The sequence below is a fragment of the Aphis gossypii genome, chromosome 1 (assembly GCF_020184175.1).
Source record: "Aphis gossypii isolate Hap1 chromosome 1, ASM2018417v2, whole genome shotgun sequence".
NCBI classification, from domain to species: Eukaryota; Metazoa; Arthropoda; class Insecta; order Hemiptera; family Aphididae; genus Aphis; species Aphis gossypii.
This window is the reverse complement of record NC_065530.1, coordinates 75,771,805-76,807,335: the sequence shown is the minus strand read 5'-3', so window position 1 is coordinate 76,807,335 and position 1,035,531 is coordinate 75,771,805. Positions and strand designations below refer to the sequence as shown.

The 1,035,531-nt window shown below is 27.2% G+C and overlaps 17 protein-coding genes and 9 long non-coding RNA genes across 61 annotated transcripts; 13 read left to right on the top strand and 13 right to left on the bottom strand.

Moving 5' to 3' along the window:
• Positions 1–3,588: 3,588 nt before the first annotated feature.
• Positions 3,589–16,153, bottom strand: LOC114122589 (copper-transporting ATPase 1). 7 transcript variants are annotated; one of them, XM_027985276.2, is made up of 23 exons: positions 15,889–16,153; positions 15,381–15,464; positions 9,981–10,116; positions 9,502–9,723; positions 9,269–9,440; positions 8,908–9,201; positions 8,685–8,848; positions 8,295–8,524; positions 8,030–8,219; positions 7,724–7,963; positions 7,527–7,667; positions 6,715–6,823; positions 6,405–6,658; positions 6,144–6,341; positions 5,912–6,071; positions 5,677–5,845; positions 5,464–5,611; positions 5,263–5,383; positions 4,846–5,192; positions 4,626–4,775; positions 4,486–4,556; positions 4,265–4,414; positions 3,589–4,116 (listed from the first exon to the last, which is right to left on the bottom strand). In XM_027985276.2, the coding sequence occupies exons 2-23, from the start codon at positions 15,440–15,442 to the stop codon at positions 3,996–3,998; spliced, it is 3,849 nt and encodes a 1,282-aa protein (XP_027841077.2). In that variant the 5' UTR covers positions 15,443–15,464; positions 15,889–16,153; the 3' UTR covers positions 3,589–3,995. The 7 variants fall into 7 exon arrangements, with proteins under 7 accessions (XP_027841077.2, XP_050064681.1, XP_050064688.1 ...); XM_050208724.1 differs by lacking the exon at positions 4,626–4,775 and having other exon boundaries at positions 15,889–16,149; XM_050208731.1 differs by lacking the exon at positions 15,381–15,464 and having other exon boundaries at positions 15,889–16,146.
• Positions 11,890–96,622, top strand: LOC114122590 (peripheral plasma membrane protein CASK). Of its 13 annotated transcripts, none has more exons than XM_027985281.2 (25): positions 11,890–12,034; positions 17,368–18,324; positions 24,304–24,416; positions 24,478–24,583; positions 25,400–25,477; positions 25,561–25,736; positions 25,839–25,913; positions 29,222–29,397; positions 29,471–29,593; positions 29,670–29,871; positions 29,956–30,074; positions 30,258–30,440; positions 87,623–87,823; positions 88,540–88,704; positions 89,676–89,744; positions 90,139–90,168; positions 90,866–90,964; positions 91,042–91,180; positions 91,310–91,351; positions 91,611–91,727; positions 91,805–91,915; positions 92,031–92,138; positions 93,116–93,294; positions 94,082–94,270; positions 95,952–96,622. In XM_027985281.2, exons 2-24 carry the CDS (start codon positions 18,266–18,268, stop codon positions 94,259–94,261), a joined length of 2,850 nt encoding a protein of 949 aa, XP_027841082.2. In that variant the 5' UTR covers positions 11,890–12,034; positions 17,368–18,265; the 3' UTR covers positions 94,262–94,270; positions 95,952–96,622. The 13 variants fall into 13 exon arrangements, with proteins under 13 accessions (XP_027841082.2, XP_027841081.2, XP_050064708.1 ...); XM_027985280.2 differs by having other exon boundaries at positions 89,676–89,750; positions 93,119–93,294; XM_050208751.1 differs by having other exon boundaries at positions 89,676–89,750.
• Positions 96,623–104,629: 8,007 nt separating this feature from the next.
• Positions 104,630–105,432, bottom strand: LOC114122587 (39S ribosomal protein L27, mitochondrial). Its single transcript, XM_027985274.2, has 3 exons — positions 105,260–105,432; positions 105,008–105,177; positions 104,630–104,943 (listed from the first exon to the last, which is right to left on the bottom strand). The coding sequence occupies exons 1-3, from the start codon at positions 105,312–105,314 to the stop codon at positions 104,740–104,742; spliced, it is 429 nt and encodes a 142-aa protein (XP_027841075.1). The 5' UTR covers positions 105,315–105,432; the 3' UTR covers positions 104,630–104,739.
• A 96-nt stretch (positions 105,433–105,528) lies between these two features.
• Positions 105,529–109,387, top strand: LOC114122586 (NADH-ubiquinone oxidoreductase 49 kDa subunit). The gene is made up of 11 exons (XM_027985272.2): positions 105,529–105,720; positions 105,799–106,024; positions 106,088–106,289; positions 106,352–106,539; positions 106,604–106,767; positions 106,828–106,947; positions 107,965–108,094; positions 108,157–108,253; positions 108,317–108,457; positions 108,543–108,602; positions 109,296–109,387. The coding sequence occupies exons 1-10, from the start codon at positions 105,638–105,640 to the stop codon at positions 108,578–108,580; spliced, it is 1,389 nt and encodes a 462-aa protein (XP_027841073.1). The 5' UTR covers positions 105,529–105,637; the 3' UTR covers positions 108,581–108,602; positions 109,296–109,387.
• Positions 109,388–110,343: 956 nt separating this feature from the next.
• On the top strand, positions 110,344–113,850 carry LOC114122588 (glutamine-dependent NAD(+) synthetase). 2 transcript variants are annotated; one of them, XM_027985275.2, is made up of 3 exons: positions 110,344–110,557; positions 111,400–111,656; positions 111,750–113,850. In XM_027985275.2, exons 2-3 carry the CDS (start codon positions 111,408–111,410, stop codon positions 113,655–113,657), a joined length of 2,157 nt encoding a protein of 718 aa, XP_027841076.2. In that variant the 5' UTR covers positions 110,344–110,557; positions 111,400–111,407; the 3' UTR covers positions 113,658–113,850. The 2 variants fall into 2 exon arrangements, with proteins under 2 accessions (XP_027841076.2, XP_050064768.1); XM_050208811.1 differs by having other exon boundaries at positions 110,344–110,629.
• Positions 113,851–118,990: 5,140 nt separating this feature from the next.
• On the bottom strand, positions 118,991–124,466 carry LOC126553697 (uncharacterized). The gene is made up of 3 exons (XR_007606573.1): positions 121,695–124,466; positions 120,773–121,362; positions 118,991–119,773 (listed from the first exon to the last, which is right to left on the bottom strand). It is a non-coding gene; the product is annotated as an uncharacterized LOC126553697 (long non-coding RNA).
• A 5,822-nt stretch (positions 124,467–130,288) lies between these two features.
• Positions 130,289–137,468, top strand: LOC114131723 (asparagine-rich protein). Of its 4 annotated transcripts, none has more exons than XM_027997020.2 (10): positions 130,289–130,456; positions 130,669–130,952; positions 131,300–131,375; positions 132,570–132,750; positions 133,466–133,631; positions 133,728–133,989; positions 134,180–134,298; positions 134,374–134,505; positions 135,073–135,227; positions 136,414–136,581. In XM_027997020.2, exons 2-10 carry the CDS (start codon positions 130,734–130,736, stop codon positions 136,436–136,438), a joined length of 1,335 nt encoding a protein of 444 aa, XP_027852821.2. In that variant the 5' UTR covers positions 130,289–130,456; positions 130,669–130,733; the 3' UTR covers positions 136,439–136,581. The 4 variants fall into 4 exon arrangements, with proteins under 4 accessions (XP_027852821.2, XP_027852820.2, XP_027852819.2 ...); XM_027997019.2 differs by having other exon boundaries at positions 130,290–130,456; positions 132,615–132,750; positions 135,073–135,207; positions 136,414–137,468; XM_027997018.2 differs by having other exon boundaries at positions 130,290–130,456; positions 135,073–135,207; positions 136,414–137,468.
• Positions 137,469–138,282: 814 nt separating this feature from the next.
• LOC114131722 (uncharacterized) lies at positions 138,283–179,622 on the bottom strand. Its single transcript, XM_027997017.2, has 12 exons — positions 179,198–179,622; positions 177,774–177,898; positions 156,187–156,328; positions 153,060–153,162; positions 152,756–152,965; positions 148,769–149,228; positions 145,181–145,426; positions 142,807–142,927; positions 142,025–142,204; positions 141,572–141,677; positions 139,969–140,777; positions 138,283–139,215 (listed from the first exon to the last, which is right to left on the bottom strand). Exons 2-12 carry the CDS (start codon positions 177,850–177,852, stop codon positions 138,987–138,989), a joined length of 2,685 nt encoding a protein of 894 aa, XP_027852818.2. The 5' UTR covers positions 177,853–177,898; positions 179,198–179,622; the 3' UTR covers positions 138,283–138,986.
• Positions 179,623–189,328: 9,706 nt separating this feature from the next.
• On the top strand, positions 189,329–190,685 carry LOC126549381 (uncharacterized). The gene is made up of 3 exons (XR_007603505.1): positions 189,329–189,430; positions 190,025–190,158; positions 190,427–190,685. It is a non-coding gene; the product is annotated as an uncharacterized LOC126549381 (long non-coding RNA).
• Positions 190,686–200,649: 9,964 nt separating this feature from the next.
• On the top strand, positions 200,650–206,939 carry LOC114131726 (macrophage migration inhibitory factor-like). The gene is made up of 3 exons (XM_027997026.2): positions 200,650–200,923; positions 202,860–203,047; positions 206,560–206,939. Exons 1-3 carry the CDS (start codon positions 200,819–200,821, stop codon positions 206,660–206,662), a joined length of 396 nt encoding a protein of 131 aa, XP_027852827.1. The 5' UTR covers positions 200,650–200,818; the 3' UTR covers positions 206,663–206,939.
• Positions 206,753–864,633, bottom strand: LOC114131724 (cAMP-specific 3',5'-cyclic phosphodiesterase). Of its 9 annotated transcripts, XM_050200512.1 has the most exons (19): positions 864,106–864,633; positions 851,154–851,223; positions 763,688–763,919; positions 753,866–753,977; positions 292,799–292,990; positions 285,514–285,549; positions 239,819–239,920; positions 235,343–235,407; positions 215,491–215,603; positions 212,791–212,884; positions 212,361–212,629; positions 211,096–211,194; positions 210,759–210,923; positions 210,516–210,615; positions 210,258–210,412; positions 210,023–210,145; positions 209,678–209,860; positions 209,491–209,605; positions 206,753–209,312 (listed from the first exon to the last, which is right to left on the bottom strand). In XM_050200512.1, exons 2-19 carry the CDS (start codon positions 851,172–851,174, stop codon positions 209,158–209,160), a joined length of 2,331 nt encoding a protein of 776 aa, XP_050056469.1. In that variant the 5' UTR covers positions 851,175–851,223; positions 864,106–864,633; the 3' UTR covers positions 206,753–209,157. The 9 variants fall into 9 exon arrangements, with proteins under 9 accessions (XP_050056469.1, XP_050054906.1, XP_050056845.1 ...); XM_050198949.1 differs by lacking the exons at positions 753,866–753,977; positions 763,688–763,919; positions 851,154–851,223; positions 864,106–864,633 and adding exons at positions 382,312–383,479; positions 388,547–388,761; XM_050200888.1 differs by lacking the exons at positions 753,866–753,977; positions 763,688–763,919; positions 851,154–851,223; positions 864,106–864,633 and adding an exon at positions 658,285–658,426.
• LOC114119633 (uncharacterized) lies at positions 424,075–430,588 on the top strand. The gene is made up of 2 exons (XM_050197473.1): positions 424,075–426,162; positions 426,234–430,588. The coding sequence occupies exons 1-2, from the start codon at positions 425,313–425,315 to the stop codon at positions 430,586–430,588; spliced, it is 5,205 nt and encodes a 1,734-aa protein (XP_050053430.1). The 5' UTR covers positions 424,075–425,312.
• Positions 453,937–459,549, top strand: LOC126549004 (uncharacterized). Its single transcript, XM_050197434.1, has 7 exons — positions 453,937–455,027; positions 455,117–455,209; positions 456,063–458,306; positions 458,367–458,477; positions 458,536–458,846; positions 458,903–459,379; positions 459,441–459,549. Exons 1-6 carry the CDS (start codon positions 454,868–454,870, stop codon positions 459,230–459,232), a joined length of 3,249 nt encoding a protein of 1,082 aa, XP_050053391.1. The 5' UTR covers positions 453,937–454,867; the 3' UTR covers positions 459,233–459,379; positions 459,441–459,549.
• Positions 562,939–567,105, top strand: LOC126549212 (uncharacterized). Of its 2 annotated transcripts, none has more exons than XM_050197968.1 (2): positions 562,939–563,187; positions 563,454–567,105. In XM_050197968.1, exon 2 carries the CDS (start codon positions 563,551–563,553, stop codon positions 566,641–566,643), a length of 3,093 nt encoding a protein of 1,030 aa, XP_050053925.1. In that variant the 5' UTR covers positions 562,939–563,187; positions 563,454–563,550; the 3' UTR covers positions 566,644–567,105. The 2 variants fall into 2 exon arrangements, with proteins under 2 accessions (XP_050053925.1, XP_050054380.1); XM_050198423.1 differs by having other exon boundaries at positions 562,939–566,112; positions 566,191–567,105.
• On the bottom strand, positions 626,953–631,200 carry LOC126550845 (uncharacterized). Its single transcript, XR_007604933.1, has 3 exons — positions 630,946–631,200; positions 630,235–630,435; positions 626,953–627,135 (listed from the first exon to the last, which is right to left on the bottom strand). It is a non-coding gene; the product is annotated as an uncharacterized LOC126550845 (long non-coding RNA).
• LOC126550947 (uncharacterized) lies at positions 692,449–693,248 on the top strand. Its single transcript, XR_007605028.1, has 4 exons — positions 692,449–692,556; positions 692,699–692,844; positions 692,901–693,031; positions 693,105–693,248. It is a non-coding gene; the product is annotated as an uncharacterized LOC126550947 (long non-coding RNA).
• LOC126550687 (uncharacterized) lies at positions 839,721–843,921 on the bottom strand. Of its 2 annotated transcripts, none has more exons than XR_007604797.1 (3): positions 843,686–843,921; positions 839,935–842,633; positions 839,721–839,866 (listed from the first exon to the last, which is right to left on the bottom strand). It is a non-coding gene; the product is annotated as an uncharacterized LOC126550687 (long non-coding RNA). The 2 variants fall into 2 exon arrangements; XR_007604836.1 differs by having other exon boundaries at positions 839,943–842,633.
• Positions 864,634–869,298: 4,665 nt separating the features above from the next.
• On the bottom strand, positions 869,299–877,752 carry LOC114127458 (uncharacterized). Its single transcript, XR_007603416.1, has 6 exons — positions 877,474–877,752; positions 874,665–874,913; positions 872,652–872,792; positions 869,877–872,559; positions 869,647–869,782; positions 869,299–869,540 (listed from the first exon to the last, which is right to left on the bottom strand). It is a non-coding gene; the product is annotated as an uncharacterized LOC114127458 (long non-coding RNA).
• Positions 877,753–887,048: 9,296 nt separating this feature from the next.
• LOC114127459 (glutathione S-transferase 1-1-like) lies at positions 887,049–895,134 on the top strand. Its single transcript, XM_027991700.2, has 5 exons — positions 887,049–887,291; positions 887,397–887,455; positions 889,401–889,560; positions 894,195–894,356; positions 894,816–895,134. The coding sequence occupies exons 1-5, from the start codon at positions 887,151–887,153 to the stop codon at positions 894,957–894,959; spliced, it is 666 nt and encodes a 221-aa protein (XP_027847501.1). The 5' UTR covers positions 887,049–887,150; the 3' UTR covers positions 894,960–895,134.
• LOC126551496 (uncharacterized) lies at positions 892,075–894,208 on the bottom strand. Of its 2 annotated transcripts, XR_007605429.1 has the most exons (3): positions 894,063–894,208; positions 893,394–893,491; positions 892,075–892,210 (listed from the first exon to the last, which is right to left on the bottom strand). It is a non-coding gene; the product is annotated as an uncharacterized LOC126551496 (long non-coding RNA). The 2 variants fall into 2 exon arrangements; XR_007605415.1 differs by lacking the exon at positions 892,075–892,210 and having other exon boundaries at positions 892,969–893,491.
• Positions 895,135–897,346: 2,212 nt separating the features above from the next.
• On the top strand, positions 897,347–901,172 carry LOC126551482 (uncharacterized). Of its 2 annotated transcripts, none has more exons than XR_007605395.1 (3): positions 897,347–897,941; positions 899,643–899,841; positions 901,091–901,172. It is a non-coding gene; the product is annotated as an uncharacterized LOC126551482 (long non-coding RNA). The 2 variants fall into 2 exon arrangements; XR_007605401.1 differs by lacking the exon at positions 901,091–901,172 and adding an exon at positions 899,992–900,589.
• Positions 901,173–902,811: 1,639 nt separating this feature from the next.
• Positions 902,812–908,773, bottom strand: LOC114127456 (glutathione S-transferase 1-1). Its single transcript, XM_027991698.2, has 6 exons — positions 908,606–908,773; positions 905,553–905,694; positions 905,409–905,467; positions 903,874–904,015; positions 903,181–903,345; positions 902,812–903,098 (listed from the first exon to the last, which is right to left on the bottom strand). The coding sequence occupies exons 2-6, from the start codon at positions 905,691–905,693 to the stop codon at positions 902,955–902,957; spliced, it is 651 nt and encodes a 216-aa protein (XP_027847499.1). The 5' UTR covers position 905,694; positions 908,606–908,773; the 3' UTR covers positions 902,812–902,954.
• A 16,906-nt stretch (positions 908,774–925,679) lies between these two features.
• Positions 925,680–928,303, bottom strand: LOC126551492 (uncharacterized). Its single transcript, XR_007605408.1, has 2 exons — positions 926,131–928,303; positions 925,680–925,745 (listed from the first exon to the last, which is right to left on the bottom strand). It is a non-coding gene; the product is annotated as an uncharacterized LOC126551492 (long non-coding RNA).
• A 14,287-nt stretch (positions 928,304–942,590) lies between these two features.
• LOC126551473 (protein NDUFAF4 homolog) lies at positions 942,591–945,654 on the bottom strand. The gene is made up of 5 exons (XM_050204891.1): positions 945,472–945,654; positions 945,215–945,384; positions 945,073–945,161; positions 944,768–944,984; positions 942,591–942,953 (listed from the first exon to the last, which is right to left on the bottom strand). The coding sequence occupies exons 2-5, from the start codon at positions 945,357–945,359 to the stop codon at positions 942,787–942,789; spliced, it is 618 nt and encodes a 205-aa protein (XP_050060848.1). The 5' UTR covers positions 945,360–945,384; positions 945,472–945,654; the 3' UTR covers positions 942,591–942,786.
• Positions 945,655–976,540: 30,886 nt separating this feature from the next.
• Positions 976,541–978,772, top strand: LOC114124146 (protein lin-32-like). The gene has a single exon (XM_027987329.2). The coding sequence runs from the start codon at positions 976,935–976,937 to the stop codon at positions 977,556–977,558; it is 624 nt and encodes a 207-aa protein (XP_027843130.2). The 5' UTR covers positions 976,541–976,934; the 3' UTR covers positions 977,559–978,772.
• Positions 978,773–999,101: 20,329 nt separating this feature from the next.
• Positions 999,102–1,014,042, bottom strand: LOC114123764 (tolloid-like protein 1). 2 transcript variants are annotated; one of them, XM_050201844.1, is made up of 15 exons: positions 1,013,471–1,014,042; positions 1,012,679–1,012,752; positions 1,012,461–1,012,580; positions 1,011,744–1,011,918; positions 1,010,900–1,011,111; positions 1,010,255–1,010,462; positions 1,009,882–1,010,090; positions 1,009,547–1,009,781; positions 1,009,285–1,009,481; positions 1,008,994–1,009,222; positions 1,008,621–1,008,841; positions 1,008,338–1,008,520; positions 1,008,021–1,008,147; positions 1,007,230–1,007,414; positions 999,102–1,004,090 (listed from the first exon to the last, which is right to left on the bottom strand). In XM_050201844.1, the coding sequence occupies exons 3-15, from the start codon at positions 1,012,570–1,012,572 to the stop codon at positions 1,003,762–1,003,764; spliced, it is 2,622 nt and encodes an 873-aa protein (XP_050057801.1). In that variant the 5' UTR covers positions 1,012,573–1,012,580; positions 1,012,679–1,012,752; positions 1,013,471–1,014,042; the 3' UTR covers positions 999,102–1,003,761. The 2 variants fall into 2 exon arrangements, with proteins under 2 accessions (XP_050057801.1, XP_050057802.1); XM_050201845.1 differs by having other exon boundaries at positions 1,012,679–1,012,747.
• Positions 1,014,043–1,035,531: the final 21,489 nt, after the last annotated feature.

Here is a 1,035,531-nt window from a genome sequence, read left to right as displayed (position 1 = left end):
TCAGTGCTCACTTAAAAAAACCTAGTACAGACAGACAGTACCCCTTACCAATAGGTATTTAAAGCTAAATTAATTTTATTTGAGGTTTATGTCGTATGATTGTCTATAACAAAAAAAAAAACCAGCATAAATAAATGTATTTAAGAATGCTCTTCAAAATTTAAAATTTAATTTTTGATTTTTCTTCCGTAATAGTACAATATTCTAAATGAGAACAAACACGGAAGGAATATACAATTTTCAAGGGAATAAGATCCATAAATGAGTCAGTGAGCTTAATAAGGCCCAAATAATGCATAGCTTTATTTTAATTATCTCTGTGTGAGGAGAAAAATTTAATTTAGAATCGAAACTATAGTGCCTAAATTCTTAAACTAATTGTGAAACAAGCTTGATATAAGAGTTAAAAATAGAATATTATTGATAGTTAATTTTTATTGTGGTTTTTTTATGGTTTTTATAATATAAAAGCGCATAAATTCACATTTATTAACATTCAAAAATAAATAATTCCTTCTACACCACGGAAATAAGTTATTAATAATAATCTTTGATACATGTTTTTTTTTAATCTGGCCACAAAATCGAGTAACTACGAAACAATAAATAGAATTTATTGACACTGTATTGGGTATAAGTACTGCTCTGTTTGCCGAAAATGATCAGTCTCCTTCGACAACTCAAGCCTTCAACACCTAGAAGAAGCAAAAACAGCCAAGAAGGATCGCAGACCGCAGTGAAGAAACCGACCAGCAAAACGAACTCCGAACACCGAAGTCGAACTGATGGCATACACCCGGCGAGCACCTCTCAGGGTTAATAATCGACTATCGGTATCGATCCTGGCCAGACAGTCCGTGGTCCGACGAACACCCTCGACGTGCCATCAAACGGTGCAACAGTTGCTGTGAAACAAGGATTCACGATACTTCCGATATCTCTGCAGTGAAACCGTCTTTAGAATAGTTACTATGACGATCAGACCAGCGACAATTACCGGCGTCGCAGGCAAGGTAAGTATAAGTGAAATATGGCTCCTGGCGATATCACTAAAAAAAACGCGACTATGCTAATACCCCTAGGGTGGTATGGAAATTTAGCAGTCTTGAATCACCTAATTATTGAATGAGGGTTATAATGTGGATCGACAAAAGATAATTAAACAACACAATTATAGTTATAACAATAATAATTAATATTTCACATTTTCACAATAACTAAAACTTAGGTAATACTTAAAAATAACCGTCACAGGATACACGGATAAAAAAGAGGAGGAAAGAAAACCAATGGCATTCGTGAGAATTGAACTATTATGGTCACTTGATATCTATATTCACGTTTGCTACAGCCATTGAACTATATGATATAACTATACTATATCATATAGTTCAATGGCTACAGCCGGTTCCGTGATAGGTAGAGTCACAGATAATATTATAATAATATATGTTATTATATGTCTGTGGGTAGAGTGCAGTATTGTATAAAACATAGAATCGCGGGCGCGCGACCACCGTGATGGACACTGGACAGTAGCAGCTATCTCAAACAATTGTACTGGTGCTCACTTAAAAAAACCTAATACAGACAGTACCCCTGCTAATATTTAAAGTTTATTTTAACGTGGTTTTTGATTTATTTTAGAATTGGCTATTTAAAAACTTAAATTTTAAAATGCATTTACTAGATAAATACTATGTACCAAGTTTAAGTAGGTATGTGTGAATACATTTAATTATTCATGAAAGGGGTGCTTGACTATTGTTTTAGATATGTAATAGTCGCCACTGCTCGTAAGAACAGGTAACGATAGACGATTGTCAAGGCAGTATAAAACTGCAAATTTTGTGTATATGAAAAGATTCTGGGCAATTAGTCATTTTAGCTTCTGATGATGATTTATCTGCTTAAGAAGTTGATGGAAATTTAAGTAAATAATCAAAAAATCAAAAATTAATAATTATACTTGCACGAATTGTTAATTAAATTAAAAAAAACATTCTCTACTAAACTGTTTGGTAAAAATTCTAAAGCAAACAATCTTTTTATCCAGACTATTTTTTTTTCGTCTGGGTTTTTTTTAACTTAAATTACACTGCTGATAGTAACGATCAAGAAAGAATTTCTAAAGAAAATAAATTATTTACTGCTGTGGGTTAAGCGAGCTAAGCAAACTTGTGAATTCCCTATACTAAAACTCTCATTCAAGTCACCATCACCCTACTGCAGTGTAGGAAAGCTCCCGGATTACGCTCTTCTGAAAACTTGGAGGTGATTCGTCGACGATCGACGTCATCTAAATATCATATGGCCTTATAAGCGTAGTGTAAGATACCTTGATTTGGGTGGTCGTACAACTGTGATCGGTAGTGTTAACAACATTCTTTTTCTGAATCAATAGTTCAAAGGTACCTAAAAAAGTCATCATATTTTAATACTTGAATTTTTATTTAATATATAATTAAATAACAATAATAATAAATTGTACATTATTTAAATTATACAATATTTTATATATTATATTATAATATATTATATAATTATTTTACTAAATAGTAATAACCACCAAATCACATCACAACTTAAGAACCATATGAAGATTTTCTCATCAGTTGTGACATGAGTATAAAAAAATGTTCAACTCACTGAAATTAAAAATGCATATGATTGTTCATTCTGCAAAAAATAAGCTTTATAAATACCATATTAGTGATTAAGGATTTGACCAATTGACATAATATCTAAAAATGCATGAAATGAGACATAAAAAACCGTTTTGATACAAACTATAATATTATGAAATTCATACCAGAGAAAACCTATATGAATATGACATATGTAATCCAGCATATATATCAAGAAAATATCTAAATATGTATAAAAATAATCGTGTAATTATTCATCCACAGAAAAGGCCTTTAATATGTAATATCTGTGATAAAGCTTTTTTGCAACTAGTATATTTAAAAATGCATACTAGCACTCATATCAAATACCGTTGAAAAGCTTTATGAATGTCAACTATGTAATTATAGAAGTTATTTATCTCCTTAATTAATTGTTCATAACAAATCTCATAGTGGGTATAAGCCTTGTGAATGTAAATAATATGATTTAAAATGTTGTACTTTAACTTATTTAAAATATTATATCAGTTTGTAATTTTTGTTTACTGGCATTATAAATGTGACTTATGTAATCAAACTTTTGTTTCAAGTCTATCTATATTCTATACATAAAATGAAACATATAAAGGTATAGCCTCATGAATGAAATAATTGTTCTAAAACGTTAACCAAAAATATCAAAGACATGTTTTTGTTGATCAACATATGACGGCTATAAATAGAAACCATATCATTAAAAAATGTATAAACGACACGCTGTGATTTTTATTCTTCTTTTACATGCAAACAGGAAGATGAAGATGTATATGTTTATTTAAAACCATAACTCATAATCTTTCTTTATCATGTTATCATAAATATAATAACTATAAATAAGATATAATAAGAGATAGTTCAAAACGAGTTCATCTTTACTTATGTGTATTATTTTAAAGCTAGATATACAAAAGAAATACAGTTATACAAAACAATGGTAACCATTTATTTGAATAATAAATAACATGTTAAGAATAAATATAACAATGTTTAAGTCTTATAAGCATAAATGAAAATCGTATAACATAGTACATGATAAAAGATTATAAATTATTTGTTTTTAAAAATAAAAAATTATAATTATATAATTATGAAAAAAAAAATGTAACAAAAATATATATAATTAAATATGATACAATATAATATACTGATATTTTTTTAAAAAATGCATACAAAAACAAGATTATTAAAAAAATTTAATAAAAAAAATTTAAAAATTGTATAACTGTGTAAGAAAAAGGAAGACTTAACTTATTTACAAAACGTTTTTGGTCCTTTTTTAATGTATTTTCAACACAACACAAGAGTCAAATACAAATGGTTATAGTCTCAAGCATTAATGCTCTTCGTTCTTTCAACATAATTTCCTATATTATGGTCTTCTATATCTTCGTAGGAATTTAACAATTGATTTTCAGCTTCAGAAACAGTTGTCTTTCCCATAAGTAGCCTGAAACATAAATACTTTTATTTTTAAAATTGTATTTTATTAAAATAAATTTACAAGAAGTATAAAATACATAAAATTCAACTCAAAAAGAATGCATGAATTATTTATTGTGCATTTGACGTCATTCATTAAGTTATAAGATACGTACTTGGATATTGTTGAAGACGTTGATGCTCTTATCATAATTGATGGTTCTATATCATCCAATCCTCTATGCAAGGAAATTGTATCAAGTTCAGTTTGAGATCTTGACAAATATTCTGGGGTAGTTAAAGTGGCTGCAGTTGGTTTTTTATAGCTATAAAAATTTAAAATTATTAAAATACATAATCTGACAAAAATTATATTATAAAAATAATAAATACATACATCTTAAGTAAAAGTGAAGATCCAACAACTGACACAGAACTTAATGCCATTGCAGCTGCTGCCATCCATGGCTAAAACAGTTACACATATTTAGTTATACATGTGTGTTTTTGAAATTCATTATTATGTATTTAAATTACTTGTAATGTGACGCCAAAAGGGCTAAACACGCCTGCAGCAATCGGAATACCGATTAAATTATACATACTAGCAAATAAAAAGTTAAGTCGAATTCGTCGAACAGTTTTATTGGACAAGTCAAAACAACTAACGACGTCAAGAAGATCATTCTATGGAATGTTAATGATGTTAATGTAAAAAATAATCATTTAAATAACATAATACTAATGACACACTTACTCTCATTAGGACTACATCTGCCGCTTCAACAGCTACGTCTGTACCTGAAGAAATAGCAATTCCAATATTTGCTTGTGCTAAGGCTGGAGAGTCATTAACCCCATCACCAACCATTGCAACTCGTATACCCTTCTCCTGTAGAGCTCTGATTTTGGCTACTTTATGTGATGGCAATACTTCAGCAAACACCTTATGTATTCCTACTTGTTTTGCTACTGCACTTGCTGTTTTTCTATTGTCTCCAGTCAATAACATCACTTGATAGCCACGCTTCATCAACGTATAAACAGCTAAATGTGCTTCAGGTTTAACCACATCTGATACACTGATTGCTGCTACCAATAAACCTAATGAAATTACTTTAATTAGTATCAAGTTCACATTTAAATATTTAATTGACCTCATAATAAGTAGTACCATTAATGGCACACAAGATTGATGTATGGCCTAGGGTTTCTTCACTGATCATTTTAAAATTAACTTCTTTTGATAAATTAATACCATTTCTAAACATCCATTCACGATTTCCAATTAATACCTGCAATTTAAAATGCATTGATTTATTTGTATTTATTTTTCGAACAACTATTTATAATTTTATATTTTTATGAATTTTACTTCATATTTTGTTTCATTTGGTTTTTTCTCTTCATTAATATCTAACAATTTATGTAATTGTATTGATTGAACTTGAGTAGTTGATTTTCCTATAGCGAGTTCAACAATTACATTGTTAAATTCAAATGATGATTCATTTATTCCACTTCTATAAATTATGATACAAAAAAGATTAATAAATTAGTATTTGAGTTAAAACTGCATAATTACAACCTTATATGATTTTGGTAGTTCATAATGAAATCTGATTTAGTTCCATTTTTTAATAAGTCATCAATATGAGACACAACACATTTAATACCACATCCAGCAACAGATTGAAAACGTTCACATTTTCCGGATATCTCAGATTTAAAAATTTCTTTTATAAATTTTACCAGCGCTAAAGAGTTGAATAAAATTTTTAATACTAAACTAATAATAATTATTAAAATGATTTAAAAATTACCAGAAGCTAAAGGATGTTCACTACTAACTTCGGCGTTAGCAACTATGGATAATAGTAGACTGAGTGAACAAATCGTGTCATCTACAAATAGACAAATTCTTGATACTGTGGGTTTTCCATATGTTATAGTACCAGTCTTATCAAATATGACATATTTGACCTAAAGTATTTAACATTTACAGTATGAAAAAAAGAATTTTAAATTAATTATGTTAAAAGCTTTGAATGTTACCTTATGAGCATTTTCTAAAGCGTCAGCACCTTTTATCAATATACCATTAAGAGCACCAATACCAGTTCCAACCATAACAGCTGTTGGAGTAGCCAAACCAAGAGCACATGGACAAGCAATGGCCAAAACACTCAATGCACATCTAAATGAATATTGAATAGCATTTTCCCATCCGTCTGGACCATATTTTTCATCATCCTTCATAGAAATAATGATTAATATAAGTTAAAATAAAAATCACAACAAAGTATTTCACTTTACCGAAATAGGTAGGTATTTAGTATAATAACGGCCAATGAAAAGCCATGACACAAGTGTAATAGTAGATATTGCTACTACAGCGGGAACAAAATAACCAGCAATACGATCAGCAAACTGTTGTATTGGAGCTTTAGATGTTTGAGCTTGCTCAACTAGTTGTACAATTTGAGCTAACATGGTTGCTTCTCCTGTGTATGTGGCAACCATCAGTAGAGGTGCTGTCTGATTTAATGAACCTCCTATTATTAAGCTACCTATGAAATATAAATTTTCTTAGTATATTATAATATCGTTTTTCGTTTTTATTTACCTGGTTTTTTGTTCACTGGCATAGATTCTCCAGTAATCAAAGATTCATCACAAGCTGATCGCCCATGAATGACTTTTCCATCAACAGGAACTTTTGTACTGGGTAATACCTAATTGAATAATAATTAAAAATAAATTATAAATATAGTACAGAGAGATTAAGAAATTAACGTTTCAACCATTTTATCATATAATTAATATTCATAATATTATAATAGTAAAAATGATTTGTACAAAAGTTTTTTTTTAGAAACATTTAAAATGATTAGTAATTTTTTTATATTTTTAAAATATTTTATGGGGGGTTTTTAGGATTAATTTTAGAAATTCAAATGGGAACTTTCAACTTATACTTTTTTATAATCATAATGCAAAGAATTTTTTTTAAGTTTTTCATTACATTAAAGTTGAAATGAAGATGAGTAGTGTATGAGTTTTAAGTAGTTTTAACTTATAAGTATTTAAAAGTTAGAAGAGCAGAATGAAATTGTAGTGGAAATACCCCGCAAAATTTTGGTCTACTATTTTGCTAATCTAAAATTTAAATACTTAATAAATTTTTCATCTAAATTTCGATTTTTATGTGTAAAAAAAAGAATACATTTATTAAGTTGACTCTAAAAACCTTCTATAAAATATTTGAAAAACATATAAAAGTTAGTTATTAATCATTTTAGATATTACTAAGTAAAAAACTTGCATTCAACATTTTTCTCTATTACGAATATTGCTATGATAAAATGGCTATAACATATATTTTCAATCACCTTGTATAAATTATCAAGCTATTTTAATTCTTAAATAATATAATACCTTAAGAATATCTCCTCGTTTAACTAGATCAACATTAATTTCTTTTTCACTCAATATTTTAAAGTCATCAGTAACAGTCACTAACAGAGCATCAGTAGCTTTTAAGGATAATAATTTGGAAAGGGCCTCAGATGTTTTCCCCTAAAAATACATACAATTATAACTTCTATTTTTTATATTTAGTAATAAATTATTACCTTTGCAATATTTTCCATCCATCTACCAAGTGATATAAATACAAATAACATAGGAGGTGTATCAAAGAAAGTCATTGGACTAGTATGTTTAGCTGGTGTTTCAGTGATTGCAATAAGTACAACAATGACTGAGTATACATAAGAAATAGTGGTGGCTACTGATACAAGAACATCCATATTGGTGGTATAATGGCGAATAGCTTTCCAAGCTTGTACATGAAAATGCCAACCTCCAATAAACTGTAATTACATGTTACAATAACTTTAATATTTCATCATTAAGTGCATTTTTCTTTTCAAAAATACCTGGACTGGAGTAGATAACAGAAACATGATCAAATTTTCGAGTGAAAGCCCAGGAATTACACAGCACATAGAAGAATGATCAATAAAGTTAAATGTCATACCCATCATGAAATAAGTCATAGCAATCATGCATGGACCACCAAACAATAATGATACAAAAAATGAATTACGCCACTTTTTAATTTCTTCACTAAAATAAATATGAAAATATTACATTTCATACTACATAGAATATTAGTCTATATTAGTCATATAAAAATTATACCTATGATTCAAATAACTGCGATCTCCTCTATCTTTATTGTTTACCAGATCAGCAGTAAATCCTAGACTAACAATATGGTCAGCAATATCTCGGGGACTGATTAGATCACAATCGTAAGTAATTACTCCTTTTTGAGTTGTGAGTGCAACTATAGCTTTTTGTACTCCTTTCAGTTTCATTAAATTTGATTCAATTTTATTTACACAAGATGAACATGTCATACCACCAATCTAATAAAATAAAAAATAATTAATTCAAAGATGAATGATATAAATAAAAATTTAATCTTAAACTATCAATAAAATATGCATTCAAATAAGAAAATATTTTTATTATTTATAATATAGTAGGTATGTAATAATAAACAAGTAGAAACAAATATATAATTACCCTAAATTCAGTTTGACTTATACGTGAGTTAGTGTCAGCTAAAACATTACAAGGAAAACCTAAATCTGTAATAGAATTAGCCACATCTTCTGGTTGTACTAATGAAGAATCATACTGTACTTCAGCTTTTGCAGCCATTAGCGCAACTAAAACACTCTTAACACCTAAAAAAAGAAAGACAAATGTCAAAATAAAAATTATAAATTTCACTGTAAAACAATACCTTTAATTTTAAGACAGTGTTTTTCAATAGCAATCACACAAGATGCACATGTCATGCCTTTTATGTTCAGGTATGTTTTACTGTACTCATCTTCGGGAACAAACATACTAAACACAGTACTAGGTGCTTCAACTTTTTGATCGTTTAAGGAAACCTTAAATTTTGTAGACAAATTTGAAATAGCTGATGCTAATTGTGAAGCATTTATATCCCCAGGGCGATGAACAATAGTTGCTTCTTTTTGTTCTAAACTAACAGATACTGATACAACTCCGTTCAATACACCAATTTTACCTAATGAATATTATTTATTTAATCAAGTGGAAAATTCAAAAAATATTATAGTAAATTAGTGAATTACTCTCAATGTTTCGCACGCAATTATTGCAAGACATTCCATCAACTTTTATCACAGTTGTAGTTTGGTGAATTGGCACTGTGAAACCCAATTCGGCTATTAATGACTGAAGTTCAAAAACCGATATTGCATTTGAATCGTATACAATGTTAGCGCATTTTTGTTCAAGATTTACCTATACATGGAAATACGTCCATAATAATTAAGAATTTACAATGGCAATAAATAAATATTACTTGAATGCTAAATATGCCATTTTTTTCTCGAAGACTGCCTTCAATTTTTTTTACACATGAATTACATTTCATGCCTTCTACTTTTATGGTAACTTCAGTCTGTGTTTCTGGTTCAAAAGATACTAGAAACCCCATTTTTTTTAATACTTCAACAAATATTGAGGAATTTGTTAGATTTATGTCATAAATAACACGTAAATAGTTTTGGCCGATTGTTACAACCTAAAAGTAGTTTAATCAAATTATAATAAGATGTTAACATGACTTTAAATTTATATTTAATATAGTATTCTGGATTTTTTAGGTATATTCATGCTCAAGGTTTGAAATCTGATAATTTAAAATCAATTGAAAAATGTATAATAATGTTTTACTACACATACATAGATGTATCAGAATATTAAAAAAAAAAAAAACTTATACATAAGTTGATGTTGAGCATTTTAGCTTCAATTATTTAAGAAATTATTTGTATTCACCTGGATTATACCAGTTTGGTCAAGTACTATACTGGCTGCTTCAGCGGCTCGTGAAACCACAGTTAATATTATAGTTTTGTGTCTTTCAGCTGTCTCTGTGTCAATTAATTCATCTGATATGTTATTAGCCGGTAAACTATAATAAAATATATATTCACTTAAATGTAGTATAAAGTATACATTTATCAATATTTGTATTTAATTAATTCTTGACATAATTGTAGATACATATTCTAAAACTATCTTACCAGCCATCATCATCATTTATCAATAAAGAATATGACATTTTTTTAAATTTATGAACACTAAATTAAAGAAGTATAACTAAATCGAGAGTTGTGTTATGCATAAGTATTACTGTTCATATTGATAGAAAATGTATCAATGAGGTGAAACTTGGACTATGGAATAATAATAAGAGATAACCTAAGTGGCCCAAAAGAAGATAAAAATTTATTTTGAAACATTATAATAAAACATTTAACATAATTAATATATTAAATACATACACGATTCTCGCATATTAATGATTGTTTGATGTTTGATATACATGTCATACTATAACAATCAATTATAATTGGAGATATGTAGGTAATTAAAATAAAGAACCATGTCATAAACTAATCTTGGAGAAAGAATAAATAAAATTAGAACAACTGTATTCTATAATTACTAGTTTTATTAAAATTACATATAAAATATATTGTGTATAAAATGTGGTAATATGATAAATAGTTGAGAAAATATTTATAATATACAAAATAGTAAACACTAATTAATTAAGAATAAGTTCAAACTTTATATCAATATTATAAGAATCATGATGATTAAATATAATTTAGTATACCGATTGTAATCATAAAAAAGGTAAGATAATTTCATACAATACAAATGTTTTGATTTTTTTTTTGGTCTAAACAAAATGTGTAATATATAAAAACATGTTTATAATATAAGACAGTTTAATGAAATCAGAGGTCTATTAAATTGTTTATTTATACTTTCTGATTTATAAGAAATATATGAGTTTAATTTGATTGAGACACTTTTAATAAAAGTACCTACCTATCTACATTATATATGATACATGATAAATAAATATAATTTTTTAAATCTCTGTTAAGTATTTATAACAATATGGTACACAGGTATTTCAAGACATTTGTATAATAAATCATGTGAATAAAATATAATTATATTTAATTTATATACATGATACAATTATGATGAGTATTATAGTTTAAATGTAAAAATACTTACAATGTGAGTTAATTGTATACAAGTTATTACCCTAATCTGCATATCAATCAAAGTTAAGTAAGAAATAAAAATATTTTTTTTAATAGGAAAATTAAAATTATTACACAAGTAGTAGAAAAATAATGATTTTAGTTAAAATTAATATTATATCAATACAACTAATAATTGGTAATTATATTTAGTGAATTTGATATAAAAAATTTCAATGACAATACAAAAAAAATAAAATATATTTATTTGCTCAAAAAGTTAGAAATATGTGTAAATTAATAAAGATAAGAAGAAATGGTATACATACACATGAATTGTTACATTTTACTTCAGTCTTCAATGCATAACACAGACCTTGGAAAGTGGCAAGAGCAAAAACTAGAATAAATCACTTTCACCAGTAGATACTGAAATTCTTACACGTTCTAAATCCCCCCCCCCCTCTATTAAATTTACAATAGGTTAATCATGACTTAATTTTTGACAGTAAAAATATTATACTGGTAGACATAATTATCTATATTAAGTAATTAGTGGTAGTTATTAAGGTAGAATAGGTGATTTTCATAACTTAATAACCTGTCAATGTAATACTATGTCTAATGAATATTTAATAATTGACTAATAGTATGAAATACTTGAATGATACAAATTTGCACTGTTTAAGCTAAAGATTAAAATTAGGTATATCTTTTAAGAATAGGTACTCAAAATATTACGATTAATTGAATTGATTTGACAGTGCCTAGTTTAAGTTTTTCAAACGTCATTACATACAAGAATAAGTACCAAGTTTTTATCTAGTAAGTACTCAATTTATTATTTGTACATATAACATGTGTAATTTATAAAGCAGTTTTAAAATATAGGTATATATTATAATAAATACATGTAGTATAATACAATTTTATATTAATCACAAGCAAATTAAAATAAATAAGATACCTACATACGAATTTTACACACATAAAAATAAAAAATGATATGCAATATAAATATTATTTTTAATAATATTTTCTGGAGAATTTATCAATAATATGTATTTTAAAGGAATACTTAAAAATATTAATTTTAATTAGCTCTTGTGTACATTTTAAATTTAAACTATTGGTTTTGCTTAATTTATGTTTACAAACATATTTAAATATAAAAAAAATTGTAACACTTTAATTAATTACCAACTAATTAAGGAAAAATTGAAATATTTTTTGTTGTAGTTGTGTTTTTAAAATACTAGTATAGTAATAAATTTAATTACTTATTTTATTCTTTTAGTATAAAACAGTTAATATTTATTATTTAATAGGTAAGATTTTTTTTTTTAATATAATTTATTAAGTATATACTAGAACATGGAAATTGATAAAATTAAATAATACAAAATATTATTTTATAGAATAAAAAGACTGCCATGATTTAGTTGTAAAACTTTTCTATAAAAAAAATTGCTGAATATCATATGGATATAATAACCCAATAGACCATATTGGGCATAAATGCAATAATTTAATAAATATAGATATATTCAATGCAAAAAGCCTGTTATTTCTAAGATAATCTTACTATCCAATATTTACTTGTATAATTGTCCATGTATTCTGCATTTATCTTGTAACTATTTTTACTGCAAATGTTAATACCAAATGTACTATTTAATATTTATGTTGTATTTTATATATTGTGATTGAGTTTACACAGGTGTCAAAATAAATAAATACACAATACAACAATATAATAATATGATTTGGTAATAGGTATTGGTTTATCCGAGGAGAAATAATGCTAACACTGTTTCTTGTCATGTGTCAGTTCAAAAAGTAAAATAAAAAAGTTATACAGCTATATAATATAATTATTAAAAAAGTTATTTTATTTTTATAGACAAAATCAAATACATTTTCAATATTTATTATCAATAGGTAAAGACAATTTTTGCAATTATACTTTTTAATTAAGTTATTAATTATTATGTAATGTATGTTGATTTTATTAATTAAAGCTAGATTTTTTATATTTAAGTCAAGGGTCAGATAAAAATTAAGAGGCAATCAGGAGTTAATAATAATTAATAAGGGCTGTTGAACTCTGATTAATAATTGTTCCCCACGGGCCACATCCCTCAACAAGATGACAAGTGATATATCTAAGAAACGTTTTATTCTATTGATGTAATTTGGTACAAAATTATAATTAACTACAATTTATTACTATTACATAACAATTAATAATATTAATGATTATTATGTAATATATATAATAATACAGTAATACATAATAGAAGCATTCCTATATAGATAATGCACACTAGTCATCAACCAGGAACCCAATAACTGAGGAATAATCAGTTGAAGGGCTACATTTTAAATTACTTGTACAATTTTCAAATGTCTGTGTTTATATTATAATAAAGTTATACTTATTATGCTAGCATATAATACTTAATTAATCTTAATTATAAGTAAACCATGAAATTAATTAATTAGTTTTCTAATCAATAGTTAAAGATGAATAAAATTAAGGTAGGAATTCAGCAAATTAGTATTTGTTCAGGCACTATATTTTTACTGTGCATGTTATGATGGATAGAGGCTATACACTTAAATAATTTATGATTTCTAAAATTAATTACTTTTTCTTAAAAATTATTACACTTGAGAAACATTTAATTTGTTAATGAAATAAAAAACATGAGATTGAAAAGGTAAGGATAAAAGAACAAATATATATATTTATAATTTTTTTGCACCATTTTGATTAATACAATAAATTATCAAACAGAAAAAAAATGTTTTGTAAAAATTAAATTATGTGATTTTTCTAGAATATAGATATTATGTAATACAATTAATTAAGAATCTATTATTTGTTCCTTTTAAATTTAATACTCTATTGCAGCGGTTCCCAAACATTTTTTTCGCAGTGCCTTTTTAAGGATCAAATTCAGCCGTGGTGCCCTGCTACAAATACCATGAAAGACAGAACAAAAAAGAAATTCTTTACATTTTTAATTATTTATTATGAGCCGTAGACCGCAGTGCTCTTAGGAAGTGCTTGCGGTGCATAGTTTGGGAACCGCTGCTTTATTGGATAAAAAATAAAAATAAAAAACCTCATTGTCCTACTATTTTATTTATAATTAGGATGGTCATAATTTATTAAATCTCAGTCTGTGATTGTATCATATTGTTTTACTCAAAAGGTTAATCATAAACAAATCACTTAGGTATTTTATATACATTTAAATTAAAATATTGTAAGTATTATACTAGCTTTAAAGTATTATACTAAAATTAATAACTAAATTGATTTATATTTTTAGAAGGTACTCAACCCACAAAATACTTGATCCTATTTAAATTTAATCTTATTTCAAGTGTGTTTGATAGTTTATCAATAGTTTGTTATTTTATAAGTCTTATATTTTTTTTAAATAAATGCCTACATAGACAGAATAACAATTTTCTAAGATAAATTTATGATTAACAGTGGTAGTTTTTAACCGTAACAATATAAACCATTTAACATTTATTCAAGTTGGTAAAACAAAACATAATCTTATGCCAATCCCAAATTTATTAAAAAAAATGAATTTGGTCAATTCGTTAATCAGCTGATATTTTTACAATTATTAATTCTTACAAAATTATGAAGTTATAATATATCTATAGTAAATAGTTAAAATTATAAGTCTATAGCTATGTTATGATCTATGACTGACTTAAGAAAAGATTATAATAATTCAATTTATTACAGAAAAACATTTAATAATTGTGTTGATTTGTTTTGTTTTATTAAAATAATAGAACATTCTGAACATTTTCACACTCAAGCAAATTAATAATTACAATTTGAACGAATTAGTTGATATAATAAATATGTATAATGCATGTGAACTATTATGTTGGTTGTTTAATACAAATAAAAAAAATATTATCAGCAACACCTGTTTGATAAATTAGATTTTTTTTTATATATTTTATGAAAAATTCCATTTAATTATTCAAGTCTCAATATATAATTTATGATGTTAACTGTTAACTGTTAAATATACCTACCTATAATAGTTTAATTATTTTAAATTGTTAATAGTACAAACAGTATATTATGCTACAAAAGAAATGATTAGGTACATTTTATCATATCACTTACGGTTTTTTCTCATTGACTTGTTTTAGTGGACTGTAGAGTTCAAAAATGTCTTCGGACGGCATAGTTACAGACTGAGTATCAATACTAAAAGTAAAATTTGCAAAGCAAGAAATAAAAATAGGTTTTATCCAATATTGTTATTTGTTATTGTAGTATATCAGATGATTTAATGAAAAGCTAAATATGTCTGTAAATCATTAATTGTAGAAACATGATTTGCATCAGTGTTATCGTTAATATCCGATCATCGTCAAGTAGGCGTCAAACGGAGTAAAAAATTATGGAAAAACCTAATAAATCGGTAGGTACGTAACCGGTATCAAAAAAAAAAAAAAAAAAACCGTTTGTGTTAACGCGTCTGAATAGTGTTATTTGATTTAAATAAAATCACAAATCCTATACGGCTGTACATGGTTCAACGATCTGAACTCATCGGTCGTCTGGTCAAAATTTTTATATGAAATTGAAATACCATATTATTATACAATGTCGTTAACGATGCACTCACAGATGATAACGGAGTCAAGGACCGTGGTACGACGACTTGCTGAGATTCAATATTTATTCTGCGTTGACCGACTGCATAAATTTATAGGCGCAGAATAGATGATTTCAATATTTCATCCGTTCAGCAATAGTTATTGATTATCGATATTGTCCATTATTTATTAATTGCACGCGACGACGTAGGTACGATGCCTCAATAATACTATAAATTACCTGTTATAGTTATACAGATATAATACACATCTTACAGACGAGCAATATTATTATTATCACCTCCTGTTGTTATTGTTATATTTACGTAAAATTATAGATAATATGTTATCTACGATTGTGTGTTTATATAATTCATATCACGAAATACAAACAGGTCCCAGAATCCGCATATTATACTACTGAATAGATGAAATTTCATCTATTCTGTGATTCGATTATACTTTATGTTCTTATATTATACATTTATACCATATATTTACGAAATATTTTTGTTTTGTTTTTCACAAATTGAATTTTAGTATTTACTAATCTTTAATTATTATACTTGAAATAATATTTTTTATTGATTAAAATAATGCGGGAGTGAGGTCAGAAGATCCAATGGTAGATTACAGCGACTATGTGGGTGTGGTATTGGTACGGATGACTTTCCGTGGGCCACAGCTAGTAATGAAGTACTGAACAGCGGTTAGCGGACTGTGACTGTACATCCAAATAATTATACAGACATTCACTCTTAATACTAATAAAAATATATTAAATAATATCGGTATTGAAGATATTATTGACTTTGTTTTTATTTATTAGATAAAAAAAAATTATAAAAACTATGCTGGTACATTTTTTTCTTATATAATATTGTGTTTATTAGGTCTAAAGAATGAGTTATCCTGTTTGGTAAATACCATTATCAAATACCAGAACATTTAATATTCTATAAAATATAAAAATAAGTAGGTATGACGTATGTATTAAATAAATCCTAAGAGATCACTAAAATTACCTGGTCAAAAAAATAGTTTTACCTGGCCAATTGTATTTTAGTCTGCCACTAAAGGGAGGTTAAGTATAACCAGTATAGGTAAGCAGAACTATAATAGTTAACTGATTAAATATAATACCTATATGTGTAATAAATGGTAGAATGAATAATAGTTTCAAAATCAAATGTCTCTTATTACTTTAAGTTAAAGGTTATTGTAAAATTGAATCATAAGTTAATTTATTTTCTATACAATAATTCATTTAAATCCCTATCGAAATTGCTTAATGGTAATATAGGAATAACATAACTATTTATCGTTAGTATCATTTAATATATTGTAATTTATGGTATAACAACGTAATAATTTCAATATTATAAAAGTATAAACGGATCGGCGTAAAACCGTTCGACCGATGATATTACTATATTAGTAAAGTTGTCGTTGTCACCTGTCGGTTCAAATTTTCGAAATAACTTGACATTTTTGCATTTATTTTCTAGATATCCGTGTGCCGTGCGGTGTTTGCTTACAAGCAAAACGTTATCACTTTACACTTATCACGTCGGGTTATCAACTGTTACGGGTGGCGCCGTTAGAGAACCGGGGTGAAGTTGTCGGCGCGGTCGGTGCGCAACCTAGGCGCGAAAACCGCCGCGGCCCGTGCAATACCTTAACGGGGCAAAGTTCAGCCAAAGCGGGGCGGGGACGACGCGTTGCCAGCTGCATCAACACGAGAACGATTGAGCCGAAGCTGGGCGCAGGCCAATAGGACTACTGTGGGCACTGGGCAGCACGGGGCGCGTCGAGCAGTGGCGATCAACGACCAGCCCGAGCGGCTTAGCGTGACGGCGGCACACCACAGCCGCGAGACTCGTCTTGCCCCATCCGTCCCGACGGCCCTATAGCTGTTGCCCCGGCGGCGGTAGTGGTGCGACGGCGGCGTGCGCGCGTCTCGCTGGTCGACTCCCGAAAGCCGTTTCCGGACGCGTGTGGTGCCGTCTCGGCTGTCGGTGGACAGGACGGACTGCGGTGTGACTACAATATAGTGGTCACTGGTGAGCGGTCACGGACGTCTCGAGACGTGTGTCCGCGCGCGCATGTGGCGTGTCCCCCGATCGGGCAGTGGCGTCCAATTACCACTCGTCGTTGACAACACTATAACGTTAATGTTATTGTTGTCGCGGTGAATTATTATTATTATTATTGTTGTTTTATCGGCGGCTTCGCGCCACGTCCTACTCCCCTTCGACCACCTCACCGCACTCGGACTCGTTGGCATTCCGCGTACCCATCTCTCCGCGTGTTCGTCTCGTCGCGATGACCGGTGTCGAGTAGAGACGGAAGTTTTCTGTAGAGCGTACGTCGTTTTTGCGTAGTGCCCGTCGGGCGATCGCGACCATGGCTGACGAGGAAGTGCTTTTCGACGATGTCTACGAACTGCTCGAGACCATCGGAAAGTGAGTGTCCTTATACTGTTACTCGGTACACCTCTACCAGTGGCGTAATACGGGATTGCCGTTGCACTGGGACCCTATGATGTCCGGGGGGGCCTTTCTGAATACTGTATTTTTTTTTTGTAGTTAACAATAAACAGGTATTTGTGTTGAAATTGAAAAAAAAAACAAGGAAAGCATAATTCGTGGACGTTACCTAAGTAGATTTTTAAAAACTGCGAATTTAAAAGCTCGTAAAGTAAGATCTAAACTGTTATAATTGACTTTTAAAATACACCATTAAAGACTTACCTATAAACTTACGTTTCTCTCTGAATAGAAGAAGGGCCTTTTAAGTTTTTCTATCGGATTGGGACCAAATTTTTGTACTTAGCAACTAGATATGCACTACTTAAACTTACCTACATATGCACACACACACACACACACATACATATATAGTATTATTGTGATTTGTGATTGAATTGGGGCATGTCGCTTGTATCTACCTCAAATCAGTAAATCAGTTGCCCTCAAATTTAACTATTATTTTTTATATTAATCCACCCTAAACTTTCTTGTGCAAAACACATCAGTAGCATTTAACATATTATTACCTATATTTATTAAGTAGGTACCTACCTGATTACAATACCATACATGGCTTAAAATAGAAGAGGTTAATGAGTAAATTAATGAAAATATAATAAACTATTAAAAACAATATTTATAATAATAAACAGAATATAATGTATTAAAAAGATATTGTATTAACAATTTAGAGTATACTATTTTAAAGATACAATTTGTTTTCCATTCTAACTTTTATTTAAAATGATACATTTCACTTTTCATTTTATGTTATACAATGTTTGTTTTCCTTTGAGATGTTCTGGATATTTGTAAGGAATCAGCCTTTTCTAGATAGTTATCTAGTCATAATTCAGCGATTTAATTAATTAGCAAAAAAAAATTTAGGTATGGTGGATAATTTTTACTGATTTGTACAGTACAGTATTGAAATTCAACTGTTTAAAGAATATAAAATAATATTCAATAATAGCTCATCCTTCATGTATACTATTAAGTTTAAAAATTTAATATGTTTAAAGGATGAGCTATTATTGAATAGGTATTATAACAACGAACTTAAATTATAAAATTTCAATACAACATCCTTAGCAACTTCTGGCAATTCTTTTGCTTGAAATTTATGTACAGTGTTATACAAATTATCCATTATATCATTTTTAAATAAATCAACGATTGTAGGGATTTTTTGTTGAGTTTGATTGTTTACAAGTATGGATTTGACAATTTTTGGAATATTAATATTTCCTATCTGATTTTTGCTGTCTATGTATAATTTAAAATTTTTTAATAAAAACCATGTCATAATATCTTGGTCAAAAATGAATTCTTCGTAGGATAAATCTGGGGATACTTCAGATGGATAAATTATTTCATTATTAATAGTATTCACATATTCTATATCATTTTCTGATTCTTCATATTTATAAATTGATTGTTTTATATGCTGGGTTTTCAAATCAAATGGGTTCCAGCCAAAAATTAAGCTAAATGATTTCATTAAACCAATCCATGCTTTTTCATCTTTGCAAAATGCTAAGAGCATAGTGCTATAATTAAATCCATCTTGGACTTGATACATATCGTATAATAACCATTTAGCATCATTGTATTCGTTTGATTCGTTTTCAAACCATAATTTTGTGGCTTCATAACTTTCTATTGTAATTGTTTCATTGCCTATATCATAATCTTGGAATAATTTTCGATAAAACAATAGTTGTTCAATAGTAGGATAAGGAAGTTTCATACATTGTACTATAAAGTCTCTCCAATCTATAGTTGTTATATTACTACCAAATAATTCTTTGTAAAACTGATTATAAAATTTATCATCTTTTGGCCATTGTTTTGGATATAATATATGTTTTATTTTACAAAGTTTATTTAATATATCATTAAAATTGATAATTTCCATTTTGAATGTAGGAGCATAATCTAAAAGTTTATTTACAATAAATCTTAATTGTTCCATTTTAAATTTATGCTTTGAATCAAATACTTGTTTGCAAATTATTACAAAAACACTCAACTTATTTATAAAAAATTGCCCAGAAATGTATTCAATACAAACTTCAGTATTTTTTCCTGCACATTCTAATAATTCACATAATTTATTTATATCGTTTATTTTAAATTGGTATATAGTATGCAATTTTTCTAAATGATGATCTATGTTTGTTAAATCTTTAAGACATGTTGTATCTTTAAGTGAACTAGCTTTAATTCTATATACTTGATTTATAAGTCTATTTGTTTCCGTTTGTACACTTGCAGCCCAAGTCTCTTGATCTATTCTTTCTATTACTTCATAATTATCATACACATATTTTTTAAATTTGCTTATCATGTCTAAGCAGTGCATTTGAAAAGTATCAATGTCATCATTATTATCAACGATGACGGTTTGAAATTGAAATTCATTAGGCTTAGTTTCATTAATATCATCATAATATCTATTTAAAAAATTTAAGGTAGTTGTTGCACGCTTAATTTCAGTCTCCAATAATTTATTATAGGTACTAATTAATGTATTATTCTTAAGTATCCATTGCTCATAAATAGTATTTTTAATAAATTTTGTTATTTGTTCTAACTCAGTATCCACTTCATCCCATAAATTGGTTTGTAGTTCAAAAATGTAGTGTTTTAAGTTTTTATAGTTGTCTGTTAATAGATTTTTAGTTCTGTTTTCATATCTATTTATTAAGTTCATTATGCTAGAATTCTGATGTTGTATTGTCTGATACATTGTCTTTATACTTAAATCTTTGCTTGTTTTTACTTCTTTGAAAAAGTTATCTTTATTATTTAACAATTTCTTTATTTTGTGTGTATAATTATGTTCCATGGTTTTCCAAATATCACATAAATATAATGCTGTAAACGTATAATTGGTTAAATTACCTTCATGCCTCCCCAAATTTGTACTAAGTATTTGAAATTGATTTGCAATTTCATAAGTTGTTGATTCAGTTTTATCACCTATATCACCAGATGTTGTGGAATTTATTGTACTAATTTGTTTATCATCGTTTTCAGATTTTATGCTATCGTCATCCTCATTATTATCAATATTATCAATATTTATAGGCTTAAAAAATATACTTGGGGACTTAACTTTTTCTTCATTTAAAATAAGTCCGACTAAGTTCTCTGCAGCTTTTTTAGGCTCTTTTATTATATTATCTATACTACTTATTTGTATTTGAATACTATTTTGTTGTTTATAAAATTGTAAAAAATCATACAATCGTTCACTATAAATTTCTTCTGTATATTCTATAATTTTTATACAATTTGTCAAATAAGTATTTGTTACAGTGCACATATTTTCACTATCTTGATACTCAGGAACTATATTAGACTTTTTCTTAGACTTCTCACATATTTCTTTTCCAAAATATGGTATTTTACCAGTTAACATAAATTCAAGTAAAGCCATTTGTAGAGGTTGAACAGGAAATTGTAAAAGTATCCAACCATTTATATCCTGATTTAATTTTATGTATTCCCCTATACAATTTATTTCATCCCCAATTTGTAAATCATGATTTTTTTTTTGTTTTTCATCAATTATTTTTCCTAAATTGGCCATTGAACTTAAAATAGGATTATTGTAATCGGGTTCTGGAATATTTTCTGGCGTTTGAATAATTTTATTTATAAGTTTTTTATTTGTTGTCCCGTTTGTTGTATAAATCGATTCTTCACTAACGTTTGATCCACTTGTAATTATAACTGACATACTGTTTATTGAATCATTATTTGTTCTTTTTTTAACTTCTATAAACATTTTAAGATAAATATTTATATTATTTATTCATTACTTATGACCTCTGCAAACGTATCATTTTTAAGGCGTTATGTGTGCTGTAGGGGTTATTCTTACTGAATTGCATGTGGTATGACTTGTCTTTGTATGAGTAGGTATTAAAACTGATAGTATATTATCATTAATGTATGTATTGTGTATGTACTACTCAATGATAACCTAAATCGGATTGTATGGAAATTTAATTTAAGCGATAGATTCAAATTTTCAAAATAAATTTATGAATTTAAAATAGGTGTACATCTCACAAATGATTAGGTTGTTCTAGTACCTAACTACCCACTAATGAAAAAAGTATATATACAATAGCATATTGGAAATAACTACAGTATATAAAAACAATATTCAGTAGAAATATTTAAAATATTAATTCCGAGTTGTATGAACAATCACTAAACTTTAAAAAAATCAATAGTGAGCTAATGATTTCTTTAACATGATTTAGTTTCTCACTATTGGTTAATTAAATTGATTAATTTTTCATGCAACCCGCCATCATTTTTTATGATTTCTCTTGTCTATTTAAAATAGGTACCTACCTACATAAACAAAAATACTTTTATAATTATAAAATATTTACCATTTTTATTGTAATCAGAATCTGTTTGTAGTTTTTTATTTTCACTGTTTTCTGATGTAATATTTGAATATTCTGAGGAACTTTCATACTGTTCCATAACTTGATATAGTTTACTTTTATTTAATGAAATCTTCATTTCTTCATTATATGCATTAAGGCACGCAGATAATGCATCTTCAGCTGTAAAACCTAATATTCCTTTATTTCGTAGGTTATCTTTTATTAATTTTATCACTTTTGTATTTTGTATTACATCAACCACTCCAGCTACATTTGTATTTTTTATTTTAATGAATTTAATTTCACTTATACCATACTCAAAGTTTAAAACTTCTTTTATTATCATTGATAGAATGTCTTGTTTGAATTCAAATGAATCTACATTCAAATATTCAGAAGACCAAGGTCCAGTATGTTGTAAATATTCATTAAAAATATCTTGTTTCACAAAATTAGTGTTTTTAAATTCATCTAATTCTTGAGTGATTATAGATTCTTCTATTTTCAAACTATATAATGATGAGCTTTCGTTTTTAAAGTCTTTTTGAGATACTAAGTCAATATTTTGAATGATTTTCTCATCATCTAGGTTTGTGACTATAGAGTTTTTATTATCAGTTGTTATGTTATTTTCTTCTTTTATATTAAGAATATTAAGCAGCATACTTTTACATAATATTTCATTAGATTTGTCTATGAATTCATTTTGGAAGAATTTACTGTTATTTAAATTCATCAAAAACAATTTATAAAAACTGTTCATATTATGTTGTAATATCTTTAAAGCATTGCCTTTACATGTATTAAAACAATTCATTGATTTTAAACCATCAATAGCAGTGTATGAAATACCATCTGAATTAAAAAATAACTTTGAAATGTAACAATATTTTTCACGGTTTTCGTTTGGTATTTCTTTATCTTTTATTTCTTTCTGATGTGATAAAAAATACCATCATTTTTACAAAAATTGACTTTTATATTGTCATTTAATTTTTGATTTCCCTCAACATTGATATTATTCATTTTTTGGTATTCTTTTGACATTTCAAACTTAAAGTATAATTTGTATAAAAGTTTTGTAACTGCAAGTGATTGACCATGAGCAATCTCATGAATAGTACTATCTTCAATAATAATTTCCATAAATTGCAGCCACAAGTTTATGCTTTTCATATTGCTCAAACATGCATCATAATGATTAGTTTTTTTAAATATAAGCACATACTTTTCAGGCATCACTTGGTATTTTTGAAATAAAAGTGCAAATAGAAAACCATCTTTGAACTTTTCACCTACATTATTAAAGTTTAAATTCAAACAATAATGTGTTCCGAGTTTACATGTTAGCCAATCTTGTAATATGTTAAACATTTTGTTCAAACTTACATTAATATCATTTAACATTAACCAAGTTAATTAGTTATTATTTGTGTTTATTAAAAAAAAAAACTTGTGATCACTATAGTAATTATTATTTTATTTTATTTTATTTTAGAGGGCCATTTAGTTTAGTTAAACGATGTGTTCATCGTCAAACTGGTCAACAATTTGCTGTTAAGATTGTTGATGTAGCAAGTTTCACATCAAGTCCTGGTTTAAGCACTTCAGGTATTTAATCTTAAATCTACTATAAAATAAATTATATTAAAAAAATACATTTTTATCATAGATTTAAAACGAGAAGCAACAATATGCCATATGCTAAAACATCCTCATATTGTGGAACTGCTGGAAACTTATAGCTCTGAAGGAATGTTGTATATGGTTTTTGAATAGTAAGTTTTAATTTACATTATTTTTAGTTTAGACAGTGGAATTAGCATTATTTGTTTATTTATTTTATTTGAGAATTTTTATAATGTAGGAGATGTAAGGTATCTAAATAATGTAAATTCTAACATCAAGTAGGATTATTTAAATATTATATATATATTTAAATAATCCTGTATGGGTTTGTTAATGAAACTGGATGATTTTAGTATTTAATTATTCTTTAAAGAATACATTTATTTTTATTTTAATAAATATAAACATATAGTATAAGAGTTATCATTTGGTATTCAATAAAACTATTTTCTTTAAATTACATTTGCCAAATGGTTTTCATTGAAATGTATGTATTCTTGTTGCTGTTACTGGATGGTTTGTTTTCTTGCAGCATATTAATGGGTATTGCTTCTTTCTATCTTTTCCTGGTGCATTATTTGAAGGCTTGGATGAACTAGTAGATTGTCCTCAATCACTTTTGATATTCCTATTAAAATAAATCACAAGCTGTTCAATTGGGAGAGCAGGATGGTCATAAAATATCTTAACTTAACCATTCTGATAATATGTTATAACTGTGAAAGTTCGTTAGACATCTGGTCAATGGTCTATTTAAATATATATTTAAAATATATAAAATATAAATATATATAATGTATATATATATTTAAATAGGTAGTTAAAAAAATTTCTGGAACTAATATATTCAATTTTAAGCTTAAACATTTTTAGGTAATGTAAATTCATGAACTTAAATTGTAAAATAAATATTGTATGTGTTATTACATTAGTGAATTTTAAACCTCAATTTTATTTATTTTCAGTATGGATGGATCAGACATATGTTTTGAAATTGTCCGTAGAGCTACAGCTGGTTTTGTTTATAGCGAAGCAGTTGCAAGGTACCCAATATTATATTTTGATTGAGTTGATTAAATATTTATAATCTTTATTAACAAATACATTTGTATTTTTTATTTTACAGCCATTATATGAGACAAATACTTGAAGCAATCAGATATTGTCACGGTAATGACATTATTCATAGAGATATTAAGCCACATTGTGTCCTATTAGCCACTAAAGAGAATTCAGCTCCAGTTAAACTTGGAGGATTTGGTGTAGCAATACAGTTGCATGATGGAAGCTCTATTAATGGAGGTATTCATAACCTCATACACGTTAAACATTGATTATTGTTTTTGTTTTTATTTCTGTTTTTTTTTTATTTTGTTTTTTTTTGTTTTTATTTTTTTTTTTAAGCAAAAAGTTTTGATGATTTGTCCCGACCTAATTTGAGTGCTAACGGCCAAGTTTATTTACAATCGGACAGACAGGGTAAGAGCACTTAAATGGGTTTCAAGTTGTTGTGATATTGGTGTTGGTACCCTATATTTTTTTTATTTTATATTTAATATTAAAAAATAAAATGTAATTTAAAACTATAACTTTTTTCTGTTTTTATGGAATAAAAAATATTTTGTTATAATCATAATTAGTAATATTATGTTTAACTTCATTATTGATAGTTTATGAATAAATAATATTCAAATCGGAAAATATATAATATACATTAATACCTATTACATTAACATTACATTTTTATAATTATTTAAATTTTTAAATTTAAATGAATATTTAATTGCCAGTTTGTATTGAACAATTATAGTTTATTTTAACAAACTTTTAGAATGACATGATTAAAAATTAAAACTAGTTAATATAATACCTTTTACTTTTGAAGTTCAAATATATAGTTTGTGAAAAAAACAAGATAGTTTCATTAGTAACTAATTCATAATAGTTTTTCAATTATTTAGTATACATTTGATTTTTGTTTGCACGGTTTTGAATATAATATTTCATTTATTTTAAAATATTTGTAAGATTCTAAAATTTCTTTTTATTATATGCAATTTCGCACCTTCATGTTTTTAGCACACGTCCTTATGTTCTTTGATAATTTACCGGATTTGGAAAAATTGGAAATTGCTGAGTATCAAAATGGTATTAATATAAATTAATTTCAAAAATTAATTAGTTGGTTGTTGGACTAATAACTGAAATTTTTAGGCATTCAAAATATGTAACTTACAATTATTAGTTATTTTAATGTTTTGTTTGAACTTTGAAACTTTGAAAATTAGAATTATTTTTTTTTAAAACCGATTTTTTTCATTTATTATTTATAATTGTACAGTTTTATTTCTTTATTTAAATATATTAAGAATCAATTAACATCTTTATTAGGTAATTATCTCAGTAATTATAATATTATTCTTTAAAATAAGATAACGCTTGATAATTAAATAAACTGTTTTATTTATTTTCTAAGAATTTAAATGATAAATAATTATAATAACATTAACATAGAGCATGGTTTGACATTTTTGGTGCTATGTATATATATCATATATATATATATATTTAGAAATTATAAAGAATATATTATCTTAAGTATTAATGCTTTGATCATAATTGATTTATCCGAAGATGAAATCTCTCTCTTTTAATTATAAGCACAATATTATTGTTTTTGTTAGTATTCTAAATATTACTTGTTAACCACTAAGTATATTATGATTGTTGATATAATTTAATAAAAATATATTATCTAATTTCTCTATTCTTTTTAGAGTAATAAAAACAATAATTAATAACATTTTAATTAAATTGTATAGTTTAAGAATGTGGTTCATAAGATCAACACAGAACTTGTATTACACATAATAAAATATTATAATATGATGTAAGATTAAATAAAAGGTGTTAATACGAGTTAATCTACCATTTTAGTTGCTATAATGATTGTTAATTTTTATTTATTTTTATAATCATCTAACCTGGCTAAAGTAATATTTTACAATATATCTTGTGTTTATTTTATATGTATTCAGCTTTATATTAATATTTAAAACATATTTATATTAAATTGTTTTTATTTAAAAAAAATTTACTTGTTAACTTGTTACATTATCTGATATAAATTAATATAAAAAGGAAATATGCTGAGACTAAGTATCTCTAAAAATAATATTATTTCTTAAATTAATATATAAAAATTTATTTTTTTCTTTTATTATTTTCTTATTTATTCCATTTACCAAAGAATATTATTCCAACTTTTATAGTTTAGAATAGCTTATACTTCTTGCATTATGTTTATTAGATACTGCTGCATTACTTCAACATTAGATGCTAAATAAGTATATAATTAATGCTATATTTTCATACACGAATATATATACAATAAACATATTATATATATATATATATATATATATATATAATTATTGGTTATAGTTAGTTCACTAATTTAAATATATTCAGAAAATGAATCCATTAATTAGTTTTTAATTTTATAGTAGTTAATTAATTAATATTATTTATTGAATAAATTTAGTATAAGTTGTATAAGATTGAAATTATATTCCACTGCTGCATATTATTTAATATTTTGAATAATATATAAATTATAGGAAAAATTCAGAACTAACAATAATTAACTACCACACTAACAATTCTAAAATAATGCTTATAAAATATTTTTGGTTTTTGTCATATTAAATTAAAATCAGTGGTTGCAACTAGTTCTTACTGTTAAATTTTGATTAAATCATAGTTCGTTTTTTCAACCTTCTTCTAGGTATTTTTACTAAGGGGTGGATATCTATGATGATTTTATTATTTATCTGTGTCTGATATATAATGTTAAAATATAAAAAATTTATTTATTTAATGATTATTTACATAAAAATAATTATAAAAGCTAAATTCATGCGAAAATACAAGATTTCACTTAAGTTTAAACCTTCAAATGTACAACTAATAATTATTTAAATCAATTTTTAAAGTACAAAGTTAAACATTTAAAAGTTAATACATCATAATAAATTTGTTATAGAAATTACGGGTTGTAGAATCTGTATTATTATTTTATACAATTAAATGATACTTACTAAAGTAAAAGTAAATTGTCAGAAATTTAAAGTTATTTATTATAATATCTTCTAAGTTACCTATAAACAATTGATTATATTTAAATGGATGTGCCTCAATTGCATATAATTTTGCATTTATTGTTAATTTTAAAAACCCTTTTGTCTATATTAGCTCTAATTCACATTTGTAGGTAATCCCACTTTTTTTTTTGCCACTATGTTCAAAAATGTTTAGAATTTAAAATTTAGTTTTAAAAGTATGGTATAATACTTTTATATTTAATGTTAATTTAATAATTATTAAAACTCAATAATCAATTTTAAGAGTCATGATAGTAGATATACTTGTACCACGTTATTTGATTTTAACTACTAATTGAGTTTAAGATATTTATAATTATCTAGTGATTTTCTAATTATAGAATTTTATCTAAAACAACGTCACTTTTAAAATGGTAAATGGTTATAAAAACTCGTTATACATTTTACATTATAACCCAAACTCAAACAGTAAGTTGCTATTATAGTAGTATAAAAAGTTAGATTCATGGTGTATTACATAAGTGAAAGATAAAAAAAAAGATCTACTATCGAGGCTCCTTAATATTCAGTCTTAATTTAATAATTATTAATTTATTACTTAATTTTATATTTTATGAGTATAGAATTGTATTAAAAGTATTATTATTATTATTATGTTATAAGGACGCATAGGAACTCCTCATTTTATGGCTCCGGAAGTCGTGGAACGACAACAATATGGTAAACCTGGGGATGTTTGGTCAGCTGGAGTTATATTACATATATTATTATCTGGCCTAACTCCATTCTTAGGTACTGGTGACCGTCTTTACCATAATATATGTGATGCTAGGTTGAATGTATGTTATTTATTTATTATTGATAAGTGAAGACTAAAGAATGGTTGATTATAATTTTCATTTATTTTTGAAGTTTAATAGACCACAATGGGAGCATATAAGTGAAGGCGCTAAAGATCTTATATGTAAAATGCTATGTTTAGATCCTAAAAAACGTTTGACCATTCAGGAAGTTTTAAATCACAGATGGTTAAGGGTATGTATTACGTAAATATATTCAATCTCTAGTTAAAATTTTTAGATATTGTTATAACTTATTTGTTTTGTTTTAGGAAAGAGATAAGAATGCATCTAAAATTCATTTGGTAGATACAGTGGAACAACTGAAAGTATATAATAGTCGTAGACGTTTACGTGGAGCTGTTATGGCAGCAGTGTCGTCACCACGCTGGACTTACCAATCTTCTCTAGATTCAAACTCCAATGCCATTGAACAGTTCTCTGATTTTGGTGATGATGACATTAGTAACTCAGGTAAATATGTTTTAACATACAATGATGTGTTTTTATAGTTAGTCAAACAATATTGTTTACAATTTTTTTATACTTGATATTAAGCTGTTGGTGTCATTCTGAGTTCACTGGATGACATTCAATGTATACAGGAGGCACTCCCTGATAATCCACAAACTGTATTACCATTACTAGATGATGATCAATTGTGTAAACTATTGGAGGTGTGTATTTGTATATTTATAAATTATTCAATATATTATATTAGGTCTAAGTACAGATTATACAAAATTTTCTAAATTTCAATTTATTGAAAATATAAAATATTAAAGCTTTAGTGTGAATTGTAATGAATAATAATGATTAGAATAAACAAAAATAAAATTGCATTAATTTTTTTATTTTAGCTGTACCATTTCATAAATTCTAGCAGAACTGATTCAGAAAAGAAACCACCCTCACCTATTTCTGAAGACTTAATTAGTTTAGTTCATGATGTTTTGGATATTCTAACTACCTTACCGAATCACTCTCAGACAGCTTATGATGGTGCCCAGCTTAGAGATTTATTAACTAGGCCATTTTTAAAGGTAAGCTTTTTGTGATACTTATAAATAGGTTAGAGTACCTACTCAGTTGGTATTACTATTACAAAGTAGAAACTATAGCATATTAGATTATTACTAATATAAATTTATAAATTAAATGATTCGCCTTTTTATTATTAAAAAATATAGCTGATGATTAATGTTGTTCTCTATTTATATAGGTGTATTAAGTTGTGTTTTAAAAATAGTTTTACAATTTTATCACTTAATAATTTTTGGATGGAATGTATGTTATAATCATAAAACAATGTATTTTAAAATATTATGAAATACCTATACATTATAATTAAATTACTATATACCTACTTATATAGAATAATATGTTACATATTTAGTTTGCAAAAAATATTTATACATGCAAGGTGCAAATTTATCAATCAGATATTAATGATATTGTACACTACAGTCAGTGATACACATTTAGGGACCATAATATTGAACTAGAACTTGATAAGTAAATTTAGTTAGATTCTGTAGTGATAATTATTTTAAGTTCATTTATTGAACTATCTGACAGGAATTTTTTTTAAAGGCAATGACAATATTTTTCCTTTTTTTCTTTACTTCACTGTTATGACTAATAATTTACTATAATCATGTGGATTTTTAAAATAAATTCTATTGTCGAGTTATTTTTTATCCAACATTTAAAATAGAGATAGACAATATATGATATAGTTATAATTTTGAATTATATTTTACGTCTTAATATTTGAAAACAATGTAAAATTACATGGTCAGAAAAATTTAATTGTTCCATAGTAAAGTGTTTTTATTAAACTAAAAGTCTATGAGTGTCGAGCTTAATGAGTTATATAATGTGTAACATAAGCACCTAAATAAGAAACAAGGTATTAGATTACATTATTATTTTATAGTTAGTAAGGAACAAAGATCTGGTACGACTTATTTTATTTCTCTCTCTCGAATATTAAGATATTTGATAACCACATTTTAACAACAATTATGGAACTGACAACTTTTTAATCGCCTACATATATGATGGAGTAACTTTTAAAATACATAAATACAATGAGAAATATTTGAGTTTAAAAGTTTAGGAGCTCTACAAATTAGAACTAAAATGATTAACATTCTAAAGTTTCGACCTGGTATAAATATGTAGGTACCTAGAGCAACAACTAAAAATAAGGAGATTAAAAGGCCGAGTGTTTTAACATGAGAGGAAGAATAGGTTTAAAATATAAAATGTTTTTGTATCTTTAGACTTCCAAACTCTTTAAAGATACGCACTGTTAAAGGTCAAACACTTTCACGGTGTTTTACTCTTAAATTAAATGCACATTATAAGTACTACGATTATTGTTATATATTCAAAATATAGCTAGCTAACTAGTTAGGTTTAAAAAGTTTTAAAATCTTTATCGTGTACTATATCGTTTGTTTTTTTAATTTTGAAGTAAGTCATGAACATTTTAAAATTTACAATTTAAAAAAAAACGACGAAGACAAGGTATGCAAATACAATAAAAACGTTAAAATCTCGATTAATGCAGTATAAAACGTACTAAATAATCGTATTACCTACATAGTAAAATTATGGTTTTTGTTCAAATGGATTAAAAAAACTGAATTTGTACGGTGTTGTAATTATTAAATATCCAACTAAAAGTTTATTGTACTACTATTGATCGAATATCTATTATAAATATTATAAATTATATGTATTTGTTAAATTATTAGATCTAAACATCTAGTATTATATTATCAATACAGGCACTGCCATTATAGGTCACATATACCTACTGATATACTTGTCCTCCAACTCTTCCATAATATGTTCGGGTAGAACTGTTTGAACTGATAATAAAAAAAAAAGACAACGGTGAAATTTTATTTAAAGCTATGTTAACTTAAAATGTAAACCTTAATGGAATAAAAACCCAAAGGCACAAACATTAAAATATTTTGAATTATAATCAGTGGAGAACATCTTATATTTTAATATTTCAGAAACTATAATTGGACTTACGTACTTAGGTAGTTACCTACGATTCTGAACCGTATTTCGTGTTTTGTAATTAGCTCATAATAATTAATAATATGTTTTATGTGTATTTAATATTTATATAGAACATAATTTAAGTAGCTATATAGTAGTACACTAGTACAATAGGAAGTATGTATATCTATTTAATGATATGAATACTAGAATTATAGAATATATACGTATTATTCACAATACGTGATACAATATACACATATATATATAATACAATATACATTCACATATGTATTATATATATATTTTAGTAAGTACAAATATTCTATATATTTAACGCAGTGCGTTGTTATTGGGTTGTTCGGGGCACGCGCCTTTATGACGAGCACACTTGTACAATAATCATGATGCCCTAACATCCTTGGATGTTAGTCGAAATCCTAACCACAATCCGATTGGATATACGCCGTTAACCAAATGATACACCACGTATACATCGGTTTGGCGTATTACTACAGTTACATTATACCAAAATTCGATTATGTGTCGTTGGCTTATTGTCGAATCGATGATAATATACGATAATATTTTATATTAAAATGCTGTATAATGTTATGCAAAAAATCGTATACAACGCCTTACATGATTATTTCCCCAAGGTTTTCTCCAGATTTTCTTAACATATACCTACTCATATATATTATAATTTATATAAACACAATAAATTCCAAAATAATGATCGTGCAGATGCGTATGAAATTGTCTATTCTTACAAGACCCCTGTGAATAATATTCTTACACTTAGTGTATCTTATCATGGTGGAGCGCAATATTCGAGAAATGGGCGGTAGTGTCGTCGAGCCGGATGTAATTAAGACTCGTTTTGCCACTACACGACACTATTAAATAGGTATATAACGACACGCTCTTGCGAACGACGACGTGAAAACGTTTAGTAATTGATCGAAATTCGTGGTTGGAATTTCAACACACTGCATAACATAATACGCACATACGCGCTCTAGCGTAGGTGAAAAACGAAAAAAAAGAAATGACTAAAACGTTTTAATTGAGTAGTAAACAATGTAGATAGATTCGGGGAAAATTGTCGCAACAACCATTGCATAAGGCTTACAGATAAAAAATATCGCGGATCAATTATTGTATAATTTGTCAGTGTGATTATTTCCAACTTGTCCGAATGCATACGCTTTGTTCGCTTTTACATCTATGTTATATTCATTATCTAGTTCATTTGTATTGGTTCATTTGACGATAAGACAACTAAAGTTCTCGTTTAAAGATTTGGTCATCATCGGGAAATTATTAGTTCGATATAGCTTTTTGATCTTAAATGACTAAATTAGTAGGTAAGTACGTTTTTAGTTTCTTCTTTGAGACTAGGGTCTTTACTTATACTGAGATTTTAATATTATTCACTGATTTCACTGTTTATTTTGTTGAAATTTTGGATAGATTATGATAACATTAACCAGTGTTTTTAAATGTCCTAAATACTTTTATTATAGTCCCTATATTGGACACAATTTGCTTTCATTTTTACAATGCATTTTTCTATAATTATTCTTAACAAGTAGTTTGTCCAAATTATTCGCTCCAACACATATGAACCCTCGACTTCAGGGTGAAAGTGTGACTAAAATAATAAATAATAGCTATTAGCGATTAATAAATGTAACAATTATAATGAAGGGTATTAATTATTATTTAGTACACAACGAGAATAATATTTAATACTGACTACGGCGAGGAGAATTACTGGAGTGCTGTGTCCAATCCGTCATAGGTGGATTATACCCACCCACATCCAACCAAATATATAGTACACCGAAAGAGAATTGATAACTATATTATAGTATATATGCCCAGCTTACACTATTTTACATAATAAAAAAATATAAGATATGCAACTGATGATTTTAATTTCAAGACATATTTATCTACCCCTCAGAATAAGGTGTTATTACTTCTATTGGTGTTACCTCGGCCAAAGGAATAATCGAAAAAATGAGCTTGACTCAATTGACACACCTTTAGGTGAACACGAAAGCATATTATGTTAATAATATTTAAAATAATGCCGACAACTATATTATACATTTATACGCCCATTCGTTTGACGCTCATATATTATAGCTAAGATATAATATTATCTAGTATAAAATCTATTATTTGTTAATCTTACATTTATTTTCTATTAACCTGTATAATTTAATGCTAGTACGAGTAGTTTTACCAGTGTACACATAAATGGAAATAGAAACTTAAACAATTTAAAATTTTAACATAACCCGCGATTCACTCTGGTTAATGTTAATATTAGATGAATAATATTAAAACTAATAAGCTACATTATCGTATTAGCTAAAGTGCAGTAAAACAAAAAAATTTCCTCATTGAAAATTTTACTAAAAAAATTTAATATTTATTTTATTACTGTGATTTAATTTTGGTTTTAACTTTGAACGTTAAAGGTGTTTATCGGAAGTTTCTTCGTTGTCTTTCATTTAAAGTTTACCGTAGGTAATAGCGAATCCTTGTACTAATAGTCTGTCCTAATTAATATGATAAATTTACTAGCAATAAACAAATAAGAGGTCATCATTATGTCGAAATTTCATTCTAGGTCACCATATCGGTAGACCCTTTTGAAAACTAATTAATAAAGCAAACATGTAACATACGATGAAGCTAATCAGGCATTCATGAGGTTTGTCGGTCATATCTGCTGACTGCCCTTGCTCCTCTGCTTGTGCGTTTTAATGAAAACTGCGATTACGTGTGTACCAACACGGGTAGGGGGCTATATAGTTCTAACCGTCAGTGACACATTACAAGTTACCGCTGGGGACCTGACGTCAATTATCATGGGAAATCTACCAGGACTTTATCTCTTACATCTAAAATGCATGAATCATTTTTCTCTCATTTTGTTAGTTTTTATCAGAGGAAAACAAATGTTAGTATGATTATAATTTTTAGAATTTACTCTGTAGCAACAATGCGAAATATAACTTCAACATTATTTATAATTAATTTAAAAGTTTTCAATCGATTATTTGTATTTTATTGTCATATTAATTATAAAATATTCAATTTTTCCATTTTTACGCTAATTTCTAATAAATATTTTTTATTTTATTTATTTTTATCTTATAAGATTATATCTATTAAACAAATAATTTTAAGTAATAATAAAAAAAAAAATGTTTACACAATAATATAATAGTACATGGTACATAGTTTTGATTTTGAATAATCACATAATATCTAATATTTTTATTTTATACTCGTATAATATTTTTGGCTTTTAGCTTTATCTTGAGTCATTGAATTATATAATACTTTATAAATAGTATAATATCATGTTTCAATATTTCTCTTTACAAATATTTTTATTAAAATGTATCTATTCAAAGTATTCTATTTTTTTTTAAAATTATTCTATACCGATTCAAACAAATAAAATAATGTAAATTCTTCATACCTCGTTTATAAATGCATAATTTGAGTATCTATGGGGGGTTTCTATTATTAAATATACTTGTATATTATAAACGTAGATGCACGGATGTGCCAAAGAAAAAGTTTTTAGATAGCTGTTCCAGACACGAAAGAGTTATTGTGGCTATCCTTGCTTTTAAACGATAGACGAGGAGAAAAGCTTGCAGCTTTCAGAATTAGGTCAACCTTAGTTTTTTTTTTTTACATATTTTTATCTTTTTTGTTTTATAGTTAGCAAGTAGATATTGTTATTTTGTTTATATGTATATTGTATATATTTCGTCTTTATGCACTTAGAAATATTTATATTTTATCCATCATTTTTCATTATAAGTGTTAATTAAGTTATAGTTAGAATTATTAAATTCTTAATTTATTGATAATTGATAAACGAGATTAATAGTAGTTAAAATTTTTCCTAAAGATTATAAAAATATTGCTACTAAACGCTTACAGTCTAATACAATAGAATTGTTCATTAAATTCACAATTTATTATAATATTCTAACCTAACTTCAATAAAACTTAGATATGTGTATAACTGTAACTATGACATAGCTTTATAAATTATATGTTATTAATGTTTGTGTTATCTAAGACGTTTTGTCAAATTAAGTTCATCTCATACACTCAACTTTTCTCTGTTAGATATTTAATTACCTAACACATGACCTGTTAAAATCAATATATAGTCAAGGATATTAATTTATATAATTAGGTATCTTGTAAGTTATTATTATTCTTATTTTTATCAAGGTAAAATATTGTGTTAAATTAAATTAAATTAAAATAATCATTTAATAGTTTTCATACTTATAGTTAGTAAAATTTATTTCTGCTATTTAAATGGTTAAATCGTAATGGATATAATGAATATATTTAAATATTTATAATTTATTTTATAATAATTATCAAATAGCTAGTGTATTACTTATTAGAATTTATAAGCCATTTGTAAGCATTGTATAAATTAAGTTTTTCATCTATTACATTAATTTATATTCAAAAGCCTACTTAAAGCGTATAAAATCATATTTTACTTAATATTTTTGTGTGCTTAGCATACATTTTTATTTAAGATATTTTTTTCTGTAAAGATTTTATGCTGAAGTAGGTATTATGACTTTTGTCGTTACAAATTCTAAAATTGATTTATTAACTATTGGTAGCAATCGCGATACAATCTAATTATGTTTACTACTTGTATTTGTATAAGTGCATTTAACAAAAATAATAGATTAAGTATATCCAGTTTTTTTTAAACTTATAATAGGTATATAATAAAAGAAAATTAATAAATATTATATGAAATTATTTTTATAAAATTGTTGGCTTTCACTATTTTAAAAAGAATATTTATATTATTTTCAACAAATGGATTTTTATATTTAGAGGGGTTGACAATTTAACGCTTGACCAAAATCGGAACACTATATATTGATTTCTATAGAATGGTTGCATTGCCAAGTTTCCATATCACCTTGAGATATCACAATTTGTACAAGATGTCTATATGTAAAAGTTTTTAAGTTTATTACTAACTATCTAATAGTTTATTTGTCTATTGGACTAATAACAAATAATATAATTACTAGTATAATTACCTATAATTCACCTAACTATTGAGCATAAAATGTATTACCTGTTGTTAATTTTTATATATTTATTATTATTATGACGATGTTAATTAATATAAAAAAGTTCAACAAATATCATTAAAAATAAACCATCTTCTTCTATAGTGAATTTTCTGTTTTATAATATATTAATATTTTTTGTTTTTATTGTAAAAAAAAATTGTTTGATTTTCACATGATAGGTATTTATTATAATACTATATAATATGTATAAGTTAAATCCTGTTCATTACTAATATTAATATATTTTTAAATTAAGAACTTATTACTAAGTATACATATTTTTTTTTTGTAAACACTGAACTAATATAACAAAAAAACAATGATATTTGAAAGTAATGTATCATTTATACTTGGTTGTAATTTTGTTTACGAAGTTTAATAGGTTAATTTACTTGTTTAACAATCAAAAATATCTTGTTTTAAAAAATAAATATGATTAAACACTAAACTTAGTGAGAGCCTACTAAATGCAATACATCAACAAATATAAATAAAAAATAATCGTTTAATTCTATTCATGAGCATGAAGTAAGAATATTATTTTCTTTATATTATAATGTAAAACAATATGCGTGTACAATCGGTAATGTAACAGATGTTGGAAATAGTGTTTTACTACCTACGGCAAACTGGCCTAAAAACTTCTCTTTTATGCAGTAAATTCGGATCGATACCCATCTGATAAATATTTTCGAGGCGGACTCAACACAACCACTGCAGCGGCATATAGACCCTATTGAAAAGGTTTGGAAAAATTAAATGTGATTTATAGTTGTACAATTTGTAAAATGTTTATTGAGTTAGTACTTATTTTTTATCATTCTAGTCAATAATTATCACATAATTTCGGAATGATTAAATTATTTTCGTAAATAAATACAATTGTAGAATCAAAAGAAATAACTAATCATTATTTAAAAAGAAAAATATCGTGCGAATGTTGATTAAAATTTAATGGAGTTTTATTATTTCTGATTTTTATAGTAAATTATTAATTATAAAATAATAACAATCCTGTGTACATGATTTTTAAATTTAATTCTGAATTTATTATAATTTAGAAATACTAATATTTATTTAAATGTTTGCCTACGTTAGAAAAAAAAACGCGTACTTAAAATGAAACACAATAGGGCATGTAAAATTATTTAAAAGAGAATACAAAACGACCCACATATGTAACAGGGAAATTTATAGTGACATTGGTAGAAAAGAAATAAGGTTGACAAAAAGCCCAAATAATATGGATATATATGTTAAAGCTCTGATCCTTTTTGTGTGTGGTAAATCGATGTTTTAGTTTGTCTCTCTTGAAGGCGCCAAAATGAAATGTTTATACTTTTCCATTGTGCTCCAAACTTCTATAGCAAAGCAATCAATAAAAGACTGTAACTGTTTAAACTACTCATCAACAAATACATCAATTAGATCAAAAATAATTTGACATAAAACTTTTTTAACAGTTAAAACATTTAATATATAATATGTCATTTTAATTTATACACATTAAATAGTATAAAAGTAAATTATTTTCTTTTAGTTCAAATTAAATTAAACTAAAAAATTATGTAACAATATGACATTAATGATATGCTGAAAAAGTTTTATCTTTTTTTATAATTTATATTTTGTTTAGTAAAATATTTTTAACATTACATTTTATATTTCATATATATATATACATATTTTATTTATTACCTAAATAATGTAGGTTATAATGATATTTAAAACCTAGGGTATGATGTATTCATTACATAGGTATCTAAATATATATTTCATAGGATTATAATTCTCAATCATATTATAGAACTGATACTTGTCATTTTTCGTTGTATTTTCTGTTTGTGTAGTTGTCATTAATAACATATAAAATGATACCTAAATAAATATACGTGTAATAATTCGTAGTATATTGTGTATGATAAATATTATATTTGTATATTAATTATATGAATTTAAATATACATTACCTATGGATTAAAATGAGCTTCATTATACAATTTATATTTGAATAATTTAAAATGTCGTTTTTAAAACTCGTTTTCTTACTATTTTATATCCCTAATTCAAATAATTTTGGTACTTATTAAGATGTGTCGCCCTCGTGTGTTCTTTCCGATTTAGCAATTGTGCAACATTGCAAATCTAATCTTTGTTTAATTTCGTTAATCTTAATATTTAAGTATTTACCTGTTATAAAATTGTTTTTGGTTTGTTAGAAGTGTTTTACAATATTTTAATATTGAAATGAGTTTTTGGCATTTTTAAATTGTTATAAAATACACACTAACAACTCGTTCTAAAATTTTAAAATTGAAAAGTCCTTCAATAAGCCACTTTCTTGTTTCATAGAAAATAGTTATGAAATTAGTTGTTATGATTTGCGACCATGTTGATCATAATGTTAAACTTAAGAGTATGATCAAAGAGTTCGATATCATTGGTATCCTACAGGGAAAACATTTGTTAATCATTTATATTATTTATTACTTTTTTTTAATCTTTAATTAATTTGAATAAATATATATATTAAAATTAATCTTAGAATTATTTTGATCAAAAATATCTTGTACAACGATGTTTTCAGAATATCAGAAATGATTGGTTTTTTACATTGTATTAAGAAATGTCTGTTTGATGTTTCAAATATATTATGATGTTTTTCGATTAACTCTGAGATGTCAGGGTTGTCAATTTTAGGATAGACTATAATCTGATCCTGTCAAATAGTTTACAGTCTAGATATGTTTAAAGTGTTTAAACGTATGTTGATCGTGATAAATAATAATAATAATAATAAAAAAAAAAACTATGATAGTTTATATTAGCATAAAATAGAAAATTATCTTTATAGAGAAAGTGTAAATATACATCTAGTAAATGAATTTCCTCCTATAAAGTATGGGAAAAAGTAATATATAATTTTTATGTTAAGAATTAAATTAATTATTATTAACAATAAATTGTTAATTATTCCTTCATAAATATCATTATAAATATAGCATATATATACACGTTTATTACATTGATTCAAATATCTTTTGGGTTATCAATTTTATTGTATTGAAAATAGAATAGGTATAACAAAAATTAAATTATTAACTCTCAAATAAAATTATTTGACTTTTAAAAGAAGTTACGACGAGAATATAATATTTTTTTTTTTGAAAAAAAAAAAGAAACAGAGAAAGATACTAAATGTTTTTGTCGATTTAAAGAAGTGCAAAACCTTGGTACGTGTTTAGTAAAATTTATCAGACTGGGTGGTGTGACCTTTCGGCCAGGCTTTCGTTTCTGGCTTTTGCACATAATAATAATTATGGAAACACGTTCTACCTTGTCCTTAGGCGATAAGACAAATAAATTCTTGTTTGTTCACGAGCTTAGTTTTTCTTTTGTCCATATCACATACTTGATATTGCTTTCTTTGATTATTTATTGTAGAAACGTATCTAATATGTTTTAGTATTACACATTTACACAGAGTTTTCTTCATATGTCAATAGTCAAACAACGTTAATATTTTGATTGATTAGGTATAGGTACCTACGTATAAACTATAAAGTGTTTAGTCAACTGTAGAATATTTTATATTTCACATTAAATATATTATTTTAAAGTGAAATATTCGCAAGTACGCTGTTGAAGTTTTTACGATGATGTAAATATAATATGCGTATTATAGTATATAAATATAACTTATACTAAAAATTTAAAATACATTTTTAACTTTTGACAAAATACTTTTATAATGAGCCTAACCTAAAAAAAAATCAGTATACATTTAAAGTATTTCGGCGATCTGCCAAAATGTTGTTTCAGTAACTTTAGAATTCACTTTCGTTGGAGGGTTGATAATTAATACGTGCAACGTATCAATTGGTTTCGATAAAAGGGTAAAAAATATATAGGTTTATTTGCTCGTTTATATATATTAGTGCTTTTAACACAATAAAGGTTTAATGATGGTCTTTGTCGTTAAAAAAGAAAAAAAGCTTTATGATGACTCTAGAACTGAGTAGTTGCTGAGTTCAAGTAATATAATAAGCGTTATGAAAATCGCATTTACTTGTTGAAGTAACACTATATTTACAACTTATTTTTGTTTTTGTCTGTTAAATCACAGGAATGATTTTATTCACTAATTTAATAAATAATTATTTAGAAATTAGTTATTAGATTTCATACCTAAAAATTTATCATAATTTGTCTGTATATAAGTTCAAGTTTTTCTTTATGAAGTTAATTATTTGTATTTATTTTAGACCACTCTTGAAGTACCTATTTATTTTAAATTCTGAGCGGTGCGATAAATGTATTGATTTTATCATAATGTGTTTTTTTTGTGTGTATAATTACACGATAGACTGTTAATAAAATTCTGGTGATGTTAGATATCAAATTAGATCTAGTTTGTACTTAAGGGAGTTTCAACTTTAGAATCTCATGTACTTATTTTTATAATTGGGAAGCACAAATAATTTTTAAGGAAAAATGAGAATTTTTATGCAAATCCAATTTTCGACAAAATTGTTTTTTTTTTTTTTTTATGTAATCCTATAACGAATACTAACTATAGATATTTGAAATGTTCACCAAATGTTTATATTATTATTTTCTATACTTCCAATAACATTTTTAAAATATCTCGATTACTTTTGAGTTATTTATATACAATAGTTGGTGATATAGGCTGATTGGCTGTTTCCGCTTATAATTGTTTTTCGTATACAATTATATATTATTGAATTTAAGTTTAATACACCTATAATGATGACTCACTAAATACTTAATATACGGTAGAGTTGTACCAACTTTCTGACTTTTTAAAATTAATTTGCTAGTTATTATCATTTTTATTAAATCGAATGATGTAAAATTTTATTTTATGAGTTCTACAGTTGAAGTTATTTTAATTGCGTATAAAGTAAACTGTACATTTTTATAATTAATAAAAATATGAAAAATTGTTTTGATCCTTCATTTTTTCTTTATTTACTTTGTTCATAAAGGCGTAATTTTGATTTCGATACTACCTAATGGTTATTTCTGTTTTATATCAGTATTACATTTTTATTAACTTTTATAATATAATATAATAAAAATAATAATAATATAATAATATAATAATAATATACAATAATATTTTATAATATTTTGAAACTTATTTTCTTAACATGTTAAGTATCAATAATTATTAATTTTGTATATTATAATGTTGTCACTTTTCAAAATACTTGATATTTAAAAAATATTTTATTACATAATACTTTATTGTAAAATTATAAAATATAAATTTTTATTTATTATATTAAATAGAAAACGGTTTGTACTTGATCACAGTATTGATATATATATATATATATTTTTAATTTCATTCTTAATCAATAACTACACCTAAATTTTTTGTCTATTTTATAAGACGTGTGTAACATTGTCAATTTACTCTTAAAGTTCGCGTTTAGCTTCGTTAGCTTTAACATTAGAGTAAATTAGCCTAATATCAAATTTAAAAGATAACAACATTTTCTTCAGCATTTTATTTTAGTTTTTAAAAAAGTTATGAGTTATGTGTAACATATTGAAATTTTAAAATGCTTATAATATGTTTTAAAATTACAATTATAAAATTATAGAAAAAAAATTTTAATCTTTAAATTAAATAATAAATCGGTAAATACTAATATTGAAACTAACGAGGCTTAATGGAAATTTGCTTTGGTACACTCTTCAAACACATTTTTATGACGAGATATTATTATTTATAAATACATTTTCGTCAGTTTTTTTTTTAAGTGAAATGTTTTCATGTAAATATTATGTCTAATATTTATCAATATTTTTTTGTAACTCCTATTTATAAATATTTCTGAAGAATTTAACTATTAAAAACATCAAACTTGAAAAAAAAACCCTATTAATGAACTACTTTCATTTTGATTTTGACTTTGTGTAATATAGTAACAATAATATTTTAATAAGTTAAAATAGTATATTTGATTAATTAATATTAAATAAACTTATATCCGAAATTGTTTCCATCGACGTTTTCAAAACTTACCAGGGTACAATTGAAGTAATAAGGTATCAATTAAATGAGTTACTGCTGTGCTGAATAATTTGACCGTAGTGATAATATTATCCATTAACTGTGCTTTTAACATTTAACACTTGAGAAAATTAATTAATTGATTATCCACACGGCTGTACTAACCAAACTATACATTTGTTTTAATCGTGTTTAATTCTCTTATTAGACGTTTATGGGTCACTGGGTTAACGCGGTTTTTACTTAAAAGTTCTAGAAAATATATTTTTAAAGTCTCTTATTGTGGACATTTAGTTAAATAAATTATGGTTATACCCACTACTCCTTTTATTTTCAAATGAAGGAGGGTGTATAGAATTTCGTTATGATTAAATGTCACAGAAGTGGTAGGTGATTTTTTTCTTCTTTTCAATTACATGCATTTCGTTTTTTTTTTTTTTTTTATAAAATTACGAAGAAAGTTTTTTGTACATTTGTTAAAGAAACGTTGACGTTTTAATGGGATTTTTAAATTTTTCTGTTTTACAAACTTTTCGTTTCATACTCATCTTGTCAAATATATATATGCATGTATTCCAAAAATATGAGATATTGTTTTTGTTAAACAGTCCTAATAAATACATTTATAGTTTGATGTTTAAATTTATAGTTAATTATGTAGGTTTTTAAAGGTTGTTTATAATTTTTACTAGAATTATCTTGTACATTAAGTGGCTGATACTTATATTTAATAAGTATACAAGATTCATAATGATCAAAAATTAGTAACATATAGTATAGCCTGCTTATTCATTCTTTTAATTTTTAATTTATAATATTCTTGGATATTTTAATAAATGTTATTTATTAGAATATAATATATATTAATCAATTTCTTCATAAGTATAGTGTTTTGAAAACATTATATTTATTGTAGATTAATAATCAAAATTGCAGACTATAAACTTTTCGGCTATTGCTTATATTGCTTATATTGTTATTTTCTTTATAGAATGATATTTTCAAAATATTTATTCTATTTTTTTTTTTTTTTTTAACTACATTGTATTTAGTTATATACAATGGAATCTATTTACTTTGTCGTTCTACCGTTTATTAGTATTGACTTATATGTAATATTACAATAATATGTAATATTTTATAATATATTACTTAATGTAATTTCATAGTAACTATTATATAATATATGTGATGTTTTGAAAAGGATTAATTTTAACTGTCTCATTATTTATAGTAATACAAAAAATAATATATCATAAAATATCCTTAATAAATACATAAACTGATATCTGACACATAGTTTCCGCTCTGAATTCGTTTTTCGTATGAATGATTTATCATTGAATTCAAATTTAACACATCTATTACATTGACCTATCTGATCTCAATTTCGAGATACACTCGAATAACTTATTTTATAAAAAATAAACTTTATTATATAGCGAGGTGGTTTCTTATTTTCTTTTAAAGATATTTTACTTATTTAGTGTGTTGGTTATAGATATTAATTAAGAAATTTTTTTTATGAATTTATTCAGTTTAGCCATTTATTAAGTATTGATATAATTTATTATAATGATTATAATGATTAATTCATACGATTCTAAAAAAATATTATCCATTAACTTGAAAAATTATTTATATTTTTTATTTTATTTTTTTTTTAAATCTAGTTGTGATTTTCTTTTGGGATTACGGAAACGCACGTGCGACCCATTACTTTTGAAATTCCAACCACGGGCTGTCCTGTGTTAATGGTGCATTTTCAGCGTTAAGTGCCGCTATTTTCTCCTTCTTTGAAAATTACATGGGAACACTTGGCACGTGTGTGTAAGGGTCGAGGGTTGCTTCAGTTAAGAATAATTTAGCCGAAAAGATTTTCAAAGATATCTTCTATAGATTTTTCACTTCTTAAATTGATGGTATACTTTACTGTCTAAAAAACATTGATGAATTTTCACAGTAGTATTAGCACTAAATATTTTAGTAGCAGTTATACGAAAATGAACATTCTGTAAGTAGTTTGATGTATACATTTGTCATTAAATTTAGGTTTGTTCATTATTAGTTTTTTTTTAGAAATCAACTTTCCATGATATTAATCTGAACATTTTTTCAGATCAATATTAGAATTAAATATTGTCAAAATTGTATAGTAAATCATAATGATAATGATTCTATTTTTTCTATTACTAAATCCACGCCGATATCCAATTTATTGCTGGTTTGTTTATTATTTATACTTTTAGGTACTGGTTAAAAGTATATTAACGAAAAATTAAGTTTCAATTGAGATATTTTATTTTATGATGAATCTGTAGGTACTGTAGAATATGTACTACATATTATATTGGTAGAATTGATTGCTCCCAATATAATTCTTTGATTTGTTTAATTTCATCAATATAAACATATTAATTAACATTGTGGTCTAAATAACAATTTATTAAAAAAAAAAATTTTAAGTGATTATAGTAATTAAATCTAAGTTGAGTACAATTTATAAAAAAAATCAAATTTTATTCTTTAGTATTTTAAACAATTTAAAACGCTTAAAATCACACTATTAAATAATTATAAGTGTGACGGGAGACACAAAAAAAAGTTATAGTATAAACTATAAGTTATAAAATATTGTGATAGGTACGAATTTAAATTTTAAAATCATACTTTTATTTCTTGGACATAATGAAATCCTGATAAAGATTATTGGTACTTGTCCCAGTCTGTTGTACATCTTAGATCTTTGTTTATATGTTTATACACGGAGAACTATATGCTAGGTAACAATATTATATTATGAATATTTCGTTGATGTTACTAATATTACTATTATAACAAATAATCAACAAAACATTTATGTGGCATTTAGATTCTGATTTTGTTTGTGTGTGTGTGTGCACTAAAAGTAGTCGAAAAAGCTTTGATTTTTAACTTTGATGATTATTTTTTATAGTGAATTGGTTCTAGTTAGTACTTTTTTATAATTGGAACAAACAAACAAATAATTAAGGCGAAACGGGAATTTGTACGCAAATCCAATATTATTATTAAAATAATTATTTTGTAACCATGGTTACCTTTTTACGTATATTATTAATTATACCGAATGACATTTTTTTATTAATATAAAATAATCACCTTTTATTTGGTTTTAACCATATAATATTTAATATTAACAATAATTCGTTTCATTTTTTTTTATTACCTAAGAGAGATTTATTTCGCTTACCTTAAGTTGAAAAATACTGCTTTAAAATACCGAAATCATTTCCGAGAATTTCTGGGATTGTCTACTCTATTTATTATAACCTAACCTACTGAGTATTTTATAGAAGTGAAATAATTTTCCAAAAATATTGAATATATTATCTTTATCCTATTATATCTTGTTTTTGAATTTTTGTTCACTAAATAAAATATTGACAACTACTTTGAGAAATTTTCAATTTTATAATTTATTTTGGCAACAAATTATATATTAGTGATGTATATTTTATATTATATATGATATTGACTAACATTTATATCTACTAAATTGTATACAATATTGATTCAAAATACGTTAGCTTTAAGAATAATATATTATACTAATTAAATCTCAAAAAGTTCTGTATGACGATACAACAACTATTCTATCTATATTGTTTTGTTTCATATAATCGAATGTATATATAGGTACGTTATCACCTTTATTATTAATATTAAGGTAGGTACAATTATTAAACCATTTTACGACGATTAAATTTCCCATAAAATATTTTTACGCTCGTTATTAAAGATGATTTCGTAGGGAAACGCTGCAGTCGATATCCAAGTATCATAATAATAATATTTTAATCGGATGGTGGCGAAGGCGGTAATCGCGTAGTACTGCGGCAAAACCCACCCTCGCGACGTCGTGAACGTGACGACGTGGCGTGCGTGTCTCCGAGTCGCACAATGCACATCATCACACGTATACAGGGTTATTCACTAAGCATGTTAATCCTCGCATTGTTCCTTTAATAATGAATTTATTCTAATTCTGATTTTTGGAAATTTTTAAGTAACATATAGGTTCTGAATGAAAAATTATCAAATACGTATTTTTTTGTTATACCTTAAAAAGTAGTGTCTTGTTGCACACCGTATATCAAAAGGAAGATTACCATTTTTCCTTGAAAACTGTTAATCTGATTAATTTATTAGTAATCGTTGATGTTTTAAAATAAAAACTAGTAGCTTAAGAGTATTTGGGTTCGAAAGATTCTATCAAAATATTCAAAAAATCATCTGCTTAACAATAAAAGCTATGCTGGATGCGGTAAAGTACCAAAAATCAGAATTTGAATAAATTTATATTACCTATAATAAAAGAAAATCTGGGTGAGTATTATGCTCTGTGAATCATGCTGTATGTGTAGTAAACGCTCGACGGCGACGGGGTGGTGTGCTATTATTATTAAACGGTTTCGAGAGAGGTTTTTTTTTTCATCTATTGTCCTCGACTGTGCCGTCGTGCGGTCGTTTCGAAAACAAGTGATTATTCGGTCTTCGGTGTGTATTATTATCATTATACGCCACACACTTTTATATTTTATAAATATATTTGGTTCCCTGCCTACCGTTATATTATTTACACTGCAGATTGAGACTTATACGTCACGAGGGCGGCTGCTGAAATATCATTAAACTCGTCGCTGCCGCCGAGATATTTATTGCATAATAATATTATACACTTATTATAATATAATATATTATAATATAATATAATATAGTAAAGACCTTGACTCGCTCGTCTCTTCGAATAATATGTGATTCGGCGGCGGCGGCGGCGGCGGCGGCGAACGTAAGACGACGGCCCGTCGGAGAAAAAGAAGAAGCAGTGGCGGCGGACAGGTGGGCGGGCGGCGGGTGGGTCGGGAGAGAGGTGACGTGTGGCGGACGATTCGCAACGGAGCGGCGGACCGGGTCGGATCGGCGGACGGAAAAAAAAAAAAAAATACAACACTTTTCCGATGCGTTTGCGCCGCGCGCGCGTGTGCTTCGGCGGTAGCGGGCCGGTCGACGAGAGAGTGAGCGGGCGGCAGCAGGCAGCATCAGCATCAGCGGCCGGCGGCGGCGGCGGTAGTAGCAGTCGTCGTCGTCGTCGTCAGTCGAGCGCGCGCCGCCACCGTGGAGTTCGACGAGTACATCGACGACGAGCCGTGGCGCGCCGCCGCCGCGACCACGGCCGTCGCTGCCGCCGCCGCCGCCACCGCCACACGGCAACGCACGCCGCCCCAACACTGGCCGCGTCCACTCTGTCCCGTGCACAGCCCGTACAGTCGCGTCCCGCCGCCGCTGTCGGCGTCCGCGGTGGACGTCATGGCGACCGGCAGCGGGTCCGCGGCCGCTACGTCTTACTACAACAGCGACGACCACCACCATCACCATCACCAGCAGCAGCAGCAGCAGCAGCACAACAACAGCAGCAGCGGCAGCAGCCACCACCTGCAGCACCACCATAATAACCAATACAACGTGGTCCACGGACAGCAGCAACAGCAACCGCCGCACCACCTTCACCATCAGCAGCGTTACCAGCACAGCTACAGTCATAACTTCGAACCGCCGCCGCCGTCGGTCCGGCACCGCACGACCACGCCGCCGCCGAACGCGGTGCACCGACACCCTTATTGGGACACCGTCGTTCCGCCCCTGCCGCCCTCGCTGTACCAAAGAAACGCCGGAGGATTTAACTCCGCCCCCTACCATCACCGGTCCTACCACGTCAGTATTACATATTATTATAATGTTTATGAAGTATATTGCCCGTTTTTGATATAATGCGCGTGCTGGGCCCAATAAACCTTACCGTCAGTATATTATACACGGCAGACCTTAAGACCCTTAAGCCGACTGCCCGTGCGGTCTCCGGACATTGTGGCGCAATTAAAAATCGTGACAAATTTTCTATTGGTTATTTTTATATATTATTATATTGTCGAGTGGTCCGCGGTCACTTATATGTCGTGACTCCGTCGTGAAAATCTCACGAAAGTACAATAACCGCTTAATTTATAAATATTAAATAAAATTAACGATTGTGGCTGCTGCGTGTATAGAGGATTTCAAACAATCAAATGCTATAAGAATCGTTATTCGTTTGGCCAAACGTTATTTAAATATGTATATAAAAAAAATATGCTTCAAAATTCAAAAATAAACCTAAACGTGTTCCCGAAAGCAAAAAATACCTAAATATGCTAAAATATGCAATATAAAATCACAGTTTTGTTCTGTTGGAAAATGGAAAATGAAGCAAAATTGTTTTTATCTGCCTTTTTTTTTACATAAAACAAATCTGCAAACACTGTAAAAGTTGAACTCCATTGCCCAAAATTAATTATGATTGTACTAAAATATTATTATATATTTTATTATATTACGGTCGTACATCCTATATTATGGGGTACTTTTCTTTATCTTGTTTCTGTCGTCCGGCAAACGCCTACGTTTTATTTTCGTATTAACCGACCCCGGCCAGGTAAACACATCCAGACCACGTTGCTAGTTTACACGATCCCATCATCGACGCGATTACTCCTCCCAGTGTAATGTAAATAATATTATCGTTATCGTTATCGCTATTCCCGTTATATCTCCGTATTTATATTCCAATTTCGAGGCACGTAACACAGATAAATATTTCGGGATAAAGGGAGATAGAGTAAGAGTGTGAGTGAGGGTATAAGCGAGAGAGAGAAGAGGGGTCTTAAACAATATCACTATATAATATTGTGTCGCGTTTCTAGGCGTCTTGTACTCTGGCGTGTGTAATAAATACATTTGAGGAAAAAAATTCAACGGGTGCCAAGTCCTCCCCAGCATAATAATAATAATATATACGTGCTCGGTTTACGTCCTTCGATCTTGTGCCGAATATATTATTCCCGATTATATATACTACCGCCATCGATATACGATGACATTGCGCATTATTATAATACTGGTCGTCGTTTTTCGCGCTAATCAATATCAATTAAAATGGTATACCCACTACCGGTCCCGTTTTGCTGAAATTATAATATATCACTACCACCCGCGGTTGGTATATTATTTCAACGAGAACATGATGTATTATAATGTCTGTTTAAATAATTTTATAATTCTATAAATATTCGTTTGATAACGGGGGTGATGACGTTTTTATCTTAAGTTAAACATCTGATTGTGAGTAAAATTCGGTGTGAATCATTGTGCGCGAGTATATTTAAATTTTTGCAAAATTCATATTTTATTATTAAAAATAAAATAAATAATAATAATAGTGGTAAAACGTCGCCTATCTGTGTCGTGTATTATGCCCCACAATAAACTACGTGTTCGTTAAAAAAAATAAATCGTTGTAGTCTTTTAATCACTAACCATATAAAAATAATGATTTAGATTTTGATTAAAAGGAGCTAAAAATGATACGGATGTCACAAAAAACTTTCCTTTAACTGAGGAGGTAAACTACGGGGTGATGAAACTTTTTAAACTAAATTTGTATATTCTATATACAAAACTTCTTTGGGCTGCATTTCGTACAGAATAAAATCTCTCTCGTTGCTGGATAACGGTTGCTTGATCAACTTTTTTACACGTTACGGTGAAGAAAATTGATTTATTTATTTTTTTTATTGTATTCCAACGCATGTCATTCGTGTATTAGTTTTGCATATCTGGAGTGCCGTCTTACGATAAAAACTAAAACTTTCTTGTTTATAATATTGTATACTCGTATACTGCAGTCTACAGTTCTTATATTATTGTGAATAGCGCACTTCTATGATGAATTGGACCGTAACGGCCTAAGGGATATAAAAGAAAACGCAGTAAAAGTGAGGTATAATTGAAAACTGATGGTCGGCGTGGAAAATATATATCGATTTCAAACTAAACAAAAGTTATATCATAATATAATAAATAAAATTGAAAAAGAACTTCTAAATTAAGTCAAAATAAATTAATTGAAGTATATTATTTGTAGTATATATTGATAGTATCGTGTAATGGAATGTAGGAAACAGTATAGTAAATAAATGGGAAAAATGTATTAGTGAAATAATGTTTCGACATTGGATGAAAAATTTAAAAACTTTTTCCTATTATTTGTCGTATTTACTTCATTTTTCAACAACTCGTATTTGTTTTCAAATACGATATGTGTTTAGAATTTTAAATATTTTACCAAAAGTTGTGTTGACAACCAGACTTAGTTAATTAATCAACGTGTTTTATGGTAGTAGTATTAATTATTTAAATTCCTCTTGACTATAATGCAGTTGTTTTTTGTTTCGCACTTTTTATTTTTATGAATCGTACTCATGATGAATTCTTCCATGTCTGATGTTATGGTGTGTTTTTATTTATTATTTTTTATTATTATTACTATTATTATTATTTTTTTTTTTTATCAAATGGATAAAAGGTTTTTTAAACGTGCCAAGAAAATAAAATCTTTCTCGTTTGGACTATTTAAATGTAATTACACACCGTCGACGAAAAAATAAAAATAAAATTGCCCTATTTTAGATTTACGTGATCTGAATATCATTCAAGGTTTTCGCTTATATTCAATACATAACATTAATGCATCATTAAGTATTTTATTATTATATTTAGATTCGTAGTACTGCTCTCAAAGTTTAATATCGACCGTCTTATAATCCTCTAAACGGGCTTAAGACTAAGTAAATATGCTATATAACCTTATCAAAGTTAAATGGAAATAACTATTAGTTGTTGAAGTTTATAAAAAAATAATTTATATTTCGCTAAGAGCACCTACCTGCAATCATGAGCAACTTAAAAATTTATTTTATTTCAATTTGAAAGAAGACCAATTTATTTAGTTATTTATAATTATATTGGTATATTATACACTATATATAACAACATTATAGTTAATATATAAAATCAATCGTCGATGAATCGAACGAACTAGCCGCAACCGGGTCACCATATATTATGAATTATTCATATATTGAATCAGAACCACGAGATTAAACCCTTGCAGTGGGTTTGGTTTAAGAAAATCTACTTAAAATAAATACTAAATGAGTGCACGAGAAAATCGTTAATCTTACAGATTTAACCGATGACTTAAATTGTAGTGTAGGTATTTACAGTTTATTATTCTGGTGCTTAATTTTTATCCATTTATCATAATAGCTTGTTCATTAGAAATAAGATATTTAATGATCGTAATATCAGTTTCAGAGAATCTACGTCCTGTACACGACATTGTTGTGAATCTCCCTGAAAATTACAGTTCGACTGAGTTCATTGTTCTTAGTACATTCGGCATTGCTTTATCATTACTGCAGTACCTACTGTTTTGAACAGTGCACCGTTTATGTTTCAGGAATGAACGTAGTGCTGTTATATTAATGTCATGTTATACAATAGTTTAGAAAATCTACATTTATCTACCTAACTTAAAACACGACGCTTTCGAGTTTTGTTTAATTTAATATTGTATTTTTACTAAAACAATACACACAATAAGTTGAAAAATCCTGAAGCATATTCGTCAACTCCAACGTTTATGAATTTATCTCAAAAGTATGCTCGATTTATCTTTGTTATACAGTTGTTCGTAAAAGTTAAACATTTCCGTCAATTTTGCTATTACTAATTTTAGATCCATTATAACCCTGGTGCCCCTGGTGAACATAAAAATCAATTACTTATATTCGTTGTCAGCTATAGTGCTGTAAACATTTCCATATCGAGAGAGATTTTCGAAACAGTATGCTCATTTTAAAGTTAACACACGTTTATTACTCTTAAGTCTTAACCCTCAAATACTGTGTGCACGAATGAATATTTAATTTCATATAGCTTTTATCTTAGACAGAAAATTAAATATAAACACAAACTAGTACACTTTATTATACTCAATTAAAACTTGGAAAATTGACTTTGGAAACTAAAATATTAAATTTGTATACATTTTTTTTGAATTTAATTTTTACACGTATTATTTTACATGCAAATTTAAATTAGTAAAATCTTATAAGAATGGTTTTTAAGTTTTTCATTGACTTGAATTGTATTTATGATTTTTACAACTAACATATAATATACATAGTATACATATGTACGTAGATATTGGTTGATTGGTTATAAAACTTCATTTATTATAAACAATCTTTTATAAAATATATATATATTTATATTAATTTTAATTACCTTCATATTTACAAACACGTTTATGTTTATGTTTACTTTTTAAAAAGCATTTAATGCAATTTAAAATAGTTATTATTAATTAAATTTTTAACGATACACTCGTGTGTGTATACTCATGGTAATTTATTATAAGCGTGTATGGGTTTTTATGTTAGCATAATAGAAACCCCATTTCCCCTTTTCCCATAAAAAAAATAGTGAACATATTTAGTGAATCGCCTTATTTTTGTACATTCATGTATGCATAAGTTTTTAATGTATATTATGTTAAACTTTTTAATATTTTTAATTTGGTTAACTACTTAGTCCAAAAAATTAAATAAATGTTAAATGTGCTATTTTTATTTCTCGTTGTATTAGTCTGGTTTAAATTTTTTAAATTCGTTTTACTTCTATAAAACATGCGGTAAGAAGAATTATTTTTTTCCACGTGAATTATAGTTCATTACAGTTTATTTGTGTATACATAGGTTCTTTAAAAAAAAAAAAAAAAAAAATGAATCACAAATCCTAATTCAATTAGAATTTATTGCACTTTTGATTTATATCAGTACAGTTGTATTTGATAAACTTTTCTATATTGAAATGTGTTTTTGTTTGAACATTAAATGTTTATATAACGCGTATAATATGAACGTTAATATTTATGCGAGACGTGAGTAATAGGTTTTAACTATAATAATACGTTAGTATTGATTTTCGTTCAACGTTAGTGTTAGGTGTGTAGGTTTCATAAATCATGATATTAAATGAAATTGTATTATGCTTGATAAGATTTTCAACTCAATTCAAAAACAGTTACCATAGCATTATTATAAGAATTTATTAAAAAACAAAAACAATTATCATTGAAACTGTTTTGATTTAAATATACCTACTACTTTTTGAATCACTATTATCTCTAACTTAATTTTATTGGTGAATAAATGAATTGACACGTTTCACACTATCTGTATATAGCGTCTTACTACGCATAATATATAATACGTTTTAGTTTCACGTAGTGTTGACGACCGTATATCTAGCAACGGAATTCGACTCGACATTAAACGTAACATTATACCGTAATAGTTTGTGACGTAAATAACAAAATTACATTATGAGATACCACATTAAACACAAACATATACAACTGTTGTATTGATTTGTCTGTATAGATGGTTTGAATAAAAGAATAAGGAATACGTCTCGGGTAGAAAATGCGATAAATTATAACTTTCTGTTCTCGGTTTTTTTTTTCATAATGTAATATCATAAAAATAAATTTAAATACCGGTATTAAAATAGTAAAGTAATATAATATTAACGATATACCTAGTAACGATAGAAACAATTAAATTCGATTTCTGACAGTTGTCGGGATTCCCGATACTATTCTTTTTATTGAACGAAAGGTTTGTAAGTAAATGATTTTTGCCTTACACATAATATAATATTATTATTTGATTTCAAACAATATCTGGTATCCAATAATTTGTTTGTCCTTTAACCGGCATGATATTATAATCGTGTGCCATTATATTTTAATATCCAATATTATGGTCCGTGTGTGTGTGGTGTGGACATGCGCATACACGTGGCTGTTTGGGCGTCGAGTGCCCCCTACCCCCGTGGCGCATTATTTATGGGGGTTGCTCGAAAGAAATTTGTCATCGAAATAATTCGTAATCATCGCTCGCCGTATACGCACCACTATTCTCGTACAGTCGCTGGCCGCACATTCATATACATATACACATACATGGCTTTTCCCCCATATAGTCGTTTTGCATAACAAACACCACACGCACGCGGTCCTCGTCGTATATAACTCATTATATATATAATTTGTGAAATGTGAAAACAGGGATGGTAACCGCCCCTCGCGCGCCTAACCCACTGCTGCAGCGTTCCGCCTTGCCCTTACGCTGACGACCTATGGTTTTTGGTTGTGTATATATTTGGACAGATGAGAAATCGGTGAATTAATAACGTGCGCAGAGTGCGTTTAACACAATTACCGAGAATTTTGAGCGTTTTGTGCTACCGAACTGGGTCAATTGACGTCAATTCTTGTATGTATACGTAAATGCATGATAATACACACATACACTTATATACGTAGATGCGAATGCGCGCGTGTGTGTGTGTGTATTATTAAATATATTATACACACAAACACAAGTACATTTATATAATATTATCACATGGGTGTATAATGTATTATATGTATTATATATTATATGATATGTGTAAAAGAGTGTACTGCGTGTTAGTTGTATAACGTTTTGACCCTTTGATGTATGTTTTGTATTTTGTACACGTGTTTTTGTCCTCTTTGTTTTTCGATCGATTTTTCTGTTACTATACTGGTCGTATTACTACTGTAAAACTGACTTCTATCGAAATTGTTTCTGTCGTCTATGCCAAATGAAAAAAAAAAAAAGGTTTTTTCCTCAACCGCTATTATTTCGGATGGCAGTATGGCACCGAAATCCAGCTGGGAGTTGTGATTGTGTAATCTAAAAACGACATTGTTTTGTCCCGTGTTAAACATAACTATATGAACTTTACGTATATCTAAAATAAAATGCGGACATTACGCTTCTAAGTCTTAAGTGGTGTTAATAGTTTTTTTTATTGCTATATTTTATTATATATATATATTATATATCTACACAATTAATAAATAAGTACTTTATTCTAATCAGCAAATATTTAAACTGTCAAACCTGTATTTGCGTTGAATAACCAATGGCTTTGTTCAATTTTTTCCTTTTTATGGTAACGATTACATTTTTGTAGTTCAGCATTATATTTTTTAAAAGTCTCATTAAAAATGTTTTATAACGGTTAAATATTAATTTTAATAATTATATAACAAATAATTCAAATAATTGATTATTTTTTTGTACATTCGGTTATTTTATAGGCATAAACCCCGTTAAACCTTTTAATCAAATAAAATGTTGTATTTACTCTCATTTCTCGTTTATTAAAGTAAGTAGTTTAAAATTTGATTATAATATTACATTTTAACTTTTAAAGAGAGATCTACAATACTATTACTGTAAAATGACGGATTATTTAAGAACAAACACCTATATAATTCATTTTTATTAAAATTTTTATTATCTTGTAGTGGTTAGTATCTATAGTATTTAAATTTTGTTTGTATAATTTAAAACGATAAAATAAAGTTATTGGAATAATTTATTCAGTAAAAAAGTAGTAGTATGTATACTAAAAATAATTTAATTTTTTTTCATACATTTTGTTGATCTAATATTGTATCGTTATTTCTAAATTTAGTATGTTTCAATTAAGATAAAGCCACATCAGATGTTGAGATTATAAATTATATTTCAAATGAAATATTAGCAAAAACAATCTTCTAATTATGCATACGAACTTAAATGTTTGGTTTTATAGCATGTTTATTTATATTTATTCTCTTTGTTGCCGTAATTATGATATATACTAACATTTCAAAGCCACTTTACGCTCACATAAGTTCGGTTATTATAACGTAAAATATGATAAACTATATAGATATGTCCTAATAATATGTACTAAATATATACATTTTGTTTATCTGAATATTATAATTAATGTGATTTAATTCTATTTTTATTGGTAATTTTTTAATGGAAAAGTATTATTTATATGAATTTTATATAAATAATTAAATGCATTTTGTTAAAAGGATACATTTTGATGTTTCAAAATGTTTTATTTGTTCTGTATCACTATTAACATTGTTCACGTTTTATTAAAAAATATATAAGATCTTTAAATGGTTTACTGAAGTTTAGTAGCACTAAAATAATATTTTATATGAACACCTAATTTGTATTAAGATATTAAATCCATAAATATATTTATTTACTTCACTTGATTATGCAAATTATTATTTTGTTTTAGTATTGTAGTGTACGCTCAGGATTATAAAATGACTGCTGTGATAATTGCGATCGACTTATCCAAACTAAATTAATTATTAATTATGATGTGGTCTAAGTATAAGTTAAGGATAGTTTTGTTGTATTTTCTACCAATTAAATATGAGCACTGGTATCTGTAAGGTCCCTTGGGGTTATTTTTTTCTTTACCTTCCTTATTTAGGGTTGTTATATTGCCTTCGTCATTTCATTCGAATACCCTTAGGTTGAACATTTCACAAACCAAATATAAAGGAAAGGGTACGACAATATAATACAGTGAATCAACGATTCCTAAAACGCTTCTATGGCGTGCCTTATTATATGTATACGAAGTATGACTATCACCCCCTTAAAAAAAATGACATGGTATATTTGACCTAAAAGATTGCAATGTCAAAAAACAATTTTTCATGCTTTCGTTTTTTTTTTTTGGAATTATTACAAAGCCATGTTTATTTTTATATATAATGAAATATCTGTGTATTATACACCAATTTTAAACTAATTTTTACCTGAAAACTACATATTGTTAAACTTATTGATTTCCCGTCGATATCTCCACATTGACCATGTTACAAACTGTGACAGTACAATGGTAGGTAAACGTTAAATGTGCTGTGTAAAATATGATAATGCAATACGCGTCATCAGTAAAGTTTCTTTAATCAGATTCGAATTTAAATCTAATACAAAAAATATATTAAAAGCTTGTTTATACAATATCTTTTTGTATGTCTCTATAATGAATCGTACTTTGATTTTAACAAAATCCTTTTTTAATTCAATTATTTAATAGATTATTTAATTTCAAAGTATTAAGAGTATTTTTTTAAAAAATTTAAATATTCAAAGATTTTATTTTGTGTACGTCTGATTGTAAATTATTTATCGTTAATTCATTAGTAAAAGTTTAGAATCCATAGAATTATATATTCAATATCGTTATTCTTAAATATTGTGTTCCGTATTATCCTGTTGCAATTCATCTATAAAATAGGTACCTTTATTCCGATGTATTAGCTAATAACGATGTATTAGCTAATAATTTTCAGAAAAACGGACCGATTGGAACTAATTATTTGCCTTTTATTTTAATATCTATAAAGCCCTTCTGGTCGCATCTAGCAATGAGTGCGCTGCTGCTGTTACTATTACTGCATGAACGTTTTAGTTTTATTATAACATTTCAAACTTCTTTATTTATGTTATATATAGAATATTGTTAAATTATTTGATATCCGATTCACTACGTTAATGGTTTATAGAAATTATCGCAATAATCCGTAATATATAAATATATGTTTATTGTAAATAAAAAAATATATATATATATACACGGACCATTATACTGTTGGTATTTTATTTGAATTAATGATGCACGAATTTTATCTGTTAACATTTTTGTAAAACACCATATTAATTTATTATATTGTTGCTTAAGATATATTTATACAAAAAGTTTTGGTAATTATTTATTCAATCAAGCTTCAAATTCTGTTTTGGCAAAAGAACTATTTTTTTGTTTAATTTGGAGTGGAGAGATGTTTTTATAGAGGTATATATATTTTTTTTTTATTTGGAATAAGCCCTAGTAATATTTTTTCTTTCTCCAATCTCAAATAACTCTGATTTACAACCATTCATTCCGGCTCGTTAACTAATTGGTTTAGACTACCTACTATTATTATATAGGTGTAGTGTTCTAAATGATGAAATAAAACATATTTTATAACAAACATTGTTGACATTTTTCAATATCATTCTTTTGTTTATTTTTACTATTTTACATTTGATACACTATGCAGTATCTTAACTTATCCATACTCGGTTTTTGTCCATTTGAATATTATGTTTTTATGATTAAGTTATAACTTAATCCTCGTACAACAAACAAAATCTCCGTTCAAAGTTTCTATTGTTATGTGTTAGGACTAAGGGATCGCAAAAAGATTAACTTTTGCCCAAATGAGTTGGGTGAATTCTTTTTGTTTGTACCTACCTACCTATCTACCTTTACGTCTGTGGTCATATCTATGTTTTACGTCTGTGCTCGTAACTATGTATGCTATATTAATATATGTATATATATATAGGTATTATATTACTTTATGCTTTATGCATCTATTTTAAAATCATTATTTTCGTATGTGCTTACTGTTTTTGATTCTATACGTTTATTATATAATTATAAAAATAAATTAGTTAAAAAGAAGTTTTCATACGTCATATTTAATAAAGCATGCATAATGGTACCTAATTTATATATTTTTTTATTACTACCCGTATTATGTTATTTAATACGTGTGTAGAGAACAAAATTAATGTGAAAATATAGCTTTAAGTATAACACTGTAAGCAGGTAGAAAGTATCTATATATTATGTAACACTAGTAGACAAAAAGTGACAGGTGAAATATATAGGCTTTTGTTTTATTACAAAAGAAATTTGTTGAGAATAAAGAAAACACAAACTGAAGCAATCACTAGAGTTTGTTATAAGGATTTCTTTAAAAGTATGATTGAAGAATGCAATATGTTATAATATATGTTCTATATTTTATATAGTTTGGAGAGGTTTTCTTGTCAAATTAAAAAAAAAAAAAATGCAATGCAAGAAAAGTTTTGTTCAAAATGATTTACAAATAAAAATAAATATAATTTATTTGTGTACAAAAATTCCCCTACTGCTAGTTTTTATTTTTATTATATCGTTGCATATGTATAGTCTTTACCATTGTATTCACGTCCTTTGTATTAACTAAGTGCCAGTCGTTTATATATGTGTATACTGTATATTGTCGTTGGTGAGTGAATTACGGAAAAGAGCTGAAAAATGATGTCTTCCTATAAACATTCAAAGTACACTGTTAGATTAGGTACCTATATACAATATGCAGTATACACATATCAGGTATGCTGTCGGAACTAAAAGCATTTCGAGGGAAATGTCTTAGGGTTAAAAGAAACCACTCTAGATTGAAATATGATCAAGAGCCAGATTGGTAGAAAGCACCTACAGCTTTCATAGATTATCCCATATGAAGGTACTTAAATTTATAAGCTTTTATTAATTAACGTCACAGAGGAATCGAACTTTTAAATATAGTTAATATAAATATAGTTTATTATAAACTTATATAATTTTAATTCCAACTTTTAGTAAAATGTGAGGTGCTATTCTAACAAATAAGTATTTTGTTTTATGTACTTAAAGCAATACTATAAAAAAAAAAAAGTGTTAATCTTAAAATCACGTTTAAATGTTAATTTAAACAAATATTTTATAAATTAATATTTAAATATAAATAAATTATGATGAATAATGAACATGTTAAACATTAACTATATATCAATAAAATAATTCTTCATAAACGATTTAATCCTAATTAGTACATAAAAAATTATTAGTATTGTAATGTGCATAATTTCTTGATAAAAAATAATTGTTATATTGAATAATCAAAATTAAACCTAGGTATAGCTGCTGACTATGTTTTACGCAATTTAATAACATAGTTTTATCAACTTATTATTGTGTCCGTAGTACGCGTATACTATAATAAATGCACAGCAAGATTTTTAAATTTATTTATTTTTTATTAAGTCGTAAATTTATTTATATTTCTTATTACAAAAAAAAAAAAAAAGCCGAAATCATATTTCATATACGCGTAAAGTAGGTACTTACTAAAATCTATAAAACACATATTATTTAAAAAAGTTAATTAACTTAGTGTATTTTAGTAGTTACTCGATGAACTTAATTCATTTAATTTCTCGTATGGTGCATAACTGCTATGTTTATAGACTTATTATTGAAAATATCAAAAATAATTTATTTATCTTAGTCCATTGTATTATTGCGTATAGTTGTCAGTTGATATGCTTGCGAACTCATTATAGAATAAATCATATACATGTATAATGTATAATATGTTTGTATATATATATAGGCACTAGGCACGTATATAATTATTTTAATGTTATAGTGAAAATGTATGGATTATGGAAATGTTATATTGTTGCTTCCATACCCGTTTACTCATAATTCATTTGAAATGGGGAATGAGATATTAATTATTTCCATATAAAAGCAAATAAATTTTAAAATATTTTGTTATAATATACTGCAATTTTTAACATAAAAGTACTGTAATTTCGTACATAATATTAGCTTAACAGCAATCACGAAATTTTCTTCCGCATTACATTTGATGAATTTAAACTATTATTTCACAATGCATGAAATTTGTTGTTATTCAGACAACTGTATGTATTATTTTTGAAGTTTATATAGCACTTATTGATATAAATGTCATGGATGTAACCTAACTATATTGGCCAGTAATCATTATATTATTGAATATTCTTATAAATCTATTTATTAGACATGATAAAAAATATTAGTTACTACCTCTTACGTTTAGTAATTATTAGCATTTAGAATATTGGTTGAATCATGTCAAAGTGATAAATCACCTCGTATACGAATATAATATACCAACTCCTATAGAATCAAAGTTCATATTCTGATGGCTCGGATTTCCTATGCCTGAGTAGAAAACTTTGCTACTGTATATGCGTTAGGCATCAACAAATCTCAGAAATCTTATTATCGATGACGGTTTCCATTGGGGTTTTAATTTTTAACTTGAAACAAAGTTTCATAAAACGTTTGAGCTCATCATATTTTCATCGAAAGAACAGGCTCTTCATATTTACTATAAAGTTTTTAAACATTACAGACCGTGCACTAGAAAGTTGTTAATAATTACCAAACAATAAGAAAATTACTACTTTGCATTTAACTAATTGAAATGAATAATATATAGTAATCGTAAAATATATAAATAGTTCACAATTTGTGTATCTTATCTTAAAATTGTTTCTTGTTTGGGATATGAAATATTTTAGTATTTGGGAACCATGTTATTCCAAAGAATAAATGTTGTTAATCCTCGCTATGCCCATATTTTTCAACAATACTTATAATAATAATCAATATCTTACTAACGAATAGTGTTCTATATGGTAAACAAGTAATTAATCATTTTTCATGGTTGAAGTCTACATGAGGTTTTTTTGTGTTCCAATTTTTTCACCTCTATTCATTCTACTGTTTCTGAGGCAATCAATTTCCAATATCCTTAATTTAGATTTTCGCAATGCAGTATTTTAATTTTATCGTCACTTTACTATCGGGTGTATTTTTAATTAAAACTATCAACGGAGTTCTATTTAAATTATACATGTATACCTACTTTGTTGAAACACGTATAAAAACTCCTTGAAGCTAAAGTTAAGAAAAGTGAGATGAAATCCACTCTCGACTATATTTCTCTAGAAAAGGATGGTTTTGATTAAAACTATCCTAAACGACGAGGCTTCTTTCGTTGTACATTTTTTGTTTTCATTTTTTCGGTCTGATTAATGTTTATTATTTGTATTTCTTTATTTGTTTTCAATATTTAAAATTTCAGAATCAAAAATCATCTAAGCAAACGATTGTATTATAATATGCATTTTTATGTTTTATTTAAAATATACTTATTAGTATACTTCTTATTAGTAGTATATTCGGTAGTGTCGTTTGTACGTATCTATTGATTTATTTTTAATTTTTATTTTGTTAATCGTATATTATGATTAATAATTTATCATAAAAATGACTATAGTTTTCTTTGGTTGAGCTAAAAAAAAATACCGATAGGTCAATGTATAGAAATTGATTAAATATAAATAAAAATTAGATTTTTAAAATTTTTACACTTCCATTTACTGGATTCCATTAATAAAAAAAATATAAATTATTTTATACATATTATCATAACATAATATTTAATGCTAATGAGTTTTCAGAAGTAGGGCTACTCGGACATTCCTTAAAAGGATTGTCGCGTTTGCTTCTGTACACAGCCATATATATAAATATACATACCCTAACATTCCAATCTGCCAGCGAGGATTCTAAAATAACATTTAGCTTATTTTTTTTCTCAGGTTTTAAAATACTTCCTGAATCTGTATACGTATTATTTGAACATAATATTTTTATTTAAGTTTAAATGAGAGGAATCGATAATAAAATCATATTTAAATAGTTCAGGGCGTAATAATTTTATAATGATTTATATAATTAGCGTGGGAACACAATAATTTTATTTTTAAATAAAAAAATATACAGTTTAATGTTTAAAATAAATGTAAAAATTGTTGTTGTTTAAAAGAAAAATTATTGATTAAAATAAAATTTACATTCACAATATTACTTTGAATATTCATACTTATTTTTTTTTTATCAATGAAATACAAATATTTTTAATTCTTGAAGTTTTAGGTATAATTAAACATCTATTTAATGATAATTATTGTTTAGTTATTCTTTTTTTATTTACAAAAAAAGTTACTGAAATGTTATGATCGTAAAAAATTATTTATTTTTATTTTTTATTTTTATTTGCTGAATCATTATAAAATTATTTAAATATTAAAAAAATAGGTGTTTTTAAATGTATAGTAGAAAAATACTTTAAATATAACATTAAACCACTAGGTAGCTAATGTATAGCATTAAACTTATAAAATGTATATTGTAACGTGTCGAAAAAGTATAGATCTATCATAATCAGTTAAACTTCAACACTTCATTGGTTCTTAATGGTTCAAATTCAAGTTTATAAACCATAAACTAATTTTGTAACTCCTAAACTAACTATTTATATAATAAAAATGTTTATTGTAAACAAATATATAAATGTAGAAAATTTATGTTATATTGAATATTAAAGTAATTTATCAAAACATTTCGGTTGGATTCTAATTTATTTCCTAGAAGAACGATAAATCATCAAACACCGTAAAATAAATTTCATGTAATCGACATATTTGACTTATCAATTTCCATGTAACAAATACGAACAATGGTGAAAATTGTATTAGGTGCTTTAGAAAAATATTAAATAATAGTTATTGATAGGTATTTAAAAAGAAAAACTAATATTTAACATAAAAAATTAATTAATATTCACTCAAAAGCGTATATACAATATATATATATATATATAGTATATACATATTATATGTTTTTCTTTACACTGTGTGGTCAATAGTATTTTAAGGCATGTATTTTGGCGCAACATTTCAACAAAGCCGGAAGACCGCCTACGTGCGTTTAAATCGTACGGTTTTCGAAAAACTTTGAGCAAAAAAATGTTATAAGCATTCATAATGTAATATATCCAAATGCTTTATGACCGTAGCATATATGAAAAGGTTATTCAATGATTCTAGAAAGAACTTTTCTCGACGTTAGGTTATCTAAAATATTTTTCTTGGTTTTTTATTTGAGAATATTTTATGGGGCTGAATCAAAGTTCGAATGAGTAATTTCTGAGTTATTAAAATACAATATAATACTCTAAAGATAATAACTTGTCCTAAAAGAAGTTTTTAAAATATATGAAATTGATGTGAGTAATTATGTATCTAATATATTTTATGCTCTTATAAATTATAAAGTATCAATGGATTAATATTAGTTAATACATTTTTAAAATAATTGTAGCCCTCAGATATTTTTCTCGTATCATGGACCTGTTATTCTAAAAACTATTGTTAAATAATTCTAAAGCAATTCGTTCGATTTTCGATTTAGAAATATCAGTAGAAACATCAGTATTTGTCTAAAAAAGTTATTTAACAATTTACCGGAAATATTACATTCTAATTCTTAAAAAAAATGGTGATTAAAAAACGTGTTAATTTTTTACAGGACACTCCTTAAACGATATAATAAAACATAAGATACTTATTTGAAAATGTGATCCGTAGGTGTATTTAAAAGTTCTGAAAACTATAATTTGAATAATTAATTATTTAAAGAAAATATTGATCACCCAATTTTATATAGTTATATTTAAATATATAAAAACAAAATACAGGTACTCGAGTTTTAATTTCTAATTATTTTAAAAATCTTATAATTTCGATCTGAATTCTCTTCCGTTTTGCGTCTTGTAATATTATTATTAGAAGTTGTGGAACGTTGCACTGGGACATCAAAGTCCCGGTTATATCTACATACCTCTCATTACTGCTCACTATTACATAAATTCTTGAGATCATTTCACCCTTTACCGAAGTAGTGTAAGAATAGTTTGCGGGTATTTATACGATATATGTATTCGAAATTTTATAATTATTATAATTTGTCATAAACCGTAAGAATAACAGCTAGTCGGATCCATTATCGTAATAGCCGACTCGTTGTCGTCCCGTCATTGCAAACGACTTGTCACCCGTTTATGTCGTCGTCGTCGCCGCCCCGTTGACAAATTCACGACGCCACCGACAACGACGTCCGACGAATTATGTTTGTATATTAATATATTATATTGTTATTATAAAATACGAGTATTACGACCACGCTGTAGACCGTTATTTAAAAAATATTAATATGGAAGCTCAACACACCAAAACAGCTTTCCGGTCTTTCGTCGTCGTCATTATTATAAGTGTATCGCGTGATGGACGTTAGTAAATATTACAGCCATATTATCTAAATTTCCATTCATCGATATCATTTTAAGCACTTGTACATTTGCTGCTGAAAATTCTAAATGTGTATCGTTACAGCCGTTTTATGATGGTAGTATATTATCGATTCCAATCAATAATTTTTCGTACTTTTTTAGTTAGTTATTTGTGCCACCTCGTGGAATATTTGAAAATTATATCGCATCATTATATTAGTATTGTAAAAAACCCGCAGGTTAAAAGTACAGATGGTTTACAGTTTTAAATTATACATAATAGGCATATTATTTAATTGAAAAATTCAATAATCTCTTGGATACAATACGCTTACCAGAATGCATTTTAACGTGTTAAATATTATAGGATACGATTCATAATCTTAGTTAGTCGTGGGTGGAGGGAGGGAAATCACTGTAGATCCGCTCGTGGGATACCTGTGACTTATGAGTTTATGCGTAGTATAAGAACATATTGGCGAAATTGCACGCTTATTGGTTAATAAATGTACGAGGATTCTATTACCAAGTCCCCCAGGGTCATTTTTACGATATAGCTATTACTTATCGTTTGTGTAGATTTCACTTTTCTTGTGATTTAATTTAGACGTATGAAATAAAAACCAAACAAACCATCAGCACGGATGTAAACCGTTTTCGAAACATAGCGTATGGTTTTTTTGTGGTACCTTTTAAAATATATATATAAAAAAAAAATGACATTTAACTCGTTTTGTCTGTGGAATAACAACAATTATTATTGTTATAACCGTACGCGCATTTACAGAACGTTGTAAAAATTCCCACTGGTAACAGAAACACCATTTTAATTGTGTAAGAATTCGGAAATGTAACTAGATGTATAAAACAAAAATGTAAATCGGTTTAAAAAAAAAATCATATACATATATATATTCATGATAAAGTCCTGATGAAACAATATGCACGTAGGTACGTGTCTTCGTTAAATATTCAACACGTATTGTATTACATTCAAAAGGTATTTCCGAGTTACCTACTATAACCAACCTACCTGTCCGTGTAATGCTTATACAATCATTTTTATTTATATATTTTTTCATCTAAATTGAATTTACTTCACAACTGTCCTATACTTGCATTATATTAGTATACAGTTTCATAAATAACAATTAATTTAATTTAATTGTTCGTTAGAATAATACGCTTATCGGTAATTAAGTATTTTTGTTTTTTCATTAATATTTTTCGATTGTATAATATATTTTTTTAATTTTACGTGTTATTTTTAATTCAATTTAGTATTCGAAACACTATCCGGTCCAGGCGGAAATTCATTTTTAAAAATCAAATCTTTTTTTTTGTAAACCTATTGAGTATCAAATTAGTTTATCTATGCACTACTTTTGAATCGATTTATTCTATATCAGCTCATGCCTTTAGAACCACTCTAAGCTTCTTGTACTTTTTATAATATATATGCAAACTGACCTAACCATATATAGTGGTTTTAAATATGAAATTTTCATTTCATACCGTTCTATAATAGTACTGCATGTTGGTCAAAAACTTCAAATTAAATTTTACAATATCAAAATGTACATATTATACAGAATTGTATTATTATGTCCCAAAATAAATAATCATAAAATAGTTTTCTTTTAACGTTTTTCTGACCAAAGCTCACTGCAATATTTAATAGTGAACAATTTATGCCTATTTGTTAATTAGGATCAGTAATTTATAAGAATAAAGGTTGTGGCCATGTATTACTTGGAAACCATTTTAACGATTATTTTTTCTCTCTTATTTTATTTCTTGCTATAACTAACGTTTATCGTCTTTTTTTTCATAAATCGTATTTAAAAACAAATAATGAGTAAAAAAATGAATTATTAAAAAAAATGATAATGGATAATGGTAGTTTGTTTTTATATTAATAAATCATTTCAATTCAAATTTCATTACTTATTTTTTAATTTCAAAGATAATTTCTTTCAAGTACAGTTAATGAACAAACCATTAAAAATTCATCACTAGCCGATTATTTAATATACCGCAGCAACTAAAATATTAAATTATATTTTAATATTATACGAGTATATTAGAATGATTTTAAAATATCAATATATTAATAAATAATAATATTTTATAACAATGCTGTTACTTTGAAGTTTTTTATCAGAAGCCTTTTTGCATATATACTTAAAAATGTATCTTTTAATCTTTATAATATATTCTATGTAACTTACTTACAACGGATGGCATTGTAATTCTCTTTTAGGTTCATAAATGACTTTGGTTACCGATTAAGTTTCACCCATTTGGTTTCTCCCATAGACGCCTTGAACTTTAAAGTTTAAACATTGTACTTTTGCTCGTGATTTTCATAACAATACGTGTCGGTGACAAATATATGAAGACGGTGAAGTTGTTCCACTTGATATCGTTTAAGTCAGTATAAACAACCTAAGGGCACAGGGAGTGTGGAAAACAAATGACATCGTATTTATTTTGGCCTTTGTGACACCATCTCTTTTAGTATACCCGTTTATGTGAGGGATGTGAAACCTTTGTACTTAATCGTCGCCCATTAGACGGCCTTTTCTTATCAACCTCTTTCCATGTAGGTTAAGGACTTGGGTAAACATTAAGCTTACCGTGTATGAATTATGAAAGGTGCACCTTTTGACCCGCAAACAATTTCCACCTTTCTAATGACCCAAATTATTATTTTATACACCTATTTATATATATATAAATTATACTTGTTGATAAACCTTTCATCCGAGAAAAATAGCCGCTATTGCATGATAAACTATGATTTTGTAAACCGGCGTTTTATACAGGCAATTTCACTACATTTTTGCATGCGCATCCAATGCAGTATTTAGCCCCTTCATTTATTTTCGTTTAAACATTATTCTCCAAACCTCCCTTTCCCCTTTAAGCTAACCAAAAAAAAAAAAAAAAATAGCTTTATAAAAGGGTTTTGAGTGATGGCGCATGAACAAAATAATGTCCTCATTGTTGTATTCAAATCGAATTTTTTGCCCAGAGTTTTCACGAAAAAAAGCTTTTAGGCTGCATCGAAAGGTTTAAAAAAAATCATTCCTAACAAGAAATAATCGACGTGACAAACTTATTTTGATTGCATGGAAAAGATTAATCTTTCTGAACCAAATAACTCGCAACTTATGAATTGATTGATTTGCTTATTCGTTATAGATGCTAATGAGTGTCGTAATTTAGATTCTCGGTGAAAAAAGGTATTTTTATTTGTTTTATGGACCAATAAAAAGTTTTGATCACGTATTGTTCTAAGCCACTTAAATAAATTATTATTATTATTTTATTATTTTTTTTATGTTGTTGATATAATACTAGGAAAGAATATACTGGAAGATAATGTCTTTAAACATAAATATTGTACGACGTGGGAGGTCTTTAAAATGTTAACAACTTTAAAGCTTAAAGTTAATTCAGTTATTTGTTCTGCTATGGCTTAATAAAATGTTTTCACTGTAAAACAATGTTTTTTGCTTATATACCTAAATAATTTAAATGGGCACACAGGACACAGCATTTTCTTTCCCTTAAAATTATTTTTAATGTTAAATTATTAATGCTGCAGAGTTATTAATTATTAATTAGCAAAAATCTGATATAAAAATACAATATTATTTTAGAAGATATTTAAACATTTGAAATAATATCGTGACATCATGGTAATTCCTGAATTTACCTTAAAATAATTTTTGCTGTTATTATTTTTAATTTTTAAATCTTATGGTTTTAATAAATTCAAACTAAATGTCAAACTTTCTCATTACCCATTGCTTAATAAGAATATTGTTCATATGAAATACGCTATCATAATATTTGTTTAGAATTACTTTAACTAATATGTGTTTTACAATTAAAATAATTTAATTCTGTTTGACAATATTGCAACTGCTAAATTACATAAGTATAAAAGTATAGTGCCATTATTATTTTATATTGTTATTACTTATTATATTATATTTTATATTTTATAATGTATAAAAAAAAAACTAGAAGATTTATAACAAAATTAAGGATTTCGAAATACGTATTATAATTTTTAATATTTATATAATATATTTATTTTTGTTCTTATTTAATCTTTATAATAGTATTTTATTCCTTAAAGATATTTATTCTTCTTTATTTTTTTTTAAATAATATACAAATGTAATCTAATAGAATATTTATGATATGTTAAAATAGTTTTGACAATAAGTTTAAACTTAAAAAAATGAAGAGCATGCAAGCGCTATTCATACTACCAATGATTCATATTTAGTGGGAAATACTTTAAATCATATATTACACGTAACTTAAATAACCTATAACCTTTATTTAAATGATTGTTTTTCAGTATACTGCGTAAATACAAAAAATAGTATTTTAGAATAATATGTTGTACTCGTATTATCAAAAGTTTACTATTTATGTATAGTACATAGATATGATTATAGTAGTAAATAGCTTATATATAGAGAAATAATATGCTAATATATATTAAAAATAAATAATCAATAGTTATTAGTCTTCTTTCGTGGATTTTCGTTCACGTTTCCTACCTATTTACTTTTAATGTAGATTCATGTAAAAAAAAAAATATATTTAGCTTGTTATTTGTTTTTATTTAATAATGTATTTTATACACGATATAATAATTAGAACTTTAAACAGGCGTGACTTAAAATCTGAATAGAATAATTTAATTTCATCATAACAATATCGAAGAGAATATTTTTCAGATACTTTCGATTGCATTATATTATAAGATTTAAATGTTTTATTATTATACTTTTTGTAAACTATTGTTGTATAACAATACATACACAATACAATACTTATTTGATTCGAGTATAAAATGTATAAAAATGAATAATTATTATTATTCCAGATATTCATTTCAGTGATATTGATAATGTTATTGTTGATTCTTTGGAAAGCAATTGCTATATTATGATTTTGTTGTTGTATTCCTTATTGAAGAAACTTCAATAGTGAAAGTTTTTTAATAGTTTTCTAAAGCTTCTTGAAATTAGCGGCAGATGGCACCTATTGGTACTCAAAAAATTTATTTTGCAAATTATAATTAACTAGTTTCTAAAAAATTAAAATTTAAAAAAAAAATCGTAATACTTTTAATAGAATAAAATTTATATTGTTAAAGTTTTGCGTTTGAGAACAAGTTTCACAGTTGTTTAATAGTTAGAATTTAATTGGTCAAAGTCTAAATTCTATGAAAGCCCTACATTTTTATGAAAAATGTTAGTTAAAAATCGTATTTAAATTACGTCAAAATATTATCATTTTATTGTGTAAATCATTTTAATTTGTTTGCGTATCTACAGATAAATCTTATCTTATATATTTTTAAACATAAATAAATTAAAAATAATTCATAATATGATTATGCAGTAATTAGTTATATTTTACCGTTTTTAATTTCATCTAAATAAGAAGACGATTGTTGAATATTTTGTATTTATTAAATGTTAAGTATTTATTTATAAGGACATTTACCTACCATTTATAATATTATATTTTAATTCTCAATGCACAGACATATTTTTGTTTCTCGGTCGTATAATGAAAACTAATGTTTGGAGTTAAGATGTTTTATTCACTGACGTTTACGCCGAATGAATAACGCAAATCTCTGAATAACTCTATCAGCTGGGCGCGCATATTGAGCAGTGGCGAAATGACAACAAAATACTAATAGTGTGTATTTATGTATGTATATATATGGTGGCAACAAAGCGGCAGCAGATGGTATGTTTGTCGATTCACAATATGTACGCTTTCTGTCACCATGGAAATGGCACTTGAGCGATAGGGTATATCCTATACATCTACTTCGTGTATACACATAAATGCAACTGAAAAAAAAACGGAAATCGCCTCATTCTTGTCGTTGTGTCATAATCGGCTCGAGATCCTTCGCCACGCCACTGCTGCGTACTCGTTTCAATAAAAACGAGACGAATAAAACACAAAAGACAATATAAGTAATGACAACGATAAAAAAAAATAATACAAATTTGGGAAAATGGACGAAAAAAGAGAGAGAAAGTAAATATGAATATATATAGCGTTAGCAGAAGAGAGTATATATTATATAGGAGGATTCGCTCATTTTTACGGTCAAATGTCACTTGACGCTCGTAATGTGAACAAGTATTTATTGCTCCCGGGCAAACCCACAAATTGAACGAAAATTTTATCGGATCATAAATTTTTATATAATATACTCATACGTATATCAACCCATTTTTAACTCTACAAACTTGACGATGACATCATAGTTATATCCATGCACCACATCAACAAACCATCACATTTTTACACTATTATAGGTATACCTCCATTAATTTATACGTGTTTTGGTACAACCGTACGGGGTAGCATATGAATTTCTCACCCCTTTTTTCAGTAATTCATAATCTGATTTTTGGAATTTTTAAATAAGACTTTAATTTTGAGTACTCTAGATATTTGTACCATTTAAACAATTTTCCTATTACGATGAAAACTTCACTTTATTTTCTAAATGATAACTATCTTTTTGGGTAATGCCCTAAAGGTAGGTTTTTTTTAATGCTATTGTATCAAAATCAATGTTTGAACCAATTATTTATTTTAACGAAAAAAGTTTGATACAATAATATTCAATAAAATATGTATTGTTTGCTTATTAATTGATTCAAAAATCAAATATGTAAGTTATATTAAGATATTAGGGTTTTTTTTGATTTATTGATGATAACTTTTAAGAATATGATATTAAATTTACAATTATCTTAATTTTGTGTATGGCTATCATAGTACTTAAATGAAAGATGCTGTTGATTATCGATTTCCCCTTTTATGCTGATCAACCTAAAAATAATTAAAAATCAACTGTAATCACATTAATTATTTGTACTTTTTGTATTGATAGTAAATAAAAAACATCATATATGTTCGCACGAGCTACTATTCTATAGTACGTAAAGTTGAATAAGTTGGTTAGATTGAAAGTTTGTGCCACATATGACACTGTCTAAGCTATAAATAGTACTGAAAATCTGGAGTATTCGAATTTACAGTCTTTTATTATATTTAAATATTCCAAAAATTAGATTTTGAATAATTACGTTATTAAAGAAAAAACAGTGAGATGAGCATGCGCTTGGTGAATCGCTCTGTATATATAATACGTATACACTAAAATGAACACAGCTCGTCATAATTCTAAATTAAAACGCATTTTTATAGTTGGTGGTTTTTTTTATGTATATAAATAATACATATATATATATATCTATCTTTCTGTGTATGTATACGAGACGCTAGTGGTATAAACACCAAAGCTGCTTGTATTGCGCTTGCTATGGAGTAATTTCGAAATATGTTTTTCCTTCTGCGAGTCGTGCAAACAAAAGGAAATAATTATTATACTTTCATATTTCCGTTGTGTTTTCATTGGGTCTATCCCCGTTATTTGTCTCTTGTTGGTTATTTTTGGCAAATCTTGTGCTATATAATATCGTCGACATTTCCTTTTACATTATTGCGCTCGACTCACCGACCACCGTACGATATTATGTGAGTGTAAATAAAAAACCAAAAAAAAAAAAAAATGTAAAGTCTAATGTAATATAGTTCACATACAACAAGTGTATGGTAGTATGTTGTATATCGGTGTCGACAAGTAATTGCAAGAATGACGCGAGGAATAAATTGATCGCGTTCGCCTTCCCCGGAACACGTGCAGGATTCGTTCGCTGGATATAGGTACAACGTATAAGTATAAAGATCTCAAAAACTTACTACAGCATTATAAATAATAATATTATTCTGATGAAAAATATAACGATATGCTTTGAGACTGTAAAACACGCCATGTGTTATGTATACTTATTCGATTGATGTTTACAACGCATTTGTCAAGTTTCGCATACATATAGAGTGTAACGTGATGTGTATGTGTGTAGTAGCTTTGCAGGCAAATGCCCGAATGACAGAAACATAGGTGACTTTATTTTTTATCTTTTTTTTTTTTTTTTTTTTTATTACGATATTATAATTTGATATATCGTATACATGTGTACTGCACATTTTTTTCATTCTCCACTTTCGGTTTAGCGTTTATGTGTGTGTGTGTGTGTGATGGGATGCAGAAAAATGCGATATATTAATTTAACGGTTTCCGCGTCCGCCATACTGTATAATATATAATATATGACATTGCAGTGTATATGTAAAATATATACATTATACATACATGCATTATACGTATATTAATATATTATAATAATATTGTTGTAGATAGATACTGAAGTAGAATCTACGACGAGTTTTTCTTTCCTTTTGGACTTTTTTTTTTTAATATCCGGTAACAAAAGTTTTAGTTTTAGTTTAAACAATAAACAAATAAATTGCAGTATACAACACATGCGGTCACAAATTGGTGCACGCACACACATCTATATGTGATATAAGTATATTACGTAATACATTGTTTCGCAGACTACTTTAAATGAGCTAAAAGAACGCAAAAACCATTCAGAAACTAATTTCCATTTCAAATTTTACTTGTTTCATTTTATTAGAAAAATATGCATACACCTACAATTTATAATATATACATACGAACAATAGAAAACTATTTTATCTTTGCTATGTCAATTATTTTCTTTGTATAATTATTGTATAGTTAATTTTCAAAACATTAAATTCAGTAATTTACATACGGTCTATTTTCAAACATAATTTTGAGTCAAAATATTTTGTTAACGATGGAAATCTTCAAATTATAGTCTCGACATAATAAAAATAATGGCTTTATTCTTTAAATTAAAATATACTTTGAGTATAAAATCCTTTTTTATTTTAGCTCACTTATTTTTTTTTTCGTTTCTGACAGTTATAAATATATTGAATTAATGGTTAAAAGTTATAAAAGTTATTTTTGACATAATATATTGTACTTTTAATTTCATTAATTTACAATGTTAGTACATTTTTTATGGCTTTTATTTTATACATTACTGAGCTACAATGATATAATATATAATACAATAATTATTTTATAGTCAATTTAATTTTTATTATCAATTATTTGATAATTCAAATTCAATAAGTTTCGTATACAAGGTAGATTAATTGATTGCCTTTTGTCATAAATATATGCGATTTTATTAAGTTAATTTTCAAATTTTTATCTAGATTGTTTTTTTTTGTGTAGATTTGTTATTTTATTCATAAACATTTAAATAAATTATTTTATTGAGTTTTGAGTATAAATAAATGTAAATACATTTTAATTTTGTATATTCTACTATTGACTTACAGTATTACTATTGAATTAGTAAATATAATTTGTTAGAAAATCAATTAATTTCAATATAACGATTACTGTAATGCAACCGATTATTTGAATAGAATACTGGTGTTTGAAAAATTCGACTTTTCCATCAATTCAGCTTATTTGTCATGGGCTTTCTGAAGGAAGATATATTGTATGTTGGCTGTCAAAAATACTAGGGTAGACAGTATGGTTGAAAAAAAGTGTATATTAGCGAGGGACGTGTTGCGGCAATGGCGCGTTTGAAGATTATTGCTGTCCCGCGTCGAAATGTAGAATTTTCTCAAAAAAGACCTTGACATTATTACTTGAGAAGTTAATGGGCTGAAATATCCGCCGCCGCCACCGTTCTCATTTTTCTCTCTTCTTTGCCCCTCTCTTTTTCTCGCACACTTTCTTATCCGTATCTTTCCGGAATTTTGGCTTTTAACGATTTGCCACAGACCAGCTAAAACTTAGAGTTTAATGATAATACTTTTGAATCCCTTAATTGAATACGCTGATAGCGTTTTATTTTAAATAAGCAAAAACTGTTGTATTTTTGTTTAATTTTTTTTTTTTTTTTTAATGCATTACATTTAAACGATAATCTGTACTAAAGTGCCCTCAATGCTCTTGAGAATATTTTTCAATCTCATTCATATATCTGTGGACATAGGCCGTGTGTTCTCGAAGGAAATTGAATCCCAAGACATTTCCCGAAGCGTATTTTTTCCGTTGAGTTAATGTCTTAATTTTTACTGCTTCAGCTATACCGATGCAATGAACCGCAATGTCGGAAATTATTAAGCATCCTCTCTCGTTTTCTATCTTTCTGTCTCGGCTAAGTGTATAACGTTTATTTTGCAGCCCATCATTATATTCTTAGTATATATAAACAAACATTCATTGAGCTTAGTGCGGATCACTAGATTTGTTATACCATGAAATTGGATGGTAATGTTACTTACGAATGGCATGGTCTTCAATATGTAGTATGTGCGCAGTGCGTTATTTGTACTATCTTATTATATGTGTGTTACCTAACCAAAGCATAATAACTTCAACATTTTTTGTGAATTCGAAATAACTATGAATACTTAAAATCATCATCCAATATTATTTATAATAAGTTATATATACCCACTAGGTATATATATATTTTTAAATTGTATTCTTTTAAAATTTTAATGGATTTCTTGGGAATGATAACAGTATAACAAATACTTAATACCGTCTATTGATTATAATGCCCGTCATTTTCTCCTTTTCTGTTTATCTGTTTTTCGATTTAAACCATAATTTACAGATTGTTGGCAAAAAGTAGACAGTTATATCCTTTACCTTCTCCTACCACCACACCACACCTACTACCACTACCACCAACTAATGCTCCCTTTCGCCGAGTTGCATTAACCCTAAAGCACGATAAACTACAATACAAAAGTTTTACGTATCCGACGACGGTTATAAAATCGATTTTTCCCGGGGGGACAATAAAAACCTGAGTTCGATTGCTATTTTTTCCTTTTTAGATGTAAACAACGTTAAAAATTAATTCATATTGTTCAGATGGTTCTGTAAAATATTCAAATTCCTTTTAATATATCTTGTTATAGAAACCAGTATCTGTTAATATACATAATATTATTGTGTTATGAAAAAATAAATATAATGATTATTATTGACATTGTGTATTATATTTTATCATCAGATAAATAACCATCAGTTTTTGATAAAAAAAATAAATCCAAACCATCATTAAATATTCGCATTTTTACTTTTATATTTTTCTTAATATATTTTTTATTTATTTTAAAATATTTTACTGGAATAGTTCATGATTTTTTTTTTTTATTTGTCATATAAGATATTAATCGATTTATATATATAACAAAGTATAAACGAAGGATAATATAGTTTGTTTTTGCTTTCGTATACTTTCTCTGTAACAAATATCGATTGGGAGGAATGTATAACAAAAAAAAAAAAAAATCACATTTTGAAAGAATTTTTTAATATAATAGATGTAGAATGTAAACTGTTTTATCGATATTGTAAACTTTAAAAAAATGTTCTATTAAGTGTACCGCATCTAAAGGCATTATTAAATATATATATATATATTTATAAACAATCAATATATATGGCATAACAGTATATATACCTAACTCTTTTGTACTTGACATTAATAAATGTTAGTCGTAATTAAATTTGTAAACCCTTCTAAACCAATTTACTTCAACGACTCAGTCGTATAAGTGTGTTAAAATAATACTGGATGGCGTAGAAAACACTCTTAGTATTGTTTAAAATTAACAACATTATTATAATATAAAGCAAAATCGATTCACGTTAAAATCACGCCATTACACCGAAAAGTCACAATTATATCTACATATTTGTTCGAGTAGTTTTTCAGTCAATTTTGGGTTTTAAAATATAAAATCGGTGTCAGTGCTTATAAAATTGTTTTAACTAAAATTAAATTAAAAGTTTCGGTTTAGTAATTTTTTAGGATAACTCATTTATTTTAAATGATCATTACTTTTAGTTTAATATTCTTAAACAGAATGTTTTTTGAGAAAAGTGCCGTTCAAATAACATCAAATATTTTATTATTTATACATATTATAACTTAAGATATAAATTAAGTGAAGTGGCTGGGAATACTTGTCGTTCATCTTACTTTAAATACTTATAAATAATAAATTATTTTTTCAACGTTTGATATTTATTCACAATATTCCGCTTCGAAGTATGAAATTATGAAATAAAAAATATGGCACGGAATTAAAACAAATAAACGTTAAATATGATACATTTGGAGACTATTATTAAGGACTCGTCTTGCTTTGCTTCTCTCCGATGTTTGAAGGCTTTAATATTTACTGTGAATTTAAAAAAAATAATTACACGCGTAAAATTATTGAGACTAAATCTTTGTTAAATTAGGACATGCTTTTAGATTATTTTAAACATTTTAAGTTTATCATCAAAAGCAGTGTATAATGTCTAATGAGTTAATATTTTCGAGGGTTATTGTTTAATATTAATACAGTAATGAATATGATATGAATCTCTTCTCCGGCTTGTAATAAAAACGTCAAAATGTCTGGTAATCAAAATTAAAAATAAATAAAAGTAATACAAGACCAGCCTGTGATCGCATATACTTAGAAAATAATATGTAAATCATTTCACCCCTCTCCCTTCCAGTAACAAATCCGAAAATTCTATCAAAGAAAAAAAAACAAAGCGTCTTATTTATTATACAAAACAATCATCACTCCGTATCATTTGCAAAGCGGCTTATGGGATTTTGTTATCACGTCCGTTTAACGTCCACTCGCGTCGACACCTATCCGCCTATTGACACCGGAAATGTATATATGTACAGTCCTGGCAGTATTTGGGGGACGGTATAACTATATAATATATATATATATACGTAGCTAACTACAATTTATACACGACCGGTCTGTACATAATAGTCGTGCCCTTAATACGTTTCAGGGACTAATTTCCTCTCTCCGATGTATATATATATAATGGGATACTCCGCGCTCGCCACTATATATATCCATTACACCTTTAGGATTCCTCTCTTGATTCTGCATTGCCACTACACGTATCATCGTACACAGTTATACGGCCATTGGTCAGACTGACTGGCACGACCTATTCCACGTAATTTATATGTTACGGATTAAATGTCGGCGCGGGTTTTTTCTATATTTTTTTTCTAACACCCCCATTTCTTTTTCTCGTAGTTAAGTACAGCAATTCGTTGTAGTGTGTTAGACTACTATTACGCACGTCGGTCGAAATGCAACTATTGTATTATACTCGTACTTACATCCTTAAAACTACCTATAATATTGATTAATTATACGCTCACATAATACGTTGTATAACGATCTGGATCGTTTCAATGTTATAATACACATATATATATATATATATATATACAAATAGAATCTAACACGATATATTGTTGTTAGTATTATTATTACTAGTATTATGGTTTATTGCGAAGTAAATCAAAAACATTACTATCTTCAAAACTATAAACGTAAGACTTTACTATGCTATGTATTGTATAGCTTCTTTTTACTATTATATAATGTGTACCATTATGTATGTTGACCTCCATTTTTGTCATTCAATAATAAATTCTTTCAACTATTGATTTTTGTAATTTTTTAAGATATTTTTAGATTACATTTTAAAGTATTGAGATTTTAGTATGTACTACGTATCCTGTGACGATACATAGTTTTGTTTTTCATATGAGACCTCTATCTTTTTTTATATAAATTATTCCGTGGTTAAATTGTATAGACATATTGGTAAATAAATAAATTTCAGTTTACCTAATTCAAAATTTGAACTAGTTGTTTTCAGTTAATAAAATGTATTTATTAAGAATCTCTAAAAAAATGGTCTTAACAAAATATAAAATAAATATAATATCGCACAATATAGCATTTATTTACTTGCAGGGTTCTTTTTCAAATTATAAATGTTGACAGATAAATGTATATAAATGAATAAAATTAGGTAATTTATGACATAGAAGTCAGATAATTATCAAAGTTAAGATTTTTATTTTATTTAAATGCTTAAAAATATAGCGGTAGGTATTATGCACTGAAGTTTGGTTACTAAACTTATGCTGTCAACAATTACATAGACGTGTATAAATTAGTATGATTCCTCTTATATATAAATGAATTTTGATCAATATATATTTCTTTTCCCGATGATTCTACATGGGTTGATAATTTTTAAATGGAAAATGTATGTTAAATTTAAACTCGTTTTACGTATGACTATCATTAATTATTATATTGTATGCCTTGTATCAGTCATTATTTTACTTTATGCGAATACTGAATATGCCAGTCAATGTTATCAATGATAAAACATTTGATATAAAGTACTGTGTACTTGAATATTTTTTATATTTTATACCGTGATTTTAAAAGAATGAAACCAATATAAAATGATTTTATCGATTCAAAAACATGGCCACAGTAATAGACGATTAGATATACAATGTCGCTATATATATATATATATATATATTTAACATCTTATTTATTAATCTCTAAATATTGTTAGATAAAAGATGATGTAAAATATAAGATGAACTATCTAAATATTAAAAATTCATTTTAAATATCCCTTTATTTTATCGTAAGTAATTTATACAGTGTATTATGTTTTTACGCATTTGGTTCATCCATTATACATATTATTTTCTTCAATAAAAAAATGCATTACTGATATACATATTATTATTACTAGTACACAAATATATTAGCAATTTTGTGTATGTTAGTATATTTATAGTTGTAAAGAAAAAAGTATTTTCATAAGTTATGTTTAACCATTAAACAGACATAATATAATATTTACAGGCACGTAGATATAGCACAATTTATATTATAATGCTTATTTAGTGAGATCTGCGTGGCTCATCCTTCCATTGCCATTCACATAAAATATTTTATGTGGCATTTTATTATTTAATAACTTTTCCATTAATGTTTTCATTAATGAGATCTCTAACTTCTCCCCCTTAAACTTTTTATCAAAAATATTTACGTTGATCAAGTTATTTTCATACTGCCATACCTGCCTCATACAAAAATAATACGAATTACGATTTTTTTTATCCGATACTATTAAATATATCTGTACACTCATTCAAATATAGACATGTCGCTAAGTTTAATTAAAAACGTACTCATGTATTATAGGTATCTCCCTTTACGTAATATTAGTGTTTTGATTATTAAAATTATTATTTCAATGACATAATCAATTAAACAGAAATTCAAAATTAAAATTATCTTCGTTTTTTTTTTTATTTTTCTAATGACTATTGTTATTATTTAGTATGTACCCAACACATATTTCACCCACCACTTTTTTATTATTTATTTTTCTGTTAAAATGAATAAGTACACCTTAGATCCTCTGTCATAAAAAAAAATAATACTTATTTATAATAAGTATATATCGCTAATGTTGTTATTTTATAACATAAGTACATGACATTTGCTTTTATACGTTTTTTGCCGTTTACGTAGGTCATAATAGTATGATGAATTTATACTGTGTTATAATATTCTATTATTTTATAAAACAGCACACTTCATTTCTGAGATATGCCTTAATGTTCTGAATATTTTTATTGAATTTCGCTTAATAAAAATAAAATAATAATAAAAAATCATTAGACCCATTTATTTAATAGATATTTACTGCAGGAACAATAATCTATATGGTTTTTTCCATATATTCTATTTCACGTAATACATACCCTATTGTGCCGAAGTTAGAGTTTTATATTTGGTTAATTATATTACTCTATTACCTATTTTTTATAATAAATGCTTAAAGTAATATTTTTCTGTTGATAATATTATATTTTTGATATACTACAGTCAAATCATATTTGTAAATGAAAAATATTTTTATTATAATATATTTCTATACAATATTATGCGCTTAGTTAAAAAATAAACTTTATGAAATTATTAATGTATAAATGTAGGTATATTTTATGTATGACGATATAAAAAAAGTCATTTTTATTTACAGTTCAGATAACCACAATATTTTTCGCGTGTCATTTTTATACTTTTGTTAAATAAACAGTCACTATAGCTATATAATATTTATGAATATGATTTTTCTTTTTTTTTTTTTAATACATTTTCTTTCTAAATAACTTCTTCATAAAACCAAAAACAGCAAAATTATATGTAAAAATAAAAATGAAAAAGTCTTTGAAGTTTAAAGCAAAATGTAAGTAAATCATACTTTGCGAGCAGTCTATTCCCAACTTCTTGATAATTTTACGGTACGAATTTCATAAATATAAAATGAAATAAATAAACAATAATTAATGTTAAAATATGTAATTTAATTAATGTTAATGGTACTACTATAATAAGGAGTGTAGGCCAAAATAATAATTTATTAAATAATCAACGCCATTACTAAAGGACGAAATTCGGAACGAATTGACATGACTGGCATATAAAGTATATGCGTAGGTAGTACCTATTTAAAACTTGTGGAATTGTGGAACGTTTAAAAAAAAAAAAAATAACAAATTTACATCTTTCTCTGAAATGTATAGCGAAGTAGAAGGGAAAACGCATACAATTACCCTTGTTAAAATAATGGGTTTTTTTTTATATACCTTGGAAAAAATTAATTTCACAATTAACATGTTCAAAAGATGTGTGACTCGGTGTGATAGTCGAAAACGGCAAAATTGTGCACCGGTGACTGTAGACATGTAATAAAAGTACGTAATATGTACATATTTAGTGACTCGAGAGTACTGGTAATAAAATAATAACAAATAAAATAAGAGAGAAAATATGTTTGTTATTGTAATTCGTAATTTTTTTTTTTTTTAATATTAAGCGATGTCGTTGTTTTGTTAATTTTAAAGTTGGTGCATACAATGTGTTATTATATTATAATTGTACAATATATAATAAAGTTTGTTGTATAAATTTCATCTCAGGTATTATTATATAGTTGCATTAACTGAACAGGTGCTTATTTTCAACGTTATAATAATATCATAATATTTTATAACCATTAAACAATAATATACTGTTTTAATATAATTAATAACTAAGTACTAATTTGTCTTAATCGTCTTGATGTACAACAGTTATATGTATACAGTAAGTCAGTGGACAGAACGAATATGACGTGGGTACTTACTAACTTCAACCGAACGTTTGGAATGAAACCTATTTTTTTATCGACATACACCAGTGAAAGTTGATAAATATTTGCGTAAATAATACCTACCTTTTATATAATATGACCAAAGGCCAATCAATCATATTATTATACTTCTAAACTGTTTTATCGGTATCGTCGTTGTGAAAAAAATAAATATTCGATATTATTTTTGATACGATATTTTCAAACTTGTCCAGAAAAGTGTCCAATTTGATCCCCCCCCCCCACTCTCTCACAAACGAATACGAGACACGTTGACATGTGTTAAAAAAATCATCTATATAGATATAAGATACTATTGATAAGAATAAAAAATGTCAACGGTACATGATGAACAAGTATATGTACGATGGGGTTATATAATATCAAAGATTACATCCCCGGACTCATGTGTCGCGCGTCGTGTATAGTCAGTCGTTCGCGGTTCTTACGAGAAGAAAAAAATCGTTTCCGACCAGCTTTTTCCACCACGTCGAACCGAAAACGCTTTCGGGCGGTGCCACTCCGCACATAGTCGCACACACACACACGTATATATTATATTCACCGGCAACGAAGTGATGTGATTGATGATATTATGGTGTGTTTTGGGTCTATATATAATACGTATTATAACAGCGGCGGCGCAAAGGAAATCTAATTGAATCGCCGCCGTCGCTGAGGCGGTGTAGAAGCAGACTTTATGATATTTTCTTGGCGCTGCGGCCGTCGCCGACGTCGTTCTTTCGACATTTCCCTTCATCGTCGTTGTCCGGACCAAAAAAGTGAGGCGAAAACTTGAGAGATATCTCTCGCGCGGACCGCTACAGTCAAATAATAACAGCATACATTTTATTATTAGGTATAAATACAGGGTGATTCACTAAGCACGCTCTCGCCTATTTCACTTAATAATGCAGTTATTCAACATCTGATTTTTGGACGAGTGGTTTTTGAATTATTTAACTTTATATGTTCTAAATAATAAGGATAATATAGTTCCATAATAATGTGTTGAAAAGATGAGGGCCTGTTCACGGACCTATAATTTATGTAAAAAACTGGTGCAAATATTATAATAAATAATAGCTAAATCCAATATTTCATGTATTTTATATTTCACTGTAAAACTATTATTCACAAGTATCTTTAAAAAATATCTACTTAATATTCACAAACAAAAACAATCTCCGTCTTACGTATACCACATTAAAATATATGTTCAAAAGTTTCAATTTTGTGTGTTAAGCCTAAATATTAGAATTGAATGACTTATTATCAAACTTAAAAGCAAAAAGATTTATATGTGTTCTCTCGTCGGTTTTTAACGATAATTAAATTTTTAAGCGAGTTATGAATATTTAAAATATTAATATTTAAATGTTTATAAATTAAATGCACTTAAAAATTGAAATACCATGAAAAACGATAAGAGAACACGGATAATATTGTCTTTAATTTTGAAAATAAGCCATTTAACTCTAATATTTAAGCTAAGCATACCATAAATAGGAACTGGTGAACTTATATTTTGATATGATATGTATTAGTAAGACGGAGACAACATAATGTGTGGATACAACTTCCTCTTAAATAGTACAATAAATCTCAAAACTTACAATATGTTTTAAAGAGTATATTTAAAAATTCCAAGAATCAGAATTTTAATATAGATTCATTATTATGGAAAAAATGAGTGTGAACATACTTGATGAATCATTCTGTATAATTATAATAATACGCAATCAGAGCAATTCTCTATAAATAGATGACGACTAACCTATTTTTATGTTTTTGTATATTGGTTTTATTTTTAACGGTTTACAACATTACAATATTAAAATATCATATTATTTCGACTGAACTTTTTTCACATATATTATATTATATTGAGTTAATATCGTCTCGTGACCGGGAAAACTTTTTTGACGTTCAGCGATCGGCGAGAAATTTGTTTGAGTGTTTTCATTTATATATTCTTTGTAAAAGTCCATACTCGTCTATATAGAAATGGTCTGCAGATTTTCGCTTGCAAAGTTATTGACGGTAATGAAATGAGAATATTATTATACAGAAATATTTCTGATTATTAGTAAATGCAAACAATTATGGACATAATATTTTATAAAAACTTTATATCACAAATGGCCGAGACTTAATTCAAATTATTTTAATTAAATTTATTTATAATCCAGACGGAAGGATTAAAGTTATTATGCATTAAAAATAAAAAAAAACGAATTTATTATAACTGCATGACGTTATATATAGGATCTTTTTACTTTTTTTTTTAATACCACATTTTATGCGTATAGTGAAATATGGTTTTTATGAAAACTGAAACAGGTGAAAAGTACATTTTACTAAACACGGAAAAGTATACATGAAAAATACGGTAGTTAGAAACAGGAAGATAGGTTGCTGGAAATCATGTTTGAAATAAAAAGTTTTTGTAAACTTATACTCTAAAATTCTTTTGTATAAAAATTGTTTTTGCATTCTTAAAAATGCACAGACAGGTTACAGTCACGCTTCGTTCACCACGGCATTAGTCAGTATACCGTATTATATCAGCACTTGACGCAATAATAGTTCTAAAAAGTCAACTGTATATTCCTATTATCGTTTGAATATGCTCTAAAAAAATATCAGGATGTGCAAAAATAAATAAATAAAAACATAATACTCGTAAAGTCGTATTTACTACTCAAAACCGTTGAGAATAATGTTTTAACAAATATAATATAGCTTAACTCGTTATCTCAAAATAATAAAAAATATTCATTATTAATTCACTTTAAAAATTATATCCCATAATAATGATCCTTCATTTTTCAAGTTAAAGTGTAATCTAATTACTTTAATTGAATTAAATGTTATAAATGTCTAGTACAATAAAAACTATCATTCTATGTCATCCATATAGTCATTATCGCGCAATTAGTTGATGTATGTGCAAAGATTTTGTGTTTGTATTGAAATCTGATAAATGATAACAATAATATGTTTAACTTTTTTTAAATTTTACATTTAGCCATTTAGGTAATGAACATAATTTTAATTAAATTTTTATGTTATAATAAATATAACTAAAATGTAAACATTAGCAATGAATTATAATTGTAATTATACATGGATATCTAATTAAAGTAATAATATAAATGAATTTATGTAATTCAAAAATATTTGTTCATTATACTGATTAAGGTTTATTTCTCTTCTCATATTTCCAAGTGATAGAAATGCTATATGTAATAAGCTGTGAAATTTCTAATTAGACAAGAGTGTTATGTTTCTTCATTATATACTTATTACTTAGTTCATACATTATTAAACTAAAATAAAAATAGTATGCATATGGTAATATATAAATACAAAATTAATCTAAAAATGTATGTATATGTTTTTTTAATTCAGATATACTTTGTGTTTGCATTTATTTATCAATGAGTTAAAAACTACCAAAACGTTATATTTTAAGGAATGACGTACTTATTACAGCAATAACATATCAAAATTTTAATAACATTATAACTTAATTTTACCACATTTCCGTCGTATAGTTATAATTATTAATTACCAAATAATAGTTAGATGAGAGAAAAACTTTATTACACAATTTTCGTAATTTAATAGAAAACTTCTGTAGGTACCTATGTACCTATATCATTATTTATGATATTCTAACTAAATCCTTGACATATACAATATCAAATAATAATGCACTATACATTAATAATTCATACTTAGCCAAGATGTAATTTATAATGCGCGGTATAATTCAAAGAAAGTCTCAAGGGAGGGGGTTGACGGGGGTTGTTTTAAAACACTCCTCCGGGCATTGATTATATATGAGTTGTTATGTTCTATAAATGTCCAAGCAAGACAATAATTTTAGAAATTGTTCTCAAGAATTTGTATAGTTTTAAACTCGATTACATATAAAGTTGTTAACGTGGCATAGGTCCAATTAAATGAACCTTAATTCTCTAGTAATGTGTCCTGTGCATTGTGTTGTCTGTGTTGTCTTTGTGGAGTAATGTAAACCCATTGAGATTTATCGTTATTATAGTTATTATGTAGTTTTTATTTTGTTAAAACGTTTTATTTAGTAAATATATCAAATCCCACACTCTACATGGCTTTAAAATATTACCTAAAGTTTAACAAAAATCAAACGTAATAATATATGTTTTATAATTATTATGTTACAGTCGTTGATGCAAACACATGACGTAGCGGCTCATGAGATATTCGGTGAAGAAGCTGTTCGCGTGACGCCGCCGTTGGTGTTGCCGTATCTAAACGGCAACGGCATCGACGACGGTGAGAACGGTCTGGACGACGACATCGAACCCGAAAACGTTACGCGGGTCAGATTAGTGCAGTTTCAAAAAAACACTGACGAGCCAATGGTACGCTATTCGTTTGCAACTGTGTACATAATATTTTATACCTGTGGATTGATGTTAGAAGGGCCAATGTAAAAAAAAAAGAATGTTATTAAGGAATTGAATTGTAAAATATGGGTTCTACATTTGAGCTTTAGAATTTCAATGACTACATTGGTTTCCAGTTCTTAGTTTAAGAAGACATCTGTATTTTTCGAAACCAAAAAATGCATTAATTGTATTTTCGCATTTACTCAACACTAAAATATAAAATGAACACTTTTCTTATTAATCAAACAAAATATCATCTTTTTTTAAAAATCTTATAATAATATTCAATTGTACGTAATTCTAACGACTTATATATTTTATAAGCTTTATTGATTGATTTTGAAATAACTAATGTCGAGATAAGAGCTTGGTATATAAAGTAATATACAGTCAAAATTGTCTTTTTATGTATTAAGTTTATTATTCTACATCAGTGATATTAGCTATTTGAACACAAAAAAACATAATCAAATATTAATGATATTGGTCAAATAATTTCAAATTCTTCCAAATTTGACCCTTTTTACACCAATTCTTATATACTAAAATGTACTACAATATTCCGTAATTTTGTATAGATAATACATAAATATGTTTTTGCATTTGACCAATTAGTGGTTAATTATATTGTACTAATAAATATTATTAAATATTTTTAATAAAAAAATTAATTGAAATTTTTTGTTCAGGGTATAACGTTAAAGATGAACGAAGATGGTAAATGTGTGGTAGCGCGGATAATGCACGGTGGTATGATCCATCGCCAAGCCACTCTGCATGTTGGAGATGAAATCCGAGAAATTAACGGTATATCTGTGGCGAATCAGTCCGTCGGAGCGCTTCAAAAACTTTTGGTCAGTAAAATTATTCTCCACATTTCTTTAATATAGTATGGGAGCGTGAGATGTGCACCAGTTTTAAAGGGGTATAGAATAAAAACTATAGAACTCACAAAAATAATGTTTTTATTTTTCGATTCAGTAGTGTATCTAGTTTTATACATTACGTTTTAAAGATAACATATCTGAGATGGCGACCGTCAGCAGCTATGCACTATCTTGTAGGCGGTTGCGGTAATTTTCAACCGTCCGGTACTGTCTGCGCATTCGGATTTCTCCTACCACCAAAGGCTGAGTACTGACCGTTCGAAACCAATGCATATCTTACGCCCCACCCTGTATATTTAATATTCCTCGCAACCCTCGGGACTTTGCTTCCGAAGTATCTCGTCGTTAAAAAATTTCACGCAACGCGATAATGATGTATACTGAAATACATTACTTTTGAGTATTATTATTCACTGAAACCCAACCCGCATTGTTTCGCATGGATATATAGTATAACAGGATAAATTAAAGCGACTTTCGTGCACCCATGTCCCATTTATAGAAAAAAAATTAACCGAATGTCGGTTAACGTACGTACAACAGAGGTGGTGTCGTAATATTTAATTAATTATAAAAGTGTACCTATGGATCGTAAAAAACGACTCATTGTAAGTATTAAGGCCGTTGTTTGTATACTTTTGAGGGGGGGGGGGTGACCTTTCATCGTACTTAATCAACAACGCGTATATAAAACGCTAAATAACCTTCCCAGCGACGACTTATTATATCCGCTACGCAGGTATCAGCTAAAAGCCTAATTATTATTTTATTTTCTCGTAAAGTTTTCATTAGATTAAACCAACAAAAAAACCCACAATGTACCCACCAGACCTTACACGCGCTCCGAATCCTTCTATACTGATAGTACTAATATTATTCTCCCAATGTTGCAGTAGTATATTATATTCAAACGTTGTTATTTTGTTTCGTTAATTTAGAGAGAAGCCAGAGGATCTGTCACTTTTAAGATAGTGCCGTCCTACAGAAGTGCACCACCACCGTGCGAGGTACAAGTAAGCCCAAGTGTACTCTATCCGGTGTTGGCCAAATTAAAAAATCATCCATCCATCGATTAATGTCATCTATGTATGGAAGACATTCAATCGATTTATATAAAAATTAAAATAGATATATATTTTTTTTTACTACCATACCTTATTATAATTATTATTATTTATTTATTTATTTATTATATGTCTAATAAATTAAAGAACTTCTAATATTATTTATAATGTAACCTATTCATTAATAATTTTTTCTTTTTTAAAAATTTGGCCTACGTCAGAAATAGAAATACCAAACTTACTGTGTTTACAGTTTGTATAGCTTATTAAAATTAACCTTTTTTCCATGTATTTTGATATTATTATGTGTGTTTTTTTAACCATTGCTCATATGTAGTTGTTCAGGATAAAGCCATTACCTGTGATTGTAAGTACCTAAGAATTTGATCATCTTATTAACATCTATGAGAATGTGATGTAGTTGAGTATTGCTTATACTTTCTATTAGTTTCGTCGCATTAGTATTCAATATATTATGTAGTTTTATTTATTTAAAAACTAAACTTTATTTCATTACAGTTGATATCAAATTTTCTTATACTTGGTAAATTAATTTTTTTTATATTGATATTTTTTATTTTCTCCAGCTAAATAATTAATACTCTTAATATAGAAATTTACAAAAACTGAATAAGATACTTTCTGGCGATTTTTAATTTAAATCACGCATATAATATGATACGTATATTAAGATGCTAAGTGATTCCTTTCAATAATCGTAGAATATATATGTACGTAACTTAATATAGTCACTGATTCAGTATACAACGCATTATAAGTATATGTTATGTATACGAGTATACATATAGTTTTTAAAGGCCATAGCCCATCTGTCTATTATTTTATTAAAATATTATTATTTATTAAAAGCAAATTAAAGTTATCGCTGTATACTCTAAAATAATTATAAATGTATTAATTACTATTTAAAATAAGTCTTTTTCCATTATTTATTATTATAGTTATGTATTTAGAATAAAGCCTACTTTTTTATGTGATTGATTATACATTTTTATTTATTCATTTATCCAACTACCCTTTCCTTATCGATGTGTGTTCCGTAGATATTCGTCCGTGCTCAGTTCAGTTATGATCCGCTTCAAGACGACTTAATACCATGTGCACAGGCTGGCATAACGTTCAATATCGGTGACATATTGCAGGTATGTAGTCGTTAATGTTACGCTGATCGATGGACCAACAAGATGACATTATTTTTATTTGACTTTTTTTTTCCTAGATAATCAGCAAAGACGACCACCATTGGTGGCAAGCCCGAAAAGACAATTCAGCCGGTTCAGCTGGCTTAATACCGTCGCCAGAACTCCAAGAGTGGCGTATCACCTGTAAAGCTCTAGAAAATTCCAAACACGAACAAGGTAAATGATTACAATACAAGGTGTTATTTATGGATTTTATGGTTTTTCGTATGACTTGGTTTTTTTTGTGCGTTCCTAAAATATGTGTTGCTTGTGTGTTTCTATTTTATAACTTTGCCGTATCAAAAGAATCCAGTTGCTCGTCGCACGAAGGGTGTGACGGTTCCACCGGTAAGGTTTTTGCTTCTTGTAATTGCTTTTTAAATATTATGTCATAATATCCGACATATTTTAGAGTTGATTGTTATTTATTGTATTGGTTATTATTGTTAACTCATAATTATCCATATTATAAATTTATAATAGATATTATTATAAAGGTACCTATCTACTTATTTTCCGTGTACCTATTATTGGTTGTTTAACTTTGGAATAAGAAATTTAGATATTATCTGATGATCTTTTAAAAATTATTTGATTTTTGTTATAGTTAATTGCTCAATATTCGGTCGTAAGAAAAAATTAAAAGAAAAATATCTCGCCAAACATAACGCGGTGTTTGATCACATCGACTTGGCCACCTACGAAGAAGTAGTCAAATTACCATGTGAGTGTATTATTCAAGTTTCATACTTGGACGATGTACCTATTAACATTTTAACATCGCCTAATTTTATATTTTAGCATTCCAACGAAAAACGTTAGTTCTTCTGGGCGCGCATGGTGTCGGACGAAGACATATAAAAAACACAATTATTCAAAAACATCCAGACAAATATGCTTATCCAATGGCTCGTAAGTTGACAATATTAATCAAAAGAGGGGAGAACAGGGTGCAAATATCAAAAATATAAATTGCTCATGCTATAAAATTACGATATTTAATGTGTATTCATTACGATTCATTTAGATACGACAAGACCGTTGAAACCCGGCGAAGAAAACGGTGTCGCCTACTATTTCGTTACATATGACGAAATGATGACCGACATAAATGCGCACGAATACTTGGAATATGGTAAGCCAGACATATATATACTTACTGTTGGGGCCCGAATTTATAAGTGCATTTTTTTTGGATGCTATAAAAAAAAAATAATTCAATGTACATAATTTGTTTCATGTAAGAAATACTTAAAATATGAAACTTTTATTTTGAATTATTTTTGATATTTTCTAGCGATTTTATTAATTTTTAGTATACCTAACATATTAATACATTTTACAAGCTTTTAATGTAATATTGTTAAAATACAAAATTTTTTTCAATTAATATTGTTTACATAATATGCTTTGATAGTGTTTAGATATTTTCACTAGTATTAAATTTCAATAGTTCTATACATGATAATTGATAATATATCTCAATAGACATCTCAAATTACTAATTGCTCAGTTGGAGATACATCACGATCGTATTGATCTTCAGTTAACTGTTTATTTATTGTGGGTGTCATCACTTGGTATTATTATTTTTATTAGTTTAGTTAAGATAGAGAAGTGTTAAAAATGCCAAAAGTCAAACAATCATTTTCTCATCGCTTGCGTAGTTGCTTGCAGAAACAATTTCGATAATTTATTTTAATATTATTGCATTGAAAAGGCATTTTTCGTTATTTTTTAAAGTAATTTTTGACAAGTTTTTAATGCATTTCTATTCGGGTCCTACTTATTATATAATATTATATATTATGTATGCACGTATTAGCTCCTGGACAATGTGTTAAAGTTAATGATATGAATACGCGTGGTATAGTGATGTATTTGAAGGTTTTGAAAACTTAAACGAGTATTATAGTATTGTTCAATCCTTCAGATATAACCTGGTACGCGACGTATTTTACCTGAAAATATAGCCTATGTCGTTGTATATAGTGTAATCATACATTATATATGCGTTCTCGTAGACACTCACGCATACTATATTGTCCAGAGTTATTTTGTTCATCGATAATATTATTCTATTCCTACGAGTGGATGACATGAACTGTTAAGTAGGCACCCACGACGATGCCATGTACGGTACGAAACTGGACACAATAAGGAAGATTCACCACGAGGGAAAAATCGCCATACTAGACGTCGAGCCGCAGGCGCTGAAAATATTGCGGACAGCCGAGTTCGCGCCGCTGGTCGTGTTCATAGCAGCTCCCCCGCACCGATCGCTTACCGACGTAAGTGCAGAGAGAAATTTATATGAGCCTTTACTACTTGTGGGACAACGACGAGCCATTTAGTGCCGTCCTAGTAAAATTATTGTGCAAGCTCGTCCCATCCAACGATTGGATTATCGGTTGGATTGAGTTTACCTACCTGATGACAATAATAAAAAAAAGTCGTGAGATGGAATTGAATCGAAAAATTTTCTGATATAAATTATTGATAGAAGTGTGCTTCACTTATATAATATATGGGAACGCCCTTATAATTTTACCAAACTAGCCTTTCTCGGTCCTCTTACCTCCCCGACATGTGGCTCTGAGAATTTATTATGGTCAGATAGGTACATAATATAACTATCGACGTTCCATTGAATCGATATAGCTTGTTTATATTGTTTTGGGATGGGTTGAACTTCAATTGTCCACAAACTCAAACTTTTTTGAACGTTTTGAACTTATGAACTTAAAATTTAATTTAGCAATTAATTTTAAATTTAAGCCGATAAGACCCGTACGGGAAATTAAGGAATGAACAATAGTATTTTAGGGTACGGCTATTTTATATTTTGTAAAATATCAACTATATTTATTTTATTATAATTCATCGATATCGACCTTGATCTTATTAAACTTTTCTAAATGTTTAAGTTTGAATTATTCGAATATTAATCTCCCATAAACTTCAAACTGTTTTAATTCCTTGAAAATCGAACGTTCGAGAATCCACGGCCCACGCCTAATGCTGTGGCATGTCATATAATATTATAATATATAATAATTTCATAAATATATTTTTCAGTTCGACGGAAGTTTGGAAAAACTCGCAAATGAATCTGAATTGTTACAGCGGGCGTATGAACATTTGTTCGATATCACAATAGTTAACGAAGATATCGAAGAAACCATAGACGAGTTGGAAAGGGTAATGGAACGAGTACACACAACACCGCAATGGGTGCCTGTAGCGTGGGTATATTAGAATTTAAGTGTGAGTATGCACATCGATCGATCATTTAATCCTTTTTTTTTAAACCACTTGAAAATCAAAAAATAAGTACTTTATACGATTTTTCAAAGCGTTGAGTGATAAAAAAAAAATCTTTAGATTGTCTTAACAGTTTCTTTGTTACACCCCCTATCGATGAAATATTATATTTACGCTTTATATATAGTTATATATTATATTTATTAAATTTATGTAAGTTGTAACATTACCGAAAACTCCGCCTATTCGTTAAAACCGTATAAAGTACTACAACAGTGGTGTAATATAGACCGACATTAAAATACCAGTGGCAAAACAATTTAGTGTGCCCGGCGCAAGAAGTTGTCCCATTTGTATTGCGGTATGTTAAGTTATAGTAATATCCCTCCCCCTGATCAGAATATTATAGTGCGCAGCCACCAAAAACGATTTAATCTTCACTGCTACATCGCCCATCGCTCCAGGTTCGGTGGTTCTTTCAACTAAAAGATGAGAAATTATGCACCGTGCTGGTGATATCGATGAAAATTTTATAGGATTGTGATTTAAATGTTTACAAATATATCTGTGTAATAATTCAAAAATATAATTAATTAATCGATATAATATGCTGTTTTTCAATTTTTATTGTTTAAAAATGTAATTTTGTTAAATAATTTTTCTAAGCTAAACTTATAAAAAAACAATTAAAATAATAATTTACAACTTTGAAAATAATATACACTCAAATCGTGTTTGTATTCATATAATATTTTTATTTTATCTTACTTTTTTCAAATTGCTGTCATTTACGTAACAATACGATACTTAATTCGTCTTTTTTTTTTAATTATTCGAAAAACAATTGAATTTGAACACGTAAATACAAACAAATATATGTACAATATAATGTGTGCATTTTGTGTCTCTTAAGCAAACGCTTTGCTGTTTATTTTCATGGTAACATACCTATCTCAATTATTTGAACAACTTGAATCACTCAATATTTCGTTGTTTATATAAATATTAAATTTATTATTTTTATATTTTATAATCATTATAGCTACAACACTAATAACAAACTTTTAGGAGGTTTAGGGAACAGTGTGGACCGCATCATATTCATCCTAACTCCCCTCGCTACTTGCCAACTTGGTTCACGCCCCCTCTTATTCATAAAAAAAAATAATAATGTATGTCTTTATTATTAAAACTGGGCATGACGTAGTAACTAAATTATATTTATGTTATAATAGTTTAAATTATTCATAATTTGTATTAATTTTAACAAAAAACATAAAATAATTGATTGATTTTATAGATATTCTATATTTTGTACATTTACAAACGAATTAAAAAAAAAAATGGCATTGTGTTCCTTTGAACATAAATACTAAATACAATACATATATTTGAGGCTTATCAATAATATACAATCCTTTTTTTTTATATATACTCAAAACTGAAGTTTGCTATAAATATAAATGTATAACCTTTTAAAAATCATTAACGACAATAAAATGTGAACTTCAAAAAATTATATTTTAACGTTTTTGATATATTTTTTTGTCCTATGTGATCCATAGTTAATGTTCGGTCTCAAGTGGCATTAGGTATGCCATTGTTGCGTCACTGGTAAAATAATGTTTAATGTATTATAATACAAACAAACTATAAGTCTTATTCATTATACATTTTTTTTCAGGCTACCAATAATAAACTAACATATGATCTTGAGTGCCACCAACATGAAATCGGTTCAACATTTTATACATTGCAAAAAAATCTGACTCACACTTAACACATAGATCTGCAAATTTCTGTACCTTATTTGGTTTCTTAAATTAATTTGTTTTTCTTTTGTAATATTAGCATTAAGTGGTAACTAATCACAGATCTCATTAATTTATATTAATATTGTTTTTATTAGAAATGGAAGGCGAGTATTTATTACGTTAATTTATTTTCTCCAAATTGTTAGGTCTATGTTTTGGGTCCAATAATATTATTATGTTAACGCAACTAATATACACGCCTAACACCAACATTCCCTAATAATCATTTGTTATTACTATAGCAATATTTTGACAACTCATTAACATTTATTATTTTAAACCTTACTGTAAACTACATAAATTAATTTATTTTGGTATCTATTAAGTTGATCCCCAAAAAAATCAAAAATATTATTAATAATATTATACTTGTTGACTTATTTAGTCGCTATTTTGTTGTTATAATTGTATTGCTCGTAAGAGTATTTTCTTTATAATTAAATATGGATTATACATAGTTACTCATTTTGTTAGTGACTCGTTGTAGCTTCTATTGAAGCTTTTTTGACTTAAATAACAATGTACAGGATACCTTGGCTAATTTTATTTTTATCTTAATCATTCCTATTCCATTTCCAATTACTTTACAGTTGCTCAAACATTCGGATTCGAAAATACACGTTATACAAACATACTGTTTGCCAATACTATTTAAACACTGCGATGATGTACGCACTGTCATAACTGTCAACTGTTAGTAAATATACCTAACTGGTGTAATCATAATGTGCACATTACTACATATTTAATATTTTAATGTAATTGGTAAATTATTTAATATTAATGTTTCCGCAAAAATAGAGCCCTGTGAATCACGGGTCGTGATAATATACAAATACGTTCGAGTATAGAACAATTTATAAATACATAGTGGTTAGTCGTTTAGATAATATGACAAGTAAGTAAGATGTAATAAGTTAAGGTTAATTTAATAAATATTTCAAACATTCAGAGACCATTGGTTTTTGAAAATATAACATCTAATTTGTGTTGTGTTGTTCGATAACGAAAATTAAATAAATACAAGTAATTATAAACTCATACACATTAAATAGATGAAACGTATAAATAATAATGTATATATAATTTAATCTACTTAACGCAAGTTACATTTCATTTTAACTTATTTTGAAAAAAAATAATTTGTATTGAAGTTTTTAAAAACAAAACTCATATTAAAAACAACATAGTTTGACTTTTTATTCTTTTACGATAATATATTAAAAAATTATATGTACCTATACAGGGAACAAAATAATCATTTCTGCGTCGGTGAAAGTTATTCAACATGTCAAAATGTATGATGTTTGGAATGTTATTATTTTGTTTTATAAAAATATTATTAAACCTACTACATACGATTATTAATATATTTGTTTGTACAACATATTATATTGATATACCATACACTAATCAGTAATGACATTCGTTAGGCATAGTTATTTATAATACGAAAAAAAAACACGTTGTTTGCTGGCTAGGGTAGATCAGGTTAATGTATGTAAAATATTATACTAATTTTTAATATAATATTATTAAAGTATGTAATCGTAATAATTTGATAAATTCATACAATGATTCCCTCGTAAAACTAGTACGGCCAATGGTCATTCTAAAGGTAGATCGAAAATTTAATTCAATTTGGGAATCAGTACAATATTAACTAATGACTAGGGTTCGAATTTATATTCATTTGCATATTTCAACATTTTATTATAGCTTTAAGGTCACGTTTGGTATTTATATGCACTATAGATATCTTAAATAAAAACCTTGTTTTTTAATTATAATTTTACCGCATGGTAAATTACAGTTATTATTAAAGCAATTTGTAATTTTTGGTGCATATGCCTAAATCTGAGTCGCACCGTTATAACTCCTAATAATATGTGACTAACAAAAAATAATTATGAAAAATAAAAATATATACCTACAAACTTTTAAGTTTTTGTTTTAAAATAAGAGTCATATTTTTAAACAATGACTAATAAATGGGCGATATCTGTGAAATCACTCACTTATATCATACCTATTATTATTAGGTCTTAGTAGACTACTTCAATAAATTTAAACAAACCGTACGTCTTGTAAAATACCGGTACAGTGCCACTTACAGATATTATTATATCAATATACCAAATCGTATATTGCTGCAACTTCTTCATAATAAAATAACTAGTAGCCAATCACAACTACGAAAGACACTATAAATTACTTATATAAGTACCTAATTATAGGACTATAAATTAGATTTTGTATCCGTAAAAACACGATTTAAAAATTATTTAGGTATTTATTTTCCATTTATAAATAAAATATAATTTAAAGACGTTAAATTGTTTGTAACTTCTGTCAACATTGATAAAACTATAAGGAAATCTTGCGTTTTTACTTAGTTTTGTCTCTGAATTACTCTAAATTAACGTAGGCGCATTTTTTTTATAGTGGTATCGCCTGGAGCCATATTCCTCTATTAAACTAACGAAAGATTAGTCTTAATGTTCATTATTTTGTTATCGCCCCGCCATCCAATGTAATCCAAATTCCAATATAACAATAAATGCATCGGTATAAAGTAAATTATTTATTTAATGATATTTATCAATCTAAGAATCTAAAATCTAACTGAACCTTTGCCGGTACAGCTATAACCGCCTTTTCGTCGTCGTCCGTCGCTCCGCGTGACCAATGCAACCGGCCGCTCACCTAGCAGCCTGCAGATCTGGTCGACGTAGCAGATGAGATGACTCTGGTCACAAACGGTGGAGCGGATGAATAAGATTTATGATGCTGTGGAATCGGCTTCAACTGAAGGCTGCGTGGACTTAGCCAACGGAATCGCTGTAGGACTAAAAATTGTGCAGACCTCACCGCGGTCCAGATGTATAATTACTCTCCGCGCGTAGATTTCGCCACTGCGTCCCGTCGGCCGTTTCTGCTACACTCATAAAATAATATAAAAAAATCCATGTGTAATTAAAAATAATAAATACCTATATAGTATTTTTAAATTTAAAAAAATCATAATTTCATTAGTTTAATGTTTGAAGTAAAAAAGATGAGGGGGTGAGCATATTCTGTAATCTGTATATGTTATATATTATAAAATAGCAAGACTTTTTTATGTAGGTACCTCCTCTGCGTTTCTGGTGACATCAGAGAACTTTTTTTGGGAAAGTTTTTCTAAATGAGGGGAGGCGGGGGAACACGTATTATTTCGTTTCTCCACTTTTTCGGTGAAACTTTTAAATGATTTCGTGACATATTTTCTCAGTTATTATACTTGTTCCAAACAACGCCCACTCCCTACCAAATGTCACAACGTCACCTTTTTTTATTTTGGATATGTTGAGAACTTAATTATGTGTCCTAGGGCACCGGAGCATTCAATATGTACCAATTTTTATTTATTTTTTCTACGAACGAAACTAGGTTGTTAGCAGTTATAGTATTTATACTATAAAATATAATATGTGTATAAAACCATTACAATTTATAACCACCGAAAAACACTATACATACCTTTATTTTACAAATAAATAGAAATTCGAACTAATTCCGATTTATCAAATTATGAAATCGTCATAATAAGGATTGGTAAGTCGATATCCAGTAAACAGTACTAACTACCATGCCAGAAAGAGTTATGGGATAATTATTTTAAATGCATGATTATCAAACGCCAGTAAATAGTTAAAGAACGAGACATGAGTAAATTTCTATGGGTTTTAATAATATAATTGTTTGAAATTTATAATAAGTATAAAAAAATATTTTGTATGCATGTTTCATTTTGACCAATTGTTAGAAATCATCATAAAAAGCCAGGAGATAAATATTTCGTTGGCGTTCAAAAAACATCATCATTTTTATTTATTGATTTATAATCATTTTAAAATTTTAATGATTTATTGATAAGAACTTTTTTTAATACCTACACATTTAATAAGATTAACGATTAATTAATAATGCGCACCAATGTACCACCTATACCTAACCAAGCAGAATAACATAAATTACGCATTTGTGTGGAAAATATTGATCGTGACTATAAATTATAATACGTTGTTCCAACCCAAAATCGTATAGTGTTATGTATTTTAAAATAAATACAGACATACAGATGAATATATATCAGGAGTGTATATACAGACGTACGTCGTACAACTAATAAAGTGACTTCAATGAAGTGTAAATAGAATAGATAATTATAATGTTCCTATAATTGTAAATCCATATTGTTTCACTATAGTGTATATTCGACTATAGGTTAACCTAACCTACCTACTATGTTTCTACATTTTTTTTTTCTTTTTGGTAGAATTTTTGAAGGTTCAACTGAGTTATAACTTATAAGTTGTGTTTAACTTTCAATTAATTATATTGGACATTCAATCAGCATTAAAACCCGTTAATTTGAGTAGATATTTAAAATCATTATTATTAGAAAGGATTTCAAAAAAAAAAAAAAAAAAAAAAGTCGGCAAGTGGGTACCGCTCTGCTGTACATTAGGGGGTGGGGTAGACCTCGGACTAGGGTAGATTAAATTTGAATGCAATGATAAGTATCATTGTATACGAAAAACGATTCTGAACGGAGATGATTTGTCAGTCTATAATATATATAATTAAATATTGTCATATATTCTATTTTGAAACAAATATTCCGATTTCATAAAAATTTAAAACTCAAACGCTCAAAACATTTTTCCTATAATGACTCTTAAAATTTTCTCTATAGCTTTTTGAAGCAAAACTTATGGAAAATCTTGTATTAAATTTTCTACTCTTAGCTACCTATACAAACAATTTTATGAATTTTGAACTACAAAATAATTTGCAAATATTCATGATTTTGACGAATTTTCGTCAAAATTTGAACTTCAAATGCTAATAAAAAAAAATTGTGCCTATGTATTCTTATAATTTTTTAATCACTATAATAATAACTTATGAGGATTTTTGTATTAAATTTTCAAGTATTTTGATAGGGCCAAAAAGATTTTATCGACACATAAAAAAACAATTTTCAGAAAAATTGAAAATTTCAGTTGTCTATAAGTAGCTCAAAAAAAGTCAAAATATTTTGAAAATTAAATCACGTAAAGAAAACGCGAATCTTAATAACTGGTAAAATTTTCAAGTATCTACGACTTATACTTTTTGAATAATAACAAATATTTAAAATCGTTTGAGGATAAATCGTTATCGTTACGCTATTTCGTTAAAATTTAAAATTCAAACGCACTTAAAATTTTTCCTATAATGATGCTTCGAGTTTTCTCTATAGATACTTGAAGGTAAACTTATGGAAAACTTAGTGTTGTATTTTTAATCCTTAGTTATAAACACAAAAAATTTTATGATTTTTCAACTTCAAATAATTTGCAAATATTCATAATTTTGACGAATTTTCGTCAAAATTTGAACTTCAAATGCTAATAAAAAAAAATTGTGCCTATGTATTCTTATAATTTTTTAATCACTATAAGAATAATATATGAGGAACTTTGTATAAAATTTTCAAGTATTTTGATAGGGCCAAAAAAATTTTATCGACCCTTCAAAAAAAATTTTTCAGAAAAATTGAAAATTTCAGTTGTCTATAAATAGCTCAAAAAAACTCAAAATATTTTGAAAATTAAATCAAGTAAATAAAATGCCAATCTAAATAACTGGTAAAATTTTCAAGTATCTACGACTTATACTTTTTGAATTATAACAAATATCAAAAATCGTTTGAGGCTAAACCGTTATTTAACGCGGTTTTGTAAAAATTTAAATTTCAAACACTCATAAAAATTTTTTGTCTGAATCCGGTAGAGTTTTTTTTACAGATATTTGAAGAAAAATGTATGGAGAACCTTGTACCAATTTTCAAAACTTAGTTATAAAAGAAAAAAATTTTATGATTTTTCAACTTCAAAATTACTTGCAAATTTTCGCGTTTTCGACAGATTTCGTAAAAATTTGAACTATAAACTCTTATAAAAAAAAATTGTGACTAACGATTTTTAATTTTTTTTAGCTACAATAAAAACAACTCATAAGGAACCTTGTATTAAATTTTCAAAACTTTTTGGTCATCCAAAAATTTTTTATCGACACTTTAAAAAAAATTTCTCAAAAAATCGAAAATTTCAGTGGTCTATAAATAACTCAAAAAAAGTCAAAATTTTTTGAAAATTTAACTATATACAGATACCACTGACATTAACATTTGGTGAAAATTTCAAGTATTTTCAGTGATTAGTTTTTGAATTACAACCATAAAAAAAAATCGATTTGGTCGAAAACTGGTTTTGCGTAAAAATTGCCGTTTTTCCGTCATTTTTTTTTGTTTTTCTCGATTTTTTTGAAAACTGTTGGAAAATGTTAACTTTTTACCTCTATAATGCACCAAGGATATTCACTTTTACATCGGAAACCACCCCCATTGTTTGAAATTGGAGCATTATTTCGACTAGTTATGCTGTACACAGACACAAAAAAAAAAAAAAAACAAAAAAAAAAAAAAAAAAAACAAAAAAAAAACATACATCATTGTAAAATCAATACATTCTTCACTCCGTTCAGAATCTAAAATAGATAGGTATGTCATAATATGTAGTTAGTAGGTACAATATTAATATTATAACGATGACGCTAAGCCATTACACTAATTTTTACGAGTATTAACTGTCTCTGTTTAACATTTTATAATTTAATAGTATTATTTTATGTTAATAATACATTAATAACTAAGTAAGAACACAAAAACGAAAAAAATATTAATTCTTAATATTCAAATCCTAAATTATTATCATAATAAAACTTTTACAAATAACTAATAATATGTTTAATATTTTTTCATTTACTTACATATTTGAAAAATTCTAATAATTTATACTTTAATGGAAAAGAACAAAAAACCAAAACTGTAAATAACATTTTTAACCATACAATTGGACAATAGATCAGTCCTAAGTCTGTTAAAATGGGAAGGAAAATGTTAGTATAGTGAAGTACTTACAAAAAAATATTCAGGAACTAGTGCAATAGCTAAAATAATTCAGGACCTAACTAGACTAGGACTCTAGAGTAGTGTGACACTACTAGTGTTTATAAAAATTCGGGTCCCATTACATGCGATTAGTCTCTAGTACTCGTGGCCCAACTCGGATGAGCTGTTAAAAATCTATGGTGAAGATGGGATAAGTTAAAAATATCGATTAACAGTTAACACGTATTAACATAATTTATTTTACTTACGAGGTTAAATTAGGATATATTTAGGAAAGTATCAGGGAGTTTTTGCAGGCTAAGCACCCTAAATTTATGACTACAGTTTACCTTGATTAGGTTAGGTGTGTAGCATCCTCTTAACTGACATTTTATCCAAGTAGACGTCACAGCCGAGACCATTCTTCGGGTAGTACGGATTATAAAGCTTTTAGATTTGAACGGCTGGTGCTGGCGTTAAGCCACTATTGCTTTGATTAATTTGGAAACGTCTTTGCGTTCGCGATAAACAGATTGACGAATGGCCGGAACGTCTGGGATTATTAAATGTGATATCTCGTACATTGAATTTTTCAATACAATTAAATTAATTGAAATGACGCGATGGTGTTTACGGTATATAGGGTTAAAGTGATTGCACGATATATTAGTATATAGATTTAGGATCGTCTTGCTGATACTTTTCTCACCGTTTAATCGTTATAAATGTATAATAAATAATTAATACTCCTAACACTCGTTAATATAGTTTGGCCATCTTCTGAATCGTTAGTAAGGCGCACTCGCCGTGTGTTAATATTCTTGAACATCATTTTAAAACATTAAAAATTATTTTATTTCTTAAAAATGAAACAAACTTTTAATTGATATTTTGTTTAATATCTAAAAAATGCATAAATGTGAATGTACTTAAGATTTAAGTACTTATCTAACAAATCATCAAGTTATAGATACATTTAATAACTGGTAGTTATTTACTCACTTATATTTGTATTAAAATATTAAATACATAGTACAATGTTGCACAGAACATGGACAATACCTTCTTAGCAGTTATCTAATGATCATTCTCTCTTAGTTTGTGTCATTTTCTGGTCTAGTGTAAATCATTATTTTCCAATTTCCATATGCCTTCAAATTACCTCAAATATACATAAAAGAATATTTTGGTACAGTCATGTTACTTACAGAACTAATTTTTTACTTCACTGTTTACCTATGTGTAATATGTGACAGTCTTGTGTGTATTCTAACATTATAATTCACAGAATATTGGTGTGCATTTAACGAATAAATAAATGTATATTATTTATAAATTCAGACGATCAGTATACTCATCGTTACATATAATTATTATAAAACATTTCTGTAGGTGTTTACTAAACTATGAATTAAGTTAGGTTAGGCGAGAGTTTAATAATAAATCCTATGTTTTAATTCTCGAGAATATCTTAAATTGAAATACATTTTTTTGAGAATTTACTAATAATGTTGTTTGATTAAATTCAATTGAATGTGTTACAAAATTGAAATTAAAATAAATAAATATTAAATAATTATAATATCTTTATTTCATGTAAATATGATTTAAAAAATTTCTACAAAAAAATTACAGTAATAGGTTTCACAGGCTAAAATCTTAATGTTAACAACAGCTTAAATAGATTCAACAAGTTTAAACCGATTATGTTGTGGTTTTGGTATAATATTAAAGAATTTTTTGTAAATTGTCTGTCCTTTACGGTGGCCATAAAATCTTTGAACCCAAGTGTGATTCCAATTTGGATCCATTTTTTCGCATGAAACAACTACTTTACCTTGTTCCAAAGCAAACAATGTGCCGTTGCGCCCAAAACCAACCTTTATGTATAAAAAAATTATTAATACAGTATTTCAAAAATTTAATAAGCTAGTAGCAACTTACATGAAGACCTGGATGAAATCTCAGTTCCCTCTGCAACACTAACATGGTGCCAGCCTGGACTTCGCGGCCATCGTTATACCTGATACCTCTATGTTTAGGACGAACTCGGCCACCAACATTTGCTGTACTTGTACCAGATTTTTTTGACGCATGACGAACACTGTTACGAACTAAATAAATAATATAGATGAATTTAGTTAATTTTTAATTTTTAACTTATTAAAATGTTATGCAATAATTGCTATTACTTACGTAATAATGTCCCAACTGTTGAAATGAGTTTGGGAAATGATAGATTACTTAGCATTATGACAACCAATAGAAAAATATAAATAATTTGAAATCTAAACTTGATCCTAATAAATTCAATAAACCTTAATTTTAATTGTAAAAATCGTGCAATCACGTTTGCAGATAATATCAATCCGGCTCATAATATTATTATCAAATATTTTGAAAAATCTGGTAATATAGTTTATTCCTCCATGGAAGACCTACAGAAATAAGTGATAGAGAATGATTAAATCCCTTGCTAAAAAATTTCGATTGAGATAGGGTTTAGTTTAGGAAACTTTTCTCCAAAGTTTCCTATTTCGGTCTTTTTGTGTCATAGTAATTTTCATAGTCAAAATGGTTTCAGTTTTGAATTTAGTGAAAAGAAATAACGTGGGCCATCTATCGAAGTATTTGGCCGCTAATGACCGAATATATCAGTAAGTAAATGTTTGATCAACATTAAATTATTTATACTACCTACCTATATAATGCTCGCAACCATTAATTACTTACAGGCACGTTAGGAGTGCATCAAAATGGTACCCCGGTGTCGAAGAAATGAAAAGATTTGAACGACCTGTTATGTTTGTACCTGAAGAAGTAAGTGATTGGAAGGTGGAATCATGGAATTCTAATCCTCAGCCTATTGAACGAGAAGTGAAAAACATGACCATAAATTTTGGACCACAACATCCAGCTGCCCACGGTGTACTTAGATTAGTACTGGAACTGGCAGGAGAGGTAAAACTCATAAATAACAAATAAATCAATCATAATTTCAATATGTGATTGCTTTTATTGTAGGTCGTTATACGCGCTGATCCTCATATTGGACTTTTACATCGTGGTACAGAAAAATTAATTGAATACAAAACATATACTCAAGCATTGCCGTATTTTGATCGTCTTGATTATGTATCTATGATGTGTAATGAACAGTGTTATTCGTTAGCTGTAGAAAAATTGTTGAACATTGATATACCATTGAGGGCAAAGTATATCAGAAGTAAGAATATATATTATCACCTTTTTGAAATTCTTTTATATTAATAATGAGTTTTTTTTTAGCATTGTTTGCGGAAATTACTCGTTTATTAAATCATATTATGGCTATTGGTACACATGCGTTAGATATTGGTGCTATGACACCATTCTTTTGGTTGTTTGAAGAACGAGAGAAAATGATGGAATTCTATGAAAGAGTATCTGGAGCTAGGATGCATGCTGCATACATTCGTCCAGGAGGCGTGTCTCAGGTATGTAAACATATTATATAATACTATAAATATATTATATTGACATCAAAATTTATTTATTTAGGATATACCACTTGGATTAATGGATGATATATATCAATTTATATCGAAGTTTGGTGAACGTATTGATGAAACTGAAGATATGCTTACAAATAATGGTATTTGGATTGCTAGGACACGTGATATAGGTGTTGTGAGCGCTGAAGATGCTCTAAATTTAGGTTTTAGGTTAGTTTCATGCTTATTAATTTAAACTTAAAAGAATATACAATAATGTTATTTTTTTAGTGGTGTTATGTTACGTGGTTCTGGTATCAAATGGGATTTACGTCAAACACAGCCTTATGATGCATACCACCTTGTTGATTTTGATATACCTATTGGTGCTCGTGGTGATTGTTATGACAGGTTAGTTATGAATAGGGATAAGAACTTAAGATTCATATGCTCTAAATATTTATAATTTATATCCTTAAAAGTTAAAAACTCCATAATGTGCTCAAAAATGTACTCTCTAAAATGTTTCATTGTGTATTTAATCTATAAAAAAAACTTAAAATATACAATTCTTCATAGTATATTTCATTGTAAAAAATGCTTTTAAAGGATGGTGTTAAGAACTTAATGTTACCATTTTCTTTATTTGCTAAAGCAAAAATTTTACTAATTACTAATTGTTCTCATTCATCTCGGGCTATAATTGTATAAAATATAATTTCAATAGTTGATAATAGGCATATGTATGCATAACTGTTTGATTATTATGAACATTTAAAAAAAAACACCTCAAGTATAATCTAACCATGTAGGTAATGAACATTACTACATTAGTGAACTTTTTTCATTTTTATCATTTCTTATTTCATAATACTAATTTGTATAAATAATAAATATTATAAAATTATTTTATTTAAATTTGCCTATTAAAATATATATTCAACACAAGATAACAATTTAGTTTTTATAAATTTGCCATTTTGGAACCAAAATAAGTGCTATCAGATTAATAAAATATATCAAATTATTGAAAAACACAAAAATTGAGTGATTGGCACAATTAATTATATTATTTTACTCCACAAAAATGTTCTAAAATAAAACTTATTTCTTCCTCAATTGTTTTTTAATATAATAAACTGTGTTTTAGCTGAAGTATCAATAATTGATAGTTAGTTAGACATATTTTGTTGAAGTCATCTAATCTAATCATTCACTTGTTTTAAATTCTCTTAATTATCATGGATACAACTTTCTCTAAATTAACTAAAAAAATTACTTGCGTGATATAATGAATTATTTATTAAATAAAAGGTATAATAAAAAACTTCTTAGTAATATCAATTTATTTTTATTATTAGTTATACTTATTGTATTTTATGTGATGTTATATGTTATGTATTTTAATGTATTTGTTTGTATTTTCAGATACTTATGCAGAGTTGCAGAAATGAGGCAATCACTTCGAATTATTGAACAGTGTTTGAATCAAATGCCAGCTGGAGAAATTAAAACTGATGACATGAAAGTATCAACACCATCTAGATCAGAAATGAAAGTAATAAACCAATATTTAATGCATTTAGCTCTGAAACTACTTTAACTTTAAAATATTTTTAGAACTCTATGGAAGCCTTAATTCATCATTTCAAATTGTTTACCCAAGGTTATCAAGTACCTCCAGGTGCTACATATACTGCAATTGAAGCACCCAAGGGTAATATAAAACATATTTCTGTTTTTTTTTCTGTAGTTCTTAATTATTAATCATCTTTTATAGGTGAATTTGGCGTCTATTTAGTTTCTGATGGTACTTCTAGACCATATAGATGTAAAATTAAAGCACCTGGATTTGCACATCTTGCTGCATTAGAGAAGATAGGAAAAAAACATTTCCTTGCTGATATTGTTGCTATAATTGGTAATTACTAACTCAATTTAACAACATTTAACTTTTTAAGTATTGAACAGTAATTATCATTAACATTCAATATTTGTATTTTTAGGAACACTTGACGTCGTCTTTGGCGAAATTGATCGTTAAGTTTTTGTACTGGTGTTTATTGGTAAGTATTTGTTCTTGTTTCAAAGCTAAAGTAACTTAATGTATTGTCATTTGTTATTCAATGATTTAAAAATAAATTATTTTTTAGCGTACATGCATTTTATTGATTCTAAAGTTATTATATTTACCATATTATCTCGTATATTATACTTAATAATATATTATTTACAAATATAGAATATTTTCTGTGTACATTAGTTTCTATTTTAACATAAAATGTTAAAAAAATATTTTATGTGTTATAGTTGCTTTAGTTAAGCACAATAAAAAATTACTTTAAAACAAAATTGAATTATATAAATACTAAGTAGCATTCTTTACTCATTGTGTATATATTATATTTAATAGAATGTAATAAAATTATTTCTTGTAACTATTTCATGAGTTATAGTTATATGCTTATGTATAATATTCCAATCCATTATTTGTTATTAACAAATATTCTCAGTAGGTGACAATAACTATTATAATTAAATATTGTTTTTTAGGTATATTTAATATATTAAATAATAAATATACACTAATTACAAATTTTGTAATATAATAATATATATCTTTTGTAATAACATTTTTTAAAAAAAACACAATTTCATTTTGATAATTAAATCTAAAAAATATATAAACTATACAATTTTAATTGTAAATTCTTTAATATTACACATTATATTGATTTATCTAATATTTTTTTTTTCAGGCACAAGTTCAGTCTTGTTCCTGTGCATTATATAATATATTAAATCATGAAGTTAAGTGTTTTCTAGAAATAAAGCTGTATAAATATTGAAATTATATTACTTTTATTAAGTGTACTACAGTAATTCAAGTCTACTAGTTGATAAACTGTACATATTTATTTGTAATTTATAAGCCTTAGTGGTTTTAGGTTCAATATCATTAATGCCACTTTTTTCAAAAAATATTAATACAAACAACTATCATATGACACACTTTATAAAATCTTGTTGTGTGCTCTCTTACAAACATAAAACCTTTTTAATTCTATTACTTTGTATCTTTGAAACACTGTATGAAGCTATTATTCAAGATAAAAAAACAACAGCATCAAAAATAAATTCATTATGAGAGTAATTTATTTAATGGACATTTTTGATGTCAGTTTGTTATTTGTGTATAACATAAAATTATGCACGGTGAAAATAAACAACAAGAAAATAAAGGTAAATGTGATTAGCGTGTTAATTAGAAGTATTACTGTCTCGAATTATTCTTAAATAGGTACAATTTTTTTTTAATTGGTTGGCCCCGGTTAGATATAAAATAAAATTATAACCTGATGTTATTTGGCACCCGTATGTCGAGTCATTCTAAAAGACATAGCTGTCTATATGACCACTTATGTCTTTCCTGTATGAGACCTAGGCTTTGAATTTGTATATCAAGTCTATAATCATAAGGACTGTTGGTGATATTTGGTATATTATTAGGTATTTTAGTACAATCAATAATAGCAATATAGTGAATAGTTTTTTATTGCTCCGTTTTAAATTATTACATCATAAGCTGATAACCGACAGGTAAGTATTTAAGTATACAATTGCACAGTACTACGTAATATTCATAAATTTATTATTAGTAAACTACGTTTAAGTTTAAGAATTTATTATATATATCTATACTTAAATCGTTGAGAAAAAAGTATCTGTTATCAATGCTGTTATCATCGCATTCTTATTATATAGGTGTATCCCGTAACGATCAAACAGTATATATATGTAACATATAATGTTCATTCATCATTGGTGTATCACACTATCATTTTACTCAGTGACCTGTAGAGTGATGATAATACTGTGTAACTAAGGAAACAAAATTTCAGCAAGCTCCATGCATTTTATAACGTTTTACTGTGGAAACTGATTGATCGATGGACGATGACCATCATTCAGTATTTATTGATCAAACACTATAGCGGGCACTGAACAGTGTGCAATTTGAGTAATAATTATTAATCAATATTAATATTTTCAAATTGTTTTAAGTAGAATTTCAATACCTACATTACCTACTGTGAGTATCTATAATATAAAAATGTATTTTAATTTGGCATATTATTATTTACAATAACTATAAGAACAGAAAATGAACAAATTGTTGAATTTTTTGACAAAAATCAAATAATATTGACTAATCATGTATTGTGTGAATATTATTGTTATTAGGTACTAATACTATAATACTATTGCTGTTATACATAACAATATATTAATATGTGTACTAAAAATAATTATAATAAATAAAAACAAAAAAAAAAAAAAAATTCATGAACAATACAATAATATAATGCAAGCAGTCTTGTTAAAAGACATACTACCTATTTAATTAATATATTATGCTCTATGTACAGTAGATATAAATTATAAATTACTGCTGTCTTCCATTACTAATAGAAAAGGTGGGATTGAAAAAAAAAATCAGATGTTGGTACCTTAATTAATTGCTCTTAATTCATACATTTATGATATTGTTTTAACTTGAATATTAGCAGTGGTCAGTTGAATCGTATAGCTTCAGTGAAGATTATTTCTGACACTATTCGTACACATATTAATAAATAAATTTATATAAACACTGATTTTCATATGTATTATTTCGCCTACTTAACCAAGTAGCATAAATTATATTATTATGGATTTTGTTTCATTTGTTATACCTACATGGCATCTTTTACACTAGTATATCTAAATGTTGATTTACATTCATTTAGAATGTTTTTATTGAAAATATTTTCTTCTACTTTTTTCTATACTTACCTACTTAAGTTATTAAATATGTTTCAGGTATAAAAATGGGTCGCTTAGCTACTTTAGCTGTAAGCTGCTTGAATCAGTGGTCATTAGATTTTGATGGTAATAAACGTCGTATATTGGAAAGCATTGAAATTGCTAAACAACTCAATGCAACATATCGCAGTGGGCCTGAACTTGAAATATGTGGCTATAGTTGTGAAGATCACTTTCTCGAAAGTGATACACTTTTACACTCATGGCAAGTTCTGATTGAAATAATGGTTCATCAATCTTCATCAGATATTTTGGTTTGTAATAGAAATTAATAATTATTTAATTAAATTATATCACTACTTGTTTTTTTTATATACATTAATAATATTAAATTAATCTATATTTAGATTGATGTTGGCATGCCCGTGATGCATAAAAACTCCACCTACAATTGCCGAGTTGTATTTCTTAACAAGCGTATCTTATTGATTAGACCTAAATTACAGATGTGTGATTCTGGTAATTATAGAGAATCTCGATGGTTTGCTCCTTGGAGGAAATTACGCACAGTTGAAGATTTTTATCTACCAGGAATTGTGCAAAAACATACAGGCCAAACTATTGTACCTTTTGGAGATGCTGTTATTGCCACCTCTGATACATGCATTGGATATGAAATATGTGAAGAACTGTGGACCCCAAACAGTACACATATCCCATTGTGTATGGACGGTGCTGAAATAATTGTTAATAGTTCTGGCTCGTATATGGAATTGCGTAAATCTTTACTTGTTTTAGATCTGATTAAATCTGCTACTTTTAAAAATGGTGGATGTTATTTGTATAGTAATCTCAGAGGATGTGATGGACAACGTGTTTACTTCAATGGTTGTTCAAGTATTGCGATGAATGGTTCTTTAATTAAAGTTGGTACTCAATTTAATCTAAAAGAAGTAGAAGTCACATGTGCTACTATTGATTTAGAAGATATTCGTAGTTACAGAAATGCTATAAGGTCTAGATCTAACTATAGTTCAGAGTCATACCATAGGATTTATATACAAGACTTTAGTTTATCAAGACAAACACGTAAGATACCAGATCCTATTTTGATAGACTTTAAATGTTTATCTCCTGAAGAAGAGATTGCCTTAGGACCAGCATGTTGGCTTTGGGATTATTTGAGACGTTCTAAGCAAGGTGGATACTTTTTGCCATTGAGTGGTGGTATTGATTCATCAAGTACAGCATGCATAGTATTTTCTATGTGTAACTTAATATATCAGGCATGTAAAGATGGTGACACACAAGTTTTGAACGAAGTACGTACAATAGTTGGACAACAAAATTATTTCCCTTCAAATGCTAATGAATTATGCAATCAATTGTTTACAACTTGTTATATGGCCACCGAAAATTCGTCTTCTCAAACAAGAAAACGAGCAGAAGAATTATCTTCTCAGATATCTAGTTATCATTTGAGTGTTGTGATTGATAAAGTTGTGTCATCTGTGATTTCTGTTTTTGTTAGTCTAACTGGTAAAACACCACAGTTTGCTGTATATGGTGGATCTCCACGTGAATCTCTTGCTCTACAAAATGTTCAGGCTCGGTTAAGAATGGTTCTGACATATTTATTTGCTCAATTAATGCTTTGGGTCCGTGGTAGACAAGGAGGATTATTGGTCTTAGGTTCAGGCAATGTTGATGAAGCTCTAAGAGGATATATGACAAAATATGACTGTTCAAGTGCTGATATCAATCCAATTGGTGGCATTTCAAAATGTGATCTCAGATTGTTTCTTAAATATTTTAGATCTAAGTATTCATTATCATCACTTGATGATATAATGAATGCCACTCCTACAGCAGAACTAGAGCCTTTAATAGCTGGACGCATTTGTCAGTCAGATGAAGTGGATATGGGCATGACTTATGATGAGCTATGTGTTTATGGAAATTTGAGAAAGCAAAATTATTGTGGGCCATACAGTATGTTTTGTAAGTTGTTGTTATTGTGGGGCGATAAGTATACTGCTGAACAAATTGCAGAAAAAGTTAAGCATTTTTTTAGATGTTATGCTATAAATAGACACAAAATGACAGTCTTAACTCCTAGTTATCATGCTGAAGCATATAGTCCAGATGACAATCGCTTTGACCATCGTCCATTTCTATACAATGTCATGTGGCCATGGCAGTTTCGGTGCATTGATCAAAGAGTTGAAGAATTTAATGACAAAAAAAATGAAATTCCTAGGTACCATTTATCCTTAGAATCAAACAGAAGTGAAAAATATGCAGTAAATGTTTAATAAAATTATTGTTTGGTTATTATTTTTCTAGTTTTATTTTAAACAATATCAGAAGACTAATTATTATATTATATACTATTTTTTTAGATAAATCAAAAGTAGTTTATATTCATGTTATTTTAATCACTTGCTAATTATTGTTAAATTACTGTAAAACTCATAATTAATTAATAACATTCATTTTATTACTTTACGGAGTAGTTTTATTTGAATATAATATTTTTAATAGTTGTTAACAATATAATATTATTTTTAATTGAAAATATATACTAAAACTAAAATACTCGACGAGCAGTGAGTAATAACAAAATAAAAGTTTCTTTACATTTTTATTCAGCCTGTTATGTGGCTAAGAGTTGATGAATTTAAGAAAAACTACTGTGTCTTACAAGTTTACTATATAATACATTTATGTTCAATATATCCAATTTTTAGAGTAACATTTAATAATTATAGAGTAAATTGTCTATTTTCAAATTATTTAAAGATAAGATTATAATATGTGTTTTAATATAGGTTTTTTACAATTAACTTTAAATTTGATTTAAATTTAAAATCTCAGTGCCACGCTCATAAAATATTAGTAACTACTGCTATATATAACTATAAATATGTAATAGTAAAATATTATAATGATAAAAAAATTTTCACAATCTGACATAAAATGTAATTTTGATAAGATCAGCAGTGATAAATCTTCATTATAGCGGAACAAGACTACTTTACCGGGCAAACTTATTTTTTCAATTTTTTTTTTTTTTTGAAAAGGGTTGTTTTAATTAGTTAAGAACGATGGTGCTAAAAAATAAATTGGCGGAAATGATTAGTTTTTAAGTTATGACACACCCTTTCAAAAAAAAAAAAAAAAAAAATTGAAAAAATAAGTTCGCCCGGTAAAGTAATCTTATACCCATTATACTTTTTAGCAAAAAGTAAAATTAAAATTACTTAAATAATAAAAAAAATATTAGTTTAGAATAATAATATCTACTTTCCTTATTTTTGTATCACAATTTTAATATAACTATCTACCTATATACTAAAAATATTATAGATTATATAGATCAGCCAGTATTATACATAGGTATATATATATATGTAGTACATTTTAATATATGAATACAAACCTCAAATATGTTTCAACGAAGTACAATATTATATTTTAATTTTTTTTAAATATTATAATAAATTAATAAATAATTTCATAAAAATGTAATAATAGTAATAGTTGTAATATATAAATAAATTATTAATTAATAAGTAAACAGTGATGTTAATAATATAATAATGCTATGTTGGCTGAAAAGAAGTATATAAAAAATTGTGCTGGTCACAAAATATCAATAATTTATTTATTAGCTAATACGTTATGATAGTTATTAGTTTTCGAAATATTCGTCAGTCGTTATAATTTTAAAGTAATATTTCCTCAGTGCCGATTTTATTTTATTTTTTAAAGAAAATCAATTTAAAATATTTTCATTTGTTTTATTTATTATAAATATATTTGTATCAAGAACATTTTGGATTAGACTTACATTACTCTGGCGTTTTAACAACTGCGTTTCTAAGTACCTATACAGCGTATACTTTACACATCAAGCTATTGTATTCCAAAACGACGATAAATAATAATAAGTTTACGACGGGTAAGTGAAACAATGAAAACGGAACACCATTCACACAGGTCAGCTTAGATTAATAATTATTGTAAAACAATAAATTTTAATGACGGCAAAACTAATAGAGTGATAATGTAACGTATTTTTATTCTTAATCTGTAAGTAATATGAGTGATATGAGTGTCTTTAATCTACATAGTATTTACTTGTCTCCGCTGCAGAATAACATTTTCGTTGTTATTTAACAAAAGTATTATTATTATATTCTCATGTAAATAGAGGTATCGGTATTTTTTTCCACTTTCCATCACACTATAATGTAATGATACCGATCGATAGGTATATAGGTACCTCATTATCTGTTTTTTGGCTTATTTTAAATGTTATGATGTTGTGATTATTATGTGCAAAATGTATATTTTGTTAATGTTCTTGTATAGTACAACTAGTATTTGTCAATCGTGTTCAACTTTTTAGCGTCTATCACTTAAGTACTTAAGTGAGACAAATTTAAAATTATTGTAAGCGCTAATCGCCATGCACGTTTACTTAAAACAATTGTATGGTGTGTGTAAACTACTGGTGTTATTTAAAAGCCTCGATTGAATGAAAAGGGGACGGTCATATAATTTGTATTTTGTTTTATCTGATATTACAAAATTATAAAATAATATACAGCCGTAAAAACATGTACAAAACCAATATTTTTAAATTTGAATTTAAAGTGTTTAGAGAGCCGGAATTTAATTGATCTCGACTTGATTATCGGCTTAATAGCCTGATATATTACAATAGTTAAATTATTTATTAAGAATTTCATCAAAGTATACGCGAACGTCCCAAAGATTATTATTACTTGTTTTCAATTGTGCGTTTATCATAAAATTGTTTATTTAGTCTAACATAATAAATGCAATATGATATTTATTTATTTTGGGTGGACACAACTTTGTTTTTTGTTGCCATTTCTAAGTAAGACCATTCCTACATTATTATTTTAAACAGAAATTTGATTTAATGCAACCCATAACAACTGAAAATTAATATAATTGTTTTAACATATAGCAACCTCATAGATACCTTTTTTTATCGTCATATTTAAAAACATATGATATATAAATCAATCTGCAGCAGAGAAATTATAGTTATTTATACTTTAAGAAATATCTATAATAAGCATAATTATTTTTTTTACGTACATTTTCATTTAAAAACAATATTTTTTACCATTGTTTTATTTATCAATGTTAAGTACTTAAGTTATAACGTTATTATTATTACCGTTTGATTTATTGCTCTATGATATTGATTTATAGTTTATACTCACAAATATAGATATTATCTACCTGTGTTTTTACCTTATTATATTATCTATAAGATATTAATAGTGATAAATGATTATATAGACATCACGTTCATGTGGTTGTGTGTTGATAACACTTCTTCATATTTTTTATGACAGTTAAAACTTAAACGTTAATATTAATAGGTATCTAATTATTTCAATCAAGTTGATATATTTAAATCATCGTAGTTAGTGCGTTTAAAATGGTTAATTTTTGACAACTGGTTGTTATTATCTGGAAATGCTTGCATTAGTTTTAAATTGACATTTAGCAGATGTAATTTCGATAATTTGGTACATTTATCTATTTACACTTATAAAAGGTACACCTACTTAATATTATATTTAAATTAACACTGTTATAGGATATGATCTATTTTTTTCAATCAGTTTAAGATTAAAGTTTTTGTTTATAAATGGTTAGAATGTGTAATGTGTGTCAACATATAAGTCAGGTTGTTATACCAACTATATGAAAACCACTAGCTACCACATTTATCTAATTCACCGTAGGTTGGAATGGTTGGATCAAGTAAAAAAAAACAATTGATAAACCATTGAAACTTATGGGTTAGAAATTATAAATTTACGCACACACCTTGCTGGGTTCGTAATCTACCACAGGAGGTTTGCCTACCTGATAATATACAATTTATGGTGACCAGACCTATTATTATTCGTAGGACAATAGGTACTCTTTTTTGATGCACGTTTTAGTGTCCTTAACAATAGTATTATGTACATGAAATTATACTTTTTTTTTGAAAATATTATGGACTAATACAATTTTATGATATTTTATAATCTGGTACTAATTTATATTTTATGGTTCGAGCTAATGCAATCTAATTGGTTGGTAGCGTAGTTAATTTAATTTGTTATCTGTTAATATGTATGTATCCTACATATTAACAAATGTTTGTATTTATTTATTCAAATTTTACACTAAAAAATAACTTAAATTTCTATATTAAAGTTTAAATTTACTTAAATTTCAAAGAATTTTTATCAAAAGACACACATCTATTGAGTTTTTGATATTATAGTCTTTAATAATTAGTTTTTTAGAAAATAATAATAACAAAAAAATAAATCTAACATTTTTTAGATGACCTTTGTGCTATGATATGTGTAAAATAGGTAGAATAGTATACGTATTGAGCAATTATGACAGAGGAGAAGCTAAGTTTTAATTTTTTTTTTTTAAACTTATATCTGGCCACTCCTTTCAAATCATAAGCACGGTTAAAAACGGTCCCGACAGACTCATGTCGCTGGCTTGTAATAATTGATACTAAACTCGTCGTCTAGGAGATTTTCAATTGTTTCGGTGTTGTAGCAATAATTGTAGAATAAATTCATTATAGATTTTGAGTTCGACCAAATAAAATACATTATATTCTTATACATAACACACTTCTAAAAATGTTATTCCATACTAATATGATGGCGGACATTATTGACATTGCCGTAGTCTTAAAACAAGTAATCGAACAACTTATCGAAGAAGTTAGGTTGATAGAGAGGACACAGTACCGGACAAAAAAAAAGAAAGAGCATGAAAGAGCGTCTAACAGGTCAGAAGTCATTGTACATTGTGTACCTATTATTTATATCTTAATGAAAGGTAGTACAATTCAGTAAATTTCAGCACCCAAATATTTAAATTTTCTAATATATTTGACACTATTTTACTTAATGATACGTCTCGTCTCTTAAAAGTTAATAATGTATTTTTAAAATGATAAAGCTTTTTTTACTTTGTGAAATATACGTAAAACTAGTTGTTTTGGAAAAATCGGTCAATAAGTGGACGTTGTCCCAACACAAAAAATAATACTTAAATTTTTTACAATCTTATGCATGTAGATTCATAAATGAATTGTGTAAGATCATTTTTATAATTTTAATAGTCAAAACTTGTAGTTTGTCCAAATGATGCATAAAATGTGATTTTTCCAAAAAAAAACGGTTTTCCGTGCCCTTTCACATTCAATTTTGAGATATTTCATAATATTTTTTGCATAAATGATACGTCGGCGTTTCTTAAAAGTTAATAATGTATTTTTAAAATGATAAAGCTTTTTTTACTTTGTGAAATATACGTAAAACTAGTTGTTTTGGAAAATCGGTCAATAAGCGGGCGTTGTCCCAACAAAAAAATAATACTTAAATTTTTTACAATCTTATGCATGTAGATTCATGAAGGAATTGTGTAAGATCATTTTTATAATTTTAATAGTCAAAACTTGTAGTTTGTCCAAATGATGCATAAAATGTGATTTTTCCAAGAAAAACGGATTTCCGTGCCCTTTCACATTCAATTTTGAGATATTCATAATATATTTTGCATAAATGATACGTCGTTGTTTCTTAAAAGTTAATAATGTATTTTTAAAATGACAACGTTTTTTTTACTTTGTGAAATATTCGTAAAACTAGTTGTTTTTGAAAAATCGGTCAATAAGTGGACGTTGTCCCAACACAAAAAATAATACTTAAATTTTTTACAATCTTATGCATGTAGATTCATAAATCAATTGTGTAAGATCATTTTCTTTGAATTTTAATAGTCAAAACTTGTAGTTTGTCCAAACGATGTATAAAATGTGATTTTTCCAAAGATTAACGGTTTTTCGTGGCCTTTCACATTCAACTTTGAGATATTACATAATATTTTTTGCATAAATGATACGTCGGCGATTCTTTAAAATTAATAATGTATTTTTAAAATGATAACGTTTTTTTTACTTTGTGAAATATACGTAAAACTAGTTGTTTTGGAAAAATCGGTCAATAAGTGGACGTGGTCCCAACTCAAAAAATAATACTTAAATTTTTTACAATCTTATGCATGTAGATTCATAAATCAGTTGCATAAGATAACAATTGTTAAATTTTAATAGTCAAAACTTGTACTTTGTCCAAACGATGCATAAAATGTGATTTTTCCAAAGAAAAACGGTTTTTCGTGGCCTTTCACGTTCAATTTTGAGATATTCCATAATATTTTTTGCATAAATGATACGTCGGCGTTTCTTTAAAGTTAATAATGTATTTTTAAAATGATAAAGCTTTTTTTACTTTGTGAAATATACGTAAAACCAGTTGTTTTGGAAAAATCGGTCAATAAGTGGACGTGGTCCCAACTCAAAAAATAATACTTAAATTTTTTACAATCTTATGCATGTAGATTCATAAATCAGTTGCATAAGATAATAATTGTTAAATTTTAATAGTCAACATTTGTTCTTTGTCCAAACGATGTATAAAATGTGATTTTTCCAAAGAAAAACGGTTTTCCGTGGCCTTTCACATTCAATTTTGAGATATTTCATAATATTTTTTGCATAAATGATACGTCGGCGTTTCTTAAAAGTTAATAATGTATTTTTAAAATGATAAAGCTTTTTTTACTTTGTGAAATATACGTACAACTAGTTGTTTTGGAAAAATCGGTCAATAAGCGTTCGTGAGACCACCATAAAAAATAATACTTAAATTTTTTACAATCTTATGCATGGTGATTCATAAATCAGTTGCATAAGATAACAATTGTTAAATTTTAATAGTCAACACTTGTACTTTGTCCAAACGATGTATAAAATGTGATTTTTCCAAAGAAAAACGGTTTTTCGTGGCCTTTCACATTCAATTTTGAGATATTCTATAATATTTTTTGCATAAATGATACGTCGGCGTTTCTTAAAAGTTTATAATGTATTTTTAAAATGATAAAGCTTTTTTTACTTTGTGAAATATACGTAAAACTAGTTGTTTTGGAAAAATCGGTCAATAAGTGGACGTGGTCCCAACACAAAAAATAATACTTAAATTTTTTACAATCTTATGCATGTAGATTCATAAATCAATTGCATGAGATAACAATTGTTAAATTTTAATAGCCAAAACTAGTAGTTTGTCCAATCGATGAATAAAATGGGATTTTTCCAAAGAAAAACGGGTTTCCGTGGCATTTCGCATTCAATTTTGAGATATTTCATAATATTTTTTGCATAAATGATACGTCGGCGTTTCTTAAAAGTTAATAATGTATTTTTAAAATGATAAAGCTTTTTTTACTTTGTGAAATATACGTAAAACTAGTTGTTTTGGAAAAATCGGTCAATAAGCGTTCGTGAGACCACCATAAAAAATAATACTTAAATTTTTTACAATCTTATGCATGTAGATTCATAAATCAATTGTGTAAGATCATTTTTTTTAATTTTAATAGTCAAAACTTGTAGTTTGTCCAAATGATGTATAAAATTTGATTTTTCCAAAGATTAACGGTTTTTCGTGGCCTTTCACGTTCAACTTTGAGATACTCCATAATTTTTTTTGCATTAATGATACGTCGGCGTTTCTTAAAAGTTAATAATGTATTTTTAAAATGGTAAAGTTTTTTTTACTTTGTGAAATATACGTATAACTAGTTGTTTTGGAAAAATCGGTCAATAAGTGGACGTGGTCCCAACACAAAAAATAATATTTAAATTTTTTACAATCTTATGCATGTAGATTCATAAATCAGTTGCATAAGATAACAATTGTTAAATTTTAATAGTCAAAACTTGTACTTTGTCCAAACGATGCATAAAATGTGATTTTTCCAAAGATTAACGGTTTTCCGTGGCCTTTCACATTCAATTTTGAGATATTCCATAATATTTTTTGCATAAATGATACGTCGGCGTTTCTTAAAAGTTAATAATGTATTTTTAAAATGATAAAGCTTTTTTTACTTTGTGAAATATACGTAAAACTAGTTGTTTTGGAAAAATCGGTCAATAAGCGGGCGTGAGACCACCATAAAAAATAATACTTAAATTTTTTACAATCTTATGCATGTAGATTCATAAATCAGTTGCATAAGATAACAATTGTTAAATTTTAATAGTCAAAATTTGTACTTTGTCCAAACGATGTATAAAATGTGATTTTTCCAAAGAAAAACGGTTTTTCGTGGCCTTTCACATTCAATTTTGAGATATTCCATAATATTTTTTGCATAAATGATACGTCGGCGTTTCTTTAAAATTAATAATGTATTTTTAAAATGATAACGTTTTTTTTACTTTGTGAAATATACGTATAACTAGTTGTTTTGGAAAAATCGGTCAATAAGCGGGCGTGAGACCACCATAAAAAATAATACTTAAATTTTTTACAATCTTTTGCATGTAGATTCATACATCAATTGTGTAAGATCATTTTTTTTTAATTATAATAGTCAAAACTTGTAGTTTGTCCAAATGATGCATAAAATGTGATTTTTCCAAAAAAAACGGTTTTCCGTGCCCTTTCACATTCAATTTTGAGATATTTCATAATATTTTTTGCACAAATGATACGTCGGCGTTTCTTAAAATTTAATAATGTATTTTTAACGCTTTTTTTACTTTGTGAAATATACGTAAAACTAGTTGTTTTGGAAAAATCGGTCAATAAGCGGGCGTTGTCCCAACACAAAAAATAATACTTAAATTTTTTACAATCTTATGCATGTAGATTCATGAAGGAATTGTGTAAGATCATTTTTATAATTTTAATAGTCAAAACTTGTAGTTTGTCCAAATGATGCATAAAATGTGATTTTTCCAAAAGAAAACGGATTTCCGTGCCCTTTCACATTCAATTTTGAGATATTTCATAATATATTTTGCATAAATGATACGTCGTTGTTTCTTAAAAGTTAATAATGTATTTTTAAAATGACAACGTTTTTTTTACTTTGTGAAATATTCGTAAAACTAGTTGTTTTTGAAAAATCGGTCAATAAGTGGACGTTGTCCCAACACAAAAAATAATACTTAAATTTTTTACAATCTTATGCATGTAGATTCATAAATGAATTGTGTAAGATCATTTTTTTTAATTTTAATAGTCAAAACTTGTAGTTTGTCCAAATGATGTATAAAATTTGATTTTTCCAATGATTAACGGTTTTTCGTGGCCTTTCACATTCAACTTTGAGATATTCCATAATATTTTTTGCATTAATGATACGTCGGCGATTCTTAAAAGTTAATAATGTCTTTTTAAATGATAACGTTTTTTTTACTTTGTGAAATATACGTAAAACTAGTTGTTTTGGAAAAATCGGTCAATAAGTGGACGTTGTCCCAACACAAAAAATAATACTTAAATTTTTTACAATCTTATGCATGTAGATTCATAAATCAGTTGCATAAGATAATAATTGTTAAATTTTAATAGTCAAAATTTGTTCTTTGTCCAAACGATGTATAAAATGTGATTTTTCCAAAGATTAACGGTTTTTCGTGGCCTTTCACATTCAATTTTGAGATATTTCATATTATTATTTGCATAAATGATACGTCGGCGTTTCTTAAAAGTTAATAATGTATATTTAAAATGATAAAGCTTTTTTTACTTTGTGAAATATATATGTAAAACTAGTTGTTTTGGAAAAATCGGTCAATAAGCGGGCGTGAGACCACCATAAAAAATAATACTTAAGTTTTTTACAATCTTATGCATGTAGATTCATAAATCAGTTGCATAGGATAATAATTGTTAAATTTTAATAGTCAAAATTTGTTCTTTGTCCAAACGATGTATAAAATGTGATTTTTCCAAAGAAAAACGGTTTTTCGGGGCCTTTCACATTCAACTTTGAGATATTCCATAATATTTGTTGTATAAATGATACGTCGGCGTTTCTTAAAATTTAATAATGTATTTTTAACGCTTTTTTTACTTTGTGAAATATACGTAAAACTAGTTGTTTTGGAAAAATCGGTCAATAAGCGGGCGTGAGACCACCATAAAAAATAATACTTAAAATTTTTTACAATCTTATGCATGTAGATTCATAAATCAATTGTGTAAGATTATTTTTTTTAATTTTAATAGTAAAAACTTGTTGTCTGTCCAAATGATGCATAAAATGTGATTTTTCGAAAGAAAAACGGTTTTTCGTGGCCTTTCACATTCAACTTTGAGATATTCCATAATATTTGTTGCATAAATGATACGTCGGCGTTTCTTAAAATTTAATAATGTATTTTTAACGCTTTTCTTACTTTGTGAAATATACGTAAAACTAGTTGTTTTGGAAAAATCGGTCAATAAGCGGGCGTGAGACCACCATAAAAAATTATACTTAATTTTTTTACAATCTTATGCATGTAGATTCATAAATCAATTGTGTAAGATAATTTTTTTTAATTTTAATAGTCAAAACTTGTAGTTTGTCCAAATGATGCATAAAATGTGATTTTTCCAAAGAAAAACGGTTTTTCGTGGCCTTTCACATTCAATTTTGAGATATTCCATAATATTTTTTGCATAAATGATACGTCGGCGTTTCTTAAAAGTTAATAATGTATTTTTAAAATGATAAAGCTTTTTTTACTTTGTGAAATATACGTAAAACTAGTTGTTTTGGAAAAATCGGTCAATAAGCGGGCGTGAGACCACCATAAAAAATAATACTAAAATTTTTTACAATCTTATGCATGTAGATTCATGTATCAATTGTGTAAGATCATTTTTTTTAATTTTAATAGTCAAAACTTGTATTTTGTCCAAATGATGTATAAAATTTGATTTTTCCAATGATTAACGGTTTTTCGTGGCCTTTCACATTCAACTTTGAGATATTCCATAATATTTTTTGCATTAATGATACGTCGGCGTTTCTTAAAAGTTAATAATGTCTTTTTAAATGATAACGTTTTTTTTACTTTGTGAAATATACGTAAAACTAGTTGTTTTGGAAAAATCGGTCAATAAGTGGACGTTGTCCCAACACAAAAAATAATACTTAAATTTTTTACAATCTTATGCATGTAGATTCATAAATCAGTTGCATAAGATAATAATTGTTAAATTTTAATAGTCAAAATTGTTCTTTGTCCAAACGATGTATAAAATGTGATTTTTCCAAAGATTAACGGTTTTTCGTGGCCTTTCACATTCAATTTTGAGATATTCATAATATATTTTGCATAAATGATACGTCGGCGTTTCTTAAAAGTTAATAATGTATTTTTAAAATAATAAAGCTTTTTTTACTTTGTGAAATATACGTTAAACTAGTTGTTTTGGAAAAATCGGTCAATAAGCGGGCGTGAGACCACCATAAAAAATTATACTTAATTTTTTTACAATCTTATGCATGTAGATTCATAAATCAATTGTGTAAGATAATTTTTTTTAATTTTAATAGTCAAAACTTGTAGTTTGTCCAAATGATGCATAAAATGTGATTTTTCCAAAGAAAAACGGTTTTTCGTGGCCTTTCACATTCAATTTTGAGATAATTCATAATTTTTTTTGCATAAATGATACGTCGGCGTTTCTTAAAAGTTAATAATGTATTTTTAAAATGATAAAGCTTTTTTTACTTTGTGAAATATACGTAAAACTAGTTGTTTTGGAAAAGTCGGTCAATAAGTGGACGTGGTCCCAACACAAAAAATCATACTTATATTTTTCACAATCTTATGCATGTAGATTCATAAATCAGTTGCATAAGATAATAATTGTTAAATTTTAATAGTCAAAATTTGTTCTTTGTCCAAACGATGTATAAAATGTGATTTTTCCAAAGAAAAACGGTTTTTCGGGGCCTTTCACATTCAACTTTGAGATATTCCATAATATTTTTTGCATAAATGATACGTCGGCGTTTCTTAAAAGTTAATAATGTATTTTTAACACTTTTTTTACTTTGTGAAATATACGTAAAACTAGTTGTTTTGGAAAAACCGGTCAATAAGCGGGCGTGAGACCACCATAAAAAATTATACTTAATTTTTTTACAATCTTATGCATGTAGATTCATAAATCAATTGTGTAAGATCATTTTTTTTAATTTTAATAGTCAAAACTTGTAGTTTGTCCAAATGATGCATAAAATGTGATTTTTCCAAAGAAAAACGGTTTTTCGTGGCCTTTCACATTCAATTTTGAGATAATTCATAATTTTTTTTGCATAAATGATACGTCGGCGTTTCTTAAAAGTTAATAATGTATTTTTAAAATGATAAAGCTTTTTTTACTTTGTGAAATATACGTAAAACTAGTTGTTTTGGAAAAGTCGGTCAATAAGTGGACGTGGTCCCAACACAAAAAATCATACTTATATTTTTCACAATCTTATGCATGTAGATTCATAAATCAGTTGCATAAGATAACAATTGTTAAATTTTAATAGCCAAAACTAGTAGTTTGTCCAATCGATGTATAAAATGTGATTTTTCCAAAGAAAAACGGTTTTCCGTGGCCTTTCACATTCAATTTTGAGATATTTCATAATATTTTTTGCATAAATGATACGTCGGCGTTTCTTAAAAGTTAATAATGTATTTTTAAAATGATAAAGCTTTTTTTACTTTGTGAAATATACGTAAAACTAGTTGTTTTGGAAAAATCGGTCAATAAGCGGGCGTTGTCCCAACACAAAAAATAATACTTAAATTTTTTACAATCTTATGCATGTAGATTCATAAATCAATTGTGTAAGATCATTTTTTTTTAATTTTAATAGTCAAAACTTGTAGTTTGTCCAAATGATGTATAAAATTTGATTTTTCCAAAGATTAATGGTTTTTCGTGGCCTTTCACATTCAACTTTGAGATATTCCATAATATTTTTTGCATGAATGATACATCGGCGTTTCTTATAAGTTAATAATGTATTTGTAAATTGATAACGCTTATTTTACTTTTAAATTGAATATGATTAGCCGATCAGTCACTGCTTTGTTATACTATTAAACATTATTTTGTGAGTAATATTTATATATTTCAATTTTTTTTTTACTTTTATAGACTAAAAAAACTTAGCATATTGTAATTTTAATAGTACAACTAAATTGTTAGATATTATATTTATTTTGTTACATTATGCATTTATTTTATATTATTAAGGTATATTTTAAGAATTAAAAAAGCGTTGAATTTAAATAATAGTACCCGGAGAAAGGGTATCATTTTTATGTAACCTATAATATTTTTTTCAATTATTTTTTACAAACACAATAGTTTGTGATATATTATAATCGAACTTATATACTATATAGCTTCTCTTATTTCTTTATATAATTAAATATGTATTTAAATTCAATGCTAGTAAGCTGGAAATGGGTAAATGCCGTGCTACGACAAAGTTAAAATTATTATTACTTCCTTCTTATGAAATTAAAATTAGTAGTTTATTTGTTTATATTATCTATCTTTTATTTATTATTTATATACGCGTATGGGCGAAAATTTATAAGCAATAAATTACAGTTAATATTTATACTCTCAATTATTATAGTCGATCGGCGTTCGCTCATTCTAGTTTACTATGTGGATTAGGCCTAATGGGGACACCACAATAAAAAAAACGCGCCTAGTGTAATACCTCATAAACGACATGAACGATGTAACTGTATGTCGTTTAATATTTAAAGGTGGTGTGGAAAATTACACAATACTATAATAATAGAATTTTTCAATAAAATATTTATTAAGTACCAATTAAATAATTATTTATTTCTATTGACAATACATATTGACGTTGTTTATGTATAGCAATACAATAGTTTTGAAAAATATATATTTTTTACTTGTTTAGTATTGTTAAAAATACAGTTTTCATAAAATTATGCTAAAACTTTATTAATGAAACAAACCTCAACAATCCGAAACAATTCAAACGTATGCGTTATATCATGCTACTTACTTTACCAAGCAATGAAGCGGGATGAGTAATTTTTTTTATTAAATTAATCATTGTAAATTACATAATACATACAATACAAATTTTAATGACTAGATTTATCTATCTCTTTAAGCTTAAGTTTGTGTCGAGACAGAGAGTAATACACATCGAAAAATGATATGTGGGTAATACAATATAGAAAAGTTTAAAATTAACGTTATAAGAAATTTGAGTGAACAGTTACATGATATACAATTTTAGATTATGATTACAATATTATAAAAACATCAAAAAAATAAATTAGAAAGTAGAAAAAAAATAAGATCAAAGGTAATATAGAGATGTAATCAATGGAATAAAATAGTTAGATTATTTTAGTCAGAAAAACAACCAGTGGTATATAATTTTTATAAGGATTTTTGGTACAACAGTAGACTTTTTTTTTATATATGAATATGGCATAAAGTTGAAATAAACCTGCCTTAAATAATTTACAAAATATTGCCCAAATGATTTTCGCGTGTATTTTATTGGAATATTATATAGTCTGCATTCCTTTTACCGTATGGTACGACTGACGGCTTGTACCTTTCTAACTATATTTTACACCTACATTTTAATATTTTTAATTTTCAAGGATGTTCAAAATCGTGGGAACATAAAAAAATTGTTTGAATTCTATAGAAATAATAGACTGAAGAAGAAGAAATACATTTAATTACCAAACACATTATTAACAAGTTCTAGGAACTCTCCCGATTATACGGTGAAAACTATGTCAACAATTTAAATAATAAATTAAAGAGCCTAATAATAATTTTATGTGAAACTAAATCTATTAACTCCAATGATATTCTATAATTCTATACTAAAAAGCAAGTCCCGATTTTTTGTCACTCATCAAATCCACATCATTCAACGTACCGTCATCAAATTTTTACTGTTATAACTGATAGTCTGCTGAAGGTTTTAGTTAGTATTTAATAAAAAATAAGTATACAATTTTTGAAAAATTACAAAACAGCTAATTTTTGGGGTCTCTCTGCAAGGTTTTTTTTTATCTTTTTTTCCTACAAATTAATACATAGTAGATTTAAATGTAATAATATTTAAAAGTTGTAGTATTGTATGGAAAACACCGATCACTTATTCTTTATATAAATTGCATTATCGAAAAACAATAATACTCTTATACTCGTACCAATAACACTAACTTTAATCCTGTACTAGAATATCTACTTACTTTATTATATTTATATTTAATTAATTAAGTATTACTTTATTGTGTAGTTGTATAAGTATTTTACTATAAACGAATTATGATATCCATGAACTCCGTATACGAGATGGCAGATACAAACTTATTGCTCAATTGGTCAGTTATTAGCTATTATTAATGTAATTTATTGTAACTATGTAACTGTAATTGATTTGACTGAATTAATAAATACAGTATAAATCGTTTATAAAAATCTTCAAGGGACCAAGGAAAATAGGTCATAATAAGTTATAACCGTTTATCATTATAACCAAAATGATGAAAAAAAATATTGTAACTTCAATATACATATAAAAAAAAACATTTATTTATTTATATTAATTAATTATATTATTATTTTAGAATTATTAATTAGATTTTATTTCAATATAACCAAAAACAACCGTCATAACATCCGTTTAGTCATTATACAGACATCATAATTATCATTACAAATTAGTACATACAATAAAGGAGTTTTGCAAGAACCTTTAATATAAAGTCATTACACCAAATATGTCATTTCAACCGGTGTGATTATAAACGGTTTCTAATGTAAATAAAAAATTTCGAAACATTTTATTCAAGCAGGATTATTTGAAGATCGTGGGATGCTAGTTTCAAAGTTATTCATCTCACTTCGATACAGGATAGTGGCGGTGGTGCACTGAAATACTGTGTTTTTAAAGCTGCAATGATTTAAATCGCACGTTTATACGTCATGATAATGGTTCTGAGATGAGTTTAGTTGAAAAAATGCATTAGCTGGCATATCTTCAAAAATGTCCGTTTGATGGTAGGCATTAGGATATAATTGTTTTTTTGTACGTAATAATAACAGTGAAACCATAATAAGTCTTATAAAATGCGGTTCACGGATTAAAATTGAGAAGGACTATTTTCGACAACATTTAAATTTACATTTTACAATTTGTTGCTTTTTTTTTAACGGTCTACTAAACGTTCGCTAAAGATTTGTCATCGTGATTTTCTAAGCCCCGTGATCGTTTATGTGGTATAAGATTTTCTCAAACACATTCAGACAAGCAAACGCCGCGGCCTGTCTTATGGAAGTTTAAAGCGTCTTGCCGTCTTCTTTTCGCTAATTCGCTTTCGAATAAAATAATCATAATAATACGTATTTGACTCGTCGTCTTATTCTCTAAACGTTAGCGTCGATATGGCGATGGCGCGTGCGCCGAGTCGAGTAAAATAAAATTGTTTCAAACATAAAAAAAAAAAAAAATGCATACAGAATGAATCGTCGGACGCTTGCAGTTATTTATAGACATGTGCTCCGCACCGGAGTTAAGTGATGTTTTTACATTTTACTCTTATTACACACGGCGCGCGTACAGCGGTATTGCCACAACGTAACATACAGCGTGCTCACAATATCCATAACTTTGTATGGTAAATATGGTTGTAGCCAACGACATCCTTTATCATCCTTTGTTGTTTGTTTCTTTATATTTATTTCGATTACTCCTCGTCATCCGAAATTAATTTAAAAAAAAAAAAAAAAATACCATGACTAATCAAAATTTATGTATAAGGTAACTAGTTCTATTCGTTTCGTCTGGCTTTGCACTGCAAACACTCTGTACTTACTTCACTGAACGAGTGTATATAATATATATATATACATCAACATGTACAAATATATATATTTAAACGTGTATATACTACAAACATATATACTTATATATATTATATATATATATATAAGTACATAATACATAATATAATAGGTATACACTATACTGGCATGTATTAATATTGTTATATGACTACGACGATGTCGACGACTAGTTGTGCTGGCTTGCAGTCACTCGGCGCTCGGCTTCTCGCGGTCCGTCCTCGTCGTCCGGCGGCTACTTTTTACAAAAAGTACGTAATTAAAACATAATATACTATATTATTTTACAATAGTTTTATTCTCTATTCAGACGGTACAACCATAATATTTAACGGACGCGGATTTCCCCTCGTGATTATGTGATTTTAACGTTTTTCTTACAATATTAAAATTGTCGCGTGCAACGATAACCGTATTTTAATAAAATAATTTTTTTTTACTTTCTAAACCTTATGCTATTCAGGTTCGAGGGGTGATAAACTATCGCATAAAAGTAGTTGTCGGACGAAGGCGCAAAGGATAGGAATTATGAATACCAATGACAGTCAGGGTAACAACAACAGCAGCGGCAGTGGCGGCGGCGGTGGAAATAATAATTTCCGGAAGAACAAACGGATAACAGCAAATAACTCGTCGAATCCGAAAACCAAAAAACAATTGGAAAACGAGTTGAACCGCCAAAGGAGCTTTTTCGTCAACTGTGGCCCTCAAAATCCGTCTGCTACACGCCACAATAACACACATGAGGTACCTGAAGTACTTATAATATACCTACTTAATATTATCCGAGCGAACGATATCGAAAACGTTTGATAAAACTGTACTTAACTCGAGAAGATAAGAATATGTAACGATCTCTACATGTAATAATATATGATTATTTATTGATATCATTTGAATGCACTTTCCATTAATATAATACTATCAATTTACTCTCTTGCAAAATGTAATATATTATTATGCATTAATATTTATGTTTATAGGGATTAAACACAGTACAGAATGTTTTGCAATTCAATTTTATAATACTGTTCATGTATATATGCGAACAATTTATTATTATTTTATTAATATTTGTCTTCTGTGTTGGTTAGGGAGGCTATCTAAATAGGAGTAATAGCAGTGTTTTAGGACAAAAGAAACCTACGCTTGCAATCTATCGTCCGCCGAGTATGTATAGACGTATAGTATATTAATGTTATATAGTATAGTATAATAATATATATAATATACATAAATGTTTAATAAATTATATTTGTCGTACCAAGCGTACTGTAAGATTGCAGTACGAATTTATAAACGAGTTTCAAATTTTTTATTTTGTGCTGCGTGACTTTAAATTTATATTTTGTTCTACCATTATTATTATGACTAACAAATTGATCCATTTAATTGGAACTTCTATTGTCATGTTTGCTTCAATTTGACATGCTACATTATGAATCATATTATGAAACTTTTGTTTTATTTAAATAACACTCACTAAATGTACTTATTATTTTACACGTGCAGTCTGTGTAGTGGCTAGTATGTATGTAGATATTAATTATTTTAAACATTCACTCGCTATATAACAATACAAACATATTTTACAGAGTGGTTGTTTTAAATTTAAGCTCTTATTATGTTACTAATTAATTAATTTTACATAGATATTTAAATAATTTAAATTGTTTTTGGAATATCTGATGATACACGTCTTATAAACAACATTTTTAATGATGTTTCATAAATATTATTCAGTCAAGATTCATGTATAGGTACTTTCAATTAAAATAGGAGATAACCAATTATATTATGAGTACCTATTCTGTTAGATTTCTTCTTTAGATAATAATAAAATCTGAAATGTTGCATCTATAGTTTGTTAACAAGTTGTATTCATTTTTATTATAACGTTTTATAAGCTATTTTAACTTTATAATACAATTAATGATTTAGGATTATCAAAAATATCTCTAAAAAAGAGTAATTTAATAACACAAATTTTAAACAAAAAATAGAATTTCCATCTCACATGAAATGATGTATAGAAATTAATAACAAAAAATCCAGAACAAATAATGCAATATGGGATTCATTAAAATTTAAGCGCTGTTTTTAATTTTATTTATAGTGTATGGAAATAGGCAAGCGTGCTTTATCACCGATTTTAGACTTCGTGGTCACAAATATTTTAGATAAAAAAGAAGTTATGTTTATTAAAACAATCATTAACCAAAAACGAATAGATAACATAAAAAAGTATTATATAATTAATATTTAGGACCTTAACCTTCGCTGCTTAATGCTTATTTACCTAATGTGTTTGGGTGTTTAGCATGAAGTCCATTTTATTAAATGCGTGAATTTGGCATGACATAGGTGTTCGAGGTGACATAAATAATAACAGTGATAATGTGTATGTAGCCAACGGACCGCAGAAATCAAAAGAAGCATCAGACATATCTGAAGACTGCAGTAAGCTGAATGTTCACGCCAAAGAGTTTTCCTTAGAACGTTCCAATACAGCTCCTCAATCCATTTCGAATGGTGCGAAACAGGAGTAAGTTTTGTTTTGTGTAATAAAATTAATCTGCAAATACATAATATTATAATTTATAGTAGCTATATATATACATGTATGCTTATTGTTTATATTATATAGTTAACGATAATTAGGTTGATATATATTTAAAATTCTAATTATAAAATTATTATATTTTCGAAAATTGTGATTCATAATATATTTACTAAACATAATTTGATCTTCGTTCCAAGTGTATGTAAAAAGTTTTAACAAATGATAATTTTTAGTACTTTTATTCACTTATATTTTAAAATATTTATACTTTTTTAAATATCATTAACGAATATAAAATTATCTGAAATATTGATTATAATTACCTATATACATATTATATTGGTTCATTATCTACACAGTACATCATTACACGTATATTAGGTACATTATAATAGATCACAAACGATTTATTATTTTTGTTGACTGCAATGTATATCTGTACTAGGTATACTGTGTTCATTAAATTAAATTGAAATTTGTCGTCATTGACCTGATAAAATCCTTCATATATACATCTTGTAAGAGTTAAAAGCATACTTATTCAGTACCTAACTATTAGAAATAATTTAATATTCTAACGAGCAATGAACATGCAATACATATTAATTATTATTATTTTACACTTATTATTTTTTCTATGACTGTTCAAAAAGTTTGATAAATACTTTAAATAATAATATTGTAATAATCTTTTCAGAGGAACTCGACAACATGTTAATACGGTATTGTCAAGATCGAGGACATTTTATACAAACGATACTAAACCAAATAGCCAAAAGAAAAGTTACGATTATAAGAATAATTTCGCATACAAGAATAATAGTCAACAAATGAAGTACAATATACAACAAAAAGACATTCAGGTAATTCTAAATTAACTAAATGGCTATTGATGTGGACTTTTTGAATAGTAATCACAAGAATGATGTGTGTAAATAATTATTTAAGAACGATTTTAGGGTCCAAAAGTGCAATTCAAAGAGTCTAAACAAAAATCAAAACCTATAATGAACGATCAACCAAATAAATATGTGGTGGATCCAAAAAATGACTTCAGTCTCAGAAGATCAAAAACCTATAACGGTCCAGACAGTAAATACTATCATAATACTTCCGAAGAAACACGTACTTCGTGGAAATGTCAACCTTACGAATTTTCTGCCAAAGACTTAAATTGTTTTCCTGAAGACATAAATGATATGGCCAAACGTATTGTTCAAGGTATACAGTTAAATATATAATTTCTTTTCAATAATGTATTACGCACCAATTTGATCTTAGACGTTATTTACATTTTGAAACAATAATTATTATTGTTCCATACAATATTATGTAAATATGTTTAGCCTTAATAATTTAAGTTTGGACATAGGACGCACACAAATATCATTAATTATATTTCCTATTGTAGATACGAAAAATTCGCCAACAAAAGACTTAATGCTTTTGGCATTGAAAATAATTGAACACGTGGTTAACAACCAAGATGCTATGAAGCCTTCGGTTAATTTATCCCTTTACATAATTGAGGTGATTTTTTTTGTAACGTCGTCCTGACAAGTATTAGCAATTCTTATTAATTTTAAGAATTTAACATTGTAATAGAGAGATACAAGAGACACTTACGTGAATATGATCATTAATACCATACAATTGTGGTTCGTAAAACGAGAGAAACTCTTACAACCACCCAGATTTTTTTTATACGCGACATTCGTACTTCAAATGTACAAAGGAGTGAGTAAAACTTAAATAATTTAAAAACGTTATTATCAATTTATAAAAAATTAACATAGGTACTTATTTGTCGCGTTTGCATACTATTTGCATATTATCAAAATAGTACAATATTAATGTATACTATACTATAATATAGTTTGTACATTATATTATATGATGTGTTTTACTATGTTTGACTAAGACTACCTAGTTGAACATAATGATTATTATTTATATGATAGATATAATTTATTAATGTTTATTAATTATTGCTGACGTGATATGGAATAATAGTTGAATTTATGTTACTATTTTTGTTTGTTTGTTTATTTTAATTAAACAATGTTTGTCCAAAAAGCAAAATAGCTTCTATGATAACTATCACTTGATTTATAATTATTATTCCATTGTATTTGTTCATGAATGAAAATAACCATAATATAAGTGGGAATATTACCAAATCGATATAAATCAATCTAATAAAAAATAAATATAATTATTAAATGCTATACGCATGCTGTACTTTGACTTATTGATTGTAACTTATACAATAACTAACTTGATTTGTGTTTAATGTGTTTGCAGATGAAGCAGAATAAAGTGTTGTCAAACAGGATGGAGAAAGAAGTATATTCTCGAAAACAAGCTCTACTTATGTTATTGTTTAAAATTTGTGAACACTGTTTAACGCCTAGCAAGGAGAAGAACACGATTGAAGAAGTAATAAAAGTTTCAAAAACGTAATTAACCAAATAATTGTTAACACCATTTAAACGAATATTAATAGGTATTTAATAATAACATAAGTAGTACTATACCCGATAAATAAGGCAAAAAAAAAAAAATAGATAAATATAATATTTTACAATAAATACAGCTTTTATTGTAAACATGTATTATTACAGTAGTTTAAGTACTTAACAATATTATAACATACTAGTCAAAGAAATTAGTTAAAATGATTTGAAAAATACTTGAATATTTGTGAATATCGATTAAAATGAAATGATAAATATTATTAACAAATACTAACTAGATAGTTATAGTACTTATCTATTGTCTATTATCAGTATTATCATATTAAATATTTCATAGCATTCATAATAATTTTTTTAGGTATTGTCAGTTATAATGTAGGTGATAAAATACTATTTAATTTAAATTTAATATTTTTAAATTTTCAAGTAATCATTTATTATTTATTATTCTTAATATAAAAGATAAATTATGAATAATGAACTGAATTATATATTTATAATGAAATATAATACTTTTATAAATATATATTTTTGATGTAATAAATAAAAATAAATTCGAACTACTATAGTTATTTTAAGTCAATGTTGATAACGTTAAACTATAAGTTAACAATATGTTAACAAACAATATATTTAAGTGTACATGTATGAAATTAATATGAAGAAAATATTAACTTAACTCAGTTAAAAGAAGATCTTTTATTTTTGCTAATTTATCGTCAGGTTTACGTATCACGTATACTGATTCTGTAATTTTTAATTTTCTTATTGCACACTATCAGTCGTAGTGATTAAGGAAATTAGAATTTCGTGTCAACTAAATAATTATTAATTCAAGGAATATTATTTATATTATGTTTATATAAATTTAAAAATAAGAATCGTATATATTATAGTGATTAAATCAGAATTATAAAGTGATTTGTGTTAACTATAGTTATAATTTATAGACATATTGTGTAAACACTATTTCAGCTTAAAAACATTACTTTTTAAATTATTGGAATTTGTTATTTTCTTACGACAGAAAACATCAGTTATAAAATTAATTAATTAACTAATTGGTTAAGTAAAAAGTTTGAAAGAAGTTACTTTGCAACTTAGATTTTTGCACGTATTCAGTAATTAGTTCAAGATATCGAATAATTTAAAATGTTGTTCGTTTCAGATCGAATGCCTGTTTAACATCGTGAACGGCATTGGAAGAGACCTGGAACAAGAGGTGCCCGACACATTGAAACAACTGTATGTATCCATTCGGGACGTTCTGCTGACTCAAGACTGTACAGCATCCGTGAAAAAGACCCTACTGCATTTGATCGAATTGAGAGCGTCGCAGTGGGCACTTCCGCCTTGCACGGTGCATTATTACAGTTCGAAAACCAACATTTAGCGTCTTATATATTTTACCACCTAGACCACGCGGTCGATATTATATTGTTATTATTACAATATTATAATAAACAATAATATATAATATTTACAATTGTGATAGTTCTGGAAAACAACACTTTGTACATTATTTATTGTGTTTCTTCTACATCATTTATACACATTACATATTAGGCATATCTATATTTTTTACAAACCGAATTATTTTTTATTTAAATTAATATCACTTTTTTCATTACTAAGTATTCTACCACGTGACATGTTTTTTTTTAAATTAAGTATAAAATAATAATATTCAATTAAAGATTTTGGGAACGGAAAAACGTATATAATAATATAATAATATATTATGTATACTATGTATGTGGTAGGTATATTACCCCGTAGTCATGAATATTATTCAGATTAATTAAAATGTGGATATCCGAATGATTTACAAACTACAATGTTTGTGATTAACTCAAATATTATTTCATATAGTGGAAAGTAGAACAAATTTATGCGTTTGTTAATATTATGTTATTATGTATTGCGATTATTTGAAAAGTTTTTAATAATTTTACACAAAACGGTGTTTTAACTTTCTTTAGGATAAAGATTTTTTTAGTTAATAGAACTTTACGTTAGTCGTATGCGTCTATTATTGTTACTTCATTCCTAGTCATATTAAATATAAGATCGCGGTTTTTGTTATTTTTTTTTTTTTTATACCATTTTTCTAACCGATATTTTTTACGGAACTGTCTGTTTACATTTTAATAAAATGGGTATTCTTAACAACTACCTACCAAATTAAAAACTATACAGAATAATAAATATTTTTGTACAATATGGTATTGTCTATATATTTATTTATACTTTATAATGTTAAAATGTGAAATATATTGTTGTATAACATAAATAGCTAATAAGCACATTTAACGCTTGTGAAACTGAGTACGTTGTTATAAAAATACATTAAATACCTATTGTATTAAAATAATTGAAGCGAAATTACAATAAATGTGTATTGAATAGTATTTTTTATTGTTGAACTTAATGCAATTTTTTTATAGTTTCCATTTTTAAACGGTGGTTAATACGATAGTAAAATATTAAAACTGTAATAGGAAACAGATTAGTAAACTGCGTCAGTTTATTCGAAAATAAAAAAATCTTAAACTTAAAGGTATTTTACGTGACCAGTTTTTTGAATTAAAAATATGTATTATGTCACATATATTGCTGGAAAAACTTTCATGTCTCATAGAGTGAGTGAATCTATTTCAATAATGTCATTGAAATCATGCTGTATAAAAATGAATATAATAAAAGTAATTACTAATTTATATAATTAATATAATTTTATAAATAATTATAATATTCGTAATTTTGTTCGATTTAAGTATTCCTCGGTTATTTAATTAATGTTCTAATAATAATTAAAATTGGCTAGTTTCGCTATTAATTTTAGTCATTTTATATTTTATATTATTTGGTCATAGCTGCATTGCCTAACTAAATTAGTCACTGTGAATAATATTGATAAAGAAATTATACACTTTTGGCTCAAACAGAAATTATTCAGACTAACAGACTGTTTGTACTCAGCATTGTTTTTCATATAAAATGTATACATTGGTTAGGTTATCAAAAACGCAATAAATAAAACATCAATCGATTCATTATATTATTGTGTGTATTGTATTATATTAAACACATGAAAATATATAATAAAATATATATTAAATACATTTTAAACGTTTAAATAATTTAGACGTTTTACCGTGTTTGAAAAATATTTTGCCATACAAAGTATTTGTCGACAATTATTATCATAATTTAAATTACTTAAAATATAAATAACTAATTACTAAATGATATAAATAAATATTTCATTAGGGTTATCGATTGCGATGTGAACCCGTAAGGCTTACAATATTATATACAAACAATTGAAACCTTTACATCATAGTATTATAGTCGTCGAACGAGTGAGTAGGTTCTACTGAAATATTGATTTGCACACATGGTATTTACAGTATAATAAAAAATAATAAATGGATACTCTATGTTTTAATTTTTTGAATTTTGAATTTTCAACAATTTTTAGGAACTAAAATTATACGATTCGTTACGCATTTTTGTTTCATTCCACAATATAGTTGAGCTTTCAGACGAAATCGGAATTTCTAAGCCAATATTTACATACACGATAAATAAATAAACATACTTATACTTAATACTATGTATACGTTTGTATACGCGACTTAATACTCGTTTTGGTGTGAACTTCGTTTTAAAACTCATTATACACACATTACACGAAAAATAATAATAATATAAAATTATGAACTAAATTTATGGATTTTATCTAATGTCTTCTTTGGATAAGTCTAAGTCTTCTTCAACGATCGGGCTGTCGTCGGTCATCGCAGGCACGATTCTCTCTTCTATTAGCATTGCCCGTCCACTAGACTGTTGCGCTTGCTCGTCCGAATGGTCGTTTCTGAACGTAAGCGGAATGTACCTCTTAGGACTTTCGTCCAGTTGAACGTTGACAACTTGTTCGGACGTTTTGTTGTCGTTGAACAAAAACCTGGAAACATATGCCCAATAACGATATTAAAGTCAGTTAGTTATTATTATTATTATTCTGTATGCATTTTTAATCGTCATCTATATTAATATAAGATAATATTTGCAAGCCTACACATAAACGAGTTGAAAAGTTAAAGTTAAGTTAAAAGTTTAGTTAATTTTAACTTTTTAACTTAACTTTTTTAAATTTAATTTTCATTAACTTAATTTTTAACTTAATTGATGTTTATTGATATTAACTTAATAAATAACGAGTTATATTTAATAAAATCTAAGTTACGTTATTTTATAAATAATTAAATTATAAATAAACCTAACCTAACGCTAACGCTAACATATAAAAAAATAACTTTTTTTTGACTTTTAACTTATTAAAAAGTTAAAAAAATATATATATACACTTTTAACTTAACTGAGTTAACCAAAAATTTTATTAACTTTTAACTTTTAACTTTTTCTTATTGGTGCATATTAACTTAACTTAACTAAGTTAAAAAAAAATCATTAACTTGCCCAGCCTTGAATATTTGAGTGTGGGTGTGTATGAAAGCGATCTACAGTCAAGACTTTCCCACCCACGTTACGAAATTATTATTTTTAAAAAACTCTATAAAATGGAATTATAGTAAATCGCTTTGTTTTAAAATGTGTTTAGAAACTGGGAATTTAGCGAACTTTCAGAGTTGTTTTCCTCGACTTGTTTATCATTAACATAATTAATTTATAATTTGTATTTAGTACAGGTACTGACCTCGGGAAGTTCTTGAGCGCGCGTTGCGCACGTTCCTTAGTCGGCCACATGAACGGCGAGAACGCCATTCGGGCGTACCTCTCGGCTTGTTCTATCATGTTCATGAGTTTTTGCGGCAACAGGTGGACAATGAAGGACCGTTCGGTCGCGGTCGTAGACGACGCGTTGCCTACGTTCTGGTGCGTTGGTAACGACGACGACGAAAACGACGATGTCCCGTTTCCTGCACCACTGGTAATGGCGGCGGCGGAACTTCCGTCCGGCATCCGGTACATCCGGAACCGGCTCTTTGGCCGCAGTACGGGTTCGCGGATCTCACCGGCCGTACCGTTTCCGGCACCCGCTCTGCTGCCGGTCACCTGCACCACCTCGTCGTACGGAAACTGATCTTCCGATTCCGTGGCGGGACGGACGGTCGGTGCACCGCCAACGGCGCCGCCGCCACTACCGGTGGTGACCGTTCTGTTTGCAGTCACCCGACCGCCGGCCCCGTTGGCCGAGAACCCGCGGCCCGACTGTTCGCGCCTGTCCGACGACGGGTCCAGGCTGTTACCGGCCGGCCCCGCCTCGATGTCCACCAACGGCATCCACGGCACGTTCATGTACTCCTTGATGCCTACGCCCAGCGTAGCGCTCAGCCCTGCCGATCCTGCCGCGGCGGCCAGGTCACCCGGAGCGGTCAGGTCTACGTCGCCGCCACTGCCGCCGGCCGACAGGTGCGCGGTGGACGTGTCGTTGATGTGCTGTTGGCCGTACTCCTCCGATTGGCCGCCGTGCATCAAGTCCGTCTTATCGCTGATGTCACCGCCCTAGAAACGATTGGCAGTTTAGTGATGATAACCATATACTATGGGTAGGTAGTATATTATACGTTCAGTCAATTTTTTAGGCAACCGACAACCATTCGATTTAAATAACGGTGTTTCGAAAATTATAATATACTGATGATTTGGTTAATAAGGAACCCACAACCAGCCTTTCTGCAAAGTTTCAAAACTTTCCGATTTAATTCCAGTAAAAATCGTTAAATGATTGGACTAAAATATATATTGATGAAATAATATCATCATCTCACTCTTTGTCATCTATAATTATAGTTTTTTGACCACTGCTTTTTTTTATAAACCGTGACGGTCGCCGAGTGCCAAGATCAACTGCATGGTAAGATTTATTATATGACGTGTAAGATGACGGGTCGCTGTAAATCGCGTCTCGTTCTCGATTGTTAACGTAAGTTTTAAGTTAAATATTACAATGACTATGGATGTTTTCGAAAAATTAGTGTTTTCGTTCCATTTTTCAGATTTATCATTACCGGTATAATTATTTTCAAATGTTTTGTTTGGCCATTTAGAATAAATGAATGTTAATTTAAATTTGAAGTATACGTTGTTGCGTGTTATTAGTTTTTAAGGACATGCCTAATATCTTAAACTTGTTTTGATGATTTAAAAAAAAAATTGCTATACCCTACAGCAATCAGTAGTAGGTAAATACAGGAAATATCACGAATACCTGGAGGGAGACAAATGATGACGATAACTTGAAAAATCTTAAAACAATCATAAAACTATAATAATAATAATTGTCTTTGTTTTCTTACGTTGATCTGTAGCATCAGTTCAGGCAGGTTGCAATCGCCTGGGTATAGAGGTAACACAATGGGCACTTCCGACTGCATAACCAGTCCTCTCTGGCAAACGGATTGACTGCACATAATTTAAAACAACGTTAAACAACGAAGAATCATAAATTATATTGTATTAAATTCTTTAGAGAAAAAAAATCAAATATTGATTAATATTCAATATTTTGAACTCAAAACTAACAAATAACCTTAAGACACTTATTATAGTCAAAGCGAGTTGACTAGTTTACCACCTTGAAGATAATTGTCTTAGGACAATTGACTGTTTAATGCTTATAAAATATTTTTTTGTGGATTTGCGTACTTATTAGTGAGCATTCGAGTTTTCAAAATAACTTTTTATTACAATGATTTATAACATACACATTATTATATTCTATAGATAGATGTGATGTTGTTGTTTATTACCTATTGCCATAACTGTCGGTAAGTATAAATTTGTCGATGCTCCACTTGGAAAGCCCATTCGACAGCCATCCTTTGTAAGCCGTGTACGTGATCTGAACTCGGCTAAAGCCCTGTAATGCGGGATGTGGCACGATGATCTTCTTCATGGTCTCGCCAACCGATAGCGCCGCGTCGTCTTTGCTACGACAATTACAATTTATAAGAATATTATTACTGATCATTTGAAGTGTAAAAATATTGAAAGCATCAAAAGTATTCTTAGTAAGTGTATCTTGATGTACCATTATACGTTTTACCCTTTCTTTTTTATTTTAAATAGGTTCTCAAAAACGGATACTACTAGGAAAAAAAAGGATAAGGTCTTAGATCATATACTAGTGAGCATGCTTAAAATAACTTATCAGGTATCAGTTGTCATAAACCACCAGCTTATTCTGGAAATATGTATTTATGTTCACATACTGTGAAATTTTGAAGATGATGGAAATAATATGAGATCAAATCCGGTATAAGAGCCAATATACGCATATTTAAAGCCATAGTATACGATAAATTTAATCAAAATGTATGAAACTTCATATTGTGGTGTTTGCCACTGATATTTTACATTTGCAACTTATGGAAATATATGAGGTTCATAGGTGGTAAATCGTAAAACCATAAATGTTATCGATTTTTTTTCTTTTTTATATTTATTTATTTTTTTAAAATTATTATTGCGTGAATAGAAGGAAACGCATGTTATTATATACAACATTTATTTATCGGACGTTAGTACTTACTTTGTGATGGTAAATGTTTCATTTATATCGAGTTGACCAAACAGAACGATTTGTATTTTGCCGTAGCTGACCACAGGCAACGCACTAGGAGAGTTGTGGATTTTGACTATGTATTGGTGTGCTATAATAGTTGTGAGGAAATAAAAGAAAAGAAGTATTTTGATGAATAATTTAAACAATTTAATTCATGATAGTTTATTATAATATGTCAGCGTTTTTAAAAAATCAAACAATTCAAAGTCAATGTTACTATCATAGTCTTTAAAGAATTGTATTTTCGCGTTATCAGTACTCGAAAGTGACAGCAGTCTAGACTCTAGAGTATTTGTGATCTCTTCAATCACCATATTGCACTGTAGGCAGAGTAGGAACAGCTTAACTCGTCCCGCATTTCAAAAAAATCTTTTAGGAACTTGTTTTCAATAAATTTAGCGATGTATCATGTATGTATAAATAAATGAAATTATTAAATTAATTATTTTATCAAAACTGTATTTACAACACATGAATTCTAAAAAATTAACTAAATCAAATAATCTACAAATCATAAAACAATAAAAAAAACCTTAACATCGGTATAGAATTATCACGCGATATTATGATTCAACATAATATTATACATTTTTAATAATAATGTAAGAGCATAAATAATATGTTTCGTAGCTTCCTACATATTATGTAAAAAATATATTTTTTTTATATCTAGTAAAGTTGCAAGTTACAGTTTTTTCGCTATGAACATTAATAGTATAATCAAACATGTTATTTTAAATATCGATTGGTCTCTTAAGTATTTTTAGCTTTGTCTGTACAACAAAATTATTATAAAAAATATTCCATTTTGTACAGGTTCGTTAGAAATTTTTATAAATTATAAGAATTTCAGGTCAGTAATTAAATGAGGACGATCGTTTCGCATATAAACATAAAAATAAGAAGACCTTCTAACTTTTGTACCGAAACCGAACTGGTTAGCGTACCTGCAGTGTAGTACATTTCACCATTAAATCGAAATCATCATTAACCAAACATATCAAATCTAAAACGGACATTTCGAGTTTTTTAAACAGTCTTGGAGACAGTGTATAAAATACTTCCATATTGTTATTTCTTCTATTTTATGCGTTTAATATTCAAACACATAATAACGTAATAATAACTGTGAATTAAAAACAAACACTTTTTAATGTAATAATATTATAACATACTTATCCTTTATATAACAAATCTAAACCGACGAGGATAATATTACAGTTTTATAATCTCTCGCATCTCCATGTACAACCCGTCTGTTATGTTGTAGACGCGAGATTCGTTTAACGAATACTCGTCATTAGTGGGTGTCCGAAATTATTATATTATTATAACGCTCAAAATAAACACGTGATGCCGTCGCGGTTGTCGATAATACTGATGTTTAGCTCGGATCGTATCACGTCGAAACACGATTTCTTTAGTCATGCTATGTTTATTATATTGATATATCGATCATTTTTTACTGGCGTAGAATAACACGATTGGATATTTCTATATCAATATCTCAATCATATGTTATTATAATATTATATTAATCAATCACACGTCACACAGTACAACGACGCATACTTGACCTTTTACACACACGATTCGCCTATATTTGGCTGCGGCCCTAAAGCATGTATAGTTATTTCACCACAATATTATAATTACTATTAGTACGATATTTCGGTGCTATTGTTGTTGCTATTGGTATACGTAATGACCGCGGTTGTGGTATATTGGTAATGTATATCGTGGTGGTTGTCCAATTCGCAAAGGTGTGCAAGTCAATGGTAATAGTTAATGAATAATAAATTCAACACTCAAGTTAATATCGAAAAAGATGCCACTTTGATATAATTTAAAATAATTAATCTACTTTATTAATTAGTACAATAATATTGTAACTATAATTATTAGTAATTAACACTGTGTATACAGTAATGATTAATGTAAAAAATCATTAAAATCGCCAGTTTTAAAATATTTTTAATATTAACTTGATGGATTATTTTTAAATCACCTAAAAAAGTCCACCAATAGTCAATTAAACTGCTAGTTAAGTTCTCTAGTGAATCAGAAAATTAACTAATTAGATAAGCATTAAAAAGTTAAAAAAAGATAATTAACTTTTAATTTTCACTTACATTTTTAACTAATTAATGCGCCCACCTTTGCCAATTTGACGAACGACCACGAGCCCCACAACCGACGATGATGAGATCAACATGCGCGCGCATTCCTCGATAACAAACTTCATAATGTAGTTATTATAATATAATGATAGTAAATTTCGTACAACAACGTCGTACTATATTTACAACATTATTTTGTTGTATATTTTTGTAATATTTACCACAAAACGGTTCCTCGTCCCTGGTCAGCAGGTACATTTTCCCACGACCCGGAGACTTGTCCGAGTGGTACCCCATATTGCCGCACTTGGACTTGTCCTTGCACGGGAAGCACTCGCCCTCCAGAAACTTCTCGTACGACTCGCACGGTACGGCCGGGAACGCGCAGCTTGGCGAAACGCTGTCCGTGAAAAACTTATACGCCCTCCGGTGATTGCACAGGCTCCTGCCGTACACTTCAGGCGCAGCTGAAATCGAACGAATGTCATATTATATACACGGTCGAAACAACGAGATATTATGTTATGTGGCCGGTGGTGATGAAATTGATTGGGCATTGTCAATGAGACTGGCAGGCAGGCGATGTTGAGAAATTGATAATTTTATAACATTGACGTGCTCCTATTAATATTGGCTACACAGTGTAAAAATTGTAGACATAAATTATACGTGTAGATTTATATTAACAATGGTTATATACTCCTGTATCTCTTTACCTTTTAGGCAATGTTAATATTAGAATGACAATGTGTTATACACAGTTTTTACGCAACTGTATAAAGCTCAGCATAAAAATAATATGTGAGTATCATTTTTATCGTAAATAAAATAAATTATTATTTTATTCTTATGTAAATATGTAATACTACGAATTTTATATTAAAATGTATATGCAATAGGTTATAGGTGTATATTAAGAAAACATAATAGTCATAAACAAATTTGTGACCAAATATTTATATAATTATATGTCATCGAGTTCCCTAGCCCCTAGGAATAAGAAACCGTATTACACATATTATTATACAATTTTATGTTTTGGAACTCGCAGCTATGTTTTTGTTTTATTAATTTTATTTTATGTCACGTTATTTTTATACGACAAGGTAAACTTATAGATACTGGGTTATTATTAAAGTCGTTTACAGCTATAAAGGCAAATTATATCAATGATTTGGAGCCGGTGCATTCGAACGCTAGTGAATGTTATCTAAGAAATTTCACCAACGGTTTGGAATAAATATAATTTACTATAGATTTGGCGGTCGGTAAAAACGGAACTAAATAATGTTGGCTAAGGGTAATGTTGCATTAGTTGTGACATTTATGCACACGACTTAAAATAATAACTGAAATCTGATACGATATTAAAACGAAAGAGTTCATTGACAGCATACTTGGCACGGAACGCACCCATTAATACATAGTTCGATTGGTTATGGGTGTATTTAATGAATACGAGCAATATATAATTTGAATGCTGTCGTAGAGAGATTTTGTCAAATAAACATTGCACAGTTTGGTTGTATGTGTATTGCGTTTTTGGTGCGATGATGAAATTTCGTGTTCGCGTACATACAGTACGTATAATATAATATAGCAATGCGTATAGGCATTAATATTTTTCGGGATCGTGACGATTCGATGCGTCGTGCCCGAATGAAGACGATAATACGTATTCTGTGTCAAATCGTAAGAGTTATTACTTATTAATATTTGGGACGAGTACAAAATATAACGGTTACGAACTCGTAACTGTGTTTATAAACAACTCCCAGCGAATACTGCATATTTGCATACAATCGGTTTTTGAATTCGACGAAAAAATACTTTCACAGTTTTAGTTAGGTATATATTATATAGGTGCGATGGAGTTGGCACGCTATGATTTTGTTCAGTGACCAGAAAGATAGGAAGTAGTGTTTATAATATTTACAAAAATTGAGAGGATTTAAAACACGCGTAAGCATAGTATAACGGTACACGGGAAAACACCAAGCCACATCTATTCAATTGCGTGTGGTGATGGTGCACCGAGCTAGATAGATATACGTTAAGAATTATTATAATAAGCCGTCAAGTAAAACACATTAAGTCTACATAAAAAACGCGTAAAAACGAGGTTTTAGCCGACCAGCTTGTTCTGAACCTACCTAATGTATTCCATATTATTATACGGGTCAGTGGGTTTTATGTCATAGATAAATTATTTTTACAAATTCTCAATTATAGAAAATTTACGATATCAAAAGATATTAATAAAATATTATATTAAAGTAATAGGATGTCTGTGCATAATATGTTTTTAGAGTTTTTATTATATGTATTTTTTTTTTTCACTAATAGAAAAATTATAATAATGACTATAATATGTATATATATAAAAAAATAATATAGAAATCAATTGCACGTTATAATAAAAATGATTATCGAGTTAATTTCGTCAATACCTGTTTAACCTATAGTAGCATTATACGCAATGGTATTATAAATATTATATTATATTATGTTTTTGCTCAGTACGAAAACAAGTAAATCTTAAATCAAACAATTTAAAATACGTTCGAATAACATTTAGTGGAGATTGGTGGTTGTGCACATATATTTTCACGAGATTCTGCAAGATTTGAATAGTGAGCCCTACCTGCAACCATTAACTGCGTGGTGTATATGTATATATTATTACAAAATATAAAAGGTAGGTTATACCAATAAGGTGAACCGGTTAACAGTCAACCCCAATACGGTCCAAAATGTATAATTGTAGGAATGGTGTTTTTTTTTTAAATGTTTCTTTTCTGGAATGCAACCCGTTTAGGTATATATCTATATACTATTTCAGTAATATTGGATTATACTTGTGCCATTTGCACACTAATGCATTTTTTTATACAATGCATTAAATAGTTAATATAACTGAATGACTGTGGTTTTCACAAAATATATTTCTTATGAATGATAATGGAAGCAAAATTTATTATTATCTAGTTATTATCTATATAAATTAATAGTACACTGTAGTATACAATTAATTGTTTTAACTATTAAATTTTAATAATAAATAACGTAAAATAAATAAAAATAAAATATATTATGTTTAAACGATATGTTTTTACAACACAAAACGTGTATATTGCAAAAGTCTTCACTCTAACAGTATAATAATACCTAATAATAAAAATCGTTTTTCACTTGTCTTGTCTTAAAAATAAAAATAAAACGAATCTTAAAATGATAGTATCTATTAAAATAGGTTTGTATTGAACATTAAAGTGCTGAGTTTCTAGGCAGACAGTGAGGTATGCATTTATGTATAAAGGTGTGTTGTCTGTCGGATTGTCTATCATAAAATAAGAGTCGAGGAAAACATTGTAAACACAATACCCATAAATACGGATTGTTCGTCATCGCAATAGAATTTAGACTAAAGCTGAAGAAAAATAACTTATTATTAAACATGGTATCTTTAAGATGACGTCAAATGTTTTTCGATATTTAAATTTACAGCAAAATCAATATGAAATAGCCCATTAATAAAATGCATTTATTATGTTTAACTTCGATTTTAAAAGAAGATAATACTTTAGTCTAGTTCATTTTATATTTAGATTTGACAATAGTAGTTATCGATAGTAATAATAATAAAAAAACGGTTTTTTTATAATATTTTTTTGTTAATGATAATGACTGAATACTTAGTTTCTATAATATTATACACAATCATATGCAGTCGTATTCTCGTGATATGTTTATGCGTTAGACAGTCGTCTATACTATGCTGGAAATATGTCATAAAAATAATTACTCACACCAGATGATGTCGGTGACGGCGCCCACGAACAAGTTCGAGCATCCCTTCTGCATGCGACCGCCGTTCGGGTAGTAGTCCACGTGGCCCATGGGCTGCCAAGCTCCCAGGCCTCCCAGTATGAGGTTCTCGCCGTTTGAGTGGATCACGTCCACAAACTTGGCGTCCGTCGAGTCCAGCCGGGTCTTGGGGTCCTGGTTCTCGAACAACGGTCCGGCCGGATCCAGGCCCGTGATCCTGCTCAGGTTCTTCAGCTCAGCGCCGGCATAACCAGCCGCATGTGCGCCCAGGCTGAAGCCGATCAGGTGCACGTTCTCTATCGGAAGGTTCGCCTTGGACGCCAGACCGGAGATCAACATGGCCACCTGTTTGCCGACCAGCCGGGTGTTGGCCGCGGCTCGCACGTAGTTAGGTATGATCGCCCCGGCCTCCCAGTCAACGCAGATGACGTTACAGTCGACCTGTGGCACAGACGCAACGGTACGATTAGAAATAAATTTGTGGTAATCTTATATCATGCCTTATTATAATATAGAATTTAACAGCCCCCTGACTCTAAAACGATTGGAAAATTATTATAATATTTTAAATTAACGAATCATTCATTCCACGACTATGTAGAATGTTAACTCTGTTGTTGTAATTCTACCTAATTTAGAACAGATTCAAATCTAATACATTTAGTGGGTATATTATAAGTTAAGAGTTGATTTTTTCTCTCGGGTATCCATAAAGATACGTTTAGTAGACGCTTTTAAGTACTGCTTTCCCACATCATAGTGTTTCGTTTTCGTCTCGTAAAATTTTTAGTCTTGTACTAAAATTTTATCTCACGTTAAGTTCAAAGATTTTTTTGTGGGCTTAATAGTAATAATTATCATGATCTGTGAATCTCGGTGGCCTCGTATGCCTACCGGTTTATGAGCTCGCGCTCGCGTATATATAATATTGATGTCGTCCGTTTACCAATAATAAAATATCGTGACGTACACGGAAACACGCGGAAGTAGCTTCTTCCAGTGAACAGTCGTCACTGGGTCAACGACGCCAAGTGCAGTGTCGATATATATATAATTATAATATACTATCATTGTGTATAGTGTCGCGGGGTCATCGGTGCGAGCGCTTAATTGGCACGTCCACGAACAAAAAAAAAAACCGCATTCGCCGTAGTTATGTTTTACGAGGATGTCTTTCGTCTGTGCGGATTATTACGACGCAAGCGATCGAGACCGATGTTCCACGTTTGTGAACCGGGTCGGACATAGAATCATTATTATCGAACATAATTACTATCATCGCGTTATCATACGAACGTAGCGCTGCAAAAATAATTGTTCGCGTGCTCAGACCGCGATCGAAATTACGATGATATAGTAATAATAATTATATTATTATATTATTATTATTATTATAGTGATAAATGATAATAATAACATTTCAAACGGTTTTTTTTTCTTTTACCAATACGCGATGCGACGGACCATTGAGTGCCGTAATTATTGTCATTACTATTTGCACACGGCACGTCGAACGGTGAACGTTATTGTGTATTCTCGATAGTTAGACACTAGGTACCTACCCTCATTTCGATGTTTGTAAAGCATTTCACCGATGGCCGCGATAATATTTTTTTTTATTTTTTTATTTCCGTTAAATACGTCATTATATTATTATTGTTTTTATTTTTTTAAATTTAAGTACGTACGTATAAGTACACATAATTTACGTAATTTTAAAATTGTATAGTTTAGAAATAGTTGACGTAATTTATTGTTAAAATGATCACAGTGAACGATAATCTTTCAAAAACCTGTATAAATTATTGAAAAGATATAACTATCCACATTTTATAGCATATTTTTTTTACCTAAATCATACTTAATAATATTTTTTTTTTGTTTCCTTAGGTAATTATTAAAAAAAATACATTCTAAAACATTTTTATAATTTATATTTATATTTCATTAAGTAGTAAGTCTATTTTTTTCAAGTCTAGTAGATGATTAAAAAACAAAAATCACGGTAAAAAAAAATTAATAATTGTGCTTCAATATCAATAAATATACGAAATTCGATTGACCAATGGTTTATTGTCGTTTTCATACAGAACACACATTTTTTTGTTGGGCACGTGAAATGGTAATGCGATTTCCGACAGTGGCGCTGAAGCGTGACGTCAGGAATTGCCACAATTTTCGATTATTTTGTGTTTGCACTGCGCAGCTACTAATTTGTAGTATTATTAATCTGGCAGTGAATCTATACTCTAGTCAAAACGTGTCCAAGATGCAATTTATGTCTCGAAAACCTACTTATGAAAGTAATCATTTAATATCTAGTTTTCGGTTTTAAAGTCTACTTATAATAATATGCAAATAATTCATTAAGCATATGTTTACCCTTTTCTCCCTAAATAATTCTGCAGTTATACGAATTCTGATTTTTTTTTTAAAAATTGTATGTAGGTACCTATACATAAAAATATATTTTTAAATTTTCGTGATTTTTGGTTAGAAAATATTGATGTATCTAATTTACAATTCGAACAAGTAGTTTCTCAGTTACTAAAATTTTTATTCCAAGAAAAAAAAAATTTAGATGATTTAGTGTACAGAGTTAATAAAAATTGAATACTACTCGGTTCCACTTTTATTATGCTAAAATTTTCTGAAAAACTGTTTGCTAACTAGTTTTATTTTCAGTAAAAAGGAGATGATTTCATTTTAAATCAAAGTTTGAATCGCCACAGAAAACATGACATCACTTAAGTATTACAATAAATTTCAATCATCTAAAAATATTGTTTTCAAGAATAATATTTAAAATTTCTAAAAATTACTATATGAAACAAAAAAAGAGAAGATCATGCTTGGTGAATCATCTTCTATACAACTACACAGGAAGTAATAATGTGGTGTATAATATTATCTAATCCTGTTGCTAAAACTGGTGTAGCTGAGGTGGTGCGGTAACTACACACTACACAGAACACGATGAACGTAATATGGATGATTCGACGACGAGGTTTTATTCTTAAACTATTACTCATCAGTATCCATCATATTTTTATATAAACAGGACGTGCACAAAAAATCAAATTACGTTCACAAATCCACTCTATGTCTTTTTTAAATTTACATGTGCACCATATACGCGTGTGCAGTGTTTGGAAAGAACACGTCACGGCGTTCGCGTTCATATTTTGCTAACGAAATGTGAACTATTTTTTAACTCAGTATGCACGAAATTCATATTTTTTAAAGAACTTAAATGATTTTTAATTCATTTAAATAATGTATTTTATATTATTATTAACACTAATACATAATAATATATAGCATTATTTATAGATATTGTATTAAAATTGTAGATTCTCTGCTTGAATACGTATAGCAATCAATACTTTTTGAAACTGTATTTAATTTAACTTCATTTAATTTATTTTCTATTTATCAATCTTTACACAAAATCTAGTTACAACGTTCGTATTCGTTTTATTTTCGAAAAAAGAATAGTGTTATCATACCTATTTCTACAATAAAAAGCGTAATAATACGTCGAATTGAACCATCGTTTGCTTTCACGCGATTTTGTCCTGTCAATGGATAAGTACTTTTAATTGTTAAGAAAACACAAAATATAATAACAATAAATGAATAAAACAACTATCCAATCTATATTAGGTATATCTAGGTGTACCTAGAATATACAATAGAAAAGTCATTTTCCGTTATAAAAATATGTAAGCCAAATACAGCACATCATATTTTCTATATACTCGTAACATCAATACATTCACGCGTGATGTATTCCTATAAAACTGTTACACTGATTGTACAGACAAATATACACAAGTCGATTCGTTCAAAATATTAAATTTCTAATCTAACCTTAGGATAGTTATAGAATGAGAGCACATGCATTTATCGTGACGAATATAATAAGGACCCGAAAAATTGTCAACCGTCATGTGCAGAGTACTCACCACGTCCATTAACGCGGATCTCATCTCGTATACCCACACGTTGGAACAGGAGCTACCGAATCCGTGTACTATGACTTTTGTGGGCGCGGACACGTTGAAAGCTTTTCCGGCCCAGTGCCAGATAGAAGTCATATTTGTGAACGCTACGTCCAACAATGGCGTGTCCCGTCGGCTCCTCCGCGAACTATACAATAAAAATCTCGTATTTACCTGAAAAACATAAAACGAAAATCCATCAAAATATTATTCATAAATTTCCAAAAAAAATAGTAACATTTCAATAACCATATGAACAAAATATTACCTCGTCTGGACGATTTGGTACCATTCCGATGTAACCATAAGGGCCGGAAGTGTCGAAGCAACCCACTTCCGGATAGCATGCATTAGTTTCTGCCCTTTTTTGTCTGTCAATAAAAACGATTAAAATTAAAATCACAATTACTTAGTAGTGTTAGTTTGATTGATCACTTTATGTAGATTTATATCGAATAAATAAGAGTATATAGATTCAATATAATAACTATATATAGACATTTTTTTAATTTTGAATTCGAATTAAATATAAATTTTATTTGTATATTAAGATGCCTGTCCTTGAATACTGATAAGTCGTATTTATATCTAGGTATATGTGTATATTGTATACAATATGCATATTTTATCAAAAAAAAAAAAAAATTTAATGATTTTAGGATATGAGAGTTATATAAAAAGTGTTGTTTGTAAAGTAAGCCCACTTTTTTAAGTCTTATAACTCAAAGTTGCATAATTATTTTAAAACCAAGTAGGAAATAATATATGTTTTTGATTTCCTTGTTTTTTACCACTTTTTTTATTTTGAGGAATCAACTACATAGTTAAAGGAAGTGATTAATTACAATTAAATTGTATTTAAATAACGTTTATCTATTTATATTTATTCATTGATTTACTTTGATTTATTTACCTACTTCAATTAGTTAACGGAGTTGAGTTTCATTATTGAAATTCGTTAAAATACTTTTATATTATCCAATTATCCAATTAGACAAGCAAAGCATGCAAAATGGTATCTTTTTTTTGATGCAGTTGAACGTTCAACTTTAAATATATTAATAAACTGTTAATTTTATTTGGATTAATTGATTGTGCCTAATTATAAAATATTCGATATGAAAACAAAAAATAGAAAGTTTATACGTTTTAATTTAATTTAAGCCAAATCAATTATGTGAAGGATTTTTAGTAATTAAGTATGTCTATTAGTATATCTTTGGCGGTACTCATTAGGTATTACCAAATAGCATGTAAACATTTCAAGTAATTGAACATAATAATATTGTCAACACTAAATAAATATAAAATATTTATAATATACAACTAGAAATAATGAATTAATATTAAACGATAGGTAATATTCTGTATTATTATTGTAATTTACTTAATTTATCTGTAAAATCATACTATTATTATACTAAGAAATTACAAAAAAAAAAATCCATATTAACCATAATAGTATTATATATTTGTAATAGAAAATAATAATAGTTTATAATATTCCAACAATAATTTTAATAAACAAAAACACATTTGGTAAAATTTTCCAATATAAACTTATTTTGTGAAGTAAAATATTATATCAAAATTTTGATTGTAGTTTCTATATATTCTACCTGTTTAACTAATATCAAACTTGTAAATTGTTATTTTTTTATGTACGAATTGACATGCACGATGCACCACCATGTAAGTATCTCAAAATTGGACGAAAGTAAACAAACTATACGTCTAAAGAGTGTTAATTTTTTTTTTTGATATGCCTAATATTATTTAGACTAACCTAACATGTTGACGGGCGTACCGTTAGGTATTATATGACAAGCATGACGCATAATATCGATCATCTTTGGAATTCCAAAATCACCATTGAGATTTTACCCGATTTTTAACCACACCAGAAATGTTTTATAATGGCGCTTATTCAAATCAAAAAGAAATAAAAAAACGTAATGATTTCGAAGAAAATTAAATTAATTTAACACGCCTCTGTATTTGGAACTTCTTCAACCTTTGGGTCTAGAATCGGAGCCACGTCGTAATAAACGTAAAATACACCCCTTAAGAAAAAAAAAAATAAAATAAAAAAACGCCTGTCCACGCCTATATAATATGATGATAGATTGATTCAACACCGTAACGGTACAATATGATTTCGAGTACGGTGATTCTGACGTATCTCATCATAACGACGGACTATGCGGAGTCGCAGGTGTGTGCGCAACGTTCTTTAGTATAATATTATGTACACTAAGAGACGCATTCCCAGCCCCAACGGTGAATTCTATTATTCTGAGGCCGAACCTCCGTCTGAATACGTATTCAATTAATGTGTTCCGACTGACCGGCGGTGGGCGTACTTATATATGCGTTCGATCCGTATGGATCTTATTGTAAGACCTACCTAGTCACAAATTATTATATATAGATAGGTAGGTACATATAATAAGTATCTAGCACCTAACGTTCTCAATATAATATACTTCCATTCTCATTTACGTATATTTTGTACATCATATATGCTTTATCATCTTCAAAATTGTATTTTTAAATCATAAGTTGGTATTATATATGACCAATGCGCATACTATTTTCTAATATTGCAATATTTTTTTACCTATTAATCTACTAATTACTATAATAGCAGCACTATTTAGACAAAAACCAAACCGACGATGTATACGATTTAAATAAGAATGTTCTAGCTTATAACATAAGAAGATGAATTGTATGAAATATTATCACAAACGGCCATATATTGGATTATGGAATTTTGTACACTTAACAGGAATGGATGTATTTTCTATAGACCTTATGGTTGATAATTTAACGAAACCGTTTACATTATAAAATTAGTTGCAGTGGGTTATATTTTATATTTCATGCTACTGAAATCCAAACGTCATAAACGATTTACAGTTATAAGCTGCGTTAAGCTATTACATTTTCGGGATACGGTATTCCCCTTTAAACGGAGGATTTAATGTTTTTCATTCAGTTCGGCACCTAATCGGAACAAATAATATAGATACGAGGTCATAATGTGTACAATATACAATAAAATAATATATAATACGAATAGTGCGTGTAATATAATATTATGACCGTTACAACTGTCGTATTTAATAACGTTCCCGTCGTAATATCAAAACTGCAGCAGTATCATATAGGTAGGCACCTGCAGCCAAGTTTTATCACACTTCGTTTTAGTACACGAATATTAGCTCATCCGTACATTATAATTATTATTATTATTATAAATTTACGACTTTCTCGATTTTTATGAAATCAAGCAATAGCCATTTTGACCGAGTTTCGGCGATCCGGATGGCGTACGCATATAACATATTATTATTAAAACGAACTATTGCACGGGGGGGTTTTTTTAGCACCTTTTCGACGAGTTCTTTCGCTGTTTCCATTCTTCCATTGACTGCACAACGGATTTGTAGATCTGTAAGTCCGACGCCTCGTCGGCCGCTTCCAGCTCGGCGTTGGCCCATCTCGTGCCGGCGCTCTTCACCTGTCCGTTCACTGTAACAAAAAAAAAAAAAACCGATTATTAATCATATAGTCGGACAAGTCTCTCACGTTCCGATCACGCGCGATCGTACATCATCATCATCATCGACATATAAACGCTCTACCCGCCGCCGCTTATAACATTATTATTGTCATATAGTCGCGAGTACGATTATTCATCGGACGTATTATAATATTATCATCGTTCGCGCGTCATCGACTGCATCGGTTGCTCGCATCGATGAACTCGTCGCTATTGCAGAGACCATTCGGTCAGCACAATACAATTTAGACGCCTATAGGTTACCTATATAATAATATAATATTATAATGCTTGTTATAGTATATACGGCTCGTATATAGTTTGACGATTCATTATGCCACATTTCTCCCCTTCCCAGTTTTCACCGATCCACCACCGTTATCGCCCACGATTTTGCCACTAACCGAAAAGCAACAACAACAATAATAATAATGTATATATCATTATCTCTTTATACGTAGATATGTCTCGGTCTGGATTAGGATTTTCACGGTCGATATAACACGGGCGCGATGCGTATAATACACTCCCATCGTATTATCGTATTATAATATAACATTTGACCGCGGAATATAGGAATTACTTTAAATTTATTGCTATGCTCTGTATGCGTTTTTTTTTTTATAGGTCATCGAAACTTTACCGAGCGAACGTCCTCGCACGTCGATCGTGATTCGTATAATATGATGCGAATGCAACGCTTGAGTGTATACCTACCCGGTGACGATAATATTATATTGCGTACAATATTTTACACTTTTCTGGCCAAAACACGCTGTCTTATATAATTAAGTCACCCATTTCTCTATTAGAATATAAACAAATTGTCGAAAACCAAGAAGTTATAAGTGACGTTAAAATAAAAACCATTTTATTGTTATGGAATGATCGACTCAATGATTGTGAGATGATATTTATTGGTTATCACTTATTTTATAATGTAAACAAAACTTTTTGGTTTTAACAGTCAAGATATTAAAATACGCTATTTAGATCATTATATCAAATAATACGTTTGCGAATCGTATAATGATTTAACACCTTTTAGTTCTGAATAATATGGATCTATACGGTTGTTTGTGAGATTGAATTATTGAATATTTATAACTAAACACAATATAATGTGCATATATGATATATACATTATACGTGAATTAATTTTGATCGTGATGTTTGAGATTTGGCTAGACATGCTCGACGACCACGGTCTGCGTGAGGTCATGGTACAAAACCGTGGTTGTCCTCAAATCACGCGATGGCGGGGATACTTGTCGGAAATCCGGGATCAGCACAAATAAAAAATTTCGATAAACGATTAGTCAAAATATTCTACCGATATTATTAACTCACGTACCTATAAATGTAAATTAAATAGAAATCTTCGATATAATATTATTAATATATTATAACCTATATATGTGCATAAAATACGATCGTGATTGTGATGACGTTCGAACGAGAAGCATATTTTTTTTTTATAAGTATTTCCATCTTTGTAGAACTATACAGTTCTATATAATGTATACAAATTATATTTTTGTTTAGACATTTTTATTGGTCAACCGAATGTGGCTATGCACTTTTCACAGCTTATCAAATTATGCACCAAAATGATTAGTTAATGGTTATATGTATTAATATTATGTGATAATATCATAATACTATTATATATTATAATAAAAAATAATAATATAACACGATGGTCATGATGGCATTATATTATTATGCAGTTTAGTGAAGTTTTATTTTAATATTTTAGATTATGAAAAACATATTAAACAAAACCGTCTAATGGTTTGATTTTTAAGTTTAATGAATTGAAATTTATCGTTAAATTAATTGCATTCACGATTCATGATGGATACACTATTATTTTAATTGAATAAAGTGCATTTTAAATAAATATTTCAACTGAAAAAAAAATCAAAATTTTTCTCTGGTTTTAATTTAGCGTGTAGAATTTGTTTAAATATAAATAGTTGACTTATTTCAATAGTTGTATCACTAACATTAATACATTAAAACCATCTCTCTCCAGTCTCCACAACATTTAGTATTGATTTTCATTCGTCATTGTTAATTTAATAAGACATTGAAGATACATTAGAACATTTTAATATCAAATAGCTACATATTTTATAAATAATAAATGATTTTTAAAACTTTTTTAAAACCAAACACAGAACAAAGACAAACAAGTATGTTGAAGATTGATTTGATAGTAATCTGTCGATTATTTACTTATTTACATCGAAACCACACCATTATGAATAAAAAAAAAATGTTTATTGATTTAGACTATAATAAAAAAAACAGAAAGCTTAAAAACCTTCTATTTTACATGAAATGGTAGAGGGTACTTTAAATTATCATTTCTAATTCTGAGCTCTATAATTATAACTTTCTGAATATTTATGAAAATTATGGGATACAACGTAAGTATACATAATAGTGCTGTACTTTTCCCTAATTTGTATTGTGATTTTATAAGCATAATAATATGATATATTATAATAGACTTGGTTTATTAGCATACTTTTTCTTATCAAATTTAGGAGAGAATTTCGGGTATAAAAATCGGACCGGATGTACAGTTATAATGATAATTGGACGTTGGAAGTTCGTCTCATTTGTCTCAGTTTATCGCCAGACTTTAATTTATTGTTATTTTTAGTTTTAAACTTATTACTTATTTATTTAAAAAATATCAAAAATGTATTATTAAAACAAACGTGTTTGATATTAATATTCAGTATTCATTCACTTTTACAGCCTTGTACAGTGTTTTCCCATGAAGAAAACACATAATATTATAAAACTTAATATATAGCTTTATTCGACCGTTCTGGTAGTAGCCATAAAGCAGATAATCTAAAAGTATGTTTTTACGATTAATCATTGATTTATGTTAAGGCCAATGTGGAAAGTAAATAATATGATAGGTTATATATTTCTAATTACGTTATATATTTCATGTGCAATTATTATTTTAATAATGACATACATTTCAAATTACTATATTTTATAAATTACATACATATAAATATTCTTCAAATTATAATGTTATGTAATGTTTACTAAAATGTTTACTGGTTAAAGAATAAATAATAATTTTAATATTATTGTAAATATTTTGTAATCGTAATATTAGCCCGAACATCGAAGATTGAGATTTTATTTAGCAACAATCAAAGCCATCTTATCATTTCGTGTTTGGATTTTGAAACTTCAAAATATTATTTTAGTTATATAGTAATACTGTGTGCGAATCTCCGTGCTCTAATTTTAACCATACGAATGTGTTTAACAAAATTAACATTTTAAACTCGTATTGCCAGCTCGACCAACGCAATCAATATTGGCGTATAATAATAAACTTTAAGTACCATATTATTAGATACTTTATACAACCGTTTTACTGTAGTGCTTTGCTTCTTATAAATTAAAAGTAAATTTGTCTCCAGAAATGCTGTAAAAAATTGTAATATGGAAGGTGTATCTTTAATCTTGCGATATGGGATTGACCGAGTTTAAAGCACTGCGGGTAATCAAGTGGAAGATGTCACATTGCGATAAATACAGATTGAAAGCATATTTTTATGTTTTGTCAAGTGTAATTCTGAAATGAAATCGATCTCAATTCGTCGTAAACAGAATGACAACAGAATGACAAAGAACAAATAGTTTCATTTTCTAATTTTTCTATCGTGCCGACTTTTGATCTCTTTTCTGAATCGAATTATGCAATATAATATGATAGTATTTGCTACCTTACACGTAGCCGTCCATTCGATCGTAGAATAATATTCGTAGACAACATCGTCGTCGATTTTAAGTTACGCTCACTTTCAATTTGTCATTGATTTGAATCGAATGTAGTGTGATTATTATGCTTTGTTCATTCCACGGGTAAAAAATAGTTCATCACAATATTATAATAATATATAGTATAATGTAATCTATAATATGTTTTTAGTTCGGCTTTTAATGTTTAATATTTACCTAAGATTTATGAAATCGACGGAAAAACCTGTATAGTAACTAATTGTTGTTTTTGTAAAAATAATAAAATATGATATTAATATTATTACATTATTACGTACTCATAGACTAATTGATTTAAACGAATGACGAAACGTCAAATAGCAAAAAAAAAAAAAAAATACCAATTTACGTTGGTATTACCATAAGATACCTAATAAGTACAATTTTCACGTTTTAAAGAATGGGCACAAGCCACGTGATTTTAATGTATCCAATATTTATGTCTTGCGTGATAGATATTTCTAAAACGTACTTATACTCATATAGGTATTATAAATAACAATATAATTATCGTCAATGTATTCTAATGAAAATCATATGTTTAGTATAATATGTATATTAACACCGTTGAGATAAAAGCGATACCATTATAATTATATTTAGACGTGTTACCTTTTAACTGCGTATAATATATTAATTTTAAATGGAAAAAAAACAAGATTCTATAAAGCAGTCTAGTGTACGTATAGTGTTGCACATAATATTAAATACCATATTATGTTTATATATCTAAACGTTAAATCGATTAAGTTCGTATTGTCAACTAACTGTTAAAAATGCATTATGAAAATTATTCTATTTTATACGATATCCTCAGTTATTGGGACCCTGACTGCAGTCACTTGTCACCTGCCAACGGCTAGTGGACCTAAATATCTTACGTTTCGTTTACGATATAATATAAGTATCTTGTCGATGATGACTAAGTCACGGTTAATTAATTTTTAGTTATGTTTACAGTGGTGATTGTTTATTTATCACATTACATATTATGTATAATATCATCGAATACACCAGCGATCAAAAACATTTTATTTACTCGTTTTAACCATTAAGAACAATAATAATAATGGACAATTGTTTTTATTTTTGTATATTAAAAACACTGCCCAACTTTCAAGACATTTTTTTTTTGGACAATGGCGACAGAGAAAGTCGACCCGACGCATGTGTACAATACACAATACTATAATATATGTACAGTGAGTAATATTATATTGTACTATCTAAAAGATAAGCTATGTTATTTATTCAATTTTGGAAAGATTCGTCTCCGTGATATTTATAATTTGCATAAAACAATATGTTATTATGTATACAAAATAACTATGTCCACAAAGACTGAAGTGGTTTAAAACTCAATACTATTTAAGTAAAAAAAAAAAAATTATCTCTTCACATTTTTAATACTATAAATACCTAGGTACCTGTTTCAAAAAATAACCACCAAAGACAATTTGTCTTATTTAGTGACCTTTAAAAAACGCTTTGTCTCAACGATTAATTGTTTTTATTTTTAAGAGATCTTCCGTCTTGAGCGTTTTAATAGTATTTGAAATAACAAACTGGGCAATGCAAAATGTATGTTTCAACTTAATACTTTTTTTTTTTTGCTTGCAGTGTTATTTTAATACAATTTTGTAAAATTTGCGATGAAAGTAGTGTTAGCTGTTTAAATTGTATAAAAATGATACGGATATGTCATATATACAACCCATACTTTTTTCACTTAACAATTTTATTTTGAATACTGTTCAAAGCGTTTCAGTTAATTTAAAATTTTTCATCTAGTATATCTTAATGCAATGTTAAATTCATATTACTTTACACATAATTTAATACCTACCTCAATAACAAATTAATAAATAAGAAGTATTTTGTCAACAGAGTATGTATGAATGAAAAATCAGCTAGGTATAAATAATAATAAATTAGAGTTTAATATTTATTATCGCATACAAGAAAGTGTTGTTTATATGATTTAAAAATAATTCAAATAATAATTTGGTCAAGGATTTTTTAGTTTAGATAATCATATATTTAATGATAATACAGTAATTATTGTATAATCAATCGAAATTTTTACAAAATTTAAAGTGTTCAATCATTTAATTGATTATATAAGATTATATTGAAGTATGATGGACAAATAGACAACAATATTTTTTATGCATGATAATTATTTTGTATTATTATCATTATGTCTTACTTTTACTTATTTAGTATTGGAAAAAATTTATTAAATATTACTGAATGATATTTGTAATAATCCATTATGATACTTGACTTATCAGGCCAACTGCTTAAATTCACGTGATTTTAATAAAATATTTTATTTGACGTATTAAAATATAGCTTTAAAATATCTACAATCAAACATTTTTAACGATCTAAAAGAGTATAATTTATAAGTGTTATCTATAAATATGAGCATACTAGTTTTTGCAAATATTCACCTCAAATAAAGTACAATTTTTGCAGACGATTCAACATTTAAAATAGTCTCTTGAATTAAAAAAAAATGTCTATAGGAATTTATTTGGGGAAATTACTATTGATTTGTGATTTATAAATAAGCTGGAGCAAATATTTTTAGTTGTACGTATAATCGCCAAGATTTTATATTGTATTGATAATATGTGTTATAAAATATGATTTAGTTCAATTAATATGTTTTATATTAAACATTTTATTTTTATTTGTTAATTTTTGACCTGTTTGTGGTAATTTGATTTGAATTATGCGATTATCATAAAAATGCAAAGAAAATAACAAATATTTTAATAAATTATATTAAATTATTTATTTTTTTTTTATTCAAAAAACATAATATACAATAACTGGAAGTCGTGAAACCAAGACGAGTTTTCAGGTCAATGTGGACACGGTGCTCGAGTTAACCGTATAAAATATAATGTTAAATCGTTACCGATTAAGCACGTTTTGTATTGTAATCCATAATAATTATTAATTTTAAATGAACATCGCCGATTATTTTAAACAGCTGACACGTAATTTTATGTTGAGAGTCATGTATTTAAGCATCTTCATTTGTAAATTATAATTATGCAACTTCCAAAAAAAAAAACCTAAGTAATAATCGGTGAATGCATTTTATGTTATACATACATATCACACACGTCGTCCTCGTATATTATGTATATAAGTATATTCACAACCTAATTTTAACCTATTTCTCAAGAAATTAATATTAATTATACACATGTAGTGTCGAAGTATGTACAATGTACAGACCCAAAACATTGTATTTGCGTTGCATCTCAAATTATACCTAATTGTAGAAATGGCTTTATATTCAAAACTGTCTACGATGATGAGTTCTTAAACGTTTTTACTTGAAAATATTTTCATAACCGTACAACGTACATGCCGAATTATGCATATTAATTACTCAAATTAAACAACAAAGTATTATTATAACACTACTTAATTGCTGTTCAATATATGTATCTACCGATGCATTTTCAAATAGCAATTTCATGCTAACGACTTGTCAAATACTTCGCACATGTATGGTTTCTCACTTGTGTGCGTCCACGGAGAGATCAGATTGCTGTTTGTGGTGAACAATAATTTATAACACACGTCTCACGGGTACGTCTTTTGGATACATTTGAAGTTTTTCATTTCAATGCTTTTTTAGATTCTGCATTAAATGCGGTATTTTTGTCACGTCCATTTTATCGGTCATATAATATAATTAATAAATTTATACAGTAAAACTATTTTTTTTTCGTAAACTGCGTTGCGGTTAATATAAGATAATATACTAGCTATAAAGCATAGGCTAATCTTTTGGGACATATTGTCATCATCGATTTTTCAAATTTGTATTAACAAACGTTTAAACAATCATAAAACCAATATGTTATGAGGAATCGGATGAATTATTGAGGAACTAAAACTGTGTCTGAAGTAACCGACCAACAGGTTAACTATCGCAATTAAGAAATAATATACATATTATGTTTAATAATTGTACTTTGTTATCATTATCAATGTCCTATTATTGTAATTATTAAAGGCCAAAATGTAACACCTAGAGCTACGCAGTAGGTATATAGTTACAATACTGTCCCGTATAATTTGGGAGATACTATTTATGTCTGGTTTTTATTATAGTTATTTATTAATTTTCATTGACCACTTTGGATATTGTCTGAGATACAAAATGGAATATTTGATATAATAAAAGAATAGGTATCGTCATAAAATCATCATGTTTATATTTCATTACAGTTTAATAATACAATGTATACCTAAAATATGGCTATGAGAGAAAACAGAGCTACTCTATACAGCGTTCTTGATCTAGATTTCGTTTTGATATTTTGTTATTATTATCATCATTATTATTATCACTATTATCGTTTATATATATATATATATGTATTTTACATAATTGTTAACAGTTAAAGAGTTTTGCATTAAAATATATTTTTGAGTGCTAAAATATATAGATAAATATCATTATCCCATAAAAATAGGTATTCTCATTTGATTTTCAAAATTTTACTCTAAACCAATTTTAAAAGAGTGCAAAAAAAAAAACTTATATACCTATTTGTAATTATAGTGTTTTATTACATTATGGTTCTATAGTTTTTATGTTTTATTTGGCAAATAACTCTGTAGCAATTTAATTATGATTATTGATCACTTTAAATGTATTTATTCAAAAAAAAAAAAAAAACTAAATACATTATATAACTTTGTAAGATATACGTAATTACAATAACAATATGTCTACATATTGTGCATCTTAAATTTACGTATTTGGCCGAGTGGAATAATATAAGGAGAGAGAACAAAAAATACATCACGACTGAGTAAATTAGAAAGCAATTTGTCACTTCTACCGCTGCTGGCTGGACTGACTTTATATTATAATACTCTTCGTTGGTAATGCAAATAAATGAAATATTCGGCGAAGTCTAGTGAATTGTCCTACCGACCTAATTCAATAGGAGGTCCAATTTGTGCATTACGCGAGCCGAGAGTATTGTTGACGATATGCGTTTCTAGGCGTTTCCAATCTGACGTGAAACTCGTTCGCCAGTTACTTGATCATCGGTGACCTTAATATAATAATAATATTAATTTGGTGCGATAAAATTAAAAAGTTGTGCAAAAAAAAAAAATCACAAATACATAAGAAAAAAATCATGAAATATTGAAAACGACATATCAGTTAATTGGTTTTAACAAGACGCATCATAATATTACGTTGGTTTCGAAATTTAAATTCTAATTTATATTGATATTTTTTCAACGTTATTCTCAATACTCGCGTTATTAAGTTAATTTGTAACATTTGAATCGATCTGTATAACAATTTATGATTAATACTGCAGTAGTATTCAAGTAACCATAACATGTACTTGGGTTTGGTTGAGGTATACAGAACGTGACCGGGAACGGTAATGAAGTATTTGAGCAGTGATCGGTAAACGTAATTAGGAAACGAAGGTGATAATGAGAAATTAAATTTTACATAATATTTATTATGTCCAATGTCTTATTGATTCTTTTATTATATTGATTTTATCAAATAATAATAAAAAAAACTTATTAATCGTACAAGAAATCGAAAATAAAAACTTGGTGATTGAAAATTTGAATTAAAAATAATATTATGCTTTATTTTCTTTATAATAATATGCTATTCATTGTTATAATGATACAATTCCAGATATTATTATTTATAGTAACCGAACACGTGCGCTTTTGATATCCGAATACATTGTTTATGACTGCGTATATATAGCTGCTGGAATGCAAAGAATTAAATATTTAAATATTGAAAAATGAAATCGTATGAACGATTTTTTAAATGGTAGGAATGCAAAATGATATGAAATTGTTTTTTCTCTATTCTTTATTTTCTTGTGTTTTATTATAATATCACTTTGTAACTCCGTACAACGTCAACAGTCAGTCATATGTTGTACGCGCGTATTCCTTGTATAGACAATTGACAAGGTTAAAATAATTTTTATGAAAAAAAAATAAAGTATATACATGAACTGCTGTAGTATCATAGTTATTATTGCAGTAAGTATGAAATGTGTCTATCCTCTCTGATTCGCTGCACGCGCGCGTCGAAGGCAATTCACAATAATAATAATAATAATGATGATTATTATGCCGATCGTTATACATCGTACCACAATATAATATTATCGGCTTGTTAATTTCTTTAAAATCTCACGGAATACATCACTTAGCGTAATATATTATCACTATTGACCACTCATTACTGCGCCTATGATATGGTGTATCTAGAAAAACGAAAACTTTGTGATGAAAAGACCACTAATGCAATTTTATAATACAGTAATTGACAATTGTCGATCTATATATCTATATGGATCGACAATTGTATGGAGATCCATTCTCTGAAAATATATATTTGATAAGTATATTATATACTATTACTAAGTACTAACAGTTAAATAATATGAAACGAAGTATATCATTTTATTGATAATAATATTAAGGTGACTAATACTCTATTAATTATTTATAAGCTCGACGCGGCAGTGTAACGTCACGTAGCTTTTCACATATCAACTACAATAATGATTTCGCAGTGAGTATTTATAACAATAATAGCTGTTTGAAAAATTTCTGGAAAAAATGTATGCTTAAATATTAATATTATACGTATCTGCATTATATTATGTTTAGTATCGTGAATTATTGAATAGGCAGTTGTTACAATTTATTATATTGCAATATGTATATGCAGTTTAACGGGAAAATATATTTTAGGAAAGTAAGCAACTGACTTATTGGCAAGGTCGGTGAAAGAAAATGTCTACTGAGATCAGGTAATATTTTTTTTTTTTAATAAAACGCCATCGACATGACGAACTGGAAACAATCCATTTTGAGCTGTGGAATATGATAAGCGTGTATGTGTTTGATAGTTGTACACGTACACTGCAGTGACATGGACAAAGTGAATTACTTTATGTTTGTTTTAATTAAAACAAAAGTATTGAGGATAAAAAATTGTAATTAATTGTCAACTTTCTAATTCATTAGAATAAAACCACTGTAATATTAATAGTTGTGGTCAACGAAATCTCTAGACTGAATAGTGTCGGATTATTACTGTGGTAAATGATGTTTATAAGGTACGAATATGGATACCAAATGATAAACATTTAAAATTGTACCATTTCACATTTGTACCATATTCAATTATTATAGTAGAGCTGACTGTATTAATTAGACAGTGATAATTGATTTAGAGAATAAAAAGGGTAAGACAAAATGTCTTACTAAATGTCAAATAAATGGGTAAGGCTTAATGTTTAGCACGTGATACTATTCGCTTCAAATAAATCAAATAGCGGTTGACAGTGATGCTAATTAAAAAAGGGGTCTCATCATTTAAACGAGCCAATTTTTTGTTATCATCAAACCACGTTTTTCTCATTAAAGTAAATATAATACATATTTTATACATGAATCGGAGGGTTGAAGGGTTTATACTACGTACTTACGTAATATTTTAATGAATTAAAAAATTTAAAAGTTGAAAATGGCTTTTGTCAAGAATACTAATGATGTAAACCTATAAATATTAAATAATATATATTATACGCATTATGAGTTTTATAGTTGATTTATTTTTAATGCATTGGCCGTCGGTGCATTTTACAGTTATAATAGTTATATGACAGGTCACTAAAACACTGCAGAAAAAAATAGGGATGTCACAGCATACCATTCTATCACTTCTCATAGTTAACACCTTTAGCACTAGAGCGCGTAATTTGTGATTTATCGATTCAGATGTGTAAGTAATAATATTATAGTTGTATAAAATTCACAAACATCCATTAGTTGTTGTCGGCCGAGATGTGAACATTTTCGGCACGCGACATTACAGTTGTAGGTATACATTTTGCACAAACGCATAGATAGTATTCAGCTCGTATACTATGTAAGGCTAATAATAATAGGTGAGTACCGTACAACTTTGTAGACGTGACATTAAAAATATGTGTAATGAAAAACCGTAAATGGAGTCGATTTTTATCGGCCGATTTTCTGTTAGGCGTTATTGCAGGTACCACTGTTGCATAACACAAATATCTATTATACTGCCAACGTTATTATACGAAACTTCCGCAATTTGCTTCCCAAATCGATCGAAAAATATATTATGACGGTGTTATGCAATGAGCTTATATGTGCATATATGATATACATCATACGATTATTTATATAAGGCTCACCGACTTGTAATAATTAAAGCACTGCGTTTTAATGTGCATTATAATATATTATAGGTAGGTAACTACAAGTATCCTATAGAGGCTATAGATGGGTGTTATAATACCATTACCCCAGTCGAAGGCGGTATAACATACTTACCAGTTACCCGAAGACATGTTATAACATCACATCTTATGTCGTATGTAAATGATAAAACGCATATACCAATAAGTTCGCCTGTAGGTATAAACGTAAGGTAATAAAAAGACAGATATTATTTTTTACAAAATACCGGTTTTTAATATTCTTTTCATTCGCTTACTGTGTATTGTTTCATATTATTATATTATCGTATTTCTTAAAACACGGTTAGATAGAGACTCTGACTTAGAGTTGCTGTGTAAATTTTGGATAATGGTCATAACTCATAAGTTATGACATTATGGTGACATTTCACTTATATGTAGTTATGAAGTGTTTAACATGCGACGTGACCCGTAGCTTAGATGACACAGAATGAACAATTCAACATGAGGGCATGTTTTGTGCGTTGACTTTTTTAGAAGAAAACAAATTAAACCTACTGACGGTTTTGGAATCGTCTGTAAAACTTGTTACCGCTTAATAAGAAAACAGAATGGCATAATAATATTAAGTGTCTTTACGGTTGTAAATTGAGTAAATTGGATATAAGTCCAAAAACACGTTTTGTAGAAAAGTTGTGATTCGTAGTAGACATGTCGTCTGTTAACGTTACATTTTAGTTATAAGTTAACTATTGTTATTTCAAAGTTTTCGTTAAATACTAATAACGGATTTGTAATGTTTATTCATCGAATACCTCTCCAACTTCTGACAAATATTACCTACACATTTCATGCGTGTGAACACTTTATAATCCGTCGACACTACGATACGTGTTATTTTATATAAAATACTAATATTAATTTATGATAAGAATTAAATTTCTCTTATAAGTTTTTTTCATAATAAATAGAATATAATCTTATGTGGCAATAAGATTTTTTAATCTCCTGATTCATTCGGGCGAAAAAATACAATCTTATAATATTAAAATTACAAATAAAAATTAGAATATGTATAATAAGATACATTAATTGTATAATAATTTTTTTTTAAATATTCATATAATACTATGTAATATAAACAAACGTTTTAATACATAGACAATCGTTTAAAAGATAGTCTTTTTTATAACAACTAAGTAAAAAAAAAAAAAAATTAAAAAAAAAAAAATAGTTTTTCTCTCTTTTTTTGGCAATACGATATTTTTAAAATGAATTTTTTAGTTTATGTTTAAAATAAAAATAACTAGTACAACTTGATATAGATATAATATGTATATTATATATTATATTTATTGTGTATAAAACAAAATAACGCTGTTTATAGGTCATAATTTATAATATACATATAATATTATCATAGTTTTATTATTACTTATTGTAACGTTTTTATAACTAACAGGCAAAGTGTATTGTACCTGTTTTCGACGCTATAAAAATGAAAAACTATAGTATATATTAGATAAGTCACTGACGTGTATATTGAACTGATTGTATATGATGCGATAAAAACGTCACAGTGCCTAAATTATTAAATGTGCCGAAAGTCGCGTGCCATCGGACAATAAACACGTTTTGCAACAATTTATTGTCTACCGTATTGTATTTCACGCGTGCAAAGACTTATTCGTATTTCATAGTGAGTATATTATGTAAATAATTAAATGTTTTAAAATAATAAAAACATTGCGTTCAATAAAATATAATAGCATAATGCTTATCCGAAATCAAATTGTTAACGTTCAGCCTAAACCACAAATATGTTTCGTAGAACATGTTTTCTTTTTTACTTCAAAATTCTGTACAATTTTTTTAAATAATGGCCGAATAATAATTATATACATTTTATGTAGTTCCGTCCAATATTGAGGTGTTAAACAATCACCCCATCATAGAAATAAGCAGTGGCACAAATATGAGAGAATCATGACCCCTTACCCCTACTATAAAAAATTAATAAATATTTCTTCGAAATTCACTTTTCTTTTATAATATCAGTAGTATATAATTTTGGTAAAATAATAATGAACATTATCCAAAAAAAAAAAAAATCCTTGTATGTGGTCACCTGTTTAATAGCGATAATCGTTTATGGTTTGGAATACACTCAAATTTCATATAAGAGCTACATGCATCAATATTGTACCTTAATAGTATTTTATATTCATTGATGATTTTGGTTAAATGTGATAACGGAAAGAAGTGGATTTCAAAAGTAAAAGTACAAAAAAGATTAATTAATGAGTAATACATATTATAGGTATTTATTATCGTTGTACAACGGATTTTTCTAAAGAAAAGAAAAAAATACATGTAGTTTATTGATCTAATACTTTAAGCGGCAAACACGTTAATGCGGTTCAATTACATGTATGGTTATGGAAATCGGATTCCTATCATAACGTGTTACCTGTGAATAAATATATTTTTTCACAGTCATTTACGATCAAGCATGTTCACCCCATTTTTTTTTCTTTGATGCCTAATTAATTTTTTTTAACTTAAATCTCTGGAACTTTAAAACCGTATACTTATGGTATTATTTATTTTAAATATATAAACTTTAATATCTATTAAAGAGTTATCAACTTCTTTTTTCAAATTACAATCGCTCTCTTTTTCCTATAAACTTACCTATCTAAATTTTCCAAATACTTGTAGAATGTAGATATTTGAATCATTAGTTTTAGTTATTTATCTTTGTGTATAACGGACAAAGTTAATGATAATGGGTTTGGAAAGTAAGGAAGTTATAATGATTTTAAAGTTTTAGTAATTAATATTAAGATAGAATAATTTATTCAAATTTTATAATTTATGATAGGGTCTTAAAAAAACTTAAAACTAAAAAAAAAAATTAAGGATTTATATCCTTAGTAAATACATGTTAATAAATAAAAACTACTTAATTAAATCTTGATTTATAGATAATATGTTAAACTTCTACTGATTTATGAATCACATTAAAAAATATTAGTTCTGATGGAAAAAAAGTTCGTCAAATATATATGAAGTATTTATTATACTGCTTAACGCATTTTTATTTCATTACAACACTTCATGTCGGCTGATTATTGTATAATTATAGGTACTGCATATTATACTTAGTTATTCTTAGTTGATCTCTTTTCTATGCCTATACACCGCGAACCATTCCAGTCCGTTTCTGAGAGCTAACGATATACGTATAATGACGATATTTCGAGATACATTTTTCATCAATACGTATATGATATTCGATAATTATTATACTATTGATTGTATACTTTACTCATAGATATAGTCTTTCTCTTAGCTTCTATGCATTAGTGCGGATAATAATAATTGATGTGCTATCACTATGCTGACTGATTTTACTGCTGCTGAAGTATACTACTTGTATTACCTATGCATATAGTTGCACTATTCGGCATCGTATCATACACTGTTCGGAGTATAAAGATACACGGGTATAAAAAAGAAACTAAAAACGTGGATAAAATATTATATAAATCTACTTAGCTGCGGGCGACACAGATTCTCAGTGGAGGTCGCAACGGAAGAGGATCGTCTTCACACTGCACCACCACTCTCCCCAAGCTTTGGATATCGTAACGGTACATATAGGCATATATTATTATGGTATAACACTCGTTACTGGTTACCACAGTGCCGGAAGTGCAAAAGACGATAAAAAAAAAAATCCCAGCGTCAATGTCGAATTCAGTAAAGCACACAATATGTAATATTATATTATTATAAATGGTAAAGATAAATACGAGTTTATATATTTACAGTTAGAACGATATCGTACGTACTATCGTCCTCTTTGTATAGGTATATTGGTGGATACTACAAATGTAAACGCAAGTGCAGATTAAGAGCTCCTCTTCATACCAGGCATACCAGCATTGGGTGACATACATGATTTTATGGATTTTTATTTTATAAATATTATATAATTCCATAATATTATGTGACACATTTTAAAAATCATAGACGGAGTTTCTATAATTTCTCTAACTATAAAAATAAATTCTACAAGCAAACTGTCGACTATAAGGTATATGTTTAAAGAAACGCAAGTAGCAATAGGGTCCGGTGTAACAACAAGCGGGCATCTCCGTTCGTTTCTGAAATGTGTAGTTTAATTCTGATTTCACCTCAATCCGAAATTTAAGAATCCAGTTTTTTATGCCTCCTATAAAATTAAAAAATATAGAAATATCCAGTTATTATGCAGAGTTCCAGAGTTCTATGTATAATCTAGCTATTTCATTCTATATTGTAACCTAAACTCACAGAGTCTTTAATCCACGCCGATAGTACTGAAAAAGTCGGACGGAGTCTCACGACTGGGTCACAATAATAATAGCGATAATTACTAAATACGAGTAACGACATCACGACTTAAGGAAGACACGAGACGCGGTTACCGGAACATATAAACGGTAGCTCGACTAGACGTCAAATCGGGCCAAGAGTTCACACAACGTCCAAAACGGTTCACGGTCATCTTCGTAAGTATGAAAATACTTAGCCAACACGTCGTCTGAAAATAACGCGTATTGGATTTATTTAGTTTTTTTTATAATTTTATGTGACTGTGTTTCAGAGCAGATACAATACATATAACTTATTAAATGCTTCAGTTAATAATAATTATTTGTATTTCTGTCGTTGTTCGAACGACTTGTGCGAAGTTTCGTTGGTGTAAAACTTGCGATGTTTAAAAAGAAACTTTGGATGAAATCGTTCTACGATATTACTTTACCCTGTATCAGCACGTTGAACCTATTTGTTTATTTTTGAACTATTGGACAGTATCCATTAAATACAATAAGATGCACACATAGGATATAATTAACAATAGCTAGTAATAAAGATAATAATAATAAGCATAATACCAAAAGATGGAGTAATTAAAAATAGTTAAATAAGAAAGGAAGGGTCTTCTATTGACAATAATGTTCTATTTAAGTGAAAACATTTTATGCCTTTATTGTTTTTATTCCGGATGTGTGGAAATTTTGCGAAAACAATGCCACCAAAAACATAATACGCTAAAGTTGCAAATATTATAGTGATATATTTTTCAATTTACATAAAGTAATAACTATATAAAAATCCGTGAATGATAATATTAGTATATTGGTTTAGTGTATCTGTCGTAGCAGATGGAAGGTATGTAAAAAACCGTGTCGACGGCCGGTGCAATATTGAAAATACGCGGTTCACGCCAATTTTATCGCAAAAATGACTAATTTTCATCCTATAATAACCCATAAAATATATGGTGTGTGCTACAAAATGTCGGTAAAAATTTATCAAAAATACGGAATAACTATAGATTTAAATATTGACATTCTTTTTAAATTTCTATAAATCAAATTGTGGGTATTTTTTTAAATATATTTTTCACTGTCAACATTTTGATAGTCGGCGTTTTGACCGGCTTTCGGTGTACTCAAGAGTCACGACGTATAATAAACAACTTTTTAAAAATAACCAAAAATTCGTGTAATTTGATCATAATTTTGTTTAAGCTATTTCAATAATATCATAGATAAATACGTGGCGGAAATAACATATACAGGTGATTATAAACTTAATAATATACCAATTAGATATATGTAATATCGTTATTCGTTATCATTATATATTATTATTCGTCATAGATTGTCCTAAAATAATAATATGATATCGCGTTACGTACCGTTGGTTTTTCACATTGAACATGTAAATAGGCATAAATCGGTGATATATACTCGACGAAATTATACCCGGAAAAACGTTATGATACTGAAATCGTAGTCGTATATTTTTTTCATATTCTATTGAACGAAAGTCAATGTCAGCAAATGGTTAACGTTTACACGCCATACCTAATTCGAATGTCCTCGCATCGTTATATTATACCTACGTAAATACGTACAGTCTTGTATATTGTTATTGTTCTCGCATTACCTACTTACAAACGATGGAACGTTAAAAAAAATGCATTGAATAAAAAAGGGCGTTTACCAGACGGTAATTAAAACTATTCCATTCCGGTGAGAATTAGAAAACACAATATGCAATATGATGATCGAAACATTTTCGATCGCGTCTATTGTTATTGGGATGATAACAAACGAATCGGTAAAGAGCGAAATAAATAATATTAGGTAGGTACCTAAAATATCATAGTTTTCGGACAGTCGTGTTGGAGTGTGTCCATCAGACATTTTTTTTCTAACTACTGCAACTTTGTTTTGAAACTCAGTGAGAAAAAACCATTCGCAAGTAAGTAACTCTATTGCAGTACACATAATCGCTGTGGAGGGAATAATTATTATGCTAAACGCGTGTTACTGTATTGCCACAGCTCGAAAACCACTGAAACGTCTTCTTTTTGTTTTTTTCCCTTCATTCATCTGCCGGTTGTCGTGACCGCACTACGATGACACTCGTGACTCTTTGCCGGCACTCGAAAAGCTAAGATATATAATAATATTATAATTTATCATTATGAATGGCCATTTATACGTACGATTTTCTAATATATGCGCGTGGGAGAATGGACGGAACGATTCACCGGACCTTGAACCAGTTTTTCGAGAAGAGTTAGGTTTAATGATATTATACATTTATCCCCGATTTTAGCTACCTATACTCACAACGTATCATAATATCGCCATTTACGCGCACGTTCGGCCCCGGGACATAATTATTATGATATTATCGTATGCATGAACTACTACGCCCCGGTGTAACAGAAGAAGCTATTACGTCTGTGTATACGACGAAGGTATGATAACGATATGATGATGATGATGTTATTATACAGCGTTGTCGTATTTTGGCGATGGTAATCGATTCAACTAGCTGTGATTGAACTGCAGGAAGATTGAACGCGACCACAAAGCGGTGCTGTTTTCTTTTCATTTAAGTATCCCATTCGTGTACTTCTTGTAAACGTAAATGTTGTATAACGTCGTCATATGTATCATGCGTATAGCTATACGATATTTGATCATCGCCGTGAATATAAATTAGTTACCTATTTAATGCAACTTTTGTGGTCGTCAAAGTGGTAGAAGTAGCTTATAGCTAAGTGTATAATAAATATTAAAGCTTAAATCTAATGGAAACTACCAACTGAATTCTAAAATATATTTGGTATTCGAATTTTCTCCTTAGACGTCCAAAAGCTAATATTATAATAATGTATTATTAGCACACGTTATAGTTTTAAAGGTGCATCGTTATGCTAGCATTTTATATTCGAAAATTAATAATTTAAATAAATGTTTGGGATATTGATAGGTATTGAATGTTTTGAATTCTGTCAATTTTGTATTTTTAGCGGTGATTTTATTGCACATTTTATTTGTACGTGTTTATACGTAGGTTAAAATTAGATCTCTTGCTTTTAAATACTAAAACTAAATAAAAACATTTTATTTTTATTTTTTAGAAAAAAGATTTTAATGAGATGTACAAATAAAAACTACCTAGTAGTTAGTCTGTTTTGAATTTAAACGAGGCATAGCCTTCTTTAGAGGTCATATTATTAAATTCATATAGTTCACCATAGATCATATTTTTTTTGCACCTTGGAAACTTATTTGGTATAGTTGTAATTGCGTTTAATTAAAATCTAAAACAAAGTAAAAATGGAAACAATATAAATTAACAGAAACAAAATATATTTTCATGAATATATTTACTATTCAATTTGTTTTGTGTTACGTATTCTCTTGGTTTTTAGACCTATTATGTTGAATCATTGAAACAAATTATGCATTTTGAATTTATAATAATTATTACTTCTCAAACTCTCAATTTTAAAACAAGTGCTATTTCACCAAAAACTGTTTAATCTGTATTCACAGAACAATATGAGTTGTGACAATCATAATAATTTGTTAATAATATCAAATTATGTCATTGAAAATAGATTATTTATTTTCTAAATTTTATATTGTTGAGTCAAAAAAACGTCCGTCATCGTTGTTATGAGATTTCAGACATTGCCGTTGGATGAAATACGTAAGAGTAAATGTTATTTTTTTTTTTAAATTAATTTTTATATTGTTATAAAATTCGTAATTCATGGTTTTTAAAACTCCCAGTGGAGAGCTTTCTTGAAGAGCTCGTGGGCTTCTATTTGTAGTGATTATGACACCGACGATAACAATGTGGCAGGTGTGCTTTATGTTTCTTAAATTGATATTCAAATCTATTATTTGCAAAGACGTATGAACACCATGTTCTGCTCTTACCGATTTCAGTAAAACAAAACGTGCGCATATAATACCTGGTACAAATATAATAATAATACGATACGTTTCGATATATGCGTGTATGATATTGTGTTTGCTTGGGACAAAAAACAAAAAAAAAAACAAAAATAACATCTTGACGTCGCTGAGCATCTAAGAAATATTATCAATAATTTAATTTAGCGTGCTTATCTATTGTATGTAATATATTATTTAGGTACCTAAGTCACTGTTTAGGTGATCTTACGGGGGGCGGCAATCGGTTGCTACAATATACGACGAACGTGTCGGGATCACTTTGTTTGTTTTGCATTGCGCGAGTTAAGTTTCTATAGAAAAACGAGGTGCGTGCCACCATACCGTAAAATTTAGCACCTATATATATATATTATACAAGTATAATATCAATAGACACGTAGTTTCGCACGCGTTTGCATATATTATATGTTTTAGACGTTATACGTTTACTCGTGTGTGAAAATAAAACGAGATTATAACACGACATTGAATTTGGCGAGACGACTTTCTTCTACAGCTTACCGCCGTCATATATATGCGAGTCGTGCGACAAAATAATATTTTATTTAAAACATCCGAGCTTGGCGTGTAATATTGCTTGCAATGAATGGTATTGCACAATGGGTTTAGGTAAATTTAATGTAAAGTGTGCATAATAATATGCGCGTATAATAGCGGTGTGCAGACACGTGCGAAATAAATCAACGCAAATTGGTGAAATCTGGCCGTCTATCAATTTGTAAATACACGACATTTAACGTACGTATAAACGATACTAAATACATGCTAATTGACGAATATTATACACCAATTATATAATATCTTTCGAGTACACAATACAATAATATACTAAATTATTATGGACGTGTAGTTATTATAACCACATTAAGTTAAGACGATTTTTTTTTATCATTATCATAATAATGTGAAGCGGGCGACAAAAGACGTGAAAAACGTCGTGTAATGATAATAACATAGTGACTTACCTATCAGCAACACGGTAATATGAAGTAATATAAAACCGGATCTGGTCAATTTTTTCAACACTCCAATATCCATGTTCATGTGTACGCTATGCAAAGTTCGTCGACTCGTTTAAATGCACATATTTCTAGAAAGAAAAACGTAATTTTAGAAATTTACGACCATGGCATAAAAATATTGCATTTACATAGGTACTATAATGATGTGGTGTACATTACACGCGGCGTATAGGATAATATAGCATTACGCGCATTATAATAACGAGTGGGTTGCAGGTAGGTACCTAACGCGTTTTGTATACTATAAGCCCCCGCTCGTCCCAACTGCATAATAATTAATAATACGAAATACAAACTATAATAATATAATATTTAATATATTCCATATTACAATACACCTATTCATTTTACGACCCCCGTGCGATTTAATCGTGATTTGATCGTAACGAGTTTTCGCGTGCGCAAAAACGAAAGTGCATATCGAAAGTGTTTTCCATGTGACACACTGAACGTCGTAACATTTATTTGTCGTCTCTAATTTACGACCGATTCTATAATTATCACAGTATTATTCGTACAATATCGTATTTTTCGTGCGTTTATATATCCACACGTTCGTTGTTCGTCTAAAGTTTCATATAAGATTCAACCTGAAACGGCCCCTTTTTGGACTGATGACGTTTGTATCAGACAGAGGTTTGAAAACTGTATCGAAATCTATATTGAAAATCACGTGGCCCGCATCTATAACGGTAATCGCGTGGTTTCGATCGAACATCATGACTCAAAAAGTGAAAACTATGCATTTGGGGTCGTTTCGTCCAAAGGATTTCCATTTTTTTTTTTTGCGATCGCTCGAGGGATTAACCATAATTGCGGTGTACCCACTCCCGTTTGCCTAAAGGTAAAATCTGTTCGATAAAACAAAGCGATCCGACAGTCAATGGTTTAATAACGACGTACGATACAGAGATGACGAAATCGATGACGTTACAATAAACGAAAATATTCGTTGATGGGTCTGTTAACGTTCGGGCTTTTCTGTCGCGCGCAGAGCTTAAGGGCTGGCGAAGGTCGCAGTGAAAGCGACACTTTCTCCAGGCCCGCCAGCCGGCTATAACGCTAAACATTATTATTATATTTTTTTTATCATTATTATATATGGTATCCGGACGAACCCCCACACACGTTTGGTCACACACGTACGTGTTATAGTGTATTATATTCTGTTGTCATGATACAATTTCATATGATTGCATTGCATTTTATCGTGTTTTACCGATGCCAATATTATGCAACATCGTCTGCAGCAATCGTCATTTTTGAAACGCCGCTTTAGCGGGCCAAAAAACTCGGATCGTAATATCCCATACACTCCTCGCAACATATAATAATCGAGAAACTTGAACGCTCGCGATCGTATTTACCTGCTGCAGATGATTGCGGTGTTCGCTGCCGAAACTCGTCCCATAGCGCGCGCGATCACACGATGAATAGACTGTAATATTATTAGTATTTTACGAAAACGACGGCTTATCAGTATGCGAAAACACGACACTATCGAAATCGACAGCGGCGGCGATGGCGGTGTTCGAATTATTACGATATTATATACCTATTTATCACGACGACGATAAATGTCTTATAACGTAATTTTCGACTGCGAATAATACATTTTTTAATTTTTTTTTTTTTAAATCGAAGACGTACTCGTTATTATTTATTCGTTTTTTTTTTTTTTTTTTTAAATACACTGGTTCGTTGCAAATCGAATATCGAGTGGCGCGCACCTGACAGCGTCGGTTTGGACACTGGTTGCGGTGTAATACCGCTGGAGAGCAGAAACCCGCGCTCGCGACCGCGGTAATGCCCCCGGCCTTCGTCCGGGACCGGTACTCGGCGGCGGCGGCGGCTGTCCTCCCACCGTAGTCGCAGTAGTTTCCCCACCGATAACGTGCATCGAACATAATACGTATAATATAGTGGCTGGCTCAGATACGCGTCTCTTCTTTCACCTACTTTCCTCTGGCAGCCGAATAATATATATATGTACACAAAGATACGTTGTATTTGTTGGTATACCAGGTATACTGCAGCGTAATGGATATATATATATATATATATACATCACGAGCGCATAGTAGAAAGCGTATATCGAGGCAGACGTACACGCGACTGGTTTGCAGTTTTTTGTTATATTTTTTCTTCCAATAATGATCTTTTTAAAAATGTATTACACAGCGTTAAAAAACGGCTATGCTATCCGATGCGAATACGAATACTGCTGCAAAAGCTTACCCGTATAATAATCGTGTGGTATTACTGTTGCGGTCCAAGCGTTTGAACTGTTTTAAGGCAACGTCTGCTGGACAATTCGTGGTTAATATTATATTGAATTTTATATACGCGTAATAGTCGCGTACTTATCACTGATACGTCTTCTTTTAAAGTGCATTTTCATGTATTATGTGAGTATTATTAATACGCATAACTTACCACTACTGTAAAAGACGGTACAAAAGTTATACGGAAACTTATTTTAATATTAAATTCGATAATTGTTCAAACTCGCGGTACATTGACTGTAAAGTACTTAAGTACTGGTGTTAACTTCACCTATTCCTATTATATTTATAAGCTCAGGAAATTTTCGGGTGATATCAAAATTGTATGTATCTACCTACTTACATGTTGAGTTCATAACTGATCGAGTGCAGAATATATAGCTTGGGTTTATATGTGAGTGTGTTGTGCACAGTAAAGCATCGATAAGTCAAAAACCATGAATATTTACCTATAAAGATTCAACAATAAATTGGTTTAGATTTTTCTCAGTAACCATTTGAACTGTTTATTTATTTAAATATACAGTACAGATATTTCGTTATTTTTGGCATTTTAACAGGCGACGACATAAATGACTTTATTTTAGACACATCATTTTTATGAAAAAAAAAAAAAATTATTTTAGACAGATCACAAAAAAAATTTCGTTTCCTTTAAATTCCAACTGTTCGAATATCGTCTAAAACTCTCGAATGTAGAAAAAGAGCAAACCATGGGTATTAGGACGATGTGGATGACTGAGTTTGAAGAAATTCGTGGTGCAAATCAACCTTGAATTCACGACGAATAAAAAATGTATCATTTTATTAATATTAAATTGTATGAATATATTTTATTCGAATCAAGTTCAATGATGTCTGATAACGCAATATTTAGATTAAATAAAAGATGATACGTATGAGTTAGTTTAAATATTTAGCCAAACTATATGTCTACGTGTTCCACGTATTGAATATGTGTATTCGACGACTATGTAGAATCGTCGATAGTGTCGGAAAAACTAAAGAAAAACTAAATTCTGAATTATTAGTTTTATTTTTAGTTTTTGATGAGTATACGTAATTTATTTGGTATTTTAAATTAGTATTGAAACAAGTGAATAATATCTATAACAATTTTATAATACAAAAATACAAATTACTATTAATTATATTACTTATTAAATATTTTTGAATCGTTTTAAAATCCATTATAATATATTGCGGAATAGTATTTATAGTGATAAAAAATTCAATTGACAATGATTCATAATATTATTTACATAGAAAGGTACCTATAATGTGATTATAAAATAGGTAATTAGTCTTGTATACACACGCCTAACAGCCAACGCTTGTAGCATTCAAATAAATAAAATATGTAACATTCAATTTTCACCTAGAGAATGTGAATGTGTTCAGTAAAAAAATATTTAAGAGAAAACGTTTTTTTTTGTTCTTTAGAAATATGACTCAAGTATCCCCCATATAAAGTTAATTTAATATGTCATAATGTCTTATAATGTATTACCAAAAAAACAAAAAAAAAAATTATCTATTATCTTTAAAATCCACGTAACTTATTGATAAAATGTAATTTAATGTTCACGTCCAATATTGTTTAGTCGAGGAAAAAAAATTGAGATAAAAGACTATGAAAAATGATTGCATTAGGAAGCATAAGATAGTAATAAATATTATGGCAGTGAAACGACCGATACAATTTGATTAAATAAGTTACACTAGTTACTGTATACTGTTTAGTGTGATTATCGTTACTCTTGTTACTATTATAGTACTTAACTATATAATTACAATCTGTTTTGCCACGCATAATGTATAATATATAGACAGTGTAAAAATGATAATAAATGATAGGTTATTTTAACACGGACAATATTCATTATAATATGATTTGTATTAAATGTATAGTATACGAAGTAATTTTATCTGGGCGGATAATGATCTCATCTCGACTATAGAATTATTATATTTTATAGACATTTGTCATATTATAATAATATATTATGTTTATTAAAAATCCGATGCCATCAAATACTATATACAATAATTATTCACTAGACATACGCCTGATATATGTATGTGTTTATAAGTTATCAATATAATAATATAATACTTAGTTACTAATATTATGTGTACTGTACACGTGTCTGAAGTATTAGTGATAAACCTTCCCTTTCACGAAACTTTTCGGTGCGGTAAGCTTTCTACTCGGACTACACCTATTGGATAATGTTTGTTTAACCGAAACGATAATCCGGCACTGGAGATTCGTAGGTAAGTATGTAGTACCTATACCTATCTATTAATGTGTTTACTATTATTAGTGTAGTGACCTTGCGCGGGATAGTTTATACTGCTGAGAGAAAACGACGCTTTTAAGAGAACACTTTATAGGTAGGTATATAGGAATTTATAATATTTAGATAAAGTGAAATTCATGATGCGTTGTCTTACAATAATCTAGAAGAAAAAATATTTACATCATAATATGAATAATATTATAGTTAGGTATTTATTGATACGGGGTTTCAAGAGCTTCTCCAGTTTTACATTATTATTATGATTATTATGTTATATACCTGTATAGTGTATATTATTATTATATACCTATATAATTTTCTCGAATATTATATTATAGACGGTTGCATTACGCATACGCACTGAAGGACAATTATGTTTATTGTTATTGCGACTTTCCCGATTTGAAATTTTGACATATGCCACAGTCGTATATTACGCTTGTACACACATACTAACTCTAATGATATTATGTGGTTAATTTCTTCTTTCCGTAAACATTTCTTAATTTTATAACAACTAGAGAAAAGTAAGTATACCTACCAATGTTGTAAGAAAAATGTTAATTCACTGTTATAGACGTATCGTACTTATAGATATATCGTATTGGAACGTGCTACGTTATTGTTTACGGCGTGTATTAGAAAATATATTATAATATCTCATTTGACATATTCTTTATTTTGAATCCCGTAGAGTATAGCTATAGGTCGCGTTGGCCACTCAACAAAGGTCACCAATGCCCGTCGTTATAACTTCACCATAAAAACGTGAATCGAAAGTGATGTCATCGATTAAAATGCATTCTATAAGCTAAAATATTGATTGTTGTCAAATCGAATTTATAAACGAAAATACATAGGTATGTTCTTTTAAATATTATATTATAATTTCTTTGCTAAAGGTAAATATATAATGTTCAAAATAGTTATGCTAAATAATTATCGAGCAAACGATATTAATGTTTTCAATTTTTTAATTTTTTTATAATTTTCAGATATATACAAAGAGGCTTCACATATCCGACGAAGAGCTGTGAATACTGATTTAAACTTGAGCGAAGGTATTTCATCTGTGAGAATTGTTATTTGTTGCTCAAATTAAAGTTAAGGCTACGCTGAGCTGAATATAATCTAAAAATACAAAATTTGTTCAAATTTTACAAAGCTATGAAAAAATTGAAATATTTATTACACGAAAAGAGACCATATTAATTATAACTTACATATTATGACCAATTATACATTTATATGCTGTATGGTTTGATTAGAATTAGGTACAAATTTAAACGGAAAATATTGTTTTTAATGAGACATTCGAGTACCTAATATATTGTATATCATATTATTAGAAATATTTCATCTAAAATGTTAATGACTTTTATGTTTGAACATTTATAATATTTTTCATTTAGTTAAAAAAAAATTGAAGTATATACTCTCAACTTACTAAAAAGATTGAAGGAGGGTCACTTAGATCAGGGGAAAAAGTCCTCTGCTCTCCTAGTTCTATACTCAATATTTTAAATTATAATATTGCGGTATTTTGCCATAAATGTGCTAAACTGCCATTAAAACGGCATTTCAACGCTTGTGGCTCGTGTACACGGTCTAATAATTACTTGTCATTATCGCTCACTCATAATAATATTCCAGTAAAAAATTCGATGATAAAGTATTTAACACGAAGTATTAAGACGAACACAATTATTAATTGTCAACGCGCGTTGGCAAAATATTATAATTTATAAGGTTAGAGGTATTCAACTAAAAATGTTCTGAGTATATTCATAAAAAAAATATATGAACAATGTTATGCAAATCACTAACAAAGTTTTTTTAAAATTATAGTGCGCAAAAACGGTATGTTTATGAAAACGTACATAATATTATATATTATGATAACAATATGATTGTTAAAAATGCTTAAATTTGTTAAATAATTTACATTTTTCGATATAAGATAACGAAATATTTCGAGTAAAACTTTAAACTTAATTCCACCATTTCACAAAACAAAATGTATGTAACTATAATATATTACGTAATATATTCAAAAATCGTTATAGGACGAAAAACGTCACGCAATGCAAGAAGTCCCGAACTTCAATTACGCATAGTACATACCGAAATCAGCAATTAATTTATGCAACGATAATGTTATTATATGTTAATGTGAAGACTGCAGGAGAGAGGAATACACATAATCACTCGATTAATAATTTATACTGTTGCACGAGTGCTATTTGTCCAATATTAAATCGCATATACAGAGACACAAGTCCGACATGGTCCATAAGCCGCCAATACGGTCCTCGGTATTAAATAAAGCTATACGCAACTAATTCCAGAGTTAATTATTACGAACGCATAGGTATATTTGTACAAATATAAACATACATAGTATTATCGACTTCGTAGATTGTCGTTAGCATAATATATATTAATATGCATTTACACAATATTAATATGTGCACTCGAATTTAATGTTTAAAATAATTATTGTGTTTACCGATCAATCGGGTCAAGAACGGTCAAACGCATGTTATCATACGATACTATAATAGAATAATCGTTGTTATTTCACACGGAACATAACTTTGTTACAGTGTATTAACAAATAAAAAAGATATTTTAATGATTTTTTTTTGTTGAATAATAATTTTAAAAAAGTTTTAATTTTTAATCGCTTGGTCTTTTAAATATAACACGTGGACGGATCTTGTAAAGTGGAAAATAATAATAATAAATTATAATTCTGAAAGCATTGATAACTATATTATCGCACACATTATTGTAAAGATATCTTGGACTCTGTAATCATATTACATTGAATATTTTTAAGCTCTTCTCCTGCCACAAAAAATGATCATTGCACGTCATCATAAAAAAATCATATCACTGTAAAATCAATACGTTGCTTGCTTCGTTTATTGAATTTAAAAAAGAAACATATTTAGTTGATAGATATCGCATTTAATTTACGTACGTACGTTTTCCACATCCGCACCTATAGTTCGATTTCACACACGGTTGTAAGACGATTGAATTTTATTCGAGATTTCTTTTCTAACTATAATATAATTATCTACAATCAGGTAACCTCCAAAGTCCATTAGACTAAAGTTGTTCTCGTGACCTATAGGTAAACTCAAAACATGCGATTGAATTAAAACAAACTATCTGTCGCTAATGGGTTACTCGCATTTACTCAAACAAAAATCTACATATATCTGTACAAATAGACGCCTTTCATCACACGTATTACCTATATTTTATTATTTCATAAAAACTGCACCGGTATAGATTAAATTTATTCATTAAATTTCTTAAATATAAATAAATTATCAATTGAAAGCACGGAAAGCTAACTTAAGTATTTTACATGAACTTATAATATATTTTGGTCAGGCAATCGATCTGAAAAATATTACGTCAAATAATATTATTATAATATGGTGATTTCTTATTCGTATACAACAACGATTCATTCTTCTATCTGAATATTAATTTTGCTTCTAACTTTCGGATAAGGCTTACTTTTTGACTTGTAGCCAAGACGCATAAACTTTTTAGGTATCAATAAATTCGAGGCTTTTATGTTCGTGGTGTGTATAAACGTCAACAAATCGAGTTTTAATCTTAAATTCTACAATGTTGGGCGACCATTACCATTTTAAATTGTTACTTTATTTATTGCCTTACAAAATTCTTCGTTGTATAATAAAACAACCGTGCTTTATATTCCGGAAATTTATGTGTCTGCAAACAATTTCAGCGTATAAGCGTATTATACTTTTAAGTGAGGTTTTGCACGCACAAGATTTAGATCTGGTCGAAACTATTCAAACGCTTTGTGCCATAAGTATAATAAATATAAATTATAACAAATGCAATTAAAAACCACGCGATATCAAAAGGGGTTCAAGATTGTTTAGGTACAATAACGCTTTGAGTTACGACTTACGATTTCAAGTCGTGGTGCACCTATAATATTTTTCACACAAATAATAAAGTATAAAAATATATTTGTGGAACACCGAATGACCAAACGAGAAACGTCGTCTTAAACCCAATAGTTTGAAAATGTTTTCAATTAATAGATTTACCATACAAATTGTTGACGTTCTATTAAGCAACTAACACAAAAATACAAAATGACATTATACTGTAGAACAAATTAATTTAACTACATGATATAAAATATATATTAGGTACTGTCACTCGTGTATACTCGTTTTATACTTTTGTGTTTTGTTATTAATTTCCAAATAATACGAATGTTAATTTTGCACACATGTTACGTGTGTTGTACAGAGTTGATAACACAAAAATGATTGAGATATTTCTTCAGATAGGAGTTTTATTTAAACAGATAACTAAGAAGATAAAATTCTCTAGTCGATACACACATAACTGCGTCTACAATGCAAACAGTGATACAACAATATCCCTATACTACACGGTTCGCGGTCTGTATACCTGCAGAACGAAGTAAATTAAATATAATTTTTCAACACAATTTGTCAAAGTACAATAAAATAACATGAATTAAAAAATTTAAGATATAATAATATTATTATATTACGGTACTGACGCGTTTACGTCCTGTGCAGTGCGATGATGTCAACGTGACCGCATCGCCGCTACGAGCACATAATTATTATTTATTATAATAATAATAATAATTATAAACATATAATAATAATATTTAAATAATGCCGTGCATTGTCGTGATAGCCCATAGATTGTGTAAAAGCGTCATCCGGTCTGTGAATGAATTCTTAATGTTATTATTATTATCATACACTAAACATCGGAGGGGGAATATAGCACGGTATTTCGGTAAACAATAATATTATTATTGTGGAAATGCTGGTTCGTTAAAATGATTATTATAGGTTCGATATTATAATGATGATGAACGACCCGGGTACGCATCGTTTACTGTGAACGGTTATGATTGTTTTGAAGGATTTTTTTTTTTAATTAAACACAATTCGACGTATATAGATAACATACGTAAATGTTAGATAGGCAGCTATAATAATAATAATAATAATAATAATAATAATAATATAATAGTATAATAACGTTTTATTTGTCAAAGAAATGACATGCCCATGTGTCGTCGTAACGTAATGATATTACCTATCTATTTTCTGATCGAGCCGATTGGCTTGAAGAAATAAAAAAAATAATATTTCGCGTATTACCTAACACCGGAAACGCGTATCGTGCACTTTTTTCCCCTTCTTCGGGATCACACCGCTGGTAAAATACCGTCCAAATCGTTTTGTAATCAATGCACGCGTATTTCTCATTAATTGTTTACACCGTATGTATAAATATTACGTACCTCCTAACTGGCGGACGACAAAATCTCCAAACGAAATATTAGAAAATAAAAATTAAAAATATCGTCAATCATCGAGTTTTTATATATACGCAGTGGTTAATATGACCGTTATTAAAGTATCAATACCCGCCAATGTAGACAAAACAAAAATATTGTTATAGCGACTACGAACAAAACGACGTGTGGCGAATAATGATAATAAAATAGACCGTCTAAAAAGTATTGTTCGTTTACACGATTACATTACACAAACGCATCCGTAAATCAAATTTGTAGTTGTTCAACAAATATTGAATTATGTTATTGTCATATAAATACCGACACGTGAAAGTATATAATACTAGTTCAGGTATACCTTCTAATTAAAATAACTGTACTGATTTATGTAGCTTACAATTTACTATACACATATTAGTATATAGTATATACTATATGTATTAACACCAAGACGTGAATGTATATAGCTATTCAGAGTGATACCGCAAACCGACCTCTAATGTTTTCATTGAATAATGATCTCTGATTTTTGGATTTTACAAGTTATTTTTAGATTAAGAGAAATTTTTTTTACCATTTAAGAAGTATCATGTGGGCAATACCAATATTTATTTTTTTTAAATGGCAAGTATATTATTTTCTGTATATTATTCAATGGATGATTTATTTGAAAATGTTGGTGTATCCATCATGGTATCTTTGTGTATATAAAAAAATATAGGTTCAAGATAATAAGTTGGTAAAATATAGGACCATAGAGTTATGATAATTTGAATATTTTATAGTATGACTAATTAATATTAATCTGTTAACATAAATTTTAGTTTTAAAACTGAATTTTCTAAGTACAATAAGTATTAGATTATATTACTTAGGTTAAAAATAATGACAATGATAACGAACTGTGATAAAATGTTATGTGTAACCTATCAATTAAGTAATAGCAAGAATAATACAATATATTATCTTTTTGATTATATCGAAAGTAAATATATTTTATGATTATAAATTTTACTAATTTTAGAGAAAAAAATTGTTTATTTTATGACCACATGATTGAAATCAACAATCGTGGATTTGTTATTAACTAAAACTTTTAACGTAAGTGGTTGGTTTATGCATTGTGTTTAAAATAGTTTAAGTTTCATACGTCAAGGTTATGATGTATAGTTGTTCACATAAAAATAACGGTCTTTAGAAAGTTAAAAAGCTCAACATGTTGTACATAGTCATAGTGTTATAACTTAACATTTTATTTTTTTAAGGTTATTATAAGAATTAACTCCAATACATAATATATATATTATGTGTTGAAGTTATTGTTGGATGTTATTATGTACCATTTTTAAATCATTGTAACTTCTTCCGAAATATGTCAATGAATCTTAGATATACTACAATAATAATTGTTGTTATGCTATTGACATAATAATTGTTCACTGAATTGTAACTCAATAATCAAAAATGAAAATACAATGTAAAAATGTGTAAGTTTGGCCAAAAACAAATTCAAGTATAGAATCAGTCAAAATTAATTTATTTATATTAGATGTTAGATACTGTGAATAAATCATTTATAGTTTATACACTCGTAAACTATAGAACGAAACATATATTTATGTAACGATCCTCTTCGAAATCATGAATATCATGGATCGGGTGCGTAATTTAACAGTTTAGTACTTAACATAATATTATTTTTCGAGAATAGTAGTATTATCAAATCATTGTGCCTTGAATGACTAAATATAATTCCATTATAACTGTTTCAAATTATATTGTTTTAAGTTTTTCGTTAGTTATCGGTACTTCAAAAAATTTACCGAAAAAACTATTGTAAATATTATATTCACTCAAAATCTAAAAAAAAGATTAGAATCATGAAAAAATCTTAAAAATAAAACGTCTGTTAAAAATATTGTTGATGTTTTGCTAACTTGGGTATATTAATTTTATATTATACTAATGGGGGCATACTAAATTCATAATGGGTGTTATGCCTATTGGTGTTTGTTCGTATATAGTATATCATGGTTGTAGTTTAATAATATAATAATAATTACGGAACATAAACATACACTACAGTTAATATAATAATCAGGTCCATAAAATTTTATAGTCTAAAAAAAACTAGAAATTATCATTATACCGCTTAACTTTTATTAATATAAACAAAAAAAAAAAAAAAAATCAAAATGCTTAATTAAAAAACAACCAGTTTTTCATTAATTATTATCATTATATTTTTTTTAGAATCCTTTATTGTAATATCTGATAACGGTTATGGTTATATTGCTAATTATTACAAATAACCTACATTTTGCTAAAACCAAACGTTGATGTGTACGATTTGAATTTTGCAACACTTCAAATAGTCTGCGGTGATAGTAAGAAGAAGTTTATGTATTATATCCTGTCACTATTCAATAAAAATAAATCTATGAGAAAATGTAGGCACTATTAAAACAGTAAATAATTGTATAATATAGATTTCTATTAAGATTTGTTAATATCGTCACATTTAAACCATGTTACAATACTCTTTATAGATCAACACTAGGAATTTTAATTTCTAATCAGTATTGTATATATATATATATATATATTTTAAATTATTTATATGAACACTCACAATATACTTAATATATTATACAGATACATGTACAGTTTGGGACACTGGAAACTAAGATCAAAAATCTATCGATAATAGTAAAAAATAGTTCTAAGAATCATAGCTGGACCATGCGTAACAAGTATCACCATTTCATTGAAATTTGGATTAAAGACGAAATATAATACATGTTACTTAAGGCTACACTTAACTGGAGGAGTCTCCACTATGAATTGGGACAAAAACGAAAAATAGCTTATTGAAATCTCACCTTCATCAACATTTCCAACTGCTTCCTTTATGGTTAACTTAATTTTGTACTTTTACATTTAATATGAATTATTTTTATTTTTTTTTTTTTTTACTTATAAAATGTAATAATTAAAAATAAATTATAAAAATACACAATACTATGTTGAAACTATTAAATAATGAAAAAAAAAAAAAACTATAAACTAATAACATTTTTTGTATAATTTTAAAAGAATCTATTTAGATCATAGTATTACTCATATAAATAAATAATAATAATATGTTGTCAATATTATAAGTATTTTTAGATGAACAACAATACTATATAAATAGAACGTTGAGGTACGTGTTTATATTATATATAATGTATCTTCAACAAAAATATTTTTCATTATTTTAGCTTTTAAAATGAATGAACGCGTGTAGCTGGATATTCAAAGAAAAATTGCTTACAACAGCTGAGCTCCGAATAAATGTTAGTATAATAGGTTATAATACAAAATAATATGTACCTATAATAAAATAATAATAATATATAAGCAAAAGATAATAATATTATAATAATATAATATAATATCTCGATCGTAACAATGATTTGTTCGATTTTTGATTTTCTCACGCGTTCGTATGCAAGCCGGGCACGTCGCATGCATACACACACACACTCTTATAATATATACCTATAAATATTATAAGTTATAACTATAATACGTATATGTACCTACGATATACATCCCATAAAAAGTCATCCACTGGAGTTTTTAGACACTCTACGTGATACAACCGCAGTGGACGTTGGTAAAATAAGATTCGTTCCGACGGAGGAGAAATGTATATGATGGTTTATCTAAAACCATTGATCATACATAGTATGATAAAGTATATATTTTACTTTGTTTAGTCAATGTTAAACCTATATGAAATATGACAAAAAAAAAAAATAATACGAACTTGTCGAAATTTACCGGTAACAAGGGCTGTTTGAAAGCCAAAAAACAAAACAATCATATGAAAGTAAAAAAGTTATACTTATTGTACGTTCTTCATTAATAATTATAATTATTTACTAGTGTGTAGTACATATTATCTATGATTAAAATTTCTATTTTTTCGTTGATATTATGGTATGATAAATATGTATGTGTTTATCATACTACTATATAGTATATGCAAAGGTGGGCATTAACTAGTTTAAAAATTAAAGCTAAATAATTATTAAGTAAATCTTTTTCAAACTTTTTAACTTAGTTAGATAATTTTTTAATTAACTCAACAATTTAACTAGTTAGACAATTGACTGTAACAATATAACTATTTCCAGTTAATTTAAAGTCGGTAGTCATTGCTCTAGATACAAGTATCCGAAGTAGCTCTGAATGTTGCCACATTTTTGCTTCAGTCCGTCACTGACCGAAGTTGTTGTGTGGTTCAGATATTATGAGAACTGGCCGAGACTTTGAAGTAGAAATTTTCTACGAAGCGCACTGTTAATAGGACATAAATCCGTATTAAGTGGCAACATTCTGTAAAGACGACGAGACTACAGATGGGTTAAGAAGAAATTGGGGAGTTGATAAAATGGTAATTATATGACGAGCTTTTACGGAGAACTTGGAAGAGACAGTCTTATGAGAACAAGGAATTAGTTTGCACTACTTAGATAGGAAGCCACGCTATGCTTAATTGGTAAACTACGTGGCTATTGGAAAGAGGGGTAGCTACAGTCTTTAGTCTTTAGTTTTGTTGTTATTTCTCGCGAGGAATTCGGTCTGTCTGTCCGCGAAAAGACGACCTGAAGCTAATATAGTCTTCCGACTTATTAGTTCGTTAAATATATAAAAAAAAACTGTATCATTAAGGGAGGAAGACCGATTACGTGGATTGACATCTAACCAGTCATCACGGTTAACGGGCATTCTTCAAATCCGTTAGATTATTGTGATTCTCGTCGCCCATTGACATTTTATAGCTCCCATCGACGGTTGTCGATCAATTTTGGAAACCACCATTCTCAATTCCATTGATATTTCGAAGTAACTTCGTTTACGAAACGGCACAATATTATAGATTCAGCTTTTCGCTAAACGTCGACGTGACAGACATCGCACGCTAGACCCTGGACGCTATACTATTATAAATAATAATATAATCAGTATTTTATTGTTTGTAAATATATAGATCTAATATTACATCTATTTTATGTATTTAAAAACCCATTTTTAAGGACTATTATTCTTTTTACGTTACAGACATGTATATTTATTATATTAATGGCTCAGAAATTGCACGTTTGAATTTTTATGTAGTGAGAAATAGATTGCCTTTTTTTTTTAAAAATCGTATTTTGTTTACAAATAATTTAAATATATATTGCAAACATTTCTTTGTAGGTAATCAATTATTTTTATTCATATAACCTCATTTTCTGCCGATATACTTTTTGTTATTAGGTTTATTACTACAGGTCCCTCAATTAATATTGTTTAAACCTGTTTAACAGGTAAAATAGGAAAAATTGAAAGTACATTAGCTATTACCTATTCAAAAACACCGTTTTAAATTTCAACATATAAACTTGTAAGACATGGCACACAACTTGATCAAGGTCAATAATATAATGTTTAATAAAACGTATACATATGTATGGCTCACAGTTCATAATACGATTCATCTCGTAATACAGTAAAATAAAAATGAAAGTCGCTCAGCCTCCTCACGATACCTTAACTAGTGAAAAACAACATTTAAAGTTTAAACATTTTGTATTCTTAGAAAATGCATTTCAATATTAGATTAATGTACTCTACTAGTATTTAATTACAAAATGTATCATTAGTAATTTATCATTATCATTATCATGGCATTAATATCATACAAGTTCTTTGTATATTATAATATAATATGTTTAAGATAAACAAAATGTGTGGAAACTGTTTAATATGTCTCATGTATTTAAATATCAAATTAAATTTGTACAAAAATTAAAATATATTCATATTGATTAGTTATACTCGTACGTTTTAAAATAGAAAAGTTATAATTTATAATAATTTCGAAGAATCGAATAGATCGTTCATTCATTTATAAATCGCACGTATTGTAATATTAAAAGAAATTTATGCGAAAATGAAAACGTATAGGTATAGGATACTGAAATACTATGCACAATGTACATTAAAATAAAAAAGGTTTTGAAATAAAAAAATTACAATTTACAATAAATTCGCAGAAACGAATGGTTCGTCAATATACATGTGTGTCTACTTCCTATATATTAGTTGATTGTTACAAAACACACGGAAGTAAGATAGATCGAGAGCATGAAAACAATTTTAAGAGGAAATATGATGTTCATATTATTATATAATACTATACGTGTGCTTACTTAAGAGTTTAACGATGACGTAGAAAATATATTTGAAACGCTGTTGCTGTACGTGTGTAAATAATCTCATTAGAACGAATTTAAAATAATTAATTAATATTATGAGCAGCAATGCAGGATATACGAAATGAATGCTTTTTTTTTTTAATTGTACATAATATATGTTTGTAGATTTGCATTAGTTTAATGAATTAATAATGAGAAGAACCAATCCTTTTACAAGATGACGAATAATTTAATTTTCACGTTTTTTACTTTTAAAACGTTTTACTAAATTAATTTAAATCAAATAAATTATTTTTGATAAATACACGACATAATAATATTACACAGTGTCTGTATAAAATGGTATTCGTAGCAGGTAATTAAGTTGTATTGAGTTTAGAAGAAAAACAACATTTTCAAAATATTGAATCAAATTAACCTTATTATAAATGTTAAAAATTATTCAGAATTCAGTATTTTTTCCAACTACAATTTTCATTTCAATTTTATTATTCCTGATATATTATGTACATAATAAAATGTTCATCAACTCAATATTATAAAAAATTAATTATATTTAAGACGCTTTATCATATTTATCACATTTTTCAGAAAAAAATGTAGTTCATATTATAGAAAAATATTGAAAATATTAAAAAATGTATAAAAATATTTATAACTTTTAAAAATACATTTATATCGTAATATTACGGTCAAAATATAGCAGAAAATTATGTATTATGATTCTATAGAATATTTCAAATTATTGTCATAGTGCCAATTTCCAATCAGTATAACATATGAAAAAATAAGCTCCCTGAAAATAGAAAATTAATTGAATAAATTAAAACAAGTAGAAATTATGTATTTAATTTTCATAAGACTATCCAAGTATATTATAATATTAAATCAATAATTATAATTTTGAAATAAAATTGGTTACAAAATATAACCATTAAATTCATAGTGATATTTATGTTAATGTTACTAAAATGATTTTGAAATAAACACAGACCTAAATACTTTTTTACACGATGTTTACTTTTTTTTTATATAGGTAAATCGTAAGATAGTTTTTATAACATATATTCTTACCTCTGAATATGAGAGGTATATAGACGAAATATAATAATATCTAAATAAGTAGAATAGCTTATTTTTTAATAAATAATATATTTTATACTATAAAATAATAAAATGATAAATATTTGTAATTTTAAAATGTTTTTTTGTTTTGCTTAAAATATCCCATACACTAACATAATATTTCATAATAAATAGTTGTAAAAACATTGATAACAATGTTGCAGTTATACATTGTTTATTTGTCTGATTTTTGAAGTTATAGAAATAATTTTAAGTTAACCTATTTTTGTTGAATTTTGCAGGATTGATGCTCCTTAATTTTAATTTATTTATTTGTTCTACTCTTTTGAATCTGAAATATAATTCATTATTTTTGAAGACATTCCAAAGAAAGTTTTTCATAATAAAAGTATAATTGATACAATAGTGGAAATTTACTACCTAGTCGATTTTGGTCGTCAAAAGTATCATCGTAGTTATCTTGTTTGAGATTAATGGCTTAGTCTTATGACCACCAGAATACATCTAAGTTACGGAAAAATTAGGTTTCAACCCATCATTAATTTTTTTTAAACTCGACTTAGGCTCTTAAGAAATATATTATTAAAAACCTTGGAGAATCAATTGTATATTTTTACTAAGAAATTATTTTTAATTTTACAACAAACAAAAGAAATTAATTTCTTTTTTTAAATTAGCTGTTCTTTATCTATTTATTTTAAAGTTATAGCACTTATATTAAAATCATAAAATATTATTATTACAGAAGTCAATCACCAATTAAAAATTAATAAGCCAGAAATTACAAAAAAATATATATGCATTTGTCTGAACATAGTATAAATACGTATGCGTTCTATATACATTGATAGATGTGAAACATTATATGAGCATGGGTCTTTATACACGTAATACATTATTAGTTATTAGTTATTACAATATAATGTTAGATATAAAAACATTAATAATGATTAAGTAACACGTTTTGTTTAGATATATTAAAAATTACCATATTAATATTATAATATTGTAGGTATGTAAATAGAAAACATTTGCTAACAAAGGTCAAGGACCGACAGGTCTTAGTATAATATGTTACTTGTAATGTAAGAGGTTTAAAGACGTATTAAAATAAGGTGCATAGTTTTATCCAATTTATTGTTTGTTCCCCGGGTGATGAAATTCCACTGCAGCCACAAGTCGATCGCATCCGTGTTATGACGTTTTAAATAATGTAGTGGTGCAACAGTAAATAGTTTCTCGGGGCCCTCAAAACGAAATGTCTGGTCATTGGCCGACTCACCGCCATCATAAAACTATAATGACTTCCGTAGAGACAGCCATCACACATGATTTTCGAAGGTGTGTTTTGACGGCCGTCTGCCTATCGTTTTTTTTTCGGTATCGAAGCCATTATCTCTCTAGTATAGGTAACCTATTTGGCTTTGAACGTCGCCAAATTTTTGCTTCAGGGCATCATGTCCGAATTGGTTCAGATAATACGGTTTATAGTCAAGATTGTGAAACTTAGTCTGGTGACAATGATATTAACTTACGTTAAGGCAACAGGACATGAAGACGGCTCGACTACTAACCTTTAACAAGTAGCGTCATAACAGACCGCAAAGATCTACGGACAACAGGCTGCAAAATCTTAGGGAAAACAGCCCTTAAATGCCTTAGGGTAACAGGACACGATGGAGTAGTAGAATTAGACTAGGAATGAAATAAGACTACAGTTTCTGAGTTTTGCAGCCTTATCGATGAATGTGGTGCATGTGATAGTAAGGGGTTATACTTCTGCAGCACTTCTTAACTTGTGCAATACCTACCAACCATTGTCCGTGATGTCTCAAAATGAGATTTAGTGCCCTGCATTTTTGCTTCTATTCTGTCACCTGCAATTTTTCATAAAACGAAACAGTATTATGCTTAATTTTTCGACGAATGTCACTGCATATGTAGAGATGAAATGAATTGCTAAAGTATCGAGTATCAACATTTGTATTTTTTTTACTTAAAAAAAAATGGTTTACAAAAAACCTGAGTGTATAGGTATTGTTTAAAATATTTCATTTATTTATTTTTTATTTCATTAAGTATATTAAGTAATAACAATGCATATAAATATATAATATTCAAACTTTGATTTTATTATCTGAAAAGTTGATAGTTGGCACGTATAATATACTTGAAATAAATAATGAAATAACGTAACATTCAGAATATTATAGTATTTATTATTACTTAATACTTTATTATATTAGACATTATTAAATGTATATTATGTAATATGATTGAAGAATTTATCAAGATAATTATAATAACAGTATAGTAGCTTCCCAATTTTTTAAGAATAACAATTGTAGTTTTGTCAAAAATTAAAAAAAAAACGAAATTTAAATATCGAAATGAAAATTAAAGAAATACAATTATGTAGAAATCGTTATCAATATTATAGAAATTCGACAATGAAACGAGTAATACGAATAGTACTAGGTATTTTAGTGATCTTTACATTATTGTCGAAATAGTCTAAAATTATTTTACGATTGCACGTTTGCGAGGTAAGTAATACTGCCATGTAAATAATACTAAAGCTATATAAAAACTGTAACATGACGTATATAGTTGTATGTATGGTATGAATTTTTTTTTTTTTATCAATTTTAAAGTCAATTTTTTGTATAATAAATAAGACGCTATTGTATATTATCGAAATTTCTTTGTTGTGGGACCGCAAAATATTTCATAAGCACCGCCACCGTCCACCAATTATTAAAATAAAATTATGAAAATAAAATGTTATATTATAGGCTCATATTGACGTTAAAAATGTGAGTTACCACCATACAATTTTAATTTGATTTTCGTTCATGGTTTTTCATTTTCGTTCCATATTATATTTCCACGGTTTTATATAGATGAATATTTAATACGAAATAATATAATGATCGACAATAACTGATGTTAATTTTTGCCACGATTTGTTACTGCTAGTGTATAGTAGTGATCCATACCGATTTATTATGATATAATATCATATTATTATTAGGTAGTATAAACCTATAAACATGTATAATAAGCATGTAGTGTGAATAAGTCTCTACAATATCGTATACCACCGTGGACCATAAATATAATAGTAGGTATATTATTTGTCCTATTGTACGATTTTTGTTTAAATTTTAATAAAATATTTTTTTTTCTGGAACTAATTAATTACCCTTTCAGTCCTTTGTTCCTACTGTAGATCTAACCTGCACCATGGCTTTCGGCGACTTGGATGTTTTTTGTTTTTGGGGAATTCTATAATAATAGATCGTTCTAGATAGTATTATGTGATCTCACGATCTCACAGTAAACAAGCACCGTACGTCGTCGCCGGTCAACTATTATTTTTTGTCTAGTGTATTATATTGGGACGTTTTGTACCATTGTGAAGGAATCATCTTATTCTATTGTTTATATTTCAAACCAACTATGGCTCGTCGGTAATTTATTGTGATCTATTTCCAGTCCACCTTTCGTATAGTGTACGTCATAATGTAGTGGTGATGCGTGACTCGTGGGTCGTGACTCATAAATCAGGGAGGAGGGTTCGTCAAATTGTATTCGGGCATCGGGGCCGCAAAAATCAAGATTAAATACATTTCGTGCAGGCGAGAGGGGATATAATAATGTGGGTTGTGATAAAAATAGATATGTATAACTCATTACTCGGGTAGCCAAATGTGTGATATATTACGTACCTATGCGTGTACATAATAATTATTCACGGGAATTATTTCCGATCACTTATCGAATAAAGTCGTAATGAAATCTAATGTAAAGAAGTTGTGACGTTAAGTTGTACGTGAAAAATAGACTTGTAGAAAATACATTTCAGCGTATTGATTTGTATAAGTTCAAAATCGAGTGTTTAAGGAGACTATAATATTTTCGGCGTCCACGTAGCTCCTATAAATTAATAGTTGACTACAACTCGTATCATGTATGTAAGGTGTAGATCAATAAAATAATTTTCTTCCATTATTATTAAGCGAGCTTGAGTTGGAGAAAAGAATTGAGTTAATGGTAACTAGTAAACGAGTTTTATTATCCGTAGAATAACCTATGATGTACCTACGCCGTATAGTGTTAGTTTGGCAGCACCAACATCGATTTACCAAGCGAAGGATAAAAACACTCAACTTGCCTATACAAAACGCCTTAGAAAGCGTGTTCAGTTTGGTTATTAATAGTTATATTTATATCAGTACGTGGTTGTAGTAAATAATTATTTTATAAACGATTATTATATAACGAACGGTAAGTCATTTGTATTCACAGAGTGTTTTGCTCTCTCGCGTGGCCTGATGCAGGTACCGTGATACATAATGTACAAAATATCATCGCGTTCCATACCATTAGAAAATGTTGAAATACTGAACCCCAAATCGACTTAAAGTCTGCAAAATAGAAACTTATTCGTAGACATAATGTATTCAGCGTCGCATAAGTAATACAATAATAGATAGCTACCTATTAACATTATAATAAAATATATTTTTTTATTATTTAACACGTAAGTCACTAATGTAGGTAGGAACATTGAAAAACAAATTATACAGAGGTTACAAATATTTCGTTGCTGACATCGCTTTCGTCGCTGCCACCACAGTGCGTAAAAATAAACGTTTTACTGAAAAATTGTAAATCGTCTTATAATCTATATTATTTCATCGTCTCGTGTGGGGTTATTACTCCATCATAATGTTTACATTTCAAGTATGGTGCAATAAAAATATGTTAAAAGCATGTAAGATAATTTATAGCCAAACAAAACAAAATTGACGCATAAGTAGAGAAAAATAATGTAAGTTATTAGCTATTTGTGTTCGAGTTAATAAATTAGTTATGAAACTAACTTGGTAAAAATCATAGTTAAAGTAGTTATGTTATTTTTTTTTTTCGTAAATTACAGCTGTATGTAGAATATATAGGTAGGTTATATACTTATATATTAATATACTTTGATTACCCCTTATAGGGCAGCGGGATATATATTTCCCACCAAAACAAATAAAATCTTGAAGGTTCTGTTTCAGTAATTCACCGTTAGAGCGCGTCAAAGGAAATGTCAATATATCACTAAACTCAGAATTTTGTACACTATATATTCCTTTTTTTTTAAATTTTTTTCTCTATTTAGCTTTTTTTCTACGATTTAAAATATTATTATTTTTTTTTTTTTTCATATTTTTGCTTTGCCCTATAAAGGGTTAAAAAAACGTATAGGTACATTTTTTTCTAGAAGTAATGAAAAAGGTAAAGCAAATATAAAATAATAAAAGGTTCACCGCCAAACCTACACAATTTTCATAATGTGTATTTATTGATATAATACTCATACATGTGAACGATTTCATGATGTATCAAAAGAACGTTGATAAAAACTACTTTTACATAATCATAATATATAAAAAGTAAAAAAAAAAAAGAACACTGCGTGAATGGCATTTTTTGGGGTCAAGAGCAGTTGATGGTCCGCGCACACCAGTTATACAATCATAAACGTTCATTAAAATATTATTATATTATAAATTAGTAACCGTTTTGTTCTAAGTGCATTATCGACGTTATCGTACCATAACAAAATTATACACATTCTATAGCATAATATCATAATTATACGAGTCATTAGGTGGCGTTCTGGCAAAAAAAGCGAATAATATAGAAAAATAATATGAGTTATACCATTGACACAAATTTGACCGCCAGCCAGGTTCCTGATGGCTTTCTGTCTGGTACTTCCGACTTCCTATCTACGTTATTCAATCGGCCCAAAAAGGTAAATATTTACAAAAACGCACAATATATTAGTCGACTATTTCGATAAGTTAATGATAGATAAAAATAACTCAAGTTAATAGTGCAGTAGATAGAACACTAGATCGTTATAAATTTAAAGTTAATAGTTCACAAATACCTATTATATTTGACTCACCAAATTTAAAGTTAATTAAGGAAACAAAATATTATTGCATTGACTCTATATTAAAAAATGTTCATCTAATTGTTATTTAGTACGTTAATCAAATAAAAATGATTTATCAAGAAATATTAAGAGAAATGATGACATATTAGAGTATCAGACTTTTTAAATTTAAAATCACATACATAGTTATTAATATAATTGTAAAACCATTAAAATCAACAATTACAATTTTAAATTGATGGGTTATATTTTTATACGTTAATTTAAATATATATAATATATGAACAGTAAATTTAACTAAAAATAATTCTTTTTTATTGCAATATTCATTTTATGTTAAATGTGGTATTAAAAAGTTAGTATAATATATCTTATTGTGTACGAATTATTATATTTTAAAATGTGTTTCAAAATGTGTTTGAATGATGATATTCTGGGTAGGTACTTATTTAAGATATAATTTTAATATTATTATAGTAGAAAATGACTAAATCAATAGAAAACTGATGGTTTGGTGCTAAAAAAGGGACAACAAACTTTGCCCTGTAAAGTGTAACGTTGGTTAAGTATAAAAAATGGATTAATTAAAAAATTACTTACGAAGGATATTATTAGAAATTTATGATATTTTTAATAAGAGTTGCAACATAACTAGTATTTTTATTACCATTGTGTGTCTTTTTATGCGACCAAGTTTAAGTGATCAAATTGTTTATAGGACCCATGAACTATATTAAATTTTCTTTTATATATATTATAAGCCTAAGAGTCTAAGGCTTGTACTATTGTGGTTGTATGACATGACACGTTTAGTTTATAATAAAACGATAATAATATTATTAACCATGTAATTTATACACTTTTATAGACGTTATCGTCGCATAATATTGTATTATTATTATTCTATCCTATAACCTGTCCCTTCTACCATAAACTTTCACCATCATGTTCACCTATTATAGTTGTTGTCACCGAAAACAATAATTATTACTTACTATATATTGTCAACGAACTCAATTGATTATTAATTTTTTTTTTGTTTTACGTAATCTACCGATCTGTATTCGAAGCGCCGCGGCTGATCGATAGGTACCTATAACAATAGTATAATATACCTAACAATATATTATTATTATGTTTGTTATGTACGTAACGCACGATTAGGAAACGTACGAGAAATCTCGTCCCGTTTATGTTGTATAATATTATACATTATAATATATTATTATGTTTATTTTAGCATAATAGCTCAATAAGTGATACTATGAAAATGATTGATAAGCGTTAAAAACTTTAAACATGTGGTTAATTGTAAATATAAAGAAGAGTTGAAAACGAGTTGTGGAAAAACTATTGAAGTTAATATAGTATGAACTTAGTTTAAAAAAAAATTGTTTGAAACATGGATTGAAAGTATAAAAGGCACAAGACAAGTCAGTATATGTATCTATAGTTCAATTCAAGACAATTAATTGTTAATTAATAATATATTTTATATTGCAACCATAAGAATCGATGATAAACACGATATTGATTGGTAAAACAAAATTGATTGCACAAGTAGGACACCAAACATAAACATTCAATTAGTTATGTTCTGTATGTGAACAATGATTTTTATCATCCTAAGACCGAATAATTTCTTCGATAAAGTTTTGAGATTTTAAAAATACAATTTCTTTATCGCATTAAATAATATTATATTTGGTATTAGTATTACATCCTAAAAGTACACTACACAATACACATTATATTTATTTGGTTATTTTGTAATTGTTTCGGGCTATAGGTGATCATGGGCCAACTGCGGTCCGGACAGGAGTTTGATTTTTCCGGGTCGACCGATCCTTGCGTGGTGATGAATCTGACCAGAGGGTCGCTGAACCCAGGCACGGCAATAGACGAAGAGGTTATCGAACGATATGTGACGGTCATAAGTGAATATCTGCAAAACACGCTCGGCGTTCAAAAGTCCAGGTAATCTATACCTTCATATAAAATGAAAATTCATGTGACTAGGAAATATTTTCCTCAATAATTGTATCGACATTTGTTTATAACTAAAAGCCTAACATTGATATTGATTATTATAACTATTAAATTTCCATCTTTCTACATAAATAAACTAAATTCCCATCATTCTATAATTATAAATACCTTACTGTATATTTCCATTGTAAAATAAAAAAGGATGTTTAGCCGCAATCGTGTTATACTCAGCAACCCACCTGGTCAAATAAGACATACCATTTTTCACCTATTTTGCTTAGAAAATTAATTTAAGGTACACTTCTTATTTTCGTGTCGTGATTACGAAATAAATATTTTTGATAAATGATGACGGTTGCAGAAATAAACTTTAACTACCTATTAATATCCGTTAGTAATATTTTTGACTGATAGATATGCATGTGGAATCCACATAGTGGATGCAGCTATTTTTTATTTGTTATTAAAATATAAAAATATTCGTTATAATTTATGGCTGAAACTACATAGGGGTATATATATCAGGGGTATAATGTATACATATAGTTCTATACTATAAATTGAATTAAGAATATTATAATATTTTAATTAAGGTGATGTATCAAAACAAAATCAATTGTTTTTATATAGGTTACAGATTTATAATACGAAACTTATTTGACTAAACAGTATATTATTTTACGTAGAAAGGGAAGGAGACAAAATCTTATTACTGAAAATTAGTACTTGAAATTTGATTTAATTTTAAAATTCAGGTCAATCATTTCACTTTTGATTATCTTAGAGATTAATACTAATTATACAAGTCTAAATATAAACTTATTTTATGTAAGCTGATTGAATCACAATGTTTTAAAACTGCTTCAGAGAACTTACCTGCAATTTTATCTTAAAAGCTACCATTCTAAAAAATCGCTTCTGTACATGCTTGAGTTTTTTGATTAAACCAACTAGTAAAGGATTTCATACAATACAACTAAAATCAAGCGTTGACCTAGTGAAGTAATGAAAAAGATATTTAATATCACCATTTTATATCAGAAAATATGTATAGCTTTTCACCGCATTAAATAATTATACGATGCACTATAAAAGTAAAAGCAATAATATTGATAAGTATAATATATTAGATACTTACTCCAGAACGTTGATTCATATAAATTTATAATTTCAAAATTCCTATAGTTATGTTTTAAGCTTTCGAGGAGGCTTTTCCACAAGAGGCTTTTCAATGATTTATTTTATTTGCATTTTCATATGACTTTATATAGAAGATTTTAACTATTAGCAACTACCTATGTGATGTTTTAAATTTTTGAATTGTCATATAAATTGCTTGGAATTTTTTAGGTTACTCGATTTGGATACTTTACGTCCAGATCACAACCATTATACCTTAATATTTGATCGAACACTATTACAATGTCGAAAAACAGCTATATAGTCCTTTTACTAATTGACATGTCCTGTTAATTCAAATCGGATTCGTAATACAGAGAGCGCTGGTGGTAGTTTATGCTATACAACTTAGAATTAATTATACATTATAATATATAGCTGCGTGCGTGCATCGGTCAATCAGTCACAATCATGCTCTTTATATTGATTCACGACGCGTAGTGTTAAAGTAATATAGGGATGACCAGTCTATTAATATAAGTTCCATTTGAACTTTTTAATCATAATTAAAATTCATAATATAGGTTGGATCTCTTGACAAAAATATTTTCAAAACGGTTTATCAATGAGGTAGGCAATATCCTAATATTATGTGTCAGTGTGAGGTAGCCGTGTTTTTTTTTTTGTGGTTTTTCTATCCTCGGTAAAATTAAAAAGAGTATATTATGTTATATATTATAAAACAGTTTTATAAATAAATTATTACTGTTAATTGTTAAAATTATTCTTTTTTTTGTCGTATATGATGGGAGTTTATTATTATTATTATTATGTTCGTAAAATTTTGAATGCTTATAGATTAATTTTTTTAGTATAAAATAATATAAGTACCGTATCCCTATAAAGTATCACTGTGAGAGCATGACATTTTAGTATAGATTTATTTATTATTTTTTTTTTTGTTAGCGAACCATTCACTGTTTAAATTTTTGGGCATATATTATTTCTAATATATTGTGGTTGAAAAACCCGTATTTAGACGTATTGTTTAGTTATGGATATTTTATAAGGGTAATACGGGACTTTTGACATGTGCTGTATATTGTTAATTATTACCATAGGTACATATTTTATACTTCAACGACACAGATAAAAATTAGTTTTATCTGCAACATTTACACATAGTATCATGTTAATATTTAATTGTGTTTGAAATACTCGGTAGGCGGTAGTAAGCACTCGCAGAACGGCAGAACTATGAAACCTCTGGCTCGACTATGAAATATATTTGTAGAGGATTATTTCCAACACCATATATATGACGCCTGTAAAGCCAATAATACATGATCTATTTGATCTATGTACAACACAATATTATTGCGTATTATAAAATAAGTGGGTTTCAAAAAAAGGCTTTGAAATTATCAAATCATTAAGTACATATTAAATAAATATTTAATGAATATGATGGGTAAATATTTAACCTATAATGATAATACTGATAACAGTGATAATTATAATGTCACAAAATATTGCCGTTACACTATTATTTAGTGAATATAATATCATTACATAAACGATTAACACAACTATACGTAAAAGTTTTTTTTTTATTTCGATTTATCTCTATTTGCTCTCATAATGATTATTCAATAGTATACCACTCGTTGGTGCTTACCGATGCATATTATTAACTATTAGGTACTTGTCACAACGTCCAACTATCTGTTCTATAAAACACAACATTAACATTATACACGAGTGTAGTTCTCACCTTCACACCGCCGTTGTGAGCGATTATCAAAAAAATTATATTAATTTATTTGTACTTGCCGTTTTATGACCACTGATGTTCGATCAAAATTCGGTCAGTGATAAGACAGTGAGATGTAAGCAATGCCTGTTATCATACATATGTTTGAAAGTGGCGTCAAACGATATTAACACACATGATATTACAAAATATCAACGGACACGCGTTTTCAAAAAGTGTCCACAAAAGATTTAGTTTGAGTAGAATATTAATATTAATATTATTGTCTAATCCTACGCATTGGTATTTGATGTACGGTTTCGCTACAGCTGTTTGTTATTTATAAGTTTATAACATTCACTAAGACATGTTTTATGCTGAAAAATTATCAAAATTACTCAGTGACTCGATGTTCATGCTGTAATATTATTATAATCACAACTCTATAAAAAAATATATCAACGCTTTGATATTGTTAAATAATATCATGGAAATCACATAGACCTTTGCTACTAATTATTGTTTTTTTTTTTTATTATTATAATTTTTAAATAAAGTTTCTGTTGAATTAATGCAACAAGAAATGATTTTACAACACTAATTATATATACATTTTTCGTTTCTGTAGGATCATGATTTTTTACTACGAACACGACATGGCGCTCATTGGCAACAACGGAAGAACTTTGAAACGTATTTGGTCCGAAATTGGCACGTTTCCTTCGGATTGAAATGCAAATGACTGAGGATTGCTTAACTGCAGTTTAAATATTAATAATAATATATAACATAAACACTAGTATAAATTATCAACACCAATATATTGTACCGAGTTTTCCATATTTTATTCGATCTATTTGGTACAAAATTACAGACCTATAGACATAATAATAATAATAATCATAATAATAATAATAATAATATTTATGTAAATATATATATTTTTATAAACACATACAGACACGTATGATGTATGTTCATATAATATATAAATATATATATACTCGATGTGCATTTAACTTTGAATACAACACAGATAAATAAAATTGTTCTTAAATTCAAATTATTAATTAAGCACCGCTCGTTAGATCCTTTAGAAACAAACAAAGTGGTACACACTAAACGGCCATAGTGTATTGTTATATAATATTATATAATTAGGATGTGTGTTATCAACAGATGCAAAAGATGATATTATAATAATATGACAATAACTAAGGCTCACGAAAGATATTCTCCGTAATTTAAATAGAACATATATATATATATATATAAATATATATATATATATTATATATTGTACAGATATTATGGTATTATATGTGTATGTATCTATTGTATTTTTTTTACAAGTAATATAGGAAGAGACGTATATTATTTACACGTTTAGTATTTATTATTAATTATATATTAAATAAATATATATATATATACATACATAATATATTAATATATATGTATATATATAATATAAAAAAAGTAAATAGGAATTTGGACAAAAATCGGGGACCCTGAATTACCAAGCTTATATAAAATAGACAGTCAATAGACAAACGTGGTTTTTAGAAATAAGAATATTAAATAAACTTAAAAATGGAGATGAAGGGGCAGGGAGGGTAATACAATTTGTACAAATATTTTGCGAAAAATTGACTAGTCGTTTAAATTATAAAATGAATACACACTAATAATTATCATATCCAACAAATGTATATAAATATAATATACACATTTGTAAATACAAAGAAAGGTAACATTTCATTTGCAAGTATACCTAAATAGTAAATAATAAATAAAATACTATCGGATGAGAAATGCAAGTGAATTGACAATTATATGGAATCTGCAATTATAATATATATTTTTGAATTTATAGAATAAAACGAAAAATGTATGAACCCAACCGAAAAAAGTAACGTGTAAATATTGCAGTAAGCAGGTAAACGAAAATCACAGTCTTAATCGAAAGTTGTTGGAGACATTTTAGTGCATGTCGTACAATATACAGACAATAGTAAACGAAAACGTTAAAATATATAAAAATTATAACGATGATAAAATAGTTTAAAGTCATTTATAGATTTCGATTTCGACTTGGTAAGATTGTAAACATCAGAGTTATTTTACCATTGATTCATAATTCATACTCAACAAATATTAAAAAAGAATAAAATCCCAATTTCTAAATTACGAGATTTGAATATAATTTTTGATTTCAGATTTCTTTGAGTACCAATAGTATATCAAACTATGAATGTAAATAAGATCAAAATATATTTGGAAATGGTAAAAATCTAAATTAAAGTGTTGCATATGTTTTGTTTATAGTAACTTGAATAATACAAGTAAAAAAATACATATATGTACATAAAAAAATTATCAAAGCCAAAACTCCATCTCTTACAATATGAAAAAACCCACGTTACTTAGTTACACGATATTTTAATCAGGTTAGGTTCATTTTCAGGGATATACATTTGTTTATATTACTTAAAATTATATGTCCAAAAGATATAAGATTAATAATATAACTATTAATTATTACAATAGTTAATTGTATATATTCTTATGTATAACATCATTTCTTTTTATTAAACAGCTATAACATCAATAAATATTAAAATAATGACTAAACAAGAAAGATAATTATTTGAAAAATCAAATGAAGAACAACTACGAAAACGGTATTCAATAATAATAAAAACAAACAAACAAACAAACGAGCAAATTCTCTCTCCGAACAACACAAGCTAACATTAATTAATAATTAATAATACGTACCTAAATGTATAACAACAAAATTACATCAAATTATTAATAATAATAATAATAATAATAATAATAATAAAGGTTTTTTTTTTATTCGCGTTTTATATATTATATTATAACTATATGTAAATGAGATTAAAGGAATTTGCAGTTAATTAATTTTTTTTTTCATTTTTCTTTTATTATTATCATTAATCATTATCTTTTTTTAAACTTGTTTTTTTTTTTTACATAGACAGAAAAAAAAGCGTTTTGGATTGAATCCGTACACGCACACGCATACACACAGATACACGGACACACCATGTAATTCTTGGGGACAAGGGGCGCTGTGATTTTTTAAATTTTTTTCCAGGACGGGGACCAGATGAACCGCTAATTGCTTTGCTCATTGCTTGGTCCTCCACCAGGAGTTGACTTTTTCGCCCAGCTTGCGACACCAGCCGACTAGTTTGCGTCACATTGCGGCCACCGAGTCTTCGTCACCTTCCTCAAGTGTCACGTGGAACCTGATGTTTGGGTCCTGGTCACTAGCCGAGGGTTTCGAATCATCTTCGTCGCCGCTCTCGCGGTCTTCGGACTCGTCGGCAGGCGGACTGGGTGGAATCATACCTGTTGCGCGTAAAACGAAACCTTAGATCTTAGAATATTTTATAGATACGTTGCGTTACTTATAATCGTATTGACAACGAAAACAGATATAACCACGATAGTTATATAATTATGCGTATCATTCGAGGGAACATCCCTCATACGCATACGAAACAAAAGTATTATATTATATACTTACTCTGGTACCAGTCTCTATTTTCTTCGAGAGTGTCGAGTATTTCCTGGGCGTCGGGATGCACTAAGTCGGCCCACGTCTCCCACAGAGGGTGCACGATGTAATCAATAAATCCAACCTGCGTGCAAAAAACACAATAACAATTAATAATTTGGTCGGAATCGTTATTAAAGTTCCGTCTGCGTTATACCTGTGATTTTTCTATCGTAGCGCTATGCCTGTCGCACATCGGACTGATGTCTAGGTTTTGTTCTCGCTCTTTGTCACCTTGTTGGAAGAATTCTTCCATCAACAGGTCTACCCATCGTTTATATAGTTCTAACGGTTTGGTGGGGTTACTCAAGTCCGCGCAATGTACCAAGTTTTGCAAGACCTATAAAAAAACGTATACATACATACATTAAAATATTTTTAGATATCTTGATTCTGTACTGCAGCTTAGCATTACAATTTATATAAATATATGTTTTATATAGTATTCTTATGTTTTTTATTAATATATGTATTTATGTCAATGAAGTGGTAAATGATTTACTTGTATTCTGTCGGTGTAATTGTCCAGTAATAGTACCCCGGAACCGGCTACTTTTTTTGTTTCCACCATGGTTTTGAGGTCAGCCAACAGACTCATATGCTTTGACATGTCAGTTGAAAGTACCTATAAGTGATTAAAAAATATCACGAAAAATAACGTTAATAATTTATAATAAAAATTAGGTATTACTATTATAATACCCGTACTATAAAAAATAACATCGATAAAGTCTTACCATGTCGATAACCATTTTTCTCAGAGTCTGCCTTTGTTTTTTATTGATATTCTGGAATATGTCACATCCGTCATTTTGTAAAAGTTTGAAAGCCACTGCTAAATGATGGTTTTCCAGCACGGACTCGTCGTTGTACATCAGAGCTAATTCAGAACCTACGTAAAAAAACAAGGACGACAAATGTCATAAAAATTTGCGCAACTCAAAATCACATTAGGGTGCATTATATATGTATTATATTTTTTAAGTGCTATTTACTCGAGTTGATGAGAAACTGATTGGTTAGTCCGGGATGGTCAACATCGTGTATGGCGGCCGCGAAAAGGGCGGCAGTGATTTCCAGTGGAGTAAAAACACTCTGAAAAAAAAAAGAATCGTTCATTAATACAATATACCATAATCATTGCACCATCACACGATGTATTAAGCTCCAGATTATGATATAATTTAATATGAATTTGGGTATATGTGGTATGAGACTGTTTTTGGCAGTCAGCTCACCTCCAAAGCCGGCGAATTTAGCAGAACGTTGGTGGACTGGACAACGTCCGCCGCGTGAGTGCTATTGTGGAAAGGATTGTCTTTGGCGTAATGATCCTCTAGAGTCATCATGAACGCAACAAACGTTTTAGCCGGAATCATGAACGTTTTCAAAAGCTCTCGGTTCTGAGAACGATAAAAATAAATAGCGGCCATTAGCGAGAACCGTTCGGTTAACAGCGTGGCAAACGAGCGGTGCGACTACAGCTGCAGTGTAGTAACTACCCTTAGCCGTAGTCTCATCCTCCTCGCCACCATTACTGTCGTTATTATTACTGTTGTTGTTGTTGGTTGTTACCTGGAACACGGTGTACGCTATAGCCGTCAGTGGCCGGTTGTTGGTCAGATCGGCTATCCGGAATATATCGATACCCCATTTGTCAATTTCGGCCAAAGTCTGAAAGAGAAACCACGAAGGGTCGTTGTAACTATCGATACGTTGTGTACAACAATATTCAACGAGAATACAAATATTCGTTGGTATAATGGTAACCGTACACGGTAGTTTGGCATATTGTAATATAGGTAGGTACGTCATTGTCGACGGTGGTAGCTTACTAATTGTTTCACCGAAAATGGCATTATGTAATATAACGATCGATATTAATATAACGTTGAATCTGGTATATAACAACGGCTCTATTGTAGCGTGTAGTAGGTATATTTTATTATTTAGCAATTTATTATAAACTGATTTTAGCATCAAACAACCCGGATTGGAAAAATCAAGTTTTTTATAAATAATATACAAAACTAACGTTTTATTTATAAAAACATTTAACAATTTCGTTGTTGAAAACTTTTTGTTTTTTATTTTAAAAGTTTTTTTTTTAATATACAACAAACAAATGTTCCAAATGTAACACATAGGTACACTATGAAGTGTATAAGAAAGGACTAACAAAATTAAAAATATTGATTGTGAATTGTGAACCCATTTGTTGGTTAAATACATCGTGATCTATACACAAAATGTATATTTTATAGATAAAATTACTAGGTATAGAATTTTATGTTTTTATTTTTTTTTTTAATGTTGATTAAAACGTTTTAAAGGTTCGCGTATAAAATGTTTTGAGCAAAACCATTTATTTAAAATGCTTTAAACATATGTTTAAAACAATTTGCTTCAGACACATTCCAACCCTGTTAATAACAGACCACGTTTAATCGTTTTAAAAATGTATCGTAGAAATTTGTCTAAACCCATCTTAAATCTCATTACACTTTACTCCCCACCTGCGGTTTTTACAACGTTTATTCATTCAACATTTGTATTTATAAAATATAAATTATAAAATGAATAATAATTTATTATTAGAAAACATTCGATTAAATCAAAATAATATTTTCTGGATAAAATTATGAGAAACGTTTAAAAATAATATTAATTATTACTTTTATAGTAAATAATTCTACCACCATCGTGGCGAACCATTTCGTTTTCGTACCTGTCCTTACATCCCTCCATGCAACCGCACGGATTCGATCGATTATTGTATGGGCAACATACACTATTATATCATAATATTGCAATTTTATTATATCGTATTTTTGACTCACGTGTCCCAATTCTTCTTCTTTGGGCGTGTCGACGCCGAATTTTGGTAGCCGTTCGCCGGCAAAACTGTTTGTGTGCGATAAGGCCCTTTTCACGCCCGATATATGCGACATCGGCGTCACTTTGGATTTAACGTCTTTTTTCTTGGACGGTGCGCCGGATTGTGAATTGGACGCGCCGGAGGACGACGACGCTTTATTAGAGGTTTGCCGCCCTTCATCTTGGTTTTCATCGGTATGCAGTGACGGTATATCCAGCTCTTGTTGTTTATCTGTAAAAGACGCAACAAAGGCATACTTTTACTTACGTTTCATGCACGTGTACAGTTCTAAAATTCCTGAAGTTTTTGTCGTATAAAATCGATTATTAAGAAGCAGAACTGCAGAGTTGTCTTAATATAATATATGTATTATTATCAATATAATTACTTACCAAGAAACGTGGAACAAATGTATTCAGATATTTGATTTCCAGATTTACTAGACTCGGAGAAGTGACTAAGCTCTTTGTTAAGCATCCTTTTGAACTGTAACATAATTTAAAATATTTTATTTAATTAAACAGCTATACATTTTTAGTTGAAATTAATATTAATCACTTCGTATTTGAGAAATTTCAAAATATCAGTTAATAATTAATTAATTGTTATATAATATTTTATAAATCAACCCTTTTAAAAGTATACCTAATAAAATATATTAAACCATTGTAGGATTCAGTGAAATTCAAGCACTTCGTTTAAAAAAAATAAAATTACCAAAACGTAATGCGCTTTAGTTAATATAATATATAAATATAAAAATAAAATAAAATGTTTCACATAGCTACATATTATAATTAAAATTCATTAAACTTAAATAACTTTTTTAACTATAAATATTAAAAATATTAGTACATATTTAGTATTTTTTTGTGAATTTGAACTGATAGAGGTGGTTTAGGTAAGATATTAAGGCTATCAAAATATTTTTTTATATTGTGTTCTGTTAACTTGACGCGCATTAAAGTAAGCTTTATATGATCATTTACTATATTATATGCTATGTATAATAAAAAAAAAAATGCACATCAGATATATTTTTCATAATGTCCTTTCAATTTTTCGCTATATTTTTCTTTTCCTTTGTATTCAAAAATGACTGAATATGTATACCTATACATAAAATGCGCTACCGCTGTTGAGTTATGGGAAATTTAATTTACGTGGAAAAAAAACCAAAATCGATTTCTTGGATATTTTCCACTTGAGAAATGTCTAGCTATCCTCGCGCTGGCTTCAGAGTGTGCGAGTATAAATTGGCCGTGTTTATGCTGCAGGTCCACGGGGGTTAGTACACGAGGAAATAATAATAATACAAAAAAAAAAAACAGAATTCTATTTCTTGTATTATTTTCCCGGACAGTTTGTGCATTAATTTCGAGTACTATCTCGCATTTTTAATGCAAGCCGTAGCTGTCGAAAACCGTTTGCCGCTGCACACTTTTCCAAAACAATTTGCATAAACCAATTTTATATTTTATTTGATACATATATATATTCATTTCAATATCAAGTTGCTTATTATGTAATTTAATTATTATGCAACATCTGCGAATACTTGGGAGAACTCCACTTAGCTCGCCTACTATAATATTGTAGTATAATATAATGTTCTCAACACAATTAAATATATTTAGTCCCATTAAAGAGAAACATAACTCATAAGGTTTACATACGCACACCTATCGGGAATAATAGCTTTTCATATCATATATGTATCTATATGTATGGCATATAATATATATATATGTATTGTGTGACGTGATTGGAATCATACTGCTATTTATCTTATCGAAAAGAAGATCATTAAGAAACCGTTTACGTTTACGTTTGTATTTTACAAAGTGTTTTCAATTATCGAAAAGCGACTGTACAATGGAAAAATTTACACCACTAACAACGCTACTATATAATATATTATCTAACTACTACAGTCCTTATAAAAGTGGTTTAAGACCCTGACAATGATTAACTCTTAAATTGTATAATTTATATGTAAATATGTGCAATAATTTAGTGTTGTAAGACCAACAAGAAGACAAAAAATATTTTAAAAAGTATAATTTATAATATACATTGTATCTATCAATATTAATATGATATACGATGAACTCAATATAAATATTCTGCAATATAACCATGATATTACGATATAACGCTTAAAAATGTATACAATTTAACTTTGATATGATTTGAAATATGATTGTATAATACCTACTATAATGTATACTTATTGAGAATAACGAAATGTGTATGAAAACATGTTTTATTAATGGACAATAATTAAAATAAGTGAGTGATGATTAACCGTAGTATTACTGAAAAATACAGATATATGGAGAAATGATACATAATCTAAAATCTCATTAAAATTATGGTAAAATGTAGAAATAATTACACCAAAGTTTACAAAAATGAAAAAAAAAATGAAACGACATATTCAATCACAACAATTCACAAAGTTTCTCTTGATAATTTGTTCTAGTGACCGTCCTAAGAATCAACTAAATTATATATCCAAAACCACTCTAAAAATTAAAGTTGAACACAATGTGTTGTCACAATGATGTCATCATTGTAAAAATAATACATGAATCGTTACGCTCGAATTAAAAAATTGTATTCTCAAAATCAAATGTTAGTTTATATATTTGTGTAATGTAAAATCTATACAGTAAATCAATTTATTGGGTAAAACAATAAAAATGAATACTATAATTATACAAAAATATATAAAACATGTAAGTAAAATGAATTTTAAATAATTAATAAAAGGATAGGACTATTATGTTATGTACCTATATATTTTATATTTTTACCCGTTATATATAATTGCTTTAATAATGTCGAATAAATTAATTAAAATACATGATAAATGTTTAAATGAAATAAATAATTTTATTTTTTTAACTTTGAAGCAAACCATATATTTTTACATATGGTAACTGAGAAAAAATGAGGTTTTCAGATCCATGAGAACTACAATTTTAATAAAGAAATATGTGACAATTTTCTTGGACATTTTATATTATAATATAAAAACTATACATTTAACTCGTGATTTAGATGCAGTGAAGTATGATTTTACATACCTTCGATGATGCCATGTCTGAAACTGATCTATGTGTTTGGATAGTTTCCAATTGATCCAAACACCAATCCAGTTCCTCGATAGTCTCGATGGACATCTTAAGATATGCATCATCTGAAAAAAAAAATGTATCGTTATTTTAAAATCATCAGATAGCTGGATTTAAATAAATTGATTTTCGAGTATATATTATTATGAAAAAAAAAATTATACATTTTGTAACATTATGTTATATTATATTCCCAGTTTAAAATGTGTCAATCAATCATTTTTAATAAGTATTTAAAACTCTCTGACAGTATTTTTTTTATGTGTTTTGTCCCAGCAGTACTTATTAATTTTCAGAACAGAACAGGATTGTTCTCAAGACCAAAACTTTATCACCGTACTTTGATTGTCGATTGGTATTTGGAAATAAAAAGAACTTTTGGCCTCGCATATGCGTCTTAGTATCTCAGCCTACACAAAAAACAAGTACCTATGGCTTAGAAAATATTATCATATTTATAAAACTGCCAACTTATTAATATACTGCCCACGGTTTTTTAACACAAATATTGATTGAAACGTTTCAATACCATGGCTATACCGAGGTTTTAAACGACGGTATTATATTAATAGTTACCAGAAGCGACGAGTTTAAAATCGTTATTAAACTTTGGAATATTGAAAGCGTATGCCACGCGTGTATGTCAAGAGAGTATAAGCTACTGAAAAATTATTTTTGCACCACCAAAAACAGTTTTGTACGTCTATAGTTAAAACTAGTGTAACGTCGTGTTACTAACGTCAACTTCCCTATAAATCAACGGGTCGTATATAATATTATAATTTATCATAGAACTTTGTGGGGACTGTGATTGGGTAAATATTGCGAAAATTCATTGGTCACGACACGTCACATTAAAGTTGTTGTACGTTTCATTGCAGAGCTATTATTACTGGGTAGGTTTATGTAGAATGCAAATGTATAGGTAGTATAAAGCTAACCCCGTCCCTCGCCGCCACATTGGTACAAAAGTCGATAATTTAAATCACAGCCACAGCAGCACAATGTGACATTGTACACGGCGGCGGCGTTTCTCGGGTCAAGTGTCACATCTCAAACACATTGAGTGTACCATACCCATAACACATTTATTTGTGTATTATACTTTTATGACCTTATAAATAATATTTTAACACTTTAATATAATATTAAATTACAGTAAAGTTGTTATCGTGAACTTAGTAGTTAACGTTTCACGTAATTTTGTTTTACGTACTCACTGGCTGTGGTAGGTATAATAATTATGTACATAAACAATATTATGACATGCTCTACGTATATGAAATACAATCCGATTAAAATCGTGATAAAATAAGTAAACGCGTGGCACTTGTCACGCCCTAAAAATAAAAATATAAAAAACGATTTCGAAAACAATTATTTTCAGTTCGATGCACCCCGGAGTCGTCGAGTGATGTTACTCGAAACGACTCCACGTTTCCGTTTTTTTTTTTTAAATATTAATTATATTTTACATTTTGAGACCGATAAGTGTGCTCTTTTTTTTTCAAAATAAATAATTCATCGACCAAAATATTTTACAGACTGAACTGTGTTGTAGTCGCACTACGTTAAGAATTTCGTTTCTTTACGGTCCGTAAGAATTTCGAATCAACATATTTATTCAATTACACGAATCCCAACAGTGCATTTCAAACATAATCTTTTTTTACGATCTTCTAAAAGCGTAATCGGAAACATATATAATATATCATTGTCAATGACGGTTCAACGAGCGTAAAACTATAACGTATCCCTATCATTTATAATCGAGACTGATCCTTTTCACATTGTTAAACACCCATAAGTTGTAATTACGAATCGAACGTCAATCACATCATGATAGTATTACAAAAATATGTACTGGCCGAATATAACCGGAATTTAAAATTGAACAAATATTTGTAATTCACTGGCACTCGTATTTCTATCGAACATTGAGAAATGTCAACGTTTATATATAATAATCTTGCATATAGATGCATTATTAAAAGAAAATAATTTTCTTTTACCAAGAACGCATCACAGTAATATTGTTTACGAAAAAATAAAATAAGATTTTGGTTTCAATATTTTTCCGAAAATTGTTATTTGACATTTGAGAATAACTTGTCATAATTTTAGTTTTATGTTATTCTGAAAATAATATATTTTCACTCATAGTATATGGACCAATGTTAGTTATGACGTGGTTGAAACAGAGTATCAAAAAAATATGAACTATTCGATGAATATTAACAGTTTTACAAATAACATCCTATTATTAGTATAATTTTAAAGATCTTAATTTTAAGTGTACAAAATGTTTTGACTTTAAGTAAGACACCGAAAAAAACAACTACTAACAAGAGGCGCGTAGGAGGGTGCTTGCGAAAAACTTTGATGAGTTTATAAACATGTTATTATGTGTACATCGCTGCAATCGGGTGACGGGAATATAATAAGTATTTTCATCGTGTCGAGTAGGACACGTCATAAACGATGCACTGGAATTGCCAGCCGCACGTGTATTACGTGCCGGTGGAAAATCGCGAGTGTAGAAATAACACCGTAAAAATACACTTTTCGCCAGTTTCCGCAGCGATTCACGCTGCTCTGGCAGTAATTAATATTGCGCGTACTCGAAAAGAAAACCTAACGTAAGTAAGTTATTATATCGGTTATCGCGAAACCGTTATCGGTGGCGAGCGGGTCGATTTCAAATACTCAAGTGAGCGCACAACACATATATATATATATATATATATACTATTATGTGTATACAAAATATACACATATACATGTAGGACCTAGATATACTAAAGAAACCCGTACGGCGCTTTTAAATAAACTCAGTAACCGATGCTGCGGGCTGCAAGATGTCTAAACGCCGGTGACTGACTGACGGCCGTCTATTCGTTCTGCCCGTAATAACGATAGTGCGATTTTTCATTCGCTCTCCATCGATCGCAATCGATCCGACCTGTTCGCTTACGATACATAATAATATATAAAAAAAAAAAAAAAAAGAAAATAATATACACACTGTGTGTGTACTGAAACAGCGGTGTATATGGGTATAACACGCGGGGCGACGACGGACTCTCTTTCGCTTCCCATTCGTCTTGTTGTGTAGTACTACCTATATAGGTACCTACAACTACTACAACTACACGACTTGTAACACCGTTGCCAGTGGTCTGCTCGCCCCATCCGCACCCGTTCTCGCGTGTGATGTATTACGAATAGCGCCCGACGACATGGCGATAAAGTGTTGTGTAATACATTTCAATGGGATTGGTTGTCTACGACTGGCCTAAAGTCGTTACGATATATATATATATATGTGTGTATACGATAAATTACAATATATATACATAGCTCCGCACCTGAGCAATATCAGCAGCAGTAGGTTCAGTGGATTTAATAAATTCAAATATATAAACAACATGTTATTACAATGTTTAAAGACGCATTTACGTTAAAGAAAAAGAAGTCAAATTCAATTTAGTTCTACTGTGGAAGAGAGATAAAAACGTTTTTAACGTTTTAACGTTTTTTTTAATAATAATATTACATAATTGTGTTTATTTTATTCACTGTTTTGACAATGATTGTTGTTTTGTCAGATATATTTTATTATTGCGGTCAATAATTTATGCTGACGATTGAATAAAAATGTATCTTATTAATAAATAAATATACACAATTACGTATAATTTGTTTTTTTTTAAAACTTATTTTTGAACTTTCATAAATTATTAAAAAATAGTACGTAACACTAATACGATATTTTGTGTATATTATACACATATTAATAATTGTTATTATACCACATGATATTCACTAAAATAATAATTATCATTGTATATAACATGTGACTTATCGATTTTGTGCTTTCATATATTAACCTAAAAACTACCATTGGTTATGAGGGTAGGGTAGACTAGGGTATACACCTTGATGAAAATTACGTTTGTATTTTGCATCGAATAATTATAGATCACAAACACTAAAACAATATATGTTGTTTGAAACAACCAATCCAAAACCAACTGAATTTTTTTGAATGATTTTATTATTCGCTTATTATAAATAAATATGCTTATAAGCTAAATTATAAGTAACAAAAATACTAGACTATCAATTTTCTTCATGATAAAGTAAATATAAAACGAATGATGACATATCAATTCATTATTGTTATTATAATCAATATGACCTGTCATCAAGTACATACCGTATATTAAAGGGAAAATGGCAAAACATATTTTGACAATTATTATGTTTTTATAAAATATGATAATATAATTAACAGTATCTAACGATTATTGTTTTCGTTTAACTTCGTGTAGAGCGGCCAAAACGAGGGGCACGTATGTACAGCTAGAAATTAATAATATCAAATAAACACTGTGTGGTTTATTATTTTAATGATGAATGTTCGAAACGTTTAATTATTGTTATGCTATATAATAATAATTTGATATTAGGATATTCTGTACAGTAAATATATGTATACTGTATACATAATGTATCGTTTCATTTATATCCTACACACCTACGGTTACAGAACGGTGAAATCTCCACAGGCAACACGAGAAAACTGATATCGAATTAATGTTTGATCGAATGGACAATAATAATAATATATTATATACAACATTATGAACTACCATATCAGCATAATTAATCTTACGTTAAATTGCATAATTAATAGAGCATCCTCACTTCATATGTTTTCATTAATAATAAATGTATTCAAATTATAATTTTTAGAATTGTTATGAGTATTTTAATTTTTCAAATTTTTACATTTTTATACCATATTTTAAAGATATTCCTGCGATAATAAAGTTTTTTTTTCATATAAAAACTATATCATTTACTGTAAATAATTATAAGGAACACTTCTTTTTTAATGTTTTAGTGTACATAAAATATGAGAATGTGTATGATTAATTTCTGAGTTCTTAAAACTTACATATTGAGGATAATAGCCCTTAACTATTTTTAAAAACATTTCAAACATATTATAACATAATAATTTTTAATAGTACTCCTAAAATGTCTACAAAATACAAAAATGTTAGTTTATTAATATTTATTATATCAATACATAAATGATTAAATATTAAAAGTTTCATAATATCTTTATATCTGCAAACTTATTATTATGGACCTAAGGGTCACAAAGTTAAAATACACAAACGCTACTGATTTGGACTTATTTCAATTTGGATTCATTAATATTTTCAAAGAAGTCATCTGATTAATGATTTAAAAGAAAAAATCCATTTTTCATTCAAAAATATTGTCCATAAGTATACTTTAGAATTCCAAAATAGGATTTGAATAAATTAGATATATTAAAAAGAAAATGGGAATTAGCAAGTTTGGTGAATTATATTACAGAGATTCCTCAGTAGAAAGCATACAAATGCAGTTTAGTTAACGAAAATAAACTTCTAATGGGTTTCATTAATACATTATACATTATAATACATCCAACATGAATAATATAATTTGTATATACCTAATAATAATTATAATATAAATTTAAGCGAACCACCCTATAGTATGGTTAATAATATGTCTTATCGATTAGTCGTTGCAATAATTGTTTTTTTTCTATATACACACAATAATAACAATAATATATTCGTACCTTTGATCTATTTCGTATACTAAGAAAGTCATATACATTATACGTCGTATACGTCTTATATAATATACCACCTGCAGCACATTAATTGGTTTAAACGAAATCTCGGGCGGTACCTATACTAAACATAAATCGTCGGTGTGTAAAATCAAATTTTGCTTTGTACTACGCTGTTCCACTATAATATGTACCTATACAATATGAAACATTCTTCGTTTATTTTACCTTAACCACGAAGTCGATTAACATTCATAAGATAAACAAAAAGAGGTACCTACCTATATAATAATATATTGTACGAAGATGAAAGACATTTACATTAAGCCTGGACATTGTAAAAATAATTGTTTAGCAGAGAATCGTTTGAATAAACATAATATTATGTTTGCACGCCCACCGGTCGTAATACTATTGCAATATGTATGTAATAATCTAAAAGATATTTTGATTTTTAAACGAACGTTTAAACAAACGAAACCCACCAACCATGTTTTATTTGTCTGATCGATATTATGCCATATAGTTTAATACGTGTATTATTAATATAAATGTATAAAAGTATATACCTAGTATCTATTGTTTCGACGAATTATGAATGTTTTCTGTTTACCATCGCAAACAGAAAATAGTATTTTTTTTTTTAACTAAAGGTCAACATTATTGTTTGTATAATACTTAATATACATAATATATTAATTCATTTAGTTTTATATTTTTAAAAATAATTGTTGAAAACATTTTTGATATATATACATATTTTATTTTTATAATTATTATACTGATATATTTTTATTATATACCATATTTATAATACTGTGGGTTTCTTAAAGTGGAAGTTTTTTTAAAAAAATTTCTATATGCATGTAATGTGAATAAATAATATCGAAATTTATATAATTATCTGTAATTTATTATGCGGCGTTAACATTTTATGGGTTAAATCTTTTGCTACTTTATTCATCTTACCTTATTCTGATTTTAAATATTTTATAATATACGAATAAATAACCGTGTACATCGAAAATGTTAGGAAAATATTTAGGTGAATCTTATGGAATTCAAAAAACATTAACTTTTTCAATAAAAACCTTAAACAAAACGGTGAACATTTTTCAGATTCACAAAAAAAAAAAAAAATATATATATTATTATTTCAAAACTACTGGTATACCGTCCTGAATATCAAGCCATTCTAGTATAAATTTAAACTTTTAGAAAAACTTTTGCACACACAAAAATATATAAGTTTATGCGGAAATAACTGCAGTCTAACGTCTGCACGCGCAACAAACATATAAATATATACCTAGCGGCATATATGTATATTAATTATATTGATACAGTTATTTATAGGCAAATGTATTAAATCGGACGTCTCGGTGTACCCAAAGAAGCCAAAGGGGCTTATCAATTTAAGGTTTATTGTGCACTTAGCTCGGTGTACTAAATTAAATTTGAAGTCGTTATATATACATATTATAATAATAGAGTATGGCTAAGCGAATCCACCCATTTAATCACCCGCGCAACCCGCCGAAAATCCAGTCCAAGAGACCATCGGGACAAACAATAATTGTCACTGTTGGAGTGGTGGCGGAGGTGGCAGTCGCCACTGCGGCGGCGGAGTTTACACAGCGGCTTCCGGTTTATTGATCCACCTCAGCTTCCGCCTCTGCCGCCGCCGCCACACCATCATCAGCCATCACCGTCGACGTCACGGTAGACGACGGGGAGGAAGACGAGATCAGTCGACGGAATACGAAGAAAAATGTGTACGTGTAAGCTCTGCTAAGTTACTATTGGTTGTCGAACGATCATGTAATTACGTAAGGAGTAATTTAAACGATTGTCATTATAAAACTACGAATGTGGAAAATAATATAATAGTATAGGTACATTTCGGTAGATAACATAAAGTTAGTATGTGTTACAAAAACTTTACCCCTTGGTGTTTTATACGTAGACTCACATTATGACTTAACGAGTTGCACTTTCAGATGCTTATAAATTATTTAGATTAATTGTAAAGAACCTTTCATCATTCCGATTTCAAAGTACAAATTTTTTTTCCAATATATTTTGTTAATATTATCAGCTATTAATTGATGTATTCAATATATGTTATAAAATTATTATCTAGGTCGAATTGCATGCATAGTTTTTTTCTCGACAAAGGTGAGTTGCGTGCGCAGTTATTTTGTGGCAGAGCCTAGTTGTATGCGCGGTTAGCCGATCGACTAACTAAGTTAGGTTGGTAAAATTTTGCTGACCAACCAAAAAAAAAAAAAAAAAAATACGATGTTTTAATCTCAAATAAATTTGATAGGGTCAAATAAAGTTTTTCTAATTTTGTAGGTAAGTTTTGAATTATTTTTAAATGTGCATAGTGGATATATTTTAATTTATGCTTTTTCAAAAAAAAAAAATATATTAATTGAATTAAACATTGTATATTTCAAATAATAGAAAAATTACGACATATTGATAAATTGAAAATTTTAAAACTTCAAAAAAGTAAATTCTAAAATATTAATTTTCCGATTTCCTACAATTCAAGTAATAACGAAATAAGTATCTAACTTTGAATGAAAAACGTTTTACGTAGGTAGTGAAATTTAATGTCAATGTGAAACACTAAAACGAATTCCCCACAGTATATAATGATTTCAAACAAAATTCTTGTTCATACAACATGTATTTTATACGCACTCTTAACCAAAATAAAAATAGTTTATTCAGCTGAATTTTTTATTACTTAAAAAAAATGAACAAATTGTTACCTATTTTATACATACATATAAAAAAAACACAGCGATGTCATTCGTCATGTACTTTTTGTCACGCACTTTCTAAGTTTTGAGTATAGGTATAATATAAAATATATATCAACTTTTTGGCCATTACGATAAAAAATAAAATAAATAAATAAAAAGTTGCAAGTATAACTCTCTTATATGAGATCAAGTTCGATGCGTTCCATTTGTGGGATCGAAAATTATTATTTGATGAAACATACGTTTTCATAAAACTTCGCATATGCTTTATGTAAATGCTTATAAGTTAGGTATATTATATACACGGCACTATGCACGAAAGCAGAAAATGCGTAGACGACATTACGTTCTTCGCAATGAATCAGCTCAAGGGTAAAATCCGGATTAGGTCTCTGTTGAAAACTTTGGGTGTGCTTGTTATATTTATTCATCACAATACAACAATAGTATATATGCGGTGAAACATCGTATGTAATATATATTATAATGTATACATTTTTTTGGAACATTTCAATAACTCTGTTTTATTGTATCGGGAAACAGAAGAGTGAAAAAAAACCACCGAGTTAGTTTTCAACCTATTTGCCAAAACAACTACGACGCGGAACGTGTGTCAGCAAAAGGTCTAGTGTTTAGACATTCGAACGTACAGTCGTTGTATACGTATTTCAATTTTGGCAGTTATAAAAAATATGTAGGTATAAGTAGGTTAACCTACCGCATAGCCACACGGTATATTGGTAGAAAAAACCGTAATAATGAAAATTTTGATCAAATTCGTATTATATTATGGTTTTGTGAAAACTATTATTGTATAATATAATGCGCAACCTTTATAAAATGGAATTTTTGACCGGGTCCCAAAACTTGACAGACCTTTTGGACAGCACTGCCACGTCACGTTACTTAATAAGCTCACTTTGAAACTTTAGTAGAAACCTCAATAATAAGTTTTTGGTAATTCAATAATCAAGCAATTGTCAACAATTGGTGACTGGAAAGTCTTTTCAAAGTAATACGACAAGCTTTCCAACTCACTAGCACATAAACTATATTATTACCTAGCACAAATCTATAATACGAAGATTTAATACATTCAGTTGTCGGTGTGTGTTGAAACCGTGAGGTTGATTAGATAAAAACATTAATATTATTATTCACTAATATTAAATGTTAATTTGAGGTTTCATAATTATTTTTTACAAGTATATATTTTATGAAACTCATTTTAATATATATTTATATAATATGTAAAATATATAAGTAAATTCAAAACAAATTTCTGAAACGAGTCAAAAATGTATTCCATTGAAGTTTAATGCGCGTACCGATGAATACCATATTTTTATGCATTCTGCTTGTATTCACAAATTAAAAATTTAAACTGAAGCATTCGAGTTTTTATTTAAGTAACTAGCAATATATGTGCTTATTTGAATCATTTTTTTTTAAATTACAAATTAATAAGTAGCTCGACGCGTTTAATACATCGGAAAAACTGCAGTACTTAATGCCAATCTGTATTTTTATTAGTATCTAAAATATATGAGCGGTTTTTATATAATATAACCAATTCACTAAAATTATGTGTATAATAATATCTGAAAATATGCAATTAAAAAAATATATTATACATTATACAAAATGTCCATGTATTTAAATATTATGCTACATTAAATTCACGTAAATATTGTATAATATTATTAAATCGTAATGCAGCAATTAAAGTTGTAATTGAAATTATTTTTTATGATTGGAATTGGAACATATTTTTTCTCTTTTATTATATTTGAAACGAATCTCAAGATATGAATAGAAAAAAAGGAAATTCGCTATCTACTTAATATAAAATTTAAGACATTTGAGTTTTTTTTTCTCAAGGCACACTGTAAAGAGATACAAATAGGTCCTTATATAGGTATACGCGAATGTGTTATTTTCGTTAGCTGAAGTATAATATAACTGTGAATTCTTCTATTGTTAATATAACTCTCCGAAAAATGGAAGGCCTTTTGTATAAAAAATAATTGGCTCCGAGCTTATATTTTTACCATGGATATTCAAGGATGATAATATAAAATGTTCAGCTACTATATTATTATACCTCACAAAGGATTTTAATAACTCAAAAAGTAACATCGAACTCGTTGACACGAAAAAAAGAAAAAAAAACAATATGTCATATACATGTTTTGTTAAACATTGTGTAGTAAAGTTAGGGCCAATACGCCATATTATTTTAGGGGTTGTTATAATGAACGTTTGTAGCATTAAAATGAGTTTTGAAGGTTCATTTAAACTCGAGCTTTTTGAAACGTTTGTTTGGATTACCCAGAACTCGAAAAACTAATGCAAAAACGGGATACGATAATCGAATGTCCATTATATATATATATATATATATATATGCATAAAAATACTTTTTTTGGTTAATTCTGATATTGAAAAGGTAAATCCTGTGGAGGACATTTTCTGTTTTAATGAGACTTTGTTGAGTAGCTTCATTTTTGCATATAAAGTTTCAAATAAACAGTGAAAATAAATTTATATTTTTAAGTTGATTTGCGTGAAAATAATAAATATTCAATTCGTAAAATAAAAATATAAATGAAAAAATAAAAAAAGTAACATACAAAATAGTGTCGTAAAAATGTCAGGGTTGAAAAAAAGTATGCGGTCATTCTAAAATAAATAATGTGTATTTAATTGTAAAAAAAAAATTGAGTAATAAATTAATATGAAATTTTACAACAATGTAATTAATTATTCTGATATTGTATTTTGTACAATTAATAAGTCATTATTATTTATTTTTCTGTACGACTTTAGACAATGTACCTATTAAATACTGAAAAAATTGATAAACACAATATTTTGTTTTATTAATTACTTAAATGTTTTATTTTAATTAACCCTAGTATTTATTGATTATTTAAATCTACAGTAAGATACAATAGACCGTTTATTGAAATGTTGAAAGATAAATAAAATTTCAGCTCGAAAGTCAAATGTTCGATTAGTGTAATTGATAACGAATACCTCAAGTCTTATGGTTTGATGATTATTACATAATTACACTAAATGAATTAACAATAAAATGGAGAAGTGTTTATTACCTATTTTTTCATAGTGATATTTTTTTTTGTAACATCTGGTACTGTCAACAGATAGGTTAGTAAAAATTTTAAAACGCACGTATATAATATATAAAAATAAGAAATAAAATATTCTAGAGAAATGTTAAATGTGTTGGGTTAGAATAATAAAATCATCTTGTACACTTAAGATAAATTAACAGACAGAATTTAATTCAGTTTTCGCGTGTGTAGTGTGTACGAACACGTAAAAAAACAATAGCGCATGTCATAATATACGCACAATTCCACGGGCGCCTTGTCAATTAAAATCTATTCGTTCATGTGCAAAGCGGACACAAACAAATTCACATGGCGCAAGCGCGTAAAAACAATAATTATTTGTACGCTAAGTCCGTGTATATTTATACGTAAATTGTATTAACCATATTTGTTTGACGCATTTTTACGCAAGTCTATATGCAACTCGGATTCAGACTTAATAGGGGGCTACTTATATTTTAATGTTAAAACATTATTTAGAAGTGAGGAGTTTTTTAAACTATCATATGTTTCATATTATGCTTCATTAATAATGCGTTGGCGTAAGACGAAATTGATCGAAACAATTTTAAGTTATAACGTGAACTAAATAGTTAAAAGTAGTTAAAAAAAAAAAAAACAATTTAATGTTCTCCAATAAAAGCATAGAGTTTATTCAGCGCTTTTCGCATCATGCGTGTATTTGATTTTGTGAATTATGTACTTGGTTAGGTTATAATAATATATTATGCTAGTATTCCCATTTTAAAATAGTTTATATTATTTGACTGCTATTTGTGACTACGTGTCAACGTGTTTATCACATTTTTGAGCCTTTGTTGTTAGTTCTAATAGCTTTGAATTTGATATTGTGGCTAAAACCTTTTATAATTCTTCTAAATTTAATATGTGATTGCGGCTATAAAATCTTTTATTTTTGGCTCATTGCTAGTTTCGTTGGCATCATTATCATTGTTTTCTACGTTTTTATTTTCATTTTCTACCAAAAAAAATGGCGAATCGTAAGTTTGCGCGTCTCTTAATTCTCACTCACTATTAAATATAATGGAATCCTCTATATCAACATTATCTGTAAAGAACTCTACATTGGTATCATTCAAAAAGTTCCTCGATTAACGTAATTCACCACTGATTTGTTTTTAAATAATTTCATGGATTTTTTTAAATTTTTTCAGACCAATCGTCTGAAGCCTTGAAATCGTTGACGTTCATATTCAGTCAACTCCATAGCTTTTGTTTGTAAAATTGTACCGGAAATTGACAATTTTTTTGAACGAACGTTGATAAATCACTCATACAACTTTTGATCAATTTATTCAAATGAAGGAGTTTTCCATAATCTTTTTCACATTTTTTTATTGAATTGTAAACAACTCAAGTTTTTTCTCATTTAAATTTATTTATATGTTCTTTCGTTTTTAGTTTTCTCTTTCATTCAAATAAATAAATTTAATATGTTATCGTTAAAAGTCAGATCTTACCGTGGCACATTAACGAGTAAAAACAGTACGAAAACAAATGAAAACAGATGCGAGCACTGCAACGGTATGAGATAAGATGACTGAACAATTCACATCAACAAAATTGTGCCATAAGTACATACATATCTAATCTTTGTTGTACTATAATTATACATATACACTTTGCTCTTAGAAGGTTAATAAATCAATGTGACAATTGTGGAGCGATAACATCAAATAATATATCAAATCTTTATAAAATTTATATTACCTTATATAGTTACCAAATATATGTGCCTATATAATTGTAATTTATCTTAGTATGATTTGATTTTCCGTTTTGCAAAGAGTATTTTTACTAATTGGGTTACGAAAATTGTCCATTTCCGTTTTGTAGAGGTTCCATCTTAGAGAGGTCAATTTCACATAATATTTGAACCGGAGCTATTGACATTTTCTGTAATAAGAGATTCCGTCTAATGGAGGGTTCGTTATAGAGAAGCTTTATTGTATATATATATTATAATATAGATAGGGATACTAGGGATACTAAATAAATTATTCAATCCAGTTCATTGAAATTTAATTGAATATGTTTTTATTGCCAATTTAATACATTGTTTGAATGTTATAATACAAAGCATTAAAGAGAAAAGAATTATAATGTTAAGATGCATTTTAATAAAGCTCTTGCTTTTAATTTTTAACACAATATTGTTGATATTATTAATTATAACAATCATAAATATATAATTGAGTATATAATTTAAGATTAATACAAAGACTGATTAATGTTTTATATAATTAAAAAAATTATAAATCAATTTATCAGATTAGAAAATTAAATATCTTCGAGATAGAATTCTCATAAAATATAAACTTGCTATTGAAGTACCGTATACATGGGAGTATTGAAAGACCACGATAAAAGTGCGATTTAATGTTTCATAAATTTTAAGCCTGCGTTTGTTCAAATAATAACTCTTGTAGAGATTTATAAAACAAGTAGCTATGTAATGATTTTCTTTGAACTAGATGATGTCTTTTCATAGATTAAATGGTAATAATTATAAGAGGTGATTTTTCAATTAAACGCTAAATGAGATTGTTCGGGTACACTTTCTATCGAAAAAAAAAGTATGCTTTTACAAAAAAAAAAGTCAATTATTATAATAAAAGTATAAACTTAATGTCTGTAATGTATAATATAATTTATATATATATATATATGAAAAAAATGGCTTTGTATGAAATCTGAATTTATTAGCGTCAAAAAAGCCAATATTATTTTCCAATAAATGCGATCCTCCACATTGTTGCCTACGCATATAGTAGGCGGTCATATATTTATTCGCTATTATTCGTTATCTACGTTCGTTTATTGATACGTTGATATGATATTTTACACGGCAATGACGTATTATACCTATTACGTGTACGTTTGTATATAATATAATATTATACAAAACACAATGTAGACGTCAAAAGCGCGCACGTCGTGATGTAAACACCACTCGGCCGTCGTCAACACGAAATTAGTTCACATAATATACGTATGCGTAGAATATTATTATTACTATATTAATCGTAGTTTTAGATATTTTTTCAATGTTTACGGAGCATTTTTTTTTTGTGTATATACGAAGAATTAATAGCTTCGCAGTGTGTAAATATATTGTATAATACAACATATTAAATAGGTATATTATAATACTCGTTTAATAGTTGTCGAGAATATCCTCTTCAATGCGAGATATGTTATATATATATATACTATGTTTGCGAACGATTTCAATCGCTTCACTACAAAGTACGCTCATTGTGAATATTTCGTGTACAAAATTGATAGTATTATATCCGCGTATAGTATATTATACCGTTATAACAAATCGTATCTACGTCTCTCACAAAATCGTATTTTATTTTATTTTACGCGCACTTGTAAGCACTCTAAGTGTACGCTGCTGAGTTCTCAAACACAGAGACCGTCCGTCCAATATTGAATATATTTTATTTTATTTCACGGACAATCATTATTGTCCGATATACAATAAACAATTACGAGTTCACAATAATTAACACTGATAAAATACACGATAAATAATATGAATAACAAATAAATCAACAGAATAATTGTTTAAGGAAAAAAAATGTATTATTATGTTCGTATAAGTGACATGTGTGTCGTGTGCACGTGAAATTCGTCGTAGGGTCCCTTATAAAAACACGTTGATATTATATCATTATTGTTATATACGATTTGTAAATTAATATAATGTTTTGTGTATAAATAACAAATTATAAGGTTAAAATCATTTTTTTAATAACTGTACATAATATATTATACATATATGTATTGATAATATTTATATCTAGAGTTTTCATTTTCAGACAAAGATAAAATTATAATCGTTTATTTTTCGTCAATAAGTATAGTATGATACAATGTGTTGCAAAGAACTTTTCATAACCCATACTTGTGCATCTAGTTATTTTATCTATATGACAATTATATATTATTATAATATAACATAATAATGTATTGTGAGTTTTTTATGAGTTATTATATAACATACTGTTGCATATTAACCGTCGAAACTATCAAACTTATCTGTTTATATCATTTATATAATCCATATTAACCACTATTACTCGTAATTTTCAAAATATTTATTAACAAATAATTTAAAATTCACGTGGTATAAAAAGTTCACCCAACGCAGGGATGAAAAAACGTAAGTGCTTTTAAACTATATTGTATTGCCTATTGAAATTGCGTGAGATTTTATTTTTCCATCACATACTTATAAAACATATTATCTAATTATTGGCTTAATAATGACAATAATAGATATTAGATAAGTAGTCGACCTGCGCGTCATGTTTAAAATTCGCAATCGTGGGATTTGCGTGTGACGTTTTAAGGACGTCTTATCCAAATGCGGTCACTATACATACATTTATACATAAATATATGTATTATGTATAAGTATGCAAACAATTTTGTTTGCGAACTCGTAATGAGTATAGGAAGATATAATTAACAGTTAATTGTATTAATTTAATATCGCTATTATTTCTGTGCATAATATATTATTTACAAATGCGCACTCTAAAGTCGATACCTATATAAAAACATATAATTACGTGTGCATCAGAAATGTCTTATACAATTCATAAACCGATCGGTTGTCAATAAAAATCTGTGGTTAAAATTATAAATGTATAGATATTCAATATATTTTTATATTATGATATTATTTTTTTACAATCGTGATTAAGTTTTGATTCCATATAGTAAGTACCTACAGTATACAATTATATAAGAGGTATTTTAATGTTTTGTGACGAAAACAGATCGCGTAAGGAATAACATAATCCTTACCATTTTTGTGACACGAAATTTGGAATAATATTTATGTTATACTGTATGAAATCAGAATCGACGTCGTGGTTCAAAAATAATAATAATTATCTAGAACACTTAGCTATTATGAGTTATAACGGAAAATATATAGGTATATATTATTATTATGTGATAATATATAATATAAGACATTTTATCAAATCGAAACAAAATTGTTTTGAAAAATATTTATTTTACGATACATACGAGACTATAAGAGTACTGCGCGAGTTTAGTATATAATACAATGGCATAATACTTTATTTGATATAATTCCTATAAACTATATAAAATATAATATAATATTGTTTTCAAAAGCTTATGTATTATTGGAATTTCAAAACGTAAAGCGTACTGATCGAATATGATTGTATTACGATAAAAAGTTCAGTCAAATTGAAAACCTGACTATAACTATTCAGAAATTTTAGTAAGGCAAACATAATATTAAACATACACATTATAACGAAATATACAATTAATTGTGTAGATAAACTTCAAAGGAATTAAAACGAATTCGTTTTACTGGTGGTGAAGTATATAATATTATATTATTTGAGTTTTCGATTGAGCTAACATTATAATAACACCGGGTTAATGTAGGTGTATGAAATAAAATTATTAAAAATACATAACACGTGGCCATCGATCTTCATAAATCTTCATCATTATTACACCTATACGTACAACATAATATATACCTAAGATTTTGTTGTTCACGAATTTGCGAGTATATATAATAACTCTGTGCGTCATTTATTTGATATATTTTTGTATGCTACACCCCATTGTTTACACAAACAATTACTCATTATATCTATTAATAATAAAATATGTGATTTTATGATAAAAATTAAATTCATTTTCCTTCTGTATTTCTACGGATGAGTAAGTTATGCGGAAAACATACCATTTTGATTCCCCGACGACCATAATAATTTGATTTCATTGCATGTTATTGCATTTTGAATAATGTACAAACAATTTATTTATTAATTTTATCAATGACCTGAAAAATAATTAAATAAATACATGGGTATAAAAGAAAATTGCTACGATTAAAAATTGTATTATTTTTCAATATTATAGAATATAATCAATTACTCAGCGTTACCAATATAAAGTATAAATTAACAAAAGAATATTTTATGTGTTAACTATTTTAATATTTATTCGTAAAATGAAAGGAATAATTAAATGCCGTAAAGACGGAATATATAATAAGCCAAAAAAAAAAAAAAAAAACAAACAAACAAACAAACATATTAAAAACCTGAAAGAAATTTATTGTTATTACAAAATGAAACCTGCAAGCCAATTTCAATTAAATATCATTGGAAATAAATCGCTCAACAGAAGAAATATAATTCGATATCGATTTGGAGAAATAATAATAAATAATAATACGACATGAAATACATTTTTATTTTATTATTTTAAAAGCACAAAACACAATTGTTTATGTATATATCTAATATCTATGTATTTTTTTTTTTTGCTTAGTACATGATTAAATGTAATATAATTTATATCGAACAATGTGTTTTCGTGTGCATATTATGTATTTCGAATTTTAATTGAATATTCTAATACTGAATAGTCTATATAGTATACATGAACTTGTATTAAATAATATATTATTACTGATCCTGCATTGTGTTTCCCACATGCTCATGAACAATTAAATAATGTTAGTGGATTTATCCTGTTTTAAACTTGTTAAATAAATGTAAGCTACATATACTTTTAAAACATTCATTGTGGTTTTGACAAAAATTAAAATTCAGATCTATAAGTATATACATTATACATGTACAATTCAATGGTAACCCTATAATACAAAAAAAAAAAAAAATACATTTATTTTTCGAGAGTCTAAAAATCCCTGTGAGCTAGATTTTTTTTTAAAAATCGTTATTCTTAGTGCAACGGTATAGTCCTCAACATAGTATCTATAGCTATCAAAGTTTTAGGTGAATATCAATCATGAATCAGTCAGCAAGGGATTTTTCTTTTATACATAAAAAAACTATATGCATTGCATACATATGCGCTGATACCGCGTTTGTTATTAATATTTCACGCAATTTTCAACTGTTCTTAAATATTATACTTTCATATTATACAATTGTCATATTGGCTTAAATAACATATATAGCAACTATTTTCTATTTTAAAATATATTTATAAATAGCAACAATCGTAACTATGCATTAAGAATAAACAGGAACCGCAGATACAAGCATTCTTTAAAAAAGCACATTTTAAAACTTAGTTTCTTCTCGGTCGTAATTACATACTCAATGTTAGTATTCTAACCATTTTACCCATTTCATAGTCCATAGATAATCTTATTCTATACATTTTTTTTTTTTTTTTATTGCTATAAACTATAAAAACTAATTATTTGAAATTATAATAACAATTCATGCATTTATGAAGAAAATACTTTTAAATTTAAGTACCTACCTAATTCAAATTTAACTTAAACTAAAGTATAAATATTTAAATTATTTTTCCATACTAATCAAAACGCATTAGGTCGAATCATAAAATATAAATTAATAACTAAATCATAAATATGTATTAGCCCATAATATTTCCAAAAAAAAAAAGTTCAATTTCATATATAAAACAATATTGTGAAACTAGGCTATTCATCAAAAAATAATACTGTAATACAAAACAGAGTACTTCTGGTCACCATACCAACGTTTGCAAAATTTAGAACCCTGGATAAAATCTTTTGTAAATTATATATTATATACATACGCAATCACATACACACTTTTCTTTGTTAATATAGATATTTAAGTATTATAGAAATATATATGATTTTGATAGCTTTCATTACATTCTATATGATAATGTTATAAATTAGAATATACGTAAAATAGCAGCATCCATTATACATATGTATTTTGATACGTCGTAAACATGTATACATATAATTACTAATGGATTGTTTGATAATCCTCTTTGGCGTACACATATTATTATAACAACATTGTATATTATAGTCAAAAGATGAGAATATTATATATTATGAATTCATAATACTAATAATAATAATTAATAAACATGATGATAACAATAGTAATAATAATTTACACGACTGTCGCGCGTTCCTGTTGTATACGAATCAATAAGCCAAAGGTAGGTTAACGGCGAAGTATCTACATGTTATAATAAAATAATGTTAAACGTTATTAATATATTCAGGGCGACTATATTTTAGTTTTTTTTTTTTTTTTTGTCATGATTGACATTTACGCGCATCTGCGTATTACCGGTCAGCTTAAAAATTGAAAATTAAAACGATAATACCACATTTTTTGTTTTAAAATAGCATAATTAATATTAATGTACAAAAATCATTTTACCTCCGGGATTGACAACTCGGCTTTGCGGGGTACTATTGCCAGCGGCGCCGGATGATCTTCGAGACCTGTCAGAAAAAAAAAATATGTTTCAATTAAATCAATTATATAATATTATTTTATAGAACTTTTCATTAGCTGATAATCGTAATGCATGTAATTGACATCATATACATCGTTTATGTATACATAGGTTTATATTACGTAGTATAATATTGTTCGTTGAAATTGCTTATAGAATAACTTTTGAGTAGAGTAAAAACCAATATTATTGGACAAACCATATTTGTGTTTGAGCTTGACTGAGTATAAAGATACAGGTTGGCTTCGAAAGATCTGACAAGCAATTTTTAAGCCCTCTACAAACGAGTACTCCCTTTATGTGCTTTACGAAATAAAATATATTTAGCATGATTATTGATTATAATAAATAATAATTGTTTTTTAACACGCAAAACCTAAACTTTTAGTTTCTCTCTGACTATATTAGTTACATATCTTGTTATGTTTTCTTGGAAAATAAAAAACAAACATGGATCAAGATTGATACTTCCAACCGTGTGTCCACGAACAAAAATATAATTGGACGATCTGCATCATTCTCCTACTAACTATCTTATTATCTTTCGTTCACTCTATGTTTTGTGGTATTAATATTAATATCAGTTTTTCATCCACTGATAAGGTCATTTCTCAAAACTATTATTAATATAACGTTATTGTATAATATACAATTGAAGAATATTGACGTCAAAATGATCGAACATTTCCAGTGAAAATATCGATAAGAAAAGCTTTTACAAGAAGTTTAAAGACAATGATTATTGTTAAAAAAAAAAAATGCAAAATAAATAACTGATAATAAGACTAAAAAAAAGACTGAACAATTTTTTTTTTAATTTTAGACCGGATACACGATTTATGAAGAGCGTTCAAGATGAAAAATACGTGTCACGAAGAAATGTAATTTATTAAATACTCCGCAGAAGTTAATATTATAATTATGCTAATAACTTTAGTGCTCATCTATACATACTTATATATAATATATACATATACTATTTAACTATACATAAATGCATAGAGTAGTTATATATTATATTGTATTATATAATTATAATTTAAAAATATATGACTTGGGTTGGCGCGTCCATCGATTTAATTATTACATGTATAATAGCGTTTCGTCTGGTAATTACGTAGGTATGCATAAAGCCATAAAGGGATCCAGTTTTCCTAGCAACTGCACACGTATAGCTCAATTTACCGGGAAGAGATAAAGTAATATATTTTATAGATTTTTTTATACAGATATAGGCATGGAATAAATTACGTTTATTTTTTATGCAAAATTTAGTAGAAAATAGTTTGTTAATTAAAACTTAGCAAAGCATTCAGAATAAATAAGTAAAAATGTATAATTAATAAATAAAATATAGTTATAGCATATTATTGTGAATAGTTTAAGAAACGTATACAAATATATAAAATAATAAAGCAGTATATGATTGAAAAGACAATGAACTAATTTTTGAGCAAAGCTTTTGTTTCTACGAGTATACGTTTTCCATTTTATACATTGTGCTAAATTAATGCAACAAAGGTAACAATTAGGGATTATACTTGAAAAATATATTTATTAAAAATTCAAGAAGGTAAAGATAAATATTGTGGTTGATAAATTGAAACTAACGAAGATTAAAAATAAAATTATTAAGAAACAACCATAGAATATAGAGTAAAACAGTTTTAAATTTAAATAATAGCTTTCACCTTATTATATAAATTTCAATAAAAAATGTATAGTATTAATTATTAACTGCAGTTGGACTTATTTCTATATGATAATGGCAATGGACATTTTTTATTAAAATCATTATGTAAAACTATAAGTATGGGAATTATGTATTTAAATGTATTCAAAATATTAACAATTAATCGATTGTAAACTAATTGAATAAATTGGTTATTTTTTTGATAGCAATAATACTCGACTATCGTTATTTAAACGAAAAAAATCAATAATTTAAATCTATAAATTGTCAAACATAACTATCATTGTAATTATTTTTTCCATATCATGTGTATATTTATAGAAATTAACATAACTTAATTTACTTATATGATAGTGAAATAGTTAATGGAAATAAAATATCTTTCTAATCATTTCGATAATTTTATTGTTAAAAACTTTATGTTGACTTGGAGTGTCTTTTTTTTGTACACATTTTTAGATCACTTTCCACTAAGAAAATATTAAAGGAACAGTAAATATATGATATTGAACGTTTCAACGTTTACTAGCTATTGATAATTTATTAAATTCGCTTTAAATTTTGCCACGATTTAGAATAGTTGTTTTCAATAGCTGTCCGGAGTGTCTAATTTACATACAATTATCATGTATTTGCATTGTCACTGTACTTGTTTTCTATACGGTGAAGTGTAATAAAGTGTGTGTACAATTTACATATATATATTATGCTAGTAAAAATATTTCAATTTCAAAACGTCCAATTAATGACCATCGAATTCAAATTACGTTAAAGACATCGTAACATAATTAATATTACTATATGGAGTGTTATCAATACGGATTAGAATCATATTATATCGTACCGATGATGTAACTCGCGGCGTGTATATACAGGACAGCTGTGTGCGACGGACTGTATAATACCGTAATACCACACGTTTTAATTTTTAGAACTTATATATATCTCGCAAAAATAGAAATAATGATACATAGATATGGATATATTATAACAAAACTTTTTTTCATCTTATTTATTTCTGTTTTTATGGGACAGTGAAAACTGAAAACCACCAATCCATTTGGCAACAACAACGACTAGAACGGGGGTCGATCGCGTAAAGATTTCCTATATAAGTCGTCATTATGTATTATGTTATAGAATAAAAAGAAAATATGTTTGAAAAAACTAAATAAAGAACGATCGAACGTCATTCAATATAATAGGGATGCGAAAATAAAGATGCACACACGTATTTCTCTCTCAATCACTCTACCCCCACTCTCACTCACTCACTCTCTTTCTCTCTTCCCTTCTCTCTACCACTCCGATTTTTCTAATATGAGCGACGATGACGTATATGTTTAAACTTTTTCTTTCGCTTTTTCTTTTAATACGTCATTCAGCCTTTTGCGCCCCTACCGTATTTCTTAAAATATCTTATTTTATTCGTTGGCTGCATACTAGTTGCGTCCTAAATATAACTACGAAAAAGGTTTAATCTGAATTACGACGTGGGTTGTTTTGCGTTACATCAACCCGACTTACGATTCGATTTAATATTGACTATTTTATGATTTTTCTGTCATATCTATAATATTATGATTTCCCGTTTTATATTATATTATATAATAACGATAATCGACAATCATAATATAGATTTATACCATATCATAAAATTATTATAATACTATCATTGACCATATTTTATTATTAATAACGAAATTTTAAAATTTATAAATTCGAATTGATAGGAAAAAATATTGGATACATTTTACTAGTACATTAATATTTATTTACAAAAAATAGATCACAATGAATTTTAAAAAAAAAACATTGTTTTTAATGTACACTCCTATAATAATACTGCTATAGTCCTAAATGTAGGTATGTAAAAATGGAAAGAAAAATGAAGTTTTATAATAAATAAAAATACTTTTTATATTTCATGATCTTAATTAGTTAATTAGTATGTACTCTCAATAATTCATCAAATAAAAATGCAAATTATATTAAATTGCTAGACATGGTTAAATAGTTTAATTGGTCGTCAGTCTTAAGTCTAAACTCAAAATGAAAATATTGTTATATATATTATATTATATATAATATAAATTTAAAGTTATTATTTGGTGTACCTATTTGGAAATATGGTACATGATATAACTATGAAAAGATGATAAGTTATTAAATTTAAACAAAATTCAAGTTATTCAAGATAAATTCTTTCGGACAATGACAAACACAAGTCGGTTTCAACGGAAAAAACCCATTCACTTAAAACTAAAAATTAAGTGGATTAGTGAAATTATATAAGATTCTGCCACCCGTCAAAACTGACGGTTATAAATTATAATACATGGTCATAATGTTAACACTGAAGTTCTACAGCTGCTGGATACAGAATTAGACGTCAGACGCCTTAAGCGGCATAAACTAAACGACTAAGTTTTATTATAAATATTTATGAAAGTAAATAACAGTGTGATCCAATGGAAAAATTACCGTAAGTGTTAAGTTATTTAATTGTAACTATTATTTTGGATTGTAGAAGACGATTCCGTCTTACTGTATTTAAAAACAAAAAATCAGTATGTGCTAAAAAAAAAAAAACTTGAACCGCAATCAATAAGGAAGACATTTTTATTTTACTTTACACTATTTATGTTTAAACCTTTTATACAAGTAAAATTATAAAAAAAAACAAATTGTTTTTAATACTCACTTTTGTGATGGTACATTGGTGAGGCTTAAGAAGTTATTGCGGACGCTTCGTAGGCTCGCCAGTATTTGTGCAAACGGTGTAACGATGAGATCTTCACCATGGCTAAAATTAAATAAAAAAAAAAAAATTAATTTAAGTGGATAAATAACCCAAATCCTGAATTAACTTATTAACTTAATTATACTGTTATGTTTTCTTTAAAAATAAAGAGACGCAAAGTATTCAATATTTATATTCAAATACATTTTTACAACTAATATACCTAAAAAATATTTTAGACTTAGGTATTTTTCAATAACGATCTATAAGCCTACGCACTATAATATAATATAATCTTTAGTACAATGTTACATAAATCGATATTTATTTTTTTAAATATTTGTATGCTTAATAGTAATAATCCTCTTAATAATATAAAACACCAAATGGTATAAGCTTTATATCGACAAAGGGACTACAGAAAATAATTGTTTGATTATTTCTTTAATAACGATAATTTTTACTAAAGTACTTGAACGCTTCGATTCAGCTAACCCAATCGGTTGAATTTTAACATGTTTAGTGTTAATATTTATAAAATTATATTTGTACAAAGTTTATACTCGTCATTTGAATATTCAAAATGTTATTGTTTGATTTGATTATATTTAAATATATATTTTCTTCATATATCTAAATACTAAGTGCATTAATACATATAAAATATATTATTATGTACACGCAATAATAAAATAGAGTATATTATTAAGTATTTGTTGTGTTGTATTAAATATATGGAATACAAAAATAAATAAATGTGTTATAATACTATTTATTTAATAATATAAATTATAAAACAATTCCTAGATTACAAATCATAGGTACCTATACCAAGTGATAAAAAAAAATATGAAATTTCCTATTTTTTCCATAACAACCATTTTTTAATCCTATTATCAGGCACGCGATAAAAGAAAAGATGTGGGTAGACGTGGTAAAATGCTTGAAAAGAAAAATAGTGGGTAGTCGAGTTAAAGATCTCCCATGAGTATTCGAGAGGAAAATAATTTTAGGCTGTGCCTGGTTGTAAGAAAATATAACGAAAGTTTTGAATATTAATACATGTTACATAATAATAATAATAATAATAATAATAATAATAAGTATGATACTTTAAAATGAGAAAAATGTTGGAATACTATGCCATATTATATTTTCATAATTTTACGTAATCTGCAAAGTGATAATCGTTAAAAAGCTTATCCGATTATCATTATTAAATTTCTTACATACTATGTCATTGTATGCATAATAATATATATATACATTGCACACCAAAAATTAAAATTAAAAAAAATATTGCGTTAAAAAATGTTTATTTTTAATTTATTTCGTTTTCCACGAGTTTTAAAATGATTTCTTGTGGACATTTTATTTAGACTTAAATAATTGACTGGAGGTAAGCGTAGAGGAGTAATGGAAAAATTGAAGCCAGTCTCGACTAGCTATATAAAATTTAGCGTGAACATTTTTTCATTTGCTTCAACCACTCAAATCAAGTTTTAGACTGTTATTAAAATTACATTATTATTTACATAATATTTTAGCTACGAGTTCTATGAGGTCCATAATAATACTATAATAATATATGTTTAATATTAATAGAGTGATAGATTATAACGTTTATTGATCAGAATAAATACTATTAACTGATTTTATAAGTTTATTATTTAAATACTGCTTTATAAAATTAGGTTTCGTAATATTTTATGTGAATTTATAACTTTACTATTTATATATTTATTAAGCATACGAATAGGGTAGATTTATAAATTTTTAGTCAGGTGAGCCATTCGGTTACGTCATGTTATTAATTTTATAATATTTATCTATGGGTATTTATTCACGTGTTATTGGTTAAGGTCGAAATAATAATAACTGAAAGTTTATACAACTCGAATGAATTTAGTATAGAATATTTAAACTATTTCATAATTTAGATTTTAAATCACTCAGTAACATAAAAAGTAGCTTGGTTATTGGAGTTTTCGATGAAAAAAATGTATGTATAAGAAGTTGTAATAAGTTAAAACGAAACTAACTGTTTTTATAGAAAAAAAATATTTTTATGAAATTAGCCGAGAAGAAAACATTTATCAATAGATCCGTCCTATATGTAAACATAAATTTAACTTTTTAGGTTGTGAATATGTGCTAAACACGTTGGTATATCCAATCGATAAGCAAAAGTAATTTGATTTAATATTTAATAATTGGACACTATAAGATTTATTATTTATATAATGAATATATCATAACATCTTATTATAAATTCGAAGTTATTTGCTCATGCAGTATAGATTGTTAGATTATCTTGGAAGTTTATGTGTGCAAAAACGATTCATGTAGTTTTGTGCATATAATGTACAATATTCATCAGATGATCGTTAATTAAGTAGTTATGAGATACAATATTGTTATGTAATAATATATTATAATACACTTATATATGTTCTGTTAATTCATTTGGGAATTAAGTTCACCTCACTCTCAACATATCATATTGTAATATATTATTATGGTACACACGTGGTAGTACAATACAATATAATTTCGCTTAGAGTAATAAATTCAAAACGTTTCTATTTGACTTCCAATCTCTCCGGTGATGTATTGTACTGTAAATGGAGGCTTTTGTGTTTAACGTACATCATTATGATAGCGTGAGTTTGTGGGATGCGTGAGCATGCATGTAAAACGTTTCGAGATTTGGATTAAAAGTTTGATGGGTTTCATGATGTTTTGAGAGCTACAAAAGTATAGAAATACAAGTAAATATTGATGCGAATTATAGATATATTATGTATGTATTGCACCTGTATAATGTACATACAATTAAGGAAATTGTATAAACGAGTATCCAATTGGTGAATCTGAAATTATATTTACGTTTTGTTGGAATTTTTTATTTCACCTGGTGCTTATTATAATATAGAGCATTGAATCCGCATTGTATTACATTATATTATAATTTAAACAGCATTGCTTCATCATAAAATAGGTAAAACAAATATTACCGAGATATTCGTTTTTTAAACTTTACTGAAACCAGGGAGTTTGTGGAAAAACGTAGCATAACAGACAACGATTAAAATAATAATACATTATGAAACCGTTAATATTATAGGAGCACGTTTAGTAACAATTATAATAAATATAATACAAACGGCTAATTAAATAATTATCGTATAAAAATTATGCACTATCATTATTGCTCAATTGAAACACAACTTATTTTATAAAACATTAAACAATTATATTGGATTGGTGTTCAAAATTTCAAATCTTAGATAAGCCATGATTTCCAAAACGATGACTTCAATAGGCTAACATAGCTTACATAGCCACAGATAAATATACTTTTTCAGTCATGTAATACAGACTATTCGAATATAGTATTATTACACATATGATGGGATACGAATGTTTGGAGAACAAATGATAGTGAGTCGTATGTCAGAGACATATACGTATAAATAATATCGACCTGAGTAAAAACGATAAGATGGGGCGTAGTAAGGTGAGCTCTATAGTATACGAGTAGATCATCGCTTATGAAAATATATAATTATTTTAATATGCATAATTTATTTAATAGATAATTGTTTATAAGTACGCTTATTTCACGTTCAACCAGAGAATTATCACTGGTATATATCGTGCGATGAGGTTAAAAATAGTTCGAACAGTTTCCACTGACAATATAATGTTGCGTTTTGGAAAATGTTTCTTATATTATATATAAATGTATAATACTAAAGTGCATGTGTATAAAGAGACTGTTCACGTTCGACAGATCACATACGAAAACGATAAAATAATATTCCAACATTAAAATGTGTCGTCACGTATGTTGCTCGTATAATATTTATATATATATATATAAAAGAATATAATGCGACGCTCAATGATGAGATGGGCACATATTATAGCACGAGTACCTATACGTATTATACATCCGGTTGCGTAGCATTTTTCTTCCTGTTCCTAATATACATGTATATTGTATATAATATACAATATTCATATAATAAATACATATTACACTATATTATGTATAGCATTCGACTGGCATTCCTACAAATGGCATTCAAAATATTGTGTAACTCGAGTTGGGGGAAAAAACAAATCAAGCAGCTTATATGCACCACGAGTTTATATAATATATTTAACAAATAGAACACTAAGTAATATTTCCTATACAAACATAAACACAACTCGCAAGTTATATCAAATAGCATGTGCCATTGATACTAACGGCAAATAAATACACCAATAACGTTTGGCGTTGTCCTACACTATTATAATAATATTTATATACATTATACATATATATTATACGATATGTAACGTATATTTACATTATATAAGTTTCAAGACGCAAAACATAATATTTCGAGTGTATCTCAAAGTAGAAACCGAACTTTAGACTATCGGATTCTCAGTATTCATATAATACTGTATAAATGTATAAACGAAAATCCAACGTCGATCGTTGTCTTAATTACTAATAAAATAATCATCGTTAATATATTATTTTGCTAAAAAATATAAATATATATAAATATTTATTTATGTTTAATTTTTATTTCAAATAAATAAGCGTTAGAATCATAATTACTTTTATTTTTTGTACAACAAAATAAATTATTGCGCACGTATTGGTAATAATACATAATATATTATTATATATTTGAACAAATAAAAATGATATTGGATTTATTCTTGATATATATTTTTATTTCGTATTTTATGTAAATTTAAAAAAAAATCGATCTCCCAATCAAGTGGATAGATCAGAAAGGGTGGTCTAACCTTTTGTTAATGGTGAGTTGTATTACACAATCATACTATTATTTGTATTTAATTTTATAGCAAACTTATTATATTATATAATACATATAAGTTATTACATTACAAGTTTATATTAATTTGAAATTATGTTGATTGGAGTTGCTCATAATTATTGCACATAATATGTACTTATTATTATGTCAAAGAGAGATTATAGAAAAGCTTCGATGTCTTCAAGTTGAACTATTTTGGGTTAAGGTATAAGTTTAAACTACTTATATTATATTATTATATTACAATTTATTAAATGTTAAATATAATATGGAATTATGATCGAATAATCTCTTATATTCGAATAATCGGTGAAAAAACAACGAAACGGGTATAAAATAATTAATTTGAAAAAAAATAACCTCATGTGTACTCATTTCACCTATATTTTATACAACTCAAGTTATCTGCTACAGCAAGCGAGAAACTACTCATCAAAGCAAAGACCCTATTTTAGCCTAGTCAAGTAGTGTAATATTATATAGTTATATTTAATTGATGTTTTGATAAAATTATTATTGTGCATGCTTTATTATGGCCGTCCTCCTCTATATCTGAACGCCAAATTGCTATACACGACGTAAATAAATATTTTTGTTGAAAACTGCAAACGCCGCCGGTGATGTATTAGCTTAATTACGTAAGCGTGAGCAAATTCAAAAAAGAAAATATGACAGAGAATTGAAATAAATGTCGGTAATTTCAAATAAATTAAATCATCCACGGTAAAAATGTTATTATTTTATTTATTTTTTTTTTTTTTACAGGAAAAATTAATTTATATATAGGTACGTTTTTTACCTCTCGGCTCCGCTTGTAATAAACGTGGGTTGCCTTGGCAGTAGTTGGTGTTAGTTATTAGCATTTATAAAATATAATAAATGTAACCTTTTTTTTTATATATTAGTATATACCAAAGTTTTGTAATTTCCTTAAGAATTACAAAAAGTTGTATTGAATCACCCTCAACGAAAATCAGATAATACAATGACAATTCATTATTAAGTCTTTGTAATAAAAATTAAGTGGTCAAATTTTTATATTTTTTTAATCCCAATCAGCTTTATTATGTATATATTTTTTTAAATTATTTATAGTTAGAAACACTTTAAAATAATTTTATATAATATGTACAATGTAAATTGTATATCATATAGGCGCATATTAAAAAATATTTTATATTTAAATACCTAGTTTATAATTGTTCACTTAAAACTTATTAAAAAGCCATATAATATATTTTTAAATTTAAATGAATATTAACAATAAAACTAATAAATAATTAATAACTAACCAAAAGAGGCTTCACATTAAGTACTTTAAGCAAGGAATGTATTGATTTTCAATTTCTATATCTTTTCTGGTAGGGATGTGAATCTATTTAGTTTTATTTTATAGTCAAGTGGTTTCACTACGTAAAGATATAACTTGTAATTATTTAAGAAATCTAATACATTATTTATGGTTAACACATATTCTATAATATGTATATACAAATCCAAAAGAGGAATAAATAAATTGTGTACTGAGCTGAATATGTAATATATTCAACATTACTCAGGCTATAAAGAGGCCATATTGTTCATGAAATAAAAAGTGAACATGGATCTAACGCATCTGCCAACTTATATAAATTACTGACTTATGTTCTAAATTTATTTGTCTTGGCCGTGATTTTAATTCCATGACAGTTGGGATTTCGTTTTATAAATGGACAAGTTTAAAAATATTATTATTCATAACATTAAAAATATTTATAATATTTAAATTATACCGTGACATGATATTTAATTTAAACGAAAAAATATGTATCAAATAATGATTTGTTTTCACATTTATATAGTTATTAAATATATTGGCAGCGACAGTAGCACGTTTTTTAAAATATAAGCTGTTTATTGTTTAACACAGAAGAATCGTTAAATTTAAGAATATAATTGAAAATATTGGGACAGTGTCTTCGAAAATCAAAATAACGTTATGATATAATGCTATTATTATAATATTGTAATAATGTTCTAAAATAAATATCGTCATAAATAATTTTTGTAAGGAAAACACAAGAAAATAGTACTATCACAAATTCTTTTTCTTCTTGATCCGATATATTATATTTATATACATGAAGGTATTCATTTTTATAATATCTTAATAGCAGTTTCTATTACTACAGCACTGGAGAATATTAAATATTAATTCAAGAAAAATAATTCTAAAAATTCAAGTAAAAATATAGCTTTACATACTAAATTATGTTATTCTTGTTTTTATTATAAATATATATTAAAAATATGTTTTATTTTCAACTTTAATTTTAACTAAATATACAGTTAGATAGTTTATGAGTTCACATTTATTTAGCTATAATTTTTTTGAAAATAAATAGATTATAATATTATGTTAAAATAATAATAATAATAACAACTGTAACACTACTAATACATAATAATTAAGTATAATAAAATATAATATTATTATAACTATCAATTACATGATGATAATGATTTATAATATTATCTCGCACTAGAAAATTACCAAATTTCTAAGTTATTGTAGAGTAAATCATATTATTCATTGAAAAATATTTAAATAATCACTTGAATTGAATGAAATTACCCAAAGGTGGTTTATTTTGTCTTATAACTATTAAAGGAAATACTGAAAAATATAGTAAGTGATAAACTAATCAAGTATAAGTACACAATACATAATACACATACTACATTAAAATGTTCTATTAAGCTAATATTGATAAATCTTAACCTAACCCAATACTCATCTAGGATGAGCCATTCTGAACCAATCAAACAGAATGCAATATAAAACGAAACAACAATTATTATAAAATAATTATTATTAGTTATAATATCACACATAACCTTCATGGTTATATTATAACATGTATGAATTTAGTTAAAAATATTTGTTATTTTACAAAGTACAATATCAGGACACAAAACTACCAAAGTAAATATTTATTTTGGATCAAAAAGTTTTTATAAAATGACATCGGTTTTTAGAAAACAGGTAGGATGAATATTTATTTAAATTTACGATTCTAAAAACACAGTAACCGATAGCAAAATAAGACAAAAAGTTTTGATCACTTAAAAAAAATGTGCATGTTTTTCTTGGATTTAACGATCTTGTTTCAAAAAAAAAAAAAAAAAACTAATAATAAATAAAGTAAATAAATAAAAAAAAAATAAATGCTAATTTAAATTTTGTCAAAATATCGCTGAACTAGAGGGCGGAATGGAGTATACAAATACATTTCTGAATTACCGAGTCCAGAATATTATAAGAATGCAAAAACGCGTATTTATAATATACAGCCATAAATACAATATAATATAATATGATATTATTTTTTTATATGAAAATATAATATACAAGCGATTTCTATTGTAGCTATTTGTATATGATATTTCCTTTATAATCCAAACTAAAACATTTGAAAAATCTTTAAATACTGCATTGAATATTATTTTAATATTTTTTTTTTTTTAATAAATTGCAATTTTAAAATTTTAAGATATAAATTACAAATTTAATAATAATCATTGGTTGTATAATTATACTGCAATATTGTCAAACATTTGGTTATAAAAATAAAAATTATAACATAGTACGCTTTTTTGTATTACATGTATTAAATAGTAGTTTATGGAGTAGAAAAAAAATAAGGATATTTTATAGCATTTATTTTATAAATATCATTCGTTCTAAAAAAAAATAGTAAACATAGCTATTACTTACTATCTCCTAAACCTAGATTTTGTTTTTATTGAATAATCGTATTTTTTTTATACTTACATTCTTAAATATAATAGTTTTATTGAGTGTTATTGGGCTCAAGTTAATAGCTACGGGTTTTGCATTTCAACACCCCATACACAAATGTTCTACGAAATATAATACTATTCACTAAATTGCAATGCATAAAATAAGCCAATAAGAAGTCATATTCAAATGAAAACAATATATTATGATGAATTAAATAAAAATAAATCATTTATAAACACAAACACATAATACTATTTTACTTTAACAAACATAGTCATACTTGATAAATAATAAATGGAACTATTAATTTTTCAGTTGAATAATGTCGATTCTATCTGCCAACTCTGAAATTATCAGAGTTTATAAAATTATATATACCTATATATGTATTATATGTACCTAATATACGCATCGAAAGAAAATATTATCTTAATATTATATTATATACGTAGCTATAGATTTATCCAATTCGATTTCATTGATGTTCTAATTTCGCATCAAGTGATGTAATTATTTTTATTATTATTTGAATTACTGAACACATGTCATTCATTATAATATCATTGTAATAATTTCTGTACACAAGTTGGTTTTGCATTCTATAGGTATTAGGTATACAATTCACTGTAAACACCCTTTATAACTAAATTGTGCTTTTACTTACAATATTTATGATGCATTATTATTAAGCATGCACACTATAAAGAATTTAAATATTTTATTCTAATATTAATTTTTGTTTTACAATAAATGGTTTTGCTGAGTTTATGATGTATATACTAAGAAGAAAATACATTTAGGTATATACATGATAAATAAAGTGATAAACAGAATTAGATGACCATAAGTGGGTATATTATTGCGTTCAAACATCGTTACGAGTGGTCTAGAGAATTTTTGTTTACACTCAAACGGTAGTGGCTTTTTGTCGATGAAAAGAAAACTATAGAGGAATTTTAAAAATTATCTATCTAGAGTAAAGATTGTCGTTCAATAACACAAGCCAACTGTTTTTATTGCTAAGAAGAGTGCTTTTACTTAAAAAAAAAGTACACCAATTTAAAGCAATCACTTATCGATCAAGATCTAAAGAGAAAAATACGAAAATGCATGGTTTAACATGCCATGATTAGAGAGCAAATATAATGTTTTGAATAACATGACGTATAATATATTTGTATAGAATACGCATATATTATATAATATATTGTATATGTGTTTAGTTTAATAAAAAAAAAATAACTCTGCAATAGTAAACGACATTGTTTTAGAAATGTCAACAAAACCAAATAAATGTTATGCAAATTTAATGTCAAGTAAAATGTGTTGTGCATAAAAAGCATTGAGCACACTACTTTACGGACTATAATTATTTGAGGGAAAAGGTATTTCAGTAAAGAAAACAGAGATAAGAGCACTTTTTGTTATACACTAAATAATTGGTGCAAATTGTATTTTCACTAAAAACAAGCAGAAGATATAGCGATTCATGACAATTTCGGGGTTGTTGAAATGACTATGAAAACACAATATTAAATGAGTCGTATTATTTTCATTATTATTAGAATTTCCATCTAAAAATATATAATAACATATTTTAGAATATTACACCCACATATTATAATATACATTTATAAGGGTGCTCCTTACCTATATTTGATGAAAAAAAAATATCCTAATATTTCTGGTCTCACCCCCTAAATATGTGCGTATAGGTATAACAATGAAGTGCAAAAAATTTGAAACGAATCGGTTTAGGTTAACCCGTGCTGATTTGTAATTTAAGTTTGAACTCCTTAAATTTTTTGATATTTACGAAAGTTGTCCACATTTCTTTAAATATTTCGTTAACCTTTAATTATCGATATTTTTATAGTATATATTTTATAGTAAATTAAATTTCCTATAACTTTTATAATATTATATTTTTTATAAATATCTTTAATGGTTCGTGAAGTATATAGACTTGACTGTAAAAAAACACTATTTTTTTTTAAAATACGAGTAACATAGTTACGATTAGTAATAATAAACAATGTTATAGAATAATAATTTATAATTATGTTTATAATTTTTTATAAATATATTTAAAAAATGGAACATTTTTATCATAAAAAAAAAAAAATTCTGTAGAATAATTAATAAAGTACTTAATAAATAATAAAGTACCTTTTTTACATTCTGGATAAATTTTCCGATGTTTTTGTACACATTTTAGTATAAATTTTTTTTGATTTTCATTTAATGTTAATTAATATTAATTATATATTATATATGTCATTTAAAATTCATCAAATTTAAGTACAATATTATAGTCTCTTCGAAACCACTACCTATAATGTGTACGGGAATGAGACGACTGTGCTTATCACACAAAGCTGCATAATGTGCAGTTCGTGGTGCAGTAATTTGAATTGTATATATCTACTGTGCAGCTGCCGACTGCAGTCTTATAATGAAAATCATGTTCATTTAAATTAAGTATAATATCGTGCTGCAATTGAACGCACGATGCAAACCACTTTTGTATTTAAAGGATTATATTATATTCAAATTTAACGATCGTGTCAATCTGAACGATACGCGAACGTCGTGCCGTTATTGTGTACAATAAGGTTATTGTTATTATTATCGTAATAAGCGGATATTCTATGATCGGATATTTTCTTCTGATTTATTTTTTAGTCAACGTATGTGTGACATCCTGTCGGAAAATATCTCTATATTCTGCAGTACCCGGACGGTGACCTAAAAATTATACACTAAAAATTGTTTTTCTATCACACACGATTATTATAATTGAAAATATTTCATGAACGAACGCGTACATTATAATATGCACGCTACGTCGTACCGTATCATTGTCCGTACACGGTGGTGTCTATTGACTGTAAAAATGTTTTCGCATGGAAAATTTACTTGATAACGATAAATAATAAAAGATCCAATTTATTTTTATTTTTAAAGTTCACGTAAACATAATATTATAATATATCATAATCATTATACATCACTATACAAAACGTAGGTGGTTCTACGATAACATATTATACTACCTATAATAACATAATGCGATCTTATTACCTCATATATTTTTTCTCATACGAAGTGTATAAACATCGCAGTCATTTGGTAATATTATTATGATTATTATTATTATTAGTGTTATTATGATCGAGTTCATTTCATCATATTTGTTTTTATTATTGGGAAGGTGGTATAGAAGTTTTATAGAGGAGCTTTAAGAATAATTCCACTGCGATAGACAATGTTATAATACACATGCATAATAATAGTATACGAGTATTTAAATGTTATTGGTGATGTAATAATATTCTGTAACCAAAAAAGAAGCGCAATTAAATTCAATAAAACCCACATAAAAGTTAACGAGCTATAGACTTATAATAGGTAGTATAATTTATAAATGCACGTTGTACAATATGGATTTAGTGGCCAGAGATAACAATACGCGATGAACATTTTATTAAGGACGTTATTAATGTCTGATATTTATTCATTTTTCAAGCTCGTACACTATTTAATCACAATAATAATATGCACTTAATTGGACAATTAGAACAGCATGATAAAATTCTCATTTTATTCTTCACGGAAGATACGTTAATATTTCGGATATAAGCGTTGTCATCATAATATTTAATGAGTAATTAATACATTTTCTAGACATTTTTGCCATACGTATTATACGCACTTTACGTAAAAATCATAAAACTAGACAATTTTGTAAAACACAATATACATAAAATTGTTTAATGAACATTTCAAATGCGCATTTTAATAATATCATTGTGAGACAATAATAATTGTAAGAGCTCAATAAAATTTAATTGTTCTGTTATAAGAATGTCTGACAAAAATTATTATTTTCAATCATAACAACGGCCAACAAATAAACATTTCTTTTTTTTTCGTACCAAACAAATTATGTGACGCGTGCCAATTGAGTTCATAAGATATATTATATTATATTTCTTTTTCGTGTTCGGACAATAAATTACGTTAGGTTTGTTAACTTAGGTTCTATCTTTATTGTTTAGTAATTGCCCTGAACAAACAAATGACTGATTATTACTTGCTTTATATAATTTTAAATTAATAGGTACCTACAAGCAAAATTAATTGGAGAGGGGAGGGGAGTTAAATATATTATGAATACATTATACGACGCAACTTATTGAACATTACTCGTGTTATTAACTACAGCACACCTCATGACAACAGCGATTAATTTAAGCACAGTGTTCAACTTAATTATTGAAAGGCAAATTAAAATGTAGGTACCAAATTTTTTCGTGTTATGTGTGGTACGATAATACAACATTCTACGCCAGACATCATAATCATATATATACCTATATATTATATAATATTACTAATACAATAATTATTATTCACGACCGTTTGAAATAACAATAATAAAAAATACACATTATAATATTGATAAGAAGGCAATTATTATGACGAGCAACACTGCAGACACTATTGCTGTATTTATTGTTTGAAAACGCTAACATTTCTCAGTGTCCATCTCTAGAATTTACTATATCGGGAATGTCGTCATCGGAGCGTGATAATATAATACTGTTACGTCGCGAAAACAATTATTATTAGTATATTATATTGATATATTTTATTACATCGAGTTAATGGTTATGCGGTTTTAGAGATTAAATTTTAAGACGTATTTTAAATTAAAATTTTTACATAATAATTTGATTGATATAATTATACGACTGTTTTAAAATATATAATTCTAGAATGCCATGCTTATCATAATGTAATTAAAATAAACGCTAATAAATGGTTAATAGAATGCATTCAAAAATATCAATAATAAATATTTGTATCATAAATATTATAATCTATCAGTAACGAGTTAACTATTAATAATACACTTCCATTAATGATTGTAAACATGAGGAGAAGAGTTGTGAGGAAAATCATAAGTAAAACTATATTACGATATTAGTACTTAGCTTATGCTCACGATAATCACATAATCAACAAATTAATATATTCTACCGCTCTGTGGTTTATAACTACAACATGATACTCATAAGTCATAAGCTAAGTAAGTAAATCAACCTCATATACCATACATACATACATACATACATACATACATATGCATATTTATGTATATTATATACGTTTATAGATATGTAGATAAAACTGTATAATATTGTCAATTAGTGGAGAACACAAATGTTATTTCTTTAAAACCAATGGAAATTTTTATTTTAAATAAATTGAGCAGTGAAGTTGGGGTTTATAGTGGTTGTGAAACATTTAAAAGAAAAAATCCATATTTATTATAATCTGATAAACATAACACTTCTGTGAATAAATATACATTTTTTTTGCTATATAAATATACGAATATCACGAGAGTTTAACTGTGCCCTGAGTAATGTACTATATTAAAATATTTCTACATTTTGATGGTTAAATAAAAAAAGAAGAAGACATTTTACTGGAGATAGAAGGGATCTCTTACCATAACAATAGTTTTTTTGTTCGCCTCCACACAAGTTACCCTGTCCGATTTCACCGTTTGATAATAACACAATATTTGCAAGACATTTTTTTACGAACATAGTAATTTTTTTTTGTTGGTTTTATTCAAAATAAAATTACAAAATATACTCTGTTGGTAGCTTAAAGTACCTATATTACATACGATGTACATATAACACTATCTATTGTTTCTGAGCGTTAAACATTTTTGTATTTGATAAATAAAGACAAAATAATAAAAGACTATTATTTAATTAAAAATGTTAATATATTATATATACATATATTTAATTTTAACACTTTTGGTTTAAAAAATTCTTTGTTCTTAGTAAGATTTTATAAAAAAAATTTAAAAGTAATGTAGCATAATATGCATGTAACTTTTTTTATAAGCGATTGATTCAGTGTTAAACCTATAATTTTTTGAAAATAACAAATATTAAACTTTAAAATCAGTGTAACTTTCTGTAATATTGATCCTGTCGTATAGGCTATAAAATATAGGTATAACATAATCCTACATGTCATGGCCCTCTATATTTTGCGCCAGCGGCATGTCATCGTCGTCGCTGACGTTGACGCTGATTAAATTCGTGTATTTATACCAGGTCTGTCACGGACAATACATGCTGTTTGTAGAATAATAATAACAATATTAGTATAAAAGTATGTTTATATTATATGTGAGTGCATAGGACTCAAAATACTTGTTTATTCCATAATAATATAACTAAAATTAATATAATGACAACGATGGTAGACGAAAAGTTTGAGTTTAAGGATTTTTGAATTCTAACGGATTAATTAAATATAAATATAGTATTTTATAATATATTTTTACTAGCGTAAATTATAATTCCTCCCCATAACCTCACTCATAAAAAAAAAAAAAAAATTGAGTATATTATAGTAGGTAATTATTGTGGCTATTATTATATTAGGTTACCATAACATATAGTCATCATACTATTATTTATGCTTATTTGAGACATAAGAGGAAAAATTATAAAAAAATTTATATGTTTTTGAACATCTTGTATCACGCCATTGTTCGAGAAAATTTTCAATTACATACATTTTCTTATTTATTTAATACATTTAACTATAATATTGTTTTATGTTTAGCACTATTTTTAAATATGTAATATAAGTACAATATTTTTGTTCAAAAAAAAATAGTTTACAAAATATGATTGAAGGAAAAATTTTTGGCGGTTCATTAACACTGAAATTAATTATTGAATTGTGCAGTAAGTTAAAAAGCTGTCCAATCAGTATAAGAAGTCAATAAATTATCTTATGGAGATAGGATACCAAAATGACTTAAAACACAGCATCATACATAATATTATTATGAAAAATTTATTTATCTCACTATAAAAATAATGAAATTAGAGTCTTGACATTTAAAATAATGATTTCAATAATATTGCAGACTACTGGTGTCCAAAAATTAAATTAGTTATTACGGATACGTTCTTTAAAATATATTTATTAAGCAAACTTCGTTAAAAAAAAATCCCTAATACATTTTTGAATAAATATATAATTGTGGATATTATATACTTATGTATTACAAGTTAAAAATCAAAAATCGATATTAAATTTCTCGTCAAATACAATAAAACTGAACGGCGTATATGTATATTGTACACACGTATTTATCCAACATTTTTTTTTTTTTTTTTTATAAATATTATAATACGTAGTGCGTTCAAATAATTATAATTTGATATAGATAATGTATTATGCATACAATTTCGTATGAATAATATATATATATAGTTGTATATTAATAAACATGTAGACGTTGTATTAATGATTAAATTTGCTTTTATCTATTACTACCTGGATTATAAATTATTTAGTAGCAATACGATTGCGGATAGTAAATAATTGAGTATGGATTTTTTATATGTTGTTATTAAAACCTGATACCTCATAATAGTTATTGATCATATGCAACGCAAATATAATTAAACGATAGGTACTTCAAAAAATTATTGTTTTTTATTAAAATTCTTAAAAATATATTAAACATAACAAAAATTTGAACTTAATAGATGAAAAAATAATGTTATATTTATCGTTGTACAATAATATTTTACAGATAATTGGATATTATTTTCTTATTTTCAAATCAATATAAAGTTGTTTAATATATCTATAGCTATTCAATATTTTGATGGATAGTATTAATAAACTACTGTTTAGTTAAATACTATGCGTATTTAACTTGAGTTTTGTAATTCAAGTCGATATTTAAATTTATTCTACTATCGAACTTTAATTGCAGATATGATTATCATTCATACTTCGCGTTGGGCGATAGACTCAAAATATAATACATTTATCATTTATATACAAATTTTGTGTACGCCGTTCAGCTACTATTAAAATTTAATCTTAAGGTAATTGGTTAATTCTACCAAATAAATAGCGCTGTAACCATTTTTTATACACATTTTTCGTTTATGTTCAGTTATTTTTAAGGGAGAAAACAAAACCATGCTGAAAAACGACTATTTAATTACCCTGCATCAAACATTCTCGTGTACTTTTTGATATTCAACTAATTTGTATTGTTTAATTATTTACATCAAAAACAATACCATCACAACAATGATAATAATATGATATTATACTTGTACAATATATATTATTGTGAATGTGATAAATGGATAATAAATTAATCCCAAAATATATACGTATAAATATTGCGATGAGATGATACTGAAAATGACACGCGTGCCGATGACTATTTAACTTTGTACACAATTACTGTATACATATTAAACATAATATTATGTAGGTAGTTATATCGGGATACACGTGTCTAAGCGGTGAATAATTTATATAGTATTTCATTGGTAGGTATATAGTTCAATTAAAACGCGCGTTTCTTTAGGAAACCCGATGAAAGTATTGTTTGCCACTTAATTTCCAATTAAAAAAACAGTAAATGAAAAACGAAAAAAAATTAAATTAAATAGTCGTATCACTATAACAAAACTGACAATTAAAAATAATATATAAAAAAAAATGTCATTGTTTGAATAACTTTGTAGTTGTTGATTTTATTATGATATTCATATTTCACAAAATAATTAATTAAAATATAATTTATCGTCAGCTTTGCAACACGCCTACACAATTATTACTGCATACGTTGTTGTTCAACGTCGGATACACAATAATAACTTACTGCCGTAAAGTATATTTTTATTGATCATTTTTTGTTCTCTTCCTCGTCATCATCATCTCCTACTATCTTTCTATATCCTAATCTCTACTCACCCCTCAAGTATACTGTTATATACGTTTTTTTCTTGGTCAATAATATTCATCCCACGGATTCAGCATTATATATATACATTATATATACATGATATACTCATCGTTGCAGGCGGTTAGAGAGTTACAACAACAACACTTGCGTCCATAATTTTATGATCTTTTATAGCAATGGAAAATTATGGGAAAAATAACCGAAATGAAACAGCAACTGCACAGTAGTGGGAACATTTTTAAAAGGAAAATTAAGTCTCAAATATCTACGCTTTATATAATATGCATAATAAATACATATATACTCGTATATATAAGTATATAAAATATTAAGTTATAATTATATATTTTTGAATCATAAATTAATATCCTGGTAAATGCTTTATAAGCAATATCTAAAAAAAGTATTTTATTTATTAAATATTATAATACGCAAACGGAGTAAATATACAATAGATGTTACTATATAATTATAAAAAAAATACTCATAAAATATACATATATACAATTATTTACATTTATTTTAAGTTTTAATATAAATCCATTTTAAATCATTCATTACTAAACTTAAACAAACAACATAATGGACTTTTAAAATGGCATTAAAACTAAAATTACAATTAATAAATAATTGTTTTAATAAACTTTGTTCAAAAAGTTGAAACCAAAGAAATAGAACTATTATCTCATACAATTGTACTTATAAAATATAGGTAATGAAAAACCATCTAGGGCACAATAGTTTTGTTATTATTATTTTACGATTGGTTTTATACATTATGTTTTGTATGGATAATTTTTGATTATGAAATTAAAAATAAATTGGTGAGTTTTAAAAGAATAGTAGATATGTAATATTTTTTAGATGGACTGAGAGGGCTACGTACATCACTGTACTATATTATATTATATTTTTTTTATCATGCTGTATAATTTATGCGTTCGGTGAATTAATGTTTTCATTCCATTCGAGACTCGATTAACCTTTACTTTTTATCCGATTGATTATCGATGTACAAAATTATATACAAATACATAATAAAAAATTCGTTTTTATTATAGTATGCTTCCCGTGCCCCCAAAAATCCATTACGAACACGTCAACTACCTATACCTTAATATCTATTCGATGAATATTGTAAGTTTATATACCGGCTATTCATTGCTAAATATATAATATTTTTTTTTGACATCAGTCCTCCACACGTGCGTTATAGTGCGTTTTTGTTACACATTTCGAAAAAGAAAAAACAATAATACTAATAGTACCTAAATAGTATATAAGTTTATAAAATATAAGTAACAACAAACCGCTACAACATAACATTGCCATGTTGTGGTTGTTTGTTCAGAATATTATGATAAATATTATTATTGTACGCACGCGATCAGTTGAAATGTAATTTACATACTTATATACTATGTGATTCTTTTATCGAACAACCCTCATTATTTTAAAATCTATTAATGGTTTTAAAAATGTTTTTTTTACATAATTTCCAGTCGAAATAAAAACAATATTATTTTAAGAAAGTAATAATTTTTTTATATTAAAATAACGACAATAACAAATAAGATATTTTATAATTTTTTAAGATTTTTACTTTTTTGAACGACAACAAATATGTTTAGTTTTATATTCTGAAGCAGAATATTTTTCGAAGTATTTCGATTCATGCAAATGGAAATTTGGAAGAGTAGTAATGAGTAAAAAACGGTTATAAGTATATAAAGCTTAAGTAAGTAGAGTGTAGTAGACCAACATTTTGCGTAGTAGTATCACTATATTTCATCACTCTGCTTACTTAAACTTTAAATTCTTATAACTCATAAACTATTCATCTGAATTTCAATTTTTATGTATAGTAATATTCCAAAAAATATTCTGCTGATCATGGTTAAAACATGTCCTTGTTTTATATTACTATTGTTATTAGATGTGTTAGTATGTGAACAATTTGCGTAATGTATAGGAAGCACGAAGAAAAAAATAGCTATTGGCTACAATTGCTCCTATACGACAACGATAAATTATCCAAGTTTGTGGTGGAACAATAATTGTTATGCGTACGTGATTCGTAAATAAGTCCACAGGGAAAAAAAACATTCAACTATATGTGGATGCGCAAAGGTAACTTTTTAATGGTATTGAAACTTTAGTCATTTTTTATACGGTTAAAAAAACGAAATATTTTTTACTTTAACTAAAAAAAAGTAAATATTCATGGTATTGTAGACTTATCCTCTATCATTGGATTTTGAATATTATTCGAACTTTAAAAAAAATGTACGGTGTACCAACACGATACACTTGTATAGTGTATTATAATATTATTATTATTATTATTATTATTACGTATAACTACGATGTGAACAACTATATTAACGTATAGGTACACTATACAGTATACAATATATAATGATCATCATCGTTCTCAATACATCATAGTCATATTTATAGCTCGACATTTCAGTATCGTTAACCATCCTGGCCTTTTTTGACAACTCGCCTCCAAAGTCTACTGTCACTTAGAATACATTTGAGACGACAATTTTTTTAATATAGCGTTTATTAATATAGTTTATTCGCAGAAGACGCTGTTGATACGATGATTGAACGGCGTTCAAGTTAAATATGTATAATTTAAATATTATATTTTTCCTCAAACCTATACTTTTTATATCAAGTTTTGTTTTTTAATTATATACATATATACTAATATACTTACATACACCTATATCATTTATAATATAATACAAGTATATATTTCCACACACATTTCTGCTAGCAGCGCGGAATTACGTCAGAATATGCGTGTAATACATAATAAGTATCATGATGATATACCGTAGTGCAAATATTATATGTTTCGCATAGATACAAATAATAAATAGAATCCGATAAACATAACAAGAAATTAAAGTTAATTTTAAATAAATAATAATAAAAACGAATTGTCAACTTAGATTTTATTATTGGCTAATGTTTGTCATAATCCAGGAAACTATAGCGTTTCATTATGTTTGAAAACTTTATTATGTTTTCCTATTACGAAAATACTTTAATAATCTGCATATATATTTTTTTTTTTAAACTTCGATGTAGAACAAGTGATTCGTTGGATTTATTATACGATGCAAGATAATCCTCTCATTTTCACTACAAAACACTTTTTCACTAATAAAAACACCACAAGAAGTTTTACGCATCTACATAGATTGAATATTGATTACAGCAGATTGTGTAATGATCGTTATCAAACCGTAGTGTTGAAAAATAAAATTGCAGAAAAAAAAGTAAAACAACCATAATGAATGGTTTTTATTTTTATGCATATTAAGGTTCAAATATTCGATAACATTAAAAAACCATTACATTCAAATTTATAATACATAATTAAAGTGAGTATATAATAACGAATTGAGTGTTACACGTTTGTAAACGGAAACCAGTTAGTTTTTTTTTTTAATACAATATGATTATATATTTTAATCAGTTTAATTTACTACAGCCGTGCTATATGTTAAATTTAGTTTTAGTCTAACAAAGCATGGACTGCCATTGGGATCTTCATTAATATATGCAGGTCTATGAAATATATAGTAGTTGTAGTGTTGTACAATGTACATAATTTATTATTTACACGATGCAATAAATAATTGTATGCACATTTTAAGCTATACTATAAGTACGATAATATTAGTTATAATTTAGATGGTTAGTATTCGAAGTAGGTAATACTATTGTATTCAATAAACGAAATCGAATCGACACTGTTAGTTTTATAATTTTGTGAGTGGGTTATTATTAATTGGAAGTTTTGTTTATCATTGTCGTTGATTAAATTATGCTGTTATCAATATAACTTTTTTTATAGTATTACGTCATATTGATTTAATATTATAATATTATATCATAGTTAAGAGTAGTTGCCTACATCCCACGGCTGAGCTGTAATAACGGTGTATATTGATGGTTTTAGAGCTAAAACAAATACCGTACAGACGACCCCGCCATTTATCATCTCGTGTCAAATGTTACGGAGTATAAAAGACGATTAATAACGATTTGTGGGCGAGAAATACGAGCAGCACGAGTTTGCTCTGCAGTATCTATAGTATAGTATAAATATATCAATAATGTGCAATATAATATGATATATGTGAAGTTTAATTGAGAGTGAAAAAAAATCGATTTACAATACGCTCAAGCGTGTCTTACTCAGACAAAATGCAACTTAATAATATAATGTAGTCTTCGCATCGATACATCGCGAACGTATAATATTTAAATTGGTATATAATCTATATAGTATATTAAAATTTTATAAGAGCGTCGGACTGATTCGCCATTGACCCGGATTCGTATTATTCCGAGGTCGTGACATTACAGCGGCCGCTGCGACGATGATAATAACAATAATATAGAATTAAACAACTATGTGTATATATAGGTACATAAAACAATATAAACGTACATATAAACAGTAACAGCTGGTAATCTAAGAGAGATATAATATTTTGATGCACGGCTAATCGCGTCTTCCGTCGATTGAAACCGCTGATAACATGGTATCATAACACATCGCGTATGTTTAAAATATCGTTACCGGAAATGTGATTGATTTCTATATTGATAGACCATTTAAATAGCGTCTAAACGTTTGTTTTTCGTGTTTCCGTATACAATTCTGAACTATGTGTAGCATTACGTTTGCATAAACCAACACAAGCACACAACATGTGTCAATTAATTCGTTTAAAATGCATACAGAACAACAAAACTGACGATTTGGGGAGTTACAATATGTAATTAGATAAAGTATGTCATAATTTGTAGGTGAAATGTCAACTAACGTAATATTATTTCAGACAAGATACGAAATGATAATATTATTTGTTGATCACGTTGTTATGAAGAGTGTGTGTTACACCTACAATTGTATATTACTTTTATTACCTAAACAGTATAATATGATAACACGAGTAAAATTATAATATGCATTGCCATTACAAGACTCTTGTCCGTTGGAATAATGAATTTATCAAATTTGGTTTTATATAATAAGATAGTAGACAACACTTATTATCATTTTAGGTAAACAACACGTGAAAAATATATTATTTTAACTGTTAGACATCTAACTTCAACGACATTTGTATTCCTTGTATTATTATTATTATTATTATTATTATTAATAATTTACTTAAAAGACAGAAAAGATAAACTTGAAGAAAGCAGCACGTGTTTATTTTTTTTTATTTTACTAGCTTGAAGGTAAAACTTCAAAAATATTGTCCTCGTTCGTCTTTAGATATTTTTCTTCTTAAGCCTAATGGGATGGATATTTCTCGGGAATACGAAAATGCGGGGTTGGTACTTGGTAGGTACATTAATGTGAGTAATGGGTATAGAATAAACCAAGACAGTAAATAATAGTGAATCTTGCTCTAATATTGTATATTATTAAGATTTCTTATACAGAGGTATATTTATATTTATTATTAACAATTTAAAATGTTTTATTTAATAAGCTTCGTGGTAGTAATATTCCCCTTGAAAAAAAAAGATTGAGTGTATAATTAATTATTTTTCAAGAATCAACGATATAATATATTTTATGTTTTAAAATAGGTGGAATATAGACGTAAATTTTCGGTACTACCAAAGTGTTTTAGTTTATTCAGAAATTAAATATTTCATGTTTATTATATTCTTATGCTAGGAAGAAAATTAATTTATTTTTATCAAGCATAAGTAAGTTTTGGTTAGTTATAATATTATAATAAGCAAATAATATAATATTACATTATGTTTCTGTTTCATTCTTCTATAGACTTGTTGTTATCACATCTATGTACACATATTTAATGAACAGTAAAAAAATAATTCTTTTACTCGGTGTATTTTTTTTTCGTCATTTTTAAAAACGCTATAGGCATTATGCTAAATTGAAATTCAACATATAACATAAGTCATAACACTGGGTGATTTATATTGACAGTGACATTAAAATTTATCAAAAAAAAAAAAAAAAACTTATATACCTATTTTATAGTTTATAGTCCTAATATCATATTATACATATGTTGAACTAACTCCAATAACTATTAACGAGTATGCTCAAAATTATATGATATTACGTTTGAATAACATTTGGATAAAATTCGATTATAATATAGAATAACAATACACCCAGCGTATACCATACCACTGTATTAACGTGTATATTGACTATAGAATATTAGGTTCTGAAAACTTAACGATAATCGTTTAACATAATTATTTTCTCCGAAGATTTAATTATTTTGTCTAAATATTTTTTAATCATTATATTTATGAGTACTTACTTTTTCACGAGTTAAGTGTATTAATTCTTGTTTTTTATACAAAACCTATTGCCTGAGATTGCATATTCAAAAAAGAATTTTGGTATTTTATATTTTTTAACACTAGTTTGATTCATTTTGTTTGTTTAATAATATATTTTATGTTACATAATTTAAAAATAATTGTTATCATGATTTTATGCATCATTGAACACAAATCGGATCAGATCAGCGATCCATTTAACGGATTAAAAATAAAAAAAAAAAAAACTAAATAAAACGTCAATTGGTTTTTGTCGAGTGTATAAACTCTTGTTTAGTTACATGTACTTAAATATTTAATAATCTTTTTAACGGTTGATAAAAATCCATAGGTATAAATTATATATATTTAACTATTTTATTAAACAATTATTACGAACAAAATATTAAATAGTTTTTTAGTAATTTTTATTTTTATATTTTTCGATAATTTAAAGTTCAATAAATAGTGCTAAAAGCTATCAATTACCAACATGCAGAATAATCTAGTTTGTCTTTAAAACTCATAACACAACAACTTTTGTTAACGATAAAACATATTAATTATTAATAAGCAATAGATTATGATATAATACAAAATTATATACATTAAAAAAATTATATCATTTTAATATGTAGACCATAAAACCCACATGCAATACGTTACATTTGTAAAATTATTTTTACAATAAAGACGGTAGAGGAGTACCATTAAAAATAAAATAAAATATATGAATAAATTTGCTTAGGAGAAAATCAATATAACCTAAGATAAAAAAAAAATGCTTGTTCCAGATTTTGGGCTTATAGATAACTAAATAATACTTTAATCCAGATTAAACAAATACAAATATCAGTGTTGAAAAAACTAATTTTAGTAACCGTCGATCCATTATTTATGATAATATTATACAATGTAACGACTTAACTGATTTTAGTAGTACTGCTTCAAACTTAGTAAACGGCATAAAACTCACAAAAATCCAAAAAAATGGTTAAAAACATTAGTACTTAATTTTATGTTAATTATAAAATTAATGATGTTATTTCTTTTAAATAAAATAAATAGATACACACTTCAGTGAATTATCAATGAAGACTGCAATTAAAATATAGGTAAATATTGTTTTCACTATATTTTTAGTACTTGATAAGTAAAAAATAAATGAGTTATCTTAAAATAATTTTTATAATACGCCAAACTAATGAGATGTGAAATATTGAAAGTATAATAAGTTTAATATTATAACAGTAGATACACGATAGGTCTAATTTATTTTACTTTTATAATATTATGAAAACAAGTACGTCATTATTGGCAAACGAACTGTCAGTAGCAAACTAATTATATTTCTACAATATTACGAAAAATAAAAAAACTTGAGCAGGAAACCAACTCTTTTGATATTAAAAAAAATATGGTTTTTAAAACTTTAACGCAGTTAACTTTTAATCAAATAAACCAACCAGAAATTGTTTCAATTATCGTTTGAACTACTTTGTAAAAAATATAAATTTATTTATATATCATAATATGCTGGAATATTATAGTTTTTATAGATAAGTTAAAAAACTGAACGAAAATTTCAGACATTTTATGGCATCGGCACAAAATAAGTGATGCAGGTACATATTATACTGCACGATTTTTGGTTGGAAGTTTTATTTTTAGAGTATTTATATTAGAGTAGTCGCATTTGTTTATACGACTAAATAAAATAACAAGACGATATGAGTAGTAACGATGATATCCTAGAACAATCAAAAAATGAAATAAAGATATAAACGTATTTTATGTTTTTATATGTTTTCCTCTAAACGTATAACCATTTTTAAGTTTATTATACAGACTGCAATGTTTTAGAAAAAGAATGCGTAAGAATTGCATTATAATATATTGTAAAATATGCACAATAAATCTTTTACTCAAATGGGCGTAGGACTAGTTACTGCTGTTATAAATATTGTTATTATTATTTGTTATTACTTATAATTTTATAACTTGCCATAAAATTGTAATTATTGTGCTCAAAAATATTTGCTTATGTAATTAATGTACTTATATAATATTGTGAAGACATATATTTTTTTATATATAATTTATGTATATTAAAAATAATAATACAGGTACTTACTTATATTTTAATGATTACTAAAAATTATAGTATTTAAATAATATTAAAAAGATAATTATATTATATCATTATTTAATGAGTTGAATATTTTATGGTTGATTATTTTAATATATACATTGGCAGTGTGATAATTTAAAAAAAAGTTATTTTAGCAGATTTATAAGCTTAAATTATTACAAAAAAAGATAGGTAATTTTTTTTTATTTGTAATTTACAAATGTATACTTGTATAACCGAGTAGGTATCTACTTTAATATTAATATATTTAAAGTAACTATGTGGTCACATTTTTTTTTAATTATTATGATTAATGTCATCCTTATTACATTTAAGTTTAGGTAATCTCATAAAGTCACAATCCAGTTTTTATCGGAACAAACAAAATACTTCATCATTGAAACTTAAAAGAGTGATCTAAAAATACACTAAAATAGTACACGAAGTGAGTAATAAAATAATGACTCAAATAAAATAAATGGATAACGATTGGTCTTTACATAGAGTGGCTGTATTTTACAACTTTTTAATCTTAAAGATAAAAATTGAATAAACGATTTATAGTTGAACAAAACTGAAAGAAAAATGATACTAAAACTTTTAACCAAAACAAAATACCATTTTATATATTTTATATTTTATATTTTTATAATTATTATTATATTCGAGTATTTATATAATTAATCTTCCTTTACCTGCAAAAACAAGATCTTAATTTTTTTTTTCGGAGAATATTTTTATAAAATAGTTTTTCGAGTATATAATATTATATATATTGCAAAATATATTACATATTATTATTTGTTAATTTACTATAATAGTTTAAAATATAATCTTGAAAAAATAAATAAATATTTCTTGTTTTTTTTTTTTTTTTTTTGAGAACGTAATAATTTTAATTATAATATTGTTTTTGGTGATTTTGTTTGAGCTTTTTTTTTAAAAAAAAACCTTTAATTTTAATTTGATTAATGCAGTGCAAACTTTTTGTTTGAGAATATCTGACGAGCTTTTACTCCATTAAATACAATTTTTATGAACATTAAATTTATCTAAAACTATGACATAAACATGTGTTTATATAATATTTTATATCAAACGTGACATGGATCATATTGGTCATCAAATTGTTTATCGTCAAAGGTTTTGATATTTTACCCGATATTATACGAACTTTTTGGTGAAAAAAAAATGGGACTTATGAAAAAAAAAGTGAAAGCAGAACACATCCGTACAGTCATCATAAGAGTGAAGTCTAATTATTAAAACCCTAAGGGTAGACGATATACGTCATGTCTACACAATATAGGTCCCATATATACTTGTATTGATTATATATATGAGTAATTTATTATTACATAGTACATAGTCGTAATATCACTGATACAATATGTACACGATGTACACGCTATGTATATAGTATATAATAACATAAAACAAATCACAATTCATTGGAAGATATTATCATCACTACAATAATATGTTAGTATATGTTATAGAAATAAATTTACTAGTAGACGGATGAAGAGACAACCATTTTATTGTTGCAAAATGTTCACAAGCTTTCGCAGGTGTGGGATTTATCCGCAATTTCCATACACTTCCAATCGCCTAAGCGCGTTCATACGATATAATTATATTATATACTTGTCATTATGTAAAGTGACGTTATAAAATGGGAAAAAAGGTCCAAGAGGGAGGGGATTAAAAATAAAATACCCGCATTTAATATTCAGTAACCCATACACATTCTAGCGAGGGTACGATATTAGTGCGATATATTTTATTAATATTATAGCATACGGTTAAAAATAAATAACCGATAAACTTGTCGTGTCAGTCAGTGTCGTAGGGAACATGATTTGTTTTGATTACTTGCTCAACTTGGCGCAACACTACAACTAAATACATATATTTTTTAATCTAATGTCTAATATTATTCAGTTAACGTAGTTTTATCAAACAACTACAAGGAAATTTGATAAATTATTTCTCAAATCTCAATAATATTAGTAAAATATATGTATACATTACAGTATACAGACAAACCTTATAGGTTTTATAGAGCTATTTAATTTTTAATACAACAATGTTCATAATTGAAAATTGAATGACATAAAATTACTGACGTTTTGGTTTTTGTAGTAATATATATGATTATTGAAGCAAATAGACGCAACACGTAAAGTAATGTAGCAATCAGTTACCAATGGCAACCTAATATATATATACGAAATAATATTCTATTTTCGTACCTAAGCAATAATGAAATTCATACGTTAGCCATCCTATAGGGGTTGTAAAACAAAGCTATAAATACTACCCGAATTTCGAGGTATATGTTTGCATAATTTGGAGCCAATTAGTTTAGTAGTTCCCGAGTTAATAAGCTTCATCGAAACGTACATTAATTAATATATATATATAATATAGATGGTATTTATAAGCAATAATTTTTATAATAATGTAAATTATATTTTTCAAAAGTTATTATTGTAGTTTTTGTAAAATATTATTTTATTTTATTAAAAATCACACATGCGTAAACGCGTAGTTAACAGTTGTTTTTAAACACTTAATTTACAATCAATGGTTATTTAAATTAAAACAGTGTTTACCTACTTGTGAACACTTTCTACTTTCTTTAATTTGTATATTATAATATGGGAATTTTAGATCTAAAATCACTTTTTAATCATATAATCATATTTTAAACAACGCATTATACTTAATATTCTATTCAATATATCAGGGGCCGTCTTTTTGACGTGTAAGTAGTTTCGCTTGAAAAATTGAAGTATAAGAAACCTGATAACATGAATTGTGTCATGTCCTCGAAATCACGATCGAAGAAGAGTATTCGTTTTGATATTTTTCACATAGCATTATTATAATCACGCATAATACATTGGAGCACATAATATATATATAAATATATAGCCAGAGGGCCGTTATTCAGATGTAGGTAAAGTCACTTCCACCACGGGGACTTAGCGTGTCATACGACGCGTATGTACATAAGTGTGTGTTTTTGAAGCCGGCAGGAAAGCGGTTATGTCAATAATAAATAATAATATAGCGAATTGCGATCAATGGCCAATGAAAGCGATTTATTAAACGATTTTTTCTACAATAGCTTAGTATTATTATATTGTTTTTATTCCATCCATATAAAGGTAATAATATAATATACCCTAATACATAAGACGATCGATTCAATAAACGTATTTGCACAATATTTATTTATATCACACCAATAAAATATATTATTTATACGTATTGAGTATAATTTATTGTAATGACACGTCAAATCAGATTCAAAAAAAAAAAAAAAAATTAAATCATAAAATATACATAATATTATAATATTTTATTAAAATCACATCGTGATAGACATCTAGGGTACCTATTTAATTAATATAATCATAAAATACCATTAAGCGCGTATTATTTGTTTATAAAGACTGTTTTAATTATCATAGTACCTATTGTATTGTTTGTATTTTAATGTTCTCAAGGTGAATAATTAGATTATAATTAATTAGAAAATCTTACCGTTTTTCGGTGTTAATGCACGTAATTATACGTTTTTACGATTTACATAATTTAGTTACTTAAATCTAAACGCATATTTTTAACAAATTTAATTGGCTTGTAATGTTTATAAAAGGAGTATATTTAATGAACTTGTTGAATTTTATTTGAACAATAATTTGAGTATTTAAATCGATTTATTTTACTTTTATATTTAAATACATTTTTACTGTAGGATTTTAAATCCAAATAACACTTCTGAATACAATTTTATAATAAAATTAAAAACATGTGATCATCTTTCTAATGTGTCGTTTGAAATCCAAATCGCGCATAATTTATTTACTTATAATAATATACTATTGTAGTGTTTGCATTCGTTTACAACCGTTCTACACAATTCGTTTTAAGACGTAAATATTATATTTTATTACATGAAACCACGTCCAACGTGTGTACATTTAAATAATGATATACCTACCTATATATTATTATATAAATATGAAAATTAAATTATCGAAAAACCTCACGAATTGGTGTAGGTACACACGCGCCATGATACTCATACGGTTTATGACGCACGGGGATTAAAACCGTTGAATAGAATCGAGAGACCTGTTGTACGGGGGCGGCAGTTAATGGAAGGCTTCATAGGGACTCGCCGACGAGCCCTGTTTCCCGGGGATACCGGCATTGTACTCCAATTATTCATTGTTCGCGTCGTTATTAGCGATGTCGAAAATAGAAACAAAATTCGATATAATAATATTTATAGCAAAAAAAAAAACAGAGACAGAAGGAAAGTGCGTGAGACAGAGCGAGAGAGTAATACTTTGACTCATATAATTCAACCGACTCGAACCGAAAAATCAATAAATAACCTAGGCGTATATACATATATATATTATTACTAAAATATACATATTATATCCAATACTATACATATATAATATGCATATATATTATATGCCATGGAAATAACGTCGCGCGCACCAACCCGGCTGTCGTGGACATTAATAATATAACGGCGAAAAACAATAATAATTATTAATTAATAACACATAGCCGTATATTGATTTTGAAAATATACGCGAAAGACCATCGTCGCCGTAAACGCATACATCATGAATAAAATTTGATATTACCTCCACGTTTCGATAACCATCATATTATTATTATTATCATTATTATTATTATCATTATTATTATTATTATTATTATTATTATTATTATTATTATTACTCACAACTCGTATATTACCGTCATAATAATAATATAACCCAAGAACCGACCTTTTTAACTGTACGCGTATATTATAATAATAATATACCTGATGACCCTAATATAATATATTATAATGCATACGCACGTAGAGTACGGTAGTCGACGTTCGTCTCGGCCATAAACACTGATAACCACGTGGTATATACCTGTGTTTTATTATTATTAGGACTGCAGTCGGCGGTGTACGCGCATAGATAATGTTATTTAATATTTTAGTATTTATTTATTTATCAGAACAATAATAAGCAAAATGCGTTTTGCACGGTAGACTTTTTAATATGGAACACGATGGACCGCCAGCTAGAAGAGAGATCTACGGTAACGCTCGGGAACAGTGGTTTTTTGAAACATGCTTACCTATATCATTAATAGTTATCACGAACAACCGCGGTTTATGATTTATTTTAAACCGTGTCAACGACAATATTCAATGTTAGCAGTAGACATTTTTAGTAAACTCATAGTAATCATACAATAATCACTGCTTAGCACTTAGGTAAGTACCTATCCACTATCTATATAACGTTTTATTCTAGCCGTAGACAATATACTTAATATATATATATATTTATATGTCTATGGTTCAGCCAAAGGTATTATCCGTGTATTAGGTGTAGGCAGGTCCTATTAATGTCTTCGTTATAGAATTACTATACGTAGACATAATATTATACGATTGTCATTGCGTCGTTGCAGTCGCAGCACCGCACAATCCCTAGTCGCACCATGTGTTCAATCCGAGTAATGTAATATAGCGCACTGCATAATAATATGGTTTTGAACGACGAATGAAAATTAATTATATTATCGCCACCGATTGAACCTTTTTTTACATATATAGTTTTAGAAATATATTTTAAATACGACTGCAATTCGCTACAGAGTGCGTGTCAAACGTTTAAAAATCGTTGTCACGAGGTTCTGGTCTGGATACCAAATATCGATTATTTTTAGCCCGGTCAAATAATATAAAGTAATAATTAAATTTACAATTAATCTGTATTATTCATATTGCTGGATTTTAACAAAAACCACCTCGCTAGTTGTCACAACTATATTAGATTCTTCGAAGCATATTGTTATTATACCTAACACCATAGGCTATAACTATTGAAATGAAGACAGTCATCAAGTCAGATATCCCCGAGAGCTTATTTTTATTTTATTTTCCGCGGGGATTTATAACGATGCACGTAAATTATCTAATAAATACAATACAATATATTATTTTGGTCTCGTCTGTCGACCAAAACACGTAGATTTATATTAATAATATAGAAGCAAGGAACCTTTTAGCAGTATACTTGTCGACAACTATATTAAATTATTATTAAAAGTTATATTATAAAATATACATATTAGTAATTTATTATGCGAATATATATTTAATTTATAAATTTGTGTACAAACATAATGTGTCTACATGAACGAAAGTAGTTAGACCGATTATACATGGATGTAAATGATATTTTTATCACATTTACCTAAAATGTGTTAAAATAGAATTTTTCAAATCTATACAACAAATACACGTCATAATATACATAAATTCAATAAATATGAAAAAAAAATCATTTCCATAATATTCTCACAAGGGATTTACGCATGATATAGGGTACTACTCGTCACGAAAATAATCCTCGAATAACGGCGCGCGGCGGCATGTATTATCAGACCAAAATCCGAACAAGACTATAATTTCGCCACATTCCAAAACATCATCATAATAACAATCAGTAAAGAGTGCCAAACGAATACAATTCAATCGAAAATAATCATGAATAGGTTGGTGGGAAAAAATGGTTGTATTCTCTATAGTTCAAATCTTGGTGCCATTTTTATGTTTATGATTTCGTTTTTAGAATTCATGAACGAGTGCATACATGATATATTAGGTATAATATGGTAGCTATGCGTAGTACGACAAAAAACGAGTTTTGATTAACTTTGGTTCAACGATAAGTGTCGTCCATTTCTAAAGGATTTCTCTGAGGTCATTTGTCGAGATAGGGTACACGACATGTCAACATCTTTATTCACACGTTCCTCGTAAGAATATTCAGTTTCACAAGCGTTTATGGCCGTTATTTAGAAGTTATTATGTATTTTTAGTTGGTTTGTTGATATTTTGACTAATATAAAATCGTTTTGGAGTATGAATGCAGTTATTCATTCTCTCGTCATATAATATTATTTTTTATAGAAGTTTGTGCTGAGCTTGATTATAATGAGGAACCTCAAATATTCTTTGGTTTTAAAAGGCCCGAAAAACTAAAAAAAAAATAAGTTTTCCATTTTATTTATTGATTATTATAATTATACTTTTTTTTTTTTTTGTGAAAACAAGTCCTATCAACAATCAGCATTATGTATGTAAACCTGCATTTTGAAATGACGATTGTTATAACGCCGCCACTTGAACCTTGTGTCGTAGTGGCGTCGATAAGAGTATTATATTATATAGGTTGCTCTGTGCACACATTGCACACAACGAGTACGTCACGTCATTTGTGTCCCAAACGAATTAGGATTTTTGTTTTGTTTTTTTCTGGAAACGATTTAAGTTTTTTCTCTATAGCTATTATTACGCAATACTCATGTTCATGTGCGTGTGAGGGATTACATCATCGTCACCATTGTCATTGGAACTGTAGACTTTTTTTTTTGTATTCTTTAAAGTTCCGTCTATATATAGTATTTTATATTGTCTCTCATCCTTCTTTATAAGTGCTGCTGGTAAATTACACATCGTTAAATACGTTTTCAGTTAGTAGCGAGTTATGCTGGGTAATGAATAGTCAAACAATCGACAACAGAGCAAAACAAGTTAAGAGCAAAATACACTATACATATGACAATGTAATACTATACTGTGAATTTTGAGGGACATAGTATTTTAAAGGCGATGTATCTTCAATCAAAATTGAATTGATTATAGCAATTCAGAGCTGGTCAAGTTCACAGCTGTAAAACTTGTGAACATAAGAATCTATTTTGATGAGTGAGAATATTTAAAAATTACTTAAATAATTGGTTATTTTAAAAAAAGGTCTATTTGGCTTTATGTATAGCACATCGAATATTTTAAGCAATGCATTTTGAGTGACACGTAAAATAATATTAAAATGTTTAATATTTGATGAATTTATAGGTAGGTATACATAAATATTCAATTAATATAAAATACATAACTGTTATCCATATTAGAGGAAAACAAGAGAGCTTAGCTCATAAAAATATATGTTTCTAGCGATTATAGAGGTTTGCCCGTTCAATTTTTTACGTAAATTAACGCCAAAAGGACTTGAAAACGATAGAATAGTATAATATAGTACATACTATAATAATTTATAATGGTACAGAAATGCAGTAGTTTTGATCGAACAACATGTATGAGTATATGCATGATAAATGAGATTAATTCATTCTTGAATTCGATCAGTTTAAATTGTTGAGTTATGTGATACGACAATAATTCAGAAGCTATCGTCGTACAAACGGTCCTCGCTTCTATAATACACTGTCATTTAGTAACAATAGTATAATAGTTCGCTGCATTATTTTTTCCATCATTGTTTTCATTACAATAATATATTATAATTTTATTCCACAATAATATCATAATAAAATATAACATCGATTTGTAGACTCCCGAGATACTTTCATATTATTATCAAATATTGTATTAATTATTATCAGTAATTTTCGTGGTAAACACTTTTTTTTTTTTAAATTGTCACCCATCTTTTAATATTATGTTTAAATATTTTATTACCGGGCAAAGTATGAATGCATTTTTTTTGTCCGAAAATTAATGTTGTTATATTAGTTATGCTGTAGCTCTCTGAATATTTAACCGTACTTAAATATAGGATGGAGGGGCTACTGCGTTGTGCTTAACATATTTTGCGAATAATTAATAGAACCTAAAGTTTTATGCCCCTGTAGTATATAGTTTGAAAACACATTTAATGTATATAATGTTTAATTAAACACTATACATAGGTATTCCTTTACCTATCGTATAAATATCCAAAAATTGGGAGCTACCCGAGTCGTAAAAAAAAGTTTGTAAACGACTAATAATTCCCATAAACTTTCATTTATGAATTTACATAATATTATACCTAGTTAACATTTTTATTCAAATCTGTAACGATCTTAAGTATAAAATAAGTATGCATAGTGAATTATTAAAAAAAAAAAGAAGCCAAACACGGTGATATATACGTCGTTTATTCACATCGTTATAGTTTATGTTTTCGGAAATCTGAACTTTGAACTAATAATAATTACATTTTAAACTGTAACACTATTCAAACAACGGGTATAAATAGTCTGTAAGATAATAATTATCATAATATGGGCTCTAAATAACTGACAAATATTCTTCATCATAATCTCAAAGTGATAATTAAATGTAATCGAATGGAACGAAGTTTAAACAGTTTGTGATGTGAATGAGTAGCTAATTTGGGATCAAAACTATGCAGAGCACACATACAATATTATGATGCGTGTAATATTTATGGACGTGATTAATTACACGTCTTATATTCATCATAACATAATATATTGCATGTATGGTACGTGAATAAATGGTCGTTTCTGTATAACATATGACGTTTGCATATGGTAAAGTTTTCGAGAGATTTACATATATAAATAATTATATATTAAAATAATAATAATAATGAATAAATATAAAAAAAAAAAAACAGTAGTTTTAAGTATTTTTAGTATATATGAGCCTCAGCTTACATAAATTATAATTCGTAAAAAAATATTTAAAAAGAATAGTCGTTTTATTATTTCAAAAATTGCATTGAAAATGTAAAAAAAAAAAAAAAAAACTATATATTTTCAAAGATATTTATGATTTTTGAAATAGTGAATGATCAACGATGAAAAAAAAACACACTTTACTCAGTACTCCATATTATATTATTATAGCGTAATGCAATGCAGGTAGGAGAGAAATCGCGTTGTCGTTTTTGCATTTTCTTGACGCTAAATCGTGATGTGTAGTACCCATGGCATGCGCACTTTTATCGGATAAAATTTATGCGGTGTGCGAGCGCACAGATCAGAAAATAAAAGCTCGAAGCTTATACACAAAATGGTAAATATTTCGTCTTGAACACAATACTTTCAAAGGTGGGTTGGAATGACTTAGTGAGTATATCCGTACAATATATAGGTACACCAATCACGTATTTGGCGACTAGGTTTTCATTTGTGAGGTAGTATTTATTCCCTTCGATTATAATATAAAGAGTCAGTTTTCAAGAGAAACGCTTGGTACTCGTAGTAAATTATTACGTTAGAATAAAAGAATAAATGTTGAAATTTACTGATTTTGACTACTTTTCTAAATACTTATGTTCTCGAATATTTAAATTATATTTTAAACAATTATCATTTCTATTGATAACTTTAGTTTTTAATTTTTGGCGATTCAGTTTATTTTATTGGCAATATGTTTGTGAGTTGTGCTTTAAAATTATAATCGACTAGGTATAATGTCTTGGTTTCTTGTTTATGTTGAAATAGGTAACCAGTTATACTAATATATATACTTATTATAATGTTTTTAAGTTATATTATTATAGGTAGGTAACACTTCGAACAAATAATTTTGTCAAGTATAAAAAAAAAGACTAGTTCAACAACTGTATAAATCATATGCAATCGAATAAAAATTATTTATTATAATTTGAAAATTATTTCAAATACAGTAGATTCCAAATAGCTCGATGTTTTTAGAAACTCAATTTTTGTTCATTGCCGTTGAAATCACCTTTGATAATTCGAACTTGTATTGTTCCCCGCATGAACTTCGAATAAGTTGACGAAAACGAATATTGTGGGCACTCGAAAAAAAGTATTCGAGTACTATTTTAAATTAATTTCCAAAGTATTCTTTAAGATATTGCGCATACACGATCAGGCAAAGAAAATTTTATAATAGGCACGGCGAACGAGTAAAAAAGTCATGTAATATTATTAGTACGATGTACAAGTACTCCGCAAACTCGAACTTCTCGGGGTAAATACATTTACAAACGCTTAATAATTATAATATTTAAAATGTAACGTGTTAATTCAATATTACTCGGAGATCGATGGGGGAATGCGATTCAATCAAAATTTCGAGATATCAAACAAAACCAATTATACAAGTGTTGCGGAATTTAAAAAGAAGAATTATTTCGTGTAACCGAGATACTGGGGGATTTGAGTAATCCACTGTAACGGTGTTTAACACATATTATATAGGTACCTTAATAATATTATACGTAAAGCAGATAATTATAAAATAAGTGTTCATCGATCCGTCGAGAGGTGCTGTACCCGGTGAGGGGTAAATTTCGGGAGGGGGGCTTCTGATGGCACCCAATCGACAAATCTATCATAATAATATGATTTCGATATAGAGCGTCATAAAGGTTCGTACTATCATAGATTACCGCGATAGGCATATTTACTTACGCAGTGAGCATTCGCGTAATCGCTATGACACAGTGGACATTAATCTTACAAAAAAATATTAATTATTAATAATATATACACTACAAATGGCGTCGTATGCTCATTTCGCTGTCGACAAAAAATATATAATTTTTTATGGATCGTATATTATGGAGATTATTTCAATATTTAGAATAGAAAATATTATCGTATTATATATCGGTGCAAATTATGTAAACATTTTTTTTTCTCTCAATATTCTACTCGGCGTTAGGTGGTGACTTACAAGTCTCTCTTGGAACGCTGTTCCCAAAACTTGTCCCAGAACGACGACCTGTGCTTGATGCGCAACACGCTCGTGCTGAGCGTCCGCGGCAGCTTGCCGGCCTGCGCGCCCGGCGAACCGCTGCCGCCGACCACTGCGGACGCGGAAGCGGGCCCGTTGGCCGCGTCGCACATGGCCGACACGGACGCGGAGCCGCTGATGCCCAGCGCGCCGAACTTGAAGACGGTGCCGCCGGCGGACGACGACCCCCGCCGCCTAGGGCCGTCCGCGGACGCCGGCGGCGACGAGATGGTCGGCGACTCCATGGCCGTGGCCGCAGCGGCGGCGGACGTCGCGGCGCCGGCGGCCACGGTTAACGACCGGCGGCGGTGATGATGGGTGACGACGGTCCTGGCCGCCGCGTCCCTACAAGACCGCGTCGGCGACGACGACGACGACTGGGACGACGGTGACGACATGGCCGGACGGAGGCGCGGCCACCATGACTTTGCGTACCGTCGTCGAACGCGAGGCGGTCGCGCTCGTACTGATGCTCGCACTATAGATTATAATATTATGTTATACGATAATACGCGGCGCGGATAATATTTTATAATATTGTCGTTGTAACGGTGGACGGCGGTGGCGGCGGCGGAACGAACGCACGGACGGTGGACGCGCGCGCGACGACGGACGTGACGGCCGACCAACTGCCGGTGTGCATTTGGCCGTGGCCGCCGCCGCCGCGCGGCCTGACGACGCGAGGGCCCCGGAATGAGCGGGGCGCGCTCGCGCGCTCGCGTTTCCGCGGTGTTGCCTCCGCCGTGACGATAAATACCGTGCGCTCGAATTTTTTTCGCCACCACACACCGTCGTCGTCGTCGTATAATATGCAGCAATACCGTCATAATATTATAATACCATACTCGGTGGTCGTGTGTTTTGCCGTACTCCTAATAACGCTCTCTAATTATTGTTATTATCGTATTTGTAGTAATGAACAGTCTGTTTTAAACACTTAAGCCAGGTACGGATTTCAATGCGTTAATTTCAGGTGCATCGGACAACGCGTTCCGATTAGTCTCATATTATAATATTAAACGTTTCCGATAAAAATCGTTTTAAGGATGACTTTTTTTTTTTATTTTCGTTTTTAGATCGTAATAGTATACCATTACATTACACGAACTCTTAGTATACGAGTATATAATATTGCTTTCATAATATTTGCTTTAACGACTTTAATGGTTTTTTCTTTTCTTTTTTGTGTATAATTTTCATCTATACCGAATTTCAATATTTATTATCTAAGTCAAAGACTTAAGTCAATAAAGTCAAAATCAGTCTTTGTCAATTTTCAGCGATTATTTTTCGTGAAGTTTTTTACCGGGACATTAAGAAATAGCAAGTATATACCTCCATTAGTAAACCGACATTTTGAGTGGTAGCCCGTAGCATTTCGTTAACCGAAACATTTAATACTTATAATTCAACGATTACTCGGAATACGAAATTAAAATGTATGTTGTCATTAAAAAGTAAAAAATTATAACGATAAAAATTATTAAAACGAAAAAAATGTATATTGTTTATTTTAATTGGAGATTATGTAAATAATATAATGAGCGTTGTTTGATAAAATAACCATTTAATATACTGTTTACATATTTAAAGTGCGCGTCTAAGTTTGCTATTTTGTTTTTGTACTATTGTTAGTTTATAAAGCAATATATATATATATATAAAAAAAAGTTTTTCATTTGCTCGTAAAAAACAAATGTGGTATTTTTTAAGAGTATTGTGTCATTAAAAAGGTATTTTTGGTCATTTTTTAGAGCATTTTTATATAGTTTTCAAGATAATTAAATCCGTATCCCAGTAAAATGTATAGTGTTAATGAATCTTGTAGACCGCTTTGTATGGTGTTCCCAACTTTTTTTGACTAGCTACTTAGGTATAATATTTGAATGGCATTCATGACCGATCGTTTGTATATTGAATCTGACATTTTAATGCTACTTCAGTATAATACGTATTATATAACGGTATGCACAGTGGATAGGTAACAATCGTATATTATTAAAAATATTACTGGTTGTCGAGTTCACCAGTGTCAAACATTTATATTTATTGCCAATTGTTAATATATGCTTTTTTTTTTTTAATGCAAACTATTATATATCTGTTATTTCCTTTACAAGTTTAATATCATACAATATTCCAATAGAAATTTTATAGAATACAAATATACACTGTACTATTTTAATTTATACCCTATATAAACTGTATTTAGATGTCATATGCATTCATTCTAGAGTATATTACAAAAAATATAGTTTAGTTTTTAATTATTTAATAATGTTGTTACAATAGTACTCATATTGTAACGAATGTTATCGCATAGTGGTAATTTTACTATTTGTAGTTCTTTATTCACAGTCTTAAAAATATTAATGAACAAAATAATATACTCTTTAGAAAAAAAAAAATAATACAATTATAGCTGCTTAGAAAGTACAGAAACTATAATTTACGGTAAATATTTAATCCAATCACCTATCTATAGATAATTTATATTCTATATATATATACATATATACTATAATTTTATTTCAAATATTGTACAATTCTTGGATTAAGTATCTATACATTTTTACAACTACTAATTTACCAAGTACCATATAACTATATAATATACATTAGACAACAGTATAGACTATAGTGAAATATTATTCACAGTTGTAGTTTTACACAACACTGTTTAAAAATACATTATACTACTTGCTTACAATGTAGGTCCTACATATTATTTTATGATATCATAGCATTAATTTAATAATAACATAAAGAAGCAACAGTTCGGTGTACACTGTGGCAAACACGTCACATTTATAGTGCTACTTTATAATGGTATTTTATGTCATTCAGCATGTCATGCCGGGTGAATATGTAATAAGTTTTACACACACACACACATATATATGTATAATAGTTAGTTATTATTTTTTTATAATAACTCATAATTATTATAATTAATTACGAGGACTTACCTACAGCATATTTTTTAAAATTATTTATTTTTCTTGTAGTGGGTATATTATTTTATTTTGAATACAATTCTAATAAATTAATAAGTAAAATTTGAAAACAACTTTAAGCACTGTTTTTAAATTTAAACCGAAGTTTATCCATTAAATTAAATAATTCCCTTTTATGTAAATTGTATTTGTAAGACCCTTTTTTTCTTCTTTTAATGATTTGATCAAAAATATTATAAGTTGGACCTTCAGATTTTCACACTAAAAATAATAAAGGTATTTCACAAATTTAATTTGATTTAAAATTCATTTTTGTTATTTTTATTATTTTTTTGAAGGTCTGGGAAAAAAAAACATCATAAGAAAATAATATAGTTTTTTATTTTGATTAAATAAGTACCTACCTAGTACCTATACAGAAAACGAACTATATCAATTTATAAAATATTTTATCACCATAAAACAAGTTATTTATTAAACTACTTAATGGACATTTATTTATTTTCCATATTTGTGAATACAATTTAAGTTGTACTATATTTTCAATAAATCTTAAATAGGTTATTTAAAGAAAATAATAAACAGAAACAGACTACTATAAGATATCTATTATACTCGCTTTTTGACTTTTTAAAATGTACACAACACTATTTAGCATTATATTTAGTAATACGTACAATATATACTAGATTTGTCTTAAGTTATATACATTTTAATACATAATTAAAATTAATCACAAATATGTTTTTATTTGTTATAGTTTATTATTTGTTAAAAATATATACATTAGAGAGTGTTTTAATAAAATTTCTTAAGAAATTAGATCTCTATTTAAATAAAAATTGAAAACTTTGATTTTAATATTATTTATTTTATTTTTGTATTTTTGTATTTAGTGATATTGTGTTAACTGATTAGTGAAAAGAAAAATGAAAATTGAATGATAAAATAAATTTATATTTTAATAAAAGTTTATAATCTATCTTTTAATTTTTCAATCCAACTCACAATTACGGTATATTTGACATTTATGCCATATAGCTATTTCTAGTTTACGCTATAAGACATTTTCGTTAATTAAATAAATTATTACCATTTTGATTGATCGAAAATAGAGATAATCATCATTTTAAGAGGTGAGAAATTGTGAAAAACACATACAAATATAATAATGTAAAAATGTGCTAATATAAAAGTGTTGAACTAAAAAAAAATAAATCACCATTATCGTTGCATTATTCAATGTTATATTATGTGTACTTATTACCTTATGTTATTATTTTAATGTAATTTTTCATATTTCTAATATAAAAACAAATACTCATAGATTATAGTAGTATAATGCATGTGATTTTTATACATTTTTGAAATGTTAATTTTTTCCATCTATGATGTTTGTAGTTTTTTAAAAGTTATACAATTATTACATTTAATAAATAAGTCGAATATTGGTTAAATTTAAGTAGAAATACTTCATTAGTTAATTAGAAAGTGTATATTTTGTGTTTAAAGTATCCATCATTTTCACTGTTTTTAATTGTTTTTTTGCGTTTTAATATACCATTAAAATTTTGATAGTTATATACCCGTTCAAAAAAAAAAAAAAAATTGTATTATGCGGTTTTTTAGTTTTTCATTCACATGTGAATGACAAAAACGGATAGGATTATGTTGATTATTATATGAACCTTACCATTTATGACACACAAAATCTAGAAAACTGTAATAAATTGTAATAATTTTTTATAAAAGAATTTCATAATTATTATTTTTTTATATTTTAAATACATGTTTCATTCTAGTTGACCATGTATATTATATAATTTAAAAATAATTAAAATTATGACTAAAGAATAAATAAAAAATATATAGTGATTAAATTATAGTCATATTGATACTACATACAATATAATGTATTTATATATTCAGTTTTATTGTGTTTAATGAAGGCGAGATAAGTTAAAACTACAAATCTTGCTTAAAGTTTTATGTTTCATTACATAATATCTTAAAAGAAGTATCTAACACAATACATTTTCATATATATTATACATTTTTTTTAAACTAAAAGTTGAAAAGTTTTTTTTTCAAGATGTTTACTTATCCTTTAATAATGGTAAGATTGGTACATTCAATTAAATACTTAAAGGTTAAAACCTAAAAAAACATACAAAAAGTTTTGAATTCAATGTATATATAATATAAATATATTATATATATATGTGTGTAAAATAAATACTATTATTATAAAAAAGGATCAATAATTTTAAAATACATACTATAAAGAAATAATCAAATTTAAAGACCATTAAAGTAATAACATTTCATTATCAATCATATTAATTTAATATAAAATAAGACTATTTTCATCATTGATTTTTTTTAATTTAATTATTTTCACTTATTAAATACTCCTTCAATATACTTTAAAACTAAATGTTTTTTAATTAGATTATATATTTACTATATCAATTTTTAAAATATAATATTTAACTAATATAAAAATATCTACAAGAAATTCTAATATATCATATGAAAAATAATATCAAATAATATCATAGTTTTTGTACAAACTAACAAAATATACATATATTTTTATAGTTTTCATAAATTATAATAATAGTAATAACTTAATATTTATACTTTTGTAAGTCAAAACTTATTATTTTTTTATTGTCTTCTAGGAATCAAAATATGGATACTTTTTTTTTTAATGTACTTATGTAATAATTATATATATTTTACAAAGTTTACTTGTAATTAAATGTTAGGAACATATTTAGGTAAGGTTCTATTAATTAGTTACGTTAATGTAGATTTATCATTTTAATTATAACATATATTTCAAAGCCATTAAATTCCATTATACAGATGACTATATACCTAACCCTTCTATGTTGAGGTCTAGTACGTATTTAGTAGTGATTATTAATCTTCATTATGAAAAAGGAAAATATGCGTTGTTCTGCTCGTATTTGTGTAGGTTTAGTAAACGGTGTGATAATATTGTATAAGGTTTGTTTTAATTTTTACTGTTTAACAGTTATACTTTTATAATAGCAACATAACTTTAATAAGGACGACGTTTTAAATGCAATTTTGCTTAAATTATATGATAAAAAAAAAAAATTAAATTAAAATTACAAAATGATAATAATCCAATATTATCTAATAAATTTTATAGTTTAATATTATTGACTTTCTATACGATGTGTGTTTAAATACAATGTTATTAATTTAATAAATTTATCTTGACTCTTCTAGTATTGTCTTTGCAAAGATTTCATTATTTAGTATATAAATAATAATTTTTTCTAACGGTACAATTTTATTCATACTAAATGCTTTTATAATATGTTAATTGATGTTTATATAAATTATAATATGATATATAATATTTATTTTCATATGAATGTCTAAAATTTCAAGTTCTAATACTATACTTCAACATGTAATTACATTTAAATAATATGCATTGTGTTTTTTTTTTTTTTTTGGAAGCCGAGCTACTAGAAATGAGGTAGTCTGAACCATTTATATATACATAAAGATTTTAACTACCTGTATGGTATTTTTATTTTGATTTGATTTATAATATATTCAAAAAATGTATGTCCTTGTCAATACATGTTCAAAATATCAAATTAACATATTAATTATAAACGTAGCTTTATTATTAAAATTAAGTTTCATTGTTCTCCTCTAATACTTGTTTTATTTGCATTTTCAATAGTATCAAGTTACTTACTGTCAAACTAATATGTTCATTTTTATTTTGACATACGCTCAATGAGTATGCGCTTATAGCTCATTACCATACTTATCCCTACTAAAGTTAAAAGTTTCCACTTTTTTTTTTCACTTTCAAGATTCGCCATATATTCGTGATAAATTCATGAATTGTACTTAGTATTTTAGTTTAATGAAACAAAAATGTAGAGCAATACAAAAAAATAAAGAAATTAAAGAAAACTCTCAGTTGAAATATCATAATAGGTATACGACTATAAATTTAATATGCATATATGTACATAATTATCCTACAAATATAGTTTTATTTTATACAGTTATCGGGATTTTTGTGATTTTATGTGATAAATTACAATGAAAATGATTTGATTTGCTCTAATCATGTGTAATATAATATATAATATTAATACTATGTTTACGGTGAGCACAAAATAAAAATATAATTGATCATTATAATGAAAAAGTAGCATATCATAATATGGTTTCGATGATACTGTCACCAATAGGTAATAATGTATAATACAATAATATTATAAACAATTTAAATTTTTATATTTTACCATTCCAATTGTTCGTCATAAATTTAAGTCATTTATACTATTTGACCTAATGTGTGTTTTTTATAGAGAAATAATTAACTAATTGTATACATTCAATGTTGTTAGCGCGACACGAGACATAACACGAATATAATATAATGTTTAATATACAAGTATAAAATACTGCGCTATTATAATAATAATATAGTCATGTTAAAGTGAAAGTTTGGATGATATAATATTAAATACCTACATTTGTCCAATTTAAGTATACCTAATATGTACACATATGTACACTTCTTAGTTATTTAAAGGGGACAGCTGTTATAAAAAATATTGATGTTCAATAGATATTATATTTTTGTTTCATTTTAAATTCATTATTAAATGATTAGAACCTTACACTATAAGAGGAATTAAGTTTTTACAACATGCAAAACAGCATGAAAAATTACACTGTTCTAGTGTATAGTAGACATAAGTTATAGTTGTTTCACCAACTATCTACCAATATAAAAATCAACTTACCTATTAATCAGATAATTTAAACTATAGTATTTATAGTTAACTAAATTATATAAAATATAGTACCGTGAAATGTAGAATAACAAAACGGTAGGTATATTTGTATAAAATGCAAAAAAATATGTAATGTCCCGGATCTATACGGATTTTTTTTGCATTTACATATAAACTAAAATATACAAGATATACTACTTATACTATAACTACTTCTACTACTACTACTACTACTACTACTACTACTACTACTAATACTACTTCTACAAACAGTTAAACTAATTACGACGTGTATAATATATTATGTACATACGTTGATCTTTCCAAAATGGCTTCAGTCTCTTTCAATCTGTAAAAATCGAATATAAAAACATTGGTAATATTCTGTTGTCTAACTGCGGCAAAAATTGACTTTTTTTACTTTATAATATTCAGCGGTTATGCGAGACAAGGGTAGGTCAGTTTGAGGTCATGAGCGGGTTTGACACCGGAGGCGTGACGTATTTTATATAGTGGCTCACTAGCTCGCGTATTGGTATATTGACTATACCGCCGGATACCTGTCTGTGTAACCCACCTCTGCCACTCATAATATGCTCACTACCAGGAATACTTGGTGAAGTATTCTTGAGAGTGATGTGAGGGTTGTTTGGTAGAGGGTAGGAGAAGAAACTACAATTCACACACGGCCTTGTTTTGTTTAAATACGCGCACAAAAATCTTTGTTATTTCATTGTCAGCCCGCGGGTTTGTTTACACGTTTTATCTGCAATACGCTTTGTTGGAAATAAAATCGGCAAACTCTTATCAATAAAAACAATAATAATAATTAAAGTGATAAACGAAATCTCAGATAATTTCGATTTTTATCTCGAATTTTTACAGCGTGACTTTTACGAGTGTGGGTGATGAGAAAAACGACAATCGTTCGCGTACAAATACCATCATCGCGCCATCGATTGCATACGTTCGCGTCGATGTGTTTGCGCAAAGAATCGCACTATTGAAAAATGTTACACACACGCTTAAACGTTATTATTATAATGGTACTCCGAACCGTTTTTGAATAAAATACTGTATTTTGATGTTAACGAGTTCGATGATCCACCGTTAGCGGAGGTAGAGCAAACAACTGACTACCACGGTTGTATACTCAATAATATAATATTATAAAAACAAAATTGAATTCAAAAGTTTTGAGCCGTATCGAGGTGTTTTGTCCGTGTATATTATTTAATCATATTATTAAATTCTGAAGTTTTTACATTACACGTGAGTTATGTACAATATATATAGTTAGGTACGTCGATGACGAGTATACTGCGTCATTGTATAATAAAGCCACGCCAAACGTCAGCATATATATACGAGTACTCAGCTGGGTGACCACCCGGGTATTTTAGTGACGTATCAAGTGCTCGTTTCTCTCATCACGAACTATACTCCAATTATTATACTAGCATGCTATCAATTTATTAATAGTTTATCTTGATAGAAAAAAATTGAGTTATCATTATTTATTTGTAAAAGTTAGTTCAAGAACAATCCGATATAGTATACAATATATAAATTAAAAATTTATTTAAAAAAAAAAAAAAAAAAAATCGTTCAGGAGCAAAAATTGATTAATTAAATGTTAATTTTTCTAACTAGAATATATTTTTGATAATTCGATTTTAATTAACGAATAATGATACTAAAACATATTATTTTAATGGTTATTACATTTCTTTTTAAAATATTTTATACGTACTTAGTTTTATTAGCAAGCTTATTGTAACTTTAATGGACAACCATTATTGTTCAGTATAAATTGTCTTAATAAAATTTTATATTTCAGTAATTTATCATTATATTTGTGATACAACATTCATTGAAAAATATTGAAAGCTTTAAAATCGACATGCCTATTTTTTGTAATAACCAATGATCGATGTAAGAAATGTTTATTCTAAGTGGGTATGATAAATACTTTTCAAATGTATTAAACTAATCGCTATATGTGTTTTATATGGGGTTAAATGGATTAGAGGTAAATTAATTCTGTGGCAATCATTTTTCTATTAATAACGAAAATTTTTATTTCAAAAAGAAATGTTTAAAAACTGTAAATTGATTTTGGTATTCATTCCAAGCCCGGTTCGAAATGTCTAAACTGTATTATTTTTGTTCACTGATCATGATATACTTAATGGATTAGTGTGATATAAGTTGACCCTGTGGTTTTGTATGTACTTGTTCGCTTAATTATCATTAATATAACCTACACGGTTGAATAGTATTCGTTATAGACCATTAACAGTATCTATGTTGTATTTTATGTACATGAAATCAATCGAGATTTAGGTAGCTAAATATTAAAAGTATTTTAATATCAATATCAAAATAAAAAAAAAACTTTAACAATGAAAAATCCAACAAATATAGATATAATTATACAAATTATTATGATATTTCCCTTAATATTCTATGTCTGTTAAACTAGGTATATTATAAAGGTATCATGTGAAATTATATATTTTTTTTTAAAAAAGCAATAAACAACATATTTTTATAATAATTATAAAAATATATAATAATTAATTATTTATTATTGCGTGTAAACAAATGCAAAAAAAAAAAGTCTTAAGAATTTTTATTCACCTATATTATTTATTATACCATAGTATTTAAATTGGACAATGGAAATTGTATTTTAATTTATATGAGTTCAAGAATATATATAATAATTGAAAAAGACATAACCTGAAATAATCAATACTAAAAGTTATACAGAAAAAAATGAAAAATATATATATATGTATTACTCTACAAATATTTAAGTTCGATTGATTGTTTGATAATATTGAAAAATGATTAATTGTAAAGAATAAATTATTGAAATATATATATATTTTTTTTTTTTAAATGACGAAAACTTTTTTATTATTTAAATTCAATATAACATTCCAATAGCTATAGTGCTATAACTATAGTTTTACTAGAAAAATTGATCGAACATGTTAAGATAATAATGTTTTAGATCTATAATAATAATTAAACACGTTTCAGATAGTTATATACACTTATACGTAATAAATATTAACTATAAAAACATTAATTGATTAAAATACAATTTTTTTTTTAATTTATGTTAACACCATACGAAGAGATTTCGCATATTTTGAAATAAGTACGACATAATAATATACACTAAACCAACGAATTATCTACTCATTATTTTTAATCATAGTTAATTTGCATACCTATAAAAATTAGTAAAAATTGTTTAACCTTTATTTTTAAATATTCCTATGATCTAAATTATGTAGATGTTAATGTGTATAATACATTAAATTATGAACACCGCGTGTAAAAATATTTTAAGACTTTCCTACCATAAACAGATTATAAAGAAAATAACGCTCAGAGCTTGTTCTGTTTTAATTAATAATAATAATAATAATAATAATTTTAATCCGTAAGAAAAAATAACTGTACTTCGTTATATTCATATTTTTTAAAATGCAAAAAATAATACTGAGTTTTTTTTTCAATTAATTTAGGTCTTTTGCTGTGCAAGCATATTTTACGATATTATAAAAATTATCAGTTTTAGGTAACTACTACCCATTCATGACATAATATTGTACAATTTTCAATAGCGATAATGAAATATGAAACATAATTGTTCAGATTATTTTAGCAACATGTCTTATTTAGTATGAACATAAAACAAATTATATACATCAACAATAAATAGTAATAACTATTTTAAGTTGATAAATAATTTGTATACTATAGAATGCAAACAGATTTTTATTTCACAAATTAGGTACCCATATTCTTTAATATAATAATAACAATCATAATAAAAATATCTGAATAAAGGCCGTGTGATAAAGCGTAGGTGGTGTAGTTTCCTAGTTTCGATTGCATAACTACAAAAAAGTGCGATTGATGCGTGATAATAATATAAAATGTTATATTTTGTTCAATCAAAACATCGACCAGGTGTGTGCTCGGTAAGCTTACTGCCAGAGGATTGCAGTTTTTTCTTTTTCTTTTTTAATATTGCAAAAACGCCCGGCGGTACGTCAAACCTACAAAGCGCTTGCACTGGTATTGATCGGGTTATGCAGCCGAACAATGCCATCTGGTTATATTATTATGTTCGAATCTTAGTATTTTACTGCCCCGCCAGATGGTGTTTGGAGGCTATGAAAAACCATTTCATAGATGGCATTACAGTGATATGATATAATAATATATTTGGTGTATTTTCATAGGACCACAAGTGACAATAACAATGTTGTTAAAATAAATTTAATACCTTTATTTTTGATTAATTTGAAAAATATGAAATTAACTGTTTTCTATCAATCACAGAACGTATATTTTTTTAGAACACCATTATATCCACCAAAAACAACAAAAATGCAACTATTTAAAAATAATCAAAATGCAATTAATATAATTGTAAAAATATCAGCGATATTAAAAAAAATTATATATATTTATATAACATATTATGTAAAAAATCATTGTATTGTGAATAAAAATATATCGTTATGGTTTATCATCAATAAAAATATAATAAAATAGTTTACATAAGAAGGCAATTTCGTTTCATTTAAACAATAATTAAACAGAGTTTATGCTAGTGACTAGACATACCTAATCATTTTATTGGAACGTAATCTTGAGAGTAGCTTGTATTTTGGAAAAAAAAAGCTACAGTTTAATAATAAATTTAAAGTATCAGTATTGAAATATTAATTGGTAACTAGTATTATAATATTATTTTCAGTAATCGGAAAACGTAATTGTATTATTGATCTGAAAACTATTGTTTAATAATAGTGTAATAGGTATATTAAATCCAACAGTTTAATTAAAATTTAATCACGTAAATTATTTGTTACATATAGTATTGCCTATTGACATTTAATAGTGCACTCATATATAGTTATATATAATACAACGTGTTTAATTAAATAATATCATTCACAAAAAGGCCATTTAAAATGTATAATTATTAATATAGTTACTGCATACAATATAATAATACATATTTTATACAATGCAAAGATTACTTCTTTTTGTTTTGTAATGTTTTAAAATAACCGTTAGACTAAGTTATGTTGATAAAATTTAAAATAAAAAATCATACTTAAAGTAGAAGTGATTTAAACATAATTTTTTAATTTAATGTTAACTCGATTTTAAATTCAAAAATATGAGATAATTTTTTTTTTTTTAAATATCAGTAATTTACTAAAAATATAATTTAAATCTTAGGGAAACTTATTCTAGGTGTGTAAAATAATAAGTTATCACCATCATAATACTATGATATACTTATAAATTATAATATCGTTTTATGTTATTTTTTTCATTTAAAATAATTTACTTATAATTAATTTTATTATTATTATTATTTCGTTATTTTTATCAATATAGTTAAATAAAAAAAATATTAATCATAATTCATTATAATAGATTGTACTTTTGTTATACCAATGATAATTACATGAATCTTGTTATTTACTAGTACCTAGGTCCATATTCTAGAAAGTATAAAATGTTGGTTTTATTTAACTTAAATGTAAATATTACATTTGGTTCAAGAGTTGTTCAAAATCTATCAGTCAAACACTAAGAATCTAGCTAGAAAATTTGTATCTAATTTGTATGCATTTTTGAAAAATAATATATAAAAATTAAATTAAATCAACAGATTTTTAAAACTCTAAAATGTATATGGTCCATCATAATATGTTTAAAATATGTTTAAGAAATACTATTATAAATAATTGTGTAAAATGTCCTAGTTTCTATAGGTTTATTAAAATGTCAAAAATAATGAAAAACGTTTTTCTACTCGGCAGGGAATCAATAACCCAATAAGGTCATGGCTGTTCAGTGGTACTATTTCTATTTTCTATAAAAAGTTATATATTTATATTTAATATTTATTTTTAAACTCATACATTATTCTTATATCTAGATAAAAGTTTCATTATTTGCAACAACTAAACAGCCGCATTAGTTTACAGATTATCTCTTAGAAATTCAGTAGGGCTGTGGTTACCATAAGTTATTGAATTTGTAAAGAATTTTTTTTAAATATTATTAATAAAAAAACGATAGTTAATTTAAAATTATGATAAATAATATGTATGGTCGTCTATATGTAATTTTTAATACCCACCAAGTTGATTATGTGTTAGTTAAAAAAAAAAAAATAAATAAAAATACTTGTATACAAACAAAATTATAAAATATGCATATTTTATACTATGTTTTTGATAAAATGTTTTTCTATTACTTATGTATTGGACGAGTAGAAGGTAACTGAAGTATTATTATGTTTGTTATAACAAAATGCATTAATATACAAATAAATGAATAACCTTTAATGAATATAGGATTTTTTTTCATTAAAAACCATAATATTATATAATAATAAGTGAAATAAGTAATTACAATTTCTTCGATAAGAATTATGTATACAAAGTATAATAACCCAACATCAAACAATAAGGTATTAATAAAATTGAAAAGATTAATTTCAAGATAAAAATATAATAGTAAAAATACTTATATAAGTCAATGTTGGAAAAACTTTCAAAACTATAGTAATCAATAATATGCTTCTGAACTTTTGTTATTTACTTTTAATGGTCAAAGTATTAAAAACATTATTTAAAACTAATAATAAACACCAAACGTGATTTTTTTTTTGATACATTAAAAGTTTTTGGTTGAAAACCTCGGTGTAAAATATTTTATTTTCGTTTTATATCAAAATTTAATGTACCTATATTAAAAATAATTAAATTTTTAAATGTTTCATTTAGCCAGTAGTTATTAGTTATTATATCTGGAGTATGTTGAATAGTTATTATAACAATAAATCGAAATAAATTATAATTTATGCGTATTTTAAACAATTTGTGTAACCGATAAAAATAATTGTTATTCGTTATGTAAAACATTATAATAAAATTATTGTTATGTTTGTGTAGATCTTAATGTCGACGCATATCCTATTTAAGCGTCAATATATTATAGTTATGATAATGTGTTAAGTACCTACTTGAGGATTTTAATACACTTGTAAATTGATGGTTTATAATATTTAATAAGCTGATAAATAATTAATTAGAAAAATTTTAAATAATATAAATTTTGTTGTTACAATAAGTTACATATTATGCAAAACAATGCTTTATAGTTTCTATAATTAATTACACTTGAAATGTTGTCTTTAAATAAATACTAAGTGATGAAATAAACTAAAAACCAAGTTAGAAATCTAAATTATATAATATACGTTATACATTTATAGAATAATATGTATACATTAAAAAGTATTTAATTCGATATTACGACTTAAAAAAATTAATCTTTATATAATTGAAATTGTAAGAGTATTTATAAATGAGAAATAAAATATTTAAAAAAAAACCAATATTATTTTCACCACTATAGTTTTGTCTACAAAAAATAAGCAATTAAAAATATAATGACGATAAATTATATTTTTATTATGTAATGAATATCACTTGTGGTCCTCGAAAATATTTTATTAATTGGTATCAAATGATATTTACCTTTCGCTGGCAATGGATGAGTTTCTGGACATGGACTTTGGCGAAACTTCGAAATCGGAGTCTGATCTATACAGGAACGACTCTCGCCGCTGTGGCAAATTTTGAAGCACCAGACCAGCTGAAGGGGATGTACCTCCGCCGTCCAGCGGTGATCTACCAGGACTAGTGCCAGCTCCATTTTCCACATCAAAACTGCAATCAAATAATTTAAAATGTAACAGCAAGTAAATACAAGAAAACTATTATAATAATATTATATTATATTCAATAATAAAATACACACAGTATATATTTAAATGGTTGTTTTTAATTTCCATAAAATAAAATATAGTATAGATGTACGTTTTATTTTACCAATCATATTTACAGACAGTATTGGGACACTTTATTATTATTGAAAATAGTTAAATATTTGATTTTTTTTTATGTATAAGTTAACATAAATATTTGATTTTTTTAAATGCATCAACAAAAAATCAATTTTACCAAACACTGTGTAAATATGCGTCTATCCATATTACCACTGTTTGGTAATTTTATGTGATTGCATTACAAACACGCAGTATATTAAACATAAACAAGTTTATTATACATAAATATTTACTTTCTTTATCAAGTTCAAGAAAGAAAAAGAAACAAGTATGAAAGGCTTTTCGTAGAATAAGATATGTGTCAACAATATACCAACAGTTCTTTTAAACCTTATTCATTTATACATCTTTGCTGAAACATTTTTGAAAATCTATGAAATTTATACACACACTATTATGCAGCAAATTCAGTTAAAGTTCTAGATAAATGTACTTAAAAAGCACGTTAGAATTTCTAATAAATCTAATAGAACACTTTTAAAGTTTAGTGTGTTCTTTCAGAATACATGTTTGTTTAAATTTTTAAAATATAATCTATATAGAGTCAGGTTCCAAGTATTTTCTTTAAGAAATATGTAATTTTTTTTTTATTAATATTAATTTAATTATTCAATACATATATTACTCATAAATAAAACAAAGTATAAATGCATATATAATTATAATTGAAACCAATAATTTTTCAAACTAAACCAAACATTTTTTTATAAATAATACTTTATAATTCCAATATAATATTGTACTTAAAACGATTATAAATAATAATAATACCTACCTAAATAAACTTAAAAAAAATATTTATCAATATTTTATATATTTTTAGTCATTAAATATAACAATAAAAATTAATAACATCAGTTATTGATTTTTAAATAATTCCAGATTAAGATACGCTTTTATACTTTTTTTATTATTTTTTTTTTTTACCTTCAGTTGACATATCTAACGAAAAAAATATTGATTCATCTTTGTTCATTGCCAAAGAACAGATTTTTCCGAAGAATAGAGAATCCATATATATGTATATATATTATATATATAAAGAGCTTAAAGGCTAATGGAAATGATGAATTTAAGGAAAATTGATAAGCAATAATAAATGACAGAATAAGGATAAAAAAACGAAGCACTGAACAATAGGCGAAATATATTATAAATACAATTCATTGGCTAACGTATGTAATAATACAAATTATTTATTTATTTAAAAATTATACATGCACTCTAATTATATTAATATTTAATTTAAATGTATTCAAAAATTCACCAATGTATAATAATCTACGTCATATAAGTTTTATACCATTTTAATTATCATTTAAATATTTATACATTTTAATAGACCAAATGACATCAAAAAGTACAACTGTCTATATAGGTACTAGGTACATCTTTAATGTAGGATACTTATCATAAAGAAGATAATGTAAACATAGTAAAAGTGGCTTAATGATTTTGGAATTATCAAAAAGGACGTAAAGTTACAGTTTGAGTGTAATCCAACATGAATTATTTGAGTGGACGAAATGTCTTTGATGTTCTATAGTGTTTACAATGGGTAAGCTCTATACTCTATGCCCGAGTCCAAAAATGTTCGGATCAAAAATACATTTAAATATTTGAAATAAAAAGAAACATCAAGTTATTTCAATGTTAAATATTTTTAGTAATACCCTCAGTGTTTATAAAAAATACCTTGCTTAAAATATAATATGCATATACATTATATATTTTACTCGTGTTCATTAACAAAAGAATGAAAACTATTTTAAATTTAAAAAAATTGAGTTATACATTGATGATATAGCTACTAAAGTTTTTTTTTTTCAGAAAGTGATGTTTAAAACATTTTCTCTCTAGCACATATGCCAATGTAAAAAAAAATATACATATATTGCATAAAATAGATTGGTTGTATCAAATTGTAAAATAAAAATATATTGATACAAAAGCATAAATATATTTGAAGCTTATACTTGAATTCATTTTTATCGGATTTATTACAATAAACATAATTTTACGAAACATTTGTTGTTTTTTTTTTAAATATATATATATACATAATCCGTAAAAATATAAGACATTGTACCATTGTGTCCCATTCTAACTGTGAATAAACATAAACAGTCTCTGGAAAGATCTGAAATGAATATATAGTATGTGTACTTCGAATGAGAAAACGTGCGCCCATTTTCAATACATGCCTCATACAATGCTTTTATATTATGTTATGTTATCTTCACATAATTGAAATTTAAACGGATTGGTATTTATTAAAAATCGATTTATACATATGAATAACTTAAACGCACACATGGGTATTGGAAAATGTTTATTTTCAAGTTTCATCAAAATATGAAACGTTTAACGTGATAATTTAAATAAATATATTTATACTAGACAAATTATTATTATAACAAATAAAAATGAATTTAATAGTTTATGATAAGCCGATAAACCATTATTAAGGATTTAAAACACATTATAATTACGTGTTCACTATACTGTATAGTGTATAATCAACAAAACCAAAAAAAAAAAAATGTACATCTATATTATGACTTAAGTATATAATGTTTTGTATAGGTGCAAAAAATACACAGGGGCATTTGCAGAAACCTCGTTCTACGATTCTCCCTTTAATTAAACTAAATTATACGTTCATGTCTGTTATTCGAGACAAGAATTACATAGCACCAAGCTTTATTAAAGGTTGAAGTCAAATTAGAAACAAAACAGAAAAAAAACACAACCAAAGTCGTACTATTTTAGACTTAAATTTATTTTTATTTATTGTGTTCTTCAGCTATTATATTATATTCAATATGTTTTTCCTATGTTAATAATATAATTCATTGGCTATTTGTTTATGAAATTTTGGATTCACACTTATTAATTGTATTGTTTGAAATAAATAAGTAAAATTATTTTAGAATTTTAGAAATTGTATAAATTACTTGTACATAATATTATCAAGTATTAATATAAATAAATATATATGTATATAGAAATATTTGAACATATTATGAATACATTTTTATACAACTTTTTTATTATTAAGATAATTTCTATGAACTGTTTTACCAATTATTTTTTGACATTTATCAAATCTAGAGAAAGTTAAAAAATTTAAAAAAATAAAAGCAAACTAAATAAATGCAAGTATAATCAAATATTTAAATATAATAGCTTCTGTCAGTTGGTAGTAATTATATTAATATTTGATGGTATAACCTGTTGGATGATTAAAGCCTGCTATATTACTTCATATTTTGTTATTTTATTGCGAATTGTTATAAACCTAATACTTGAATCAAAAATTTATTTTATACAATACAATTTAAACGTTATCATCAAACAATATACTAAACCAATATATATATATTAATTTTCACGATGTACCTATTTATTTATTTTTCGTAGGAAAAAATAACCCTATATTATTCGTTGCACAATACATTTATTCTTCTTTAAAAATGTATTTTGATAATTTTGTAATCTAAAAAATAATGATGCCATATTTTCTTGGTATAAAATAGTCAATAATTCATATCTTGAACTCTAATGAACCTAGAACGTTTATATCCAGCTAAACATGTTATGTATAAACAATGTGATTGCCAACTGTTTGGAAATAGTTATTAAATTATATGTTTCTGCCAAATGCATGTTATATTAACATTAAATTGAGTCCGGAAAATGTGAAAGAGAAAAATGAAAAGAAGAAAGACGCTTTTAAAAGCCGCTTTAATGAGAGTAGAATTCTCTTAATGGATTTGAAATGGCTGTGGAAAAGAAGAAAAAAGGACGAATATTTTACGAGTCCCCCCTTTTTTTTACCACATCCTTGTCCGAAATTCCCCCAACGACCAAAAGGTTCAATTTTTTCCATTATTTTACCATAAAAGCAACTTTTCATTATTTCCTCCGGAAACAAGAGAAGATGTGTCTGTTCAAAAGAAATGGACTAAACATTTTAGTATTAGTGTTTTTTATTTATTTTTTTTTATTTAGCTTCGTTATAGTTCATTGGCGAGAGTTCTTAGCTAATGTAAACATTTAATTTAGTTAACTTTATTAATCAAATATCACACTTATAAATCGTATGCTCATGGTATAGTATAACTGAATAAAGTTTTGTATTTTTTTAGTTTTGTTTTAAGATTTAAAATTATTTAACACACAAAAAAAAATCGATATCACTTTTTATAATTTATAATTTATATAGGTTTATATCATTCGATAATTATATAAACTCAATTATTTCCTATAAATCTGCAATGCGTTTAAATTAATTATTTATGTGGGAAATTAATTAAATTAAAAATAAAAAGCTAGTGTGCTGTAGATATATTATGTGACTGGTGTACTTCATCGCTGGGAAAGGTTAATTTTTGTTAAAATTTGAAATTAAAACGCTCATAAACAATTCACGTGGATTACACTAAATTATTTTTTAGTTTTTTAATTACTGTACGAAAAACATATGAGAAACTTCAATATATTACATTTTTAAATCATAAAATATAAAAATAAAATGATTGATAGAATTAATATTCTCGATTTCAACAAACTTCATAAAAATTCGAAATACAAATGATTATATAAAAAAAAGTTACTTTTTTTTTAATATTTATAAATTGACTAAAAAATAACTTATGCAAACCTTGTATTACCTAACCTATCTACTTCATTTAAAAAATAATTATTGTATTGTACGAAATTCGAATAAAAATCAAAAACAAAAATAGATAATTTAAAATATGTATATTTAATTTGAAAGAGCAAATATATTATTTAGTTATGTTTTTCAAATTATGGTACAAAAATTGTCTGAAACGATCAAGTTTTCTTGGTTATTCATTTTCGAATTATATAAAAAAAAAAAAACAAAATTATTTTAGTATCAGCTATAACATTATTAACATTTATAATAATTATAAATATAATATTTTAAACAAAATTAATTAATTTTATTTAAATTTGTATAAAAAAATATATGTTATATAATTTTTATTTTGTTTTGTTAATTCTCTCAAATTGTATGTAGGTATATTAAAAAAGCTACACAACAATTATATTACTTAATTTTACATATTACTATATTAAAATAATGCAAAGTTATAGTTTATAATATTATACTCGTATATTATATTATTATGTATAATAACAGCTATAATTATTATTACGTTAGCCAATAATTTTAAGAAATTTAAATAATTATTAATGTTATTAAAAACTATACTTTTAAATATAATATCTAAATAAAGTTATTCATGTTAATTGTTGTATATTTTTAAATATTATAGAATAATTTTTTTTTTAAGTTGACATATAGGTTCATTTATAGTATTATAGTATATTAAATGTAATTTCAATAATTAAACATTGAATAAAGTTATAATAAATATATATATATTTGCTATTTTAATTTACTTATTAAAAAATATGGAAATTAACTTTATTTAAAACAGAATAATTTCATTTTTATTTTTTAAGACTGATAAGTGCATAGTTTTTATCTTTAAAACACAGATTGCATATTGTAATGATTGTTTTAATTTGTTTTTTTTTTGTTATTGTTTTGTTTTACCTAAATAAAGATTTAGTAAAAATAATATTTTTTCTTAATCGTATTTGATAATACTATACATATATATAATATATATATATATATATATATATACAAATACTATTAAATTTTATTTTTATATCTATTTAGTTAAGTATTAATTTTATGCATTTTTAAGCTATATTTATCGTTCTCAGTCTTCATTTATGATGCTTTTACGTTAAACTCTAAAGAAAGTTTAAAGCTGGAAAATACTAAGATTAAAAAGACTTATGAGTTTCTATTAAAATTCTTAAAGTTGGTTGTACCGTTTAATTATTTTCAGATAATTAAATTTAATAATATTCTGTGAGTTATAATAAAAATTAAAACCTAACACTATTATAGGAAACATGATAGCTTTAAGTATTTGCTGAATATACTGTAAATGTGTATAACATAATATTACTAATACAGAAATATTAACCCTATAATACTGTATTAAAAATCTGGTTAGCAAATATTTTACAACAAAATTTAAAAATAATATTTTTATTTCCAATACAAATATTGTTGATAACACGATACTAAAAATAAATGTTACTTTCAGCTATGATAATAATTATTTCGCTTATTAAATAAATTTTTTTTTCTTTTAGTCATAAAGACAATTGTAATAACCTATAATTTTATTAAACTTTATAAAAAATTCAGTGTATTGTAGTATTCATTAGACTTCACTCAAAGTACTTAGTGCACTTATAGCTGAAGATTTAATATTTATATTTTATCAGTCACATAAACCAGGACACATTGTAAAAAAATTATCGAGAGCTATTAATTCAAATAAATATATATAGGTATAATATATTATATAAAGTATTTTGTACACGAGATTTGTTTTGATATTTTAAAAGTCTTACTTTTATTTAAATTAACATTGTAAAACATTGTTTCACAAATTTGTAAAATGCTTTAAATAAATAAAAAAAAACTAAGACAATTATAAATTATAGCAGTTATTTGTATCATACTAGTGATTTTACATAAAGAAATACGAGTGAAAACTTTACAAACCCTTTGGTTTTTTATGATATATTATACTTATCTATGCGTATCATAAATAAAATAATCTAAGCACTGAGCAGACATATTTTTATCCATTGAATGACATAATTACTGTAAAATCTTATATGTTATCAATTTTTATAATAAAAAAATGATATTTTTATTTTATGTATGCCATAGACCTACATATATAAAATAAGGTTAGGTATCTAAAGATTTATATAAAATATAATAAATAAATTTATTTGAAATGGACTAATTAGAAACATTAATATTGTATGTTCAATATTATATAAATATATATTTTATATATTTTTTTATTTTTTAAACTTTGTTATATACAATGAGTTTCAACAGTTAAGTGCTAACAAAGAACATCAAAACATGAGTAATAATATATATAAATATTTAATATCTAGTATTTTTTTATAATAAACGTACTCATGATTTATTACTTATCATTAAATACAATAATGTTAATACGATATGTATGATGCCAAAAGTATATAATATGGTTTGTAAATAATTTGAGAATAATCATAAACGAGATAATTTAGATATTTATCGGGACCTTGAATAATTTAATTTATAGTGATACTTGCCTAAACACAGTCTGTGTATACAATATTTTGTATAATTAATGGATCAAATTCTAATTGTATTAATCTCCAAACTATATTATTAAAATGCTAAATGTATAAGCAACAGACTGTCAAAACTGCTAACAATAAAAAAAATAACTAATAAGTAGGTATATAGTAATGATTGACATCTAAATGCTTACTAGATGGTAAACATATTAACTGTATTAACGCATGTACTACCAATTTGATAAATTAAATTATGTTTGACAGTTATAACTTAAAAAAAATTGATATGTACATCACATGAAAAATCCCTATATCAATTAAGCATTATGGATGATATATTTCTTTGAATCAATGTTACATTTATAATCTGCTGGAATCATAAAAACAAAACGAGCTTAATCGTGTTTAACTGGGAAACGTTTATAAACTATGCACAAAAAATACCGTATGCCAATTAAAAAAATAAAATATATTTGATAAATTATGAGTGAATTATAGTGATTAACATATTTTACAAAACTAAAAAGTAGTACATTTTACAAAATGTGAAGTACCTAGTAAAACAGTGATTATCATGCCTAGTATAAATATACCCAAATAATATATGTTATATTTTTTGAAAAATGAAGTCATATGAACTCGATTATATTTATGGTAATCCAAATGTTAACTCTAAACAATTATATTAAACGAATAAAACGGTATATATTAATTGTGCTCATCAATTTAATAAAGTTTAATGTTTTTTTTTTTTTTAAATATACCGACAATATAGTTTTTATACGAGTATCCAGAAAATAGTTTTAGTTAAAATTGCACAAATTTTGTGCAGACTTCAATATAACATTTACTTTATTTTCAATGCAAATAATTTTCAAAAACTGCGTAAGTATGATTGATGGAAACGTTTTGTCAATTAAGTTGACTTGTCATTTCTAATAAATACTTATACCGTGTATTGTAATGTTCATATAATAATATATTATTATGAAAATTGTATTTTTATTTTCTAATCGGACATGACCAAAGAAGACCCGTTCTATACAACACCCCAAAGTATCATGTATTATTCACTGTATGTTAATGACATATTTAGTAATATACCACAGTATAATAAATTAGTGAAAAATGTACTTTTCGTTCAAAACTTTCGTCAAAAACATAATAGGTAATATTTTAAAAGCATGATACCGTCGAAAAGACAATAACGGTCTCAAATGCTCTCGTTAAAATAGTATTATATAATAATTTAATAATTAATCATTTCCTTTAAATTGACCGAAATTATTCTTATAGTTTGTAAAACAATATTTTAATCTTATAGTCACGTTTAGATGCACATTACGTTGATTCTAATGTATGAATCACATTTAACAGTATTTAGTTTTTTTTTTTTCAATATAAGTTTCATGCAAAATTCTAATCATAAAAAAAAAATATTTGTCATCCTCAATACAAAGCTTATATCGGTTTTCGATTTTAAATCAAAACATGTATTTTTAACTTTACTTAGTCTAAAGCAGAATAATTTTATAAACAATTTGGCACACATATAGAATATAAAATTCTTAATATTCATTGAAAATTTTCACCTAACCTACCCAATTCATAGAAACTTGTAAAAACTTTAAAACTAAAAAAGCTATATTGAATTTATATGTGTGCGTGTATTTAGTCATACAAATTAAAAAACGAACAGAGATCGGAATTTAACCTTTCACAGAAGGGGTATAGGTACGTTTTCAACGTGTAAATTTAAGGTATTTTGGCCCAGCTTCTCTACATCTACCCGTGCACCAATACCCATATATATATATATATATATATATTCTATGAACGGGCTACACAACATATAATAATAACAGCCATTAAAACTGTGTGCCAACGAGATCGAAATTCGATAACTTAGCGGGTTAATTCGATGCAGCACGCCGGTCATTAATAACATTACGCCCGGAGGAAAACTTGGACGTATATACGCATATAGTTTGTTTTGAGACCCTCCGAATCGACATTCGGTCGAACAACAAATCTCGCTCGGTAGATCGTTGAATATTTAAATAGCATATAATACTTATTCCGTTTTAACCACAGAAAATCAGTGGGAAAAATGAATGCATATTATGTATAATACATTTTCAAAAATAAGTTATTTCCATTCTAGCGTGCACCGTGTACAATGTACACTGTGCAACGCCGATGTAATAATTTTCTACATTATTATTCAAAGCTATATTTATTTCTTATAATCACTTTTTTCCAAGTTGATCGTGTTTCAAATCGAATACTCCAAATGGTATGCAGACGCGTCTAGTCTGTGCATTGTTATTAATTTTTCAATTTTCCACTGGAGTTTGGAATATAATTATATTATTTTACATTTTGACGAATTATGTATTTGTATTGTTATTAAAAGTAAATATAGAATCTATATATACAATAAATATATATATATATATATAATATATATATATATATTTATATTTAAGTACATAATATTACACATAATTTACAGGTATATCTGCTATTGATTATTCAAGAAGTCGTACGAACTTCGGTAGGTGGCTACAGCTTTTTGTCAGTTTTATAAATGGTTCAGTGCATAAGCCTTGTTAGCGTATTCCAACTAGGAAACAGTAATTTGTTCTGACGGTATAATAAAGAAGCTAGTTTAATTGACGTTTTGGGATGTTAAAAATGAACATCGGGTATTAAAACGTTTCCGAGTAAATCCATATTACTGCTGTAATCAAAAGAAAGACACTGTGACACTGCAATGTTATTAAAATATACTTGTTCGCGTTTAAAATGTTAACCAAACGTGTACGTATAGAATGATATATTAAATTGATAACGTTCACATTATAATGTATAGTTTGAACGATAATGTTGACGGGTTAATATTTATATATACATATATTATATATTTTTTACAAGGGAAAAGCAATTAACATTTTGTAAAGTTAAAAAAAATAATAACAACTCTTAAGGCAAATTATTACCTTTTATGAACGTTTACATATTATACACACGCTATTTGAACAAGCCCTTATTTTATAATACCTGAACGTCTTTTTAATTTCTCGTATTGACACTGTTATTTTTAATTCGTTTTTATGTTTTAGATAATAAATTACATTCACAGCTATTGATAAAACATTAAGCATATTTAACGTCGTAATAATACACATTATATATTATAATATATATATACCTATATTATAAATATAAATCAATGGAACATTTTTAAAGGTATACTTAGTAAAAGCTACGGAAGGGTGTAGAACAACATTTCAATTCTTTTTTTATTTTTAATAAAAATAATTTAGAGAATTTAATATCTTCTTGAGGTAGCCGATGACAAGTCGTTGTCATGAAAAAAATAAAACGTGTTATTTCATGCGAGAAATTATAAAAATATTATTAAGATAATCGCATCATAAAATCCAGAACCCGTTCAATATTCGATATAAAAATATTATATTAAATTATAAAAAAAAAATCCAAAAATAAAAAATACCCGTGAAAGATTTTCATACTCGTATATTCGTTTAGTGCACTTGGTGCGAAATATAATATTATAATAATCACATATACATGCAGTCGCTGTACACACCGTTAACGCGACGGCGTCGCTGTATTGAAATTTACACGAACTCTGCGACCGGATATTTTAATGACACACCGTGAATTCCCGATGTTAACACTTCGTTATATACACACACACACACACACACACACAACACACACACACACACACACACACACACACCACACACACACACACACATACATGCACATACAGTATACATTATAATATAGGATGCAAATATTGTGAGCTCGAGGTTGTCGGAGCAGCGGTAGATACGTCGGAAGGGATGATGGTGGGTACGGGGGTGCAACGAGGCGGGTCGGTGGTCGACGAGGAGAAGAAAACGGTTCTAGGAATTTTGCTCCGATATAAATTACGTTTCCGGTTGATAGGCACGTCAATATCCGGGCAGACATCGAACGATTCGGTGGAGCTGTGGACGGGACGGGGTATAATTAATCCACGAATTAATTTCAACGTTTACGAGGAGGTCCGAGACCGCGGACGAGAATCGCGGCTTAGAATATATACGCCCGACGACCGTATTATGATCTAGGTAGATATTGCGCCGGCCTATCCACCTCTGCTCGACATATAATATTATAACGTGTATCGACCGGGATTCGCGAGGAGGAAGCGTATATACAGGCACACGCACTAGTCGCCACCAGCATCGTGCATGCATGTGTGTGTGTGTGTGTGTGTGTGTGTGTATGTATGTGCACAAAGTCGGTCCGAAAGGTCGAGGGACCCTATCGGCATCCGCCCATCGACTGCAGATTGAGTTTTCCGATCAATTTGCTAAAAGCGAATTCATATTTGCGACTATATTATTATTATTATTATTATTATTATTATATTGACGCGATAATAATATGGCTTCCTCGGACAATATTATTATTATGCGCGCACGCTACAGTCAGTTTTCAATAGAACTACTGATATTTGAATATAGTCGAACGTCGTGCGGGTTCACACAATCATGACGTTATTATATTACACTATAGTATAAATATGATAATAAAGTGGAAATCGGCTATAACCGCTTTGAACGAACCAAGAACGTTCGTTTTTATAGGCAAGAATGTATTAAATGTAATATATAATGATTTAAAAACTTATACATTAACGCTACATGGTTACATCAACAAGGTTTATTCTAATTGAAAGTTGTATGTTACATATTGTCATTATTGTTAATAATGAATATTAAGTGATAAACAATAATAACACAAAAATCAACTGCATTACCATTATTATTATAATATGTGTGACGAAATTGTACCGATCAGATTACTGACAAATTATGGACGTTATACGGGAATTACTAAATAATTAATGTAATAATATGTAATTAATGTAAATAATAATAATACAATTGTAGAATTAGTTTCGTCGTTATAGCGACGATAATTTCTATGACCATAGTTATATTAACATTGAATTAGTAGAAAATGTCTATGACTGTTATGTTATTCTAATAATATAGTCACTTCATCTGTTTGAATGTAATTAGTCGTTATCAGAATAATCGATTTCCATTGTATATTATTAAAAAAATATAATATAATACTGCTGGGGGTTTGATGTATTGAAACTATTGGTTTCCTAGATGGGATTCATATAATGAGTTATAATATGACCATAAAAAATGTTTTATAAACCAATAATTATTCTGAGTTTTTTTATTTTTATAACTCTAAAAATTATCTCATTAATAGCAATTTGACTTAGATATATCGTACTATTTATTATTATCTATCATAATGCGTAAATAAATATTTGCATATTATGTATTCTTCCCTTTACCACATATTATGCTTATTATTTCTCATGGATATAAATTAACCTAACATAACCTAAACTACATCGAAGCATTTAAATAACTCATCTTCTTAATATCTTAGAGTATATAGTATATATTCTCATTTAAAATACACGTTTTTATCGCTACAGTAATGTTTATATACATTACAGAAAACCAAGTATTTTTAAGCATGGTGTTTTAAGTTAACTTAAAAATTCTAAAAATCAAAAATATAATATACGTATATAGATAAAGTTTTGTTCTAGAATGCATGATGAATCTCTCTGAATACACTACATGATCACAAATATTCAATATTTGATATTTTCGTTTAAACCGTAGACATTCGGTTATTTAATGTTACACATTGAGTAATAAATGCAATTTATTTATTTCAAAAACATAATATATATACAATAGATGACTTAAATATATATTAAGGACGATATAATATTTATATTATATCACGGTAGAGACGAAACCTCAAAATATTTCATGATGACATATCTAAACTATCTTAAATTAGATGACTCTTTAACCAGAAGTCAACATAATACTTTAGATGTAATTACATACATTATTAATATTATGAATGGCTTAATACTCTTGGAGAGCCAAAGCTGTAGAAATATAGGAATGAACGAGTATTCTATAGGCGTATGCCGTACGCTAAAACATATTATACGGTATGCGTCAACGTGTATATGATTAGTAATGTGATTACAATTTAAAGCAATTATTTCATAATAATATTAACTACATTAATAAAACATATGCAGGAGATACATATATAGTCAGTTCTATTTGGTACAGAATTATTATTTATTTGAGAATTTGAACCTTGAAATCAATTTTTAAATTTTACCTTTCAAATAGTGGCTTATATTTTTATTGACTCATGAAAACGAATATTCATTCATTTTTATAAGGTTTACATTGGTTACATAACATAAAATATTTATTATAATAGGATGCAATTATAGACTTTTATTTTATATGTACTCAAAAAATACACAAATAGTTATATGTAAAACCTTTGCAGTTTACACTTAACGGAGTTTATAAAGGAAAAACACTCGGGAATTTAATTCGTTACAGACAACGCCATTCAAGTACAGCTGGTAGAAAATGTAGAAAAAGTAAACTTTTTTTGTATCTTACTTAGCACATAAATGAGTGAGTGTTTGCGAATACGTATAATTATATAAGCATAACGTAAAGAAACAAAAATATAATTGACCTTTTGTTATGGTTTGACGACAATATCATTGTGTATATAATATACGTATATACATAAAATAGTCAAGTTTGTTTTCGTTACACCAAAAAACATCTACAAAGTTTCAATAAACGAATTAAAAAGTTGTTTGACGAATACCTTAAGACATAAAATATACCTAAACAAAAAAAATAATATTATTTCTACATAGAGACTGTATGTCAGTACTAACTATAGTTAGTATGTTATATTGTTAGACGTCAGGGTCCATTATAATCTCGTTAATGCGAAAGTTTATGACCGCTGACAATTGGGTAGGTTTGGTTAAAGTTTGCTGATGACCTTCAGATGTAGGTCATGTTGCACTTGTGAATTGGAGCTAAGTGACGGAAAATCTCGTTAATTAGTATTAATAATTAAAAATTTTAATTTATAAAATAGTACTAAAATATGTATCATGTTACGCATTTGGTACCTATATACATTAAATGTGCAATAAAAAAAACTGCTATTCAATATTTTGCTGTAAATAAAAATATATTGTATAAAATATTTTCATATTAATTATTTACAATTATGATAAAGCAATAAACCATATAAATATTTTTTATAATTAAAAAATAAAAATTCAAGTTTCAAATATTTTAAGAATGTTTAGCTGATTGGTGCTTTCAAAATATATGTATTACTTTTTATAATTAAACAAATTTGATTAATAATTTCAATGAATAATTTAAACTTTTAAGTTATTAAAATTAAACGTTTCCATTAGAAGCATGGAAAAATCATTAGTCAACACATCAAAGTACGTCAAACATGTTAAATATTTGATAAATAGGTAACACATATATGATACATACCTATGCATCAAGGTTCAATATAATCTTACACTGTTAACATTTTGATGTATATGCACACATATTTTTAAACTTAAGCTTGATATATTATTTTTTCTGATGTAAAAAATTGAATTTGTTAAATAAAGTTTAACATTTGTGTTTAATTAATGTTAGTTTAAATATGTTGTTTATTCCTTTAAAATACCACCTAAATTTTAATTATACAATTAGAACACTGGTTATAATATTATAGCTATAAACTAACTTGACAAAATGAAATATAAGAAAGAATATTTATATACGTTTTTACCTGATATTCCTATAAAAGGATCATTAGTTTGAAGGTCTTATAATATACTTACTAAATTAAATATTAACAAATTTTTATGTATTTGGACCACCTACTCATGATCTATAAATATTAAAAGTATTTTAATATAAAAAATAGTGTAAATATAAATAATTTTCAAAATTTCCCAATTTTTACCTTGATTTTTAAATTTAATTTGGCTTTTTAATAAATTATTATAATATAGTATGATTGAAATGTGTTATCTTAACAAAAATAAATACATTTTTTATTGTTAAGTGAATTTCTCAATAACTATAATGTAAATTAGATAGACTACCAGAATTATTTAAATTACGTAATAAAAATTATACCAGAATAAAAATTATATTTAAAATACCTATAGAGCTTTATTGGATTTTGAAATGATAAACGTTTAATTTTATTTTCAAGATATTAATCAAATATAATACGATTTGCGTGCGCTTATAATAATAATAATAATAATTCATTTTATTTATTGATTGTGCATTGCTACTGATACGTATAAAATGTACACATCAAAATAAATGGCCAATAATCAACTACACAACATTTTTCCTATAATATTAGAATATTTCTGGGAGGGGGTATTAAAGGTACTCGATTTAGGATTTAAAGCGAAATATCAATAATCACATGTTGTTAAAAAATAAATAAAACGTTGTAAAAAATACAATGATGAAAACACAGTGAAAATGTTTATGATTGTAAATCGACGAGCAGTTACTATAATAATTGCTTCATTGAAACGACAAGAAGTTACATACTATTTAAGGAGGTTTCTATTAATTTTGAGATATTTTAAATATATAAACCAGGAATCAATACAGTTTAAGCTATTAAAGAAAATTATTTAATTTACTCGTAATATAATATAATTATTAATTAATAATTTGCAATAATACAATATTATATTTAAATATTTAATGAGAGAAATTACATTTATTTTCTTAAGGCAGACTATTAAAATTTGGTACTCTTGAAAAACAACTAATCCACAGTGTCTTTAAAGGTAATATTGTGCGATATTTATTCTTTAAGATGTCTAAATACTTCATAAAAATAGATCTATTAGATTCAAAAAACTATAGTACTATAAAAAAAATATTTTTGGTGGTCCAGTTATTTTCACTCCGTATAACACCTATTGATGAACCCTGATATAAAGCATATAATTGAGAGTATACTGCATTATAATAACGAAATATTTGATGAAAGTCCTTAAACATAATTATTGTAACCATATCCTGATCCGTGTGAGATAGTTCTGGGTATGTTTTCTTATTTATATCAATTTTTAAATTCATAATCTATAATTTTTTGTATCAAATTTATGTTTGAATAAATGCAAAATTTAAATTTAAATTTATAAGTAAATTGATAGATAGTAAGAGTATATGTATGAATGAAATATGTTATGAAAAATCATAGCGTTCTCTTAAAATATTTTAAACAGAACTAAAGAACAACAGTATAACTATTACGACTGGACTGATACAAAATAAACAATAAGAACATTATACTTTGAAACAATGACAGAATATAGTTTTAATATTTAAAGTAGAAATAATATCCAAAATCGATTGTAGAGATATTAAGTAGCTTGAAACATTCTACATACTCAAAAATGTATTCTTCAAAAAAAAAACATACAAACACAGCACAAGCCATTATTTTAATATCAAAAGATATTTTTTCTTTTTTTCCGAATTTAAACTAAGGTATGCTTAAGTAAATTGTAGAAGTAAATATAAAATATAAAATATAAAATATTATATTGATTTCTATCGTGTTTCACCTAATTATTATATAAACTATATTATATTCACTTAACGCATCATAATATTATAATTATATGGATATTTTTTGTAATGTTTTAATCCATTATTACTGATCATATTGTAATTTTCGTTTATGTAACGTGCTAATAGATAAAAAAATAAAACTATAATCTATAATGTATGGACTTGGACAATTAGACACATTTCTAATAGTATTATCAAAATAAATTTAAACGGGGTCACAGTGTTCATATTATAGTGTATAAACAAATTATACAATTAATCGATGAACAGAAAAAACTCAAATAAATACTATTTCGAAGCACGGATGGATTAAATGCATTAAAAGCTTATGAAAGATCATTTTCATTGAGAAAATATAATTACTTTAATTATATTTTGTACTAATTTAATAATCGGTCAATTTTAATTTTGATCGTACACTTAAGTGTCGTTGATTTTTTATATGTAATTATTTTGCACGAATGTACAAAATTGCACTGAATATACAATGAGTAATAATGAAAAAATATCGACTAACTTTTATTTAATGGTTCCATTTCCTATTCCACACAAAATTACATAATGTATGTAGAATAAGTTTAGTTTTGATATAGTAATTAATTTTAGACAGCGATAGAAATTGTGTATGAATACCATTATACCGTATAACATTTATGAACTAAACTTACCATTAAATAAATTACTACTTAACGTACAACGTGTAAACAAACTACAATTTATTTATAAGCTCCATAGCACTATCAATAATTAAGTGTTTTTTAAAACACATTCAACGTGTTATTTATACAACTATAATATTACTAAATCAAAGTGTTAATATTTATATTATTATGTAAAATATAACTGTAAAATTATTATTTAAAAAATCGTTTTGTTTAACGAAATATTTGTTTAAAATGTAAAAAACAAAAAATCTAATTTGATAATACTACCTAGGTATGAATAATGATTTTTAGTTATTTTTTTTTAAAATAAGTCGTGTTTCTATTATCTTATTTAATGAATATTTTATTATTTTAATTTTATGAAAAAAATGTCGTATTAATGTTTTTAACATAATATTACGTATTTTTAGTAATCGTATGTAACTAATGCCCTTAGATGTTGATTGAAATAATAATAATGCTAAACTAATTAAATTTCTAGGAAAATTAATTTATATCTTATAGGTTTTTGAATAAACCAAGATAAATAGAGTTGACACTGAAAAATTACAATAGTACAAGTATTTTAATTAAGTATGTGATTTGTTTAAATAAAAAATTAAATAATAATTTGATACAGCGCGTACTTTCTAAACATAAATTCCATGTTCTTTAAAAAAACATATTTTGTGCTACTATCGTCGTTCGATAATATAAAAATAATTATACTCATAGATATTTGATGTATATTATGCTCTAAAAAAATATAGTAACACGGCGATCTGAATAGGCAATTTCACTACACATCTGTCGTGAGTCTATTAATTTTACGGTACCTCATACTAACTAAATAAACGAATTATTGTTTCCTATTGCTTTAATAAAGTACTAAATAAATTAAATAAAGTAAAATAGATAGGTATTATAAGTTCCAAGTTAATTATCACAGAAACATTATATTTTATCATTTCAAATACTTAATAATTACCTAAACAAAATAACACATGCGAGTTTTTATTTTCACGATATTGCGGAATTAAATAATTGATCAAGTATATAAAATAGTTGCATTACAACATTACATTTATACTTTTACTCGATTCTAGAAAAACTGTTATTGATTAAACATATTGTATAGGTATATTCCTGAGACTAAACGAAAAAAATATTTATTATTTAGAATACACACCACTTTTAGATACTACATACACGTTAGGTTAAACTATTCAATTATTTATTAAAACGAACGTTTATAAGTAATGATGAAAAATGATAAAAAAAACTATATAACTATACAAGTTTATAGTTTTTTTTTTTTTTTTTAATTATTTATACTACAATTATGTTATTATTATGTAAACTGATTTAATACATGGTAACACACACTATTTACGCAAACTTAAAAAAATAAAGTTGTAACTAGTCGTAATTACTTAAAGTTTCTTTCACATATTCTTTATATTATGCAAAAATAACACTTTGTTCATTTAAAATATACTAACCATACTTATTGCTTTAAATATAAAATATACTATACTTCTGTAAAGTTCTAAGATGTAGCGAAATTATAAATAAAAAAAATACAAGTAAATAATTGAATAAGCATTATTATTTCCATTCTAATAACTATAATAAATTGTCATACGTGTATTACAATTTTTTATGAAATGTTATATTCTTCTTTTTTAAAAAAAAAATATCATTTAACAAAAATATTTTTCTTTGCATTTACGTTATTAATATTATAGGTAACCTAGATATCATGTACGTCATATTTATTTTTTAAGAAATAGATGACAACTAAGAAATATCTAAAAATGTTGCATGTTGTTATTTATGATGGTATTTTTCAGTGATTCTCACATCACAAAAACGTGAATATTTATATTATAAAATATATAGTATATACTATATACATATATTATGTTATTATTAATTTATTTCAATGTTTTAAAACAAATAAAAGGAGTTGAAAAATTGCTAAAACCAACATATATATTATAATATGATGTGTAGCAAAATCATTACAAGATTTCCTGTAAATAACTACAATGGTTTAAGTTGATTTACGGTGCGTAAAATTTACATTTAGAGAAGTTTGAATATTATTATACTTTATGTTCAGTCATGTATCTTTATCATCATCATATATATCACACAATATGTTTATAAATACCTGAGCGCATGATAAGAATAAAAATAAATAACAAGTTTTTGCGTGACAAACATATACGAGTATGGGAGCCGTGAACCCATGTTTGTTATAATCTTTCAAAATCGTTCAACGACTTGTAAACATAATAATTTGGAAAAAAAATATCTGATAGTAATATATCATACATTTACAATATTATATCAACTTAATTCTATGCTTACACGCGTTCGAGCGATAAAAAATATCTAATAAATCGTAAAAGAAAATGTATAGCCTATAGTTAAAGGTATTTTTTTTAAGTTTAACACTCATTTTATCAGTAAATATTTGTATTTTGAATGAACAAAAAATATTGTTGTATAGTTTGTAGGTAATTCATAAAACTTGAATCGTTTTATTATATATTTTTTAAAAAATGAGTTTTGATTTTGGTTTTATTTTAAATTACTACTTTACATCACTCATTAATATTTATTATTTTACCTATTAGATTAATATAAATTTTGTGTGTTTATACAATACCGTTATATCAACCGATTAAACAAACCGTTAACGATTGTCCCTATATTTATATTATAATTAATTGACGAATCGTTTAATTCATTTTTACGGCTGTTTGGCGTCAGATACCGATTTTATACGTTTATACTATATGTATTATAATATTATGTATACGTATATTTTATTATAATAAAATAGCCAGCATACCTGTAACAGCGATGAGGGACCCACGGCGGAGCTGTAGCTAATGAAGCCAGAAACGAACGGCCGAAGCAGGTACCAGGACGGACACCTCTATATAGCTAACTACACCTAATAATAATGCAATTAGCCCGCAAGGATGAATTAATAAGGGCTATGTACAGCCGACGAACGTAAAACAATGGATCCATTAAGGCCGCGAGATACGTTTGACGCTAGTATTTTATTACACGTCATTCTATTTTATTTTTGTTTTATATTTATATCGAAACGGAGGAGCAAAAATAATAATACCACGTAAGTCGTAAGTCCAATATGAATTTTCGAAAAACACTCGTCTTAATAACACGACAAACCGTATAACGATATAAAGGACATAAAGGACCGTATACACATACATACACACACACACACATACACTCAGTACACATTTTATAGAGCATACTATAATATTATAGCTACGATTGTTTTAGATATCATTGATCGCTTTTGTCGAACCGACTTTATTAATAATAATAATAATAATGTATAAAGGAAAGATACACGTCATTAAAACTATATACGCCAAACCAATATAATATAATATATATGATGATGAGATTTAACGCAAAATGGACCATGTTCGTAATAGTATTTGCAAGTGGTCTTATTATTTTGAAGGTGTGCTTTCCTGCTCATGTATATAAAAATTTAATATAAAATGATTGTCAATATAATAAAGTAATTAATATTATTTTATTTTATTTTTTTTTACTTTTATTACAGTTGAAATTCTGAATATTAGAAAATATTTTACTTTTTTTTAAATAACACATTTTGAAAAAAAAATAATATTTAGCATTATTGTACTTATATCATTATAATTTTTAAAGTTCGGCTAGTTATTGTAGTAAGTAGGTAGTTAATATAACTGGAATTTTTTAAGGTATCTCCATTTCACATCATACATAAAGAATTAAAATATATTATAAATATTTAACTATAATATTCGTATGGAATTTAAACACCCAATCATCTTAAAACAAGTACGATTAATCTTATATAAATTTAATATATATTTTAGTACCTATTTAACAATTAAAAACATTACATTCTTTCTTTCAAAAATTAGTAATATCTTATAAGAGAATCACCTTTATAAACACCTGATTTGAATTTCATCATATAATGTAGGTTTACTATAACTGATATCGGTTTAAAATGTATATATATATATATATATATATATATAACAGGGATGGTGTAAAGAGCGAAGTGTACAGGTGAGTCACGGTACACGTAAAAATCGCTAAGTATTTTAAGAACGAAAAACAGGAAATTCGTATCGTAATTATACAATAGTTTGTTCGTTGTAAGCCAGTAACTTCTTTGAATTTTGTTCTAGAAAATGATGCTATGAACTAATATGAATGAAACATAATGTGGAAATATGTATTTTATTGATATAATGAAGTTTTGAAACCAATTATTACATATTTTAGGATACGTGGATCAGTTATATATTCAACGTTGTAGGAGAAACCCTAATTATTTATGATTTGAGATTTTCTCAAAGACTCGTCACGGTGTGTTTCAATTTTCCTCGTCAGCCGACACATTAACAGATAAAACTCTCTTGGCATGTACTTAATGTAAAATAACGATACCATCATATTATATAATTATAATAATATTAATTGTGATAAACCAAACAACATTTGGAACGGTCTGTTATCTTGTATATTATTATGGTTCATCTAAGCGAGGAAAATCTGTATTGAATGAAATGAAAAGCGCATGTATAATGACTATACGATATTTTTTTTTATCTTACTAATTGTTTTATCTATGATCGAAAATAATAATGAACGATCTCAATTAGACAACTAAAGAACTTGAACGGAGTCTATAAGTAACGTCCTTTGTTTCTTCATGACATTATGGTCTACTAAATATATTTTCACAAATTGATTGTACGATTGTTGTACATTGTGATACAACGAGCAGATGTAGACAACACATTTAAGTAGGTACAAGTACATGTAGTGCCGTGACAGACCACGGTAGATTAATGCTATGAACCTGTTTGAATTAATTTGAACAATTACGTATAACCTCATATTATTCTATTAAAACAACGAATGATATTATAAATCCACACGCGAAAACAACTTGGTGATGTTTATACTTACAACTACCACACTTTATTTAACATACATACACTAATATAATTCGGTTGAAAGATAATTTAACTATGTTGATACATCACCAAAAAACAATTTTTCTGTTTATTTTATAATTTATTGTTAGTATGTAATGTGTAATGCTATTTATGCTAGTGTATTGTGAACGCAATATTATGAAATACATGAATATTAAATTATAACGATACAATAGTCAATATTATAAGATATTAAATGATGTTATTTCAATAAAATATACTACTAACCAAATGCGTTTATGCAGATTTCAGGTTACTATAACTGGAGGAAGAACTAATCTTGTTCACAAAATAAGTTATGAACAATATGATTAATGCGTAATTGATTTCCAAAATAATATTTATTCAAGAAATATTCTAGACAGATAACCTACCTCTTGCTCGTTATATACAATCGTTCCATATTTTTGGGGGAAATATCTGTTGATTTATTTATTGGAAAAATTATGATAACACGAGAGCTGCCAAATTACAGTATGGGTTGAAGTATTTATGAAGTTATACGTGTTAAATACTATTAGGATAAATATTATACTAAATCGATAAACATATAATGTTCTTTTACATTTCAAGTCAAAACGTATTATCAAAAGCTACATTAATATTAAAATCATTATAAATACCATTGTGGTATATTTTTATAAGCAGCTAAATGACACCGATAAAAGTAAGATTTAGGATTATCTTAATGACTATGTGAAAAATATGAAAAATACACGCTACATATAATTGTATGTTTAATACATACATATTCATGTTATGCATAATTATATATGAAAAATATAAGCCTAAACAAAGCCATCTAAAATGATAAATTATTAGTGTCATCAAAAATTTGAAATAAAATCATTTCCATTAAGTTACCTATATATCTTATAATAAACTGATATTATCTAAATATAATTTAAACTTGTAACAACATTTTAAAATTCAGATGAGGTCCTATTTATAATTTTCAATTATAATATATAAAAAGTAAATATTATCTAAACTTTTCCCAATCGCTGACAAAGTATAAATAATTTCAATAAGTAGGTATTAATATTAAATTCAAACATTGCATATAATGCAATTCCAATATAATTATTATTATGAAAGATTTTAACAAAAAAACAGAATAAATAATAAATAAAGTATTATATAATGAAACGCATAACAAATATTGAAAACGTAGAAATAATGATTATTACGGAAAGTTCAGAAAAGAAAAAACTATTTTTATATCATACTATTTGACATGATAAAAGTTATTAAAGAACTTTTTAAATAAGTAAATAAAAATAAGTGTTTCTTGAACAACAAAAAAAAAAAAATTCAAAAAACTTAATATGGAATCAAAATAAATTGAAAACATTTATTTCTCAGGCCTTTTTATCTACATGTAATACATCATTCAATGTAAGACTCAATCATTTTGTGATTCGTTTTCAAGTGGTGAAATAAAAATACTTTTTTGAGAATGTAAATCGAGATTTTTCAAAACTGTAGAATATATAAAAATAATCGTAAGATATCATAACATAATGTGAAATCACAAATTCACAAAGGAGTTTATCATAATGTAGATATTCGAAATTGTAAAAACAAAAACATAAACGATACAACTATGGTAATTTATAGTTAATCTCAAATCGATTAAAATAGAATACATCATAATAAAGCTAGGTATATAATATTAATTGCTTCATAATTAAATATAAAAAGAAAAACAATGGTTGTTTTCAAATTATTTGTATCTTTGATGCTTATCAATTATCATTAATGTGTTTATTTATTACTATGCATTAATTGATATAATACGATAATATAAATAATTTGAACATAACATTATCGTATTATAAATTGGTACAAATATATTATTTAAGTCGTGTAAGATCTTATAATAAATAACACCCACCTCTATGCATTTTATAAAATTGATTGGTTTTAGTAATACTAGGTACCTATATCAGAATATTTTTTGTTGTTACAAAATTATTTTCTTGGACCAAATTGCACATGGCAATTTAAATGTTTTTAAAATAATTAGTAATTTTTTTTATAAGCAAATGCAGTTAAACTGTTAATGAAATTCGTCAAAAATTCAAAATATGTAAATTTTACCTTTAATAAGTTTTACACATATTTAAAATTATTTAATTTACACATTATGTACTATTTGCTTCTTAGATATTTGAAGTGCATGTATTACTTATATTAAATATTTTAATGAGAATTACGATGTTTTCATATTTTAATAATTTTAGTTAGATTTTTTTAATTAGTTCAAAACATAAAATTTATCCTTAAAGACTTGAAATTGTTTGCAATTAGATATATTTGTAATACAATATTATTATACTTAATTCTCAGGTATAGTCTATTTTTTCATTGTACTATTAATAATATGATTGTAATACTCGTCATCGTATGCCAATATCCAGAAATCAAAGTGACTTACCTGTAACAAAAAAAAAATATATATAAATATTATTATTTAATATTATAGTTTTTTAATACACATATTTTGACTAAAATGATAACACATGATAATTATAAAAAACAGTAAAATAATTGGTTTATGTTTATTAAATTAAAATAACTGTATATCTGTAGCTTGGGCCATGCAAACATTCAAATGAAATATTTCGTTTATTATATTGAATAAATGATAAACATTCTTAATATAACTGTAATACATAAAAAATAAATATTCATATTTAAACGTTTTATATAATATTATGAACTTAATACATTGAAGATGAGGAGTACAACTACTGATAATTAAATAAATCTATATTAATATTGAAATGTTGTTAGTAAACTCAATTTGTTGATTTTAGAATTCTTTCTACTTACAAATAACTCAACTTGTTAAATTGTAGTTATTTATTTAATTTGAAAAAAAAAAAACTTTTATACATTTTTCAAATTAAATTAAATATCATTATCTATATCGGTATATACATTTATCTCCATTGTGGAAAAATATATAATATAGATATCAGATTACATATTATTAGCAAAATATTTGTATATCATTTATTTATATAAATAAATTACATGCATAACGCATAATTGTCATAATTGACGCAATTGAAAACCAACACAATTTATTATTAAGCGTAGTATATTTATTCTGGAGTATTGTATCACACATGAAATAATTTCAAACTATAATTGACGTTTTTACACTAAAATGTACTAAAAAGAAAATTAATCGAGTATTCGATCAGTGGTTTTTTGATGGTGTATATTTTATATCCAACATATTATAAAACATATTTAGATAAAAAGTAATGAAATAAAATTACTACAGGCTTAAAAATGTAAAACCAATAAGTTGGATTTCCAATAAAATTTATCAGTGTGTGATTTTTGATTTTACGTGCGATATATATTATATGCATATAGGTTAATGTTTTGGTATACAATATTACAGCATTTATCTTTGTGTTGCACACGTACGTGGACGATATGGAAGCACAGGAATATAAAATGCACTCGACTGTAACTTTATATTGATAAAATTTAATATTTAGTTAAAACAACTAGCTGACCGCTGATCATAATGATGCGACGATGGGTGATGTTTGTTGTATTAATAACAATAATACAATCATATTAATTGTGAATACAAAATGGAAAATCATATTATATCGATGGCATAAGTCCGTCATTCTGTAGCAATGCACCTTTAATAATATTATGACAAGTAATATTAGTTGTTACATAAAGTGTGATAATGGCTATATTTTTCTTTAAACATTCATTATTTATAAATATATTGAAAATGTTTGTTACTTATTAATAATGGTTTTATATCTATGTATGATTAATTATTAGAATAACATTGTCCATTTTATAATTAATAGATGGAGACACATTGCATTCTGTTATTAACAAGAAAATATTTTTTTAAATCAATTACGTTTAAATATCGAAATACAATATTTGAACTGTCAATCACGAGATAAATAATGATAACTTAAAATATGAAATAATTGTATTATTTACAAAAATGTTGTTACCAAATGAAGTATATTTTAAACAAGTCACAATAATGATATCAATATTGTTGTCATATACAATATATATTTAACAATCGATGTACCTATACGTTGTACCTTAAATGGAATCGTATACGTTGGTTATAATTGATAAAATACACAAATATATTTAGTGATTATATAAAAGTTAATGAAACATTGCAAAAAGAACAGTCAAATAATTTTAATGGAAACACCAAAAGCATGTGATTTTCTTTAAGTTTTGTATAATATAAAATGCATAGATAGTAAGTTGCGTGATTGGGTAGCATTAGTATTGCTGACCATTCGGCTTTAACGCTACTAATGACTAACCGTTGTCAAATATACACTGATGCAAGCTGGGGCATGAAAATTCGATGGTTCTCATAAGTTGTTTTTATTATTATTATTTTTGTTTTTAATTACGATTGGAATCGTTTGAATCTAAATGTTTAAAAAAATATGGGTCAACGTAAAATTTGCATTCATAAATTTCAACGCATTAATTGATCAATACATAGAATACAACTCTATTATTTTTAAGAAGGGTAAATTGAGAAAATTATAGAAAAAAATATTAGATACGTTTTTAAAATTTACCAGACCTCCAATCTTTCTCAAATCAACCCGACTTTACCCGTAATAATAATATTTTGCAGAAAAATTCAAAAGTATAAATTTTTTTTCAATGAGCTATTAATAATTAAATATAACATTGAAATAGTATTAAAACCTTATAACCAATTGTACACGTTTTTCGGTATTACGTTCAGATCAATTTTAAGGTCATTTAAATAGACAAGAACCCATAGAATTTTCAATAATGATTACATGTATAAATATAGAATTAAATTATTTATTCCATATAAATTTATTTTAAACATAACGTATCATAATAATATATTAGTGTATAATGAACAATTAGTCAATATTCCATATGACTAAATTTAATAAATAAATAGTAGTTTTCCGATTCCAAAACTATTTCCTACTTCCTGTGTTTAAATTAATTTTGATATACTTAGAACTTAGGTAATTGTATACTGCATTTAATCACTCTAACTTTCTATGTATTATATTATGATACACGAGTGTATACTTTAAATATACCAGTCTTTTAGCTACAATTTATATTTAAACTAATTATTTTTGTATTTAAATACATTTTATATTAATCTAGGCAAATAGCAATGTGTCAATACATTAAATTATTTATTTTATTAGAACATCTTAATTGTTTCCGTACCAACTTATTGGAATTTTAAAGCGATAGATTATATAACCACGTATAATATATACTTAAATAATATTTCAATTTAGGTTTATCGTCTAGATTACAATAGTATAGGCTTATTTTTCGTGAACATTAGAAACAGATAAAGCGTTTAGGTTTGTTTAGGATAGATTTACTTTATTTTTAATTATTTGTTTACCCTCATTTTTTAAGATAGTGTAAAAAAGTATATACATTATAAAAATGTAATCAACTAGATATGTAATAACATTTGTTTTAATCAATATACGATTACAAATTATTTTTAAGAACATAATTAAAAAATGTAATTCTCAGGCTTTTTAGTTACCTAGAGCATTTATGCACTTTGTATGCAATATATTATACATATTATTATGTATTGTCACGTAGAACATTAATATAATCAAGATGTTAAAACGATGAAAGCTTTAAACTGTTCGGTTCAGTTTGAGACAATTACTTTATTGCCATAATTCAATATGCTTTAATGTTTTAAACAATTTTTAACTGATGATATTAGAATATTAAAAATTATATTTTACCAAATGAACATTATTCTATATTATAATATTATATACTATTTTTTTTTTTAAAATTGCCGATTAACTGAAAATGTGGACAATTTTTGTTTAAAAATTCATTATTAAGATTTCAATAATTATTATTCCAGGCGTACCTATATTCTAACGTAGGTACTATTTACATGTATGTATATTGTATATATATATTTATATACATTATATATACTGTTCCCACAAAGGATCATCAACTGTTTTGTAAATTAATGAAACTTGACATCACTCTTTGTCTTAATTATCATACAGTTTGATACAATCGGACAGGTGTCTAACGAGATTTCATAATAATAAAGTGATATGATAATAATTATTATTATACGCTCAATACGAGTGGAGGCTTGTTAAAATTACGTTTATAGAACGCCATTTTCCGTATAAATTTCATTTTAAAATTCGCAAAATTATTCATCAATGCTGATTAAATTCAGCATTTGGAATTTTAAATGAACCTTAATTGTAATCAATAAATGGCCACTCATTTCAATCTCATTCTATCTATATGATAAGTTACAAAATTGCTTTTATCGTTAGAGAATCATCAACAGAATACTTTATAAAAAATCATATAGCGACCAAAGTAATGGGAACGAAAATCTAGCGTAGGTAATAATTAAATTATTTTTTACTTTCATTGTAAACTATCGATTTTTTTATATATTTTTTTTGTCCAAATTGTTATGTTTAAAGTTATCGCTATTTTAATTATTTTAGTACATTATATTTAGTAGAAAATAATCAAAAATTTATAATGCGGTAAGGCCATTTGCTTTGCAAATTCAAGATGAAAAATCAACATAGTTTGAAAAATTATTATTCTTTATATTGGTTTCAGAGGCTTTATTTTTACAGTGTCCCTAAATTCTATTAAAAACTTTTTAGTGTAACGAAATTCTACCCTTGTTAGATGTTCAATAAATAATAATTTGTGAACCAAATTAAATCTGACTATTCATGATAATTTTCGGTAGTTACACTTTTATCAAAATATAAATCGTTATATAAAAAATATAAAAATATAAAATAATTTAAATGATGGTTAAAAATAAATTAAAACTGTATGGTATAGGTTGATTATTTTAAATATATAGTGAAACAATTAAAAATCAGTTTTCATTATTTAATCACTTTTTGATACTCTCTATAAATAAATAACACCAAATCAAGGTAACAGCTGGATGGAACATTCGAACTGTCATTTAAGTCAAATCAGTCATTTTCCACATATATTAAAGCATATTTAGATTTTAATCATTTTTAGTTTGAATAAAGTTTTTTTTTTTTTTGTTTACCTTTTTTATTTTTTAATAAAAATATATATTTTTTTGTCTATAACTTTTATGCTAGGTATCAAAAAAAGCAAATATTTAATTATGAATTTATAAAATATAAGGAAACACAGAAGTCCACACACTATTACAATTTAGATACCTATTCTATATTATAATATATTTTATACTTATTTTCAATAATTAAAATGTGTTCACAAATATATTTAATAAAATTATGATATGAATAATGTATATAATATCTCTAAAAATACAAACTTTTTTTAAAAATAACAAATAAGTTATAAAATGTAGATTTATATGTTATATGATATAATAAAATATGAATGATTAAACAATGCTGATGTATTAGAATCAGTACAATGAAATATGTTAGATATTTCCTTAAACATAAAATACTAGATTAATGAGCAAAATATGTAATTTTAATAGAAAAAAGCATTATAACATAAAACTTGAAAATATAAAATACTGAGAAAAAGGTTTTGTAATCATTGGCTGGATGAGACTATATAATGCGAATGATTCTACGAAAGAGATAATATGCGTGAAACTAAGATGGCACCAAAAGTATTGAATACGTAACAAATAGAAAATTAAAAAGGCTTAGAGAAACAGAAAAATATGGTCTCGATGGCCCATTGTAGCCAAGCAAAAAAGAAATATAGTGTCATTTTTATTTTTATTTTTTTTATCATTTTTGAGATGAATAAAACAAATGCTTAAATATTGGCATACATTTTGTACAGATTCTAGCTAGATATGAATATGTTTAAAATACATAACCGAAAAAAATTATTCGACCCTGTGGAAGAATATAAGTCTAAAAAAAAATAATAGTTTTTCTCCAAAATCAAAAGGCTTAGAGAAACAGAAAAATATGGTCTCGATGGCCCATTGTAGCCAAGCAAAAAAGAAATATAGTGTCATTTTTATTTTTTTTATCATTTTTGAGATGAATAAAACAAATGCTTAAATATTGGCATACATTTTGTACAGATTCTAGCTAGATATGAATATGTTTAAAATACATAACCGAAAAAAATTATTCGACCCTGTGGAAGAATATAAGTCTAAAAAAAAATAATAGTTTTTCTCCAAAATCAAAAGGTTATTTTATATGAAAAATGTTGATTTATTTATTTTTTTTTAATAAATATTATACTGTCTAGTCAACTGCTTTACGTATTTATCTTATTAGTATACTGCAGTAAAACTCAAATTTGTAATTTAACAATATTGTCGTATGTTAGCTAGAACCAAAATAACATATTTTAAATTAAATAGCTTTAATGCTATGAAATATACTATAATATATTATATTTTATATTTGAACAATTAAGGATATTTTATTAAAAGGATTGATGAATTCTTTTAATTAAAATGTACATGATCGGCTTATATATTAAACAGTTTTAAGTGCATGTACAATTTATACTATTATTTGAATAACACTTTATTTGTACGTATATTAACTATAATATTTGATAAATTGATTTATTATTTAAAAAAATCAAATAATTTTTAAATTTCTATTTCTTAAAAATTAAACCATACATAAATGGATATACTAGCTCAAATATTGTATGTTTTATTTTCCCCTATAACTTAATGAGTTCACACAAAATAAATAGATTGCACCTAAGGAGAAAACGCTATAAAAAAAAAAAAAATATATTATAAAACCACTAAAATTTTTAAATTTTATTTTTATAAAATTCAACACACCTAATCAGATTAAATAAAATAATTATTTATTTTTGTTTTAATCGTATTTTTCTCTCTTAAGGATTTATATTACGGAAAATAAAAATAAAATAAAATAAATAAAAGCCCAAAGTAAATAGTATTTCAAAGTTAGTATAAAATTAAAGAGAATATTTCTATAAAGAGTCCAATAAATAGTACACGATATATCAAACAATTTAATTTTATTTCCCAGGAGTAAAATGATTAAGGCAGAATAAATAATCGTGATAATATTATTAATAGTGATATTTAATTAGTTCTTACAAGTTCTTATTAGCATTAATAGGTATATTCTTAAGCTTTATGTTTTCTAAGATATAACGGTGTAAGAAATATAATGAAAGTCTTTATTTAAATTAAAATTAATATAACGTTCTTATTTACAATTATTAAATTTTACTGATAATTAATTATCAATTATTAAAATATCCATACTGTTTATATTATTAATGAATTAGTAAATACTAAATGAATTTTTTTTTAATTAATTGGAAGTAGATTTTTTTACTTTTAAATTAAATTTGTGTTATAATTCATTTTCAAAAACCACACTGTTTCTATATGAAGATTTATTCATTTTTTTCATCAAAAACCGCGCCGATATGGATAATAAGTAAATAGTAACACAAAAATATAAAAAAAAAAATTGACGGCTTTAACTAAACTCATAGATGCATTCTGTGGCTTATAGATAATTCGACATAATAATGTAATATACATTACTTGTCTGCCTATGAAATGCATGTAACTCAAAGGTGCACATTACACTGCCGGGTTTTGTGTATAATAATCATGACTGACTTCACCCCCTACTGACGCCACACCGTTCAACCAACCCTTCATGTAGCTGTCCTACCTACAAGCAAGTCACCCTGTTAACGGATCAATAACGAGGGACCCCCTCCACTCGAAACATGGATCCCGCACCTACACATTGAAATTTTACTGACGGCCGTTTTATCTAGCGCACAAACGGTTTTTAATCTACTCGCGCTCTTTTCACACATACATACAAGTCATATAAGTAACATACCTACACGTAAATATGAATTTAAGTTATTTTGGAAACACGTTGATGTGAAGGGGCGAAGGGAAAGTTAAACCTATGCCAAGAGTGCACTATGAATTGAAAAGGTCGACGGTTTTCCATCGTCGGCGGATTAGGAACGGGTAAGGTCTTACCCTGATCAAACGTGTGTATCTACTCGACGTAAATCACGACGACGGACTGACATTTTTTTTTATTTATTTATTCATCTGTCCCAGTCCCAATGCTCTAACAGTACACTCCGTCTCTTACCCTCGCGTCATATCTGTACATAGGAGATTGTCGAAAACCGACTCAGGTGGATTTTGCAAAGGTTCCCGTATACTCGATTGGTAAAAATAAAGCCACATATATTTTCATCTATCCATTCGGTTGTATCTCATTTATTCATTCCATACGCGGACGAATAGAGCTGATGTGTGCACGTGATTTTGTATGCGTCATTTATAATATGTATAACGGAAAGAGCTTTCCATCGAAAATTACTGGTATTTTTCTGAATCGCTATGTAATCGCATCATTGCTTATTACACGAGCCGACTAAGATCTTGTGGAAAATCTCCTACGCCGTTATAACCACATTACACACAATGAGATACGGCATAAAATACAAATGCACGATTTTATTATATATACATAAAGGTAGCAAAATACTTATAATATTACTACGTAGCATCAGACGGTTGAAACCGTCTGTGGTTCGGGCGCACTTAATAATATAGCCTAATCGAATCTTATTATATAGTTTACGGCGAATGATATTAATAAATTAACTCGGCGCTAGAGACATAATCATGTTTTACTCGTCGTGATTGAATTCTAAATGGTTTTACGGACACAAACAGTACTACAGTAAGTAGTTGGGTACAGTACACTCACTCACAAAATACATCTTATTATGCGGTTGAACTCTATTCGAGAAATTGTATTTCTAGGGAATTCAATATCATTCTGTTTCAAATATTTATGAGAGATGAAAGTTTTTCAATAAATTATAAAATGTAGTATAAAATATTTTTGTGGTGTATTAAAAGGCTTTGATAATACATATCAAACATAAAAATATGAGATTTATTTAAAAAAGTGGGATGTGGAAACCGTTCTACTGTAATGTATGTTAGGTGATGAGCGGGTCACTGTGATGAATGTGTTAAATTTAAATTCAATGGAATACGTTGTATACGGAAAATGATTCTGAGAGGAAACGGTCTATTTGCTTAATCACTGAGTATATTTTACGTTATATATACCAACATATACATATATATGTATAAATATTTTAAAGTAATTTATTTTACATTTAATATTAGATTAAGTTGACATAATTTTGCTTGGAAATATTGTATTTAAAAATACCATTGTCTATAAAATATAATAATATGCAAAACATTATTATTTTTCTATGATTTCTAATAATTTTGAACTAAAACAAAATAATGAATATCATTATTCATAGTTTAAATAGGTATGTAAATCCATCTAAGTTTAAAATTAAAAGTTCAAAAAATATAAAACAAATACATACAGGCCTTGTAAATTTTTTGGTTTCAGGGTGAACTACGTATAATGAACTTTGTATTAAATTATCTTAAAAAACTACACATATTATAATTTATGGACTTCGTAAATTCAATCAGATTATAAAAATATGTACTTAATTTGATTTTAATGATAAATGTAATTTTATCGGTTTCCAAATAATTTAAAGTCAATCATTTTTGATATTCATACATTTATTAAAACTGAGTGAAAAACTTTAAAAAAAGAGTATATTAAATAATAATATATGACGTTCGAAACTCAAATGTTAAAGGTACTAAATTATTGAACCCGGAAGAACTTAAAATAAAATAAAACTAAAATCTTTTTATCTTATAATTTATTTTATAATTCATTAAAATAATAGCAATATATATTTATACCAATTTTTTTCGTATAAATTCTTCAAAGTTGTAATGCATTGGTAGATTTTTAAATGAATATTTTATGCAAGATGATTTTAACATCATTTTTTTTATACACCTTAGAATCATGTTATATAATATATTATTAGAATGTATCTCTTAAAGTATTTTTATTACTATATTGTATATTTTTTTTAATTTTGAAAAATTAGCTGTTAAATAAATTTATAAATTGCACATTTATATACATTATAAATTCAATATAACTATAAAATTGATTAATTCAAGTATTTAATCCAAAACGTTAAATAATGAATGATATAATGCAAAATTTATATAATTCGTTCAATAAATCAAAATTGTATACAACTTAACAAACATTAGTATATTAAATTAATAATATAAAAACATTTTACTGTACTTTTTCCTGTATTCATGTATAAACAAATTCAAATAAATTGTCAAATTAGGTCTTCCTATTCACATAAATAACAATTTAAACACATAAACGCAAAGGTTTTTCGATCTCATTCTATTAAGTATTCATACAGCTTTACCATACTGATATTTTATTATCACCTCAGTTGCATACGAATGCATGATAAAACTATGACTCTTGAATATAAAACAGGTATTCTAGATCACAATATAAAACTAAAACAACACATAGTTGTAATGTAAAAGATTAAAAATAATTATATTATATTATATTTTAAACATTTAAAAAACAATTTATTTGCAAATAACAATATTACTAGAAAAATTCTGTCTTCATAGGCTATCAAAATCTCAAAAAGCTTCATGCAAAAATATCAATAGACTAAATGACAATACATATATATTAAAATGATTGATGCTGCGTTAGCTTTGAAATACTTTAAAAATGACTCTGCAAAAAAAGTTAGAAAAAATCTCATTGTTTATTAAAATAAAAAAAAAACGTATATTGATGGTCTAAAAGTATTGGATTTGTATATTTTGTAATGTATAATAAAGATAATGTTTTTCTATTTTTTTTTTTTTTTTTGAATATTTTAGACATTATTGAAAATATGAAATCTTTACATTTTTGTACCAATAACGAAAGAGTTTGTCTATCCCGAAGGATATAGTTTTGAAAGGGGAAAAATTGACTGAAAGAGATGACGCAGACGTGGGGATTTTTCCTATCACCAAAAATGGTTTTTATTCTTTTTAACCCTTTATTCTGTTTTAGAATAGAGCTTAAGTCTAGTACAATGGAAGTCTATTACCATAACTGTGATAAATTTAATATTTATCCTTTCTCACCTGTCATTTTATCTATAAATTGTTACTTATAAAAGATCATGAATATTAGAAAACAACATAACAGAAGTATCAAGGCTTTTACCGATTACAAAATATATATAATATAATATAATATAAATGTGAAATAATATAAAAGTATAATATGTGTGCAAATAAAGAAACATATTTTATATCAAAGATAAAAGGTATAAAATATTTTTTTTATTTAGATAAACATTACTAAAATATTTTACCTATAAAACAAAATTAACGCATAATATATCTTATAAAAATAATTATAAGATAATTAAATTTAATATAGCATGTGGTTTTTAACTGACTAAAAGTTTAAATATATTATGCAATTATTAAGCTTCGAACATAACTGTCTATTTTAATTTTCAAAATATCATCAATCGATTTCAATATTAATTGCTCTACAATGTATTTGAATTTTTTATTTGTATCACACGACTGTTTTAATAATATAACTATTTGTGAGGAAGGAGGTGAGATAAAGAAAAAATAGTATTTCAATAATAACTCATGGTTATTTACGGAATCGTGTAAGTACATACCTAATTTTTATTTATGGTTGTTGGTCAGCTTTTTATGCTATATTATTTTTAGTTCAATATATTCTACGCTAATGTATTTTCTGATTATTTATTTGTACATTTGTTTTAGTTAATAATGATCAGAAGTAGACAGTACAGTTAAAGCTGTTTGAACATCTGATTCTAAAAACTTTAAAATCCTTTCTAAAGATTTTACATATCCAATGAAGGCTACTATCCTGGTTAGTAAAATAAATAAAATACGAAAAACAAAAAACCCTGTCACGTAAACAATTTTGAACACACCACAGAATAAATTTATGGAACTAAAGAAATAAAAGTGAATTTATCAGATTTTGCATACTAACAAAAATAATGTATCCAACTCACAATATTAACAAATTTATCAAATGATTACTAATCGTATAAATATATATTTATCGTAGTATTATTACTAAAATAAATAGTAAACAATAGCTATTCGATTAGCTTTAGACAGATAAATTTATGGTTTAGTAACTTTTAGAGCCGTGAACTTAATATAATATTAGATTAATTTAATAGAGTTCATTTATTTGCTACACATTACAAATGCTATCATAAGTTTACGACGTTAGATGAATCATTTATTGATATACACTTACGATGATTAATTATAATAAATTATTTATTAAACTCAGTATATTTATACTGGAATTCAACAGTTTTTTACCAAAAAATTTCACATAATATTTCTGCAAATTAAAAAAATAAAACTATTTTAAAACAGTCATGTTGTATCAATTGTTTTCGTATGACGTGTATATATTTATATACATAATATATATGTGTATTTTTTTTTGTTCCTACGCAATTTGTTGTATAGCTTTAGAAAGCTTACTCTACGGATATCATGACAGTGGTAAAAATAATAAAAAAAAAAACTATACGAAACAAAATGAAAAACATTACAACGTTTTTATTATTATGATATAATATAATAATGTGTACTTAACATGTGTGATGTGACTCCGTTACTATCATGTTTCATAATGAATTGTTTTCGTAGACCCTTGTCAGTGTACAGAACGCAGGCCTACACACCATTTGAGAAGTAATAGAATAATAATTTACATTGTTATCGTTATTATTATCTTTAAACGCACGTATTGTGCCACTGCATCAGTGATATGTATTTCGACCTACGCACTTGCGGATTATACAAATAAAAGCTGCTACACTCTGCTGCCAACGCATCAGTGGATGCTGACAAATTATAATAATTTCATAACGGCTCGTGTGTGTAAGTGTGTGTGTTGTTTATGTTATGTGTATATATCTATCAATCTCATATTGAATTATATTTCAATCGCCTTCAGCAAAAGTCTATTAAATAATATTATCATTTCTTATTCGTGCGCGTTGCTTAATTAAAATCGTTCCATTTCCCACAGCGTACACGATGATGAACTATATATACAGCCATAGAACAATATAGAAACGACACTCGATCAAGCTGATCGAGCAACTACTGTTGTATCCTTGGGGGTAGGAAGTACGAGCGCCAACAAAAGTTGTAACATTATCCGTAACCCGATAGGATGTTGGCAACGTGGCGTATTACTTTTTGTTACGAAACAATAAAAATAAAATATCGGACACGATTGTCGAGTAATGGTAATACTATAATCTATTTTTTTTTTTTTTTTTATTTTTTTTTATCAGAGAAACTACTAACAGTTTATTTTGTATGTCAATGTAAATATTAAATAAAAACATTTATTTACTATTCGTTAAATTAAATACAATTATCGTATTAATATTTAGACTCAGAGTACCTAAACGTTTAATACCCAATTCATAGGGAAGAAACCAAGAGGACGTCCAAAAAATAATAAATAGATGAGACAAAACAAAACTTAGAGAAATTAGGGATATGCGATTTGGAAGAAAAAAGTATAACATTGAAAAGTGTGAAAAGAGGTGACAGTGGTGGCAAAAACTCTTGAAGAATATTAATGCCAGTCATAAGAAAATATTATAATTTAAGTCCGTGGTAATAATGATTATTTTCCTAGTGCAAAAGCTGCTCACAGTGCATAAATGAATAATGCTGTACTATAAGAGTTTATATATTAATGCTATGAGTATGCTAGTAATATTACTACATGCCGCAGTCACATGTTTTTCCTGTTATGTTTTTTTTTTTTTGTCTTGCCCTCAGTCTTGGTAATCAAGATACTGTGGGAAAGAACACAGAGTATTTTAAATCATAAATTAATTATTGCACTTATTCTTTCCATTTTCTTTATCGACCATAATTATATTTTTGTGCACAAATTTAAATAATTCAATATATTGCAAACTATAATATATAGATAAACAGCTTATATAACGCAACTTTTGCACTTTTTTTGTTTGTGAAATATGATACTTTATCGATTTATGTCGTTTTAATGAAAAATACGAAATAATACAATAAAATAATGTTTTAAAATTTATTTAGATATTAAATTAATCATGATGTATACTAGTATCTCAATGTGGTATTTTTTTGGCATTCATATTTGACGTTTGATATTATATTGTTAGTAATCTAGTTTTTTTTTTTTAAATACTTTTTAATATCGGTACTTGTACAAAATCACAACATTTATAATTTTGTGTTTACATCAATTATTGTATAGGGTAAGAGATCTCTCATGAAATAATTTTATTGGCTTCTACATGTTTTTGGTCAATTGTTAACTATATGCTATATCATTAATATGACATTGCAAGTATCTTATTATATAGATGCTGCAATTTGTTAACCTTCTATTAATATACTAATGATAAAAAATTATACCTAGTTTTTTTATTTTCTTCAGTTACATATTATTACAATACTTTGCCTATATTTGCTTACACTCCATCATGGTGTTCCTTGATTAAATTCTCTAAACGCTATGCATTAGATTGTATATTTTAAATCTATGTTTACTATACAAAGTCCACTTTAAAAATATATTATTGTTATTTTTACATTGTCTAAATATTTGTTTTATAACATGCTATTTTTATTGCGGTGCATTTATAGTTGTAATGTTTCCGGATGTAGTTTGCTCAATTAAAAAATAATTGTATATATTTAGTTTCCATACTATTTTCGAACCTAAATCTATAATACTAAAAGTTATATTTTATACAACATTAAACTATATGAATATCATATATACATATCGATAAACAAAAAAGAAAATATTTATGAATAATTTTTATCTATAAAAGCTTAAAAAATAAAAATTGTTTATCTTAGTTATTTATAAATATGAACTTGTTAAATATTTTCAGTACCTAAAAAACATAAGTTTAGTGTTTAGCAGTTTATCTTGAATATTTGATATTTCCTAAATATTTTTGAGAAACTTATCAACGCTGATGAAACATGTTTTACCGTTTGAAAATAGTAATATAAAATGGATTAGTTATAAAAGTATAAGCACTAACAGTTTATAGGTGTAATGAAAATATGCTCTATGATTTTCGTAATAATCAAACTTAAATATAATAGATTTATAACACAGACAGAATAATACGTGAAGAAAATTGGGTCTTCGTGTATAAATCTTTATCTCTGATAAAATGGATGGCCCATATATAACCATGTTGACACGGATACTTGTAACAGTGAGACGTCAGACATGTGGCTTTTTTATTTTCTTCAACCAAAAGGAAGGGATGGCCGAAAAAAGTTTCTGTTATCGATAAAAAAAGGTAGTTAGGCAAAAACTTTTTATAAAACCGCCTGCCACTGTCTGGCATGACCATGTCATCCCGTTCATTTTAACAGTGCGAACGTATCAACCAACACAAAAGCAACATATCCCGAAGTATCGAGTCCTGTGTATTATATCTATAGTTTATTCTTTTACAGGCCATAATAAATGCATTTTTTATTTGTCATACGTGCTTTGAATGATTTCTTATGTCACCACCTGTCATTTTAATACTTGTATTTGATAAAAAAAATTTCCTACATTTATGAGTGTAAGACATTATTCAGGCTTTATTTGAACTTCCATACGTCTAAGTGATTTTATTTTTATATTATTACATAGGCGATTAGAACTTTATATTAACATACATACAAGTGTTTTATTATACATTTAAGGAATACAAACTATAGTTTTAGAATAATATATAACAATGATATATATAAAAATTATGACAAATCTCTTGATTTATAATATTATATTATTTAGATTATTTTTCAATAGTAATTTATGAATAATTCATTCGTTTTAAGTACCTATACCTTTATTCAAAAAGATTATAAGAAATTCAATATTTTTACAAGTAAAAAATTGTACATTAATATTATATTTACTACTGGCATGTACAAAATATAATATTATGTTGATATTAGTATATTATGCATACGGAGAGAAACACCTGCAATACTTTAGTGTATCTATTGATCGGCTACATTATAATTCAATTACGATAAAGAGTTTTAGTAAGCTAATGAGTTTCTATATTTACATAAATGAGTATAATATTCTAAAATAAACTGAAGTTATTTTTATTTTTTTTTATTAATTAGTTTAAAAATACGTATAGGTTATACTACTATAAATTTAGGTCAAAATTATTACATATGATAAAACCAAACTTTCAATCAGTCAAGATATCTAGTGAAAAATGAGACACCTTAATAATTCTGCATATTTATAGATCATAAATCTTTACGACGCTAATATCATGAATCGAAAATCAAATAGTGAAATCTATGTTATGAATAGCCAATACAAATGTTTTCTTAAGAATATTATATAGCTTGTCATTATTTATAATATAGAAATAACATTTAAGTAATACTGTTATTTGTCTACTGGTAGCTAACGGTATAGGTATCCAAAATGTATGTACATAAAAATTTTACATTATTTCAAAAACTACTTGTTTGTTTAGAGTCGTTTAAAAAGATTATTGAATAAATAAATATTTAATGAAATTATACAAAATACGAAAACTTTTTATAGGTATGTAGGTGTTAAAACTTATATTTACTATTAGAAATGAGACGGGGGGAAATAAAAACTTTAGAAACGTTCCACTGTGGAACATTTTAACAGCATAACAAATGACTTAAAAATATTTGACAGTTGTAATAAATAAATGACACACGCATTTCTAAAACAGAAATAAAATAACTTCAAATAAATCGAATGTTACACATTTGGGCGTATTATATTATGTTTATTTAATACACCGAAAAGCGTAGAGAATAAAAAAACGACGCTCAATCAAACTTTAATACATTCACAACCACGTTAACCCAGAACCCAGTAAGATTAAATTATGTTTTTGAATCATTATTAATATTTCATAGAACTTGTAACCTATAAAATATAGGGAAATATTTAAAATTGAATAATAAAAACGGAATACGTATAATATACACAAAAAAGTGAATTATGTGTTTATATTTAACGTGACAACACATGATAAGACATTCATTGACACTTATATTCAAAACATAACAAATTGTACAGAGTTCAAACTTCATAACAGACTTTGAATTTCGACGTTAGATATTGGATATAATTTCTTAACTCAATCGTGAACCTCACATTATTGTTTTAGTAACAATACTTAAACAAATTGTATTGTGCCAGCCCATGAAGTGTTAATGTATATTATATTATGATAAATATGTTTCAGCTCGAGTATGATAGTATGATTTTTAGTTTTATAAAATACTAGTATAAGTGTTTATAGAAAAGTATAAAATTTTTATATAAATTATAAAATATTAAGTATTTGTTCAAAGTTGAGTTATCGTATATTGTCTGTCTTTATGAATATGTCTAAACACAAATATAACTTGAAAACAGGATAAAATAATAACCAAATATATAATATAATGTATATTATTCATTATTCCTCAGGGAATTTATTATGCCAGAGTTGCATAATATATTTTATTGCATTACTAAAATTATCGCCTATCAAGTCTAAAACTTAAATTATACCAATTAACAATAATTATTTTGATTTAAATCTAGAAAAAAAAACAACTCATGTTAAATTTGTAAATTATGTTTTAAGATTTTTAGTATTAGTTAACAATTTGTACTAGAATCAATGGATAAATATAATGTATAAATATAGTGATAACAAAAAACTATTTATAATTCACAAAATAGTTAAATTTGTTTTATTCAATTTAAATACATCATCATAGTATCCTACAAAATATGTTTAACTACGTTAGAAAAAAATATACCTCAAATTATTATATTATCGTTCAAATTTACATTATATAAATAAATCAATGAAATTAATTTTTTCAAATGGTTAAAATACATTGATAATTAAAATTAAATGTATACATCTGTCTTGTGTATAAAATACACACACTGGATTTTGATTTAAGTAGATATCTAAGCCCTATTAAGAAAAAGTATAGGTAAAAGTAAATTTAAAAGCGAAATCTACGATAATAATATAATATCATCACCGCTCTAAATGGTCACTGCTGCCGATTATGACTTTGAGAAAAATTTTTTATGAAAAGTTTGTATGACCACAACGATTTATGAAAATACATTATTATTAATGATGACAATTTTACTATTCGAATTATAAACGGATTATTGTTACAAATATACTTATAATATAATTCAACAAAGTCTTAAATTTATTTAAGGACGTTTTCAAAACCAAAACCGTACTTGTATTACTATGTTAACATAATACGGAACGAACATCATTATGATGTGCACAATGATGACTATAGCTATTATATTGCATTGTTCATATATAATATATTTAGTTTAGCGTGCATCTAAAATGACCTCGTCTGATAGTGATTATTATATTACACTGATTTTGGCGGGATAACATATTATATATTGTATTCATTTGAAACGTGATACACGGTAGTTAAAAAACTATAACCAATGTGTAGATATCAAATTAGGTCACCGCTGTAACAATATATTGTTGTACATCCATTTATAAACCTTGACATGGAAATTTACTTGGGTTATTATTATTGTTATAATTTTTATTTTATCATAAAATTAAGTTTTAACTCTAATATCGATTCGTAAGATATTTCAAAAGATTTTCCATTAACAAAACAATATCAGAAAAAATATATCTTTGATTCTCACGATGTGCCTAATTATAATAATACTGTTTAATTAAAAGATACATTGTTTGTTAATTTTGATTTATTACAGACAACGCGTTCTACTCTCGAAATAAATTTATAACAGTTAAAATCAAAATATAGTAGATGTTTGTATATTATTTTATAGCAGTAAAACTGTAATTTAATGTTTTATACATTGTTTGTTGAAACCTTTCTATAATAACACACGGAAATAAATTATACCCTTATAAAATATAAACATGTATTATACATTTTACATTTTGTAAGACTAGAATTGGTATTTTAGATTTAAAATCATACATAATTCAACTATTTTATATCCCAACCTTACCTCCGATTATAAGATTTACAGGCTGATCATCAAAATGAAAAGTACAAAATATTAAACTTTAAAATGTATAGATAGTAAAATTTAAATAAAATACATATATACATACAAAAATTGTACGCCTCGAATGAAAATCAAAAAACTACACACAATCAATATTATGATAGAAGTGATTAGGCTCAAAAAAAAAAAAAATGATTGATGGATAGTTTTTACGTTTAGTTAAAATTTATTTTAAAATAATAATAAAAATAATAATAATAAAAAAAAACAGAAAATCTTTATACCTTAAAGCCTTAAACTGAAATTAAAATTAAAATTAAAATTTGAAAACCATAAAACATAATATACAATTTATTTTTTTTTTCAGAAAGCATTATGGGATTGGTTCTCAAGGGATCTTTGACAACTTTATGAATACACATTTCATATCCATACATCCCCTTAAGTCCATTTTTAGGAGCATTTTAATACCTTTTTTTTATCATTAGTCATTATCTAAGTTTGTTACATTTCAGATTTTTATTGTACTTGATGATACAAAAGTTCAATTTAAAAACATATACAGATAGTAAATGGTTTGTTGTTTTGAAACACTATTTTTACGTATTTAAAATATGAATATTTGTGGAAAAAATACATTAAAAACCGAGTTTTATATCTAGACTAACTTTACCGTATTTTACACATTTAAAAGTATGGTTTAAAAATATATTTAGTTGGACATTGCTCGGAAATAAGTAAAAATGTTTTAATCTTCAGATTTGATAACCAAACATATCACTTCTGTATTGGCTGTAATGTAGTTTTCTATTTAATATGGAAATTATTAAATAACACATAAATTGTTAGTTTGAAATTGGATAATAAAAACTACGAGGAACATAGATTGAAAAACTGCCAAAATAATATTACTTTATCGTCTACTAAAATCAAGTATACCATATTATAAGGTAAATCTACATTTCCATACGTCAGTTAGTAAAATAAAAATACATTCACTCAAATATTTTATAGTTAGGTACTATTGATGACCAAAGTTATAATAATGTGCTTCACCAGCAGGCTGCGATCATATTATTTTCGATTATCGAAGCCACTTTAGTGAATATAGTTTTACAAAATTGGACAATATGCAAAAAAATAAAAGGAACGTGGAGCATTATGGTCACTGGTTATTATTGCAAAAACCAACAATCCGAAAAATGTGTATACATATTATTTTGAATCATGTTATCGACAGTTTATTTTTGATGTTACAATCCCCGAGACATCATAACTTCTGACATACGATTTATACATAAAATATTATAATATTATATAGGAAAATTCACTAAATATAATATATTATATTTATTCAGTCTTATCATTTATTAATAAATTTATATGAATTTTGGTTTTCGAAACTTTTAAATATCCTCAAGGACCATATTTTAAAATAATTAAGACTATTTATATGTGTCCCGTGGCGAACAAACTTTTTTTATAATGTGTACGGTGCATCATCGTGTTTTAATATTGATTGTTAATCAAATTAATATATATGTGCCTTCAATAATACATAAGTACCTATTTATATGATGTATTTGTTTACATATTAAAATATTAATGGATTTTTTTTATAAAATTTAAAAAGATTCTTTTTACGATGCCAAGTTATTTTTTTCAAATTAAGAATTTTTCTTTTTTAATATTAACTGTTAAATGATAATCGAAGGACATTAAAAATATAAATATATCTAAAATAATATTTTAAAGAGTAGTTTTAGTTTTTGAGTTATTAATTTTGTGTAATTCATGAATTCTTGTGATTTCAAGAAAATCATCTGATATTATAATTCATATTAAATAAATATAATGTTTTCATTCAGAAATATGAAGTTTGAAATATGACATCACAATATTTAAATGGCATAATGATGTAAATATTTCAACTATGGTCATTAAGGATAATTGAAAATTCCAAAAATTTAAATTTAAAAAATTCATTATTAAAAAAAAACATTATAGGAGTGAATTACCAAGTATGTTATAGAGTAGAAAGATTAGGTATTAGCATGGCTTATTGAAGAGCGTAATATTTTATGAAGGTTTATTTTTTATTTTACTTAGTGGACAAACAAGTAAAATATCTCCAATACAGTTTAAAATGACACGTGTGATGGGTCCTCTTATACAAACAACACAACAAATAAAAAAAATAACCACGAGGAATGGTCTCGCATACTCGCCAAATGTTAAAGACGATATTCTCATAAATGAAATTGACCGGGACACTGGATTTCCACGAATAACGTTAAGACAAAACGAGAAAAAAGATTAGCCCGACCATCAATATCGTGTCCGTCACAAAAAACAAGATCTGTCAGTTAATAATATTAGTAATACAATAATATCAGCTCAAAATGTTATGATTGAACTTTTGTTATAGTCTATGGAACCTATGTTTCTTTTTAGTTGTGTCTATAAGACTCTAAATATTAACTTAAAATGTGCCACACTCGGTAAATAATACATGAAAATTGAACAACGTATGTTCAGTTTAATAAATAGTCTTGTTGGTTGAGACCATATGTATTGTTAACTATCTATTATACACAGTAAATACGTAAGTTATTACCGATGTTAGTTTCAATTTAATCAAAATAATATACTGGGTTTGGAAATTCTTGCATTTGCATAATTTCTAATGTGTTGATTACATCTTTGTTTTATAAAATTACGAGTATAATATTCAAAGTATGACTAAGAAAATTGTTGTAGTTAAACTAGATATTTTATAAAAAAAAAAAAAACTATTTATTCCAACAATTTAAGCATTTTTAAAAATATTATTGATATAATCGTATTAGTGAATATTATGTTCATATTCATACTATTATACCCTCATAATTTAAGCTGCATACGTCTTTAGAAAATGTTTTTAATAAATTCAGAATTATAGCTCTAATAATTATGAAATATGCACTATTAATACACTTTAAAAAAATTAAAATAAAAAAAAAAAAATTTTACAACCATATAATTCTGTATAAAAAATTCCAGATAACATGCAAAGCCTATACGCGGTTATCTACAAGACGTGTATAAAATGCAGTATGTTAAATTGGCGAGCGATCCTTCATATTTTATTTAACGTACATTTTAATTTAGGTGAATATGAATTTAAAGAATTTAGTGCAACAGTTGCGTTCGTCCATTGGCATAGAATATAAATTCACCATTTTATTCAAAATCTATCAATTTACAATGAATAGGAAATATTAGCTATACAAATAGCATGACCAATGTAAAAAAATACCGTTATAATAATATGTTCCAAAAACTTTTGGAGTTGAATTATTTTTTTTCGTTGAACAGATATTTTATAGCTCCTACCACATTACTATTTTTTAATTTGCCTAATGTCTAATATAAACAATATGTAAGTTGTTTAAGTCTGTGACAAGTTGTTATAACAAAAAGTTACCGAAACATTTGTTATTCTCTCGTGTCGTAATTTTATTATTACGTTTATACAAGTGTTTCCACTGTATATTTTTGTAATTTGTATATTTTCAACGTGAATCGATTTATTCATTTTAGATCGCTAAAATGATGTTTAATTTAATCTCATTTAAAAAAAATAATAATAATACATACAATTTTTACAAAAAATTAAAGGAAATCGCAATTATTAAGGTATATTGGCCGTAAAAATGTGGTGATTTCCACAATCGGTAATGATCCTAAAATTACCTAGTTACCTGATCTATATAATAGTTGGATTATATACGGTTGTTGTCGGAGGGTTGCCTCGAGGACGGCGGCGGACGTTCGGGGACTTAAATATTTCATTTTGTTCAAAAAATAATAATTAAAAAAAACCGTGTACATGATGTATAGTACTTATTAGTACTCGTGTCTGTGTACATAGTGTTGGGTCGACGTGAGAAATTTTAAAACGTTTTGAAGCGGCGCTAAAATTATGTTTGCCCCCGGTGACCAATGACCTAGATCTCAGCCATATTATAATTATTACGGTTATGACACCGCTCTCGGTCAGCGACTGTTTAGGCGCGCAATTATACACACACAGTACGCGCGCTGTTTACCTTTTGGCCCTTCTCGGTTTTGGCGGCAATCGTATCCGGTAAAGTCGCGTGTGCGTTTTGCTGCTCGACCGGCGCCTGGTGTACGCCAGCGGCGGTAACGGCATGTCTTCGGGCATTGACGCCAGCACGGTGGCTATGTACTCCTCCTCGACCGCGTCCACGGGTGGCCGGTACAGCGGCTGCGGCCGGTCGTCGGACGACACGGACCGGGAAGGATGGGGCGGCGGCGGCGACGACGGTACCGGTGGCGGTTGCTTGACCGCGGTGGCGGTAGCGGCCGGTTGCGCGGCTGCCGCCGTGCCGTTTTCCCGGTCCATCGTACCGGTATCGTCCGCGGCTGCAGTGGTATCGGCCGTGGTATCGGCCATAGTATCGACCGCGGTATCGGTAGCTGCTGCTGCTGCTGCTGCGCGGTAATTACCGGACGCCGACACTTCCCGCAACCACTCGCGTAGACGAACCCGATACACGGTTAGCGCGGCCAACATGTTGTCGACGGCGTGGCCGCATGGCCGTACAAATCGTGGCGCGTCACCACGGCGGGCGGGCGGCGAGCGGACGGAGCGGTGGTCGCGGTGCGCGTCACCACGTCACGACCGCCGAGCGATAAACAATATTATTTTTGGATATCGCGTTTTTTTTTTTAAGGCTATACAAAACAATAATATAAATATCATTAGACCTGGGCCGCGTTTATCGCGCGTAGTCCGTCAAAACCTCGTCAAAGTCCGTTTCCTTCGAGTCGCTAATGCGCCGATATTGTAATTTATGAAGAGAATATTATTGCATGTGCTTTTTTCAATAATTGGGTACACGACAGTCGATATCTATGGTGGTACGATTAAATTTAATCAGACGCCGATGTAGGTATTCGATTCCCTAGGGCGTGCCCGCATAATTTTTTATTTTTCATTCGTATAATATACCAACATGTTACTGCGGTGGTATTGGTGGTGGTGTTATAAATAACATTTTTACCAGTTAGTTTTGGCATATTATTATAATACAAAGGTAAAGGAATTAAAATGGGACTACCACGTTGGGAGGTGTCCTCCGCTGGATCTCGTTATACGATGAATATTGATATCTACCTATTTTAACACTTTTTCTTTTTTTTTTACACTATATAATACTATCAAGAGCGTTTAAAAATACTTAAATTAAAATATTTAAATCACGCTTTTAGCAAAATAGACCGTATAAAGGCACTGTGTAGGTGTATATTATAGTCAATCGATCACAATATTTTCAATTTTTCAAATTAAAATAATATGAGATTTAAGTATTTATTGATATCTATTTTGAACACTATGGTACATATTTTATTTATGACGTTATAGACAAACGCATTCATTTGAACTGCAATCTGAAATCTACACACAACAAATGAATACTATGCACATTGCACGTTGTACAAGCCTTATATGACATAAGTCATGAATTCAATAATAGTAATATTGTTGAAATATTATTTGAATAATAGTAATATTATATTCCTATGAAATATATATATAGAATCAAGATCATGGCAGAAATAGTAGTATTACCAACAACCACCCTTTACTTAAATATTATACTAAACGAGTAAAAAACGAGAGTAATATTATAATAAGTACACACCAGTTGTAATGCAATTAAGAAAGACGTTTTAACTTTATAATAATACGTATAATATATTATATTATATTATTGTACTTATAGTTTGTATAGACGTTTAGTGCACTAGTGTAATTATATATAATATTGTTGGTATACAAAAAAACGATGGCAAAAACCCTTTGAAACACCACTAATTGATTGAGCCTGTTTGTGAAAGGATTTCATGTGTAATATATTTATTTTTATAATATAATATGTTTGATATACTCGTTAAACAAATATCATATCAGAATTATTTTTGTTTTTTACAATAATATTTCTATTATTTTGCATTAAATCTCGAAAATAATTTGACTATTTATTATTGTAGCTAGCCACATTTTTTATTTTTACATTATAAACGAATATTTTTATTCTTTATTCTTATGAATTTTTATATTTTTTGAAATATGTATATTGTTTATATCAATACTTATAACATTTACTTAAGTACTGACAGTATTAATGTATATATTTCATCCAACGGAAACATGACATTATAAGTACATTTTTAAACTGTCAATTTTTATTATACGAGTATGTAATAAAATTCTTACTCAATTTTTTTTTTTTTTAGCACATCACTGTAAAACGAAATAATACATTAACGTAATTCCAATTTATTTAATTCTTAACTGATTATAGTCACAACTAATCGGTCGAAAATAAGTAACAAACGGAATAATACAACATCAGTTTATATATTCTACCTATATGATATAAATTTAATTAAATAGATAAAACATACACGTCATGTATTAAAAAAAAAAAGTCATAATTTTGAATCATATACAATATTATAAATATATAAGGATTGGCAACTATTTCAAAAATATATTATGTATATTATATAATATAATATTTATTATTTTCATAAATACATTCAATACTATTTTTTCGTTGAACATTGCTTTAAGTAAAAAAAATCGAATATGGTGAATTTTAATTATTCATTGTCGTTTTGTTTATTTAGGGTTTTTATTTATTATTATAGTTCAATATGAAATAATTTATAATATACTTCAAATAAACCGACTAGCATGACGGAAATTCGATAACCCTGCAGATTTAAAATTTTAAAGAATATATCCAATACATGTGTATTGGCCTCGTATATAACCTCGTTTCCACAAAAAAAAAACGGATGTTATTACCACCTTTATACGATAACCGAAACGAAAATAGAATTACTATATATATATATTTTTTTTTTTTTGTACAAGAAGGTACCCTATCAACGATAGTGAATCAATAATATTTGCCATTTTGACAAATGCTTTTTCACTCGGAAGTGGGAGTATAAGTTTTCTCGACTTTAGGTTTAACCGTAAAGTTTTACTAAAAAAAAATATATATTGGTGTATATATATATATATATATATAGCGGTATATAGGAGTATTCACTACCTCATTTAATTTATTTTATCTATAAACAAATACTCGTCATATTAAATATTTAATAACTAACTATATATTACACGTTTTAGTCTTTTTCTGAGAACCAAAATTCTGAGGAGATAATAATAATATATTATCCATGATATTATACTAAGATGCTTAAATTTCCTATTAAATTATATTGTATTAATACAATTAAGATTTAACTCACAGAGACAGTCAATAGTGTTTCAAATCAATAATATTAAATATAATACGTTACACTTAATTTTTACAGGAAGAAACTAAGTATTTAATATTATAAGAAATTATAATGTCTGATAAAGGATTATTAAATTCAATTATGTAAAAATAACAATGATAATTAAAAGTTTACGTCATTTTTAAACCCAAAACATCTATATCTCTGAGTTTTCATCTTGATTTATATTTTTATATCATTAATATTATTTTTATGATAATAAAAGTTATAGATAACTACTTATTAATTATTGTATTAAAATGCTGAAAGGAAATCAAATACGTATATACAAAGTGTAACAGTAAAAATAAATAAAATAACTACTTAACAGAATTTATGGATCGCATTCATATTTACTATCTTAAGTATTATATAATGTGTATAATTATTATTTAGTGAACTATTAAAATATAAATAATTAATGAGACTATACAAAAAGTAAATTTAATAAACATGTTTGTTTTTAAAAAAAAAAAAAATTATTATGAACTATAATTATAATTTTATTTATTTTTATTATTATTTATTTATTTAATTGCTTGCAGTTACGGAAAATATAATGACAACAATAATAATTAAAAACAATATACTTTTTTAAAATTATATTGTTATTATTACATGTTTTAATTTTGAAAATAATGCCTAAAATGTATAGCCTATAATCTATATATAGATTAAATTAATTGTGTTGTCAAGAATACGTGGATTTAGTTAACATCATGCAATACATTGTGTTAGACAAAATAAGAATATAAATATTTTTACCACGTACAGGATTTACTATTGATCAAAATATAATATAATATCAGGTATTTCCAAAAAATAATATTTTATTTAATGCCAAGGTTATAGATACTTTGTGTAAAAATAAAAACATGAAACAAATACGTATCGATTATGTAATTTATGTGTGTACGAATGAAATTAACCTAATCGACATTATTTTTGTGATAATATTTTTTACTAGGCGTACACTCGGCAGGTATCCTTTATTTATTTAATACGATTTCCCACGGCATTGCATTGTTCACGTTAATCGTGTAGATTAGACGGCGAAAAGCAAAAATACTTAAGTGAAAAACCGTAAAAAAGCCTCCTAACTAAATTATATAGGTATAGTATAGAACTTAGGTATATATGTATTCTATTGGTGGTATTTTCACTATTCTTTTTCGATCCGTAAATCCATTTTGTGTCCAATGCAGCCCTTTTGTTCAATGACTCTGCAGACCCGTTATGTCTTTTGCAAAACGTATTCTTTGTTCAAAATGGTCATCGCCTCCGTAGGGAGGGAATATCGTACGGACAAGAAAGCCAATTCATTTATCACACACCATGACGTCGTCTTTGCCATCGTCGTCGTCAACAGGATGAATTGGCTCATCGATTTCACCAGTAGTCTTATATAATATTAGGTAGTATATTGGAATATAATATTATGCTGAATTGAAGGAAACCGTTTTAAAGAGTTGTGTATAATAAGTTTTTAGAAGCTAAATAAACCACAATATGGTCAGTGATTTCAATAATAAATAATTGATACATTTTTTTAAAGATAATCATAATATAAATTATAATAACGAGAAAAAATCTATAAAACAACATTTGAAGTATAATTGCGGTAATACGAGATTAATATTTAGGTACTAAAGGATATATTTTTCATATAAACCAGAATCTCAATAATTGAGATAAAATAATAATAATAATAATAATAATTTACTAGATAATAACATACATTAATAAATTACAGTGAATAAGTAAAACACATATTTAATTTAGGAGTTTTATTTTATATAAAATCAATATCTCTTTGATTAGGGTTATATTATTTTTATTTACTACATTAGTATAGAGAATTATTATCAGTAGTGTTGTAGTAAATTGTTTGACCAAGAGATGGGTCCAGATATATAATAATACGTATCAATTTATTTCTATATAATATTTTTGAAACTTCAAAATATGTTATATTATTGAAATAACTATATTCTACAGCAAAGTCATATAATTAAAAATTGAATATGCATTTATTTTAATATAAATATACTGTTACGCTTTCAACATGTATTTATTTGTATTTTCTGTGAAATTATTCAATATAAAATAAAATGTAAAAGATTTAACAAAAAATATAAATTACGATACGTATTGTACATATTAAAATACCTGGAACCATTGTTAAAATACGTGTTTATTAATATAAATTAATATTTTTTTAAAAAAACGTGACGTATTTAAATATAATATAATATACAAAAAATCATAATTTATCAAAGTTGTAACAAATAGGTATTGTTATAATTTAAATCTGTATTCAAGTGTCATTAAGAAAACGTCAAAAGAAGAATTTTCGTTCATCATAAAAATTATAGAAACTGTTTGTCAAGTTTATATTTTTTCTTAAAAATAAAAACGTGTAGGTATTCTTAAAAACTTTTAAGTGTTTTTTCTTCTCTAAAAATACATTTAAAATATTATATATTTTTTTTTTCTAACCAGGAGAAACAATAAATTAAATTCTCAAAATTAAAAATAAAAATATTGTAAATATCTTCTTTCAAGTAAAAGAAAAGAATATAATTTATTTCAAAATTATGGAAATGCATTTCTTGCATAATATCATATATTTTAATATCATTTATTTGAATTTGTTGATTAATCCATTATAAACTGATTTTTTTAATGTATTTTTATAGTACCTATTAAAAAAAAAATCAGTAGAAAACACCTTCAACAAAATTCATATTATATAACTAATATAAAACTTATTGAAAATAGATACCTAAATATAAGAAAGTTATCGTATCCATTATATTTAAATTACATTTTGTGTAAAATAATTATCAAATAAATAATAAAAAAAACATTTTTTTAAACCTTTATTTTTTTTTTTTTAATTATTCAAATTTTAAGTCATACATATTATATAAGAAATTGTTGTAAGTGTTTATTTTTTAATTTTAAATGTTGTGATACATTGCCAGTACCTACATATTAAATATTTGCGTTGCATCATCTTAAAAATTCTATTTCATAAAGAAATGTGCTTATAAAAAGGTCTTTAAGTGATACATTAAAGTATATTAAAATGAAGTTAATGCATACAGGAATGTTTCATAAAGTTTAGTACATAGTATTAATTTGGCTAGCTATTGGACGGATTTGGCATATGCACGAATTAAGTCTGCGTGTGAAACTACTTAAACACTTACGATATAATATGATAAACACAAGCATCTATTAAATATTCTAAAATATACATTATACATCATAATAAACTGGTATTATTACATAATTCTATTACTGAATGTTTTATAAAAATTCTTCTTATGATATGTGTTTAATAGATAAACTATACCTATATTTAATCAAAAAATCTATTGTGTTACCTAAAGAAAAAAGCAAATGTATTAAAAATAAAATTCACGTTTTTTAATAATTAATTGATTTAACTTTGTGTGAATAAAAAATTGCATTATTTTTTTATTCTTAAAACAACGGGAACCATCTGAATACACAGAATACACATAACGTTAAAACAAATTGTTACAAGACAGAATAACAAAACTTAGCAAATAATACGCAAACATCATCATGAGATCTATATTTCACTTTGATGACAACCGTTTGGTATCTGACGTTTAAAATTGAAACAAATATGATTTGTACAAGTCAAGATGATATTACAATCTTATAAATTATCATACGTAACTTTGTTTTATGTTAATCTAATCTATTCTACCAACAATAATTTAATAAGTAGCAATCGATTAATATATAATACGTTGTAATATTATATTATACATTTTATAATGTATATTGTTTCAAATAGTTACTTGTTTACAACAGTATTAATTTAATTAATACCATGAATAACCATAAATAATTATTAAAATACAAAATATTGAATATTGTAAAACGTGTCATATAGTTATATTCGTGGAATTTATTTTAAAATCCCCAGCATTATTTTCAAAAAGATTTTTGAGTATAATACAATAGTACGGGTATGCATGAAATATAAAATATAATTTTATCATTTGATCATGCTGCAATAAGAAATCTGAAGTACACGTAAAAAATCAATAAAAAAAGATATTGTTGAATACACATAATATAAGGTACCTGGTACCTACATAAAATGCTTGATACTTAAAAATCTTATTAACAAATAAGTAAGAACATTTTTAAAATGAATTAATGTTGGCAAAAATTATCTCGTTAAATGCACATCACAATTGCATAGAATTAAACTATTAAACAAAAAAGTTACGCTTAAAAAAACATTGAAGTGACGATTATTTAACTGAAGAAAAGTAAAAAACTTTTATTTAAATGTCTTTCATTATATAATTATTATTAATCATACTTTTAGTAAAATCAAATAAATTTAAACGTAGAAAGAGATTATTAAAAAAAGAACTTTATATTATATTATTGTTAAAGTCTATGACTCAAAATATAGGCTTGGGTTTAATATTTTGGTTAACTGTGTGCTTTATAAATATTATGTATGCGTTAACTAAATAAATAGGTAAAAGTCATTAAAAAAAAAAAAAAAAAAAACACTTCATAGAAGTTTAAATGAAATCTTTGCATATTATAGTACGTCACCAGTGTTATTTATAAAAAGTTATTAGCATAATTTATGCTAATGCAATTAAAATAAAGAATTAAAGAAAAAACACTTTGTGTAAACTGCTAAATAAAAGTTATCCTTTAACGAAGTTGTAATCTTGCATGCATATGTAAAAATGATTTTATACATATTTAATTATTTGTTGAACTGTATTTTTATTTTTAATTTGCATGTTAATTTCGTATTTACTGTAAGCTTATAATTAAAATATAATATTCTTGATATTTTTTAATTTATTGTAAAAGAAAGGTATAGCAAGTAATAAAAATGCACTTGTAGTATAAAATAAAACCAGTGCTTTGAAAATGCCAAAATATTATAGAATTGAAGAAAAATGCATCTACAAAACAAAAAAAAATAAAATAAAAGTGAAAAAATAAATAGTTAACTACAACAAGAATGTCAAAGTATTAATATTAATTATTTTTTTTAGATTACTATCCCAACTCCACAAGTATTGCAACAAATGTTAATTATTATTGTTTCAATAAATTACACGAAATAGGTAAATGCTAGAAAGTTTCCAAGAAAAGTATGACTTAAGACATTAAAACTATGGATATATTAAAAAAAGGAAATATAAATTAAGTTCTCAATATTGGTTTTTCCAAAAAAAAAAAATTAATTTAAAAGGATTTTATTTCATAGTGAAAGAAATTTAAAAAATATGTAGTATACGATGTTTGATAATTTTTTCATGCCGGAAAATAGTTTTAATCAACATTGAATTCAATTTGGTCAACGTACAATGCTTTCTTTTATATAAAACTGACAGCCAACAAAATAATAAATACGATTGGAGAAACGTTAAAAATCAAATAAACGAACAGGGACATACATCGTATAACAAGCTAGAGCTTTAAAAAGCTTAAAGTCAACAAATTCAATTTAGTTATTTATTCACAATGGTTTTTAAAATACGGTTTTTCCAAGTATAAAAACCGAATTTGAGAATCGTATGATGGAAGAATAAACGTTTATACATAAGAATAAAATAGGCAGAGTCGTTTATAATGTTTACATTTTTTTCTTAAGAGTAAACATATAATACAACATAAAATTTAAATTTTACATCATTTCATATAAAGCTGTGATAATCAAAGCAGTTTAAATGAAGAATTAACAACATACTTTAGAGTTTCAAAAGATTTTTTCAAGTTTTACAATGTAAAATGTTGTGTATTTTCAGTGATTTTTTAAAAATCCATTATTGGAAAAATAAAAACTTTTAAAGTCAAAGTACTACAAAAACTTTTATATAAGATTATGATATAAAATATTTTTATTATTATTATTATTATTTTTATATTAGTAAAGACACTACCTATAATAGTAAACTGAAGTTCAACGTTATATGATATGTAACTTGTATTTTGAAATTATAACTTTTATATTTATGCAAATCTAAATGTGCATAGGTATTATAGTCCATAATTCTAATATAATAGATATTTTCTAACCTATCATTGTTATATTTTATTTGCAGAGATAAAAAAGGTATATTGTGAATATTGTTATTTAACTGAATATATATAATAATTAACATTGCAGTAAATACGAATATATATCTTATTGATTGATATTAGATTAAATTAAAAGTAAGTAAATTTATGTATATAGTTTAGTATTATAAATTCAAGAATATATATTTTATAATTATAATATCATAGGCTTCAATAATTATTTGATTAAAAAAAAAAAATTTAAAAATAATCACTAATATGACAACACTTCTTATTTGCCAATTAACTACAACACTATTTTCTAAGGATCCATAAAATAAATAGTAAGTTAACTTATTTAATTTAGTTATATTTTAAGTTTAACCATGACATAATCTTACGAGAAGGCGATAAACGAAATACCAAGTTTTGTTTTTATATTATATTTAATTTAAAAATCATACTATTTTTAATTGTAATGACAAATTACCAAATGAGGTTTTTTGTTGTGCACACATAATATCATAATACTTAAAATTGAGTGAATATTATTCCTAATCAAATTTAACCTGTTGTTATACCTATATCAAATGAGGATCGACGATAATAATTTGCAATAGTAATTAACTTTTTTCACGGTGTGCCAAATGGGCTAGTGGACCGACAGTGTGTATGTACACTGTACAGTGTACGCCAATTCATTTACATTTGTCAATTGACCTGATTAAAGTGTGTTAGATTTGGTAACGGATGACCATCGTTATTTTCGAACGGGCGGAATTTCATATTATAGATCAAATAGATTATGACCATCGGACGTCTATGAAAATTCCTTACACACGACGAGACGTGGGAATCGGACTCGACGGGGTTTCGACAAACAATAATATAACGACAATAAATTTACAAAAAAAAAATGAAATAAAATAAAATGCATACGTACGTACATAATACACTCTATATCATATTATCGCACGTATGATAATATGCAAATACGATAGACGAAAGAGATCGTAAGTCATTTTGAAAAATCAATGGTTTACAAAATGTTTAAAAAAAAAACATGTAAATACTTGTTTACCGGTGTGCTTCGGCGAAACGGACAGGATATTATAGTGATGGAGAGAAATATAAAGACGGATATGTGAGAGGACGTGTGTCGCCGAAGTCCAAGTCGTGTACATACGGTTGAGGCGCGGTTGCGTTAACGACGACGACTATACTACTTGTAAACGACGGCGGCAGCGGAGGCGGCGGCGGCGACCGCAACGATCACACGACGGCACACGACGAGTGTTGTTGTACGACAACAGACGTTTCGGGCGGTGACGGGCGAGTTACCTGTTGTTACGCGGCGCCGACTGTGCAGCGGCGGTAGCGGCGACGCGCGGCAGACGTGGCCTCCGAGCGCACCAACAACGGAAAAACGCAAAATAAATGAGAGAGAAAAAAAATAAATAACGCTGAGGAATATATTGTGTATATATATATATATTATTTTCTGCATAAAACCGTATAAAATTTATATACTTGTGTGCATATACATATATATATATTGTGTTTAAAATAAATATATATATATTATATATACGTATATATATATAATAAAAATGGTATATCACCGTGGAAATCTGTGCGTCCATCGGCTGCTGCGGCGCAAGCGCATCGATCGCATTTCGGCCAACTGTTGCGGCCTATACATTTTTCCTCGCCGCCATCGCTAATATCCAAACACATCCACCCCCTCCCGTACGACTTGCACTTGGCACCTGACCGAGTAGCGGTTCGTATACGTCGGTAGACCGTCGTCGTACTGTTGTCGGGTCAAAGTACAATAAAAAAAAAAAAAAAAAAAAAATTCCTAATAAAATATTATGATAATATAGACAAGTCACTCCATAAATATCAACTATCGAATGATTCGTATGATGAAGTAGCAATAAAGCGAGTGTACCTACATGACGATGAACCAGAAGAATGAAATAAATAATACGAAAATCGCGAGAAATAGTCAAATCTATAATCAATGAAAATACCAACGACAGAGACTTACTATCTACTCATTTTTAAAGCTAATGGCTAATAATAAAATAATACAATATATATTTAATATTTATACATAATGTACATAGAAATATACGACTTTAATGGCCTTCCAAAAATTGTCAAGTCAATTCATTGATGGCGATATAAAATTAAAAATATAAAAATATATTTAAGCGACTTTTTTAGATATTCATATGTGTGAGTTATATATTGGGTTTAGACAACAACACGACAATAATCAAATTTGTATAGCTATTACATATTTATATGTATATTTGTGTATCATACTTGTTATATATTATTTATTGTGTAATTAGTACCACTTATTTCGTCCATATTGTAAATTTAATTTAACTTGTTATTATTATATTATTATACTCACACACACAAATATTAATTATGTTATTAACATTTTGTATTACTTTGTTGTTTCATAAATAAATAATACAAGATGTGTCATATGAAAAATCATCAAATTTTCTCCGCTTATATATTTTATAATGTAAACTGTAGTTATAAATTTCTAACATACTTCATTATTGAGAACAATAAAATATTGTATAATATTATATGTATTGCATTTTAATTCAACGACTAATCATTTCATTCGAAAAGAATTACCAAGTGTAGGCTGAAACTATTTATAAAGATATTTTATGCTTTATATATTACTATTACTACTATTAGCAAGTAGACATATGTTAACAGATTCGCTATATAAATTAAACCGTGTATACAAATTATAATATACATAATATTGAATAAAAGTTGAAAGTACCTAACGATTAACATTGTTTTATTATAACACACTTACTATGGTCGTAAAAGAATACATTTATTTTTTGTTTGATTCAGTTTGTCAAAACTAGAACCTTCAAAAGACTATAAAATAATTATATTTAAAACAATAGTGCTTTTGTGTTTATACGATTTTTTAAATGTCTAAAAGTACGACTTAGGAGGAATCTTTATATAATACCATTATTAAATTATAAAGCTTTGATAGGTATTTTTTACATTTGTGTTTGGTGATAATCTAACCCATTAAAATTATATTAATTTTATACTCAGACTTAATAATAACTATTATAATTTAACTTAATTTGTACAGGAATTATTATTTAAATTCTTTTTTTAGTAAACTGTATTTGTATTTCAATTTATAATCAAAAGTACATCTATACAAGTTTAACCACACATCTCATTTATACAAACATTTTATAAGTTACATAATTAAAAACAATTTCAAATTAAAATAAAATAAAATTAATGATAACGATTTCTATAGGACGTCCAATTTATCACTGTTGATATTTTTTAAACAGTCATTATCTAGTATAATGTTAATACACATAACGGCATAGTACGATAATACAAATACATGTTTTTTCACATGAACATGTTAAAGGGCTTTCAATATTGTACACAGATACATTATTTGTTTATAATAGTTCCGTGACAACTATTCATAATTATAAAACAATACTTTACACATATACTATAATCTCATTTTGTAATTTTATTCACATAACAAATAAACTAAATATACAAGGTAAAAACATTAACATTAGTATAATATTATAACAATAGTGCGTTTTTTGAGCGTGAATTAAAATGATTTACCTTCAAACATAACATATACATGGTCAATTTAAAATAGTTATTTGATTTCTAATAAATCTAGGTATTGTGATGAGGAGAGGATGTATATTAATATAAGATGACAATATTATTTTGAATTTTATTAAAATCTTATTATATTGTTATTATTTATATTATATTTTATATCATTATTCATTATGCTATTTATTGAACATTTTTAGAGAACGGTTCTATAGGTTTTCCGATAAATTTTGGTTCAAAATATGAAATAATAAATATTGAGGACCCATTAAAGTTTTAATAAAATATCACGTTGAACGAATTTCTAAACCGATTAGTTTCTTTAAATGTTCATATTATGAAAGAGTTTGATTAATATTAAATATTTACGTAATTTATATGTCAAAAGAAATTCAATCTTATCGTAAATCATTATTTAGTAAAACAAATCGGACAAATTCGTCTGTCTATACAATTATAATTAAAATGTTCCTATAACAACATTACGGTAACGTAGAATCCTGGATAGATAATTTAGTAATATAGTTATATAAACCAAAGTAATATTAATAAATTATAAGTGTTTAATATTTTAAAAAAAATATACACGTAAATATAAATATAATCTACCGTGCATACTGCATATGACGCGTGTTTAATAATTTATTTTTAATTTACCAGTAGTATAAATTTAAAAGTATATTAGATTAATGAAATGAAGCCGCCCCGAAAATTATTTTTAGCAAAGGATTAGGGTATGATTTCAAATATTATTATTTCGAATAGCCACGGTCTTTAGACGAAAACAAAAATAAAACGTTTAAACGAGTGGCTTTCAGTCAACAACTTGGACAGGTCTTGATCGATGCACCCCCAAAGGTTATTGATCGTACTTTTTTTGACAGTTTGACAAGTTCCGTGTTAAGTTAGTTTTATGTATGTCCGAAATTTGGTACATATATAGCACCTCATATAAGCTTAAATATTTATTAAATGAAAAGAAATGTTGAAAATCGTTGTTCATTGTATATCATTCAATGTGACATCGGTTAGCTTAAGTTTAGTACAAAATTACAGAAACTAAATACTATTATAATCGATGTATTAACTCTATTATTACAAATTAATCAAACCAATATTTATTAGTTTACAATAACAACTATAACACCAATAATTTAAAATTAAATTTATTACAACTAATCATATTACTGAACTAGATATATTTATGTTTGTATGCAACATGATATAATTATTACATTAAATGCAGATACCTACTTAGAAATTGATCGCAATATAAAATAGATTAATAAACTGATTGCACATAAAACAGAAAGTTAACTTCGTGAACTTCTAAAATAAATTAATTAATAAAATCTATCGCTTTTGCGTCAACAGAAATGTACCTAATTTTCAACATAAAATCACAAATGGACTTCAAAGGATCTGTAGTGGGGTTCTTATTCAGATTATTTCAACAATCTGGCTAAGGAAACTGTTCAAATTAATTAATACTTGTATTTGTCACTTTCTGTTCGAAATTGGTGTAACCGACCACCTAATCTTTTGTATGCTACTCTTACACAAATAACTTTAAGGCTAATCTTTGTATCAACTTAACTAATAATCATTATTCAATAACCAAATAATTGATAAAGTATATAATTCTAAAATTCATAATTAGTCATTATTTTAGTTTTGACAATAAAACTGATTTCATTAATTATTTCTATTAGAATTATTATAATCTTATATTTGGCATTTGCATAGTGTATATTTCTGTCAAACAATAAATATGTGTCACAAATTCATTATATAGGTACCTATATTAATTCCATAGTAGATAATGTAAAATTGTTAATGTTCTATAATTTATCATGTATATTAAATTTAATCAAGTATGCAAATAACAATAAGATAGGTAATACAAAAACATGTAGCGATATTTAATCATTTAATCATTATCATTTCAACGGTTCAATAACCAGTGGAAAATATAATAAATATGATGGATAAAATTACCATAAACAAATTCGTATCATATTTTCTTAATAGTTTATACATCAAATTTATGTTGGTTGTTTTTTGAAATTCTTATTAAGTAATAAAAAAATGAAAACTTATTTTTTTTTAGAGTACACAATAAATTACAGAATAACTAGTGCATTATTATGTTAATTATAATAATTTAAGTCTTTAAGAGTATATACTTGCTTAATAAAATAATTTATAAATGTCCAGTTATTTTGATTATTTACCGAAATCGTTTATAACATAAGTACAACAAATAGTATACTTGAAATTCAAATTCTAAAATATTTTATTTTTTTTTTTTTTGAAACGTAAATGTGGAAACGCGTATGACATGTAATACTATTATGCCTTTCAAAATAAATTCATGCATTCTTAACGTAAAGCAATATAATTTAAAGTGAGTAAAACAAATAATATTCATGAATAATCAAAATATAAAATTATGGTTTAATTCAATAAAAAAAAAATCTTAAGATGAAATATAATATACATTATGGCAATAAGTGAAAAAAGAGACCACTAACACTACTTTTATTGTATGTCATGTTGATTTATGATAGATATAATATTATGTTTAATTTCAACGATTTAATTTTAAGTAACCGAAATAATAATTAATAACTAGTTTTTTTTGTGTATATATTTTTTATTCAACAAAATAATAGCTTGTCCCAACAACGAGTAATTGTATTATTATTATTATTAGTTAAATTTAAAAATAACGAATATGCAAAGAAACAACGGCGATATGAATAGGCATAACTAGTACATCCGTGTGTTGTTACAAATTAATATTGATCAAATAATATTGGTTTATGTCATGAACTCATTTCTAATATTATACATATTGGATTATTATATATGACACATATATACTATTATAGGTATACATATAGGTATGTTTAATAACTCATTAGATTATAATTTTAAATTATAAGTATAAAACACATAATGCTATATAATTGATTTTACAAAAATATATAACGCATACAACACACATGACGTGTATTATTTATTTTATAAATGACATATTTTTTTATGATAATATATATTGATGTAATAAAATTAACACATTGTATGGTATAATAAATGTTAATAAAAAAAACAAATAAGATATTGAGACGTCATGTTTCAAAAAACTATATGTTATGGTTACAATATCAAAAATTACTATTTAATTGGGAACTTATACACCAACCATAATAATGATTTAACAGTGTTTAATATCTTTATGGATTTAAACTAGTATGCATTTTATTTTCGTTTAAAACACTTATGAAATTGTTTTTTTTATATATATATTATACACATAAACTTGTTTAAATTATAATTCATTAAATAAATAAATTGAATATATATTATAAAGCGTTTAAGTTCAAAGCTTTAATACTTATACAACATATGGTGACAGAGTATGCATATCATGTTTATCGTTAATATGTAAAGCGGTGATGGTTATTTATAATTTAGAGAAAGAGAGAAAGGAAAAGAGGTTAAGAATTGAGGTAAACGGTTATATTTAATTAATCCTAGTGGTATTTTCACAAACGGTGTAGGTAAATAATTAAATATAAATGTTATGTGTTTGAAATAGAGACCACAAATAGCTTATCGACGTACATCTCATCAGGAGTATTTTTCATTGACAAGGAGGACCAGGAAGTATATTAATATATATCCAACTGCATTCTAACTAATATATTTGTCTCATTCATAAAGAAAAACTTAAATAATAATAAGAATAATAATATAATTTATTTATTTGTGGATAAGTATATTATACATATCCAATGTATGTAAAATGGCTAAGTTCAGTTCAAATTTTTATATGTGCTTAGTCTTAGGAAAACTTAAGAAGTATTATAAAATATACTTTTGAGGTATCTAGATAAATTCACAATTTGTTTTACGATTGTAAAATTGCTATTTTTATATTTGGACTAAATATGTTAATTTTACATTTTATATGACGTAATAATTGCATACTTGTATCTAATTGAATATGTTAAATACATTTTACATTGCGAGTATATAAAATAGATGTTATGCTCTCAATGAAGTGCACATACTTGTAAAATTACTAACTAATATATCAACGGCAATACCACAGTCTTAACATAGCAATATCTGCATCCATTATGTTCTTGTGAGAACAAACATATATTTCAAGCATACTCACAACGTACTCAGAACTATAATATAATAATGAATTTATTCAAATTCTGAACTATAGAATTTCTAAGTATACTTAAGTACATCATTTTCAAATTCTTATGTTTTTATACCATTCAATTAGTGTCGTGTAGAGAAATGTATATTTTTTTATTTTTAAATGTTGATCATAATTGTTCACTGTAAATTATTAAACAGATAAATTAGAAATGTAGGTGTATTTAAATAAAAATCTGAACAACGAGTTTTAGAAGAGGTAGTAGAGGTATAATTTGTATTACTCGTTCGAAATTTGATTTAGAAACATTCTATACTTTCAAAAAAGCCTTATACATTACATAGAAAAAGATACTTAAAGAAATTATTATTATTTACTCACCTAAAATATTATAAAACTAGTTTTAAAAATATGGTGCTTAAGTGTATTTAAAAATCCCAAAAATCATAATTTGAATAAATCATGAAAGGATACAACGCGGTCAATCACTTTCTTTCTTTATATATATATATGTATATATATTATATCATGTATATAAAAATAAACATAAAAGTATATGTGATTTAATTTAGGTTGCCTAATATGTTCCCAATATATTTGTTCATGTTTAGCTACCAATACATTCGTTTCCGAGCAACGCCCATACAAGTGTTCAATTACGGGATTAAAGTTTTGGATAGTGATATTTTATGTTACAAAGTAATAGGTATAAAAGGAGCATGAAAAAACTATTACAACAATAATAAAAGCACGCATGAGGAATATCATATAAATGCAAATCGTACTAAATATTATTTCTCTATATTATTTCTTACTACTCATTTTACATACTTGATTTTTATGTTATTGTACTTGTTTGTTAAAAAAAAATAAAAATAACTTTATTTGAACAATCATAGTTCACGCAGAATTACTTTATAATTAATTGAATTAAGGCGGTATGATAAAAATATTATTTTCAATGATAATACAATATAAAATAGATGCGTGATTAATGTATACCAAATTGGTTTTAGTAAAATTGTTTATCTTACCATACGTAATATTTTTGATTGTTTAACTATTTTAATTATGACAGCATAACCATAAGTTGAACTCACCTAAGAAAGAAAAAAAATTATCAAAACAATGAATATTTTAATGCATTTATTAATTCATCAAAAATAATGCCTTATGTCTTATGTATAACGGTTATTAATTAATATTATGTAGAACACTGTCTAATGTCTAGTGTCCTTATATTTTTAATTAATTTTAAATTATTAACGACACTTGAATTAACTTTATCGTTTTAATATCCAAAATAGAAAATATGTATAGTAGTAAAAAATATTTTAAATTCTATTAATATATTTGTTATTAATTTAAATAATAAATACTTATTTCGAACTATAAAATTGTTCAATATTTATTTAAACGATTTCTATTTATTTCAATTCATTCAGTTTAACCTTTGTATTAATCGTATTCATTTTACAGTGGCCAAAACTATACGAGCATTTTTAAAAGAACTCAATCTTTAGAATTATTATTGTTGGAATTTATTGTAATAAATAAAACAATTGATATATTTGTTTTATGTACTATGTGTATTTATATATTTTATCAAATTATTTTTTTTTAATTGTATCAAGTTTAATATAAAACGTTTATATACATAAATTATTCAAGAAATACCTAATGAAGTTTGGAAATCAAACATTTCGATACAATAAAAAAAAACTATCATTCACTTGAAAATATCTTGTTATAAATATTGAAATAACGATATCTCGATAAAACAAACATTTTTCTAAATTCCTTAAAATACATTATAAAATTATGACATGAATAAACTGTAAAATGTATAAAATAAGTATTACATTAGCGACATCTAGTGACATAAATATTTTTTGAATACCTATAACTCTACAATGAGAAAATATAAAATAAGTAAAATAATTGTTAATTTTTTATAATTTGTATTATTTTATTATATTGTAATAACAACTTCCATAATATTATATTAAAAAAAAAAACAGTAATAAAATACATGTAAAATATGCCTAAGTGCATAATATTGAGTTTTGAACACTCACAGTATTATCACAAGCTACATGAAATGGTGATATGTATTAATTTGAAATTTGAAATTTGAAATTAAAGAAAAAATAATGTCAAAAATGTTTTTGTTGGTGAAAAAATTCAAAACTGTGTTACTAAGCTTATATTAATGTTCTTAGTTTAGAAAAAAATATAATTTATAGTATAAACTAAAAAATACTCAATATTCTTTAATATCTAATCCAAAAATATGGTTAAATTATTCAACTATATGTCCATGTTTAAGTTGTGCTTAGGCGCATATTAAATACATTATTATTATACATAACTAATTATTATTTGTAATATAGAACAAAGATTAAATATAGGTGTTCATCATCATTTAGTTTTAAGTTTATTTACTTTTTAGTAGTTTTTAGATACTTTTACAAAACGTATAAAGAAATTAAATTAAATGTAACACGATAAAAAAACAAAGTACCTACTATCTAGTTAAGATAACGTGTGTAAAAAGTTGTGACATTATATTTTAAGAGTACTATTCCTACCCAGAAGTTTTACTGACTCCTTACATACAACAGTTTTATTAGAAGTACCTAACTACCTGCATATTTTACAACCAACTAATAAAACAAATTAATAAACTCACATTATTTGAGGGTGTTAGATTTCTTGATGACTATCGCGTCATCAAAAAAAACATAGTAAAACTGTACTATAATTTTCGTAATCATTATATATTAAAACAATTTATAATTTGTTATTGGAATTCAACTTAATATTAGATAGTATTAACATATTATTGTGGATATGATTTTTAATATTAATATTGGTAACTAATTAATATCATGACAGCATTTTTTTTTAGACTAATAATTAGTATAATTAGTCAAGTTAATTATTTACCGTGTATTGTTAAACTTGTATAGGTAGGTGTTTTTATAAACATACTTATTCGTTTGTATATATTTATCTAAAATTTAAAATATATTTTATAACTCAAATTTTAAATATTATATCCCTACAATATTGTTATTTATTAATGTACTGATAGTCAATAGATATTAATTATAATATTTTAGTATTGAATTTAATGAATTGTATTATGTATGGATATGAGGTGTATTATTCTTTAAAGTATGTATTTATTTAGTATTATTTTTCAATATTTTTAAACAGTGATGGAAATTTATTATTATTTTGATACTATTAAAATTAAGTTAAAAAATTATATTATAGCGTTGTCCACACCATCTACCGTTTATTTTACTGTATACGCTCTCTGCCGAAAGCTCTGACTTTATTTTTAAGCACAAAGTTTAACCACTAGATGGTAGCAATAGTATATTTGAAAGGAAATATGTTGCTATAATTTATAAAAAGGGTCTCTTCAACATGTTCGTTAACGTCTATGATCATTTTCATCTACATATAACCAATGCATATAAATATTTAATATTTATATTTTTTTAATATTCGCTATTCGGGTATTTAAACATAAATAATAATAGCTAAATACTTTGTTTTGGTTAAAATATTACCAATCAAAGTTATGTATATTTTGGATTCCATTTTGTGTGAGCGCGTTTCATAGGTACACTATGACGATTGCATATTTAATTAATTAATAACATCAAAGCTACTATTTATAAAACATGATAATTGATTTGTTCTGAAATAAATAGGAAAATTATATTATTGTATGGCAGTGTATGCATTTACATTTCAGTTAAACACGGTGTATATATAAACAACTGTATTGGGTAGGTACGTATACCTGTCTTAGTATTTAAACCATTTAAATAACCAAATTAGAATCACCATAATTAAATGTCTGTTGAAATCTGATTATGTACCAAAAACGTAAAAAAAAACGAAATACCAGTTTAAAATCTACATTAATAATAAGTGATTTTATTGATAAAATATAAATACGTTTTTTATGTAACATAAAATTTATCGTCGATATTCCTTGCTCAATATATAAATTTTATTAAGTAATACACAATTTCATAGAACTTATGCGGTTAACCTAATGCAATAAACTAATCTTCATTGACGTTTTTCTTGTATAATCCAAGATTCAATCTTAAATCTACGTTTTTGCGAGTATTAAAATAAAAAATCTATAAATTATTCTCAATGTACCCACGTAGGTATAATGCAGAGGTTTTAGCTTACTTATATATTATACTACCATTTAATATCAATGTGCATGTATTTAAATCTACACTGAATTAAAAATATTAGCTCAGACATAATATCAGAGTGACGTTGTTTGATGAATGTTTAAGAGGATGGCAGTACACAATTTGTTGTCTCTTCCCTATACACGATACATTTAAATCACGAAAACATCATTCAAAATGTAACTTATCATAGAAAATTATATTTTAGACAGTACAATATATCAATTTGTTAAAAATTGATTCACAGCCATTTAGAGTCGATTATAAAGTAAAATAAAAAATAAAATAAATATAAAATAGATATGTCAACCATCAGAAATATTATGCTCTATAATTTATTATTCAAAAAGGTGTTATTTTAAAAATTATGATTATTCAGCGACAAAAAAAACAACGTTTTTTTGTGAATACTTTTTGTCTATATCAATCACACGTGAGTCTGAGAAAAAAAGGAATATATTCTTATATCCACTTTAAGTGACTTCGAGATGACCATAAATAGTTGCACACTTTAATGTTCTATATTATTATTTTGTATATTGTGTTAACTTCTATATTATTGACATTTTTATTGTCATTTTATTCAATTATTTTTTGAATTTTTAAATATAATAAACATATTATAAACTGTACATAATATAAAATAACATATTGAAACAATGTTTAAGATGATATCATCAGAAATATAATTAATGACTGTTTATCTGCATGAAAAAAGTAAGAATGAATTACTTTCTGAAGAAAATATTCATTTTTATTTTCAACATATTGACAGATATTTTGAATCTGTTTTACGATTTTTCACCGATGTGATAAAAATAATATCAAAGAAACAAATATATAATTCAAGTGTGCGCACATGAATATTGGAAAACGATACTGCATATACTATTTCTTTTGCCTTTCCGAGTAAAAAATAATAAACGGAACAAAATATGTGATGTGTCATACAATCTAAGGTATCGATATCATGTGTAAAACGTTTTTTTGTTCAAGTACATATTCCTATGATTATTTACAAGAAGTGGATTGAATATAAAAATTTAAGCATATTAATAATTTATTATAAGTAAATTTCATCATACCTGAGACGTAGTATAATTCCGAAATTAGGATTAATCGTCGTTATACTTTTATAACGTTACACGCTGAAAATATTGGAATAGTAATTCACAATAACAATGTGTCACCACTATTAATAGTGTATTATTCATGTCAGGTACAAAAATTTAGGTAATTGGTCGGTAACAAATTTACTTTAGATTCAACAATAGTTATTTCGATTACAATAGTAAACACGTACCTACCTAAAGGCACAGTATCAATAAATCTACAGTTATTGTTGTCAATTTAATATATATATATATATATATATATATATGTATATAAATGTTAATAGAAAAAAATTATTATTTATTTTACCTACATTTGTGTTGCATCATAATTGTCATGCACAGTACGTACTTATTATTTTTTATATTGTTTGTGCATACAAAGTGTGCCAGACTAAAGTTAGGTATATTATTATAATATAATACATTCAATAGGAAAATTAGATTATTATTATTATTATAATTATTCATAAGTACATCAATAAAATTTTATATAGTAACAATAATTTTCAAATGTTCAAATAATAAATAAGCTAATAATATGACGTGATTTTCAATTACTTCTGTAAAACATTTTTTGATTACATACATATTTCATTGTAGCAAGTGTTATTATTCTAGTGTTTTAACATACTTTTACAAATCATACTGTGTTTTACTTCATCGATTTCAATATCACGCAATATATAACTTACAACTTAAATTCTATTATTTATATATTTCCTCTTTTTCTACTTCATACTAGACGGCAAGTCAAAAACTCGTTAGAAATCTTTAAATAGTTGAATAGCTGATTATTGAATTGTATCAGAAAAATGTTTTTTTTTTCAATTATCAGTTATAAACAAAAATATACCTAACTGTTCACTACATATCGTTTCTTCGAGATTTAATAAACGTTTGACTGGATTTTATTAATTTTTAATATCCTTTTAAGTTTTTTTGTTTTTTAAATTTTAGATTTGTTTTCTGTACAAATTACGTTGAAAATGAGTTAAATAATTTAAAATACAATTTAATTAACACAAACCATAAAGTTTTATATATAACTATAATTTTATAAATTAAATAAAAAATTATACATTTTTTTATTCATATTTTTTGACTTAATTAAATTGAGTTTAAATTTGAACTCATATACATTAGATATTATATATAAGTACAGTATACTATTTTTTATTATGTTGAATATAAAATAAATAGTAATAGCATATAACCATAATAATTTTATTGTATTCATTAAAAAAAATCGATTAATTTCAGCATTATGTTCAGAAACAAAATACCCAATTATTATTATAGTATAAAATATTATACAATAATACAGCTTTAAACAACATAATATGAGATTGTAGTTAAAAATATTTTTTTATGAAGTAAATAATGTGAATACTTAAATTTATGTTTTAGTTTTATATAAACAAAGCGATATTTATATTATTAAATAAGTTTGATACAATGCTTACTTTAGGATACGTACAAATTTAAATTAGATTTACAGTAACTGAATATCTGCATAAATTATAAGAACACTCTATTTTTGTTAAATTATATCTTGGTTGAGAGCTGTATTTAGGTAACATCTGGAATCCTTTCTCTACGAATTTTAAATAATCAAACAGCAGGGTATGTTTTGACCATTTATATAATATATATTATATGCTTTTTAAAAGTTTTTAACACGAATTATCATGTAAAAAAATATAAAACAATAACTTTTAGGAATTTTACAACTGCGATAATTCATTTTTTAGATAAACCATAATGTAATGTTTTAATTGAAAATTTGAACATTGTTTATAACTAATTATTAATTTTATGAAAAATAAACTTGAAAATACTAATTGTTAAACATATATTATTATAATATTTTATTCGATAAATTATGCGTAGTTAATTTAAATGCTGTTTTGGTGATACTAAAAAATCATCGTGATAAACATGAATAGATATATATTATTGATATATTATTATAATGATTTTCAAATCTATACAATATGCCACCGTACATACCTAATGGCTTTGAAAAGTCGAGCACAATGAAACAGAGAACATACAACAATAACGTAAATTTATATCACGAACAAAGGACTAAAATGTGATCCATTTGGAGTAACTGTCCACACGCGCTAATCTGAATCGCATGCTCGCGAACAGATGATTAGTTCCTTTGTCCTGAATAATCGGTCACCGTGTAATAAGTGAGCACCTGAGACTCGTAAACGTTCACGCAATAAAGGTAGTAATTACAAGTAGCGGTTATAAATTGTGCTATATTAATATCGGGATGACAGTTGAGTATACTGTAAATATTTTTTTCAACGGTGGATAGAGAAATCTCGATCGAGTGGCGCTGCTGGACTTTACCCCCTTGATAGGGTAGACGCGTAGATCTTTATGGGTTGTCATTTTTTACCTGTCGTTTATTTTCAAGTGTAAAATTATGGATGTTTCGTACAATGATCAAGATTAATTATATTATATAATTAATAATATTACACGGAACACTATTTTTATTTATTTCTACTATATATTGTATAGCTATTAGAAGAATAGTAATAAAAGGTTGATTAACAACGATTAATTATTTCCTATAATAAGTATAATAGTGGTTGAACATCGTTTTAATGTAAATTAATCAGTTTTTAATTTTTAAATTATCGAGCTATTAGATGCGTCATCCAAACTGTCATTTAATTATCTGAACATACGTATTTTGATATCGAAAATTTAATAAAAGTGTTAGTACAAATATTATTTTAATTGATATAATTATATATTTTATAGAATGTTATTTTATTTGTACGGACATTTTATGTGTGTTGTTATAGCCGAAACTCCAGCTAACTTTCTTATGACTTATGATCAATTGTTTGTCATTTTTTTATGATTATGTTAGGTATTCATACGATTTTATGGATTATTTGAGTTAATTCATTAAATGATTATCTAGATTTTGAATTTAAAATATATATTATAGTATTCCTATTATATCGCGTTCATTAGGTTTTTATTATACTTAAAATTGAAAAAAACAATGTACAATTTGCACTTTATTTCTAATAAGCATATGTTTTTGAAAATAAAATATAAAAAAGACAGTTAAATTAATATATAGGACGCGAAGTTGGCAATGTCCAGTGACACAAATAGAATTGTACGAACTCAGGATTTAGTGTCTGAGTTACTTAAAATGAGTGTTTATTATGCTTTGAACTTCGAAGGTTATGTTATTAGTAATGTTGTGTCTCATTTGATAAAAATCGTAAATTGTATTTACACCGATTCTACATTATTGAACTATAAACAGAATAAATGAGAAAATATTTTAAAACTATATATTTTTATCTATTTTTTGTGAGGTAATAAGTTGTGATAAGAATTCATTATTACAAATATTATTCAAGTTAAATAAATTCTGTTTATTGGTAAAAAGTTATATTTTATACATTTTATCAATACGATACCATCATCTAAGAATTTAAATTAAGCATTTTCAATTCTTAAATAAAATTAACATAAATTAATAAAATTAACAAATCCAAAAAAAAAAAATGGTAATAATGACTAGCGTTCAACAAGAGTTTTAATGTTATTCACGCTAAATAAAGGAAAAAAAAACTATTTGTGCATTAAACATTTTACTTAAAAAACAAATTATATAGGAATACGTCTTCAATTGAATTATTCTACTTTCGTCATTATGCATCATATTGCATAACATTTTAGGGATGGCAATTTCAATTTAAATCTAAATTACAATCATTTAATTGATTACATTTAATACACATATAGTAGGATATTTTATAATATTTCACATCTACTACAGTGTGGTTAACATTTAGTATTAATTTTTAATTATTTTTGACCTATTAGCATATGCTTAAACAATTATACGTAAGCTAAGTTAATCACGGGTTTAATGATTCTTAGTTTTTATCTTAATACTACAAAATACCAATAATCACATAATCGTAAAAAAGCTGAAAACGTTTAAGGAGCATGAATACACTGTAATTTAAAACTAATAATGTCGATTATAAGTAGTTTTTTCGTTTCATTTTAGTTAGGTTTTTTTTTTTATAATTTGTTTTTTATACTGTTAATTATGTTTATTTAATTACAGAAAAGGTCACAAAGGTATTCAAAAATAAATAATAGGTTAACTTTTATATCTTTTCACCTTAAAAAAGTCTTATTAAATTATCTTAATTTAATTTAATGTAATAAACTTTTTTTTGTTAATTTTTATTAATCAGCTATTTATTCAATTTAAAATTAATTTAATTTATGAACACACACATCGTAACAATTTTTTTACGAACTATTTTATAAATAAGATATATTTTTTAGCTATTTATCATTAATTAATTAAATTTAATTTAAGAGTTAATACATTTTCAATAACTTTGTTTATACATATATTATGATGTTAATGAAATATTAAAATAATAGTTTTTGCTTTATCATTTTAGTGTTAAGAAAATGATCATTTTAAAAATTAAAGTAGAAAAAACAGTTAAAATATTATATACTCGTATTTACCAATCATGACCCTTATTTTTCTTTAAAATAATATATTTGTTTAAATTCTGATTTTTATGGAATTTTTAAGTTTCTTTTAAGATCAATCACTTTCAAATCAATAGTTTTTATACTTTTAAGAAATTTCAATTAGGGATTCAAACTTTTTTATTAAGAACCATATATTTTATTGTAAATAATTGTTAAAGAGGTTCTATTTTTTTTTTTTAATATTGATCTATAAAAATCAAAATTATAACAAGTTGTTTCTGATTTATTCAAGAAATACTAAGGCTGATAGTTTATGATAATAGTGTATATATTAAAAATATATTTACACTATCTATGATAATTGTTTAAAAGTCATAAAATTAAAATTATATAACTTGTGAAAATATATCTAATATAACAAATAGGTATGTAACTAAATGTTACAAATTTTATTTTATATTTAATTTAAAAATTGTATTAAGAAGTCAAAGGCTATTTCACCTAGCACATAAAGTTTAGTAATTTGGAAATTTTTTTTTTTTTTTAATTTTGATTTAGATGCGTGCCAAAATTTCTAAAGCAAATAAATGTGATTAACATTTAACGGTAAAAAAGGTTATTTTTTCTTCATTTAATTCCTTAATAAATTGATAAAAAAAAAATAATAATGTAACTAAATGTATTATCTTTAAGTAAATATAGATGTATTATTCCAAAAATCAGAATTTCGATTGTACCTAGTTAGATGCTAGCTTATGAATATTTGGATTATTTTTCATTCACATTGGTGTACAATTGAGTACTATCAAAAGGTCACGAATCCCGACTCATGAGATATTATTTTAATTTCATTTACGTGTTTGTAATAGATTAATCCCACCATAATTGTACTTTGTAGAATTCAAAAAATGTCAATCTTAAACACAGGTATGTTCAATTTTGTCAGTACCTATTCAATTATTCATTTATAATACAAGCGAATATATATATTAGATGTACAAATGAGTACGAAACATTATCATTTTAAACACTATAATCCAAAAATGTGCGACCGCGATGTATTAAACATATTATAGTTGACAGACTTTGTATGCACCGCGGGTAATTTGACATGCGTAGTAGTCAAGGTACGTGCTGTTAGAGGGTCACAATGTGGAAAACGTGACGCTTTTATGGAAGCGATTTTATAATTACGGTGACATAACTTGTTAGTTTAATCCTATTAATAAGTCCCTGTTTTATCCTAACCATATTTCTTACACTGTCTGTATAAACGTCTCATCACTTTATCCATAACATCCCTATAGATACTCTTTAAAGATCGAAGTTTAGAGATCTTACAGATTCTAATATTTTATAAAAAAAAAACAAAAAAGTTTAATTCTATTGGACCTACAGATACTTCTGCTATTTCTCAGATAAATTTATAAAACAATGTAGTTATATATATCAGAAATTTGTCAGAAATAACATTATAATATTTGAATAAGCACCTTTTGAAATTTCATTAATATGTATACAGTATAAATTTATTATAGGCGTTAAATCAACATAATTTTTTTAAAAAAATGTGTATAGATTTTGATAATTATAAAAGTAGAAGCTTTCGATTTTTGATATAATACAAATGTAATTTATTAAACATTAATTTCCGGCAAATGTATTGAACGAAATTAATGGTTATAAGAACTAAATGAATGATTTAAATACCTACCTTGACTATTTTTTTTTTATGTATAACATTATTATCAATCAATTGTTTTGAATAGAAAATGTATTTGAATGAATTAAAAATGCTTTAATTGCTAAGTGCACATTATATAAAAAACGAAATTTACTCCATTTTACCATTAATATAATTGCTATATTACAGTTATTACTACAATAACTATTATCTTATAGATAACAATAGAATATTTTACATATTACCTGTTTTAATGTACTATTACGTTTGATAATTAATCGAGTAGGTACTCACCTAAAACAAACAAAATTATAAATTATAAATAATATGTAGTATAATAGTTCATAAACACAATAATCATAATTTGAAATATTGTAGTACACTTTTCCCAATCTGATTTCTCCAATTTTAATATTTACTAAAACAAATTCTCCTAATAAATTTATAATATTTTTCAAAAAAAGAAATTTTAGATTAAAGGAATCGAACCAATATTCCCTCCAAAATTGTGAAATCGGTTCCATACAGTATTCTAATGATTGGCGAGAACTAAAATTTTTTTAGAAGTTTTGCATATCGGTTCCAAATGGTGGTTCAGGTGGATGTCAAACGATAACCTCCTATCGTATATACATTTTTTACTGAACTTGAAAAGAACATAACAAACTGAATGCATGTTACGGTACCTATACATATTATATACTATTTTATACTATTTTTTTTTTTTTTAAATTTTAGTAATAATTTTGATTTGTATTGTAAAATATGATTTCGAGAAAAATAAACAAATGTTTGTAAATATTGTGAAAAATAACTTTTTTTTTTTTGGGGGGGGGGGGAGGAATTGTCAAAAACAGATTGGGAAAAGCATCTTTCTACCTTGCTAACAATTATTTTATCTAAATATTATATTTATATTATTAAAACTCAACAATTTTAACAATATAAACACCATTTATAAATGTACATCGAATGAGATACCCTATAATATGAAATGTATCATATTTTATATTAAAACTAATGCATACTTTAAAATCATGATCTATGCATAGTCTAAAATTGTTTTATTATTTGTTATAATATGCAAATACAACTAAAAATAAAATAAAAATATCCAGATTATAGTTTTGTGTTTTGAATTCAATACACATGATAATACTCAATATTTTATATTATATTGAACATGTCTCATTATGGTGTACTATTATAATATTGTTTAGTACCATAGAAATATTTAATAATGATGCGCTGATGTGTAGCGTATTTATAAATCGTGTTGTGAATAAAGCAAAACACAAGCTTTAGTTATTATATTAATTTTTTTTTTATATTTTACTATAATAAAAAAATAAACTAAGCATATTATACGTATAATGTCATATTATGTTTTTTTTTTTTTTAAGTTATAAGAGTTTATTGCTTTTAAATAATCCGATATAAGGATGGAACCGATGAGGTCGAAATAAACAATATAGTTTTTCTTTAGATATTTTTTACGTTTCTTTGTCCGTACCATACACAATTATGTAGATTGGCCATAGCCATTCCTAGAATGTATTCAAAAATATGTGACAAAACTAATATCTTAAAATAGAGAATCTCACAATATTATTATGAATAAATATATAGAACGGTGTACAGGTAAATGATATTTTGATAATACTTAGAGAATCTTCACTCTTTTTTAAATGATGTATTTGTAGGGCGACGGTTCAAAAGTCGTGCTACCACGTGGTTGCTGACACTGTTTGTCATTAGTGACAATGTGGTATACAAGGAAAAAAAAGTTAATCCTTAGTGGAGAAAAATATTTTAGCCTATATAAACAAACGTTGATGGTGGTTGGATTAAATTGTAAATTAATGTCGGAGATGTTTTCAGGGTCGGTGTTAGTAAACAATCTTGATATCTAAAAGATAAATTAATCTTGACGATTCTAATGTTAATTATGAAGTGAGTGTTGATCTGAATATTATTATTATAAGTATACAAATCGTCCAAGTCGTCCATTCATGTCTAGTGATTGGCTGCTATTATCAATTACGTATATATACATTATTTAGCTATTAAAGAATTGAATTAATTCTTAATATGATTGACCAACCTTCCGACACTTCCACTATAAGTTATTAACACATATGTTTCTCAACATACAGTTAATAAATGATTATATCGGTATAAGTAACCAGTACAATCTCACTACAATTTGTTTGAAAATCATTTTCCACATTCAAAGCATAAAACTATAATATTTTCCAATATTGTAAATAATTAAAATGAAACTATAATATTATAAGTAATTTTTATGAAGTTTGAAATAGTACGATAATAAAGCAAAATATTTTTTTTTTATTAGCTAAATAAAAATAGTATAAAAACAGTACACAAAACGATAATAACCAAAAAAAACACAATCAATAGGTATAGTTTGTTAATCATACACTTTCCCTCTACTTTACCTAAATATATTTCACAAAATGTTGCTTTAATATTTTAGTGCTTCAAAAAATATTAAAAAAGTAATTTAAATTATAATAACATAGTACTTTAAAATTGATATTATTTTTATACTCAATGAGTGGAACATCTAAAATATTTATAACTAAAAGTGTTGAATTATTAAAAAACAACTTTTTCTCTCTTAAAAAAAAATAAATTAATATATTTTTTTAGGGAACTTCTAAACTAATTTTAAGAACAAAAAATAAATTATGAAGTTGGATGGAAACTTTTTTGATTGCATTTACTCATTTACTGTTTTAAATTTAAATTCTACTAACTATGCTGGTTAAAACTATTCATTTTGAAAATAATATAATTTTAGAATGGTTACACGAGTTATAAAACGTTTTGATCATTTATATTTAAAAATTAATTAATTTATTCATACCTAAGTGAAGGAGCCTTAAGAAACTGTTAACGTGTCAAAATATTTTGAACAATAGCATATAATCTGTTAAAATGTAATTTATCGTAAGATATTTGAATTACATAGAGTTCCAAGTGGACAATTTACTTGTTTAACTATAATAATAATACATTTAAATGGCGCAGTACTATAGAACACACCATAAGTAAGTTTACATTGTTTATATCAAACAATGTTAACCATAATAACATAATAATTTATAATAAATATTAGCCGGTATATTGAATAAACACGGAAAACTTAACATAACAAAAACACAAAAATATTCTTTAAAATAACCATTTATATTATAAGATTATATTCATCAATTATTGTTAATAAATTAAGTCTAAAATATTTCGATAATTAACCGATATAATTAATTAATATATTTTTATTGCATACTTTTACGTTTAAACTGAGTGAGTTTTTCTTTAAAGAGTAAATATTATATTGTTTTGGAAACACGCATACTACACCAATAGCACATTTAACAATTTTGGCACCAACTGATTATTTTAATATAGGTGTTTTTGTATGAGAAATAGTAAGTTTTCACTCAATTTGATGACGACAATCGTTTCATCGTCATTGTAAACACATAATTCAATGTGCAACTCAATATTGACAAAAATACCAATAGTGCTTTTCGAATTGTCATCCCACATATTGTATGATATACAAATAACATTGTGAGCATGGATTAATTTTTTTTTTAAAGGACAGTTTTATGGTATTAAAAACTAGAAAAACAAATATTAACTGATAAGATTGTAAATTATAAAAATGTATTTTTGTGTCACCGGCTTAATTGTTTGTACATCGTCATTTTGTGTATGTCTCTCAATAAATAATAAATTGATGATACCGACACTATAAGTAAAATTAATAAATTCAATAAATTCTAAACTTTGGTGTTTAAATATGATGGAAATTACCGTCCGTAATCAATTTTGTTTTCAATATTATCTTATTAACTTTCCTTTAGTTTGTTATAATATCAAAGTTTTATATTGTATATTAAAATCAGGTGTATTGTTAAAATTTAATTTGAACCATCGCTATTCTTGGAATAAATAAATTAAATTTACTATACAAGCAAGTGTTATTGTTCATAAATAAAACGTGTATGCAATTTGGATATACAATAAAAAATGATTTTCAAAATAATAATTAAAAAAATCTATATTATGTCTACACTAAATGCAGATATATCGATACATATATATGTCTTGTTTCTATTAAATACAGTTGACATAAATTAAGAATGTCAATGTCGATTAGGCATTAATTACGAGAAGAGGATTAAACTGTAGGTAAATTTAATTTACCTACAGTAAGTATAATATATATTTATTTATTATTTTAAAATTTTTACGTAGCAACCGGTTGCTATAAACAATCACCGTCTCCACTTTTAACATTATCGGTGTAGCACAAATTAGAATAATGACCCCCAGCCATAAGACATATACATATCAAAATACAAATATAATATTTATGTTACAAAGTAAGTATATTGAATGCATTTTAAAATAATTTCTCCTCTCATATGTTTTACCTAGGAAAAGCGCGTATGGTAATTAAAAACCAACGTATTATTATATCATATCATACATCGCGTATAATAAATCAATAAAAAAATCAGTATATAATCAATTTCAATTTTCCTTAGATACCTATCACTATTATACAATTTCATTAACCTAAAATAAAACAATTCATTATTATAGGAATATAGCAATAATTATACTTATTTAATTTTAGAATTTTATACTCGGCAATTGAAAACAAAATTATTGTAAAAATTGAAATGTATCTGCAATTAAGTAATGTATTATAATTTTACGTGCTGAAATAGTTTCTACTTAAAAAAGATTTTTATATGTTTAATTCAAACAATCTTCTGAAAATGAATATTTACCATCTCTTATCATAATAGGTATAGAGTGTGAAAAATAATTATAAATTAAAAACTCCTTAACAATATGTCTAAAATAAAAGTGATAATCATCTGTTGGTAAAGAAAAACATTTTTTTTTTCGTTTTGTAGGAAGTGTACTTTGATGGAAAAACATTTCATTTTTTGAATCGGAAACACTAACCAAATTTAGATTTTATCTTTCCTTCTATACGATACTACGTAATGCACGTATCCCAAGAGTCTGTAACTAATAGCTAAGTACGCACACAAACCACGAATTTCACTCAGGTTCCTATACTGTCCCCAAAGACACAAACAGCATTAACTTACTTCAGTGTTTTAAGAAATGTGAGAGAATGTTTAAATCACCGCCTGAACAGCTAAACATTTCTATACGTTTTCTCTTTTTTTCGTGACAGATCGGTTTTTTAAAGACTGACCGTCTACAGATACAAATAAATCATCGTCAAAATGCGACATTTTTCAATTTATTTTTTTTTCCTGTGAAAATGTTCTAAACTAACGAAGTATCAGATTTGACCCGTCGCGGCAGTTTGAGTACTCTAAAGGGACCGTTAGCAAACTCAGTGCAAATTTCAGCTGGACTCTGTGAAATGGGACTGGCATAAAGATTACGAAAATAGACAAAAGTATTATTTTTTTTAATTGTTTTAACAATTATTAATATTATTATCATTTATTACGTCAGTTTTATGTGCTTTGTGAATTTCACATTAACACCATTCAACAAATTAATATTTATTTACTTGTGATTTCCGGTAGGAAAATATAATATCTTAAAATACAAAATGTATTTACGTCAATAAAATGTTTCCTAATTGGGCATAGTGATTTTTGTATGGAAAAATGGATATCTACAACAGTACTATCAGTTATTAGTTGAGAAGTATAAAGTATACGAATACTTTAACTTATAAAATAAGTGGTCAACAAATTGTACGCGAAAACTTAAGGTTGTAAATAAAGTCTACTTATATGTAGTTAAAAAATACAGTTAAAATCCATTACTAAGTTGATCAGATCTTTGCTTTTCGATATTTAATTGTTGATATATTTTTATCGAATTCTTTTATTCTTTTATAGCAATGAAATATTAATAAAACCTTAATTATTGTATTTTATACAACCATATTAGTTAGTATAGTATGAATATGTATTATCTTCATATTCGTTATTATGTAGTAATAATTCATTCACGCATATTTTGTACATAAATTCAGTGAATATTTATACAAATGGCGAATAATTATTATGAAGCACGAATTATAAAAGTACAACAGATCTATGACGTTGAAATATATATTAATTTTTCATAAGAATACTACATCGTATATTAAAACAAAAAAACTTTTGTAATACTATGAAATAAAAATTAATAATTTTTAATTACAAGTTTATAAGGTACATTGTATGAGGTATTATTAATTTGTTATTTATAAAATTCCCATTATTTAAATAATAATTGTTTCTGAGACGTGTTTACATAAATCTCACAACTGCACAACACAAACATGACACTAATCTACTTTAATGTAGAGTTAACTTTTCGAATACATATCATTCGAGTTAGGTAAATGATTTTTGTTTTGACCAACAACAGTCGTACATGAGCAAATTAATCTAGGTGATTTTAATTTGTTCAGTTTTGATACTATATTACTGACAGAGTGAAATAGTAGTATCTAATTTTTCTTAAGACCGCTTTAATAACATTAATCCTGAATGCTTCTGTAGATTTAATGTACTTTCATTACAAGAACTATTTTATAACGAAAAAACACTTCTAAAAGTTTTTGTTATCTCAAAAAAAAACCACTATTGTGCGCACAAACGAAATTTAAAAATAAATACACATCTTACTTAAAAACTACATCATAAAAATAAACTGTGATGATGATTTTGTTGAATGACAAGAATTATGTTTAGTCCCTTGTTGGTAAAACGAATGAATTCCGTATTTCAACATTCAAAAAAAAAAAAAAAAATATATGCTTCAAATTCAAAAAGTAAAATGATATACTTTCTATGCCAAGGGGAAATGCTATTAAATTACTCATGTTTTGCTTAAAGCATATTATGTATATTTACTTAATATACATTAAGATAAAATAATTCTGCGAAAAATGTGTTACGTAGATATATATTATAAAATAATAAATATTTTAGAAAAAAAACGTAAAATAAAAATTAATCACATATACAAAATATGATTAATGCTGAACAAATATTTGTCATAAAAACGATTTAGTTTTATAATAATTATCAAAGAAACATTAATTTAACGAAATTTTAAAATTCACAAAGCGAGGTTCAATTATATTAATTATTTAATATTAAAATCAAAATATATTATGCAGGGAAAATAACAGTTGTATATAGACACCTATTATACTTACATTAATTTTATTCTGTCTACGATTTGAATATTTATCTGTCGTACTTAAAATGATTACAGTTCAACATAATCTGCATTATAAAATAATAATATGACAAACAAAGACAATAAATAAATATGCAGAATATGTACACATTCAATTGCTATTTTGAATTGTGTAATTTCAGTTTATTATTATGTAAATCATATTGTTTATTTTTAAATACTGAATTAAAATGCATATAATGATAATAAAATTATTAATACAAATTAATACAAAAATCATTTATTTTAACTTTAGGAAAAATAAACCAAGTAACTTAGTAATTTTCGGGCCCTAAATTATTTCCTGACAATAGTTCATTTGTTATACTCAATATTCAATTTCCTAATGAAATAAAATTAACCTTGCAATCTAACCTAAATAAAATTATAACATTATTATCACATTATATAAACGGCACTATTATTGATAAATATTATCTAATTTAAAAAAAATAATAATAATAATGTTCATAAAAAAAGTATGGCGACAGACAAATGTATATAGTTTAAGTGCTATGTCACCAGTATCCTTTAAGTAGTTCAGAAATCTATCATACAAATACAACTAATATTTACTAATATAAACGTTACCGAGAAACTCATATTACTTGCTTCATACCTATTTTTTTTTACACCGAAAAACTTTGTCTCAAATCTCTTAAAAACGTGAACTTGCAGGGTTTACAGAGCTCTAATAGTTCTGAATAGCTCGTAGAAACATATGCATCTGTGCACAATAAACCTTCGAAGGATTAGTTGAACAAAATTTGGTTTCCTGTATAAACTTAGGAACTTTTTGACTTAAGAACCTACTATGAATGCGTACAATTCAAGCATGCCTTTACAGTATAATATGTTGTTCTATAAACATTACAATCAAAAATTTATTTTTATTTGATTGCATTATAATGTTTACCATTTAAATTGTTTCATTTTAGTAGAAAAATATTTGTTTATCATAACCCAATGACTAGTTCTGCACTATTGGATCTCAAAAAACTTTCATTGATTCCCTACTATTAACGAACATATTATGCTACTTAGTATAGTTCTAACATATTATTTAATTTTGAGTTTTAATAATAATAATATTATAATATACAACATACATTTTATTGTACCAACATATTATTATAAATTAATATGTTATTAAAATGTATGTTGTAACATTAAAACCTAACCTTACCTATCATTTTTTTTTTTTTTTTTGATTGGTAGTTACTATAAATGATTAAATAATACTATAACTATTTAATTAAAATATGTTCAATTACTACTCGTAATATGCATGAAAGGTTTAAATTGTTGTTCATATAATATGTGTTCAATCATTAATCTTATCTCGTGACTAATACTTTCGGATACTCTTGAACTCCAATAAAAAAAGGCTATTTTTATACGACCAAACAGATAATTAAAATAAAATAAAAATCAATAATCCCACAATATTTATTATAATAATAATAATATTTATAATAAATAAATCTTCTTCGTTACTTAACATAATATTATACATTTTGAGGTTTTGATGTATCAACTTTTTTTTATTCTTTTTTTTTCTAACGCACAACTGAAATATGGTAGAAAAATATTTTTGAAACTGTTAGTACCTATCTTAACGTAATATAACTCATGTCAACATTCATGGAATATAAATAATTGTAAAAACTTAAGTTAAAAATAATCATCAATTTAACAACTAAATATCGATTTTATTAACAATTATATCATCTACACTTATTGGCCTTCAAAAATCAATAATTCGTGCATTCTTATTTCTATACTAACTTCCGTCTTAATATATACAACGAATTCAAATTAACACTGAATAATATTTCTGTCCCTTATTGCTCAAAACTCAACTGCACTGTTTTAATTATCTCGTACAGTTTTAATTGTATTGACTGTAATAGGTATATATTTATATTTTTAATCGTTGAACTGTAATTGCTATACCCATCGAAGCGAGGTCCAATTAAAAAAAATAAATTAAATATATCATAAAAATAAACATAGTTCTTAAAATGTAAGGACATAGATATTGTATTTTAATAGTATATGATTATCAAAGTTGTAATATATGGTTTTCTTAAGTATAAAAATAACTTATGTCTTTTGAGGTCTATCTAACTATATTATTATTCTATGGTAAGTATTTTTTATTTTTTTTATGCCAATTGTGTTTGTAACCAATCAATTATCCAAGAAGATGGAGTGGTTTAAAAGTCTGAGTTGACATGCCTACGAATTAAAAATTGGATTATTAACTGAATAGCTCGTGCTTAAATTATATCAATAGCTCTATGTGTGCAGAGAAGAAATGTAAATGAATAATAAAATTTACTCACTGCAAATATACCAAAGTAGAAAACATACATCGTCAATCACTACAAATGATTTACTTTTTAGCCGAGTTATTAGCATACATTAAGTTATAGTATAATAGTATAAATAATGATGATAAATTTAAAAAAATATAGAATTTCTTTTCGATATAGTAGTTTTATATACATAAAAAATATAATATATTTTTATAACATGGTCAAGAAAAATAAAATTACAATGTTTAATAAATAATATTTAACACTAAAATTGTATGTTTCATTTTTACTTCAATTTAAATCATTTTTAAACTGAACAATGTTAACATATGTGTATAAACACCCCCGCTGATATATTTTTTTGCAGAATAGTTTTGCAACAGTTAGTTGCAGAAAATTGTTTCTTTCTATTTCGTTTTTGTTTTTTTTTTGTTTATACAATATAGAATGAAACAAAAACAAAATCAGATATTATTTTCCTCGCAACGTTTATATTTTTTATAATTCATTTTGAATTGTTATTCAAAAAAGTTGAAACTGTTTTTAAAAATAAAAACCAGATAAATTTATTTTGTTTATTAATACAATAGATAATAATATGAAACAAATAAAGAGTCGATTTGTATATAATATTTTATTGAAGTACAAGTACAGATTATCTTGAAAATATTATTGATTATTATAGATGATATATTGAATTTATAGAGAACCTTACTTTAAAATAATAAAACTATTTCAAAGTAATTGAAAAATATTACTAATTATTATATATTTTTTTTAAAAACACACAATCTCAAAATTTGAAATAATATGAAAAATAAATTACAATCGATTTATTAATTGAAAAAAAAAATTGACTGGAACAAACATAATGCGATACACTATATATTACATCCATTATAAAAGTTTTAGTATTTTAGTATCATATTAAATATTCAGGAAGTCTGAAAGTGTAGTAAATTTGGTGTTTAGAATAAAAAATTGAATTTAAAAAATATGTGCAAACTTTTTTGTAGTTATAAATAAAATCCTAATATGATCAAATCGACTACAAAATACATTTTAAAGTAATTTTACCTAAGAAATAATCAAGTATAAAGTCAAATATATATATTTAATGTAATTTATTCATTCTTTTGGAAACCAAGAAGTTAAATTCAAAATTATTTTTATGTTCTTACAAGCTATGACCAAATACATATACCACTTGGTACCTATTTAAATTATTTTTGTTAAACTTTTACGAATTGGTGTTTGTTTTTTCTTATTTTACACCAATTGTCCATTGACTTAAAGTCCTTAACAGGTAACGGTCTCCAAAGAATAGTAATTCAATTTTAGATGAGTTTTTACGATAGTGCAACTTCATAACAGTTACTGCCCCTATACATTTTAATAGATCTCAGAATAGTAGAACGATTTAAAAGCCCCCTAGGGAGTTTTAAAACAGAGACACCATTCTTTCTCTTTTACAAAATAAAGTAGCTACTAAGCTACATGCTAATAATAGTTATGTTATACCACGTGGAATACTACAAAATACAAAAACAAAAAATAATACGTGGTTTTTTTTTTTTTTTGAGGCGAAAACATATTTATCAAAAGTTTGAAAAGTGGGTAAAAAAACTAATCAAATTGAATTGATAGATTTGGTTACATTTATTTAAAAAAAAATTACATTATGGAAGGATAACATTAGTTTAAATCATATTTTTGTATATAATTGTTTTTATATATTTCACAAGAAAAAAATCCACTTGTATGATCGCTAACTTTTGAAAAAGTAAAATATTATAGTATTGTTTAACGTTATTTTTAATAAAATTGTAATTAAACATGTTAAGCCACAGGCAATAATATACTTGGATAATAATGTACTCCAGGGACTTAGAAGCAGGTTAAGGTAAAATTCGTCATTGTTTCGTGACTTATAATAATAACAATCATAATTATTAATGAATATTTGCCAGTTGACATTGAATAGGTATACAGATTGTTTTGTTTTAGACCTGATCAGTGCATAATAGAAACATAATAAATAAAATAATAAACCAAGATAAGATATCTCTAAAAAAAATAGGTAAATAAATTAGGTACTGTGTATAAGTACTACTCCATAAATTAAGATTTTAATTTTTATCTGAACTTCATATCAATTGTTATCTATTTTATTTAATAAAAAAAATACACTTGATTCAAAAATTAAAAATGTTGAAGAAGATTGTTTAATGAGCACATAACTAACCTTTATATAAGTACTAATATGAATCGTACAGTGATTAAATTACATTAATTATATAAATTTATCAGTTTTGAAGTTCATAAATAACGCACATGGTAGAAATAACATTATTGATGGTCTGGGAAAAAATTGGATAAGTGGCAGCGTCAGCAGGGCGAACACGAAAAAACAAACCCAAAACCGATGTAGGCGTTGCAAAAATAATATAGATTTGCATTCTCAGTAACGCTTAACAGTCTTAAAATAATTTTTGGTAAATATTTTGTAATAAACTACAATGTAATAATCTACAATTTATTATTCACACTGCACGTATAAATCATTTTAAACACAATATTATTGTTGTTTAAGAACAATATACTTTGTTAAAATGAGTTTACATATTTCATAATAGTCTTGTAAACGATTTAATTAACATGGATACCAACATCGTACAAAAGCAAGTCATAGAACATTTACGTCGGTAAAGACTTCCACATTCCACAATACGTGCAAGTTTCGCAAAATATGGAATTCTACGAAATCTTCTTGCGAAATTCGGATGTTAATTGTGGGGGTTATTAGAATTTAACGAAGTTTACGAGGTAATAACAATAACAATAAAGGCAAATTCGAATCAAATGAAAATTAACCTAAAGCTCGATTTACCATTTGCCATTGAAAATAGTTATGATTTTAAAACATAAATTTCTCAGTTGCAAGGCATCCGATAATAGAATAAATTTGTCCTCGATCCAGGTTAGACGAGGACCGCGAGAGCCGGGACGGAGAGGTTGGACTATAATAATAATCAGCAAATAAAAACAAAAAAAAAAAATGACATCCTTACTGTGAAAATATATCCAAGTCAGAACTTCCGGGAAGCACGAGACGAGGCAACACCATGCCGGGCCGGCACTTCTTGCGGGGCCTGCCGCCGCAAGCGTTGCCCGAGGCCGTGGACGCGGCCCCGGCTCCGGTCGAGTGATGCGATGCGAACGAAGCGGAAGACGACATGGCGGTGGCCGTGGACGACGTGCAAAAGTGCCAAGCGGTCTCCGTAGACGACGACGACGAGTAAAAAGCGGCCGGCGTGGACGGCGTGTGCGTGTGCGGCGAAAGGATGGTCAGGCGGCGCTCGCAGGACGGCAAGGCGAGCGACAGATGGGACGGCACGGACGTCCGGGTGGACGCGAACATGCCGCGCCGGCGGTCGGCCATCTCGGCGGCCGCGGCCGTGGCCCCCACGTCGTCCAGGCAGCTGTCCAGCGACTTGCGGTCGTCCGCGGCCATTATGAAGCTGGTGCGGTGGTGCAGGTGCTGCGGCGTGGACGGCGGTTGGGGCGACGGCAGACACTCCATCGACCGGCTCGTGCCGGCGACGGCGTGGCCGCCGCCACTCGTGTCCGCCGACAGCCAGCGCCTCCTGTTCTCGCCGGCCGCCGTGATGGCGCCGCCCACGCCGCCCACGGCCACGCAACCACAGGTGTTCATCGTCATCGGCCGGCGGGCGGCACACGGTTCTTGGCAACTGTAACCGCGACGCACCGCCGCCGAACGTTTACGCGGCGACCGGTCAGCGTCGGCCGGTGTCGCGGCCGTGACCTGCGGCCGTCCGTCCTCGTCGTCTTCGAGCGTCGGCGCTGCGGTCACTACTTTTTGTCTCTGGAGCGATCTCCAACCGCCGCCGCCGCCGCCGGCCACCGACAATTCGGTCGTCGCCGTGCCCGGTGCAGACTTGCTCGCGGACGACGGCGACGACGATCGTCCGTGTTCGGGTCCGGTCGTCGGCGCCGAGTGCCATTTGACGGCCGACAGCGAGGCTTTGTCCTGACGGCTCTCGTTGTCGTCCACGCTCTTGGAACCGGTCGAGTGCAACGACGTTATTCGGAGACTGTCGCTCGCCGACGGACTTTTGTCGTTTTTCGAAGTCATTTTTGCGACTACCTTTTTGTTTTTATTTTTATCGCTTCGCTTATTTCACACTCTGTGCGCGTAGTAAACGTTATTCGTCTAGCCTAAAATACACAAAAACGCCACCGCGGACGGCAAAGATGAAATACAACTATAGTTTCCATAGCCCATTTAGATTTACCGACCAACCCATCCACCACCCATACCAAAATTTTAGATCCGGAGATTGTGACCAAACAGACGATTTCTACTCGGTTATTTTAATGTGAATACAAAACAATTACGTATTCATATACGAATCTAAAAAAACACACACACACACAAGCAAATAAAGATAATAAGATGTCATGTGATGTAACGCTGAAAACTTTATTAATTTTTTGACGACCCGACCCTGTGAAGAAAATATACTCGACAGTGTCGGTTTCTACAAACGGAATAAACGATGACAGTGGTTATGATACGACTGTATGGCAAACTTCAAACAGAAAAGCTTTAAATATTTTATAAACTTAAATTGCATGGTATTTTTCAGGTCAGTGTGGCCACTGGACAAACAAAAAAACTCATTACAATCGTGAATAAATATATTTTATTGGCGTAGTATACATTTTCCAGAGTCAGAGTTTAATGAAAAAACATACCTGGCCAATATCCTCCTATAAACTTCATTCTACCTTTGTCACTTACAAATTTAAGAGTTTATTTACAAAATATTTCATTTTGTTTTATACAAGTGACCTGACTTGACATATAAATGATTGCATTATAGTTGTTATACAAACAAAATACGTGGAATCGAATTATATAACATTGTTCACCGTTAATTTAATCACATAAATTTAATAACATTTCTTTAGTTATTGATTAATAATTATTTTTTGATAAATACTTTTCATACAGTGTATATTTACTAGATACAAATTATTTACAAAATATGGAATTTATACAAAATTAACATACCCATCATTAAATACATAGAATACAAATTCTAATAAATACGATTACACAACTAAACGGTTACAATGTTAGTTTTCATTTATATTATCATTTTAATAATAATTTTGAATTCTTCAAAAGAACAAATCTAATATTTTACTGAAAACTTCGATGTATGTCATATGATGCATTTTAAATATTGAACCATTTGTTTCTCATTTATAAACATTTAAGTGTACACAAAATAAATTCAGTAGGATTGTATACCATAATATACATAAGTGTTCCATTATACTATGTAAATATATAGGTTAAAGATTACAAATGAGAAACTAACGATTTGACATTTGATGGTTGATAATAAAGATAATGTTATAATTTTCTTTTCAGAAGTTCGAAAATTGATTGCGATACAAGTGTCTTGTGTCAATAAACCAACATTAACTCATAAGAATAATAATTAATAATGTATTAAGAGTTAATACTTAATACTCTATAATGTAATATGATATCTATGCATTTGTAATGTACTAAACTACATACAATTAAAAAAATAGTTTTTTTTTTTTATAAATATATATTTGAATGTTAATTTTGATTATTCTTTTTTATTTCAAGAAATGGCTTTATGTACATAGAATTTAATTAGCTTTGACTAATCATTAAGTTATAAAACTTTACAAACGAATGTTAAAGAGCCTGTTTTTCGTCTCGCTATAATTAAACTTTTAACGTCAGTATTTAAGCTCTAAACATTTAGTAGATACTTCTAGTAATAAATATGAGATCCAAATTCGGTAGACGACGAACATTTTTTTTAATTACATACTGCCTAATTTGTTTGATGTTTCTGAATTATTTTTAGTAAGTAAAGTAACAGATACAATAACTCTTTCGACCGCATAGTTACACTACAAAGTTCTAAATTTCGACTGCAAAACATGTATGTGAATGTACCAATTCTTAAATTTTACTGGAATTTAAAATCGTATACTTTAACGTTTTACCGTACTCTATGGACCCTATATACTACCCTTTTGTCATATTTGAACAGTGCTATAGAGATAATATATGATATTGAAATCCAGGATTTGCTGGCGGCAATGTTAAGAATTCCACAGTAATCCTTAGCCCCATACCATGAACCAAGCATGATAGCCGTGGAGGGCAAAGTATTGAAGAGAAAATCCCCACACCGAAACGATGTATGGCTCGACAAATCTGCAAAGTAAAACGGTAGCGAATATGCTGACAGTGTGGTGTGGGCAGGAATCATTTGAATTGCAAATTCAAAGGGCCCGGTGGGTATTTTTCGTCTCGCGGAGGTTACTGTTACTACAAAGCAACGATCCAATTACCCGTATACACTTTTGAACAGAAGTTTACGTGTCGGGTGCCCGGATAGATTATTATCGGAAAATCAATTTGAAGCGGAGATATCACTGAACAAAAGCGTAAATAACTCAGTGGGCGTTTTTAATTTATACCACAACAGTCACGCTACACACGGAAACTAAGTTTTCAAGCAATAGATAAAACACGTAAGAATTTAACGCAAAAAAAAAAATAACAATAACAATAATATAAACATAGGTGCATATTATATAAATAGTATTTTATGTTAAATGCTAATGGCTGAACGGGTATGGGTATTTCTATACACCCCGCGATAAAACAAAAATACTACACCGAAGAGTGTACTTATTGTATTCACAAAAATATTTGGCATACATAGTGTATTACTGTATGTATAAACGTATAGACATTAAAAAGATGTTAAATATTTGGAACATCATACAATGATTATTACTATCTATGCATTTTTTCTAAAATTTATCTTTGTATCCACATGGCTCGACGAACTAAATAATCGTTAGTGTAACATAACTACTTTGAACCTGAGTGTGAACTTTGTAAAGAAACTTTTAATGATACATATTTAATATTTTGATACATTTATTAATATTATTTCCTTCGTTAAACAAAACCCATAATTTTATCGAATGACGAGTTATTGATTTTAGATCTAGAATATTGCATTTATATTTTCAATTAATTGTATTGTTATTTTTTAACACATTCTTAACATTGTTGAAAATATTAAAATAATTTAACCTAAACAAAAACAAACCATAAATGAAAAAAAATATATTTTAATAGTCTTGTTTTATAAATATTGTCGAAAATAAGATTATTATAATCAGAATTGGTAAATAAAATACTATTCAATTAAAGAAAAATTCAACTTTAATTTATATTTGAATCAATTAAAAAATTGTATGAAATTATTTTTACTTTTTAGTTTAATTCTTGATACAGTTCAATATGATAATTTATTTTGTTTTATAATATTATAATACAGAAACATAACAATATGTGTTAACACAAAAAATTAAACTTAAATTTTGTTTACAACTAAATAATTATATTTTATTCATGTTATTATACGATTTAGAAATTTTAACTCGATATTTTTATTAATATCACGAGTACACCAAAAAACAATATATGAATGTTTTACATTTATAAATAATGATATTAGTTTACTATAAAATGCGAACTATCTGAAACTGGGTTTAAAAAATTAAAAATACATTTTAAATGCACGATAATTCAATGATTATTCAATTTTAACATTTGCAATGTTTTCAATTGAATAAATTCCTACTGAACAGACAATTTTAGAAAGATAATTAATTTTTTTTTTTTAATAATCGATTTTTATCAAAAAATACAAGGGTATGCATAAATCTATATGTTGTGTTAACTTAAATTGTAAATAAGATTTTTTTTTTATATTACATTTAATAAAATTATTTTCAAAGTGTAAAACCTTTAAAATTAAATACCTAGTTAATATTCACAATATTAATAGGTTTTTTCTTATTTAAATAGTTTTAGATTTAGAAATATAATATTAATCATATTGTAATCGAAAATATTTCATAACATTATTTCCTGTAATTGGTCTACGATCAAATTACATACACACTGAATACAATTATTTTATTATAGATATTGGTATATTTTGTAATGAGTAATTAATTTTTTTATGAGTTATTTCAATTATAAAATTATAATTAATATATGTTGATGTAAAAACCAAGGCATACAAGTTTTAGGAAGTAGGTACAATAATTAAACAAAGAAAATCGTCTCGGCTGAATAATTCACTTAATTCCAGTTACGCATACCACTGCAGGTTTTATTAACTAATAAAACGTCCTTTTCTACAGTCATAATTAGTATGGAAAATTGTTGTTATTTATCGAACAAATTATACAAATGTTTAAAAATTAAACTATAATATAATATAATACAAGCCAACATATAATTTTAACCATAACGTATTCAAATTGTGTGCAAGAAATAAATTTGGAGATTTTCAAATAAATGTAAAGTTTTTTCACGTAAAAACAAAAACGTTCAGTAATGAAACTTTTTAATAAAAAAACATATTAAAATATTCTAGATTTTTAATGTAATTATGTTATTTAAATGTAAAATATTTAAAAAAAATGAACCATCTATTAAGTTTTTTTTCTTACACTGCAGTAAAATAACACCGCTTTAAAACGATAAAAAATATATATTTAAGAATTATATTATTATAAATGCATGATTTTAATATATTTCTGCAATATTATGACTTATTCATAGATTTTCATTTTTTTTTTTTTTGTGTTTTATCTTTTTCCTAAGTCTTTCATATTAATTAATCAAAAACAAAGCAAAATAATAACGTAACAAATAATTTGAAACCTTAAACACCATACAATTTTTAAGTCCGCCATAATATTTTTTTTTACAACGGATTAACGAGTGAAACGAAAAATAAAATATGTATATTGTAATTAGTTTTTTCAACAGTCAATTAAAAAATGTCTATTTAGCACGATGAATCGAAGGTAAAATATGTTTTGTTTTTTTTTCAGGACACAGATACATGACGGTGGTAACTCCACCGATATTTTGAGTTTTTACTAAAAAACTTGAAAAACCAATTTGTAAATAATGACTAAAAAAGGCCGTCCATCGTATATAGTAATAAATCCCAACAACGTTTCACATAGCCATCGAAACTCGACGAAAATTCATAAAATTAATGGAAAACAAATAATATCACACAACTTGCGACAAAATATTATTCTCTCCTCCCCATCATCTCCGGATCTAAAATTAAAGCCGAGCTCGGACTTTTGGAAGGTCGCCAACCCAACCCACCCACTCACCTGCAAAAGAAAAAATAATGATAATAATAATACATCAACACGCACACACACACACCGCACAGATCGGTGAGAATCGCTCAAATTTGGCTAGCGAACGACACTGATAGATCAAAACGAAAAATCACGACCACACGAACTGTACGACGACGTTAAAATGTCCCGAGTGCACCACACTGGGCCCGTTTGAGCCTGTTACCGCGACGTCGGATCGACTGTTGTGTTTGCCAACAATAGTGTTCGAGCGGCGGTGGCCATAATGCCTCGCAAACCCGACGACCCGACGGTTTCCGATCGCCGCCGACAGACGACGTTTATTACAGTAGCTACTACATACTACCTAGATAGATATAATAATAATAATAATAATAATAATAACACGTGCGGTACCTGCCACTAAGTTTTCACACAACTGACGATATTTTAGCCGTTTTAGCCAAACAATAAAAAAAAATCGTCGAATAAATCATGTACAGATTTTGAAAAATGATCTTGGACGACTTACAAAAAAAAATTTGACAAACGTATACCTGAATTCGAAATGGTTGAACCGAAACCTAAACTTTATGAGACTTAACTATTCAAATATATACTTATAGTTAATATATTAATTTAATAGCGAAGATCAGTACCAATACCGTTATTAAAATAATAATAAGAAAGAAGGTCATGTGTCATATTATTATTTATGATTATAATATTTTCAAAGTGTTGAAATTCGTATGAATAAATATAAATAGAAATTATGTTAGTTTTCAAAGAGTATCGGCAGCGATACATTTTTTTTGGAGATTGAAAATATATTTCACTGATTTATGACATAACTTGTTAAGTATTTTGTATACAAAACCGAAAATATTTTATACATATATACAATTTATCATAACCATTAAACATATACTTAATTTTAACATAAACATCCTTGGTTTTTGTTGCTAATTATTAACTTATAATAAAATTATTTACTTATAACTTAAAAATAATAGCATTTTAAATGGCGTGATTTATATCGCAGTACTTTAGTATCAGATATTTTATAAAAATATTATTCATTAATTTATAAAAAAAAAAAATCAAAATTATCAATATCCATTAATTATCATTTATAGTAAAACTCTCATACAACGAAGTCTTATAGGGAACAAAAAAAGTCCATTCGTATTATAAAGGAATTTATTAAATAGATTTAACACGTGATTACAATGAAAGTTGTGGTACTCAGAAATAATTCGTTAAATGAAAGTCTCACTGTAATAATCTTATAATGAAAAAAATAATTCGAATTATTGAGTAAACCTTTTGTAGAAATTATGCTTCTTAAATATAGTATAGTTCTAATCGTATACAATCAGTTAGAATAAAAATTAATCTTATTGGAACAGATAATGAATACTTTAAATACAGTTATAAATTTAAATTTAATTAAGATAATTCAGGATTAAAATAATTTTCCTACTTCATTTTATATAAGTTACAATAATATATTATTAACAAATAAAAATAATGTATTTAATAAGTTCTAAAACTGTATTATGTTTAAGATATTTTCTATTCAAACGAACCCAAAAACATTGTAATAACACAATATTAATCATATGATGTATACAATAATTAATAATATAATATGTTGTATTCAAAGTTTAATGCGTGGTATTTATAATTATATGAAACTAATATGTCAAGACTTAATTAAATTATATTGCAACCACAACTAATATCGTTTAACAAAATCCAAATAAGTTGTATTTATCTATTTGTACTATGTTTGATTCATAACTTAAAGATATCATAGTGATATACATTTCAAACTATGTTAGCTAACCATAAGTTATTTCACAAAATAAGGCATATTAATTGTATTGATACATTAAATTAACACAAATTAAATATGTACCTAAATGGTGTTTGGAAATATGCTTTTAAGGGTTCTTTGGAGCTATTGTTAGTTAATTTGATTCAATAGGTAATAATGATTTATTAACATGGTTATACACATACTAAGAAAATATTTTGAATACTAATTTAATAATAATTGCATTATAATATTGACACGAATTCAATGATTTGTATTTATAATATATTATAGTATAAATAATATAACAAGTTTATTTGAAAATATATTATTTTTTTAGTTAATTTTTTTTTTTTTAAGAAAATTGTTTAACACTTAAGTAACAATCAGGTAATCAATATTGATGTATATAGATTATGGTTTTATACTCATTTTGTATTTTTTGAAATTTAAAATTTTTCAATAAGTAACAATTCATTTATCTATTGGAAAACTACTTTATTGTGTATTATAAGAAGATTTAATTTAAAAGTTAACATATTATAATATGTTATTACCTATGCATAGTTTAGATTGTAGATACCTATAATGGTACTCATCTATATTTTATAATCGCAATAATCAAAATGTCTACGTTTTTCTTGCTAACATTTCATAATAATTATTGTTATCTAATATTATTCATATACTTACATTTTTAATGCAAGTAATATAATGTAATTAATTATTATTTTAAATGTTATTGTTATTATTAAACAATCATGTATTGTCTAAATTTACACTTGAGTGAGTTTTTGTGACTATAGATTGCACTCAGTTTAATATTATCATTTAAATTAAAACATAGAAGAATAATAAAAAAAATAATAATAATAATAATTATTATTATTATTACAGTTATATTCATTGTAAGTGTACGTTTATTCATAAATAAAAATGAGCGAAATAATGTTTTTATGGTGTTTTATAGTAAATCGGTCTTGTGCCATATTTTTAATAAACAATGTAAGTAAAGTTGTACACAACACATGGAAATATTAAGGCAACTGAAGGCATAGTAATTATTATAACATTGAAAAATCAATAAATAAATTCAAAATACATCTCATATTATATAGCTAACAAACGCATTTCAACTACCTATAGTCAATTGTTATACAGTATATTATACGTATATTCCAGTTTGGTGTATTTGTAGTAAATGAAGTACAGACCAATAAACCACCTAAGATCGATTAAATGGACACTGTATATCATGACAGCTTGGTAAATTAATACTATGTAATAATTTCGGCGTACATAATACAAATAGAGTAAGTACTTATTATAAACTTCAATTGAGTTATTACCAATATAGATTCAATAATATTGAATTGTATGAATTATTGCTAAATACAACAAATATTTTTTTATATTATTTACACCTAAAACTACAGTAGGTATTAGTAATGTTTACACCCGAATGCGATAAAATCACATAAATAAGTGCTTGGCATTTTATACATTTTTGTCTGTAACTGAAAAGAAATAAAACATTCCATTGGACATAGCTCAAAAAACTCGTTGATATAAGATTATCAAATTTAAAACTACCTGGAACAATCTGGACCTATTATCCAAATATATTTTTAAAAAAAACTACTTTCAAGACTCAAATTTTGTAAGAAAAATAGTAATAAACAAAGTTTTTGGTAAAATTTAAAAATAAATTCATTTTAAAAAACAAAAATGTGTACTAATTTTTATATACAATATGAGTGCGAGCAGTTTATATTTCTAAAATACTTATTGGAAATGAAAAATAATCATTCATATTTTGCGTAATTAATAAATACATGTCAATAAATCGTTCATGCTAATTTTATATTGTACATTCATACCATTTACTTATTAATATATTTAATAAAAAATAACTTAATTATTATAAAGAGTATTAAAGTAATACAAATTTATTTTGAAACATTTATGAAAAAAAGCATAGTAATCTAGCAAACAATTCAAGAGTGTATACTCATTCCTTAGTATACCATGTATATAATTTATTTTGTACCTATACATAATACTTTGGAATTTTAAAGACAAGTAATCCGGTGATTGGATTGACCAAAAATAGTACTCAATGGTCATAATATATGTACGTACTAATGTAAGAAGTTACTGGTATTTATTTATAACTAGAATAAAAATAGTATCTTAGTATATATGAAGTTGTTTTAGGAAGTTTAAAATTAACAACAGTTGAAAACTAATCAACTGCAACTGCCATGTGCAGTAGTAATTTAATCAATATAATTAATTATTAAAGCCAGTTTAAGACTAGGAAATTAAAATTATTTTACAAAGAACTGCAAAGTACTTAGTCGTGACAAGGCAGATTAATAAATTTTATGGAACATTAAAAAAAAGAGAAAAATATGATCAATTTAAAATGCTCACACCTTAATATGCATCTTAATTGAATAATATTTATGTATATATAAATATATTATACATATGTAGTTCTTACAATAGATAATTACTATATGTATACAGCTTTAAAAAATAATATATTTTATACCCTTACTGGCATAGTGCACCCTATTTTTTTTAAGGATTTTAAGTGTATAAATCATATTTTTAATGTTAGCAAGAAGAAATTCAACATGAGTAATCAAAAAATACTTTTAAATATTAGGTAAACAGCGATATTATTTATGGTTAAAACAAAGTGTTCCCAAATATTACAACTACCAAACTTGGTCCTCTGTCAAACAAAAAGATTTTTATTTTCTACCTGAACTATACGTAACTTTGGAAATTCATTTTTTAACTGTCTTCTTAAAACATAAGGCTAATTAAAAAAAAAAAAAAAAAAAAAAATAAAAAAGAATCTCTTACAAGTGTGCAATTAATAATATTAAAAATTATTCTTTATTTTTTACTGGAGAATTAAAGTTTTCAGTCTAATAGTGATGATTAACTGTTGTTGAAATTGTAATTTTAACGTGATGTGAATATTCAAAGTAGAAGCCTAACTGTTTTTCATAATTATTTATCACGTCTTTATAATTATTTTTTCTGTTACTTAATATTTAATATTTTGAATTTGTTCATAAAGGTTTTAAAAAGAGTGATAAAAAATTAAGGTATGATATATATATATTTGTGTGTGTGTATGTGTGTGTATTATATTTGTAAGTAAAAAAAACCGACCGGAACACACTACCTAATATTTTTAGAAGGTATGTATAACTACTATATATCGCTGAATTCATATAGACATTGATTAAAATTAATGTGTTGTTTTGATATTCAACATTAAAGTATTAAAAATGAATTTTAGTTTTGTATGTATCCGAAATAACCTTTTATTTTGAATAAAACTTGTTCTTAAACGGTTTTAAATTATTTGAATAGAAAGTGTAAGGTTGTGGTTTTTATTGTGACTTTTACTGTGTGAATCATACATTTAAGTTAAAATTATTTTTCGTAACAACACATAATATACATACGTCATATTATATACCTTTTACAAAATATGAACTTTAAAACAAAAACATATTTTTTATAATTTCTTCCTTTAACTTGTAAGTATTTTTAATAGGTTTTTAAAACTTTCTTTTTGCAACCTTCTGTGTAAAAATAGAGCATTATACTAAATTTTATCTTAAAAATATTTGTCTCTATTTGTTAAGTTATATTCGTACAACGGAATGTAATACGCTATAATCTGATCAACTTAGGGCCTGAAGCAAACCGGCGTTCCTTGTATACATTTTGTGTAAATCAGCTTTCAATTACTGGCTTAACATGTTGTATTTATATAACTCTTATAAAATCTTTGAATGAGATAAAATGAAAGAAAGCTTATTTCAGAGCAAAACAACAAACAGACGAAATGATTTAATAAAAACATAGATTTCGTTTCGGAAGGGTTTGAGAAGGGTAGACGATACTTTGATGGCTTAATTATTAATAAAATGAGTTTATCGTATAGTTACAGGGTATAGCTTTAGAATATGTGTTTTCAAAAAATATGAACAATTACAGTTGTTTATGTAATGTGGTAGCAACAATGTGAAAATCTTACTCATAAACTCATATCGAAAAACAATATGAAATATAATAAGATAATATACGATTAACCTGTAATGTTCTTATGAGGAAATATTTATAAAAATATAGATTATTAATTAATTTTATGAAGTTCACACAAATATTTCCAATCATGTTTACAATCTTGAGAAACTTTTAAAGTGTATATAAAAATTTATGAAAAAATAAATAAATAAATAAAAATATATCACATTACAATGGCTAAAAATCATCAAGTTCAAATCATCAGTATTTATATATTCAAATTGATAAAATTATCGTCAGGTGTTTTTTATTGTTTTACTTGTCAAAGAACACGCTATGCAATTTTTTCATTGTGTCAGAAGAAGTGAAGGTTCTGTATGTTGCTAAAATAACTATTTGGTCACTCTACTAATTATTAGCAACGTTTTATACTATTGTAAGCATTGCAGTGACGTCACACGTCACAGTTCATTATATCAAAAATGTAACTCATTTGCGTCATACGTAATTAACTAGTAAACATACGTTTTTTTAAAAAAATATATCTTAAAAAAAGTAATTTTGTAAGGAATAATCAAAGTTTGCACACTTTACATATTATTACGCTGTTTCTGGGCCACATTTATGATCAATGACATTGTGAACGTTTTACCTCTTAATTCAAAATTTAAAAAGACGTTTTTATAGTTAAAATGTTTATTTAGTGAGTAGGAAGAATGTACACAGTTTATGTAGTATTCGTAACAACTATAGTGTTTAAGTAGTCTAGATTTGTGTATAATTATATTATCTTAGTATTAATACGTTTAACTACGTTTCATAGCAAACATTTAAAATTATTTATAAAAAACACTTTTATCACTAATATTTTTTGTAACTATAGATAGATTTTTATTAAAATAGTTTTTACGGGATTTCTATAATAGCTAATATTACTTATCAAACATGCATTTAACATTATAATGGGTTATGTTGCGTGCATACTATGGTTAAGGGACGATTCGTGATAAGCCAACTACGAATCATAATAATAGAGTATAAATCCTATACATATATTATTTATAGCCTCAGTACGTAATAAAATAATATTTTTATCTTACATATTCAGGGCTTACTAGTTTTTCGCACAACACTAACACCACAAATATAAGAACAATAATAAGGATTTTAAGCAAATTGCTTTTGTTAAGCATATAATTTGATTTATAGCTAACAAACTATTAATAATAATTATTATTATAGCGTAAATTTAATGTTGAAAATAACAAGTACTTTTATATTTTTAATGAAACACATTTTTAAATATTATAATTTTAGTATAATTCTAGTACATTAAAACTGTTAATAAACTATTCTATATACGAACGATTATCTACATGTTCTTATTATTGAATTAATTTTAATAAGACTTAATTAGTATTGCATTACCTTCTCTAAACACAACATCGATTAAGATAAAAAACATAATATTATACTATTATAACCAATATAATATTTATATTGCTTTAATGAGTTCAGTCTGAAGACACTCTAAAATCATAATATTAGGTTGTACATACCTATATAGTTTTAAAATGATGTATAGTTAATGTGTTTATTAATTAATATAAAAACCACAATATAATAAGCATGGTCATCACAATATCATAACTTTAAGATAAATAATAAAGGTTATTAAAGTTGTTTCATAAAAAAATCATATCTGACTATTAATATGTTGCAAATGCCTAACCGTAAACAAAATAAAATGTAGATTCTAAGTGAAGCATGAAACATTTTGATGTTACCTAAATATTTTCTATTAACATTTTTTCGTATAGTTTATTACAAAGAGTACTTGGAAAGTTTTATGTAACACTAAAAGTGTTAAAAAATGTCTAGATGGCACTATTATATAGAGGCCATTTCTCAAAAGTTCTTGCAAGAGTAAAACTAAACTTCGACAACCAAAGAAAAATGTTTATAAGATTTCAAAAAGCGCATGTACTTAGAAAGGTTCTTCAAGTAAGTAAACATATTTTGAGTTTAATATCACGGCTTTAACGCGGGTGTTTAATAGTCGGTAGAATAATAAAAATACAATTTCGAAATAAGAAATAACAATTTTTTAAGTATAAAACTATATGAACATTATGTTAAGTTTAATCCGCTATTGCTAAAAATTACTATTATGTATATTATTCAATTTCAAGTTTGAATAACTTTTGGTTACAATAATGCATCAATTTTAAATTTTAAACTTTAATTTTATATCAAAATTAATGTTTATTTATTTATTCTAAGTATTAATTGCAAAAATTAACTTCTTATACAATATAATACAACTTTACTATATTCTCTATCAAACCATAAGTGAATAACAATAAATTATGTAATAAAGTATATTATATTATTTATTAAATGTATGTAGTTCAGGAATAATATGAGAAATATTGACCATAACATAACATGCACTGCATTGCATATTGCGTAGTAAATTGTGTTAATATAATATCTTTAATCCAACCATTGTTCTAATAAATCCACATATTATATTAATCATTTCGTTCTGTGTGAATTCAGCTATATTATAACATTTAGAATGATAAATATAAACAAGAACACTATAATATCACATCATAATTTCCACTGACTAACAATATCTGTATTACTCCTAATAATAATGATTAATAATACCAATATTATTAAGCTTAAGTTTCCCATGTGTGTAATCCTAAGGTATAACCTATCGAAATCGAATAGTTAAGTCACTTAACAATATTTTAATATGTATTATAATCAAATCATAGAGTTAATCAAACTATTTATGTTATGTTATAATAATTATTATTAAAAAAATATGTTTATATATATTATATAGTTATATTGATTAGTTAGAAGTCTAAAAAAGTTTGAATTATGATTGATCAAAATGTTTAATATTCGACTGAAAACCATAAACACTAAAAAATTTTGTTTAATAACTTATATCAGTGTAACTAATCTGGTGCGTGTTATTCCCTAATTACAAAGTATGGGATTTTATAATATTTAAACTAAAAAAAGTAGGTCTGCTGTAAGATAGGTGTCAGGTGGATCATCGTAATGGATAAAATACAATTTGGGCTTAATTTTATATTATGATACTTATCATACATACCTATGAAAAAAGATTCTAAGTGGAGAATGTTCATCAGATTGTACAACTAAGTATATACTTTAATGATATTACTATAAAAGTAATTTATTTTAATATAATTATTAAATTTTATGATTTAATTGTTGTCAAAAATATTTCATCTATTTTATTATTAATATTAAATTATAACTATATAATAAATACAAATAATATCACATTTATTATTAGTAATCTGTAAATTAATACCACCTTATCGTGAAATTGTGTTAATAGGTTAATGGTAATAAATAGGTAATACGATAAAATTAATCTACATATTTTGTAAATATTATTACGCAAAGTAAAATTCATAAAATACGTGTAAGTTTTAGGTTCCCTTTTGAACCTACTTAATATTTTAAATTATAATACAATAATAAATAAAATTATTCATTGTTTAAATATGTAGGTAATCTAGTTTAAATTTGAACACCAGATGGTTAAAATATCTTTAATACTCCATAAAATTAATTTTGTTCGTAATATATTTTTTAGATTTTTAAGTTTCAATAAAAGGTACTTATGACTTATGAGTAATATCTAGATATATTTTCAAACCTGAATTATAAAAATTTAATAACTATACTACTAGAAAATTGGTAGTTTTGAAAAATTGTGTACCTATACATTTAAAATTCGAATATCAAAAAAAAAAAAAAATAAAATAAAATCACCTATGCAATTCTTATGTAGAGATAAGAACAACCTATGTTGGATCTTATACTAATTTTATTGTTCAAGGTTTTTGATCAATCAAATATTTTTAACTAAAAAAAAAATATATATAATTTATAAAAACATTTTAAATTATACTAAGTATAGAAAAAGTAAAATATTAGATACAACTTGGCGCTAATGTTATATTTTCAACAATAATTTTTTTTTTTTTTTAATCATAGAATAATAATAATATACATTTTGTAAAACAATGTAAAAAATTCTTATTTTATTTAATAAATTCTTTCTTTTACCCATCATTTATTAAAAAAATTACTGTTTACATTCATCTCCAAAGTACTAACATGATCCGATTTCCTACCAGAAATCAATCCTAATGTAGAAAATCGAAGCACAAGCCTAAAAACACCCACATCATTATAAAATCAATACAATAATTGCGCTTCATCAGAGTCTAAAAATAATGATCAATAAACCAAGTACCTACTATATTTAATATTTATATACTAAAAGTTATATTAAGTAATATTATATTATAACAATTTATGGTAATTAATTTTACATTATATTGTATTTTCTTAATAAGTATATTATATTCTATTCATATATTTCGTTACGTATTTTCAAAATTGTTTTAATTGATATAGTTAAGTGTTTAAATTGAAAATTAATAACTGTTCGTGCAAATTATATATAGTATGTTGAAAAAAAAATATTCGAATTTTCAAATTAAAACAGTTTGAGTATCGCCATCTGTCGGTATAAATGTGAACTTACGTTAAGAGCTGTTAACCGAACAATGATGTTAGCAACTGCTACTCTTATTATTTATTTTATTAGAATCTAAACATAATAATATAATACGTATTATTGTTTTGTCACTTTAAACAATAAAAAACTCGATTTTAATAAAAATGCATCAAAACTGTAAGTATATAGGTTGTTATAAAATGAAAAAAATAATTAAAACCCCATATTAATGGGCATAATTATTATTTTTGTACATATATCTAAATAATATTCTAACCAAAGATTAGTTATAAATATAATAAAAAAATATTTCCAAATAAAAATATTCAGTGAGGGTTTATGGTGTATTTTTTTGTTGATATTTTACACATATTAAGGGGATATTATATTCATGGCATCTCAAGAGTATTATAAATATTAATAAATGTAAGTATTACAATAATGATATTACGACAACGCGGCGTTTTAGATAGGCTATTTAGCTACACCACTGTCGCATGAAAACTTTTTTTCATAATCTCCAAGTATAATAATAATAATAATATTATGGTATTAATCAAATATTCATAACACGACTATCTAAATAAGTAAGAAAATACAAATTTATAAAAGTTTTGTGATCATAGGATACAACGTATTTTATAATGTCTGTAACGATTAGGAATTCACAAATAAATATATTTTTTTTCAAAATGAGTTTTACCAGTCTTATCTTATTCTTATCTATGATTTAAAATACAATTTTAATAATATGAAAAATTTGACAAATTTAGTTATAAAAAATGTATTTCATCATAATGTAGTACACATAGACAAATAGTTTCACAACCTTATAACGAAATATTGTTTCTAAAATTACCTGTATTATCTTCAAGTTAATTTCAAATTTTACGTTAAACGTAATATATTTTATACTATATATTATATTGAAGTAAACAAGTATTTTTATGACCAACAAGGTGCCAAAGATTACTAAAAATTATTTTAATGTATTTTTCACCATTTGAATGTACTGTAGGCTAATTTATTTTATATAGAGAAGATACTTTTTTAAACTCACACGTATACTATATGAAAGCTTCAAATGTGTTTTGTATGAAAGGTTAAACAATCCCCAAAGTTGATATAAAGTTTCCCCCATCAAAACACAGATGGCACACATCAGAATAATAGTTTAGACGGAATGTTTTTAAAGTCAAATATCAAAATTCAGGACATTTGTTGTTTGTTTGACTTTTTGTAACTATTCAGTACACATTATTGTGAACGATTACTTACAATAGTATTTAAACTAAAATGAAAATCCTTGAAAAAGTTATCAAACTGAAGTATTTATTATATTTTATACACAATATATTATTGCATGCATTGAAAGTGATTGATCAGGTTTGGGACGCAATTTATTTACTAAATTGTTTATCTAAAACAGTTAAAAATACAAATATTAAGACTTGTAAGGTTTGATTTGTAAGTTAATAGATTGAACCATACTCATAAAGTGTACATTATGAAGGCTTTTTGTTTGTATATTGTATGATACGTTTATAAATATATTTTTAAGACGAATTGTATTTTAAAACCTAGATTTTAGACAATATTATAAACGCTTTACCTTATGTTTATTTTATACATTTATCTTAGAGTTAAATATTTTATCTAACAATTTATTATTTTAAATAGCACTGATACACTGATTTATATTGAAACAAACAACAGTTACGGTATTACTGAAACACATTTATTAAAGATATTTCGTATTCGAAAATCGTATACAGGGATTTCTTCATTTATATTTTCCTACTACTCCGATAATATACACTGGGCACACGTAATTTGTAATTTGTATTCTAAATCAGTTTTCGGTAATCCGTCGTCACATAACACACGTTCAGTTATTATACACATCTATATGCATCTATATGATACACAAACCGATTACAAATTCCGAACACAGAATCGACGCCGCCAAGTCACTATTATGCAAGGTCGATTCACATGTATTTTGTAGATACGACACATATATACACTGTTGTATAATGTTTATCCATTGTATTAAGACTTAAGGGTCGTAATTATAATATCATCATGCGTGCGCACATTCTTTTGGCACACGCATTTGGTCCCCAGAGTAAATAAATAAAAATTTATTTTGCTGAATTACTGGTGGTAAAGATATATCACAAAAATTAAACACACTGCGTAGTTGTGACCATATAATGTAACAATGTAACATAATATTAGGTAGTAGTGATACAAATTTTCACTGAATAAACTAAATTCATAACATTTAGGAATTCCATATCAAAAATATATAAATTTTTGAAAATAACAAGTATGAACAGTTTCCTTAATCTAAATGGAAATTAAAGCCATAATAATGGTTAAAAATGAAATAAGTAGTAATAGAAATAATAGTATGAAATACCTATGACTGAATTATTGTAATATATATTTTTTTATTATTTTAGTTTTGATATAAGACATGATTAGATATTTTAATTTAATTTAAATAATGACTATTATGTCATAGAAAAGATAATAGTTAAGTTAAACTAACTAGATAAACTTTTTTTATGAAAAATGAAACTACAACTTAAAAAAAAAAGTAAGTTATACCTTATATTATTGTAGTTGATAATATTCCATAATATTATTTAAGCACATATTAATAAATGATAATTGTGTAAATGTATACAGAGTAATGTGGAGCATTTGAGTGAGTATATATGAAGCAAGGAGCAAACTAACCAAAAGATTTTTTGGCAAGGTAAGCATTATATTGGGCCAAAAAGAAAAAAAAATATTCCACCAGATATTTACATACTATATACTTCAATGAAACATAATTAACACGAGAAATACATGATACAATAGCATATATCATATTCATTTGTACACAAGCAATGTTTTTATTTTTACGTTTTACTCACCAAAAATGGTTGGTATTTCATGATCATACTTATAATTATTCGTTTTTTGAAACTTACCTAAAACAAAAAAAATATTTTATTAAAAAATGCATTAAAAACAGTACTTTAATTATTAATAAACAATACAATTTTAAGTATAGTTTAATAATGAAAATAGATTTAATATTATAATATAATTTATAAATGAACAAAAACATTATAAATGGTTTAATTAATAATCTTCAGTTAAAATGTAAAAAAAATGTTTATAATTTTAGCACACGATCTAAACCCATAAAAATAATTTGCATATGTTTTGTGGAAATAATTTTTAAACAATTATATACACATATAAAATCGATTTTTTAATGTATTAATTTATAATTTTGTAAAACAAATTACGGTTAAAATAAATTTAACTGATAATTTTCCATTTATATTAAGTTTAATAAATACCTTATTTATGTACACTTTTTGTTATATGACTTATGTTTATTATGGTGGGATTGGTTTTTATTACAATACTTAGAAATGATATTGTCTGATGAAAAATCGTGTAAAATATGAATTTATTATTAATATTAAGTAATATGCCATATATTATGAAAATGCAAATTTTTTAATAAGAATTTCAAGAAAGTAATCTAGGTACCAAATTCAATTTATGGATTCACAAAACCAATTTAAAATTGCATACATTTTCCTAAACAGAAACTGCATCAATTAAAGTGATTACTATAGTCCAAGATTAACACCACAAATTCTGATTTTACAATACTAACTTATAACATACTATCAGGTTAATATCCAGCTATTAGTTTTTAGAAATTATTTTGTTAAAATAATAAAGAAATTCTAATGAAACAAGTTTTTTTTTTATATATATTATATACCTATAGCTATTACATTGAGTAAACTTGTTATAACTACACGCACTTATGATAATAACCGTTTATGCGGAATACTGAACCCAAAAGTCTCACAGTTTTACATAAATAAAATTTCGGCATTAGGTTATTGTTGTTAGACTCACAAACATAAATCAGTCACACGCGATAATGGAAATAATTATACTTTCAAATTGAAAAAATATTTCAATTTACGTATTCAATTGCAATATTACAAATAATTTAATTACATACCTAATATATAAGTACAACACATACAAATTATATATTTTAGTTCGTAATGGATAGGTTTATTTTTTACTTAAAAGTACTCATTGAGTTATTTTAATAGAATATTTAATGATTAAAATAAAGTTTATTTCAATTTTATATTTCATAATTTAATTAAACAAGGAAATAATACATCGGTCTATATTGAATAAGGAAATATTATATTTAAACAATTTATACGATGTAAATATATTTAATTTTTTGGTTTACTAGATTCTATAATTTGTTCATAGTAAATAATTAAACAGATGTATTTATTTAATAAATTTTAATATGGAAATTAATAAAGGCCTAGGAATAGAAAAAACTAATGAGTTTAGATACGTTTTAAATGTAATTATTATCTACCAACAAGTTCAAACTCTCGTAAAAATCAGTTTATTTTAAAAATATAAAACTGACTTTGATTAAACACTTGAAGTTATAATCCTTATTTTTAAATTTAAATTAGTTCTAATGATTGGTTTAACATTCATAGAAAATTAACAGAACAGCATTATACTTTTTACTATTTTAGTTAAGTTGTGACTAATTAAATATTTAAATTAATGAATACCCAAAGAAACGAGTTAGTTAATTGTTCATTCTAAAATTGTAAAAACAAATATCAAATATTATATATAATATTGTTGTGGTACAATTAATTGTATTGATTTATCAATAAAGGAAGTGTGTATAGCAACACAAATGACGTTATTTTTATGTACGACTATTAAAGCATAATGTAGCTACTGTTATAAGTAAATGCATGAAATATGCATTTGGTATAAATTCAACAGTGCATAGAAAATTATTCACCTCTGAGGAAGGCTAAACAATATTTTGACGTCCTACCGACATAAAATGTATTATGATGGGAAATGTAATGACGTATTATATATAAAATACAAATATTTAATTTATTAGAATATTAATGTTTATTATTTAATAATTGAAATTAGAAAGGCCATTTACCGCGACACAAGGTCCAAAATCGATCGGTCTGTAATACAAATTGATATACACACGAATATACGGTTCTAGGTTCTATTAACATATGATAAAAGCTGTCCTCCTAAACACTATTCACCGATGCAGCAATATAAAGCGTATAGGTAGTTATCGCAAATTATAGTTTATTGTTCATATATTATAACTAAAATACGGTATTCGAATAGTGTATGAAAAGACGAACGAAAATCACTAACGAAATTAGCCTCAAAGGCATCAGACTTTGTGTAGCTATATATATTATATAATATATATATATATATATATTTATATATATATATACGACTTATACTCGTAACGCAATTACACTGCATTATAATACTGCATGCAACACTCGTTATAATATAAATATTATGTATATAATATTATATTACACCGAATAAAAGTTAGATCGTACTCAAACATGGTGTTGGTTTGTTTCATATACCAACTACAACAACCATATACTATAGACACTCATTGATCGTATAATTTATGCAAGATGATTCACTAAACATATTCACTCGCTTTTTTTTCCAATAGTGTAATTTATTATTTAAAATCAAATGTTTTGAATTTTTAAATACATTTAAAAATGATTTTTAAAATGCTTGAAAATTACTGCTATACTTAAAGAATATTTTGTGGAGATACAAACTATTGCTTTTACTTAAAATGAGAACAGCCGTTCTACTGTAAACTATTTAACGGATAACAATATTGTTCTTATTGTATTATCGTATTAAACAGAAAAATTGAACGAGTTAAAAATTGATAAAGTTTGTATAACATGTTTACAATAATGTGTTTGGAAGATATGGAGATTGTGGTGAATTGAACATTTTAATGATTGATGTTATAAATTATTACAAAACATTAATTATTAAAGGAAAAAGTGAGATTGAATATGTTTTAGAAAATTAACCTATGAATACCTATGTTATATTATAGCTTTTTCAAGTGAAACACAATATCCGTATTAGCAATCGCCATTTGCCATCAAAATTATGTTGGCCTAGTATAATTTCTCGTCTTTAAGAAAATATGAAATAAAAATATGTAATAATATAGGTACCTAATAAAAATAACGAATATTGTTAATGGTCGCATGTTTTCACGCGTTTAATATGCGTTAGGTGCATAAAAGTGCAATATTAAAAACAAATCAATAATGTTAGGTGCGAGCACATATTCAGAGGTGGCGATAAAATGTTGATAGAAAACACAATATTTATAAAATCTGAATGGAGGGGAAGGAAATAGATCCTAAAAAATCCTATTGAAATCTGTAACGATGACTTGATGTCCACTATGTGGTATAAGAGAAAAACAATAATAATAATGTTTGTAAACAGCAAAATTCTAACTATAGATTCAAAAATCACACACTAACGGGGAAACGTCACGAGAACAAATTACCATTAGTATTGGCCCGGATATATGTTATAAGTGAATTGGTAAGGTATTAGCATAATGATAGCATAACAATGACATATATCAATCTAAAAATATACATCCGAACAATGAGTTGATATAAAAATGTATCTTATTACGTTAAAATTGATCGACAAATAATTTTTACAATATCATCTATAGGTATGAAAAACAACTATACAAACTACTTTTCTTCCTCGATATCACGGAAAACGTTTAATATACGGTGCTATTAAATTATAGTATTATCGCAACTAACTGTTATTATTATTATTATGTTGCTTTACAGTCTGCAGTGTCGTGGTCGTTAGCGTATTATTATAGAATTATATCTAGATAGTGATAAGTATTTAATTATTTCCAGTGTAAATTATTTATCTGATACAATTATATTGTATACCTACCATACTTCCGACCGATTATGTATAAAATAATTATAACTACTGGTGCAATGAATAATAAGTGGTGTGAAGAATAAAAATACAAGCTTCACGAATAGCAAGGCCCTGCTAACTAGAGAAATAAATTCTTATTAGAATAGTCATTAAACAGTTACATAGTTATTTTTTTTCACTGATATAAATTGTTTTCTATTTAAAAATACCCTCGGAAGCATCAAGAGTAATTCAAAGATATTTATTTATATTTTATATATATATTAAATTATATCGTAAACTGCCTAAACATTAAGACATTGGTACGTAACTTTTATTGAACATTTATAACTTGATTTTCAAATATTTATATTTCATACATTTGGTTAATATTTCAAATTATGGAAATCGTTTTTTTTTTCATCTAAAAGTAAAAAGTTTAATAAGTAACGCCTTATTATATAACAGAATATGTGCTCTCTAACATAGTTGTTATTTCCTGAAATTATATTGTTAATATGAATACAAACATGGATAAATACATTTTGTATCTAATATACAGTTCAATAACACGTGCGACAAGAAAATAATTATTATCCATAATATTACTAAATATATTGCGTGTAACTAATAATATTATAAGTAAAGAAAAATATATTTAACTAAAAATAGTGCGAAATACAGTTAACAACGATGAACAATGGAATATTATTAACAAGACAATATACGAAGGACTATAATAATATGTATAACATAACGATATTATCTATAGTAAAACTATTACTTATATTAACCTTTAAATTATAATATACAGGATCACCTTCATTCAATTTTTAAAATTATTATTATTAAACGTCTAATACGCAATGTTCGTTAATCGTGTTTTCAACATTCGAGTCAATTTCAGAAGCACTTATTGTGCGATTATTATGATATTAATAGTATAGTATAGGTATTACACTATTATGATTATGAATGTACAAAATTACAACAATATAGTGAAATAAACACGTTTGTATAATATATTATTTAGTATTGCCGATTGACCGTTGATGTTGTCAAACAAAAACTTAACAATTTTATTGTCTCCCCATAACGGAAAAGAATATTTCGAATAGTAAGCATTTTATAAAAATTTACATTTTTCAATAATATAACAGTATAATACGCGCAAATTATTACGATAAACACATTAATAAAGCACATAAATTACAATAACGCCAGTAACTAAAACATTATTATAATATGTTGTGTATCGTTAAATTATCAAAAAACAAAAAGTTTTGAACGATTTACAAAACTTTTTAAATTTAAAATACATGAATATAATAACATGTATTATAAAATTTATAATTCACATGCTAACTTTAATATTAAAATACGTGAAATAATAAAATGTACGATTTGATACAAACATTTTGGCTAATATCAATAAATATAATGCAGTATGGGATTCTAACAACGTTTAATCTAAACATAATATTATGTTTGAAAAGACAAATTAAAAATTGTACATTTGATAAATAATATATCATAAACTTTTACACAAAAATTGGTTTAAATTTAATTTTAATATAAAAACAAGGCATTAATTATGCTGGTATTTATTCAATGATCAAAATGTAACTTATTAATAAATAGTTAAGGTATTAATCTTGAAAAATATCATGATAATATTGAAATGCATAAAATAAACGAAGTGAGTACGTATTTTTTGAAGCTAAGCTAATGATTCATCTCATTAGAAAGTTGTTAATCGCAAAAATGTGCTGTGTATATCATTAAATGCATCGTTAGTGGTTAGTGTTTATAAACGCTTACTTATTTATTGAATGTTTTATCAAAAGAGCAGTATACGATAATTTTGGTATCTATAAACATTATTCATAAATGAAAAATATGCATACACACTAATTACAAGTTAATTATAACTACGTAAATAAAAGTTAGTTATTAAGCAGAGTAAGATTACTGATTATTTATAGCTTTCATAATATAACAAATATCATAAAAAAAAATTATATACAGGTATCTGTTATAGTTTTTATATTTTTAGAACGAAAACTAATTGAATTAAGTAAATTATAAATATTTATATTTATTATAAATATCGTATAATATAAGAGCACCAAAAAGTATGTAATTAAATCTATGTACTATACTTTTACAGATTTTATAGACAATCTTTCATACTTATTTAATGGTTAATAAATATAAAACTAAAGATATTATCAAAAATAAAATTTAAAATAAACATTGCTAAACTATAATAAACCATCATTATTTTTCCATTAAGTGCGAAACTTAATAAAATATAATATTTAATAAAACAATAGATATTTATAATGCACAAAACTACCAGTAAGTACTATCTAATAATTCATAAACAATTATACAAATTAGAAAAGTACAGTACAGTATAATTTATGTAATATTAAGATGAAATAATTTATAATTTATGAATACATTTTGTGCATCTACTAAATATATTAAAATATTCAGTCCAAGCTTTTTGAACTTTTAAAAATGTGTATTATATAAAAGATATTGACTTTTGGACTAAAAAATGATAGAAACTCATAAGTTATTTTGAAGAAACATTTAAAAAAAAAAATAAGCACAATAATACTTAGCTATTAAGTATGAGCTTGCTTGAATAATTAATAAATAAGTAAATCGGAATAAAGAAAGAACCAACCTACTTAAAGAATTAATAAATATTTTATGATATTATAACTATAGAAGCATATGAATGACTTGCGTTTGAATCTACCTATGATATAAAGAAAGATTTAAATATTTAATAAAAATATATTACAACTCATAGTATTGGTCATTATTCGTAACCGTAGCATAAATTATTATTTATATGTATAGATAGGTATATATAAATGTAATGTACTAAATGCAATGTGTATTAAATATTTTTAGTTTTTTATAATTTAATAAACGTTTAGTTTGACATCAAATAAAAAATTAGGAATCGACTAAAAAATAGGACTTTTGAATTTTATGTTTCAATCTTATTTAAAAAAATATTATTTTGTATTTAATTGAAAAAATAATAAGTCTTGTTATGGTGATATATATATATATATTTATCTCAATTGTCATTTTTATAATTTAAACAGAAAACTTAATTTTTTCAAGAAACTAGAATTCTATAAGAAGAAAATATTGGTTGATTTAATGATAGTGAATGAGGATCTAAGTAGTGATGTTACTTTTAAATTAGATAGATGCTTTTGTTTTTCTAAAAAAGAAAGATAGATTCTCAGATTTTTAGTCGTAGAACAAGTATTAAGTATAGAACAATCAAATAGGACATGATTTAAGTCACTGGTACGTTTTTGATAAAGTATACAATAAGAAAAGAATGTTAATGATAATTTATTGTAAGAAAATGGAACAAGATTATGGCCTTTACTATGTTCCGTAAAGGCATTTTGGTGTATGAGTTAATGTTCGAGGTATGAGAAATAGAGATAGGGGAAAAATAGTACGTCAAACGTTTAATTATTTGATTTTTTTTTTTTATAATATCTGAAAGAATAATTTTTTATAACATTTTAAATATTATAATCTCAAAGACACATGTTAAATATTGAAACAAAATATACCAAAATTATATTTAATTCATATTATTTAAATTTTAATTTACATCCAAAGATCTTAAATATGGTGGAAACTGATTTTTATTATTTTTTAAGATGATTAATGTTTTTTTATTACGATTTTTTTTCCCCAAAATAAAAACAATAATAACTATATTTATATTTTTAATTTATGTAAATTAAGGTGTATTAAGTATTTATTCTATACAAATTATATTATAACTATAATATAATATATTAGGTGTTAGCTAAATCTAATTACTAGATCCACGAACGTTTAAGTTATAACCACTTAATCTATAACATATTGAAATATAAATATGTACAATTTATTTTTATAATGTATGTACTTAATATTATATTAAAAATTAAAAAAAATTCACAAACATTAATTATAAATATATTTTATGTATGACCATACTTAGTAAATGTAGTTAATTCATATTATCATCATTACATAATATTCAGTCAAATTATTTTCTTAGTTACCAAATTCTATTATATTATATTACAAATTATTTCACCTGTTTAATATTTGGATTGGTTTATTTTATAGCAAATTGATCAGTGAAAAATAAGTAACAATAAAATATACCTATAATATATACCTATGACTAATGTGATGTATGTATATGTATATTGGTTTTACCCATAATATTGTTATAAATCATATTAAATTACGATTTTTTTTTATCTCATTAATTTTATTATTATTATGACTAAATAATATTTAAATCCATGCTAGAAAAATATTTTAAGAATATTAAATTTTATAAAAATAATAAAAAAAAGTATAATCTAGATTAATAATTATCATAAATCAACTTTAAATTACAATACCTATTTTTTAATATATTTATACATAATATATGTAATTTATAGTAATAATAAGATGTATTTTTTTTTTTTTTAATAGTTTAATTTTTACACGAGTTTTAAAAATATTATTAATGTATTATTTGACGTCTATTGTTCTCAAATAAAACAATTATGTACAATTTACATCGACAGGTACTAAATTACAATTTGATTACCGCAGTTCACGTCCGATGACTACGGTCCATCCACGACGACGGCGTGCGTCTGAATCTTTCTTCTTTGCTCTTGCATAGCACTGCGGTCCGTCATCTAACAGATCTTCAGTACTAACTCTGAGATTAGCCATAATACAAGTCACATTTTCACGTTAAACACGTAGTTTCAAATTTACTTTAGAATAGAAATGCAAAATTCTCTGCGATTCCGACATAAAGAAAATTTATTTAGAACCAAATTATAAACATAGGGATGTGTCAACAGCGTTTCCACGCGGACCGCACGACTACCGGCGCTGTTTTCGGATATACGTCCCCGGTAAAATTTTGTGAGGGAGCCAAACAGGCGTTATATTTTTAAACGAGTGAGGCACTATAGTATGACATCCAAAATGTGGTGGGAAAGAAACATACACAGATTGCGCGGACAGCTTAATATTAATATTATTAATACACATATATATATATATATATATATATATATATATATATATATATATAAATATATAATTTACTTCATTAGACGAAGTAGGCGAAAAAAATAGCGTAATAATAATATGCTAAATTAGTGGGGATAGTGTTACAAATTTAACTAGGCTCCCACTATGACTATTTCACCTAAACTCAACAAATAACGTTGTGAATTTGTTTCATTTTTTGTATGAAAACAAATTTTTAGTTCATAAAACAAACAACATATTTTAATAAATTCAAATTGTATAACCTTTTGATAAAAAAAAAAAAAAAAAAATCGGTATTATAGTAATTAATAAGTGAATCACAAAATGTTTAATAATTACTTTTGATTTATTTATTTTCTTCTATTTCGGGTATTCAAATATTCATTAGGAATTATATAATAAACTAAATATTTTATTTAATAAAAATATTTTATATGGTTTTTTAAATAGAAATGCAAGACGCTTATGTGACAATTTTATGTAATTTTTCAGTTTTAAATTTTTAACATGAAATAAATAAATTGAACCAATACGACTAAATAAAAATATTATGGAATATGAATGATATATTAATTATAGATAGTATTTAAGTAAATAAACATCTTTTTTTTATAAATTTTTTAAATTACTTTGAACTTTGTAAATTATATAACTTCTGAATTGATATATAGATCAATAAAATGTAAACTATTTAGTGTAATTTTATGAATATATATAATCAATTATTATCAAAATTAATTCAATGATTAATGTAATGTTTTTCTTTAAGTTCAATAATTTTTTAGCACTCATATTTTAATGATAATCTTAAATTTAATAAATACATTATTTAATTTATAATTATTTGGTTCAAAATAATACAATGATATCCAATATATTAAAATTGTTTAATGCAATATATTATATTCAACTGTGTCTAGTCCAATTATTTATAACTTTTTATTTTTGGAAGATAGCTTTCATTTTCATTTTGTGTTTGGTAAAAAAAATAATAATAAACATGATAGTTATAATAAGTAGGCATAATTATGAACTAAGTACATCATAACATTATGAAGACTGCTTGTTTTTATTAAATAAAAATTATGAATAGCAATAAAGCTAATGATAAGTTATCGCAACGTAAATTATAATATATATACATATGTAATGTATATATACAATGTAAAAATAAAATCATAATGCAATAGTTCCAAGTGTCAATATAATTTAAATTGAATTATCCCATACTCCAAAAATAAAATTAGCTATTTTGTTAACATTTTAAATTTTAAAGTCAAATATTAGAGTTCTTAACAAATTATGTAAAAATAGTTATACATATTTTATTCACTTTTATTGAAGTTTACAAAGCTTATAATATGCATGCATAAAATAAATTTCCATGAAAAAAGTATTAATGAAGACGTCGAAACGATATTCAATATAATACATTTTAATATATTCAAAGATAACTTCAAGATATTTGTATTATTATTTATCTATTCCAATTCTGTTCTTGATTTTAATAATATATTTATAAATATTTTATTCTGATACCAAATCAATTACTTGTATGATTGTTTTTAAACCAATATTGATTGAACTTGCAATCACAATATAATCCTATACGTTTGAAATCATATTTTTAGTTTTCACGATCATTATTTTTTAGAAAGTTTGATACTTAAAATATTCTGTTTATATATTGTACAGTTTAAAAAATAATTGGTGTTTAAGTTAGAAATATGATTTAGCTTCATCAAAAACGTTATGTTAAATCTGATATTCACTTTTTATAACCATAAACCAATTAGTCATACTCTATAAAATAGTTATAAACAATATAAACATTGTAAAATATTATAATAATAATATAAAGATGCATAAATAATATTTAAGCATTTGAATATTATACTATATTATAGTCCTCTTCAAAATATGCAATGTGATATATAAATATAGAACTATTTAAATAATTATATGGATTCATATAAAAATTATTAACAAATTAAACTTACGAATAATAAACAGATAATATCATGATATTCAGATAATTTTCTTTTAATATGTAAAAATATTTCATTTATGAAGCTATGTTAATAACATATTATATCATATACCTGAAACTATAAGCATATTTATATATACTGTATACATTTTGTAACAGTACAAATTTTTTTTTTTTTGTAAAATTATTATTACCATATTATTTTATCTCTCGAATATTAAAAAAAAAAAAAAATAGATATCGTAAAAATATTGTAATAATAATTAAATAAAAAGGAAAAATGAGCCAAAATGTCTATGTGTAACACGATAAAAAATAAAGAATTATTATACAAATTAATTTCTAATATTTTATATTTGTGTGTAGAAAATTGTATTAAAAATTATTGAAAATTAATAAAAGTTACCTAATAATTTCATAAATTTTTTTTACTAAAAAAAATGTTAAAAATAATTTAATATAGTTTAAATGTTCTTACTTACGTATTTCATTTTTTTTTTTAAATAAATAAAACACAAATAACTAACTATATGTGGTACAAGTCATTTAAATCAAATTTATATCATAAATTAACTTAATTTAGCAATATATTTTCCGAAGTAAAAATTTAAAAGAAAATAGTTTATTTATAGACACATATTGTGAGTACCTACGTTTGGTTTAGCTACCATGAATTAATTTACTTATTATTGTATCAATACAAGATATTGCAATAGTAAATAAATAATTAATTATATTTTAAAATTTTTGTATTATATTAATTACCTAATTTAAAGTAAGAATAATACAGTCCTATACAATTCATTAATATAAATAATTTTTGTTGTGAATGGAGCCAAAAATACATTGGTTTCATAATTTTATTTTTTATTTATGTTTTAGCTTTTATATTCATATTTTATTTGACAAAAAACATATATCAGCTTAAAATGATAGTATTTATTTTAAATTGTAAATTGATTCAAACAAATCTGAAATTTAAAATGGTACCATGAATTAACACAATCTTAACGTATTTCCAAATTAAAGATTACATCTTTAAAATTTCTAATAAATATTCAAAAAAATTAATAAATTACTAAATTTAATATAAAACTATTTTCACAATCAATTAAAAATTCTTACTGACGTAAAAAAATTAAATTTCGTCTTATAATGGTACAATTTATAGTATATCATCGATCAGTAAGTTACATCGATTTTTAGGAGTAATTATATATTTTATACAGTGTAAAAATTAGTCTTAATATTATTAGTTATCAAAATTTTAAAATCTTTAATTTAAATATCTCATCATATTGTTTTTTTTTTTTTTATGATACCTTAATTTGTATCAATAAGATACTTTAAAAGTGATGTACAACATGTTTCCAGACTAAAGACTGAACACAGCTGGTTTAAAAAGGTCATTTTTTTGTTTTTCCCAATCGTTTTTAAGAAAATGAAGGAGATAGTTGAAAAAAATAACACTCGCTTACACAATGTGACCCAAAACGAATATATTGCTGACTCAGTAAACCCCAAAAAAACACTATAAAGCTTGCTTATGACAACAATCTTAATAAAAGTTTTTCTTAAACGATTTAAGTCCCAAAATACAATTTAAAATAAGAGTGTTTTTCATAATTGTACTATTTTTATTTCTAAAAATAAACAAATAACATTATAATATAAAAATATAATGTAAAAATACATGGATTCATTTTAAAATTATATCAACTCAACAAAATATAACAATAGATAATCCTAAAATTCTTTATTTGGAACGGATATATATTTTATGATCTAAACATATACAAGTATGGTTAAAAGTTTGGATCATATTAAAATTATGCGCATTGATGTTTAGGATTAAAAAAAAATATTTGCATGATAAATTAAATCAGATTTTATAAAAGATATTTATAGAATTAAATTAAATTGACTCATGAAATATTTTGTTAAGATTTCCAAGAATGGCAAGTAATGATCAAAATGTAAAATCGTAACTAATTACATATTAGTTACATAAGAAATAACACAACAATTTAAAAACGAATTAATATTATAATAGACAATAACAAAACTACTTGAATAATTGAATCATAATAATTTACTTCTATTTGAGCACAAACAAAGCAAAATTATTTATAGTAATTAATTGTGTATTTTAATTAGGTCACCGTAATATTATATATTACTAAAATTGTTTAAGACATGTAGGTGTCGTTTGGCATGTATAAGGTATTGACGTCAGTATTAAACAATACCGTCAATAATAATATGTTGATTGTCTTTAAGTAAAAATCATTGAAGATGTATACCTACTCCTTAAATCTATGCCCTATTGAATAATTGTTAGAGACGAAACAAAATAGTTTGTACTCAATATAGATATTGTCATGTCTCATATATAATTTTTGCTGTTTTTTTTTCTTACAAAATTTCTATGAATTTGTTTTATAATTAACCAATGTTAATAATATTCAATGAATAGAAACATGTACCTACATAAAACTTCAAAATTCAACAATAATTTTAATTAACCTCCAATATACAAACGCGTATTTTTCTCTAGTTCAAAATTTCATGAAACATAGTTAAAAAGTTAAAATCACTAGAGAAAAGCATTTTAAATATTTTAATATTAACTTCAGTCCATGGAAGAACAAGCGTTATCCGTACACGCAAAACACGTACAGATTTTTTTTTTTTACTACCGAAATATAAGGGTTCTCTATATGCTTTTTCGTCCTTTTATAATATGCGTGCAAGTTGGGTAAAAAATTATATACCTACATGAATATATATTCTTTTTTTTAATCCCGGGGATGATGCGTTTACACGAGCACGGGGATCCATTACAATTGCAATTTTTTACAAAAAATCGAGTGCCATTGATTTTCCTTTTAAACAAAAAGAAACGTGGCATGAACAAAATATAATAATATAATAGCAGAATATTGAATGAAAAAAAATGTATAATTTAGTTTTTATTATTAGATTCATCATACATGTAATACATTGAGCATCCATCTAGCCGTCTTTTTAAAAAATAAAATAGTATTTAACATAAAATATCTACGTCCTAGCATTATTATTTGTTACAAATCAATACTGGTTATATCTAAAAGTATGAATGTTTTTACTAACTAAATATTCTCAAAAAACATATAAATCTTAATATAAATTATATATAATATATATTTTGGTTTTTAATATTGGATTGAACATGTTTTGTCATTTGAAAATTCAATAAAAATAAAATTAAAAAATAGTATAAAAGATGTTTTTTTTTTGAATAATTAAATTTTATTAAAAAACAAAACAAAAAAACATTTCTAAAAATATCTATAATTTTTGATAAAATTAGTGTTTACTTTAGATGGTTTATATTATAGTCTGCAATATTTTGGTTATTTTGTAAGGAGAGTTATATAGGCAAATTATCATACTTAGTGCGATAAAACTATTAAATATATTTTATAAATATATTATAATATTATGTACAATGCCAAAGAATGTACAAAAAGACCGCTACATTATAAATTCTAAGCAACGGTAATGGTTATAATTGCTTAAGTGTGTGCAATGTAAATTAAAATTAGAGAGAACCAAATGATGGTAACTCACAATAAAAAATTATTCAGGAAAGCAATTTTTAACTAACTCTAATTTTTTCTTTCATGTTGAATGATTATTAAGAATAGTCAAATATAAAATTAGAAGTTATTATATACTAAGTATACAATTTGTTTTTATATTTTAAGAAAAACTAAAAAACTAAATGTAAAAGTTTTTAATATTTTTTTTACTGCTCGGAAGTATATTGAATCATACATTATTTGCCCTTGGTAATTGCTGTTTGAATGTAACAAATATAGCACACCAAAATTCTTATTTGTAAAAAGCAAAATATATTGCGTAACACAAAAACGGTTAACAAAATGTTTATTCACTGTAGTGTTCAGAAAAAAATTCAGTGAGAAAAAAATGTTGTATCCAGTCCAAAATCATATTATTATATGTATGTTAAAAACAATATAATGTTAAAATATTAGTTAAGAACTAAAATATTATATAGATAGAACCTTTTGGTAATTAATATATTATTTTTCACACTTGGTTGGAATTTCTTTCGTCTTGAACTAAATTATTATGCTTCCCGGAAAATAATATTAGATTAAATAAAATAATATGGCAAATAATATTTATAATATTGTACTATTTTATTATTACAGTATGGCTGATATAATTAATATTAAATGTACTTATTGGTTGTCACTGAATTTTATTGTGTTAATAAAATTCATTGGTTTTAGTATTATTTGTCTATATGTTTTTTATATTTCTATACACCAAGCTATTTACGACATACATTAAAACAATAGAGGAAAACCAAAACATAAAATATATTATTCCAGCTTATATACTTAAACATACTAGTAGAATATAAATATAAATAACTATAAATACATAGGTACGACTAACATTATAAAAGGTTCATCGTTCATGAGGTTTAAAATGAAATCATTCGAAATTATTACAAATGGATTTGCTCTCTGTAAACTGTTTGATTTAGAACATTTTAATTCTTGATATTTCTTTAAACAATACATCAAAATGTTTGTGATAATTAAAGTTTTAAGCATAATATGTCGCCTGGCATTGAAAAAGTGCCGTCTCCTTTGATCAGTGTCGTTCAAAAATATTTTTCTGACAATATGATTACCGTAGACTAGTAAGCAATGGCTTTTCGGTATAGAACAAGTTAGTGCTGGAAATAAAGGACAAAAAGAAAATCAAAAAAACTGATAAAAGCTAAAAATCATATAGGAATGGAAATAAATACAAAAAAAAAGAAATATATGGTATCTCAAAGAAAAGTACCTTCAAATATTCAAAATAGTGGGTTCGAAGTTGAATGCCATAACAGAACAAAATAAATAGTAAAATATAGGCAAAAATTGAAGCCGGTAACAAGTGTTACTTCGGGCTGACAAAGTTACTGCAAATTGCAATCTAGAACATTTTCAATTAATTTGAAGATTCAAATTTATCGGATATTAATAAAACCAGTAGTAACTTATGGGTCGGAAACACGGATGTTACGGAAAAATTCACAGGTTACTTTCGAAAGAAAAGTACTTAGGAAAATATAATATATATATATATATTATGGACCATGTGAAGATGAAAACTTTGAAGAATGGGGGATCCGCAAAAATAGGAAACTAAAAGATCTGTATCAAAGTTTGAAGACATAACCAAGATAAGTCTAATTTGGAGGTGTCACGCATGGCGTAATGAAGGGTTGCTACTGAGAAAAATGCCATTGAGACTCCTAAGGTTGAGATGGGAAGACAGAGTAAAAATGAGACGTGGAAAACATTAAGCCAGGAAAAGATTGGAAGGAATTATTATCATATAGAAAAATATCCTGAATAGTCTTGAAGGCTGAAAACTGCGAAGAATAAGAAGAGAATATGTGTTTACGCTGCAGAATACGCTCGTAACCTGTATCAGTACATTATCAACCGTTAATTCCCACAAACACATGCATGTACAAATTATTAAAATACAGTTGAATATTATAAAATAATTTCTAAACAGAATTTTTTTTTTACCTAGAAAAAATTGTGATACTTTAGCTGGTCTGATGTTGTAAAATTCTTGATTAGTGGATAACTCTTCTAAAATTGCTAAATACCACTTCTGGTATTGTTAATTTTTGTTTACATTTTGGTACACAAGTAAGTAGTAAATATTTAATAAATACTACATGTTGATCAAATAAAAACGACTCAGGGTAGTCATGTAAAAAAAATATGCATGGACATTTTGTTTAAGAAAACTGAATGTAAATTATGTATTATGTCAAAGAATCTTGAGATTGCAATAGAATTAAAATAAGATCAGTAATAGTCTCACAATTTCATCACAAAGGAAGGTCTTAAAATGATGTATTTTTGACCGACTAAAATTACCTTGAAAAATAATCACACCTTATATGATTTTATAGCTGAAACCATTTAACACACTAAACGTAAGAAAACGTTAGTGTAACGATTTCTAATTCGTATTGGTTATAGGTAGTAATTGTATGAAGTGAATTATTTTTCGGTTAAGAAAATAAGAAATATTAATGAAACGAAACCATAGGTACATTTGGTTTCGTGTTATTTTATCACTCCTATTCCGGAGTGCGTATCGACACGATAATAATATTACAGTTCTAACGAATTATATAGGTGTGGGCACCTATGTTATTAAATGCGCGTTCGTACGTTATATGAACAAGAGTGTACATAATATGCGCGACACGTAATAGATTCTGTGCCCACGTACAAAAGTGAAAACGATAATTATTTCGAACGTGTTTTATATATTATATATATATATTTTTTTTTAAACAAATACAAAAATTATAGCAACGTATATCATTTTATTGATGTAATAAAATATGTCAACGACAACGACGATAGAACCACGTTGATAATAATATTATTATAATATTATAAGGTCTCAGCGGCATTAATGACTCTGTTTTAATAATAATAATAAAAATAATAATATGGCAAAAACATCACCATGTGATATGCGACGTTACTTTACGCCAGCGATAAACAGAGAGGAAAAAACTGTCACTGCGGAGAACAAAAAAAAAACCAGACCAGTTATAACAAAATAATAATAACAACAACAAAAATATTCGGCTCTTGTGTGTTTATTGTAGGTAGTTTCGTTCCGGCAACGAGAATAGCCATCAGCCGCCGTTTATTGTCATCTGATCGATAGGAGCGCTATACGTGTGGGCAAAACTACTGTCGTAATAATGCATAATATTATCGTAATAGATATTCTAATATATTTTGATGTGCGTTGATCATAATAGCATGTAAAATATTTATTTTTTTTTTTTTTTTGTGAGATTCAGATCATGTCATTTACCACTATCACCCTTTTAATGAATAAATTAGTATTTATTTTAGTTTTTTTTTTTTACTTATTCCAAATAAAATTATTATTAAATTATAATACAAAATTAACTGAATATTGTTGAATAGTTTGAATATGTTAGCGATTCGTTGTAGCTAGTAAAGTAGTACTATAATAATATATAAATACTCCGCTGCACTCAATCGCTCTCATTAAGAATCTTCAAAAAACCAAAACGTAATAACAAAAAATGTCAACATCATTATGTTTCAAAAAATGCCAAGCAATAGAATGCATCAAACTTAGAATTAATAGGTTATCTATATAAATAAATGTAATAATCTATACTAAATTCGGCTAGCTACCTATAATAGATGATAGTATGAACTTATAATTTCAATATTATAATTATTTATAACACACTGTTTGTTAGTTATATCGTGGGCCATGACTGAAAGATAAGTACACTATACCCTACACTTTTATAGAATATAGTATGTACGGTAAGTTTGGTGTAGTATATTTTTATTACTTATAGTTATTAGTTTATTATCTTAAACTCGCTGATCTACAGTCCTACACATCTGATCACCCTGGAATCACCCACCGATTTTGATTGATGCACAGGCGTTAAAGAACATTATTCATAAAGCCACTGAGTTGAAAAATTATAGTTCAAATAACGATAATGATAGCGTAATATTATACAGGCAACAACCGAAATGGACGGAATGCTAAAGAACATACCTATAATATATATAATATATTATAGACCATGATTAATGTGAGTTTGTCAGGTACTAGAGAAGTGCTTCTTGTTTTTGTTTTGGTAAAATTAGACATCTTGACTCCTATTCAATTGTGCGATGTTTACGAAATTAGGCGTCACTGCTAAGTTAATGTATTAATTATATAACATTATATAAAGTTGTTCTTGACTTACAAATTATTGAACAGTGACGATTAAAAACGGGGAAATATCGATTTGTGTATTTTCTAAATAATACACGAATATTGTTTTGTAGAAAAAATACGTTAAATAAAAATATGTAAGTTTTGTAGGTACAACCAATTTATTTTTTTTTTAAATTTATTAACCGTGAAAATAGGACGATTTTTCGTTTTCAGAATAGTAGTGTTTTAATATTTTATTCTCATTCACCCACACACCATTTGTCTAAAAAAAATCATTCATTAAGAGAAAAAATCATAAAAAAATGTTATTGTTTTTAACGAATAATGATTTTTCCTTAATCACAATGAGTGTCCAGTATAATTTTGTAATACAATGTAGATTAATTTTTTTACGAAAAAGTTAAAATTATATAATATTTATAGAAGTTGGAAAGTAATAATGGTACCTATGTATGTTTATAAAATTAGTAATTTGTGATATATTTTAGATTATCGTATAAAAATTTATTTTGATAATATATTTAAAACAAATTTTTAAACATGATAAATTATCGATTAGCATATCGATAAGAAGATTATTATTGTTTATATAATATTATGTTATTTTTTTCTATTTACAAAAAGATAAGTGATCGGTATTTTCATACAGCTCTTATAATATTAAAATTATTATATTAATTTAGTTTTTTTTTAATTTTTCAAGAACTTAATACTTTTTTTTTATTGACTCAAGTGGTACTAATACCTTCAGAAGACTGTCAGCTATAACAGAAAAAAATTCAGCCAAATCGGTTCAGTAGTTTTTTCGGGTAGGTAGAAAACCCCTTACAATTTTATGTAGAAAGTATAGATATAAATATTACAAAAGTAATAAAATATATTTTTACAATATAAATCATAATGTTTTATTAATATTTAATAACAATGTTATTTTGAATAGAAATTCGTCAAGTTTTTTACAAATCATAAATTGTTAAAAACAAAAAAAAATTAAAAAGTCTTTGGCTTAAAGAATGTGATAATTGATAACAATACATTACGAGTATTATCTATAATAGGTACACAGGCATATTTTTAATGAAATAATGCTCACACGAAATTATTATTATTACTGCCTTATGGTAGATATAACTTATACAGTATACCTATACGCCTATTATTATTTTGTTTTCTTTTAGTATCTGAGGCCCCCCCTACGATTTTTTTCCACTTTCACCGCTGACTATATAATAATAGGGTTTAGGGTCGCGAGGTGGGGCACACCACGTACAATAGCCCGGTGCCTCGCCATCGTCTAACAAGCCATATTATTGTTGACGTTAAACAATTATGTTGTTTTTAAGCTAATGACGTGAACATTCGGCCACGGTACTATTATAATTCCATTATATATGCGACGTATGTGTGTATAAACGCAACATACGAGTACATGTACCTACACTGGGTAACGGCCCGTGATTGTATGATTTTTTTCTATTTTTTTTTTTACGTGTTCCGGCATTTCCCGTCGTGTTTATGTGCATTTTTATTATTAATTTTTTTTCATGGGTCTAAAATAATGTCACCTGACCTAAGTGCATACACACTAGGCTTATAAATATATATATGATATAATAATGTGTATTTTTTAAGGCCTGCGAAGATTATATAGTTTTACACCTACTCGCTCAAAGACGCTTTATCACACTACGAAAATCGTTTTCGTTATATTAATACTATAATAACACATACTAGGTATTTGAGATCGTGCCTGCTAACATGTAGTTCGATGTGCTTACTTATATATTCGTAAGCTTCAAAACTTAACACTGAATCATGAGCAGGAAACTATATCTCAGCAAAAATCACCTGTTGTGAAGCTCTCGTCTAAGCTAAAGATTATATTATGTTCTATAGTGATAAGTTTGTTAAATTACATAATATTTTGGTTTAGTTTTAAAATCGTAAAACAAAAGATTAGGTGTGTATAATTGATGTTGTTTTAAGTCACAGTCACTCTGTATATTGTATGCAATTAATATCGAGTAGACGTTTGGACAAAAAAGCAATACATAATTTGTAAGTATAAGGATTAAAATAAGTGTGGTGTACCTATAACCGGTCTTATTTAAATATAATTAAATATTCAGATGGGATTATATTTATATTATACCAAACAAAGACTTCACACATAATGCTAGTATAGATTGCCATTTTCAGTGTTGTTATGTGCGGCATATACCAACACATATTATATAGATTGAATAGATTCCAAAGCTTACATTTAATGTGTTTTTAATATTCAAAACTATTAATTAATTACCTTTTTTACAAGTTAGCAGAAAAATGTGAATTAGTTTAATTTTGAATTGTGTATACTATCTTTATTTTAAAAATACCATACATGGCAGTAAACGATTAAAAATATTTCTATTTATTAAAACTTTAAATTATATTTATTGATGCAAGTTTATTTGTTGAAAAATATGAGGTACCTATTGAACTATAATGATACTAAGTAAATTAATACAATAACATTAACTAAATAACTAAATATAATATAGATACCATCTTACAGGTAAGCACACTAATAATTTATGGTTGTGACTTAAGTACAATTTTCATAATTATAATAAGAAAATAAAGACATTTTACGGTACATTACGCGTTAGCCATCATATGTTTGAAGATACAACGTGTGATCTAATTTTAACAAGAAAAATATAGTGTTATAATTAATAAAAACTTGACGTAATACGCATAAATATAGTGCGACGAACGATGTCATCAGAATGGCTTTTTGAATTTTCTCAGCTTTCATGATTTTCAGAAGTGATTAGACATAATGACCTCCTACAATGTTTTTGAACAATATTAAAAACGAAAAATTCTTGTTTACGTGCCAAAAACTGTTAAGAAAAATATTAAAGAATCTCTAAAATATATTATAATGAATATATTCAGAAAAACAGACGCAAATGGAAAAATTAAAAACGGAAATAAGTAGATTGTTTAATAATATCAGAACGTTTTATTTTATAGACCCGGGAATCTTAAATTTTTTTGTCTATAGATACTCGAACAATATAAAGTCTGGGACCCCTTCACACAATAAAAAAACGATTTGTGTTTTGATAATTATTTAATATTTTAATGTTATTAAAAGTCATGAAAATTACTTTTACACTTTTAAGTTGTATCTTATGAATTTTTTTAAATTTAACAAAATATAACATTTACAATAGCATATGATATTTTTCATTAATATAAGCAATAGGGTTGTTCGGTACCGACTCTAGCGGCGACAATATTTATTTTGTCGTGGGTCTTCGCCGATAAGGCAAAGAATGTTCGAGAAGAAAACCCCGCTCCCCGCCGCCGTACCATGCAAAACCGGCTGTCGTCGCAGACAACAAAGGCCTACCGCCTCGGAGGCGATAGTATCGTACTAGATAGTTCGCGAGCCTGATCTATGTTAAGTCTCTCGCCGTACAAGTAAATCGCGCCGGCCATTATATGATTGGTGTCGTTGTTGTTGCGATTTATGAATTTTGTGCTAGTTACGCGCCGCGCTGACGTTTAATGGTAAATAAAACTCGTTATTAAGTTCGAGTTCGGTTGTTTGCGGCATCTATTTAAATCCGTGATTACAACGAAACGTTTCGCTGTTTTGTTGTATAATATTAATCGTTCCGATTTCTTAAAGTGCACGCGGGTGCACGTTAAGAACAACGAACGGGTCAGTGGTCATCGTGCGCGGGCACGAGTCGATCATTTACCTACAAGCACGTCGGAGATTCGGGCAGCCATTAGCGTGTAGGTCGCGGGACCTCAGCGAGGCGAACAGACGTCGGTGCGGTATCCATTTACATATACATACATACGCATTTGGTCATATGGACACAATATCATGGAGTATGGACACTAGACAGTCGAGCGGTCGGCGGTAACCAGATAACGGTAACGCAGTATCATAATTGATACGCGATTAACTTCTTATATTATCACATTATCACTTATTAATATTGTATTGTTTTGATTGATATTATATCAACATTTTGTATCATGGCCTCTGAGGCAGTTATTATGTTATTGTAAGTTTAGTTTTTACGGCATTCATATTATTTATTAATTATTATTCTCGGTTGACGAGTGGTTAGTTGCCTTTATATTATATAGTAGGTGGGCGCCTACATCTCTATATTTCATATGTGATCATTAGTATATTATTATTATTACTTGTAAATATTATCCCTGTTTGTTATGTTGTGTGATATATCTTTATAATACAGTCCACTAAAATTATTATTACCACTTCAAATTTGTTGATTATTATTAGTGTTAGATTCCTATTAGTTTACACATTAATACACTAAAATTAAATTACGACATAACATTTGGTCCGTTCGGGCTCGGATAGGAGTAGCAATGTTTATATGTTTAAATACGAATTATTTTATTTGCTTGCTTATTGTAATCACATAGTACGTTAGGTAGGTATTGTTCGTTAGATTATTGTTATTAGATATTTTGTTCCTAATCATCCTATTTTGTAAATATGGGTCGTCCGAAACGTCAATCGGTAGCTGTGGCTTCGGAGCCAAACATGCTGTTACGTTCACGTGCTTCTCGCGATATGATTGTACGAAAAATTCGTAATTTACATACGTTAGCTCAGGAGGCGCAAACTGAGGTTGACAAGCAACCGTTGTTTTTGTCGTGCTACGTATCACTCGACAAGTACGTGGATCAAGTTGAGGTACACCAACAAGAAGTGTTGAATTTTATGTTGGATTCCGGATTACATGACGACTTCAAGGACACAGATTTGTTAATTACGGACGAGGTTGAGGAATTAATTGGACGTATTCGAATGATTTTTGAAACAATTCGACCGACGACAAGTGTAACAAATCGGATGCCGCGTCCGGAGTGTGGGGCTTCTGCGGGTACCGCTATAACATTGCCCAAAATTGAGTTGCCAAAATTTGATGGGGACGTAGTCCAATGGTGCTCATTTCGTGATATGTTTTGTTCACTTGTGCATGACAATCAGTCAATTTCGGACATTGAGCGATTTCATTTTTTAAAATCATGTTTATCAGGTCCTGCGTTAGCCGTTATCAAGTCCATTCCGTTAACGGCCAATAATTACAATATCGCGTGGAATGCTCTTCAAAAATCGTTTGAAAATAATCGATTATTAGCGACGGCGCATATCGATCGATTGTTCGCGTTCTCGCCTCTCAAGAAGGAGTCTACGGCGGCACTCGCTACGTTTGTCAATACGTTTCGCGAGAACGTCGCCGCTATCAAGGCGTTAGGTATCGATGATATTTCTGGTTTTCTATTATTTTATATTGGCGCGCGGGTGCTTGACGTTGAAACCAGAAGACTATACGAAGCTAGTATACACAGACGGAAATGCCGTCATTGGATAGCCTTTTGGATTTTGTTTCTCGACGTTGCAAGATATTAGAAAACATCGGAACTACTGCGGATAAAGTAGAACAAAATGTCAAGGTTGCGGCTAAAAAGAGCAAGGGTGGTACACCCGGGAAATATTCATTAACTACGACTTCGAGTGGCGTAAAATGCATTTTTTGTGAACAGGATCACCCACTTTATCGTTGTGGAGCATTTAAACAAAAATCGGTCGCTGCAAGAAGGAAGTTTGTCAGCGGTAATGGTGTGTGCTTCATATGCCTAAAGTCAGGACACGCAGCGAAAGCATGTACGTCAACATTTAAGTGCCGGAGTTGTGGTGGCAAACACAGCACATTGTTACATATAGACTACGCGAAGCCAGCGTCGGTAGTATCGTACGGAGACGCCGAATGTTCGACAGAGGGAGCGGAGTCGACGGAAAAAAGAACAACTGCAACGGAAAATCAGGTCAAGTTTTCGGGAACTGTGCGTACTGAAGCCACTGTTATTTTAGGTACAGCTATTGTGCGCGTTCGGGACAACGTGGGAAAATTACAAACGGTACGCGTCCTTTTAGACAGTGGTTCCCAAATTTCGGCGATCACTTCACAATGTGCTACTCGTCTTGGTTTGAGGCATATTAAGAGCAGAATAGAGGTGACAGGTCTCTCTCAACAACGAGTAACTAAAGTGAAAGGTGTCACACAATGCCAATTTATTCCGCTTCACGCGGAGGGTCCGCAATTTGGTGCTACTAGCGTCGTCATTCTGACGCATATCACTATGCAGTTACCTAGTGATAGAATACCTTCGGCGGTGCGTGAGCGGTATCACCACCTGTTGCTGGCCGATCCGGAGTTCGATGTACCGGGACCAATCGATATGTTGTTAGGAAGCGACTTGTATCCACATTTGTTACAATCAAAGGCCGATATCATTCACAGTACGGGTCTGCCGTCAGCCATGAACACTCATCTTGGATGGATTGTGGTAGGAGCATTAAATGAAATTTCAGCGTCGCCCATGGTGTCATTATCAGCAGTATCGACGCCAGAAATCGGAAGATTAATACAAAAATTTTGGTCTGTGGAGGAACCAGATGTGCCGGACATTTTGTCAACGGAAGACGAACGATGTGAGGCATGGTTCCGTAAATCGACAATTAGAGACGCATCCGGACGGTTTGTAGTGTCCTTACCGTTTCAGTCGTCGGTGCGCGCTCTAACAGAGATGTCAACGAGTCAGACGGCGGTAGTTCAAGGCGGGAGCCCGGAAGATTTAGGTGCATCGCGCGCACTAGCATTAAATCGTCTTTACAATCTCGAGCGACGCTTGGCAAAAGATTCGGAACTGTATACAGCATATCGGAAATTTATGGATGACTATTTAAATTTAGGTCATATGAAATTGGCATCGGTGCCAGGAAAATATTTTATACCACACCATGCTGTGGTCAAGCACGAAGAAAAGGGACTTAAGATTCGAGTTGTCTTCGACGCATCGGCGAAGTCGACATCGGGAAAATCATTAAACGATTGTCTATGTACGGGGCCGAAATTACAGACTGAGATCAGCGATGTTCTACTTCGTAGCCGATTCTACAAATACGTGTTCGTAGCTGATATCGCGAAAATGTATCGGCAGATCAGAGTACGTGAGGAGGATTGTGTCTATCAACACATCCTGTGGCGTAGGTCACCGGAGGATGAGGTGCAGGAGTATCAATTGCGAACCGTCACTTATGGCGTGAACTCAGCGCCATATCTTGCACTGCGATGCCTGCGTCAATTGGACTTTGAAGATGGTGCGAAATTTCCCCAGGCGAAGGGCCTGTTAATCAATAATACATATGTTGATGACATAATCGCTGGCGCCGATACCGTAGATGGCCTATTGGCCGTACAGAAAGACCTAATTAATTTATTACAGCGAGGTCAACTTGAATTAAAAAAGTGGGCAAGTAACTGCGATGCCGTGCTGAGGTGTATTCCGGTCGAGGATCAGGCTGTAGAACCAATGTTCACACCAACGGAAGATGCGAACTTGAAGGTGCTTGGAGTCCATTGGGATCCTACCTCCGATACCTTTGGATATCATGGAGCCACCAGCGAGAGATCGACTACCAAGAGGGTTGTGTTATCTACGATCGCACGACTGTACGATCCAATTGGTGTCTTAGGTCCGGTTTTGCTGTGGGCTAAAGGATTCATGCAAGAGCTATGGCTCGAGAAGATTGGATGGGATTCGCCGGTACCTACTTCGTTGGTGAACAAGTGGCTGCAGTTCCTGGACGAGTTACCATTGTTGTCACACGTATCTTTACCGCGTCATATTGATGTCCGCCATGCAAAAGAAGTGCAGATGGTGGGCTTCGCCGATGCATCACAATGTGGATATGCAGCCATAGTATTTTTACGGATAGCTGACAATTTGGGTCACTTCCATGTTTATTTTATCACGTGCAAAACCAAGATAGCACCGTTGAAATCATCACAAACGGATACTTCGTTGACAATTCCTAGGCTCGAATTATGTGCGGCTCTACTTCTGGCCAAACTTTTGTCACACCATTTTGAAGTTTTAAATAACATAATACCCATTAACAAGGTCAAGGCGTGGACAGACTCCACAGTCGTTTTAGCGTGGCTTACGCGGGAACAGAAGCAATTTAAGATTTTCGTGACCAACCGTGTGGCCAAGATACGAGCACTGGTGCCCAATTGTGAATGGGCTCACGTGAGGACGAACGAAAATCCGGCTGACCCGGCTTCCAGAGGTATGCTTCCGAGAGAACTGCTGTCATGTTCCAAGCACTTATCAGGACCAGATTTTCTACGTCAGGATGAAGTTCAATGGCCGGCGTTGCCGTCTGTGGAAGTTATGGCATCATTAAATTTACCGGAAGTAAAAAATTCGGTTCAATGTGCATTGCATACCCTCGAGGAGGAGGTTCCTTGGATAGAACGCTTTTCCTCTATATCTCGGATGCAGCGTGTTGTTGGATACTGTCTTCGATTTATTAATCGAGCGCGAGGGCGTTCTATGTTGTCAGGACCTATTTCATTTGCAGAACAATATCAGGCTTTGTATCGAGTAATCAAATATACCCAAAAAATGTATTATTCTGACTTATACAAGCAAATCAAAGGTCATCGAATAATTGTACCCGTAGCCTTAGCTCAGTTGGCTCCTTTTGTGGACCATGCCGGGTTGATTCGAGTCGGAGGACGCCTAAAGAATTCTGCACTTGACGACGGCGCGAAACACCCTATATTGTTACCACAACGGTGCCATTTCACGGAGTTGATTGTTCGGCATTATCATCAGCTATTGTTACACGGTGGAGCGAGACTGGTACTGTCAATGATTAGTCGACGATATTGGATTATGTCAGGTCGGGCTGCTGTACGTCGAGCAGTACATTCATGTGTTCCATGTTCAAAATATCGAGCCACTACTCCTATACCTTTCATGGCGGACTTACCTGTTTTCAGAGTCACCGCAATTCGGCCATTCTATAATGTAGGTATGGACTACGGAGGTCCATTCGTTGTGAAGGAGAGTCGCCGGCGTGGGGCCCGGACCCACAAGGCGTATTTGGCTTTGTTCATTTGTATGGCAGTAAAAGCCGTACACTTAGAAATTGTGACTGATTTGTCTACTGAATCTTTTATTGCGGCATTGGACCGTTTCACTTCACGCCGTGGAATCCCAGCCAATATTTACACGGATTGCGGGACGAATTATGTTGGTGCAGCGAAGCAGATTAAGGCCTTGCTTCAAACGGATGATGCACGTCAGGCCGTCTCTTCTCGGGTTCAATGTGAATGGCACTTTAACCCTCCCGCCGCGCCCCATTTTGGTGGGATATGGGAGGCCGCAATCAAGAGCACCAAGACACATCTTAAGAAGGTCGTGGGAGCCCAAGTCTATACGTTCGAGGAGATGTCTACACTAGTGATAAGAATCGAAGGTGTTTTAAATTCCCGGCCATTACAACCTCTTTCGAGTGACCCGAATGATTTTGTCGCGCTCACTCCGGGACATTTTTTAATTGGGCAACCGCTCTTGGCCCTGCCTGAAGAAAATGTCATTAATATTCCGATCAACCGTTTAAGACGATGGCAACTAATTCGTCAGGCACTACAATCCTTTTGGCGTCGTTGGAGTCGTGAATATTTGCAGACATTACAGGGACGCAAAAAGTGGTTCAAACAAACCGACAACATAACTGTAGGGGACTTAGTAGCAGTCCATTCACCTAATAACCCACCGATGTCATGGCAACTTGGACGTATTGTGGAAGTTCATCCTGGTCCTGACAATGTCGTTCGCGTTGTGACTATTCGAACAGCCGACGGTCTTCTCAAGCGACCAGTTGTCAAGATCACCAAGCTGCCCATGTAAGAAGAAGCCGGTGCGTACGGACGTCCCATATCCTCTCCCATGGTAGTTATATTTTATATATATATTTTTTTTTGTGTGTATTATTATTTTTTGTTTGTATACTTTGTATTGTAAATAGTGAGTATTCAATTTGCGTTAGCGGTAACCATGATATTGATGACCTGCAATACAAGAAAATTTGAAAGTTCGTCGCTTTCAAAGGCGGGAGAATGTTCGGTACCGACTCTAGCGGCGACAATATTTATTTTGTCGTGGGTCTTCGCCGATAAGGCAAAGAATGTTCGAGAAGAAAACCCCGCTCCCCGCCGCCGTACCATGCAAAACCGGCTGTCGTCGCAGACAACAAAGGCCTACCGCCTCGGAGGCGATAGTATCGTACTAGATAGTTCGCGAGCCTGATCTATGTTAAGTCTCTCGCCGTACAAGTAAATCGCGCCGGCCATTATATGATTGGTGTCGTTGTTGTTGCGATTTATGAATTTTGTGCTAGTTACGCGCCGCGCTGACGTTTAATGGTAAATAAAACTCGTTATTAAGTTCGAGTTCGGTTGTTTGCGGCATCTATTTAAATCCGTGATTACAACGAAACGTTTCGCTGTTTTGTTGTATAATATTAATCGTTCCGATTTCTTAAAGTGCACGCGGGTGCACGTTAAGAACAACGAACGGTCAGTGGTCATCGTGCGCGGGCACGAGTCGATCATTTACCTACAAGCACGTCGGAGATTCGGGCAGCCATTAGCGTGTAGGTCGCGGGACCTCAGCGAGGCGAACAGACGTCGGTGCGGTATCCATTTACATATACATACATACGCATTTGGTCATATGGACACAATATCATGGAGTATGGACACTAGACAGTCGAGCGGTCGGCGGTAACCAGATAACGGTAACGCAGTATCATAATTGATACGCGATTAACTTCTTATATTATCACATTATCACTTATTAATATTGTATTGTTTTGATTGATATTATATCAACATTTTGTATCATGGCCTCTGAGGCAGTTATTATGTTATTGTAAGTTTAGTTTTTACGGCATTCATATTATTTATTAATTATTATTCTCGGTTGACGAGTGGTTAGTTGCCTTTATATTATATAGTAGGTGGGCGCCTACATCTCTATATTTCATATGTGATCATTAGTATTATTATTATTATTACTTGTAAATATTATCCCTGTTTGTTATGTTGTGTGATATATCTTTATAATACAGTCCACTAAAATTATTATTACCACTTCAAATTTGTTGATTATTATTAGTGTTAGATTCCTATTAGTTTACACATTAATACACTAAAATTAAATTACGACATAACAAGGGTAATAACTAACAAGTAAAAAATATTTTCGTGGGGCTGTTTTACAGACGCGTGTCAAGACAGTAAAGACAGGCATGAAACCGGCGATCGACGACGTCAGATTTACCACGAGTAGAAATCAAAATCAAAATCGTAAAAATGATACTTTAGATCGAAACCAAAGCAAAAAAAAATGTTCGTTATCCAACTATACTACAAATCATAAAACTATTAAATGGAATCGATATGGCGCAACAATATAAACGTCAAACGATTATAAAATCAAACATATTATTATTTTAAATTGAAATAGTACCGTCGAATTATTATCGTCGAGCGAAATCGAAACTAAAATCGAAACGTTTAATTTCATTTTCAAGCCCGCCCCGCAATATACCTGCAGCTCTGTCTTATGTCCTTTTACCTATAGCCGATAATACGATATTATATAAGCTCGCGTATTACATTTTATTCAATCGTCGACCGTTGACAGGCGGACGGGCGGCGTTTACTTACATATTATTATTATACATATACATAGGTAGCGTGTGTCGTTAAATCCAATTACGGACAAAAACAATATCGTTATTCTAATTCTGCGCCCGTTTCCCGCGACAACGGTGTTTATATATACATATGAACCGATACGACGTGTACCTACTTTAATATATTATTGTGTGCGCATTATCGAATACGCTCCGGTCGGGTCCTCGTCGTTTCGATTCATTTCCTCTACCTATACCGCCGCCGCCATTGCCGTACCGATACCGTTTTTGTCCGCATACAAAACGGATTCATTTCCCGGGCGGCGTGTCGTTTTTTCCACAGTGCGAGCACAGGACGGGTATAGGAGAGATAATGTATTGTATATTATTTGGAGAGATTGAATAAAAGACCGATGGTGTCCGTCGGCCACAACGCGAATGATATTCGCATAGGACACGACGAACGGCGTTATTCGGTTCGGTGCGCGGAAAACAAATAATATACGTAAACGCACGTGCGCCGCCGATAGCAGTGGCTTCTGTGCAAGGCCCGTCGACCGTGAAAGTGTGACGTCACGCACTACGCGGATTCACCGTCATCGCACACCACTCCCGACAAATGACTTTTCCGTTCTGCAGGCGGCGACGGCGGCGGCGGCGACGGCTAGTCAATTCCGCCCGCAACCCGCACACGAATTTATTATTGCGTCAATTTAATGTCATTGCCATTGTTATTATTATTATTATTATTATTATTATTATTATTACTATTATTATTATTATATACTCGTTCTTCACCGAAATTATTATGTTTGAACGAATAAAATTGCAAACAACACGTGATGCGTACAGCGAGTGTATGTGTGTGTCTGACTGAGAGACCGGTATAAAATAATATAAAAATACTGTAGCCGAGAAGCCGTACTAAAACAAACTTCTCACTAGATGTAAAAATTTATAATACTCGTATTATTAGAATCGGTTTAGTTGGATTATAACAATCGTTTGGTTTACACGTTCATTAAAAATAAAAATTTTAGATCAAAGATGTAATCTCAAAGTTTTTTCATTGAAATCTCCTTATATAATAAATATAATTAGGTATAGCATCAATATAGTATGACTGTATTCTTAAATGAAACCTTGCCAAAGAAAAATATTTTTTATTGCCAAGTTTGTAACCACATATTTTTTTAATCGCTATAGGTACTCGTAATCTTAAACAAATAACATAATTGAAATGTTAGTACCTAGAAATATAATATGCATAATGTACGATGATCTTACACAGAATTTGAATTTGAATATATATATATATATATATAAATATATACATCATATATTGACATATTGACGTATACAAGCACTATTATCTTAACAAAAACTCTAATAGTTTAATATTTAAACCAATTGTTTTATTTTAACTGTCCAAAAACTGATGATAAAAAACTGACGCAACTACGGCTAAAATATTTAATGAAAGTCTAAAATTATTGTGTTCGAATTACAAAACGTCCATAACACCAGAAGGAAACCTTAGAACAATTTAAATAATTAAACTATACCATATGAACGTAAGTATAGTCAGTATAATATTGGTTAGTACCTAAAACCTGTACAGTATGTCCGGTGAGAATTTACTTATTTAAAGTTGTTAAACAACGTATAGGCATTTCATTATACTTTCTCAATTTAAAGTAATGGAATTTCGTTGAACACTATATATATTTGACACATGCGGAAACCTATTATGTACAAAATGTATGGGTGTACCACGTACACGTGTGTGCTTGGTCATTCGGTTATTAAGTTATAACAGTGATATTGCGGAAAGCAACATTATAATATGTACATGGTATATCGTATAGTAAAACGTCATCGCAAAATAAACCAACTAAAATATATTTTCAACGAAACGTTGTTTAGGAATAATTTATAACAATATTATGATTCTAGGTAAATCCTAATCTTATTGAGAAACATATGAAACGGTTGACTTACAAGATCATTAAAACATAATCCTAAAACGGTAGACAAGACGAACCTAACCTAACCTACACTATAAGAATTGCTGCTAAACAAATTGCATGTACATCATCTGTAGACGTTAACTAATCACTAGATTTAATAAAATGATGTGTTAAAAAAACAATTTATATTATTTTTAAGAATGTCTCTATACAATGTATCTAATTTAATGTTTCTAGTGTTACGATAGACAATCGAATAATATTTTTAAAATAATTCTTAACGTACATTATTTCGGTACATGACCTCGACCATTTATGTTATTACTTACGAACAAAACAATGAATACATATTATTATTTTATTTGTAAACATTACATGCAACCTAATCCGATACTTCATTTGTCAATAATATCGCTCATAAAAACAACACTAACTGAAGTTCAATTAATTAAAATAAAAAAAAATGTATTTGTATTGCCTCGGGATAAATAAATTGTTTTCATAACAAATTTATAATCTGCAATACTATGTAATTATATATTAACTACAATTATAATAATTATATTATATGAAATTATATTTATATTTATTTCTCATACTACATTTTAATAGATTTTTTTTAAAAATAATAATTATATCAATTATGTAATATTATGAATATTATAATGCAATATTGTAAAACACGACATTAAGCAACTCAGATTCATGTTTTTTTTTGCTTTAAGTTTAGTATAAATAAATTACCATGTATAAATCAACTAAATCAACAACCAAATGGAAAATAAAGTAGAAATTATTAGATCATTTTTTTTTTAATACGACAGTTTTAAACAGTTTGTAAGAAATAATCTTTGTTTTAATAAATACATTTTAATGAAATAAGACAAAACTCGTAACTGATGAATTAAACAAACAGCTTAAATCTATTTAATTTTTTTCCGACATTTTATACAACTGCAAGTAACGTTGTACTAACGTCACAAATATATAAATATTGGCTTATCCCTTTTATTTGTTGTTGCGAGTAACGCGAAATATCTTATATAATTATTAGTTACTATGGTGACTATGGAATTGTACATGTAAATAAACAATTATAGGTAACTACATGAAATATTATGTATATATAGTATGTAACAACCTACTTAATACATTTTTCTTCTTATTTGTAAAATAAATAAAAATTGAAAAAAAATTAAAACTGTCCAAACAAAACAAAATGTTACCGAAAAAGTAATTTTTAAAAATTAAATTGGAAGAGTATTGAAAATGTGACAAGCAATTATGGTGTATAAAACGAATGGTGGTCACCAACTGACTTTGATATTGCAATTTGATATTTTTTTTAAAATTTTTTTTTTCACAAAATCTGATCGAAATACCATGTTTTAATTTATATAAAAAATGAAATAGAAATATTATAACCTAAATAATTGAAAAATGATATCGACTAAATTGTTGTATAAATATTATTAATTTTGTTACCAATGTTTGCTAATCAAAAAGCGTATAACTGACTTATACCTTTTAATTATTATTATTAGCACCAACAGCCAAAATCAAATAACTATTTATTTTATCATATTATTTTTAAATATATAAAATTGTATAAACTCATATTCAAAATAAAAACATAGACGAATTTGGATTACATCTAGTTTCTAAAATTTTTAATAAATTAAACATTTATAAAAATTAACAAGAAAATAATATTAGAACAAAAAATAGCATATTTAATTATAATTTATATGATGGAAAAATAGGATTATAAAACTTTATCTTCGTGTACATAATATTTTAAACGGTTAAAAGTTTTCCGATTAAAGTTTCTCCCTTTTTGTAATACGAAGATGTTCTTATATTTTGTATGGTAACAGTTGAACAAGTGTAATAGACAATTTTAAATATTAACTTCTGTATAATATATGTAGACAACACTACTATTATGCAAGTAACACTGACAAGTATAATTAAATATCTTGAAATGAAAGTAATTTTTTTTTTTTGTTTTAATAGCTAAAATCAATATAAGCTTTATAAGATTTATGTTAAAAAGACAACATTTTATCTGTCAAGAATATTGATTAGGTTAAAATTAACCATACCTAAAATAGTATTTAAAATTTAAATTTTATAATAACAAAAAATATTATTTTAATTTAACGATTTTTTTATTATCTTCATATTATATTATAAATCAAAATATTGACGTGGAACTACATTATGAAACGTGTAAATTAGCAAAAGAAAATATTTTAATTTTTACAAAATAACAAATGTAAATTAATAAACTATTAAAAGAAATTAAATATTTGTTTAAAATTAAATTCTTAATTGTATAATTAAATGTACACTCAGAGAATTTGAAAAAAATGAATAATATTTTAAGTGTTTAAAATATATTGTATTTTCTTAATAGTAATTATTTTATTTTCTACTCGTAAGAGAAAATAACGTGAAAAAAAATACAATTTATGTATTATATTAAGTATATTTTATTTTTTTAATTAATTGTACTAATAATTAACTATTTTATTAAAATTATATTTTTATATATAATATAGGTAGCCTTTACACAATAATAATAACCATGTAAGTATTCACTTAATCTTCTTATAAATGATGTAAAATATTGTAGTACAATTTGAGCATACGTATTGATAACCGATTAATGATATAGAATAATAAATTTGAGTTCTAAATACTATATAACTAAATACTAAAACTGCATATTATAGAAATAGATATATTGTTTACAAATATTAACATGTTTATTATTATAAAAATTCAATACATTTGATTGCATTGTTCTACGCCAGTAAAAATAGATATAAATTATTTTTATTATCCACTTAAATATAAGATATTATTTTAATACAACACGTTGTATTTGTTTTTCATGTTCATTTATAGCTAACTTTCAAATACATTGTAAATGCAATATTATTCATAAACGATTCAAATCTAAATTACTTTAATTAGGTAATAAATTACTTATTCAAAAAGTTAAGACAATATAAATGTTTTATATTGCAATACATATTTCGATAAGTAAACCATATGATATAATATTTATTATTAAAAAAAAAAAATCTGAAATATTGTCTAACTAAAGTCTAAAACACTGATAATAGCATGTGTGTTTGACAATAGAAATGAACTAAATTTATAAATACGATTTTTATGACGTTAACATTTTCTTTTCATTTTTGTTAATTATTAAATGTTGATAAATACATATAACATAATATATGTGTATACATAATATTAAATTAGTTTTATTAATTTCGCCTTAATTTAAGAACATATACATGCATAAGATAAATTTGAGTATATTGTGTTTAGGTTCAGGTTTTTCTACAAATATATTCAATGAAACATAATTGTATAAATATTTTAAAATTTTAAATACATATACTCTAACACATTATTTAAACAAGAAAAATCATGATTTTAATTGAAATTCTCTTTTGTTCTTGAAATGTAGTACTTAAAATGTTCCAAACATTCGAATACTAACATTTTAATTTTCAGTTAGTTAAGTTATTTACATTAAACTTAGTTTTAACAATAGACATAAATATAATTAATCAATAAATATCGTATAATGTGAGTGTTTTTTTTTCGAGCCGTAAGTTTTTTTTATTTAAATGCTTTATGTTATAAATGCATATATGAGCGTAACAATGTTAAGTATAAAATGTATAGTGAGGGTATTACTTCACAGGTGTATAAAAAAAAAAAAACAATTGGAAAGAAAACAGTGTTATGCAGACAGCGTTACACTTATTTGTACCGTTATCCATGGTTTTATAGGTATACAATTAATAGTATATATAGTGTCTGTATACCTACACTTTTCTTGCATGAACATGTACATATTATATATATAATATTTATATATAAAAAAAAAGAAATGAAGAATTCAGCTGTAGAAATAAACATAATATTATGTTTGTCAATAGCTATGTTAAATGCAAATATGGTAGTTATATGTGAATTTTTCTAATAGTATAATATTTAACACAATAATTATGTATTTGTTCATTTTTTTATATAACAGTTAATAATTAAACAAAAGAAAATTATTACTCGTTTGAAAGTTTTAATATAATATAATATTATTATTTGATGTATGCTGGAATTATTTTTAAATTCCTATGTAATACGATAAAAAAAAAAAAAAAATAGGTCAGTGCATTTCGGGGATGGATGTTTGTCCATCGTCCCTTCGGTCCTCGGACAGGATAGTGTAATTTTACTGTAGGTATTCGATTTGAATGCAATGATTGCATTCGATAAAAAAACAATTCTGAGCGGACGAGGGGATCTTTTTTATTTAATTATATTTGTTTCTATGGTGATTAACAAAGCATCTAAAGAACAGCTTAAGAACAATTTATATAAATAGGTAATTTATACACTTATTATTAAGAAATATCATAAATATGAAAAAAATATAAAAGGAAAGAAAAAGCCCAAAAGTCGCTCAAATGTTTTTAAATTTTTAGCATGTCTAGGTAAAAATAATATAAGTAAACAACCCAAATTTCAAGTTTTTACGTATGTTTTTAATCAAATTATAAAAAAATAAACTCCTAAAATTAAAATATGTCTATAAATAGCTCAAAAATGATAAAAATTTTCCAATCTTTAAATTGTTAAAAACAAAATTCAAAATTCAACAAAAAAGGTCTCTCGTCATTTTTTTTTTTGAAGCAATATTTCTGGTAGAAAACGTTGTCTGTAATTATTTAATACTACAAAATCGTGATATCGTACGTTTTTTTCTCCTTTAATCGCTTTTATTTCGAGTACCGTTTCGAAAATCCAAAAATGACCTCACTCTTTAGTGTGATCAACCAGATCAAGGACATTACCTTTCAGAAAATATGCTACACTTGTACTTTTGAGCAATTTTAGGGGGAGAAAAAGTGTTTACAGAATATAAAAGAAAAAGAAATAAACATCATTGTAAAACCAATACATTCCTCGCTCCGCTCAGAATCTAAAAAATAAATATAATAAAAATATTTTATCGAATTGTAAATAGTACAAAGTTAAGGGATATACTTTAATAACAAAATAAGAGCAAGTCTGAAATTATAGTTTATGAAATAACTAAAATCAAACAATAATAATATAGACACAAATAAAATATTTCTTATAATAATTATTAAATTAAAGTTTATTTACTGTTTAATTGTTTATCTAAATGTATTAATTTTAGGTATCTATGTTAATTATTTAACTCACTGAATTCTATGTTTGATGTGATGGACGATTGAACGATGTATAGTATACATTTTTTAAATATATCTATTGAATACGCGTTGAGTTCTTAAATTAAATAAATGATATAACACTTCCGTTATTTGATTAAAATTAAAATCTACTATATTACTTTTGTAGTTTTATATCAGATATAGGTAAATTTAAGTGTTTAAGTAATTTGGTACACATTTTAATTGTACTATAATATAATAGCAGATTAACTACACCTACATGATAGAAATGTCTACTAAATATTTTTCAAAACTTGACATAAAAATAAGAAACAAGTAATGCAGAGCTTGTAATATAATATATAGACATAACTAAGAGACCTGAAACCATTAACAACATCATAAATAAATAATATGTCATGCGCCAAGTAAGGTGTTATAGGAACAACTGTTTTTGATATTATACCTATTAAACTATCACCCACCATGTTTTCATAATAAATTAATTTTTGTTCAAAAAAATATATTTATATAAGTTCTAAATTCTCAAATTTCAAAAAAAAAAATGTATGTATATATAAGTAATACCTTAAATAATACAAGATTTGTAACATAAATTATACATATGTTATGAAATTGAAATACTCACAAAACAGTGTTAATGCTATATACTCGTATTATCAACAATCAACAACCATTATTAGTTACTTTGTAAGATGAGTGAAACTTACCTGAAACAGAATAAATTCTAAATAAATAAAAACAATAGAACACATAATTAAACAACATTTATATATGAATCTAATATATTTTATTTTATTTTATTGGCATTTATATTTTATTTAAATATTGCTATTTCGATAATATTAATATTGTATAAAGGTATAAAAATGTGTAAAATTAATATTTTTTCTTACCATGGTAAGATTTCTAAGTTATTAAACACTAACGATAATACATGAATTTCTTTTTAGCTAAATCATTCAACTCGAAATGATTACTATTGATTATTATTGATATTAAAATTATGTATACAATTAATAATAATACCTAATATTTAATATTCTAAATTAAAAAAAAAAAAATCTCATATTTTATTCATTGTCAGATAAATCATAAATGTGTATTGGATTTTTGTAAAATTATAAATATTAATTTCTGCTACACATTTTGAATAATAGCTACTAATTTTTGAGTAATTATAAGTAACATTAACAAGTAACCTTTTTAATGAGAACTGTAAAATACTTTCAATTATATATTATATATTATAAGTTTATGTTAATAAAAACAAATATTTATAAATATTTATTATTATTAACCATGCCCCATAAATTAAACTGTTATATGTTATTATAATTTATTAAAATAATGAGGAGTAATAGTAATTTACATTTTTCAATGATATCTCTTCTACTCATCCGTATAACAAATATCATTAATTATATAATTATCGATCGACATTCGACACTCAGCAGTATTTTATTTTTTGCGGCTGTGTCTTAAATGTCTAAATCGAGTAAAATATGGTTTTTGTATCGACTTTAACGTCCAACTAAAACTTGTCTACTACAATGTAGAATATAAGACCTACTTTACCGTATATGTATATATGTGTGTGTGTGTGTGTGTAACTTGGACCAAACTCTATATATTTCAGTATAATTAATAAAATCCTATGTTGTAAAAAACATTTAGAAGTGAAAAAATTTTTTTTTTAAATTTTAGTTAAAAAAAATTCTATCTATCTATTTAATATTTATTATTTTATTAACCAAGTATTTCAGTGGTTATTACAATATTATACATAAAAACGAAAATTCATATTTATTTTTCAATTTATAAAACAAAAGTATTTCACTACTATATAGTAATAACTTATAAAAATAATAAACACATTTTTTAAAGCATATTATCCTTCTAGTTAAGCCAGTATCCATAAATTAATAAAATAAATTATATATTAATATTATATTATATTTATTATATTACACATAATAATATGTTCTCATACAAAAACGATAATAAGTCTAATTTGTATATTGAATATAAAGATTTTAAATTTTTTTTCATAAATACTTAATCAAAATTAGAAAAATAAATAAATATATTTTTATTCTGAAAACTATGTAAGTTTGAAACAATATCGTAATCATTATAACCAAAAACTAATCAATTTGAGTTCTATATTTTTTTCCGCCGGAGTGTCATCAGTGGGCGGCTTCTCCACTCAAGTCCCTCTGAGCATTTTATTTTCTATTTCTGATCTCTATTATGCTTATTATACTAAATACTGTATAGCTTTTATAAAACAAATATACAATAAAAAAAAAAAGTTTTTTTCCAGTTCACTTACTGCGTAGTTAGTAATTATAGTAAAATAATTGTGGGTTATATTTTTATTTTCAATATACGATTACCATATCATGTAATACTTTTTTTTGAGAGCTAAATTTGAAAATATTTTATGTATTATTATATATCATTTATTTAATATGATACCTTTTATATTATGTGCCGAATACGTATAGTGTGTCTTGAGTGAGCTATGCCAAAACTAAACATATTTTAACAAAACACATTTTATTTTAGTATTTATCTTATTTCAATTTGGACAAGGAATAGGTAACCAAAATCAATGAGTTTTGAACATGGGTGAAAATCACAAGTGCTATTAAGAAACAAAACCTACCAAAAAAATAAAAATCATGCATTTGCACTGCTACAAATATAATTTTATGTGGGTTTTTAGTTTACATTATTAAATAATATAAGTATATATTAAATTGAAGTTTTGAAAATAGATTATTGTAAACTTTTATGCAAGTTGTAATACTAGCGGAATAATAAAAAAAAATCAAATTGTAATATTATTTAAAATAAATTATTCCGGAAATCGTAAAATTGAATCTATAGTACAAACTTTTCGAAGCACAAATCATTTTACAAATATCGTATACAATAATATTTTTTTAGAGATTTTAAATTCTCGACAAAACTAAAAATATATTGGTTCTACAATGATGTGATTTTTTTTTTTAAGTTTTGTTCATACACATTCTCAGAAAAATATATGCTCTAATCTTGTTTATTTAGTGTTTACTAATAAACAAATAATATTCGAATAAATATTTTTTTTTCCCAATTTTTATTACGTAAGACACAATTTGTTTTACTTATAAACTATGAAAAATATTGATAACGTTTTATAAAATGTCTATATTGATTTTGTAAACATTTGAATTTATCATCTTTTAAAGTATTTTTAAGAAAATTTCATTTTTTAAATATTTTAGTCCGATTTTATTCTTTATTTTTATTTTATATCATCATACATTTATTTAATATTTTGTAAGTTTTGCATTAATATTATCTTAATATAAACACCATAATATACTCGTCAATATAGTAAGACCTATTTATTAATTGCTACAAATATAACTCTAATCAATCTATGTAGGTTGAAATCCATTTTTCTTTTGATTTTAAACCTATAAGGCTATAACACACGAAATTAATTTATTGTTGGGACAAATTTATACCCAACACAAAATCTATGTACTGTATACTATTATATCTATGGTTCTAAAATTGTTTGTCTAGTAATATATCAGTATTCAATCGGTTTTATATTTAAAATCTCATAAAATCGCAATAATGTATACAATAATCGTATATATCCATCTGGGTAGTATAATAACTGTCAAAATTATTATCTTTTAATTTAAATTAAAAAAAAAAAAAAATTATTTTCGGAATCTCACACTTGCATTGGCTCAACAAATTTATTGAAGTGTTTTTTAAACAATTTAAACTATATTATATTTACAAACTATTATTTTCTCATGTTTTTCGACACAATTTTACAGCGTACTCATGAATCTCGGTTTCGTGTCTTCCGTAATAATAATATTATGGTGAGTAAATTATACTTTTATTTAGAAAAATGAAGAACAACAAACTCAAGGAGGAAAACTATAGTGCGCTTTAATCTAATTAGTTTTCTTCCACAATTTAGAGTGCCACGCCTGTGCGTTTTGGTAGGTTATAGACAGGCAGTCGACAATTATAATTGCAGTGTAATGAATGCAAATATATTTCTTTCGTTTTAGCGTTTGACTCGAAGGGAGACATTAACAGTTAAAACGATTAAATAGAATTATTATACGTTCAGCAGCCATACACTGTTGACTATGCATTTTTCGTTTCATTTAAATACTATCGTATGATCATTTCAATGCACAGAAATTGCAGCTACAGCAGTCCATCAGAATATTGTAATACTTACTAATATTTTCTTAAAATCGATTTTAAATGTTGATAAAAACCATTAAGAATTATGAGAATTCAAAATTGCAATTATTTCCTTTAATAATATTCAAAATGTACAATGAAACTAAAAATAAATTTAAATCTATAAATATCATAACGATTTATGATATAATTATCGTTTTATCATTTTCTAAAATCAATATAATATTAAAAATAAAATGTATTTATTTATTTATTTGTTTATTTATTCGGCAGTAACTAACAGGCAGCTGCTGATCTAGAATAATATAGTTTCGTGGAAGGTAATCACTGCCTAATTACTTATTATTAATAACTCGTTTTTCGTTATAAAAGTCGAAAAAGTTGTTTTTGTATAGATAGAAGTAAAAATTAGACTCATGAAATTGAAATAGATATGATATTTTAAAAAGAAATGCATGGATATTATTGTTTAAAATTTAAATAAAAAAAAAATATATAATAAAAATAAAAGAAATTCTAATTTTGATTCCAAGCAGTGGATATGTTTAGACAATGACGGAATGACAAGAAAAAATTATGTGTTTAATGAGGAAAATGTAAGTTATCGTCTCTACGCAAAACCGTGAACACTTTGTAGTTAAAATATGATTTAACAAAGAGACAAAACGTTTCATTTTAGTTATTCAATATTTTTTTAAGTACGATTAGAATCACTTCCACGAGGTTTTCTCCGAGTTCTGGGCTGCAATGCTAACAACGTGTGAATAATGATTTTCAAAAATGCCATAAGGTAATAAACCACCTAATAATTCGTCGTGAAAAGATCGTGGACTTTTCTTTACTGTATAACCGTCATATTTACATATCGATAATATTGTTATCCGTTAAGGCCATTTTGGAGCCGAGTTTGGAATCGTCGTCAAATATTGGCCATACCGTGATATGGGTGCGGGTGTGTCACGATTTTCCTAACTTAACTAACCCTACGGAAACCTTTGTGGCACAATCCGCGCCACGATATGCCAATTATTTACGAACGCTAACTATTTCCCGGTCGGAAGGGTTAGTCGATGTGGGGGTATGGGTGTGTGTGGTGTACGCTTACCCGCATATCCAAGAGTGTCTACGCCGTGGAGCGGCGCCGACCACGCCGGGCGACAGCAGCACCACCGTGCCGCCGCAACCGCCACCTCCACCACCGTGGCCACCAGCCCCGTCCCTGCTGTTGTAAGTCGCACGCTGTTTGGCCACCGGCTGCAGCGACGTTTCGGCCGCCGGAGCGGTCGGCGGCTGCTGCAGAGGAGGATGGTCATCGTTGACGGCCAAACTCACGCGGACCTCGGGCACTTTCAGGGCACCTCCTCCGTTCATCTCGGTCGCGGATCGTCACCGCCGCCACAGCCGCCGCCGAGGCCACTACCGACTCTGCGGCCGGAAGCACCATGCACCGCGGCACTTGTAGATCGATTTGTTTGCGGAACTGCACGACGACACGGGTCGATATTATTATTGTTATTACTGTTACGGTACGGAAGTCCGCGAAACTACCGAAGACGACGACGAAGAGACTTGCGAAGACGATGTGATCGCGACGACGTTTGCCGGTCGAGTCGAACGCGGGACCGGTCGCGCGCGATGACGACCGTACGGCGTGCGGAACGTGACTGTGGCGGTGCCGCGCCGCCGCCGCCGGGTCGAGAGCGCGCGCGAAAAGTCTCCGTCGGCGTCCCACTCCTCCGCCGCCGCCGCCGTAGCCGCCGACGATGACGGTCATCAGCCGACGACGGCGACGACGACGATGCCGCCGCCGTGCGTTTGAAACCGTATAGTATAAGGTATACGCATCCGGCCCCCGCCGGCCCATGACAGTGTTTTTTTTTGTTATTATTATTATTATTATTACGTTTTCCTGAGTTTTTTTTTATGATACTACACGTACTGAACCGGTAGGTGAGGTAAATCTTTTTTTCGCCAAAGTCTCGTGTATATGGGTGTAACACATTAAGTACGATAGTAAAACTCTCGCGGCGTGCAGACTTGACAAAACACCGTGATTTTACCAGTTTTCTTATGATTTTGTGTTTTTTTTCTCTTTTTCCGAAAAAAACCGATCCAACGGCGACATTACTAAAAAACGTATCCTACCTCTGTGCATCTGCAGTGCGAGCGCCACTGCAGTACGCCAGAAGTACCTTTAATTTTAATAGGTGTAATGTACTTTTTTTTATAACGTTTAAAGTAAAAACATTTGAAAAAATTTCTTTTCACGTAAGAAAAAACTTTAAAAAATCGAGCTTTCATCAGCCCTGCCTGACGAAATCATCTTTCAGATAAAAAACAATTTGTCAAAATCCGTCTAATGTGGAATACCTCAGAAAGTGAAGTTGCGTTTTAATGTTTTTTTTTTTTTTCATACTATGAATAATTCTGTCCGCTTCTGTTCCCCTTAATATTTTTATTATTCTTTCGTTTCGTTTTTCATCCGACTAGTGATGACCGACGCCGTCGCCGCCTTATTCGACCTTGCCACGATCGCGCCCGGCGATTTACAAAAAAAAAAAAAACAAACAATTTTTTTTTCGCTCTTCCATGCGGCAGCATCGTATTTATGGAGGGGTGATGACGACGGTTGAGCGGGGGAAAACGACCGATCGAATAGCAATAATTGTAGATAATCATTATGTATAATATTGTTATAATATATTGTGCGGTGTGCATAAGAAATAATATTATTACCTACATTATCGGAAAACGGTATGTAATTGAAGGTATTATACTCGGAAGCGGAACACCGTAACGACGATAGATGCTGATGCTGTTATATTTTATACCCGAATATCGTTTATCATACTACCAAATTCGATTAATAGAACGTAATTAATTATAATATTGCGGTCAGGTTATTTTCTTTGATGGTTATATTATACTATTTTTGAATAGTATTATCACTTATCGGAATTGTCAACGTTGCCATAATGATATTTTATGCCGTACCGTGCAGTTTATATGATTTTAGTCAAAAACGAATTACACACTATAGTAATTTTATTAGGAATAATAATATTATTTCATATTATAATGTCACTAGTTGTTATTATTTAAAAGTCTATATCGATGAACCATATTATACCTAAAACGATGTGATAAGTTCGTGGTATAAATATCATAAAATGAATCCAAATATTTTAAAAATTAAATTGTGTATAGTGAATAACAATAAAGGTTTTTGCGTATAATAACCAAAAAATTTAAGCCCCCATGAATATGTTTTGAATTTCACAAAATAACAAAAATCATTATTTTTCAAAATTCAAACTTAAAAGGCCTCTAAAGAAAAATTTACATATTATGTAATTGTATTTTTTTTTTTTGTTTCTACAAGAAACACTTTTTGGATTCTTTAATTGAATTTTGAAATCTTAGTTATTTAAAGTATAATATGCTAATTACAAAATATATTGTAAATTTCCATTATTGAAACTTGAAATATTAACTATATTAAGACTCAAATAATTATATATATATATATATATATAATTTATAAATATATAAAATTAAATTTTATAAATATAAAATATATTTTATATAGGTTATAATATATAATGTATATAAAAATTCTAAAACTCAAAAACAAAAATCTAATCATTCAGACAACTTCAAATACTTTTAAATAGCTTAATATTTAGTGTATTTAAAATATTATAACGATATTAATATAAACATAAATTTATAGATAATTGTGTAATTCAGTAGTTGGTAAAATTTGAAATTTCTTCAGTAGTTATACATTTTTGAATTATAAAAAAAAATAAATTTATATTTCGACCTCCAATTTACGGGTAAACGTTTCCCATTATAATGATTTTTTTTCCGATTACATTTCCAACTACTAGAAAGTTTTGATCCCCAATGTATCAATATTATATAATGTAATATATTTTAATTGTTATTATAATAATATATAATATTGTATTATAACTTTTTTATGGGAAAATATACATGGTGGTGATAAATAGTAAATTTTCACTGATCCAAAGCGTGTTAAAAAAATAAAAAAAATGCAAAAATAAAAAATAAGCACACATCATTGCGTAAAATATATTACATTCATCGCTTCACTCAGAATTTTAAGTATTAATTTAAAAAAATGACTAGTGTATAATACAAATTCAGTTTTATAATTATTTTGACAATAAGGTATGTAAAAAATGGTGTTCTTTTTTTAAAATTATTTTTAGTTCCGTTGTTTTTTTGTTTATTAAGAATCACGTTAAACATAGTAAAAAAATACAAATATATTATAAAACGCTTAAAAATTAATTTATGAACTACATTAAAATTCTTTGAACGTTTTGACGAATAATCTTTTTTATCGTGTATAAGATGTGTAGTTATTTAGGTTTGGAAATAAATCCGATATTGAAGTATAGAATGATTATAAATTTATATCATGGTTGTAGATAAAAATAAAAAAAAAATAATTGTCACTATGTGTTGGTGGTTTGGAAATTCAAATATTGATAATATTTTGTTTTCGATCTTAGAATTTATTCATATTTTGAATAAAACTTAATATTGTTATATCAATGTAGATAAAATAATTGTCACTCCAGTTCAGATTTAATACGATTATTATTTTAACTATTCACTTATTTTTAAAACATAATATACTCAATATTGTAAATATTTGTGAAAAAAATTTATAAATAAATTTATATAAATTATATACAAAAAATATAGAACTATACTAATTTGTACTGTTTAGCAATCAGAATCAGAATAAATATTTCAATTTTTACCATATTATTTTATTAGTAGTATATATATATATCTTATATATCTTCAATTATTTCATAGGATTAAAATGAAAACTAACATTTTTAATTAATGAAAAGTATATATGCTTTCATACTACCTACTTACTTTATCAAGCTTCCATAAATCTTTTGGATACGTTTTTAAAATGTCATTTATAAGTTAATTAATTAATTTTGTTAAGTAACTTATATTAGGAAATCAAATATTTTATATTATACTATTGATGTATAAAATCGTTTTTCATATATATATTTATATAAAAAAAAACTAACTATGCGATTATTAGACATTCTCCATTTTAAAATAAACGAGAAGAAACATAATTATAGACATATAACAAGGGAATAAAATAAAAACCTATTAACGACTAATATAATTTTACTTTACTTTTACTTTTTATGCATTTCATATTAAAATTATGATGATTAAAAAATTTTATTATTCATATTTTATTTAAATTTTTACTGAAGACATAAACAAAACTATAATCTTTATAAACATATACATCTATTGTATATATTAATATTATAAACAGTATATAATTATAAAAGGTAATATTTTTCATAAAATACAATTGTAAAAATTTGATTTTAATTTAACTATTGTGTTATTTCTTATTTATACAAAATAAAAAATAAAAATGGGGAATTAGATAGGTTGAAGTTCAATTAAATTCAAATTATTATACATACGAAAAATGATTTTGAGTGGAGATGATTGTGCGAGCTTCTATTTTTAGTGATATTTTAAATTTATTTATTTTTTAATCATTTCAACTAAAATATTTTTTTATCGATATAAATCGAAAAAAACTAAGTTAAACATTTAAAATGTATATACATAACAAATACATATATATATATTGAAAATTTCAATTATCTTTCGTTATACTTTTTTTTGAAATACATCAAAAGCAAAATAAATTTGATCGAAAACTAGTATTACTTAAATATTACAATTGTATTTAGTAATTATAATTAATTGTTGTGGAACATTTTTTTTACCCCCTAACTAGATTTAATACAATAGCTATAACACATCACTCAACTTTTAATTTTAAATAGGATTATATAATTTGAATTAATATTTTATTGATAATTTAATTTACAATAATTATGACCTTCCAAATACTCTTAATTATTATGGGTTTATTAATTTTATTATTGAAATTACTATATGAATGACTTATAAATAGTAATTGATTTTTCACAATAAAAAATACGCGTCATAATATAAGCAGATTAATAATAATATATTACGAAGTATTTCATATTTACTCAAAAATGTTTATGACAGTTAAATTAAGTGCTAAATTTATTCTCGATAAATGACTAATTAACGTGTTCTGTTTTATCTAATAGACATAAAACAATTGAAATTAATATTGGTACCTATAGTTTTATAACATTTTTTTTTTTTTTTGATAATGAATGTTATATGGAGTCATTAAGAAAAAGTATGTATTTTAGCATAATTAAAGGCACATCAATTAAAGGACATATAAAGGTAATAGTTAATTTAGGTACAATAAAATAAATTATTAAGTTGAACAGGACCCAAAAACCTTGGCCACAAAGATAATACTTTAAGTACTTGGAATATAAATAAATCATATCGGTCGATCGACCCTTTGTAAGTTTACAAACTTTTTACATAAACATTACAAACAATGAAAACTGAAATAGTCGTGTATTCCATAACTGATCACGAAGACTTGGATTTTGATTTTAAATCCGTGCCAAAAATCGGTTTGTCTAAAAACAAATTGTCATAATATTTTATATTTTTATCATAATTATAAATATAAATACAATCAGCTCGTACTATCAGTCAACTATCACGACGGTATGATAAGTAATACGTGTTAAAGTTTGAAACTAGAAAAATGACCTCGTTCAACAATGAAATGGCATCTGTAATCAATCTTCAATATTATAAATTATAATAAAATAAAAGGTTATTATGATTTATGTTATCATTCTATATCGGTGAATCATGTCATTTGACTCAATAGTTTATCAAAAACATAATTATTATTTTTATGCTTAAAAAAAAAAGATCAACAATAAATACCGAAAAAAAAAATATTACAAAGAAGCAAACAGTTCAATTTAGCACTTTCGTATATATATTTTTGAATATTTTCTATAACTACAAAAATAAAAAAATTATGTATACTTCATGTCATTATATATTATCATATAACAAGTTAGTTTTATATTTTATTTAACTGATTAATTATTTGTTATTACTACGATGTAGTTATAAATTAGTATTTATTTAATATTAACTTGTATTTTTAGAAATGTTGTCTTCGTTGATTATGATATTTGTAGTAGTTAGTTCGGTTCTAAACTGCGAAACCAAAGAATAATTTTTGTTATAATTATAATCATATTTTAGTTTAGCCATACGATTAATCACTACGCACAAAACTGTATAAAAAAAGTAATTGTTTATATAACAGTGATCAATAACTGTTAATTGTGTAAAATCATTTTATTTTAAAGAAATTGGAAAAAAATAAATGCTGGTTATGATTTTAAACATATACAAATTATACGTAGGCACTTAAAAGATAATAAATAATTTTAAAAACAGTTCACTTTACATGTATTTATTATACCTGAAATTTCAACTGATATGTTAATTCTTTTTTTTTAATTATTTAATAATATCAATTTTTATGGATAGGTGAGGTATTATGAAAAATATGTCTAAAAAAAATACATTAATTGATTATGTTGCTTGAACTTTAAAGATTATAATCAGTTGATTTAATTAATATTCTTTTAATTTTTTTTTTTTTTATTTAAATTTCTTTTTTAACTAATACTTTTTTGATTTTTATCTGTTTTTATATTTAAATAATTTAAAAATTACCTATTATACATTTTTTGTTTAATCGAGCATAAAAAATATATTATTTTTTTTTATAGTTATACATCATTGTAAAAAAATATTAAAGTTATCAAAAATCATATTTAAATATCGTCAACTATATAATAGATAGCTATTGTATACATAAACTGAAACGTGTAAATCGAATAACGGTAATCTATGACCGGTTTTTTTTTTTATCCATTTAAAGCAAAAATTAAATAATTCTGATGTGTTATTAATTATAATTAGATATTTAGGGGAAAAATGTATTATTTTTTCAAAAGAAAAATCTGTTTTCTTTTTGAGAAGAAAATTAGTAATACATTAATACTTAATTAATCGAAACAATATACATTTTTATATATATAAAATTATACTTTCATTGATCTGAAAATGAAATGAACGTTGATAGTATAAAATAAAAATAGGTATTATTACTATTATTAGACTATTATTATAATAGTTTGTACTGTCGTTAATTGTTAAATTGTTGGTTCAGAGTTAAGTGCAAAGAGTTTTTTCTATTAAATAATGGATAACATTTTATCGTTAAGACGTTAAAATATTATTTGTTATTAGCTAGTTTGTATTTTATATCGACAATAGTGATTAGATAGTACAATAATTCAATTTCACGTACACTTAATACAGATGATGATAGTGTTATAATATTATTGTTGATTTATTTTAGTGATTTTTCGTACAGATAAAATTTTTTTTAAAACTTTATGTAAATAAACGCATTGATAGAGAGACATTTCAATGACTCAAAAACCTAAAAAGCTTAAAAATATTAACTTTAAAATCCTTATACATCCGTTAATCTTGCCAATAAAATATTATTTGCCGTTGGACTTATATCATACTTCTACAGCATAGCAGATATTATGTTTAAATCAAGATTATTATAAGTTGTGTATTTCTAAAGGAAGTTGCTCAATATTTAGGTACGTTTTTAATATGTTGTGGGTGTTATTTTACGTAGGTTTTACAAATAACTTGAAGAAACGTTTTGCACAAAATAGTTACAATAAATAACAAAAAACACATTATTTTAATCGATTAGCCAAATTCGAAATATTTGTTTTTTTTTTTTTTTTATCATGTTTGAAAATGTGATTATATTATATAAGTATAATATTATGCGGTAAAAACAATTTATAACATAACATTTTTTTTTAAACAACGTTGTTTGTGCACATAACCACTCAGATAATATTATTTAAAATAAATAGTATGAATAATAATATGTCGTCAATTATTTGAACACATTTATTACTTGTTTTATAATGAGCTAAATTGATTTTTTAGCAAAAGTAAGTTATACTGATGTACATTACACTGAATGTTATATTATTATAGTTGGTATAAGTAGTTCTATCTTATATTTTTATATTCGATTCTAGTGTTAGAGTACCTATATTATATTATTATACACAGTATAGTATAGTATAGTATATATAGTATGCACATTTAATATAAATATCGTATTTAATTTAACAATATAATATACATTTTATATATTATTGTTTTCAATTTACCATTTATAACTAGTAGGTATATAGACATTTTTAATAACATTTTTTTTTAAATTATTTTTTTTTTTGTTTACGGTTATACCAATTCGATGTTCATTTATACGCATGTATAAAACATAAAAAAAAAAAAAAACATTACATTAAAATCGTTTTGATGATTCGCAAATTGAATTACATTTGCAAAAAAATCGTTTTATATTATAATTTCATAATTAAATGTATTTTTCAAATTTAATTTTTTTTTATGTTAAAGTTATCAAAAAAAAATAAAATAGGGTCATAAAATTGAAGATTCGTGCAGCTGTTGTGGTCACATTTACACCCATCGGTTTACGAGAGGTATAATAATATGATGGTCATAGTATAGTTTGCAGCATTGACGCATTTGACTTGAAAATGCACTCGAGGAGCATTGTTGCCACTTCATGTGACCAGAATACAAATTTGATGATTTATAAAAGTTATCTATCTATTTTTTTTAATTATAATATTAATTCTGTGGTTCGAAAAAAAAATGTCAATGCACTAATGCAATACCACCGTATACATTATTGCGTGCCATAAATTAGTCATAAAAACCAACTTACAACAAATAATTTTTATGATAGTGGTCTTGACATAAAAATATGCAAAGGTAAAAACAAAAATAATAACCAGCCAATATAAACGCTTATATTATATTATATTGTATATAGGCGTATTGATAATAAACTTTTCGACAAATACCTATAAACATTGTTTTCAGTTTTCACTGTTTTTTTTCTTTTTACATCGAAATACTTTTTATCACTTTATACATAATATATATTATATACCTATATATAAATGTACGACCGCGACGGAAGAATATAAATAAGTAGGTGTAAAATGGGGATTCTAGACCTCCTCCCCCTTAAATTTTACATGTAAAAGGATAGGCATGGCCTGTATAGGCAACAACTACACAGCTCCTCCCAAACTTGTATTAATTACTCAATATAGGCAACCCGCAACACGCATAAACCCAACACCATCACCAGATCCTACACGTAACCGGTATATATTTTATACCTTCTCCTTCAAACCCCCTACCTTTTGAAGAAAAATAATGTATATAATATTCTGATTTTGACTAAATATGACACCTGACCATCAAATATTTTTCCCCTTCCCAATCAATTATATTTCTTCCCCTTTTATTTACACACACACACACACACACACACACACACACACACACACACACACACACACACACACATAACATATTTACCATCACATACATACTAAACGCAGTACACACACATATTACATAAGTAATCTTACATCACACATACACAACAATCAAACATATTATACATAGTTAACATATCGATACCTATTTTATTCATTTACGAATAAGTACCTAGCTAAATCATACGTTATGCATAGGAATGTTTCACACACACACACACACACACACATAACAGCTTCACATACATTAAACCTTTTCAAACATACATTGTCCATAACAAACCCATAATGAGGGATGTGGTATCCCTGTCACCAAGTCCGTTCCAAATACAAACATGTACAGACCTGCAGAGTCATATTCGAGTATTGTCGGCGAATAAAAAAGTAGTGCATGAAGCAAAATGAAATCAGTCCATGTACTACCCTTCAAGTGTCAAATTGTGTTAATTCAGAGTTCCTAAGTTCCTAACTATTTCATACTGTTATTTAAAGTACAATTTTTTTATAATTCAATACCCATATATTCGTTGAAGGGTACAGTCTTGTTTCGCGAGTTCGACTAGTGCTCTTCAGTTTTAAACATAATCATGTTTTCGTGTTGTGTATGCGATAAAGCCTTTACATTGATCAAAAATCTACATAGACATGCCAAGTCACACGAATCACCCACTAAAATCGTATGCAGTATTTGCTCAGAAATATTCACGCGAAGAGATAACCTCATCAGACATAAAAAAGAAAAACATCGTAAGTATTTTTTTTTTCACAATAAAAATTTACAAATTTATTAGATAAAATACTCATAAACAAATTAATAATAATAATACTATTTTCAGATTCAAATATTATAATCCAACAACAACCAACCATAACCAAGCGAGAAATTCAAGATTTTTTTAAACCAGCTGAACAAATTTACGATTATGATGGTAAATATATTATTCATAACTTTATATATATATATATATATAACATAGGTTCTTATTTTATTTTATAAAAAATAGAACAATAAAATTAATAAAATATACAAAGTTGTATAAAATCATGGAAAACATATAATAATTTAGATAAAATCCTGATAAATCCCATAATTATAGTTAATCCCGTTAAGATGATATATATATATATATATATACATATATATGTTGAAAATGTTCATAAAATTGTTCAATAATTTTGATAAATTTTCATGTAGTAATATATTAATTGATAATATTTCCATACGATTATTATCATAACGCTATTAAAACATACATAAATAATTTTAATTTATTATATTTTTAAGTATAAACAGATATTTTAATAAATATATTTGATCATATTATACATAATATATAATAATAAAACATGAATATCTTATTTTTTATGAAAAACATATACACATTTAATATATATATAATACCAATAAAAACATAAATAGACATACTATTTATCTAAAGATCTTAATAATCCATTACGAACACCAGCCTATATTACTGTTACTATTATTTCATGTTATACAAAAGAACGTTGTGTATTATTACTATAACTGAGGTCTATATAATATTTGTTTTTGCTGTTATAAATATATATATATACATGTAAGTAATAATAGATAATATACCTACTTCATTTTATTAATGTATATTTTTAAAAATCGTATTTTCCATATGATAAACACATCACCAATATTTTATTTTTAAATTCTTTATTTTTCTTCAGGTATTTTTACTAAAAACGTTTATATTTCTAACAACAATTTATCTTTTCTTTCTCATTAATACAATTTTAATTTTTTTTCAGTTCAATCTCGCAATGGTCATAAGCGCTCATATCATAAGGAAAATTCAAACGAAGCGGTAAATGCTAAAAAAGCACGTTTACTTCTTGTACAGTCTCCCGGCTTTATCGAAATTTCGTCTTCTGCAAATAGAAAAGTCGTATGGTATTACGTGAAAAATTTCGAAAATATTCAAAACTATATTGAATTTTTTAATTCGATTAAATCTGAATTAGTCGAGTTATTAAAATCACAAGCGTCTAAACATCCGATCAAGTTTAATTTAAAGCTGGAAGCTACATACAATATTCCAAATGTTGATAATACATCAGAGAACCGTTCATTTAAGACCTCAGCTAGACCGATTTTTGTCGAAACTGGTGTACGAGAAATTGTTGAAGAAGGCATTATACAATTAATGGCTGAGCAAGATGAATATTTTAGCAAGGGAAGTGGTTATACGTTACAGTGTATTGACGGATTATTATTAGGCGTATATAAATATACGCCTATGAGCGCTTCATCTTATATTCCGTTACCGGACTTCATCGAAAAGAAAAAAGCTGTAATCAACCCGCAAAACTCAGACCAACAGTGTTTCAAGTGGGCTATATTAGCAAAACACGTTTCGGGAAATACCAAAAATCAAGTGGCTGAAAATTATACAACTCACGAAGAAAAATATAATTTTTCCGATCTCACGTTCCCGACAAAATTACATCAGGTTAACATTTTCGAAAAAAATAATCCTAACGTAACTGTCAATGTTTACGGACTCGAAAAACATTTCCAACCACCGCAAAAATTTCCAAAATATGAAGTGTTTCCACTGAAGGTTGTAGATGAAGAAAAAACAGATCATTTCGACTTGTTACTAATAACCGATGATGAAAATTCTCATTTTACCTACATCTCTAATTTTTCCCGACTGGTGCGATCACAGAAAACCCGACATAAAGCAAGCGCTGTATTTTGTAAACGTTGCTTTACATCGTTCGAACCTCTAAATATTAATAAATACGAATTAAATGAGCGCATACGATTTGAAGAACACAAGTTAATATGCGGAACACATAAACCAATTTTACCTCGAATGCCTGCTCCTGGATCGATGTTAGAATTCGACGCATGGAAAAAAACTCAACGACATCCGATAGTTATATATGCAGATTTTGAAGCACTACTAAAAAAATCAGATGAAAAATGTGGGAACAATACAAAAGCTATTCAAAAACACGAGGCCATGAGTTATGGTTTTATGGTTAAAGCAAATAACGACGTTCCCGCAGAACTGCTTGAACAATTTAATATTCCAACTTCACCTATAATTTTTCGTGGCGATGAAGATAATCAGAATGTGGGTGAACATTTTGTGAAGAGTATCGTTGAAATAGCTGAAAACATTGAAAAATTACTACAAACCAACATACCCATAACCTTTACTGAAGAACAACAACAAGCACATAATTTATGTAAGACATGTAATTTATGTAAAAACGGTTTCTCTGTGGGAAACCATAAAGTTGCTGATCACTGTCACTTATCGGGTAAATTTCGACAAACATTGTGTAATACCTGCAACCTCAAGCTTCAAACACCAAATTTTGTACCATGTTTTTTTCACAATTTATCGAATTATGATGCACATTTTATTGTAACTGAACTCGGTCTCGATGTGAAAAAAATTTCTGTTATACCAAACAGTGAAGAAAAATTCATCTCATTTTCAAAACACGTTTCCAACAACTTTTCAATACGGTTCATCGACACATTAAGATTTATGGCTTCAAGTTTATCAACACTCTCGGACAATTTATTAACACCAGGGTTCGAAAAGTTTAGAGAAACAGCTAAACATTTTAATACCGCAGACTTGCCACTCGTTACTCGTAAAGGTGTTTACCCTTATGAGTATACGGATGGTTGGAACAAGCTGGAGCAAACCAATTTACCAGAGAAAGCAGATTTCTACAGTACACTAACAGAATCAAATATACAAGAAGAAGATTATGAACATGCAAAAACTGTTTGGAGTCACTTTGGATGCAAGACTTTGGGTGAATACAGTGATCTATATCTGAAAATTGATGTTTTATTGTTGGCTGATGTGTTTGAGAACTTCAGAGACCTATGTTTAACCACATACTGTTTGGACCCATCTTTTTACTATACAGCACCAGGATTCTCCTTTGATTGTATGTTAAAATATACCAGAGTCAAATTAGAGTTACTCACAGAGTATGATATGCTGTTGATGATTGAAAAGGGTAATTATAATAATAATTATATATAAAAATTTACAATTATAATATATAAATTTTTTATAGGAATTCGAGGCGGTTTGACACAAGCAAGTATGAGGTATGCTAAAGCTAATAATGAAAAGACCCCAGATTATGATCCAACAAAGTCCAAATCATGGTTAATTTATCAAGATTGTAAGTATACATATACATATATTTTAATTATTTTTTAATATTAATTTATTTTTTTTAGGTAATAATCTGTACGGTTGGGCAATGTCACAACACATGCCCTATGGTGGTTTTAAGTGGGTTGAACCTAAACTAGAAGGGCTGAATGATTTGAACGATACATCACCCATCGGACGGATATATGAAGTTGACATTACTTATCCGAAAGAACTCCATGATAAACACAACGACTTACCTTTCCTTCCTCAAAACGGCATCCCAGCTGGTTCAAAAGTTAAAAAACTCATGGCAACACTTCAGTCGAAAAAAAACTATATTATTCATTACCGAAACCTCCAACAAGCTATAGCCAATGGACTCATAGTTGAAAAAGTAAATGTATAAATGTTTTTATTTTACATTTATAATATAATTATTTTTTATTATAGGTTCATAGAGTAGTTCAGTTTAATCAATCACCATGGCTGGCTCCATACATAGCACTAAACACAGAGATGCGAAAAAAAGCAGCAAATGACTTTGAGAAAGACTTTTTCAAACTTTTAAATAATGCGGTTTTTGGGAAAACCATGGAGTCTATGAGGAAAAGAATAAAAATGGAACTGGTGTCTAGTGATCGTCGTTTACAAAAACTGATAAATCAGTCAACATTCAAACACTGTACCACATACAATGAAACTCTAAATGCAGTTGCATTAGAAAACAAAATCATTGATTTTTGTAAACCTATTTATATAGGTAAGTTACATTTATTTTAAATTTTTTATTGTTATATTAATATTTTAAATTTTTTTTATCAGGTTTTACAGTGCTGGAAATTTCCAAGTATTTAATGTATGACTATCACTATAACGTAATGCAGAAACATTATGATGATAAAATTGAGCTCATGTATACAGATACAGGTAAATTATTATTAATTTATTATTTTAGTTTCATTGGTATTAATTTAATTTATTATTTTAGATTCATTGGTGTACTATATTCAAACTGATGATTTTTACAATGATCTGTTGAACAATCCAAACTTGTTGAATCGAATGGACACTGCAAATCTACCTCGTGACCACCCGTGTTACATTGCTGAGAGAAAGAAGATTCCTGGGCTATTTTCTGATGAAACCGATGGACGTATTATGAGAGAGTTTTGTGCTCTCCGTGCAAAGTCCTACGCTTACATTTTAGAAGATAATGAGAAAATCAAAGCAAAAGGAATCCGTGGACATGTTGTTAGAAACCATATGACCTTTCAAGATCATAAACGGTGTTTGTTTGGTGATAGCAGTTTGGAAGTAACAACGTCAAACGTCTCTATCCGTTCATTCAAGCACAAATTAAAGACCATCAAATCCGATAAATTAACTTATAACAGTTTTGATGATAAAAGGGTTATACTTAAAGACAAAGTACACACCCTAGCTCATGGACACTATTCTATAGAGTGAGTATATAAATATATATATATATTTTAATTATTTTTTAATTTTGATAATTTTGAATTTTATAGGGAGGAACTCGGAGCAGAACTAAATAGTTAGTTATATATTTGTAATGATTATTTCTGTATGTATAATTTTTTTATACTTGTTTAATTTTTGTAAATATTTTTTCTATGTAATATTTTGTACTTGTATATTTTACTTTAAACCATTTTCTTTGATAGTTAATATGGTATATATTTGTAAAGATTATTTCTGTATGTATAATTTTTTAATTTTTGTACTTGTATATTTTACTGTAAACCATTTTCTTTGATAGTTAGTATGGTATAGAAATAAAACTCAATTTTGAAATAAAAAAAATATGTTGTTTATTTGAAATAAAAAAACATGATTACAATTTTTATGAATTATTTACAAACCATTTTCTTAAAGCAAACACTTTATAAAATGTACAATATTTAGGATTTAAGTCCTTATGAAAGATACAACAAGGTAAATTTTCTTCATCACATATTTGATCCAGTCGAGGACAACCCAAGTCTTCAATGTTGATGACTGCAACGTGTGGTATATACTCTATAAGTAGTTGTTTTTTCTGTTCGCCTTTGGTGTAAATACAGTCAAACTTTAACGAATTCAATATTCTGCCAAGTTCTTCATACTCAATATCACCATAATCTATAGATAGCTGATGAAAATTTGTAGCCACTTGTTAGTTTTTCGACGTTTATTATCTTGATTAGATTTTGAATTTTTAAAAATCCAGTGTTGAGTAGCCCATGTTTCTGTGTCTACAATAGACATCTCTTTAATCATATATTTGTTATTCGCTCCAAGAATGCATTGAATGTCAATGATGCCTGTAGACATTATGGCTTGTCTTTAAAATAAGTTTCAATAGTATTGAGTTGTGACTATGTATAGCAGGTAATGTTTTTTTCAAATCGTTTACAGCTTCTAGAATAGTTTGTAATGTAACTTCAGCTTTTATCATATGCTCTGTTATATCTAAACACGTTAATTCCAACTTTTCTGTTTGTTCTTCTTGTAATTGAATAGATGTATGATTTTCTTCAATTAAATGTTCAATTTTATTTAATTTATCCGAATATGATTTAATCGAATGTTCAAGATTTGAATTATTTTTTTTTATTTCACCAGACTGAGAACTACCGAACACGTTCATAGTAGAAACTCAACTAAAGTTATTTTCTAGTGTCACTTATATTTATCCAACTATTATGTGTATTGTCAAACCCCAGCCACTTTACAAATATCTGTGTCCCCTTCCTACGAATAATTTTTTCGATTAAATATTCGTTTGGGTAATTTGTTTTACATATTTCCTCAGAGTAAAAACAGCCAGCAATTGGTTTTCCTGTATAATCTTGTAATTGATATGTAATAGGCGTGGTTTGATTAATTTTGATAATTTTGAATATTTCCGCAGACCAACTTGGTAAATAACCTTTTGTAAATACACTTTTATATGTACTTATACGAACGTAATCACCAATTTTTAAACTATTTTTTCTATTAATAATTTTGCGTGTTTTTATTTCAACTGATGTTGGATCTAAATCAGCTTGTGTCGGAGTCATCCTTATTGTTCTATGTTTTGTATTATTATACTCATTAATCAATGAAGGTAAAATAGAAATCCAATTGTATGAACCTCGTGCAGTAAACTCTCTAAACATTTTTTCTTTTAATGTACGGTTGAAGCGTTCTACAATACATGCTTTCATGGTGCTATACGTTGAATATTTGTGTATGTTATACTTTTTCATCAATTTATCGAATGTTGTATATATAAAATTCTTTTCCGTTATCAAGCTGTAGTAGTTTTGGTGAACGTTTGAGTAGTATTTTCGACATTGCATTTGAAACTTCTTTAGCAGTTTTTGATTTTAATGCTATCGCCCATGCAAATTTCGTAAAACAGTCTATGACGCATAGAATATATTTGTAACCTTTATTTTTTTTCGAATATGGTATCATTTCAACCAGATCAGCTTACCATAGATCATTTTTTCGTATACATTAACTATACGTCTTATGTAATTTTTTCTAGCAGGTTTGTGTAGTTCAAATGCGATATCTCGCTTAGACATTTGGTATACGTTTTATGTAACCAGCTTCGCGTAATTCTTCGAAAATTGATAATATTTCGTTGGAAACACCTGTATTGCCAGCAGCTTTTGATGCTAATAGTAGTTTTAAACGGGAAACCAATTCATTCGGATCGTTCCAATATTGAATGTATGTTTCTGTAATTGTACAGATAGTCCACTACCAGATGGAAATAATGTTGTGATTATATCTCTGTATTTATTACCACCTTTTTTAATTTGTTTGCTGTTTGACGTTAAATGAGCTGATGTTTGAATTAATATAGATTTATATGTTTTTAAATCGTTTTCGGTATATAATTTCGGGGCTTTTGAAAATATTAAACTACAGAGACCCTGTGTTAACGGGTATGTAGTATCATCAACAATGATCGTATTTCCAACAAGTTTGATTTCTTTTTTGCCTAAACGTACCGTTTTATTAGGTTGTAATTTAGGACCATACGTCTTGTCTATGCTGTATGAATCTAACAATTCATCTATTTGATAAAAATGTAAATCTTCAGTGTTGTCTATAGTTTTATCCAAAGTAGATTTTTGTATTTCGTTTAACGGATCGATAATCGGTTTAAATGTTTCTGTTACTATCGATTGAATATCGGCTTTTCCTTGTTTTAATGCAATATATTTTCGTTTAATATTTTCTTTTGCTTTTATCAATTCTTCGAGTACTTCACCACTGGCGTCCATGATCGTGAATGAGATGTTTTTTAAAAAACGTAAGTTTATATAATAACAAACGTGTCGAAGCCGTGACGATAACGTCCATTATCGCGTTCACACTCTTTGTTTATTACGATAAAGTTGAACCTCCCCTTACGCCAACACGATGTACAGAAATCTTTAAATTCTGTATACGACATGTCACCAGAGCAATGCTCCATGTAAACATGTTTTAAATTAGTTTCATCTTGTTTAAATAAAACGATAAGGTTAGCGTTATCACGCAAAAGTTGTTTTGGTACTCTTGAATAACTCTGAGCTAGATAGCACACATCTATAAGGTTATGCCTTCCCCTTGCAAAGATTGATCTACATACTCCTTGCCCCTCTGTCAAAATATCGTCTAGAATATACACAGAGTTTGGTAGGGCTTTTTCAGGTTCAATAACTTGTTCGTTTTCGTAGAACGTAAATAATTGTACTCCTTCGATATCTGATAAGATATTACTCAACATTTTATACTTCGGTTGATCCAGAGTTTTCGAATATATGTAAACGTTGTGAAATCTTATTCCATTTATATTAGTTAATAATGCAAACATTAAATTCGTTTTTCCACAGCCGGACGGACCCACAATAAGCGCACGTATCGTATTGGGTAGAAGCGGACCGTGTCTATAATTTTGAAACGAAGTAGGTGGATCTACGTTCTCAACTGTAAGCTCGGTTTCTTGTTTAATGAATTTCATTTTGATATAAATATCTATGTTGTGATGAGAATGTCATCAGTACACAATGTCACTCGCTCCGAAGAAGCAACAAGAATAAAGGTGGCGGGCTTATTAACACGCTTATAAACAAATTACCGGTCGAACTTCACGTGCCTGGTAAGTTTATTAAATCCGATATTATCATAATAATAATAATAATAATAATTTTTAATTTTTTTTTGTAGGTTATCAATACTGTGGACCTGGTACAAAATTGAAAAAACGTTTAGTTCGTGGTGATAAAGGTATAAACCCGTTAGACGCTGCATGTAGAGACCACGATATCGCATACGAACGTAGTAACTCTATCGCCGATCGTAACGAAGCTGATCATATATTAGAACAGCGAGCCTGGGAAAGGTTCAAATCGAAAGATTCTGGTTTAAAAGAAAAAGCTGTAGCTTGGGGTGTGACTACCGCCATGAAGGCAAAACGTAAAGTTGGTGGTGGTTGCGGGTTCAAAGCAGCGGTTAAAGCAACTAAAAACGTTTTAAAGAAAAATGTCGGTGAAAAAAATTTAATGAAATTAACAAAAAAGTGTGTAGCCGTCGCACGAAAAACATTTAAATCTACAAAGACAAAAGTTCCGAGAATAGTAAACATTCCGAAAAAAGGCGGTGCATTACCACTTATTCCGATTTTCGCTGGCTTATCAGCTCTAGGCGCTCTGACTGGTGGAGTTGCCAACGTTGTTAAGGTGGCTAATGAATTTAAGAGGAACGTTCCATCACATTTGGGAAATGGTTTATACCTGACGCCATATAAAGGCAACTCGTACAAAATAGGCGATGGTCTATATATCACACCATATAAAAAAAATGGTGGTGGGAGAGTAAAGACGAAAAAAAACTAATATCTACGTTACCCAAGAGAGCGTTGTACGATTTCGAACTTATAAAAATCGCACGTTTGTTGAAAATACCACATTTCATCGGCGGTGTTTACTAGAGATAAGTTGCCCGTTCGTCCTAAACGATTTGAATCGGCGATTGTTAACTTGGACACTGAAAACGGTACAGGTACGCATTGGGTAGCGTATAAAAAAATCGGAAAAAAAGTAAAATATTACGACAGCTTTGGAAATTTAGCACCTCCGCTAGAAGTACAGAAATATTTTCAAGGATGCGATATTAATTACAATTACAACACAGAGCAGAGATTTAATACATCAAACTGTGGACACTTGTGTATACAATTTTTATCATGTACACGATAACGTTAAACGGGAACTCGAGTGAACTGTCATGCGATATTTTTCCGCCCATAGAGGTAGAAAATACAGCACAAATATGTCTTTTGAGCTTGCTAACAAATAATTCAATTCCAAACATAGAACCTGGTTGCAATACCATAGGTTTTCGGAATATGATTGGACAAGTTGAAAACGTAATTATACCTACTGGAACGTATGAGTTGGAAGATTTAGAGTTTGTTATAAACAAGTTGAAGCCCGACTATATAACTTTTTTCGAATTAAAATCAGATGGTAACACGTTAAAGTGTATGATATCCTGTAGCCATGAGATTGACTTTTCAATCGAAAACAGTATAGCAATATTATTAGGATTTAGAAATGTTGTATATACTACTGGTACTACACACGAATCTGAAAATACAGTCAACATAATGAAAATAAACTGTATAAAAATAGAGTGCAACTTAATAACCGACTCATTTTGTGACGGATCGCCGAGTCAGATTATACATGAATTTTATCCGACTGTTGCTGTGGGCTATAAAATTGTTGAAGTGCCTAGACATTTATTTTTTTTATGGTCTTAATACTACTTCTATAAGTAAAGTTGAAATCATACTAAAAGATCATAAAGATCGATTGATAAATTTACGTGGTGAACCAATTACGATTCGATATAACACATAATAACACATACGAGATAAGATAAATATATAAAATACTACTGTAATAAAAAAACCGTCATTAAAGTGACTGCAGTTAAGAAGTCACACCTATATCTAAACCGAAAAACAACGAGTTCAAGCTCACGAAAAATAACTTGGATTTTCTTCGTTCACTACAATAATGGATGACACATATTTAGATGTAACGGCCGGTTATGTCGACGATTGTAAAATAACTCAAATGCAATATCATTCGTTCACGCCGTATTCAAACACGTCTTTTTCATACAATGATGAAATTAGAATAAATATTCAAAATATGGAATCTTACACTCTACCGTGTGAAAGTTATATTTACATTGAAGGAAAGCTAAGAAAACCTTTAGATTCTGAAGGATAATGGTTTCGAATAATGGTTTGGCATTTTTATTCTCCGAAATGCGATATGAAATAAATGGAATAGAAATACAAAAATTGAAATCACCCGGAGTGTCGTCTTGCCTGAAAGCATACTGTTCATATACACCAAGTGACTTGAATACGTTAGACAATTGTGCTTGGGACTCGGGCTTGGACGGCGAAGATAATAAAAATTTTATGAGCAATGATGTATTTACCGGTTGTATACCTCTAAAACATTTATTCGGATTTTGCGAAGATTATAAAAAAATATTACTAAATTGCAATCAACAGCTGATTTTAAATCGCTCGTCTACCGATTTAGACGCATTACGTATGACGCAAACCGTAACCCCCGAAAACGTTGAAAAAAATAAAAAAATTACGATTGAATTGATTAAAGTGATATGGAAGATGCCTATAATCAGAGTTAATGATAAAGAAAAATTAAAACTGTTGAAAGTGATAGATTCACGTAAAACGTTATCATGTGCGTTCAGAACCTGGGATCTATGTGAATATCCTGTACTACCTAGAAATACTTCACATTCATGGACGATAAAGTCTAGCAGCTTGCTTGAAAAACCTAGATTTATTTTGTTTGGATTACAAACAGAGAGAAAAAAAAATATAGAAAACGATGCTGGGCGCTTTGACCACTGCCAACTAAAAAATCTTAGGTACACTTAAATTCTGAAGTGTTTCCATATGAAGACTTTCGTGCTGATTTTAAAAATAATACCATCAGCTTACTGTATAAAGCCTATACAGACTTTCAAAAATCGTATTACGAGAGAGATTATTCTGAACCATTGTTATCAAAAAATGTTTTTCAAACATATGTTCCAATCGTCGTTGTCGATTTATCGCATCAGAATGATAACGTAAAAGCATCGACCATAGACCTACGAGTAGAATTTGAAACGGATACGGTTATTCCTGAGAAAACTGCAGCTTATTGTTTAATTTTACATGATCAGATTATAACTTATAACCCGTTTAGCGGTGATGTTAGAAAACTGTAATTTTTATACATAAATATGTATATTATTTCTATTTGTAATTATTTTTTTATACCTTGTAAATATATTATTTTTACTTTGTAAATATTTTTATTACCTTATTATTAATAAATAAAAAGAAAACTTTTTTTTAAAAAAAAATAACTGAGTTGTTTTTATTTTACACAAATACTATACAAATTTTATACAAAAATTTTTTACACAAAAGTACATTAAACAGTGTGTCGTCTTTTGGGTAGTGAGTGGTAGTATTGTATTGCGGTCCGTATGGTCCATCGTTTTCGTCTGTATAAGTATTGTATTGCGGTCCATATGGTCCATCGTTTTCGTCTGTATAAGTATTGTATTGCGGGCCGTATGGTCCATCGTTTTCGTCTGTAGAGCTTGTCTGTGATGGAGGGGAGATATCAGAAAGAATTTCCTAAAACATGAAATATTAAAATATCTGTTTTTTATAAAGTAGGTTTTGTTATATTACCTCATTAAATATAGTGTAAAATGATGGCGGTGAAAAAGGTTTCTCGTATCCCTATAAAATATAATATATTAATATTGGTATGAGAAAAATAAAAAAAATATTTTTTTTCACCTCATCTTTTTCTAATTCGTTCAACCATCTTTGTGCGATATGTTAGCTGCATGTAATTGAAGCTGACTTGTGAAATTGTAGTCATTTACATGTGTTGCAATGCAAATGTTGTTAATGTTTTTCACGCGAATTGTCATATCTTCAAGCGTTCTAGTTTCAACCTTGGTATTTGTTTTTAAGTATGATGCGATTTGATTAATTTGTTGTATTACGAGCGGTTTAACGATTTTGGTTTTTCTCTCGATGATCTCGAAAATTGACCACTCTAAATCTTGTAACTTTAATAAGTCGTTACGATTTAACAGTATGCGACATCCGTTGAATTTTAGACTCTATAATGAGCATATTCTCTCCTTGGTACACCATACTAGATATTGTAATTGAATCGGAATCCAAAAATAAATTACGCTTATACTTTTGTGGTTGTTCAAGTATAAATGATAAAATGTTCCCCATAAGTCGGAAAATACGTTTGAGAAAATCGGCGGAAATATTTACAAAACGTGATGGTGTTATAATGTGAATCACGGTGTTGAATTCATCTGTCGGATCGAGTCCGATGTTTAAAAACTTGCGAGATGAAAATCAAGGAAAAAATTACTGCAATCGATTAGGTTAGCCGGTGGTGACGGAGGCACATATGTAAAAACATTCTTCTTGTAAACAGCACGCATGTTTTCAATCGAACCAGCCATATTCAAAAATTTAATCACAAAACAACGCACTTAATCGAACGAAGAGTGGTGATAGACTGATTTCATTTCAGATTTTGAAACCCTCACATGTGTATTTTATGGTAGGGATTTCTTCTACAGGTTTAAAGTATGCATGTCAGAACATGTTAGATTATTGAATAATACTATTGTTTGTAATGCAGACAAGACTCTACATGCTTGTTATACTATAATTTTTCAAATGGTAATATGCCGGTAACAACAACAGGGACAGATAGCGTTATCTGCTGAATATATGATAAAATAGTTCTGTGTATGATAACTGTTGAATATACATTAATATGTGTACGGTAATATGTGTACGGTAATATGTGTACGGTAATATAGTACAATAATATGATAACCACGGCGGCGGCGGTGGTGGCGGCGGTGGCGGCAGCGGGGGCGGCGGCGGCGAGGACGGGGGACAGGGACGACGGCGGCGGCGGCGGGGACGGCGGCGGGGCGGCGGTGGTGGCGGCGGCGGCGGTGGCGGGGCGGCGGCGGCTCAGCTACGGCGGCGGCTGGTTAGACGGCTCAGCTGGTTAGACGGCTCAGCTACGGCGGCGGCTGGTTAGACGGGTCAGCTGGTTAGAGGGCTGGTTAGGTTCCAGAAGCCCCATTTTACACCTACTAAATAATTTCTATAACTTTGATGTACTAATTTGCAATTAACTAGGAATTAAAAAAAATATATTAGGCGAAAACTCAGATCGTGCGATAAACAGCACAAGTATAATCGTATTTTAATTTTTATCGATTTGCACAATGGAATGTCATGTATCTAATTTGTGAAATCACTAAAACCAAGTCATCTATAAAAAATATAAAATTTTTGTTTTGTATTTTATCGAATCAATAGCTGACTTGTTATAAATTACGACTTGTCTATTAACAAAATACTGTTAAGTTTACTATTTTATTACGACTGATAATATCCAATATTGGCATTCGTTAAAAATTATAAAACAATTATACTTCACCCACACTTCAACTATTTATTAATTAGAAATCCAACAATTATCATTATTATTATTACCATTACCTAGTTATATTATATTTTTCACATGATTATAAATATGCATGTATTATAATATGTGTAACAGTAACCCACGTTCGAAATTAAGATTATTATTTTTGAACTTGTACGTAACAACTGACTTAGATAAAAATGATTGATATATGTACATTATACATACATAGAATTAAAAATTATTGACAACTTACATTTTATTAGAAAAAACATTTATTTATGAAAAATATAAGTATAACATTTTAATAATTTATGAAACAATCAATACCAAAAATGTAGTCACGAATCACGATATTAGAAATTAAACGTCTGTCGTGTATGCAATAAGCACTATAGTCTGTGAACTTTGTAAGCTTTAATTTTATTTATTCATTAATTATCGATTTATAAATTCGTTGTTATTAATACCAATTGTAAACACTTATAATGAAACATAATACCTGAATATTAAGAAGAGTCGTTTGTTTTAATATTAAAATTTGACGTTTTGTTCATTTTTACGTAAATTCAATTGTTTTTTAGTTGATTTCTTCGTTCTTTGTTATGATATTTATTGATAACTACCTAATTAATTCTTTTTTTTAATTAAAAACGTACAATGAGAATATAGTTTGATATATATAGAATATAGGGTAAAAAAAATTCAAATAAGTAGGTACAGTAGATACATAGGTATACAAAAATAAATCTTTTATGTATATTGTATTATAAATAGTATAAATATGGTATTTTAATGTTTTAGAACAAATTTAGTAAGAAAGAGTTTTGACGGATTCATAAGTGCCAAACAAAATTTTCCTAAAATCTTGGTTGAAAATAATTCAAAAATTAATGTGACAGCGTTAATTATAGTTTGTGTTTGCATGTATTATGGAAGTGTGAAAATTACCGATTCACTTAGATATTATGTAAAAATGACATGAGAGAACATTTTGTAGGTCTTTTATGATTTATTAGTTATTTTCGTTAAATTTAGCTCGTTATATTAAACCCACTCAATGACTTAATGCTGACATTGTATACACGTAAACAACTATTTCAACCAAAAATAGCTTGAACAAAATTTACCTACATTATTTGATAAGTATTTATCATTATATAAAATTATATTATATTATAATATCACTTATATGATGTATTTTACAATATTTATTATTTGGGTAAATAAAATCAATAATATAAGTGAATGAATATTTTCATATTTTTAGTACATCTAGTGTATACTTAAAATCTTTAATTTGAAATAATTGCTACTACTTGACATACGAAGAATTATCAGGTAAGTATTATATATAAACTGATATTAAATAAAATAATACATATTAAAAATATGATATATTTTAAGCAACCATAAAAAGTAATTTCATCTCGCATCACACTCACGCATAGTCACGTATACAAATTAAGATAAAGTCGTTACTATAAAATCATTAAAATCTATTTTGATTTTGCATGTGCCTATATCAAATAATAATAAGCTCATCGTATAAAATCAACATTTCTATCAAAATTGAACTTAAAATTAGTAGATAATAATTTAATACAGAGGATTCTACAAATATGCTCATCTAAGTTTTTTAATAGTCTCAAATTTTTCGCTTGTCGTGCAAGGTTCAGGATGGTACTAGAATCAGATCTCCCTGTGAAAATTAATGAAGGATTTTTGAACCGTTATCTCATAAGTCACTCACAAGAGGACCAAACATAAAACTAAGAATACAGGCAAATAGTATAAGTAGGGTAAAAATATATTAGCACATAAAAAAGGTTTTTATTCTTAAAACCTCTTTTCGCAGACTCTATGCCAGTATACATAACGTATCATACAAAACAGAATAAAATAGAAAACATTGGAAAAATATTTAAATAATATTTGTTTTAAAAAACTTGGAATATAAGTACAGATAGATAGACAGAGAAAGAGAGGGAGAGATAAATAGTGAGGAAATATTTTTAGTTTGCGTTGAATACTATATTATATGCACTTATTATAAAAAATATTTTCATTTATTTAAATATACAAAAAAATTAATGGCTTATCTGAGTACTTTCAGGAAAAATGTGGAAATTTGACTGACTAATATTATTTTTGAAATGTTAAATGAAATATTGAAATGTGTTATCCCGTGAATATAGAATAATTTGCAAATTGAGTGTTTTTTCTAGTTTCTAAAGTCACACTTAGATTTTAAATTACATAATAAATATATATATATATATAAAAAAAATAATAACATTACAGAATTAACAAAAATTGATTTAATGAATATATTATGTATTATCACAAAATAATTTATTAAAATGTTTCATTTAAAAGATAATATTGTACAGTTATTAACTAAATATAGTTAAATGAGATATATTTTGTGAATAGTATAGATGTATTGTTAATATAATTTAACTTAAGTCAAGCGTTAGTAAACAAAACTTGTTTATTTTTACTCCTTACGCCTTAAGCTTTATTTACATATATATATATATATATATATATATATATATTATTTATTTTTTTGAGGGAAGAAGACTATTTGTGATTTCGTTCTAAACAACATATATTTAGCATGAATTGCTAATTGATGTCCTTAACAACTGTTCAGTGAAATGTTTTTCTTGAATCGGTAAAAAAGACGTAGCAATAGCACACTGTGAACTATACATAGATTGTGCGTAATAATATGTTTACCGGAAATTTTATTATACGAGCTTATGTAGTCAGTAAACCCATCTAACCACCGTTGTATATAATATATAGGTTGCTTATTTTTACAGCACCCTCGGGGTAACACGAAAACAAAAATATCTATATGGGTACTCGCGCATGTGCATAATAACGTAGACGTAAGCATTTTATCAAAACCAATCCTCGTTTAACGTTCGAAGTACACACGAGAATATAATACATATATATATATATATATTATTATACATGATATCACATTCTATACAAGTATATACGGTGATCATCCTTTTATGGTGAAAGACGATATTTTTAAATTTTAAGAACAAAATACATATATTGATAATCATAGAAAACCGTAAAGTATTGTATGTTTTTAGCGTTTTAGAAAAAACTAATTTCAAAACGATATATTTTTTTTTTTTTTACTTTGTCTATTGCCAAGTTTACAATAGATCACTCTGGTGTAATACAATAATAATATTCGTTGGTTCTTCACGATCGTTTCACACACTGCAACATGTGTATGATATTTATATAATGTTTTAGGTCAAGCGTAATATTACATGAAAACTATTATACACACAATACCTGCACTCGGTATTAATGTTGTTATTATTATATTATTATTCGAATATAACAAACCGTTTTTAGCTGAAACCTAGCTATATGTGTATATGTAGTTCAATATATTGGGAAATCAATTTAATATACTACAGTCACTATATTATGTTAAAAAAAATTTTTTTATATAATTTATTAAGTCGTTAATAATTGATATTTTTTATCATGTATTTTTTTTTTTATGTTTTTATGACACTATAAATTTATATTTTTTTTTCGAAAACAGTACATTGTTTTAGACTACTTAAATAAATATATATATATAAAAAAAAAAAAAAAACAAAATTTGAATCAGTAGCGTATATGAGTTGTAGGTATTAAAGTTTAGATTAGTGGAGTAGAGTGGTATGGAAGAATTCCATAAAATATCGTTCTAACAATCCCGTTTGTCTATCTCAATATTAAATACTTATAACCAACAATCAACTCGTCGGAAAATATATTACGATAGTCCGGAATACTCTGATTTTTACTGTCTTAGAATATGATATTAAAAATGTATGTGATTATTCCGAAAGGTAAAACTGAAAAAAGATAATGTTAAAAATATTGTTTTTTAACAACTTATATCAAATAAAAGAAACATTTTAAAAAATAACGAGCGTTTTACAAATCACATTAAATGCATCACTATATAAATACGTCGTAACGTCTATTATACCTTAATAAGCTATATAGGTGTAATAATCATAGTACCTATTATATAAATTATAATCAAATTAAAAAACTATTATCAAGTCACAACTCACAAAATATCAGATCATATTCAATGATTGTGATTTTCATGCTAGACGGTTGCCGTTGAGTGCCATTATTATGCATATAAATCTTCGGCGTGACTTACGTATCTACTAAACAACAATTTAACAATAACTTTAAATTGTCTTCTTATGTTTATTGATACTCAAAATATACAACATACCTTATTACTAATTTCTTTAATCGTATTAATAGGCTAAGTTAAACATAATACAACATGAAAAAAAATGTTTTATAATTTTATGTATTTTTTATTTGTTTTATAACAAATTATTATAAAAAAACTATAGAAGTTGTATAGATATATTTATAAATCATCATTCATCTATCAACTAGCCTTTATATTAGATAAATAATTGTATATCAGATTTTAAATCAGTTCGCTTTGCGTTAAATTATTTTGTTTTTATATTTTATTATTAACATTGGAATTTTTGGGTTGGATAAAACTTTTTTATTGTAACATTGTAACAGTGAAATGTTTTTCAATATAATCTTAAAAAATTATAATTTAGGGTTACAGGATTTACGTTTCTAGCAAAATCTTGCAACCAATGAATAATATAATTATTACTTAATAATAGGATACTTATTGTTAAAATTGTATTTTTAATTATAATTCATTGATATTAATTTTATTGTCGATAGATAGGTACTCTCTTACATAATGCTTTTAAGTATTGTAAAAACGTTACCTAACTATTTTATTGTTTTTTTTTTATTGTATATCTGTGTATGTGATATACAAATATATTTTATAAATATTAATATAAATAAAAAAAAGTTTTAATATTTCTAAAACATAGTACCAATAATTCAATAATTTTTAATACAGTAGAGAAAATATTATCAAGTTATCAAGTATCATGGTATGTTATTTTATTATTATCTTTATGTTTATAAGTATTGTGCAAGTTTGATTAATAATAAAGAGTTTTATATTATCATGTACGTGTTTTTGGGTTCGATACAATATTTTTGTTCTGATCATTTCAGTCGTCATGGAAACCTAACAATTACAATAATATGATCGGTATTCAGCAGTTACGATATACGTATATCAATTAATCATTATTCAAATATATTGATTATATTCTTAACGATTTTGCAGAGTCACGTCATTAAGAGTGACTACCAACAATATAATATATATATATACCTATATAGTATATTATATAATATGTGAATTATTTTTTATTCTTACAATTGTGGAAATATTTTTATTTTTTTTTTTCAAATTGAATAACTGAGACAAAATCAAAATCAAAGAAAATGCTTACCTATGTCTAAAGTCTTGCTAAAAACTATTGTAATAGATATCTTACAAGAGCTGAAAAATTGGTAAATAGTAAATTTCTAGCCCAACCGTAATTATATATGTATATATTATATAAGGCCCTGCTATACCGGCATAATAATTTAAGTGTTGCAATCATAATATATATATAGGTAGTGGGTTTATTTTCTATCTCGGCAAATTGCAAGAAAACGATTTGTTTTTTCATCGAAAAATAATTGTGTTTACCGACAAAATGTTATTGTATGTACAATACACGCGTCGCAGATAAGTCTGTAAAAATTTTCGACAAAATCTGTCACAACTGAGTGATGAGTGTTGGAAATCGACCAAATACCTAGACGCATAAAAGTACATAAATAATAATATACGCCCGACAGTATGCTCGGATTCGATTTGCGTTTATGAATTATTATTACATTTTGTCCGTTTTGCATCTATAAATGCATTTCATGGAATAAAAATATTTTTTTATTCAAACGAGAATTTCTCGGTAGGTCGATTTTCATAGCAATATTATATTATTATTTTATAACGTTATCGAACAAGACGTGTAGAAAAATTTCCAAGTCTGCTTGCATCACCAATAAATTTTCAAGCCAACGGGTGAATACGACGTGTACAATAATAATGATAATAATAATATAATAATTATATTTAGTCCTCGCCGAAGAAGATTATCAAACCGTGACATATTTTTCATGACATCACATATTGACGTTGCAGTACCACAATAATATTAGTATGTCGGCGATAATATGGTATTTGAATCTCCAATATACATTTATTTATTTCATAGTCAGTAAATCTGTGTCCCATGTCGAATCGATTATAATAAATTTAATTTTTCATCGTTCGAATGAACAAAAGTAAGAATTCAAACTGTTATTATACTCGTTCTAAACACGAGCATGCAGTATAATTTAGACCAATCGTGTCTTATTTTTTATAAAAGCTAAAGACGAAATATTACGTTTTACCTAGATAACGTGTGAACGCCGCACTGTCTATGACCTCGTGACATTTGCACTCTACGGCAGGCTTAAATTAACTCGTATTTCAAAATCGATAAAATTATTCTCGAATAATAATAAAAATTATTTCTGTTATGATTTTCGTTTTGTTTTTGCGTCATTAAACCACTAGGAGGTACTCAACCACATAAAAAGTACCCATCGCTTTAAGTTTATTAGTAGTCATTATGACTAATGCCGAGTATATAGTACTTAGAAATGAATACTATAAATCATTTACACGACCGACCTCGTGTTATAAATCTTTTACAATTAAAATAAATTATATTAAATTAGCAAAGAGTTAGTTTGATATACCAGTGATATTTTAAGCAACAAAATGTCTATCGAGAATACTTTATAATACATTATTTCGTTCAATTTTGATTCGAAATGAATTAAATATTATTATCATAAGTATTTAGTATTGAGTTTTAACCTTAAAACATTGCAGTATCTATTCCATTTTGATTCCTAAATATTTCTACGTACATGCATTTGTATTGTGTATATTAATTCTATAGATATGTACGTCATTGTATAAGCTTATGGACTTATGAACCATTTACAATTTTGATATAAATGTCTAGTCATTGCTCCAATTTAAAAACCAACAACCGTTTTACAAAGTCATTTACTTGTATTGTTATATTTTATTTTCCCACCGTCTTTGCTAATTGCTTTCTTCGCAAAAGCCGCAATACGAAAAAAAAACAATCCCATCACTCACTCCAAAATGATAATGAAAAAAAAAATAGTAGTAAAAATAAATAAATAATAATATCAAAATTATAAAATGGTTGCCGGTCGATGAGAAGAGAACAGACGAGTCGTATAGCTTTCAAATCGCCATAGACATAATAAATGGTTTCCAACTAAAGATAAAGTGCTATTCATCTCGCATAAAATTTGAAAATATATATTATAGTTTCTATATTCTATGGCTTTTGCAGTTATGGTGATTATGTGTTTGAGAGTCATGGTGTATTTCTTTTTTTCTTTTTTTTTTTACTAAATGTCTTTCATTTTATATAGATAAAAATGAACTAAATACAAATTACACATCGAGTATAATATTTTACACTCAATATTTCTCATTACAAATTATCATTTAACGTATGCATAAAATATAAAACTATCAATTCCAGAGCGAATAAACAAAAACTAAAAGGGTTCTAATCAATTTTAAAATAAAATGTGACTTTAATCAAAATAAAAATCTAATGATTACCTCCATAAATAATGATAAAAAATCGATTTTTGACCAACCGAATTCCAAAACAGTGCAAATCTTACATATCACTATAATATTAACAATGTATAATAATATTATACACAAGCGATTGTCCAAGCACGTTCACCACCATTTTATTTTTTAATAATAAATATACTCAATTTCGGATCCACTGGTTTTTGAATACACTTCAAGAGAATACTCTAAAATTCTTGACGTTTTTCGTACTATTTAAGAAGTGATGCCTGTTTATCAAAAACAAAATGTGTAGACGATAATATAATGAAGAAAGTGTTAATTTCAAAGCGCGTATTACAATAGCACGTGTAGTTTTTTAAAGATTTTTATTAGTGTAATATAAGATTTTGGTGTATATACACCACGAAATGTTTATGGTGCTCGGATAACAGCGATGAAAAATCTACCTGACATTATAACAGTTATACGGAGACAGGGGAAAAACGCGAGCGCATCAATCGACCAGACGTGATCAATGTTTTCTTCCTCTTGGTTTTAGAAAGAATAGAAAAAAAAAATACGATGTGAGATAATATTATTATGATAATGCGTTTATGCTTGTGTTTGTATTTATAACACACGTGCACGATGATACAACGTCGGCGTACGTGTCGTGCGCGATATACGCGAGTTTGAAAAAATAAGGATTTCACAATGACGGGCACGTCGTCGCGTCGTACCCAGATTAAAAAAAATGCCGGTTTTAAAAACGATTTTTGTGTCTACATTTCGTCCAAACAGTACTAGGTATATAAAAGGAATTTTTTTTTCGTCCAAATGTATATTGCAATATTTTATATACAATGATCCTCTTACATTCAAATACCTTTATTACACCACACATGTTCGTCCTCGACTTCAATGCGCAACTCTCCTTTAATTTTGTTATAATTCGCATAGTTTTAAGAATAATTGATAAATCGACCAAATTCATAATAAGGTACATCGTGTTATCTGTTATAAACTTAATATATTTAGAATTATCTAAAACTATAACTCGTTGCACGATCATATTTTAAGAATATTATAAATTTGTATTTGCGATAAACAAATACAATACATAGAAGTATGATAGATACGTATTATAAACTACTTGTACCGCACGTTTTTGACCAAAATTAATAATAACAAAACAATTTACCGAATCGTGCAATGATAATAGGCACAGTGATAATGGTAAATATTGAAACAGTAAGAATAAAAATAACATTATCAATACTTGCAAGCGACTACTCTATTATAAAAATTATCTAGTAAGAACAATAAATTACTGTCAATAAACGACAATCGATATTATAAGTATTTCCGTTCCATTTTTATATTTTTATTGCCGCTATTTAATACATTTTTATGGTTGGATATGGTGAGATTTTAAATTAAGCGGTACCTATACGTTTTTAATTTTGATATATCGCGTTACGACACCGTCATTACTCAGTAGCTGTAGGATTGATTCGGTTGTATTATAATGAAATAAATATTTTCGTTGATTGAAATCTAATTGTTTTCATAAAATATAAATTACAAATACCATTTTACCGACAGGACCTGACATAGATTCGTTTTTCCGGTGGATATATTCCATTATAGAGATAATGTATAATATATATTATTTTGTTTTGATACATTTAGCAATAGCACATTTACAATTACGCGGCGTTGAAGATAGACTATCAAAGGTACACCACTACCATCGGTTTATTTTTCCGGTATCTTAATTTACCATGTGTGTGATACTTGAAACTCGACGAAGTAAAATAAATCTAAGATAAAACACGAAATTCGATAAATGGGACGTACGAGAATGAACAACTATCGGCGTGTAGTTTACAAACTTACGTGTATGGTGGCCTTTCAATTCAGTGGCTTTGGTAGAAAAGTATAATTTTATTTTCATCGACCTATATCAATAATAATGATGTTAAAAACTAATACGAACTGATTTGAATAATAAATTTAATTTCCAACATTATCAATTAGTCCGAATACTACTATTATAAAAAAGATCAATATCGTTAGTTATAGAAACATGTTTGAAGCATATTTGGTGCACATAATAATATTATATTTTGCTCCATTCGATCGACATTGTAATATTGATTATAATAAACTGTAAAATGAAAGTTTATTTGATAATTTATAATGTAATATAAACGATACATACTATACGTACTATATTATAGTTTAATATTATCTATTATATTTTGAATTTAAACTTATAATTAAATTCATAACTTTAACGGTTGAACTTTTGCATTTTATGACAAATTAATTAAAAATATTACCTATTCACGAAGTACATGACGATAAATTGTATTAAATTTCTATGCATCTTTATGCTTCTTATGTAGGTATATATTATAATGTAATTCATCAAACATGCACGCTCCATTTTTTTATTTTGATACTGATTTGATTCTGTAATTTGTAAGAAAGACTACAATTATACATGTTTAACAACCATATTTCCAAATACTGTGTTTTTTTTTATATTATTATTTAAATAGTACTTTGTTGATATAAATTTCCTTTTTTTCAAATGAAAACAACAATTTTTATTATAAATTATTGTTGAGAAGATATTTTTTTTTAAATATTTTATCAAAATTGAAAACTTAACAATGAGTTTCAATATAAACTCAAATAGGTATTATAAGGATATAATACGAATCCAGGATAAATTATAATATACTTAAATATAGTATGAATTATGATAGTTAATAATTAATATTATATTTTCTTAGCACCATTTTATTTTTTTTTAAAAAGTTTTGAGTTTAATACAATTAGCAATATACTGAATTATTAATATAACATCTTAATGCATAATGTATAATAATTTAGAAATTTCTCGTTGAAATAAAAAAATAAATACGTGTATCTTAAAATATAATTAAAAAGGTTTTAAATGAAATATGAGAGTATTTCTTAAATAGTATAATAAATTTAAACTTTTGGAAATTCAGTTTTTAAGCATCTATATAATACTCGTATTTACAATATCTAAAAATCAGAATTTAAATAAAATATGTATTATTACCGAATAAAAGAGTGGGATCACTGAACATGCTTTGTGAATTATTCTGTATGATATGCTAATTTATTTAATAACATATCATTTGTAACATGCGAATATTAATTTCAGAAGAATTACAAGAAGAAAAAGATTTTCTGGCATAACCATTGCTTAGATATCAACAACTATTGTCTACAGAAAATAAATTAAATTGTTTCTTTGATTGTGATATTTAGTTAAATGCATTTTTCAAAGCTTCATCGGTTGAATCTAAACAAAGTGGTTTTGTGTGGTATAAATAACTTTTTAATTCGTTAATTTATAAAGTGGAGAGAGGTCAATTCATATTGTATACAAACCGAAGTCTTATTACGTCCATGGAGACAAGATGACGATGTAGAAGTAAATTTAGTTATAAAAGGAAGTACACATCGATTTTTGTCATTGTTATTTTTATATCCACGCTGGTGGAAAAAAGCAATTTATATTAGCGACTGTAAAAAAAGAGTTATTTACCTCTGTGCTCCTATAACGTAGGTACATTGAAAAAAAAAATTTAATTTCGGAATAATACCTTAGCGTTTGGGCGATTTCACTGGGTGACGTAACTGAAAGTATATAAAATTATGCTTAAACTCATTCGGAAGTCGTCTTTGGTTCTATATTTATCAGGTTGAATTTGAGCTTGAAAGAAAAAAAATAATATTACAGGACACTTTTAAACGCAAACGAACTATTATTAAATCGAAATTTATTCGAGAGAAAAATAAATTAGCTGTAATAATAATGACTTTGCATTGCGATGTGAACATATTAATATTGATATTATGAGTTTAAGGCAAGGACACTGGACAGCCTATTCCAATTAGACTAAGATTTCTTTTTTTTTTGCTCTAGTCATAATGATTATAAATTTTAAGTTATTTGCCATTGATGGATCGTGTATATTGAATCGGAGAATTAAATCAAATTCCATATGGGATTATATATGTTCTTGAATTATTTTTCTGTTTTACTAACTTAATATTATATCTTATAATCATTTATATTGAGAGTGATCTACCAAGTTGACTGCCATTATGATTTTTGATACTTTTTACCCGGTGCCACGCGTACAAAATTGTGTAACTCCTTTACTTACCATTTTTCTTTTTGTGTACATTAATTTGTACAAGAGTATTTTTTTCAAACAAATTTCGTGTACAGAAATGTATACACATCTGTACTGAAATAATATGGAATTAAATATTGTGCCCCCCCCCTTTGCGAAGAACGGAAATAGATGTACAACAAAATTAAAAAAAAAAAAAGTTTTTGCAAATGATCACTTAAAATTTGTTGGACAGTATAAACATATTTGCATATACAAGTGTGGAGATTTGTTCGTGTACAAAAATGTACATGTGGCAGTCAATCTGTTACAAAAAAAGTGTTTTTTTTTTTGTTTTTTAATTTCAATTCGCCCACTGAATGGGGAATAATAAAACACACACCTGACATTAAACTTTTGGATGACATTAATGCGTCTTACAATATTATGACGTGTAAAGAGAGATATTATAACAATATTTATATACAGCGTCGTATTAAGTTTTAAATTCGTGTAAATTCGACGTTTTTAATTAATTTAAGTGAAGTTTTACTGGAGCAAGAGAAAGACACCGAAAATAAACACTATATAGTTATATTATAACTAACTTTCGGCGTATAATTATTTAGAATAGCATTTTATGCAAAGGTATATTTTATGTATACTCGTATGAATACGTGTTATGATGAAATAGAATTTGACGTTACATATTCTTTTAATTAGCTAATTGTCTCTGACTATTAACTATTTTTTCAGCGATAAAACCTATGTAATCGTTATGTCTTGTACATTGTATCATAGGTTTACCTATATTATATTACACACGTTAATCATAATATATCATTTGTATTTTTCTGACATTTCAATCCATCTTGGAACTGGATGCAAGTTAAATGCATCGTAAGCTATTACCCAAATGCGAATACTACAACAAAAAAAAATTATCAAGATGGAGCTAACATTACTCTTCAAATCGTATAGAATAAGACGAAGATTTCTTAAAAGCCTTTCTTTTTCTCAGTCATCTTTAATTTTATAGTCCGAGCGTGAACGATGAGTTATGTATTGGTTTAACAACAATGCGCGTTTATTTTTTTTTTAAATCTGTGCAAATATCTCGTGGTTACAATAATACTTTAATCTAAAACTTTGAGAATGTTTTGTGGTAGCAATAAATTAGATTTAGTCGATACTTATTTTTTCCTGGAAAAAAAAAGGGTCAAATTTAAAAATTCCCATTTCTCATAATCGAAACCGAAAAAAATAAAATTTAAAAATGATAGATTTTTTACGTTAAGCCAGTTTTTTACAAAATAAATTTTGTCTTTTTATTGTCACTCATAAATGAATATCTGCGCATGAACACTTGGCTTTTAGTATTTTTTTTATATAAGCATTTGAAGTTATTTTGTTGTAATTCAAACAAGGAATATCAAAAAAAAAAAAAAAAAATAATAATAATAACTAAAAAAATACCGGATATATCTCCGTTATGCAACACTGTGCTTGAAGGATAGTTACGATTAGTTATTACTAGTTTCTCCCTAAGTATATAGGTTTTTACGTGTTATAAGTATATTTGGTTACCAAATAATTTAAAATTTTAAGTGTGATTATACTCGTAAGTTATTGAATATAATACGTTAATAAAAAGTGAACTTAGTAAGCTTGCAGAGTAGATTTTTCTATTTTTTTTTTTTAATTTCAAATTAAACAAAATGTAATATTAAATTAATAAGTATAGTCATAGATAGAAATAATAATATCGTATTTTGTGATACACAATACTTTTTTAACGTTGTTACATGGAACGCTATCTAGTGGCTTAATGTTAATTCCGAAAAAGCTTTATACTTAGGTATTGTTAATATTATAATATATTTTGTTATATACAAAAATAATATTTCAAAATATTCGAATAATTATTATATGATTATGTTTTGGAATGCTTTTATAAATTATCAATACGCGTTATTGTTATTTTCAATAGTTTTAAAAAATCATGAAATTTATATTACCATAATATCTGCAACATCTACAGGTAAACGTCGTATTATTCAATTTATTTGAATAAACGCTGAAAGTATTAGATAACAATCATAGTAGATGTTCAAACTTAAAATGAAAATATAAATAATGATACAATTATTGTTTATAGTCTAGTCTTGACACGAACAAAATTATTTTGATGCTCTGAAGACGAACACATTTTGTGACGAACCATTGTCATCAGTTTTTATAATAGTCGATTCGACTTTAAAGAACTTTCATGACTCTCAGAAGTATAGATAGCGCTACACTCAAGTTACACCGTTTGATGTTTCTGAGTTTACACGATGACGAATAGTTGAACGTTTTACCGAAAGAGTGCGTTTCAAATACCAATTTCATAATATTTTAAATATAATACCGTGTTAATTTTAAATAATAATATAATCATCACATTATTATGTGATTATTTTGACATTGCTTCTATGTACAGTTTTTTTCGAAAATTAAATTTTGGTGTCATAACACTCTTAACTTGTATGTTTTTGGTTTTAAATTTTTGTATTATCTAAGGCGAAAAACGATTATTTGCTTTCAAAATTATGTGATTTCAATATTACAATTGATTTTATAATAATATTATAATATTACGATATACGTATAACGTAACTACGAGTTGTGTATCTACGCTCCAATATTCCACCGAATAAATAATACTGCATAAAAATGATTTAAGAACAAGTAATTAGCGACTTTTCATTTAACGTTTAATAATATTGTGCATTGCTTTAATTATTATTTTAGTTTATAATAATTTCTATATATTATCATAGAACGTCGATTCTCCTTAATGTCTTTTTCAACACTGTGTGATTCACTGCTAAGGACATTGTCTGATTACGATGTCGTTTATTAATCCACTTATACTTAAAGAAACACGTGACAAATTTATAATTATTAGAATCGTTTTCTGAGTTTTGCCGGTTACCGTCAAAATATTTCTTATCTGCAGGTGTGATTGTAAGCCTAGTCCTATGAGCTATTAGGTTAGATTTAAATGGTTATTCGAATGCAGTAATGTCTCTATTTATTGTTTTATTAGTCAACTTATCAAGGGAAACATTGATATATTCTGTTTGTTAGAACGTCTTGACAATCGCGGTCTTGACTCAACAGGATTTAAGGAGTTTTTTTGTCTACTAATAAATAGATTTAACTATCTATTCAACAAATGCTCCTCCAACAATAATGATAGTGTATAATATTTCTTACTTAGGACATTTATTATTACATTGAATATATTTTCTTTAGTATGGAAACCAAATATTGTCTATATAAATATCAAATAGAATTCAATGACATTAAAAAATAATAACTATCGTTTTTAAAATTTCTAGAAAATAAATAAATAATTTAAAAAATATTTGTATACCTTTTTGTATTTTAAATACTCTGTGTAGTATTCACTACACAGAGTAGATTATTTAAACTTTGTATTCAAACATTGTATTGAACTTTTTATTTTGACGTGTCTGATACGAACCATTTAAAATATTTAAAGCTTAAATGTTAATACTTACTTAGTACTTATTGTACTTACTTGAAATTGAAACTGTAACGAAAATATAATTTTTTAAGTTAATACTTTATTTTCTTCTTTTTTTAAAAAAAAAAAAAAAATTTTCAGCATTTTATTTAAATATTTAATTTTAAATACAATAATATAATATTTATACAATACAGTATTTTACATTTATTACCAAAATTGTATTGATGATTGTGCTTTATATTATACAAATAAATAATACTATACAATACTATTATTTTACTATATTATTTTTACAGAGGTATCGTGATGAAGTGACGGTAACGAAATACTAGATTTGTTAGGTGCATACGGCAATACAAATGCCGAAACTAGCGGAGACCATGCTCAGAATATTTAATACTCTTTAGGTATTATATCATATTCCACGATAGTTTTAGATTTTGGTGAACAATCTTTTGTCATGAATTCTGATATTTTTTGTCAAAGTTTGATATTAGCCTTATGTCCCAATTGACTAGTTCTGTTAATGTGGATATGTGATACCATGATTAAACTGATAATAATGTTTCCACCGAAAAAAAGTTAAAAAATAAGTTATGTTGAAAAAGTAAAAGAAACCGATGATAACGTTAATAATAATTGAATTATAAATAGTAATAAACACTTGTATAACTTATATAACACTAATGATTTTCTTTTTAGCTACAACTGGTGTGTGTAAATCAAAATGATATGGGTTTTATATTATTTTAAATGTTTAGAGTAATTATTTTTAAATATCGGCTTAAGTGAACTATTTCTAGTTTATCCGAAATTTATTATTTCACTATATTTTCAAAAAATGTAAGTATGTGCAATTTATAGGTGTATAATAGGTATGTATTTTATAATATTGTTGAGCTTTTTATTGTGGCTTATATTTTATTCTTTATAGGTATATTTACTTTTTGTTGGATTTGAAATTCCATTTCGTGGTCTGCAAAATTCTTGTTTGCATTTTTTTTTTGTTTTTTGGTTTATTGCCCAATATATCGAATTTTCTTGTAGATGTCGTGCAACACATCGTATAGTAGTCAATGTTCTTATTTTTCAAACACGTCGAGTACACATAACATATCGTATACATGCCTCTTTTTAAATGCGTATTGTTCGTTTATACCGAAACGTTTGGTTTAATTAAATTGTCTCCGAGATTGTGCTATCTAATTGATTTCATTTAATTTATTTCTGTACTAATTACTTTTGTTGATGTCGTATTATATACAATAACTGCTGCTGTATACTGTGTTGTGCCATATGTTGCTTAAGATGTGCTATCTGTTAATTTGTTGTGGTTTACGTCACAATTTCTAGTAATCCATACGAGATTAATTTGTCGCTAATAGATAACAGATTGTTGTATACATTCCAAAAAAATATTTTGTCGTTTTTATTTTTATTGGTACATTTATTTTATTATTACGTCAACTTTGTCGATGGTCTGAATGGTGATATAGTCCGATAGTACATAATATATGTATTGTATAAATTGTATAATAACTTTAATTGTTGGCCATTACAAGAGCTATATTATCTATAGTGTATATTTTATTGCTTGTTATACGAAGTCATTGTAATAAATTTTAATGTATTCATAAATGCATATATATTTTTTATGGCTATCATTAATTGTTATAAATATATATATAGTATTATAGAAAGATTTGACAGTTATTTTATTTTTCAATTTTGGCACGACCAATCATAATATTTATTGAGTGAAATTGTAGTGTATTATTTTATTTTTGAATTTTCTAATTCAAATCAAATTGATAATATAACTTTTTAAATTTTTAATTACTGGTAAAATTTAGAAATTATAATCAACGAGAATTTTTGAAAATAAAAATGTATATTAAATTATTAGTTTTCATTTTGGAGCTAAAAATATTAAAAATAAAGTATGTAATCGTAAAATAATGATACATACATATTCAAATTACATTTGTATTTCAATAGTCAATCAAATAACCTAACCACTCAGCCATTATAACCAAACATTATGTTAGCTTACAATAATAAATAAAAAATGGCATGTAATAAAAGAAAATATACCAGTAGAGTTCAATTTATAAACTATTTTAAAGTAACAACAAACCGTTAAAATGTAAGATATTATGCAATATAATAACGACACTAGTAGGAAATGAAAATTTGAATTTTTTTAAAAAGTCTGTCAAGTATTTTAAGTGGTGCTATTTACTTATACGGGAATTCATCAAGCATTTAACCCCCATCAACCATATTTATGCTTTTAAGTCAGGTTAATCATAGAAGTCTAGTAATAACATTATACTCAAAAAATCCTTAAAAATTATAAAGTTTTTATTAATTTTTATCAACTTAAATTTTAAATTCATAATAACCTTATCTAATAAATCTTTATTCGAGTTATTAACCTAATGATAGGTATACAAAGTTTAATAACTTAGAAATCACTCATTTTAATTTTAGTTTATTCATATTGGTTTATAAAAAAATAAAAAACATCTGCTTGATAATTTACAATGATAAAAGTGGTTCTTATTTAAAAAAAATTAATATTTATCTTATTATCACAAGACACCGTTTAAATGACATTTTAAAATCAGCATAAATGTATTATCACAGGACGAATATCAGTAATCATGTTTGGTGAATCATCCTTTCTTTATTACTTATATACGATTGGTCCCAAAAGTTCTCTATCATTACAAAAATGTCTGTGAAAGCGTGTCGCATCTATATAATTAAATATTGATTATTCAATTGTAATAGTTAAAATGATTTCAATCCAACGGCTTAAATGCTCTACAGACAATTTTTAAAAAAATAATAAATATAGTAAGACGTACTGATTTAGATACCGATATTGTTATAAAATATGACTTTTGGGATCTACTGTACATACAATATGTATTAAATCGTTGCTTTTTTGAGGATCTATTTACAATATTACAATTTGTATCTGCACTCTTAGGCCATGCGTGTGTTTACTCTGTGCTCGCTGTATTCTTTACTCTTACTTTGCCAACCATAACTCGAAGTCTTGTCGCACGATTTAGATTTTAGACGTCACTGCACACGTAAAGAAATGATAACAACCACACGATGAGATCGGATTCAACTGCCGCTGTCCCACGGGCTTATACATCATAATATATAATACTATACAACACAAAACGCCATCACTACACATATATATATAATATATACGTATTTATATAATATATATATGCACTTGTCCTTCTTTTGTTCGAATATATATATATATATATATATATATATTGATATACTGCACACAGAAGAATTGGGACGAACTGCTAAAGATATTTTCAACCCTTCACCTCTGCGCACCACCTAACACTTCGCGCTACCAAGTATAACCTTTTCAAATTGATCGTGCGCTAAGTGCACCACTGGACGAGACTATACTGTGTATTATTATTATCTTCTTGTTATTAATCCCACGACGGCCTTGAAGGATTTTTACAAACAGCCGTTATCCCGGTCACATTATATATATATTTTGAAATTGCGGCTATATATGCTGCAAATACACTAATGTTCGTGTACACCTCGTATAAGTGTCAACTGTCATATTATTAATGGTGATCGGTCTTACGTATATTTATAGAAGAATATATTTTGTTTTTATAATGTAATACGTGTATACGTCTAATATGGTTTTCTATAAACTAAACTGTATGAGTATTATAATTGTTTTTGTAACACAAATGGAACGTCCGTTAAAGAAAATAGTTGCAAATTAGAACATCTATCTGATAGGTATATGAAGAGCGAAAACGGTTAAATTGAATAACGAAGTCATATACTCATATAGTAATATACATCGGCTGCATAAACTATGGTTGTTATTAGTTATAGGAATATTGACTACAACTTTATTAATACGAATGTGCTCATTGGTTTGTTATGGTTGCATATATATAAAAATGAAATTATTATTATAGTAAAATTCTTCAGAAAAGTTAGCTAAGCTTTATTCATTCCAGTTAACAAGTTATGTTTGTATGAATAATAATAATATATACTAATATATATATAATATATAAAAAAATGTTACATTTCGAATAAGAATTATGTCAAATGATACAAGTAAATAAGGTTAAAAGATGTAGGTATTTACATTTGAGAAGTTTATTATTTTAATATTTTGAGCAAACTATTTCGACTATTTTGAAACTATTTTGTTGTATGAGAAACAATTACTCACTGGGTTAAAATTCATGTAAATGTAATAAAAAATCAAACAAAGTTTTTCTAAAATCTAAACTATTAAAAATGTAAAGACACAATTATTTTAAATACATTTAAAGTTAAATTTATGACAAAATTGGTCAGACTAGGTTGACTTATTATATTAAAAAAATATTATATGTCATGAAAAATATTTTTAGTGATACGAGTTGTCAGATCGTTTACACTTAAAATCGATGATATATCATTGAACTCAAATCTAACACACCAATAATAGTTACAAACTTTACACCTAATGTAAAGAGTAGCGGTACCGACTTGTCTTCTTTTTTTATTTTAAAGTTGTTTTTTGACCAATTATTTTGTGTACACTATAGAGATGATTGTTTTATTTAATTTCTTGTATTATATTAGAGAGCTTATGTTATTCAAATAAAAGATTTATGTGTACCGACCTATAAACATGTTTACTGTGTATAAACTTATTGCATGATTAATAAAACTATTTATGTCTAAAATATGGAGAAAAAATTTGTATATTGTTTAAAATTATTGTTAAAATTGGACTATATTATTTAAATATACACACTTGTTATATTTTTATTTGTAATATATTTACTCTAAGAATTAGTAATTACTTATGATTCCGATAATATATTAAGTGGAAAATGATAATTTGCAATTTCAACATTTTTTAAAATATAATTGAATAAGAAATTAGTATATACAATAGGTATATATGAAAAAAAATTAATAATATATGACTATTCACGATGGTAAGCTGTGTACTTAAAATAAAAATGGTTAATCAATAATTAATGTTTATGATGCACACAGTGTAGTATCGATCTTATAATAATTTTACGTTTTATTCAATTTTTTATTGAGTTTAAATTAAAAATAATGCATTAAGTCGTACAAAAATAAATTCATGGAGACCATCATAATTTATGATTTAAATGTTTATTCTTCTACGTCATTTGAATGTGGTGACACTTACTAATTTTACATAAACACATATTTTAATGATTTTCGTTTTTTTTTTTTTTTTTAAATTAAAAATTATTATAATATAACCATTTAAATTTAATATAATATAGTTTGTTCATAAAACTAAAAAAATACACTACTAAACTGAAAGGACAGACAATTAATTTCCTTTAAAAATATACAAATAGTTTTTACAGTCAATACAATATCATATTATGTAGGGTATGCTGTATACAAAAGCTATTTTAAGAATCAAAAATAATATAATGTTTCCATTATTATTTATAAATTTAAAAATAATGTTTTGTATTTTGACCCGTCATATTGATTGACTTGTTGGACATTAGTATAATACAATTAATTCATTACCTTCATGTTTAAATTTATTATACGATAATTATCGATAGTTTATTCAACTATAATTATTTAGATTAAACCAACGTGAATACAGTAAAGTAATATATTTGAAAAAAAAAACACATATAAAGTAGTTATATTATAGAAGTTTGTAATAATACTATGTAGGTATTATACTTGATAATATTTAGTATAATTGTTAAGTTATGTGTATTAAGCTAAGTAGTTTACGCTTAAATGTATTATTTGTGCTCACTCTTTAGTAGGTACTAGCAAAACACTCGTCTTATTGATGTAAATTAATAATCATAAACGGTCAATCTATTATAAATGTATAAATTGTCATGTTGCGTGTGAAGAAGAGATTATAATAACATTTGTTTTTGGATATTGTTATTATTAAAGCAACAATAATATAGAACAGTTATTTCCCTAAGAACTTTATGACATAATACCAAACTATAATTATATAGAACGCTACTTAGTTGTCAAGAACACAGAAAATTATTAAATTAATTTCAAAATAATAAAAAAAAAAGTTGTGTAAATATGTTTTTCAATTATAATTATTGATCTTTAAATACATTTAAGTTATTAATGTTATGATTAGGTAACAAAACGTATAACAAAATTACAAACTATCAAAAATTGATTCATATTATTATTAACTAAATGTTTTTTCTGAGTGTGGTTAATTTTTTAATTTTTGAAAATTTAACAAAACTCGATAATTGATTTACAAAAAAAAATATATCATCCTGAGTACATCATTAGATAAAATATTTATAGCGTAGCATCTATATAAATATCAAGGTGGATAAACTATCTAGTGACATATTTTTACATCGTAACCTTTGATCTTCAAGCATTTGAAAATACGATAAATAAAAATATCTCTGTTTTGTTTATCAAAGAAATATGTTGTTCGAGAAAACTATATTGTTTTTGTATGGTTTGCATACAAATGTATACAATCAATTGTAATATATTTAACGAATGTTGTGTCCATATGATATTACTATGTATTACGCAGGACTGCTCTTCCAGTCACCGGCAAAGTTAAAGGCCTGCACGCTATGGTGCCCACGTGGTCATCGTTAGCTCACCGGAAGGGTATCGTCGCGAGACCCGTCGGTTCGGTAGTGGTCGTGGTGCGGGGCTAGGGTTAGTCTTGGGAGAGAAAAAAAACCCACTGGAACATCTGACAGTGCTGGGAGTGTGGAGGGTCCCCCGGACATCAACAGTCGTTCCTCGCGTGGTACGTCACATGACCCGCGTGCTCACCCATACCGCTAGCCAACGTCGTCACCATGGTAACCCGTTTTCAACCCCACACCCACCCACAACTACGGTTGACGAAGACTACCACCACTCTACTGCGGTCATGGTGGACGCGTGGTGTCGGGTGGAAGTGTTTACGAGGTAGCTGTGGGGCGAAGGGTACATATTGATTGGGCTAGCACACCGCTTGCCCGAAGGCGGCGCCCATTTGCTCGTCTATATACATTATGTACAATATTATATATAACATATTCATTTATATGATACAACCACACACAGACATGGAAACTCAAAATGACCTTTACGAGCCACCCTAGTCATTAGTCTTCTTCATTTCTGTTGATAAGAGATAAGAGTCTCCCATGCAGTGTGTTGTTGTTTTTGTTGTTATATTGTTGTAGCAGTGTCACAGACGAGGTCAGAGGTCCTCCTCCCTCGCACAAAGCATACGATCTAAAAACAATATTTGACCCCACACGATTTTATACTATGTTTTATAGCATATATATAACTTAATGTTGACCACCCGAAGTTCAGTAATTGACGACAACGTGGCGACTACATTTGCTTTTAAAGTGGTCTTTAATCACTGAATGCATTAAGGCATCTTGTGGTACAAGCAAAATAATAATACTTATAATAATTGTGTACAATACAAAGATTGCATTCTGAGTGAATTTTTACCGGAAGTCAATTATAGGCGTAATAAATTTATTTTCCGCAGAAACATCATTATGAAAACTAATAAAAAAAATCTTTGAGTTATTTTCGCGATCATTCAAACAATCATTTAACGTTTACGTCGGATTATTTGGTGTAGATATACAAAACAAATACTGGAATAGTTTACAGTACAATAATATGACATTGGTAAATATAATAAATTGAAGTTTAAATTATTATAAATTGTATACTATTCTAAATTATTTTGTTAAATAATAATATTCATTTCATTTCATTTTTATTTTTTTTTTTTTGTTCAAACAAAAATTTATACATACGTCCTATAACTATTATTTTAGCCTTTTACCACAATATAAAAGCAAAGTAAATATAATATAATAATTTAATATTTGTAAACTCGTTTATTGTCAATAATAATGCTATTATACATAATATGCATTGATAAAACAATAAATTTGCTATTGGATTCAGTTATTTTAAAATTAAATTTAATTCAGGAAATAAATGATTATTTATATTATAATAAATTGTACATAGGTACAGATTATAGATATTTTTATATTAAATATATTTACTATCACGCTATAAACCGCACGTTTTCTCATCAATCGCATAGTGTAAACAACAACTCACGGAATACAAAATAGTTTAAGATGAGCAATTTAGTTTTCAACATTCAAAATTAAAATAAAATATTTTTTAGAATTTTTTTTAAAATGAAATTATTTTCTTCCTCAAAACGAATGCGTGTTATAACTTATAAGTTATTAATTATGACTCTTGAAATCGTATGTATTATCAACATTATTATAATATGGAATATTTATAAATGTAATATGACTAATTTCTTTAAAAAAAAATAAATTAATATATGTACCTATAATGTATTAGTATATTAATTAGTATGTATTATATTATGGTAGGTATTTAAGACATGGTATACGATTATGTAATATATTGATATTTTATTTAAGTTATTGTTTTTATTTAAATGTAACAATAAATATTGTTAATTTAATTAAAATTGTATAACAATCATATAATTATTTGTCATAGAGGTCGTTTTATATTATTCTATATTATACCTTGTTATATTAAACATATATAATTAGACTATTGCACTGTAAGAGAAGGTTTCATTAGCCATTGTTTTCGATGTAAAAAAAAATATAATCACATATAAACAATGACATAAAAAAACTAGACTATATACCTCAATTTTTATAATTACTTTGGGTTGGTCGAGTTGCCTTTTTAATCACTGGTAAAATGAATTAATGTCAAACAACGGCAGAACAACAGACGACTTTGAAATTTATATATAGTGCCAATCAGTAAAAGTTTTTTGACTGATACAATCCCAAATAAATCCGGTCCAAGCGAAATCGTATTGCTTTTGTACAAATGTTCACTAGCTACAACTCGATGTATATTTTAAAAAACATTGTTTTAAAGCCCTTGGGAATTTATTATTATTATTTTTTTTTTTGATAATCGAACGAAACATTTAAAATCAATAAAAGGTCGACAAAAGTTTGAAATTTAGGTTTGAATATATAAATTGTAATAGAAATATTTGAATTTCTATGTTTTCAGAATTTTGTAAGTGTTTGACAAAATATTATTGTTAAACCAATGTGCCATGTATGAAAAAAATCAAATCCACCTTGCTTGACGTATTGAGTATACTTTATATTCAGAAATAGTATTTCAAAATATATATATTATATGGAATACTGATGATATATTGGTTGATCAAATGCTTTTAAATCAATAGAATTATATTCAGCAAATAAAAATAAGACACAATTGCTTTGTTTTCTCAGTGAGAAAAGGATTTTTAAAATACGTATCGTACAACTTTTATGATTGTTTTTGCTTCTATTTTCACTTAATGGTTATTGATAATGTTTTTATATAGTATAAAATAAAATTTATATTTTTTATTTTTTTATTTTTAGTTGTCGAAGTTTCTCGTTGGGTATGGTAAAGAGTTTATTTTACAAATGTATTTAATAGACGTAATGCGTTGAACTTTTCATTTACAATTACAATTGATGTTAATAGTCTCCTGAATAAATATGCTATAAATTGTTAAGTAATGATATGAAGAAAAATTATCAGCTCAGATGATAAATTTATCAATATGGTATGTTCTAACGTTTTGGTTTATTGCTGCAGCAGCATTTTAAAGTCCTTCTGCGTTGATGATTTGATCTTTGGCTTTTGTTACCAACTTATTATTGTTGTAGGTATGCTCAAGGAAGCTTATGATATAATAGAATTGCTATTTGCTATATTTATTTATGCTATATATATATATATTAACACACACAGACAAAATACCCTTCTCATTTTGTAAAGAATCGAAATGCCTAACTGGCGGCATTTAAGCGGATTGTTTCGGACGACGGGGATCGATTAACCGATGAGATAACGAGCTTGTTTGGCAAAATAATCCTACGAATTTCCTTTTATCTGAAATGGGTAAAATAAAACATTGTGAGTGACGCCAACGCTAAAGAGTATAATATTATAATACAACCTGCGAACAATATTAAAATGCTTTTCGCGGAATCTTCAAACGCTCTTATACGGCGTTATTCATTTTTGAGTTTATAATATTATAATCATCCAAACATATTATACCGTAGTAGTTCTATTTCCATATAAAAGCCTTATTTGTTTATAAAATGATTGTAGATTGTATAGATATGTTAAATATAGTATAATAACACTACAATGAGATAAAAAAAAAAAAAAAAACGGAAATATTTCCAACTCATAGTCGTTGTAAGAACAAGATTTGATCAACTAAATCAACGACATTGTTAAATTTGTTTAAAGTGCTTTTGTCAGGATATTTTTTGAAATACATTCAACATGCATAAACTAGAACAGAATTTATAAAACGTGTTTTGTCTAGTTTAATTTTTTATACATCAATCAAAGAATATAGTCAGTAATATTATACTGTAATATTTCATGTATAGTACTGTAAACCGCGTGTGGGATTAAACTCGACGTTATAATTTAGAACGAAATTTATTACGTACTGTTTTAGTTTAAAAAAAATATATATATACATATTTAACACCAACGTCAAACTACTATATTAATTTTAAGTAAATTAAGTAGTATTAGTAAATATATTATAAGAAAAATAAGTTGGTATAAGTAATGTAAGGTGTGTATTTATTGTTTTATGTTTTATAATAATTTAATAAACATTTTTTTTAAAGTGTGTTAAGTAAATTGGAAGGTCTCTTTTTTATCTCGCGTAATAATATTTTCCCTTTTTTTACTACGTGATAAACATAATAAATAATTCGAGAACGAGTAGTACATAATAAGTATCATGACTAGGTATTTTATTTTTGGATTTATTATTTTATCAATATTTCCAGTATTTTTTATTTATTCATTTTTTAAGTTTTTTTTCTACGATATTAAAACCTTATAATCTTTAATAATTTTTTGAAAATATTAATTATTGTACCTGCATTTGTTTATAAAAAGGTCACACGAGGTATCCATTTTTGTATTATTCATTATATAACTCATTAATCTTACATACAATTTAATCTCGGGTATTTACCTACTGTTTAATTGAAAAGGTATTTATAACAATATTATGTGCTTGGTTGTTCGATATGATTTATTTACGTTTCAAACCATTTTCGTAACAATATACATTAATTTTATTATTATAAATTACTATGTGGTTTAACTGATGGTGTATAAGATATAATATTAGGAATTAGGATACTCTTTGCTACGAAAACAATAAGGTACAACGTGAGTGCATTTACGTGTATTCCATTGGAAACATATTATATTATGCATGTACAAAGATTAAAATCTACTAAAAATTATGGTATGTGTTATGGTATATATTTTTTTCATATATTTTAATACCATTGCAATATTAAAATATGAAATCATGATTTATGGCTTAAAGTGTATCACACTAGAAAGTTTTGTTATAATTATTATAAATAGATAAATATTATCGTAATATACTCACTATAAATGATTGTAATTTATAACATGCTACAGTCCTCTAGAAAAATACCATATTGATAAGATTTTGAACATATTGACTTACCTGAAAGAAGAAAAAAAAATTAGTACAATACTGATTATAGATTATAAAATCTAAAAATAAAAATAATCTTAACCACCCCAAAAAAAACACAAACAGTAATAGAAAGTTTTAACGTATAATATACGGGATTTGAATTAATAATATAAAAAAATAAAAATTCTACTAAAGCATCAACGCATAACAATGTTATTATAATATACAGACGGACAATTTTGTGGTTTGATGCGTAATAGTATAATATAAGTCCACCTATTTTGGAATATTATTTCCCCAATGCACTCTCATATTTATATTTATTTTTGTTTTACGACCCGACCGATAATAAATCGCAGGTCCCAAAGCTACTGCTAAAATTATTGATATTATACATATTTTGCCTATTTCGTTTACGATTTTAACATTCCAAACGAGCACTGCTGAGTCCCCGTTTTATACGAGATATCATGAAATACGTATATTGTGTTTTATAATAATTATAATCAATTACACATTCGTTCATAGATTTTTTTTTTTTTTTTTTTTTTTATCAGAAAGTTCGTATCGAAACATCGCGTGTTTCCATTATATTACAAAATCATAGGCAATTCATGGATCAATCGAACTCGTATTATATACAATTAAAATCATTTAAACGATTTAAAGTCAAACCTACTATTGCGAGCACAAAATTATTCAGTGATTTAATAACACACGTTTAACATTAAAAAATGTATCGAGTAGGAATATATTTTATAGTTGTAAATTGTAATATCGACATAGTGGTATTAAAACAATATTACCATCAGTCTGTAGTGCTTTTGTAAAATAATATTTTAGTCATTGTTGTGTATAACGAAAATGTTATTTGTTTATGCAGACCATACTATGAAGCAAGTTTCACATATACGAGCGTTTGACAGTACCTACGTGTCACGGTTGACAGATAAATGGTCATATTACCTGTGCGTTTTAAATATATAATGTGTCAAAATCGGTGACGCTTACTCGTTAACTCGTCTACAGAGGGTGACATATTCTATAGTGAACAACAGATTTTTTTTCTATCCCAATCCCACTGAAGCAATATAACACGACACAATTTCCATATTATACAGGGCGATTCACCGAACAGCAGTACTTATTTTTCATTTCGTAATTAATTTAGGTATATTATATTCTGATTTTTGAAATTTCAAAATTATACTTAAAGACCATAATATTTTTAAATTATTGAAATTAAAATTAAACTTTCAAGCAGTAAATTATTTAACAAATACATTTTGAGATAATTTTGACGTATACAAATTGAATTTAGAGGAGTGGATTTCCAATTATTATTAAAACGTTTACTGAAAACCGAAAACCTTAAAAGCGTACAAAAAAAAAAAAAATGTAGTACGAGATATAGTAATAAATAATAATTAAACTTGGCTTTTTTAAAATAAAATATTTTCGATTTGATCGATCGTTTCAATTTAATTTGCGAATAACATGTGACAAACTTAGTCTTTAAACCTATTTCGGTAAAATTATTATACATACACATATGACAGCATTACATAGGGAAATTTACTGATAATTTTGACAAACGCCTTTGGATTACTTAATGAAATCGAATTAAATTTTGAAACAGCAAGTGCCAGAGGTGCTAATAAAATAACAGCTAATACTCAACTCGATCATGAACACTGAACAGCGTTGAACGGTGTTGCGCAAAATACTTGACACCTCGAAATTATACTTTTCAAATATAAAATACCACGTAAATATTATGTTTTCTAAAACGAATGCTTAAGAACATTTAAATGTACGGCTTTAATAAATTATAATTGGTCAGTAGTAAGTGAATTCGGGAAATAAACATTTGAACGGCGTTCGAAATTGTCGTGATACAAAATATTATCCTTTAATTATAAACGACTCTGTGCTGTAGGGGAATAGGTTGAACGAGATGTATTATAAAACTATATTCGTTGTTTGCTCACAACGGTACGGTGGTTTAATGAGAATAATATTCAAAGAAAATTGCGGTAGTTTTACGTATTATGATGTTATTACGAATGAAATGTCTGCGCGAACGACACCACTGCTGCAGTACAACCCCGTGGTGGTGTGTTTGAATTATTCAGCAAACTTATGCTTTTAGAACTTAGGGATATAACTGTTATCATCATAATCATCATCATCATCATAATCACCGTCGCCATCACCACCCCCGCTATCGTCGTTGTATCGTTACTATGGTAAACAATTGATTAATGAAATTATCAGACTTCCAGAGTTTAAGGATTATAGTTTTTCTGTGTCCGCTAAACTCTAGTCGTTCGAGAAGTGGAGTTGGACTTTTCAATGTTTGATATTATATTTTCGTATTCACACCGTTATATCATTTGTCGTTGACATTCATTTGTTTAAGTTTTAAACAATCTGTCGTTCAAATTATAACCAAGCTTGAAATAGCCAGCAAATATAAATGTCATTCGTAAAAATACTTTGTGGCTATTTATACAATAATCTCATAATTAAGTAATTCATTACTAAGTCTTCAAATTGTACCCCTTACGATAAATAATATCTTTATGCTTAAGTTAAGTAATTAGATTAAAACCATTATTTTAACATAATACTTAAACAAGCTGTAAAACAATATATTTTAAGTAATACATATATTATTTTACTCTAAAAACAATAGTACGCAAAACATTATTGAATTACGATTATACAACACTATGAAATGGCGTGTTTCTATTTGACTCTTCTACCGCAAACCATAATATTATAAAATTAGGTAAACATTTTTTAATGCTAGGAAATTAATATATAAAACTCCACGCTCGATGTTACCAAAAATATAAACGCACAAGTGATAAAATAAATTAATGTGAATTTCCATCAAATAATGTGATACACTTTTACAACCTTTAACTATAAACAAAAACGATTTACCTGTATGTGAAAATGTGGAAAAAACATGTTATTACAAATGTTATAGAATTATATTTTTTGTTATATATTTTTTCTGTATTACTATTAAATAAATAAATAATTTACATTTTCAATCCGATCAGTTGAATACAATTTTTCGATTAAACTTGGAAAATACTAAATTTCTCCACAGGTACGAGCTATGCATGATTATATATAAAAAAATTGAGATTTATGTCCAAGGTTAAAGTGGATTTTTTTTTCTGATTAGCTGTCATCGAGGCTATAATACTGTGGGGTTAATTTTGTGTATCGAAAGAAGACGGACGTGACGGTGTGATTAATCTACGCGAACTTTTGTTCGGGATCAGCTGCAGGTTAACGGCATTCTCGAGTCCGCACAGAACGAAGTTACATTACACCTATTTCTTCTAACAAAATATTATACTTATATTTCGTAAAATTTCATATCGTTTAGCGGTGACATTATAAGGATTCCATTAGTTTTCATCCGACGCATTAGTATTCGCTGTATTTCTATAATACGTGACTAAATACACAATGATATATCATTAGGGTTGTGCGAATGTAAACAATCAGTTGATTGATTCAAATATAACAGTACCGAAAAATAATTTTAAATATGGATAAAATGACGGTATGTGTAAAACTGTTGGTAAAACAACCGAAGAAAACCGCTTTATACTGAACGCGCATATTATATATTTATTATAATATGTTACAAAGAGCTTTGGTAGTCGTAACTTAGGTTGAATCATCATTAATTCGCATTCGTATGCGACAAGAAATGTACATAAATACAAATATCAAAGATATATATATACGAGAAATTGTATGGGGATCTGTTCGAACACAATAATATTAAGCACTAGACCTCGTAGCATATTGGCGGAAGCGCATATTGTGTATTTGGTATTTTTTGTCAAATATTATGGTTAAATCGCACCCATCATCTTCCTTGTGATTATTTGAAGCTTCTTTTGTGCATAAATACGTTTATAATGTGTTTACATATCTTGACGTGTTGAGAGAAACGTGAAACGTGACTGACCAACACTATGGAATTTCATCGAATAACTATGAGCTCGTTGGACGTTTCCTATCAAATTTCGGTCCATTGCACAGATTTTAACCTGTCGTCTCAAACTCTACCAATCATCTTTTCCTTCGATTTATATAAAATCACAAATCACAAAGCACACATAAGCTTCCTTTACACGCTTACCACGACTCTTCGTAGGAACATAATGTATAATATAATATGTTTATGCACCAAAGTCTAGCATAACCACATGGTATGATAAGGTCGATATTTTCATGGTTAGGTGAGGTAATTTCACGATAATATGAATATCGACTTACTGTTGTATGTTGGTTGGTTTACACGATCGCTAACATTTAATTTTTTTTTTATACTGTCAACCTTCAGCAACTGTCACTCGTAAATAACATAATTTTGTTGTATAACAATAAAATCTAAAGTAGTTATTGGTTGTCGCTTGCATTATTTAATGATATAATATTGATTTTTTTTTTTAAGTTTTATATTTTTCATTATTTCTCATCTTTAATAAAATTATACATAAAGCTATCATTCACGGTTAAAACAGAATTATTCAATAGAATCATTCGCTATATTAATATTGATAATAATTAATACGTATTTTTTTAAATGACAATATTTTTTATATTATGATCTATATTATGAATATTCAGCAAAAAAAAAAAAAAATAAAAATTAATAAATCGTAATGACAAATGTAATACAAATGTATGTAAATATTATGAAGTATTATTATACTTTATTATCACTAAAATAACCATGATAACACGGCGTTCTAGATAGGCAATTTAGCTACATTAGTGTCGTGCGGCAAAATTTTCGGTATGTAACGTAAGGGCTGTGATAACTTTTTATTATTATATAGATACTTCATGTAATAAAATAATATAATTACAATATTTTAACACTTTTTTCGTTAACCCAATACTTTATTTACACAAAATATAGTGTGAAAATAATATTTTTGTTTAATTTTTCTTTTTATATACCAAATAAATAAATACAATTATATATATATTTTTTAATGTATTATATATTTAATGCAATAGCGAAAATAAATTAACAGTTTTATAATGGCGAGATTTTTTTTTTTTTAGTTTAATTTTTAGAAATTAAAAAATATAACATCTAACAATCAGAAAATAATTATACTTAAATAAAAACAAAACATAAAATGTGTGGTATTCTTGTTTTAAAAAATTAAGGTTATATCACATGTAGCTTACAAAATATTTTTTGTTTTGATAATATAAGCAAATATTTATGATTTTCTATAAAAATAATAAAACTGTAAGGCTTATACTTAAATACAATAGCTATTGAATAATTTTAAATATAAAGCTTGAAGTTTATAAAATAACTGTTTAAACACACCGTAGAAAAATAATCATTAATATGAACGGTTTAGGTGCTGTTAAATATTTGAATAATGCTCATGATAAAATTATTATACATTCAACAATAATAAAAATTATTAAAAACGATAAATACATTTTATTGTAATACAATTTTATTTTTTTTTTTTCAACAGTTAGTTCTTCGAAATTTTACATTCCATTGTAATAAATTAATTTTAAAATGTACCTTTTCATTAATATTATTTTTTTTTTTTTATCCCGATATTTTACTTTTTTGCTTTAATACAAACAGTACGCAATTTTTTTGATTGAGAATTCATGTAAATCTATAAATTGTAAAGATAATTAATAATTTATTATAAAGTGGTACCCTAAAATAAATAATGTTTGGTCATTGATGAAGCAGATAATAATTAGTAAATTATATTTTTATAATTATTTAATCACTGAAAAGTTGGCTTAACGTAGAATATGTAGGTTACTATTACTGATATATACATATGTTAATTTTACTAAATCAAAACAATATTTTGGTTTATTTACTCAATTGAAATTAAATTATGTTTTACTTTCAACGTTTGCATAATAAGCAAAAATAATACATAATGTAAATTGCATATTTCATTTGTACTAATATGTATATTATACATAATATAATAGTAGAAAAGTGGATAAGGATTATTAAAAGTGTTTTTATTTTTTTTGTCCAAACTTGACTTTATTATATTTTTTCTTATAGTATTTAAACTCGTATTCAAACTATACATTTTGTATGCAATACTATAGTTTTTATTTTGAGTAAATATTTGTTATATTCTTATATTCTGTATTTTATATAGCAAACTGCATTTATCATTTATAATTTTAAAATGTACCACTTAATCATTTTAATATTTATAAATCTTTTTAAAGACTATATTAAACAAGTATAATATTTTTAAGTTATGAGTATAAAAACTCTTCATAATGTACAAATAAACAATAACAAATATGCCAAAGTAATTGTCAAGAGAAATCTATTGTTCATTATACAAATGGGCTTTCAATATTTCTATCAATACAGAGGCATGGAAAACTTCAATGTTTAATGACGTCTTAAACAACGCGCTAAAAGGTTTAAATGGAGAACCGTCATAGCCATACTACGAAAGATGTTAAATGCTTTCAAATTACATTTGATTGACAAAAACTGAAAGTTTTAAATTATACAAGTTTAGTTATCTTAATCTTATTGTACTTTATTAAAGATACATAAAAGTAATTAAGAAGGTTTTAAAATTAAAAAGAAAGCTTTATACGGCTTTTATTTTTACACCTAATTAATAATAAATTTGATTAACGACGTGATAATTTCATGTAACACAATGTCATGTAATATACTGAAAAATTCAACATTTTAAATTGTATGTTGTCTATAGAGTTATTAAGTATGTTCTGTCATATAATCCAATAATTAACAATATTATGTAAAAACTTACTAATTTAATTAATTGAATATTACGAGTATGGTATAATATGATCAAAGAATAATCAAGGTTTTTTTTTTTTCAAATTCTGTATTGATTTAAAAATATCAGTTATATTTATGTCTTTGCGATATAATATGTAAAAATCTTGATAAACAAAACAAAAGAATATAAATGACAAAATGTGCTTTTATGAAAAAAAAAAATAATAGTTAGTATTATTTTTTAATACTTAATTTGTTTATATTCTATTCTAGAAATATAATGTAATATGAGAAAATAAAGAACTTATTTAATATTCTACTGGAGTTTATGCTGAGTATAGCAATATTATCGTCAGTAATAACATTTGAAAGTGTCAGATTTACAAAATGCTCATTATTTTTCAAACAAACCGCAAACTATGGCAGTGTAAATGGTTTTGCGAGGAACTATTTTTCCCTAATGTTCTAAAGTTGCATACAACAATTTTTTACTAAAAATTTCATTATTTTAATAATTATTGATGTATCCTGACGTACAGTACTAAGTAGTAAGTATCTCTTGCGTGAAAATCATATTATTTACTTTTTTTTATTTTTATTTTTTATCCGTTAACCGGTCACACAACTATTACATAATTGATGTTTCAATGCCGATGTTGCGCGTAAACCAGAGATGAGGGAAAATCAGGTACCAAATAAAATGCTTTATCTGTCTTATGTGCTGTGCATTTGACTCTCGCAATAAAAATAATATAACAATAATAAAAATGGCTGCATAAAAAAGAACCCTCCGTATCGAGTTGTCACAGGTCAGGGTACGTATCTGGCACGTCCATTGTTATTTAACTAAGGGCCCGGGATAGCTGTTGCCAACTACAATAGACTGGAAAACCGTGAAAACGTTCTTAAAACGTCGCTATACTAATCGAGATTAATGGATCGCCGTCGATTTCTTTTCTAATATATCTGCAGCTATATGTATAGGATTGGCAGATGGGTAACCCGGGCGATGAATTCAATGGCTCGAACAGCATAGTCTGTAAATTAATTTATTATGTACGTATAATAGCATACGATTCTGTGAATTAATATACATGTCATTTGCCCAAGTAAGGGACCTCGAAATACTTGAAAATCATTCAGACACTTGGTAAAATTATTGATGAATCTTAAAGAATGTTAACGCTTCCGCTTAGTCTGATATAAAACAGTGTAACGATTTATTTAAAGATAATACTAAAAAAAAAAATACATTAAACATTTTTAGGAGATATCGAACTCATTGTATATATTGTGAACGTCACACAAATGTACTACACAGCAAACATAGGTTAAAAAGAAGCAATTTTCTGGTGTAAACTTCAATTATAAGTTAATCTATTATCAGATTTAAATGTTAGAATATTATCCATGAAATGTTTTTGGAGTTTAGTGATATCTTAATAAATTTCAAACCAATATAATATGAAATCTTTTAAATCGTAATGTTTCATATAGTTCTATATCAAAGACCTTTATTTGAATACAAATTGCATTATTTTGTTTGTAATTTTAAATAATGCATTCCAAGAACATAATTCGATTCATGAAATAAATACTTCAAAAGTTTTTTTTTTTCGTTTTCTATGTATTTTCATTATTGGAGTATTTTCTAGTACTTTGAGAAAATGTTATAAATGTTCAGTGTATTTTATATACTGTGTACATTTTTAGCTTAGATTTGAAATATTATACAAACAAATGTGTTGATTATAATATTAGTTTTCATTTTAGGTATTTTTTAAGTAAATAGTTAATTAGGCTACATTTGCTGTACATTGCAATATTTATATACTAATTAATAAAATATACATGTTGTATAAAAAATTTCTCAGAACAAATTCGCAAAATCGTTTCATCTTTTTTATTTTGCAAATAAAACAACTTCACACGTTTGATGATTAAGGATCGCAGCAATCAAACGCGTATCATGATATCGTATGTCAACCAAATTGTCTGACACTATGATAATTAAAAAATATTTAGAATAATTTTTAAATAAATAAATTATGAATATCACTCTAAAGTCTAAAAGAACTTGGTATTGATGTAAGTTGTACGAAAAAAATACCTTAAAAATAAATATAGGAAAACTAAATTAAGAAGAAGTGATAAAAATTAAATATAACTTTAATACCTATTATATCATGATATTTACTAGGTAATATACACTTATCAACCCGTACTTCATTTATATTTTTTGTTGTGCATAGAATTATTAATCGTTTGATTCAACAATAATTGACACACTCATTAAATTAATTTGCTGATTTATTTCGGAGTAAAAAAAAAACAATAACTTCTATAAATGAGTTCAACATAATATTACGGTTAGATGAAGCACCTTCATTAAATAAAAAAACAGTAAATTCATTATTTTTATAATTGTAGTTTTGCAAATTTTGTCGAATAAATTTAACATTATATTTTAATAACTAATGGACTCTAACGGACTGATCATTTTAAGATTATTTTAATTAAGAAAAAATAATAATAATGGAAATTGTAAAGATTTTTGCTTCTTAGTAATCAATGTATTAATATGATGTATATAAATAAAATATATGTATATTCGATTTTCACTTATGGCTCAACGCTAAGGCCAACACACACACACACACACACACACACACACACACACACACACACACACACCACACACACACACACACACACACACACATATACACTGTCGTCTGTCCGTTAGTGAAACCCATTTAAATTATGTGCTTGGAATCTTAAATAACCAATGTTGTAATTACACATGAATATCGTTTAAATTACACCGTCGTATTAGCCGCATTGGTATATTATACATTACCTACATACTAAATTTAACGAAATATTTCTCCCCGGCGGATATAAACGACCAGCGTGAACTGCAATCAAACCGAAATTCCAATTATGCGCCACGTTTGGTGCTCATAATTCAATAACAAAATAATCCAAGTCGTAGGTAACCATAAAATTATCAACGAACGCATCATCGAGTCCTAAGAAGACACTAACGAGTAAACTGAACAAGCGCCGCAATATATTATTATACTACACACAAATAGAATAGTGGATATAATATTATTCGCGAAAAGGATGTATTATTAAAAAAAATATATTATTATGCTCTGTATAGAAACAACGAGATATTATATGTATCATAATATCATTATGCTATTTTACATCAGAACAGAAATATCGCAGATTTTCAATTTAATGTCGCATATTATATTATAATATCGAGTTAATACGTATACGTATATATTATTTCAATTTAATCTAAAGCAATTCCATGTACGAAAAATCTCCGACGAACAAATAATGCATTATTTCACGATGATACACCGTGAGAAGAGAGTGAATGATGTTAAATTTACCTTTGTAATAAAAATTTTAAATTTGATGAAATATAAATTTAATTTTTTTTTTCAATAATTTTCTTACGATATTGTTGTCACGTTATTAGTTTTGCAATTAATTTACCAGATAAAACATGTAAATCGATCCCGTTGGTGACGAATGATCTGCAGCAGCTGTTGTTCTAGACAAAGTAACCGATGTCCTTTCATATCTCATCGTAATCGTCGCCGTTCCGATTAGTACTTAACAATTGCGAGTGCAAACAATCATGTCAACAAACGACGTACTATATTTTATGTAATAACAATATAAGCCAAAGTCTAGATACTGAAAGCGAAAATGACCTATAATTCTCATTGTATTTCTGGAAACAACCGGTAAATAATTATCCAAGAAGATCATAGCAAGGCGCATAGCTTTTCAGCTGATGGTTCATCAATTACTTAACACAATTACACAATTTATATTGCTTACAACAGGTAATGTTATGACTGAAAATAAGTAAGTAATTGAAAATAATTTATTGTTGAAACTTCAGTCGCTTTCGACGGATAGCAGCTGTAAATTATTTTAATAGCATTATATTATTCTGTGTACAGATTAGCATTATAGATAGGCGTGCGTAACGATTGGTACGATAATGATGGTATTATAATTAAGTAAAAATATATATATATATATATATTCCAATAACGTTGGTTGATAATATTAGTATGTTTTATTCTTCGACGTCCTTCGGTGTAACAATAAAAAGGGGGAAATATAACAATATCGAGTATTATATTATTTATTATCAAACGTCGCTTTGAGCTTTTTATCGCATATTATTTTTTAACATTTGTATTCATTTTCGAACTTATGCATACATAAAAAATGCATTTATTTTTTTAAACTTATACTGTCATATTGTTTATTTTATCATCGAATAAGTATTTTACGCAATATAGTCTGTCGTCGAAACATCACATTAGTATGTATGTAATAATTATAATAGCATATTATCGTGTATTGATCAGTCATAGCATTATAATAAAAAAAAAAAATATATAATATAATGATTGCGACCATATTATTATTTTAGTAAAATATTATTTTTATAATTTTTTTTTTTTTTTGCAAATATAAATTAATATATTGTATTCGATATTCTATGGAATCGTAATTTAAATTTAACCCGATTAGAATCAAAACAAAAAAAAAATGTCTACTATCTTATCGCTGACAAAGAACATGAAGAGTAAAAAACAAAAATAATGAATAAACTGTCGGAAAAGATCATTCGAAAGGCTTGCCAGCTCGCTGACTTGTCATAAATAGCGTCTCTTCGTGACGACGGTCGGGAAGCTAAATTCCATAGCCGTGTGCCGTGGGATGCGGTGGCGGTGGAGCCGACTGCGAATGAATATTTCAAAATACGTCAAACAACACGATAAACACTATAATAATAATATGGTGTGTGGTAATTATAAAATCATGTCCCGGTCAAAGTTTCATCTAAATCCCGCGAAAAACGTCAATTTGTCAAAAATAAAGCCATCAATTATTATTGTTACTCTTAGAATAACGCCCGTTTACATTAATAACGACTATGTTGTACGCCGTTGCGTTGTAAACACACTCCCTACCCACTTGTGCCATTCAAATCATAATATTAATTCAACTCTCACACATTGTTTCAGTGTTATAATAACAAAATGGAGCCGTGATGTAATCTCCTTTTTACGTATAAAAATTACTGTAAGTACATATTTTGTTAGCATCCGGTAATCTCGGAAATTAATAACCCAATGAATTGGCACCAAATGTTACAAACATATTTTCTTAAGACTCGGTGAGTGTTTATACAAGTTGTGCTATTATAATAGGTGAATCGTTTTCGAAATCTCCAAAACATCGACAAAATTGGGTCATACTTACATATATAATACACCATACAATAATATTAATATAATTCACAATTTGCAGAGTGCTTTCACAAATCGAAAATACCAAACGTTATTTATTTATTTTTCATACGATAAAACAACATTATATTATATTTTATAACCCGATTTATTACCTGACCTATTGATACTATTTGTTTGCTTTTGGTATTCTATTTGCAGAATTCCATACGACATATTTCGGTTCAGTAAGACTGAGAGAAACAAAAATGTTCTAAGTTCAACAGTATAATATTATTACGCCTCACCAGAGAATAGATACTTTTCAGAGCATACGAGGAACGTGGTAAAACAATAAGTGTCGCGGCCGTCAACGAGTTTTTTTTTCACCAGTGTCGAAACGTCACTGGTTGGCGGTGAAGAGTAAAACGTTGGTGCGCGTGGGAATGCAATAAGGCAAAGAGCTTCGCAAAATGAACAATCAGTATGGGTACAAAAGTTGTAATTTTAATTTCTTTAACTCCATCCCTTTTCTGTCCCGGTGGTACCCTTTTGACGTTTTAAGACGCCTACTAACAATTTCCACGTATATTAAACTCACCATACACACACACACACACACACACACATATATATATATATATCGTAGTATATTCTGCTGTTCTCATTATTTCACGGTGTCGTGGAAACCAAAATTACGAGGAAACGTCTTCTAATTTTTATTGTTAGGATTACAACGTCTTCAGGTTAATGAATCGCAGGACTAATATTATTATATAATACCGAGTTATAGAATATTTCCGTTTTTGCACGTCCACCAATCGCGACAATATTCACGCTTGTCTCACAGACTTTTAACAGCTAAAATAATAATTAATACCTTCGTCTTGGTCACTATAGAATTTCGATCAAAATCACCTGACGGGTATATATTTTATATAATACATTTCCGGAATACAATTCAACGGACATTTTTTGAAACATTCAACACAGTGGCCAAATAACGATTTTCCTTTTCTTTTTTTTTTTTTAATTTAATAGTTTTGGGAAACTTTGGTGTTTTTGCAACACGAGCATGTTCATAAACTGCGATATACGCGATCGGAGCTCAAAAGAATTCCAATATAACTGTTAAAATATATAAATATATATATTTCAATGTGCAGAGCGCAATATATACTCCACGATTGATTTCTGCCAGAGCGCAATGCAGTCCTGTAGTTTAACACTAGTCGGTCGAAGAATCAAAGGGAGAAAATGTATCACGAACTTATCTAATCGACAGATACTATACTTTAAAACTTCACTTTGAAGGCTATAATCTATATATATATATATTTACGCGTGTATCTCCTGTGTGTTTTTGGCTCTACACGAAACCAAATATAAATGAAAAACACAAAGACAAATAAGGATCAGAGTATTGATTTGGAGGTACTCGATAATAATTAAGTTTTATACACGAAATTTATAATATATTGACTTGCTACTATAATATACGAGTATTCAGTAAATAATATCGCTAAACATACTTTTTAATTTCAGTGGAATTGAAATAAATATGTTTAATACTACATTTGTATATTAGGTACCTATATATAATGCATCCATAATGTATATAACAAAATTATTAATATTATACGTAAATTATTACGTAATTATTATTTATTAGATAGCATGTAAAAAATCATCTTAGCTGAATTTATTTTAATTGAATCAAAAAAAAAAAAAAAAAATGTTAACCTGGCATTGCATAGTTGTAATATGTATTCTGACTTAAGTTGTAGAAAAAACAGAATGTTAAATGTGTATTAAAACCAATAAATCATTATTATTTAAACATTTTGATAATAAAATTTTAACAATATTGGAAAAACGAATCATACGATATAAATTGATTTGTTTTACTCAAACACATATTTATTTAGGGGATTGAATATTTCTACAGTTACTTCTAATATAGTTTTTTATACACGCCGGTTTTTTTTTTTTTTTTTTTAAATATTTAGACTCATTTTAAGCTATTTATAAATTCAATGTAAAATGTAATCGATGCTTATATTATTATTAAATTCTGAGAACAATTTAATAAAATTGTTGACACGATAACCTGGAAATACGAGTTAGTAAAATGTGAAATATTGACTACAAAAGTATACAGAATTCGATTAAATATTTTATGAATTGAATCATATTATTAATAAATCATTCATAATTTACCAGCCATAAACAAAAAAAATATATATATTTCTACGAATTCATGTTATACGTGGAAATGTATCTTATTATTATTATTATTTTTTTTTTTAAGCGGAATACGTTATTAGTTTTTTAAAATGCTAACTTGTAACCCTCTCTGCCAAACATAAATACACGTATTATCACTATATACCTAAGTGTTCGATAATAGGTACTTTATACATTGATTAAAACAAGGTTGCAGGTAATACAATATTATACGTGGAAACTCGTTTGAGTAACATTTCTATTATTATTAACGTAAAGAGGCAAGAGAAAATCGAAAATAGCAAAGTTGACAGCGATATTAATACGAAGATTTTATTCGTTGTTCGATGGCGATCACTAACGACTGTTCAATCAATGGTGTGATTGCGGGTTATAAAGAGCTTAGATATATTATTACAATCATAGAGACGAGACTGAAGGAGAGCGAGAGAGAGTGAGGACACGACGACGGTGTAAATAATTTCGAACGCAAAAGTTGGTCCACCACCCATTATTCATTTATCGGTACGTTATAATAAATAATAATTTATATGTATACACACTACAGGTACTCCGCAAAATACTATCGCTACGGGTGGGCGTCACCTGTGCTAGATAGCCGCACCGAACGTATCGTTCGAGCCCGTAAATGGTTTTTCCAAGACGTTTATAAAAATTGATAAGGATAAAACTCCGCGATGGCGGCAGTGACAAATTATTGTTTAACGCACGCCACCGCCGTCTTCTCGTGTAACGAGGCGATCTCCCCGAGGATTCTGAATAGTACACCGAAGCAGTTTCCTCAGCCTATACATCGGTTATAATAACGTACGTCTTTGACTTAACGTACAGGTAACTCACGTATACAAAAATGTTTTGTAATAAGTATGAACAAGGTCAGTTTCGTTAGGGACATTGTACCCTGAAGGACAATATCGAAGCTACTCACCCCCGTACACGCATAATTTGTAAAATAAAAACCTGCCTATCATGCGTGTGTATAAATATATATATTTTTTTTTAATTATGAAATAAATATCGATATTAAATTATAATATGAATATTAACATTAATGACGCGTTTTGTTATACTTCACTTTTAACGTTCAATAATAAATACCCCATACGCTTGTAATACAATAATAGTATATTCGCCGTACCCCTATTACATGCAACAATACAGCATATCATTGTGTTTTGTTATTCGTTGTTTACACGCTATATTGTATAATGTTGATTTAATACACTGAATTAAAACGACTGTATTAATTAATCGATAATGATAGTTAAATATTATAAAAAATATGTTTGTTAAAGTCAGATCTGAGTTTTAATAAACAGTAATATCACAATTGCGTTACACACAAAAATGATCTTTCAATAATTGCATGCTGTGCAGTGTAAACTATTTTCATTAAGAACGATTTATGGATAGATTTAGCAATCATATTATTATTATTATTATGACTAAGGAGTTCTTATAGCTATGCAATTTTTTTTTTTTTTTTTTTACTGGTTTCTTATTATTAACAATTATGAGTTGTATAATGTAAAATATTTACTATTATAATACGATTCAGACATTAAGAAGCTCATATATTTTATTATAATGTTGCATTTTTTTTTTTAATTTTAAGAAAAAATTACTTGCATTTAATGTATATTAATGTATTATATTAAATTTGACTTCAAGTTTAGGATATTTCTCAATGTTCGTTTTTTCGAAAAAAAAAAATATAAAATACCAATTTTTCATAGGCAAATGTAAACATATGTTGGTTGATAAAATAATTTATAAACCCTCTTTATCATACAAACCAATTTAACCTAAACGGCGATGACTCGCATATAATAAATTATAATGTAGATAGGTGTATATAATTTTATTTAATATTTATATTTTATCTACAATTTTTAATAACTTCTTATCATTGTACATAATATGTGGGTTCTATATGCATTAATTATATAAATTTGTAAAAGTTTATAACATATACATAACTTTAAAAAAATTGTATACGATAATTTTATTTCATAGAAATTGTATGAATATATACGTGTTTTATTTCATATTATACTTCTAACTCTAAAGTTTGTTATGTTTTCTGACAGGAAATTTGTTTTTCGGGCATAGAGCGTGGGTTGCCGTGACATTGCCGTTGTCATCCTGTACTCTACAGGGGGGGGGTGGCATGATATCCGCAATAAACGTTATCGATTTTAAAATGATATCCATGCCGGGAGTGTAAAGTTCTTCCAAGAGACGGTGATAGATTTACATGTCAATTTTCGATCAATATGCAAGCCTAGTATATATAAAATATTCGTACTATTCTGAAATTTACTCGTATATTATAATAATAATTATATCCGTTATGGTCTTACAAGATAAAGAGAGACGGAAATAAATCAATTCAGGTTTGAACTAAGAATCGTTTCAATTACTTAGCATTTTATACGACTGTAACGTTTTGTTATATTGTGTCTTATGATAAGACGTGTGTGCGAGCACGTGTATTTATGTTTTTTTATGCGAAGATCCAGTTAGTTAATAACCGAGAAAGTAATTGGATAATAGACACTAGAAACTGGTAGGAAAAGTTCTGGTCAAGTATATTCAATTAAAAATAATTGTCAACAAAATAATTGATTGGCCACCGACACAAACCAAAATATTGATAATAAAATTAGATAATAATAAGTTATTATGTAAAACTATTTATTTGCATATTACGTAAAAATGAAATTCAAAAATAACATTATCATTGTAGTATGTTTGAGACAAATTTTTGTAGCTCTATAATATAGTATATAATCGATCGAATAAAAACTTTTTTGGGGGGAGGGGGGCGAGTTCCAGTCCAAATGCCTCCCCGGTGTACCATTGATCGTGCTGTATCCGAGGCCTATATCCGAGGTTTTGTTAAAAAGAACTTCGCGTCGACCAGGGAGCAGACATTACACGACAATTGCTGCAGATCGATAAACATGTTTGTATTCGGTATTTTGTGATATAGTATGGTTTTGATATATCAATATGGGAAGTTCACGCTCTTGTCGTATAGGTACAAATATTATTTCTCATACAAAGACGTTGCATTTACACTCGTGAAAGCAAAATGTAATATACGTGCTTTGCAGCACAAGTTCTCTTTTTTCATTACACTACCTAGTGATTTTTCTTTTTTTTAAGTGTCTCGAGCAGAAAAAAATAAGGTATCCTAAACTCTAATAGCTAAGGTATTGTTTGCGTTAAAGGTTGATATGATATGTCCTAAAAGTCGTCAGCCACACGATTATGTAGCAATGGTTCGACGTTCGATCACACGTTTCAGGCGCTACAAAATTGTGGTAGACGTATTTTTATATTTTAAAAATATTTTTTTTTCCGTGATAAATTCAATAGTTTTCCTTAGACCGATTGTGTTTCACGGTTTTCTTGTTATATTCATATCGATTTTTAATATAATATAATATAACGTCGTCATATATTTTGCTGTAAAACGCACGTGCCCCTACAATTCAATTATTATTATATGGCATACTCAAGTAATGCAATATTTTTTGAATGGTTTATTATGACGCACGATCTTTCTCTTTTTTAATATTAATAAATTGTATTTAAAAATGAAAAGTATATTACACCTACTTGCAGGCGCTGTGAGTACACGTACAGTATATCTATCTATAATATATTATTTAATATTTTCTAAATAAGCAATACAAATATATCATAATATAATATCATAATATAGGTTCTCCTTACATAATTATATTATATGGTCTACAAGTGTTTTTTAAATTAATTTTCTTTTTCATTGTTTGCGATTTCTGTTTTAATCATTTTTTTTGACATTTTTAATGATTTCGGTGAGTTCATATAATAATTATATACTATAATGTATAATACATAAACCTTCGGACTTCTTTTAGGATTCCCACAGTGATTTATGAGCAAAAATATTTGCGTTGTTCTGTAACACGAGCAATTGTTATACGATCACATCGTCCACGAAATAAATGTTGTAGGAAACAAAATAATTATTCCCATAAGTTCACATTGAATAAACAAATTTAATTTTGTCAAATTCATGTATCGTTCATCGTTCAGTGATGGTGCACCCATCAGGTTATATAATATATACACGTTTACAAACTATAAAATGAAGTTTTCACAGCCTAAGATGTATATAGGTTTTCAAAACAGCTTATTAAATATTATATTACAATTAAATCAGTTTTTTGTTAATCCTTGACTCATAAAAGAATACAGTGGCTTTCAAGAACAGTGCATTTCTAACCTCTGCAATCCAATTTTCACGATTCATTGTTACTATTTCCACATACTATAATTTATTATGAATGTGACGTTTTAAATTATTTTACTTTTTTTGAAATGAACCTACCTCAGATATTTTTTTGACAGGAAATTCATTTTGCTTCCTGTTACACTCTGTAAGGTATGGTATTATATTACACTATAGCTGAATATAGTTTTCAAATTTCACATTACAACACTTATAATTCATTTCGGTGATAATTAATTATTATAGTATATAATGTTATGTTTTTATCACTTCTTACATGAAAAAAAAAACTGTTATCATTTATTACAATTCATTCGCATAATTACTAGGGGCGTCGTACATTTTTTATTTAAATGGGGCATGTTAAAAAACTAAATAATAGGTAGGCATTGTTAAATATATATGATGATAGTATAATAATGACTCCGGAGAGACATGATTTTATCTTTATGATAATATATTAACGCGAGTTTATCAAGATGCGTGCGTTTACAAAGTATTTTTACACCTGTACATCAATTACAAATGATTAACTAATGGCAATAATAAATCATTATTTTTTTTATTTTTTTGATATATAGTTCGTGAATGTTTTATTCTACCTATTATATATAACTCGTTTTTAACATTTTACAAAGTGCGTCAAAAAAGAATATTCACTAACTTAACTTATGAAAATTAAAAAATATTTTTAATCATAATAATATTATTATATTACATCTCCATTCGTAGAAAATATCATAGAAAGTTTATCAAGTGCTTATCTCTTCAAATCTCAGTTACCCTATTCTATGGTATCGGCATCAGTATAGGTCACGCATACTAGGAAAAAGTTCCGCACCCCAAGCACCGCTCTCAACAGGTTCTATACCTCTAAATCCCATCGTACTTTTGGTAAAAGCTCAAGGGATTACCGCCAACGATGGTCTGAAAAGACATTGGCTACCGCGACCATCATTCACCTCTCCCCATCATCTCTTTGATAAAAGATCGCTGGTCGTTGTCGTCGTGTTCAAGTATTTCAGACTTATTGCCTCTAAATCCCAAATCAAAATGCTTAATTCTGTCTGACCAACCAAATACTTTATATCCCTACTTAGTTCTTATATTATATATATAATATATATGTATAATACGAACAATGAATATGTATTATAAATGGGCGATAATAAATTAACCCGATTAATTTCGATTGCATATTGTGCTATATATCTTTTCTTATATATCCAAATTATAATCCGGGAATTATTCTTTGGTTAAAAGAAAATAAATTGATGGAAAATAATTATAAAATAATATTAAAGCAGGCAGTGTTAGTGTTACAATATATATGCATACTACACATTATAACAACACTAAGTTATTTTTACCTAACTAAATAATTCTTGATTATACATAGATTATTAAAAATTGTATAGAAAATGTATTGTTTATATGTATGTTCGGTTAAGTGAAAATAATATTATAATATTACGTATTATGTATAATATAACTTAATTTTAGCACCTAACTTTTATGCTTATTGCTTCTCATATAATATTTCATTTTTAACACAACTGGTGATGGGGCATGTTTATAATAGCATACATTGATTATATTTATGAAATAAATAGTATCGGAGAAATGCAGAACCAAAACACTTATTTTTAAATCTGAACAGTAGGTATTTTGTATATATATATAATAAAAATAATACACTGAAAAATATGACTATATATTAAATAGAGACATTTTATATACAAATTTAGTAATAGTGTACAATTTTTTTCAGATCAACGAAACTAAAATGTATAAGCTAAATTATATTATTTGCGTATAACAACCCATACAACATAGAACAATATGTATTCCTAGAGTGTATTCTCGAGGGATATCATTCTTTCAAGTCCAAGTTTGTTATATTGAAATATTAATCAAATTTGTAGGATATATTTTAATATTATTTTCGTTGCCATTCAATATGTTATTTAAATATTTATTTACGTGTTTCTCGAATACGAGCGAAGAGGGATAACGACGACGACGACGACGATGACGAAGACGACGATAACGACGGCAGCTAAGGTTGGGTAATCTTATTTCGTTCGCGGTTTTACGATAATGCAGATGGGCGGGTGCAAGAGGTTTTATATACGTATGTACCGTTTCATTATTATTTAAACATCGAGCTGAATAAAATACCTAGGGATTTACAGAGTAGGTACAATGTGCGAGAAATAGCAACAGTATATTGTAATGGATATAACACGATTGCGCATTTTTTTCCTATCACTCTTGCTTAAGAAAAACGCAATACGAATGCGCCACAATATTAGAATATTGTTTAATTTATCAAATAAATAAAATTACACCTTAAAATGTTCCTAGTTGTTTGTGTTACAACTTAAAATGTATATTATGATCAGTTTTTACGAGTACAGAGTAAATACATATTTAGTTAGTTTGAAAAAGAAAAGTGTATACCTAATCGTGTTCCGTTTTTAACTTGTAAATTAGGTAAAAAGTTTTAAATCATACTGATAGCATCAGTAGAAATAGTGAAAAATTATTGAATAAGTTGACCCGATTTTTAGATGTCGAGTATAAGTGCAGTGACTTATGGTTTACTTAACTTAATACTCGTGGCCTTGTTCATGACACCTATAATATATGTGTTTATCAACGTATTATTTTTAACACTTAGGTATTAGAAAAATCCATACTAAGTAATAAATATTATATTTAACTAACAAATATATATTTCATTATTAATTTATAAAACAATATAATATACTTTTTTTGGCGCAGAAAACAAAGTAACAAACTTATAATTATTAATTAGTGCAGGAGTAGCAGACAGTATAAATATCTAATACATAATATTATTGTACTATGGAAGTAGGATATTGTCTGGAATTTCCAATATAATTTAAGTGCAAATAAACAAACACGATAATAATATTATTAAAAACGGTATAACTTGTGAGTTTTAAGTTTTTTACACCGAAAAGATATCTTTACTTTTTATAAAAATAACATTTTATCTCTATAAATGTATTAAAAAGCATGTGAAAAATTGATTTAAAAGTCAGCGTTACATCGAATAACGTTGGTATGATTATAGTGTGCATTAATTTTATCCAACGTGTTTATATCATTTGAAATGTTCACATTTTTTTAGTGTCATTCATATTATGAAGATAAAATAATTTTTGCATTATTGGTACCTTACAAAATTATATAAAGTATTGACTACCGCGTTATTATAATATTATGTATATTGTATTCGGTTATATCGGCATAGGAAAAACTTGAATATAATTAATAAAACATTTTCTTAAAGGTTTTATGTGAACGCTTCGATATTAATATTGTTGAAAACCAACTGTCAATATTCATTATTTATTTATTTATTTTTTTTTGTTTCGTCATTATTTATATTTTATATTATGCTAAATATTATAAAAATAAAATAATTTAATGATTACGACATTTATTATATAAAAATATGAGCGGATCAATCATTATTAAATCGTTTTATAATAAGTGGTTGATAAAGTGTTTTTAAGTACGTGTCACTAAAGAGTTGGTAGTAAGTTATTTTTATAAATTACTTTACATCCGAATCTCATAATAATATATTTGTACGTACCCAAGTTTTTTTTTTTTTTTTAATATTGACATTTAACGTTTCCCTAGAGTTTTTGTAAATCTATATTAAATTGAATAATAATTGAATAAATTAATTACATACAAATTAAATCAGAAAATCATTTGTATTATTTTTTTTCTTTCTAAAATACTGTTCAAACACTATAAATACTATAAACTCTAAATACTTAAATACTTCTCCATTATTATTGATTTTGCAAAAAATATTATATACAATCAAAAATTGTTTGTTTTGTAACACAAAATTAAAAATAAAATAAAACCCAACAGAATTCCGTTAATACGGCTTATTAAAGTATAATATAATGGTACACCTTATATAATATACAGTATACACGCATGGAATTTACAACCATTCATCATCGTCATCGTCATATCAGCCTTGTCTCCCCAGCGAGTCATTTAGGCTTTTCTAATTTCCTCAACCCATCTTCATCCGTACTGCTTTACCACTAATGCATAAATACATTTCATAAAAATACTATGTTTTTGCTCTTACATCTGCTCGTATTTTTTGCAAGTATATATAAAAACATTTCATAATATATTAACTATGAATATTTGTATTCATTAAAACACCATTCTGCGGCGCATTACCTATAACTTGCAAGGGTTTAGAAATAATTGTTATTTTTTTTTAAAACTTATTTATCATAATATTATGATTGTTTGACCATGTAAATATGTTTAAAGATAGTGTTTTACTATCTTACAAAAAAAAGTAACTTTATTTTTTACGATTTTTTTTGTTTAATAAATTATTCAAATTTTTTATTGTTATACGTTAGTTTTGTTGAAAGTTTATAATTTCTCTGACATAATTGAATTGTCTTTCAATAGCATATTTAATCAAGTCTGTTTTACATTTTTAAATAGCAGATAGTATTATGCAGTACCATTTGCAGTTTATTGTTGTAATACATTTTAATAGAATTGGATTTTTGACCAAATGCACTCGCAGCAATAAAATTCAACAAAATAACAAAAGACAATCGTCATAACAATATTTTAAAATGATTATGTATTATCCATGTAGGTACCTATAAATTTAAAGTTATTTTTCTTTATTTGTTCATTTGTTAATTTTTATTTATTATTTTAATGTTGCTTTGTTTTAAATACAAGAAAAGGTCGTTTCAAATCTTAACAAGCAATGCGGTAAACGTGGTAAACATATAGTTATATTATTGCGATAATAATTTTTAACTTAACAATTTTGTTACGGTTATGCAATAAGACAAATGGTGCAAGTTTTATAATGTTTACTACTTTGTGTCTACCCAAACAGTTTTTCTTGTTTTCGCAGAAGTAAAACTTTATTTACGATCGCTGCGTCTCTACACCTACGACCGTCCGCCTGTCGCAAAGACTACAGCAGTTTGAACGTATATTTAGACTTTTTATATTAATGGGGACACTGAGAGAAGATAAAAACGTGGCATGAAAACCAAGCACACCCGCTTAATGAGTTACACATATATAACACTTATTATTATAGTGTCCTAGTGTGTCAAATGTCGAGTAAGCTCATGAAGGGTAGATAGAGAGAAACATAGAGAAATAGGCAGAGAGGAAGATTAGAGACAAAAAGGAAAGGGTTGATGAAATAGTTGGCATGAGGATGAGTGTAGATAGATGCGTAAGGGAACATCTAACTGCAGCAACATTAGTGTAGTAGTTAATCCGCACACACTTAAATGGCGGAAGTGTTTTCAACCAGGACCGGATATAGTGACGGTGGCTGCCGAATTAAAATTTCATGCTCTTAATTTGTTGGTCGAGTGCGATTCGGAGTTTTCAATGGGATTTCTAGCAGCAGAATCGGTACACGTGCGACATTTTCGTTAGGTACAGAGTTGTTTCTCTTTCAAGTTAGAGCTTTCTATTTATACACATACACACACTAAGAACTTGTACACAACGAACGTCTTGTATTAATTTAACGGAAAACCCCATCAGCAGCTGAGTCCATTAAATTTGTACCAAATAGTAACCCCGCTGCCGTACATTTCTTCGTCTCAACCGACTGAAATATACGCAATTCGCCGTTTAACACCCACGCGTAGTTATTTTTCAAAACACGCAACGACGGTAAGACTTGATCGACCACACGTCCGGGAGAAGAAAATACACCATCTATTCGCTCTGCCAGCTTCAGGCCAAGCGATCTATACACAATGTCGTGTGCATACGTGTATAGAGTGACTCCCCAAGCATGCTTACTCCCATTTTTTTTTTCATTTAATAATCCATTTATTCAAATTGTCGAGAACTCATTTTACTACTTAATGAATGTTGATACAAATTTCTATTATTCAAATAAAAATCTCTTTTGTTACTATAAATTACTTAATGAATATACGAGAGTATATAAGTATATATATATAATATATTTTTTTTTAAATGTCGATGTACTATAATAACAAATTATAATGAGAAATTTATCAGTTATTAAAATGTTAATCCTTAAAAATGTTTTTAAAATATATAAAACAGATATAATATTAAATTTAGTATTTATTATTTTTTATTTATTATACGTAAATCCATCTTATAAATTAAAATAACACAGAATAATTATTTCTTTTTCTTATTATACAAACATATTACCATTGAATTCAAATTAACCACTTCCATTACAGTAACCTTATTGATACACTTGACACCAGCAAGGCGAGTTTCTGATTTTTAAATATACTCCCATAAAAAGCACGTAAGACACGTATTTGAATATGAAATGTGAAAGCTAAGTTTTTATAAGGTCAACAAATCCCGATGGATGTACGTGCAATTTGTATAATCTTTTTATCATAATAAAATCACCTTATTTACGCCACATTCAACAATATTTTGCAAGTACCACGCAACGAAAGATAAGCTGTAAATCGCAATGGACGGGGATATCGTTTGAGATATTTTTAAGTTTTCGATAAAAATGTGTTTTTAAATAAATCATTTATATTGTTTAGAAGTGCAGTGCTTCTTGGAAAAATGAATTATTTATATATTTATAGTCACTACGGTATTTAAATTATAGATAATAACTGGGAAAACGATTATATTAATATTCCTGTATACCAAATCAATAAAGGCGTATAAAAATCATATATCCGTTCATTTTTTTTTCTTTTTATTATATTATTATTTAATACATATTTTTGGTTTTTTATCGAATATTTTCTTTTCAATAATAATGAACACTGACGCGATAACGATCCATTACCGTCGGAAAATGAAGAAGATGAATTGTGATGCTTGGCGTCAATAGACGTGACGCCGTTAGCGGTATAATTTTATAATAATACAAGTAGTTAAAAAAAAATAATAAGAATAACCGCAACACTAATAACAGTGATCGATTTGCATTCGAAATTCACAGTAAAGATGACATTATTATTGCAACTTCGAGAGCATCGTATTATAAGGTTGCAGTTTCATCAAGTGCTTTAATAGATATTATAATCTATTTAAAATATGCATATATTATATTTTTTAAATGTTTCATCTGAAATTTTTCCTGTGCTAAGGAATTGTTTGAATTTTGTAAGTTAATTAAGTAAATAAATGCAGTTAACTATTTTAATTAAATAGTTAGTTAGTATACGTATAATTATGTACTAAAACGTTTTATGAACGACAAACGAAACGTATTAAGACAACAAAACCAATTCAACCGACTGTGTTAACTATATTATAATTTATATATTAAGATTAAAATTATTGTTGACGTCATTTGACGCGGATTGGATAAGCTTTAACTAATTTGATTAGCTGCAGAAAAAACATATGTTGAACAACCACACCATAATATACGAGTATTACGATGATAATAATAATAAGCTATATCGAGGTTATTCAAATTTATTTTCACAAAATGTCGGTGGATTTATCACAAAATCTTAGCGAATCTCGAAAATTTTATAATAATATGACACTTTAACGGTCGTATATAATATTATACATATTATGAGATTAACATGGAAAAATACGATACCAGCCATGAACATCACATGATATTATACGCTGCCAATGAAATTTATTGTGCGGTCGTATCCGCACCACCGAATTTCCGGCCCGAAATATGAGTTTTTGATCGGCATCCATAACTATTATATATTTTACTACATTTTATCTCAGAATGTCGTGCCCCGGGCATATACACCGCTGCGTTAAACGTATGGAGTTTAGCCGTCCCCCCCCCATTCGTTTTAATATCGTTCAATATATGCTTAACACTAGATAGATTTTTTGATTTTTTTTTCTCATATATGTAATATATATTTTTATTTATACCTCGTGTAGTTACATTTTTATCACTTAAATAAAAACATTAAATCATTGCACGCTGAAAATTGTGCAGAATTTCCATTACCGATAATTTAATTTCATGTAAATTTTATAATACGGACCACAGAAGGCTAGTCTTCAGACAACTCTTACTATTAAAGGCACAAAATATAAAATATAGTGAAATAAGACTATATAGAACAGGACTTCGTGTTGCTTGCAGAAATATAATTCAATATCATAGGATTATAATTATTATCATAATATGATTAAATGCCATATGATATTATCATATATCAAGTTTTTATTTAGATTGAATACCGAGTAAAAGGAAAACCGTGTTTCGATAATCGACAGTGTTGAGTGTATGTGTTACGACCTACGGGTAATGTGTTAACGTTTGGATTTGATCGAAATTAGCAGGATAATATACAAAAATTGTCATATAATATCCTTAACCTCCGTGAATATTATAAAATGTTGGCTAATTTTAACATGAAAAGCATAATATTATATTGACCAAGAACTTACGTTAAAATCAACAATACAGTTGAAAAATTTAAATTTTTCACATTTTATATTGAATGTGTTTTTAAATTTTCAATACTTTATTAGACTGTGACCGAGTTAAAATCGATGGTAATTCAAGGTACTTCAACAAATAAAATGTACACAAACCATTACATTTCTTTTGATAAAATTGCCAATATGATTTTTGCTTTAACAATGAACTAGGTAGTGTTTGAAATGTTCGGTGCTAGCTTCATTATCATAAAATACCACTGAAATAATAATTATCATAATGTTATGAAAAGAGATTTGATAATTTCAAATTAATTTATCGTCGTAGTACTCGAATACTAATGAAATGATTTCCATAATACTATTATAAATAATTGTGTAAATAGTTCGTTTCTCGACAAGTTGTAGACAACAATAACAACAGCAAACAATAAGACAACTCGAACAACCCATGGAAACTTACACCATCACAAATAGTTGTATATACAAGACGTGTAGGCATGACTGACGGCTCTGTTAAAATTCCAACAATTCCTGATATCTTGTCAACGACAAATTCATCGAATTCTCCAGTAAGTTAGCACGTGTTAACATGATATTATTATTATTTCGACTGTCTGATGCGAGTTCACACACGTACGTCATAATCAAACCAGATTAAATCTTTATTGCTACACTATTATAACAATTTAAACCTATACTATTATTGTATAGACATTTAGTTCAATTGTTCTCGGCGTTGTACAATTAACGGTCGACCCGATCGTATTATATTTATAGCGACGATTAGTTGGTGTATACTGCGTACGATCAATTAGCCTCAAGTGAGTATACAAAAGCAGTTTTGGGGATTACTACTATTCTCGTATATTACTTCACGCATATTATAGTATGGAATTTATATTTTACAAATGGTGTCACTTCTATTTTACCCCTCCAAAAAAATACGCTGCCGCCATAAAAGCTTTTATCTATTTTGAAATGAAGTTATAGTTTTGTATTTCTTGGATATTTCCTTATCTTGAACACATTTAAAAACGATTATATTATTATTATTTGCACGCGCATTTATATTTATATTCTAAAAATAAATACGGAGAAAGGGTGAACGACTTATATAGCTTACAATGATGATAATATAATACTATATTCCAATAATTCATTATTATAACTATTAAAAACTACTTGATTTTACATTTTTACTCATTAATACAATATTATAATTTGATTATTGTGACTATAATATTATATGTAAAAAGTATATTGACGGACGATTGTTAAGTTTATCGTACGATTCAATTAAGTTCACTGAGGTATACGCATACAAAATACTGAGAGATTATAGGAAATTACTGGAGTGCAACAACCTTAAATGTTAAATTATTAACGGCCATATGCGAAGGTAATTATAATAATAATATATGTACCCCATTATGTAAATTAATTCATACTGAAAATACCGATAATGTTGTCTTATAATAATATTATAGTTTAAGATATTATAATACAGGCACTGAGAATTCCAGTTCACTAATTTGACGGCGAGAACAGTGTGAACATTGCAACTTATTAATATTTTTTTTTTTATAAAACCCATAAGATAATTATAATAATTAATACATTTTGAATATTATCAAAAGTATTAAGAATAACAATAAACAGCGATAAAGAATCTTCCACAATTAAAATGTATACAAATAACTTTTTATTATAAAAAACAAATAATAATATACGTATTAAGTAAGCTACCTAAATGAAAATGTTCAAATTTCACTATTAAAATCAACAAGTGCACTACCATCTAATCAAATTAAGTTCACAATTTCAACGATGCTTTTTAGTTAATATATCATCTGAACGATGTTATGAAATACATTTTTATACTATCATCAGTTTTAGTTATTTATATTATTAGGTATTGATTTCAAAGTTAAGTTATTATGTATTATATAATATACATTGTCATATTAATGTTATTATTACGTACATTCATCATGTTGTAACAATTTTAACTAAAATAAACTTAATATAATATTATATTCATTTCTGCAAATATAATCCAGAATACGTTTTATTTGATATTGATGTCAATAAAAATAAAAATAAAACAATTTCTGATATAATATGCAAAATAACATCCGATATGTAAGATCATACTCATCAAAATCATTTACTATTTTTTATTTACCAGTAAAAAATAAATAAGAACAATTTTAATATAATATATATATATATATTATTTTTATATTTTTATATGTTAGTTATAATTTAGTAAATCAGTAAATATTGTGCAACTAATATGCTTGAAACGTATACCGTTAATACTCATATATTTATACAAGAGGGTAAACAATATTTCATTCGGTATTTGGAAAATGTTCACTAACACATATTATATTATAATATATTATACAAAACTAAATGTAAAACAGAAGAGAAGTCTTAAACAGATCAAAATTGTGTACAAAATCATTTCAAACCATTATTTAAACTATTGAATTATAATATATTAGCTATTGATATATATAATATTCAAATCCATAGGTACATGAGAATATTTTGTGTACTTTTTTGAAGAACTATTTTTGTTAAAATAATAAAAACAATTACTGTAAAAATATATTTATGACGTATCATATTAAGACACGTATAATTTCAAAACACACTCAGGTTTTTGAAAATATTTTTTCATAAAATCTTAAAAAAATATATCGTTGAAGAAAAACTATGTTTTTAATGATTTAAATATGTTTTAAGTCATTTTTTATTTGAATGACAACATATTATATTTTTGACTTCATATTTCACAATGGAATATTATTCAGAGTATTTCGATCTATACAATGAAATTTCAAACATGTTGTTTATTAGTTTTGAGTCTTAGGAATCTTTTATTAAATGAATTATTCTAAATTAATATATTTATGTGTATATACATATATACATATATGTATAAAACATTAAAAATGTAATATCACAAACTACAATATGTAAAACTATTTTGTTGTGACTTATACAATATAATAATAGACATGATTAAGATATTGTTAGCAATAATGGTAACTATGCATTGTCATCGTATAAATACAATTTTCACTAATCTGGATGATATCATAAATCATCGAAATAATGTCACGGAACCGGAACTTAACCGTTTATGTTTCCTTGTAGAAAAAAAAATCTTTGCAAAGTTAAAATCAAGCCGTTATTTGCGTTAACTTGTTACAGATAACAAATATGTTAAATTACTATTGCAGTGTAAATTATTTTTTTTTTGTTAATTATTACAAAATATTTATAACTATATTATAATACAAATTTACGTTCTTATATTTTTTATCGAATCAATTGTATAACTTTTTTTCATTATTATAAAATACAACTTGTTACATATTATTGTATTCACTGGAATAATAATTTTATCCAAATATAACTATACTATTTATACATATATTTGTATGTATTTACTGAGTATAAAACGATAGGAGTAAATATTGCTCGTCATGCATTATTAATACTGTGTTCACCGCTTAAAATTGTATTGTCGATGTAACGATGTATACTTATAATTTACAATTTCATATTATATACTGTGTGCTAAAATATTATAATACGAATTTAACTGTGTTTTCTGTTCGATTCTATTTATATGACATTATAATATAGTAATAATAATTATTATAATAAGGTGTTATGTCGTACCGTATAATTAATTTAAAATCCAATAAACCGTTTTCAAATTAATTTTTGCACTCAAACGTTTTAACCGAAGTCGCATCAAGATTTAATAAATATTGCGTAGCAAAACTTCAAACATTAGAGTATATGAGCTGCGTGATACGGATTTTATTTTATTAACTGTTTCATGTTTAATTATAAACAATACCCAACCGCCGAGTAGAACCTACCTATGTACAGCGCAGGCAATAACAATTTATTATTATTCACCGCAGGTGGGATGTGTTGAACCGTATCTAGTTATGTATAAGATAGGTAAGCAATAGAAATACAATTTTTGCTCCGCAGGCGGTATATCCATCACGTGTATATTTTGTCGTTTTGTCGCAAAAACGTTTTTTTTTTTTTTTTGATTTCGAAAAAAGTCATGCATACGAACATAAAGCAATTAGTGAAATTGTGGAATACCTATTATTGAGATTTATGCTATTGCGATTAAATAAAATCGTTGTATTATGAAACGTCTTTCAACTCAAATGATTGGTGAAAAGTCGTTAAATAAAATAGTAAATAAAGCATAATTATTATCGAGCGGTTAATCACAATATTTAACATAATGTGTATTATAGTAATGTCTGTAAACGAACCGAAAATATATTTTTATGTGCCATAATAGCTCATTGTTTATTATTATTATTGTATTTTTACTTCAATACTCGTTAAAACACAGTACCAATAGCGAACTCGCTGGGTTGTAGAACATAATATTTAATTATACAATGCTTTCTTGGCACACGAGACGATAAATAATTACGTCAAATTATCCGTAAATTTATGGACCGATAAAAATCAAAAAGGTTTTGATCGCACCGCATGACAAAAATACCTCTACCTCCTTTGCCTCTTCATATAGCTCTAGTTCCACGCAATAAATCCTTAGACAGAAATGTACATAATATATTAATTCTATCATATGGAAAAATTCAATTAGGTATACCAAAGTCGATTTTATTTGAAAAAAAAATTTAAAAATTGTAAAAATGATATTAATAAATTCTAAGTTAATAATAATAATAATTTTTTTTTTTTTTTTATTTTATTTTAATGGATGGCGTTTACCCGGAAAATCTAGAACATATTATCATCATTTTCGGTTGTGTATTAATATATACACAAAACTCCGGATGTTTTCAAAAGAGCAGTATATCAGTTAATAGATGGTTTTCCGAAACTTTTCTAGTATTATGATTGTCGTCGATGTTTAAGTAATGTGTAGTCCATTGTCGAATCGACAAACATTGCCGACAGCGTTCAACCGCTTTATACATTATTATGTTAACCACCATCGTTAGTACTTGCATCAAATATACAAAATTATATACGCATATAATAATAATATATGATATTATTAGGTACGTTTTGTGACAACGTTTTATATTATATTAGTGTGTTTCCGTGTAAATCACGATTAAATTCAACCAAAAACGACGTTTAGCGTACAAACCCGGGGGACGTTTTTTAAGTGGAAGAGTAAGGGACCTTCGGGATTTATGAGTAATAATTAAATACCGTGGATTTCAATACCTATATATGGTCATATTAAGTAAAGGACTTAATGGCTTTTGTTTTACCCTTATAGGTACTATAATAATAATATATAATTTTATAATATGTAATGGACTTGATAGTATCTACACTGATAGTCGATGTAAAAGTGTCACGCTAATATTATTAGTTGTCGGAGGTGAGGCAAACATTTAGACATATACTCGTATATTTATACATCGTTGTTTGCTTATGGCCAAGAAAAAAAATCCCCCAATAATAATAATATATCAAAGTTGGTCTTGCAAACAGTATTGTCGATAAATTGATGGGTATATACTATATAGTGATATATCCTACAACTGGCCACTGATAATTTTGTAATAGAAAAGATAAAATATTGACTCATGTTCAAGTAAAATAATACTGGTCGTAATGAAATCGATTTTCTCAAAGGGCTTTTGGTAAAGTACGTATCCGAATAAACTGGCCACATATTTGTTGTCATTAAAAACGCATTAAATAATATACCATATTATTATTATATTATTCAAATACGTGTTACTATTTATATCAAACCATCAGATTTCGGCTCATTAGTATAACATTTGATAATGGTCCAAGAATATGACGTAGTATAGTACTATATTATTATTACAATTCTAAATGCGCGCCATTGTTTGAATCAAACGCTGCGATAATTCTGTGGTACCAACGATTCAAATTAAAATGATATATTATTGTCTTACGAGTTAAACACCGCTTTGTGCATGCATTGTATAAGATCGAGTAAAAACAATTCCATTGTGTGAATTAAATTCGAAGAGAAATAATTGATAACAAACGACGAGATTAAATAATTATTAGACATTATAATATTGTAGCTATAGAGTACCTATATCGTCAAGAAATTGCGCGACAAGTGATAATGTACAACGATATTTAAAATAAACGACAACTTACTGATGAAACACGAGATCTTAAATTTATACATCATCCACTTAAACTATATTGGAATTAAATAAAATACGAAAAACAAAATAATAAATAATTATTAAATACAAAATTTTCATGTGAAAAATAAACCGTAATATTCTTATTCGATCTGATTTTTTTTATTATTATGATTTGAATTCTCGATATCTTAATTTTGAATGAATTGATTTGTAAAAATCTAAATATTATATTTCTATCTTCAAATATTTTATTAATTAATTATTGACTACCTGATGGTTAAGTTCATTTGTAATTTTAATATTGTATTTTATACAACACAATATAACCATGTACTAGCGATACATCTTATTACCTATCGATATAATCCCATAGACATTAATCAAGCAACTTTGACAGTTTTCGTTTTATTTTTATATAATATACATCACATTGTATGGTTTGAATGAGTTTTTAACTTGTTCGTTTATTTAATATTAAAGTCAAATAAATTATAATGAAAATGAAAAACTTCATAATGTTTTATTTGAATCAATTTATTTAAAACAAATTATAGTACAGTAGTTAATTCAATCATAAGATAAAATAAAAAATAATATAACCGAAATCATAAACCTAGTAAAAATGTTTACATATAATAAGCCAGTTAGTGTATTAAATTAACTTTCCAAGGTTTAAAACACACCAATCCATAACACCACAATTATTCTGCTACACTTAAAATAGTTATAATATATTAATTATAAATCTCGCCAATTTATGGTGAGTAGACAATTTCGAAAACAGCAAGAATAATGGTTTAGGTGTTAAATATAGATACATTATTATGCATATTATTATTATTATGTATATAAAAACCGTGATTTAATATCAACGCTCGTATAATATAGACGGTTTTTAGTGGTCAACCTCTGTGACAATAATATTATTTGAATGATTTATTCGCACTTGGAATTTTCGTGTGCGTACACATTAAATTCGCGATAATGTAACAATATATAAACTTGATTAATGTATTTGGCACATTTATAATTATATATAACCTATATCCTATATATACAGAGAACTTTTCACGTCTAATTGGTTAAATTTATAGCTAGTTTTTACGGTTCAATTATGTTTGATCGGAATTAGGTATATGGTCAATATACTTTGAACTACAATCATAACTACGATAAAAGAAAATATTGTCTTTATTGTATTTCTTTGGAATTTAATAACAAGTGATCGTGTGTCTATACGAAAAACTCGTATTTCAAAAATGTGAATAAATTTAGGAAATGTCTATGGTAATCTGTCCCAATTTATATAGCAAAGCGAATTATTAAGCGTGACACTAAATACCTATTATTTTCGATTCATTCGGTTATGCCATTTTCGGAGAGTGGGTACTTAAAACCATACCACGCTCAAAGCACTATATTCTATACTAATGATAAATTCTCAGCATTCAAATCACATGCCACTGATAAATATTATAATATATACGTAGAGTTAAATATATATACATGTATACATAATATTAATTTATTTTTCATTATTGTATTGCATAACGCAATTATATTTAGTGTTTCTTTGATGAAAATACCACTAAGCTTATTTATACTTGTTAACATAAAGCAACCATTTGTGGATTGCATAGGTTAGTACAGAAACTATTCCGAATTTAATATTGAATTTAGAATGGAATTTTGAATATCATTGTTGAATATATCATAGTTTTTGTATTAACAACACGGGCGCTTTACAAACTAAATACTAAATAGTTATGCATTTTTTTTTTTTTTTTTTGAGGGAGTTAGGGTAGGTTAGGTCAGTATAAGCGAATATTGCTTTTCATTGGATAATTGTATATTTTTCATAGTCGCCTTCATCACGATTATTGTAAACAAATTATTATTGATAGTGGGTTATAAATAATTTTCAAATTCTTTTTTTTTTTATTCAGAAAGAATTATACAATAAAAATGGGCGTTGGCCGAACAAAACGACGAGGAATTGAAGGTCGGGAATCGGCATAAAGCCTAGACAAATATTATTTTAAATTTTGTAATTTTTTTCTGGTCATAAAAGAACTAGTGGTTAAAAAAAATACACGCAGACGCGTATATTCGACGGGGTAATATATTTCTTCGAGTATATAACGTAGTGGTGATTTATCGACAAAAAAAATGATACACTGAACTAGACCAACCACGCGCGCTTTATTTATCAAATTTGTTTTTATAAAATGGACGCGAAGCTGCAGAGAAGAGCTATTAATTAATCGCAACGCAATACTACTGGGAGTCATTAATATTACTTTTTGAACGAGCGTATAATGGCTGAACAATAGAAAATATTTAAACGAAATATGAAAATGGTAAAAATAATAACTGACTATTGTTTTTCCATGCGTTACTCGCACATCCATGACCGGGGAATCCTCTAGAATGTGATCAATTAAATAACGTTCCCGTGCAAGTTACATGCCATGAGCACATTTTATCGATACATTTAAAAGTTTTTTTTTTTCAATATATTATAAATGATTGTTTTATTGAAAACCAGTCAGTACCTTAAATAACACACATAATATATGGATTAAACATGATTTCACGCGGAAACATTTGATTTTTCATACAATATTGCTAAATCTAATAACACAATAATATTAATATTATAAGATTCATTTCGTATTCATATTTATTGTTTAACTCCACGTTAAATTGTTTAACTATAGTACACACACCGAGTAGGTAAATAAAGTTACTCACCACTACTATCAGAGTAATGTAATATCTTCCGTTATAATAATGGTTGGGTAACCTAACCAACCCTCCACTGGATTATACCATTGCATCTTATCCGAAAATATTTTAAGGATTTTTATGCACAGCCGTACATGTATCTTATTGTTCTATAAATATTATGCTCTATTATTACACCGAGACCGAGCAAACATAAATTGAAGAAGGTAAAACGCGCGCAATCGCATTTCATCGGAACATAATACCTATATTTTAACATTATCTCAAGACTTTATAATAATATGTTGCTTGGTATTAAAATTGAATAGAATAAAGTGCTATTGCTCTCTTTTATTATATCATAAAGTACGCGGATAGTATAAAACCGTATGTGTCGTATAAAAATAATTTAATCGAATCGTGACGGTATTACAGCACGACAGTTGAGAAAAAACTGCTACAAGACGTTGGGATCTTTTTTATAATCGTAGAATACACATATAGTATATGTATGTACATTGTACATATTATATAAGACACTAAAATGTACACAAACATGCTGTGTTATAAATGTACGAATAATTACAAATAAAGATCGTTTAAGATCGATTCTAAGAAATATATTATACTATATACACAAACCTTTATGGTTTATGAACGCCTCCGAACGGGTAATTGGTTTTACGATTATTTTACTTGTAAAGTGTGTTTTTTACGTGTCGGAGAACGATTTTTTTTCGTGTAATAAATATGTTTCTTGCAATATTGTCTCTACGCGTTTTCTGCAGTCGCACGGAATTGAACGTAGATTGTATATCCAAGTTTATGTCAAAATTACAAAACTCCCATTATTTTCTGAGAAAATCGAAAAACTTCCACTAACTGTATACATTTACGGCAACGTATATACTCAATATTTGCCATCTTTAGACCTGGCGTTTTGCACTATTGTATCGAGTGTCATTTTTTTTTTTATTATTTATGTTCAACAAGAATATATTTTGAATTAATACATCAATCTGTATTGTAAAACCGGATACTTTAAAGTCCTGTCAAAACATCTATCTATGTAAATGCCACCCTTTAAGTTCGGATGCAGATATTTATACTATATATATATATACCTAAATATTCATTTTTCTTAAAGCAACACTTGATTTATATTTCAGAGAAATAATTTTGAGTTGGTGTCAAAACAATTGTTAAAACGAAGTTTCAAGCTTCAAATCATATTGGTGATATGAAAACATATAACTGTTGGTATGTTCGAGCTCGTATTCAATCGGTATTAAGTGTGTTTGATAATAATAATTATTATTATAGTAGAAACAAAACAAGCTAAGATTCTAAGAATATAAAATATTCAATTTTAATATAACTATATTTGGAATCACTACTATTACTTTATATTTTTTTAGACACATATGAAATAGTTGAACATACCTAGAATCTTATTTGAAGTATAGTAAGTCATATGATATTATAATAATAATGATAACCATAATATTTTATACACAATGATAAATTATTTTTAAAAAAATGGATCACGGTATGAACTCTCAAAAATTCCACCTATGTGTATATACGTGCTTCTTGTCAAACGGACCTCTGTAAATACGTATATAAATCCATTATCGGACCTGCGATAAAATCTACAGTTTATGGTCTAATTCTAAGACCCTATACGAAAATAAATTGCGAATATACTTATATCTAAACCATTAATCTGATCAATCTATCTTCGTCATATAGTTTACACAAATTATAATCGACAACAAACTACACATCGAGCACCTTAATATCATGTCAATAAATCGACTGGAACAAGACAACGTTGCCTACCCCCCCCAACTTAAAGTTCAAACACCATAAAAACCTATATTTGACTTAATTCTATCTTAAAATCTCCTACCAAAGACCCCTAAATACCCTAAATAATCTGATTAAAAGAAATATGCTGCTTTCTATAATATAGTTGTATATAACTACTGGTCGAAAACCTACACGGTCCTAAATAGAATATCAGAGTTCACGATTCGTTGTAATTACATTTTATAGTTAAATCGTTAAAAATATCCAAAGATTTCATCCTTTTTTTTTTGATAAAAGAATGACTAGTCTATAATATACGTCACTTATTAATAAATTCCATAACGGTGCAACGCATAGTAGTTATTGCATAATCCATACAAAAAGCATTTTATCTGAAAATGAAGAATTTATTAATTAGATTGTGTATATAATTAATTATACACCATATGAATTTTCATGAAAGTGGTTGGTTCGATTATTGCTATAATACCATATACCTATAATACATAATCTACCTATTTAGACTATCGTAGTATCTAAAATAGGCATTATATACTATCAATCACAAAAATATAATAACTATTAGGCTTTGTAAATATCTAAATACTAAAAAGAATCCTTATATTATTATCATATTATATTATCCTTATAAATGAGACATATTATAGAATGTTAATCTAACCATTAAGCGTGTCTACTTCAAAGATATTATGGTTTATAAAATTATATTATTTTTTATTTTATACCACTAAGGTATGTGTACAGTTAGTTATTACTTTTTAGTGTAAAGAAAAAAATAAATTTAAACCACTGTATGTAAGAGTATATTATATTATAGTGGTTAAAAAAAATGTGTAAGTTACAATATGATAAAAATATAATATGCCTAATGTACTTATTATGTTAACTTATAAATAATATTTTTTTGACGTTTATTAATCATTGAGAACTTTTCACCGCTTGCTATTTCAGGATTAAATACTCACTGCGATGCGTAAGAAATTATTAAAAAAATGTTGGTGTGACACAGTCAAAATTTAACCTGTTAATGTCCGGCCTTGATAATAGGTAAAATACTAAAATTTTAAAAGCCAAATTACGAGATTTGGCTTTGACATCATCGATCCTCGCCAAAAATATTCTATAACCACGCCGCATTATTATTATTATTATTATTTTTATACGTTTCGTACTTTTATATAGTTTATATTTATATAATATATTTTGTGGCTTTTAGTTAATATTATATATTATTTCGTTGGCGACTTTGAACTTTTTTTTTTACACAGTCGTCTTATTACCATCTTTATATACCAAATAAATTATACAATAATTTATTTTATATTATTTCAAAATAATATCAATTTAATTTAATGTAATTTCATATTCTATACAAATAGTATATTTCAACTATAAATGCATTTTTAATATAAAACAGTTATTATTTAAAAAAAATATATATATATGTTCTTGTAATATATATTCCATATAAATAATTCTAATTAATAATAATATAATTTATATAAAGATCCAAACGAATTATCTACTTGAAATATAATATTTTTAGCGATAAAAAAACTGCACTAGGGTGAAGCCGGATATTCAGCTAATCGTATATGTATTATATATAGTAGCTACCATGTAATAAGTTTTGATAAAACGAATGAAAAAAATTTAACCTTATAAAATGGGAATATACGCATGTATACTTCGCCAATAAAGCAATGATTCCAACAGTATTGATTTAGTCACTATAACATAGAACAGGTAGTAAAAAAAAACAGCTAAAAAACCCATCATATAGTGAGAACTCCAATAATGATTCAGTCATTCTAGAAGAAGCATATCAAAAAATCTGTAAGTTTTCCAACGAATCTCACAACTTTGCTTTTTCCACACGAATTCAAACTTTAACAACTAGTTATTTAATTATTAACTATTTAAGCAATTCAATATAAAATATCATTATCATTTGGAAATAAAAGTAATATTATATCTACTCATATAAGATAGTTTAACTTTGTTTGTTTTATTATTTATTCTATTTCTATTTTGTTATTTATGCTTTTCATATTTATAGCTATCACTTATAAAGTCTAATATTAGGAACGAACCGAATATTTTATGCATGTTTGCAACAATAGAATTGGATACATTATATTATCTGTACTTATGTATCCGTTTGGATATCACATTCTTATGTTTGTTTATATGAACAAACACTATGTTTTACTTATGTTTACTGACTTTTAATTTTACCATGAAAAACACATCTTTAGTTTTAATAGTTATACAAATTTATTTTAGTGAAATACGAAATTAATTTAGTGAAGCATCTTTATTAATTATCAGTGTTAAAATAAACAGTAGTAATACTCGTATACACTAATAAATAGCACTGTTATGTGACGTTATATTATGACTGATCTTAAAATATTGGACGGTAAACAAAGGCGTAGCCAAGCTAATGATTCATAACACGTATAACCATGGATATGAAAGTTATTTTGGTGATTTATACCTTTGAAGATGTATTATCAATAAAACGGCAATCACAATTAAAATGTATCGAATTTTACAAATTTTGTGGAATTTCACATTTTAAAAATAATAATCAATATATAAACGAATATTTTACGTGAGATAATATTTATATGTTTTTACATTATTTAATGAATATTATTTATTAGTTGTAGGCGCTACTTTTACTATTAAGTTCTAATGGCGTTTAAATACGAATTCGGAAATACATTTTTTTAAATTTAAAATTATGGATTGGTCAGTGAAAAACTGACATTACTCTCGGAAAAATCAACTGCTAATAATAATATTTTAGTGACACAAGGGTAGAAAGATATACCCGACGTCAGTGGAAAACTGAATGTAAAACAAACAAGTATTTATGAAGATCGGTATCTATAATTAGTAATTTATAATTAGTTTATAACTTTCAATTTATTATGATACTATAATAGTATAATATTGTTAAAATAAGTCATCTTTTTACCGTATTTATAATTGTCGACATGTTTTTGGATATATAATTATGTTGTAAGTACTCTTAGTAATTAAAATATTATTTTAAGATCATATTTTGAATTGTTTAGACATTTTGACGTTGAAATTCACTGACTACAATTAAAAAATTAACTTATCACTGTAAACAGTGTCAAGTAAACAGATGAACACTTTTCGCTAAAAATAGTCATATTTCAATTTAAAAAAAAATAATTTTTAATTTTGTAAGTTATTATACTACTTGCAAAATATCAAAATAGTATATGTATAAAAGAAATATAATTATTTAATGTAGTGGGATTGATTTAGTATTTTATCAGTAAATTAAATACTTAATAATATAATAAAAAGCATCTATAGCTAAATTTATATTTAAAAAATACACAACAATAACATGAGATATCATTTCATGAAATAACTTAAATATATTTACCTTTATGAATTATCTTCCCCTGGGGGTACTATAATTTTTTGTCAAGGAAAACGGTACCGAATTTTCAACAACACCGATGGAATTCAGTCATGCGATTGCAATCACATCGACGAATGATAGTCCATTAATTTGATTGAAAAATTGAACAATAAAAAATAATATTATAATAACTTCGTTTATGCTGTACATAACAATACTCTATATTAATAATATTATTTTAAAGAAGAAACGGTGGCTTTCTGGAAAAGCTTTATAATTTCCAAAAGGGTCTCGAGAACAACGTTATTATAATATTATTTTTGTACCAAAAACTTGTACAAGAGAAAACAAAACAAAAAAATACACTATTAATACGCCTCATCCGTTCTTGTTCCACTTTCTCACTATCGTTCGAAACTCGCACACAAAATAATATTCCAAACCACGAATATTCAGTCAAATCTTTGTGTCGAACATGATACCCTTTAGTGTTCATCGCAAAATATAATAAGTTTTTTCTTTTGATAAAATGTTGATAATTTAAGTCGTTAGGTGTAATGTTCCATAGCCTGTTAAAATAGTTATCGAATTACCGTTTTTATATTATTATTTGTATTACCAACAATGCGGTTTAATGTAAATTATTGTGATTGAATATTTTAATAATTAATAAAAGTTGCATAATATAATATTAAACTTTTAGTCAACAAATAACTTACCTACATTTTATAATTAAACATAAATGTATGTTGATGGACTAACATTGTATTAGCCTTAAAAGCTTTACTAATCAACACGGTATTAACGGAGTACATTTTAATATAAATTTCATTGATTTTTTAATAACCTTTTATAAATATTATTTCTGAAAATTTAAAATTATAGATAGATAAAATACTACACTGTATACTGTCTAACTACATCACTTGTGTAAACTTAAATTTATCTCTTTTCTGTATATTTAACCTAATAACATTATAATATTTTAATACAACACTACATACTCGAAACCTAAAATAGTATAATATTAGTTCATAATTTAAATAATATTACGCAAAATGCATTTATAAAATAAATCATGTTTTCAAGATCTAAACTTGTGTTTATTATTATTAAATCTCTTTATGTTTACCGTATTGATGCTATATATATTTCTAAATACGCATAATATAACAAATGGTACAACAACGCAAAATGTTCACTTCAAAAGCTTTTTATTGTCAAAGAAAAGATAAAAAAAAAAAAAAATTAAAGACTCAATATAGGGATTTTGTACTATTTATGGTTTTTATATTATATATTTATACATTATGTTATAATACAACAATAAAAGATGAAACGAAAAGTGGTTTAATTTCTTCAGACTATTTGTAACAATCTACTTTAGATGTTCGTGAAACCTTTGAATTATAAAAGGGAAAATTAATTAAAATCTTAAGCAATATAACACGCATTTAGGTGTTAAATACAATAAATATTTATTAAAAAATATAATATGAAGTTTGTAGTCCAAGGACGACAAAACTTACAGAACAAAGAATGTATATTGACCAAAAAAGAAGCCTCGACATTTTAAAATCAATTGCCGAAAATTTACAAAATTATCCTCCATCAACTTCTAATGCCATAAAATACATAACACCCACCAATCTTTAATTTAAACTACAATAAACTTAAAAAACCATGCAATGTATTCAATATATAAAATGTTTATTTTTTATGAATTGCAATTTGTAATTATTATTTTTACACTCAATCGCTTATATTATCATTCATTGGTCATTAATAAAAAAAATTAATAATATTAAAAAAATATAAAATTTTAATAAAATATAATATAATATATAACACTAACTATATTGTTCTACTTTAAAGAGGTTGAAAATAATGTACCTATAAAGTTTATCGTTTTCCGTTTTGCATGAGTTGAAATACGCAATAAAAATGTTTATGAACACAATTAAAATGATTGATTTTATGATTCACCAATTCTTAATTTTGAAAATAATATCTGTAATCTAAACATAAATAGATATCGATTCAACAAATGCTAAATGCAAAAATAAATTTAATATCGTTTTGAATATTGATCGTGATTATGTTCTTAGATAAAAAGAGACATGTCTAGAATTAATAATAGTCTCAAATTATAAAAGTAACCAATGTAATAATTTATATTCACTATTATTATTATTATTTATTTTTTTTTAATATATTTGTAAACACGTCGTTAATAATTTATTGCATATGGTTTGGTCATCGTATCTGAGAGACATTGAAATGAATAATTTCTACAATAAAATATGTAATACATAGCATATATAGTTTTTGAATTAAAACAATAATCTCTTTTAGTTACATCATTAAATCATAAACTAATATACCATAATACAATTATATGATACACATTATTTAAACCAGTTTAATATTATAGTCATCAAATTTGTATTTATACATAATACCATTATTAAAATATATTTAACAATGATTCAAAAAAAAAAAAAAAAATGAAAAACAGAGAATAACACTAACACTAATAATATGTATATTATTATATATGATTAGCTGCACCAAAAAGCCCCAAATATTTCGGACCACGGTCGATTCCGTCACATTGTAAACAACTGCATTTACTTGTATAATTAATTGGACCGCGAAGCCAAGTAAATGCGTTAAAAGTTCGATATTTAGTGTACCGCTTTCTAACTCTAACATCGTTATACTCGGACGACGGTGGTGCACTTAAATTACCATAAAAACCCCACATTCGAGTGTTGAATATACAGAACCAGATTTACCGTTAGTTTAACATAAATATTTATTTACCAGTAATGTTTTTAGTGCAAAGCTTAATTATTATTTTGATTTAAATCAATTTCAATAGAACTAAAAGCGCACACAAATTATGTATATATACCAGAAACAGGTTGAGATTTGTAAATTGGTTTATCAAACTATGCAATGATATTTTATAATCAATATCAGAATCTATAATGTAAGCCTTTATTCGAATTCAGATATTCGTTTTATGCAGAAAAATCCAACGTTCTAAAATATCGCATTAAGAAAATTAATAAACGCCCTACTATACGTTTCTAACCGTAAAATACGTTCGGATTTCAAAATTAAATAAATTTAAAAAGAAACAAAACTATATTATAAACTTTTTCACAGCAATAAGACGTATAAATGCCTACCTAAAAACACTCATAAAAATGTATTAGTTCTCGTATAAATGCCTGGTAAACATACCAACACGTATTAATGACAAATGGTGTCGTGACATGTTAGCTACATAACCTTAAAAACCAAAAATCTAGGTTTTTATCAAAATGTATTATAATGTCATCGATGTGTTGCTACTTCTGTTTTCATGGACTAAAGTTACTCTTGACAAAATTCGATTATTATTCTTACGAATAGATAATAGACAACGATAATAACAATAATAATAATATTATTATTGCCGTTACAAGTTTACGTGTTTTCCTTGATTTTCGCTCGAGCATAATATACTTGACCTATATACTATAATCAGAATTCTGTTCGCATAATACCTGAAATACGCGAGTAGGCCTTTTGAAGTGAGACGACTATTATAGTATTATATATAATAATATAATCATATATATATATATATATAAACATTATTATGATAATATACGAAGACACGTAGTTATCTCTGCGATTCATTCCAGTGTCATATTGAGGCGGTGGTAGCAGTTTTAATAAGACTGCCACAGCAGCTGTACATATAATACAACAGTTGCCGCGAAATGATAAAACGTAAATTTTGGCGCGAACCGTTTCACATAATACGCAATTACGAATAATGATTTAACGCCGGCGAAGGCATATGTATAATACTCTCTATACATATAATACCAAGGCATTCGAACGCGTATTCGGATTACCGCACACCTGAAACACTTCTCGTTGCGAGATATCGTTTTCTTATCTATTTCGGTTTTCAATTACGTGCTGCAGCAGGATAGAATAATCGCCTTTATACTCGCGCGTAGACTTATCCGTTTATTATTATATACATATAATATACATCGTCATACTATATTATTCGTATAGACCACGTGACGGCGTGTGCGTGTAATTAGTTTGTTCTCCCGTAGCAATGGAAAAAAAAATGGAAAATTTTGAAAATACACCAAAACTATTATATCGCAATAGATTATTGTTATGTGACATTATTTTATTTCGTTGATTCCCTGCACATCGAATATCTTCGGTCGTGTATATTATAATAAATACGTATGTATATATATATTATATAATAATATTTGTGGCTGGTATAGAGTAAGCATATAAATTTATATACATGCATCGCGGTTGCCCGGGAAACGTTGAAGATGCCTGATAACGGATCGTTGAACACGCGATACTCCGAGCGCGCGATGACGGTGTTTTTGTATACGCCCGTAAAATTGCAATTCCGTGAGAGCTTTTTTCCTTTTTTCTTTTCAGCCTCATTAAAAAATCTCCAGTTTTTTTTTTTAATATACCAGGATTCCGCTTGTCCACCACGAAATTCAATAAGGGATTATTTTTTATCTACACATGGATACATTTTATGGCCTAAAACCGTATATATTATCGAGTACCATTTGCATTTTGTTTTTTTTTTTTAATCTTAATCGTAGTATTGCTTACAGTTCCATTGTCTGTGCTTTTTTTTTTTTATTTAAAACAATTTCTTAAATATTCAAAGACTCAAACATATTGTGCAAAGTTAATGCTCTGGCAAAGGCGACATTCTGGACCAAAGGTAATGAATAAATTCGCTGCACTTTAGCAAGAACCCAATACAACATAAAACAAGTTAGATCAGCGTTGAGAATTTTTAAAATAATTCAAATAGGGAACAATAAAAAAAATACTATTAATAAGAAAAACTAAATTATTAGGGATAGAGAACATTACTAGTACCTATACTTACAATTATAATAATATTATAATTATTTATATTATAAATAGAAATGTCTGTATATGTAAACGATCTAAGTATAAGGTACTCGTAGTTCTGAAATGAAATGGATCATAAGTAATAACTTTAAAACCAATGAAATACATCTCGTAGCCAATTTTAAAAAAGTGCACAGTGCACACATCGAGATTCTTTGATTTGTGATATTTTTTGAGAGGGATACCATTGGTTACTTAGAATAAAATAAGTATAAAATAGTTATTACAATTGTATATAATTTAAATTTTATGTTTTATAAAAATGCAATTACTATAATAAAAATATGAGGTGTAATTTAAATTTAATTGGATTTATGACAGAGTAAATCCACTGGCATTATTTAATTCTTTATGGGCATCACCGTACAGAATCAGTAAGTAAAATATTATCATGAAAATTAGTAGTAAATGGTATGTAAATAATTGGTCCTTTTAATAAGACAATGAACCGACCATCGTTAATGAACTCAGTTGTAATTCGATATAATATTATAACAATAGTTAATAATGAACATGTGTGGTTGTACGATATTTATCGATATTAGTACCTAACGTGAAGGAATGTTACAGTTGTAGAACTTTTGTTCACATGAGTATGTGTTAACCATCAACTTTTTAATATAAATTAAAAAAAAAAAAGATAATACTAATTCAATTCAATATTAGGCAATAAAACATTATTATTATAACACGGCGTCTTGAATAGATAATTTAGCTACACCAATGTCGTGGTATATTTTTTTCACGATATAAAATATTACCATGGCATAATGATCGTTTATTGCAGCAAATGATAATAATTATATAATCAAAATGAATACAAATCGACATTAATTTATTATTTTAAAAATATTTATGCGTCGCCATCACTCAAAATCAAAGAATGCAATTCTGAGATGAAATCGAAAATAATAATAAATCGTTTTTGAATCACGCGCACCTGTCCCATAATAATAATTAAATAGTCACTGTATCGTACGAATTCCACTGTCAATGTTCCGTTACCTTTAACAATAATCATATTTATTTTTTTATAAGATATAAATGGTACTAAAATATTAAGTCAGCGATATGAAATTAATTTTTTACCTTTAGTAAAAGACCGCCACACACAATACACAATTACACTCCGTCCAGGGTTTTAATAATAATTATCGTAGTTGTGTATGCGCCGAGGCACAAATCGTTTTCCTAATCAAATATTATAATTTTCTGTAATCAAATTTGTTCTGATATCCGCTTGATATTATCTAATTTTCAAAAAATCATATATTATATGTATAAAACTCCGATTAACTGTACCCCCGTTGACTGCATCCTTTACATACATGCACAATAATTATACGTATAAATATAATATTAAAGCTGATTTTACAAGTTGTACCGAGATTGGTCTGATTTCAGCGAGTTTATACCATTTTTTTTATGTATTTATTCATCAAACATACTTAAAATATTTTAATTCCATAAAATACTTAAAAAAATGTTTTTTTTTTATGTATGGTACATTGAAAATGTTATTTTATAATTTATAATCAAAGTCAAATTTTAGGTTGAAATTCTGATTATAAAATAAAGGAGCATTAGGTGACATACAGATTATTCATGCATTTCAGTACAAAGCATTTTTTCTGTTCCTATTAATTAAAGTACATTGTATTTCTAATAGCATGCCTACTAGAGCTATGCATGGTCCGGTTTTTTTCGGTCATTGTGGTTTAAAATGTCTACAAACTATTACGTTAACCAGAACATGATGGTAAAAACCGATTAAAAAAACTGATAAATGATTTTTTTTCAAGCCGTAACATCTAACTAGTTGTTAATGTAGTTTGTATCAACGTTTTTATTTTTAAAATTTTAGATAGAAAAATATTGTTTAAAATATCATTAAGTGTTTTAAAAAATATTCAAATTCATTTTTTTTTTTTTTAATTATTATGGATATTTGTGCTAAAAATGTTTCATTAATTTATATGATGCAAATGGAATTTTGAATTTGTACTCTTTTCGTATTTTTCTAGTACAATATTATTTATCATTATTCAAATTTTAAAATGTTCATTCTTTTTTAATTTTTATCATAATTTATTGAAATATCTGTAGCTTTTTTTAAATCTATTTGACAATTCGCGGTTTCTATTACTTATAATGTATAAGTTATAAATAACTTCCATGTTCTATAAATTTAAATATTATTATGAAATAGTTATAAAACCCGTCGAAGAACTTATAACAAATTAATATCATAACAAGGTTCTCTCGACCACGTTACAATCCAAAAATATTCCTTTCATTTTATTTGTAGTATAATAATTATTGTTTTATGATCTTTATTATTAGCTTATGGTGAACGTACAACGTAATAATTGAGTATGCACAATATTTAGGCATGCTTTATTTTAACAACAATTCGGATACTACGTATACGCAGTACGCACGTATTCCATGTAATATATTTTAGTACCTATTCATATTTATATTATACTAATACGTTGATCCAAAGCTAATGTTCAGCTGTTAGGTCTTTTGTAAATCTATTTTGAGTTACGACACACATTCGTTGCGCTCCACACTTAATTACCCATTTCAATAATATTAATGAAAAATACTATTTCATTTCTAATCATTTTTAAAACTGACGGTAAACAAGTACACACTTTGCACTACGTCGTAAGTCATGTTAAATCAATATTATTTGTTATTTTACTAATTATATTTTATAGAAATTAATACCACCTATTACGAATTTAAAATTTTTCTTATACCAGTGTCTGTACAGTAATTTTTACTAACTTTAAGTCAGATTATACTTTTATGATTAAGCGAAAAAGAAATCCCGTCGCTTATAAGAACAATTTAATTTCGTAAACAAATAATAAGTCAGGTTTTAAGGTATATTTAAAGTAGAAGAAAATAAAAATGCCAATAATATAGATAATAAATTATCAAAATTAAGTAATAAATATTTACATAACATGAACATATAATACCTAATCAATAAAATTTTATATTAAAAATAAATGTTTTTAAATTTGTTTGCAAATTAGTGCACTGAATGCTTTATACCAGATTTTCAGTAAGTTTGGATATTCTCAATTATTATTGTATGCATATTTTTATACTTATACGGAGCAACAGCAGATACCTAATAAATCTGTACATTCATAATGTAAATAGTTAAATAATATCTCAATATTATTATATAACCGTTGATCAGTCGATTATCTAATGACGATTTCAAGACTTCTTGAACACCTATTGTATATTTGCTATATATTATTATATTCATGTCTTATATGATTTTAATTTTTCAATATGATCGTAACAAAAATCATTGATATATTCGTTGATGTAATGTAATAATATGTTATGCGTTCTACCTAATAACTGTACTATGCACTACCGCAAAGTCATATTATGAAATTATCGTAATGAATTTTGATTGACAACGAATTTATAATGTATAAATTTACATTCAGTCCAATTTTTTTTCCGAAGTACACCGTTATTTTGTTATATAATATAGGTAACTACTTACATATTATAATAATATAACCCTGGTCGTTGCGACTAGAAGCCGGGAGCAGTGCATTGTTATCATGCCTTAGCCGGTTCTAATGCACGACGGAGAAAATGGGGTTTTAGCATAATATAATATTTCCAACGTTAAACAAATACACATATGCGTTGTACTGTACGTTTATACCTAACCTGCAGGTATACTTTCATATGATATAATATATATATGTGCGAGTAGCTTGACGGCGAATCCAGAACCGGCCAAACTACGAAAACATGATAAATTAAGAACGTTGCATCGTTTCCGAAGCACACACACATATATACCTACTGCACCGGGGCCTATTATAAATCTATATAGCACACCACACCCGAAAAACCTCGTCTCGTGGCGTTTTACATAATACGATATATTTATATAATATACATAATATACATGTGCGCGTACGTATTTGACCTGACACAAAGCTTCACCCTTTTACCACCCCCGCCCCCTACCACAAATGTGTATTTCAGGCGATTTTTTTCTCCGGAGTGGCACGTTTTCATTTATCTCAGACGCGAGTTTCCGTTTCACCTCTCTCTCCATCGCGACTCACACCACTACTCACTATGACGATCCGTCGCAGAGCCCGTCGTTGCGCACACAATAAATTCGTACGATGTTTTATCCACTCTCACAAACGATTTATCGTTTATAGTTAGGTAGGTGTATAGATTGCATGCAGATGCTCGATCAGTGCTGACGTGTTGTATATTATATCCTATCATCCTACCACTGCCCATTCATCCATGAACCATTGCCGCGACGACTCATGCCAGCTCTGTACCCATCGATTGTATTCTAGGCATTTTGTTTGCAGTTGTTTGATAAAGGAAAATTGAATTCTCGTATATGGTCTTCACACACGCAGTTGGTGTCAGTGAAAAAGCCGATATTGGTCAATACAACTCTGGACTATAAAGATTGACTTACCAGAAATGCTCACCTATTTTTTTTTTTTTTTTTAATAATGCAGTTATTTATAAATCTGGTTTTTGGAAATTTTAAATAAATGTACCTAATAGCTATACTGTTAAATTGCTAAATTCTTTTGTTAATATTTTGTAATAATACAAACTTTAAAATAAGAAGCCCTCTACTGTTCATTGTTTAATAGGTGATCCATAAATAAATGTTCATAATATATCAAAATTTAAATTCAAGGAGGCGGTTATTATTTAAATAACAGAAGTTTGTATCATCAAATAGTACTCCTTAAGCAGTTCAAAAAATCTAAAGAATTTTAAAATATGGTTTTAAATAGATATATTAAAAAAAAACGAATAAATTAATCACAATATATTAAATGAAAAAAAAAATGTAAGTGATCATGCTTGATGATAAATCACTTTTTATTTGGGTGATTATATGTAAGTTCATCATTGACTTATCAATATAATAATTGAGTAAGCATAATAATTGACTATCTTTATATTATTCATATTAAATATATTTATTAATCAAAAACCACTGTTAGACACGTTTTTAATCGCATAAGCAGAATTATAGTAAGAAAATATCTGATCAAAATATATTGATAAGCATCGTTACGATCAAATTATTATTCTTCAAATATTCTGAAATATTTCAAACCCATTTTCACACATTCAATAATATAAAATATATATAATTAATGTGTATACTTAAATGTTATAAAACAATAAAATGTCCTGATTGTATTAGTATTAATGATTATATAACAAGATACATTTTTATCGAAAATTCGTTTAAAATCACGTATCCCAAACGTCTGGCATGACTTCTTTTCCGACCATTTGAATGCTACATATAAAATAGACAAAAAGATATTGAACAGTGCACGAATTTTCCATTGAGTTAGAAAAAACTATCTCCAATATTACCTATATATAATACAGTTAATACTTTTTTCAATTACCTGGTATTACCTAACTCCCACGTAAATTACAAAAAAGTTCTTTAAAATTTTTTTTTTCATTTGTTCTATACAATAAAGTCACTAGTATAGTAGGTACTTTAGATGAATTTTCTGATCGTGCCAATAATTCGGTAAACGAAATTTCTTACATTAAAAGTAGTCAGTAAAAGTAAATTATACGTAAGTTTTAACTTGTAACACATAATTAAAAAAGTATGTGTAATTGAAAATGACTAAAGAGGTCAAATAAATATTATATTATATTTTAAATGTTATAATTATTATAGTTAAGCATGATTATACTAATACACATGATGTAGTATAGTAAAGTTTTGTATTGTTAAATATAAATATATTTTAATGTATTAACCATTATTTTTTCTGGTCCATTTATCAGACTTTAAAGTTTTATTTAATACCATGCTATTAATGGTTTTATTTATTCATACGAGTTGTATCGATTTTTTAACACAGTTCAAGTTTAAAAATATTTAAGAAGATTTTTCTTAGTTGATATATTTTTTAAAGATTGAAATATGTAGGTCAATAAATAGTATACTATATACAGTTTATAACTAATACAATTTTAGGTTAAATCCTAACTTATATTTCTAATAATAATATAGTAGTATTTTAATAAAGTACTAATACACACAAAGCCTATTATAATGTGTGTAACATAATTTAAATAATACCATATGTGATGTATTAATAAAGTAATATTCTAACATCCACAACAATGTTATTCACAACTTTACTAAGTTGCTTAGAAAATTAAACTTAAATTCTTATAAAAAACGAATTTAATTTTACGCTTAACTTTCATTTTTTTTTCTTATATTCTTATAATTAAAAATTTTCGACAAACCTTCTATTAAAGGGTTAATCTAAAACTCTAATAACAGCAATGTTACTTACGAATTATAAACTACAAAGTAGCTTAAACATTTTCACAATTTTGACGGAGTTAGTGAAAATTCAAACGTTAAAAAAAAATTTGGAACGATGTATTTATAATTAAATTAAATTGCTTTAAAAAAAATGATTACCTTAACTAGGAATTATTTATAAAATTTCCAATCTTTTTTATTTACAAATAAAAATATTAAACTACAAAAGTCGAATAAAAAACTAAATTAATGCAATCATTTTTATAACTGTAAAGTATGCATAAAACACCTTAAATATTTTTTAAACAGCATCATGTCTTAAAAATGCATTTATTAAACATTTTTTTCTGATAATATCAGCCAGTTTTTTTTTTTTTTTAATTGGATTTTTTTTATCTCTCAAAATACAAATTAATTTCAATTTTTATCAGAAATTGTCCTTAAAATTCATGATTGGAAGGTTTTTTTGTTTTATAAAAATGTTTAAAGACACACAAAAAAAAAAAATCAAACATTATTTTTAAACCTACATCTTATAATGCATTATTATGAAATATTAATATACTATACGTATAGTATATTAGAAGAATTTCGAATATACGTACATCGCATACGTACGATTATTAATTATCGATGCTCAGAGTTCGTGCAAATACTACTCCATTTAGACTTTCCTCGCCTTTCCCAGGACAAGGATTTATCGTTTCAATGCTGCAAATACTGAAAACTCCCAAGCAATTTAAAAATCATTACCAGTATATCCTCATTGCACACTCCGATAATATAAAAATAAATTATATTGTGTTGTAACCATATTTTTTTATCCAAACTCCTAAAATTTTATACAGGAAAACAACATAATAAATCTCGTAAATTTAAAATTTAACCTTCTTGAGTGCTAAAACGGTAACTAAATTAACAGGTAACATTACGGGTATAGATTAATTTAAAATTTAATGGCAATATTAATTTTTTTTTTTATAAGATAATATTATCATCAAATATATAATATTTTACTAATAATGACTAACACAAATCGACTTGATTAAAATTAATGTGGTATGTAACAATACAAAGATAATTAATAGGCGTTAACCTAATATTATTACAGGTAATCGCAGTTTTAAGCATTTTTGAAAAAACCAAACGGCATACCATTTTACAGTCGTTAAGAACTATATACCAATTAGTCATAAATCAACCTTATAGCGTATATTTGAGTCGAATAAAGCACTGACTGAGTAAATAACTATGGATAATAATAGTAGATTCTTTATAATATGACGTAGAGCAAATTTTTTCAAAACATTTTGGCCGTCGGCCACCTATATCTTTATAAATTCTCACGGGTCACGTTCATAATAAAAACACGTATTTTAATACATTTTACTGTTTTAAGATTACAAATATATTAATATATTAATAATATTATTTAAAATTTGTTTGTAAGCCACCAAAAAATACGAGTTGAGCCGTGAATTTAAGATTACTGGAGTAAAGACTATATTATGAGGTAAGGCACGTATCTACTATCTAGGTTTTATTATCATATCTCTCCAAAACGAAGACGTAAAAATAATCGATATGTTTCTTCTGGAAGATGTCAACAAAGATGGTAGAGATATGTATTGTATTATATCATTTCTCTAGTAAGTAAATCAACCACCGCAGTCTATAAGCGTTATGCGAATCGCAAAATACGTGCTTTATAATATTAAATATGTATTGACTATTAGGCGAATCGATCAGGGAAAATGTATGTTTTTATATTTTCAACCTCCTACACTATGACGGACTTGAGAGTGTATAAAAATAAATCCCCGGACCAGGTATTTGCAAATGTAAAATATAATATTTAGGGAAAGACAAATATACCTACATGAGCGCTAACACGTGAGCTAGACAAGCAGGTGGGTATTTCGGGGTAGTGTTTTTTTTCACTAAAAAGATTTTTCATGTTTTTAGTTTTAATAATACTCTATACGAATGTTAACTATAGTTTTTAAAATTTGGCTCCAAAAAAATGCGTGTTTTTATGTTGAATACAATATATATTATGTATATACGAATAATGCGTGAACTAAACACATAGCTAAGGTGTTAAAACGCTAAAACCATTGTGTTAAAATTCATTTTAATGCCCACATTAGATTTAATCGACTTAAGGTTTACTGCAGTGTAAAAGTCCCAACCAACATTATTACTTTGGCAAAGTTGTGTTAGAACGGACCTAAAAATATAATATGGCAATTCTCGCATTATAATTAGTTTTACGTATAGGTTAAATTACACTAAGTACTCGAAAAGCTATCCTAAATATCACAATCATAATTACAGTTTCAATGATACCTACATGTATCAATGTATGCAAACATTTATAAACTTTAAATATCAAAAATAGACAAATTCTGTATGTAGATCATAGGCTGTGTGATGATATATTTATTTTTATAATAATTCACTACCCAGATTACCTCTACTTTTTTTTTTAATAATGATCTATTCAAATTCATATTTTTTATACAAACCCATTTGTATAGACTGTTTTTGAATTATTTAGTGGACGATTTTTTATAATATATTAATGCCAATGATAAAAAAAATCATAAAAATGATTTGTAAAAACATAAAACAAATGTAATACCTATTGGATTTAGTGTTCATCATAATTAGACAATTTTTAAAAGTAATAAGTAAGATTTAACAAAACTACTCGTACACATTTTAATGTTTTTATATCAAAATATTCGAAAAACATACCTGAATAATAATTTGAAGTAGTAAAGTGAGGTTTCGTTTGTATAACAGACGTTTGCACTTTTATAAATCCATAGTTAAATAATTTAAAAATTTATTTTTAAATCTTATTTAAAAACACGGGAACTCAGGTTTTATTGATTTTAATTAATTTCAATTTGAAGAAAAAAAGGGGGGCTAGCTGCTAGCATGTGGATTACTCTGTCTGTATTTTATAAAGTGGTGGATTTATTCCAAAAATATAAGACGCAGAAAAACGAGCTTTTTTATTTTTAATCATAAAAATACAAAATATTGTGTCTACGTGTAAAACATAAGAAATGATAAATCGAAAATGTGTATGGCGAATTATAGTATTATTATTGTTTTCGTGGCGTTTTTCTCGCCCGGTTCGAAACCCATTGTAAATGATTCAATTTGACGGCATAAATTAATTTATGGTTTGACGAAGTTTATGGAGGTACTTATTTATTCGCAGCAATATGTCTCTTTAAATCAAAATGAACGACTTTGTTATGCGTACGTTGGCGTGTGTGTATAATGGCGATGGTGGCACTGAAAATGATTTATAAAACTATTTACACGGTTCAAAAGTTCCCGACGGAAAATTTGTTGTATTATTATGTAGGTACGTGTGTGGAATAAAGGATAAAAACGGTTAACTGCAGCATACCGCGAACAGGTTATACTGTAACCATAGAATTTTATACTATACTGTCATATCATAATTTTACGATTTTATTTAACGACAAAGTACAACGTATGTATTAATTTAATATGAAATACGACATTTAAATATTTTCATAAAATATTCTTGTGGAATGTAACTGGAAATAAAAACTAGATAGGAAGACTGTATTGTAAGATATGATATCACCAAATTTTTACGTTGTATCGAAAATATAGTTATTGAGAATTTCGTACCATAAAAAATCTCCATATAACATGTAATCAATAATACTTTTAAATTAAATTTTTATTGATTTCATAAATAAATATAATTTTTTTAATAATTGTAAGTTGAATCATGGTTACTGATCATTATTAAAAATAAAAATATATACTTCGAAGATGGAAGAAGTCACAACACATCCCTACTAATCAAGTATATTTTTTAATATTTTTTGGGTAACTTAAATTTCAATTTGAGATTAAGAGTAACTTTAACTGTTTTTAATCATTTTGAATTTTCATTACCTTTATAAATTTAAAGTAAAATTATACAAATAATTTTTTCATTATATTGATACAAATATTCTAAAGTTTATTGAAGTAAAATTTTAGATTATACCAGTAAATTAAAAATATTGTCTGTTTCCGATTTTTTTCTATTTTGTGAAAATAAAATTGAAATTATTATAAGAAATTAATTATAATTGTTCATTCAAAAAGACCTACAACGTGTAGTATAAAAATTCAAAATTAATGATTTACATGCTAAAAACCTAACGATTATAAGATACCGGAAGACCCCGTCTGCATTGCACTCAACCGTTTGCTCAGTTCCAACGGAGTTAAATAAGCTCTTTGATTTTTTTATCCACATGGAAAGGTTTTATTTTTGATTTAATCGATAATTGTTCGACTGCGTGATAGAAAAACCTTGACATCTTCCACCGATATCGTTAAAGAAATAACATTTACGACATAAAACGACTTCACAATCAACCATGATTTTCTAAAAACGATTTTACGCTATGATTGGATGTATATAATGATTAATAAGTTCCGTGTACTACATTACTATAATGTTAGCTTAATGTAAATAACAAATACCAGCAAATAGTAACAAATATTTTAATCTGATTCTTCTTGAAGCATACATTAAACAATTTTTCACTTATACGAGTCAATGAATACAAATACTTAGAGCTATTTAAATTACTATGAATATCAAAATTATTTTTTTTTTTTTCGGAAACGGTTTATCTTAACACGGTTCAGTGTGAATTCGTAAATAAAAGTGTAATTGCATCGAAAATCCAATCTTTCCCGCACAATTATTATCGTATACGATGGCGAGTACTTACCGAACGTTGGCTAGTGTGTGCCTGCGGTTTCGGAGGAACTTGTGATACTTCTGCAGGTCACCGATGCTTCCCTGTTCGGCTTGCATCTTGGCTGCGACCGCTGCGGTGGAGGCAGCAGCGGTTTCGGCTGCCGCCGCAGCTACAGCTGCTGCTGTTGCCGCTGCTGCTGATGCTGCTGCTGCAGAGGCGGGCGTTTTGCTGCTGTCGCTGTTGTTGTCGTTGGTCGATAATGTCGCAGTGCCAGCGGCGGTGGTTCGTTCTTGGATACCCGAACCACCGTTTCCGGACACGTCCGAACTAACGGCGTTAGTCACGCTCTTAGTACGCAAGTTCTTTTTGCGTTTCCGGTCGGCAGCAGGCGCTGAAGACGACTGAATCGACTGCAGTTGCTGCTGGTGCTGGTGATGTGCCAACACCACCACCGTAGTCGCTGTCGCTCTGGGCCAGGTCGTGATAGTGGCCAACGGAATGCCAGACGACGAAGTTGGAGAGGCGCAACCGACGGTCTCGCGGACCGTCAGCGAACGGTCGCCGTCCGCTGACGCAGTCGGCTGGTCGTCGTCCTCTTCCTCCTCGATGTCGTGCAACGGCTGTTGTTGCTGTTTCGCCCCCGATGCGGTGACGTGCGGTTGTTGTTGCTGTTGCTGCTGGTTTGATTCGCTGGTGACCGGAACGGCGTACGGGGCCGAAGACGACTTCCGGTCGGTGTCTGCGGTGACAGGACACGACGGCGACGACGGTGGTACTTGGCATCCGGTCGAAGACGACAGGGTGACGGCTGTGATCTCGACTCGAGCCGGCGATGACGTGCAGGTGAATAACGATTGCGACGTCACTACCAGTACCGCTGTAGTTTCCGTCCTGTGCTGGTTACCGGTTTGCTGTTGCTGTAGGTGTTGTTGTTGTTGCTGTCGCTGCTGCTGGTCGTCGCCGGCTTCGGATGCTGCTGCTGCTGCGGCGTCGTCGTCGACAGCGGCGATGGCTGCCTGGCGGCTGTGGCGAAGGCGGCGGCGACGGCAGCTTCGGCAGCAGCAGCACCACCAGCTGCACTTGCTTGACGCGCCCCCCACGCCGCCGGCTGCTCGACCACGCTCGCCGTTAGTACCGGTGCGACCGGCGAGCGGACGTCCGTTCCGCCGATTTGGCCACTATAACACTGGACGTGACGGGTCGTTCTAACAACGGTCGCGAAGTCGTGTATCGGTTACGATCACCGTCGTTAGGTCCGGCGCTCGGTTTCGCTTCTGTTTCGGATGATCGATGTCGTCCTCTGCTTCCGGTTCGACTGCAGTTCCAATCGTCCGCCGAAGACGTTCATAATAGAAATTATTTCATTCGATAATCATTTTTTTTGATCTTACCGCGCGCCAGTCTGATGTGTGTGCCCACGCTCTGTGCAGAGGAGTTGCTGTGCTTTTATTTGGGAAAAACAATATATTTTATTTTTAATTTCTATTCAATTTTATGTATTATGTATATATATATATATATATATAACATTTACACGATATTAACATAACGTCATATCATGTTTTTGTTATGAAACTGTTAACTCTATCAACAGTACGGACCACCACTATCCTGATAGTACAGACACATTGTGTGTCTTGTATGTATTTATACAACCAACTATTATTACATTATCGTTAAAATATTATTACTTCGTAACAGTAGTTTTTGACTTCCTCTCACGACAACCTGACTTAATTAAAAATAATTAGTGGCACATCATTAAGTCGAAAAATTATGACATAAAAAAAAAATCATTTTTTGAACAAAATAATAAAATTCTTATTAAAATGTTTATTTTTTCAAAACTATTACGTAGGTTTATGACTATATTTACAAGACATCCAGCTTACTGTAAGCATATTATTTAGACCTATTATTATAGTAACCAACGTATTATATACCCCTATAATTTATAGTTCCGGTGAAACGTTAACCGTAAATTATGTTTTTATTAATATAATATATAGGTTCATCAATATTTTTTTTTTACCATAGCTAAATTATTTCTATTATATATATATTGATAAGAAACTCACGAACACTATTTATTATTAAATAGTTAAACAGTTTTGTATGCTAATCCAATCTATATTGATGGAATTAATATATACAAAATTATTTATGTGTGTTCCGGCAACACTAAACTAGACAATATATTATACGTAACTATTCAAATTGTGTTATTCAAAAAAAATATGTGCGTGGCAAAGTGTACAATTTCAAAAGTAACTTTCAAATAAATTTAAAACTAAACCTAATCCAGTTATAAAACGTATATTCAATCGTACATGTACCAGGTTACATTGTACCTATCCGCTCACATACTCCAAAGCACGTTAAAAGGTTAGTGAGACTATAGCAGTATAACGTGGTATAAATATCACGTTTCGGTAAACTTGCATATTACCATAATGTGTACATCGTTGCTGCTGACGTATTGTTTGATTTGCATAAAAATAATTACAATGAAAAAAGTTCGTTTCACGTATGGAATCATAATGTCGCTTCGAATTGAGCAGATTAAATATATTAAATATTATACGATGGAAACAGACGATTTTTATAGAAATTCCTTTCTTAAGACACTATTCTCGAACATAAATTTTAAAAACGACAATAATTACAACAAAATTAACGATTAAGTGACTTGATGGATTTAAAATTGATGTGCAGCTAGTTGAATATCTAACTTCTATTTAACTTTTATCGATGCTTAAAATAGATGTAAGAGACGATTTGTGCATTAAAGGTTTTATTAGACTATAAAATATAATGTCAAGTATAAATTAGGTACTTGGAATGAGTAGTTGCTTTTAATTATTGTTCATTCGCTCACAACTGTTTAATAGAAACAATTTTACAAACATCAACTCGCCTCAGGTATTATATCTAGAAAGATGAAATATTATATGTAGTTATCAAATCGTAGACGATTATTGAAACCAAAAGACAATTATTCTAAATTTTTTTGTGTTGATAAATTATTTGTCATGATAATATTTTATTTACACAGCCGTCCATGGTATTATATCGTAATTTCGTTAATATAATTAATCAGGTACTTTATGATAGATAAATTTATGGTTATATATATTGCGTTTGAAAATACTTGTTTTTTTTTTTGTATTTAATTATTATTAAGAGAAAATCTATCTTTGAAAACTTACACCTGCTCGCATTGGAATTTAACATCAAATCTATTATTATAATTGAAGTAATAAAGCAGTTGTATTTTATTACAAGCATATTTTTATTTATTGAGTTCGGCTAAAGATAATACTTCAACAATTTCGATAACCAATTAAAGTATATGTTATTAATCAATTAAATCAATTATATTACCAACGTCAGTGACGGTTAATCGAAGTTTTACTGTAATTATTAATTACGTTTCTATTATAAATATATGTTTTCTTTTTTTACAGATTTTTGTCTTTCGTATAGGCGACAGTACTATAGGTCGAAATTACTACGGTTAATTCGTGACTGGCTTTTACCAGTTTAAAATTACAGTATAATAATATTTGTATACAATATCATAGCATATATATCTCTTTTTTTTTTTTGCGAAACAACGATACTGTGTTAGATACTACACCGCAAGCCACGTTTCTCGGGGTACTATTTATATAGAAAACTAAAAACAAACAAACAAAAAACCACACAACTGTTACAGCGCAAAGATAATTTGGCGAGCTTTGTAAGTCTCGAGGGCATAGTACATATATTATTCGTGTCGTCGCATTACGAACAAAGGATGTAGTCTGTTTTATATCATTAAGAAACCATTGGTACAAATGTGCGGTTTTTTTCGAAACGGCTAATCATCGTTGTCTTCGTAAACGGCGAACGGACGGTTTACTGAACATACGTTCAAAACATAACCTCCTCACCTAACCTACATGTATAATAATATAATGTGTTCACTCTATAGATCGAAATTTAAACGGCGTAAACGTTTTTGTCCATATATTAATTTATAATATAATAATAAGATATTATATTATATTTTATTTATAAATTCTTGAACTCACGAATTAGGCAGTTATTTTTTCATTCATTTTTATTAATATCACGTTTGGATATTTTGGGTCGTATTAAAATATAATATTATACTATTTATGTGAATGCGTATATCGAGGAGGAAAAAAACTCCTAATGAATTAATCATTTCGATTTGAATAGTTGTACGTGAATTAAATATAAGTTTTCAGACACGGATTTTATATCGAATCGAATTTTTTAAAAGCTTTATCCATACATCTGTGTTTCATAAGATTATATTACGACTTATTACATGTCACCGTTCTAATTTGTCTCATTATTTTTCCGTTAGACAACAACTAATAAAAGTAATTATTCAACGCAATGCCATAAAAACCCGTGCATTATTTATTCATTATGATTTATTAAATTTCTTGAAGATTTTAATTTGAACACAGTTCTAAATTTTAAAGAAACGATAAGTAAAAAAAAAAATATAATAATAAATCCAAATATGGTTTAAATTGTTAGTGATTCGGTTTCAGTTATTTGGGTAAGATTAAAAATTAGTAGGTACCTAAAGAAATAAATACTACTTTATACCAATGGATTCCATTAGTTAAATTTTAGATTAAAAACAATGTAAACACTTATTATTTAACTTGTAACAAATATATTTTGGAGTAATTTAGTCATTTGAATTATATTTAAAAAACACAAATTCACAATTGTAAAATATGCTTTATTATATTTATCAAACTTAATTATACATTAAATGTGAAAAACATTTGGTTTAAAACTAAACCATTTAATTCTACAGTTACTCTGACATATAATATATATTATGGAGGATTTATATCAGTAATTCACAACCTTTTTTCCTCGGTGAGCCAATTTAGTAGGCTATTATGTTCAAGCGGGCCTAAATATAAAAGTACCAACAAATAATCTCTATCTTAATCCAATTATATAATTCTGTTACACATATAGTAGGTATACATTATACAATAAATATTATATTATAGGTATATGATGATCCTATTTACTCATATTTTATTGACTATTGAAAAGATATATTGTACCAACACGTACACTCAACTGACAACTACAGTATCTAGCTGTTGCGATAAACACAATCCGTATCGATGGATGTATCTATGTTATATTTCTGTCCGATTAAAGGTTAACGTGTTATCTCATTTTTATATGATATACCTTTTAGTTTTTAATTATTATTATTATTTTTTTTTAAATTATGATCATTTGCTTATGATTTTATGAATGATGATATATGGTGGTATCGTTTTATGCAACAAAAATTATTTCTAATTTCAATTTATTCTTTAAAAGTAAATTACCTCTATTGTATCGATATTATTATTTTTATTACTTTTTTTCCAATAAATCCTTTTTAATATTTCAATTATTCATATAACAAGTCTGTTATTAGTGTTATTAAGTTATTTTAAAATTCGTTTAGATCAATTAAGTTAGATATATAAATTGGTTTACTTCTTTTTGGAGTGTTTCTTTTTACATTGTCTTTTATTGCAATGGCTTTATTTTCCAGGCTATTCTTTACCTTGTAAAACATAAAGTCGACTTAAAACGGTAAATTACATTTTTCTCGGAAAATGTATTAAAAAAAAATAATAATAATAAGAAGAAGAAGCAATTTCGTCTATAGTCTTCATGCGAACAGGCACAAAGAAGAATTAACTAAGGCGAAACAATACAACAAGACAGATGTAATAGGACATTTGTTGTAATTCGTTCGCATACGGAAATATAATTAAAACTAAATTCGAACAAAGTATAATTGGACAACAATTATTATAATTAGAGTATAAAACGTATACAGGAACGTGGTTTTTTTCTTTACAATACCTACCCGAAATATATAGGTAATATCATAATTTATTTTATTATACCATAATCGGATAGCTTGACTTTATTATTATCATACACGTATTTATAGTATAATAGTCGTATTATGTACACGCAACGAGTGCTGTCGGCTCTCGAGTATCTACGTCGTAAGTATAATAGTACAGAGAACTTCGATGAGAGATCAAAAACTGCACGTCGTCTGCAGCTGGAGATTCTGAATTTATATATATACAATAACGGTGCGCGGCGTGGGTGTTTCGATAAAAGTCATTAGTCCATTTCATTAATATTAAAAACGAGATTTAAAACTTAATTTAATTTTACACAATTTATTGCGCTTACTTTATTTTCTATTAGCATTTGAACATATTATTTATGTACCAATAAAATTGTTTCAGTTCAAAAATTACGATTATTATAATCTTTCAGTATGATATTATTTTAATAAAAGTAAAAAAAAATATTTTATGTTTGATAAAATCCAACTTGGAACTTGGTGCCATTTAATTGGAACGCTCGATGACTAGTGAAATCGAGAATGGGAATAAAAACAAAAATTATAATGTATTTTTGCAGTGTTTCACGATTAACCATCAACTGTTTTTTTTTTCAGTAAAACTCCCATTAATTCGTCCATCTGGGCCATCCAGAACTATCACGAAGGTTTGTGCGAAGACGACACGAGTGAACCCGTCAACGTGTGTAACTATATGTTATTTATGTGCCTGTTGGGACTTACACGTATGTCTCTTGACGAGGTTGATATCAATACATTATTATACACCAGGCATCCTCTGTGCAGGAAAAATAAGAAGATGCAACACTAACCCGCGTCGAAATCTCGAATTCGGTCCTCGTATTCTATAATTGATGGACTGTTTTGTGGAAAACTACACAAAAACGTCGATAAGGAAGCCATCACAATGGAAACACCCAACTCCTCCCAGTTATATTATGCACTGTGTTAAAAAAAGTTTGGACCAATGCGACGGTGAGTGATCATTATATTATTATTATCGGTGTTTCTGAACAAGAATTACGTGCATGTTTTTTTTTTTTTTTTGTGACAGACTATAAACGCCAGCAACACTCTAAATATTCAGTTAAAAATATTAGATGTTTTATATCAAAAAATTACAAAATAAAACACAATACTGTATACTTAAAAATAATTATATGCTATAATACCTATATATTTTGATAAAAAATTAAAATAAATATAAATATATAAGTGTATATTTCGTATTTATCATGAGATAATCGATTTGAACATTTTTTTAATAAAAAATTAAATAATTAACTATTATAAAATATTTATAAAATTGTAACCATAATATCTCATCACCATCCACTTATCATGTACTATCGAGAAAACTCATATTACAGCATATTGAGTTTATAGCATATCTGTATTTTCACTATATACAACGCGTTATGTGGTAGTCGGCCAAAACCGGTCATACATTTAAACTTTTACGCGCACACAGTTCAAAGCTGTCACAAAAAATACACGAATTCAACTCAGCTCTGTCATAAAAAAACCAAGTACATAATTCGGTTGTCGTCCAAAATCGCTCTTTTTTGGCACGCGATTCGGGTGCAGCAATATTATGTTATGTGTGGTAACGGTCGTATGATATAATGGTCAAAAGAGGGTACGGATCGCCTTAAAACGTACAAAACCACAAACGATATATTATAATATGAGATAAGGATTCTATAGGAAATTTGATTACCATGACTCAAGTCTGAATACTGTTTCCTACTCCGTTCAAAGTGATACATATATTATTATACTTTATACTATACTTTCGCTACTTCATATTTTTATAAAATGATGATGTCATGTGTAGGTAAATCACCGGGATGCCACCGTTGTATTATTAATATAAAACGCTGTCACAGACCACAGTATCAATATACATATATATATATTTAAACTATGTAATAATTTACGTGTATGCACGCGTATCGTCGTACACGTCGTTTGATGTGCAACTGTGTATGCGTGGACTTTGAGCACATCGACGGGCGTAGTCAAGGCGTAATTTATATTATATGAAAAAAAAAAAACGAGACCGAAAATATGCTCTTGTACACTACGAGTATTATAATGTATACGTATAACGAGTATAATAATAATAATACGTGCAAAGTATACAGTGTAGACACACGGTCGTCAACGTGAAACTGCGATGTCATTTTTTTTTTATTCATTCGACGGTAGTATTTTAATAGACAAAATGAAATTCTATATCGTTAAATTTAATAGAATATCAGCTGAAAAAATATTTATGTATAAGAAATAGGTAGGCGATAACGATAAAAAATAAATACATTTCTAGTACACGGCAAGTGTTCAATATGATAAAATTATTATTATTGCTGGTGCTGTGAACTACTTGACCGAAAATTATACGAGTAAATATACCATGCTACTTGAGTTAATTGATTCTCTGGCGTTCATAAAATAAAACAATTATAATATGTTATATAATATCCATAATTATAATATTATATTATAACGCGCTTCAAACAAACTGTTGTTATTCAAGACTCCTGTTTTATGATAGTGGTTATATATATATTGTGTATATCCCAAAAAAATGAACGTTACAAATTGGAAAAAAAATATGTATCAAGATATAATAATTTTAATGATAAGTATAGCCATTAAGCGAAGATCACGTATGGTCATCCCGTTTTTTCGTTATTCACCTCATATTGACATTGGAAAATTGATTTCGAATACATACTGGGGAAATTCGCAACTTCCGGACTCCGGTAGGTATAATTATTGTAATTCAGTTCTTAATATATACAATATCTACACTCGCATAGTGCACACATAATAATAATAGAATAATATAGTTAAATAGGTAGCACGTACCATGCTATTATTAAAATATGCAGTGCAACAAGGGCTGACGGCGATGAGTGTAAATAAAAACAAGGTCAATTACATTAAAAAAATCCGTACGAAATCTAATGAGAAACATCATAACAAATATAGCAATAACGAGGGGGACCCACGTTTGACATCAATGGTATATATTTTTATTCGTCAGATATGTTTCAGTATTTTAATGATAACGTGTGTGTATTATAAAGCGATAATATTTTGTAGGTAAGTATTAAAACTTTTTACCCGAAAGCCGTTCTTAGCAGAACTCCATGAACGATACTGTCCGAATTGCAATAATATAATTTTAAGTATAATATTAGTCACGACAGTGCATTGACCGATGTAATATTCATTATACACATAAAAATTATGTTCAATCCATCAAAAGTAATAAATAGATGACCAAAAAATGTTCATGAATGTTTTTATTTTAGTTATAATAAATATATTTTTATTATATTAAGTCTAAAAGTATGTATTTCTACATTGATATGATTTTAAGTTTTTTTTCAGTAATTAAATCAAAAAAATATCTTATTTTTAGAAAAATACGTTACATGATCTTATTAATGTGTATAATGTATAAAACAATTGTATTTTATATAATAAGTGTTCTAGGGTAATTGTTTTATTTTTTATTTTTAAAACATGTATATAATGTTGTATATACTTCGTAATTTTTATTTATAGGTAATGTAATTTTAACTAAAAATGATTTCTATAACTTATGATTTATTTATTTATCTATAATTTATATGAAATATTTAAGCTTTAGAGATGAAATATTAACTAATCCATCTGTTGGATACAGCTCTGGAATGATCGACGATATTCTCGATCATTCGATAAACGCGCCTGGGCCACTGCGACAAACTCGAATATTCTAGACGCGACACCCCCTCCCCCGCTGCTGATCTATCCACGACGGTCCCTATATATATGGGCCGCCGCGACCGTTTGGCTCGCTAGTCACCGTATTCTTTTGCGTTGGTAATTTCCACGTAATTATTGGTGTTTTGTCGGCTGTTGCAGTGGCGCAGTACGCGGTAAGAACTTTGTTGTTTATTGTTTCTTATATATATATATCGGTACAATTTTTTTATAACTTTGTTTTAATATATTTTGTTTTATTGTTTCTTTATATATATATTGGTATAATTTGTTGTAATATTGTATTGTAATTTCATACAATTATATCTTGATGTATTAATTGATAATTTATATTGACTTTGTTATATTATATTTTAATACATCTCATTTTCTATACACAATATATATATCTTAATCATACATACAGTCCACTTGTCGTTAGACATATTCATTTTAAAGCGTGGTTACCCCGAACAACGATTTGCTAGGGACCTCGCTTACATTTTTTGGACCTTCGTTCCGGATATTTTGTTATCAATATGGCACCTTCAAAATCTTCGAAACAAGAATTAACGCGAGCACGCGTCGCAAGGGACGCGGCGTTAAATTCAATACGGAAAATACATGCACTGGCTATGGAAGCGGACACGGATGAGCATAAACGACCAATATTTTTCGCACGTCACGGGACATTAGAACGTGCGGTTAAGTCGTTTGAAGCGGAGCAAGGAAATGTTCTTTCTTCACTGGTTGAATTAAACAGGTCTGACGAATTTACAAGTTCAGATTTAGAAATTACTGAGGACATGGAAAAAATGTGCGGAGAAATTCAAGTGGTGTTTTCGAAATTACGTGGATATCCTTCAATTACACATCAAGGTGCAATCGTAGAACGCGAAAATACGTATAATTCTCGTGCATCGCTGTCGTTGCCGAAGATTGAGCTTCCAAAATTCGACGGTAGTCTTTTAAATTGGTGCGCGTTTCGCGATATGTTCACGTCACTAGTGCATGAAAATCGGTCAATAACGGATATAGAGCGCTTTCATTATTTGGTGTCATGCTTATCAGGATCGGCCTTGAACATTGTCAAATCAGTTCCACTAACCTCAGATAATTATGTAATCGCCTGGTGTGCGCTTCGGGATCGTTATGATAACAAGCGACTTCTTGCTACAGCACATTGTGATAAATTATTTTCATTTGAACGTTTACAACGGGAATCGGTATCCTCGTTATCATCTTTTGTTAATACTTTTCGTGAGAATGTGGCTGCGCTAAAGGCACTTGGTGTTGTTGATTTGTCTGGATTCTTGCTATTCTACATCGGAGCCCGCGTCATTGATCCTGATACTCGTCGATTATTTGAAGCAAGTGTACCTCAAGAAAGCATACCGAAGCTGGATGAACTGTTGGATTTTGCTGCGAATCGGTGTAAGATTTTAGAAAACGTTGGCGCTAACACGGGTACACTGTCAGTGGGCAACAGTAGTTCTAGAAAGGGCAAGGGCGGCCAGACGTCCGTGAAGACTTCATTATCGACTACTGCCACTGCCAAGAACAAATGTGCGTTTTGCGATCGTGATCACCCGTTGTTTCGATGTTTAATGTTCAAGAGGAAATCGGTCGCCGAACGGCGGGAGTTTGTCATTAAGAAAGAATTATGTTTTGTTTGTCTACGTCCGGATCATGAAGCAAACTCCTGTAAGTCGGCGTACTTGTGCAAAACTTGTGAAGGACGACACAGTGTATTACTCCATTTAGATTCAAAACATAAGGGTTCAGGGAAAACATCAACACCTAATGCAATGGAAATTTCAAAACCGATTGAAAGCACCACGGATCAGAACTGTACAGCTACTAACTTTTCAGGCGCTGTGAAATCGGATGTTAGTGTTGTACTGGCTACGGCGATAGTGAGAATACGAGACCAATCTGGTGAGCTGGTGCCAGTGCGAGCTTTATTAGATACTGGATCACAAATTTCGGCCATTACCAATCAGTGTGCGATCCAACTTGGTTTACCACGTCACAAGGGACGAGTAGAGGTTAGTGGTCTGGCACAGCAGCCCGTACGAACTGTTAAGGGTTCAACCAATTGTAGCTTTGTTCCTTTGTTGTATGATGCACCGCAAATATCGGCCACCAACATTGTAATATTACCAAAAATCACCGCTCTTATGCCGAATCAAAAATTACCCATTTCAATTCGTGAGCGATACGGGCATCTTCCACTCGCTGACCCCGATTTTGATGTACCAGGTTCAGTAGACATGCTGATTGGAGGGGATTTATATCCATTCATCTTGCAATCGCGATCGGATATTGTCCATAGTCCCGGTCTGCCGTCAGCCTTGAACACACAGTTTGGTTGGGTAATAGTCGGAGCCATAGAAGGGTCAAGAGAATACTCTACGGCTTCATCGTTGGTGGTTCATGCGGCATCAGATAATCAAAATATAGGTGAGCTTTTACAGCGATTTTGGGAAGTTGAAGAACTTGATATAAACCATAGCCCAAGCACAGAAGATGAAGCATGTGAAAGACATTTTCAAGAAACAGTATCGCGGGATTGTAATGGAAGATTCCATGTTGCTTTGCCTTTCAAATCCATAATTTCTAGTTCAATGGATAAGGGAAATACAAAGCATGACGCTCATTCATTAGGCCTAGGATCGTCCCGGGCATTAGCTCTGAATCGCTTATATAATCTTGAACGTCGCCTAAGTAAGGACGAAGAGCTATATAACGCCTATCGTGATTTTATGGATGAATATATTGCACTAGGCCATATGAAGTTGGCTGAACGCACCGGAGAATATTTCATACCACATCACGCAGTTGTAAAACGGAAGGAGAATGATATAAAAATTCGAGTTGTTTTTGATACCTCCGCCCCTTCTTCGTCGGGACGTTCTCTGAACGACTGCTTAGCAACTGGGTCTAAATTGCAAACCGATATCGGTGACATCTTGTTGCGTTGTCGATTCTATAAGTACATATTCATAGCGGACATAGTTAAGATGTATCGACAAATATTCGTTCGAAAAGAAGACCGTGTTTACCAACACATTCTTTGGAGACGTTCACCACACGAGCAAGTACAGGAATATGAGTTGTGCACTGTTACCTATGGTATAAATTCAGCACCGTTTTTAGCAATTCGCTGTCTTCTCCAGTTGGAACAAGATAATGGTCCAGAATTTCCATTGACAAGGCAATTTCTGCGGTCATATACCTATGTGGATGACATTATTGCAGGGGCCGATACAAGGGAAGGCATATTGAAGGTGCAATGTCAAGTCGTTGGGTTGTTACAGAAAGGCTGTTTTCAGCTCAGTAAATGGGCCAGTAATTGCCCCGAAGTATTGGAAGGCATTGCGAAGGAGGACTGCGCCAGTAACCCATACTATGAACCTCATTCTGGACTGGCTATAAAAATATTGGGACTTTACTGGGACCCGTATGGAGATACATTCGGATACAGGTCAAATATTACAGAGATGCAACCTACAAAGCGATCAGTACTATCAGTCCTCGCTCGATTATATGATCCCATTGGAACATTAGGCCCAATGGTTTTCTGGGCTAAGTGCCTAATGCAAGAGCTATGGCGCCAAGGACTGAACTAGGACACTCCAATTTCCAATGAGATCTCTTCCAAGTGGAATATGTTCATAGAAGAACTTACATCGTTGGCGCACTTGAAGTTACTTCGTCATATTAGCATTGGAAAATGCATAAAGGCATCAAGAGGGTTACTCCCAAGCCAATTAGTTGCTTCGCAGTTGCATTTGAATGGTCCGGAATTCTTACGGCAGCCTGAAGAACAATGGCCGAGTCAAACTTTAACAAGACTTCCTTCCGAGCAACTTCCAGATTACAAACAACCAGTCAAGTGTGTGTTGCATATCCTTAAATGTAAAGAATCAGAAGAGATCTTCCGTCGTTTTTCGTCATTAACGAGAATGCAACGGACACTCGCGTATGTATGGCGCCTCATTGACCGTTGCAAACGGAGGCCTGTAAGCAGCGGCCCACTTACTCAAATTGAACTCAATCGAACACTTCTTAACATCATTAAGCTTACGCAAAATTTTATTGGGAAGACTTACGGAAACAGTTAGAAAATACATCGGCATCGATAACCCCCAATTCACTTGCTCAGTTGTCACCATATTTAGACAAGGAAGGATTAATACGTGTCGGCGGTCGACTTCGTTTTTCGCTTCTGACCGAGGAAGCTAAGCATCCGGTGTTGCTCCCTAAGGCTGCTCATGTTACGCAGTTAATCATAATCCATTATCATATGAGCCTTCTAGTTATGGCTATGATTCAAAGGAAATATTGGATTGTGTCAGGACGTGCCGCCATTCGGAAAATTATACATACATGTGTTAGATGTGTGCGCCATAGATCTGCTTGCCCACAACCAGTCATGGCAGACCTGCCACCAGTACGAGTACAGCCTCATAGACCATTCGCATTCGTTGGCATGGATTACGGTGGACCGTTTATTGTGAAAGAAAGCCGTCGACGAGGTGCTAAGACTAACAAGGCTTATCTTGCTCTATTTGTGTGTCTGTCAGTAAAGGCAGTCCATCTGCAAGTGGTGAAGCTGCCTGTGTCCTGATCAGAAGGTTCTTCTATCAACCAGTTTTTTTGTATTTTTTTATCATATTATCTATTTAATGTAAAGTGGTACAAGATGTACAATTCCTTATTCATTATTTGTTTATTTTGTAATTTTGAAAGCATCCTTTCAAAGGCGGGAGGATGTTGGATACAGCTCTGGAATGATCGACGATATTCTCGATCATTCGATAAACGCGCCTGGGCCACTGCGACAAACTCGAATATTCTAGACGCGACACCCCCTCCCCCGCTGCTGATCTATCCACGACGGTCCCTATATATATGGGCCGCCGCGACCGTTTGGCTCGCTAGTCACCGTATTCTTTTGCGTTGGTAATTTCCACGTAATTATTGGTGTTTTGTCGGCTGTTGCAGTGGCGCAGTACGCGGTAAGAACTTTGTTGTTTATTGTTTCTTATATATATATATATCGGTACAATTTTTTTATAACTTTGTTTTAATATATTTTGTTTTATTGTTTCTTTATATATATTGGTATAATTTGTTGTAATATTGTATTGTAATTTCATACAATTATATCTTGATGTATTAATTGATAATTTATATTGACTTTGTTATATTATATTTTAATACATCTCATTTTCTATACACAATATATATATCTTAATCATACATACAGTCCACTTGTCGTTAGACATATTCATTTTAAAGCGTGGTTACCCCGAACAACGATTTGCTAGGGACCTCGCTTACACCATCTATATTTTGCCGATACGTTATAAATTATAATACCGATCGGTATTTTATGTGAGAATACATTTTTCACACGATAATACCATTAATAAATTGTTGAAAATTCATAAAAAAAAAAACTTAAATATATGTTTCAATTTATTAGAGACAATGGTTAAAAAAATAATAATAATAGTTATAGCACTTGAGTATAATAATATGTGATAATAATTAAATGGTCTATAAATAAAAATTAAAAATATTGTCTTAATGTAAAATGTACATATTATATTATATTTTGTAGATATTATTTCAGTTGTTATTTTGAGTCATCGTCAGTGTATAATACATAACAAACATGCAAATTATTACATACATATTTTATATTGTTTAGTAAGGCGTATACATAATATAAATATATCTACCCTAAATGAATAACTAATAATAAATAATGTACATGATATTATTATGTTTTATATGTGCTTTTTGTTTTTTTTTTTTTTAATATCTTAGACGGGAGATCCATATTATTTTTTGCGCAATAGTAATCATGTCGATTTTTTTTTTTCAATTAACGACCATTAATTGTGTATAATTATAATTTTTAGTGGTTTTTTGGTCGATAATTTATATTGGAAAGATAAGTAGCAAAATAATAATAATTTGACGTATTGGAATGTTAATATTGTTATAATAACATAATATAGTAATTTAGCTTTTTGACCGTCATTGGTCAGTGGTATACCATAGTATTTCGAGGTCATAATAATACGCTATATTGTAAATTTGTGCTTGTTATTAAATAAAAAAAAAAAACCATACAAACACACCTACATTATAATATTATGTTTATATTATAACTTTAACGACGATATCCATCGTTATAGTACGCTATATGTTGTATTTTCTTTCGCGTAAATAACAAAATAATTATTATTGATAAATACAATATGATGGGGTATTTAAACCGACAACGAGTTAGGTATATTAAAGCAAATCAGTATAACGTAAATCGTACTATGCTGATGTATATCCGTCCCGGTTATTTTTGTATTAGATTGTCCAACCGCGCGCCGGATATATCAATATTAGTATAATATCGTGATAAAGCTGATTATAATACTTTCGTCGTGAATATAATATCGTTTTCAATTTTTCTTTACTCTGTATATTCATCAGTTTCGATTGTTTGTGTTTAGAAATCCCAAACGCGGTCCACGTACAATAAACTCATTAACACACCGCGCAATAATGATAATAACACAAACACTCGGCTGCGCACACACAATGACAATAATAATAGTATGTTTAATAATACATGATAATATAATATATTACTATTATTATTCTAGAAACGAAAAAAAAAAAGTTGTTTAAAAAAAAATCTCAGCCTTAAGAAATCGCTGAATTGTTGAATGACTCCGTGTCTTAACGCACTGCATGACAAAAAAAAAAGCTAATGCTTGTCGAGACGCTGTTAAACCGAGCTAGTATACAGTATCCAAACAATACGCGGCCTTAAGCTTGCGGCGTCGGGCCAATTGATATGTTAGTTTGTTTTTGTCTTCTTATTACACACAAATTGTTTCCATTCTTCGAACAAATCAACAATTATATCCGGTGTATAACTATTCCTAACTGTACAGCTGCGCGCAATTATTTACACGGTACTATTATTTTACGCGTGTTTCCAGAAGTGCGTACAATACGCGTGGCTGTGAATCTATAATCTCCAATAACAATAAGAATCGTGTGTTGATATTCTCCATCGTGTACATATTGCAATTATTGTATGAGCAGAAAGGTATTTTTTTTATATTAGGTATATTTTTTAAAGGTATTTTCGATTTATTCGATTTTTCGGGGGAAAAAAAAACCTCTATCAAACGAATTTTATTTACACCTCGAAATTTAAATGACATAATATTATTTCCTTCTCACCAAACCAAAACAATCTTCCCGTGATTAGTAAGAGAAAATTTGAACATAAAATATCAGTAACAGTTTTCTATCGCTGTTTGAGTTGGATTATAGGAAGTTACGTAATTTGTATGATAGCATCGGTACAATTTATATAAACATTATATTACTATAAATTAAATAATTAATATTTCAGTAGATAAAAGAGAATATAATATATAATCATGTTATATACGGTATAGCTAATCTACATATTATTTTAAATTTGCATAATCATATCATAACTGTAGTAATATTTTTAATTAAATGCAAATAAAAAGGGTTTAGGTAAGAAATGTTACTTATATTCAACTAAGATTATTCATTAAAATTAAAAATTAGTAGCATTCCAAGCATTAATGTTATTCCTCACGACCACTTTTCTCTGCGCTATTAATACTTAGAATAATGAGATTATTATACAAATTAGCTATAATAATTAAAATACAATTTTGTTTAAATAAACGTGAAATTGACAAGTTCAATGTAATATTTATTTATATTTTGTATAGTATAATATAATCCATTTACCAAAGTTCAAAAGTACCTAATGAAATATTATATTAATAATGTGTTCACGTTAATCACGTAACGTGTCGAATTTAGTGTTTTATGGTATAAGATATATACAAAGGAATACTGAATCATACCAAGCAACGTTTAATACATACCTTCTATATTGATTAGTGTTTGATGTCTGTGCCAACACACAGGCGTTTGTATTAAATCTGATTATACATCAGTCATCAGTCATTCGTTTAAAATTGTAAACGTCCAAAAATCTTATACATATTATAATGTAATATAACATCTATTTTAATAGTATGTTATTACCGAACTAAAAATCACATTTTTAATATAGTTACTTGCGTTTACCTATAGTCATTTTATACTATGCTTTAAAACTTTTCCGTTAAAAAAACGTTTTACTTATTAACGTTTCGTGTGATAAATAACCGATGTATTGTATCGATCATAAATAAACTGCCTTGCATTGGTATTGAATTAAAATCGATTATTCGTTGATTTTATGTGGAATGTCAAACACCAAACAGCCACTAAAGTATAGTATAAATAACAGACTAATAATCTCGGTTGAAATATATATGAAAAAAGTTTTAGCGATCACTATATATTTAAGTATAACGCCTGTCAAATAAAAATAAACTCGTTGACCTACAAACACAAAGGCTAGGATTTGCTTTTCGTACCGTTCGCCTTTTAAATGAACAGTGGTTTTTTGTAGTGGAAGTAGTATATAATATATATTTCTGAGTATATAATATGTCTAAGTAGTATTTTACTATATACACGTGGTTTGTAATGGTAGTGGTTGTTTTTTTTTTTTTTTTTAATTCTTACTAACACGTGAAAGTAAATTCAAGTGCTAAAACAACGGAATGGAAAATACACACACACATATATGTGTACGTGCGCTTGCGTTTATACGTAAGCCGTTGTAATATGTTAGTAACGAAAGTGCCAAGTTTTTTGGAATTGCATTACACTTGTTGACAGGTGCGTCGGTTGCGGCGGCGGCAATATCGCACTACAGGTATAAACCGACCGGCGACGAAAAAAAAGAAATCATTGAAACACTCGTTTACATTATAAGTATATACATGTTTATGAAATATACATACAGAACATCGCAAATACAATCGTTTTTCACGCGAGTAAATATTAATTTTTTTTTTTTTTTTTAAACCTTTTTTAATCGTAACGCCTTGTGTACACCACGGCGAACATAATAATAATAATTTGTACACACTGCGAAAGAGACGATATTTTTTTGTTTTCGTGATGTGAACACAACACACGTAACGTTGGCAGTGGTGAGCCAGGGTAAGCGCGTAAAGGTTTTGTTCGTCCAATATTGTTTGTTTTGTTGTACGGGAGAGGACGAAAAAAACACACAAAATGTATAAAACGTAATTCCACAGTTTTAAGTTTTAATTGAATTTGAAGCTTCTGTGCTTTTTACCCAACCACAGATAACGGCATACTGTACGAATCTTCCGTGTTCACGCGACACAATATGATAAATCTCGGAGGCTGCAATGATACCGATATAACACTATTATACGATGTAAACTCGTCTGGTCGTCTATATAATACAATTTTTTTTAATTTTATCAATTATATAATAATAATAATAATAATAATACAGTAATCGAAATGATCGAATAGTCAAACACGATTTTTAGTAGTGTTGAAAGTAATATTTTCGAGAAGATCAAAATATTGATTTGAACATTTTGACACATACTAGGTTTTAGACATTTATACAGCCATAATAAATTAAAATATGGATTTTGATAGCATTTGTTTTTTTTTTAATAGTTTAAAACGAAGCTTTATCAGCTATAAATATGATCTATGTTATAGAATAAATGTACATTTATATTCATTTTATTGTTCTTAATACATTTTCAGAGCTTTAATCAATTTTAATGTTTTTTTATAATTATTTATAAAAAATCCTTATAGTGTTTTTGTTTTTCAATTTCATTCAAAAATTGAAATTAAATTAATTTAAATTAAATTGGTAGATATACTCGTCCATCATTTTTATTATAAATATTATTAAATAAGTAAATTTATCTTGAAAAATAACAATAAATACAATAATATTATGTTGTTCTAGACACTGCCTAGTCTTTATAGTCAGTATTATTAGTTTGTCATAGTTTTTTATAAATCGTAGATAATATCACGAAGTCAATCTTGATTAGCAATATTAAAAGAAACCATTGAAATAAAAATTACATTAACATTAATATTAGGGTAAACATAATGAAAATAAAAAGAAATTAAATTGATAAATTTTTTTTTTTTTTAAAGATTTTTTAATCTCTTATTTAACGTTTAATTATTACTTTATTATAAATATTTTTTCTATAGATTTTTAATGCTTCAAAATTAATACTCCAGACATAATATAACATCGTTCCACTAAATCAAGATGGTTATTTGACGTTTCCTTTCATAAATTCACAATACTAACTATGGTATGATTGATCAAATTCAACGGATGGGTTAGTAAAGTTAGCTTTTAGACGTAGTCCTACTTCCTCTAAGTTTAAGTGAAATTTCTAAAATGATATAAATATAGATACTTAGTTTTTTATTAATTATACGTCATGGTTATTAGACTTGTATAATCAATAATATTAAGTTTTTCAATTCCATATCATAATATATTGTAGTATACTTAAGTCTTTATTTCCATTAATTAGTTTTAATAAATAAATAAATACAGTTATTTATGGTGCATCCAGAATTCCCGTATAATCAGTTATATCTCCATGGAAAATCAGTATATTATAATGCGGTTTTTTTTCAGAAATTACCACGACAAATCTAAATGAATAGAGTAAGTTTAATATTTTAAAAATTTACGAAATATTTTTCATGTAATTTAGTAATTTAATTTTCAAGACCATCATTTTTTGATCATATTTTCAGTTTTTTAAAAAAAATTGAGTATAAAATATAGACTAAATCACTTATATATTATTTAGGTAGTGTATGATTTAAAGTTATGCTATATTAAGTTATTTCATTGGTTGTATAATATAAATTAAAAACATAATTTAAATTTGTATATAATGTTAATGAAGAAAATAGGTCAAGTTTATTTATGAACGAAACAAATGTATACTACGCCATTACAGCTTTTAGAAGTTTATTACCTCCAAAATTATCAATAAGTTATAGGTGCGTGGTGACTGGTGTAAGCAAACAAATACAATTTAATAATTAAACTATTTGTTTCATATTTTGCTAACATATAACTATTATTATTATGAAACCAAAAACTTGATAAATTAATTTATCACAACTAATATTTCCGACATAATATATATAATCAAAATATTAACTTGAATATTAAAAAACTAAATTACCTTAAAAAATGTTAATAAATAACTTATTGCCATGAAAAAAAAACTGGATTTCAATACATTGATTTTAAATAGTCACGAAGATACTACTAAGAGTGATACGGTACATCTAAGACACATTATAGAATAATAGTTATAATATTATTACACTAATTTATTAGCGCCAAAAAGATTTTAATTTTTAATTTTTTATCACTTCTTGACAAGTTTAACATGCATTTACTCTTTGATAATTATTATATTATATTGTTAAAAACAATATAGACTATTGCAAGATGACAAAAAAATTATAAACCATAATAAATTTAAGATAATTCTAGTTTTAACAAAAAAAAAAAAATAGATACATAAGATTTAGTATAGACATAATGTTATCGCAATATAATAACATATAATACTACTATATCACAATATTCAAATCCACGGCAATTGTATCGATTCGTTCGCTTCAAATTTACTACGTGAGCACATTTTATACTTAACAACATAATGCATAATTAATAATTATATAATATGATATGGTTTAATATTAAATATCATATGGTGTAGATATCCAAGGATGAAGTGTGCGTGTCAGAATCCTCAGAGCTTGGAATTAAATGAACACGCATAAGTGACATCGGTGGATAATATCCGTAGACGTGCAAGTGGCGTGGTGGACAAATTATAATAATATATTGAGAAATTGCATAGTATGTGTGGTAATTATACCACTCTCCGTATCGCGAGTATTATTTTCTTTGGAAATCATTACTTCTGGCCTCACTACATAATATTATATTATTTCTATGACGTTTTTATAAAAGTAGTACATTTTTTTTTATATTATTATTTTTGTTTTAATAATTTCTTGACAACAGTTAAGACTATCGTTGAAGAGGAAAAAATATCGATGCCCACAACTATAGTTTTGACATTGGAATAACTACATAATTTTTGATTATTAATAGTATTTACCTTATACGTAAATATTGAATTTAAAAAAAAAAACTTGTAATCTAGTTTATATCTTTAAAACTTAAAGACTATTTAGGTTTGAAATGTTCTAAAAAAATTACTCACATTTTTCGTGGGAATAAATTTATTAGTTTTGTTGGGTAATATAAAAGAATATATATATATATGACGTGTGATAATATAGTGTGTTTAAAAGATACTTTAAAACATAATGATAAAAATAAAGCAAAGAAAGGCATCAAAACTCTTTAAAATAAGTTCATGAAAATGTGATCAAGGTTATGGAGTTAGGTGTGAATCATGTACATTTTTCCGTTTATAAATCGAGAAGAAAACATTCGCGTCTGGAGTGATTCGTGGAGAGTCTGATGTTATTCAATTCCAGCGTGTAGGTAGTGTTTGGATTATAACTTGGGATCGGATTTTCAAGTATCCAAATATGCACGTAAACGTCGTGTAGGTGTGGAACAACAAGTATTATACATACATAAATGTATTAAACTATGAACTCAAAACACGTTGAAACGTGAGCAATAAATAATAAATATTAGTTTTTCTTATTTCTTTTTCAGGCATTTAATGCTGTCTAAGAGTTTTCTCCACTTTCATAATCTTTCACAACTTCTCTTTATTCTGAAATATCCTTATCCATTATTTTACTCCCATTTTATAAACGTTTCCATCCATAATACCCAGCAATATTTTCCTGAACAAACTTTGAAATCTTTTTCCCATTGGTTTTCAATGATTTGTGTTCTACTTATACATTCCTCACACCAAATCACGTTTTATTATCATATCGACTAAACTCGGTTAAACATAAAATGTCCAAACTAATAAACAAGACCTACAATAATTCTACGTTTTACTTTTTTTTTTTAGAAATTATTCGAACAGAATTGTTTGCATTCACTAATTACTAGATAATAGTTAGTTACTGACGTTACTGTTATTACAGCGAAGTAAAATACTTTTTATCACTCGTTATTTAAATTAACGTGTAAAATTAATGAATTCATTACTCTAGACTCTGGTGGTCTAATCATGAAAATTTTTCAAAATTTTCTGAGCGTTCTATAAATCATTAAATTTAAAAAGATTCTAAAATATAAGTATAATATATGTATATGAAAGTTATTAGACCCAATGTAATTTATATATATTTATATAAGAGTAGGATAACTTCGTAAACTGCAACATTAGCTTCTTACTATAGGGGTTTTTCTTCATATAGTTCGTTTCACGCATATGTCATGTTATAATATATATATATATATATATATATATATGTTATATGTGTGTATTTATGTGTGGGTGTGTATTGTCTATATACTTATGCACATAACTTCGACGGGGAAATTAGTTTTTTTTATTATTATTATTATTTACCGAAATTTGACAGCTTATATTACGACGTTAACATTCTACATAAATATAATTTTTTCTCATCACAGTCTTGCCCGTTTCATACTAACTGACGCAATTCAGTTTATCTTTAGTGCCTTAAAGGCATAAGCTGGCCAAACTTTGCCGGCAAAAACTTACTTATTAACATTACACATACACGTGTGCACCCTGACGAAACATTCAGTCATTTTTCTGGTGGTGTGAAAGGGGGATGAACATGACCTTCCGTCACTAATCTGTATAATATTACACACGCCTATATTTCTTTATACACTATGTACGTAAAAATTATCAATTTAATAAAATTATTCTGAACAGTTTTTACTAATTTTTAAGATTTTTTAACAATTCGATGCAACCATAATTGGTTATTTTCGTTTTGATTTATAGAAATGCTTATATGTAATTTAATTGTATACATGAAATTTTAAAATATTTTATCTTTTAATTATTAAAAATAAAGTTATTTTGATATTGCCCTTCTATATTTTAAGTTCACAGATTATATTCAAATCAAATAATTATCATAATATTTATATATAATATATATACATATATATTATACTATACGATATTATGTTACATGATATTATTATAAATATATTGTGATATGTAATAATATATTTACCAGCTATTGTTTACACAATATTATAATACGGTGTTGTTACGCAAAAATCAAATTTGTTTTGGAAATGAATTGTGTAAACATTATTATTATTTAATTTTGATGTTAATGGAAAATCGAAAACTTTTGAAACGCGCGGTTAATGCTATGATATGTTGATAGAACGAGGTAGAGAGTCTATATCTATAGTTTACCATGCATTCTAAAAATTATAACATTATATTATTATTACAAATATAATTTTTCTGTTGAAAGAAATATAATATATATATATCAAATTAGAAATTTTGCAAAAACGTATTACAATTATTGGTTGTTTGAACTACCGTAATTATACTTTTTTGTGTCAGTTTTAGTGTACACACGAATGACAGTATTATTTTCTGTATGCTTCACAAATAGTTTTTATTTCTTAAGTCCAAATACTATATACAAAATCAATAAAACACATAATAATATTAAATATTAATATTGTCATAATAAAACAAAACTTATCATCATAAAAGTATTAAATTATATGTATATAGATATCTTGAGTGGTTTTTATATTTAATTTTTTTTTCAATTTTCTGTATTCTATAAAATTAATATGTCCAATGCTGTCGCTGCCACAGCAAAATAACATTCGTATTATGTAAAGCCTCATACGTGACCATAGTAACCTCTCTAATAGTCGCTGTTACGGCTTCAGTTGTACGTATACGTTTTCTGTTATTTCCACAACTGTTTGGATTTTCGAAATTAAGGGAAAAAAATATCCATTGAGAAACATTAATAATAATAACAATATAAATTTTTCATTTATCGAGCAAGTTCTATTTAACTAGATAAACCACAATAAATTTAAATGCGTAGAAAAATTTTCTTTGGGCATAACAGACTCTATTTTGCGTGTATCTATATGTATGCAATTAGTTTATTGTGTTATTTTTTTATCGTATCATGTATTTCATATTTATACGTTTTAAATAATATATTACACACAGCATATATTTGAGTAGGTTTACGTTACCAATTAATTGCGCGTTATTATTATTTATTTTTTCATAATATAATATAGAATTAAAGACTTAATTAAGAACTATAAAATAGCATATACATCTGCGTCCTGCATAGTTATATATTTTATTTTACGATAAAACTTTGCATTTCATCAGCGCAGGTATACTTGGGTATACAGAATAAATATGTGAAATGATTCTAAAAGGCTTTGCAAACCCTTTACCAGCGTTTCAGTCATTACAAGGAAATATAAGACTATACTCAGATATTTGGCGTTACTGGCATCATAGTAATATCTATTGAATGCTCTAAAATGTATTGTGTATTACAAATTCAATTCGTGTTTGGTTATGTTTTAAAACTATAATATTTTAAAATTTAATATCTATCCTATATAGAATATAATATTAATCCAGACTACTTAAATAATATCCAGCAGGAATTATCATCAAAAATATTTTTCTATTATGATCTCCATTCTCAATCACAAGGTTAGTTTTTAATTTCTAAACATAAGTTAAGAACATTTTACATATTTGTTGTGTTTTATGTCCATTATGTAGATACAGTTTTTGATATAAATATATTAAGTGTCTGTATTTACTGTAAACAGTTCGATATATTATGCAATGATAGTGTATTTATTTTATTATACACTTGTATAATATTATTATAATTTATAATGTAATATACAGTATGATGGTATAGTTATTGTATGGATTGAAAAAGAATAATTCGTACCATTGTCGTATTAAAGGTATATACTGTTTTCTCATTTATAATATTTACTGTTGTATTTTTTCTTTTATTATTCTTTTGTGGCTGTCGAATCTGAACATCAAATACAGTAGGCTTGATCGCGCGTATACAAATCGGAGCTCGGAACGATCTGAATGACGAACACGTGGCTGGAAGAGTATTATATATGTAATCCCTTTATAGTATATATATATTATATTTTTAAAGGCCCCGAACCGTGGATGATATTCTGCTATATATATAAGTGTTTCTAATAATATGATTACGAAATATAGTTTTGAGGGGAGAAAAATGAATATCGGCCAAAGAATCGCTCCAATAATAATCCATATAATGGTACGATTTTTATCATTTATTTTATTATGCTCTTCGAATTTCGATTTTGTGTCGTGATACCTACATCTTATTACGATAATATACAGTTCTACGCTAGAACTAGTTATTGAAATAATCATCTTGATGGTTAATTTTTTATTATATTATTATTGTTATGTTTTTGTTTTAAAATGACGTTTTGATCGTAGAGTAGTAATCACAGTTAACCTGAACATAGGGCCCAACCTTAGGTTAAATTGGAGTGTAGCCTACAGTTTTGTATATTAAGTTTATTTTTCATCACGAGTATTATTAATTTTCATTCGTCGTTGTCGTCACTATGTTTGTCTACTGCTATATAATACGGAGTATAATTCATCGTCGACAGACGATTCGTTTTTCGACCTCACGGACTTCGTTATTGTTTTTGGCAAACGTTGGAGTCGACGAAAGGTATTTGTCGCCAGAGAATTACATGGTTTACGCTGCAACACGGCATATAATATATATAAGCACCTACTTATTCTATATCCATTGAGTATATACATATATAATAAATTACATTAATATTTAAATATACAATATAGTTATTTAAACGTTCGCCCTTATATTATAACACTGCGTATTGATTTTCCCAATCGCCCAATTGATTTTTTACTACCACAATCTTGAACTCGATAAATAGGTGCGCGCGCGCATGTCCAATACGTCAGAATAACAAGCTCACAATATTTGTGAAATTGATTTTCTTACTATTATTATGAATCTCGTAGACGGTTCCAGCGTAAAATTTTAAACGGTTAATCATTGATATCTTACAGAACATTATTCATAACAATAAAATATTATCAATCGATTTCTATTGATAGCCGTTTAGTTATATTGTCATATTATTAGAAATAGAATCGATTGTAATAAATTATGATAAGAACCAGACAACTCAAAAAAAAAAAAAAAAAATGCGTAAGACCATCAAAATACTTCAATAAATGGACTTTTATGATTCTTGTTCCTTGCTGGAATATCTGTAATGCACTACCACAGTTATTGTTGATCGCCAGATGGTAAACCTCAACGATCTATACAGAGGTAAGTGTTTAACGAGTTACACGATCCTGAAATTCATTCGCAGCTACTCGAAATTGTTATACGTTAAATGTTTTCTATGTACTGCACACTACCAAACTCATAACTGCATACTTCAGACGTGTGTGTGGAATGTGTGTGTGTTTGCGAGCAATAAATAATTGCCTACCTCAATATAACATCGACGAGCACCACCGATTATTAATTTTAAATTAAATAACGCGTCTATAATATATTATATGTATATTATATAATAGTATGATATGTATAGTATACAGGTATACCTGTTGTATACAATAATCGAATTTTCTTTTTGAACTTGAACTTTATAGTTCTACAGATACCATATATTCGTTTGCGATGTAAAACTGAGGTAGCGGTTTAGTGGGTTATTATACTTATTTATAGTCGGATAGTTTTTTGATTGTTTTTATGTTTTTTTTATTAGTTTGATGTATAAGTGTATCTATTAATTGTGTATATGTATAATAATAATACGTTGTTCGTGCCTAGTTGATTATAGTTAAACATCACGGAATTGGATAAAATATTCTTAAGCTATTTCTCTATTTTTATATATATAATAATAATATGTATCATATTATAATATGTTTTTTGTACATATCGTTAAATCAAAACAAATTATAGTTTTTAAGTACATTCGTGTTTTTAAAATCTATGATTATTAGCTATTTGTGCGTGCACTCATGTGAGAGGAGATAATACAATAATACTCGTATAATAATAATTGTTATAAACATTTTTTTTTTTTAAAAAAAAGATATGTTATGAACATTTACAATGGAAATAATAATATATTTACAAATATCTGGTTGATTTTAAATTACCATAATTGTTCGTATTCGACTCGATAAGTTCATAAAATGTAATAATAACAATCTATTTACATAATATTAGGTATATACCTAAAAAAACATGAAGGATTTTTGGTCGTATTTATATAATTCCGATAAGCTTCGTAGTTTTGTGCTGAAAGGGCCAATTAATAACTACGCGTTATGCATATATTATAATTTAAAATATTAAAAACTTAAGTATAGCAGCTGTATCGGTCGTATCTTAATCGACTAAAATATTTTTGATTATTTTTATTTATAAATATATTTTTTTTTTACGAATCATATTACACGGTCACTGCGTGAGTGACTTTTAACGCTTTGATTATATATTTTACTGGCTCCCGTGGAGAATACAATGTACATTTTAGTGCTGCGAAAAACGTTTGTGTTTGTGTCAGCTTTTTGTAACGAAAATATTCGAAGAAAAACGTGACACGGCATAGGGTAAATTTTTATTTTTTCGCTTTTTTCTAATAATACCTATACATTTGTATATGCACATTGCACATATTATATTATACGAACGACTTATGTATTACACAGAAATAATACAGAGTGATGTTTAGAGAACAATAATAATAAAAAAATTTGTAACGCGTTTTAAAGGTCTGCTTTATATGTGTGTGTGTGTGTGTGTGTCGTGTCGTGTGTGTTTGCGCAGCTCCCTTTCCTAATGTAGGTATAACGAACGACCGATTTCAGTGTACCGAAAATGATTACCCGTATTGAAAATGAAAAAAATAACCCTCCTAATATCGTAGTAAACAACCGGTGATGAGAAGAAAAAAAAATGTTGTCAGTAATTTGTGTCCGTAAAGCGTTTAGACGAGGGTCCGCTCAATAATGGCATATATATTATAAATATATATTATACACAAACACACATGGACACATGGTCTGCCGTTTCTGGCTGAAAGGTCTAATGTCATTTTACGTGTCACATGACCATATTATTATTGTGACGTAATAGTAGTGTGCACTATGCATACGTATAATAAATAATGTGTGTGTGTGTATGCGTATATGATTATATATATATATTATATATGTATATGGTCACATACGGCGACAGATCGGGAAATACATTTTGGAATACGTCCAAAAGGGGTTTTGATATACGCACACGTTCGAATTGAACGATATATTCGGTGCACGGTTTTCTAATCGGCGAAGTGGAAAAAAATAAAGTTTCAACGCAAGCTCGTCATCTGGACGTACGCGATGATTAAAACGGAAAACATAAACCGCACGATCGACGCGAGACACCGTTAAGTGAAACTAGACGGTTTTCAAACAGCGCATTATACGAGATTATCTTTGGATATCAAATTAATACCACCACGGCGTCAATAAATGCGTAAGTATTAATATATACTTATATAGGCACCGTTGAAAAAAGCGTGCAATGATTTTCGTACGTGTTACTTATACGAGCTCGCCCTATCTCTTTATCTTTGTCTAACTCTCTAGGGTATCATGTTTTTGATGTTAATCAACAACATTGTTAAAATCAACGCGCGTGTACGTAATTTAATACAGATATCGTCAATGCACATACAATCGTACTTTTTAACTAAATTACAACTGTAATTTTATATGAGTATATTAATTCATCGACGGCATGAATTATTTAGTAGGTACTATAATATAATAGTATTTACCTAATAAACAACGTAAACACAACGTTGTTGTTACACCAAGGACGGATTATAATAACGATGTGTCTGTTCGTATATTATATAAAATAGTATGGTCTTGAAAATAACGGCGTCGTCAAAAAAACGTGCGAATAATATTATTTTCCTAGACAAAAAATAATGATCTAAATACGCGTTGGAAGCATTTCTCGATACACTTAACAAACTTTCCGAGTGCAGTCGGATTAAACGAGACACGTTTTCCGATAATTCTCACTATTGAACTACCTCCCCCCCCCCCAAAAAAAAAAAAATTGGTGGTCCGTCCAGTCGATAGGTATTATACTGGTTAAATATTAAAATACAATAATGTATGTTAATATATGATAATGTTATATATATATATATGTTATATATACGTAACGTATTTTAATAATATACTCTAAGATTATGCGGATGGAGTGGAATATTTACCTCGTTCGTTCGACAGTGGCAGCCTTAAATCGTATAATATTTCGCGGCGCGACACGCACGACACCGATAAAAATTCGAAAAACTCGACGGAGACGCGTGATAAACGGTCCAAGAGGCGCGAGTGACCACACGCCGGGATTGATATTCGAGGGGGGGAGGCGGGAAAAACGATCGCGGACACCGAAACCGATAATTCAAAAAAAAAAAAAAAACACGCACACGCACGCGGTGTTTTTACGCTGCGGCCGCGCGCGACGACTACGACGACGACGACGACGACGACAACAAAGATGACGACGACGACGAAGGCAAAGGCGGCAGCGTCGGCGGCGGCGACGGCGACGGTTATAATATTATACACACACGCTCGGCGGCAATTCGCCGGCAGCGGATTTTTCGCGCACTCGCACACACAAACACACGCGCACAAGCGCACACGCACACTGAGACTATACGGTTCGAAACCGCCGCCGCGACACTCGTACAAAATAATAATAATAATAATATATGTTATAATAATAATAATGCACACATATATATATATATATGTGCGTGTGTATACACTCAAAATTATTATAATCGCGTGAGTGTGTGTGTGTGTGTGAGTATATGCGACACACGCGCCGCTCGCGCACACACACCGGTGATAGTCGGTCGACCGGAGGCGGACAGACCGCGTTGCGCGCGTCGCGGTATAGACCAAAAAGCTCCGCCGGTAACCCGCCCGCCCGCCCACCGCCGCCGCCGCCGCCGTCAGCGCTGCCGTGTGACGTCACTCGCGCGCGAAAAAGAGAGACCGAAGCGCGCGCGTGACCGAACGCCGTCGCCGCACCGCCGCCGCCGCCGCCGACGGGGAGACGACGGTCGTGCTTTCGGCGCGGGGGTACCTGCCTGCCGCCGGCCGTACACCTGAGGTGGTCCTGCTCAAAGGGTGTGCTGCCGCCCGGGGAGGTGGTGCGGGCGTTACGTTTTCGACGGTTAGACGGGTTAGAGCGGCGTCAATCGCGTGGGTGGGCGGTTTGAGTTTAAGGGAGACGGCTGAATGTTTAAGGATCGGTCAAACGAGCGTCGTGCTCTGTGTACGTGTTTTAGGTACGCGCCGAGACGACGACGACGACGACGTCTGCTTCCGGAGAAGGCGAGCTTTCCGGGGACAGCAACCTGTTTTCTTTCACCGAATCCACGACAATACGATATGATGCCTTGAGTTCGACGTACCGTTTTTCTTTCGCCTCACCATCACGTTATCCGAAACGTACATACTCAAAATAAACGCTCTACAAATTCTGTGTACATTTTGGCCCTAGAATTCGATTATAATAGAATAATTTCGTTCCCACAGAACCCACGTTCTGTGTACCGAATTTATGATTTCGAGGGATGAGTTCGGATTTATAGTGTCCTTAAAGGGTTCAGAAAAATATAATCTATCATTCGATTATATCTACTTTATTATGCTGCTGTCTATTTTCAATGTATTATAAATGAAAAATAATAAATAAAACATAATATACGTGTTACCTACTATCAATCGTTTATGGGACGACTTTTATATAATTATAAATGTCCGTGACACAAACTATCATTCAACAAATTTCCTTCGTAACTATTTAAGCTCGGAAAAAAAGTAAACTAATTAGATAAATCTAATTAGCAAACAAATGATAATTTATTCAATATTTATCATTTAAACAATATTATTGAATTTCGACTACAATCGTTATCCTAACCTAACGATTTGACATAATTTTAAATTATATATTTTAAAAATTGGGTTTTTGCACATACGAGATTTTTATTTAATCCAAAACTATAACTAGATATATGACTGGAATTCACTGTGAAAAAAAAAGTACCAAATATAAAAGACGGCGCTATATCAATTTATTATCTAGGTTTTAAGTGTACCTTCGTCCATTCACAAAAACATTGGTATTGGTATTAGTCTACTTTCTAAGTTTTTTTGATACTCTGAGAACAATTTTTACAATTTTCGTTTAAATTAGCCAAGTATTTTTCGAGTCTATATACTAGAAGCATACAAATATTGTATTGTAAATAAAAAAAACAATTAATAAAGTATTATTATTATTATTATTTTTTTTTAATTTAAAATAAATCCCATGGTGGCGCATGGAAACTCTATATTATATAAAAACAAAACAATTATTTGGTTTTCATAAACTAAAAATAAAATCTAAGTATGACCCATTCTATAGTAACACATATGGATTGAAAAACAAAGTTATGTTCATGTCCCAAGCGATATATTTTAAATAAAATTTAGTACTTTGGTATTTTTTTTAATTCAAATCAATTGTTTTGAATTAATAATCGGGTTTAAAAACCAATACGTTTATTTAACATGTAAATTAAATAACTCAACTAAACGATTTATTTAATTCTTATATCTCAACAATTGTGTAACTCGTAGTTATAAAATAAACTGTATTATTTTGATCATGATGTATGGACCTAAAAGCTATATTATGATTGTTTTTTAATTGCGTCACTCTTTTCTTGCTTTCAACCTCAAATGATGATTTGATTTATATAACTACAATGTTACATACTAAACAAACAAGTCACAGAGGTATATTCAGTACCTAATCAGAAAGCACACTAGCACACTTGGTGTTTAAAACATAAAATATATAATATATAAATATAGGTATAATTTATAATATGTATAGCATACTGTATTGAGACTATGATCACAGATAGTATTATGTAGTACTAAAAAGGTATTTGAAACTCGATTAAAATCATTAACAAAATTTGTATTAAAAATAGTTTCAACTAAAGATTTTTTTATCATAGTTATTATTTTATTGTACACCTATCCTGAAAATTCAATTTTTTTTTTTATAGTATGAATAATTTTATATATAATATGCTATAATATATTATATCAATTTATATAATTTAGACTTCATTGATATGTTTTAAAATGCATACATGTTTAATTATTCAAGATGTTTCATAAATATAAATTAATTACGGTTTTAGTGTAATTATTTTATATAATTTCGTTAAATATAATACAATATTTTAATTTAAAAATCCTCATATTATACTTGAAATAATGTCGAATATGAGAGTTTATTCAAATTCAAGTTGAACCTGATTATTTAATTTCTGGAGAGGAAATTTGAAAAATGAACAATTTCAATTTAAATAACAGATGTAGTTGAAATTCTATTTATAAATTTATAAAAAAAATAATTTAAAAAAGGTAGATCAAAAAAAAAAAAAAAAGTTACAAGCTTGAAAAATAATTTAAAACTTTAAAAGTAGGTAATTGTAAAACGTCTGATAAAATTCTGATATAATATTACATTCTAAATCAAGTGGAGACGTATGAGTGTATGGCATTAGTTTTAAAATTATGTAATTTGCATCTATACTTACATGTTTTTTAGGGGAAAATAATAATATTTAAAAATATATTAAATCACTTTGTTGATTTATTTATATGAATTATAATACAATTTCCCGAATCGTAAAAGTATTATATAATTAAATTTAGTCTTACTTTAGGTTTCATACATTACAATATTGTTTTGAGTTTCATAAGATAAGTAAATTAAAAATATCAAAATAATTATAAAATATATTATCATATAAACTTAAAAATGCTGTTTTCAATTTTAAGAACTAAAGCTCTTCTTGAAAATAAGAAAAAAAATAGATTTTTTTGCTTATTAATGTTGACAAATTCGTTTACACTGCTATCAGCTTATAAATTCTTATGATTTTTTTTTTATAATTTTGATGGTTCAAAAAATAATTGAAACCGATTATACATTATTAAAATAAGTCAATCCTAGCTTACATTAAGAACATCTAAGGATGATAAATGTTTGGTCTTATTAATAATTGAAATAAATAAAATCAAAAATAATAATATTAATAATTTATTTATACAATAAAATGAAATGATCTAATACTATATGTATGATTTTAATTTGAATACATCATTTAAATCCCATGAATAAAGGTTATTGTATTCATAGAGACATAATATACGATAATATAATATAATATAATATCGTAGATTATTTGATTGTGTTCTTATAAAACCACAAAATAATTCTTATGAAACGTATTCAGAACTTTATAAATATGAATGTTACTTAAAAAGACGCAAATTGTATTCGTACTTACACATAATATACCAGTCGTTGACTTTTGGTCGTTCGGATTAAAAATTTTATTTTAGTCTTACAGTACTTAACTAAAAATATTTGGCAAAGTTCATTATCTGATAGTTTTAGAAAATAAAATAACTACGTTGTTTACACCTTAATAATATACATGAATATTAGTTTTACAACGCTTGAACAACAAAATATGTAACAAATGTTGTATGTGAGTGTGTGTAGGCATAGTTTTCGTTCTGCGCGAGTTATTATTAAACGTCATAAATTCGAGTGTGCCTACATACGCTACGCAGTTCACACAATTTTTATTTATTCACAATTATAATAATAAGATTATAATATAATAAATACAATAGTAACATGGTGTTTGAGCTGGAATTATTAATAGGGGCAGGCATAGAGATTTTTATCATTTATTTTTAATTTAAATATATACTGTCGATGATTTTCTTCAAGTATGTTTTGATACTAGATTAAAGGTATAGTAAATACCTCATAAAAAAAATTATTAACACCATGTGTAGGCACAAAAATTATTCGTTGCCTTAGTAATTTGTGTTACAGTAATACAAGTAAATAATTTTAATATGTTTTTATAAATGCACCGATCACAGTTAATAATGATCTTTTTGAATTGAGATTATGAGTTTTTTGATTTGATAAACATGCCAATATACTTGATGATATTTTCCCTATAATACGCTCCACGTTCACTGACTTTAAGTAGTTTGTATTTTCCGAACATTATAACTATTAGAGTTTATTTTTAGTTAAATAATTAAAATAAGATATTCGATATACACGCCGACAAGAGCGTAACGTAGATTATAATTTGATGATGACATATTTTTATAACAATGCCGATTTTTGATCGTTTAATAGTTAATAATGCATTTTTAGTTCAACCTGCTATTGCTCATTTTAATTATTCTTCAAACTAATCAATTACTTAAAATATTTAATATTAAAAGGCTTCATATAATCCATAATTAGATTAATAAATTATTTTTCGTCATTATGTTAATAAGTGTTTTTATTGAACAATTCTTGAAAAACCCGTACTCTTAGAACACATATAAAACGATGGTTTTTTTTATTTTATTGTCGCAACTTGCAACCCTCTAAACTCCATGCTTTTGCTTGTACATCACCGCTGCGAAGAAATATTTAATTTGTGTTAGTATACAGAGATATTCACCAAGCTTGATCATATACTTTGCGTAGTTATTCAAAATCTAAATTTTAGGTTGGTTTTAAACGATATGGAGACTATGTGTTAATTTGAACATTTTAGTATTTGATATTTATCTATCAATATTTATATTTGATAAAAATGATCTAATATTACATATTTTTGTAAAATTATTTAAGAATTTGATATTATCCTAGGAATAAATATTTTAATAACTAAAAACTATAATTATTCGAATTTTCAATTACACACCTACATCAAGAGTTTAAAAAAAAATAATTCGTTAAATAATTAATATAAAAAAAAGATCTAATTTGAAAATCAGAAGTTAAGTAATTAATTATTTTATTGCTATCAATCATAACCTCTATTTTTATAAATGAATATGTTTAGATATTTCATATTATATTGTAATACTACACCGGTCGTAGTACGCTTTATAATAATAATAGGTAATATGCGTGGGCACGATCGTTCCAACGAAAAACATCAACATTTTGTACATAGGAAAATATAATGTACCTGACTTCGTAACGGATGTACGAATCACATCGAAAAATATCAAATCCGTTGTTGCCGTACAGACGCCGTGTTTTTTTTTTATTTTTTTTTTCTCATCGTTATTCGATATATCGTTATATCGTTATTTTTGTTCTGTCTTTTGTATAATTCAGACCATACTCACGTGTTATCTGATCGATCTTTTTCGTGCGAAAAACTGTGACGGTGATGATCAATCGTCTGCTGCAATAGTGACGCGAACGAGTTGCTCATCGTCCATATAAAAATAGGATAAATAAATACATAAATCGACCATGATATCCAAAATATATGTTTATAATAATAATAATAGCGGATATTGGATATTCGTTACGTGACGATCGTATGGTGCTGGAAATATTTAGGATTCAAATAAAATTTGTGTTGTGAGTGGACAACTACGGTCCGTTCACGCGGTGTGTAAAAAATTTCACAAATCGAGAAACCAGCAACATCTCAATCGTCACGGTGGAATCAGTGGCGTCGTGTAACGACTGTAGCTTTTCACACACCCGAATGATGCGCGCACAGTCGGGAGACCTAAAGATATAGGTATACTTATAATAACAGTGTGTAGATATATAATGTCATTGCGAACACGTACAACTGCAGAACCGTAATACATTATATACGTGCGAATTCGACGTGGGCGGTGTGTGGAACCCGAGCTAAAGCCGAGAAAGTAACTTTATTGACTGTTATATTTGATTTGACGGCACATCGCGTAGAGCTATCATCGCACACACGACGCATAATATCTTTTAAAGAAATAAAACGTATTCACAAGACGACATGGTGGCGCGACCGAGACTGAAACAAAAGTTAGAAACAAAAATTGCCTACGGTCCGATTCGTGTTCGACACCCGAAAACTACAACTCACATATTTCACTTTCACTAATATGATTAGCATTTATTCCAATATTGTGTTTTCGTCATTTTCCATGGTGTAATTATTGTAACTTTATCTTTTGTTTTAAAGATAATCCGGATTTGATTGCTGAGCCATTATCAGCTAACAAAAAATATATTGATTTATATGTGTTTATATATATATAAAACAAATACTGTTAGCGAAGATAAATAACGTGTAAGTACCAAATTAATATGTTGTATATTTAAATACAGTTATAATATAATTGGTTTAAAACATATTAAAAGTTATGGGACGTAGTTTTTAACGTATACAATTTTAAATTTATAACAAAATTATTTGATTGGTTCATTTCTAAAAGAGACAGATAGAACTAAAGCGAAAAACAACTTTGCAAGTGTGAAGAAGAGTAAAATATTTAAACAAAAATTAAATTTTTAAAATAACAATATTTGCATTCAAAAATCATACATTTTTCTTAATGGAAATTTGAAAACATCTTCCTAGCTGTTTATCGAGTTAACAAACCGCCACTATATTTAATATCCAAAATTAATTTAAAATAATAATTATTTGGGGAAAATTGAAAGCGTTATTTTTTTTTCTTTTTGCTTATCCTCTTTGAAACCGTTCCTTTACTTTCTGGTTTGGTTTGGTCCTAAGTCGCCGCTGCTGGATACGGATTCGGTGCACGTAAAGTTTTCAACCCGTCGCAGCCGTCGTCTGCATGCATGCTGCACTATACTCTTAAAATCAATACGCGAGTATATAGTTTAAAATGTATGTAATAAATACGCTGATTGTATACAGCGTACCTGCATCAGTTGCTTGCTGTTTGAGATCAGAAGAAAACATGTACATGCAATATTGTATCTTGACGACGACCACCATAACCTGCGCAATTCCTTTTATGCAGTTATTTATTACAGTTTTATTCATTTCTGACGTGATGAATTTAATTTAATTTTTCGGGGTTATTATCTATTAAAGCCAGCCACCAACTACCGCCGCTGGCAGGAAGAAGACCGAACACGGTGTCAACGCATTTCATTTTTATTTTTTCATTTAATACCATATTTTTCCAAACCCAAAGCCGTCGTCACCGCTGGCTCCGCCACAAACTAATTATTCGAATACATTAAAAACACATGTTTCGCGCTCGCGTTTAAACTTCGTTGTTATTAATTTAAACAGTAAATGTTCTAAACGTTTGCCAATGAAATATTAAAGTATAACTTGTTGTTTAACGAGAACGATCGAAACTCTAATATACGTTCGGGTGTATCGTGAGTTCAACGATCAAAATGTAATGCTTATCAAGTATAATAGTTTTATTAATCAAATCTGTCATTGTATTGTTGCCAATCTATTTTCTTCTTTCTACATTACGTTTAATATTTGAGAGCGATGATTTTTTGACGAATTTTGAGTCATATCACTAATAATATAAATATAACTAAGAATGAATAAAAAACATTGTAATAATTAACTTTCTTACTATGGTGAGTAAAACCGTAATCAATAACAATCCACTGTCACTGCTTATAAACTAAGAGTTGACAATATTATTTCTCATTCTGAAAAATTTAAATACTATGCAAAATATGACGATAATATAACTATTGTTTTTCTGCACCGTTTTTATTATACTTTTATATTGCAGTAATTAATTATTAGTGCTATTACGCAATCGTTTTTTTATTTTTATACTTTCGGGTTTCACCACAATAATAGTAATAATGCAAAGACTTATGAAGTTAATGAACTGTTGCACGCGTAACACGCGATTCTTTCATGACCGATACAATTAATAAAAGTAAACCGACGCTATGCATCTATAGGTGCAATACAAATATTTGACGGTGATCACATATTTCATTTAACTATAATTATTGCTTGCTGCAACCCAGCTATTTTTAAAATGTTTTCAATCTACTACAAAAAGTTTTGAATAAATGTAAGTACTTATTTTCCAAAAGGAAACAATATAATATATCTTATTTAAAAAATCTAAAACAATTAGTCGATAATTTTTTGGATTTCTACGCAATTAAAATTTTTAATCGCAATAAAAGTGAAATATTTACCAAAAATACAAGATAACAAACGTGAATAAAATTCGGATGGATTTAAAACTTAAGATTCTAAAACAAACACTACTTATGCTTATTGCTTTTTAAATTTTTCATCTGTAAAGTTAGCATAACATTAAACCGAGTTTGTAGACATTACATAATTGTATTTGCATAATGTTGTTGGTAAAGTGTACTTTTCCTACCTTGTTGCAATTTATAACTGTTTTAATTTCTAGCATTTTAAAGTATTAAATTCGTTGAAACCTAGATTTTTTTAAAACTTTTTTAATTAATTAGTTTTATCAAAATATAAAACGTATCATTACCATAATTATTTAAAATCTGGAATAATAAAATAATATCTATTTTTTTCAAATGCATGGAGCCATTTGAACCTGCTGCCAAAAGTATTTCCTTCGTTATCGTTTCCTGTCATATTATATGTAGATTCATATTCTACTCGAATTTCTATTCGAAAATCCTTAACTCAATTCTTCTATTTCTTCCCGTTGTCATTCTTTTAGTCATTTTACTCTCATTACATCTCATTACGTCACATGTCATCATATTTTTTATCATATTTCCACAGTCAAATCAACCTCATTGACTTGTCTCATTTCTCTGATAAACTAGAAAATCAAATTGACCTTTTCATAATGTTTACAAATATATAAGGTTCTGATAATTAAAATGTAGAATATAATTAAATCTAAAATTTCAATCCTTTGTTATTCAATATTGTATGTGATATAATATCATCATATTAAATAATTTATTGTCATAAATATAAAGATAATTTATATTTTTATACATATATATTAATAATTAATAAAAAATAACATCAGGTACCTAGCTGTTGTATGTAAAAGCTTGGAAGATATTTTATACCTATTTTGAGTTATTTTAAGTATTTTTATTTATATTGTGTTTAAAATCAATTGTATTTATTATTATAACTCACAATATTCTGATTAAACATACAATTTCATGATAAAAACCTTTATGTACCTATATCAAACTTTGTTTGTTCATTAAAATAAATCCATTTATTCAATTTAAATTGTATTACATTTCTATAGCAATATAAATAATGCAATAAGATATATTATTATATTATATATTTTATACTATTCACAACATTAAACAAGCTATTATAATGCATTTTTTTTAAATTATTTATTAAACTTTAAAATGTCGTATATAAACCTTGATAACTATATAAAAATCACAAAACAGTAATAAATATTAATAGTACGGTGAAATGCCAATCACTCCGTATAATACATATTGACAAACATATCAAAGTCAATATCGTTTTATTTTTCAACGATGCTTCATAAACAAAATTTACTGACCCGTCACTAAAGATGTTTCACATAAAAATTCGACGAAGAGTTAAATTCAAAACCATCAATTCCAACGATTTATAAAACTATCGATAGTTATTCGGTATTGAATAGATCAGAATATCATATCATATTAACATTTTAAAATAAAATATAAAGGAGAATATAAATATAAGTAGGTATAGATATAAATATTTTTTTCTCAATAATTGGTTTAGTGTACTTAGTATTAATATTATTAATATTGATCAAACATCAAACAATACTTTTTGGACAATCTGATTATTGCCGAATTTCTAAGGATTACATAAAAAGAATACTTAAATAAACATAGTCTTTAAGTTTAATATTCATACACAATTACACATCACACGCATGTTTGTTGCATGTTTGTTTGGCAGTCAACAAGTATATTATTAAATTACCTTGATTAAACCTATTTTAAATCTATTTAATTTTTATTTAATATTATTGAACGGTGTGTAAATTCAAAAAAAAACAAAAAAAAAAACACTTCATTGAAATTTGCATCTCAAATATTATCAATTAATATTAATAATATTGTTTCGTATTTTTCACATATCGTACACTGGTGGAATGAATTGATTTTTTCTTAAAAATATTTTTTAAATGTACAACAATAATCGATATTCAATTACTTATATAATAAAATTAAGAAAAAAACGGCAGTGTTATTGTCATAGACACTAAAAACCAATTTCTATTTATTGTTGATGTATTAATAATCATAATGATATAAACTAACTTAATATTTATTAATCCAACCAATATGTATCCATCGATGTGCTATATATTATATAAGTGCTGATCTAGGTGAAGGATTTATCACAAATTGTACTTGGATACAGCTTTATACCTGATTATGCATTATTAGATTCTTATAGAGCAGATTATTATATCTTATTTAATCAAAATATATAATTCTAAAGCTTATAAGAAATTGCGCTTTTTATAATTTTATTTTAACTTTTGAGAGAACACACATTATTAACTTTTATTCTAAAAAACAAAATATTGTCAACATAAATCGAAAATTAATTTTGAATGTTGAAGATGTCTTTGGACATAAAAACTTTTATAAAACCAATACATATTAGATACTTATTGTTTATTATTTTTAATGTTACATCTAGTTACGTAATTGCATTATATACAATTAAACTTTATAACAGTTTGATAAATTTCAAAGTTTTAAAATCAGTTAGATAGGTTCATAATGAAATAATATAATATTACAACAATTATTTGTGGATTGTACTATCAAACTATCAAACTGCAGGATTTACCACCAGAAACATTATTCATCATATTATTCACATTTCACATATGGGCATATGTCATACAATATTAATGTTATTTATACATTTTCTAGTTGGCGAGGTCAAAACTTGAAATTAATATTATTTGTTCAGAATGACAGTTCGATAGAATCATTACTCGGAACTTTTCGTCCGTACATAAACTGTATGGAATAGAGGTACAGCGTACAGCTGTAATTTCCCTAAAATATTTTCCATAGCGGAATAATGGGAGAAAATATTGAACCGTGCGAAAAGCATTAATATATGATACGTCATTGTTATACTGCCAGTAACATGACAATTATTTTGAAAATAGAATAAATAATAAAAAATAAAAATTTGGTTTTGAACGGTTTATTGAAAAGTTTATACCTATTTATATGAGTACACGAAAGCATGTAATGGAAACTCAACGATAAACATCATAACTCATAACTTTTTGAAATTTCGTTCCAAGACGATTATCTGTGTTTCCTAAATGTATGTAATTTATTGTCGATTACACTACTTTCCCAGTATTGCGAGTAACACGAAAACGCGAAGGGGTGATATAAGTAATATAACAAATTATTATTGTTATTTGTTGGAATGATTTAAGTATTAAACGTCGCGTTATACTCGGCCGGTGATGTATAATTCGAAGTCGTTAAGACGCCTATATCGTACGTTTACTTAAACATAAAAGTTTAATGGTTACCATGACCAGTGCACGTACAGAAATGATTTTAACCACTGTCATTATTGGATTCTGCTTTCGAATAATCGCATAAGACCAATCGAATAATTTACCTTTGTAATGATATCCATTAAATTAATACTCGGCGTATTCAATTCGTCGAGTCATTCCGTGCAATTTAATGGTCTCACGAAATGGTCAATCGCTAAATCAATCGGTGACCTACCAAATCGGAGACAGACTGCGTTATATTACGCTCAAAATCTATTGATCGATCTACGAATAATTAGCTGTGTATTAAATTATTCATATATTATTTAAAAAGTGTTTAAAAAAATCATTTAACGATTAGTGTAAACAACTTTTTTCTGTGATATTGTGATTTTTTTAGTTGCACAGCTAATTTAAAATGAGTACTCTTGAGTAATCATAATAATTATAATTTGTTGGCAAGGTAATGGAATTTCTAGTATAGTCCACATTTTCATAAGTACTGTACAGAATACAAAATAACCAAGTAATTATCACTTAAGTTATTATTGTTACAAAATGTTTAAATCAATAATTTTAACACTTATTGTTATTTAATTAATTTAAATAAATTTTGAGTATATTGCACTATAAATAACTATTTATAGAAAGTGCTGATGTGTAATTCTAATAAATAAAAACAATATTGTTGTTAGTATTATTAATATAATATTTTTACAACCATATTGTTGTAGAAACAATTTGTGTAATGCAATAGTTTAATCTAAAATTTATAGTCAAATAACTTACGATTTTTAGACCAGAGTTGTTATTTGATAAAGTCCATCGGCTAAAATTAAAGCATAATATTCTTTCAACTTAATGATTTCGTCAGTATTGATTCTAATAATGTAGTTTAAGTTTATTCATAACGTTATACATTTTACATACTATAATATAATTAGGATACCTTCATTTAGAGTTTAGATGAACATCAACCCAGCCCAACTATTTAGGATACCTTAGATCTAATTCAACCCTCATCCAAGCCTTTGTGAACTTGAACAGTTATTCCAACAACGTATGTATTATGTACAGTATGTTGCTCTAAAATACATTGTCATAATCACTTTGATAATACATTTTATGTGTAGAATTTTCTGGATTACTTGATCTTACTAATAATTAAAATAAATATTGTATGTAACATTTATTTTAATAATTTATAACACACTAAGACGAAATAAAATATATAAAAAATATTTTAATAAACAGTACATTTAATTTTAAGTTAAAATTATTAGTATAAATTAATATTTTAATTTTACGAGTATCATATTAGAGATAAAAAATCGATAGAAAACATACGATTGAGTTATATTAATATCTTAAATAAAATTATAAATACTGAATGTTACATTATATGCAAAATACATAATATTTATAAATATAAAATATTCTGCAGACTAATTTAGAAGTATCCATTTCATAACTCACTAAAAATTGCTTATCACATAAGATTATATTGAACTTTAAAACACAGTTTTTTGATATCAAATCTAATTTAAATACAAATTAATAAAAAAAATATTTAGTACAAAAATCTTCTTTTATACTTTTAAAAAGTCTTCTATATTAGGAATACACTTGTGTTTCTAAAATTACTTTCTAATTATACAATTAATTATGAAATGTTCAAAATGCCAATTGCACGGTTTGATTTATAGATGCAAATTAGTTTCAAGTACTTTGAATAGTTTCAACCTCCTTGTACCAATCATCCACAACCCATGTAATCAATCTAATTGTTCGTGTGTTTTGACTTTATGTAACATAAACTCGGCTTACAATTTATTCATTTTTTAGAGTAAAATATTCAATGCGTAGTTTATTTTTCAACTAATTAATAGTAGATATTTTGTTTAAAATATAACTTCTATTAAAGTGCATAATATTATAAAGTATTTACCTAACACCTTCGGTCCAATAATAGAGTAATACGATAAAAAAATATTATTTTGTTATAGTCGTTTGGATATTATGGTCAGCTGTGAAACGTTGCTCTAACCTCTAGACTCATTATACTACTTATTCATATACGCAGATAGCAGATAAAATTCCATTAGATTTAAGGTACAGGAAAAACAAACCTCCGGCAAAAGCACAACATTTTGATTTTACCTTTTGCAGAACGTTATTGATGTAGAGAACTCATACATATAATATATATATATAAAGTATAAAACCTTTGTGGGTACATGCCTAATGCCCATGGAGAGTAAATACGTCATATACAGGATGATTCACCAAACAAGATTAGCCCATTTTTTCTTTTAACAGTAATTTTATTGAAACTTTGATTTTTAGAATTTTCGAATGCACTTAAATACCATATAATAATATTACGATTATTTGTAATACTGAAGATAAGTATTTATAACGATACAAACTTCTGTTTTTCAAATGAAAATCCTCCTATTTTACTGTGAGTTATATAGTATTTATATAATCTTTTTAAACATTTAGGTGTGCTTACCTAACTTTTTATAAATCCATACTAATAGTTGAGTTAAGATAAAATGTATAATATATTAAAGATAATAATTTCCTTAAAAATGGATTTAAAAAAAAAACATAAAATAGATGTAATATGGAATCTAGTATTTATCCATATTCCAATCGGTTTAAAAATATATGTGTTTTTATAGATAAGTGTAAATTATCTATTAAATTTCGCAAGTAACCATACTTTTACATACTGTACTTTCACATCTTTTAATTCCATTAATATGAACTTTTTATACTTTATACATACAATTAAATAATTCAAAAAATATTATATTATTGAAAAAAAAGAGAAGAAGCATGTTTAGTGAATCATTCTGTATATAACTAATGCGTCATACATAACAGCTGAACAACGCACACATTGCACCACGGAATATGACTTGGAAAAAACGGCCACATTGAATTAAAATCGAAAATGTTTAAAATTCAGAACGTAGCGTTACCCGACCGGCCCCCTTACAATATGTAACCAAAAACGATGTAAGAATTGAAAAAAAAAACATAAAAAGCCATGAAAAATTACAACGTAATTACTATATGTATACAGACAAGTTCCCCGAGGGAAATTAATTATCGTTTAGCTACAAAAAAACTTACTTCTACAACTAAGTTATTTCCGTTGACGGCAATAATAATTTAAAAATGTTCATTATTGAAACTTAAGTTTTGAATTTATTATAACAATATTTTTCGAAGATAGAAAAAAAACCCTGTTAGACTGGAAAGCAATGTTTTGATCTAATTTAGTAATTTTTAACAGGGTGACCATAATATTACGACAGGTTTAAAATATTATTGTCTCTTTTCAGTATTGCAAATTTTATTGGGAAGCTATTTTACACGCTATCCACGTAGGTTTATTCCTTTCAGTTTTAGATTACACGTGACGTAGTAATGGATATAATAGTTTTACAACGATGTGTTTCATATTTTTACCAGTTTCCAAGCACTGAAAATGTTTAAATTTTCAATATCTGAAAGTTTCTGATTTTTAGTAAAACAATGATTATGATATACGTATATATTAGGAGTAAAGGGTCAAAAATAAAAATTTTAAATTAATACTTCTAAAATAATCTGGAAAAAAATAGAAAAAATGGTTATTTTTAACGTAAAACCAGTTTTTGAAAAAATGAATTTTATTATTTGTTGCTATTCATGTATCAATAACCAAAATAGTAGATAATTAAAAAAATAATTGAACATTTTTGAATTTTTGCGGAACAGTTATTCTAAGTTCACCGAACACCGGAAGAACTAATGAACTAGGGATTTGAATTTTTTGCTCATAAAATCGTAATTATAAATTTATGTTCATAATATTATAATATAATATCTATTATATTTTTATTTTGTGGCTTAATAATACTTCAAATTTATCATAACATGAATTTAAATTTAAAAACACCAGGAAAAATATTATAGCAAAGTAATGAAGTTCACACCTAATTTAAAATATTAAACTTTATTAAAAAAAAATAAAAATAAATTTTGTTGTGATATAGTTTACTTTTTTTCAGAAGACGACGGTACTAGCAGAACTCAACGCTTTTCTCCGGGTCCTCCTCCGATAAATACGTGAATAATCCCCTGTTACAGCACAATATTATATATTATTATTATTGTTCTCGCTGTGTCCGTTTCCCGAGACGACGACGATTAATTACGCTAATAGTGTCATTAATACAGAATAACGTATTACGCCTATTCAACGGCCACCCTAGTCAACGGATCATTAATATATAATGGGTAGTGCCGACGGTAGGTGTACAGTGCGCCTTGGGGAAGGGGAAGGTTTGTCTCGTCTCGTTTGCAATGCTAGCTTATAATATTTTCCCCTGATTAATTATTTTTAAATAATTGTTTTTAAAATTTTCACGGTGTCGGAATCACAAGAGAACAATCATATAGGTTCAATTAAAGCGGACTAAACTTATTTTTGGTTTATTTAAGCTCAAAATAACTGAATCAGGGGATCAAAAACAGTATGATATTGTTAGTAGCACTATTATTTACTGTAAACATTTAAAATAAGTGTATTTTCACATCACTCGAGCCACTTAATCTCAATAACCGATAATGTATGTTATGAATTATATATCTTTTATACGCGTTTTATATATTTTTACTTTTGACGTCAAAATCAATTTTATTTATTTACCGTTAAAACGTCGAACCGTATAAGTTTTATTCGATCGTAGCATAGTAGCGTTTCTCGTATAAAATAATTCAATATTTTTTTCTCATTTTTTGATGTGTCTATATTTATACAATATGGCGCGTTCCAAAAGTTCCATGTCACACAATATGTACCTTCGCGACGAATCAATTAAATTGTTTAATATGTTTGGTTTATTTTTAAACACGATTCTATAAGAAATCGTTGATATACAATTGCAATACAAAAGTATACATTCAGTATATAATTCAGTTGCATATCTAATGCCCTGCTTGAATTTTTTTTTTTTAGGGTTAATCAACTTTTTAATTTTAAATTTTACAATTTTATAGATCTATCATTAATAGTCGAAATTTTCAGTCACAATTTCTCACTGCCTTAAAAAATAATATCTGTATACTCGCTCAAACACGTTAAATTAAGTTAACCACTTAAACATCGTCTATTTTATATGCCGGTAAAAAGGTAATTTTATTTGTCTACATATATTACGATTCCCTGACATAATACACGTATAATAACGTATTATTGGAGAGAATTTAAAGTAATTATAATAACAAACTACAATATCGTTCCGCAGTATAGATATACATTGTCAAGACTAGCTATTATCCGACACACAACTATATATTATTTAACGAGCACTCTGCATAATAATATAATAATAACACAGTATTGTCACATGGTACACTAGAAAACAAAAAAGCTTCTCGAAAACAACCACAAAATACGATACTGGCGTACGATTTATGACGGATGTTTTATTAAAACGTCAATATGGTGGCTTGAGTGATCACGCGGTGTACTCCACCCATCGTAGTTCATCGAAAATCGACAAACGCTTTATATATGTATATACAACAGGTATGTATATATGTATATATACGTAAGCGTTTTCTAAGAAAACCACGTAAAGTAATAATGAATTACTGCCGGTCTTTGGAATGTCGCTTTATTCACCGGATTTCGTCTCGAATAAGAACAAAACAATAAAATCTTCTTTTAAAAATATAATTTCCAATGCGTTTACCATTTCATTATTTCGATAAATTACAATATAATATTTATGTATACGTGAGAATTTATATATTGGCCGTATTATTATTGTTATCAACATAATATTATATTCTTATTATGAGACTAATTTGGGCAAATTGTCTTAATCCAATGTCCATTTAATTAGAAAAACGCAAATCATGAAATTCCGCACTTCGTGGTGTATACAATACGATTTAAAAGTTTCAGTGACTTTCAATTTTTGATATGGTCGGGAGAGGGAGAGAACGAAATAAAAAAGTATATTATACAAATCATAGTTCAAAAACGATGATTAATTTGAAATTATTTTATATCTGCAAACTGTTGTCGGAAATTACGAGTAAATCTCGTTAAAGAAATATTTATGTATAAAATATAATTATTTTGTACTTACGATTATCATAGATATATGCTATTTGAATACTTTTATATATATATATATATTTTTAATTACTATTTAAAACTGCAATACCATTAATAATAGTTACTGGTTTATAGTAATGGTAAATTTCTAAAATAAAATTTGTTTCCAAATACAAATTTTAGGATATTAGTATTTGTGTAAAAATCAAATTGATTTTTATTTTTATCAATTACCTAATTAATATATTTTTTTAATTTATTAAATTTGCTCGTAAAATAGATATACTTTTAATTTGTAATTAAAGTATATTAATTAAAATTCTTATAATTCTCAGAATAAAATATTTATTATCAAATAATTTTTATAATGTTTAAAAATAAAAAGTAACATTTCCATAAACGTAATTAATATTAAAAAAACCTTTTAGTAAAATATTTAGTAATCAGGAAAACATTTTGTCACACTATTTATGTAAATAAAATGTAAACCTAATGTCAGCCAATGGCCAAGCAGCCTCGGGCTTAAAATTTTAATAAAAACAAATAACATTTTATTTTTTTGTGTACAAAATAATATATGAGTTATCTATATAGGCATAGTAAATATGTTTATAACAAAAAATATTAAAATATTAAGTATTAAATAAAATTATAATTGCTCAATGTTTAAACTGTTTATTTAGTGTTTTTTTTAAAAAATAAAAGTAAATGATTGTATAAATAAATACATTTTTATTATATAATAATACTTTATATTTTTAAATATTTTCCTATTAATTTTTTTTATAGTTCTTATCAAATAAACTAATTTTATACTGTTGAACATTATTTGGATATAGTTATGGCGAAAGTTTCTACTTGCTTGTATAAAGTTGTAATATACTTCAGGGAGTAGATTTTGGTTAGAACTTATTATAATTTAAATATATATTGTTATTATGAGAAAAGCGTAGAGACTTAATACATAATACACAAAATTGTATTCAATAACAGTATCCATGATCATTATCCTAGAATGATTGTATCATTTACATTATTTTATAATATAGAAATATATCATAAAAATTTACGTATATTCATCAAATACACCAATATTTATGGTTTAGTTTAGTATTTTTAGTTATAAATGACTTCAAATTAAAATTACAACATAAATTATTGCATCGTAAAGTATATCAATGTAGTTGAGTGGATTACTATTTTAGTATTTTTCTACGAGTATTTGGTATTTCAGAAAAGAAAACTATTATTCTTGAAAAAGCTTACAATGAATAAAGGTATATGTTAAGAAATGTCACCAACATCACTATTGATATCAGAAACCATATTCAATATTGAAGAAAACATAAGAAAATATACAAATCGTCATTGGAAAACCAATATATTCTAGCTCACTCCGAAAAACATCTGAAAATAAATAAAAATATGATACATTTACAAAATTAAATGTTTTTTTTTGCTCTGTAAAAATTTAAAACTAGTTTTACTTATCAATATTTTATAAAACACTCATATTTATTTGCATCGTTTTAAATGATGTTTATTCGAATTGAAAAAAAAATAACTTATTGATTTTTAAACTATTATCACTAGTGATTTGTAAAACTCGTACTGCCGACAAGTTTGAATATATTTAAATATATATATATATAATAATGATAAAGGCTGCAAGCAATTAATCAAAAAAAAAAAAAATAATAATAATAATAAATGATATAGCAGTGAATTAATATAATTAATATTATAGTTTTACTGACGTTTTACACAAATTAAAGTTAGAGCAGTGTGAATACCCTGTCAACGTGGACACACACACCACATCATAATATTATGATTTTCTGGTTAAATTCAGAACACGTAAACATAATTATAAAACACTATATTAGAATATTATCGGCTTAGCGTGACGCGTATTATATCGTTCCGTCAGATTACATTATTTTTATATTATTAAATACCGAGTAATGCAGCGGATTTAGTTAGCGCTTATTAAAATTATAATAATATTAAATTATATCATCCCTGTTAGTTTATGTAACATTATGTAATATACTCTAATGTTAATTTAATGTAGTTTCTATTGAAACAATACATACGTCCATGTGATTCGATATTTTTTTTGTTTTTACAGTATAATTTATTCAATAGTGTAATTTTAAGGGATAATATATCTCCCTGTTATATGGTACTGTAATTAATAACATTATTGGGTGTGTGTGTTATAAGCACCGTGCGTTAAAGTGATGACGTGCTACGGCACTATATACGTGTATACACTCGAAGTTTTATAGAAAAATGATTGGTATATTATAAATTCGAGCAATTCGTGAATAAAAGAAAAAAAAATAACTCGTTAAATTGGAAGGGGTCATGTCTATCTTTTTGAATAAACTGACGGTAAAGTTAACAACTCGTATGAGTGATGGGCGGTTGACTCTGGTATTATGGCTGCTGGTAATAATATAACGTATCTGACAGGCTTCACCGATGACTTCTTTCTTAGACTTATTTAAATCGTTCATTTTTATTTTACTTCGAGGTAATCACTGACACCTCGCAAACCATAGGCACCCAAGATACGTTCTTGTGTGTGCGCGTGTGGGTATTTCGTGGTGAAAATCGATTCGTTTTATCACAACTTTTATAATTTTTTTTTTTTTAAGAATAATCTATGTTGGAAACTTGTGTCGGGAGAACGGCGTTGTAAGTGAAAACCGATCAGAAAAAACTTCTAAGTCGGGCGTGGCGTACGGGATACTTAAAACATATTGGACAGAACGCTACGAACTTGTATGTAAGTTTTCTAAATAACTGCAAAACCAGAAGTGCCAACCTAATCGGATTGTGCACCATATTATACAATATTACAGTAAGAAAATAGATCCCGAGGTAGAAAATATTCTTTAAAAAGAGGTATTAATATTATATTAGTCAATAATAAAAGCGGAAAATCAGGGTAGCGAATCATCACATTGGGATCTGATAAAGGAATTCGGAAAAGCTCGAGGAATGGAAACTTGCTGCTAATCGGCCTTTGCTCTGCCTTTAATGCGAAAAGGCTTACAATAATGTACTCGCGTTTATTTTGCCCTGTGACAAAACGTCTCGTTAAAATATAGAATATCGTTGCGTCGAACGCACTGATTTGGAAAACGGTGAACAGACAAAAAGTCGAAACTTTTTCTGCTACGAGCTTTTTAATTATCGAGCTTATACTGCAATGTGCAGTGACGCGAGAGTTTTGAAATGTAATAGTTTTTAATTTACCTTACGACATTTTTACAAAACAGTTTATGTTTTCGTCGATAAAGTTCTCGATGCACATACGGTGAAAGAATGATAATATAATACAAATATTGGGCGGTATATCATAAATAACTCTTTGACGCGCTGGACTACAGTTGTACGAGTCACTAGGACGTGCGAGCGTACACAGTTTTAAAATTAGAAATCGAGTTAATTCTTTTGTTTTTTTTTTTTTTTGTATGAAACGTTGCATACAACGAAAACCGTTCGAAACGCTACGCTGTACCTAATGTGTAAGTTTACGAGCACGGCAAATTGAATTATTTATGTGAGAACTGTGTGAGTATGCCGGATCGGAAATTCTCGCAATACAACGAATTAAAAAAAAAATAAATAAATAAAAGAACAATCGTTCGTGTAACTAAATTATATATGTATACGTGTTTTATGTTCACAGTACAAAGGCAGTATCGATTGCACCTTAAACGCAAAAGTAACACAATTAAAATCTCGATAAATTTCCCCCTGCGCAAATGCGTTCAATCGGACTTTTACTACTGTTAGTTGTGTTTTGAATATATTGTTATTGTGCTTAAGCCATTATATAGTATATTGTTCCTCCCAGAATAACGATTCGTTTACATGTTATTACTCGTGTGTGTGTGTGTGTGTTTGTTTGCATACGGACAGTAATCAACGACCTGGAACTACAATCGTTTCGGAATTAAAATCGATAATTTATTTGTTTCAATACCAAAAAAAAAAAAAAAATTCTTTATCTACACTGAAATAATGTAAAAATATAATTATATTTTACGTTTTAATTTTAAAATAATTGGGGCTACGAGCTAATCCATCGATGAATCATGAATAATATAAACTGATAGAAGATTTCGGCTGATGAATGAAACTCTATAAAATAATTTATATGGAGTTATCATTTTTGGGCGTTATTATAAAAACATGATCCAAATCAATTATATCAATAGAAATAAAATACTTCAAGTACCTATAGATTACGATTAACTTACAGTTGTGTTATAATTAATAATTGTTAGGAACGTTCATTATTTTATATTAATTATTAATGGTTTTGAAAAATGTATAGTTGAACGTGCTTCTAACATTTTTTACTACCCTTATTTTTTAAATATGTATCATCGTAATTCACACACAAATTAGCAACAGTAGCCTGAAGTTTTAATACATAATATATGGTTTGCTGTTCATTTATTCATCAGTATTAATTTGATATTGTTTTAGCTCTATAACTTTTTTTATCGCATTATCCACTGCAAACCCTAAAAATTAACTCTATAATAATGATAGGTTTGAACACTTCGATTAATATTTTAGTTTAGGTTAAAAATCAAATCAAAAGTTAATGATTGAAATGATATTCAACATGTTTTAAATAGACATTTTTTATTTATCTAAAAAAAATAATGACGTAATTTTTATCGTTTTTTGTTTAAATTATGTATCAGACTGAAATATTTTTAAAAAAAATGTAAGTTACTTCTGCTGTATGGATTAAGGTACTAAATAATTTAGTATACAAATGTAATTAAAAATACTTTTTATCGTATTCAATTTTCGGTCTACAATTGAATTAGTATACAATGCTAAGCTTGCTCAAAAAAAATAACTAGCATAAGCATTATATTAATGGTTCTAGGATCAATAAAAATATCTTAGAGTTAAGTACATACTTATTGTATGCAATATTATAATTTTTTGACTTATTTTCATACAAGAGAATATAATATTCTCTCTTCAATATAAATCTCATAAATAACTCGAGAAGTTGCAATGTAATATATTTAACTTCTCATTTCGACAGATTATAAGATATTTAGAGTCGGCGAGAGAGTGATTATACACAGTGAACTACATTATGTGCTCTCTAGACAGGAAAAGTTTTTTTCTCTTGTATAAGGATTGAATAAAATTTTTCTACAGTAAAAAATAAAATGCAACGAAAATACACCCTAAAAGAACGCTTACCTGCGTGGTTTTTGCACCCATTATTTATGAGTACGAAAATCCATAATGTATGTCGAATTGCCTAATTAATTCCAACGGTCAGATCGACATTACCAATACGGGAAACTCGGCACGTGCTGCACCTGAATGATGAGTGATATATGCTCTTCACCACCATACAAGATCAATAATGTGTTTGGATGATTTAAAATAAATGCAAATGAGCGATCGTAAAATTGTTCTGTTACACATGTTTAATACAGTATATCATAATGTCGTTAATACTGTAATACCTCTTAAGGGCAAAATCAACAATTTTAACATATAAGACGTGATCCGGGATCTAAAAAAAAAAATACCTATAATTTGATAATATTATCTTCTACTTGCTTTCGACAAACTTTATTTTAATTTTCATGTAAAATAATAAATAAAACCTCATGTTGTACATGCGTAATGTTGTAATCATTTATGAAATAGATACCTTCTATGTGTTTAAAAATGTACTCGTATGATATGACACAGACTATCGTTCAAAAAACCTTCTTTGTGAAATGAAAAACTACCATGTATGTTTTATAAAACCATTCAGTGTAATAAAAGCTCTAGTATGGTTAAAATTGTAAATTATTACAATAAATATTATAGTCATTATTTTGACTTAATATTTTTAGATTTTAAGCGGAACGATTAATGTATTGATTTAAAAAGGATGTATATATTTTATTACTGTGGATAACTATATGAAGTTGTTTATAAAATGGCTCAATTTCCAAAAATGGCGGTTATTTTAGATATCAAACTGGATCTAGTTCGTATTTTTAAGAGACCAAACTAAAAAATTCCCAATATTTATCTTTATAATCAAAAAATAAATTAAGGAAATATTTACGCAAATAAGAAAGCTTAGGTTAGGTAAAGTTATTTCTATAGATCTATAAAAATATCAAAAATATGTAGGAATTCTTTTTTTTTACATTTATTTTAAGAAATGTTTTTACTAAATTCTACAAAATTGAATAATATTACAAACTATTTTGTAATTAAAACTTCATGAAACATTAACATTTTTCCTTTTTGTATCTAAGTTTTGAAAATTTAAAACAGGATTTTTCATGTGTATTTTAAACTGGAACCATAAAATCTAAAAAATGTATAAAGATAATTATTTTTTATAGACATTATAAAAGTTCCAATTTTGACAAAATTACATTTAAAAACGATAAATAACAATAATAATTATTTTTTTTTAATAATTTTAAAACATTCATAGACACAAAACTTTTATGTATGTTATAATATTATTATGAATTTTACTGTACTTCAAGGATTACCAATCATAATTTTTGGAGTAACACAATGAGAATAATTTTTAAATTTTCGGGGCCATTAAAATACAAAAAAAATATTTTTAACATAATATTATATTATTATATTAATTTAATTTTAGTATCGGTTTTTTTCCTGTATATACAGGACGAATAAAATAAGTATTCACAATGATTTTTTTTATTTATTCCTAGACATAATGGTATTTGTTTATCTATGGACACACATTTGGTGTTATACGTTTATATAGAAACATGACATTATATTTTTAGTTATATAAGATAATATAATATTTATAAATAGGTATATTTATTATTAAATAATTGCACATTAATATATAATAAATTCAAAATGTTCGTTAAAAATTATATCAACCTATTGCATAATTCTAAAACTTAAATTAAAATGACTTTAATACGTCATAAAATTTACTTAATTATAAAACTGATACTCTGGCATCTGGGATATAGTTTTAACATATTATATGAGATTTTTTTGCTTGTCATATTATATAGCAATATAATTATACTATATAATATTACGTATAAAACACGGATGACAATGTGGAATGGTAGATTTAGTCGTCCAACACAACGTTATTATTCGGCGGGCAATATTCAAAATAGCAACAACGACACGACGATGACGACGGTTATCATTGTACGGGGTTAAACGACCATATTAAGCTCCGTAACGTTTTAAGAATAAACCGAAACGGTGCACGTATAGACATGTCGAGGTAAAACGTAAAAAATGTATTTATTTGTAATATAACGACATCATCATGTGTCATCGGAGCGTACAAAGGAAACGTGAACGAAATTGCCTGGAATTGTACGTTTCGAGTAGAAACCACTTTCGGTTACCTATGTCATTGTAAGATATTATATCATAATGAGTATACCTAACGGCATTCATCTGTTTTCTTGAAGATATGAGAGATGTTTACGGTTGAAACTCGACGATAGAAATATTGTCAGGACTCGCACACGATGGTGTATCGTCGTATCGACGTTTTTAAGCGGTCGCAAAACATCTACAGAATTATTACGAAAGTCATAAAACGTGTAATCACCAACGCAGTTTTGCGTGCTTCTAAAAGCGTATCTACATATTATTATGCTTTACCTACTTCAATATATTTGTTTGTTATTACTACTGGATACCAAGTTGGGTGTAATTATACAACGACAATAATATTTTTATTTTTATTGTCGGAATCATAATAACTTATATACGATTTGTTTGATTTCAACGATTAAGTTTGTCAATACTAACTCGATACTAACCCATACAACCGATATTTTAACACATTTTAGTATCCACAAAAATTTTTCTCAAAAGGAAAACTGTAATAGTATTTTAAAATGTATTAAACTAACTTAATTTAAAAGTCGTAGTCAAATGTAATTTGAATTGAGTTTTCTTCTTTAGACAATTAAACAAATAATCCAAGTCTAATTTTTCTGCGAAGTGTGATATTTTTCCTATAAAATCAATTTTGATCGTTGAAAGTGTATGATTTAGTTCTTCCGTTGGCTTATTGAATTATCGCGTCACTTAATTAAAATTTAAATGAATGTTTGTTTTTTAATAAATTCCGGCTCCAATAGCCTTAATTGAATGCTCTAATTAAATATTACTTATAACTGACGATTACAATGTCTAAATAAAGTAGGTAATTACATTTATAAATTAAATATGTGACGAATAAAAAAAATATAAATAACATAAGTTAAATTTTAATAAAATTGGATACTCAAGCATATAATAACAAATTCTTATCAAATGATTTTTTTGTTTCGTTGTAATTCAAAAACAAATAACCGTAAGCCAGTACATAAAATATTCACTAAATGTTTATATTATAATTTGCTATCCATAAACTCAAAATATTTTGTTTTTTTTTTGAGATATTTATTTGTATTTGTCATTTTTGGTTTTTTTTTTTTTTTAAGATAAATAAATAAATATCAATAACAAATATTCACTCAGTTAAAAACTCGTGCACGAATTTCGATGAAAAAATATTCTTGATATTTTACGTTTTAAAAGGACATAAAATAGTACATTTGAACGTTCCCAACTGTTATTTAATTATTTTGTTCTCTATTTGTTTATCTTAACATTACTTTTATATTATTTTCAGGCTACATACGAATTGCATCCGTGGCAACTGGCAAAAATTTCAGTTGAATTACATCCCAATTAGTTTTTTGAGCTAAAATATTTATGTCCTGATTTTTTTCCAATTAACTAACAATAAATTGCGTCTCACAAACTATAAAAACTAAACAATATTTCATTTTCTATTTTTATACAGACTTGAAAGTGTCTGTAGTAATAATTAATACTAAAGGTAAATTAAGAATATATTTTTTCTTTTTATATTATTGCATATATTTTTTTAATTGTAATAAATAAAAAATATTATTTTATTAGTAAATATTTAAAAAATAGGTATAACTGTTTAAAAATATCACGGTATTAGTAATCATTTATTAGATAACACTGTTTTATAATTTCGAATCCGCTATTTTGTTTTAATAGAAAATCTATCATTGTTTGTCTTAAAAAATGCTCTTTATTAATTTTGGCTATTATACGATGGTTTAAGATTGTTGTATAAATATCAGTTTATAATTTATATAAAGAATTAATGAATATAATTAATTTTTTTTCGCATAGTAGTAGGCAAGTATCCTGCTTAATATAATGAAGGAGAATTAAATTCCGGTAGTTATGTTTCTAGTATAATATAATCAGCAAATATATCTATATTTTCATAATTTAATTTAACAGTTTAATAGATGATAAACCGTCTGTGAAACAGCTGTTCACCTTGTCAGGATAGAGAAACGGCAATCCAAAAAATTATTTCAATTTACTTGTATTATTATAAATTTTATACAAAAAACTTAGGTCAATTTATAGTATTTCTCTTTGCCTTCGCCTTATGGTTAGGTTAAAATTAAAAGCTTGACTTTAAAAAAGTAGCACGCATACGGTTGTGAATTGTTAAAATTGTACAGTGACAATAATTTTGTCTGTCAACATACCATAACACACGAATACTAAAATACATACTGAAATAATTGATAAAAACATTAATAATTAATAATTTCGACTATTATAATTTTAGATACCACGGGTAATTGGGACGAAATTCAGACATGCTAAAAAACCTCGAGACACAATTAGTATTATACCTTTTTTTCGGGACTGAATTCATAAGCAGTACTTTTATATATATTTAGATATTGAGTTTCCTGGTCAGTAAATATCCACGTAGTAGGTACCTTTTTTTGTGGGTAAATCGTGGAGCTATAGACGGGAACTTTGCCCTTGCCGTATATCCTTCACCCTTCATCCACATCGTTATTTTTCCTGACAATTACAATTTCAATTACAATTCGTAGTAGGTACCTAGACATCTTACTGTTTACTCCCGTGAAATTTTTAAAGTAGATGGACATGTTTTAACGTATATTTGAACAAGTTTATACCGTAAAAATACACGCATGATTTAGTAAAAACATTTATTTTTTATTTTTTAAAATACAATCTACTTTTTCATTCTGCACTTAAAATAACAAGTACATAACATAAAATGCATTTAATTTCACTGTGTTGTTTTTCTATATAATAATATAATCATCAATCATTTTATAAATTTAGGTTTACGCCATTTTATTTTTCTTTGGATCATCCATTAGTTGTAGAACAAAAATGGTGTTAGATCGTGTTAATCCTTTTTTTTTATAATTCAGGTTTTCTCAACTCAAATTCTAGTTACGTGCAATATTTGACTTTAAATTTACCAATAAAAATTTCTATTAGTTTTAACTAGATAAAGATATTAAGAGTAAATTATAATGATATATGCCCGTAAAATCTTATTTCTCATAAACATCAACTTTAACAATATAGTATATTTTTATTGTTGTTTATATAATATATTGAATATTATTATATAAAGTATAACGTCTTTAGAAACGATCAACTGCCAAACCGCCGTAATAGTAGAAAATAAAAAGAAGGCAAGAAAAGTACGAGGCCATAATATAATGTCATAATGCCTAAACGGAGATGTCATTTATCGAAAACCAGATACCTTCGTGTATCCATAACTATATATATATTTATTATAGTAGCTTTTAAAGAAAATGAAAATAATAATCCTGTCAGCAAAGTTTACCCTGCGAGTACCACGACAATAATACTATGGTTAAGGACCTCTTGTACAATTCAGAATGCAACAGGCCTTTTCGTATGATATTATTGTATTATACTTTTATATATAAATGTACTACACTGCCCGCCTACTTATTTCGATATTTTCATTCCCGATGTGCGTATTATCTCCTCTTCTACGAATATTGACATTGTTGTATAATATTTTATTCCATACTGTCTGAACTCGTGCAGCATCCGGATTCCGGTCCACATGAAGTATAATAAAATATGTACTATATGTTAAGGTATACCACTGCATTATTAACAATTTCATTATTATTGTTACATGAAGTACTTTCATAATGTTTCGAATATAAAATAATATATGATTGCTATGTGTCTTTAAATGTCTAGGCATGGGCAAAAAAAAAAAAAAACAAAATAAAGTATGTAATAATATACATACTCGTATATTTTTTTTAAACATTATAAGCTATTATTCAAATTAAATTCCATAATAATGTACAATAAAATAATAATTACAATTGGGTAATATTAAAATATATAACTAGTGTTGTTAAAGAAGCGATGTGTTGTCCTACAAAATTTGACGTTTAATCACTAATAATTAAAAAATTAATAAATATTCCTGTCACGTTTTTGCGAACATGAAATAAGTACTGTATTATGATAAAACTAAAACAGATTAGGTTTGCCGTGAATTATTTGAACAAATAACATACATAAGATGGATGAACTTCACTGTATGTACATTCTTCTACCAGTCATTAAGTGTCCACTGGGGAAAAGGTACTTACTAATATGCATAATAATATAAACCAAACGACGTGTACGTCACAGAGTACTTTATAGCATTACGACACGCGAACTGCAAATCGGCCGAGTAAATTTTAATATTAATAACGATGCGTACATACGCTGCTGCGCACACAAGTATAATTGCGGTGAGTAGTCAGTATGATATTATTATACCTTCTTCATACCAATATAATATAATTACTACATTCTTGATAAGGCTTTTTTTTTTTTTTTGTTTTTTATTGTTACGAGTTTTAATTAAATTCGAGCGATTATTATTTATATTAATAAAAGTTTGAAATAATTAATATCAACTCGAGTTACTTTCTCGAACGTTCGTTGCTTTTACACTCGAGGCGGTGTTTTAGTTATACGATGCGAACACAACACTGTAGCTCGTTTAATTAGCAATAAGTAAAAGCTCGGTGTTATGTAAATGTTTGTGTGATAAAAAGTCCAAGCTCGGGTATTATGTGTTCTCGTATCATAATAATTGGTACGTACATAATATTCTACTAACTTAAGCAACTACGAGGAAATCAACTGAAAGGAGTAATATTATATAGGAACATTGCACACAACTCCATAGTTTTAATGGTTATTAATGTGGAAGTCTGTAGAACGCGTGATAATGGTCAGAGTAAAATGTACATTGTACAACGATATTAACACATTTTAAAATATAAAACGTGTCAATATTTTTATTACTATTATTTTAGATCGTTCCGTAATGAGTTTATAACTATGTGATTTAATATATTTTTCATATGTGACGGGAATAATTGTTATTTTCATTTTTGATTGAAAGTCCTATTTTGCACGTCTAACAGTCCCTAACAAAAATAAACTATTATAACAAAATATTTATTATGATGTACGAAGAACGTTTAAAAGTTCTATAAAATGTGTTTTATGTAACTATAATATTGTTCGTGGACTTTTTAACCCTCGATCTATACAATCAATATGTTTAAAAATTAATCACGAAATCGATCTTCACACACTCTAATAACGATTAACACAGTGGTGAGGCATAAGAAGTATATTATATCATCAAAATATTGAAATTTCTTAATATTTTTAAATTTTAATAGTGCATTTTTTTATTTTTTTAAAACTTTTAAATGGTATATAGTATAAACACACAATTTACTCTAAATAACGAGGCACAAAATAAATAAAAATAAAAATAAAAACACAGTACAATATAGTATATTATCATATTAGTTTCTTAAGTGTTTTATTTCTTTAGATATTTTTACATTTCTACTAGTCGCATCATGAATAATGTAAGAGGAGATAATTTGCCTACTGCAAAAAAACGACTAATATAATTTTTAATTACCTACTAGCATATGACATAAATATGTCATTTTTATACGTCAAACATAAATCCATCGAACTCAACACAAACCGCAGTTGATTTAAAAATTTTAGCAGGAAATCTCAACACGCAAGCTCCTAATTAAGACGGCGAGAAATAATTTTATAATAATGAATAATGCGTGTGAAAAACTGAGGCAAGTATCCAAATGTGTTGGCACAACATATGAGAAAAGCCGAGGACGGGACAAAAAATAGAACCACCGTAGTTGGATAACTCATTAATAATGATTATTCTTGTTATGTAACGTGTGAAGAGGAAATGGCAAATTAATTTAATCAGATTTTCATACATAGCAATTGATTTAGGTCGTATAATAATGTAGAGGACGTTTCTCATGATTATATGAATACGGTTGTAAGGTATAAAACTTAGTTTAACGCATAGCTGCCAAAATGATGAAAACTTAATAAAGCATTTCCAAGTCAAATAAAGACGATCAATATAATAATCTTATTAATGAAAAAAAAATATAAAAATAAATAACACAATTTACATAAAGAAACCGGTAGAGTTGTGAAGTGGCGAGAAGTAAGATTGATGACGTATGATACATCAAACATTTTAGTTGTAGGTATAGCTAAATTTACAATTATTATACAGTCTTTGGTATTATCTAAAAGCTATATATTATTTTTTAACCAACATTAGCCAAAATTATACCTGTCTTAAAGTGTTTTAATAACATAATGCATAGTCCGTATTTTTTGAAAATTAAAAAAAAAGGCCAATACGGTCATTGTGTTTATGTATATATGCGGCAGTGTGCGTATTTTATTTACACTGTAATTTACATAAGAAATTTCTAACTAAATACACTTGTTTAAACACATTAAATTTGTAATTAATTATAATTTTAAATGTACAAATATAATATATACATATATATATTTAACACACTTTCTTTTATTAAATCCACTCTTATCATATACATTTTGAATACTTAAAAGTTATAAGTTATAACTCATTAAACTATTAATCTGATTTTTATTTTTATGAATCAAAATACTCTAATAAATATTCTGCTTTAGAGTATGGAATTAAAATGTATGTTGCGTCCAAAAAAGTAAAAAAAAAAATATATAACGATAAAAATATTAAAAAGTATAATATATTTTTAAAATGTTGTTTTATTTTGACTCAAAATTATGTAAAAATAAATATTTTCAAAAGCATTAATAGATTTTGAACAATAAAACTTGTTTGACAAAAGAATCGGCATGTATAAAAAATATTTGCTCTTCATCATTGTGTCAGTTAAAGTTTCGTGTTTATTTTGGTTTTATTTTATGTTTTTTGTACATTTCACAAGTTTCAATATAAAAAAAAAATATTTATCTTAGTATAAATAAGAAAATTTTTCAATCGATTTTTAAACTTAAAAAAAAAAATGCCTTGTTACTCGTTGTGAAAATGTATTATAATATTCAACAATGTACAAGACAAGTGTAGAGGTCAATTAACATTAATTAACAAATCAGCTCATATACTACGATTTTTCGAAGATAATTTCAGTACCCTTGGATTATTTATATGTCAAACTATTAAAAGAATATCAGAATATAATTTATCCAAACATGATTTATTGTGTTAACAATTAATTTGTGTAATCAGGACTATTATTATTATTTTTTTTTTTTTTTGATATACAAATTATTTTTTAGATCTATAGAGTAACAACTTATTTTGGTCGAATATCGATTCTCCCCCCCCCACAATCTCATATATATATAAATATATTATGTATATTAGAGGCATTAGAAGGACTTGCTAGTCACCATAGTCACCAATTTTTCATATTTAACCAACATTTATTTTTAAACTTATTAATGAGAAAGAACAATTCGCTTATACAAACTTGTGTCGATTATATTATACTCGTAAAATACTAATATTTTATAACGATACAACGTACTTTATTATTTTTTGGTTTTATATATTTTAAACTTGGAATAATATATTAATAAATTAACTCGTGAATTAGATATTGGGTACCAATTGAGTCCAATTTTCAAAATGATTCGATCAGATATTTGGAAACAACGTTCGTCAAATTTTCCCGAAGTCTGTCAAATATCAAGTATCGATTATATTATTATAACAATATTAATTTTACCTAACTAAAACGCGATATGAATCACGTACCAGTCGAATGCCTGTCAGTATACGATTCGGTTTCAATGTCCGAATGTTTTACCCACGTAGGTATATAACTACACAGTTTAGAGCGTATTCGTACAAAATGTGTTTTTCACCAGTCATCAATCGTCAATCTGTAACAACGGCCCACACTCTGCGTTGAAGATAAACACAAATTTATAGCATTGTTCACGGCGCAGTCAATAGTATTGATGTATATGTATATAACGACAGTGATATGTTTCAAACGGGTTGATATTAGACGAATGTGTAATTCCATTGAGTTTGTAAAGCTAGTCAAAATATCGACACAATGCAGTATATTTATTAAAACCGAGATGCACAATTGATTTTGATTTTTAGGCTTTGATAACTGCCTATAATCAAGATATTTAAAGACAACGAACTTTCATGTAATAATATACTTACATCAAACGAATTCGTTAATTAAAATCTATGATTGTCATCGTCGGTACACAACCAGAAACTGTAGGATGGTTTAACCGCATAATAATTACAAGAATATGGACTTATCAAAATGTAATCGATATGATATTAAAGTTCTAAGTTCTAACGACTATTAATTATTTTGTATTTTATTCTCCTATTACATTAAAAATTATAGAAAACCATTTAATAATTACGTAAATTATAATTATTCATAGAAAAAACAAACGGTTAAATATTTAATAATAATCATAAAATCGAAATATAAAAAAAAAAAATCACACAAATTTAAGTCTGATTTTCATTACACGAAAAGTGTAGATTTGAGTATATTCAACATAGTGTAGATGTTCGGCTTACAAACTATAAACCAAATTGTATTCTTAATTAATGATTAAAATGTAACAATAATATATATATAATATATATTGTATTCTCCACTTAGTACTGCATATGCGTCGAATTATATGTAAAAACAATGTTTTCTTCATATCATACCATAATAAACAAAAAAAAATCATGCTATAGCATTGTTTAGTTGTTCAACGGACTCCAACAAGTGCTGAAAAAAATATCACAAGTCATTGATGATAATAGCAAGCACAAATTATAACACGACTATAATGTAGTAACTTACGTCGTATAAAGACACGACGTTTAAAATTTCGTTTTTAGACCACTTCACCTCGTCTTATCATAATAAATGCAACATTCTGTATAGTATAAACGATGTCGTCTGTTTATTGGAGGTTTCGATTTGTATCATTTTAGTAAAAAAAATAAAACCAAATCAACAAATGTTTGAACTTTTCATTAAACATATTATATTTGACCTTGATATTAGTAATAATAATAATGATATACTCTTAAGAATATACTTTCGGTTAACCACCACGCGCACGGGTCATCCTGTCTAATCCTCAGTTGATGATTATCGATTCAAGCATATCCGTTGAAATAGGGCCGGTCGGTTTGACCTCGATAATCGCAGTGCGCCTTTGTCGATTGTGAATTCGCAAGTGAGAGAGAGAGAGAGAAAGAGATGTAGAGCACGAAAGAGAGAAGTGTATATATCTATATATATATATATATATATATATATATACATACACACAGAAAGAGTGGTCGGTAAACGACGGAAGAAATAGAAGCTGCTCCTAATAAATCCTAGAAAATAATTATGTGTTTGATGCCAAAAGATATAATGTTATTATCAAAGTTATCTCCCTCAAAACAAAATCACTAATATATTATATAATATTATAGTGACGTCGTAGTACGATGAAGAAATTATATTATATTTGGACACGATTCAATTTTATTTTCATTATCGTTTTCACGGTGTTTAAATAACTTTCTGTCACGCCGATATCATAACTTTTGCGATTTTGTTTTGCTAATAATAAAATTGTATATCACGCCCCGTCATCCCTGAATAAAATTGCCGAATATATTCACGTCTGTGTACTATAAACTTAAATATATATTTAAATAAATATCTATGGTCAAACTTGTCAAGTATTTTTGGTTTTTAACAAAATGGATTTTACTTAAAATTATAGAATTTTTATTATTTTGTGATACTGTTAGAATACCGCAATTGTAAGATTGTATTGTTTCTCGTTTTTGTCAAGTATTGTTTCTTATTGCATTTATTTTGTGAAAATTATAACACATACTTCAATGTAATTAGTTTATAATATTCATTATTCAATAATAGCTGGTGTGAGTTTACAGCATTCACGAACATCTATTAAGTTCCGTTTGAGTCTAGAAATCAAATTGGAGATAATTTTATAAACCATAGAATTTATCACTTTTATACATCAATATCAATTGAAAAATTGCATTCCCTCAATATTCTATTAATAGTATTGTTTTCCAGTGGCTCCTATCACTCTAGTTAACACCTAGAGTTTGCACAAATTAGAACTAGATATAGATTATAATATAATATTTACTTATTAAAACACAATCAATACATTTATAAGACAGTAAAAATATTTATCTCAGCAGGGGTGATCAGTTCACCTGGCTAAGGAATATAAAACAAGTTTAATAAAATTAAAATATTGTATAATTACTTGTCAAATTACAAAAAATCACATTATTGTGTAAAGACACGTATTATACAGAATCAATATAATAGGTATATATAATAATGCCAAATATATAAAATATACTAAGATACATACATACATACATAATAATATATATTATGTATATTATATAGTATAGCAAGTCATAAGGTCTATACGACTTCATCTAAACATGCATATATAAAAGCATATATATTATTATATATAATAATAGTTATAATCTATATAATATTAAGAGTCGAGAGCTCTATACACAAATAAAAGGAAATACTACAGGGAATGCTAATCTTCATGATAATCTTGAGCTAACGACGGAGAATGCAATGGATTGAACGGCCTAAGGAACCGTCGAAAAACCACAAGTTTTTAGACTTAACCTGGGTGATGCGTCTAAAAAGACGAATGATGATAACAGCTTTGATTTTAGAACAAGATCAATCCCACGCGAACTGCGCCGGGCCTTGAACGTAAAATATTTTAAAGCCAACGGAGCAAGATATCAATATAAAGATACCCGATAACTTTGTTATAGAAAATTAAGTTGATACAATCGGTGTGAAATAAAAAAAAAATACGCAGAGCACACGTTATTATACAAAAATGGACTACAACCGACAAATACATCGCAATGCGCATTGCTGACTTAGTCAGAACATCGGAGGGATAAAGGAACGTCTTCCTTTGGTGTCACCAACGCTACTAGAGCTGGACAGCCCGGGTACAGATTTATGAAGTCCGAAGAAGTATTATAAATAAGAAAATGTGGTGGTCATTAACTAGTTAAAAAATTAATTTTTAATTACTTAACTATATTATTAGTAACTTTTTGAATAATCTTAGTATCTTATCTTGATTCTTGAATAGTTAAAATATTCATTGCAATTGTGTTATAATATAGAATTTGAATATATTATTTGAAGTTTACAATTTTATTTCATTGGCCGTGCACAAAAATTTCAATCCATTTTGAATGACAAATTGACAAAGTGTCAAAAAAAAGGTATGTATTTAATTTTGATATTTTATGTATTATTTTCCGACATTTTTCTTAAATTTTAGGTGGTAAAGAACATTTGTAGTTTTGTACCATTATGTTACAAATTTCTTTCACTTTAAACAAACGTGTCATAAAATATGTGTTAAACACACGAATATAGGCAATACTTTAAGTGGATATTATTATTGGTATTATATCTAACATGAAGGCACAAATATAAAACGCATAGTTTCTATTAATAATTTATTAAACAAATTACAATGTAATATTTTAAACAAATAACAAAATAATACAATTTATAAAATTCATAATACGCATTTTATCATGTCACATTTGATTGATCGAACGACATAATTTAATATTATTTGGGAATATTTATTTTTTATTATGTATTTGTATAGTTCTTATGATCAAAACATTTCAATAACTAGCTCGCTACCTCCAATAAATTTTAATTCTAGTGAAATAGTGTTTTGAAAAACAAAAAGTTAAAATTATGTTTAGAAACATAATTTCAGTTCAAGGACTCAATTATTGCAATTTTATTTTTATATTTATAAGTAATTTTTTTTTTTGACCAACTTATTCAAGTTATAATATTTACGCTTTATGCAAACACTTCATTTTTTATATTTTACCAATGAATCTCATGATCCGTTGTTGTTCTCTAGTCCTGCTCCCGTTATAAAAGTTATGTGTAAAATAAATATTATCATATTATTATTCTGAATATGACATTTTTACAGTTTTTAAAACATTTTTGTTTTCTTATACAATATGTCTAGATTCGATAATAAATAGAAAAAATATTTTAGTTAATTGACATAATGGGTTTGTTTAACATAATGTACTATTATAATAATATAGTCTCTTTGCCAGTTTAAATACGCTGAATCTATTTTAATGCCTTCAATTTTTCAAGGATTAAAATATTTTTGCATTGAAATTATATATTTTTTTGTTTTAAAATGTTATAAAAGAAAAATTACTATTTTTGTTTTGGTTTATATGACTTTATATGGCTACAAAAATGTAAGAACAAAATAATATAATTACCTTTATAAATGTTTAACTAAATCATTAAAAATACATTTTTACAACGTACCTAATAGTATTGTGCTAAGGTATTTAAATTTTAATTAAATAAATGAAATCAGTTTCAATATTTAAGTAAGTACAATGTAATAGTGTGTAAATAGAAATCTATTTTCAACAGCATACGTTGAAATAAATGTAGAAGACAATAAGTTCCGAACGACTTAAGTTTATTTACTTACTAATATTTGCATATTGTACATTCCAATTCCATACTGTTTATTAATACGAGACGTGTTGTTTACAGTCTTTTTGACATTTACTTGGTAAGTTATTTCATTTTATACACGGAACGCTTGCGAATTCACCTTTTAAAATCTTTGGTAGGTATATCTAGGTAACCCATGCATTATCCATATATTTAATACCTTCAGATAACATTTTGACAGGTTGTATAATGTGATACGCGTGTTTATATAAGCGATGATTATATACTATTATATATTTAAGTTTCATGTTATCCGATAATAATAGTATGGATTCGACGTATTTCATATTTACTTCATTGTTAATATTAATACCGATTTAATTTGAACATATTATTTTACCTGATGTATAATGTATTTAGATAGACATGTTATATTTTGTCGTATACAATTGTATACCACAGAAGTATTTCTAACAATTTTTTAAAATTTTTAAATGAAAGTAAGCAGTAACGTTTTTTGGTATTTACACATTTTAAACGTAAATTGAAAACATTTTATAATTTGTCCGTTATAGTTACGAGGCATAGTAACTAAAGTCTTACTAGTATGAATATTTTAATACCACAGTTGAATAAATAAATAATTACGTAACGGATATAATATCCAAAACAACTTCAAATTAGCAAGTTTTAAAAAATATCAAAATACTCGTAAAAATAGGTACCAAAATATTTTTAAAATTTATATGGAATTATAATTTATTATGTACGTTTAGAAACAGGGAAGTTAACACGTTCGCAAAATAAACTTTCCTAATTTGTTTTTTTTTTTTTTTTTTTTAGTTTCATTGTTGATTACTATCTTTGAAGTATCTATCCTAAGTCAACTGCATCATGGTGACACGTCACTAGAACACTCGTAATCACTCGCAGTAGCCACTGATAGAGATCAATGATAAATATCTAAACCCAGACATCAACAAAATGTAATAAATGTTGGTATAATATACTTCCACGAATAATAGCATATCATATATATAAATTATAGCAATCTAAAATATCAAGTATCTTACACTATAAATAAACACATTTAAGTTTTAAAAATTTACGTGACCTACTTTTGGGTGATAATACATAGTTTAGGAACCTCTGGTCTATAATTTTATAACACATTTTTGTTAGAAATTTAAAAAAAAAATGTATTCAACATCAGTTAAAAACCCGTGTTTGATGCTATATATTATTAACCCGAGCATACAATACTCAGTATCTAATTCAATTAATGTGCCACTCGAGTTTATTTTCTTAGAAAATGCAAAACAGTTTTTTTTTAAATTTGAAGAAACTCGTTTCTGCAGATAAATAATATTCTACTTTCTTTCCATTTTCTATTGAAGTACATTTTTAAGTTGCATACTTGTTTATTTTTATTTTTTGTATTGTGGCTACCTACATTTTTAATTTATATTTTTCTTAGAAAACATTACTGAAAATGTTATTTTCAATCGGAAACTCAACTAAACCTAAATTGATACTTGAAAATACAAATAAAAAATTAATGGTGATTTAGTAACAACATTTTTATTTGATGTAAAACAATTTTTGTAAAAATAGTTAGAGTTAATTTCTTAGATATGATAAATAATGAATATTTATAGAATAAAAGGTTGTCATTAAAAATATAAAAAGTGTATTATATATTTTAAAAAGAGTTGCATTTAAATGTTGATAATTTTAAACTATTTGATATTATTACAGAATTACAAAATGTCAAACAATCAGTTTAAACAATAAGAAAATATATTACATTTTTCACAAATTCAAATTTATCAAACACAATTAATAAACATATTATTTGAACACGTAATTAAATATTCTGCTACAACTGCGTGTATACAATATCAATGTATATGGAAATAAATTTAATTACACGACACGAAATTTCTAATAATAATAATATGACTATATTATTTACTTGTTTAGCAAGACTTCGAGTAGACACAAGCAGTACGAGACTGTTCGTGGTTTTGAAATAAAGGGGTCCTCTTGTTATTAATTCATTCTTAGGTTTACAGAGGAATTATCTGGGAAAACTACTACTGTGTTATCTTAGGGAGAAGATTTAATTGTTGGTCGAACAACTTAACCGTCAACTCTGTGTATAAGCTATTGTACGAGACCTTTTATCATGCAGGACGAATGTTATTAGAGTTTTTAAAAGCACCACCACTTACGAGCGAACGAATACCGTCTATAAAACGCCCACCATGTACGAACAGAAATGTCACCGCGGCGTGTTATTTTTACTCTGCTGATCTTCACACGGTTCGAATAATAATATGCGTACTATAATATATGCTATTCTCGACAGTCCGACATAATATTATTTTTTGAGTGACAAAATACGATAGACCGCTGAATTTTTTAAATGTGAATCGGCTAAAAACTTGTTTTTTTCACACAAACAAAATACGTAAAATAGAATACCGTTGACAACGAATTCTTATTATTGTATTTTGTTTTTATTTTTTAGATGTATAAAGATTATTCGGATTTTGAAAATAAAATAAAAATAAAGATACACGTCATATTATTTCTCTATTATACATAAAAATGTATATATGTTATCTTCCATATCATAATATAACTTCCATAGTGACCAAAAAATAGATAATTATTGTTTTACATATTAAATGCTTAAAACTCTCTGTTGTTTAAACAAAATTTGTATATTTTATTTTTAAATATTTTAAATTACTGTTATAAAATTGCAATTCGCAAAAGGAGAGGAACTAATCCTCTTAGCAAGTAAAACGAACAGGGTCCAGAACTTTACATAACACTAAAAATTAAAAAAAGTTATAAATTAATAATATACAATTTGATAATTATTATAACACTATTGGCTAACAACTACAATGGTTAATACAAAAAGAGTACGTCTGAAGGACCAATGAATAATTGGTCTCCTTAATATTATAGACTATTGATAAAGGTATGGTTGTTCTCGATATTAGGTCGTCTTCTAGATTCTTCATCCTTACAGTTACTAATATAATAGTAGTAGTAATGTAATTGGATTATTCCCAGGTTTTTAAATTATATGTGAAACAAAAATCCGAGTGAATCAATCAAACCAAAAATTCAAACTTTTAAAAAAATTAATATTAACCATACTATTTCTCTTTGTATTAAATGTATATAATATAAATTAAATACCATAAAAATTCTAGCAGTCACAGCAAGATTAAGATAAATTCCATAGATTTGAAAGTCAATTTCAGAATTTGATTTTAACTGCGTTTGATAAAACTACATAAACTATGTACTATAATATTGATCTAACTAAAAACAAGTATAACGTCTATAGAAATAACTCAAATCGTAACCGCTCGTAACGGCAAAAATTGGACCGTGTTTCGGTTAGGTTTTCGTATGGTACGTGTAATAATATTAAAACGTTAATACTGATTCCTTGTGTACAGTCTTATTTGCGTAATGGTCACGGACCGATTACACCTACTCAACTCATGTCGGAATTCGTAAGATAAACAAAACGAAACGATTTTCAAGTCCCAAAAGTTTTGAATTCCTCAACGATACCACAACTTCGTTTGTTATTAATAATATAGTATTATCCATGCACCACCGTATCCCGTGCAATTTGATTTTAACCGAATTCACATTTTGACCGGAGCGCAAGATCTAAGGTAACTCAACTAAATGATTAATGACCCAAAGTATTTTCAAGTACCATCATCGGCGTGTTATTAACCGAATTATTTAAGTCGAATGGATTCCGGGTCAAATATTTCTACCGTGTTTACACGAATATTCATACAATTTTACTGGCGTCGTTGTTTGATGCGACCTGACGACGAGTACGATGACAACAACGGTGGATATAATAAAATACTAAAAATGTTATTTTTACCTTTGTATGCAGGCTCTCTAATGCTTTACAGTCTTACGGAATACATCATATTTTCAAGCGTTTTAAAACGTTTTATTTTTTTCCATTTAGAATCGTAATAATAATAATAATAATAATACGTCTATAGTAGAATCTACGAAGGTAAGTATACCTACAATGCGAGCGAATGGCTTTCCAGTAGAAAAATAAATATTATGTATAGTACTCGGCTTACATCAGTAAATATAACGTACAATTATTTTAATATTTATGAGGTTATAATATATATCTTTATTGTAGAACCAATAAAAAAACATCGTTTAAATTTATGTATATATGCTCATATATAAAGAAAAAGGTTTTTTTATTGGTTATCAAAATGTATGTGCCGTAAATTGTTCTCTATTTCATTTCATATTGTTGTGACGAACTCGTAGGTAGTTTATTCTAGTTTGTAGATATGTAGATAACTGTATGCATAAAATATTTTATAGATTTTTTAAATAATAATAATAATAATAATAGTAACAATAAACTCGTCCACATTCGTGTACTTACCACGATTGTTGGTGTGGTTGTTTTCTGTAGTTATGTTGCGAAAGTTAAAGATTTCAATGATAATAACATAATATCAAAAGGTCTTTTTAGTTTTTATAATTTTGTCATTCAGCTATATAAGTAATATTACTGCGACAACATTGCAATATATCTCTTAGACTTTGATTAGTGATTTTTTTATATTTCAAAAAGCATAAAATATTTTTTTCAGTGTTTATATAAATAAACAACTAAAATCCATAATTTATTTACTAACACAATGGTGTAACTAATTTCATTGGTAACTTTGTAACATCACAAAAAGGTATAAAAGATATATTTTTATGAAGATTTCAATATTTGGATTATTGTTATTTTATTTTATTTTTTCGAATAAATAGATTCTCTAAATATGTTTTGAAACCGTAATCGTCATCGATTTTATCATTTTTCTTTGAACCATAAATATTCTTGAATGATACGGAAATGGAAAAAATGGTAATGGAATCCCCTAGCGATGATCGTTTTTTTATTATTCTGTACGTAATCTAAAATTATTATTTAACCATAAAAAATGTATCTACTTTTATAATATTATTGTTTATATATTTTATATAACATCTTACAAATGTCATGTTCAATGATTATTGTAGGTACTAATGCATGTAATAATAAATGAGCAATGACTAATAATTAATAAAAATATTTAGCAAAATAACTATTTATGGTAAGAAAAATAACCCAAAAGGTTGTCAATGGTTGTAAAATTGTGGTTTGGGAAGTGTTTATAATTGAAACAAAACATATTATTTTTGGGGTATATAACTTCACTTCAAGCATGATCTTAAAAGGCTACTGAAATAGTTAGTTAAATAGAATACTAATATTATGATAACTTTACTTATAAAATAAGAAGTGTGCTTATTTTGTTATAATGTGTTATTAAAATTAAAAAAAAAAAAAAATTAAAACATCCACAAAATTAACTATAGCCAGTCAACTCAAAGTAAAAAACAATATTGTTTTTAATATTGTGAATACAATCAAAACAAAAATATAAGCAAACATTTTAATTTACTTTTCCTCGGCAACTATATGTATATTTAAAATTAATTATTTTTCGGCTTCCCACAACTTGAACGTAGTTTTGGTAAAAAAAAAGTAAATAGCTCGTTGAAAAATGCACTAACCTGTAACAGAAAAAAAAACAATAATATTACTATCAGATATTAAAATATTATTATGTTTTATAAATAATATAATAATTAGTAAGCTAATATTACGAAAATAGCTAAAAAATTAATGATTTGCAAATTAATTGTATTTCTATTTAACCTTAAAAATATTGTTCCGAGAATTATTAGCCCTTATAACTTGTATTTTATTCAAGATATTGTTGAATAGAAAGTCATACAATATATTTAATATTTATATAGATTCAAATAAAAGTTTTTGGTGTACAATATTCTTATTTGAAATTTATTTTTCAGTCCAAATGTTGTCAGATTAACTTGGTATTTTAAAATGATAGTTCTAAAACAATTTTAATTTTAGTTTGTAACACTACTAATGATCAATGTTGTGGTAAAAATAATTCTTTTGTTCATATTTTTATCTCATACATCATCAACAGTGCTATACAGTTGTTTTAATAAACAGCGTTCGATGTAAACGTTCGAAATTAAAATTGACTATTTTAGCGTATAACGAAATAAATCTTTAAATATAATAGTTGGCTGTATTTTTGTCGAAAATAATACTGCTAAAATCCTCACATACGTGAAAACTGTTTAAAATAGATAAGTACTAGGTAGGAATTCGAAACGTTAAAACTTTTTTCAAATTGATTACACCTATCCACAATCCATTACGGGTAATTCTAGTGATTTATCATCGGTTTAAAAATCATAAGAAAATTAATAATAATAATAATAATAATTTAACACTTGCATGTGTTCTATAGATAACCGAAAAGAAAGCAACATATGAGAGTGTAGATGTATCATGTACATACAAAATATTATATACGTTATATACATCTTTATATATATATTTTTATTCCTTCAAACATTATCTGTTCAAGGATTTTTAATGAAATTTCGGTTAAATAATATTTGAAATACCTCACGTACCTACACGTTAACTGTTAAAAATAGATGTTTAAGACCTAAACATTTTTCCAAATCGATTACACAGTCTATATTATATGGTACACGATCTTTCATATTATGAGCACTTGTGATTTATTGTGGATTTAATAATCATAAAAATAAATACAATATTAATTCAAAACTTGTAGGTATATACATTGCAAATAACCAAAAGTAAGCAGTAATAAGTGTATACAGTTTATCTATGTATCTCGCAAACGCTAAAATTTGTGTCATTAATTTCGGTAATTAAAATTTTTATAAATTAAAAAAATATTCCATTTGCTTGACTTAATTATACTTTTGGTATTTTTGCAATAAAAACTGCACTAACATCACATTAAGCTGTCGTATTTTTTTTTTAAATATATTAGAGTTTTCAACAGTTGTTGACAGAATTTTGGTAGATTTTTATTAAAATTATTTTGGTTTTATACGACTACAACTTTTTGTCAGACATGACTATTGCGAATACAATTTACACGCGTTAGACACTGAATAGAATATTCATTGAATTCAGTTGTTCAGTTGTCAAACACATATAAATTTATTCATTTAATCAAGGTTTATATAATGTTTGTTGTTTTTTATAATAATAATAATAAAATCTGTATTAAAATTATCAAATCGTACGAGTATTCTTATGGAAATTATAATAATAATATTTTATTTCCTTTCTTTCTGCTTAATTATTATTTTAAGGTAACCTTTTAGTTTTAAGATAAATAATTACCTAACTTTTTAAACTCATTTCCTAATATTTTTTTAGATCAAGAGTAAACTTTTTTAGCATATTTGCGAGATCTTCAAGAGAAATAAAATTTAGAACCTTATTATTATGGTCAACGGGAAAACAGAGACAATCTAAGATTCACAAAACTAGGCGTTTAAAAATAATAGTAATAATAATAATGATAAAAAAATATCAGTCAAATAATTGGCCAACATAAAAATTGATCGACCTCAACCGAATAATGCAAAAAGAATACTAAATCAACCGCGTCGAATAATAAAATATGTAGTCATATATTTTGGAGTATAATTGAATGGATCTTTGTGCGCTCTGCGTGTACTTATTTCAAACGAATAACACGCACTTTACTCTATGGCTTTAGGTAAGAGGTATTTGTTTCTCGGCTTTACATTTTCAGAGATTTTCCGTTCTGCGTAAAGTCACAGAAGCATAGAGTATACTATAATAATAATATATTATAATATATTCTACAATTCGAAAAAGATATGTGCGTCATAGTCCCAGTAAACTAAAATGCGTATCGGTCGACATTTTTTCCTTGTTCCACAATAATAAGTGACTATAATATTATTCAGATATTACAGTATTTAGTGATTGTTACGCAATTATATTAATAGTAAAATAAAATAATAGGTAATCAAATATACTAATTAGTAAATTACCTCCTAATATTGAACAACACGTAATGCGTTATATTATATTTTAGAATGCATTGATAGTAATCAGTTGCACGATAATAATTATTGATGTAAATATATGACAATATCAACGCGTCTCATGTTACATAATTTCATGTCCAAACACTTCTCCAAATTTATTACGAAGAACAAAAACTATTTGGTCGGAAAATTGTTGTTAAAAGTTTGACCAGTTCAAAATGGTTTTAATTTCAAATAATGCATTTTTACTAATAACAAATGTATATAATTTAGTTATTCCTTAACGATTAATAATTATCATATCCATCGGACATGATAATCAAAACAGAAATAGAAATATAATATAAATTAATACCCATATTATATAGTTTTGTAAGAAAATGTAGGTAAAACAAATCCAAGTCGGTTACCGAAGTTGAAAAAAAGTAGTCTAGCTGTGCGTGTCTTAGAAATTCGAATTCAATTTTAAGACATACAATTTAGTGTCACAAACATTATTCGATTAATATGTCTTAGAAAACTGATGGTTCATATTATTTTTGTTCTTTGTTTTAAATTATTTCTGTTTTCGGCTTTTTTATAACCACTAAAAGTTACCAAGAAAGAACTACAGAAATAGTCACATATTTAAAACTACGACACTATTTCAAATCTATATAATATCATCAGTTATCTGCGTAGATAGTAGTATCGAAAATTATAATTTAACATATTAATTATTTTTACTGTTGGATTGCCGGTTGAACTTGCAGATAGAGCCACAGGTTGTTTCATTTATTGTTGATCATTTTGAATTATGTTAACTACGCTAACTCTCTCTGTTTCACTAAAACATTGTTATGGTTTTATTGAATCCTTATACCGTTAGATTGCGAAGCTGCAATGTTGATGATTTTAATGTCCACAATGATATTGATATAACGCCATCTGGTGAAAGAAATATTATAAAAGTTCATCGACTGGATTTCCATGGGTGAACTTTAAACTGCCATCTAGCGGAAGCTTTATGGAAGTATTAGTTTTAAAAGTTATAAGCAAGAGCTTCAACTACACACAACGTTTGCCGTGAATTAAATATCGAATCATAAAATTTCGAAACTTAAAATTCACGTTACTTGACACGGTTAGAATATAATTCATCTCACCGAAAAGATAAAAAATACCTACAAAAAATATTTTTATCGGTTGATGAGTTTATAAATTGGGACTTAAAACTAAAATGAGGATCGTACGCATATACTGTATTAATATAAAATAATTATATAATTGAATACATAATTTATTAGCTTTGTTAAACTCGAATAACCATAAGAAATTAGAAAAAAAATCAAATTGTCTTGCGTTAAGTCTCAATTTTTTTTAGTATCATAGTAAAATAGGTAATTAAACATGTGTTAAATAATCAATAACATTTGTAAATTTTTAAACGTATTTTACTTTTTGTGCTTGAAAACTCTTCTAAATATGAGACAAAAGTGAAATATTTGATGCCAATGAACAGTATTTTTCTAAGTTCATTCAATAACTATTTACTGTAAAATATAATTACCACTTTTTTGTTCAAATTAATTTAAAAACTACTAAACATTAGGGGACGTTTGTATAATATGGAAGACTGGGCGGTAATTTAATTCCATATATATTTCAATTAGGTAAGTGAAATACATTTGTATAATGTACAATGCACATTGTACATACCATATAAACATATAGGTACTATTTTGTATTAGAATACATTTTTTATGTAACTATAGTAATATAATCCTATAGTAATGATAATAAAAAAAAAAAAATTATAATACAAATTAAAAACGTGCTCTTCTATTATCATCAAAATTAATTTTATTTATGTTTTTAAAATGAATAATTGTATATTTAAAAATGTTATCATTACGCATGGATATCATGAATGTGTTAGAAATAAGCTAATTCAAAGACCATATCATAAGCAATATTCTAATTGTTAATAAATTTAAAACGTTTATATTACCTATATATATAAACGTCATATTTTATAGGCATATGGATCAATATCAGTCGCTTTCCAGAAAAATATATATACAGGAGGTATTCATATCTTACATTATGGTATTGTTGGTAAATAATTGCTTTTAATAAATATTCAAGCACAATCGTGTAAAATATTATTAACATTAATAATATTGTGTATATTTTTAGTACTAAAATAAATATTATTTCTGTCCGGAATTTTTAGTTTAGATATAGCGTTGTTATCATTGCAAAAAAAAAAAAATAAATAAACAATACCTAAAGTAAATGATTATAATTTTTATTTGATAATATTTTATTTTATTTGACTTCGAATTAAGTTATTTTTCCGTTAGTTGTAATATTTTTTCTTGAATAAATTAAATTTCTTTGTATATACTATATGATAATGTAAGTTATGCAAATAAAATATTATAGAAGTATTATGAAAACGTGTAAAAATTAATAAACGTTTCTGTAACTAAAAATTTGATTATAAAAAATTGTAGGTAAACGAAGTGAATATTATTAAAAAATGCAAACTCACGGAATAAATAATAATATACCAGAATCGTGCTTACCTCTGATATGTCTAAGTCATGATATACATATGAATACATATATATTATATTATACATATTATACGTATAAATTACAATACGTCTTAATTGTGACATTGTGATGGTGATTATTTGATTTGATTATTTTGAATAATATATGCTTATTGCTTATTCTAAATAAGGTTGAGGATTTATTGAGTATGCTGTTGTGCATTAAATTATTACAAGATATTATATCAGTCAACACACATCTTATTTATCCGAGAAGCAAAGAAGAAAAATACATACACAGTATACATATAGTTTTATGAATTATGTAATGAATGTAATAATATATTGTTACGAACTTCTCTCCACTATAAATTTGTTTTTTTTTTTTTTAAGTTTGAAATCCACCATACTGCATGTTGCCATTTTGTATTTCTTTATAGATACTACTGATTACTAGTATAATAATTATCTATTAAATATTATTTTGGGTCGATGTTTACGACATTGCATGTACGAGCTTTACAGACGGTCACACGTTCTGGTACGCTGATTGTCGCTAATGAACGCTGCACGGTTGACGTCTCGGGAGGAGGCTGGAACCTAACTGGTCCACTAACTTTCCATCGGCCGTGCACTACCCTGAGCTATATGTCATGTAGATCGCGGGTCTTGTATGCACCGATTGCAACAAGTTAGGTGCATCACGTGCAAACTCGCACCATCGATCAGCGCGTTCGGTAAAAACATGATTTTATTATATTCATAAATTCAGTTACTACGATGCAAACTAAAAATAAACCAAACAAGGAAGCGTCAGCGAAATAAATGTGGTAATAGAAAGGACGGTTTCAGACGTCAACGACAACAGCAACCGTCGAAGTCGCTGCTGAGAATCGACGACAAGCGTCTTTGTGCGTGATATTTGGTTCTCCACCAGCACCAAAATAAGGCACCTCCGTTCGGTGTTTTGAAATTTTCCCGCCACCAACGGGCGTCTTCGTTTTACATGGCTCTGGAATTTTCCAAGCACCGTCAAAGGTCTCCGTGCAACGTAAGATTTTGCCACGCCTATAAATACGGTTATAGATTGCAAACTCAGTCAATAGGTATTCTGGTGGTTCTACGAGGGTCTTTGGCTATTACTGGTAGAGTATAAATAAACTCAACAAAATAAAATTACAATCCACTCAGATACAAAGAACTCGCTGGGATAGAATTTATTACATTTTTAAAAACGATTGGATTTGTAGGTTTATAATTTTAACCAAAAACAATCTTTGATGTTACAAAAATAATTATTTAAGACAACTCTGTCGATTTAAAAACAATAATTATTTGGGCAAGTATTTGTCGATTAATTGTTTGAACACAACTCATTATAACATATATAACATATATTTTATTTTTTTTTTTGTCTAGTGCTGAACCATTAGCGTAAGTACAGATATTATAAAAAATTCGAAGAAGTCAGTAAAATTCGTAGTACATCATATTATACCTTGATGAAACAATATTTTTTTATTTAAATTTAACAAGGAAGTCCTATCGAATTGATGATCAAATCTATAAAGCCCATTTATTTATAAACCGTGTTACAAAACAGCTTTAGTCAAAGAAAATATTTAAAATTCTGACAAGTACTTTTCAAAAATATTTATTAAGAATAAAAATAACATACTTAACTGGATAAAAATAATAAATTCAATTAGTGGAATAATAATACAAATCATTACAAATGCCGATATACTAACAATGTTAGGCCAATTAAATTTAATGAAATCAAAATCAAATTATAATTTAAATTTTATTACAGTCATAGTGTAGTAGCATTACATATTTTTATCAAAATTATTCAAATAATATCTTAATTAGATTATATCAATAATAATAATAATAATAATAATAATAATTGTTTTAACAAAAATAATTATAATAACTAGTGCTCGAATTTAAAAGCATATGCTTCTTTTTTATATATGAGATGGAATCTATTTTTTATACATAAATTCGTTTTACGTCATTCTGGTTCTAAATAAAACAATTTATTTTTGATTTTTTTAATGTAAATACATTTTCATTGTTTTTTTTTTCAATTATTCCTGCTGTTGATTTTTATATGTTTATTATGCTATTTTAATAAAACAAACAATTAATAATAAGAAATGTAAAACACCATAAAACGGACTAAATGTATATATTAGATAATTATTGTTTTCGTGTTAGCAGCTTAATTTTGAAATGTATTAAGCTAATAAATTATCGATCTACATATAGCCTACAGTACCTATAATATGATTATTATGCCTATAAAATCGATATCGACCATTTAAAATTTGAAAAATGCAGAGAGTTCGTTTTCTATGTATAAAATTATTTTAACAGATAATAGAGTCAGTTTCTTTCCTAGAAATTTAGGAAAATACATGGTAGTTAATTATTTTTTTTTATCATTAATTTTTCAAATTTTTATTTTTATTTTTTATAACTATTTCATGATAATTTTTATCTTGCTTTAAAGGAAATAAATATGTTTCTTTTTGCTTATTTAAAACAATCACATGATTTTTTTGTTGCTTATTATGTTTTAAAACCTAAGCCCTAATAATCACCTATTAATATTAGTCATAATCGAGATTTAAATTTTGTGCCAAAACGGAATGTATAATACGAGTGCTGTATTCAGATACACAATGATGGACGTCATCGACACGGAACATATTTCAAATTTCGTTCACCACACAGCAAGATAGAAGATCGATAATACAATATTACTTCAATCAGATAAATAGACAGACTTTATAACACCTGCCAATTATGACATGTGCAACTTGAATTTCCATGGGAGTGGTTAGGGTGAAAAGGACTTTGGGTACATACGTCGAACGATGTGTTAGATACGACGTCAATTAACTTAGTGCATCGTGATTGTTTAAAAGGATTCAATATCGACCGTTGTCAAGGAATTAAATATTATAGTCAATCTGCTAAGTAGGCGAGCGCGGATTGTACAAACGTAAGCATAGAAAGACGTGATCATTAGTTGTTGTGCAACTAGGTGTATAAGAAATAGTGGAGCTATCCCACACTCACATGTGAAAAGTAAATACTGTACGCGCTTATATAGATGACATTTTTTCAATCCATTCGATGGATTAAACAGTGAGATTGGACTCATGAAAGTTGTTTAAAATGAGTAGTTCGTGAAATTATTCTGATCTGAATTTGACACTAAGATTGACAATGTCGAAATTATTATACAAACGTAAATACTCGTGATAAATGTACCTATTTACTCCAAAATCATTTTTGAGGTTCTTACTCGATTTTTGTCTATCGTGTCTGTTGCTTCATGAACCAACATTTCGAAAACAAAAACAACCGACTTAGATAACAAACCTAATTATTTAAATTTTCTTTCTGTCTTTCTTTCTTTTTAAATTTTCTATATTTTAGTATGTATTATTTTTATTATTATATTTTTTATATAATATTATTTTTATTTGCTTAAAACATTGCAACCAGACATTTTTAACACTCCTAATAATTACATACTGAAATATGCAGAAATCGAATAGGTTGTTCTAATTACATATATTTAAAAAGAAAATTTTCGAAAAATGATCTATAGTGATACATAGTTTATACAAAACTAAATAAAAATACTATAAAAATATTGTAATATTGTGCTCAAATTGCGTTCACCTACCCATTACGAATAACGATTATTGAAAATTCTAACACAGATAGCATAGGTAAAACATTTTGAACGGTAAAATATTTAATAACAAATTAGAAGTAAACAATTTAAAGGGAAAAAGTCTTGAACCGAAAAGTCGATGATATGTTTTGTAAACGAGACACGACATTGTGCCGACAACAATTTTTTACTGGCTACCGTATTACGATATTATCGCATGCATTATCATAACTCATAAGCATGCCTAATAATAATAATGAATCTGACAGTGTGAGGCTTATATATTATCATAATATCATTAATAACATTAATGTTTCCAGGATATTATATTAAATATTTTCCTAAATAACACCAGGATCTATAAGGACATAAGCTTAAATTGTTTTTACAATATTAAATTATCTTAAATTAAGTTTTATATAGGAAGTTAATGATATTTATATTTGATTGGAAGTCCAGTTGTTATACTTCAGACTTATCCATATTATTATTATAATTGAACATTATAATATTATTATTATATTACAATCGAATGTCTATTACGGTTTGATTGATATATTTTTAAACAAAAATATAATAAATGGTAGGCGGAAAACAACTTCCACTATTTCCGCATGAACTACAACTATTTGATTAAATGGTCAGTGGAGCTGAGACAATTCGCGTCGAAACTCATTCAACGTGAACGACTAAACCTCTTGGCAGTATTTTATATTATGGAGGTCTTATAGAGTTTACTTATTAATGTATATAACATTATATTATACATGGAACACCTACTCATAAGTAATTTAATTTAGATTCATATCAAAACCAAATAGAGTTTATAAATTGTTTTCAAAGTTTCGTATAGTTCAACATTAAACATAAAATATTAATACTACGGAATAAGGATCACAAAGAATTTTAAAGAGACAAAGAAGCAAACTGGTGAATTTTAAATACCTAAAATGTTTTTAGAATAAAAAAAAGAATTTAGTACGATTCACTAGAAATAGAAAATATTTTATAATATAATAACCTAACATAATAGCTAATATAATATAATATTATAGTTATAATAATAACTGGTCTAAGAAAATATTATGAATTTAAATAATTGTAATATGTGCAAAAATTATTTTATTATTTTAACACAAAATATATTCTGTACACATCATTTTCTTAATATTTTTCAATTAAATACATGACATCTCATTCAATGACACTGTACTGTATGTAATATAATAATGTTACAGTGTTATTAAAATATGCCTATATAATCATATCTATAAAACTATATATTTAATAAAATAAATAATAATATATATTCTAACAATAATAGCACCGTCATATTATTTTAAATGAAACCACTATTATAAATGCATTAAGATAATATTTACGTATATATATATAAAATTGAGTTCAGTAAATTTGACAAAGATTTTTTTTACCCACGGTTGTAAAAATCTAGTTTATTCTTTTATTATTTAGACACTATTTACGTAGTCTTTACAACTAAATTTACAAACTAAACAAAATATTAATAAATAGCCTATATTTACACATTTTAAAATAGTGCACACTGTAAAATTTAACATACATTATCAACGTGATTTTTATTCACTATTTAATTTACTTCTTAAAATACACTTAATACATACATAATATATTTATGTTAGGGTCAAAGTATACAATTTGTGCGCTTTCTACAATGTCCAGAAGTTATATAAAATTGCTAAAATTGTATATTGTAATATGATTAACTTAAAGATTTTAATTAACTAAGTTTTTTTTTTCTACGGTCAGTAATAAAAATAGATTACTTAGGTAATAAAATTGGAAAAATAACTATGATAGTTTATACAGTAAGCATTAATTTAATAAAAGTTTTGAGAAAGTAAGTAATACAAGCATATTCAATTTGAACAATGAAACAATTTAGATAGACGTAAAAAATATTCATAAAGAATTACCAATATTTCTAATTTTATCGATAAATCCCACAGATTTAGTTTTGGGTATAACATATGTTTTTTAAATTGTGTTTATAAATCATACGGTGGAGACACTATAAAAACAGTATTACGACAATAGTCTATTTTAGTCAACATCAAATTTATCAATAATTAAAATAAATAAATAAAACTAATAGTGATGTGAGCCATACAAAATTTTAATAACACATAATTACGATTTTGAAATACATACATTTTTACGTTATCATTTCACAATATCCTGTATTTATATTTTCTAATACAAATAATAATTTAATTGAAGAATAAAGTTACCCGTTACTGGCAAATGTTGATACCTAACAATAACTCTTTGTTCAGTAGCCAAAATATGTCATCTCTATTAAGACAAATCACACTATGTGTACTGTATTTCCATCTCGTTAGAGATTAATCAAATTATGTCAAGTTTCGTCATTGACTTTGAATCATAATATTATTGACTCATGAATTTTCATTCTAACTAGAACTACCTCAAATCTCTTAAACAACAAAAATGTACTTACCTACCTATTAACTTTCAACAATAGAAACACAATTCTAAGTCAAGTGACACCAATGGCAGAGACGGCTTCTCATTGAAAACTGTCATGCTAAACTATTTTCATTTTATTTTTTTTTTTATTATTTACAAAGTGCATAATATTGCCTGTTAATAAATAAACATATTTTAAACGATATGTGGTGCGAGTCGTGATTCAAATAATATTGTAGCAGGCAAGGTACATGTATAGTACACATTTTGAACGCTCGTCAGCGAAAATGTTATTTTGAAGTACATGAAACACACAATTGTTGTTGGATTATAAACTTTTACCACACAGTAGAGATAATAATATATTATAAATTATTGTTATAATAAATAATAATATTATTACCAACGTCGAACGTTCGCCACGTTAAATCGATAACGGTTCTCAATAATGTTATTTTGTAACTAATTCCGCGTTGGCGGAAAACCGTAATTTTCATACGCTTTAATGAAAGTTTAAGGGTAAGAAACCAAGGTTTTCGAGTTATACCCTGTTTCCCGAACTGCATCATCACCACCCCCACCTACAACCGGTGAAAAGTTAATTCGAGCGCTAAGTCAAAATCTAAAACCCCTCCAACGATACTCGATTATAATGTTATTACGGTTGTTATGTTATTATCCACCTGATGTTGACGTGCGTTTATGTTTTTCTAAACATTATGTTTATACGTACAATGGATTGTGTTTGTTTTTTTTTTTTAGTGTATCGCTATTAGCTATTGAAGGTAACATCAAAGACTTCTGCACTCGCAGAGATTTAATCCGTCGGCTTTGGTATTCGAGTAGGTATTCTTTTATCACAGTGAAATTTTTAATATATTATACATAATAATTTTATCAATATGCCATCTGATTTTAACGTATAAACAAACGAAAATATTTTTACAATTTAATTTTATATTATATATATAAAAAAAAAATAACTAGGTTTCAGATAACTAATAACTATTCAAATTGTTGAACCACTTTTGTAGGCCAGCTAATTTCCAATTAAATATACTAATTAATATGATAAAGAATTTTTGTCGTTTAAAAATATGTAAAATAGAGTGTAATGTAGAGTGTTTTATTATTAAATCTGATGTGGAGGACGTATAGTTGACAAAAATATGCGAGTTAATTTATAATATCGTCTCTTCATAAAACATCGTGTGCGTTTATTAGTAGTGGATCATCGTATTATACAATACTACAGTTAATTATTATTCAAGTCAATGGTTTTCATCTCTGGAACAATGCAAACAAACTCGCGTAGGACTATTTATATTAAACAAAGATAAGTTTTACAATGGAATGGTGATTTTATTTTCAAACTACTACTTAAAATCTCTGTTTTTGAAGCGATTAGGCAAATTCGTAACGACAACAGTATTTATCGAAAAGATCACTACACTGAGTGATTCACCAAACATGTCTAAAATTCTTTTGTTCAATAATGTATTTGTGATATTTTGTACTATAAATGAATACTGAATAGGTATCGTGTATTCATTTGATGATACGAACTTTTGTTTTTTAAATAATAATCCATTTTTTAGTTTTATATTATTCAATATCTAAATCAAAACTTAAACGGGAAATGCTCTTGTTATTAAAATTTACTAAACAAGTATAATTGTTTACAACAATTTAAATTAAAGTATCTAAATATTAATAACGGTGTATTTAATATTATCTAGCAATTTTCACGAATTAAACATTTTTATCGATTAATAATACTTACTGTATACTAATTTAAAAAAAACATAGCCTTCATATTTTTTAATTACCTATAAATTATATTATTCCATTCACTTAGTATTGAACAACTTAAATATTACTCGCTGGAGTTTTTGATTAAATAACTCAAAATAATAAGCTGCTAAATATTATAAAGCTCTATTTTTTATTTAACAAAGTTAAATAATTAGTTTCGACAAATATATAAATAGGTATAAGTTGTTTTAAAAAAAATAATAGCCTGATTGATTTAAAGAAATAAAATATATTAATTATGATATTTTGTTATTGGTTTAAGAGGATATTTTTGGTATCAAAAGGGATGTTTTAGGAGTTGAGAAGATATGATAGGTAGTCATGCTTGGGTGGTAGACTGGGTAGTTGTAGATTAGGTGGGTTATGTCACAAACCATAGGTTTACAGTGGGGAGTGCAGATGAAGAAAAGCAGAAGCTTATATTACCAAAGGACACTTTAGTAATATACAAAAAACTACAATTATTTGAAATTAATTTAAAGATATATTTTAAACATTTCAAAGAAATCAGATTTTTTTTTTTAAACAAATGTAAATCAACCAGTATATCTTAGGTTCAGCGGAAAAAGTTTATCGATTTATTTAAGCTCGATATTTTGTTGTTTAAAAACTTACACCCAGTTTATTCGGTGAAAATTTATTGCGCATATGATATTAGAACAAATTAACTATATTATATTATTGTATAATAATAATATTTTTATTTAAATATGGGCAATAAATAAAAAATACCGACAATTATACGTGTAGCATGTGTGTAAAAAATCAGTGGTGACGGTGTTAATTAAATACATAAATTAATAACGAAATTTAAAGGAAACACATTTTTATAAGGGGCCTAAACGAATTATGAAAATTTACGGTACCTACCTATTCGTTCCGTGCATCAATGATTAACTACTGTATATTTATTTAATTTTTTATCAGATAATAATCACAATTTCCAGCATCATCAATACTACACATAAAATATTACTGAGTATAATTTGTCTATAATAAATATTTGGAAAATTAATGAAATGTTATACAATTTTGAAAAATTACACAACATTATGTCAAGATATTATACTGTTAGAAAAATATTTGAATTTGTACATCTAAATAAATCTTTTATTATGCTTATAATTGTATTGTGAATTTCTTATTATTTTTTTTTTTTCAATAAATAATGTGATAAATATAAATTGGTTAATAACAACGTATTTATTTTACGTATAATATGTAATATATTTAAAATTATAAACAACGCATTGGCCATGTGTACATGTAATCACAATTAATTGATAAAAGCATGCTAATAAGTTATGAAATGGAAAATTTCAAACATGCCCAATTTATTTTTTTTTTTCTTAACAATCATCTTTGACATAAACTTTTGATATAAATTTGAAAATTATGAGACACAAAATATCAAATAATATTGCATAATTGTATTTATACTATTTTTAAGTAAGAATTAAAAATATATATATCTTATTAAAATACTAAAACAAATTATAAACTATTATGAATAAAAAACGTATGTATATATTATATAATATTTATCGTTTCTGTTTAATTACAATACATTATAGTTAAGTACCTATTTAAGTAATTTTGTAGTCAATAAATACTATAAAATATGTATTGAATACGATAAACTATAAAGTATTAATTATAAACACAATATGTTTAGATTTTCATCACTATTTCCTCTGACATCATCTGAAATATTTTAAACACCATATTATAATGTTATTATTATTATTATATTATATTAGAGTTAATATTGTTACAACTAAACTACTAAACTGTGCTCTGGGGTGGCGTGATAAATTATTATAATTATTATTATTATCATTGCCATAATCGGTGTGGCAGTACTATAATATATATATATTATTATATATATTATGTATAATTTATTATACATTTAGACTGGTACCGTGCTATAACATTTGAGTTACACAATAACGTAGTATTAATATGTAGTGTTAGTGTTAACTATAAATAACCGATATCATCTATTCCGAGTATGTATTATTATTCAGTATACTGTAGTGTGATTGTGACTATATTATTAAAAGTTGTGTACATTATATTATTATGTTTATCGAAATATTTGGGGTTTACAAAAAAGTGTAATGTTCTTCTATCGTCACGCCGTGTACCTACTACCTACCAATGTACACTTAGGTATGATAACAATAAGTAATGACTAACAAAACACGTAAACAAAAAATGCATATTATATTGTAAGAGCTTTCACACCAATTAACTATTTTCTTTCTCTTTTAGGTAATGATATTACGATTGCTACCGTGCTAACACTTTTTCGACTACTGCAGCAGCTGTCGCGTACACGAGAAAGCTCCTTACACCTATACTGACATTCTGTCGTCATATGTTTATCACTTTCATATGTTTTTACAAAAAAACAAAAAAAAAAAATTGTCCTCATAATAAAATAATGTTTAAATCTTTCGTCACAATTCTGAGATAGCGTGTATACTGTGTAGGCAACAGCATATTATATACGCGTGTAAAGATAAACACCGTTGACACCTGGCTGTCGCGTTTACGTATTCTCTTATTTATTTTTTTTTTTTGCATATAATATTATAGTAATAAGTGCAGAATGTTATACAATGCGTCCGGGTATAAGAATACTTTAGTCAAAATACTAAGATATAAAGCCATGTTATAAGCATAAACATCAAAGCCGAGTTTTCGTAATCTAAAATCTATAGTAGTATTATATCCAGTGAAAGATTCAATTGTTGCAAATGTTAATATAATATACACCATTTCGACGTTGCAAAATGGATTGTAATGAAATTAAATGGGTTAATTAAATGACAATCAAACTCCCGTTTTGTTTGTTGGGTTCGGGGTGAGTAGGGATAATAGTTATACGTATGAACCGCTATTAAAAGTTCAATGCATAATATCAATAATAGTTACGTATCGCTCGATGTTGAGAATTCTATAGTAGCTAAATTACAGGTATTGAATAATTTGAAAATTTTTATTTACTTGAATGTATAAATTATAAACTATTGACACTCGTAAATTATTCACATAATTGTTTTTTTTGTCTTTATTTTTTTTTTTTTTGTTATTAACTAAATACCGATCGTGATTTACACGTATCTTTCAGACAGAAGCAACATGCTGACGAATGGATGAAAGATGATAATATTGACAAGGTGCATATCGAAGATCCTTTCAGCACATTTGTTTTAAACTTTACACGTAGGGACCACAAATTAAAAATATGTTCGTAATTTTCAAAAGTATACCTTCTAATGCTAATTGGCTGAAATTGTGTTTATAACCGAGTCCGTAACATAATAATATATAGTAAGACTTAGATAGTATTCCAACTACTCCAAATATTTTTAGATTACTGTTCCTAAAGTGTAATATATTATGTATTCTTAATACTTTTATGTTGTTAATTTTTATTTCGATGTTTCAATTCATAAATTATTACAATTATATTATATTATGCAATTATCAAATATTATAATATATTTTTACATTGGTTATAATTTAAAAGTTTTTAATATCTAAGACAAAGTTATTTTAAAAGTATTTGTACACTTTTCTAATATTTTAAATACATAGCTGGGAATTCTATTTTTTGTAAATATATGAATGGATTATTTCTTGCAATGGTATCACTGAACACTTTTTCGTACAAGATAATAATATTATCTTTATTATGTTTTATAAACTTTTATAACGTTTACATACTATATTACCTGTGTATTGATTATAATACATTCTTTTGAAAAAGTATTCCAGTATTTATTCCAAATACTCTTTAAAAGTAATTAATCTAAGTGTGTATCTAGTCCTACCCAAATAAAAGTTAATACATAAAGTTGCAACAATATAAAATTGTGTAGATTCGAGGAATGAGTTTTAAAACTTAACATCACGACATCCAAATAGCAAAGATTTACTATAACATACGAAATCACGAAAATTCGAGTGGAAATGCCCTTTATTTTATGCAATGTAGCAATGTATGTATACAACGTGCAATATATTAAATTAATGAATCCATATACGATGACCAATATAACTTCATGTTGGACTAATGAAATGAACAATAAAAATTCGAACGCCCACAAAACCAAAACTAAACTTTAGCCATGTGATTCACAGACATAAAAGATGATAAAACTACGGAGATAAGTCTAGTTTTGAGACTTTTCTAGTCAAAATATTGTTCATATATTATCGTATAGAAATATTTGTTGTATACAATTTTAAATTAAAACGATATTTAAATAATTTTTAAAATTGTAATTCTTTAAGTAATGTTATCGTGGATTAATCACAAATAATTTTTATGTTTGTTTTATTTATCGCAATTATAATGTTTAAATATAATCAAATCATTTATTTTATCTAGATAAAAAAATGCATTTATCTGTATCTGTTCCTAGATGAAATTTAAGTTATATTTCTCAACAATACAGGCAATAATACACACAATAATGCAATATAATATTATAGCTGATTATGTAACATTGTATAGGTATTATTGTCAGACGCGGTCACTTTTCCACGTTTCACGGTCTTTATAAGTGAGTTACCCGAAGATTTCCTGTTCCTGGGTCCTCATTTTTTCCATAGATATATCAATATATTATTATGGCGTACGTGTCCTCGACAATTTACCGTACGTGCTAGCGTTCCCGACTTACGGAAATGGTTACGTTGCTCGTCGTCATCTGATAATAAGGGATTTAGGCCGTGGAGAGTAAAACGTTTCTATACTACCGTTTCCTTTTTGTGCAGTCTCTGCTCTGTCCTTATACCAAACCGTTTAATTTGTATGTGTTCTGTGCTTGGTTATGAGTTTATACAATATGTGTTAATATCAGGATATTCAGTAGGTTCTTTATGAAACAACATTTTTACTAATACGTTTGAGCACGCTATTTATTTTTTGATCGAAACGTTGCAAAAATTAATTTTGTTAATATAAATGATTTTTTTTTTATATTTTTTATTATCTAACGATAAGTATCTAACTAACGTTCAGAAATAACTAATTCATATATAAACAATATACAATTTATTAAACTAAGTTAAACTACGATTTAAAATGTATTATAATTAGACGAATGATAGCATAATTTTAAGTGCACAGATGTTTTAAAATGATTGGATTTTATTCGTTAAGTTCCGGTCATTTATATAATCGAGTTATGATATAAAATTAAATAAGTAAACAATATTTTATTCAAGAGGTTACGACATTTAAAATAATTACACGAGCGACGAACGGTGAAAATCGTTTGTCAACGTGATAAATTTAACAATAATAATAATAATAATAATAATGATATTAAAATATAACGATACGACAGAAATTGAAATGTGTATTTATTATTATTATTATTGTGCGCATCAACGGGAAGGGAAGAATATAATATACAGTACAGTGTGTTCAACTATTTAGGGAACACTGAATTTCTCGGCCGGATTGTTTTGGAATAAATCGACTTTTTTTTACAAGCTGGTGTTATATAAATACACATTTATAGATAAATTTAAAAATGTTTATCATTTCGGTCTGCACATGCTCAGTAAAAACTTTTGTTTTTAATAGCAACACCTACTTTGAACACTGTATTCGGATAGATCTATTAGAACCTGTATTATTAACTAATACATTTATAAAATCAGTTATAACTTATTTTTATATGTTACTTTTTGTATATTTGTAAGTATTTTTTTTTTTTTTTGATAAGTGTTATAATTTTGTACCCATATTATGTTAGTCTTGTTTATAACACTTATTAAAAAAAAATCCGTACAATTTTAAAATATATATGTTTATAAAATATTCAGGCAGTTGTAGATCAATCGCAATCGAATAGAAGAACTGTGTAGCACATGTATTATGTAAAAATTAAAAATTATATTGGATGTGTGACTTACAACTTTCAATTGTATCTTAAATGGAGCATAAAAGTTTAGGTTATTTACGTAAATCGCGTTCATGGAAACTTGCGAGTTTCGAAAATAAATATTTTGTGCACCACTCTTGAAAATAATCCTTCTCGGTTAGCTTTATTCGTTTAATATAATATTATAATATGGGTCTCCAAATGGTCTATCGATGATCTAGTGGTAATATCACACGAACACACAAATGAAAATTCGTTTTTTTACTACGTACTATTTCACCGGTAGATATGTATTTTAAACTTTTATCATACTTTTTTTTCAAACTTTGATCATTATTCCGCGAGTTTTGAAAGTTACAGTGCTACGAGTAGTCCATGTCGTCTGCGGTCAGATATTATTCTATTATTTCGTTTTCAAAGTTACAGTAAAAAAAAAAAAATAACTTTCTACGATTTACGCTAGGTGTACACAAGTAAGTATAATATATTTATTATACAGAGTGATTCATCAAAGCATCCTTACTTCATTTTTCTTTCATATTGCAGCTATTCAACATCTAGTTTTTTTGGAATTTTTAAATATACCTACATAGTATGTATGTATTACATAACTAAAAGAATATATATATGTATTTTCAAATTCTTGATATTTTTTTTATGAGGTAATTAAGAAGAAGTGTTCCGTGGAAACATTTTTTCTAAAACTGTTGATACATCAAAATTCCAATGAATAGTTTTCAAGTTATTTAAATTGGTATATTTAAGATAATATATCCATGATAATAATAGTTGGTAAGATTGTAAGATATAAGGACTATGGCAATTTACGTAAACATTAGGTTAGGTAATTTTAGTAATTCATATTAATCTATCAACATCAACAGTTTGTAAACATTTTTAAAATATAATAAACACTATAGACTATTAAATCTTGGTAAAATATTAATTACATACTTAATTTTATATTTTTTTAGCTCAGAAACTTTTCGTTTGAATTTGAAATAAGGTACTTTGACATATTTAAAAAGATCAAAAAAATAATTTATACAATTAAAACATTTAAAACAGTGGGTTCTCATTTGATAAAAAAAAAAAAAAAACAGATATTAATATAAAACCAAAAGATACGATCTTTAAGACGTATATTTAAACATTGTAAAAATTAGAATTTGAATAAATTCATTATTAAAATAAAAACTCAGATTATCCTGCTTGGTGAATCATTCTGTATATAGTCACGCAGAAATCATCAATTGTTGCACCAGGATATTTTTTTGTATCTAAATGGAATATTTTTTCGTCCACTTTCCTTTAAACATTTGACGCCAAGCGCTTGACCTATATTGTATTATATTTAAACAGAGCTTGATATCTAGGGATGTCATATTTTTTTCGGTCGAATCGGAGTAGTTTAGGCATGGTTATCGTACTTATCGCACCTGTGACTCTATACCCACTATCCGATAACACATTTAGTGTAAGTTATTATGTTTGTACTTATATTCCACGAGAAGGAAGGTAACGGGGTTCAACTTAGGGATTTTATGGTGTTTGTTTTGGTATCCTGTCGATTGAGCGGCAAGTGGAAAGATGCCCTTTTTCGCCTAGTGGAAAAGTGGAAAAAAACCATCCATATACACACTCAACTACAATTACGACAATTTGGTGACTAAACGCCGGGGAACAAACTCACCACGGTTTAATTATTGTTGCAGTCGTAAAAAAAATATTAAACTTTACACGAACCAAACTAAAATAATACCACTTGTATAAGGCGATTCATTACAGCAGTGGTTCTCAATCTTTCCAAGTATTCTAGTACCACGTATTACACATTTTGAAATTTTTCTCGTTAAACTCAGCAGTATTTAATGTACAAATATATTTAATATAAATAATAAAATCGTTGCCAAATACGATTTAACTAATCAAATAATTTTTTTATTATAAATTACAATATCATCATTATGTTTTGCATAGGAAAATTGAACCCATTTCAATAAAATTTTCATTCACATTTATATGGCTTTAAGCAACCATTAACAACGATTATTATGCGTTCAACCACCGATAAATTATTTAATCAGATTTATTTTATCGGGGTATTGCTGAGTGTCGTTCAATTATTATAATTATTATTTTCGGCAAAGGACTTGGACCGCGAAAAAAAAACTAAGCTCTGGTTTATATAATAAACTGTTTAATATGTTATCAATTAACACATCGTGTTGATTAATAAATACAAAATCTTAAGTTACAGCTACATTTTCTATGTTTTTTGTGTATCTTTTTATAGAACCTAATAATTAATGTGATCAATCTATGTTGTTCGTTTGGTATCGAGCTTATAAATTTCTTCTGTGGTTGCAAAAATATAGAAAAAATCTACATTCATCATACATTTTTTTGAAATCGAATATATATACCTGAATAGGTACTAAACAGACAATTTGAATATTAGATATATAAAAACGACAATATGAATGGAAGGTTCGAATTCTTCAAACAATCTTCGAATTCAATTGGGTAAGTGGGTAACCATACTGTTTGTTTATTTTAATGTAATGCTATTATATGACAATATTAACATTTAGTCTCACTCATTCGTATTATTAAAATATACCTACCAACTAAAGATGTACATAAACCTATTTTAGAAAAATACACGGTGCATACCAAATCATACTCATTCTTAAAATTATTCATTGCACTGATATTATATAATATAATAATACTCATGTTAATATGCGCATTTATGGCAAAATATTAATATTTTAATCACCTAATATTGCATTTTGTCCACAAATATTATGGAACACTAATTTATTAGAACATAATTTTAGAGTAGCAAGATAGAAAAGTAATGAAAACCTCATTGAACAAAAAACAAAATTATTAAAAAAAATAATGTACAAATTAAAATGTCGATTTATTTTATTTTATAATGTTTAACGTATAAGAACTTTGATTAAATTAAAAATATTTATAAAAATGAAAAAAATAGCTGCCTAATGAAGTTAAAAAGTTAAAAGTTAAAAATTTGGAATATTTAGTAACTTTTCGACTTAATTAGGTACATTTAAAATTAATTTTAACTAGAACACACAAAAAAATCCTTTTTTAAAATACAAAATATAGATAAATAGAGCATATTTTATTCTGATAAATATAAGTCAAATTTAATTCAGATGAAAAAACGTATTAAAATATCAATACATTATACTGAATAAACTGTATTATATTGTTTTAGATTTTAAACGGAACAAAGAATGTATGGATTTTACAATGATGTTTTATTTTTTATTTTTGTATCAGTTCACAATAAGTCAATAACTAGTCTATAAAATACTTAAATTCCTAATACTTTTTTTTATAGTTGGGAAAAACAAAAAAAAAAAAATCAGGAAAAACAGGAATTTTTACGTTTATTAAATAATTAATTAGAACAACTAAAAATACTTGAAATATTTACCAATTATTTAAAATGTAATTTTATATTTACAATACAAATTTAATAATACTTTGAATATGTTTTTAACATTTTAAAGGCATAAGCATTTTAAATTTTAATTTGTTCTCCAAGAAATGTTAATTCAAAATTATTTGCCGGGTTGAATTACTTGAAAAATGTAATACAAAGCTCCTCATAAGTAAGAATGTTGAAAAAAAATTATCAAATTCTCAAAAAAATATAAAATATTATTAGAATATTCTTTATAAGTATTTCAAACTGTACAATATAATCTAAAGTAGATGTAAAAACAATTTTATTATTAAAAATTGTTTTAAGTTAGAATTTGGACGAAATTACTCACTTAAACTATAGAATACGATTTTACTTATTTTTTTTTTTTTAAGTTAAAAACATAAGTTGTGAGAACAGAAGATTAGGGTACGTTACTTTTATGTATATTATATCCTCATGAATTTTATTATACGTAATGTTATTTTTGGTTTATTTTAAAATTTTATTAATTTATATCTCTGGTCAAATTTTTTTTTTCGTTTACAATGATGTATCATTGAATTCAAATTTAACACACCAATTATAATAGTAGTAATGCTTTTGACACTTAAGACACTTAAAAAGACTTAAGATACTTAGAAAAGCGCTACTTTCCTATATTTTTATTCTTTACTATTCATTATAAGTACATTTATTTAAATAATTTTAATAGTATACAATACATTTTTAAATTGGTACCAGTATACTTACCTATGTTTTTTTATAATATTCCAAAAATGTTTCAATTATTTATTACTTTTTTTCTTTATACACATATCATATATATTTATTTATAAAGAATTATAAAACTAACATGCTATATAGGCTTGAAAAAAACTTTTTTCATAAAAATTTTGGGTTTCACAATATGTAACAAGTTTTTTCTTTTAAAAAATACAATCTTGTAAATAATTGTCAAACTTCGTTTGTGGTGAAAACATACAAGAAATGTAGACTGAAATTAATGAACGATTGAAATAATTTTTTAACATCGCATATATTGATGTATTATTGTAATGGATAAAGAATAATATTTTTAATTTATCAATGTTTAATTATGGTATAATATTTACCTACCTATTAAAAAGCATGATGTCACAACCCTAACTCAGAATAAATATTTGTGTCTAATTAATATGAATATGTATAATATAAACTATTGATGTGATTAATTGATAAATATATAATAAAACTTGACAAACTCTAAACCGTTTACATTTTCAATCATAAAGAGAACTTGAAATATCAATTGGTAAGGTGATGTTTATTAATAATTGTATATTAAAGTTTATTCTTGACTGTAGACCTAACTGTCATATATCATTTTAATGATGTAAAATAATTTAAACGGAGTCGAAAAGAGTCAAGTATTTTTTTTTTTTTGTACTTGTCGATTTCATAGTATGTATTAATCTATTTAATGTACCTATATAACAAATATTTTACTAGTTAATGCGTTTTCAGTCATATATATTTTAGAAAATATTAAAATAGTTATTTATTTTTTTAAATAATCGTTATTGAAAACGTTTTATGCTAGAATCAGCATACAATATTATTAAACTTCATGTTTTTGATTAAAATTCTACCTTATTTCCACATAAAAGTTATTTATATAACATAAAAATAGCAATGTATATATTTATAAATGTATATTTTGATGACACAGTAATAATTACAAAATAAAAGTGGATAAGATAAAAACGATACTTTGATGTCAAATAATATTTATAATATACATATTGTAAATTATGTAATAGTGTGATGTTTAATTATTATTTTTATTTTCGAATAAAATATTAAAAACGAACTTTCTTGAAGCAATTTTATTGAAATTGGAACTTAAGTTTTAAGTACACAAATAGAATGTGCAACAGCCGATTTAATTACTTATCGATCACTGAGGTGTATAAAACCAATTTTATTGTCAGTTTGCTCTCTATATTAATACTAAATGGGATAAAAGCAATTTTAATGTTATAGCTATTAAAAAATCTTAAAGAAATTGAAAAACTATGGAATTTAAGAAATTAAGAAACATTTAATAGTTGTGTTATGAATAATTAACAACATATTATTATATTGTAATAATTATTATCATTATACATTATATAATATACCTAAAATTCCTATTTTTATCAATTTTTTTTATTAAAAAAGTTAAATACTTATTGTGAAAAAACTGTTATTAATTGTTAATTTAATGTTGATCTACACAATATTAGACTTAAAATGGAAGTAAATATTGAATATTAGTAAGATAGTATTTTATTATTATGTTTACATGCAATCATTAGAGTAAAATCAATTTCATCAATCATATTAAATAGTTAAAACAAAAAATCTTTTAATGGTTCCCTGTAATTCCTCAATTTTTTGAAGGTATTAATTATTATTGTAGTTACATATTAATATTATAATTAACTCCAAAAAATTCTTCTCTAGTTTAATATGAAACTTCAACTTGAATTCAAGTTTAACACACCCATTAAATCGAGCAGTCGTGATAGATACTACACAAGAAACGTATTGTTTAGTTTCCAAATTTCTTGTTGTTTATAGACCATTTCAACTCAAATAAGAGAACATGTTCACACAAGAATTATTATTTTCATTATAATATAATATAATATAATAAAAGTAATTTTCTATAACAACGAACATAGTAGACGTATAATAATTAACCAAAACACTTGAAAACTGCTGTGACAGGATAGATGGTTAAGAAAAAAAAGAAAAGAAAACCTATGGTGTGAGCGACCCGTGCGATATCGTGCATTCGGACGAGTGCAAGTGCACTTGCAATAGAGTGCAATGGCTGGGACGGATATAGCAAGCAGGTCTCTTGCAACCGGTCACGGCGTCTACCGTGGTGCACGGTGTCACGGACATCCGTTCTGTCGCCACAGTATAACCGAAATCTTATCGGTCCGACTTCGCACAACCACAACATAATATGGACCTGAAGGCAATTTTAAAAGTACTTTTTACGCTTTAAGTGACAATGCATTATAAATATTTAAAATATATATTAAACTCATGATTATCTTTCTTACAGTGATGAAAATAAAAATAAATAGTTATTACTTTTTTTAAGAAAAAAACTAATTAGACACTAAAATATTGTTTAATTTAAGATAGGCATCACAAATTCCATATTTTAATTGTGTTTGCGCATAACAGTATTCTATGTTTTGGAAACTGCTATTATTATAAGCAATTTACTTTGTATTTCATCATATCTACACATGTTTAGATTATTCCTAAGTTATTATATAATATTATTATGCTAAATTCTAAAAATATCAGTTATATTTTTATAATTTGCATAAAAAAAATTAAAAAATAAGTTAGACATAGTTTAAACAAAATTAAATTTCACATACTATAATATAATGTTGCTTAAACTTAGTTTGAATAAGTATATAAAGTGTAAATTGTTTATTTTGTGTTAGCAAATTATATTTTTTAGTTACATTTTAATATGACGGTTTGTCATATTCTATTCAGTTTGAAGTTTCTCCAACATTATTTGATCCTGTTAAACTTTACAAAATGTGACTTTTCTCATAGTACATCACAAACATTAAGCTTTAAATGAATCACCGAGCGATTTTGAAATTTTTTTAAAAAGTATTCTACGTAATGTATCTATTGTAAAAAAACTATCTAATATTTGAGTACAAAAATAGTAAAATACGATAATAAAACAACATAAATGTATAAATAATATTTGTTTATTTTTATTTTAAAAAATATGAACCGACTTTAATATTTTTATAAGAGTTACAATTATTTTTATTATTATGGTTATGACGACCGTAATTCAAATTTAAAAATGTATGTTGTTTAATTCAAGTTATACCTATACTATTATATTAAGTTTAAGCTTCTTAAAGACTTATGTGTTATTAATTACATAGCTTAATCCGATTAGTTAGATCATTTTAATTATATATATATACGCTTATACTATATACGGGCGTGTGAATACAAAAAAATATTATTATTACCTAATAAATTAAAAAATATAATACATTATAAGTATGACATTGTTAAATTAATGATAATAATATAGTCAATATATGTGTATATTATAATTATTTACGATACATTTATTTGAAATCACATAAATAAACGGGTTCACCAAAAGTATTTTATAAATACTAGCATTGCACTCATACTTCAAAAGCTACTTCAATAATTTTAATGATTTTATTTTACAAGTGCATCATATTGAAATAAAATAATAACGTTGATTATTTCTGAAAATTCAGAATATTACGTCATTTATAGTAATTAAGATGTACGCAAATGAAGATATTATATAATATTATATATTTCTATAGCATTCCTATGCCTTCTTAAATGTTCGACATTAAAATCTCTACTAAGACGTTCTATATGTAAATTATTCAATCGAAAATGAGATAAAGATCTCGTTCGTAACTTCAACTCAGTATCGCTCAAAGACTAAGTTTCTAAATCTTTACTTTGAGAAAACTATATACTTATAAAGTTATTACACTGTGAAATAATAATATAATTATCTAATATTCGAAACTCGTATTTATCAACAAGTTGTTTTTTTTTTTAATTCTTTACTTAAACCCAAACAATATAATATTAAAATTGAAATTAAAAGTTTTATCACACGCATCTGCTATAATTGATAATTTGTAGAATAGTTCAAAAGTATGACCTGTAATAGTTGGTAGATATTGCGTTTTTAACGATAAGGTATAAAATTATTCTTTCAAACACTTAACCGACTTTATTAATGGCTATAATTGTATCACGTGAAATAAAACCTTGTGTTCTTATTTATAGTATAATAATTAGTTTCATTGTAGTATAAAATAATGTAAATAATACAAAGTTTAATGTATTTTTATTTAAAAAAAAATTATAACAATACAAGTAAGACAGAAAACTAAAAATATTTTAAAATTGTTATTACTATAAAATATAGTGATATACTTCATATAAAAATTAGTGATTGAGTAATAGAAGTGCATACAAAAATGTTCGTTTTATACCTACTTAATTTTATCAGTTATCACAATAAACTAATGAATAATGACACTTACGCGTATGATATTTAAAAAGCAAAATTATATAGCTCAGAATAATAAAAACTAACAATTTCTGTTCAATTATGTCACTAATATTTATATTTTGTTTTTTTTTCTAATCATTTCGGAAATATAAAGTTAAAATCATTTCTTAAAATATTAAATCAAATTATAAATACATATACCTATTAAGTTAACTTTGACGTTGACCGTGTTTACAAATATTTATTCTTTATTATTTTCCTTTAATGAATTAAGATTTATTAAAATATAAGCCTATTTATATCATAATTTACTATTTTAATGAACTGGTGTTGATTTAATTATATATAAAATGTAATATGCTGAAGTCATATAGACATATATCTATAAGTAAGTTATATTTCCTTTATACAAAAGAAAATAATATAAGATTTAAGCTAGGGTATCATATTATATTATAGTTTTTATATTACGAATGTGACAGACTTAAACATAAATGAAATGTGTTGTAACTATTTTACTTCAATTTTTTTTTTATAAAATAAATATTCACTTTAAATAATTTTATCACCAAAATGCAGTAGTAATAATATAAAATATAATAATGCAATGGTGTAACGATATAATATAGTATCGGTCTTATTATTATAATATCAGATTCGGGTAATTAAAGTTGTAAATTATTGGACAAATACTACTGCTTTTATCATGGGTGAATGTAGATAATAAAGTATATTTTAATTTTTGTAATTTATATATATATATATATTCATATATATTTTTTTTCATTTAATTTAGTTTATAATTTGGACGCAAAACCAGTGATATCTATTTAATCACAAAACTTTTAAACAATGACTTTTAAACTCCGTTTAAATTAATTTTCACACAATTATAATATCTTTTTTATCCATACGTTATAATGTACCAAATATAAATCTATTTTTATGTATGACAACGTATATATTGGGAAATACAACAGTTATGTTAGTAATATTAGTAAAATAACATATTATGTAGATAATAGTTTATGTATTTATGATCAATATTTATGACACAAGACAAAGAACGTGTATCGTAATCATCACGAATTTGATTTAGGTTCAGCGGTTATCGATCAATATTTTTTTGGCGGAAGTTGAAGTATAACCTTTGGCGGAAAACGGTTAAGTCACTGTCGGAAAACGGAAACACTGTTCTTTACCAATCTGCCACATGACACCACTCATCCGCATGCGTAACCGTTACTGAGCGCATGGTGTTTTGTTGTCGGGTTGGCCTATAATTTAGACCGCTGTTTCTTAAACGTTTAGAGATCACAAAACCCCAAATAGTAATATTTTTTATTCGGAAACCCAATGAAATAATACTTTAAAAAAGAAGATTATTTTAAGTTTGATGATAAACGACAACATTAACTCAAGCGTGTTCCAATTTTTGTCAACAGTTAAGAACATTCACATTATATACCTAATTTATAAATTTTATAAAAATAAAAATTATATAATGACGTATTCAATTAACTATGCTGGCTGCACTAATTAAATTGATCAGAACTGGATGCAGTAATCAAATTTAGAAAGTATCTATGGTATAAATATATTTATGTCTTCACAAAAACGAAACTTAGACTTGATTTGAAAAAAAAAAATAGTAAAATGCATCTAACTATACGAATAATAGTTATAAAATTTATAATACAATATAATATATATTAATATAATTTAAAATTGCACATTTTCAATATTTTTAACTAATTATACACTATTCTTAAAACAAAAATAACCATTGGCACAATTATATTATAACTACATTTTATTGACTATTTTTAGATTTAAACATGATTTTTTTTTTTTTTTGTTGAATATATTATGTTTTATTAAGTCCAATCCTATGACATAATATTTTATCTCTGACTATTTGAATGTTTTTTTCTGTTTTTAGACTATGAATAAATAAACGAAGAAACTATCAAAAACCAATTACGATGTACGTAGATAATGTGTGAGTATAAATAATATAGTAACAATGTTACATTCTGTAAAAAAGTTTTTCAATTTTTGTTTCACAATAGTAGTTAATTTAACGGTAACATCTTTTTTCAGCTTGCCCATCATCCCATCTCATCCCTTATAAAAAATACCAATTGGACGCAATGGCATCAATATTTAGCTGTAATGTAGTACAAAGTATGCATGGAAATACGTATATATTATATAATATAATATTAGATTTGTTGCTGTCGTAGTGAAAATATTGGTTTACAGCTCGGATGGATAGTTATAAATAATATACCTATCTTGAATGTTTGTGAGAGTGACGGAATTACGAAAGTTCTAAAAAATGTTATTTTGAAAAACAATCTCACACTGCGGTTGCATAATATCATTATTTTATTGAATACTATATTATAATAGTAAAATAAAACACATAACAATAAAACAATCAATAAAACGAAATAAAAATAGTAACATTTTTATGTTATTCAAAGATTCAGGGATTCACCATGATATGAAATATGCTTTGTATACCTATTTCAATTTTTAGTGAGACCAAACCAATCACTGTAACGTTGAGTACTTAATGCATTTAATTTACATGTCTAAAACTACTGCTGAATATCATGCGTCTAAATTTTAATATTGTGGAATGAACTACGTAAAATTAATGTAGTTAAAAACTAGTTTCCACATATTTTTAGACGAACAATTTTCTTGGCATAACAGTAGCAGCAAAATGATGAATTTTATGATTAAAAATATGTTGATACGATGAAAAAAGAATGAGATTGAAATAATGAAGGAAATACAAATATTGATGATAACGGGAAGTGAACGGAAATTTTGGATAAGTCAAATAGAAAGGGATAACCTAATTAATACAGACGTTTCAAGAGAACGGTTGTACGAAAGTGCAACTATCGATAATGTAAAATGTTCAAAATCACAAATAGCTTACACTGTGCTAAAAAAAAACGAAGGTGGGGAGGGGATAGAATCAAAAAAGAGAAAGAATGAATGTTTGATCGTGAGTAAAAAAAAAAAAAAACAGTATGTGAGAACGCAGAAGTGATGCATCTGCGTAAAGAGCCTTAGTTGGGGGAAGTGAAGTGTCAAATGATCATCTCAAGTCCTGAAGTGGAAGAAGTTCTGAAGAGGGAATTTAAAAAAAAAAAAATAGAATAAATGAATCGTGGGTTTATAGTGCACTTGGCGAAATTTGAGGATAGAGCTTAGATGTGCTGTGCATATTCTCAGTTTATAAATTAGTTCCCTCGTTATATTGTATGCGCAGCTTGTATAGTCGATCAATATTTATTTTATATTAAATGATAAATATTATTACTTTTTTTTTTTTTAATAATAATAGAAAAAATATTTAATTTATCTTTTGTCATAAAAGTGCACACGCAACAAAAGGCTATATACCGTCATGTGTGTACCTTGTATATACAGACTAAGCAACTACTCTACTGATTTCGACAAAAGTTTCTCAGAGTTTGTTGTTAGAATTTTGTCGGAAATGTTCGGAGAGAGTAGTTTTAACCACGTCCAAAAATATACCCGGCACCATATACCACAACGACCACAAACCCGGTCGTATGCCGTTGACGATATATTATATTTTTCCCGTTTACAGTATAGCAGCTCGCGAGTTATAGAGCGATATATTGCTCCTAACCGAGCGATAACAATATAGTTATGTTCACAGTTACCTATCGTCACACCACCGACGACAGTGTGGCGCGTACACGACTATATTATACTGTTCAGTTACTGACCTTCGGGTTTTCAGCGGAGCGACCGGCCACGACCGGCGAGTCCTGAGCACCAGGGCGACGCGCATGGAACCGCTGGCCTGCGTGGTCATCGCCGGCGCGGACGTGCGCTTGACGGCCCAGGGGCTGCGGCCGGTCCACGCCCGGCCGCCGCCCGCCCACAGGTGCTGTTGCTGTTGGACGTCCCGCGGGTGCGGCCCCTGTTCGCTGCGGGCCCGGCGACCGCGGCCGCCGGACAGTATCTCGCGGCGGATCTGTTCCACGTCCAGCTTGTACGCGCACACGACGGTGGCCATGGCGGCGGCCGCGGCACCACCGCCGCCGCCGTCCGCCGGCGGCTCGGCCGCGGCCGCCGTTTCCGTCGACGTCTCCGTGTTGTCGCCTGTGCCGCGGTGACCGGTCACCAGCACTTCGTCATGACCGGCCACGGTACTGACGCGATGAGCTGCAGCGGAGGACACGCCGACCACCGTCTTCGCGCGATTGAACCTGAACGATATTTGAGTTCGCGATGATTGTCCTATTGCTTGCGGAAACCGACACAACTGCATCGCACGCAACAACAACAACAACAACAACAACGGTGTGTTATTATACGAGTCGATTCTTTTTTTACCAGTAAACAATATCGTCTTCTCGATGAGTTTTTACGTTTTTTAGTTTTTTTTTTTTTTTTTTGAAAATATTCTCCCGAGCAGATTATTCGTCTGAGAATGACTGATAACTACACATCACCTACGTGTCTTGTACGTCGCATTGCGATCGTCTTACGATGTGTTTTCGAATTATTGCAGAAAAGAGAAGACGTTTCTCATATTATCGTCGTCTATTTTTTTGACAGTTTTCGAGATAATTTTTTATTTTTCACAACGTTTTAAGGGGTTTACTCGAGGAAAATAACTTTATAACACGCGTTAAGGAGGCAAAGTTTATTTAGAATCGTTATATTTCCCGTTTAATAATCTGCAGTATTCCGTTTAAAACCTTTAAAACCACTGACGATATGTTTTATCGTCATAAAAATGACAAGAAATTTATAATAAAAGTCTAAATACACTTGTCTAGTTAATAGCATATTATAAAATATATACTATGTTGGATTTTTAGAGCATAAAAACATGTGCCCGATTTACGATATAGCTCCGATTATATTTATTTTAAGTATCAACATTTTTAGAAAAATATTCTGCACAGGATTATGAAATTATCAATAATGAAAAATAAAAACTGTTATTATACAATCATATAAAAGTAGTTTTTTTTTTTTTTTACCGAAATATTATCTTATTATATTGATATTATTTTTTTAAATCAAGTATTAAAATTTTTTTAAAAAACGTTAAAATACTTCCAGATAACGAGTGTTTACTGTTAAAAAAATTATCCCCAATATCATACAGTTTTTTTTTTTATTAATTAAAACGTTTCGACATAGATACTGTCGATCAGCCATGGACTTGATACTACGGTCTTCGGTTTTTGTGATTTTTTTATGTATGTGATATGCTATGGTATTTTATTTTGTTTTTAAAATTGAAATATTTTTTCAAACTTTAAGTCCTACAAATTATTGAAATTTTAGAAAATTTGTATCATTTTTTTTTCTGTTAAACATTTAGACGATAGCTTTGTTTCGCATGCATTCCTCTCGTCGTCTAGACATTAAATTATTTCCTGCCATTATTCATACATAATAATATCTTTCAACTAACTGATATATGTTGACTATAGAGTTGGTTAAGAATCAAAAAATAAAATAAGAATCATTCAAACGAAAAACAGTATAACGTCTGATATTATTTACGGTATAGATATATTTTTATAGTACGTACTTCAGACAATCGCGTATGAGTGGTTCACAAAAAAAAAAAAATCACAAAAGCCGGCTGACAGGTCAAGCGGACCGCCGTCCATGTACCTATATACATACTTTTTTTTAAAAAATAAAAATCACCTTTATTTATTGTAAATCATTAAATACATGTAGTATTTATTTTGAAAATGTTGATGTTTTGAACAATTATATTGCTTTGTAGAATAGGATAGTAAAAAATCTATGATAATATGTTTGAAAGATATAAAATAAAGATCATAGGGGTTAAAGAAAAATTGTCCGAATATAATGAGTAATTAATAGTTAAATAAAAAACCATTTTTAAAAAATAAAATAATTATCATTAGTATTTCCGTTTTAATATCTAACAAATTGTTCGTAAACTTTTGATTTAGATATATGATGTTTTATTCAAATAAATAAATTACAATAAATAAATAGTTGATTTCTATTTTTTTTTTTAAAAGTGTGTACTCCCCCAAAACGTTCTTAAAATGATATAAAAGCAAATACATTTTTTGAAAATTTTAATAAATTTAATGATGAATGTATAGTTCTGGTAAGCATGCTTGATGAATTATCCTGTACGTTGTAATATAATATTATGCGTATGATACATGAAAAGACAAAGCAAAAGAACATAAAGAAACAAAACATGCGTATAAAAACGCCGAGTGACACGTGTTACCTTCTGCCCCGCCGCCGTGTACCAACATCATGGGTTGACGTTTTTTTCGTGGTTTTCATTTCACGCGTACTTGTGAGATAGATAATAATAATAATAATATGCTTCAATCTCTATACTTGCAAATCCTCTATAGAAAACGCAGCCGCCGCGGTGATATAGGTAATACCTTTGCCGAGATGTAACCGCACAAGCGAATTACCCCGTCTAGCGAGCGCCTTTTACGTGGATTTTTATGTTTTATTATATTTTACGTCGATAACATTATATTGATTTCTATTATCTTACTACGAAGAAGCCTGAACCCTAAATCCTGAATTCTGAGATATTATCAAATTTTATGACATAATTGAAAAACCATGACACTCGTCGATGACATACGTCGATCGTACAATTTTTTTCCGCTCTGTTTATTATTATTACATATTTTTTTTATCTATATAAACACCTTGAGATATAAAATAGATTATCGTTTCTATAATGCATTTTTAAAGAATTATAATTTGATTCACGAGTTTTTTATTTTCAAGTCAATCATTGAAATACCGACATTACAATAAAATATTTATTTATTTTTCTAAAATTAACATTAAGTACCTATCCCATATATAATTTATGTTTAGCGGATGTTAAATTTTTATATTTTTCTAAACAATATAATAACCGTTTTAGAATAAACAATACAATATAATATTATTAATACTATTACGATTAAGCACTTTGATGGTTATTTAGTTTTCCAAAACTATTTAAAGCTAAATATATTTTATGGTGACATTAAAGTATATTATTTAAGCAAACTAAAAAATGATGAATTATATTTATGCCACTGTGTAGACTACTTCAGACAGTATTATATTTTATACTGATCGCATACCTACCGTAGGTATTATAATATGTTCAAAGTCATTGTTGTGTCAAAAATGCATTACGTGTACATCAATATTTAAAAGTTAACATAATAATATTATACGTCTATTATATGGCGTTAGGCCGCGTAACGATAATTAATTGGTTTTATGACGATAGGTATTATAATTTATAATAATCTACGTTGCAGCTGATGCCGAGTAAATATTATAAATTCAGAATTTAGCACCACAGTGGTCATTAAACTATCTAAATACATAAAAAAACTAACGCTCCTCTCTTTTTTCACTATACACTCAAAAACGCCTATGTCATTTTCATTAAAATTTATATCAATAGATTACAATAGACCCAATGTGGATTTGTAGTTTTGTATTTCTACCCCTATCATATAGATGACTTTACAGTGTGTTCAAACATGTATTTTATTTTGTCTAACCAAAATCGAATGGTTTTTTTTTTACTTATAAAATATAGGATTGACATTGGTTACAGATAATAACATATATATATATATATATATTTTGTTTTTTGATTGGATATAATTTTAAATTTTCTGTATTGTATTATATTTTGCCATTTAGTTTAATAGATACAATTTTATATAAATATATAATTGTGAACGATTATAATATAATTGAGAATTAAGACTAAAAAGTATTTTAGTTAAAATTTACGTTCTCGTACTATAAAAATATAATTATATTCAACCGATTTTGACAAAAAACGATTGATAATATTTTAACTGAAAGAAATTTAAAATGATAAATTTATAAGTTGTAATAGATAGTCAGATTATATATAATTACGCTCATCCAAATCCACAGTTTTTGACCGATAGGGACCAAATTTTGTACAAATATTATTTGGGATCCCAGTAGGATCATAAGAGTATTAGAATGGAAGCCACAGGTAACAGCTATTTTATAATATAATATAAAATACGACACAGCGTATGGCTAGGGCTTATCGAACGAAAATATATTTGGCAGATTCTGATGATTTGAAGAAGGTCTAGATAATCGATTGAACCAATTATTTTAGGGTGGCTTACCCATTATATTAATAATGTTGAAATCATAACCGCATATTCGATTATTTGTGCTTGTAATTGGATACAAGTAAGGAAAAAAGTCACTTATTTCTATCTGCCGCAGGTAGATTTTCATTTAATTTATCCCCGGGCAACGTCCGTTAATACAGACAGTGTAATACATAATAATAAAAGCGCATTCGTTCGTTTCGTCGATTTTACGTGCACTTGGTAGCCAAGTTACGATTATACCTATTACAATAATACCACATAATTTTACATAATAATATTATATTGTGTGTACATTATTGTCGTATGCGCGTGTCGGATTTAGCTATATAATATATCACACATCGTAGATAGTTTTGGAAAATCAGCCGAGCGATAATCCAACACCCGACACGTTCGTATTATATTAATCTGCTAGGCTCTGTTTTGCATTCGGTAATACTCAATATTATGCAGTTCATCGGGTCAAGTGGGTCAACAGACGATTAATGTAATAAACAAGGTGGCGGTCGTTATAGATACCGATCCAAATAAAGCGACAACAAGTATATTATTATTTATTATGTTCGTAGACGTGATTTGGAGGAAGGTCTTAGACTGGCATAGTCCCGATAGAAAATGTATGTTTTCTGTTTAAAGCATAAAATCTTAAATTTGTTACCTGTCTATAATTTATGGTAAACGTGGTTTTTTTTTCATCGGATTATTTAGTATATTCAAAACGTTTTGTTTTTAATATTTTTCTAACGATCGCGAATTATAAATAATTGAAAAAATGATTGAGTTGAAAGTGCTCAGATAGTGAATAAAAGCTGTGTCGCACGTAAATAGTCATACTTTCTAGCTTTATCATAATTTATATAAACTGTTTTCATTATTATTCATGATTCCAATCAGCTTTGTGACATGCGAAAGGTTATTCTCTGCAATGAGAAATATTATAAATTATTGTCTTCGAACTTCCATTAGCCAGAATAGATTTACAAATGTATCAATAATTTTTATTGAACTAGATTTATCTAACGATTTATATATAGAACAAATTTTAAACAAATTTTCAATTTCATCGGTTACAATTATTATAAACCGATACATAAATGTACATAATTATTATTATTTGTTTTAACAAATTTTAAGTTTAGAAACAATTGTATTAAATATATATATAATGTATTTAGGGTTCAGATAAAAATTATTAATGTAATATATCAATACGTACTAAAACTAAACTAATACAGGTAGAATTATACTTCGTACACAGTTATATCTGTTTAAAATATTATATAAATCCTTCAAGTCAAAAATTGTAATTTTGTCTATTAAGTTTTTACATTATGGATCTGTTATTGTTTATTTATTTACAACGACATAATATACCTCGTAATCTATCGGTTTTTTTTTTAATATACGAATAATTACATTAATATACAAATTATATTGTAGGAGTATTTATTTTACTATTTTTTAAAATGTTAAAAATAACTTATTTATAAATATATTGATTTTATTCTAACAATTAGTTACACAAAATGTATACCGTGAAACCACTAAATTATAGTGATCACTTTTTTTGGTAAAATTCTATCCACTATTTGGAGGGATTAAGAGAGAAAAGAAAGTTTGTAATAACAAAATAAAAAATAAAAAATAAAAAAAATATCCACTATTTACATGTGCCCGTTATAAAAAGTTTCACTGAACTATTTAAAATTATATTTTTGGTAGATTTGAGGGAATTTAGCTGAAATAGCATAACATAAAATATGTATAGCAACTAAAAATATACAAATAATCACGAATCCTTGCTAATCGCCTAAATATTTATATATTTCGATAGTCATAAGTGCCTTTAAATATGAGAAAATAATAATATCGCGAAATGGACCTAGGTACCATAATTGTAATAACCACATACCACATCGGTACTATAAATCGAGTAAAGACCGACATGACATTTTATATAATATTGTGCGGTTTCTCTATCTCATCGTGTAACCTAATTACACAGATAGAAGTAATGCGACGCTTTTGTTCAATAGTATATATAAGTATTCGTAAAATACGGAAATAAACGAGGATGAGAAAAAGTACAAGAAAACAATAATAAATAACGTCCGGTCTATTGGCAACGGTTGAACTTGTTCAATAATGAATACGAGCTCTGATTTGTAGGACTCCGCTTAGAGTAGAGTTGAAAGCTTTAATATTTAAGTAAATTTACCTATAATCAAAGCTTGAGTGTTTTTTTTTCAGATATTTTAATTCTCAAGTGAGTATTATTGTATATATTAATATTATATTGTACGTAGGTATATAGTTATTCGTCCTTGATCTACGTTTAATTTTTTAAAATTAAATATTTAATAAAAAATCATTTGACATAGGATTCTTTATTTTAAGAACAATTATTTTTTTTTTTTTACAGAACTCATTGTTAAATAATAATATGTTCACCATTTTTTTAAATTTCTTATTCCACAGTAGAATATTTTTTTTTTGTATACTTGACTTTATGCAAATCGAATTTTAACAAGTAGTTTTTGAATTATAGGTAATTAACTTTTAAATGAGTGAAGTAATAGAGACCAACATTTTTAGGATACCATTATTAAATAGCACTCCACTTGGTGCATTTAAACTTTAAATACTTATAACTCATAAACTACTTATAAAAAATCGATTTGTATATTATAGTATATATATGTACACCAAATAAATATTTTAATTTAGAAAAAAAAATAAAAATGATAAGTTCTTTAAGTATATTTATATCAAGAATATTATAGATTAAATTTAAATTATTCTGGTGTTTTAATAACTGCATTTTTAAGCATACACTTCGAGCTATTGTATTTAAAAGCAAATGAAAAATAAAGTTTACGACGGGTCAGTGAAACAATGAAATGGAACACCATTCTCACAAGTCAACTTAAATTAATTGTAGAACGGTAAATTGTGATGACGGTAAGACTAGGTAAAGTTATATTGTAATGTATTTTTTCTCTTAATCTGTAAGTAATATGACTGTCTAAAATCTACATAGATTTTATTTATCTCCGCTGCAGAAAAACGTATTTGTTGTTACCTATTTAAAAAAGTATTATTATCATTCTCATGTAAAGAAAGGTATTGGTAATTTTTTCCATTCTCCATCACACCATAACTTGATAATACATGTGGGCCAGTTACCTATATCTATCGTCGATCGATAAGTACCCGCATTATCTATTTTGTGATTTATTTTAAATGTCGTGATTATTATGTGTAAAATGTATATTTCGTGTACTTTTCTTGTATAGTATAACAGGTATTTGTTAATAGTGTTCAACTTTTAAGTCACTTTGGTGAGACAATATCATGTTACCTTTTTTGAAATTTTAGGCGCTAATCGATATGCACGTTTTCTTAAAACGATTTTATGGTGTGTGAGAGTTTCTGGTGTTATTTGAAAGCCTTTATTGAATGAAAGGGTGATGGTCTTATAATTAATTTTGTTCTATATAATATTACAAAATTATACAGCCATAAAAATATATAAATACAATATTTTTAAGTTTGAGTTGAAAGTGTCAAGTGACTCGAAGTTTAATTGATCTTTAATACCGACTTGATTATCGGCTTAATAGCCTGATTTATTAATATCGTTAAATTATTTATTAAGCATTACATAAAATTATACGCAAACGTAGCAAAGATTATTATTCCATATTTTCAATTGTACCTTTAAAAACTGATTATTTAGTTTAACGTAATATATGGTATTTATTTATTTTGGGTGGATACAACTTTATTTTTTGTTGCCAATTTCAAGTACGACCACTTCCACATTATTGTTTTAAACGGGAATTTTATTTAATGCTACTCATAACGACTAAAAATTAATAAAATTGTGTTAACACAGTAACCTCATTGATACCCTGTTTATAACAATATTTAAAAACGTATACCTAATATATAATTCAATCTGCAACAGAGAAAATGTAGTTATTTATATTGTATAATATCGGCTCTTGCTTTCATAATAATATTGTAAAATTATAAAAAAGGTACGGATAAAGCGGAGTCAGTCAACGCACTGATACAACTACGTATCGTACTACAATACTATGCTTAATATGATTATTAATTTGTTGGGCCAGAAGAGTAATATTTTCCAGTAGTTTATTTGTATAATCTAATCTATTAAACGTTCAGTTTTTATGCAACAATATGTTATGACTAGAAACTCTTGTTAGTAATTTTTTTTTTTTTTTAAAAAAGATTTTTTGATTTTAAAGGTTAACAGTTTGTTATAAAATTGTTTTTAAAAATAAATAAAAGTGATCGTAGAATGGTATATTTTTGTTTATTTTTGGTTTAGAAAACAGAAGGGCATAGTTTTTTTTTATTTTACAAGCAAAAGAATAATGTTTGTACTGAACTTGAAATCTGTATTGGACCTTCATTGATATCATTGGAAGATATGAAAAACACAAAATCACAAAATACGTTGATCTATTTCATTGTTAAAGACAGAATAAGTTTCACAGGAAAATATGCAAAAATAACAACAGATATTTATATTGGGGGTGTGCTAAAAATATTACAAATGTATTATGCACAATTGAAATCATTTTGTTTTACGATTGCTATCACAAATAATGATAATCGTTCATGTATTAAAAATATTAATCATGATAGAAACCATTTTTTGCTATTTTCAAAATATTTAATAATACAACGGTTGAATAAATCTATCTAAAAAAGAAGAGTAGGATTACCTATGACAATTTAATTTGTATTATGTGTATCATTATGTTTTAATGCAAGGTCTATAATTGACGTCATAATTAGTACTAAACCATTTTAGTTAATAATTAACTATAACGTACCTATAATTAAAGAGAATTAGTTTGGACATTTTTAACATTAAGAATTCGACCATACATAGAAATGATAGTTTATTTTTGTATGGGACCCTATTTTTATACAAACATTACATTTTTATATAATAAAAATTCAGTCATTTTTAGGGAAGCTATTTAAATATTTTTAATAGTTTATTTTTTAAAACAATTATCGCATATTTTAATAATATTTTAAAATGTATTACATTTTTGTCTAATATTTTTCAAAACACTGTTAATTTAACATACATTAACGTTTTAAAACTATTGTTTTAACAACATTTTAAAATCTATTTTTCTAAAAAAATGTGCTTTTACTATTATTGATAGTAATATATGAACCGTTACCATTATTTTATACAGCGTTGTAAATTCTGATCAAAGTGGTGTTGAAGATTGAAAGAAGGAGAGTGAAATAGGTATGGTGAACCAAAATAAAAAAACTATGTTCCCTGTTTCTTGCCAAAAATACATAGTTAGGACCATTTAGATCACTTTTATTTTAGAAAATAATTTCATATCAATAACGGCCAAATTAAATAACGGATATTTGTTGTGAGGCAATTTAAAAGAAAAATAGTAAGTAAGCTAGTATATAATATTATAAGTATTATATTTAAATATTTAGGTAAAATTTAAAAAAAGGGTTTGAAGCGAAAAAAAGGTAAATTGCACATTTTCAATATGGACTAATTATTTTTTTTGAAAATAACTTATCGCTAATGGACAACAAAGTCAAAGTGTAATAGACCGACTCGACTTGGAATTTTTCGTTTCATTTTTTGCATTTTCGGTTTCAATATAAAAGAATATATTATCATCAAGTGACTGTTCGTAAATATTATGTAGTTGGTATAGTTTAGATTTTTTAGAAAATTACTAGGTAAAACTATAATAGGTACAATCGTATTTGACATAATAAATAATAAATTTATGATATCGTATGGAATATAAAAATCTATTAGATATTTTAATTTATGGTAGTGGTACGATTTAAATGCTATACATACCTACATTGTATTTATTTATTTTTTTTTTATCAACATTTTGGTTGGACCGTTAATGCAAATGGAAATCGTGTTATCGCTGACTGCATGTTTTCCGAACAGGAAATATTGTAAATCTGATGTACCACAAATCGACCTTATACACACATAAGTATAAGCATTTGATAAACGTGTACGCTGGAGGATTTAGAACTGAAAAACCCATTCAATATACATTTTCAATCATTGTAAATTGATTCATTGCAATATCGAAACTACGGAGATGACTATTATATTATTATAGTACACAAATTCACCTGTAAAATCACCAGGTATGACATCCATATAACTGTCATTTGACCTAATCTTTAATAATAATAATTATTATTATTATGGTGTTTATATTACGATAAATTGATTTATATTTTTAGGTATTTTTAAATTAGACGTTTATTGAAAACTTGAGCTTAATTTACAATTTATCGATGGGTGGATTCCCTTTGATTAAAAACTACCTATTCCATTGTTGAGAACTCAATATTCGTGTTGATTATATCATAATAAAATATACGTATGGAGAACATAATGGAAATGTTATTACGCTTCGAAATCAAAATAAATAAATTAAACATGCAGTTGCAGCCATACAATATATACCGTTTCACCAACCGTCTAAAACATGTATATTGTAATTAATACAACAACTATAGTTAATAGCAAAATTATTATTGTGTTTTTTCAACGTAACAATTATAATAATACACAATAATAACTACGTTTCAATTCTTGTACGTAATGATTTACGGTAGCATAAAACTTTCAACGGCGAGGATGTATTGGTTTGTGAGTATAACATAAAATAAAGGGAAGAAAAACACTAACAGGAAGTAAAATATTGTATTTAATATATAGATAATAGATATATATTAGTGCCCCTACAACACGAATGATAAATCTGAATACAAGAGCGCCCCCGAGGACTTGTGAAACTGAACACAAAATGTATACACGACGACAACATGTTAAATAGGAAAAACGAAGTGATCGAAGATTTCGTATAAGTTTTTGACTAGATCGAAAAAGAATTATGAACAGTGTAATATTGTTAATGCACTGTTCTATAATTATGATTAATAGGGTCAAATTCGAAAGTTTTAATGAGGCATTTTTGAATTAAGTTAGTCGAACAGTTCGAATAGCACATTGCTACCTTAGGTTTTATGTACGATATTGAACCAAAATATAAGAGTTTTGAATACTTCTGTCATTTTTGTGTAATATGTATAACATTATACATACTCAGTTAATCGTAAAAAATATATACCATGATATAATTTCATTTATAGTAGGAATTTGTTTTAAAAACCATATAAGTTTTTTTTTTTTTAATATGAATGTATGTTTTTGACAGTTTATATTATATTATCATTATTAAAAAAGTGTTTATCTTTGTTTATTGATAAATTGTTAAATAAACATAATTTTACTGTTCTTTTAACTTATCTTTTTATAAAATTAAGACAAATAGAAAGAATCGCTCTACCAACTTGTAGAGCTATAGCTGAGAATATGTTGGTTTATTATAATATTTTTGCATGTTATTAGATTTTAGTTAATTATATAAAGACACAGGCTCATGTTTGTTTGGGTCTTTTCATTTATGTATTTCTGCAGAATTTTCTATAATTATATTACAACGATACACGCGTAACAGCAAAATGCTCTTTGCATCTTAAAACTACTTGTATAACTTTGTGATTTGTATAAGTTAAATTTTTTACTATTCGATTTTTAAACATCGAACTTATTCTATTTTTGTTTTGTTTTTTATCAAACGTTAAACAGTCCATGTGCCATACTCTAGGTCATTTCAATGTAAATATCTACCAAACTCTATCTCTGAGATATACCTAATAAACATTTTAATATACTATAGAATAGGTACGTATAAACGGCTTTCATAATATCATAATATTCAATATACACGCGCGAATAATATAACATAACAGAGACATAGAAACATGATCAAACATTCAAACCAATTTCCATTGATAGTATAATATATATAATGTAGTCTTAGGTAGTCGACTGTACACTGGTCTTCACACAGAGCTGATAATATACTATACGTCTATATAGTTAAGTAAATTCGTCTTGTTAATTAATGTTAATCTACTTCTAATATAGAATATCACAGTATCCTTGTAAACTTCTATATCTATCCATCACAAATGCATAATATGAGATGTCCTATATACATATTTTAAATTTGAATATTAAAACGTGTAGTTTACGTTATGTTTTCAGTATAAAAAAAAGACCAAATATTTTTTATTTTTATTCCAATTTAATTCCTAAATTTAATTTTATTATTTATTATTTTTATTTTTACATTTTACATTTATCTTGTTTTAAGCCATTTAAACCTTATTTTCCCAGCTCGATTTTTACTCAGTATTTCAAAATCCACAACTAACGTATGACGTTTACAAAAAGTAATTTCCACTTTTTTTCGGCGGACATGATATGTCATAAATACACACACACATATTATTATACGCATGGTTGAATAATTGTGAAAATACGTTTACGATAGTGCGATACGGATTCGTATTAAAATTCCGAAGAAAGGTCCGTCGATATAGTGAGCCAAACTATAGGACTTATAAAAATTGATCACGCAATCGGAATACAAATCGTGTTATACATTTTCGAAAAAAAAATCGAGATGAGTTTTATTAATACGTATTATTATTATTATTACTGTTATTGTTATTTTAGGTATTGACTAACATATTGTTTTAACCAGCTAACTATAATATTACATTATTATTTTATTCCTAATTATTTTAGTAACATTTTAATATCCCATATGGAAAACAATTTAGGATTTAAAATGAAAATAATAGTATACAAATTATACAAATCTCAATATCAACTGCGAAAGACGATGGTACGCCGGTTGGAGTTTACATAGGTATAGATGCGGATTTTATAATAACTCTATAATACGGGTTTTTATATTGTATTTAAGTTCATGACAACTGTAATTAAAACTCGACTATAATATTTCTTGCTGTTTGGAATTTTTTTCTTTTCAATATGAAACCTATGATATATAAACCCATTCTCTGACAATATTCCCCTTGTACGTGTGCCAATAACTTTATAATAATAAACTAATATATGATTCAGCAAGCATTTTCACCCTATTTCTTTTTATTTAATAATATTAAATTTATTAAAATTCTGATTTTTGAATTGTTAAGTATTCTTAGAAAAAGATCATATTTTTTTGAAATTTTCAAATTTTTCTCTTACACGAGGATTAACCTATGGAGATATAATTTTCTATTTTCTAAATTAGAAAGGAGGTTTCTAAACTTTTAATAGGGTGGCATTTCATATTAACACATACATTTGTATTGCCATAGTACACTCTAAATTAGTACAAATCGCAAGAATTTGAAAATTTGGTCTTAAAGTATTTTTAAAAATTCCATAAGTCAGAATGTATCAAATAAATGCATTATTAAATAATTAAATGCAGTTGATCATATTTGACGAGTCACACTAAATATATTCACAGGATACGTCATCTACGCTACGTTATCGGTATGGTGTACACGATAGGCTGTCACCCAGTTCTACAGGTAGATGGTATATTTGTTAAATGTAACATATTATAATATTGCCATCATCGTTATTATACATTTAGAGCAAACATATGCGTTGCAGTGACCGAATTATTGATCGAGTTCCATAGTGTACCGGATGCGAATATTGACGGAGAAAAAATACATTTTTATAAACGCATAATTTTTTTTCATATAAGTATCGTACAACGCACGCTACCACGAGTAACAATAAACAGATCTATGCGTTTTTCTACTGCATGTTAGGTTAAGTACCTAAGTTTATATGCTTCAACGTTCCAAACAAATAATCTGCTTAACATTTTTTTTCATTTTAATTTAATTTTTCTAACTGGCACTGTAGGTATACATTTTGTACATGTATTGATTGGTCGCTATTTTCCCGATTAAAAATGTCCATACGATATTATTTTTGTATTATATCATAACTACATCTATGCATTTCCTATAAAAAAAATTTTCCAATTTTTTTTTTTTTTTTTCACTAAACCAAACCAAAATAAAAGCCAAAAGAGTACCAATCAATTTTAATATATAAATATGGCTTCAATAGCTTTTGCGGTTTCCGATATTATCGAGTGCTTACTAATTAGCGTGTAATATTTTTTTATATGTATGTATGTCTCGCAAAAAATTCGTCATTTTTTTCAATATCCTATCACCCGATGGAACTTATTAGTGTGATAATAACATATTTATAACACTTTGATATATATATATACATGAAAAAAACGAACGTCTTTTCTAACTGATACTTCTTTTTCCGGGCAAACTGCTTGTATGTTATACATTTTTAAATCAGGTATACTATAGTGAACGAGCAAAATAAAAACTGTACTTCAGCAGTGAAAATATCCCAACCAACATCGTTAAATCAAAGTTATGTTACAACTTACCATATTATGTAGCGTTTTACTAATTATTGAGTCGATGGTATGGGATTTAGAATAAAAATATGTTTGCCAAAAAGTTGCATAAAAAACGATGATTTATTATCGTCACGATAATATTTGTATGATAAAAAAAAAAAATAATAATAATATTCATAATCATCTACGTCACATTGAAAATAAATCAATAAAAATCAATCATTTTGAAATAAATTATTTGACTTTTCACGATATTAACTATGATGAAATTCAGTCTCGTGACTGTATTATCGTTGTTGGTTCGTGCGTGGACCGCGTAAACAACACGCCCAAACTCAATCGGTGTCCGTTCGTGGTTTTTTTACGGTGCACTTGTCCTTTGTTATGATAATAAAATGGAACAACTTGCCCGTTTTTAACGGCCGTAAAATATAATTAATAGACATAATCATTAAATACAAATAAAAATAAGAATTTTCTCAAGCATATTATTTGGTATGTGTATTATTGTCGTATAATACGCGTGGTAATAGCGTAATTTTGTTATTATCACGAGAAGGATGCAATTATTTGTGTACACTTTACCAATTATTTTCCATAATTAAATGGAAATGAAATCTTGATTGGCTCATTAAAATTCATTTGGGACATTTGGAAATATAATATTATGTTTCTTGGTCAATTATTGTAAAGATTATATTATACTGTAAATTTATGATTTTCGATACAGTCCACAGAATAAAATATTTAATATTTCGTGATTGTTGCAATAAAAATATATGTAAAAAAAAAAAATTAGTTTTTAATTACATGTAATTTATGGAAAATTAATCAAATCTATTTTTTGAATAAATTCACCTTTCAACAACATAAGTCATCTCTGTAGGATAGAGAACCAATCAAGCGTATGGAATATATTGTGAAAAGTAAAGATTAAAAAAATACTTATTCTAGGCTTTGATTGTAAATTGATTTTAAAATAATTTACATAAAATACTGTATAATATAAATTTTTTAGTTAGTCTGATGCTCGAGAATCCTATAATACTATAATACTAATTATACTACAGTACCGAAAGTACCGAAGTCTTATAATTAATTGTTATATTTTAATTATAATTTTTTATAATAGATGCTTCTTCGATACTAAAAAACAATCCTTAGTTTTAGAATACATAATTATTCTTATATCGTATTTTGTTTCATTTAAATTTTTGATACGTATATTTATTGCAAATTTGTTTTTTTTTAGCTATGAATTTAGATATTTTTTGGTTCAAACTTATTGTTAAATAACTCAATTCCATAGAAGTAAGATAAATTAAATGAAAAAAATATTGTATAATATTTTTCCACATTTTTGTACTCTATTCATATTAATAGACACCCTAACAATGCGTTTCATACACGTCGACCCTTACATACCAGAGTTGTTAACACTCAATGTATACCTAGCCACTCATCTCGGTCTTTTCGCAAACTAATAGCGCTCTTGTCACTTTGATAATAATATACAACTAGGCAAGTGATAAATATATAATTAAAATATTTTAAGACATACTATAATAAAATACAGTAACAGTAGCAGTGTTGTGTTATATTTTAGACTTTCACCGTAATGTTATGTATTATTCATTTATACATGTGAAAACATAAAAAATACATTTTTATTTAAAGATTAATGTTTTTTTTCTCCCGTCTTCTGAAATTATAATTTTATAAAACTTTGATAGTGATTATAACTTTATAAAATTCTTTTTATGCAACTAGGCTTAACGATAAAGGCGAATAATGATCAGTGATCACAATGATTAATGATTTATTCTGAGTTCTTGTAAATCCATGTACCTATATAATATACCCTATAGTGATTAACTAATATATATATATATATTATATTCACTTATAAGTTTTAAAAAAAAAAATTATTATTATTTGTCAATAGCATACATACAAATGAAATTGAAATTCCAATAGTTTATAAAATATTTTCCTTAAGTATTTAAATGTATATATAGTAAAATGAGCTGTGAATAATCAATACGAAAACGAGTCACAAAATTGAATCACGTTCAAAACCATTTATTTATTATAACATTTTTTGTTGAATAAAATATTAATTGTAGTTGATTGAATAAAGCAATTTTCGGAATGTAGTCCGGCAACGGACGTGTATACGTGTATTATAGAAGTATTAACTTTACTTCTCGTTTCATCTGTCAATAATTATTCCCTACAAATTGTCCAATAACGCCATAGGCTTATCGTTATTAATCTCTTATCACACTCAATACATCTATACTATAAGAGATATACCTACATAAGTATATAATATGTTACACTCCTCCGGGACGAACAGTTTGAAGTAAATTGCCCACGTTTTATCTGCCGAAGTGCTTTGGCAATTTGTTCTTTGATTGTGATGGATCGGATTGGATTACAGTTACCGGTGATTGATTTAAAAAGAGATATTTAGGACTTGAGTGTGGGTACCAACTACATGCAACTCGGAGACAATATCATGAGGTGGTCCACTTTTCGGCCAAAACTTACAATTTAATTTTCAAACAGTACAGTTTTTTTTTTTTTTTTTTAGATTTATAATTATAAAAACTAAATTTGACAATTTGTATACTTAATTTTAAATCAATATTATATCAAACAAGTAACAACTCTGGTTTAACTTAATTTCTAAAAAAGCTAATTTTAAACGAAATTAATCTTACATCAAAGACTATAACTAGGTATTTTAAGATTTATCAAGCATTAATCAGTTTTTAATTTGATTTAGGTAGGTACCTAATTAATATGTTAACACACTAGTATTGTGAATTAATTTATTTTATTATATTTCCACACGTAAATACCTACCGTATAGTTATAAAAAATAAAACTTAATCTTTGTTTTTGACACATTTATGAATGCATATTTTTTTTCACATAGTTTTGTGTAGTAATTTTAATATTTAAAAGTCATATTTATGCATATAATTATAATTAATTAAAATTAAAAATGTTCAAATTCAATTGTTGTAGTTGTTAACTTTAAAGAAAACACTGTACCAATTAATCGAAAAGAGTAATGTTCAAACCATATGTGCAATGTCATATAAAATATGACCTAACAGTATTTCCTAGAGTCGCACACCATACGTTCTTGGTTTAGCTCGATTTATCCACAGAAAATACGCAATGTATAGTTTATTCGTATTGTACGTTTTCCCAAGCGGTAACATTTTTCCGCCAGCTTTTATGAGTATCCCTAGACGGCATCTTGATCTTCGCGATATTCGATAGTAATCATCTATGGTTTTCGTTCATCGTACAATTTTAAAAACCACTACACTCGTTTCGCTTTGTTAGCCAGATATTTCATCTTTTGGATTATGTACGAAATAAGGACGTGAAGGTGGTTTTGTAATGTCCCGTGATTTTTTTTCGCATGAATTGATCTAAGTAAAAAAGTTTATAGATAGAAAATGTACTAGATGGGTGCGTGTTTGAGCGAATATTTTTATTTTTTAAAATTTCATCGTCGTTTCAGGAAAAAATGTCTGATAAAAATAAAAATAATAAATTAAAAGAATTCGGTGTACAATAATTTATCTAGGACCATCATATAGATCTTTAACAAATCATGACCAAACTGTTATGGATATTTTATTTCAGAATCGCAATTGAAATAAAAACTGTTTTTTTAGACATAAAAGAATTAACTCTATTTTTAAATATTAAAATCCATAAAAAATATATAGTACAACAAACAGCTTACTTACAAAAATATATTTTTCAATGCAATGAGGATTTCTGACAGATAAGACACCTGATGATTAACTCTCTTGGCTCATTACATCATACATTACACATAACGTTATACAATATAACATTATCAATTGTTTAGTTGATCGTTTGTCATAATAATAATATATCATAGTATACGGTCCTGTCCACCGTAACAGAATTAATAAATTGTAAACAAACAAATCATCAAAACAGATTTACAACTATAGTGTATAATAGTTATGTAAAGATAATGTTTTGAAAATAATAGTCCGGGCGCATGCCATTTGCGGAATGCAGACTTGCATGTAATATAATAGTATAACACTCCGTGTAAGAAAATATATTGTTACGGTTTTACAAATCGTAAGCTGGAATTAAACGAATGAAAAAAAAAAAAAAAAATTGAACACGCGCAGAATAATCTCAGGGTTGTATACGTGAGCTGTTGCTTTATAATTAAATAACGTCATGTAGAGTATAAACCTCCATATGAACCCGACATAACATACCTAATATAGATTATATAATAAAATAAAGATTTGGCTCGTGTAGCCACGGAATTCGACCTATGTCTAATATATCACAAGCACGCCCTCGTGCACATGACGATAATATGCGTGTTTCATCAAAACTATAGTGTGCATAATAATATTATTATGTACATATATTGTACATTATGCCGACATAAAATATTCAAATTCATTTATACACTGCGATGATGATTCAACCAGATTATTATTTATTACAACGTATTCAATTGTATTAAATTATTATAATACCAAGTGCACTGCAAGATGAATATTGAATGCTGTAGTAGGTACCTAGGTATCTACTTCTGTTTGTCTAGTTTAAAATTGTATATACTATTATATATATATATATTTGTTATGTTACGTTATTTTTTTTTTTTTTTTAAAGGAGTTTCGTATAAAATTAATGCCATTTGTAATTGGTTTATAAAAACATAATTAGAACAAAAGAAATAATGTCAACATATTATTATACCCTCTTACTATTTAGTTAGTGATGGCAAAACGTAATTGAATAAATCATTGTATACAAAATAAATATTTGGCCCGTACATTTTAAAGTGTGATACAACTAGATTTAAATGCATTTGTGTATAGGGTACAATCAAATAATTTACATATGTGAAGTATGCATGTAATAGTTAATACAATGTACATCAATTAATTATCATACGACTTATACTTCGTAAGTATATACGATGCAAAATATATTGTTATAGGTACAACAGTAATATTATAATAACATATTATTATTTTCAGAACTAGGGAGCTATTTCACCAAAAGTATCAAAAGAATTCCGTTGGCATTGTTACTATAGAATAAAATACCTACCTAATATGGATTGTATAATATTGTTTTTTACGGGTCCCTGCGCCGAAAATGCGAAATAATAATTATTGTAACTAAATAAGAGCAGCATAGTATATGGTTGTCTTTACGTCCATTGTTGTATTTGCAAGTGTGTTGTTTACGTTTTGCAACAGATAATAATATTCTACAAGTGGTTAAATTATTATAGTTATAATGTTGCACAATAATATTGATATCGAATCTGCATATCAAAATATATTGTATACGGATACAGAGTAATTCACCAAGCATGAACATCTCCTCATTTTTTTTTCTTTGATAATATAATTGTTTGACATCGACATTTTGAAGTTTTTAGAGAACCCGTATTTTTCCACTTTAAATATTTTGTACCACCCGAGAGTGTTCTGACAAAATTTTTAAAAATCTCGAAAACTACAAATGATAGTTAGGAATTCAAAAAATATTTTATATTTATACACAAGATTTAAAAACCTATTATAAGGTTATTTTTATGTTTTGCAACCTATATTTTAAAAAAAAAGTCTACCAGAAGGTCAATTTAATTTTAAATGATCGTTTGAAGTTCAAATGTTAATGGTACAAAATTTAACTGTATCATAACAAGTGTTCATTAAATGACTTTTGTTTTTTATGTTGTCTAATTTAAAAATGAATAACCATAGACACTTACATTTTCTCCAAATGTTTATAATTATAATATACACAGTATAATTTAAAAAATATTTTTGTTGTTTTATATGCAATTAAATTTAAATTTAAAAATACATTACTTTGGCTCACTTCACACCTACAATGTATATATATAGAAAATCTGTAGTATTTTAAAAGTATTCATCACTAAAGAACACTTCATTCATAGAATAAAAATATTGATTACTTATTCGAAAAAAAGTATCAAAAATAAGGTTTCGAATAATTTAATTTTTAAATAAAAATGGAAGTGGGAATGTTTGACAAATCACCATGTATATACATGTATATACATTATGTATTATATTATATAAATGCACAGTATACATAGTATAATTATTTTATAAATATTTTTTTACTTCATCAAGCAATACAGATTCCAATCTGAATTTCCAGTCTTCTGACCCTACCAAAAATTAAATTGTTGAATTGTTCATTTTCTACCTTTTATTCTTTTTTAAAATAATTAAAAATTTTAATACACTTGTTTGTAATACTATTTATGAAATGTATTGCAAAGAGTTAAGGAAATATGAAATAGTTGAATTTATTTTTTCTGTTTCACGATATTAAAACGTGATATCGATATTAAAAAATAAAATTATCGTTGTACAACACTTTAACAGCGCAACGTTACTCAGTTTACGTAAAGTGGTGGTTTGATGGTAATAATTTAATTAGATCAGTAGAAATATAGTAATAATCACGTGGAGCGGCAGATATATTCTTAGTTGCCGATGGCTGTATTCGTTTCTTCGCCATGGGGGAGGGAGTCTTCTGTGTCTGACTATCAAAATATATATATATATGGCAGGGTTGTAGTTGGATGGTTGTAGTAAGATGAATGGGGGAGAATGGGAAAATTTCTCGGAGAAGAATGCTATCGCCAGAAGGAGGTTCGAAATTGAATTGATGTAATACCACCATTGAAAAATTAAAGAAATAAAGGTAAAAAGTAAAATAAAATAAAACAAGAAGACTGTAAAAGTGAAATCATTTTTGAATATCCGGAAGATAGGGGATAACTTTTCAATTCATTATTATAATAATATAATAAAACATGTTATGATTATTTTCCTATACAATAGATATTTTGAATTGATTAGGTATATTATAGATACTATGAGCTATTTTATTACCTACCAATAATATATCACAATATGATTATAATTTATAAGTGTTCAAGGCTTCAAACGCATAATATTTCAATTGCTACACACTATTCTTCCGATTAAATTCTCATAATTTTCGAAAAAAATATGTTATAATATGTAGTTCAAAATATTTATTAAATATATTTTATAAGAAAATAAATATATAATTTTTTAACATAATAGTGTTTGTTCAGGTGTTTAATATAATATCTCTATATCACGCATTTAATGCACACTATAAGCTCATAAACAAATGGTTTTTGTAATATTAAAGCATACAATATACCTACATACAAAATAATTCAATCTACGTTATTTTTTATACTGACGTGCAATTTTTCTTTTTCTTTTTTTTTCATTTAGACGTCCAGAAGCAGTTTATTTCCGTGAAATCCAAACCTCGCTAAAACGACGAGTTAACAAATAAAATGTAAGCCATATTATATTAGCTGAGAGCTGTTAGTGTTAGAGTAAAATTAAAATCAAACACGCGATTAAACGATTTACTTCACAAACACGTCGTTGATAAGCTGCTCGTAATGATTTTTTTGTAGGGAAAATTTAACATTTTAAAATTTATATTTAAATCATTTTACATTTATTTTTAATTATTAATGTCATGTTTTGGTTACGATTAGCCGTATTCTACGATTAGGTTAGGTACACAGCTACATCCCATTGTAAATGCATTTTGGTGTAAATCCACACGATACTTGGATAATAGTGGCATATTATATCTAAATGACTACTGTATGATTTCAATTATATTATATATGTATATATATATTTTTTTTTAATCAAAAAATTAATTTTTTCAACACCCTATATGCAGTAAAATGGAGCACCATGGATAATAACGTACCACCAGGCTAATTTACTTATCAGAACATTTTATAAAAACAAATTATCAAAGTGACTAAAGTAAAATGATTACTTCGGATGACAGCTGCATTGTGTTTACAACATCACATCTATAGAAAAACCTTGACAATTCAACTATAAAGCTTAAATCTTATTCTCCTACTGACATATTATTCAATAAACGATTATAAACTATTTTTTTATTATATTATTGTTAGTTCGAAAACAAGAACCATCTATAATAGAATACATTTTTTTTATTCTCAATAATTCATATAATTTAATTTAAAACTTTTACTAACATCTTAAAAATAAACACAAACTACAATATTGTACGGTGTAAATACAATATTAGGATATAATATATATATATACATAATTGTTTTTGAAGAACACTGACACATGCTGACGTTTATTTTTAAAATAATGTTATAGGTTTGAGTCAAAATATTTAAGCTTTAATATCTAGCTCTAAAAATTAGTATTCAATTCAAGCGTTGTTCGTAATTACACCCAGTATATAAATATATTTTATTTTCATGTTATACCAAAATAAAGTACATTCAAATTTCCATTTTTTTTTTTTAACGATTGATTCAACAATGGTTTCAAAATAGAGCATTAAAAATAATATGCAGATTTAGATACGGAGGTTTGATGTTTCTGAAGAGATTATAAGTTAGTGGGGCGGGACTTGGGTATTTCGAAACGTTTGGCTTACACTCGAAATATTTTCATGGTGTCAACTTAAAGTTAAAGTTTTCAAAGATAAACCTTGTTAAGTAAATAATTAACCTTTTCTGATTTATTTTTGAGAGTAATCAGAGCAACGTAACAGGTTACCATTATTTTTTTATAATTTTTCTGTTATTTAAAACTACATTATGCAATAATAAATAGAAAAAAATATTTGTAAAAATGTGATTATACAAAGTTTATACATATAAAAAAACATCACATTTTACTGATTATAAAACAATACTAATATACAAAGTTTTTGATTGTTACCCTAATCAACATTTTTAAATAGTATAATCTTATTGATATCATATCTAAAAATAAATAAACAAATGTGATTGTTGGTTTAATTTTAAACTGTATTTTTTTTTTTTTAATTTATAAAACGTCGCAGAAATCGGAATAACCTGTATAATTACTTATAAAAAATATTAGAGTATGCTCTACATGCTTTGTAATTATTTAACACAGTAGCATATTATTGTAAATTTAAACTTAAGAATATTTAAAATTAAATAATTTTATTTTGCTTTTTTAATACTGTAGACGTTTTTTGATCCTTTAAAATGACATTTAATAATATAAAATTTAATTTATGCGTATAACCTTTTTTTTTACAGCTTATAGTATAATATGACCTATCTAATAAATAATTCTAAAAAGTGCGATCAGTTGTGAGTTTCACAATCTACCACCATACCTAGTTAGTGTGCGATTGCGTGAATAAACACTAAAGGACAAAATTATATTAAATTTTTAGTAACAGTAGCGACTATTGTGATAAATTATTTCTGTTATTAATGGGATTATGTCACGAAATATAAATTTATATTATATACATTTTTAATTCTAAAATAATATATACTTTTGTGAATAATACAATATGACGGATTGGTCGCAAATATGTTATAATTTTACATTAGATGAAAACATTCATTACAGTTGAAATATAACTAATATTTTAATAATACGTATTCAAATTTACAATGAGTAAAAATGTATTATGGATCATATAATTATACTTAAAACTTTAATTATAGTTTAAATTGTAAAAAAATAATAGTGCGTAAAATATAATAAAACGTGTTTTAAGCCAGCCATAGTTCAAGTGTTTATTATTATATAATTTATCACTGACGAGGTTAGAATATTCTAATAAACGAATCGATTGCAGTTAAAATTATGCAAATAACAATTATATTATAAATCTCAATGCGCTAAAAAATAATCAATATTATCTGGAAAGAAGTATTATAAAAAAAAAAATATATAATCCATACATAAATTATAGAAACTAAATGGGGTTAGAAAAATAGTGGTCAAAAAAATGTCCGTCTAAATCCATTTTATATTATATTTGCGTATGTAATCCACTTATGTTACGAACAAGACGAAGCAGCTTAACCTTTATATAAATCATAATCATAATATTCTTTTTTATTATTATCATATGTTTTCACAATAAGGCTTTTGAATCAATTATAATGATAAGTCATACAAAGAACATAAAAAAATCTCCATAAAAATATATTTAAAAAAATTCTCATAGGTTTGACCATTAATTTTGGAGAACTCAAAATAAATAATTAAATTAAAAATATAAATACAAATTTAATGTGAAAACGTATAAACAAAATATGCTGAAACTTTAAAAAAACGTATCAATGTAGATACTAAATAATGGTATGTTTACTAATTATTTCAGCTTAGGTTTTTCAAAGTATATATACCAGCTTGTGGAAATACAAATTTAAGTATAAAGAAAATAAATATATATTTTAGTGTTTCTCGGTATTTTATAATGAATATTTCACGTGTGATTCGTGACCGTGTAACGAGAGAAAATCTCTTAACTATATAAATATTTATATTACTGAGTTTAATTACTTGAACAAAGTTTACTCAACAATTTTTCTAAAATTTATAACATATAAATTATATTAAATTAATTACTAGATAAAATCTAAAATATTAAATAAAATTATGTTGTTAGAAAATATATTTTATTAGAAATCAAAGTATACAGATTGAGATTAATGGTCCAAAATTATTTTAAAAAGTTTAAGCTTGAGTTTTGGTTGTTCAAGGTTTTTTTTATTTATAAGATCGTTAAAAGATGTGGATGTAACAAATAAAAAAATTATGACAAATTTGACTCCAATAAAAAAATAACGATATGCAGCAAAAGCTTTCTTAGAAAATTACTCTATTAAAACACAGGCTAGAAACTAATTATACGGTTATTGTACACAGATATGAACTTTTTGGGAATCGGTTATCGTGTTACTATCTCAAAGCCACAAAACTAAAGAAGAATGAAGTTAAGAAAAATTAAAATATCACAAATGATATCAACAAATAATGCAATTTTACATTTATTTTTATTTATATGTATAAAGTTTATATACTTATATATGTTTTCTCGTTGAGTATGCTAATAAGACGCCGCACTGTCCAATGGCAAGAAAATAAAGGAATTATATTATAAATGCACAAGTTTTCCCGAATTACTTTTTACTTCGTCGTCTTCTTTTGAATATTAAATTAATTACTCAACTCTCATATAGGAAGTAACAAATTATGAATAAATTTTAAGCTTGTATTAACTGTTTCAAAGTTTATTTTTTACAAACAATTACATTTTATTTAAATAACTGACACTGACATCTGTAAAATGCCTTAGTTACAGTGGCGTAGTTATGGGGGGGATATGGGGATAGATCCCCCCAGAGCCTTTTTTTAATGTTAAAATCATTGACTTACTGAGCCCCCCCCACTTTATGTTTAACCAGTAAATTATAATATATCCCCCCCAGAACAAAATCATAACTACGCCACTGCTTAGTTATATAAAATATATTCAATAAACAAGATTTAGAACAAATTATTGTCTTCTGTCCCAACTCCCAAATGTATTGAATAAATAATTTAATTGCTATTAAGAAATAATACAGTTAATCTTTAACTACCATGATTAATTTATAAAATATATAAAGCCAACATTTTATTGTCATAAAATATAGTGAAACCTTGGATATTTTAAAATGTATAACATAATAAAACAATTTTTTTATAATTATTAATTATAGCAGTATATATAATATTTTGTTTAGCTAACCTATATAATTGAATCCTGAGCGTAATATGTGTGTACTCATGAAAACAAAAATATATTGTTTATACTTATAAAATGCATGCATGCACTTAAAAACTTAAATTTTTGTTTTTTTTTCATAGTATTAAATACAGTTCACTGAGGAAATTTCAATTTATTCACCCAACAGTAGATTATTATGAAAAAAAATATATCACATATCATGTAAAAGCAATAAAAACTATAATAATAATATATTAAATTGACAGTTATTTAAAATATTATATGATCTTATCGAATATCAATACATTTTTTAAATATTTTAATTAAGATTAAGTATCAATCTTTCCAAAATTTTATTTTTCTATACTACACTAAAGTATTAATCATTGCGTTTATTTAAACATATTAATATGTTTGAAATATAAATATGTTTCATTTGTCATTGCGATACTAAATATTGTGATTTATATTTATGGCGGAAAAAAAAACTAGAATCACATCATTGTTTTAAAATTTGAATAACGTTTTGATGCGACGTGCTCTAACTTCGTAAAAACTTGCTATGGAAAAACTCAAAAACTTCTAGAATTCCAACATCAAAACTAAAACAAAATTGTTTCTCCATTGTCTACGTCAATGGTGCATAATTATTGAATGTAAATAATATTGAGTAGATAATGTAAACTAGTTTTCTGTTTATTTTCCAAGATTAAAAAAAAAAAAGTTAATCGATACTATAAATATATTTTGTGCAAATTCTTTCACGTAATCAACAGCTGCAACCTCGCACAGTCGCATATGTTGCTGATGGAGAACTAATTTTAAACGCATGATTATTCGAACTCAATGGCGACGATATAAACAGTTAGGTAAAAACAGTTTACTCAATGTGGTCAGTTTGTGGTTGATATATTATTTTAATGATGTTTTTTCATAATAATTATCATCTAACTTGTGATAGTTTATCCTCCCACCGGTACACATCACAATCAAATATAACATTAATCGTTTCAAAATAAAAATCATTTAAGTATTTTATAATACGATAAATTATATGGCACCCCTAGTGGCCTAGTGCTACAGCAATTTCTTTCGCCTGTCTGTCTGTCTGTGTGTTGACACTAGATGTTAAAAAAATGGATATTATATTAATACTTATCACACAAGAAATTTATGATTGAGTATTTTATAATAGAATATGCTCATTATTTTCATTGTTTTGTACACAAAAACAAAGCCACATATAATAATCTACCTCTCTTCAAACAAAGACGATAACTGACTCAAAAATATAGGTACAAATGGCCACATTTTTAATTTTAATCTAAAAAACATATTGTATCAACTGACATCGTACCTCCTTCTATCATTACGTTTGAGAGTCCTGTTAGATATTTATTCAAGATTTTCACTTTTTTTTCATTACTTTTTGTTTAGTCATCGTACTTTTTAATATTATTTATGTACATAACAAATATTGGTTTTTATTTAATAATTTATTTTCGATTGTTATTTAAGTGTGATGCAAATTTTCAAGTAAGGTATAGGCACGTGACTTCAAATACATTAATTTAATGTAAGTTCTCAGAAAGCAAATAAATAGGAAATATATTTTTTTTCTTTATGTTGAATTTGAATACGTCACAATATAATAACTTGTTCATGTTATTATGAAAATAAAGTTTTTTTGTGAAAACCCATTATAATGAATTAAAATGATAATTTTGTTTGTACAAGTCTTATTTGAATTATTTTATTTTATACATTTATAATTTATTCTTTTATTTATAATTTATGTTTAATTGTTAATTTAAAAAAAAAAAATTATGTTTAGTTAATTAATGACTGTTACACTACCTATAGTTTTATAATTTTTTTTTTTTTTTAGAAGAAGAAGAAAATAATATACAAATATACAATCTATATTGAGGACATAATGAGTATATTAGTATGTGTGTTAAAAAAAAAATAATATTAATAATAAAACATGAGTTACGTAATTTGGGGAATGAAGCCACTCATTGATGACACTTTCAAGACTTTAATGTTAAGAAAAAATATTGATTTAAAAATAATGAATCGTCCATATTATTAAACTTGTTGCAATAGAATTACATTTGTTACATAAGTACCTACATATAATTAATTATGAGAGTCATACAATTAAATTTTACGTTCGAAATTAAAATGATACAAATTATTATACAATAAGGTAAAATTACATTAAATAATGTATATGTTATCATTATTTTTGCACGCACACTATAAACAATAATATATTTAATATATACCTTATACCTATTATAATATGTATAACTAGTATGAGCATATTGTGTTCATGTCAAACCCATTAACCTTGAATTTTCTTTATAATGTATAATTATTATTTATGTGTTAAAATAAATATAGTTCTCAACGTTTGTATAAAATACTAGATTAGAAACAATAGCGAATTTTCAATATTAACAATGTGTACATTTCGATTAAACTTTGATGTTTTATTACGTACAATAATATTAGACGTGCATATAGAAAGGAACCATAACTATTAGTACGTAAAACAATTGTAACTGTTTTCAATTGAAATATCATCGTCGTTATACAATAACTTTAAACGGAAAAGTGCTATCGGCCGAATGTTATGTTCGTGAGATCTACAGCCGCTACTGCAACAGGTGTAATATGAAGAAGAATTGCACGTAGTGATAATGTTATAAAAATCATTCATAATGATTTGAGGGACCAAAAAAAAATAACAGATATTCGTAACGACCCTATTTTGGAAAAAAAGATTTTAATAAATACTATAAGTACATTGTGTTGTAATCATTTCAAAATTATAGCTATCTCTATAGTTTCTCACGTATAATTAATACGCAAAATTGTAAAGTGTGTGTATGTTCATTAATTTCTATATATTAAACCATACATTTTTGGTTTTGTTTGTAAAAATGTTGTTTCTATGTTTCCAAAGTTTAGTTAAAATTGTTAATGATCAAATAACTTGACACTGTGGATTTTTCGATAATACACCTCAATTTTATATTTATTTACATCATAAACGGTCTATAATATGGCCCACGTATTTAGCGTAGTCATGATGTATAAATTATATTTGCCAAATACACCTAAAACAAATGTCATCACATTCGTATGTTAATAAGAACATCAATGAAAATTATTTGAATTTAAAATATGAGAGGATTCACGAAAGCTTTATTATGGCGAGTGTTGTCTTTTAATTCGTAAAAATTATTATTTTATATTTTCGCGTACAGTCTGATAAAAAAAATAAAATAGAATAACAACTATACCTCGAAAATATAATAATATTAAATTATTTCGTAAACGATAATATTTTGTATGGTAAGTTGTACTCGTTTTGAATTAAAAACTTATAAGTGTGTATCTACGTGTGTATAGGTTCTGTTGTACTTAAACAGTACACATTTTAACGGTACACCTTTATTATACACAACAAATGGCATACCTAACAAGTTTAGAACCCGAAGCCAATTATTCCATGAAGAGTAGGTACCTATTTCAAACATTTCTAAAGCACGAAAACGTCAAGTAAACTTTGTAATGCCAGAAGTTGTTGGTAAGTTATTAAGGTTAATATATTTTCAAAATTAAATCTATATTGTGATGTGACCGTAAAATATCATATTATGTGCATGGATATACGAGTATAGTAAATAATGGAATAGATCAATAATTACTTGGAATACTTTCTTAATTGGAAACAGTGAATTTTCTAAAGTTACGCGAGGAGAATACACGATTGTGAAGTTCAGTCATTTGACATCGATGAGTTTGGACGACTATTATTATTGAATGTACGACTCAGAAATACGTGTGTACCCGATACTTCCAAAATATTTCAAATCGATTTTTTCTTGTCCAATATTATATGATTGACTGTCATACCATTTTACTAGCGTAGACATCTGATATAGTAATTTGTTAGCACTTTTTTAATACTATTAATTTGATGTTACAGATTAATAAATTTAGATACATACAAATTACCTCAGTTATACGAATCATATCACCGCACTTAAATTATTCGTCGAAGAAAATGATATTATGCGTGTGGAATGAAATGAGTTATGAGACATATTATTCATATGTAAAAGACATTTCGTTTTCCTTAAACCCTTTCAAAGAATTCATTACAACGACGTTCAGAAATGAATTTTAGCGATTGAGATGTACTCAGCCACTGTCCTTTATGTACGCGCTTTAAAACGTCACTATCATCACGCAACGTGCTATTGTGTATACGGTAGAATGTAGTCACGTTTTTAATATTTGGTAAAAGCTTGAAAGCATAATATATATTCTCGATTATTTCGAAATTTATTTATTATGAGATATCATATATCGCACATGTTATATATTTTATACAAAAAAAAAAAAAAATGATAAACGCATAAAATTAAAATACATTAAAAACATTAAAACTTCACTACTCTCTCTTTCTCTCTGACTATCTCTGAATAAGGCAATATTATTTTGATTTTTCATTCGATGTAATATTGTTCACGCTGTGGCGTTGGGTTATACGACACACCTTTTCTGTTACACGCGTATTTCGAGTTATCCGAAAATACCACGATTTAATATTATCCATTGCTCAGACAATCCAATCCATTTTTCTGCGTTATTTAATTTCGTTGCTGTCGCATATATTATATAGATAGGCACTGCCTGCAGCTACCTTACAGTTTAATTATGACCAATGTGTGTGCGACGCGAAATACGCAGAAACACGCAGGAATACATAAAGTGAGTATATATATTTTTTTGTAATATTAAGTTAAATATTATTTGTATTATTATTATTATTATTTGACGTAAATCCGTTGTTTTTTCAGTAGCTTCTACGAAATTGGAGCGGTAAAAAATCAATCCACTTTTCGCTGTAATATAATATTTTTCTTTAACAACGACTTTCGCTGTGCTAAAAAATATTTATGTACTGCGCATTACATAAACACATAATGTAGTACAGTCAAGTCACCTGAAAGCATGCTTTCGTTGTTTAACCCTATTTTACTCTGATATATTGTACATTGTATTCGCACTGTGATTTTTAGAAATTTCGTTTAGGTGTACTTGGACTTCGTATTTTCAAATAGGGTTAAAATACATACATAAAAAACAATCGATGTATCATTAATTGTATTATGTACTAGTAATACCACGAACAATTAATTCAAAATTATAAAATTCCAAATTCAAATATATAAGAATATTGACTATACTGTAATAATTTTAGTATCAACATATTAACCACATTTTCTGAACCAATTTATCGGGCACTAATTATTTTGTCATATTATTGCTTAGTGAAAAAACTCTGACCACAAAACACTTCTTTTCAAATTGCATATACACAATTTAAGATTTAAAAAATATATATATCGTCTTTAAATAATAATGCTTGAATAATCTAAAAATTAAATTTCAAAACTAGGTTATGAATACAATTAGGGGTAAGCTATAATATACGGGGTGAATCATCCTGTATACCATATGTTTGTTTTCCGTTGTCTCGACACGAACGGAAATCCAATAACTCGTCGAAATCCTCATCCTTCTTTGTAAGTTCATTTGTATTTTGCAGGTAGTTTAATTAAATGGTCTGCCGGCAAAATTGCTACCATATTATATATATATATTATATATAAACTCGACAGTCGATATTGGACTCGTAATTCTTATAAAACATTATTGGAACTCACACGTCCACCAAGCTCTGCGGTGACATTAACACACGAGCTATAAAGTGTCTGACAATATTATATTGTTATTAAATCATTTAGTTTTATTTGAGTTCAACCATATGACTCGCGAAGATCATTCAGTTTATTTGATTAATATTTTAATTACACATTATATCAGTATATTTATGAGTGCGTTATACATACATTGAGTCATTTTTAATCATTTTATGATTGTAACATTTTGTGCAATATTGTCTTAAAATAATCAACTAAATTCACTTTAAAGTCATACTGAAAAATATTGCAATTGTATTTATTAAAATTAATTACTTAAGACATTTTTAATTCTATTAAATTATATTGAAGGCAAAGTTCGGTAATATTTTTATTTTTAAGTTTTTTTATATTGAAATAGCTCTCAGCATAAGCTTCTAATGGACTTTTAATTAAAACAAAATGTAAGTTTTAAAAATTGTGTTAGTTTACTCAAAATAACAAAGTGATAATGGAAGTAAAATTAAAGGACATTTTACACCAGCTGCATAGTGCATTTAGCTATTAGGTTAAAAAAAAATATCATTCAGCATAATCAATGTGTTATTAATTTTAACATGCTATAGCGAATGGACCTATTATCAAACATAACGTTATAAAGGTAAAAACACAATCTGCATTTGTATATTCGTTTTACTTCGATATTTTAATTTTTATGCGAAAAGTATGCAATTTTACTTTGTTAAATCCCACATAGGTACTCATAACTGGCTAAAAAATTTAAATAGTGTAAAACAACTAACGTGTAATTACATATAGACTTTTACTTCTAAAATTGATAGTTTAAGTGCTATAGTATTAAAGCTAAAAATTAAAAATCAGTTTTGCTGAATGAACATTTACAATAAAGGTGTTTTTTGTAGAACAAACACGTCATTTTGAATTACTATTATTATATTTTATAACGATAGGTAAATTATCGTAGAAAAAAAAGTATTACGTTTATGATAAAAAAAAAAAAAAAATGAATAATTAATGAAAATTACTGTAACATATTATATATTTTTGATTTAAAAACAACAAACGGTGGTATTATGTATAATATAAAATATAATTTTGAGAAGTTTCAAACACATAATATTATTTAATGTCTATCTAAGTGATTTCATAATTTGAAAATGTCAGTGTTAATTAACAAAACTTAATAATTTAATTTTGCTTATATTTCACAATAAGTATTAATAAATCAATTAAATATCGAAGATGGGTTCCAATTTTCGTATAAAATTTAACATTTTTTTTAAAAAAATTTTTCATAACTTAACAGTTCTAAAGAATTAATTTCCCTAACCTAATATTTTCAACTATAAGTAATTAAATAACGAAAGATAATATTTGATCGCTGTATAAAAAAGTGGAGTTAAATAAATAATAAAACACAAAATACACGAGTTTCATTAAGTATTATAGTTTGTGAATAGTAACTAATTGTACGTAATTACTCAACTAAACCACACAAACCGCAACAATTTCCAACCTTTGTGCATATTTTAACCAATGATTTCAATTTTATAAATATTAGTAAGTTACTTTTAAGAAAATATAATGAATATTCAAAATAAATATACAATTCAAAAATATTATTTAAAAAATGTACATTACGAAATAACAAAATCAATACAACATTTCAATGTCGATCATCGAGTTTTACTTATAATAGGAACAGTGATCATTTTATAAATGTCTTACTACAAAAACAAAGATAAAAATTAAAAACTTGTTCCGAGTTTAAAATACATTTTTAACCCTCGAAACTATGTTATACTTTAGACGCTCTGATGTATTGTATGGCATTTGATGAGCTGGTGATTAGTGGAGCAAAAACTTTTGTAATTGGGTTGTGTTTCATGCTTCATATAATACAAGGTCTCTTATGTGCGTAGAGATACTGAATTTCAAAGAGTGTACTCGTTATTCGTTTTTGTCCTCTCCATTGGAGTTTGATCGGAAAACAAATCATTAATATAAAAAAAGTACGCTAAAATTAATTTATATATATATATGTTGTATATTACAGCCGCTATTAATACTAACTGGTTTTATTTATCGATAAAATAATCATTATTTAAATGTTGAATATTTTATGTTAATATCGAAAAATATTGCACCTCATAGATTGTTATAGTCACAGCAGAGTAATTGAAGAAAATTGAAATTCTTTACTGGACTGAGTGATAATGACGTATAAATATTTGATACTAAATACCCAAAAACTGAAGACATAGAATGTTTGTCCGATTGTTTAAAACTGTTTCAAATAAGTAAGTTTAGTTAAATCAATAAGTCATAAATGTAAAATGCTTTTTTTTTTTGTTAGACGTATATTGCCACCAAGAAATTATTACTGTATTACTGTGTATTATATACACAACATAATACTCAATTTTGTAGGTAAATTAAATCGAATACCGGGACTTTGATGTATTATGAATATCGTTACATAATATTGTAAGTAGTGAAATGACATAACAAAGACATTTGTTTTTTTCGGAGAAATGTTATTAAAACTATTTTATTTCAGTTTATTTGCCACATTGATTATACATGCCATGGAATTCAAACAAATGTACAGTATATTCACGTATTTCAAAATATTTAAATACTCATTTTGTGATTTTATAATTAAAAATACAAAGTATGTATACATTTATTTTAAACTTAGCACACTTTTATGTTAAATTCTATGGGGATTTTTTTGTTGACTTAGCCTCAGCTTAATTAAAAAGAATATATATATATATATATATATATATAGTTCATGTGCCAAAAATAAAAACCTTAGATAGAAAATGCCTAGTCCAGACAACCTCTTTGTGGACAACTATAGTAAGTGTTGCAAATCATTTGTAATAAATTGTTAATTAAATATATTTAATTTTATATACTATAGATTTTGTATTGGTTGACAACGGATAACTTGTGTTGTGGATAATTTGAACAGAGGGTGAACAACACTTTAATATGTTAACAAGTAGAGTATAATATTGTTGTATTTGTTTGCTTACAACATATTTCCTTGGATAGTAAGCCGGGATCAAACAGCACCAAAACGTAATAATATGGTTTCACAGAATATCTATAAAGTTGCAGAATACCAATCGTTGTAGAACCCAAACAGACTAAATTATTCAATAAGTCAAACAGTGTGTACAGATTCGCAAACAGAAAGTTTATCGTGTACACGGTGATTATTTTGGCCGGTGCGCGGTGGCTAGGAGGGCGGAACTTTGAAGCCGAGCCGCAGAGATATAATATTATAATAATACACTATAGTTACGTGTACACAATATAGTTCAGTGTTTCGATGCGTTTTTCATCAAACGTAGATAATATAACATCTAAGTATAACAATATTTGACTTTGGATTTGTTTGATATAATAATATGATCGGGTTTTATATGAGGATTTCATACGTAAGTTTAAAAAGTAAACCGATATTTCGGTCAAAAATAAACGAAAATTGATTTACGGACGTCATCGAAATCAAAAGCGGATGTATTAATAAATAATTGTAAATGAAAAGCTCTCCAAAAACAATAAAGTTCGTGATATTTATTATTTAAGATGATAAAGTGCTGTATTTTTTTTATTCTTAAGTTACTGCTCACAAAATTATAATGGCGGTAAATTAAATGTATCGAAATAAAAAGGTAAAAATTGTAGTGATTTATCGATTGTCAATTAAATAGAGTTTTAAATAGACCAAGAAAATATGTTTTAACCGTATGATTTTGTAATTACTTGACAACCCACTTGTAACGAGATATCGATACGCGATGTTTACGCGACGTAACACTTTCACGCGGAGCGCGCCGTCGTAATCGGTATTCCGGCCGCTTGAAATACATAATGTCGTCAATAGATCGCGCTATTGACGACATCCGTATGAAAGGTGTTTTTGTCGAGTATAATTTGTATTAATTATTATAATTAAGATGGTAATAATTAATACCAAAAGTTATATTAATACATATAGAATGATATGAGACCACACAAGTATGATCCAAGACAAATGAAGACATAAAAAACATCGAAAAACATGAAAGTGCTATCGAGCCTTCTACATTATCACTATCACCATACTAGGTGATAAATACGACCGCCCAGACGACCAGAAAGGCATCTCCAGTCCGACTACTGCACTCGAAAGCCAGATCGTACAGTTTATCCCTGCGCAGGAATATTGTAAATCAATATTGGACCTCGCACATAAACTGTCGACCTGGTAACTACAGGCAGCATTCGGATTATAGTTTCCGACTATCCGCGCCGTCATCGATTTAGTTCGCCGCCGTCCACTCGATCGCCGTCATCGATTTAGTTCGCCGCCGTCCAGTCAATCGCCGTCATCGTCAAACACTCTTCACGAGCCGTGCACGCCGTTAAGAAGTATTGCCGCCCTCATCTCATCGCCGTCAGTAAGTGTTGCCGCCATCATCTGTATACAGTACAGTGTTTTCACTACGACACCGCCACCATCTCCAGGAACTGTGAGTTTTTTCCTATTTACACGATCACTATTTCTCACAGTGTGTCTGGAATATCACATGTGGATATTAACGCCTGCACACTCGAGAAATACATCGTGAGCGTACTGAATACGATTTGTGTGACATATTACGGAACAGTATAATATATACTGTGTTATTTATGTTAAATGTTTTGATTTGTAGCTCGAAGAGCATAATTAACATATATTTAAGAAAATATTGTATACTTTTTAAATACGTGTTTCATATCAAATAAAGTGTGAGTATTTTATAGCCAAATAAATTTTGAGCGTTATAATTTTTCTTACAATTGGCGCCCAACGTACGAGGCTCGATTAAGAAGAAATTCTACCTCGATCCTGAAGAAAATGCTACATCGTAATTAAGAACATTTTCTACATCAACAATATAAGAAGAAACTACATCTTAAAATGCCACCAAAAAAGAAAAACAACAGCGAAGATGAACTTAACAAATTTAAAGAAGAAATCGAAAAAAAAAGCAGAATACATATTAACAGATTACTGCAAATGATTGAAGAAAATCGTGAAACAAGCGAAAAGAAAATTAACAAATTAAAAGAACAATTAAATGAACTAAAAGCACAGATAATTGTCAACAAAAATCAGAAAGATGTGCCAATCAGACACATTATTGAAGAGAACCAACGAAGCTCGAACATCGAAGTGTCAAAACCATTATTTTTTGGTAACAACAAAGACCCACACCCTATTGATTTTCTTCAAAATTTAGAAGATTACTTCAAGTTAAAACAATTTAATAATGAAGAAAAATTGATAATCATACGAGACTGTCTTAAAAGCACAGCAGGAAACTGGTTTGCTACCATCAAATTTCAAATAAGAATATATGCAGAATTTCGAGACGCATTCATAGACGAATTCTGGTCCCGTGAAATACAAATACAAACATGGAGCAACTGCCTAAACACATCACAAGTGCCGGACAATATAACTTACAGAGAACACTTCTCGCAATGGTATGCGAGATTACGCCACCTACAAGTACCACAGATATCTGAAGAAGAGATTGTAATAAATATTGCCAGCCACTATCCCGGGTATATCCGAGCTATACTATTATCGCTACCTGATAAGTCAGTAATGGCGGCGATGAAAATACTCAGTACAGAAGAGCATAGAAGAGAAAAGACGGAAACACCATCCGTAGAAAATAATTTCAACAATCAACGTACACAGAAATGGAATCCAAGGGGACCGCAAAAAGACAACAATCAACAATATCAGCGGACACCAAATAACAGTTGGAGAGATAATCAGCAATCACAAAGCAACAAGTGGGCCAGTAACAGAGAAAATTACCAGCCACCACCCAATAACCAAAGTCAACCGATCAATGACGGAAGAAACAGACAGCAAATCAACCAAGTAAGCATCGAAACGGTTGAGGACAAAGAAGAAACAAGCGAGGAGGGGAGTAACTGTCAAGTAATACATGCAGTAAATAATATGCCCACAAACCATAAAACTGTCAGTCCATATGTGCAATGCGAGATGGAGGGAATATCAATACAGCTACTAGTAGATACTGGTGCAACAATCAGTGTTCTGACAAAGGAAATAGTAGACAGAATTCTACACAACAATCATAAGGTCCCGACACTACCAATCAATGGAGTACAGATCAGTAACGCAGTTGGAAAAAAGATATGTAAGGTCGCGAAACAAATTTTTTGCGAATGCAAAATAGGATCTGCAAGGATATTTGCAAATTTCGTGCAAGTGGAAAATCTAAATGAAAAAGGTATAATTGGTGCAGACATTCTACAGCAATATAACGCTCAAATCAATTTCAATGATCGTACAATAATATGGGAAGTGGACCAGATAGAACATAACACAACATTTGCCACCACCAAAGAAGTCACAGAGAATCAACAAATGCATCAAATACAAACCGGCAATAACGAGGAAGGAGACCAACCTGTAGACGAACGACAAAGTCAAGAGTTTTTACAACTAATGAACAGATACAAAGAAATATTTTCCACCAACCCGGGGAAGATTAAGAAGTATCAATGTCAGATTAAAATCAGAGAAGGCGAACCTATCCATCAAAAACCATATCCTATACCAATGGCAAAAATGGTCAAAATGGATAAAGAAATACAACGCATGCTCGATTTGGAAATAATTGAACCATCCACATCGCCATGGTCATCGCCCATCGTCGGCATTGAAAAAAAGAATGGAGAAGTCCGAGTGTGCATTGACGCCCGGAAAATAAACCAACGTATCATACCTGACAGAGAATGCCCCATGAACATTGAGGAAATATTAATGAAGTTTGAAGGTGCCCGATACTTAAGTTCAATAGACCTCACGGCAGGATATTGGCAGTGCAAACTTCAACCTGAATGCAGGGAAATTACTGCTTTCTTATATCACGGACGGAACTACCAATATAAAGTTTTACCATTTGGGCTGGTAAACTCCGTTGCGGAATTTCAAAAAATACTGGACAAAGTTTTAGGGCCAGAAATATTAGAATTCGTAGCTATCTATGTCGATGACATTCATATTATGTCTAAAAATTTCGACGAACACCTACAACATTTAGAACAAATATTCAAAAGATTCAGCGAATATAACGTGACCATTAATATATCAAAATCACAATTTCTTCGTTCACAAGTACTTTTTCTAGGACATATCATATCCAGAGAAGGGATCCGGATGGATCCAGACAAGATTCGGACCATTCAAAATTTCCAACCACCAAAAAATCGGAAGCAAATTCAAGCATTTTTGGGGTTCATCAACTTTTACCGGAAATATATTCGAGATTTATCAGAACTCACGGCACCTATGAGCGAATTATTAAAAAAGGGTATGCAGTGGAACTGGACCAGTCTCCATCAAGAGGCATTTGAAAAAATCAAACAGCTATTTCTGGAAGACATGGTGATCCAATATCCAGACTTCAATGAAAGCTTCTACCTATCTACAGACGCATCAAGTACTGCCATTGGGGCAGAGCTATTCCAATTAGACAAAGATGGAAGACACCGCACTTTAGGATTCACGAGTCGGACATTAAAAGAAACAGAGAGAAATTACTATACCACAGAGTTGGAACTGTTGGCAATAGTCTATGGTTGTAAGAAATTTCGAAATTATATCTTAGGTTATCCAACAAAAGTATTAACTGATCATAAGGCGCTTACCTTTCTGAATCAATGTCAACTACTCAATGCGAGATTGACAAGGTGGGCTATAACATTACAAGAATTCAACTTGGAAATAGTGCACATACCCGGAAAGGAAAACGTGGGAGCAGACGCATTAACACGCTATCCGCAGAGGAAAGGTGAAGAAAATACGCATAACTTAACTAACATTGTCATCAATAAGCTGATGCTACATGAATACAGTAAAACATTAAAAAACCAGTTTGCACGTCTGAATGAATTACAACGTCAGGATACCAAGTTAAATCAAATTATTAACCGTACACTGAATAAGCCAAGCAAGTATTTTACAATTTACCAGGATTTACTATTATCTATTAATCGGGATAACAAATACCGAATAATGATACCAGATATAATGACAACTCTATTGATCCACGAGACTCATTTACATTTAGGACATGTGGGAACTTATAAGACTTACAAGGCTTTAAGTCCGACATATCAAATGACCAATATGTACAATAGTGTTAAAAGGATAGTCAAATCGTGTGACCTTTGTCAAAGGAGCAAGATAAATACACAAACAGCAAGGGGACCAACGATATCTACAATACCAGATGCACCCCGCCACACTATATCATTGGATCTGATGGGACCGTTGCCAAGGGGACCACTCGGTATGAAATATATATTAGCATTGATTGATATATTTTCGAAACATGTCCGACTATATGCAATAAGAAGAGCAACCACGGATATCATACTTAAAAAGGTTCTGGGCGATTATATACCGAAACACGGACCTATTCAAAGAATTTTGACGGATAATGGCACACAATTCAGCAGTGAAAAATGGACAAAACAATTACAATCCGCAGGAGTAAAAACCATATTCACGACCACATACCACCCGGAAAGCAACCCTGTCGAAAGAACTAATCGTGAAATTGGAAGAATGCTACGAGCATATTGTCATCACAAACATTCTAGCTGGGTCAAGTGGTTAGAAACTGTGGAATACTGGTTGAATAATACCACGCATCATTCCACCGGTTTCACACCAAACCAAATATTGACTGGTAAAACATTACAACTACCATTAAATAAATTTGTGAATTTACCAGAAATGAATGATGAAGTCGAAACAGCAGTTATGATACAGTTGGCACAGAAGAAACTAAAGAAAAGTGCAATAAACCGCAATACCACTAAAGACCAGGGTAGGAGGTTTCCAACATATGTGGTAGGTCAACAAGTCTTGGTAAAAGAACATCGTCTATCATCAGCGATCGACGGAGCAATTCATAAGTTTTTCTTATTATACCGAGGACCTTATACGATAGTCCAAGTGTTAAGGAACAATACGGTGGTCATTGAAGATGAGAAGAGCAAACCTGTCACTCAGAACATGAAGAACATAAAACTTTATGTCCCTCCAGACCCAGGGAAACAGGAGGAACAAAAAGCAAAACAAAACTAACTTTATGTGTTTGTGTTGTGTACTGGTGATGGTGGAAAACACCTAGGTCAATAGTCATGTTTGTATTATATAAATTTCAGGTCAACATGAATAACCAGCAAGTGAATACCACCAGTCCACACAACATGAGCAAGACATCTAAGGATCTGAGTCTCGATGAATTATGTGAGGCCAGATACTTAGAACTTTTCGGGGAAGATAATTTAATCGAAGATATTCCCTTATTGAAAGAAGTAAAGATTCCAACTGCCGAGGAGAGAATCAATCGAATAAAGATGGATACCATATCGCTCAACCTCCAATATAAAAAAGCTATGGCAGCGTATCAACGCGACAAAGAAGCCGAAATAACTAGGTACAACTTTTGTCCAGATTTCGATATCCCGCCTTCAGTACGATGCTGTGAGAAAACTCCAGTGAACATCACTACAGTGATCAACGAACCAACAATTGACGCCTCCTGTCCAGAAGAAGTGATAGAAGTAAATATTGATCCGGTTGAGAAGATGGAAATTGAAGGAGTGACCAAGAATTCGCAGACTACATCTAATCTAACCATCAGCAACAACAAGCGCAAGAAGGAGATGTGGAAGAATAAACGCAACTTGGCTCGGAAAATTAAACGAGAACAACATCAATAACCAATCAAACAAATTGTAAATTTTGGAGGAAGGACACCTCCTTGCACATATTTCAAGCCTGAGCGCATTAAACCAATAAGTTTAAAATTTTATTTTTCTTTCTTTTTCATCATCAAAATAAAGTCTTTAAATATAAAAAGAAAATTTTAAAAAGGGGACTATGTAACGAGATATCGATACGCGATGTTTACGCGACGTAACACTTTCACGCGGAGCGCGCCGTCGTAATCGGTATTCCGGCCGCTTGAAATACATAATGTCGTCAATAGATCGCGCTATTGACGACATCCGTATGAAAGGTGTTTTTGTCGAGTATAATTTGTATTAATTATTATAATTAAGATGGTAATAATTAATACCAAAAGTTATATTAATACATATAGAATGATATGAGACCACACAAGTATGATCCAAGACAAATGAAGACATAAAAAACATCGAAAAACATGAAAGTGCTATCGAGCCTTCTACATTATCACTTTTCTTACACACTATGGCGCAAACTTCAAATATGGAACCACTTGTTATATTATAATGTTACTTGGAAAGTTTAAATATATTTCATGGTTAATTAAATATTATTCCGGGTTAATTAAAATAAATTCCTAAACAAGAATAAACATAAATGACACAAACGCTGGTATAACTTTATTTTGAGCATATAGAAATAGATTAGATCTTTCTATTTTCTTTTTGATAATATTGAGTATCTTTTGTTAAATTTGATCATCTGGTAGTTATGTAAAATTATTGATTCCTCTGAAACTACCTAAGAAACCACTAGGAAAAAGGTTTGTATTGATTTATTAATAATATCTATACATTGATTCCTTCGGACAAGTGGACATTGTTCATACTTCCACCCCCCCAGAATATACGTTAATAAGTTAACTTAGGTTTTTTATTGTTCAAATAATTAGTTAAGTTTTTAATACATCGTTTTTCATAACTATTTTGCTACTTTATTAAGTAAATGATTTTGTAATAAAAAGTTATAATTTTATACAATTTAAACTATTTCATAATATATTTGCATTTACATATTAATTAGATTATTCATTTTAATTTTAAATGATATATATTTAATATCATTTTATACAATTTATTAATACTATGTATATTGTATATAAGATTATACATTTTAAAATATATATACAAGGGTAGGGGTGATTAAGTATCTGGCGGAAATAATATACGCCTGGTAAATTATATGTATATTTTAGATAACCAAGCACAAGCGATAAGAATTGTTATCAATCATTAATTTATTTAAAAACGCTTAAGTATATATCTAATGTATATTTTAAAATATAATCATTTAGTTCAAATATAATAATTCTTTCATCTCATATAAATCTATGATTGTGATTTTAGGCAACTATTTTTGAATAAGCTTGTGATAATATAGATTGCCCTGTTAATAATGGTCTCATTTCCGTTCAACACGTTTTAATAATTAATCGTACCCGACCGTAAGATAATGAAAAAACAACTTTATTCTATTAATTTTGCATTCTTAATTAACACAAAAACAAAATTCTTATAACGAGGGTAGGTAAATAAGCGGATAAAATGAACGAGTAAATGAATAACGACTTAGACGGTCTAAAATAATATTCTCGTTCAACAAAAAACAACACAGAATACACTCGTCATACACTGAAATGTTAATGTTCTTTAGAAAGGGTTGTGAGAAAAGTGTTAATAATATGATCAGGTGGCAGTCTAATAATTATGTTTCTTTTTAATTCAGTTGAATAAAAAAAACCATTAAAATAAAAAGTATAATATTTATCAGTTGATGCATTCCACGGAGGACAGTTTTTTATTTTTTTTTCTGTACATATTCTTATATATTGAAAGGTATTTAATTTTCAGCCATTTAGTAATAATAAATAAAAAAAAAAAAATGTGTGATTATTTGGTATAATAGCTTTTACCGCATTAATTTCTTCACGTGATAATTATGAAAAGAGCATTATTTTGAGTTTTTCGTATTATTTCAGGTACAGATGCAAAATAATAAATTATAAACAAAATTTATACTGCTGTCTAAAAAACAAACACAGATACCTATAATAATATTGAAATATTAAACAATAATACATTCTGAATTTAATAATGGGGAACAATTAATCACAGTTACCTATTAGACGTTTCGGTTACTAATAATTGTTGTTATGACTGTTTGTAGGGATTAGGTGTCGCGTATCGAAAAAAACTCAATACCGAATTATTTCACATAACAACTATATATTGATTAATGACAGCTTATCAACAATAGGTGCATTATATTACTACACACAATAATTTGTTGCCACCCGACCCTTGTCCTGCAATAAACGAAACACTATTTATTAATTATTATACGTTGATGTACATAAGTGTTTAAATTCCGATACATCAAAGTATATTCAACTTCTCATCCATCCAATACACGAATAATTCTTTTTAACTAGTAAATGTCACCAGTGTTATTTCTAATATTCTAATAACAAATTCAATTACCATCAGTTTTTTTAAAATATTATTATTTTATTCGATACGATTTATTTCTTTGTAGAATGCTATAGGAGACATTCTTATATTATGTAATTAGTATTAATTAGGTGTACATTTTAATTTATAAAAGTGCATGCACTTACATTATTTAAAATAAAATAATCATTATTATGACCGCATTGGATAATTTTAGTGAATTAAACCCTACGAGATTTATCACACTTTTACAAAATAGGTATGTTTATTTTTATTTATTTTGTATTCGTTCTAAATTACGAAAATACGAGGACTTATATATAATTTGTATTCGGCCAGCGGAATTATAATGCATTTCCAAAGTGGACCGCTAGACAATTGGAGTTGGTTGCCCCTGAATAGAGTATTACGTTAAAAAATATACAATGCTGATCACGCATGTACACAATAAATTGGTGACATTTTCAAATAGACGATTGTGCCTATATATGTAGTACCATTTAGCGACATTTTAAGAACAAACCCCTCTTAATCACCCGTTCTTCTACCCAAGACCAAAGTAGAAACGATGACCATGTCGCCTTATCGTATACTAATGCATAAACATAAAATACAGTATATAAGACATCTGTGTCACATTTTATTGTCCAGAGTTTTGTGCTATTTCTAACGCTGAAATAAAATAATTTTTTTTAAACTTGGAAATTAAGTGTAATTCATATTTATTCAAGTTTTGTTAAACGTAAAATTGCAGATTGTAATCATTATTTTAATCAAGCATCGTAATGTTACGTTAAAAAATTCTACCTAATAATAGAAATTTATAAAAAAAAAATAAGAATCTTAGCCGCTTTGCACAATTAGTTATATATTTTATTATTGAGCACGATAGTATATTATAATGGCTGTAACTTCAAAAAATCAAAAACTAAATACTTTTTGGACTATTATTTGTAAGTTCTACCTGGCAGAACTGGCATAGCCAACATCATATATTTAAAATAATATAACAACCAATAGAATATTATAGACAGGGGAATACGCAGAATTCGTGTTTTTTTTGGGCGGGGGGAGGGGGCGTACCATTTATACATATAATATATTATATATATAATAGTAGGTTATATTCAAAAATGATACTCATGGATTAATAACAAATACAGTTGATTTTATAATAATTATTATAAGAAATATTTACTTTATTTGATAGATTTATACATTTTTTATAATATTAGCCATTTATTTACAGAGTACCTACAACTTATACTGACAATTAAATCAAAATATGTCTCGTAAATGAATATTTACATATCATTAAGTATAACTTAATTTAGTTTTTGTTGTATACAACTTATGTTTGATGACTTTAAGTTTCTAAAACGTCTAGAGAATATGGCACCTTTATATGAGATAAGTCTGAATTCAAAAGTAAAACTTTTCGTTGATACCCTTTTTAAAATGGTAAGTGAAAAATTAAATTAAAATAACCTTGTCTTGAATGAACACTTCGTTGTAGGAATAGCTGACTATTCGTGTGAATAGAAATCCAAGATAATACAACGCTCTAATACTTTGGCACCTTTGATTAAACCATTTTTGTGTTGAATAACCATTAAATTGTTAATTATTATATATTATGAAGAGTTTGTCCTATTTTCGTGATAAATGTCATAAACAAAAACTTGGGTGTGTTTTTCTACCCAAAGAAGCGTTATTGTTTTGTCTGCGTCTTAAATACGCGTTTAATTATGTATAATACAATTACGTTCAGAAATTCTCGTTAGTTTCGTTCGTTTTAATAATAAAACGAATGTCATCAAATTCAATCGTAACGATCTTATAATCAGTGATTTTTTCAGATGTTTTTATTCGATATTTTTAAATTGGAATTTAATTTATGAATATTTTTAAATTGAGTTTTTATTTATCTATAAACATTATGTTACCGCTAACGATGTAAATCAGGCAATATCGTAAATACCTAACCAATATCATAAAGTCTTGGCGTTAGTGGACGATATAATCAATACCTAGATATTAACTGACAATGACCTTTAACATAGGAAATGTTGTAAAAATCAAATACTTTTTTAACAAATTTACAATCGTGGCTAAGCAATTACCTTAATGTATAATACTAATAGATAATGTTGATAATTTTGTTTAGTAAAATATTTAAAGTGTGTCAGAAATATAAAAATGTAAGATATATCTAAGGTATAGATGACAGATTTATATGATGGGGCATTAATTGTATTCGTGTTATCAAAAAAATTAAAACGATTTGACATTAGATTTATAATTTTAGTAATTCTGATACAAATGTTAAAAGAATAAATACAAATTTTTAACTATGTAAAAAAAGACAGGGACAAAACGTCATGTGGGCGTTATTTCTAGTCAGTATAATAATATATCGTTTAACTTGATAAGAAATATCGTTATTTACTAGTCATTATCGTTAATTCCTTAATTTAAGTCTTTGCTGGTAACATACGCTATTATAAATCGCTTAAAATGAAAACATAATATCACACAGACAAACAAACAAATAAACGTTCTTTTGATTCGATACATAGGAGATAATAATGTATGACATTGATTGATGCAAGATAATAATTTTTTGATTTTGAAAGGTACCACCATTAAAGAATTCATTGGAAAAATAAAAACGTATTGTAAACATCAATATTCATTGTTTTGCCGAGTAAATAATAAGACGGATCCATAAACGTTGTCGTTATTTCCATACAAAACGAACGGGTGTCAGCAATATAATATGCATTGCACGCTACAGATACCTCGTATCTGGTACAATGTTTAAGCGCTTAATCCTTATGGTCGATCGTGTGGAGCGTAGGATTCCTCACAAACGGAAATATTTTCCAATGCACCTCAGTCGTATTGCTGTACAACTACAGTAATAATAATAACTTTTATAATAACCGTATTTACCATATCGTGTGTCATTCGAATTGCAAGTACATAACATGTACAACGGTATGTTATTATGTAAAATAGTTTTTACGATTTTACGTAACATTATATTACTACGCATTATGAGACAAAAATAAAGCATTTTAAATGAAGAACGTGCGTAACGTGTCGATTCCGTGGGCGCCCATTACGTGTCAAAAACCAAATATGTTTGACATAAAAATACTCACCGACCGTTTTCGTTTTTATCGACTAGAAATATATTAAGACGTTTTATATTACTTCAAAACCGTTATAATCTTATTATGATAATATCGTGTTCGCGGTTCAACGTATAATACCATTGCGAGAGGCGAAAGGAAAACCAACGTACCTACCTACATAATATTATATTGTGTTGTGTTCTGATGGCTGATCGCGTTATCGGATACGGTTTTTACTCTACAGTGTAGTGTAAGCAGCAAAAGGTTGCCTATCTACAGTGAATTGAAATTATTACTAATCGGTATAATGGTATTATATCTCGAAAACGGTGTCCTGTAGTAATCATCTAAAATTACTTAGAAGCCTTGTTGTGGAAAATATCAGAAATATTTTATATTTAGCCATCTGTAATTATACTGGTGTTGGTTTTCAAAAATATTTAATTCATTAAACGTAACCATGTGTTATATTGGGAAATGTTTAACCAACGTGTTCATAGTACGAATCTCAAAACTTGAAAATAATAATTATTATTTTTAAGATCAATATAAATAGATGTACACCTTCCATAATCATTTCGTTTCTTATGTAAAGAAAGTATTTGTGTTGTTTAATAAATACAAATACACAAATAATTTTAAATGATCAAACTTACTAAAAAAAACTTCATACAGTACATTTGTAAGCTATTTATTCGTTACATGAAAAATATGATACAAATCTCAATGTAAATGAGGTCTGAAAAACGTATACATTGATTATTATTTGTTTATTTCACAAAATGTTAGTTTTATTCAGTCTACGCCTGTTTCATATTCTACCTTATTTTCTTTTAGATTTGTTTTTTGTAACATTTAATTTATTTAAATTTATTATTATTATCATTATTTTTTACAGAAACATTTTTAACATTTAGGAAAAAAATTAAAGATTCTACTTCAACCAAATGAATTCAATTTAAATGCCGTTTAATCAATTACGATAGGTATTATATTATGAAAAATAATAATTTTATAACTTTTACGCATGTAATATATTATATATATTTAAACATCCTATAGTTCATAATACCTGTTATCATGTATATTGAAAACATTCTGTACAATTATTTTTTTTTTAATCCGTAATAGATATCATTATTCATCAAATACATATTTATGCAGGAAAAAGTATAGTGTATGATGTTTTGTGAAAAGTATTATATGAGTACAATATAATATAACTACGTTGAAATTGCTCAAGTATGTTTCTAATAACAAAAATATGATATAGTTAATTAAAAACAAACCAGATATATATATATAAAAAAAACAAATACAATATTTCGAAACAATAACATAAATATAACATGTAATTCAAATTATTTAAATAATTCATTGTAGATATACTGTCTATAATATCGGCTATGGTAGGTATAATTTTACAATAAAAAATAACGAGAAGAAAGTGAGTCATAATCGAATTTAAAAGTGTCATTTGAATTACATTAAAGAAAGAACAGGACTTTTGTCTTAAATTAACATAATAACAACATTGAATAAGTTATTGACAACGCTACAGACAAATTGGTTTAATAATAGAAAAAAAAATTTAGACGAACTTAAAATACCAAAGTCTAACAATCAGACAATCGAAATACATCGTTTATAAGACAAGCAAGATGGGTGGAGTATCTTATTTGTCCACAAACAAAATCAGGTGACGTCAAAGGATTGTGTTATCCTTGTTTTGAGAATACGTCAATAGGTTAGCTGCCTCAATAGAAAAACTTATATTTTTTAGCAAGAAGTGATTTCTTTTTTTCATTTTAACCACTAATGTAATTGGCAAACCAATATCCTTAAAACGTATTTTTGAAGACAATAATTTAAAAGATAAACAATAATATCGATAATATATATATATAATAATATTTACACACTTTTCTGTATTTGTGCGCTTGACATTTTAAAGTAGTTAAAATTGAAAGCTATATATGACTGCTGTATTGTTTTATTTTTTACTAACAATCATATTAAGGTAATAAGATTCAGTAATACCTAAATATGAGCTGCTTACAGTTATTATTATGTAGGTAATATTTATGTACATAAATTATAATAAATATTTCTGTTATATTTAAAGTATAAAGATTCCAATTACTTTTGTCTCTATTCTAGATAGAAATGTTTATTATAGTTGTGCAACGTACGTTGATCACTACATACGCGTTGTAAATCGTTTAATATATAATATCATCCATCCATCTAATATGTATTAAATATTTTTTTTTTTACTTTAAAAAATATTGTAAGTGAAATTAAATACTTATACATTTGATGTTATTAAAAAAAAAAAAAACAAGTAAACTTAAATTGTCCTCATAACCTTCAAGAACAAATAGTTGTAATTACCGAATTGACTTAAACTCATTCCTGAACGACTGGTTATCAGCAGAGAATATATTATTATTTATTACAATACAATCACTAAAATCACCCATTAAAAAAACAAAACCACACAAACTAAAACAATCTATGCCTATTCCAACTATACCTCAAAATAACGATAGAAAAAAATCATATACATAGTGAGTCGAAATGGAGAATAATCTTATACCTCTATATACAAGGAATAAACCCAATCATAGAATTTATCTACAATTTCCCAACCAAAGAAAATTAAATAAGTGATTATTAATTTTAACTGATTCCAATGCTCGCTATAGAAAATGAAAAAAAAAACCGAAAATATCATAATAGACTCTCAGAAAAATATAACTGTAACCACTAATGATGAGTAAAATACCAAAACTGATCTTCCGCCATATTATATATATAATATTAGGCTAAGGAGTACAGGATTTCGTCAAACTTCGTGACCAATTAATTAAATTTATCAATTCTGAAAATGTCTATTTTAAATCGTCAACAATTGGTTTAAAAATGCAAACTAAAAAAACCCGATTCATACCAGAAAACATAACATTATCTAAAAAAAAAAAAATACGCACAGCACTATACCTACATATAAGCCTCAAGAAGATAAATCTTTCTATGTAGAAATTAGGAACCTAAACCATTACACAGACAGTCGAAATCGAAAAAATAAGATTTACAGTTAACCAAATCGCCAACGTTAAAACAATAAAAGTTATACTGATAAGGTTTTTGTTGGTTTTAGGATGAAAGTTATTCTATAACGATATATTTAGTGTAACGTTCCATTCCCAAACAAAAATGGAGGATCTACACAAACATAGAGATATCATACAATGCTTAAATTTCTGATTACAATTGTTCAAAAAAATACTTTTTATATTATGAGTCCGCTGGAGACAATCATCCAATCATCAAATGCAATAAATAAAATGAGACACCAGCTAAACGTGCTCACACTGTTAGTGACCAGAGAATTACAAAGGATTGTAAGTCTATAAACAGCTACAATGATTCCAGAATCCAACCACGAACAAACTCAAATCCAACTTAAATGATAACACAAATACAAATCATACAAATAATAATAACTTTAAAACTACTGAACAGAAAAAAACGGAAATAAAAATTCATTTTCACTACTACCTTACTCTTACGCTCAGACTACATCTGACCATAAACCCAACTCGTCTAATGAAAATAATGAAAACTCACTTTTCACAAACTTCATAATCGAATTTAAAGCTCTGTTAAACCCACTGTTACCCTCACCACCGTGGTTTTCGATTGACTACTCAATCAAAATGCCAAATAACTCATTCAACCTCCTCATCATTAGTCATCCTACAATGGAATTCTAAAAGTCTACACAACCATAAAAAGGAACTAATTATACCTAACCTTAAATTATAAAAGAATTAGCTCAGATTTAATTTCCAAAACTTATATCACACCTAATACTTAACATCACGCTATATCTAGAGGTAGGGGCTAGATTTAAGTTAAGCTACGACTCGGCAAACTATTTAAACCTTCTGATCTATATCTTTAACTCTACTAAAATTCCAGGGAACCTAACGAGAAGACTAAAGATGAATTGGTGTAGAGAGATACTAAAAATATAAAAAAATAAATAATTAATTAAATAAGTCTAAAACAAAAATATTTTTAAAAATGATCAAAAATAATATTAATATTATTTAGATCAAAGTTGTTACTGTTGGGTAGTAGTTTTATTAAATCATAAAATCATGCATATATAATACATATATAATAATATGCCTTGCATCCCATATTTATCGTAAAATAACTTTATAGATTGTATATTTTCAAATAAAATATTTAAAAAAAAGATAATTTGTAGACATTACTTAAACATTGTTATAAATATATTGTTCAATCGAATTATTGTAAGAACATAATAATTCATTATGAAGTATAAGTCGATTGATCATTTAAAGTTATATGAACTCAAAGAAATAGTTTTTGAATTAAAAAAAAATTTTCACATTTCTGTAGTAAAAAAAATCGCTGAGAAGAAAATGTTTTTACTCTTTTGAACTTAAGATTTACATTAATTAAATAGTAAAACATTTAAAACACAGTAGAATCTCAATAAATGTATTTGTTGACTTAATGAGAGTTTGATTTACCAGGGTTTTCGAACTATTAAAGTTTTGAGAAACAAATATTTAAAATTTGCTATCATTTTTTGTTATACAATAATATTAATTTATTACGGTGTGTTTTATTTTTATAATATATTATTAAAACATTATTTGCTTAGTATATATTACTAAAAAATATGTTAAAAAATGTGCATTATATTAGTAGCATTAAAATTGTATGAAAAATAATTTGATATTTTACTTTGAGATTTATTTTTGTACATGCTAGTGATATTTTATACTAGATTCATAGCAAGAGTACATTTTATTGTCAAAATTAATAGTTTCTTTGGTAAATATCCTTAGCAACATGAGTGCAGCTTTTCACTTAAATACGAGGTACTGGTTCAACCATGGTTTTTTCAATGTCATCAATATCTGCAGTGACACGAACAGTAATATTGTCGTCTGTTAAAATACCAGAAACTGTAAGTACCGTATTTGTCGATTTCTAAATAATTTTCAAATGTTTCTTCTATTGTTATCACGGCCCATTATTTATCCGTAACAGTATTTTCAATATTTTGTGACAATATGTCGTCTTTTTCAGAACCAAGTAAAAATTCACACAATTTAAAGCAGTTAACTAACCTTTTACGTTTCTACAAGGTTTATCAATAAATCACAGAACTTGAAGAACATCGAGTTTACTGGATTTTTTGTCATTTATATTCCTTATTATTTCCCAGTTTCCTTTTTGTAGAGCATCTTAAAAGTTTACTTTATTTCTTGATTCAAATGTTTTGATTTTGAAGTAATAGGTAGTTGGTAGCAAAAAAAAATACTTTTACAAGTTCAGTATTCGGTATAATATTGAGAGCTGGAAAATTTTCTATAAACAATACAATTTTGCGTTTTCGTACTTTTAAATTGCTAACAATTCGTGAGAGTCATTCCGCAAATATATCACTAGTCATTCATCCTTTCTTATCAGCTGTGTATTCAAATAGAAAAATTGTACATCAACAAAAACTTGGTTTTTTTTATTTTCTATTAATAAAAAGGTTTCAGATTGTTCATACCAATCATGTTTCAATCAGTAATAGTGTAATTTGTGGGCTTGGAATACGTCTTAATATAATTATATTTTTCATTTTTGAATGCTTGTATTTTATCAAGCTTACATATATATATATATTACATTTAGTTATAAAAAAGTGCAGTTTCTTCTGATGTATCACACAATTTTTATCTTTCCAAATTAATTTTCCATTTATTGACAACGTCATTATTAATAGCTGTATTTTTATAAAACATTTTTCTAAAAACAATATCGTGTTGTTCTTTTAAAAATGTTCAATTTACTCGTTACTAACTTTGAATTTTTCATGGTGTAATGTTTTTCAAGATGTATTTTTTTTAGAATAGGACGTAAAATACTGACATTGGTATCTCTGTATATTGCCTGAACCACTTAATTACACATTCTCTAACATCCAAAAATGCAAGACCTTTATTCTCTTTCAATCTGTTTTAGAATTAAAATATTCCTATTAACGTTCCTATAAAGTTCTTTATTATTTTTTTATGGTGTTAGCTAGTGTGTACACTGGTATTCCAAAATGTTCAGTGAACTTCTTTTTCTTTATTTCACTTTTCAAAGGCCCTTTGTTTTTTTCTAATAGTAAGCATTTTAAAATTGCATAGTATTTTTATACTTACAACACTTTACACAATTCCATTAAAATCTACACATTAGATCTTATACATGTTTAATCGATCGTAACTAACAATAACGATACCAAATATAGTGACAGTAAACCGAATTGAATGAAAAATACATTACGATTATAAAGACTATAAAATAACAATTCAGTTAAATTATCGGCACTCACAAGTCGATTAGATAATAATTGTAAAACTCAACAATAAGTAATCGTCGTTATACGTCTATATTTTGTTACATGTAATATTCGAGTTATTTATATTTTTTTTATTAAGTAATCTAGGGTTTTGCAAAAGGACGGGCATTCGCCATTTATATTGATTTATCAAAGTTATCAACTTATCGAGATGTCATTTAAAAATAAAAAAGATATATTATTTTTTTTTAATTATATAGTGATATAATATACCAAAAGTGTTATGAAATCTCAAACGTATTGCAAGTGGTTTAATTTTGTAGTAAAATGAATCTATATATTTTTATTTTAAGTAAGTACCTAGGTATAAATTATTAAATTTATCAATAGTATTTTATCTCATAAAAAATAGGTAGGTTTTAATTATTATAATTATTATAGATAAAAGAAAACGTTTTTTTGGGGATCTTACTATAATTAATTATTAACAAACTATTAATAAATATACTTTCAAACGGCGTATGGAATAATTTTACAAAGATTATGTATCTTCTATATGCTTATAACTTACAATATTTATATTAATAAACGGCAAAAAGAGCAATTATAAAGTTAAAAGGTTTATTTTACATGAAAGGATTTTGTGTTTAATTGAAACATTTGAAACACTGCAGAGTAGTGGAGCTACTCATTTATTATTTTTTAATATATTTTTTTTATGAAACCTAACCTACGGCAAAATTATTGAATCGATTACATATATAAATTTATTATTATTATTATTATTTTTTCAAACATGAAAAAAAATGCATTAATTTTAGATATTATATAGATTCTCAATAGGCTCATATTCGATTATTGTCATTCAGTATTATGGTTCCATGTTTCAAATTTGTACAGAATATTTCATCAAATAGTATAATCACCCAATACTTTCAATTAATAATGATTTTATACGAATTCTGTTTTTCAAAATTTTGAAGTAGGTACCTATAAGTAAAAATGAATCTTAAAATTTGTATAAAATGTTTAAAAAATGTTGGTACTACTTAAGGAATGATTTGTAATTCAAACATCATTTTACAAGTAAGAATCACCGTTGTTTACCGTAATTTATTTAGTGGGTACATAAAAAAAAATGATCTACATAATTAAAAATTCTAACGAGTAGTTTTTTTGTTAAACTTCCATATTAAGGATAATAACCATTAAAAATGGACGGCTTTATAAAAATTTAAAGTATTTAAAATATCAAATCTATTATTTATTATACATGTATCATTTTTATAAATTTTAAATATTGATTGATTAATATACATTATTAAAACATAAACTTTTTTTATTATTCTGAATTCACATGTTACACATGTTAAAAAAAAACTCAAAAGCCATTTGTTCGAATACCAACATCAAAATGTTCATACACATTATTATAGAAATAGTAGGGTAGTCAATTAAAAAGCGTATTTTTTCATCTCCATTGATCATTTTTTATGTGGTACAAAAGAAAATAAGAATTTAAAATTATGATTTTTAAAATATAATAAGAAATTCTGAACGTGATGATCGGTATCCTAACATAATTGCATTTAAAAACATTGTGTAATATTTATATGTATAGCATTAATACCCAATAATTTAGTTAAAAGGATATTATAAATAATGATAAGTACAATAACAACCCTTTTATTATAATATTATTATTATTATTATTATTCAGTAACCATTACAGAAGTAACTGTTGCGTAATGCGAAAATACAATAACATTTGATACAACGGCTCTCTGGGTAGGCAATGTCGGTACATCAGGGAGTTGAATAATAGGTAGGTATTATAATATTGTAAGTATAAAATATTAATATTATCCTATTCGCCGTGTAACCTCATTTGTTTTGTTTTCGTTTTGCATTATTTATAACTACTATTTTGCGTTTTATAAAAAAAATGTATAATTATTATAATTTGGTAAGTATACATTAATATCACACCGATGTGTATCCGCTTGCTGCAAGTCAGTTTAACTAGCCAACCGGTCTGGAGATCACACTCGTCGTCATCGTCATCGTATTACAGCTTATTATAAATGACCCATAATAATAATAAGAGAGTTTTGCACACGGAAAACATATTTTTTCCATCCCCCCGCTAGCATCATTATTCTACTAATAACCCCTCGAGTTTAATGGAAACTCGCGTTTCATGCACGTCACAATATCGTGTTCACGTCTGCTCGTGCCATGTATATTATACACGTCACTACTATGATGGCAACGGGTACTATAACATTATAACAACGAATCGTAAAGGATGATATTAATGAACGTGATAAAAAAACGGTTTTCCTTGTACAGGATAAATCTCCTATATTTTTGTTTCAATAATCAATTTATTCAAATTCTTTATTTTATTAAATTTTATATTTATTAAATTGTATATTTTCAGTATAATTATTTTAAAATAGTGGGATTTTGGTGATTTGAAAACTTAAGTATTTATATTACTATTCTATCAAAATATTATGATTTGTAAACATTCTTGACTATAATTAACAATACAAGATTAACTTAAAAATTCAAAAATCTACATTTAAATTGATTAATTACTGAAGTGGGCACACTTTTTGTGTATTATAATATGTAAATATTTTATATATGTTTGCAATGTGTACAATGTAGTGTAATTATTATTATGCCATTTAATTCGAGCAATACTGCACGTTCGGCACATATTATACATATAGATATTAAATTACCACGTCATTGGTCAATGGTGAAACGTATTGGTAGAGAACTATATCGGTATAATATTATTATTTTGATGACATATTATTAACGACACAAAATACGAGTATGTACACAAAGTAAATTGTGTTCGAACGGTTTAATATTTTGTCGGATTGTTACTGCCGTCGTTTCACCATTTGCCGTAACAGTGATAATATGAACATCAGTATGGCTTTGATCAAACCATTCTTGATGTACGGTTGTTGGCGATATTAATTTTCTTTTATTCGGGTCGTTTGAGCACGTCATGTTGTTTTATATCAGCTACTTTGTTCGCTGACTGTTGTATAATAGTAAACTATCGCCAGAGATCCATCCGCAAACCAACACAAAACGTGACACGTCAAAAACATCAAACCCAATATGCGATAATTTACATTTCGTTTAATTTACACTGACCCATCTGAACAAATACGTACCGTGCAAATTGCATTGATGACATAGATATCAACATCAAAATAGTTTTTAATTTTAAACGTCCATTATTAGCGTGTGCAGACTTATAATTTTGATAAAAATTTAACGTTCACACATATATTTTAAAATAACACTATAATAATATTATATTACAAAATTCAATAGAAAATTTACCAAACAACAAAGTACTAAACATTTTTTTTTTTTTTTTATGAATAGTACCTATATTACATTTTTTTTTAGTTTCTTAGAGCGGATCAACGTTGTGTGTTTTCTGTTTACTACATTCATCAATAGTTATTTCTCTTCAAACATTTGTTGATATTTTGTAATAATATTAAAAAACATTATTCACAAGAACTTAAAACTTTTACTTACATTGAATTATTATGAATTTTATATTAATATGTAATGAAATTTCTGAATTTTTTATCTATTTTAAAATATTACCCATCTATTTACACTATAAATCTATTTTTACTTTTTTATGTTATTTACAGAAAGATTTTATTAGTCTTTGAGTTCTTCTAGTTGATATAATATGGTATAAATATATATTATTATAATAATTAAATACTAATAATATTATAATAAATGTAATGTTTAAAAAAAAAAATAAATTATCTTTAGTAAGTTTGTTTGTTGATTTTCATCAATACATTTTAAATTCTTAACAAATAAAAATAGATTGTTTAAAAAAAAAAAAAAAATTATGATTGCTTTTAGGTGAACGTTTTTTGGGTTACAAGAGTACACCACAACGTTCACTTCAAAAATTTAAATATCTAAAATTGAATGTGGATTGTGATGCATAATCACTAGAAATGAAAAAAAAAACGGAAACTATCAACAATCGTACCGTACTATATCAACAAGCTTGGTTTTATTCATCGAGCCCCATTCGGTCATTTTTTTTTTATGTCAAATAATATATCATTGCTTTTAAATTCAATATTTTACCACTTTATTATCTCGTAGAGATTATTCAAGCGGTACGAGTTCTACACACTCGATGAGCTATGTATCATGGCCGATATTATTTATTTTAACTTATAATACAATATAATAATCCAAAATACCCATGGCTCAATATTATTTTGTATAAAATCACGTTTGTATATTTTACATAATATTACAAAAATGCATTCGGCTACCTATCTATAATTAATGTATATTGTAAATCAATTAAACTAGAATAGAATTAAGTGTAAAATATTCTAAAAATGATAAACAAGGAAATGTCTTACATTTATATAGTTCATAGAATTGCATTATTTATACATAATTACAAGTATAATTAATTAGTACCTACGTTATAAGTATGTTTCACTCTATTCGTATAGAATATTTATAATAATAAGTCTAATAAATACTCTACTTTAAACCAATGATATTATATATAAAATGAATAATTAAAATGTTAACTATATGTTAATAACTACAGTTACTGTTTTTTTTTTATTTTTTTTTAACTAATCTATTTATTTATTCAGTTTATATGTAACTGAAAGGAACCGTAGGCTATAAGAAAACATTTACTTGATGAAGCATCGAAAATATTATTTGAATTAATTAACGACCTTCATAGTTTAGAATTATTGATATTACATTTATGGTTTTAAAAACTAAAATAAATTGCATGATAATAATTTATATTTTTTTACATATCAATAAGAAAACAAAATTATGTATACATTACATAACATTATTAGAGTTTATATATAATATATTATTTTTTCAATAAAGTTTGAAGAACAGTATCTTTTTCTCAGAAATAACTTATATGATGGAAATTTACTTTGTTTAGTAGAGATTATTATTATTCATACAACAACTGATTCTTTGCTATTTAGATCAAACATCATAAAAACTATTATAGCTATAGTTTATATTGTTCTTTATTACATAAAATAACGTTCTTATTGTCTTGAAAGCAAAGGGTTCAATATTTGATCTAAAATGTAAAAGATTTTTTTTTATTTTGAATAATAGAATATGTGTTTATAATTGATTATATATATCATACAGTTATAATGCATATAAACAACATAAAGCAACCATAAAAAATAGTGAAAACCATTAGCTATATTAATAATTCCCTACTGAAACATAAATATTATAATATTATTGTTAAAATATTGTTGATTAATATATAACAATATAATAAATAATACCTATTCAAGTAGCTATATCATAATGTATGAACATTAATTTAAATAACTACACTTAACCCTTATAAAAATATTATTCGTAGACACCAAACGTATTACATAAAACAGTTCTTAAAAATGTCTCTTTATCATCTGGAGACTCATATATTAAACTTAGCGTCAAAAGAATTGTCTTTTATACAAAAAATGTAAACCAAAGGGAAATAAATAAAATGGCACAACAGAAAACAATGCCAGATGGACCGTTGATATTTGTTTGTTCCAACAGATTTCTATTGATTTTGGCACATAATGTATATTATTAAATATTACAAACACTTGTGCAGCAAGGCTACTTCACACAAAATCACTAGCCATGGTGACACACATATTTTACAACTGATTTGTTGAGCTGAAATGATTTTCTGATATGTCCGAGGTATACAATATACATATAGTTGTAAGTACTGACAATATTTAAAAAATATATTATGATGATATGCCATGTTCTAAATATTATTCACGAGATCATCAGGTATTTTTAAAATGAAAACATAATTTTATTGTAGATCGTTTGGCAAAGCTATATATTATATATTTAATTACTACAATCGGGTAATATTATTGAATGTTTGAGTTATCGTTTGAAAAAATAATACAGTTTAAATAACAAAATTGTACGTGCTCGTTTCCAATGTTGAATGCACTTTGTCATAAATGGTTTATTTTTATCATTTTTTTTTTTTTTTTTTATGATACTAGTAATTTAAATTATTATTTTGTTATAACCAAACATATAGCTAAGATAATTAACAACATTTAAAAAAAAATGATATCTGCCAACTGAGAACAGGTATAAACAACAAAAATACCTTCTTGAAGATTCGAAGAAAATACAGTAGGTAATAATAATAAAAATACGCTTTCTCTGAGATTTTACGTCGTGGGCAACGTTAAAGAGGTCTATGGCGTTTGAGTTTTAGGTTCTCGTTTTTTAGCTCAAGTATGTCTTTATGTTGACATTCGTTTGATTACCTCACCATGCACAGCACATACTATGTGTGTGTGTGACAAGACCTCAATTACAAACCGTATTTTAATTGGAAGCTCATTAATTATTTATGTAGGATCAGACAAAAAAGAAATAACATGTACCGGAATTTCCACACAAAAAAGGTTTGTAAACGTTAGTTTTGAAAAAAATTTTATATCAGAATCGAAAACAACAATAATTAGTGTCCAGCTGAATGAAAAACGATGGCATGTATTGGTTTTTTTTTCTACTTGTCTATCGTTTATCAAAACATAATATTCAAAATAAAAAAGGTTTTTGAAAGCTTAAATTTTAAAGTTTGATGATAGTGTCTTGTAAAAAACTACACCTTGAAAGTACTTTAGGTAGGTATTAGAAAGTAAAAAATATAAAATACTTTACAAAATATAAGGGGAAAATATGAAAATTTTTACAAAATTAATTTTTATTTTTTGTTGTAATTCAAAAATAAACAACTCCACTGAATATTTATAAAAATATTTGCAAGACATAAAATAATTTTAAAAATATTTTTACTCTATTTTTACTTATATTTATATTTGCCTAGTTGTTAATATTTATTTCAATAATAAAAAGTCTGTAGACTTCGATTTAGACCCAATATCGTCCGGAATTATTATATTGTTAAACATAAAAACTTATTGACAATTATTTAAATTAATATTTTATTCGTTACCTAACCATTCTATATATGTACGATGATAATGAAAAATTGTAAAGAAATTAATTTTGTCTTTTATACAAAAATCATTAAAAAGCATCCCTTCATTTTATTTCTTCGAGTAAAATAATTTCTATTTTAATTATTAATAGGTAGTTAATTATATAAAAACAACCTTCTGATTTGTAGAATTTCATTGATAATCTATAACTGTTGATTCTAAACTTGAACGAAGAAATATATATATTTAGCAAAATAAACATGTTATTTAAAAAAGTATTACGATGAAATGATTTAGTTTGTACCAAGTACCTAAAGATATTCCAGATCGAAAACTGATCTTGAAACATGGTTTCACTCGACGAGTTGTTATTATGAAAATATAATATAATCTTCAACAAATAAAAATTCGGAATTAAAAAAGTGGTATAAAAATATAAGATTTAAATCAGATATCAACAATGTTGTAGTGGTTAACAATCAATGAGGTAAAAATAAATTTATTGTTGGCCAATTTACAAAATGTTGTTCATAAAAACTAATATTGAGTATGACATTTTTTATTTTATAACAATGCATGAATTAAAATTCTGATTTTTGGAATTTTCAAGTATATTATATAATATTATAGAGTATAATATTTTAAAATACTTAAATTTGTCCTGCAAATGTTTATGTAGATAAATATAAATTCGAAAGTAGTTGTTGAGTTATTTAACTACACGCTAAATATTATTTGTATTAGTTTCAAATAAAATATTATATCTATTATCGAGTCTATCTCGATTTATTTTACTCGAATGATTTTTACAAATTATACAATGTTAATAGATCTAATTATTATTATTTATTTAATACGTGTACATTGTAATGAGTTATAAATGATAATATATTGTTGTTGTGTTTTTAAGAACGACTTAAAAATAAACTACAATAATTACGATCGGGCAACAAAAACTCCAGTTTTAATGTTTATTTTGTGAAATGGTCATTTTCGTGCAGTACACATCTTTCCTTGCACCAATAGTTATTACTATTATTATTGTTATCATTATTTTTTATACGCAGACAGTATTCGTCGAGCATCGGAGAACGACGAGTTCTGAAATCTACAACGACCCTTGAATTGAATACATCCGAAATGCTGTGCAACGGGTGGCGGGCGATTATATTGAGAGACAAACATCATATAGAACGAAATGGTTTTGGAAAAATGTTTTGAAAAGGAAAACGGCCAGCATTATTATACTATTATAACACGAACATGTAGGTAAGTTTTTTTCCGAATTCGGGTTTATGGATATTTTTACTAAAATGAAATTCAGAACGTCAGACCCCTTACTTTCCCCAAGCTATTATAATCTTATATGTATTGTATATTTTAAGCACACGATTTTCAAAAAAAAAAAAAATATTCATCGCTGAGCGCAGAATATAAAAAAAGTTTTGATTTAATGATGTTTAAATATTTAAGGGGATTGTATACTTAGTCTTTTAGACCAAGCTTTACATTTTCCAACTAATGTAAAAAAAAAAATGAGTACGAGTAATGTAGTTTTTAATAGCATAATTAATATTTCTATAATATAAATAAATTGCACACCTACAACAAAACATCTATCGAATCTTAATTTTTAGATATTACTTCAGTATTCAGCTTGACTAAAATAGATCTACTTGAGTTACAAATTTATATAATGGAAGAATGATTTATAAATATTACTATTTAATTGGTCGCCAAAAAAAAAAAAAAAATGTTTCAGGTATTAACTTTTCAGTTTTATCTCATTTTCAAAGTAATATAACCATATTTACTATTTACCATATATGGAGCTATAGATGTTTATAATTCATTTTTTTTTTGATATTTCAATAGAATCTTAAAGTTCGTTCTATTTTAGCAGAAAAAAGTGATTTCGTAGAAAATATGGATAAGCGATATAGCCTCAACTTAAAATAAGACTTAACAAATTCTAAGATGCCACAAGTTTAAATTGTTAAGGTCTTAGAGAATATTTGATCATGTCAAGGTTTTCATATAAAGTATTCAAGTTTAAAACTCTTTATAATAATATCTTCGTTTTAAACTTCAAATCGATTTTTCTCAAAACTATAGATTTTGAGTAATTAAAATCTTGTTCAAAGAGTGTGAATTATATTACAATGCGTCAATGTATTCAAATTTGTATAATTACCATAAGAAAAATAATTTGTTGTAGTATGTCAGAACAACTTACTATCGAACTGCAGATGAGAATATGGCGGTAATAATAGTTTTTGTTTTATCTCTATACGAATAATGTTAGGGTCTTTTATTACTAAACCGTGTGTGTACATAGACATTGTACATAACAATATAGTTTTAATCTCAAAAATACATAAAATTGGTTAACTGCTTAAAAATCATTAAGTTATTCGATTTATATACATTATTTGTTGTAAAAATTATGAAAAAGGGGAACCTCGTGTATATTTTATTATTATCACTTTTTTTAAACTGTTTAATCTTCAGTTTTTTACTACATGAAATGTTCACTTAATTTGTTATATTTGAAACAACAAGGACTAACGTTATAATATATTTTTTTAAATACTATATATATTTTCGATATGGAATGAGGTGTGAATTGTATTTTTAAAAGAAAAGACAATACCTTTTATTATTGTATTAATTTTAGTCACATTTTTTTTTTTTTTACTCTAATCGTTTTTATCTTCTGCCATAAATAGAACTTTTTAAAGCGGTATCTAAATAAACGCCAATTCGTAAGTGGTAACTTACGGGCTAAAGAAATACATCATTATTATTTTTTTTTCATCTAAAAAAATAATACATTAATGAACGACGGGTGATGTTAATTAAATATATATCCCCAAGGGACCAAGACCTCGGCTATAATTTGTAATCCAATTATTATTTTTAGTATAGTCGATTTATTATTATTGTTGTTATGTTGACCTGACTCCGTACAGATACTCAAACACTAAATTACTCGGACATAGTTAATAATAAATGACGATAATCTAAAAATCGAAAAAGGCTCGCGATGTAAATATTGTTGTTGTGTGTTTTTGTGTTCGGCGAAAAAATGTATGCTTTTTACCTCAGCTTGGTGCCCCAATTAAATCGACGTCATAATCATTATTTGATCATTTTAATATAATATTATACTATATATTCTTTAATAAGAATCATAATATTATAACTGTTTATTGGAAGCAAAAAATGTTATTACTTAGGTATATAAAAATTTGTCTTCTAAGAAACAAAATAAAAAATAAATAAAACAGGCAATTTATTTTAATGAAGAAAAAAAGCAATTTACATTATTAAATAAACTATTCAATGTAAGGTTTACCCATGGTAGTAGGTATGTATATTATTATGATTTATTTTCTTCATTACTATTATAAGAAATTTATTCTATAAACGTCCAGTACGATGGCGGTGTGTGTGTGTGTGTGTGTTTTACCGTCAGCAATTTCAAATACAATTTTTTTTCAAGTTTTATTAAATGCCGTGCTTAACAAAATATCTATTATTTTATTTTATTCATTAACTTTTTCATATTGGGACCGTACTTACAAATATTAACTTTTAAAAATTATATGTATTGCTAGAATGTATGCATTTCCTTTGTTAAATAATTAAATTTTGGAAACTATGATGTATATTTGATATTTATCTTGATCATTAATTGTTAACGTTTAAAATGTATCATTTTTATTAATAAGTCAATTCATTTAAAATAAATTTTTATATTGATTTGGGCGCAACAAGCAGCTTTTCTTCATATAAAAACTTTCAAATATCTAGTGATTATAAACACACACATATTATAATGTACGAGTATATACTATATAATCTATGTATACGAACATAGGATTATGTGCATGTGTATGTGTGTATGTGTGTTTTTGATATAATATTTGATCTAATATTTTTTTAGATATTAAGTTTCTTTCAAAGATTGTAGGATGGGTAAAATATATTAATCGATTTATTTGAAACTATAAAGGTATAGTCGTAGAGGTATTATTTTTTAATACAAAAAAATAATAAAAGTGAAAGAAATGTTCGCTCTTGTGTAAATACGAAAATGTGATGAGTTTAATCAGTAATTTTACGTTATTGAAATAGTATGAAATAAATTGGAAGTGTTCATTGGATTGGATTATATTAATTTTAATTTTCCTTTGATTTAACTTCGTATATCAGCAACATTATAAAAGATACGATGTATATAATATATCACAAATATATATATATATATATATATATATATATTATATAATATATACGTGTGTGTGTGTGTATGTGTGTGTGCGATTATACAAAACAAAATAATAGTGCTAAAGTATTTTTACTTAAAAATATGATAAATAGGACTATGTTTTACTAAATAAAGCAGAGATACATTTATTTATTTTTTAAATAATATATTGACTATTCCTTCTTTAAAAATGTAGCACAACTATCTTTATCTTAATATGATTTTAACTAAATGAAATTTTAATCATCTAAGTATAATATTCATTTAGATGTTTTATTATTGTCATTAAAAACAATATATATATATATATATAATATTAAAATTATCTATATTATACAACATTATTTTGATCATATATTTAAATAAAAAGTGAACAGAACTCATGACAGTTTAAAATTAATAATAACAACGGGAAGTATTAAGAAATTTTATTAACTTGATATATTATAGAAATAAAGAGACTGTACTGTCAACACTATAACAGGTTGTCATCACAAAGTTCATAACAACGATTCCCATTCTAAATACCCTAACTCTGCCATAACTTGGTGCTCTATAGTCAGTAATCAGAATTTATTAATACCCATCACACTTCTCAACAACCAAAATTATTAGATTCAACAGTGAATACAATATATTATATAAATCATTTCCAATCACTTTGTATTTAGATAATATTAATAAATATAACATTATTATCTATATTATTATAACAAAAAAAATTATTCTTATAATACACAATTTTTTAACTGACACCAATTTTTAATATAAAGTAAATTAAAGAAAAAATGATTTGTCAATTTATTATGTAAGAAAAATTATAATACTGTCGATATACCCAAATAGCGTGATATTTTATATGTTAGAGTAACCGATATTTTTAAACACTGTTTTATTTATATAATTTAATTTTATACTTATATGCTATCCTAGTATAGATAATATGTACAGTATTTCATAAATTAACACTGTCGTGTAGAATAGAATATATTATGTTAATTATTTAAATTGAATAAGCTGGCTTAATGTACAGTTGATTTGAAAATACATGCGAATCGACTTTGACCATAAAAAAATATTATAGTACACTTTACCCATAGGTAATCTCAATCAATATAAAATTGTTAATTTCTAGTAAATGGATTAGATACTTTAGTTATTTAACAAATTATTGTAAGTATATTGTGTGCGATGATTTTATTAAGCAATAGTCGTTTTGGGTTTTGCGTATAGAGATAATAATAATATCCAATAAACAATTGAATTTAGATCATTTTGATGAAATATAATTACCAGTGATGAACTTTTGGTGGTTAACATGTTTATATATTACAGCGGCTTTAAACTGGTAAAAGTCGTGAAACTAGAAAACGGAAAACTTTTTCCATGAAATAAGATAGCAATAATATATTATACATATAAATATGTATATTAATCGTGTATTCGTGTATTATATCTTTTTTAATAGTTCGTATAGTATACATTTCGGTCAACTATCGATTGGTTCAAAAATTCCAAAACGTCGAAATTATTCAAAGGCTTCCATGTCCTATGGGTGGCACTAATTAATAGCGCGTTTTCGGGTGCTATAATATTTTGTACACGGTTATGATAAGTCAAAATATTAATACAATATCATTATAACCAGCTGATCGGGCGAGTTAATACGTAGTATAAGTACACGACAGACGCGCTGCGGCGATTTCGGACAGAGCACACTCCGTGTACACCTTTTCCTTACCCACAAAACGGTCACTCGGCGAATTTTTTGACAAAAAAAAAAAAAAAATATTAAAGAAGTACTATTTACACACAATTTTAACACATAAAATATTAAAATATACCAACCGGATATCGTGTGATGACGGGTGACGACGAGGCGAGCACGCTATTATAATATAACGACGATAAATCGGTTCAACGTACCGCGTTTGCGGTTGTACGAAAGTACGTTATAATAACGATTATTAATATTTAGAGCACTCGGAACGCGAACGAACGAACGAAAGAATTATAACAAACGTGCACTGCGAACGAAGACGGCACCGGACTCGGACGGCCTAGACGGCAAACGGATAGGCGAACGACTGAAAAGCACATGGAAAACGTCGTCGCCGAGCGCTCTCTCCGATGCGATATTATTATTATTATTATCGTCGTCGCGCTCTCCGACGGCCGTGCGGCGCGGCCAAATGGTCTGCGGCGGAGGGCGACGGAGGACAGGTATTATACGGGCAGAGGCTCAGAAAGCTCCGTCGTCGGCTATTTGCGCACGTCCTATAAAGTTGCACTATTGCCGGGACACCTGCTTTTCCCGTAGCGATGATGATAATGATAATAATAATAATATGCGCGTTTATGGGGCGACGTCCCGAAGTTGTCATTGCATGCAGGATAATAATAATAATATTACATAACTTAGGCGACTTTTCTTTTCGCGGTTACCGAGAAATCCTGTTTTTTTACGAAGTCTCCGATGTGCAAACAAAGGATACTGACGGCGCGCACATGTTTCGTGTTATAGTATTATACAGTTACGATTCCAATAAAAAAAAAAAAAAATCGAGTCCTCCTTATTGTAACGCCGAAACAATTACATTTAAAAAATATATTATGTTACTTATTCAAACCGTATATTATTATTGAGTAGTATGTTTTGGTCGGTTCTGTGACCCCCGCAAATCCGGTAAATCCGACTACTCCGCCATCCCTATCGTGCGCGTGCCATGCCCTGCCGTGCCCAGCCTTGCCCTTCCCCTCCATGCCTATCACTGCCATGCCCCTCCATGCCGTGCCCGTCCTTGCCCCCTCCCCTCCATTCCAATACCTGCCCGGCCACCCCCCCCCCCCAAAAAAATTATAAGTAGTCGAATTCAATATACTCATTACGATTTAGTTAAAAATGTACTGATATTTAAAATCATGTGTAGAATACATTCGTTTTGAAACAGTGTATTAGTTAATTTTAGTTCATCGAGAGTTAGTAGTCGATTAATAATATAATATACAACATAAATAAGTAATTATTGATGAGGTCTCATTATCTTTTATAGATGTGAAAAATGAAAGTGTCACGTACACTTTCATATTAATTCATCTATATTATCATATATTACGTTATATTATACATAACATAGCAAACTATTATTATAATAAATTATTCATTATATTTTCGTATTTTCATTTACCTATATCAGAAATCAATAATCCTACAGTTATCAATAATCAGTCAGTACCTTTGTCTCCAAACTTATACTACACAGCACATAAATGAATATAGTTATGTCTTTTATTAGGAATATCAAAAACATTTCCCTTGTTATATATTTTTCTTTATTTCGTTTTAAATTATATTAGGCATAATGATCAAAATCATTATCATACTTAGTAAGCATGATAAATAAAAAATAACGTTCTATTTTACCCCCCCCCCCCCAACCATATACATGTAATCGCAGCAAGCATAACAAACACAGGTCTACTTGATATATACTATGGATATAGTAAAAAAATTAAAACATTATATATTTAACTACTTAAAATAAATGGAATATTTTTATAGTAAATGGTTAAATTTCATCTCTTAGTTTAAAATATTATCATATACTATCCCATACCTAATATTATAAGCTATTATTATAATAGATGATTCATTATATTTTAATTTATTGAAATAATATTAAGTATAGTATTAATAGTATTATATTACACGATATGCTCAAAATTACTCTACTTTATAAATTAAAATAAATATACCTACAATAATATATCATTGTTTGAACAGCCCAGCTAGTTGTTTTAACTAGATTGATCTTATTTTAACGTGGTAAGTAGATATGAAATATTTTAGCAATTCAAAATGTTATTATTACTTAAATACATATCGCCATACACCATACAACTTGTAGTGAATAAATAATATGAATAATTTTACCGTGAAATTTATTTCATATGTTTTCAATAGGTAGCAATATTAGACTATCATTTCTAATATATCATGTAATTAATGCACATAGGTAGTTTACTAAATATATCAGTTAATCGTTTCTCAAGCTCGTTATTAGACCATGGGTACATAATCGTTTTTTTTATATTCGTTCTAGCTCATAACGTGTAGGTAATCATCAATAGAGTTGTGTGATATTTATTCCAAGGTGTATTTTAAATAAAACACATATATCGTGGATCATATATTAAACAGGCATGATCAAATCATAATATAATATATTAATTAATTAATAAATATTGATTGTAGTCAAATCCAATGTATGATTTAATATAGTATTATTTATATAGTTAAATTCTGATATACTCAATATGATATTTTAGTTAAAAATATAATAATATGTTGGTATTGAAAATCGAGCATAGAATAGTTAATTTTACTTCATGGAAGGTTAGCAACTGATTAATAATATATATATATGAAAGATATAGTATATATAAATATATAAAATATAATATACTTAAATGAAATAATATAACGTAAACTGAAGTGGAAAAATATATTTATTGTAGGTATTATCGAAGTGTACAACAATAATACTTTATTAAAGAAATGTGTATACATTTATTACAACTATTTTATTTATAACAACGTCTATAAAACTTATTATATAATCGTAAAATCTTATGGTATAGGTATTCTATTACACTAAAAATATTGACAATGTTTAAAATTATTATATATTTTTCTACTATCATCGTAATCCAATTTATCTTATATACTAGAGAAATATTTTTTAATTAAACAGTTATTAATAATTTGTTCACATTGTTGAATAGTTAACAATGGATAACGCCATTTGAAATCTTTTACAGAGTTTTCAGTATAAATGATATCATGGTAAAATGAACAACATGTACATCGATTAATATCTCCATATATACGGCCTTTTTCTTGAAAATTATTATCAATCAAATCTCCCATTAAATTAATATCGTTTAACATAGTTAATGATGATGTCACTAACGTTTTGCAAAATTTGAATGCCATACTTTTATTTAGATGTAATAATCTTTGAATCTCGATTAACATATTGGAATTATATAAATGTAATAATCGATAATTTTGATTAGGTTTAGTTTCTTTAATATGCTCAGTTGATAATTTTAATTGTGTTAAAGGATGTATATAATTTAAATATTGAGCCCCATAATTAATAAACTGTTTTCGTAAGTATAGTAGTTTCATTTTTAAGACATCTTGATAAAAGATTATATCGATTACATCATAGTCGTATATTATATTATTCTGTAAAGTTACCATGTCGAACTCCTCCCCTGATTGCCTCTTCGATCTTTTATCAGCACTATGTTCAGTTCTCATCTTGTTTTCTGCTCGCCTCTTCACCATTTGTAATATCTATATTATATTAACTGTAAGTCTGCCTTGGTAGGTCTTACTAGTGTAATATATTAGTGAAGTATACTGAGGAATATACAACAACTGAACTGTCATTTTATAGCCAAATTTTCAACATTAAATATGTTTCTGGTTAAACCTATTAAATCGCAAACATCTATGTATTCTAAAATAAAATATAATATAGAGCGGGTTTAAATGACACGACCATTAGCAATAATATAATGAGCAATGATGGAAATAAGTATTCTAATATTTAAATTATATATATAATAATAAGTCACGATGTATTATGAAAGATATAGTATATATAAATATATAAATATATAGAGTTAATATTATATAAAATATATACTTAAATGAAATAATATAACGTAAACTGAAGTGTAAAAATATATTTATTGTATTATCGAAGTGTGCAGCAATAATATACTTTATTAAAGAAATGTGTATACATTTATTACAACTATTTTATTTATAACAATTTCTATAAAACTTATTATAATATAATCGTAAAATCTTATGGTATATTCTATTACTCTGAAAATATTGACAATGTTTAAGATTATTATATATTTTTCTACTATCATCGAAATCCGATTTATCTTATATATTAATCTTACTAGTGTAATATATTAGTGAAGTATACTGAGGAATATATAACAAATGAACTGACATTTTATAACCAAATTTTCAACATTAAATATGTTTCCAGTTAAATATTTATCTCATTTATAAGACATGTAGATATATTTAATAACTGCTGGGGCTCTCGCAAAAATTATCGACGGTGATCAAGCCATGCATAATTGTCATCGTTATCCCTAGCATTATCATAGAATAGAGTGCCGGGAAGGTCTAACACCCCCGCCGCGACACCGCCCCTCGGCATTCCTAAAAACGTGTGTGATTTCTACAACTCATATTGTTTCGATATGCTGTTAAAACGTATGTATAAGGAATAAATTGGAGATATAATAGATATTATATATTATATACTATGTTATATATTTCGAATTTATGTGTGGTATGAAATATTATAGAAAACAGATTGTTAGCGCTAATTGAGTGATATATTCGGGCATTTCACACCTTATGGCGACAATGACTTTGTTGTTGTTCTTGTCGTTATCATCGTCATAGTATTTTAAATATAGAAAGTTAGCGATCACCTGCAAATGGTGGAAAGTGTCTTGCATATAAGGGTATCAGCTATTTCTGAGGAAGGGAATTTTGAATCACTTAAATATAGCCGATAACGATGCATTTAGTATCAGTCGTCCACCGTATACCGAGCAATTGAGAAGAATCAGCTATAAAAACGGAAACCTCCAACACGACTTCGACGATTACGAAAGCAGAATACTGATCGTTATAGCAAAAGCATATTACAGCAAATCACCTACAACTCGATAACTTGAGTGAGTATTCATTAGATATTTACATAATATTACGCATTATATAACTTAGTTATTTGTTATAACTCAAAATTTGATACTTCTATGTTTGATATATCATCAGAACCGGAAAATTTTTCATTAGATACTAAATATATGCTATCACAAATGATATCATAATTAAATTAGCCGTCACAGATTTCTACCAGTATAATGTTTTCTGTTTTGTTAACTTAAAAATCACGTTCTCGGTTAAAAATAGAAACTTAAAAATGATTTTTCTCAAAACTGGAAATCTAAATAATAATAATAATTATTATTATAATATTATAAACGAGTTATAGACAAACCTAGTAGAGTACTTAGTCGTCATACACTTTGCCTGTAATGGTTATAAAATCTGTTTATAGGCTATACGTCATGGACTCGTTGAAGAAAAGTTTAACAGTGCAGTGCAATGTAAAGTTTATCTCGGTCGGAGATTTAATCGTCGACATGCCTTATCCTATTACCAAGATGCAGAACAAAGACACGCAGTATGGGAGGACAGTACTGTGCACGTTAACCGGCGAAAAGGGGGAGTCGCTCGAGGTATATCTCCCGCGGTCCATTGAGCTCACTGATGAAGAAATTTTAGAGTTCAATCATAGGGATCTGAAAGATCTCAATTTATTGTTCAAGGGCCGGCGAGGGAGGGCATTTAATATAACTTTCGAATAGTTGTTACATCATGTTCGATGATTTGATGTGTATATATGAAATAAATTAAATATTATTACTTAAAAATATTTTTCATATTATTATTATTTTCTAATAAGTATAACCATCTCAACTCACTTGCTACGTTGTTTAATATGATGAATATACATAGTATAGCTAATAGAATTTTAGTTGCACTCAATTACCTAAACAATTATAATATCATGCGCGTAGTACGTAATGACCGTACGTACGCGTACTGACCCGATCAACACGTTTTTTGACAAAACGATTAAGAGCCATTTCATGTATTTAATATGATGAATACATACGAATAGAGCTAATAGATTTTTAGTCACACACAATTCTACAAACAGTTATAATATCGAGTGATAAGTAGGTATATATTGTATTTGATCGAAATGAGGTGTTGGTAGTGGCGATGGCGGCGACGACGTCAGTGACCGTGATGATGATTGGAATTTTCTCACATTACAAAATATTAAATATATATGTGAAATAGATGTGTAGAAATGTAGAATGGTTTGGTATAAAATACTTATATTACATAATATAGTCATGTACATGGAAAGTAGGAATTAGCTCTAATGACGTTATTATGTTATTACTATCTTATCATAACGAACGTAGCATATTTCACTACATGTCTCCACGAGCTTTGATTTCGCTCAAATGTTACATGTATAGGACGAGTGTTCTAATCTAATTGTCGAAAGTTACGGTAAAAATATATTAATACATTCACAGGGAACATCGAATAATACTAATAATAATAATAAAGGAAAAATCATTATATAAGTGTAGAGGGAGGGACCAGGTCGAGCACGGTCGGATACGTACGTGATAGCATAGTTGTCAGTTGAATACTGTATGCCAGTTTATGACCAGCGAAATTCTTTCGATACGAGCTACAAAAATTGTTTGCATATGTCAATCAAAGTGCATATTCTTAATTTCATATGCTAGGCATATTTCTAATATAGGATCTATGTTGTTCAATATTTCTAACTGTGTCTAACAATTATGGTTATATAATTATTTAACGTACATATCATATCATATATATGGCAAAAACATTAAAGAATAAATATAATAATAACTATTCATATATAGATGAATTACAAGGAAATCAGCCAATACATACAGCTACTTAATAAGTTAGACAGTACATACAGAGCAGCATATTAACACGTGCAGAAAGTGCATAGCATGCGTGTCATAGCCTCAACTTACGTGATAGCATATCGTAGACTAGCTGGTTGAGCATACAATGAGAATCTTACTGTCATACCAGTAGCGGTTTTGAGGGTAAGGCAAGTGAGGCGATACCTCACCTAAAATTTTATAGTAAATAATACTCTAAAAGTATAATTCATAGCTCACCATTAGCCACACCATAGCACACATCTCACCAACAATTTTTGACGTATTTATGGTTTTATTTGAAAAAATAATCTTGTTTACGAAGTTTAATTATATGAATTATCATTTATTTTACTATTGTATAATATTATTCCGCGTTTATTATCAAAAATAATGATAAACAGATAAGAAATGTACGAAATAATTATCACGTAAACAAACCCTCATATTTCAGCCGGCGGCAATATTCCGATGACGTCGGAGAGGCACCATGTAACGTCGCCTCTGAATTGTTACTTGTGTACATGAATTACACACACACACGTAAATACGCAAATGCACGCGACTATTAAATAAGCAAAATTGCGCATGCGTAATGATCATCGTGAAGATCGTTTTTCATCGCCTCTGAGTACTAAAAATAGATGAGTAGGTAATATGATCAGCCCGCAGCTGTGATTGCAGCACGATAAACAACAACACATAGATATAGATAATCATAAACTGTTCCTATTGTCACAGAGCCTAATGAAACCGATTTCAATATAAGTTTAATTTTTGTTATGAAGGGGGGGGGGGTAGTACATTCGTTGCCTCACTAAAAAAAAAAAAAAATATATCAAAAAACCGCCACTGTGTCCTACCCATACAAAATAGTGTCATTCTTCTCACCAAGCTTATTTATATCAGATTTTTTGTTGATATTTTCATGTCTCGAGTTTAGATTTAAAACAATAACTTTAAAAATTAATTTAAGTATATCGGAATCTTAACACGTATGGGAGGTAACGTTTGCGTGTACGAGTCTAGCCATCTCAACCCATGACATGCTGAGCGATGGTGGTGGTGAGCGGATGCGAACTATGTCGAGCTATGCTGAGCCGAGAGCTTTCACCGGTGATAATATTACAAAATATTTCTTAATTCCACTTCTACGTCATAGCTTGAGTATTTAGGTAGCCAATGTTGTATCACATAGCCGGTCCTAGAAATACTTTTTATACTCTTCAATCGGATTTTTTTTAATATGATGATAATATTAGAGCGCGGGTGCGTCCGGCCGTCGGCCTGTGCCCGTTCGTGCCGGGCCGCGGTTTGACGCCCAAAGCCTTCGGCTGGTGCTTAACGTTACTGGAATATCAACCGCGGCCCGGCACGAACGGGCACAGGCCGACGGCCGGACGCACCCGCGCTCTAATATTATCATCATATTAAAAAAAATCCGATTGAAGAGTATAAAAAGTATTTCTAGGACCGGCTATGTGATACAACATTGGCTACCTAAATACTCAAGCTATGACGTAGAAGTGGAATTAAGAAATATTTTGTAATATTATCACCGGTGAAAGCTCTCGGCTCAGCATAGCTCGACATAGTTCGCATCCGCTCACCACCACCATCGCTCAGCATGTCATGGGTTGAGATGGCTAGACTCGTACACGCAAACGTTACCTCCCATACGTGTTAAGATTCCGATATACTTAAATTAATTTTTAAAGTTATTGTTTTAAATCTAAACTCGAGACATGAAAATATCAACAAAAAATCTGATATAAATAAGCTTGGTGAGATGAATGACACTATTTTGTATGGGTAGGACACAGTGGCGGTTTTTAGATATATTTTTTTTTTTTAGTGAGGCAACGAATGTACTACCCCCCCCCTTCATAACAAAAATTAAACTTATATTGAAATCGGTTTCATTAGGCTCTGTGACAATAGGAACAGTTTATGATTATCTATATCTATGTGTTGTTGTTTATCGTGCTGCAATCACAGCTGCGGGCTGATCATATTACCTACTCATCTAATTTTAGTACTCAGAGGCGATGAAAAACGATCTTCACGATGATCATTACGCATGCTCAATTTTGCTTATTTAATAGTCGCGTGCATTTGCGTATTTACGTGTGTGTGTGTAATTCATGTACACAAGTAACAATTCAGAGGCGACGTTACATGTGTCTCTCCGACGTCATCGGAATATTGCCGCCGGCTGAAATATGAGGGTTTGTTTACGTGATAATTATTTCGTACATTTCTTATCTGTTTATCATTATTTTGATAATAAACGCGGAATAATATTATACAATAGTAAAATAAATGATAATTCATATAATTAAACTTCGTAAACAAGATTATTTTTTCAAATAAAACCATAAATACGTCAAAAATTGTTGGTGAGATGTGTGCTATGGTGTGGCTAATGGTGAGCTATGAATTATACTTTTAGAGTATTATTTACTATAAAATTTAGGTGAGGTATCGCCTCACTTGCCTTACCCTCAAAACCGCTACTGGTATGACAGTAAGATTCTATTGTATGCTCAACCAGCTATACGTATGCTATCACTATCATTGTAGCTCATGACAAAATATGCATGTATGCACTATGCACGGGTATGCCATGATGCTGTATAAAACTGTATATATGGAATTGTATTAAATATAATTATTAGCTGTATGTAGTTATGATTTTCGATGTTCCTTTATAGATGTATTTAATATATTTTTATTTAACGTTTTGCATATATATAGATATGATACGGTGTACGTCTAATAACCATAATTGCTACTTTTATTGAACACCGAAATCCTAAGAATATGCCTGCATATGGAAATTGTATGCATTCTGAAATTGACAAAATGCAAATGCAGTTCGTCACTGTATCAGATTTCTATGAAACTAGCATACAGAACTATGATCTATCTGCTATCACGTACGTATCCGACCGTGCTCGACCTGGTCCCTCCCCTCTAACACTTATATAATGATGTTTTCCTTTAATTATTATTATTAGTATTATTCGATGTTCCCTGTGATATGTATTAATATATTTTACCGTAACTTTCGACAATTAGATTAGAACACTCGTACCTATACATGTAACATTTGAGCGAAATCAAAGCTCGTGGAGACATGTAGTGAAATATGCTACGTTCGTTATGATATAGATAGTAATAACATAATAACGTCATTAGAGCTAATTCCTACTTCCATGTACATGACTATATTATGTAAATATAAGTATTTTATACCAAACCATTCTACATTTCTACACATCTATTTCACATATATATTTAATATTTTGTAATGTGAGAAAATTCCAATCATCATCACGGTCACTGACGTCGTCGCCGCCATCGCCACTACCAACACCTCATTTCGATCAAATACAATATATACCTACTTATCACTCGATATTATAACTGTTTGTAGAATTGTGTGTGACTAAAAATCTATTAGCTCTATTCGTATGTATTCATCATATTAAATACATGAAATGGCTCTTAATCGTTTTGTCAAAAAACGTGTTGATCGGGTCAGTACGCGTACGTACGGTCATTACGTACTACGCGCATGATATTATAATTGTTTAGGTAATTGAGTGCAACTAAAATTCTATTAGCTATACTATGTATATTCATCATATTAAACAACGTAGCAAGTGAGTTGAGATGGTTATACTTATTAGAAAATAATAATAATATGAAAAAATATTTTTAAGTAATAATATTTAATTTATTTCATATATACACATCAAATCATCGAACATGATGTAACAACTATTCGAAAGTTATATTAAATGCCCTCCCTCGCCGGCCCTTGAACAATAAATTGAGATCTTTCAGATCCCTATGATTGAACTCTAAAATTTCTTCATCAGTGAGCTCAATGGACCGCGGGAGATATACCTCGAGCGACTCCCCCTTTTCGCCGGTTAACGTGCACAGTACTGTCCTCCCATACTGCGTGTCTTTGTTCTGCATCTTGGTAATAGGATAAGGCATGTCGACGATTAAATCTCCGACCGAGATAAACTTTACATTGCACTGCACTGTTAAACTTTTCTTCAACGAGTCCATGACGTATAGCCTATAAACAGATTTTATAACCATTACAGGCAAAGTGTATGACGACTAAGTACTCTACTAGGTTTGTCTATAACTCGTTTATAATATTATAATAATAATTATTATTATTATTTAGATTTCCAGTTTTGAGAAAAATCATTTTTAAGTTTCTATTTTTAACCGAGAACGTGATTTTTAAGTTAACAAAACAGAAAACATTATACTGGTAGAAATCTGTGACGGCTAATTTAATTATGATATCATTTGTGATAGCATATATTTAGTATCTAATGAAAAATTTTCCGGTTCTGATGATATATCAAACATAGAAGTATCAATTTTGAGTTATAACAAATAACTAAGTTATATAATGCGTAATATTATGTAAATATCTAATGAATACTCACTCAAGTTATCGAGTTGTAGGTGATTTGCTGTAATATGCTTTTGCTATAACGATCAGTATTCTGCTTTCGTAATCGTCGAAGTCGTGTTGGAGGTTTCCGTTTTTATAGCTGATTCTTCTCAATTGCTCGGTATACGGTGGACGACTGATACTAAATGCATCGTTATCGGCTATATTTAAGTGATTCAAAATTCCCTTCCTCAGAAATAGCTGATACCCTTATATATGCAAGACACTTTCCACCATTTGCAGGTGATCGCTAACTTTCTATATTTAAAATACTATGACGATGATAACGACAAGAACAACAACAAAGTCATTGTCGCCATAAGGTGTGAAATGCCCGAATATATCACTCAATTAGCGCTAACAATCTGTTTTCTATAATATTTCATACCACACATAAATTCGAAATATATAACATAGTATATAATATATAATATCTATTATATCTCCAATTTATTCCTTATACATACGTTTTAACAGCATATCGAAACAATATGAGTTGTAGAAATCACACACGTTTTTAGGAATGCCGAGGGGCGGGCGGTGTCGCGGCGGGGGTGTTAGACCTTCCCGGCACTCTATTCTATGATAATGCTAGGGATAACGATGACAATTATGCATGGCTTGATCACCGTCGATAATTTTGCGAGAGCCCCAGCAGTTATTAAATATATCTACATGTCTTATAAATGAGATAAATATTTAACTGGAAACATATTTAATGTTGAAAATTTGGTTATAAAATGTCAGTTCATTTGTTATATATTCCTCAGTATACTTCACTAATATATTACACTAGTAAGATTAATATATAAGATAAATCGGATTTCGATGATAGTAGAAAAATATATAATAATCTTAAACATTGTCAATATTTTCAGAGTAATAGAATATACCATAAGATTTTACGATTATATTATAATAAGTTTTATAGAAATTGTTATAAATAAAATAGTTGTAATAAATGTATACACATTTCTTTAATAAAGTATATTATTGCTGCACACTTCGATAATACAATAAATATATTTTTACACTTCAGTTTACGTTATATTATTTCATTTAAGTATATATTTATATAATATTAACTCTATATATTTATATATTTATATATACTATATCTTTCATAATACATCGTGACTTATTATTATATATATAATTTAAATATTAGAATACTTATTTCCATCATTGCTCATTATATTATTGCTAATGGTCGTGTCATTTAAACACCGCTCTATATTATATTTTATTTTAGAATACATAGATGTTTGCGATTTAATAGGTTTAACCAGAAACATATTTAATGTTGAAAATTTGGCTATAAAATGACAGTTCAGTTGTTGTATATTCCTCAGTATACTTCACTAATATATTACACTAGTAAGACCTACCAAGGCAGACTTACAGTTAATATAATATAGATATTACAAATGGTGAAGAGGCGAGCAGAAAACAAGATGAGAACTGAACATAGTGCTGATAAAAGATCGAAGAGGCAATCAGGGGAGGAGTTCGACATGGTAACTTTACAGAATTATAATATACGACTATGATGTAATCGATATAATTTTATCAAGATGTCTTAAAAATGAAACTACTATACTTACGAAAACAGTTTATTAATTATGGGGCTCAATATTTAAATTATATACATCCTTTAACACAATTAAAATTATCAACTGAGCATATTAAAGAAACTAAACCTAATCAAAATTATCGATTATTACATTTATATAATTCCAATATGTTAATCGAGATTCAAAGATTATTACATCTAAATAAAAGTATGGCATTCAAATTTTGCAAAACGTTAGTGACATCATCATTAACTATGTTAAACGATATTAATTTAATGGGAGATTTGATTGATAATAATTTTCAAGAAAAAGGCCGTATATATGGAGATATTAATCGATGTACATGTTGTTCATTTTACCATGATATCATTTATACTGAAAACTCTGTAAAAGATTTCAAATGGCGTTATCCATTGTTAACTATTCAACAATGTGAACAAATTATTAATAACTGTTTAATTAAAAAATATTTCTCTAGTATATAAGATAAATTGGATTACGATGATAGTAGAAAAATATATAATAATTTTAAACATTGTCAATATTTTTAGTGTAATAGAATACCTATACCATAAGATTTTACGATTATATAATAAGTTTTATAGACGTTGTTATAAATAAAATAGTTGTAATAAATGTATACACATTTCTTTAATAAAGTATTATTGTTGTACACTTCGATAATACCTACAATAAATATTTTTCCACTTCAGTTTACGTTATATTATTTCATTTAAGTATATTATATTTTATATATTTATATATACTATATCTTTCATATATATATATTATTAATCAGTTGCTAACCTTCCATGAAGTAAAATTAACTATTCTATGCTCGATTTTCAATACCAACATATTATTATATTTTTAACTAAAATATCATATTGAGTATATCAGAATTTAACTATATAAATAATACTATATTAAATCATACATTGGATTTGACTACAATATTTATTAATTAATATATTATATTATGATTTGATCATGCCTGTTTAATATATGATCCACGATATATGTGTTTTATTTAAAATACACCTTGGAATAAATATCATACAACTCTATTGATGATTACCTACACGTTATGAGCTAGAACGAATATAAAAAAAACGATTATGTACCCATGGTCTAATAACGGGCTTGAGAAACGATTAACTGATATATTTAGTAAACTACCTATGTGCATTAATTACATGATATATTAGAAATGATAGTCTAATATTGCTACCTATTGAAAACATATGAAATAAATTTCACGGTAAAATTATTCATATTATTTATTCACTACAAGTTGTATGGTGTATGGCGATATGTATTTAAGTAATAATAACATTTTGAATTGCTAAAATATTTCATATCTACTTACCACGTTAAAATAAGATCAATCTAGTTAAAACAACTAGCTGGGCTGTTCAAACAATGATATATTATTGTAGGTATATTTATTTTAATTTATAAAGTAGAGTAATTTTGAGCATATCGTGTAATATAATACTATTAATACTATACTTAATATTATTTCAATAAATTAAAATATAATGAATCATCTATTATAATAATAGCTTATAATATTAGGTATGGGATAGTATATGATAATATTTTAAACTAAGAGATGAAATTTAACCATTTACTATAAAAATATTTCCATTTATTTTAAGTAGTTAAATATATAATGTTTTAATTTTTTTACTATATCCATAGTATATATCAAGTAGACCTGTGTTTGTTATGCTTGCTGCGATTACATGTATATGGGGGGGGGGGGGGGGTAAAATAGAACGTTATTTTTTATTTATCATGCTTACTAAGTATGATAATGATTTTGATCATTATGCCTAATATAATTAAAACGAAATAAAGAAAAATATATAACAAGGGAAATGTGTTTGATATTCCTAATAAAAGACATAACTATATTCATTTATGTGCTGTGTAGTATAAGTTTGGAGACAAAGGTACTGACTGATTATTGATAACTGTAGGATTATTGATTTCTGATATAGGTAAATGAAAATACGAAAATATAATGAATAATTTATTATAATAATAGTTTGCTATGTTATGTATAATATAACGTATATATGATAATATAGATGAATTAATATGAAAGTGTACGTGACACTTTCATTTTTCACATCTATAAAAGATAATGAGACCTCATCAATAATTACTTATTTATGTTGTATATTATATTATTAATCGACTACTAACTCTCGATGAACTAAAATTAACTAATACACTGTTTCAAAACGAATGTATTCTACACATGATTTTAAATATCAGTACATTTTTAACTAAATCGTAATGAGTATATTGAATTCGACTACTTATAATTTTTTTTGGGGGGGGGGGGGGTGGGGGCCGGGCAGGTATTGGAATGGAGGGGGGGGGCAAGGACGGGCACGGCATGGAGGGGCATGGCAGTGATAGGCATGGAGGGGAAGGGCAAGGCTGGGCACGGCAGGGCATGGCACGCGCACGATAGGGATGGCGGAGTAGTCGGATTTACCGGATTTGCGGGGGTCACAGAACCGACCAAAACATACTACTTTATTGCAATGTTATAATGATATGTCCTGATAGTATAAAAAAAATAAAAAATATTTTCTAATTTATTTACATTGTTAGATATAGGTAGTTGAAAATATACCATTCGTCTTCCAATGAATATTATTATTTAGTGGTAGATAAGTAGTCAAATTAATAATATTGTGTATAAAAAATCACGATGAATAACATTTTAAAACGTAGTTACGATCGACGATTTTATAGTATGTTTATATACCAAATAAGAGCAAGATCGTATAAATGGTTCACTCAATATTCTATACACTCATCAAAATAATTATTTTTTAAAACTAATATGCATTAATTAACTTGTTCAATTAAAATACAAAAAAAAAGTAGACTATTTTTTTTTTTTTGAGATATAGGGCTAAATCTTGGTCTTAGGGGTTAGGTTAGGTTAGATCTTTAGTCTAGCTTTAGTTTAGGTAAGGACCTTTCACACTATAACAGAACCAAATTTCTTTTATTACAATATTATATTGAATTTTTTTATATCTTTAGAAAATCTGGACAACAGTATTATTATGTCGTATATAAATATAAGATTTATCAAAGAAAACAATTCATTGAAAACCAATAATAGAAAAGCAACCAAATATAATATTACATAACGTAAGTGCTCTTTTTTCTTTGTAAATTAAATTGATTTCATTATAGAAAGGTATGTGCCACTTTTAATATTTTTTATTTCAAAAGAAATATATGATCTGCATTATATGATACAATAAACATATGCGATCAGAGTACAAAGTAAATGATTTATTTTGATAAAAGAAGTAGTGGTAGAGTTTGAAAAGTTCAGCTTTCTCTGAATCAGTGAATTCAAAACTGCCATCTTTTAATATGGAATAAAAAATGTAATCTTAGCCAATAATTATAATTATTTGAAATATAATTATAGGAGTATATACTTCACCGTAAATATTTAAATTTAAATAGTTTACTGATATTTATTTGGATATATCGTACATAATAATTCCAGAAATACATACACATTAATGTATTATTTTCCTTATCGATTATTCTGAACTACTCAACTTGACATAGAATAAAAATATGTGTAATTATCATAATTATAATACCTGGAACTTGGAGTAGATTCAAGTGAGTACATATTTGTACTTTACCTGGATATAGTGGTACTATACATCGTAAGTTTTATACGATAAGATAAACAGTTGATATTTATTAAAGTAATAAAAGTTGAATATCTAAGTTATACTTTTCAAATATATATGCACTGCATTAAAATCTAATAAAACCAACTAGAGAATATTATACTAATTTTATTATACATAAATCAATTTAGTAATGGAATTCGGGTGTGGTTATTGATAAGGCTTGATAAAATATCAATATCAATTTTTTTATTATTTTTAGTGAAGATATGAATAAAAATATTTGTTTTGCCCCTAAATGATTCGTTTAAATGCACGTGAAAGTTCTACACCATTAATATTATACGTCTTAATATGTTCCAAATTGTATTATTATACATACTAAACCAACAATTCATTAAATAATTACATGCGGAACATCGAAATGGACATGTGTTTAATTATTGTAAACACATTTTTTTTGTGTTTAGCTATTTTAGATATTTTGGATTTAAAAATATTGATCAATATATATATATATATCTACTAGGTAGGACAGTCGTGGCTACCAGTCTCGTTTCGTTTATTTATACCTCGGTGGTGTAGCATAATATAACCTTATTACTTATAACTAATAAGCAATGATTAATTATCAGAGCACTGAAAATCACTGTTGTAGAGTCTAACATACCGTATTAATATTATTACACTGGTTTTTATCAACATTGTTTCATTAACACAATGCATCTTTACGTAGGTTCTACAAAAAAAAAAATAAATAAATAAATAAAATAAAAAAAATAATCGATTATTCGTTTCTAAGAAGACAGTACAGACTAAGGGATAATCCTTATAGATTCTTGGAATTTACATTGAATAAAATATAATGCCTGAATGCTTCTTATAGAATATTAATAATGAAAAGCGTACAATACATTGATAATGAAATAATAATATATATTATCAAAATTAAATTATTCACGAAACCGTGAATAGTGCCTAATGTGTATACGTAACTATTCTTGTGTTTTTATACAAATATCGTGAGAGATAAAGTTATATCTAAAACATAAATATAGTTTTTTTTTTTGATTTATTATAACATATTACTATGAAAAATACATCCGTGTTTTAATTTATTTAAAATATATAATATTATTTTCCTATATAAATAAAACATAAAAAATCATATAATTATAAATATTATAGAAATGTATAAAGAATAATATAGGTACACATTACATAAAAATACTATTGATTTAATTTAAATCGGAGTATTTTTTTCATATTATTATTTTCACAATTTCAGATTAGATAAATTTTAATTATTTAATTTATTGTTTTTTATGATATTTTTGTTTTTATAGGTATATGCATTATTATTTATTGAAATAAAAAAAAAAAACAAACAAAACGTAATTTTAACTTTCTTAAACATCGGGTATTACCGTATAAGATACTTTAAGTTGAAAATATCTTCAAATCCAACTATTTTTAAGAAGCGAAAATTTGTTATCAAAATACTTGTATCTTTACATACGATTCAATCAGTTATGTCGCTATGACAATTTTGCACAAGATAAAATAACACACGAAATTTGCTAAATATGATTACTTTAATTTCATAATATATGAATTAATGGCTTTTGATATATAATATTACAGTTATAACTTTACATACCCATATAAAATTTCCATTGTAGTGGATAAACCACCGCTTTTAGATTTTACCAGAGTTCTATTTTTTTAATTCTTATGCAAATCAACTTGCTTTAGAAATGAATATAAATACATTATATTCTTAAGAATCGCTTAATTATTTAAGATGAAGCATACATAATATTATCTTCCATAAGAACCTAACGTTTTAGTGGTACATACATTTTGTCAGTGGATGTCAGTTAGAACATATTCAAGACATTTTATAGACTCAATTTATTAAAAATTTATTTTTTTTTAAATCAGTTAAGATATTCACTATGAGACGGGATAAATATTAAAATAAACTAATTTTAGAAAAAAAATTCATTTTAATATATTATATCGTAGATAACAATATTGTATACAAATTGACTATACATTATTAGTTTTTATTTTCAAATCAGTAGGTAGAATAGGTAGATTTTGTATAGTTTTGATGTTTATTATTAAAGTATCTAACGCTTTTTATTAAAAATAAAATAGCTTTAACACATTTAAAATTGGATATTTCACACTAGCGATAAAATAGTTTTATAAATAATGTTTTACTTTAATTGTTAAAATAAGAGATTTTATGTTAAAGTTAAATCGCATTCACTTTAAATTCAACGATTTTTCGACACTACAGTTGTTGTAGGTTTCAATAAATTAAATGAGTGTGTTGACATCCTTTTGATATTTGGTGATACTTGAGTGTGACGTATTTTTTCATTGAATAATATATATACTTTTTTTAACACCAAAAAATAAATTTTAAATATTTAAAATTCATTGTTATTTTTCATTATCTTTGTTTTGTTGTAACACGCATAGTTAAATATATTACCTAACATTTATATTTTTAAACACAAGGTTACTCTTTTTTTATTATTTAACACATTGATGTACTACAGTATGTATGCGTATTTTGATCATCTTAAATAACATTTAATGAATTGGATTGGTAATATAAAGAGCGTATTTACCATTTCAATTATATTAATATATTTGAACATATTGATTTAACGAAGTCAAGTAAAAATTTAAACTATTGTTGCAATAAATATATATTATTAATTCTGAAAAAATTATAGTATGATATAATCATATAATCTATTCATATTTATTTTATTTTCAAAAACTAGAAATCATCATATTACATAGTGTACAAATAAGGGATGTATTTTACTCTTGGGAAATCAAAACCTTAATCAGATCACATAAAATTTGATTAAAATCAAAATAAACCCTTTGATAATGTCCATATTATCCATAAATCCTAAAACAAAATTGTTTCAAAATAGAAAGGGCATATTTATGAATTTTTAAATCGTTTATGGCACTTATTCTACCAATCTCTATACCATCAAACCATTAGCGTTGTATATGCCTTGTATTTTTTTAAATAATAAACAATATTTGATTCATATAATACTGAATATCTTAATACTTTAAAATCTTAATAATGCATATAATGTGACATCGGATACATCGGGGTATTGTTATACCAGTATCATATTTTAACATGTTAAAAATAAAAATAACCAACTGAATATGCATATATATACATATATGATATATCTCTATTAAAATTATTTTAATTTTTTATGAACAACAATAATAAAGTTGTAATGCCGTATTAATTTTTAATTCAAATCTATAATAATTATATAATGGCCTATTATTGGCCAACGGCTTTGTTGTTTTTTTTAAAATTTATAATATGAATATTGAATATTAACTACATGTTCTTATAACTATCACTCTATATTCATATTAGCATTTTCCAAACAAAGTATATTCTCAAAATATTTCGACTAATTTTGTGCTATTCATATAAATTGAATTCATCGACTTTTTTTAGTTTGTTTTTTTTCCATTGATGTTGCTAAAATATATTTAAAAATTTGATGCCAGATCCTGATAAGTTTTTCTCGATAGAATTAAAAATAATATTAAACATAAACTCGTATTAATTTTATGATCGTTTGAAGTTTAAATTGTGATGAAATTTAATATTCACGTGTAAGAAAACCATTTATCATCAAACAATGTTTGTTATTTTATTGTTATCCAAATGATTTTATTTATTTATTAAACCTGTTGCATTAAAGGCCATTTGGTGATATTGATAAGTTTTACATTAGGTACATACATCTATCTGATAAGTGATAATGTATAGATTATTAAAAATATTATATTATGTAAAGACTATTTTAAATACGAGGTGGTACATTGAGTAAAGTTGAGTAGGTTGAATGAGATAATCAATTTGACTATGGCAGAAATTTATATGGAGTCTAGATTAAGTGATGTCGAGAGTAAATCTTGTAGCCGTACTGAACGTATGTGCTGCATTCGGTAAAAATATGTTTGATGTCCAAGCGGACTCTACTAGCGATACATATTAGGTCATCTTTTTTGGCTATTGGCCATTAGGAAAATGAGTAAGTGTAAGATTTTTGTATAACCGATGCTAGATCTAATGATGATGACTTCGAGTTTTCTGGGAAGTTTGAAAATACCAGTTACACATAGTTCGTTAGATTCCGTTTAGGTTGTTGAAAACCATAATAATATTATTAACCAGTGACTTTTGAAACATTCCACTACTAGATACTTGAATTATTAATTTTAAAATGGCTTATATAACTCGTACGATTAGACCAATCAGACCCTACATTATATTAAACAATTCTTATTACGTCCATTTTTTCTTTAAATAGTAAGCAATATTCTATTTATTAACGTAAAACATAGGGCTTATAACTCTCTTAAATATTAATGATTCTGATTAATATATTGGGACTTTGAGGTAGTTGAAATATTATTTGAATCACATTTTTACACATTTGAAGTATAAACAATGAAGCAAATATATGTATATTTATTTAAATTAACAATTAAGGAACTATTTCTTTATGAACAATAATAACTGAGTATTACCACACAAAAACTATTTTAAACATGATTTTAATATTTTTATATTCATTTTTCAGATCTATAATAATGATATTGTGGTAATTAATTAATACATTATTATGTGTAACTTAATTTGTATGGAATACACTAGTCTAACTGTAATTTTAATTTTATGTAATACGTAATGCCGTATGTGTTTGTGCTTAAAATAATGAACCCATTTTATTGATTAATTCACGATAAACAAAAACCATATGCATTTAAACTTTTCAAAATGTTGTATATTTAATATTTCTAATAACCTTAATTCAGACGATATATGTATAGATACTATGTGAAAGATTATAAATATTATATCGTTACATTAAAAATTGTTCAATAAACTTATATTATATTTTAATTTTAGTTTGATAAAATATTAAAACATATTTAATATGCAAAGCTAGTTCAAATAATTTCTTTCAAAGTATATTATTGAATGACAAATGTAAACATTCCAATGAAACATAATGGATGCGTAACCTTAAAATATTTTTAAAATAAATGTCTTGAAATTATATATTATTAAAACTGATATTTTTAAAAGAAACATTTTATGTCAAATCTTTGATAAACCATTTAAATATATAAGTATAATTAAAATAACAACTATAATATTAAACATATTTTGGAAAACAAAACAGAAATTAATACACTATGTAAATAGGTCTATAACAATGTTTACATTAAACATTTTTTATTCTAATTTAATAACATTTTAACTAACTAAATTTAAACTAATAATAAAATACTCTTAACAAAATTTTTTAAATAACACAAACACTGTAATATATTAAATTTTTTTATTTCTGGATGTATATTATTGTTTTTATTATTATTTTTAATAATGATAATATGCATGCAATATTAATTAAAAATTATTTTTTTAAATAACTATCCAAACGAATAGAAAGTAATAAACTAGATTCATTTAATTTAATACAACCTAAATATTAAGTTGCATAATTTTTAGCATGTGGTTTTAATTGTTTTTTCCCAGGTCATACAGACTAAAATTAAACTAGCTATTTCAAACTTCAATAACTCGAGAATAAACTAAAAAAAGATAAAAACAAAAAAAAAAAAAATACGAAGCTGTATATAAAACTACAGAACCATACAGATTAGTGGTGTTATGCGATATTAAAGCAAACAACAATAATAATCCTTTTTGTTTTAACACTATTTCTTCTATAGGCGTATAATGCGTTAGGGTATGTGAGGGCAGTTTAAACACCCCTCCTCACAACTCATGTGACAATATAATTTTTAATAATGTATTTTATATTTATATTCACATTGGATCACAATATTTGTTCTATATTATAATCATTGTACTAGTTATTAACACTTTTTTCCTTAAAAAAATATACCAAAAGCCCTTTTGATACATAATAGACCGTAAAAAAATATTATTTTTACTTATTATACCTATTATTGAATTGTGAGTCAATCCTATCCTATTAGTTCTATTAAATTGTAATAATATACAATATATCGTTTGTTTTAAGACTAACGATTATAAGTTATTGAACCAATTAATGTAAATATACAGTTAAATATTTTAATAAAAAAAAATAACAATAATTTGTAAAAAATAAATCGATAATAAATCATTTTAGGGTAAAATGACTCATTGACTAATTTATTTAGGTGTAGAAATAAACACGTTCGTTTCATTAAATTAAGTTTTAAATTTGAAAGTATTATTTTATAAAATTACATTTCACATATATAATATTCACTTCATTGTTTTGAATGGACATAATTTTAGTAAAACCATGATTATTGATTACATACATGATAGATGTAGAATATGTGTAAATATTTACAATTTCTATTTCTATTATTAATTATTATTACTCAGAATCGTATATATATTATATAGTATTAAAAAAATGATATAGATATAGGTACTCTAAAGGGAATAAACCCATTTTAAATTAAATTCTTTGAACACAAAATATCAACGAAAAGCACTATTCAAAAAAATATAAAATGTTGACGTAAAACGATATGGTACTCTATTTTTTTTATATTTTCGTCATCAACAACAGCATCAAAAACCATTAAAATGCAGCCGAAATTGATAAAAATGATGTGACACGATAATATGATTTTTGTCAAGTATTCTTCTTTAGTTAACGTGATGTTATAATTTGCTTGTTATAATAATTTGATAATAAGAAAAATAGAATTTGTTAGAATTTACAATTTCAAAATATACAAACTCTAACGTTCTTTTTTTGTATAAATAACCATATATAACATAAAATTAAATTCTATTCGCACTGGTTGGCTTTTTTGAACTATTTCCATTATTTTAACCTTTATGGCATACATACATATTATTCACTGTTTTTTGTCGGGCTTCCTGAAATGAAACTCTACATAGGACGTATACGCCCCCAAATCAGAAAAATGCAATAGAATAAAAATTTACCTAAAAATATTTATTGAAATGTATGATAAAAAAAAATAATAATAATCATAATATTATCAATTGGTTCGTTCAGAGTTTTAAATGAACATTATTTTAATCAATAAAATACAAATATAATACTGGTATATCTTAAGTCGGGTTAGCTGTCACTGCTCGCCGCCATCAATGTATATTTATTATAATATACTAAATATACAGAAGATACGGTAATATTTGCATACAAGTTAACAGTTTAATAACAGTTATGACTCATAATTTGTAAACAACAAATGTTTTAAGAAAATATTTATAATAAACCAATGGTTCAGTATTTGTATGTTTTTAATATTTACCAAATATTAATTAAAAACTATTGACATTAAAAAAAATAACAGTAAATAACATAGTTAAATAATACAGTTTAATAATTTATATTATTATACTTGAAATAAGTTCTTTTGTATCTTTCCCATGAATATGACACCCATTCGACGAAATTGATACACATTTAAATAATTGTTTACTATGGAGGTACTTATAATAGTAAGTGATTTGTAAAAATTCTTTAATACGAGTAGTTTAATATTTTTTCCATATTAAATTTAACCTACTATGTGGTATAATTTAGAACTTTTGAGAATATTATCATACCAATACAAAGGGTTCAACTACTGTTCATTGATGTTATTATGTAAAGTCACAATGCATAATATGCATTACTGAAATAGGTCTTTGATGTGTATTCGTAGAACTATTTTCCCTCTAAGTATGTTTCGTAATACCTATGAGTTAACAATGGAATGTTTATCGATACACGGAAATTATTATTAAATATCAATTAATTTCACGGTGGTAGTTGTTTAATACGCACACGCTTTCGTTTACTCTTACCAATATCAAAGTTATAATAACAAAATATTATTCATTATTTTTATTTAGTGTTTACCTACTATTTTACTGTTATACGCTCATTATTATTAAATAGTTGTCACGCAGTTTGAAAAAAAAATACTTACTTATTTATATTGTGAATAACATAAATATTAAACTGTCACTGACAAACATAGTCTGGTATTGCATAACGAAATATTCGCGACGCATTTCGCGCTGTCACCTTATCTGCAGGACCGTCAACGGTGGCTCCGATAATCTTAATTACTTACCTACAGTTAAATTGCTACAATGCCATCGAATAATAAAATATATAAAAAATAATAATGATAATGTTCAACATTCAAACACGCAGATAAACCTTCCGTTTCTAGTGAACAAAAACAAACATGAAAATATAATGTCGTGTAATGGAGCAATGAAGCGAAATAAAATGCAAGTACAAATATTGCAAATAATAATTGGCTCGCTCAGAAAAATAAAATACATCATTCCACATCTTTAAATTCAACATCTAAACAAGCATCACCTTGTCGACAAAATAAAATAAAAGTTTTTGCAACATCCAATCACTTTAAATTATATCTTACTCAAGAAAAATCTGTTGAAAATTGGCAATTTAATGTTAAATGTTAATCTAATGAATATCAATACTATTGAAAATACATTTATTAAACCACCTCATCCCATATTTGTTAAAGATGAGAACGATTTCTCGGAATTATGCTTAGCATTAACAGAAATAATTTATGTCGGAAATTTTATGCATGCATTTTCAACTGACCACATAAAAATTCAAGTATAAAATCCTATTCCAGGTTGAGTTCTAGTAATATTTTTAGTTAATACTCGTAGTTATTTGCAACATAAATCTCAATAGACCTTTTCAAACAGACCACTCAACAACACATCGCACAAATATATAGGCTTGTAGATGTTATATCTATTCCCTCGAAAAAAATAAATTTCACATTTGAATTTCTTGATATTTCGCAGGATTTCGATCGTATGTAGCATGACGGCCAAGCTCTTTTTCAAACTTAGGCAAATTCTCTTTTTCACATACTATTTACTTATTAAATTTATTAAAATTTATCAGAACATCATTTTTAAATTAAATATAGATCTGTGTTCCTAAATATATAGAAACAATTAACATTTCTCAAGAGGACATTGTATCTATTGTTCTTTATAATATTTTTGTTTCCGATAAACCAACCACACCAACATAAGAAGCCAATTATGCTATTATAAGATATTAATGAGTAATTACTATCAAATACGATCTACTCATTGTCTCAACTAAGCTACAAAATCACCTCAATCGTATGGAAAGTATTAAATTTAAAACACCAAGTAACATGGACTTAAGCTAGATATCAATAATAAGCGTACAAACATCATTCAAACAGCTGTCTCATTAGCTTTAAACTTTAAAAAGTAAAGTACTACTTAATGTTACTTACCCACTCCTTGTTTTTCTATCATTGATACACACAACAGATTTTAAAATGTAAAAAGCTGAAATGCTCTACCAGCTCACACGTTTCTCTTAGGAAATTCGATTACAAAATATTAGCTGAACATAAAACTATACCTATTCAAAAATCATTTAATAAACCTCAATACAAATTATTACTGCAGTTATTGAAGAGCGATAAAATAAGTGCTTAAATAAAACACCAAAAATACTGAAAACAAAACTAAAGGCAGTTTTTAATCTTAAAAATAAGAGATAGCTGAACTTTCCAAACTGCAACTATACGAAATATTTCAATTACTTACATTCAGATATTGTAAGAATTAAAACTTGAACCAGTTGAAACATTTCTGTAGCAAATTAGATTAAGTATTAGGAGGTTGGAAAAGTATCAATGTTAAAATGCAATAGGTTCAAATAATGTAAAAATACCCTTCGTTTTTTTTTCATAGTCAAGTAATAACAATTACAAAAAACCAGAATATTTATAAAATAAATTGTTTTTTTTTTCAATTTAAAAATGAATATAATTAAAATTATCATCAAATATTCAGAACAGGTCGCCTATAATTTTCAAAATGTATTTTGTCATTTTGAGCTAATCATAGGCGTTTAATATTTAAGACTTTTTTACATAAATTTTAATGCAAAATGTTATACTCGGTCGAAAAGATTGACAATTATTTACTACAAGTTTTTCATATCTTTTTTAAGTGGAACTTAAAAAAACAATTCCAAGTGTAAATTCACGTTTTATATTTTATGGTTGTCTAAAGTTTAAATTATAATGAAATGTGATATTCTCACTTAATTTAATGATGTTTATTTTAATGTTGTCATTCAATCAATATTAATCGTAGAAATTTAAAACGTTCCACTAATAAATAATTTTTTTTTTTTTTTGAAAACACAATAACATTTCGTAATTTAAGATTAATTTTAAACTACTTTTTCCGTTAAAAAGTACGTTGGTATTGATTATACGTTAATAACAACTAGTAATATTATAAGTAAATTTTATTGAAAAAAAAAAAATGGTTCAACCAATCATTTTAACGCAAATATAAAAATAAATAAATAATAGCAATATACATTTATAAATAATAAAATATTTACAACGATATAATATATTATAGACAGTATTATTTTGTAGATATACAATGATTTTTTATAACATTTAAATTTAGCACATCCATTACAGTGACCTACTCAATATCCGTGTACATTCTATACAGCGGAGTAATTCCCTCGGTTATTTTTCCTATTTTTATTTACATTAAGCCCTGAGTTAATAGTTATTTTAATTTAGATTGTGCGTGATATTCGTTTTTAATCTGATACCTACCTGTAACTCGTAGTGTACAGACTTCGAGAGAACCGAATTCGTAATAAAAACAGTATAGTTTTCTACTGACGCAGTACCACTATACGGGTCGAATATCACTGACAAGGTAACATTGCTCGAATTCTATGCAGAAAGTACGGTGTCGACATCCCTTTTCTACTTATACTGTATAAAATTGTAATTAATATAAAATATATTGTCGTTTCTATAAACAAATCCATGGAAGTTATCTAAAACTAAAGAACTTAAAACTTAATATTTCCTTGAAAAATACGCAACAATTTTAATACCTACATTAATAAAATTAAAAATAAATACATTAATACGAACATAAATTTATTATTCCTCGAATTGTTCATAATATTATTCTATTATCCCAAGCACGTGTATAATAAGCCAATAAACTGTTATTTCATTGAAATTAAATTTATTTTAGACGGCGAACCATATTCACGACTATTCTATCAACAAATTGTTATAACTTACACTTACGTATGTATTGATTACCTAATATTGTGCATGTTGTTATTAGACATTTTCCACCAACACACTATTATTATAAGTAAAATATATTACAACACTGATTTATTACAGCATTACGGTCTCTGAATACATAATACCAAAACTGAAATTATTTCACCATTACGTTTCTCTAATATTTAGTGTATGGATATCTCTAACCTACGCGTGTATACAATATTATAGTCTTAATCGGTTTGCACAGATTAACGTCCAAAGTTCGTGCACATCCATCTGTTTAAACGCAATTAGTTGGAATAACAATCATAAAATAGACGTAGAGCTGGGCGGGTTGGCGATATCGAACTGCCGGTCGTGTGCCCATCAAATTCATGACCACGCACGCGTTTGTAATTATACCGTATACAGCTCGTACACTATAACGTAATATTATGCTAATGGAAAACGGCCATAGAAACCTTATATTATACGTATTTTCGCCTCTTATCGGGTGAATAGATAAGTATAGCAGGCATATACAGATAAGGTCGGTTACCTCGTGAAAGGCCAGTCCGCGTCCGTGGTGGTCGGCGCCGAAGTGCTCCTACACGGAAGACTCAGTCTCGGGACGATTTTCAACGTGATCGGTCGTCTTCTTCGCGTGTAATCTGTAAAATTCAAAAGCACCGGAGATCAAAAGACTAGACGACGGAAAAGTCGATACTTCTACCTCTAAAATCTACGGTCTACCTGCGTAATGTGCACGCACGTACAAGAAGAGATATAATCGAGAGCGGGTCACCTTCGAGTTTTTTAAGGGGTGACGGGTGGAAAGGTTATGGTCTACGAGGGGGAAATAATTTGGCGCATTATACCTAACTACTGTAGTATTTTAGTATTCACTACATAATAATATGACAGGTAGTTAAAAATATGCACACAGTAAATGCCTTTATCTGGTTTTAGGCGGAATTGGTGGTTGAAATATTAGTCTAGTCTCCGAAACATTGTAAGTATGCCACGCCAGTATGGACGCATATACGACAGTATAAATATATAAAATGTGTATAACATTATATTATATCACCACCACCGCCCGACGTACACAATGTATCGCACGGCCTTTGCCCAGACACCCATCGCGGTAAAAATAGCCGTTTGTCTAGGAATTCCAGTGCAGCCGTGAATATATGTATATATGCAATATATATACATACATGTGAATATCCCCCGGGAACACTTTTCCGGATCTGCAGTGCATTTTCTCGTAAAGTACTTTGCAGGGTTTCCGGGATCCCTTCAGAGCTATAATATAATCTTATCGGCAAACGGAACGATTGTTTTTATGTCACATTGTTTTTATGTTTTTATTCGGGTACTTCCCCGTCTCCCTTTAGCACTCATGTAGATACTAAAATCTGTGACGCAATTCTCTAGTGATGGGATTTCGTCGTCTGATAACTGACAGAGTACAATATATATTATTATGGTTGTGGTATATTCATTTTGCCATACCATCGGTCGGCTGCAGTGTGTACATCAAAACTATATTACTATATTGTATATTATATAATACTGAAACCGTTTATATTTCCATGCTGAAAACTTCCACCGAATGTAACTGACTGTTAAAAAAAATAGACTTTTAAAAACAGATTGTTAGATTATATTGTTTCGGGAAATAACAAAAAAAAAAATCGTTATAAAAATATAAACCTAATTCTTTCTGGTAACCGATTTCGGTATTAATTATTCAATGGACTATTCCTATACTCGTCTATAACCTATACAATATTATTTCGTTATGATTATAATCAATTTACATAAACATTACAAAGATATATGTATAATATAACAAATATACACATATTTTACCAATGGGATATCCAATGTATTATTTTGTTGTAGGTGGACATGCCGTTTTTGAAAGACTAGTTGAAATATAAATAATATAGTGTATGGCATAAATATCCTTAAGAAACAAAATATTTAAGATTATAAATCACCCTATAAAATATGACGTATAATTTCAAAAAGTTTGAAATTGATTTTTTTAAATGTTTATTTCTTATTTATAAAAATAGAAGATAATTAAGGTTAGGATAACCTAACCTAACCTAACCTAACATGTTGATATAATAACAATTCTAACTTGAAATAATGTGCTACATTATTTTATGAATTTCAACCACATTCATTTCACCACATAGATATAACGGTGCTCAGTGGTGCTGAAAATGTAAGAAACTGTTTGACAAATTATAATGAAATGACTACTTTTCTGTATTGCTTTTTGTTTCTGTATACTCAGGGATTTAAAATTGTGAAAATACGGTCGGAAAATTCAAAATTGTATATTGTTTCTCAAGAAAACATAATTAAATTAATTATACATAAGCAAAATTATTCTTAAGATAAATTAATATATATCTTTAGTAATTACGAAATTATCAAAACAACAAACTATATGTTCTACACATGTATACAATAATTAATAGATAATTTAATAATGTTTATATAACATACAAAAAATATCACAAACTTACTTGTTCATACTTAAAACTAAAAAGAGTTATACATTTTATTGTAAAATGACATTATACATTTTTCATAACTTTTATTGGAAAAATTTTAATCACACGTTACCTACCTGTTTAATAGATAAAAACATTGTCTTATTATGAAATTATTATATATAAAGAGTTGTTTCTTTTTTAAATTAATTATATAAAATGTAATAAAATGTTTAAAAATATTGAAGTATAATAGTGTACATACTATAATACATAGTGCATTTAATTAATCTATTTTTATAGTAAATATAAAAAGACATATATTAACATTATGCTATATATAATTGAGTTTTATATTGTTTCATTACTGAAATAAAATCAAATAGAAAGAAAATATTAGCTAATCCACGACTCTTAGAGTAAAAACGGAAGTACATTTTCAGTATGTTAATAGGTAGGTACTGCTTTTTATGTAAATTGAAACTTGTTGTAGGTAGTAAAACATTTTCCCTAATGAAAAATAAATTACATAGCACTTTAAAATGACTAATAATTTTCATTCTATACTAAAAATTTACAATTGTTACCTCTGGAAATTATTCCTTCCTGTCAACATTGTCATTCAAAGAATATACAATTTGTATTTAGTAATTTTTTTATGAAATAGTATTAATTTATTACACAAAGTTAAAATATACATAAAGATAGTATTAAATATATATTATGCAATATAGGTATACAAATATATTAATACTTTTACCCATTACATTTTATGTATTTTTGTATTATGTCAACAAAGTTTCAAAAGAAGAAAAACGGATTAATAATAAAATAAAAACTGTCACGTAAACTATAATATGAGAAGATTATCTGTAGAATTTTTTATATACATAAAAATATGATAGTATAATCCAAGACTACTATGTCGTATGTTCTTTTATGTTATAAAGTTATCGAATGAAAAGAATTTCTGTTGATCAACTCCACGGAAATTGAGTACGTACCTATTATCATCGAATATCACTGTCTGTGGAATTAAATACAAATATTTTTTGTTCGATTAAAATAAATCACTTCGGGTTTCAACGTTTCATAAATACAACAATTATTATTGATTTATTTATTATGTTCAATACACAGAAATGTAGGACAAGCAAATGTAATAATAACGTTAAGTTTAAGTTTAAGTTAACTAAAAAAATGTTTTTTTAATTTTAACTTACTAGTAAATTTACTTTTCTAATTAACTCAAATACTGTTTGAGAGTCTATAAAAATAACTGAATTTTTCAGTAAATTTTAAAATAACTATTTAAGTAATAAAACAAATATTTTTTAAATTACAGATTTTTTTTAGATTCTGAACGGAATAAGGAATGTATTGATTCTAAAATGATGTGTAGTTTTTTATTTTGTGTGTATGAACACTATGAACCATATTTTGTCGAAATAATGCTTCAATATAAAACTTCAGGGGTGGTTTCCAGTGGTAAATTGAATACCCTTGTTGCATTATAGAGGTCAAAAGTAAGAAATTTCCAGCAGTCTTCAAAAAAAAAAAAAAAATCAAGAAAAACCACAATAGAAGTGACAAAAAACAGACATTTTTACAAAAAACAAGTTTTTGATAAAATCAAATATTTATATTATTGTAAATCAAAAAAAAAAAAAATCACTGTAAATACTTGAATTTTTAGCCAAATGTTTACAAAATGTGGAAAATTTACAAATAATTTTGTAGTTGGAAATTCATAAAATGTTTAGCATTTAAATTTAAAATAAAAAAATAAACACAAAGTTATCCTTAAGTTTCTCTTTAAATAACTACTGAGAAGACAAACCTTTATAAAACAATTCTATGAGCGTCTGAACTTTAAATTTTACGAAATCACCTAACGATAACGATTAATCTTTAAACGATTTTGAATATTTGTTATTAATTTGTTAATATTTGTTGTTATTAATCAAAAATAAGTAGTAGATACTTAAAACTTTCACCAGTTATTTAGATTGGGAGTTTCTTTAAATTATTTTAATATTTTGCTTATTTTAAAATAATATCAAAACTAATATGTTATTATAAATATGTAAATCTATTATTATTATTATTTAAGTATGCAACGAGGTTAGGTTAGCCTAACTTGACTCAGAATACATTTCACTCACCGCTAATATTGTAATTACGTTTAAACTTAAGTTACATCACAAATCTTTCAGATAATGATATTTATTCGTAGGTATGCGTGTTATTTGTTATGTTTAACTTTATTTGCTGGTAACGATATTGTATGGCTGAGACATGCAGTATGACGGAATTATACATAACAGTAATGAATTGTACGAAAAATTTAAACAGAAAATAACTTGAACGTTGGACTCAAATATCCGCCGTAGATTTACTTGAGGTATTGTTCACTGGGTTATAACAAAACAATCCATATTTATTGACCATTAACTATAATATAATACAGGCATAATCCTTTAATTGGAGAAAGATTAGTTTTAATTGATTTAGTTGGATTATAAGTGATAATTATAAATTAAATGTCAGAATTCTAAGCCAGAATCAAAAAATATTATTGTTATTGAAATTTATTCCGCCAATTAAAGATTATTATTATTATTATTATTATTATTATTATAAAAGAAAGAAGATTAGTAATATAAGGCAGAAATGGCAAACCTTTTTAAGCATGTGATCTTTTTCTTTAAATTTCTCTTCGAAGGCAACTTTAATGCTTGGAAATACCTAAGGGAATACGAGATTTTTGGATTATCAAATTATAAATGTTTTAAATAATAGAACGACGTTCCTTTGAAAAGTATTGTCTGTTTGCAGAAATCTCACGATCACTCTACACTGTTAAAAATACGTAATATTAGTTTTTTTCATTAACTGACCGTGGGCTCTATAAGAAAAATAAAATTGACTTTTGTATGCTTGTATGCGTTCATAATATTATTTAAGAAACACACCTAATCATATATATTCTAAATAATATGTTTTTTTTTTTTTTATCTGACAAACGGTTTTAAGGCATTAGATTTTAAGAATTTTTAACTTGATAATAACGTAATAGTTTAAAACTTGTTATTTTTTATTTGAGTAGACCACTAATAATGATTTCTGTAATAAACGCCCTTTTAACATTTCCCGTACATATACGTAAAATATAATATATATATGTATATATTTTAGGGCTATAACCTTTATACAAAAAAAATTTCTCAATATTTTTCACCACCTTATTAGCTGATAATATGACTATTTTTTAAAAAATATTGATACCAAAAACTAATTTTTCGGCTATATGAAATAAACTCCCATAGACAACTTACATTAATACTAATAGGTGATATGAACATAAATTTATCTGACACCACAAACTCTACAACTCTATACTACGATTTATTAAATTCTTTTAACTTTATCCAATACATTAATTGCCCCACAAGGCCTTTGACCAATAGTTGCATCGACCATATATTCATTAGAGATAATCACAAACATTATAATATTCAATCAGCGGTCATAGACTCACTAATTACTGATCATTATCCTTTATTTTTACAATTAAATCATACCGTTCCACAACAAACTAAAAATTCAAACAATAACTCATATAAATTCGTCAACTTTAGAGAACTAAAAAAAGCAATTAACAGAACAGATTGGGGAGAAATAATAACTTCAAAGCATGCTGAAAAGAAAATAACATTACTTACATCAATTATAAAAACCAATTTAAACAATAATACATACCATGGGACAAAAAGCAATAATTATCAACGAAACCAGTGGATTACACCAGGTATCATTTACGCCATAAAAAAAAGGGATAAATTACATGTTTTAACTAGAAAGCAACCTTTTAACACTCTCCTAACTGATAAATATAAAGCATATAGAAATAAACTATCAAATATTATAACAATACAGAAACAGAATTTCTATGGTACCAAAATCAAAAAATTTTGCAACAACCCTAAAAAAATGTGGTCAACAATAAAGGAAATAACGATGCAAACGCAGCCTACCCCAAAAATTCTATTTTAATATTGATAACAATAACTATGAATCCGATACTGACCCACTTTTTATAGCCAATACCTTTAATAGATTTTTTACTTCAATGGGTAGCCAAAATAATGCAACAAAAAAACATTTTTTCCAATCAAATTCATCAACAGATAAACTTAATTCGAATCAATCCTTGTATTTAAGAAAAATAACGGCATTGGAAGTAAATAATATTATCTCAAATATGAAAGGCGACTCGGCCCCCGGCAAAGATGGAATAACAATCAACGTAGTTAAACAGATTAAAGAATCAATATCAGATATCTTAGCTCATATTTTCAATAAAATACTATTGGAAGGTATCATACCAGATTCTTTTAAAAGTGCCATAGTAACTCCAATTTATAAAAACGGTAATAAAAAATTAATAAATAATTATAGACCAATTAGCTTACTAAATATTTTCTCAAAAATTTTTGAGCGGGCCATAAAAACAAGACTTTTAGATTACTTAGAAGAAAATAATATCTTACCTAAATCACAATACGGATATAGGAAAAACCTAGGAACAGAAGATGCATTAGCACGGCTTACTATGGATATATACAATAACTTAAACAATAATAAAAAAACATTAGGAATTTTCCTGGACCTCAGTAAAGCTTTTGACAGCATCTCTCATAAATCGTTGATACTCATACTTCAATCAATAGGTATAGTTAATAAACCACTAAAATTATTAGAATCTTACTTAGACAACAGAAAACAACAAGTAATAATTAATAACAAATTAGTGACGAAATTACAATCACAACGGGAGTTCCTCAAGGGACAGTATTATCACTATTCTTTATATTATATATGTCTCTTCGCTAAGTCATTTAAACATTCACGGTAAACTATTTTCTTATGCAGACGATACAGCCATCCTTATATCTGGGGACAATTGGGACGAAGTTCGTCTAAAAGCAGAAACGGACCTCCACTTGATAAATGCATGGTTTCTTAAGCATAATTTAAGAATAAATTACACTAAATCAAACTACATTAATTTCACTCTTGACAAAAGAACCCAACCAAATTCAAATACAATTAAAATCCATGATATAGATTGTAAATCTAATAACTGTTCGTGTAATGTTATAAATAAAACGGAAACTATTAAATATTTAGGTATTATTTTTGACCAACACCTAAAATGGGATACACACATAAATAGCACAATAATGAAACTACGGAAAATGCACTATCTATTCATTAACGCAAGAAAATACCTAAATAACCAGACTCTACGTTTAATATACTTTGCTATGACACAATCTATTATACAATACGGAATAACCGCCTGGGGTGGATTAGGTATTATAGGAAGCAATAAAATTTTCAGAGCCCAAAAAAGCATAATTAAAATAATTTTGAGTAAACGAAAAACATATCCCACCAAAGATCTATTTACTGAATTTAAAGTTCTTACGACGCAACAATTATTTTACAGAAATGCCCTATATTACACATACAAATTTAATTTAATAGAGTTCAAACCTAGACACTATAATACACGACAAAAAAACAACTTAGAAATACCTACGGTTCGTATATTGAAATCTAGCCGATGCTTTTCGCAAGTGGGTATGAAATTATTAAACAAAATTCCGCTGCAAATTATTAACAGTACGTCCTATAAAATATATAAACAATCCATTAAATTATGGTTGTTAAATAATACTAGTGACCTACAAACTATGTAATATACCAGTGCACCTATATAATGTAGTCTATTTATTTACTTATTTATAAATTCTAATTTTTGATGTATTTTTTCTTTTTTTTTTTTTTATATATTATATTATATCTATTTATTTTCTACAATTTATGCTTTAATTACTATAGTTGTACAGGTATATCTATTTATATATTTATGTTTTTGAATTATAGTCAGATATGTCACAATTTCTTACGAAATACCTAAAATATTATAAAAAATTATAAATGTATACCAACCTAGCTCTTAATAGTACTCCATCATCACCGATAAGAGGTTATCCTCAGTGGTGAGATGGGCCATCTAACCATATTGTATATATAATCATCAAATTCTTATCAAAATTGTATCTTTCTCTTGGCCAATAAATATTATTATTATTATTATTTATTATTAAACGCCAAAAGTGAAAAATAACACATAATTTAGACCAAAATTAATATGTTATTATTATTATATTATATATTAAGTACCTAGCTATTTAAAAATATTTAAAATTGTCAATAATGATCGTTAAAATATAACATAGATACAAATAAATAAAATTAAATATAATATTAATAAATTGGTTGATTGTTAAACCCAACTTTTTTTTACAAAGGTATTTAGGACTTTGGAGTTTTCTTACGATACGATATTTTTTTATATATATCATTTTGGCGCTTATGTCCTTCCACCGCATTTTCAATTCTTGTAATGTACACCTTTTTACAAAACACCATCGATCGGTGAAATACGGTTACGTCCACCTTATCTTTTTACATGCGAAAAACCTAGCACTATTGCGCTCTAGTAATTCATACGATGACCTTTTACTTTTTACCTGCAAAATCACACCACGATTGCGCTCGAACCTATTATAATATAGGTCGAATGAAAGTAACACGAAATCTAGCTTAGGAAGGTACTAGTTCTAGTTTAGGAATTTACAAATCAGATTACGTATATAATATTTTACCTAATACTATCTTGTAGGAACTTACGATTCCCCATATAGGTATATATATTATATTGCCTTTCTAATAGGTAATTTTCCAATACACTATTTAAAGATACAATCGGACTTGGTTAACTTGAATTTTAAACTTAGACTTCGAGTTAACTAAGTTTGACTGTTTTAATGATATGAATAATAAATATTTATCATATTATATTTTTTTTATCCTTTTAACAATTTTTTTTCCAATTTCACAGGCTTAGGACTGACAAAAAAAATAAACTATCTGTTTGATTTAAAATATTAATAAGTCCTACTGGATATTTAAATAGTGAATTAACAAATTGTTAGAAAGGCACTACCTATAATATAGGCCCCATCCATTTTTTTCAGGTAAAAGGCAAAAACGGGCTCAATCGAGCTAATTAATAGAGTAGGGTTAGTCGTTAGGGTAGGGTAGTGCTACACTCTCATCGATATGGCATTTTGTAAAGAATGTAGATATACCGTGTAATATTGACATTGCACGTTACACGGGTGAAAATGGGACCTTTTTTTTGAGTAGGACAGGCAAACACTGATTAAATATGGTGTGGCATCTTTAGTCATCTTAAGTCATATGTCAGAATTGTAAAGTTGTGAGTTGGATACGCACAAAAAAAAAAAATAATTTAATATAAATTTAACGAAATCATGTTTAAAGGCTATTGTTTAAATTAATAAACAACAATGGTTAACTTATTGTACATTACCGACGAAATTTGTTAAGAAAATAAATTTAATTATAGTGAATACAGACAGATATACAATGTCATGTGCTATTTAATATTAAAATAAATAATTTATTGGGTTTATTGTTAAAATGTCTTTTTGCTACCTAGGCGTGTAGTTTTTAATTGATGACTATTATTTTCACAAATCTTTAATGTAACGCATATCACTTACCTACTAAATAAAGAATATTAAATTAAACAATTTAGTTTGGGTAATTCATTATGGTACAGAGGCAAATTACAACATAGGTGCAGAAATATATATTGGTTCTATAACACTTTCAATGATAATATTATAATAAGTCGTTTTTCTATAATATTATGTTCTATATATACACATCCACCGACACGTGTGCGCACGTCGAGTCCGTACCTGAGGTGGATCCCAACGAATTTCTGGCCGTGAACGCGTATGGCGACAGGTAATCGCACGTGACCGGCTTTTCGGAACCGTTGCCGTCTTGCAGCTGTTGGTGTTGGAACAGCAGCTGTGGGACGAGCGATTCGTCGCCCGGCGACTTGTCACACACATCGTGTGGCTCGCTCTGCCCGAACAGTGGATCGTCGTGGGTAACGCTGAAGCGAAATCCAGTGGTCAAACACTCCTGTGAACATAAACGTCAGTGGTGTCAGTCGGTATACCGCGGCAGTAGTAAAATCACAGTTTTAAGTGAACGACAGCGCCCGTTTGTTTTCCCCACCCGACCAACCAACAAACCAGCAAAACGCCTCCACAAAAAATCATTTTTTTTTTTTTTTATATTTTTGATAAATATTCATCTATTACATTAATAATGAATAATGATTATACCTAGAAAATAATATTTTTGAGACTATGACATATACATTTATCTAAATATTGTCCTAAAATAATTTAATAGATATTCAAATTTACAATATTTGCAGTTTTAATTTTGAAATCAATTGATAATGAATTATAAAACCGAAGTAAATAGTCATTATAAATATTATTTTCTATAATAATAATTATTGTCGTAAATCGTAATAGTTGATTTTTTCCTAAAATCACTCAAATATCGTAAAAATATATTTTATTTGAATAAGTGTATAATTGTTATCAAATATTGCATTGAAACTCCTGTTAAAAATTCATTTATTTTTTTCACAGTAAACAGTAGATAATATAGAAATTTAGTCGGATCGTAATTATTGATCACTATCACACAGTTTCACTTCAACTATTGAACTATAACAATAGTACAATACATTTAATAAGCAAAAAAGAAAATGTAAAAATCCCAAGGAGTGGTACGTAATAATATTATCAGGTTTTCGGATTTACAATAGTTGTAAATACATAGGTAGTTACTTTTTATCGACAATCATGATATTACAGTACATCAAAACTTTGTCCCTAATTACAACTCCATAACACTTGTACAGTTGTCCAAAACGAATGCTCGTATAGGTACTGAAACTTCAAATATAATAAATTATAAAGTTTTTCACCGTTTATATATTTTATTAAACAATTTAGTATTTCAATTTACTATATTATTATTTTGTATCATTAACGCTGTTTAGCGGATATCTTAAGCTTAATTTTAAAGTTCAGATCGTCATTGATTACATATAGGTACACCAGAGCGAGTGCCGGTGTTCGTATTTGTTAAAAATATTCATTATTCACGTGATTATACGACGTGAGAAACACTTTTAAACGTTAAATAAACAGTTTTTTGGAAAATCATCCATCGTAATATTTAATTAATAATAACTAATAAGTAATAAGTAATAGGTAATATTGTTTGACGCCAGTGTTCGCTATCACGTATACTTATTTTATTTTACGTCCATTAATGGTAGTTATACGCATTTCAGTTATTAAATTAAAATACAGTTATTAAGTGTTTATAAATTGCAAACTTTATGTTATTGATTGATATAGTCATTGACAAATTTAGCTTAGAAATAAATCGTTGTTTTAAAAAAATAATAATAATATTATTATTATTCAAAATCATTTACAAAATATTTAAATACAGCATGAATCGTCATAAGGGGTGGTATATTAAATATTAATTAACGTAAAATATCCATAAATTGCAGAAAAACTAATACTTTTGAGAATATTATTTTAAAACAATTAAATTTTAAATGATTAAGTATTATAAAATAAAATTTTTGGAAAAAACAATTTATTTTTGACTATTTTTCATCGTTATGCTTTTTAGTTTATTTACTCTTTAGAGTGGTAGTACCATTTCATATTCCAAGGCCGAATATTATTTAAATTTTTTCTTTCTATCAAAATCAAATTTCGGACAAGTAGTTAATTAACTATAAATAATTTAAGTTAAGATAAGAGGAATAGTGGACCAACAATTTTTGAAAAACGCATGTATTATTTCACTTCTCTTGACCAAAAATTGGAAATAACTCGTAAATTACTCATCCCAAATTCGATTTTTATAAATCGAAGTCCTCCCAAAATAATGTATAGGTAATATATAGTATATTATATATATAAATATATATATAGTAATTATATAATATAGTATGTTTTGGAAAAAAAAAAATAAAATGTATATTGTTATTAAATTAAACGTTGTTTTTTTTAACGACTTACAATGATATTGTAACAAAAATATATTCAATAACGTTTATAGTATTTAAATTAATGTGTTACGTTAAATGGATCAATTGGTTTAGTTTTAGAGATATCGATATTTTTTCGTAACAATTACACACTTGTCATTAATTATTATAATACATACTTACTCTAAACGTGAATCCAATAAAGCTACCGTGTCAGAACTACTAATTAATGTATTTACATCTGTACTAACTAACTAACACTAAAAGGATTGAACCGTTTATTTTTTATAACAATTTCGTTGTGTATGCCAGTCGGTTAATTACACTACTGGTATTTAATTATTAGTTTGTTTTGACTCGATTTTAATTTATTTTCACCTATATATCGTCAAATAGCTAAAATTAAAATCCAAATTGCATCCTATTTCCAAATTAAGGTATGCCCTTCATTAAACTAAAATGTTTATATTTTAAAAATAACCAATATATAGACTTCAAGTAATTAAAACTAAGTATAAAATCCATGTTTAGAATAATAAATTAAGTTCATAAAAATAACTGTAATTGAAACGCTTATATAAGAACAAGCAAGGTCCAATTCATTTTTTTTTTTTCAGGAAACAAAAAGAGCTTATTTGTAGAAAACCATCTATTTTGTTTACATATTTTTTTGCTTATACTCGTATACATACCTTATAAGATGACGAGTAAAAATTATTAATTCAATTTTTTTTTATTTTCTTTAGTAACAGTGTTAAATATTTTTTTTCTTCAGAAAAAGACAGTGGATCCTTATAATTGTCTCAATTATAAATAACAAAGTGGATTTTTCCTAATTTAAGTTTATAACACAAACTGTTTAATGACTTTGTAATTTTATATTTTAAAATCTAAGTAATTTACTTTGTTGTAGTTATGTTTTATGTATGAAAAAATTACTAATTTTTCATTTTTTCCCACACGGTTTTATGTGCAATAAAATTGTCCTACTAAAAATGGTACTTTAAAGTTCCGGCATTATAATTAGGTATTAAAAAAAATCTTTGTCTGATAAAATGCTATATAATATTATATTATTTAGAAAAAATGCTGCTAGTATAAAAATGGCACATAATAACAAAAAAGTATTATTATGAAGTTTAACTCCTAATATAATATAATTAATAATTATTTATTAATATCAAGTACCTAACAATTTTGTGTATTATTAATAAAAATAAAGTTGATTAAAATCACATAATTTCTTGTTATGTATTGCAAGTATATCATGTAAATTCTGACGGTTAGTGACTTGGTGTACTTACAAAACCAATTTTATTCAAAAAGTTTTCATAAGCTTATTTTTGACTATACTAATTATTATTGCAATCGTTATTTAATTTATTCTTTTCTGTCAAACTCTAAAAATTTATCAGGATTTTGATTATTGCATTAAAATAGTCTTCAAACTTTATGATTTATGAATAGAAATTCGAAAAATTCATCGGTTTCTTTTTAAATTGTTATGTTCTAAACCATTTATTTCTAATTACCATAGCAAATTAAGCATAATGTTATCATATTCTAATTAACTAGTTACCTTTTTGTTAACCTTTTGAATAATTTAATTAATATAATTTAAGTGTATATATTGTAGACATATACACTTGATATTTATTTAAAACATCGTAGATTTGTAGATATATAATATTATGCTTCATGAAACTAAACATAAAAATATTTAATATTTAAGATTAAATAAAAATTTAGATTTAATTCTACAATTTTAAATTAAAAGTAGAACTACAATTCATAAATTTATGTATAGTTTTTAAAACTTAAATGTTGTGTGTCTAAATATGTATGTTTATTATTCTAGATAGTATAAATAATTTAAAACATGTTAATATTAACAAAAAAATAAATTATTTAAGCACAAGATAACATCATCTGTATTTAATCGAAACATTAAAAATTACATTTAAGGATAATACTTTGATTTAACTTGAGTAATGATTAAGGATAGACTGATAGACATAATATATGTGTTTACACTTTTACACGGATAGAGACCGTGAAAGACGTATAGACAACAAGAATATATTATAGCTTTACTGTAGATTAGCAATTGCTTTACTTACATTAATTAGAAACTTAATAAGATATATATAAACCAAGTATTTAATTAGACACATGTATAATCAATTCACCGTTAATAATAATAAAAAAAAAAAATTACGTTTTGTAACTACAATAATTATATACAACCAAAAAATTAATACATTTTTATTTTTAAAATTTCGTAATTTATAATAATAAAAAGGCCAACTAATAATAGTAAAAACTATATTACCTTTTAAAATAATTAAATATACTAGGTATTTAATTTTCTTTTAATAAAAATATATTATGTATTTCTTCACGATGAATCATTAGCATTGGGGCTATAATATTTTTTTTCAAACTATAAAAATAATAGTTAATATTTTTACAGTACAATAATAAATATTTATTATTAATATTATTAATTATAAGTACATATTAAAAATATTTTTAATAAAATGTCATGGTTATCAGTTTTAGTTATATTATTCTTTCAATTTGAAGTTTTATACTTCCTTTGATATTAGTATTGTCAACTGAAAAAGCCAATAATATTTTATAATAATAATTATTATTTTTGTCCAATTATTTTTACTCACAATTGTACGTTAATCAAGTCTTAACTTTGATTTTCAATAAAAACAGCAATTATGCTCCGTAGTAAATTTATTTACTTCCTACTTTTGAGAAAAAAATAACTTATATGAATTATACCTACATTATATTTGTGTTGTAAATGTGATATACAATATGTTTTAATTAAATAAAAAAATATAGGTATTTAAAATTCAGTGAATACAATCTTATAGTGATTTATACGATATTTTTTTTATATAATATAGTATATTTAAGAATTCTTTTTATTTAAATAATACTACTGTAAAATTAATTGTATTGATTTTGTTTGGTTTTATATAAAAAAAGCAAAATTCTAATAACCATATACTCGATACCACGAGATTAAACTCTAAAATATTAACTTTTTTGGCCATTACTTTTGTTAGAATATACAACTTAAAATTATTACATAAATATTAAATTAAACGTCAAATATTTGAATACCCATAAGGTTATAACTAATTTAGCCTAAATATTAATCCTATTTTACTGTAGTTTAAAATACTTATAGTACATGTATTATTATGTAATCTTAAAGTAAGAAAATACCGTATACATATGATACTATTTCACTACCCATATTTATTATATTTTAGAGAGTTTCAAAATTATTATTTATTTCATAAAAGTTATCAAAAAAACTCAAATCTGTGAAATTATACTGAATTTATATTTTATTTTAAATACATTTTGGTATTACTTATTTTAAGTTTATACTTTATTCAATATTGATTTGATGTTAAAAAGGGAGTACAGTTAACCAATTTGTTGAATAGTTGTAGGTGTTCAATGCAAGTCACTGATATATATATATGTGATACATTTAATTTCAATTATTGTAAACGAAATCTTATTTTGATTAAAGTTTTTCAGCCTACCTATATTATTAAGAATATTTTAATTGCTACTAGAATAATTTATTTTACTGTTACTAATATGGCAAGTTGAATTAATTGTTGTCAAAAACATTTCGCTTATTATATTATAAATATTTAATTATTATAACAGTGTATATTTATATTATACTATACGTTATTTCTATTGTTATAAGTCAATACCGTCTAACAGTAGATTCTAAAACAGTTTGATTAGGTTTGTTGTATAAGTAAGTAATAACATAAAATTGTTTTAAACACTTTTATAATAATATCATTATGCATGTAAAATAATATATAAGTACAATTTTTGAATTACAATATAACTATAATCGTCTTATAATGTACACCGCACCATCCAATTTGAATTTTTTAAAAGTCAAAACTACACTACTAATTAACACACTATTAGCGTTGATTTGCATAACTCATATTTATGAATTATTTATAATAAAGCATAATATGTTGGGGGGTTTATGGTGTACAGCCAATGGGTATGAAACCCTCATAAAATATCACACCCACCAAAATACCGAAGCATGGAATCTCCTCTCTTACGCCTCTCTTCTAACGCAGTGATATCTCACTCATATAATTATTATTGAAAAGTTTGAAAATATGTAACAGCTCTTCTAAACAGTAGGTGTCAAACGTATCTCGTCATTGAGAAAGTCACTGTAATTATTGTATACAATTTGAATTCGTATACTTATATCGTACGTGCTGCAGTTGTTTTATTGTTTTATTATATGTAGTTGTTATGTTTAAAACAACATAACAATAATATAATATCATGTTATTCTTGTTACAGAAAATATATTCCTACAGTGAAATACATAAAATACAAATGGCAGCTTGAAATAATAAACGCTTTCGTTTGAATAAAAAGTTTCTCGGCTTTTATAGTATTATATAATATCGGTTACACTCGAAATACGTAAGTCAATCACGAAGATTTTGGTTTCGTTTGACATACAACATACTTTTTTTTCGGTTCGCTGAAGATATAGGAGTATACAACTCAGTAACCAGCGTCAAAGAAAAGTAGAAAAAATAAAATATATTGTTAACCAAACAGAAAATGATCTTTTAAAACTCGTTGTTTTTATCTCGGCGATTATCGCAGCAGTTGCCTGTACTCGGAAAACAGCTTTTAGTATTTTAATATTCAATCGTACCGTTCGTAACTATGGTGTGTATATTGACGCAACAAACTTAAATGTGTTCAAGACTTATGGTAAAACACTAAGGGATGCTAAGGTCGCAAAGTTAATAAAATAAAAATATCGAACTGTACATGTACTTTACAGAGACGATCTTCAGTTATGTTTAATAATTTTATATATATGCTATCCGTTGATTAGTTACCCCTTCAAGGCGTCAATGTATATTTAAACGCATGTATATTTCGCATATCGTTCGATTAACTCTTTTGAAAACAAAACACCATTGGTCATCGATGATTCTGTACAATGTACATATTATTTTATGTACCTAACATACGTAATTTATACGCATGAAATTAACAACGTAACGTAAACATAAGAGTAATGAGCGCTATGCTGGACATTGCGTATAGTTTACACGTGTAATTATTGCATGGAAAATCACGGCGTTTATCATCTATAGATAATATATATATATATGTATACTATAATATTATGCCGATGTCTAGATGATTTTTGAACAGATGAGTGCGAAATAAATACAATTGTTACTAGACAATTCTTTTATATTTTACATAATTTAATAAATTTAACTTGAAAAAATAATGATTATTTTATGTTTAAGTTTTTAGACTTAGGGAAAAGGTATGTGGTAACGGAAGTTGATTAATTCGACAATTTAAGAGATATTTATAACCGGTCTATAAAAGTATATGACTATAGATTGTACTAGGCTTATACGAATCCTAGCAATGACGTATAATTGGGAGATGATGTTTGAGACTATCTTAATATAATTATCAGAGACGTATTTAGAAATTTTGCGCCCCAGGTTATCTAAATGCCATTATTTTTTTTATCACCTAAATAACCTAAGTACCGTATTATATCAAAATGCCCACCAAAATTCACAGCTCCGGGCCCAAGTCCCTTGCTCCCCTAAATACGTCACTGATAATTATATAATTATTATTTATTAATTATAATATTGAATTGATTTATGCATAGCAGTAATACTTTAATGTTACCATCAGCCAACACATGTGCGTCTTAACCTTTATACATTATTGACATTTAGAACTCGCTAGGTAATCATATTAAACGTACACCATTTAATTGCTATACTTTTGCAATAAAAACTTTACGTATATTGGTATATTATATTTAATGCAGTAACTTTCTCAACTATGTCCTTATCAAACTCTCCACACTGCACCGTGTCATGTATTTGTGTTATTTTTAACAAAATGTCTATATATTTTAATGTTCGATGTTACCTATCTATACAAAAAAAAAATATTTATAGTATAATTATTTTCAACAAAAACACCCACGATGCCTTGTATACTGTTTCCAAACGTTTTCAATGTTTACCTTCCTATTATAATATATTATTTTCGATTACCATACGCATTTTTTTTTATGCATGTCCGATATTTCAATTGTATAATAACACGTATATAATATTATGTGAAATGAGTGTTTAACACGTATTCAATTCCGTTCTCGTAATATACTTTTGTTTTTATTATCGAATGCACTGAAATAATGCATAGAGTTAATGAAATGTATTATAATAATGGACAAAAAGCAAGGAATTGAACGAGCAATGAGAGTACATACTTATAACTAGACAATGCAATAAACGTATGGAAATATAATAGCTAATATTCATTAGGCACTACATTTGCATTTGGCTGATTGCAACGAACAAAAAAATAATTAGCCCGGCGGCATCTGTAATGTTATAGTAGGTGCATGCTATTAAAAGTATTTTTGGTACGTAGTTACCTATCAACAACTATCATTTTATCTACGAACTACGATACCTACTTATTGACATATATTATTTATAGCAAACAATACTTTTTTGTAATATTAATTTATATATTATTCTACTTAATGATTAGTAGTGGAGACATAGTTATATATTATTTGCGTGAATAATAAAATATCATAAACTCTATACTTCCGTTATGGTTCATAGTTACTGTATTATACTATACTTATTTATTTAAAGACGTTGTCGTATAACTACGATATACGTATGAAATTCAATAGGGTCTTATATTATAAATAATTGGTATTTTAAAAAGACAAGTCTACTCGAAAACCGATAGGAGATCGTAGTAATTGATAAAAATATTTATATAGGTACTCGCACTCTTAAACGAGTGTCACCGATAATATGTTCAAAACAATAATTTCGGTGCGGTCCAGGGAACCCAATAATGGATTCTCAAAATAATATTATACTTATTACGAACCATTTGTTTGAACAAAATAATTATATAAACCGTTTGACTGTTTATTGTCAATAGTTAAAGGCACAATGATTCCATTGGATCATTAGCAATTCAGTAATTCAATAATAATAATTATTATTTTATTCTAAGTTAGGTTATTTATTCGTAAAATCACGATGCATTATGCGTTGGATTTCAATTAAATAAAATCAATTCATAAATTTTGAGTAGGAATAAATAGAAATTAAAGAAAAATCACAAAGTTGAATAAACCCATATTTTAAACACAGACCTGACCACCTCTGGCGTAAGTGGACCATCACAATGGCCACACTCGATGAATTAAGTTCTCTTTGAAAATCACCACGATTTAGATTATTACAATATGAATAGTATTGCCATTAAAAAACTTATTTCAGGCATTACCGAAATGATAATGCGCAAAGCTGTAAGCTGTGGAACGAGTCTTATTTTTTGACCAACGATCTACCATAGGATAATCAAAATATGATAAATTAGTATAATATGTATTTAAGTCACTAAATAAATATTCTAAATACATTTGTTTAGATATAAATATTGTTTTTATTGTATTATTTATATCAGGAATAGCTAATCAATGTCATACACTCATACTCGTACTGTCGAGTCGGCTCGATGGCCAAAAATTTAATGTCGTACGAAAGTATTTTTATTTTATTGTTTAATCTTGAATTAATGAAAAGTATATATATAGTTATTTTTATATTGATAAAGTTATAATTTTAAAAGTTTGTAACTCATTGTTTACAGACATAATATTTTTTACTTTAAAAAATTTTCTGTTTCTAAATAACCCAATATTCGTGTATCGACGTATATAATACGTGAAAGTTTAATTTAAAAGATAAATTATTTTTAATAAAAACTAATTGCATGCGTTAGATGAAGCTAATGCTGCTTGGATCCTATTAAAATATTAAACACTAACAACAGATATTAAAAAAGGATAATGATTTTTTTTTTAAATATATCAGTGTACTAAAAAATAAATGGATATAGATCGTATTTATGGACATAATACGAGTATTACAGATACGTAAATTTTTCCTAAAATTTTGATTGAATAATTTTGTAACGTGACCAAAAAAAAATTTAACACCCTTGATTTATATAAGTATACATAAAGTTACTTACAACTCGTAACGAAAATAAATCGAAATAAATTGATATATTTTAAAAATATATGAGAAATAAAATATTATAGCAGGTATACAAATAGTTTGTTTGATGTACCAGCTTTATAGATAATTAATTTTATACGAAATATTGCTTTAACATCTTGATTGACGATAAAATACAATTATTAATTACATAACTTAAAAATAAATACAATTTTTACGTTATTATTTGTTCAGATTTAAGATAAATAATTAATTAAAAAGATAGTATTTTTTCTTCTTGTTTTAACTCTAGAGAGTGTATTTTTTTCCTTTTTGACGTATTAAATAAAATAGAATAAAATCCAATATTTTGTGAAATAAACCTTGTTGGCTACTGTGATAAATTTATGTTGTTTAAAAAATCGTGTTTTATGTGAAAATCAAATTATAATTAATAGATATACCTTCGGGGAAAATTACGATCACAATAAAAAACAACTTTTTTTCCAAACATATTGTTTCGAATAAAAGCATCATTCAAAAAATATGTATTTTTGTAGTATGATTCTAATTTCGACATAGTATATATATATACAAAAATATAACACTTATTAATTTAAAATTATCTATGACATAAATTTTTGATTATAATAATCATATTACACTCATTATCCCACAACTCATATATAATATGCTATACCTTTAATATAACTATATAAGTATATAAGCTTGCAAATAGTCAAGATTATTTTATGTATATTTTAAAATAATTTTCGTAATTACTTACATTACCTTTATATTTATGCCATAGCCATTTAAGTTTATAAGATTTATCTATTTTATGTTTATACAATTAAATATCATATTATTATGATTTATTTGTTTTACTTCGATAACGTACAAGTAAAACACTATTTATTATTATAAATATAATTCACGACTAGTGATTCATATTTTTGATCTATTGATATAAAGCTTTATTATTTCTATTTAAAAAATTGAAATAGTAAAATGTAATAATATGTTTTTACAATTTCTATTAGCTTAAATCTTTTATACATTATACCTACGGTAATTATAACCAATTTTCTGAAGGTAAGTTATTCTTTTATTTCAATTATTAGTACCAATTTATTTTTATTTATTTTTCTTAGTACTGAGACAGAATACATTTTTTTAATTGCATGATGGAAATACAATTATTGTCAACACAATCTACTGAAAAATCACAATAAATTCGAGTTAACTCACTATCTCTACCTCTAACCTACCTATTTTTTTTTTTTTTTATTAATTATTGAGAATTTATAAATATGATGCAAATTTATTTAGATAAATATATTTCATTAATTATGTACAATATCCATTTAAATAGGTATCAAGGTGTTAATTACCAATGATTTCTTTGGTCGTAACTAATTGATAAATATAAACTGTTGCGTTTATAATTCTAAATTCAATCGTTTCGTTTATTTGTTGACGTAATTTAAAAAATTTGAAACAAAAAACATATATTATTTATCATATTTTATTTACTTACATAGATAAAGCTGATAACGCTGATTAAAGCAAAAATAAAATACAAATATTTTAAATGTAAGTACACAATTTTTATTGTAAAAATCGGTAATTAAATTTAAATTAGAAAAACATTTAAAATAACAATAAACTATATTGTGATAAACTCCGGTATATGATAATATCCGTAGTCAGTGTAACAATTTGTGAAATGTCTTTAAATATAATCGTGTTATATTCAAACACTAATAAGACAAAAGCCTATTATTTTCAAAACTCCAAAGTGCTGTCGCTGGAAGGTCTCTTTATACAAATCCACACGCATCACCTGTCAAATCAAAATATAGGTGTATTTTTGGCTTATTTTACTAAGAATAACATATCATTAAATATCTATAGCATAATTAAAAAAAAAAAAAAAAAAAAATTATATATGTAACTCAGTAGTGTCATTATAATTTTAGACTTTTAAGAAGTAAACTTATTCATGTCCGCTAATTTTTATCTAGTATAAAGAATAGCGAGCATGCTACAACAATAACCCTTATAAAACATCTGTACTAATAAAAAATGATTGTATTTTCTGTCAAATTATTAACTATTTATCATCTAGATAATTACCAAGATAATTATTTTTAACTTAGGGTTAAAATTAAAATATGTTGGAATATATTTTAATGATTGCATTTACGAAACGGTCAGAAAATCATTAAAATAAATTGGTTTTAGAAAATTTGTTTGTGTAAGATAAGGCACATGATTTGGTTTAAATTTTAAAATGTTTGCGTAAGTATACAATAATTATATTTTAGTATTTTACCATCATAACATAATGTTTTATTATTTCAACTATTGAAATAGGTAAGTAAATAATTTGAATTTTAAATGTTCATTCAGTTATAAATACAGTTATTCTTCTCTATTACAATAAGTAAATGTTAAGTGCAGTTTTACTGCAATGTTATTCAACATGTGTCTCGTGGCATATTTTTATTTTGGAAAAAAATATTTAAAGAATACAATTATCTTTAAGATATTTAAATTTCATTTTTTTTATAATTTAAATAAATATATTTTGTATTATTATTGGTGACCTGTCGAAAGAAAAATGTCTATCATCATTTCCATTATGCGTTTGTGAAATTCGTGCTGTTAAATAATTAACTATTGAGAATTAATTTACTTAACATTTGATCAAAGATGTTGTCTTAAAAATATCAGCAACAAAAAACTTTATAAACTAATATCGGATTTGTGTCTCGGTAGTGAATAATATCTGGGTGGTTGTGCCATTCCGCAATTGCAGCGGCAGGTAAATTATTCAATGTAAATATATTATATATTATATAATATATATATATATATATTTAATTGAAATGGAACTTTCAGGAAAAATAAACTTTGTTGTGAAAGTCGATTCAAAAGTTTTTTCATTGACAGTCAATTAACCATAGAACCGAATACTGTGATCAATCTCTTATATAAACTATGCAAAATCCCATATCATTGCTGCAGAGATAGAATCTTTCGTCTCTTTTTTGAAACGAATTCACCCCCCGAATCGTTGACAATCACCCTGGTTCATTACTATACAACTATTTATTTATATATAAATTGCATTGATCGATTTAGGATTCCGTTTGTTCCGTTCGAATTCTTACATACTATATTATAAAAAGAAAAGGTACTTTTCTTTTACTTTTTTAGGATTTGTATTTTTGAATGATTCAACTCAAAGTGTGTATTTACAACGATTATAATAATAATAATTATTATATATTAAATACAATCATACATGTAAATGAGGTTATTACTGTACAATGTTTGATTTTTGTTTTTATAAGCAGTAATAAAGTTAAATGTACCTCAGCATGTTGAATAAAATATATTATGTGTGATAAATGAGTGTATAATACTCTGGCCTTATCCAAACACCATAAAAGAATAACAAGAATGTAAAATAGGCCATTAAGTTCGTATGCGATTAATCTGTGTATAATAAATAATAATTTATGATCAAAGCTTACGAGAATCCAATATTTACGAGGGCTTAAGTATAGTTTTAAATACATTTTTTTTTTAACTTTTCAAAAAAATTCTCTATTAATCCAGCCATAGGTTAGGTTAGGTAACCTATATTTTATTTTATTATTATATTATCAAATAGATAAAATACGAGTATTATAATATAATATATTATTATATATTATGTACAGGGTAATTCATCCATAATGCTCACTCACATTTTTTTTTAATAATACCTAATACCTTTATTAAAATTAAAATTTTGGATACATTTAAGTTTATGTTAACAGTAAATACCATATTTTCAAGTACTTATAGAGATATAAAACTGTATACAAAGTTCAAAGAGTGTCCAGTAGTTCCAATAAAAACATAATTTTATCAAAAGAGATCCATGCTTATTACTATAAATTTTTAAATACAATATATATTTTTTTTACAGTATGTATATGACGTGTACTATATGAATTGAAACTTGAATTCATAGATTCTGAATTATTAAACTTTTTTCACAATATCTCTTTAATTGTATAAAAAAATCTAAGTACCCGTATAAAAAAATATTGTACGTCATACTTATATAATATTCACTATAATATTACACGTATCATGATATTACTTTACTATTCATAGTTATTAATGATAAAATACAACTAAAAAGTATAAATGGTCATGCTCATAAATCTCCACAGATAGTTATTAGTTATGCGTAAAAATTAGTCATTAATAAATCTGATCATTTAAAAACTTAAAGCTTTATCTCTTAACTTCCCTCTTTACCTCATCAAAATCTAATGAACAGACATGGGAAAAAAAGTTTTTTTGTTTCAAATACATGTACACTACTAAATATACAATCCTGTCCACCAGCTTTATATAACTACGAACTTCTCTCTTATTAAAAATCTAAAATAGTATGTAAGAGAATATAAAATTAAATGATGTAAATTGTCATACATTAGTAAAATACAATATAGTTAATAATATTGATGTCAAAGTGACAAATTAGGTACAGTTAATTGAGTATAAATTATAACTTATTAATTGTAACTAAAATAATTTTATTGTAATACATATTTTTTTGTTTTATAATGCGTAATATAATTTTTTGATTAATAAGGTTATTACTTTTTTAATTGCTCTGTTTTTTGCACATCATATTTTAGTTAAATACAAAACAATCATGAGACCTAATTTCACACTAGAATATTCAAGATGGAGCGATGCAATTTTCACCTTCACACCTTATATCCACGATTGTCTTAAGCCATGGAGGATAATCAAAGGATGATTTCTCATTCTAAATTCTCTATTTAGTATTCATGTTTTACCCCATCATCTTAATACTAAGATAGTTGATAATAAATTACAAACAAGTTATCTACAAATTTAAATGTTTTATATATCAATAAAGTTTTTAAATTCTTATAGAAAAAAATATAGGTACCTAAAAAATACAAAACGTATTCCACTTAATATTGCATTATTTTTCGTTAAAAAATCTCATACTTGCTACCAATGAGTAATGACACTTATTTGTGCAACGGAAAGTATTAAATTGTTTAACTCAATATCACTTACTGCAGCTTTTAAAGTGTATTTATTGCCGATATCGATTAGATGAACTTTTGATAAATCAATAATAGTATTTTCCAACTCACTGGCTTGATAAAAATACAAAATATTTCATTTTATATTATTTTATGATCATAAAATATTTACTACAGTGAATGAAAGTAAGTGAAAATATAAAACATAACATTTTAGTTAACTAAACATTAATAATTATAGAACATAGCTTAAGCTTTATTTTAAACAAAAATAATTTAATTTTATGTTTAAAATTCATATGCGATTGTTCTAAAATAAAAAAAACCTAATGATATATTGTTACTATAAAAATGTCATATTTATTGCATAAGAGTATAGTCTACGCATTAAATAATATTAATTAAATAAAATAAATTATGTATTTAATAAGATATCACCAATTTTTTTTTTTTTAATAGTATTATTACTGCAGGAAATTATTTAATTTCCTGTAATTTTAAAATTAAAATGCAAATTTATTATCAAACAATACTTATTTGAAAAAGATTTTGATGACATGTCAACACCAAGTATTATTCCAACAAATTTCATATTCCATTGTAATTTAATACCAACTCTGACTTGTGTCAGACACTACCTAACATATAAAATGAATAATTCTTATACCTCACGTAAAACATTAAAAATTTATACAATCCTTCAAGTAAACTATTCTACCATTTAATCTTTGGTGATAAATTTAATTAAATTAACATAACATTTTGTCAAACTATTTAGGTAGCTTAGCCAAAGCATATTGAAACAGCAGGTAAATTTTATAAAATATTTTTAAAAAATTAACCAAAAACAACAATAACAAATTAAGTGTACAAATTTAAATGTGTTAACATAGCTAAAACATATTGCCATTACGTTGTAATATACATTCACTTGTGTCGTTGTAGTCTTTACTCGATTGATGATCGTATCATTTCATGTTCATAGTAAGTTATAACTTAACAACTGTGAACTGCATAATTTATGTTCAAATATATTATTTGAACACATCATATTAATATTTAATATTTTGTCGTTTCATGTTTATGTGTGCGAAGGACCAATTGCTAAACGAAGTAATTATTTTTTTTTGTATATGTGTATTCATACACTTAACCAATTTTTTTTATATATTCTCTGAATTCTATTGCTTAGAGAACCACATAGCTCAAAAATATCCAGATAAGTGCACTCAAAAAATATTACTGACTTACAAATATATCGTCTGTGTCATTTTTCTTTGACATATTCTTTTAGACAAAAAATACAACATGTGCAATATAAATTACAAGGTACGAATATACATATACATATTACAAGAAACCATACTGCGTAATGCATTTCTGAACAAGCAAATAATACAATAAGACACATGATTAGAATTTATTAAATACATGTACAATGTGTATTTTACATTATAGATAATATTTTTATAGGTAAAAACATTGTAGTAGATGATTGACGAATTTTAATTACATATTTTACCTGTGGTGAACTATTAAATTTTTTTTTTTTTAGTTATTGACTAACTAAAATATGTTATATTATATTGAAAAAAAAAACAATTTATAAGCACAACAAGTGCAGCTTAAAAAAATATAACAGCCATTACTTTCTGCCTACAGTTAAAAATATACGATATACATATTATATGCTTTACACCTTACTACGATATAATACACTTCAATACTTCAATTATAGCATATAATAAAATAATATAATATAATATTGTTATCGATTTATACAAATTACATAATAAGTAAATCATAAAAATAATAATAATATATCATCTCTGTTTGTGAGAGATAAATTTTATAATATTATTTTGGATCCAAATACGTGACGTCAACAATTGTACAGGAAAAATAACGTTTAATTAAATTTTATATAAGATATTAGTATATTACAATATCTCACGTGTCTGCATTATATTATACCGTTAATTCATTAAGTACCTCCCTATTATAATATTCACATAGCAGCACTGCACCGATATCATAGTGCTGGTATACGGATTTAGGTATCAACCTTAAGTTATGTACACGAGTTCACCACCTGACCTATATGGTACAAGTGAACATCATACTACGATCGTATAATGACGTGGTTGATAATTTATCCGCATGTCCCCGCCTAACGATATCGCAGTAATACTAATATAAATCACAGACCAAAAATATGAACTACGAGCTTGAAACAGAACGTAGGTATATTATAACGAGCATCGTTTCCCCGTAAACTCAAAATCATCACCACCCACACTAGCTAATGATGCAATGAAATAGAGACATCGAGGAGAGGAGAGTAAATACCAATATTATGTACCTAGTATATATTATCCAAGTCACAATTAGACGATATATTATACCATTTATCCCTAAAGCGTTCGATCGCGTATCGATAAAAAATTACTCTACAAGTATATATTATTATACGTCAGTTCAACAGCTATACTATTAATATATTATATAACTTATATTAATACGATTTTATATAGGTAAAGGGTAATTACTAATTATTTTATTAGAAAACAATCATTATTTCAAAATGTATGAATGATTTTGAAATTAATATTTTTTATACGTAGCTACTTGAACCTATTAAAAAGGTGAAAAACAACATTTTCGATGAACAATAAAAAAAAAATAGGTTAGGATTATTTTTACTGGTTTTATCATAATCGTTTAAAAGTAATTTTTATATTTAAATGACAGCGTATATTTATTACTATTTCAATATATTCGAAGCAAATATTTTTCTAAGAATATCAATGTACGAATATTAAACTCGAATTCTAACGAATAGTTAATTAGTTACCTATTTGTTTAATATAACTTACATTATAATATATGTATTTAAAGTTTTGATGAGCATCATGTAGTGGACTAACATTTTGTAAAACCTCCCACTCCATTCGGCTCATCAATATGTATAACTAATTATAATTTATAATTACTAGTCCCAAATTTGATTTCTATGCTAAATTAAAAATCTTAGAAAAATATTCCGCTTTGAAAGTAGGAATTATAATGAAAATATTAATATTTTTGATAAAATTAGTGTTTATTTATAAAGTGATTAAAAATGACTTTATACAATATTATTATATATTATGTTTCTAATGAAAGGAGTACATAATTATTCTTTAAATACCTAGTAATTAAAACAACCTTATAATTAACGTTTTATCAAGATATCATATCGAAATCGAACGCTATTTAAACAAAATAATAATCGTTTACATTCCCAATTAAACGAAGAACCGTTTGGGCTTAAAGCGATTTAACATCTTTGAGATGCTGCGCACTGTGTACAGTACCAATGTACGGATTATATAAAACCTTATTTTTCATTTTAGTTTGCAAGATGTATCTTAACAAGATTAGATATAACTTATGTGAATCTAAAATTGAAACCGCAGGATAACAATAGTCGGAGTAAAACTTAAATAACTATCCATTTTGGGTTAGATCCCTTGTCGAAATGGTTGGTTGAATTGTTTTATTGCAAATTAATTTATTAATTAAAACTACTGTGTTTATACTTTAACTGTAATCGTTATGATAACATTTGATTTGATTTTTCGATTATGTTTTCCTTTGAATTTTACTTTGGTAGATATTATACGGTGTGATGATTGATAATATATTAAATTCAGAAGTTTTCTGCTACAGTGATAATATTTCGTCAGTTTGTATTGTAATTGTATTAACTGTCAAGATAACCCGATTAGGTCATTTAGTTTATAATCAAAACATCACCTATTGCCGAGCACTATATTCGAAGATTCTGAGTGAAAAAAATATAAAACTAAACTAGTTGCTATATATTGTTATATTATATGACGCTCTTTGTCCACGTCTTTATTAAACAATAACTCAGTATGGAGGCTTTGAAAGGATTAGCTATTCTTAGAAAAGAGGAATTCACATAAAGGAGGAACCCGGTTAACTACCACGGAGGCTGTGGCAACTAATTCTTGGTGTTAAGTTTAGATGGCAACTTCATTATAACAGCTTATATCATACAATGAAGATGATATTTACCAAAGTATTTAAGCACGTAGTTAAATATGAATAAATAATTTATAAATTTAATAGGCAAAACAATTGAGCGTATGTACGTTTGGGTGCATCGAGTTTGAATTCATTGTTATATGAAGACTGTTTTATTTTATAGTTAACCATTCTATTGATTATAATTGGTTATTATACAATAATTGAATTTATCACCTAACTCAAATACAATACTTAAACAAAAAAAACATACTGGAGATTTTTTAATTATTACATTAACATTAATTGTAGTAATTATCTATATTTTAGATATTCCATGAACATTATTTATACCTACACTTTTATTTCAAATCTCTAATACGTATAAAAAATAATTTTAATGTCTCAAATATAAAAATATAATATAATAGATTATTTAAACTTGTGTTTTATAATGAAAGGATCATAACTTTATTTTAATTTTACCTACACTTATAATACATACATCGACTTAAATTGTCTATAGTTTTCATTTTCCGTTACAATCAATTTGAGATGTGAAATCATAATATAATTATTAACTATTATTATACAACAACATGTTTTGCTTTTGAAGTTAAACTATTAAGTAGTTATATATAACTATAGTTTGAGTTTTGTTTGAAACATATATAAGTGTTACATGAACATTTATTATGATATTGAGCTTTAAATTAATTTTAAAGTAATAATACTTTATATAACTTAATTAAACCAAACAGATATATATCGATATTTTATTCTAATAAAAACATGAGTTTCACAAAACGTATAATCGATTTTAATCATTAATATTCTAAAAAACACTACATTTTCACTAATTTTTACTAAAAAATGTAAATAATAGGTAAGTACCCTAAAAAAAATTGAATTTAAGCAATTAATGCACCAATACTTAACTTATAATCTATAATCTATACGATAAGTATCTATATAAATTTGTAACTTATTTAAACATATCGCTAAACAATATTGTGATAGGATCATATCATTATGGAAGTTGAAAGTGGGGATGGAGTGATCTAGGATACCTCACTTCACTAGCTATATTATTTTAATTATTAATTATAACATTCTATGATTATTCATAATATGGTTATAACATTTTTTAAAGCTAGACATGTTAAACGCAATAAAATTTTACGTAATAAAAATCTCTCAAAATTATAATATATAACTATTAGATCATATCAATATTTTTGAAATACCACTTTCCAAACTTTGTCATCTTAAACACCCCCTACAAAAATCTCTAAACTATTACTGTATTATATTATATCACAATGGAAATATTAATAAATTAATGAGCAAAATTCAAAATTTGTAATACCTAGCTATGCCATTATAACACCCATAAATAAATATTATAAAACATGTGTCTTTTGATATTAGGTGTTTAAATATTATAAGCTTAATTAACATCTAAGTGACAAGTTAGCCATTAAGTTGTATTGTGCATAAAGTAGCACATTATATTGGTGATCAGGTTTTTATTTAAATTGTCTATACCTATTATTATTTATTGGAGACTGATTCGAAAATTACGCTTACTAATCAATTACCTGTATTTATGGTGCTAACCATCTTTATTACAAAATATTAAACAAATTAACAATATTGATGGTGTCGTGGTGATATTTCTTGTTTTATTAATATAAATAATACAGTTTTACTACTATATGGTAAGACAACAAAGACATATAGAAAGCATCTTATTTATGTTGACTTAAGCCTTTATTTCCCCGTTACATTAAATTTATTTTACTAAGGGTTTTCCATAGACTTTTCTGTGGCAGATACAGACCAATAACAGAGAACAGTTCGCCAAAATAAAAACAGTGTAAATAATGACGAACAGCAGAAAAACAAATTAATGTGTCACCACTCTATTCTGCTCAGTAAATATAGTGGCTTCACTATATATTTAATCCTAAACATTTTCAAAACGTTTTTGCACATGAACAATTATTAAACATTTTGCGTGTTTTAAAATCCAACACCAACTGTCGTTATGAAACCAATCTAATATTTGGTATGGCTTGAATGCAGTTAATATTATAACTTTCTTGAATAATGTAATATGTTGTTTTTCGATTTTAAAACTAAATCTATTAATTTAAAAATCTATATTTACCATCGATGTTGTGCTTAATTTAATAATATTCTTCAATAAGGTATAGTTAAATATTGTATAAACATAAAATTCTTAATAATAATATTATAAAATAATGCATTTTATACTACATTATTTTATTTTTTGTTATACGATTTTAATGTTGAATACTGACGATTTGAATGTAATATCCATTTTATTATTATTCTTTATATTAATACTATGAGTTATGCAATTTCAATTCATAATATTATTATATAATATTGTAAAAATAATAATAATTAGTAAGTATTGAAGGGTATTGTCACATTTATAAGAATGTGCATTTTGTGTACTTTCACATCGAAAATCGTAACCACACGTATAGTTTTATATACTCAGTTACGTTTTATGCAGTATCATATCCTAAGTTAAATTTAATACCTGATAAATATATATATATATAGACACTCTATATTGCTTACACTAACGACCCTTATTATGATTAAGATAAAGAAATAAAATATATTTAAATATTTAATAAACAATTTTTTTTTTTTTTATTTGAAGGACATTTGTGGAAAAAAACGTTTGTTAATCTTATCATATTATTCAGAATAATGATCGAAAATTAAATTATAAAAATAATTGACGTTTTTGGGCAAAAGCAGTTAAGCATTATTGATTTCACCCGTGTTGACGGAACGCCCACTTTTAATATTATTGACAAGAAACCAAACCAACGACGTGCAAACGGCTCGTCGATCATTCAACGTGAAATCTGAATACATATAACTAATATTATCCATAAAATATTAAAATGTGTTTTTTTACAATTCAAACATCTATGATAAAAACAAGTCTGGTGTAAATTTTTTTTTTTTGAAAATGTTAATAGAATATTTCATCTTCTAGAAAAGAAAACTGTTTTGTTAGCTACTTTTGTTTTATGATCCATAATTTGAGAGTGTTTGCAGTCTACACAAGCATTCGTTGTATACTTGCAAAAGGTGATCTCAATTCATTATATTTTATGATTTTTTATAAAACGCATAGGTTGTTTGACATTTATTTTTACAGTTATATACTTAATAACGTATTTTAATTACATAAATATTTAAGTTTTCTTTTATTAGGTATCCTATTTATTCTCTATCTATAAATATATAATTTACTTAATAAATAATAATCATTATTTCATTTCAAAACAAGACAGTTTTTAAACTCGTTACCAATAATTTGTTTAAGTTAATAATTGTGTTCCGATCAGATAAATTATATATTCTATATTTTGTCTATACGTTATGTTTTATTATTGTCTGCAGTTAATTAAATTATAGAATAAAAATCATCTAAAAAGATCATCGTTATGCTATAATTTCCCTAAAAAGGTAAATACAATTCCTATGTATGTTATGTGGAAAATCTAACGTTATAAATTGGTATAACTGTATAAATGCTGTATTGTGTTTTAATAACGGATTAAATATTACTTATACAGTTGTACGGTTCATAAATTGCAAATATTCTTGGTTTTATAAAAATGACTATAATATATTCTATACCTGCGATTTTTCAGTCTCATTTTTAGTCTGATAAATTATTATCCTTGGTTAGCCTGTTCGTGCGTGATTTTCAGTAATAATTTAACTATTGTACCGTCTATGCATGAGTAACAAACTTTTGTTATCTTTAGTAATAGGTCTAATGTATTATGAATATTTAACTCAATAGTTGACCAATACCTGCCCTTTAAGTGAAAGTTAAACAATAACAATTTATTTACAAAATGTAATATCATTTAATCATTTAATCATTTTAAAGATAGGTTTATGCCTAGTACAGTTGATGTAAAATTAAGATGGTAACTCAACAGACAGTCATTGTAATGACACAAGTATGAAAAAGTAATACTCATAATACCTGTTTTCAGTTTAAAAAATTCATAATTTCATGGAACACATTAAGCACTTAATAAAATAAAAAATAATTTGCATCTGGACAGCTAATCACTTATCTTCGTGACATCTTCAGTATCTTCGTAACGCCACTTATCTATTAGTCTGTAGTCAATTATATTAAATTAAACATCTATACTTAGTACTTACTTATACATATTTAATATTTAAACCTATGTGGTGTGTTTAAAAAGACTAAAAATGTTGTAAGCAGTTTAAAATATATGGTATAATATGTTATAGGTGTTGGAACAAAAGTTGTGAAATTAATTTAAATCAACACGAATTAATGGAATTTTGGATGAACTTTTTTTCATGCTAAATTTAAATATTTACAAACAGTTTGAGCATGCGCATCAACTTTTTTTTGAATAACAAATGTATTATAGAATAAGTATTTTTAAAATGTCTAATGTAAACAAATTGTTATTTTCTGAGTTATGCAAAAAATAAAATTATTATTATTATTTTTTTGTTTTTTTTTTTTAGAAATAAATATTCCAATAACTTATTTAAATAACTTATTTTTTTTTAAATATATAATTCCATACAAAAGTGAGTATAGTTAGTTGTTTTTTTTTTTTTTTATTCTTTACTGACATGTATGTACCAAAATTGTTAACAAAATCGAAATACAACAATTGAATGAAAATCAAAAACTATTAAACATAATGATTAACATGTTAAATAAATTACAAACAAATACTGCAGTTTTCTTGTCATGGGAAACTAAAAATATTGAATAATTATTCTTAAATTAATATTTTAGTTAATCAAGATCCATTCGGAAACGCTTCCGTGTCATCAATATCATTATGATAATAGCACACCACAATCGTTAAACATTTTTAAAAACCTATTACTTTCTGCAAGTTAGATCAATATTTTATAATGATTATATTAGTATGGTAATGTGTTATATTATATTACAGATTATTATATAGTTTTGTTTATTTATAATGAGTTACAAAGAGTAGTGTTTAGGTAAAATATTTACATTGTTATTGTAGATTGAAGACGAATAACACGTACAATTATTAAATTAAATTAAGATAATGTATTTTAAAATAGACTTATATTGAGTAAATTATTTAAAATTCTGATCGCTATGTTGTTTGTAACCTTATTTACTGCTAATTTTAGTTTTTACATATTTTTTTTATTATAACTTAAACTTATTTAATTTCTTACACTTACACAATATGCAACAAAACGTTACTGTATTATATGATTTCACGCCACGCACAATGTATATTATGTTACAATTTTTTTATACCAGTTTTAGAGTTGTCATTTCAATAATCATAGTTAGGCCATTATAGACATATAAATGGATAACAACAAGACATTGAGAAGCCTATCTTGTTCAACTACTGTAGCATAGTATTGATTTGAAACGAGAAAAAAATGCGTCCCATAAAATCAGGCCTGTTCAAATTACTTGTCAAAAAATGTATGATCTAAGTTGTTGAATAACTGACAAAAACTGCGTAATGCATTCAAGCACTGATTTACTGTTGGAATATATTATTTTTCTCTCGTCTATGATTGAATATACAACATTTTTTGTGTTTTCGACATCTTGCAATGGATGTGAATGGCTGACTAACATAATGTATTAGGTGTTTATTTCGATTTCGGTGAATGGATAAATGTTTTTTTTTTTCAAGAGATGAGGTAGTCTTTAAAAAATATTTGTTAAATCGAAAGTGGTCACTTAAATTTTTAGTAAATTTACATTTATAATACATTGGGTATGTTGAGGATAAATTGAAAAACCTATGGCCATTAAAAAAAATAAATTAAAACGTGTTACATCTTACTAAATATGAATAATTTTTTTTTTTGACAAATCAATAAATAATTTTATATTACTACCATAGTTTTCACGCGAGTATAACGCGATTATATACATTTTCGTTAAAAAAGAAAATAATAAAATCCAAAAAAAATTAACAAAATTGTTTTCGTTTTTTTTTTCAAATTAAAATTTTTTAACTTGAGCATTATGAAGTTAAAAGACATACTGATGTGTAGTTAATATACGTAAATAATATGACAAACATGTTTGCAGTTTGTGTAATGTTATTATTGTATGGCTGCAGTGACTCATGAATCGTAGCTCTGTTGTTAGGAATAGTTTTCAATATAATATTATTATCAGTTTAGTGCATGAATAATGGCTTTGTTCAAACATTTAATACATATACATACACATATACACATATACATATATAGACATGCCATTGTAAAACTAAAATGTGAATAAATGAATACAATAATTACGATATTAAATTCAAAATTATTAATCATTATTGTCTTCAATTTAAAATATTAAAATTAAATAATGTATGATATAATGTGATTCAATAAAACTGTTTCAGCAGTTAATTAAAAAATGAAGTAATTTTTTTTTTTTATTTATATTACTAATACGTATTTTCACTTAAGTAAATGTTTATAATTGACGATTAAAGTCCATTAGTTTTTGGAGATTTTAATTTCAATTTTAAATATTCTTATGTAAATATGTAGTAAATGTTACAAGGAAGATGAAAAAATAAGGATTTTATTATTTTGAATTTGGTGTTTGTACTTTTAAGTCGCGAATTCGCTGGTTTTGAAAATAAAATATACTTACAAATTCTTACAACGTTTTTCAATGAAAAAAAATATATTTATAAAAAGTACCATTCTTGTCAATACTCAATAACTTTTAACAAAATGTAATAAAACATATGTAAGTACAATATTTTACTTCTATTCACGCAATACGCTCTATCATATTATATAATATACTCGAATATTTATAAAATATTTTAACTATTTTTTTTTTCTGGGCAACAAATGATATCACATGTAACGAGACAAAACGGAGTGCCAAGTGCTAGTGGTGCACTCTCGGGTCTCGTTACCACACTACTGCAATATGACGCCGCCGCGCACTCTCGCGCACACCCGAACGTGATTATGTACTAGATTATAGGCGCTCGGCGGTAATCTAGTACATCATCGCAACACAGATGGCGCGAAGGAGCACCTGGTTTTGGGCACCTCCGCCGCCCGACATAATAACCAATTTCCCCACGAAACCCGGGGAAATAGAACCCAACTATTAACATATTTGAACTCAGCAAGATCAAAACTATAAGTTCCTGAGAGGCAAATATATATACACATAACTGGAAAGTTCGAACTGAAAAAAATCAAAACCACCCCTGATAATGACATCCGGACTGACAACAAGATAAGTATGAGCCAGCAGCCACGGTAAAAACGACCTTGCTCCCTGCTGAGTGCAGTACATTTGAGAGCCGGACGGTAGTAACGCACCGTTATACACGGACTCAAATTGCTGCACACTTATCAGCTCTCTTCGCATAGCCTGCACAAACCGGCCGGTATTCAAAACACCGGCATACACGGAGGTGCAACAGGCTATATACGGCTGCCCTGAGCCGTCCCTCCTTCACCACATTTTACGCGAGCCACTACGCCGCCAGTACGCGAGCGACTACGCCGCGTACGCGAGCCACTACGCCGTCAATACGCGAGCAACTACGCCGCAGTACGCGAGCCACTACGTCAATACGCGAGCAACTACGCCGTCATACGCGAGCGACTACGCCGCAGTACGCGAGCCACTACGCCGTCAATACGCGAGCAACTACGCCGCCAGTACGCGAGCCACTACGCCGTCAATACGCGAGCAACTACGCCGCCAGTACGCGAGAAACTACGCCGTCAATACGCGAGCAACTACGCCGTCAATACGCGAGCAACTACGCCGCCAGTACGCGAGTCACTACGCCGTCAATACGCGAGAAACTACGCTGTCAATACGCGAGCAACTACGTCGTCCGTGTTCATCCCGAAGATCGCCAGCATCATCAATATCAACGGAAAATCCGTGAGTTACATGTTACGCGATTCCCATCTTTTTATGTTCAGCCCAATATATTATTTTATCTGTACACTCTCTGAGTATAAAAGATTATTATATTTAAATTGTAAGATAATGAAATTCTTTGTATAATTTGTTTAAAATAAAGTCTACTATACAAATACAAGTTGTACGAGTCGAATTCATTACATTGGCGCCCAACTGCAGTGCTCGATTTAGAAGCAAATTCTACTTCGAACTCCGAGATTAAGTTTATGAAGAAATACTACGTCGTGTGCAAAGAAGAAAACTACATCTGTAAAAATGGCACCGAAAAAGAGCGTTACTGAAGACGTATTCAATGCATTCAAAGCGGAAGTGGAAAGAAATAGCCGATATTTGGTTGACCAATTATTGCAAGAAATTAACAAACTTAAAGAAAAATGTAGCAATATGGAAGAAGAGAATACCAGGAAAATCGGAGAAATAGAAGAAAATTATGAAAGAAAAATTGAATTAATTGAACTAGAACTAAACGAGGTAAAAATCAAATACGATCATGTTAATCGACAACCAGTGCACAATTACAAGCCTGAACCAACGCACAGTACCGAAATATCACGTCCAACATTTTATGGGAACAATCGCGACGTACACCCCAAGGATTTCCTATACCGACTTGAAGAATATTTTGCAATAAAACAATCCTACGTCGGCGAAAAACTTATCATTGTGGGCGACTGTTTAAAAGCAGCTGCGTCGAGTTGGTTTTCAACAATCAGATTTCAACTGACCAACTACGATGACTTCAAAAAAGCATTCATAGATGAGTTCTGGTCCAGGGAGATACAGATACAAGTATGGAGTCAATGCTTAAGCACTAAGCACATACCATCCAACACCAATTACCGTGAACACTTTGCTACATGGGCAACAAAACTTAGACATTTGGAGGTACCGAGACTGTCGGAGCATGAAATTGTTAAACACATAGCAAGGCACTATCCCGGATACCTACGCGCAATATTAGTATCATTGTCAGATTGTAACATTCTCACAGCGATGAAGGTACTAGGAGAAGAAGGACAAGAAGAGCAAACAACAGAAAATAAGTCGAATCAACAGAAAACCAATCAGAACGATTCCAACAACAATAATCAAAATGGTCAAACTAACAGCGGTTGGAACAATACACGGAGTAGTGGATGGAGTAACCCAACACCACGCAACAACCGCTGGAATAACCAACCATACCGCAATAATGACAGACGTGGAGAGACCCAACAGAGTAATCAACAACAAACTGAAAAAATCAATCAAGTATCCACAGATAAAGAAGAACAAGCAGGACCTAGGGATAATGAACAGCATGCGATAAATTCATTGAATACAACGAATCAATCCATAAGTCCGTACATCCAATGCACCATCGAGGGAGAAGAAGTCAAGTTACTCGTCGATACGGGAGCCACAGTTAGTGTACTCACTAAAGAAGTTGTTGATATAATCACGCAAAGAAATCCAAAGATACCACAGCTTCCGGTAACAGGGATACAGATAAGCAACGCCGTGGGCAAGAAAATCTGCAAAGTATCAAAACAAATCTTTTGCGAATGTAAGATAGGTGAAGTATATCTACAAACTAATTTTATTCAAGTTGAGAACTTGAATGAAAAAGGAATAATTGGCGCAGACATATTGAAAAAATATTCCGCACAGATCAAATTCAGCGAACAAACGGTCCAATTCAAAATCGGTAAGTTAGCTCACACCATACCGTTTGCAAGCCAAAAACCACGACTGATCAATTCCAAAGAGCATCTACTTAGCATAGAAGCAAAGGAAAATCTAGAAGACAACCAAATAGCCCTAACCAAAGACGAACAGGAAATATTTGTGTCTCTACTAAATAAATATGAAGGAATCTTTTCGGATCAACCGGGAAAAGTCGAAGAATTTCAATGCCAGATACGGGTCAAACCAGGGGACCCAATTTACCAGCGGCAATATCCAATACCAATAGCACGGATCCCCAAAGTTGATGCCGAAATACAGCGCATGGTGAAGTTGGGGATCATTGAAAAGTCAACGTCACCATGGTCGTCGCCAATAGTATGTACCGAGAAAAAGAACGGCGACATTAGACTGTGCCTTGATGCACGAAAAATAAACACAGTAATAATACCGGACCGGGAATGCCCGACAAACATGGAGGAAACGTTAATGAAATTTCAAGGTATGAAATATCTAAGTTCCATCGACTTAACGGCTGGATATTGGCAGTGTCCATTAAGGAAGGATTGCCGGGAGATAACCGCGTTTCTACACAAAGGTAGAAATTATCAATTCAAAGTACTACCGTTTGGCTTAATCAATTCGGTAGCCGAATTTCAAAAAATACTCGACCAGGTGCTAGGACCAGAAATATTACAATTCGCTGCAATATATGTCGATGACATTCATATCACCTCAAAAAGCTTCAATGAACACATGCAGCATCTAGAACGCATATTTCAGAAGCTATCGCAACATCATATCACCATAAACCGTAAAAAGTCACAATTCCTAAAAAGTCAAATAGTCTTCTTAGGACATATTATTTCGGAAAAAGGCATTTCCATGGACCCAGACAAGATACAGGTGATAAAAAACTTTCAACCACCTAAAACGAAAAAAAAAATACAATCGTTCTTAGGATTCATCAACTTTTATCGTAAGTTTATCCGCGACCTATCACAAGATACGGAGCAATTGAGCGCATTAGTAAAAAAGGATACCAAGTGGATATGGGGAACAGCACAGCAGCAAGCATTCGAAAACATAAAGGAAAAATTCCTGGAGGACATCATTATACAGTTCCCGGATTTTACACGAGAATTCTACATCAATACCGACGCTTCAACGACACATGTGGGAGCGGAGTTATACCAGATCAAGGAAGACGGACGACATCAATCACTGGGATTTGCTAGCCGAACCCTAAACTCTGCGGAACGTAATTACAATACTACAGAACTAGAATTACTAGCCATTGTATTTGCGTGCAAGAAATTTCGACATTATTTGTTAGGACACCAAGTCAAAGTGCTCACGGATCACCATGCACTGACATTCCTCAACACTTGCCAGTTATTAAACTCCAGGTTGGTAAGATGGTCAACATTCTTACAAGAATATCAACTGGAAATCATCCATATACCCGGTAGAGAAAATATAGGAGCCGACATGTTAACTCGATATCCCCAATCTCCCACCGAAGAACCCCAAGCAAGCACACGAAACATTATCATCAACAAGTTAACTTTACTCAATTACAGCTCAGAGTTGAGAAAGCAATTCAAAGAGTTACCCGCATTACAACAAGCAGACGAACACATTCAGAAGCTCAAATTACGGATGAACGGTCGGACAGAGAACAACCTCATTGTATACAATCAACTACTATTCCGTAAATCCAACAGTGGAGAATATCAAATAATTGTTCCAAGAGAACTAATTAAACCATTAGTGATTGAAACCCACCAGATATATGGACACTGTGGGACATACAAAACCTATCAGTTGTTACAGCAACACCACCAGTTTCAGAGCATGTATCACACCATAAAACGCATTATCAAGACTTGTGATTTATGCCAAAGAACTAAAGTAAACAACGTCACAGCCAGGGGACCAACACTGAATTTGATTCCAGAGAAGCCGATGGAGATGGTATCAGCTGATCTCATGGGACCTCTGCCTAGGGGACAGGGGGGATGCCAGTATATCCTTGCCATCCTAGACATTTTTTCCAAATACATAAAGCTCTATCCGTTGAAGAGGGCCACCACAGATACAATTGTCAGAAGGATCGTAAATGACTATATCCCTACCATGGGATTATTTCAAAAAATCCTTACGGACAACGGAACACAATTCACAAGTAAAAAATGGATCAGAAAAATGGAGGAATTGAAAATCAAGAGTATACACACTACCGCATACCACCCAGAAAGTAATCCTGTTGAACGTGCTAACCGGGAAATTGGGAGATTGCTTAGAACATATTGTCACAAACAACATACTAACTGGCTCCGATGGCTAGATAATGTGGAATTCTGGATAAACAACACCACACACACCACTACAGGATATTCGCCCCAGTACATCATGTTTGGAGAAAACATACCACTGTCTATAACGCAGTTAGTAACATTTCCAAAATATGAACCAACCAATTCAGTACCTGACATAATCCAAATCGTAATGAAGAAAACTCAGAGGAAGTCAAAATTAAGAAGCGAATATAAAGATCGAGATAAGAAATTCCCGAAGTATGCCGTAGGAATGAAGGTCTTAGTAAAGGAACATCGTTTATCTTCAGCGGAGGACCATGAAACACACAAACTATTTCTCCTATACCATGGGCCGTACCAGATATGTGAGGTACATGACAACAATACCGTAACCGTAAGAGACCAGTCTGGACACCTCCGAACGTATAATTTTAAAAATATAAAGCAGTACCACGAAGGGGACCAACCCATTCAACTCAACTCATCATATGAACAATAAAACAAAATAAAGAAAGAAAAAAAAAATATATATAAAAAAAAAAAAAAAAAAAAAAAAAAAAAAAAAAAAAAAAAAAAAAAAAAAAATAAATATTATAATATGTAAATATGTAACTAACTTTCATGTCATGCTTGTGAATATTGTGAATAATAACAATCAACATAAACTCTAATAAACCCATAAACCAACCCTTAGGCATCAGAACCATGAACATTCCAATCCAGATACCTTTGGGAAAACTACGCCGAAGCAATCCTATCAACAAGATCGAACTGACCCACATTGACTCGCACCTTACAACGAAGCAGAAGAAAAGAATCGCTCGATTCTTTCGTGAAGAGGCTGCAAAGAGGACAAAGTACAACGTTGAACCAATATGGACTCTACCAGACTCAGTTAAAGCTGTTAAAATTCAATCAACCCAGGATGATGGTCTCAAGGGTACCCATGAAGATGAGAAAAATCTTCCAACTACGAAGGAGTCACCATCCCCAAATATCTCCGACGGTACTGTAATCCACATCGAAGAACCCGAAACTGATAATACCGACGAACTTGAGGTATCAACGTCTCCACTACCCGGAACCGACAGTGAGAGCGAAACTAACAGTGATAAAGAACCAGATTTAGTTGGAGAACTAGTAAGCAAATTGTTAACAACAAATCAAGGATCGTATGTTAACCTTAAAAGGAACCTCTCCACCGCACAAACCTTCCTTAAATCATTTGAGGGGATGTCCAAAACACAAATGAAAAAGCAAGCCTACAAGGAGAAGACCAGACACATCAAAGCCCTGAAGGAACAACACAGACTATAATTGGCTAATCTTCCATAGACCAAGACATCCTCCCAATTCATTGAGTTTTTATTATTCCTCGATCCATCGTCCCGATATCTCGTCACAATAAAAAAGGGGACTATGTAACGAGACAAAACGGAGTGCCAAGTGCTAGTGGTGCACTCTCGGGTCTCGTTACCACACTACTGCAATATGACGCCGCCGCGCACTCTCGCGCACACCCGAACGTGATTATGTACTAGATTATAGGCGCTCGGCGGTAATCTAGTACATCATCGCAACACAGATGGCGCGAAGGAGCACCTGGTTTTGGGCACCTCCGCCGCCCGACATAATAACCAATTTCCCCACGAAACCGGGGAAATAGAACCCAACTATTAACATATTTGAACTCAGCAAGATCAAAACTATAAGTTCCTGAGAGGCAAATATATATACACATAACTGGAAAGTTCGAACTGAAAAAAATCAAAACCACCATCCTGATAATGACATCCGGACTGACAACAAGATAAGTATGAGCCAGCAGCCACGGTAAAAACGACCTTGCTCCCTGCTGAGTGCAGTACATTTGAGAGCCGGACGGTAGTAACGCACCGTTATACACGGACTCAAATTGCTGCACACTTATCAGCTCTCTTCGCATAGCCTGCACAAACCGGCCGGTATTCAAAACACCGGCATACACGGAGGTGCAACAGGCTATATACGGCTGCCCTGAGCCGTCCCTCCTTCACCACATTTTACGCGAGCCACTACGCCGCCAGTACGCGAGCGACTACGCCGTCAGTACGCGAGCCACTACGCCGTCAATACGCGAGCAACTACGCCGCCAGTACGCGAGCCACTACGCTGTCAATACGCGAGCAACTACGCCGCCAGTACGCGAGCGACTACGCCGTCAGTACGCGAGCCACTACGCCGTCAATACGCGAGCAACTACGCCGCCAGTACGCGAGCCACTACGCTGTCAATACGCGAGCAACTACGCCGCCAGTACGCGAGTCACTACGCCGTCAATACGCGAGCCACTACGCCGTCAATACGCGAGCAACTACGCCGCCAGTACGCGAGTCACTACGCCGTCAATACGCGAGAAACTACGCTGTCAATACGCGAACAACTACGTCGACCGTGTTCATCCCGAAGATCGCCAGCATCATCAATATCAACGAAAAATCCGTGAGTTACATGTTACGCGATTCCCATCTTTTTATGTTCAGCCCAATATATTATTTTATCTGTACACTCTCTGAGTATAAAAGATTATTATTATTTTAAATTGTAAGATAATGAAATTCTTTGTATAATTTGTTATAAAATAAAGTCTACTATACAAGTACAAGTTGTACGAGTCGAATTCATTACACACACCAAATACATATAATAAAAAAAAAATTACATCGAATTATTAAGGTATAGGGATAAACTTATCTTTATAAATCAATCTATGACCAGAAAAAAACATGGTTTCAAAAAATTATTCATTTTGAATCTCTGTACCAGTTAGATATCTCAGTTAAGGTATCTCAAACGATCAGAATTAATGTTGAATGGTTTTGCAAAATATATTTTTAATACTCTGCATATTCTGCAGTAGCTGGATTAGTATATGATTTTTGAGCCGCAATACTTTAAAAACATTCCTGTCTGTTTTCCATTGCTGTTAACACATTTAAATTCAATCTTTAAATATACTATGTTTTTTAAAATATTTATGTAGTATACGTATGTACAAAAAATAAACTAGCGAAGAAACTGTAAAACTGGGGATAAATTAAATATTCATTGTTTTCCGTATAATACAGACCATGCACTTGGAATTATTTAAATAGACTTTTTTTAGTTTTCCGCATAAAAGTTTTGATTTATAGTACTATGAGTAAAATGCACATCTACTTAACGAATACTAAAATTAAAGAATAAATCGTATCTATACTAAAACCTTTTTTCCCTGACAAAAAACTTTAACCTTAATAAATTAATCATTACAATAATCATACATATTCAGCCAATTGTATTTTTTAATATCGTGGTGCCATAATATTGAAAATTAAAATAATTACACGATAATAATAATATTTCAACGTAAGAATATGCTTTACTTTATGATAAATTATAATTATTAATATAACGCTGACTTATAAAATATGTACATATAATATCGTTTGTAGTTAAAATTTTAAATAGTTATTACTTATTAAATTCAAAAAAAAATTGAAAATTGAAAATGGAATATATGTGTTTAAAAATCAATCAGAACTCGTAATATAAAAAAGTCCATGATTGGATAAAGGAAATAGAGCCTTAGGAAATTTAACAGAATTACATTTTTCACTAGCATAAATCACTATAATCGACTAAAAAAAATATATTTTACACTGAAATAATATAGTATATTAGCAATAGGTATAGAGTTTCATGTATGGTAATCAATAATTATTTATAGTATAGATTCAGTAATAATATTATTACAAGAGTTATAATTTAATTGGTTATTTTATAATGTTTAACTATATAAACTATTTCCAAGTAAAATTTGATTTATACGGTGTTATTTAGTCTATGGTTACGTATGGATGTTTATCAAACATAAATAATAATAATTCGTCATTTAAAAGACAGGGAAAATGTCAGTTTTGAGTGCAAAATGTGTAAAGAATGACCATATTTGAATAAAACACTGCATATTCAAGATTATAAATTATCATCGTATCGATGATGTATACATTTTTTTTTTTTTTTGATAAAATATTATAAGCTGAAATATAATTTCAAAATAAAATTATCATAATATTAGGTATTAGCTGATATAACATTATAAAAACTAACGTACCACGATACAATTATAATAACATTTGGTTTAAATATATTTTATTTTAGATTTTGAGTGTGGACGAAACAACTGTTATTGATAAATCATCATGCCTACTTTTTTTGTCTTGTATTCTATAAGCCATGTGGTAAATTAGTACTGAGTGAGTTTTGATCGGTATGTATGTGTTTTTTTTCATAAGGTTTTTCAAAATCCTATGGTTAGTTTAATATTGTTTCTGTTATTTTTTTTTTTTTTATTATTATTATTATTTATTTAATTGTAATACAATTAGCTTATAACCTATTTCTAATGGTAATAATAGTAACTGAGATACATATTTAGATTTAATATTCTTATACATTTTTATTTTTGTATTGTTCTAAGAAAATGCCTGATAACTAAATATAAAATGACATAATAGAGTAAGTAGATTTAAAATTAAACACTAAATCTTAATGAAAACAAAAAATCATTTAATATTTAATCGTTATTGCTGCAAACGAGTACAACAATAATGAAAATAAAATCAAAAAATATATTCATATTAACTACCCTAACTATCCTATAAAAGTATGAAAGCGTAACATATTTTTATATATCCACATTTTTGTTTTAATAATAATAACCCAAAACGAATAACAGCCATCTACAACTACAGGCCACAAAACAACACTAACCAACTCCAATCGAAAGACTTAAAGACAAAAAATAAACATTTTTCATCATACCTATTGCATTTCTATATTTATTAATTTTATAACTATTATTACTAATAATCAATACTGTTTTTATTATAACATCATCTAATAAATAGTTGATAGGTAATATTTATGTGTGTATGTAAAGACGTCTATCAAAGTTTGATGAACCTGCAATAGTGTATTGATATAATAATAATGTTTGAATTTGAATATCTTTAAGTCTTTACCATTAGTATTATTATATTATTTAATAATTTTAGAGGTAAAGGGTGCTCGGTAAAACTAATACGTTTTGTTGGTATTGGATGATAAATAATTTGAAAGCTTACAAACATATTTTAAAATATATCGTTCAAATTAAATCATATAAAAACCTTGAGCCATTATAACACCACAAGAAACTAAATTTATATTTTATGTCGTAAAGCAGATGTATCTGTGACATAACTGATTTATATATATAATTTATTTGTCATTTGATTACGTCACAGTCTAATATCGTTTTCTCGATAAAGTGGGTAAATACCGCGAATAGGAAAATAATGTAATTTTTGGCAAACGAATACATCGTAATCTAATATTATCTGGAAAAAATGTGTGCAAGTAGGTAGTTACTGCAGCACGAACCATTTACCAAAACCTTAATTCTCCCACGTAGTAATGCGATTATCGCAGGATCAGCTTTTTGAAAATGCATTTGTGATTGCCGATTTATCGGTTATAGATATTATTCCGTTCCCAAAAAGATTTATGACATTGGCACTTTTCCAGGATATTCAACTGTCGTTACCATTAAATGTATTCGTTTGGACTTACTCCTAATTATAAATAGGTTTTTAAAAAATATTCTATTGATTTAAACTCGTAAGAGAAACTATAATACTATTTAAGAATAGTATTAGAATACAATACTATTTTAAAGAATTATAATTTGTTTTATAATATTATACTAAACACACTGTCAGCTGTCAGTTATCAGTTAACATGTAGTTTTAATAACAACGTATACAAATTATATAGATACCAAGTGTTAAAATGAAACCAAGTTGAGTTATTGTGACGTAAATTCAGTGGAGTGGTTGATTATGTTGATTCAGTATAATATTCAATGAATATGTCATGATACGCCTTTAACCGAAATATTTGCATTGTAAATGCATTGTAAAAATGTTTATTTTTCTTGCTTAGTTTAACTATTGAGTAATAAATTATATTTCACACATCACACCTAGCTCTCCATGTGTTAAATGAATCCTTATATTAATATTTTTTATTAAAATTGTAATTATACCTATAAACATACATATTTTGAATTTATTTATTTACCGACAAACTTAAACCAAACAATTGTAGATTCATGATCATTTATAAGCATACATTTTTAGAATCTGAGCAGAGCATATAATGTACTGATTTTACAATTACTATGTGTTTTTTATGTATGAGTACACAATAAATTGTTGATAAAATGCTTCAATTTTCAACATTGGGGGTGATTTTTCATAGCAAATTGGATCTAGTTTTTACTTTGGAGAGATCAAAAAAAATATCCACTGAGTTTTTTTATAATCGAGAAAAACAACAAAAAAAATAAAGAAATATGGGGATTTTTACGTTAAACCAGATTTTCACTTCATGTATTTTTTTGTTTTGTTATAATTTCAACCAGATATTTATAATATTATTATTATCATTTTCTATAGTTCTATATTTTAAATATTATATAAATGCGATAGACATTTTAGTTTTCAATATGGACGAAATAACTTATTTAAAAGATAAATAATAATAATCATTGTTTTAATTTAAAATCATCATTCGTTGGAACTTAAAACGTTAACATATATTTGGAAATAATATTATGTATTAAATATATTTTGTATTATTATAAATTATACTATATGCCAGCGTTTTCCAACATTTTTACTTCGCGGCACACTAATCATAATCCATATTTAGCCGTGGCATACACCTCATTTGTCCCTGGCTTATATATGTATGCATATTTTTTATAGTAGGAATTCATCATATAAATTATTAATTCCAAAGAAGTCATATATCAGTATACTAATAGCAAACAATTTAAAATGGTGTATTTATTTAGAAAAGAAAAAAATATTATTTTTATATTTTAACCAATAACCAAAATTGTACGTTAACTTTTATTAATAATCGTATAATTTCGGGGCACACTTATAAAGGTCTCACGGCACCCGGTTAGGAAACCTTGCTATACGCAAAGGCAATTTTGATTTGTTTTAAGATATCATCTATTTTTGCTATCCCACAATTTTTACCAAAGTAATGAGAACTGAGAAGTCAGCCAAACTTTTTCAAATGTATTTAAATAATAATATCATACAAAAAGTTTGTAAAAGCTATGGGTTATTGCTAACAAAATTGAGCAATCTTCTATTTTAGTAGATTTTTAGTTAGTGAAAATCAAAGTTTTTACAATTATGAATATTAAAAATAAATCTCATTAGCTATAGACATTATGTTTTCACATACAAATTTAGTAAATATTTTACATTATGACACTCCAGTTAAACTTAAACTTCAAAGTAGGATATAATTATAAGAGTACCATCATGATTCTTTTCTGTTATAGTTCCCAATTTTTTTCACATACAAATATTTGTTTTAAAAGTAATACAATTATTATACTTCGAAATTAATTAGGTTTTGAGAAATATAAGTTTTATTTTTTATGTTTATATAATAATATTATGTATAAAAATTAATTTGAGATTAAATTACACCTAATGAGCACTTTTTTTTTCGTTTTACAGGTTACATTAATGCATTATTTTCAACGTATTCCGTATTATGTACAGAATATAATTTTTATCCAAATAGTTTAAATTTACTTATTTACGCTTACTACAATAAATGCACATCACGGAACTTAGGATACTACCTATATAATATATATATTATATGATAGGAAAAGGACTTATTCTGAAATATAATCACTTTGAACTACTAATAAATTAACAGCCATTTTTAACAGGTTAAATATTATTACTTTTAAGATAAACAAGAGAATGCTTCTTAGACTCACTTTGGGACCAGAAAAAATGAGCATTATAACTGAATGAGTTTTATAGGTGAAGTGGGGAAAATTTTTAAAAATTACGATAGCTGTGCCAAATAATTGGGAGTGTATTTATACCTCACACTACAATAATAATGATAATACCTATGTGAAATGTCATAAAAATTATTATACATAGGTACACAGTACACACATTATAAGGCATACTGCATTGAAACTAGTAATAACCAAAAAAAGCATGTAACTCTTAAAAACCATTTTATTTCTAAATTTTAAACAAATATGTTTATTTTCTACATTCATACATCAATTTGAGTCTTATAAACGATTTTTTTTATACCTAACATATTTCGATATACCCAGACCGTTCCAAATGATTTTTAGTCCAATAAGCGACTGAACTTTATATCTGTTAGTTTCCACTGTACAAACAAATTATAATTATATTACGCTATATTAAGAATCAAAATAATAATTATAATGAGAAAAAGAAACATTTATTTATTAATACAATTTTGTATATTAACTAAAAATTATAAAATTATAAAATATATATAATATATAAAAAAAAAAAAACAATTAAATTCCAAAAAATTATATTATATTTTTATTTTTCGTTATTGATATAACTTTTTGATATACATATTATTGTATATATGTATACAGAGTAATTAATCAGACATTCATTCCTATTTTTTTTCCTTTAAATAATGATTTTTTTTCTGATTTTTTAGAATTTTTAAATAAATTCAATATATTCAAGAACTTTCTTGTTGCGATACAAAATTCTATTTTTCTAATGAAAACTTCCTTTTTTACTGTAAATTGTTAATTTTTGTGGATAATATTCTTAAATTCTAATGTGTATTTAATTCAAATTTTGAACGAGTAGTTTTTTAATTATTAAAATGTTTATTCTGAGAATAATAGGTAGTTTTAAAAAAATATAAATTACATGTAATTTTGGATCTAGCATTTAACATTTCTAAACCATTTTAACAAATTATAAATGTCAATAAGTAAATATAAATCACTAAAGTTATCAATTAATATCTATAGTTCCTATATTTTACAAACATATTAGTCTTGAAAACAAAGTTAAATAACATGAATATATTTTAAAGAGTATCATCTTTTTAATTATTTGATTTAGATACGTACAAAAAATATCGATAAAATAGTTTACAGTAAAAAGGGGGTTCTCGATTGAAAAACAAATGTTTTTATCCCCATTTCTCAAGTAGTAAATAAATCTTAACAATTTTAAAACATGATAATTAAGTTTATTAAAAAATGTTTTAAAATTCACTATACAAATAACTAAATTATTAAAAAATAAAATTAGGTGATATACTCGTGTTTTTTTTTTTATTGATTTAAAAAACTACTAGTATTTATTATTTATTTATTTTAAATTTTGACGAGAAGTAACCTAACATAATATAAAATTATTTTAGTATACATTATTAAGATACACATTAAGAAAGTAAACTATTTAAATTTACATTAATTGTATTAAATGTTACGTAAATTGATTGATCAACATTATAATTAATTATGTCATACATCTAAACCCAGAGGCATTTGAACTATAATTTGTCGACTAAAATAACACATACAAGTATTAAATTACCTTCCTAATATTACGACTGGGAACAAAACAATTTTATTTAGTAAGGAAAGTAGGAGAATAAATATTTTCAATAAGTAGTTTGAAAATTAAATTGAAATCAAGGTAAAATCGTCTTGTTTCCAGTATTACAAGGTTCAAAAAAAGTTAGGGATGGCTAATAATATTATGAGTGAGGTAGTCGTGTGATATTACTCCTACTTGTATTAGTTATATTTGACCTAATATTCTACAGTAAGTTATAATCTCAAATTGATCAAACATAATATTATGCACAATATAAAGACTTTAACGCAGTTATATTATTAAAATTTTTACAACTTCTACTTATAAAGATTAATATAGGAGACGATTTTCTTTGTATGTGTGCACAGTGTACATTAAATGATTGTGATGTGCCAAGCAGAATATCAAAATCACTATTCTTGTAAATGCAAGCGATTAAATTAAGAGTAGAAAATACATTATATACAATTATGTATTATATATATATATGCTTATAATTGTATACATATATGTGCATATGCGTTTACTTGTAAATATAACCATTTGAGCTCTGTTAGGATGGAATTAAAAGTAGAGTAGTTTAAAATATTTTTTATACAGAACGTCAAAGTCGTAAGATCCATGTCCTAAACGAGAAGAGCTGAGTTTGTGAGATCGTTAGAAAAATTGATTAAAGGTGTGGTAATACATTATCACTAGTTTCACTTATTTGGCGAAACAAAAGTTTTGATTTTTTTATCGTCATAACGAATTGACATAGACGAACTTGACAAGTTAAGCTTAGTGTGACTGGGTGTATTTGACGAAAAATAGCCCTTTATCTGACATTTGTTGTTCAAAAACATTAATTATAGAACTGCCGATAATATTGACCATAATAAATTAACGAAGGCATTGCAACGATAATGGAGCAAAAGCGAAATAACGTATGTGTTTATACTAGACGTTACAGCCAAACTGACTTATGGTTTTTAATAATCCTTTTTTTTTATTGGAACACTGACAATTTTTTGTTTAGTCAATATATTTAGGTATTTCCGTATAAGAACATATATTTCAAATGTGTTTATTTTTCTTTCCAAAAAAAAAAAAAATTAAAAAACTAATGTTACAGTCTGTTAGCCTGCCAAAAAACTTGACCTCTTAGGTTCCTACAGTTTTATATTCATGTGACACTGTGACATTCGACAGACTTATTTCACAAAATATAACATCACAGAATTTTAATTCTTACAAATAATTGACTTTTAATTTTGATAACCGGTCACTCTAATCAATCCTAGTTAAAAAATATAAAATACATATGATTACGTCCATTATATTATAAGTACTCATCACTAAACAATTTGATACTATAATCTACGTCTTATAATCTGACACCGAACGTAGTAAATTGTGGGTTCATCGATAATTTATTAAAGATATTATCGTTTGACAATGAACATTAGAACGGTAATTATTTTAAAATTTCACGCGACGTTATATTTTTTTATATTTTTTATATTGAGAATATATGTAATACCTATTTAAATTATATCGATGGTAGTATCGATGGTCGATAGTGGTCAATATTTATTGAGTACGTGCATTATTAACACTATAATCACGATTTTTTTTTAATTTTATTGCACCAAAATATAAATATTTTAAGATACGTTTTAAATATTGACAAGGATGTTCAACATAATATTATAATCGTCTTTTCTAAAAACGAGATAAGAACATAATTAATATTTATAGCTCATACAGTATAAAATTGTATTCAGTGCTTAGATTTATTTTGATATTAAATATTTATTTTATATCTTATCCAAACAAATAAATGATTTTTAAGCTATAATTTTAAATATTTATGTTTCATAGAAAAAGGATGTATCTATATTTATTTTATGGATGAATTTTATTCAAACCATCATAAAAAAAAAAAAAAATAATAAGTATCTATGAACAATTTAGAATTATCTGAAAATAATTAAAAAGATATATCATGGAGAGAGTTTTGATATGAACATAAAAGTAATTCGATTTTATAAATAAATGATTTCATTTTGTAACATAATTTAAGATTAACATCCATATTCGATTATTATTATTTATGAACAATATGTAGTTAGTTTTGAACCATTAAGTACGAATTCTTAAATAAGCAGTATATCATTTTTATTTATATAATATGATATTATTATCATATTATACTATTTAAATATTTATTCAAAATTTCAAACACAGTTTGTATTTAATGAGGTTATACTGTTTAAAAGTGTTTTTATCAACTGCAAGGTAAGTAAAAGTATTTCATTTTTATGTCACCATTTTGTAAATGATCGATAATTTGGCAAGGGGGTTATATGTTCGAAAACCATGTCTTCAAAAGTCAAGTGTATGAATGATTGTCTGTTCAAATAAACGTCTGTTTGAAATTATCGATTAAAAAAACCAAAAAAACGCAATACTAATCACATTTTCATAATGTCGTGTTTCAATTAATCTTATCTTTATCAATTTTACTTGGTTAAACCATTATAAATATTATTGATTTTTTTTTTGTTTTTCATTTGTCAGTACAGTTTGATTATACTAAAGTATCGAATAACATTATTTTGTTTGAACGTCCTTTTTAAATGATATTTTATATAATTTGTGTAATTGATATGTCTTTTTTAAATGGCTAGTTTAAACACGTTTAAAAAGGTAACATTATAAGGACATTTTACTTAAAATAATTGTAAGTTCATGTTGGATAAGAAACGATTAAGAATACGTGATTAAAATAATGTGTACTATTGGTAATTTACAAGACGATGTGGAGCAACATTTCGAACATACGACCTTTCGAATATGTAATCTTTTAAACAGACAATCTTTCGTAAACTTGACGTTTGAACACGTGAAAAGCTAACTGATAATTCAATGGTTTAATTTTTTTTTATGTTAAACGTGTGACTTTATTTTTAATACAAAGTACCAGTTTAATCATATATTTTTTGTTTCAGTATATTGTTTGTTTTTTATTTTTCTCTTTTAAATATAATTAGAGTTAAAAATAGAAATGTATTCTAATAGTGGCATCAAGAAAACCAGCGTTGAAAATTAACACTGCGAATGGCTTAACATTTAGTTATTCTATCTCAATGTCTTCAAAACCAATATTTTACATAGAAATGCGACAAAGGTAGGAATAAGTTATATTCACAGATAATCACGTTTTCATAAGTATCGAGATAAACTCTTACAATTTAGTATTGTTATAGTTTATCAAATTCATCAGGCATCAAGTGTAAATGTCAGTAAAGAAATTAAAGTCGATGATTGGAAGATTCAAGAAACATAATTCGCTTGACAACTGATTCGAGAACCAAATTTTAATGAGAAAGATTTATTTCTAAATTTCCAATAACTCATGAACATTTGTTATAAAATATTATCTATAGCATATATTATGCAACTAAATACAGTTATCGTAACGTTACACGAAACATGATAATACTTTTATTTTAACGATGACTTTTTATCTAACCGTTGCTTAATTTTGAGCTTTGTTTCAAATTCCAATAGTGCAGTTTAACATTATATTTGTTTTAGTTTTAAAGGAAAAAATAATAATCAACTCAAAGATGCAAAAAAAATAAACAAAATACTTAATATCAAGGACGACCAGACAATTATTTTAATTTAAATTTTTTGCTCAACCAAAATTCCCTAGAAGAAATTCTAAATAATTTTCCCCGTTCATAAAAATTTGATAGATGAAAATTAATCAAATTATTTCAACCGTTTGAATAATCTTGCTTTTTGATTTATATAAGACAAAAGCATACTCAAACAAATATAATTTAAAACATACTATGATACTTTTAGTATAATAGGTACCTATCATTTATTTTCCTCAGATCAATCATTAGACATAAATATCAACCAAATGGAAACAAAGAATATTTAAAGAAGAGTCTATTTAACAAAGCCATTTTCTCATATTATTATAAATAAACAATATGCTATAATTTCGTTAAAATTGTAATTTGTAATAATTACAACAATTACTTGAGTATAATAATTAATAATTATTATCTTACAAGACTGTGAGCTTGTTATTAATCAGATATTGCTTGATATTACAGTTTAGCTTTAAAATCGTATAATTATTTAATATTTATTTGAATTATTGATTCGCTTTATTATATTATGTATTTATTTTCAACAAATAAGTTACGTTTCACGACGAAATTCCTACAAATATTTGTCGGAGAAATAAATGATCAGATCGAAAATGTCCAAAACTTCGTTACACTTTGCACATAATAAATGTCTTTAAATTAACCTTAAATGTATGTGTTTAGTTTAATAAATGACTGAATGACGTTTTACAAATTCTGTAGAAGACAAATTTAAATTAAATGACCAAACAAAATTATGATCTAATCTAAGAACTTATAACATTATATTATAAGCTTCGCAATTGGTTATTTTCTCTGTAAAACCAATATAATAATTATCATTATTGGTTTTATCGAATCATTTATTATCAATAATTTCATTTTTGTGCGTTGTTATTAATTTTAGATTTTGAATGGAACAATTTTACAATGATGTGTATTTTTCGATATTACAAAAGGTTATTTTAACAATATAATTCCATTACAGACATCGACAAGATATTATCTGTTCTATAAGTATTAAATTAGACAAACATAAGATCAGTATTGTCTTTATATTATTATACGAATAATATTTTTTACCAATCTATCCAGCGTACATCCAGTTATACAGGACTTAAAGTATATCGCCTTAAGACGTATTACGGGTAACTCATAAAACAACGGTCTCAGCGGTAATGTAAAACTGCAGTCAATGAAAAATGTCATGATAAAAAAATTCCTTTTAAAGTTATCAAATTATTGAAATACTTTTAATTAATAATTGTTCATTTCACTCACTGCCTTGAAACATTTACTGGCATCTTAAAATACATTTTTCCAGATTGATCTATTACCTTAAGAAATAATATAACTTGCATTCTCGGTATTTTTTACTAAATTTTCTCATTTTCACGAGGTTTTTTTTTTATTTGGCTACTTCATTTATAAAGTTATAATTACTTATGTTTAACAATTGTAATATACTTGATATATATATATATATAAATTATTTACCTACATATCAATGAGCATCATAATGACTTTAAAATACGTCATAATGCATATGCAATATCCTAATTCACATGGCACTGGTTAGTTTTAAGACATAAATAAGGATATTAAAGGATTAAATATTTTATTTTATAGTTATTATGGAAGAGTTTTAAATCATTTTAAAAATGTTTACGAATTTACAAATTACAAAATTGCAAAAGTACAACTATCGAATAATTCAATAAAATAAAATAAAATATAATATCAGTTTTTAATTCTAAGCTAAATAGTTGTTATTAAAATCTTTTTTATTCTTAATTTAACTTATAACGATTTAAACCATATTAAGAAATAAGTATTCATTTATGTTTTCTACCTTAAAAATACGATTTAATAATTTAATTATATGCGTTTAACTATATAACTATATATTATAATTGTATTAAGGTGAACTCAAAACGCTCTACATTATTATTCATGACTTATAAATTACAGAACTATACTTACAAAAAACTTAAGCAAAAATTAATATCATTATTAAAAAAATACAATTTTATATTATTATTGTTTGTTGATTGCTTATACTTGAAACGCAAATAAATCAAAATGTAATTATTTTTAATTATTTACGGATAATATTATATAAAGGCATTTCTAATAATGATAATAATACATTTCCTAACAAATAATATAATATATTACTTACTATCGGTTTAAAATTATTGGCTTTCTCGTTGGAACAATATATGCAACATATAATGTGAGCTAAGGTCCAAGGATACTTCTGGTACGATATTAGTGACATTTTTTATTTTTATACTTTTAAGTTTATAACAAATTACAATTATTTAATTGAATTAAAACCAAAATAGTCACAAATAGTTAAAAATATGTACTTAACAGTGTTTGATGAGGTAAGAAGGTTAGGTATGTTTCAAGTTTTATTTTAGGTGCATTATATTTTGAATTTAAAAGTTTCAGCTTTTTCTTCTATAAAAATAATAATGTTTATATATTTTTAATGAATTAAAAACTTGTTAAATCTTTTTTTTTAGTTTTAAGTTGTAAATGTTGGTGTAACGTTTATAAAAAATATTTTCTATGGAGTATTCCAGAATACCAACTAAAATACACATATCATTTTTTTCAACTGCAATTTCAAGTGGTTCGTTCATTTTATTTACTTCTATTTACAGTTTACCATTTTAAATGCACTTTAAAACTTTTATCACTCGATGTATGAGATATAATTTTATAAATCAAAATATTTCATTTTAATAGGTACATGTTCTTGAAGTTAGCCAATCAAATTAAAAAGGTTTAATTCGAGTTTTCTCATCAATTAGTAAGTCATTTATAAATATTTTTAAGTTTAACTATTTTCACTTGTCCATAAAAGCTCATATAGTGACTATAACTCATTCAAAATTTTTGTTTTTGCAATTGCTAAATTTGTTACTATGCCAAAATGGCGTACGTAACGTATAAGCATAATTTAAATATGTATAAGACAAATAACCTCCCATCCTTTTATCATTATCACAAAAAAATAAAGTTAACCATGCTTCGCAGATATTTTTGAATGTGCAAAAATGTGCGTAATTTATAAATATTTGTAAAACTTGCGTGAAAATTCTATACACATCAGAAGATTCTGACTTAAATGATAACAGTTAATCAGTTTTAATCTTATTATTGTGAGTTATCGGCACATTTGCTCTTTTCTAACTAATGAACGTTATTCAATGTCTTAAAGTTTTCTCTGCGAGTATACCTAACATAATATTATACATTTTGATTTTGGAAAAATCGTGGACTAATATTTTTTACGTTTTGGTAAATACATAAAATAAAAAATAAAACCCATAATATTATATGATGTATACATTTATCATTCCGCTCATAATATAATACGAAAACATAGGTAATACAGCAATTGTTTGCTAACTCTAAATTTTGATTAAAATGTATATTTAAACTATTAGCTTTTTGGACTGTAAAGTAATAAACGAAAATATAAAAGTTAATATAAATTTTATAAATGTTTAACAAAAAGGTTAACTGAAAAGAAACTATACGTGAAACTTTCAAACATTTTAATAAGCAATATTGGCATTGAAATATTGTAATTTAAGGTAAAATGTTGTTAAAATGTCAATAATTTATAAAATGAATTCAATAATTAATAACAAAATGTTAAATATCAAGAAAGTCAGAAATACTTTTCAGTATAGGTTAGCATGTAATTAAGTCACCAACATTGAGTTTATATGTAAAAAAAACCTCAAGAATAAAAATAATAGGCATAATATCATAAAATCATTCAATTTTTGATAATACATTTTTTCTTATTAAATATTGTCCTAATAGGATAGATAAAAATATATTTTTATTTATTATTTTAAATTATTATTTAGGTGTTACTCATTGTATAATATTTAAGTACATACAATGATTTTTTTTTAATTGAATATTTACGACCAGAATTAAACATTGATTACAAAAAAAAAAAATTATATTCTTAGGCATAACAATTAGCAATACATTATCTTTGCCTAGGTATAATAATAATTTATTAAAATGTTTAAGTAATAAAAGTTTATTATAGCTTAGTAATATAGGTTTTAATTCAGTTTTATTAAGTATTATTAATGAAGCTAAGTAGTTTTGCTATTTATACCATGGGCCATGATATGTAAGTATTGAGTTATAGTTAAATAAAATAATATTACGGTAATTAATAGTTAATACATAATACAATATATCTGATGGGTTTATACTATGGTTTAAGCTACCTATTCAATTTAATTAATAGAAAAATAAATTACTCATTACACTTTTATAAATTATTTATTAAACATCTGTGGAATAGATGTTAGCACACTATTTCTGCTCTGCTCAGAATTGTTTTTCGTACGTGATGATGATTTATCATCGAATTAAAATTTGAAATATCGTGTATTACAGTGTTCTACTCAATGGAAAAACCTCACTTAAAACTTACTACATTCAAAGTAACTTCTCCAAATCTTTTTTTTTATGACATTTCAAGATTCATATAGGTACTCAAGCTATGTATACAACTATTTTTGTTGTCTGTCAAATACAAGATTACACTTTTTTCTTCTGGTCACATATTTTTTCCTTTCGATGCTTACTGAAAAAAAAATATATGCAACCCCTCAAAATCTTGAACACGATAATATGAAAAGTTATACATGCCGCTTTATGCATTTATCATAAATTACTTTATATTTTATAGCTTAGTATAAACCTTACACCACTAGAAGAATAAATACTAGAAGTCTATATTGTCAATGTACATACACAAATTACATTTTAAATAGTTTATTAGAAAATTAAATTATTGAAATTTTTTAGGAAACAGTTTTTACATATATATATATAAATTTAGTTGTTATAAATACAGAATATTTATTGACTTTAACTTGAAAGTTGTATCTCAAAGGAAATCGGTGATATAGTTACTTTTAATGAGATGGCTGGAAAAAACGTGATTGTACTTAATCTACCATCGTTAAAGATAATATTTATTCCTACACAGTTTTGTAAATACCTATTAACTCATTGCAAATGTGTACCAATAATATTATTATTTTCCAACACACGTTATGTTATTCTAATATCTGAATGATCATAAATAGAAATCTTACACTAATTTTTAAATTATACAGGCTTTAAAAATAAATACACATTCAATTATTTGAAAAAATATATATTTCTATCACTACTTGATTAATATTATATAGATATAATGAATACAAACATAATCAGATAGCAATTTTTAAAAAAATGTGTCAAAATAATTGTATTTAGCATAATGGAATATACTATTATTCCATTTAATTAATTAATTATTTACATTTTTAATCAATCATTTTGATCATGACAAGTTTTTAATAGTCACATAAATACTGTATTCCATTATTCGCACATTTATTGAAATAAATAATTATTTTTATAATCTTCATACTAAGCGTATTTTTATTCTCATTACATTTAACATACAGTTTATATATTTTAACCTAAATATGTTCAAACTTAGAACATTAACTAAGAGGTAGACCAATTGTTTCCCTATTGAATATTAGCTTATTAGATAGGTACACTTAAAACATATTTATATATTATATAAATAAGTAACTTGTTTTGGATTTAAAACAATATATTATTTTATACATTTTAATACACAATAATATTGTGTTATAAATAATTATTTTGCTGCATTAATACTTATTTATTACATTTTATACATAAGATTCAACTGCTTAAAAAATAAACAAACGACGTGTATAAATTGTTCAGGGTATTATTAATCCAGAGCGATTAAAAGTTTACAAGCTAATAGCATGTAACGGTTTACGAATATGTAAATATATGTTTAATTTTGAATATCACTAATTTGAATATTAGATGGAAAGTGGATAAAATATGGAAAGCATTTATAAAAAAAATCAATACATTAACTATCGTGTTTTTAAATTAAAAGCAATTTAACATAATTCGCGAATACCTAACTTGTATTAATATTTAACAAGATTTTCTTGTTATTTAAATTAATTTTAAGAAGATTAAATTTACTCTGATAATAATGTGTAATATTAATTTTGTGTATAAATTATCATTTTACTTAAAACTGAACCGATTAAATAGTTGAATAAAAAACTCAAGAAAAATTGTTTACAAATATTTTGTAATCTATTAATGAATATCAGAACCTTTGAAATTAATTGAATACATTTTTAACGACTATTATCTATCCTTATAAAATATAAATTTTAAATCAACTTAAAAACTAATGATTTAAATTTTGAAATAGGTAAATCATAATTTTCTAATAAAAATTACCCACTTAAAAATTTGCAGTTAAATGGAGGGTTTTCGCTTGAAAAATAATATTTTGTACCGCCACAAGACTCATAAGAAGTATAAAAAGTATCAAGAATTTTAAAAAATGGTCATTAATATTTACAAAAATACCAATTTTTTAAGATTTTTAAGAATTTGAATACATTTATTATTAAATAAAAACAATTGGAGTGAACATTATCGGTAGATCAATCTGTAAATCGTTTACAGAATGTTAACCATATTATTATACAGCCCATTTTCAGTGACCATCGATCGTTTTTGTTAAGAGATTTCTATTTAAAGTCAACCATCAGCATAGACAGATAAACTCACTTGGCTACTTATGCGTTGTCGAAGCGTTTGTTCGTATTGCGTTCAAACTTACGAGTATGTCGGTTTTCGGCGACCCTATTTGCCGTCCAGTCATTATTTACTTTAAACTCGTGGCAGCACGCGGTGGCGAAAGATAAATTGATAGCTGTACAACTGTAGGCACTAGGCAGCGATGTTATTTGCTTTTCATGAGTCAAGCGTCTCATACTAGAAATCAATTATATTGATCGTATTCTAGGGTTTCCAAAATTTTGAATTTTCAAGTCGATTTATTCGAAATTATCCATAAACAAAACAACAAAATTATATTTTGGCAAGAAAAAATTCTTATCAAAATTCAAACTAAATGTATTCGATTTGAATTATAATCACAATTATTAGAATTCTTACCACAGTATGTAATAATTTATGAATAGTAAGTACATCCAAAATATTTTTGAAACTTACCTGAAACAAAAAAATATATTTTAAATTTATCAAATAGTATATAATATTTCTTTGGGATGAAAAATACTAAAAAATATTATAATCTAACAAGTTTAAATATAAAGACTTGTAACAAAAAATGATAACGTTTGCCTTTTTTATTTTTCAAGTACGTACCTAACCTACCTATTTATACCCTCATACATACTTAAAAAGTTAAATTTGGCAATCAAACATATTTATATGCTTTATAATAGGATTAAATATGTATTGAAATTTAATTTACTTCACATTTTTAATGTTTATTCATCTTTCGCCTACGCTTAGTACGTATAATGATATTACCCAACATTAGACATATATTTATTGCTATATGAATTTCAGGTAGGTACCAATAAATATACAGAAACTTTGTCCATATAAATTTTTTATTTTTCATATTTTATTTTTCCTCCCCCTATAAAATGTATTATCTATAGTGAAGATTTTTAAATAATCACAAGTTTAACGATCACTAATTACATTTTTTTACAGCACTTCATTGTTTAATTTTATATTTAAAAATGTCTACTCCAGAGCATAATAAACAAATATTAGTATTTGAAATAAAAACATTTTAACTTGATATTTATAATCAAAAAAAAAAAAAACTTACTGGATAAATTAAACTTAGAAATATCTGTGACAAAATTAAATAACAGATTTGTCATAACATTACATTTTGTATGATAACTCCTATCACTTACTCGTGTTCAAAAGAAAACCGGAAAATATTCATTTAGATTAAAAAAATTAAAAATGTTAATGCTTATTTTTTACGTCTTGATTAATAGTTGAGTGTTGTGATTACTGATTATATATAAGTATTAACTAACCAACTTATATTGATATATATATATCTTATATTTTGTTGATATCTTGATAAATATTGTTTAAGTTATCTCTAATGTTTATCTTGGATGACAAAAACCATATCCAGGTATTAACATAAAAAATCTAAAATGTAAAATATGAATTTTCACGAACATTTATTTTGAATTGTATAAAATAATAAAAACTGTTCTAAGAAGAGTGTTTAATATATGTTTATAAAAATAATTTGGAGAAGAAAAATACACTTTGATTTATAAACAAATAAGAATTTTTCAACACAATATCTAAACATAAATGTTTTATTTGATACCGTCCATACATTACTCTTATTATGCATGTATAATGTATATTGTATATAGTGTATTATATGTATAAAACAATGAATGAAGTATAATGGTTTTTGAGATAATGTATACGTTTTCAGTTCTAAAATATATAACATACAGAAATATAGTTTTAGCTGTGTAAATTTGTAATAATAAGACTGACAATTATTATGCACACGAACGATGGTGAAAGTGACGAGATTAATGATTACTTTTATTCTATAAAAAAATTAATAATCTGCCTAAATTTAATAACATATATAAGGCACATTAGATTCAAAGAACCAAGCTATTTAAATCTTATTAATTTACAACCTTTATCAGATGAAAGAACTGAATTTATTAGATCATTTTTTTTCTATAACACATAATAATTTTATATTTAATATAACACTACTCTACCACCACCATCACATATTGAAAAACTTTTTAGTGAAGCTGTACAATAGTATAACCAAATGAAACTGTAGCGAAGATAATACGTACTTTTGAAGTGTTGTACTGCTACCCATCCAATTTATCTTATTTAAGAATATAACTAAGTATATTTTACATAAGATTTTCAGGTCTTTATATAGATTGAAGTTCAATTTATTTGTATTTGTATGCGTATTTAGTATATGTATTTATTTATTTTTTTATATCCAGACAAAACAAATTTATGGTTCTTTTTAATTATTCACATTAAATTACTATTAATACAGATAATTTATTAAATCCTTTTTTGGAGTGTTTATCTTATTTTATAACGCATGTTTTTGCATATATTACCTAATTTCAGTGTATGAGAAACATGGGTATTGGGTATATAATAATGCTTATTTAAAAATGTATTAAATTATATTTTTAGCCCTAATAATTATACCCACAACCATTACTGAGGAACTATATTGTAAAAAATAATTTGTCAAACAAATGATAGGTACATAGTTTTAAATTATAACGATATCCACTAACATAATGTAAATTCATTAATAACAATTTGATTACAAAACCGTCTAAAAAATAAAACTCAGATTAAATTTACAAATTTTTCACATCGAATAAAACAGATTATCAAGAAAAAAATAACAACAATTTTATCTTTAATAAGTTTTATATAGAGAAAAATAAAAATATGATTATTAATTTTATTCTGAGCATTACCATATAAATATATTTTTTTACTTTCTCGCGAGTTTTGGCTAAAGAAGTTGTTATTATAATTATTATTGATAATATTAATTAAGCTTCAGAAACTATGGCTATTATCTATGAATATTATTTATTTATTTTTTGACGGCAAGGTACGTACGGTAAGTTGGTTGATGTTTTGGACACATGTTTTGGTATATAAGAAATAATTACTTAATCTCTAAGAACCTGAGTCTAGGTGGTCACTCATCTGAGAAGTAGCAACACTAAATGATATTTGACAGGAGCATATTCGGTAATGCTATGTACAATTTCTCAGGCTATCAATACACTCTGTACAATAATATAAATTTGAATTATATTTTAGACTTGCTTCTTTTGAACTAATGTCAATAGACATTTTCAAACAACCTAGTCTGTGTACCTTATTTTAGACGCATAACTTTTTGTATTTATTTTAAATAATATATTGTAAACTTTGCCTATCGATATAAAAAAAAAACTCGTTTCTTACTTAGTTTTGGAAAAAAATTCGAAAATATCATTGAGTTGCCTTTATATACCTAATATAATCATGCTGCCTGTCATTTATTTTCTACGATTGACACATTCATAAGCATTCATTCAAAGTTACTCCTAGAACATAGAATAGTAAATTTAAAAGTGCTGAATTGATGCCTCCTTCAACAATGTTAAGCCCAATAAATATACGTATATGCCAACTCGATATGCTTCCACTCAAATGCACTGCGTACAATAATATTGAAATATCCATACACGTCATGACAATGATTGATATCTTACACGATTTCAATTTTTCAAGAATCATCTTTCTGCGAGTCGTTGAAAAACATGTATTTAGAAAAAAAAAATAATATTTTAAGATATTTCGCATAATATTAGAATTGAAAATAACCATTCAATGCGTAGCTATATGGCTTATAAGCCAAAAAGGTATTTAGTTAAAAAATATATTAAGTCAATAGTCACCTGTTGAAAAGGTATGTAAAAATATAAGTTGGTAAACAAATGTTTGTTTGTTTTTGTTATTTGTATATAATATTAAAGATTAATGAATACTACTTGAGTTAAAATAAAATAGTTTATTTTATACGATTCTTTGAACTCTTATTGACGACGATGATTCAAAAGTGTTAAAAAAGATTGAAATTTAGTGACTTTAAGTTATACTTAGAGTGGCGGATTGAAAATAATGATATTTACTTATTTGATCCTTAAGACAAACTTAAAATACGCTGTAAGCAGGTAGGTACCTATTTAATATATTCCCTTAGGATTTACGTTTCAAGAAAAAAAAAATTAAACGACACGTGTACAACATATTTTTTAGATGTATTAATATCATTACATTACGTATATATTATTATTATTATTATTATACGATCATGAAATATTATGTTGCTCACGTATTATTGAATATATACGAAATTGTTTACAAATGATTGTGTTTTTATTCGTCGACATTCTATATATACTATCGAATTACATTTATCTCATACGAATTTTTTTTTGTTTTAAAGTACATATCGAATTATAATATCAATTTGATGTTATAAATACAGAGTGTATTATAAGACATTCGGTAGATGTTTTATTTTTAAATGTTTATTATTATTATTTTTTTATCCATAGACAATACGTAAAATAGTAGTTTTGCTATGCGGAACAGTGGGGTGTTAATTCTATTCAAGAATAATTTTTATAATACTCTTGACAATTATTTAATTGTTTTAATTTTTTGAATTCCCATCACAATACACAACAAAGTCACACATTAAAACCACAAACAGACATTTTCGTTTGTCTAATTATATAATGAAGGTACATTTTATCGTATATTAAATTTAATATTCATCAAGTCACGACAAAACTGATTACTAACGTTGTACCTAAACCCGAAAAGTTGTACATATGTACAAGGGTGGAAAAGAGTCACAAATACAACAAGCGAAGCTGTTACGACATATAACACATCCTTATACACTTGTAATACACGTAGGCATACTAAGAACGTGCTGAAACCAATTTTAAACGTTCATTTCAAAAACAGCTGTTGTTTTCGTTATTCAAAAAAACAAAAAAATTACATATAAGTTAATACTAGAATACTTTCCGTCGTTATCTGGAAGTAAAACCATCTATAGTATATTCTTGCAACCATATGATTTGAAAAATCCTCATCACTTACTCACTAGTAAATCCTAACTTTCTTTTTCTTTTTTTTTTAATGATACTCTTAGTCATTAATCTAGAAAGTTTTGAATTATATAGCAATATTAGCAAAGTACCTACACTATTTTTCCAATACGACTCGACAACCTACATGATTTGTCATTCATAATTTATGAGGATAATATAAACATATTTATATGTTATCAAATTGTTACATAGGGCTATAAAACGACGAACTTCAATATTTATGAAGTATTGTATAATTATCATACGAAGGCTAGATTTAGGGGAGAGCTGAGTTGGTTGCAGCCCAGGATCCTACAGTTTTATAATATTATTTAATGGCAAATACAGAAAAATGGATTTACGTTAACACCTAATAAATAATATAGAACCCAAACCATTGAAATTAAATTTTTAAAAAAAGATTACTCCATGTTACTCGATATAATTGTTTTTAAAAATATATTATTAAATAAATTTAAATAAGTATCAAATTGCAAAGTATAATAAATTTTATTAATTTTAACTAATAATAAAAAAAATATTTGTTCATATTCATTTATTTTGAAACACCATAATGGCCATAATGTACACTCAAAGGCCACCATATCATATCTAAATCTGACTCTGTTTCATGTATATAAATATTCCACCAGAATTTGGTAATAAATGTCTTTTCGCTATTTCTGTTCATAATGTACTGAATTGAATTTCACGTTTCATTTCGAATTTTATAGAGGAAAAACAAAAGGATCGTAATTCTCAAAAGCATAGCTGCGGCCTGCGAGTTTTCGTCTTTTGTATTGGTACGAATAGGATTAGGTAATACTTTACGTGCGCGGGGTGAATTTACGATTTTCGGCTGTCAAAATGTTTGTGGTTACAACATTATCATCGATTTATTATTTCCTCTCATTACACAACATTAAATGGTTAATAAAATTGAAGTATTTAGAAATGTATATAATTTATATAACTTTACCCCTTAAATTTAAACAAAAATTAGTTGAATTTTATGATATGATAATTTTGTTTGATTCGAAGTATATGATTGTGATATTTTGAAATAATAAATTATTATAATACAAAATATAGTGAATTGCATTTTTAGAGTTGAAAAGTGAACACCAGTAAAAAAATTGTGTACAATGCATGTAATATGTGTTTACTCAATATTATTTATTCACTTTAAAACAAGACAATTTTTAATGCTATATAGCTAAGATACTTTTTGGTTTGTTCAAGTCTAAATGCATTACCAGGTGAGATTTTTAAATTTAGTTTATAAAAAGCTTTCAGAAAAACTTTTTATAATCTATTCTTGTAGATATGGTAACATTATTTAGCACTTTATTGAATTCAATTAAAAGAAAACTCTATTTAAAAATAATCTTGTACTAGTTTTTTTTTAATATTATTTATCAAACTTTAGATACCTTAATATAGGTACTAATATATTATAATGTTAAATTATGGAACTTTTTCAATTAAAAGTTAATTCGGTAGTTTAAGTTATATTCGTCTTATAAAAATCTAAATTAATCTGTACATGGATTAAGTCATGGGATAAAAAACAATATTGACCATGATAGATAAAAAGATACAAAACATCTAATTTTAAAGAAAACATCTGAACTCAAGTGATAATGTTAACTTCGATTTTTTTCTCAGCTAAGTTTTATAATACCTAAAGGTAAATAAAGCAATATAAAAATAGTTTGTAAACAATGTCGATTCCTGTTCATCTTTAATACTTCGTAATTTTGTATTCTAAATTATTTTATATGTAAATTTCTAAATTGAAGAAGATTGATGAATCTGAATTTGTAAAAAATTATTTTTGACGTATTTTATACATTTATTTTTATACTAAGAACATTTCGATATATTTGTATTTTTCGGTAAAACGTCAAACTTACAATGCGTGCAATTTATTTATATAAAATAAAAAATACAAAATAATTTATTATTTAAAAAATGTTTGACCTTATCAATTATATTTCTATATAATTTTTTTTTTTTTTAATATTTAATTTATAGTATGGTCGATACTGTTGTTAAGCTAGTAGAACTGGACGTTCGTAGGTAGTATTTTTTTTGTTTATTTGGTTTTTTTTTTTTTTTTTTAACTACGAATTTCACATTCTCGAGACATTTGTTAATTATTGCCTCTGTAATAGAAAAAATATTTTTTCTCGTTTTTATTTCTTTGTTACATATTAGTGTACACATGTTCGAGTATTTTTAAATCGAAATATGTGCTTATGGTTTTATTCAAAAAATAACCCACCTAACTTTGAGAACTAAAAAAGTTGGTTATGAGTTTTTGAAGCAAGAAATTGAAATGAAAGAAATATGATTTATTCTGCTCAGGCTTTCCAAACACCAGTGTTGTAATGAGATCAAGCACAGCTGCAGCTGCTGTTGTTTTGAATGACAGATATAATATTCCATCTATACGTCTTAATGGATCTATTGAGGATATGACATATTATTTATTGACACATATAACTTGCATAAGAATTCAAAATATAACCACTTGTCATGTACAAGTGTACAACAATAGCAAATACGACGAGTGAGCGTTTAACATATTTCTCGTATAAACACATAGAACGGAAAGAAAAAATAGGTATCGCACATAAATGCAATTGTTTATGTTGATTTTTATCGGTTTGGCTAAAAATGTATAATAATATCACAATTTTAAATTCTGTACAGTACTACGAATGTATTGATTAAACAGTGTTTTTTTTTTTTTTAATCATGTGGCTGGATGAAAACCTTTCTGTAATACTTCTGTAATAGGAAAAATGCTTCGATCATCAACTTCAATGGAGATTTCTGATAGTGTATTGTATCTAGTTTGAATTTTAAAGTAAACATTTCTCAGTAGTTTTTAAAATAGTCAGAAAAAATACACACACAAAAAAATACCTATATTTATTCAGTTTTTAGTATTATTATTATTATTAAAATAAATGGAATTTTATCGATTCCGCCTGATATTTGTCTATATTGATTCCGTCGAATATTTGTTTATGTTGATTCTACCGACTGTTTATTAAACAATAACCGATGTATCATATTATTATACATTATTTTTTTTTAATTAACGCTATAGATACATCCAGTTTAACAGAATTTTTTTTTATTTAAATAAAAACATTTAAAAAAACAATTCAAACATTGTCGTCCACAACGGTAAATATAGCATAATAATTATACATATATTATAATCAAAAAAATAATTAAATATAATATAATTTTTTTAAAATAGCAAAATAATATAATTCAAATACTTATTGATTGATTTTTTTTACAATTAAAGTTATTAGGTTATTGTAGTGTTGAGTTGATTATTTTTCAAAATAGTGGTTTCGTTCCAGTTTTATATAAGTGATTATTATTATTATTATTTTTTAATTATCGTCAACAATTGTTATTATATATATATTTTAATTTCATAATTTTGATTTTCACTCACTTTATTATGTTTATTCCTCTCATTATTATATAAGAATCAGTTTGTATCTTTAAATTCAATACATATGAAAACAAAACTATTTTTGGATGTGCTTTGGTGAATTACATGTTAAGTTTTGTAGGAAATGATTGCACAACTGTTAGTTATGTAAATGTAAGCATTTTTCATTTTATTATTAATAAATATTTTTCAATATTCAGTGGATTAATAGACTGCGGAATCGTCATTTTAAAAAAGTTCGTAGAAGTTCATAGCCGAAGGAAAAATAAGTGAAAAAATTCGTCAGGTGATACGTGACGCAATCAATAGATTTCTTACATTTAAAAAAGTTATTTTTACTTAATTGATATATACTTAAATAAATATATGGTACAATTTATCAGCAAAACGTTAGATCATCTTTGCGCAGAAACATTTTTATTGTATAAAATGATTTATTATTGAATTCGAATTGGACTATCTATTAATGATTATGAAGGGTTTTTTTCAATAATATATAGGCAGTCTATATTAAACAATCGACCAATCTTAATACAAAAAAAAAACCAACAACTTATTTATAAATTAATTATAAAATTGAAATTAAGTATTAAGACTAGCGAAAAAAAATATTAAAATTTTCAAACAACTTGAATAAATAATTGTCTAAATTGGCTATATTATTGTTATTTTTTTTTTTTTTTTTACATTAAATGTTGAACGGCGTGTTGTATAGATAATATAGATACATCAAAGTAGAAGAACCCTATCGTATTATTTTTTATTACTAATAGTAATATAATATATTATTTTATGCCTATGAATCAGTTTTACTAACTACTAATTCAAAATAAAATAGCAATCAGAAATTTGTACAATTAAATATCAAAGAATAGCATTAGTCATTTAAAGTTTCTGGGTTTTTGTATCATTACATAAGTTTTATCATAAGAAATTAAGATTATTTTGATTTACAAAAGTTTGCAGCCACTACAAAACTAAAATGGTGTTTTCTTTTTTTTTAATAAAATAAATATTATAGTATTAAAATTAATTAACTGTTAGAAAGTAATATTAATAACAAAAATATACGTGTAAATAATCTGTTAATATTTTCATAACATTAGGATAATAATATTATGTTGGATAAGCAGTATAATAATTACTCGTATTAAGTACAGTATAACTATAGGATACCTAATTTGGAGTATCATCCGACGGACACAGATTCACTAATCAAAAACTATGGTTTAATTTAATCTGCATAACCACACCAATTTCAATTAGTGTAAATACTTTTTCGACATACCATACTTTTATTTTTAAATTTCTATGTGTCTTTAGTAAAAATTGAGACTCTTTTTTTTACATGCATATATAAACACGTTTTTTTTATAATTATAACAGTATAATATACTTCAATTTTTCTATTGAATTAAATTATGTAAAAAATGTCTTTGATAATTATATTATACTTGTATTTTTAATAAAACAGTTGATTGTCAGGTAAAGTTAAATTCTTACCTAATCAAAAAAAAAAAAAAATAAATAAAAAATAGATTCCATATAAAATGATATAACATTTTCTATGCTTGTTAATCATACAATAATACAATAACTTAAATTATTATAAATAAAAAAATAAAAATACGTTTGTTATTGAATGAAAACACAATTTAATTTTTTCGTCTTAGGTAGATAATCAAAAAAATGTATTCAATGAAAGAATATACTCAAGAATACTATTTTGAGGGAGTCATTCTTGAAAAGAAGTTTTGATTAATAAATACTTAAAAAAAAAATTCAAGTTCACTAAATGAGCATGCTATGTACATACTCGTAAATGGTAATACATCATATTGGTGTAGATATATTTTATATACATACAATGCGTACTCATTTAAAGTATACGACTGAAATACAACTTTTTTTACAAACTACTTGAATTCGTTCCAAGTGTCAATTTTATGAATGTACAAAATAAAAATATTGACACAAAATCAATATTCTTTCATTTTTTATAGATTAAATACGATGGAAATTAATTCAAAGTTAAAAACAAAAACCACATCAACTAAAAATCATTGTATTATGAAATAACCATTCTTATTAAATTTTATATTTTTTTCTATTGAATTGATCTTTTCAACTCCCAATCAATTTTTTTTTAACATGTATGGATATTTTAAAGCTTCACTTAATAACACTAGATAGAACATAAATACGAGATTTAGTCAAGTATCTTACCATATTGGTGAAATTATAACATAGAGATCGTTGTAAATTCGAAATCACAAATAACTTGTCACATTAGAAAAAACGATTTAATTTAACTTTATTTATTTAGAAAGTTGACCATGATTTTTCAGACATTGTTATCCGTAGTTAAAGATTTTAGAAATTAGTTATGAATCATTCAAATTTTCTAAAGGTTCCAATTTTAACATTTTATCTAAATAACGATTATCTTTTTAACATAATATAATATTTTATTATTTTAACTTTTACTACCTCATAGCAAGATATTTCATATATTATTATCATTTATAACTTTTAATGACTCTTATAAAATACTTTTAAGATATTAAATTGAATAAAAATCTGTCACATGGATAAAAGAAAAGATTTTCTGAAATAATTAAAGCCCTTCAATGTTAAAATAATTAATTTGGATTTAGCTCATATATTCGATAATCATTACATTGTATTGCTAATTGAATAGTATTTTTTTTTTTTTTTTTTGATGACATGAATAATATATGAGTTATAACTATAAATAAATGCGTTTTTTCCTTAAGATTTGTTTATTAAAAGTTTTATCAACATAAGAAATCATAACTAGTTTAATTATTGTCACAAAATTATATGATATTAAGTAAATATAAGACAAATCTTCAATTTTGCTACGTTTTAGGTTTGAATATATTATAAATCCATATAAATTATTTATAAATACTTTATAATACAGCATTGGTTGATTAATTTCAACAAATGTAATACCGAATTGTATTTTTATTTATTTAGTTTTTTGTATAAAAAAATATATATTTACAATCATGACATTTTAGACAGCAGTTCTTTCATATAGTCATTAAATTGTTACATACTAACTTGAATGACAAATGAACAACTATTAATTTAAACGAACAGGAGTTGGGAAGGTTTTTAGAACTGTAATCGAAAGTGTTCACACAATGTAAACCTATAATGCATTAAGGGGGAAACGTGTAATTTGAAAAAGGGTAACAACAAAATAAATAGTAAAACATATTTTTTCCGGACCTTTTATTTATTTTTTTATTTTTTTGCAAAAATAATATAAAAATTAGAATAATAACTAAATGGTTTATTTATTCCACTATTTTAGAAGAAATATTTTAATATTTTATTAAAACACATAGAAAAATAGTAATATTGTTAAAAGAAATAATTGTCACACGTATAAGTAATCTATTGTTGTACGTAGAGGTACTAAAATAATATAACAGTTATATTTGTGTGAAAAACAGAGTTACCTAAGTGAACGGATATAAAATATAGGGTGATATTAATTACTACAATACAAAGCCGGTTAAAAATTATGTGTTGAAAAACTTTTAAAATAAATCTCAGTTGTTGTATTTGTATTGTCATTTTTTGTGTTGACCATTTATACTTACGTCGGAAATTGTGATTGTATGTTATATTAAATGTTTAAAACCTAATAAAATGGTGAATATATTTTATGAACTTACAAGTATACTTTACAATGTACACATTTATTTATTTTGACTTTTAAAATATTATAAGTAAATCCATATCGCTATAAACTAGATTATAAGCAATATTGTGTCTATTGATTCATCGCGTATCGAACAATGCGTTTAGTATTCAGAACTATTATTAATTATTATTATTGGAAATATAATTATTAATTAGTATTTTACCAACTAATAAGTTAACATAGCACGCAACAAATATTAATTATTTAGATATTTTATAAATATTCGTTTTTTTTTTTTTTTGAGATCAATTTTAAATTTGCTTAAAATAATATAACTCTATATTTTCAGTCATTTTACAATAAGTCAATAAATAAATGATAAGTAATCAAAATAATACTATTTAATTTAAATATTATCAATATTTATTTTTATTTTTTAATTTAAATATTTTATGACAATGGTTAACAAAGTGATGGTACCTAATAAAGTATTATTTGCATTATTACATGGAAATTAATAATGACAGAATTTTTTACATTCATATTTTTAATGTTATTTAAATTTGATTACTTTATACAAAAAAAAAAATGATTTGGTGAAGTGTTGACAAATGATCTTTTAAACATAAAAAAGTAGGGTACCTATATCGAACAACTAATTAATCAAATACGGAACACTGAATTATTCAATTAAAAATTAAAAACAAGGAAAAATAAAACCAAATTTAAAATTAAAATTCGTGAACTTTGGAGAATTAATTAAACAGTTTCACAGTTTTCTCTAACACTGCCTATATAATATTAAAAATATTAAAATAATAATATTTTACAAAGTTTTATTTTATATTTTTGGCTAACGGTTCGTCACAAATAATATATAATGTGGGAATTGTGCTTATGCCTTTATTTGGATTATAAAATAAGCTAAGAATACTTGGCATAATTAGAATATTTAAAGTATAATATTATAAACAGGACAGTTGTCGCTGGTTAGGTTATTCGTCTTAATCATAAATTCTTACGGTAGGTTTATGTCATAAAATAAAATATTAATTTTGCTCGATGGCAATATTTTTTTATAATATACGTAGGTGTCAAGTGTATATACGTTTAATTTTCGAAATCGCGATAGTAATAACTCGCTTAAAGACAATATGCATATTGCATATACGAAATAATTGATACACAGTACATTCAAAGTAAAAATATTTTGTCTATAATTTGTAATTATATTTTATTTGAAAATAAAAACTACTAAATATTTCAGGAAGTTTCTGATGACCTCACAACTGACAACTTAAGTCAACACTGCGATGTTATTAAAACAAGATATGGGCAAACAGAAATAAAAAAGCGTCAATATTGAACTCAATTTTTTAACAATAATAATTTGATTGTATTGTATATTGTATTGGACAATTAATAATAATCATTGGACCTGCTATAATTAACGTCAAAAAAACGTAAATAATCCGTTATCGGTAATAGTTAAATATCAGTATGATCACCACACAGATGGAATTTATAAAAATATGAATCTTTGAAAAGAATTCTTATTAAAAAAAAAAAAATCATATCTTATTGAGAGCAATGGGACGTTTGTAGGACGTGTCTAACCACGAATCTTCCGGAAAGGATCATCGTCAGGGGAAGTTGCGGTGTGGTGGTTTTGATGGAAAATGGTTAGGGAATTTTCATGTCTGTTCGAAATGTTACTTCTAGAGGCTTTTGACCAAACACTGTGTCTATCAATCGTACGGCGGAGAAAATCCAAGTTTTTTAGACGCAATATTATGTTATTAATTTGTATTTTTTATACCTGTTCAGTAATTTTTATATAATATAGGTACTCTTATATTGAAATTTCTAAACATTCAGCCGTGAAATCGATCGAAAACTACCTGCTGCAGTACCTGTGAATGTAACAGTAATATTATTCACCTAAGTCTCCCATAAATCTCACCTTAGGCAATGGATTCCTTTAATTTGCATAAATTATACATCGAAACAAAGTATATATTGTGGGTACTCGCTGCTTTATGAGCCATACGAGTACAAAGGACCATTGTCTTGTCTTTAAACCATCAAAATCTCGGTCAAATCCTAAAAATACACTAAATTTTAAAATAATTTTCTCTGTTGTGACGTGCACGTCATTTTATTTCAGATTTATCTATGATTAAAAACGGTAGACGGTTGCTCTTAGAATTAAAATTAATCTTAAAACAAATTTAACTAGCTCTCAAAAATTCACTACCTTTCACTGTAATATGCAAAGAGTGCAAAATCTCCAAAATCCACCAATTAAAAATTTCCTTCCTATCATACTATCGCACCTACATGACACAACTATAACTGAACGACTAAAAATATGCTGGTCAGAAACATGCGCTCTAGTAAGTTATGCAAAACTTGATTATCAGCACTATTCATCGTTCATGTTTTTAATGTAAATTATTTTTTACTAAAATAATTACTTTTTATACATAAATTTGACGTTTATGATGTAAATAGATTGTTATTATTTTTAAAACAAAAAAAAATAATTATTCATCATATTTTCTAATATATTACATTTAGATCATGATTAATAAATCAACTTATATACACAAGCATCAACTAATAGTGTTACACTCGTAAAAAGATTAAACTTAAATTACTCATAATTATATACGTCTGTATTTATAATATTATAATAATTGAAACATTAATGTTGTAAGAACACAAATTATCAGTCATAGAAAAATGTAATTAAATATATCGAGTGAAAATAAATGAATAAAATAGTATGTAATTCATTAATAATGATTTGTAAGTTATATTTAGTCGTATAACCCAAGTTTAATCTGAGAAAAAAATGAAAAAATATATATATTGTATCATATAGGCGTGTATCTTGGCGGCCTAAGTTCACGCGCAAATCATCGTCAGTTTAATTCGCTTCGTGAAGTAATTCGACTGAGACAGATAATCCGCCTATATCGGATTGGTTATAGCACTTGGTATATTTTCAAACGTGGTTCAATCTATACTCTAAACTTACTCGATATCTCTAAGATCGAATAGTTTTCGAGTCTATAAACTACAAACATAAATGGACTTTTAAACAAATAGATTATAGAAAAGTCTCCTTACTATTTTGTGTGTTTATTTCTGGTTATCATAAGTTATTATTTTATTTCCTTCAACCTAAGGAATATAATATGTTTACCACGTATGCATGTAAGATACTATCTTGCAGTAGTCATACTGCATATGTCAATTTTCGTATATGTGAAACAATCAAGGTTATATATATTTTTAGAGCTATCAAACAATGTCTTGTCATCGGTGTAAGAGTGAAATGTCAAGTGAAATTTCCGTTTTTAATCTTTGGCAAACAAATAATCATGATAAATAATAAGTAGACACTATTATATTATATAGGTACTATCGAAATACAAGAGCTGTACATTTCTCTCGTGAAGGTAAAATAAAGATAATATTATTATGTGCACGTCAGACGTCTCCATAAGAACGACAAAGTAAATGCTGTCTGATAGTACCAGTTAATAAAATAAAATATTAAGTTGACATTGATCATTAACGTCATTCAATCTTCATTTAAGTGATATATCATTTTTTAAATGAATTCAAAAAAAAAATATATATATATCCATCCATTTTATTGTAAAAGATAGCATAATACAATACAGTAAATTAAAACATAAAAATAAATATTATTAATCAAGTATAAGATAATAAAAATTATCATTAAATTTTCATCAATATGCTATGTAAATAAAAAGTAGACAATTGTCAACAAATTATTGTATTATTATAAGGAAAAAAATATATTTTAATAAAGGAGAGTTCCACGAAAGAAATTAATTAAAATCCTAAAACCCAAAGAAAATATAAATATAAATAAATCAAGACGAGAAACGTCTTCATTGAAATTTCATTTAGAAGAGATAATATTATAAAATAATAATATGCCTCCATGGTAAATCATTTGAACAAGCATATCATTAATTTTTAAAACTAAAACTTTACATTATCGTTTATAAAGTGAATTATCTCTATAATGTTGATTGTAATGGATTTTTAATTTAAATTTAGCTTCTTTTAGAGTACATTTTGTCGAGATAGAACATACTATTTATTTATTGTTTATGTCTAATTGCTTTCTCAGAACTTTCCAAATAACTACGAGCTAAAACGAAAATCAGGATGTACAACAAATTTTATGTAATATTTAGCAAAATGTTATAAACGTCACTTTAGTAGTTTATTGTAACTGTGTATATGGTAAAGTTACAATGTATCATTTGATCAAATATATATATATACCTATATACATATATGAATACTTTATGGATATCGTATGAATGTACATTGTACAGTATAACAAAAAATGTGATAATTAAATAACGCATGCCATTAAAATCGTTTTGAAACGTTTGACAAAGAAATACGAAAGGTTTTGAAAATAAATTTTCATTATTTTCTCGAAAAAAAACAAAATTGTTTTCAAATGAAAAAAATATCTAAAAACTGATATTATATATAAAATGGAAAAAATGTAATCATAAACAATTCATAGAGCCCGAGATATATTTTATCCTCCATTCAGTTATTTATTCCTATCGTAATTGTTATACTCTCTCTACTCTAATACTTTGACAAATCTATAAGTACATCAATTTCTTGAATATTTTGTTTTGGAAAATATTAAATTTCTCTCCAATTCTATTGATTTCTCAAATATCTTCGAAAATCTTTCTTGAAATAATGAAATTATTATTTTTTTTACAGTGGACATATTATACAAAATGGAATAAATAAGATGAAAATATTAACGTTATATTTTACACATAAAAAATGTTTTTCTGTAAGTATAGTAAATATTATGTAAAAAATAATTAAGCATATAAATTCTAAACAGAAAACCAAAAACAAATAGTATTATTTTATGTCCAACATAGAGTCAGCGATTAAAATTTGAGACAAATCCGAAATCGATTTAAAATTGTCTATTTAGAATACAGTTATTGAATAAACATTAATAATAGTTCAAAGACTGATTTTACAATTACTTAAAATATATTATTAATGATGATTTACCACCATTTTTTATTTATCAATGAATTTGTTCAAATTCCTCTTTGTATAAATTTTAAATTTACTTAAAGGCCGTATTTTAAAATTTCTGATATTTTTGTACTACTCATAAAGAGTGTTTTTTTGTAATACAAACTTTTATTTTCAATTTTTTTTCTCCTGTAAATTACATAGTTAATGGATATTTTTTCTAAAAGTTGTTTACTTATTTAAATCAAAATTCGAATAAGTAGTTTATGCTTTATTCAACTTTTTGTATTAATACATAATATTTCAATGATAATATAAAAATGGCTATGGTTAATATTCATTTTAGGATCTAGTTAATATTAATTCTAATTTACAAAAATATTCCAAGTTAAATAAAAACTATTTTCAATGGTACATATATTTTATATTATTAGTTTACAATATTTATTAAACAACAATTTTGAAGACTTTTATTTTAACCATAAAAATTTGAATAACTTAAAATAACTGATTAATTACTCATTTTAATTTTTAATTGTGATCATACACATTGTCAAAAAAAAATATATCCATATAATAATTTTAAGTAAAAAGGGGAAGGGTTCTTATTTTCAAAAGATAAGTTTTTATTATCACAGTATTACCTTAGATAATACAAAAAAGCTCAATCATTTGAAAATATGGTCATTAAAAACAAGTATTTTAATAAATTTATTATTAAAAGAAACATAGAGTTAAGTATACTTTATAAATCAACCTGTATATAACATAATGTAAGTAAAAAGTAGTGTATTTTGTATGAATTTGCGTTGATTTAAATCCATATTATGCTTTTTATAATGGATTATTTATCCATTATAACATGACTTTGTTCATTTGTCATTTATTTTAAAATAAGTAATAAGTAGGTATAAGTATTTTATATAGATTTAGAATTTTGAACCATCTACCTTTCCAATCAAAATGTTGATATTAATACATGATACATGTTTCATTACGGAGTCGTTACTCGTTTCACAGTATAACGTTTTGACTATTAAGATGATTTATTAGTTCAATTTTGTGTTCACACCATTCGTATATTGTTTAAAGTGTCTTTTTCAAATCTAATATATATCTAAATAAGGAAATCAATAATATATATTATTTTAATGGTTATTGTTTATATGCAAACCTAAAAAACAAAAAAAAATACAAACAATGTTAAAACAATAAAATCTTTGAAAATTCAATAACACATTATTACTAGGATATTATGAATATTTTTAATATCAATTCAAATATTTGCATTTAAAATTTTATTTAAATATTTTCGTTATTACATCATAGGTTATATATGTTATTATTATAATATATTATTTGTTTATTGTGTAGTTTTTTTATTTACATTCAGTTCAATCGATGTTTGTCTAAAAATCAAAAATACCATCATAATTTTCATTTATTAAAATGTTAATACATAACATAATATATTATATTCCTTGTAAACATATATATTATATATGTAATTGTTTTTAAATTCCTTGTAAACAAAAACATACTTCAGATGATATTTTAAAATAGTTTAGATATTATCATATAATTATTAATTTACGATTATTGAATTAAATATAATATACAATGTTTTAAATACATAATAATTAATGTTTAAAAAGTATTGGTTGTAGGTATGTTTTAATTATTTCAGCGTTCTATTCTTTCTTCAACTGTGTATTATATTTTCCTGGTGGTAATTTATTTATTTTTTTAAAATATGCATGTTATCAACATTCTGTTGGTAGGAATTTTTCATTTGTTATTTCAGCTTTTCGTAGAAATTACATTTCTTACTTTATTCTCATACCTATTCAAATCCATACATAATATATTATTCTAAAAAAAGTAGTAAGTACTTTAAATGCATCAGAATTTTCAAAATAAGCTTTAAATATAAACCATATATGTGGGTATGTGTGTGTGTGAGTGTGTAATTTATATGATAGTTTATTTTGTCATGCTCAACATTTATATATTTAAACATTAAACATTTCGAGAGAGAGAGTATTAGTAGTAGTAGTGGTAAATTTAACGCAATTACTGCTTAGTTTATATAATGAAAAAAGTTTCGTATAATATTTTTAAATTGTATATATTATCTTACTTATTTTTTTCCTGAATTAACTAATCTATATAATGTTAACTAGCTTAAAAAATTAAACAAATACATTAGAATTATTAATTATACATACATACATTATTAATTTAATAATAAAACTATTATTTAGAATTTAAATGTGGTAACTGTGTTTGATTTTTTTTAACGCACTCACTAACATGATAAAGACAAATAAAATTAAAAAAAAATAGTACAAAAATGTATGTTTTAATATTTCCCTTTGAACAAGTATACTGGTATGATAAAAGAATGGAGTAGGTTTAAAGTATATTATCCGAAAATATTTATCGTTTGAGGGTTAGAGATTGACATTTTCGTTTGCCAACAATAGAGTTCTTTATAGTGTGTAGTTAGCATTCTTGAAATACTACCCCATTTAACGTCTTTAGATATTTTTCAGTTATCATCAAAAGTTACTAGGTCAAATTTTGACGTTTATTTCAACCTTTAACGTTTTAAACGCCGATTAAATACAAGCGAAATTCGACGTCACTGTTTATTTTTCGAGAGTATTGGCTTGGCTCAAGAGAGGCGAAACGAGTACTCATTATACCTATTCGAATCTTGGACTGCAATCATCATTTTACATTTACTACATTTTTTATATCAATCAACCTAACTGAACAACTATACTGTATGATTCATTAAACGTAAGACACTCAATATTTCAGAAAACACTAACATTTTTTTATTATTTATTTTACATAATTTTAAGTCGTTCCAAAACAACATTTTTCTACAAAATAATAATATGTTTTTACTATTTTTTTTATTTTTATTATTTCAATGAGAACATAAATTTCAAATCATAAAATGTTGCAGAGTACTTTTATACATATAAATCAAATTTTGATGAGAAGCTTATGAGTTATAAGTATTTATAGTTTAGAAAATCATAATAAAATGCAACGGAGGTACATCTTAAAATTTAAGTTTGCTGTTTCACTTATTTAAGCTTTGAATACTTAACTAATGAACTGTTTATTCGAAATTTAATTTGTAGAGATCGGAATACCCAAAATAATATTCTGCTTTGGAATATGAAATTAAAAATCTGTCATAATACCTATTCAAAAATGATAAAGAAAAAAAAACTATAAAAAGTATTATTTTTTTTCCATAAATATTGTTTTATTATGACTTAAAATTATATAACATAAATAAAAAATGTAAGTGTTTTTTTTTTTTAAGAAGGAGTGGTGTATTGTGTTAATAAATGGACTACTTCATATTATATTATGATTTAAGATACTTAGAGTCGTCGTTCAGTTAGGGAATGCACTTACCGATATCCTATTACCCTTAGTCTGCTTGAGTAGAAAATGTGTAACAACTACCTCCTACTGGTATAGAAGTAATTAAGTAAAAACAGTGGTTATACTAGTTGTTTCACTGTTAATTATACCAATAAAATGTACGATAACTATTTTTTCACAGAGATAGAAATTCATAAATTTTTAATATTTACTTATGAACTAAGGTTTAGGTTACAATAAGTTTAATCTTACCCAATTTACAATATCAAAAATTTTGTTTTGTAGTAACCAAACAACGTACCTATAGGTACATTTTAATTTCTGTATGAACAATGTACAACTTTATAATTTTGATAGGGACATAAATCGACTATTCTGAAATGTCCATCTTTAATTACTATTTAAGAATATTTTTATTTTTAAATTTTCAATGTTTTTATGAATTTCTTTGAATAGTTTTCCAAATCATAGAAACCAAAAATGGACATAAAATTTTCCAATTTGCAATATGTATTTTATTCATATTATTTAATATTATATTATATGTATAACATATATGTATGTGTAATATAATATAATGTATTTATTATACAAGATATACATATCATATAAGTATAAAAGTATAAAAGAGTATATAAATTGTGTAAAATATCAATTTAATTATGTTGCAACCAATTAAATGTACATAATTTTGTGTCACATAACACTTTAAAAAATAATCTTTTAGTTGTTTAAAAATGATTTCCAAAAAATTATAGTTTTTATTTAAATATTTTATGTTTTTTTTAGTATGTATTTGATAATGTCAATATACGGTATTCAAGCGTTAAGCTCATATTCATACCATATAACATATTTGAACTCTTTATACTTTACTCATTAACAAATATTCTGAGTATGCGTTAATAGCGTTAATAATCATTGTAGTTGTTCTCGAACACATTTTCATTCAATATCCAAAAATCCAAAACAAAAGTAATCAATATTATGCAGTGTGGCGGGAACACATCAAATGGGTAATGTTTTCGTTCCTCACATGAATGATTAAACAATGATATAAAATAAAAATCCTGTTATATAGTTAATGACCCGTGATATGAATTAACCAAGCCACCAGGGTAAACATTTTGATGCTTCGAAAATATGGTATAGTATATAGTATTATTACTAGGGAAGTTAAATCGTGGCGGCATGGAGCTCACAGTTCGTCGTACAAAATGCATGGACAAAATATACATTCGATGATTGATAATTATAACAAAATGTGAGTATAATTTCCAATCGAGAATATATTACCCATTTTATTTGTGTTGTGCTTCGGTGTGTGTTTAAATTTTAACACATCACTAGAACGTTCAAATTCACTGAATATGTCATCAATATGGAAAATAATATAATAATGGAAATATTGATAATAATTCGAATGTATAGTTGTTAAGCCGACTGATTATTGCTTACTTTTTCATCTTCAGAATAGTTTTAAAGTGTTTTACTTAAAATAATAAATTCTATGAATTTGCTGTATTATTTTAAACTATGTAGACGGTTAATGTTTCTAAAGGAACAATAACCATATTTTGTTTAATATGCATTTAAGTTCATCCATTATCAAATTAGCCCATAATTTTTATAAAAAAATATACGATCTCAACTACAAACATACCGAATCATTTATTATAATGTAATATATTATCAACTGCCCATATAGTCAACTAATAAGCATATCGTGTAATTAGTTATTAATAATTCACATTTAGCATTTTTTTTTATCTGTCAGTTATCTTGCATGTTTATAAATAATTTTTAACATAATATATAAAATTGAGCAAAATTCAAATTATTTCGCTGGTCGCCATTTTTTTTTAAAACATTTTTGAAAAGGTTTTCTGAAGATTTTTCTTACACTTAAGGACAACACTATAAACTGAAAAATTACTTCTTAAAACTACCTGTAACTAAAATAAGATTTATGGTCTATAAATACGATACATGCAATTTCTTGAGTTTTTTTACTGATTTAAAAATGTTTGTATAAAATAAATAGTACCGTTAAAAATTCTTAAAAACATTTCTTCGCTTAAGATCAAAAACAGATACAACTTTCCTGAATAAATTGGTATATCGGTATATTTATAATTATAATTAAATATTGAAATTCATCTTTGAACCAAATTTTTATTTTACTAAAACAAATTTCTAAAAATAACGTTTTTAACTATTGTTACTTTTTGTTTAATTAAAATATTTATTATTAACCCTTCTGAATAATAATTATCAATAATACGTCACTATATTGACCTGTCTAAAAAAAGATCTGTCTAGTTGAATGATAAAATTAATTTAGGTTGAAAATAAATATTTAAATATAAGTTTAGACATTTAAAGTGAAAGAGATTTTTTATAAGTCACTCTATAGTTTAATGTAAAAATAATTAGTTCCAAGCAAAAAATAAACAGCCAAATTATTTAACACAAAATTCACCGGTAACTTAACAGCTCTTTTATCTTGAAAATGATTAATACAATATTCACGCAGATCTTATTTTATATTATACTTTAGCGATTGTTAACCCAGTTCATTACTCTTCATTGTTTTCACTCAAAACAAGCAAAATCCACTTATTTTCACTTAATGATGTCATATATTTTAACCACAAATATCTAAATACAAATTAATTAATTGAGATTTGGCGGGGTTGCGTTTCCTAGACGTGTTTGATGTTGTATGATGCATTGCAGTTTGGCTGAGTTATTATATTTTGCGTTATGATAAAATACAAATAATGGAGCAAAGGATCGTATAAACCGAGTATAAAGTCTAAAATTAATAATACCTAAAAATAAACAAAAATATACCGTCGATGATTACTCTACGCAAATATCCGAGTAAACTAGAATATTTCTACCTGATAGTGCGTTAAAATTTTACTAACGTATATAAAATAAACGTACAACTATGAATAAATAATTTTAAAAAAGAAACAACTACACGTATTTAAATCTGTTTTAAGTTTGTCTAACACAATATTACGACGATTTCAGAGGAGAAATTTCCTGGCTATAATCAACTTACCAGATTTTCAAAGTTTCCATGCAAATATTTTCTTTGAAATTACAATGAAACGAGTCAGTAGGTACTGAAATTTAGTGATAAACGCAATAATTTCTATTCGTAAGTAGAAGTTGATCAATCTGAGCAAATTTCAATCAAAGTGAAGTGTAAACCATAAATTTAATTAAAACTAATCAACACTCAAATGTAAGACTCGTGTATACATGGTAAGGTAAGTACATAGTATACATAAATACGACGGCACTCAGAGTAGAAGTAAAATGGACAATTTTTTTTTTTTGTATTTGCGTTAAAATAAATAATTGATCTCTGTCAACACAAATTGAAAAATTACACGAAAATAGTGTATATATAGGTACTATTATTATGCTTTAAAATAAGATTTCTTATAGCAATGCGCCTAGTTTGCACGAATCTACAAGACTTTTTTTTTCTTATTCTTCTTTTATAATTCTTATTTCTTGTATTTGGCACTTAAACCGTAGGTAATGGAATACTTCTTTTCGGGACTGTGAAGTTGAAAATTATTTTTAACTCAATAATGTAAAAGTATATAAAATTTATTATATATAATAATTATAATAATAATAACCTAACACTCTAAACCCGCAAAAATTAAGTATGAAAAAAACTAGCAATTTTTATTGTGAATGATAAACAATAAATGCTTGTACAATTATCAATATTATATAGAATACAACCTTAATGACTGTATGTTAAGTACGATACGAAAGTATTTCCTTATAAGGATTAATTTTCTGTTTTTTCATATTAAGAACAATTTCCAGATCTCTTTACAAACTACATATTATTATTGCTTACGTCCTATAAAACAAACACAAATAAACATGACTTAATTCCATATGAATGGCGTGCATACGATTTTTTTTAGAGGCAGGATTTTATTTTATACAACTAATTACAAAAGAAAAAATGCATTTTTGTATTTAATTTGAGTTTCTGTGTATAGAAACTATTAATATTATATTGAGTATAATATTTAAATTTAAAAAAGTAATTACACTAAAAAAAAAAAATGAATTATAAATATAATAATCCGTTCTTCACACGTACGAGCATGGTAGACTAGTTTTTTGAAGTTCTTGAGCGCTTTTTAATGCGTTTGAAACTAATATTTTCCATCAATCTTTGTCCAGGTTTGGAATAAAAATGAATATTGACATACTAAAAAATATTTTTCTTTTTAATATATCATAAGATAATTATAATTTGTCAAATATGTAATGATATACCTACTCACTTTCACATATCATGTTTGTAAATTTCTTATTTTTATTCAATAAAATAAATAACGGTCGAGTTGTCGCACGCACATAATAAACCCCAATAAACATCTTAAATAACTGATGAAAGGAACGATTTATATTATTTGGTCATGTAGGATATTATACATAGTTGTGACAGTGTAACGCAACAAATGTGATCTATTTCGTATGCCGCTGGAGACAATGAATAGTCCAGTAAGGGTCTCTGTCACCGGAGATAAAGACAATAATATATTGGTAACATGGAGACCATTGATGAGGCCACCTGCGACTCTGGCCGGCTTGACCAAGATCGTCTCCTCTCATCAGTGCACGAGCACCCTTTAAAGCAATAAGTGCATGAGCACCAGAGAAGACTCACACACCAGATCCTGTGAGCGACAAGTGAGCCGTTTACTTTTTTCTTAAATCGAAATTAATCAGTGTTACTTTATTTCAATCTGAGTGATTAAAATAATCTGTATCCTTTTAATTTCGTCATTGTGTATACAAACAGCTGCGAATAAGGTAAGGTGCATGTGCATCTACAATATACTATTATACAATTTTATAAAGGTATTACATTTAGTTATTAAATTTATTACAATTATTAACACATATTTTATTTATTTTATTTTTGTGTACTAGGTTATTCTCGAATTATGACTTCGAGAGCCCTCCGACGATCAGGAGGAAGATAATCGCGCAAATTTAAAATAACTTATAATAAATAAATACGGCATTTATTCAAGGCTTGTGTCCCTTGTATTCGCCTTGCATTTATTTAAACCAATACATAACTACCAATATTAATAACCAAATATTCTCTATCTAATATTTTTTAAAAATATTAATATTTTTATTTTCATTTTATTTTATTTTTGCGTTATTACAAGTATTTATTAAATATGAAATTATAATGAAATATCTCGTAATATAATTACGATTTGATATTTAAATATAAAATTTGTAATATCATTATGAAATTATTATAATTTGTCAAGTATTTTTATAATTTTTTTCAATTGTTAAATAAAGCTTACACAGACTTCTTACCTTCAACAGAAACCCATCTATACAAAATCTCTAAGTCCTTTCTATTCCTGGTAACCCGCCCAGACGTTGGAAAATAAAATTATGTTGTGACCTTGACAGTACCCTATCTAAACGAGGATAGGTTCTCTACCTATAGTGTACCTATATACTAAAACTAAAAGAAAAATTTAAAAGCCAATAATAGATGTTATTAATGGATGATTGCTCACATCAAAGTAATCATATTTATTGCCTGTAAATATTTTATTTTTATCATGCATTCGTATATGTGATAAATAAAATTAACATACATGTATTCTACACTAATAATATAAACTAATTATATCCTAAGATATAGATTATTTATTTCAAATAAAAAAAAACATTTTAATGATTACTAAAGCTATTAATAATACAACGCTAACGTTCAATATTACAGGATAATAATCGAGAAAAATGAAATTTATTTTTTCTTATCTACAATTTTTAGCACTTAAACTTTTAAACTAAGACCATTTTCACATAATATTTGAGACACGATGATAAAATAAACACGTGCAATTACTACCAAAGTTACAACAAAAATGGCTAAAATTATTTTTATTTTTATAATCATATTATAATAATTAATAAATTAATAATTCGTACATAACGTATTACAATCAGATTATTTTTGTGTAATAAGCACCAACCCATATTAGATACGTATTGTCTATATTGGGCGAAGCACGACCGACCGTTTTTCCGATTATCGATCGTGAAATTACATCTTTAACTTATGCAACAAAAATCAAATGATGCTTAAGTTTTCTCGACGAATTATTTGTAATATGAAATTGTTTTTAAAACATATATCTTTGATAGTAAGCATGCATAGTATAAGGAATTTTATAATCTTATAATCTCAAACGCCACTTGAAAATGGCAATGTTCCCAAAATACCCAGAAACATTATAATGACAGTGATAATTAAACGTTTCCAAAATATTTCAAAAACATCAACGTTAATCATTCTTCTGTCTTAGAAGTAACGTACAGGTACGTACATTTTATCAAACTTAATGTGGAAAACAATTTAAAATAAATCAATGTATATTTTAATATTTAAAATTCATTTGTACACACAATAATATTATTGTAATTAAATAAACCACTATATCAACAATACAATATCTGCAATATTAAACTTATGTATATCAAAACACCATAATATAATCACAACGGGCGAAACGGCCGAGGGTATAAATGCCTGATTAGTGATCAATGGGCGTAACGAAAACATTTCTAGAAAGAAGAAGCGCTTGATATTTACTCGATTTGACTTTCTTTTTTTCAATACAGTATGGTACACGTATTTGCAACTTTTGTTATAGCTATTGTTGAACAAGTAAGTTAAATAATGTTTTGCCTTTTGTCGGTCGATTTATCGTCTGCGTAAAGTACGCGACATTGTTTAACATAATAATGCTGTAGTAGTTCTCGTTAGTTAAGTTAGGCCGTATATAATATTATACATATCGTACACAATATACATACTGTACAGAATTCCATAGAAGCAATTTGCGAAGAAACTGTGTTCGGATTCACATACATAATATAAATAACGTTACACATTTTTTTTTTCAATGTATTGTCGTAATTTTTATAACAACCTAAAAAGTAATTTTATGATATCAATATTACTTTGAATATAATATGATATATATATATATGTATATATATATATATTAACAGTTACATTCCATTATCTAGAACCACAACAATTATTTATTTTTTACAATTGTATTGATTATAGATAAAAAAAAAATTGGAACTATATTAAATTATCATAAAATAAAAATTATACAGACAATGGGTTGAATATATTATCATTATTTATATTTATAAAAATAAACAAATTATACAATTAACCAGTTTTTGTTTATTTTATTTTATTATTCTAGATAATTTTCTAAGCGTTTCTATGAGAAGGAACAACATATTATTAAACAAAATAATTATGATATTAACTTTAACATAATATATTTTATTATATATCCAATGCTTTATAAATAAAATTCATATTATTCTATCATTAGTATTACAGTTATTATGTCCTATAAACAACCATTCGAATCATAAATATATATATCTATACTTTAATCTTATGTGTATTTAATCGATTTTAAATTGTTAGAACATAAAACTATCTAACTAAAAATACTAGTTATTTAAAAAAAATTATGTATTTATACCCATTAATATTGTATAACTTATGTCCTTGTTTTAAAAATCAATATAAAGTATTCAAGTTCAACAAAACAAATTCTTATATTACACTTATACTCATAAATTCAGTTTTATTTTACTCAAAATTTTAGAATTTGACGTTTTGTATTTAATGTTGAGTAAAAAGTTAAAATCAGTTTTAAATTATTATTTCAGATCCAGGACGGAGCAATTAATGTATTTACTTTACAATAATATGTGGTTTTATTTTTGTCACCGTCACCTTTTAATTCAGTAAAAAATATTTGGTTTTAAACTTTGGAGTTGGTTTTGGGTATTAAATTTGATTTTATTGAGACTTAAAGGGGTCAAAAGTAAAAGTTACACTATTTTTCTAAATATTCGGAATAAACAAAAAATAAAATAAAATAAAGAAAGACAATAATTTTTAGGATTAATTAGTTTTGTAATAATAATAAATTTATAAATGATTTACCGTAGAGACTTGAAACCAACTTCACCAAGTATTTACATTATTATCATTTTTGATACACGGTAAAATTTTCAAAATATTGACAGTTTTTGATATTTATAGATACTTAATTGAATTTTAGATTCTGAGAGTAGCGAGGAATGTATTGGTTTTACAATGATGTTTATTTCTTTTTTATTCTGTAAACACTTTTTCTCCCCCTAAACTTGCTCAAAATTACAAGTGTAGCAAATTTTCTAAAAGGTAATAATCTTGAGCTGGTACTTTAAAGAAGTAATTTTTCGATTTTCGAAATGATACACAAAATAAAAGTGGTTAAAGGAGAAAAAATGTAGAACTTCACGATTATGTGATCTAAAATAATTACGGCTTTGTTTATCACCATAGAAACGAATAAAATTAAATAAAAAAGATTCACTCATCTGTTCAGAATCGTTCTTTATTGAATGCAATCATAATGCATTCAAATCGAATACCTATAGTGAAATTACGCTATCCTGTCCAAGGACCGAAGGGACGTTGGACAAATATCCACCACCGAAATGCGCTCACTTACTTTTTTATTTTTATTTAAATAATAATAAAAATTGTTTTTTTTTTTATATATAGACTGAAATTATATATTTAACGAAGAATAACGATATTATTATCTATTTTGATTTAATTCAAAAATATTATTCATGGAAACTTAACATTTGGAACCTATTCACACTGTTTTTCAGTAAGATTGTAATGACTCGTTATTATTGTTAATAATAATAATTTAATATGGGTAAATATATATTATTATAATAACTAAAACTATTAGATCAATCTACCGTCATACTAATACTAAATTAAATTATTTTAATAATTATACTATTAAGCACATCATGAAATCTACTTAGTAATGTTGACTGATAGGCAGTACAGTACCTACTTTATTTCACACCTTTTTTCTAATTAAGAATAGCATTATATCATTATTGTTAATAAGTATGATAACTATTGTTCATAAAATGAAAAACTTTTATTAATATGTCAATAATCTATAACATTTAGTTTCTTATAAGTCCTCGTCGAATTATATTAAAGCAGATTTGAATAAAAAAATATATTATTTCATTTTATTTCGTAGTCTACTGAATAAGAATATTACTGGGAAACTAGAGATTATGCTTCTTTCACCTTGTAATCATCTTTTAAAACATAAGAATGATATGTCTATTTTTTAAATTTTGTTAGCAAATATTATAAATATTATATAATTTATAATAAATGGGGATTATTAAAAAACAAACATTTTAAAATCGAAATCAAATAAAGTTATTTTTAATTAATAAAAATTATATTTTGTAATTTTTGAACGAATAAAAAGCCATTTAGAACTTTAAATAATTTTCAGCTTTGTAAATTTTTGTATAAACAATTTAAAATAAATGAAATGAATAAACTAAAAAATTCATACAAAAAAATTATAAATTTGAAAAGGTCACATTTAAATCTTAAAAGTCGTTTAAATAATTAAAAAAATAAATTAGTTTATTCGTAATGAAAAATATCACAGATTTGTATAGCGAAAAAATGGTTGAAATATTTATACCAAAATAAAATATTTATTTAAAACTACATTAAAGTCGATAACTTTTTTGCAGGAACTTATCTTAAATGGGATTGATGAAAACGTATTATTCTTTACAAATTACTTAACACAATGTATCGTATTAATTCATCGGGAACACTATTTTACGTAAAAGCTTTTAACCACATTTCGTGACGTACGAATATACAGATGAGAATTAGAAATCAGATTTCTAATAATCAATAAAATAATTACAGCATCGTTTTAATAAACGCCAAAAACTATGCTTTTGAGTCTGAAATACTTTTATATTGATTTGTACAAAACTTTTTGAAAAAATCTATTATTTTATATAAATTATAATTGTATTATTATTACTAATTTTAGATTCTGAGCGAAGCGAGGAATGTATTGGTTTTACAATGATGTTTATTTTTTTTTTATTTTGTCAACACTTGTTCTCCCCCTAAACTTGCTCAAAAGTACAAGTATAGCATATTTTCTGAAAGATAATGTTCTTAAGCTGGTACTTTAGAGAGGTAATTTTTCGATTTTCGAAATGATACTCGAAATAAAAGCGGTTAAAGGAGAAAAAATGTAGAACTTCACGATTATGTGGTGTAAAATAATTACGGCTTTGTTTATCACCATAGAAACGAATAAAATTAAATAAAAAAGATCTTCTCATCTGCTCAGAATCATTCTTTATCGAATGCAATCATATTGCATTCAAATTGAATACCTATAGTAAAATTACACTATGCTGTCCGAAGACCGAAGAAACGATGGACAAATATCCACCTTCGAAATGCACTGACCTACTTTTTAAAATGTATTTTTGTTTAAACTAAAAATCTATAGCTTATTTAACATTGTACTCTGAGATAAAACCAACTTCTGCATTCAAGTTTTAATAATAGAATATTGATAATTATTAAATTGATATTTTATTGTTCAAATACATTTAAAGTTAAGATGTCGCTTATCTTCATTAATGCAAATGAAAAAATATAGCATCTAAAGTTAAAATGTTTACAAATAATATACAGTGTCTGTACAACTTAAAATTTGCGTGTACAATTATTTTCAAAATATAATAAATACATTAAAACGATATTAATCTAAATTAACAGTTCTATATAAAATCTTTTTGTTGAATTTTTTAAGTCACCGTAAGCTATGAAATTACATTGCTTAAGTACTATAAAATAAAATGTATATAAAATGTTGATTTAAATGCATCTTAAGTTAATTTTGAATTAATTAAAACAAAGTAACTTTTTGAGTAGCTAACTATAATACTTGACAAATTCAGAAAAATGTAATGTTTACACTTCATATTCAATATTTTTGAAACTGAAACTACTAAAATACATCTTTGTGTTATAGTGTAAGTAATCTTGAACGATATCAAACAAAATACTAGAACAACTACCACTCTAGTTTTATTGTAGGTCTTCAATATTTGAAATTCTAAAATTAAACAAAATGTACTTAAGAGTGTTTTGTCGAGAAACAAATAAAAATACTTTTTTACAAAAGGGTGTGACTTTTTTTTTTACGCCATGACTGTTATTTTACAAAATTGAGTCCAAACAGTACGTGGAATAGTAGTTAGGACGTTTTGACATTTAATGAAATGTTATTGTTGACTTAAAGTTTGAAACATCCACATATTAGAGTGTTTAAGTATATCTTATGATGATTTTTATTTATCAATTTAGAGATATCAACCATTATTCCATTCCTCGTTCTAGAAAATTAAAAAAGTTAGATTAGTTTAATATTATTAGTTAACTTATTTCGAGTTATTTTTTATAAAGTTTAAATGCCAGTTTTATACATTATCCATCTAGTTTATATGTATAGTTTCTCTAGTAAATTTATAATATAATGAATAATGAAAAACAAAAAAAAATAGAGTAGTAATTATTTGTATCCATACTTGTGTACATAATAATATTAAATTGATTAACCACAGTTCAATTACAATAACTGAACAAAACTTGTAAAATGTATTATTTCGTAGGAATTGAAAGTATCTAATTAATATAAGTTCGATTTAATTTTTTGACAATATTCATTACTTTACTAATTATATATTGATTTGTGATAAATTATATTATTTTCATACTTAACTCAAATTATTAAACTATCATCGTAATTAAGTTAAATTTTACATATATTTGAACAATTTAAAAGCTCGTTAAAATGTAATCATCCGGTCATGGTCCATTAAATGATTATTTAAGGATTCGTTGAACTTTAATGATTAGGTCTATGCAACTCATCATAAGATATATTATTATTTTGAGTGACATAAATTCTACACGATTAATTTAACTACAGCTATATAATAATATGATTAGTAAATATTAAAATATATATTTGAATAAATTGAAAAATATTTGATAAATTATTGTAATTTATTGACCATAATTGATTTTATATATTTTATTTCTATTATATATACTATAAATAAAATTGTTGTTATTATACTTAAAAGTCCTTTTGAATCCTATTTAAAGCCTATTATTTTGAACTTTAAATATAAAATGAATTCATTGTTGGTTCGAAAAAAATTGATGTTACACGAAGAATGCAAAATAAATCAGAATAATAAAATAATGAAAGGCGTCATAAGGTTTTCTCCCCCAGAGCTATATTTACATTTATACCCAGTCATGGTTTTAAAAACCAAATATTACTAAATTTAATATGCAGCATGCATTATTTTCTACCAAACAAATTGTGTTTTATAAATTTAATTTGATTGAATTGGCTTTTGTAACCTACTTAGATATTTGAAACCTCAATACATTAAAAATATTCAATACATCTTAATATTAAGCAGTAAATTGAATTCGATATTTTTTTTTTAATTTATATAATACACAATAATATGTTTATTTTATATACAGTATATTTATATACTATTTTGAAAATGTTTTTTTTTTTTTTTTTTTAATAATAAGTACTACCTATTTGTTTTACAGTAAAAAAATCAATAATATTACTATTTATTTTTCACTCATCAAATTGTCCCTGTAGGTTTTTAAAAAAATGTTATACATGACTTTCTCGCGGGACAAATAACTAAAAAAAAAGTTTTATGTTCAGTTGTTCAGTACATAAATGTGTAAAGCTACTGTGTACTTCAGTTGTTATATATTTAAATATATGGTCACATATCGATCGTATGGTATATGAAAATAATACAATTGTACATTTACCTACCCAAACGACCAAAACTATATAATATAATATTGTAAATATAAACTAGTCTCACACGATAAAAATCTAAGTAGGTATATTACAACATAAAATCTAATAAAATAAATTGTGTTTTTGAATCATTAACTTCAAAGAACTGAATGTAAAATCTAAATTTTAAACATTCAAAACGTTACGCTGTTAATAATATATGGTTTTGGGAATAATAATATATGTTTCAGCATTCTAGCGCTAAATTATATTATATATACAATAAAATTATTTAACGACAGTGCCTAAAACTTCTCGTCCAAGGTTTTGGTAGATCGTCAATACTAAATTATTGACGAAAAGACGTTATTTACCACCGTGTAAATCAATTTGTTGTCAAGTCTTCTCGATGTTGTCGATTGTATCCATTAAATGTTGATAAACAGAAAATCGCATTTCAATGTTAAAATGTACATCTAATTTTAATGATAAATATTATCTACTAATTTATTATAATAAATCACGTTTACTTCTCGTATTTAGTGATTTAATTGGAGTTAACGAGAATTTCAATTACGCTGTATAAAATTGAATAATTTTACCATAATTAATGTTATTTTACACAAAAGCATCGGATCTTATATTTTTACTGTCCTAAAAGGTGCGTTTTTATCGCGATTTATTTTAAATCAATAAAGTAAAATAGATTAGTCAAATGGATGAAAATAGTACGAATAACGTAAGTTTATATAAATAGACATTGTGAGCATAAATCATGTTGCATATAGGACAGACTTTATCGCTTTATTATAAAGTATAATATTGTTATGTTATAATAACACATGTTATTTTGCTTGAACTTATGTTTAGAATATCTTATTATTATTTTTTTATAAAACAAATCAACGACCAAAAATAAAAACTAAGACAGATCTTGCTTATCCAGCTTAACTCATATCAGTGGTGAAATTTTAAAACTTCCAACATCGCTATGTCTGCAAAAAGACTTCACATAACCTATCGTATAGATAGAAAATATTGTATATCGGATAATAAATTTAATATACAATTCAAATTATTTAAAAAAAAAAAAAAAAATTCTTTTTACCGTTATTATTTTTAAATTTTTTTTTTACCAAAAATATAAAAAACCTAACCGAAACAGAATATTTTTTTGGTGAAAATTCAATTTTAGACGAGTACCTTGTGACTTGCAAGTATTTAAAGTTTTAAATAAGTGGAGTAGAGTGGTACAGGGGTGCCTACATCATAAAATATTGTTGCGCTACACCACTCATTAACACTTCAAATAATTATTAGTTATAACTTATAACTAATAAACTATTTATTCGAATTTTATGGGTCGAAATACTCCGAATAATATTCTGTTTCGGAGTATGAAGTTAAAAATGTATGGCATTCAAAAGAGTAAAGACTTAAAAACAAAAACCATTAGGCATAGTAAAGAAAAAATTATTTTTACTAAACATCTTGCTTTGTAATGACTTTAAAATTGTATAAAATACTTGTTCTACAATTACAACTTGGCACTTTGGACCCACACCCGAGTATGTGCACGCTGCTGGTGGATATAGTAGGTGTATGTTGGATCAGAGTGGTGAATGTTGAGTAGTGGGGTTGTTATTGGTTAGGAGGTGGCTGTTAGGTCAGGTTGGATGTTGAGCCACAGAACGAAATGTATTAACATTAAATGCGTGTGCGATTTCGCACATAAATATATTACAACACATATTGTAATGATTAAGTACGTTGGATTTTACGCAGAGAGATTGTTATATACTCATTGGACTTTTTGATCGAGACTGGTATATTTTTTAATTTATTAGTTTGTTTTTCTATCCTTTGAGTACAGGTTTAAATACCTGTAAAATAGTCAATTTATTTCTAATTTTGAACAGTTATTAAGCAAGAACACGATAAAAAGAACGGTTGTTAAAATAACAGATTTTCAACATAATGTCTATTCCATAATGTACGAACAATAGTATTGTAGATGAGTTGTTGATTATTGTAAAGTGTTAACCGATAAACGTTTTAATTTTTTTTTCACTTTAATTTTTCAATGAAAATTATATCATTTTATGAATAGGTAACAGAATTTGTTCATAAACTAATTGTGCATTTAAAATGTGTAAAAAAAAAAAATTACAATAAATTCTATGAAATTATTAATTGGATTTAATCCATTTATTACAAAAATTGCTTAAATAAGCTAAATACAAATAGCATAATATAATATTGTGCAGAATTCATCGCAAATATTTATCTATAATATTATTATTGCTTATGTATTATATTATCGATAAAACCGTAATTGATAAATGATCTTTTTGTAGTATAACATTGCACGTAGGACTGTTAAATTTGTTTGCATATTATTTTCCTATAATATGAAAAAAAAAAAATAATTTGTAACAAATAAATTAGTAATTTCACATATACGCGTAGGTATAATAATAGCAAACATAACAAACGGGTATCTTTTCACTTCCAAAATATTGAAAAATAAGTAATATAAATAATATAATATAGATTATTTGGTTATCTAAGATTTTGAAATACCTATAAACACTAATAAGCCTATGATAGTAAATAACATTCTAAGTATTGAGATTGTTTTTATTTTAATACCGACATTCATACTAGGTACATAATACTTATAGTTAAAATGTCGTTTAAACTTACGTTTGATCCGCTTGGCTGCATCAAATTTCCTATGGTTGCAATCTGGTGATTTTCTTCAACTGAGTAAAATCTGTGAAAAAAAAGAATGATAAATTAATGCATATTATTTATGGTATTCTAATATCGCATGTTTAACTCGTAGACGTATTATTAAATCGCAACAATGATAGCTCTGAAAACTAGTGAAAACTAAATAAACCAGAGACACGCAGAGAATGTGTCTAGTCACTTCGAACGTTTTTTTAACAATTTATTTTAAAAATTTAAATGTCTCGATAGATGAGAATAACAAGATTGGGAAATATTACAAAAAACCAACACCTTATGATGGCTCATAATACGTAACGTTAATAATAGGACCCGCTAACAATACTTTGTGTGTATCTATTCGTTAATATTGTAGATATATACACCATCATATTTGCGTTCAATAATGTCAGTATTACAATACAATGCATACGTCTTCGTCTAATACATTATTACAGTAACATAATATTGTATAGTGATTAAATCTATGATATATGAACAATTGTGAACGACCATTATTGTTTGTTTTTTGAGTCATAGAATCAATTCGCTTATGCTGTAGGTAATGTTATACATATTCTACTTTACGCAAACGTCGCAAACACGTTCGATGATGCGCACACCTTCAATTAAAATATGTAATAAATTATCCGTACGTTTGTCGATATTTAAAATAGAATATCAAGTGCATTTTATTAAAAAAGTATTAACACCGTTTGATTTATTTTTATTTTTTTTTTTTTTTGCAATGGTTTTATTCATGCCCTAGTGACCTCTATTCTGATGGATACTTCGACTCAAAACATTTGAACTCATCGTTTTCTCAACTACCCACTCAACTGTTAAAGTTTAAATCGATTACAAACTAACATAATATAGATTCTATTGAATTTCAAGGTATCACGTTAAAAACTATAAAATCGTAATTTTTTTCAATATCTTTTGATTAAAAATGTAAAAACAAAATCTCTTTTAAACTATGTAACTATGTTTAATACCAAAGAATAGGTGCTAGAGCGACGTGTAAAAATTTTTGTGCATTTTACCACACGACTTGAAATAATTTTTAAAAGTAAGCTTATAATATTATTTTAAAATCAATAACTCCAACGTTATGTTTAGCATCAAATACACGTATTAAAATAACTTAATATTTTTACCAATCAAAAAACACGCAACAAAAATAAAGTTCTGCTTTGTTTATAACTTGAACTAAGTATATATATATATATAATTCACCTATATCATAATTTATTATACCTAATACGCTCACCAAAATATATTATTTTTTTTTTAATTTCCCAAATATATTGTATATATAATATTTATTAACACAGATGTACTTATTTCATCTCTATAAAAATCTACGCTTAGCCATAAAAATAATTTAAAGTTGTTATGCAATCGACATGATCAATTTTAAATAGACTAAAAGAACTTATTTATAACTAGCAAACCCGGTAATTCAAAGTACTGTTATCACCAGTACTCAACGTGTATCCCAATTTTCAGCAGATACACGCATATGGTTACGAGTTCCCATCAAAAAGCAGATTTTCTTGAATTTTTTTAATTTTTCATACAATTTTTCAGATTTTTTTTTGTGTAAAAACCTTCATGCTCACCAGCCCCCAATCAGTTATCAGTACATTTGTTTTCAAGTTATGCTCTTACCAATTAACAGCATTTAATTTTTAGATTTAATAAAATGAAAATCAAAAATAATTTCACAATTATTACCTATATTATATAAAATTGGTAGACGACCACACTCCAAGTTATCAAATCACCAATATAAAGTACATAATGTGTATATTAATAATAGAAATTTGATGACAATTAGTTATTTAAATAATTAATTGTTATTAAATTAATCAAACTATAATATAATTAAGTGAATAATATCGTCTGTAGAAAAATAAGATTTTATTTATTCTTTTTTTCTATTTATTTAAACATTTAATCAACAATATATTATCTATCCAGTTTATGACTAATTAAGTAATATGTAAATAACCAAGTTTAACATTACATAGTTATAGTTATATTAAGTTCTACTTACGCCAAAGCCATTTATTTATATTTTTCAATACTGTTCCGTCAGAAAATATATCTAGCCTCGTGAAAATTATAATATAAATTTATAAAGTTAGTGAAACGTAATATACTCCGCAACACATAGAAAACAACTTTGTACATTTTAAAGTTTGAAAGTACAAATGTCGGGATATTTGACACATTAAAGATACATAAAAAATAGTTCTTGGTTTAGTTTTAAATTCCTTATGATAATATGAGGGTGTATTTCAATTCAATTTTAACCCGCCACCCCACCAATTAATAAATTTGCGCGATATTTTGGTAAGCGTTTTTACACAAACGTTTGGTTAATCTAATATAATGGGAATTGGGGCATTAAAATGGACATTCACTAAGTGTAAAAATTATAATACGCATAACTATACATTATCAAACTTTACATACCTACCTAAGTAATTTTCCTCACAATATCAAGTTTGTTCGTATTATTTTAATTTTTTATCTCTTATATTAAGCATAAAATGTTAGCTATATAATTAAATAACAATTGTAGTATAAATTAATGTAGTGCTATAATTTCTAAGTTGTTAAAAAAAAATAAAAATCTATTCGAGTGATGACTGATAAAATTTTTTATTTTATAAACACTTTCCAGCGGGGAAACGTGTCCATTCGTTTAGATTTTTGAATTTAAAAATGAAATATAAATTGTATTTTAAAATTCAAATAATGTTTACTGTTATTTTATATTCTATCATTACTCGAATTAAAATATTCAATGTATAATATAATATATATATACATATATTAAAATGTAATCACACTTAATAATTTTACTAACTTATATCCGAAGTGATTATTAAGTAATTAGCTAGTAAGTATTTTTTTTTTATTTTTTCAACAAAAATATAACAAACATTTACAGCTATAAGGTTTGAACATTATTTTTTAATTCAGAATTATGTGTTATTTTTATCGTGGTTTTACGGTAAACTATATTATAAACGCTGATCGGCATTGTTACTTTTTATACTATTTGTTATTCGTAATAAAATATGTACAGACTCTTGCTAGTAGTTTTTATAATTTATAACTTATAACTCTCGTTTATTCAAATGCAATGTTGTTGGATACCAAAAACAGCTTAATTTTAGTATTAAAAATATTAAGAAAAGCAAAACGAAAGAGTGTGTACTTTCTATCACCGGGAGCGTTTTTGTAATTATATTTTTTCAGGTAAACTTAATATTTACAGATAATTAATATTAATTTGTGGAAGATTAGTTTTATTAAATGTCTTACCGGTGAATAAAAACGTATTTATACTGTTGTCTGACACAGTTATATATATATAATCTGTTATAATTTATGAGAGTTTTTAGTTTCAAGGGTTTTTGGGAGGATGCGGAAGGGTAAAATTCGAACCACGTTGCGATCTCTTGCAGATACGATAATAATACACTGATTGACGTAGTTTTCACTGTATACATAAAAGAGAAACTTATAAATGTTAAATCCCGACGACTTTAATGTCCTCTTTTAGAACCACCATCACTAGATCACCAGATCTACACAACGTAAACACATTATGATTAAGAAAACTCACTTTTATTCTTCAACAATGCATATTATATTCAAAATCTTATTCTCAGAATCGAAAACATTATTTAAATAAATATCTACTAAATATAATGTACTGTAAAAATGAGAGGTTCTCATTTGAAAAATAGAAGTTTATAAAACCATAATACATCTTAAAAAAAAAAAATAAAAAATAAAAATATATCAAGAATTTGAAAGCATGGTCTTTAAATGTGTTCAAAAATTTCAAAAATCATAATTTGAATAAATTTATTATTATAAGTAAAAAATGGTAGTGAGTATACTTGATGAATCATTTTGAATATGATCGGTGCGTAAACTTTATAATAATATTGTTCTACAATGTTTTGATAAAAACACACCACTTTCAACCGTATTACGTATTTTAGGTGAATTTAGTTTACTGATAATTAAATTTTCAGCAAACTGTGTAAAAAATAATCAAAAATAATAATGTATCGGTCACCTACAATAATACCTACATTTGACTAGGTATTGACGAACGAGAGCGATTGAAATTGCACTGAGAACGATAAATTACACCGATGAATAGAATAATGATATATATATTTCTATTATACAACTAGGTAGTCACCATTTCATTTTCAAAAATATACCAAAACCTATTAAAATTATAATGTTTGTCAATTTATTGTTAGATAGACAGTTGCACTTATTGTGATTTATTTGTTTTACACGAGTGTAATTATTATTATATTATTTTATATCATAATTTTAAAATATATTGGTATCTAAATTTCATATTTTCAGCAAGAAAAAAAATGATATTATAGATATTATATTCAGAGTAAGTACCTTTATAGTTTAATACGTATAACTTAACTTACTGCTGATGATGAAATCGTTTTAATTAGTATTTTACTCTAAGAGGTGTAAAGAAACCACATAAAAAAAAAAATTAAGCGAATGTTTTGTTGATTGATCACATTGTTAAAATAACACCAGGAATGCCAGAAAAATATTTATATGAAGTACATATATTTTTCTGCGTCCAATCAATAATTTTATCTATTCGCTTTATAGTTACCCTCGATGTGCAGTAATGCATTTTATCAAAAATTAAGACGTACCTCGTGGTGTGTTTATCGAAGATGGGCCAGAGACTAGCTGGGTCAAATTTCAAATCAAAAATTAACAGGGGACAAATAATTTCGTAATAAGTATATAAAAAATATAATAATTATAAACAACCTTTATTATTTAAACGAATATTTCTTAAATTTAATATAAATATAAATACGTTCGTTAAACATTACACAATGTGACACATACCTATCTACTTATAGATATACACATTTTAATACAAATATTACCTATACTAAAATTGACTCTTGAAGTTTTAGTTTTATTTTACATTATTAAGTTTTTTTTTATATAACTTCACTAGTTTCCCCGATATTTTCAATAATATTTTAGCCTTGTTTAACTAACACAAATAAAACAAAACACGGCATTACGTTACATCACAGCATTATTTTTGCTACCTACAATAAGTGCGAACATAAGCGCTCTGTGTGTTCCATCGGTGTTATAAGTTATTACGACTTACGTGTATAAAAATAATTATTACATCTTATAAATAAATCCCTATACAGGATATTCGCTCATATACGTATATCTGTATGTATATATCATATATCGTATAAATCGTTTGAACGAACTATAAAATAACCTACCAAGAATACACTTTATCACTTCATAATACTATTACATTATCGATTATTTTGATACTCAAAATCACATGAACAAAATTTAAGTCATATACTTATCTGCGCATTATGTGTATTATATTTTTATGTTATTTTATATGCTATATTAATGATTCGTAAAATATTATCAGACCATTTAATCTATTATGGTTCACAATATAGATTAATGCCCAGACGTCTTAATTTTTTTAAACTTTGTCTTGGTTTTCCAAAAATCATTATTAGGATAACGAGATTCGAGATTTTGTCTCAAAATAAAAAAAAAAGTAATTTATATTGCATAATAATATTTAATAACAATATTACATCGCATTTCTATGGTACCCCTCGTTTTTTTTCGTAACTATTTTTCAACAATAAGATACTGACAAAATTGTTTAAAATAATAATAAAAAAAAGACAATTAGGTACATACTTTATTATTATTAAAAGATGTAAAAGATTAGTTGGATTAAATCGTTATTTAATCGTTACAAAGTTTGTTGTTGTTTTTTTATTATTACTTAGCTGTACTAATGTAAAAAAAAAAAAACTGAAAGTGTTAATGGTAGATAGTATAGATACCCATCGATTTCCTCAATATCCCGGTACAAGTACATAATATCCAAATTGAAATAAATGTATTGTATTGTATACATTTTTAAACAGTATAAGTGCTTTTTCAAATTTAAAGTTAACAAAATACTCGATTATTGAGATTATAATATACATCATTATTTACCCTTACGATGTGTAAATTGTAATTCGTTCAAACAGTTTCCTTATGATTCCCATTAACTTTAGATAATTTATGATGTACCTAAGAATTACCCATCGCTACTCATAGAACAAGTTATATTGTAATAATAATTATTACCATGTGTGAAAATAAAAATATGTCTTGCAATCAAAGAATTGTGTTAGTGTAACGCTAAAAAAATACGTGAAAAAAGTATATAAAATAAAATAAAAATGAAAATTACGAGAAATATGACAACGTTCATAGCACGGTAAATCACTATAATCTACATAATATACACCATAAGAAATCAAATATAACGGCTGAGTTATTTTAATTTTGTCTGCGACAGACAGTGGAGGAATATGTACGTGCAGGATGGTTATCTGTATATCAATGGGTTTTAAAGTTTGTTATGTGGACCTATGTCCCCTCCGCTCACTCCATATGCATTTTTTAACCGAGTACATGAAAATATAAGAATATTAAATTCCGTTTTAAAACTATTGTTTTTTTAGTCAAACATAAAACTCAGCAATTTCCCTACCTATCATATTATATCCATTTAAGTTAAAAGTTGAAAAATGTTAGTTGAGTTAGAGACCCGTGAAATGCAAAATATTTTCTAAGGTGCCGAGGCCATAAAAGTTTGTGAACTGCTGGTCTATAAAAAAATCAAAAGCAGTACGTTTGAACGAAGTGCGTACACGCGTATAGTTTATCTACCACAGCTGAAGTCACATCGAGAACGCAAACAATAATACTGAAGTCGCGTCAACAGAAGTAAACATAGTAAATTATAATATTTTACAATTCACTCCTGCGTGGCAACGTGATAATTTTGATTCCAATGACTAAAATGCCGCCTGGTGTCAAAAACGCTTAATCCTATAGAAGATTTAATTTATATATTCCAATATATTAAGACATTTATTATAAGCTTGTTTATAATTTTGTTTTATTTTCAAAACATAATACAAATTAAATTAATATAGGTAGTACTTTTAATACATTAATATTTTTTGAATAATTTCAGCATTTTTTAAAATTAATTTGTTATAATTATAATAAATAGAATTAATTTATTTCTTAGTTATTTGATTTATTTATAATGCATTAAGGTACAATAACTTTTAATTAACATACGAATAATACTGGGCTTTTATTATGAAAGTTACATTATTCTTTGATCATGACTCATGAGTCATTTTATATCTCATTAAGTTATAACATATATATAAATATATTATAAAAAGTCCGAAAATGATTATTTTGTTTTTAATAAAAATAAAAATTTTGAACTTGTAATTGTTTTTAAAAATGTAAAAATGTATATCGCACGACCGACGTGTTTAGGAAATATTATACATTGAACCCTAATAAAAAAACTTTGATTTGACAAAAAAAAATAGAAAGTATTAATTATTCTAGACTTATAATAATAGGTAAAATGATAATATCGATCCTTATTTACTTTAAATTGAATTGTATAATATAGTGATAATCAGAAAAACAGGATGTATAATTTTCGGCTTATCTGCCATCGTCGTTCCGAATCGAATATAACTTCCGTCCGAGACCGATAAAAATAAAAACTAAAAGCAATACGACAATACGATGACGATAATAAAATAATAATAATAATAGCATAATATTGCCATAACAAAATAACAAATAACAAAATAACAAATACGCCAGCTACGACTTATAAATTATAGCCTCACGCGAGTACAAATATTTTTCTCGGACCTTCTCGAAACACTATCGCCGCACCATGATCCTAATGTAGTTATCGCGTTTTAAAATACACACACACATTCTGTAGGTACTGCGTGTAAAATAATGACATGTCGCAAATACATGTATAGGTATTCGAACACGTACTTATAAGGATATATTATAATGTACCAGGTACTTACTTACCATTTAGTATTACCATTAGTGTGTTTTCAGGATATTATATACTTTTAATGTTATACACTATTAATTATTATTGTGACCTATACATTATGAGCGATTTTCCTGTATTTCAAAAGAAACAATTATACGCAACCGATGACCCGTCGGTATAATATAGTATACTGTATACCTATTTATTTTTTACCTATGTAAAAAACAGCCTAGCCTCGGAAAAATAAAATAAAATATAGTGCTGATATAGTGATATATTATTCTTATGGGGATCCGTGGAATCGGCGACGATCGAAACATATGCGCTTAGGCTACTACGAAAGAGTCGAGTTCGTGTGATGTATGAATACACGAATAATAGTGATAAGCTCCCAAACTCAAGTTAAGTTAGACTAAGCATGCGACTCACGCGTGTACTCGGCATGTTAGGATACCTACCCGTCTTACCCTGATAAACTGACGGTTGGTGTACCGTTTACTCACAGATCACGTAACACAAACCGCGGTGTTGAAGAAAAAAAAATTCACCACTCAAAAGTTTAGGTTTCGTATAATCGTCATACTGTTTTGGCAAGGTGGTTTAGGTATCGAAGTCGACGAGAACGTATTTCAAATATACATGACGGTAAATGCTGAATTCCAAAAAAAAAGTAATTATAATTTTATTTTTTATGATGTTTAATTGGATGTTTATTAAATGTAATACCTATATAAGGCTATCTATATTTGAGAAAAATTTGTTGTTCTATTAAACGTCAATATTGTGTGAATAAATTTAGAAATTGTTGACAAAATCTTCATCGTTTTGAGATTTTTCTTAACATTTGGCAAATAAATATTTCATAAAAATCCATAAAGATGGAAAGTCACTTTGAATGTTGTCAGATAGATCCATGTTTGTATAAAGTAATTTATTACATTTTAAAAGCCACCGAGGAACATCGAATATTTTATTAGTCTTTTTTTTGCAATACAAACTACATAGCTACGATATGTTTTACAATCCAATATTTAAATTAATATTGTATACGAAAATCATAACACGTGTTATGATATGATTTAAATTAATTTTTTTTTTTTTTAGATAAAATAAAAGTAACTATGTGTGTACTGTACTACAGTTTAATATTATACAAAATATAAATAATTTAAAACAACATAATAAAACTAATTAATTTGTTAATAACAGTACTTATAATAATCATTATGCTATTATATTTAACTTTAAGCATTAATTAAATATAATGACCAAATATAACTATGAATATAAAATGTATCAATTCTAACCTTGTTGTGGCTCGATTTTCAAAGAAAAAAATTATAAATTAATGGAAATAATACTAGACATTTAAAAAAAAAAAATACTTAGAAATAATAATATAAGTAATAAAAAAATTAATGTTTTTTATTTATATATATATGTAAGTCAAAAAAAAAAATTGCAATGATTAAAATTTAAAAAACAAACGATAATCTTTAATCGACGCAGCCAAGAAAATTCAGTAAGAATACATCTCAAAGCTTAAACAAAACAATGTTTCCATTTTTAACTAATTAAATTTACAATAAAACTATGGCTGAAAATAAAATAGAATTTATTGCTTATAAGGTGTTTTAATAAGCCACCTGCACATGTGATAAGCTTGTATTATTTTTTTGAATTCCAAAAATGTATTTATTTTACAACTTATAACTTATAAATTATATTATATCACTGAATTTCAAAGTACTAAGATTTCTAATTTCTATTTATTCATAAATATTTTCTAGATGTTTTAAACCATTTCGAGTACGTTTATGTTAAGTGTAGGATTATCTATAAAACTGTTAGTAATTTATGTTGAGTTGTATTTTTCAAATAATTTTCTCTTAACTATGGAACATTTTATAATAATTTCGAAGAGAATTAATCGTAATTTCTCGAAACTTTATACTGTAATACCAAGTATCCATTGTCTTATAGTTAAAAATTTATATTTTAAATTATCATTAAGAATTGTGTACCATTATGCGACGATTTTCTTTTTTCAATTAATATTGTATGTTATTTAAACCTCAAACAAACGTTACTATTGTATACGTTTTAGGAAGTTTAAAGTACTTTAAACCATTGATTATACATTCGCGATTGTACAGTATTTATCTACTTTTACTTTTACCATCATTTTTAATAATTTTTTACCTGTCACATTTAAATTAGTTGTTATTCCCTTTTCACCGATTTTATGTACTCACTTTTTTATAATATACCTACACATTTAATCACTACAAAGGATAATATTTTATATTATACAAAGAAAATGATGTACTTTCAAAATGTATGAATTAGAAAACATTTCAATTTTTTAACAGGTTATCTTTGATTATTATTATTCATTAATATATTTTATTTTTACAGGTATAAATCGGTCATATTTAACCTAAAACAAAACACGATAAATTATCGGTGGTCAGGCATGAAAACTTAACTATAACTAAACAGATTAATTTAAAAATTAATTTTGGATTTTTCACATCATTAAATTACGTGTAATCAATGGTTTGATGTAATAATCAATAATAATCATAATAAAATAATATACAATTTAACTAATACGATATATGCTTCCACTGAATACCAACCCTACTGTTAAATCGTTATATTACTATTATATTGGATAACAGGATGCATTCTAAAAGTTTTATATGAACATCTAGATTATTATTGTTGTTCGTTTGATCACATAAATACCAATGAATAAAATTAAAGTGTTAATAAATTATTGGCTTATAATTTATATTCAATAACTTAAAGCATGTAAAAATTCATAAATATAGTAGCTATCTTAAATAAAAAAATATACGTTATCACAATTTTAATTTTAATTTCTTAACAAAAAAAAAGTACCAAAAATTTTGTAGCCAATATATTATGTACATCAATAATTGTTTTAACGTGCATACAACAATTTTTGTTGTTATTAAAATAAGTAAAAAAATAGCAGAAAAAATATTAATCTAAAAATGAAAATATATGTTTTTTTTAATGTTAGTAAAAATACATTTTATCATTGTTTGCCTCGAAATAATATTTTAACATCTATCTTTTTAAAATATTGTATTAATTTAATATGTTTAAAATAAATTAGTCATTCATTATTTTTTAAACGAGACCCGGTAGAATTTTGTAGTTTTGTTGACATTTTTTTATCATACAAATAAATTACTGATTAAATTATTTTAAAAGTCAGTGTTTTGTACCATCATTTTATTGTATTAAAAAAAATATTGCACCACATGTTATATTTTATTATCGATTTCAATTAATTATTTAAAAAGTTTTAAGCACCTAACTTTTAAAGTAATAAAGGTAAATAATTTTAGTAATATTTGATATTAATTTAATATTAATTAAATTATAATTTTATATATATGTTAATTTTAAATTTGTGTTAAAAACCTATATTATAGGTAATAATTTATCAACTAAAGGATGTTATTTTAAATTTAAATAATTTATAATGAAAAGTATCTCGATGTCAATATTAACATATTTTTTTTACTCAAATACTAAAATAGTTCAACAAAATTAACTAAATATAAATAGTTAATATTAGTTTTTCAAACAAATCTCGTTAAATTTTTTTTTAAATACTATTAGTAAACGCTCGTGAAAATTTAATAATAAAATAACAAACATGAAAGATACCTACAAAAAAATACAACGTATAAATTATATTGCATACAGATTGTAAAGCTTAGTGTTTACTTCAACTGTCAATTAAATAGTTTTAAATATATTTATGTTTACAATGAATGTATAACGTTTTAATAATAACTATATTGTGTTAACATACTAGTATTTTAAAATACATAAAATATAAAGAACAATCGATTTAATTTTGGAGTAATTCAAATTCTCATTTCATGAAATTAGTAAAATTTAAATTTCGTTTTTCTACTTGGCAAATATGTAGGTTGTATGTCCACAAAATTTCCTTTTTGTATTATAAACAACATACGACAAGCTTTGCGTATCCTTATAAAAACGTTAGATGCAAGAAACAATATATAAGTTACGATGTACGTGTAATCAAATATTCATTCAGATATTATCTTTTGATAGATTTATTGAAACAAAATAAATCGAATCATTAACGCCAATCGCCTATAATATCTATAAGTGTATTATGCACGGTCAATCGCTGCTGATGACGATTTTCAGATTTTAACCAACAGTGGCAAAATAAAAAAGGGTTTGCAAAGCGCATGCTCACTTGCGCCATTCTGTCCTTTAATCATGCATTTATTCAAACTATGTTGTATAGGATTTTTAAGCGCGCATATAAAGGACACATTTTTAAATATACATCATCCACCACAGGATACTTTTTATAAATCACATATAAAAAAAAAAAAAATCAAAGTATTTTAAAATATGATCTTGAAGCATTCTCGACAATTTTAAAAACCATAATCTGAATAAATAACCTGAAGATAAAATTCATCCTCTGTGAATGGCCTTATATAGTGTACTGTGATTAGATGTCGAGTGAAACTACGTTCTATATCGATGATTTAAAACTGCCAGACACGAGACGATGACGACTCCTCTTTACCCCCGAATAAAACGAAATAGACAGGATAACATGTTCTATTTTATATGCCTATAAAATATACAATATATATGTACATTACGATGTCAGTGCGCAGCGAAGCTCGATACCTGTTTTCGAAAACAGAATTCGTTCGACTCGAAACTGAGGTACATCATTGACACCTGTTGGTAATGGGTTGCGAGACACGTATAAAATATTATAAGCGGTATACGTCGACGACAAAGTTTAAAAATAAAAAAAGTCCCTTTTTAATAGAAAAAAAATTATATTACCAACGACACCGTCATTGGCGTTTCTCTATAAATAATATGTGAATAGGTACTTACGTTTCACGCCCTAAAGACCGATAATGTTATAATATAGTCGTGACGGTAAATTCGCTGTATATAGGTGTATAATATAATATCACTATATGTTATCGAGAACGCATAATAACTATCACGGTATATGTAGGTACTACGGCCGTCGGCGGTGATCGAACACTATTATCGCGGGTCTAATAATATTGTCTCTCTGTGACGTGAAAACTGTGGACCGAAAATAATGAAAATTGAAAAGAGCAGCGACTCACGACGAAAAAGGACTCGGGTAAACCATCGAAAAAAAAAACGAGACGCGACTGCGACGACTTGATTTAATATTGATATTGTATTTTATAGAGACCGATGAAATAACAATACCAATATATTGCAATGCGGATTGCGATTCGTCGGGTTAAACACACAAGTGGGCAAAATATTAAACAAAATTTAATAAAATAAATATTATGCACACTCTCGATGACGGCGGCTACGACGACGACGACGACGATGACGACGACGAACAGAACACACGCGCGCGCGGCGCACACGGCAACGAGACGATACACACCGGCGAGAGCGATACGCTAACACTGACTTCCGGCCCGGAACAGAGCCGGTCCCTTCCCGACAAAACCGGAAAGCTCGTGTTGACGCGCCGCGCCGCCGCGTACCTCCGTACACAAACACACATTCGCATATATATATTAATATAATATACTTTCAGACGGCGCGCGCACAAAGGTATATTATTATTATTACGTTTTGTCCAACAGTCCGTCAACTGTAAACACATTTCTATACATATATAATGTGGGTTTGTTCGTGGGTGGATACGCTTTACGGTAAAAACGACATTCCCACCCACACACACACTCACGATCAAATTATTACATATATAAAATTATACACGGAAGATTTTCTAGAGAGAATGTTACCCCCAACCCTTCCCGGAAAAAATAAAGTACGTTTCAAATGCAATAGAAATGCGTAGACGATGAGAAAATCGGAAAATTCCTGCACATTTTAAACGTTTTAATAGGCGTATATAAGTAATGATAATAAAGTTATATTATTTAGTGAACAAGAAAATTGTACATAGTGTTGATGGTTCTTTCGCGAATTCGATAATATATATCACATTTCACAAAAAAAAAGGATTTCTTTTTCGATTTTATTTCAAGAACAAACGCTAGGTACCGATTATATTAATTATATTATAGAAAAAATTGAAATTTAAAAATTACACGTGATTCGTAGAAAGATAATATTCGACCTGTTTAGTGTATGACTTTGAAACATTTCATAGAGCGTCTTCACAATATTATTGTTGTTCTTCACATGACATGTGCGTTATGCCATATTATGCCATTATTTGCGTCATTGTCTGCTGTGTGCTCTTAAACGTTTTATTTCAAAAGTTGTTTTCGTATTAAATACCAACGCACAACAACAATTATTATTGTGATGAATAACAACATAATATGATTTAACTGTACTGAGATATCATGTGTTAACGTTTTATGTTCGTTCTTATAATTTTTTGATGACACATAGTGACGATGTGAGTACCGTAATGTCGTTAGTAGTAAAAACTATTGAAAAACTTTAGAACATAATTTACTGTAAAATACAATTACTTTTAAACGAATTTTCAGTGAGGAACAGAAATTTGTGTTCATTTATTTTTTAGGATCACAATACCAGAAACCTCTCTTGGATAATATATCACAACGAAATATATCACATGTTTTTTGAAACGACGCGTTTTGTTGGTTCGCGCAATCGTAGGCGAAATTGTAATAAGCAGGCGACTTGGTTAAAAAATATATTATGGACTCCTAAAATAGTAAAAATATTCATTTTAGTCTCCCTTACCCCACCACCACTGTTTTAAAAAAAAGTATCTAGTAACACTATTATGCTTTGTGTGCACGCGATCTCCATTCGTTATTAGGTACCCTAAATCACAACGTCTCATTAGTTTTTTTTTTTTTTTTTAAGTTAAAAAGAGAATGAATATTAGTTTTACAATGTGACGTGTAAACCTAACTATTTAATACCTATTAACTCTTTAATACTGTGTGTATTGCTTTAGACGATTGGTTTAAGAAACGTATTTCTAATTATTTTTTCAATTCATCTTTTACAAAAAAAACAAAAAATAAAATTACTTTTGACAATTTAATGTCCAGTGAATTGTTATAATCCCCTCAAAACGATCTATCAATACTTTTAAGCACAAAGATAGTCAGATCCTTCAGTGGCTCATTTAACTCAAATAATAGAACTTTGATAAACATATTATATAACACAAACAAACACTACAACTATCGTAAAGCGAGTTAATATATGCACATAGTATAGCACCAAATTGCATTTGGTTGAAAAACAGAACAAAACATAAAATTCAGCTATATTAATCCTACCTATGGTGAATAATGATAGTTATATAATAATTTATTTTTACTGAACAAACATGCTCATTTCCAACTTTTAAATAATTACTTTAAGAACAAATTTTTAAATAATTAAAAAAAAATTGTACTAGGTACCTAAATATAGATTAGTTAGTTAGTTTGTGTTCTAACTTCTGTTTTTAAAATGAAAACCCTTCCATGTTTATAATATAAAATATTTAGTGGATAGTATTTTTCAAAATGTTGATATAAATATCTAATTCAGAATTCGAAAAAAAATATAGTTTTTCAATTATTGAAATGTTCTTACTGAACAATGAAAATAATACTCCTTAAAATTGGTTTTACAAAAAAATAATATAAGGTACCTATATGAAGTATTAAATTTATAATTCTTATAACATTTTGTAGTTTGTATAAATTATAAATGTTGGTAGATAGATATTTCTTAATAGCTACAGACATATTATTATCATCATAATCCTCATATCTTCCAAAATGATTATCACAAAAGTATTATAGTTAGTTCAGTGATTAAATAACTCAAAAACTACTCTTACAAATTTTAATTTTGATACGTCAAGATTTTTCAGAAAAAATTACCCTAAAATAGATCATAATTTGAAATGGAGGTTCTTCGTTCATATTTTAAAAATAGAACTTGGAATCTCCATATCCATATGGCATTTATTAAGTAGTAAAAATCCCTAAAGAATTTTAAAATATGATTTTTATGAATATTTAAAAATTTAATTATCAGATTTTGAATAATTATATTATTTGAGAAAAACGTGAAAATCATACTTTAATGACGTACTTATTAACATTAATTGAATATTAATAATTTTTAGTTTGTTGCAGCAATACTTAAATTTTAATAAAGACAACCTATGACAATTCCAAAACATTATGTTGAAAATTAAAAACTTAAAATAAAATAAATCTCAGCAAACACTAACATAATTCACGCACATTACACTGCAGTAAGTACCTATACTATTTTTTTTTCAACTATATAACATTAATAAATATAATATTATTAGTTATAATAATCGAATTATTTATCCCCATCGCCATCGTGTTTTACTAGTGTATTTCGAGACTTTCCTGTTTAAAAAAATAAACCATTTACCATTCAAATAAAAAATGATGATAAAACTAATCGTTTAAACAATAAAGCGGTCGTAATTCAATTCGATTCATAATCGAATTATTTAGCTCAAGTTGAACAAAACGCCAATTTATAGAACGGGTTTTCCAATTCTTAAAAGGCGTCAAAATCATATTTTTGCATTTTCATTTTTATTATAATTCGATTATACACAATATTTTAAACCATGTAGTTCTAACGTTATTTTACAATACGAGTTACTTGGAGATTACTGCAGTTTGTTTTGTATTTAAAAACAAAACTGAATAATGATTAGCACTTAGCAGCATAATAATGATATTGTAAATTTATATTAATGCACATAAAATAATTATTATTAACATAAACGGTTCAGAGAAATGATAATATGTTGACATAATAATACGATTGTATATTAATTATTATGATAGTAATAGCAATTTTACTTGGTATATCTCCTTTAAATTTAAAAAAAAAAATATATAACAATAAATTGTTTCATATTTTTTTTTTTTTTTTTTTTTTTTAAATGTACGAACTCTGTTAGTAAAACTCAATAAGCAAATACTATGGTGAGTGATGACAAAATAATATAATATACGAGTTTTTATATGAATAATACGATGAGGAAAGTTATCCAGTGATAGAACCGAACATGATTGTAAAAAGTTTCATCATTTATATCATAATTATTATACAAACATTTTGATTTTACAATAATGTGTATTTATTTTTGGTGTCTGTCATCAGTCATCACCTTTGGGTCAGTAAAAATATTTTGATTTTTAACTTTTGGGTTAGTCTCTAGTAAAAAATTGATTTATTTGGAACTTTGGTAAGTTTGAAATTAAAAAATTCTTAATAATTTTAAAAATAATCGGGAAAAAACAAAAAAAAAAAAAATAAGGAAAAACGGGAACTTTTATGCAAATTCATTATTCAAAAAAATTAAAATATCTAATATCATGTTAAATGATACCTACAAACTAGACATTGACTTTTTAATTTCAAATTTTAGGTGAAAAACATACATTTTTTTTTATTGTATAATCCTAAACAGAGTATAGTTTACAAATACGGTAAAAATTACAATTATTTTTATTATATTTTCGGTCTATAACAGATTTATTACAGAAAAACTTAAATGTATTCTGTTAATTGTAAATATAAACAGGGTAACGATTCATTGTTTTCTTAAACAAGTATTAATAACGTTTTACGGTTAGTTAAATAAACTATAAGCTTTTTCTTTTTTTATTTGCATTTTGTTTTTTAATTAGTCTTAATTGGTTTTTCAGAAGGATTCAGTAAAAACTTAAACAATCATTAATCGTTTGAAACATCCATATACATATAATATATATATACGTCATATATCACTGTTTAGTCATTATGGAAACAATACAATTGCGAACATTTTTATCTATTAACATTCATGCTACATTGCAGCGTCAATTTGTTACCGATTACAAAATTGTTTGTAAATTTATAAATTAAAATTATTAATTGATAACTATAAATTATTCACAAATTACATTATTTTACAACGCAAATTGTGTAATATACTATACCTTAAAATATAAAAATATATGTTAATTTTAAAAAAATATATCATTATTAGTTTTCAGTATCAATAAAATACAATTTAAATTTATTTCTCAAGTACCTATTTCTAATTAATTTTAAATATCTTTGGTTTGTTCAAATTCTTTGTAATAATCAATTTAATTATTGAAATAATATGATCATAATATTTGTTTGCTACTATTTTAATAATACTGTTTTCAATTGGCTTCATTTTCGGTTTGTGTCTAGATTTCCTTCTAAGCAGAAATTAATACATGCGTGGAAGATGTGTGTTATAAAATTGGGCATTGTAGGTTCCTTGAAAAACTTCTGTTCTATGGGTAGTTCTTAAAAATAAAATTTTTATTATAAAAAGACATATTAAATTAAAGCAGCTAAATATATTAACAAGTTCCTATTGTATATTAATAAAATAGTAAGTTACTAAATTACCGTGTGCTTTGGATTTAACGATGGTTCTTGGCGTTCTTGTTTCCAAAGAATTTGTGGAAATAATGAATCATGACCAATGTATGTGGTTTACACTTAAGCCGAAAATAATTGTCTATCTTCTAAGTAGTTGGACATACTGCATGTCATAATAGGTATATAAATGCATCATAGACGTCAAAGAAAAGAAGAAAAAATGGCAAACTAAAACAAAATTTAAGTTGTTAACCTACCCAATTCATCTTTGTTGACTTTAAATGCACTTCACTATTTTGATTCTTCATTTATCTGTGAATCGTATAAATATATAATAATAAGTAGTAGTAAAAATAAAAGTTAGCAAATAAAATATAATCAATCGTATTAAAGCATACGAAAAAAATAACTCAAGAAAATCAATAGTAATTATCATACATTTTTGGAGAAAAAATCATCTTGAGTTCTAAGTAGTATTTTCAATAAACGAATTACATTGTACTAAGACAAAAACTATTTCTTTTTCATATAAGATGGTATGGGTAGAAGATACAGACAATAAGTGAGCATAATTGTATTATAAAATCTAAATTTAAAAAAAATATATAAGAAAAAAAGTTGTTACATAATTGCTCTGCATCATTTCACCAAGGTAAATTTTCTTAAGTCGGTTATTGTCATCTCCTCCTCGCATCATAAATAAACCTTTCATACAGTGCAAATATTTTTACATAACAAATTCATTCTTTGAGATAAATGCAATACACATAAGTGCATTATTATATCTAATTATATTTTAACAAAATAAAATCGACGATAAAATTATGAAGAATTCGTTCTTATGTAATATTATTATTTATTGTATATAGGTACTATAATACGTATATACACTACACTTTATACACTATTATACACTATACAGTGTAAATACTGGTTTCGGTATCCATTTCCTTGTCATAGCCTGACAAAGAATACGATATCGTATAACTATCTTCTAACGCTAAGCTTAAAGCATCATTATCCCTTAACGTTATTTATATTTATGTCGGTAGATATTTCTTAAACCGCTGAGGATGTGGAGGAAACTTCACAAGTCGATTGTTGTTATCTCCATACCTTGGCTGCTGCAAGATACTAAAATATTATATATAATATAGCAACTAGAAAGAAACAATAAAATTTTTAGGTATACTGTGTTTTTGTTTATAATTAGAATGTATGTATTTATCGATTTGATTATAGTAGGTTATGACGTGTAGTTATTGGTTACTAGAATATGTAGTTAAAAGTTAAGTACAATGTACACTATACCATATTGTCCATATTATTATTTGAAAAATAATATCGAAATATAATATCACTTATTAGTTAGGTAGGAAATTATTTATATTAGTAGTAAGGAATATATTTCAAAATGTAAGATACATCATACATAACTTAAATAGAGTTTAACATAAAAGACATAATACTGAAAATGAATATTACGCCGTGTTATTTATACTACCCATTAAATTATACTATAAAATGTATAGTATAAATGTATAGGTACTTAGGATATAACATTTGAATGGGTATATAAATCAGTGACGTAGGTATATATTATTTATGAAGGGGGTTTGACATTCAACCATTTGTACTAGATTGTAATTGCTGACTGCTGTACATACTAAACGCATTTTTGTAAAATTAGTATCACTAAATCTTTACTCGGATGAGTATTATTATTAAAATATTCACGAATATATATATTTTTTTTTTAATTAAAAACGATTTTTATTTTTACCTAATTATTACCTACCTATTATATTAATTGAGATTTTGGTAATGGCAGGGGGTTTGAACCTTCCGAAATCCCCTTTACCTACGCCACTGAGGTAAGTAATAATGCAATAAACACAATTCAAGGTATGTTACACTACAGATTTTATGGTCTACATATTGCTTCATTTATTTAAATAAGCAGTGACTTAAATCATAATCGTTAATTCATGGATACGCGTTAGGTTACATCTTAGACGAACGTTCATAGATTAATAAAGTACTCTGGCGGTTGGCTCTCCCGAACGATCACTCGTCAACCGGAAGTCATGAAGTGGGTGTGACTTAAACGCCACGCGTTAACCACCTTAGGTATCGCGAAAACGATCTATATAAATATTAAATATACATCACGACCGTCATGTGCGTATATGTTTTGGTGAGACGTCCACGTAGAATTTTTAAATTTTTAACAAACTTCTTGATTGTGAATGAACAACACGTAAAATACATATTATATACTTGTACATTTGATTTTAAACAATTTTAATAAAAAATAAATTATGTGTTATTAATATTTTAATTTGTGTTAAAATTTCTTACCATTTTCAGATAAACAAAAATGTAAAGGCTTCAATATCTCGATGGATGAAGACTTTTTAATAATTGAATTTTTAATTTTGTCACAACAATCATTTATTTTTATCGTTGTGGTCCTAAGTATACACACTCACACAAGCTATTATGTGATGGTGCACCATCATGTTGCCAAATCAAAGTCAAATGCTATACGAGTGAAATATTTTCTAACAATATGAGTAAATCATCATTCCAAAAATTAAGATACTTAATGCCATTAAAATTTTTCTCAACAAAATATGCAACAATTAAATTTTTATTTATAATTCCACAACAAACGTTTACACCTCAACAAACTTGCTTAATGGTATAATTCATCTAATGGAGATTTGAATCATTCCATTAATCTAATAATGATTGGTGGTTAATTTGTTCATTTAAGTAGAATTTTTCCGTATCAGTTCAAAAAATCTTTATTGAAAATTGTAAATCTTTGTATAATTTTACCATACAATGTGCAATAAAATTGAGTTATAGTCATTGATAAACCTTTCATAGTCATTTGCTTGAAGTTTATAAATAGGGTTTTGGCAATTCTTTGAACTGAAAAATATGTCATATTATTTCATCTAAAATTAAAAAGCAGAAACCTAATTTTTAATTTGTAGTATTTATTTAATAGAAATACTGAGTACCTGCTACAATTCTGAAGGATATTTGAGGACTCTCGATCAACTTTGCCAAAACTGCAAAATAATTGTTGTCAATGATGACTTTTGAACATCTACATTTTGTTTTTATTAATTTTCATTATTCTTGTAGATTTTTGTACAAAACTATATAACATTATAATAATAAGTTAGTTATTCATAAGTAACTATAGTTCATTGTAAAAAACATAATATTTTAATGTAGTGAACATGGTTTAAGACTACCATATTTTAAAATTGTTGTATGAACTACTATAAAATTTTATTTTAATTGACATACCCAGTACTATGAATAATCTATTCCAAATTTGATTAATATATTGTAACTTAGCTTGGAAATAACCAGCAATAAAAAAGGTTGATTTAGGCATGTTTTTTTTTTATTTTATATTGATATTTACGAAGAAATTTTAATGTTTATGACATCAAAGCCATACATTTTGTGTCTTGAGATATGTACTCTTATTACAACATATGTTTAGTGAATAAGTTAGAATTACAAACTTGGTATAAAGAAATGTACATTCGTATTTTTTACTCATCATAAAACAATTCTGAGACGGCTCAGAGAAATAGGTAATTCAGTTTATTGATTTTATGTTAATTTTTGTTATATCTACTTCTTTAAATATTTCCTCCACGTCCATCCATAAACTTAAAACTGGTAGCAATTTTTTCTTAATCTTTGTTCAGTTTAATTAAAGTATGAAGCAAATTTTTTCAAGAACTAAGCTGTTAATTTTATATGCACGTATGTATATCAATACTAAATGTATGTTCAATATCGTATTTGTACATTTTTTTTGTGAACACTTTATTTTTAACAAAGTTTTATATAATTATTTATATATAAAAACATACTGAGCTCCTCTGCTTATTTTTATTTTCTGAACGAAAACGATACTAAAACCACAATACTACTCAGAAATGAATAGTGCAAATCGACTATCTGAATTTTCAATCACCCAATTTATTTGTTCTTTTTGGAATTATGTATTTAAAAACCTAAAAGATAAAATTTTAATAATTAATAAAAAATAAAACCAACGTATATTTTAAGTTTTTTTAATTTTTTAAAATTCATTATGTTTAAAAACATTTTTTATTGAATCATAACAAATAATTTCATTTTTAAAGAATTGTTAAAATAACATAATATGACGGTTTACATATTATTAAACACGTGCGTACACAAGAACAAAGTTTTTTGTAAGTATAGAACCATGACTACAATTTTCAAATTAGTATATTATTCTCTCTGAGAACATGAAATAACATAGTAAATTAAGTTATGGTTTTAATATTATAATTAACTGTAAAAAATACGTTTTACTTTAAATTCGAAACTGCAAAAGTGATTTAATTCCAAAATAACAATAGTAATATCTATAGGTAGTGATTACAATCTGTAAAACAATAAAATGATGGATAAATTTGTATGCATATTAAATATTAAACGTTGAAAAATACGTATAATCTATTATATTTAAACTTTTTTTTTAAATGTTAATGCTTTTATAGTTATATATATATATAATATATGTGAATAAATATAATACTATGTTTATAAAGATTATAAAAAATTGAAAAATCGCAGGTAATTATTTGTTTCAATTTCAATATATTTTATAATAATATACACTATATGGTCATTAGTCACCATAGACTATAGAGACTAAACCATTATTTTGAAATATAATAATATTAATAAATTTTACTGTCGAACGTATTTAAATTGAGTAATTCAGCCAAATATAATCGTATAATGGTGAATGAAAATGAAAAACTATGGTTAAAACTTATAAAGGTTGGTAGATACTGTACACAGTGTGCAGTGGTGTGCTATGGTCAATAGTGTTAGCGATTACACTAAAAAATAAATTACTCCATCATTCATTCATTCATTGTACCATATGCATTGACAGCACGAATGAAATTCGAAAAAAATAATGATTAAGTGCCTATTGGTATTAAATGAGTAGTATTTAACTATTATACCCGTTCCTCGACAAGTTAGTTGATTTCTCCATGTAGCTTATAGTTGACCGACGACATTTTTTTTGTTTCATATTTCTACGTCCACAATACATAATGAAACATCTCTAATGCCCAATATGATGTGTTGACTGACCACATCAGATCCAAGTAGTGACGTCTGGTCTACTGGTAAGACTTAAAATGGTCGTCTGTTTCAAAATGTCACGTACCAACGCAAGAGTTATTGACGTTCGGTAGGTGCGTGTGTCACTATAATACAATAATAAATAAAATACAAGGATGCGGCATGCTGATCGGTAGCTATAATATAGTCTCCATTATTAAGGCAAGACGTTATTGTTTCAATTTTTTTTTTTTTATCCTGTTTTTTGCAATAACAAATTGTAGATTTTGAATCAAAAAAGAAACGTTTGTGAGCAATGTGGGCCTACTGGTTACATTATTTACGATGTTAAATGCCTATTTTTTTACATTAAAAGAATATTTTATTTTATTTGAAATAATTTGTGTAGTAGGTATAGGTACTGTCACAACAATTTTCAGTGGTCTTACCTACCTGTATACATAAATGAATTATCATGTTTCATAATTATTTAGTCTTTGAGTGAAGTTAAAATAATATTTTGGGTATTTTTCAAATCATCTAATGTTCAACAATTTAAAATAATATAATATTGCATTTCATTACAACACCAAACAAACAAAGTGTGTTTCACATTTTAATTTTCTAATTGAAAAATTTACAACAGATAATGTACAAAATCACTTAACAAATAACTATTTTCGAATTTTCGAATTTCACACACATATTATTAAGAAAACGTGATCACATCTGTTACCAAAATTTTAACAATTTTTGGATAGTTTTAAATCCACCCACCACTCTCTTTAATAATATTGTTGTATGATTATGAATCTATTGAGTCTTTACTTTATTTTGATAATTATATATTATAATTATTAGGGAAATACTTTCTTATTTTAAGCTTTAAATAGTATTTACTATAATATCTCAGTAATGGGAATATAATTAAAATTTACTCTCGTACCATTTTTTTTTCTGTTAGTTAACAGTGCTACAATATGACGTGTTATGGTAATAAATTTAAGTCAATAAAATTAAGTGACGCATATCAAAAATGTTTCATGATTGAATATTATAATTATTATTTATTGACCCAATAATTTAACTACTGATAAGTGGAAAAGTTTAAAAAAATATTTTAAACTACCTACCTCGCACAGTAAAAACTAAATTATAGTAAAGTGACTTTTTATTTTTAAATAGATTATTATCAGGTGTGGTCTTTGGACCACTTTTAATTGATTTACTTTTTGTTTGAAAAATATAAATTATTTTAACACAAAAGTGTGCTCAAAAATGTAATAATTTACTATAAAATGTATTCAAAATAAGTACATTTACGTTTATTTTTTATAATTATGATCATATATTAAATTCTTTATAAAATATAGGTATTTGATAAGTTTTGAATACAGACGCTTTATAGTATGATTGTGCTATAGAAACAAAACTAAAAAATTATCAGTTTTCAAATGTCTATAAATGTTTTTAATTCATTTTCAATATTTTTCAAATTGTATTGTGTAAATGAAAATCCTTAAATAATTATTCGCTGAAAATAATAAGTCCGTCATATCTTTTTGAATTATAAGTTACAACAATAGCACAAAATCAAGTGTTAAAGATTAAAACAATTGTTTAGCTTTAAAACAGACAGAACAAAAAAAAATCAATTTTTTTAGGTACTGTAATACCAATACATTTCACGCTCCGTTCAAAATCATAAACAATAATATTATGAAAAAATGTGTGTATAAAAAAATCAATCATCTGACATTTAGATATTTGTACTTTTGATTAATTTTAAACTTGTTTAATATTATATTAATTTTAGTTTGTATGCTGTTTGTAAAATAATAATGATAATTATTTCAAGTTTATTGAAAGATATAATTATTAATAATACATTCACATATAGTTTTTAGTCTCACTTATGATATTTTCATAAAAGAAAAATCATATGTCATAGTAAAATAATAAAAGTAAATCGTATATAAAACTTAAAATGTCAATAGACAAAAACAAAGAATTCCTTAAAAAATATTTCAGAATTTGACCGTAATATAGCGTTTACACTTTAAATGTTATTTGTTATATACATTTTCACAAATGTCAGATGAGTCATTTCTATATATGTATATGACTGACTATAAAAAAAAAAAGTTGAGTGGTGTTTACATTAAAAATGGAAAACAAGAATCTGTAGTCGGGCTGTAAACGTTGTCCGATATAGGCAATGTATATATTATATAAATATAATAGTATAAACTATAAGTACACAAATGTGTTTGAATAGTGCGTCAAAAGAATGAAAACCTATTATGGCAAGCTTAAAGGGGAAAAAATGAATGAAGTTTTTTTGCATTTTGTTTTGGAGTAGAAAAAAAACATGTACCACATCCGTGGACATTTCCCGGTGGTGTTTTTAAATCAAATGGATATTTTATTTTTTCAACGTCTGTGTTTTAATTTTTTCATTATTATCATAATTTAAGTTATTTTATGACAAATAATAATATTGCAATATGTCGTTTGATGAATCCTAGGATTAAAATTGTACGAGCGTTGATTGATATAAAATAATTCTCAATGTCACCTTCAAATAAATCGAAAATAATATTATACTAATAGCTTTAACAATATTTAACATAATGTATTACAGACATATGCAATAGGGCATAAGATAGTAACGATTGTAACTCGTAGAATTATTTTTATACTCACATGCAGGTTGTATATTCATCCTAAAAAAACAGTGACGGACGGCGATGGGAATAAAATTAATATCGTCCTTCCGGCAGATGATATGGATGTTTGCGAAGATGCCGTCGTGGAAAGTCCAGCATCAATAATGAATTTTTTTAAAACTACAACTTTTTTCTTTACATTTTTTTTCTTCCAAAAGTATATAACAAAGCTTATTATAATGTGTAATAACTTTTGTTTGACAACGTACTAACGACGTCGTTTTATCTTCCACCATCAACATACAGTAAAGTTATAAAAAAGTAATCAACTATACCACTATCTAGATTTAATAACCTGTATAGATAGTACAAACTAGCAAGTATTAATATATATTTTTCAATGATTTTCATGCGAAAAAATAATGCTTATCAAAATCAAAACGCAATAACAACGTCATCGCTAATTAATAATTATATTGTAGTCGAGTGTTGTAGCTCATATTTTATTACGACAACAATAATAAATTACTTCAAATACTAATTAATAACAATTTATTTCAGTGTGTAAATGATGAATCAAATATAAATTCTTTGTGGATCAAAAGTACAATAAGTTACAGCAAATAATAAATAATATTAATTTAGATACAATTATAATATATACAATATTTGGGCACTATTTTAATGTGTGATCTACGCCATCTACTAATCATTATTCATTATTAATTTACCGTCACTAAAATATGCGATCTGTAAAAATTTGAAATATGTTTAATAATATATAACAATTAAACATTTTTTTTAAATATAGTTTTACTTAAATAAGTCCTTAAAATAATTATCATCTTAGGTATTGACCATTGGGTTCCACAATGGATGGTCTCACTCCTCATATCATTCATGAAAATCGCATGCAAATAATTGAATATATTATTATGCCATCATATTTGCTTATTATATTTTACTAGCATAAAATTACAAATTTTATATTTCTAAAAAAAAAAAAATTCTGTAAAGATTTTTTTTAATGTTCATATTATTGCTTATGAAGTTTCTTTTAATTAAAAATGAACACACGAATAGTTTCATCGTGCAATAAAAAATAAAAATAATACAATTTTATAAAAAATAGTAGCTATTAATAAACTTACAAGGATATTATAATTTTATCCAGCTAAAATAATTTAATATTTTGATTTTTTTTTTTTTTTATAGCAATTAAATATTTCAAATATTTATAGCACTTATATAAAATTCAAAATCTCAACTGATAACAAAGTATTGTCAATCAATTATAATACTCGATTTGTCCATGATAATATTTAATACAATTTAAGAAATAAATTAACTTACCTATACTAATTTTAAATATTCAAATTGTGTTGTATTATATTACGAGTATATAAATCCTGACCGATAATTTTTTATATTATATTATGATGTACACATTTATATAAATATATATAGTATAAATATTACTAGAAACGTCCCAAAAGATCATTCAAATAGGTAATATTTGTTTAACGAAAGTTAACATGGCGTTTTAATAGATAATTAAAATATTATTTTTTTGTTCTACACATAACATTAATCACTCTCATTCGTACTCAAATAGGAATTTACTTAGAATTTGTATTTGTGAACTCATCCTCGAATTTTCAATACTGTGTACTTTATGTATTACATTGTAGCCGCACTATAGCCGCATCCGCTTAGGATGGTTTGATTTTAAATTAAAACGTCCGATTCGAACACATATAGTACAGCAAACAATTATCTCAAACTTTTCAACAGACGTTTTAGCAAAACATTTCTCAAAGAAAATAACGCGAAATCCGTTATCTTCCACACAAAGTGTAATCAACTTATGTAATAACTTTCTTATTATTATAGTAGGTATATATACATATTACATCAACAATGCAATAAACGTTATCTCTCTTTTCCACGCTGATATTTGGTTTTATTCACAACATTTGTCATTACTTAAAACAATTGTTTAAAGTCAAATGAGCGATTGTTAATCACATAATATCATACTTATATAGTAATAAAACATGTTATTCATAGTAACTCTCTGCGTTATCTTTTAGAATGTACTATTTTTAATGTGTTTTTCTGTCTGTCTTTAGGGACTATAAAAATACTTTGATTTTTAATATTAGAGATGGTTTCTGGTAAAAAAAAATTTAACTAATCGATACTTTGTGGGGGGAGGGGGGTGCATTTTAAACTAAACCAGTTAATAAACAAATTGATTTTTTTATTTTGTTTAAATTTAAAAAAGAATAATTTTAGAAACCTGGAGAGTTTTTGAGCTTTTTATAGACCTTTGTTTATTTTTATAATTATTGACTATATCCTGATAGATAATGATTCGCGTCAAGCCTAGAGGAAGATTAAATTTGTAAAATAGACACCACCGCCTCAAAACCACAAACCTATTCCAAAATACGTCAGTTGATGACATATTATTAACATTGCAACCTATACATATTATGTTGTGTGGACGTGTGGTTGTGACATTTTTTACTCACACATAGTAAACTGTAATTTACTAAACTGTCGAAGAAGATATCAATTATACTATACTCATAGACCTCTGATTAAAGATTCTCAGACTATGGATCACGGCCATATCATTGATTTTCAAAAAAGAGCATTAGTATATTTTGGATCCCTAAATTCAAAAAGTTTTAAACACTATAGGTAATGAACAGTTTGGAAATCTGTAGTTGAAATCAAATATAACAGATTGTGTTATAAGATCTAATTCTAATAAGTTATAACACTCCTCAAAGATACGGGAGCTCATTATCATGACGGCCTTTTAATTGGAGTAATTTCTACAAGAAACGCAACAGTATTCGAAGTCCTATATTTCGCTTTTTAGCTTTCACGGTGAAATATTTTATTAAAGTAATATAATACAAAACACCTATAGACAGGATAAAATCTTTTTAAAGTTTTTTAAATCATTTTGATCAATAGATAAGATTTAGTAAAGAAGATAGTTTTATTTTAAGTTTAATTAAAAACTGATACATAGTAATTTTATTAAATAATTTAAATGATTATTTCAAAAATTATAGCATTTTATATTTTTGAATACTTATATATATACAATTTCAGATGCCTAAAATAAAATGTCTTTTACATAGATACAAAATATTTACATAATATTGTTTGTATATAGTTAAACATATTATTCAATAAAGGTTTGCAAGGTACACAGTTCTGCATATATATTAGTGAACTAATTGCCAATTGGTAATTCTTAAAAAATAGCTAAATTCTAATGTGGCATATTATTTTCTCAGGTTGATTTTAAAATATTAAGATTAAAACAAAAAAAATCTTCTCTTAATTTAGAGTAAAAACATTCAAAAAATAAATTATAATTTTTTTCAAGCTTAAGTTAACTTTTAAATCACACTTCAAAAATAATTTCATTACTTTTTCTGTTATAAGAATTGCTTGGATATCAACTGACAATTGCAGTTAATGAAAAATTTGTTCAAACCAAATTTAAGAAAAAAATTAATAGTAAAAATACTTATGAGATTTTAGATTTAAATTAAATTAAAGATGAATGAAAAAAGTTAAAGTTACTATGGTATCAAATTTTTCTAAAATATGGTCTTCAGTTTCTCAAAGTAAGATTTGTCAAGTTTTTTAATAAGTTTTGATTGATTAAATTGTATAATAAAGATTTTAAAAACTGATTTGAATATGATAACAACTACTCTAATTGAATTTTTATTTTTAGATGAGTATGCAAGTTGATTGAGTTAATGAGATTTTTCGCGTGAAATTGTATTTTTGAATTTTTCACTTTTATTTTAAGTTCAGCCAATGTTTCGTGAGAACTATAGGGAATTTTTTTGTTAGTTATCCATTTCTGTACATCTGGATATTTTGAATTACATTTGAGATAAATAATCCCAAATTTTAAATTATACCAGATAATTTTCAGACAAGTTTAAATTATAAGATGCGTTATTGATTACAATAACAGAAGGCTCTCCTATATTATGATCTAGATATTTTAGAAGCCACCGTTTGTATACTTCTACATTATTTTATTCGATTATAATTGTCAATGGCACTGTAAATAATTAATTTTGAGTTTTTCATAAGACCCCGGTCGATTCATCCTGTGAGACAAACAATTACTCCACCTCCCTCAATAGTTGGATGATTCCGGCAAACTCAAGTCTCGCCGATATAGATGAAGGAGCGATTATTTTTATTTGTACACAGTTTGTAAATATTTCTGAGAAATTAACATCGTTGAGCAACAATGTCTTTATTTTCTAATTAAAATTTTCAATCGTCGTTACATTTCTTAAACGAAAAGCTTAAAATTCTGAGAATTCGATGCACTGATTGAGCTCTTTCGATGTAATTGATTTTTTTCTCAGAGTTTTGAGGATTAAAGAAACAAAACAGTATAGTCACCATTTTTATACATAGCATGTATAATGTTTTTACTCACGTCAGTATCAGAATCGTCCAACTCGGATTGGATTTTCGTACGTTTATACGATTTACGCGGAGTTTTAATAGACGAAATTGAAAAAGTGTTCGTGAATTGAAAACTGATTTTGAAGCCTTGCTAAAAAATGCAGAAAACGGTGCTAATCTAAACTCCTTAAGCTTAGGCAGTCACACCTTTGGCACGTTTAAAATAATCGTGTTTTTCTTAGATAAATTTAAAAAAACTGTATACATGTCATGTATAATTTTTTACTCTGAGTACTAGTATCCTGAATCCTATTATGCATTTTGAAGTTTCAAAATTTTAACAGACGGATCTAATAACGACGGTAAATAAAATGCAGGAATGTACACTGATAACACGAGAATATGCTCGCAAGCACCCGTTTACCGCTTACCGGCTACTAAAAGCATGTTTTATGGTATTTATTTGTATACATTTCGCTTATATACAATAACCGTCTCCCTCCTCCAATAATTCGGAAGTGCGGCAGTTGTGACGATGTACAACGAGGGAGCTGAGGGGGGTCAAAAAAAAAGGTCCTAAAGTTTTGTTATAATGTTTACACGTTATAACGCGCGTATAGAATACGTCGCAGGTTAAGAACCATTTGTTATGGGTAAGGTATAATGGTCGGCGGTGGCAGCTAGTAAACAATTTACGTTTTCCTCTACTATTCAACTACGCGGTATGGTGCGAAGAAGCGTAGCAACACGACCGTGTACATACAACTACATAGTTAGTATGTACTTGTATATACTGTAAAAGTGTAAGCCAACCGTTTCCGTTTAAACCGAACAAAAATTGTTGGTGTTTTTAAATTAAACCTATAGAAATAACGAATGAACAAAATTTCGTACATTTCAGTCATTGGTCGAATAACGTTTTAGACATAAGTGAAAAATACTCCATATTTCCATAGTAATTTTATAATATTCCGCGTTCCAGCGTCATATAGTATGAGAGTACGAGACGGACTCCCACTGTTGCATCCACACTGCTCAATGTGCACCTCGAGCACTCGTTGCACAATACGTTTTGCACACCATTGATGATAAGAATACACTCACACACACACAAAGCCGGCCCGTCGTGTGCTCTACACTCGTGTTGACATATTTTCCCAAATTGGATTGATTTGCTGATTTCTTAATTGTTATTAAGGTTAAAATACACTTTGGTTATTCAAGTCCAAAATACTTGAGTTTTGCAAAAAAAAATCTTATCGAGAGTCTAACTATGTGATCGAAAGTAATTCTATTCTGTTCTACAACAAAATTGAAAGATAAGAAAAGAAGAAATATGTTAACATTAAAGTAATGTAACAAAAGTATATATACACACACACACACACACACACACACACACGCACACACACACATATATAATACAATAAAAGAATATTTAAGTGTTATTTAAAAAAAATAATGTCATTCCAACAAAAATACTCTATATAAAAAACGTTAAGAAAAAAGTCAAAAATAAATGCTTTAAAATGTGTTTATAAGATTATTTATATTCAATATTAATTAATCAGACAAATTATTTTAACTGAAATTAATCAAAATTTAGTTTAATGGCCGGAAGATTCAGCCTAAAATTATACAATTCAGTACTAATGCACTAAGTAGTATGTAATAAATAATGCAGACCCTGTTGAAATAAATACATTTATTTTCTTCCAGAAAATAGAACATACAAATCTAGTCTATTCTTTGGTACTATATACTATGTATAGATGTATAATATATATTAATAATGCAGATCCTGTTAAAATAAATAAATTTTTTTCCGGTCAAGTAAACAGTAAACTACATTTTGATTAATTTCAGTTAAAATAATTCATATGGTAAATTAATATAAAGAATATTAATTTCTATTAAATTCGGTTAATTTCTATTGAATATATTATATTTTACACTTTAGACCATTAACTTAGATTCTACTTGATATCTGTATATCACACATTTTTAATCAATTATTTTTATGTTTTTTTTTCTTAACAAAGTGTTTTTATTTTTATTTTTATTTTTATTTTTTTGAGCATTATTGGTGTTGTGATAACCGCACGGCGCACACAGTATAAAAAATTTAAAATGTAACCTTCCAGTGGGAATGTTATTATCTATAAAAAGTGTCACATGTTGTAAATTTTATAACAGTCCTAATATGTTGTTGTTATTGTACATATATTATATAAAATATTACATTTATTGTTTAATAAAATTAATTTAATTAGTTTAATTAAATAAAATTAAAAAATCAAATGAAACTGCAGTGTTGTATTTTTTAAAAAGTTTGCCTGCTGGAAGGTTAAAACGCCGTCTGTCTCAGTAGTCGACTCAAATATAGAATGTTAACATGTCTTATAGTGTCTATTATTAAGTCATTACTTATTAGTATAATAGGCATGAGAATATTATGTTGTGGTTTTATTAATGATCAATTAAAAACCACAATCAATTGTACATTTGTAATACATTCAATTGATTTTTCTATAGAGTTATCAAAAAGAAAATTATATAATAATAGTTTTTACATAATTAATATTACGTGATATATCGGAGGTTCAAACACACGGACTTTCAATACCCAAACCGCCTTTTTCAAAAACCTGTGATAATTAATTTGTTATTTGAATATGTATCAATCTATCAAACTCATTATTGTTGTATCGTAGATTGATTGAATGAAATACTGGGAAATAAACCCAAACGTGACTGTTGCAGTATTCCAAACGAAAAATCTTTACTCTACATAGTGATAACGATATAATAGTTAACAACATTTAACAAATTTAAATATTATAAATTACTATGTTTAAATTTAATCTTTATTATGAAAAATCCTAACTGTTATAAATATATATAAGTAAAAATGCTTTTTTGTAAGTAAATGTGTCATACAAATAAATTAAATCATATAGTAATATGCAGTATAATTGAGAGACAAAAAATTAAAATTAAAATGTAATCGAGAACAAAAGTTAAAATTCAAACTCGAATTGTACAGTAAATAAATAGAAATAAACAATTAATATATTTTTTAACTTGTATACTATTTATAGTATTTAATATATGATTATATAAGATTATTCAATTATTGTATTTATATATAATTTATTTTTATTTATGAATTAAAATAAAAATAAAATATTAATATGATAAAAATAAAAAAAATAAATACTTAAAATTCAACACAGTATTTTATTAAAATTATATTTATCAACAAAATTATATGATAAATTGTATTTATAAGATAAACTTAATAAAGGAGTTTAAAAACTTTTATATTAATAATTTTTTCCACCCTGATGTTTATATTAGTGAATATTTTTACGTTGGCTCTTATTAAAGTTTGTTATAAATATGTCATGATAAAATTTAAAATAATATGATAATATGTTTGATTTTACTTTTTTTAGTTTGAATTTCGTAGGGAAACGGATAAAAAAATAATACGATTAATATCGGTATTTTACCGGTTTACAAAATGTCCAAACTTAATATCTAACATCATGACGTTAGTCTTGACAATTACTTTAATAAGCATCATGATATTATGTATTTATGGTGCGCAGTGATTAAGTTGACAAAACTAACTGATTTCCACGAACAATAATATAACTTTACTATGCACACATTTCAAAAATGTGTATTGTTGCGTGTTATATTATAATAGCGATTACACGTCATTAATCAAAATTAAAAATCCAGCGAGGCAGAACTATGGTGTTGACCAGACGAACACGAGACATACGTAGTAGGTACATAATATTATAATATTTTAACTTTGAATGCTTTGTATTGCCGCAAGCCTGAAAAATCTTAAATTTCTCAATGAACATAATAACAACGAAGATAAGTATTTTTTTTGGGGTTGGTGTTTTTTTTTTTTATTATCGCACAATCACACAGGGCCATGACATAAACATGGTTTTATCGTGTTTATCACCGTTTTTTCGGTTGACTTACACAAGAAATTTCAAAACGAAATCATTGCGTTTACGGCAGGTATACGATGAAAACATAATCCAGCCCAATACTTCACCGATGACAGCACAAATGATGTTGACTTCGCAGAGTAACTGTAAATCACGATCCGGACTCGAGAGGAGGCGTTTTAGTCGCAATAATATTTCTGTATTTATTGAGTAGTGATGTAGTATGATATTTTATTGATATCATATGACTATATCGAATACTAATATCGTAATATCGAAAATGAATTTATATATTTTTTATATTCATAATAAAATGTTCTATATATTTGTAATTTTATACTATACCTCCACTACAGTAATAATAAAAAAAAGCATCATAATAAATAAAAAAAATAATATATGAACAATACTTAATAATATTTGGCTATTTATATTTACTATACAGTTAGAGACATATTTGAGTCGTTTAATGTATTTTCTGTCTAAATATAAACACAGAATCTAATTGATCAAGTCTGGCACCCTTATTATTGTGTATATTATGTTTATCACATCTAGCAAGGTTAAGTCTACTTAACATCCAAGATCCACCTTGACATCCAGCTATAATTTTATTTTAAGATAATTCTATGTAATGTATTGAATTGTTTAATAATATTATTAGAATTTCAACAACAATAATTATAAGCTTGTTCATAAAATTAATTATATCTACACATATAATTCAATAATTAATCTGTAATGAAAATAAATAAATTTTAATTATTATCAAATCTCTGTTTAAAATTTTAGTTTTTTTCAATAACCCGGTCGTACTATAATTTTATATGTGTTGGATACACAATAATAAGACTCTACTGTTGTAAATATAAAATATAAAATCGGATGTATTCATATAGACATCGACATTAATAATGATAATAATACTTAATTACTTCGATAGGTATAATATGACGTGATTTAATATATACAGTATTATTGATATATTTTTATATATTTGATAATCATTTTGAAATAATCTGATTTTTTTCTTTAGACCTATTTGACATCATAATATACAAAAAACGTATCGTTGTTCTTGCGTAATACATAGCGTATTTTATACGAAGCGACAAAAAAAAAAAGAAAAAAAAAGAAAGAGAATTATACCTTAGTCTACGTGTTATTATCATCGATATAAAACTTTAACACAGCTAGACATTATTTGACACTGTATTATAGCTCTTCTTCGTTCGACTACTCTCCACACCACAGTTGCGAAAACTACAAAATGACTATTGATTTCTACTACGCAAGGTGGAGTCCGCCATGCAGGACTGTGGAATTGGTAGCGAGCATCTTGAATGTTAAACTCAATCCAATTGTGACGACTCCGAGCAAAGGAGATACGCAAAGACCTGAATACAAACAAGTAGGCACCTATTCATAAATTCCTATCAATTACATTGATCAGCAGTCGTGAAGTATACGTATGACATTTTTTTCAACCATTGTTTCTTATTTAATTATGTTATAGATGACTCCTCAGCATACTATTCCAACCATCGTTGACAACGGTTTTGTTTTGAGCGAAAGGTAAGTGAACACAGTAATTATCGTTAACATCTACGTATTTCAGGATTCATTATTATAAATAATATAATAATTCGTTAGTAATATTATAAAGCTAAAGAGTTTATATGCTGAAGGCGTTAATTTCAAAAACTACTGTAGCGATTTAAATATTAATTAAAAATTATATAATTTATTCTTTGAGACTCTGGTAGTGTTTTCCAATAAAATTTCAGAAATGTCCAAGGAGCCATTGAGCGTAGACGAAATGAATTTGAAGTCTGCGTCAGAACGACGAATTTAGAGTAAAGGGATATTTAAGTATTTGTTGGTTTTTAGTATTTTAAGTATTTATGTGGCATTGAAGAAAAATCTGTTTTGAACACGTTTTAATCTAATTTTTATTTAATTTGTTATTTGCAATCCTAATGTATAACAAAAATCTATATACAGCCGTATATATTTGTAGCTTATAAAGTCAAAAACTACTGGACCGATTTTACGAAAGTTTCAGAGATTGTCCTTAGAGATTTCAAAAAAAAAAAAAGTGTGTTAGAGAGGTTTTGAACCACATTTGAAAATATACCCAGTTTTATATCTAATCCACCACAGGCGGATTGTACATCTCGGTCGTATTAATCAACAAAGCAAACCGATGTCGATTTGTCAGTGAACTGAGGTATACTAAAACCGATGAGATACACCGATAACCTAACCAATACATAGAACTGTACTTTATGTTGGTTCATTTTTTCCCGGAAAAAGGTTTTATCAGGTTGTATAGTTACTAGTTAATATTATGCGTATTATAAACTATTTGTGTATATTACTATAAATATTTTAACGATCCATCAGACGATAAAATCAACCAGTATCAATGTATACAGTTTTACAGTTAGCTAGGGTACGAAATAATTAATAACAAAAATGTGTTCGTTATTTTAAAGTATTGTAATAAAATTATCTAACGTTAAACATCTTCCGACAGTTATAAACCTATACATAGTTGTTTCGTTGATAACATACAAAAACAAAAATGTATCATATTCTTTAAAATTATTAAAATTACACAACGTCTGAGTTCTTTCCGAATTAGTTTCAAATATTTTAAGTAAACATTATCTGATTCATTTTTTTGTTTAACTCATTAGGAGTATACATTGAATATTATTAATAATTATGAATTAACGTATACATATTGCATATTCTAATACGATATATATTATGTAAAGTTCATAAGTGATAATGAACATTTTTATTTAATTACTGTTTGAAAAAAAAAATAGGTTTTATGTATTATGTTACATTTTATAAGACATTTAATCTGCTATTTTACTGATCAATTACCAAACATAAACTTTTTAAGTAAGTACTTTCTATAAAATATTATTAAGTATATGATGTTTTTATTACATGTATCATAAAAATTTCACAATAATAGTGAGCTGTTCATTAAGCTATAAATAGAAATTAGTACTCATGAAATACATATACGTACAAACTAAAATGTAACTTAAACTTGTTCAAAGGGTAAATTGTTAATGTTTAATGTTTTTTTTTATATTATATCTAATTTTATCACTCCCAATTCTAATTGATAATTTAATTTATACTTAATGTATAAAAATTAAAGTCCTTTAAGTACTAACATATACGATATTTTTTACTGCTTAAGTAGACATAAATGATTATAAGAAAAATACACTCTCAAATAAAACGTAATACCTAAGTGACACTTTCGTACACTTTTCTATCCATTAAGAATAATAAAAAATGTACTTGCATTATATATTACAAAAAAACATTTTGTTTTCGATTGTTTGTGTATGATATACCTAGTACATAATACGTGTGTATACGTAATATTATTATTATAAAAACGTTTATTAATTACAAATCAATAAAATAAACCATGCAACTGAGGATTAAATACACATCGCATTCTTAAAATGTATGAATATTTTTTTAGCCGAGCAATTTGCAAATATCTCGTAGAGAAATACGGTTCTGCCACAGGAGCGTATTCTAAAGAGCAGCTCTACCCGAAAGATTTACAAAAAAGAGCGACGATTGATCACCGCATTGATTTCGATTTGGGAGCTCTATACAGAAGAGCATCTGATTATTTCGTAAGTATTCGTTTTATTTTAATTATAACAACAGTAGAACACGATGGTTAATATTATAATAATATAATTTTCAAAAGAACTGATTTTTTTTTTTTAATACTATAGAGTTAACTTAAACAATGTTTCTAATAAAAAAAAAATACACTAGCTTTTAAATAATTCGTTGCATACATAAATTATTAATATTTTCTGTCTATTCATACTATTTTGTATCCATTTTATCCTATTATTATTTAAAGGTTTCAATTATGATAATATTATGTACATGCTCATAAAATATATTCGATGATTACGTCCAGAATACGACTTTTATTTAAAAATATTTATTTTTGAAATATATTTATTGTAAGTATTGCACTAAGTCTAAAAAACTGTGAAATTCATGACTAAAATGAAAAATTTATTACATCGATACCAAACACGATTCACATAGTTAAATCTTGTAGATACAAAGTTTTTGATAATTAATCATCATCATAATAAAAAAATTCAATTTAATCAAAATTAAATATTGTTTACATCATGTGTAATTACATAAAAAATATTTTGACTCAAAACATTTGATTTATTTTTTTAATTTGACATTTGCGTCAACACTGAAAATTCTTCATACTATTAATTTATATTATAAAAAAAAACAGAAATGTCAAGTATAAACGATGTAATTGATTTAAAATTAGATACATTATACCTGAATTTCTATTATAATATTTGTTTTAAAACTTGCTTGTTCTTTATAAATTGAGTAAAAAAGTTATTTACAAACTTACAAATAAGAATTTAGCAAGTTAATGACTGAGGTATACGTTTAGTGCATAATATGATCAAAAGTGAAGTCTGTAAACGATAAGGAATAAAATAGCTTTTAGTTGAGTAGGTTACTAAATGTAATTAATGATTTAAGGGTATTTTACTTATTAGATTTAACTACTGCACAAAAGACTACTTTGATAAAACGTCACACATAAACAGATCTCCACATAATGTTATTACAGGACCACTTAGTAAAAGTTAATTTTTAATATAGAGGAACACCATATGAAAACAAGGAGAAGTTTTATTTTTACAATATTAAAATTAAAACATCAGTTGTGAAACAATTATTAACATAAGAAACCAAATACCTATTTAATTATAATACCTAATTAATTAATTGTAATATTTTTTTTTCAGGCATTATTATTTTCAATAAATATTGATATGACAGCTATAAAAATATATTAAGTTGTTTACTATCTAATTTTGCTTTTTATGTATTTTATATTTCGAGTTTAAAAATACTACATTTGATACCTTTTCTACTGTAAATTATTAAGTAGATAATATTAATATTAACGTATCAAGTATCGATTCAAACAATTATTTTTTTTAGTTAAAATAGGTGGTGTAGGTATTAAAAATAATAAGCAAAAAGAAAATGGAAATTATGATGATTTCAAAATTGTTATAATTAATAGATTAATATTTATAATTTAATAAACACCATATAGATCCTATACATAATACCTATTATATATTATATATTTTTGAAAAACATTTTAAGAACTATTACTCTTAGTGTAAACATTTTTTAATAATTAAGAAACTATTCGTTTGAATTTTTAACTAGTTTCACCAATATTTTCAAAAAAAAAAAAAAAAAAACAGAAGTATGATTTAGAATTTTTCTTTATTAGTACAAAACGTCTCATGCATTTGAATATAATATGGTCTTAACTTAAATTAATTTATTATCAAAGGAAAAAAAGGGAAGTGAACAAACTTGGTGAATGATATTAAATATTATTATTAAAATTTTCTGTTCCATTTTATAATAGATAATTATTATAGATCAATATGTTTATAATTATTAGATTATTGAACCGTAGATAGAAAAACAAAGTGTTACAGTCTTTTGAATAATTTAATTACAGCACTGATATAAAGAATTTTTTTCTGTATGCTATATAAATTGTAGTTATATAATATTAATAACAAACAAAAAAAACATTTATATTATCAATATAGTTCAATCGCAATATTATTATAATTTTAATTCATAATATAAATAGAAGGTAGTTATCAATAATTATTAAAAAAAATTATGACATCATAATTATAATAATAATATGATCAATGATCATTTTATGAAAGACCCGATATAATATTTTATTTTATTTTATGCAAATATGTAATGATTTTTTTTTTAACTATCTGTAAAATATTAATGGCATTACTAAATTCGACTCTTTCTAAGTCCTAACAATTAAAAATAAATACATACTGTAAAAGATATACATATAATACCATATATCGTACCTAAATTACGTTAGCGAAGTACATTTTTGTATCTCTAAAAAATATATATATTCACATTTCACCCACATCCTCTATACAACTGAATTACATTATGTTTAGTATTTCTAAGGACTATTAGTACAATACATTGATTAAGGAGACGGTTCTCTTGAAGTTTAAAATATTGTGTAATACAAAAGAACGCGTTTCTTTGGATACGTGATTTCAAACGACGCTCTAACCATTTCTCAAAAAGGTAGGTCCGAACTTAAGCCTTTACGATTACTTCCTATGTGGTGATTACTTATCGAGGACTACACTCTCGTAAATTTCCAACGAATGACTATTTTGTATTTTTTTTTCATGATATAATCTGCAATTGAATAAAAGTTTTTTATTCGTGTACCGCGACCGCTCTACATTTGTAAAAAAAGTAAAATCTATAATATTTTTTAACGAACATTTAAAAAAGCAAAAACATTATGTAATAATATATGATATGTATGTATAGTTTCAATTATATATGTAATTTATACTGGAGTTGTTTTATCTAACATTTATCAATATAACATTTTAATTTCACTTGAAAACTCTTATTAATATTTTAAAAGATCAATTAAAAAAATGTATACCATTGTAATTTATTTATTATGATAGTGTTTTAAAACAAGTAAAATCTTAATAGTTAGGTAGATAGATTATAAACATTTTAATTCACTTAGACTTGAACTTGAATGAAAAATTAATACTATTAAGATTATACTTAATATTTGTACCTACATACTTGTTATGTTATTAATATTTTTTTTTTGATTACGTTATGTTTTCGCTTCATTATTTAATCATAGGTAATATGGAATTCACTATATTTAGTTTAAATTTGAATTTTATGTTTTGATAGTACAATAGAAGCCCACAAAGAAAAACGTGCTAGTAATTTTAATTCTATAACCATTGACAAACGCGACATGAATTTTAACAGGCACATCCCACATCTTGCTTTTTCTTTTTAAAGTTCGGATTAAAACTTTTTTTACCCTAGAGTTAGGTTTAAATTATATCATTATATAAACATAATGTGCTCTTTTATTTGAATTATAATATTAAAAAAATATTCTTGTCGTTTTTGTAAAAAAAAAAGCGGAATCAAGTGTTTGACATAAAATTTTCATCGACTTTTATAAAATATTTCTTCAAGGCAATATCAACATTAACAAATAGTCAGATAAATGGTCTTCAATTTTATTAATTTTATACAATATAATATCTAATTCTTTTTTTTTTTTATGATTTGATTCCTGTGAATAGAAGCTTATATTTTTGTTGAAATTACAGTAAACATAGTTTTCAACAATTCAACATTTCATATTAAATAGTTTAAGTATGAAGTCCAAAACCTTTAGCTATTTTATTATCATACATTTTATTCACACTCGTTTTTCAATCATACATTCATTTACTAAACAATATTTTAAATAATGGAAATTTCATTATAACTTATCTCTATACAAAATGTATAAATTGCTAGTGAAACCATCATTCTGATAATCGCTTACATTATTTTATCACATCGTCCATTATTATTGAGATATAGTTCAAACTTTGACGAACGTTACATTTTATAACCAATGCATTTTAAATGAAAATGAACTACCTGTAAAATATAATCGAATTTTTAGTATGTATATAATTGTATAAATAAAATACATTATTAAATATAATATATTGTATAAAATTAATTTATATTCTATTTAAAGAAGCAATATAAAAATCAATTGAATTGAATGCACTCTACCGAGCACGCAAATCTCTTCAAATGAACAGTTATAATAATCATTATGTGACTTAAATGTAATCTTAATAACACGTATTATAATAGCTAAAATTAACACTAACTTAGAAATAATTTTTCTTTTAAGAAAATAAGTGTAAAGTTAATATTGTTCATGTTATTATGATGATTGATAGTTATTCTAATTGTAGGTTTGCATTATTATTATTATTATTAATATTATTATCACAAATACTCTAATAATTTAATAATACAGTAGACAATCGATTTTTCGAAGTTCAAAATAGAAATAATAAGCTATTGAGGGGAAATTTAAGTTAAAGTTAACAAATATTTCGATCTACCAAAAGTCAATAAATTATAGGCGTTATATATCAGTATATGACGTTTAGAGAAAAAATGTATGTGTTCGAAATATAAAGGTTTAATTTACCTAGAGTCAGCTGCTTTGTATTTATTCCACGCCAACGATAATAATTACAGTAAAATGTTATATTGTTGACTGATCTAGCTTATACGATGTATGGATTCAAATATATTTGTAAATTGTATTCATATTCCGTAGGGCCCAGTGTTCGCGACCGGACACTATGGAACTGCTGCTTTACCAAAATTGAAAGCCGCCTTGGAAATACTCGACGCATATTTGGCCAAAACAAAATGGGTAGCTGGGCCTGAAGTAACTCTCGCCGATATCGTTATAGTGGTTACTATATCATGTTTGGAGGTAATTTTAGAAGTAGTTTTATTGTCTCCTTACAAAAAAAAAAAATTCAAACATTCATGCATAAATTATATTGTTGGGAAATATACTATAAATTAATTTGCATATATTAACTAAAAATAGAAAAGCACTGAGAAACACATTTTTCGTTGATACATGACAACGCTATTTATTTGAATTTAAAATCAGATGTCGTTATACAAAGCAATTTAATCGTATACATGATTTTTTACATAAATCTTATAAAACGAGATATTTCTGCAAAAGGGTTTAAATAAAAATATATTCACTTTACCAAGTGTATAGATGTACGCATATTAACTATGGTACAGCGAAAAAAGTTACTAAGCTTACATTTTAATTCCAATCAAATATTTTTTTCATATATATTACTTAATTATGATACAAGCTGAGTCATATAATATACGTCTTATAAAAATATTGATTTTCCTTTTTTCATAGATTGTGGGATATGATCTGACCAGTTATCCTAATGTATTGAGATGGTTTAAGGCCGCACAAACAACGTTACCCAATTACAACGAAGCCAATCACGAGGGAACAATAGAATTTAAAGAGTATCTGTTTTCAAAACTGCTAGATTAAAAATCTATCAAATATTGTAAATATTAATTTACACCGTTCGTTAATTATAATAACGTTAAAAAAAATCAAAAATGCTGATTGTAATAATTCAAATTTTAAAAATACCTTAATGTGAATTTTTTTCTGTAGATTATTCATTCATCAATAGGAAAATAAAATACGTTTTAATGAATAATTACACTTTACATTTTTATTGATTTGAGTAAATGGTACACGTAGCCGGGATATAACTTTTTATTGCTCCAAACAATTTGATTTGTATCCACTGTATATACATGTATATATGAATTCATTACATACATTTGTCATTTCATGAAAATGTAAAAACGAATAAACGATTCATATGCACCTACAAAAAATATGAAGTAAAAAAGGAGGTATGTATACCGAATATAGTCGTTTAAAACTGACGTTTATACTGTAGTTGATGATATGAAAATACTTCACAACTCACGAGGCAGATTACTTTTTTCAAATATGTTGTCGTAAACACGATGTTATAACAATACAAGAGGACGGAATGATAGTATGTAGAAACTGGTGCGCTCGTTTGACACATTACTCACAACGATACAAATATATTTGGCTAATAAATGTATAATATATACCTATATATATATATTTTAATATTTATATTATTAATAATTGATATATATATATATGTATATCAATTTATTTATTTATACATGTATATAAATATTAAAAAATGCATGTGTTATTATTAAACATTTAAAAGTAAAACAATCGTTTGCCAAAATTATTTCACGTGAATCATAGATTGATACGCGTTATTGTTTTTTATATTTAAGCTACTCATTAAAAAACGAATGATTTATCTCGCAGTGGGCATATCAAGATTATTGTTTACGAAATAAAAAACATAAATTATTAAACCGAATACTCAGTAAACGTTTATCAGCACTCTCAAGTTAATATTTTATAATATATAATCATAATTTTTACTTGGTGATTTGCTTTGTTACCATTGTTCTCTATCATAAGAAAAAAATAATATATTAAGTATTAATGCATTGTTTTTTCTTGCTTTCTACTCAGTTTACGTAGAGGAGGAGGTGTATTATATTCTGCTGAGACTAAAAAATTAATAAAAAAAATACTTGGATTTCTTCAATACTGATCAAACCGTAAATTTAATAAGAAAACCCATGAATTGGAAGATTCTTACAGAGTTTAGTGCTTATAAAAGCGGTAACAAATCAATTTTTACTAAGGGTTGAAAAAAATTTCTTGGTTAGAAAAGAACTTAAAATTTTTCTTAAAAAATAACAAAATATTATAGGTATTTTAAACATAATATTTAATCACATCTTATTATGTAGTTATAAATCAAATTATTTATTAAGCATTATAACATTATTGTTATAGTTGATATACATAACTATTCTATTGTATATAATATTTTATCAAGATTCTCTTCAAAATGTATTAGATTTTTATACTTTCAGTAGAGTACAGTCATTATATCAATAATCAATAGCTACAGCAGAACTAAATAAATGTATATAATATATTTATTTAAAGGTAATTATTATTATTATTAATGATGTATTAAAAATATATTTTTAGTGTATTGTCAAAAGAGTTATAAAGTAAGTAAGTAAAGTTTGAAAACAAAAAAAAGTCAAGAATTTCAGTATGATTAAAATGTTAGAAAATGCATTGAAAATATAGATATTTTATTTAAATTTGTGATTTTAGAATACATGGGAATGTAAAATTTCAATATATTTAAAGCAATGAAAAATATTTATTTTTATTTTTATGACTTAACTCTATATTATATATAAATTTAAACTATATATTACGTGATATGAAATTTTATATAATGACAATGACATAAGCTCATAACAGTCATAACCACAACTCTTTCATACTAGCTAAAATGTTATATCTATAATCTATATTTTAACGATATTATCTACTTCACATTTACATTATAATACAGTCGATATATTATAATAACACAGTTATTTATAAATTACACATTATTAAGACTAATTTAAATACACATAAAAAATAATCGGTTTGTGAAATTTTGATTATAATATTAAAAGTTAATTTTTAAATTTTACCAATGTTTATAATTTACAGTTAACAGTTGTACCACTTCAAGATCTATATAAGACAGTTATAAAATAAATGATAGTCTGAGTCACATGTGGTCATTGTTATTTTTTGTCAAAAATATTCTCAAGTTCTCATTGAGATATTATTTTTTCAGCCCCCTTCTCTCGTGTGATTTTTATTATATGTGTTTATCAAGTTTAAACTTGAACATCGACCTCAAGATACATAGCTATAGGAGACCTGAACCAGTTAAATTTATTGAATATGCATGCATACTCCGAGGTAAATAGAAATCGTATATAATAAAATATTAAAATGAGTTTAATTAGGTTCACAGTGGCCACGACGGAAGGTTTAGCGTCAAGTAAAAGTCATTGTCATTGTCATTAACGAAATACGAGGACACGATGCACACTTTTTAAACACAATAAGTTCCAATAGAATACGCCTTAATAGACAGGCAGCTTACTAATCTGAAACAACATGATATAAAACTAAAATAAAATCGATGTTGAAATAAAATATTGTCTCATAACGTGTTTAAAAACGCATTATCTGGAAAAATAAAATAAATCCAGAAAATAATTATAGTTTTCGATATTTTAATGGATTCCTACTGTAAGTAAAACCAAATATATTATACAACTACGACGCTCGTCTCTCATAGTGACCGTTTGGACAAAAACATCGTACAATACAGTTTTTTTTTTTATATATAATACCAACAATGGATGGACGCATAAAGTGCACTAAACACGATAAAGAAATAGTAACTACTCGAAAATTTCAAAAGCCTTCTTTTAAAGTAAAGCATGTGTCGAATTTCCAGTCTATATAGGAAAGCCAGATATGAAACGTTCAAGTACTTCTTTACTATACACACCATCATTCGCCGTAAGTGTTTAAGGCCATTTATATAAAAAAAAAAAATCATTACTTTGAGACCAATGGATTTGTCGCTTCTTTCATAATCTAAAGTGTATAGTATAATAATAATATATAAATACTTTTTGCCTTTGTGATTAGTATAAAAGGACTAACCGTCATAATCATGATTACATACAATTTCACGAACAAGTATAGATACAAGTATTATGTGCAAAGTCAATACTGTTACAAAATATCAATAAAATATGTTTTAATATAGTTAAAATATGTTTTGATGTCGTTAATTATATGTAAAAAGTTTTGTTATGTCAATTAACATTTACAATTTGAAATCACCAAGTTCATTTTATTTTGAATTGAGCAAACTTGTATCATTGAATGCAATTAAATGAAACGTAACGTGTAACGTGTACTTAACAATTATATACAATTTATAAGAGTTTAAGAAATCTAGTACAATTGGTTACCATAGAAACACTGATTAAATTATCATTAGACACATTATTTAACTTTTCAAAAACATTCATAATTAGTAGTTGAACGGATTTGACTCACCCAAATATAAATATAATTAGTACTAAAGAAATATATTATTTAATCTTTGTGTTTATTGATAATACTAAATGTTAGTTTTATAATAGCTCTTACTATTTTTAATTTTAATCTACCTATTCGTATTAAACAGTGTGTGTGATTAAAATTTCCAAATTTTCGTGAATGACATTTTGAAAAAAGTTTGATAGGTAGGCATTATAAGTATTTTTTGATTTTTTGCCTGTTGCCTAGAATTTACTGTTAAGATAATCAACATGTTTATTACTCGTTCATAAAAAATAATGATGTCAGTTTATAAATAAAACACATCGTTAAAAATATTTTTTTACAAAATCAACAATGTTACTAATAGATAACCATAGAAATAGAAGTGACGACAGGTGGAAAAACATAACAAACATACGTCTGTATTAATTTATTATTATTATGTAATATTTACGCTAGTTACCTATTTCTTATAATTATTTATTTACATAGTTGAATAACACAATATAATATAATTTCATGTTAATATTATAATATAACTAGTAAAATTATTGACCTCTCAGTTTAATTGTTGACAACAAAATTAAAACATATTTAATTAGGTTGTAAATACAATATACATACATTTTTATTTCAATTAGACATATTTGAACCTTTTTTAGACATATTTTTTTTAACAATCAATTTAGAATATTCATAAAACGGCTTTAATGAGCAGAAACTTTAATGATGCATGAAATGTCTGACAAACTTGCACTGTTGTGATAGTTTTAGGCATCAAAATTATTTTTATACGTTATAATATATCGTACAGCACAATTTTCATTATTTCTACATACATTATTGAGCCTTTAAAATAGAGAAAACACAACGGCTTGTGTCATAATATATGTTGTAGTTATGTTTTAATAATTTCCGTTCAACGGAAAATAATATTGACAAAAACTACTACGGTTTTTTTTGTTTGTACATTTATACATTTTTACAATTCAACAGTTCACGATTTGCAAACCAACTTAGTTTTCAATTTAATGAATAGGACAAAAAAAAAAAATAAGTTAGACAGTGGAGGATTACTGAGCTTGTGAATCTTCCTATAAGTGGATTGGGTGTCCATAACCAATTGAACGACCTATCCGATTAACTATTTTATTACTTTATCTAAAGGTCTCATGAAATCAGTTGTTGAAAAACTCCAATACAAATATTTAAAACTTCAAAATACAAAAAAAAAGTAGACCGTAATCAATACAAAAAAAAAAACACAAAAAATACAAGTCAATTGTACATTCAAAATAGTTTTAACATCTAACGTTACATATTGTGTTACAAAAGATTCAGAAAATACAGATAGTATATATTGAAGGTAATCTGTTATTATTATTATTGCTAACGATAATAATGTATTTATTTTTATTTTATTTTTTTTTATTTAAAATATATTTTAAGTTAATATATATATATACACAGTTACGTTGTATCATAAGTGTAATCATTGTTTAAATGTAAATTATAGTTCATACAAAATAATATATGGCCATATATAAGGTTTAACTTCCTAACAGAAACAAGAAAAGGGTTAATGCCTACAATAATCGTTTGTATTGTATTACATTAACAAGCGTAACAGGAACATTGCCATTTAAAATTTAATGAAATACAACAAAACAACTACAACTATATTTTAAAACTTACCTGTATCATAGAGCGCAATTAACTTTAATATATTGTAATTTCACTAGTGGTGTTGAATGCTTAAAAAAAACTTAACGTACCTAATTAAATCGTAATATAATATAATAACGATTATTACCTCAACCTGTAAGACACCCAAACATTACTCATTGTAAATATTAATACGTTATTTTACACGAACACAAGTACACAACTCATAGTGACTGGTACGATGCAAAACTATAGATCTTCTGATAGCGAAGGTGTGAGAGTGCGAAATTGTAAACGATTTTATGAGATTTCCAATAAAATATATTTTCTATAGTAAAAGATTTTTGTATCATAAGTCATAATAGTATTAAACTAAATACAACATAATACCTATTATCTTTTAAAAGTAAGTTAATACACTTTATAGAATAATAAAAAATATAATATTATATAAGACTATAATATAGCATCATGTGAGATAGTGATTATTATAATAAAATTATTTGAACTAAAAGATAATGTTTCGGTGTCGTCAGTTTAATATACCGTGTACTGAAACCTCTAAATACCAAACATTCTTCGTCACCAAAGTTGATTTCACTATTCAGCTGAAATTCAGTGTTTAGAAAGCTTGTAATTTGATTCCAAAAAATCTCCCACTATTTGTAGGTGTTCGCTATTTTAAGGTATCTGTCAAAAGAGGTTTCACTCCATATTCGTCACTTTTGAAACTCTGTTTATATTGCACAATATCTTAAAATACAATTTTGTAGTATATATTACCTCAATCATTTGAAACATGGATAAATTATTAGAACATAATATAATATAGCTATGAGTATTAAATTCGTCTTATTTTTATATAAAATTGATAACATAGTTAATCCAAAAAATGAATACAGGTAGGTTTATCGATACACATAATAATAATTGTTATTACGTTATTCTAGAACATGTTTACCAATCAATCGCCACGAAGAGCAATATTATTAGAAAAATTTAACAATAAATCACAATATTTTTATAAGTTTTGTGATAAGTATTCATAAAAGTTTTTTCTTCGGTGTGTCAATCGTATACAATCGTTGTCTCGAAGTAAGTCAACAAAAACCGTTGATACGTGCGTTTATTATTTATAAGTTGTAATAAACTCGTCTACGATTGGTCGATAAAAAAATCGAAAAAAATCTTTGTCGTTGAAACATCTCCGTTACTTGTTTTTCCGGTCAGAAAATCTTGGAAATACATAATTTATTCAAGAAAAATCGTTTTGCCAGCCCACGCAGTATATAAATAAAGAGGAAATTATGCTAACGGAAATTTAGCAAATACGTGTAACGTATATATATACTGAAGCGTTCAGTAGTTATAACAAGTTAACGGGGGAAGGAGTGAGAGTGAGAGATAGACTGCTGAGTGGGAGGATATAATAACATGTAATAGTCGTTTCCACGGCAACATGCGTACTATATAGTAAAACGGTAATGCGTCTGCTGGGCATAATCTAGAAAATTGACGGAGTGTTAATGAATGAGTAAAACTTTTGAACCAAACAAACGGGATAGCGGTTGCTGGCTGTCGGTTTTCCAAAAATTAAATAATTACGAGCCTGAGAGTTTCCGGAAACGAAAATGCGTCGATTTAATTACATAACATACGGTACCATAAACAATCGATTATTATAATATACGATTGTACATGATTTATCTGCCATTTATTTATGGGGATACCTCTTTGGCGTATTTGATAGTTAAGTTTTAATGACACAGCCACAGAACGATATCGATACTTTGATTCGTTATCAATATCAAACAAATGTTTCTATTTTAATTAACTTATCGATATAACCAAGTATTTACGTCGAACGTCGATATTAGATATTTATATAATAAATTCAAAATTTATAATTTATTTTTATTTTATTTTTTTTATAACATATAAATTTAACCAGTGTCATATTATATAATAATGTATCACCAATACTATAAAGCAAATACATAGGTAGAAGTAGCCATTTATTTTTATTATGATATTGCTATACATTTTTTATGTAGAAATATCTATTAACTATCGTTACAAGAACATTTAAGGCTCAAGTATTTTTATGCAAACGAACAAAAAAGCATTACAGTATTTTGGTTCGTGAAAATTGAATATATTATTTTGGTTTGTTTGAATGGTTGCTAATGCTGCTAATGGTCATTCATTTTATAAATATCATAACATTGTTTGATATATGCCATATTTTGTATACAATGTAATATAAAATATTGTTTCACTCATTTTCAAGCAAGACAATTATCGTGAGTACTGTGGCTCACCTTTTTTTTATTCTGTAAGTTTAAGTATAATAAAAATTAATAAATTTATAAAAACTATTTATCACGAATTTAAAATATAATCATCAATAAATTTCTTCCAATAACTATAATAATATTAAAAGTATTCGATATAGCAATATGATAACCGATATGCCATCATATATTATGAAACGATATCGATAGACGAAAGGTACTAAAATAATGCTTCGTTAGTAACTGTTGTTAAAACATACCGTGTGTATGTTGTACAAATCCGGGTTTATTATTATTTTTTTCTTATCACTTTTTTATTTTTATGTTTTAAAAGAAGGTTGAACCGTTTAGTATATACTTACAAAAATGCACATAAGTAAATAAAAAAGTGTGTATTTATAATTTAAAATTTGTAAAAAGCAATAATTATTGTACCATTGAATAGAGTAAAACAAAAATGGTGTAATCAAAACACGAAACGCAAAATCTGATCGGAATAAACGTAAATAAATATAAACGCCTATTTCTTGGTGAGGTTAGCCACCATGATTTTGAATCCATCGATTCCTTTTTGATTGAATTCTTGGTATCCCGCCAATGTACTCTTGCACTTTTCAAACCATTTAGAGATGTTTGCGTACTTCTTCAAGTCAATATCGACAGCCTGAAGAAAATATGAAAGACGCGTGTTAAACGTGTACCTAAGTTATAGCACTGATGTGTAAAATAAACGAGTTAAAAATTACCTCAAAAGTCGAAATGGAAGCAACCAAAGCGATATCGGCCACAGTCACTGAATCACCGGCAGCCCAAGCGGAAGATCCCAGAAATATTTCCAAAAATGCAAGCGCATCGTGGATTTTCTTTTCCTTGTCATCACTTTTCGGCACTCCAGCAAAAATCCACGGGTACTGTGAAATGATAAAAAAAATCCATTTATGTCTCAATTCAACCATTTTATAATAATAAAAGGTTAACGCATCGATAAGGCATTTTATTATATCTATGCCTATACTCTATAGACATTTATGCATATGGGCTGTGAATAAATCGCTAACATTACTTATCTATACTTGAATTTTTGATTTAAGTGAATACCTATGGGCCTCAGCATATAATTTTACCGTGTAACAAAACCATTTTTTAAATATTTTTTTAAAAATTAATTAAGATCATTAGTCCTCTGGAACCTCGGCCATAATTATTATAACAAGCCTAAGAGTATACTACGGTATATGATGGTAATATGATGGGTGGTAACGGTAGACCTTAAACTGTATACTGCGTAGAGTGTTAAATTATTTATAAAACGTATTCAGTGCTCGTACTGAAAGGAAAGAGACACCGCACGGGAAATCATCGCGTCAAACGACAACGATAAATTAATAACCGTTACTATAATTGGTCGTTATAATATTATTATGTAACTTTGGACTCACGTATTGATCGGCGAACGCCGGATACAGGGTACTGACATCAAATTGCAGTCTTTGATTGACCAGCGCTTGCTTCTTCGGGTCTTTGGGGAACAGTGAATCGTTTTTACCGTAAGCTTGAACCAAGTACACGATGATTGCACGGCTGAAATAAAAACGTATTAATTATTGTTCGGTCATTTGAGTATAATATTATTATTAGGTACAGTCTGTGTTATGCTCCTCTCTCCCGACAGTCTCTAATTCGTCTTATATTATTACAATTTTAAGATCGAGATCGAGTGATCGCTTTCCGGAAATAATGGTTACGAATCACAACGTTATGGCGGTTTCATTGCAAAAATATTTGTTCGATCAGCTCAGTATAAATATTATTATATTAGTTTACTACATAATTTATATATATATATATGATTGCTTTAATGAAATATTATGATAAGTCAACCGGAACAAATAAATCGTTTTGAAAGTTAATATAATACAAATTACGGAGATACATGTTATACACTCAGAATTACGTTAAAATGTCTATATTTACTTTTAATATCATAAGGTATATAATTGTATTTACCGGAAGAGTGAAAAACGGATATTATTAGTCTATAATCTATGTAATATATTTTTTTATTATTATCAAACATGTGCTTAACTAAACAAAATAAATCATGTATAATATGTTATAAGTGAAATAATACTATTTTGGATCAAGTTATACAGCTAAGGTGTAATTCATAATATAATAATATATAGAATGATAGAATGTACTAATCTAAGATATTAAATATAATATATTTCATACACTATAAACTGACTAATTTTATTTTTATTTTAAAATTATTTCAGAAAAAAAAATATAATATACCTCTTGTGACTTGTATTAAAACTTTATAACTGACTAATCACTAAATTGATTTTACTTAGCTAACAGTTTTGAAAACAAAATAATATTTCAACTGTGAAGTATATATATATATCAAACCTATCCCAAGTAAAATTAACTTTAAAAGTTGTATGTATTAAACATAAATGATCACATAAATTTCACTGAATCTCTACAGGTTTTAAATATGCATAGAGCCATATAATATAAGACTAAATCTGCACTTTATACATAATCCTCTCATAAAATGTTGTAATTTAATATTAAATTAACATAATAATGAACGAATCAAGTTTTAAAGTTTATAATGACCAATAAGACTTCGATAATCTATATATTATATAATATACATTTATCATTATTTTAGTAATAAACAATATTCGATAATATTATAGCCTACAGATTAAACTTATTTAGTATTTACATCAATATAACAACAGTACCTTGTAATACTTATAAGAGTACAAAATTAAAATATGATAATATATTATTATTTCGTGAAATGTATGTTATCTTATCACTAGCCGGAAGAACTTTGAATATTAATTAACGCATCACACTAAACCAAATATATTATTTCATGTGTATTATAATATAATTCGATATTTAAAACCGTATAAATAAATATTATAATATTCAAGTTATAACTTTAACTTACCTCTCCCACAAAGCTAAGTCACCGTCTACTAATGTTGGTACACAGTGTTGAGGATTTATCTGTAAAATAACAACGATTATAATTATTAATGTACAGCGTGAGTGATGCAATACAATGTAATAAAACAACCGTTCGAAAACTTACTTTAAGGAATTCTGGTTTCATGTGTTCACCGTGGTGGAGATCTAAAGTTTTCAAGTTCAATTCCAAGCCCAAAGCTTTGGCAGTCAGCAAAACGGATCTGCATGGCGGGCTGCCGGGAGTGTAGTAGAAGTCGATCGGCATTCTAAAATAATATTGTAAAAATGAGTTTTTATATTGACACACATTTTTGTATTGGAATAATGGCTACTCATAATATAATTAACAAAATCGAATCACGGCAAAAATTATAATGGGTTTAAAAATTACTTTTAATAAAGCCACTCTACGGTCAGCATACAATGAGATTATTGAGATTACGAGTTTATCGAATGGGTAGATACATTTTAGGTATTATAATATAATTAATTAATTATCTAATGCATTTCATTATGGTTGGTCCATTAGACTTCCTAAAGACGACATCCAAACGTTATATTTTATAAGTTTACAGTCTAGTACATAATATATTTTGTAGGTAGGTACTCTATGTTTCAAAATATTCAGAACGACCCTATAACGTTCGTGTTTTTAATCTGACCATCGTTAATAAGACGATACAAGTGCACGCACAACAACAACAACAAAACGTCCGTTGCTTCGCGTGTCACGGACCCCAAACCTTACTTAATAATTATTATTGTACGAACAATAATCATTATTTGTTCCCTTTTTGGAATATCCTGTCGAACGCGTGAGAACATGACTGCGTCGATATGAAAATTCAGTGCAAGTCGAACCTGTCGAGTTTTATTTATTTCCACTAAACCCTACAACATCCGTCTGTAAATGTAACATAATATAATATGATACAATATACCTACATAACTTGCAGTGCAGACTGTGCAACGCTACGGAATTTCTGCAACGGAATGCACACGGTGCAGTGCACTAACCTTACAAGCTATAACATACTACCTATACATATACTATTATACAGGTAATAACCGGTTACACTCGAGCTCTGAAGTTTTCTAGCAACAAACTCAACGACCCAAGAGATGATATTATAAGCTATTTTTTATTTCAATTATTTTATGTATTTTTTAAGTTTTTTTAATAAACTTTTTTTTTTATAATAATAATTGTTACTCTCAGGATATCCTTTAATTATTAATTACGGTAGCGGTGAAACGATACAAATTGCAATTTTTTGCACCGTGGCCATCCTACGGTCACGTAATGTAATAAATACCATTCGGACTTTTCTAACCACTGAAGACTATAGTCAGTAACACGCAAGTAATAATGTTAGTTTGAAAAATAGCCGGACATTTTTTTTTTTTGAAACCGTACAACACGCTATAAAGTATATTTTAAAACAGAAAGATACATGTTATAAATTAAAAATGTTGTGTTATACACTTTGGCTGTTTATTTTAAAACTGTCGATTCCAACATTTCTAATCCCACCAAAATTATAAATTAATTAAACGTATTACATTTTACCGGATGACTAAAAAAGACCTTCAAAATTCGTGAATCGATCCACAAAAAGTTGGTATTAAAATATTACGTTCATTTATATAGTAATTATCATCGCATAAATCATTTATAATAATAAAAATAAAACTCATATTAAATGAGCCTAAATAATTTTGTATGAACAAGGACACCCAGGATAAACTCAAGGATACTATAAAACTTCGGTCTCCAAGGATTTCTCATCCGAAATTAATTTATAACTATTTATGTTCTTGTTGTAAGGATTAATAGAATTTAAACCAGCAATAATAAACGTATATAATTTTTTATTCAAATTGAAAAAAACAACATACATTGTTTTATGCAAATAAAGTTAATAATAATTTATCCACGGGTTTTTTAGAAAAAAAATTTGATAGACATTCATTGTTCGTTATTCAGTAAAAATAAAAAACTTTATTAACAAAATAAATCGAATTTAGAAAACTTTTATTTGTTTCATTAAACTGTTGATGAAATATCAAACAAAAATAAAGTATTTTTACCAGTTGTTTTGATAGCATCGAAATAATATCAGCAGGTAGGAAATGTGTATTTTTACTATTCCCGCAGGCCTGAATAATTTGGATTACTACGATAATAATAATTGTGGTTTTTAACTATAATGTCTACGATTGTTTGACAACAGATAGGTATAATATAACTATGCAAGGCCAATTGTCGGTATTATCGTTGAGCGAATATGGCCTTGAGTATAGAGTCCTTTCACTTTTTTTTTTAAAACAACATACTATTTTTGGCATCGCCAACCCACAATCAAAAAAAAAAAATTAATTAAATATTATATTATACTTAAAAACCATAAAAGTTAACGAACAAAATATATTTATAGCTTTAGTATATTAAATTTCTATATAATTACCTAAAACACGTAATATTTAAGTTTTTCTAACATCTGACTAGTAGTATAGGTATAACTCACATATTATTTAAAGAGACGAGTCTTTAGTACTAATTTTTCGGTCTCCGATCCTCAAGGGTCAAATAGAATTAAAATCATATTTATAAAAAAATAATGGAAATTTTAATTTTAAAAGTGCATAATACCTAGTACCAATATTATAATTCATCGATTACAAAATAATTAAATAATTTAGTATGAATCAAACAAACGTTTATTATGGAATTTATACAAGTTTTGTCAGTTCTGTGAATCAGACTATTTAGTTCATACAATAACAAAAAAACTGTGTAGGTTTTTATACATTTTAATTAGTAATGACGGCTAAGTGCACATATTTTACAATAAAGTTCTTTGAAGACTATAAAGAATATATTTTTTAATTGATATATAGTATACATTATGCAATATCTCAGAAAATTACGGAAACTGTATTACTCGAGTAAAGATACACAACAAACTACTGAGAATTTCTCAGTAATTTTTTCATTTGGTACAAATCCAAAAATGGACAAAAAACATAGGATTCAAAATAGATTAAAAAAAAACCAATAACACTTATTCGACTTGCCCTTGAACGAATAACAGCCAACAGTAATAAATAGCAATACAATTCGTCGGTAAACTTAAATAATATATTTATAATTAGTATTAGTATAGTTTGGTTTACCTGAATCGGTCGGTTCGAGTTTTGACGATAGAAAAGAATTTGAAATAGTTAGCGACTGGCGTGTATGACGACTGACTGTTTAGAGCCGGTGCCGGCTTGTCGGTTATATTTATCGGGCACTTCTCCCACCTCGCCGAATCCCCTCCACCGATGCCAAGTAATCATTACGTATGTATACGTAAGTATTATAATTATTTATTAACAACTACAATATAATAATAGGAATACATATATTAATCGCTTCGTACTGATATAATGTTGTATTCCAATAATTATAATATTATAATATTTTAGTTTTCCTGCAGATGACTCATTCTTGGTGATCTCTGTGTAAAATACAACAATTATTGTACACGTCATCGTGACTCGGTATGTATGGAAATAAAACTATGAAAGGAAAAATATGATGGAATGAGAAGGAGAAGGAGGAGGAAATAACCTGGTATAATATGCATCATTCTCCGGTTTTCCCTTATATCGTATAAGACGTATTAAGTAGGTATGATATAAAAAAAAAAATTGGCGACCGTTGAACGAACGGGCGATGCCGGAAAGTTCAAGTCGGAAACGACGAAGACGGGCCTACACGCCGTCTCGACATTACCCACTCGCAGCAGCTATACCCTCGCGTGGGTATACAGCAATAATAATACAGCCGTCAAATGGGTGAGAAAAATATGGTCGAGATATGGTACATGTTATTTCGTGTTTATCTGCAAACCGATTTAAAGTCAGGGAGAGTCCAAGTGGATTTTTTTTTTGCATTATAATATAAGTCTTTTTTATGTTGGGCAAACATACCTACCTATATTGTGTAGTGATCATAATAAAAAAAGCACTCGAATCGGCGAGATGCGCGGGCGTAGTGATGGGTCGTTCGTGAACGAATCATTCCAAATGAATGAACTCGGTAGATAAACGATTTCACCCGAACATTCCTATATTCGTTCCATCGGTTAATCTACCAATAACGCATAGAGTTCTACGCCAGTATAGTAATTATTATTTTATCCGATGGTATTGTTCGTTGTTCGTGGTCTACAACCGACCGGTGACCATTGATAATCACACATCAAAGAGTCGAATATAGTTTGTGGCAGAAACGTATGCTAAACGCATAATAGCCAATAATAAATAAATATTATGTGCTATATTATAATATATTATAAATTAATTGGTATACTAATGATAGATATTAGATAATATATAGGTTTGGTCATTTAAATTTCAAACATAAACGTAGTAAAGACGATAAAAATGTGCACTGGTCGAGTGTTAACTTATGGTGCTTTAGCTATATTATTAGCTATATCTATAGTAAATAGTTGCAGTATCCTGCTACATATTCGCGTGTTAATAAAATAATAATTATTATATGTATAATATATTTTATTATATCGGAACTACGACAACGACCCAGGTCTCGGACGGTCGGTCAGTGAACGGAGAAATGATTATCGGAACAAAAAACCACTATCACTATTATATTATAATAATATTCCGACGTCTGGAGTAGGTAAACGACATCGTATATCGTTTTATTTTTCACTTCATGCCATTTCTTTGCAACGTACCTGCCAACGAAACTTAAAATGTGCATTACAAAGTGACATTGTAATAATATATTATGCGGAAAATTCGGTCATGCCCTACAGCCGGTCGCGGTGTACCTATCAATTTCGACGTGGCCAAAGGCCTTCGAGCTTTTATCGCTAATCCTCACACCCTCACAGCACACCTCCGTAATTTGGAAGCCTATATATATTTTTTTTTTCGACATTATTGATCGGCCAACGGACGGTCGCGTTGTTATTGTCGACTGTCGTTGTATGAACACACCTGAACGGGCACGCCATACACGCGACTTACATAACCACAAATTGTATATTATATTTTCACTTCTACGTGTGTCGTTATTATGTACGAGGGGGTAGGTGTATACGCCTTTCTTGTATCGTTGTGGTGAACTTTGTTTCCGAGACGAGTAGTGGGACGAATACCTATTAATAGTTTTGTTACACTTTTACTGTGCACATTATATTGTTGTTGTTACACACACGTAATAAATATTATTGTACTGACAATAAATTAACACGCTTACAGTCGATAATCATATGAATCAATAACAGTAAGGTATACATTAAAAAAATCGTGATAAATCTCAAGTTTCCGTAACACTCAGTACTATGAGTTGGGGGGAGGGGTATTACGAAACGTGTGTGCATCAATATAATACTTCTAGATTATAATAAACGTATAATATTATTATACCATAAGACTAGTATTCGCAACATATTATGGTACAAGAACGTGTACATAATATTAAAAATACTTATGACTATATAAAAAAATACTTATAAATACTATTACTGATATCTAACATTCAATTACTTGATAACAATATTCCTATGTTGACTTTGGTAATTAATAGAGTTCTACATAATATTATGTGACGTATATATAAGTACACGGTTAAACGATAATAATTGTATTGTTTATTTTCAAATCGATTTACCTGTACAAAAATATTTAATTATTCATCTTAACTAGTTATGAAGAATGATAAAATATTTTACTCTCAGTCGTATATTATAATAACAAACTCAGACTATCAGAGTAGGAATACTTAATTTTAACTATTTTATGGTAATGAACATAATATAAAACTAAAATATATTTTAGTTTACATTCTGAAGAGAGTGAGATAAAACAATATTTAAATATATAGGAATAAAAACCCACTCACTGTATATATAATTAATGGTAACAACTGTGACGATAATAAATTTTAATTAATAATAATAAATATATTTATATGATAATATAAATATATATTATTCTATTCTTTTAGCAATCTGAATAAATGAAACTTATGAAATAAAAACTAAACTACTGTTATATTAATAATTTGTGAGTACCTACTTCTAAACTATATTATTTCTACATAATATTATGTAAGAGTATAAGTTATAAAATATATCTATTAACGCATCTATTTTATTGTATGAAGTAAGTAAGTAATTAAAAATAATCGAAAAATATAACTAAATCGAGATGTGACACATTATTGATCTAACACGTCATATTTTTAATGAATGACCAAACATTAGCTCAGCCCGCGAGTCATCCTTGAAACGGTCCACGATAATGTTAAATGACGCCTTCGGACCCGATCAAGTTACCGACGTCCGACACCATAGAATTATTTTAAAATGTCTAATACCAAATTGCATATCGCTGTAGTCCGAAACAATTATAATTTACCATTGTGTTATTATAATGTATTCATGTAATATAATTTTAACAATGTGACCGTTTGATTATAAATATTACTTTATCTCCTTTATGGCTTTATTATTATTTTTAGTTTTTACTCACAACCTAACAAATAATAATTTTAAAATAATAAAAACACGGAAATTATATTTATTTCTTTGATTTTATTTAAACATTTTACAACTAGATATCCAGCGAACAATTTCATAGCAGATATCAGACATGTTTAAATATTACATATTATAAAATATTATAAATATAAATATCAACATTGGCGAAGTATTATACGAAAAAATAACTTATCATTATTGGCAAAATTATATATTTTAAACCTAATATCTACAATATAATGTATGAAGTATTCATAATGAACCTTTACGTAAAAATACATTAGCGTGAGCATGGTAGAAATTTAAATATTTATATATTATATAGGTAAATGTGACGTCATTAAAAATTGGCACATTACGCATCGGAAACGGATAACTACAGTCCATTAAAAAAACTAATTGTAAAAACCCGAAAATGACTATGTATATTAAACGATTTAGTGGCACTCGTATAATATACATAAAATGTTTTTTTTTTTCTAAAAAATATTTAAATTCTATTTGAAGGAACAATAAGAATTTTTCATCAAAAGTAATTTATATAGGTACTTAATAGTTTGTCACACGTTGATGACGACATGCCTATTTCGGAGCAATTGTAAATTCGGCCACGATACTTTTCAGGTAAGAATTATTGATATGAATAAACACGGCTTGGATAATCAAAAGTGGACTCACAAATTTATGAATTATTACCTTATAATATTTTATGAAAACCATTTGACCGTTTAAAATTATCTATAACTCGGAGTAAACCATGAGGAGACAATTTTTATTATCCTCTAAAAGCTATTTTATTAAACACGACGACATGCAATACCTAGTAATATTTATGTAAATAGCACTAAAACTTTGTTTCCAAATTTCAATATAAAAATGAATTGATATACTTCAATGTTAAAATATTAACAAACAACTATCCACGATTAAGATACATCTAGGTACATCATTTATTATTTTCAAATTTAAAAATTAATTGTGACAAATTTATTACCTATACCTATTGTATCGGTGAAAACTATCGGCCAGAGTTTATAATCAACTTTTTTTATTATCCGCTATTCCGGAGCCGAATTTACATCAGAAAAAGAAATCCCGAGTTGAGTTTACATTTACCCCTATTTTTGGATTACATTTTTATGATGAAGGAGGGGGGATATTGATTTTTAAGTCGTAGGTATATCTAGCAGGTCAAGACACAACTTGTGTTAAAAATGTGCAGGCGGATTACCGGGAATTCTAGAGATTGTCAGATTTTTTACACGTGTATTCGGTTGGATGGTAAAACTGCTGTAAAAACGTTTGTAAAATAGTTTTGTATCATCTTGAATGGATTTCATCTCGAGATCCAAATGTATTGTATAGGTTATAAAAATATATGTAGGGTGATGCATTTAATAATTTTCTTAGTGTTATATTCTGAAATTTGTTGATGTTGATTTTTTTTTTTTTTTATATTATTATTGAATTTGTAGGCCATACTTCCAGATGAGTTTAATATATTCATAAAGTTATAATTTAAAGTATAAAAAGTGTGCCGTTATAACGTAATATGCCGGTGGCGAATTACGCGTTATGAATGGGTACTGCGAATAATAATAGGTACGTAACAGCATTTAAATATAATATGATTCTGCAGTGTACAGACATCCGACTCTTCGTCGCGAGACAACTCTCGGTAGGTTTGAATGTTATTAACTATTATTATTATATAGGTATTTGATATGATTTTTAGACAAAAGCTTCTTATTCGGTTTAACAAGCGAGAACCGCTCCAATACTGTGGGTTTATAACATTATACGCGTTATTATTATAATATATTATTACGATGCGAACGTATTGCGCGAAAATTGTTATGAACAATTTCTTATTTTAAATGGAAACCGAATACGTACCCCGTCGTCGAGTGCTTGTTTAGTACGGTACGGGCGATGTAACGCGATAATAAACCACTGCCGCTACTTCTCGCAAACGCATTCGAAACAGGAGATCCGAGATACACACCAAAACATTCAGAGAAAACATCGCCGCAGTACCTAACTTAGTGGTACACTAACACCTACACGGCGCTAAATGTAATTGAAATTGTTCATTCATCGAGTCCCGAGTATTATATAATACCGAGTTAAAATGAACACAAACAATATTATTATTAATATCTACCTAGTATGTCAATACCGTTTTCAAACGAACAATATTCGTTTCCAAAATCATATTTCAAAATTTCAAATATTTCCATACTTTATCGTGTTCGTTATCGCCGATTCTTTCACGGATACATAGACGATGCGTCGACAACGGTCCAAAACAATATAAAGAACGTATATATAGGTATGTAGGTATAGGTATATTATTATATTAAGCAGAACGCAAGACCACGTTAGCACTGGTCGTTTCCGGCTACGGTTTTGAAGCAAAATGTTGAGACTTATAATTATTAGTGTGGACAAATTCAAATTTATGCCAGATGGGAAACAACCCAGACTACAGGGTAAAAAAGTCGATATAATTAATAAATATAGTATAATAGGTATAATTATTATACGGTCCCCAGTTAATAAACCATTGTATAAAAATAATAGTATGATACAAATTATTAGCTTATAAAATTGGGAAAATTCATATTTTTAATCATTTGCATAATTATACCATAATAGTAATAGTTTATAATATAATACAATAAATAGTTAATGAAATAAAAAAAAAACCAATTCAATCGCTTTTTTTCCTACTCCCCAAATCATGAATTAATACGATTCATACGATTCATTACTTTTAGAAATACCGTATAGTTGTAAATTAGAAGTAGACTATGGGATTTCGAGTGAAAACAATATAGAATAAAAATAAATGTGTTATTATGGATAGCAGTCGATGACAAATATTCACACTTACGTTCAGTTTACATTACACACACACTAATCTGACCAGCTCTATCGAACAGTAATAATAAAATAACGAATACGTCATCAGTACTGACTGTACATGAATAAGTATTTTGGTACTTTTTACCTAGACTTGTTCTCCGCAGACTCAATATAGAGGTATTTAACCGTTTTTAAATATATTGTATTAATTCATTTGCACAAAATATCAAAGTTAAAATCTTAAAATACAAATTAAAGCCATTTAAGAACTAGAGCTTTGTTTGTTAATGCAGCATTACATATTATACTTCATGAACATTTCTGAAGGACTAACTAGATTATTGCAGAGTCGATTATGCAAGTTTGTCGGGTCCGATTTATAGTCCCTGAAGTCCGTTAGTCACTATATTAAAACGTGATTCGAAATAAAATTATGACAAAAATATAAAAACAATTTGTTGTTCTGAATAATCAAATAACATTCAACACTTGATTCTTGAGTTTTATTGAGTATTCAACTTAAACTTGCTGACACTTATATCCATAGTACTTTCTACGTTAAATGCATAATACTAATACTTAAGCAAACAATTATATTTATTTTTAGGAGATGATTAGTAATAGTAATCATGTTTTCAGAGCTTTTAATGTGATTCCGAAAAAATCTGCTACCCAAAAACAATTTTGACATTTACAAATAATAAATGTAAATGTTTTATAATATAGATTCTATATATTATGTACATTGTTTTGCACAAATATAATTTAACACATTCACATGGATTTTGACAATATTTATTTTTAAAAAATAAATAAATAAAGTCATAAAAATAATCGTAAAGTCAAATAAAGTCATAAATTTATTGTTCATTGGTTGTATACTTTTTCGTTTAAATAATATTTGATAAGATATTAAGAAACTTGTATCATTACTTTGATCCATAAGAAATATATTTTTGTACTTACAAAAATTATGAAGTATAATAATAAAATTTACTGTGACGAAAAAATATTCAATAAAAAAAAAACATAAAATATTAAAGAGAAAAAAGTTATGTATCATCAGAAAACAAAATTATAAAGTAAAACAAAAAAATAATAACAGATTAATCACAAATTTAAAGAAAATAATAACATTTCTTAAAGTTGTTGAAATTATCGAAATTAGCTTTTGTGATATATATTTAGGTAATAAAAAACCCTTCTAATTATTTGACTTTAAGTTCCAAAATTAGAGTGATTAAATGGTACATAAATACTTAAACTATAATTATTATTGTATTCAACTACTATAACAATTTTTAGGATGAAATTTAATTATATATTATTAACTTTAAACATATTATAATAAAATCTACAGTTCGTACATTTGGTTAAAAGTTTGTACTTGAAACTCAAAATAAATTAAATTAGTAGAATACAATTCAAGTTTACTAAGAATGACTTTGGTTGATTTATTTATAGTTATAGAATATAGATAAAACATTGATATATGTATAGTATTAACAGATCCTCGACAAAACAAACCTTAAAAAACTGATTGTATAATGGTGGGCGCCGACCGTTTTTAGCCGCAACACTATTACTGTTAATTGAGCGGCCGTACGAAATAGAAATAAACACCCTACGCGGTACGAAATAATATGATGAAATACGAGGATATAATAATATATGTAGGTACACCGAGCTAGTGTATAATAATAGGAACAAGTGTTATTTTACCTGCAGTAAACGATTATCACTGTGACTGAATAGCGTATTTTTGTGCGATATCGTTCGAAATGTTCGTCACTAGAAATAAACCAAAATACACAAAATAATATATATTTATTTTATAATATTATACCAACTTTTTTTTTTTTTGTAGATATCTTTTGATAAGTGATAGATCTGAACTTATCGAAAAATTAATCTTCATTCAACCCTATAATACTTATAACTACAGTGTGAATTTAAATGCAAAAATTATTTATTTATTTTTTTGGACGTCCCAAAGCATTAATTTTCAAGCACAAAAATCGTTTTATACATCAAAGAACTTAAAATTGACTCTGATTTTTTGCAATTTTTAGGGCATTTTTAAGCTTTGAATAAGTACATATATACTATAAAAATGGATAAAATTCAATAAAATATTACCATAATTTATAGCAATCTACCCTACTAAATAGATAAAAATATATGAAAAAGACATAATAGATTTTGTTTTGCCACATTATTTTTATTACATATTTATATACCTACGTATTAGACAAATGCTACAGTGGCTGCACAACGTGCTAACAAACGACATTTTCGTTACATGTAGGTTTATGAGATAAAATAATAAAATAGAGTCCATATTCATATAGATAGGACGTCTGATTTACAACTTGCATCAATCGCTATAACACCAAATTGCGTAAATTTAAATAATATCAATAGATTATATTGTTTAATTATTTACATTTTAAGTTAAAAACAATTTATAAGGGTATTTTTTGCATTTAAGTCCATTCTCTACTATCGTAATATAATCATAACCGCAATAGGTACCTACTCATAATATTTTTTAAATAATAAAAATTTAAATAAATGAAAATTTTTAAACACAATTTTAAAACGAAATTATTATACGATAATTTTTATAAGATTTTTGAGATGTGAGTACAATCATCAAATCTACTTGGTACTTACATATTTAAGAATTATGACTTATTGCATACAATCACTGCTGTGGTAACCCTTCAGCCCTTGTCAGGTAGGTAGGTAATAGAAGCCACGGACTACTCGTTACTCGAACCATTTTGATTTTGTACGGCATATCGTCAATGATATCAATATTTTACTGCAATTTTTCTTTTTTATTGTAAAACAATAAAAAAAAAATTCTCAATTTAAATTTGTATTTATCACACAATCTATATACATAAAAAACAATCAGTGAATGTGATAACTAAGTCATAAAATCTATTATTCATTGATATTCATTATAAATTATATATTTAAATTTAAAAATATTTAAGTTTTATACAAAATTAATATATTATACTCGTATATATAATATATATTACATAAATATCGATTCGTTATAATATAATTATCACGTATTTAGTATTTACATTTTACATAAATAAATTTATCACACAGCTACATTTAGACACCACCTTATTAGATGTTTGATGTAGTATATTAAAACCAATTTTCATTTTATTATAAATTGTGTATAAATTGCGTGGGTGTACGCCGTACACGCCTACAGGCTAAAACTTTTGAAAGTGGTAGTCATAATTTATAACTAATAATACAAACAAAAAAAGGTTATTTAAACTATTAAATTCATTGCATAAAAATATATACATAATTCAAATGCTAAAAAAAATATTTTAATCATTTTGCCAAAAAAAATTAATTGGAGTTATATTAGAATTACACTGAACCCAGATCAGCGTACTAATCCTTAACTCAAATCCGATCAGACAACACACTGGTTTATACCAGTGGCTAATTATTTGCCAAATCGAGTATTGGTCGCCTGCAATGTTATAAGCGGTAAATGTATGTACACGCCGCGTTTAAATGGTCGCAAAAGAAAAGCTATGGCGTTAATTATTATTTTATTTTATTTTTTTGGAACTCAATTTTACTTTAAACTACAGGTATTATAGTTATAATATGTATATATATATTCTATACTATAAAAGCAAGTCCCGATTTTTGTCATTCATACAAATCCACACCTACAACATACCGTCACAAAATATTTTACTATAATACCTAACAGTTTGCTGGAGGTTTTAGTACCACTTTTGTTAGGGAACATGTCCAATATTTTGACATTTTTAGATTTTTACAGAAATATGTTATTTGAATCTAAACACGAAATTTGGTGTGAAAACGAAACATATCTACGTGTTCCTACAATACATGTTTGTACACGTTGTTAGTTTGAAAAATCGACGTTAAGTTTTGTTGCCTTTATTACAACACAAACCAAATAGGTACCCACGATTCCTGTTTTATATTTCCATTATTTCTCTGGTTATTTTCTACCAGAGTTTCATTTTCATAATTTGAAATTTCGTGTCACTATTTTCATATGGTTGTGGGTCGTAATCACCACGTTGTAAGCGACCGTGATTATATTTTCGTTTCCCTTGAAAGAAGGATTCATCTATTTGTAAAATATAACCAAGACCTCCCGTTTTTGGTATTTTTGAAAACTAATCAACAACCGCGTCACGGCACAGATTGTATCAGTCATCTCAGTGGATTTACTTCTACCTGTCCATAAAACTGTATTATACACTGGTATCATATATACCCAATACTAGACAAGTTCTAGACAATTTCTGTTAGAGCTAAACTACTATGAGATTTACCATTGAGGTCTGTGTAAGTAACAAATGGATTTCCTTTCGCGAATTGCCTGATATGTTTGACATCCTTTTTTAATACACCTCATAGTCATAATTTGTTTAAAAGTACCGAATGTCTTTTTTTTACTGGTCCTTGTTGTTTCACGTAATTGTCCACCACATTCAGTGCCATAATTTTTCTTTTTTGAACAAACTAAAACTAAACGATTGTTATTTAAAAGGTTTTTACTTTTTAAATATTCATATCATTTCAATTCATCAATAATAATATTTCTAAATAAATACCCCATTGTTGTAGAAGAATTCATTTTAAAATTTAAATCATTTCAAAACTATTTCAAAATTATTACTAAAATAATTGAAATTTCAATATTAAAATTTAAGAAAATAATTGCAATTTAAATAATGAAAATGAAATTTTTGATTTATTAAATGAATCTTGTGAAATGATTGAATTTGTCAAGCTTATCGATATGTGGGACTTATACGAAAAATATGTATTTTACATAGAGTACACAGAGATACGTTTCACATAATACATAGGCTCGGATTCATTGCACATAAGATGTGAAATGTGTAAGTCCTGTGTGTTCGTTTTGTACTCCATAGTAAAAATATTGTTTTACTTTTTTCCAATATTTTTTTTTAGCCTGCAGTTTTTGGATGACATGACTTAAAAAGGAAGTCGAAACCGCCGTCTTTTGAATAATTATTAACATTGGCTGAACGCCAAGCGATTACGGTGATTAGTTTAACTCGGTCTGCATATGGCAATATTATTATTTTAATGATCTGTTTTGGTATGTGTACAGTGTACACTATATTAAATACAGGCTATAGCTTATAATCGAAGACGCAGCGCCGCCGGGGTTAGGTCCTGCGACTGATGCGCGCGCCACCTTATTAATTATAATACTTGTACATAATTAATGAGCTTTGTTCTACAGACGTCTAACGACAGTGTTATTATTTATAACAGCATTGTGTACCTATGTGGTAATAATATAAGACACACAAATCTGCATAGTACCTGCATAATAATAGCTTATGCGAGGTGTCGCGGTAAATGCACATTTAAATTGCGGTAATAACATTTTTTAGTGTTATCATGACTTCAAAGGTTTAGACGAATTTTCGCCCATTTAAAAGGATCAAACATTTAGTAATAATTCGAATCGGTCGGCTATGGTATCGCTTTGTATAACGTGATATTTTAATTATTACTATTGAACGACTATAATAATTATATAAGCAGAAAGATACGCATCCAATTGGTCAAGTTTCTACAACTAAATAAATAAAATTCCAATTATTGTGTTACATAACAGTTTTATAACGATAGTAATTAGGTATGCAAGTAGGTAACTAGGTACGATTTTTGAATTATAATAACTTCGTTTATTAGCGGTTATTATATTATAGGTTTTTAATAGTGTTTTTCACGTCGATATAGACGTGTCATCGTACATTATACCTATTTATCAATTTCCACTGAAAATCATAATACATAGAAAACATTACCATTGTATAAATGTCATAAACTATTTGAATATTATAATTTTTAGTATATAATGCTTAATGTCCTTTTTTCAACATAGCAGTTAATTCGAAATCTGATTTTTGAATATAAGATATTATATACTTGAAGACCATATTTTCAATATTTTAAGATTTTTTTCTAATACATAATAAGAGGGGTCCTGTAGAGTTACAAACTTACATCATTCAAATGCGAGTACCTTTTTTGTCTTAAAATTATTTAACAGAATAGATAGATTTTTGCAAAATGTTAAAATCAAGATAAGCCTTTGGGTTATTTGACTTTATATACTGAGAACAATAGATATTTATGGACAAAATATAAAAATTAAATAGAAATTTTGTATAAAATGTTTTTTTCCATAGATGTTTATGTGCTACAGGCATAATAAATTATTCAATATATTTGGCAAACTTAATACTTAGAGTTTGACATGCCTGTTTCACATTTATAAATTATAAAAATGCTCCTAATATAATAAATAATAGATTCAATATTAATATATTTTAAGACCTTAGTATAAATATAATTTAAATAACTGATAAATACTCGTTCAGATTTTGAATTAATATAGGTACCTTAAAGTTTTCAAAAAAAAAAAAAATATATCCACTTATAGTATAAAGAGGAGTTCTAATTGAAAACAGAAGTAAGAAGTTTATCGTGTCACCACGAGACCCTCCTTATGTAATATACAAAAAATCACGAAAATTAAAAAAAAAAAAATCCTTAAGTAAATTTAAAAATTTAATAAGTCAAGATTTGATCCAATCCATTATTAAAGAAAAAAATTCAGGTGAGTATTCTTGATGAATAACTCAATATACATCTTATATAATATATTAATATTATAATGCATATAGACTCATATCAGAACAATTTTACACTGAAATTAAATTTAAATGTGTCCCGTTATGTTTCAGATACATTGAATATAGTACCTATAATCGCGATGTATAATATTATACTTTAATATAAATCTATTATATGCGATCGTTAAAAAATGTATTATACAAAATCAATCATTAATACAGATGAAAATCTGAATAAGTGTACATGTCATTGATTATTTATGTCCTAGTTTAATTTACAACTTTTAGTAGTATTTGACACATTACTTGGTACGAGCATCGCCACCATCATCGTCCATCTATTATAATAACTATACAACAGTTCTATCTATATCGTTTAGGTACTTGAAAAACACTTAGCAAATATAATACTTTAGGCTGATGCATTGTTAACACAAAATATTCATCATTAGTAGGTATATTTATAACACCACTATTTGTAATATTCAATATATATACTTTTTAATCAATATCTATTATTAATTCAAAAACCATTTGCTGTTTGTTATAGCAGTAAGATTTTAGGGCAAGAAAAATACGTTTTAAAATCGTTTGTATAATATATATATATAATATATATAGTACTTTGTTTTACAATAGATCTTTTGTAATTGCTATTTATTGGAAACAAAATAATGTAATGTAAAAAATAAAGATTGCTTTTGATTGCACAAAAATTTTTTATTCGTTTGTCGACTATCATCATACAAATAAGCTAAATATATGTGATAATATTATATTTTATAATACCATTATTTTAAGGACATGATGAAATTTATAACAAAAATCGTTTTTAAATTATAAATTGATTTCAATTTTTTTTTTTTAATTAACTGTTTAAATTATTTTAATGTTAAATAATTTATAGTCTATAGTTTCATTGTAATTTTAACTTAATTTTTTTCCATGCATTGTATCAACAACGATCATTCATAAAATTTAAAATTTCTTGACGATAATATTATAAAAGTAACAGTAGTAATGTATTAGTACTAGTTATTCATTACAAGAAAAGTAACTATAGTTTGTGTACTATAATTAAACAGTTTTTTAAAAAAATATATATAATCTATGTCTACGTCTACGAATAATAAACCACCAAAAGAATATCAATGTCTATTAATTTAGAAATTTAAATTCATTTACCAACATTTTACTTCATATACTCCATAGTGTACCTGTTATATATTTAAATTTACAAATAAAAAAAAAATATATTTTTCATTCAACTAATTAATAATTGTACACGGATGTTAATCAAATTTGGAAAACCGTAGGCACTTTAATTTTTACCAAATAAATTATTAATTATTAAATAACCCCATTACGTTAACAGGCATGGGTTTGGTTCGGGAATCATAAGTTCTTTACACACACCCGATCCCTCAACAAGCCACCAATGAAATTACTTTCTGTACTTTAACATCTAGGTATATTAAAATTACTAATAACTAATAAGGTGAGTAAGTTTATTGTTTTATTAACTATTCTGTAACTGAAGAAAAAATAATTACATTAAAATAAAATAAACATTTATGTTAGCGTAGATTTCAATATAAAAGAACTCATTTGAGAGTTAAATGCTTTAATATTTATTATTATAATATTGCCAAAATCAAAAGAAATAGAAATAAATATTTGAATTAAAAAAATAAATAAATAAAAAAGCTAAGTTCAAAACCAGATTCCTCTTGGAGTGATAAATCTATTTAAAATCATTATTTCCTTAGTAAAACAGTAAAATAAATGATCTATTTTGAATATAACTTAAAAAAAAATTAAAATTAAAAATTAAAAAAAAAAACATGAAAAAAAAATTAAATATAACTTTACTGTCGATGAAATGAATTACTTTATGCCAAATATAGATGTAAAGTTAATAAACAGGTTAAATATCTAAATAGTATTTATAACTAACTTTTAAATTAATCTTAAATAAATAATTTTATACTCAGAAAACAATTTCAAAAATAATATCTATTTACCAGTTCTGTATAAAACTTATGCGTGGGTATAGAAAGATGACCATTGATTAATTTTGTTTAAGAGCCTGAGACTTTTGCAAAAAACAAAATCAACTATTATTTTTATAACACAAATATATACTCACGTAGTAATAGTTTTTTAATTGTTGTTTTATATACCTAAACAGTAATGAACATTACAGTAATGGAAAATTATTATTAATCATCATTATTAAATAAATATTAGATACTGTAATATTATTCCTTACAACCCACTAATTACTATATTTTTAAACACTCGACCAGACCATAGAAATGTAATAAATTTAAACTAATCATAATAACTAGTACATTACCCGAAATTAAAATGAAATATATTACAATCAAAAAGTCAAATTATGTACTTCAGAGGACGCCACGATCGCATGTGATGTGAAACATACATAACATAGTGAATTTTTGTTTAGCAGAATCAATTTTATATTGTTAGCTTTAATATTAGTCAATTTACCTATTAATTAACTGAACTTATAGGTAATAATATTATCCTAAGGCTTAATAATAGGTAAATTGACTCTAATATTAATGCTAACAGCATAAAATTGATTCCACTGAATGAACATTTGCTATGTTATACATAATATAAGACTGAGAAAACACATTCGGGTGTGGCGTTTTCTTGAATTGGGCACAACATTTGAAAATACTTGGTGGAATCCAAAAAAAACGAATTTATATATTGATTATTTTTATTATGTTTTATATTGTTGTTTAAACAATACTTAACCGATCGTGTGCTTTGGTCAAACAATAATAATAACAATATAACAACGTGGACCACAATGGTATCGGTATGTACTCAGTAGTCGATAGCAATAAACGATAAAATTTTCAGTGAATGTGACACGGTGGTTGAAATCGCGTGTACTGTAATGTATAATTGCAATAATGTCTGGTCCAGATCGTTGATTTTTATTTCCTACACAGGGTGATTCTTTTATCACGAACCAAAGAAAGATCTTAGAAAACACGTAAAGTTTTTAAATTTTGAGTACAAATTCCTATTGTAGTTGTAGACAAATTTAATACAGTACACAACATAATATTAAACAATGTCTCGTACATAATATTATATACCTATTATAATAATATATACCTAGTACCTACATAATATTATTATTATGATCTTAAACGCTAAAAACAACATTATTTTAAAATGTACTACCCAAAATATTGTGCCAGGTTTGCAATAAAATAATCACCCTGTTGATTGGCGTAATGTTATAGTAATGCTATCGTCGATAATCGCGGTAGTGGCTTGAGGCGACGTCGTAAGTACCGGCTATTTCGCACGTCAGATGTCGTTATATAAAAGGCTTGTTCTGCACCTCACGAACATTAACAATGGTTTTATCTCATTATAATAATATATATGAATTGTATATAATATTATCAAGTATAAACCAGACGTGTCCAGAAAACAGCACAATGATTTTAAAGTATATATAATAATTGTATAGTTCGCGTTTTATTTGTGTCCAAATGACACAAATTAACATTTAACCGTACACACGCAATATATTATATTGAGAGAGTCGGTTTGCGTGCATAATATACGCTTTTATACAATTATAGTGTAAATTAATAATATATAGAAAATAATTTAAAATGTTATCGTTCGTAACCCAATTTCAATAATTATATTATTTATATTTATAAAGTATTGTGCTTCGCATCTAATATTAATTGGATTCTACGTACGAAAATTAGAGAATCATATTATTATATTTTAATTTGTACATCATTTAAAATTTAAAACAAACGATTACTCATATTTTTCAATGTAAATCGTGCAAATCCTAAAATTGAAAAAATAATTACTAGGGAATAATTTTTGATTTTTTGCTTACTTTTATTACATGCTTAGATTATTAAATGTCTAGTCTAATGTATTATAATGCACTACGGTAAATTATGATCGACACGATGCAAGTGACATGATATATCTCTAAAATAATTAATTATATTATCACTGCGTTCGTGCCGGTCTGTTTTTTTTTTTATTTTTTACCAAACGAAACAAACGAGACAAGTTGTATGTACGTACCTATACCAATGTTTACAGCGCGTTTAATTGCCAAAAACCACGTCGTATTATAACCATAGCATGTGTCTAAAAAGTAAAAAGTTATAAGAATAATATACATTTTATGTTTTCATAAAAAATTTGATTGGTCGAATGAAAGTTATTTTAACGGGGGAAGATTCACCGGTAGAGAAACAAAATCATTATTGTTAATAATATAATTTTACCATAGCCCATAGGCTTATGTGGAAATAACAAACACTGTTGCTTATCTGTATGGAATATGGGTAATATTTTTTTTTCGAACATTTAAGGTATTTAACGAAATACCTACATATGCCTGCAGCTGAAATCGGCAGCGTTTATTGGGGTAGGCGTAAATTGGTAGAAAAAACATAGGCATATTAAGCATATAAAATAAACTTGCATATACTTACAACGTATATATAATATGTAAATAAATACATATAACGTATATTATGTAGGTGAGTAATGGGTATACTCGCAAAAGTCATTCAAAACGATGCAAAGTCATTTTGCTGGTTGTCGTATAGATATAACACCAACTGGATGACAGATTTTCAGACGTTTGCGAATTCGTCGGACGATGATCTTCGTGACGATAGACCATATAAATGGTAAAACGCGAGCGTATACCTACACGTTCATCAATCATTTTCCACCAAAGGCGGCTCTCTTGATGATCTAATGGCTCTATCACACACACACGACGCATTATACTCGCGTACAATGCAATAAACATAATACCTATTATTATAAATTATAAAACATATGTGTCATCTGAGTAAACGCCTTGGACACCTTACTAATTTCAGAGTGCAAACGTATTTTTTTGAGTTCCAGGAAATAGATAAAAATATTTTCTTCAAACTAATTTTTAAATGATATTAAAATAACATTTTAAACTGGTCGTTAACTTGTATAGGTACAATTTACATTTAAAAAAAAATGAAATACTTATTTCATCTGCTCTGATAAAAATGTCAAATATGATTGAATACTACATAAAAAAATATTTACATCTGTTTTTTTTTTTTTTTTTTATTTTAGGAAATGTTTAGTTTAAAAAAAATGAATTACCTACTTCAACATGAGTCAGGTGAGTGAATTTGTGAACTGTCGTACATTTATGCCTCCTTAAATAAATGTCTACCAACTTTAAATTAAAATTAATTAAAATATTATTATAAAGCGTTTTTATTCAAAATATATCATCTCCAAAATGACTTAAGACAGTCTTATAAAAACTCAACACAAACAAAAACAAACAAATTGTTCTTAAACAATACATCACCTAATTTTATATTTATTACCAATTTGTGTTCTGTTCTGACATATTATCCTTCGCTATATTAAAATCTTTTTTTCTCATTAAGAATCAGTCATTTGAATAAGATTTATTGTATCCATATGTGTTCTACAGTCACAGAATTACAAGACGATTTTCACGGCGTTTGTGCTAAAATCGTCGTAATGGATTTGCCTGAACCATAAATAGCGGAAATCGCTTTGACGTTCTTCGAACAACTAAACCGTGAACTGTACCATTTCGTGTATTATAATAACGACACGATGGATCTAAAAATGCAACAACTAAACGGATTATCAGTTTTTAGCAGCCAAAGTAGAAATAAACGATAATTTCGGTGGTCAACCGATCTATCTCTATAGTCGGCTTTCTTTCCACAATAGTACAGTTTGTCTGTCTTATGAGTCAGTGAGCCGCAAACCCGTCTCGGCAGTAACTCGCCTCGTCAAATTAATTCAGTCATAATAATACATAATAGTTCCTTCTCTACCACAAAATATCACCACTAGCTGCAAACTCCACGTTGTCCTCGAGTTTAAGAATTCGGCGTGCGGAACCTTAACCAAGTCCTGCAAAACAATGTCCGTGGTCCCCATAAAACAGTCTCTCCTGGTCTGCCACAAAAACCCGTTCTCTTCCAACCAACTTCTCGATTTTTCTTGAACCCGCCATTGTAGTTTTATAGCCTTCGAGACGTGTTAACGCTGTGCCCTCGTGACCTGTTATCGTCACTTTACAGTCGCGTCCTGTAACCGTATCTGAATATATTCGACCAGGAACCGCCCTGAGTATGAATTCAACTATTTTCAAAGCAACCTCGGCCACCTATAACAGAGCAATGACGGCCAATTTTGAGGCCAAAAAGAGGCACCGGGCAGACAGCTGTCGCAACACTCCTGCGAACATAATTGTGTACAACGCTTGTCCCTACTCCCAACGGAGTCACCGAAGTCGCAATACGCAAATGAAGTACCCTCGGTAATAAGTGTTTCCGAAACCACAATAGAGGTACAATGCTTCATTTTTGGTAAACTGCATAAGCAGAATGTGAGTGACGTGTGGTCACAATGAAATTGTTATCATGCAATGGATGGCAGATAAATTAAATAAAACCATTAACCTCATAGAAACGGTATTGTTCTCCTGCATTATAACTTAAAACACATCTTTTTTTTATTTTGATGTTTATGATTTTTCTTAATAAAACTTGTGGCTTAATTATTATTAGTGTTTATTTTTTTTTATAGACTTTATAAAATATTGTGTTAATGTATCAAACTTTAATAAGCCATTATGCAATCAATACATTCATCACTCCGCTCAGAATCTAAAATAAAAAATGTTTTTTTTTATAAATATATTTAAAATATAAAAAAGTTAATTCAAGTACTTGACAAATATAAATCTATTTTATATGAGTAAATAATGTTCATGGATGTAATAAAATAGATAGGTAACATCATATAGATAATGCTGTGTGATCCGGTCGTAATAATAATATTTTTAATATTAGTATGTCTATCTGATAAGTGATAATAATATATACATGTATAATAATATTGTATATACCAGTAGTATAATAATTGACCTCGGTTTAGAGAAATTAGTTATAGTGACCCCGACGTAGTGATTCGGTACGTGTTATTTTTGTATACATATTATACGATGAACGATATATAATATACATAAAATCTTACTCGCATTCCGAAATCCAGAATATTTCAAATCGTCTATTGTAATCCACGCATACATTTTGACGGTTATTAATACTGCAGAACAGTTCGAGTACGCAGTTCTATATATGTAATAACATTATTATATATCAAAGTAGGATTAATGATCGTAATTTAATTTTGGATCACTCTGCCATTACCTACACATCGTATGTGCCTAATTATTATTTTGACACACTAAATTATATTAACATTTACATACACTGCAAGGTGATTTATTTAAAGATAAAAACATTTAAGTCATTTTCTCGAAAAGTTTTAGTCTTGGTCTTTAGAAATATTTTTTCTTTGGATAATTTAAAATTATTACTTAATATTTTTAAATAAAAAATAAAAGTATAATCAATTTTTTGGAAATAGGTTTCAGGATTCAAAGCCATTGCCAAACAGCATTTTTGAAAAAAAAAGTTTTTCTAATTTTTGTACTTATCATTTTTAAGTTTTTACTTTTTTGATTGATAGCATACATTTTTTTTATACCCCGAAGCAGAATATTTTCATAATAAATTCAATGTTTAAAAATTGAATTTTAAGTAAGAACTTAATTACTGTAAATTAGGTGTTTAAATTGTTTAATGTTATGCCGAGAGAAGATCCCATATTTTGCGTAGCACTTTTGGGGAATGTGATATTAAACTATTTTCATATAAATATTAAATACTTATTTTAAAACAACTTAACTAATACTACTTATTCGAAATTTAATCTTTATGTATTGAAACTCATAGACTATTATATTGCGCTTTGAAATATAAAATTAATAATGTATTTTGTCATTCAAAAAATGTAAGCATAATAACGACAATATCAAAAAAAAAATATTGTATTGTAATGATTTCAAATCGTGTAAAACCATACTTCCATAAACAATAAAATTTTTCCAGAAGATTAGTTAAAATGAACATAATTAAAATTTCCCGACTACACTGATAATTAATATAATTATAAGAAACAGGCTTTTATCATGTGTAATAATTACATAAATACATAATATCTAACTCTGAAAATAACATTATGTTCATAATATTAATATGATTATAGCCATTTTTCGATTAACCATACTTGAATAAAATACAACTATCTATTGAAGTAGGTTTCTAATAAAATAATATTTAACATTTTACACTTTTGTATTAAATCAAAATTCTGAGAACACATTTAACGTACTATTATACTGAATAGTTATACCTTATACCTACATAGTTAAATTACATTTTAAAACATAAAAGTATACAACTAATGTTTTTATTGTAGGTATGCCAAATTGCCAACAAGTTATTATAGTACTTTAGTAATTACCTTTTTTTTTATTATTATTAAAAGGGAAATTTACAATCTGTACAGTAGAGAACAATAAGAAAATATGATAAATAATGAATATAATTAATTGGCATGAGTAACATGATTGGGGAGAGAGGCCCATTAGGAACACCCTTAGTAATTACCCTATGAACAATAATTTACATATTTATAGAGGCATATACATAATGCATTATATTATTAAAGTAATAATTACTATTTAATTTTACTTCTAATGTGGGAATATTCTCATACAGAACATATACAATGTGTCCCAGGGCTAAGTGACCGGCCGCCGTCATATGAAAGTATACCTAAAATGACGAAGAAATAACCTTTAAAGTGGGGGTCTAACTCTTTTTTTTTTGAGTTATGGGCAATTTAAGTTTTTTTAAACCAAACAAAAACTACCACGGATTTTTTTATGTTTCTCCGAAAATTTTCAACATTTTAACATAATTTTTTTTTTGTTTTAAAGCTATTTAATTGTCCTTTCAACCAACATACGCAATTAAACCAAACTTATGTAAATATTATTATTAAATTGAAAAAATTAAATTTTTTTATCAAAAGTTGGAATTTTTAAAAATAAATCTCGTATTACTCAAAGTAATTCAATATTTAGTATGGGTTATTTTGGTTGTGTATTATTCTACAGAATAATACCTTGAATACCTTATAAGTTTAGTTTTCATATCTTTCATAATCGCAGAGTTATACGCAGCTAAACATTACAGGTCTTTTGTGATTTTAATTATTGGCAATTTATAATTTTTCTAAACATCAAGTCTAACTTAGGCATAAACTCATTAGAGGTGATATAAATAATGTGAGAAGTCAATTTTTTTTTTGAAAGTGTTTCATTTAGAGCTCAAGCTTGTTTGCAGTCAGGTGGGGAACACTTTGAAAATCTTATAATTAATCAAATAAACATAACATTTATTTCCTTGTTATTTAATTATTATTATTATTAAACTACTTTATTTTCATTTTATTTTTAAAAAAAATTGACTTCTTACATTATTTATATCACCTCTAATGAGTTTATGCCTAAGTTAGACTTGATGTTTAGAAAAATTATAAATTGCCAATAATTAAAATCACAAAAGACCTGAAATGTTTAGCTGCGTATAACTCTGCGATTATGAAAGATATGAAAACTAAACTTATAAGGTATTCAAGGTATTATTCTGTAGAATAATACACAACCAAAATAACCCATACTAAATATTGATTACTTTGAGTAATACGAGATTTATTTTTAAAAATTCCAACTTTTGATAAAAAAATTTAATTTTTTCAATTTAATAATAATAATTTACATAAGTTTGGTTTAATTGCGTATGTTGGTTGAAAGGACAATTAAATAGCTTTAAAACAAACAAAAAATTATGTTAAAATGTTGAAAATTTTCGGAGAAACATAAAAAAATCCGTGGTAGTTTTTGTTTGGTTTAAAAAAACTTAAATTGCCCATAACTCAAAAAAAAAAAGAGTTAGACCCCCACTTTAAAGGTTATTTCTTCGTCATTTTAGGTATACTTTCATATGACGGCGGCCGGTCACTTAGCCCTGGGACACATTGTATATATTATATTTATTCACTATAGCTTATGAAGTAACATATTTTAGTAAATAATATAACTCATATATAAAATAAAATTAAAATAGTTGTTAACTTCTAAATGAGTTTTAAAGTTGGTACAAAAAAAGAATGAAAACAATGTAATATTTTTAAGTGTAACCAAGTACAGACCCTATACACGCATTTGTAGTTTGTTGGTTGTTTTTATTTTTGTGGTACCTATTGCAACTACCCACGCCTGATTACAGTTATTGATATATATTCACGATTTAAATTACCCTGATAAGAGTAAAACATTGAGTATCAATATTTTCCAATTTAAAGATAATATCATTTTTTTATGTATAATACATTAATAATGTGTATTTTGAACTTTGCGGATATTTTACATTTGTGTTTTTGGACTTTTTTAAAATAATACCTCTAGGTTCTGAATATTATAATTCGTACGATTAGAAAAACACAACCAATCATTAAATTTTACCTACCTACAACCTAAAAATAACCTTTGAAATGTCTTAAATGTATAATATAATATATATTATAAATTATACTATAGAGGCACTAAATTTTAAAGAATTTCAAAATATTATGAAGATGCACGTAGAAATATGTTTATACAATTATGACATTATCCGTATACCAACATTCTTAAGCTAGGTATAAGTATAAGCTGTTATACATATATTAAAGACGTGTTATTACTCTATTTACAAGTTTACAACCCATACGCTGAAAATATAACAAAATTGTTGTGCAGAATCTAAAAAAGTAAAATATGTGTATAATATTACGGGTATATTATAACAAAATTATCGTTGCATTCAAAACACATAGTTTTAATCCGAATATAAAACGCATGATATGATGTGCATAATATGATATACTATATACTATATATCAGATATAGTGTGCATAATATTGACACGTGTCGGATAACTCGACGTTTTAGAAGTAAATAGGATGCGGAAACAGCGATTTCGCTTGAGATGACAATAAAATAATAATAATATAATGATCGTATATTTTAATAATATGTTGTGCAATGTGAATCGTGGCGGTCTGTTACACACTGCAGTGGTAAATAATTATATTAAATCGTTATTGCATATTAAATAATTTAATGTATTGCTCATAACGTAAACTTGGATAAGCTATCGAAATTTAATTTTTTGTCTATGTGATAATAATATTTATTTAAAATTAAAATAAAACTGTTTAAATTTTTATAGTCACTGATATTTTTTATGCTGTTTTGTCCGGTTCACAATAATTGTTAAAATAATTGTTTAAAATAATCGTTCTGTATTATACTACTATGTTCACCTAAAATCTGTACTATATTATTTCTAGTCCCGGTGCGTTTTCATCAAACCTCCCTAATAATTATATTAATACCAATTAGAATATCTACGACGTATTCGACGAATATATTAATGTAATAATTAAATAATGTTAATGTGTACATAGTATTCTAAACAGCTAATATTATATCGTAGCGTTTCTGCCATCACGGCTAACCAGCGCCCGTAGTGTGTACCTACCCATAGCGTGTAATACAAATAGGTATATAACTACCTACCTATGCGTCGTATGCATATTGTTGTATTCGAGTAAGTATAATAATAAGACGTAGTCCGTCGTTTACTCGTTTTCCGTATGGAGCAGCGTGTTTACGTAATGACATAAAATTATCAAGTTTTTCCCCCGAGGGCAACGACGACGGCCGAATGCCATGATACGAAAATAACTACAAAAAAAAACAATCAAGGACGCTTTTACTCGTGATCCGCCGATATAATATATATCATAATATTATAATATAATATATATATATATATGTGTGTGTGCATGCGTAAAACATATAATTGATTGATTTCAAAATTCGAATTATACATATATAGACGGTCCACGAGTTTGCTATAAGTGCGTGTAAGTGGCGTGTGCGTTACGACGTTATGAGTCCCACTCTCGCACGCAATCTATTAAAGTCCTTGTACGCTCAAGAAACGCACACGCGTGTCGTTTGTACGCCTATAGGTCGTGTCTCTTGCATTCGAGAAACCACATCCGCAGAACGCGATCACGCCAATTACCTACTGTAATACCTGTAAGTCGGTGCGGACAAAACGGTTTTTTTTTTTTTTTTATTGTTTTGTGACCACGAAAAAAGATTTTAAATTTAAAATCTAAAAAGATGATATACCTACGTAGTCACCTACTTCCGACGTTCTAGCAGGTATCACCCGATTTTGACCCTGAGTGACCTTTTTTCCTCTTTTAAAATTCGGATTGCCGCTCATGCAGTTAAATACTGTTTTCAGTGGTTACAAACATTAAATAAATATCGTATTTAGTATAATGTGGAGCGTTCCTACGAGCTGAATGAGCTGTTAATATTCGGCGCAAATATTTCAACAATATAAAGTTTTCGCCCGAAATTAATTTATTCCATATTATTCAACTTATTCGAGTTTATTTAAATGTTTAAAAATTTTAAAATAATGCATAACGTGCCTTTTCATCCGTTAAGATATATTTTATACATAATTAATATGTTTCATGAAAATCAATTTTTAAACTTTCGAAAATGTTACTACCTATTGTATAGTTTTATTACTTTTCTAAGATTGTCAAAAAATATTAATTAAAATCCGATATAAAACATAGTATGCCTTAAAATAATCACATAATATAATAATATTATAGATATATTTATTACATACATAGGTGCGAATAGGAAAGGCTTTAGAGAATCGAAATCACCTCATAAGTATTTCAGAAATAAAGATAAAATGTACAAATTAAAGTAATTAAAAAAAAAACGAATAAGTGTAGGTATAGCAATGCATAAAAAACAATTTAATATAAAATTAATGATAATATGTAATGAATAATATCTTTAAACCCATACTGATTTTTTATTTATCATAAATTCATAATAAAGACACCATTTACCTAACAGTTTAACGATTTGTGTCATACGCGTAATAGAATTACGATAAAAAGAAGGACATTTTAACTATATTATATTTTATATATCTATATCAATAGATGAATGAGTTATGCAAAGTTTTTTATAATTTCTTATGATTTCCATATTAATTCTAGGAAATTCTATTTGTGCCTATGCATGCATATTATATTACACACGTATATTTTATCTCGAGGATGCGATGGTATTAAAGCTCTATATAGTTGGTTATGGTATTCCCGCGAGATTTCTTTTACGCGCGTAGGATACAGTGTATGATATGAAACTCGTATGCTTTGCAAGCTCGAAATTATACTATTAACCTACTTACCGACCGACCTCCTATACCAAATATTCATTTTCGAACGACATTTCGGTACGAACACAGAGTAACCGACACGTGAAATTAATTTTACTATATCATCATTATTCGTACATAGATTTCTATGCAATAACGCACAAACGTGATGTGAAACATGACGACCTTGTTTCTTTTGGTCTAATAATATTGTTATATAGGTAATAGGTACCAAAAATATTTACCGCGGCAGGCATTTATTTATATAGGATAGGTAGTATATTCTCTGATATTTGGGGAATGTAATGACTCATATTTTCGTGACCTTTTGTAAGACCCGGGACCCGACCTAATACCTTAAATATTATAATATGCATGGTGCCACTATTTATTTTAATGCACATTATTATAATTCTTAAAATAAATAAAAACTAGAAAATATAATATTTTACATCTATATTATGACGTATAGTTTGTTAAATTAAATCGATCGACTTAAATCCCTTCGACCGTACTTAAAATAAACTTTATAGTTCTACAAAAAAAATATTAGAGGAAAATAAACCACGAATTAAGAGCTGTGTGACCGTGACGCGACTGACATCTGCTAGTTTGAAATTAATTTATTAAAATTTAAATCGATTAATTAATTTAATGATTTATTACAATTAATATAATTATTTATTTTGACCATTATTTATACAAACATTTTTTTGTACAAGGGTGAACATATCAGTGGTTTGAACTATCAGGAAATTGGGTTAACCTTCCCAATAGACGGGCCTTATGTGGACCTATATTATTGTTTTCTACACACACAATAATATTTTCACATGCAATGTTTGTGCAAAAAAATAATTCGACCTACTGTGTTATTAATAGTAAAATAAATAAAACAATGATATATCTTTGAATTAAAATTTAACACATCCATTACAATGACCCACTCGACACCTAATGTACACTTGAGCGGTACCCACTTGCATCCACTCTCTTTTTTTGGAAATCATATATATATAAATTTATACATTAACGCATATTATGGACATGTAGCCAATAATAGCCATAGGTACTGCAAGTGTTGGTAAACAAATAAATCATACTAAAATATTATAAAACCATATAGCCGGTCATAATTAATGATTATAGAGAAAATAGTTTGACAATGTAACTCGTGAAAAGTTGGAGATACAATAAAACGTATTTCTATGGAAGATTTTTAAAAAATTCTGTAATTAAACTAAAATTATTAGGTACCTATATTAATTTATTGTTTATATTATGTTAATAAATAATAAAACTGTATCATAATTTTGGTACTTTTTTTCTGTATACCAATATGATATCCAATGTACCATATTATAACTGTAGATGATAGATATTTTATCGTCTTATATTATAGATGGTATTTGATAACCTACATCAGGCTACAGTCATATTATTATTACTTATTATATAGGTATGTCATTAGTAAACGGTCATTTTTATTAACACTTTTAAAAATCTACTAAATAACTACTATCGCTACACTCAATTATAATAAGTATAAGAAACTTACTAGAATAGAATGATATTCGATTATAACTGGTGTCTAAAACTGACCACGTGAAACTGCATTTTATAATAATATCAAGGATTATCGAGATGCCGGATCAATAGCCATTTCACGTTTCCGTCGACATTATAATTTGACAACATTAGGTATGTAATATGCGGCCCACTTAATAATATCAGGTTTATATAGTAAATAAACTTTAGAACAGATTTTATAGCATATAATAGGTATATAAACACATAAATATAATCCATTACGTTATACCACCAACTTCTATACATAAGACAACGCAGTATAAATTCAGGAGGGAATGAGGCGATCAGAACAATCGATATTCCTCCCTGTTTGCAGGGCATTTCATTCGATACTTAGTATAATACTACATCGGTTATAAGTCATAAAAAATATTATAAATACCTCCCCCACGTTAACTTTATCAGGATTCGTTGTTGACACAATACCTATAACCATTTTATACGTTTCGATGAATACAGCAATTTTTTGAGGAGATTCGAGATAATAATTCGTTTTTATAGAGTTATAATAATTGTTTATTTATGAAATTTTTCAACTGCGTGGATGAGTGTCGTATGAATGTGTGCGTATAGTAAAAAATCAGTATTTTATGAGAATGTGTGATTTAGTGGAAGTAAAAAAGTGACGGTGAGGCATTGCACGCACATATCACTAAACCGTAGTTGACAAGTAATGTATTATTTTTCATTAAAAATTGTATAACCACTTATGTGCAGCGTACCGAATAAAGCTGCGCTGTTAATCCTACAAGAAATATGAAAATATATTTGAATTCGCTATTTCGTAACGAAATTTACTTAAGATTGATCATCCAACTCATTTGATTTTTATTTTAACTATAACCACTGTTCAATTTATTACTCTTTAAAAAATAATTTAAGGGGAGTCGATATTTAAAAAATAGTATAATCGATCTCAGATAAAATTCACGACGAATATTTTTATTTTAAAAGAAAGTTTTTTAAAATCTATATTTAACAATGCAATAAGTAAATTTAATGATTATAATTTTTCACACAATAAAAGAACATATCTACCTACCTATATTACAGCGTATGTTAAACTTAGGTACTAGCCTAACCTAACCTAACCTTAGGTACAGTGACAGCCCCTGGACCCAGGGCCGAATTAAGATTTTTGCCGCCCATAGGTTAAAATAAATTTACCGCCTAATTTATATAGGTAAAATTTTCTATTTCGTTTCGACCACTAAAATTTGCCACCTTAGGCTTTAGCCTAAACAGCCTAAGCGATAATATGGTCCTGCCTAGACCAACAAACATAAAATATTTTTTTTACAGATTTATATTTATTTAACTATATTTTGTTGATATGATGAACAAAAGATAGGTAGTCATATTTTCGTAAAAACTAAATACAATGTGTATTGAATATACTTTTTTGAAGTCTTCCGCTCCAATAGTTTTAGAAATAAAAATTTAGTTGCAGACTGCAGTGGTTGGTGTAAAGAAAGTTGAAAACTAAAAATTGATTTTAAACGCTGTGTTAATTTCATATATCAACTAAACGTATGCTTTCTTCACTATTTTTTTAAAAATCGGAAATTTTTAACAAATCCTGTAAAAAACTAGATTTTTGTGACTTACTAGTTACATTAATTTTCTAGGTACCTTAAAAAATGAGTCACAAAATTTTTTTTTGATTTGCAAAGTCAGAATAATTAATATTATACAAGTTTCATTACTTAAAACTATAGTATATAATATGTCTGTTTGCATTGGGCAAGCTTTTAAGTTGTAACGCTAAAATAGCTAGCGTTCATTTGGAGCAACTACCTAATGATTCTGGGATAATTATCAAGAAAATAAGACTTAGGTATGAGTATATGATTTTGGAATAAAAATTTAATTCATCACTAATTCTGCGATGGAAAATCCCTCACTTCATAACTAATCTAATCTCGCCACAGCGCAGTAAGCGAAACGATAAAAAAATTTGGTTCTACCAATTAATCATTAAGATAATACAAATATTATGTTATTCAAAATATAAATCACAGTAGATAGTTAACCCTTTTTCATTTTGCACATAGATACTTTAGATTTTATATAATATGTATTATATTATAAACAGATAAGTTCCAAAGTCAGGCACGTATACATAAGGGTTTACCTAACCCCCCTACTCCCGAAGTATAATTTTTATATTACCTGAAAATTAATGTTTAAAAATACAAAAGCTTTAAACAGTCCCATAATTGAAATTGTGAATATATGTTATGTATACATAAATAAAACATCAAAGTATTCAAATTTTATAAATAGGCAGTTTAAAATATACTAACTAGGTAGGTAGGTACTTAATTTTATAGTTGCCAATAATAGTTTTTATATTTAAAAATGACTAAAACATAATAAAATTAATTTTTTTACTTTTTTAGTATATAATATACTTGTAATAACTAATAAATAAACACGATCGTGAGATAACGGTCGTTTTAGATCCACTCGCATATAATACCTCTCTTGAAATGTCACTGTAGTAAACAACAAAATACAATTTTCTCAAATTTTATCGATAACTCATTGATCGCTAACGATGGCGCACATTTTTTTTAACGTTGATCCGATGTCGCAGGATATTTTTTTTCAAATAAAATTTAGCCGATGCAGGTAACAGCCACGGAATCAGTGGCAGTTATAAGAGGGAATGATAGGTGGACCACTCCCCCCCCTTGGGATTTAATTTTGAATATTTTATATTATATGGATATACCAGGGGGCAGGGATAGTGAACTTTTATGGTACTCTGAGTTTTTTAGATTGTCACGATCGACCAAAAAAAAAAAAAATCATTAATAATCGTCGCGATCGACTGGTATAAATTATATATAAAAAATGTTATGAGGTAGGGGGGGGGGGTTGAATTTATTTTCGCCTCCACCGTTGAACATCACGTATAACCGCCACTGAACGAAATACTAATAACGTCATAACAGGACAACGATTTGTACATATTTATATTAATAACAAAAAGTAATGTTTATGTGTGTACCTAAGCAATCCGTTGGAGAGTTTATGTCACCCGTGGTTCTGAAATTGGGTAAGGGCATAGATAATCCTATATTTGAGAATGTGTACCCCACGGATCCATATTTTTAAGTTTTACAATCTAAATAGGGATTTGTTGGTTTATGAAAATTAATATTTTTTTTATATTTTATTGGGTTGGCATTGGTCACAGAAAATAAAATGATTATTATATAACTGAATTTTGGGTCTGTATTTGGTCAAAACCACCTAAATAAATCAAATAATTGAGTAGTTTACATTGTTTATTGTTTACATTTTAACAGTGAAAAGGTAAATTCACTGACATTTAATTTGTCATGAGCAACGCCATGCTGGATCACCTATAGTAATATATTATAATAATATAAAAAATTTAAACGTTTTTATTTAAAAAACAAAAATTAATTCAGGTTATGCTCAATAAAAGTAATAACTGATCATAACAACATTAACAACAACATACTAGGTACAACTTGAATGCATGATCATAACTCTCAGATCATGAAATATAAACTTTTTGTCTTTAATATGATCCATTAATCTAAGCTAATGACCATTACCATTCAATTCAGAATTGATTAAATAGAAAACACAATTCATTTATATATTTTAATTAACGTCGTTCAAAGAAATTTATCAATCTTCCTAATTCTAAATATTTAGACATTGTATACCTATATTCTTATTATATATAATTAATAGTTATATCATTCACCCCTTTAACTTAAATAATTATGTATTATATTATTATAATATTGTATCTACAGACAAAATAATAAATATATTCCTTGAAAATTTCCAAATTGTATATTCTTTTTAGATTTATTGTAGGTTGGCACTCAATTTAATTAAAATAAATATAATCAAATTAGATTGTATTCATGTGAATTAAATATAAACAAATCAGAAAATTTATTATTTAGTATATCAAATAAAAAGGTTAATGATATCATTGCCTATATCGTTTTTAGTTTATTCAACCTTTTTTTAAAACAGTTAATATAAGAATAAAAAATAAAATACTCATATTCTCAAAACTTTTTTCTATAGGGAAAATACGCCTATCTAATTAAAAGTAATAAAGGTAAAAAAACTACATTGCTCTATTTAAAATTGATTACATAATTACAAAGACTATCTATTTTATACATATGTTCCATTAAAAACTTAAAATTAATTAACTTATATTAATAAATAAACTGTTGTGAATAAATCATTGTTTTGTTATTTAAAATGATTTCTTAAAAGTTTTGATTATTTTTTTAATCCCATGTGTATAATATATATAATATATATAAATATATAATTTGGAAAATATTAATTAATTTAAGTATCACTTTAAATTTAGTACCTATATGTAGCAGTTTATAGTGTTGTACTTGCACTATGCAAGTAAATAAGAATTTAAAATTTTTTTTGTGTTACCTTTATTTTTTAGCTGATATGCGGTAGAGAAAATCCTTAACAATGCTTTCATTAATTTTAAAAGCTTCTGACTCTAGGGAAGAAGTTTCTTTGAACATTGTTCAATACACATAATTAATAGATAGTTTAAGGAACGCGGTAACTGAAACTCAGCAAGTTAAATATTTTTTTATTTCATTAAGTTTAGTTAATATAGAAAAATTTAAGTTAAGAATAAAGTTTATATATATATTTTTTTTTTTAATTTATAAAAAGTAACTAGTTAATAGGTATAGGATAAATAAAAAAGTAACTTAACTTGGTTAATAATTAGTTATTTTTTTTTTTTTTTTAATGCATATTTTCAGTCTGATAAAACAGAGTAATCAAATTTGATAAAAGTAAAATTTAAATATGATAAGAATACACAGATTTCTATATAAAATTAATAAGTTAGTATAAATATCTGTGTAAGAATAATACGTATTACAAGTTATAAAAGTAACAAACAGAAAGGAAGGCTGTCCAATAATAGAACCAAACGTACAGAAGTTATTTATTTTTAAAGAAACTATAACACCATTTATTAAAATATCAAACTATGTTATCTAGGACCTAAAACTATTGTTTAGAGATTTGAAATTTATGTTGTGATAAGCGTATAATATCAAAAATACATAATTCATAATAAACAAAATTATTTTGAAAGAACCTATGGATAATAAACTTTTTATTCTAAACTGTTAAAATCAAATATTTTATTAAATTGGTATAAAATTCCTCCAAATTCATAATTATTCTTCACACAGATGTGTTATTATAACATACAAAAACAATTATTTGCATCAATATCTAAAATATGCAAATTAAAATTTTATTCTTAGAATGGAAATGTCATGAACCAAATTTGTATCACACTTATTATGAATTTAAAATAAAATTCATGGATATATTAATAAAACTATATCTCCAAATAATTGTTTATGGCATTTAAAATTAAGAACTACACAATTATGATAAAAATTGTATTTAAAACATACACATTTTTTAGAAAATTTTTACTCAAAAAATTATAATTTAAATTTAGCATTAAAAAAATTAATTGCTTATTGATTGTCAGAAAAATATTAAAGTTCACATTTTAAAAACAAATTTATACCTATCCACAATCTAAAACAGTTCATAAATAATTTAATTACTTTAAAATATTATGGTCTATCAATATAGTTAAAATGTGTAAATGTCAAAGATTTTGGGAAAATGTATCTATATGGATAACCATTGGATCTACATAGAGAAAAAATGATTCTGTGTGTATCTAATGAATTATTGATTCATGGACAGTTTTCTATGACAGCTATGAATATTACAACCAATAATACATGGCCTACGATAATAAATTAGAATACTTTTCTCAAAATGTTGACTAATAACAATTTAATATTTAATCAGTGCCTAAATAATTAGTTTTAAAGTTTAGATGAGTAAATTAAAGTGTAACAGTGGTATTCTACAAAATATGAATCCACTTCTTTGATCATCAAAACTTTAAATTTAGTAAAACATTGTAGATAATGATGATCATCTGTAATTAGTAATTACATAGAACAGTAAATAATGTAATTATAATCTATATAATAATATACTATGTATCCCGAGATACACTATAAAAGTATAAAATGCTTCATTTGTAACATGATATTATGTCATGCAGTACTCTCTTCAGTAATGCATAATACTTTTCATTTTATTAAAAAATATATAACATGAGAATCAGCATAGAACAATAAAGTACTTTTATCATCAAACTTAATAATTTTTACAACAGAGAAATTATATTATGTGATAATAGGCACCTGACTAACAATATTCTTTAGTGCATTTTAATCTTTACCAATCTGTTTTCGTTCCTCCTGATATTTATCTATTTCTAAGTTCTCTCTAATCTTGTCGATTGCACTACTAATGAAAAATTTACTTTTTGTCTTCTTTTCCATCATTTTTTCAGGAACATACATATCAAATACCCTATAGTATTTTAGTATATTATCTGTAAAAAAAAAATAAAACAATTAGTAAACCATAACTCGTAATGTACGTAATATAAAATATTACGATAATATTAAGCAAGTTATTAAGTATTTGTATGTTTCATAAAATGTATGATTATTGTATCAAAACATGAACAAAGATATTTTTATGAACATGAGCTATTGATTATTATTATTAATTTTTAATAATAATTAAAATACATATCACTTTAAACTTATTTTTACACTATATGCATTTATAAATATTTTAACTATGTTTTTTTTCAATTAAATCGAGTATGAGGTACTCATAGTTACATGTAGTAACATTTAAAGATTTAAAAAGGTACAAAGACAATTTAAAAGTCTACGATTTTTCAATAAATTCTTAGTAATGAGAAAAATCTAAATTAATAAATTTGAGACTCGTTGCTTGCGCATATGCAGTAGAGGTCACATAACCCGCGACTCGTCGCTAATGTGTGCATCATCGACATTATATGTAATCTAAATAGTATGGCTCTATCCATTGTATATGATCTAAATTAATCATGCATTATGCTGTTATTTATGTCTTAAAAATCATTGTTATCTCCAAATGGGTGGATAATGATGATAAAAATAATTATTGTGTGAATTTAATGAGATAGTTTAGAATGTTTAGATCTATTACAGTAATTTCTACTCATTTTAATTATAAGTTATGACCTAAGATATCATCATTGCTTAAATAATATAAATGTTAAAATTCACATAAAAAATGTCCCAAAATATTTTATGTGCATTAGAATATATAAGAAATTTCAACTACTACAGGATATCTTGCATAATATTTTAATATTAATAAGTTTTTCATTTAACTAATATGAATAATAAATTAATTCATTGATACAAGTTTTGAGTAAAATGCATAGAATCATAGACTAAGAACACTTATGATTAACAATTATGTGATTTTAAGACCTTATAAGAAAAATTAATAATTTAGAAACAATAGATGTTTTGCTAAAATAATTAAACAATAAGAATGGGTCATTGTTTTCTATGTCTGTTGTCAAATTTTCCTACATAGCATTAAACATAATATTATACAGTAAGTCCTTGTTTAACAACAAGGTAAACACAACATTAACCGAAAAAATGTTAATCAAAACACTTTTTTCATATACTTTATTATATTGGGTGTCTACCAATAATTAACAAGTATGTACATACTAATTATAACCAATTTTTTAGCATACATTTTAATAGTTTGGGCGGTAGTTGGTGTAGAATAATGATTAGCAATGTCCACTACTTGCTCAATGGATTCAAAATGTTTTATAATTTCAATTTTAATAGAAAAAGTTATAGTTATCAGATTTTTTTTTAACATTTTGACCAAAATAGTTGAGCCTGGGTGTTTTGTTGCCACATTGATTATAGATTAACAAGTATGTAACAATAAAATAATACATAATAGTACTATTATGTAGGTATAAAAAATGTTGTCAAACAACTGACTATCAAAAAAATGAAAAATGATTAGAATACATACTACCCAAAATAAATAAAAACAGTACCTATGTATGGTAAGTATGTAAATAAAAACAATAGCAGTATTATCTAAAAAAGGTTAAGGAAATTTTTGTAATGGCTTATAACAAAAATATATATAAATAGGTACATATAACAAAAATTTGATGAACATAAGTATTATAAGCGAAGTTTTACTAAAACCAAGTTAAACAAAATACAAGACACAAGAACTTTAACTTTTACGAGGCAATAATGAAACAAAATTAAATGAGGCGACGTTAAACGAGGACTTACTATATGCATAATATATACACACCCATTAATTTCTTATCAATTTTAACTCGATCAGCTAGAGCTTGTGATGTGTAAATTTGTTTGTCTTTATAATGATCAGCTATACATTCAGTAATTTGTGTAAGTGTATACCGTCCTGGTGGAACATTTTCTGGTTCTTCACATGAGAATGGTGAATTAAATTCTTGCATTCGATTTTGTGGTAACTTGATTTTAGATTGTGGGTATACATCGGGTAACTAAAAAATAAAATATATTATATTATATATTAATTATATTTTATCAAAATATAAAAATAATTAAATATGTTATACAAAATATACTTACATCACCTTTAGATGTGACATAAACACTTTCTAAATTTTTTCCAAGAGTTGAATTTTTGTTCTTTAGCTCTTCCTTTAATTGTGGATCATCTAAAAACAACAAACATTAAACATGTACACACGCAATAATAAATGAAAATTACTATCAAGGAGGTATTTAAGACGCTCAGCATCTGCTTTATGCAGTGGCGCTGGTATAGGTTTATCTTTGTTTATAACTCGTTCTGTCCGTTCGATTACGTTAAACCTTCGCATATGCTTTGTAAAACGAGATCCAGCTACTCCCATAATAGTTAATTCAAATAGTAATAAGCTATAACATACAATAGGTAAAAAACAAATTAAGCCAACGTTTTAAAATATAATAAAAGACTTATTTCGTAGAATAGAGAATGCATACTGTTTATTTTCTTTTGGCACACCGCTGTAGTAGTAAATTTAAATCTTGTCAAACTAAACACTACTTTGAGTAGGTAATAATCTAATAAAATAACGATAATACTTCAACGAAAAATGTCCTGCTTTTAAAATTTGAATTATTGCATTTTAATATGTAACCTTAAACTGGCATTGATTAATAATGATAATGCCGATGATAATGATGTTATCAGCACGGATAGGTTGTCCGTGGTTATCAGTATTGAGAATGGTTATATAATCGCAAAGACCGTAGTAACCACAAATATTTATAATGATAATGATTATACTTAAGCTAACCCAAAAATTATTGGTAGATGGCGTTGATGTAATAATAATAGTTTCCATCAAGAATCCCTTGTTTCTTGTATACCTGTACGTAACCAGCACAGAGAAATAATAATATATCTATAATAACCTACTGTTTGAATTTTAGGTTCACTGTGGTTCACTTTGCATTGTAATATTATATTATACTACACTGAAAACTTTGCTCGTTTGCTAGTCGATTATTTAGGTTTGTACATAGTAGTAGAGTAGTTAAATCAAGTATACTTATTTATTAATAGCTGAATTACCTGTCGTTGCCGGGTGTAAATATAAAAATGTAAGTAATCTACATATGTAGGTAATGTATGTATTTTATTTTGTATGTAATTTAATTTAAAATATATATATTTAATTTTAGTATTAGTTATTAAGATAATTTTATTATTATTACAAAACTTCTTTATAGAAAGAACACTTTACACTTGACACTTTTCAACACTTTTACCCCCTGTAGGGATTGAATTTTCAAAAATAATTTCTTAGCGTATGTCTACGTCATAATACAGATAGCTGTATGCCAAAATTCAACTCGATCCGTCCAATGGTTTGAGCTGTGCATTGATAGATCAGTCAATCAGCTAACAGATTACTGCTTTTTATATGTACAGATACCGCTTTTAACCCATTTAGGGATTGCATTTTCAAAAATCTTTTCTTAGCGGATGTCTACGTCATAATACATATAGCTGTATGCCAAAATTCAACTCGATCCGTCCAATGGTTTGAGCTGTGCATTGATAGATCAGTCAATCAGCTTACTGTTATACATATACAGTCATACAGATTATTATTTATAATTTATCTATATTTAATCGATGATGGTACTTACAAATAGTCTAAATCATTATTGACACCATGGCTTATATAAAAGTTATAAAAAATTCACAATTGAAATAATTAATTTAAAAATAAAAAAAGCGAAAATAAATTGGTTTGTTTAGACTTTAGAATCAGAATTTAGAATTATATGAAACGAATTAAGTAAGGAACAGATTTAAATGTAAATTGCATTTTTTTCTGAATGTTCGAAAACATTGTTTTCTAAGCACAAAGTTCATTTTTATATAGGAAATGATAAAATTTGGTAAAAATTTAGTTAACATTCATTCTAAAAGAATAAAAATAAATATTTATTATGTTTTTATCGATCAGATAAATGTGACGCCACATGAAATTAAATTATTGTTGACACTTCTAGATACTAAGGTTAGATAGATAAATACAACAGAAATTGTATTTTCATTTTTTGGAAATAATTTTCAAGATAAAAGAAGATAGGAAAATTAGAAAATGATGAATATCAGAATATGATACCAATAATTAATACCTAAGAATAAGAATATATAATATAAACATAATTAAATTAATTTTTTCAGTTAAAAACAAAAATTAATAAAAGTATTTTTAAAAAAAAAATTTCTGTTATTAGTGCATTAAATCGTATTTTTTAAGGTATTTTTCTTTTTTTTAGAGCATTCAAATCGGTTTCCTAGTTATAAGTAATAAAACGGTCATCGCTAGCCTATTCGGCTCCCATTTTAAAATTGATCAATTTCCAAACAGCTCCTGTCAAAAAAGGTTTTACGAACAGGTAAATTTCCAAAGGGCTCCGGTTTTTTATAACACAAATTCATTTTCATGTCATATAAGCTATTTCAAAAAAGGTGTGGTTAAACATGTATTGGTGTAAACTAAGTAAATTATAAAAATTATATAAAAAAATCATATATTTTTGTGAATTTCTATTAAAATAATATTAAATTTTAGAGTTAAAAATGAAAAAAAAATATATATATAAGTAGAAATATAAAAAAACATACATTGGGCAATTTTTTAGACATAATTTTTTTATATAATCCATATGTGATATTTCACTCGATGAAAATTTATCAATGATATTCCTAATGAACTCTTGTTTTTTTTAAAAAAATTTAGTTGTACCTACTGACATTATTTTTTATTTTTTTCTACGGGAGACGTTTAGGAATTTACCTGCTCGTTAGACCTTTTTTGACGGTAGTCGTTTGGGATCCCCCGAACAAAACAATAACAAAATATTCTGCATTCTTCTATGTACACTAAAGACATATCGATCCTATCATATTTCTATACATTTTATACATAACAGTAAGCATGTTACCTAATTTCGTAAATTCATAAAAATTATTCAAGAATTATGTATACTAAATCCAAATTACATAATATATTTTAAATTTTGTAAAACTAATTTTAAGGACTGATATTTATGCTTCGATACATATGATTAAAATTAAACTGCATAATATTGCATAAATAAATACGCTAGTTATTGTTTAATAGTTTTAGTCTTTAGAAATAATTAACCGTAGTTCAACACAATTTTAAGAATAAAACTTCAACAACTTTTCGATCTTCATCGAGAATCGAATCATGAAGTATATAGTTACTTGTTAATTAGAAGCAGAATTAGCCCCCAGAGAATTAATTTAGTCAAAACGTCGATTTACATCGACGACGCATTAACAGTACAAGACAGTACAAGTGGTTCGGAATTTTTATACGCATTTAAACACAATTTGTTTGTTATCGTGGCGACCGGCAAGCGCACGACAAATTTGTTGAATGTAACAATATGGGTACCTATATAACTATTATTATCTTTGGTAAAAACAATTTAAAGCTGGTTTAGCATAAAAATTCCCCTTTTTCCATCACTTTTATGTGTTTTCTCCTGATTTTTTTGAAAAGTTCTTACTTTTGACCTTTATAATGCACCAAGAATGTTCATTTTGGTATCGGAAACCACCCCTGAAGTTTTAAATTGAAACATTATTTCGATAAGTTATGATGTACATTGTACACAGGCACACACAAAAAAAAGACACATCATAGTAAAATCAATACATTCATCACTTCTTTCAGAATCTAAAACAATTAAAAATATTATTAGTACAATATTGTTTCTTTATTACTGTATATCAATGAATAATGATTTTAAATTTGATCACTTTTGATATTTGAAACAATTTCGTTACAAATAATTATTTTTATTGTTATTGTTATGGATCAAATCTATGAGAATGTTGATTATAAGACGTAATTTTTAAATATATAAAATAAGTAACTATAAAATTCTATACCTACATAATATACTATGATATTAAGAATTTGTTTTATTTAAGTTGATTCCAGATGTTTGGAGAGTTTCGAGGTCTTAAACTTTAAATTTATTAGAGTATAGTCTTTGATGATCCCAATATCAATAATATTTAAATAAAATATTAATTTATCAGAGCATGCAATCTTACCCGACAAATGTTTGAATCATGTTTTCTCCATACGAATAATATATTTTATACTTCAATGGTGTATACCAACTATATCATACAATTATGTTCGCTTTATATTTAATTAGGTATACTCGTATGTATATACTTACATGTTTAAGTATAAAAGTTAGATGTAACAGTAAAGTGGCACTAAGGATAATATTTGAAAAAGAAAATAAACTAACTCATAGGTAAAGTACTAAAGTACTTCAAAAACTGTTAAGTGATGAGATTAAAGGAATCATTCCCATATAAAAATGTATTTATCCATTGTGTAGTCTTGGTGGTCCATAACTATTCAGAAAACAAAAATTTTTCCAATCACGTGTATAGTTCCCAGTTATACTCGTCAATTTCCATTCCCAAAATATGAGATTCTGCTATGCCCTACCCAAATATTTGTATTAAGATCTTCCTTGTCAGCATCCGTTGAATCATTATTTTTTTTATGTATAAATATACAAGAAATAAACTCAAATATCCGATCGTTTTAATATCTTATTCTAATAATAATATTAATATTATATAATATTATAATAGTTGTATGAATAATCAATAATGTATATTTTCCAAAGTAGGTAAACTGTCTTATGTGTTAGTATTTGTTAGGTAAGTTTAAACGATTATACCTAATGATTTGGCGATCCGGTCGTATTGCTATTCACTGATGCAGTGATGCAGGTATATGCGCTGGTGCATCAATATGGATGCGTTTTGCTCCTTGTGAGGTCTTCGCGTTTCAAGTGACCTTTTAGTATACTGTTAAAAAAAAGACACCGAAAACATTACGCTTATAGTAATTATTATAAGTACGATTGGTCCGCTTGCGTTTCCGCTTTTATATAATATGCAATTATTGCGTTTTATGTAAAAAAAATTCAATTTTCGAAATAAAACCGCAACTGTTACTAGATAATAATCAACTGCGCTCACTGCTCGTACATTATATTTGGCCAAAGCGTGCGCACGTCGCGTAGTCGTATATTATTTTTACGGTAAAAAGTCAAACTGTGTTATTTTTTTTCACGTAGGTAGTACGTAGATCGTTGTTTTTAGCGTATGTCTCTAAATGAACGAACGCAATCATTGGAAATAAAATAACCCATGCGCATTTCTATATAATATGTATTGTATACACTATATATAGTGTACCTAAATGTTGTGAGTCACGAACCGTCTCTTCGAATACTGTCATTTCTACTCCAACCAAAACAACAAAATAATTGAATACCTACGGCATTTTGTATTTTTTTAATTTAATTTACAATATTTTCATACGACGGATGTAACACCCGTCATGACGACGAGGGATCAAAATCAACCGTATTTCTTCAAATAAATCATCGATGTCATTGTTATTGTATTGGACGCCGCGCGCGTTAAAGAGCCAACAGAATAACATAATATGATATGCACTCAGGTATATAATACGTATAATATAATATAATATTATATTATATACGTATATTATTATAAACGAATATTAAAATATTACTTCCAAAGATCCCTCGTCACAATAATAACTCGCGATTATACCGTGTAGCTATAGCGAAGATATATATGTATATAATATACATATTACATAATATGCATACAGCTACACGTATATATTATGTACATATAGGTATGTATTCTCACGCCGCCCGGAGCACACAACCCTCCGGTTTAAATGTTATTTTATTACTCCATTCACGGGGATGAAGAAAAAAAAACGAAGAAGAAAAATGTAAAAACGAATACGTTTCGAGCGGCGAACGCGTATTATAGGTATGCATTACCTGCAGCGGGTATTATTATATACATATGTTTATATTATATATAGTTGGTATTATGACGAAGTTAATAATAATACATATTATTATATTCACCTAAAATATTATAATATGAGTGTATAGCGTTTATTTTTACCCCCCAAAACATATGTGAATATAAAACGATCGCATGTCTCCGCTGTCGATCTAATATTTATTATGATTATATTAAAATATTATTATATTAGTACTTATAATTTAATATTAGTGATTCATACGTCATTTACCTTAGTATTAGAATATACATGTATTATGTATTTCATTTATTTATTAACGTAATTGTATGACTATAATATAATACGCTTCAATAATTCAAGTTTTGTTAACAATTTAACGCTTTTGGATTCAAAATATCTTAAATTAAATATTTATTATTTTTAATATAAGATATGTTTCGTTATATTAAAAGTATACAATGATGTTTAAAATTACTTCACCTTTCCGTAAAATATTATTTGAAAAATTATCAAGTATTAATAAATTAAAAAAGCCCTTTAGTTATGATATCGCTTGAAATATTATAAAATAATACGTTTCAAACCATTAAATATATCAAAATTAATCCAAGAAATAGATAAAATAGGTTTATCTATGATGGGCCAGCCGTAATGTAAAATACCTGACATAATATTTGCCCATTAAACATTGATATTGATATTGTGCTAGTTTAATACAATTTCATACGTTGAAATTTAGACTTAAACATGAATAGGATTATCGTCATTATGTTAACATGTTCGTTTCTTAAGTCACGATTCGAACATTCACAGTTTTTAATCGATTAATCATATTATTAAGAGTTAGGGTCATATTACGTTTAAAACTCTATTAAAACGTTTTTCGCTAATGGACGTGAATCGTGCCGTTTAAGCTGCTTAATAATAAATTGTTATTTTTTCGATTGGTGTACATGCATCCAGAACGTACAAAACAATATAATATATAAAAACGATCGTTTTGTGTAGACGGTGAAAAATCCACGATACAAAAAAAAAATTAAAAATAATAAAGGGTAATTTGTAATCTAATACCTTTTCGTCTAATGCGAACGCTAGCCGGCCACACATCATTACTAACCTATATCTTAAGTTTTTTTTTTCAAGGTTATTATTCTCGTATAAAGTTCCTCCTTATTAGACGGTAGCTAAGTATTATTTTACAAAAAGACTTACCACCCATCGCACACATAGTCCGTGCCGTCGTCTGTCTGCGTTTTAAAGTCTGCAAAATAAAAAAAATGAATAATATAATAAAAATACGTACCTACTTATTAGGTACATTATCTTACATCATATATACTATATTTACTACATAGTAATATATTTTACCTATGTTAAATAATTCGGTGCATTATTCTACAATACCTATTCGATTAGAAAGAAAGTGATTACTTGTAAACATTTTAATGAAGAAATAAAACAAATACGTGTGACGTCATTATTAAACTATATTATATATACATTTAAAACATAGAAAAGTTATTTATTTTATCGTATAAAATTGATATTTATTGAAAAAATTGAAAATTTTATCAATATTTTGTATAAGTTATGAAAAGTTGTGTAATTGCATCCCATGTACCTAAAGATAGTTATCCTTTTTATATTTTAAAAAATCATTATGAGAATTATTTTGAAAATACGATTTACGGATTTAATTTTTTTTTTTTTTTTTTTTTTTATTTGTCGTTGTCTGCAGCAAGTAGGTATAACGCAATAACATTATGTGTATTGTATTGATCCGCTGAACAAATCGATATTACCTATATACTTGTCAATATATAATTTTATGTTTGCACTCTGGATGGAAAAAATACATTTCAAAAACAAATCGAACACCAAACCGTTGTTTTGCGGTTACCGAATTTCTTATTTTTTTTTTTTTTTGCACCATATAATGTGTGCGAGTGACAGATTGCGAGTATGTACCATGTCTATTATGTGCTGCAGTGGCAAATCTCCTGGAAAAAAAAAGACGTCTAGACAAATATCATTGAGTATATATAATATAGACGTACTGTAGCACAGCGAACCTGTAGCGATATTATTATACGGTACATAGACGTCTTAATATAGCCACCGAGAACATCATGATTTGGGTGTAATAATAATAACAGCATAACGCGCACGGTGACGATCGAGATAAACGACGAACGGCCGGGACAGCCTACATAATAATACAATATATAGGTTATAATTATTACACACATTTTCGATCTAATTTTCTCGACACCGCGACGGCGAACGCGTCGTAGGCGTCACCGGCGGAAGAAAAGGTAGGTACCACGATAATATTATACGTACATATATTGTATCGTGTACGGTGGCGACGGCGATAATAATAACAATAATAAAAAAAAATAATTCAAAGCTGCGATACGTATATTTTGAACAAACAGGATATGCTTCCACCCGTTTTCGTCACGCCTACCGCGGTTGCACACCATCTCATCCTTCTACGTGCACTTAGGTATATACCACAGACCTTACCGATAAAATACGATATAGTCTACAACTCATTACATCGTGTGTTCCGATTTTTAACGATTTAATCACTTCATTATTGGTACCTATCCGGATGGATAACCTATCCTGGTGTTCGGCTTTTTGTCCGGAAACGTGGATGCAGCAGGAACTTGACTCCGTACGATCGCTATCACTCGCTATAACTTATCATGATGGGTCATACATTATTATGTTTTTAGAGTTTGTTGACGTTTGAAACGAGTATAAAATCACGGTTTTTCTAAAAATTCAAAAATTGTGCATCAGACGTTCTTATAAATAATTATACATTATTGTAGTTATTAGTTAAGTAGGTACTCAAGTATTTATATATTTTAAAATATACCTTATTTGTACCGCTACTCAGTAGAGTAGCCAGGATTTTACTTTAAGGTAAGGCTGATAATCTATAAGGAGAGGTTTAATTAGGATTTCTTATAAGTTTGGTATGTTGATGCCATGGGTACCCGAATAACATTTCAAATGTTAACACAATATGTGTAACAATACTTTTATTTATGGGTTATTAATGTTGAAAATAAATTCATTACAAAATATTCTATAATCATTAAATATTAAAATTATAGTCGATACAAGATAGCATAATAGTAGGAAGAAGAAAATTAATTGGACAGGATTTCGTTATCTCGAATTTTCTTATTCAAATTTAATACTAAATATATGTATAGTAATAATATAGGAGTATAAAATATATATAAGACAATATTATAGTCTCCGATGTATTGGACAGTGATAACTGATAACGAAGCACCTAATCTAACCTAAGTTAAAGAGCCGCATATAGAACCTTGCACCATAAAAAGTAAAGCAGTGACACTTGCTTTAGAAAAATTATATAATCACCTATATTGAAATCAATGAAAGTATGGAAGATTTATTTAAACCACTTGGTAAATTAGAAAATAAAATTAAGAACTAAATTTTTTAAATAAAAATAAACAATTAATTTAAGAGCAATTCTTTAAAGATAATGTGTAGGTATATATATTTTTTATTTATCTTATGTACACTACTTTTTTGAATTAAACTTTTTTTTTAAAAAAATAAGTTTTTTAATAACTTGAAATTTTTAGTAAGTCGATTTTTTTTCTCTCGTGAACTTCGAGTTACCTAGAGTACACTACATTGTTGATTTAAATTTATTTACAAATTCAATTTTTGAAATAAAAAATAAACCTACCCTTAAATAATTTGTAAACTTATATGGTACAAAAAATATCCAGCTATCTACAAATCATGATGTTTAATCGTACTTAGAATCGCATGTTTCACGGTTGTTATATTTTATGCGGTGCACAGTGCGGACGATTTATTATTTATAATATTCAACAACGTACAATGATATTTTTGGCGAAGATGTTATTACGACGTTTGCAGACTAATTTGTTTTCGATTGGATTCGGCTTGTGCACACACCATTATTATGCGGCACCGTCCACCGGGCCTTAGGCCTATAATGTCGCCGGCAAAAGGATAATTTTCTTACCTGGCATCATCATATTATTATAACCACTGTTTGTTTTACGTTAAGATGGAAAACCAATATAACCCAATTTTATAGGTAATAATAATAGCAATAATGATAGCAATGTTGAAGTCTTGCGGATGAATTATTGTACTTAAATGGGGTTTTTTTTTTTTGGTGCCTTACCCCCATAGGGCGGGGAATAATGCTGCCGGTCGATAAACGGATCCGATTAAGTTATTATATATATTATTATTATTATTATTTTCAATTTTTATTTTCATTTTTTTTTCTCTGTGGGTTTTTATTCTGATAATTTCGAGTGCTCACGTACACTGTAAACACGCGTAGCTTTTAAATATTTATGTGACCGTTACGTTATTATAATAATATATTGTATATAATACGTCGGACCATAATATTATAATGTAAACACCGCGGCATTTTCGCGGCGCGCGCACTTCAGTATATATTATAATAATACGCGCGCATAACAAGAGGGTCGTTAAAAATAATAACCGAAGCGTTATCGAGATCCCTTTTTACCTATCCCCGTTTAAGTACCTTTTATTTTTTACGATTGTTTTCCGAATCTCTAGTGGCCGTCACGCGTGGACACGGCTAATCGTCCGGCGCGGTGTACCCGTTTTCACGTCGATCAACCGCGAACAATATAACTATTTTCCGTATCGATGTGTGTAAACATACACTCGTATTATTGTATCAAACCCTTATGTTTTAAAACAAATTAATATTTAAAAACCCCTATGATGTTGTGTGGATATATAAGCGTATTATTTTAATACAATATAATATAACGCACACACGGGTTACATTTTTTTACGGTTTTTTTTTTTTTTTTAGTTTTGTTTTGGGGTGTGCCGCGTGCGTGATGGTCAAATGAAAGAGAAGCCACCCAACGTTCTCCGTGTATGGGTACCATTAAGTATAAATAATGTGCAACTAACAGACTGTATTACGTTACCGAAAGCGAATTTACCTCGAATAAAATCCCCTCGGGGTGGTATAACGCGTCGTGTACAATATTAACGGCTAGACGTCAAAACCGAATAGACAATAATGCTTAATCAGCCGTATAATTTTTGTCGGTTGTGCCGCAGGTAAATGTAAATGAAATGTAAACAAATATGATTTACAATTTAACAGGATAAAAAATGCATATTTACAGTTAATCGTATCATCTACAACGGTTTGTGTGCATGATGCACATTATTTACTGTTGAAATACGATGTTTCGTTTTATGTTTTGTTTTGTTTTATTTTTCGGTAGACTGCCTAACAATAAATACAATTTTAAAATCTTTACCTACCCTATATTAATTACCTAATCGAAATATTGAATATTACATAATATCATTTATCGTTCGACCAAAAATATGTGTACTTGACAATAGGGAATTTTAGGGACCATTATAGAGTAAAATTTAATTTATGTATTGAATAATTTTACAGATAGGAGAGCTGTAGAAGGCAACTGTCCAGTTATAAGAACAGTTATTTTTTTTAATTTTTATATTTAGGTAACTATATTATTTACAATATTCAACAGTAATATTTTATATGTTTTCATAATATAAAATAGCAAAAACAAAAAAGTAGTAGGTAACAATAGGCAGAAGAAAAAGATTCTCATTGGCAAGCCACAATTTTAGACTAATAAACGGAACATTAGACTGATAGTTAAAATAGAGTGTATAATATACCTTTGTTATTGTTTAGAAAATATTACATAAGAAAAAGTCAAAAATATAACAACAAATAAATCTTACGCATTATAGACATTGTGAGCCACAAAAAGATAAAATACAAATTATATCAAATTATAATTTTTATGATAATAATATATTTTTACCATAGCATTCTAACACATCGTTTTATTACGCGTGCTATAGTTTATAATAGTTCAATTAGGATAAGTGCCTATACCTAAATTAGTATAAGACTGAATTTAAGGATAATAATATGAAATAATTTAGGTAAAATCAAGGTTTATAATGTTAAGGGTAATAGAATATAGTATTATGTTAACTCTACGTATACTCTCTATACCCTGAAATAAAAAATGTCAAAATCGATCATGATATTTTTAACTAATAATAATAAAACAGTATAACTTTATTGTTTAATGTTTACATAGTAAGGAACCTCCCAATTTTAATATAATGTCAATACTGAAATAATTTGTATACTAAAATAGTATTATTTATTCAGTTCGAATAATTATTATGGTTATACCTATTTAACAATATAGTTTTATAAATATTTTAAATATAAAACAAGGAAACAATTTTTAATATTATTAGGTATTATTATTATTTAAAATAGGTGTTTATACATATATTGTCTTTTTACAAAAGATACCAATGAAATTCAAAGACTATATAATGTATTAATTAGATACTTCGATATTTTTTGGTTTAAAATTAAGTAGGTACCACGTAAAGTACAATAAAAGGTATATAACAATCCCATGATTTCGCGTATTCGCTGTAGTATTATGAGGCAACCATGGTAAAAAGTATAACTTCGTATTCTGTCTACATATATAAACTTCGTACGTTTGTAATTATTTGTATTTCTTACGTATAAACAGTGAACTCGTAATGACGACTATCACAACAGAATTCTCTTGAAACTCACTAACGAAGCGATGTCCATAAAGTATAAACTGTAAGTTACCTACTCTACGCCGAGACGTGGTCCTTCTGTACCCGAACCACTGATATACTATTCGTACTTTATCATTTCGTTGTATATAATATACAATATATCACATTGCCAGGGCGGTAATTAAAGAAAATTAAAAAATAAATCAATTAACGGGTCGCGGACCGGCTAAAATGATGATATTATCTCCTGCAAAGGGTACCCATACCTATGCGCGCGGATGATTGTTATTTAATTGCGGAGCTATTATAAATACCTTTTATTTATTAATTACTCAGATTATTAATATATATATATATATAGTATTTAAGAGTATCGGTAGACGAGAAAAAAATACCGATAATATATTACGAGACGTTGCTAATATTTTATCTCATTAAAACGTCGTAAATTTAGGCGGCGCCGCGATCTGTACCCACGGCAGCATAATAATATTATGATGTTGAATATACCTCACGCAAAACGCCGAAATGTAATAATTTAAGCGGCGGCGCGTTAGATCGAAAACGCGGTTGCAAACGATCGACGTGCTTCATATTATATATACGCGATCAGCGAACGGTTACAAGTCGGCGAGCTGTGCTATATAACAGGAGGGAGGTGTTATTGGGATCGCGGGAACGGCTATAATATAACAATAATAATTATATATACACACGAGAACCCGATACCTGGCCGGTCGGTCGTATAATAATTCACCGATGATTTCTATTTTTTGGCCCCCGTGGGCGGCACTCGCTCATCCGACGTGCGTTATATGGTTACCGTCGTCGTAAATTCAGCCGAAACTACCATACACGCTTGTGTATATAATGTTATTATTATATTTTAATATAGATAATAAAATGAATTATACATTATAATAAAGCCATCGTCGTCAAACGATTACTACATTATACTTACTGTTTTCAAGACGATGAGCAGACGCTAAACATAATAATGTGTATAGTTGCACGTGCAGGACACTGTAGGTACCTAATACCTATATATAGTTTTTGTTTTGTTTTTTTTTTTTTTGAGAAAAATTACAATCGGTAAATTCTTGTAAGTGTGTTATGTACTACTAGAGTTTTTATAGTAAATGCATAGTTATCTGGTTAGTTTTGTATAAGAATCAGATTATTCCGGACTTTTTTCACGTAATCCGTGTACCCACTTATCGATATTTGATTTCACGTGGGAATGGGATTTCAGAACACAATTTGACAAAAATCGAATAAATGTTGTAAATCTTATAAAGTTTTGTTCTATAAGTAATATGTGTGTCCGTTTACATAACATCACCAATACAATAGATACTATATATTCGACGAAAAAAATAATTAATTTTTACGTATTTAAAAAACACAATCAATCTTCCTAAGATCCAAAATCATTGAACAAAGTTAAGGTGATATTTAGAGTTAAAATATTTATTATTTGTTGAGTATTAACTTACGACTTAATTAACATTGATATGGCATGACTTAATTCAATTTTTATAACCACATTTGCTATACATCACAAAGAAATGTAATAATATATAGATTATAACTTATAATACGTAAATCTACAATCTATATTCTATATAGTCTATACTATAAATGCCACCCCGCTGTACGAGCATATTATAAGGCTGTTAAGGTTTTACTATTTCTCGATTCACCTGAGTTCCGGGTATTTGAAAGACGTAAAAGAAAAAAAATACTAATGCAAAATATAATTAAATCGCGGTTAACAGCACGGCAATAATGTAATAATATCATATACAACAACCCATTTCCATTTCATCACGAGGAAACATTGACAGAACCTAATCTAACGCGTGCACGTATGTTATGAATGATATACATGTATGTATGATATATTATTCACGTTTCGTGGAACGTGCCCGTGTTTAAGACATTATCCCGTGTGGTCTTTGAGGAAAAATTTACATCGATTGTGAGTCCCCACTGTCATGTGCGGTACCAATACGCTAAAAGCAGTCCGAAGTCATTACATTATATTATGATATAATATAGCCAATATCGTCATAATGGTATTTTTAGAGTCATTTATCGTCTACGCATAAAAAAATAAACTAAACGACGACTGACTATAATATAATGCGTTTTCCCGACCTATTCGACCTATTAGACCCTTCTTATAATATATATATACACAGAAAGCAGTATATCTATAACGCGTGAAACGTATTGTATAGGTGTCACTATTTTACATACCTAAAATATGGCTACTATACATAACGTAATAATACAGAGCGTTTCACAAATAATGAACTGATTTTGAATATTTATCCATTTTTATTGGAAAAGTATATTATAATAATGAGTAAAACAGAGCATGTCAAGATTTAATTATATTCAAGAGGGGGGCTATAATATTCTTACACAAAATAAGAAAATTTATAAAACACAAAAAAAAATAAATATATTTTACTAACCTAGTGAACGATATCGAAGCGGTTATCAAAGTCTGGCCAATCTCTCTCTACTCTCTAGTATATCTGTATACATGGCATAATATAACTATTATACCTATTTTGGAGTCGCGTATTATTTTGATAAAACACATAGAGTGAATGAGTGATCCAAGCTTAAATCGATTTGTCTCTTCTATAGTCACACTGTGGCATATGTTCAAACAAGGATAAAACCATGAAATACTTTTTTTCGATTTGAAAATGTAAATGGCCAAAGTAGGTTCTTTTTTTGTTGAACGCCCTGTATAATGACGTCTATGATTCCGCACTGCGGAAATGCTCAGCACCATATCTCACAATATAAAGGTCTATTTTTAATTTTATATACGTTTTAATTAAAAACTCATACCGTAAATCATTGTGTGACAGGAGAAAATAAAACACTAAAATAATCACTAAAAAAAAAAAAATCCCATCCATATTATATACTAGTAATAGGTATATAAATATATATTACTACAGTTACCTAAGGCGCAGCTATACCTATGTATTATATTAAACACGTCTCGCAGGGTCTGTATGCGACGACGAAACGATTTATGGTTGTTCGCTTTAGACTACGCGTCTCATCATTGGTCCGATCGTAGAAGATTTTTCGCTACCGATTCGCAAAACGTCCAAACCTAACCGACGAAATGAGGAACCTACAACAGCAGCAGGCTTTATTATATTATACTCGTAATATCACGAAATACAACGATGATTATTTTTTCTATTGAAAAACCCCTTTTCGCTCATTATACGCAATTGCTATTTGCTACGAAACGTTTTTAAAAAAAACCATTCTAATCATCTACCCGGAGATTGATGTGGAGTCAGATGATAGGCGATAGAATTTATCGTGTTCGTCTTGCGTGTTTAAGGAAGTTTCAACACACGATGCGAACACAACACTGGTGCGGCCTTGCATCCGGCGGTCGTGAAAATAATATTATAAAGCGTTAGGTACGACAAAGAACGAAAGTAAAGTAACCGAAATATGAACAAATATAAACATGAAAATATAGCCTCACTAAATTATTTGTACAGAATATTATAAACATGCAAAATACTCGGTTACGACAATATAAAATATTCAATGAGTCGATAAAAATAATTTTCAATCGTAAGATAACATTCACCATTAGGTATTATAGAAATATTCAAATATGTAAGTGATATTATTAGGCATATATATTGTGTATAATATATTTTATTCCCGACAGTAGTGAGCTATCGATTATAACACTTGTAGTGTAAATATTGCATATTGAAATATATCGGAATCTCGTAAGTCTTAACAGATACTGCAGTGATCAAAACACACTTTGAGTCGGAGAAGAGCCATTTTGTATATGTGACGGACAATACATGCACACGACGTATAATGCAGTCAGCTGCAGTATTGTGTTCCAAAATATTATAAACTATATTATACGCGGGTATTATAATATAAATATTAAATATAAAACGATTATGCGAGCGATTATATCTTTGTGTATCGCTTAACGTTGTTAAAGTATATTATTTTATAATAATATAATACAACAAATCGTTATAATAATCACCATTGTCGAAAACGGATTGGGCGCGGAACCGTTCTGTCGCCTTTGATGCTGTACTCGTATAGGTAAAAGAGTACCTACTTAACTATACCTCTTCTGTTTTATAATAATAAAATATCGTTCGTTTATAATTGTGGCAGCGTGCGCTTCGGCCAGACCGCGAGGGTCGTCATCTCCAGTGCAGACACACGAAACGAACCCGTCGCGAAGACGGATCGCGACCGGACTCGCTCTGCACGCGGCCCGCAGTAAGCACATTAAAATATAGGGGAGTTCGACCGATCGGGGTTGTAAATCGAACCGACGAGAAACCCGTCGGCGAGACAAATGGATATTCGAAAAACCAAAACAAAACAAATGGATCGCTCGCCAATACGCACACAATTATAATACGTGGGTAATATTATTCAGAGCGTATAATTGCCCCACCGCCGTCGATTAATTAGACGATTACCATTTCTATATGCCTACAATATCACCATACACATATTATATTATTTAATTTCCGAGTGGGTTGTGCGCAGTGCCCGCGCGTGCGCACGAGCATTGTTACACAATAATATTTAATATTATTATTGTAATAATGATCGTGAAAAATATACGTATATATGTAGGTGTATTAGTGGGTGTGCGGGTGTGCGGGTGTATAATATTATAGGACGCGGTCCGCCGGGCGCACAACAGGGGCACACGCGTCTGACGCCGCAAGACGTGTGTGTGCGAGTCGTCGATGCGTGATTGGCGGGCGCGCGTGCAGTGACGGGCACACGTGCCCCGCTCGGCGCTAGCAACGCGCACGTCCTGCCGAATTTTACGACGCGGTCCTTAATTTTTTCGTTTTTTTTTTCACTATATACTTACCGCTCAGCGTGTGTGTGTGTGTGTATATTGTATATGTATAACTACGACGACCACGGCGACGACGACGACGTGTGTACCTGTAGAGTTGTGGCCGGGACAGTTGGCTAGCGCGCGCATCCTTTGGACCGGAACAATTTGGAGCGAACTCGAGGGGGTAAAACAAAAAACGCATAAATACATATATATATATATATATATGTGTGTGTGTGTATGTGCGTGTAGAAAGAGAGAATTGTGAAAAAATTATTATATATAAGTATTATAGTAATAGTACGAGTCTTGGATGGAATCAGAAGTGCGGGGCAGATATATTATATTATATACGTATAATCTACCCGCGAGACGGAGCGCGGTGTAAGAATAAGGGCACATGTGTGCTCTCAAAAGGGTTTAACGCGCCATATGACGCCCCCGTGTGCATATACACATACATTACGTCTTATATGCATACACGTACATATATATAAATAATATCGTGATAATGTGTAGATGTAGCGTACGAGCGCTCGTCTTTAAGGGATGGAGAGCGGCGACCGCGGCGGAGTAAATAATATAAATTGTTATATTCGGCCGGTGGCTCGATGAAAAAGGACAATAATTATCAAAGACACCCCTTGCGCCGCCGTTTGTTTTTTCTCTTCTATTATAATATATCTCTAACACCGCGCCGTCTCTAAATTATACGTAGTATTATTATAATGTATATACATGTGTATAAGATGTACCTACATATAGGAAATATATGTGCGTAGCTGGGAGGGCTATACGGACCACGACGTGCAGGATGATGTATTGAATACGTTGCACTTTGCGATCTATTCATCACGGTAGAGAAATAAAGCGTTCGGTCAGCCGTGTCCGTTATTTTTTACCTATATCCATTCTTAATTTTACGTCTAAACACCGGTGGTGTTTGTTTGTTTACCGGGAAGGTCAAAAAGTAAAAAATAATGATGTTTTTTTCTATGTATTTGGTTTTTTCCCTTTCTATCGTATTTTCCTAGGGAATATCAATGGTTGTCACTCTATTATATTATATTACATCCTTCTACACAAGTATACCTATATACCTAGTGTAGTACAGACAGTACAGTATTTACGATGTATTATTTTGTTAAAATTACTGTATATTTTATTCTCATGATTTATAAGGCATCTTCTCCTCGAATTCGCATACTAAAATCGAATTACCGATCTTAGATAAATCATATTGCAACTGCACAAAATACGATTTAAACTTAGTAAAATTACTATTACTCAATATCGATGTAATACGTACTCACGGGGCGATTCGTCAAACACACTCTCCCTTTTTTATCAATGATTTTTTCAAAATCTAATTTTTTAAATTTTCATATAATATATTTAAAGACCATAATATAATTATAATATTATTACAATCAGTTTTTGAATTGTTCGTACTATTTGAACCAGTGTCTTGTGAAGATTGAAACTTCAGTTTTTCAAATGACTACCACTCACTTTTTTTCTTGCCTATTCTTAAATGCATAATTTTATTGAAATTCTTATTTATCTAATTCAAAACAGGTATAAGTAATTTCTAAGTTATTAAAATTCTTAGACTGAAGATAATAAGTCCTTAGAAATTATTTTACAAAAATATAAAATAGAAATATGTACCTAATATTGAATACTCAAATAAGATCCTACAATACATGCGTACAAGATATGTAATTAGAACTCTTAGATGATTTAGATTATGATTTATTAGAGTACTTAGGAGGAATAGCTCAACATTTTAAATTTCAATAACTTATATTAATTATTTTAATATTTTTTCCAAATAATAATTTAATACATTTTTTACTTGTGTAGATTTTTGAAATATTTACCTCAACATAAATAATTTTCGACTGTTATATATTTCGATTACATAACATTTCGATCATTTGAATTTTCTATATTATATTTTTCGATACAAAATGTGTTCAAATTTATGTAATTTCGATCACTTTTTTTCGGTCTTTAAAATTTCGACCACTCAATTTTTTTGACCAGACCATCCCCACCCTTCATAAATAGTAAATTAAAAATCTTCTGCTAATAAATTAGTACAAAACTAGGTAAAGGTTAACTTCACACGGAAACGTGATTAAGATTCATTTAGTATTTAACAATAAAATATGTGTTTTGCCTAATCACCTGTTTATTATTATTGCAGTATAACTAATTTTCATAGTTTATTCACCATGAATATTAAAACCGTCAATAGGTGATTAAATTGTAGACAATGGCTGTACAAATATTTTTTTAACGGGAAAAAAATCCTTTTCACATAAAATATATGATTAGACGCACAGAATATACAGACTTTTATATTATTTTTATAAAATTTGGAAGAAAAAATACACGCCAGGAAGCAGGCGTATTTTATATATTTTATAGCTGTCACCGCTGATTACTTTCAAAATTGCATAGTATTGTTAACTAGCATTATCAAATGGAAACGATTTTGATTAACGGTAAATGTTTTTTAAACATTTATACATATTTTATTATTTAATAAAACCCCCATTGACGCAATAAACCGATTTACCTGGCCGCGGGTGGTTTTTGTCGTCGAAATACAGATGACACAAAAGGGTAGGTTTTTGACGTTTTTATTGTAATTTACAATAACTGTTTGTTTAAATTGTATTTTTTTTTTATTATTATTATTATTATTACTACCTACTGTCAAACTGGCGTATATGACATTATATATCCTTCGGTATAATTGTTTTTGAATTTGTTTTCGGAAATGAATAAGAGGAACAGTGAGAGAAAAATCATTGCTTCTGATATTATGCTACTATTGTGTTTTGGAGAGGACGAAAAAGGCGTTAAATATCATATTGTCTAATACGCTCTTATGTTATTACGGTGTAAATGTTGGGGGTGTGATGTGTAATAGCTTTGGCATTGCGGTAGGTCATATGACTAATGTATCCGGATGTCTAACCGAAATTATCACAATAATAATAATTACATTTTTTTTTATTGCCATACATGTAAGAACTATTGCAGGTAGCTAATGAACATAATTTCATAAGTTTAGTTAGATACTTATAAATTTTTTTTTTTTTAATATAATATATAAAATTAATTACAAGAAAGAAGGATAAACACTTTTTGTAGTATATGAAACTCAAGTTACAAAAATAAATGTAAGTATAATGCAATTATTATGATGCTCTGGCTTATATTATAAAGTATATAATTATATATTATGGTTAAATGTGAGTTAATACATTTTTATACTTACACGATTGAACATCATTTGTAAATTAATTAAATTTACTGAGGATCTTTAATATATTACTATTATATATGTAGATGTTAACATATTATACCCATGCGTAGAAGAATTTGTCTAACTTTAATTTTCATCGCGCCTATAACTCAGTAAACAGCACGTAGTTAGGTTCAAATCCTTTACTAGGAGTTACCTATACCTAATATAGTGGTGCGTTGGTTCATTACATGATTATAATATATTAAATAATTTAATTTCACTCACTGCAGTTATCGGTTATATCAGATGACTAAAGAAAAACATAATTATAATATAAGATGTATAATTATTTATATTGTATTTATCGAAGGAACGGCGTCTCTGTATATCTACGTAATAACACCTGTACAAAATAAATTCATATTATGTCTGACAAATTAAGATTACTGAGATACTCGTTTAGTCACTATCGCGGGCATCGCATCGGTGTTTTTCGATTTCACACTGTGAAGTATTCCACCCTTATAGACAACAGTGGTCGTGACGGATTTTGTTTTGATGTTAATCTCGTATCGATAACACGTTACTAATATAATATTGTGTTTGGAACTAATGATCGCCAGTAGTAATTCTTATTTCTCGATATATATTTTTGTCATTGTTGACGTCTTCATCAGTAAAAAAAGAAACCGAATCACGGGCGCGCTTCTTCATTATATTATTGCGTCCCGACAACTCGTGTATAGGTATATAATAATATGTGGGTCATGTAATAACAAACTATACTATAGTACGGAAAAATGCAAGTCACACAAGCACACAAATAGGGGTTGAAAGCAAAGTAAACCCCTTCCGACAGGGTTGATATATTATTATTATTACTGTAATCAATGATAGCGAATGCCTATACGCCTAGCTATACATATATATACATTTATATTCATCGGCGCACAATGAACTTATTGATCAAAGGACGGAGAAAATAACATGATGAACCTTGACCAAGAATTCCGAGAGAAAAAAAAACCAATAGCTGCCTCACTCACTCCGTTTTGAATCTGAAAATATATTACGTATAAGGGATGACGGATAAAAAAAGCATAACATTATAGGAAATTCCGTGACTCATATTTATATTCATACGCGTATAATATGATGCGGTACCTACCTATATATTATAATATGTGAACGCCATAAGGTATGAATCGCGTCTGGAGGTTATGCGTCGACGGCTTTGGGGCTAAAACAAAAACGTTCTTAATGTAATTTGCGTACTCGTTACCGACATAACATGAATATAAATGATTTTTAATGGGACGCGATGCACACACATTATAATATAGGCATAATATTATAAACGTCAATGCGCTCGAGCCCGTTTCGATGATCAAATATCCCGAGGGATTTTTATAGTCCGTGCTACGAGGAGACAGGTGCTCATCCTTGTTAACACTTTCGTATATATAATATTATTATATATTATACGCAGCCGAACGCGGCGCAAACATAATACGCCACGGTAGCCACGTTAACTGGCAGAACGGTTTATTATTCGTCGGGCCCACATAGTATATTACGTATATCGTATATACCTATACCTATATACCGACACACGATACACTTACATATTATACGCGCGTGTTGTATTATGCGTGTACTCGGAAAACATTGCACTATATATATATTTATGTATAATATTATATTATATGGGTTACGGTCATGGTATTTATATTTATATTTTTTCTATCGCCCCGATAATAATAATTAAGGCCGTTAAGGAACCGAAAATCAAAAGAGTCTGGGGTCTCATTATATTACGTTTGGAACGCTATTTATACTAACAAAAGTGTACGAAATGTCAGTGGAAATTATGAGCGGCAGATATCATTTGTGCGTCCTAAATATTTTACCAGGATAAGTCGGACAAACAAAAGGATCACACTGTGCAGGACTAATACGCCAAGACACCCCGTTGACCTCGTTGAAGTGTCGGCGGCGACGGCGGCGGCGGTAAACCGACGGTTCTCCTGTAGTATAGGTGTCGGTAAACGAATTTTTGGCGCGCGCTTTATACGAATAATTTGAAATCCGTTGCTATGAAGTATATACGCCGTTTTTTTATTAATATCTTCTCATTCAAACGACCAAAACAACGAAATAATTAATATTAAGAAAAAAAAAGTATAAAATATGTCGATTTGTACAATATCATAAAATCCTTTTACTTCTATTCACCACAGTCGAAAACGTATAATATCGAATTTAGCTGTATAACGACGTCTCGATTTCCCATAATGAATCCAATTTTATTTGAAATTAATATAATTTAATCTACAATGTTTATCATTTTGACTTCTTTATCGTTGAATCTTCGACTAACTTAAATCAATTGTATTAATTATATAACTGATGCGTTATTTGAATCAATGTCACGCATCAAATTTTTGTGCGACATCTATATGTTACTAAAAAATAATAAATCAAATATATTATTTTCATAAAATATATTATGTATTTTATATAGTAAAATAATATTAAAATATTGTACTCTAACTATACAGTGCTATTAATAATTATCATAATATATGTATTAGCTTTACAAAACGCTCACTTCTATTTGTGAGAATGCAATGTATTTTTAAGATGAATATTAATATATTTTAGCTAATAGCATAATATTTTGATCAACATTAATTAATACTTTTAATTTTATTATCTTTTTTATGCTGAATTAAAAAAGCATTCAAAATTTCACTTAATTTAATCAAACTTACAGTTTCATTACGAATAAAAGTACAGTTAAATTTATGTATAGTAATAAAGTAAAATAATATACATTTAAATTTATGTTGTTTATATTTTATTTTATTTTTGTATTCTACTTATTATATTGTATAAAACAAATAAATCTTAGATTAGGCGTGAGTGAAAAAAAATAAAAATAAATAATTCATTTTGTAGTGTTACAGTATTATTTATATAGGTTTTTTTATTTCGCTGTTTGGTATATATGTACCGCTATTCTGCACAGTACACATTAATTGTCGAGTGGGTCATTTTTACGAATATGTTAAATTTGAATTCAACTATATATTATTGTTTATAAAAAACAATTCTGAGCAGACGATCTGTCAGACTTTATCATTAAATATATGTCATAATAGTTTTTTTTTTTTTTTGTTATAGCTATTATAGTCATTTATTTTACTTTTAGTATTATGGTAAATTGATATACTTTTTTTTTTCCAAAATATTGCATTTATTATTTTTAGGTACTTAAGTATTTAATTATTATAGATTAATATATAAATATATATACATACACACACCATTTTTCATCAACTTAAATAATTCAAAATAGTAACAACACATTTCTATAAAATACCGTAAAACAGTAAAAATTGATTTATAGTATTAATAGATAATATCTTAATAATATTATTATGTATAGTAAAATTTATAAACCATAATAATATAATATACGTAAAAGTTTCAAGTTCCCATGAATAATATTTAAAATTGAAATATCTAAACAAAATCATTTCCTTTATATATGTTTTAAATTTTATGATTCCTATATGAACTGCTTATAATGAATTGTATATGTATTAAATTTTCAAATCTTAAGTATAAAAAAAAATTATGAATATCTAATTACAAAATAATTAATAATAAAATAATTTTCACAACTTTATGAATTTTGTTTAAATTCTAAAAATATTAAAAATTGCTTATCCCTATTAATAGCTCAAAAGTATTCAAAATATTTTGAAAATTCTTTTATAAATAGAAAATGATTATATAAATATTTAGGAAATTTTTCAAGTATCTGCAGTAAATAATTTTTGAGTCACCAAAAAAAAAAATCGATTTTGTCAAAAATTGAATTTACGTTATTTACGTTTTCCATTTGTTTTTGCCAATTATAAAAAAAAGTAATCGAAATTTTTCGCTTTTTACCACTAAAAGTACTAATTTGTGTCAATTTTCTACTGAAAACAACTTATATTTTTTAAAACCCAAGCTTTTTACTGTCCCAAAAAGCGACTACGACAGACAAAAATACATATCATTGTAATATCAATCGCTCTGCTCAGAATCTAAAATATGAAACGTTATATAATAAAATACATGGTTTTTTAAAAAATAAACCTTTTTAGTTTCTCTTTTGTGAAAATCAATTAAGTACAGAATCTTCAACAGTTACTTCTATTATTCACACTAAAGTGTTGTATTTGGTTCCGGAACACCTTTTATATAGTATGGAAGTGACCCACGAGTATGTAATAGTATATAAAACGGTTACTTAACAATTGTAGCTAAAAAGATAATGATACAAGTCTTATAGTTAATTGTCAGAGATTTGAAAATTATTATGAAGTACAATGTTTTTTCCTTTTTCACACCATTAAAAGGGACCGATTACCATCTAAAGAAGCGGCGCTGCCATTCTGATGAGTCTATGTCGCAGCAGGTATCAATTACAGCGTCTACAATATATTTTGTCCCCTTCTTTGGGTGTTGAAACAATTCAAATTTTTTCCGCATATCCAAAAATACTCCGAAACGAAACACGTTTATTCGACATGCATAATGCTATACGACAAGACGTCCGAAGGCAATGAAAAACCGAAGGTCATAAATAATGTTGTGTTTTTTTTTCGGAGTTTTTAGGTGCGAATATCATTTGTCATGGAAATTAATTTCGTAAAAAAAAAAAACAGAATTTTTGAGGGGAGAGTTACCTCTATTACCTCATTGCCAGACACGGTGCATTCGCGAAAGCTTGTGCGTAGGTACATAGAAGATGCGAACCAACTCACAAAAGACCTCGCGTGAACCACCAAAAAAACGCAGTATAATTATATAAAGGGTAACTATAGGTTCATATTTTTCATAGGTTTTTATTTTTATTTGTATTATGTTCAATAATAATATTGTTTAAGAAATAAGAACTGTATAATCATACACGCTACTTATGTTTGCACCAGCCTTCTATTCAGCAAAGAGTACTATACACAAAACCGATAGTAATTGAAAAAAAATTATATATTTAAGTATAAATATTATAATTGGACCACGGCCGATATAATTTCTATATTATATTCGATGGGTATGACTGAAGAGTTCCCGACATTGTTTCACTACTGGTTAGGTCAGGTACTACAATGGAAATTGTACGTTTTTTTTTTTTTCGTTATTGTTATATTATTTAATAAATAATAATAAAACGCTGCCGTATTCATTTTAAGCAGTAATTGCATTCGTTCATTTTTGACAGACACGCGATATCTCCAAATATTATACAGTACTTACACAAATTATCTTCACAACAAAATCTCGGCTTTTTTTTAATTACAGAGATAGAGTAATCCCAGACAGTGGTTGATCGCATTGTACGTGTCCGACAGGAAGTGGACTTTTTGTTTAAGAACTGGTTTTGACCACTGCAATTTCATTCATACTCAACTTCCACAGCTTCGTGTCTGTAGTAACCGATACCCATATTAGCTATTAACAGAAATCAAAAGTATTCGCTTACACAATGGACTTGGACTATTTGCTTTTACCTGTCATCGATTTCTGCCATTCATAGTTGTAGATATGTCTTAATCCATTCATAGTTGTACGTCTAAACCCATCATTCATTCTACGTTTCTTCGTATAACACTCCGTTCACCGTTCAAACTGTTAATAGAATAATATAAACGGAAAACCAAATACATTGCCATAATAGTATAATATCGTCTATTGTAGTATATACAAAAAAAAAATAACATTCTAATGGTGTATGTAGTATAATAATACTAATTAGTATTTACTTACATACAAGTCACTCATATGTATGTATTTTAAAGATTTACAGTAAAAAAAAAAATTAATTCGCGTTATTTTATATTTTTACATAGGTAATATGTTTGAAAAATTACCTTAAATAAATGATAATTTATATACAAATATGATAACTCACAAAAATTAATTATATTTAATAATTCAATGTTATAAATGTTTTATACTTATAGGTGAAATAAAATACGTTGTATAACTTGTTATAAACGAAAGCAGTTTTTATTTATTAAAGTTTAATAGAAATTTATATTACACAACTCCTACAAGTCTTAAATAATTCATTCGGTCATAAAGTTAAATCTTCGCATACTTTTCTTTTAATCTATCTTGAACGGCTAAAACCAGTAATGCTAATAACCTATGACCGATTTCATAATAGATTTTTTGGTGGAAAGGCCTACAGTTAAGTGTTAAGGTCTATAGGGCTAGTAGACTATGGATCCAGAATTTCACCTATAAAAATAAATAAATTGTTATATATTTTCAGTAGCTGCTATTGAATTAAATTTCGGTTAACTTCGTTATTATTGGTTGTTAGTACTCACTTCTTATGTAGTGATATAACTAACATAGTACCTAATTAAAAATGATACATTTATCTTTATCAACTGAGATTTTACACTTTCGATTAGTACAAGCCACAATAAAATATTATTTTGAGTTTAATAATTTTATAGTTATTCAGTTGATAGGAATGTTCCATGATTGTAACTTATTTTAAATCGGATGCATACGGTAATGATCTAGGATGTAAATGTGTTATTACGCCACATGGAAATCATATATTTTATTTTAAAGCTATAAGTTTTATTTACTGCATAATAAAACACGCATGAGTTATAATAGTTATTTTTCCTCCTAAAAGTCATATTAGTGAAAATAATAACATAGTATTCAAAAAATTAAATGAATAGAGAGTAAACCAATTTTATATTAATGAGTGCTACATAATTTCTGTAAAGAAATAGAACATATTAATATACATAAATACACCTAATATACTTATTACGTAATAAGTATAATATTATATTCTATGAATATTAAATACATTTTCGGTTTATTTTTTTGAAGTATTGAAATTACCTTAAAAATTACGTTCAAATAATAATACTGATTTATACAAGAAACACGTAAGGTCATAGTATTAAATATGATTTTCTAACAATCTAATCCATTAAAACTGTTAGTTTGACAAAACATAATACAATCGAGGACAAAATGTGATGAGTATGTATTTGGAATCTATACATTGTCTATAGAGTCTAGACGATATAATTTATCGAGTGCAGACGAGTATTGCAAAGTCATAATTTGATTTTTAAAAATGCATCGTTTACCAAGAAAATATTGCATAATTTAATTATTTTGACATTCAACAATTTTAAGTACAATGATTTCAGATAAAGGGTTAAATAATAATGTATGCTATTTTTTCGGGGGAATCGTGCGTTTTATATATCGTGAACACTGCAGCATATTGAATGAAATTACATTAACAAAACATTTTTTTTCCTACACGATGGGTTATTACCAGCAGCTATTATATTTTATTATAATACAACATAATATTATTACTACGTATATACTTAACGAACACACCATCCAAAAAAAAACCGGATATGCGCATATTATTATTATTATATTGTAATATAATATAATATATACTATAAATACCCAAATTGATTTTCGTGTGGCACACGATACACGCGGACCGTCATGATTGTTCAAATCGTACTCGTCGTGATATTATTATGATCGCGATATTGGTCGAATAGTAATCATTTAAAAAAAAAAACGCGACCTGCAATAGTAAAGTAATACGTAATAATAATATTGTCGATTGACGATGGGAATTAGCGTGCCACTAAAGAGTCACCGCCGCGGGTCAACGCGCGTGGTTTGTAGTTAAACACGTCATACTAATAACTATAATGACGGCCGCATTAGCACGCCCCCCGAGTGCTCTAATTGAATAGCCGGGTCCGCAGGATTTCTGAATATTCCGGAGAAAAAGATCGGGAAAAAAATAATAATAAAATATAATATTAATAATAATAAAAAAACACATGTACACACAAAACCGAACGAACCTGTGACGCGACGTAGACCCGAACGGGAAAAAAATCCATCCGTCATCGCGGGTCCAAATCGGCGTGTCGGCATCGATCGAGGTGTTATTACTATTAGATAATCATATAGCGTGTAGGTCTTTTTTTCCTTTACATAATACACTAATCAATTATTCTGGGCGCCTGTTATTTTTTTTATATATTATTTTTTTTTTTTTGGTCTTTTCGACTTTTCATCGTCGCGCAATACGCAAGCTATAATGATCTAGTTAATCTATAACGCGAACTATATAACAATACACCAATAATATATTATGCGCAATAACACGATCCAAAACTACTATTTGCGAATATATTATAAATACTTAATACGCGTGTATATAAACGCTACTTAAACATAGTTATTTTTGATAACTTCATCAATCTCGTACTATTATGTGTTAAGAAATCGCGTGTGAAAACGAAAGATCTCAAATGATTTAGACTATTTATAAAAAAAAAATAGATACTGAGTTGCTTCTGTTTATATATTACATTCATTATCCTCGTAGGTACATTGTTTTTACCAAGAAAAAATTTAACTATAAATAGAATATAACTTTTATAAAAAAAAATGTAGTCATTCATAAGGTATTTTTTACTTTATAGTATTAATCGAGTTTAAACAGTACTTGGCTTAATATCTATTCAAGGTGTTTAATTCTAATGCAATAATTTTCAATAATAGGTATATTCAATACTATAACGTTTTTACATTATATTTGAATAATAATCATTACTTTTTACTATTCATATAGCAATATTTTACTAATATACCAAATATTATGTATGCCAATCTACTCATAAGTCATAATATTTATAAAAATGGTTAGTGACTTTAACGCTCGGATACAAATAAACAATAATAACAAATAATATCATATAATAATTCAATAGCCAAATCTTAAATCTTGCATATAGAACGAATTTAGATACTTGTCAATACTTTATTTTGTAAGTCAAAACCACACGTTCTTCTACAATATTATCTTATAGTATACTGCACATGGTCATTAGTCGTCCGGTACTCTTCATGGAGCCCACCCTGTTACAACGTCGTATATAGATCTACCTAATCGCCGTTTAATGCATGTGACCAATACTTGCGCCACTATAAATATATCATATTTTAATGCCTTACTTTATGCTGCACTATATATTGTTTACTCGACAAAAACGCCATTTTGCGGTTTTTTCATCTTACAAATTATTTCGTGTTGGTCGCACTCCCTCCGGATACGCATCGGTTTTGAATTCCGGTCGCGGCGTACTGCGTACGTAAATTTAACGTGTAAGAATAGATAAACGAAACGTGTGCGTCGTAATCGACTTCCCCATATACTCGGAAAGAGTATAGTGTATACATATACGATCAACGTGATATACGATCCACCCTCATCCGCCCGTTGATGTAACGTCATGAATTTCGTAAACACTGTTATTTTATCAAAAAGTCGTCGAAGTGAAAAGGAAACCCATAATAATATATGTTTATACTTTGCCTTTTAATATTATAACTGGAGACAATAATAATAAGTTATCCGAAACCATTGATTCTATACTGTCTTATAGATGTTTTTTAATTAAATTACGTAACATATAGTTGTAATAATACCACTATCACAATAATAAATTATAATATGACCAATAATTACGGATTACTGCAAATTTAATATTAAATATGTATTCATTGAAGTCATAATCACGTCGTTCGTTTAATACAAATAGAATTCGTAACTTTTTGTGGTGTTTGTGTGTTGTTTTTCGCACAAAATAACTATTGATGTATAACATTTATTTCATACACTATACATGACGTGTTATTAAAGTATATAAGTTGTAACTTTATAATATAATATAATGTGTTAATTTAGGTAGGTACATGGTAAAATACCGTAGAATGTTATGGCTGTGAAAACATGCTACAGATAACAAATTCGTCAAATAAGTTCAGACTTCGACATGAAATTCAGTACTTATCACATATATTCACATGTAGTATTCGGTATGGTGCATTTAAGTCTCTTCGATACTTGTCTAACCTAACCTAACCTAGCCTAATGAACGTTTGACAATCACCGTGTCTGAATTATAGAATAATGATATTTATATTATAATATATAAATATTTGAGTTATGATAAAAAAACATTAACATTTAACATTAACAACTAACAGCCTACTTAATATAATAATCGTACATCACTAATATTCATCTGTTTGATTTTTGTTGTTTTATTTTATATTTTATGTATTGTCGGCCATCAATTTTGTTATCATTTGTGAATGATTACTAAACGATTAAAAAATGTTGCCTGTTAAATCTCCTTGAATACGCGTTGTTGTCCTTAGGCAATGGCCTAACTCGATCATTATCGATGGTCTTATAACAATAGTATATCACTACAGTGATACACATGATCTATGCTCTATATAAAAGACACGGACACTTTTAAATTCCCCGGTAAAAATACACCATGTACACAATAATAATTTTGGGGTTATAACTTCTAAAAAACGGACACTCATAATGGTAGATGTGAACACTAAAAACCGATACAATGGTTATTAATTACTTCTCATCAATGGACATAATAATATTATTTTAGTAAAAAAAAAAATTAAAAATATATATAATATTTATCTTTTATACGTTTGTTCGTATTTTCGCATCTTAAGAATTATATTTCTGTTTAGATGACAATTTTCCCATAGAATACAATACATAATAACAATAATGTCAGAAATGGTAAATATTGTAATGAAGACGATTATTATATTATTATTATTACGAGTAAAGAACGAACCGACTAATATATACCTATATTAATATAATAGTGTAGGGTCGGTGCTGGTTCTGCAGCAGCGGTGGCGGCGGCGTTCTATTTGTCGGGCCGCGTGCGACCGGGGCGGAGCGTGTTGTGGGGAGAACGTTTATAAAATGCGTTACCGGTCCCTTCCGGCCGATCAGTAGCTCTCAGCTAACCACAACGCGCACACGTTCACTCGTAATCCTTCACAAGAATTCGTTTACGAACACGAAATTTTAAACGACGCGATTTTTATTCGTTTTACACGTGCGACTTTCGAGTTAAACTATTTTAAATACGCAACGTTAAAGTACTACTCGAGCAGTGTTACAGTACCATATTTTACAGTGCGTATTATTTTGGATCACAAAAAAGACTTAAAATATTCAAATCGTTTTTTTTCCAACGAGTTTTCCGACCGACCGACAACACTTAAACCACATTGAAAAATGGCGTCAGTACTGAACATGAACTACGGCGTGTACTTTGGCGGTGACCGGTACGACGTCGATCAATACGACCTATCGGCCAGCGACACGCTTCGCGCCGTCTACGAAGCTGCTTTCTCCAGCGGTGGCGGCTGCGTCGGACCGACTCCGTCGGCTGTCGTGGAAGTGGCGTCGTCAACGTCGGATCAGTCGCTCATCGGCGAGTCGTCGGCGTCAATGATCGGCGTCGTGAGAGGCGGTTCGCCGGCAGGTTCGGCGTGCACGGTCGTCACCACTTCCACGACGACGGCCTCGTCGTCTTCTTGCGCCGGCGACGATCCCAAGTCACCGTATGGCGGCTTCAGCGGTAGCGGTGCCGATACGGCTCTCGACTTCGGGGCTTACGACGACGGACTGAGCGGTGAACTTGCTAGCGGCGACGACGGATGCACCGACGTGGTGACAAAGAAACGCCGATTAGCCGCCAACGCCCGGGAACGACGTCGCATGCAGAACTTGAACAAGGCTTTCGACCGACTCCGCACCGTGCTGCCCACGCTCGGCAACGACCGACAGCTGTCCAAGTACGAGACCCTGCAGATGGCCCAGACCTATATAACGGCCCTGTACGATCTCCTCCAGTGATCCACTGCTAAAAGAAGACTGTCGAGTCCTGAGACTGAGGGTTCCCGCAGGACGACAGGACCCTCCCAGACGCGTATACGGTATAGGTACCTATAACAGTAATAATAATATATGTATATGTAGTGAATTTATCGTAATATGATAATATTATTGCAGCCTTACTTGTGTAATATTATATCGGGCACGACGTTATCGGCGTCGTAATTTATTATTATATATTTATAGACTATATAGAGACTCACGATTGATTTAGAAAATTCGACACGTACGCCTTAGAACGCATTATTTATATGTATTGTATTTTCTAGTGACCGTTTTTATGTACACAGTATACTTACCATCTGATCAGTGGTCGATTTACGGGCAGTAAAAATAATATTGTGTTGAACTACAGTTTTTAATTATTTTATTTTGTAAAAATAGCTATATACGCCCTTTAATTAATATAAATTATATTTAATCTATCATATTAATAAAAATATAGTCGATATTTTTCTTATAGAAATTATGCCTTTAAAAAACACAATATTATTTTTAAGCGCCATAGACGAAAAATGTAAAAAATCTGCCACTACCACGTGCCATTTCACACTATAATAATATTATAAATTATTATAATAATAATATGTTAGTGAATTTTCGATGATTAAGTTCACATAATATTATATAATTATTATTTTTATTATTATGTTATTGTTGTATATTGTCACCCTAGTCTGATGTTTATTATTATCTTTTGTAAATCAAACAGTAGTATGTAAGTGTTATTTTTATGACGATATTTGGTATACGTATCGCGTCGTCCAGCTTGTAAATATGTTATATCATTAGGTATTGTGACCGTAAAATATATCGGTACAAATCTCTGTCTATTGGGAATAGTTTCTCCGAAGTAGATTGAAAAATTATCAATCTTTGCTTGAGCGTGTGTCCGATCATATTATTATACTTTCCGTCCTCAGATATATGATATTATTAATATTATTATTATTATTATACATGTTAAGCCAATTCGCCAAAAACTGTGATAATTTTTGTATACCTATACGTATATTGTATTTGTATATTTAGACGTTAATTAGTATAGTATTATATTTTGTAATTTATGTTTTATTAAATATATTTTTTTTTATGATATTATTACTGTGTATATAAATAATATTTATAAAGAGATTATAAAGTGCTCAACAATAAACGAAAAAAATTGTCTCTACTCTAAATATGACGCCTTGTATTTTTTTTTTATTATTACTTACGACTTTTACTAACCGACGTAATAAATATCATGATATTATTACGTGTTATTATAATTATCATCATCGTCAACACGTAGCACGTGGGGCGGAGACGATAATATTATTTCCGATACGATCACGGTGCAGCGATGATGGGCGTCACATATAATATTATAACTTCTTGATCTTTTTTACCTTGGGTTTCTCCTCCTGTCCCACTGCAGTTAAATAATACAACGTTAATTGAGTAGGCAACACGTTACGGAGTATATGAAAAAAAAAATCTCTAAAGAGAAAAGGGTAACAATGGCAGACGACTTCCGTTCACACCGAAATCTCGGAACCAAGGGTGAGTCTTCATCTTGTCTAAGACAAAAGTCGGAGTGAACTACTCGTCTTTCTCACGGACTCGCTGTATACCGTGTGTATGGGTACACTCGAGGGCAACAATAAAACGTAGTTATATATTATATTGTTGAACGGCATCGATTTATGGTGTTATAGTATATATTTTTTGGGGGTTTATTATTATTATGATTTTCTTTTTCACTCAAAACTATAACTATTATATTATATAATATAATATGGGTACGCGTTTTGAAACGTGTGATATTCGTTCGTTAGGCATTACAACAACAATGATAATTAAAGGGCCACCGATATAGACGTGTGGAGACGGATGTAACACGAAAAATATTATATACTCAGTTATATATAGGTACTTACATTGCTTAAAGTGGCACATTTCCACACGTCAATGCCAACAGCTTCATAACTACATTTTCTGACAAGGGTTCGCCGCAAACCCTTAATCTAAATAATGGACAATATAATATAATAATAATAATGATCACTTTCAACTGCTAATAATCTGAAGCACGGCGGACGTCGTCTATTTTATTGTATATTATTACAATAACGCGCGGCGAACGGTAATGTATATTGTAATAAGTAATAACCGTAAGTATAATTATTATTTATCCTAGACACGGCGAGGGAAAAAACAAATGGTACTTATTATACGCTGCCGTGTCAAATTCAAAAAAACATTATTGAGAATTTTGATTTATTATTTATTTTTACTCTAAAATCGTTAATTGATAGTTAACCTTGTTCGTAGTTTAAATTAAACCATTTCAAATTTAATATAAAATTATTTAGGAAATTTCAGTTATTAGGTATATCAAATTGTACTATATAAAATTATGACACTAATGATACTAATGATCGACTGCATATTGTGGTAACATTTTGCAACATTTTGCTTCATACACTTAAGGGTATGCCGAAAATCGAAATAATTTTAAAATAATATTAAACATATTTACTTTTATTACGAGTTTAATTTAAATAGCAACAGAGCAAATTATAAAATTTAAAATTTAAATAAAGAATATTTTTTATATAAACTAAACAACTCTTGTTTTAAATAAATATTCACATTGTGTGAATAGTAAATATAATTATTCCATTATTGGTATGTGTGTGCTATGATGATTTTCTTTCAGTCGCACGAATAGAAGAAATATTTTAAAGATCTACATGGTCATAATTTGAAATAAATGATAATTAATTCAACGATATTACGATGGTTTGGATCAGGTTTAATTGCCGATAATTCTATTACCATTTAGACAGCCAAATTTAATTCTTATAAGTGAAAAAAACATTTTAAAATCACTACACTAGACTTTTTTCTGTAAGAATTAATTTTGTGTAAAACAATTAAGTATATCGTACATTACAACTACATATACATAGGTAATTATCGTAATTTATTAAATATTAATATAAATATATTATATAGTTAAAGATAAATTTAAGTTGCATCGATCAAGGTAAGCCTAAGATGTAATAAACTTTAACTTAAACCACGAGACTCCACTATTTATCTAATAATTATTTCCGATTACCAGTGAACGAATGTAACCATCAAGAATGTATCCAGTAATTTTCACATTTTTGACGTTTGATAAAAATCCCGAATTAATAAATTTAGCATTAAAAGAGGTTATAATACATTTTCGTGTTAATTAATAATTTGAGACGACGAGAGATGTATCAAACCCGTTTAAATGTGCAGAAAATTTTTCATTGTGTGCAGAGTATAACCTGTGTCATATTTTTGTTGGTTTCGGGGTTGAAGACCTATAATAGGTATAATAATGAGTAATGACTGTCCGAACCATCGTTTAAGTGCATTATCCGTACATATATTTCCATTGTAATTTTTTTTATACTTTAAGTCTTATATTTTAGTGGTTTGTACGTATAATTTTATATATATATAATAATTATATAAATATATACATAGTTAAAGGCACGAATTTTCTTCGCACAAATAAGTGTATAATAATATAATATAGTTTCAGCAATTACAAACGTTATCAGACACCGTCGCAGATAACATAGTGGTGGAAATTCCTTAGCCGAATACCGTGAGAAAGTCCGTCTGACCGGTAAATCGTCGGTCTGGTTCGAATACAATATTATACTTAATGATATATTATAATGTAGTACGTCTGAGAGATTTGGGTTTTGCGAGTACCTATAAGAGTATACTCTTGTATATTTGGCCGGCAAAAAATCGGTACTGGATTTTGGATTTTTTTATTTTTTTCAAAGTCGGCCGAGTCTCGTCTAACCCGTACCGTCCACTTATGATGATATATATATATAAAAATACGAAATAATTGCCCTCCGTCGTCAGTGTACGTCAATCAACCGCGTGCTTTACCATTTCGCGATGTGCTCGCATAATATCATATACATATATATGTATATATATATAGTATACGTATATATAGTGTATAGAATTATTATCTCTGCGGATCCTCTTGGTTTTGTTTTTTGGTTCCACCTAAACGGGCAATTACAGTCGAGCACTCACAGACACGTTTAATTATCGTCGTTATAATATATATTAAACATTGACGTGTGTGTGAGTGTGCGTACGAAATTTTGTGTTTTTTCTTTACCCTAACGGGTTTTTACCTTTTTTGAGTGTGTATAATTTGCAAGAGTGGAATGCGCGTATCCATCTACAGCACGTGTATATAAGTATAGGTATATTGTATCGTATAATGTGCGTAGATGCGTCGTTTCCAAAACGCTAATCAGCGGATAATAACAACGCGCGCCCTGTCCGGACTATATTATATTATAGTGAAATTAAAGAATTTGACTTTTTATTTGACGGTATAAACGCGAATGCGGCAGTGGTCGGCGGCGAGCGGGTAGACGGGGAGGTAAGCGTGCGAGTGACTGAGAGAGTATTATAGGGATCGCGAGAGAGAATAGCCGTTCCAACACGAATTGTCACAAATCTGGGCGGCGCCCGGACGACTATACCTATATTATAAGTTATATAACCCGTAATTATTATTATCCGAACGATATTTTATATGTATTATTATATATATTTAACTGGGCCCATTGAGCGGCGCCGACAGTCTATTTAAGTAAAGCAATTATGTTCCGCGGGATCGAATTAATATTTGACATTTTAGGTGTACTTTTCATTTTTAGCCTCAGTCCCCACCTCCTGCCACAGACTGCTGAATAACGGAGATACTCTCTAGACGGCGGTTTCCAAAAAAAATGTTAAGTATGATTTATCGAAATTACAGTATAATTCAATCTTTATCGTACGGTTTAAGGTGTCTTGTGTTTAAAAAACCATATTTTTTTTTATTGAAATAAGCTTTAGTGATAACATAATATATTATGTTATATTGATTCGTATTGTTTTATTTTAATTACATTTTTGCTCGAATAGTAAATGCGAATATATACGATTGAAAACTTATTTATTTTATTTCAACATGAATTATATTATTTTCTGACGAGTGAACTTAAGCTGAAATGGAGTTTACTATAGGACTGAAGCCAAACTGAAATATACTTTTTTTTTTGAACATTTTAGCTCCATAATTGTGTATGTGCGTGTATGTGCACAATGGCACCAACTTTAAAATTTTCAAATTGAATATAAGTATTTTGTACTTAGAATTTAGATTAACCAAATATACATAATTCATTTTGGCTTTTTAACCATGGCTCTGAAATGAAAATATTTTTAGCTCCTTCCTAAAACCCAATTTCAAATTTCAATCCAATGTTCTGTGTGGCTTTTATAACAAACGCTTTATGTATTATATAATATTATATGTACGTATTCTTTTACATATCACTGTCAAGTATTTATTTTAATCTAATATTCATTATTATCAACGACTGCTATTTGTTTATATTAATTACACAGAAAAACTGGGAAATACTACGGAGACTAACCGTTATATGACACGGAAACACGGTCAGTGTGTCTTAAACATTTGTTTACATCTCAGTAACACAAGATTAAATGTATATTATATTTATACATTCGGTCGTTAAAGTTAAAAAAATCGTACACAAAAACCGAAGCATTCCTACTACACACATATATATTATGTATGTATTGTAGAAATTACGTACATAATATAGCCTTTAGCTACATACAACTCATACAAATCTGTTCTACAGTGGTTCTCATACACTCATAAATAAAAGTAGACTTTAACATAATGTTTAGTTATCAAAAAAAAAAAAAAAACGTCTAACCTAACGTAACCTTCTCGATTAAATATCATTTATTTCGCGGTGTTTTATTATCCCTATAATTATGAAATGTTCTGTATGCCACGATCGTACAAACGCACATTATTGTTGTCGAGTTTCTACAATCAACTATAATATTATACGCGTATATTATATACCTGTTTATCGTACATGTCAAATCCGAGTGATTATTTTATTTTCGTGGACCATGGCAAAATTTTTTGTATAAAATTGTGCCCGGTCTATATCATTACTTATTTTTTGAAGATGGATTACAGCGTGTAGATAATTTAATATTGCGATTTTATGGTTTGTATTTTTTTTTTATACTTTTTAACAAAATTTAAACACGACAAGATGAAACATAATCGACTCGTCTGGTTCGAAGTGGCTCACACACGCAGTTAACCATAATCCGATCAGTTTCCAGCAGCACCATGTCACCAGATCCCAGAACCACCTACAACGGGGGCAATAATATACTGAAATATGAAAGACGGAGAGAGAGAAAAAGTGAGAGTGTGAGTGTGAGAGAACGAATGAGTTAGAAGCGGGAAGGGAAAAATGAACTGCCCACCCATTGTTTTTTTAGGCTCGGTAAAACTAGTCTCAGTCCGAAAAGGTAGAAGAAAAAAAAGAAAAGACCGCCCGTCTGAGCGGCCGTATACAAATTAGTGGTACACGCCAAATCGTGTGAACATAATCGACACGGACGGACCAAACGCGATTCGGGTGAAAAAAACTCGATTTTTTTCCTTAAAAAAATAAATCACACGCTTAAGTTGCCACCGAGTCCGTTTTTGGACGTTTATTGTTTCGTACACGATATTGAGCTATGTACCGATGATAATATTATTACCTTTATGCTTACTGCAACACGTCTATACAATATGATATGAATAATATGCATTAAAATAAAATATTACGAAACGAATACAATACAATTTACGAATTTTGTGTTTTGGTAACAGATAATTACGTTTTTTTACTCTTAATTTCGGTTACCTATCTCAAGAATAACGATTTTAACACTATATAATATACATGCACCAATATTAAATGGACAATATAGAAAAGGAAACCAGTTTGCCACTAAGTGGTAATTTATTATGCAAATTATATTCATGATTAACAATATCCAATAACATGATTATTCTGCTTATGATTTTTTTAGGTTAATATTAAGTGTCACAAAATAATATGTGTAAGCGTAAAAATTTCGTGTATGATATAACTTGGTAGACAATATAAAATTTAGAATGAAAACAAAAATCATCTCATACAGACTTGCTAGCATAATAAGAACTATGAGATGGATTAAATATTTCAATCACATATTATTTATTCTGTTAAAATAAAACGGTTAATATGATCACAAATAGTGTACAATTTGATTTTGATGCCACAACTTTTGGAGTTGAGACGAAACTTGGTTTGACGAATATATAAAAATTCGTAAGAGTAAATAAAAACACCGAATTTTTAATAGATTGTTTGTAAATATCGAAAAAAAATAACTGAAAACTGTCTAGAATTTGTGTTTTCATTCTATCAGCTACCTAAAAATTAGTAATGATTTTTTATATTCGATTCACACCTAAAGGCATATTTATGTTGTTTAAGACGTGTTTCGATAAATAACACAGACAAGTATTATTATTTTTTTTTTGCTCTATCCACCCACTAAAATTCTTTCACTTCTCTCGTCCAAATAACTATTTTACAATAATACACTCTTATTAATGGATTCTTAATAATATCACATCAATTTTGTCAATCGAACGTCACGTGACCACACGATCATACAATTCAATAATATTAATAATAATAATAACAATAGGTACAATATATTTATTCGTGTTATACACACATATATTACGATACAACAAGCAGGAATATATTACACACTACTAAATACATGATATATCAATGATATAATACTCGAGGGCAAATTTGTGGTACCTATCTATGGTGTACACAAAAGTGAAATGCGTCGTTTAGGTTATTTGTAATAGTACATCAAATTATTGTAAACCATTTTTTATCTTAAAATTGCTATTCAATACGTACATATTATTTATAAATTATATGTACCTTCACAGGCGATTTTAACCCGACGCATAAAAGTGTTACTCGAATTTCGAGTATCGAAAAAAAAACAACAACAACAACATACAATTCGTGATGTTTAAATATTTTTACGTCATCTATATAGGTAATATAAGTTAAAATATAAATCGTTCGATGTTTTTTTTTTTTATTTCGTCCTCGTCGCCCTATTGTGTGTCTTATTGCGCGGGTGGCGGCGTCCTTTAGTGTATTCCTAAAAGAAGGATAATTGTAATTATTTGTATTCTTGTAACACGCAATGCCGCCGCCACTGCCGGCGGCGGCGGCGGTTCGACGATGATGACGATAGCCGCGATGATAGTGATGATGTCGGCGGCGGCGTCTTTCAGAACGGTACGGAACTAATTTCCGATCGATCTCAAACAATGGCCCTGGCTTTTTTCCGTGCGAAAACATAAAAGATTTTCGCCAAAACAAACAAGATAAAATTTGAAATTGGGTGCGTGTGTGTACACAAAATCATAATAATTTATGTGTATATACATACTGTGGTTCCGGATACGGTTCATCGGGTTTGAATAAATACGAAAAGCAATTTCTTCGCGGAACATACATGATTATACGCAACACGGATGTTCCGAAAACTCTTAGAGAACGGTAGGACGGGTATAATATTGTGTGGTATGCGGTACGTATACGATACACCTACAATAACAATAGTGTATTAACTCGCGACTAGTAAAACAAACACTCGAACAAAACTACGAGGCGCGACCAGAGTTGAATCGAAATTCGATTTACCCGATAAAAAATAATTTCACGTGAGTCGAATCTATGCGGCTCCTGCAATCTGACTTATTGGCTAAAAATGTTTTATATAATGTTATTAGTTGTTAGATATGACCAGAACGTTTTTGGGGTTGTTTTAATATCGGTTGTAACCAAATACTTAATTATTTTGTCACGCACTATAAGTACAGTTTTTAGACACACGACGTGTCTACACGCGAACAACACTATACGTGTCTGCTCATATAGGTACATTTAAACATAATATAATATGTACTGTACATATATATATATATATATATATAAACCTTAAGCATATTGTATGTACACCGATAATAATATTATTGGCATAATGGTATTATAATATTACATTACACTGATTGGCATACTATGATCGTAAATTAACATTTTAGAGTTCACTCATATTTAATTATTACGTATAACTAGATTGACAAAGTGTAAAAATTACATTCTTAAGTATGTAATAATTTTTGTTGTACAAGGATGTATATATAAGTATATATAGATTTTTTTTGTTATGTTGATTTAATTTTGCGAACATAATTATTGTCAATGAAAGAGCAAACTTTTGATAAAATATTATTACGTTCAGAACGATTAATGAAATATTTAATAGACGCCTTATATTATATTAATATAAGTCCTGCAGTAATATTCACAACAGTGTTATAAAATAATACGTTGTCACGTGTATAAGATCGTTATTAAGTTACAAGAAATGACGAAATAACGTTACAATCTGCTACATAGTAACGAGAATAATAGTATTAAACTACCAGTGTCAAAGGCGAGACTCTACTTATATGAACAGAGCATAAAGTATAGATGTATTATATTATGTTAAGTGAAGACGACAATGAAAATAGGTAAAAAAAAAAAAGAAGAGAAAATAAGAAGTCCGAGAACTCAAACATTGTTGTCCTATAATATTATTATGAGTTAAAATATAATAGATATGTAGGTTACTAAGTAGGTAGTAGCTATATCTGCTTACAAGTAGTATTGCGGATTACTAAATAATAAGTAAAGCGGGTGGGCCATGAATTGTTGACAAGACTAACTCTCCATTTTTTGTGTTCTAGAAACTCGTTAGGTGACTAAAACTGTCAAATAATAAAATATCGTGTACAAAAGGTACTCTCTTTTCAATGTGCGGTTATCTAATGGTTATGAGAATGAAATGCCGTTAAGTAAACACATAATACGACGAAATTTTCCTGGAGAAAAACAATTTATACAGACACCTTATTATATTATTGAACAAGATCGATGAACGAATAGGTATATATATTTTTATTTTTTTTTTAACACATAGCGTTTGTAGTATGCGGATCGACGGATTCCGTTGGAAATGATTTCAGCACAGATACCTTTACGTCCCAGCCTATTATGAGTAATAATATATACCCACAAATGACAATAATAAATGAAGACAAACATAAAGCTGAAATGTTAGATTATACTAACAAAAAGAATATAAAATAAGATACATTTGTGATTCACAAGTTGTCCAATTCTCATTTTTTCTTTTCTAATCTTTTCGAGGTATTTCGGTACTTGACATGGGACTTGGATCTTTTTGAAAATTTCTTCGCGTAAAAAAACTACATCATGATTTTCGTAAACCTTAAGGTAAATTAATTATTCAATTAATACCTACGTCAGAAGTATTTTAAAATTATTTACAGTTGAATAGAACATCCGACGAAAAAAAATAAAAATAGTTATTAGGCTAATTTATATATTATAAGGCTTATTTACCAGTCTTAAAACAATATACACACATATCATGCATGGAGTTTTATTTATCTACATATTTGTAATTGCGCCAATAAAATAAATAATCACAACCATATCTATGTAGATAATTAAATTTTGATTGTGAAATTTCATTTCACTAGAAAAATATTCGATTTAAATGTTTTAAAATCTTAGCACAGTTTGTATATTGACCGTCGTGAGCAACAAGCCACCAACCACCTATAATAATTGGTGTTTATTCGAAAAGTCGTTTTGAGTCTGATAGACTCGTTTTCGTACGATTTTTCACCGGAAACACAACTACTTTTACGTTTCATGTTTCCACCATAATTAGAACTGCGGAATTATTAATTATAATTACATAATATAATGACGGATAAATAATAATATTAATTATTACAACAACAACCGGGTCGAACAAACATCATGCGTAGACGATAAAACATAACCGTCAGACTGGTATAGTGGTATCATACTGTGATGAGCTCAGCAAATTTACAATCCATTATTGACCTTTTTACTTATTTACACTTTTATTAATTCAAAATACTTACTAATGCATGATGATATAAAACCGATTATCAGGAAAGTTTAACAATTAATGTAAAAAGTCGGGTGGTCCACTTTTCAGCCAAAATGTATTATATAACAACTGGACTTAATCATTTATAAATTAATATTAGATCAAACTAGTAACATCATTAGTTTATCTTTATTTTTGAAAAATCAACTACAAACGAAATTAAACTCACATTGACTAAAAAAATAGTAAAATTTGTTAAACAAATATCGTATAAAACTAAATCTTAATTTTTGATATATTTTTGAAAGCGTATTTTTAATTTTATGGTCATAATTATTATTATATATGTATTATAATAGGATGTTATATTCATTTTTATTCGACTGATATACTCAAAATCAAATCTTAATTTTTTACATTTTTATGAGAGCTTTTTTTTACATATTTATGGATGTAATAATGATATTTAATTAATTATAAAAATTGCCATGTTTCATTGCTATAATTCTAAATTTAAAAAAAAAACTAAACTGGTTGAAAAAATAATTATAAGTTTTTGCCAAAAAGGGAAAAGTACATTTTGGCCAAAAAGTTAATATTATATAAAAATCTAACTGTTGAAGCTTATCGCTGCTTACTATAAAGTGACATCGCCACAATCCTTTCAATAGTAGTATTTTATGGTTTAAATTAATAAAGTTATTACAGTTCACACATCTGTTTCATTTGGCATAAATTACCTGTATCGTTTCCCATGAGTTCACAATATTGTACTACCTATTTATAATACTATATTATAATATTATATTTTACATACAAATCCGGTAGACTATATGTTTCTCTCTCTCTCTCACCCTGGTCATTCCACAGTGAAAATCCCACAGTGTCAATATTTGATTTTCCACGGTCTTTCTGGGCGGTACTCGACGTATCCGAATAACGGCCCATTGGTCCCCCACCTCTTGACTCCGGACACTGCCGGGTCGTGTGCGCAACGTCCGGGGCAGGTGTAACCCGCTCTTTTTTTCCACCGGTTTAATTACGCCGCGACGCGTATTAATAATAATATATAATATTCGTCGGTCCGGTGAAATCGTAAATGGGGAAAACAGTGTATATACTGTATATATGTATATATAAATGAAAATAATAAAAAAATACCCACACACACACACACACTATACACTACACGGGGTGCTGTCATGTTATTATTATTATTATGGCGGCGGTCCTACTCATCAGTGTCTATGGTTCATTGTACACAGCTGTGATGTTTCCATGTGCAGTATACTCACACACATACACATATCACAAGTGTGTGTGTATAGGTACGCGACTTACCGCTAACCAACTGTTGGTCGCGTGCCCCGAAAACAACGCGTTCGCCACCGCCGCTGACTTGCCGCCGCTCCGATTGTATACTTACATTGCAGCCGCCTGCCTATAATTTTTCTAAAATATATACGCGCGCGTCTTTGTTGCGGGCACGCGGACCGCGACGATTGCACCCCTCCGACTTAACCCCCCGGACTCCGGAGACTTGAAAAGAGTGCGGTTTTTTTTGCGCTCGAGTCTATTTTCACCGGTGCGGACGATGACAGTAATAGTATAATAATATTATTGTTATTGCAACAAACGTGTCCGCCAACCATTATATATAGTGTGCATAAAAGACATTGTTATATAATTATTATTATTATGGTCGTACAGCGTATGCCTGCCGTTCAAGTTGGGGTTTTGGATATTATAGACTGAAGCCCGCGATTGATTGAGAACGTGACAAATTTTGCAAAAATCAATGACGAAAACCAAAATACTATAGGTAGCAGAGGCGTAACTGGGTAAAAAAAACTAAGAGGGCAAAATAATTTATTTGCCAAAATTATAACCTAGTATTGCTTGTTTCTGCACAAGTTTTAAAACTCATGGCATGGTAACGAATCGTACTTACCCAAACCGTTGTATAATATTAATCATGCGTACGAGTAATATGTGTTATTAAGATATTTTCATAACCCAGATAATGCTACATATTTTGTACAGATTGCACAGATTTTTATACTTTAAATTAAAAAAAAAAAATATGAAAGAAATACAAACGTCTTATTGTATTATTTCGTTGTCAGCATAATCGTGAAAGAAGAAACGTGTCTAATATCTTCACTCCTAGCCCACAAAAATACAGATAACTCCCCTCCCTACCACCCTCCAATTATTTCATTGATAGACAGTATATATCATACATACAATATAAATACTTCCCCAGCATGTATACTTTTCAGAAAGACTGATATTTATTTTAAGAATTATTCTGCTCAATCTTTAGTTTACCGTTATCTATCTAATCCACAATATGATAGGTATTATAATAAAATACACGGTACAATGGACCATGATACACACTTAAGAGATTTTTTACGTGTCAACAAATGTTCTTTTAAATCTATGACCTGGTCGTACAGGTAATTCACAGTATTTGTATTATTATAGCCATCGTGTCATGTAGGGTATTGCAAAACTATTTATAATATAATGTTATATATACCTACGACAATAGTCAATCTCTTCATTTTTTATTCACCAAACCACAAGAGAAATCATAGGAATTAGGTACCTAGTACCTACACATCTTTTCTTAGTTTATTGTCATTTCCGCTTTATTTCAGACCACCCATTATTATATTTTGAGATACACAAAAGGTGAATGAATCTGCAATACGGTTTTCTTAAACGGAAATAGCGAATAACCGTATATGTTATTCGGAAAAAACTCGTATTTATAACAAGTACATATACTGTTATAAAATACAACTCATATTATTGTGGTTGTACAATTTGTTCATACATAATGCCAAACTTCTCAATACCTATGACTTTCTAATAGACTATAAAAAATGCTTTTTGAACATTTTATAATATTTGGCCTTTAGTGTTAATTAAAATTTAGATCAGAATTTTAATTGATTTGCGCATTCAGGCACTATTGGGGGGAGGTTAGAGTTTAGGACACAGAACTCTTGTAAAATCTAGGTACCATTCTTATAATATTGCATTATACTTATATTTATAATAAAATTATTTTATAGTTATAGTTTTTGTTCGATGTATTATAATAAAATGTAAATTGCAATCATTAATAACGATCAAACTATTCTATGTCAGAGTATAATATGCTGATACTTATCAATTCAATACATTTCAATTTAAAGTATATAGTTAATTCTTCCTAAAAATAGTATTTTCAATGGTATTATATTTTTTCTACTAAAGAATAATCGTTGTGTCAAAAGTAAAGATTGTGTCCTTCCATTTTTTTTTAAGTAACATAAAACAATAAAAGTTGTGTCTAAAAGATATAAAAATAAATTAAATTCAAATCGATAAATTTGTCAATTTGTCCATAACAATATAGTGTTACATATTATATAATATATATTTATTTTATATTAGAATAAATGTTATTTTATCATATTTATAATAAATATAAATAAAAAATAAAAATAATTTAACATTAGGAAAAAATTTAACTAAACATTTTGCATAAATTCAAATCAAGAAATTTGTCAATTACAATTTTATATTTATATATAAGTTACACGAAAAATGAGAATAATTAATATATAACAAGTACATCGTCAAATTATTTTTAAATTAACAAATACAAAGTATAACTAATAAGTATAATTACTTGTCATTCTGGACATTTTTAATGTTTTTTAATAAAAAATACGGCTAACCTAATATTAATAAATGTTGTTTCGTCAAATTAGTATAAATTAAAAGTAAAAAAATATTACACATTATGTAAAAATCTAAATAAATAGTATTTTCATGAAATCAAATTTTCTATTTTTATACATATTTAATTTTTAACTAATAAAAATTGTTCACTTGTCGTCCTAGATCATTTTCCAGTTGTTTCTAATTTTAATGTTCCTAATCCTTTTATTTACATATTATAATTTATAGCATACGAATTGTAGTGAAATGCTTCACAACAGTTAGTTGTGCGTATCTTTGAATTAGACAATTTTATCGATTCTTGAAGAGAAAATTAGTCATAATTTTCCACTAAATAAGTTGCAAAATTTAGGAATTTGGAATTATTTAAAACATCATAAGACATCAAATCAAATACAAACGCATTTTATACTTCGTCTGGATCGAGAAATTGTAAATTAAAAATGTGCTAATTTCTTATAATACTTATGGTTTACAAATAGGTAAGCCGAATTCTATTTAAATCGACTAAATATTTTCTTTATGTTCGAAAACTACAAAATATTATTTATGTATTTTATTTGGCGAATTTCGTGGAAAATTCGAATGTGGTATTGAAATTTCTACGCAATAGAAATTATATTATACAGCTTCAGTTTACTTATCGTTATCTAAATATTAAAGTTGTTACTACAAAATATGATTTATGTTTTTATTTGGCGAATATCATGGAAAAATTCAAATGTGCTATTGAAATTTTTACGCATTAGAAATTATTTTATACAGCTCAGTTTACTTACCGTTAGCTAAATATTATAGTTGTTGGTCAATAATCAAGATTGAGATAGATATAGCTTCAATGAAAATCATTGCATCTCTACGTAGTACGCACGCCTTTTTACACATAATAATAATACTTAACAGATAGAATCGATTTTTATTAAGTAAAAGCTTATAAACTATATAATATGTAGGTATTTATATAATATTGTAACATTTGTAATTGAAAAATTGTTTCGATTTTAATTTAATAAAAAACCGTTTTATTTTAATTGACAAAACAACGTGTAGCATTCTCTTGTAAAAAAAATATAATATATTAATTTCAATAAATACTGTTTTTATAAATTAAAGTCGAGAAATTTTGTTGTAACACAATCTATATACGAAAGTAACTTTTTATTGCTGTATTATGCATTTATGTTAATGATGAATTTTCTTTTTTTTATTATTGTGTTTGATAAAATCTATTACCTATATATATATATATTATGTATTTTCAATGAATTGTGTTTAGGAATTAATAGTATTATTTAACAAACTGTACTAAAACTAATTTTATATTTTATTATAATATTTTTGTTACTTTACTATGCGCATCACTGAAGATAAGTACATTTTATTATATATTTTTATTTCATACGTATATTATAATATGTACATATATTTATTAAATGTTCCCACTTTTTTATACTTGACGATTTTACTGTAGTTAAGATGTTTAAAAAAAAAAAAATAAACCACTGTTTTATTTTCCAATAAAATTGGTCAAGCATGGGTAATATAATACATATGTACATAATATTATACTTGTTGCCTTTAAGTACCTATATTTTAGTGAGCACAATAGTTTATCAAACCAGTTCGTAGTAAAAAAAAAATATATAAATTCACTGCTACTTATGTATTATATTATCCATATAGTTTAAATAATAAACATACAATAGATAATACAATAAACAATTTTATGAACTAAACCATCAAAATGCCTTTAAAAAATCGTTATGAGCTTGTGACAAACAAGATGTATGCAATTAAATCACATCCATATAGTTATTTTCAAATAAGACCCCTAAGAAAATATAACGACCAAAGTAGTATTTTTCTTAAGATAATTATTGATGTTTCATATTTATTTTTAACTTGCTATATTACGTATGGCAATAATAATATCATTATCATTGTATTTATTTGAATAATATGAATTGCACTGGGAGTTTTTATATATATATAACATTCATAGAAAAACGAATTTTTCTATTTATGATAATATTAAATTAATTAATAAAATAATTCAATTTTTCGTTTACGCATTATAGTTAGCCAGATAGCCAAGTGTTTACTGATATTAAAAAATGTTTGTTGTTTCTAAATTAAAATAACAGTCAATTCAAAAGAAAAATGCATTTACATTTATTATATTATTCACGCCATGAACGAATCCTTTTCAATGTAAAGAACGTTTAATTTATTATTAAATCGTTGAAGTAGGTTTAACTCACAATACGAGTATATATGGCTATATATTACACAACAGTAGACAATATATTTTCACGCGAAATACATCTCGATTCCGATTAACGTCTACGGCAAAGCGGGTGGCAATTCGTATCCCGTTCGCAATCCTTTCGACCCTCCCGCGAGGTCTTAATGACCGAAAAACTCGACGTAATATTTCTATTGCATACTACGGCATAGGTACATATATATAATAGCTACCAACGGTCGGGCGGTCTTTATAATATGCAATTTGTCAAGGGGTTTAAGAAATATTGATACTGGACGGAAAAAAAATACAGCAATAAATAATAACATCTCACTCTTAAATTGTTTTTCCAACCCCTTGCGAAAACGATTCATAATCGATTCTCGACCGTGCACAACAATTAATATTTCTAATTTTTTTTTTCTTTGTAACCAGTAAGACCGGTACGAGCAGAAAAGCATCGATGAACAGATTTAAATAAAATAATGATAAAAGTCGAGAAATCTACCTATACGATGCTGGAGGCGCCAAAATATGACTTTTATATTATATTATTACCCGCGACACCCAACACACAATATTATTGTTATTATTATTGTTATTATTGTTATAACAATTCAAACACCCTAGACGCAGCTATTGTGTTATTATTTTCCGTGTTTTTCTGGAGGACCAAACTCGATTTGTGTGGCTGCTACAGCTACCTGTTGCAGCCCGTTTCCCATTGTAGTCCGATAATGCAACGACGACGTCATTTTTTCAGGTCTGCTCTGTGGGAACGCATTGACCCTTGTACAAGACAAACGCTAAAATATGGATGGGTATATCCGTACAGACGGCTTTTGTGTTATTTGCTTCTCTTGTTTCTGTGATTGAATGTTTGACCTTTATAGGACTGTATAGATATACCAGTTCTACATCCCTACACTTTTCCTGCACAACAATTTAAATTAACATTTTCAGATTTTAGTAACAAAATTTTAATAAAAAATTATATACGCTTTTACATCAAAATTAATTTTTAAATTTCATTCAACTGAGATAATGCTTAAAATATATTTAAACATAATTTTTCTAGGGAAAACTTAAGTTAAAATTTGTAAAAACCTATAGATATACGTATTTAAATTTAAAATAACGATTTTAGTTATTTTGATGTTATTCAAAAATATTATACAAGGGACTTGAAATTTTAACATCGTATGTATATTTTTAGATTTTATACACATACCTTATAACATTTTCTAATGTAGTTTTTTCGGCAAAAATTAATTCTTAATAGAAAAAATTACTTTAATAACAATATTTTAAAATATACTTATAATCACTAGACAAATCGTCTTCGCTCAGTGTCGTATTTTATATGCGATAATCTGTATTATATTATCTGTGATAATAATTCTGTATTTACTGTTCTATTAAATAAGTATTTAATATTTTTTTTTCAATTTATTTTTTTAGTAGATATTATTATTTATTATATTTAATACTTTAAAAACACGTCCATTATTAAATTCATATTTCAGACCTTTGTATAATATTTTCTATACTAAAATATGAAATTGTTATTTTAAAATTAAATTGACAAGTAAATAATTAAAATATATATTTAACGGGCTTAAAAAGATATTTAAGATTACTTTGTGTATTGTTATACAATAATAGACAAAGTAGTTGTTAATTAATCGGACAGTTGAAATTCTGAATGTAGATCATGAATAACAATAATATAAACTTAACTGATATAATTAATCAAAATATTGGCTACCATACCACATAATTATATATATATTAATATTTGTCTTATAAATATAATAATTATTTAATACTTACCATTGTAAAACAAAATTATATACTGGCGCCAAAAGCTAAACAAAAATCAATATCCCTAATGTATTCGCTGTCTGTTTTAATATGCTTTCTCGGACAACACCGCGTGGTTAGCGTTCCATTTATTAAATACTATTTAATAAATAGTTATTATACCTAGTCAATGGTTCGATATTTTGGTTACTGAGCCCCAGCTGCCATGCAACAAGGTTTGCCTAGAAGGAATATTTTAGGCTCACATATAATAGCGGCCTATACCGTCCACGTTAGGAGCACCTATATTTTACAAGATTAAATCGTTTTTCGTTGCGTCATATGCTGACATATCGACATGTGTTTTGTGTGGCAAAGACACAAGTATTTAGTTTAAAAATGCAAGGCATGAAGTAATGTGAGTATTACATTACGAATTTGTCAAAGTAATATTAAGTTTACCAGCTCTATCAGTTTTATTAAACGCATTGCAAATTAAAATTTTTGTTAAGTACTTCTATTTTGTTTCACCAGACGCATATTGTATGTTTTTGCTGTACCTACTTATTTATAATATTATTGTTATATTATATATTATTAAATAAAAAGTAAAAATTAACCAATTCGACACATTCAACTAAAAGACATTAAAGCAATTTTGACGTATATCATCACAATAAATGTCAGTCAACGTATTTAACGCGGGAAGACTTTAACAAAGGCAAAGTTTCAAAGAACATTTATACAAAAAAAAAGTTACAATTTCAACTGCCTATAAATAGCTCAAAAAAGTAATATTAACTTAAGTAAAACATTAAAACATTGTATTAAGTTACATTTATATGGTATACATGTATAGAAAATGACAATATAAACATTTGGTACAAATTGTATGTTTCTATAATAATTATTTTTTGAATTATAACAAAGTAAAAAAATCAACTTTGTCGGAAACTAGTTTATCGTAAAAAATCATGATTTGACTTACTTTTTTTTTGTTTGTTCGTTTTTTCTGAATTTTAAGAAAACGCTGAGACATTTTTATTTTGAACTAACAATTTAATACCATCTGGATCCAATTCGCTATCAAAAATCACCCCGAAAGTCGAAAATCAAAGTATTTTTACTGCCACAAAAGGCGATGACGGGCAGAAAAAAAATACTCATCATTATAAAATTAATAAATTTATTGGTTCGCTTAGAATCTAAAAAAAAAATGGGTAAGAGTATAAAATTAATACATGCTATTATTAAATCGCTCATATTATGATCGTGGTCACAGCAATAATTAAACAGACTCAATAAAATCGGCGTCAATGAGACGTGTGATACCTACCTATACATACTCATAATCATATATAAATAATAGCGTACTGATGATATTAATTTCCCGATCGACCGTGGTGATTATTGCAGTCCGTTCACTCGTATCGGTGTTGATTTGGCGTTTATCACGTGCTAACAGATTGATTAACACGCGCGGCCTGATCGGCATTTGTTTAAGCCGCCGTCGAGAAAGTTATAATTATTTTTTTTTTTCTTACCATCGTCTTTTGTACGTGCCAACAGACAATCAACACTATATAGGCTTCGAGACACTCGCGTTTGTCGGCGAGTTTGGACGGGTGGTCCGTAACCGCGGTCGAAACGCTGACCAACACTTCGGTTGCCGCGCAGTCGCATCATTAGCGGTTTCGCACAAAAGGATACGGAAGCGCCGGGTCCACGCGGGTGCTGTACAGCACAAAAAGACCGCCGAAAATCAATCTTCCACCGTCGCCAGCCAATGACTTCACGGCTCAAATTATCCCTCGGTCAAATATTGAAACAAACACGGCTGCGTTTTATATACAGACCGCACATATTATATATTTATACATCTAAGTAGGGTACCTATATGAATGATGTTGACTTTAATTTTTAAACACAACACGTGTGGTCACTGTACATCGCCTATGTGTTACAGGTACACCCACCGCATAACATTTATATATTATATACTTACATGCCGTGCATTGGAACGTTCTCGATCAGACTCGATTTATATATTAATGACAAATAGGTTCTGTATGTATGTCTGGTTGCAGTAATATAAAAACATCATTACGCCTTATGTTTGATTATTTTTTTTTTTTTGATCGAATTTTGAACGGTCAATATTATTTACAAAAAATATACGATAGGTACATATGTACACAATAGGTACGCACACTTCGTAATATCCAACAGATATATATATATATATTATATACCTTCAAGGCGTATAGGACTGAGTACATAGTTATAATAATTTATAAATTAAATAAAATAGTAATAATAATTAAAAAAAAACAATTATATTTTTTCAATTTGTCCAACTTAACTAATTTAATCAATTTATTTTATAAGCCACAAACGAAAACATAAAAAAAAATCACGCTTTAGTATACTATAATATATAGCATACTTCTGATAAAATATAATTTATTTTATTTTTACTATGACACAAAATACTTAATAGATATATCCATTAAAATAAAATTATTGTTATTGACGTGCTATATATATTATGTATTATAGACATAATATCATACTTACAATTTATATACATTTAGTATATTTTTATCAGTAGTTATATTGTTCATCGTCTAGCTCTTTGATTCAAATTTAATTTAAATGTATTGTTTATGAGTGTAATTTCATATTTTTCATTATATTGTATATGTACCTGGTTGTAAATAATGTAGTAAGACAATATAGGAGATAAAAAAAACACATTTTTATAATTCCTATTAAGTATATTTTCATAATGATAATACATAATAATATAAATATTAATTAATTAACCAACATAATAATAATATTATGTACCTAACATTGACTGTAAAAAACAAAACTAAAAACACGCTTTGGCCATAAATAAACGTAAAAATAATGTAATTGGGTAATTTAATATTTTTATGATTTTCACCAATCTAAAAAGGAAAATTTGTCAACAATGATTTTACATTAGGACATTTAGTTTTACTTACTGTATTAGTACAATACAAATGTTGATTTTTGTCCTTATAACATAATATTTGTTTACATATACATACGTACGCCTAAGTTACATAAATTATATTATTTATATAAGGTATATTTAATAGTTAAATTATGTTTGATTTATTTTATTAATTTTAAAAGTTTTATGATATTATTTTATATAATATATATAATATATATATATTATGACTAATAATGTACCGATTTCACTTAAACATATGTTTAAATTTGTTTTCACTAAACTATGACATATACGATTAAAAATTGGACGGACGGCTGAAAAAGTTGCGCGTTAAACTGTTACAAATCGGTATCTACAGGCATAATATGATTGTACCTGTACACCCGTGCAATCCGTACAACACGCACAGACGCAATTTTATTGTTTTTATTCATAATTATTATGTGATTATTTCGTTGCAGCCCGTCCAATTCACAACAACAAAAACAAATAATAAATTAAACAAAAACATTGAGCAGTGTTTTGTTGGTAAATAAATAAAAATTTACCGTGTGCTAAATATTAGCTTACTGGACTGAAACACGTTCGTTTTTCAGATGAACGAAACGTATATAATATTATATAGATGAAACAAATAATATAATAATATATTTTGGTCTGAATAAGGCGTAAGCATCGAGTGGCAAGAAGAGAAAGCTAAACAAAATTAATGAATTTTGGTCCTGTATAATAATATTATGTTTTTCAACGATTTTTTTTTTAATTGATTGATTGAAAAGATTTGTTTTTGTTTTTTATAATAAATATTAATTGGATTGTTTTAACTTGATTGGTTTAACAACCTAACCGCGTACATGTTAATATTATTTCGTAAACGGAAACATATATTACTACAAAAAAGTATATTAGTACAATATTATATATTAATTATATTAATAATAATATATATTTGTAATAACGACTAGAGACTATTTAGTTGTTTATACGTCACAATCGACTAGATATAAATATAAATAGACTAAATTAATATTATTACTTTTTCATAAGTAATAATATGCACCAAAATAATGTTACACAGCACGTTTTAGAGCTTAAACAATGTTATTACACTAGACCTCTATGGGACTACGCGTAGTATTATTTTATTATGTAAACATTAACGAGGTATACTCAAATATTGTGTAACAATAGAAAAAAAATATTTGCCATAAAAAAACACAATTTTTTTTACTAACAATGTTACAAGCAAAACGTTCAACGTATGAGTATAATTAATATGATAGTTAAAAACTTAACGAAAATTCATAACAAAAGTTCGATACACTTACGCTAACGTATAATTATATTTATTATGTTATATAATATATACACATTGTCGGTTGTAGATTGCCGATACAAATATTATATAGTATGTATAAATTTATTATTATTATTATTTATGTTAAATATCGTAACATTTTTATTAAAATTGGAAGAAATTCATTACAATAATACTGTTTTCACTTCGGCATTTCGATAATAATTTATCCTAATGTACCTAACCTACATAAAATATACCTATTTCCTATAAGGGTGTATTATAATATGTGTGTGTATGTAATGGCCGGAAGTGAAAGACTTTCGTCTATATTTGTTAACTTTTGAGGCGTAAAACTGTTTAGTGGATGGAGGTCATCGAGTTGAGCAGTTCAATTCAATACACGCGCGACCCACAGTTATTTGAATTTTCCACCCCTTGAGCTTGATTTGGCGAAAGAATAGTTAGAGATTTTACAAGTGCGTTTTATTTAGATTAATATACAACAATATTGTGCAGAAAACCATAACAAAAACAATTTACTAATATTTTGTAACGTTTTCTAAATATGTTAGAAAACGAAACGAATATGCCGTGTAGTGTCTTACGAATAGATTACCTACACACACAACATAATTATAATCATGTCACACTGTCAATGAAATCTCAATTGGATAGTAACAAAAATGTACAAAAAAAAAACTATACTATACATAATAATATATGACTATGAAACAGATGTCGTAATATATTATCGAGACCGTTCGGGATTTGTAATATTATATATTTATATAATAGGTATAAATAAGCGCTGTTATTGTATATTATAATATAATAACAAGAGGTCCAAAGCGGTTATATGATGTTTTATCTAAAAACAAAACCTAAAATTATAAATAGATAACAAAATATGTATTTGTCTAAACTCCAGCCTTTTGAAATTTCGAAAAATCGTTAATATAATATTATTATTAAGTACATATTATAATAATAAATATAGGTATTTTATAATATTATATGTTAAACTTATATCGAACTGTGAGGTAAAAAAAAAAAAATAAATAATAATAAAAATCGCCACGACTAGTCTTTCAGCAACGAACATTTTGAAAAACGCAATCGTTCCCGTTTTGCCTCCCCCCAAAAGTCGCAGAGAACGCAAAAATCGGGAATGCTTCTATTATATTATTATTACTATGTTTGGCTTAATATGATTGAGCAATTGATTCCATTTTTGACCCTCACTCCCCAATGTATAGTATAGCACACACTGAAAACTAGCCGTGCGCGCGTCGACGACGTTATTGTTATATAATGGTATTAATCATATATATGTATTAGTATATTATTGTATTTATATATAGAAAGAAAACCAACAGACATCGCCGACGGCCGAATACGGGACGTGAACGATTTTTTTTTTTTTTTGTATTTCACGATGAGCTCAGCTGTCCTCGACGATCGCCGAGTGCACTAGATGGAGCTATATAATAGAACGCTCCCTAAAACGACACGCTGATCGATATTCAGTAGAACACACACTCTCGTAAGTATACGGTACGGCGCGGGGTTAGTGTCGACTATACTATATAATATATATATATACACATATCATCATCATCATCATCAATGTATTATATGTTATATATAGCAAGAAAAGAAGCAAAAACTTCGCAAGTTTCACACACACACACACCCATACTCACGCACGCACACACACACTCAATTCATTTTGATATTACGTACAAGCATATATGTATATTGTATATAATATATAACAAATCGCTGATTCAATCTATTATTAATGTTATTTTATTGTAAATAAAAATATACTGAATATTGATATTCAAATTAAATAAGAGATTTTGAAGGAGAAGGGGATAAAGTTTAGGTCTAACTTCGGACTCTTATGTGGTTTTTCTAATATTATCGAACACCTAAAAAGTTGTTTCAAACGTCTAAATTTTTCTTTTTTTTTATATTTAAGAATCCTAGCTCCTACTCTATCCCCGTCCTCCCGATATTTGGGACTTTGCTAGAGATTTACAGCGATCGGTCGAGCGCTGCAAACGATGATTGATCGAATTATATAAGGAAAAAACAAATCAAAAGATGATATCGAAAGACTTCGACAACAGCAACGTAATAATTCTCACAATACATAACAATACATATAATTATTATACGATAATATTTCGAGTGGGTGCGATGAGAAGTGATAAGTGGTTAGGAAGACTGTGGAAAATTTTAACGAAAATTACTTTGCTAGTCGTAGAGCAGAGGGTGAAGTGTATATATAGTATAGTTGTTACCATAACGGTCGTCTCTCGCGGGGGGTGTGAAAGTCTTCAGACCTGTCATCTGTGATTATCGGTGATTTGTGTTTAAGTCAAAACGAAAAATAAAATTACAAAACAAAAACGAACGAACGAACGAAACAATATATATATATATATATGCGAAATCCGCCGTTTCCGGGGGAAATCGATTTCAATACGCGGCGAGCGCATAATAATATATTATAATAATATTATATAGGTACGTAATGATAGTGATCACGAACACGATAAACGAAACGACAAAAAATCCGTACAATACATATAATATTATATTATACAAAATTATTTAAATTATTATTTAATTATTATTATTGTTTTCATTTTCTAAACACCGTTCGACGAGCATAGGATTATTATTATTATTATTATATTGACACGACTAATATTATTATTTTAGCGCACCGCGCGAAAACCGTAATAATAATAATAATATCATTATTGTAATTAATCATAATAATATCATATTATAATATATTATAGTACAGGGGGTACCTATATAATACTGCGGCGGTGACTGTTGAGCGATGAGGGGCGGTCGCGGTGGGCGCGCGCGATCGACCACCGCAACCGCTGCGCAGAAGTCGGCGGCGACGGGGAGCTGCGTGGCCGGGACGAAACGGGCTCTACTAAAGTACTACTGATGCTGCTGCTGCTGCTGCTGCTGCTCGGTCATCGAGGTCTCGGCGACGGCGGCGGCGGTGTTGTTGTTGTTGTTGTTGTGGTTGTTGTTGTTGATAAAAGCCGCGGCGGCGACGGTGGCGGCGGCGACGACGTGGACGATGCTCCAGCGGACGTCACACGCTGTCCACGCTGGCGAACCGCTCGCCCAGCTCGTCGCACACGTGTTGGCCGGACGACGGCGTTGGGCTGAGCGACCGGAGCGACGGCGGCCGGGGCTCGTGGTGGTGTTGATGGTGGTGTTGGTGGTGCCGCCGGTGCCGGTTGTATCCGCCGCCCGCGACTCCCACGCCGCCTCCGACGCCCCGCCGGAACCGATCGCGGCGCCCGGAACCCGACCGCCGCCGGCAGCACAGGCACCCGGCCAGCATCAGCGCCAGCACCGTGCACATGGTCAGCACCGCCGACAGCACCACGTTGTCCATGGCTTCCGGTTCCATCGCACCTGCCAAACAGCACACGCGTGCGCACACGGCGATGTAGTAGAGGTAGTTAAGCGGTCCTATCCTATGTGTAGGTATATATTTATGCGGTAGGCCGCCATATACTGAGAGGGTCGTTTGCCGTTGGTGGCCGAGAACTGCAGTGACATAAACTGTGGTAGGATAGGGAGGTGGGTGTTATGTAGTAAATACGTCTTATATTGACTTTCGACGCAGCACGTCGCACTACCCAAAGCCGGATATTAACGAGTTAAAAAGTTAAGTTGAGAAATCGAGTTATTTTTGGCGAATGCCGATAGAAACTATTTTTTAATCCTCTTCGCCTTTTAGAAAACCTGACTACACCATTGATGATGGCGATTATAGGTTTATTATATTTATTATAGGTTATTCCTTTGTGCCTTTGGAGAAAGAGTATTATACTCCTCTACAAATGTAAATTAAAAGTAAGGTTTTTACAATGTCACTAGGTACCTAAAAATAAAAAATCATAAGTTGCTAATTATATACGTCGCATTTTTTTCATTTAGTGATTACGCACAATAGTCAATCTAAAGTTTTACATTTTAAGTTCTGATGAGAAGAGGGGTTACATTACCTAATATTGTAGGTGCCATGATATTCATTCGTGGTAAAAAATCTCAACCTAGTTGATGATTCGTTTCGTTATTTAAATTGAACAAAATAAAATGCTCACATGAAAAATTGAAAACAATACTATACATAGCACGTTTTATACAAGTGTACTTTTGCACGAATAGTAGCGATATTGTAAAGATTTTATGGGGGGGATATATACTTATAAAGAAAACCACGAAGAGGGTTTAAAATATGTATGACTGAAATAAAAACTAGTGATACGGCCTCTATACCGCAGTTCTCCCTCACTACGATGACCACACTGGAATTATATCGATTTCATATTTTCATATACGCCACGAAATTGCAGAAAATCCCATGTCTCTCGAGTAGTAAAGTCCAATTTTTATGATTTTTCATATATTTCAAATAAAAACGAATTGCACATTTTTATTTCAGTCAGTCAATTTCTTCCAAATATCATTTTAAAGTAACTAGGTGTGTCCGCGAATAAAAGGGAGGCTAAACGATAGGTCAATAAAATTGTTATATATAGGTATATATATTGCAAAATATCATTTCGTTACCGGTATAATGTACGATTGATTTATCACGGTATTTTAGTGTACGAAATAAACTATTTTTTTATTTCTAGATACCTGACGCATAAAAAACGTATTTCTGTATGGAATTTTTTCACTACGAATGGTATAATGAAATCTAATAATTAGTCTGACGTGACGTTATGCAAACATATTGTGATGCGTACAAGAAGAACCGGCGCTCGGCGCAACGTTCTTTTCCTCCGGTACTCGCGATCCTTACAACATAATATTATTATTATATTATATACTCACTCGCACACCCCCTCTGATATCGATTAAACCCGCCGCCCCGTAACGTAAAGAGTATATAGTATAATATAGTACGTGTGTGTAGTACATATATATATATATATATAATATATTATACGCTTATATACAGCGTTATTTTAGAAATAAAATATTCCCCGTCGATCGATATAGTTTTGGCCGTTTTATTTCCATCACGTATATATTATATGCGCTGTCGTACAGATACGCGCGGGGGCGGCGCGTCAATATTGTTTTACGATCACGCGCCGAACAACACACACGGCCGATTTCACCGGTACCTACGCGGAATATTGCTAGGCCAATATATATATATATATATACACATCCACACGGGCAATTTGTATTCGGTTCATTACTACGATTATTATACGACGAGACTTCGACGTGAGCGTATTTATTTATAGTTATATATATATATATACATGTAAGTACATTATATACGGCAGCGAGTCGAGACGCTCGCGCGGAGGGCCTGTCGTAAAACCGCGCTCAAATGATTTATGATTTTTAGATAGTTCCGCGCCGCCACCGCAATAATATACCAAGCACTAGTTTACCGCCACCGACACAAAAATTTATATACCTACATGTGTGCGTACACGTATACTCGTGTTATATTATTATTATTATATTGCAGTTTTTGGCGAACGCGAAACCAACGAATAAATGAGTTATCGAGTGAACGCGAAAATAAATAATCGTACGTCTTCGAGGCAGCAAATCTCTATTTTCTCGAAAACATGAATGCGAACTTTCGGCTTTATACATTATTATATATATATATTATAACTACTGTATACCTACCTATGTGTGTGCCGTGTGGGTGTGTGGGTGTGTGTGTGTGTGTTGTGTAAAGTGTAAAATACGTGTCGGCGACCGGCATCACACTTCGCATAAATTTGTCAAATCGTCCGTCTGCGATTAATATTTACGCATTTTGAAATGAAACCGTTTAATAACAAAATTATACCAAGACAGGCAGGCGTTCGGAACTCGTCTTTATCGTTTTTTTATAGTGTTCGTATTTGAAAACTAACGAGCAGTAATTTTAATTTATTCATTTATTGCATATTAATATGTTGTTTACATTATTAATTAAGTAGTAATAATTGTTCTGTTATTTATAGAATAAAAAAATCTATACACCTATCACTAAAACTATATTATTAACATGTGAGTAATATTTTAATCGTGTTTAACATTATTTACATCAATAACATAATATTACAAAATATTATATCTAATAAATGCATAATATACTATTAAAATAAAAATCCAAATTTTAGATATATGTCGCATAACTGATATTATGTAATATAATAATAAACTAATGTAATAATATAATATCGTAAATTATTATTCATTTAACAGTCAATATAAAGAGAATAATATCATTATCAAACAGATAGACCACTGAAAATATATCCCCTGAAACGTACGAAGAAAATATCGTTAAATGTACATTAGGTTGCCTAACGATCTTGTCGATTTTCCCCGTAAATGGATAAATCTAAACGACTATCAACAATATTACAATATAATGTTATATTCATATGATCATTTTATCCGATTTGAGTAAATGCGACATCATTTAGCGGTCCTATTTTTCACATTTTCAGTATGCATCAAGGTTTGGGCGTCAATGACATTATATACCATTACAAAGGATCTAGTAAATAATACTCACAGTTGATTTCGTCCGACACGTCGTTGGACCCGCAATTCATCACGTTGTTGCACCTCAACTGATTGGATATGCAGTAACTCGAGTTTTCGCATTGAAACCCCGGGCATGAGTCAGAATTGACTAATACTTCAGTCCAAGTCGCAGCAAAACCAGTGCCGTTACCCGATTTGTCGGCCACAACAAAACTGTATCAACATGCATAATGATATTACCTACATATTTCTATCCATCAGACACGACACAAAATGTTATTGTGTTTGTTCATATATTATATATTATATGTTCTAATCGATAAGTAGGTGGTACGCGTAAGTAGTCCTCGTCATTTTGTAGTTTTGGATTCTCTGAGAGAACGATGGTGGGTTTTTAAAATTAGTATTATGTCCGTTTTTTTCGGGTGAAAAAGGGCTCATCCCCTTTCAGTTGCAAAATTAATGGTAAAATGTACTTTGTTATATAAATGGTATCTACTGAAAAAGTCATTTATTTGATTTTCTCACGTTTTTGTATAGTGCGTGAGGTGAAAAACGTTCCAATTTACTACAAACACGTTTTTCCTCGAATCGATAATGCTTTTTCTGTTATAATTTGACGATTATAAAAACTAGATTCTCGAAACTTTCACCGATTAATTATAAAACCGATATACCAATAGAATTTATATTTTTTACTTAGTATTCTACAAAATATTAAATTTCTAATGGAATTTAGCTTTGAATCGGTTTTTATCGATTATACTCGTATATCAATAGTTGAAAAAAAATAATAATATGTTTTTATTTTTATTTTACCTTATCCTGAACTGATTGGATTCGGATAGAAATTGCCACGATTCACTGGGCTTTTCACCGCACAACTCTAATGGTGGTTCATCTACGGATGGCCAAAGTCTAACAACGGCCGTCGCACACCCTCTAGCTGTAAAAATATTAAATTATTAGACACATATTAATTTAGTAGTATAAATATAGTGAGTATAATACTATATGTACTATTTACATATAATAGTATATGAAATATGTATCATCTAGTAACACAATCGAAATTATAGTTAAGTTTTTACTGTTCATATTATAATACGCGTTCTAGAAAAATTCTTTATACTTACTTGCCGGTTCTCCTTCCACCGAGAACGAGACAAAGTTGAGCAGTATTTTATAATTGGGCCTGACGTTTATAAACCAATTGCACGTTCTGCTGGGCATTCCTTTTTCCGGTGCAGTATATTTGAGCGGGAAATTCGGACTCTGCACCTTTCCAGAATCTGCATTACTGATATTACTACCGCAGTCTTGAAACGAAAATGAAAAAAAATCGATTATTAGTATCACGAATAACAATATGACTTTGATGTGTAGATATATTAATAATTAATGAACCACACAACTTACCACCAAATATCGGCTTGGCTTCGTCGAAAAAATATCTGGCCTTAAAGCCACTAGAGACACCTTCTGAGTTTGTGTGCAGTAGCACCTTTAGACCAATCGCGCCCCGGTTAGATTCCAACGGTCCGGGGGCTGTCATACCGCAATATCTCCCGACGATTTTCTCAGTGCCATCTTTGTAAATATTATATATTTCTAGCCAGTCTTCCTTGCAAACAAACACCCTAAATAAAAATATTACATTAATAAAAAATAAAAATGCAAGTATATTTAAATATTAACCCTAATAAGTAATTAATATTATACAATAGTATACAACGCAGGTATGGTAAAAATAAATGCTAAATTAAGTAAAATAATAGTGTTAATTCCGTACCCAAATTGAACTAATGAAATATTGGTTACTTCAACTTTGATTTTGAACTGATCGAATATCACGGTGACCTGTTCGTTGGGCGTAGCCAAGAATAGAAACGTACAGTTTAGACCGTTGGGATAGTTGGCCGGATGTCTGGGCGAGTTAAAATCTCCTCGTTTCTTAGACTCACTACGGTATGTAAAATGACACGTACCGTTCGGTGCAGCCGTTCCAGGTATAAGATATTCTAATGAATAGCAGAGAATAAAAGAATATATTTAAAAAATATATTTATTACCTTGTGCTTACCAGTTTCAAACGTATATTTGGCTTTAAATCCTCGACCATGTAATTCGCCACTGCTGAAAACCATTGCTAGTCTAGCGCCTTCACTCGTCACTACCTTTTCATCGGCCTCGTCACCACACATTTCGTAGTCAAACTTGTCATACAGGTCCATGGCTTCTTGACCTCTTAAGTATAGCTTTAGGTAACCGTCCGTGCATCTTAATTTAAACAAAACCAATTAAAAACCGTTCGACCTGTTTATAATACTGTAGTAAACACTTACTCCTGTTCATTAACATGTGCTTTGGGTATGTTGAATTTTTGGAACTCCAACTTAACCCTTTCTAAATCCTGTGCACCTTCGAGACCATAAACAAAATACCGACATACGATTTTCGGAATATACGGAAACGGGTAGTTAGGACTGTATATAAATCCCGACGAGGTTCGTTTACTTAATACTTTTTGATCGCATTCGGTGCCTCGAACGTGTTCTCCGTCGTTTATCCCGATAAAATCTAGATAAGCCCAAAAATTAAACCAGTTTAGTATTATGATAATTTAAGCTTTTATTATATATGAACTGATAAGTATGTAACTAATGTGAGGCAGACTTACCGAGCTTGACGAAACTTTCGCTAAATTCAAACATGCCTTTGAAACCACGGTTTTGCGTATTCGCTGCCCTATGAAGTGTGTCGAAAGTTACGTATAAATAATTTTTAGTTGAGTACACCACTAAATTTCGTTGTTGACCGCAATACTGGCCGATCAAAGGACTGGTAGCATTTGATCCGTCATAAATGCTTACGATGTCAAAAGGACAGCTGTAGAGGAACAAAATACACAGTATCGTAAATTCCATAAATTTATGTCACAAAGGATTATATAAAGGTATATATAGTATATACCTACATATATTATATATACCTATATATATATTATATATTATTATATACATTTGACAACAAAAAATTTTAAAAATGCTTACTGTGGACCTCCGTAAAATAGGTCAAAGTCTCGGAATTCTAACCGCACCCTCTGATTTGGTTGTCCTTGAAATAAGTATGTACATTTCATTCCTTTGGGATATATACCCGGGTACGTCGGCGTGAGAATAGTGCCTATTTTTTTCACATTTGAGTTCACGACGAACGAACACGGACTGATCGGTGACGGCGTTCCCAGTTGGAATGCGGCTAAAAACACATATTCAACGATTAAGACTTAAATTTGAACTAAGCTCTAATCTAAAGTGGATGAAATTATTCGATAAATGAATGCTACCGGTTTTCAAAATATTAATGTTGACCGTTTTTGCATTCCACTACAACCCTTTTCCGTCAAAAACGAAAAAAATACGATTACCAATTTCAATGTACCTATAAAGTAATGTCACTAACATGGAATATTGCTTTACAGCTTATAAATAATCAAAAATACTTACAATGTATACCAACAGCAATAATCGTTGATAAGAGACATAATAAATTACATCACGTCATCACAGCCATCAATATAATATTTGGGAACGGGAATCGTATTTTTTTCGTTTTGGGCGAAAAAGGCTATACGTAAATTAAATAATGGAACCGATTTTTTGACGATAAATGGCTATGCTATGATAAATACTTACAGTCGTTGCTGAACATATAATAGCCTTCGAATAAGGATGAATCGGTCGTGTTCTTGTCCGTGTAGAAGCTAAATGCTACAGTTCTGTACAACGACGTCCGGTCCCTCGGTGGTATAAGACCGCAGTATCTACCTCCAAACGGTGAATTTATCAAATCCTCCGTATCGACTTGTTGAACCTCCGAATATACGTCCACGTACTCGTGCACGCATCTATGGACGATAATCCAAACTTATAAGTATATAATATAATATATCGTATAACACTATAATATATTTCCCGTATGCCGACACAAAAAAAATTGATTAGTATGACGTGCACTTTCTGATCAATAATATAAATTATAAGGCTTCAACTAGTAATTTTAAGGACTCGTATACATATATATAATATATACATCGTCATATGTAATGCGTCACATATGCGTAGCAACAATTCATAATAATGTATATAGGTGATATAGAAATTATGTTCTTCATTTTTAAACAAATATATATGTATATATGTATATGTATATATGTTAAAATATTACGTACTGTGTGATGTACTGATGTGTGTTAAATGTTATTTAGAGCATCATTTGTTAATTGTGCGTAATGTATGTTATATTCAATAGCAAAGTTGCGTTATCATATAGATGTTAGTAGAAAAACAGAAGTTCTAGACAAAATTAAAGCCCCATAAGACCATAAGTGCATTAGACATTATCGTATAAAAGGAATAAGTCATAATGATTAATAATGACGGGGAGTGAGTGCCGTCTAATATTATTTTAAATTTGCCCCACTTAAAAAAAAATTACACCACTGGTGTTCTTATTTGAAACGCAAAACAAGCATCTTACTCTGGAGGTGTGCTTCGGAGCTTGAATGCGGTAAACGATACGAAGACCTTCTGGTGCGAAGCAGCCACGAACGTGTAAACGCACACTTTGGACTCGCCGTAGACGTTGATGAACTCCGGAGCTTGGAACGTGCCATTCTGCGGACCGTCGTTGCTCACAAACGTCTTATCACATCCTAAATAGGAATCGAGTAACCGTTAAAACCGCCGAATAAACGAAACTATTAAAGACTATTATCAGTGCAGGATCTAAGTCTCGGGAGGCCAGGGTACAACTACTATAGTATTAGAGGCCTATTTTAAATATGCATATTATTATGATGTATTAATATTATATTATATTTTTCTGTGTTTGACTAAAAAGAAGATGGACTTAAAAAATAAAACATTTCAATTAATTACCTCCCGGCCCATGTGTTCCTTTAAATCGAGTTACAAAAAGAACAGGTACAAAAACTTAGTCCATAACCATAATATCTCGAATATAATACGGGTGAAAGTAATTTCTTATTAAGATTAACAATATTGATTTCCTTGTAAAGTTATAAAACCTAACTACAGTTTAATCTAATGTATTACGTATGACATCAACTTAAGGTTTTACCTTAACTTTGGAGTTCCGAGAAATAGCACCCTCTGACTCCTACTAAATCTAAAACTAACTGTTGTACGCCCGAAATACGCGTGCAAATATAATTAAGCCGCTAACGGTGCTTACCGGACGAAGACAGCGTTCTCTGAGCACTGGCGCATACCGATAACAGCAAAAACAACAACGACGACAAGGACACCATAAATCTGCTACCGGCATGCCAATAGTCTTCGGCCATGTTATGTCCTTGTAAAATAAATGAATCCCGTTACCGCGGTTAGTGAAATAATAATAATCAAAAAAAAAAAAAATAAATAGACTCGTCCATCAATAAAATCACTTACCATAGCGGCAAGGCAGTATGGTTTCAATTGCAATGTCAAATCGTCATCTGGAAAGTTACATCTAACGAGCTAACCTAAACAGTAAACACATAACAAAATACGTACTAAATGGCGTTAGAAAAATACTAAATGTAAAATTATATAATAATATAATTATAGTGTACAATACTGACTATACACTCATACTAAATCAGCGCGCTGTACGTATCTCGGTAGAAAGTAGAAACACTCATACTAACTCAAACGATCGAGACGGTATATAATATATATATATAGATTATATTAAACCGAAGCCGAAGCTATATATTATACATTCGATAAATGTCAAATATTTTCGACATTGCAGTGCTGCATACGAGATCAGTGGTGGATCGACCGTGTTACTCGGGTGAGGTATTTTAGATTATGAAAAACCGCGAAAGGGCATGTAATATATTATTATAATATGATAATATGTGATTGTAGACTATGCCGTACAACTCATAACAATCGTTATAATATGATATTATGATACAATGACAAAATGTCATACACAAATATAATATCGTCGAGAGGGATGAACCGAACGCACACCCTATAGATATATTGACGGCGGACAAACCATACACGCGCGTGTGGACGGATAATATTGCAGGAAGGGTATAGTCGTATCACGTCGACACGCCACTGATCAGTGCATATAAATATATAATAGGCACGTCTCGTCACAGATTTAACTGTCGACGACGACGATGCGATGCAAACAAATTATGACGTCGTATACACGATATAATACAATTATAATGTACTTACGCGTGTCCCGGTGATCGGTAAGTCTAGCGCGGCACGCGCCCCGTTCCAAGTGGTGTGCGTGCACCGCGGTTTACGTGCAGGTGAGCGGCTACGGTCCTGTATGCGCGTATGCGACAACGCCACTGCAAAGGCACGCGCCCCGTCGGCTGTGTCGTATAATATATGTGCAGCAGGATAGGGTACGACGGCGGCGGTCGTTGAGCAATTTATCGGTTATCGGGCGGACGACGACGACGGCGGCGAGAGGCGCGGTGGCGGAGGAGCGTGCGGGGAATCGAGACGAAAACGGGCGAAAAAAACGCCGAAAAACCCGAAACAACGCGAAAAAATAACTAGGTCAATTCCGGCGGCGGTGCGTCTTCGGTCGTACGTCGTACCGTCTCGATCCGTTTGTCAGTCGGTGCGAACGAAAAACCGCGTCGCGCGTACAAACAGCAATAATACTACGTGTATAATAATAATAATAATAATAATAGTACGCCTACGCTATAATAGCGCAAAAGCACTGCAGCGCGCGCGACGAATGTTGTTGTTGCGTTGCGCGTCGTACGCGGGTCTGACGCGAGGTAAGCGGTGGCAGCGGCGGCGGCGGTCTCGATCCGCGGGCGAGTAGGGGGCAACGATCGGGGGCGCGCGCGCGCAAGGATAACCGGCACAGCTCGCAGAGCGGACGCGCGCTCGGCGGATCCTGCGGCGGCGGCGGCGTACACGCGCGCAGGACTCGGAGAGGGGACGCGCCGGCGACCGGGCGTGCGCGGCCCTGGCGGATCGAATTCGGCGGCGGCGGCGGTGGCCCACGCCCGAATCGGTCAACAATATCGCCGCGGCACGCCGGGTGGCGGCGGCGGAAAGCTCGCGAGCGCACTCGGCTTAGCGCCGCGTCGTCGTCGACAACTTTTCTATAATAACGATATAATATACGCGTTTGTTTTATTGGGGTGGCAGCTATGATACGGACACTATGTGTACCGATAATATTATACCTATATGTACGCGCGATGAGATAATAATTATATCGCTTGACCGCAGTTTCTATACCTATAGAACGTTATAATATACGTGTTATACGACAATTTTATTGTCGTCGTACGAAAAGGTTTTTCGACTTTTGAAAAACTATTAAAACGCCGTTTAAAAGACGACTGATACCACGAGATAACCAGCGGTGACGGCTCGCGAACTTTTAATTACGCGTACGATTTATTATTTTTTTGTACAATATATAAGACGAGTGTTTGAGAAGCGATTTTTTTTCCGTCGTCGTCTCACGCGCCGCCACACCCTCTCTCGTCTATATACGGGCCTGCGGCTGTCACAAAAGACGTACATCGTGTACTTAGGACACGCTGTATATTATTGTTATATATATAATACGATTTCGATTTGAATCGCAGGACGAGTACTGTCCGTTGATATTGTATATAGTACACGCGTTAAGGATAAGGCAATCGATCCGTGTATAATCGACGATTAAAATCGATTTTAAATGCCCGTCAATGAAAAAAGTAAACGTTGAAAAATAATATCGAAATAGATTTTTTATAACATTTATGTTCAATATTGAAATCGACAATTTTCATTTCGACTTAGGTCGCTATGAAGTCCTGCCTGTAATATTCAATAATATATTATTTAAATGTCTTGAAACTATGTTGTACAATATATTGTATTATAATGAATCACTCAATCACGTTGTTATTTAACTGGTGTCATTCGATGATGTACTACGATGTGGTAAATATTCCGATAAAATATATACTATCCTAGTGTACATCATGTTGAATACCGCAAGTAGTCAAATTCTGACAGTTGGGTTAAGTACGTGTGCCTAATAATACAATAAACTAATAAAAGAAATCGCTCGGCATACTCCTTTTATCGTGAAAAATATTCTATACCGTATTGGAGTGGGTGTTCTGTAATCTTATTCTAGTTACACTTCTAGTACTCTTTTTAGTCATTTGAAAGATAGTTTTGAAACATTCTTAATCATTTTTTTTATTATTATTCTTTTTAGAACAACAACATAAGCATATTATTTGACATTTTTCAAAGTTCACAAATTCTTATCATCGAAACGAATGTTATCGTGTAGTGTGTCGTACGATTTGTAATATTATGTATACTATAATATAGTTATTGACGATAAATAATTGTTTCGTTATAATATTGTAGAGAAATTGAATTTCGGTATTTTTAAACATTATAAAGAAACAATAACAGTAGGTGTGCAATATCGGTATCTAGGGAGCATTGAGTAAAACAATTTGTCCCGCGTGAGACCAGAAAACGTTTTATCTGTATTTTATGTATGTATGGTTGGCACGAAAGTAGCACAAGTATTGTAAGTATAGGTTAAGAGGTGTTATCAAGTATGAGATACAATAAATTTACATAATATTTGTGGACATATTATCTACGCATAAAGCCAGGTACACAGCTATGTTGTCTGTCATGCCATATCCAAAAGTTTAACTTGATCCTCGGGAAATTTCATAGATAATGGTTAGTGAATGATGCAATGATTACAATGATCAATTATACTCATTATAGTATAATTACTATAATGAATACTATACGACACGCTACATGTCTGTATACCCAAAAGGTTAAATTATTAAGTATTAATGATAAATAAATCATCATTTTATAATATAAAACCGACCCCATACTATTCTAAAATGACTATCATAGCGGTCCAGCTAAAAAATAAACAGTGGTCATTCACGTGTTACGACTTGTACATGTAGCCAATAGAGTTTGTATGGAAAAACGGATTTACATCAGAAACTTTGATTCAAAACATAGTTATTTGATATAAGTCGATCACAACCTAATCCAAACAGCCAGACAACACGATATCTAACGAGTGTAGGTAAACTATTGTTCTCTTTTTTATTATAAATATTATAATAAATAGTATTATATATTAATACTAACCTTGTTTCATGTGAATTCAATGTATTCATAATAATAATAATACTATTTGGAAATAAGTACAAAACATTACTGATAAATACATATAACATATTATACATATATTAGAGTACTTACATATATCTATTTAGTATAATTAAATTATTAGTTGATTTATTATCCATACAATCGAAAATTACACATTAAAATATACGTTAAATAATACACTAGTAAGTTATTTTTCGGATCAATAACTAAAAATAAAAATTATCAAAAAAAAAAAAAATCACTGGCAGTCTTAAATTTCAGTTTTTTTTTAAACATTTTTTTATACCTACTACAAATCGGCCCATACTCTATAACTGAAATAAAAATGAATAATTTTATCATTTATATTTTTATTTTTATTTTATTAATGTACAGTAAGTCAGAATAATATAATATAATGAATTAATGAACATGAACACGAATACCATATAGTTACAAAGTTATTAACATAATTCAACTATACACTAACAATCATAGTCCCGGTTATCCCTATTATCCTTAAGAAATATATAATTTCATAAAGTATACTAATATACTATAAAATATTCAAAACTCCTTTTTAAGTTTTAAGATGAAAAATAACTGTTGTTATTTACCGTTCGATATAAATAAATATGCTAAGAACTTGTCAAATATAATTTATTTAAATACTAAGTTATTCTTAAATAAGATTTGTTCTTATTATAAAAATAAAAATACTTTACATTTAAATTATATTGAAATTATAAAATAAATAAACTAAACATTTTCTAATGTTTATTTTTTCGGGAATGCATTATATTGTTAACACTTTTTACAAATAAAACTAAACCTAACAAACTTCCTCAATTTTATTATTATGATAAATTTTTAAAAGATAAAAATGCATTTATACTAACAAACAAAATGACGCTATACATATTATTATTGTTTATTTCTTCGGAAAGATATTATTGATATTGTTGTTGAATTATTATTACACCCGATGATACTAGCCTATTATCAGTTATAAAAGATAACAGAAGAAAATATGCTCTATACAATCATTCACAATTATAATATTTTCACATAATGTAAGTATATTGAATTCTGAGGCTACTAATTTATGCATTGTTTTAACTTTACTATAATAATGTAGTTAGGTCGGCTTGAATTCAATTGTACTCAATTAGATGTAGTCGAACTCGATTATTAATCAACCCTAATCCATTAGCGACTCCCTTTTTCTTAGTTTTGTTTGAACTAATTGTCAGCAGATGCATACAATATTAATAATTATTATTTATGTTTTTACAAGAATAAATAATTACTAAAATTTTTTTTTATGTACCTACCTGCTTATTAAAATATGTTATTTATATGCGATGTGCCTGCATGGTTATTATATTTATTATAGGTACGAAACGTATGATATGTTATTTTGAATTTTCAACGGAAGATAGTAAGCCTGCAGAAGTCCACAATTAAATCATTATTGGAAATATTAGAATATCCAATTTGACCAAAAATATTAAAAAAATAATAGCCAATATTTGTTGTTATTAAAAAAGTTACAATAAGACATTCTAATTTCTAACAACAAAAAATAAAAATTGAAGATTGGCGGTGATCTTGTTTTTGACAAAAAATTATACATTTAAGCTTCACCATAAAAGAAAATTGTATAGTTATTAAAACCCAAACATTTAAATAAATGGAGAACAATTATTTAGAATAACTTAATATGACTACCGATACTAAAAAACACAGAAAATATATTTGATTTTAATTATTAAATTCCTTCCCATAAATAGACACACCTATTGAGAAAACTAGGTATGAATAAAACCTAGCTGGGCTAGCTAGTAGGTACCTTATATAATTATTAACTAGATTATACCAGTAAAAGTAATGTACTGTATTATTATGTAAAATACTGTAATGTGTTATGTTTTGTCAAGATTAATTATCTAATAGATCTTATATAGTTATATAGATTAATTATAAATTATATTATTTTATCATTGAAATTATTAGTATATTATAATATAATCGGCATGTATAGTATTATATAATATTGATCTATTAGGTAAATTATTACAATTTTTACACGTACAAAATACACTATAATATAATCTCCAGAACGCTGTTCTCCTGTGGCGGATTGCTTACCTGACATCCTACTTCAACATTAACTAAAATACACTAACACTGTACCTATACAATGCTCCGAAAGCGGAATGCCCAGCCAAGTATCGATCTTCACTGTAGATGACTGATAATTAGACACTCAAGTACGACCTTTGACCTTAGACTTTTTGTATTCAAAAAACAACTGACAAACGCCGGAATCAAATTTACCACATCCAATAGAGTGACCAGGACACAATAGAAAGATATACACGAAATATTTTGGGTATAAAACAGAGTATCTAGACATCTAGAAACTTTATTTCTACAAACAATTTGTGAAGAAAAACTTTCATTGAAGAATTGCTAGCTAGTATGGACATTTTTTCAGATTATTTTATCTAGGTATTAAAACCACTCCATCAAGTATCTTATAGTTCAATCAGATTATACTGATTGTTGAAATTATTATATAATACACAGTGTCGATTAAAAATGATTACGATATATATATTTTTTTTTTTATATATATACAATCAGAGGTGTATTAATCATTTAAAAAATATTATTATAGGATATTTTGTAATTTAAAATTTCTAGTAAAAGTTAATACCTTTTAACTATTCACAGACATTTACAATTTGGTCATATTCATTTATTATGTCGTATATAGATTGTAAATAAAGACAATATACAATAAACACTCTTTTATTGTTTAAAAAAAGTAGTAGTTGAAAAACGTTTTTTCAACAACCCTTTCTTCCTATTTTAATCGCAATTAGTTACATTAATAGTAAAAATTCAATTAAATTCCTAATATCTTTAAAAGTGTATCTCAGTGTTGCACAACAATATTTTTAATTGTTAAATTAATAATAAAAACGATTTACCGAAAATGAGTTTAAATGGTTTTATTATTGAATTATTCGGACTTTGAACTATTTAATAGAAAGTATCTTTTAGAGAACCGAAATAAGCGACGATGTGATTATGTTGTTGAAATAAAATTAACAAATATAAGTCATTTGAAGAATATATTATATGCAACCGTTGTTAAAAATATAAAATTGTTAGTAAGTAATAAATAAAACTTAATATACAACTTGCCGTTGAAATCATTTCAACAAAGCAAAAAATATATAATAATTATATTTATTTGTTTTGTTAAAATAACACTATACGTAAATAATGATTGCTAAACTAATACTATTGTACTGGGTATGACACTAATTTTCCCATTAATTTTATAAGAAATTTTATTAGAAATTAAAAATTTAAGCCATTATTCTGTATTATACGGTTAGCTTTAACATTAAGCTCGACGTAGTATGTCAATAATGTATGTAAATATTTGAATGTATATAAATATATTATGTGAAATGCAATATCATATTATGTCCACGAAATTAGCCTCTCAACTGTGTCCCATCGTTTCAATAATGAGTACCTATACCAATATTTAATAAAATAATTGTTAGTAATTACAAATTAAATTTAAAAATTTGGCATATTTTCGAATTGATTGGACAAAATTGAGTAAGTTAAAAAAAAATTGGAATGACATTGATGTCATAATATTATAACGAATACTTGATGATCACTGGATAGGATATTTATAGTAGACATCCCAAACGGACTACATTGCATGTTATCTTATTTTAAAAATATTTAAAAAAAAAAGCGGGCAAGTGAGTACCGCTCTGCTGTACATTAGGTGCCGTATGGATCATTATTATATATTATAGGAGTGTTAAATTTGAATCCAATGATAGTTATCATTGTATACGAAAAACGATTCTGAACGAAGATGATTTGTCAGCCTAGGATATAATTTCTAGTGGTTGGTGAAAAAGGTGATTTAAAAAAACCAGCTTATATTAAAAAATATTTTGAAAATTAAATCAGGTAAAGAAAACGCGAATCTTAATAACTGGTAAAATTTTCAAGTATCTACGACTTATACTTTTTGAATAATAACAAATATTTAAAATCGTTTGAGGATAAATCGTTATCGTTACGCTATTTCGTTAAAATTTAAAATTCAAACGCACTTAAAATTTTTCCTATAATGATGCTTCGAGTTTTCTCTATAGATACTTGAAGGTAAACTTATGGAAAACTTAGTGTTGTATTTTTAATCCTTAGTTATAAACACAAAAAATTTTATGATTTTTCAACTTCAAATATTCGCAAATATTCATAATTTTGACGAATTTTCGTCAAAATTTGAACTTCAAATGCTAATAAACAAAAATTGTGCCTATGTATTCTTATAATTTTTTAATCACTATAAGAATAACATATGAGGAACTTTGTATTAAATTTTCAAGTATTTTGATAGGGCCAAAAAATTTTATCGACACTTCAAAAATATTTTTTCAGAAAAATTGAAAATTTCAGTTGTCTATAAATAGCTCAAAAAAAGTCAAAATATTTTGAAATTTAAATCACGTAAAAAAAACGCAAATCTTAATAACTGGTAAAATTTTTAAGTATCTACGACTTATACTTTTTGAATAATAACAAATATCAAATATCGTTTGAGGCTAAACTGTTATTTAACGCGGTTTTTGTAAAAATTTAAATTTCAAACACTCATAAAATTTTTTTGTCTGAATCCGGTAGAGTTTTTTTTACAGATATTTGAAGAAAAATGTATGGAAAACCTTGTACCAAATTTTCAAAACTTAGTTATAAAAGAAAAAAATTTTATGATTTTTCAACTTCAAAATTATTTGCAAATTTTCGCGTTTTCGACAGATTTCGTAAAAATTTGAACTAAAAACGCTTATAAAAAAAAAATTGTGACTAACGATTTTTAATTTTTTTTAGCTACATTAAAAACAACTCATAAGGAACCTTGTATTAAATTTTCAAAACTTTTTGGTCATCCAAAAATTTTTTATCGACACTTTAAAAAAAATTTCTCAAAAAAATCGAAAATTTCAGTGGTCTATAAATAACTCAAAAAAAGTCAAAATTTTTTGAAAATTTAACTATATACGGATACCACTGACATTAACATTTGGTGAAAATTTCAAGTATTTTCAGTGATAAGTTTTTGAATTACAACCATAAAAAAAAATCGATTTGGTCGAAAACTGGTTTTGCGTTAAAATTCCCGTTTTTCCGTCATTTTTTTTTGGTTTTTCCCGGCGCTTTTGAAAACTATTGGAAATTTTTTACTTTTGACCCCCCAAAGTACAAACTACATTCACTTTCCTATCCCGAAACAGGGTCCACTTTTTAAAATCGGAGCACTTTTACTGCTCCAAAACGTGGTGACAGACACAAAAAAAAAATAAATAAATAAATAAAAAAAAAAAAACACACTTCATTGTAAAATCAATACATTCATCACTTCATTCAGAATCTAAAAAAAAAAAAACACACACACCATTGTAAAATCAATACATTCATCACTTCGTTCAGAATCTAAAAACATAACAAACAAACATCGTTAATTGACTTTCGTTTGGAAATAAACGGCTGAAAACATATATCGTAAGATAAATATTAAATTATATTAATAATCACTATACCTATTGTGGTTCAAAACATAATTTTATTTTAATATTAGTTACCTATTCCACTAGTTTTATACATTACTCGTATTCCAGTACCCCGTTAGGTATCTATCTCTATATTTCATCACGATCATGTAGGTAGTAGTTATATAATATATATATTTATAGATATTATGTATGTAAATAATAAATAATAGCACAGTGACATTATAGAGACATTTAGCAGAATTGCTTTTATATGGATAATTTATTTAATTTTAGGATAAGTTGGTATTCTATTATAAAATATATTCAACATGAACATGAAATAATGCGTTCCACGCATGGTATATTATACGTAGCGTAGGGACACACTATTACAATAATATAGACATAATAGGTATTTATTTAGATATAGTGACTACAGTCTGCAGATGGCTTGACGTTTGACTTTTGATTATAATGTATGATTGAACTGTAGGTACTAAGATATAAATTATAAATACTATGCGATGAGTTAATATAATATATAATAATATATTTAAAAAAAATAGACGTAAAACAATAAACGTAGGTAGGTATATCATAGTATACAATTTTGCAAGAAGAAATAGTAATTATATAATTTAGCAAAATAAAAAAAAAGTTGTATAGGTACTGTGACAAAAAACTTCTTTCAGTGTTAATTGTGAAATGCTTGGTTGATACTTGATAAGCCCCCTGTAGTAGTCGTTTCGACGTTTCAGTTAATGATCATGAACAACTGTTAGATATTCCAGCATTAAAATATATACTAGAAGTTATCAAACTAATTCGGCATACCAAACTTTGTTGACTGAACGGTATATTACTGATAATATACAAATGTTTTATTCTGATACTACTGATCAGCTAGTAGAAAATCACTCAATTACAGATAATTGTTAAAGTTAACACAAATTTAATAAATGGTATCCATTTAAAAAAATCAAGTCCCTCCTGTTTATTGTATATACTATGTGTATTATAAATCAATTCTACTGAAATATTTTTTTAGTAATGGAATTAATATGAAGAAGTGGGAAATTTGAAAAAACTTCAAAAATTAAAGACCCTGGTTAAAACAAATAATATGAAGATTTATATTTTATACGTATCAAACAATTATCACTTTTCAGCCTTAACATCGAGGCTTATTTTATAATAACAAGTTAATAATTATTTATTTTTTAAAAGTTTTATATTGTTATACATAAAAAAACGTCAATAATTCTCGTCTCTTGATATAAATAACTTTTTAATTGGTATTTAATAAATACTTAATTGAAAAATTCTAATATTATAATAATTTAATATTATGTTAGCGTCTTACAAATATAATATTAAATCAAAATACAAAACAAGAGCATATCTAACATGAATAATGTTGTTAGTGGCGATATGTGTTATTAGTTTATAGATAAGTAATTGTTAATTTATTATTAATGTTACACTATTCAAAAACCAAAATTAATTGAAGTATAAAGAAATATCAAAATACAAAATAATTATGAATAAATATTTATATTTATATAGGAAGACTGATGAATGTATAAGTTTATTCATACAAAACAAAAACAATTTAAAATATTTGTTTTGTTATTGTTATACGTAATAATACAAAAAAAATAATAATATTACATATTTAATAAATACCAAAGCAGTGACTTCAGATGAATATAAACCAATAGAGGGCGCTCTATATACCCATTTCGACAATTAATACTAGTACATTACATTGACAAAGCATAAATACATATTTTTAGCTATCTTTTAATGCTATTCCACACCTTTTTATAAACTTAAAGATAATCTTATTAGATACATAAAAACAATTGTAGGCAAGTAAGTATCTGACATCTATAACCTGTGTTAATTAAAAATTTCCAATGTTATAATAATTATCGAATACTATACAATAATCATTGCCGGCCTAATTAAGTATCCAAATTTAAACTATTTTAAATAAACAAAATAATTATGGAAAAAAAAATCTAAATTGATCGATTTATTATGATCATACAAAAATAGTAAGTACTAAGTATATACCTTACTTATTTTATAATTGTATGTTAAAAAACGTTCAATAGTTTTAAATAGTAAGCAATTATCCCAAAAAATATTTATTTTATTTTTTCCTTATCTGTTGTCTGATAAGATTTTCTATTTAAGTTTATAAAAAGGTGTGGAATTGCACTAAAAGATAGTTGTTACCATTTGAAAAAAAAGTTGATAATGTCACAACTGCTTGCTTAAAAATTTTAAAATTGTTATATAAAAATTGGCAGTTTAAAATAAAGAAACATGTCTTTTTTTCTTTTTTAAAATCACAAGTTATCGATTCATAGTCATTAAAAAAAACTCGAGTACAACGACATAAGATACACCCTGTGGCCTGTATACGATAATACAGGACACCGACACACCGTATTAAAATTTTAGATCATACACAATGGATGGAGTCACAGCTCAATATTTTGATGTACATCATAGGGGAGGCCAAACAGTCGATCACTATCGATCAGAGGACAATTTCAAAGTCGATCATGTTAATACTTATTTTTAGGGTCACGCGCTCTATATATTTCTTAATAATTATAGTTATTCAATAATAAAAAAATTTTCTGTGGAAGTCGATCCTCAAAGGTGAAGTCATTTCAGTGGGTGAAGTATAATGGGAAATAATCAGTAGTTCCACAAGATATTTGTTCCACTAGACTTTTGTTCCAAAAACCAATTTTTACAAACTGCTTTAGAACAAATGACTATTGGAACAAATGTATTATGAAAGTATTAAGTATAATATGTCTAGTAGATCGTGACCAAAAAAAGTTTGGCCACCCCTGATGTACATGTTAGCGACAAGTCGCGAGTTATGTAGCCTATACTGCGGCGAATGCGCAAGCGACTGGTCGCACATTTTTCCCAATAATGAAATATTACATAACAGGGGTGACCAAACCGTGTCTTGCGAGCCGCATGCGACTCGCCACATAGACTTTTGCGGCTCGCATCGTATCGTACCGTAACAAAAAAATTTTTTAATATGAATTTATGTATATAATAATATGACCTTTTTTTTTTACATTTTGGCTCTTCCATATCTATTAATACATTTGGTGGCTCTATCCATCCATATTGTATTATGATCCACATCCAAGACTAAAATAGTGGCGAAAAATTATTGTTATCATATGACCTAGATATTGTTATAATAGTTGACTATTTTACTCCTTAATCTAGTATAAATTCCCGTTTTTTTTTTTTTTTTTACTGCTCATTAATTATTATTTATTATTATTACCTATATTATTATATTATAATATTGTTTATTTTTCATCATAAATATTGTTATTAAGTTCCTTAATCTATAATATCGGAAAAACTTACAATAATATTAATTCTAATAGTAGTAATAAATGTTAAAATAATGAAATACACAGTAATAATGGTATCAAAAATATTCTGTGCAGAGTCTAACTGTAAAGCTTATGATATGAAATCACCTTCCAGTTTCCACGATTCCACTTCAAAAATTCCCGAAAGATTTAAACATATAGGTATATTATGCACCAAAATAATCTAGTTATTTATGAAGTTATATGTATAAAAAAATGATTATAATAAACTTTGGTGACCTAATCATATTATTAGTTGTCAAAAAATGGAAGGAATTTGCCCCAAAACAAAAAAAAAATAGTAAATTATTAGAAACATGTGGACCCTTAGATTTGTCAAAAAGTTATTCGATTTGTTCAATTCACTTTACGAAGGATGATTTATATAAAATGCCAACACAGGCAGACATACCTAATATGTTAATAGAATACAAATTATCTATGTATTCTAACATTAAATCTATTGACAAGAGCTTATTGTTTTCCAGACCAGACTTATCATTAAAGATTAAAAAAAAACAAAATTTAAAAAACTCTAACAAAATGTAATCCAAATGCACATGTTTAAAAAATTTAAATCTTTTAGTCATAGTCCAAAGCGACTAGTAAAAATATTTTTACAGTGGACAATAAAATATATAATACAACAAAATGAATTAATTGGCATAAAAAAATTAAATCGTTCACTATTTGGTTCAGATTGTTTAAATAATATTGATGAAACACCCAATGGTTTGTATTATTATTGTTTTATTATGTCTCTAGTCTCAAGTCTGGTATTCATGTTGCATGTATAATATTAATATTGTAAATAATGTTGCCCTGATTATAACCACTTGACCATGAACCCTCAAGTGCCAAGATTTATAAAATATTTTTATATAACTAACAACTATCTCATGTGCATTATACATAATATGTATTTATTCATAGATTAATATATATACCTATTGAGTTGATCACTGAAAGCTGCAATAAAATAGTAAAAGTTTGTAGTAAATCAGTTAATTTATAACTTAATTTTTTTTTTTAATTGGGATTGTTTCTATGCAGGTACCTATCAGATTTACTATTTAATTATTTAATTAATTGTTTTATTTATTTGTACTCAAATATTTTAAAAGCATTTTTTACAAAATTATCAATGTCTCTGTAGAAGTAAAAAAATTATGTGTTAATTCATCTCTGATACATGAGCATTGAATAATAATTTAGAATCAAATAAAATTTTTAAATCCTTAATCAAGGGTGAACAATGTAAATTTATGTCACATATACGATAATTAAAATGAGAGGGATTGTGCTTTTTGGAGTAAGTTACAATTTGGCATTTGTCGATATTCAATGAAAGGCCATTTGAAATGCACCATTTGTTAAATGGAGATAAATCACTTTGAAGGAGTTTCATGTTATTGAGGGAAGTTATTGATTTGTATATTTTTGCATTGTCAGCAAATAATAGAACGTTGGAATGTTTAATGGAGGACACCACATCATTTATAAATAAATTAAATAGGAAAGGGGAGAGGTGATTGCCTTGAGGAACTTCAGAAATTACATTTATAGGAATCGATATAAAATTGTTATATTTATAACAATTTTTATTAACTGCTATTAAGACACTGGTTGATGAGCTAGAAACAAAAGATCGATCACATATATAAATTTCATAATTTATGAGACCAAGTTTAAGTGAACTAACATTATTATGTAACCGAGTTTCAGTAAAAACTAAAATGTTAAAATTTAAAAAATTGGTATTTGTTTTTAATAAATTAAGTTTAGTAGGTATTTAGGCCTCTAACATTTTGATAGTAGCGATTGAATATATAGTGAATTAAAGTTAGTTTTTTGAATTAATAATTTTCAGAGTGCCTTTGATATATTTGATGATGAGATCCTGTTTTTCATTATATTGAAGGTTGATATAAACAACATGTTGAAAGCAGTAATTCAAAAAGAAATAATTTTTTAAGAATCAACATATTAGCTAAATATTAACTTCGACTAAGACAATTGAAAAAAATGAACAGAGATACCTACCTACCAAGAAATTGAGAAATTGTTGGCCCTTGGTAATCACTTGTTGCCTATCATTTTATGAAAAATTTCTTTTACTTACCCGATGTACAATTTCTTAGATGGTTGAAAGGTTTGGATGTTTCTTGTGGTATAAATCAAAATATATTAAATATTTGAAAACTAAATTTTCAAACTGCTCCTATAAGAGAAAAATTGGTATCAATAATTATTGATGAGATTTCATTAAAACAATTGATAACTTATAATTTTCAAAATAATATAATTTATGGATATGATGATTTTGGATCTGATATTTATGGAGATTTAAAAATTTAAAAATATGGCAACTAGGCATTGATTATGATAGTTAAGAGTTACTAGAGTTACATAATCTTGGAAACAAATACTTGGATTCTTTATAAAAAGTAGTTCAATTACAGGATATTGACTCAAGTGCATAGATAGTAGAGTATATTACCTATAACAAAATTAAATGAATATGGGTTTTATTATTCCAAAAGTGATTATTTTTGATCAAGGATCTAATAATCTTAAAATGAGAAAATTATTTAATGTTCCAAAAGAAAAACCTTTTATAAATAACATACAACAATGAAAATGTAGTTTTTATAAATAATTCTCCCCATTTACTTAAATCGGTGAGAAACAATTTCAAAAAAATATACTTTTGAAAATGCGAATGAATTATGTTGGAGAGATATAGAAGATTTTTATAAAGTTGATTGCAATAATAAACCAAGATAAGCAAGCAAGTTTTAAAAAAAATAATTCGGATGTATGTTCACAAAAGCGGGTATGTCTAGGAACCTAAACTTTAAATAATTCGGTGAGTGCTGATATTTTGACTTAGGTATCATTCAATAAATCATAAGCTAAAACAGCCAAATTCGTTAAAATTTTTTAATAACTTGTTTGATGTTTTTAATAGCATACAATAAAATGAGCTAATTATTCTTAAAAGACTGTTAACTAAAAACTCTTTACATTGGAATTTTTTCAAAGGAGCTAAAATATTTTTATTGAAGTTGAAAATTAAACAATAAAAGAGGTAGTTTACCACCTTGTATGGCAAGAAAATATTTGTGTACAAATGTTATTTAAAGAACTAAATGAAAAATATGATATTGAATACTTATATTAATGAGACACTTGACCCAAGATTGTATTTAATCTCTATTTTAAGTTTTAAGAGCTTAGGAGGTAACAACTTAATACCGAATATATCGAAAAATCAATCAGCAATTCATTTGAATATGTGTAATGTACTTAATAGTTCTTCAAATAATGCCAACTACAAAAAAGATGCTTTTGAATTTTTGGCGGCTCTAACAAAAAACACAAAAACTTCAATTATTAAATTAGATAGATCAAATAAAGAATCAGAAGAAATATTTAATATTCATAATTATTAGTTCAATGAATATTGAGTATATTTTAATGAAAGATGAACTGCAAACTGGTTGGGTTTGTAGTCAATTGGATCATAAACTATGTAGGTATTAAAAAACTGGCCACAAAAAATAAGGAGACTAATACACAATTTGATCAATGATCTTGATAATACACACATTGGTATAAAAGAATGTGAAAGCTGTAGTTTACTTTATCCTATCGGGTACCAAAACATGAGTTCACTAAACATGTTTTTGCACTCTTTCATTAAAACATTAAAAACCTCATTCCAAAAAAAAAAAAACAATTAATTTAAAAAATTATCTTAAATTAATAATAAGCGATGTTTGTAAAAGATACTCACTAAGTAGTAAGTATAATGCAAAGACTATAATACACAATTTTTAGATACATTTTCAAACGTAAGTAGGTAGGTACCTATTAATTGCTTTGTGAAGAAGTGCAATGATTTATTTAACCAGTATGAATGTTAAAAAAAATCTAAACTATGTATGTATAAATAAACAAATAAATTTATAAAAGTTGAAAAAAGTAGGAAATTCATGTTTGAGTACAATGTTTATTAAAAATGATAAATTATTATTATTTGTTTTAAGCACTATTGCACTAATGTCTTAATTTCACATTTTAGTTTGTGTTGTATAATTATTATGAACAAGTAAAATATATAAGTACTCTTATGCTTTGGATTACAATTATTTTATAAGATATACCTAATTAAACTATAATCATATATTCAAATTATTCAATATTTCATTTATGTAGTATTAAATTTTGATGTTATTAATTAATTTGTTTTCATAAAAATTTCAAGGAGTAAAATAGGCAATTATTTTAACAATTTCGGGGACCACTGATTAACAACTTGCCAGTTTTTGTATGCCAGTGTCCCGTAATAATGTATATAGTATTTTACCATTGTAGAAGGTGACTAAATGACCAATTATATTTCAATTATCGTTGGTCATTAATCAATAATCGCTGCACCGGTTTTCTCAGTATAATTTGTGCATATATTTTAAAATTAATAATATTATCTTATGTTAAATAATAATATAATTTAAAACTTGAAAAAAATAAATTAATATTATATTTGTGTTGAATTTTTATTTTTGTTCCCTATATATTTACTCGTATGTAAAGGAAAGTAATATTGTATAATTTGTATAGAATATAGATAAATAGGTATCAAAATAATTTTATAAGCTTTTTGATTCACTAGGTAGTAGGAACTAGGTTGGTACCTATTGTTCTTTTTAATTATCTTGTAAGCAGTAATTTCTTCTTAGGTTTCTTTTTCATCTTTTGATTAATATAGGTACTTTTTATGAAAAGATTCACTTCACTACTTTTAATAATAATTATTATAATGAAGAAATACTTTCGAAAGCATTTAACTAGTAGGTATTAAAAGGGTTTAAGAAACTCAAAAAAAAAATGAGTTTTGTAATTTTTTAATTTAAAATCAATAATTATAAAAGGACTTGTTAATAATTGAAAAATCGTATAATCAGAAGTTTATGTACCTACCTACTAACCAACTCATAAGTTTCTCAAAAACTAATAAAGTAGTCAACACTTTATTTTCTAATACAATTAGCCAAAATATTAAATTATAAAATTAGCTTGTAAAATTAATTCAACCCAACGTAGATATACTGTACTGTAATAGAAAAATGAATTACTTTAATAGTAATGATATCGCTGATTTATACTTTCTTACCTTGCAGCCTGTTACAGAAGGACTTTAAAGGTACATTATACCATTGATATTAAAATATACTTATAGCATTGATTAAATATACAATGTATATTTAATGTATATTTAATCAATGATTATATACAGTATAAAGTACCTATAAAAGGTGTACAAAGAAATAATTAATAATAATAAATAATATATAATATTTTAATATATTAATAATAATTTACACAAAAACAAGTACCTAATTAAATTTATTTATGTGATATTGTGAATTGTGATAAGTGACATCGGTTTCCTGAAGGCTGAAAGTTCTACATTATCCGATTATTCATTACCCGATCAGTAAAATTAATTTTTCTAGCGATCGACCTATATTCCTAGAAAGATTGACTAGTCGATTCGTGAACAACTGTTTGGCGACCACTGATTTTAAACATTTAACATTTGAACCGAATCGATATTAACATCATTCCATTGGTATATTTAGGAGAATAAATTAGGAAGATATATCCCCTCCTTGACAACCTCCTTTTATTTATGTAGGTAGTTATAGTTGGGAACTGTCAAATATAATAAAACTGGTATATTTTATAAGGTTAATGTTAAATCTAGGATTTCGGAGGAGTGATTATAAGCTAATTTTTCAACTTCTCGTAATGATTATTTAATTACCTATTTTAAAATGATTCCATTGAATTTAATACCTGCAATCACCTGCAATGTGTATTTGTCTTTTGATACTTATACATGTTATGCAATAGTTTTAACAAAAATTACTTTAAGTAAGTTTAGCAAAAGAGCAGACCAGCATTCTAATGTCTAGAATTTGCAGGGAAACCGTATGTATACGTAAAACGTAATAAATTGAGCATATTTAAGCAGAGATTGGAAGTACAGTAGACGATGTTCCTTCCGACGACCTTCCGCTACCTACTAGATATCAAACATTTATCCTAATTATTGTCAGGTATCTGACAAGAGATGACGCTTTTGGCCTCTATACTCAATAGGAATATGTATGTTGAACCTTATCATCAGAAATATCAAATAATAATTTATTTAAAATTTATGAATATCTTATTGGCTTACTATTTTTCAGAGGTACACTTTTAGACTACTTACTATAATGAATCGATAACGGATAAACGATATTTCTCATTACCTCGGAAACTTTTAAATTAGGTATATAGATATTAATTACTAATATTGAAACTGCTAAGAAAAGTGATGTGTCGTTTTTCAGTTGATAATTGAATTAGTCGAGTAAGTTTTCAGATTTTTATACAATTTCTTAAAGTTATCAACTGAGGAAAAAACAAAAAAAAATGTATGCTCTCACTTGCAATGATAGACCAATAAGACCAGTATAAACCGTATAAATAAACTTTTTTCGTAATGAAATCTGGCTGATATCACACCTAAATGGTTAAATATTACGTATGAAGTGTACCGACTACCGGGACATAAATGCAGTTAAGTGCCCCCTCGCCAGTTTGATTTTTTTTTTTTATCGAAACTTATGTAACTCGACGAATTAAGAACGATGGTGCAATCAGAATTTGTCGCTCGGACTTAGTTTCAAAGTTATGACCTTTGTAAGTCACCAATTTTGTGTTTTTTGGTATTATTGCAGTTTAGTTATATAAATTTCGATAAAAAAAACACTGAACTGTATTTGTTCCATAAAACTTCGCTTTACCTAAAATAGCATTTATTACCGTAGTATTCCCTTATACAACATAAAAACGTAAATTAAACGCAATACCATTAATAAACATTTCAATTCCAAAATAATACAATTCTAACTTGATGCTGTTAATACCAGAAAAAATGCAATCAATCTCTAACGATTTAATAACTTCGAAATTATAAGGTAATAACTCACATTTTAAGAGACTGATCGGTCGGGCTTCCTTCCTCAATAATGGCAATGGATGTGTAATTGCACAGTGCACACGATGTGTCTGGGTCCACGAAAAAGTTGGAATCACAAATAATTTTGTACGATTCTAGATGATCCTGATCTGACCTCGGTCGTTCGTAATTCATATTTATCACTCATCTGGACTGACTGGATTCTCTTTCAGTTGTTGTAAGATAGAAGATCTATTTTAAACCGTGGTTATTGCACCCACCTTTTGACGTTTTGTCCTGTATTGTCGCTGTGCGTATCAAACTTGGGCATTTTAAATGTTGGTGTGTACTCAAAGTTAGGTTAGGTATTCATTTTATACATAAAGTTTACGTTTTTATATCACACTTTATTTTAGACACACTCCAAAAAAAAAAAAAAAACACGAAAACATGTCTATCAAAAAGAACGCGAACGGCCTGACATTTTGATATTACTACTAGTATATCGGTCAACATCGAATAGCGAATAGCGATGTTTATACAGCCTATTCAATTTCTAAAATGTTTGCAATCATCGAAAACTTTGATGGCCCATGATCATTCTCAAGTTCCAATAATATGACGAAATGCGCAATAAGTGTATTAACTAAGAGTAATGTATTGACATAAATTAGTTATTTAACTGTGTAACTGTGTAAATATACATACTACTACTGTTTATTTGTCTGTTAACTTGTATACTATTATTTATTTTTTTTAAATTTATTTCTGTTACCTATAATATTACTACTATTACTTAAGCAATACTTCATAACCCTTCTTCCTTTTAAGTCATTGTTGAAGATTTCCTGGCAAGATGGAAAAATCATTCATCAGAGGATTAGGGTGTAATATTATAAATCACTAATAAAAACATGAATTCTCTATGCGTGCTTTTTCTTTTATAGTTTTTTGATTTTAATCATTATAAAGAGTTATGTTAAAAATAAATTACCTACCGCGTATCGGAGTGTAATATTATAAAAAGCTTGATTTCATTTATTTTGATTTTTTTCGTCACGCCAGTTTTTGTTTCGTTAAAGAAAACATTTTTGTGACTTATTATTCAACCTACATATTTAGCAGGAAAAGTTATAGCCGAATGTTTATGATTGATATCTAACAAATGTATCAACATTTAAAGTAAAATGATAAATACTCAACACCTAAATAAACACTTAGAATAAAATACAACGTATTTATTTAAAATAAAGTGAATAATGTTCATTTCTTTTCTAAAACCTATTCAATTTTGTCAATTTTAAAGTACAATGAAACCATCCAACATAAATAAAACGATGATTCTAAATAATATTATATAATTTGTCTAATAAGTTATAATTAAGATATTAAACATTTCCATATACTAAACATTTTTAGTGTTGAAAAATCGCAATAAAGTTTTAGTAACTAACATTAACTAATTTTAAGTATCAGTTATCTATTAAGAGTTGTCACATAACTACATAACACTGAAGTCCTACACAGAGTGCAAGAAGGTTATTTCCATAATCATATAAAATTTATTTTTGGTTAAAAATATTAGTATGTTGATATGTTCATGAAAAAAACATGAAAGAAAAAATGATACAAGAAATCTGGACAATCAACTATTCCAGGAAAATTTTTATACGCAAAGTATAAGTCTAATCGTAATCGACGATATTTCATTGTTCCAAGGTTAAGGAATAGACAACTAGACAAGAGAAGAGTGTATGAACTTACTATGAAGAGTGTGGATCCCTAGAAATGGAGTATTTGTATGAAAAGAAGTGTACAAATTTTTTATGTACTCTTTACAATTTCAATTTATAGGTATGGTGACCAAATAATTGAGCCATATTCACACTTCACATATATGTACCGGTGAACAATATAATATGGATCATAATACATGTTTTTTTTAGAAAAGTCAGTACAATTACGAATAATGAAACCTAGCATTTTGTTGTATCTAATAACAATATTATTAATGTGAAATCAAATTTAAGTTTAGAATTGAACAAAATACCTAGATAGGTCTTAAACATTACCCCATAGTGTTGGTTAAAGCGTTAGTCTATTGATATTATAGTACCTATAGTCAAATTTAGTAACTGCTCTAGCAAATCTCATTATCTTACATTTTTTTATGTTCAGAGTGAAGTTATTATTTGTACACCACGTATAAAGAGCATTTAAGTTAAATTGAAACAATTGAGCTTCAAGTATGCAGTTAACTTTATATATAATTTTTATATCATTAGAAGATGTTAGTAGGAATAGAATTCTAAACTATTTTGGCAAGTTAAGTACCTATATCATTAAAAAAAAATCAAAAATCAAATGGGTGCTAGATATGAACCTTGTGGAACACCTGATGAAACATGTAACAGAGTAGACCAGAAATCTTTAAAAGTAACTATTTGATAACGAATCTCAATAAAGAATCTACCTAAGTCATTAAAGAAAATGATCATAAATTCCGATTTGTTTTAATTTTAAGAATAAGATTTAGATTAATCAATCTTATCAAATGCTCTAGTGAAATTTATGTATATAATATCGACATTGGATCCATCTGATAGGGCGTCAGTCAAGAACGTTTAAAAATGAAGTAAATTAGTAATAGTACTTTTACTACGTCTGAAGCCATGCTGGTCATCTATTATGATATTATTGATATTCTTTAAATCAAATATGATTTTATTAGTAGCCAAAGATTCGAACACTTTAGGAATAACAAAAAGTAGTGATATTGGGCGGCATTTAGAAATATTAGAAAAGTCAGAGGACGGTTTAGGAATAGGCCGAATGAAACATTGAAACTGGTTTTCCATATATCTGGAAAAGTACCAGAGGAGAGAAACCAATTAAATAAATACGCTAAGGGTGTAGAAATAACAAATTTACAATTCTTCAAAAATATTTTAGGTACCTATTAAATCAGGTCCAGGACTTGATATGCTTTATCCATCTGTATCTGTTAATAAAACAACCAGCTTGTTTAGTTAAGTTGTTTTCGATTTTTAAATGTGAAACCAAATGCGTTTG

Excerpts from the sequence above, each read along its gene's own strand:
- LOC114122589 (XM_027985276.2), bottom strand. The coding sequence starts at position 15,442 with ATGCCGTCCGAAGACATTTTTGAACTCTACAGTCCACTAAAACAAGTC. Across the intron at positions 6,072-6,143 it reads CTTTAGAAAATGCTCATAAG|GTCAAATATGTCATATTTGA; the intron begins GTAACATTCAAA and ends TAAATACTTTAG. Across the intron at positions 5,193-5,262 it reads AATCTTGTGTGCCATTAATG|GTTTATTGGTAGCAGCAATC; the intron begins GTACTACTTATT and ends TAATTTCATTAG.
- LOC114122590 (XM_050208751.1), top strand. The coding sequence starts at position 18,266 with ATGGCTGACGAGGAAGTGCTTTTCGACGATGTCTACGAACTGCTCGAG. Across the intron at positions 29,398-29,470 it reads TATGTGATGCTAGGTTGAAT|TTTAATAGACCACAATGGGA; the intron begins GTATGTTATTTA and ends TTATTTTTGAAG. Across the intron at positions 90,169-90,865 it reads TAAAGCCATTACCTGTGATT|ATATTCGTCCGTGCTCAGTT; the intron begins GTAAGTACCTAA and ends TGTGTTCCGTAG.
- LOC114122587 (XM_027985274.2), bottom strand. The coding sequence starts at position 105,314 with ATGCTAAGTAATCTATCATTTCCCAAACTCATTTCAACAGTTGGGACA. Across the intron at positions 105,178-105,259 it reads AACAGTTGGGACATTATTAC|TTCGTAACAGTGTTCGTCAT; the intron begins GTAAGTAATAGC and ends TTATTTATTTAG. Across the intron at positions 104,944-105,007 it reads GATTTCATCCAGGTCTTCAT|GTTGGTTTTGGGCGCAACGG; the intron begins GTAAGTTGCTAC and ends TTATACATAAAG.
- LOC114122586 (XM_027985272.2), top strand. The coding sequence starts at position 105,638 with ATGGTTTCAGTTTTGAATTTAGTGAAAAGAAATAACGTGGGCCATCTA. Across the intron at positions 106,768-106,827 it reads GCTCTAAATTTAGGTTTTAG|TGGTGTTATGTTACGTGGTT; the intron begins GTTAGTTTCATG and ends TTATTTTTTTAG. Across the intron at positions 108,095-108,156 it reads CATCTAGATCAGAAATGAAA|AACTCTATGGAAGCCTTAAT; the intron begins GTAATAAACCAA and ends AAATATTTTTAG.
- LOC114122588 (XM_027985275.2), top strand. The coding sequence starts at position 111,408 with ATGGGTCGCTTAGCTACTTTAGCTGTAAGCTGCTTGAATCAGTGGTCA. Across the intron at positions 111,657-111,749 it reads AATCTTCATCAGATATTTTG|ATTGATGTTGGCATGCCCGT; the intron begins GTTTGTAATAGA and ends ATCTATATTTAG.
- LOC114131723 (XM_027997018.2), top strand. The coding sequence starts at position 130,734 with ATGAATACCAATGACAGTCAGGGTAACAACAACAGCAGCGGCAGTGGC. Across the intron at positions 131,376-132,569 it reads TGCAATCTATCGTCCGCCGA|GTGTTCGAGGTGACATAAAT; the intron begins GTATGTATAGAC and ends GGCATGACATAG. Across the intron at positions 133,632-133,727 it reads TACAACAAAAAGACATTCAG|GGTCCAAAAGTGCAATTCAA; the intron begins GTAATTCTAAAT and ends GAACGATTTTAG.
- LOC114131722 (XM_027997017.2), bottom strand. The coding sequence starts at position 177,852 with ATGAACATGGATATTGGAGTGTTGAAAAAATTGACCAGATCCGGTTTT. Across the intron at positions 142,928-145,180 it reads GGACGAGGAACCGTTTTGTG|CACACCAATACATAGTCAAA; the intron begins GTAAATATTACA and ends CAACTATTATAG. Across the intron at positions 141,678-142,024 it reads ACCGACAGTTATGGCAATAG|TCAATCCGTTTGCCAGAGAG; the intron begins GTAATAAACAAC and ends AATTATGTGCAG.
- LOC114131726 (XM_027997026.2), top strand. The coding sequence starts at position 200,819 with ATGAGTTATACCATTGACACAAATTTGACCGCCAGCCAGGTTCCTGAT. Across the intron at positions 200,924-202,859 it reads TATTCAATCGGCCCAAAAAG|GTGATCATGGGCCAACTGCG; the intron begins GTAAATATTTAC and ends TTCGGGCTATAG. Across the intron at positions 203,048-206,559 it reads CTCGGCGTTCAAAAGTCCAG|GATCATGATTTTTTACTACG; the intron begins GTAATCTATACC and ends TCGTTTCTGTAG.
- LOC114131724 (XM_050198949.1), bottom strand. The coding sequence starts at position 383,396 with ATGACTTCGAAAAACGACAAAAGTCCGTCGGCGAGCGACAGTCTCCGA. Across the intron at positions 212,630-212,790 it reads CATTTGTTCCACGTTTCTTG|ATAAACAACAAGAGCTGGAT; the intron begins GTAAGTAATTAT and ends CGTCTTTTACAG. Across the intron at positions 210,924-211,095 it reads TAGCGTACACCGTGTTCCAG|AACCGAGAGCTTTTGAAAAC; the intron begins GTAACAACCAAC and ends TATCGTTCTCAG.
- LOC114119633 (XM_050197473.1), top strand. The coding sequence starts at position 425,313 with ATGGGTCGTCCGAAACGTCAATCGGTAGCTGTGGCTTCGGAGCCAAAC. Across the intron at positions 426,163-426,233 it reads CAGAAGACTATACGAAGCTA|AAAACATCGGAACTACTGCG; the intron begins GTATACACAGAC and ends GCAAGATATTAG.
- LOC126549004 (XM_050197434.1), top strand. The coding sequence starts at position 454,868 with ATGTTTTCGTGTTGTGTATGCGATAAAGCCTTTACATTGATCAAAAAT. Across the intron at positions 458,307-458,366 it reads GCTGTTGATGATTGAAAAGG|GAATTCGAGGCGGTTTGACA; the intron begins GTAATTATAATA and ends AATTTTTTATAG. Across the intron at positions 458,478-458,535 it reads ATGGTTAATTTATCAAGATT|GTAATAATCTGTACGGTTGG; the intron begins GTAAGTATACAT and ends TATTTTTTTTAG.
- LOC126549212 (XM_050197968.1), top strand. The coding sequence starts at position 563,551 with ATGGCACCTTCAAAATCTTCGAAACAAGAATTAACGCGAGCACGCGTC.
- LOC114127459 (XM_027991700.2), top strand. The coding sequence starts at position 887,151 with ATGACTATTGATTTCTACTACGCAAGGTGGAGTCCGCCATGCAGGACT. Across the intron at positions 887,292-887,396 it reads AAAGACCTGAATACAAACAA|ATGACTCCTCAGCATACTAT; the intron begins GTAGGCACCTAT and ends ATTATGTTATAG. Across the intron at positions 887,456-889,400 it reads GGTTTTGTTTTGAGCGAAAG|CCGAGCAATTTGCAAATATC; the intron begins GTAAGTGAACAC and ends ATATTTTTTTAG.
- LOC114127456 (XM_027991698.2), bottom strand. The coding sequence starts at position 905,693 with ATGCCGATCGACTTCTACTACACTCCCGGCAGCCCGCCATGCAGATCC. Across the intron at positions 905,468-905,552 it reads TGAAACCAGAATTCCTTAAA|ATAAATCCTCAACACTGTGT; the intron begins GTAAGTTTTCGA and ends GTTATTTTACAG. Across the intron at positions 903,099-903,180 it reads CTTCCATTTCGACTTTTGAG|GCTGTCGATATTGACTTGAA; the intron begins GTAATTTTTAAC and ends TATTTTCTTCAG.
- LOC126551473 (XM_050204891.1), bottom strand. The coding sequence starts at position 945,359 with ATGGGAGTAGCTGGATCTCGTTTTACAAAGCATATGCGAAGGTTTAAC. Across the intron at positions 944,985-945,072 it reads ATGTCACATCTAAAGGTGAT|TTACCCGATGTATACCCACA; the intron begins GTAAGTATATTT and ends TTTATTTTTTAG. Across the intron at positions 942,954-944,767 it reads AATTGATAAGAAATTAATGG|ATAATATACTAAAATACTAT; the intron begins GTGTGTATATAT and ends TTTTTTTTACAG.
- LOC114124146 (XM_027987329.2), top strand. The coding sequence starts at position 976,935 with ATGGCGTCAGTACTGAACATGAACTACGGCGTGTACTTTGGCGGTGAC.
- LOC114123764 (XM_050201844.1), bottom strand. The coding sequence starts at position 1,012,572 with ATGGCCGAAGACTATTGGCATGCCGGTAGCAGATTTATGGTGTCCTTG. Across the intron at positions 1,011,112-1,011,743 it reads CTCCGAAGCACACCTCCAGA|ATGCGTGCACGAGTACGTGG; the intron begins GTAAGATGCTTG and ends TATCGTCCATAG. Across the intron at positions 1,010,091-1,010,254 it reads CTATTTTACGGAGGTCCACA|CTGTCCTTTTGACATCGTAA; the intron begins GTAAGCATTTTT and ends GTTCCTCTACAG.